General features: G+C 44.1%; 2 protein-coding genes across 2 annotated transcripts; both read right to left on the bottom strand.

The window, feature by feature from the left end:
- Positions 1 to 113,634: 113,634 nt before the first annotated feature.
- On the bottom strand, positions 113,635 to 175,162 carry CLEC3B (C-type lectin domain family 3 member B). Its single transcript, XM_086961265.1, has 3 exons — positions 175,010 to 175,162; positions 125,527 to 125,625; positions 113,635 to 115,767 (listed from the first exon to the last, which is right to left on the bottom strand). The coding sequence occupies exons 1-3, from the start codon at positions 175,113 to 175,115 to the stop codon at positions 115,367 to 115,369; spliced, it is 606 nt and encodes a 201-aa protein (XP_086817391.1). The 5' UTR covers positions 175,116 to 175,162; the 3' UTR covers positions 113,635 to 115,366.
- A 43,332-nt stretch (positions 175,163 to 218,494) lies between these two features.
- LOC147727212 (transmembrane channel-like protein 2-B) lies at positions 218,495 to 966,994 on the bottom strand. Its single transcript, XM_086963588.1, has 20 exons — positions 966,985 to 966,994; positions 965,780 to 966,140; positions 938,575 to 938,733; positions 855,866 to 855,956; positions 801,826 to 801,907; positions 750,374 to 750,480; positions 676,115 to 676,213; positions 656,344 to 656,486; positions 582,520 to 582,667; positions 518,610 to 518,798; positions 440,170 to 440,349; positions 389,962 to 390,114; positions 378,188 to 378,316; positions 343,210 to 343,277; positions 333,841 to 334,080; positions 323,361 to 323,486; positions 294,828 to 294,906; positions 282,755 to 282,878; positions 251,091 to 251,105; positions 218,495 to 218,735 (listed from the first exon to the last, which is right to left on the bottom strand). The coding sequence occupies exons 1-20, from the start codon at positions 966,992 to 966,994 to the stop codon at positions 218,506 to 218,508; spliced, it is 2,733 nt and encodes a 910-aa protein (XP_086819714.1). The 3' UTR covers positions 218,495 to 218,505.
- Positions 966,995 to 1,153,433: the final 186,439 nt, after the last annotated feature.

Here is a 1,153,433-nt window from a genome sequence, read left to right as displayed (position 1 = left end):
TCAGGGAAGGTGCTGGACACTAACCCAATATAATTTACTATTCCCACTCCAGTAAGGTAAAAACTCAGGGAAGGTGCTGGACACAGACCATATATAATTTACTAATCCCACTCCTGAAGGATGAAACTTAGGGATGGTGCTGCATACTGACCATATATAATTTACTATTCCCACTCCAGTTAGGTGAAAGTCAGGGAAGGTGCTGGACAATGACCATATATAATATACTATTCTAACTCAAATTAAATAAAAATCAGGGAAGATACAAGACACTAAACAGCAGATATTTGTGAATATAAATATACATTTCTATAAAATAAATTAATTTTACATTATTTTAAAATATTGAAAATTTAAAATTAATAATACACATTCTACAAAAATACCCTACATTAACACCTAATAACACAACATCCCAATCCGAAAAAACAAATATAAATTATAAAAAATGTATTAAATTATATACTATCAATGCGAGAATTACTAAAATATTAAAAAGCAATTATAAACTTTTAAAGACTGCCCACCCTTATCACCTAATAACCCAACAATCCCACCCCTAAAATATAAATATAATTCCCAAAAACATAATAATATATTTTTTTAAATTTTCCATTTATCACAAAATTCTAATTTCATAAATTTTCAAAGTCATAATTAAATATTTCTTCTAAATTCAAGTAAAAATGTCTCAATTTACAATTAATTTCTAATTTTGAAAATTTTTTAATTTAAATTTAAAAATTTAATTCTAAATGAAAATCTAATATTTTTATAACAGTGCCCATCCTTATCCCCTAATAACCCAACATCACACTCCTAAAAAATAACTATAAATTTGAATTTTTAATTAAAATTTCAACAAATATAAAATTGAAATTATAAAACAAAATTCAAATAAAAAAAAATTGAAATATTAATTTTTATAATAAATTTAGATAAAATAATTTTAAAACACTACCCACCTTTATCTCCTAATAACCCAACATCACGCTTCTAAAAAAGTACTATAATTTTGAACTTTTAATAAAAAATTCCACAAATATAAATTCGAAATTATAAAAAAAAATGTAATTTAAAAAAAATTTACAATTTGAATTAATAATTTTTAAATAAAGATTTATAACAAATTATTTTAATACACTCCCCACCCTTATCCCCTAATAACCCAACATTCAGCTCCTAAAGAAATTACTACAATTTCAAAATTTTTATAAAAAAATTCTTCAAATATAATTTCGAAAATATAAAAAAAATCAATTTAAAAAAGTTTAAAAATTAGAAATATGAATTTTTAAATAAAGATTTATAACCAATTATTTTAATACACTCCCCACCCTTATCCCCTAATAACCCAACATCCCGCTCCTAAAACATATCTTAAATTAAATTTTTAACAAAAATATTACATACACTTAAAATAATTATAAATTAAAAAACAAAAACTAAATAATTAGATATTTACTAAATCGATATTTTAAACATTTTATATATCTATTTCCGATATTTTAAACATTCTACATATTAATTTTTGATATTTTAAACATTCTATATATTTATTTTCGATATTTTTCACATCACAAAAAAATCGATATTAAACAAACGATATTATCAATTCGATATTTTATACTTCAATATTTATTACTTTAAAATTAAAACAATATTTAAAACATTGATATTCTAATTTTCGATATTATGGTAATATCGATATTTTTACTTCGATATTACTTACATTCGAAATAAAAAATTTGATATAATGTCTACTTACCGTTACAAATTCAAAGTTGTCTACCCCAACTTCAGAACCATTAACAGTTAAAATAGGATCCCTCGAGGATCGACGTCGATTTATGGTGTGTGACACAAGTCCAGTGAATCTGTTTGGACGTGATCTACTATATAAATTAAATTGTTCAATTTATTGCACACCCAGAGGATTTGGTTTCATACAAATGATTAGGGTCTTGTTTTTATACTTGCCCAACATAAAAAAAGATGTGGGAATGTACCTTTCCTTATGAGTGAGAATTTACCAGTTGAATTGAGAAACACAGTGCTACCTGAAGTCTTGGACTTTACAGGTAGAGATATCAGAATAATTAAAGGTGTCAATCCAGTCAGAATTCCAGTTAAAACAAATGCCGTTACAGAGAATATCACATTACAATTTGTCTCCGGGTACCATTGTCAGAATTACTCCTGTGATCGACTCAATGACTGAGCAAGGAATCCTGAAAGAGATAATGGGAAGTCCATGTAACTCTCCCAATATAGAATTGCAGAAACTGAATGACAAATATCGTATTGTGCAGGATTTGTGAATAGTTAACTCTATTGTTCCATGCTGTCTTGTGTTACACAATACAGCTGTGATTTTATTTTAAATTCCATGCTAAGCTGAATGATTTTCAGTTATCCATTTGTTCCAGGCTTTCTTTTCTAACTCATTGCATGAAGATAGTCAATAATATTTGCTTTCCATTTCGGCAGACATGTTTTGGCATGGTGCCAAGTTCCCCAAGGGTATACAGAAAGCCCACCCTTTTGGCGGAGTCTTATCATGTGGGATGTTTGTTATTCCATCCAACCAACCGCCCAAACCATCAGGTGATGGTGCGGATATGGATGTGGAATAGAAACTCTAGCCAGAATGTTACACAGAGGGTAGTGCTGAGGGTGTGTGGTCCAGTACTGTGGTGAAGGAAACTTAAAATTAGCGACTCAGACAAAAAATATGTTTAATGGGAATTGTCTAAGTGTCAAGGTTAAAATCACGCCGGGTAGCCTAAATATGTAGCTACACTATGGTGCTGTACAGGACGGTCAACATGTTTCAGCCAAATTGGAAGTCTATCCGGCTTTCATCAGGACCTAGATATTAAGCTACTGCAACAAGAAAAACGTGATTGTGAAAATATAAAAAAAGTATTTAAATTATATAGGAATACTTATATCTACCAGGAACTTGGAGCCCCAATGTTCACAAGGAAGATGTAATTTGTGTCTTAATCCTGTTGAAAGAAGCACAACAAACAAGCACATGTTTACATGTATATCCATATATTCAGAAGAAACTGTACAGACAACACGATAGCATAAGTAATTTGCACTTAGCTAATTCTTGAGTATGCTCACTCTGTTCACAGAAGAAATAACCTAACTGTGAATACTCACCGCACTTTGCGTGGGAGATGACCTCACCTCACCCGGCAACCGCTCGGGAATATGAGGCCCCGCTCTAAGATGTAAGAAGGAAGAAAAGGGCATAAACACCAAGGTTATATGCCCCAGCTAGTAGCTATTACATCCTAGTTCTAACTAACTGCTTATGGACAGAGTCAATGAAAACCACAGTCACAACCACACCGGCATTTGGCACAGGAAAGAGGAGACATTCACTCCAGGCAATGAGAGAGGGAGAGGAAATTGCCAAAGACCTCCATCTATCACCGGTTTAGTTTAAAAACTGAAACCTTACTTTGTCACAGACTGGGTAGTTGTTATATAAAGGTAACTTTAGGTGGCAGTCAAAAAATACCCAGAGGAGGATACCTTACCTGTCCGTCGGTACCTCTCTCAGTCATCCAAGAGGAAGTGGAGGTAACTTCAGGACCGGGCTCCTCCCTTTTATGCCAGAGTTAATTGAATTATTGACTTGTTAGGCTCCTATCACCCGCCAAAATAAGGGCTAATTGGTGATTATGAAGCGTTTTAGTCGATGCGCATGTGTACCACCCCGTAATAGTTGTGGCTCGTTAAACTGGACTTGCGCGTTGTCTAGGCTGGTGTGAAATGGTGCGTTAGTCCTCAGCGCATGCGCACTCGGGATAAAGCGTCTAGCGGCTCCTAATCCTTCGCGCAGCCACAATAGTGGGTGAGTGTCGTTAAGACCATGCTGTTAAATCCCGCTGATGTTGGAAAAAGGGATGGCTGGCATTGAAAAAGACTGAAAATCACCACAGATTTAGCGAACAAAAGAAGGATGAAAGCAATTAAATTCAAAACAGCGCTTGCGCGGCTATGGCGCATCATGGAGCCGACAAAACGCGTCCCTCCCGGGCAGTCGCAGCGTATTGTATTGACAAAACGCTTATTTCAGGATACCAATGTCCTAGCCGTGTGTTATCAAAATTCAAGGCTCTATAGGGTAGGGGAATACAGTCATACATCTGATGTTGTAGACTGTACTGATTGCATCCATATATGTAGGTCAATAGATGTGGCACATAAGAGGATGATGATATATGTGACAAAGTGTCCCTGATGGTACATACAGTCTCAAGGTGAAGAAGTACATTAAACACCACATATGACAAAGGGAGTGTATACTGAAATGTTCGTATCCCTTCATAGATAGAGACAGAAGAGGGGTTGGATATATAGCACAATGCTTAGATAGAGATCCACGGGATGGAATCGTTCAATCCTCTACTGTCACTACGGAGCTTGAAAATCCATTTTTGCGCCTTGATGAATAGAAACCTGGATTTGTCACTGATGTGTGGTGGGATATAAGGATGTTCCAAAATCACCCATTTCAAATCCTCTGCTTTATCTTTCATCAACAAGAAATGGTTAGTGATTCTGGTGGACTGTTTATGAGATCGGATTGTACTTTTATGTTCGCTAATACGAACCTTCATTTTCCGAGTAGTGTGCCCGATGTACCTAAATGAACACGGGCAGGTGATCATGTATGTAACCCCCTCCGTGTTGCAATTAGTGTGTTTTCGGAGTAACCACAGATTTCCTGTACCTATGTCCACTTGGTCCGCTCTGTATGTCTGAGGACAGGCGCTACAAGAGCCACATGGAAAATGGCCACGTACTGGTGGGATGTGCCACAGTGTATTGGCCATTTCTGTCACTTTTGGTCTAGTTCTAGTGTGGACCAGACTATCCCGTAGACTACGAGCTTTCTTGAAAGAAAACAGTGGTGGAAGAATGTTGGTTTGGGCGATGTTCAAGATATCCCAATGTTTTCGCACTGTCTTTTGGATCCTATTTGAAAGGACACAAAATGTGCTGACAAAAGTCAGCCTATCCAAGGGCGCCTTTTCAGGTCTTTTCTCCAGAAGTGCCTCCCTGTTGTTGTTGGAGGCCCGTTTCCAGGCTTTTCTTACCAAATGGCATGGATACTGCCGTCCATGTAGTTGTTGGGACAGAATATGGGCATGTTTGTCAAAAAGAGGTTTGGATGAACTGTTTCTACGAATTCTCATAAACTGTCCTACTGGGAGATTCTCCCATAAAGCCCGAGGGTGATGGCTATCAAAAGCCAACAAGGAATTCCTGGACATTGTTTTTTTTATAGAGCTCGCATTCAAGTTTGCTATCTTTTGGAAAAATGAGAATATACTCCCCATAGATGTTCCTGAGGTTTGGAGATAGATCTGATCCTCAAATTTGAAGTAATTCTCCATCATTGCCAATCTGGCACACTCCATGATAAAATTCACTGGAGTGATACTCTGTAGATCACGAGTGGCAAGAAGAGATCTAATAGCCTCCAGGGTTTCTTCCTGCGGTATGCAGGTATACAAGCACGCCACGTCGAAGCCACGTCGAAACAAACCTCTTTTTGACAAACATGCCCGTATTCTGTCCCAACAACTACATGAACGGCAGTATCCACGCCATTTGGTAAGAAAAGCCTGGAAACGGGTCTCCAACAACAATAGGGAGGCACTTCTGGAGAAAAGACCTGAAAAGGCGCCCTTGGATAGGCTGACTTTTGTCAGCACATTTAGTGTCCTTTCAAATAGGATCCAAAAGACAGTGCGAAAACATTGGGATATCTTGAACATCGCCCAAACCAACATTCTTCCACCACTGTTTTCTTTCAAAAACGCTCGTAACCTACTGGATAGTCTGGTCCACACTAGACCTAGACCAAAAGTGACAGAAACGGCCAATACACTGTGGCACATCCCACCAGTACGTGGCCATTTTCCATGTGGCTCTAGTAGCGCCTGTCCTCAGACATACAGAGCGGACCAAGTGGACATAGGTACAGGAAATCCGTGCTTACTCCGAAAACACACTAATTGCAACACGGAGGGGGTTATATACATGATCACCTGCCCGTGTTCACTTAGGTACATTGGCCACACTACTCGGAAAATGAAGGTTCGTATTAGCGAACATAAAAGTACAATCCGATGTCATAAACAGTCCACCTGCCTCACTAACCATTTCTTGTTGATGAAACATAAAGCAGAGGATTTGAAATGGGTGATTTTGGAACATCCTTATATCCCACCACACATCAGTGACAAATCCAGGTTTCTATTAATCAAGGAACAAAAATTGATTTTCAAGCTCCTTAGTGACAGTAGAGGATTAAATGATTCCATCCCGTGGATCTCTATCTAAGCATTGTTCTATATATCTGACCCCTCCTCTGTCTCTATCTTTGAAGGGATACGAACATTTCAGTATACACTCCCTTTGTCATATGTGGTGTTTAACGTACTTCTTCACCTTGAGACTGTATGTACCATCAGGGACACTTTGTCACATATGTCATCATCCTCTTATGTGCCACATCTATTGACCTACATATATGGATGCAATCAGTACAGTCTACAACATCAGATGTATGACTGTATTCCCCTACCCTATAGAGCCTTGAATTTTGGTAACACATGGCTAGGACATTGGTATCCTGAAATAAGCGTTTTGTCAATACAATACGCTGCGACTGCGCGGGAGGGACGCGTTTTGTCGGCTCCATGATGCGCGATAGCCGCGCAAGCGCTGTTTTGAATTTAATTGCTTTCATCCTTCTTTTGTTCGCTAAATCTGTGGCGATTTTCTGTCTTTTTCAATGCCAGCCATCCCTTTTTCCAACAGCAGCGGGATTTTACAGCATGGTCTTAACGACGCTCACCCACTATTGCGGCTGCGCGAAGGAGTAGTAGCCGCTAGATGCTTTATCCCGAGTGCGCATGCGCTGAGGACTAACGCACCATTTCACACCAGCCTAGACAACGCGCAAGTCCAGTTTAACGAGCCACAACTATTACGTGGCGGTACACATGCGCATCGATTAAAACGCTTCATAATCACCAATTAGCCCTTATTTTGGCGGGTGATAGGAGCCTAACAAGTCAATAATTCAATTAACTCAGGTATAAAAGGGAGGAGCCCGGTCCTGTTGGTACCTCCACTTCCTCTCGGATTACTGAGAGAGGTACCGACGGACAGGTAAGATCTCCTCCTCTGGGTATTTTTTGACTGCCACCTAAAGTTACCTTTATATAACAACTACCCAGTCTGTGACAAAGTATGATTTCCGTTTTTAAGCTAAACCGGTGATAGATGGGGGTCTTTGGCAATTTCTTCTCCCTCTCTCATTGCCTGGAGTGAATGTCTCCTCTTTCCTGTGCCAAATGCCGGTGTGGTTGTGACTGTGGTTTTCATTGACTCTGTCCATAAGCAGTTGGTTAGAACTAGGATGTAATAGCAACTAGCTGGGGCATATAACCTTCGTATTTATGCCCTTTTCTTCCTTCTTACACCTTAGAGCGGGGCCTAATATTCCCGAGCGGTTGCCGGGTGAGGTGAGGTCATCTCTCACGCAAAGCGCGGTGAGTATTCACTGTTAGGTTATTTCTTCTGTGAACTGAGTGAGCATACTCAAGAATTAGCTAAGTGCAAATTACTTATGCTATCGTGTTGTCTGTACAGTTTCTTGTGAATATATGGATATACATGTAAATATGTGCTTGTTTGTTGTGCTTCTTTCAACAGGATTAAGACACAAATTACATCTTCCTTGTGAACATTGGGGCTCCAAGTTCCTGGTAGATATAAGTATTCCTATATAATTTAAATACTTATTTCACATTCACGTTTTTCATGTTGCAGTAGCTTAATATCTAGGTCCTGATGAAAGCCGTATAGACTTCCAATTCGGCAGAAACATGTTGACCGTCCTGCACAGCGCCATAGTGTAGCTACATATTTAGGCTACCCGGCGTGATTTTAACCTTGACACTTAGACAATTCCCATTAAACATATTTTTTGTCTGAGTCGCTAATTTTAAGTTTCCTTCACCACAGCACTGCACCACACACCCTCAGCACTACCCTCTGAGTAACATTCTGGCTAGAGTTTCTATTCCACATCCATATCCGCACCATCACCTGATGGTTTGGGTGGTTGGTTGGATGGATGGATTAACAAACATCTCACATGATGAGACTCCGCCAGAAGGGTGGTCTGATGGGAATATCTCAGCCAGTTGTAACTCTTTCACTATTTGCATGAGTCCTGTTTTCTCAGCTACTAGTACAGCAACACACAGAGGACCGGTAATTTCTATAGTTTTGTATAATTGTCTATGATATAGGGAAATGAAATGACAGGTCGTTAAATATATTCCCTTGACCCCCTCAAAATTCTTCTTTATTGATATACAGAAAGCCCCTCAATGTTTACGCAGATACTAAAAAAGAATCTCAAGTCTTTGATAATGCCAAATCAGTGTTAGTGCAGTATATTGACGACCTATTGGTGGTTTCAACTAGAAACTAAGCTTGCCAGATTGACATTATTGCTTTGTTGAAACATCTTGCAGAAAATTGACGTTAAGTATCCCCAACCAAGATAGAGTTTTGCAAAACAGAAGTCGTGTACTTAGGTCATTACATTGAGAAATGAGCGAAGAAAGTGTTGCAGGAAAGAATCTCAGCGAGTCTTAACATGAATCCTCCAGCTACCGCAAAAAAAAGTTAGCATGTTGCAAGGAATGGTGGTGGGCTTTTGCAGACAGTGGATTACCCCCCTTTTGCTTAACAGCAAAACCTTTCCATAGATGAACACTCAAAGACGTGTCTGATCTGGTACCTGAGATGACATTTGCATGACTGCCTTCACAAAGCTGGGAGAATGCTTTTGCAGGGCAACAGCTTTGGGAATGACTGACTACAAAAGTGCTTTGTGTTAATTGGCAGTGAAAGAGAAAGATGCGCTCTTTCAGTGTTGAGACAAATGCATGGAAGCAATCGCAGGCAATAGCCTACTTTTCTGCAACACTTGATCCCATTGCTGCCACATTGCCTCAATGTTTGAAATCAGTTGCATGTACGTGTGAGTCTTGAGCAGTGTTAAAGTATTCTCATGGGTTATATACTGACAGTATTTTGTTTATTTTGTGGCTATACTGTTGACTCATACTCGAACACAGTATCTGACCGATAGTCGTTTGACCAAGTATGAGCAAAGTTTACTAAGTGCAGAGAATGTAACTCTTAAGTAAGAGTGCGCAGCAGGCTCTACTCCGCCTGCAAAGTTCATGGAGTTTTGACACTTTGTGCTCTGCAGAGTTTGGCAAGAACTCTGTCAAACGCAGTGGAGCGATCTTTACCAGCGCCACTACCCACCCTGCTTTAAATTTTGAAGCTTTGCACCATTTCCGTACACAAATGAATCATTCTCAATGCATGCGTACTAACTATGACATGAGGGAGCAGCCCTGCTACAGGCAGAAGGAGCAGTGCTTCGATCTAAGCTGCATATACCAATCATTCTGCTGTGTTTACAGTTATTGTATCCCAAGCCTCGTGTTCATGCACTGGGATCCGCTGCTTCTGTCTGCTTTAGCATGGGCATACTCAGTTTTCCATAGAGCAGATGAAGGCGATGCCGTTTGCAGTGCATATTGGATTTTTGTGGTGAGATATTTAGCAAGCGCTGACAGGAACGAAGGACTACTTATTTACCCCAGGTATGAAGTAGTGTACAAGATTAGGGCTGTCATGTTGTTCTGTCCTAGCTTGTGACGACAAAGCTACATGTCCAAGCTCTAACCTACTACAAGCGGTGAAATGTGAGCGTCCGCTGTACACAGCACAATTTAATGTTGTAGGGCCCAGAGCCCTCATGCATATAACATGACCACAGAGACACACGCAGATAGTATGTGGAACTAGCTACGGACACGTGCGCCTGGCCCCTTTATTGGCAGGACCACATGTACAGTGTCGCCTGTGCTGGATGTGTGTGGGGTGAGTGTAAGCCAGCCCGCACAGAGTGGTTGGTGCTGACAACAACTTGAACAGTGAACACCATTGAAACGGAAACTGAAAACACCAGCATAACAGAGTCAACTGCTGAGCAACTTGGGGGGAGTCGGAGCAATTACAGAGGTCACCCAACATGCAAACAGAAGTCTCCGTGAGTTGCAGTGCACTGAGGTTGGGGCACTATAGCTGTGCGCGCTCATTTGGAGAAAATGTCTAGGATTGTGTCCCTTTGGGATATTCCTGATGCAGATGCAGTGGGGTGTGTTACACCTACATCATCTTCCTCATCAATGTCCCAGGTCTCCCACACTGCCTGAGGTGACATTACTGCGCAACCTCTCCACAGCACAAAACTCAATCACTATCCTTCCATGGGTTGCGGTGCGCTGAGTCAGTGGCACTTGGAGTGCTGAGCAGGGTATCAAGCACATGATGGCATCCACGACAGGTGTGAGCAACTCCGTTAGTCTGCCAGTACCACTGTTTCGACTCTTGCAGATGGCAATTGGAGGTGGTCCTGGCGATGGTGGCATGTGCCTCCTGTGGTAATGTGACATCCGGGCCGGTCAGGACTCGATTGGATGTGTGAGCCCTGGGGGACTGCATTTGAGGTCGGATGCAGCGGACAGCACAGGGCCACAGACACAATGGGGTCGATTCCAATTCGGGAGAAAAAAACGTCGTACGAATCGTATTCATAGCCGTCTCCATAAGAATGAAAAAAGACCGTCCGAAATGCGTAGTACGATCCGTATCCCGAAAATGCGTCCGAATATCAGCGAACCGTACGAACCATAATCGAAGACCCGTACGAAAGGGCGTCAGAACTCAAACAGTAAGATTTGTAAACATGCCGTACGACCAAACAAGTACGATCCAGACCGGGGACCGAGTACGCGATTTGTACAGGCGAACGTAGTCGTGCTTGAAGCATGATTTGTACGGAAAACATCGCGTATGAGCGAGCCGCACCAACAAATACGAACCGCACACCCCTCAATAAAGCGTACGCGAACTCCCACCCCGAAAACGTCCAGTATCAGCCAGCCGCACTAACAAATACGAACCGCACACCACTCAATAAAGCGTACCCAAACCCCCACCCCGAAAACGTCACGTATCAGCCAGCTGCACCAACAAATACGATCCGCACACCACTCAATAAAGCGTACGCGAACCCCCACCCTGAAAACGTCACGTATCAGCCAGGCGCACCAATAAATACGAACCGCACACCACTCAATAAATCGTACGCGAACCCCCACCCCGAAAATGTCACGTATCAGCCAGCCGCAGCAACAAATACAAACCGCACACCACTCAATAAAGCGTACGCGAACCCCCACCCTGAAAACGCCCGTATCAGTCAGCCGCACCAACAAATACGAAACGCACACCACTCAATAAAGCGTATGTGAACTCCCAACCCGAAAACATCCCGTATGAGCCAGCCGCACCAACAAATACGAACCACACACCACTCAATAAAGCGTGCGTGAACACCCCAAAAATGTCCCGTATGAGCCAGCCGCACCAACAAATACAAACCGCACACCACTCAATAAAGCGTACGCGAACCCCCACCCCGAAAACGTCACGTATCAGCCAGCCACACCAACAAATACGAACTGCACACCACTCAATAAAGCGTACGCGAACCCCCACCCCGAAAACGTCCCGTATGAGCCAGCCGCACCAACAAATACGAACCGCACACCACTAAATAAAGCGTACGCGAACACCCCAAAAACGTCACGAATCAGCCAGCCGTACCAACAAATACTAACTGCACACCACTCAATAAAGCGTACGCGAACCCCCACCCTGAAAACGTCACATATCAGCCAGCCGCACCAACAAATACAAACCGCACACCACTCAATAAAGCGTACGCGAACCCCCACCCCAAAAATTTCCCGTATGAGCCAGCCGCACCAACAAATACGAACCGCACACTACTCAATAAAGCGTACGCTAACCCCCACCCTGAAAACGGCCCGTAACAGTCGGCCGCATCAACAAATACGAAACGCACACCACTCAAAAAAGCGTACGCGAACCCGCACCCCGAAAACGTCCCATATGAGCCAGCCGCACCAACAAATACGTACCGCACACCACTCAATAAAGCGTACGCGAATACCCCAAAAACGTCCCGTATGAGCAAGCACCTCACACCCCCCACTTATAAAGCGCACACGAACCCCGAAACCAGCACAAGGAGTGTGCAAACGAGTCGCATAACCCCACAAAACATGTCTCCTGTGTACACACCATTGGAAAACAATGTCCTGGCCACATCCAAACAGCCAACAGCCAAACAGAGGGCCCAAGTCACACCCACCCCTTATAACACACCCACCAAAAATTCAAAATAAGCCACACCCACAAATGGACACATAAAAGGGCCCACACATACAACCCATCATCCTTTGCAACCTAGCTATTTGCACAAAGACACTGACAGGACACCAAAAACTGCAAACTCACACCTTCACACATACACACAATCTCATTCACACCCACACCACCCCCTTCACAATCAGACCCACACACCCTCATCCATACACACCATCACCCCCCCAATCACATACACCTCACACCATGACCACACCAAATAATCCAAAATTCACTAACCCGGAGATGGAGATCCTTACAGATGAAGTAATCAGAGTTGAGCCACAGCTGTTTGGTGCATTGTATTTTGTATTTGTATTTGTATTTGTGTTTGTTTAGCGTGTAAATCACCCGTAGGTCTCAGAGCGCTTGCAGATGCTAGAAAGGAAAACCAGTACACCAGGTAGCTAAAAGAGCCATGTCTTTAGGAGTCTTCGAAATTTCATGTGGTTGGATTCGGTCCTTATGCTTAGGGAAAGGGCATTCCAGGCGTCTGGGGCTAATTTGGAAAAGGACCTGTCACCATTTCTGACCGTGCAAACTTTGGGAACGATGAGGAGACATTTGTTGGCGGACCGAAGGGATCTGACTGGACAATGGTTTACAAGTTTCTTCTCTAGGTATTTAGGGCTGAGTCCATTGATGGTTTTGAGGACTAGGCAGCATACTTTGAAGTGTATGCGCTTCCTGATGGGGACCCAGTGAAGAGTTCTAAGATTGGGCACGGATGGGGAGCGGGAAGGGAGATCAAGAACGATTCTGTCTGCAGTGTTCTGTAGGACCTGAAGTTTAGCAAGGAGACTCTCATTGATGGATGCAAGTAGAGTGTTCCCATAATCCAACCGGCTGATGATTAGACCTTGGACTAGGGGCATACGAGAGGAAAGGGGTATCCATTTAATTTTTTTTGAGGCTACGCATCAGACCAAAACTTGAGTGCACAATCTTGTTGACATGACTGGCCATGGACAGGTTGTCATCAATTGTCACTCCTAGGTTGCGAACCCAGGTCTTGGGAGTGGGACAGGGTCCTAGTGATGGAGGCCACCATTCATCAGTCCAGTGTTTGTGGGCGTTTCCAAAAAGCACGATCTCGGTTTTACCGGCATTAAGCATTAAGAAGTTTTTCGTCATCCAATCCTTGATAGAGTTCATGCAATTCTGCAGTCTCAGTTTGGTATTGTAGGGGTCAGGGCCTAGGGTGATCAGTAGCTGCGTGTCATCCGCATAGGACACTGTGTCGAAGCCATGCGTCCTTATTACCTGTGCTAAGGGGGAGACATATGAGTTAAGCAAAGTAGGGCTCAAAATTGATCCCTGGGGCACCCCCTTATCGTTAACTTGGCTATTAGAGGTGAAGGGCCCAATTTGCACCTTTGAGCGCCGGTCGGTTAGGTAGCTTTTGATCCACAGTAGGGCTGGTCAGACAGACCAGCATTGCAGGTAAAACACGCTAACAGTATGGGGGTGGTATGTGGGTGGGTGGCTAGCTATGACTCCCAGCAGTGCCTAACAGTATGCGGGTGGGTGGCAATGACTCCCAGCAATGCCTAACAGTATGGGGGTGGTATGTGGGTGGGTGGCTATGACTCCCAGCAATGCCTAACAGTATGGGGGTGGTATGTGGGTGGGTGCAGAGGACTCCCAGCAGTGCCTAACATTATAGTGGTGGGTACCTATGACTCCCAGCAGTGCCTAACAGTATGAGGGTGGGTGGCTATGACTCCCAGCAGTGCCTAACAGTATGGGGGTGGGTGGCTATGTCTCCCAGCAATGCCTAACAGTGTGGGGGTGGTATGTGGGTGGGTGGCCATCACTCCCAGCAGTGCCTAACAGTATGGGGGTGGGTGGGTATGACTCCCAGCAGTGCCTAACAGTATGGGGGTGGGTGGCTATGACTTCCAGCAGTGCCTAACAGTATGGGGTGGGTGTCTATGACTCCCAGCAGTGCCTAACATTATGGGGGTGGGTGCAAGGGGAGTGCCAGAGGGCTGGAAGGAGGAGGGTGAGAGGGTACACGGTGTAGGGTAGGAGGCTGCACTCATCCCATATGGCCCAGGTACACACCCATGCACCATGCTGAATGCACAGGGAGTGTGAAAGTACTGACAAGATAGCTGACACTGGGCCCTGGTGTAGGCAGCACAAGGCCCTCCTGTGACCAGTGCAAACACTAACACCAGGACAAGATCAGATATCCTGCACAGGAAATCACAACCACCTTTATGGCAGCATGCTTCATGGGGGGACAGACACACCACGAGGGACGTCCACTTGCAAATCACACTCAAACTACTAGCATGGCCTGTCACACACACCCCTTACAGAAACAGAGCCTCTGGGGACAGGCAATGGAGTGCACCACTGTCACAATCGTCATGTAACACAACAAAACATATACTGATCTGATGACGCGTCCAAGCAAAAAATGCACAGTGCTGAATCACAAGTCCATTGTGCCTCTCACACAATGCTGTAGCCACAGCATTTGGATGCTGTGGATGCACTTAAGTAGCACCATGGACCTGGGTATTGACAAGGTGATGCATCTTGGAGAAGTGCCATGTTCTAAAGCCCTGTGCCAGAAGTAGGTGTACTGGTCCAGGGGATTTGGCAGTGGGTGGCCGTCACGGCACAGCAACACCTCTCAAAAGTTGCTGACTGAAATCAGAAAAATTCCACTCAGTCTCTATCACAAACATGCTGCATTTAAACCCTTTGCATGCTTGAACCAGGCATAAGGATTGACACTGGATTGTGCAGATTGAGCCACACAGAGCACAGCTGGATCTGTGTCGTGCTGGCAACACAAGCCACAGCAATGGCTGTGCCAGTCATCGTAAACACTACTGAACATGTCAATGACCCCTGAGCACATGCCAATCTGATTCCACAACATACCCTTACAAGTGAGCAATGACAACAATCCAAAGCAGGTGGAACAGTGCTAACGACAATGGATATCAAAATTGGATGTTGCATGATAGTGCATTAACAGTGTCTGTCTGTCACACCCACAGGGCAACGTGTGGAAACTACCCCCAAACAGGGGGGAGATGGATCCCAGTCCCAGGCTCAGCAGGACCCTGACCCCCACCGACAGCGACGCCTCTCAACACACAATGGATGACCCCAACCAACCTGACCCCTCTGGACCCCAAACCCGTGCAGCAGTTGGATCAGATACATCTGTGCCAACCACCACACCCATTCCCGCCACATCCCAGCAGACAGCTCATAGCCCTGCCCATAATCCACAACAGAGCCAGTCTGACAATGAGGGACAAGGTTCTCCGGGCACCCAGGAGGTGGCAGACGACACCACCACTGCCATCACTCATGGGTCCAGTCGATCCGTTGTGCCCACAAGCGCAGGCCAGATTCTTGTGGGTAGTGGTGGTGGGAGTGGCGCAAGGCGGAGGCGAGAACCTGACCAGCAAGCTGCAGGGCCTGGTATGTCTGAACTCAGAAACATCAGTGAGGCATACCGGAGGGACACAAGGGAGTTCAGCCAGGTAGTGGAGGCCCTCAACGTAATAAAAAATCATCAGGTCGAGCAACATGCCAGTCAACAACGACACCAGGGATGGATGGAGGCAAGACTGGATGAGCTCTTGACGGTGCATAGGGAAATAAGCCAATCACTCCGTCAGATTGCTGTCAACATGCATCATCCTCCCTGTGTCACCAGGCCAGAAACATCAAGGCAAAGACCAACACCAGCCACAGGGAGGGAGGAGGAGGAGGAGTTGTCTGACAGAGTGTCCCAGGCATCGTCAAAGCCTGCACGTGAGGGTTCCACAAGGAAGGTGGGTCGTCCACGGCTAAGATGTTGAGAGGCAGTGGGCTATGCACATCTCCCAGGTCACCTGGTCTGGCATCTTGCCTTTGTATGCAACAGCATCACCTTATTGACTCTCCCACATGGACTTGCTGGTCGCAGTGTGCCCAATGATGCCAAGCACTGTGACCTGGACTATTGTGACTCAAACTGTAAGGCACAGCTTTCCAAACTTTTCATGTTGGTGACACACCTTTTTGTGAAAAAATTTCAGGGACACAGTAACGTGAGGAAGCGTAGCGAGCGAGCCCGAACCACCTATGGTGGGTTCAGGCCCCACACACACATACCCCACCCCACACCCCCCCCCACACAACCCCCCCCACACACACAACCCCACACACACACACACCCACACCCACCCCCCACACACACCCCACACAACCCCCCACACACACACCCCACACAACCCCCCCACACACAACCCCCCCACACACACCCCCCACACAACCCCCCCACACACAACCCCAAACATACCACCCCACAGACACACCACCCCACACACATACACCCCACACACACCCCTACACCCCCCCACACAACCCAACCAGACACACACCCCCCACAGCTGTGAGGAACTTCAACTCTTGACAAACAAGCATTGGAAGGGCCTGGGAGAGGTCTGTCACACTGCGAGGAAGCTAAAAGTGACACATAATGTATTCAAAACACAGACACAGGATCCGTGGGGGACTACAGAACTGACCAATCACAGTACCGGAGACTGAACTAAATGAACGTCAGAGAACCTGATACTGGAGGCAAAGATGCGCTTTAATCACCGACTTTCTTTAGCAACAGCGACAAGTTCACACTAAAATTTAAAAACTGGCTCAGGTCCATGAAAGCGCCGCATTTTACGGAAAGTCCAAGCCTTTCAGCCCCCAGGTACGGCTACTCGCCTTGAGGTGCGGCCTGCCTTGCAGATGCAGTCTGGGGGGTTGTTTTCGTGTTCGGCTCCGCAATGCTTGCAGAAATTAAAACTGCTTGTCATTTCCTGCTCTCGCAAAGCCCCCCCTGGCGAGCCTCCCACCACAGATTTAAAGTATGTGCCGCGCTCTGCACTTGGCCCGGGTTCATGTGGACAAACTGCTGACAAAGCCCATGGGAAGGGGCGAAATCAGGAACTCCAGAACCGCTTAATTTAGGGGACTCACTGAGAAGAGGTTGATGTAGTCATCAAAGGGTTTCAGCCCCCACCCCCATTGGCAACAGATTAAGCATGAGCGGATTTTGCGGATTGGCAATCCGCGAATTTTGCGGATTTGCGGATTCGCAATCCGCAAAATCCGCGAATTCCCGCGAATTTGCGGATTTTTTTTTTTTTTGTGTTCGCCCGTGTTTCTGCCAGTTCGCGAGGGTTTTTACAATTTCGCAATTTGCGAACTTACCTGTCGGGTCGCAAGTTTTGCGAACTTGTTGTTTCTACGTGTCCAGCCTGTTTGGGACACTCTTCTTCATCACTGCCACTCTCTGTCACCACTGCCACTCTCTGACTACTCATGCCACCCTCTGGCCCACCCATGCCACCCTCTGTTTCATCACTACACCCTCTGGTTGTCCAGTGTACATTATTTTCGGCAAAGCAAAGCACACCTTCCCTGCCTCAAGTGACCTGAATTAATTTGGGGCTGATTAATGTGTCACAGAATATTTTTTTAGCTGGCACCTGCTTCCTTAGTGCGCCCTGATTAGTGATCTTTTGCACTTGCTAAGTGCTTTCATTGTTGCAAAATTAGTTACAACACCTGCCCTGCCCCAACTGACAATAATGAATTAGGGGCTGATTAATGGATTTTAACTTCCAGCCTGGCTCCTGCTTGTCTCCCTTAGCTGTAATTCAGGACCTTTGTGGCATATGTGTAACTATTCTGAGGTTCAGAGCAGGGTCACATAATAGTTTCAACTGGCAACTGAACTCTGGAGGGGCCCCTCAGGAAGCACTACAGGAAATGGCTACTAATGATGTGCCTGAACTTTTGAACCTGGTAAGTAGTTACTTTCAGTTTTGCCAAGATCGTATTTCTGCAATTTTGCACTTATTCGCGGGGCGCGAACTCACGCGAACAGTGCGAGCAGTGCGAGCAAAATCCGCTGCTCGCGGATTTGCGGATTTTGCGGGAAATTCGCAAATCTCGCGGATTGCGGATTTCCCGAAAATCCGCAAAATCCGCGAGCGGAACGGATTTTCCGCCCACGCCTACAACAGATGGCTTCAGCCCTCACTCATCCCCCCCCCCCCCCTCATGTGTGGCAGCACGGGACCGCTCACAGCCGCACCCAAGCACCTCAGAGGTCTTTAAAGACCTTGTGCATGTTAATAGGCCCTATTAACATGCACAAGGTCTTTAAAGAGCTGTGAAATGCTCGGCAGAGTCGAGCTGCAGGGGCTCTTAGAAGGGGTGAAACAACAACAAAGCTCTAGAAAGCTTTGTTGTTGTTTCACCCCTTCTAAGAGCCCCTGCAGCTCGACTCTGACGATTCCCGGCAGAAATCATCTCCTCACGCGACACACCTACGGTTGGGGCGCGACACAGTAATGTGTCGCGCCACACAGTTTGGAAAGCTGTGCTGTAAGGCATCACATCTTCAACTGTGAACTTTGGATTCCCCCCTTTTTGTACAGCACCTACTCACGTTTCCCGCACAAGATCAGAAAATAAAGCAAAATAACATAATACGCATTGATGGAGAAGTTTTGTACCCAGAGTCAAAAACATATGTGTGGGGATATGTATTTAAGAGTGTTGAACAAACTGCAGCCATCCACACACTGGGATCTGAGTCCGGTTGAGGACACACATAGGTCACAATATTCCAACAACTACATACATGGATGGCAATACACACCCGTGATTGTTACAAAATGCTGAAGGGGGGGTTGGCTTGCAATACTGCAATTACAGACAGGTACAGAAGAGTCACTTGGAGGTGTACAGATCATGGGTAATATGTAGGTGTCCATAGAGGGAGTACCAGACTCTGTTTTCGGAGGTATGAGAACTATCAGCCGCATGCAGTTGTACTGTGGATGTGATGAATGGTGCCCAGTCCAAGGGTGGCTGGAGGGACTGTGGGCAACGGGGTGTTGGATGTAGACGTCCATATTAGTTTATTGGCCTGGGCCTTTGGAGTGCCTACTGAGTGTGGATGAGGAATATGAAGGTGAACCTGCAGTTGACTGTGGGACTATTGTAGGTACATCAGGTGGACGGTCATGTGGCAGTAGCAGGGGATGTTGAGGATGAGGTGTGAGCATGCACCCTGGATTTGCACAAGTACTCCTGGAGTCTGGTTCTTGTCTGGTTCTTGTACCTGTGTAGAGGTTGTTGCTGTAGTTGGGCTGACTGGTGTCGTTGAGGGCGACCAGGCTGAACACCACCTCGTCAACAGACATCGCCATAGCCATCCCAGAAGGCTATAAGATCTTCCGCAGATACCGTAACAACAGAGTGGGAGGAGGAATCGCCATCATCCACATGAACACTCCCAGAGTCACTACCAACACCAACTACACCCTCCCCACCGCCTAGCACATGCACTTACAGATCCACACTGACTCCGAAAACACCCTCAGAGGAACACTCATTGACAGACCACCTGGACCCCGACCACAATCCATCAACTCTATTGCTGACCTCATCAGCACACATGCCCTCTGCTACTCGGATTACATTGTCCTTGGGGACATGAATTTCCAGCTTGAGAACAACAACGGCGCAAACTCCACTGCCCTGATCGACAACCTCAGATTTAAACTACTCGTGACGACACCCACCCACACCGCTGGACACACACAGGACCCCATCTTCCCCGCAACTCCACTCGTCTCCTTCAACCACACCACCAAACACCACTGAACAGACCACAGATGCCTCCACTTCATCTTCAGTAAACCCACCATACCACCCCGCACACAGCACATGCCACGCCGCTGCTGGTGCAAGGCCACTGTGGACTAACTGACCGCCACCCTCGCCCTGGGACCAGCCGCCGACCACACCTACCCCGACTCCGCTGCTATCAACCTCAAACAATGGATCAACGACTGCGCCGACACCCTTGCCACATTCAAGACCTCCGCCACCTATTACAACAACAAGATAGCTGCATGGTTCACCGAAGACCTCAGGACCTCCAAGTGCACCTGTCGGAAGCTGCAGAGGAGCTGGCTCAGCAACCAAACACCAGACAGCTACACCGCACACAAGAGTACCACACGCAGACACCACCAACTCAGGACTGCCAACAGGACAGCCTAGACAGCAACGCACACAACAGCAAACAGCACATCAACATCGTGATTGAACTCACAACTCCCACCTACAACACCAATGACATACCACCATCACAAGACCTTTGTGACTCACTGTTCACCAACTAACACTGTAAGATCATCGACATCCACAACAGCTTCCACTCCACTACCCCCACACCCGCAAACGAGTACACCCCCCCTTAGACCAACACCCACACAAATAACCTGACCGCCTGGTACAACATCAGCGATGAAGACACCATCAGGACCATGGACTCCATCCACTCCGGATCCCCATCTGACACATGGCATCTCCACATTTTCAACTAATCAAGCTAAGCCAGAGGACCCCTTTCTCAAAAAAACAATCAACATCTCCTTCGAGATAGCTACCTTCACTGGGAGCTGGGAGAATGCTGAGATCAACGCCTTAGTGAATAAACAAAGGCGGACCCCAAATACCTCAAGAACTTCAGGGCCATCTCCCCTTCACAGAAAAGGTCGCATAGAAGATCGTCAACAGGCTGCTGACCCGCTACCTCGAAGACAACAACATCATGGGACCATTCCAGTCTGGATTCCACAGCAACCACAGCATGGACACCGCCGTCATCACTGCCAATGATGACATCAGCATCCTCATGGACAAAGGAGAAACAGCCGCCCTCATCCTTCTGGACCTATCACCGGCCTTCCACACGGTCTGCCAAGGCACCCTAATAGCACGCATCCATGACACCGGAATCCAAGAGATTGCCCTGGCCTCGGCCACATCCATCCTCTCCGGCAGAGCCCAGAGCATCTGCCTCCCACACTTCCGTTCCAAGACCACTGAGACCATCCGCAGCGTCCCACAGGGATCATCCCTCAGCCCGACGCTGATCAATATCCACATGGCACCACTCACCCATGTTGCACATTAACGTAGCCTCAACATCATCTCCTACGCCAATTACACCCAGCTGATCATATCCCTCACCGAAGAACCACACACTGCCAATGGAAACCTCCACAGAGGAATGAAGGCCGTTGCCAAATGGATGAAGGACAGCAGGCTGAAGCACAATTCTGACTAGACGGAGGTCCTCATCCCCAGCCCCTGTGGGTCATCCTCAAATCCTCCCTCTCCATGACCAAGCAGGACAACGCCATCTCAGCTTCCTGCTTCAACACCCTCTGAATGCCCCGCAGGATCTTAAAATGGATCACCTCAAACACGTGAGAAACAGTCATCTGGGCCCTCTCCATGAGCTCACTGGATTACAAGAACGCCCCCTACGCAGCTACAACAACCAAACTCCTGAGACTGCTGCAACGCATCCAGAACGCCTCGTCACGTATGATCGTCGATTTCCCCAACACGGACATATCACACCACACCTGAGAGGCCTGCACTGGCTCCCTGTGAACAAAAGGATCACCTTCAAACTCCTCATCCACGCACACAAAGCTCCTAACCACACCGGACCAGCATACCACAACGACTGACTCAGCTTCTACACAACCACCCACAGCCTCTGCTCCACAAACCTTGCACTTGCCACAGTCCCTCACATCCGGAAAACCACTGCCAGTAACAGATCCTTCTCCTACCTCGCCTCAAAGACCTGGAACACCCTCCCGACAAGGCTACAACAGACCCAGGACCTGCTGGCCTTCAGAAGACTTCTCAAGACCTGGATTTATGATCTGTAGCAGCCCCCCAGCGCATTGAGACCCTCACGGGTAGGTAGGATGCTCAACAAATGAATTGATTGATTGATTGATAGATGGCTTAGCCAAATTGTGTGTGTAGGATTGGAGAGCTGTAGATGATAGTTACAATGAGGGTGGTCAGGCTGTTGGTGTAATACCGGATATGCAGATGTTTGACAATGCGGAGTGTGTCCTTGGTGTTTATTGTGTTATGTTATGTTATGTTAAAATAATTTTTACCGCGCACGGTCACCAGACGGTTTCATGGCACTCATAGACAAAAGCAGAGGGGCCAAGCAGCGGGGTTACTCATAGGCTAACTGAAAGAGATGAGTTTTGAGTAGTTTGCGAAAACAGGTATAGTTAAGACAGACTCGAATAGGAGTCGGAAGGGAATTCCACAGTGCAGGGGCAAAAAAAGAGAAACAAGAGCCTCCGTGCTTTTTACGTTTATACCTGGGGACAGTTAGGAGGTTGTGTTCAGAGGACCGGAGATTTCTTGAGGGAATGTGACGCTTAAGGCTAAGGGAAGTGAAAGCTGGTGCAAGAGCAAGGAGTGCCTTAAAAACGGTACAACCCAATTTAAAAATGCATCGAGAGGCCACTGGGAGCCAGTGCAATCTCCTCAACAGGGGCGAGACATGTTGGTGTTTAGGCTGTTGAAAGACCAGTCTGGCCGCCTGATTTTGTACCAGCTGAAGCCGATGAAGGTGGTAAGCAGGAATCCCAGCATAGAGGGAGTTGGCATAGTCAATACGGGAGGTGACGAGAGCCATGATGACAAGTATGAGAGCCTCTGAGAGTGTACCTCGTTAAGTTAGACCAATCATAATCCTGGTTTTGGTGTGTGGTACCTGTGGGTTTTGGACTATCTGTCTGTGATGGCTATGTAGAAGTGGTGTGCTGATGTTGCGTACTACCACGTTACAGTAATGAAGGCGATGTGTGGTGTTGTTGTGTTGACGAGGTAACACAGTACAATGTGGTGCTGCTGGAAGTTGTGTGTGTGCTGTACGAGGCACATGACCTGGTTGTATGTAGACGCACTGTTATGTGGGGCTGCATCGTGTTGCCAGTATGAGTAGCTGTCATGGGTGTGTTTGTGGTAGCGTGAAACCAGGTGGATGATTGTCTGGTGTTCACTGTGTGGAGCGTGGCTGGAGCATGAGCCTGTTGTGTCACATGAGTCATGAAATGAGCTGAGTGTCTTGCAGTGTGCTTGTTGCAGGTGCTGACGGACCTGCCTTTGTCATGGAGGTTGTGCAACAGTGGCACAGACAAGCTGCGGCATGCTTTAAGAATAAATCGATGGAGGAGTATCTTGCACGCGTGTGTGGTGCAGGATCTGGCCACTCGGTGCTGCGTTGTGGCTGGGGATGCAGCATCAGGAATGAGTGAACACATGACGGCAGAAGGGGTGAGACAAACATGCTAAACAAGCACACAAACCCAAGGATTCTTGCAGGGCACAAAGTGACATGTGTATGTGAAGGCAGGAGAGTCTGGTTACCCATGGGTCACCGTGAGCAAAATGGGTGAACAATCGCCAAAGTTCATGGGCACAGGGTTAGGCACACTAAGGCCAAGCGGGGCACAGGACACACAGCGTGTAGCCTGCACGTCGTATGTAGCAAGCTAAACAACACATACACAACCATGTACGTCAGGCACAATATGGTACATTTGCCATTACCAACAGCATGCATGTTGTCACTGTACACGTAACCACATATGAACAATCGTCGTAAACAATGCCATATTGAACACATGCAGACTGGCAAGAGATGTGCGTTGACAGCAATGAGGAACAATGTACTGTTGGAAACACACTTCCTACACAATAGGATAAGGTTGTTTGTGAGGCCATGCTGCATTAGCCAATGTACATACCCATTGGCATTGCTCTGAAGACAATAAAAGTCATGCAATGATGTTACCTGTCATGCTGGTGAAAGATTCTCCTCACGACTGCCAGGGACTGTCCGAACCTTTGATCATCAGAGTGGTGCGATGCTGAAAGGGTTCCATCTCTAAATAGCCCCTTGGTCTGAGTACAAATGACAGACACAAAAGGGAGATCAGGGAAGGAGAGGATGGGCACTGCAGGGAGGGAGATCTGAAACAAAGGAAAACAAGCATAAGGATTCCATACTTTTGTCACAGAATCACAGAATACCTCCGGACCTACACTGTACCAGTCACACCTGTGAAGTATAACCACTGCCACTGTACCCTATGTGTGATCACAGATTTTGCAATGAGACAAGATCAGATGCTTGAACACGGACACATAAAAGGTAGCACAGTTTGTCACCTAAATGAAGCATGTGTAACGCTCACAAGGCTGATACTATGCAATTAGATCCATGCGGCCATCAAGCAAGTCACAGTGTATGATTGAGGGTCCTAATATCAGAAAATGTAATGTATAACAGTGCTACTGACACAAAGCCAACAATCTATAGTTAGCGCTGTGAATCCGTAAGGGCCATGAAGGTAGACATCACCCGCAAGAGCTGTAAGCAGCTCCTCCAATGAAGAAGGGAATGACATAAACACAAGGAAGCCCCGCAGGAGCCAGTCATTGGCTCTTGCAACTGTGCCCCACTATGCTAGACATGACAAGCAGGTGGAACCAAACTCAACAGCGAGTAATGAGGAACAAAGCCATAAAATAAACCCTGCTGTGACCAGGAGATGCTGCACGGCACTAGATAATCCTGTCAATAATCTCACTCGACTGGTGACACGGAGATTTAACATTTGCTACCGCCCAACGTTGTGATGTCATCAGCGCAACATACCTGGCAGCATGGGAATGGAAAGTTAACATCAACTCACAGAGAAGGCTAGCAAAGCAGTGTTCTCCACCGGCACTGAGGTAACGACATGACAGTGACATGACATACTGGCACAAGGGGCAATGCATCCATGCAAACAGACTCACAGGACAGTTGATTGAACATGTGGGACATACACTGGATCACACCTACACAACATGTTTTTTGGGAAATCAAACTGTACTGGCCCACAAGGTTGAGGGGATGATCCAGACACATCCTGCTGCACACAGTGAGGCTACAAATCCCCACAGAGGCCGTGGTTGTGATCTCCCACACAATGTCAAACCCTGGTATCTACAATGTGTCAGGGTCAAGGTTTACACACATTGATGCATTCACCAGAGTCAAAACTCAACTCAGATGACTGTCAAGAAGGGTGACTGTCCTGTCATGGGAGTGGGGCAACATGAAATTTGAGACATGTTAATGTAACATGTATGTATGGTCCTACAACATGCGCATGAACATTTACCACACAATTGAAACCATACCAACACAAAACAGCCTGTTTGGAATCCTTACCCAAACTGACATTTCAACATGTCCGTGCATGTACCACTGATTCGGCTGATGTTGATATCTTCATGAGGAATAGCAGGAGGACTAAGATGACACCAATGGACAACAGGCAGGGCGACCTGAGAATGACAGGCACACAAGGGGTCACGTTCAGAATAATTTCATTCAGACATGGTCATGTATAATACACTAAGAATGTAGTACACTTGTACATTCCAAGTTCACACATTGCACGTATGTGTGTGGCATTACATCAGTACTTGTGTGACACTGCACAACTAACATCAAAGTGATATTGCATACAGGCAGCTGGACACACAGTATGCTACACATGCCACTCTATGGTACAAGCTTGCACAATATTTTCCTAGGTCTCACCATTATGAGAAGAAGTTGCATATGAGCTGACTCCGGATATCATCCTCCTCCTCCTCATCGCTTGCATCCTGGCCAAGGCCTTTATCCTCAACAGGTGGATGTTCCAGCTCATCAGGATCCAGGATGAGTGGAACGGCCTTCTCAACTGCCATGTTGTGCAGCATGCAGCACACAATGAAGATGTTACACACCTTGAGCGGGGCGTATGGGAGGGATCCGCCAGTCTTGTCGAGGCACCTGAACTGGCTCTTCAGGAGTCCAAACGTTCGCTCTATCACTCGCCTGGTCTGCCCGTGTGCATTGTTGTACCGCTGGTCTGCAGCTGTTCTGGGGTTGCGGAGTGGAGTCATGAGCCACGGCATTTTGGGATATCCTGCGTCTCCTACAAATTGACATCATGGCAATGACTGTGTAATGTGATGCCATCAGAGAAATAAATAAAATTGAGCCATACATGAGAAACAGAGTTTACCCACCAACAAGACATGCCCGATGGTTGCGCAATTATCAAGGGGATATATACCCACCACAGATGGCCTTCCAATCAGGAGACCAGTATCAAACTCAGGAAACAGAACCCTTTCGAACCAGGAAGAAGACCTACAGACGATAACACTGCAGACTCAGGACGAGATAAGAAAAGAGACTATTCCAATTTATAATCTGTCCAATTATATTTTGTCTGAACATGAAATATCAATTTTATCTAAGGGTTTGACATTTGTCCCTACTAGATTACAAAATCCTATTGATACGAAGACTGAAGTTTTGGCTTTTCTAAGAAAGATAAGATTGAAAGCTTTCTTTTTAGAACATGAGAGCCAACAAACACTTAACATCAGTGGACTCCAAAATAAATCGAAATTTATACCTGAAAGCATCCTGTTACCTCCAGAAATTTTAATATTCGAAAATCAGGTACTTAGAGATTAGGATTTACTCCATAATAAAAAATGCTTCTACAAAACCAACTGTAGTAAATTAGAAATGCTTGCACTTAAAAATCTTGCCCAAAACATGAATATTACTGTGAAACCCGCAGATAAAGGGGGTGGGATAGTGCTGTGGGATACTGTGAAGTATGAACAAGAGATTAACAATCAACTCTCTAACATGGTATTCTACAGAGAATTAGATGTTAACCCCACTCTACGACTGAAAGAACAAATCAGAAATATTACTCAGGAAGGCTTGGACTCGGGTTGGTTATGTAAAAATGAATTTGATTTTTTGAATAGCGAACATAACAAAATTCCGAATATTTATGTTTTACCTAAAATTCATAAATCCCTTACGGTTCCACCGGGGAGACCCATTGTGGCAGCATGTGGCTCCTTGTTGGAACCGTTGGCACAATATGTTGACATATTTTTATTTCCATTGGTGAAGGAAATACCGTCATATATAAGAGATACGATGGACTTGATATCAAAGGTGGAGGGGTTGGACTTTGATCCTACGAAACCACTACTCTCCACCTTTGATATCGAATCGCTATACACGAATATACCGCAGGAGGATGCTCTGAGTGTGTGTGAGTTTGCTTTGGATTCAAGACAACGTCCCCATCAAGTGCCGACTGAATTTATTGTCCAACTGGCTAGGATCTGTTTAAAAAATAATTTCTTTAATTTTAAAGAAAAATTATACCTTCAGATCTCAGGAGTCGCGATGGGTTGTAGCTTTTCACCGGAAATTGCGAATCTAGTCATGGATCAGTTTGAAAAGAGATGGATATATAGCGACACCAACCCATTTAAACATCTTTATGGGCTCTGGTGTCGCTATATAGATGATATTTTCATGATTTGGAATGGGGACTCAGAACAATTGAAGGAGTTCCATACTTGGTTAAATAACAGAACCCAAGAGTTCAAATTTACGGTGTCTAGTGATCCCTTGAAAATAAATTTTTTGGATGTTTACATTGAACATGAGGAGGGGAAATTGATTGTCGGTTTATATACTAAGCCGACGGATCGTAATACTTTACTTCACTTCAGTAGCGGACATCCTAGGTCACTGAAAGAGAATTTGCCCTATGGGCAGTTTCTTCGTATTCGAAGAAATTGCAGCAATAAGGATCAATACTTTCTACATGCGAACCACCTTAACGAAAAATTGATTTCTCGTGGATACCCCAAGAGATTAACTAAAGTGGCACTCAAGAGAGCTTGGTATACGCCCCGAGAGACTTTATTGACCCCTAAAATTAAAGAGCAGAATGACACTCCATTAACTTGTGTATTGACATATGACCCTAGAGCGAACAAAGTGAAAAAGATAATCCAAAACAATTGGAAATTACTAGGAGACATAGAGATACCCAAACCACTCTTTGCTTTTAAGAAGGGCTCTAATGTGCGTAATCAATTGGTAAGAGCTAAAAGCAATCCAACTAAACCAACATCTACTACTATTAGGGATTTACTTAAATTACCCCCAATCATTGGCCATTTCAGATGCCACAATTGTGTGGCTTGTGAGATGACAAATGATTCCAAAGAAGTTAAGATCAATGGATACACACATATTCAGAGGCATTTTTCCAATTGCAATACCAGAAACCTGATCTACTGTATCAGGTGCCCATGTAATCGCTTTTACATTGGACAAACGACTCAAGCTGTTAAAGCGAGAGTCTTACAGCATAAATCTAGAATCAAATGTTTGACCTTGGGGGCTCCTTTGGTCGAACATTACCAGACAACTAACCACACATTTAACGACATACATTGGTCTGTACTTTGTGTGGTTACGAACAGAAACAAAACAGACACTGAAACCAAACTGAACCAATTGGAGGCAAGACTCATTGAGAAATATCAGACATCTAAAACTGGTTTGAACGAGAGAGATGAAATGTGGTCCCTGATAGGTTGATAGTTCTTTAGGGATAGCAGTCGTATAAGTTCAACTTTGTAGAAAGAGAGTACCGTGATATGCTGTTGTGTGAAGTCGTAAGAATATAATGAATTGATTACCATTATTCTAAATGTCTGGACATATTTTATGTTATGTGTTTTTAATGGAATATTGTAGTAAATATTGGTTGTGCTGAATAATTTACATTATAGATTGTAAGAGGGGTACGGTCTCACACGGGTGTTTAAGAGTTAATATGTATAATATTTGGGATAATTTGGTATACTAGTAATTGTTGATGTTTTTTGCTGCTATCATGATTGATTTATTGATTATTTTAATTAATTTTCATTTTTATTTCTCAGTTTTAATTCAAATACACTTATTCATCCTTTCCATGCATGCCCACGATATATTCAAACTGTGTATATCGACATGAGCTGTCTAATCGGCAGCAAGTAGGGTTGTTGACATTAGTGGTGACGAATCCTTAGCATTCTGTGGCGGCCATCTTAGTTTGGGTCGTGTTGTTAGGCTTTAGTCCTTCCTCGCTGGCAACACTTTGAAAGTGGCGCGGAGATGCGCGTTAGATCACCGTAACTGTTTGGTAATTCCTCGGTGACCGGGAGAAAGAGAGAAGAGTTGGCGTGACTTGGAGACGCTTGACGGTGTCGGTTGGTTATTTCGACCGGACCTTTGTTTGGATCGGACCGTGGATTTCTTCACGCAGGTCAAATGCCAGGTACACCTTATATTTAGGGTGTAACATGATGTTTGGTCGCGTTTAGATTGTAAACAGTCTCGAGTTTAAGAGATGTTCTCACACATCGCCAATGAGTAGCGGCAATTTTTACATGTTGAGGACTGGTAGGCACTCGATAATTTGAATTAATATAGCTGCATGTGCCTTCTATGTCTGCAGTTTTAAGGGGGAAAGGGGGACCTACTTCTAGGAATAATTACAGTAGTATGACTTTAATGTCCACAATGGCAGTTTGGACAGGGCAGGATTTTTGAAGCATGGATATAAATATGAGTGTGAATTATTTTACACATGGATAATTGACCTTAGGGTGAATAGCTAGGATTAATGGTATTTTGTTACTTTTGATTTAGTTAGTTTTGATTGTTTACACGTTGACATTGCAGGGTGCCTTGCAAATATGAAGATTGGCCTAATGAGATACTTGGTGTGATATACCAAAGCGAAGAAGAATTCTGATAATTAACTGGGAATATTTACCAGAACTGAATGTGGTAGGTGACATAATGAGTCCCACGGAGAGGTACTTGGTTTGTCTTTGGTTTGACTATCTAAACGATGCATGTTGACTTGGTGTAGTTAGGTTATAAGGGAAGTGTGACTAGAGATTTGGTCCTTGGTATTTCTGAATATATTCACTTGGTGGTGGTTTCTCTCTACAATCACATTGGATTTTATTTCACTTTATTTAATTTTATTTTATGGGTGATTCTTTATTAGAGACCCCAACCTCAGGAACTATCTTCTCCCTCTAGAATGGTAGTGGCACCCTCGGGTGCCTGTGTCCGTGTATATAAATGTCATGATAATGGGATTAAGTTTATTGCTTATTTATTGTAATTTTTGATTTCTTGTCATAGGTAAAGTACTGCTTATTTTGTCTGCCCATTGTCCTGATGAGGCCTGAAACTGTTTGACAGGCCGAAACGCGTCGACAGTTGATTATTGATCTCGACACACTTTGTTTCACTTGGAAGTAATATGAGATATATGCTCGAGGAGTTGGAGTGACTTGAGAAGCCAAAAAAACATTGAGTTGTGCTTCAACAACTCCCATAAACAATTGTGGTGTTCGAATAAGGAATTAAGGATATAAGAGACATTTCCAATTTTTCCTTAGTTGTAAGCTATTGGGCTTCAGACAGAACCCATGGATTAAGGGTTAACAATTGTTCAAATGTTATTTTGTTATATGTAAATATTGTTTGATAAAAGAAAATAGATATTGTGTAATTTTGATGTATATGATTAGAATACAAAAAAATTCCCTAAAGAAATTTTTTTGATTACTAAAAAGAAAAAATGATATCATTTATGTGTTTGGTGTTTCTTTAGAAATTTAACCATAAGATGAACTAAAAAGTAGGACATCAGATCAAGTCATTGTAAATGTGTATAGTGGAGAGGGATAATTGACGGTATCCTTGTCCTTAAATAATTACGTTCAAATTGAACACCATTGGCATCACTTGTATTTTGCTTAATGGTTGCGCAGCTGCAGCATCATCTGTGGTACCCTGCTACGCCTCATGATGAATACATCGTGGCACGATCCTGGAAAACGTGCACAAACATGTGAAATCAGCATGTTAGCAAGACACACCACCATGGCTTTTATAGAGTGGTAATGTTTCCTGTTGCGGTAGGCCTGCTCCTGAGCTTGTGTTGGCACCAAAGAAACATGTGTTCCATAAATGGACCCAATTACATGTGGCATCCCACCCAGGGCATAGAAATCACCCTTGACACCTGTCAACTCGTCTGGAGTAGGGATTCGATGAATTCATCAATGTGCCTCAACATAGCAGCTAACACATCACGTAGGACACGGCTGAACATGGTCTGTGACATCCCCCCCACATCAGCTATGGTAAATTGGAACATACCTGTGGCAAAGAAATGTAGGGCTGCCATTACCTTTACCTTGGGTGTCAGCACAGTTGGATACATGTGTCATGATAGGAGATGTGGTTCCAGCCTGTCCGTCAAGTCCTGAATCAACTGTTGAGTGAATCTGTAACGGCGGATGCAATCACGTTCCCTCATGGCATACAAGTCTGGCAACAGCCTTGGCAGAGGGGGTGCCCTGCACGACATATTTGGGTAAAAAGGTGTACAACTGTCAGCCAACGACAATTACAATGTACATAGCACAAGCAATACTGCTTCAACACATCAAATCACTATTGAGTCTGGCATGGGCTATACATCAAGGACACATATGCCAGCTAGCTGGCACTCCTCCATAAGAACAGATACACCTGTTGTCTGTGAAATGGACATGACATGCACACAAATGATCTGCTGGGATGGTCTGTGTGAGCAGAACAATGTATCACGTCAGTGACGCACGTCACATGACCTGCATGAGAAGGTTGTGAACACACCCAGACAGCTGACTGCAAGGCACACACCCACATCACATGTGCTATCTATTGCACATATCTGTAATATTGTGAATGAGGTGTGCATTTGACTAAACTACAGCACAGCCATTCTCAGAATGCAGACCTGTATGTTTGGGGACAAATGATCTATGATGCCATCACACACATGAGCAGGTGAAATGCCCCTGTGGCATGGTGTGCGTACATGTAAAACCCTTGCAATCACGGCACAGACCCATCATAGATGCACCTACAGCAGATTAAGTTTACGGGATACAAACAGCATGCCTAATCTTTCACATGGCACACACATGACATTGTCACACAGGCTCATGCTGGGCGTTAATTTGACAAGTGAGACAGTGCCCCTGTCCCTGGCATCATGTGACAGATGTCCGTACTGAATAGTATAAACGCTGCGAGGCCTTTGGGTATGTACGCGCTATATAAATATAATTTTTCATTTCATTTCATTTCAGTGGCCATCCCAGTGTTGATGTGCATCACAATATGTTTATGATGTTACTTATGTCACAAGTGTAAAGGGTATGTGAACCACATAGTGCCCCATCACAAATGACATGTCTCAACAGCTCATCACACATCAACTGTGGCACATGATCACATGCCCTGTGCTATATCACTGTCTGCCACACCTAGGGCCTGCTGATGTAAGGATGCCATGCCAACATATACATCGACATCCTCATTATGACCTTACACCTACATCCCTGCCATGTGTTTTCCTGGTATCACTATTGTAATGGTGCCATGCATAAGCTTGTAAAACGCACCGTACACATGCATTCACTAGAGCGTATCAAACGCCAAGTATCCCAATAGTACTTGCGTGTGTACGGGTCGTTTCACTATTACATTCGAGCCATACGCGAGCGGACCCCACCCCAATAGTACGTGCGTGTGTACGGATCGTTTCACTATTACATTCGAGCCATATGCGATTGGACCCTACTCCAATAGTACATGCGTGTGTACGTGTCGTTTCACTATTACATTCGAGCCATACGCAAGTGGAGCCTACCCCAATAGTAAGTGTGTGTGTACGGGTCGTTTCATTATTACATTTGAGCCATATGCGATCAGACCCTACTCCAATAGTACATGCGTGTGTACGGGTCGTTTCACTATTACATTCGAGCCATACGTGAGTGGAGCCTACCCCAATAGTACGTGCGTGTGTACGGGTGGTTTCACTATTACATTCCAGCCATACTGTCAGGGCTAGGGTGGCTTGTGGTCTAGGGCCCGCCCCACTCTGCATTCGGAGTTGCCCTTGTGGCAAAATGCATCAGTCCTCTTTGGGAGGGCGTTGGTGGCTGATGTGCTCCAAACCTGCTTGTGCTGTTAAGTTGCATCCCTGTTTGTAGGTTTGTGCAGGTTTCCCTGTCCTTTGGCTGCTGTTTGCTGTGTTTCCGCCTAATGCGTGAGGTTTCGCATGCTCACGCGTAATGCGTGAGGTTTGGCATGCTCACGCGTAATGCGTGAGGTTTGGTAGCCCGGTCGCATACGTGGGCGCCGTAAGCACGTTAGCTTACGCGACCGCGCCCTATCTCCTGTGCTCACTATTCTGGAATCGTCTGGGGAGTGGCTGTGTTCTCTTCTTGCTCCCTCTCCCTTCTGCAGAGTTCCAGCTGTTTTAGGAGAAGGATTCCATCGGAGGCTTTGAGGATCGTTTTCCAAGGGGCGTGCCAGTATCCTGCTTGCTCTTATTGCAAGGTTATCGGTTGGAAGAGCCATTTTGGGGACGTCTTGTCCTTCAAGGTAGTAGAGTAGGTCGTACTCTACAGGTAGGACTTAGCAATCCTAGTTCTCGGCGCTAAAGTCTTTTAAGTAAACTTTCTTGATTTATATTTGATAAAACGAGTAATTAATGTTATGAGGAATAATTAAGAGCACTGAAGTGTGAAATCATTGGTATATTTTTGCTCTTTGAAAACTGCGTTTACATCTTGTTGCTGGCAAAAGATGTTTAACTTAAAGATGCAAAGTATGTGAAAGCGCGTGCATTCATTTCTTAAACAGTTTGTTTTTGCGCAACTCTTTCTTTGAAATGTCTTTTGGGAGAAAAGGTCAAGAGAAGCTTTGTTATAATTGAAGACAAAGATAGCAGTGTGATTTGTGCTTTGGATTGTTTCACAAAACTTTGGTAAAGAGGTTATTTACTAAGGAGTGAGTTTGTTTTTACTTAAGGAGAATTAGTCGCAATTCACAAGAGAATAACAGAATTGTGATAAGAATGTTTTGTCGCTATTCACAAGAGAATAACAATATGGTGAAAAGGATGTTATAAAAGATTTAGTATTTATTTCCTAGAAGTTTAATGTATCTTCAGAGTCTGTGATTTAGCAACAGGGTTCTGTAGTAGAATTCAGCGTTGGCTCTAGGTTTTATGGTCAACTTTGATGTACGGAATGTTTTGCTACTAACTTTTCCTTTCCAGATCTCCTTCCCTGCTGTCCCCTTCCTAATTCCCTTTTCCCCCCCGCTTGATCACTCCAAGATTCTGTGTAGTAATTACATTCGGAATTGGAGGTATCGAGAGGTGGGTCTTTATAACTTCACGACAGATCCTGAGGAAAGCGTCGCCTTGACAGAATAGTGAGCCTACGAATTATTTTTTCCTCCTGGTCTGAACGTGAAGTCATAATGACCACCATCAATGATTTAATGTCCGCAATCATGCGTATACAAGCAGATTTAAAGGAAACCATGGATGTAACTGCTTTGTTAGCAGCTAAGGTAGAAAATATTCAATTACAGAATACTCCTCTTCCGGAAGAGGTTCAAGAAACTAGTGCTTGCAGGGGTAATACAAATATAGCTGTTACTGTGCCCCCTCAAATTCCTTTGGCAGCTCCTGAACGTTTTTCTGGGGACCCCTCCAAGGTGCAAATCTTTTTGACTCAGATTGAGTTACATTTTGCTTGTAGACCAACTGCGTTCCCAACCCCACAGTCTAAAATTGCGTTCTTAATTTCATATTTGACCGGAGATGCCGCAAACTGGGCAGTTCCTTTGGTCAGACAAGATGACACTTTGCTTTACAACTGGAAACGATTTGTGGAGGAATTTGAAAAAGTTTTTGATCGCAGAACTGTTACTCTGTCAGCTGATCGAGAACTACTTCAATTGAAACAAGGCAATAGAGATCTTGTTTCTTATCTGTCTCATTTCAACAGATTAATCGCTGAAACTTCTTGGCCAGAGGAAAAAAGAGCAGCCCTCTTTTATCAAGGTTTGAAAGATGACCTGAAGGATGTTCTGGCACAAATTGATCCTCAACCTGTAATTTGCTCTGAGTTGATTAATTTAACGCTGCGCTTAGACCATAGACTCTCTGAACGGAGATCAGATAAAAAAAGAACAGATAAACCAAACTGGAGATCAGAAGCTAAATCCAGGTCTCAATTTGCGAATTCTGAAACTGGTTCAGAGCCAATGGAAATAGGAACTTTAAGACAACCATTGTCAAAAGATGAGAAGGACAATCGTCGAAAGAATGGACAATGCCTTTATTGTGGTCGAAAAGGTCACTTCGTGAAGGACTGTTTAACTAAGCCAAAGGGAAAATTTCCTAACTCTAGTAAATCAGCAGCTCTGGAAAAAACAGATCCAAAATCGGAAAACTAACTGGCCCAAGATGTTTGAAGGGAGATCTCTTGGGTACTATTGCCTTCCCTTCTGTGAACTCATGCGTTTCTAATTACAAAGCTCATTTCAGGTTAGCTGTACAAATCAGGTTAATTCATGAAACATGCCAAATGGAAGTTTTAGTCGATTCTGGAGCTACAGGAAATTTTGTAGATTTAGAAACTGCCCAACGCTTAGGAATCATCTGTGAACAAAAAGAGACTCCAGAAATAGTGCAAGCTGTGGATGGAAAAATTCTAGCTGGAGGTCCAGTAACCATGCAAACATCTAAAGTTGCTCTGTTCTGTGAGGATGCTAAGCAACAGGTACATAAGGAGGAACTTCAATTTGATGTTATCCAAGCACCTCAGTATGGTTTTATTCTAGGAATGCCTTGGCTTTGCTTACACAATCCAACCATAGACTGGCGAAAGAGAGAACTAGTTTTCCTGTCTGACTTTTGTCATTCGTCTTGTCTCAAAACCTCAAAATCAATTCTGAGTCAATTGGCCACAGCTGAGGAAAAAGAAACATTGTTACCTAAAGCTTACAAGGACTTCGCAGAAGTTTTTAGTGAAGCTAAGGCAGCCATCCTTCCTCCTCATCGAAGCTATGACTGTCAAATCGATCTTGTACCTGGATCTAGTGTACCAAATTGTCGCATTTATGCTTTGTCTGAAAAAGAGAATCAACATCTAAGACAATATCTCGATCAATATCTAGAGAATGGATTCATCCGCCCCTCCAAGTCTCCGGCAGCGTCTCCTTTATTTTTCATTCCGAAAGCTAATGGGGAATTGAGGACTTGCATCGATTATAGGGCGTTGAACAAAATCACAGTCAAAAATAAGTACCCATTGCCTCTCATCCCTGTTCTATTGGACCAAGTTAAAAAGGCAAAAATCTACACTAAATTGGACCTCAGAGGAGCCTACCATTTGGTTCGTATCAGGCAAGGGGATGAATGGAAGACTGCTTTCAAAACCAGATATGGATTGTTTGAGTACTTGGTGATGCCATTCGGGCTGTGCAATGCCCCAGCTGCTTTTCAGTTTTTTTTGAATGATGCCTTGAAAGAGTTTTTAGATCTCTTTGTTATTGTCTATATAGACGATATTTTGATCTATTCAGATTCTGAAATTGAACATGAAGGTCACGTCAAAAAGGTTTTGAGCACCCTGCAATCTCATAATTTGTACTGCAAATTATCTAAATGTGATTTCCATGTTCATGAAGTTGAATTTTTAGGAGTCCTCCTCACTCCAACTGGCATGAAAATGACAGACAGAAAGATCAAGGCTGTTGCTGATTGGCCCACTCCAACATCTGTTCGAGACATACAGTGCTTTTTGGGATTTGCAAATTTTTACCGCCGCTTCATTGATCACTTTTCTGCTGTAGTAGCTCCCATCACACGATTGTTAAGAAAGAAGGTGAATTTTGAATGGTCCACTGAAGCTGAACTTGCATTCCAGAAGTTAAAAAAAGCCTTTACTGAAGCTCCTGTTCTCATGCATCCCAATGTAGAGGAACCCTTTATCATTGAAGCTGACGCCTCTGATGTAGCTATAGCAGCCATCCTCTCTCAAAGACATCACACTACTGGACAAATGCATCCGGTTGCCTACATGTCTCGAAAACTAAATCCCGCAGAGCAGAACTATGTAATAGCTGAAAAAGAACTATTAGCTATTCTGGAAGCCTTTAAAGAATGGAGACATTACATAATGGGAGCGAAATTTACTGTAACCGTGTACACTGATCATAGAAATTTACAGTTTATGAGCTCAGCCAGAATGTTGACCCCGAGGCAACTCAGGTGGATGGTGTTCTTTGCCGAATATGACTTCATAATTACCTTCCGTCCAGGCCAAGACAACAAGAAAGCTGATGCCCTGTCCAGAAAAGACTCTTCTTTGCATCGCTTTGAAGGAACTCCTCAACCAATAATCGATCCAGGCAAAGTAATTAATGTACTTTCGGCGGGCCAATTTTTAGAGAATATTCATGAAAATTTTCCTTCTTCTCTGTGGAAATCATGGCTGAATTCCAATGCTAACCAAACCATCAAAGAAGGGATACCTTTCCATGGAAAGCAAGTTTATCTGCCCTCTTTGCAATTACAAGAAACTGTGTTTAACTGGTTACATTCACATCCTATGGCCGGGCACCCAGGCCCTCGGAAGACTGTGGAGAAAATACGAAAGATGTTTTGGTGGCCAACGCTGCAAAAGGATGTGCTGAAAATGGCTAATGATTGTGAGGTCTGTGCAAGATTCAAATCCGATCACACTAAGCCTAAAGGTTTTCTACAGGCTCTACCTACACCAACTGAACCATGGAAACATATTTCTTTGGACTTCATTACTGATCTACCACCAATTCAACACCATACTGTGATTCTAGTGGTTGTGGACAGTTTAACTAAATATGCTCATTTCATCCCTTGTAAACAGCTACCCACTGCGGGACAGTTAGCACAAATATTTCTGCAACATGTGGTGCGCTTACATGGACTGCCTTCAGTATTGCTTTCGGATCGAGGGTCTCAATTCTCTTCCAAGTTCTGGCAACAATGGTGTAAAGATCTACACATCACTTCCAATATGTCCACTAGTTATCACCCCCAAACTGATGGGCAGACTGAGAGACTGAACCAAACTTTGAAACAATACTTGAGGTGTTATGTTACGGACTCTAAGAAATCTTGGTTGGATTTGCTTTGGATTGCTGAATTTGCATATAACACTTCGCCACATTCATCAATCGGTTCCTCTCCGTTCCAGGCACTCTATGGCTATGAACCTAACACCATACCATTGACTATGGCTAAAGATGATGGTGGTGTACCAGCAGTTAGAGACTCTGTACAACTCATGCAAACTATTCACCGTCAAATTCAGGATCGCTTGTTGCAAAGCAAGAAGAAATACAAAGAGCAGTATGACAAAAAACATCGTTCAGGTCCTGTGTATGCCCCTGGGGATAAAGTTTGGTTGTCTACCAAGAACTTGAACTTCAAACACAAAAGTATGTTTCAGCCTAAGTACATTGGTCCTTACCCAGTTCTTAGACAGGTGAACCCTGTGACTTTCAAGTTGTTGTTGCCTAGGTCTCTAAGAATTCATCCAGTGTTTCATACTTCCCTTCTTAAACCTGCTAATCAGAATCTGGCTCCCCGTCCAGCTCCGATTTTAGTTCATGGTAATTGGGAGTATGAGGTGCGAGACATTTTGGATTCTAGACGTCGGGGTTCCAGGTTATGGTATCTTGTCTCCTGGAAGGGATACGGTGCTGAGAATGATTCCTGGGAACCGGCTGCAAATGTTCATGCCCCACGCTTGGTACGCCGTTTCCACCTCCTCCACCCTCTAAAGCCGGGCCCTAGACCACTCTTGGGAGGGGGGAGTACTGTCAGGGCTAGGGTGGCTTGTGGTCTAGGGCCCGCCCCACTCTGCATTCGGAGTTGCCCTTGTGGCAAAATGCATCAGTCCTCTTTGGGAGGGCGTTGGTGGCTGATGTGCTCCAAACCTGCTTGTGCTGTTAAGTTGCATCCCTGTTTGTAGGTTTGTGCAGGTTTCCCTGTCCTTTGGCTGCTGTTTGCTGTGTTTCCGCCTAATGCGTGAGGTTTCGCATGCTCACGCGTAATGCGTGAGGTTTGGCATGCTCACGCGTAATGCGTGAGGTTTGGTAGCCCGGTCGCATACGTGGGCGCCGTAAGCACGTTAGCTTACGCGACCGCGCCCTATCTCCTGTGCTCACTATTCTGGAATCGTCTGGGGAGTGGCTGTGTTCTCTTCTTGCTCCCTCTCCCTTCTGCAGAGTTCCAGCTGTTTTAGAAGAAGGATTCCATCGGAGGCTTTGAGGATCGTTTTCCAAGGGGCGTGCCAGTATCCTGCTTGCTCTTATTGCAAGGTTATCGGTTGGAAGAGCCATTTTGGGGACGTCTTGTCCTTCAAGGTAGTAGAGTAGGTCGTACTCTACAGGTAGGACTTAGCAATCCTAGTTCTCGGCGCTAAAGTCTTTTAAGTAAACTTTCTTGATTTATATTTGATAAAACGAGTAATTAATGTTATGAGGAATAATTAAGAGCACTGAAGTGTGAAATCATTGGTATATTTTTGCTCTTTGAAAACTGCGTTTACATCTTGTTGCTGGCAAAAGATGTTTAACTTAAAGATGCAAAGTATGTGAAAGCGCGTGCATTCATTTCTTAAACAGTTTGTTTTTGCGCAACTCTTTCTTTGAAATGTCTTTTGGGAGAAAAGGTCAAGAGAAGCTTTGTTATAATTGAAGACAAAGATAGCAGTGTGATTTGTGCTTTGGATTGTTTCACAAAACTTTGGTAAAGAGGTTATTTACTAAGGAGTGAGTTTGTTTTTACTTAAGGAGAATTAGTCGCAATTCACAAGAGAATAACAGAATTGTGATAAGAATGTTTTGTCGCTATTCACAAGAGAATAACAATATGGTGAAAAGGATGTTATAAAAGATTTAGTATTTATTTCCTAGAAGTTTAATGTATCTTCAGAGTCTGTGATTTAGCAACAGGGTTCTGTAGTAGAATTCAGCGTGGCTCTAGGTTTTATGGTCAACTTTGATGTACGGAATGTTTTGCTACTAACTTTTCCTTTCCAGATCTCCTTCCCTGCTGTCCCCTTCCTAATTCCCTTTTCCCCCCCGCTTGATCACTCCAAGATTCTGTGTAGTAATTACATTCGGAATTGGAGGTATCGAGAGGTGGGTCTTTATAACTTCACGACAGATCCTGAGGAAAGCGTCGCCTTGACACATACGTGAGGGGACCGTACCCCGTCATTACGTGTGTGTGTGCGAGACGTTTCACTATTGAAAAAGTTGCAGTCGTGACGGAAAACGCACCGTACTTGTGGGGGGATCCCAGAAAATACATGGGGAACATCTAGAGGATGAGTAGAATGCCCAGAATGCAGACTAGTTGTCAAGGAAACAGAGATTTGAGTGTGTTCTACAGGTGTTTTGAAAAATTCAGTGCTCCTAGGGTGAAATGTATTAGTAGGCATATTGTTTGGCACATTATCATGTTGGAGGGGGGTCTGTGACACGTGTTGTAAGCATGGGCGAATTTTGCAAATCTGGCGTTCGCGAATTTTGCGAATTTGCAAACTCGCAATCCGCAAAATCCGCGAATTCTCGCGAATTTGCGGATTTTTTATTTTTTTTGTGTTCGCAAGGATTTCTGCCAGTTCGCAGGGATTTCTGCCAGTTCGCGAGGGTTTTGTACCAGTTCGCAATTGCGAACTTACATGTCGGCTCGCAACGGTCACGATTATGTTGTTTCTACGTCTGGTTCATCATCACAGGTTCCCAGCACCCTCTGTTTCACCCCTGCCACCCTCTGTTTCACCCATGCCACCCTCTGGTACATCAATGCCACCCTCTGGTTCATCATCACTGTAGATTATGGGGGGAAAAAGCAAGCACACCTGCCTGCTTCAACTGACATGAATTAATTTGGGGTTGATTTATTAATGTGTCACTGTTTTAAAATTCCAGTCTGGCACCTGCTTCCTTATCTGTAATTTGCTTTCTGTTGCAGTGCAATTTTTTTTCCAGGACCTTTGTGGCCTACTTGTAGCTATTCTATGAGCCTGCTGTGAGGGTCAGAGCAGGGTCATACAATTGTTGCAACTAGCAACTGAGCTCTGGAGGGGCCCTTGTCAGGAAGCACTACAGGGAATGGTTACTAATGATGAGTTTGAACTTTTGAACCTGCTGAATGCTTTCACTATTGCAAAACTCATTTTTCTGCAGAACAGCATTACAGCAACTGTAATGCCCCGAACAAGCTTATATGAGAAAGTTGATTTCTAATCCAAAAGTTATCCAAAGAAAATTAAAAGGCCTCAAATCCAAAAAAGTGCAGGCAAATGTCAACCTGAGGAGTTATTCTGATAAAAATCATCATTTTCAGAAGGTCTATGCTGCTTGCTAGTAGATTTCTTGTGCAGAATTGCAATTTTTGTAATTTTGCGAGTGCGAGATTGTTGCTGCCCGCCGCACCTACATGTTCGCAATTGCGAACTTACACCGCACGCCGCAAAATTGTATCACCAAGAAAAAAAAATCCGCTGCGTGCGAATTTGCGGATTTTCTGTAAATTTGCGAGAGTTCGCGGATTGCGAATTTACCGAAAGTCCGCAAAATCCGCGAGCGGAACGGATTTTCCGCCCATGCTTAACGTGTTGGTACCTTACCTGTTGCACGACCTGTGCACTGGGTTTGTCCTTCATGATTTTTTGGCACTGATCATGAGTCTCAACATGGAGTTCAGCACAGGTCTACCTCAGTGGCCTTTGTCCCTGGTATACTTTGTATTTCTCATGTGTTAGCTACATGTGCACACTGTCCATGTATACAATGTTTGGCTTGTGCATACTCACACTGGGCAGTGCGTGTGTGCATATTCACAAGAATATGTTGCTGGTTGTTTGTGACTAATATGGATGGGAAGCCACACAAGGTGACCTTGGGTTAATTTAAATCACTGCACAGTTATTGATACCCTGATACTGAGTTTTCACTACTTGAGCTGTATCACTCACATTTACGAGGTGATGGGAGTGTTGTTCAAGGGAGGTGTGATGGGCCTGCCTGTTTAGCCTTGTCATTGGTGAGCTGTGTATGTAATTTCTGATGTGAACTCATCACTATGAACTTACCCTGTGATGCTGGACAATGCTGTCATTGTTGGATTTAGAGGCTATGTGGTTGGCTCACAGAGATGATTGTCCCACATAGATTTGTGCAACATGTATGTATTGGTGATGCAACGCAGTTATGTCTTGGTATGCACACTACTGTATTCACTTTTCCCATGTGGTTGAGGGTGTGTCAACAATGCAGCAATGTTTTTAATATTCACAATACCAGGCACATTAGCTTAGGCATTTTCAGAATTTTGGACATGTGGCCCATTTCACTTGACAGCCAGTGTGTGTTATGTGCTAGAAACTGTATGATCTGGTGAAAGATGCCCCTGTGAGGAGTGTCACAAAAGTGTGTGGTGATGGAGGAAGCCTATGTACCAATCATATACTCACACCCAGTCAACAGGTCAGGGTTTTATCCATCACCTTTCTGTTGCAAACTCTGCCCCCCAAGTTCAAACATGGTCATGTGCAAATCTGTCTGTCCATGTGCCTAATGGGAACAGTCCAGCCACAAATGTCAAGCCATACCTTCCCTGGACTGGAAACAAGGTTCCTGGGACAACTTTCTGCCATTACAGCCATCTTCAGCCATGCTTGTTTGTATACATATCTGTGTTTCACGCAAGCCTGGCTGTAGACGGCTGTGATGCCAGTGTGAGGTGATATAAAGCTTGTTTCAGGTCCAGGGATAGCATTACATGGCAGTTCGGGCAGGACTGTTCCCATGTTGCACAGGGTCAGACAGATTTGAAAATGACCATGTCTGGACTGGGGTGGCAGAGTGGGCAACAGAACAGTGATGGATCTACACCTGACCTGTTGACATACAGTGGCTCATCATTGTGACTCTCATTCAAGTTGTGGCTTGGTCTGTTACTTGTATCTTTGTATACAAGGAGCGTTGTGTCTACTACAATTGCACAGTACTGGACTTAAATATGTGCTGAGTTATGTGGCATGTGACTCATGATGCATGCCATGTTAGAAATGTCCCCAAATGATTTGTTGCTCATATGTCTGATGTGTACAGGTGACTGATATATATTTTTATTTTCTCCTTGCCAACAGCATCATCACCCGAAAGTGGAGGAGACACAAGCATGGACCAGGCAAAGGGACCCAGCCACAGTGCCACCAGCTTTGAGGTGTCTGAGGGAGGCAGTGGCAGAGAGGGTGAGGGGAGTCAGGCGGCCGGACCTCATGAGCAAGACACATCATATCATGCAGACGGCTCAGCTTCGGACTCCTAGGAGGAGGGGGAATACGCAGCAATGGCATCTGCACCCACTATGTCTGTCCCCTCCTCTTCCATACCCATCTTCACCCTCCCAGTTGCTAGGGCCCCTTTGGTCCATGCTGCCACCGTGTCTCTGTGGACCTACTCTGGCAGATTCAAGTTGGTCAGGCGTCAGTGCTGACTGTCCTCCATGGCCAGACAAAAATCATGACACAGTTGTTGTCATTCATGGAGGGCATGTGATCTGACATGTCTGATCAAAGTCGGAGTTTGTCGTTCATAGACTCTACACTGATGGCAGCACTTGCCATGCTGCAGCGTCAACCCCCCCACTCCTTCGGACCCATCCACATCCCCCTCTCCCATATACCTGTCCACCATACACGCAAATGCACCAGATCACACACCCCAACAGAGACACCCAGCACACACACACGGAAGTCAAAGCGCAGACCTCCAGGCACCCAATCTCAGGGGGATGTACGCACACCGACAGGAACAAGGGACAGACATCACATACCCACCCACAGACACACTACACCTGACTCACAGCCCTCTACCTCCACTCCCATTGTGTCCCCGGGTTCAGGGAGTAGCCTGTCAGAACTGGCAGCAGTGTGCAGCGCTGAATATGTTTCATCCTTTTGCGCTGCACCTGCCACTGTGGAGGAACCCTCCCCATCTGCACCCACTACACATACCCTTCCCTCTCCTGTCCCTGCGGTGCCGGACACTGATTCCGATGATGCCCCCCATGTGTCCACAGACCTCTAACTCAACCATGTGCAGGCAAGTTTGGGGGTGACAACCTCCACAAGGTCACCACTGTTATGGACAGTATTTTGGATGGCCATTGGCCTTCTGTGAGCATGGACTCATTTATTTATTCATTTACATTTTGGCGCTGAATAAAGCATTTTAATTTTCATTCTGAACTATTGCATTTCAGGGAATTGCTTTAGATGCTGTGTGCCTATGAGGTGGTGTAATGTTAATGTTTTGGTATTGTGAAATATGTCTATTTTTCAGATGGGAATGAGGTGGACCATGGTATCTCTGTGCTATCCCAATGTTGCAGCAAATTATCTAGATTGGTGTGTGTGCAGTTTGCATACAGACATTATCCGAAAGAGTCTCCCTTCCTCAGTGTCACATGAGATCTTCACTACAGACAGTTGCACATTTGTTGTGGTGACTTTTGTATGGATTTCCCATAGATGTGTACATTCCCTTAGGCAATGGCCATGCCTGCTCACAAATGAAATCTTTTAATTGGTCAGTACCATCCATGCTACTCACTGTGCTTGGGTTTATAGTGTGTAGTAATGCCTTCAGGGGGTCCATCATAATTTTTCACACTATGCATGACAATGTTATCCGCCTTGACCTCATGATTCAGATTGTAAAAGCAGAAATTTGTGCAAACAAAACACATTTGGGTGCTTTGTATCTAGTGGTTTTCTACCCTGTTCCTTCCATCAGGAAGTACATGTTTCACCACCTGGACATTCACATCATGTCCGGGATGTACATGACACATTATTAGTCCTTTTGTGCTTGATTTGTTTGGTGGTCTGTTACATGACTACACACTATTGAGTCATGATGGAGGGGGTGGAGTGCCAGCAAACTACATGGGTGGATATGCATGTGGGATCTGACAAAACAACCACACGTGATGTGTCACCCAGTGTGTGACAGGATACCATTCTATGTGGAGTAGGTCACTGCTGTGAGTGATGTGTTGATATGCAACTATCATGAGTGTTACAGGTTAGGGATGTACACATACAGGCATGTAGTTGTTGTATGATGTTGGAAATGCACACCCCTATGACTGAGCACTGCTGGGAGTCCTGTGCACCCACCCTCCTATGTCTGGGCACTGCTGGGAGTCCTCTACACCCACCTTTCCTATGTCTGGGCACTGCTGGGAGTCCTCTGCACCCAACCCCATACTGTCTGGGCACTGCTGGGAGTCCTCTGCACCCACCCCCATACTGTCTGGGCACTCCTGTGAGTCCTGTGCACCCACCCCTCCTATGTATGGGCACTGCTGGGAGTCCTCTGCACCCACCCCCTATACTGTTAGGCACTGCTGGGAGTCCTCTGCACCGACCCCTCCTATGTCTGGGCACTGCTGGGAGTCCTCTGCACCCACCCCATACTGTCTGGGCACTGCTACAAGTCCTCTGCACCCACCCTCCTATGTCTGGGCACTGCTAGGAGTCCTCTGCACCCACCCCTCCTATGTCTGGGCACTGCTGGGAGTGCTCTGCACCCACCCCCATACTGTCTGGGCACTGCTGGGAGTCCTGTGCACCCGCCCCTCTTATGTCTGGGCACTGCTGGGAGTCCTCTGCACCCACCCCTCCGCTGGGCACTGCTGGGAGTCCTCTGCACCCACCCCTCCTATGTCTGGGCACTGCTGGGAGTCCTCTGCACCCACCCCCATACTGTCTGGGCACTGCTGGGAATCCTCTGCACACACCCATTCTATGTCTGGGCACTGCTGGGAGTCCTCTACACCCACCCTCTATACTGTTAGGCACTGCTGGGCACTGCTGGGAGTCCTCTTCACCCACCCCTCCTATGTCTGGGCACTGCTGGGAGTCCTCTGCACCCACCCCTCCTATGTCTGGGCACTGCTGGGAGTCCTGTGCACCCACCCCTCCTATGTCTGTGCACTGCTGGGAGTCCTCTGCACCCACCCCTATACTGTTAGGCACTGTTGGGAGTCCTCTGCACCCACCCCTCTTATGTCTCGGCACTGCTGGGAGTCCTCTGCACCCACCCCCATACTGTCTGGGCACTGCTGGGAGTCCTCTCCACCCACCCCTCCTATGTCTGGGCACTGCTGGGAGTCCTCTGCACCCACCCCATACTGTCTGGGCACTGCTGGGAGTCCTGTGCACCCACCCCTCCAATGTCTGGGCACTGCTGGGAGTCCTCTGCACCCACCCCTCCTATGTCTGGGCACTGCTGGGAGTCCTCTGCACCCACCCCCATACTGTCTGGGCACTGATGGGAGTCCTCAGCACCCACCCCTTCTATTTCTGGGCACTGCTTCGAGTCCTCTGCACCCACCCCTCCTATGTTTGGGCACTGCTGGGAGTCATCTGCACCCACCCTTATACTGTTAGTCACTGCTGGGAGTCCTCTGCACCCACACCTCCTATGTCTGGGCACTGCTGGGAGTCCTCTGCACCCACCCCATACTGTCTGGGCACTGCTGGGAGTCCTCTGCACCCACCCCTCTTATATCTGGGACCTTATGGGAGTCCTCTGCACCCGCCCCCTATACTGTTAGGCACTGCTGGGCACTGCTGGGAGTCCTCTGCACCCACCCCTCCTATGTCAGGGCACTGCTGGGAGTCCTCTGCACCCACCCCTCCTAATTCTGGGCACTGCTGGGGGTCCTCTCCACCCACCCTTCCTATGTCTGGGCGATGCTGGGAGTCCTGTGCACCCACCCTCCTATGTCTAGGCACTGCTGGGAGTCCTCTGCACCCACCCCTCTTAAGTCTCGGCACTGCTGGGAGTCCTCTGCACCCACCCCCATACTGTCTGGGCACTGCTGGGAGTCCTCTCCACCCACCCTTCCTATGTCTGGGCACTGCTGGGAGTCCTCTGCACCCACCCTTCCTATGTCTGGGCACTGCTGGGAGTCCTGTGGACCCAGCCCTCCTATGTCTAGGCACTGCTGGGAGTCCTGTGGACCCAGCCCTCCTATGTCTGGGCACTGCTGAGAGTCCTCTGCACCCAGCCCCATACTGTCTGGGCACTGATGGGAGTCCTCAGCACCCACCCCTTCTATGTCTGGGCACTGCTTCGAGTCCTCTGCACCCACCCCTCCTATGTTTGGGCACTGCTGGGAGTCCTCTGCACCCACCCTTATACTGTTAGTCACTGCTGGGAGTCCTCTGCACCCACACCTCCTATGTCTGGGCACTGCTGGGAGTCCTCTGCACCCACCCCATACTGTCTGGGCACTGCTGGGAGTCCTCTGCACCCATCCCTCTTATATCTGGGCACTGCTGGGAGTCCTCTGCACCCACCCCCTATACTGTTAGGCACTGCTGGGCACTGCTGGGAGTCCTCTGCACCCACCCCTCCTATGTCTGGGCACTGCTGGCAGTCCTCTGCACCCACCCCTCCTATGTCTTGGCACTGCTGGGATTCCTCTGCACCCACCCCCATACTGTCTGGGCACTGCTGGGAATCCTCTGCACACACACCCTATACTGTTAGTCACTGCTGGGAGTTCTCTGCATCCACCCCTCCTATGTCTCGGCACTGCTGGGAGTCCTCTGCACCAACCCTCTATACTGTTAGGCACTGCTGGGCACTGCTGGGAGTCCTCTGCACCCACCCCTCCTATGTCTGGGCACTGCTGGGAGTCCTCTGCACCCACCCCCTATACTTTTAGGCACTGCTGGGAGTCCTCTGCACCCATCCCTCCTATGTCTGGGCACTGCTGGGAGTCCTCTCCACCCACCCTTCTTATGTCTGGGCACTGCTGGGAATCCTCTGCACACACCCTTCCTATGTCTGGGCACTGCTGGGAGTCCTCTGCACCCACCCCTCCTTTGTCTGGACACTGCTGGGAGTCCTCTGCACCCACCCCCATACTGTCTGGGTACTGCTGAGAGTCCTGTGCACCCACCCATCCTATGTCTGGGCACTGCTGGGAGTCCTCTGCACCCACCCCTCCTTTGTCTGGACACTGCTGGGAGTCCTCTGCATCCACCCCCATACTGTCTGGGTACTGCTGAGAGTCCTGTGCACCCACCCATCCTATGTCTGGGCACTGCTGGGAGTCCTCTGCACCTACCCCTCCTATGTCTCGGCACAGCTGGGAGTCCTCTGCATCTACCCCCATACTGTCTGGGCACTGCTGGGAGTCCTCTCCAACCACCCTTCCTATGTTTGGGCACTGCTGGGAGTCTTCTGCACCCACCCCTCCTATGCCTGGACACTCCTGGGAGTCCTCTGCACCCACCCCCATACTGTCTGGGCACTGCTGGGAGTCCTCTGCACCCATCCTTCCTATGTCTGGGCACTGCTGGGAGTCCTCTGCACCCACCCCTCCTTTGTCTGGACACTGCTGGGAGTCCTCTGCATCCACCCCCATACTGTCTGGGTACTGCTGAGAGTCCTGTGCACCCACCCATCCTATGTCTGGGCACTGCTGGGAGTCCTCTGCACCTACCCCTCCTATGTCTCGGCACAGCTGGGAGTCCTCTGCATCTACCCCCATACTGTCTGGGCACTGCTGGGAGTCCTCTCCAACCACCCTTCCTATGTTTGGGCACTGCTGGGAGTCTTCTGCACCCACCCCTCCTATGCCTGGACACTCCTGGGAGTCCTCTGCACCCACCCCCATACTGTCTGGGCACTGCTGGGAGTCCTGTGCACCCGCCCCTCTTATGTCTGGGCACTGCTGGGAGTCCTCTGCACCCACCCCTCCGCTGGGCACTGCTGGGAGTCCTCTGCACCCACCCCTCCTATGTCTGGGCACTGCTGGGAGTCCTCTGCACCCACCCCCATACTGTCTGGGCACTGCTGGGAATCCTCTGCACACACCCCTTCTATGTCTGGGCACTGCTGGGAGTCCTCTACACCCACCCTCTATACTGTTAGGCACTGCTGGGCACTGCTGGGAGTCCTCTTCACCCACCCCTCCTATGTCTGGGCACTGCTGGGAGTCCTCTGCACCCACCCCTCCTATGTCTGGGCACTGCTGGGAGTCCTGTGCACTCACCCCTCCTATGTCTGTGCACTGCTGGGAGTCCTCTGCACCCACCCCTATACTGTTAGGCACTGTTGGGAGTCCTCTGCACCCACCCCTCTTATGTCTCGGCACTGCTGGGAGTCCTCTGCACCCACCCCCATACTGTCTGGGCACTGCTGGGAGTCCTCTCCACCCACCCCTCCTATGTCTGGGCACTGCTGGGAGTCCTCTGCACCCACCCCATACTGTCTGGGCACTGCTGGGAGTCCTGTGCACCCACCCCTCCAATGTCTGGGCACTGCTGGGAGTCCTCTGCACCCACCCCTCCTATGTCTGGGCACTGCTGGGAGTCCTCTGCACCCACCCCCATACTGTCTGGGCACTGATGGGAGTCCTGAGCACCCACCCCTTCTATTTCTGGGCACTGCTTCGAGTCCTCTGCACCCACCCCTCCTATGTTTGGGCACTGCTGGGAGTCATCTGCACCCACCCTTATACTGTTAGTCACTGCTGGGAGTCCTCTGCACCCACACCTCCTATGTCTGGGCACTGCTGGGAGTCCTCTGCACCCACCCCATACTGTCTGGGCACTGCTGGGAGTCCTCTGCACCCACCCCTCTTATATCTGGGCACTGATGGGAGTCCTCTGCACCCGCCCCCTATACTGTTAGGCACTGCTGGGCACTGCTGGGAGTCCTCTGCATCCACCCCTCCTATGTCTGGGCACTGCTGGGAGTCCTCTGCACCCACCCCTCCTAATTCTGGGCACTGCTGGGGGTCCTCTCCACCCACCCTTCCTATGTCTGGGCGATGCTGGGAGTCCTGTGCACCCACCCTCCTATGTCTAGGCACTGCTGGGAGTCCTCTGCACCCACCCCTCTTAAGTCTCGGCACTGCTGGGAGTCCTCTGCACCCACCCCCATACTGTCTGGGCACTGCTGGGAGTCCTCTCCACCCACCCTTCCTATGTCTGGGCACTGCTGGGAGTCCTCTGCACCCACCCTTCCTATGTCTGGGCACTGCTGGGAGTCCTGTGGACCCAGCCCTCCTATGTCTAGGCACTGCTGGGAGTCCTGTGGACCCAGCCCTCCTATGTCTGGGCACTGCTGAGAGACCTCTGCACCCACCCCCATACTGTCTGGGCACTGATGGGAGTCCTCAGCACCCACCCCTTCTATGTCTGGGCACTGCTTCGAGTCCTCTGCACCCACCCCTCCTATGTTTGGGCACTGCTGGGAGTCCCCTGCACCCACCCTTATACTGTTAGTCACTGCTGGGAGTCCTCTGCACCCACACCTCCTATGTCTGGGCACTGCTGGGAGTCCTCTGCACCCACCCCATACTGTCTGGGCACTGCTGGGAGTCCTCTGCACCCATCCCTCTTATATCTGGGCACTGCTGGGAGTCCTCTGCACCCACCCCCTATACTGTTAGGCACTGCTGGGCACTGCTGGGAGTCCTCTGCACCCACCCCTCCTATGTCTGGGCACTGCTGGCAGTCCTCTGCACCCACCCCTCCTATGTCTTGGCACTGCTGGGATTCCTCTGCACCCACCCCCATACTGTCTGGGCACTGCTGGGAATCCTCTGCACACACACCCTATACTGTTAGTCACTGCTGGGAGTTCTCTGCATCCACCCCTCCTATGTCTCGGCACTGCTGGGAGTCCTCTGCACCAACCCTCTATACTGTTAGGCACTGCTGGGCACTGCTGGGAGTCCTCTGCACCCACCCCTCCTATGTCTGGGCACTGCTGGGAGTCCTCTGCACCCACCCCCTATACTTTTAGGCACTGCTGGGAGTCCTCTGCACCCATCCCTCCTATGTCTGGGCACTGCTGGGAGTCCTCTCCACCCACCCTTCTTATGTCTGGGCACTGCTGGGAATCCTCTGCACCCACCCTTCCTATGTCTGGGCACTGCTGGGAGTCCTCTGCACCCACCCCTCCTTTGTCTGGACACTGCTGGGAGTCCTCTGCACCCACCCCCATACTGTCTGGGTACTGCTGAGAGTCCTGTGCACCCACCCATCCTATGTCTGGGCACTGCTGGGAGTCCTCTGCACCCACCCCTCCTTTGTCTGGACACTGCTGGGAGTCCTCTGCATCCACCCCCATACTGTCTGGGTACTGCTGAGAGTCCTGTGCACCCACCCATCCTATGTCTGGGCACTGCTGGGAGTCCTCTGCACCTACCCCTCCTATGTCTCGGCACAGCTGGGAGTCCTCTGCATCTACCCCCATACTGTCTGGGCACTGCTGGGAGTCCTCTCCAACCACCCTTCCTATGTTTGGGCACTGCTGGGAGTCTTCTGCACCCACCCCTCCTATGCCTGGACACTCCTGGGAGTCCTCTGCACCCACCCCCATACTGTCTGGGCACTGCTGGGAGTCCTCTGCACCCATCCTTCCTATGTCTGGGCACTGCTGGGAGTCCTCTGCACCCACTCCTCCTATGTCTGGGCACTGCTGGGAGTCCTCTGCACCCACCCCATACTGTCTGGGCACTGCTGGGAGTCCTGTGCCCCCACCCCTCCTATGTCTGGGCACTGCTGGGAGTCCTATGCACCCACCCCTCCTATGTCTGGGCACTGCTGAGAGTCCTCTGCACCCACCCCCATACTGTCTGGGCACTGATGGTAGTCCTCAGCACCCACCCCTTCTATGTCTGGGCACTGCTTCGAGTCCTCTGCACCCACCCCTCCTATGTTTGGGCACTGCTGGGAGTCCTCTGCACCCACCCCCTATACTGTTAGTCACTACTCGGAGTCCTCTGCACCTACACCTCCTCTGTCTGGGCACTGCTGGGAGTACCCTGCACCCACACCTCTTATGTCTGGGCACTGCTGGGAGTCCTCTGCACCCATCCCCTACACTGTTAGGCACTGCTGGGCACTGCTGGGAGTCCTCTGCACCCATCCCTCCTATGTCTGGGCACTGCTGGGAGTCCTCTCCACCCACCCTTCTTATGTCTGGGCACTGCTGGGAGTCTTCTGCATCCACCCCTCCTATGTCTGGACACTCCTGGGAGTCCTCTGCACCCACCCCCATACTGTCTGGGCACTGCTCGGAGTCCTCTCCACCCACCCTTCCTATGTCTGGGCACTGCTGGGAGTCTTCTGCACCCACCCCTCCTATGTCTGGACACTCCTGGGAGTCCTCTGCACCCACCCCCATACTGTCTGGGCACTGCTGGGAGTCCTCTGCACCCACCATTCCTATGTCTGGGCACTGCTGGGAGTCCTCTGCACCCACTCCTCCTATGTCTGGGCACTGCTGGGAGTCCTCTGCACCCACCCCATACTGTCTGGGCACTGCTGGGAGTCCTGTGCACCCACCCCTCCAATGTCTGGGCACTGCTGGGAGTCCTCTGCACCCACCCCTCCTATGTCTGGGCACTGCTGAAAGTCCTCTGCACCCACCCCCATACTGTCTGGGCACTGATGGGAGTCCTCTGCACCCACCCCTTCTATGTCTAGGCACTGCTTCGAGTCCTCTGCACCCACCCCTCCTATGTTTGGGCACTGCTGGGAGTCCTCTGCACCCACCCCCTATACTGTTAGTGACTGCTGGGAGTCCTCTGCACCCACACCTCCTATGTCTGTGCACTGCTGGGAGTCCTCTGCACCCACACCTCTTATGTCTGGGCACTGCTGGGAATCCTCTGCACCCATCCCCTCTACTGTTAGGCACTGCTGGGAGTCCTCAGCACCCACCCCTCCTATGTCTGGTCACTGCTGGGAGTCCTCTGCACCCACCCCTCCTATGTCTGGGCACTGCTGGGAGTCCTGTGCACCCACCCCTCCTATGTCTGGGCACTGCTGGGAGTCCTCTGCACCTACCCCCTATACTGTTAGGCACTGTTGAGAGTCCTCTGCATCCACCCCATACTGTCTGGGCACTGCTTGTAGTCCTGTGCACCCACCCCTCCTATGTTGGGCACTGCTGGGTGTCCTCTGCACCCACCCCCTATACTGTTCGGCACTGCTGGGAGTCGTCTGCACCCATCCCTCCTATGTCTGGGCACTGCTGGGAGTCCTCTGCACCCACCCACTATACTGTCTGGGCACTGCTGGGAGTCCTGTGCACCCACCCCTCCTATGTCTGGGCACTGCTGGGAGTCCTCTGCACCCACCCCTCCTATGTCTGGGCACTGCTGGGGGTCCTCTCCACCCACCCTTCCTATGTCTGGGCGATGCTGGGAGTCCTGTGCACCCACCCTCCTATGTCTAGGCACTGCTGGGAGTCCTCTGCACCCACCCCTCTTAAGTCTCGGCACTGCTGGGAGTCCTCTGCACCCACCCCCATACTGTCTGGGCACTGCTGGGAGTCCTCTCCACCCACCCTTCCTATGTCTGGGCACTGCTGGGAGTCCTCTGCACCCACCCTTCCTATGTCTGGGCACTGCTGGGAGTCCTCTGCACCCACCCCTCCTATGTCTGGGCACTGCTGGGAGTCCCCTGCATCCACCCCCATACTGTCTGGGCACTGCTGGGAGTCCTGTGGACCCACCCCCATACTGTCTGGGCACTGATGGGAGTCCTCAGCACCCACTCCTCCTATGTCTGGGCACTGCTGGGAGTCCTCTGCACCCACCCCATACTGTCTGGGCACTGCTGGGAGTCCTGTGCCCCCACCCCTCCTATGTCTGGGCACTGCTGGGAGTCCTCTGCACCCACCCCTCCTATGTCTGGGCATTGCTGAGAGTCCTCTGCACCCACCCCCATACTGTCTGGGCACTGATGGGAGTCCTCAGCACCCACCCCTTCTATGTCTGGGCACTGCTTCGAGTCCTCTGCACCCACCCCTCCTATGTTTGGGCACTGCTGGGAGTCCTCTGCACCCACCCCCTATACTGTTAGTCACTACTCGGAGTCCTCAGCACCCACACCTCCTATGTCTGGGCACTGCTGGGAGTCCCCTGCACCCACACCTCTTATGTCTGGGCACTGCTGGGAGTCCTCTGCACCCATCCCCTATACTGTTAGGCACTGCTGGGAGTCCTCTGCACCCATCCCTCCTATGTCTGGGCACTGCTGGAAGTCCTCTCCACCCACCCTTCTTATGTCTGGGCACTGCTGGGAGTCTTCTGCATCCACCCATCCTATGTCTGGACACTCCTGGGAGTCCTCTGCACCCACCCCCATACTGTCTGGGCACTGCTGGGAATTCTCTGCTCCCACCCTTCCTATGTCTGGGCCCTGCTGGGAGTCCTCTGCACCCACCCCTCCTTTGTCTGGACACTGCTGGGAGTCCTCTGCACCCACCCCCATACTGTCTGGGCACTGCTGGGAGTCCTGTGCACCCACCCATCCTATGTCTGGGCACTGCTGGGAGTCCTCTGCACCCATCCCCTCCTATGTCTCGGCACAGCTGGGAGTCCTCTGCATCCACCCCCATACTGTCTGGGCACTGCTGGGAGTCCTCTCCACCCACCCTTCCTATGTCTGGGCACTGCTGGGAGTCTTCTGCTCCCACCCCTCCTATGTCTGGACACTCCTGGGAGTCCTCTGCACCCTCCCCCATACTGTCTGGGCACTGCTGGGAGTCCTCTGCACCAACCCTTCCTATGTCTGGGCACTGCTGGGAGTCCTCTGCACCCACTCCTCCTATGTCTGGGCACTGCTGGGAGTCCTCTTCACCCACCCATACTGTCTGGGCACTGCTGGGAGTCCTGTGCACCCACCCCTCCAATGTCTGGGCACTGCTGGGAGTCCTCTGCACCCACCCCTCCTATGTCTGGGCACTGCTGAAAGTCCTCTGCACCCACCCCCATACTGTCTGGGCACTCATGGGAGTCCTCAGCACCCACCCCTTCTATGTCTAGGCACTGCTTCGAGTCCTCTGCACCCACCCTTCCTATGTTTGGGCACTGCTGGGAGTCCTCTGCACCCACCCCCTATACTGTTAGTCACTGCTGGGAGTCCTCTGCACCCACACCTCCTATGTCTGGGCCCTGCTGGGAGTCCTCTGCACCCACACCTCTAATGTCTGGGCACTGCTGGGAGTCCTCTGCACCCATCCCCTATACTGTTAGGCACTGCTGGGAGTCCTCAGCACCCACCCCTCCTATGTCTGGGCACTGCTGGGAGTCCTCTGCACCCACCCCTCCTATGTCTGGGCACTGCTGGGAGTCCTGTGCACCCACCCCTCCTATATCTGGGCACTGCTGGGAGTCCTCTGCCAGTACCCCCTATACTGTTAGGCACTGTTTAGAGTCCTCTGCATCCACCCCCATACTGTCTGGGCACTGCTTGTAGTCCTGTGCACCCACCCCATCTATTTTGAGCACTGCTGGGAGTCCTCTGCACCCACCCCCTATACTGTTAGGCACTGCTGGGAGTCCTCCGCACCCATCCCTCCTATGTCTGGGCACTGCTGGAAGTCCTCTGCACCCACCCACTATACTGTCTGGGCACTGCTGGGAGTCCTGTGCACCCACCCCTCCTATGTCTGGGCACTGCTGGGAGTCCTGTGCACCCACCCCTCCTATATCTGGGCACTGCTGGGAGTCCTCTGCCAGTACCCCCTATACTGTTAGGCACTGTTGAGAGTCCTCTGCATCCACCCCCATACTGTCTGGGCACTGCTTGTAGTCCTGTGCACCCACCCCATCTATTTTGAGCACTGCTGGGAGTCCTCTGCACCCACCCCCTATACTGTTAGGCACTGCTGGGAGTCCTCCGCACCCATCCCTCCTATGTCTGGGCACTGCTGGAAGTCCTCTGCACCCACCCACTATACTGTCTGGGCACTGCTGGGAGTCCTGTGCACCCACCCCTCCTATGTCTGGGCACTGCTGGGAGTCCTGTGCACCCACCCCTCCTATGTCTCGTCACTGCTGGGAGTCCTCTGCACCCACCCCCATACTGTCTGTGCACTGCTGGGAGTCCTCTGCACCCACCCCTCCTATGTCTGGGCACTGCTGGGAGTCCTCTGCACCCACCCCCATACTGTCTGGGCACTGCTGGGAGTCCTGTGCACCCACCCCCCCTATGTCTGGGCACTGCTGGGAATCCTCTGCACCCACGCCCTATACTGTTAGGCACTGCTGGGAGTCCTCTGCACCCACCCCTCCTATGTCTGGGCACTGCTGGGAGTCCCCTGCACCCACCCCCATACTGTCTGGGCACTGCTGGGAGTCCTCTGCACCCACCCCATCTATGTCTGGGCACTGCAGGGAGTCCTCTGCACCCACCCCTCCGATGTTTGGCCACTGCTGGGAGTCCTCTGCACCCTTCCCCACACTGTCTGGGCACTGCTGGGAGTCCTGTGCACCAACCCCCTATACTGTTAGGCACTGCTTGGAGTCTTTTCCACACACCACTCAGATGTGATGCACCGTACACATACATTACAGATGTGTGTGCGGCACTTATCACTATTGCAATGGTCATATGCGCTAGCGTGAAGCGCACCGTACCCCAATATCAATAGCATATGTGCTGCACGTATCACTATTGCAATCGTATTATGCGGTAGCGTGTGGTGCACCGTACCCAGACATTACAGATATGTGTGCGGCATGTATCACTATTGCAATGGTGATATGCGCGTGCGTGTGGCGCAATGTACCCCAACAATAATGGCGTATATGCTGCACGTTTCACTATTGCAATGGTGATGTGTGTGTGTGGCGCACCGTACAGCTATACTTGGGTTGTTGCGATATGTTGTATTCACCGTCTGCGCCGTCGTCGGTTTCGATGTACGAGGTCGTAGACGTACAGGACTGGGGTGACACATCGAATGGGGTTCATGTCGTGTATGTCGCGTAGCGGCCAGGGTGCGGTTCGTTCCGGACTCTGCTTTTACGTCTGTTTTCAGCTCTTGTAGCAAAAGGGGCGTTTGGAGTGTTGCCAACACGGATCGTACTTCCTGGTTCGGAAAGAGCGGCCTATTTATGTTCGGACGTAGCGTACCGCTTCACCCGAATACAATCCGTATGCACTTTCTAGTTGTACGGTGTTTGGTACGAGTCGTACGGAGTGGCGCTTTGGGTTAGGATCGTACTTGCTCGTACGTATGGGGACGTTGTAGGTGTACGATTCGTACGGGAAAAACGCTCCGTACAGCTAATCGGAGAGCTTTTTCCCGAATCGGAATCGACCCCATGGTGTTGATGACCCCAAGGCCATCCTCTCAGAGGCCATCCAATTTTCAATCAGACAGGGTCCCTGACTTGAGCTGCACAGAGTTAGTGGACCCGGATGCACAGCAGCCAGCACAGGCACACCGCCACGGGACGGTGACTTGCGGTCCACGGAGGTAGGGCCACGCAGACTGAGCGGGTCCTTGACAATGTCCAAGGGGACTGTGGCAGAAGGTCACTGGGGACAGTGGAAGATGTCCTCCAGGGCATGATGCAGAGGGCAGTAGCTGTCCGGAAGCAGCACGTGAAGGAGTGGAATCCTACAGCCTCGTTTCCACCACCAATTCGGTATCAGCTACATGAGGATGAAAACTACCCCCTAGTCCATAGACAAAGACGTCACCAAAGTTTGACCAAAGAGTGTCCATGAATGTCGGGGAACAGACTTAGTGGCACCGGGGCAGAGAGGGGGTGCAGTCTGCGATGATGCCGGTACAATGATATGAACTCGGCCATTGCTAAATCAAGACTCAGTCTCAACTCTGTGACATACTTGACCGCAGTGTAGGCTGGAGGCAGCGGTCAACAGTTGCACACAGCCACGTGTTTTTGGCTCGTGATGCACAGAGTTAGTGACACCAGGGCAGTTGTCGGTTGTGTTCGACCACCTTCGTAATGATGACCTTTTTTCCTCTCAACTGCAACGCGTCATCCTCTTACACCTCTCCTTGCGTGCAATGATATGTACTCTGCCTTAGAAAAATCGATGCTCAGTTCCAATTGTGTGACCTACTCAAGCACAGCGTAGGACGAGGACAAAAGCCCGCTGGGCCCACAGACATGTGAGTTTGTGATGCTATGCACAGACTTGGTGGGACCACATCGAAGGGAGTATAGTGACATAAACTCAGCCATAGTTAATGTTCTCTGCCATGGTGTAATCAAGACTCAGTTCCAAAGGTGTGACCTACTTGCCCTCTGTGTCTGCTGGTGGAGTACGTCAATGAGAAAGGAGTACTGCGGGTCTGTGTTGCCGAGGCCGTGATGGTTTGAGGAGGCTGCCAAGGTCCTGGGTCTCGGGCTTGGAGCTTGCACCAGCACGTGGTGGGCCCTCTTCAACACAAGCCGATGTCGGCAGGTGGACATTGAGGCATGGGTGCGCAGGGGTGGGCAAGACTGGTTTGGGGACCAGCGTCCCGGGGTGCGGCAGGCGCACAGGATCGAAGGCAACCCCGCTGATGGCGTGGGCCTCGTGGCAGGGTGAGAGGTGCCACCCTGGCAGAGATGTTGGGCATTTCAGAAGAGGACCATGGGCAGAGTTACGTGCCTTTTATTCACACCCCTACGCTGGGCTGGCGTACGCCAGGCCAGTCCAGCCCACTCTGCTCCGCTTACAGGGGGGGACGTAACAAGCTACATTTCCGCGATCTTCCCCACTTGCTGGGGTGACATGGTTGCGTCCACTGTCCATTACACTCCACAAGCACCAGCCCTTTGTCTCTAGGTTTGCACATGTGTTGTTCCCCCCTTATTCACACTCAGCTGTGGCCCCTTTCATCTTTGATTCATAGCTGCCAGAGCCCGTAGCAATTTGTGACATTATCACTTCCAAAGCAGATTTGGACTTGAAATTTGAGGCTTACAAATGTAAGCAGGAGATGAAAAGTTCCAGCCTGAAGTTTGTTTTCTAAAAAGCCAGGACTGACTTAGTTGTCTTCGTTGAAATGCATAAAAACGAGCCTCCCTTTGCTTTCCTTCAAACCTCTGAAGTCTAGGAACTGCAATTTTTTTCATAATTCTGCAGGCAGGAGAACTGGTTTGGTATGGCTTCCTTTTCAAGTACCTCCCTACATCTCAAAAAGCCTCGCCCTACTATACTCTTTAAACCCTGCATGGGACAGTGACCTTAACATACTCTCTTTTTTTCAGAGTGACCCTCTTCTCACCTTGCATCTTCTGCATACCTTTTATTTCTGAGTCTAGCCTCCTCTCATTCTCACGCCTGCCTGCCTGCCTCATTTCTTCTTATTCTGCAATTGGCATATACCTCATTCAGAATACTAAAGCTCTCCTCTTTAAAACCCTATCCCTGTAATCTAACACTACCTACCTGTTAAGTTTGCATTGCCCAACCTTAATGTGCGACATTTCCATGCTTTTTGGCCTAAATGCTTATGTGTGACATATCCATGTTTCTGGCCCAGGTGCTTATGTGTGACATTTCCATGATTGTGGCCTGGGCGCCTATGTGGGACATTTCCATGATTTATGGCCCGTGTGCTTATGTGTGACATTACTGGCCTGGGTGTTTCCTGTGTCGATTTTTGGTGCTCTCTGTAAATGTCTATGGGTATGTAAGACTGAGTATCCTGGTGCTCTTTAAGGTCGTCATTGACTATTACTAAACTTTACAAGTTAATATAATGAAATCTTTTATGAAAAATGGGTTTTAAAATGCACAGTTTTGGTAGTTCTTTCTCTAAAATATTCTTGGGGGGAGAAACCCACCAACCCCCCTTAGGAGTGGTCAGGCACGCTCGCTGCTCTCACTGGCTACGCACCGTACGAGGGCTGGTCTGACAAAATTTGCCGGGGCTGCTTCAGGTTCCCAGTCCAGCCCTAGTGGCAGAAACAATTTAAAGGTCTGCAGTGTGTCGCACTGTGTAGGAGCATTAGAAGAAAAGTAGCTCACTCACAGCTCTTCTGTCAGCATGGACTACTGTAGCCTGTATTTTCCCGCATACTACCTGATGGAAGCCAAGAAGAGGGTAAAAAAAAAATGGCCAAAATAAAGTAGCACCAAAATTGCCCATGTTGTGTACTCTTCCCCCCCTTGATGTCTGGCTCTCCTGAGCCAGAGGTTGGAGGTTCTTTGTGTCAAAGTTCCAATGCCGATGTAGTTCTAATGATATTTATTATTATATTAAATAGCTGGCCAGCCCCTGCCTTCTAGGCAGACTGGATTTCAAATTGAAAAGCCTGAAATACCCGTAAGGCAGCCCAAGTCCAGAGACCAGTCAGTCTGCACTTTAAGTACAGAGCGCAACAGCCACGCAACAGCCACGCCCCCTCCCTTTGTGATGTGATATCCAATACAAGTAATTGCAGCTCAACCCTGCCTCAGGGTGAAGCCCCACCAAACGCATATTTTTAAATGCCCTAAAAATAGGAATTTACAGTTAAGATTATTATATTTTTATTTCCAGGTGGGTTGTGGATGAAAGCAGTGGGTCAACTCCCTTCCGGCCCTTAAGAAGAACCGCTGCTGAAATTTGATATGATATTCCAGAATTACAGTGTGCTTGGTGCATTGTTGAATATAATAGAGGCGCAGACTTCATTGTCTTTAGACTAAAATTGGATAGTCATTCAATAGTACATTTCATATAAATACCAACTGGAGTTTTTTCAACTCATTTCTCAAATATTTATGAAGATTTGCTAGTGCCATTGAGGTGTTGTTTGTTCACAAACCTAACTAGACCCTCAATTGCATCCATTACCATTATTTTTTAGTTTATTTGTATGTTTGTGTGTTTGTCCATTTGTGTAGCGGGTCCAAGACTCAAGGTCACGGTACCCCTTTGTGTAGATCGGAAGTATTTAGCAAGAAGCAAGTTTAATCAAGGCATATAGATAATATATATAGATACAAGTGTACACAAACATTTGTGAGTGAAAGTATAGTGGTAAGAGCATAAGTACACCAGATCAGGGACTGATGGGTAGCGCATTGAAAAGCACCATGAAACGATTTGTCTAGAACATACTAAGCACATGTGTAGTTAGTGCTAGTAAGTTAGAATAAATATAAATGATATCCAACTCAAAGAATTTCAGGAATTCTTGTTGATACCAGATATGAGCAAGCTCATGCGATGTAAGTCCAAATTCCTGAAAAGGTGCATATCAAATCTGATATCATTGAGTGTAGTCTGTCCAGTTAAGGGTGAATTGGAGAACATCTTGTGACTGGTTATAAGAGAGGGGTAGATAGAGAAAGGAATAAACTGGTTGTCAGGAAGCAGATGTCTGTCTCTTTTTTGACAGAGGGGAAGAAGGGATTTATGCAGATAGATTGCAAAAGGGATGCTTCAGTTTCTTAACCTTGTTGTCAGAGGAATCAGAATATGGAGGTTTAATGACTAAAAGTGCAAAACTGCAGACAATATGATTTAATCCAATGACCAGGCACATTTTTTTTTACCATGTTATTGATGTGCTTGTGGATATTGAGAAGGCATTCAGTAATAGAGCCAAGAGGTTTCATTCTTTCAGTTTCAATACTGTTTGGAGTACAATTTAAGATGTTCATGGAATCCGACCAGATTTTTATTGGCGTAAAAGGACATTTGATGACATTAGTAGAACATCTATTTATTGTGTTCGAATTTGAAGTGATGGGTTGACATACAAGACTAAATATTCTGAAGGGGGTTAGCCAGAGTTGAATATCATCAACAGATTAGTTGTGTAATATGTCTATTTTTACTGATATCATCAAGTTTCAAGTTATAATTTCAAAATGCAGGTATTAAGATGGATCCTTGCGGGACACCATGTAACACAGGTACAGTATTTCTCAAGGAGTAGCCTTCCTTTAGTTGAGATTGATTATTGAGATAGGATACAGATTAGCTAAGGGCCTTGTTTGTAAAGCCTATTTAGTCTCCTATGGGTTGCATTAGGATGTAGTAGTTGTCCAATAATAGATTGAGTAGGATCCACAGACAGGAATTGCCTTTGTCGATGATTTGCAAGGCATCATTGAAGATTTGTGATCTGGGTGTTACAATATTGCTTCTACCACTGAATCTGAGGCTATCCAGGAGGGGATTATCATTGCAGAACTGTCTTAAACGTTTGTTTACATAAATCTCAAAGGCTTCAATTGTTTTTCGTTTTTGTGTCAAAGAAGTTGAGGAATTCCAAACTTTTCTTTTCAGGATCTTCCACTATTATAGTAAGGGTTTGTTGGTCACTAATATAACTACTTCCAACAATTGTTTAGGATAGTTTTTGTCATTATGGGTATTGGTGTAATCTTGCTAAATTTGGAGAAGGAAATGAAGAAGAGAATATGAGAGTGATTAGATTAGTGAACATAAATAGCATTATCCACTAGGAGACATTCTTTAGTAATGATTGGATCAAGGATGATCTTTGATGTTGGTGGGGTCAGGCAGTGTTGAATCAAGTTGACTTTAAGAATAAAATAACTGAACATGGATGATCAGGGTTCACTAGAGTTGTTTCAGTGGAGATTGAATTCATGCTCAAATATGTTTTTATTAGTTGGAATCATTTAAGATGTGATGTGGTACATACTTTATTTAACAAAGCAGCTGTTGTCTTCAGGTGCGTGATAAATTATATTCTTTTCAGTGGGCTTTGTTGCAATAAGTTTGAATTCTATGGTCAAACTGTGGAATTTGGGAAGAGATTATGATTTCACATACTTGCATTGAATTGAATGTTTAACAATCAAGATATTTCCTTCTCAACCAAAGTGGATGACACAGTAATTAGGTGGCATTGAGAAATGCATGAAAGTTTTAGATTTATCATTAAACAGTGTTTCAATTAACATCATAATACCCAAGCACAAGTCTTCATTTGTTTCAACGATTGTGGTTCTACATTGAGCAGATGACCTACAATTGATTGTGAAATGCCATTCTTTGGCCTTTCTGATAGTAGAGAGTCCAGCCAGTTGCTTTATTTTTGTTGATTCTGCCTGTGTTGCCAACGATATGAGACACTGCTTTCTCAACACAAGCTGCAGAGTTCTGGAATTCACTAACAGCCAGCAATAGAAACATCCAGGAGAATATACTCCTCCAAAGACAGTTAAAAACTTGACTTTTTCCAAAATAACTGCGCAGCCTGCATTCAGGCAACAGAGCACAGAAAACAGTCAACCTCTCAAGTGCAATCCTCAGCTTACAACTCATGAATTGCAAACAACTGTACCAGCAAACTACTTTCATTATGTTGGTAAGCAAAAAACGGATGACCTACTGTTCGCTGTGGAATTATATAGTTATGTACTTCCATATATAACTGTTATGCTCCACGATAATACTGAAACCATGATGTGCAATGATCCGCAGTGAATTGTAACTCATTCCTATTAAATTCACATAATACATATCTGATATGTGGGTTGCCCATCCACCAGCACTGTAAAGCAAAATAAAAAATCACCAAATCAAAAGGCATGGAATAACTGAAGAGATATGTTACCCATTAATGGACGATGTTGGTTGGCCATTCCCTACAGGTCCCAAATATCTATACAATCTGACCACTTCTTTACATCTCACATAGACACTAAGATATAAGGTGATAATAAAAATGTGCATCTTTATAGATTGCTCCTCTTCTCTCTCCCTCCAACCATGCCTGCTCAGGACCACAATTATATGCAAAATCTCAAATTGGACAACCCAGAGCAGTAACCATCAAAGAAGACCACATCCAATGCAATGGCCTAAAGAGACCTGCAGAGCTATTCAAAGCTAACAGCATACTGTAACCGCACCTCAGTGGACATGGAAACTCTTCCCACATATGTAAATGTCTAGTATTTGTAAAGCGCTAACAATTACCCGAAGGTGTCAAGGTGCTGTGGGCCGTCGGGAAGAATAAGCGAGTTATTGCTCATAGTCACATGGTGCTGGGCTTATCTGCCGCCGGCACCGATGTAGAACCGTGAGTCCCTGGACACCGGAGTCAGTTGTCCTGGCCGCTGTGCCATACCTCTTCCACAAGGATCAAAACAAAAAACAACATCCTTCCAGGCGCATACCCTACATGGTGTAGCATGCTACTCATGTAGGCAAGCACTTCAGGGATAGTAAGTGCTATATTAATATATATGTTTGAATACAATAGGATTAATATTGATGAAATTAGATTAATATTTATGAACATGTAAAATTGAAGGACTCTAAAATTCTAGAACTATGGCTCAAATAGGAGATAAGAGCAAGCAGGCATCTGTGTCTAAAAATGTGATGTGGCAGGTTTTCAGCCAAAACAGCTCATTCATTCCCTATTTGACTCTAATGCATGGTATTGTCAATTGAAAATATATTTTAGAAGACTGTTCCATTCCTGTATTTTTCCTTGGGTCGATCCCAAATGCAAATCAGAAGAAAGAAAAGAAAAAAAACTTGGAAAAATAGCAAAAAATGCTGCCCAGTTTCTGTTGTTCGAGCTGATAAGTGCTGAAAGAAATTTACGCAATAAGGCCAAGGTTGTTATAAGAGTCATAATCTTCAGAAACCATAAACTCCATGGAAACATGCTCTTATCAGCTTACACCTTTGTACAGGTTTCAAAGTACAACATTGCAATGTTTACTGAGCTAAGCAGTCCGAGGCAGAAAACACCGCGATTAAACCAGATTAGTATAGATCTCAAATGACCTTACTTCGTGTTCACACAGCATTTTGGAGCCTCAGTCACAGGTGAGTAATTCACTACTCGTGACGGACTAAATCAAGCCCATCACCTGTCTAAAAATGCGGCTGGCCCAGGCTATTTGTGAAGTGCTATTGAGATCAATGATCTCAGTCAATACTAAGAAAGTTATGCGAAAAAGGGAAGGGATAATTTTGCAATGTTCTGAAGTTGGTTGAATTTTGTAGTGTGCGACAAGTTAGTGACCTTTGTTACTAGTAATGGTGCTGGGCCTTTTTATGCTGAAGACGCTGATTTGAAACGTTCCAAACCAGTTCAGTTTCTTTGGCATCTCTCTCTCACCATAGGAAGACTGCATACAATACACATTACCAAAGCCAATAGGCCAAATTTCAGTTTAGAAATGTATTGCGAGTAATTTGATGAATATTTGGTGGCTGTTTTACAGAAATGCTTGAAATGTAGCTAAACAAACACAAAAAAACTGCTGAAATTCTCCAGTTCTGACTCGCATAGCAGCCAAGAAGACTTTAACTCATACAGCAAATGCAGTGCTCATGACCTCACCCTTTATGTATCAAATGAAATTACAAACTATATTAATTCATAGATAATCTATTACATTAGATTACACATCATATTACCGGTAATGTACTGTTTATTAATTTGAGTATGCAATGGTATTCAATGGCATTGTTCATTTAGAGGTACTTATTGGCATAAATATTGTGAGATCACAAGCATTGCAATCCAAGTGCGTCCAGAGAGGCCAACCACCTTATATATTACCCTTCGGCTCAGGAGCCCTGCAGAGCTTGTGAATCTGTGAACCGCTTGGCAGAAATTAGCATTATTATTATTTTTCTTGGGGCCCCAAATGTATTGGGATCACATCCTGAAACCTCTTAAGTCCCACAAGGTGGATACAGCCTTTTCTGGGAGAGTGAGAACTGGCAGGTGCCTCTCACTATGCCTCCACTGAGTTAGGCTAAAGTGGAAGGGAGTGTTACGACAACCCTTTCTGAAAATCTCTCATCAACAGGGAATATTTAGAGTACCTCTCCTCAACCCTCAAAATGAGTATGGATACCCACATTTACAATTAAGCTAAATGGTTATTTAAGTCATGAGCATTCAAATAATTGTCCGATTTATCAATAGTGCAGCAGCGATTAGGACAAAGCTCGAGTATGCCCAATCATCACACATCGCTTTCTTGCTAGTCTTACCTAATTTGGTGGTTAGCTTCTCTCTAAAGTATGTTTCTCCAATGAGTAGCTCGGGAACTACTGGTAGCACACTAACACCCTTTTAGTAGCTCCCCAAAGTGAAGCTCAGCCTAGTACCTCATTCAGAGAGTTTATCACAATAAAGGAGACAGCATTGCTCGTCTCAGGAAACTTAAAGTGGCAGCCAGCTAAACCAAAAGCAGGGCCTCATTCTAATGAACAGACTCACACTGTGTTAGTCTATTATGCCTGTAACATGACCATCTGTATCCTCACCTAAAAAAGAAAAGTCACAAGTAGATTGGACATGTCATAGGCCCCACTCAGATTACCATACTCACCTGGGCCCACAAGCAACATATGATGAGATTTAATCAGGTAACCTGTGCACTTACTCTAGTCAGTGATTTATAAATTACATTAGGACCTATACCATTGACTTTCCAATCCTCGTCATCGGTACCTAAAGTCCTAAGGGATCAAAGGAGTTAGAATAATAGGTAGAATAATAACATTTGCACTCATAAAATAACCACAACTCGGGAAAGGTTTAAACTCTTTATCTAAAATCTTTAAAATGTCATAATCCAGGGATTGAACAATAGAAAATTCTCAATTAGGAAAATAACGATTAGAATGAAAATATGCAGAGTTTTTATAAAGCAGTCTTTACGCATTTGACAAGAGGAAAAGGGAAAAGAGAAGGAAACAGTACAATAACATACCCACATGGAATATTTACCTAGAATGGTGTGAAGAACTAACCCTGGCCACGGGTCAGTTTAAAGGACAGAACCCCGAAAATGCAGGCACCATAAAGGCAAGCAGGCGCAGATCAGAATCAGGACAGGTAAAGCCAAATTGGATCAGGACCGACCACCAAGGGCTAAGACCAGCACCCGCAGTTAAGTTGCAATGCCTGCGTTACTCTTTCTCTGCTGCTAACATCCAGAACCCGGTAAGAGTTATCAATTTCTCCAACAAAGTGCTTTACCAGCACTTCAGCTCTCAAACCCCAATCTGGGTTTCGAACCTTCTGACAGAGGGCTCCGCCAGCACCTCAGCTCCCAATCACCTATTAAGTGCATTGGGTCAGTGACAGGTCAGCTATTCGGACAAGTCGGACAAACTAACTAGCTAAGCCTACCCTAGTTATACTATTTTCCAGGTCAGTGTACCACCCCCCAATGTTGCAAGTGTAAGGATCCTCAATTTTGATTGGACAAAAGATGAGGAGAGACCATCACACCATACTAAAATGAAGCTTTCAGAATGAATATTAATGTTTGCTTCATCACCAGTAACATGCAGTGCAAGATTTTATTTTTTCAGGTTGCAGCCAGTCAATTAGAGAGCTTTGGGTATGCGGACCTGCCTTTTAGTTTGTAGACACAAAATGTATAACTTGGGAAAAAGCTCCAACATCTAATCTGATCTTAGCATTTTCAAAATTTGGGTGATTGAATGCTCACAGACCCGGGTTTGTAAATCATTCATGAACTAAAGGCCTAGATAGCTCTAACTTGATCACCTGGTGCATGAGAATGGGTTACTGGCAGAGGGGGGCGGGGTGGGGGGGGTGACAGAACTCTTTCCAAGCAGCAACCACAATTCTTCCTGGGGCGAAGTCACAAGCAAACACTAAATTAACCTGTGCTCAAACCTCAGGTAGCTTGACACAGAGCAGTCAGGCTTAGCTCAGAGGCAATGTGTAAAGTATCAGTGCAACACTTCAAACAGAAACACAGTGAAACCATACCTGAAAAGGATTCCACGGCAGTTTAGAAAAATAGTAATTTTTAATGAATAAAACAATACCAAAATGACAAAAAATGAAGATATATAATTTTAAAGATTTTAGTAAAAATAGCACCAGAAAGCATAAAGCACCAACTGTGGATATTTGGTAATTCTGGACCGTGATAGGTAACTTTTATAGGCTGACCACAATGGAGCATGGGCTGGCTACCAGGACCCAGTTAGGCCTGCTGAACAAAGTGCCTGAAATCCTGGTTTGTGGGGGGGATCCGCGTCGAAGATGAGTCAAGCAGGCAATGCGGTTTCGAGATGCAGTGATGAGAGGCCTTACATCGTCATCGAGGACCCTAGCAGTGACGGCTTGTGATGCTAAGTCCGTACTCAAGGTTGCATTGTGCAGTCGGTTCTGAGGAGATGTAAGCTATGATGCAGGGTCCAGCTTTGTTGTTGTGACTGCCATTGACGAGGGATGCAAGGGCCTGCTGTGAGTATCAATCACACAGTGGTGTTTCTGAGCAGGTGACGGGCTGTGATGCGATGTGGGTCTTTGTGTCGGTTATGACCCACGGAGCAATGGCAATGTGTAAGTTCTGCTCGGAGTTGTGCTGCACAGAAGAGAAGATGCGTTGGCTCCGCTGTATCCACAAATACTGCTAGAGCACCTTAGGCCCACTTCTAAAGATTTAGGACTGGAGTGGCACCACTTGGCAGGATACGCTCACAGATGGCAGAGTCCAGGTGCAGGGTTCAAGGTTGTTGGAGCCTTCTGTCCCTGAGTCTCTGGTCAGGAGTCCAGACAACTAACCATTTAAGTAACTTTGGGGCCCTGAGTTCAACAGACACAGGTCCAGTCCTTCTCAACCAGACAAAAGGGAAGCAGGTAGCAGGTCAGCACAGCAGGACAGCAGTAGCTTCCGAGCAGCAGTGCAGCAAGCAGAGTGGAGGTCCTTTCAGCAGCACAGCAGTCATTTTTCCTGGCAGAGTATCCACAGGTCCAGAAGTGTACAGAAGAGTTAGTGTCTGAGATTCATTATTTAGATCCAGTTGGGCCATTGGAGTAGAAGAGAAGTTTCTTGGTGTTTCCTGTTGAAGTCCCCAGGCATCCTGCTTTCCCTGTCCTCTTTCTAAACTAACTACATGTGGTATGCAGCCCTTTGTATAGAGGCAGGGCACAGCCTATTTAAGTGTAAATAGGGCTGTGCTCAGCTCTGCCCTCCCATCCTGCCAGTGATGACTCATACAGGCACACCCAAACTCTCTATTGCGTATGGCTGTCTAGGAGGAATACACAAGGAACAACTCTCTCAGCTAACCCCAGTTATGTCACCCAGAGACAGGCTGCTGGCACTAAATGGCTGTGGCAGGAAAATTCCAACTTTCTAAAAGTGCCATTTTCAAAATTGTAATTTAAAGTCCGACTTCGCTACAAGTTAGGATTTTTCATTACAATTCTAAAGACACCAAACATGATGTTTACCTGCGCCCATTTGCAAATTATAGCTTATTAAAAGTAGTTAGGTAACTTCATCATTATCCTATGGGAGAGGTAGGCGTTGCAGTAGTGTAAAATGTATTTAAAAGTTTTTCTCTAGATTCATAAAAACTTAAAAGTATATGTCCGTGTTAGAATTGGGGGTCTTTGGTTGGTACAGGTAGGCACTTGTGACAAGCAGGGACCCTCTCCTCTAATCAGGGCAAGGGAACTACCCCTTCAGAATAACCCCTGCTCACCCTGTAGGTTGCGTGGCGCGAGCAGTCAAGGCTAATCTTCAGGGCGGTAAGTCAGTTAAGCATTTATGATCACATACAGTAAATACAATGACCCCCCACAAATGGACACCAGGCGTAGAATTTGTATAAAAAAATACGTAGGCTTTATATAAAAATACTTAGTTAGGCAGAGTTATCACAAGCCCAATACAACGTGTTAAGGATGAGGCCACGAGATGAAAATAGCCAATAATGTGTTCTGTAGGACAAAGAATCTTCCCAGTTCTTGGCTTAACACTTAGTTCGCACAGTTCATGGCTTGGGACACGATCCCCCACTGGATCTCAGCTGCCCTGTCTTTGTGGCACAGTTCGTGATGAATGGGGCGCTGCGAAGCGCGCCGGCGTACTCTGTGCGGTACGGAGGCAGAAGGCCAACTAAAGTTCACGCGTTGTGCGGTACGGCATGTACAGCACGATCAGGATTCAGAGTGGGGTACGAGTCGTAGGGCGGGCGTACGACTCATTCATGAACAGTGCGGTGCGGGGAAAACAGAACGTTGCGGACTCCGAGTCCGTAAAGGGCACAGTACCTTGAGGCTCGCTGCTCTCTGGATGCGATGTACACTCCTCACACGGCCTTCTTTGCAGGGGACGAGTCGTACTCCTATGCTACACGACGAGGCATGGACGATGATCAGGAGGCTGGTCCCGAGCGGGAAAGGCAGGTGTAAAGGCGGCACCTAGCTCTACGGGTGCAGTGCGACCTCAGCAGAAGTGAGCGATGAAAAGCAGGGTAAGTCTGGGGTACGCGTCGTACTCTTTCAATGCTCTTCGATGAACAAGTGTGTCTTCGGATCTTCAATCAGCGGGCGGCTTCCGGCAGGCAGGCGCGGCCCAGGACCTCCAGTACGCGCTCCAGCTGAATTCCGGCGGGAGTGCTGAGGGAGCACACGATGCGCTCCAAATAGCAGGTGGGGTGACAGGGGAGCAGGTGGCCCGGCCCGAGGGGGAGAGAGCGACTCTGCACGAGCGGGGCTGGGGTTCAGTTCAGGGGGCAAGCTCAGACCAAGCCCTTGGAGATATGTTTAAGCACAATACAACAAAGTCCTCTCTGGTCTTCTCCTCTCCTTCCTCAGCAAGGCACCACTGCAGGCCAGTCCTTCAGCTTCTTCTTGGTCCTTCTAGTTGGGCAGAGGTTCGATGTGGTAAAACAGGATTTGATTTCTTAGGAGCAGGGCTCCTACATTTATACTGAGTTTCTTTTGTCTTTGCAGGCCAGGGGGCCTGAGCCTGGTTCAACCCAGTTTTGGAGCACTCTGTTTACAGGAAGCTGCCTTCTTCTTTCAGAGTGCAGGGCAGGGACATCAGACGCTCTGCAGGAGGTGGAGCCAGCATTGTGGTGGCAGAGCACAGCCCTATTCAGAGTCAAGGGGCACTGCTCCAACCCATCCTGGGGTTAATCCCTCTATTCACCACCTGGCAGCCCAGACTGTCTCCTGGAATTCCCCAGCCCTGTCACTCACAGAAACCAGACAGCAGATACACATCCTAGCAGAGGCGGTCTGAAATGGTCAGGCAAGCAAATGCTAACTTTCTAAAAGTAGCATTTGCAAACACAGGATATTAAAATAAACTTTACTAAAAGAAGTATTTTATTATTCTGAGTTCAGGCATACCAAACTTGACTTTCAACCATATTCCCTGAGCCTGCTGGGATTATAGAGTGTAATAATTCCAGCAGCCCATTCTGGCCTATGAGAACAGGTAGCCTTACAATAGTGAAAAACAAAAATGGCTGTAATTCACTATTAGGACATGCCACACACATCAGTGCCTGTCCTACCTTATGCTTACAATGCACCCTGCCCTAGAGCCTACCATAGGGGTGACTCACATCAAGTAAAGGGAAGGTTTAGAGGCTGGCAAGTGTGTGCACTTGCCCAGCCAGCATGACAGTACCAGACTGCACGCAGGTCTGCAATGGCAGACCTTAGACATATTTTAAAAGGCTGCTTCTGTGGGTGGCGCAACCAGCACTGCAGGCCCACTAGCAGAATTTGTATTTACAAGCCCTGGCACTCCTGGTGCACTTTACTGGGGACTGACAGTAAATCAAATGAGTCAATCATGGAAACCAATTACAGGTACACTTTACATTAGGACCACGTGCACTGAGGCACGGATTGGCCATGGCGCAGTGCCCTGAGCAACTAACACCAGCAAAACATCTGAGGCACATCAGCAAAAAGTGGAAGGGAGACTCAGGCCAAGGTGCCAGGTCTAACAGTCCGACTTTTTAGATACACTGCACCCTGCCCTTTGGGCTGTCCAGGGCCTACGCTGGTAGTGACTTATATGTACTAAAAAGGACACTGCACTCACAAGATGCAGTGGGAGGCCTGTTTAAAGAACTACTTAAGTGGGTGGAACATAAAGTCCTACAGGCCCACTAGTAGCATTTAATTTACCGGTCCTGGGTTCAAGTAGTACCTGTCATAAGTACATTAGCAACCTGTCATGCAACACCTTCTTGAAGCCAATGTATCGTCTCTTGTCTGTATTATTCCGTTATTGATGTATCCAGCACAGGGGTTGTCATACCCAGTCTAAACCAGTATTTATTTGGGTATTCACAATGTGTTTCCAAAAGTCTTTGAACCATGTTGAACTTAAGCTAAAAGAACATGTGTGTTAATGGAACACTCAAGTGTCACGTGTTGTTAGGCATGCTAACTGTGAACTTGTTTCTCTCAAAAGGCACGTGAACAGCGAGAAAGATCGATCAATGACTGTTGTAGCACATGGCATCATAAAACATATGAAACACGGGTAAAGCATGTGGGACATGAGCAGCACAGTAGTATTTAAACCGCTCTCGTGCCTGACTCTGTGCTTGGTCTCGTCATCAGCAACTCTTACCTACGCTTTGGTTTTCCTCGCAGCAGTTCTATTCAGCACTTTGGATTCCCTCGCAGCAACTCATACTGGAGTCTTCAAGCTAAGCACCCAGCCCCCGTCCGGCCTCCTGTGATGACTTCCTGTTTCTTCCTTCGTCCCGGAACCGCTCCAGCTTCTCCAGCCTAGGCCAAGAAAAACAAGAGAGATAAGTGATTAGAAACATTCTTAAAGATGATCGGTGAGTCAATTCCTTTTGGTAAACAATTGCAATTGGTATTTTGATCCGAGAGGAGATAGAAACAAGCATTTACAATGCAATGGTCTCGGCATTATTAAAGGTAGAGCTATTGGCATTGCTCATGACATTTTTTTTCATTTTGTTTTTAAAAACATAAATAAATGGTATTATCATTTACAATGGCAATAGGTTAGCATTAGAGAGTAGTAGAGAGTATCACGGACACAGAGCCACACACACAGAGAGCCCCACACACACACACAGAGCCACACACACACACAGAGAGCCCCCCACACACACACAGAGGGCCCCCCATACACAGAGCCCCACACACACACACACAGAGCCCCACACACACACACAGCGAGCCCCACACACACAGAGCGACACACACACAGCGAGCCACACACACAGCAAGCCACACACACACAGCGAGCCACACACACACACAGCGAGCAACACGCACCCACACATAGCCACCAACACAAAGCCACCCACACAAAGCCACCCACACACACACATAGAGCCACCCACACAGAGCCACCCACACAGAGTCATTCACATAGAGCCACCCACACAGAGCCACCCTCACACAGACCCACCTACACACACACAGAGCCACCCTCACACAGACCCACCTACACACACAGAGCCACACACACACACATACACACACAGCCACACACACATATACACAGAGCCACACACACACAGAGACACATACACACAGAGCCACACACACACAGCCACACACACACAGAGCCCCACACACACAGAGCCCCCACACACACAGAGCCCCACACACACAGAGAGCCACACACACAGAGCCCCACACACACAAAGCCCCCCTACACACACAGAGCCCCCCCCACACACACAGCCCCCCACACACACACACAGAGCCCCACACACACACAGAGCCCCACACACACACAGAGCCCCCCACACACACACAGCCCCACACACACACACACACAGCCCCTCGCACACACAGAGCCCCCCACACACAAAGCCCCACACACACACAACCCCACACACACAGAGCCACACACACACAGAGCCATACACACACAGGCGCTATACAGGATGCATAGTTCCTACTACCACAAATATACGGTATGAATTCAGTAACACTATGGGAGTAGCTGGCTGTGCACATTTCTACAATTTCAGAGACAGGACGAAGACAATACTTGGGTACTTCGGAAAGCCACCTCCCCCAATAAAATGGTTTGAGGGGTGCGAGTTCAACGGAGCCCCTTCCTCACAGGCTGGATCTCCGGAACTTGGGGGACCAACAAACACCACCTACTCAGACCTAAAAAGACGTGGTGTCGGGGAAGTGATCTTACTACACCTGCATCGAAGCCCAGAAGGAATAAGAAGATTAAGAATGCCTTCAGCTACTAGTAAACTGCAGGATACCAGCCTTGCGTTAGCCATTGCTGCAGCATTAAGCAACACATTTTCTTAACTACAATGACAGCTACACTCCGTTTCTGCGTTTAGTCTGTAATGTGTTGAAGTGTTGTACAGCTAAAGGAACAGGAGTTTTAGCCAGTTATAAGTGCCTTGTGCAATGTAAAACTTGCATTAATTCAAACTGTCAGTGAGTATACCTCATGCAACAAACTTTAATAAAAGTTAGCAGAGGTAACAGTGGGGGCCAGCAAAGGAGGTGTGGTCAAATGGCCAGAGCTGCCAACTTTGGAACTGTGGAGGTCCCGGCATCGGCTGAATAGCCTGCGATTGTGGGCATTTTTTTTTACTCCGCCACAAAGAAATTGGCCGCAAGTTCAAATGCGGTGTATGTATTTATTAGGATGTTGCCATTTATTTAACTCAGGAATTTGATGACTCAACTTCCAGCATCGTTAAAGAGTTGCCAAATCACTGTCTGGATGTTTCAGATAGAGTTGGGAGCCCCATCGAGCCCAGACATTGACTTTATGTATGCCTGAACAGAGGGTGTCAAAAATATAATATTGACTGGTAGAATTGTTGAGATAATTCTCTCTAGTCCACTTCTCACAGACATTCTTACAATACATGCAGATGTCTTCCACATACAGCTTGAAAACACTTAAAAACCTAGCCGCCCCAAACTCAACCCCCTGTCCACAGTTCCATTAGGAGAGCACCTGCATTAATTTTGTTTCTTTTACTAATCAGATTTATGTTGTTTTATTTATTAAAAACACTCAGCTTTTTCTAAATCTGTTGTGGGATGATTCTTTTGTGGTATGTGTTCACTGTGTTCCTGTTTAAAGTGTTGCACAAATACTCTACGCACTGCCTCTAAGGTAATCCTGACTGCTCTATGCCAAGATACCAGGGGGTTGAACACAGGTTAATTTGGGATTTTATTGTGCCTTACCCTTACAAGAATTGTAGTTACTGGTTTATCAGGGCTCACATCCCAATCAGCCAACAACCCAATGTATTATGATTTGCTTCACATAACCTCCTCTAATGATCACACATATGTCACTAATGTACCACAAAGAAACTAATGCATGAAATGATTTCCTTTAGCATGCATGATAACTACACTAACCAATGAACTGATCACTAACTTTGGGCCCCCAGGTAGTATTGTGCCTTACCCTGACAAGAATTGTGGTTACTGTTTGATCAGGACTCACATCCCAATCAGCCAACAACCCAATGTATTATAATTTGCTTCTCACATAACCTCCTCTAATGATCATACATACGTCACTAATGTACCACAAAGAAACTAATGCATGGAATGATGTCCTTCAGCATGCATGATAACTACAATAACCAATGAACTGATCACTAACTTGGCCCCCCAGGTAGCATGCTCCTCTCCGTTAAGCACTATATAAATGCAATTTCAATTCACTTAAATTAACTATGGTTTATGTTGAGGTTGTTGAGTCAAACTTACATTTGTTTTTTGTCTTTGACTAGTCATTTGTGGATATGAATTCCTTTTGTCTTCTAAAATATGATATAGGTTTTTGTCCTGTAACCCTCCATAATGTCATATAAAGCTGCAATTCTCCAGATCTCATACACTGTCTTATAGTAGGGTGCACAAACATTGCTCTTCTTGGGTTAGACTTTAGGTAGTCAAAGATTTCATATCTGGTATGTACACCAATTTCCCCAATCATGTGTCCCTATTTCAGCCTCTTTCAGTCTTGTTCACCACATCACTTTCACAAAGTGTACGTTGTGATCAATCAGTGTCATGCACCTTTTCAAAATGTGGGGCTACTGGATAGATAATGTCTTTGTTTTGTTATCGCTCTTGTGTGTTCTAAGATCCTTTCTTGAGTTATACTGCCTACAGATGTTAATATCATGGGCATGGAAAGGTGCATACAAAATATTTGCTCTTGCTTGTAACATTTTAAATATAATGTTTTATCTTAACAAAACCACTGAAATATACCAGTTCTTGTTATCTCATGTAACTAGAACTGGTGCCCTAAAGTCACTATTACTCTTACCGTCGCCATGCACTGTTAATACCCTGACATATCACCTCACTTATGATAAGTTCAATATCTGCAATAATAACATCCTTAATAACATCTGAAATGACATCATTAGTAACAGCACTGTGCAGATCTACACTTTTAAGTAACTTTACATTCATATTTGTGAATAGTCAATAGTAGTATAGTTACTCAAAAGTGTAAGAGTAAATTACACATATAAAATAATCACAAGTGTAAGTTACCTTTGTGAATAGCTCTGAAAGTATTTATTATTCGCGAATCCTACCGAGTATAAAAATTTGAAAACAAACATACAGCCTGATTCATCAATCATATTTGCGCTCGCAAAGGGCCAGATTCTGAGAATCTGGCCCTTTGCGAGTGCAATTTTTGCATTTGGGATTCATCATCCCACATGCAAAAATCGCTATTTAGAAACTCCCAAATTTGCGAGGAATAGCATTTAAGGAATCTCTGTTAGAGATTCCTTAAATGCTATTCTTGAAACATTTTAAAATTGCGAATTCGCAAATTTCGGCCGCTATTTACCGCGAGGTCAAACCTTGTGGTAAATAGCGAAAACTTAGAAAAATGCTTTTAAAAGCATTTTTCTAAGTTGCATGTTACACACACACATGTCCTTAGGACATGTGTGTGCGCAACACCTGTTGAAATGTGCATTTAAGCGGTGCTACAGGGTGTCCTTTGGACACCCCTGGCACCCTTCAAATCGCTATCTTATTTGCGATTAGCAAATTGCTAATCGCAAATAAGGACTACTCCCCATTCATTCCCATGGGCCTTTTGGCCCATAGGAATGCATGGGGAGTTATTCCTTATTTGCGATTAGCAATTTGCTAATAGCAAATAAGGAATCTGTAGGAATCGCATTTAATTTTGCGATTCCTACATGAATCCCGTTTTGCGAGTCTGTAATAGTGATTCCTTATGAATCGCTATTTCAGACTCGCAAAACGGGTCTTTCATGAATCTGGCCGTTAGCTCTAGAAATTAGCACAGGAGAGTCCATAAATATTATAAGACTGAATGTAGAAATTGAAAGATGCTGAACATTTTTTTAAAGAGTAATAGATTCCTGTATTGCCTTTTCTGCCAATTTGTAAAACTGTAACACAATCCCTGCATACCTTTCACCTTGTTTTCTTGACTGAGAGCAATCCTTGTGTTGCCAGGTATCCAAGTCCATTGGCTTATCACTTGTCTGTCCTTTAGGCAGGATTGCAGCATTGAATAGTCTTGACTAGTTTGCAGCGAATACACAGGGCTTTTACACAATGATTTACTGAGCAAAAATAGTATACGCAATCTATTCTTGAAGCCCAAACTATGCTAGGAATGCAGAGTTAGAAATGCACGTGTAAGGCAGTAAGAAAGTGTGAATAATGCATGTTATAGGGCACAATGTAGCCTTATACTTAGCATTGTTACATTAATGCATTAGTAGCAATAACCCAATTATGTATGTCATCGATGCAAATATAAAAAAACAGCCTTACATCATCAATCAGCAAACTTTCACAACATAAAGAAATAACCCATTGACATTTTTTTTTTGCAGAATTTTATATAGCGCAAACTTGACCCGAATCACGTATCATGAGGACACATTCATATTTTGTTAGGCACGGGGGGATTAAGTGATTTGCCCAGAATCACAGGATGTTCAGCGTCGTTGCCGAGACTCGAACCTAGGGCCATATTATCAAGAAAGGGCGATACATTATCGCCGCTTTTATCGGCAGGAAACTGCCGCTAAAGCGGCGATAATGGGCTTGATAATATGCCCTGGTGAATTCCCATAGAAGCCCAGGTTAACACCACAACCTGGGCTTCTATGGGAATTCACAAGGGCATATTATCAAGCCCATTATCGCTGCTTTAGCGGCAGTTTCCTGCAGATAAAAGCGGCGATAATGTATCGCCCGTTCTTGATAAGATGGCCCGAGTTCCCCAGATTCGAGAACAACCTCCCTAGCGGTTAGGCCAACTCCTCTCCATGAGTACCATAGCTCATAAATTGTTTGATGATGTTACATACAACACATACCTTGATGTATGTGAATGTAATCTTTTCTTGTGAATTGAATATGTAAAAATATAGGAGATGGCCCAAGAAATAAGGTTGTTTTTTTGCCCATGTAATGTAGCTAGAAATATGCATGTTTATATTTTAAAGGAGAGTTTAAAAAAAAAACTCTGACTACAGAGTGCAAGCCAGTGACTGAATTTTACCACTGACCTGCCATCATGATTGTGGAAAAGGCTGCTACAGATTGAGTCCTTAATTTCAAAGATGTAGTGTTTATGAGTGAGGGTTTGCCTGTAGTGTTAGCAAGTGACATTGGGGTGCAATTTTCTTCTCACAAAGCAAAGGCTTCCTTTGAAAGAGTGGGTGTGAGACATAGCACTACTTCATTTCACCTTATCGTTAATGTCACAATAGAAAGATTGAAGTGCATAATGAAGGGTGCCATCCAGAGAGCTGTTAGGGCGACAAAGTTTTGAATGTATACATCGACTGTTAATGAGGCTACAGGATATACACCCTGTTAAAGAATACCTGGCATATGTGTAATCCTGAATGGTTGTTAAAATCTGAAGTGAAAGGCGCTAGTGGTTGACATGAGGAACAAAATAAGAAAAAAGTAGGAAGAATACAAGCGTTATCATGACAGCTAGAAGTGTATTAGACATGTTTGTTTTATGGTTGGTCAGTGTGTGATAGTGAAAAAGCCTTAGATGGTGCAAATGTGAAAGTCAGTTTTACGTACTTTGGAACTGACCAAGGTGATGTGCAATACTGTACTGCTAAGTATCGCTGTGCTCAATGGTAGTAGCTGGAATCCCGTGGTGCAATTGACAATGCGAGAAGTGGGCTGTGTGATGTATGTGAGAAAGATTTGCTTCTATGTTATAGAATCTTTTGTAACTAGGACAAACAGTGCATTCTAATTACAGTATCTACATAACTTCAGTTAGTAGAGAAATAGTCAAGCAGTGTTGATATAGGTATTATTTCCGAGGAGGAAGGAAGAGGTGCAAGCATGACTTCCAGCACTGAAGGATAAGTTACGTACCTTCGCTGTGAATTCTCTCGAGGTGCCAGACTGGATCTGGAAATACTTCTCAGCAGTACCTCTGTGTGCTGGTGGAGGGCGCCTTGCAATTCTGTACTGATGTAGTCTCCGGGCATGACTTCAACGGAGTCCATATAAGCCACCACAGATGCACTGACATCAGTTTCTTCTGTGAACACTTCCGCAAAAGAAAGCGGAGCCACTACAGAAACTGGCCATGGTATCTCATTTGATTTTTATCAAAGTTCAAATGCTTTATTCGGATATTGTCATATCCATAAAAGCACAACAGACCTAAGAATTAAAAAAAAATGCACAAATAGAGAATCGCAATAAAATGCATTACAATATACATTAATATACGCTGAGTGCTTCAGGTGGCACTAACTCTGTGCAGCTCAAGTCAAAGCCACATGGTTGTGGACCCTTGCTGACCGCTGGCCTACACTCCGGTCAGCAGAGCTCACTATTCAAATTGAGTCTTGATTAATTAATTACAGAGTCCAGTAGGCAACAGACATTGCATCCAGTGGGCCCACCCGGACGCGCATAATCGCTGGCTGCGAACACGCTGAGTGCACCCCACTAACTCTGTGCAACTAAAGTCAATGCCACCTGGCTGTGGGCCTTTGATGACCACTGCCTCTGGCCTACACTGTGGACAGCAGGGCTCACAATTCAGATCGAGTCGCAATTGCAGATAACGCAGTCCAGTAGGCAGCAAACATTGCTACCAGTCTGGCCCTCCTGGACCACGCATCTTTGCTGGCTGTGCACACGCTGAGTGCTTCAGGTGCCACTAACTCTATGCTGCTCAAGTCAACGCCACATGGCTGTAGGCCCTAGCTGACCACTGCCTCCAGCCTACACTGCCGTCATCAGGGCTTACAATTGCAGAGTCCAGGAGGCAACAGATATTGCATCCACTGCGGCCAGCCCGGACGATGCATCAGCGCTGGCTGCGCACACGCTGAGTGCCAAAAGGCCCATAGGAATAAATGGGGAGTATTCCTTATTTGCGATTAGCAATTTGCTAATCGCAAATAAGATAGCAATTTAAAGGATGCCAGGGGTGTCCAAAGGACACCCTGCAGCACCCCTTAAATGTAAATTTAAACAGGTGTTGCGCACACACATGTCCAAAGGACATGTGTGTGTGCAACATGCAACTTAGAAAAATGCTTTTAAAAGCATTTTTCTAAGTTTTCGCTATTTACCACTAGGTTTGACCTCGCAGTAAATAGCGGGCCGAAATTGCGAATTCGCTATTTAAAAATGGATGATGAATTGCATTTAAGAAATCTCAAATAGAGATTCCTTAAATGTAATTCATCGCAAAATAGCCAAATCGCAATTAAAGATTTTTGCATTTGGGATGATGAATCCCAAATGCAAAAATCGCACTCGCAAAGGGCCAGATTCTGAGAATCTGGCCCTTTGCGAGCGCAATTCAGTTTGATGAATCAGGCTGATTGCTACCAGTGGTGCCCGCCTAGACCACGCATCATCGCTGGCTGCGCACACACTGTGTGCTTTACGTGCCACTAACTCAGTTCATAAGCCACCATCAAGTGACCTTATTGAGGCAGAATTAGGAAAAAGACATTGCTCCCTGTGCGGCCCGCCCGGACCATACATCATCGCTGGCTGCGCACATGCTGAGTGCTTCAGGTGCCACTAACTGTGCAGCTCAAGTCAATGCCACATGGCTGTGGGCCCTTGCTGACCGCTGCCTCTGGCCTACACTGTGGTCAGCAGGGCTCACAATTCAAATTCAGTCTTGATTCATTAAATGCAGAGTCCAGTAGGCATCAGACATTGTATCCAGTGCGGCTTGCCTGGACAATGCATCATCGCTGGCTGCGAACATGCTGAGTGATTCAGGTGCCACTAACTCAGTGCACCACAAGTCACCGCCACATGGCCTTATTGAGGCAGAATTCATTAGACAAAAGACATTGTTCCCAGTGCGGCCCACCCGGAACACGCATCATTTCTGGCTGCGCACACGCTGAGTGCTTCAGGTGCCACTAACTCTGTGCAGCTCAAGACAATGCCACGTGTGCCCTTGCTGACCACTGCCTCCGGCCTTCACTGCGGTCAGCAGGTCTCACACAAATCCAATCCAATCCTGACCTGCAAGGACATTCCATCATCGCTGGCTGCGCACACGCTGAGATCTTCAAGTGTCACTAACTCTGTGCATCACAACTCACAGACCCTTTATGATTGACTTTCGTACTGTAGACACCGGATGCAACAATGTCACCTCAGGCAGCAGGAATATCCCGGAGGGACATTAACAATTTCATCACATTAGCAGGCTCATCTCTGGTGCCCCTATCTCAGTGCACCACAAGTCATGGACTCTTTACAATACAATCTTTGTGTGTGATTGAAGATCTGGTGCCCCTACCTTAGTGCACCACAAGTCATGGACCCTTTATGATTGAATCTCTGTTTGTGATCAGATGATCACTATTGTGGTTGTTGCCAGCACCAACCATTCCCTGAGGGCTGGCTTACACTCACCTCACACACATCCAGCACAGGCGTCACTGGACATGTGATCCTGGTAATAAAAGAGGCTGGATGCGCATGCCAGTAGCCAGTTCCACTATCTAACTAATTGTGTTTGTGTGTTCATTATGTATGCATGATGGCCCTCGGCCCTAACACATAACATTGTGCTGTGGACAGCGGATGCAACCATGTTACCTCGGGCAGTAGGGAAGACCTCGGTTATGTAGCTTTGTCGTCCCCCCCTGTAAGCATAAGCGGAGTGGGGGGAGCCAGCAGACGCCAGTACAGCGTAGGGGTGTGCAGAATCAGCCCAGGGCTCTGGCCGTGGTTCAGTTCTGGACTCGACAGGGAAGTAACTAATGCACGTGTCTATGTTTTAGTGTCGGCCCCATCTGGCACACAATCGACAATGTTGCAATGTAGCATGCACCAAGAGGGCGGGCTCGCATGACTGGAGAAATGAAGGAGTGCAAGACCGCTTGGGGTCTTGGCTCATACATGCTAAGTGCTGTGTGTATCTGTATTGGTGCAGCATGAGCCACATGCCTAGCCCTACTCCCAGCCCGACTTCTGCCAGGCATGAACTCTACATCTGTGTCCGCCTATCTTTACCATATGCGTGCACTCATGTGGCCACCCACCTTCAATAGCTAACATCAGGGTGTCGTTGTCAGGCTTGTGGACATGCGCAGAAAAGCATGACAATGGTGTGCCGTAGGAATGCAAGTGATGCAACCACGCAGTGCACACAAGTAAATAGGCTCGGAGGGAGGGAGGAGCAGCTGAGAGGCAACGTAAGACACAGTGATGACGCACATTTGCCACATGCAAGACATGTCAAACATGAATACCAAAGTAGTACACATTCTACCGCACCCCCAACAAGCCACATAAGATTGCCTGAATGCAAGCCGTTGACAAACTAACATTAGGGTAGAAAGCTCCTTTGTCTGAACTATCAGGTGGCAGCACATCTATCGTTTACACATATAAACCCTTAGCAACTGACTTCTACACCCATTCTGCTTAATGCCAGTTTCCTTAGTAACAGTTCATGTAAAATTCAACTGAATTGACAGGTCACAAGTTCACAATACTTTCAAATTCACCACACAATGTTGCAAATGCAAACAGCAGGTGGTTGACTTTGTAAAATATGACCTTATCCTTTCTACTGTACCTTTCAAACATGTTTTGCTAACCAATAAGAAAGCTGATTTGCAAAGAAAGTAAAAAGCACCCTATTCTTTATTGTAAAAAGTTCTTATACGGCCAATCCGTTCTCTACTTTCTTAAAAACAGCATCTAGTCTACCATTTTACATACCTCTCATTCTACCAACTGACTACCTCAGCTACAGACATCTTTTCATTACCTACAGTCATCCCTTCAAGATGCTTTCAGTGTGTATTGTTGGTCACAGCTATGTTTTCTGGTGAAAATGGTATGCTGAATGCAGAGGTATTGACAAAGACCTAACAAAGATATTAAATAGATTGGGCAGAGATGATTAAAGTGGCATCAATTGATGCCTTTGGTTAAAACCTTTTTGCATCTCCAACCTCCTGACCTCATGATTGTGCACTGTGGTGGCAATGACCTAGGCACATTGACTGGGGTAGGTCTATAAATGCTAATGAAGGACACCTTTTCAGAATTGATGTTGTTTTTACCCCAAACTGTCTTTATATACTCTAACATATGCCAAAGACAGAAATGGAACTGGTCCTATCAATTTTGTCCTCAGATTGAGAAAGCTAGAAAAAATGTCAATAAAGCTTTTTCTGCTTACCTCAGAGACCATAGGATGGGCTCCACCTATAACAACAATCTACGTTTCCATATAGATGGCATCTACAGAAGTGATGGAGTACACTTCACTGATCAAGGCAACAGAGTATTTTACAACAACCTGAAGCTCTGCATCCACACTTACATGTAGCTACAACAATCTCCCACGAAAACAAGGGCTCTTTTTAGAGCCACCTAATAACCCAACATATAACCAAGCTTTTAAAAAAAAAATCTTAATTATTTTTGCTTGGAGCCGCTCACCCACTAGGGGACTGCGCTGGGAGCTGTGCCCCGTACTCGGGTCATGACTCCAAACTTTGGTGAAAAAAATTTGTCTACTTCAATTAATTTATATTCACCCCGGGGACCCCATCCCCTGGGGCATCCCCAAATGTTTTTTTTTTTAAAGTAGAGGGGTCGAGTGGCCCCAATCCCGGCCCATTTTTGACCCCAGGGTCCCCATCCACTGGGGCATGGCCATTCATTGGGGACCATGGAGGGAGCCTCAATGCCCCCACGGTCCATCCGGCTACCCCCCTCCTGCTGGAACCGGCATTGCTTTTGAGCAAGGGAATAGTTCATGTTACTAGTGAGCCCTGAAATGACATTATTTTTCACAGATTACTTTTCATTTTTTCCTGTTATTGGTTTCTGTTAAGTGCGGGGTTGTCAGGGGTGAAATGCGCGTGTTTTGAGGCACTTTATTTGGTTTCGTGATGGTAGTGAAGTGCATTATGGGACTTAAAGTTTACATCATAATGTTTTCGCACACAGACATAGATATAGGAGGAATAAATGATTGGGTACGTTCAAGCTAGCAATCAGGATGCAGGAAGGGACACACGTGGGAGAACACACTTTAAAGAATGGCTTGAACAGCAGGGGGGGATACTGATACTGATTCTTGAAGATGAAGTGAAGTGTACGAGGTTGATCAGCCTGCATCAGTATTAAAAACTAGTAACACTGACTTATCTCAATAGGCTTTTAAACGAGCAGTAAAAACAATGCCAGTGGATAAATTCGGCAAGAACATCAGCCCCTAAAGCCAGGGGCCCTAAGCGCTGCAAGCGCGCCTCACCAGATGTGCTGGGAACTCCTTCGCGCACCTCGCCGGTCAGAGCACACTCGCTCTCAGCCCCGGCCGGTCTCAGCAGCCTCTCCGCCCGCTCTCAGTCCTTCGGGGAGCGGCAGGGAGCTAGCTCGGCGCTCCGAGCGGAGACGGTAGGCCGGGGGCTGGGGGCACTTCAGGGATTCCCTCGGCGGGGTCGGGTCAGTCTTCCCCGGTCCCAGCGGTGATCACTCGGCACTTTCAGAGATTCCCTCGGCGAGGTTGGGTCAGTCTTCCCCGGTCCCGGCGGTGATCACTCGGTACTTGCAGAGGTCCCGATGACGGGGACCAATCCTGTTGCGGCGTTTGGGGAGAGCCTCTGACACACCCGGGAGTCAGCCAATGGCAGTGCGGCTCCCGGGACAGGCTTTCAGTGACGCTCCGCTCTTCAGCCAATCATGGCACGGCAACGGCAAAGACCCTGCGCCGCACGGGTCTATTCCGTTGCGGCGTTGGTGAGGGGGCTTGGCTCCTCCGGCCAATGGGAGCGCAGCGGCTCCGATCTTCGCCGCGGCAGCCTCTGTTCATGAACGGCAACTTCTGGGGATATTCCTGGCCCCGGGCAGCGGCGGTGAACAGGCGGCAGATGGTTTTTGAGGGCGCAGGTCACGAATAGACCGCCCTCCCGGCCTCACAACCACTTTGGAGCAGATTTCACGAGGGGAGGCACAACAGACCTCCGACCCTCGTTGGGAATGTGCCGATGAGCACACCGATCCCGTACTCGCTCCAGGTCACAACAGCACGATCTTGCAGGAATTTTTGACAAAGCTTTAGGAACCTTTAACCCTGGGTTCCAAACAGGAGGTCAGCTCTTCTCAGGCCCTTAGGGATTCAGTTCAGGAGACACAGCACACAGCAAAGTCTCTGTAGTTTCAAGCAGGCAGGGTCACAGCACACAGCAAAAGTCCCTTTCTTCTCAGCTTTCAGTTGAAACAGCAGAACAGGTCAGCCCTTAAAGCACACAGCAAGGCAATCTTCCCTCAGTTCTCCAGCAGTCCTTCTTCCAGCAGAGTTTTCTCTTGATTGCAGAATCTGATCTTCTGTTGTCAGGGGTCCTTCTCTTATACCCCAAAAAGTATTTGAAGTCCTTTTTAAGTCTATGTGCAAGTGGGCCCTGAGCCCGGTCCAAACCAGTTCTGGGTGTTGCTGGGGCTCTGGGGGTTTCCTGGTTTCCTTCTTTCCTTCAGTATCAGGGACAGAGGTGACAGTCGCCCAGTGGGAGGTGGAGCCAGCATTGTGGTCAGGCAGGCACAGCCCTAGTCACTCCCAAGTGCTATCTCCTCCCACTTCCTTGGCAGCAGATGCAGCCTTTCATCCACGGGCTGGCTCAGATAACCCCCTGGGGGCTCTGCAGCCCCTGTCATCCTCAACCCAGACAGTCAATCCACAAACAGTCCCAGGCACACAGAAAGGTTAGACAAGAGAACAGCCACTTTCTAAAAGTACTATTCTCAAACACAAAATTTAAAAACCACCTTTCCTAAAAGATGTGTCAATAAATTCTGAGTTCAGGGATATCACTCACTTATGTCCTATCTTGTTCCTATGGGAAGATAGGCTGGTATCCATTGGGACCAGCCTCCCCCATGTTACTCTATGGAGCAAGATAACCTTGCAGCAGTGAGCACACAAAATTGCTGCTGCTCACTACTAGAGCATGTTACCTACACTAGTACATACTCTACCTTACCCATGCACTGCACCCTGCCGAGGGGGGTACCTTGAGTCTTCCATAGGGGTGATTGATCTGCACAGACAGGGAATGGTTAGGCCCAGCCAGTGGGGACACTGGTCGGCGGACATGGCAGTCCACTGACTGCACACAGGCCCTGCGCTGGCAGGCCTAAGACACCATTTTAGGGCTACTTATGTGGGTGGCGCAATCTGCGCTGCAGGCCCACTAGTAGCATCTGTCATCACCAGCCCTGGCACACACAGTGCACTTTACTAGGGACTTCATGGTGATACAAATATGCCAATCAGGTATACCCAATCAATATGACAATTTACATAGGGAGCACTTACACTCTAGCACTGATCAGCAGTGGCAGAGTGTCCAAAGCATCTAAACCAGCAAAAACGAAATCCAGCACAGCATCAAAAATACAGGAGGCAGAGGCAAAAAGATGGGGGAAAACCACGCCAAGGGTGTCAGGTCTAACACGTGTCCCCTCCAGCTGAAAGTGGGGAGAACTACCCAACCTCTTGGGAGTCCTCATCACTAAGGCGGAAGAATCTGGACAGACCATCAGCATTGGCGTGTTCTGTACCAGGGCGGTGCTCCACCGTAAAGTCCATCCCCTGTAGGGAAATGGACCACCTCAACAGTTTTGGATTCTCACCCCTCATCTGCATTACCATCTGAGGGGCCTGTGGTCGGTCTGAACACGGAAGTGAGTCCTAAACAGGTAGGGCCTCAGCTTCTTCAGGGCCCAGACCCCAGCGAAAGCTTCCCTTTCAATTGCACTCCATCTCTGTTCCCTGGGGAGTAACCTCCTACTAATGAAAGCCACTGGTTGGTCTCCACCCTCATCGTTGACCTGTGAGAGTACTGCTCCCACGCCTTGCTCTGAAGCGTCAGTTTGCACAATGAACTCACTTGAAAAGTCAGGTGCCTTAAGCACCGGTGCTGTGCACATGGCAGTTTTGAGGGCGTCAAAAGCAGTTTGACAGGCCTCGGTCCAATTCACTTTTCTGGGCTGATTTCTAGATATCAGCTCTGTCAAAGGGGCTACAATGGTGCCATAACCTTTGACAAACCGTCTGTAATACCCGATGAGACCTAAAAAGGCTCTCACCTCAGTCTGGGTCTTGGGGGGTTCCCAAGCCAGAATGGTATCAATCTTCGCCTGTAGGGGCGCCACCTGGCCGCTCCCTACCTGGTGTCCCAAGTACACCACTGATCCCTGCCCTATCTGGCACTTACTGGCCTTGATAGTGAGGCCTGCCTTCTGCAGAGCCTTCAACACTGCGCAGAGGTGTTGCAAGTGTTCCTCCCAAGTGGAGCTGAACACAGCAATGTCATCCAGGTATGCTGCGCTGAATTCCTCCAGCCCTGCTAATACCTGGTTGACCAGTCTCTGGAATGTGGCAGGGGCATTTTTCAACCTAAAGGGCATGACACGAAACTGGAAGTGCCCCTCTGGCATTGAAAATGCTGATCTTTCCTTGGCCCCCTCAGTTAAGGCAATCTGCCAGTAACCTGAAGTCAAATCAAAGGTGCTCAGGTACTGGGCAGCTCCCAACCGATCCACCAGATCATCAGCTCTAGTGGAGAAGTGTGGCTCAGGGGTTAGAGGCGGCAGACCCGGAAGCTGAGATCGGCCCCGGACCAGGGTTCAATTCCCCGCCTCGGCAGGGTCTTGGGCTCAAAAAATTCCACGGACTCGATAATTCTCGCTCCGGTGCCTTCTCAACTCACGGGTTCATACTCTGCGACTCTGGGCAATAGCTTGCTTAATCTCCACAACGGCCCCTCGCGGTGGGATGCATGGCTTTCACCTTGTGGATACCCTGCCGGGGTTATCTCACAGGGGAATACCAGGACGGGTTCCCTAAGCAAGCGCCGGGAAACCCTTTGTGGGTAGCTGTGCGCTATATAAGCTCAAATACATTTACATATACATTTACATACATGGGGTGCGCGTCAGTCTTGGTGAGCGCATTGAGCCCCCGGTAGTCCACGCAGAAACAGAGTTCTGGGGGGCCACCAGGTGTAGCAGCTTTCTTAGGCACTAAGACCACTGGGCTAGCCCAGGGCCTGCTGGAGGGCTCAATTACCCCTAGCGCTAACATCTTGGAAGCCTCTTCTTTGATGCTAGCTCTGACCTTGTCAGCCACCCTGTAAAACTTCTGTTTCACAGGCAGACTATCTCCAGTGTCCACATCGTGGACGCACCAGTTGGTGACACCTGGGGTCAGGGAGAACAGGGGGGCGAACTGACCCAAGACTTGGCGACAGTCCTGCTGCTCTGGGGTCAGGATGAGTGAGAGTATCACCCCATCCACTGACCCATCTTGCTCCTTGGCTGCCAGGAGGTCAGGGAGAGGATCACTATCATCTTCCCCTCCAGCATCTGTAGCCAGGAGCATAGTCACTTCTGACCTCTCAAAGTGGGGTTTGAGGCAGTTTACATGCAACACTCTCAGGGCTGCCTGGGAGTCTTCAGGTTAACCAAGTAGGTAACCTCGCTCTTGCGCTCCACCACCTCATATGGCCCAGACCACTTGTCACGGAGCGCACAAGGCTCCACCGGCGCCATCACCCACACTTTCTGACCAGGTTGGAACTCCACGAGAGAGGTGTTCTGATCATACCATCTCTTCATTTCCTCCTGGCTAGCCTCCAGGTTCTCTTAAGCGAGCTTCCTGAAGCGCTTGGTCTGGTTGGGGATGACCAGCACATAGCTAAACACATCCTGAGGGGTTTTCCCACAGGATTTCTCCCACCCCTCCTTCTCCAGAGTGAGAGGCCCTCTGACAGGGTGGCCATACAGCAACTCAAAGGGGCTGAACCCTAAGGATTTCTGAGGCACCTCCCTGTATGCAAACAACAGGCATGGTAGCAAGACGTCCCACTTCCGCCTCATGGGCTCCACTAGGCCCATAATCATGCCCTTCAGGGTGCGGTTGAATCTTTCAACCAACCCATTTCCTTGAGGATGGTAAGGAGTGGTGAACTTATATGTCACTCCACACACCTCCCACAGAGACTTCATGTACCTAGAGATGAAGTTTGTACCCTTGTCAGATACCACCTCTCTGGGGAACCCCACACTGGAAAAGATCCCAATTAAGGCATGGCCCACCACAGGGGCTGTGACTGTCCTGAGAGGGACTGCTTCCGGGTACCGGGTGGCATGGTCCACCAAGACCAAGATAAACCTGTTGCCTAGGGCTGTCTTGGGGTCCAGGGGCCCCACGATGTCAATGCCCACCCTCTCAAAAGGGGTGCTCACCACAGGAAAGGGTTGGAGGGGTGCCTCGCACTTCCCTCCGCTGTTGCCACTGGCCTGACAAGTTTGGCAAGACTTACAAAAGGCAGCGATGTGCTTCTTCATCTGGGGCCAGTAGAAGTGGGTGACAAGCCTGTAATAGGTCTTGTCTTGCCCCAGATGTCCTGCGAGAGGCACGTCATGAGCCAGACCCAGTAGGAAGTTCCTGAAGCGCTCGGGTACCACCAGCACACGGGCTGCACCGGGCTCAGCGAACTTAGGCTCACTATAAAGTAAGCCATCCTCCCAGTAGATCAAATGTTCCTTGGACCCCAGGCCTGCTGCCTGGTCTGCAGCCTGCTGCCGCACACCAATGAGGGAAGGGCACTCCTTTTGAGCTTGGCAGAATTCCTCCCTGAAGGGACCACCATCTTGCTGCCACTGGGACAGCTCAGGCAATTCCCCCAGCTCGGCCACCTGTTCCCCTGTAGGTTCCAGGGCATCCCCCTCAGGTTCTGCTTCCTCCTGGATCGTGGGAACAGTGGGGGCTGGTTTCCCACGCTCTCTACCCCTTCCTCTCTTGGCAGGTCCCTGGGCCATTGTTCCAGGCTCCAGTTCTGCTAATCCACCCTTACTGGCTGCCATTGCACGCGTGGTTACACAGATCCACGCAGGCAAGTCCAACATTTCCAAGTGAGTCCTGTGCTCCACATCTTTCCATGGAGAGCTCTCCAGGTCATTACCTAATAGACAATCTACAGGCAAGGCATCACTTACAACAACTTCCAATATACCGGAGACTCCTCCCCACTCAAATGGAACACATGCCAAATTGCAGAGGCACACTGTACTGTCAGCTGCCACCACAGGACGGAGTACATTGGGAATGATCTGCTCTTCAGACACCCATTGACACCTGACAGATGTCACACTGGCCCCTGTGTCTCTCAGAGCTTCTATCTCTTTTCCATTGATGGTCACCTTCTGCCCATATTTCTTAGTGTTTAAGGGCAGCAAGGTTTCCTGGGCCATCTCTTGGTCTCCTAAAGAGACAAGGGTCATCACTGCTAACACCTCCTCCCCACTAGAAATCAAATCCCCTCCCAAAGCTACACTGGCTAACGCCGGAGTTGGAGCACCAGTGGGTGCTGGAGGTTTCTTTGGACATTTGCGGGCAATGTGCCCCACCTCCCCACATGAAAAGCAAGTAGGCGGGGGCCTGTTGTCCTGCTTGCCCTTACGGGGCCAGGACTTCTTAGACTTGGGGGTTTAAGTCTCCTTCTCCTGGGAACTATTTTGGGGCCCTTTAGAAGACTCCTTTTGATTACCCGTGTCCCCCCCACTCTTCTGCTGGGGACCCTGTCCACCTTTGGCTGGGGTACTTACCACCCCCTTGTGGACCCTGGTGCTAGTCCAGCAGTCCGCCTCCTTAGCAAGCTCACTGGGATCAGTTAACTTGCTGTCTAAAAGATGCTGGCGCAGCTCTGGAACACATAGACTACTTAAGTGCTCCCAACTAATCAAGTGACACAACCCCACATAATCAGTAACTTTGCTGCCCTTTATCCAACCTTCCAGTGCACGCGTGTACATACTCACACACTCCACCCAAGTACTTGTTTCAAGCTTCTTGAAGTTCCTAAACTTCTGGCGGTACTGTTCTGGCGTGGGCCCATACCTGAGGCATAAAGCCTCCTTCATAGCGGGGTAGGATAAAGTACCTGCTGCTTCTAAGGGTGCCAAGACATCCCTCCCAGAGGCCTCAAAGTGCTTCCACAATCCTGCCCCCCAACTCTTCTCAGGTACTTCATTCATCTTTAGGGCAAGTTAATACGATCTAAACCACGCATAAATATCCTCACCCCTCTGATAATTCTGCACCAGATCCTTTGGTATGTATACTTTACCAGCCTGTACTGGTTGTGCGCTGCCACCATTAGGACTGGACCCCACCTGTTGGGCTTTAATGTCCCGCTCCCTCATGCTCACCTCATGAGCCAATTGGAGTTTCTTCTCTTCAAAAGCAAGAGCATTCCTCCTCTCCTCCGCCTTCTTTTCAGTTTCAAGGCGTAGTCTCCTCTTTTCTCCTTGGGCTTTGAGTTTAAAAAGCTCAATCTCATGGGCCCTAGCTCTCTGATTGTCCTCCAGCTCCTCTGGAGAAATAACCCTACTGGATTGGTTGCTGCCAACCTTAGACTCTGACCTCACTGGCAAATCACTGGATGCAGAAGCATGCTCCTGTGTGCCTCCCTCTTCAGTAGCTTCTTCTGAGACAACATGTTTGGCCTCCCACCAGGCCCTTAGAGCTTTCCTAAACTCTTCTTTGTTAGAACTGCCCTTCACTGGGCATCCAAGCTGCTTGCAAAATTGCTTTAGCTGCTCCTTTCTGTAGATGAGCAACTCCTGAATTTCAAATTCCATTTCCGCAACTTCGCTCACAGCTTTCTGAGACATGATGCTTCCTAACCTTTTTCAAAAAAATAGGTTTCACCAAAAAGAAAAAATCCAGTGCAACCTGTGCTGCTAAACTAGACTAGTGATGTACAAGAAATCACTGCAGGTCAAGTGCAATTATTAGTTCAAAATCCCACCGCTGCCACCAATGTTAGATCTGGGGGTCTCTAATTTGCAGAGGTAAGTGCCTTAGACCAAGTAGGTACCCTTGCTTCTAGTCAGGGTGAAGGAATACACACAGTAGATAACCTCCGCTCTCCCTCTAGGTAGCTTGGCGCGAGCAGGCAGGCTTATCCCCAAGGCAATGTGTATAATAAATGCACCTAACACAAGAGTAATCCCCAATCCACCACAAACTGTGACCACACAGGTAAGTATATATCAAAATATAACTTTATCTAGTTTCAGCAGGGAAATAAAATAGTTTCACGATATTCATTACTTAAAAAAAATGTAGCACTTCTTCTTAATGGTTGCAGTTAATTTCAGGAAGTTCTCTTATGAATTGTCTCAAGTCTCTTGTGAATCAGTATTAACCCTTTTGATGCTGATGACAAGCTCAGCTCGTCATGATGCACAGTTGAGCTGTGCTGATGACGAGCTGAGCTCGTCATGAATACATACTAAGAGCAATTTCCAGCACAGGGGGGGAAAACACCTAGCAGCCAAGGTGTTAAAAACTAGTAACACGGGCTTATCTCAATAGGCTTTTAAACGAGCAGTAAAAACAATGCCAGTGGATAAATTCGCCAATAACATCAGCCCCTAAAGCCAGGGGCCCTAAGCGCTGCAAGCACGCCTCACCAGATGTGCTGGGAACTCCTTAGCGCACCTCGCCGGTCAGAGCACACTCGCTCTCAGCCCCGGCCGGTCTCAGCAGCCTCTCCGCCCGCTCTCAGTCCTTCAGGGAGTGGCGGGGAGCTAGCTCGGCGCTCCGAGCGGAGACGGTAGGCCGGAGGCTGGGGGCACTTCAGGGATTCCCTCGGCGGGGTCGGGTCAGTCTTCCCCGGTCCCGGCGGTGATCACTCGGCACTTTCAGAGATTCCCTCGGCGAGGTCGGGTCAATCTTCCCCGTTCCTGGCAGTGATTACTCAGCACTTGCAGAGGTCCCGATGACGGGGACCAATCCTGTCGCGGTGTTTGGGGCGAGCCTCTGACACACCCGGGAGTCAGCCAATGGCAGTGCGGCTCCCGGGACAGGCTTTCAGTGACGCTCCGCTCTTCAGCCAATCACGGCACGGCAACGGCAATGACGTTGCGCCGCACGGGCCGATCCCATTGCGGCGTTGGTGAGGGGGCTCGGCTCCTCCAGCCAATGGGAGCGCGGCGGCTCCGATCTTCGCCGCGGCAGCCTCCGTTCACGAACGGCAACTTCTGGGGATATTCCTGGCCCCGGGCATCTGTGGTGAACAGGCGGCAGATGGTTTTTGAGGGCGCAGGTCACGAATAGACCGCCCTCCCGGCCACACAACCACTTTGGAGCAGATTTCACGAGGGGAGGCACCACCGACCTCCGACCCTTGCTGGGAATGTGCCGATGAGCACACCGATCCCGAACTCACGCTCCGTAGTCGAGCACCACACGCTCCAGGTCACAACAGCACGATCTTGCAGCAATTTTTGACAAAGCTTTAGGAACCTTTACCCCTGGGTTCCAAACAGGAGGCCAGCTCTTCTCAGGCCCTTGGAGATTCAGTTCAGGAGACACAGCACACAGAAAAGTCTCTGTAGTTTCAAGCAGGCAGGGTCACAGCACACAGCAAAAGTCCCTTTCTTCTCCTCAGCTTTCAGTTGAAACAGCAGAACAGGTCAGCCATTAAAGCACACAGCAAGGCAATCTTCCTTCAGTTCTCCACAAGTTCTTCTTCCAGCAGAGGTTCCTCTTGATTGTAGAATCTGATCTTCTGTTGTCAGGGGTCCTTCTCCTATACCCCAAAAAGTCTTTGAAGTCCTTTGAAGTCTTTGTGCAAGTGGGCCCTGAGTCCGGTCCAAACCAGTTCTGGGTGTTGCTGGGGCTCTGGGGGTTTCCTGGCTTCCTTCTTTCTTTCAGTATCAGGGACAGAGGTGACAGTCGCCCAGCGGGAGGTGGAGGTAGCATTGTGGTCAGGCAGGCACAGCCCTAGTCACTCCCAGGTGCTATCTCCTCCCACTTCCTTGGCAGCAGATGCAGCCTTTCATCCACGGGCTGGCTCAGATAACCCCCTGGGGGCTCTGCAGCCCCTGTCATCCTCAACCCAGACAGTCAATCCACAAACAGTCCCAGGCACACAGAAAGGTTAGACAAGAGAACAGCCACTTTCTAAAAGTACTAATCTCAAACACAGAATTTAAAAACCACCTTTCCTAAAAGATGTGTTATTGAATTCTGAGTTCAGGGATATCACTCACGTATGTCCTATCTTGTTCCTATGGGAAGATAGGCTGGTATCCATTGGGACCAGCCTCACCCATGTTACTCTATGGAGCTAGATAACCTTTCAGCAGTGAGCACACAAAATGGCTGCTGCTCACTACTAGAGCATGTTACCTGCACTAGTACATGCTCTACCTTACCCATGCACTGCATCCTGCCCAGGGGGGTACCTTGAGCCTTCCATAGGGGTGACTGATGTGCACAGACAGGGAAGGGTTAGGCCAAGCCAGTGGAGACACTGGCCAGGCGGACATGGCAGTCCACTGACTGCACACAGGCCCTGCGCTGGCAGGACTGAGACACCATTTCAGGGCTACTTATGTGGGTGGCGCAATCTGCGCTGCAGGCCCACTAGTAGCATCTGTCATCACCAGCCCTGGCACACACAGTGCACTTTACTAGGGACTTCATGGTGATACAAATATGCCAATCAGGTATACCCAATCAATATGACAATTTACATAGGGAGCACTTACACGCTGGCACTGATCAGCAGTGGCAGAGTGTCCAAATCATCTAAACCAGCAAAAACGAAATCCAGCACAGCATCAAAAATACAGGAGGCAGAGGCAAAAAGATGGGGGAAAACCACGCCAAGGGTGTCAGGTCTAACAAGAGGTAACTTGGTTTAGTATAGATTTAGTGTGGCATGGGGCAGTCCAGCTGTTCAGAAAGGTGGGGTTGAGTTACTGTTGTAAGAGGGGAAATTAACAGAAGTTTCTTTTAAAAAAAAACAGGGTGTTTGAGTCGAGTTTTAGTTTTTTTCACTGCCACTAGTTATTTGACTTATCACATGGAGATGCAAGGCACTTTTAGCGCGGGGATTGATGGTGTAGTGGTGGGCATAAGTTTACATGAGTCAGAGTAAGTGGGTATGGTTTAAATGATGAAGCTGGAGAAGGTAAAGGGGGTTGTTCTGGGTGAAGAATTGGGTTTTGTAACATTTCATTTCACATAGCATGTCTGTATTGAGCAGTGAGTTGAGTTGTTTTTTTCATGTGATGCAGTGACCCCTGACGAAGAGCCAGCAAGACTTGAAATGAATTGGGTATGACACAAAGAGCTTTCTTTAAAAAATGGCTGACCTCACGTGCATTGTTGAAAGCTTGGATGGGTGGTAGGCGGCATTTGAAACTGGCGAATAAAGTATTCAGGCGCAACCATTCTGTCTCTGTGGTGACTAAATGTGAAAGAACATTGGTAGACTCTATTGCGACAGTTGAGTTCATGAGTAATGTGCCCGTTTTTGGAATAAGTTAACCCTCTTTCACAAACCTTCATTTTTTTAATACAAATAATTCCCCCCTAAGGTAGGCTCCGGGCAGCCCAAGGGTAGGTTGAAGAGTATTTAAAAAGTAAGACATATACTTTTAAGTTTTACATATCCTAGCTGGGAAAAGACTGAAATTCGTTTTTTACTACTTCAAGGCATATCTCACTCATAGGTTAACATTGGAATTATCTTATTACATCTTATAAGTGTAATTTCCAATTAAGAGGAGATGAGACCCCCAAGTTCTGTGTCTCTGGAATCATAATTTAAAATCGTAATTTAGGGTGCAGTTTGACTTTAGATTGTAATTCTGAAAATGCCAGTTTTAGAAAATTAACATTTTCTTACATTATCCATTTGGCACCTTATGCCTGTCTCTAAATTCCCATCTGGGGTGGGTGCATTTCCTCTAGACAGCCACACACGAAGGAAGCTTAGGTGTGACTGATGGGCCATCCACATCCTGGGCAGGATGGGAGGGAGGAGCTGACACTTCCACCTTCATAGGCTGTGCCCTGTCTCCAAACAAACGGATGCATACACCTCTGTAGTGAGTATGGAGCCAGGGAAGGGACTCTGTGCACTTTAAAGGCCTCTCTATGAATCTTCCCCACTTCAAAGACACAACTGGGTATAAGCACTGGACCTCTGACGCCACCAACTCAGTACAATTCTGGACCTGTGGATATTCTACCAGGAAGAAGGACTGCTGTGCTGCTGAAACGACTGTTACTCTGCTGGACTCCTGCTTGTGCTGACCTTCTGCCTGCTGCCATCCTTGCCTGGGAGTGAGAAGGACTGGACCTGCATCTCTTCAAACCAGAATCAAAGTGACTCCAAGGGCTTGCTGGCTAGCCTCTTGTTTGAAGTCTAAGGGACATCAAAGACTTTAAAACTATCTGCCTACTGCACCTGGACTCTGCCATCTGATAGTCTTGCCCTACCAAGTGGTACCAATTCAGTTCTGCGCCCTTGGAAGTGGGTATAAAGTGCTGCAACTGCCAAAATCCACACATCACCATAATTTGCGCTGCCCATTGCCGGCACATCTCCATTGACACTGACGCATAGCCTGATGCCGCAAATATCGGCGACATCGCATCTCTGTCGACACTGACGCACTGCCGCTGCTGTAAAGATCAAGGACATTGCATCTTCGTCTACACCGATGCATTGCCCCTGCTGCGAGGATCAAAGACATGGCATTGCTGACAGTGCGGGGAATTGCCTCCATTCTGAATCCTGACATATCTCTGACTTAGCGCAGTTCGCAGCCACCACATTGCCTACATCCTAAGGATCGGCACCAACACATCGCCTCCCTTGCTCCTCACATCTCTTCGTTGACGCAACTGCGAACCAAGGTACTGTTTCAGCAGGCCACGGCTGGTCCCTTTATGTGACCTGGACTCCATTGCAGTTTGCTTGAACTTTTTGCTGTGAGCCAGTCTAGCGCAACCAAGTAGACCCAGTTGGCGCATTATGGTTTTAAGCCCTACATTTCAGTTTATTCTTTAAAAATTCATAAATCCGGTTATACTTATTGTATTTTTGTTGTTTTGCTCTTGCTTTGTTCAATAAATTAACCTCTATTTTTCTAACGAGGATTGGTATCTTTTTGTATGGTGTTTTCACTGTTTAACTGTCTGAAGTGTTGCATAAGTACTTTACACACTGCCTAAGTTAAGCCTAACTGCTCTGTGCCAAGCTCCCAGAGGGTGAATACAAGTTAATTTATGGTGGGCATCTGACTTATCCTGACTAGGATTGTAGTTCATGCTTGGTCAGGGTGCATACCTGTGCCAACCAGAAGCCCAATTTGTAACAATTCTTATTTATGTAATTTTGTATATTGTTCTGTGGTTCAAATCATCGATGTTGCTTACACCAGAGTTCCTATATTCCAGTAAGGACTCATTGGGGGTCCCGGAAAGAGGCATTTTAAGGCAAGTGCAAAGTGAGCAGTTGCCCAGATGCCTCAGCTTTAAAGGGGCCCCTGTCAAGGTGATTTCCATTGCTATATAATCGCTATCTGTACCTTCATCTCAACTTCTCCTCTCTCCTGTGTAATCTCTTAAAAGGATTTTTGGAGCCCTGGGCAAGGCATAGATGAGCTGTTTTTGTGTGATTCAGTTTATGAAAGATTAACATAGCTTAATATTTATGGGTACTGTACCCCAAAATATTTTTTGTACAGGGCCCCAAAAATCCTTAAGAAGCTACTGGTCCCCAGATGCCAATAATAGCTCAGTGGTGGTTGTCATGCTATAGTAATGATTCAGTGGGGATCTCCGTATTGCAGTCATGTTTAAGACTGGATCTGAAGAAGTCAAAATGTTAGGAACAGCTATGCTACAGGTTCTAATGTTGGGTTCAAAGTACACAAATATTCTCAGCAAACCTCTTCTCTACTTCCAGGCTTCAGAGAATGAGTGGAGGTCTCACTCTCGAATTGGCGTGGTTTCACATTCTTTCAGGAAATAATGTGAATGTGAACTGTAGCAGAGCTCTCTTCACAAACTGTTAGAGGTGTAATTGAACATTTTCAAACTGCTTTCCAATAACAAGTATTGGCATAGCTAATACCCGGGTCTGGTGGCGCAGTGGACAGATGCATCCACTGTGGGGGCCTGTGTTCAACCTCATGGTCACAGGTTCTAATCCCGTCTGGTCCACTCAGCCTTTCATCGTTCTGAGGTTGATAAAATGAGTACCGTTGGATAACAATATACATCTGTTATTCAGCGCCTTGAGACCTTCGGGTGATACATGTGCTTTACAAATGTACATGTTATGTTAATAGGTCTTGCCTTTAAGAACTTACAAGTATTTTGCCATGCAGCACATTATCCTGGGATAAATACAATGCAACATAAATGTTATCTTATACATGTGTGTTTATATTTAAGCATATTTTACTTGTGTCTAATAGCACTTGTTTTAAAACAAAGTAAGTGAATTGCTAGGATAACTTGGTCTGTTATTTATTTAAGGAAGAAGGTGTTTTTGTTTTGTGGTTTCTGCACATCTGAGTGTGTGGTCCAGGTCTGTGTGTGTTCTCTTCTCTTCTGTGGAATATGTGATTGGCCTGTGTATGTTGTGCTGCTAATCGGTGGGTCAGTTGGTCTTGAACTGTAAGCCTGGAGCTCATCACTGTTTATAGTAAGAGGTGCTCTGCAAGTTCTAAACTGTCACCACAGTAAATAGATTTTTCAGGATGTACCGTGTGTTGGCCATCGTCTTTGGCCAGTATTCTTGAAATAACAGATAACAAAGCAGAACAGGAAGGACGAGTGAACTTCAGGACTTTACTCAACCCCAGGGGAAGGCACTGGGCACCCGAGTCCCCACTTAACTAGGGCTACAACCCTTGGGATGCCGCAGCACCAAAAGGAGTTGCATTTAGTGACACCTCCTGCTGTCCTCGAATGCTCTGCCTGTGCGAGTGAAAGTTGATGTGGAATGTGGTGTGATGGCCATCGACCTGCCTCCAAAAACACTGTGAACAACTGCGCCTAATGTGTCTATTTCAAGGACCATCTTCTGGTTTAACAGGTGATCAAGGGGGCTCTGCCCACTGGAACGGGGGTTAGAGTACAGTATTGGTTACAGCTGTTAGAGGTGACAGATATGAAGTATGAAGCGCTGTATGAAAAGAAATACATATAATTTGTTCAAGACCAGAGAAAAGAGGCCCGCTTAAGTATTGGACACGGGGAATGGCTGCAGGGGCACAAAGAATAAAAGAAAGGGCTCAAGTGCTTCTGAGGATACGGGGAAAGTCCACACTTATGAGTGAAAAAGGGATAGCTTTGTAAAGGAGGAGGCTGAAGCACTGCAGTGGTGCACAAACCTAGGCGAATGGCCATAACTCCACAGCGCTTGAGGGAAAGGGCAGCGGAAGGACAAACTAGAGTAAGGAGTCTCTGTGGTGCCAGTACGTCTGAAACTTGTGGGTGCTGCTACATAAAGGAACATTGGTCCCGGTGGTACACTGCCCAAGAAGAATGGTCTGCTGTAGTACAAATGCAGGGTATCAAAAGGGGGTTTACCCAAGGAAAGTCACTGGGACCTGGGTCATATTGGTACTGAGAAATGACTAATTACCACAAATTAAATAATAATACTATTACACTTAATGAATCTACAATGTTTTAATCACAATGTAGACAAAACCAGGATATAGTATCCAACATTACTCATTTTGAAAAGGTTGAATAGTGCCCCTGGGAGTAAGGGAGAAGTGATAAGGTGAGGATAGTGCAGGTAGGGAGCAGTGACAATAAAATCAGACAAATATCTGACACATTTGTAAGTCAATTGAAATGTACAGACGATCATAAATCCAAATATATCACTTAAAGAACCAAATGCCCCATGTAATACATTATATGTAACAATTTCAAATGGGGGGCTGGAACATAGAGGACAGTTGTCGACGTTTTGACCTACAGATGGTGCAGGAATTAGTGGAGCCCTTGCAGCGGGGTCTTCATCAGGACAGGTAGGGGACTAGCAACCTATTAATATCAATAATTGGGTACAGATTACTAAACCCATTCAGATCATACCTTAGTTAGATTATTTAAATAAGCACACAATTGGGGAGAGCATACCTAGTTATTCGGTGCTCATCATCATTTATCATTGCAGAAAACCTCAGTGTGAAGAACATGAATTCCTGAGGGGTTTGAACAAACAATTACAAGCGTATTAAAATTAATGTGCTGAAAATGGAAGTTAAATCACATTGACAGCATGAGCTTTTTATGGACAATTCGAAAATTTAAGGACTTACATCTTAACTGTTACCACTAGCGTTATGGCGGGAATAGAAAACAGGCCCGGGGACGCTGGGCACTGGAAATCCGACGATTTTTCTGAAGGATTAAGGGAACTTTATTAGTATTCACAGAAGAGACCCAGACAGGTATCTATGTTGAAATACGCCCGCATAGGCTTACCAGAGAGTTCAGTATGGTTTACGGTCGTCCCCTTGTAGTGAACAGGCGCTGTGAGTAAATCGGGCGTTACCCGCTGGGGTAGAATGGAGCATTGAGATAATTAATGTAATGCTTGTGTTTGTATTTGCAAAGAATGATTAAAAAGTAAGGAGGACCGCCGGAGCATCGGGTGAGCTTACCGAGGTATAAATCAAACCGGCGTCTCCACGGCAGGTTCCGTAATGGCAGGCTAACTTCCTATTTAGTTGGTAACCAAGGAAACAGAGTCACGTGACCATGACTCCCGAGTAGAGATTGTAGACAGACTCGGCGTGGTATCCATATCTCTAGGAAGATTACTATCGTCAAGATACACAAGGTCGGTTCACCAACAGAGGACGTGGGGGTTACCGGGGTAGACAAAACTTTTCCACCTTCTCCGACTCATCCTACAGCTCAGAGGGAGAACAAGAGCAAGCATGTCCCAGCCATTCTTACAACTACCAAGACTACGGATATCAACCCCCTCAATACAATCCTTTTTTAGGACAACGTCAAGGGTCATGGGGACCCCCGAGAGGAAGAGTCAATTATACAACGAGAGGCCAACAACGGGGCCAAACTCAGAATACCAGCAATTGGGATATGGGATGCGGCCAAGCTCAAAAACAGGTCCACTTCCAACAGGAACAGCATGGCGAGAGAGTGACGTGCAACAAGACGTATCGATGGTAGTCAATTTACCTACCACCAACCCTGTTGTCAATATCTCTCAATATTCTTTAAATGATCAGGAATTACAAGTACTCAGCAAAGGATTATCCTATGTCCCTACCAACAGACCGGATCAGTTCACAGAACGAACCTAACTTTTCAAATTCTTCAGAAAGATCAGGTTAAAATACTTCTTCAGAAACGCCGGTCCATACTCCAACCCTTCTTACACAGGCCTTAGGATTCCATCTACCTTTGTCCCTCCGTCTTGTACTATGTCACAAAAAATCCTCGCTTATGAGGCGGTGGTGTGGAGACATGTTAACAAAACATTACTTGAGAAAACCTTCACAAAATACAACACTAGCAGAACGGAAAGAGCGACACTGCAATCCCTTGCCAATAACACCCAGGTTGTCATCAAACCAGCGGACAAAGGTGGGACCATTGTAATTCAAGACGTATCTAAATATGAATCTGAGAACAATCGCCAACTGATGGATGGCATTAGCTATCAACAACTAAGATCTGATCCATCCAAAGCAATAGCTCTGGAAATCCTGGAGTTAACAAAGGAAGGTTATGATCAAGGCTTCCTGTCCAAAACTGAGTTTGACTACTTAAACCAACAATGCCCACGATTAGTCACCATCTACACACTTCCAAAGATCCACAAAAGTATGGTGGACCCGCCCGGGCGTCCCATCGTCTCTGGCTGTGGGTCTATACTCGAACCTTTGGGCAGATACATCGACTTCTTCCTGAAACCTTTGGCTGAAGGAACACAGACATACCTGAGGGACACTCTCCATACCATTAACATTGTTGAAAACCTACCTTTTGACTCTCAGCATCAAATTCTTGCTACATGTGATGTAGTTTCTCTATACACCTGCATCCCTCAAGAGGAAGCCCTTGTAGTTATAACCAGATGCTTACAACAGAGACCGGCGCCCATGCAAGTACCAACAGAATTTATTATTGCTCTGCTCAGGATAGCGATGATGAAAAACTTCTTCATGTTTAAAAACCAGTTCTTCCTTCAGACACAAGGTGTGGCAATGGGGGCTCCCTTCGCTCCGGATGTGGCTATTCTGTATATGGCAGCATTTGAGGATGACACCGTCCTGTGTGCGCACAACCCATTCAGAGATCACCTCTATCTCTGGATGAGGTACATCGATGATATTTTACTAATTTGGAACGGTGACCAAACAGACTTGACATCATTTCACACATGGCTAAATCATCAGCTACCTCACCTCCAATTTACGATCCAGTCAGACAACCACACTGTGAATTTTCTGGATATTACTATCTATGAAGATCAAGGCCGTTTGCTAACAACACTTTATCGCAAACCAGCAGAGAGAAATTCGTTACTACAGTATAGTAGCCATCACCCCCGAGCTCTACGCGAAAATCTGCCATTTGGACATTTTTTACGCATTCGCAGGAACTGTTCTAACAAGGAGCATTACCTAGAACAATCTGATGACTTGTCAAATCGTCTTCAACAGCCTGGGTATGCAAGGAGACTAGTTACCAAAGCACGCAAAAAAAACTGGTTCTACCCTCGGGAACAATTACTGGCTAAAAAAGACCATGTCACCCAGGAACAAGACCGAATAGTCTGTGTCACCACTTTCTCTACTAAGAGTAATAAAATTAAACGCAACATAAATCATCATTGGAAACTCATCTCAGATGACATTAACCATACAGGTACTCCATTACACGCTTTCAGAAAAGCGAAAAGTGTGAAAGACTATGTGGTACGCTCTCTTCTACCTACCTCTGATGAACCTACCATCAGATCATTATGGAATCTCCCACCAGTAATTGGTCATTTCAGATGCGGCCACTGCAAGGCTTGTGATACCACGATTCAGACGAAGGAATTCCAGCACAACCAACGGAAGGTCCAGCTAAAATCACTCAGTAATTGCAACACCTCAACCATTATTTATGCAATAGTCTGCCCGTGCAACTTAATCTCCATTGGCCAAACACAACAAAGGGCTAAAATGCAAATTCTACAACATATGAGCAGGATCAGATGTGAGGTACAAGGCGCACACCTTGTTGACCATTTCAGATCGGCTTCTCATTCACCTGATAGTCTCCAGTGGGTGATACTTGAAAAAGCGATGTTAGGACCTCGCGGAGGGAACATTGCAAATATCCTAAATACCCGCGAGCTTAAGTGGATGTTCTTCTTTAACTCGATACAATCAGGTCTCAATGAACATGATAGTTCATTTTCTCAGTTAGCTACTCTGCCTTGATACTTGGCCAAGTATTATCTTAATAGCTGACATCTGTGTACTTATCGGATATGACATCCAGGGGTATTTATCATCATGGGACAGTTATACCTGGGATTGCACACTGTTGTTCATATGTTTTTATGCTCAGGCATGATAGACAACAGCATTGCAATAAATGTATTGATATAGGTTTTTTGAATTTCTTGGCACTACCATATGGCCTTACCATCTTAAATATTTGAAATTGGTGTACTTATCAGATGTGTCATCCATGGTTTTTACCATCATGGGACAGGTACACCTGGGATTAGACACTTTTGTTCATATGTATCTATGCTCAGGCCTGATAGATAATAGCATTGTAATGGATGTATTGATTCAAGCTTTTTGAATTTTGTGGCACGATAACATGGCCTTACCATCTTGCGATAGGTACGCCATCTCATACATGTAAATGTTCCCTAAATGATGCTTTATCAGCTAAATGTCGATGTACTTGTCCACTCTGGATACGTCCATCAATAATTTGTCGAAACTCTACTAACAATGTACTGCTATTACCGCGATCACTTACTACAAGAATATGATTTGGCACCTTTACTATACCGTGAATAATCATCCACCACGGGAGATTAACCTCTCCTTAATATTTTGTTTTGAATCATCGGGATTATTAATTAATTATCCATGATTCGATTCCCTCATGGCCGTAATATCAATTTCTATTATGTTTGAACCGCACGGGTAAATACCCTCTCTTTAATATTATGTATTGGATCATCGCGATCATTAATAATTACTAACTCATGATCCATTTTCTCTCTGGCCGCAATATCAATCCTTATGCCGGAACCTCGCCGAGTCTGTCTACAATCTCTACTCGGGAGTCATGGTCACGTGACTCCGTTTCCTTGGTTACCAACTAAATAGGAAGTTAGCCTGCCATTACGGAACCTGCTGTGGAGACGGCGGTTTGATTTCTACCTCGGTAAGCTCACCCGACGCTCCGGCGGTCCTCCTTACTTTTTATTCATTCTTTGCAAATACAAACACAAGCATTACATTAATTATCTCAATGCTCCATTCTTCCCCAGTGGATGACGCCCGATTTACTCACAGCGCCTGTTCTCTACGAGGGGACGACCGTAAACCATACTGAACTCTCTGGTAAGCCTATGTGGGCGTATTTCAATATAGATACCTGTCTGGGTCTCTTCTGCGAATACTAATAAAGTTCCCTTAATCCTTCAGAAAGATCGTCGGATTTCCAGTACCCAGCAGCCCCGGGCCTGTTTTCGATTCCTGCCATAACGCTAGTGGTAACAATTAAGATGTAAGTCCTTAAATTTTCGAATTGTCCATAAAAAGCTCATGCTGTCAATGTGATTTAACTTCCATCTTCAGCACATTAATTTTAATACGCTTGTAATTGTTTGTTCAAACCCCTCAGGAATTCATGTTCTGCACACACAAAGGTTTTGTGCAATGATAAATGATGATGAGCACCGAATAACTAGGTATGCTCTCCCCAATTGTGTGCTTATTTAAATAATCTAACTAAGGTATGATCTGAATGGGTTTAGTAATCTGTACCCAATTATTGATATTAATAGGTTGCAAGTTCCCTACCTGTCCTGATGAAGACCCCGCCGCAAGGGCTCCACTAATTCCTGCACCATCTGTGGGTCGAAACATCAACAACTGTCCTCTATGTTCCAGCCCCCATTTGAAATTGTTACATATAATGTATTACGTGGGGCATTTGGTTCTTTAAGTGATATAATTCCACTTTATTTCTTTGAAAAGTTTTATATAGCGCTGGCTGGAGCCGGAGGTATTAGAGCGCATTACATGAGATAGGACATAGTTCCAGAACATTGTTACAAAGTTACATCAGTTACAGTTTCAGTTGACAGTTTGTGCTTAGAAGAACAACATGAGCTTACACAATAATATAAGATATTAGTGCTTAGCATATCCAAGACACACGTCATATGGGAATTGAAGGGAGTGGAGGAAAGGTAAGCAGACAGAGTCAGCTAGATCTGAAGGGGGAAAGTACTCCAGGGGGAACAAAGCAGTCAAAGCAGGCAAAGAGAGAGACAGATAAAACCGTGAAGAACCGTGAAAAGCAATGTCCGATGTCCGGCTGGGTAGGTGATGGCTGAGGGGGTGAGAGCCAGACTCCACTATAGCCGCATATGACAGCTCCACTGGGCAGCGGCCACAGGTACTCGGGCTCCCCGGTAAGTACAAACATTTATAGTTTCAGCCCATGGGGCATCGTCATAGTTCCATAGCAGGCACATTATCACAACACACTCATACCTCCTACTGTTAACATATTCATTTGTATCTGCAACACCAAATCGCTACTAGTGTGGGTACATCTACACTGTTATATGCCTTCACCAGCTTCTTAAGACGAAAACCTCGAAACCCAAGTTTTCTGAGGGACCAATATAAACAAGAAAACACATTTCCCCTCCACAGCACTCACCCTGGAAGGAGAATATTGATCCTGAGTGGATACCTGGCAACAATCAGCATGAAAAGGTAGAAGGCGGGTCCAAAGTCAATAAAAGTGCAACCAAAGAACATGGCGGCCCTCATCTTGACGGGCGCTTATGAAGCCTGACCCGGTCGGCCGTTTTCAACAAATCCCACAGTTCACAAAAGCATAGCAAGATGCTATGGAAAAAAAGTGCAGGAGCACAATGAACCAGCTGAATAAAAAAACACTGCAGCTACAAAATAGGCTATTTTGTTTCATAAGATTCCCATCTGTGTCCCGAGAGACATAGCTGGGGTAGGTGTACAGGCGTACGTCACTCCACGAGCGAGTTGCAAGTGAGCAGTTTGCTCTGTTGTAGTCCTGTTTGACCCCCAATCAACTCCAAAAACATATCAATTTGATATACAAGTTAGAATCTTGCCTTGTCACGTATGGTGTGACAGCTTACTTGAACTACCTGCACACTTTAAAGAATCAGTCATGCAGTAGTGTAAGATAGTCTTTTTCAGTCCTGATGAATTGCCAGTAGGCAAGAAACATGTTGGCCATAAAGCTTTGAAACTAAACACGACTGCTCTTTAGAACCATTGTATCCCACACTAGCAACACTGGTTTTAATAAGGTTAGTGAGCTCCACTTATAAAGTTTACTCAAACCTATCAACACTAAACCTATTTTAATCACCCTTTTCACTACACTACTCGTCACACTCCACATACCCATGCTCATCAAACAGCATAATTAAATTATCTCCAGCAAAGAGCACATTGGAGGCATCTGCCGGGCATTGAAGTGCTGCCTGACCAGGAGCATGCCCAGGTGATGGAGCATTGCACCTCTTGGGGTGTGTGAGGGCACTCACTCCTATTGGAGTATATTCCACTGACCTGATAGATTAGTAGCATTTTTTCTTGCATCTAAATCATTGAATAAGAGATCACATGTGCTGGACCTAAGCAATAGCTCTCGGTTCCTCTTGTTTAACTTCTCTTAGTGTAGCCACACTGTTATATCGTAGGTTAGAGAACCACCGGGACGCTGGTTCTGTAACCTAATAGTGATGTGTCAGATAGCAACCAAGTTTGAGGTGAGCAGAACAACGGAAAACTTGGTTGGGGGCAATTGCTTGTGTGGGTGCTCCATCAGTGGATGGGGTCATTGTATCCTGTAACTTCAATAAATACTCTCCTAAAATCATCATCTGGACTACCTCTCTTCAATTTCACACTGGCGACGACCTACCTACCTATGCATAATCTACTTCGCTACCTCCGCAATTATTTGATGGGAGCTGTGAGCATTTTGGATTTGAATTTAAAAAAGGAAAAGGAAACGATGATTGAACAGAGACCCTAACACAACAAGTACCTTTTACCATTTAAAACAATTAAGAGTTCAACATAAGTTACTGTGTACTCACGGCGGTTGGTCACGCGCAGTTGCGCTCATGGAGTGCCATCCGCTGAGTGCGTTTCGGGCACAATCATCGAGTGTTTCACGTACAGGCATAATTCATTGTCTGTCCTCGCTGAGCATGTCACTGGAACACAGAATCATGCACGCTACGTAGAAGATGCTCAGCGGCCATCTTGGATCAGGGTTTTCACACTGCAACCCGGTGACCCACACACCATTTAATTTCTGCTTGTCACTTTGAAGTGCTGATACTTCGCCTCTGGATGTTTTCGTGAGGCAACGCATAGCATACTATGGTGACACGCACACCTCTACCACATACTTGAAGTGGAGGCACAGCATGTTACGGTGACACGCACACCTCTACTGCATACAAGATCAATCCCTATTTTTACAAAAAGCGTGTCATGGCGACACGCACACCTTCTTCTCAATTGTTTTTACTTCAATCCTCGGTGACACGCACACCTTGATAAACAGCAAGTTCCTTATTTTCTTCATTCATTATATTTCAAGCAGCATTTTCAAAAAGGAGGTGTAATAATTAATTTACCTTTATCTATTTCAGTAGTTTAGCAACTTTTGAACCTACAGGTAGTTGCATGCTGGCTAATTACTAATTTGACTTTTACTATTTACTATGTGCTATCAAACTATATCCTTATCCTTCAATCCTTCAAGCCTTGTAACTTGTAATTTTTTCACACAACTTAACAACATGCAGAATGTCCCTATGCCCTCATTTTTTCTAAACTCTCCAGGAGAACCACCTAAAAAGTGTCAAAAATGGAAAAAGGTTTTTGCTCATTATGCAAAGGTGTGTGGTGCTTCTCTAAGTGCGGAGTGGAAACATGTGTTATTGTTACATTGCCCTGGGTCCGTTGGGCAAGAAATCTTTGAACATCTCCCGGAATTTTCTGGAGATGATGTAGCAGACTTAAATGAGTATGAGATCTCTATAAAGAAACTTGATCTACATTATCTTCCAAAATTGATCACTGTTCTCGAGCTGTATCATTTTGGGAAGAGAATGCAACACCAAAATGAAACTGTCGAACAGTACATTACTGTGCTACGTAAACTGGCTTCAACATGTACCTGTGGTGCCTCTATTGATGATCTTCATAGGGATCAGTTCTTGTTAGGATGCAATATAGAAAAAGCTAATGAGAATAAATTGGAGAAGAACAACCCTTCCCCACATGAGGTATCGATGATAGCAAAGACTTTAGAACATTCAAAGGCGTGTGTGGAAGTCATTCGTAAAGATGCTCTGTTGGCAAACAAGGAAAATGGTATGTGTGTTGAAGTAGTTATGGAGAAAGATAAGGACAGCAAACCAAGTCAAAGCAACACCAAGTATGATGTAAAAAACAGATAATCAAACAAAGTGTTTGTCGGAAAATGGTATCAATGTGTTGATGCTGGTCATTTTGCCAACACCAAGTTATGTCCTGGCTGGAAAGCCATGTGTAAAAGTTGTGGGAAAAGGGGCAATGTGTCAAAATGTTGTAGGTCTACTATGAAAAGTCAGAGAAATAGACTGTGATGATGATTTAGTAGAAGAAATAGTCATTTTGGAGAACTGTGTAGAGAAACTAGATGCACCTCTGGAAACTGTGCTGGTTAATGGTCAGAGTGTTGTAATATTGTTTGGCTCGAGGGGAAAGAATACTTTGGTACCCCTTACATGTTATCAAGAAAAAAACAAGTGTAAAGTAAAACTCTTAAAACCAGACATAAAACCAAAGGGTTACGGTGGTGAGCAAATAAAATTGCTTGGTTATTTTTGGGATTCAATAGAGTTTAAGGATTGGATAATTTTAGGCGAAATTTATGTTTCTGTAAAGGGAGACTCACTGATAAGTTGAGTACACCAGTGTGATCTATTTGTTTTCATTGATCCTTACGCTAACCCCATGCTTGAGAGATAAACCCACTGTCAGCTATATTCAAGTTGATTGTGATAATCTTCTGGAAGAGTTCTCAGGGATTTTTTTAAATGAACTGGGGTGTTTACACAATTATGTCCACGAGTTCAGGTTAAAGGAGAATGCTTGCCCGAATGCAGCTAAAGATAGAAATGTTGCCATGGCAATTAGGGGCAGAATGAAACTGGAGTTAGATAAACTAGTTGCTAATGGCATTATGGAAGCAGTGGAAGCCTCGCTATGGGTTTCCCTAGTTGTGATGGACGTAAGGCCAATGGTAAGGTTTGTTTATGTGTGGGTTTGAGGAAGGTGAACAAGGCTGTCGTTGTGGATAACTACCCCTTCCCAACATTAGCGAAATGCTTAACATGTTGAATGAAGCAAAATATTTCTCATCCCTAGATCTCAGTTCAGCATATCAACTTACAGAGAAAGCTCAAGAATTGACTATATTCACCACACCATTTGGTACTTTTAAATTTCTAAGATTGCCATTTGGGCTCATATCAGCTTCCTCAGTCTTTCAACGGTCTATTGAAAAAATACTTTAGGGTGTGGTAGGAGTGAAGATCTATCAGGATGACATATTGGTAGCAGAATCAACTGATCTAGAACATAACAAGAGATTGAATTACGTTTTAGAGAAATTATGAAAATGTGATCTGACTCTCAAATGAGGAAAATGCAAGTTCTGTGTCCATGAAATAGAATACTTAGGACATCTAATCATGGCTCTATAGTATATTTTTCCCAAAATTTGCAGAAAGAACGGTGGCCTTAAAATCTTTATTGAAGAAGAATATAGACTTTGTCTGGTCTAACATTTGTGAAGCAGAATTCAATGATATCAAATCTGGCTTGCAGAATGCTTCAAACCTTGGGAGTTTTGACGTAGAAGATGATGTCATGATAGAAGCAAGCTCAAAAGGTTTGGGGACAGTTTTGTTGCAAAGATCTGACGATGAGTATAAAATGATTGCTTTTATCTCACGTGGGCTGAGGGGTGCTGAGATGAATTACTCAGTTATTGAAAAAGAGGCCCTTGCAGTCTTTTTGGCTATGAGAAAACTAAGAAAGTTTCTCTGGGGGTGTAAGTCTGAAATAAAGACAGACCATAAGCCACTAAAGGAGATCTTTACAAAAAAGGGTGCTGATCAGATTTTCAATCGCATTTGCAGATGGGTGATTGCTCTTTAAGAATATGATTTTGAAATAACCTATGTGCCAGGTGCAAATAACCTGCAGGCAGATCGTCTTTCAAGACAGTATGTTGAGTCAGAGAATAACAAATTGCCATTAGAGGAGAACTTTGATTTAAATGTCTGTGTTGAGACTGAAGGTATACAGGAAAGCGAATGGAAGAGGTTGTTGGAAAACAAAGTTATCTTGTGTGGCAAAAATGGTGTTGGAAGGATGGATGGTCTAAAATAAGTGTGGGAAAGATATACAAGTATTCTGGAAAGTTCAGAATGAGCTTTCTGTTGTTGATGGTATATGTATGTGAGGAAGCAAACTTCTTCCTCCTGTAGACTTAAGAACTGTTTTAGTAACAAATGCTCATGCCAGTCATATGGGTATATTGAAAACCAAGGAAAGGATCAGGGAATATTTTTGGGGGCCCTCAATGGACTTGATGATAGAAAGGGAAGTTAAAAAATGTTTGGAATGTGCAACTAGTGACAAGGTATTAAAATGGAGGACGCAGCCGATAGTTGTTAGAGAAATAGCTACTAGTCCATGGGTGGACATTGCATTGGTTATACTCAGTCCGGAGAAAGTTGGTTCTCAAAGTAGGTATGGAATGGTATGCTTAGACATGTTTTCACGGGGCCAGAGATTAAAGTGGTCAGTTCCATTGACTCTAGAGATGTGATGAATTTCTTAGAGGAACTTTTGAGAAGAGGGATATCCTTCCAGTGTTCTCACTGACAATGGGGTTCTGTTTACTGCAGCTGTGGTGGAAGAGTTTCTTAGAGAAAGGGTGTGAAACATAAAAAAACTGTGCATTATCATCCAGAATCCAATGGTGTGGTGGAACGTTTTATTAGGGTGTAGAAAGAAAATCTGCAGTTATCACTCATGTGCGAGTCCAGCTGGGTTGAAGGTTTGACGAAGAAAGTGAGAGAATACAGTCTGACTCCTCATTCCATGACAAATGTGTCACCTTTTCGTTTATTCAAAGGAAGGATACCCAGTTTTGAGATCAGCCTTGGTTGGGTCATTGAGAAAAGAGAGAAGGTGGATTTTCAGGTTGGCGAATTATGAGGTTGGGAAGCAAAACTAGAGGAAAATAAATTGAAGTCCAGGGTGGTGTACAACTAGAGGAAATCTGTTAAAGAAACAGGAGTACAAGTGTGTGATTGGGTAAAAATAAAATCTCAGAGAAAACGTGGGAAGGGTTCCAAATTCAGTATGCCTTGTAGGGTAAATAAATTATTCAAAAATGCTGTGAAAACTGATGATAATAGGATTTGGAATTTCAAAAGAATATCCAAATGTAGTTCGGAGTTGGGATTTGAATCCTACCTCTATAGAGAGAAGGGCGCCTGAGGAAATTAAAGTCCGACCCCAATGAGCAAAAAGAAAGCCAGTTCGCTTTCATGACTTTGTGTAAATGTATTTCCATGATATTTGTTTTGTGGTGCATTTTCTGTTTCTTTATCTTTTACTCTGAACTTATATTATAAAATGCTTGACTTATTTTGTTATTTGTTTTGATAATTATACGTGTGGAGGTTGTGTGGTATCCTAGGTTATAGAACCACCAGGACGGCTGTTTCTGTAACCTAGGAGTGATGTGTCAGATAGCAACCAAGTTTGAGGTGAGCAGAACAATGGAAGACTTGGTTGGGAGCTGTTGCTTGCGTGGGTGCTCCATCTGTGGATGGGGTCTATGTATCCTGTAACTTCAATAAATTCTCTCCTAAAATCATCATGTGGACTACCTCTCCTCTATTTCACACACGCCTCCTATTTTTTTTTAGGTAGAATCGCACATTAAAACGGGCAAGAGCATGCTTTGTGGTTTTTTCCCTCAAACAGCCACATTAAGGGCACATGTATTCCTACTGCAGCATGGTGAATGGCAGCAATACATGATGCGAAAAACACTCAATTAAAATATTAGATAACAGAATGTGCCTCAAATGCAAGTGGGATGGTAGAACAGTCACAAACAAAATTCCACCTGCTTCTTAAGAAATAGATCTTCGTTTTTTTAATAGTGGAGACTACTTTGTTTTGTAACATATATAGTCCAGTGACCAAGAATGTGTTACTATGAGCCAGGAGAACCAGATTGCAGCTGATTGGCCGGAGTTCACCAGGGGAAATTAAATGGTGGACAAGCGTAGGTTGAGGTGGTTATTAGCAGAGTTCCCCTTTGCCAAATCCTAAATGACCCCCGTAGTCAGTACTGTCTGCCTTCAGTGTCTTTTCCAGTGAGCAGCTTCTGACTGTGACATATACGCATTGTGTGACTGAGTTACAGCTTGTATACTGACTTAATGGCAGACTTTATTTTTTGCTAGTGGGTAGAGGGTAAGAAGAGGATATGGCGCAGCAGCCAGAGCTATCGACTTCAGAGCTGGGGAATCTGTGTTAGAGCCTCGGCATTGGCTCCACATCCTATGAATCTGGACAAATTAATTAATGAACCCCATGCCCGTGCTGTATTCTACTAATTTAAATTAAACAAAAAAATAATGATACTACTAAATTAAATTTGACACAAAAAAGTAACAAATTCAGACTGGTGGTTGGGGCGGTCAAGCAGTGTTGCGGGAGGGGTAAAGGGGTGGGGAGAGATGGCACAGGGAGATTAATTGGGATAAACGTAATGTCCATTAAACAAAAGAGAACAAGCAACGTGTGCGTCACTGCTCGTTCCTGCGGCAATACTGCATGCGGCAATACTGCATCGGAGTTAACTTGAGAAAAGGTAGGACATGCACCAACCATTAGCCATTTGCAGGCTACAATTATTGAATGACACAGACAAAAGCTAATTCAAAGAGGTGAGAGGAGTCAGACCTCACAAAGTACATACAACAGATCATCTGACAGCGCTAGCGCTGTATAGGCTCGACCTAAAAAATTTAAATGAAATGATAAAACAACCTAATTTTATCACGCATTGATACTTTTATTTCCAAATATGGTATTTAGGATACAGTTATAAAGCACCATTTAGAAGAGGCATTTTTGCATTTATGTTTCCAAACAAACGTATGCATTGTCATACATATTTAAATGTACTTTTTTTACAGCGAAACCAGTCATGAATTGAAAGTGTTCATAAAATGATTGAGACATCCTTTTCTTATTCTAAATGAAATGTAGAATATGTAAATTGGGATTACTCAGATAACCATACAATTGTAGCCTAGTTTTAAGTGTTTATTTAGAGTTTGGCGATATTCCAGCAACCTGGAAGAAATCCAACGGTGGAAAATTAGTTATTTATATTAAAATCAAAGAAAGTCTTTTCAGAATATTAGTATATGAAATGAAATATCACGCTATGTTTCACTTAAGGTGCTAGACTACCATAAACTAGCACACACTACTTTTGGGGTGATACACCAGCCTAATAAACTAAAAGACAGTAGTATATAGCAATATAATTTCCATAACCACACACATTATATTTTTTTCTATAATTTTAGATTTTTTTCTGAAGACCTCACGGTTGATTCATGCCGAAATCTATTTAAATTAGATATACTTACACTAGAGTACAAACTGGGCATTTTATTTATCTCCTCATTTGGAAAAATCTGCCTGTGAAACAATACAATAAAGTGAATATTCAATGCTTGTTTAAGAATTAATGCCTGATTCAATTAAATGGTTGGTTTAGGAATCAAATAAATAATACTAAGAGGAAATTAAGGTTTCCCTGTGCTTTGGTAAAAATTAATTTAACAATGTTGGCAATAAATATGTGAGAGGTCGCTTGTATATACAGTATTTGTTTTGTAGATAGCATTTGTTGTCATGATTTACATTGTTTTTGTAGTGTGCAAATATATTTTGAAATAATTCACATTTAGTCATAGTCTTAAACGAAAAGCATCTTAACAGTGGCGTGAATCGCCCTATGCATATATTATATATTCTGATTAGAAAGTTTCAATTACCGTTAAAGTAATGGGACCAAGGCATTCGTCCTCTTTAAGTTTGCTTTTTTTGTCATTGGGTAAGCAGTGTGTTGAAAATGTTATCAATTAAAATGTACATAAATATCAAGTGAAATGGGAGCCTTTTAATCATTATTAGAGAACTGGAGTTATTTTATCGGGGTGGGGGGTTTAGGGTTGTCCTAAAAGAGATACATTTCCATTTTAGACCTAACAACTCCTTTGTTGATTTCGTTAACTGCCCCCACAGCTTAACAGAAACCGCATTAGGGTGATCACTGAACAGGTTTTAAAAACACATTTCTGTTGTACGTCAATAGTTTCCCTCGAAATAATCCATTCGGCACACAAACAGGAATTATATCGCTAGAGCCATATTGTGAAAAACAAAAAGCTGGTACTGTAGCAAAAGCCAGAAATGCTGCCATCTAGTGTAAAACGACATTTCTACAGACATTTCCACAGAATAAACTCCCTTGCTATGTTGATAATAACTTCATGGTTGAAGCGTCAAGACTACTACGTTGTACGTTGTCAGGCATTATTTGATTATCACATAGAGATACATTTTTCTCGATAACATAAATGCATTCATGCACATAGCTAGATCATGCCTAAAAAAGAGACAGATTTCAGAAGCAGCTTCAGAGGTGTAGAAGGAATGTACATAATCATTCCTCACAGTTGCAGGGCTCGCACAACCCTGAGCATCTGCTAAACAATCATGAACTGACACATGAAAGGCAGCTCGTTCTTGCATGGTTTGTCAAACCACTTGCCAGTAGCAATGCCTGCCAAGGACACACAGTTTTCTTGCTTCCCCCCATCCGGCTGGGTGGTGATTTCGGTCTCCCAGTTTTTGTAGGCCACACTTGTCCCTGTCATGTCCACCCACGTCCCCTCGGATGCCATATCATTGATTCCTATCCAGATTTCCGCTTCTGCTCCGATGCTTTTCCTCATGTAATCATACAAGGAATCATTATCATCGCCGTTTTCGGGGGTGCCCAAGGTGCCTCCTTGGGAGATGCAGTCATCACTTGCTTTATGGTAGGATTTTGCTTCGCGGCCCAGTAGGAAACACTTGTTTTGGATTTTGATGCCCTTCAAACAAACTACATGAACGAAAAAAATAGATAAACACGGTTAATAAAATAGTTTTTTCAGTAAGAATATACATTCCTTTGTCATATTTACAGACATAAGGCAATTCAGTTAAGTATTAAACAATATTAAAATACAATTATTGCATTGGTACATGCCTGTGCGCTACAAAATCTTGATTGTTCCTACTTCATTGTTAAAAGAGAAAAGAGGATGACAACATTAATTTCATTCAGATCATTTATAGTTCGGCAGATGCGAACAATCCACCAAAAACAGGCGGATTTAAATTGTATATTTTCGAAAAACACTCTTCATAGGGTGTCAGCAGGGTCAAATTGTCCTGCAGGACAATCTGGCAGTGCCACAAGGAATGGTCTGACAGAGACAATGTGTGGGCCGGTTTGTGAACCTGTTTTATGGCCCCGTGGGTCGGTTTTTACTTGTCATTTTTTTGATATTACAACAAAATTGCCTCTAGTGAGCACAAATGCAAGTATCCTACGCCATAAAAGCACATGTAAAGAGTGTCTTTACTTACTTATTTTTAACTTTTCTATATTAGGTTTATTAATAAGAAAGTATAGGTACAGATGTAGGACACATTGGTCTCTTCAGGCCAAAAGTCAAGGAATACAAAACTGCAAAAGCATACAATCAAATAATTGATTCTTTCATCTGTCACAGTAGTTTTGGTATGGGTCTCCCCATACAATAATGTGCAATTGTCCCATGCCGCATCTGTCCCCCGTCATGAGCTGTCGGTTTCAAACAAAAACTTATAGGTGTTCACAGATATATATATATATGTGGTATTCTATATATATATATAACTCCCTCCCCCGAGGTGTTGTGCCCCTACTATACTCAATACATCTCACATAGTCCCAAAGAGCACCCCTCGACCCTCCAGCCCATCAGCAAGTCAGGCCTCCAGTCCCAACAGGGATAGCCAACCCTTTTCGGTTCCAAAACCTACTGAACTCTACGACCCTCACCTCGCGTTGGACCAGAAGTCAGCCCCTGTCCACATCCCTGTTATTATCAGCACTAACAGAATCGCAAATACTGTCCACTCGCCTAGACCCCCTGTTCAATACAACTCTATCAACCTAACTGCCTCCATCATCAAGGCTCCCCGTCCTCTCTCTTGCATGCTCCTAAACTACAGATCAGCAGTACAACACGCTACTGACATTGCTGAAGCTCTTCTCGCTGAAGAAATTGACATTGCCTTCCTCACAGAATCCTAGCTCAATGCCCACTCCACCCCCATTCTTGAAATTCTCACCCCTCCAGGGTACAACCTCGTCAGACAAGACAGGCCAATCAAAACTGGGGGGGGACTATCCATCATTCATAGATATGGAATACAGATTACCAAAGTCAAACCTGCAGAATGCCTATCATTTGAATACCTAGGCGTCAAACTCACCACCAAGGGCACCCCACCCATCAAATTCCACACCATCTACCATCCTCCTGGAGAGCGTACCCTTTTCCCTGAGGAACTAACAGACCTAATAACACGATTTTCCTTGACAGACACCAAAGACGTGTTCTTGGGTGACCTCAATATCCACTGGAACGTCCCAGAAGACTCAGCTGTCCTGAACCTTTCCAACCTTCTGGAAATATATAACCTCTAGCATCTCTGCAATAAACTAACTCACATCAAAGGTGCAACACTAGATACGATCATAACAAACAACGTTCTGATCTCCTTGAGAGAGATTACTCCCATTGACTGGTCCGACCGGGAAACATCACTTACAACGCAACTTTTACAACGACATACCATTACAACGGAACTTTTACAACGCAAAAACTTTTACAACGCATGTATTTACAACGCATGTTTTTACAACGCAGGTACATTTACAACGCATACCATTACAACGTAAGTATTGGTAAGTATATAATTATATTTTAAATGTTATATGTTTGGGGTAAAGGGGTATTTTTAGGGTTCAGGGTCAGTTTTGGGTTTTTGGCTAAAGGGGTATTTTTGGGGTTCAGGGTCAGTTTTTAGTTTTTGGGTAAAGGGGTATTTTTGGGGTTCAGGGTCAGTTTTTAGTTTTTGGGTAAAGGGGTATTTTTGGGGTTCAGGGTACGTTTTTAGTTTTTGGGTAAAGGGGTATTTTTGGGGTTCAGGGTCAGGTTTTAGTTTTTGGGTAAAGGGGTATTTTTGGGGTTCAGGGTCAGTTTTTAGTTTTTGGGTAAAGGGGTATTTTTGGGGTTCAGGGTCAGTTTTTAGTTTTTGGGTAAAGGGGTATTTTTGGGGTTCAGGGTCAGTTTTTAGTTTTTGGGTAAAGGGGTATTTTTGGGGTTCAGGGTCAGTTTTTAGTTTTTGGGTAAAGGGGTATTTTTGGGGTTCAGGGTCAGTTTTTAGTTTTTGGGTAAAGGGGTATTTTTGGGGTTCAGGGTCAGTTTTTAGTTTTTGGGTAAAGGGGTATTTTTGGGGTTCAGGGTCATTTTTTAGTTTTTGGGTAAAGGGGTATTTTTGGGGTTCAGGGTCAGTTTTGGGTTTATGGGTAAAGGGGTATTTTTGGGGTTGAGGGTCAGTTTTGGGTTTTTGGGGTACAGGGGTACAGGGTAAAAATAAATTAAAATTAAATTTGAATTAAATTAATTAAATGAAATTAAATTAAATTAAATTACATTAAATTATATTTTTTTCAATTAATTTACGATTATAAAATTAATATATATTTACCAATACTTACGTTGTAATGGTATGCGTTGTAAAGGTACCTGCGTTGTAAAAACATGCGTTGTAAATACATGCGTTGTAAAAGTTTTTGCGTTGTAAAAAATGCGATGTAAAAGCATGCGTTGTAATAACATGCGTTGTATCATCATATATCCGTCCGACCACCACCTCATTCTGTTCAAGATTGACACACTTGCCAGCCTCCAACCTATTTGTGTTGTCAAACCTAAATTCTTAACCAGAAACATCAAAGAAATATCTTTATCTGAACTTGAAGCCAAGATTTATCCCCATCTTCAACTCCATCCCTCATCATGGACGGCTGATGACCTCACTTCTCACTTCAGCTCAAGAATGACAGAGTTCTTAGACCAAGTAGCTCCTCTCAAACTCAAACAACTGAGGAGAACCAAATCAAAACCCTGGTTTAACGTGGAGCTGAATGATGAACGACGCCAAGTCAGACAAACGGAAAGGTCTTGGAGACAAAACCCCTCGTCCCTGCACCTAACCCATCTTAGATATGCTCGACGGTCATACAAAAAACACATCTTCAGTGAAAACGCATATTTTTTCCGCTGTCAATTAGATCTGGCCAAAAACAGACCACGAGAACTCTTCAACATTGTTAAAAGCCAAACTAACTGCACTCCCTCTCAAAAAATCGAAACCACCAATGAGCGATGTTAAGGAATTGCCACCTTCTTCACAATAAAGTCTCTAAAATTAATCAATCCTTCTTACAAACTGCTAACCCCCCTTCCCCCTTAACCTGCCCCCCTTAAACCTCCCTGGACCACTCAGAAAGAGCTCTTAACATGGACAATCAGACCTACCTCCAGCTAAAAAACAACGTGCATTGGTCCGACTTTGAGCTAATGTCGGTAAACGAGGTCTTCAATATAATTTCCAATCTAAAACCTTCCTCCCACATCCTGGACCCCCTCCCTTCCACAATCATAAAAGAACTCAACCACACCATTTCCCCTTTCTGGACAAAAATCATCAAACACTCTCTCACCTCAGGCTGTGTCCCAGACTCCCTTCAACTAGGACAAATCACGCCCATTTTCAAGAAACCTTGGGATGACCCTAATGATCTTAAAAACCTCAGACCTATCTCTAACCTCCCATTCCTTGTAAAAACATTGGAGAAATGTGTTCTCCTCACACTCAATCATCACATTGATGAGTTCAACCTCCTTGATGCCTTTCAATCTGGTTTCAGAAAAGGCTGTAGCACGGAAACAGGTATGCTCAACGTCGCCGACGACATTCACAAGGCCCTAGACGAAGGTGATGCCTGCCTACTCATCCTTACTGACCTATCTGCTGCATTCAACACAGTAAACCGTCCAGCCCTTTTGGAGACCCTGTCGAAACGGTCCCGCATTAATTGCAAAGTACTAAAATGGTTCACCCCCTTCCTTCAACACCACTCGCAACAAATTAAAATTAACTCCTGTCTCTCAAAGCCAACTAAAGTCACACTTGGGGTCCTGCAAGGCTGATCCTCTCCTCGTCCCTCTTCAATCTCTTCATGAAGCCCCTCACAATCATATTGAAAAAAGCTGGATTGAATTACCACCTCCAAGCGGACGACACCCAAATCTATTTCAGGATCAAGTCTCCCAGCGACATCTAACTCCTCAATACCACCCTAACCGAGATCCAAACTTGGTTCTATGTTAACCAATTAAAGCTCAACCCATACAAAACGGAACTAATCCTATTCTCTCCAAAAAATTCCCATCATCCAATCCAAGAGTGGCTCAAGAATCTGATAGCCCTAAACTGCCCCCTTACCCTATCCAACTCAGTTAAGTCTCTAGGCATCACCCTTGACAAGAACTTATCAATGGAGGCTCACATCAAAAACTCTGCAAAAAGTGCTCTCTTCTCTCTAAAACACCTCAAGAAACTGAAACCTTTTCTACCCCAGATGACCTCAAGACAGTAGTCTAATCCCTAGTTCTCTCTAAAATCGACTACGGGAACGCCATCCTTACAGGGACTCCAAAAGCTCACCTAGCCCCTCTAAGAGCAGTGCTGAACATGTCCACTCAACCCGTATCTGGAGTTAAAAGATTTGAACACACCACTCCAGCTCTAAACTGCCTCAATTGGCTTCCCATGGAAGGGAGATATATCTATAAATTAGCCTGCATCACACACAAAACCCTTCACTCTCCTAACCCCAAATACTTAAATAACAAACTGTGTAGAGCAGGTCAATCCAGAACACTAAGAAGCTCCAACTCACTCCTTCCTATTCCTCCGAAATTGAAAGAGAAAACCATCCAATACCGATCGTTTTCTGGCAACGCTCCCAGGATATGGAACGCTCTCCCTGGAGTCCTCAGATGCAACCCCTCCTTCTCCTGTTTCAGAAGGGACCTAAAACTCCATCTCCTAAACAAATACTTTCATGACCAACGTCAACTAACCTAGTCTTCTTTATCCGAGTTGTCTCCTTTCTCTCTGGACATTCAAAGATAGTGGGTGACCGAACTATGTCGCTCTCGCCTTTTCTTTTATTGCTCTCTCCCCCTCCGCTGCACTGCATATTTATTTCCCATGCTGTATTTTTTTTCTGTGGTTTGCTTCCTTACTGCCGGCCTACTATGTAATGTAATGTCCTTCTGCTGTTTACTGTGTGTATGTAAAGCGCTCTGATACTTACGGGTCAAGCTAGCGCTATATTAAACTTTTAAAATAAAATGAATAAAATAAAATAAATGCAAGGGCCCCAGACCATGGCAGGGCAGCTTCAACGTGATGGGAACGAAGAATCCCATCTATTTACACCAAACAAACTTCTCATTACAAGAAGACGCCGACATCCTGTTTCAAAGGGTTTCATGTGCTTTATTTTTCTCTCTGGATATGCAGCAGTGCCCTTCCAATCTCCTAACGTGTTTCAGCACTCTCAGGAGCCTTGATCACAGGTAAGCTTTTTAACCCTTTAACCCTTTTACAACTGACCACGTGTCTCTTATGGACGTTAGTAAAAAACACTTTTTTATTTGGTAGTTGCCAGGCCCAACCCTTCACTTTTACCACATGTAAGGCACCCCTAAAGTAGGTCCAAGGTACTCTCATGGGCAATGTGCAGTGTTTTACATGTCCTGATAGTGAATTACCACTAATTTCGTTTTTCACTGTTGCAAGGACTGACTCTCCCATAGTTTATCGTTGAAGCTGCCTTGTAATATTTTACAAGTGTAACGTTCAAGTGGGAAGAGCTAGAGATTTGGAGTTCAGGCTGTCTGATCTCAGGATTTAAAAACACATATTTTAGGAAGGGTGTATTTTAAATGTTCTTATTATTTTCACTGTGGGTGCCATTGCTATATCTGGATGCCGTGATCAGAATATAAAGTGACTACAAGGGATTCTATTTTGAATCTGACTCAATTATTTTATCTGTTTAATGGTTCATTCATTTGAACCCAGTGTATCCTCAGGATTACTTTTCAAATCAATCAAACAATTCTTATTTTAAAAAAATGATACAGTCAGTTTCTAGAAAAGTAGAAAGCACACAGCAGAAAAGGTTATGTTTAAAAAAATTGTTTATATTGATGAAACGTCGATATAAACATCATCTCCTCAGCTATTTATACTGCAGGACATCATGATAGATTGAATACTCTGGTTTCCTCATTTGTTAAAGGAGTTGATTTTGCTGTTATGAATTGTCAATCAAATTTATATATGTTGCCATTCATGACTGCTTGTATATAGTTTTGCTCATTTTTTATCCCCATTTGATTTATTCTTGTGATTTACATCAATATAAACAATTTTTTTAAACATAACCTTTTCTGCTGTGTGCTTTCTACTTTTCTAGAAACTGACTGTATCATTTTTTAAAATAAGAATTGTTTGATTGATTTGAAAAGTAATCCTGAGGATACACTGGGTTCAAATGAACGAACCATTAAACAGATAAAATAATTGAGTCAGATTCAAAATAGAATCCCTTGTAGTCACTTTATATTCTGATCACTAATTGCCCAAGCCTACAAGGGTTGATTGGGTGTCCACGTTTGTACAGACATATCTGGATGCCAGCACGTTTGACCTGAATTTCACCTTATTTCTGCACCTCATTGCCAGCTTTGCAAGGCAGGCGCGTTGTGGTGCAAACTTTGGTCAGCAGGTCACTGAGCTAATTTACTGCTGCTTTATTCAGCTTTCTAGTCCTCGGTATGCTGTGCCTTCAACAAATCACAGCAAGTATGTCAAGGATCTGATGGAGCAGATAAACTGCAGAATCCCTGCTTGACACATAAAACCAATTTTGACACCTTTCAAAAGAAAACTACAACCATGCACAATTGGTGCTTATTATACGTAGAAGAATATTGAGAAATAGATCATGAAGAAACCTAATTCTGCTAACAGTACCGAGAGTAAAGAAAGCCAGAATGGGGGGCAGATCTCTCCGGGTCCTGGCAGCTCAGAACTGGATTAAACTCCTGCAGGAACTCCGGATAGAGACCTCTGAAGCTAAGTTCAGAAAGGGACTTAAAACCTATTTATTTGCTAGTTAATCTTGCAGCCGCCGTTTAACGCTGGATTGGCTACCTCCTTCCTTACTCACTACAGCGCGGGGACACGCCGAGATGGCGTAACCATGTGCTTTAAAAAATTCATTATTATTATTTTTAATTACTGCATCATAAAAGCATGCAGAAGAGTGTAGACTAGATGAAAATGCTTGTTTGAATAACATAGGTTTGTGTTAACTAAATTTCACGGTGTACTCTTTTAACGTGAAATAGAAATGTGAAAGCAATGACACGTGTTATGGAAGTTTCATTAACCAGTCTTCTTTAAATAATGATATATGTGAAGAATTCACTCTAGGACTGCCAGACAGATTTCGGAATTGCAGACTTTCTTGGCAGGCACATACGCTGTGTGCACTATTCCCAGACTTCTTGCCCTCTTTGGAGAGAATATTTGAGCTAATATGATCCATGTCCTTTCCTGAACTCTGCTTCTAGAACTTTGGTAATTGATGGCCCGAGAACAATATATTTGATTATTCTGTACTCTCAGATTCCAATGCCTGTTATTGATGTATTTACTTCCTAAATTTACTGATAAAATCTAACCATTCATAAACCCAGTTTCTGTCTCTCTATGACTTGTTTCCAGGGATTGATTGTGCATTTTGAATAGTATTAATGAGGGATGGGAATTACAATAAAGATGTCTCGAGTCAAAAGGTCCTAATTTTACTATTTTGTGTAGCTTTAACAGAATTACTTGTTTGCATGGTTCTAGCCCGACTGTATTTCTTCAGGAGATTTGGTCTAGCAGTAATCTTCCTGTATCTGTATAGTGTAGTATTGAGAGTCATATACAGGAATCTAATTACAAGCTTGTGAGTCAGTTACCCAATACCTGGTCCTCATTAGATAACTGGATTGAATCCCCATATCCAACCCTCTCAGCACAGGTTAAAAGAGCTATCAGAGGACCAAGTAATAATTCTGAGGTGCTGTGCTAGGAAACATTAAGATCAAACTCAGTGACACTACAGCAGGTCCCATTCAGTAGAGGTCTGCTTTTTCATTACTGATGCCCACATCTCACTCTTCCATGGGGTTGTCATGCTCTGCTTCCATCTTCTGCAATCTAGCTCAGCGAGGGTATCAATGTTGCTCAGCATATCTGTGATTCGATCTTGGTATTTGCTGAGCCATTCCAATTGGCGAAATGTTGAAATAATTCCTGTTTCACGTCGGTGAGATGGGGAACTGGAAAGTTAGGAATAATCTGCGTCACTCTCAGAAACATTCACAGTCACAGCTTTTGGTGGTTAAATGTTTGTGTGTTTGGGAGTGGACATGTTGTTTTGGTTTTAGTCGCCATTCTTTTCAGCATGCACACTGCGGAGTGACGAAAGTCGGAGGTGAAGGTCATTTTGCTTTGGTTTGATCAACATGTTACTTACTGTTAAATTTAAATGAAATGTTTATGTTTATATAATATGAGTAGTAAATGCCCTTTGTGAATACCGAAAGTTGCAAAGTCAGACTTTCGTCTAAGTTCACCTTTGTGAATCAGGACCTAAGTGTTTCCAATAATATACGCAGTGGAACATCATTTCAGCCTCCAAATTATATTTAAGGCAAAAAGCATGGAAGCCACTTACACCTCTCGTTGTACTACCTCATACATCTACATTCTGTGACCATGTATTTTTTTATTGTCTGTTCTTCTAGTAACCTCTTGGCACAAACGCATCTACCCACTCATAGCCCCCTCGTCCACACTGACAAAGAGTGGCACATATTGAAACAAACAGACAACACACACACAGTGCCACAGATTGAAGCATTCTGAAAGCAACCGAAAAATAAATCTGTGGATAGCTATACAGTGTACAAATTCTGCTAATAACAATACTACTAATACTACTACTACTAGAACTACTACAACTAATAATGATAATAATAACAATAGTAATAATTATTATAACAGGTTATTTTTACCATTCGTGTTATTATAAAGCAATACAAAAGTATTATTATTATTATTGTTGTGGTTGATATTGTTATTATTGTTACTAGCAAAAATAAAAGACATGCTTTACCTATTTTTTATTGCGTTATATCGTTATATTTAAATAATATTACAATTAGAAGGCGATTCTCAAAAAACTGTAGTGTGGCGGTTAACTAGTTCTAATGTTCTCATCAGTGAATTGTTCTTTGCATCACACCTGATATCAGGTACACTGTTCTGAATTGCATCTTCAGTGTAATCACACATGCCCTCCCATATTGCACCACTGAAGAAAGGACCTCTCACATTTCTGTTCAAATAACGTTTCGTACTAACTGTGGCAATGACAAGCGCAGCAGTGGCTGGTGTGTTTCATTAAAAGCAGAATGCTGTATCGGATTACCAGGGACAACAAAACATGTAGAAAGCACGATTTCTTGATTTCTTTCATAAGTACTGTATCTGCAACACAAGGAAGTATTTTGCACGTATACGCCTGTAACAGAATCATAATGGAATGCTTAATACTCACTGGTCTGCAGCGCCTGCTGTTCCTTCAATATGGTAAGTTCTTGCCAAATGTTTTCAATCTGTTTCTTCACATCTTCAATCATTTGCAGGCTAGCACCATCTGTTAACAGGCCAGTGATAAGCACCATGAGATCGTCCAGATTCACAACAACTTTTTTAAACAAAACAGATGGTATCCAGATGCGTTATGTTATGCAACCTTTCACCTGAGAGTGATGCACTGTCTAGCTCTAGGAGTAGCAGCAGAGATAACAAAATGTATTTCCTTAAAAGTGAACGGGCATGATGGTAAGAAAAAAAGGAAAACAATTTAAACGTCTGTGTGGGTGCACGTGTGTGTGTGTGCGTGCATGTGTGTGTATGACTGCGTAGGCATATGCCATTTTGAGCATGTGGCTGTAGATGCGCTTGTCTGTGTGTCTTTATGTATGTGTGTGTGTACATGTGTTTGTCCGTGTGTGTGTGTGTGTGCGAGTTTCTGCCTAGCCTTGTGCATTTATGTGCATGTAACTGCTTGAACAGGGGCAACTCTTCCATTTGAGCAGAGTAGCACAGCCCTACAAATCCCTGAGCTGTAAAAAATAAAATGGCAAAAGAGTTTCTTTATTACAATTTTTTTAGCAACCCACCCTGGGGCCAGTGCTGCCGAGTTTGTGAATTGCAAAAAAGTCAAAGAATTACTCATAATAAAGGTGGAAATCTACAGGAGTACATTTCCTTTCTTTTCTGGCCTAAATTATCTGCTCGCTGTCAGCATCACTGTGTATCACCACAGAAAGAAGGCTAACACATAGATTCATCATCGGCATGTTTTGCGAGTCTGTAATAGCGATTATTAAGGAATCGCTATTACCGACTCAGAAAACGGGATTCATGTAGAAATCGCAATATTTATTGCGATTTCTACAGCTTCTTTATTTGCGATTAGTTTTACTAATCGCAAATAAGGAATAACTCCCCATTCATTCCTATGGGCCTAAAGGCCCATAGGAATGAATGGGAAGACAAATCAATGTGCGAATCGCTATTAGCGATTCGCATGTTGAGTTTGCGATTTCAAGGGTGCAGGGGTGTCCAAAGGACACCCTGTTGCACCCCTGAAATGATATTGGATGCTGGTGTTACGCACACACATGTCCCAAGGACATGTGTGTGTATAACATACAACTTAGAAAAATGCACTTAAGTGCATTTTTCTAAGTTTCCGCTATTTACCACGAGGTTTGACTTCGCGGTAAATAGCGGCCCAAAATAGCGAATTCGCAATTTTTAAATGTTTCATGAATTACATTTAAGGAATCTCAAATAGAGAGTTCTTAAATGCAATTCCTCGCAAATTTACGAATTTTATAATAGCGATTTTTGCTTTTGGGATGATGAATCCCAAATGCAAAAATTGCGCTCGCAAAGGGACAGATAAAGTGGTCAACGCCCAACTAATGACCCATCTCGAAACCCAAAATATCTTCCACCCATCACAATCGGGTTTCAGAACAGGTTACTCCACAGAGACGGCTCTCTTAAGAGCTATTGAAACTCTGCGGGAGGGAGCTGATAAAGGCAAAACTATGGCCTTGATCATGCTGGACCTCAGTGCCGCGTTTGACACTGTAGCTCACTCCATACTGCTACAGTGTCTAAACAGAGCGGGAGTCACTACAAAGGCTCTATGCTGGCTGAAGGCTTTTTTAACAAACAGAAGCTTTCAGGTCCAAAGAGGGATCTATCTCTCTGAAAGTTTGATCTTAGAACAGGGGGTACCTCAGGGCTCGGCCCTGAGTCCCACCCTGTTCAATTTATATATGTCCCCTTTGGCAGAGGTGATCCAATCGTTCGGCGTAGAGCTTGTCTCTTACGCCGACGACACTCAACTCTTGATCTCCCTGTCTCAATCCCCCTCCTCTGAGGCAGATAACTTCAACTCATGTATGTGCAAGGTGGCTACATGGATGAACGAGCATTGCCTCAAATTAAACGGAACAAAAACAGAGGTACTTGTCATAGGTGGGAACAACACCAACTGGACCAAGGATTGGTGGCCCTCATGTCTGGGATCATTACCCACCCCCAGTCAGGAGGCCAAGAACTTGGGCGTCTGGATTGACACCAAACTTTCATTTGACAGTCATGTCAAAAAAACAGTTGGAAAATGCTTCGGAGTGATGAAGACACTCCGTCGCACCCTGGATCTTCTTCCCCTGAGTTCCAGGCGTACCATGACGCAGGCCCTCATCACATCCCGAATTGACTATGGGAATGTGCTTCTTTTGGGAACCTCAGAAAAAAACATCAGGAAGTTACAGGTCCTACAAAATTCAGCAGCACGCCTTGTGCTACGACTTCCGCGAAGAGCTCCTTCCAAACCTTCCTTGGATGCTCTACATTGGTTGCCCATAAAAAAGAGAATAATATTCAAAGCCCTTCTCTGGTGCCACAGAATTGTTCACCACAGAGCCCCCTCCTATCTGCTTGACTTAGCCTCACCCTATGAACCTTCCAGATCCCTTCGCTCGAAGGGAACAGGTTTGCTTAAGATCATGCGCCCAAAAAAAGCCAGACTTGGAGGTAGATCCTTTCGCATTCTCGCAGCCAAGGAATGGAATACCCTTCCTATGAACATCAGACAGGAAAAAAGTGAAACATTCTTTAGGAAACATCTAAAAACATATCTTTTCACCACTTAAACTGTCTGATGCTCTGCTCCATACAAGCAACACTCTTCTCCATAGCGCGGGGACACGTCGAGAGACGTCACCAGGCGCTCTATAAGCTCCTATAATAATAATAATAATTTGCGAGCCGAATTTCCGTTGATGAATCTGGATGTTTGTTTAGAATTTGACAGAGAGGAAATTCATGTGCTGTATTACAAGTCTAAGTGGATATAATTCACTTATAATAAGATACACAAGATATCTGCCAAGTTTGTGATGGAGTGTCATGCTGCCATACTCTAAATAAGGCCCAGGGTTGGAAGTTTGTCATACATATTACAAACCTGCCACATGCCTATGAGAATGAATTGTGACTGCTGTTTGAAAAATGATTTATTTAATCGAAATATCCCTGAAGTGGTATACATGACGACCCCAAATTTCATTGAAATAGGTAAGAATATGGAGATTCAAATTTACTTTCTTGGTAAATCTGTTTTTTAAAGTCACATGCGATGCAGGCAGGAATGTCTTGATCATTTCATTGTGTGAAATCTCACTGCCTTAAAATTCGTAAAATTTCATGAAATGCAAAAATCAGAACATTTCTTTATCACTAAATTCACAAACATCACAAGCGTAAATATTTTTTTGTGCAGGCCCAGCCACTGACAGGTGACTGTATATACGCACAGGTTTTGGACCTCATTCAGAGATTAGTTGTTACGTAATAACTCCTGAATACTAGCTGGATGAACAACTGCACCACTGGTATATTAAGGCATTAGTGTTTGCTTTTAGAGAAATTCCGTTGAATGTAGGTTTACTGTATGTACTGAGAGTTGGTAAATTTTAGATAACCTCAAATCTCGAAATCCAGCCTTTTTTCTATGTGCTGGTGACTTTGTTTCAAGCGTCAGCAGCCAAACAGATTTGCATAAGTGCTTTCAGTGGAAACATGCTAATGGATCCACTCTTGGCACAATTGCTTTGCTTAGTGTACTGTAATTTCTCAACAGCAAAGTTCAAGACCAAATTGCATAAGGTGTAGAACTAGAAAGGTGGAAAACACCGCGTTTTCTGTAATATCATGTGATTTTGGGTACCTACACCTTTTCACCATCATATCCTTCTTTCCGTGAGGCCTGCAAAATTAAAGTAGCTAGCTGAAGTTTGGGTCTAGTTAGAATTGTACATGCACCACCATTCCAGTGTTAATATGGAAAAAGTCGATGCAGATGTTAGAAATGATACATTCATTTATGGGAACAAAATTGTCTCCTTATTAGTGAAATTGCCCATTGTAAACTCCACATCAACCGACTCGCAAATACATAGTCAGGCAACAGGTGGGATAGCTCATAGCCAGCAGACAAACACACGAACAGGAAACCTTAGATCAATCCCACAGACAGGCGCAGCGACACTACAGTTGACAAGGGAGATTGGCCCCAATAAAGCACACATCACCAAAGGGGGTACAAGTGCTCGTAAAACACCATAAGGTCAGATGCCACATAAGTTAGGAACATAGTACACTCAGTGATCACAAGCTTCTCATGCCGGGCATCTGGGCATGTTACCCACTAGCCACATTGTGTCCTACCTGAATTATCCATTGAACAATTAATGTATTACTCCAAAGGCAGCAACTTAGATTCCTTGCCATACAAGAATCACCTGAACTAATAATGGCATACAATGAACTGTATATAAGAACTTCTCAAAACGTTTGCAAATTGAAACAGTCCTCGGACACTCTGCCTGTAATTGTTTTCCCGGCCGCTATGTTTAATTAAACTCTTCATGTTCTGCCAAATGCCTCTTGTCCCTTGTTTTTTAAAGCCATTTCATGTTCAGGCAACAATTTGGCAAGCCGCCACTGCAGCTGATTGGTACCCCGAACCTGACTGCAGCCAATGGAAGGGGACCCCCGCCTGTAAGCATTCATATTTGCGCAGCAAGGAAGGTGAGCAGACACAGCAATTGATTGGGGTGGAGGTCCTTCCTGAAGCAGCTGTCACAGAGGGTAAAAGACTACATCAGAACCTATTTTAAAGCATCTGGCTCATGGTAAACTAGGGAGAAGCATAGAACGATATCCTGAGCTCCCTTCTACTGACAGAATCTGGCATATTGCCTATTTTATATGTCATAGCTGAGTAGTTGTAAGGAGGTCTTGGATGCGATTCTGCCTAAGCCACCTTTTTTTGATAGTCAGCCCACTAGGAAGGGTGAATATTCATTGCAGAGCCCATTATGATTCCCAGGATATTATTTTTGTGATAGAGCTATCCTGATTGAGTGGAGTTGGCACCTCAATCTTATAATTTGTTGTCTAAAAGGGTTTCTCAGTGCCACTGGTTTCTTAACACCGTTAGTATCTGAATGGAGTGACAGGTGTTGGTCGCTTGGACTGCTGGGTGTGACACAGAATGTATTTTTGCCCCCTGGCTGTGATGCAGGCTGTGATTAGGACATTTAGAGGAAAAGATTAGGATCTGCTAAACTAAGTGTAACTTGCGAGTGGCCAAGAGTGGCCTGTGGTTCTCAAGTTATTCCCTTTTTCCCCGCAAACTATTGGAATTACCTTTGTCCCGGAGCTGATATTGGCAGACTATTAGGCTCACTTAGTACCCTGTACTGCGCAGAGCATCCCTGGTCACAGGATAGCAAGTGCTAGGAGTAGGCTAAGAGATTATTTGACAAAGCAGTACATTTTCTCTGTCAGGTTTTGTTTAGTTGGCGTAATCTATATGTAATGTTCTGGTGCTGCTATTTGTTTCAAACCGTATCTTGGACAAGAATTGGTCAAAGATTGTCCTAAAGCATTGCATTCTCTTGTCTATTTCTCAATATTTCATATGAGGGTACTGTTATTCCTTGCAAACTGTATTTGACAAATGCACTTTTTACCTATGTTGCAACCCTCCATATGCATTGTCATCTGTGTTTGTTGAAATGTTTGCATTGAATTGTTTGATGCATCTGTAGATAGTGCTGAGCTCGCAGTATGTAAAATAGTAAAATTGTCCCACATATGTTTCCACGATTAGACCAAAACAAAGACTCCCCAAAAAGAGCTAAGTTGTACTTTGTCCACTAAAACTAGCAAATGTATCATGTATTCCCCAATAAATCATATGCAAACCAGGTTCCCCACACAGGCTAAGAAACCTAACCAGTTTTGCTAAGAATGTCATGCACACACGAAGGCACACACATTTCACTGGCCTAAGGAGAGACCTATTGACACTAATGCAATTGAACATACTAGAAAACATACAAACTAGATACAAAGGTCAAAAGAGAGACACGAGAGAAGTATTAGTAGAGTTATAGGCCATCTTTGAAAGACCCAGAGGATAGCCCTACCCTACCGATAGTGAGCAAGGCATTGGCATGTCCCCCTCAACATGCAGGTATGGAGGTGCTCTCCACCACCAGCTCCCCTGAATTAGGCTATTCTAATCTGCCAATACTGGGAGCAGGCGGGCACCCTACCAAAAGACAAATGGGTAGGCCAAAGTATGAGGAAACTAGCAGGTTAGCATGCCCAAACAATTCCAGTGCAACCCAAGTCCCATGAAAACATCCCCAGACAGACAGCCGGATTGTCACAAAGGTTAAATACCTGGGGGTAATTATAACTGCTAATATCAATGAGATTGTAGTGGAGAACCTATCGCCTCTGGCAACCAAAACAAAGAGAGCTCTTAATCGATTTAACATCCTACACCTAACCCTGGTGGGTAGATGTAACGTAATTAAAATGACCTACTTCCAAAAATTATTCTACTTTTTTTGGATCCATCCAACTGGAATTTAATAAAACCAAGCTGCAAAAATTCCAGCAACTCTTCACACAATTTATTTGGGCTTACTCACAACCTAGGCGGGCATTAAAGCAACTGTCTCTTCCCAGGGAGCCTGGTGGTTGGGCTTTCCCCAACAAAGTGCTCTACTACTGGGCTTCAGTTCTGCAATATAGTACGGAACTGGTGAAGGAACACTCTTTCTCTCCCTCGATTGGGCTTCCTTCGCCATTTCAACTACTACTGGGGGATGAGACCTGTGGTTGTCTTCTCAGGCAGGTATCCTTTCGATATTACAAGCGAGTCAGATTCAAGACACTGATGAAATCCTTTAAGGTTTTCCGCAATATTCGTAGCATATATGGGCTGGGAAGACTGAACTACTTCTCCCCTATCAGCAGGAACTGCAACTTGTCTGCTGTCTTTGGCAGGTCCTATTTTCAAGACTGGTATAAAGCTGGCATCCTAAAATTGGGAGACCTAATCTCTAGAGAAGGAGTTAAATCCTTTGCAGAGCTACAAAGCAAATATGGACTAAAAAACAAAGATTCCTTTAAATATTTTACAAAATGTGACTTCCTCTCTCAAAAGGCTGGGGGACCCGCCGAGTTTGTGAAAATTGAATTTATTAAAATGTTACAGGCCCCTGTAACCCCGCGGATTGGTTCTATATACTCTGCACTAAATAGTCAAACTCAAGATGATTTACCCAGAATAGCAGATAAGTGGCAAACAAAATTGGAAGTTCCACATAACACGTTTTATAATTCATTTAAAAACGCTCGGAGCAACTTGTTGTTGGATAAACTGCAGGTGCAACACTTTAAAACCATCTTCTTTTTATACATCACTCCAAGCAGAGTCGCCAAAGGGGGAGAAGGCAAAGGGATGCTGTAGCCCAGGTGCTCGAAGTTCGGCACCAACGCAAAACACATGTTTGCTACCTGCCCAAAACTTACCCCGCTCCTTCTTAAAATACAGGACTTTCTGGGGAGAGTTATCTCCCAGGCCATAGAACTGCCTCCTACAACCATCCTGTTGGGGACCCAAGAGGAGGTTAGTAGGCAAAAAGGTGGGGCACTCATTTTCGTAGCCGTGACAGTGTGGAGGATTTGAATAGCTTCAGTGTGGATAGAGACAGACCCCCCTCCTTTCTCTCAAAGGCTGGATAGGCTAGTTGCAACCTATCACCTTGAGAAGGCTGTATACGCTAAGAAAGGTCACAAAGGGCAAAGGAAGGGATTAGACATCTGGGGACCTCTCACTACCTGGCTGGAACAATCTGGTTCAAACGGATAACTTGCCTATCTGCTAACCTAGGGAAAACCTGTCCAAAAGGGGGCAGCTCACAAACAGCGTAAGGCCGGACTGTGCTCATTCTCTCATTCTTTCTTCTTCTCTCTTCTTTTATTTGTACCTCTCTTGGTTAATCGCAATTTCCTTTGTCAAGTTCCTTTTTTCATTTTCCTTTTTGCTTTCCCTGTGTGTCTAAGAATCTAATTTACTTATTGGAACTTACCTTCATGTTCTTGAAATGCAGTAATATTGTAGTAGAGGGGAGTGGGGGGTGGGAGTTGAAGATGTCGTATCTCAGTATTTAATGCTTTGGAAAAAAAGAAGAAAAAAGAAAACGTTCCCAGAAGCTCGACCCCCTTGTCTACCATGCCCAAAACATAGGACCTCAAACCACACATGCACACCCATTGGTTCAGGCAAACATACCCAGGTGACAGAGAAATTTGTGGTGGTTCTAGACAGTGACAGCAAGTGGGGGTGAGGATGAGAGTCCAGTTTCCGGGGAATCGATGACAACGGTGAGGCTACAGGATTTGCCCAGGTAGCTGAGGAAACGAAAGAGAGGAAATTTGAGGGTGAATCCCAGCCAAAAAGAATCACACATACCTCAGAATGAAGGAGGCAACCTAGACGGGGTGTAGAAGAAAGGCTTGAGCTAAGATTAGAGAAAAAAAGAGCATGCGCCCAGGAAGTACAGTGAGAATGCAGAGGAGCTCTCCCCCCATACAAAGGAAGCAGGGGTAGGTACTGGGCACAGATTGGGTTAGAATCAGATGCAGAATTAAATGAAAGGCTTCTGGCAGGGATCAGAGCCTCACTGATAAGTCAACATAGGAGAGGGGCTGACCAGGAAAAAAGGGACCAAGATAGCCTGGCACTGACCCAACTAAGATACAGGAAAAATTAAATGGCGCCTTTACTTACGCACAAGTGGATCAGTGATGAGGATGTATGCTGCTCCACCCGATTACAAAACAAGGACATGTTACCTAAGAGAATAAATAATAACAAGAGAGGGGGGGGGGGTGAGATCTTTGCATGCCCGTTCTGCCAACTATTAACCTACTGGACTGAGGAAAGAGACCAGTATTGATAGACCTTGGACTAAGGGAGGATCATTTGAGCCGGAGGACATGGCTGTTGTGGAGGACTGCATCAGACATGGAAGAGATCAGAAGTAGAACTTCCCATCTATGCAGGAATGCCTAAAATGATGGAAACACCATGTTAGGGCGTAACCAGTAGAGTCACCAGAAATAAGAATGTATCCGCTCCTGCAGAGGGGCACACAGGGATCATGCTTCAAAAATAACACTGCAGGATTCAACCTAGCAATAGGTGATAGCAAAAGTTTGCTAAGTAGCATTATCGGAGAACAGACTAACACAGTGTTCACCGAAGCCCACATCCCAGCATTTACACTAATGGACATCGCGCATGATGGACCACATTTATCTAGGCTGTGTCCTTGTGTAACTCAGCTGGTGCTTGTGTAAAGTGCTCTGATGCCTTCGAGTCAAGTTTGCGCTATTTAAAACTATATAAGACTCAGAAAAAATAAATAAATAAAAAATTGGACAAACACCTTGCAGCAGCAACTTCAGACAGATAACTTAGCACAACAATGACTGGATTAACAACCCAGCAAGGTGGAGTACCTGTCTGGGGAGGGAATGCCTTCACAAAATCACAGAGTAAAAATGTGCAGTAAGATAAACCCCCAGCATAAAAAAGAATAATTAGCACTCATTCACCCCCCCAAAAATAACTGTACCAACCCAAAAGGAAGACCAATGAGACAACATTGGGAATTCAAACTTTTACTTGCGTTCAGAGGTTAAGGCAGTCGACCAAGTATCCTCACTAAAGTTTTCCCATCAAGGGTGTTGCTTTGCACATTGATTAACTTGAGGGATCTGTGGAAAGGCTATTGAGCTGTATTTCCTACATGCAGAAGAGTGGCAGTATAGTGTTTGACATCGATGAGTCAGTAATAGCAAATCCTCTCCAGTAGTGGAGTGGATTTTGCATTACTAATGTGGAAAATGCCACTTTTGGGAAGTGGGCATTTCTGTGCTTGTGGCTCTGTGTGCCTGTCAGCCTGCCTCCAATCCACATCTGGGAATGGGGGACAACTACATCTGTACAGACTTGATAGACGGCCATAAACCAGGGGATCCAGAGAAACTGCAGACTTCTGACTCTGAGGTGCCTTTCTAGGATGGATAAGATGCGGTGAAATTGGCACCTTCATTCCAAGGGGCAGGGTCCTGGCCCCACTAAAGATATTGATCAAGCCTCCCATGGCAGGAGGCAGACATGACAGATTTTAGAGAGGGCCTGTGCATTTCAAAGGTGGCCTTTTGAACTGATGCCATATTCAAAGGTTATTGTGGATATAACTACTGGGGCTCTGTCCACAGGAGTTATAGATGCTTTTGGGATTGGATCCACACTACACTGGTTTGACAATGGGACATCGACAAGAGCAACCATTAGGGCAGGAGGGACTGCAACTGGATTATCTGTAGACTTGGGGTGGCGTGAAGCTTGTTGTGCTCCAGGAAAGGGACTATCATTTTGTGGATGTTGCCTGAATGTTGCTGGCCTGCAGCTAATTGCCAACTGTCTTGGCCTGGCCTCCAAGCATTCTCCAAGGGCCAGCTGGCTGGCCTCCTGTCCATGAAATCCCAGGGACAGAAAGGATCTACCCATTTCCACAAGATTGTAAGGACCGTGCAGCGTGCAGCGCTAACGAATAGAAGTGATCATCAGTCGGGGCAAGGACCATCCTGACGTATGCAGTAATCACATTGTGCTGAGGAGCTTGTAACTAGGGGTGGGAGGAGTTTGCAGATTAGAACTATGCAGAATTCCCCTGAGTTGCATAAAAATACTGTGATATTATGAGGAGTTCTGCTCGACCCTACGAGCACCATATACAACCACCAAATCCAGAGCTGCATCATGAATTTACCGCATTGCGCACAGAGCGCAGGAGCCGCGCGTGCAGGTAAATCATGGAGCTCGACCCTGTAGCAGTGGAAGCCTTGCTATGAGGAAGCCTTCTGGGAACCTGAGCCCGGCTTCAAAGGATCAGTAATCAAACACCAACAGCGACAACATTCTCGGTGTTCGATTACTGATCCTTTGAAGGTGGGGCTCAAGCTCCAAGATGGCGTCCTCCAGGTGTGGAGTCTGTTTTTAGGTTACTCAGTGTGTTGCAAGGGTGGCATTGTGCCAATACTTTACCCTTTGTCCCTGGGAATAAACCTGACTGCTCTGTGCCTACCTACCCAAGGGTGAGCACAGGTTATTGAACGAGGGTATAGTACTCACCCTATCTTGAATTGTGGATTTTGCCTGGCTTCAATGTGTCGCATCCAGCCAGACACCATGGAGTCTAACAGGGGACCTGGGAGGGGGGTTACCCAGTGTCATCTTCAACTCCAGATGAAATTAGGACACCGGATGTGCTCCCACCATACCCCTATGATTGACAGATGCTCTAAGTCTTGCATGCACAATCCAGAAAAAGCAGTAGACCCGACCTCGGACACCACAAGAAGGCATAGGCAGGGGTAAATGGGAGCTGCAGAACAGTCTTGGATCCCCTCCGTCTCATGACAAATGAGGTAGTAGATCACACAAGATCTAGGGAAGTGCCAAAAAGAACAACAAAAGCAGCCAAAAGTTAGCCCTAAAAAAATTCTTTAGAAAAAGGGCAGGTTCAAGAGCTCTGGCACCACAAGGGAAGTTCAAATTGCACATTACATGCTGGTAACTAAAAGATTCACACACGTGATCTCGGGGCACCATGCAAGCAGCAACAACACTCAATAGTGACACACCTCCTCATCACACAGTCCCACACACATACAAGCTGAAAACCTCAACTTACACCAATGGCACTGAACCATGCACACACCAGGCAGATACACATTCTTGGAAAGCCAGTGACACTCATGGAGCCCTTGATAAAAAATGAGGCAATCCATACCAATGCTCAAAAGGCCACCCCATAAACATTTTGCAAAACTCCAAGCATCCAGTTAGGTATGGAGGACGGGGGTGCTCAATAGCTCATAAAAGAAATGAACCTGTCCGATAGCCAATAATCTCCCTTAAATTTCCCAAGAGATACCCAAACAGGGACCACCTTCCGGTGCTCCACTAAGAATCATGACCAATGGACTGTAGAAACCACACCCCTAGGGAAGATACAGGAACCCCAAAAAAAACATTAATTACGGTGCACATGTAATGTTTCTGAATTGACAAATGAACTTTTTTAGTGGAGTGGTGTGGCTCACTGGTTAGAGGCGGCAAACCCATAAGCAGAGGACGGCCCGGGACCAGGGTTCGATTCCCGACACGGCAGGGTCGTGGACCAGGGTCAGCGGGCTCGATAATTCTCGCCTCGGTGCCTACTCCAGCCACGGACCACACTCGGCAACTCTGGGCATTAGCTTGCCTCATCTTCACAACGGCCCCCCCAGACCGCCGGGGATGCTTGGTCGCACCTTAGAGATACCCATTAGGGACCATCTCTCAGGGTGAGCCAGGACGGGTTCCCCAGCGGTCGAAGCGCGGAGATACTCCTCCGGGAGTCGATTCTAGCGCTATATAAACCCACAATTAAATTAAATTAAATTAAATCCAAAACAGGTCAACCACAGAGTCTACAAGTGCACCTCCACCCGGCTGCCATATCAAACACCCCAGTACAGACAAGAAGTGTACAAGTCAAGACTTTGAAATAACACTGCAAACTTGTTTTTATGACCTGTTAATGGAAATCACAGTACCCGAGGACCCTAGACACCTCCCACAGGATACAGACCTGCAATGTCCAATAACAAGTTGGGTATTATTGCACATCAATGTACCCCCTGCTATTATAGGTGCTACTGCACCTATTCGCTGTCGAGGAACTGCCATATCTAATGGAGACTGCTAAAAAATTATCACAGTGATTGTGTAGGGATCTCTCCCATGTCACCTCCAATTAAACTAAGCCAAACACTAGCATCCTACATGCACTACACAGCGCCCTTTTTATTAATATATGGTATCAGCATATGACCACAGTGGGCTCCCAAACATCAGTTAGGTCATGTTAAATATGCTCATTGATTAAACATGCAGTGGGCACCAACAGACTTTATTTATCCCAAGAGTTAGCCCCCGAAAAAGCAAAATCAAACCAGGGCAGAGAACTCCCCTACACTAGCGGAGTTTGTGGAGTTCTGCCTACTCCGAGCTCCGTTGAGAACATAGAGTTCAGGCAAAACTCTGACTCCATTGTAGAGCGGAGTTAGCCAGGGCCCCTGCACAAAAAAAGGAGGAAAAAGGCATTTACCTCTGCTGTTACATTTGTGGGCTGCCTTGCTGTGGTCTCTCCTGCCGTCTTCTTATCCATCCACGCAAACCTCTACGTCGGACGTACATCTTGGTAGGACCGCGCATGTGCACGCGTGTGCTCATGCACAGTTCTCGCAAGACTATGCGGACGAGGAGACATCAAGAGAGACCACGGCAAGGAGGAGCAGGAAAGCAGCCCGGAGACGCTACAGCAGAGGAAAGTGATTTTTTCTTTTTTAATTTATATTTGTTATTAGCGGGAGGTTGGGAGCAGAGCGAAGCGAAGTTCCACTGAGTTTTTTCCCAACTCCGTGGAACTCCATGAAGTGGCACTCTGCCAACTCCGCCTGGGATTAAGCAACATGCCTTCTCCACCTATATCTATGCAGAATTAGGATCAAAATCCAACCCAACATGGTAGTAGTGAATTTTACTCCACATGAAACCAACCCAACGGCTTTATACCTCTTCACTAAGCCTAGTGATATCCAAAATGATTTGGATAGGATGTGCAGAAAGGGCACGATAAGGGAGAATACTGTTTGGCCCCAAGACGTCCCAGAGAAGAGATTCTTGGAGGTGGCAAAACCCCCAAATTAATGCACAAACATGTCCGGCCCTTGCCTCCATTTGTGGTCCAAGGGTGGCCTTTAGCATATCTGGAACAGTCTTTTTTAACAACAAGTGGACCTCCTAAATAGATTTCCTGTGTAGGGCCATCCAGCTCGAGGATTATAAGGGGAATGACTCACATGAGGGAAGGTTGAATGAGACCATGAACAACCCATGTCAGGAAATCTGGAATACCGAGGTGGATTGACACACTTGGCTAGAAGGGAAGCGGCAGCCCCTAAGTGTACGTTAACTTAAACTGTATTCCTTATGTTTCACTGGTAAAGGAATGCTTTCACTGGGCGCAAATAGAACTCCGGCATGATTATGCGCATTCCAGATATGCAATGGGGCACCTCCATACTGATGGATAACTACTGGCAGTGTGGTGAGTTTGCCTATACTCAGTTCGTTCCCAGATGGCACAGACTCTGTTCCCAGGTCACCATACACACCACGACCCTGGTAATTCCCTGAGAAGATCTGTGGGCCTTCCACCAGTACCCGTTAAGGAAGAAGACACATTTGCTGCATCAAATTCATGAGAAACTAACTGCAGAATATTTTGGCTCGGCTCAGTCCAAGGACATTCCAGAAGAACTCAGACTGTTCACAGACACATAAGTATCGGCAGAAGGGGCTATGCTCTTCTTTACAGTACAGACAAAAGTGAATGCCCACTGGCTAGAGATAACCAGGTGGGAGATGCTAAAAATGAATATTAGCACTGAGCTCAGCCTTGATTCAACCAAGAAAGAACTGAGAACGTTTGCCTCATAGTGATGCAGCACAGATATCTGTTATACTTGTTATACTGAATCTCTTGAAACAGCACAGGGGACAAGATCTGTAGGAGGGGGAGTCTCATATATAGCCTTAAAATGTGTTAGCCACTGTGCTTCGGTGATGTTACATTCTACAACACTTTCAGAAAAAAATGGCTTATTCACGATTTCCCAAAAACTGCAGCTATTTTTTAGAACCTCAGCCGACATCAAGGCCTCCCAAAGCTTCCTTTCTGATGTCTTTTTTCCTTGGTCTTACAGCTAACTTGTAGTGCTTTCTGAGTATGGCCAATTTAGTCCTATTTTGTGGGATCTGTTTAATAGCACTCATTAAAAGGCTATGTGCCCGAGAACAGGTGCTATCAAACCATTTCTCAGCCATTTGTTGCCCCCTTTTTACCGGGGCCATTAAATTCAGAGATATTTGTTTGCAAATGGTCGTAAAATCTATTCACCATGGCCTTTGCCGACAATAGAAGTGTATCTAAAAAAATCTCCAGAATTATCTTTATCCATTTCAGTCTTCTCCCCTGATCAGTGGGTTTAATGCTAACCTCCACCCTCTTGTGACTCATGGGTTGCACCAGACCACACTCTTTATTTAGTTCCAAAATGACAGGATTATGATCACTAAAATGTGAATATTTTGCACTGTAAGAAGTAACACTAGACAACAGAAGGGGTGACAAAAAAATGTAATCAATCACAGTATCACAACCTCTGGCGGTAAACATTGGGATCCTGTTAGTTGTTTCAAATGTACTGGGTTCATAGAGATCCACTACTGCTAAGACCTCTTTCAGACCTTCCCCCTGTCTGTTATGCTCAAAATGAGGTGTAGCATGTACTGTAGACTCACCACTATCCAAACCCCCTTGACAATCCTGCTCACACGGATGTATATTAAAATCACCCAACAGAATAATCGGGTGATAAGTGATTTGATTTTCCCTATACTCCTCTAAAAAGGATTTTAAGATCAACAGATGTTCGTTTCCATTCGGACAATCTGCTGAGTTATAAAAATGTACTACCAAAAGTTTTATGGTGTTACGATCCCTCAATTCAACTGCTAAACAATGGGGTGTTCCTACTTCAACCCTTTTATACAACCACAACAGTTTAACAGAGAATAACAAAAGGAGCCCCTCGTTGGCTCTACCAGAGGAAGCAAATTCCGCTGGCTCGGAAAAAGATGTATAGCCGTCCAGCCACCATTTTCCATCCGTGTCCCATTCAATTAGTAATTTATAATTTAGTAGCCGATTGATGGGCTTGTAGAGAAATAGTGGGTTGGAAAGATATTGAATGATAAATTATTTTATTTTTGATAATCGTTTTTCATGCGAAGTACATTTTATAATGGTGATTCATTATATAAATTGATTAATTTGCTGTATTGTTATTTCAAATATTTTAGTGTATTTTATGATGTTTAATGTACATTTTAATTTTTATATTTAAATTAGTAACTTACAGGTTACTTGTGGAATGATAGGTTTGCATTTTTGTTTTATTTATTTTTTTAAACAGTTAATTTCCTTCATTTTATAGTATATTTATTTTGAGTAATGTTAGGTATTTAAATGAGGAGCTCCGCTTTGATGAACTATGTCCAGCCCGTGTTGGGGACTAGGAGTCCCAGAAGACCTCGCAGCAGGAGGCGATAATGTGAGACCAGGAGGAAGAGGCCGCCACACCCCCTTTGACGCTATAAAATGCGTTGCGGGCTCCCGCTGCCAGTGGGGTCTTTTGTTATAGAAAACCTTGACTTGGGGGTCCATCTCATACTGGACTATTGAGTCACAGTGACAGTTGCGCCCAGTGGACCTCAGAGGAAAAACAATCAATGTTTATGACAGAGAAAATGCTTTCTCTTGGAACCACTGACTTTCTTTTTTTCTGAATGATACCAAGAAATATTGCACTTGCTTGGCAAACTCTTCTTCCTTCGGGGGATCCTCACAAAGTTAGTAGACAGTTAGATGACCGTCTATCATGTGTCAATCTCTAGTTATGGTGAGGATCATCTAATAGGGGTTGCAAAGACCAGAATCTTTGCTCACCTGGCAGGAAAGGTTAGATGCCAAATTATAAATGACTCCCTCGGTCATTGGTAATCACACACCGAGAGAAACAATGTTGCATTTGTGCATTTAAGCACGCATAAGATCCAACTTTAAATTAAGACAGCCATATAAGCCAATAGCAAATATTATGTGCTGAATCAAACTCCTAAAGATTACAATTTCTTTAGAAAAACTTAAAACCACACTTACCTTAAATGACAAAATGTCAGTTAATTGAGGGACAAGATTGTGGTGAGATATAACATTGTTGGAAAAACCGAAGTTGTGAAGTAGTACCTTCAGAAAAGATAATGTGAGCAGGACTAACCCTGTCGATGATTCATCCTAAATAGTCCTATAGCTGGTTAAATGTGGTGGTTTCACCTTGCTTGAAAATTCCAGGGGAAACTTAGGGAGTTATTTAAATGTGGCCAAGCTTGTGATTGTATCTCTTCAATTAGGCCATGACTAGTTAGGTGGAGTGCTCTGACCGTATGGAGATCCACTCTGGCTGATTCTGAGAGAGCTGTGTTCCCGCACAAGTCTTTCAAGATATTTGAAAACCAGGCCTGATTTTCCAAGATGATAATTCTGCAGGAAAATTGCTTGAGGATTCGCTGTAGCAGAAACAAAGCCTTTTTTCTTGTTTTTTTTCTAGCAGAGGGGAGTATACAATTATTTCCCCTCCAGAACATAGCTTCCTCTTTGATCACCGTTGCCCCTCTCTCTCCTACCTCCACCCCCACCCCCACACATACATTTACAACCTGCTCATAGCAGGTGATACAGGCATGAGTTAAACCCTATGACGTTGGAGATTAAATATGGCTTTACGACCAGTTAATCCAGTCCCATGTGGTTATTCCCCTTTTAATTTGATTTAACAACACTAGCTCAGTATTATCACAAATTCATGTGAATTCCGTATGTAGAGAGTGCACCCTGCCTGTACCATGCAACTCATAATCAGGTGACTAACTGCTTGTGAAGGGAGCAACTGGTACACCATAGGGCTTCCACCTTTCTTGTTTTTCACAAACAAATACCCACCTAGGGAGCTTGTTTGTAAAGAACAAAAAAAGAATGCCAATTTTACCAACAAATTAAAAGATGGACTTCACTCACCCTGTATGACAAAAGTGCTCCAGTGTGTCAGCAGGACACTTTCATCATAATGGAATGCTGCAGTGGTTGTAACTGCTCAAAAGAGCAGAGAAAACATGTGGTGGATAACGGTGAGGTCTCTAAATCCTAACAGCGCAAGTACCACCTTCTGTGAACTAAATTACGCACTTATTCTCTGACACATTACAGATGAGAGAGAAACCAAATTAAAAAAATGTACTGGGGCATACTCCAAATGTTGCCATACTGTGCAATGAAACCAAATGATGTTGGGTGGAACTAGGTGTCACAAGGACGCGTAAGGGCTCATTTCCAAACCCATGAATTGTCCAAGCCCCTGTACCTCCTATTGTTCTATGAAGCACTGTCCCCAAATGGAATCTGGTGATTTACGGGGATTCCAATGACAGACCACCACTGGCTGGGCTACTGAAAACATCTTCTTAGCAGACCCCCAGTTGACGAAAATTAAATTGCAGTGATCACCATCTAAAGGGCAGTCATTCTCATATAATTTCCACTGAAGTCCCGTCTTTGCAGGATTGCCTCTGAAACCATGTTAGTCATGGACAGAAAAACATGTAACATGTCCTGTTACACTGGAGGAAAACTTACAGTATGTAAGGACATATATTTTGTCAGTCATGGCAACAAGGCTTTATTTTCTCCTAAGCAACTCTTGTTATGCATTGAGGAGGTGGTTCAAGGGGGCAGTGAATGTTAAAATGGCTGACATCCTCACGTCTGGAAGCCCTACTGTTGCCCTTATATGGAACGCACTGCCACTACTCTAACAGCACACTGGCTGCTGGGACATAAACTTAAAATGAGCCCCTTTTGTTTGGAAATGTAATCTGTAGATTGATCAGTAAAATGTGAAGTTTTGACCTTGCACAATCATCACTGTTGTTGGACCCGGGCCTTTATTGCTTGGTTCACCCCTGAACTTTTTGCTTTTGATGGCGACCTGGCGTTCATGATTTCTGGCTTGGCGCACTTTTTCCCTGGGTCCCAGAGTGAAAGTGCGTGCGTGTAGTATGGCTGGCCTGCCCTCCCATAGGAATGCATGGGGAATGTGTGTGTCCCTGGTAGTTCCTGATGCGTGGGGAGTGCAGGCTCGAATTTAGTATGTGTAAACTCGTGAGAGTGAATGCTGCGAGATGGTGTATGCGGCATGTATGTGTCTAGAAGGGAAGTGCTACTTCTGGACATTGAGATATGTGTGCAGTGAGGGTGATGGAGCGTGATTGGCTGGAGCTGGCTGGCATGCCAGGCTCCAGGAAGTCTGGATGGGTCTGCCCGGTGGTGAGTGGGAGATTAGCATGAGTGATGTGTGGGAGGAGTGTACCTGTGTCCTGGATGGGCTGGGTTTTCCCCACACAATGCTGGCTCCGCCCCCCTGTAGTGTGTCTAACGACCCTAGCCTCCCCAGTGAATGAAATGGGTGGTTGGCCCATCAAGAGTGCTCCAGAACCAGCTGCGACTGGTTTCTCCCCCACCCTGCACCTCCAAACAAAGGATTTCAGTGTATAAAAATGGGGCTGTGTCCCCACTGAAATTGTTCTCTTCTAGGATCTTGAGGGGGCTGCTGCTGCTGCTGCTGGGGCCAGGAGGAACCGCCACTTGGACTGCCTCCCTGCCTGGAGGGCCAGTGAGCTGGCCCCTGGCCCAGCCTTGCCCCCCTGCCTACCTAAGGACTTTGCTGGAACTCTGCCCTGCTGAGGGCACCTGGGAGCGCTGTGCTTGTGTTCCCAGCGCCTGGGAGCGCTTTGGACTTTCCCTAGGGCGCCTGGAAGCGTTTTATTGGCCTAGCGCTTGAGAGCGCTTTATTTCTTGATCCTAGCGCTGGGGAGCGCTTCTTGTGCACAGCCGGTGCCCACCCGGCATTGGCCCGCATTTTGCGTGAAGAGGGGGCGGCGCGGGAGGCCACTACGCTAGTTTGCCGATTTCCATGCCCCTCTAGCGAGAGCCCACCTCGCTTTATATTTAAGTGGTGTTTTGCCCGTGAAAGTCACCGCCGCAGCCCCGGGGCCGCGGAGAAGTCGAAGAGAAGCCGAGGGAACCACCGCTGACGTCACCCGGGAGCCGCGCTGCCATTGGTTCAGGCTGCGGGAGGCTCGCCGGGCGACCTGCGCGGTGATTGGCTGCTGGAGTGAGGAGAAACCAGGAAGCGGACGGGAGGCCACCCCGCGCTCCTGCCGGGAAGAAGAAGGAACCGTCCTCCGGCGAGGCTCTCCTGAGGAGAGAGCCCTGCCACCGTCACCCAGAAGAGCCCAGCGGAGAGGAGCCGCCATCGCCTCAGACAACCGGTGAGTGCGGGCGGGCTCCGGGTCACTCTTATGCCCAGAAGGGTGCCGGGCAGGTTGGTGTGCGCAGAGTGGCCCCGTTGGCAGCGAGCCGCTCCCATGACCTCGGGGGCATTTCTAAATTGAGCCAAGAGGCTCCTGGGGGCAATTCTTGATCCTGAGTACCCCGAGCGGGACTCCAACGAGTGGGCCATTCTTGTGTGGATCCCTGAGAGGGCTCCTGGGGCATTTCCGTTTTCGAGTTTTTCCGAGGAAGGACTCCAACGAACGCCCGCATTTTCTGCTTTAGAGCCCCAGAAAGGCTCAGGGGCATTGCGTGTTTCGAGCCCAGCGAGGCTCCAACGACGGCCATTCTTGTGTAGAGCCCTGAGAGGGCTCCGGGGGCATTTCTTCAGTGTGAGAGCCGCGAAGTCTCCCAGAGGGGACAACCAGCTGTCCAGAGCCTGCGAGGCTCCCCCATTTCCTTTGGCCCCATTGTTGTTCCTGAGCCCACGAGGCTCCAACGTTGGCATCCGTGTTACTTACAACTGTCCAGCACTTAGTGGACAGTTGCTACGTTTAGGCTGGGTGTACTTTTGGCTTATTACAGCCTGCCCTGACATTGGGACACAGGGACTGCCACAGGTTGTGGCTAATGTGGATTTTGCGCAATTGCTTGTGCTTGCACCTCTGAATGTGTTCTGAAGCATCATGTGTCTTTCCTTACATACACCGCTGAATGTTGGTTCTGCATCATGTGTTTTCTTGGCATACACCTCTGAATGTGTTTTGATACATCATGTGTTTTCTTTCCCTACACCACTGAATGTTAATGCATCATGTGCAATGTCCCTATGCTTATACCCCTAGAGGTTGGTGATTCCTAGGTGGTTGCTTTTCTCCTAGTACAGGTGTTGCTATTGAGGTCTTTTGTTCCCTGCGCAATATTTTCCTAAGGTGGTTAGGGTTGCGTAGGAGGTTCTTATGCTTTACCAGTAATTACTGGTTGTGTGCTAATTTGTGCTGCATGTTCTATTTGGTTCTAAAAGTATTCTATGTGCTAATTACTATTCCTAAAAAGTGATGATTCCTGACAGTGGTCCAGGTGGCCCTGTCTTGTAAATATCCCCCCTGTAGATTCTGCCCGTGCCTGTTGGCACAGTGTAACAATATGTGTGTTTTATCTAATGTGTTTTTGATATAATACAAAGGCTATTTTTATATAACCTTGTGTGGAGTTTCCTTTGTGGTGGGCCTTGGGTGTTGTTGCTGGGTGCGCGCGCAAACACTTAACCTACATAGCCTCCAAGTTTAGCCTTGCTGCTCGCGCCACGTTACCTAGAGGGCGAGTAGGGGTTATCTTGGTGTGTGACTCCCTTGCCCTGACTTTAGAAATGGTGATCCCTGACTGACCTCGACGCGAGTCTTGGCTGGCCAGGGTCCCGTTTCTAACATTGGTGGCAGGCGTTGAGGATCCGGATTTGTGTTTGCGTTGTACTGCAGTGGCAACAGGCATTTTAGATAATTACATGTTGGGGATTATTGTCCTTTGAAGTTCTAGTATTTCTTTTTCCAAAGAGTGTCCAGTACATTTGTCCCCTGCCCTGCTCCCAGAGTTTGGTACCTGTGTCACGTGTGGTCAGGTTGAGAAATCAGGGGTGGTAAAAACTGCCTTACCGGTCCGAGGGGGGGGTGTGCGTGGATGAATGGTGTGTTGCCTGGACAGATTAGTGTGAGTTCTCTTTAGTAGGGAGCTTGCTGAAATACTTTGAACTGTGTGCTCTTGCTTCAGCTCTGACAGTTAAGTCCCCTGTGTTGCACGTGTCTGTGAGCATCCTGTCAAGATGGAATCTCCTTTTAACCTCTGTGGTCTGTTTAAGTACAGTATGCATGAGTTGGTGCATTTTTGTGAGGAGAGAGACATCCCAGTGAATGAGTCAGACACCCAGTCCAAGCTTAGGGATAACCTGATCCTATGGCAGAAGAATGACTGGGAACGTGAGCACAGTGAGAGAGATAGGGCCCGGGCCGCACGCCATGAGGGTGGTGGGTCTGAGGGGAGCCCTGAAGAGTCTGAAGAGGAGGATGAGGATGACATTGAATGGGCATCAGCAGATGGTGAGGTCCCCCTAGATAGGGAGTCCCTTGCTGGGTCCAGTGTCAGATGTAGCACCCCATCCCTTTCCCTGTCCCCAGAGGAGTGGGTGGATAGGAGAGAAGAGAGGGAGCACCAGTTGGCCATAGAGAAGCTCAGGTTAGAGCATGCCAGAGAGATGTCGCAGCTGGGTGTGAATGAGCGGACTGCAGAGGCTGAGAGGGCCTTGGCCAGGGAGAAGATAGCCCTAGAGGGTAGGTTATCCCCTGACCGCAGTCATAGTTTTCTGGATTCCCCAGGGAGGGTTGGATCCAGTGGTGGCAGCAAGAGAGAGTTTGGTGCGGGAAGTGCCATGCCCCGTTTCCAAAGAGTGGTACCTTGTTCCCGAGAGGACACATACAGGTTGAAGTTCAGGAGCAGTAGGAGACTGCCTCACCAGGATTGGGCGGATTATGTGGATGATTGTCGTGAGGCACTGCTTGATTGGTTAGAGGTTCATGGGGAACCTGATTTTGATGGACTACTCAACCTGGTTATCAGAGATTAGGTGGTCGATTGTTTTGTGCCAGAGTTGCGCAAACACCTGTCAAGAGGTGACTACGTGTGTCCTTGGGACATGGCAGAGGAAGCAGACCGCTGGGAAGGTGCCAGTGGTTCTGACACGTCATGGGTGAGTGAACCCGAGAGTAGTGGGTTAGGTATCTTCCAGACCAGTGTGGTGGAAGAGGCTCAGAGTAGCCCAGCTAGGTCCCAGTGTAGCGAGAGGGGTGAAGGGGCTCACGTCTTGTCTCCGTGGAGTAAGAGTGAGTGGGGGACTGAGTGTTCCCAGGTGCCTGAAACCCAGTCTCAGAACCTGGATGGTTTCTTGAGGGAACACCAGGTTAGGGACCTAGGCTGTCCTGTTAGACCCCTTGAGGGGGATCCCCTAGTGTCTAGAGAACCTGGAATATCTTTAAATAGTGTTCCAGTGGTTCTAGTGTCCGGCAGTGCCACTCCAGTTGGGGGGGGCACAGAAGTCCGAAGTGAGGAGTGAATGGGGGATGTGTTCCCCAGTGGGAGAACCAGTGGGTCAGGGACTACCCAGTTGGGCGAAGTTCCTGTTTAGTGACCATGGTGACACCACTTCTGTTCTGGGGGATCTTCCCGCACTGTCAGGTGGACAGGAGACGGGAGATCTGCGCCAGACAGACAGTCACACAGCACATGAGTTATGTGTTAGCCTCAGGGGGACGGTGAGTGAGTCCCCAGAAGTCCTGGAGTGCCAGGCAATTATCCCACCTAGAGGTTTAGACCGAAGGTTGGGAGGCCAGGTTCAGGATCGGCCTGACCTGAAGGGTGGGACTTCTGTAACCAGAGTCCAAGCCAGTGCTTCTTCCAGGGGTACTTCTCCAGTTGGGAGGGTGCAGAACTCTGGAAGGGGGTGCAGAGGGTGGGAGAGCCCGCCTCTGACCCCGGCGCAACCTGAGGGGTTAAATCCTGGGTTGGAATGGCGTTTTAGGAGTACCCCTCGCAGGAGGTGGAGGAACCCTAGACGAAGAGGTGGGGGGAGGAGAGCCTTCCCTGAGACTCCTGGTCCGCCTGAGGTTGTAGACCCTAGGCTGGAGAACCAGTGGCAGTCTGGCCCTGTCTTGCAGACAGGAAGAGTGGAGAGTGGCTACTATGTGCCAGGGGTTACTACCCCCCACTTGGTGAGTAGGCAGGAACCAGTGGCACCTGGGTGGCCTAGGGCCTGGTCCTGGCCGCGGACAGCTAGGGAGTACCAGTGGGGTAGCCCAGTTGTTCCAGATGGTAGTTTTAGAAGGAATCCCAGGGGTTCACAGTGGCGTGGAACAGGACGGTGTCCCGGCAGTGGCGGGCCCGTGTCCGTGTTCTTTCGCCCAAAGCAGGGAAGCCCATCACGGTGGTGATCGGTCTACCCTGCGTTTTGGCTGGAAGGGGGTTGTGTTGGACCCGGGCCTTTATGGCTGGTTCACCCCTGAACTTTTTGCTTTTGATGGCGACCTGGCGTTCATGATTTCTGGCTTGGCGCACTTTTTCCCTGGGTCCCAGAGTGAAAGTGCATGCGTGTAGTATGGCTGGCCTGCCCTCCCATAGGAATGCATGGGGAATGTGTGTGTCCCTGGTAGTTCCTGATGCGTGGGGAGTGCAGGCTCGAATTTAGTATGTGTAAACTCGTGAGAGTGAATGCTGCGAGATGGTGTATGCGGCATGTATGTGTCTAGAAGGGAAGTGCTACTTCTGGACATTGAGATATGTGTGCAGTGAGGGTGATGGAGCGTGATTGGCTGGAGCTGGCTGGCATGCCAGGCTCCAGGAAGTCTGGATGGGTCTGCCCGGTGGTGAGTGGGAGATTAGCATGAGTGATGAGTGGGAGGAGTGTACCTGTGTCCTGGATGGGCTGGGTTTTTCCCACACAATGCTGGCTCCGCCCCCCTGTGGTGTGTCTAACGACCCTAGCCTCCCCAGTGAATGAAATGGGTGGTTGGCCCATCAAGAGTGCTCCAGAACCAGCTGCGACTGGTTTCTCCCCCACCCTGCACCTACAGACAAAGGATTTCAGTGTATAAAAATGGGGCTGTGTTCCCACTGAAATTGTTCTCTTCTAGGATCTTGAGGGGGCTGCTGCTGCTGCTGCTGGGGCCAGGAGGAACCGCCACTTGGACTGCCTCCCTGCCTGGAGGGCCAGTGAGCTGGCCCCTGGCCCAGCCTTGCCCCCCTGCCTACCTAAGGACTTTGCTGGAACTCTGCCCTGCTGAGGGCATCTGGGAGCGCTGTGCTTGTGTTCCCAGCACCTGGGAGCGCTTTGGACTTTCCCTAGGGCGCCTGGAAGCGTTTTATTGGCCTAGCGCTTGAGTGCGCTTAATTTCTTGATCCTAGCGCTGGGGAGCGCTTCTTGTGCACAGCCGGTGCCCACCCGGCATTGGCCCGCATTTTGCGTGAAGAGCGGGCGGCGCGGGAGGCCACTACGCTAGTTTGCCGATTTCCATGCCCCTCTAGCGAGAGCCCACCTCGCTTTATATTTAAGTGGTGTTTTGCCCGTGAAAGTCACCGCCGCAGCCCCGGGCCGCGGAGAAGTCCAAGAGAAGCCGAGGGAACCACCGCTGACGTCACCCGGGAGCCGCGCTGCCATTGGTTCAGGCTGCGGGAGGCTCGCCGGGCGACCTGCGCGGTGATTGGCTGCTGGAGTGAGGAGAAACCAGGAAGCGGACGGGAGGCCAACCCGCGCTCCTGCCGGGAAGAAGAAGGAACCGTCCTCCGGCGAGGCTCTCCCGAGGAGAGAGCCCTGCCACCGTCACCCAGAAGAGCCCAGCGGAGAGGAGCCGCCGCCGCCTCAGACAACCGGTGAGTGCGGGCGGGCTCCGGGTCACTCTTATGCCCAGAAGGGTGCCGGGCAGGTTGGTGTGCGCAGAGTGGCCCCGTTGGCAGCGGGCCGCTCCCATGACCTCGGGGGCATTTCTAAATTGAGCCAAGAGGCTCCTGGGGGCAATTCTTGATCCTGAGTCCCCCGAGCGGGACTCCAACGAGTGGGCCATTCTTGTGTGGATCCCTGAGAGGGCTCCGGGGGCATTTCTGTTTTCGAGTCTCCCGAGGAGGGACTCCAACGAACGCCCGCATTTTGTGCTTTAGAGCCCCAGAAAGGCTCAGGGGCATTGCGTGTTTCGAGCCCAGCGAGGCTCCAACGACGGCCATTCTTGTGTAGAGCCCTGAGAGGGCTCAGGGGGCATTTCTTCAGTGTGAGAGCCGCGAAGGCTCCCAGAGGGGACAACCAGCTGTCCAGAGCCTGCGAGGCTCCCCCATTTCCTTTGGCCCCATTGTTGTTCCTGAGCCCACGAGGCTCCAACGTTGGCATCCGTGTTACTTACAACTGTCCAGCACTTAGTGGACAGTTGCTACGTTTAGGCTGGGTGTACTTTTGTCCTATTACAGCCTGCCCTGACATTGGGACACAGGGACTGCCACAGGTTGTGGCTAATGTGGATTTTGCGCAATTGCTTGTGCTTGCACCTCTGAATGTGTTCTGAAGCATCATGTGTCTTTCCTTACATACACCGCTGAATGTAGGTTCTGCATCATGTGTTTTCTTGGCATACACCTCTGAATGTGTTTTGATACATCATGTGTTTTCTTTCCCTACACCGCTGAATGTTAATGCATCATGTGTAATGTCCCTATGCTTATACCCCTAGAGGTTGGTGATTCCTAGGTGGTTGCTTTTCTTCTAGTACAGGTGTTGCTAGTGAGGTCTTTTGTTCCCTGCGCAATATTTTCCTAAGGTGGTTAGGGTTGCGTAGGAGGTTCTTATGCTTTACCAGTAATTACTGGTTGTGTGCTAATTTGTGCTACATGTTCTATTTGGTTCTAAAAGTATTCTATGTGCTAATTACTATTCCTAAAAAGTGATGATTCCTGACAGTGGTCCAGGTGGCCCTGTCTTGTAAATATCCCCCCTGTAGATTCTGCCCGTGCCTGTTGGCACAGTGTAACAATATGTGTGTTTTATCTAATGTGTTTTTGATATAATACAAAGGCTATTTTTATATAACCTTGTGTGGAGTTTCCTTTGTGGTGGGCCTTGGGTGTTGTTGCTGGGTGCGCGCGCAAACACTTAACCTACATAGCCTCCAAGTTTAGCCTTGCTGCTCGCGCCACGTTACCTAGAGGGCGAGTAGGGGTTATCTTGGTGTGTGACTCCCTTGCCCTGACTTTAGAAATGGTGATCCCTGACTGACCTCGACGCGAGTCTTGGCCGGCCAGGGTCCCGTTTCTAACAACTGTGGTTTGTTCCAGGGCAAAGATATTAAACTAGCATTACTTAAACACAACATTTTGGCAAGGTTCTTACTTCTGTAGAAATATTATTGTAATAGAATTTCAATTAGGGCTAATTAAAATATTTCTTGCAAGGGTTCGGATGGAACTCGAACTTCCTGGAGATCAAGGTTTGGCAACAACATTTACGTGTCAGCTATATACAGGTATAGATTTAAACCTAGGTTATTGTTCGCCATATTGTGCAGCTAATTACATGCGAGCTATCAATCAATCAATCAATCAATCAATCATATCATTTGTAAAGCGCACTACTCACCCGTGAGGGTATCAAGGCGCTGGGGTGGGGAATGCTGCTACTGCTCGAAAAGCTAGGTCTTGAGGAGTTTTCTGAAGGTCAGCAGATCTTGTGTCTGCCGTAGGTGGATGGGTAGGGTGTTCCAGGTCTTGGCGGCGAGGTGGGAGAACGATCTGCCACCTGAGGTCACTCTTTGGAAGCGGGACTGTAGAGAGGGCGAGGTCGGCGGAGCTAAGCTGGCGGGTGGGGGTGTAGAAGCTGAGTCGTCTGTTGATGTACGTTGATCCGGTGTTGTGGAGTGCCTTGTGTGCATGGGTGAGGAGCTTGAAGGTTATCCTCTTGTTGACCGGGAGCCAGTGCAGGTCTCTCAGGTGGGGTGTGATGTGGCGGCGGCAAGGGATGTTGAGGATCAAGTGGGCAGAGGCGTTCTGGATGCATTGGAGCTGTCTCAGGAGTTTGGCCGAGGCTCCTGCGTAGAGGGTGTTTCCATAGTCCAACCTGCTGGTGACAAAGGCCTGGGTGACTGTTCTTCTCGTTTCAGTGGGGATCCACTTGAAGATCCTACGGAGCATGCGGAGGGTGTTGAGGCACGAGGAGGAGACGGTGTTGACCTGTTTAGTCATGGAGAGGGTGGAGTTGAGGATGACCCCTAGATTGCGTGTGTGGTCGGTGGGTGTTGGATCGGTTCCCAGTGCGGTTGGCCACCAGGAGTCGTCCCAGGCCGAAGGGTTGGATACGAGGATGAGGACCTCCGTCTTGTCCGAATTCAGCTTCAGTAAGCTGTTCCTCATCCATTCAGAAATGGCCTTCATTCCTTCGTGAAGGTTGGTTTAGGCGGTGTGGGGGTCCTTGGTGAGGGAGAGTATCAGCTGGGTGTCATCGGCATAGGAGAGGATGTTGAGGTCATGCCACTGGGCCACATGGGCGAGCAGTGCCATGTAGATGATAAACAGAGTTGGACTGAGGGATGAGCCCTGGGCTACGCCGCAGATGATCTTGGTGGCTTCGGAGCGGAAGGGTGGAAGGGGGACGCTCTGTGTTCTGCCGGAGAGGAAGGAGGTGGTCCAGTCCAGGGCCTTTTCTTGGATCCCAGCGTTGTGGAGGCGTGTTCATAGTGTGTGGTGACAGACCATGTCGAAGGCGGCGGACAGGAGGATGAGGGCCGCCGTTTCTCCGTTGTCCAGCAGGGACTTGATGTCATCGGTGGCAGCGATGAGGGCAGTCTCGGTGCTGTGGTTGCTGCGGAACCCGGACTGATAAAGGTCCAGGATTTTTTTCTCCTCGAGGTAGCGGGTCAGTATGTGGAATTTTGACTTGCGATCTGAACATCATCTGCGCCAGCTTGTCACCTAAGTACTACATGCACGGCAGCTATTCTAGGTCACCTATGTATTACGTGCATGGCAGCCATTTTAGGTATCATGGTCTCCCTGTCCACGATCGATCGCCAGCACGTCCCTCTGACCCAGCAAGCATCCTCCGCGCACCCTGGCTCCCCCTCCCTCCTCCTCCTTACGAGCCGGACCCTTCTGCATGACCCTGTCCTTGGGAGTCACGCTAGCGCCTGACCAACACCTCCTCTCCTCCCATGAATGCCCCTCTGTTGACAAACCTCCCTCCTGCGCTGGATTGTCCACGCGGCATGAATACCACTCCATTGATAGCCCCTCACCCCGTGTCCGACTGTCCACACAGGTCCGAGGCCATTGCCTAAGCCGGGAGATATCATTTACTGCCCTTTATTGTATGAGGTCGCTCTCCTTCAAAGGACCCTCTATTGATCCAGGCCTCCCCACCCCCCTGTGATATGATCAGGCGCACACATCCTAAGACTCGACGGAACACTCAGCTGCGTGATGGCCCCCTCCTCTTATCAGCAGGTTGAGGACCTCTATTGTGAAGGTATATGGGGGTGGGATTAGCACTAGGATTACGGGGATGTCTTTTTCTTGCCTTACAAAGATCTGATTGTATTAAAGGAAGGTCACATGCCATAAACCAGTGTATAAGAGGCCAGGCCTCCGAGAGGCTGTTAGAGCACCTCGACATGATACCTTGTTGTCTGATCTGATGTGTTCTGCTCCGTCGGAATAAACTTCTGTTTCCTGCCTTCTGGTCTCCGGCGCCTGCCTCATTGCTTGGTAAACTTGAATGGTACTAGGGCGGTTAGCGCCGGGCAAATCTTGAGAAAGGTCCTAGCCCTACCTTTTTCTACAATTGGCGCCCAACGTAGGGCCCATCAGTGACACGTGGATCCAGTGGGAGAGGTCCCGATGACAGAGTGAACGACTGCAACGATCGGGAAGAGCTCGTGTCCGATAGACCCTCGTCTGACAGCCGATCATCCGACCTTCACTAGTTCTGAACAGACCTCTCTCGAGTGATCTACGGTCCTGACTGGGAACCATCAGGAGTGCCGCGAACAACACGAAGGAGAGAGGACGATCGGGCGCTGGATCCAGAGGACAGGAAACCGTCCATGCGGTCCGGGTAAGGTCGTGTAAACACGACGAATTGAGGAAATTGTTTTTGGATAATACTAGTATTACGCTTTGTTGAAACCCTCTGGAGAGTCACTGTCTGCAAACGGGGAAAAACAAACAGGCTCTCTCTTTGCAAGCAGTGAAGGATAGGTAACGCAGACTTTTGTCCCCATTGTAATCCGTCGTACCTATCTTCCTCCCCCACTGTTTCCCGAACTATCGTTCGTGGATTATTGTCTGGAGATTCTTTGTCTGCAAACAGGGAAGAACAAGGCCTCTCTTTGCAGGTAGAGAAAGAGTGGGTAGCGATAATTTTTCGTGCCCACTTATTCTCCCCACTGGATTGTTTGATTGGCCGATTATTCGGTATTGGTTCCTTTGAGGTATTCACGGCCTCCAAACAACGTAGAATAGAAATATTCTGTCTAGTCTTTGTCCGCCGTGATAAGATAGGTAGTGCAGACTTTTGTCCCCGTTGTAATCCGTCATGCCTGTCTTCTCCCCACTGGTTGGTAGCCTGTTTAGCCCGGACCGCTTATTAGAGATGAACCATCCAGCTCCACTGGAGGGCACCCCTAATAAGGACATGTTCACTAAGTATGGACTAGTCGCTATAGCTTACACTAAACTATGGCATAAATATACGAAAAAGAACCTTGAAAGTCAGTGGCCACTGATAGGTTCCTTTGACGAAAATAAAATAAAAACATTAGAAATAGCGCTCCAGAAGAATAAGACCACGCCCACTATGCTCGACAGTATCGGCATGTGGCGCAAAGAAACGGAACAACGAAAGAAAAGAGAAGAAGCAAAAATAGGGAAAGAATTACGAAAGGCAGCCCACCTAGCCGCAAAGCAACTAGAAGAAGAAATAAAAGAAAGAAAGGAAACTATGCAAAACCAAGAATCAGGGTCGACAGGCCAATGTCCTGTTAGGACCCCCTCTGCGCTCTACCCTGAATTGCCCTCCAAACAACGAGCGAACGACGAGCTACTACTAGGTCCCCCAACCATCTACATGCCCCCTCCATATGCCCCCTGCCGACAAAGCTTCCACGCTCCGAGTGTGAGCGAAAGCGATCTCAGCGCTAGTGCACCAGCCCTCACGGCCTTTGCACCAGCCACATTAACAACCTCATCAGACGACCCCGAGTCTAGCAAACAATCATCGGCCAGATTAAATAGATTAAGCAAAGATGAGCGGGACGGGATCGACAAGATAGCAAAGACCTTGGTAGAACGAAGGGAGAGCGAAGAGTACACAATGAACATATATAATTCACATGCCGAAAGCCACAGACGGCATTTTATTTTGCGATTCAGCTACCACGCCCTGAACGCGTATGAAGATAGGTATCAGAGCAAGGGTCCCGCTAAATTAACAACGCTGTATAGGAAAATTGATGTTGGAGATGGGACTGAACGTGAGGCGACGGAGCTCTTCATGCAAATGCTTGAGGTCCTCCGCCACCTCACGGAACAGAAACCAGAAGCCAAGGTTACGGTCCCTGAAGCAAGGTTGGCAGAAGTAGCCAATACTATGATGCCTATCAGAGAAGCGGCTCCTTACTGGATCCCGCCACGGGGCCAGGGAACGAGCGATGATATTAATAATGAAAATGCAGAGGGAAGGGTTGTGTACAATTGGGTTTACCAACCATGGGACCGACAAGATATCCTAACCTTTAAGCAAACCCTGCCCGACTTAAGAAAGAACCCGACAGCATTTTATACCGAATTGGGTACAGCCTTGGGCTCAACAATAATGACTATAGCAGATATTGACTTGTTCTTTGGGCTATGTCTGCCAGCTGACGTGTGGAAGCAAATCCGGAAGGCTGACCACGCGGACCTGTTTGGACATACCTGGGACCAACTCGGTAAACTAGACAGACAGCGAGAGCCAGGGAGTAAACCAGTGAAGGACATACTGGAACTCCCAGATAAAATAGTTCAGAAATTAAAAACACTGGTCCCGGAAAGAAAAGTAGACTGGTCGATAGTCACGGCCTGTCGACAGAAACCCCAGGAAGATGTGTCAGAATACTTCTCCCGATTTGAGACAGTGTTCTCCGACTACAGTGGCCAGGACATGACCACCGCAACCGGACAGCACCTGTTTGTGCAAAATTATGTAAAAGGACTAACTCAAGAAGTCTCCCAAAAACTACAGACAAGTGAGAGTAGTTGGGGGGCCTCCAAACCCGCAGCTATCCTTCAGATGGCTCAGTATTACGAGCACCAAAAGAATGAGAATGATAGGGCGTCCGAGAAAAAGAAGAAAGATTTGAAGGAAAGGGTAATGATAGCCCAGATACAGGGTATAGCGCTAGGACGGGAACATCAAAGGGGGAACTACCAATCAAACGCCCCCAGAGATCTACCTCCTAAGGATCACACCCCGACATCTCACACTGGACGGAGAGATATTAGCAATGACCAATGCGCCTTCTGCAAAGGGTTCGGCCATTGGAAAACCCAGTGTCCGGTTTTGCTAGAGATGAATAGAAATAGGGATTCCAGGGATGTGGCAGGTGGTCCGAGGAATAGAGTACAGGGACGAGGGAACTCCAACGACACTAACAATGACAGATCAGGAAGACTGAATACATTTGACCGTCCCCGACAGAATCAATATCAGCTATCCGAAGGTGAAAATGCCCCTGATTTTGCATAGGACTGCCAGGGGCAAGGGAGGGATCCAGTCGAGCTCTGTGTTGACCAGCAAGGTCCTTATGTCACCGCTAAGGTCTTGGGTACAGAGTCTCCATTCTTGGTAGACACTGGGGCGACACGTAGTGTGTTATCAAAACGACTGATTCCAAGGGCACCCTTGTCTGGCTCACACATAACGTTGATAGGTTTCGATGGGACGCCCTCCACTAACCCCCTGTCCGTACCTATTACCTTTGACCTAGAAAGCAACACTGCTGACGCGACATTTCTACTCTCCTCCAACTCCCCTGACGCCATTATGGGCATTGACTTACTGAAACATTTTCGAGCTACCATTAGGTGTTCCCCAGATGGAATACGAGTCATTCTGTACGACAACCCAGACATGCCCAGATCCCGTCCCCCACGACACATGTGCTGCATAACTAACGCTGACCTGTCCCTGCTTGACACCCTGCCTCCGTACCTGTGGGCCAAAAATGACTCTGATGTGGGGCGAATGATGATTGACCCTATTCATATAACTGTAAGACAGGACGCTATGCTCCCGAAACTCCCGCAATATCGGATATCCCCAGAGGGTGAGAAGGCACTGGTAGCGATCATTCAGTCTCTGGTAGATGCAGGAGTGGTTGAAGAAGTGGTTAGCAACGTCTGCAACAGCCCAATCCTACCTATTGTTAAGAAGCAAGGTGAAGGAGATGAGAAAGCGTACCGCTTCATCATCGACTTACGAGAGATTAACAAAGTGGTTGTACCCCAATATCCTGTGGTCTCTGATATCACCACCATTCTGACCCTCATCCCGTCCACTGCCACCACCTTCTCTGTTATCGACCTTAAAAACGCATTTTTCTCTATCCCCATCCATCCAGACAGCCGTTATCTTTTCGGCTTCACTTTAAAATCTCGCTCGTACCGATTCTGTAGAGCTCCCCAGGGGTACACTGAAAGTCCCAGCATTTACAGCCAGGCTCTCAAAAGACAGCTGGATGCCTTCCAGCTACCAGAGGGAGTGGTGTTGATCCAATATGTCGATGATATCCTTTTGGCGGCCGACACCACCCCGCTGGCAACGACAGCCACCGTCCAACTCTTACACTTCCTTGCAGAAAATGGCCATAAAGTCTCCAAAAAGAAACTACAGTTCTGCCAGCCACAAGTAACTTACCTAGGCCATCTTCTGTCCAAGGAAGGGAGGAAACTTACCCCTGACCGAATCCAAACTATCCTAGACACCCCCATCCCAAAAACGCAAAAGCAGGTCCGCTCTTTGGTTGGCCTAACCTCTTTTTGCAGACAGTGGTTGCCTAATTACAGCCTCATTGTGAAACCATTACTTGCCCTGCTGACCAAAGATGTCCCCTCCCCGCTTCCTTGGACCACTGAGTGTCAAGCCTCCTTTAAGGAATTACGGGATGCACTCTGCTCAGCACCCGTCCTCGGAACGCCGGATTACTCCAAACCCTTCTCCCTCTTCACCCACGAAAGGGAGGGATGCGCATTGTCTGTCCTGACTCAATCGATTGGCCCTAAGCAGCGCCCTTGTGCCTACTTCTCCGCCACTCTTGATCCTGTAGCCAGAGCCTTACCTGCCTGCCTTCGAGCAGTAGCTGCAGCTGCTGTCTCCATCCGTCAGAGCGAGGGAATCGTACTTTCCAACTCCCTCACTGTATTAGTGCCCCATGCAGTTGACACCCTTTTGAACCAGACAAAGACCCAACACCTGACTAGCGCACGACTGACAGGGTACGAGTTGACTCTGCTTGCACCCCACATCACACTTAAGAGATGCACGACTTTGAATCCTGCCACATTGTTACCCCTGCCTGAAAACGACCCCGACGTTCCTCCCATACACGACTGTGTGACCCTCACAGACGAACAGACTAGGAGTAGGGTTGACCTCCGAGACACTGCTTTTCCTGACCCCGATGGAGAGCTATGGGTAGACGGCTCATGCATCAAACTCCCAGATGGCACCACTTCAGCTGCCTATGCAGTCACGACGGCCCGAACAATAGTTGAGACAGCTTGCATCACACAACAATCTGCCCAGGCAGCAGAACTGATAGCCCTCACCCGAGCATGCATCATAGCCGCAGGGACCACCGCGAACGTATATACGGACAGCCAGTATGCCTTCGGAGTGGTCCACCATTTTGGGCTCCTGTGGAGGGAGAGGGGATTCCTGATGTCCCACGGCACCCCAATCCTCCACGGAGATTTAGTGTCCGCTCTGATTGAGGCAGTTCTCCTCCCCAAACGATTAGCGGTGATCAAATGTCAGGCACACAAAAGAGTGACAAACTTAGTCGGACAAGGGAATGCATTAGCCGACATCACTGCACGAACCACAGCTGAGAATAGGACAGTGACACGCATATATGTGACTAGGTCACAAGCAGAAAAATGGAGTGACACAAGGGAAATGATCAGAGACATACAGTCGGCCAGCACCCCTCACGAATTGACTAAATGGGCAAGGGTGGGTTTGAAGGACGAAGAGGGTTGCTGGCGAACAAAAGATGCAAACAAATGGTTGCTGCCTGACTCATATCTGATTCCCATACTGACAATGGCTCACTCCCCCGCACACATAGGATCTGCACCCATGATCGAACTCATTTCCAAAGTCTGGCATAACGACAAAATCCCCGACTCAGCCAGACGCCTAGTTCAGCAGTGCCTCATCTGTCTGCAACACAACCCCGGGAAAGGGACTGTAGTACCCCGGGGAGGGTTCGGGACCCCCAATCACCCCTTTGAGGTCCTTCAGATGGATTACATCCAACTAGAGAGATGCCAAAACCTGAAGTATGTACTAGTCATTGTGTGTGCCTTCAGCAAATGGGTGGAAGCCTATCCAACCCGTGACAACACTGCCATGACTACTGCCAAAGTACTACTGAAGGAATTCTTCCCTCGCTATGGCCTTTGTCGAATTTTGTGGAGTGACAACGGCCCCCACTTCATAGCTGAGGTTATCCAATTAATCCTAAAAGGGTTGGGGGTGAAGCAACGATTTCATGCGGTCTTCCACCCCCAATCCGCTGGTCTAGTGGAACGCCATAATGCCACCCTGAAGCTGAAACTGGCAAAAATAGTGGCCACCCCTGGACTTAACTGGCCGGATGCCCTCCCACTGGCCTTGTTATCAATGCGCTCCACTCCCACCAAGCACCATTTGACCCCCTACGAGGTCGTGTTTGGGCGTCCGATGAATCTCTGGACTGCTCCCAAACCGACCTCCATTCATGACGTCCCGGACGTCCTACTATCTGATTATTTGTGCAAGTTAACTAAAACATTGTCTGTCATCCATCAACAGGTGCAGCAGGCTATCCCCGATGCTTCCAGGGGCCCCGGCCATGACATCCAACCGGGAGATTTCGTGCTGATACGAAATTTCCAGCGAACCAAGAGTCTGGAACCTCGGTGGACGGGCCCCTGGCAAGTGCTGATCACCACTCGAACGGCACTCCGAGTGGAGGGGAAGAGGCACTGGCTGCATGCGCATCATTGCCGAAAAGTCTCTGCAAACCTGGCCACGACAGAAAACGTCAGCACCCAAGAAGAGCTCCTGAGCAAAGACCGACCGATATTGGACTGTTATCCCGATACTGGGGCACTCGAACTTGCAAAATTCCCCGATCCCACTGTGCCGTCCAGAGAAGGGTATTTCCTGCGTCGAAAGGGGGGAGTTTCGGCTAAGTAGGCCACGGACTTAGTTAAATCTCAGAACGGTGACCTAAACACAATCAAAGGTTGCCGGGAGAGAAGCTAAACGAAGTCTGTGGTTCTGCCCGCTACCGAGCTCCCTTGAAGGTGATGGAAGCGCCAGATAAGAAGATGATGGAAGCGCCAGATAAGAAGATGATGGAAGCAACAGGAAATACCCAGTATAGAAATCCAAAGACTGACAACTTGCACAAATCAAAGATAATCGCACTCTTCATTGTCTTCCTCTTCTGCCTCCTCCTCATGACCTCCTTCTGGATTCTGGAAGAAAGCACACCGGCTCATGAGGCATTGCTACCTACTGTGCAGCCGACCCCCCTGAAAGAGCATCACCTAATCTCTCTGTCGCCTCAGCTCCGAGAAAGGCGCAGGGAATTCTGGAACAATTCCTTTGTGCAACTGTTGCACCAACACAACATTGCTGCCAATGCTACGAACTGTTGGATCTGCGGGTTGCTCCCGCATGCCACCGGACACTCTATTCCCTTCATCCCTTCACCCTTCTCAGTTCACGGCTCTTGCCTCGCCTGGCTGATCCTCATGCAAGAGAGCCACAAGGATAACGCCACCTCTGGCCGGACAGTGTCACACTTCTACTCTGGGTTCTGGCTGAACAGAACCGGAAAGACTCCTGCTGCCCTGTGTCCTGCGCTCACAGGCGCCACCTTCATCAAAAACATTCCAGCCAAAGAACGAGTCGAAGTACAGGTGCTCCACAATCCAGCCAGGACCACCTTTTCTCATCTACAAAAACAAACTACCGCAACACTGACTGTGGCTCTGTCTGTCATCAATGTCACAGGTCTTGTGTGTCTCGAAGGCCATGGAACGCAGCCGGTGGGTCACAGCGCCTGCCAGACCACCAGAACATTGGACTCAGCTGACCCCCCTTCCTTTGTTGCTTCTCCAAACATGTACTTTGTGTGTGGCACCAAGGCCTACACCTGGCTCCCGAAGGGTTGGAAGGGTACCTGTTACATTGCCTTCGTTCTCCCACCCACATATGTAGCCCCTGCCAACCATCACAGGCAGAGGCGTGCAGACGACCTTGGGCAAGCCGACTCCACCGGAGCACAGTTCCTAGATGCAGCAAAGGGACTTGTTCCTCTGTGGGGCCCAATGGCAAACAGCCGTGCTATCCGGCACCTGACCCAGGCAGTAGAAACAACGATCAACATCACTGCCGGTATCCTCGCCAACAACACTGCGGAACTTCAGGCGGTCCGCCTCGTGACCCTCCAAAATAGACTTGTCCTAGACGTGGTCCTAGCCGACCGAGGAGGAGCATGCCGCATCATCGGATCCAGCTGCTGCACATACGTGCCTGACAACTCACCTTCAGTCTACAAAGCCATTGAACACCTCCACAGACTTTCCTCAGAGGTTCACCAAGAACAAGAAGGATGGTCGCTTGGGAACTGGTTTTGGGACACTTTGAAGAATTGGGGTTGGAAGTTGTTTTCCTTTGTGTTGATACCTGTTGTGATCTTATGTGGGTGTTGTTTAGGTATCCAATGTCTGCCACCCTTGTGCGGCCTTGTTTCTAACTGTATGTGCCCAAAGACTTTGGACTTCCAAAACGAGCACATGAGTCCCCTCTATGAAGTAGAAATACGTGGCCTTATGGGAATAAATTCAAACTGACAAGATGGCGAGATATGTTAAAAGGGAGGACTGTGGAATTTTGACTTGCGATCTGAACATCATCTGCGCCAGCTTGTCACCTAAGTACTACATGCACGGCAGCTATTCTAGGTCACCTATGTATTACGTGCATGGCAGCCATTTTAGGTATCATGGTCTCCCTGTCCACGATCGATCGCCAGCACGTCCCTCTGACCCAGCAAGCATCCTCCGCGCACCCTGGCTCCCCCTCCCTCCTCCTCCTTACGAGCCGGACCCTTCTGCATGACCCTGTCCTTGGGAGTCACGCTAGCGCCTGACCAACACCTCCTCTCCTCCCATGAATGCCCCTCTGTTGACAAACCTCCCTCCTGCGCTGGATTGTCCACGCGGCATGAATACCACTCCATTGATAGCCCCTCACCCCGTGTCCGACTGTCCACACAGGTCCGAGGCCATTGCCTAAGCCGGGAGATATCATTTACTGCCCTTTATTGTATGAGGTCGCTCTCCTTCAAAGGACCCTCTATTGATCCAGGCCTCCCCACCCCCCTGTGATATGATCAGGCGCACACATCCTAAGACTCGACGGAACACTCAGCTGCGTGATGGCCCCCTCCTCTTATCAGCAGGTTGAGGACCTCTATTGTGAAGGTATATGGGGGTGGGATTAGCACTAGGATTACGGGGATGTCTTTTTCTTGCCTTACAAAGATCTGATTGTATTAAAGGAAGGTCACATGCCATAAACCAGTGTATAAGAGGCCAGGCCTCCGAGAGGCTGTTAGAGCACCTCGACATGATACCTTGTTGTCTGATCTGATGTGTTCTGCTCCGTCGGAATAAACTTCTGTTTCCTGCCTTCTGGTCTCCGGCGCCTGCCTCATTGCTTGGTAAACTTGAATGGTACTAGGGCGGTTAGCGCCGGGCAAATCTTGAGAAAGGTCCTAGCCCTACCTTTTTCTACAAGTAGTTCGTTGACGGTCTTCTCAATGACCTTTGCAGGGAGATGGGCCGGAAGTTCTTGAGGTCCTTGGGATCTGCCTTGGGTTTCTTGAGTAAGGCGTTGATCTCGGCGTGCTTCCGGGAAGGTTGCTGTCTCAAATGAGGTGTTGATGACTTTCCAGAGATGGGGTGCGATGGATGTGCTGGCTTTGTTGAAGATGTGGTGTGGGCATGGATCTGACAGAGATCCGGAGTGGATGGTGTTCATGATTTTGATGGTGTCATCGTCGTTGATGTTGGTCCAGTAGAGCTGGCGATTGGTGCCGATGGTGGTCGTGGGGGCAGAGGTCTCAGTCGTTGTCGGGGCAGTCGTGGCATTGAAACTGTTGTGGATGTCTGTGATCTTGCGGTGGAAGAAGGTGGCCAGTGAGTCGCACAGGTCTTGCGAGGGTGGGACATTGTTGGTGTTGGAGCTGATGTTGGAGAGTTCCTTCACGATGTTGAAGAGCTCTTTGCTGTTTTGTGCGTTGTTGTCTATGCGGTCTTTGAAGGAGGCTATTTTGGCGGATCTGATGAGGTGATGGTGTCTGCAGGTGGCATTCTTGTGGGCGGCGTGGTTTGCGGTTTTCTTTCACGGAGCCAGATCTTCTCCAGCTTTCGGCAGGTTTGCTTGGAGGCCCGGAGGTCTTCAATGAACCAGCTGGCTTTCTTGTTGGTATGATTGTTGGAGGGTTTCTTGATCGGGGCAAGGGTGTTGGCGCAGTCATTGATCCACTGTCTGAGGTTGCGGGCGGCGGTGTCGGGGTCGGTATGGTTGGCGAGTGGGCTATGCACGAGGGTGGTGGTTAGCTGGTCTTCGGTGACTTTGCTCCAGCAGCGGTGAGGCATCTGTTAGGGGCAGTAGTGCGTGGTGGGTTTCTTGAAGGTGAAGTGGATGCAGCGGTGGTCGGTCCAGTGGAGTTCGGTGGTCTGGTTGAAGGAGACGTGGGAGCTTGCGGAGAAGAAGGGGTCAAGCGTGTGACCGGCGGACTGGGTGGGTGTTGTGACAAGTTGTCTGAGTCCGAGGTTGGCTAGGTTGTCGATCAGGGTGGTGGAGTTGATGTCGTCATTGTTCTCGAGGTGGAAGTTCAGGTCCCCGAGGAGGATGTAGTCCGTGGAGGCGAGGGCGTGTGTGCTGACGAAGTCGGTGATGGAGTCGCTGAACTGTGGTCGGGGTCTGGGCGGTCTGTAGATGAGTGTTCCTCTGAGGGTGGTGTTGGGGTCGGTGTTGATCTGGAAGTGCAGGTGTTCGGCGGTGCTGAGGTTGTGTCGTCTGTGTTGGTTGAGACTCTAAGAGTGTTCCTGTGGATGAAGACGATTCCTCCTCCCGCTCTGTTGGTGCGGTCCTTGTGGGTGATCTTGTAGCCTTCGGGACGCCTATGGCTATGTCGGGTGCCGAGGCGGGGTTCAGCCAGGTCTCCGTCAGGAAGACGACGTCTGGGGAGGTTGAGTCGAGTAGGTCCCAGAGTTCAATGGCATGTTTTCGGGCGGAGCGGGTGTTGAGAAGGATGCATCTGAGGTGGTTGGGTTCTTTCCTGGTCTGCAGCGTGGTTGGGCGGGCGCTTGTGAAGCTGCAGTTCCGGTAGGTGAAAGCTCCGTGGGGCGCTTCGGGGCATCCAGGAAGCAGGTGTGTGATCGTCCGGTGTTGAGTGCGTGGAGGGTTCAGGCATCGTAGCGGTGTTGGGTGTTGTGGCGTTTGTGGTGTCCAGGGGTCCTGCCGCTGGGAGTGGTCCAGGCACGGACAGGCACAGACGGGCTTGCATTAGGTGTGCCAGCGGGCGCGTAGCGGCTTCCATATGAGGGGATATGGGAGGGAGGAGCAGCTGGGAGGCGGGAGCGAGCGGCGAATGGGATAGCAGGTGGGCGGGGCCACAGGGACGCAGCGGCAGGAAAAATGGGCGGGGCAGCGGGAGAACTGGGCACAGGAAAGAAAAAAAAGTTTAGGCAAGAAAACAAGTACAGGCACAGAGGAAAAAAAACAAGTCTGGGCAAGAAAGCAAGTTAGGCACAGGGTAATAAAAACAAGTCTGGGCAAGAAAGCAAGTACAGGCACAGGGGAATAAAAACAAGTCTGGGCAAGAAAATAAGTACAGGCACAGGGGAATAAAAATAAGTCTGGGCAACAAAGCAAGTAGAAGACAAGCTAGGACAAGATAGCTGCGCCATGTCATTAAAGTTCGCAAATACCTCTAATTTAAGGGAGGATTTGAAGGTTCTGAAAGTCACAAATATTTCCACGGGGAGTTAATTCAACAGAACAAGACGAGTTTAGCACTAGGTTGTCATGGAACAAACTAAGCTACACAAATATTGTAGCAAAAACTATTAGCTGCTAAAAATGTGAAAGGGTGTAATATAGAGGGAAAAGGTTCACTATAATGACTCTCTTATCAATATCTTTACAATATTTATATCTTCAAGGTGCAAAGATGTGTCATTTAGAATAGTAGTATGTAACTTACCTTTATGTATAAACATTAACAACGTTTTAAAATCTTTTGGGGGGTGTATTTATGCTCACAATATTTTGACCTTTAAATTTACAGCATCCCTAAACAGAGCAAGCAGTGGAAAAGCCAGTAGGTCTGGTTTTATGGTCTGCTTAACTGCACAACTGTCATCAGACAATTTTGTGAGTATCACTAGAGAGGGGCTTTAGGCTCTACCCACATGTTGGGAGCCAGGAATGCATGTTTTGATTGGCCAGAAGTTGTGTGCTTCAACAAAAAAGTGCTTGCCCTCCTTATAGCTGTGATCATTTCGCTTTGACTTGAACATTCAGGTGCACACACTTTTTGTAATATAAGTGGATAACTTGAAATGCATACACAGCAAAATATTACATCGTAGACAACTTTTGACAAATGGCCAGCATTGTGCTCCAGAAAGCCTATGTTCCCTTGTCATTAATTATGAACAAAAAAGCAGTACATCCAGCACCATGTTATCATGACAAAAAAAGAAACAACAAATGAATGTGTAAGGGTGATTAGTAAGTATCCCTGTGTCTTTATGACAGCAGGCTACATCCACCAAACAGCATGCACTTCAATCAGCAATGATAATGGTGTATTGTCAGTAAAGTATATAAATCAAATGGAAAATATGTTGGGTCTTAGTTAAAAGCTACACACCATTTTGTATCTGAAGTCTTTAAAAAGGATAACATGATACCTCCTTACAAAAAGCTAATTTGAACATCAGCAATAAGATGTGAGTATCAGTGGAATGCCCTGGCTCACCTGGGAACTCCAAAAAACACACAGGCACGCTCTGTAAAACATATGAAAGCCAATGGCTGAAAGAGGCGATAACAACACACTATCTCACTGTTCTTATTATCGTTTTTTAAAGAAATGATTATATGAAGTCTCTCAGCCAAAACTGTTTATTGCGGGAGCTAATGAAATAGGGGATTAACTGTAGCCACACCGCAGAAGAGGAATATCTAAAAATATTTGTTTTGTGATGTTAGCCTTGGCACCATTTGCGTGGGTCTCCCTTCCATTTTTTTGCTGTCGCCTCCTGTATTTTTGCTATGTTTTTTGCTGGTCTGGATGCTTTGGGCACTTTGCCACTGCTTATCAGTGCCAAAGTGTAAGTACTCCCTATTGTGAAGTATCGTATTGGATTAGTTACTCCATGACTGGTTCATTTGATTTACTTGTCAGGCCCTAGTACAGTGCACCATGGGTGCCCAGGGCCTGTCAATTAAATGCTGCTGGTGGGCTTGCAGCACTGGTTGTGCCACCCACAGAAGCAGCTTGTAAAATGTGACTCAGGCCTGCCATTGCAGAGCCTGTGCGCAGCCTGGGGCTGCCATGTCGGCTTGGCAAGTTCACCCACTTGCCAGTCCCAAAACCTTCCCCTTTCTACATGTTAGTCACCCCTAAGTTAGGCCCAAGGGCAGGGTGCATTGTATATAAAATGCAGGACATGCCCTGATGTGTGTAGCATGTCCTGATAGTGAATTACAGCCAATTTTGTTTTTCATTATTGCAAGGCTACCTGTGCCCATAGGACAGATTGGGCAGTTTGATTAATACATCTTTTAATCCTAACTGACTGAGGGATCTAGGTAGAAATTCAAGTTTAGTATGCCTGAATTGACTGATTACATATTTTAGTGAAGTTATTTTTAACATTCTGTGTTTGAAAATACCATTTTTAGAAAGTAGGTATTTTCTTGCCTAACCATCCATGCCTGCCTCTTCTAGGTTATGTATTCCATGTCTGGTTTGTGAGTGACAGGGGCTGGGGGCTCCAGGAGACGGGGTGAGTCAGCACAAGGCTGAATAGACCTATCTGCATGATGAGTGGTGGGAGGAGTAGCACCTGGGCCTGAATAGGGCTGTGCCTGCCTTACCCAATGCTGGCTTCACCTCCTGTGGTGTGTCTGATGACCCTGGCTCACACTGACAAAGGAAGAAGTTATACACTGGCAGAATGCACCCAGAACTGGTTTGGACTAGGTACAGACACTCTCTGCCGTCAGAGGCAAATTATTTGTGTGTATAAGAAGGGGGACCCAGACCCCAGAACTTTAGATCACTTCTGGGAATCAAGACGACCTTTTGCTAAGGAGAAGAACCAAGGAAGCTGAAGGAGGAGACTGCCCCTGAGCTGTGCTGTTGGGGTTGGCCTGACGTGGTTACTTTATTGCCAAGGAAAGGAGAAAAAATATTTTGTGTGTACTTTTGCAGTCTTGAAGAAGAATCTCCAAGGGCCTGAACTGTGCTTGCCTCCTGCCTGAAGTCTAAGGGTACAAGACTTCACCACCAGCTCCCATGAATTCCCTTGCTGTAGAATTCTGCCTGCAGTGCCTACTGTTGTTTGGGCCCTCTGAGAAGACTGCGAGTCGCTGGGATCTGGAGGAGATGCTTGTCACCACCGCAGCAGTTACCGTCGCCTCCCAAAGAAGCATGCCGCAGCTTTTTGCCATTGCATCATCGACGTAGCGTGTTGCATCACCGGAGAAGCATGTCGCAGGGCCTGTCGTGGCTCAGAAGTTACCAAATTCGCCGCACAGCCATCGGGCGTGCACACATCACATCCAACGTTGATGCATGGCATCAAGATGCCATTTTCTCACATCGCACCAGATTATCGCATTGCATCGAAGCACCATTTTGTCGCATCGCACCGGATCACAGTATTAAACCGATGCATCACCTCCTCTCCAGTAAGGAACCGATGCATCACCTTCCCTGCGCTGCAGTAAGGAACCGATGCATCACCCCCCTCGAAGCAAGGAACCTATGCATCAACTTCCCTGCGACTTTTTTGTTTGTGTTGCGTGACACATACAAGGTACTTTGAGAATAAAGTGTACATTGAACTGAGCTAATTCTACCATTTAAAAGTCTTTTTTTGATTACATTATTGTGGATTTTTTTCGTTCTGGTCTTGTGTTAAGTCTAGTAAAGATTACTTATTTTTAGGTCTCGGCTAAAAGACGCGCGGAAGCGCGTCTCTGCCGAGATCTAATGTCAGCGACTATCATTCCCAGGAGACAGTCCTGGCCACGCGCATCCTTCCAGGCGATTTGTAACTGGAACGCGCGCTGTGGCCAGGCGCTGTCTCCTGGGAAGCGCAAGCACCACACACGCATGCGCATACACACACACACGCGCCCATGCACGCACGCACATACATACATACAGAGACACCACCCCTGACTCATACACACACGCGCGCACACACACAAGTGCACCGAGGCCCCCCCTCCCCCTGCACCGAGGCCCCCCCTCCCCCGCCGTCACCGTCGCACACATACATACACACACACACACACGAGCATACACACACGTGCACCTACCTTACCTCAGCACGCGGCGCCCAACCTCCTGCTGGCGCGGCACCGGGGCTCTACACCGCTCACAGGAGCCCCGGGCCGCGAGACGCTACGACTCCGCCTGCCTCCTCTTACGCTACGACTCCGCCTGCCTCCTCTTCCGGTGTGAACGTGGCCCCGCCCCCGTCACAGGCGACCGTGCCTGACTTCCGGGGCGGCCGCGCAAGAAAACTGCAAACAGGTTGGGCTTAAGCAGGGCTTTCACTTATCTGCCCCCACACCAAAAAAAAATTTAAAAATTGCAGCCACAATAATTTATTTTAGACATTTACTAACTATATTAATTCATGGAAAACGTATGGCCTATTGGGAATTTCTCTTTAAAAACTTATCGGGATTTTTTTTCTTTAAAACTCTTGAGCATTTTGCGTCACATTAAAATGCGTTAAGGTATTTCTCCAGCACATTTAATGCTTTTGTCCATGTGAAACAAGGGCTTCTGTGTTTTCCCACGTTCTGCACCACGTGTGCCAGTTACTTTAGGGGTGAATTTAAAACGGCGTTGAGCGTGGGAAAGGCATGGCGAATATTCACATAGCCGTGACCCTTTGTGGCGTGTCCAACACAAGCCCAGGAGAGCGGGATGCAGGCTGCATTTTAACGCTGTCCACTTAAGGCACATACAACCAACCTGTTGTGCGAGTGGCCTTTTATGTTTAAAGTTTGGACTAGATCCGCCCCCGGGCCTGCTGTGCTCGACACCCCACCCATAGTGCCTCAGGACCTCTGCACACTTCAATTTATACTTATTTTAGCGTTTTGCAATCATGCTGGAGTCGAACTCATAGCTACAATGGAAGCATTTGGCCCGACGAAAAAGTACGTCTGCTCTGTGCAGTTTGTATGCAACATGAGCAGTTAATTGAGGGGGTGGGTGGGGGGCGAGGGGAACGGTGGATAAGTGGTGAGTGCAGAGTGGTGAGTGCAGAGTGGTGAGTGGTGAGTGCAGAGTGGTGAGTGCAGTGTGGTGAGTGCAGTGTGGTGAGTGCAGAGTGGTGAGTGCAGAGTGGTGAGGGCAGAGTGGTGAGGGCAGAGTGGTGAGGGCAGAGTGGTGAGGGCAGAGTGGTGAGTGCAGAGTAGTGAGTGCAGAGTAGTGAGTGCAGAGTAGTGAGTGCAGAGTAGTGAGTGCAGAGTAGTGAGTAGTGAGTGCAGAGTAGTGAGTGCAGAGTAGTGAGTGCAGAGTAGTGAGTAGTGAGTGCAGAGTAGTGAGTAGTGAGTGCAGAGTAGTGAGTAGTGAGTGCAGAGTAGTGAGTGCAGAGTAGTGAGTGCAGAGTAGTGAGTGTGAGTAGTGAGTGCAGAGTAGTGAGTGCAGAGTAGTGAGTGCAGAGTAGTGAGTGTGAGTAGTGAGTGCAGAGTAGTGAGTGCAGAGTAGTGAGTGCAGAGTGCAGAGTAGTGAGTGCAGAGTAGTGAGTGCAGAGTGCAGAGTAGTGAGTGCAGAGTAGTGAGTGCAGAGTAGTGAGTGCAGAGTAGTGAGTGCAGAGTAGTGAGTGCAGAGTGCAGAGTAGTGAGTGCAGAGTGCAGAGTAGTGAGTGCAGAGTAGTGAGTAGTGAGTGCAGAGTAGTGAGTGCAGAGTAGTGAGTAGTGAGTGCAGAGTAGTGAGTAGTGAGTGCAGAGTAGTGAGTAGTGAGTGCAGAGTAGTGAGTGCAGAGTAGTGAGTGCAGAGTAGTGAGTGTGAGTAGTGAGTGCAGAGTAGTGAGTGCAGAGTAGTGAGTGCAGAGTGCAGAGTAGTGAGTGTGAGTAGTGAGTGTAGAGTAGTGAGTGCAGAGTAGTGAGTGCAGAGTGCAGAGTAGTGAGTGCAGAGTAGTGAGTAGTGAGTGCAGAGTAGTGAGTGCAGAGTAGTGAGTAGTGAGTGCAGAGTAGTGAGTAGTGAGTGCAGAGTAGTGAGTGCAGAGTAGTGAGTGCAGAGTAGTGAGTGCAGAGTAGTGAGTGCAGAGTGGTGAGTGCAGAGTGGTGAGTGCAGAGTGGTGAGTGCAGTGTGGTGAGTGCAGTGTGGTGAGTGCAGTGTGGTGAGTGCAGAGTGGTGAGTGGTGAGTGGTGAGTGCAGAGTGGTGAGTGCAGAGTGGTGAGTGCAGAGTGGTGAGGGCAGAGTGGTGAGTGCAGAGTGGTGAGTGCAGAGTGGTGAGTGCAGAGTGGTGAGTGCAGAGTGGTGAGTGCAGAGTGCAGAGTGCAGAGTGGTGAGTGCAGTGTGGTGAGTGCAGAGTGGTGAGTGCAGAGTGGTGAGTGCAGAGTGGTGAGTGGTGAGTGCAGAGTGGTGAGTGCAGAGTGGTGAGTGCAGAGTGGTGAGTGCAGAGTGGTGAGTGCAGAGTGGTGAGGGCAGAGTGGTGAGGGCACAGTGGTGAGTGCAGAGTGGTGAGTGCAGAGTGGTGAGTGCAGAGTGGTGAGGGCAGAGTGGTGAGTGCAGTGTGGTGAGTGCAGTGTGGTGAGTGCAGTGTGGTGAGTGCAGAGTGGTGAGTGGTGAGTGCAGAGTGGTGAGTGCAGAGTGGTGAGTGCAGTGTGGTGAGTGCAGAGTTGTGAGTGCAGAGTGGTGAGTGCAGAGTGGTGAGTGCAGAGTGGTGAGTACAGTGTGGTGAGTGCAGAGTGGTGAGTGCAGAGTGGTGAGTGCAGAGTGGTGAGGGCAGAGTGGTGAGGGCAGAGTGGTGAGTGCAGAGTGGTGAGGGCAGAGTGGTGAGGGCAGAGTGGTGAGGGCAGAGTGGTGAGTGCAGAGTGGTGAGTGCAGAGTGGTGAGTGCAGAGTGGTGAGTGCAGAGTGGTGAGGGCAGAGTGGTGAGTGCAGAGTGGTGAGTGCAGAGTGGTGAGTGCAGAGTGGTGAGTGCAGAGTGGTGAGGGCAGAGTGGTGAGGGCAGAGTGGTGAGGGCAGAGTGGTGAGGGCAGAGTGGTGAGGGTGCAGAGTAGTGAGTGTGCAGAGCATTGTGTGCTGTTGAGTGCAGAGTGCTGTGTATTGGCAATGTTAATGACAATGCCCATTTATTTTTGATTTAAAGAAAAAAAATGTCATGAGCAATGCCAATAGCTCTACCTTTAATGATGCCGAGACCATTGCATTGCAAATGCTTGTTCTAAACTGGTGTGGTGTCCATTTGTAGTGTTTTCACTGTATTGCTGTATGTGGTCACGAATGCTTTACACACTGCCTCTGAGATAAGCCTGTCTGCTCGTGCCAAGCTACCAAGGGGGTAAGCAGGGGTTATTTTAGAAGTGTACCCCCTTACCCTGACTAGAAGCAAGGGTCCCTATTTGGTCAAAGGTACCTACCTCTACCAACTAGAGACCCCCAATTCTAACATGTGCATTATTGTAAATAAATTAAAAACTGAGCTGCTTGTGTATCGATTAGCTGGTGAGTACCCAGAAATAACTCTTAACACAAAAAGTGAAAATGCATGCATTCTTTCCTCGAAGGGACTGGAGTTTTCCTCTTGTCAAACATATTTGATAAAAGTGTAAAAATATTTTGAACTCTGCACAGACATATCGGACTAGCAATATATATGCTCCCACTATATGTACGGGTATATAAAGGGATAGAGGTTTTTTTTTAATCCTTCGTATAAATCAAATTCAATTTTTGCTAATTTGTGAAGCCTGACCTGTTTTTATTTTCCACTTTAATGCGAAAGTCATTACTTTTGCAACGAATGTACGTTGCATGTGTCATTATTTAACACTAGCAACAAATGCAGTTGCTTTGTTCAAAAAAAGATCTGCAAAAGATAAGCTTGCAGGCAAAAAACTGAAGGCATTTGTTATTCTGTATTAATATTTTTTGAAATAGATAAACATGTATAGGAAACAATCTACAAAGATTTTCCCGCTTGGTTTGATCAGTGAACAACATTATCTCACTATGAGCTAAAAGAAATTCATTCAGTCTGAAAACATTTTCTTGGGCGAAGTTGAAGGGATACCATGAAACAAGTCAGCCTTTTGGGGTGGGAGATAATCCAGAATTCCATATAATTGCAATAACACTTGCACACCCCTAGGTGTATATCATGGTTGGTGATATCTGAGTGTACAGATCTTTGTGGTTCGGTGTGTGTATGTGTGCATTCGTTTCTATGTGTATCTGTGTTTGTAATTGTGTGTCACAAACCATGGATTTCTTTATCAATAGCATACAACAGTCAACAAAACCAGAACGCACCACCAGCAAGTGGCCACAAGCAGATTTACTAAAACACACCATGGACCGCTGCCTCCTCAATCCACAATGTGCAACCACTGAAGGTGTGGTAAACATGAATGACTGCTTCTCACAAAGAACATCCTTACCAATAAACGGGTATCACCCCACCCCTATAACCGTAGCAGTATCATCCCTTCAAATAAAAGCAGAGTTGGCTGCCCTCAAACAAGCCGGAGTCACGTATCTATTCAATACCTCCTGCAACTGGGACATCTGATCGACTACACTCCAAATCCATTAATAAATTACATTTTATGCAAGTTTCATGTCAAAGCTAATTCCCACCTTTACAGTTCGAGGTTGTGAATCCACTCTAATCACTATTCATCGAACACATATTTAATCAACGTACACTCAACCTAAATCAGCAATCTTCAATAGGTACTTTACATTTTTAATGTACGAATAATTTGCATTTAAAACGTCTGTGTGTTCTGGGTAAACCTATCCACATTTCACAGAGTGCCTGTCTGTTCATTTCATTTTCTTCACTGCAGTAGCCATCAACCAGGGCGTTACGCTCAATTACAAATAATGTACAATTGTTCGGCCTGCAGGCGGGCGTAGCCATCAATGATGCAGCAGGCGCAGTGGCACCGGGGCCAAGAGGCACGAGTGGCCCGCTGAATCCTGATTAGAACTTTGCAGTCAAACCAACAGTCAGGGGGCCTATCTCCTTCCTTGCACTAGGGTCCATGGCGCCCTACCTGCACCACTGTCTCCAGGGGGTGGGTTTCTGATAAAAAAAGAAGCACTTGTCCATGCCATACCTTTCTTCCCATTCCCTTGCCTGTCCTTGCGCTTGGAGTCTTGCTGGACGGTGATCTGCGCGAGGCAGAAGAGGCACAGGACGAGACCAGCTGCAGGGAACCTCATGATGCCGTTTGTAGTGAGTCGGCTGGATCTGGATGGCTTTTTAAACTTTCCAATAATCAAAAACGGCTGCTCAAAAGCACTCCCAGATTTTCATTCGACATTCCTAACCCATGAGATAGAAGCACAAGTGCCGTTGCTCCACTGAAGTAAGGCACCGTGTAAAGACACCAGAATTATTCATCACTGTGAAGATCAGACATTTCGGGAAGATGGATGCCACTTTCCTTTGCAGAGATTGCTTCGGTTAATCAGGTGTTTTACTTTTAATGATGTGTTCAGCTTGCAGTACGGCTGCTCAGTGGTACTGTTGAAGGTTGGTTGTGAGTGAGGAATGCTTGTACTACTTACAGTCACTTTCACAACGCTGAGTCTACTTTTCACGCAGTAAGCTGGTAAATTGTGGCTCCTTCTTCTGCGCCTACCCCTTTGCACGAACTGGAACAATTATTCGGGTCTTGAGTCAGGATTTGAACATATTTTGTGCATCGCAACTCTGAATAAATGACCAAAATGCCCCTGGAGACGGGAAATCTTGAATGTAGATTCGCAGTATCAAACATTACAAACATTTTACCAATGCAAAAGGCAATTAAAATTTTACAATTTCTGCTTTTAAATGGTATTTCCGTATTTGAGATTTGGTCATAGTGATGGTTTCTTGATTTCCCTCGCAGGAAAAGTGGCTGAGCACCCATAATCTTGTATGCCTGGGACTATACACATCTTCATTGCAGGTAGATACTGATCATAGAATCACCAACAAATATACTCCGTCAAGAATAGCAATATGTGTGCTTTGATTTGAAATGGGTACGAAACACTAATATTTATTGAGGGAGGTTAAAACATATTTTCCTCCTGGAGACTGAAAAAGCTAAATGTACATGTGACAAGGGGATTTCCTCCCAGAAATTATCCACAGTACACACGTTTGAGTAAAGCTCTGTTTATTCAGCACCTGAAGCAGTGGCGGCTACTCGAGGGAGTGCTGCGGGGCAGCGAGGCGGGGCAGGGGAGAAGCAGGGTATGGGGTAGTAAACTCTGGCATACGGCCGAACGGAGTTCAGTAAATAAATAAATAAATCGAATGTATTACATTGCGCACACTGCAACGCTAAATGGCCATGCAGAACACGCAATGTAATTAGTTTTAATTATTTATTTATTTACTTAACTCCAATCGACCGTATGCCAGAGTTTACTACTGCCCACCCTGCCCTTCCCCCGCCCTGCCCCACTGCCCGCAGCACTCCCTCGAGGAGCCGCCACTGACCTGAAACAACACACCACTTCCTCCAACTGACTAGCTTGTTAAACATTAACATTCTGCACGCACATTCTAAGAGTGGAATACCCACAGCAGGTCTTTAGAGGCAGTAGAGCCCAACGTAAGACATACAACTCTTCTTACCCCCATATCTATTAAATCTAGTGAACTTTATCGAAAATAGGGGTGAACGGAAATTGCTGAGTTTTGCTCAGTGGAATTCTGTGGAGTTACCTAAAAACTTTGTGAAATTTTACAAAGTTCTGTCAGCAGTGGAATTTCAGTCCTTGGCGCTGCTCATGCTGATTTTGAGTGCCGGGAGCTTGTCCCACGCTGTAAATTCCGCATGAATGGCAACACACGGGTGACCAGAGGATGCTGCTTCTTTCTGCCTCTCGAGTAGATTTTCTACTCGAGTGGTAGCTCACGCAACATCAGTGCCAACCTTCTCAGCGTGAGTTTTAGTGACCAGCCATGATTGCCCGCATTGAGAAATTTTGCCAGGAGGCAATCTAGCCCTTGTTTTTTCCTGCTTGTGCCTGCCAACCTTACAGTGCCAAGCCATGTGTAAGAAAAACTTCAGCACGCGGCAGTTAGGGGAGTCTTTGCCAAACTCGGTGCTCCAAGCAGAGTGGGCAAAACAATGCAAACTCTGCCGGCTAGGCAGAATTTACAGCGCGCCCCTAATCAACAAAAGAGTTAGTGAACATGCTGTGAACAAAAATATCCTGGCTGTTAGAGGATGGACATGTTAGTATTTAATGTAGTTTACCAAATGTAGCGTGTTACAACCTCCTGAAGAGCACATGGCTTACTGGTTACATTTGCACTTCTATTCACAAACTCCTTTGGTCCATTTGTATCTTTTACCTTTCCTGCATTTATTTATTTAATTAAAAAGTTTTATATAGCGAACTTCTCATCTCAACTCTTCCCTTCCATATTTCTCACATACATTATCTCACACACACCTGTTCTTATCTGGTGATCCTGTAATCACTACTCTACTTTTGTTCCAAATTGTAACATCATTTGTCTTGATGGCATTCTTAAACACCCTTATGAATGTAGACCAGTGACAACAATTCACTGCAGCCCTAAGTTTGCCAAAATACCCTATATGTACTAATGTGACATTTACTCCACCCCTCTCATCAAACCATTCCTTCCTTTTGACCTGGATTACCTTCTGTCTCCATTTTCCAGGAATGTCATCACAAATGACTTTGTTCCAGGTCAACAACACTGGACCTATTTTTGTGCCTGCACCCATCCTTTGAAGAATTCAAACAGGAATTTACCAGGAGAGGAATGAAGTAACAGATTGTATGCTGCGATTCGTCTTTGTAATTCATATTTCCAATTTAACCTATTTAGCTTTGCTAATTAAATACCCCCTTCAGTGCTTTGTTTAGAAATTCCACAACACCATTTGGTTCTGGTTAATAAAAGGAGAAGCGCTTATGAACGACACCACACATTTTCAAGTGAGTTTCCATAAAATTACAACAGAATTGAAGCCCATAATCAAATTAATCCGTTTTGGGAAACACGACCTTTTAAATATGTTATCCAAAACCTGATTACTGCACACAGCAAAAAATATTCCTTATGTGTCAAAACTCTGCCCACTTGAATGAAAGTCCTAATGTACTATGAGATATGATGTAACATTTTCATCCTATATAAGACCTACTATATATAGTGATGTCTTCAAAGAGATGTCCTTGGGGGCCACCTACCCCTCCTATTACCTCCAGTAAGTCCCACACAGCAGGATTACTAAGAGGTTTTCGAAGGCCACGTCCCCTTTCTCAAGCCCGTCTCCTGGTGCACTTCTGGTTGGGGATGAAGTCCACTTTACTCCTGAGGGACCTTGGGGTCCAAGAAGTCATCCTGGTATCCCCTGTAAGTCTTACACAGTGGGATTCCTGAGAGTTGGTCGGAGGTCTGCTCTCTTTTTCCACCACTCTGCAAATGCGATTACTACTTAAAAAATATAAAAATTCACTGAAAAAAATAAAAGTTATGGGACATTATAGTTATCAATTATCATTTAAAAATCCTTAGAAATTGACTGTAAAATCCAAAGGTTACAGGAACGTTATAGTTATGAAATTGAACAAAAAAAATAGAAATTCACTGAAAAAAAACAAGGTTAGAGGGATGTTATAGTTAAGCTTATGTTTCATTTATACAAAACCACTGAAATTCAGCAGTTATAGTTAGCCGAGCTAAGCATAACTTGTGCCCCTGCAATGCACTGATTATTTCCTCACATATTACATCATTCATGACATGGTCAGTGACATCATTCATGACATCACTCAACATTTCAAATGATATCACAGATAACATCACTGATGGCATCATCCAGAGAATCACTAAGACACCCACTCACACCCAATAGAACCTTTCATACACCCACTTCCACACATCCATCCACAAACCCATTCACAGACCCATACATGTACTTACACACCCACTCACTAATACATAGATCAACACACATCCACTCACACATACACCAACTCACTCACTTATACAGCTACTGACATATCTGCTCATATACCCATTCAGCCACTCACACACTGAGTCAGCCACCCATAGACCTACTCACTCACCCATACAGCCAATCACATAGCAACTTACTCACACATACAGTTACACATTCACTCACTCACTGACTCATGCAGATACTAACACATACTCATTACCTATACAGTCACTGACATAAGCAAACACCCATACAGCCACTCTCACTTTCACTTACTCACCCATACAGTTACTCAATGTACCCCATCATTCACCTATATTGACTGTCACATATGAAGTTACTCACCCATATATCAGTGACACATCCATTCACTTGCCCACACCGCCATACACACACTCACTCACCCATACAGCCACTTACACACATACACTCACTAACTCATATTGCCATTGACTCACCCACTCACTCATCTATACAGGCAGTCACAGACTTACTCACCCACCCACACAGACACTCAGACAACCATACAGGTACTCAGACATCCAATCGTTCACCCAACCAGCCACTCATACACCCACACAACCACTTAGACACCAACAGACTGATCCAGACATGCACACAACCTGTCACTCACCCATACCTTCACTGAGAACACTAAATCACTCACTTATACCGTCAGTCACGCACCAATTGAATCATCCATACAGGCACTCATACACCCACTGGTTCACCAATACATTTGGTATATATATTTAACACTCATAGACTTTTTTTTAAAGGATTCACAGTCACTGGATGATTTCATCAGGGATGTCATTTAAGATGTCATCAGTGATGTCACTGACCATGTCTTGAGTGATGTAATATGTGAGGTCATAAGCAGTGCACTGTGGTGGCACTCGTTATAGTTACTTCAGCTAACTGTTACTGTTGGATTTCACTGGTTTTGTATGAGTGACACCTGACCTTAACTAAGTGTAACGTTCCTGTAACCTTTGTTTTTTTCAGTGAATATATATATATGTGTAAATGTAAATGTAAATGTAAATGTATTGGCATTTATATAGCGCACTACTTACCCGTAGGGTCCCAAGGCGCTTCGACCGCTGCGAAACCCTTCCTGGCTTCCCTGAGAGATGGTCCCTTAATGGGTATCTCCAGGGTGAGACCAGGCATCCCCGGCGGTCTGGTGGGGCCGTTAGTGAAGATGAGGCAAGCTAATGCCCAGAGTTGCCGAGTGTGATCGCTGATCAGAGTGGGCACCGAGGCGAGAGAATTATCAAGTCCGCTGACCCTGGTCCAGAAACCTGCCGCGCCGGGAATCGAACCCTGGTCCCGGGCCGTCCTCTGCTCTCGGGTCTGCCGCCTCTAACCAGTGAGCCACACTACTTCACTGAGTGTGTGTGTGTGTGTGTTTGTGTGTGTGTGTGTGTGTAGAGTTAAGAATAGTAAATCTATACTTACCAATTTGCACTTACCTTCTCTTTATTTTGGTCCTCGATATTTTTAGCATGATATTCTGTCCACCGGATATTTGTGTTTTCAATACTCTGTCAGTCACCCTGTAGATTTGTGGTACTCTTTGCATTCTTTGTGACTTTCTCAAAAATACAAAATGTGCTCCAACCAAAGTAGCATCCACTGCAAATTTCTAGCTTACTGATCTGGCCCTTTATTAATACCTTCTAAGTTACCTTTTCACTTCTCTCCCCTGATGATTTTGTTATGTTATGTTATAATAAAATTATTAAGCACACTACCAACCCTAATGTCTCTTAATACTAAAATCAATCACTAATATATTGACACAACAGAGACCTTCAGGGTGTCCTTCCTTGGAAATAAGAAGCTACTAAAAGAATAACTAATTCTAGTCTCAATTCTACTTGTAATTCCTAATTTTCCTTGGTATTTCACACAGAAACCATATTTGCTTCTTGTTGGTGGAGAATCTGTGTGAAGGACACTAGATCTTCAGGAATATGATGCATCATGCAAATGTAATGGTGGCAGTAACTTGAATGATCAGCTTCATCTGAATTATATGGCACTTTGAAACTAGGTCCTTATTGTAGAAGTAAAAGACTTGTCACCCTGGTGAAATATGCAATCTCTCTATCAATATTCAGATGAACAATATCAGGGTTCACCGCCTGTGTAAACTTTAGAACATCCAGGGGGCTTCTTTCTTCACTCTTAGGGGGTCATTAGGATGGCGGGTGGACTTTGCCCACCCGCCATCAACGTGGTAATAGGGACCGCCCACCAAAAGGGCGGGGGTCCCGTGGGGGGTATTTGGATGTGCCCGCCACAGTGGTGGGCACATCCTGCATGTTAAGCATTGTGGCGGGCGTGCTCTCAGCACCGCCTGCCACAATGCTTAAAAAGCACTTTTGCATTTGCATAATCAAAGCGGCAGGCACCGCGCAGTACCTGCCCCTTTGATTATGCAAATGCAAATGCAGGGGAGTACCACAGGTACCCCCCGTGTGCACCCCCTACTCTCCTTCACTCTGGGTGCCCCCAGAGTGAAGTCCGCAGGCCTTTCCGTGGCGGCATTGCCGCCACGGAAAGGCATTGTAAAATGCCTATCATAATATGGCTGGCGGTGTCTGATAGACACCACCACCATATTATTCCTTTTCTGCAATGCCCGCAAGGCGACCGGGGCGGAAAAGCGGCGGACAGTCTTTCCGTCCGCCAAGGTCCCCCCCGCCATACTAATATGGCGGGGGGAATCAAGAGTGGATGTCGGGCAGATTGCCCCTGCCAGGCTGGCGGTGGCCACCGCCAGCCTGGCGGGGGCAATCCCCCCGACATCATAATGGGCCCCGTAGAGTCAAGAAACTAGTGGCAGTGTAATCTATTGATTCTGATGAAATAATGAGATCACACAAGTAGTAAAACCATTACAAAGACAAAGAACTAGCTAGTCAAGTAATACAAGTTAATAACACAACTAAACAATGAAATCCACAAGTACTCCAAAACTCCTGGCTGAGGTGATTGATACCACAATGAAAACAGTTAACTTCAGGAATTTGAAGGGGATTTAACCTGAAGAAGAAAAAAGGTAATGCTACAGAAATAACAAGACTAAATGTAAATGAAAATAAAGAAAAGGAGCTCAACACCTAACCTTCAATTAGAAGACTGGGGGGCATATTAACAAGCTGAAGTATCGCCGCTTTCTCAGCACAATTCGCCGAGAAAGCGGCTATACTTTCAGCGCCCTATTAACAAGGGCATTGCAACACCTGCCTCACGCCCACTTTGCATGTCAGCGAGAAACCTCGCTAATGACATGCAAAGTGGGCGTTCCCAAGTCCAACCACATGTAAAATGTGGTTGGAGGTGGGAACACCCTATCACCAAGGCAGGCGTTGGGAGGAAAAGACCTGCGATAAACTTGTTTATCGCAGGTCTCCCAATGCCTGCTCTGACAAGGCGTTAGGCATTGATAACATGGGGGTGTGGATCATAAAGCTGAATCCTCCCCCCCATATTATCAAGGCACACATTAGCTCGTGAAAACAATGCTTGTTTTCACACGCTAATGTTCACTATCGCCGGCTTTCGCAGGATTTACGTGTTGCTCGTTGATAATAACGCGCTAACACGTCGAAAAAATCCGGCGATAGTGAAATGTGCGATGTGCGTTTTTTAATGCACATCTTGTTAATATGCTCCTGTAACTTTTTCTGAAAGCCCTGATTAAGACCTACTGAACATGAAGACCTACTGATTCTAAAGAGGGTATACTGTGAGTGTCAAAACCTACCGCATGAACTGTATCACACTAGCAGGCTTACGGATCTCGACACTGAAGAATACAAATCCAATAGTGTCTGTAACATTTTGCACTTGAGCAGCAATGGGAGGCTGTAACCAAATACAAGAGATGGATGAGAGGACACATTTTCGGTAACAGTTGACATAGGAGTTGGAACCTTTGTGCCACTACCATTAGTCGATGAACAAGAAGAAAGTTCAAGCAAGCAAGATTGACAAAACATATTTTGCTTGCACTTTTTCCTTGCAGAACATGCACAAAAGTAATGAACAATCTTTGAAGGGTGGAAAATCATACAGTGGTGGGAAATGTTAATGATATCCAACTTGAATGTCAGCTGCTTCAGAAAACTGGGCAGAAAAACATTGAAGGAGACCATTGAAGGAGGTTGAGTAGTTGGAACACTAACCTCCCTTATAACTCTAGGCAAAACAGAAGCCAGTTGGAAGCACCAGCAATGTGAAAAAATCAAGTTCAAGTGGGTCACCCTCTCATGATCTTCTCCTTCATTGTGGACCATTGCACCCTTGTACCTGTTTTAAAACTGACACATTTTCTAGTTAGTCAAGTGATGGGTGGACACCAGCCCTGAAGTGAAATGGTAGCTCTGGTTGTTCCTAAACTCCAAATACCAGCATTCCTCGATAATCAACAAGTGGCAAAGAAGCACAGGGGTTTAGCAGTAGAGGCATCATGGCATGTCCTCTTAAATCCACTCTAGCAGTTCATGCATAAAGTGTAGCAGTGGAGACACCATTACATGTCCTGTTAAATCCACTCTAGAACTACTCAATACAAGTTGTCCGTTGTTGATCTGTATTGCTATAACAGGTGACAAGCAAGTCACACACAAACAGGTTTTTTTTGGCACTACAAAGACAGAGGAAGTCTATAAGATGAGGAAACAAATTCACATTCAGGACCTGCCACTCAAAGGCATGGGATTAAATATGTATACATTAAAGCTGTGGTACTACTCATTATGCATATCATGTCCTTTGGGAGAGGCCTGTCATGTATACTCAATTTTCTCTTCATATATTGTCCCATCCACACAACAATACCAATTTTAAACAGGTTACCTTTTACCTAGTAGCTTGCTCTTGTCTCTTCGACAGCAGGCTCTCGGTACTCTATCATAATACCTGTACCTGACATTCATAAACATGTCCTAAGGCACAGTATAATTATTCTGTATAAGAATCACCACTTTTTCATCCTTGGCCTATAGCCAGCTGCACATGATCACATTTGTTTGGAAAAACATTCATGATTGTTTCCAACATTTTTATGGTTGTTTTAAAAACATATAAATTCTAGAAAAATCCCTGGAGTGACCACTCTAGTATAAAAGATCCTTATCCGCCCGTAAATTAAAGGAGAATTCTTTCCAAGCTGACACGGGGTCCTGCGTGATGAATCTTCGGCACGCATCGGTCTGACATCCCTTGCGGGGTGTCATCTGCTACGCAGAGACGGGGTCCTTCATTTCAAACCATCCGTGAGGGGGCTGGTTATTCCCTAGGGGATTCTTGGCTACATATACGCATGTACATGCTACACATACATATCTAGGCTAGGTAAATTTAGACAAAATACTTAGGGCGCACATTATAGGAAAATACAAATGCTACTGTTTTTATCTGAACTGCTTATGTTCATCTTGTTAGCACTATGGCAGAAGTGTATCTATTATTTACTATATTGGTACTAGCAATCTCTTTCTTATGCTTCTGTCTCCTGATTGTCGCAGCACATAAGTTTTACACATGATTGTCGCTGGACCGATAAATACTTATTGAAACATCCTAATCGCCATTCTGTGTATGTTTTTAGAGTGAGCAAACACGAGTGTCTGAGCAAAAAGTTCTGTACTGAATCCACAATCCCTGAGGACTCAGGGTTGTCATGTTCAATGGTTGCCAGAAACTACCTACACCACTATAAGATAGAGAGGAGTGGTAGTGGCACTGTAGAGCTAGCTGGTCTACTATCCTGTGGTGGTGTCCGGAAGTGGTTGGGACACCAAGTCCTCAATTTAGGTTATCCAAAACACGCAGGTCCTGGGGATTCCTGAGAACAACAAGACATGCATCTGAAGCCACTGCTTTGCAGGGGTCTGGTTCTTTTACAATAACCAAAGCTGCATTCTCAGCTTAGGAGCTTTCATGACTTAAATAAAGTGGTGGCCACTTTCATTCTGAAATATGCCCAAGTAATTATCACATCCCCATATGGCTGTGAGATTTTCAACAGTTGAAAAGCAATTTTTTTCTTTTTCCAATAACATTTGTGTTGTTGAACACATTTTCACAAAATTTCCAAAATTAGTACACCACTCACTTTAGCTGCTGTGTTGAAAGTCTCTGGATAATTTGTCAAGTCGGGTCTAAGGAAAAAGGAGGTCCCAAAATGAGTTTTTCAGGCAATTTCCTGTAGGGGTTTTGGATACGACTTTTTGTTTATTTGGTGCAAATCAGTTCAGTAGTTTTTGAGATATTAATGGAAAAATAAATGTATATATCTAGGGAAGCAGACACTCTGCGGATCCAACCATGTGAATCAGCGACTCCAAAGCAAGGTCTTGATTGGTTGACCGCAATTTGACAGAAAAGTTGCAGATGCTATTTTATATAATGGCAAATGGGCCAGGGCTTAAAAGTAGCATGGAAACTAAATAAAGGGTTCAGGTTAGAACTTTCCTGACTACATGTTTGTTTCATAGATGTGAAAAAAGCATGTACAATGGGCATCAAAATCTTAGAAGACCTTTATTGGCCAAGCATGAGTCCCGGGGCTCTGCCCAGCCCCATGTAAATACATGATAGATCCATGGAGCTCGCTGTGAATCAAAAAAAATACACACACACACACATATATATATATATATATATATATATATATATATATATATATATATATATATATATATATATATATATGTATATATATATATATATACACTAGCAGCCCGTCCTGACGTTGTCCGGGTATGAATTGCTGCCGCCCAGTAGTATATTGTTTTGTAGGATTTCGTTTTGATAGCATTTCTTATCTGTGACAGGCCTGTGAAACGCTCCGATTCACAGTGCACTGCTGATGCACTTAAGAGTGCGCGTTCAGTAGTGTGTGAACTCGAGTTTCCCTACTTTATTTTTCCTTGCAATATTATATAGCGCAAACTCGACAACATGGCTTGAGCACAATTTACATTACAGAAGAACACATTCATTTGTGGTGGGCACGGGGAGACAAAGCGATTTGCCTGGAATCACAGGATGTTGAGCTGATGCTGAGATTCGAACGTAGCTCCCCAGCTCTAAAGTTCGCAATTCTAGAACTTGTGGAGGGAGGTGTGTCTAAAAGTGTATGTCGGTGCTGGCCATCAATGAGAGAGACCTGTGCATTTTTCAAATGGGTGGTGAAAAAATATGAGTATGTTGATGGAGATGTGGGATGCCGTGCCACCAATGTACTTACCGGGGGAGGGTAAACACCCGTTATTCCGCAACTCTCTTTCCGCATACCATGACTCCGCATACTTTCATTACGAAGGTATCATGACTCCGCAATGCCATTATAATGCATGGCATTACATTTTATATGCTTTTACCACGCATACATTTACAACGAAATTCGTTGTAAATGCATGAATGGAAAAATCATGTTTTTTTTAATGTTTGGATAAGGTAAGTATGGGTATAGGGGTATATGTTTTGGGGTACTGAGGTATATGTTTTGGGGTGTTTGGGTATTTTATGGGTTCAGATATAGTTTTGAGTTATGGGGTACAGGGGTAGTTTTAGGGTTTAGGGATAGGTATGGGTTTTGGTGTACAGAGGTATTGGTGTTCAGGGCTAGGTTTGGGTTTTGGGGTATAGGGGTATTTTAGGGTTCAGGGGTAGGTTTGGGTTTTGGGGTACAGGGGTATTTTTAGGGTTCAGGGCTAGGTTTGGGTTTTGGGGTACAGGGGTTGTTAGGGTTCAGGGGTAGGTTTGGGTTTTAGGGTACAGGGGTACTTTTAGGGTTCAGGGGTAGGTTTGGGTTTTGGGGTACAGAGGAATTTTAAGGGTTCATGGCTAGGTTTGGGTTTTGGGGTACAGGGGTATTTTAGGGTTCAGGGGTAGGTTTGGGTTTTGGGGTACAGTGGTATTTCTAGGAATCAGGGCTAGGTCTGGGTTTTGGGGTACAGGGGTAGGTTTGGGTTTTGAGGTACAGGGGCATTTACAGGGTTCAGGGCTAGGTTTAGGTTTTGGGGTACAGGGTATGTTTATAGGGTTAAGATGGGTTAGTGTTTATGGGTGTTATGGGTATTTTAAGGAGTAAGGGTGGGTTATGATTATGGGGTGCAGGGGTATTTAAAGGGAGCAGGGTGGGATTAGCACACAATATGAGACATGGCATGAAGGGCAGAACGTACCACACGCCCCCAGCGTTTATCACGCCCCCAGCACACGCTCACAGCACACCGCAGACACGCCCACAAGGGACTACTTTGCTGGCACGGTTCTTTTACCTTTTAAATGTATATGGTGGGCGTCTGCATAGCCTATGTCCTTCTGCTGCAACTGCCCTTTCCAACGCTGTATTGGGTGTTGTGATTGGTGCTCTGGTTCCTGAGATTACCCGCCTCAAAGTTTTGGGCTTTCTCTTTATTATATTAGTATGGATATATATATATATATATATATATGTATATATATATATATATATATATATATATATATATATATATATATATATATATATATATTGTCGCTCCTCCCGCACCTTCTCATGCACTCTCACACAGGTGCTGTATGCGGGGGGTGCTCCCGCCAATATTACGCTTCTCGTCTTCTCCGTTTGCAAGAAAGACACAGCACTCACGGGAGAGAGTCTTTGATTTTATTTAGACTCTCAAACGCACCAGGCGCGTTTGGGCATTTGCTTTCTTCAGATACTCTCACACGCTGTCACACACACAGACACGCTCACACCCAATGACACACACAGACACTCACACTCACCTACACACAGTCAGACACTCCCACACCCTCTCTGATGCCCATACACTCTCACACATACACTAGTCTCTCACCCACTGCAACACCTAAACAGATATTCTCATACCCACTCACACACAAATATACCTCCTTATTCCACATGCCTTCACTCCACATGCAATTACAATGTTGTTGTTGCAATTACCGCATTGTAACAACGCATACCATTACCCCATAAGTCGTAACAACGACTTGCGTAGGGGGGTGCTGGATGTTGGAATAGTATAATTTACTATTCCAACTCCAGTCTGTGTGGACAGTAGGGGAAGGTGTTGGGAGTTAAACCCAACAACGTCTCCCCCATCGCAAGTCGTTGTTATGACTTGCGGGGTAATGGTATGCGTTGTTACAACATGGTCCTTGTAACAGCTGCGTTGTAATTGCATGCAGACTGACAGATTCCTTCTAAGGGCTGTTTACCCTCACACACAGATCGTCTCACACTCACTTACACACAGACACTTTCACACCCACTCACACACAGACACTCTCACACCCATGCTTATGCCAATACAGACATTCTCAAAACAAAAGGAGGGAGGTACCCTTAGAACCAATATGGGACCGGGCAGACAAGTATAAAAAGAGAAGAAGTCCCTGAGCTTTAGGGATATACCTTATGTCGTAATATAGCCCACCTGAGATGTTTGTGGGAGGCTATAGTCCACCCAGAGAAAAAGCTATCCTTGCAATCTAAATTGTAACTATAATTATCACTAAATAGTGGCTAACAGTCAGTATAGGAACTCTGTGAACAACAAATAATGTGAATAGAATCCTACAATATTTAAAAACACTCTAATGTACACCAATAATTAAAATCATCAATTTATTATTAAAATTTAATAATATCATCAAATCTAGCAGTACATAAAAATGCAACAAATAACAAATAAAAAACCAAAAGTCAACGCGGCGTTTCGGTGTCTTGTGTAGATGGCAACACCTTCTTCAGGACGTTTTTTTTAAAAATCACTAAAGAAATGAAAATTTCATAGTTAAAATCACTTTCAACAGAGGCCTAATATATACTGACGTTAGCAAAAAACATTAATTCACATTCTCCTATGAGGTCACATTTTCCAAACATTTGTTATGTACCCACATTCGGAATTATCCCAAAATGCGGATTGTATCCCAAAATGAGGATTTTATACCAAGGAAAATCCCTATTTGATTATTCTATATAAAAGATCCATTTGTATTTAGATAAGCATCGTTTTAATACATTCATTTGGCCTATGGTTTGGTAGCCTGATTTTAGTCATTTGGTTGACAATTATCACATTTGTACATGGCAATGTTACAACATACCTCAAACTTTTGAGGAATTCAAATCATAAATGATATCTTGGTGGTACAGCTTTTCATTCATTGGGCTGCATATCTTGTTATTTTTCACAATGGAATTTTTTATGGCAATTATTCCACCTAAAGAATAAATTTCATAATGCAGTTTACTCAACCACCAAAGTAGTGTGTATTCATTATGGCTATTTCTAGTTAATATATAATTAGCTTTTGCACAGGTAGAATATTTATCAGATTGAGCCCATAGATATTTTTGAGCTTAGTATATAGGTAAACTTATTCCTAAGTAAACTATGTGGGATATCAGGATATATCCCTTACTTTGTGGTGCTACTATCCATCGTAGTACAGTCTACCGAAATATATAAAAAATGTAAATCCACCACGAGTTAGCCCGATATGAGTAAGGGCGATAATTCTATGTAAAGGAAAGTATAGAACTGCTGACCCCTCAAAAGGAGATCTATTTAAACCAAGCTGCATTGTATGTTAGATGATGTGATACTATACCGGCAAAGTCGCTATGTAAATGTAAACAATAGGATGCTTTGATACTGGCAAATAAGACCTAGACGTTAGGATCTACAATTAGAATAAAATGCCTCAGATCAGAAGTGTGTCATTCATTATTACGAAGATGGTAATTTATCTGTAGAAGGAAGCAAGTTCCAAGGCCCTTCTATCACGCAACAGCATATCAGCCCTAAGTTTCCTCTCATTTCGAGATGGGATTACATCCATCCTTTTATTAAGAAGGTATCTAAATTTTAGCTTTTTGACTTTGATTGAAAGACTCATGTTCATTACAGTACATAGTGAGTAGTAACAGGCTAAACAAAATATCATGTATTTCTGTCTACTTGTAGAAAATTTGTATCCGATCCTAGTACACATACGGTGGTCACCCCTGGTACAGCCAAATACTGAATGTACATATGAATTTCTGTTCAGGTATGAATTCTAATTATATATTAACTAGAAATAGTCATAATGAATACACACTACTTTGGTGGTTGAGTAAACTGCATTATGAAATTTAATCTTTAGGTGGAATAATTGCCATAAAAAATTCCATTGTGAAAAATAACAAGATATGCAGCCCAATGAATGAAAAGCTGTACCACCAAGATATCATTTATGATTTGAATTCCTCAAAAGTTTGAGGTATGTTGTAACATTGCCATGTACAAATGTGATAATTGTCAACCAAATGACTAAAATCAGGCTACCAAACCATAGGCCAAATGAATGTATTTAAATGATGCTTATCTAAATACAAGTGGATCTTTTATATAGAATAATCAAATAGGGATTTTCCTTGGTATAAAATCCTCATTTTGGGATACAATACGCATTTTGGGATAATTCCGAATGTGCGTACATAAAAAATGTTTGGAAAATGTGACCTCATAGGAGAATGTGAATTAATGTTTTTTGCTAACGTCAGTATATAGTAGGCCTCTGTTGAAAGTGATTTAACTATGAAATTTTCATTTCTTTAGTGATTTTTAAAAAAAACGTCCTGAAGAAGGTGTTGCCATCTACACAAGGCACCGAAACGCTGTGTCGACTTTTGGTTTTTTATTTGTTATTTGTTGCATTTTTATGTACTGCTAGATTTGATGATGGTATTAATTTTTAATAATAAATTGATGATTTTAAATATTGGTGTACATTAGAGTGTTTTTAAATATTGTAGGATTCTATTCACATTATTTGTTGTTCACAGAGTTCCTATGCTCACTGTTAGCCACTATTTAGTGATAATTATAGTTACAATTTAGATTGTAAGGATAGCTTTTTCTCTGGGTCGAATATAGCCTCCCACAAACATCTCTGGTGGGCTATATTACAACATAAGGTATATCCTTAAAGCTCAGGGACTTCTTCTCTTTTTATTCTTTTAATACAGACATTCTCACACCCATTCACACACAGGCACTCTCACATCCACTCACACAATCTCACTTCCACTCTGGTGCCCATATACACACTCTCACACCCAGTGACACACCCTGACAGACATTATCACACTCACTCTCACACCCATACAGTCACTCACACCCACTGTGAGACTCAAACTGTCACTCTCCCACCTACTGTGACATCCAAACAGACACTCTCAAACCCAGTCACACACAGACTAACACTCTCACTCCCAGTCTGATGCCCATACACTCTCACACCCAGTGACATACCCAGACAGACACTCTCACACCCACTCTGACACCAATAGAAACACTCTCACACCCACTGTGATACTACTCAGAGAGACACTCTCACACCTACTGTGACACCCAAAGAGACTCTCTCAAACCCAGTCACACACAAAGACAGCTGCTCTTACACTCAGTGTGAAAACCAGGCAGACACTCCCACATCAACTCTGACACCCATACAGATATTCTCACGCCCACTCACACACACAGACACTCTCACACCCCCAATCACACACACACTCTCACTCCCACTCTAATGCTCATGCAAACAATTCCACACCCAGTGACTCACCCAGAGAGACACTGACATACCCACTCTTACAGCCATAAAAACACCCTGACACCCGTACACACACAGACAGACACTGTTGCACCCACCGTGACAACCTACAAACACTCTTACACGGAACCTTTGACATTTACTCACACACACAAAAAGGCAGGGAGACACCCTCTCACAGACTGACAGAGACAGTCAGATATCCACTCACAGACCCCCTCAGATTCTAATACACTCACTCACAGACCAACACATATCCTTACGAATCTACTCACACACAAATATATTAACGTGCACACCTAGTGTTAGAGTGATGCACCACTCACTTATCCAATAAGACATTCGGTAGTGTTACTGGTATGTATTGAATGAGCGTTTTTAGTTTGTGAATCCACAGCAGATCCACAGATCCACATGAGATTTAAGAAATTGGAATTGAGAAATGCTCTGCAAAGAACCTTTGTGTTTATCATATGGATATGTAGTTTATAACTTCACAATACAGAATGTAGTCTTTGAAGTTCTTCAGGAACACCCTGTTGCGTTTCTCTGTCAAATAAAAACCATAATTTATATATATACACCCTCCATTTCAAGGCATACATTGTTGTTATAGATGTAGCCCATGTTGTGGACTCTGAGGAATGCAGAAACTGTTTTATTGACACATTTCCTGGCTTTGTCTATCTGTGGACAGAATTCGTTTTACCACTTCCATGTCTGCCTTTGACAAATGTCAGAGAACACCAAGGCAGTGTGAGGGATAAGTGACATTAATAGACCAAAGGTATCCATCATACGGATTTATAGTCCTACCCCCAGTCAGTGTGCCTAGGTGACTGCCACCACAGTGTACAATCATGAGTCTAGATGTTGGCAATCAGCAATGCTTCCAATGAAAGGCAGCAATTGATGCCACTTAACCCTCTGTGCCCACCCCAAGTAATGTCCACATTAGGCAAACCCAAGTCCTTGTCAATGCCACTCTTTCTCGCGATCTCTCTAGCCCAAACACAGAGCTATAACAAACTATACACAATCTAAGCATTTTGAAGGGAAGAAGGTCTAGTACACAGGAGAAGGCTAGACCTTAATGACACAGTTTTCAAAATGAAAGGCATTTAAAATGGAGGATAGCTCCTAATTAAAAAAACTAATTTAATTGGATGGTGTAAATATGGAGGTAGCTAAAATTAGGTAATGATTTTGTGGAAAAAAAGTAACCAGACCTGTGATTGACTCTGGAAACAATTAAATAAATGTTATGCTATTTGGGATGTGCTTATATTTCCAAATAGTCAACTACTCCTGCTATAGTTGACTTTTAACCTAGTATGCTGTTCACAGAAAGTGTTGTGAACCTTTCACCTTCGGGTACAAGAAAATATTCCAAAGGCAGTTGAAATGTAAACTGAACTAAGGCAGTGTGAGTGGAAGGGGTCTGAAGAGACTTTATTTCAAACGTAAAAGTAGAGTGATTTAGACACATTCCTTATTATAGAGAAGTAATTTTCGAAATCAGTACTATCTTACAAAGTTAAATGTAGTTGCAAACTTATAGTAGTATAATGTTAAATGTTTTAATTGACTCCTGCATAGATTTGTGAAACCACCGCAAAGTTACACAGGGGCCACTCTGAGCTTCATGGAGGATTTGCGGATTCATGAAATAAAACACCCAAACTGGGCCTCTGCGCAGGAAACATGGAAAGGGTTAAATAAATACTGACCATTTAGAAGTGGTATAACAAAAAAGGAAGATAAAAGGTTAGCCTGTGATTTACTAACTAAAGAGCAGCATAAGTAAGAGCACATGATGAGGGGTAGCCAATTTACTTGCTTTTCTATTGAGAGAAGATGTGATTTGAGGAGTTGTGCCTGGAGATTTCAAATGAAAACAAATGTTACAAGACATAGAAATAAAACAGAGAGAACAATAAACAGCTTTTACAGGTATGTTAATTAGGTTATAGAATATAAAAGTATATTTAGAAAAAATAGTGAGTTTATGGAAGCTGAAAGAAAATATGAAGCTTCTCGAAATTATGCAAGAAGGGAAAATAGAAGGGTGCTTAGTTGAGAACAATAACTAAATATACAGTGAGCAGGAAAGGAGAAAGAGGAATTGGTATACTGAATGAATATTACTAGTATTATGCGACTATAAACTAATGTGTTTGAAATTAGATGTGGGTGCTTGCTTATAGTATGTTATTTAATAGTATGTTTGCATATGCTCCTGCTCATGCAGTCAGGCAAGCACTTACAGACCCAGTTACACTCCGACAAAAGCACTTATGTACCCATCAGTCACATAGTCACTGTAACCTAGGCACCCAAAACACCATTCACACACCCATTTACTCACCAGTACCTTCAAGTTTGAGCACTAAGTTGCCCTTACAGTCTGGGAGGACATCCACAGAATGCTACGTGCACCACAGGAAGAGTTTTAAGAGGACTACTTCAGCACTCTTGAGAAAGGAGAATCCTGATTGTAGTTGACCTTAGAATCAGGGCCCCTGAGGGTATTAGCTCTGAGAAGGGGGGAAAGAAATAGAGAAATGACTGAGTCTAGGTTCCAGAGAAGAGAGGGCCCCCCACAGAGAGAGATCCGTAGCGGATTTGATGCAGGAATTAGTGTCTCCTCCCAAACCCAGTCCCCTAGGGGCAAACTGGCTGAGAGGGACCTGGGGCAGCCGCTGGCCCAGGTGGCTGCAGAGAAGATAACATCTGAGGCTGAAAGAGCTTTGGAGGAGAAAAAGATATTTTTGGCTCGTGTACTGAATGTCAAGGAGGTGGACTTGAAGGCCAAATATCTGTTACAGTCTAGCAAAAATGGTGTATCCAGTGCAGAAGAAAGAGTCCATTTACCCAGCGACTTTGTGCCTGACAGTAAGGAGGGGGTGATATAGACTGGTTGTTTCAGGTACCTGAATTAGCTCTAGAGGTACAGAGGATCTCTGAGGAAGATTGGGGAGCTGACCTTTGGAGCCATATTTGGAGTCATATTCCTGGTGATGAAAAGGACGCTCTACTCACCCTAGAGAAGGGGAAGAGCTTAAGGTATCCCATCATGAACGAGGCCCTTTTCAGTAAGTGTGAATTCACCCCAGAGGAGTTCAGGTTGACATACAGGGGCAGTCAGAAAGTGTGTCCCCATTCCTTGGAAGATTTTGTGGGGTACTTTAGAAATGCATGTAAAAAGTACTGTTGTAATTTTTAAGAAGATTTTGCTAACAGTTTTATACTATTTCTGTTTTTAACAACAACTGGGAAGAAGACACTGGCTTCAGACTGTGAAAAACAGGAAGGTTCAACGAGAAGCTGAGAAAATCATTAAATATTTTTGCTACTAGTACTTTCTGCATCTATGTGATTAGAAATGCAGTACTTGCTGCTTTATCCTTTTTACCACAATGTCTTTTGAAATGCTTCATGTAATATACTGTTCAGTGGACAAAAGTACAGACCCATCTGCGTCTGTTCCAAATGTCGGTGGATCTTTACCCAGAACAGCATTTGAATATGATGAGCACCTCTTGCTTGGTACTCTTTTTGTGAAAAAAAATCAGTAGTTTCTCCACGAGGTAGATTTCTTTTGTTGCAATGAAGGACAGCATAGTTTCAAATCTGTGCCTGCAGTAACTGCAAACATTTGAGAGATGCAAACAGCAAAGCTCTCTTTGTGTCTTGAATGTGATGGCTTTAGTGTTAGTTTGTTTGGGCCTCATTTATGAGGTTTTGCCGTAGGGCAGTGCTGCAGGCCTTCTTGCTGTGCTGCCCTATGGCAAACTAAAAAGGAAGTTCTGTACCCTATCTATCACATGCAGCACATTCCAGTCCTTTCCCCCTGCACCAGCGCTTTGTGCCAACGCAGGCACCTTTGCACCATGGTGCAAGGGTGCCTGCCTTGCGGGGATGATTATTTTTGTGCAGAAAGGTAAGCCTTCCTGCACAAAAACAATCACAAGAGGCTGTTTCCTCTTTCTATGTGTGTGCAGAATCCAGCACACATAGAAAACGGAAAAACGAGGAGAAATAAAGATATTTCTTCTCACTGTGCCTCCCTTACTGGGGAGGTGTAAGTTTTTAGTGATGCCTCAAATGTATGATTTCTAGTAAATCTGGGGCAGTATCAAAAAGCCTTGGATGTTGCTGGGAATGCCCCTGCAACACCCTTTGCATGCCCATTCAACCCAGAAAACTGTTTAAAGGGAATTATATTTGCATCGCAGCATTAGGCCAAAAAAAGTAGCTTAGTGCTGCCTCTTAAATATGGAGAAGGCTCACGGAATGTCTCAAAAGTGACATTCTGTAGGGCAAGGGGAGGCCCTTTGTATGAAAAAGTCATGCAAGTCCTCCCATGGATTGTCTGCACAGCTCAGACGTAGAATGAAAGGTTGTTTTGTACAATCTTTATGATTGTTCCCCTCCGTTCTTTGATGATTTTTTCAACAGTACATAACTTTTGGTGTATGATTGATTATAGAACTTGAGGACAGTAAAAAAAGGAAAATGCACCCACAGAAGATAATGATAGGGTGAAAATCATATGGCATTTCACACAGTGAGTAAGCATCTCACTTAAATGTTTGAAAGCAGGTGCTATTATAACACCTGAAGCTGATGGTAGGTCTCCCAATGGTGCGGCATAGGTGGACTGTCCTGCTGCACTTTGTTTGTGGAACATGATTTAGTTGTGGCCCCTTTCTGGAATTGTTTTAAAGTGCTTCCACATGGAAGTTGTCCCAAGTGAATCATTCTTTGTAGTGCCCCTGGATAACTTCTTGCAGCAAATATTACAGTACAACTATTACAGTACAGCTACTTGTCTGTAACTTTCTTCTGCCTTGTAAGAGGCTTCAAAACATCATTTTGTTTTGTGCTTCCTGAAATACTTGTGCATAAAAGTGTATTTATAAATAGTTTAATAAGTTATGTTATGTTTATTTGTTAATTGTTTTGTTTAACTTATTTTGTAATGTGTTAATAAAAAGCATTTGTAAAGTTAAAAAATGTAGGTTAGTAATTTTAGTTGTGGGTCACAAGCAAAGCCATACAGGTACTCATACATGAGCTCGCACACCTATAGAGTCATTTACACAGATACTGACACACCCACATATCCACTCATGCAGCCACACAAAATCCCATCCCATACAGTCAGTCACATACCCATTAATACAAGCAAACTACTACTTAGTCAGAGTAATTTACCATTCACATACCCACTCACACACTTATACAGTCACTCATACACCAAGCCACACACCAATATAGTGACTCATGTACCCAATTATACACTGATACACCCACTCACACACTCAAACACATGCACCAATACAGCTACTCACATACCCATTCATACCATGTTAAAACCAGGCACAGACTGACACATCCATGCACATATCAGTATAGCCACTGAGACACCCAGGCACTCACCCATACAGCCACTGAGAGACCAAAGCTCACACTGATACAATCTCTGACATAGCCAGGGACACACCAATATAGTCACTGACATAATCCAGCCACACACTTGTACAACTACTGGTACACCCAGACCCACTCTGATACAGAAACAGTCACACCCAGGCACATACCTATACAGCCAAAGACATGCCCAGTCACATATTGATACAGTTGCTTAGACATTGATTCAAACACTGATACAGCCTTCAAGCACCCATACACTTATTGATACAGCCAGTGACACAACAAAGCATACACTAATACACACCCAACCAAACATTAATGCATACAATTAGACACCCATGCACCCACTGACTGACACACCCAGACATACATTGCAATGCTGTATGCCTGGGTAAATCAGTCTATGGACTGATATACCCAGGCGTACAGCAATGCAAACACTGACACGCCCAGCCAAACACTAATGCACCCAATAACACACCCTGCCACACACTAATGTGTCTAATAACACATGCAGGCATACACTGATGCATACACTGACACAGCTAGGCATACAACAATACAGACATTGACACACCCAGGCACACACTGACACACCCAGGCATAGACTGATGCATAGACTGACGCACCCAGACATACAGCAATTCATACACTGGCACACCCATTCAAACACTATTGCATCCAATAATAGCCTTAGGGGCACACTGACAGGTACACTGACACACACAGACATACACCAATGCAGACACTGGCACACCCAGACACACACCAAAGCAGACACTGACACACCCAACCAAACACTAATGCATCCAATAACACACCCATTCATATACTGACACATACACTGAAATGCCCAGACATACATCAATGCATACACTGACACAGTCAGGCATACAACAATGCAGACAATTATATCAACAACAGTGTGACAAAAGCTTGAGTCTTGTGCGCAGCGACTTCTTCAGGGCTAAGAAACAAACAATAGTATAGAATTGGGAATGAAATGTATGCAACACTAGCATCCAATGTCAGTTTCCCATTGAGACCGACTAACTTTGAATGATAAGCTTGTGTTGCCTACTCGAGCCTGTGGAAATCCATGGTGTCTCAAATGTGTCACCTCAGTTGTTAGGTGACAAACTAGTGTATTTTAAGAAAAATTATAATAACACTCTAAGATAAAATAAAACTTTTACGGAGTAAGACATGCTTGTTCCTTGTGAGTCCAGTTGTGACAAGCTAACCTAAACAGTCAACAATTACTTTGCTAAAGTAAATTTAACATAACAACCCCCCTTGATGTTGCCTGGTACACGAAGGTGCGTAATAAAAACAAACTATATATACTCAAAGTGTATCAATTATTTTAATAACAGTGTCTAACTTGTTTGTGATGTGATCTCTATCTTACTACTACTGTTGAGTTTGATCCTGAGTTTTGAATTCTGCTTCCATACGCTTATGTGCAAGCTTACCTAGGATTGCACGTCCTAACATGGTTTTGATTTCCCCAGCACTATAGGCTATCACTTGGGGAGCTCATGTGTTCACTAACCATCTATCGTGAATGATGAATTGCCTACTTTTAACCTCTATTTATAAGCAGGGTACTGAATTTACAGTTCAAAGATGGCCGGCGTATTTGGAGTGGGTACAGTCCTACACTGTTTCCGCAACACAAGCTTATCATTCAAAGTGTGTCTGTCACAATGGGAAACTGACATTCGATGCTATTGTTGCATACCTTTTATTCCCAATTCTGTATTATTGTTTGTTTCTTAGCCCTGAAGATGTTGCTGCGCATAATCGTAAGCCTGATGAAACACGTGTTGGCTAAGGCTGTTGTGAATAAACTGAAGCGCATGTTCCAGCAAAGACTCAAGCTTTTGTCACACTGTTATTTATATAATTGATACACTGTTAGCGTGTGCAGGGCACTGTTGTTCTATACAACATTGTAGACACTGACACACCCAGTCATACACTAATGCCCACAATAATACACCCAGGCACTCACTCATGCATACACTAATGAATCAACACTGGTGATATTTTTGCTACGGTATTTTGCAGTACAGCATTTTTAAACATGATATACCAAGGCTGCTTAGTCAAGTAATTATCATCTTTGCATGTATTTTTAATACTGGTAAGCCATCCCCCATGTTATATCAATGCCACGGATAGCATATGCATTTCCCCTTTGCCCTGCATAGATCCATAAATAAGTATTTTCTTCAAGCTGCAGAGTTAATTTACCATTAATCAGTCAATTGATCTGGATTTGTAAACCATGACTGCTTTACCTGGGAAGGTCTTGAAGCGCTGAATGCTGTAGTAACAAAATCATCCTTTATTCATTTATTTTTTAATTTGTTTTATTGAATTTTCATTCCAATAGCATTCAGTTTGATTCAGAATTCAAAGGTGCACAGTAGTCATCTGATCATCAGCTATCATCAATCAGTGGTCCATCTATTCTCTTTCATCCCAAGAAAGGGATCATGTATATAAGCCCTCCAATTTAGTTTGTGTTATACATATACAATAAGTGTGATACAGGACCAAATAAGGGTACATCATTGGAAAACGCCCAAAAGACTTGACTATGACACTTAAGCCAAACATTATAAAAAAAAAGAAAAAAACACTTCCCCCCTCCCCCCTATCCCATCCGCATCCCCCAGTGTGTCCTATAATTCAGCAATTCAGTAAAATTCTGCGCAACATTTGAAACAGCATTGTAAATCATGAGAATATTAGGGCCAGTATGTACCATCGCTCCTTTATTCAACTACATTATCCATTCTTCATTAATCTCAGTTAATCCAATATTGTGCATTGAACTCAAGGCAAAACCGTTTGCATGTTCGATGTCGAGCTTGCAGCTGAATCTACCTCTGGTGCCTGCAGCAACACCAAAAGGGGCTCCCAGGCCTTCGCTACCTCCATTGCCTTATCCCCTTGTGCTCGCCTGGTAATCTAAAACCTGACTGCACTTTCGCTCGTTGCCCATTTAATCAGTTCCATTTTCCATCTCTGGACCCTGGGGCCTCTTGTGGCCTTCCAGTGCGCCGTGATATCCCTCTTGGCCAACAGCAATCCCAGATCCAAAAACTTGCTTGTAACCTTCGCCTTGGTCGTGTGAGGGAGCCAGTGAAGGAAACAGGTGTCCATGTCAGGCTCTATCTGTCGTTCCGTGATCTCACATAGCAACTTGACTACTTCCTCTCAATACGTTCCTAGTTGCGTACAGTCCCATATCATATGGCTAAACTCCGCTCCTTCTAGATCACAACGCGGCCACTTCGCGGTGTCTGTATTAAAATATTTGTTGAACCTGGCTGGAGAGAGGTATGCCTTATTAGTATAAAGAAGTGGACCAGTTGGAAACAGGCATTTCTAGTGCTTTTCCACGCCATTCTAACTATCTTTTCTCTGAGATCTCCTTACCCAGGTCTAGTTCCCACTTCTGCTGCAGGTCCCTCAATGGCACCATCCCCTCATCAATCATACGCCTATACAAGCATGTAATTGCCTTGAAGGTCCTTGCTGCCATTTCTATATACTGACATGCCATGGAGGTCTGCGGCTCCGATAACCCCTCCAGTCAGTGCCTTTTATTGCTGAGCTAAGGGCCGAATGAAGCAAGAAATCCCTGCGAGGGAGTCCATATCTGTCCTGCAAGGCCTGAAATGGTAACAGGGCGCTGTCTTCATACAAGTCCCCCAGCACGTGTATCCCCATTGCCTCCCATCCAGACAACGCGGTCCAATACCCTGCATGCGGAAAAGCAGTACACATAGCCAAAGGTATCTCCAGGGCATAGGGCCGGGTAACCATGGCTCTTCGCTGGCTCAGATTGCAGCATAACCTCATCGTCCTGAGTCCTACCTGCTGCTGGAGGCTAATAGGGGACAATACGTGTCTTGAAATTCCATTTCCATCCCGATCGTCCAGGCCCCAAAACTCCAGCGCCGCTGCCTGGGTAAGCCATTGCAGCTTGGGCCGCTAAGGAGTACATTTCAAAATCAGGAACCGCCAGCCCCCCATCGGCCTTTGGGCGCATCATGGTATTAAGTATGACCCGCCTTCTACCAGACACCCAAATAAAACCCCCAATCATTGATCGGATCTGTTTAAAAGAAGACCCCGGTACCCAAAATATGAATTTCCTACAGTAATACAACAACCGAGGGAGCGACACCATCTTCAAGAGTGCTACTCGCCCAGCCACAGAAAGCGGCAGAGTGCCCCAGAATGTTAAACTACCTCTGAGACTCCGCATAGCTCTAGAACATTGCCATCCAAAAGATCAGCAGGTGTATGATAGATGTTATGCCCAGATAAGTCAAACAGCGATATTCACATTTTATACCGTTAGTATTTTATGGCCCTTCGCTCGAAGGGGCCGCCGGGTACAGGTAGGTCTTCGCCCAGTTCAACCCAAGTCCTGAAACCCTTTCAAAGTCCCGATGTAGGCCCATCGCTCCACCTAGGGCGTCTGACGTGTCAGCTAGAAACATAAGTAAGTCATCAGCATAGAGTGATATGTACCGCATAGCTCCGTGCAGGTCAAGTACAGCATATCACCGTCCCAGTCTGGCTTGAGCTGCTAGTGACTATATGGCCAGTACAAATAACAAAGGGGAAAGCGGGCACCCCTGCCGTGTCCCGCAACCTACTGCGCAAGAGGAGGAGATCAAAACCCCCGTCCGAACCCGGGCTGTAGCCGATTTGTATAAAATCCCTGTCCAATCCACTAAGGCATCTCCCAGGCTGAATGTGCGCATAACTTGAAACAAGTATGGCCATTCCAGGCTGTCAACTCCTTCTCAATATCTACCAATAGAATGGCAGCAGAGGCAGAAGAACATGAGTCCTCTCCCAGTATGCGAAGAAGACGCTGCACACTAGTGGTAGTATTTCGAGTGGGGATAAAGCCCGCTTGGTCTCGGTGGACCAGTTGGACCATGTGTGGGACCAGTTGCAAAGCAAGAATTCTACTCAGGATTTTATAATCAGTCGTGAGCATGGACAAGGGGCGACAGGCTGTTTAATCGGAGGGACTCTTCCCGGACTTCAATAATGGAATATTGACGGCCTCGCGGATGGAATCCGGTAATACGACAGCCTTTTTCGCCTCGTTAAAAACAGACAGTAACTTAGGGGCCAATAGATCGACATAAGTCGAGTAGAACTCTATTGGTAACCCATCTGTTCCCGGGGTTTTATTGCGCGCCATATGATTAATCACACTCCGAATTTCTGCCAGTGTTATCACCTGTCCTAGTAAGTCAGCTGTGTCTTTTCTAGCTGTGGCAGTCCTATATCTGTCAAGAATTTCCCTATGGAGTCTCCATCAACCTCTAGCTTACTCCAATACAGCTCTGCGTAATATCCCCAAAACTCATGAATCCCCTGTTGGGTGTAAACTGTGTCTCCCGTCGGGCTATCTAGTTCTAGTATGGACGTCCCTCGGTGGGCCGGATTAGCCAGCCATGCCAACAGTGTGCTTGCCTCATCTTGTTCGGCATGCACGCATGCCAGGTACTTCTTATGATCGAAACAGCACAACCTCTCAACTTGCACCGCTACTACCTCTCTAGCATCGGACACCTCCCCCTGCTCAACAGGACACTCGGGCGGGCTCTTTCTGCTATGCGCAAAACTGAATCAGCCTTTATGTGTACATCCTGAATTGGATAGCATTCCAATTCGGTGCGCAACGTTTACAACACGCGCGTTACCACGACCTACTATTACCACGCGGTTGTAACAACGAAAGTTGTTACAACGCATTGCGCTGGGGGGCGCTCGAGGATAGTAAATCATTTAATTTACTATCCCAACGCCTTCCCTGCTATCCACGGGGACTGGTGTTGGAATAGTAATTTAAATGTTTTAAATTTGCGCCCCCCCAACGCAAGTCGTAACGACTTGCGTTGTTACAACCGCGTTGTAATGGTAGGTCGTTGTAACGCGCGCGTTGTAACGACATATATCCTTTAATTCCAACCAACATGCAGTTTTGCCCAGAATCCAAAATAATGGCAATTGTTGGCATTTAGGGGGAGTAGTTCAGATTGAAAAATGGAAGACTTTGTAATCTACTAGTATATTACATGTAAGAAGTATTTTTGTCCAATTGTTTTTCGAACAATACATTTTTTACTGAAGTTATGAACAGGTCAAATCCTTAGCGATATCCAAGAAACCTAACTCTGGGAGTATGGGCATAAAAATGCAACTTTTCTTACTTTACAAAGCTATAGATGTATCTTTCATTTTACTAGACATAGTAAGAATCTCATATTTTTATGACACTAGTGATGGAGCGTGAACATTATCTGATGCCCACCTTTATCAATTCTCACCTGTAAAAGATCATTAAGACAAATATTTCCTAATGAAGATATGTTAACATAGTAAGTTGAAAAAGAAAACGTGAGAATACACGCTGCATTGTAGAAGCATGCAGAAGGTTCTAAAATGATGACACAAAAATGTAAACCAAATAAAAGAGACAATGAGAAATTTGCATGACGGTATTTACATGTTGTGAGAAAATAAATTATTGTTACCATAGAGAGTTTTGTGATAATAACATTCAAAATGTGTATCGAGACTGAAGTATATACAAGAATAATGAAGTTCTTGAAATGCAAATTTGCTTATATTTAGAGAAATTTTACATATTGCAAATCTAAGCTCTTGTGGCGTTTACACACTAGTACATGTATTGAGAGTGACACGTTAATAATTTCCTTTGAAAATGATCAAGTACAAATAATGCTAATACCATTTTTGGTAGTTCCTAATATTGATATGTAGTACCTGAAAGAAACTATAACTGCTATAACGGAGAGAATCGAAAACTAATGATGATTTATAATGAAGTTAAATGGTAGCGATTCATCAAACTTTCATGTAGGCCTCAAATGCTCTCCTTTATCTGCGTTAATGTAAAATCATGTGAGACAGTCACCTAAGTCTTATGAGAACGTTTTGTGAAGTTTCATTTCTGTATTTGCTAACAAACGATAGAAGTGTAACAGTATTGATGCAAACCCAGTGAAAAGCGCTTGTGAACGTAAGGACTGTGAGCAAAGTAATGTTCCACCCACTTTCGTGGAAATGACGAAATGGGAATACAATTTAACTTAATGAATCCTAATGAAATTTGCAAAAGAATTGCTTAATTCTTCCCGATTTGTGTGATTCACTGATCACCCTACAACAGCCCACTATGAGTGACCAATGGGAACCCCATGGACTGATGGAATTGCTGCGTTAAGGGGTGCAAACCTGGAACATTTGGGAGTATAATTGCCCTATTGGAGTGGGAATCGGGCTGGCTGTCATTTTCTTTTCCTGCCTGACATGCTGTCGAAAGAATTTTGATCCCTATTTTCTTTTCTATGCCGGTTTCCATTGTCATGTCCTTTAGGATAGTCTCATCATTTACATACCAATCACATACATTTTTTCCCATCCACATAACATAACGTCTTACACAGGTGACCTTTTAGCAAGTAGCTTACTTCTGTCTCTCCGGCATCAGGCTCTTGGTACCCTATCTTAATCCCTGTACCTAACGTACATAAACATGTCCCCGGTCACAGCAGATTTATTCTGTATAGGGGTCACCACTTTTTTTCATCCATGCCCAACAGCCAGCTGTACATGATCATGTTTGTTTAGAAAAGGATAAGCAGCGGATTAGTGAATGTTTTCAAAACATATCGATTCTAGGAGAAACTGGAGGGACCACTTTAGCATAAAATACCCTCACTCCCCCTTACAGATAGAGAGGAGAATTCCTTCCAGGCTGGACCGAGACTCTGCAGGCTGATCCTTCGACAGGCAGAGACCTGACATCCCTGGTTGGGTGCAATCCTCGACGCAGAGACAGGGTCCTTCATTCAGAACCATCAGGTGAGGGGTTGTCTCTTTCCCGGGGGATTCTTGGCTCCATTAGGATATATCCTAGCACTTACATATACATGCTTCACCTACAAATCTGGACTACATACATTTAGGTAGGCTACGCATTGTAGGAGTACGCCAATCGATTGTTTTATAAAATTTGCTTTTGTTCATCTTATTAGCACTATGGTAGACATGTATGTGCTATTTATGATATTGGTGCTAGAGATTACATTTGGCTGCACTTATCTTTTGATTGTCGCAGCAGATATGTTTCACACTAAACTGGCGCTTGACCAATAAATAATTATCTAAACCATTCCAATTGTCATTCTATGTGTATTCTGAGAACCGTAAGCATGAGTGAATGAGCGAAAGATATCGTATTGTTTTCCAAGATATCTGAGGAATCAGGGTTGTAATGTTTGGTGTTTGCTAGAAACTACATACACTGGTGTAGAATACAGGGGAGTGGTAGTGGCACCGTAGAGCTAGCTGGTCTAACGGCTGACTCATACTGTGGGAGTGTCCGGAGTCTGTCTGCCCACCAAGCCCTCAATTTAGGTCATCCAAAATGCGCAGGTCCTGGGTGGTCCTAAGAACTACAAGACACCATCCATACTGGCTGGAATAGACTTTAATGAACTGAACTATTTCCAACTGCAACCTCGAATACTGTATTTTGCTGGCTGGTAAAGTTGCGCAGAAGAAATAACCTTTCGACTGAGAGGTTATCTTACTCCGACGGTGGCTCGGGGTGCTGCTGTTCAGACTTGACCAGATCTAACAGAGGACAAACTTGAAGCGCTCAGCTTTGCTTTGGTTTGTACGACTAATAAATGATCCTCAAAATCTATCCTGTTTTCTCTCCAAAGAGGATTTTCCAGCTGTCTAATAATACTCTGTTTTGTGTTGTGAGGCTACTTATAATAATACACTGTCATTAAATCTGTTTTGAAATGTATTTTTTTCTTAAGTATTTGAGGCATTAAATAAATATTTCCTACGAATTATCTTTATCGATTCTGACAGTTCAGGCTTCAATTTCTGTTTGGGACCAAATCAGGATTTTCAGAGGGATTGTAATGTGGCCCATGAATGTTTGTCTTTTATTGACTGCAGAGAGATTGAAGACTGATATGTCCATCTTTTGAATGTTTTTTCTCCATTTTATGATTATCTGCAGCAAGGACAGCACCCTAATGAATCATCTTATTGCACAGAATTGATGAGCTGTCTTCTTTAAGTAGTAGCCTAAAATTCAAAATTTCCACTTACATTTTAGAGCTGGCAATCATTTACCATTTTACCTGGGTATCCATGGTTATTTTAGCAGTCCAGTAGGTTCATAGATTTCACAGAACACCTATGACTATCTCAGCCTGTTCACCAAGTCCTAAAATGAGACCTAAAATGAATTAACAAATACAGAGATTTGTAAACAGAAAAATTATGTAGGTTGTATACACTATGCAGTTAGATTATATTAGGTTCACTCTTGAAGTTCAAACAAATGCACATTTCTTTAAAAGCCAAAGTCTGGTTTAGAAGAAGAAGTTAATATGATATCTTCCTATTCATCGGGCTATTTTGTTTGACCACATCTTGCATCCCTAGCCTCCTTTAAAGTGTAGTAGAGGGTAAATTGCAGATTGTGTTTTTCCTAACAGCAGAGGTGCCACTGCTCAGCTGCCTTATTTATAATTATGCCCGCAATCCCATGTCCGCTGTTGCTTTTCCTTTAAATAGCTGTGATGGACCCAATCACTTCACAAATGTCTCCAAAGCCCTTGAAAAAGTATCCCAGTGCTTGAGGGGCATTTTTTATTTTCTCTGGAAACGCTCTTCTTTTAGGGGTCTCACTTCAAAGAAAACTTAAAGCCCACAGGTCCACCATGGTACGGTGGTACTTACATCACTATCATTTCCACTATCACTTGGGTCATACAGAAGTCTCTCCTCCTTAATGATAACCAAGATAAGACATATGTTGAATTGCAATGTGAAAAAGATTTAAATATCTCTTTTTCAATTTTGTATAGAATACATTTGCGTTAAGAAACTTAACTCCTCCATTGTAGCTAATACAACTCAAACTTTAGCTTTTATTTATAACAGACTACTGATCATTCAAATTACTCTACATAAAATTATGTTGAATCATCCTACTAACTGTTGGTCATGTAATGTCACTTCTTCTGACCTAAAGCATATGTTGTTCGACTGTCCTTCCACTTATTAATTTTGTTGTTCGACTGTCCTTCCACTTATTAATTTTGGGTAAAGGTTTGGAGACAAACATATTCGATTTTTCACTCTACAGTACCCATTATTTTAAAAATCAATTTCTAGGAAGTAGTTCCAATGGTTGGTGCTCCTAACCAATAAAGGTTGAAATTTTAGATTTACTTCTTGCAGTTGCCTTTTAGCAAATAACTAAATCATGGAAAGGCTCTTCCAACATATCTTTTAAGTCCTAGTGCTATAGAGTTTGTTATAATCATAGACCTGATAAAGTGCCTGTCAATCCTCTTTCTCTTGCTATCAAAATAGGCCTTCTCTGTCACTAGTGATAATTTTCCTAGATCTTTCTTTAAAAGTTGACAATTTACATAGCCCAAAGATAGAAGAGGTACTCAAACTTCCTTGATTTCTTACTGTTGTCATGGTAATTTGGAATATATACTATTATTCTTAATATGTTGCTGTTCCTTTATACTTTTCTCACTTCTAAGAACTTAAATTGTCAATATGTAATTTAAAATATGACCCAGTTATATAATCATTTATTTTCTTTTTCTTCTACTCTCATTCCTCCTTTCCGTAATCTGTTCTGTTATTCCAGTTTATTACATTATACTTATAATTACAGTTTTTTAAGATGTATACTATCCTGTCATAATATTCTGACCATTAAGTAAATATTGCCTTTGAACACTTAAAGAAGTCTGTCCTCCAAACAATAAAAGGGGGTCCTGAGTGAACTGTGAAAATAGGTGACTAGATGTGAGAAGGTGGTCTGACCATCTGAGTGTCCTGGATATTTCACTTTTTGAACATCTGATTGATGAGATTTTACTGTGGGAGAGCCTCATAAGCTGGCACTCACCCAGAGTGAACTCATGATAAAATGGACTGCAAGTGGATTTCACCGGTGAACGCCTTTTGAGATAAGGCTGCTCTGCTGCAGCCAAGTTAGGGGACACCAGACAGGTTAAACGTGGGCACATATGCACACGTGTGTACACCCATGTAAGGGTAGCGCAGGGGGGATTCCTGTTTTGCGCAACCCAGATAGAATGATGTGGCAGGGATTATGCAGAGTTGGGTGGTGACATGGAATAGACTTTATGATGTGGAGAGACACATGTAAGGGAAAGTCAGTGTTCTTTACTGTTTCACTGTAGGATTACTCCATTATTCTCCTATGGAAACAGAGACCACATGGGGTACTTTCAGTTCCCTAGGGCCTATAAACTCCAGACATACACCAAAGTACACTACAAGTTGTGTAAAAGAATCATTATACTGAGTCCAAAGCCATATCCATACTGCTTATGGGTCATCTTGAAATGTCATATTCCTCTGACTCAGCACATAACCAGAGAACGGCCGGGTGTGACCCTGTCAGGCTGAATTAATTGACTTCCTCCCCAAGCTGTAGCATCAGAGGCCTAGCCCTTCACTGCAAACATTCCCAAGAGCAAAGGTCTTCTCTCCCGGAGGGAGATAGGGTCAAGCTATAGGGTATCAATCAGCAGCTGTCAGCCAGTGCCAGGCACCAGGCCTCCTCCAGGCCCGGGCCATGAATTCAGCAAGGGGGCTTTTGAGAGACCATGTGGCATGAGACCACTGGAGGACGCCATCTTGAAGTATCCCAGAGACCTGTGCATGAGAGAGGGAGCAGGGGCAGGGAGGAAATGTGTTGCTGCAGGATAAGGACAAAGTGCCTTCATGCCAGCCCCCTCCAATTTCTCTTAAAAGGTCTTGCACAAGAAGAGGAGCGCTCTTTGGGGTGTGGTCTTGCTGCGGAAGACTGGTGCTGAAACCTGGCACTATGGGCAGTTGGAGGGAGGACCCCCTGACTTCTCAGGACTCTGGACGGCACCTTTGGGGGAGTCCAGGGTTAGTAAGAGGAAGCCTGGGCCTCTGCACAAAGAGAAGATAGGCCCAAAAAGGGAGCCTGGTGAAAGGTTGACGCAGGGAGCCAGTGATGACAGCTCCTTGCCCATTCACCCTCTTGGAGGCCAGGAGAGTGGTGACAAGTGCTCCTGATGGCTAGGGCAGGCCACCAGGAGCAAGAGGAGGCGAAGATTATCAGAATCGGCCGCACAGGGCAGATATATGCCCCAGAAGGTAAGGAACCTTTGACCTTTTCTGGGACCGATGACGAATCTCTTGGGGCTCCGCCACCGGTCTTGGTTTTGCCCCCTGGATGGGTCAGGGCCCGGGGGCTGCCCCCAGAAGAAGGAGATGCCAGGGAGCGCTGTTGAGCCCCAGTGAAGGTGCCTAATGGGCCCGGGCTCTCAAACCTGGGCCTCCATGAAGTAACATCGGGGAGCGCTGTCGGGCTCCTTGTGAAATGGCCCCCAAGGGCCCAGGAGCCTACCTTGGGCCTGACAAACACTGAAGTCAGGAGGAGTTGTTTTGCCCCCAGTACAGAGGCTCCAGGGGCTCTGACCCCCAGCTCCGGGCCCCACAGAAAAAGAAGTTGTGGAGTGCCGTTGCACTCCCCTTAAAGGTGGGTGGGGCCCAGGACCCTTCTGCGGGACCCGGTGTCAGTGGAAGGGAGGTCGAAGTGTCGCTGCACTCCCGGCAGAAAGAGCAAGGAGGGGGAGTGCCGTCAGACTCCCCAAGGCTCCGCCTCAGCGTCTGCAGCATCCGAGTCTGCCTGCAAGACCGGGCAGACCAGAATGAAAAGCCAGCTCCCGCAGCAGCACGGAAGGGTGCTGGCCAGTTGGGGAGCCGGCGAGAGCACCTGGGGGTGGGCTCCCCAAGCTGCTCTCCAACTCACCTAGACGCTTGGACCCGGGTGGGACCGGGCGCTCGAGATGTAGTAACCACCACCAAAGGCTAAGCGTGAAGTGCCCCATAATGCCTTGCAGAGCATGGTGATGCCAGCAGGAAAAAACGCTTGTATGTCAGTGTGGGATGTCCCAGGATGATGGGGCCACCACCTTTTGTTTGTAGAGGTGCAGGGAGAGCTTCAGGATCAACGCAGACCCCCCCTTGAATGAAAGGACCCTTCAATGGTTATTCATGTTTTTTAAGCCTACCTAATGCTGTAGCTTTTCTTCTTCAGCTGGGAGCTGATGGTTAGGACTACACTGATATGTGAAAGGTTGAATGTGGATTGTCTTCATGGAAACATCTTCTAGGGGTGGAAAGGTGTAATACACTTGTGGTGCATTACACCTTTACTTCTGGAATTATGTCACAACCTTCAACATAATCTTGTTGCAAGAAACGTGGCTAAGGGACCCACAGCATATTGAGGGTTACACATGTTTCACCAGACCAGCAATAAGAACCAGCAGATTTGGCCACTGCTCTGGTGGGCTGACCACCTATGTTTCAACGATGAGCATAGCCTCAGCAACCCTCAAGGACTCCATGTCAAATGCAACAGTAACAATCACAATTAGTATCGTCGTTGACAATGAAGAAACGGAGGAGTGCATAATTAACTCGAATGTCCATCCCAAACACAAAGCGAAAGACTCGACTAAAATTACTAACCAACTGGTAAAGTTTGCACAGAGATGGAAAAGCCGATGTTTATCTTGACAGGGGACCTAAATCATTATCTCATTGGCACGGCAGAAGGGGAGGAGGCATCGGCTCTAACTGGAATCTACAATATTCCCACACAATGCGTCCCACTACACGGAAGGAAGAAATGCCGCAATAGCCGCTTCCTCGATGACCTAGAACATCTAAATCTTCAAGCACTAAACGGAAGATTTCTGGAAGACTCTCCTCCAGTTGAATCTTTTTATTCTGCAACGACAAGTTCCATACTGGACTACACCTTTGCAAGCCTCGCGCTGTTCCTACACATCCTTGGGTTCAAAATGGGGGATAAGGGTGATAGTGATCATCGCCCGCAGGAAATCGAACTAACAGCTACCGCACCTAGATCAATTAGGCCAGATGTGACCTTGGGGCATATTTACACCTCACACCAAAAAAGGATCAAATGTACGACAACTTAAATTCGCAGGCCGAAGCTGAAATTCAACTTTTCAATTTGCAAGCTACCAGCACAGATGATCAAATTGCCTACTGGAGTCATTTCACTGCTATACTACTAAAAAATCTTGCAGATACATCCCCTACAAAAGAAAATACTCTGAAAGAACGTGGGAAAAACATAATACGGAAAGATCAGAGAACACAGCTCAAGTCACTGAAGAAATCAATAAACTCGACTCTGCGTAAGCGAAAAGATCCCTAGGGAACACTAGTGCACAAGCACCCTGAATGAGCAAAGGGCATTGTTAAAAAGACTGAAATGGAACATCAAGAGAGATCACAAGAAGGAAACCTGGGCTAAACTCCTACATGACAGAAACTATAACAACAGTGTCCGCTTCTGGAAAACTGTGAACGGGATCATTCTCCCACAACATACGGGCATAGGGTTTCATATCCCGGAAGAAAACTGGACAAAATATCTTACCAGCCACTTCAATACCCAAACAGGAAATGCAGGGGCTCTAACGGCCAACATCTGGATTCCAGAAGGTCATGCGAAAGCAAGCATAATTAAGTTAAGGGAGCAGGAGTACCCAGCCACTGGAAACAAGCCATCAGGCGCAGCGAGCTGCCATCTGTCACTCTCAATTAAAAAGCAGATCGCCAAATGGAGGAAAGAAGGAGCCCCGGGACCGAATGACATTCCACCTGCCCTGTTCAAAGCGAAGAGTGAAGACTGGGTGGATATCCTGCAACCCCTCAGAATACCAGAATCTTAGAGGTGCTCGACAATAGTCCCGATTTATAAAAAAGGAGGCAAGGCCGAGCCCAACAACTACCGATTTGTAGCTCTGATCTACGATGAAGCGAAATATTGGTGGGCACTATATTAGAAGAGCTTACAATCTGGGCTGAGACGAACCACATACTACAGCTGAATCTGACTGGCTTCCGGAGGTTGCACATGGTAGGGCTAAAGGTGGCCTGTGCACATTTTTATCAAACCAGCTCCAATATCAGAAAGTACAATTACTTTCTGGTAGTCCTTATTATCAGTTGGTGAAGATATACATAACTAAACAGGCCTGCATTTTAATCATTAACTTTTATAATAATATTCTCCCTATGGATATGGAAGTCACATTAAAAAAAACTGGGCAATGAGTTAAATAAAGAAATAGATAATAATCGCATGGACATATCTGTCATTTGGGGAGGTGATTTTAATTGCACTATTTGCAAAAAGGGTAGACAGGGAGTCTGTGGTATTATGCTCGATTCTGATTGCAACTTAACACATTTTGAGCACTCTACATGCGGAGATTTGTTAAATGATATCATGTTCTCAGGGGACCTGGAGTATGCAAATGAAGCTGGCCACTCTGAGTTCCCCTTTGAGCCAACATGTATAGGCAGGGGCGCATCCTCCATGATAGATTTTATCCTAGTCTCTGCTAGCCTTGGACACTTAATTAAAACCTGTCAAACCTTGGGCAGTGCATTAAGTGACCATTATCCCTTAGTTCTGGAGATTCTAATCCCTCTTCGACAAATGAGCTGCGGACAACTACCCAGACAGAACGTCCCTGATGTAAGCATAACAAGACAAAATGGCTACTCTCTTAAGTGGAGCCAGGTGGTCCCTGGTGATTTTTTGATGAATTTGATACCTAAGTGCCTACCTAGTTTCCTGGCTATACTTAATGAGATTTCCAATAGCCAGGATATTATAGATAAATTTAATAATATTGCTCGTCAAATTAAGGAGAACCTATGGGTGGACCGAAAAAACCGTAAAGGAAAGACTAGAAGCTGGTTTGATTCTGCATGCACAAAGGCCCACACAAATCTTAAACATGCGCTACATGCCTTTCCCCGTGACCCTATATTGGTTAGAGATCTTCGGAGAAAGTACAATCAGGCATTGAATAATAGGAAAAGAACCATTAAAAGAGAGGCCTGGGAAGTGCTGTGCGAGGCTTCTCAGAGAAGGGATGTCACCGCATTTTAGAAAGCTGTGAATGTTCCCTTCTTTATTGACAATACTAAAGCACGCATTGAAACCGCCATCTCCCTGAAGATGTGTGGGTAAATCACTATTCCAAACTATATAGCACCCTTGAAGGTGGCCTAGAATCCCAAAACCAATTTTCGAGGGAGGGAGGTGAGGTGCAAAGGTCTTAAAATTGGATGTTACACTAGAAGAAGTAACTGTGAGCCTAAAGGCAACCCGGGGAGGGAAAGCCCCGGGACCAGATGGAATTCCACTAGATTTGTTTAAAAACAACGTTGACCTCTGGGGGCCTCTCTTAATTATTTAACGCGATAGCAGAGAAGGGCATTCTACCCTCTTGGTTTACATCTGCTATTGTCCCCATATTTAAAAAAGGAGAAAGAGAAAACCCCATGTGTTATCGACCAATCTCCCTATTGGATTGTTCTGTGAAAATTTTAGGGAGAGTTATCTTAAGCAGACTACAAAATTGGGCAGAAAATAACTGGATTATTAGCGAACTCCGGTTTGGGTTCCAAAAAGGGGTAGGAACGATTGAGCAAGGGTTAAATCTATTTATTCTACAGCAAAAATACATCAGGGCAAGGCGGGAGCGTATTTATTTTGCCTTTGTTGACTTGACGTCAGCATTCGACTGCGTTTCACATAGCCAGCTATGAGCCATTCTGGGAAAACTGGGTGTCGAAGAAAATATAATTCACTTTCTTAAGGAATTATACTCAGGTGCCACCGCAACAGTGCATTATGGGAAAAATGGGGAATGTACTAGATCATTTGGAATTGGGCGCGGGGTACGCCAGGGGTGCGTCCTCGCACCCTTACTATTTTTAGTGTATATTAACGGCCTGGAGGAAGCTTTACTAAAATCCTCAAAGGATATGCCTATGGTAGCTAGAAGACCGATCCCTGCGCTTCTTTACGCAGATGATGCGGTTATTATGGCCCGGACGCCTATAGCATTACATGGTCTTATAACTTCTTTTAACACTTTTATGTCAGATCTAGACCTTCACATTAATTGTACAAAAACATTCTCTATAAATTGCGATCCTGGTGCTAATAAGAAAAAAAGTTATTTACATTAATGCTAGTCCCTTAGATTTTACCCAAACTTTTTCATATTTAGGGATTCTATTTCATGAAGCAGGGACATGGGCAAGTGGAATAAAAGCTAGGAAATTGCTTTTTTGTAAATTACTTAACAACTGTTGAACTTTAATTTTTTTTTAATGCAACATGTATTTCGATTGCTGTCTACGGTGCTGGGATATGGGGATATGAAAATGTAGGACCAATCCAGGTCACAGAAAATATGTTCTTGAGGTACATCTTAGCTCTACCTGAGAGTGCCTTAAGCTATATCTGTCACATGGAACTTGGTCAACCTTACATTGAAGACACAATTAGGGTCCATTCAATGTTACTATGGCACAGGGTCTGGACCAATAATGAATGTGTACTGTACCGCGCGATTATAAAAGATGTATTAAGTCTAGATTATGTATGTAGGATCAGGTGGTTCTCGTATGCGAAAGATTTTCTTTTGAAAATGGGCTGCCAGAATTACTACGATGATCCCCCCTCAATGTGTAATATTTCTAGGAAAATATTGACAGTGCAATGCATGAAATATTTGGAAAAGAGCTAGTGAGGAAGTAAAGAAAAAGTCTGTTGATGCTCACCAACTAGTATTGGTACAGGGGAAAATCCAACGATACCTAACCCTAATGATGAAAGAACAAGAGCGGTTCATTTTAACTCGTTTTAGGCTGAATATCTATTTAAAAGTTTTAAGCTTCCCCGTTATGAACTGTTGGTCACATGACTTAATAAAATGTCCCTGCGATGATCTATCTGTCCAATCTGACATCCACATCCTATTTTTCTGTAAGTTTTATAAAGCAGCATGTAAAAGATTGATTGTACCTATTTTAAAGGAAATGGGAGTTAACCGATGTCGCCCTGCTTTTTTAGCATTGCAGAAACTAGATGTAATTTTAATTGTGGCTTCTATTACTGAATTTCTTAAAATTACTTTTAGATTACGTAAATCAATTCGCATCTAACTACACTGTATATAAATTAATTTTAGCTGTCCTGATGTTTTTATCTGTAATGTACTTTCTAAGTATTTGAATGATGAATCTTTATGTGTAATTTTATGGTTATTTGATTTTAACCGAATAAAGTTGAATTGAATTGAATTAACTGGCTTCCGCAAAATGGCTAGCACATCTACAAACATCCTCGCACTCTCTCTAATAATCGACCCAGGAAAAACCTCCAAATTACCTCTACACCTGTGTTATATTGACTTTAGTGCTGCCTTTGATAATGTAGAGAGAGGCAGACTTGGTGGAAATTGGCGTGATGGGGCATACTACAGTCTATTCTAAACATGCTGCTGCTCCTACACCCGGATACCTGGGTGCAGGTGAAACTAGGAGGCGGACCCACCTCTCCTCAAAAGTCCACACCACAAAAGGACTGAAACAGGGTTGGTGCTTGCACCAACCCTGTTCAACCTATTCATGGCTGACCTTCCTAAGGTGCTCGATGCTCTCCAAGGATAGGAGGGAAAACCTTAACCAATCTCATGTATGCAGACGACGTAGTTCTGCTTAGCCACACTTATGCCGGTCTTCAACATCTACTGAGGGAAATGCAGAACTACGCAACAGAAAACAACTTAAAAATAAATCTGAGTAAAACCCGGACAATGTCAATAAATAATAAAAAGAACTTACAGAGGAACTGGTTTTTTAGGCAGCATCGAAATTGCTCCAGCTTGCGAGTACAAGTACCTAGGAGTCATATTCGACAAGGAATGGTCGTTTGGGAGCCAGAAAGAGGAAATAAGAAGGAAAGGTCTGCTAACCGCCCTGACGATGAAAAACCTGGCAAACCAATTGATGGGACTGACTCTGACCCCACTCTTGAAGGTAGTCCAGGCTAAACTTCTCCCCTCGATAACTTATGGCAGCGAGGCATTGCGGTGAAGAGACGCCAAGGAGCTGGATAACACGCAGGTCAAAGCCTACAGAACTATGTTCAGTCTTCGGCCCTACACATCACCTTCTCAAATAAGGCTGGAGTTTGGCCTTCAGCAACAAGTCTTAGCCAGGTATGGCGCTAACATCATCTGCTGGCATTAGATAAGAAACGCCACTACAAATACGCTAAACTATCTGCTGTGGCACGATATACACTATAGGGAGTTCTTTCAGGCAAGGAGCTACCTTCAGTTAGCCTTGGAAACTACCAAACTTCCTGGACTTTGGGATGCACAACTCGGCTAACTCAACTTTAAAAAACTACTCTGGAAAAACATAAAACAAATCTCATTAGTGGAGGACAAGGCGAGCTTCTCAAATAGATCTCATGCCTGGATGCCCCTTAACTCCTACAATTTGCTGGCCCACAACCATACTTTAATCAGGGCTATCCCAGGGCCATAAAAATGAACTTCCTAAGGCACAGACTAGGTATACTTCTATGCTCCCAGCACCTACCACCATGGCTGAGGACAAAAGGACAAGATACTTGCATGCTGTGTAACATCAATAATGGTGACATTCTACACTTAATCTGTCTATAGTTACCAAGAACTGCACCAAGCGCAGCAACAGCTCCTAAAACAACCTCTGAAACAGATAGGCATCCGCACTAGGAGGCAAGTGGTGCTGGCCTGCCTAAATCCAGTAAACATTTAACTAAACTGCAGATTGGTAAAGTTCCTGATGTTGGCCGAACAAAAAATTCCAAAAATACCAAAAAACTGTCCACAAAGCCTGTCGCTGCAAGCTGTCCAGAAGACAGGAAAAGGTTTTAGCGGAACCACTTCAAGGATGCTCGCCAGCAGAAGAGGGATAAATCTTGCAACAAGCCGAGATAACTTGAACGATGTGGCAAATGGGCAAGCATGACTGGAGGAAAGAAAATCTGAGACCGCACATCACAGCATCCAGTGAGCAAAGGACTTTCCTTAAAAAGCATAATCTAACTATGATTGTAATCTACAATGAATTTCTATCTTGCTTTTAACTGGTTTTAATAATGATGTTCTGTAGCAACTATAAGAACTAAAAAGGCAGCTAGAGCGGAGGAAAGTATGTTGAATGTCTATTTAAAAAAATTAAAATTATATTCTTTTAAGTGTAATATTGGAATGGTTTTAGTAAACTATGCATACATAAAATAAACTAACTAAACTAAACTAAATTTTGTGGTGATTTTGTGTAATGTGGTTCCTTTTGATGACTGGAAGTAACATGCAATATGTGAAATGATAAGTAGTTTGGAAATATGTTGCTAGGCATTCCTGCCAGGGTGCCTGGTTGTAATTGCATAATCATGTGATTCTAGATGTGATGACTTTTAGGGGTTGTGATTGACCTGCATTACACCTGTTATTGGATATGATAAGTACCTGTTATTTTAAGGGGTGCCTAAACATGTCTTCTTGTTACTGCATTAGTTGTACAAGTGTGTATACTGTATGGTCACTATGAGATGCTCAGTCAGGGTTATGTGTCACTATGGCAGGTGTTCCCATTTGAAATGATTGTTCAAATAATAGGGTAAGCCGCCTCTGGGGTAGTGCCAGTGGGAAGGGCCCTCGCTTCAGGTTATGGTCATCCCACTGCATTTGGGGGCAAGATGATGTTCATACATGTGAGTGGTGGTACTAGACCCCACCCCTTGCGGGAGGAGTGGGAATATTACGCAATATCAAGAAGTATTTCCAACAGCTTATGTATATTTGTAAATTGATGCATAGTATTAAGTAGTGTGTGTGTGATAAATGTACTCTTTCTTCTTATAAAGAAAAGTACAGACTGGTCAATCAATTATTGTGTTATTTCTGAGTACCTGTAACTGGTGATTATTAGCCCACACCACCTCCCCTGAGTATGCCTTAGACAGCTCTGCAACGCTTCCCTCTGAGAGTTAAGCGCTACAATGGGATGTTTGGTTCCCAGTGAGGGCAAATGTTGGCCCACTATTTGTGCAGGCTTCACAACTAATGCCTCGTTTTCCAACAATAGACAACTTCAGTGATACATACTGCTGCTTTTACATTGTATACTACAAAGGTAGGCACACAATAAATTAAGATACAGCAATTCTTAAGGTGCAGAAGTGTGCATATGGTTTCAGATGTGCCAACTTCATGAAGCTCATTACCCACTACAGTTAGCAAACAGAAACGTGCTTTAACATGACAATTTTGCTACCATGGACCTAAGTACATTCAAGCAGTCCATCATTATGGCTAACAGAGAAAATCAGTTTATTAAATTCTAATTCTTAACATTCTTTTTAAAAATGTTGTCTTAAACAACAGGGTAGCAAGAATAAGAAGTACTACAGTACATCAAGCCATGGCTGCAGCTCTTCAATGCCTTGGCTGACCTCTCCCTGTTCCAGGAGGGGGCCCCCGTGGCTGCAACCCAGGCCTGGGGTGTCCTGGCGGTAAGGCCCCTGATCTAGGGCCAGGTGGACTTGTTACTGCTAGGCGTGGTGCTAGCTGTGCCGCTGGGGCTCCTTTTGTAGGGCTGGTGGCAGCCGTGCTGTTCTTTGCTTGGTTCTTTTCTTTCGATGCTTCTTTACTTTTCTTTGAAGGGTCTGGCTTGACCTCCTCTGAAATAAAACAGAATTTATAGTTTACATTCATATTTTATAGATAAGTTCTGCAAAGAAGCACACATGCTTCACAGTATACTGAAAAAAAATTGTGCTCTAGCCAAACAAATTAGGCGTGAGGAGTGTTCTCATTTTGTCAGTTATGCGATGAGATAGCTTGCAACATGATAAAAATGTAATACAAGACACTGTTAAGAACATTTTACACCATTTGGGATTTCTGAGTTCTGCTCAATCATAATCCTACAATTTGATGTATTATGCAGTTTGTAGTTTATGCTATTCTCAGCCAAAAAGTTCAGCTTACTGACAAATTCTGCCAAATAAGTACTGGGCTGAAAAAAGCTAGTTTGATCAGTGATACCTCAAAGGATTAGCACAGAATGCAGCTGCTTTTAGGACAATGTTTGTTAAAACATCAGAAAATGAAAGGCAAACGATGAGCCAAACCCATGGGCTGTTTGATGAACTTGTGTCCTAGCATGGAATGAATGATGTGTGTGTATTTCTGCAAATATAGGGCAGTCTACAGCACACATACTATCCAGGGGCCGTCTAATGATGGGCTTTGCTGGAGCAGTGCAGAATTGATATTTTTATGCGTCTGCAGGGCGAAAGGTGAGTTAATTTAACCAGATGTTTCTCCAAGTTAGTGATTTATATTCAGACAACACAGCTCAGAAACAGAGAGAGTGTAAATTCTCGTTCACTGTTTCTGACCTGTACTATATCTAAAAAAAGCATAAAACAGGTATTCACCCCGCACTTCGCCTGAAACGCCCACAATGATGATACGTCGCATCTTTAAGAGCTGTGCTGGTCAAGGGCAGAGAAACATACCTGTTTTTTTATATCTGAAGTATCTAAAGCTCATACATATTATAAGATTTTCTCAACGTTGATGCTTGAAATGCATAGAGCATTGATCAGAAACTGTGAGCAGAGATTGACTCTCTTGAGATGCCACAAACTCAAACAAGCATTGGCATAGCCAATAGGTCTCGCCTTTGGGACCTTATAAGTGTTTAGCCATGCAACAGTTGATGTTGTTGCACCAAGGATATGTGCTGAATAACAGCTAGGGTGCTCAACCTCGGACCTGGGGAACTGGGTTCGAGTCCCGGTAATGACGCCAAAACATCCTGTGATTCTGGGCAAATCACTTAATCTCCCCGTGCCAAACAAAAATGAATGTGTGTCCTCATGTAACGTAACTGGTGCTATGTGAAGTGCTCTGATACCCAATTCGGGCCAAGTTTGTGCTATATAAAACTCTTTAAAAAAATAATACTTATAAGCTCCCGAAGGCGAGACCTATTGGCTATGCCAATGCTTGTTGTAAATTTGGTAGCTCTTGTCAACAAGGTAACTTACACTCTTGAGTAAATTGAGTAAGTTTACTATTTTTCAAAAGTGCAGCAGTACACATGACCAACCACTGGTACTTCAACACCCTCCTTTAGAAAATAATGATGGTAGGGACTTAAAATAAAACCTTGTACTAAATAATGTTAAATTAGAATATTTAAAATAGTTTATTATATAACTATATTTAAATTAATTTAAAAAATATAGATGTAGTATTATGACATTTAAATATGTTATCATTCAAACATATATTTTAAAAAGTACATATTGATTTAATAAATATTTAGATCTTGTATAAACAAACATAGATAACTACGGTACTTGTAGTATGTGTAATTGAGAATGGATTGACTAACCAAATGTTCATAGGAAGACATAAACAATAGAGCAGACAGCACAGTGCTCATACTGTGTAGACAGTTGCAACAGATCCCCTGAGATAAGCCAAGGATTGGGCGCAATAGTACAGTATCTGAAAATGGCTGCCATGGGGAAGGAGCTTTAAGATCGAGCTCCTGAGGCACTGGAATAATTTATATAGTGCCTCTCCCGGCTGCCACCCCCATGCCTCCTCACCTTTTAACGAGGACCCACCGGATTTCACCCCAAAACGGGCACACCAGAAACGTGAGTCACCAGCACCAGGTAACGATGACCATCCACACATTCAGGACTGCAACGGCCCTCTGGAGGTGTGTGGCTCAACCTAGAAATGAACCTCACACGACTCTGGACACCCCGCATTGGAACCGCAAGAGCCCAACAGCTAGGACCAAGGCATCAACGAGCAGGCACAGACTGTTTAGGTGCTCCGCCTCACTATCGCCATTGCAGGATCTGAAGACAGCCACCCCTGTCCCGTTCACGCGCTTATGTACAAGCGGGCGTGCAAACTGCTCCGACACCCTGAGAGTCAGTCTTCGGGAGTCTCCAACGAGCCAAGACCCAGGATCGTAAACTAGCTGAGGAAACTATATGCAACACGGACGAGCACCGCACCTAAATTTGCCTGTGCCTGACCTTATGATGGCCGCGGATCTGGACAGCCTTTGTCGATCCTACAAAGTAACAATAGCAATGACACCCTGAGAATCAGTTCATAAGAGCCCCTCACTATCCGGGATACCTAAGACTGCAGGTTTTCTTTCTTTTTTAATCAAGCCTGCAAACTACTGATGAGCTTCACCAATGGATGCCTTTGCCTGACCTTATCATGGTGCTGTCCCGGAAAGCCTACGCCGGTCTCACAGCTTACTGCGCTGTCACCCGTGATTGACGATCCATGAGAGCCCCTCTGCATCTGGGACCCAAGATTTGATTAACAACATCAAGACCAAACGATGAGCACCACTACACGTCGCTGCAGAATCGTCTGTTACCTGAACTCACCAGTCATCGACTGCCTGTCTAAAGATGGCCGCCTTTCCGGGAAGCCTCCTTCCTTCGTGATTAACGGAACGCACCCGCCGATCATAACAACGAGGTAACGTAGGCCCGCCGCTGCATATCCACCATGCTGCACTGCTCTGCGATCTGCATGACTCTTGACTTCCCACTCAACACTGCCTGAGTGTAAGACGGCCGCCGTTCTAGCTATCTGCTCTGCTAGCTAATTCCCAACAAGCAAAGGACACCACACCGGTCACAACATCAAGATCACGTGGGCCCCAGCGCCTAGCAGGTTTAATACTCATACTGAGACTGGACTTATCCTCCCCCCTACAAATAGAAAATGAAGAACAGGGCACCCATGTCTGACTCCACAATGGCAGCATAAAATCCCACCAACTCTGCTGATTAAACTCAAATCTGAATCAGAACCAATCCCCAAGACCAGTCAACAGATTCAGATCAACCTAATAGACCTATAACAGTACTGGATCAGCTACGGGAGACGAAGGTCTTGGTGCCAGATGCCAGACTCAAAAACTATGTCACTAATATAACACCATCACCATCTGACTATAGTCCTACTTATTGTTTCATCTCCCTCATTCAGAAGTTGGCCAAGTAGACTGTGCACAATCCCAGTTACGTACTCACCTCTCCAAGCCTAAACAATATGGCACCCACGACCACAATCACCCTCGGCCCATCCGCCCCGAACTACCTGAAACCACATGGCCCAAACTCCTTCACCATCACCCTTCCCCCAACCTTTCACCCAAAGCAAAGAGAAATTTAAAACACAGACTGATCAGACAATACCCAGACACTCTAATTGCAGACATATACAATTGCACCTCCAAAGGCCAGCAAAAAATAGATTTTATTTTTCATACTGAATGCCCAGCAAATTGGATCAGCATTCTCAAAACTCATCTCCTCATATCCAAAATAACGAACAAGCCTCACAGTTGCAAACTGACGCTTTCTATCCCAAATCACCACACGCATTATTGCAACACCCCTGCAACCATCTACACTAACGGTACACTCATGATCCAAGCCAATAACGACAACCTGGATACATTTGACTACCTCTTCCCCACGCTTTGTAAAGCCCTCAATGACTCACGCCACTCACTCCAGAAGTTCGCCCGAAAGAATGAACCTTCTTGAGACAACACAGACCTTCCCCATTAACCTTCCCTCCCTCCACCCCCCCCTGGAAATGCACAATTCAGAGATACCTGCCAATACCAATCCTTGGCACAGTGTAGGAGGGACATCTCAGCCCCCGGACAAACAACCTTCTCACTAAATTATTACTCCTCACAATCAGCTACTGAATTGAACCCTAAATCAATGACCCCTAACTCTCTCCCCCCAACTACACCGACGGAACTAAACGAGACTCCACCCACCCCATGTCTAAGTCCACCCACAGGGATAATAGAGGCTACTCCATCTCTAAAACACAACCTCCAAATCCCAAGCCCATCCCTTCCGTCAACAACCCCAACCAGGACAATCGAAGCCCAGACTCTTCCTCACCTCCCTCCTGGGAGACGACGCAGAGACCGCTTTATTAGAAAGCCAGCTTGAACATATTATAAAGGGCCTTAACTAAATCCTACTGAACCTAACCTCTCGTCAGAGCTCTAGCCAACACCCACCGACCACACACATAACCAACAACACCAATCACTCTAGACCTCGCAGGACTCCCTGGTAGGTATGGGCGGAAAATCCGTTCCGCTCGCGGATTTTGCGGATTTTTGGGAAATCCGCAATCCGCGAGATTCGCGAATCTCCCGCAAAATCCGCAAATCCGCGAGCAGCGGATTTTGCTCGCACTGCTCGCACTGTTCGCGTGAGTTCGCGGCTTCCCAGTACAACTTCGCGCCCCGCGAATAAGTGCTAAATTGCAGAAATACGATCTTAGCAAAACTGAAACTACTTGCCAGGTTCAAAAGTTTAGGCTCATCATTAGTCGCCATTTCCTGTAGTGCTTCCTGAGGGGCCCCTCCAGAGTTCAGTTGCCAGTTGCAACTATTATGTGACCCTGCTCTGAACCTCAGAATAGTTACACATATGCCACAAAGGTCCTGAATTACAGCTAAGGGAGACAAGCAGGAGCCAGGCTGGAAGTTAAAATCCATTAATCAGCCCCTAATTCATTATTGTCAGTTGGGGCAGGGCAGGTGTTGTAACTAATTTTGCAACAATGAAAGCACTTAGCAAGTGCAAAAGATCACTGATCAGGGCGCACTAAGGAAGCAGGTGCCAGCTAAAAAAATATTCTGTGACACATTAATCAGCCCCAAATTAATTCAGGTCACTTGAGGCAGGGAAGGTGTGCTTTGCCGAAAATAATGTACACTGGACAACCAGAGGGTGTGGTGATGAAACAGAGGGTGGCATGGGTGGGCCAGAGGGTGGCATGAGTAGTCAGAGAGTGGCAGTGGTGACAGAGAGTGGCAGTGATGAAGAAGAGTGTCCCAAACAGGCTGGACACGTAGAAACAACAAGTTCGCAAAACTTGCGACCGGACAGGTAAGTTCGCAAATTGCGAAATTGTAAAAACCCTCACGAACTGGCAGAAACACGGGCGAACACAAAAAAAAAAAATCTGCAAATTCGCGGGAATTCGCGGATTTTGCGGATTGCGAGTTCGCAAATCCGCAAAATTCGCGAACGCGAGATCCGCAAAATTCGCCCATGCTTACTCCCTGGCCCAGATGGAACACAACCCCCCTTTCAAAGCAAACTCAGAGACCCATAAGAACAAAAACCGCAATGTCCGAGAGAGAAGCGGCCTCCTCCTATGACACCTACCCTTCTACCACCCTAAACGCCAAGATCCAGGTTATCACTGGCTTCTGTAGAAATTGCCTTCCCTGCCTCCCACCCAAATTGTCAGGACCCCCAGCCTTCCTCTCCTCTATTAAAAAGGCTCCCCGAACAGAGAGACTCAACAATGAGGGAAGCTCCACCAAATGCATGCTTATAAACTGTAGATCAGCTACAAAACATGCAACAGAACTGGCAGAAACTATACTGGCCTATTACATTGACATCACGTTCACCACTGAAACATGGATGAACGAACTGTCCCTCCTAGACATGGACAGGCTCGTACCTCCAGGCTTCCAAATCCTCAATATAGACAGAAAAATACAACGAGGAGGGGGCGTTGCAATCATCCACAAGAGCAACATCTCCATATCCGAAATTAACCCCCTCAATTACAACTCATTTGAATATCTAACTTCTTCCATTAAGACAAGCGGCAACAAACCCCTAGTTTGCCATCTCCTCTACCATCCCCCTGGAAAAATCTCCACTTTCGGTGAACACCTCTCCGACTTGATAACCCACTGTGCACTTCAGGACTCTAACAACATGATCCTAGGTGACCTCAACTTACACTGGAACGAGGTGAGCAACTCGATGATACAAACCTTGAGCGATCTTCTACACAACAATAACCTAATCCAACACTGCACAGAACAAACCCACAACAAAGGTTCAATTCTAGATGCTATTATTGCCCAAGCTGACACTCTCTATCGATTGCATCCTGCCTGTAGACTGGTCCGACCACCACATCATCCTCTTCCACATCAACCTAATGACTTGTTGCCGCCCCCTCAAACAAGACCACACCCACTGGGTGAGAAATCTATATCAAATACCCCTTATTGACGTGGAAAAAGAAGAAAGCCTACTCCTCCCCATCGATACTGACACTCTCTCCAAAACCAAACTTACCTCCCATTATAACACTACTATGACTGCCATCTTAGATCAACTAGCCCCGTGCAAACAAGAAAGGATCAGGAACAGCCCATCTAGATCATGGTTCAATACAAGCATAAACTCTGAAAGAAGAGAACTAAGAGCTGATGAAAAACTCTGGCGGAAAAACCCGTCCACAATCCACCTCAATCGACTCAAATCAGTACGCAGGGAATACAATAAACACATCAAGGATGACAAAAAGGCCTTCTTCTGCAGTGCTCTTGACAATGCAAAAAACAGACCAAGTGAACTATACAATGTAATCGGACAACAAGCCTCCAAGCCCCCTGCTTCAGCATTCCAGGCCTCCAAAGACCTTTGTGACAACTTTGCCATTTTCTTCCAAGACAAAATCACAAAGATTGAGCTCTCTCTGAGTGACTACCCCCTACAGCAGCTCGCTCGCTGAGATAGAAGGCACTAATCACAAGCTCCACCCAAAAAACTGGAGATCCTTTAACCCTATCTCTGTAGCTGTGATTAAAAAAATGATTTCCTGCTCCACCCCCTCCTCTCATATCGCGGACCCCATTCCAGGCAAACTGGTCAAAAAGCTTAAAGGCACCCTAGCCCCGATCTGGACCAAGATTATAAATAGCTCCCTGAGAACTGGAGTCATGCCTGACTGTCTCAAAATCGGCCAAGTCACACCACTATTAAAAAAACAGGTGCGGACACCAACGATCTTAATAACTTCAGACCCATCTGCAATCTCCCCCTCCTAGCTAAAACTCTGGAAAGATGCGTCCTCCTTCAACTTACCGAGCACATGGACTGGAATAACCTTCTCGACTCCCACCAATCGGGCTTCAGAAAACGTTGCAGCACAGAGACAGCGATCTTGAACGTCATAGATAACATCCACAAGTCCCTTGATAGGGATCAATGCTGCCTGCTTGTACTCTTGGACCTATCTGCAGCCTTCGACACAGTGGACCACAATCTACTCATTAAGGGACTTCAAGAAATAGTAGGAGCGGACAAGGTGGTCCTAAAATGGTTCACCTCGTTTCTACAGATTTGCACCCAAAGAATAAAAATCAATCACTTCTTCTCCAACTCACACTCCGTCAACAGGGGTGTACCACAAGGATCAGTTCTCTCTCCGCAACTCTTCAACATCTATATGGAACCCCTTATCTCCATCCTCAAAAAAACAAACATCCCCTTCCACCTATACGCGGACGACACCCGGATCTATCTTGAAACCTCCTCTATGGAAGACATTCATAGACTAAACCACACTCTAAGGGAAGTTCAGCACTGGCTAACATGCAACCACTTAAGACTGAATAAGGGCAAGACAGAAATCCTGCTAATTTCCAATAAGGAGCACAACCCCCAACTCACAGAATGGATAACAGCAATCGATGCCCTCAACTGCAACCTCACCCTGACCAACTCCACCGGGAATTACTCTGGATCCAAAATTAAATATGACCAAACACATTAAGAACTCCGCCAAGAGCGCATTCCTAACCCTTACACTGCTCAACAAAATAAAACCATTCATACCTCCAAGCGTTCTCAAACAAGCCACTCAGTCCCTGGTGCTTTCCAGACTGGACTACGGTAATGCAACCCTCACAGGAACAGCAAAATCCCACTTAGCCCCTCTGAGAGCAACTCTAAATGCAGCAGCCAGAATGGTTACCGGAGTGAAGAAATTTGAACACATTTCACCGGCACTCAGAGATTTAAAATGGCTTCCAATTGAATTGCGTGCCAACTTCAGAACTGCCTGCCTAACGCACAAAGCCCTGCACACTGGGAAGCCCGCTTACCTGGCTGCCAAACGCAAGAGAGCCGGCCAGACAAGGACCCTCAGGAGCTCAAACACCTTACTCCTCATCCCCCCAAAAACGTGCAAACAAAAAGCCTCTTCTCGATCTTTCTCTGGAAATGCTCGAAGAATCTGGAACTCCATCCCAATCCATATCAGGACTAACCCCTCATTTGTAAAGTTCAAAAAGCAGCTCAAAGACCTCTTCCTTCTTCAAAGACTCCCCGCCGAATGCATAGCTACCGCCTGAATGCAGACTCTCGCCCACCACAACATCCAGTCACCCTAAGTTCAAAAACTCTACCTCAACCTCCCACCAACAAGTTCTGCCTCACCCCTGTGTATATCACCCCTCTATTCGTAATTTTTCGTGGTTTTAAGGCTGCATTCTGTTCTGAGACTTTTGACTCGCAGTGAATCTCTATGTATACTATCGTTATGTTTTGGTATTAATTTCCCCATCACCTTTGTTGTAAAGTGCTCCGATACCCATGGGTCTGGTTAGCGCTATATAAAACTCCTAAATAAATAAATAGTTCAATGTGGGAATCTATTGAAAGTTGTGGGCTCCAACTAATTCAATTCAAAACAACCCAATGTGTTTAGTCAACGCTTTGCACCTTTGAGCATCAATCAATGGGTCTAATCAGGACAATGGTACCATTTGTCTAAAAATTTGTAAATGGTGTAGACAAGGGTGTTTCACATTAATAACGACATATTTGCCCATACCTTAACTTAGACTGAGTAGGAGCATTATTGTGTACTCTTGTAGTCAGTCACCAAATAATAGGTGCAGTTCAAGGGATTGATTCTCAAGAGGTCGAAAGGTTCACTAAACGCCATGGGATGTTTGAATTGAAATTGTTGGATTCCAGGACTATAAATGGACTCACATATTGAGCTGTTCCACAACACTTAGTTTGTCGTATTCCATCTTTTGCAATTGTATATAATGTTTTGTATGATATGAGCTCTGCACCAGCTGCACTGCTGTTTATTTGAAGTCTTCCCATAAACTTTTGGACGTTCAATAGATTCTCAATAGCACATGCCACAAGGGTGGTGCTCCGTCTCACCCTGTGTTTTGTGTGTTTCAATGTACTTGAGTGCTGTAGGTATAAATGACAGGTGCACTTCTAGTGAATGAAACCTACAGAATCCTAGTGTCTAGTATTTCAATTCAGACCATGCTTCCTTGTTGGTAGAAGGGCTTGTCCTAGGCTTTATACTAGTTATTCCCAAATGCAAAGGGGACATCAGCCAACACTTGCTGGTAAAAGAAGAAACCCCAGACCACCCCGACCAGATCAGTTGGCGATCTTGAATTACCTTGAGACTTCTCTTTAGCAGCCCCTCCCGGGCACTGGAGCAGACAGTGGGATTTTTAGCCTTTAATAGGCCATCTCCAGAAGCCTGCAATATTTATAACTGCAGCATAACTAGCAGCCTGCCTGCAATCCTGGTGCTCCTTCAATGGGCCTCTTTTAAAAGGCTGCTGGCGGGCATCAGAACACCACATCAGACAAGCATCCCACTGACTCTGTGTGCTTACCAGCCTGCACGAAATACCTGTATTCAGGACCAGGCATCATTACAGTAGACGCTGACTGACCGACCGACCTCGAGGATGCAGTCATATGTCTAGAGGCTGACGTATTGTGAACTAGTGTACATTATTTGTCAGGTGTGAGTAATACCTCTGTTTGGATTTTGGCTAGCTGGCAATGAGGGATACCATGCCTAATCGATATTTTCTGCACCTATTAATCAGTATTTTCCACACTAGGAGCCACGTGCTGTATGTACCATTTGTCAGAGTATTTTCCCAACAATAACTTGGTGCAGGTTTGACCTGCAGTCTGCGGAAAAACTGCCAGTTGGTTGGTGATTACCATGTGGGGTAAAGGCAAAGCCGCAAGAGGCCCAACCACCTCCATCTGTCTCCAACAACCCAGCGGCGACCAGCCTGGCCTGCCATTATTAAAGCTCCCACCTGAGGGGAGGGGGTGGCAAGCACTATCACCAAAACTGTCTCATGCTCTTCTCCCAGGGCCATAGATGTCCGACCTAGGTCTGGCATTTCAAGAACATTGTAAATGTTGGTTCTCTGGTGGCTGGCATCCTGGTAGGGTGAGTCCAGTGGAAAAGCCTGCAGGCTCTGCTCTGGGAAACTACCCAGCTCCCCTACAGCCAAGTGAGACGAGGCAACCAAAAGATGGTTGATTGGAAAACCTGACAGTCTTTAGCACATTACTTGTTCCTACCACTGCTAAATGAAGTCCGTTAGCTGTATGCTTCGAGCAGAGGAGTCGTCTCAGCCCATACAGCCTTGCAGGCCTACCTTACGCCTTCGTATATATCCATTAAGCAGCAAGCCGGGCTCAAATCCTCAGGATCTCCCGTAACACATTTTGTATAGAGTTATTTACCCCTTTGTGGTACACCTCTGCCCAGGGGGACTTTCATTGGTGCAGAAGGCGCAGTGGCACTGGAACCACTGTACCCCGCTTATTGCGCAGTTTATATTTCAAACAGCAGCTAGGGGGCATTATCTTCCTAGCCCTGGGGCCCACCATGACACACTCACTGGTACGCGTCTGCCTCTGTGTCAAAGGCCTGCGCATCGTGGTTTCTCACAGCGCCTACACCGCCCTTCCCTGTTTTTCTGTCACTGACACAAACGTGTGTGTCTCCTCTGGCCCTCACAGCCGCAGGGGTCGCTTTTTTCCTCCTATGAAGCCAGCCGGCTCCGTCCTCAGAGGTACTCTTGTCTCCGACTGACAGCAAATCCCCTTGATTAAATCAGCCAAGGAAGAGCGTCAGAAAAATAAGCTTTAGTAAGCATCAACATCCCAGGAGGTGTATCTATAATTCAAGGCGTGTGATGAGGGAGAGATGTGACAGTGAGAAGGAAAGTGCGCGTGCATGGGGGAAGGAGGGGCAAGGGTGTGAGAGGCGAAAGTAGAGGGAAGATGGCGGGAAGTGTGGATTATTGGGAGGACAGATGGTCGGAAGAGAGTGGAGATAAAAGTAGAGAACTGAGGATTAGATGAAGTGGTGGGCGAGAGGGTGAGAAGAGAGAGGGAGAGTGATGGCAGCGAAGCGAGGGCGAGAGAGACAAGCATGCAGCAACAGGGGGTGGGGGCCTGCGCGATTCCCTGGCGGGAGCGTGCAGCAAGGCGCGATGACTGCGACTATATGGCGAAACCATATGGCGCCGCGCGCTCCCACAAGGGAATTGCCAGACGTGCATGCGTTGCCATTGCAAGCAATGCAATGTGTGCCCTTTTTTGCCCCCATAGCTGTGCCGATGGCTTACCGTCTCTCTCCTATGCAGCGCATGCACGCTGTGTAGGCGAGACCTAAAAACATGCACTTGGATCTGCACTCAAATAACAGAACTTGAAAATGATTGGATCCTGAGCAGAGAGACATGAACAAAGAACTCAGCAGTCTGAATGCTAAGTAGGAAAAGCTCTTCCAGTGATCTAGAACAATAAATTTGGGGGACCGTGAGCAGTAAAGCATCTCCCAACAGGTCATTTCCTCCTAGGTAAATACCAGGGCCGGAATGGCTACTAGGCGTTTTGGCATGCAGCCAAGCTGGGGGCTGATGTCACTGCGGTTGGGGATAATTTTGTTGATGAAGACCTGCGTGTGCTTCGAAATAAACAAAGCAAAACGAATTTCTTTCAGCACACACAGGTCCCCATCAACGAAATCAGCCCCCAGCTCGGCAGCATGCCAAAGCACCCAGTAGCCAGTCCGGCCCTGGTATATACTAAATAATCCTAGATTGACTAAAGCCGGAACGAAGGATGTAAGAGGCACGATGAACAATACAGAGGGCTCAAAGTGCAGGTGTTGATTTAAAGGTTACTACTGCAAATTTCCAAGATGAGATGCTACTCAGGATTGAGGAGCGAAACTGAGTACCAGTCTTGGTGTAAAAATTCTGAATACTTTGAAGTGGTTGCAGAGAACTATGTGAAAGTCCCTGATAATGCCCTAATTCAAGGGAGTTGACATAGTCAGTACGTGACATAAGGACTGCCTGAATGACTGAGTGACGGAGCCCAGGAGGAAGCAAATGAACTTTCAAGACCATTTTCAGATAGTGAAAACAAGTTGAAGTAATCATCTTGATTAATTTTTTATTTTTTGTAACGAAGAGACAACTAGGTATAGTCTTAAGTGTTGTTACTAGTTCTTTAAAAATGAGAACTTTAACCAGTTCTGGCCACAACCATGAGAAGGACCAGGCGATAGAAGCACCACCAACAAAAACTGTTCTGTATTTTCACTGTTCAGCTTTCATTAATTTAAACTTATCCAGCAGGCAACTTTGTATAACTGTCCACAAAAGAGACCAATGTTTTGCATGTCATAAGCACAGGACATCAGGTAAAAGCCAAAGCCCAGAATGTGGTCCACCAGAATGGTAACTGTTAGAAACTGGGTAGTAGGTTTACTAGGCCATGAGTCCTGGTCAAGCAGCAACTACAATCCTAGTCAGGGTAAGAAGCAGGCAACCCCTAAATTAACCTGTGCTCACACTGTGGTAGGTTGGCACAGAGCAGTCAGGCTTAAGTTGGAGGCAGTTTGTAAAGCACTTGTGCAATGCTCAAACAGTAAAACAGTTTCAACACCACACAAAAAAGATTCTACAACATGTTAGGGAAATAGATTTTAATGTAATAAATAAAACAAAACCAAAACGACAAAAATCCAATAAGTAGAACTTGAAGCACCTAGACGCAAAAAGTGCTATTTGGGATATCTGATCGCACCGACCCGGACAGAGTCAAAAGTTCAGGCCGACAGCAATGGCGCATGGGTGAGATACGTTGAACCAGTGAGGCCCTCTGAGCAAACGTACTTTATTCCTGGATGCGTTGGCATCGAGGATGCGTGGCAAAGTCAAAGCGATGCGTTGGTGCAGATCCGTGCAGCGGCAACAATGTGCTGGTCCTGATCCATGCAGCAGCAGCGATGTGTCATCTCCGATGAGGGGGGAGCTCTGATGGAGAGGCTTCAGCATAGACGACGACGCTGCCAACGATGGAGATGCAAGGACCTTGCTTCACGAAGTGCGTTGCTCAGTGGTGGTTCCAAAGGTGATGCGTTGGGTCCGATCCACACAGCAGTGGCGATGTTTTGGTGGTGTTCCGCATAGCACAGGCGATACACTGGTTCTGATCCATGCAGCAGAAGTGATGCATCAAAACTGCAGTGCCAATGAAGTAATGCATCAGCAGATGCATCAGTTCCACTGGAGCAAGCACTTTAGGCCCAATTCCAAGGATCCAGGACTGGGGTTGCACCACTTGGCAGGGCAGACTTACAGAAAGCAGAGCCCAGGTGCAGAAGCAGGGTGGTTGGAAGTCTATTATGTCATTTTGACTTCAGATCAGGAGGCCAGCCAGCTAACCCTTGGAGTGACTCTGGGTTTAAGTGATACTGGCCCAGTCCTTCTAAACCACATAGGGGAACAGCAAGCAGCAGGGCAGCACAGTAAGGCAGGAATCCAGCATAGCATCAGTCCCCAGAGTGGCAGTCCTACAGAAGCGCAGCATTCCTTCTGCCTGGCAGAGTACTCATAGGTCCAGAAGTGTGCTGAAAAGGTGGTGTTTGAAGTCCAATACTTATACCCAGTTGTATCTTTGAAGTGGGCGAGACTTCAAAGACAGGCTGTTGAAGTGTACAGAGGTCCTCCCTTCCCAACAAGGGGGTATACAGCCCTTTGTGTGGGGACACATGTAAGTGAAGCTGGGTCCAGCTCCTCCCTTCCATCCCGCCAGAATGGACTATCAAGTCACACCTAAACTCCCATTGTATGTGGCTGTCTAGGAGGAATACACAAAGCCTAACTGTCACCCACCCCAGACAATTGATCAGAGACAGAGTGCAGACACCAAATGACTAAAGAAAGAAAATGCCAACTTTCTGAAAGTCTTTCAATCTATAGGGGTTGGATCGATAACTCAACCTAAGGCTAGACTGCATCTATAATGAGAACACATGTTTTTGCCTTGTATGGAATTATTAACAACTGTGGCCTACATGTAGGTAATAGCAATTTACCGAATGGTAAACACCGAATTTTACAGATTCAGTATTCACTATTCGGTAATTGCTATGTAGGTAAAATATTCGGTAAAAATACTGAATCTGTAATTACAGAATCGGTATTTGCCATTGATTCCTATGTGCCTTGAAGCCCATAGGAATCAATGGCAAATACCGATTCTGTAATTACAGAATCTGTAAAATTACCGATTTTGCAAGGGTGACAGGGTGTCACTTTGACACCCTGTTGCACCCCTGTTTCTGGCTTGTGTGCCATGTGACACACAGACATGCCCTTAGGGCATGTCTGTGTGCCACATGGCACAGGTGTACATGCACAGATGTGCATGTACACTGGAATTCGTTATTTACCATGGAATAGTATTCCATGGTAAATAACGATTCGGTAAGGGCTTGTGGCACTGATTACAGTGCCACCTACATCTTGATTTACAGAATCAGTATATTTACCGATTCGGTATTTTACCGATTCTGTATATTTACCGAATCGGTAAATATACCGATTCTGTAAATAAAATGCCCCCTACATCTCAAAAGCCAAATACCGGTCGGAAACGGCCGAAATCGTCCGTTTCCGACCGGTATTAAGGCTCCTACATCTGGCCCTGTGTTCTTTAAGGGCCAGGATTTCAATTTCCTTGAACCTTGATTTTTTTCAAGCCCAGTAAACTACACATAACGGGCAGAAACATGTCGACCCCACTTTAAGTGGAAATACTCAAAACATTATTTGGTAATTTCCCAAGACATATTTTTAACCATGTCAGGTTGACCACTAAATAAAGTTTTTTGCGTGGTATACTACCTTGACATTTTTAAAAAATGTGCCTTGTTGCACCATATTTACAAAGTGACGCATATAGGTAGATGCATCACTTTGTAAACCCCTGCGCCACATTATACCTGCGCCAGGTATAATGTATGCAAGGGGGGGCGTTTTGACGCAAGAAAGGGTCATGGAAGTGACGCAGAGAAATCTATAAGATTTCACTGCACCATTTCTTGGCCGCTAATGCGTCATAATCTTACGCCTGCCTAATGGCAGGCGTAAGACTGATGCAGGCACTAACAACATGGGACTTGCCCATGTGAAAGTATACATTGCTGGAGTTGTGTTACTTTTGTGACACACTCCAGCAATGCTTCACTTTTGCGCCTACAGATAAGTCAGAAATACTGACGTATCTGTAACTCTTTGCGACATGATGCGTCATACTGTAAATATGACGCATCGTTAGTGTCGCAGGGAGAGCGCAGTGAAAAGTGACACATCGCTGTTTTCATGCAGCGATGCGTCACTTTTCATAAATGAGGCCCCTCGTATTCAAGTATTGCGTGGAATAAAACAATACAAGTGAGTTGTGGTTTTGATTTAAGAAATGTGCATCACATAACTATAATTGCATTACCTAATCTATGCAAATACTTTTTTTATCACTTTTACCAGAACACTAAAGTGTACTAGGTGCAGACATGAGCAGCTCATCTAATCCATTTCTTTATTTGCATTCTAGTGCTAGTAGACCTTACTTTATAATGAGTATGCAAGATTACAAGCACCCTAATGAAAATGAAAACACAGAACTGCACCTTTTCTATTACCAAAACAATACTGGACCATCCGCAGGAACTGAAAATCACTTACCCCATATAAACAACTTCCATGACACAGGTGACACTAGTGTACATCTCCTTCCAAAATGAGAGCCATTAGCAGTGCTACATTCACATGACCGCCTCCCAGAATTTGGTGACCTTGCAAGGGTCCAGCTGACTTGTACTTTGCATTCCAATTTCTGTATATATGCCTGTGTGTATATATGTGGTATTAATACAGCACAAGCCTAGCTGTTGAATAGCAGGGTAAAGCGTCATACTATATTAACATCTTTATGGGTGTATTCCCCATGATTTCTCCCCGATATGACTGGCAGGAGACAGTCTACTTGCTGTGCTCTGTTCCAGCCCCTGGCCATCACTCACCCCACTGGCCATCCATCAGTGTTGAAGTATTTTAGATAGTATTGGCACAGTGTATGTATGCGTCTGACTCTCCAGTCAGGTCTACAGTGAATGCAGGAGGCGGGTTAGTGCATGTGTTACTGTCCTCGTTGTCTGTTCATTTATTTTTCTCCATTTCACTCTTCCTGCTTACACTCTCTTTTCAGGTGAGCTGGTATACAACATCTATAAGGTGATCCTTTACTGCTGCTGAGTGTTGAAGGGGTCTGAAGCTGCAGAATACTTGGGGTTTTAAAGGACCACAATTGATTCTAGCATACACTGTCCAGTCACAGGAAAGGTTTCCATGTGTATGGGGTTGGAATTAATGCCATATTGCTAGTCTTTTTCTGTTGTAGAAAATGTTCCTGAGGTAGAAAATTATATGTATGAACCATGTCTCCAGGAAATGTTTCATGATTAGATCTAAGGAATGTAACTGAATCTCAGATTGGCTACACCCAAAAAGCTAAAAGAAAAAAAGTGAGCCCTTAGCCCTTATGGAACAAAACAAATACAATGAGGCTGGTATCTTTGCCATTAAGACACCTGTAGGGGAATCCAGTGTCCAATGAAAGCACACACAGGATTCCATCCCCTGTAAAAAGCCAGCCTTCACCTAACAATGCACTGCCCAACAGCTCATTACATCTCCATAGATACTTCTTTCTGCTATCACCTTGTACAACACAATACAGGTCTCAATAGGCTCCTTATCAAAACAGTTTCCAAACAGTTCCTCCCCGCAGAAGCACAAAGTCATGTTCATCTCCCAAATCTACTATACACCAACTCAGGCCATCCACACCTCAACTAGCTCAACTACCATTAGCCGAATCATACTTCGAAAGCGGGCTACCAATGTTGTCATTTCTGAGGAGTAAATATTGCCTTCGCTGAAGGCACTTACCCCTAACCTTCTCAGCTGCAATTGCTCACAACATCTTCCCCAAGAACATCATCACTTTTCTTAATTTTGCATTATACTCTCCTGTAAGCCCAACCCCATTTCTATTTGCTTCTCTCCCAATGACTCGATATCTTCTTCCATTCTTCCTCCTCTTTTCTATACTCCTCTCTTACCTTCATTCACTATTCTCTTCCTTCCTATCATCTCCTTTTTATTCTATTCCTAGCTCCCCACTCTTCAGATGTTCTCCATTAACCCATTTTTTCTCTCCCCCTCCAACTCTCCCCTGTTCCATCTCATTCACATGACTCCTTCCCCTTTCCCACATTCGCTTTCTGTAGTCCCTTGACATCTTCTTTTTATAAGCCAGTATTTTCGCATCCTCGGCTTTCTCAGCTCTTTTTTCATCTCATCTTTCATCTTCGAACCCTCCTATTCATTCTCTATCCCTTGTCCTCTTTCTGCTCCCTCCAATCTTTATTGCTCTCTCCTCTTCTTTTCCATTTCCCACTCATTTTCTTTCCTATCATCTTGTTTCCTTTCTCTTGGAACCTTACTTTCATCTTCTTGTTGGTTCTTCTTTTTTATTTTCCCATTTCGCTTTTCCTCACTTACCATTTCTTTAACAATTTTGATTTTCTCTTTCCTTCCGTCTCTTCCCCTATTCTCCATTTTCTATTTCTTAGTTGTCTTTCTTTTTGGCATTTTCTCCTTCCTTTTTTCATTCCTTTCAACCGTTTCCCTTCTTCCGGATAGATTTTTAGCACATGTATGTGAATATTTGGCTGTAAATGATCCATTTGACCCAATTTTTTCAAACTTTTCCAAGGAGAAGATTCGCCGGAATCTTACCGTTGAGGAATGCAGGTTCACTTCACTCTCTTTGCTTGCTGCAATCTTACGCAGGCCATTGTCATTGCAGGCAGTGGATAATGCCGGGGTGAAAGAAGGCAGCGCCAGTGATGAAGGTGGGCAGTGGCCTCCCAAGAAACCTTTGGGGCATCCGCTCTTATTGTTTTTACAAATTAAACACTGATTAAAATCCTTGAGAAGGAAAGCAACTCGCCATGTCCAGCTTCTATTAGTGCACATACAATAACATGTCAAAGTGAAAGTATGCACCCTGTGAAGATCCAGTGATGTTTCTAGCAATAAAGGGAAGCAATATTCAGTCCCCAACTGCAGGATTCCCAGCAAAATATACATGATTTCTGGCTTTTGAAAGTGCATTTACTGTCTCAATCCAGGGGTGGTGGACAGATATCTTCCAAATGTATCACTGGGAATGGACTTATTTAAAGCAGCCCATAAGGGTATAACTTCTGCTTACGCTATTGTCAAGCGACGTTCTGTCTTATTCAGTTACTAGTATATGTTTTGCAGTGTGAGGTTTGCCGGGTGCAAAGCCATACATTGTTACAGGGCCACCACCAGCCCATCTAATGAAAATGGAATTTCCCCTTAACATCATTTCTCTCGATCAGATTGGAGCATTGCTACATGACAATCACTACAAATATGTACCAGTGGCAGTTTTTCTTGCACTTGGTGTATGCACATTTGGCTGCAGAGTCAGTCGATGACTCACCTAATCATAAAACACATTCTGTGCTTTCAAGCAACAGGATCATATAACTCAGTGCAAGGCTAGCTTTCACTTCCAATTCCTTAACAGAGCATCTATATGCCATGGGAATGCAGCTTCCTTTTTGAAATCCTCTCAAACATGAATCGAATGAAGTGGTAACAAATGGCACATTTAAGCAGGTTTTGAACGAGAAAAGATTCCTGGGAAGCATTAAGAATTGCCTTTGAAGTACTGCTGCAGCTGCCCAGGTCAAAGGCTTAAAAGCCATGAATCCTGAAGACTAAGAAGACCAGAATACTGATCACATTTTCAATCATTGAATAAAGCATCATAATGTGACTTGTTCTCAACAACAGACCAGCAAAGCAACCCCAACACCTATGGAAAAACCTATATGAGGAGAAATTTAATGCAGATGAATTTGTGAGTTCCGGGGAGAGTATTGTGCAAGTATGTGATCAAAACTTTGCAATTAATAGCCTTGTCAACACTGCCTCTCTATGTTACTCGAGCCTGGTAACTAATACCAAGACCTACTCCCAAGGCACAAGACACTGTGAAATAGTAGTGTACAGGGTCTTTAATCCGAATACTGACAAGAGGGTGGAACCTTATTGCCAAGCCACTTCCACCTTCCTGCCTGAAACACAGACCATAGGGTCCCCATGCATAATGGATGCCATCAAGTGAATTTTAAGTAAAGCATTGTTTTTTTTAAATTATTACACAGAGCATGATTGATAATGGCAAGCAGAAGTAATAGAGTCTCCCCAGAGAGAGCCTTCATGATGGTTGACAATAAGCCAATATCTTCAATAATCTTCAAAGGAGGTGGCTTTGAGCGACTTAAGTATGTCAGCAAGATCTGGAAGAGGTAGGACTTTGAAGGGTGACCATTGCGGGATTGTACTGGAAGTGATGAGAGTAAGAATTGAAGCAGGCTTGGTGTTGTTGATTTAATGTCAGTTCTTCTGTATTTTTTCTCTGAAGAAGAAGTTGAAAGTATTGCACTTTTCTGCGTGAGTGAAACATGGGTAGAACTGGCTTGGGGGTGATGTGAGGCTTAAATGTCTTAAATAGCATTCTGCTTCTGTTTGTGGCTTCATTGATGGTGTTGGTAGAGTTCTTTGCTTTGGCTGATGTGATGCGCTGTCCAAGTGTTGAGCGGAGAGACTTCAGTAGCAAGAGGGCCTCTTGAATTCTGTTTTTCATCCATTTATTCTCCCATCCATGGATTGATAATTTATAGTCAGCAAGGTTGATTTAGTAATAGGGTGCCAATGGCTATTGCCTTGCACGTATTGTAATTAAGGCATGGATGTTCACATAGTGGTCCAAAAAATTGTTGAAGTTGTTTAGAAGGGTGTTGGCGTCAGACGTGAAGTTTATAGGGTGAGAGATGGGTTCAATCATTAGGTTGTCTGTGGAGAAGTGTATAAAAGGATCTTAAGGTTAGATATTCTCTTTTGTGTTGAACTTTCTTTGTTGGTAGGATGCTAAGCATGGAGGGAGGGCTGGAAAAGGGGTTGGTCAATTCCAGGGGTACTGGTGGTTTGCATTTGATTGTTGTTGATGCTGTGAAGACAAGGTCAAGGATGTGGCTTGTACTGTGAGTTTGTTGTGCGACATACTGTACCACATTGAATGTGAGAAAAAGGTAGAAATGGTTGTCTGTAGCATTTTTTAGCATGTGTTGTCTGTGAGGTTGATGCCCCTCCCCCCATGAGGATGTGTGGGAAAATGACATGGTGAGGAGATTTGAGAATTAATCAATGAAGCCTTATTCTGCCTGGAATACCTTCAGATTAGATAAAAGGTGGCAGCCTGAGTTGAAGAGAGTAGGATGTTACATGTCAGCAGTTCCATGGAGTTGTGTGTGTAGGAAGCTGGGTTTCTGTTGCAGTAACCCTCCCCCACACTTTTTGCCAAACTACTGATGCCCTTTGACTCTATATGCCCTGAGTCCCTGCCAATAAGGTTCCCAGGGACTGTGTTCTTTCCCAAAACTGTACCTTGTACCCCCAATTGACACCTCTCTGGCCAAATGTCAGTCCCTTGTAAAAGGTACCATGGGTACCAAGGGCACTGAGGCCAGGGAAGGCCTCTAAGGGCTGCAGCACTTATTGTGCCACCCTTAGAGGCCATGTACCTTTACACACACACACAGTGCCATTGCAGGCTACTTGTTTTTGGGCAGAACAAAGTGAGGAGTCGACATGGCACACATCTGTGTGCCATGCCTACAACCCACTGCCCTGACATAGGTCAGCCACCCGTCTAGGTGGTGTACTATACCAGTGTTCAGGGTACAGATGTGTGAGCCCTGTACCCCTACAGTGTCAAAGCCAATTTTTAGACATTGTAAGTGCAGTAATGCCATTAAGAGCATATGGTGCTGGGAGTTTGTCATTACGAACTCCACAGCACCACAATGGCTATACTGAAAACTGGGAAGTTTGGTATCAAACTTCTAAGCCCATTAAACCCACACTGATGTCAGTGTGGGATTTAATGAAAAATGCACTCAGATGGCATCTAAGAGATGCCTCCTGTAAACCGACCAGCCTGTTGTGGGTTCCCTGACTGGTACATACTAGCCTGCCACCACGAGACATGTTTCTGGACCCCAGGGGAGCCCAGAAACAAAGCCTTTCCTGAGCAGAGGTGTTCACACCTCCCCCAGACCAGGAAGAGCCATCTGTGGCAGGGGAGCTTCAAAGGCCTTGCCGCCTTTGTAATGCAACCCCCAGCCTCCCCTGCTATCAGGAGCAGGCCTCCTTCCTGTCCCCCTTCCTTTTCAGCTGGAAGACAGGAGGCAAAAATTAGCAAGCCTAGAATGTGAGCCCACATCTACCAACCCCACCCCTCAGGAGGGGAGGCGAGGTGAAGCCCACTCTTCAGTGCCCACCATCTTGCAGATGGCAGGCACTCCCCAATCAGGATTAGGGATTGTGCCCACTCCCCAACATGGGGTGAGCACACCAAGGGTGTAGTCCCCCTAAGGTCAGTAGCCCATTGGCTACTGACCACGAGACCCCTAAAATGTCCCCTAAATACAGCATTTAGGGGGCAGCCCTGAACCAAGAAGACAGATTCCCGCAACCTACGAAGAAGAAGGACAAAAAAAGACACCCAGCTGAGGAGACTACAGTGAGCAACTGATTTGGCCCCAGCCCTAACAGCCCGTTTGCAGTTTCCAGAGATCCTGCACCAGAAGTCGCTCTGTCCTGCAGTCAGCGACCTCCAGAACCCTGGAAGGACTGACTGCCTGCAACAAAGACCGGATCTCCTGTGAACAGTAGATCTATTCAAAAGAAACAGCCAAGAAAGACTCCAAGCCTGCTGAGAACAAAGAAACCTGATGCTTGGAACCACCACTGCACCCAATGCCTATGGCCCGAGTACGAGGTTCCCCACTGCTCCAGAGTTCAAGTCCACCTTGGGTTGACCCCTCCTGGACTCCCCGACGTCACCTGCTGCCTCTGCATGTAGACCACCCAAACCGCGAGTGACCCCCGAGTGGCCCAGTAAGGTGAAATCTGACCTCAAAAGACACCCCTGCATCCAGCCGCCCTGCGCCCTGGAGAAAAGAACCTGAGGTGCACCTATGTCCCGAGCCCTCCAACTTACTCGCCCAGTTGTTGGTTCCTCCGAGAAGTCTTCCTGGACCCAGCCTACAGCTAAAAAACAAGACTGAGAATCTCCATTGAAAACAACAGGGCACTCGACGCCAAAACAGCACGCGCCTGTGCCACTAAGGGTGCATATTGTGTGCTAACTCTGATTCCTCTTTGCTCTGAGCCTAAAACCAGGAGCTTTGCTCCCACAACCTTGTGGCCTGCTCATGAGTAGCCACCGACGGGAGGCTCGCTATCCCCTATTGGATAACATTGGGCTCAGCACCCTGCACCTGGCCACCCTAGTGCCACTGAGGGTGCTTTGAGAGTGCATCCTCGACCCTGGGGGAACCCTTGTGTTAACCCCAGAAACTCAACCCCAAAGACTGAGTACTTAAAAATTGTTCTAAGCGTGGAGTTGATTTGTATGGAAACCTGAAAAACAACTACTGTACAAAACTGATTTTACTTACCTTTTCTCTAGGAAATGTCCCAGTGTGATATCTAGGCATATCACACTGAGTAGAAAAAGTAACTTAAAAAATAATCTGAAAAGTAACTGAAATGTACTCTGAAAAGTAATTTCAACATGTTGATTTACCTTTGAACTTGCATTCACTTGTAAAACACTGCATACAATTTTGCAAAGCATTTATTTCACTTACCTGTGCCAGGCTTGGTTTGGTTCTAGAAATAAAATAACTTATTAATATTTTTATACAAACAAAATTGGTCTGAGTTCAGTCTTTGAGTGTGTGACATGATTTGCTGATTGAGTGTGTACAACAAATGCTTAACACTACCCTCTGATAAAGCCTTACTGCTTGCCCACACTAGCACAAATAGAGAGTAAGGTGCTACCTATATTTACCTCTGCCTACTTTTGGAGTCCCACTGGACTCTCTGCACACTATACCCCATTTTGGTATAGTATATACAGAGCCAGCCTACTACAGTGTATTACTTGCTTGATGAGGATGCAAGGCTAGAATGACTTATTGATGACAGCAAAGCCTCCTTTTAAAGTGCATGGTTCACAAAATGGATGCTGTAGCCTGTGGAAGATGGATGAATTGGATGTGCAAACACGTGGGCATAAACCGTGTTTCTGTAATGGAGAGAGTATCAACACTGTGATAGGTGATGAGGGCTGCAATATCTGGTGAGTGAAGCACTGCAGAGCGAGCATTGATAAGCATGAGTTGGAATGTGTGTTCTGTAGTTTGTAAGTGTGTGGTAATTCATGAGCTTTGTACAAGCTAGCTCTAGGTGTTCTATAAAATGCTATATGAATGTTTGTTTTATCTTCATCTGGTTGTGATTGTTTGGAATGGTAGTATGACAATGTCATCGTCTGTCTCCACCTTTAACAGGCCCAAAGAGGGAAGGTCCTTGTCTGTGTTCTCTCTTTGATGGGGCTGATCAGGTGATACCCTGAGACATTGACTGAAGTAGGGAGAAGACAGAAAGTGATGTCATTTCCTGAGCAGACGGATAATGGAAAATGAAAAATAGAGAATATTTTAATTAACAAATGGACACTAAAAATCCAACAAGGGGAACCAGAGACATGAAAGTTTAAATAAAAGTGAAAATAGTGCCAAAAAAATTGTAGTAAATGTACACAGTGGGCTGGGAACTTGGCATGATTTAAAGCTGGGCAAAATAGAGAGTTGGTCGGATACACAAAGAGAATTGGTCCAGATGAATATCTGGACGCCAAAAACTTCTGAAATGTTTCAAATTCCCAATACATTGAAGAAAAAGCTGTCTTCCCATAGGACAAATCTGAAATCATAGTCACTGTCATGGAACTGCCATTCAGATACCTGCCACAGGTTGGTCCCAACAAGGCTCATGAGCTTTTATGATTTTTGCACAAAAGAATTTCCAAGTCCCAAAATAGAAAGTTTCTGAGGTGCCGAAGCCTTTCGGGTGGACGTGTCTGAAATTCAATCGGATGCTGTGGAACTGCCATTCCTTTACTTTTTGCACTGGGTCCCCTTGGCTCTGGAGCAAAAGTTTTCAAAACCTTTTCCTGGTACCCAAGCAAAAACAAAAGTAAACTTCTAGGACCCTTGGAATCCCCGAGGGGATACCTGGAGACTCTCGGTGTGCTAGGCAAAGGCCACCAGCAAAATCCAGCACAGGCTCCAGTTGAAACTGGTAAGCTGGGAATTGTCCAGTAAAGGAATCTAGCATCTTATTTTGTCCCTATAGCCACAAAGGAGGCCAGTTAACTGCACCTTGGAGTCCAGTTCTTTATCTTAGGTATAAGGGAGAATAGTCCTCCAGAGCGCCTCAAAAATCACAGATATCAGGTGCAGTCCTCCTCTGTTCTTCACCAGGTCCAGAAATGTCCTGATGAGATGCCTCTGGGTGCTACATTTATGCTTGGCTCTAGCTAGTGCGTGGGGTTGACCCCTGGGCACTCCCTAACCAATGGTTTAAAAGTTTCTGGAAACAACTCTACCCACTTTTTTAGTAATAGCTTTACTTTGGAAAAGTCCCAAAATGCCAGGTAGTAGGGCATATACAAGATAGCAAAATTCTTTGCCTGCTCAAAACATGGTCACTGATGGTTGTGGGTATTTGGGGGAATGTACTATGGTATTTGCTAGTGTTCTCACGCATCTAACACTAAAATCCAGTTTGAAACAGGCCCTGTAACTACAACAAAATAGGAGACAGGAGTCTGGTAAACAAAGTCAGGATCCTATACCACCCAGACAGGGTATACACAAGATTTGTCCTGGCAAACTTGTTATATTTCATATCGGTACTCTAATATAGGTCCAGGGAACGTCGTACACCTTCCCTACATCATCTCCTTCATTTCATATGAACAAGCCTTATAAGGTCATAACTCCTAATAAGGACATACTGCCTATAAGGTCTAACGCCTTTTATGGACTAAACCATTCACCTACTTCCATGCTGAGGGAGGGTTCTTCCCAATCGATATTGCTAAAACGTCATCCTTAGCACATATGAATAATTTATGAGAACAATACACAGGGGTATACCTCACCTTTCCTATGCAGGCACAAGGTTTAATCCCCAACGTCAACCTACTACTAAACAAAAGCTGACACACACACATGGACTGTATAAATACAGCACATCTTGCTATCAGTATGGAAGAAGGACCGATACTTCACAACAACACACTGACCATAGGCGCTGCAGCTCCGACATGCAATCGCTCCAGCTGACAGTGGTCTGATTATCCCTTGTGGGGTGTCCAATTCGAGTCCAGGAGGAAGTCCCACACTCTCACTATTCAGGTAAGGGGGTTTGACTAAATCCTAGCGGGATTCTTGCCTCGTAGGCTCTAATGCTTAGGTTCTTTCGCACCTACTCACATGCTAGGTACACTAAGGTACATCTAGAAAGGCATCGTAGGAGTACGCACTATCTTTTATAAATGCATTTTATAATCATGTATCTGTTAATGACTATTACGCTGATAATTTCTTTGGGACTCGGGGACACTGCTGACCGGACCAGGTCTTGTATACTGCACATAGTTCTTCCGCCGCCGCACTTTGCCTCTTGCGGCCGCCGAGCAGAGAAGACTACCTTTCCCAGGGGCACTAGCAGCAGAAGCCGCCCACGATACTTCCCGCGCCCGGGCACTTTAGATAACTTCATAATAAGAACCAATTCAGTGATAGATCAGGGGATTATACTTATGGAAAGGCGGGTGTCACAGGATCTGTCATGCGCAAAAAGGTCATCCTTGGGGCTTTTAGCTAATGCACGTACTCCTGAACACACACAGCGTATAAATACTACTGTCGAAGAAGTACTTATACATAGCCCTCTTAGTCTGAACAGATCATTCCGCTCCCTTCCCGCTCCCAGTGCCTCCACAATATTAAACACGTCAGTTGATCCTGACGTGGAAAAAGAGGTGGTAGAGGTGAGGGAAGAAAGCCCACAAAAGCTAGCCAATACAAGACAGCTAAGAAGGAGAAAAGAAGGCGCAATCCTAAAAAAGAAACTGTATGTGCCAGCAGTAAGAAGTAATAAAATGAAACCAGCTAAAGGCCAAGGTACAAATAAGATATTACCAGATATACCTAATACTCAGATAGAGAGAGAACAAAACAGTCAATCTCCAGGCCGGGATAGTCTTAGACGCGAAGTGTCCATTGATGGAGTTCACAACACAAATGACTCATTGGTTGGCACAGGCCCTGATGGCTATAATGAGGATTCCCTTCTAAATAATTTTGCATCTTTACTGAAGTCATTGCTAGCCCCTCTAGAAGTGAGACTTTCAGGGATAGAAAGACAGCGGGGTTTACTTGAGGTTGAGATGAAAAATAATGAGGGCGGTGGAAAGCCCAAAAAACAGCTACCGAGCATAGTCAAAGATCCGGTTGTACCGTCTGCTCAGACCAACACATCACTTCCAAAACCAGTGCCGCAGGGAAATTCGAATCCCCCTATTGCTCGTGTTGTAAATGAAGCCATAGACCCGCCACATAATCCAAGTATTACGGGGAATACGCACGTGTTACCTAAAATTCCAAAGGCAACATTACACAAAGCGGTCTCCGAGGAAATTCCTAAGCGGGTCAAACCTGTGCTTCTCCCTCCACAATCTAGTCCTTATGTTGTAGTTTTAACGGGGGTGCCTGAATTAAATCATTCAACTCATGAGTCTGTATCCTGTTTAAAAAACAAAGTAGCACATTGGCTAAATTTAAACAGGCCACTTCCCCACCATTTGCGAGGCAACATCTTGATGGTGCGCAGGGTTCCTTGGGTGGGATACTCGCCCAAGTCAATCAGGGGAGACTGTGTTCTGGTGAATTTTGGTGATCCCCGCATTGTGGAGTTTAAATGTTCATGGGACCAACAAAATTTCAACTCTAACCCACGTTTTATGATAGAAGTTAGATCACTATCGTTCTTCTTCCCACCACCTATTCACCGAGATTATGCAGGAACATGGTCATAGGTGGGTTATGGCCAAAGTAGGGTGGGGGGTTACAGGCAAGATCCATTTAGTGCTGAGAACTATACACCCCTACAAAACAGGTTTAGCACGCTGGAAATGGTCGACTGACTGAATAACCCCAAAAACCCCAAATATCTCAAAATAAGTGAGGAACCAGAGGAGCAAGAATTCATACCTATGAACCAGTCTAGCAAAATTAACACGGTCTGTTCCCCTAAGGGTATTACCTCAGCTGTTTTTAATATAGAAAATCAAATTGGTAGAATCTCCAAAGATGGAGGGCAGAGACAGGGAGAAACTATTGCTGACACTCTCTTGACAAACTCTCCAAGACCCATCGCAATCACCCAACCTGTACGAGATGGGCCTCGCAATTTATCACACGTAAATACGATCCAAGTAGAAGAAGACAAGGGCAAGTTTATATCATGTACTTCGTGGAATATTGCGGGTTTATCCAGTAAATTAAACGACCCGACTTTCCTGAACTATGTTAGGGATTTCTCCAAAATATGTCTTCAGGAAACGTGGGAGCTGGAGCCCGTACACTTAAATGGGTATCGCACCTATCACACCCCAGCAGAGTCATCACAAAGGGTTAGAAACAAAGGGGGGTTATGTTGTTTGGTCTCGAATATCTCTAACATAAGGGTCAATAAATTTACCTCCGCATCAAAGTATCATCAGTTGTTGGAAATTGTTACAATTGTTGTACAAATTGTTTTAAAATTTTAATATGTATACTAAGTGCTAATGCACTTTCCTCTGGATTAAAACAGTACTGGTTCTTTCTTAAAAACAGGACCAATTCTAATCTTTATGAAAATCAAGTAAGCAGAGGCCTTGAGCCTGCTATACCTGGATGAGTAAATAAATCAGCTCCACCTTACGAAAAAGGTAATGATATGCATATACTAGGCTGGAGCAGTAATTGTGAATTATCATAGAATCGGTCAAATGACCACCGTGTTATGTTTTTAGGTATTAATTCCCTAATCCTTGGAACAAGAGTGAAGATATTGCCACCTTGTCCTCCGCTACCATTGGGTAAGCTAATTTCCTTACCATGGTGTACTGCGATACTTGAATGATCGCAAATTTAGTGCAACAGCTTGATACATATATTCACTTTGTTTCAGGGCTTGTGCTACTCCTCTGGCTGCCCAAACTTGTAGTCCTGATGAAGACTCGCATGGCCATGGTCTAACTTGCCTAAAGGCCCCAAGACGAGTCGAAACGTCAACGCTTTATAATTTTTGTCCTGGATGGTGTAACACACTTTATAGTGCAATATAAGTTTGGAAGCAATGTCTCCATTTAATGTAAATTGTGTTTAGAATCTACACTACACACCAGGTCATCAAGAAATTGTCTATTGTGCGAATTTATTGCGTGTATATACAAAACTGTAAATATTATTCTATGCTCTTTTTCTTCTTTTCTATTAAGCACTCTACATTTCAATTTTCTGCACATTCTTCTTTGAGCAACCAAAAGTTTTTATATTGAGATAGCCATGAATGCAATGAATTAAAATTGCCCCGGAATCTAGAATTACTGGTGTTGCTTTTTTGTATAAAAATATTGAATGGATTGGGCTGATCTGTTGGACATGTCCCATAACTAAGAGAAGGTTTAAATAATCACTTGATTTATCTGTCTTGAGCAAAAATACTAGTCTGAGACCATTGTTTTTGTATAACCTCAACCAGGGGGAGCAGTTGCGGGTAGGCTAGGAGACGTTGATTGCACTACATCAGGAGCTTTTCCACTGGACCTAAATTACGAACTCTCAGAGATCGAGGTGGCATTCGCCGAGAGCACAGGAGGAAAAGCCCCGGGGCCGGATGGGGTTCCGGTCGACATTTACAAATCAAACACTAAGTTATGGGCTCCTCTCCTGACCAACGTGTTAAACTGCTCAAATAATATAGGCTTTATAACAACCTGGCAGGAAGCCATAGTAATCCCCATTTTTAAAAAGGGTGATCATCAAGACCCTAAATGTTATAGGTCCATATCGTTCCTAGATTCGTTAATGAAGGTGGCAGGAAGGGTGGTTTTAAATAGACTACAGTCGTGGGCAGTGGACAAGGGTGCGCTCTCTATTTATCAGTATGGTTTTAAAGAAGGTAGAGGCACGGTAGAGCAGAGCTTAAACTTATCAATTCTGATTGGCAAATATGGGGTTGCTAAAAGGGACAAACTCTTCATGACTTTTGTCGATTTAAGCTCTGCTTTCGATTGTGTCAGTCACGAAGTATTATGGGAAACCCTCTCACATTTATAAATTGATCCCGTCATCATAAATTTTATAAAGGAATTATACCGTGGGGCAAGCGCAAAAGTCAGATTTGGTACAAAGGGGGAATGTTCTTCTAAATTCCCAATTAAAAAAGGCGTCCGACAGGGATGCATATTGGCTCCGTTTTTATTCAATCTATACATAAACAATATAGCATCCCATTTGACTGAAAATAGGCATGATTACCCACAGGTAAAAGGGAAACCAATTCCAATCCTGTTATATGCGGACGATGCCGTTATTATGGCAAGCACGCAACTGGGTCTCCAGAGGTCACTTAACTCTTTCTATGACTTTATGGGAGCACGGGGCTTAAAAATCAATACCAGCAAGACTTTTAGTATGTCCTGTCCAAGGCAAAAGTAATATTCCTTGTAATATTTTGTTGGCGGGAGTAAAGATCGATACAACAAAAACCTTCTCCTACTTAGGCATCAATTTCATAACAGTGGGACCTGGGTCACAGCGGCAACTGCTCGGAAATTAGCTTTCTCCCGTGCGATTGGCGCTGTGCGAAATTTTGCCATAAAATTAGGAAGTCGACCTGTAAAAATCCTCATTGATATTTATAAGGCTAAATGTGTGTCGAGAGCAATCTATGGGGCAGGCGTTTGGGGAATCACGGATACTAGTAAAATCCAGGCGTGTGAAAACGCTTTTTTACGGTTCTTACTAGCCGTACCAAAGTCAACTTCCACATACGTCTGTCACAAAGAACTGGCCATAACTTATGTGTCGGACCTCATCAAGGTGAGCCCGGTCTTGTTGTGGCACAGGGCCTGGGTCTCACAGGAGATGGGACTAAATAGGGATATTATCAGCGATTGTATGGCTACTCAAGGGTGCATGAAAATAGAGTGATTAAGGTATGTGAGACGCCTTCTAATAGCTATAGGCCATCAGGACTATTTTGACAATCCTTCTAGTATGACAGGCATGACAAGGCAGAAACTAAAAAAGGCCTGTCTTACTTACCTGGAAGATATCAGGTGGTATCAGGAGGGTAAGAAGTCATCTGTTATTCATAACCATGTGTTGCTAGATGGTCCTGGCTTACAGAAATATTTACCTCTCACATTGAGCTGTTATACTCGGATGCTGATCCTGGCCAGACTGGACTACTGTAACTCCCTATATCTAGGGGCCCCTTTATACATCTTACAGGGGCTCCAGAGAGTCCAGTCCATAGCGGCCAAGCTGGCGCTTAAAAGACCTTGCAGCTCTTCCACTTCGCTGGCGCTCAGAGATCTACACTGGCTGCCAATCGGGAGTAGAGTCGCTTTTAAGTCCCTATGTATTGTGTATAGAGCCCTGCACAACACGGGTCCTATTCCTTTACAGGAAAGGCTCAACTGGTATAAGCCTACCAGGTCCCTGCGTACCTCTAGCCTGGGTTTGGCAGCAACCACCAGGATCAGGAGATCGAGGATGGGAGGCAGAGCCTTCTGCACATCCGCATCTAGGATGTGGAATGAGCTTCCCCAGAACATCAGGCAAATTGACACCCTGCTTGGATTTATAAAGAGTCTGAAAACATGGCTGTTTGCCAAAGTTTAATCCCCTTGACTCCATTTAATAGAACTGGCGGCTGTTTTACATGTCATGACAGCCAGTGTATTGTTGTTCCATCTCACTACTTCCTGTTTGGGCGCCAGGATACCCGTAGGGTGACAGTTGCGCGATACAAATAATAAATACAATACAATACAATACAATATGTCTCTGCTACTGTGTAACAGTTGGAGCAGCACATATATTTTATATAAGAAGAACAAAGTTACAATAAATTCTTATTGTAAACACTCCCAACTGTTTCTTCTGTGTATCTCTCTGAGAGAAAATGAGCAAGCACCAGTGACTGGGTGAAAAGTAGTATATTGTTTCCACGAATCTGAGGAATCAGGGTTTGTTGTGTTCTGAGGTTGCCAAAAACTAATCTCTCTGATAAAAGGGGATTCTAGTGGCACTATGAGCTAGCTAATGCAAAAATAGGCTAACATACTCGGCGATGTGTACTGAGTCTGTCACCAGACCCACAGTATATTTTATCCAAAAACAGCGCAGGTCCTACAAGAATGGTACTATAGGAACTACACTACAAACTGTTCACTCCTTTTCAAGTGTCTCAAGTTGTTAAATGTGGCTCAAACAGACATGTCAGATAGGAATTGACACTGTGGTGTCAAAATGGAAACCCACATTGCCCACCTTGAAGGTTCTGCTGAGCTCAGAGGGATCCCTCTGCCCATTCGGGTCAACCAATTGTTAAGTTCCTTGGAGGAATTACACACCTCGTTCATACCTCATTCAAAACTGAGCACATGCTGGGAGTTGGAAGAGGTTAATGCTAATTATTCTCCCGAAAGATAAGGTAGGTAAAGAGTAAGTTTCTAAAAGTTCATTTTCCTTAATATTTATTATAAATCTGAATTCACAGTTGAACTGGATTTTTAATGTCTATTACAATAGTGATTTCAATTATTTTCTAGCTGGTCCATCTCCCAAGTTATTACTATTAGTATTTGTATCTGCTCCCTGTTTTTCTCCATTGTGCAGCTAGGCCTCTCACCGTGTAATTGTCTTTTGACCTTTGTCATGTAGGAACATGGTGATATTATTTTCTACTTGACACACCTTAAATACCATACACCAAGGCTTGTGGGCTACGGGGCCTAGATAGGGGTGACGTGTTAATATATCCAAAGATTGTTACCTAACAAAAAAATTGTTGTTTTGACATGTCTCACTTTCGGTTTTGCCCTGCAACAGTCAGACCTACAGGGTCCTTGTAGCTATGCTCTTGCTGCCACTATAGTGGATGGCACAGCAGGTGCTCCAGTCCACCAGTGGCACTTAATTTCCAAGCCCTGGGTGCACTTTCTACACCAAGGAAAGTTACATGTGACAGTTTGAAAAAAGCCAGAAAACCATGTTCAAAGGAGAAGCTCAGACATGTTACTTCTGGTTAGCAGGTGTAAGGTGCACAGAGATCTATAACCAGTAAAAATAGAGTCCAGCAAAAGATGAAAAATCTGAGGTCACCACACAGAAAGGGTGGATTTACTGCATTCACCCTACTACCTTATCCCTAACAAAAACACCCGTGCTATCATTACTATTATTGCGAGCAGCCCGGTGGCAGTGGGCTTGCTGGCAGGAGCTGAGGGCTACGTTTTGCATTTTTAAATTTCGCGCGTTGTCACGCTGACTGAGAGCGGAGGCACGCTTTTATTTTTACTTTACATTTGATTGTTACTTTTCATTTCCTAACCTGTACTGAAAATCAACAGGCTTCTTAATTACCCACCTTGCTTCCTAGGGGCCGTGCGGGGCTGGCTGGCAGCTAATTTCATCGCGGGCTCTTAGCGGCCGTGGCCGCCATCTTGGCTTGGGCTGGATCGCCCAACCCCACCCACGCCACTCCCCCCACGCTGCTCCTCCATTTAAACGTCCCTCATGTGTCAGCGCAGCGGACGAGCGCAGCGGGCGCGCCGTAGACGCGCCGGAGTCACGCCAGAGTCCAGCCCGTCTGCGCCCGTCCACGGCAGGCCGGGGCATGGGGCACCTCCTTATGTTCCATTGCTGACCTATTCCTCCTCCCGTCTTCTCTCTTATTGGACCCCTGGCACCATTAGCTCGTCTGTCTCCAATCTGTTGAAACACTTAGGTCTCCTTACCAGTTTACCGCCCACTCCCCCCGCTGTCATATCAGGTGTGTCCCCTTTGCCTTGCACTGTTCCCCCCAACCCCCCCTCCAACCTGTTTCCCACACTCCGGCCTTTAACACCACGGCCGCCCTCCTTAACACCAGATCAGCAGTCAGCCACCAGTATGAGCTATTCGATTATATTGACACCCATAAACCGGATCTCCTGTTTTTAACAGAGACCTGGTTTAAGGCCGACTCCCTGCCCAATGTCTTAGCAGCACTACCTCCCTCATACTCTACCATCCGAGCGGATCGACCAGAGGGCAGAAGAGGCGGTGGAGTGGCCCTGATAGCCCATATTGATCTCCATTTCCAGATTCTTCCCTCTCCCCCTATTCCTGAAGTCGACTGTTTGATAATTCGTTCCAGTTCCCACTCTGCCCCCCTTACCTCTGTTCTTATCTACCGCCCCCCTTACCCTACTCCCACTTTTGTCTCTAGTCTCCAGGACATTCTCGCAACACTGGTAGTAAACAACTCGTCAGTGTTAGTCCTAGGCGCCCTAAACTTTTGGCCTAATGATCCTGCCGAAAGCCCCCTCTCAAAAGAATTCACTGATCTTATGACCAGTCTCAACTTCACTTCCCACGTTCACAGCCCCACCCACGTACATGGCCACTCGCTCGACCAGGTCTGGTCCCTGAACATTCCCATCACTCCTCCCACCATCTCCCCCTGTTCCTGGTCTGACCATTTTTTAATTTCCTTTTCCCTCGCTTTAGCCCCAGCCGTCAAACCTCCACTCCCTAAGAACATCTGGGTCAGAAAATGGGGAAAATCTGATATGCCATCTCTTTGCTCATCCCTGGCCAATTCCAGCCCTGATCTCTCCGGCCTCGTCGCCCCGGTCCAACTGGCCACCATCAACAACTGGCTGACCCAAGCGTGCGACGACTATGCCCCCTTGAGGCGGATCATGGTCAAGGGAGCTCATGCTGCTAACCGCTTGTTCACCCCTGACCTCAAGGAGAAGAAGCTGGCCGCACGCAGAGCAGAACGCGCATGGAGAAGAGCATACTGCCCCTCCCTCAAAACTACCTACCTTTCCGTGCTTAAGGCATATAAGCAAGGCATCCTCGATGCTAAGACCATGTTCTACTCCAATAGGATACTGCTAGCGGAGTCGCAATCCAAAGAAATCTTTGCCACGGTGCACGAGCTTGCCTCTTCCAACAGAGCCACGGCCTCGATCCCCCCCTCCCAACCTCTCTGCGACTCGCTCAACGAATTCTTCATTGACAAGGTCGCAAAGATCAAGGCCAATATCCCGCTCCCATCCTCCACATTCATCAACCCCTCCCACCAGCTGCCACTTCCAAACTCACCTCCATTCCCCCCCTAACCAAAGCCACTCTTCTCCCTCTGCTTCAAAAGGTGAAGTGAGGCTCCCCCCTGGACTTCGCCCCTGCTCACATCCTGAGAGAAATCTTCCTTGCTTGCCCAAATCCACCCCTTACACTTCTGAACGACTCACTCAGCAACAGAGTGGTGGCCACTGCCCACAAATTCGCGGCTGTCACCCCCATCCTAAAAAAGGCCGGTGCCGACCCTTCAACCCCCTCCAACTACCGTCCCATCTCCCTCCTGCCTTACCTGCTAAGGTCTTAGAAACTCATGTAACCAGCACCCTGAGCACCTACGTGGAAACCAATCACTGCCTCTCCCCTCGGCAGGCGGGCTTCCGCCCCCTCCATTCCACGGAGAAGGTGGTGATCTCAGTGATGGACAACCTACGCGAGGGTATTGACACCAACCTTCCGCAGGCCCTCATTCTTTTAGACCTATCCGCCGCTTTTGACACGGTGGACCACTCCATCCTTCTCACCCGTGTCAGGGCGGCGGGCATAGAGGGCCTAGCCTTCGCTTGGCTTGAGTCCTTCCTGAGTGACAGGGCCCAGGCGGTCCACCTAGCTGGTTTCACTGCTGCCTCCCGTAAGGTTGTGTGCGGGGTTCCCCAAGGTTCTTCACTTTCCCCTCTTCTGTTTAATTTATACATCTACCCCCTCATTTTTATGTTACAGCAGCTCGAGGTCACGGTGTTTAATTACGCCGATGACCTCCAGCTAATTTTTAACCTTTCTCACTCCCCTTCATCCTCCCAGAACGTCCAATCTGTCATGCTGTTCATCCAAGATTGGATGAACTGCAACCACCTCAAACTCAATCCGGACAAGACGGAGCTAGTCTTGACCGGAGGTGGTTGCAGTCCTTGGTCCCCTTCTCACTGGCCTCTTTCACTTGGTGTCCCCCCGCTCCCTGTTCCCAAGGTCAAAACCCTTGGTATTCTCCTTAATCCCTCACTTTCTGTCCACTCACAGGTCAATTCGGTTGTTTCCTCTTGTTTTTTCTCCCTCAGAACCATTAGGAAGATCTCTCGTTTTTTCTCCCTACCTGCCTTAAAGATCATTGTGATGGCCATGGTGCTCTCGCGCCTCGATTATGGTAACATCATCTATAACGGCGCTCCGGCCTACGCCATTCACCGCCTACAGCTAGTGCAGAACCAGGCTGCCCGCCTGATCCACGGCCTGCCTAAATTCCATCGTGCCACTCCTCTACTGCAGGCCCTGGCTGCCGGTGAAAGAGCGAGCCTTGTTCAAGCTCGGCTGCCTTACTTTTCAGGCCAAAATGGGAACCGCCCCGGAGTTCATTTGCTCCGCTATTAAGCCTTGCACACTGGGCAGAGAGCTACGTTCCACCAATCAGGCACTCTTAACCACTCACCGATTCAGAAAGAAAAAGGCTGGCGGAACAAGATTTGCGGTTCTCGCTCCTGTGTTCTGGAACTCCCTTCCCGTGGAACTCCGCACGACACCCTCTTACACTAAGTTCCGGAAAGGTCTTAAAACCCTGCTCTTCTCCCGAGCTCACTCTGTTTAATTCCCTCCGCTCCTGTTGTCTCCTCGCAATCCCAAAAGCGCCAAGAAACCGCGTGGTAGAAGCGCGCTATATAAATGTTTTTAAATTCAAAATTCAAATTCAAATTATTGGTTGCACTTTTTCTCAAAGTGTCTATGGCAGGCACATACCAATGAACTATATTGTAACCTGCCTCATAGCATTTGGTCCAGGCCCTGAACTGCAGGACTCATCAAAAACTGCAATCACGCTGATTTCTCTCGTCAGTAACTACCATAACCATCACCATATCATTGTCCCCCTCACACCATTGAAGCATGGTTTTAATATTCATTTGCTTTTTAAACACTATTTTCTATCATAATGCTGTTTTGCATCACCTGATTGTTGGCATTTTCAACAAGCAATAGGGTTGCAACATATGCCTCTCCTGCTACACACACCTGACAAATTCTCCTTACATGTCTTATAGGACAGTAAACACAAAGTGCAGCTTGTAGTACGGTTTCTACACCTTCCCCCAGGAGAATGGTTATACACATTACAGCATTATAAGGCCGAGTACAGTATCGCACTAGCTGTTCTTACAAACAGACTTTCAGAACCCTCATTTGAGAAAGCGTACACCAATTGCATATTACCCTAATAATAATGGGCACCACTACTGTGTGGCACAACAACAGCTTCTATAATATGCTTCTGTACAGATTACTTAGCAGTACCAGCTTATAATGTCTAGTAATTATAATGCTTTTGAGACTAATCCCAGCAATTACTTAATAGGTGGGCTATTTCAGGAATGGGTTGCTATTAGGCCTGGATACATTTTTGAGTATGGTGGCAAAATGTATAACATTCTGGAATTTGATGTTATCTGATATTCACACTTTTTTTTTAACATCACATGATTTTTCTTAATGTTACTTTATCAAAGCACACACATCCTAAAAGAAAGTCTCACAAGATGCTAGTGGGACAGTGGTTTAAGAAAATGGCTTGCAGAAAGACATTTTCCGCTCCAGCAAGTCACCTGCCAGCATCTCACAAGACTCTTTCTGTGAGGTGTGTGGTAAGGTGAAATAAAATTGACAGGAGATATGTCAATTCACATTTTGTTCCAAAAGCGTATTTTCATAACATTTTCAGGGCCAGGTCGACCATTTCAACATTTTTCAAACGTTTAATCAAAGTAAAGCCAGTTTAGAATATGGGGGAGGCAGATAAGAATGTAAATAGAGAAGCTCCTTTGGGCTCTTGGTGATAGATGTATGGATTTTGGAAATTCTGAACTAGAGTAACTGGAGGACTTCTTTACTACACTGCTGTAATATTCACGGGTGGCTTTTTAGGGCATGTAATGAGAAAAATATATTTGCTAATCCTCGTTACTTCCTCTTACTATGTGTGCTTCAGAACGCCCCCCATGATTGTTTTTGTATAGGAGGGGTACAATCCTGCAAACAATCCTTGCATGCAATACAGGCACCTTTGCACCATGGTAAAAGGGGGCCTGCATTGCCACTAGGCAGCCAAAATGGCACCAGCGGAGGGACAAGGACAGGAGTACATCATATTCTTTTAAATACAGAGCATTCATGCCCTTTCCCAAGGTGACTTACCGCACTGCGTTCTGAATTAATAAAAATGCTCCATGATGTCTTTAATGAAAGTAAACTGATAGAAAGCATAATTGCAATTTTGTAACTGGCTTTATTCGAAATTCTGTAATGTGTATCTGTTTGCTTACCTGAACATTGCATTCTAAAGCATCCTGTAAATTGTGTGTTCTTATAGCAAATGAAAAAAGAGGAATCTGCTCAGTTAAATCTTTCGCACTGTACTTTGCTTCACTCCATCAAGAAGACATTTTCTCATCATATGTCTCAAGGATTCACCTTTGCACTTGGCTGCTAATTGCCAGCCCGTTAAATCGCCTTAAGCACTCATAGTCAGGACAATTAGAAAAAAGTATTTATTTTGCATTCAAATCACAGTGACACCATCCACAATGAATAGACCTCAGTTATTAGAACTGATATCTGTATGAAAATTGGTAGGAAATATTAATCAATATCATTGCACTCCATGCAGAAGCAGGCAAAAATACATTTCACAACTAAACAAAAATAAAAATTATTTTTTTACCACAGAGCCAGTACATCATCGATCGGGAGATGTGGGGCAGGGGCTGGGGAGGAGGGGGCTGCAGGACGGAACAGAACAAAAGAGAAAAAAAACCTGGGCTGGCCAGCCACCGCCTCTTCTCCGTCCTCCTCTTCCTTTCTCCACCGGCTGCAGAAAGGTACAGAAAGCATCCGGAATCTCCGGCTCCCCCTAACGAATCACAATGCTGCCATGCAGCATTGTGATTGGTCTGAGTGCTGAACCATGGCTATCAGATTGGAACTGGTAGGCTTTGTGTGCTCCTTACCAGGCTGTCTAAAGCAAGCCTGGTGGGGAAGCTGCAAAGTGTACAAGACTGTTTTCCCTGGCAGAGGGGGCCTGCCAAGCAGTCATGCGCACTTAAGGAGTGCAAACCACTTCTATTCCTGCTCTGGCCAGCTCTGCCCCACCGTCAGAGCCACTCATTCAATAGGTTAAAATAAATGCAAATTATGATACGTTATTATCATTTTATTTTTCCTCCTACTTCGCGGAGGAGCCGCCACTGACTGTAAATTGAAAGGCACAGTATATATCTTGAAGAAAAACATGAGTCTTGAGTGCTTTAAAAGGTCCAAAAAGTTCCCAAAACTCCCAGCACAACCCAGCCACAACTTTGCACAAATCTGGCCATATGAAATGATGCCAATAAAAATAGATAGAACCGCGTGGACTCTGTAGACAAGTACTGCAATGCTGGTCCTTTTCATTCTCGATTCTTTTTTCCGGTTTTGCTTAACTCTCATCAAAAGCTGGAGACTGGTCCAGAAAGAGGGATCAACAGTCTTTCTCTTGTATAATGCATGTTGCGTCGTTGTTTTTTTAAGGTTGATGTGGGCCTGCAAGTTACAGCTGTCCTTGAAACAGCAAACTGCCAACTGCTTGACATCCCTCAGGGTTTGTTAGGGATGCAAGAAAGACAGAAACAGTCTCTATGTGCAAAAAGGGGTAGATGCTTGGGTTTTTCTCTGATTCCAATGAGCAGAGAGTGTTAGTGTGGCCATGCATCTTCTCAATATTTGTTAGGTCATTCAGTCACTCATTCTCTGCTGGTGGTAATACATGAGCATTGTGACTTCACTACACACTTGTACTAAACTGTTACACGCGAGTAGTGATATGATTTTGTTTAAGGTGGTGCATTCTGAGTCAAAACATGGTTGCAATATGAAAATAAAATATTGGAATTTATGCACGTATAATGAACTCCCATAGTACTTCTCGATCATCTATATAGACAGATCACGTTTTGAAGAAAAAATTATTTGGTGCCATGCTTAGTGTTTTTTAGGGAAACATGGGATTCTGCTAAATATAGATCAAATGACAATATTAAGCTTAAAATGTAAAAGTTATTTATTTCCAAAACATCTGCAAATAGATCTCTTTCTGTATCCCACATATAGCTAAACTTATAGTGCACACGCTGCTGTGTCAGGACCTGGGCCTCATAGGCTGTAGCTTTCATCAGCCCGTCAAGTAGTCAGGGCAAACAAAGCCTTGGCGTGATAGCTGCTGACCCACCTGGGATCCTGCCTAATCTCTTACCAGTTAGTGCGTGCTTTCATTTAGATCCTTTGATCTTCCAGGCAGGGAAAATAAACAGAGGATTTGAGGTATTTCAAGGCAGTTTCAGCACTGACATGTCTCATTGTTGTTTAGACAGATTTGGCAAGTGTTTTGTGTACTTAAAATGTATGTTTGTTAAAAGTCAGTTCATTTCTCAAAATTAGGATTACTTCCTCAGCAGAAATATAAAAACAGGAATGTGTTTCACATAAAAAATACAACGTAAACAATTTCTTTATAAAAAGTACATGTATAAATATTGCTACCTGTTCACTCATAGTTTCTAAGAAACAAGAAAGTATCCCTGTTAGAAATCGTGTTTCTGGTTGGCAGAGGTGTGCACCCTGTCCAAGCAGGAACCACAATCCTTGTCAGGGTAAACGAGGTACACACTAAAAGATCACCTTTGCTCACCCTCTGGGAGCTTGGCACAGAGCAGTCAGGCTAATCTCAAGAGGCAGTTTGCAAAGTATTTGTGCACGCACACAAACAGACAGTAACACTGTGAAAACAACACAAAAAGACTCCACACCACTTTAGATAAATAGATTAGTACATTCTGAACAAAACAAGACCAAGACAACAACATTCTAATTTGTACAAGTGAAGATATGATTTTTTAAAGAATAAGTGAAAAAAGCACTTAGAAGCAAACTTACTATTGATTGCACTGGACTGGGCCAAATTCAAGAGTTCAGAACACTCGCGACCGAGAGCAGGCCGGTTAAAGGACCCACACAGTGGCTGTTGAGCAAAGTACTTTAATTCTTGTCGCAGAATGTAACGCAGTAGGGGCGAGATGTCGGTTCCGTTGACTAAACATAGTCCAGAACAGAACACAAGGGCGATGCACTGGGTTAATCCACACTGGAGACGATGTGTTGATCTTCTTCACATGCTGGCGGCGATGCAATGATCCCTGAAGGGGTTGAGTCTGGAGGAGCTGCAGTGGTGCCGAGTGCAGGACACCGGGTCCAGACCTCGCAGTGGCAGTGATGCGCCTATCCTGATGTCACCGCAGGCGATACATCAGTGTGCAATCAGTGCAGAGATGTTGATGAGCAGATTACGGCAGATGCAGTACATTAAACTCACATTCAAGGGCCCAGGACTGGATTGACATCACTTGGCAGAGCAAGACTTACAGAAAGTAAAGTTGAGGTGCTGAGATGAAGCTGGAAGGTGAAGTCTTTGATGTCCCTGAGACTTCAGCAATAGGAGGCAAGCCAACAAGTCCTTGGAGAAACTTAAGCAGGTCCAGTTCTTCTCATTTTCAGGCAAAGAAGTAGCAGGCAGCAGGCAAACCCCGAAATGCAGGTAGCAAAGTGGCAGTCCCTCCTACAGCACAGCAGCTCTTTTTCCTGAAAGAATGTCCTTACTTACAGCAGTGTTCTGAGTACATGGTGTCAGATGTCTAGTACTTACAATCATTTTACCCTTTGAAGTAGGGAGATGTCAAAGAAAGGGCTTTGTAGTGCACAAGATCCTGCTGTTCCCTGCCCTGGCTCCAGACTCACTACAGGGGTGTTATGCAACACTTTATGTCAGCACAGGACATAGTCCTAAGTAGAAGTGTCAGCTCCTCTTCCCGCTCAGGCAGACCAATCAACATGCAGAAGACCACTCAGGCACACCTACTCTTCCTTTATGTGCGGCTGTCTAGAAGGAATGCAGGAAGCCAGCTGCTAACCCCCAGAGGTGTATTTCAGAGACAGACAGAAGGCGTCAAATGATTTAAGTAAGAAATTGCCAACTTTCTAAAAGTGGCGTTTTGAGAACTACAGTCTAAAAACCAAATTCACTAAAAGATGGTTTACCTATGTTTTCCCAATTGGAAGCTATACTGATAAAATGTTACAAGGCAGCTCCAATGTTATCCTATGCGAGAGATTGACATTGCAGTAGTGAAATATGAATGTAAAACGGTAGATACAGGCTCTGCAGTGACAGGGCTGAGACATGTTTAAAGGGCTACTTATGTAGGTGGCACAATCAGTGCTACTGGATTCTACCTAGCCTGGCTGATGAGGGGTGATGCACAGAAACCAGTCCCAGGATGCTTGTTTCCTGTCCAAGGAGGACCTGTATTGGCCTTTCGAGTGGACTATTCCCATGAGGAACAGGGTCAAGACTGATTTGCACATGGCTGGGACCAACCTCGAATTGTGTGGTGAGCAAAAGAACTATGGATTAAACCCAGATATTTGTGACTGGGGTGAATGTTTGCATTGTTCAACACTCCGTCCATCAATTGTTCCTTTTGCTTTTGTCTCCATAAGTTGAATGGGTATGCCTAGACGTGGGTCCCATGCTAACTGCAAGACTGGATTCAAGCTAGTCTGGCTGATGAGGGGTGATACCTTGAAACCAGTCCCAGCACCCTTATTTTATGTCCAGGGAGGACCTGCCTTGTCAGTTCGGCCTGGACAGTTCCTATGAGGAACATGGTCAAGACTGATTTACATATAGCTGGGACCAAACTGGGGTAGTGTGGTGAGCAAAAGAACAAAGGATTAAACCCAGATCTTTGTGACTGGGGGTGAATGTTTGCATTGTTCAGCATTCTGTCCATCAGTTGTTCCTTTTGCTTCAGGCCCACCAGTAGCATTGGATTTATAGGCCCTGGGCACATGTAGTGCACTGTACAAGGACCATATAGGTAAACAAATATGCCAATCAGACATAAACCAATTGTTATCACATTTTAGATACAGAGCACATGTACTTTAGCACTGGTCAGCAGTGAAAATGTGCACAGAGTTCTACAACTAACAACAATTAAGTTCAGCACAACAGTCAAACCCAGGAGGTTAGAAGGCAAAATGTTAGGTGAAACCACTTCAAGGATGCAAGGTCTAAAAAGCCCCCTTCCACAAGAATCCATATATATACAGTGTGATGGCACCGCACACTATGAGAAATTAGCGTCCAGAAGATGCACATAAACTTAACATACTAAATAATAATAAATTAAAAGTAAAGGCAGGAGTAGATGTGGTCAAGGATCTAAACTGAAGACGTCGAACCAGGAAATCTTAGCTAAAATGGCAGCTTATGCGATCCAGAGCAAACCATTTATTCCTTTTAATACATTTTTGGGAATTAGTAGGTAAACTAAAAATAGAATAACATGGTCGGTGGGAGCAGGACAATAAAATAGATTCTGAGTGGTTAGGAGTGCCTGGCTAATACAGTAGTGGATCTGATATGTAGCTCACAGGGTTTTACATCCTCTATTGTTTAATGTCAGTATTTCTTTGCTCACTAAATGGAGCAAGATCATTACTCCCATCTAAATTTGCATTATGCCGTTCTGCAAGATTCCTAAAAGGTCAGTACTTGGTATTTCACTGTTCTATGTCACCTTCACTACATCAATGTCACTACGTATTTAAACACTACCAAGATATCAAGATGTCCCTGACTGCCAGTAATATGAAATTCCATGTAGAGATTTTTGGTGGACAGAATTTATGGTCCCAACCGGAATCTCCACATGGAACTCCTGCAACTAGGAGTTAAACCCAGCAGTTTCAGCTATGAAGAAAAAGTTTTCCCCACCAGCATTGGGTTTAATGTAGACATGTACAACCTGGTCTAAGCACATGGGAAATATCTTGAGAGTTACTGTGCAGGCTGGAGGATGGTAGTGGTGTGGAGAGAGTGTGGGAAGTAGGTGAAAGGAATGATATCACCTGGTGGGCGTATTACATGGCCCCCTGTGATATGACTCAGAGTTACGTTGGGGCCAGGAAAGAGTCCAGGCTGCAATGCAGCCCGTACTCAAACTCGATTTTTTGGCGCCAGGTTATCCAGCTGCTAAAATCAAATCTGATGTACATGCACCTGAAAAATCCAAGAGTAGGAACACAGGTTCTGATAATTGCACAGAATGGAATGCCAAATTGTGATTCCTCTCTGCATAATCTGTTATCAAGATCTGCATCAACCATTTTTACATCACTTTAATTTGTTTTTAAGTAACATGATGCCATTTTACAGCAATTAAATCAATAATATGTAATACCAATTCATTCACCATTTCTAATTTTGAACATTTAAAAGAAATATGTAAAAACGTAGTATCTTTGACCTAGAAATGAAAGGTTTTCTAAATAAATCTTTAATAAAAATAATTATTGCTAAAAATGCAGTTAAAGAAGAGTATTAGATAAGCAAATATTGTAGTCTGTAATAAAACATGCTAAATTCAGAGAAGATGGACAAGTTAACGGCCAGAGCTCTCACACTAACATCAACTTAGAAACCCCTTAGTACCATTTAAATTTCACATCTAATGTTGATAACGATAATATCACAACTAAACTATCACAATCAATAAAATAAAATGTAAAAAAATAAAAAGTTGTACGTAAAAGTAATAACAGATCCTCTGTTATTTTTTTGTGGGAAATCAAAATTAAAAGTTGTTCCGGATAAAAAAAGAAAATCAAACAAGAAAAACAAACAACTGTGATATTCATCAAATTGTGAAAGAAATTTAAAATATTCATCAACAACTTATTGTGAATATCCGAAAAAATACAGAGGTGAATAAAGAAACCCTGCTAAACCCAAAAATGGCAAGCGTATTTAAAAAAAAAATAATAACCCACACTTTGATATTAATTATATTTATCACAGAGTATACAAGAAATGCAAGCTATTTATATACAACCCAGAAAAGGAAAAAAGCTTCTGTACAATGGGGCTACTTCCATTGCAAAGAGATAAGTATAGAATGAAAAACACACTGGAAATTTATATGAAGTATTTAACTTCTAAATGCAACTGGATAGTTACCACAGAAGAGAAATTTGTAATCCTCACAATAGTACACAATTACACAGTCTCAACAGCTGAATCAAAAAACTGAAGTACAATAGAAACATTCAAAACCAGCACTGGGAAAGCGTGACAGTGGACTTTCTTCAACTCTTTCATCTGAATTATGGTAGAACACTTGATAAAATAAAAAGTCTGCTAGAAAGATGGACACTTTTACCTTAATCGATAATAGGTTGAGTCTCTATGATAAAGATGTCGATTCTTCCCCTGTTGATATACTTATTTTTAAATTGTACTTTAAAGATACCAATCTCATATTTTAATGAAGTGGATAAGGTGATTAAGGAGTTTGTCTGGGCTAAGAAAAAAAAGCGGATTAAGTTATCTATTCTACAATTAGATATAGAACACGAGGGGTTTTACCTTACCTCACCTAGCTATGTATTACCAACCTGCATTATTTAGTTTAACAACTCAGCTATTGGTCCCTGTTTCGAATCTTGATAATTTTTTTATGGATCTTATGTTAACAGAGAGTGCAATTAAGTTACCAGCATTCCTGAGCGCTGCAAAACTACCCAACAAACAAGATATAAGGTCATGAATACACTCTTAATCCACATACAGAGTATTCATAAGAATTATAATATCCCATCATGGCATGCATATTCCTCTCTTGTTGACTGAGTTATGGGGCATTAAGCTCTCGCAAAAGGTGATTCAGACCTACAATACGTTAGGTTTTATTAAGCTAGGGGACTTTTACAACAACACTAATTTGCTGTCATGGGAGGTTTTCATAAATCAATTCAAACCTGAGAACCGCGATCTTTGATTTAGCTTCAGGCAAATTACATGCTTTCTCTCGAACAACTATACAGGAATTAGCGAGAAAACCTGAGTAATTTTAAAAGCAGCACTTGTGCTAAATTTAATTGGCATTGACAGTTGGCACAGACTACTACACCAGGAGCCGAATAAGAGCTTGGTAGAAACAATGCTCCCAATAATTGCTCAGGAAACCAACTGCTCGTTCAATAGCCATAAATGGCTACACGTTTGTGAGCTTGGCCATAGGGCTTTGAGGGCTGCCAATTTTAAAAGAATGTCCTTTATTTCTAGATGGGTGGCTTATTATACTCCCTCTAGAATCCATAAATGGTTTCCTACAGCACCGAATAACTGTTTTAGATGTAATTTGCCAGAAGAAGGAGATTGGACTAATACATTTTTTACTTGCCCAGGATTACAATACTTTTGGGAGGAAGTGATTGATTGAATGATTGATTTTAAACTTATATAGCGCGTACTGTCACCTCGCGGGTATCCTGGCGCTTCAGACTGAAAACCGAACCAAGATGGAATAGGTCGCAACTGGCAGAGCAGGAGAGAGGACTCAGACTAAGCCTTAGGAAAAAGCCAGGTCTTCAGGTTCCTGCGAAACTCTAACAAGGCGCTGATCTGTCTAAGACTCTCGGGAAGTCCATTCCACACTCGGGCGCCGGCCACACTAAATGCCCTTCTTCCTAGCCTGGACCGTTTGAATCTAGGCACCGTGAGTAGCCCGGCACTGGAGGAGCGGAGCTGCCTTGTAGGTTGATACCAAGAGAACCTTTCCTGCATAGCAGCAGGGCCTAGTTCATGTATCGCTTTAAAGACCAAGCATAGGGATTTGAAACAAATACGTTCCATCACTCGCAACCAGTGAGGTTCTCTCAGACCCAATGTGTTTAGGTTTATTAGTAAATGTCTGTCAATAGAAATTCTCCCATTTGCACCGTTGGCTTTATTTGTTTTTTCTATGTAATTGGTCCACTCTCCATATATAGTCAATGCTTTGATTTCCTAACCATAGTGGTATCCAGATCTTTAATATTACAGAATTGGAGATCGCAGAAAATCGCAACATTGGCTCAGTGGCTACTTAAGCTGGAAAGGACCTATAGATTTGAAGATGCCTATGCGAATAGCATAGGGTCTCTGCGGAGATTTGGATTGACCTGGGAGGGATATGTGGTGACCACGCAAATAAACAACACTAGGTAATTTAAAGGTTGCGTTATATTAATTTTACATCAATGGTTAGTAACCTCTGCGTGTTTTTGGAAGAGTCAAAAGGCGGGTTGTCCCCAGGCGAAGTATGGGATACATAACCAAACTAATTATGAAGTTCCCCTTCTTAAAGAATTAATTGAAATTACATAAGTCATTGAGGTAGGGGTTATACGTTACTACCGAGCTGCTATGTCGAATACTGGTTTTGCCCATTATGTAAAATTTGCGCTTTCCCCTGTTTTTTTTAACACGACCTAAATATGCGACTTGATATTTTATAGATTTTTCTTTTACTGTAAAGCCAGTCTATCATATTTATCATGTACAAATGGTTGATGCAATTGATCTATTTACTGTCTGGTTTTACATAGGTCTTTGAGGTAGGGGTACACAATACTACCGAGCTGCTATGTGGAATGCTGGTTTTGGTCATTATGTAAAATTATATATGAATTTGCGCTTTCCATTTTTTTTACACAACCTAAATATGTGACTTGATATTTTATAGATTTTATCTTTTCTGTATATCCTGTTTATTATATTTATTGTGTACAAATGGATGATGAAATTTGATCTCTTTACTGTCTGGTTTTAATATGAGATTGAAGATTTCGGAATTTTGTCAATTGTATGTACCTTGGTCAAAATATGTCTGCTGTGTTATTACGCTCAATTAAAAAATAAATAAATACATTTTAAAAAGCACTGGGAAAGCCAAGTGGTCTAGCAATGTCATCTCTCACAGTGAAGTAAGCCAGTGGCTAAATGTTCTATGCTCTAGTGGGCGGAATAAAAATTTCAATGACACAAAATGAATGAGGAGGGCTGGCTGGGAGTGCCCACTGGGAAGTGTTATATATATATATGTAAGAATGAGATATATTAGAAAAATCAAAAGGTCTTGTTTAATGCTAGACCTAACAAAGGCCACTTATTCTTCAGAAACAACAGCTGAGGCATTGCAAAATTGTATACTTCATTATCTAGCTAATCAGTTACAAAGTTTCCAAAATTCAAAAACCAAAGACAAGCCTACAAAAAAGAACATGCAAGACAACACTCTACATTTTCTCACATCTCCACACCATAATAACTAACAAAATCTATTACATATTCCTATTGTATGGCAAAACAAATTCTGGAAAAAATAATAATTTTTCCATCATTATAAAACCTCAAAAAGAAACTGATGTTTGGATGACAAGTCGAAGGCTCAATATTTCCCCCAACCTTTCATCCAAATCTACAGATTAAATGTTGAAATTCAAGAATTTAACATTCTACCAATGTTAGCATGGTGAAATAAAAAAGTCACAACTTACACTACATTCCTTAGAATAGTTTCACTAAAAAGCAAGAATGAACTTTGAGTAACTGAAAACAATAAACTAAGTATATTCTTCATCTCGAATGCAAACAAACCTTTTTCACTTTTTCACCAGCCATTTAGAGAAAAATTCAGAAAGCAACATCCGATAGAATGAAGAGAGCTTTCTTCTGTACGAGTCTGCACTTTACTAGAAATTCGCCTCATCTGCCCAATTTGAGTAGGCAAACTATTAGAGAATATACTTAGTTAATTGTTAAACGTACTGCCTCAATATTTTTCCCTGTTAACTGGCTTATTTTATCAAACTAAATACTGAAGCACTTCATCTTTGTAAGGTTTAACCTTGTTTTGAGTATGTATTTGTGGTAAAGTGTATAATTTGTCATGCAAATACAATACATAGTTGGTATATTAATTCGAAAAGATATAATAAGTGTCTAGTTTTGGGCCCATGAGCCCTTCACAGGAGCGGAGAGGCACTTGTACTCACACATTCATCAAAGCTGCACTCTCACCCGCATACTCAGCCTACCCGTGGCTCTGAAGCCCTAAGTACAATTGAAAAGACCAATTTGGCTGTTTTAGGAGTGGTTAAAGGGATCATTTAGTTTGGTCCAGAAGAAAAGCCTTAGGGGATAGGCTAGAAACATGTATACCAGGAGACATACACCCATTATATTGTATTTCTCCCTCTTCTCCGTTTTTAACAATACCCCCTACAGGATTTAATAAAGGTTAAGTTCCACGTAACCAGGTATTTTTAATTCACAAGTTTTCTTACCCTCCCACTCTCACATCACGATATAGCCCACACCCTACAAAGTGCGCCCACGTCGTCTTCAGTTGTAGCACACCCCGTCCCGCAGCAGGTCGGAAGAACCCGATGATGAAGCATGCCACCAAGGAACCTTTTGGTAGGTGAGGGTTATTTTAAGAAATCTAATTGTTTTCATTAAATAATATTACTGGAAGGATAGTTTTTACGGAAGTACGGGTGTCCTTTCTTTGGTTATTTGTAATATTTTAGGAACCATGAGACATACCTACTTCATTTGGGCGTCAAAACATAGGTTTTGGGGGTTAAGTAGTTTTATAAAGAAAGAGAATAACTCTTCAGAGCAACCCTACTGCCATTTTTCGAAATAGCAGCTCTTTAATATTAGTAATTTATTTTATTATTGTTTTTATTTCAGGTTTTCTGTTGATTCAAATTCGTAAACATGAGCAAAGCAGGTGGTAGCAGAGGAGCTTTATCTCTGACAGAGTGTTGCTAACTACAAAATCCGAGGACTCCTTCAATAAAGAAAAATGTGTTATGTGGCAAACTAATCCGAAAGAAAGGCTAACATCAACTGCGGCTGAACAAAAGAGTTTGGGATGCTGTAGAAAAAGGGCAAGACAAAGTTCACAAAAGATTGAAGCTGATGGGCGAAGAGTGTCAAACATTTTATCAATGTAACAACAAGTGCTGAAAGTCATATACAATGGAAAACAGCCTGGAAAAAAATCATCAAAAGACGGCAGAAACCAGTGAGTCTTCTGAGAAAGTGACGACATCCAAATCCAACGACCATCCAAGATCGTTGGCTAGCCCTCGTCCACCTCCAATGCCTGATCAGAAAACAGAGGAGCTTCAATTTTTTTATCTGTGATTTAGCCAGAACATGGGCCAAAGGGATTGATGAAAGAACAAAGTGCAGAGTGCGTGAGTCTTTGAGGGAAAACATGTTTTTTTGTCTGCAGTTAGTTTCTTCCAAGATGAAGTAGCTGATCTAAACAAGGAGGTGAATGCATTTGCGGAGGATCTGTATGCCCACCCGTACTGCATGCATGCGTACATTCAAACATATGAATGCACAATGAGCTCCCAGCAGCAACGTAACCACCAGCCTTCAGTTAAGTTTGCTCTATTTGAAAAAGCAAATTAAGGGCCTTATTTATGAGCTGTACCAACACTTTTGTGCCAACAGAACTGCACTTTTTTGACGTTCCAGTGGCGCAATGTGCCACTTGCATATTTATAAGGCCACGTAAAGCCACATTACGTGACTTTTCATGACCTTATAAATATGTGCCCCTTTCACGCAGGAAACTGCGTGAAAGGGGCGTTCCATGGGTTATGCTGGGGCGTTCCCAGAGACATCCATGTCTTTTTGGCCCTGGCCCAGATTTAAGAGAATTCATAAGTCTAAGGCAGCGCCAAAAACCTACGCCTCCCCAGGGGAGGCCTAAGGCTAAGGGGGCACAACAAGGAGAAATATTATTTCTCCTAATTTTTCCTCTTTCTATGTGTGCTGCATTCTGCAGCACACATAGAAAAAGGAAAAAGCTACAAAAATAATCATCCCCGCAAAGCACACACCCTTGCACCATGATGCAAAGATGCAAAGGTGCCTGCGTTGGCGTACAGCAGCCCATTGTGCGCAGGGGATAAGTACAAGAATGCACCGTATCTAATAGATACGGTGCATTCCTGCCCTTTTCTTTTGCTGTGGGGCAATGCAGCAAAACGAGGCCCTACGTTTTAAAGCCACTCTTGAGTGCTGGCAACGGGTTCACACTCAGAGAAATATTGGTCAACACTGATGAATCTATATTTATCCATAATAATGAAATTGCGATTTTTCTGGTGAGAATGTTCAATGACAGAATTCGTTTTTGTCTTACAAAAAGAATGAGCCACTTATGGTGTTCTCCTGAAGTTCTTACTGCCAAAATAGGACCACAGAATGCAGTAAAATCATCAGGAATCACTTTAAGAAATGTCCTGACAGATGTAGATTTTGGACTTAATGACACATTTTGTGATGCCCCAGAGCTCCACAAATCATGGGAGCCAACAAGAATGCCTCATGGTTGCTCAACATTTTTTACATCATTGTTTAATATCAGCGAAGCAAAACTGTAACAAACTAAAGTTCTTGAGTTCGGAATAGAAGCTGACAACATTGATGATGGCTTTGAAGATATAAGCGAAGAAGTCAAGTCAAGTCATACTTTATTAGTTAAATTCATAAAAGCAATTCCATCACATTTTTTTTTTAAACAATTCATATATAAAAACATTTTATACAGTAAAACATTATTTTCATATATTTACATAAAGTGCAGATAAAACATCGCCTCTTGTGGAAGACTACAATTAAGATCACGTCTTGGGAACATGTAGCAGCGATTTTTGGACTTAATACCCATTGCAGCGACCAAGAAACTTGCGACACCAAATATTACCCTGGTACTGCTCAGAAGCTGTAAATAGAGTGCAGGTCGGACTTGTGTAAAGCCTGCTTCTTTCAGAATAGGGGCAAGGAACTGTTTCCTACTATCCTCAAAATGGCCACAAAACACAATGAAGTGCATGAGTGACTGTTCCGAGAAGTTATCACAGCTACAGGGGATAGATGGATCTGGTTTCCCCATACCGGGTAGTTCCCCAAGGAGTACTGTATGATGTTAAGTCTGAATCTTACAAGAAGATTGCGATGGAACGGTCGGGTAAAGATGTTCAGGTAGGGTTCTATTAAGGGAGTAGTCAGAAGTATGTAATTAGCTCTGACGCCCGGTTTTAGGACCTCCAACGCCTCCCGTTCCTGCTCTGCTTGACCCGTGAAAGTTTTCCTTGATCCATAGAGCGTCACCCTTCAAATTGGGGAAAGAATATAGATCAGGCCTACCCAGTTTACAAAACATATCCTTGATGTATACTAACCAAGGGATTTTATGTACTTCATCCAGTGCCATGCAGTCTTTAAGAATAGAATGGTTTAAAGTAATTTCAGAGTTGAGCCAGGTCTTAGCCCAGCAAATCGGTGGCGCCAGTTGTAACTGATCGCTGATAAAACCAAGGCCTAGTTCAGAATGCACTTCGAGTACTGGGGTCGATTGAGGGACCGCTAACAGGGCTCTGAGGAATTTATTTTCTACCACCTGGAGTTTACCTTGTGGTAAAATTCCCCACAGGCAAGCGCCATACATTGCTATTGAGAGGCATTTTGACTTATAAACTGTCAGCAGGGCTTCTATTGGATGCGAGCCCAGGTGTTTTGCAAAGCTCAGTAAAGCTGAAGTTGATCTGGTGACAGCAATGCCTTTCGCATTTAATTGGGGCCTCCAAGTGCCCCTTTCGTCAAAGATGACGCCCAGATAGGTGAAGACTGGGACCCTAGAGATCTCTTCTCCATTGCACAAAAACTTTTTTATCTTAGCAGTTTTTGGCCGTTTCCCTGCCACCATCAAGTGCAATTTTTTATTGTTTATCTGTAAGTCCAGGGAAGACATAAATTCCCCAAATGCGTCCAGAAGTCTCTGCAGCCCTACCCCCGTGCTGGCCAGTAGCACCGCTTCATCTGCGTAGAGGAGTACTGGTACTGCAGAATCCCCTACACGTGGGATGTCTGGTGTAGTCCCCTTCAAGAATGTTTCAAGTGAAATTATATATAGGGTGAATAGGAGGGGCGCCAAGATGCACTCCTGCCTACCATCTCGTTTAGACCTAAAAAACTTGGTACTTCCCCCCTCTTTGTTAGTTCTAATTGAGGCTCGTAAATCTTGGTGCAGGGCCGCTAGAAAATTCCCCAGGGAGGGTCTATCCCTATACTAGTCAAGATAGCCCACAGCTTAGCACGGTTGACCAGGTCGAAGGCCGATGACAGGTCCATAAAGGCAATATATAGCAGACCCTCCCTGGCCAAAGTATATTTGCTAAATAACATATGGAGATTAAGGCATTGGTCGAGGGTACCCCTTTTAGCCCTGAACCCATATTGTAGCTCAGAGAGGACCCCCCTCTCGTTCAGATGTTCTCTAAGTCTCTGCAGAATGACTCTGCCTAAGATCTTAACGGCAGAGTCAATCAGCGAGATCGGCCTGTAACAGGCGGGGTCACTTCTTGAGCCTTTTTTAAACACAGGTATTATTGATGAGGTGGCCCAGGAAGAAGGGAACCCAGATGTCACTGTAGAATTGAAAACATTAGTGAGAGTCTTTGACCAAAAATCCAGAGGGGTCCTATAAAGATCTGTGGGCACACCATCTGGACCTGGTGCCTTATTTTTTCGTCTTCTCCACAATGGCCCTTCAGACCTCGGTCTCAGTGAAAAACAAACAGGGGACTGAGTGGATGTATGCAGGGCCCGACTCTGGTGTGTATTCCTCCTCACTGTTGTATATTTTGCTGAAATGGGCAACCCATTTCTCATCAGTGATCACAGAGTCCATGACCGAGTTATCCATGCTTGAGAAATATGGATGGTTAATCACAGCCCAGAATTTTGAACTATCTCTAAGGACGTCTATTGACATAAGATTTTCCCATGCCTCATTTTTGATGCACTTTTTGCGGTTGGCCATGGCAAGTTTGTAATTTTTCCTTAATAAGGCCACAAGCTCCCAATTTCTGGGATTTTGTTTTAGTGCATACATTAGTTCTTTATGGGCTTTTGAGCAAGTCTCATCAAACCACCTTCGTTGGTTGACACCAACCCACTTCTTATTGCACTTCAGGTCATGTCTGACTTGTACGCAGATGTTAACAAAGGAATTATTAATCTCTTTACCATCCTCCATACTATCTAGGCACACGGCCATGTCCACTTGTACCTTGTTCTCAAGATCCTACATAAAAGTGTCTGGGACCACCTTGGCCCAGTTTAGTCTCCTGCCCTGGTCCTTAGGAATTAGTTTATCAGTACTACCTTCCAGTCCATCCTTCTGCTTAGCTGTATCCCCCCAATAAGTAAGGACAATACCAAGGGATTTTGGTCGCTAAATGCTGAGACTATAACTTCAAAGGAGGAGACCACATGTACTATACCGGGTGAGACAAAAATGAAGTCAATTATTGTATCAGCCTCTCTACCTGTAAATGTCGGGGCCCTGTCCTCCCCCCAGGCTCCCTCGATTTCAAACAGGTTAATATTAGCGAGTAGGTCTTCCAACATTTCCCCTTGAGGGGAATGTTCAAAGTGAGTTGAAGTTGAACCGGGGGGACCTATTTGATGTTTTACCAGACAATCCCATCCGCATGGATGTATATTGAAGTCTCCCATTAAAATAACTTTGAATAAAGCATTGTGCGTTGACTTGTATTCATCTAAAAAGGAAGCCAAAGAACACAGATGTATGTTCCGCGTATCCTTCTCCGGGGCATTGTAAAAATTCACTATTAAAGTTGTTGGGTACTTGGGACAAGACCATTCTATACCCTGAATATTAGCTGAGGTTATCTCCAGCTTACTAAATATTCCTGGCAGTTTAAGTGAGGTAAGGATACACAAGCCACCCTTAGGTCTCCCTCCAAGACCAGGGGTGGCCTTTACAAAGAAATTGCAGTACCCATCTAGACAAACATTTTCGCTTGTGTCCCATGTCTCCTGTAAAGCGATTATATCATATTGTGACACAAAATGTAACCATCTATCATCATTAGCTTTCTTTCTCAACCCCGCCACATTCCAGCTGATTATCTTGTAGGTGGGATGAAATGCGGCCTGCCTATTCTGCTCCATGTCAGCCGTGTCAGTAGGTAGTTGTCAATCATTAGAGTCCAGACGGAGAGGGGAGAGAATCTATTATTCAGAGTTACTCCTGTGTGGTGTCCTAAAGCATTCTGGGGAGCTGAAGCCATTTCTACTACCCTCATGGAGGCCTGCTGTGTTTGATATGAGTTATTATTTGTGTCGTAGACTTTCACAGGGTGACGTTGAATCTGTGGGACTTTCAATAAGCGCGGTTTAAGCTGTAAGTGGAAAGGTGGAGGGTAAAAGTAACCCAGAGGAAGAGGCCTAATATCGAGACCATCAAGCTCCGAGCCATCCCACAACAGGGTATCCACAATATTTGGCCTTTTAAAATTAACAACCACACAGTCTTTTGGATTGGTCTGTACTCTCTTCCCTGACCACTCAACCCGTCTAGCCGTTATAATATTTGAGGCGACATCAACACTCCCACTACTGAACTGTGAACACCACCTTCTTGTTCTGTCCAAAAGATCACTCTCAGCTTCCACAACTCCAATTGTTAGGCGTGGGACCCCTGTTATAATTACCACTAGGGGTGCCGCTTGTGGGGGAAGATTTAATATGGGTAGATTTGAGTTACAAAGTCCAGGGGTAGGGTGATCCTGGCCCAAGGGCCTTGTTTGCACGCCCTCAGGAGGTTTGGCTTGCTGTACCCCCAGGCTTGTTATTACCCTATTCCCTTGGAGTGTGTGTCTCACAGGCTGGGTCTGCACGGTGTCACCGGGGGGGCAATCCATGTCTGCCTCGTGTCTACTCGTCTCAATATGATTCTCATGTGCAGCCCTGCTATGTTTACAATCATTATGTTGCACCCTGAATTCCTTCAGAAATTTATCAATGTTTTTGCATTTCTTGATGATGTTTGCGACACATAAGTTCAAAGAGTCCACTATGTCCTTGGCAATGTTCACGAGTATAGGCTCAAACAGGATTCAATTAGGTCTTCCACCAAATCCATCACATTAACAGGGAGACTATGGTTGGGTGTTATGTCCCCTCTCTCTATGGACTGGTTGTGGGGTTTCTTCCGGTTACTGCATTTACTACTTAGTTTTACAGTTTCATGCACCTTCATTGGCCCCGAACTGCCTCTCTGTAGGTTATCTGAGGGCCTCTGACCTGCCAGGGGGGCCTGCAAAGGGTTCATTACTATAATGTCTGGTTCTAAAGGAGCGGGAGGAGCTGAATTCAGTCGGGTTATAGCATCCGGGATAGGGACTCCATCCGGGAGCAAATCTAGTCCCAATTCCTTCTCTAAGTTGGCAATTTGATCATTGAGTGCCCCCACAGCAGATGTTAAGTCTTTTGATATCAGTTTGCGCTTCCCCATCTGGTAGGTCAAAGGAGGTGGCCCAGCCCGGCCTTCTCTGGTCCCTGATGGCCACAGATGGCCCGCTCTCTGCCAGGGCTCAGCCCGGCGTCGCCCGCGCGCGTCTCGCGAAGCGGATGGCTGTGCAGGCTTAAGAACGCCTCCTGGCGCTGCAGGCAGCGTGTGTTGGCGTCGCGCCGCTGGGGCTGCCGGGAGTTGTGGTCCTGGGGCGGCGACGACGCTGATGGCTGCTTCCAGATGACTCTTGGCAGTGGCGGCGTCCGGGGCAACAGATAAGCCCCCCAAGTCGATTTAGAGATTATCTCGTGAGACAATGTTGGGATTCTGCAAACAACTGAAGTGGACACCTGGGCAACCTTCCATCTACTCCGCCTTCGGGTCCAGGGGCCGCTGCTGCCTGCCAGACAGTACAAGTCCATCACAGTGTAGTGCCATACACATGTGATGCATTTCCAATTCAGCAACGGATATAAGCGAAGAAGTGGAAGACAATCCCATCAATCGTCAGGCTCATGCTGAGCACATGAACTGCCTTTTCCAAATCACGTTTTATGAACTACATCACGGCAAAAAGAAAACTTCACTACACATGATGATTACTCATGCAATCTATTACAAGTGCAAAAGCAGAGAGCTAATCACTTCAATTAATAAGATTGGTGTATCAACAAGTTATAATGACAGAACTGAGAAAGTGCTTGTTAGCAGCTAATGCTGTAAAATCATGTGAATCTGACAACACACCAATGCCAAGTCACTTTAGAAGGAAAGGATTTACAATTGCTGCTCTTGATAATTTTGATTTTGAGGACAGCTCTTCGTTGTCCCAAACATCCAGCACACGTTATACTGCCATGGTGCTTTTTTAAGACTGTACCAATGAATAAGCTCTGGGAAACAGGCTGCGTCATCTGTAGGCATAAGCTGCAAACTTATAACCCAACTACCTTGCCAACTTGTTAAAAATCAGTACAAGCCATCAACATGCCCCAGTCTACCGTAAAAGTTTCAAAGTGGTGGAGGACATGGGTCGCCTTCCAGAGGTTTTGGTCTGCAAAGCTGATTTAACTGAATTTGTCATATCGCTTATTCGTTGCAGATTGAAGGATGAAAAATCCAGTTCCTCCCTGGGTTTGAATTCATTCTCTGATCTCACAGAATACCGTCCCACTGAAAAAGGTCAGGTTTTTACCAGTCCTACCATATCCAGTCACAAATTATGCAGCAGTATACATTTCCAAAATGTGGGTGCTCCCCTTGAAGACAAGCCTATCCTGCCAATTTTCTGCAATTAAGGTGGTCTCCCTATTGTAGCTGACATTTTTATGAGCAATCCTGTAGAATTTGATGATCTTTATCCAATGATGGGCGTTTACCACATGACAAAATTGTGTTGAGGTTTGCAGGTCGTTATCTCAGTGGATATGGCATAGAAAATGCACGTATTGAGGCTGAATTCTTTGGAAGCAAAACAGTCTAGAGAGTATTGAGCGGAACTCATTATGTTAATTTATTACAAGGTATGCTCATCATATCTGAGGCTAAAGAAACATTGTGGTGGAATGCTTTCTGGAACAAGAATGACGATTTAGGTTTTTCCATATCTTGTCTGAGAAGTGAACAAGGCACAGAGTGCACTTCATTCAAAAGACATAATGCAAAGCCAGGCAATGTTTTTTACACTCAGTTCAAGCTCAGAAAACCAGACAACCAAGTTTGATGAATTTTTCACAGAATGCGAGGAAATATCAGAACTTTGCAAGTACTGGGGAAATGTTTTATACATGATAGCTCTAATGAAAAATTGGTACTTGCTGATTGGGAAGGTGAATGGGAGCTGCACATGAAGAATGTAGAGTCACTGATTAATGTGTTTCGCAAATTCGATTTCATAAACAACCTGAGATATGGGTCCTGGTATTTGGAAAGAGTGAAGAAGCTAGAGGTGGAAAAATCATACCTCTACAGAAAATGTGTCCAAAGACATTTTGTGGTGAAAGACAGAGAGGGAAGGTTCAATGCTGTGGCTCCAGATATGAATTCACAGAGATCACAGAAAAGCTCCAAGGGAATTGTTAGTCAAACATATAAAAGTGAATATGTTACTCAATGGCAACTGGTGTACCATGAAGTCCCATTTATTTGCAATGTTTTCAGAGAGATAACAAATTAAAAATTAATGGACAATTGTGAATCTTTTCCTCACCACAAACTTGTGTGAAAGAGAGGGAAACATTTTGATAAACATGTTGACAGCCTTCTTCATTTCATGCAACAGCAAATAATCCTCTTTGATATACTGAGCATGTGTGACTGCAGAACATTATGACTAAACAAGATGTGGATATCGATATAAAGGCAGATCACCTAGATGTCCTGGAATATTGATTGAAACTGTACACAGAACTGAAGCAGGAAAGATTTGTATTGAAAGAGAAAAAGCTGTTTAACATAGTCACTAAAGCTAAACGCCTATGCTTTAATTGCCATAGTAAGAGATTTGTCCAACCAGCTACTTTAAAACAGGTTACAAACAACTTTTGCAAGCACATAGAGAGATGGATGTAGCAAAAAAAGGTTTGAATTTATCAAGGACATTCTGTTGCATGATCTTCTTCCAACAAACACATTATTTGATGGCGATGCTGCAACCAAACCAGTGAAGCACAAACTTGTACAAGACCTCGAAAAAACCTTCAACCTGAAGAATTTCAATTCGAAAAGGTGTCCTCATTGAAAACTACTGTTGTTGTAGACTACATGTCACAATTGCAAATGATCAAGATTTCATCCATGCAAAACTTTGGAGAGGTCATTCAAACTACAGACATCACTGTGCACCTTCCAAGAACTGCACATAGTCTTTAACAGGTTTCTTGAAATATCTGTCAAAGAATGTGAGAAAATCATTTTATTGTCAACAAATCGAGCAATAACCTTGCCTGCATCAACAATTCGGCACCTATACCTGTGCACCTTGATAAATTCTGGTCATCAAAATCGAACAAGATGAACTTGGAGATGTTAACTCACTAAATCATTGCTGTTGCTTCAGTTAACACTGAATTTCCAACTATTGCAAGTGGAATGGTGTCAGTGAGGTGTTGGTGCCTGCAGAGATATATTAAAAAGGTATGGGCCATATTGTTCAAGAACTTTACAGCAAATTGGAGGAAGCTCACATGTTGTGCCACATGTTGAGTGCGCTGTTCCAAATGGTTCCAATCGAGTCATTGTACTGTCAAATGACACACAATGTATTATGGTACTACTTAGATTTGTTGCAAAGTTAATAAGTCAAAGATTGTGAAAGTTATAGATATGGTTTGGAACAGGCGAGATAAGCCACCTAATCCCGCTTCATATTTGTACAACAAACTTACCCAGAGATACCTAATGTGCTTATCAAGGCACATATTCTTATGGGTGATGACACTATGAGCAAAATCTGAACAAAGCTTGTAGCTTTAACTACTGTACCTGAGAAGTTTATAAAAGTATTTTATGAGACAGAAGAATGAGATTTTAAAGACGTAGAAAAATACCTTGCGTGTGTGTGGGGAAAGAGTTCTGACTATCACACATTTGATGATCTTCGGTTCAGTGAGTTCGAGAGATAAGTCCAGCTAAGTGACCTTCCACCGACAACATATTCTGTGCTTCGACACATTAAAAGAGTGTTCTGCTTGATCAAAAGATGTCCAAATGTTTTGGATCATGCATATGTAGAGAAAGATTCACGTGAATTTGGTTGAAAAGATACTGATGGGATGCCAAGATCTATGAAATTTCTGAAGCCTCTACCAACAGAATTTACCCGTACGTGTACTTGCAAAAGCTGTCCTACAAAAGGATATCCCTGTCGATATGCTCTTCTCAAATGTTAAACATCCTGCAAATGTACCATGAGCGATTGCTGAAATAAATAAATAAAGTGAACTATGAAAATGTGCCTAAAGCAGGAGGGAAAATCATTATTTTATTTTCATATGCAGGGCATAAACATTGTTTGGTATATACATTAAAGATTCAAACCCATATTTGTTTGTTTGTTTCCTCTATTATAGCCACAATTTGGATTGGAAAATAGGAGAAGGGTTGCTCTAGGAAGTTATTTTCTGTCCCTATAAGACTACTTGACCCTCAATATTATGTTTTGACACAAAAAATAAGTATATAGTACTCATTACGATTGCGGAGGGACCGCCACCACCAGCTGTGCGGTGGGGGGCCCTCCACCATCTGTCAGCAATTTTCTCCGTGCTAGATTATAATGTCGAGGGGAATTCACAGGGAAGTATGGCAGATGCAAAGACCGTCCAACATGATTCCGCAAGGTGGGCCTTTTCCGCCCGCCTTGCGGAACCAAAACATAGGCTAGCATTGTGGTGGTGCCTTGCAAGCAGCACCATAGCAATTAGGATATTCCTTTCCGCCTGTCTTTTCGCAGCGGTCATCCCACCACGAGAAGACAAGCGGGAACGGATTTGGGGCCCCTTAGTGGGCCCGCTTGTGTTGGGGTGAGGTAGCTATATTTCACAGCAATAAGTGGCCGGCACCGCGTGGTGCCTGCCACGTAGTGCTGGGAAATGCAGTGCATGCCATTTTACCATTGCAAACGGGCCGTAGCCAGCAGCACCGTCCACAATGTTAAAGGCCTGGCATGCGCCCACCAGTATAATATGTGTGGTGGGACCGCCGCATGACTGGCGGACCGTACCAAACACCGCAACAATGGCGGGCAGACTCACACCATCGTAATGAGCACCATAGTTCTCATGGTTCCTGAAGTATTACATCATCGCTGCAACACATCTGCCATTTTTAAAATTGTCATCCAGAGAAATTCAGCACAGATCAGCAATGTCTACCCAAGCTAAATTACTTCTTTAATGATCACAAAATGCACATCAAAAATTTAAATTTATGGACAAAAATGTTTTTACAGAGGTATGTCAGGGGGCTGACATTATTTGGGACATCACTCCACATCTTACAGTCTAGTGGTGACTAGGCAGATGGCCGGTCTTAGTTTTCCTCCTTTCAGCATCAACATTAATCTTTTTTGTCTTAGGCTATGTCCTGGTTCTATGGCAGCCCTGTAACTCCTCCTCTTCACATTCTGTGGCAGTTTGCACACTTACCCCCAGTAGGTTAGCCATAAAGCGATCAGCTTGAATTGAATGAATGAATGAATGAAAAAGTCTTTATCCGAATATAGAAATAATCATAAAAGAGCAATATAGAAAAAGTTGTGCAAAAAGCTTTTAAAAATCCCTCATAAAATAATAACACAGTAGGCATACATAAAAAGGTACATTACAATATCATGCATAAATTCTATTTATAAGTATGAAAAGATGAAATTCACAACATTCGATTAAACCATTAAGTGAAAACAGAGTATGTATTAAGAATTCATTATTTTGTGCGAATGCAAGGCCCTTAAAAAAAACAACAAAAGCGAAACAGACAGCTGGCTCGGATTACATTTGAAGACAAAAGAATGCATTTGGAGACAAAAGAAGCTCCTGTGCATAAAGGGATCATAATAACTACAGAATAAATAAAGTGCTCCAATGTCTTTAGGGAACTTCCATCACAAGGGCAAATCCGTATGGATCTTGGGTCAGTTGGCCAGGTGGAAAGCAAAGATGTGTACTAATTGAGCACAACAGAAACTTAGTTTAAGAGATCTTTCTCATGGGTTTCTCACAAGGGAAAGACAGGGATTAGGCCCATTTCTTTGATTTTTATGACCAGATAGTCTCTCAAGGTTGTTTTGCCCAAGGTCATAATCTCTCTTCCTCAGAAGCACCCTTAATGAACCGCTCTTTAGTTTTCGTATAATCACCCATACTCACCAGATGAGGGTGAAATACTAATCTGGTCTACCCAATAATACTGCAGTTCTCCAACATTATCAAGCCCTGGAATTTTGTTACTATGCTTACAATGTAGGCAGTCTTGGATCACATCATGATTGAAAGCAGTATGCTGGTTACTTCAAACAGCCATCCATAAGAGAAGGGGAGCAAGTTTAACAAAGTCTTCAACATAATCTAGATTCAGTTTTACAGGGACAGAAAAAATAGGACTAGCAGGACACAGGCCCATCACACTCCTACAGAAGTGGTTCTCATCGAACTGCATCTTTAAGCACTCGTGATAACCCCAAATGGTTGCCCCATAAGTAAAGATAGGGAAGCACTTCATTTTATACAGTTCCAACAGGGTTAGAACAGGCTTTCTGCCAACACTTGCAGCAAACCAAAACAAAGCATGATTGATCAAAGTGCGGGCAGCGATTTGCAAGATAGGGTAACAAGCTTTTCTATGAGTTGAAAGCAATGCCCAGCTAAGGAACTTACTATCCTACCCTGCTTTATTCAGACCCTAGGGATGTTCTGACTCACTCCAACACACTCTCTGTGTAAGCTTCAACACTGCTGCATTGTACAGCATGTGGAGCCACCCTCCTGCTCTGGCCCTTTGACACGTCACCCCAAATCTTACAGTCTAGTGGTTACCAGGTAGTTGGCCGGTTTTAGTGTTCCTTCTTTCAGTTACAGCATCAATCTTTTCTGTCTCAGGCTATAGCCCTGTAACTCCTCCTCTTCACTCTCTGTGGCACACTTACCACCAGTGGGTTATCTATGAAGCAATCAGCTTGTAATAGGCCTTTGGGGTTTCCTCTCCATGAGCCCTAGGGCCAGATGTAGGTAAATGGCATTTACCGATTCGTAAATACCGAATTTTACCAATTCGGTATTTACAAATCGGTAAATGCTATGTAGGTATTTTTACCGAATAATTTAACGAATCGGTAACATTCGGTAATTACCGAATTGGTATTTACCGATTCGGTAATTGCCATTGATTCCTGTGGGCCTTGAGGCCCATAGGAACCAATGGCAATTACCGAATCGGTAAATACCGAATCGGTAAAATTACTGAATTGACAAGGGGGACAGGGTGTCACTTTGACACCCTGTTGCACCCCTGAATCAGGCTTATGTGGCATGTGACAGTATGTGTGCCACATGGCACAGGTGTACATGCATAGATGTGCATGTACACAGGAGTTTGTTATTTACCATCAAATAGTATTTGATGGTAAATAACGAATTCTAAAGGGCCTGTGGCACTGTTTTCAGTGCCACCTACATCCAGATTTACCGATTCGGTACATTTACAGATTCGGTATTTTACCGAATCGGTAAATTTACAGAATCGGTAAATTTACAGAATCGTTAAAATTAGGGCCCCCTACATCTCAAGAACCAAATACCGGTCGGTAACGGCCGAAATTGGCCGTTACCGACCGGTATTTGGCCACCTACATCTGGCCCTAAGTTCTTTAGTGTGCTTGGTCCCTGATCCAAACTGTATCTGGTGTGTCGCATACCCACCTCATTCAAATGGCCACCATTTTGTTCAGCTTTAGAACTCAGTAAGTATATTATGTAGATGTTCAGTGAAGGTCACAGCTGAAACTAGGAACTTTTTTTCTCTGTGTAAAACGAAGGTGTAACATATCTTTCTCAAATGTCCTTATTCATGTCAGAGTAACACACATTTATGTTTCAATTGATAATGTAGCGTGATAACAAGGACACCTGTGCCAGTAGGTATAGAATTGAAAGCACAGCAGGTTTCTGCGTGCGACTCCTCTAAAATGCACTCTGACTTTAAACGCTAGCATCATTTTCAGAATCATTGTTTGGAATCCACATTTAAAATATTAGAAAATTCCACAGTCATTTCCTTTTTAAATACAAATCTTTAAAAAGACCCCCCTTTAAATATTTCCGATACTTTTGGGAATATATTGTTAAAGCTAAATCAATTACCTGCTGGAATTGGCCCATTTTTTAGAGCTAGCTTTGCACTAGGAGGGAGCAAATCCTCCAAATCCTTTGTAGTTTCATTTGTTGTGGCTGTGTTATTTCTCCTATTTTTTTCTTCATCACGTTGCTACACATAAACAAAAAGGACAAATACTATCAGAACTGATATTTATATTACAAATAGCAATAGTTTATTCTTTTTCACGTATTCTAACATGTGTCCAGTATAATGACCTACAAGTTTTATCGAAAAAATACAGCCTAACAAAAATGCATACTTTTGGGTCAAATACAATTATGTCCAATCACCTACTATTTTTAATAATTACGTGTTCTGCATAAAATATCAAAACATTCCCAGTTATGAAATTCATATGACACAGAGAACATATGAGCATCTTACTTTCTTCGTTAGGCCAGGAAGCATTCCCTTTACTCCTATGCCATTTGGACGTCATTCAAAAACATAGAATCATAGCACAGGGGTATATTGAGCCCACACAGAATCATAGCAAGAGAATATATTAAGAAAGTAATCTACACATAAAAACATGTTTCTGATTTTCTTATTACAGTCTCAATGCACCATTATTAGTCATCTGTAAACGTGACGTAGTGTTCAATTGTAATAACTTATTGCGCTTGAGTTGTGATGTCACAGTTTTCTGCCATATGAAGCAGACAGGGCGATGGGCAGGTAACAGAGCACAATTAGAATTATTAATTAAGCATTGAAAACATCTCTATGTCCTATGTAATGACAGCTGCAACGACATACTTCTATGACCCGCCTGTTTTTTATACCTTCTTTTAACATGGATGCCACCTCAAGTCAAGTCAAAAATTAACTTTATTTGGTTTATCACAACCTTAAAGTATATATGTATAAAAATGACCATCGGTATAAAAACAAGATAAAATGTGTATTTTTAAAATTTACAAATCCTAAAAAGAACATCGCCCAAGTTTAATCTGATTCACTTTTCGAAAGTAAAGTCTCTACCAGAGTCATGAATTTTACTCCACGGCATATAAGGATGTTCGATGATGCGCCCAACCAGCTAGTGACCGCCTGCCTGCAGGTACAAATTCTTAAAACGTTTAGGATTGATTTCAACAAATATCTTCTTTCTGTTTTTAACTGTCTCGCACATGCACATTAAATGGTGCAAACTTTCTGTGTGGTACCCACAAAGGCGGCATGACTTTTCTTTCTGTTTAATTTTCCAAGATGGAATTAAATCTTTTGAGCAATTATCACCCAGTCTATATGCCATGAATTTTATCGTTAGCGATAGCCGAAAGTGAGCTTCAAGATAGCATTGTGGTTTTAATCTTTTGTATGAGTTTATTACGGACCAAGCATGAGGACGTTTGGCTAAAAGCCTTTTATCTTCTATCAAAGGTAGTGACTTTGCATTTAGTTTGCAAACTTTATTGAAAGATGTTCATTCCAAATGGCTGTTCCAGACCTCCTCGATGTTTAGTGACTCCAGGGCGGTTCCCAAATAAGTGCCCGAGTGTTTGGTTCATTTTCTTCGTATTGTTTCCTAATTTCCAGCCAACATAGGTTGTTTAGTGATCCTGTTTCTGATGCTCTAAGTTTCCAACACCATTTTGCAAAGATTGCTTTCCTCTGGGAGACTTGACTTTGTAATCCAAATTCCAGGCGTATTTTTGCTGGGACGATCCTTTAAAAAGATTAAATACAGATTTATATACTCTAATCTGTAATTTATTTAGGATGTTGATTTCTTTCCCGTGCCATATTTCCAACCCATAAGACAAAGTAAGTAACAGTTGAGCTGCCATGACCTTTAGAAGATGGCCGTATGAGTGGCATTGAAGTTTCTTTTGGAGCAGTTTATAGGCGAAGGTCAACGATTGTGCTTTGTCTGTGATATCTCGTTTTTGTTCCACCATGGACATGTTTCTGCACAGTTTGATACCCAAATATTTGTATGTGGTTGTCTCCTCTATTTGGATATTCTTTGCATACCATCTAAAAGGTCCTTTGCTCGGGCCCGCAAGTCTCACAACCTTTGTTTTTTTATTGTTAAGTTCCAAACCTACTAGGTCGAAGTACTCTGTTAATTTGTTTATGACCATTTGTAGCCCTATCGGTGTGTTGCTTAAGACCACAATATCATCTGCGTATTGCAGAAACTGAATTGATTTGTTTGCCAGTTTCGGTGGGTGACCATTTGCCTGTAGCAGGTAACTGTTTAGGTCTGCCTGATACACATTAAATAGGCTTTGAGAGAGCACATAGCCCTGTTTAAGGCCATTTCTTATGTTTGTTTGTTTTGATATTCTTCTCCCATCTCCTAGTTTTACTTTGGCCCATGTTTTGCCGTATAAGGCGATTATTATGTCTATTTGTTTCTGAGGGAGGCCCCAAGATTCTAGCTTTTTCCACAGCCAGTCTCTTGGCACTCTGTCGAACGCAGATTTTTGATTGATGTAGCATGCCAGAAGTCCGGCCTTCTTTTTTTCTGCTCTTTCTATTAACAACAACAGAACGGTGAGGTTTGTGGTGCATCCCATGCCTTCTCTAAACCCGTTTGGAACTTCGGGACTATTTTGTTTTCATTTATCCATTCCTATAGATGGCGTAATAAACATGATGAAAAAAGTTTTGCCTCTACGTCGATGAGGGCTATCAGTCTGTAGTTCCCGGGTTCCAATCGGCTCCCGTTTTTGTAAATAGGGTGGAAGATGTTACCATACCAGAACCGTGGTATCTTTTTATCAGTGAAGAGTTGGTTGAAGAGTGGGGTGACATAGTTTGCCCAGAAGTCAGGGTCTTGTTTAAATAGGGCGTTTGGTAGCCCATTGGGGCCTGCTGCGCCTTCGGCTTTCAATTTTTTTATCAACAGAGTTGTTTGTTTCACTGTTGTCAAAGGGGATGGGTCCATGGGTGCCCCGCATGGTGTTTCTTTTTCCCATTTGTCTTTTCCGTATGTTGTTACTTCATTTCCCACATCCTTTCCCTTGTTTGTTTCCTTCCTTAATTCTGTGCATGGGGGTAGCAACGTATGGTTGTTGTATAGGGTGTCTATGTGTTTCAGCCATGAGGTTTCACTTATTCCTATATTTTGCCTTTCCGCAATCTTTTTTATATTCGTTTTGCATTTTCTGTAACTCGCTATTGTTTATGACCACTCCCTGTCTGTTTATTTAGGTCTTTTGTTTTAATTTTTTGGCAATTTCCTTTTTTTTGTCTCTTAGCTTTGTGGTATACCATGGCAGTTTGTGGGCGTCATATGCATGTTTCGCTATTGGCTTTGCCGGAAATTTTTCTAGCAGAAGTGTATATAGATTTTCCCAATTTATTGCAAGCGAGTGAAGTTCCGGTGTATTTTCTACTTGCGTATACCCTGTTTCCATTATCGTGTTTGTTATGGCGCCTCTCCATTTGAGTTTCCTTAAATTGTAAACTTCCGGGCTTATAGCTAGCAATGCAATACTTGCTTTTTGTTGGGAGTTTAAGCTCAGTATAGTTTATTGCGGGAAATGGTCGCTTTCAGGTCGAATTATGATGCCAAAATTATTAACCAGCTGTATGAACTCTTTACTAATCAATGTGTAGTCTATTATGGATTTTTTATTTCCGACATATAAGTAATTTTTGCAGGTTGGTCACCTTTTATGTTTCCGTTTAGCGTCATTAGGCCCAATGATTCCGGGTCGTTCCTTATTATTTGGATTTTGCATTTGTTACTCTTTACTCTTGTCAAGTTACTGTTGAAATCACCTGTAATCAGCATCCCGTAGAATTGATAAGTTATTTGTAATGTTTTTATTAAATTTAAAAGTTCTAACAGTTTATTGATTTTTGTGGTCTTCTCAGGGTGAATGTAAACATTTAAGATCATTAACTTCCACCCAGCTTCTATTGTTGATTGATTGTTTTCTAGCTTTGTGATTTGTATCCAATTTACCCCTGAGTCCATTATCTCTGACTTCCAACTGAACTTGTTTGTTATAAATGTGGACAGACCCCCCTTAGGTGACCATATTTTGCTATTTTTTCCACCATCACATGGTGTTCTTCATATCTGGCGATTTGTCTGGGGGTAACATTCCATGTTTCTTGCAAGAGAATTATGTCGAAAGAACCCAGGAAGGCAATTGTCTCACGATCTTGTTCCATAGCTTTAAAACCGTGGACATTCCAAGAGCAGATTCTTATTTTCTTTTCCACTTTCTTTCGTTCCACCATGTTTCTTACTTGCTTTTTTTCTTCTGAACTGCTTCCATCAGGATCAATGCGAATTCAATACTTGTGGGATCCAAGACCAGTCCTGATCTACATCTGGTCGATGGTTTAGTAGTTCTGGTTTTGTACTGGTAGACACGGGTTCCCTCCTTATTTGTTGGGTGATAGTCTCATTTCTTGCTCCTCTTAAAATGGAAGATGTTTTTACTTTTATATTTGTTTCTAGGGGGGGCCGTTCTGTTTAATAGTGGGTATGGATACTTCATTGGAGTGGGGTAATCAAGTGTTATGCCCCATGCCTCAAAGTCAGATCTTGTGGAGAAGATAAGGTCCGTTGTCTCCTATGATTCCCATGTGGTGCTACTCATTTCACAGTTTGGGTCCTTAGTCGTTTGAACAAACTCTACTGCTATCAGGTCTTTAGTTGTTATTTCCCCTAGTTTCGGAATCTCTTTGAATAGCCTTAGTATGTTCCCCCGGTTCAGCGTGTCCATTTTACCTTTTGTCGAGTATTTTGGCCTGAATAGTAATTTACGACCTGTCTCTATGAGAACCGTTTGGGTTTTTTGAGTCCGACTGAGTTCACTGCATTCACCTATGGTCGACTTTAGATTGTCTTGCGCTTTAGGTTCTTGGGGATTTTTTTGTATTTGCACTTTTACCTGTGGCATTTGTTGTTTATTTCCTGATCCTCCTTGTGGTTTTGCTGGATCGTCCGCTATTCTTTTTATTTTATTTGCTGAGTTTATTTTTGCGATTCCATCATCTTTTGGAATTCGTTTGGTGTTAGGCATTGTCTTTGCATACTTTGTTTTTTTTGGCTGTTCAGTGTTTTCTTCTGTGTCAGCCTCTTGGTTCTTTGCTTCTATTATGTCTGATTCTTCTCTCTGATCTATTAAACTCGTATTCCTTCTTTGTGCAAATATAGGATAATTTTGACTTTCTTGTTTGGTTTTGGAAACATTCTTCCTAGCTTTCCCTGCTCGTTTACGTTGTCTTTTGGATTGGGTTGCAATTATGACCGCTGACGTATGTGTTTTACTTTCGTCATGACCTTTTTCGTTTGTTTCCCTTTCTTCAGATAGCGTTTCTTTCTCAATGAATGAACTTTTACCTTTTTGCTTTTTAATCTTTAAAACTTCGCTCTTTGTTTCTTGGTATGAGGTTTCTCCAAATGACCTTGTTGTGCGTGTCACGTGTAAGATTTCAGACAAGATTGCTGGTAAAGTAGCCAGTTTATCTATTATTTTCCCACAGTCGCAGTTTGGTACCATTGAATTACCCTTTGTTTGCGTTTCCTTTATTGTTTCTCTTGCAATGTGATCTGAGATTGTTTCCAATTTGGTATTTATACTCGCTATATGCGTTGCGATTATATTCATTAGATCCACCTGAACATCCAGCTTGTCGGATTGGAAATTTAAGACATCAATTGCTTGCTGTAAACTTTTTAGTAATGATTCGCTCCAGGGGACCATCTGTGTAAATAGTTGGATGCATCGGGGCCCCTGTCGTGGACTCGAAGCCACTGGCGGAGGAGATAGTTATGGGTGAGTGTTTTTTTGCATTTCCATGTTGAAGGCAACTTTTCTCGGATTTGCGATCCTTCCTACTGGTTGGGCTGGATATAGATTTTTTGGGGGTTGAGGTAATTTCCCGTTTTTCTCCCTTTTCTATTATTATCGACCGCTCTATATCATTGTTTTCCTCTTGCTTTTTCCCCCCTGATTCCTCTGCTTTTTGTGTGTTTACCTCTAGCATCTTCAGCAGTTCTTCTTCCTCGAAAATTGAGAAAGATCTTGTCCAGTTTATCTTGTGTGTATTCCCTTGAGGATTCGCTTGACATCCAATTTGGCTTTGGTCATTTTTTAAAGTTAGGCTATTTCCATTTTCTTCTATGTTTATCTTGTCCGGTGTGGACATAAGTTGGCAGCTCGGTTCATGGTTCTGAGCTGTTGTTTTTATCAACCAGTTTTTAATCGTTGATATTTCTCGGGGCAGTGTACCCTTGCTGCCTTCCAATTCATTGCTTTGTTTGTATATAGACTGATTTTCTCGCTGTACCTGGCCTTTTCCTTCCCCTTTACTTGGTGTGATTAAGTTTATTGGTTTTAATGGACTTTGTAAGCTTTTTTCTTCTTCTGTTCTCGCTTAGATTGCCGCCATTTGATCTTTTAGAAAATGAAATTTGTGCCTTAAGTTTTTCTCCCCGAACTTAAAGGGTTCTGGAGTGGGAACTGGAATTAGGCTCTTTTGCTCCTTCCCGGCAGTCTCCTTTGTTTTGTTTTTGTTTACTTGCTTGCTTTGGTCTTTTGTAGCAGCTCTTTTCTTATGTTTGTGTGTTGGTGCCTGTCAAATGGTTCCTGACCTCATGGTCTTAATACAGTTACTCAAAATGATTTCCTGCTAGTAGGCTGACTTGGGTTCCTAAATTTTAAACTTGTGCGTGTTATGGGTTTTCCTTCCTATGCTGTTCTAGCTGTTCAATATGGCATCGGATGCGTGGCAGTGTGACGGTGACCTAATTTGAGCAGCTGCCATCAGGAAAGGTAGCCGTTTAGGTATTGGTGGTGGACGTGGCTGAGGTGATGGCGAAAGGTCAACTTTAATGGTCAGGCAAATTGGTAGGCAGAGATGGCAAGGGAGGCGAAGTAGCCGGCTCCAGATGTGCGCCTCTCCAATAAATAGGTGATTCTTCCCAAAGGGGATACTCCTTGTATTTGTTTTGTTTTTAGCTGGAGCTTTGACAATGACTGGTGTGGTTTTTGCTCTATGTTCCGAGACTCCTGCACCCCGAGGGCTTCTCTGCCCTCTTTTGTTTTTGTTTGCCTCCTCTTGGTGCCCTACCGCCTCTCAGCAGGAGAAAGCAGGAGGGGACAGACGCATCTGTGGTAGGACCGGGTCGGCTCAGCTGACTGCTCTGAGCTGTTTCCACGGTTCTATGGGCTCTGTCTCAGCTCTGTTCTGTTCCAAGGGGGACGCTGCCCCGGCCACTCAAGCCAGCTGCCCTCCTGCCCTCTTGCTGCCGCAGACCGCTGCCCCGCCGCAAATCCTTCCGGGCGAGCTCCCAGTTACTGGGTTCCCCCCACGAGCTCCCAGCCCAGCCTGGATCTCAGCACCACAGCACCACAGACCAGTAGCTCCGCTCCGTTCAGCCCAGCAGGGCACTGCACGCACACCACAGATGAAGAACATGGCCAGTCGTGCGGGCGGTCAAGCAATGGCAAACTCGGGGCCAGGCAAAGGGACCAGGCGTGGGGTGAGCTTCTGTGGGCTACGGCAGGCTTCCCATCAAGGGCTGATGGGACATGCACGGCTTTAGCTGACAGTGAGCCAGTAAGCCGGAGAGCCGGTGAGCCAGGGGCCCGTTTCTGCAGCAGCTCAACCCGCTCGCCGCTCGGCTTTCGGCGGCTTCCCGTCAAGGTAAGACAGGGCAAACACGGCCTTTGGGAGACAGTAAGCTCGTTTCTGCCGCAGCTCGACCCGTTCACTGCTCGGCGTTCTGTCGTTTCAGGTGACTGGTGACTGGCGATTGCAATCCTCTGGCTCCCTCTAGTGGCTCCAACAGGATGTGTCTCCCCAACACAAACAGAGATGTCACCTTGAATGTTTTGCAGGATATTGAAATTATGCCAAATAAGTTAAACATGCTAGATGTAACGCATACCTATTGACTTGGTAAGGTAATGCAGCTTAGACTCTAATCCTTTAGAACATGTAAAACACACAGTCATCACATTAAAAATAAATCTAACAACACTTAAAAATAATGTCACAACTTTCAGTACACACTCACTGAACAGTACAGAGGTCTGAATGAATTCCGAAGTCGCTAGCCAAAACAACTAGTAAAAGCTTTCATCTTCTACAGATGTAAGAGCAGAAAGGGCTGCAGTACACCACATCCAACTAGGCTCAAGTAACTGTCCACATTCCCTAGATCACTGTCTCTGCAAACTGTAGTATGCATTGTGGTCACCCTTTACAGCACACAGTAGTAGTATGCACTAATTTCACAATATGCAAGCCACTGAAACCAGCCTTTGTCCAGTGCAAAATGCACTGCAGAGAGGACACTTCCAATTTAGAACCACATCTATGTAGCTACCAAACTTTCTAATATCGACAGCCTTCACCCTGACCATACCTCTATTCAAAGGATCAACTGCCAAAGGAAACTACGCAACTTTAAGTTACAAAAACGTCTATCTAGAAACACCGATTTAGACACTACTTAGAAAGAGCCTAAATCTTACATATTGACAAACTTTGTACAGTGCTAAAGTCCTTACCACGAACAGCCATTGTCCTGATTGCAGCTTTTCAGATACACTACATAATCCCATAAAGCTTTAAATACTCAGTACTAGTGTAATGTTCTTGCAATGTATTACACACACCAGCAGTACAGAAACTACAGTAATTTCAGTATAAATGTAGCACCCTATTTATTCTTCATTATCAGAAGCATAAAGTGAGCTGAGTGGAAGATGTCATCAGTGATGTTGCTGGAAATGGCCCTTTCTGCAGGGTCACCCCTAGCAACACTGGACTGGGAACCCAAAGCAGACCTGGCGATTTTGTTGGACAAGGCCCCCGTCCCCGGGAGGGAGGTGGTGCAAGTGTGAAGCACTGCTGCTTTTAGTACTGGGGACAGATTTTGCATCACTGCTGTAAAACCGCCCCCGGCAAATACGGCCCCCACCCTTCAAGGCTCCAGGTGACATGCAAAATGCCTGTGACTTTTTCCTTTCTCCTTCCCTTTTTGATGGATTTGTTTTTGTGGTTTTAGGAGTCTGGTCACTTTATCACTGCTAACAAGTGCTATAGTGCATTATTCTCACTCCCCTAAAGCATGGTAACATTGGTGTATCCACAATTGGCATTTTTTATTTACTTATAAGTCCCTAGTAAAGTGCACTATATGTGCCCCTGGCCAGTAAATCAAAGGCTACTAGTGGACCTGCAGCAGTGATTCTGCCTCGCACTTAGGTAGCCCTGCAAACAGGTCCCAGGTCTGCCACTGCTGGGGCCTGTATGTGCAGTTTCACTGCCATGTCGACTTGGCATTTAAAACCTCTTGCTAAGCCTTAAGCTCCCCTTTTATGATACATAGGTCACTCCTAAGGTAGGCCCAAGGTAGCCTTAAAGGCAGGGTGCTGTGTAAGTAAAAGGTAGGATATGTACTTTTAGTTTTACATGTCCTGGCAGTGGCAAACATCTGCATTTGTTTTGCACTACTATGACGCTTACTCCTCTCATAGGCTAACATTGGGAATTCCTTAAAAACTTTTAAGCTGTAATTCCTGATTAAAAAGGAGTAACTAGAACATGGTTCATATCTTTAGGGTGGTAATGGTAAATCCTCTTTAGTGTTAAAGTTGAATTTGACATTGCTATCTTAGAAATGCCACTTTTGGAAAGTGGACATTTCTCTGCTCCTAACTTTGCTCTTTGGGCCTGCAGCCTTTCTCCAATACACGTCTGGGCCAGGCAACAGCTACACTTTGTGCATTCTCTCTAGACAGCCACAAACACAGGAAGGGTGGGTGTGACAGATCACTCTTCTGCATTCATCTGCATTCTGATAGCCTTCCTGGGCAGAAAGGGGGATAGGGAGCTCACACTTACATCTGATTAGGTTGTGCCCAGTCTTCTCACAATAGGCTTAACAACCCGGTAATGTTGGTGCAGCCAGCTTGAAGCCCGGGCAAGGGAGGTAGGAAACTCCTACAAGTTCAAAGGGTCTTTCCAGAAACTTCTCCCATCTTCTAGGAGCAGGGCACTAGGCTATAAATACTGGACCTCAGACACCACCAAATCAGTACAATTCTGGAACTATGGATACTCTGCCAGGAAGAAGGACTGTTGTGCTGCTGAAGGACTGCTACTCTGTGGGACTGCTGCTCTTTTTTTTGCTGTACTTTGCTGCCCTGCCTGCTGCCTCTCTGCCTGGGTGTGCATGACTGGAGTTTCACCACTTGAACTCAGAGTGGCTCAAAGGGCTTCTCCTACTTGCCTCCTGTTCTGCAGTCTCAGGGACATCAAACACTTCATCCAGCACCTGGACGTCTACCCTTGCCTGAGGTGCCCCTTCCAGTCCAAGGCCTCAGAAGTTGTTTTCTATGCTGTTCTGGTAAAAAACTCATGCAGTCCTGACGTTGCGCCGCTCAGAACTGACGCATTTGACTTCAATTCCAATGCAGTGTCATTTTTTGACAATGACCCGTGTCCCAATGTTGAGGTTTGATGCCATGTGTGACCTCAAGTAACCTTTTATCGCTATTGACTTTTAAGCACTGGATTATAATACAATCTTCAAAAGTTCATAGTTCCGGTTCTGTTCATTGTATTCTGGTCATTTTGGTCTTGTTGTGTTCAGCAAATCACACTCTATTTATCTAACCAGGTGTGGATTAATATTGTGAGGTGTTAACACTCTTTTGCTGTCATAAGTGTTGCATAAATACTTCACATATTGTCTCTTAAGTTAAGCCTGCCTGCTCTCTGTCAAGCGACCAGATGGTGAGTACAGGTTACCGTAGGAAGAGTATCTGATTTACCCTGACTAGCGTGGTTGTTGCCCTTTGGATAGGGTGCATACCTCTGCCAATTAGAGACCCCATTTCTAACATAGGTGATTAATGATGTGATCAATGATGTCCTTTGAATTTTAAAGAGTGACATTTGACATGCTTGAAGTTTTTGAGTTTGTAATTTTGGCCATCCAGTGCAGCTGGGTTTATTGCCCAGGTTCCATTGCCAGACATATATTCCTTACGGCTGCCTGGTGATTAATGTATGCATTAGGTGCAAATGTCCCCAGGCCTCAACCCTATTTTCTCTCACCAGAAATGAATTAAGAAAACACATGCTTTGACTTATTCACCCTCCAGCTTGTTGCTGGTTACGGTGCTGCGTTCTTCTTCCATCCTTCTCACATTCTTCTTTGCTCTTGCCACCACACCTGTTCCTGAGCCTTCCTTCTAGTCCTGCTCTAGTGCTGTCTTCAGACCCTATGTTTGCGCTGCTGCACTGTGCAGACTCTTGCGCTCATCTTTCTGCAGGTTCAATATGCTTTATTCCCAATCCCACCCTTTCCCAACTTGCCATAGAGTGGGGTGTATTGATTCTTACAGACATCATCATACCCTGTTACAAGTTGGGAAAATATTGAGTATGATGAGGAAGATTCAACTTGATGAACGTGTACCCTCGGACATTCCAGGGATGAAACATGAAACACCATGGGCTAACTTTATAAGTAATGCTGTGGAACCTCAAATGGGAGAGGGAGGGTGTGAGCATGAAAAACAAGGGCTTTGTCAGAGTGATTGTACTGTCACCATGGAAGTCTCTCGCCTTGGGCACCGGAGTATTGTTGAAAAATGCAAATCACTGCAGAAAGTAAATGGCATTTCTGCTTTATGAAGATATTTTAGCTGCATGTTAATCGTTTAAGGAAATAATGCATGAAAAATGTGCGCTTGAACTGATAGAGTTAAATAAACTCGTTCGGAACTGCTGTAAAACTATTGTCCACTTGATAGACCTTGGAAGTGAAATAATCATTGACACCTAGCCAGTATTATTATCTGGAAACTTCAATGTGCCCTCTTCAACATTAACCTACCCGGTTGTCTATCACCCATTCAGATGGTAGGGCTGATATCTCAGCAAGCAACTGAACTTTGAATCTACATGGTAAACCGAGACAAACATGTATCTACAAAGACTTCAATCATCAGTAAACAAAAAATAAATGCAAAATTCAACTCTGTTACAAACATGGAATATCAAATATATACTCAATTTTTGGAAAGTCTGCTGTGAGTAAGAAGCGTGTGTAATTACCATCTGCATTTTCTTCTTAAGTTCTGCGTTGGAATTCTGATATGCTTTTGAAACTGCATTCAGGTAATAAATTGCAAGACTGCAAAATAAAAACAGTTAAACACACGTTTACCAAACTTTGAGCGATTTGCCAAAGGATATGCTGTTGAGCAAACACCAAATCAACATGGTCTCTTTAGATGCATCATACCTTCTCAAATTAAAAAGTAAACCAGATGAGAAAAAGATAGATTGTTTCCATAAATGTTGTTCTTCTTTAATCCAAATACAATGCCTATACTACTACCTGTCAAACAAGAAATCTCCAAGACAGTTCTTGTTTTACAAGACCTGCGATTTGATATGCATGAAGAGCACAGAGTGTATTTTCTATCTGTCAAGGGTAAGTGTCTACTCACAATCTCACTTTATTAAAATACAATGTGGATCTTCCCCTCCAAAAGGTCCACAGGACTTTGACCACCAATACTTGGTGTTGGTGAAAGTGACATTTTTGACAAATTTTCTCTAAGAAATTGTTTGAAGATTTTGGCCCATCTTATACTGGTCACTCATACATTGGGAAGATTCATTAACCGGGCAAATGTAGCAGCAGTTTGTGGAATGGTCTGAATGGTATGACACATTTTGAGCTGCACCCAAACCAATTATGCAAAGATCACACTTTACAGAACACGTTCTGATTGTCAGTGTATTTTGACAAGGAATAGGTAGCTTTGGTTGATCAGGATTTGTTTCATTTCACTCATGAAAATGAGAACGAAGATAGTGGTGTGAGTGGAGGAAGGCAACAAGTTCCACATTCTGGGCGTTGAGCGAAAGAATAATTTTGGATAGATTTGCACTCAAAGTTTTGGATGCATATCTTCCAAACTATGTAGTGAGAGAAACCTCTTTAATTTTTCAAATCTGAGCCAGATTGCATTAAGTTTTGGAATGTAAGGATTTGTGTTTTTGTTCGTACTCCTAAAAAAGACATCTGCTCTTTGTGGAGATGTAGGAGGGATGAGTCATGTCTTTAAAGATGCTAGATTAATTAAAAAATCACTGGAGGTTCTGTAATTAAGTCAGGCAAGAACCATGAATTAGAACACTTCTTAAGTCAACCTGGTGTGAGAAGAATTGGGAGAGTGTGGATGGGGGCACTGAGCAGAAAGTCAGGTTTGAGTGTATATGTAATTGAGAGCCTTGCGCTGGAGAGGAGTCCTACCAGTTTAGCTATGCATCATCCATGTGTTATGGGTTTAATGTGCCCAAGCTAGAAATTCCCCAAGAGATTTGAGAAATGCAGTGAAGAGAGAATGGGCTAGAAACAATCAACAAAAACAGAGTCAAAGCTACCAACTGTTGCCTGTTGAGCACGTAACCTTGGATAAAAGCAAACTACTTGGGGGTGTGGCTTAAGCGCTGAAGGAACATGGCACTTCCTGCTTGAGCTCTGCTCCAAAGCGGGACTCTAATGGATATGTGAAGCCTCATTCACCTGCACTTGTGACCTCAAAGCTCTACAATGGCTCAGTGAGGGTGCGGTGAGCTTTTCCAGGAACTTTTAAGCTCAGAGCACCAGTTTCGATCCCCTTTTGCCATGGCGGTGAGTTTTAGCTCATACAATTGCGGGCACCCGATATTTTGTATTTGGCACAAGCGCTCGCGTTTTCTCTTCACAGCGGCCGGTTTTTCCTCATGGGGGAGGTATGAATAAATTATTTATGGGCCTTTTTTGCTCTGGACATGTAGATAGTGAGCAATTTGTTTTCTCATGCCCATAATGATTAACTGGCACCTATTTTCATTTCCTCACTTAACTAGATACCACCATTACTGTTCTTTTTAAACACCTTTCTGCACAAATTGGAGCTACGCCATTATTAAACTGGTACTGTTGGCACTGTTACTACACGGACCCTAGCTACTTGACACCACCCTCTCAGAGCAAATGGCATTGTTCAACGTTCCTGTCATTGTGTATTGAGCCACACATATTTCTCTCCTTATGAGATTCTGATTGAAGGTTCTGATGTGGTTTCCTTCCCCCATAAGCTCCTGCCTGAACTATTAGATCTTCAATCATCTGCATCTCCCCTCAACATACAGAGGGCTCATCGTCTTGGTCCTCTCCATACTACTTCAAATAAACCACGTGGAATCATAATGCTTTTCTTGGAATTTACTGAACTCATGCATGTCCTAAAGGCTGTAAGGCTCAAACGTGGACACATCTGGTCAGGCCATAATCTCTACATATCCCAGGATGTCTCCAACGCAACTGGAAAGGGGCGACCACTCGGTCCCCCCGAACGTATGGTTGGGTGCCCTGACCCCCCCGGGAAACCATTTTGGGCGGGAGGCGTGTCTCGGCTGGTATGCCCGAAGCGGCGTAGCCGGGGCACGCCTTTTCCCGCCCAAGAGGGGTTGTCCTAGACACCTACACCATTGGCCACGCCCCGTAGGCGGATCGGAGGAGGGTACAAGCCCTCCCGAGGAAGAATAAAAGGAGCAACAATCCAAGGAAGCATCCTCTTGTTCCTGTGCTTGGAAGCTGCACCTCCTCGTTGCACGTGAGCCCTAGACGGAACAAGGAGCCAATTTTGAGAACTTGTAATTTTTGTGTTTCTCTTTTCAGTGATTCCGAATCTTTGGATCCAGGACCTCGAGTCGAATATCCGTGAACGATGCCTGGTAAAAGGGTCGGAAAGAAGGTTGGGACCGAACAAATGCTTCGCATGCTGGTGAAAGACATGGCGAACATGAAGAAGCAGATGGCGGCAATGAATGGTACGGACAGACCAAAGAAAGTCATCGGACCAGCATTGCCGGGAGTAGTCCCTGCCGGGAGAGGTAAAAGGGCCAGGAATAGGGCGACAGGGGGGAGGCCCCGGTCCCCGAGTCACATCCGGCGAGCCCGGTCAGTCCAGTGGAGACTCCAGTCCCGATCCCGAACGTGGGACAGCCGATCCCGGTGGTAGTTACACCCGTTAACGAGGGGGATATGCCTCCCGAGCTGGCCGCCCAGTTGGCGGCATGGTTAGGCAAGAACAACGAGGGTGCCGTGGCACCGGGAGACACGGCCGAGGAGGCCAGGTTAATAATAAAGCAGTTGCGGCAATCGAGAGATGCTGCGAAGGCGAATCTCCCTCTTGTTTCCCCTCAGGTTCCCTCGGAACAACCGGCGCCGGGCGTGGGAACAGCAGCAACATCAAGTTCAGCTACTGATTCGGGTAAGAAGCCGTTGCCAATGGCGGGGGAGGGATCGTTACCCTCAAGGGGGGAAAAGGTGGTTCAACATATCCCGATGGCCACAAAAGAAATGATCTGGGCTGATAAATATGTGAACATGTTTTCGCTGTTGACTGATCACTATGAGATTGAGCACGTTAAAAATCAGAAGGAGCTCTTGCATCCGAGTGTATGGCGTGCAAAAATGGCGGGTTTCAGAGTAGATGAGACGATCGCTAATTGGGCCAGGGCGTTTGGAATGTTCACTGCAATCATGGGGGAACGTAGGCCCGAAGTACTGCAGGAATTGGCTTGTTACCAGACACGTATAATGGAATTTTATGAAACGTATGAAGGTAATCAATGGATGGGTTATGATAACAAATTTCGTAAGGCCAAGGAGCACGACCCATCCCTGACGTGGGATTGTTTCGACTCCATTTCCTGGCAGAAACAGGTTATGCCGAACACGACGAAGTCGTCTTCGTTTGGCGGGAACGGGGCGGAGCCTTCCCGCCATTATTCGGCGGCGCCCTTTCGAGCGGGCGCCAGCAATGAGCAACACACAAGGAGTAATGGGAACTCGGTTAAGAAAGGGGTCTGTTGGAGCTTCAACAGAGGCAGGTGCACTAGGCCACAAGGGACATGCAAGTTCAGGCATGAGTGTGCAGGGTGCGGACAGTCTTCACACCCCGAGAGTTCGTGCAGAGCCAAGAATGGTGATACAGGGGGTAGAGGAGGGGCCAAACAGGTCTAATATCGGCCGGGGGGCACCGCTACCTACTCCCGTTGACATCATGGCAATGATCCCTTGGCTGAATGAATACCCTGATCATGTCTCCGCCGGGGTGTTGCGAGACGGTTTTTCGTATGGTTTCCGCATCTCGGCGGGGGATTTTCGGGGTGAAGCACAGTGTAAGAACCAACTATTGGTTCAACAAAATACGGCGGTAGTACTGGCAAAGGTTGCAAAGGAGGTGGCCCGAGGTCGGGTTGCGGGACCATACGAGAACCCGCCAGTTATTAACTTTGTTTGTTCACCGTTGGGAGTAGTCCCCAAGAAGGACCCAGGTGAGTTTAGGTTGATCCATAATTTGTCCGCTCCTAAGGGGCTTTCGGTGAACGATGCGATTGACCCAGGAGTCTGTTCGGTGCGGTATGCATCCTTTGATGAGGCCGTCGCCATGTTGAATCGCCTGGGGCCCGGAGCGCTGATGGCTAAATCAGATATCGAGTCAGTGTTCCGGTTGCTCCCGGTACACCCACAGGATCAGCGTTTATTAGGTTTTGTGTTTCAAGGACGCTACTACATGGATAAATGTATGCCAATGGGTTGCTCCATCTCTTGTGCGTATTTTGAGAAGTTCAGAAGTTTTTTGCAATGGGCGTTCACAAGAGCCACGGGCTTTACGCAGGTTATGCATTACCTTGATGATTTTCTGTTTCTGGGGTCAGCCGGGGACACGGGATGTGCACAGGCTTTGACGGAATTTTGTGATCTCATGAGACAATTTGGCGTGCCACTGGCACCAGGCAAGACAGTGGGGCCATCTACTTCACTCGAGTTTCTGGGAATTGAGCTCGACTCTGTGGAGGGGTGTTTCCGTTTGCCCAGGGAGAAGGTAATCAAATTTAAGGCATCGCTCGAAATATGCATCGGCGAGAAAAAAGTAACTCTCCATCAGTTGCAACAAGCTGTGGGTCAGCTTAACTTTGCCCTCAGAGTGATACCGATGGCTCGCCCCTTTTCCCGCTCTATCGCACAAGCCATGGTTGGCCTCAAGGAAGGACACCACCGCACAAGACTGTCAGCAGAGGTTCGCCAGGACATGCGCATATGGTTGGCATTTCTGGCGGATTTCAACGGTCGCGCCGTGTGGAAAAAGCCACCAGCTTCCTCCGAGGAGCTGGGGTTGTGGACCGACTCGGCAGGGAGTGTGGGTTTTGGCGCCATCTTTGGTAACCGATGGTTGGCACGAACATGGCCGGCGTGGTGGCACGACAGTAGGCTCACAGGTAACATTGGGTTTCTTGAACTGTTCCCCATTCTGGTGGCCTTGCAAACATGGCCAGAGGGGTTTCGTGATCGCACAGTGGTGTTCTGGTCTGATAATATGACCGTGGTTGAATGTATCAATAATCAGGCAGCACGCTGCAAATGGATTTTGAGATTGCTGAAAGAAATTGTCCTGCTGTGTATGAGACTAAACGTCCTCTTTAGGGCAAGACACGTGCCTGGGGTACTGAACCAGGCGGCTGATGCACTCTCTCTTTCCCACATGCAGGCCTTCCGGGGTTATCTGCCCTCAGCGGACTTGGTGGCGGCACCATTTCCCGAAGCTCTCTGGTCTCTCGGTGCCCCGGATTACAAAACCTCGTGGGAGAGAGTCTAGCACCCAGGACAAGGAAGGCATACGAAGGGGCGTTCCGTTCCTATTGGTCATTTTTGGGTGCGGCTAGGGGGGAGCATTGGGGGCAGGAGGAGTATGTCCTGAAATTTCTGGTATCATTACATCAGGCAGGCCGATCAGCCAATACGCACCGGGCCACCATTGCCTTCATGGCACAGGCTCATGGCATCCAGGACCCCACATCGTCCTTTCTCGTAAGGAAGACTCTGCGTGGGTGGCAACGCCTTGAGGGTAGTAGAGTGGATAAGAGGCGCCCGATAGGGCTAGCAAGCTTGTCCCTGATAATGTCCGTACTCCCTGCGACATGTTCATCGCAGTCAGAGACAGTGCTCTTCCGGGCCGCTTTTGCATTAGCATTCCATGGGGCTATGCGGGTAAGCGAGCTGGTAGCGAGGAACAAGCAGGATACGGGGGGAGGTCTGTGTCGAGAACACATTCAAATTAAGGGTGATACGATGGTAGTCACAATAGCCAGGTCCAAAACCGATCAGGGAGCGATCGGGGACAGTGTGGTAGTGCAGCGCATTCCAGGGTCTCCCATGTGCCCGGTAAAATGCGTGGAGGAATACCTAGCGCAGAGGGCGGCATCATGGGGGGGAAGCTTGCTGAGACACACCGACGCCACCCCACTGACGAGGTTTCAGTTTCAGCGGGTGTTAACAATGACAATCGCGGCAGCGGGCTTGAACCCGAGCGATTTTGGGACTCATTCCTTCCGGATAGGGGCTGCTACCGAGGCTACAGCCAGGGGTCTGAGTGTTGAAAAGGTGAAACAGTTGGGGCGTTGGTCCTCGAATTGTTATAAAAGGTATGTGCGGTTGCACATGTTGTGAAGCCAATGTCATGCACTCACGCTTCTTGTTTTCTGTTTGGTTTACAGTTTCGCGAGCAGGCTTTGCGGGGCGGACTGTGCAGTTGACCCGACACCTGGGGACCAGCGGTCAGAGATCACCGGCTGAGGAAAGAGTGGTGTGGGTCGTTGGCCACTCATACGTGAGGCGTGCCGCGGACGTATTCAAAGCAGGTGACATGATTCACGTGGCTGGGGAATGCGGGTACAGGGTGACCTTCCACGGAAGGGGCGGGCTCTGTATTGACCAGTTTCAAAGTTTTATGGAGGGACTGTTAGGGCGGACGAGGTCACCGCCGTCTGTAATCATAGTAGATCTTGGGGGCAATGATTTGGTGACCATTGGTCGACGAGTACTTCTCGAGTTGATTTTATCCACAGTGAGTTGGGTGGCGAGAAGGGTTCCGGGGTGCACGATTGCATGGTCACACATGGTCACACGGAAGGTGTGGTGGGGGGCCCTCTCTGTGTCAGCTTTGAATCAGTCAGTAAAGAAAGTTAATAACAAACTTAGTAGGCTGCTTCGTTCAGGCAAGTTGCATTGTATACCACATGGATGTATTCGGGGGGACCATATGTATCTCGAAGATGGGGTCCATTTGTCCCGGGAGGGGAATGTCTTACTCATAGGAGACTTCATAGCCTGGTTAAAGAGTTTGTGTAGCCATGACCTTTAGTAGGAGTTTGGGGGGGTCCAGATAGCCGGTCAACTATCCGGCCTGTGGCGGTAAGGTCATGATCGGTGAGCAGTAATTGGAAGATCCCTAGAGGTGGGGCGCCATCCATTATGGATGGGAGCGCCCGGGCGGAGGCGGCCATTGGCCCCTCACACGGGGAGGCGGTACCCTCGAAGGATGGGGACGCCGAAAGGGAAGGCGGTCATAGGCCCCTCCCAGGGGAGGAGGGGCTACGGGCCCATCCTGGGAATTTCCCGGGGCCAGGACATCCGCGACGGCGGATGTGGTAAGCAGTGTGGGGTGGGAGGGGGGTCTACGCTACCTTCTAGACACCTCACACGAGTCCTCGGACGACCACTAAGATGGCGTCGAGTAAATATGGGGCCCCCGCTAAGACAAGGGAAATTGGAAGTTGGCACAGAGGTACAGTCATCTGTGCGCCCGCCCCTCACAAGTGAGGGGGGAGTTCTGGTATTAGGGATCTGACACCGGTTACGACCTTGCCGTTGGCCCGTAATGTTAGGATGTACAATTTGAATTTTGAGAATATGCATTTACAGGATGTTTTAGAATCGGCTAGGAGAACCTTTGTATTAGAGATGTGTTAAGGTTAGCCAATAAACATCGTAATGTGTAAATGAAATTGTACATGATATGAAACTGTTATTTTAATGTTTTAATTTTGTTTCATATTTTAATAAATACGGCCGGGAGGGTAACTCCCTCCCGCCTTCCAAAAGTTCAAGAACTGTGTCCGTCTTCCCATCCTTGGGGATTGTGTTGGGAGGGGGTGACGGGTATCCCGGCCATATGGAAAGGGGCGACCACTCGGTCCCCCCGAACGTATGGTTGGGTGCCCTGACCCCCCCGGGAAACCATTTTGGGTGGGAGGCGTGTCTCGGCTGGTATGCCCGAAGCGGCGTAGCCGGGGCGCGCCTTTTCCCGCCCAAGAGGGGTTGTCCTAGACACCTACACCGTTGGCCACGCCCCGTAGGCGGATCGGAGGAGGGTACACGCCCTCCCGAGGAAGAATAAAAGGAGCAACAATCCAAGGAAGCATCCTCTTGTTCCTGTGCTTGGAAGCTGCACCTCCTCGTTGCACGTGAGCCCTAGACGGAACAAGGAGCCAATTTTGACCCACCAACCAGCCCCTTATGGCAACGATTAGTATTGCAATAAAATCGATTAACGATGATATTATCTCTTTTACAGGTTGTTTTTTTAATAAAGTCTGGATTGTTTTTTATGAAAGTAAAATGGTCGCTCTTTAGCATGTTCTTAGGCGAAGTATCGCAGCTAAGTTAAAAGTGGTGTTATTTGTGTAGATAATGGTTTATACTCCGAAATGCCCACTATAACTCTTTATTCCTTCTCATTAGGTTCAAAATGTCGTATTTATTTTTTGGTCGGGCGGTAAGGTCATGATCGGTGAGCAGTAATTGGAAGATCCCTAGAGGTGGGGCGCCACCCATTATGGATGGGAGCACCCGGGGGGAGGCGGCCATTGGCCCCTCACACGGGGAGGCGGTACCCTCGAAGGATGGGGACGCCGAAAGGGAAGGCGGTCATAGGCCCCTCCCAGGGGAGGAGGGGCTACGGGCCCCTCCTGGGAATTTCCCGGGGCCAGGACATGGTAAGCAGTGTGGGGTGGGAGGGGGGTCTACGCTACCTTCTAGACACCTCACACGAGTCCTCGGACGACCACTAAGATGGCGTCGAGTAAATATGGGGCCCCCGCTAAGACAAGGGAAATTGGAAGTTGGCACAGAGGTACAGTCCTCTGTGCGCCCGCCCCTCACAAGTGAGGGGGGAGTTCTGGTATTAGGGATCTGACACCAGTTACGACCTTGCCGTTGGCCCGTAATGTTAGGATGTACAATTTGAATTTTGAGAATATGCATTTACAGGATGTTTTAGAATCGGCTAGGAGAACCTTTGTATTAGAGATGTGTTAAGGTTAGCCAATAAACATCGTAATGTGTAAATTAAATTGTACATGATATGAAACTGTTATTTTAATGTTTTAATTTTGTTTCATATTTTAATAAATACGGCCGGGAGGGTAACTCCCTCCTGCCTTCCAAAAGTTCAAGAACTGTGTCCGTCTTCCCATCCTTGGGGATTGTGTTGGGAGGGGGTGACGGGTATCCCGGCCATAAAAAGCCTGACGTAAAGAATTTCTTGCCCTACGTCCTCAGATCAGACAGCTTAATTTTCAATATGGAACTGTTCACCCATGCAGTTGCAAAATTACACATGAAGGGCAGTCATGATCTTTCGATGAACCTGACAAACTTAAACTTTACCTACATAATATCACATCTCGTGAAATGGATACCAACATCTAACTGCTCTTATAATACAATGCCGGTTAACATGTTTTTACAAGTTATACTTTGTTAAAATGTTATGATTAATCATTGTTGTCCTCTTATGTATGAGGCTCTCTTCTCTATGTTTTTCTATTATAGTCATCCATGTCCTTTGATGTCACTATGCTCCTCAAATTTCGGTTATTTCTTGCTTTACAGATCTGGATTTTACTCCTTGATCTGTCTACTTTTTTCTTGCTTTGTCTTTCTCTTCTTTCCTCTTTCTGTCTTTCTCTCATTTTCTCTCCTTCATACTTTATGCTTCTTCTTTAATGGTGTCTTTCTTTCCCTCTCCTTCTGTTTTCTATTGTTATATCTATTTAGTGGTTCTATTGTTTATTGCATGTCTTGTCACTTGTAATGTCCTTTTTTCTTGTTCTATCGCACCTTTTGTCTTGTTTCTTGGCAATTGTTTTGTATTTGATAACTGGTCTGTATCATCACATATTCAACATTGTCTTTCCGTTTTTTTCTTTGTTGGGTAAATGTAAATGTATAGGCATTTATATAGCGCACTTCTTACCCGTAGGGTCCCAAGGCGCTTCGACCGCTGCGAAACCCTTCCTGGCTTCCCTGAGAGATGGTCCCTTAATGGGTATCTCCAGGGTGAGACCAGGCATCCCCGGCGGTCTGGTGGGGCCGTTAGTGAGGATGAGGCAAGCTAGTGCCCAGAGTTGCCGAGTGTGATCGCTGATCAGAGTGGGCACCGAGGCGAGAGAATTATCGAGTCCGCTGACCCTGGTCCAGAAACCTGCAGCGCCGGGAATCAAACCCTGGTCCCGGGCCGTCCTCTGCTCTCGGGTCTGCCGCCTCTAACCAGTGAGCCACACTACCTCACAGTTTCAAACTCAGGAGTTTCGTGCTCCTGTTTCCTCATGTATTCTCTAATCCTTCCTCATGGTTAATGTGGTTTCATGGAATGTTCGTGGTCTTGGGCATCCTGTCAAACGTCAAAAGGTATTGTCTCATTTAGCTAAACTTAACACCCAAGTTGCTTTTTAACAAGAAACCCACTGTAATGATGTCGAATTTCTTAAACTCAAACACCAATGGGTCAATCAAATTGTTTTTTCTCCTGCTATTGATCGTCATGGTGGTGTTGCTACATTTTTTCATAAATCTACTAATGCCCAAATTGTGTCATCAGATTGTGATCCTTCTGGTCGGTGGGTGATGGTTGATGATATCATTAACAAAAGAATAATTACTTTTTTCAATATTTATGGACTTGTTAAACCTGATCCTGAATTCTATAAAATGTAAACTATTATCTGTATCTAATTGTAAAATAGTGGTTGGTGGTGATTTTAATATTTGGCTAGATTCTTTTTCAGACAGACAATCCAAATGCAAATTTAAACCAGACAAAACCCACAAATCTTTCCAATCTGCCTTGTCATCTCGTCCCCTTTTTGATACTTTGAAAACGTGTAATCCTCATGTTTCTTAATTTACTTTTTTCTCTCCTGTACACCATACCAGGTCTCGTATTGATTATATTCTAATTTCCAAAGCATTATTACCTTGCCTCCACTCATCGGAAATTGGCTCTATTTTTATTTATGACCATGCTCCAATTTTTACTTCTATTGATTTATCTATCACCACATGTAAACAAGGTCATTGGCGTTTTAACAACCACCTTTTATCAGATCGTACCTTTATTTCAGAAGCGACCTCCTTTATTAATGAATTTGTTGTTCTTAATGACTCTCTAGACACCTCGCTACACAATAATTGGGGTGCTTTTAAGGCATCTTTTAGGGCCTTCACTATTGCTTATTCCTCAAAGAAAAAGAAATGTATAAATGCTAAATATAAAGAAATTCTATCACAACTCAAAACATTAGAACATAATTATTACACATCCAAATCATCATCATCACTACAAGAGTTAATTAAAGCTAAATCCACTCTGTATAAAATAGCTACTGTAGATGCTTTTAATATCCTACTTAAGGTTAAATCGAAATATCATGGAGGTCAAAACAAATCAGGGAAAATGCTAGCAAATTATTTAAAAATAAAAATAAGAACGTAAGGTAATTGGCCCTATCCATGCAGAAATGAATAATACACTCCTCTCGTCTGATTCTGATATTATTAGTACATTTCAATCATATCATAATCTTTTATACACATAAACTACTAAGCCTTCTGAAGAAGATTTTACCTCCTTTGTTCAAGATATCCCTAAACCTAAAACTCTCCCGGATATTTTCACACCGCTTGAAGACGATATTTCTCTTCAAGATGGCTTTTCAACTGAGCTATTTTTAGCCTTCTCATCAATTTTTGCTCCTAAATTATTAGAACTTTTTAATTTCTTTATATCCAACTCTAAGGCCTGTGGCTAGTTTTTAGAAGCCCTTATTATTGTCATCCCTAAGCCAGACAAAGACCCCTCCTATTGCAAACATTTTCGTCCTATATCACTAATAAAATATGATTGTTACATTTTTGCAAAGATCTTAGCTTCTCGTCTCGAGAAAATGATCCCTTCAGTCATTAACCCAGATCAAGCTGGCTTCGTCAAAGGACGTTTAGCCTCTGACAATGCCAGAATGTTTTCCAATATAATTTCCCTGAGCAAAAAATATCCCTCTCCCTTAGCCGCAATATCTTTTAATGCAGAAAAAGCCTTCGACCGAGATTTTTCCCTTAAACCCTTCATGTTATAGACATATGTTTGATTCTACCAATTTTACATGGTGTCCTCAACACATATGTGATACACTATCCCATAACTTTATTGTTTTAAAACTTAAAATTGCAAATTTGTTGAATTCTTGGTCTCCTTTATTTTTATCATGGTGGGGCAAACTAGATACAATTAAAATGATGATTGCTCCCCAAGTATTGTTCACATTGTCAATGTTACCATTCCAAATCCCCAAATATTATTTTACACAGGGTAATTCTTTATGTATTAAGTTTCTTTGGAATAATAAGCATGCACGTATTGCCTTGTCCAAATTACTTTGTCCAAAGACGGAGGGAGGTGTACGATTTCCTGATTTTAAAGTGTATCACGATGCTTTCCTGATCCGTCAATTTTACGCTTTGTCTAAAGATTATCAAGATTTGCCTAAACCTGCTTGGGTCAATGCTGAATGTTCATTATTAAATGATTTCTCAGTTAAGGATATTGTATATATGACTAATTGTACTTTTATCTCCAAACATCCGATTTTGAAATATTTTCAGTATCTGCTTCACACACTTAAGAATTTGGATAAGTATTGTTTTTTCCTTGCCTCCTCATTATGGTTTAACAAACACATCAAATTCCGTCACAAATCCTTTTATTACAAACATTGGAAAGAAAAGGGTATTTTTTAAGTTAATCAAATGATTGTTAATAATGTGATCCTACCTTTTCATCAACTGCAAGTGACCTTTAACCTTCCTGATTCCTTCATTCAACAGTATAACATTTTAGCACCAATGCTCCAGGATTGTTTACAGAGCTTCAATTCTCATCCAATTCCTACTTCCATCATTCCGGATACTCCCTTACACCAAATTTCATCTGACATTATTCCCAGTGCCTCTTTTGTTCATAAAACTTTATCTACTCCTAACTGCACATGGGTTAAATCGAATATTGAACTAGAACGGGAACAGGATCTTTCTCAAACACTCTCTGTATCTCAGTGGGACACATTTTGGCAAAACTCCTTCAAAACTTCCAAAGCTACAAATATTACACAATCCTTATATTTTATTTATAATAGAGTTGTTGTTACTCCTCTATTTTTACATAAGTTTAACCAATGAGTCTCTTCAACTTGTTGGTCATGTCTTACTGCTGAAGGTTCTTTAATGCACTTATTGTTCTATTGTCCAAAGGTTCATGATTTCTGGAAAGCTGTTTAGTCAAAATGTGTATCGATTTTTTTCTATAAAAATAAATGTAATATTTACAATGTATTTTTAGGTCCTTTGTCCCCTGACTTAGATCAAACTATCTCCAAATCAATTTTATTTGTTCTATTTATTGCTATAGCTTTTAAGGTTACATTAACCTGCTGGAAAGACAACTCGAAACTATCATTTTTACGGGCTCGGCGACGTCCCGATGAAGTGGGGAGGAGCTGCGAGCCGTATTGTAGCGGGTTTTGCGTTCGTGCTGGATAAATTTTTCTTTGCTCGTGCATTTTCAGTGCGTTTTTTTATTATCTGAATGGTGATTGGTCGTCGCAGTGGTGTGTTTTTAATAGTCGGGATGCAATAGGGCTATTTATTTTTCGTCCGCCATTTTTGGCATATTCTGTGAGGTTTCGCGCACTGCAGTCCATTACTTTTAATTAGGAGCTGTCAGGGTGTCCGTGTAATGCATTCCAGATGGTGTGCGCGCGTTCACCATTGAGCAGTGCGTTTGTCGGGCCCGCGTCTACATTACGAATTTCAAGCAATGAGAAGCTCGGGTGCGTTCAAGTGTTTTATTTAAAAAAGAGATAATTGTTAGCGATTAATATTATGCCATGGTGCGCTCTCGGGCTCTGCTAATGTTAACAAACCAAATGTCCTTGGTACTTTTGTGTAACACAACCAACTCCTCCGTTGGCCTCGTAGCACAATTTCCTGAAAGTAAACTTTTCTAGTTGTGTTCGTGAGGTATTAGCATGCCCTTGGTGCCAATGTGTTTGCTTGACTATGCGTTTTATACCTTATCATTATTATTAGTTCACATTCACATCCTTATTAACAATTTGGCAATATGAAATCTGAGTGGCGGTGACTGCAGAGTGGCGGTGACTGCAGAGTGGCGGTGACTGCAGAGTGGTGGTGAGTGCAGAGTGGCGGTGACTGCAGAGTGGCGGTGAGTGCAGAGTGGCGGTGACTGCAGAGTGGCGGTGACTGCAGAGTGGCGGTGAGTGCAGAGTGGCGGTGACTGCAGAGTGGCGGTGAGTGCAGAGTGGCGGTGAGTGCAGAGTGGTGGTGAGTGCAGAGTGGTGGTGAGTGCAGAGTGGCGGTGACTGCAGAGTGGCGGTAAGTGCAGAGTGGCGGTGACTGCAGAGTGGCGGTGAGTGCAGAGTGGCGGTGACTGCAGAGTGGCGGTGAGTGCAGAGTGGCGGTGACTGCAGAGTGGCGGTGAGTGCAGAGTGGCGGTGAGTGCAGAGTGGCGATGAGTGCAGAGTGGCGGTGACTGCAGAGTGGCGGTGAGTGCAGAGTGGCGGTGACTGCAGAGTGGCGGTGAGTGCAGAGTGGCGGTGAGTGCAGAGTGGCGGTGAGTGCAGAGTGGCGGTGACTGCAGAGTGGCGGTGACTGCAGAGTGGCGGTGAGTGCAGAGTGGCGGTGAGTGCAGAGTGGCGGTGACTGCAGAGTGGCGGTGAGTGCAGAGTGGCGGTGAGTGCAGAGTGGCGGTGAGTGCAGAGTGGCGGTGAGTGCAGAGTGGCAGGGAGTGCAGAGTGGCGGGGAGTGCGGTGAGTGCAGAGTGGCGGTGACTGCAGAGTGGCGGTGACTGCAGAGTGGCGGTGAGTGCAGAGTGGCGGTGAGTGCAGAGTGGTGGTGAGTGCAGAGTGGCGGTGACTGCAGAGTGGCGGTGACTGCAGAGTGGCAGTGAGTGCAGAGTGGCGGTGAGTGCAGAGTGGCAGTGACTGCAGAGTGGCAGTGAGTGCAGAGTGGCGGTGAGTGCAGAGTGGCGGTGACTGCAGAGTGGCGGTGACTGCAGAGTGGCGGTGAGTGCAGAGTGGCGGTGACTGCAGAGTGGCGGTGACTGCAGAGTGGCGGTGAGTGCAGAGTGGCGGTGAGTGCAGAGTGGAGGTGACTGCAGAGTGGCGGTGAGTGCAGAGTGGCGGTGAGTGCAGAGTGGTGGTGACTGCAGAGTGGCGGTGAGTGCAGAGTGGCGGTGACTGCAGAGTGGCAGTGACTGCAGAGTGGCAGTGACTGCAGAGTGGCGGTGACTGCAGAGTGGCGGTGAGTGCAGAGTGGCGGTGAATGCAGAGTGGCGGTGACTGCAGAGTGGCGGTGACTGCAGAGTGGTGGTGAGTGCAGAGTGGCGATGAGTGCAGAGTGGCGGTGAGTGCAGAGTGGCGGTGACTGCAGAGTGGCGGTGAGTGAAGAGTGGCAGTGAGTGCAGAGTGGCAGTGACTGCAGAGTGGCGGTGACTGCAGAGTGGCAGTGAGTGCAGAGTGGCGGTGAGTGCAGAGTGGCAGTGACTGCAGAGTGGCGGTGAGTGCAGAGTGGCGGTGAGTGCAGAGTGGCGGTGAGTGCAGAGTGGCAGTGAGTGCAGAGTGGCGGTGACTGCAGAGTGGCGGTGAGTGCAGAGTGGCGGTGAGTGCAGAGTGGCGGTGACTGCAGGGTGGCGTGAGTGCAGAGTGGCGGTGACTACAGAGTGGCGGTGAGTGCAGAGTAGCGGTGACTGCAGAGTGGCGGTGAGTGCAGAGTGGCGGTGAGTGCAGAGTGGCGGTGAGTGCAGAGTGGCGGTGACTACAGAGTGATGGTGAGTGCAGAGTGGCGGTGACTACAGAGTGGTGGTGAGTGCAGAGTGGGGGTGAGTGCAGAGTCGCGGTGAGTGCAGGTGCAGAATAAACAGTGTTACTATGCAGGGTGACATTGGGAGTGTGCGGGTGAGCAGTGTGTGAATGTGTAGGGGCAGTGTGTGATTGTGCAGAAAACACCACACACACATACACCACACACACATACCACACACACACACCATAGACCCATACACCACACACACACCACACACACATAACGCACACAGAAACCACACACCTCAGTCTCTCAACACCACACACTCGTCACCACCCAACACAACACACTCACCACCACACTCACTCCCAAGGCTCACCCCCACAGACTCACCGCCACACACTCACCAGTAGACAGAATACAATACACAGAACAACACACCCCCAGCCGTCAATGAATTCTTTCACCATGCACAAACACCAACAACCATCAGCCATCTGTGCACGCTTTTACCAAGCACACACCCACCTGCCGTCAGGGCACCCTTCCACCAGGCACACACACCTCCAGCCGGCAGTGCACTTTTCCACCAAGCAATCGCAGTATGGTACACTTTACTTTTAAACATATTCATATAAAACACAGCATGCCACCATTGGTAAAATTACAATCCAACCCACATAATTCCACTACACACCACATGCACACACTCCATTACACATGGCGAAAAGACATTGGCATTTACAATGCCATTAGCTCAAACTCAAATAAATCCGAGCCCGATTGCATTTCTAATGCTTGTTACTTTGGTGGAATCTAATATGTAATAAACATAGAATTGCCTCGGTGCCCCATACTTCAATTCATCTACAAATTAAATCTGATTTATTGTGCCTACCATTCACTACTTTTCCATCATTGGATTCACCTTCTTTATAGTTTTCTCTTTTATTCTATTTATTGCCTTTTTTTTCTTTTCTATCTTTACCTTCTCTTATTTTCACGCAGGTTCTTAATTCACTAATACAAATGTGTATGTCCTAGTTCTATTCTTCTTCTGTATTTTACTTCATAGTCTTATGTTCAAGACTAGTAGTATAAGAATTATACAATCTGTTTTATATCAATTATTCTACTGATGCTTTATATGTATACTTATCTACTTTTTTCCTTCATAGGAACCGAATGTTTTTATTTGTATTCCTGTGTTATTTATCTATATATATATAAAAACAAATGTATGTCTGTCTGTTTGTCCTTTATGCATTACTACACCATTCATCCGATCGCCATGAAACTTTGGGAAGTTGTTAAGCACACTCCCGCGAAGGTTTCTGGCAAAAAAATAAAAACATTTTTTTTAAAGTTGTTGAGTACACTCCCACTAAGGTTTCTAGCAAAAAAAATAATAAATTGTTAAATATCGGCCCCCGACCCCCCAGGGCCCACATACCCTTTCCAATACTGAACGTTTACAGTTTCTGGTGCAACTCACTTTTGCAATGACAGTCATCAAAGCACAAGGACAATCGCTGCAAGTGTGTGGACTACATTTGGAGAATCTGTGCTTCTCGCATGGACAACTGTATGTGGCCAGCTCACGCATCGGAAAACATTCTGATTTATTCGTGTATGCACCAGAAGGAAAAACACAAAATACCGTGTATCCACAAGCACTCGAATAAATGAACAGAATTAAAACAACACTTTAAAACGTTTTCCATATTAAAATGAATAAGTTTCAATAAAAATGACACAATGTAAATTGAATGTTATCATAACAAGTTTCCTTAAATTTCCTTTCTTCTGAGATCGCAGCAACGCACGACGGGTAAGCTAGTCCTCAATAAAACTTATATACAAAAAAAAGCAAACTACTTAACCTCCAATGGCTTATAAACTGAAAAATCCCAATTTTACAGAGAATAAAATGATGATTGTTTTGCTCAATTACACGGCCTCTGTGGTTTTCACCAAAATACCTGAACAAATCCAATGGAAATTTCACTTATTTTTCGGAAAACTTGCAGTAAAAAAACATGTGAAGTCTTTTCGGCCACCAAGCATATAATCATAGATATTTTACCCCCAATTGTTTATGTAAAAGATATGTTCAGTTTTTAGGCACTTTTCTAATTTTAAGAAAATTGATAAATTTTTAAAGTATCTCTCAGAATTATGTGAAATATGCATTAGCAAACACAAGGAGAGGATGAGGGTCCCTTGCTCACTTTGCCACTGGATTCAAGCTAGCCTGGCTGATTAGGGCTATTAGCCCAAAACTGGTCACAGGATGTTTGTTTCGGGTACAGGGAAGACATGGCTTGGCAGTTCGAGCTGGACTGTTCCCATGAGGCACATGGTCAAGACTGATTTGCATATAGCTGTGTCTGAACTAGGGTGGTGAAGTGAGCTAAATAACAATGATGGATTCAACCCAAATCTGTGACTGCAAAGTTTCAGCGCTCCGTCCATCATCTCCTTGTGTTTGCTTTATATGCCCTACGTTGGCAAGGTTTGTCCAGACTTGGGTCCCTTGCTCACTTTGCCACTGGATTCAAGCTAGCCTGGCTGATGAGGGTTGTTAGCTCGAAACCGGTCCCTGGATGCTTGTTTCTGGTACAGGGAAGACAAGGCTTGGCTGTTCGGCTGGACTGTTCCAATGAGGCACAGGGTCAAAACTGATTTGCATATCGCTGTGTCTCAACTGGGGTGGTGAAGTGAGCTAATGAACAATTTTTTTTTTTTAAATATATCTTTTATTCAGTGCACAGGAAAAAAAATCAAGCATATGTCATACAGAGTCTTGATGTACTAAGTTTCAGTAGTTAAAGAAATGCATACATAGATCGTGGAGCAGTTTGTAAAGTACATTGCAGCAGTGCGCAGATAAAATCAACATTTAAACATTGCGTGATCATGCTGTCTCTGTTGTTGTAGCTCGTTTTGTGAACAAAATCAATAAAAGCGTAAGGGGAAAAGGATATCGAACTTGGGGTCATGTGGCGTGTGGTGTGACGGGCAGCAGGAACTGCGATGGGGGGGGGGCAAGGAAGGAGAGGGGGGTCCAGTGGTAGTGCGGTTCGTGTCTGCTCTGGCAAATCCGGGAGCTACTATGGCGATGCTGGAGGGTGGCCGCGGTTGTGGCGGGCTGGTGGGGCAGGGGGGGGAAAGAGGGGGAGTCTAGGTGTCAGGTGTGTGGGCGTTATGCCTGTTGTCCGCTGCGTCTGGAGCGTGGTGGTCATCTCTGTGTTCCCCGTCCGGGGGTGTCTGCCTCTCAGGAGTCTCTGGCGTCTGGAGCCCACTATGGAAGGAGCGGAGCATGTCGTCCCAGAGTGTCGCTATGGGGTATTTACGCAGTCCCGCCGTCTCCTCATTATGTAGGGATATACTCTCCGCTTTCGCCCAGTTGTCTAGTGAAGCGTGCCAGTGTTCCATCGCGGGTGGTGCCGCCCGCTTCCAGTGCTTTGTGATGAGTCTTTTTGCCGTAATAAGGCCAAGATCCCAGAAGCGGGAAGGTACCTTGTTTAGTTTGGTCCTATGGAAGAGGCCCAGCAGGCATGCTTCCCACGAGAATGGGATCTGCATCGCCGTACAGTGCTTCAGTAGAGTTAGTATCGACTGCCAGTATGTTTGAAGCAGGGGACATTGCCACAGCATATGGAGGAGGTCTGCTCCCTCCGTGTCACATCTCGGGCATTTGGCCTCTGTGCCCGGGAAATATGAGTTTATCTTGTCCGGGGATAGATATGCACGGTGCAGGACATAAAATTGGATCTGTGTGAAGCGTGCATTATGGGGAATGTTGCGGGGACCTGAAAGTATCACCGCCCATTCCTTGTCTGTCCATGCCTTCCCTCTGTCTGCCGCCCATTTATCCCGTAGGGGTTGCAATGTGATTTGTGTGTGCGAGAGCAGCGCCTGTGTCAGCCAGTGCACCACATGCGTCCCGTTGCCCATCACGTGCATGCACTGGATTAGCTGGTGCGTGGGCGGTTCGTCAGCGATGGTCCCCCATTTCTGCGAGAGCGTCCTCAGTATTGAGGCATGTTGCAGGAATTGTCCCGCAGGTAGCCCCGTGTCAGCAGCCAGCGTCTCGAAGGAGAGTAGAGCGCCATCTGCGTACAAATCCGTCATTGTTTCTATGCCTGCACGTGTCCACTGTTCCAGTGCCGCCTCCGTCACGACTGACGTGGCCTTGGGGGTACCCAGGAGTGGCAACGCTGGCGCGTATGGTATGGTGGTTCTAGTGAGACGTAAACATCTATCATAGCATTTCGTGGCCACAGCTACATGCAGTTGCGAGTGTTTCCTAGGGCTCGTCAGCGGGTGGAATAGGGTAAGTATCTGCAGTGGGGAGAGGATGTCTGTGGCCGTAGCCGTGTCCTCGAGATTCCTGCCTGAGATCCAGGCCACCGCCCATTGCACCTGTGCGGCAAGATAATAGAGCTCCAGGTTCGGGACTGCCATGCCGCCTTCAGTGACCGGGTTGTATAGTTTCGTCAGTGCTACCCTCGGTCTGCCTGTGTTCCAGATCAGATCTCTGAGCATGGACTCCAGTTCCCTGAATATACGGACGGGGATGTATAGTGGGAGGTTGGCAAAATAGTACAGGAGCCTGGGGAGTATTATCATTTTCGTTAAGGTCACTCTGCTTGGCACATTGATGGGGAGGGTTTTCCAGAAGGCGATCTGTGTTCTGACAGACGTTATGGCCCGTGTCAGATTGCCGTCCAAAATGTCTGGGGGGGTCCTATACATGTGTATACCCAGGTACTTGAACGTGGTTTGATACCATGGAAGTCGTTCATTATTGATGTAAAGTACAGGGTCCGGGTCGTCAGGAGTGAACGAGTATGCCCCCGATTTGGCCCAGTTGACTTTGAGGCCTGACATTAATTCGAACGTTCGGAAAATGTCCGACAGTTCCAGCGGCACATTATCTAGGTCTTTGATGTACAAAAGCAAATCGTCCGCATATAGCGACACGACATGTGTGCCGTCAGCTAGCGGGATGCCCCAGCATGCTCCACTGATGCGCAGTCGTTCAGCCAGGGGCTCGATCGCCAGGGAAAATAATAATGGGGAAAGTGGGCAGCCTTGTCTGGTGCCTCTTCTGACAGTGATGGACTCGGATATCAGTTTCCCAGTGCGCACTCTAACCTCAGGCTTCCCATATAGCAAGCCCACCAGTTCTATGAAGTCATCACCCAGGTCAAACTTACGCAGCACTGCCACTAGATAGGGCCATTCGACGGAGTCGAACGCCTTCTCCAGGTCCAGCACTAGGCAACCCGATCTCGGCCACGTCCGGACTGCATACTCCTGTACTCTGAACAGCCTCCGAATATTGTGGGAGGTGCATCTTGTTGGGACAAACCCATTTTGGTCTTTGTGTACTAGGGCCGGCACCAGGGCCGCCAGTCTGCGGGCCAGTGTTGATGCCAGGATCTTGTAGACCGTGTTGAGTAGGGCTAGCGGTCTGTATGACCCGAGGAGTGTCTCTTCCCTACCTGGTTTGAGAAGCGATACCAACATTGCTTCGTTCATGGACGCTGGTAAGGATGAGCTGTCTAGAGCTGCCGAATATGTTCTGAGCAGCTCAGGGATGAGGATGTCTGAGTATGCTTTGTAATATTCTGCGGGCAGCCCATCCGGGCCAGGGGTTTTCCCATTTGAGAGGGCAAATATGGCATCACGCAGTTCTTCCGCCACCAACGGCGATCCAAGATCGTCTCGTAGGTTGTCAGTTGGGGTGGGGAGCGTGATTTCCTCTTGGTATGCTTGGATGTCTGGTTGTGGGTTGCCCATTTGTGACCGGTATAATGTCTTATAGTGTGTCACGAAGGCAGCATGTATGTCCGCCTGGGTGTACACCACTGTGTCTGCGGTCGGGCTTATGGCCGTCACTGGGGTAGAGCGGTCTTCTCGTCGTATCAGCCAGGCCAACAGTTTGCCTGGCTTGTCGCCGTAGCGGTGTGTGCGTGCAGAGTGTGCAGTGAAGTTGACCTGTTTCAGTCTGCCTATCAGCCTGTCGTGTTCCGTCCTCGCCTCGAGCAGCCCTACGCTATCCCCTCCTGCCGCTTCCTGTTCTTTTTGCAGCAAATCCCCTTCCAACCGCTTCAGGTCTGCCTCCAGCTGTCGGCGGGTGTGTGCCTGGGTGCCGAGGCATAGCCCCCTTAGTACTACTTTGAACGCGTCCCACTCTAGCTGGGGTGTGGAAGCAGTGTTGTTGTTATCTTCGAAGTGTTGTGCTGTTTGCGCCCCTATCGAGGTTCTGAATGCGCCGTCAAGCAAAAGGTCTGGTTGTAGTCTCCAGGTGGGGATTGGTGGTCTCGGTTGTTCCCAGGCAATTGTCATGAGGTGTGGATTGTGGTCCGAATGTGTGCGGCCCAAGTATTGTGTGTCTCTGATCGCCGGCAGCAGATCTCTAGAGACCATGTACCTATCTAGGCGTACATGTAAGTCGTGTGCCCCTGAGTGGAAGGAGTAGGTCCTGGTGTCTGGGTTGTGGCTGCGCCACGCATCCTGCAGGTCCCATTGCACGGACCAGTCCAGGAGGGCTCGCGCTGCGTGATGAGCAGGGGAATTGGGCAGTGGAGGACGGGAGCGATCCAGTGAAGGGTCCAGTGTGCAATTATAGTCCCCGCCCAGTACCCACTGTGTGCCATGCCATGGCGCCAGGGTGTTGGATAGCTGTGCTAAGAAATCTTGTGTCCCCGTATTGGGTGCATAGATCGAGGCTAACACTATTGGGTTCCCGTCAATCCTGCCTCGGACTGCCACATGCCTCCCCCCAGGGTCTACCAAGGTGTCCTGTGCTATCCATGGGGTGCCCGGGCGTATCCACACCAGTGCCCCCCTAGCATAGGAGGAGTGACGTGTGGCATAAAGGTGACCTCTCCACCTGCGGCGTAAAGTGGTGACTTCTGTTTCGCAGAGGTGCGTTTCCTGTAAAAGGGCAATTTGCACGTTGTGGCGTTTGAGGTATGAGTATATTTGGTACCGCCTGGACGGTGTGTGCATCCCTCTCACCTTCCATGTACATATATTGATCACAGACATTGCATTATATTAACGGTCTCCCCAGAGCGGCCTCCCCGCCCCACCTCCAGCCCACCCACTGTTCGTAAGGAATATTGACTGTCCCGCACGCCATTGCAATACTGTAAAGGGGGAAAATAGGCAATTAACATGGCAATAAAACAGTTAGCCAATGAACAACGCAAACATGCGAAATACCAAAAGGTCGGTGGGCAAACGTGCTCCCGTCCATGCTCTCTAGGAGAGTAACAAAGTCTAGTTCAGTTCTGGGGGCAGCTGTGCAGTGCTAGCAGCAGCGGCTGGTTAAGTGTTTTTAGAGTCATCATATAGGGGTCGCTCCCCTTCCCGGGGGGTGTATGGAAGCCTAAGCCGGCCTCAATCACAAGAGTCATGGATACAAAATAGATTTTTAATGCCATACATTACGTGTCTTGATCAGCGTGCGGCAGGGCAGGCGGCCGCAGGAGTAGGGGGTCGGCTGGTCAGTGTCCGTTGGAGCATCATCAGGGCCAACTGTAGATCACAGTTTTCCATGGGCCTCGCCGGGTCGGGTTGGCCCAGACTGGATCCGCTATCTCCTCGCTGATGGCCTTTCGAGCGCTCGTGTGGGATGCACGGTGAATATGTCCTAGGAGCCCGTTAGCTGATGTAGTCTGATGTTTGGGGTGTGACGTCAGGTCCAGGATCCGTCACAGGAGAGTCCGATATTCCATATATTGCTTCGTCGTCGCTTGGGGGGTCTTGTGTACCGCTGCCAGTTGGTTCGCTGGGCGCTGGGGAGTGACTGAGTTCCCGCACAAGTCGTAGGGCTTCTCGTTTTTCTTGCTGTGTAGCGTCCGCAGGGGGAGGCGTCTTCTGTGGCCTGTTCGCGTGTTCCTGCGCCCGTTGCCTTGGCCGGCGCCGTCTCTTGTTCCCGCTAAGTTGGCGTCCGCTTGTGCGGTCCGTCGGTGTTCTGGGGGCTGAGTCTGTGCCGCTGTCCAGCCATGCCTCCACTTCGGCTGGATCTGTAAAGAAATGGGTTCTCTCTCCGGCTATCACTCTTAGTTTCGCGGGGAATAGCAAGGAGTACTGGAGGCCCTGTTGGCGTAGGCGCTTTTTCGCCGCTAAGAAGGATTGTCTCTGCCTCTGTACTTGGATGGTGTAGTCCGGGAAGAACATTACCTTGGTGTTTTCGATTCTCACATCATCAAGTTTGCGCACTTCTCTCAGTATGGTGTCTCTGTCTCTGTAATTTAGAATGCGGAGAAGCATGGGTCTTGGGTTGGAGCCCATCGCCAAGGGTTTGGTCGGGACTCTGTGGGCGCGTTCCACCACGAAATGAGGCGAGAGTGTGCCCTCAGGCAGGATGGACGTAAGCCATCTTTCCATGTGTTCCTCTGGCTTTCTCCCTTCCCATTTTTCCGGAACGCCGACCAGGCGTACATTATTTCTTCGCGCCCTGCCTTCCGCGTCCTCGGCCCTGTCTTCTAGGAACTCCACTCGGTTCAGCAAGTCCTGTATGTGGGTATGTGTCTGGCTGGCTTGGGGTTGGAGCTCTTTCACGGTTCCCTCCAGTGACGTGGTGCGGTCAGCAAGTTTTTTGTGGTCAGCGCGGAGGTGCGTGAGGTCTATGGCCACACTGTCGATCTTGGTGGCCAGGGAGGTGCGCGTGAGCTGGATAGATTCTTCCAGCCGCTCCATGGCTGCAAGCATGGTGTCGAGTTTTGCTGCTGTTTGGTCCTGGTCAGCGGTTTTGCCGGATTTGTCCATTTTGCCCTTGGTTATTGCGCCCCAGTGCCGGTCCGTGCCCTGGTCCCGCCAGACATCGGTGCTTGAAGTGGTATTTGGCGCCCTCGAAGAGGCCCACGATGGGAAGGTGTCGAGTGGGTAGGCCGGTCCGCCAGGGGGGGGCCAGGAGTCGGCGTGGGGTGTTCCGAGTGGAGACCGCTGCGGTCAGCCAGCGGGGTGTGACACGGGGCGTCGGATGTTGGGGGCAGGGTGGGCAGACACTCCTGCCGGCCCGCTCCTAGGTGCTCTCTGTGTTCTGGCCGGGTCAGCTGTTAGTGGTATGAGCCACGGTGTGTCTCTCCCCGCAAGCGCTTCTGGCTGAGGGGGTGCAGCGTGTCTTTCAGTTGCGGTCCAGGCCTGTCCAGTCCGGCCGTTGGCGAGAGCAGTGAGCAGCCGACGTCCTGTGGGAGCCTGGCGAGCGTCTCTGACTGGCTCCGCTCGTGTGGCAGCTGCTCGGCGTCCAACCTCTCTCGGGGCGCAGGCAGTGCAGGTCGTCGTTCCCCCTGGCCGGGTTCAGTATATCTGGGCGTCGCTATTCCCACAGTGCGTGCCTGGGGTAGTGCCGGTGGGTTGCGGGCTATGCTGCGGTGAGGAGCCAGGACTCTGCCAGGACTCTGTGCGCATTCGTGGGCACTGCCGGCGACCAGGGTCCCGTGTGTCGTGTGCTGTGGTTCGTGCGTCCACCGGTGAGTGCCGTGTTGCATGCCCCAACCTCCTCTGTCCACCAGCTCCCCAGGTGCCCAAGGCCCAGCCGCTCACCTCTCCTCTCCTCTGCGTGCTTGGGTCTACGCAGCGCCTGTCGCAGGGGAGACGCGCCCAGGCCTAGCGGCCACCGCCAGCTCCAGGGCACTCCCGCCAATCCGCTCCAGTAGGTGCGTGAGGTGTCCGGCCGTGTTGGTGCGGTCGCCTCACCTCAGTGCCTCTTCGTCGTAGGGGGCGGACGGCCTCCGGTGCGCCGGTGTGTGGTCCGTTTGTGTTTGGTGTAGGCCACGTTTTCGGGCCTACTGCTTCTTCCGGATCCCCGGCGTTTCCTGGGTCCGCGCCGGGACTGGAGGCAACGTTCGCGGCCGCGGGCGGCCGGCACCTCTCGGTGCGGTGTTACAAGCCCGATCCGTGCCAAAATTGGACAGGCGCCGCGTCGGAGCCAGCGGGGCACTCGCCAATGGTTTTCAGCAGGCTTTGTGGAGAATATTCCCGGATAACAGCGCCGGGAAGGGGAGCTCTACCCGCAGGCGACCATTTGCTTCGCGTGCTAAGCCACGCCCCCTCGTGAGCTAATGAACAATGATGGATTAAACCCAGATCTGTGACTGGGGGTGAGTGTCTGAAAGGTTTCAGCACTCTGTCCATCATCTCCATGTGTTTTTGTTTTGTTTGCCCTAAGTTGGCAGGGTATGCCCAGAGGTGGGTCCCTTGCTCACTTTGCCACTGGATTCAAGCTAGCATGGCTGATGAGGGCTGTTAGCTCGAAACCGGTCCCTGGATGCTTGTTTCCGGTACAGGGAAGACAAGGCTCGGCCGTTCGGCTGGACTGTTCCCATTAGGCACAGGGTCAAGACTGATTTGCATATCACTGTGTCTGAACTGGGGTGGAGAACTGAGCTAAAGAACAATGATGGATTCAACCCAGATCAGTGACTGCAAAGTTTCAGCGCTCCGTCCATCATCTCCTTGTGTTTGCTTTGTTTGCCCTACATTGGCAAGGTATGCCCAGACGTCGGTCCTTTGCTCACTTTGCCAATGGATTCAAGCCAGCCTGGCTGATGAGGGATGTTAGTGACTGGGGTGAGTGTCTGAAAAGTTTCAGCACTCCGTCCATCATCTCCTTGTGTTTGCTAAATTTGCATTAGCAGCATCTTCCAATTTGGCAAATTAATACAAGCAAAAGGGTTTGAGAATATTAATAAAGAAGGATCGTGGTAGGTTAAGAAGGTGTGTGAATAAGACAGGAGAGCTCAGATGGTGGAAATTAGGGAAATATAAGATTGGAATATTCAGAGAAGAAGGACATTTATTGCTAACAATGAAAAACAAACATAACAGAAATTGCAGGAATGTGTGAAAGTTGAACCAGGAAAAAAATATGACAGCCAAAATGTTGGTAGAATGTGAATGATGAAGATGTCATGTTCATAAAAGAACTGCAGTGATGGGATTCGAGAAGCCAGAGATAAGTAAAAAAAAGAATAGGGTTGAAGAAGCCAGAAGGTGAGGGATATCAGACAATAATGTAGCCTGGAAACACATAAAGATCTGGAATAGGGAAGAGATAGAAATACAGAAAGTTTTTTTAAAAAAATTCAGTAAACTAGGTAGCAAGTGGTTTGTGACATATTTTGTTGCAGAATCACCTGACAGCAAATGGGTTGGTAGCCTGAGAGATTGATGATGATTTGTTTCCCTTTTGTAACACAATGCATGCTAACGGTCTGGAAGCAGAAAGGCCTACTGCAACGGCAAGCCATCGATCAACCTGGCACCTCAATATGTCTCAGCAGAAGACCTCATGAGAGCCCTATATGACGCCTTGTCTCCTTGCAGAGAGTGTTGCAATACTTCACCTAGCAAAGTTTACCCATACGCCTCAGCCATCATGAGGTATACCACTCAAGATTGCCTAGTAATAAAGTAATAAACTGCCTAGTAATAAAACTCACAAAAACTGTGCAGAAAGCAGCAGTCCTCTGAGGAATCCCTCAGTACATATATCTATTTGTGTTGCTTAAGTTTTGGAGTTAAATGATTTCCATCAATAACGTTCAGACTTTAACCTTTATGAAGGGGTCAGGAAAAAAAGAGCAAGAACATTCTGTTGGGGGGGGCTCTAGGGCAAATTAGTTTAAAATTGACACTTCTTATTTAGAGATTTCTATTGATTCAAGTCACTGACGTAAAATATTATATAAATGCTAAAATGTTATTGTTCTACTTCTTATTCTATTAGTACTATTACTGCTACTCTCACTACCACTGAAATAATAATGACAACCCTAATGTCTTCATTAGCTCTCAGTTGCAGGCAAAAGTTGGCGATTTGGCTATAATATTTACTAGGTTGATCGCTACAGAGTAACACAAGTGGCATTAACATGCTGAACAAATATCAAATAACAATAATATTAGTTACAATGTGAGTCAGCTGCCCGTGATTGGAAATACGCACTTGAACTGCTGCAAACCTTTGACACTGAAACCATCATTGACCTTGCTTAACACCACACCACAAAGAGCCAGGCAGTTGTAGCAGGACCGCCTCATTGCAGTTTCTCATTGTGGAGATCCCACCAGGAGTGTGGAGATTCCGGCATGGCTGCGGAGGCTCTTTGAGAATTTCTAATTCATCCTGTGTTGCATTTGCTTTGTCCTGAGATGTAGGGCTAGATTCACAAATATAAGCACCAACTAATGACTGTAAAAATAAGTAAGTAAAAATAAGTCTCCATTTGTCTGAGATTTATTCTTACTTTGGAATTCATAAAAATCCTGAAGTGTCACACATAAACATGCACCCTTCTTAGAGACTGATATAAGTCTCATTCCCTACACTTATGCCTGACTGATTGTCCTCAGGTGAACACTACTTGGTATAAAATTGTTCCTTAAATTTTTTTACCTCCTTTTTTTCATCAAATTTTTATTTTTTTTAATTTTTTTATAGCAGATAGATCACTTCCCACAATCCCAAATGTTCTCTAGATGAACCGAGCTTTGTTAGCAATTAGATCCCTGCAAGAATAAATATGAAGAAGCCACATTAAATATGAATCACTTACATCATAAGAAGAACGGCAGGTATGATCAGTCCTGGGTTTGCCACGTAGCCGAATATCTGTACAACAAATGCTGGGAAATCTGACTCCATGGTCTCCTGGATTACATCATACATTTTGTTTTTTCCACTAGAAACGAAACACAGGTCTCATTATCCTGGCAAAACTATGCGAATGTCAACCAGGCATAGCTGAGCATCCGTATTATGATGTTTCCTAAAGCAGCTGGGAAAAAACATAACTGATCTTGGAGTTATATAAGAATGTGATCATCAGTTTTGAGGAGGATACAAATAAATTGGCATTTTATTTTCTCACACATGGAGTGGCTGTCCTTGAGAACCCACAACAAAGCTTCGCAATGCAGATCTACATTTGAGCGACTTAAGAGGTTCAGCTTTCAAAGTAAAAGCTGTCGAAGAAAATATTTTTATATCAGCATGAAATTGCATGGTCTGATCCTCTCCATGGAAGTTTGTTGAGATCTCCTGCCAAGAACAGTTTCTTAAATGGGGACAAACGGTATATTTTTCAGCACAACTCTGAAAATATTGGAGCCATTTCACAAAGATATTCGTTCTTGAGTATAAGAAGTGCTACTCTTGTAGTATTATTTAAGGGGGTCTTCAATGCCTTAATGAATTGGTCTCAACACGTTTAAACTGAGAATATCCAAGTAATATTTATATTAAATTTGCTCTGATAGGAAGAACTGTACTAATAAGGAGTCGAGCATTTGGGACATTTCAAAAAGGCATTCCTGAGTACTCCTGGGGCCATATTACATAAGGTGCCTCAGGGGTGCAACGGGCGCAGATGCTTTTGTGTCCCCTTCTATAATACCGGGCGCCAGCTCTATCAACAGAGGGTGTTCCCAAATTTGCATAGGAAGAATGCCCTATGTAAATGAGGGAATTCCTTTGACTCTGTACCTGAGCCATAAAACAGATGCAGGCGCAGAGTCAAAGAAGCCCCCAGAAGATGCACTGATACATTTAAAAGGTGGTGCACTATCAGTGCGCCCCCTGAGAACAGCCCTCTGCAGGGAGTAAAGGGGGTCCCATGGACCCCCCAGACATCCCCTTTGAAAGCGCAGGCGGGTGCCGCCTGTACTGTGAAAATACGGAGCAGCTGCTCCGTGTTTTCACATGAATGTGCTGCCCCCAGGGAAGCGCAAGTTCACAGCTTCCCCAGGGCAGCACACTCACCATAACTGGGAGCATTAGCATTGCTTGCGCCTGGCGCACATTTTTAAAGGGGTGCCGGGCGCAAACAATGCCAATATGTAATACCGCCCCTGTAGTACTTCTACACATACTCAAAAAAAAATTCTTAATTTTCTCACAGTAGTCTTGAAAGCCAAACCTTTGACCTAACATTTTGAACAACAGTTTATAACGTATTCCATTACTTCACAATTTAGCTCAGATTTGAGGAGTAACATCATGTGCAGGCATGTAAAGAACATGTTCTTGCCCTATATCAGGCTGGATAGTAATTAGCTTTATTTTTTTAAATACCCATGCCTGTCAATGCACACAACTATTAACCTGGAAGTCATGACTGACAGCATTTAGTATCACTCAAAAACAACCCAATATCCGCTTTTATCTGTCTGTATTTATTTGTAAAAATCAGTAAAAACGGAAAACAGGGAGCCTTAATAGTAATTCACTAGACTAAGTAGCAAAATCCTATTCACCTTCAGACCTCCCTCAGGTTGTTCCCTTTCAATCCTGTGTATCCATTTCAGCACTGAACCGCAGAAGGTGTTCGAAGAAGAAAAATAATTAAGTCCGCAGGGCTCAGGCCTCACAGGAAAGTGATTAGTGCGTTTTTTGGTCTGCTTGTGGGTCTGTTTTACGATATGCTTGGTTTGTTTTTTCTGTTGATTTCTCTGATGTTAATAAAAATATGACCTCAAATCCATTCAGTTGTCCATACCATGCAAAACATTTGTACAGTGTGGCTTCACAAGTTCAATAAAGCCCTAATTTGCAAACATGGGCAACTTTTTTTAGCTTTGTGATTCACTAATGGGGGACACTTTTATTCTAGTGCCTGGGTCTATTTTGTGCCCCAATCCAATCCTGAATATAATGTGATTCCAATGGAATGCTGCAGAAGGGGCAGCTCATTGCTCGTGGGGCAACCCACCAGGCGAAGATGAGGAGGGAGGAGGAGAGTGCATACTGGTCTGCTGCTCTCCTACAAGTGACTTTGACTGAAGAAATGCTGCATGTTGGATACACACCCTTGAAATGCTCTTACAAGAGAAAGGCATCTTCAAATCCACTCACACACATACTCTGTGTGTGTCTGTGATGAGGCAGTCAGTGGCAGGTCCTGCCAAAAGTGGTAGTTTTGTCAGAGCTCGGGTAGAGAAAGTGTCTAGAACTGAGCTCTGACCTAAGCTGAGCCCAGCTCTGGTATCCACCCTGACAGAATGAGAGGTGGGTGCAGGATGAAGGTATGGCTGTCATGAGTGTGAATCAGTATTTTTATTTGTGTGTGTCTTCCTGCCAACACTTCTGAATGCCTTCTTATTGTTTGTTGCCTTCAGCCCAGACTGTCCACTGCAGACCCTGACTTCTTATCTGCTCACTATGTTTAACTGTTTAAGCTTCCATAGAGCTGCTGACAGAAGCCCCTCACCTCCTGAGGCCTGGGGTGACCTAGCACCATAAGACTTGCTGTATTCAGATACAGCCCCCTTTTCAATCCAGCCAGATGATGCCATTACTGGACAATGTTGAGCCAATGGAAATAGAAACCATTGCTGAGCTGGGAGACAGGATCACTGTCAACACCCATTCATTCGACGAGGAGAAGCGAGAGGGTAGAACCTGGCAGATAATACTGTGTATATGCTTGTGCTAATGGGTGTACTTGAAAACAATTGTATAAATGTGCATATCTGAGCATGTTTAGGTGATTATGTATTTCGGTGTCTGCCTGTGGTATGTGAATGGTTGCCTCTCTGGGGAAGAAGCTGATGGTTGGGGTGATAAAACTTGATGGTGACCCATGCCTGAAGTATATTTTATTCTCTGGCTAACCATGGAGGAAAACTATCCATTCTTGACATACTGTGGGCCTTCTGGACAAAATTCTCCACCCTTTACATATTGTAGGTTTCCTTGACAAAGTTATGGTTAACAGTGGCCCATACAGTGGGCATCTGTGACAACATTCTGGCTCTCCCAGTAGTGGACTATTGTTTACACATTGTGAGTATTTTTGACAAAATTCATAAACTCCCTAGCATAATGACGGCCCATCAGTCTGAAACTGTCAATGTCTGGCAGCAGTTTATTAGAATACTTTATGAAAATATACATTAAAGTAGGAGAATCAAACAGTTATTAACTAAAAATAAAGTGGTCTGTTTTCTGAAAAAAATATTGCTTTTTTCTTGAAAAGTATTAAGATTGGGTTATAAGTTGAGAGGGGTGAGAGCTTCTCAAATAATAAACACAATACTTCTCAGAGTGAATCAAAAAGTCACTAAATATACCTTTCCTTAACCTTCTAGTAACTTGGCACAAAAGAAGTCAAGCTTAACTTAGAGGCAATGTCTAAAGTATTTATGCAGCACTCACACACAAATACACTGAAAATATAACACAAGAGAAAATCCAAAACAATTTAGAAAAAATAAAGCAAACTTTAATAAATACAATGGCATCAAAATTCAAGCAGTAGAACCAGAGATATTAGTTTTTACCATTTCAAGTGAAAATAGCGCCAAAAAGCACAACGTGCCACTCAGAGTTATCTGGTTGTGCTCTACCTGGTTAAAGTTACATGTTCAGGCAGATTGCAATGAATTGACGGTCAGATAAAGGCACTACAATTCTCCTGGTGAAGGGTTTACTGTCTCAAAGTCCAAGTCCACGTGAGGAGCCTCAGCTGGAGCTTCGTGTTGGCAAGGGTTGCGAGGAGGTAATTGTCGGTGCGTGCAGCAGATCACTGTTGGAGCTTTTCTTTGGCAGGGTACACAGGCTGCTTGACATGAAGAGCAGGTCGCCATCGGAACTTCGTGTTGGCATGAGATGCATTGATCTTTGCTAATGCGAGGAGCCCACTCATAGTGGCAAAAGCCTCCAGGTTCCTACGTTTTCACTTGCAGCTCAGTCTTGAAGAAGAAGGAGTACTTCCTGATGCCAACCAAGAGTCCTGGACCTGGGGACACCTCTTAGTAATCATGAATCACTCCAGTAGAGGCCAGCAGCAAGGCTTGTCAGCTGGGTTGTTGCAGGGAAGGCCTCTGGAAGCTCCCCATGCCCCTGTAGCCTAAAAAAGAGGCCAGCCAACTGATCGTTGAAGTCACCCTTAGGGTTTCTGTTTTCAGGCAAAAAAAACTCCAGTCTTCCCTCTTCAGACAGCAGGTAAGTCCTTCTTCTGAATCTTCCACAGGCCCGGATGTTTTCGGATGAGAGATTCTGAGGGGGCCATTCTTATGACCATTGCCAGCCTTTACGCAGGGGATGTCCCCTCTGTCTAACCTTCCCCTTTTTCTGGGTTTGGCTCCAATATGTCTAGAGCAGGGGTCTCAAAACCGGTCCTGGAGGGCCGGATCCATGCCAGATTTTTAGAATTACTACATGTATCTCAATGGGGATATCCAAAAAATCTGGCATGGATCCGGCCCTCCAGGACAGGTTTGGAGACCCCTGGTCTAAAGGGACAAAGGCAAGCAGGCATGAGCTTCATTTGACAGAGAAGGGGCCTTATAAGTCAGGAAGAAGGTGGGCATAGCTCTAAGGTTACCCTTTGAAGCTCAGGAAGGGCTGTTCAGGAGAGGAACACCCTGCCTCACACCCAAAGGCATCTCTCCCCATGTCTGTAAAGAAAACGCAACCCACCACAGGTCAGCCGTTCACAGTCATATGACCCAAGACACTGTCAGAGTGCAATCCTTAGGGATGCAGGCCAAGGTTCCAGCAAGGCAGTCCTTCACCTCCTTGTAGTTTCAGGCAGCAGATCTGAGTTGCTTAGAAACTCTTCCATATGTATGCATTGTTTCTGGGCAGCAAGCAAGGGGGCACCCCTGACCATCGGGGTGCAGAGTGCCACCTAGGTGTATGACCACTTCATCCAAACTGTGGCATATTCTTGTCCCAGAAAGCACTAGGCTCTCAAAATCCAACATGGAGAAAGTCTCTATTTTGGGGTTAGATCTGGCTAAGCCAACCGACTGGTGTGGCTACGTTTCACTGACACAACCCTTCCAACCCTCTGACTAATCTAATTACTGCGACTGGGAGTACAGGATGCGGGTGTCATCCTATGCAGGTCTCAAACTGTCATTCTCCCTTTGAAGGCAAGTTTAGCTCCCCCACTCTCTTTCTGTCTTTTGACATCTGCTAAAGTTTTCCACCCACAAGAAATCTATTTTCTACTGTGACAGGATACTTCACCCCTAATCAGGCAGCTCTGGTACAGCCTGGGAATGGCTGGCCAATCAAGAGAGGGAAGCTGGAGAGCTGGATTTTGGCTCACAGAAAAGAAAGTTTAATACCTTATTTTCTGTAATAGTTATTATAAGCCTAACAGTGGCAAATTATTGGATATACCTTAACTATTAATTATATACCTTGTAGTATATTTGTAGGTGACTTCTGTCAATATTTACAAATAAATAACATATCTCAATGTTTGCCTATGGAGCCATTCACTTCAGTTCGGGAATATGGAACTGGCAGTCTTTACCTAACCAGGGCTTATAGCTACTAGGTACCCTACCCCTGGGACATCTAGCATAGACTTTAGCGGTGACTTATATGTAAAAATGAGCTAGTTTGAGACTTTGGAAGTACCTATGAATTGAAAGTCGAATTTGCATTTACATTTAGGGCCCTATTATGATGTCAGTTGGAAAGCCTCTACCTGGAGGTCACATGCTATTCGACCAACAACTCTAGTTTGACTTTCGACCGACTAATTACAATGTAAGCGATAGGAAGTAAAAAAGGCCGGTCATTCCATCTGGCTTCCGATGGGCTCAAGCAGCCCGTAGGCCAGTCAATATCATAACGGTCAGGACGGTGTTTCTGCCGTCAGGATTTCGATGTCGGGTTCAGACAGCCTTTCCATGCCAGACTTTCCGACTTGGAAAGGCTGTTGAAAGATGACTTTGGGGGGCCCTAGCAGGGCCCTCTTGCCTCTGCAGCCTACGGTTCTGGGTCTGGTGGGCACCCATGGTGTCCCCCTGTAAATCCCTGCACCCTGTGGCAGGCACTGTGAGGTACCTGCCACAGTTGGGAGGGATTTGTACAAACTCCCATTTCTGTATGGGAGCTTGTGCTGTGGCTGGTTTCCGACTGTAGCACAAGCTCCAATAGGGAAATAGGAGTGTGCGACCGCACCATCTGAGCTCGCATCGTAATAATGCGGTTGGGACCTCCGACCGGAGTTAGGTTGGTCCCAATTCTGCGGCGATGTCAGTTGGTAGATGTTTCTGACCGACATGTAAAGGCAGTGCTGCGTAGAAAATTACAGCAGGCATCAGGGGTTGATTCTCCATTATGGCTCTGGGGATACGGCCTCCTCATATTTCTTTACATTCCTGAACAAATATTCAATAGATCAATTTATTTAGAGATGAGATCATATCTCTAAACAAATTGATGTATTTAAGTCTGGGCTGTGTGTCCTAGGCTGTCTGCCCCACCTCGCTCTAAAGCAGAAGATGGAAGCAGGACGGTAAATCACATTTCTGAACTGTGTCGCACGGTGCAGGGCTTACTGGTTTAAAGCTCTTCATAATGAATCACTGCCATTTATTCTACAGCAGTATCCATTATATGCCAGGGATGCTTTGTTTTTGTTGTTGAAGTCTCCGTCCCTGCATAAGAGCAGCCGTCCGTCATTCACAGGCATATATCTCACCCTTTCCCATTCATCACACATAGGAGTGGATGTGAGCACATGACATGGTGCCTTGTTCTTAGTAATGGTAAGTGCTAGAATGCTAATCTTCCGTTATACATATTGTGCTGAGACCCCTTGTCATTCATACCGCCCCCACTGTGATATCCAGGAACTGATTGCACGTTGCTGGCCCCATTAGGAGTGGAGCTACTGCATTTGTCCCCCCGCAAAATTGATCCAAAAGGCGAGCAGGATCGGGTTCTTGCTCCCTTGTGAAGTTGATGCACATATCTGAGTTAAGAGCAAAGCGAGCGAAATGAGCTTAAAGTAGACAGTTATCTGCTGTTGTATTAAAACTGTCCCTTAATATCGAGTCCTGCAAAGAAGTACAGGCGGTGCACCTTAAAGTCTCTCCAGACCAGCTTAGCTATGTTGGCTCATTTGATATATGTGCATTGCAGTTCTAATGTGGTCTGTGGGCAGAGTGTCTTTAAATCAGCTGTGTGCCTCACTGCAATTACTACATGCTGCTTAGACTACCGACCAAGAGCATGCAATGCAGACTTTAACAAAAACATGGCATTAATGGCACAGTTTTATGTTATCAAGGTTTTAAGAAATAATACTCTGAAAAGAAAAGCACTGAGTGTAGTTTTTTAAATTTGATTTACAAGATAAAGGTGGCATTAGCCACCTTCACCTACGTAACGTTTGTTCTTGTGCTTGAGTGTCTAGCATATATTGCAGTATTATACCTCAAATTATACTCTATTTTCTCGTGTAGCCTGCACACTTGTCACTTTTTCCTCCTGTGCACTTTTTACTACCTCATGTATTTTTGGTAGCTCACATTTTTACTACCTCATGTATTTTGTTTGCTCAGAAGTATCACTATTACCTTGTCTACCTCATGTATTTTTGGTTGCTCACAATTTTTACTACCTCATGTATTTTTGTTTGCTCACAATGATCACTTTACCGTATGTAACGTAACGTATGCTTTTGCAATCTGCTGTTCGTGTAATGTTCTCAGTTTGTATCATTTCTGTTCCTATTGTAAAGCGCTCTGACGCCTTCGGGTAAAGTCCGCGCTATATAAAACTGCATAAATAAAATAAATAGTAGTCCGAATCATGGCCCTTCCGTCCCATTTCGGCAGTCTCTGACGCCACTGACTTGCCCTTAACAACATTAATGGCAAAAACATGGATTGGTTTTCTGAACAAGTGTTAAAAATGTTAAGGCAATGCATGTCAGCTATTTAATCATGGTGTGTTTCTTTCTGTATTGTTTTCCATGCGGACTTTGAGCTGCGCATGTGTTTATGAAGGGCTTTGAGTGAGAGCTAGGACACTGAAGCCAAAGCAAAGGGCCTGTCAGTTTGTTGGCCTCTCTGCAGAGCACACAGAACAATGGCCATGTATTCCAGTTGCAATAGCAATTTTGTGAAATGGTGTGTGAAGGGGTGCACAGATGGCAAAATACTTACAGGGCAAAAGCAAAAGTAAATGAATTGCTTAAATGTGAGTGAGTGTGTGCAGTGTATATTTGGAAGTGGTGAAGTGAGGTAGATTCAAGGGAGTGCATTCAGGGGAGAGTGAAAAGAGGGTGCTGAAGAGGAAAGAGAGTTGGTTTAAGATGTGCATTTCGATGAGATGTGCAGAAAAAAAGGACACATATATCTAACATAAAGTGCACATAACTGAACGCCAAAACTCCTTCCACAGGCCTCAATACTATTGAAATTTCAGAATTTAAACATTTTGACGGTTAATTATTTATACAAAATCCTTGTTGTTACTCATTTATGTTAAACAGCTAACAGCCATTGACAAAGCCAATCGTACTGACAGGTTTTAGGTGTAGGTCATTTGTTGTGGTTATTATCTGGATGCAATTACATGTCAGAGAGAAACCAAAATACCAGTCAGGTAGCACATTCTGGGAATCACAGAAACTTATTTTATTTTACTTGTTTCCTTTTAGAGAGTCAACAAATGTTTCATCCCACTTAACACCTTAACTGCTTCGAACGTTCTGTTAAGCGGGCAGGGCCGCATCGGCCAACGGACGTGCGTCGCACTTCGGAGTTAGGGCTTGCGACGGCCGTTGGCTGACACCCGCAAAGAACGGGTTAAAGACCTGTCTTCACATATTTCGATATGAATGATTGCAATCAGCAGCTGTAGGTCCTTCCCGAAACCTGGTTAGAGCATTTTCTTCCAAAGTTGATGCCTTATGCATTGCAAGACACTGGGCAAGCAGACACTTTAAAAGGCTGAAGTTGAAGCATTGTATAATTTGCACATTACAGTAACTGTTGAATATATTAATTCAGTAAGATATTGGGCTGTTTTTTTTAATGTGTTCAATATTTCAAAACTATACTTTCCCACTGCTTTATAAGCCTTGCTTAATCACTAAATTAATTTGCTTCAAAATGCACGATTTGCCAATCTTTTTTTATATTGTTTTCTCTGGAGTAGGATCCAGCTTGGACCCCACATTTGTCCATTAAGCTTGCCCACGTCCCTCACTACATAATAGTCATGCAAAACTTTTAAGCCAACCACTTTCAAATGTCACCAGCCGTCACTGGGCAACACAGTAGTGCACACGTAAATGCACTAATTCTTTTGGGCCTCTGAACCTACATGCACATTTATTATTTATTTATTTATTTAAAATATTTATAAAGCGCGACTGTCACCTGGCAGGTATCCTGGCGCTGATAGCTACTCTTGTGGTTTATTGACGGGGGTGAGCTGGAAGAGGCCGGTTTTTTTATAGGGACAGGGGAAAGAGCCAAGTTTTGATACGTTTCCTGAATGGGAGGAGATGAGGGATATGGCGAATTTCGGCAGGTAGACTGTTCCATAGCTTGGCTGCAGCTACTCTGAACGATCTTCCTCCCATCCTGCCTTTTGAACCTGTGTATTCTCTGTACATTGAGTGGTAACATTGCTGGATGTGCCTATACGATTGGTCTATATTTGCTATCTACGCCCAATGAAAGCGAGATATGAACAGTTTATGATTTTTCCTTTCTGCCCATTCCAAGTCGGTTCTAAGACAAACACAAAACTGAGAATCTTCCTGGAAGAGAGAGGGTATCTAAATGAAAGCAAGTGAAAAGAAGACATGTAGAGATGATGAATATGCTTTGAAAATTATAATCCATCTGAAATTGCAGATTGTATCTCTATAGTCAATATTAAGAGAAATCGTGCTGAAAACCCACTGACTTGCCACTATTTTGTGAAGGTTTTCTTGGAGAAGGTGAACCCCAAAACTCCTGGGAATGGAAAGGCATGACTGTCACACCACAAAATATTGCGAAATCACAACTTTGATTTCATGTAAAGATCGACCTTTAAAATGCACCAAGTGGTCGTTTTTTCAAATTGCTCAAACGGAGAGAAAACCCCCAAAACCTTCTTAAGGAGGTCAAGCTTGATCCCTGTGTCAAAATCGAGGTAGTATTTTCTCCCCAAGCTTTTCTAAATTTACTAGGCACCACTACAGTTAATCTTAACTTAAATGCGGTTAACCTTTGATTTAATCTCTTTACTGGTGATACTGCCATAAAAACAGGATACCACAGTACCTGAATGGTCCACAGTCAAACGAAGGAGGCAGTGACATTATCGTGTAAGCTACCGGCAGCAGGCTCATAAAAAGAACAAGCAGCAACAGCCCCATATAAAAGTTGTTTGATTTTGATGCTTTGAATACACGCTCATGAGGGACATTGCTGCTCATAACAGCCCAGACCTGGAAGTACATTGACGTTATCAGACGCAGTATATTCAGTCCAATAAGACCTGGTGCATAAAAGGCGCCCATCCTAAAAGAAAACAGAAAATACAAAGGGTTGTCATTAACTACTATAAATAAAGTACAGCTGGGCATACAAAGATCGCTGCATGAATATGAATACATCCGAGCATGTTTTCATATTTGCTATATTTTTATCATTTTAAACTAATGGTCTGATTTGCCCAGGGCATTCAAATTTCACTCAAAATTATAAGAAAATAGCGAACTTAACAAACTCATCTGGCCTGACAATTTGAACATTTCTGAATTCAAGACTGATCTTCTTGCCTACAAGATTAATCTAAAACATGTACCACATGGCCAATCTGCTTTCACACACCTCTACATCCATGTCTACGCTCTATCGTTTTATAAGCAAGCATAATCTATCTGTCACTCGTTTTGTTTTACTGCCAGCCATAGGTGCAAACATGAAAAGAGCACAACTCTAGTCATCGTGCAGGTCATCGATATGCAAGTCATTGAAGCCAGACTTAAAGCCATACTCTTCAATAGAAGCACAGCCAAGGAGACAAATGCTACCTGGCCACAAAGGTGAGTACACACTGACAAGCAATCACAAAAAGAATGGAAAATGCAGCGAAAGTGATTTGAAAAGTGTATGTATATGTTGGGGCGATTCATATTAAGGTGCATAACACGGCAAATACTTTGGAAAAACTGTACACATGTAGGTACATTCAAAATGCCAGAACTAGGTGGGTTTTTCAGCTTCCAAAGTTTATTTTAAATAGATATATAGTTGCTTGGCAACACATAGTCCACCCAAAATTTTAGTGTGTGATGACCAGACAACAGGAAAGGCCCTCAGACACCAGAGCAGCAGATGAGGCTAATCCGAGAGGACATTAAGCCAATTTACATGGAGAACAAGCCATGTTGGGTAGTATCACAAAACATTTTTGACTGCAGCTATTTCATGTCCTCGGTGGTAAGTTAAGGCAGCGCTTGTTGCAGACACAGTTCATTGTATTATAAATGCAGGGTTCTGGGCGTGGTAATGTGTGCCAATAAAGTTTGTACATATTTGTTGTGTGGCATTTCGTTATGTTGATATGTTATGTTGATTGTTTTGTGTTACTTTGAAAGTCCTGTGCCTAATAACTAACTATTTGCCACTGGCTAATCTGGTGAAATAGCACTACTCCAGCTCATCAACTATTTAGGATGCCCAGCCCAAAATTGTGGCAAAGGGCATGTCCTAAGTTAGCGCTTGTATGACTGATTTGATGTTAACAAACCCCTTATATGTACAGCTCAATATTTACAGTGGCCCTTACAAGAAAAATTAACATGTATAAGAAATTCAACTAAGCAGGTATAATTTGAGGGTATGAATGTTTATTTGATGGTTAATTAAAACGGTTCAAACAATTAAAACATACACTCCTCAATGCTTATGATACGATTTAATCAATAAGATATGTAAAAAGATGTATTTTACCCCTGTATAGTTTGAGGATGTAGGACAGGGAACACAAATAGCGCGTGCAATATATGCAACCTACCTCCTACCTGGATCGCTGCCATTCTAAGGGGCCGGTGCCGGGTGAAAGCGAGAAACGGCCACAGCGACCCAGTTAGCCGCTGTTTGTACGAGATGAACGCCACGCTGAGCCCCTCCTTCCTCATAACATTAGGGTGCACTGCCAGCAGCCTCAAAACCAGGGCCAACTTGCCCTCACTGGCCAAGCCACCGGCCGCCGTTAAAACCCCACGGGTGAGGAAACTAAAAGTTTATTAAACAAAACTGTTATCTACCAAGTACCAGCCACTGTGTCGCCAACATAAAATGTTGGCTGGTACTGTAAAATGGCTGCATATATACCCCTAAGCTACATAAGTAGCCCAAAAAACACCCAACCCCCGACCAGTCGTCCAACTGCTCCACTTCCCCAAAATACCCGAGGGGCAGATCTCCCATTGGTTGGCTAACCTCCATATCCCCCTTTTTCCATCTTCTGTTTCTCTGTCATAATATGGATGCCTCTATGTCCCGTTCCTTAAACTACAAAAATTTAGCAACAAGAAGCACAAAGTTCCCCAAAGAAGGCTGATAGGGTGGAGTGTAGAGGTGTATGGGGAAAGACAAAAGGGTGGGGAGGAAAGGAAAGAAGAAGGGGGGAATCCACTCTTGGGAACTAGAACCCTCACACACCCAGCAAGCTAGGTGTCATGCTTCATCATATGAGTCCTGCTCCTCGTCAGACTGGCGCTGCAATGTCTGACGGGCACCCGCGAAGGGGCTCTTTAGCGGAGATCTTTTGTTCTAGCCATATGGTGCATGCGTGTGAGAGGGCAGAAAAAGTGTAGTCGTGAGAAGGTGGTGGTGATTAAAAAAGGTTAGCCAGTCCACAAGGATTTTTATTAACGTGGCCGACTCCCTTGGTTAAAATGGTGGGAGGGGAGATAGGGCGCTACAGAAGTACTGGGCAGGACTATCTACAACCCTCTGGTGAGGTCGACATGTTTCATGCTATCCTAGCAATTCTTCAGGACCTATAGTGACTAGTACTACACAGTGAGAAATGGAGTGAGTATACAACCTGAACTTGGTTGGTCTCTACCGCAGGCCAGTTGGTCCTGCTTCAATATTTGCGACCCTGGGAATATCCCTAAGGTGCCCCGCAGTCTGCTCCTGTGGGACCTGCACAAGGGACTCAGGGACCCCAAAGGTGTGCGGTCTCAGCCTTCTACACCTACCCCCACCTGGAATCCAAAGTGGAACCGGAGCGACCTTAAACTACAAGGCCTTAGGACCCATGGAATTTCTCCAATGGCACCCTACGGATCCTTCCTGTCACTTAATCCTCGGAAATGTTCGTCCCACTTACCATAAATGTTGCTGTTTTTGTCCGGTCATGTTTCCCTTCTTCTTATTCATGTAATGCCCACCTATTATATTCTGCTAACTACAGTCTTGCTAATGCTTGTACAATGTTTAATGTAAAAGCAACAACAACAAAAAAAGCTTTACACATAAGTAAATACAAAACGACCAGAGCACATGGTGGTTTCTGAAAGCTGTGTTTTTCCGGTGGGTTTCACCTATGTCACTTTTTGTCAGGAAGCAGAGAGTTCCAACTATCTTGTGTAAAGTAGACCTAAGAACGTGGTGGTTTATGAAAGCTGCGTCTTCTGATGGGTCGCACCTGTGCTGCTTCTAGGGAGACAACATAAGCTCCTAGAGGCACTCTTACACATAAAGCCTGAGTATGAGCTGCCTAAAGTGTTATGGCCATGACACAGTTCCTGGCAGCTACGAGTAGCTCAGTGTTTCTGCACCAAATATTGCAGGGTTTGGAAACACTAGACTTGTTTTTAATGCGTGCAAAATGGTAGACCTGTCCAGGCACAGCCTGCAGGCAGAGGCGCAAACTGGCCAACTTCCCCATGCCCATCCCCATCTTCATCCCCATCCCACATCCTGCAGCACAGTGGAGCAAATGCACCAGCCCTGATCCACCACATTCCCATGCTCCCATTACATGCTTGAAGCAGATAGTAAATTGCAATGGTAAATGGCACAGTATGGGACAGGAAGAGGGATTAACTTGCGTAAAAGGACTCAGTATTCCCTGGTCTACATGTTATTTACCATTCAATGGTCAATAAATTGTCATACTCATTATTAGCAGTGCTTTAAATGGGCCGGTACTCACCGGTACTGAGTACCGGCACTTCTCAGTTTAATCCCCCCGAGTACCAGAACTTATTTTTCGGGAAAGGAGAGTACGGGTACATGGAACAGATCGTGCTTGTTGAGGTGGCGCTCTGGCTGGCAGCAGCCTGTGTATTTCTGCGCTGGGGGGCTCCTGCAGTGTTAAGTTCTCATCAGGCGCGCAAGCCCATTGGGATCAAGGGGCTTCAGACACCCCCTCCCCTGTCGTGTGGCAGCCCGGCTGAGACAGCTTCCAGGGAGCAATCACAGCCGCACCTGAGCACTTCACAGGTCTTTAAAAGACCAATTGCTTTTTAACGAGGCTTTGTTGTTTCTCGCCCCTTCTTAGATCCCTTGCAGCTCCACTCTGCATACTGCTGGAAGAATCAGCCCAGTACACGATCGCATTCTAGACAGAAGGCCTAGTCGATACACTTAGGTGGGCCACATGTTGGGATATTTAGGTACCGCCTGAGGGGCTGCACTTTGTGTTATTTTTCTGGTTTAAAGAGCAATGGCAACTTCTGATGTGGGATGCTGGAGTGGGTGGGTGGGGGGAGAGGTGAGGGAATTGGGCAGGGCCCAAACCTGCTGGGCACTTCACATGGGCCATGTCCATGACTGTGGTTAATGTGCTAACATCCCGGAATGTATGTGGTCTCAAAGGATACCCAAAAAGATACAGAGTGTTATCCTATCTTAAACGGTATCAGGCCTGCATAGTTATGTTGCTGGAAACGCACCTTTGTAGAACGAGGTAGAAAAGCTATGCCATTTGTACGGTGCTACATACTCTAACCATAGGAGAGGGGTAGGGACGTGGTTGGCGCCAGGTGTACTCCTTGATAGGTGAATGGTACATGCAGACCCCATATGTCAGCAACAATTAGATGTTTGGAGACAGGAGACATCATCACCAGAGGGACAAAGTGTTCTCATAATATCCACCTGTACACAGGGGATATAATCGTATAGATTATGTGTTGGGGAAGACAAAAGATTTGAACTGGTATGCTTCCTCAGCCAACCTAAAGAGATATTTGTCAGACCACTCACCTCTAATCCCGACTCTCTACGCTGGGTGGATTAGACTGAAAATCCTGTTGTGGAAATTGTGAATGAATGTGCCTGACGAGTGGTGCTTTTCGTACATACATTAAGGGGTACACTCTGCATTTTTTCTGTGCAAACGGGTATACCACAGTGACTATAGCAGTGGAATATGAGGCTTATAAGGTTGCGCTGCAAAGAGAGGGCATGGCCTGAGTGGCTGGAGTACGAAGACAACTAGAACGAGAATTAACAGACCTAGAGAAGGAACAAGTGAGTCTGGGGAATCGCCCTACGGCGAGCCGAATGGGCCTAGGCAATTATTGAACACCGCCAGATGGGTGGTGGATATAAAGGCAAGGCTGGACAAATACGCGCAGCCACACAGTACTGACAGACGGTGACAAATCCGGATAACTGCTGGCATGGTTGGTGAACAGAGAGAAGCCCCATATGTGTAAAGTATCCCTACAGGCATGGCTTTAAGTCTGAGCACCGGCAGTATTTAGGAATGGAAAGTTTTAGACCACTATCCAGGACAATGCAAGGCCAACAGGAATACTCAATAGAAGTGTTTTTGCATCATCATGTCTCGCCCCGCCTCTAACCCCGCCCACTAGCCACGCCCCTAGCTCAATTTGATGAGTACCTGCACTTATTTTTCCCCATTTAAAGCACTGGTTATTAGGTACAGGCATACTGGCTGGAATCAGAGACCCCAGCTCTCATTATCCCACACTAAATAATAATGGGATACTCATAATGAGACCCATCAAGAAGGGTACTTGTGTTTTTTGGAAGATGTTTGTTCTGGTAGGTTGCAATTGTGCTGCTTCCTGGAGGACTTCTTTTTCAATTCAACTGACAGACTAACATGTCCGCCGCTGAAATTAATTTCATATTTCCCTATACTAATTTCCCACTAATCCTGTTTGGGTTCCAGAGTAGCACTTCAACACCTTGTCGGGGGTAGCAAGCCCAATATAAAAGCAAACCCTTCTGTCTGCAATCACCCCACTCTCCTTTTTCAATCCAACTGACAGACTAACATGTCCACCACTCAAATTAATTTCATATCTCCCTATGCTAATTCACCATTAATCGTTTATCGGTTCTGGAGTAGCGTGCTACTCACTGAAAAAGTGCTTCGACACTTCATCAGGGGTAGTAAGCGCTTTATAAATGCAGTTACAATTACACTACAATATATTCATATGAAATGCTGTCATTATAGAGTCCTTACAGCTGACTTTTTGTTGGATTTCCAAAGTGTTGAAAATATTGCATGAAATTAGAATTACGAAGGTGTTGGAAAAAAAAGTCCAGAGTCACCATCAGTATTGAGTGTACGTTAGAGTTCAGGCGGTTTCTGAAGGCTGTGGCAGAGAGGTCCTGCCTGATGTATAAGGGGATGTTAGTGGTGGCTTTGTTCCCAGGTGGCAGCTGTTAGTACTGCAGAGGTATCTCCGCCTGAGTTTCAGTTTATTTCTCAGGTAACGAACAGTGTTCAGTTTCAGAGTTTGAGAACGATGCTTGTCAATCGAAAAGGCTTGGAAATATAGCCATTCAAGTAAGATGGGGACAAAAGTCAAATGTCCTTGTTTTAAGTAATTTTTCAAGCTGCATGAAAGGCTGCTTTTAATGGGGCTATTATTTGGGTATGAGTCTACTGACTTACTTTATTGGTCTTCGCTGGTGTTGAGCACCCTAAATCAGTGATTTTAAGAGGTGTCAGTGTTCGTTTATGGTTTTTTATGAAACTTAGATATTTTACATGTTGTTCTAACTCAAAACTCTCTGAAGTATGCAAGCTTTCCTAGAACGTAGTATTGAAAATTGTGTGTTATTCTGGTTAAGTTTTCACTCCCATTTGGTCATCCATCTTTGTATTTTGGGAAAACGGTCATTAATGTTGATGATAAAGGTGTCATTATTTTATCCTTTTTTTTAAATCTGTGCATCATTAGCATGCTGATGGTATTAGAGGCTTAACGTATCCAGGAAGATTCAAAGATGTTTAAATGTAGGTTAAACAAGGTGGGGGGAGTATATAACCTTGCAGGACATTTAATGATGTTTATAGAGGGTGCTAGAATAAGTCTTTGGGTTAAATGTGTGATAGAGATCATTTCATTCCATTCATTGCATTGCACAACTGTCCCACCTCACCAAAATATGTGGTGCATTTAGTAGTATATCGTAGTTGCCTGAAAGAAGTTGGATTACTTGTTGAAGAGGGTTACAACTCACAATCCTTTTTAGGGTGAATCACAAAAGTCACTTAGTAAGCCTGTGCTTACCACTCTGGTAGCTTGGCACAAAAGCAGTCAGGTTTAACTTAGGGGCAATGTGTTTAGTATTTATGTAGCACTAAAACAGTAAATTAATGAAAACACAACTCAAGAAAAATGACAAATTAATTTAAAAAAATAGAGAATATTTTAATAAGATCGCACATTTAACCCAAAGACTTATTTTAAAATTCATAACTCTGATTCTGCTTATTGATTTTTGTTGTTTTGGGTGATCTTATTAAAATATTCTCTATTTTTCTAAATTAATTTGTCATTTTTCTTGGGTTGTGTTTTCATTAATTTACTGTTTGAGTGCTACATATTTTTTGCAATAATAATTTTTCATATTTATCAAATGACATAAGCAGGGTTAGAAGACCACAACATATACACACAGGCCAGAAGGTATTGTAGTACAGAGTTGGAACAATTTTCCAGCCGAGATATGTAGAATAGGCCCTCTTTTTGTTGTGCTTTGACTCCACCGTTGTAAAGATGCTACTGGTAAAATAATTTTGGGAATAGTAAACAGTCGTAAACTTACACAAAAGTGTACGTTTACCGTTGTGAACCCGGCTCCTACAGGTATTGAAATGGGAAAACTAAATTTCTTTCATGACTCCCGCTACAAATCAGGTGAGTGAACCTTAAAAGGGAAGGGGACCCTATCGGAAGGGGGGGTTGCTGTGGGTAGGAGGTGTGAAGCACAGGGGAGGGTCCACTCCATTACAGTAGGCACCTCCTCAGTTTTCTTGCTTTTCAAATGTTCTTTTAATTTTATTTCAACACCTAACTATAACTTCACTTTAACCTTTGGTTTTTTATTTAGATACATTTCTAGGGTATTTCTTTTTTGACGTAGCTAAGATCTTAATACCAGACTGAACTATGAAATCACTATAACTTTTGTTTTATCTGTGAATTTCTTGTAGGGGTGTGTGAAATTTGAGTAATTTGCTTTTGCGTAATTACGCAAAATTTCAGCAAAATTATGCAAAACTAAATTAAATGAAGATCTGTCATTTTGAGCTGCTTTTAGTATTAAACATGGCCTCACTTCAATTTTTGATACAGAGATGCTTTTCATGCAAAGGAAATAGTGTAAGAAACAAGAGCACAGTGAAAAGCATCTATACCGTTCTGTTGTTCCCATGCGTTTGCTGACAATTTTTACAGGGAATGGTGGGTTCACTGCTAATTTTTACCACAAATAATGAGTAATTAAGTACTGTAATGCTATGATTTGAAACGTTTGTGTAAGACGCATAAAATGAGCTTCTCAAATTTGTGCAAATTACGCCAGCAATGTTAACGTTTCGCCTAGGCCTAATTTCATTTTTTTTTTAAGGTAAGCAAAGATTTAAATAACATATCTAACTTTAACATCACTGTAATCTTTGTCTTTTTAAGTACAATCTTTGGGGATTTTGAACACAAGGAAAGATCTTAATACCATACCTAATTATAATGGTCACTGAATGCTTTGATTTTTTCTATGAATTTCTGTTTCTTTTTATCATATTAAGCCAACTTCTCTGCTGCACATAGTCAACCATGGCCAATCAAACTGGGCATGTGCTTTGGCTGCAGGGCTGGCCTCTGGCTACACTCTGCACCCGATCCAGTCTGGATGTTCATCCCCCCCATGGACATCCAATATGTTTTTTGTTTTAAAAAAAATTTGAGAGCACCGCAGTAGTACCATTCGAGGATCACCCCCATGGCACTCCTGTACCGTGCAAGATTGACTGAAGAAGCTTGCTCGATGTAGTGGTACCATGGGGGTGAGGTTTAAGCAGCAGCTCCTGCATACGTATCTCTGTAACTCACGTGAAGGCCATGCTGGGTGCTGCAGGAATACTTTTATACCTATGACACACACTGATTTTTTTTTATTCCTCACCATCTAACAGCCAAACAGTCCCAAATGAAATCTCGGACATGCAATGATGAAGACATTTCTTTTTGTGTTTGGATTTAGATCTTGTCTGTACTGCAACATTAATGTCTTGCCGGGGCAGTATGTTAAGGAATGGGATTCACAACTGTCCTTTTTGATATTCTCTAACCTGGTCACAAGTAAGGAAATAATAAAAACATTTTAGTTTAAATTGAAAGTAGTTGTGATTACCATATCATTCCTTGATTGAATATCAATCCTAGTACATTTCCACTGATATCAAATTCAGCATAGGATGGCTGTTAAAGAAAAGTAAAATATAATCAGAAATCAATATATGTTACCTTGAATATCAATTTGCCCTGCCAGGCAAGGCTTACAGTAAAAGGATATGGTGTTTTTATAGCATCCAAAATCAAAACTTGTTTTTTCAGTGATAAATTCGCAGGATCTAAGCTGGAGGAATGTGCCTCTACAAAAAGGCTAGAAGTTCTGGAATAACATTCCGAAATCGGTGAAGCCATGCCGACTTTTTAAGTTTTCTACCAACCATTTGTAATCTCGGCCTTACATGTCCATGATATCACATTTTAACACATCACAGAATGTTTTTTATTTAGAGTCAGATGCTCAGCACTGCTTTTGGTATATTTTACAACATAGCCCATGTTTTTTTTCTTGAATAAGTTACCATTGTGGCATTGGAGGTATCAAACGTATTCAATACTCAGATATTTCGAATCAACCATCATGAGTAACTGTTGTATTGATTCTTTGCTCCAGGCGTTTAGGCTCAGAGCATTATTGAAGCTGAAACAAATCGAATTTGTCAACAATTATGCCGGTTAGGTTACACAGGCACACCTATACTCCAACAGACAAATAGACAACACAATTATTTAAAAAACATCAAGTTAGTGAACTGAGCAATTTTGTTTTCTAGACTTGTTTGTGTTGAACACAGATGGAAAATATGCGCACTTGTGAAAGTAGTGTAGTAAGAATTTCGTGCAAAATCTATTCAGTTTACTAGGTTTACCAAAATGCCTTGCATAATGCAATGTATGTGACACTATTCCTGCGTTTATCACTGTAGGTAAAATCAATCATACGTTCACAGTCAATATGTAATTTTAAACGTACCCTTCTCAAGTGTCCTGTGCAACTTGACATAATGGAGACACTTTTAATCACAATGAAGGTTATCTGTGTTACCTGCTACAACACCCCAAGTCTCACCAACGGTTTGACTAATTTCCATTGAGTCAATGGCAGAATGTACTCTGTATACAGGGCGTTTCCTCAAATCCTTTCTATTTCTGGTATCACCAGCCCCCACTAATAATCTGCCCAATGGATCAGATTGCTTTCTTTAAATAAGTACGTTCTTTCTCTTGCTTAATAACAGTGGAAGGAAAAGAATAGGCATAAACTACTGTTGATGTTCCACCAAACCAGATCCCCATCTTATCTGGCACCTCATGATTCATGTAGGTTCATCCAGCTAGAAGAACCAAAGGTACTGAAAATAGAAGCTTTATTGTCCCTACACCCTCTCCTTGATGGATCTGTACAACACTCTAAATACTATTATTGGGCTTAACATTACAAGTTATCAGAAAACTAATACTTTTTAATCCCCTTTTAACCTCACTTCCCCTAGATGAATTCGTTCAAAAATATAAATTCTACTTGTCTGCTAAACTTTCTAACTCTCTATAAAAATGAAGATGAAGCTTCAGGTAACTTAGGCGTGTACTCAAGCTAAAGAGTGCTACAGCACCGCAGATCACTGACCAAGTACCGTCCAACTGACATAATCGAATTCTGAGAGCAAAGGTTCTAAGGAGCATACCAAAGAAGAAGTTGGTGGGCTGAACCACGATGGAAAGAGAAGAGGTAGGGTACCATATGAAAATATCACAATGAGATGAAGCACCTCTTTTTCCTTGGTAACAATAACCTACAGATACCTCAACATTAGAACAGATCGATCTAGTATAAGTCCCCAAACAGGTTTCCAAACCCTGGAACTTCAACCTGTAAGCAATGGAATCCACTGCATCCTCCCGAGCAAGCAATGTAATAGTATTCGAAAGGACATTAGTAAGTTCTTGTCCATCAGCAACCTAAGAACTGGTATCACACCTTCTTTGGTCCTGGTACACATACTTATTACCAAACAAAAGGTTTTCATCAGATCCACTGAAGAGTGTTTTTTGAAAATAGTTTCCCTTCCCGCTATCCTCTGTACATTCCAAAACTTACCATTATGGATTTAACACACTATCCTTGTTAATTTTAATAACTTTCCTGGAGCGTGATAATTAAGATGCATTCTTTGTATCATGCTTGGAATTAGATCTTTACCCAGTCACCCTGTTTTGATGTCATATAGTCAGGTTTTGTTGCCTATACCATAGCAAGCTTTAGATTTCAACTATTTATCTGAAACTCTTACTTCTACAGTTTTGAAGTCCGGAAATAGTTTTTCCTTGAAATCTGAACATTAGGTTTCTAGACACCCTGGACAAACGTGGGAGGCCAGAATCCTATCTTTAAGAAGGAGGAAAGGACTCTCAGCCTTGATAAAATAAGGACAAATGTTGGATACCCAAAGTCTTTCTCAAATAGATTTGATTGAAAGTTGTTTTTTCCAGGACAATACTCTATTTAAACTACTAGTTAAACGGTTGTAGTTGCCCATTGCATTGAGGGTCATAGAAGAGTGCGGTGTTTTGAACAATATCATAGTCTTTAAGCTATGCTCCTTTTCTGTGGAACAAAGTTAAATGCCATATTAGATAGTCAGGGTCTCTGGGTACCTTAAATTACGGAAGACATCAATTAAACATTCTTAGACATTGTTAGTGTTGGGTTGTTTAAACATTTAAGATTTGACCATTTAAAATGGTAGTCCACCATGACTAAGGCATGCATACTGTGCATTGAGTTCGGCCATTTAGCAGGGGTTAAATGTAAGGTGGAGGTTTTAGCAAACTTATCAGAATCAGCAAAAACGTCACAATCTCAGGCCCACATGTCAGATTGTCGATGTAGGACCATCAAAGGAAGGAATATAAGTAGGTTCTTGAAAGCTGACATTCTAACGTGACCCTGGCGCCCATTTTCAATTAACTTCTGTATAATTCCCTCAGTTGAGCACACTTACCTTTTCACAATACTAAGGGACCTTCAATAGTAAGTTCTGTTGTGACATGCTAATTTGCTCTCAAATTCCCATATAATGACAAGAGCTGACGGTCAATCTTGACTGTGATATTTTCTGATCAAATTGAGTGTCTCAGCCTTCAAGTCCACAGTCTTACACTCCTTCCCAGTAACTCTCCCAGACAGACCGATTGACCCTCTCCTACAAGATTGATGTCACATCTCTTTCATAATCATCCTTGTTAGGGGAAGATGGTGTTTTTAAGGTGAGTTGTGAGAGAAAACCTGCTGTGAAAATCTTTTTGCCAGGGACAAAATGCTCCTCAAAACTGTAGTCCTGAAACTTGGAGAATAACTGTACTATTCTAGCCATGGAAATTCTACCGCCACCAGTCGATAGAATATTAATGAAAGTCTTGTAGTCGGGTCTAACTATGAACTAATTTTCCCAAACTAGTTTTGGAAATCATAACTGGAAAAAATACAAGCAAGAAGTTCTCTCTTGATCAATATGTACTTGTATTGAGTGGCATTGAGGGTACGGGACATGAAAGGTACATTCTATACAGTTATTGGAACACTAGGAAAGTCCAACCAGTAGCTTACATGTGCTATGATCCACCATTATTACTCATATACCTCAATACTTCTGGATGTGGTTAGAACTTTCTTCAGTTTGGCTTCACGTAAAATGTCTCCGGTATTTGGCGGGAAATTGGTATTAACAATCAGCTGATTATTGCTGAATCTCATCAACAGATACCCCAAAATTACATGAATTGACTTAACCCTCAACTGCTGTGAAGAATTCATCCAATGTTTCAGTGATTTTTGTGCCCTTGTTTAAAAGTGATATCTCTTAGATTCATGCCAATGGAAGACTTGTTCCTCTGATATTGATGCAAGAATTCTAGCCATCACTTTTGTGTATACTTCAGTGTGACACCCTAAGTGTGACAGCTGTGCACAGATGAGTCTTCCATGCTCACTGTACCACTGGAAGCAAGCTCCACCTGACTGACGATCCCCAATCAGGGTGAAACCGATTTTGGGTTGCTTTTGTTCCAGTTATGGGAGGACCTGGCCTGGCAGTTCATGCTTGACTGTTCATATTGGAGAATGGTCAGGACTAATCTGCATGTGACTAGGTTCAAACTGAGGTGGCATGGTGTAGAAAATAAAATGAACTGGGATTAGGCCCTAGTAATTGCCAGTGGCTGTGATTAATTCAAGCATTAAATCTATCACTGTTTTAATACTTCAGTGTGATACCCAAGTGTCACAGGTATGCCTAGACACGGGTCTCATGCCCACTTTGCTGTTAGATACAAGCTGGACCTGACTGAAAATCCCCAAGCAGGTTTAGGCTGTTTGTAGCCTTCCTCCAGTCATAGCACAGCTTAAATCCTACCATTTTCAGGGGAGAATTTATCCCTGGCACACTGTTTGAGATATATTTTGAAATCGTCCAAAGACTAACAATGCTGGGAGAGGAGTTCCTGACATGCATCAATATGTGTGGAAATACAGGAACTAATAGTCAGTTCCTCCTTTTTAGGGGTGACGCTTATATGCAGCTCTTTTCCGTCAGTACAGAGTCACCGCTGAGTCATATAGCACCACCTATATTTGCTCTATAGCATTGCTATGAAACTCTCTGGATCCAGTGTGACACCTGTGGATTTTCTAAAGGCGAGTGATCTGTGGTTAGTAATATCAATCAGAACCAGTCTGTTCTTTTGGTCTAGCGCCATCCAGCTACAGTCCTTTGTTAACCCTGTTAGCTAACCACTTGTCAGCTAACACTGCAAATTTCTCTGGAATAATTTTAGTCAAATTTGACAGGTATTGCCTAAATGGGGTAGGAAATTCCTCTTTGAGTCACTCTGTCACTCTCATCTGATTATATGCATCACCAACACATCCCAGTCAGGCAACACATCATTAATGCATGCCTCAAACTAAACATCACTCCCATACTCTGAATTTCTGAAGGAACGGAGCTAGCTTCAGCCTAAGCCATATGACCAGAGCTTCCATCATCTGTTCATAGTAAATTTGATCAGCTAGAGATATTCTCCTAATGGCTGCTCTACCTTCTCCGGACAAGTGACTAATAAAGTGGTTACCTTAGACACATCATTTAAAACTAGGGTTGGGCGGAATGTTTTATTCTGCTCCAGGAATTGGAGGAATTTTGATCACTCCACGTTACTCTTTAATACAGAGTTGAGGACAAATACCGCCAATCAAGTTTGTGGAATTTTTGTCCTGCAAGGACTCAGAAAATGTGAGCTGGTGAGTGCTAGCAAGGTTTGGCATCCCCTAGTTTGATTTTATCATGTGGGAGGTCGCGAGCGGTCGCAAGCAGTCACTGTCAAGGTGTTGCAACTTGAGTAGATTTGCTGCAGCTGGAGTAAATGTTCTACTTGAGCAGCAGTAAAATCAACATGAACGATTACGTGCTCCTGCACAAAGCATGGCGCTGTTCGAGCAGATTTTTCAGTGCTGCTCATGCTACCAGTGTTAAATTGGAGCATGAGTTATATATTTTCTACCTATTGGCAGAACTCTGAGGAATCTTGCTGAATTTGTATGTAACTCTGCAGAATTCCACAGAGTGAAAAACTGCGAGTTCCGCCCACCCCTATTTAAAACCTGTGATCTTTCAAAGCTCACAAATCATTCCTAAATTTCTTAGTCTTCCACACAAATGCACAAGCTCTTTTTGAACTTTGATAGGTACTCCTACAGGGATGGAGATGAAATATTTTCTCCCAGAAGTGATTGCCTCTGCTGTCATCCTGAGCTCCCCTCTCTCTCCAGTTCTCTCTCTCTCTTTGTCTTGCCTTTGATTTCAATCTCTTCTCGCTACCTATATCTTTCCTCAATGGCCTATTCCTCCTGTCTCCTTTCCTATTGTTCCTGGTAAGATAATGTTAACTTCTCCCTCTTGAAATTCCAGGACTCCTCTGTTTCCTCAGCCTTTGCTTTCGGGAGAGCGAACTACAAGTGCTGGGTTGCAGCATTACCATACCGAAGGCAATAACTCCTGGAGTTGAGGAAAGAGATACCCTATAGAGTGAAGGATTTTCTTGGGAAAGTACTAGAAAGCAAATTAGGCGATACACTTTGGGTGTGCCTGGAGGAAACCTATGCTAAGAAGCTGAGAGCGAATAACACTACATCGCTCCTTCCCTAGGCACCTACTGTGGTTCCCTCCACAAATTCCATCACAGTTTCTTTCTCATTACCCAGTTTCCATAACTGGCCATGAACAAAACTAACAAGGGCCAGCATGACCTTGTTCCTGGGTGCCCTCCAATCACTATAAAGAAACGTATCCATTAACTGCTCTACCGATTGGCTTTCAAGGTCTACCCCCACTAATCTTCCATCTACCATTTTACTGTGTAGGTATTACTGTGTGCACATTGGACTTATTGTCCAGACGTAAGAGTCGCAGAGTGTAACTGTGATGCTGAAACAGAGGGCAGCCATGCAGCACCGAAATGTGCCCGAGAAGAAGGAGGCGCGGGGGGCGTAGCAGGCTGCACTGCGGCCCACAGTGAGGCAGCGGGCAGCACCACGGGCTGAGCCATGGCCAGTGGTGCAACAGACAGATGACCAAAGAAATGTGAGGTTTTTGCACCAACCTGTCATCGACCAAACTGCAGTAGTAATCATGGAAAGACAAAAGGGCAGGCATTGCCTAGAGCATTCTTTCCCTTGCACAACAGAGTCTGTAGTCCCACTTATCACATCTGCCATCCACCAAATGGCAGTGCTTATGGAGACTAATTAGCAGCTCCTTGTTAACCAAAAGGCTAATAGAATAAAATAATATGTTCGATCTCTCTTCCCTAACATCACTGTCTCCTCACTTCAGCTTCAAATACACTTACACTATGTGGGAGCACAGTCTCCAACCTTCATCTTTAGCTAAGCCCTTCCAAAGTAATCTAAAATGGAGCTCTCTAACTTCCATTACTCTAGTTCACCTGCACACCATACATGTGCAACACTCACTACACAAACTGACACATGCATGGGATGTCAGAACAAGGCCTGGGTATACACATAGGGGTGGAACTTTGGTTTAGTTTGCCTGCAGGCCTCCAACCGAGTAACAAAGATAAAAAGGTCTGGTTGCACTACAGATTTGTTCTAAGAATAATACAGTGTCACAAGAATAATATTTGATGTATCCATGACAGAGAAAGTTGTCATTAGTGAAGGCATTCTTGAGGCACCACTGCAGCTACAGAACAAGTTCAGGCCATCTCAGGCCATCTCATACAAGGGATAAGCCTAGGCCTCTGCACACACACTTACATTAATTCCCACCAGGGTCAAAATGAAATATCAGGATACACTCTATACATAAAGTTGGACACTCAAAACAGGGTTACAAGCTTGTATACCAACTCGGGCACATTCCGATTCTAACAATTGAGCTCAGTGTAACCATGCAGGAGCTGCTTGGAGTACTAGGCATGAAAGACAGCCGCAGATTAAGAAATCTAGCATGTAGCAAAGGTTTTCAAACTTGGACCTCTTTGATCGCCAAATGAATACCATGATTTTCTGATGGAGTCATGCACAAGCCTTGCATCCAGCCATTTCTAAGATTGCACATTGAATATAGAACATTATCCAATGGTCCCATGATGGAGTAGACTCTTTTCTTGGGGAACTAGTTCCTGTTAAAATAATGTATAAGGGAGGCTCATAGGAGAAGAGGAATCATTGCAACGCATTCCTTCCTTTATTTTTCCTGCTGTTATTTTTGTCCTATATTTTTGTCTTCATCAGTCTTATTATATTTTAGAAAGCTTTGTCTGGAATTTGTCTCTAGTTCTTTTCTTCTTCTTGATGCCAGGAGGACGTTGGTGCCTTTTCACAATCTTCATTCTTATCTCTAATCAAGAGCTAAGAGAGGGCCAAATGTGTTTTTACCTTAGGTGGGCTTTCTTTCTAAACTAGGACACTCACAAGGAGATACTTTTTTATTTTTATTTTTATTTATTTATTCATACGATGTATACAGATTACAAATATATAAACTTTTGTTCCTGCAAGCAAGGACAGATAAACACATCATTTCCCAGCTTCCTCTACACAGCCATTCAGCCCACAACCCGAAGGACGGGCGGCGTATAACTTATGAGTACCATATGTTAAGTATTGTTTCAGCTTACATCTTAAAACATCCTTTTTTGCAACATCGCCTTTTATAGTGAGGGTAGAAAACACTAAAACGAATAAAAAACCCAACCTAAAACAAACCAGAGGTGTGAGTATTCCAATAGGCAACCCGTCAGTGTCGCTCTTCTTGAAGGGCTCGGCTCGAACCCAGCTAGACAGTTGAATAAGCATGAGCGAATTTTGCAAATCTGGCGTTCGCGAATTTTGCGAATTTGCGAACTCGCAATCCGCAAAATCCGCGAATTCTCGCGAATTTGCGGATTTTTTTTTTTTGTGTGTTCGCAAGGATTTCTGCCAGTTCGCGAGGGTTTTGTACCAGTTCGCAATTGCGAACTTACATGTCGGCTCGCAACGGTCGCTTCGGGAGTGCTACCAGGTCGAGGGTTGTGGATGGGTGCCGGCCGTTTTATCAGGAACGGCCTACTGGGATACAGTGCCCACTCCCTCTTCCATTGGACTAACAGGACCTTCAGTCCAACACCAGTTCCATTTTTGACTCAGCATACGGACTGAGCAAATTTTTATGAGCAAGGTGACATGAATCTTCATACCACCCAAGAATGCCAATGACATTTCTTCCAAAACGCTAACAAACGCATATCAAGAACTCCTCTTTATAAACCGACCTCTGAAAGTACATCTATAGAACAGGATTACATCAGCCGGGAAGGTGACCCCTGGAACCCCGCTTCCTCACATGTTCTTCCCCATATGCGACATTCAACTGACTTAAAGCCCTGAAGAAGTCCCAGTTTGGGACGAAACGCGTCGGCTGTGTGTGTTTTATTGCCTTTTGAAAATAAAGATTCAAAGAAGAACTCCAACATCTCGGAGGAATATCTCCTTATTTCTGCTCAAACGTCGTAGCACTTACTGTTTTATGTTTTGTGGTGCACCTTTGCTGCTGTTTGTTCTGAATTAAGATTCCCTAGGGAATAGGCACGGTGATGATGGGTGCCATTCAGTGTGCACACAACCCCCTTGATTAAACTTAAGGGTTAAGATACTTCACGGGGGAAAGTTAGTCAGGTGCTTACTCCAGGCAGGGTCCATCATTTATTCAGTCGTTCGGTCGCGATTATGTTGTTTCTACGTCTTGTTCATCATCACAGGTTCCCAGCACCCTCTGTTTCACCTCTGCCACCCTCTGTTTCACCCATGCCACCCTCTGGTACATCAATGCCACCCTCTGGTTCATCATCACTGTAGATTATGAGGGGAAAAAGCAAGCACACCTGCCCTGCTTCAACTGACATGCATTAATTTGGGGTTGATTTATTAATGTGTCACTGTTTTAAAATTCCAGTCTGGCACCTGCTTCCTTATCTGTAATTTGCTTTCTGTTGCAGTGCAATTTTTTTTTCCATGACCTTTGTGGCCTACTTGTAGCTATTCTATGAGCCTGCTGTGAGGGTCAGAGCAGGGTCATACAATTGTTGCAACTAGCAACTGAACTCTGGAGGGGCCCCAGTCAGGAAGCACTACAGGGAATGCTTACTTATGATGAGTTTGAACTTTTGAACCTGCTGAATGCTTTCACTTTTGCAAAACTCGTTTTTCTGCAGAACAGCATTACAGCAACTGTAATGCCCCAAACAAGCTTACTTGTGAAATTTGATTTCTAAACCAAAAGTGATCCAAAGAAAGTCAAAAGGCCTTAAATACAAAAAAGTGCAGGCAAATGTCAACCTGAGGAGTTATTCTGATAAAAATCATCATTTTCAGAAGGTCTATGCTGCTTGCTAGTGGATTTCTTGTGCAGAATTGCAATTTTTGTAATTTCGCGAGTGCGAGATTGTTGCACCTACATGTTCGCAATTGCGAACTTACACCGCACGCCGCAAAATTGTATCACCAAGAAAAAAAAATCCGCTGCATGCGAATTTGCGGATTTTTGTTAAATTCGCGAGCGTTGGCGGATTGCGAATTTACAGAAAATCCGCAAAATTCGCGAGCGGAACGGATTTTCCGCCCATGCTTACAGTTGAAGCCTTGACCCACCAATGTATGTGTAGCTCCTGGACTAGAAGAGAGCGCTCAGTAGATCTATCTCATTAGACAGCTGCAATATTGTCTGCGTGCCCTTGGGAGCTCCCCTGGCCAATCCCCCCAGCCCCTGTTGTCTCCCTTCACTTCTCCTCCTATAATCAAAAAAAAGTCCACAGAAATTCTTTGGTCTGCTCTTGGGGGGAAGGAGTTCGCTGTAGTTCTCTGATTGTGTGCAACAGAATGTCAAATCACTAAGCCACTTCGCTTTCATGGAGAGCGGGCCTCTCATCCAGCTCAGTGCTAGCCACCTCTTCGCTGTCAGCAGCCCAATATCCACAATTCTACGCTGCGCCTTAGGCAGTGCCCTGGAGTAACCCAGCAGTGCTAGCGGCGGGGACGGGACTATCTCCCCTTGTAGAATATTACTTAGTTCTCTAAATATCTCCCTCCAATAGCGTTGCACCCCGGACACTCCCATGCCAAATGGAGCATTACATCTGTCGCAAGCCGTGCTGTCGCGCAAACCAAACCGGTGGAGTCTTTCTGGGGTGTGGTATACCCTGTTAATGTACTTGAAGTGAACTAGCCTGTGCCTGCCATTCAGGGAGACAGACCGCGTGTTAGAGCAGCAATAGCGCCACATCTCATCAGAAATGGTTGTGTCCAAGTCTCGCTGCCAGGATAAGCATGCCTTGTTGTACCCGGCCACTCGTTCAGACATCGTCAGCTTGTACAGTGCAGCAACCATTTTCTGTGGTTCTTCCATTTTAACCACATGTGTGAGTTCCATTAGCTCTGGGGGCTCCTGCAGGTCGTCCCCTAGTTGTTCCCGCCAGGACCCTCTGACTCTATGAAATTGGAAATGCTGTAGCAGGTTAGGTTGTGCATCCAACGTAACCGTATCGGACAGCTTTTTGAGGGTACCATCCGTGAACATGTCCCCGGCCGTGTGGATCCCTGGGGCCTTTATTGCCCTAATCACTGCTTTGTCCCTACAAGAAGCGAGCCAAATCATCCACTCAACGGGCAACACTGGGGAATACAGTAGCGCACCTGCGTGACACTGCAGAAGGGCATGCCAGGCATGCCTAGGGGAGTTTAACGAGTCGAGCAAACCTGACCTGGGAGTGGGGCCGCAAAAAAGTGTCTCTAGTTGGACAAATGGTGCATTTTCCCTATCGTGTATCCATTGATGTAAGTGAGCCGCCTGTGCCACCCGATATTATAATTCAAAGTCAGGGGCACCAAGGCCGCTGAGCTGATATGGGAGCACCAACATTTTCCACTGTACTCGTGCCTGTCTGCCAGCCCAAGCCAGTTTAATCATTAGCGTTGTGAGACGGGCAAAAAAGCACTTTGGGAGCACCGTAGGGATATTCGAGAACAGGTAGAGCAGTCTCGGTAATATGACCATTTTCATTATCGAGATTCTACCAAGCAGAGACAGAGGTAGCCTGATCAATTTTTCGACGTTGTCCTCCAACCTGTTCATGGCCCTACCGTAATTCTCGCGAAGGACCGTCTCGGCATCTGTGTGAAGCTGCACCCCTAAATACCTAACCGGATCAGTGGTCCACCTCAGGGGGTAGTTCATCTCGAACCGTTTTGTAGCTGTCGTGAGGGGGAATGCAATAGATTTATCCCAGTTAACTGTCAATCCCGAGAGTGCCCCAAACTTCACCACCTCACGCAGCAGCGGGGCCAGGTTCGTCTCCGGTTCACGGACGTAGAGTAAAGTGTCATCCGCATACATTGTTATAACTAATTTATACGTGGGGAAATTGAGTCCCCGGTGTGAGTGGTATTCACGCATAGCGCAAGCTAGTGGCTCTGCTACTAACGCATACAGCGTCGGGGATAAGGGGCATCCCTGCCGAGTGCCTCTACGGATTTCAATCGGCTCAGTTATCTTACTGCCTAGTCTAATACGTGCCGACGGGTCTGGGTATAGCACTGATATCATCTGCAAAAACACCGGTCCTAGCCCCATTCTCGCGAGGACCTTTTTCATGAAAGACCACCCTACGGAGTCGAATGCCTTTTCCATATCAAGGAAGACTGCCAATGCTCCAGCGTCTGGCCTTGTGTGTTGTATAGCCCCGAACACCATTTGTAGGCTATAAGTAATATTTCTGCCCGCAACAAATCCCGCCTGTTCCGGGGCCACCAGCTCAGGTGTCAATAGAGCCAGTCTAGTGGCGAGAACTTTAGCATATATTTTTGTATCTACGTTAAGTAGAGAGAGGGGTCTATAGGAGCTGCAGTCCTCTGTGGGCTTGTCTGGCTTAGGGATGGCGACGATCAGCGCCTCCCTCATCATGTAAGGCATCTGCCCAGACTCAATAATATCTGTAAACAGGGTGGATAGGTGTGGGAGCAACAGTTTCAGGAACGTTTTGTAAAATTCGACTGTTAAGCCGTCAGTACCTGGCGCGCTCCCTGCCTGCACCCACCAATGCCTCACGAATCTTGTCAAATTCTATAGGGAGCGATAAAAACTCGCGTTGTGCATTCGTCAGAAACGGAGTTTGATGTGGTCCAAATAATCCGCGACCTTTTCTTCGATACCCGTTGCGCGTGCCGCTTATAAATCAGAGTAGTATCCGAGAAACCTCTGCGCAGTTTCCTCTTCCTCAGTGAGCAGGACCCCCTCCTTTAATTTTACCGCAGTGATCCTTACTCTTGATCTTTGTTGCTTTATTATGTTGGCCAGTACCCTCCCTTTCACCATACGTCCTAGCTATGGCGTATTTGCCCAGGTGACTAACCTCCGTATTCGCTTCTTCCTAGTATTCCGCAAGCAGTCCCTTCATGTCCTCAAGGGCGGTCTCCGCATCTTGTGTCCGCAGGCGCTCCTAGCAGTCCGCCAGCTGGGTCTCCAATTACGACAACCTCTGGCGAATCGAGCGCAAGACTCCTGAATGTTTACTCAGGGCCATGCCCTTAACATAGACCTTGAACGACTCCCATATTTTTGATAACTGTCCACTGACCCTATATTTGTTTCAAAATATGTCTCTATCGCTTCATGCATTTCTTCCCAGAACATGGAGTCCAGCAGTGAGTACGGCAGGAATCTCCATGTAAATGGAGGGAGGGCCCTCTGTGGCAGCGCAATGCCCAGGAGTACCAGCGAGCGATCTGATAGGGTGTGGGGCAGCACCTGACAGCTGAGGACCCGAGAGAGCAGTCCCGTCGAGGCCAGCCAACAGTCTATGCACGTATGTACGTCGTGAAAGGCTGAAAAATTAGTGTACCCTCCCTGGGTTGGGTTTAGGCAGTGCCAGACGCCCCCAGATCCTCACTAATAAGTATCTTGTCTAATTCTCTAGCGGCCCTCGCAGGTCGCCTGTCTGGGTCTCCCGACCGGTCCAGCTCAGCGTTTCTAGACATGTTTAAGTCCCCACCCCACAGCACAGTTCAGGACGGATACTTTGCTACCTCCTCAGCCAGGGTCTTGTAAAACTCAGGGTGGTCATAGTTCGGGCCATACACATTGACTACCACGACATCCATACCCTTACCAATTAGTTGCGATATGACAAATCTGCTGTCTGGTTCAGCCTTCAATTTACTTAGGGAATAGTCCGATTGTTGGTTTACCCAAGTGAGCACCCCTCTAGCATGTGATGTAAAACCGGCATCAGTACTCTGCCCGCGGAGTCCCCTGGCTTGTAATTTGGGGGAGTCTACTTGCAGGTGTGTTTCTTGGAGGAGGGCCAGGTCAACGTGGTGTCTCGACAAGTAGTTCAAAACCTTCCGTAGCTTCCAATGGTCGTTTAGACCACGTACATTCCATGTCAGTGCGATCAACCCTCCCTTCCGGTTGCTGTCAGTGGTCCCTTCCTGCCTGTCAATCATGTCTAGCTGAGCTTTCCATCAATCTGCACACAGTGAACGATCGCATGGTATCTGATGTACAAAATACAGTGTGTCACACCTTATGGCTGTAAACTGTAAACTACCCAACCCTGTGTCCCCCACCCCCCCTCCCACAGCGGACCTCCTGTTGTGTTCAAATCTAGGACCCCGATCAATATTGTGACCTTATGCCCCTATACGGCTATAATCAATCCATACCCCTATAATGGCATAAACGATCAGAGCCATATTTCAGAAACCCGTCTCTGTAGCTCATTACAGTATATGACACAGCAGAAGCCACTATCTTAGATTCCTAGATTACACACCGAGTGCTTTCAATAGATAAACCCCCAGGAATCTGGGAAAGCTCCGCTTGCTATATTTTGATTAGTAATAGAACTCTAATGAGCACTGTAAGAACGACCGGTTCTTAGTGACATCTTTATTGACGTCTTATGTCCAAAAACTTACGTCAAACAAGGCACCTTTTAGGTATAAATAATACCAACGTTGCTTTAAGCAAACACAGCGGTGGTGGTTGTGAATACAGGAGCAGAACAGCTGTCCCTTGCAGAGCCCAGCAGATGCGAGAAGCCCACGGACGCTGCCCCTCCTCCTCCTTGACGCGCTGAGAAAGACGCTGTCTTTTCTCCTGCCGAGAAAATCCAGCTCCGGCGTTTCCAGCCTACCCTTGCGGGTAACTGGGATATCGAGTCCTGAGGGGAGATACCAGACCTCCAACATTCTATTCCAGAGGTACAGTGTTGACTAAACCCTTAGAGAGAATTCTTGAAGCACACCCTTGGCAAAACCAACTTAACTTAAATTGCTACTTACTTACTCCCTCCCAAGTATTAGGCTTAGGTCAGGTACACTGGGGTAGGCGTAGCTAGAAGCACCAGTTGAGGACGTTAGCTAAATGTATATATGAATGTATATATTTTATTCATTTTAACTATTGTATGGCTAAGAAACTATATCAATGCTTTTAAAGTATTATTTCGCAATCCTCCTTTTACTGTACGCACTTTTTATAATAACAAGTCTTGCAATTGTGGCAATTCATTTCTCTTGCATGAGAAGAAAGACTGTTCAATAAATAATACCTTTTTATTGAAAACAGCCGTCTCTCTATTTTCTGCATCCTGGTGAAAGTAATTCTTGCACAACTGACTGAGAGAAATAGCTGTCTATTGTTTCACACGACTCTAGAGATTGACTCTTATTCTAAGGAGCAAAGTTGTCATGTTTATGCGGTTGTTGGAAAACTAAATCCCTTCTTGCCTGAGCCAGGGAAGCTGATCACTTCCTATTCAGTCATGAAAGTTTCCAGTGACCTCTGAGCTAGTTGGTACAAACCCAATTAAGTCTAACATAGTCAGTAGAGACCTGGAAGACTGCACTTTTACGTCTACACTGCTGTTTATGTTATTCCAATGCGCAGGGCCTATAGGGAAAATAGGAACTACACTACATGGCGCCCAAAGTTTGGTAAGGCGATAAAACTAACGCAAACGTTAGAGTAACTCAGTCGTGCTTTTTCACACAGACCCTTTCTACCGTAAATACTCCAATAGACGTCTGGAGTGGGTGAAAGGTTAAAATCTGCCCGAACTTAGTAGGAAGAGATTCCTATGTAAAGCTCTGGTTTATTCAACGTTGAAGGATACAGTGTTCCAAAATATTGTGCACCTAATCTTTGTCTCCTTGGAGACCTGCTCTGAAAAACTTTCATTTATACAATGTCAGTACTAGACAACGGGACCGCTGAAGCCGCAGTAGATGCAAATCAACGGGACGCCGGTGTTAATGAACCGGGTGCAATAATCATCCTGGTCAACATAGGAAAAACTATAACGTTAAAACTTATAGAAAATGGACTGACCACATAAGGTGTACACAAATAAAATTACACCACAGAACATACAATCATGTCTTGGTAAATCACCCATAAAACGGGAACAAATTCCTTTCTGGTTAGCGCAGAAAATTACTCAAATAGAGGCAGTATTTCCGAATACTACCCCTATTGAGAAACACAGAATTCTGACCATCTGCCTTCCAATGGGGGTCGCACCACACGTGGAGGACTGTGACACTTGGGGTACAGTCCTTGCTTCCATTTACACAAAAACACATGGTGTTCCGTCAATGGCGGTAATACCAGATGTGCTAAAACAGATTCAGAATGAATACGGTCCAGAACCTGCTTTAACTCTTGGTATGAAATTACTGAAAGACTTCAAGCAGGTCTCGGCTATATTACTAGCCAATATAAAAGGAGAAGCAGCATCTGTGGCGATCCGCCAGAAATTGAAAGAAACAGATATAACAGATCAACCAATTGAGCTTGCCAGAATTATAGAAAAATGTTAAGAAGAATTAGGTAGAGACAGCTTGGGTGGGAAACCAGTAAAACCCCAACTTTTCGAAAATCCTGAAAAATGATTTATTAAAAATAATTCAAACACTCCTAAAAAGAACTGGGATGGAAATAAACAATCCACTCCCTAGGAAAAAGTTTTCCAGTCCAGAGGAAGGTCTCCTCGACGGAGGGAAAGAACTCCGATTCGAGAACACCAATCTCCCCAGAGGGAGCCCTCTGAGAAAAGATATAACCTTAGAAATAAGGATAACTTGAAGAAGCCTGATAGATGTCAAAGTATTGATACACGTCCCTCTCGATCTTTTTCGCAGAAATCGGAAAGAAGAGGACGGTCAGACCCAGGAGAGCACACCAAGTCCAAAGACAAGGAACCTGCTCAAAGTAAAAAATCACAATTTCCAAGAAAGAAGGTAGCCAGTATTAGAGTAATCGAACATGCAGAGAATACTGAGGACACAGCTGAAAAACGGGGAGTGGGCACAGACAATGCTAGACAGTGCAGCAGAAATCACCATAGCTCGCAAGATCCTGATGAGTCATCTGGAGACAGTGGACACGAATGAATACATTCAAGTAGAAACTGCCGACACCAGAGTTAGCAAACCTCATAAGATATACGAAATAACACTGCGTATAGAGGGAGATAAGACTAGGAAAATAAGGGGTCTATTTTGGGATAAACTCTCAAAAGGCTATGATATTCTGTTAGCTGAAAAGGATTGGCCCCCGGAGTTTGTCAGGGAGTGCCCTCGTGGTGAAGAAATGATTATGCCTGCCTTCTCGAATCACATTAGAATTCACACTAAATATATATATGCGAGGAAATGGGCAGTAGCCCAGGCACCAGCTTTATATAAAAATCATGTAGGATGGGATGAGGACTCTCCTCCTCACAAAATCCAGTTAAAAAGTCAACCGACTGCACAAAGGCAGTATACAATTAAGCAAGAAGCTAAAAAACAGGTCAGGGAGATTTTAGATCAACTTGAATACCAGGGTGTGATTGAAACATGCACCTCTCAAATGAACAATCCTTTGTTTCCTGTTTCCAAACCGGACGATTCATATCGTCTAGTTTTGGACTACAGACACCTAAACTCATGTTGCAAAACATTTGCAGTACAAAATTAGCATAGTGCTGCACTAATGAATAATATAGTTTGCAAAAAATATAAAAAGACATTAGATATATCTAATGGTTTCTTTTGTCAAAATATTGCACCAGAAAGCAGGTACTTGCCGCTTTCTCAGTAATGGGGTCACAGAAAAATTTCTGTAGGCTCCCACAGGGATTCAAGAACAGCCCAGGACTATTCTCAGTAGCAGAGTTACTACAAATATATGATGATGAGGCATTATCTTACGTCGATGACATCTATCTAACAGACGACGATTTGGAGACTCACTTGAAAAGGGTGAACACCATAATACTTGGGTTCGCTGCAGAGGGTTACAAATTCAACTTTAAAAAGTCTTGAATTGCCCATCTGACAGTCTTATTTTTAGGATACGAATTATCAAGTGAAGGAAAAAACCTAGTGGACAACTTCTTAGAGAAGTGCGCTGTACTCCAAGCACCGAAAACGCTGAAGAACTTACAATCGATTCTAGGCTTCTTGAATTTCAGAAGAACTTACATTCTAAATTATGCGGAGAGGGTTAAACCTCTCTACGAACTAATTAAACCTGATTTTAAACCAATCAACTGGACTCAAAAACACACAGAAATTTTGAGATCACTGCAAACAGACATGTTAGCAAAAACAAAATTAGACACACGTGACAATACACGAATTCTTGTAATCCGAGTCATCCCAGGAAGATGCGGATTCACCTACCTGACCTCTAATGAGGGAGAAACGGTACCGATAGCTTACAAATCTCACTTGTACACACAAGCAGAAAAAACATTCAGTCTCACAGAAAATACTGTGAAAGCAGTGCAAACTGCTATAGCTAAAGAACGAGAACTAGCACATGGCAAAAGGATCAATGTCCTCACAGCGGAATCCGCCTTCGAGGCGCTATTCAGCCCAGTAAACCTGCCTACAGTGTCACTGGATCCGAAATGGATACAGTGTGTAGATTCTCTAGGAGCGGAAGATGTGAAATACTATTTCGCCCCGCAATTCGAAGAACTGAATGATTTAACTTATGAACAAGAATATCCTCTGCCAATAGAAATTCTTCCTCTACAACAATACTCCTGTATAATCTACACAGACAGATTTGTACAGCAATACAATGTAGAAAATAAATCCTACGATGCAGCCTGCGCGATTGTTAAAGGTCGCTGGCTCTGCGGTAAATTCAGACCGAAAATAACAAAAACTGAATCACTGAGAAAATGTTCGGCTCAGCGAGCTGAAATTAGATCTTTAAAGATGGCGCTTGAAAATGCAGAACGTGAATTCCCTAAACTATTCGTGTGCGATTCGCATTTTTGCGTCAACTCTTACAAAATAAGTTGCAGAGCTGGGTTCAAAATGATTACGAAGATGACACAGGTGCCACAATCAAGCATAAAATGCTTTGGAAACAAGTAGCTCTTTTACAGAAAGAACTACAAAAGACTCATGTGATACACACTCTGAGTCATCAACGTGATGGCGTTCACGTTGCAGGGAATTCATTGGCTAATACAGCCACAGCGGAAGCAACTAAACCGGCTTCCGTAGCCACAAAAAAGCATTCAGAAAAATACATAGATGGGGAAACCATGCTGGCAGTAAAAACGTCCTTAAAAAGCGACTGTGCAGCACTACCCGTGAACTATCCACTCAATTATGCATACGCAATTGATGCAAACTCCGTTCCTTTTGCTCGAATCCCTGGAGTGGGGGATAGGGTAATTCCAAACACGAACCGGAGAAAGTTATTAATAGCAAACGCACACATGGGTGAAGGTCCAAGGCACAAACAGATGAAGGAATCTCTGACTGAATTACAATCAGAGTACTGGTGGCCGGGGATGAGCGTGCAACATCAAATATATGTAAAAAACTGTCAAGACTGCAGCAGAGATCGCAGTAATGAACCGGTCCAGTCTGTTGCCCAGTTACCGTTTATAGACAGGGTAATGCTGTTTATATGCAATCCAGCGTCCTATTAATTGTTTAAGACTAAATTCACTTAAAAAAATGTGGCCCCAGCGCTCGGCTGACGCCAAAACTGTTATAAAAGATCTGCGAGTCTTTATCGGCACATACGCAATTGCCATGTTCCATTCTGACCAGGGTCTTGCTTTCAGCTCTCGAGCTTATAAGGAGGCCATGGCCAGTATGGGCGTTGGGTTGCGATACTCTTGTCCATCACACCCTGAGGGGAACAGTGTAGTGGAAAGAAAAAACCGAGACATAAAGCAATCTATAACAGCGAAGGTATTAGGTTCGAGTGATGGGTGGGTCAAACATTTAATAAGTGTCCAACTTAGTCTAAATAATTTGCCAAGAAATTCTCTAAAAGGTTTCAGCCCGTACGAACTATTGTTCGGAACTAGAATGCACATTCAGGACCTTGATAGTCAGGCTTCAGTGGTAAAAGATAAGAATAAAGACTTTGACATCAAAGATCGTTTGGCTGTTTTACAGGACTTGAATGAAACAAGAAAATCCTTAAGCAACATAAAGTTAAAGCAACAGCCAACTACCACTGAAGACACACCACCTGTCCCAGCAAGACCTGTCTGGATTCCAAAGATTGGGGATCTAGTCAGAGAGAAAATAGCGGTGAAGAAGGAATTTGGGCCTTCTTACAGAAAAGCAGTACCTGTCTTGGCAATCAGCGGAACAAGATCAGTAGTACTACCGCCTCTTGCTGGTAAAAAGGAGAACAGAGTTGTATCAATCGACCTGGTAAAACCACAAGCATGTGGCCTATAATCAACCGTAGGCCAAGTGGACTCCCAAGAAACAACAGAATACCCAAATTTCAAACAATCCAAGAGGTTCAAACTGAAAGACTAATCACATTTGATAAACCTGCAGTGCACAGAGAGGGACTATGCAATAATGCCATGGAACTTGTGCCTCTTGAAACACAGGTTGAAACAGTTCGTCATGAAACACCAGTCTACAATGATGTGGCATCAGAATGTGCTACCGAAAGACAAATTGGGAAAACAATTCCAACAATTGACAGAACTGCCTCTGGCTACTTCATCAACTTCGATACCTTTTCTGAAGATCAAAACGACCCTGAAGTGACACCAGAAACAAAGACTTTTAAAGAAAAGGCATCAGAACTCTTTCATCAAATCAAAGAAGTATATCTAGATGCACCATTGATTGAGCATTGGATTATATCAGGGGTACTTATACTCCTATTAGGCCTAATATTGGTTTTAATTTTAGGAAAGTTTATTACAGTTCAATGGACATAGCAAGTCTGAAAATCAACTTAGTCCTGAAACCACACAAATCATCTCACGTCAAGAAAAGAGGACTATCATCTGTAATCTCACAGCCATTCCAATACCCGGCGGGGTAGTATGGGACAAGACTGACTATGAAGTATATGGCCCGGTCGAAATCTTGAAATCTTGAAATATCCTCACCAGTTCAAGGTTTCATTAAGTGACTTTGTAAAACCGAGTACATTCTCTGATGATTGGGATTTTGAAAGTATAAATAATATGATTATAGAGATAGAAGGATGACCAATTTTGGTGGTATTGGCGCTTCACAAATTATAGGCTCTTATTACTCTTCACACCACTGAGTGTATCTGTAGTTGGGTGCCTAGGCATGGGTTGTCATCCTTATCCCCAAGTAATCCTTAGATTAGGTATATAAATGTACAAAGCCTGTCACACCAACAAGAATAATTAATAAAAGGTTTACAACAATATTTCAGTTTCACAAATACAGTACAAGTCCGATAGAGATTCAACTTCGTTTAATCTTTAGAGGTTTTCCTCCAGTCCAGCCAACACGTGTTTCGTCGATTGGGATGGAACCCACGACTTCATCAGGGCTGGGAAAAATACAATACAGAGATTGTTCGGGTTATGAGATAAGAATCCCATCCACATTAATTATACACTGGCAAGTGGGCAATCATCTTCACCATATAAGTCACTTAGCCACGCGGGATCATGCATTAGGAGAGGAACAAGTGTGATGGGAGTGTCAGTACTCCCCCATGTTTAAGAAAAGAAGGAGGTTCCCTCATTGTCGAGAGATGGTGCGGGCCCCCACAGTTCGTGGCCTTCAAATATCATAGTGCTATGCTATATAGTCGATTAATTTAATGTGCTCATCCCAGTCTTATTGTGATAGCGTAGTGTGCTACCTCCCGTGAGAAGTTGTGTCAATTCTGAATAGTCAAATAGCCACAGTGAAATATTTGTGCTCTGTGAGACCTATTTGGGTTGCTGAGTATAAAATACTCAGGCTTACCTGCTATTCGAAATTCCTACTCTTTGCGCCTAAAATATCAAGTATATGGAAAGTTCAAAATTCTCAGCTTGTCATGAAATCACATTGTCCAAGCTCAATACAGTCATCATTCTTGAATTACCAATTTGAAAAGCGTACCTTCTGACTGGTGATAATTCCAACCCAGCCTTATATGGCATGGGTAGTCATATGCCTTCGAATCTTGTAGTAGCAGAATCTAAAATTTACAAAAGAATCTAACTTAGTACTATATTTAAAACGGAGGATATATGTTCCTCTTATACCATCAACCTTTGGGTACTGGGCTTACCTTTAAAGACTGTTGATTCCGTGATTTAAGTCAATTCTTCACTGGAATCCAGATTGTATTAGACTATTCTTTTTCTCTAGTAAATTTCAAGCAATGGTGCTCCCTGCTGTTGGAAATTAGAAAAACGGCACTAATTTTAGTGTCAAAATATATACGCGATGGGCATTTTACTCTCTCTATCTTTACCCAAGAACGGGTCCTTCGTCTGCGCTTACCTTCTTGCTTTCGAAGTCCAGGGGCTATGTACTTGTACTGTATTTGTGAAACTGAAATATTGTTGTAAACCTTTTATTAATAATTCTTGTTGGTGTGACAGGCTTTGTACATTTATAAATAATATGATGTCTGATTTAGTGTTGTCAGCAAGATTTACAGAACATGATTATTTACAAGGTTCGTCTAATTATGAATAGATGTACTGCTTTTCACATTACGCAGACCACTACTTACATAAATCTGCACAACCTAGAAATGTTTTTAAATATAATCAATGGGAACATTGTGCTACACCACCTAAAAGTAGTTCGGAAACATTCTATGAGAAATTACTTCTCAGGGTTTAACACATGTGATGCAGAAACGTTTTATTACAAACTGTTGGATAAAACAGGGTTGAAAACAATGCTGACAAATACTAAATTGATATATTCAGAAGCATTTTATGAAAAAATGATGACATTTGGTTTTGATTTCTGGAAAAACAACATTGAAACAAAAACCATCTGGGGTACAAAAGATTGGCAGGTACAAGGCCTAGAAGCATTATTTCGAGCCTGCATGATCCCAGAACAAATAATGTTCTTAAATTCAATTCACCAAACAACCTGTCTTGGCCTAGCTAAGATTAAAGACCTTAACAAACCGTCTATTCCAAAGCCAATTCCTGATAATGCAACAACAGAAGTTGAAATAGACGTATCAAAATTTTTACGTCTAAACAGAACACATCCTGATTGGAAAAAGTGGTTAATCTGGCCTACTGACACGAATAACTGTCAAGATAGGTTCCTGAACAAAACACAGGGGTTAACAATGACCAGACCAGACCCTAGATACTCCCAGAGACAACATCCAGGGATAGTAACAACATACAGTGTAGGGAAACTGTGCCTTGAAAGGCTAGAATCATCCACACTGGCAGAAATTAAGCAACACTTATCTTTACTTAAAGATGGTGCTGATTTGCGCGATTTCATTATGGGACCACGCAAACAGCGTCAAAAACTCTTCATAGCGGCTAGCATATATGCGGCATACAACGAGGCTTGGAAAGAAACTGAAATTGAAACAGCTAAAAAAATACGAGAAATTGATTGTGTTAATTTGGAAAAATCACTTTCTGTTGTGGACAATGGGTTAATGACTCTGTCCTCCAGAATATATTCACTGGACAGTATTGTATCATCTGCCATCGATATAATAGATAAAGACTTGCTAATGTTACAGCATGGCCAGTCGCAATTATGTTCTATTGTACAGTTAGGCTGGACGCTGCAAAATCTTCGTTCAGGCAATGTGCCATGGCGTTTAATCAACACAACGTCATTGTTTTCCATCTTTAACCTTACTGATAAACAAATCAGCTTGGCACAGAAAGGAGCAGTCTATACAATCCTGAGCATTGAAAAACTTGAGAGATTACCATTGACAATGTCAGAAAGACCTGTCATTGAATGGATAATACACGGGATTATCACAATTCCGATAACAGTATATACCGACTAGCCAGTATGAACGATTGGGTAAAGGGTACATTAAGTCAGCATGGAAATTACCATATACACACACATGCTATAGTGACAGCAACAAAAATGTATTTCTTAGTGGTGAAAATTAAAAACATTCACTAAGCGGTATACTTTTTTGCCAGGGTATTAATTTACACGGGGCCTGTGAAGGAACTTCAAACAACCTTTCATGCCACCAACATGTCACACCTGCAACGCAGATAGAGCCCTTCTTTAGGCAGCTTTCTAACGGGAGTTACATTCTAATAACGGATCACAGCTGTTGTGGCTTGATGCCAGGGAAAGCATATCTCGTAAGCGTAACTTCCATGGTCACTTGCTGTATGCAAGCATTGTTTCCAAACGGCTATGAAGATTCCGAGACGCCGATTTGGCCTCCTTTGAATGTCTCTTCTATACAAATTGATACTTTAAGCAGAATGAAGTCTGTGCTTTTACAGACAACAGTGCCCATAACGTCATCTAAAGAGACGTATGATCTCCAAGTTGCAAGGACAACATCAGAGATACATGACCTTTTATCAACAAATTGCCCCGTGCATTTCACAGAAATGCTTAGCCAAATTCTAAATATGTCGGATGCCGTAGGTATCTCGAAAGTATTTAAGACGATTTTTTCGGGACTGTTAACACCATTCAAAGCAATCCTGTGAATTATTCCTAATTTTGTCCATTCAATCTTTGGCGGCATACCCCTAACTTTGGGACTTGTAGCAGGCATTTTATTTTTTACCCTCCTGTTCCGATATGGCAAGCCAAAACACAGACATGACTCCGGCAAGGATGGAAGAAACGATCCTAGCAGTAAGCTACCGGGACCGCATTACTAGAGTCCTTGGATTGGCCAGGCTGAGAGATCTGAACATGACCTGGTTTCTTTCATTCAGACCTATATGGCAGACCTGCATCTTACCTGTGCTTCGATGTATGCTATGCGGCAAAGAATGCGTGTTAGACACCTGTCTTGCACTACCATCAGCAGTACCAATGGATATCAATACTTTTCTATGTCCTGTAACGGCTCATGCATCGTGTTGTCCCCAGCAGCTACCAATCCTGATGACTGCATTCGTTGAGACTGCTGTGCTACGACTAGGTGGCGGCAGTGGAGCGATACATGAAAGCAACATCACCCAGGTACGGCCTTCTGTGAGCATTGCTTATCCAAACATCGATGATAGCAATCATTCTCACACCTGCCAAGTTACAGCATTATCGAACTTGGTCGAACTTTCACCTGAATATGTAGACCTATTCTTTAAGAGCCTGTCTGATATGATGTTCTCCCCTGAACAGCAACAATGAATTTTTGGAAAAGCATTCCGGCCCACAGCGTTCCCATGAACTTTGAATTCGGCCTTCAGTTTTGATCAACAAAAACTACTGAAAAGCGTTTGGAACTCTATTCCCCCGTTCACCATGAAAACATTGTTTTTTTAATTGAACACTTTTTCAAAATATTTACCTTTTTTTCCTGGCACGAATACCTTTGCTTAAAGTAGAACTATTCATAAAGAACAGAACTTCTATTTTTAGTGAACCTAGAGACAAAATAACTTTACCTCAGCCTCTAGCACATTTTACAGCAAATGCATTTATATGTGATGAAATAGTCTCGCCCTTCTTTTCTATACTAAGAGACATTTCATGTGTAATTTTTTCGCAAAATCGTTCAACTGATTACATATGCTATAATTTTTGAATGATTTCTATGCTTAAAGACGTACAGTACCTATATTTTCATGTATTTCAAATACGCCATTTCAAATGCAAAATGTATTTTGGGGTGGGAAGTATTACACACACATCTTATTGCTTTGGTTTTTAGTAATTTGATGGACATAAATTCGTGGAGTGGATGTTGTGTTCTAATCTAGGACCCGATCAATATTGTGACCTTATGCCCCTATACGGCTATAATCAATCCATACCCCTATAATGGCATAAACGATCCGATCCATATTTCAGAAACTCGTCTCTGCAGCTCATTACAGTATATGACACAGCAAAAGCCACTATCTTAGATTCCTAGATTATTCACCGAGTTCTTTCAACAGATAAAACCCCCAGCAACCTGGGAAAGCCCCGCTTGCTATGTTTTGATTAGTAATAGAACTCTAATGAGCACTGTAAGAACGACCGGTTCTTAGTGACATTTTTATTGATGTCTTATGTCCAAAAACTTACGTCAAACAAGGCACCTTTTAGGTATAAATAATACCAACGTTGCCTTAAGCAAACACAGCGGTGGTGGTTGTGAATACAGGAGCAGAACAGCTGTCCCTTGCAGAGCCCAGCAGATGCGAGAAGCACACGGACGCTGCCCCTCCTCCTCCTTGACGCGCTGAGAAAGACGCTGTCTTTTCTCCTGCCGAGAAAATCCAGCTCTGGCGTTTCCAGCCTACCCTTGCGGGTAACTGGGATATCGAGTCCTGAGGGGAGATACCAGACCTCCAACATTCTATTTCAGAGGTACAGGTTTGACTAAACCCTTAGAGAGAATTCTTGAAGAAAACCCTTGGCAAAACCAACTTAACTTAAATAGCTACTTACTTACTCCCTCCCAAGTATTAGGCTTAGGTCAGGTACACTGGGGTAGGCGTAGTTAGAAGCACCAGTTGAGGACGTTAGCTAAATGTATATATGAATGTATATATTTTATTCATTTTAACTATTGTATGGCTAAGAAACCATATCAATGCTTTTACAGTATTATTTCGCAATCCTCCTTTTACTGTACGCACTTTTTATAATAACAAGTCTTGCAATTGTGGCAATTCATTTCTCTTGCATGAGAAGAAAGACTGTTCAATAAATAATACCTTTTTATTGAAAACGCCCGTCTCTCTATTCTCTGCATCCTGGTGAAAGTAATTCTTGCACAACTGACTGAGTGAAATAGCTGTCTATTGTTTCACACGACTCTAGAGATTGACTCTTATTCTAAGGAGCAAAGTTGTCATGTTTATGCGGTTGTTGGAAAACTGAATCCCTTCTTGTCTGAGCCAGGGAAGCTGATCACTTCCTATTCAGTCAAAAGGGTTTCCAGTGACCTCTGAGCTAGTTGGTACAAACCCAATTAAGTCTAACATAGTCAGTAGAGACCTGGAAGAGCGCACTTCTACGGCTACACTGCTGTTTATGCTATTCCAATGTGCAGGGCCTATAGGGAAAATAGGAACTACACTACACGCCCCCAACTAGGTCGCAGCACACTCAACTGTCATCTCCTCCCGCCCCCCCTCCCTCCATCCTCCCAGAAAAAGAAAAAAAGCAAAACTATGTTAGGTGTTACCACATGTGGACGGAGGTAGCTGTAAGACATTCAAGTTGAAAGATAAAACAATTGAAAACATAGTTTTCCGCCCTCTTCCAAAGCTCGCCAACCGGCAGCTGAATGACCCTCAGACCTAGTGGTCTTTGCGAGAAGCATCGTGGTGCTTCAGCCCTCAGTCCTGCTCCTCCAGACCGCCCCCTGTGGCTTTGTCCAGCAGATCCCGCTGAGGCGTTTTCCTCCTGTCTTTAGCCCAGTCTTTTAGGGCATCTGTAATGCTTTCGGTTCTGTGAAAATGTGGGTCTGTCCGTTTTTGTTGACTTTGAGTTTAGCCAGGTAGAGCATTGCATAATCTAACCCCAGCTCGCGAACTTGAGGTTTCATTGGAACAAAGTGCTTATTCGCTTCCTGGACTTTAGTTGTTAAGTCTGGATAGAGTGCTAAGTTGGATCCCTCGTACGTCAGTGACTGTTTTTCCCTGGTGACTCGTAGTACCGCGTCCCTGTCTCGATAGTTGAGGATCTTTGCGATTATTGGCCTCGGTGGTGCTCCCGGCTTCGGGCGTGGAGCCAAAGTGCGATGTGCTCTTTCCACAACGAACATGTTGGAGATAGTCTCCGCACCCAATAATGTTACCAGTAGTTTTTTAACAAAGGTCTCCATCCTGCCTGTCTAGGTGGAAGACCAAGGATTCGTATATTGCAGCGACGGGAACGCGCCTCTAAATCTTCTGTTTTGTCCTGTAGCACCTGCATCACGCTTCCCAGTTGTTTGTGTTCAGTGTCCTTGGTGGTCTGTGCCTCCTCGACGTCCGTGATTCTCCTCTCCGACATGTCTAGGCGTTCAGCATGCTTATCTAGCCTCTCACCCATTCTGTCCATCCTGTATGTTAGTGCGTCAATTTTCACACCTAGGGCCCGATTCACAAAACTAACTTAAGACAAATTCCTAAACTTACTACTTTTTGTATTCACAGAAGTTAGGATTTTGTCTTAAGACAGACTTAAGACAGACTTAAGACAGAATCCTAACTTAAGTCTGTCTTGAGTCTGTCTTAAGTCTGTCTTAAGACAAAATCTGTGAACACCAAAGTAGTAAGTTTAGGATTTTGTCTTAAGTTAGTTCTGTGAATCGAGCCCCTAGTGAGGAGATTCCATCCTGCAGCCCCTTCTCCATAGACTTTAAGATGCTTTTCAAGTCCTGCTCCTGGTCCGAAGCCGGGGCCCGCCCGGCGCCCGCTATCTTCTCCTCCACCCTCTTCCTGCGTTTTTGACCACGTCATTGTGAAGGGGAGCTTGGACTGACCTCGATCTGGCTTTCCCATGTTGGCGTCCAGTCTCCGGCAGCATTGTCCTTCAATCCTAACTGGCTGAGCTTCGTCCAGGGCAATCCAGGCGAGCGCGTTGTCAGCACGCTGCCCCAATGACACTAGGCCTCAGGGGGCGGAATGTGGTTAGTTACCCCCTTGGGCGTCCACACGGTCTCAGGACAGCCCCAGAACCCCTCCGCCTCCGATGTTCTGCCTGTGTTATGGACCACCGAAGCCACTAGCTCATGCCTCGACTCCGGGCCCGACCAGCCCCTGGTGGGAAACGCCCTCGGTCCGCTCCTGCCGCTTCTTGTGTCCCTGCTGGGTCGCGACTATTGCAAGATCTAATAGTGCCCAGCCAGATCCATTGTCAGAGCGCCCACCTTGCCAGTGAGTCAGCCGCTCTTGCTGGTCGTCGAACCTGGGTATGCCCAGGCTTCCTGTAGTGTGTCCGTAGACCGCTTATGGGGGACCCCACAGGAGAAAGGGCCGCAATATACTTGTGTGCTTGGTCGGGCCACCACGCCATGTCTCATCCACAGCCCGAACCCTAAGGTCTCTCCGGGCTCCAGGGCCTATCTCAGCGCACTCACCCTAGATACAGGAAATGCGACAGCGAGGGTCTGCTCTCTGTTCCTCATCTTCATGACGCCATTTTGTGCCCTCTGCGTCCTCCAGTGGCATCCGTCGTCAGCCGGGGGGGCCCACCGCCGCCAAGATCGGCTGTGCCCGAGTGCAGGGCCCCCCGATATTGTCCGCCTCACTTGTTTCGGGATCTCAGCCCGATTCCGCCGCACTTCTTTGTACTGGGCAGGCCCGTCTTTCGTCCCAGGCCGCACGCAGAGTGACGCTGCTGGGAAGCCCAACCACGCAAGGCCGGTGCTTTGAGGCCTGTGTCGGCGGTCCGCTACAGCTCCACTGATCTCCATTCGTGGCCTTCAGACAGCCTTCCAAGCCGGGTGGCGGGTGGCGGAGCGTTTCCTGGCCCCAAGCAGCCACAAAATATGGGTCAAGAGGCCGGGAGGGCCAAGGATAATGAAGTATATTACGCCGGTTCGGCGGAGCTCGAGAGTCAAGCGCCCATCTCTGACTCGAGCAAGCTCTGCCCCCCCACTCACAAGGAGATACTTGACACAATTTACATATACTGTCCTGTCCAGGGTGGCACATTGGGTTCTCCCTTTCCTCAGCTTATCAAGACGGGAGCTCAACAAACCTACTCAGCATTTGTCCTTGACATTATAAAACTCCAGCAACTTCTGGATCTACAGCATTACTTTGGTAAAGCTATTGATTCATCACGGGACCTTGCACATAGAGAATTTGAATCTAAAGCAGGCCTTGGTGTCATGGTCTGCAGACACCTCAGTAGACCCATTCAGATGCTTTTCTTTTTCTTGTGATTCTGAAAAGTTAAGAGAAATGTTTAATTCTCTTAGAAATGGTCCGCTTTGCTTTTTGTGCTGCACTATTTGGTTACGGTCAAGTCAAAGAAGGTTTCCTGATTAGTTGCCTTACTGTACCAGCATTGGCTCAGAAAACTCATTAATAATAAATGCGGATGCTTGTTTACTGTCTTAGCATACCCTCTTATTAGGATTTTAAGAAGAGTTGCCCTTTTGTGAGCTAATAAAAAAGGGGCTTTGATAGAATTTGGGTTCCTGGTTGGTAGAGGTATGTACCCTGTCTTAGCAGCAAGCACAATCCTAGTTAGGGTAAGTCAGATACACACACTAAATTAACTATGCTCACCCTCTGGCAGCTTGGCACAGACCAGTCAAGCTTCACTTAGGAGGCAATTTGTAAAGCATTTGTGCAACACTCAAAACAGTAACACAGCTAAAACACCACAAAAAGATTCCACAGCAATTTAGAAACATAGAGAATATCTTTACGAGTAACACACAATCAAAAAGACAAAAATCCAAAAGTTAGAAGTCAAGATATGAATTTTTAAAGAATAAACTCTAGTGTTAAGAAACAAATAGCGCCAATGGGAGCTATTTGGTCATGCTTGACTGGGTCAAAGGCAAAAGTTCAGGACGACCACGAAGGAGCGCTGGTCAGATACAGGAACCAACCATGATACACTGAACAGTACCTTGGATGCGTCAATTTCAAGAGCGATGCGCGGAGCAAAGGAGGTGATGCATCGCTGTAAATCCTGCAGATGTAGGCGATGCGTCAATTCCAAGATGCACAGAGTCGAAGATGCGTCGACTGTCAAGATGTGATGGTCATCGAGGCAATGTGTCATCGTCAAACTGCTTGGCTGTATGTGTTGCAAAAATCACAAAGTTATGTAATGGCACTATCCGCACAAAGTTGGAGATGCTTCAGAAACAGTGAATGGTGCATTTCACCCTCGGCGATGCAGTGTCTGCAGTTCGATCAGCAGTGGCAATACATCATGTTGAGGGAGATTTGTTCGTTCTTATCGACGAAACATAGTCGATGAGTGGTTTTACAAAAAACTGCTAGAAAACTCACTTCCAAGGGCCCATGGCTGGATTGGCACCTCTTGGCAGGGAAGAACTCACAGAGTCCAGAGGCTGTAGCAGGGTTGTTGAAGTGTTTGATGTCCCTGAGACTTCAAAACAGGAGGCAAGCCTGCAAGCCCTTAAAGTCACTTTGGTTCTGGGAGTGTTGAGATGCAGGTCCTCTCCTTCTCACTCCCAGGCAAAGAGGACAGCAGGCGGGAGGACAGGCGAGGCAAAGCAGGAGTCCAGCAAAGTCCAGCAGAGTCCAGTAGATTGTCAGTCCTTTCTGCAGCACAGCAGTACTTCTTCATGGCAGAATTTTCTCTGGGTCAAGAAGTGTATTGCGTTGGTGGTGTCAGGGGCCCAGTACTTATGCCCAGTTATGCCTTTGAAGTGGAGGGGACATCAAAGAGAGGCCTTTGAAGTACATAGAGTCGCTGCCCAATATAGGGTGGAATGCAGCTCTTGGCGTGGGGAAAAGCACAGCCCTATTCAGCTCCTCCTTTCCATTCTGGATGCAATGACCCATCAGGATGTTGAAGGCCCATCAGGCCCACCTAGGCTCCCTTTCTGTGTGGCTGTCTAGAGCGCAGCAACAAAAATTATCTGGAACAATCCAGAGAAGGTGATATGAAGGAGGCCCATTGTAGTGAGTGCTGCTTTTTATTTTTTTATTTTCTCATTTGACATTTTTTGCTGGTTGCATTGGAGTAAATAGTGAATGTGACCGTGATATATATACACATGTTTTTCAGAAAAAAGAATTTGATTCATCTTGTTGGTGCCAATGCTTCTATCTACATGAGGTAATTACGTTGTTAGTGCTGAGGTTTTTCAGACCCACTAAGCACCCTGTACATTGTAATATGTATTTTTGTTAACTATCTGTTGAAAAGTGGATAGCAGTTCTGTGTCCAGAGGAAAACCCCCAAAATGGCATAAAAAGAGTGAACTGAGAACCATGAAAGGAACTAGTGTAAAGTGATGAAAAAAACGTTACCTGGCTACAGTTGTCTTCTTTTGGTAGGGGTGCACTGTCCAAGAAAAAAGAGCTTAGGAATTCATTGAAGTCATACTTATTTTCAGCTCTTGTTCTGGACATTGAAAAATTGGAACTATTTATTAATGTATTTTATCATTTTCTCTTGTGTATTGCTGTAAATACTTGTTTGCTTAATTGTTTGTTTGTATCCACTATCATGTATTACTTTATGTAGGTGGGAGGGAAGAACATTCTTGATTTGTTTTGAATTGTTCTTCTGTGTGCGACAAAAAAACAAAGTATTTCTATGATGGTAAAAAATAAATGGTGATCACTATTATTGAGTCTAGTGGTCACGAATACACTGAAGTTAAAAGGATCAGTCAGTTTTGAGCAAACTTTCTAAAAGGGGGATTTTCAGAATAACAACTCAAAATCCAACTTTACCATAAGTTGTGATTTTACATTGTGAGTCTGGAGACACCAAACTCGAAATATCTACATTTTCCCAATTGGAAATTACACTTATAAAATGTAATGAGGTAATCCCAATTTTAGCCTATGGGAGATATGGGCCTTGCAGTATAGACAAACTAGTTTAATAGTTTCTCACTACCAGGACATGTAAAACTTTGAAGTACATGTTCAACTTTTTGAATACACTGCACACACAGGCTCTTCAATGCCAGGCATGAGACATTTTAAAGGGCCACTCAAGTGGGTAGCACACTCAGTGCTGCAGGCCACTAGTAGTAATTGAGTTACAGGCCATTTTCACACGTAGTGCACTTTACTAGGGACTTATATGTGAATTAAATATGCCAGTTGTGAAGAAGCCAATGTTACCATATTTTTAGTACGGAGCAAATGCACTATAGCACTGGTCAGCAGTGGTAAAGTGTGAAAAATCCTAAAACCAGCAAAAATTAAGCCAGCAAAACAGGAGGACAGAAGGCAAAAAGACAGGGGATATCATAACAAGGATTCCAGGTCTAACAGAACTCAGTAGACCTATGCAGCGTCCCATCCTGGACACCTATATCTTGCTTCCTGTTGGGAGAGGGACAGTGGTTTTCCTGTTCTCAGGGAAAACTAATGCTATTGGTGACTGGGATGTTTGAGTGCAGGCTTGATCCTCCCATGTAAACTCAGGTCCAGTCCCCGCTGGTGTCTCATTTGGACAGGAGAAGGAGGACCAAATAGCCGCCTTGGAAACACTTTGAATCCCATCCTGATGTTCCTTCAGACCTCCTACCTTTGCCGCATAGTTATTGTATCCTGGGGTGAGAAGCATCTTCTTTTCTCAGCTGCTGGCATTGCTGCACGTAGGAAAAAACAGACTTCCATAGGAAAAGTTGCATCTCCTCTCAAGAAATGGTGGCAGTGTATAAAGAAATGGAAATTTAATAATGTCCCTGGTTACCAGACTATCACTATCTAACTAGAAAACATGGTTGTCCCACCTACTACATTAAGCGCGTCATTGCACATTGACCCATTAGGGTAAAAATGTTGGTACTGACAAGAGGGTTTAGTCTACTCACTTACTAAAGGATGTGTTTAGCTCTAGTCTTGTTTCTAAGGCTTGTGTTCTTTGACATGGACTGTAGCTTTTTTGAATGGACGCATTGGGGTAGCGTGGGTCAACTGCCTGGCATGCCTCAGGTCTGGCTATGGTCCATTGAGCTGTTTGCCTGCAAGTCTTCTTGCCATTACTTCTAGCTCCCAGTTGAGGTTCTCTCTTTAGAATGCTGAACAGTGTTCATACTAACATTAACTCATTATAGACAATGCTGAAGTTGGTCAGACTCTGTTTTTTGAGACTTCATTTCCTTTCTATTTAGTTTAAGAATGATCCACAGGACATATATTTTAGTCTGCCAACATTTCCACTCTTCATTTAGCTAAATTTCTGGACTTAGAAGTGGAAACAAAAGGCAGCAGGCCTTATCATCAACCAACAAAACATAAAAAATGACCTGTGCTTGCTACTTGCAGGACGCATAGCCTTTGTTTGATGGAGGTGTATAGAGGTAATGTAGGCGGCTCCTTTTCTATTTAGTGTGATGCACACTATGCCCCACACTCCTGCCCTCAACAGTACATCTCCAAATTTTCCAGGGGATTACTGGGTAAAGGAGACCTTTCTGAATATCCCATAAACTTGCAGGTCCATTGGCGTTTAGGTGTTTCCAAACTTTCCAGGGAATCCTTACTCCACAACCCAGGAGAAGATATTGACACTAACGATTTCACCACACTGGGGTATAATTATGTTCAGGTAAACCAACCCTCTTTAATGAGTGCAGATGTCTCTTCTGCGAATTACAACAGTGAATTTGAACTCATTAATACAACTATTTGCACACTTAAATTGAATTTAGGCATGCAAAATTCTTTGTGGATTGGGCAAGTGATCTGACCATCTTCTTATGATAGGAGGAATTTGTTACAGTTTGATTGGTTGACTAACCAATTAGGGCCTTATTATGAGTGCCCCAGATTTTAGGCTGGTATAATCCCTTTAGCCCTCCTGCCTCCTTCCTCCTTAGTAACTCTGGCGGGGTGGAGGAGAAATGCCGGGGTATTAGGCGGTGTATCTGGGTAATCATATAAATGAAGAAACAACTGTGCAATTGATGATTCTATAACCTATTTCCCTGGTGATTCTTCAATTTGTTGTGGTGTTGAAGCCAGACATGTTGACGGCTTTCAGCTGCCACTTGCTAGAATGAAACAGTACACCTGTCACAGCCATTTCGAATCTGCAATATTTGAAGTATTTGTTTATTTTCTCATACAACATGATTTCGAAGCTTGGAAGAGCTTAGGGAAAATAACGTTTGTATTATTGCAACCGGTTGCTTTTAGTATGTCATACATTTTGGATATTCATGGAATGCTTAACCAAAAAAAATATAAAAAAGATTTGTTGGAGGTTAGAATTATGTTTTTTCAACCATATGACTGGAAAGTATGTTTTGCAGTTTGTAAGTAGTTGAGTCAGAGTCCTTTACCGGATAATAAACTGGAGCTTTTTCAATTTGAAAATTGCACATTATCTAGAACTTCAATAATACATTACTTACAAAACCAGCTTCTAGGTCCCAGCACCAACAGTAGTTAAGATATCTAACAATTACAGCCCGGATGAAATCTCCTATCAGGATAGTTAGATATGTCACTTGAATATCGGAGACAGTCAGCTTAACAAATTCCTATGGCGGGAAAAAGCAAATGACAAACATTATCAGGCCAAATCCCAATCAAAGTCTGCAGCATTTAAAAGAAATTATTTAACATTCAAACGAACAAAACCTCTTCCAATCACTACGCAATAATATTCACCAATTAGCGCATTGCACTGAGCATTCTTTATACATAAAACCTTTTTTTTTTTTAAATGTTGGACTACTGTTATCATCTTTGCTAAATTTTCAATTTAAGGGTGTTGTAAGTGATGTTTCTGCTTCCGTCGTTCTTTTGGACCTACATATAGGAAAAGGGCTAACCAAGTAATGGAATGGTGAAATTATTGCCACAGTTTGCAAGAGGCTAAAACCCACTACTACAAAGACAAAAGAAGAAAAAAGCAGAAGCTTCTCTAACAATAATTCTTAAAAAATATATGATACATGACTGTGCAACGATGGCCATTTGAAAAAAAAAAACTGTATTTTTTATTTTGGAGAGGCTCTATATATTTTGTAAACTTACGAATGAAAAACATATAAGCACTGGAAACCATAGCTTTGTATATATCAATTATTATATGAAAGGTGAAAGATCCTCTGTGTAAGCAACACACACAAAAAAGAGTTTTTCAACAATATTTCAGTTAAAGCCAACTAAAAATGTACATGAAAAATCTACCAATAGAGGGAACTATATTAACTTTTTATATAGAGCTTTCTCTACCACAGTCTTGCCAAGTGCGTTAAATAACAGGTGTTGATATTTGGCATGTTAGGCCCTCATTAAGGGCTCGCATCTAACAACTAGGTGGTAGAAATGTAAAGCATTCAGGCTACAGGACAGTTTTCTCACTAAGCTGCTGGTAATTACTGGTAATTACCACGATACATCTCAGTAATTGAAAACAGCTCAGAAAAGATGCAAATCTTACCAACAGTTAATGAACATACTACTTACCGGTAATCTTTAAAACCCCGAGCCATAGGTCTCCTTGTTCCAGTCCTTACTGCTTGAGGAGACGTTGCAGCCCAAACAACTTTCCCCATGCTTTTGTAACTTAACTATGCATTGCATAGGTTTTCTCCTAACTTACTTCACTATGACACATTAATACCCTCATCTGTGTCAAAAGAAGAGAGGGACAGAGGGTATAGGACTGGGGTAAAGAGGACTATGGCTCAGAGTAATGAAGAGTACCAGGAAGTAATAATTGTATTACCCCTTCGACCATCCTCTTCATCCCAGTCTTCACTGTTTGAGGATTAACCAAAACTCCTAAACAAGTCACCAGCAACTATTAATATGTGAGATTTATTAATAGCATTGGCTTCTGTTAGACTTGGCACCATTGGCGTGGGTCTCCCTTCCATTTTTTGATGTTGCCTCCTGTGTTTCTGCTATGTGTTTTACTGGTCTAGACGCTTTGGGCACTTTGCCACTGCCATTCAGTGCCAAAGTGCAAGTGCTCCCTATTGTAAAGTATTGGATTGGATTAATGACTCAATGATTGGTTCATTTGATTTACTTGTCAGACCCTAGAGCAGTGCACCATGTGAGCCCAGGGTCTGTAAATCAAATACTGCTGGTGGGCTTCCAGCACTGGTTTTGCCACCCACAGTAGCAGCTTGTAAAATGTGCCTCAGGCCTGCCATTGCAGAGCCTGTGTGCAGCCTAGTGCTGCCATATTGACTTGGCAAATGCACTCAATTACAAAACATACCGATGGGGAAATGGTCTGAGGGAATTTTTAAGACCTAGCCTAGGTTAACACCCCCTTGAACAGTATATAAACAACAAAGAAACCTAGGGGTCTAGAAAAGAAGATAAATAAATAAATTATCTCAAGCTGTCATCAATAGTATTTAATACATTAATGACTAACAGATAGTTTCAACGAGTAGGACAATATTATCAAACACAATGTCTGCGGTGATTTGTGAGTAGAACCCAAAAGGTATTCGTAGGATTCCCATCAAAAACTTGTGATGATCAATGTTATCATTTGGTCATCCAACCAAGGTAATAAAGTCTCTTGATCATTGAGACCATATTCTTACCTTGTACCACAGTAGGGTCACTGCCCACAAACACTTTTAGACCAAGTGATATCAATCTGATGGGTTAAGGTGAAGTGCAAGAAAATCATAAAGGTGGTGGATTTTAAAAAAGGATAGAGGACAAGAAAAATAATTTTATTAGGGATCTGGCCTCCTCCTAGTTAAAAACAAGAACAGTGCAGAAAGCAGTGTTAAACAAATAACTGTAAAGGGGCCAACATGTTTCAGCCTAAATGGGGAAGACCCAAGGCTTTCTTCAGGGCCTCTGTTCTGAATGTTGCTACTGCAAAGTGATTATGTCATGCAAAAAAATACAGTGACAGAAGAAATAATCAAGTGAACAATCAAAAAGGATACGGTAATACAGTTGCAATCCTCCGTGTCAGTAGATGATTGAATGCATCTGGAACAACAAAACATAAAGCAAACATAGTCTTCAAAATAAAACAAGTCCCACTCATTCTCCTCCTAGTGAGATAGAAAGAAAAATAATGACACTCACCCAGCACGAACGGGGGTTGAACCTCACCACACCTGACACATACTCAGGAATAATGAGGCCACGCTCTAGAAAAGTAAGGATACGGGTGCATGATGCAAATGGGTGAAAAAACCTAATTCCACTCTACTCTGCACTAATATAAGCATTCCTGACGTTATCCTTAACTTAGTGTTCTATTGCTATTCAAGTACCCTCAAATTACTAAGGGCTCACACCTCTCACGAAGTCTCTCCAACAGAGGCCTATGCCTTAAGAAGCCTGGTAGTCTAGCGCGTAATCCCGCGAGACTCGTCGAACTACAGGATGACGTCATCCTGCTCAGAGTAGTAGTTCCTAAGCGAGGCGCATGCGCTCACTGATCGGGAAAGCCTCCAATGCAACCCAAAATTCACGTGCCTTGTAGGCATTCTCAAAAAAGGACACCAAACAGCATTTTAAACGGGGTGACTCAGTAAACGTTGCAAATGCTAGTATTGCACAGCCAAGAACCGTAATATGGTCTGGCGGTATGTCTTAGAACTTGCCGAATGGCTATCTCAATCAATAGTTGTAATATATTTGTCCAGATACACCGCGGACAGTCATTGAATGGCGTCATTAACCTGTAACATAATGGTAGATTGTTACCTAGGTATATAATGTTCACAAAGGTATCACATGACAACCGAGCCTCATATGTGTGGCCTATATGTAGAATACACGCCAAAAGCAGCAGTATGTAAGCAGATTCAAATAGTGCACGTCAAAAACCATCTCATGTTTCCAAGAACGGCAGTGTCAACAATGTCATATACAGTTCTAAGTAATGAGCCCTACTGCAGTAATATTGTATTTTCAGAGGGTGGTCCAGGGTATTTCGTTGTTCAAACCGTGGCAGTCCGAGCGCAGCTTGTATATCCACCTCTGTTCTTTCATAAAAAGAAATTTAGAAACATCCAAAATGTGAGAGAGGATCAACGGTTTTTCTAAGACTGTCCAACTGAACTCAGTTTCCTTGTGACCATGCTCTACAAAATGTTTGGTTAATTTAGATACGCTCTTCTTGCATCTAAAAGAGCTCTTATGCTCTAACATGCGTGTACGAACCTTACGTGTAGTCATCCCTATATATCTCTCATTGCAGGGACAGACCAACTGGTAGATGACATGCAAGCTGTTACAATTGGAGAAACGTTTCAGTACCCAAGGGCGATTAGTCTCTATGTCAATTTGGGTTGTTCTGCGGGTCTGGGCGCAAACAGAGCACGCTCCACAAGGGTGGTGTCCTTGTATTGCTGGAAGGTCCCAGAGAGTGTCACTGATCTCTGTTAATACCTCCTTGGGACGGGTATGTACCAGATAGTCCCGAAGATTCTTTGAACGTTTAAAAGTGAACAGTGGTTGTACGATCTTATCGTAATGTCATAGACCCATTTTTGTCACTTGACGTCCTTCCATTTAATGCTCTTAGACTTTTCTCAAAACATAAGGCATTCATACTAATCACATCCTCGGTCCAGCGCACAACTGGTTTCAACTCTAATTTTGGGACCCCCCAATGCCAATCCTCTTCATCCCCAAGGAAATCATCGTCTGTGGCTAAGGGTTCAAATGTTCGATTAAAGTCACCTGCAATGACAATATGATTATCTTGGGAGTAGGTATCAAGGAGGGAGCCCAAGGCCGCCAAAACCTCTGACCTCCCACCCCTAGTTCTCCTCACATATACATTGTAGATGTCTAATGTTCCCAGAATATCTGAATTCATTGTGATTAGTTGAATGTCTCTGTGGCTAGTTTATTTTACTTTAACATCTAGTTTTATGGACTGCCGAACCCAAATGGTTAGACCGCCCATTGGTCTTCCCTTTGGGCCTTTTAAAGCAGGCACATGATAGTTCAAGTATCCCTGTGCAAAGGATGGTTCACATGACCAGGTCTCCTGAAATATGCATAGATCAAAAGAATTAACAAATCGAAGCCACTCTCCAGAGTCCAGTTTAGAACCCAGGCCTGCAATGTTCCATGAGAAAAATTTCCCCACATTGTCCACGATACCATCCGGGTCCATCAATAAAGGATTCGCAACATTATCTTCAAATAGTTCCTGTTTAGTTCCAGCCAACATACCTTCGTGGCAGATAACGTCAGTAACATCTACCCTCACTGAGGTATTCTCAATGTTAGTACCCACTGTAGAAGCGACAGCACACACTTCAGACTCTGACTTTGTGGTGGAATTGGACGGCAGCTTGGTGAATTCACTCTTCTTGCTATTAACTAGAGGAATTGTGTCACCTGTTAATCTTCCTTGGGACATGCAAGTAACATTTTTAAAACCAAAATCCTCGACGATAGAAGTATAGGTTATGTTTAGCACAGCCAGATCATTGAACACATCACTGCCTTCCCTCTCAAGTCAATCGCATTCATTCAGGTCCGAAAGTGCTGCAAATCTATTTTCAACGCTGATTCCCCATTCGCTAGGTTGTGCAACCCTACTCCAGTTATTTGTTACTGAGTTCCATTTTGTCTTTAAAATGCTTGGATTCACTGTGCTACCTCTCTTATAGAAAAAATCCAAGGTTAACGGAACAATCTCGGTACTCCTACGTTGAGGGGGGGGGAATATATATCTTAGAAGCTAATAGTGGGCAGCTTCACACTTTAGGTCTTGTTTTCTTTTAGGGAACATGGTTAAGCCAGGGGTGAGACGCACTCCTTTGCCCCCATCTTTGCCTGTACATCTGTGCAGCACTTAGTGCCAGCTGCAACGTTTAGCTTCCGGAAGTTCTACGTTGTTGGAGGCGGGGAGGCCGTCAGACTGTTTGAAGACCCTTAATTATAATAAAAAAGTGGTCCAGACACAGTGTGGCTTTATGAATAGTTCCAAGTATGTGCAATTATCAGCACTCATAAGAAGATAAAAATCACAAATCTGGATACGATTCATCACGACATTACTGTGATGTGGGAACCCAGAGCCAATTAAATACAGTGGCCATCCTACGTACGGCACATATATTGCTTTTGATTGTTACCTAACAGGCAACAATGCAAATCATAAAGCTGACTTGTTGTTTTTAAACTAAAGCCTGATTACTAGTCTCCATGTAAAGACTAGAGAAAACCGTCCTGAAGAAGGTGTTACATCTCCAAATCACCGAAACGCTGCGTCGACTGTTTGATTTTTCTGTATATGAAATGTATATTGTTTTTTAAAATGTGGAGGCTAATTCCTCTTTTTTATAATAAAATCTGATGTTTTTAAGTAATTCTTGTTCTGTTGCTGTATGGTGTAGTGCTCTACTGACGTACTTAGAATTGTATTTTAGTTTTGTTGCATAATATGCTTTTAATTAATAACCACACAAGTGGTCATAGTGACATTGTATGTTTGTAGTAGGGACTGTTATTGCTTTGTCACATACATTTGTTACATCAACTCCATCGTTTTAAATGTTTAAATGCTCATTTTTAAATTCAAATTTGTTTTATTGGTTTCTAGAAAAAGCACAGGCAATACATTCCAAAAGGAGCGTTCCACATACAAATAGCGTACGAGACAGACAAGCATGTCTTCTCTGTGATGCAAGCGGTAATCGGGATACATGGACCGAGCCATGAGTATAAGGTAAAAGACATATGTATGAAGCCTGGTAGGAAAATGCAACCTTAAAAACACAAACCAAAAACCTCCTCCCCCCCAACCACCCCGCCCCAACCAGTGTGCCAAACTAATAGAGCAAACATCAAGGTCTCCACAGCTCGTTCAACTTGTCTCTTCATGAGATAGGTGAGGATCAGTTGGAATCTCTGTAAGGCGCAGTAATCGGAGGTATCTGGGGAATGTAATTTCGTTAAATTCCTTTGAAAGAAGGGACAGTAATGGTAACCAAATCTTGCGGAACGTGTCAGCTGACTGGGTAAGTGTGGCCTGGATGCGCTCCATTCCCAGTGTAAACCAGATTTTGTGTAGCCATCCTGTGTGAGTGGGTCTAGTGGTCGTGCCCCAAAGTGACAAAATGTGTTAGGATGCGGCTTGCATGGCAATCCCCATTTGACGCCCGCGCACGGATTTCAGGGGGAAGGTGATCGCATTGGGAAGGCCTAGGAGAGTGTAGGCAGGAAACCTGGGGATTTCAGTGTCGAATGTGCTGTCTATGTCATCTAATACCGCTTTCCAGTAGTCCCTGACCTCTCGGCAATCCCAGAGGAGGTGAGTCAGTGTGCCCCGTTCCCCGCAGCCCCTCCAGGAAAGCGCGCTCCGGGTCGGGTTCCCTTTGTTGAGCCGGACGGGGGTAAGGTGCCAGTAGATAGCTAGTTTTACTGCAGCTTCTCTACCGCCGGTATTGCGTGTTCTGTGGGAGGCTCTATAGTATACGTAGCGCCATTCCCGGTCCGACAACGATCTCTCCAGATCTACCTCCCAGCGTTCCTGTCCCGCCGTGCGACCTTTCGCGAGTGGGGTGTGAGCATCTGGTAGAGTTCCGAGATGAGACGTTTATCTGAGTCTTTTGTCACTAGCCAGCGTTCAAAATCCGTCATTCATCTGCCGAATAATGATGTAAAGTCAGGGTGAGTGAGCCAGTGCCGAAGTTCGAAATATTGGAAGAGGCGGGGTGAAGCAACACCGTACCCCTGAGATAGATCTGAGAGGGGAAGAAAACCCTGCAGATCGAAGAAATGCCCAGCTGACCTGCAGCTGGTGCTGCAGCATTGTGAGAACGCGTGTGGGGCAGTGCCTGGCGGGAATTCTGGGTTATCGAAGAGGGGAGTAAGCGGGGAGGGGAAGGTCGTATGGCCTTTCCTGATGGCGACTGTATCCATGACGTGCAGGATAGTACGGGTAATAGGCGACTTCTGGAGGTACCGCGGCCTGTCGCGTCGGCGGAAAAATGGAATCTTCCAGAGGGACGTCTGAGCCATCGCCCTGTCCTGGAACAACCATCTCTTTTCAGACTCCGGCCTATACCACTCAAGAGGTAGCGGAGCTGTGTTACTTTAAAGTATTGTTGAAGATTGGGGATCCCAAGACCCCTCTCATCCATGCCCCTGTAGGCTAGTTGTCTGTGCAGGTGCGGGCGTTCCCCCCCCCAGATGAAGTGCTGAAAGGCATTCTTCAGTGTGGCAATGGCGCCTGCCGGGGGTAATACCGGAATAGTTTGGAAAACATATAGAATCTTGGCCAGAGCTGACATCGTCACCGCCGCAACACGCCCCAGTAGGAAAGAGGCTGTTTGGACGACCGTGCTAAATCTGAGCGGATTTGGGATATTAGGTTTGCATAATTCAGGGTGACAGTCGAATCAGTGGAGGTGGTGAGGGTGATACCCAGGTACGGAATCAGCGATCTCGTCTGCAGGCCCCCTTCGTACACCGGTGTGTCCTCAGAGGAGCGGGCGTTGCCACCCAGTGGCAGTATGAGCGACTTTCCCCTGTTTATCTTACAACCCGACACCGCACCAAAGGACTCCACCTCTCCCAGAAATGCGGGGATCAAGCGGTCTAGGTAATCAAGGGCGGCTAATATGTCGTCAGCGTAGAGGCCAATCGTGTGAGGCTCTCTGCCGAAAGTGTTGCCTTGTATGTCCGGATTATCGCGGACCTTTTGCGCCAACAGCTCCACATACAGAGCACACAAAAGGGGTGAAAGAGGGCACCCTTGTCTCGTGCCGCGTTGAATCTTGAAGTGGTTCAAACGCAAGGTACCCAGGCGGACCCGCGCCTAAGGTAGTGGTAACAGCTCGCAATCCAAGATTGAAAGCGATCTCCTATACCAAAGTGGGCCAAGACCCGTTGCAGGAAAGACCAATTAACATGGTCAAACCCTTTCTCGGCGTCAATGGTCAGCGTGCCGAATCCGACTGTTGGAAATGGGTCTTGTCCATCACGTGGAGGATCTGTTTATTGTTATCTCTACACTGGCGACTCGAGACGAAGCCCGACTGGTCGGGTTCGAGAACCCCAGGCAGGTACGGACTGAGGCTCGCAGCCAACACGCCTGTAAAAAGCTTCAAGTCCAAATTGAGGAGGGATTGCCGAGCAATGTGTAGGGTCCTTGCCTGGCTTAGGTAGCACCACAATCTCGGCCTCCAACATGTCTGGAGGGATGGAGCCTGGGCCACTGAAGGAGTTGAAGAGCTGAGTAAGAACTGGAGCCAATAACGGGCTAAAGGTTTTATAAAAACCGGCGGAGAAACCGTCCGGGCCTGGAGACTTGAGGGGCCGGGGACGGGATATGGCTGCTACCACCTCGTCTAATCAGATGGGGGCCTCCAGGACTTCCGCGCTCGCCGAGGAAAGTGCTGCAGTCGCCACATCCTCCAAAATTGTATCAATGTCCGTGCCCAGGACAGCATCAGCTCAGTACAGAGAGGCATAGAACTCTCGGAATGCCTCCGCGATCTGTGTTTACTGCTTGATCTCATTGACCTTTCCGTCTTTCAGGCCCTGAATTTCTGAGCGCTGCGTTTTTGCTTTCAACGCGCTAGCGAGTAGGTGGCCCCCCACATAGCAAGTGTGGCGGAGGCGCAGGGCAGCGAACTCCGCCCTATCCATGTCCAAGCTGGCCAATTGGGTTCTGGCTGCCTTTAATTGCTTCCAGACTAGCGGCGCCTCGGTGCGGCTGTGAACCCTTTCGAGTTCAGAAACTTGGGCTGTTAAATCGGCCCATTTTGCTGTACGAACCTTAGTGTCTGCCGCTGCTATCGCGATGAGCTCGCCGGGGCCACCGACTTCAGGGCGCCCCATAAGGCTGACGCCGAGGTCTCGGGCATATCATTAATGGTCAGATAGTCAGTAATGCATTTGCGGAGCTGCTTAGTGACCTCTGGATGTTGCAGGAGAGTTTTGCGTAGCCGATTTTTCCTGGAAGGACGCTTAGTCTTGGGGATCTGGAGTGTAAGTTCGACTGCATCATGGTCGGAAAGAGCTGCTGGCATAATGCAAGCATCCGACAGCAGGGAGAGTCAGAGGACCCGAGAAAGTGATCTAGTCTGGCATAAGTGCGGTGTACATGTGAATAAAACGTGAATTGTGATGCCCCGGGGTGTTTGGCCCTCCATAAGTCCACCAACCCCCGTTCGTGTAACCAAGACTTGCTTGCCGTGGAAAGGGTGCCCGTGTCTCCATACCTGTGCCCTGTGCTATCTGCGTTAGTGTCCATGACCAGGTTGAGGTCCCCCCTAACAGTAAAAGTGGGTCGGGGGATCTGAGTGTCTCCGAGATGGCAGTTTTCAGAAAAAGATCCTGGCCTGTGTTCGGGTTGTACAGGGAGCCTATTGTCAGCTGTTGGCTCCCTATCATAAAGCTATGTGTCAGGAGTCTACCTTTGATCTCACCCATCTTATCACCAATACGGCCCTGGAAGCGTCCAGACACCAAGATAGCCACCCCGCCTTTTTCTCTGATAGAGAGGAGAAGAATTGGTGGGGAAAAGCGCAGGATTGCATCCTGTGCCAATCCTTCCCAAGTAGGTGGGTTTCTTGGAGTAAACAAATCTCGGCCCCTGAATTTTCCAAATAAGAGAGCACTGCCCTCCGTTTAACGGGGTTATTCAGCTCTTTCACGTTAAGGGTCAGTATTTTCAAGACAGAGTCTGTCATCTTAAGGGGAAGGGATGAAAGGTGCTATGTGAGAGTGATAGCTTTGTGACGCAATTGGTATATGTAGAGCAAGCGAGTTCACACATTGAACCCCCCTAGCATACTGGTTCCCACCCTTGATCCCTCGCCCTGCCCCACCCCCCTTGCCCCAAACCCAACCCCAACTAAAGAGCTCCCCACCACCCCCTCTGGCCCCTCTTGAACCCCCCATGCCCCCCAACTTCCCCAACCTCCCCCCCTCAAACCCAACTAGGAATCCCCAAGAACAAACCATAGTCCCAGGCCTATCAGACCACAGTCTAGGCCCGTAGAGTCTCAATTCGGAAGAGTATGTGGCAGTGGCAACCTACTCACCTGTCGGCCCTCAGGTCTGGTGCTGCTGGGTCTTTCGGGTCCTTGAGGTGCCTACATCTGCTGGGGGGGGGGGGGTCTTCCAGCCCGGAGAGGTCCTCCAGTGCGCCCGCGGGCCGCCGTTAGAGCACCAGTAGACAGTAGCTTTCAGGTTGGCTGCCAAATCCTCCCAGTTTTCAATGTTTGCGACTGCCCACGTCGCTGGCACCGGTCTCGGCCCCCCGATGGCGGTTTCCCAGGGGGTGGGGGGCTGGAGAGGCCCGCTTCTCAGTGGCGGGGTGGGAGCCCCTCACGGTGCCCGCTGTGCAGAGCCCCCGCCAGTCCAGCGCCGCGGTGGAGCCCTGCCTCCTCACTCGGTGGAAGCCCGAAGCCGGGGCCTCAATTTTCGCAGCGGCCCGCCACTTCTCCCTGCTGCCGCCTTGTCCGCGTTGTACTTTGCTGACCGCACCAGATCCCGGTCTGGACGATGCGTGGGTCGCGGTAGTCAGGCAGCACTCAGCCGGGCTCCCACATCTATGCTCCGTCTCCACCTCCATCAATTCGGCCGTCTCTACCTCGCATCCCCCGGCAGGGCCTCTGTGCTGGGCCGGTGAGTGCTCCGGGCGCCGCCCCTTGAGTTGCAGACGAGTCCAGGGGTTAGCGCCGAGGAGTGAAGCTCGGCAGGGTGTGGTGCATGTATTTTGGGGGATTTACCAGCGGGTTTAAGGGGTGATACGGGATTCAGGGCCGGGGAGCAGAGAGAAACACTTCTTGTCAGGCCGCCATCTTAGCCACGCCCCCTAAATGCTCATTATTAACCCAGAACAAACATATCGTGCTGACATCGATTTTTGATTTCTTACTCCACCTGATTCTGACATGCATAATACTATAAGCCTGAATTAGAACTTGGAGGCTGTGTTACTTCCCAACAAAGGGGATGGATACCGTGACTTTTAACAAGTGTATTATATGTTACAGCCCTTGGAATCGACATATGTGATAGAGTACCACATCCACCTGACTCTAAATCAAGGCATTTACCTTCTTTCTCACTCATTCCAATTCAACCAAGCTATGTTCTTCGGGTAAGAGAGTTTTCATTTACTCAGTGCTCTTTTAATTTGGATAAAAATATTGCATTTTTAATAAAATAGTAGAGGCTGACCACCTCAGAATAAGCAATTACTTACAATGCCTACAGTTGTTTCCCAACAGGGTCCTCTCGGCACATCTGCTGGTGCAATGGGTGGTGGCGTAACTGCGCTTCCATTGAGATATGTCACATTGTAGTAACTAGCAAATAACTCTAAAGTTTTGTTTTTCACAAGATCCTCTTCTGCAAGCTAAAATTAGAAGTAATACTTCATTAGTGTATCATTGCATAGGAATGCAGGGAAGGCATGCACAATATCATGTAGAATAATGACAAGAGCGAAATTCTGAGGGCTATTGAATTGTAGCTGCTTTCTTTTTTCTTTATTACACAAGTTCCAGCTCAAAGAGGCAACATTTACTCTTTTAATTGATGGATTAGATCATGCAAAATGTTGTTAGTCATCAGCAACGATAGAAATAATGAAATGCAAATGTATTTCAAATTTGAAATGCAATCCTAAAACTCATCACATTCTAAACAGCAACAACAAAAAAAGTGGTACAACACAAAGAAAGGATTATTACAGAAACTGGCCTAACAGTGAAGGTGAATGCACTTGCCCTTCATAAACACTAAACTCATGTACAAACTAGGGTTGAGCAATAATTTTCGCTCCGCTGACCGAGTTTTCAGAGTTTTGGCCACTCCGTGTTACGCGTATAACATGGAGTTCCGGCCAAACTCCACCAACTGCTGTGTTGTGGAGTTCTTTCTTGTGTATGGCTAGCCAATGGTAAGTTGATGAGTGCGATCGAGAATTGGCATCTGCTAGTGCCATTTTCAGGTGCTAGGAGGGCCCCGGCACGATTTTCTCAAGGGGGGAAGTCACGACCGTTCGGGGTGAGAAAGTTGTTGCTTAAGTAGAAAATCTATTCGAGTAGCAGCAAGGATGCAGAACGCTCTGGTGTACCACGTGGTGCTTTCATACTGATTTTTCAGTGTGAAAGAAGCATCAGAAGCTCAAAATCAGTGTGAGCCGCACAACATGCCGATTTCTGCTCGTTTGCAGAACTCCACTGAATCTTGCAGTTTTCATGTAACTCCACAGAATTTGGCGTAGTGAAACTCTGTGAGTTCCGTCCACCACCAAGCAGAAAATAGCCTAATGGTTTTTGAAACTGGTTCAATTGATCTTTACATTTCCGACAATTTACTTCCACTTGCAAAGACCACTTCATCCGAGTCTACTATTCATGAAAAGAGCCTTTCTATTACTTCACAGTTCATTTTTACAACCCCAGAGATTCTTTAATACCTATTGGGGACATTACAATATTTAATCATCTTGTGCTGAGGTCTGGGGCCATATTATAAAAAGTGTCCCAGGGCCGCAACGAGCATGTGCGACTGCTTTGTGTACTCTAGTCGCACATTGGCATTACGGACGGGCAAGTAGACACTTGTGTGGCCCCTTCTGTAACACAGATAACAGTGGCACATATGTAGCACCAGCTATCTCAAGAGGACATTCCTCCATTTGCATGAGGGTGTGGGCCCATGCAAATAACTAAGGGGCATATTACCAAGCAATAGCGATAATTATCGCTATTGCTTGGTTAGAGACAAAAATTTACCGCTGAGCTGCGGCGATCTTTACCGCAAATAAACCTTGGTATTACCAAGGTTTATCGCAAATGCGATAAAAATCGCCGCAATGCATGAATATCGCTGAAAAGTCAGCATTACCGAGCTAATGCTCTTAGCCATGTTATCCACCTCCCATTGGATAACATGGCTAAGAACTGCTCAGGGCAGGTGTTAACTTTTGGAGATATTCGCGCTTAGCGCGAATATCTCCAAAAGTTGGTAATAGGAGATAGCGATGTTAGCGACTGTTTCCAGTCGCTAACATCTTGGCACGCCACTTTGCATGTCATTAGTGATAAATATCACTGACATGCAAAGTGGGGCCCAAGATGGTCGCTATCTCCTACTAGCTGTAGCTAACTGGTGTTAGCGACAGCTAGGTAATAGGGAGATAATTTTATCTCCGCTTTCTTGGCTTTTAAAGCCAAAAAAGCGGAGATAAACCCCCTTGATAATATGCCCCTAAATCTCTTTATATCTGCGCCTGTGCCATATTATGAATGTGGGTGCTAAGCCAAAGAAACTGTCAGTGCACTACTAAAAGACGGTGTACTGACAGTGCACCCTCTGATGACAGCCTTTGGAGGGGGCAAGGCGGTCCTATAGACACCCAAGACATCCCCTTGCAGGTGGGTGCAGCCACTCCTTGCACCCGCCTCCAAGGTGATCTATAATCCCTCTTAAAAGTGCAGGCGGATTACCCCCTGAATAGTGACAAGTACAGCGGCTTTGAAGCAGCTTGCGCCGTAATCCACTTAAATGCGCTACCCCCAGGGCAGCATGAGTTCACGGCTGCCCTGAGGACAACTCATTCGTCATTATAAAATATACTTTTCCTGTTTGTGTACTGCACACCTATTTGAAGTGCTCTGTGGCGCAAACAGGAAAAATTTGCCCTATCTGTAATAGGGCCCCTTGTGCTCAGTCTTACAGGCCCTAGAACCTTTTGAAACCTTTGCTCTACTTTGTTCTTGGGCAATTCTGAATCATGTGATCACACAGGCCTTTAGAAGCATATATTGAACAAATCAGAAATAGAACTGTGAGCATTCTATGCTTCACCTAAGTACAAATTCTGCGGTCTCAAGTATAAATCTGCGCGCATTCCCCATATGACTTGGTTGGCAGAAAAATTATCTTTATTGATTATACGTAAATTTTTGTATACAGGAACATTTATACATATAAATACATCAGATACAACATTAATGATAACTTGCTTATTCCTTGGTTACTCATACCCTCGTGTAGTAAGCCTACCTTATTCCCAGGTGTAATAACTTATATTAACAATCTGAGGGAGCAAATACCGATTCATGAAAATATTCAGGCTTTAAGAATCAATGTGCGAAATAAAGCATTTTTCCTTCCTTAAACAGAATCTGTATTTTCATATAAAAAATCAGACCGCCAAATGAAAGCAAATATCTTTTTTACGATTGAGGGCAACTATTTGAAGCACCAACAGGGTTGTTAGCAATAAAATCTTTTTTAAACTCGGGGAGCATCCAAACTTGTTTTTGTGACATTACCTGCAATTGTTTCTGTCATATACTACTATATACAGCAAAAAAAAAACGTTGAAGTATAATATCACTTGTGCTTACATTTCTGCAGCTTAATAATGGATGAGACAAATGTTCTTTCCTAGTGTCCATGATCCCAGATAACAAACAGGGATGCCCAGTTACTTTCTGGTAATTTTCACTAATCCGAGTCAAATTCTTCCTTGCTACTGTCCTAACATATGAGTTTATCTCTTGCCATGCATACTATTTACACCAAACTTGACCTCTCCTTCCCAAACGAATTTGGCCCCCATCCAATGGAGTACAATTGTGTCACATCCTGGGACGGACTTCCTGAAATAAGAAATCCTAGAAAGAAATCAATTGCATAACAGAGAGCTGAGGGAGGACATTCAGGACTGTGATGAGGAAGACTTGTACTCAAAGTTATGAAAATTACTGGTAAGTAACTGGACATTACCTCCTCGTCTGTCTTTCTCTCACAGTCCTTACATACAAGTTTGTACCCAAACCAAAAAACTGATTTTGAAAATAAATTCACTTCCAGAATAGCAAAAACAAGCATATTTAAGGCAATGACCCAAATACATTACACAGCAGGAGGGCCCTCCGAACTCAAAAAGCAGAACCTAAATCAGAATTTAAATCCCTACCCAATTGCAATTGGTAATAGGTCATAAAAGTATGAGGCAAAGTCCACGTGGCAGCAAAGAAATTGTCACAAATTGAAGCCCACCCTTAAATGCTGCCCCAGAGGCAGGCGCACCCCTAGAAGACCTCCTAGGGAAAGACAATGGAACAGCCTGTACAGGCAAAGAATAGGAAATAAAAATAGTCAACTTAATCCAGCGGGAGAGGGTGGACAGAGAAGGCTTGAGACCCCTATTCGCCAGACCATGGGAGAGAAACAAAGCATCAGACCTGTGGAACAAAGCTGTACATTGCAAACACATAATGGACATCAATTGAATACAGACGCACCTCTTCATCAGACACAGGAGACAGGCAAAAAGCAAGGAAAACAAGGTCAGAATCCAAATGAAAAGATGGAGCCACTTTAGGGCGAAAGATTAGACTAGGACACAGCACCATCTTTTCCGGAAGAAAACAAAAGAATTTAGGGGAGGACAACAAAGCTGCAATATCTCCCAACCGTCTCCCTGAAGAAATGGCCACCAGACAATGGTAAATAAGAAGGACCCCCTGATTGTGGATTAATTTCCTGGGTCAGGGCAAGCATTATAATACCAAGTAACAACCCCAGGCAAACCAAAATTCCAAAGTGCAATGAAAATCAGCAAATTAAAAATGACACTTTACTTAAATACTCTGATGATAAAAAATCATCAGAGTATTTAATAATTTTCTTAATACAAAATACACAAAAAATGCATATATTTTCTAAAAAACCATATACATAATAATTAAAACATACATGAACATAACATTTAAAAATGATGGTAAGGGTGAAGTAGTGACGGTTTCTTCAACGCGTTTCGACACCAAGTGTCTTCGTCTATCATCTAATAATTGGCAAGATTCAGTCTTGGTCACCTTCATCTTGGGTATATAGTTCTTGGCCTATATGCGCTATCTCTTTACTGACACGCTCTGTCTTGAATTCTGCTTCCTCGAGGCCTACTCCATGGTACTCCCTAATGTAAATTCAAAAACTGTTATGTTTTTTAAAAATTAGAACTCTGACTATGTATGTACCGGCAATTAATAATGTACTTAGGTAGAAAAGTCTGTAAAAATCTGTATTAAAGACTGTCTATTCTAATTTTAATTTTAGATTAGTTATATGATGGTACTTTCCTGACGAAGACACTTGGTGTCAAAACATGAAATTGTAAAGGTATGCACGGTAAAGGCATATGCATGATTAAGACTTACGTGGTTGAGAACGCATGGAACCGACATGCGTGGTAAACACATACGTAGTTCCATCACACAACCCCTTCAAATCATTTCCAAAAACCTTAGAACCAGTAAAGCGAAGTTTCAAGAGGACATGCAGATGCTGTGGCAGGCCACAATGGCAGAGCTCAAAGCTGCCACAGATGAACAGAGGTTATCAAATGTGATGTTCGAGAGAAACCGCACTTGTTACTTCATCAATGCCAAGAGGACAGAGAAATCCGCACCCCCAGAATTTTTTCTGCTAAAGAATGGAAATGCTTAAGGAGTGACGGAATAGCACAATGAAGTAGGCATTCAAAAGGACTTCAAAGTTTAAAGCCAAATAGGCATGTTTCACTGCCCTTCCACTTACTTGTCCACTGCATCAGATAGCTAAGCATCTTCTGAGACCACAGACCACTGGGTTGACAACCCAGCCCTAATGTTGTCAATCTTAAAGGGTATGAACTCCTCTCCAAATGTATTCAAAGGGTAACATTTCAACAAAAAGCGAAGAAAAGGATGCTTTTCAACATTCTTCCATTCCTTCTCGAGCACAACAGCGAATAGAAGCATGCAAGGGCAACGATTCCAGAAAAGTCATCATCAGCTACTGCCTGAGCCAAAGAAGCAAAGCTCAAAGGATCCTGCACATGCTGTATGACTTCGGCCAAATCTGTGCCCTGAACAAAATGGCCCTTGAGGTCCTCATCACCCCCTTCCAAGGAAATATCCACCCTAGGAACCTTAGCAGGTGGTGTCCCTTCAGGGCCGGAAATGCAGCCTCTACAGCTGCTGCACTAATGGCCAGGAGATCTAGGGCTACAGCAACCCTAGAGAATGGCCCAGCCACCGCAAAATTGTCCTCAGAATCACTAATCCTGTGACTGAAGTAGCAAGGAATAAGCATATTACAGAACAATGCAGCAAGGTCCAAGAAACTGAACCAGTGAGACAGCGTCAAGAACAGAAACCAGAATGGCACAGGAAAATACTTTCTGATAAAAACTGTCTGGTTGTCTAAGTGATGCTCTGCTCCCATATCGCACTCCCTCCCACACAAAGACAGGCGAAAGCACAGAGTCACACATATGGCAAGGCCCTGGGACGACATAATAACGTCAGGGAGATACCATGCAACAGCTGGCAATACATACCAAATTACCTGCATGCATACACGGGGGAATAAAAAACAAATCCATGAGGCCATCAAGGGCTGCCACGCAATCCCTAGACACCCCGAGATCGCATATGCCCAGCATAAGCAAACAATTTCAAAACAACAAAAAAAGACTGCTATAGCTGGCCTTAAACAATAAATATAATAAAAGCACAATACATACATACTTCTACCCAAGATGGTAATCGGCGGCAGAAAAAGGGAACAGGTTCTCTGGATGTTAAATATTGTACTCCATTGGATTAGGAAGGAAACGTCAAGTTTCTTGTTAATGTTCTGCATGAGAACACATTAACTCACATGTAAGGACTGTGAGAGGAAGATGAATGAAGAGGTAATGTAGTGTTTGAGATAGATGGGTTTGGGATAGATGGCCTGAGAATAAAGGAAAACCCGACATGGACTGTTATAAAGTATATCAGTTATGGGATATGCATGAGAACATGTGAGAAGGGCTTGCAGTATGAAATAACTTTTAAGGGAATTCAGATACTAATATAAAGATGATGTCCAGAGCATAAAGGATGGAAGTAGTTTTATAGCCCAACAGGGAGGCAAGTCATTAACTTCCAAGACCATGTAACAACTGAAACATTAACACATTCCATTCTAGCAATGACATGGCTGCATTCTCAACAAGGAATGCACATAATTAAAGGTAAAGATACAACACATCTCCCTTATTATAATAACAAAAAGAAAGAGAAATGGAAACAAGAAAGAAAGAGCAAGAGGAAAGAAAAAAGGGAAAAGGAAAAGACAAGGGAAAGAAGAGGAAACAAACAGAAAACAAAGATCCAACAAAAAGGAGAAATCATTCAGGATAATAATCTTGAAGGTACAAAGGAGGTCTCCTGGTTCTTGTGCCCGTGCCACAAGCAGAGATTAGCTCATTCAAAGGTGGATGATACGAGCGTTTCACAGGAGCAGTTTCTACAACACATTTACCAGGAACAGGACCAGAAATCCAGATGAATAAGAGGCTCACTGTCGGGATCTTGAAAACAAGAAAGTCAAAATCACGCTGGGTTCTCAATCACCTGCTGGGCTCATCGTCGCCAATAATATAAAGATGATGTCCAGAGCATAAAGGATGGAAGTAGTTTAATAGCCCAACAGGGAGGCAAGTCATTAACTTCCAAGACCATGTAACAACTGAAACATTAACACATTCCATTCTAGCAATGACATGGCTGCATTCTCAACAAGGAATGCACATAATTAAAGGTAAAGATACAACAGATACAATTCCCAGCTCTGGCCGGGCATAGAGGTAAGAAAATCAAACAAAAACAAAAACATAAGCTCTGTAAAAAAACGAGGGTTTTTCCAATCAGTTGTCCCATGTCCGACCACTGACAGTTCCTTCGGCCATATTCAATTGTTCCCTATATGACACACTATGCCTAATTTGAGTATGTGGCCTGTTTCTATCAGGTAGTACTATTAATCCCTTCTATGTATTTTCTAGAAGTTTAACAGTAATGCTTATATTACTTGCAGCAGTCAATCTAATACGGACTCCTTGCGATTCCTTTGAATCTCCTCCACTTTTGCCCGACATAGACTCACATTTTCCCACTATCGAAGCAGCATTTTAAAAACAGCAACATATGTTACATTCTTGCGATATCGCTGTCAACTAGGGAATTGGCTCAATATTCAGGATTTCATGATCTTGCAACATGCTGTAACGAGTATGTGAGTATGTAAAAAACATCATTTCCTCCTACCTAGCCAGAGGCTGGTGTTCCAAACAAACTCCAGGGCATATGTCATCTGACAAAAGTCAACATGAGAAGGTTAGAAGATGGAATTGATACATTAAGCATAATAAACACAAACAACAGATGCTGCGGTAAGAAGAGAGGATAAAATATATATATTGAGCATAGTAAAGCAGAGCAAAGGTCAATATGGACAGGAGAGAAGAAGAAATTGATACATTGAGCGTGATACATCTCAGCAAAAGTCAATATGGGGAGGAGAAAAGATGAAAATAATATATTCGGGCATCGCTCCGCAGAAACTAAAATATGGAGCTATTCTCTTTATCTGCATTTGAAGTCTGAAAAGTACCTCAGTAATTTCACTACTTCTGTTTCTGATTAAGTGAATAGGGTGCATTTGGCATCGGAAACAACTTATCTGCCGCCCATCCACCAGAGAGATAAGTGTAAAAGGATCCACTCTATTCAGGCTGGCCCATCTAACACCTTTTCCATTAGATTTTTGCTGGTTCATGAGTATGAGACCATTATGCACAAGGGCAGCCCCAGGCTAAAGGCAAAAATCTCCCTCACTTTTTAGAAGAAAGATCCTGGGCCCATGAGAGGCTTTGCTTTCTATGGTTTGGCTTGACATTGCAGCTGTCGCCAGACAATCATGTGAGTATCACAAGGAGAGGGGTTTGGCTCCGCCCACATGTTGGGAGCCAATAGTACATGTTTTGATTGGGCAGAAGTTGTGTGCTTCCACAAAATTGTGATTGCTCTCAACACAGCTGTGACCGCTTTCTTTATTTATTTAGATAAATATGTCCCCTGGATTTTTAGATCTGGCTTGACAGTGCATTCGTAAGCCAGACCCATTGCCATTGCAAATGCTTGTTTTATTCTCAAAACCCCACACTGTGTGTTGATCTTGGAAAACTAAAGAGTGCTGACTGGGCAGCAATGCAGTCACTACACGGCACAATAGCTGTCACACTTTTTGCCAGAGGGATTCTAGACCAAGAACATTTTAGTGGAATAAACTATTTTGGTAAACTAACGGTACAGCATGTGCTCAAGCAGTTTGGTGGTTGGCCTGCCAAAGTAGAAATGAGGCCATTATTCTTTGCCTTTCATTACTCAATATAACATGTACAGTGATTTCTTTGACTTTTTATCCGTGGTTTATCAAAAAGAACTGACTGCACAATAAAATTATTTTTGATGCCATGGGCCAGAAAGGCCTTTATTCAACTAGACCTTTCATGGTGGGCTGGAACCCTTGCAAGCTGGTTATAGAAAGCCAAGAGCCACTGGAGATTCAATGCAGGAGAAACATTAGGCATCAAGAGAAAGTGCAAGAGGGTGAGGGAGGGGTGCGGTAGAGAACAAGCAATCAGAAAGAGGAAGGACAGTGGAGAGAAGAAGACAGAAAAAATAGATGCCTGGAAAGAGAGAGATGGTGCGATGAGACAAAGAGAATGGGGCTTGTTTGAGCATTTTTGCCAGGCTGCTTTTGGTTTTCGCCATGACGTAACTACTGATTTTTAGGCTCACGAAATACAGATCCCAAGATAGTTTGATTTTAATTTGACTAAATTATTTTCAGAAACAAATTGAAGCTACCCTCAATAACTTTGGTTTTAGATTATTATTATTATTATTATTATTGGGACATTTGTAGAGCGCTGCGATTACGCACACCGGCGTGTCCAAGCGCTGAAAGTGGGAAATAGGCAGATGACAGGGAACACAAGAAACTGCGCGGGCCAATTATTTAGTGTAAAGATAAGTTTTTAGTTTTGCTCGGAATCACAGCAATTTAGGATTAGGCTTCTTATTGATTTTTTTCATACCCTTGTCATATACTCTGCATACTTACAATTACATGCAAGCTAAGAGGACAGCCCTCACTTATGCCTTCCCCAATATGAAACGACGATACCCACTAATGCTCTTGTGGCACAACATTTTGTTGGAATCACTCTAATGACTCTCCAAGCATTATCAGCAAGAGCTCCCAAAGATAATTCCACTAGACCTGATCAAATGGCTTTTTCTCTGATTTTATGTGGCTGATTGGCTTTGGATGCTCCTTAAAGGTTATTATTACTGATAACTCAAATCTGATTTTAGATAAACCCATGATGTTCTTAATTCATATTTTTTCCAAGAGGTTTGGATTGCTTTGCCAGCACCAATGCATAGATTTTGGAGTCTATATTCAATAATAAGGCTGGTACGAGCTGCACTCATTATTATCTTACCACTTTTTAAAGAAAAACACAGATATTATTGTGGTCCCAGGAAGTAAAGGTTTCACACGTATATTTGGCATGATTGGAAATTTTCAGCCAGTAAAGGGATAATTAGTCCTAACTTTTTTTAATGCACATTCCATTAGTTATAGAAGCTTTCTCATTTGGGAGTCTCCTCCTGTTTGTTGTTCTTTTGTGTGTAAAGTATGCATGACATAACTTAATGGGTTCTAGACATGCATAGAGAGAAGACATTTGTGGATTGCATGTTGATTATAGCTACCCGTCGTTTAATGTGGATGAGTTTACAGGCTGCAGGGCTATCTTTCAAGCACATATTATTGCACAGGTGCAGGTTCACCGGGGGTGTTCATGCAGCTTCATGGTATTCAAATATTTACAATCAATGTGAGCGAGGTGGTTTTCCATATTGATGTGCAAGGGAACTTGTCAAAGAATTGACAAAGCTCATGGTTGAAGGGGACATGGAGAACACACTAGTGGCAGGAGATTTCAACGTTACCCTTTATGGAGACAAAACTAAGGACGACATGACAAAGGAAATGGACACCATCTGGAAAATCCCAAGCCAATCCATCCCCTCCCGGCACAAACACACCAAAACCGCAACCCAGTTGATAAAAGAACTTGAACAACTAAACCTAAGAGTGCTTAACAGACGTTTCATAGAGGACATCCCCTGGCACCAACATATTTCTCACCAAGTACTTCTTCACACCTTGATTACATGCTTGTGTCAATTTCACTGTATGAGAAAATAAACTCGTTCAAGATAGGAGAAAGTGCCCAAAGCAATCATTTGCCGCTAGAAGCCAATCTCGGACTGACCTGCGTGAATGAAGTATTTGAAAGAAGATACATTGCCACAGAACACACAATCAACTACAGAAGAATAAGATGCAAGCCAACTGAGCCTGAGAAGTCATCAAACAGGGCAAAAACAATCATACGCTAGACATCCAGCTCAAACAATAACCCATTTGATGCCTGGGTAGACTTTGTAACGGAATTAGGAGCCAAACACGCTACAGAGTTAAAAATCCAAAAAGATAACACAATCACCGGGTTCATACATGGCAAATTAACAACCACAGAGATAAAAACCATAAAGCGAGAAACAAAAAAGACTCTCAAACAAACTCCGAAAACACCCCAACACAGAGGAAATCCAAATGAAACTACGTAAACTAAAAGCGCTGTTAAAAAAGAAGACCTGGGAAAGGAAAAGGCAACTGAATGAGGACCTCTGGACAAAAATCCTTTATATCTCTAAACAGAAGAACAGCTTTGGCCTTTGGAAGATCATTCACAGCCTCCAACAGTCAGGTCATAAAGGTATCAACTCCAACATATCTGAATCCGACCGGGCTACCTACTTATCAGATCACTTCAATACAGCTGATACAGCAACGGTCAAAACAACAGGGGGAGACAGGTCAGAAGGAGCGCGTCGGAGCTCTGACAACTTCGGCATACTCAACCACAGAGAGAACCAAGCTCATAGGCCGATCTCAATCCAGGACCAAACTCCAACTGAAGTCAAAGGCCTACCATCAACATTCGACCCACCCGCAACTGGAGAAGATAATTCCTTCCTGGATACACCTGACCGCTAAGAAAACTAATTCTAAAGGGGAAACTCGAGGGGGCCCCCGGTCCCAACGGGATCCCGCCAATACTATACAAGCCAGACCCTGCCTTCTCGAGCAACATCCTGACACCAGTATTCCACGCAATAAGGGAAACAGTAAAAATACCAACATCCTGGAGTGGCTCGATAATATTTCCAATCTACAAAAAGGGCGCCAGGAACGACCCAAGAAGCTATCGTCTAATAGCCTTAATTGACACAGCGGCAAAATATTATGCGGGCCTCATTTTGGAGGATTTAACATCTTGGGCAACAGCAAATAACATCATCCCAGCAACCCAAACTGGATTCCGCAGCGGTCAGGGCACCACGACAAATATCATAGCGCTAACCCTTTTGTCCGATGCAGTAAAGGCTTCCAAGAGCTCCCTCTTTATGTGCTTCATTGACTACAGAGCCGCATTCCATCATGTAGCTCGGCACAAACTCTGGCAGAAATTGGACAGATGGGGAATTCCAGGCCCACTTCTACAGCAGCTGGTAATGCTACACACTGACACCTGGGTCAGGATCAAACTGGGACCCAGCACGCACCTCTCGAGACAAATCAAGACCAGCAAGGGTCTGAAACAGGGCTGCGTCCTAGCCCCCATGTTGTTCAACCTCTTTCTTGCAGACCTCCCTGGCGAATTAGAGACAGTAAAATCCCACGCTCCCAGATTAGGTAACATCATGCTCTCAAACCTCCTCTACGCAGACGACCTAGTCCTTATCAGCCGGTCCCCCGTCGGTCTGCAACACCTTCTCGACAAAACCAATGAATTTTCAAAAACTAACTCATTAACAATTAATTTAAACAAAACAAAAGTTATGACAATGAACTATCACAAAAAACGGAAACCTGCATGGTTCCTGGATGGACTAAGGCTAGAACAGGTCGCCTCTTACAAATACCTAGGAGTCATAATAGACAGTAATGGCTCCTCTAAACACCAACTAGAGGCCATAAGTCAAAAGGGCACGACATTCCACCTATCGATAAAGCCTCTGCAGAAAGTACTCCCCGATCGGTCATTGGGCACAGCCCATGCTCACCTCCAGCAGCGAGTCCATGAGAGGCAAGGATGCAACAATACTAGACAACACCATCAGCCGGGCAAACAGGGCAATATTTCATCTTCCCACCTACTCATCGCCCGCACAAATCCGCCTTGAATTCGGCCTGCAGAAACAAGCGGTGGAGAGAAGAGGCGCATATATAAAAAGCTGGCGGAAAATTAGAGATGCCGACCAGGGCTCTCTAAATATCCATCTCTGGACTGAACTGATCGGCAGAGACAACTCACCTGCAAGGACCTATTTAGAGGAATCATTGAAGACCTTAGGACTAACAGCTCTATGGGAGTCGGTAACCGACCTAGGCACCTTCAAAAAAGTGGTGTCGAAAGTCACCAAGATGGTCTCATTAATCGAGGACAAAGCCATCTTAGCCAAGAGAGCGCACGGATGGGTCGTGCTGAAAGGTTACAGCGCACTAAAACCACAAGAGTATTTAACAACGGGCCTTACACAGAAGACAAAAAACAAGCTCCTTAACATGCGCCTGGGCAAAATCCCTATAGCTCCGCACCTTGCACCATGGACAAGGGAAAATCCTGCAAATCCCTGCCGCCTTTCTGGGAAGGAAGACCTCATACACATAATCTGCATCTGCACTAACCTCCGGGATATAAGGCGCTCTCTGCTTCGGGCCCTATGGAACCAGAAGGGCATAAGGAGTTGTAGGCAGGCCGTGATGCTTTGTTTTAACCCAGGAGAAACTCAGCTGAATTGTAGAACAACAAAAGATTTCAACATAGCGGCCACAAGACTAAATGTAAAAACCAGAGGGATCACTCAGAGTAGTGGCCAAACAATAATAAAATAAGTACATTTGCCTATCTTCTCCTTGAAAACTGGAAGCATCATGGCCACGCAAACCTAGCCGAATCTCGAGCACCCTAATCTGAGACTTTTATGCTCTTAAGGACTGGAGCCCTGCTCCCTTTTGTTTTAAAAGAAGTACTGATTTTTAATATTTGTACGTTTTAATATTGTGAGTTTTTATTAACTGAACAATACACTTAAACCTAAACCTAAACATAGTGATGTGCAGTTTGTTAGTTGTGTCCTGTTTGTCTTTTAACTGGGTATATTGTATTTCAATTAATGGAGTCCTGGAGATGCACAGGCAAGGCTCCCATGGCGATTTTTCCTGCTTTTCTATTTTTTGTGGTGCTTTGCTTCCAGTTTGGTAACGTCCAGAGTTCTTGTGCAGTCATGCCTTGGTTTTCATACAGGGTGAAACTGTACATCTTTTATTTCATAATAGCACAACACGCTAATATCTACTGTGTGAACTATCGATGATAGTTTCATGCATTCGAAGTGGAGGCCGAGAATTTGGGCAGTGAGAGGGGCGGGCAGGCATGCTCCATATCTGCACACACATATACATTCACACACTCACACCTGTTAGAGCCTAACATTTCGGGGCTAATGGACAACTGGTTCAACCCAAAACAGTTGACGCAAAGGCCTCCAATTTCTCAAAAGAAACAAACTCTTCATAAAGAGCAGTCCTGGAAACTCAGCCGAGTTCCCCAACAGTTGCAGTAACAACTGTAAAATAAATCAAAGAAATTAATCACAGCTGTAGCTATGAATAACATAAGTAGAAAGTCGCCCGCAAAGAGGCCAGGGTAAGGGAAATCACTATTAGTAGTAGCTCACAGCATTGTAAATTGTAATGTAAATTGATACTTGTATAGCGCACTACTCACCTGCAAGGGTCTCAAGGCGCTTGTACGAATACCGCTGTGGAACCCGTCCTGGCTTTCCCTGTGAGGCGTCCACTCCGGGGCACCCCCAGGGTGAAGGCCAGGCATCCTTAGCGTTGTGGGTGCCGTTGTGCAGATTAAGCAAGCTATTGCCCAGAGTTGCACTCTATGATTAGAATAGGCACCGAGGCGAGAATTATCAGGTCCGTTGAATTTTGAGCACAAGACCCGCCGAAGCGGTGAATCGAACCCTGGTCCTGGGCTAGACCTCTGTATCAGGGTCTGCCGCTCTAACCATTGAGCCACACTTCTCCGCATTAAAGGAAAGCAATGCATGAAGCATCAAGGACAGGAAGGCATGTATTTTCCCTAACTGGGAACACACATATATATTAATAATATACAACACAATGTAAAATCCAGCTGGTTAAGTCAGCTTCGTCCAATGGAAAACTATCTTCTGATGGTCTGTGGCCTCTCCTCCTGATTCCCAGGGTTAGCGTTCACTCCGGTATCTAAAAGTTTCTAAATGTTATGCACTAGGTACATGAGGGGAGGTTCTAATGAGAACCTTCGTAGGCCTACTCTGTTAGCTGCTGTCAGTGTCGCATTGTGTGGACAAAGGGCGAGTCAAAAGCAATGAAACATTTCTATTGGTAAAGTCCTGGTTAGATCATTTAAAACAAAATCTCTAGTAAGCTTAACATTACTAATACTCTATTCATTAGGAATATACAGCAATGCACATTGCTTTAAAGAATTTAAAATCATGTGGTGTGAAGAAGCAAAGAAAGACAATTTCTCTTAGAGCAGCCAATTTCCAAATGATGAACGATTTTCGGTCAAATGCTAGCATTAGGTCAACATTTTCTACAAGGCATTTTATTTAAGAGGCAAAACAAAGATCGAAAGAACATATTAGGCCTAGTTGTTAAAGCACATTAAGTAAGAGAGCTTCTGCATTTTAAGAAGCTGCACATTTGCTCTACATGTTTAAAAAACACCTTTCCCTATGTTTAAAGTTACACGTTTTACTTTGCGCATTTAAAGAAGCACATTTTTTACGTTTTATTTTTCTATGCAAACTTTATATGGTAAGGTTAAAACCCATTTTCTAGTTTCAAGGCACCTTTTGCAATGTTAATTGAGGTCTATTAAATTTAAAATGAAAACTTTTTCACACCAATGCATTCACAAACGCTAACACACCCATTCTCAACCCTCACTCACAATGAATTCATACATTTCTACATACACGCACACACGCTTACCTGCCTTGCAGCTCCCGGAGAGAAAAGTCTCAGAGATCCCAGGAGGTTTTGGACTGTTGTCTTCCTTCATTAGATGAACTTGGGTCAGCGAATGAGGGAAGGCAGCAATCCCTCACTTGTCACAGAGTGGGATGGGGACAATGAGACTGCTGACCCCACCACACCCCACCCCACTTTGAGACGGATGTATGACGGTACAACGCGTACCGTTACAACGCGTACCTTTACGACGCAGGTTTAACAACGCAAGAAGTTACAACGACCAGCGCTGGATAGTGAATAGTTTAATTTACTATTCCAACTCCAGTCCCCATGGATAGTAGGGAAGGTGTTGGATAGTAAATTAAACTATCCCCTATCCTAGAGCGCCCTCCAGCGAAAGTCGTTGTAACGACTTTCGTTGTAAATCCTGCGTTGTAACGGTACCGCGTTGTAACGGTTCCGTTGTAAAGGATGTTTCCCCTTTGTGACTAGGTGTCAGTGATTGACACTTGACCATGGGCACTTCAGGGCTTAAAACTGAAGTGCCCAGATCTGAGGCAATCAGTACCTCTATGCACTTTTGTGTGATGTATACTCCTGCTTTGAGCACATTTTCCATGATATGCCACATACTATGCCCCTGTGGTCACCAGCAAAGTTCCTAACCCCCAGAATCCATTTCCACTCTTATTTTGTGAGCATAAGCCACCTTATTGGGCTTCTACTCATTGTTCACTGCACAGTGTTATTTATGTAGTGGCCGGTCGGTTCACAGTTGAACTCAAAGCAGAATCTCTGTTCAGGGTACACAGAACCACTATGCCATCCTCCTTAACTGAGTGTGGGATGGAGATTTGTGTTAGATCAAACAGGTGTAATGATTGTGGCAAGAAAGATCACTATGCATACAGATGCCTCCGTAATCACTGCCGCCCCCCCATATATAAGCTCAGAGTACTTAAGTTTTACTTTTTGATGGTTTGAAAAGCATACCTATAGGAGACTCAGTCCCTCACTAAGAAGGATCTAGGGCTATTTTATGAACATATTCAGTGCCCATGAACAGGTCCAGAAAGGGTCCATGGCCAGTCTTACTGTTCTGCGCCGCCTACATTGCATATGTTAACGCGTACACACTACACAGTTCAGAAACATGAAGAGGCAGCATCTCCTCTGTGGTACCTAGTACTTACCAGAGACAACACAATTCATGCAGAAACAACTACATGAACCTGTTGTGAGCCAGGCCACTGATATGGAGCGCATTCAGGTCATGATACAGCCCTTGATCACCTAGTTCAACATTCTTTCCTACTGCCTCTATTTGAAAATTAAAATTGGAACTTACAGTGCCGAAAAAAGGCTTGATATTTGCCAATATCCTGTACAAACCATTGTAACCTCTTTTAGAGGAAACATATTAAGCTACTCTTGTTCAAACATATTGAGCTACGCGTGTTCATTGCCCAAGACAGAAAATGCACTGGAACCATTCACATTGCATAAAACTCAAAGCTAATGTGCTCTGTGCAACTCTAACATGTGGCTGTCAGACGCACAAGATGTATTCATCATCATCACAAAATCTTTATTCAGACAAACAAAAGAACCATAAAAAAAACCGCATACATTACAATAGCAGTCTATAAATAAGACGCAATTACATAAAAACAGCATACAATGCAGAATAGAAACAAGATTATAAAGGCAATATCAGTTGCATAGACACGGTCGTTAATCAGGCCGCGAGCTTCTAGATGCCAAGGCTGCCCGTAGAAAACTCTGCACAGCAAGTAAAACATATTCATTAGGAAGCCATTGTAAATACATAAGAGCAGGGCGCACTTGGTTAAAGTTCAAGGACCTCAGCAGTGGTAGCAAGAACCTCGTCTGGGCCAACTATAGTAATTACAAAACATGACAAAGTGTAAGGTGTCCTGAGGGGACCTATTGTTGGAGCTGCAGGACAACCTATTACTAGAGTGCACCCAGCCAACACGGGAGACCAGTGAATGGTGAATTTGATTAAAATGAAACCTGGCTGGTAGAAATTGATCATGTCTGTTGGAAACCTACAACAAATACTGCTCCACTCCCTGAACAGACTTTAAAAGCATATGGCCTCTCACTAGAGGTTCCAACAGTTCTACCCCGTCTCTATTTGACCATTTCCCGGTCAAAGAACAGTGACTTTATTCCCTGTAAATCACGTGGTCTCAGAGAATAACGGGTCAGATAGGGTTCTGCTCTCACTAGGGCCGTAAGTGCGGTCTAAATACTGGCAATCCATGGAATTCTAGCTGCACCGTCCAGTTTCAAGCAGTCAGAGAGAGGACCAATATAATTTGAATTAAGATCCTGTCTGGTCCAGGCTTTTACCCAATAAAGTAGAGGGCTGAGGGCCACTAGATTGGCGAGAAATCAGCTCCAAACTCAACGTGTACAGACCAAGCAGTTGTGGAATCTAAACCAATTTTCTGAGAAATGAATTTTCTACTGGAATAAGTCGGTCTTCACCAAACCCCAAACCTCACTACCATAGAGGATCTGAAAAATGCACTCAGCCACATACATTTTATTCAAGACTTGCAGGGACCAAGAATCCAGGCAAAGAGCGAAGCAGGCCAGTTCCCCAGTCAATTTAATAAGCTCCACTCTTTTCTTCTCTAGCAGGGTATGCCAGTTCTTCTTTAGCATAAAAAAAACAAATAAATAAGGAAAGGCTGAGACTTTGCCCATAGTCTTCTGGCCCACCTTGAAAGTCTTGGAGCTAGTCGACTGTGGGCCTACAACCATAATATAAGATTTGGAGACATTTATGGCTAGGTCAAGGATATCCATTAAAGCTTCAAATTTATGGAGGAGAACCTGCAACCCCTAGCAGTGAGGGCCGTCAGAACCGCGTCGTCAGCCTATAACAACACCGGGTGTGACCTTCTGCATATCTTGGGGCAGTCGGCCAGAGCCGCAAGTAGGGCCTCCTCAAGCCTATTAACATATAGGGTGAACAAAAAATGGTGTGTGGATGCACCCCTGTTGCCCCCCCCCCTCTTTAGTGGTAAAAGTCCTGGTGGTGACAGCGTCGGGCAAGAAGCGTACTAATGCTGAGGTGTTTATATGTAGATATTCTAAGAGAGTCACTATACTGCGCTCTGATCCTAACTCAAGCAATAGGACCCATAGTTTAGCTTGGTTGACCCTGTTGATCGCGAATGTAAGGTCTATAAATTCCAGATGAAGGATCTCAGGCCGTGTGACAGTATACTTATTTATGATTAAATAAATATTCAAGCATTGGTCTGATGTAGTCCGCCCAGGCCTAAAACTGTACTGGGCGTCCGTCAGAATGTCATTAGCATCCAACCATGCCATCAATCTATTAAGTACAATCCTCTCAAGGACCTTAACTACTGCATCAATCGGGGAGATGGGGCAATAGCCATGGGGATTATCCTTGTTCCCATTGTTAAATAAAGGTACTATCTCCACAGAAGACCAAGATCGTGGCACCCCATGATGTGCAGCGGCATTCAATACCTGGGTCAGGAGTGGGCCCCATAGCGCCACGTACCTAAGTGACCAAATATCAAATTACCAATATATTTGGCTTCCTGCACACTGTCTTTTATGTTTTCTATGTGTCGTGTCACTGCAGTTTCTTCATAGCTTTTGAAATAATTGTACTTATTGTGCTGCCTTACAATTCTTATGCATGACATGCTGTTGGACCTTTCAGAATGGTTTACATATATGCATCGCACTTGTCGGTTCATCTATAATCCGTCTATATTCATTATGGCATTTATGGTTCTGGCAGCTACTTCTGACTTTTAGAGATTTCCATACCCACAGCCTTGGACTGCATATATTGTGCGCAAGGGGTTTTACATCTGCTTTTCTGGTATGATATATTGGTTTTAATGTTCTGCCTACACTTATTTATAGTACCTTGCTTTATTACAAGCTACAAGAGCCTACCTACAATAGTTATATTTGCTTATTGTATATGGAGACCAGTACTGGAGTCTCTCTTTTTAACTTTATTGAGTGGGCACAAGCCATAAAGAATGTCTTTTACGATGGTGTCGTTCCCCTGACTTTGTACATCTGGAGGAGATAACTACATGTTCTCATCCCACAGGAAGAAACTCTATAAATCTTGCTACATTTTTACAATGAATACATTTCAAGTTCATTAAGTTTGATTAAATTTCGCCTATTCTTCAAAACACATTGAAGGCATTTTCCAAAACATTTTTCAATAATATATGTGATTAGGATAAAAAAAATGTAATCTGCTTTATGGAAAATGATTAGGAGACATTACACCTAATCAAACTTAATGAACTTGAAATGTATTCATTGTAAAAATGTAGCAAGATTTATAGATTGACTAATGTCATGCGACATGGAATATGCAAGCATTTTTGCAAATCAACTATCAACATCGAGGTTACATGATGTTTTATATTAACAAATGCTGTATTAGTTACAGCTATTTTCATATGGATGTGTACTATTTTTAGACACTTATTTATATATGTATGTGTATGTGTTGGTTTTACCTGTGGCACTTATAGTGGTTTTTGTATGTCTTTTTTGCAATTCACAGCCCTGAAGAAGTTCTGGTGACAGAACGAAACGCGTTGGCTGGTGTTTATATATGGATTATTAAAAGCAGATTGAATTTCACTTATCACAATTCAGCGTTTGTATAATGAGAATTGTCCAACGTTTTACTAATCTCCTATGAACTGTGGAGACTCACTTTCGCAGCGGTGCTTTTTCATCTATAACAAAAATATTAAGAATTCCACTACATCTTAACTTACACCAGTAAGTAGAGGGACATTAATTGTATGCTTTCACTTATCTTCACCAATTCAATTCATAGACTTTATTCGACAATTAAGTCATAAAAGCAGTACATAAAATACACAGTTCCCAATATGTAAAATTCCATTAAAATTTATACTATAAATATTTAAAAAGAGATTAAACTACAAAGAACTATTGCTGAATAACATATTTCCTTAAATTAATAAAATCCATAAAACTCATCAATGGATACAATCCAGGGTAATATTACGCCAAGCTCAATTAAATGATACATCCCCTATATTTACAGCTAAATTAAATAGATAGATCTTAGATTCTCATTTCACTGCTGTATTTATTTTGCCCGAATTACCCATGCCCATTTCAAAAACTTGGCCACAGCTGTAGCAATTGGGGGTCTGGGGTCTGTACATAACATTCTTAATGCCTCTTCATGTCTGCGGGTGGCAATCAATTTACAAATAGGCTTCATCCACATCGATCTAGGAGCAACATAAAGCGGACAAAAAAAGAGAAGGTGACTTATAGACTCTTGTTCGTCTCCGCACCTAGGGCATTTATCATTGTTGTTTTCGCCTGCCCATTTAGCTGTAAATGACCTTGTTGGAAGGGAGCCTACTTTAAGTTGGAAATAGAGTGTACGGTCATACTGCTTCTCTATGGCATCCCAATATAATTCCAGCTTTGGTTGGGCCATAAATTCCAGAAAACAACCTGGTAGCTGAGAAGAAAGACCCTTTAGACATATTTTTTGATTAACCATCTCCCAATACTTTGCCTTCAGAATTTTTTGGGAAGGGAATACAGCATTTGCAGGGTCATCCCAGAGTTCCCCCATTCCCAGGCTGAATAACAGGGACCTTATGGCCTTCAGCCAGTATATTTTATGGGAGGAATCTTTGGCAATTATTTCCTGTAGGCCCCCCGCATAGTGTTGTAGTTCTTCTGTGGTCCATATCCTACGTCAATACAGTAGCGGACGTAGGGAAGCGAGATCTTGGACAGATTTTTTTTCCAAGATCCCACATTAATGGTGTCAGGGGGGTACTTAGCGGAACGCTAGTTGCCTTTCTCAAAAATTCGTTTTCCGCTAGCGTCACGTTTCTTAGATTCGCAAACCCCCAAAGTGCAGCTCCATAAAGGGCCGAACTTTGCACCTTCATTCCGTATATCTCTAATAATGGGCTAATGGGTTTTGATACTGAGGAGTTAAACCTTTTCAGAAGAATACCTGCCTGCTGGTGATGTTTTAGCACTGCAAGATCTAATTGGCTAGTCCATCCCAGATCTCTCTGGAGGGTAACCCCCAGATAAGTAAAGGCATCAAGCCACTCTAGCGGGGATTTGTTCATATATATTCTCCCTCTGAAAGGTTTAGCAGACCCAAGGGGCTTCCGGTCAGTAAGGACCATAAACTTTTTTTTAATGTATTTATTTCAAGGCCCCGGTCCGAGCAAAAATCTTCAAACCGCCTTAAGGCACACTGAAGCCCACTTGGCGTTTTTGAGATTATCAGGGTGTCGTCCGCAAACATGAGGATCGGGACTCGCTCACCAGACATCGCAGGGTAATCGGTCGGGACCAAGGAGAGGAGATCCGCCACACCGTTCACAAAGAGCGAGAACAAGGTAGGCGCCATAACGCAACCTTGCCTGACTCCCCGCTCAACAGGGAAGGACTCCGTAACCTCTCCCTGGCGTCCCCACCGAACCCGAGCGAACGTGTCCTCATGTAATCGGACGATCAGACTCAACAACTCAGGGGCCATCCCTAGCTCCTCCAGGACTCGCCACAATTTGTTACGGGGAACCAGGTCAAAAGCCGCCCTTAGGTCAACAAAAACGGCATATATGGTACCTTTCTCCAAGACCACAGTGCGCCAATATAGGATGATGAACCAGAAAACCTGATCTATAGTACTGGTCTTGGGTCGAAACCCAGCCTGGAGGTGACTCAAGATGTTATCATCATCCATCCAGGTCTGGATTTTCCCCAGTACCAGCCGACCTATAATTTTTTGGATGGAGTCAATCAGGCTAATAGGCCTATAATAACCTGCTGACAACTTGTCCCCTTTTTTATAAACAGGCACAATTTCAGCACCTTTCCATGAATGGGAAACTTCCATCCCTTGAGCTATGGCATTTGCCAGGAACATAATATAAAACCGCCAACTATTTTTATCATTAAGGAATAAGTTGGCAGGGACGCAGTCCATACCTGGAGCGCGTCCCTCAGTCACTAGATCTAGCGGACTGTCTACTTCTCTAACAGTGAAGGCGGCCTCATTATAAATGGTGTGGACATAAGTCCCCTCGCCATTGCCAGCTTCACTTCTAGCATATTGTGGCTTAAAGTAATCAACCCATGAGCTTTGGGCAACCATATTTTGAGGGCTCTCACAGTGCCCTCCCTTGTCCCATTTAAAAAGATTCCAAACATTTTTGAGATTCTTGGACTTGCATGCCACTTTGAGGTCTTGCCACCTACTCTCTTCCTATGCTTTTTTAGCAATGCACTGTTTATGCCTATAATTTGCTCGAGCAGCCTTTATTTCGACAGAATCTTTGGTTTTTAGTGCTTGGCCTAGCTCCACCCTGGCTTGTCGGCAGGTGCCATCATACCAACTCTCCACTTTTCGAGTTTGGGCTCTATTACCTTGGCTAGGTTTACAGAAGTACGTTTTCAGTTTGGTGAAGAAGTTATCATGTGCATCCATAAAAGGTTTATACGAGGACCCATGCGTTGCGACCACCTCCATAGTTGTTAGCACACCTTCCAAACCTAGCTCAATATCAGTCATAATATTCTGCTGCTCTGCAACTTGATACCACTTAAGGTGGCGCTCGTCATTTGATATTACTAAATCAGGCAGAATAGGTCACCTGGACATTTCGTCCACTTTATGTAAGCCCAGGTTGAACACCGCGGTCAGGGGATTGTGGTCACTCTCGATGCGGGCCATTACCTCCATATCGTGAAGAGTGTCCCACAACTTAACCAGCCTGTCTGACAATGTTTGGCCATTAGCAGCCCTCAGCTGATTCCCCATGCAGAGGCCCTTCAGCTGTATTGCAGCCTCTGTCCATTTTCTTACAGGTTTAATGTCCAGTTAGGGACTCCCCACCTACAATCCTCGTCCTCTGTTAGGTGCATATCATCGAGACCAAATGGTTCGAAAGTGGAATTAAAATCTCCTGCGATTAATGGCATTACATTATGAGGTGTGGCCTGGAGCAATGCTTCTAGAGCTGTGACCACATCAGATTTCCTACCACCTGGTAAGCCACTATCATAAACATGAAATATATCACTTTTTAAATTCAAAGGGAAGCTGAGCCTAACAACAAGAATGTCACTATTTGTCACAGGGAGTAATTGGGTGTGACACTTAAGGCTCTGCCTAACCCATACCACTAGTCCTCCCATAGGACGTGTGGTTCTGAAATTCTGGACCCTGCTGTAATACCGGTACCGAGGTCCAACACTCGTGTCACAAAATATCATCGTACCATGACGAATTTGGTATTGGCAGACCGGTAATAATTAAGACATTATCCCTATGCATTTGCGTCATGATTGAGCGATGCTAACACCCTTAAATCATGGTTTCCGTTCTGAACCCTCGGACTCCATTTTGTGAAGGGCATCCATCTTATGGCTTGCCCTCATATAAGTCAATCGATTAAGGCCGAGTTTGATCTGAAAGGACAAGTCCACCTTAGCTGACTTCCCCATGACCTAGCCAAACTGACTCCACTGCCTCCAGCCAAACCTGTTTTGGCAGCTCCTCGCCCAGTGGCCGAATAAGATAGCATCAATGCATAACATGCCATAAACCATTTACTACATACAGGCCATGTTTTCTACACACATACACCTGTCCATGTTCCTTGTTTATGGCCAGTTTTACGACGAGGAGGTGCCCTGTTTTATTGGGGTTTCATCGATATCTGATGGGAGTTCTGGGCCTGGCTGGGTCATCTGTCACAAACTGGACATCTAAAATATGGGTTGGCCGACATGACTGTGCGTTTTGCTCTATTGTGAAAATATGTCTATGACCGTATTGTAAACTGAAGAATTCTTGCCTGCAGCTGTTATTTCCGTATATAAGGAGAAGGCTGGTTCTGTAAAAACGAACAGTCTCCTGAGAACTTACGACCCGTGCTGTTGTAATTTTAGGACGCTTGTTACTTGGTTGCAGCCAATAAAACTCGATCTCTGACTTCACCTAGAAGACTCTTGGTTTCTGTGGTCCGGAACAGGGAGAACTCAGAGGTCTTCGGGTGTTATCCCCTGGCACCACCGGGTTCCTAAAAACCCGGCACCTCAGTTGGCGTCCAACTCGGGGCGGTATCAAGCGGTGACGGTCCAAGCCAGATGTTCGTGAGGAGCTTCGTGTGAAAATTCCAGAGGACGGCCAGCCACTTCAGCGACCCCTGTATGTCGACGTGGTTCCGAAGGTCTTTGCTGCGAGGTTCCCCGTGTCCCGACGGCTACGAAGGACTGCTGCCCTGACTATCGCCCTGTTTTGGACCCAGTGATCCTTGGTAGAGCGAACGATAGACGAGTCTTCTAGTGACGTCACCGATCTTCAATACTTCAGTTAAGTATAAGTGGAGCGTCTCCCAGTCCTTAGTTTGGTTCTTAGTTTTGGTATCTTTGAGATACACCTTGTTTGGAACTTGCAAGCGCCAAAACCGAGGGATTCGTGTATTCACGAAAATATCATAGATAGATAATCCCTTGAAGTTTGAAGCTAGACTAGTGAGCGAAGATGCCTGGTTCTAGCAGACTTGGAAACTTGTTTTGTCTTGGTTGTGGTAAGAACTCCCGATTAGAGGATTCGTGTCCGGTTCCTCCGATTGGAACTCCAACATATGAGTTATATATAAAGCAAGGAGTAGACCCTATCACGTATAATGAGGTATGGATAAAATACACCCGCAAGGATGGTGTTTTAAAATGGCCCCAATATGGTAGCTTTGACTCAGAAATTTTAGATAACCTCGAGGTCAAATTGTTCAAGAAGAAAGCCCGGCCGGCGATGTTTGACTCTTTTCGCTTATGGCGCAAAGAAGCCAAACAGAAAGAAATAAAATTAGCAAAGAAAAATAAAAGAGGTATGTCAATGGTGCAAGCTGCCATTGCATACAGGGATAATGAGGAAGAGCAAGAGAGTGAACAAATGCTCAGAAGAAAGAAGTTAGCAGTAGACAAATGCTACCCGATGTTGCCCCATGAAGGACAAGACTCAAAGGGAACATCCGAGAAAGATCCACTAATGTCCCATTTATTGAATTCACCACCCCCATACACATCGAGTATTGTTGGACCCCCGAAGCGTTTCGTTATACCGCGCCCCGGCGCACGAAATGCAGCTCTTGCACAAGCACCAGCTCCTCTTCAGCTGGTTCCTACTTCTCCGGCGCAGCCTTCTCAAGGGCCGCCGCCTTTGCTACATACTCCATCCACTTCTTCTACAACTTTGCCTACCGCTTCAACTGTTTATCCTGATACTACTACTGCTACTGCTTCGACTTCCTCTGCTATTGCCTCGACTTCCTCTTTACATCAGCCTGTCTTTTCTGGCACATCTGCCTCTCCACAAGCTTCTCCTTCTGTTCGACAGAGAGTGGCAAGTACTGTCACTGGTCTGTTCTCACCTTTCTTTGGGTCGCCTAAAACGACCCCTAAAACAGGACATAGACAGTTGCGTAGCGAACTGCCTGATTACGAGGAAAGGGAAGTGCTGAATGAGTTAGCACGCAAATGGGTTACCGACACTGTAAAATATGACGTTCAGTCTGTTATGGAAGTCTTCCGACAATGGGATGCACCCACTCAGAGATACGTGTTCGAAGAGATGTGTGTATATCTTTGCGAAGATTTGGAGACAAACGATCCAAAACGCAAAATGAAGGAATTATTCCGTATGCGTTTTAAGTTCTATGAAGGCATGATTGTAGGTGCCGATGTTGAAAAAGCAATAGATTTGTTGTTATCTTATAGGAGTAAGGGAAATGTCTCTAGATCATTGTATGAAGATGACGTGTCAGGTAGGAAAAAGCCGCAACAGTACCCTATGAGAGAAGTTCCTCCAGTTTGGAGGGAAGGTGATGCGAATGCAAATCCACCAGTTCCACCACATTTCCAGCGTGTTTGGGTACATTTTCCCTGGAAAAGATCTGAAGTTTTAGCACTCAAGCAGACATTACCTGATCCACGTAAAAATCCCGCAGGGTATTATAAGGAGTTATCACAGAGTGCCAGCTCATGTATAATGAATTTAGCAGATGTAGACATGTTGTTTGGGAATGTTGTTCCACAGCCCTTATGGAGTAAGATTCGTCATACAAATCATGATCAAGAACTAGGTGACACATGGGCTAATATTACTGCTGCAGATGCTAGACAAGTTGGTGGTTCTAAACCTGAGCCTTTAATAGCTGAACTTCCTGGTAGAATTATCACATACATGAAGACCTTAATGCCTGAATTGCGTGTTAATTGGGACAAGTTGTCTGCATGCAAGCAGAAGAAAGATGAGAATGTGTCTGACTTTTTCACAAGGTTTGAAGAGACTTTCGTCGATCATAGTGGTCAGGATATGGCTACCGAGGGTGGCCAAAGATTGTTTGTAGATAAATTTGTACATAATTTACTTCCTGAACTATGTAACAAATTGAAAGATTCAGAGAGTGCTTGGGCTGTTTCCACGTCAGCGCAGATTTTAGCCACAGCCCAGTACTACGAAAATAGGCGCAAAGACGAACTAGATAAGGCAGACAAAAAGACTAAAGATTTAAAAACTAAAGTTCTTCTCCAGCAAGCCTATCTGCCTCGCACTCCTAGTCAGCCCAATTACCAGCAACAACAGCAGTATTCGAGAAACCCGCAAGGAAACGAGTTTTCCCATCAGCGTTTGCCGTATGGCCCGAATCAGTGTGCCTATTGCAAAGAAGAGGGTCATTTCAAAAATAATTGTCCAGCTCTAGCGCGACGTCTAAATGGTGTTTCCGGTGCAAGAGGTAAAGATGTTCAACAGGCTCCTAGGGGTAGGGGCCGTGGAAATTTCACCCAGAACACAACTTCTTTTCCGCCTCAGAATTCCATGAATAGCTTTGACCAACAGAATAATGCGTCTTCTAGGTCAGCTCAGTACTATGCTGATGACTATTACGCCGAAAACGAAAATGAGGGTAATAATTGCTAGGACAGCCATGGACAAAGAGAGGGAGTTGTTTCAGTTCCAGTAGATCAGAATGGACCTTATGTCGAGGTGATTACATCAGGAGTGTCAGAGCCATTTCTGCTGGATACTGGTGCTACAAAAAGTTCGATTATGCACTCAAAACTTCCTGGCGCACCTTTGTCTGGCGAAATGAATGTTTCAGTAGGTTTTTCTGGCGCCCCGGTTACAAACCCGATCTCTAGCCCCATGCCTCTTTCTGTTGGCCCATGCGAATTACAAGAAGCACCGCTCATTCTCACAACAGGTTGTGGCGAAAATTTGTTAGGTTTGGATTTGTTAAAAAGATTATATGCGACTTTGTACTGTTCTCCTTCGGGAGTACAACTCACCCTTGGTAAGAAAGTGGTTTCCCCAATGTATTTGTCAAACGAAAATATTCCAACTGAATTGTCATCTCTCCCAGATATACTTTGGGCTACTGGTTCTAATGATGTAGGTCGTTTGGAGATAGCACCGTATGTCATAACATTGAAAGCTAATGTTAGGTTGCCACGTATTCCCCAATACAAAATCTCTAGCGAATGTGAAAAGGCTTTGTTAGCGATCGTTTACGATCTGATCGAGAAAGATGTAATTGAAGAGACAACAGGCAACATTTGTAACAGTCCTATTCTGCCTGTCTTAAAGCGTACTGATCCTTCACAGCCCCCTGTGTACAGATTTGTGATTGATCTCAGAGAAGTGAATAAGATTGTTGTACAACAGTTTCCAGTTGTCCCCGACATTACTGCCTTATTGACAATGGTTCCAGCTTCAGCCACTTGGTTTTCGGTGATTGACCTGAAGAACGCTTTCTTCAGCATCCCGATTGCTGAGGAGAGCAGAGACATTTTTGGCCTCAATTTAGGAGGACGAAGCTTCCGCTTCAAACGCGCTCCTCAGGGCTACTGCTAAAGTCCATCTATATTCAGTCAAGCTCTGAAAACACAACTTGACACGATTGTTCTACCTGATGGCGCGACTCTGATTCAGTATGTAGACGATCTGTTGATCGCTGCAGACACTGAAGAGATTTGCAAGCAAGCCACATTGTCGTTGTTGCGTCATTTATGTGACATGAAACACAAAGTCTCTCTCTCAAAACTGCAATTTTGTCGACAAGAAGTGACCTACTTAGGTCACATCTTATCGAAGGAGGGAAGGAGACTGACCCCAGAAAGAATACAGGCAATTGCAAGACTGAGTGCCCCAAGGACACAGAGAGAAGTGCGTGCCTTCTTGGGCATTAAATCGTACTGTAGACAATGGATACCAAATTTTTCACTATTGGCTAAACCTTTGCTGGCACTAATCTGTAAAGATACACCCGATCCTATGCCTTGGTCTGAAGATTGTCAGACTAGTTTCCACGAGGCTCCTGTGTTGAACAACCCCGACTACAGTAAGCCTTTTACATTATATGTCCATGAGAAGGAAGGTTGCGCATTATCAGTCTTGACACAATACTTCGGGGACAAACAACGCCCATGCGCGTATTTCTCAGCGACTCTAGATCCTGTAGCTAAGGCATTACCAAGTTGCTTGAGGGCCACTGCTGTAGCAGCTGTCTGTATTCGACTGTCTGCTGGGTTAGTCATGAATAATACTCTGATCTTTATGGTCCCACATGCAGTAGACATTTTACTAAACAGAACGAAAACACAGCATTTAACTAGTGCTCGACTGTCCAGCTATGAGCTGACACTATTAGCAAGTCACATACAAATAAAGAGGTGTGATACACTCAACCCCGCTACGTTATTGCCTATTCCGGCAGAGACAAAGGAGGTTGAAAAACATGATTGCTGCTTCAGGACAGAAGAAGAGACAAAAGGGAGAGTAGACTTGCAGGACACTCCCCTTCCCGAATGTAATGATAATTTATGGGTTGATGGTTCATGTTTCAAGTTGCCAAATGGTGATACGACCGCAGCATATGCCGTAACAACATTGCACACGATTGTAGAGGCCGCGTGCATCCCCACAATTCCGCGCAAGCAGCCGAGTTGGTTGCACTTACAAGAGCGTGTGTGTTGGCAAAAGGAAAGCGAGTGAATGTGTACACCGATAGCCAATACGCCTTCGGCGTGGCCCATAGTTTTGGAAGATTGTGGCGTGAACGTGGGTTCCTGACGTCACATGGTGCAAGAATCCAACACGGTCAGCTAGTGAACGACCTTCTTGAGTCACTGACCTTGCCCCTACAAGTTGCGATCGGGAAATGCAGTGCACACAGAAAGATTCAAGATGATGTTGGTCGTGGGAATGCATTTGCAGATGAAGTTGCGAAAGAGACTGCAAGGAACACAATGAGTCGGATGTACGTTGTAGGTCCTGCTAGATGGATTGCTGATGTGGGCATGTGTGAGGACACTGTTGAAAGTGTGAAGTCCATACAATCTGATGCCACGGAAAAAGAGGTGAATGAATGGAGAGAAAGCAAGGGTAGATTGGATGCGAATGGTTGTTGGGTCGAATTGTCCGAACATCAACGATGGTTGTTACCCGATGCATATGTGCTTGCAGTGGTGACAATGGCCCATGGAATGGCGCACATCAGTGTGAAAGGAATCTGTAAACTATTGGCCCCAGTATGGCAGAATAGTGGTATCCCAAAATGCGCGGAGAATTTGGTCAAGAACTGTATGGTGTGTTTGAAGTCCAATCCCGGTAGGGGAACCCCAACTCCAGCTGGTCATTTTGCGCCTCCGACGTATCTGTTCGAGGTTTTGCAGATCGATTTCATCCACATGGAGAGGTGCAATAATCTGAAATACGTGCTTGTTGTTGTTTGCGCTTTCTCCAGGTGGGTGGAAGCGTATCCCCTTAAGGACAGCACTGCCTTGTCAACTGCCAAAGCCCTTGTCAAGGAATTCTTCCCTAGGTTCGGCATGCCTAGAATGGTCTGGAGCGATAATGGAAGTGAATTTGTGGGACGAGTGATGAAGAGAGTGTGCGAATGTCTAGGCATACACCAGAAGTTTCACGCTGCAAATCACCCCCAATCAGCTGGTTTAGTAGAATGTTACAACGGCACCCTAAAACTCAAACTAGCCAAGATCCAAGCCAGCACAGGTCTTAAATGGCCTGACGCCCTGCCTTTAGCACTCCTGTCTACCAGAATAATTGTCCATTCTAGATTAGGACTTAGCCCTTACGAAATTGTGTTTGGCCGCCCAGCCAACATCTGGGGCGTGCCAAGACCCAGGAAGCTAAGCGAAATAGAGCATCCTGTACTGCTTGACTATTTACACGAATTGACAACTAAATTGCGTGTTTTACACCAACAGGTTCACAGTTCCTCTCCGCCAGCCTCTGATGATCCAGGTCACTCCATTGTACCCGGCACCTGGGTGCTGGTGCGGAATTTTCAGCGCACGAACAACGAACAGCCCAGGTGGACCGGGCCGTACCTTGTCCTTCTTTCCACAAGATCAGCCGTTCGGATGGAAGGAAAGAAGAATTGGATCCACGGGACCCATTGTAAACGGGTCCCTCTGCCTTTTCCATATGACCGGTGGGTCCAGGAGGGAATTGCTGACTCTGAGACCGAGTCCGTACCGCGCTTTGCACCCTTCAGCGATGCACGATTGAAAGGAACTGGTACAGAAAAGGAGAGTGATCGTATTTTGCAAGGATTTGTGCCACCGTCAATGCAGTTGGACACTACAGAACCTGAAACATTGTTTGAAGACCACACCTTACCTGGGAAACAACAATATAATCTGAGGTCGAGAAAAAGGGACTAATAAAAGCAAATTAATGCGATTTTCCTTTCCCCCAAGAACTATTTTTGATTTTACAGCTCTCTCGCCCAGGGAACTTGCTCATTTTTGATTTTCGAACCGCCATCCGGTTCTGCTGCTAGGGTCGCGGTTGATAGTCTGGGGAGTGCAGCTGGGGACGTTTAGGTCAACGGTTCTGATTGGTCTGAGGGAATTACCCCGGACTGAACAGAAAGCACTCCTTGGCAGAATCAATCTCCCACCGCGGGCAGCAACTAGAGGAAGGAGTTTTCGAGGGTAGAGAGACCTGCTAGATCTACGAACTTTGAAAAGAAAATATGCACTGTAATGGCAAGAAGACGATTTCTAGTAATATGCATTTTAATGTTGTGTAGCATACTAATGTTTTTAATTGGCTATGCTCTGTTCATTTTTCGAGTTCCATTCATACACAACACTCAGCCCACACCTCTTTCTACCATTTCCCCGCATTCCTTTCATCCCCTACCTGAACACGAGTCTGCCAGAAGATTAGAATTTGTAAATAATTCATTTGTCCAACTCCTACACCAGCACCAATCTGTAATGAACACTATGAACTGTTGGATATGCGGACTTATGCCACACACCATAGATAAGAGTATTCCGTATTTTGTCCTGCCATTTAGTTATTTCGGTTCTCTGTGGGCTTTCCAGACCATGTTCCTGTTTTCCCTTGAACCATACGTTCCAGGGAAAAATTCAAACAACAAGGCACTAGTGGCAGGAATCAGAAATATGAGTAGAGATATCGACACGGTTCGAGCGACTCCCAAAGATGAGCTTATACCATACAGTCGATGGAATATAACTAAGTATGGAATTTCCTTGGCTGAAAGTCAGAAGGCGAAGAGATCCTCCCCAATCTGGATAGTACCCCACCGAGGTCATCTATGTCTGCAGGGAAATGGCAACAACCCTCGAGCCCAGTTAGGGAAGAGTGTCTGTACTGAGACCTATGTTCTCTCATCTCAGACCTCCCCTTCATTCTTAGCGGCTAAGGGTACATACTTTGTCTGCCACGACAGAGCATATACGTGGTTGCCCCCCGACTTCTCGGGCACATGTTTTATCTCGTTTCTGCTGCCACCCACCTACACGGCCGAGGCAGATTACCATCGGAGAAGGACAGTTAGGGGTGTCGTGAGTCAAGACGACACTGCGGGTCAAGAGTTTGGGGACTTCGCAAAGGGTTTTCTGCCGTTTTGGGGGCCAATGGTGAACAGCAGGAACATTCGTCAGTTAACGAGGGTAGTCGAATCCGCCGTGACCGAAACGGCCGATGCCCTTAGTAACTTGACAGCTGAGCTTCAGTCGGACAGACTTATGACCCTTCAGAACAGGGTCGCCCTAGATGTCATACTTGCAGACCGTGGTGGTGTATGTAGGGTGATCCAATCCAGTTGCTGCATTTTCATCCCTGATAATGCCCCAACAGTGTACCAGGCCGTCTCCAAACTGCACAAAATCTCTGATTCCCTTCAAGTGGAGAAAGGGGATTGGTCCCTGCTAGGGTGGCTCTGGGAACTGATCTCTGCCTGGGGATGGAAAACTCTGATCAACATTGGGATGATCTTAGCCATTCTGTTTATGTTCTGCCTATTTGTGCAGTGCGCTCCTGCAATATGTGGCCTCTGTGCTACTTCATGTGTAAGGAAGCCTGCGTCAAGGGACGAATTGAGCAACAGAATGATGCTGCAGCAGCATCTCCGTGAATTCATTAATACAGATTTGGACTCAGATTAGCATGAGTTATTGCCTAAATTGGGCAAAAGGAGGGCTGTGGTTCTGCAATTCTGGACCCTGCTGTAATACCGGTACCGAGGTCCAACACTCGTGTCACAAAATATCATCATACCATGACGAATTTGGTATCGGCAGACCGGTAATGATTAAGACATTATCCCTATGCATTTGCGTCATGATTGAGCGATGCTAACACCCTTAAATCATGGTTTCCGTTCTGAACCCTCGGACTCCATTTTGTGAACGGCATCCATCTTATGGCTTGCCCTCATATAAGTCAATCGATTAAGGCTGAGTTTGATCTGAAAGGACACGTCCACCTTAGCTGACTTCCCCATGACCTGGCCAAACTGACTCCACTGCCTCCAGCCAAACCTGTTTTGGCAGCTCCTCGCCCAGTGGCCGAATAAGATAGCATCAATGCATAACATGCCATAAACCATTTACTACATACAGGCCATGTTTTCTACACACATACACCTGTCCATGTTCCTTGTTTATGGCCAGTTTTACGACGAGGAAGTGCCCTATTTTATTGGGGTTTCATCGATATCTGATGGGAGTTCTGGACCTGGCTGGGTCATCTGTCACAAACTGGACATCTAAAATATGGGTTGGCCGACATGACTGTGCGTTTTGCTCCATTGTGAAAATATGTCTATGACCGTATTGTAAACTGAAGAATTCTTGCCTGCAGCTGTTATTTCCGCATATAAGGAGAAGGCTGGTTCTGTAAAAACGAACAGTCTCCTGAGAACTTAGGACCCGTGCTGTTGTTATTCTAGGACGCTTGTTACTTGGTTGCAGCCAATAAAACTCGATCTCTGACTTCACCTAGAAGACTCTTGGTTTCTGTGCTCCGGAACAGGGAGAACTCAGTGGTCTTCTGCAGTTATCCCCTGGCACCACCGGGTTCCTAAAAACCCGGCCCCTCAGACGGCCCAGTTGTTTTTTGACTGCAGGGACAAAAAAATTCAAATAGCCCACTTTAAACACAGGTTCAACCGCCCAAGTCTCCTGTAAAAGACAGATGTCAAATTTATCAGTAAATTCCATCCAAGCGGGTGAGTTAAGTTTAGGCCCCACACCCGCCACATTCCATGAAATAAAGGATGTCTGGCATACTGACCCATCAGATCTAAGAGCAAGTTCTCTCAACACAGGCGATACACTAGGGGCTTGGTATGCAATATTCTGATTTTTCAAGGGCCGCTCTCTTTTAGCCACCTCTACATTACCTAAACATGTAATATTTTGCCTGCAGTCACCATTCCCTTCATGCCTACTTCCCTGGGCGGTCACTTGCCCTGCCCTCCTTTTTACATCCTCCCCATTTCCTGAGGCTATTCTATTCAAAACGGGGCTTTGGGACACCTACCGTCAGTCGCAATCCCCCAGCCCCGACAGAGCCTTGTATCTGTTGAACAGCCTTATGTTCCCCAAGGGGCAAGGATTAAGTGCCTCTCCCGGTGAAAAACTATCCCTCTCAATGGACCCAGGGGGGCCATAAAAATATGATCGGGGGAGTGCTTGTTTCCCAGGGGACCGGTCATTTTGAGGCCAGTTACAGATGTGATTAACACACCTCCAATCTCTAAGGTTAATGATGACACAATCCCCCGCCGTCAACTTACAATTCTTTCCTAACTAATTCACTCTCCTGGCAAATAGAATTTCTGCATGTATATTAACTGGCAGTGGTCGATACTTATTAAGCCAGAAGGTGCACTTGTTTTTAAGGTCATTATATGACTCCCGCTTCTCCTGGGCCAATGAGGGAACCCCCACCAAAACTACCACAAAGGGGGCTGATTCAGGAGGGAGATCAATATTAGGTAAGGTAGCTACACTATGTGCCATAGGCATCGAAGACGATTTTTGCTGTGTGGCTACCAGTCTACTCCCTTCTACCTGGTGCATCCTGTGCTCAGAGCTATGTTCCCTGCCCCAGACAAAGGAAGAGGCGGGGGTACACCAGTGGACACCAGGTTGGAGCACTGGATCTGGATCCCACCTGCTTCTGGACTGATGCCAACGAACGTTCGAGACAAACCAGTCTATTTTCAATAGAGTCCAGCCGATCATATATCGGATGACATATCTTTTTGACGGTGCCCTCCAGTCTTTTCTAAAACAATGGACCCAAGTCGAGGTGTGCTTCCTCCCCCACAGTTACTGGGGGACCACTATGCCCTTCTTTGGCAAGTGATACAGGCCGTATAGGGCTAGTAAATGACGTAACCACAGGATCCCCAATGGATGTAGCGTTTTTGGCGATTTTTGCTTTCCTCCCCCCAGGTTGCATTTGTGCCCCAGGACGCTTTCTTTTTGCTAGCCCGATTTTGCATGGCAGGCTGAACGAGTTTTGATATTAGGGGAAGGGACTCTTCTTGCAGCACTGTGAGAGCCCCTACCCCTAGGGGAGATCGCACTTGTCTCGAGGATGATCACTGGCTGTTATGATAAGCTTCTCTCCTCCACCCCCGAATTAGGAAGCGTGCCCTGGGAATCAGCCTGCTGATGTCATGGCGATCTAGCCCTTGCCAGATTTCCCAGAGAAGATCTCTTATCAAAGGGAGTGTCCAGGGATAGTCTCTTTTCTGTGAGTTCTATATCCTTGGCCAAGGCAGATGATACCCTAATAAGAAAGTTATCTAAGGTGCCCATTAATGTACCACCGGTGGACTTCCTACCATTTGAGCCTGCGTTCGGCAAGGTAGCCATGCTTGATGTGGTGAGGTTGCTACTTTGCACGCTTAACTTGTAGGATGTATCACACCAAGACTTTGTTATGAATCACTGACCTTGTGCAGCTGGAGCAGATGTTAGGGGGGTGGCCCGTTCCGTCCTTGCCCGGTCTTGAACGGGCTTAAACAGGCCCGCCCTTGGCCCGGGCTTAGCCTGGTGCAGCCCGCGTGCGAGCCCGCGACGCGGGGGCTGTCCTACTTTTTCTAGCGCCTCCGGGCGCGGAAATATCAGCAAAGGAGTCTGGGGGATGTAGGCAGCGAATGTAGGCGGCGGCTGCAAGCCTGAGTTCTGCGGCGGCGGGAGAGAAACACCGAAGGCACAGGAGAGATCCTATGGCCAGCAATGAGCAGGTACGAGTAGAATTCCCCCCAAAACGAGTGTTCCAGGAGCGCTTACCTTCACCACTAGACTACCTGTGGCCTTTTGAATATTACAAAACTACGTTTACGGCAGACGTTTTTCTCTTTTAATCGCCAATATAGGATATAAGAACCAATCCATTGATATCTGAAGGATGGGGGGCTTCTCTCGCGTGATTCTTGTAAGTTTTGCAACATATTCAACTTAATACATTAGATTCATTATTTCTTGCTGTGGAGTAACCAAACCTATTACTCTTCAGGTTGTATCTGACAACCACACTGTGGCTCTCCAAATCCTTCCACTTGTGAATTACTTACCAAGAAATTATTACTTGCCTAGGTCTTACCTCTGAAACCAACTGGACATGCTTTACTCTTACCTATGCACTGGATGGATATTGGTGTTGGTGGTAACTTTGGGGGATTGGGGAAAGTCTATAAACTCTGGATTTCATGTTTTCCACATCTTTTATGATCAATTTATCGATGTCTCATCTTTATTCTTGGATATCTATGGGCCATCCTTACTTCTACTAACTTTACACACTTTTGGGATATAACATTACTCGCCACATGCTTTACACTTCTTTAGTTTTTTTAACTTTTGTGCAGCACGGGCACAGGAGCCGCTTCCTTTCTACAGGAACTGAGCACAGTTGTAATTTGTATTTTTGAAATATGTATATCATTTTAAAGATTTATCTGAGTGACATATGTTTATACTCATTTACAGCCTTGAAGAGATCACTTTGTGATGAAACACGAGTCAGCAGTTTTCTGCTCTTTTCAACATGCTTTTTACAGATGATCACAGTTACCTGGCTTCTGTCTACAATAAATTACAGACTTAAAATACCTAAAGAATCCTTACTTTATGGACTGACTTTGTTTGGACTTCCATTGAGTGCTTTGCTATCTTTGTTTATATTCTTTACACAGAGAATCTTGTTAACAAATGTGTGCTAGCACCCCTGGTAGTAGGTTCCACAATAGCACCAACCTAACTAACTTTCTATCACTTGCTGTTCTAGTGTTGTGTCTAGTGATAGATACCTCCACATAGATTTGCCATAACAGTTGTATTCGCCAAACCACTACTACCAACCATATTGTACTCATGCTACATGTATTGAAGTGAAGTCGGTGATTAAGTGTGCAGCAGACAAGTGCAAGTTCATGTCCAATTTACAGTGGGGTGCACATGTCTACATGTACCCAAGGTGTTTGGCGGCAAAACTATGCAATTGATTTTTGTATCCACTAAGAGCACATGAACTTCATTCACAGATGATGCACTGTAAGCTAAGCAAAATTGTTGCAGATTTGTTTTTTAATTATTTGCTCGAGCTTGATACGGTTTGTTTGGGAGCCCTCTCTAATAGATGTTGCGATAATCTAAGTGTTCTTTCACTAGTGCTCTCATTAGCTTTCCCAGACGGTCAGCTTGAGATCTTACATAGCCAGAAAAGTGACAGTTCGATGACCATGAAATTAATTTGAGGTATATTGGAGTGATTAGAACTGAAAACCACTTTCAGGTTGCTTAGTCTCAGGTTAGAAGATCCAACATGAGATAATGTACTAAATTTGGCTCCTCCCAGCACAAGTTTTCGATTCTTAGCTCCCTTCATGCAAAGGAAGTTCTCTTCCATCCTCAGAAAAACAGCACCCAGAAGTAAGTTTCAAGGGATTTCGGATACTACTGATGGAGCAGTGTCTAAAGGTGCTTGAAGGTACTGCAAAAAAAGCACAAAGGGATTACTTCTGTGGAGCTCTGTATGTTAGCCAGTATCACAACAATTTTAGTGACCAAACCTGAACTTTTCTGCTGTGATATGAATGGAAGAAACAAATACACTATATGGTAAATGTGAACACACCAAGCATTGTCAGCAGTTTGTTATGTTCAATGTCGTTAAAAGGCGGGCTGAAAAATTAGAGTATGCCATGAGATTAGCTTGGTATCCACAATAAACTGCCCTGTAGCGGGACAGCGAGTGCATCCAGTAAGCAGACCGGAGTACCTGGAGAGTCCAAGGTAGGTGCTACGTCACAGTAGTAGGGTATTTGTAGAGCCAGTCTCACCTGATACCAAACCTTAGAGGCAGCTAAAAGGACTTTTAGCCTCACCTTCTTAAAGAATTTGGGGAGTCCAAACTTCAGAAGGAAGAAATCTGCTTGATACGGAGAGCTCACTGTGAGGGCTCTAAAGTGCGAGGACCCATCAACAACTGATGAAAGTTCTTCAAATGAAAAGAGTAGTAGTATTGGTAGAGATCTGGGCTGGTGATCTCTCTGTGTTCTTTCTTTCTTCTAAACTTCTTCAAGCAGATACTAGGTATTTTGTTTCCCCAAATGAAGCTCTAAAACTCCCACTGCACTTTCTTCCACCAGGTCTTCTTAAATTCTAACAGGATAGTTTTAAACAAAAAAGTTAACTTAGGGAGGATTGAAATTTTTAGGAGATGTGATCTGCCCAAGAAGGAGAGTGGGTGAGCCCCCATGCTCGTAACTGTGAGTTGACTCCCGCTGCTACTTTATCAAAATTCACCTGGGCTATTTTCTCTACATTATGTACTATTTGGACTCCCAGGTATCTTATCTCCTGCTTTGTTAGATCACTCCTATAGGAGGTGTTCAATTTCATTAGCTCAGTTTTTTGTTGGTTAATGGAATATCCAGATGCCCTTCCAAAGCCTTCCAATTACTCCCATATCACAGGAAGTGTGTGCTGTAGATCCCCTATCAAGATCATAAGATCATCAGCGTGTAGCCCAATTTTTTTCGCACAACCATTACAAATGAAAGGATGAATATTTCAACATGCCCTTAATTTGCATGCCAATGGATTGATGTAAAGGTTAAAAAAGAGGGGGGAAAGAGGGCATCCCTGTCTAGTCCCCCTACCCCTTTTTATTGTTTTAGTGAGATTCCCATTGACCAGGACCCTAGCCAACGGATTTTTATAAGGGCCAGACTGCTGTTAAGGATGCCTCCCCTACGTTAAAGCATTGGATTCTTTTGTATAAAAAAGGCCAGCTGACCATATCGAAGGCCTTCGCTGTGTCAAAAGTCATTACTGCCAACGGTATCCCATATTCTCTTGCCATATCAATCGTACCAATCAGATCATGTGTTAACTCATTTAGTTGCCTCTTCTTCATAAAGCCTTTATGGTCGGAATGAATTAGTGACCCTGTCACATTATGCAGATGTTTAGATAGCATCTGGGGGGATATTTTATGATCACTATTAAGAAGTGAAATAGGCCTATAAGACTCACAGGGCCTCGGGTTCTTATTCTGTTTCAAGAGGAAGGTTATGGTGGCTTCGTATCAGGACGAAGGGAGGTCCTGGCCAGATATAAAGGCAGAGTTGAACAATTGGAGCAATATTGGGGCAAGTTCTTCCTTTAGAATAGTATAAATGTAATTAGGAATAGAATCAGGTCCAGCGGTTTTCCCTTTTTTTAAGGGACCAATGGTATGAAGGATTTCCTCCAGACCAATAGGGCTCTTTAGGTTGTCTCGTTCTGGGCTCCTAAGCAAAGGGAGTTCCAAGTCTAAGAGAAAGTCCTCCATAAGTTTTTCACTTACAGTTCGATCCTCTAAATGGAGACCTTGTAAGAATTGAGCAACAGCATTCTCAATCTCAGTATCCTCAGAGATGATATTACCAGAGTTTAGACATCTGAGATCTTTTTATCAAATTCCTAGACAGATCAACATTGGCTTCCCATGCAAGCAATTTACCACACCCCTCCCCATATTCATGATGGGATAACCTGCTGGCTTTCCATTTCCTTCTGACTATTGCTTCAAGATAATCAGGAGCTCAGTTTTTGCTGAATTTAGTTTTTCTATTACATTTAAGCTCTTGGGTGTTTGTTCCAGGACTAACTGGTTAATACGTACTGCAGCTTCAAATGCTCAAAATGTTTCTCTGACTTTCTTGTTTTGCGCAGTAGACAAGGCAGTTAAAGTGCCTCTTAAAAAACTTTGTACGTATTCCTTTCAATATGTGGGGGGCTGAGTCGAGTCTAAGCTAAATAAAAAGAACTCCTTGGTGACAGTTTTCAGCTTATCGATTACAAATGGCTCCCGAAGTGAAGAGCGATTTAGGATCCACCCTCGAGAGAGGGGTCTTTTCACAAAAGTGATTTCCAGAATATTAGCAGAATGGTCAGACAAATGTTCAGGGACATAACTGACCCTTGTTGTATTCCTACTAATAAAAGAGTCCACCGAAAAGAAATCGATCCTAGATTTTTTGTTATGGAAAGTAAAGTTTCCCCCTGATGTCCCAGCCTTACTTCCCATCACTCTCCAGATATCTGAATGGCCTGGATCTGTCATCAACTGTTTCAGGGCGACTCTCATATTATGTGAGTTGCAATTATTGCTCTCCAAGAGGTTGAATCCGGTATTGGGCCCAGAACTACATTGAAATCTCCACCCAGTATTGTCGACCAACTGAAGAAGTAAAGTGAGTAGTGGGACTGGGTCATCTAAATTGGGGCCGTAATAGCCCACAAAGGTCAACCACAAACCGTTGATTTTGGCCCTGGCTAGTGCCCACCTACTGAGTGGGTCCACAGCACAGTCTTCAAGTATGACTTGGGTGGATTTTTTAAAGAGAAAGGCAACCCCTTCACTGAACACATCTTGGTGGTGCACACACAATTCTCCACTCATTTCTGTTTTTTAAGTATCTCTGCCCACTCCTCTTTACGCAGATGTGACTGCTGAACCAGGAAAACCTTGCTATCAGAAAGTTTCAAGTACTCTAGGATTTTCCTTCTTCTGGAGGGAACCCTAACGCCATTTACATTCCATGATAGAATTTTCAATTTCTGAAGCCTATCTAAATCTGTCATTGAAAATATAAATGGATGCGTAGTGGCCTGAAAACCTAAGAGTATTACACATGATTGGAAAGATAGCGGGTTGATATAAACCACTCAGATATACTTGGATCTAAATAATAAATGCCCCCCAATCCAGTGCATATCTAAATTGTGTTAATTTTTTTTGCTTTCTATTTGCTAGTGACCCCCCAACCCTTCCTCTCCACCCACCCACCCCGGGGAACCCTCCCCACGGACTAGAGGTATACCGAACTTACCTCCACTTTGGGCTCTCTTGCTACATCACAGCAGAATAAGTAAGCTTCTTCAGATCCCTTCTTTTATTCGGTCATCAAATTGAATGGAAATTCTTGAACAGCAATACAGCCAACACGTGTTTCGTCTAGTCTTTGTTTGACAAATAGACTTCTTCAGGGCAGTAATTCCTAGGTAGCACGCGGAATTACGGATGTACGATACGCTAGGAGACTGCTAAATACAAGGTATAATTTCAGTGGATGACGATTTACATCGTGGGACTAAGACTATTGGATGTATAAAAGCGGCATACAGATAGTTGCTGCTTTACTTTATGAGATTTGAGGTTACTACTTGTTCCTCATACATGTGATGGTGATAATATTAAGATGTGCTACAAGAGATTTGTTTACCCTCGGTTGTGGACAGATGAGGATGCGTTTATACTGAGGTTTGAGGAGTATTTCAGTTATTCATATTACTGCCCTGAAGAAGTCTATTTGTCAAACAAAGACTAGACGAAACACGTGTTGGCTGTATTGCTGTTCAAGAATTTCCATTCAATTTGATGACCGAATAAAAGAAGGGATCTGAAGAAGCTTACTTATTTTGTGAATTTCAAAGTGGACTTGATTTTGAGTGCTTGGTGAATTTATGTACTGTTGCTAGCCATCCTTTGGCTATTATGAGAGTCTTGGTGACAGACTCTTGTTCACTTTGAGCACCTTCCTACATGTTGATTTAATTTACTTATACACGCTGTGCGCTCCATGTAAACTGTCACCTCTTCTGTTTAGTACATCACAGCAGAGTTTGGTCTAATCTTTTGGATGTGCTTTAATCTGTTAGATCAGGGAGCTAACTTCGGAGGGGTCTCTGATGTTATATATTCTATTGTTCCACATCACCTTCAGGGAGGCAGGAAACCAGGGGTTGGCAGTGGCACACAACTCCTTCAGATTTTATATGAATTTCCCTAGCTCCCATTGCCTATCTTATGTGGCCTGTGATATGTCTGACCTGATGCGGAAGGTCCGCTCCCCTTTCTTAGCCTCGGCAAGGATCTTTTCTTTGATTGAATGCATCTTGAAATTTACTAGGATCCTTCTCAGGTTTTTCTTTCCTGATCTTTTAGAAAATGGGTCTCGGTGTACTCGCTGGATGTTGTCTTCCAAAGTCTGCTTCTCTATGTCTACTTTAAAATGTCCAAGAAGATTGATAACAAAGCTCCTCACATCCCCTCCCTTGAGATCTTCTGAAACATTCAAAATCCTGATCTTGTTTTTCTGGAACTGTTTCCAAAGTTTCTAGTGTATCTCTAAGTTCTCTAGCACTATCTTGTATAACTTCGTGATCTCAATCTTATTTCTGTCCACTTGTTTTGAAAGATCCTCAAAGGAGACCTCCATTGCTCCAACTCTTTCCACAATGTTATTTATCTTGCCTTCTAGCACCTCACATGCGCCCTGGATCTTTTGTTGATTGAGTTCGGAACCTGCAATTTTTTCTCTTATCTCCATTAGCAGGGTGGCTAGAAGGCCCACTGTGGAAGATTGGTCCCCCAGGTTGGCCACTGAGGCTGTAGCGCTAGGCCCTTCTCTCTGTTTGGGAGACTGGCTCGGGGGGCTCTCAGACCTGAGGTTATGCTGTGTTTGTGTGTCTTCCTCTTCCATTGCTGTCAAAGGGGTAAACCTATTTTCAAGGCAAAGGATGTTGTTTCCAACCTCAGTGGGCACAGGATTATCTATGACTCTTACATTCCCGGGCCACCCAGGGTTGTGCGTGGAAACAGAGCAAGCAGCCATAGCAATGGGGATAGGCTGAATAGACCGAGTGGACTTAGCTTGGACCTTAAAGTAAGAACAAAGTGAGGGTGTGACTTGAATTCTTTCAGTTTTACTTCTGGGCTGCCTTCTACCAATAGACAAAAGTGTTTTTTGTGCAGATGCTTTTTTAATTAGTGAGGGCGGGGGGCAAGTGCGAGATGGCCGGGTATCAAGGTTTTTCTGAAGGCAACGCCTCTCAGCGATCTCTGAAAATTCGGTCTCAAAATTGAAAATACAATAAACTTTTAAGCTGGGTTATAGTGTTGGGGGAGGAGGGTAAAGGGAACATGGATTTGACATTTAGGATCTGCCTACGCTCCACTGCACGGAAAGAAGTTGCACAGTGGTATTGGATGCTAATCCAAAATGGAGAAGAGATGCAAAACTAATTTACAAAGATCTGGAGGAGGGAACTGCCAGGCAAAGACCTCGAATCCTTAGGGCAAGTATCTATGTCTTACTTGTGGTCATGTGTGAAATCTGCTCCATTAAGGAAAAAACTCTTTTTACTGTCCACAAGGCATACTGGAAGCAACAGAAATAATCTGCTGGGGAGCAGTGTAATGAAGAAATGCCCGAAATGTGGAGGAAACAACACAAACAAGTCCCATAAGTTTTGGCCCTGTCCCTCAATCTAGCTTTTCTGGCAGAAAGTGGGTAAGATCATTTTGGGTATTATGGACCAGGAGATTAAGATGAGCTGAGCTCTTGTGATTTTTGGAGTTTTACCAGGTGGGGCAGCTATTTGTGGTCTTCTTAAACCCCATAAAGCCCTTATCTTTGTTTTGATTCTTATTGCACAAAGAGAGCTGGTGTTCAGTAGATCCTACCTTGTTCCCCTAATGAGGACGAATGGATTAGTGCAATACAAAAAGTCTTGTAACTAGACCGGGCTAATAAACGCGTCAAGAAAATAAAAATTTGGGAACTCTGGGATGACTGGTTTAAGCTTTATGTCTCCAGCCTATCTCAATGAGCACATAATCCCTTAAATTCTCTCCCTGTACTATGTTATTTCAGGCTGTTTTCCTCTTTATTTTTCTTTCTTTTTTAAACCTGTTCATTTCCACCTTCTTGTTTCTCCATGACGTATGTTTAAGCTTCCTTTGAAACTTCATGGTCCAATGTTTAATTGTATGCTATATAGGTTGCTCTAGTGTCCTGTTTACCTATTCTTTCACCTGTCATTAGAGGAGTCAGTGCCACTGTCCATCCACAGGTAAAATCTGTTCTGGCCTCGAATATTTCTATCCCTCCTCCCTTGTGGAGAGACCAGGTGCCTCACTGCCGCTTTCTGGTTTGGTCTGGCCCTGGCTTTCTGAACCCAGAACATAATATGATAAATGAGAACTAAAAAAATGTAAAAGAAAGTATGAGGGTTGGTTACCCACTTTCATCAAATAAGAGTAAGAGTTTATCTCTGATATCAACAGGTGGTAATTTGCTACCCCTCTAGGTATGAGCCTAGACTGATGGCAGTTGAGGAGGTGATTTAGTTTTACCTGCTCTTGAAGCTCCCTAGTGGCATACATTTCCAAAATTTTCTTGAGTTAAGATAGCTAGGACGTCAGTCAGTAGTTAGTCAAGTCATTCTGAGAATATGTTCATTTCTTCAGAAGATGTGTGAGGATGATGTGAATTTAGGGTTGAAAATTTACTTCATTAACCCCTTCAGTGCTGGTGACAAAGCCAGCTCGTCATGTACCTTACCTGCGCTGCGCTTGTGACAAGGTCAACTCGTCATGAACTCAGGCATTTTCGATTTTTCAGCACACAGCGGGAAAACGCCTAGCACCCATGTGGTTAAAGGAAGCCAATTCTCTTTGAGGTCCTCTTTTAGAGAGAGGAGGATTTGCTTTACAAACCAACTGAATGAGCTCTGCAAGCAGGTGGGACACTAGTTTTGTAATACCTTTCATTATCTCCTCCTTGTTTTTGGAGAAATTGTGCAAATGAAGAATGAAATGGAGTGAATATAACTAGGTTTTGTGTTAATGGAGAAGATATTCCAAAAACATCAGAAGGCCCTCACATCATTATTGAGTTATATGTAGGAACAATTCTTCAAGACATCTCCTAGTAGATGTTAAAAATGTGACTAACTTGTGTTTTTTGCATTATATATGCGTTTAGCAACATCAGCTTTATTGCTTTATTCAAATATTTGTGATAGCTTCTCTTATTTATCATGCAATGGATCTTGACTTCCACAGCCATTAATGTGCATCATTGTAGATCAAGGTTGTGGATTGTGCAGTATACCTTTTGTTGGTGGATTTGGTGCCTGTCTTTGGTTTTGACAGATCATAGAAGAACAATTCCTTTCATTCCATTTCTTTCAGTCAATCTTTCTATTGCACTGCTATCTCCCCATCTGGTTGAGTGCCTAAATTCACAGGCACATTCAAACACATGCTTCAGCTGAGTAAACCATATGCACTTTGCTATAAACCAGGTCTCTTGTTGGCAGAGCTTTGCAACCTGGCCGAATAGGGACCACCATCCTAATTGGGGTAAGTCAGATACACAACCTAAATTAGCCTGTGCAAACCCTCGGGTAGCCTGGCACAGAGCAGGCAGGCTTAACTTAAGGGACAATGTGTAAAGTGCCAGTGCAACACTTAAATTACATTAACAAAGTGCAAACACTACAAAATGTTTACCAGTTTAGAACAATAGAGAATATTTATCAGAGTAAAACACGACCAAAACAAGTCAAGTAGAAGTCTAGATATGTTTTTTAAAGATTAAATCCAAAAACAGTGCTTAAAAGTCAATAGTGCTAAAAGGTAACTTGAGGTCGTGCTAGGCAGAGATAAATACAAAGTTTGGTATAACCATGATGAATAGACCAGCCCTGCTCACTCCCAGGCAAGAAACAGCAGGCCACAGGCCAACATGGCAAAGCAAGTAGTCAAGAGGCAGTCTTTCCTGTAGCACACCAACCAGCAGGCAGCAGGCCAACACAGAAATGCACTTAGCAAAATGTCAGTCCCTCCTAAAGCACAGTGGCTCTTCTTAATGGCAGAACTTCCTTGGTTTAAGCTAAATTCTGATTTGGTAGTGTCAGGGGACCAGTTCTTATACTCCAATGTGCCTATGAAGTAAGGGAGACTTCAAAGAGGCCTTTGAAGATCAGAAGATCTCTGTCTTTCCTGCCCTGGCTCCAGGCTCACTACAGGGGGCTACATAGCTCTTTTAGGTGGGGTCAGGTACAGCCCTATTCAGATGAAACTGCTAGCTTCTCCCTCCCAGTCTACCTCAGGAAGACCCATCAGCTTGGTGATGGGCCATAGGGATGCAGATGTCACACCTCAGCTTCCTTTGTTCGACTGTCCAAGGGAAATGCACACATTCCAGCCAGATATGTATTCAGAGATAGGCAGAGGCACATAATTGCTTAAATAGGAATCTGCCATCTTTCTAAAAGTGTCATTTTCAAACTTTCAATTTAAAATCCGACTTCACCATAAGTTATGATTTTAAATTTGGAGTCCAGAGACACCAACCTCCAAATCTCCATCTTTTCCTGTTTAGAAATAACACTTAAAAGAAATTTTAAGGCAATCCTAATGTTAACATATGGGAGACATAGGCATTGCTTTGCTACTAGAACATGTAAAACTCAAAAATTACATGTCCTATCTTTTAAATACATTGCATTCTGCCAATAGGGCTGCCTAGGGCCTACCTTAGGGGTGACTTGTATTTAATAAAGGGAAATGTTTGGACTTTGAAAGTAAGTAAACTTGCCAGGTCAAATTGTAATTTAAACTGCACAAATAGGTTCTTCAGTGGCAGGCATGAGACATGTTTAAATGCCATTGAAGTGGGTGGCACAATCAGGGATGCAGACCCACTAGTAGCATTTAGTTTACAGGCCCTGGGCACATGTAGCACACTTTACTAGGGACACACACATACATTAAATATGCCAATTTTGGATAAGTGAATGTTGCCATGTTTTGAGTGCAGAGCATATTCACTTCAGGACTGGTTAGCAGTGGTAAAGTGCCCAAAATCATAAAGCCAGCAAAAGTGAAGTTGGTAAAACAGTAGCCAATGACGCCAGGTCTAATACACTTGTTTTTAGATTCATTTTGGAAAGAGTTACCCCTCAAAGTATTTGTATACACATTGGCCCTGTCACATTATATGCTTAGCAACAGCTCTATTTAAATTAGACATTTTTCTAAATACATTCTGTGAAAAATCTTCAACGTATGGAGTAACTCATTCATCTTGGGATTCAGTCCAAACAGAATATGTTGGCCCTGCAGAAGACTGAAACTGACTTGTTTCATGGCTACCAAGAAATCAAAGGAGTCTATTCACAAACTGCATTGTTTAGTACATTTAGCAGTACAACAATAATTGTACTAATGTACTTCAAAATGCTATTCAATAAGCTACATGCATCAGTCTACACCCCCACGTCTATCTTTTATGTGCGAAGATCTCCCCAACTGCGGACACCTCCACACACCTAGGTGCACATTTTAGTAGTAAATATGGGTGGGATGCGGGAAGTGGCTGGAAAATGGGGAATACTTATGACTAAAGGAGAAGGGTTTAAGGGGTTGAAGAAAGTTAGGATGAAATTTAGGGAGCGACATTCGAGCACCAACGAAAGATTAAGCCAATTCCTCATCACAAAATGCACTTCTATAGTTACTACAGCCAAAAAAGACCCTCAACAGTTGTAAATAAATACCCCAGCTCAGAGTTGGAGCACGTCCAGCATCACTCACAGGCACTGCAACACACTCCCATGAAAATAATGGGAATGGGGATTTTAAATAAAACCCATAACGAATAATGTTAAAAAACAAAACATTTTCAATGTATATTAAAATATTGTATTGTTAAAAAAAATATATATACATTATAGATAGATATTGTTATTTTAAAATAGTTACAAAATAAGTTTAACATATTTCAATATACCACATATTAATAAAATTGAATTGAAAAAAGAGTTAATTGTGCTATAACATAAAAAATATTATTCTACATTTAAAATTCATATATTTCAATATTTAACATTAACATTTAACATACATAAATTTGTTTTTTAAAACTTTAATACACTTTTATTAATTTCCATATGCTCTACCATACCACAAACCTCCAGCACCCACCAGTAATTCCTACAACCAAATACCACTTTGTTCTCTGTCATCATCACCAACAAGAAAAAACCTTCATAGAGCACATGCTGTACATGCAACATCCACATGCTCAAAGCAGCCTATTTAACTATTCTCAGTTAACTTGTGCATCATGTGGTTACAGTTTTGTATGCCATTGCCTTATCAACATAGCAGCACCTTCATGCCAGGTTTATGCCTACAATTTGAAGCTGATCGAACATCTAAAAAAGTAGCAAAGGTAGGATTGTAGGTGTTATTTACTGACCAAGAGTCTGAGTTTTCAGTTCTCAATGGAAAGATGGCCTCCATCACTCTCATGAACAGCAGGGTTGACCAGTCAGGACAACTTCCGCCATCCTAATCGGCCCCTAAGGGCCTCATTTAAGTCTTTCACAACTGTGATCTAATTCCCCACTACCACCGTTATGGTCTGCTAGCCCAATTTAAAAATTGGAAGGGCCATAGTTTGATGGCGTTGAAGACTTCTGCATCTCCACTCTGTTCAAACTTGTCCAATGGCCCAACGGAGTAAGGACCGTCCGTGGTTTTGGCTACATGTGCACCCTTTTAATTTAGATGGGAAGATATACAGCCATTTTTTAATGCCCGTCACTGTCATGACAAACCTAGCAAATAATGGTCATCTAAAAGTGCACAATGCCCTCCTCGCCAATGGGAAAAACTCCCATGCATTGCTTTTTTTAATTATTTTCAAAAGGATAATCCCGCTTTGGTATTTTCTTTTTCAAAATGTAATTTTTTTTTTTCGTTTGATGGATGGCTCTGTCATGTTGATGGAGCCTTACAGCAAACTCACAATGCATTGGCAGGAACCGCAATGACAGCAGAAATGGCATCTGGGACAGCAAGCAGTTCTAAATCTGGCAGTTGGCGCTTCCACTAGGGCGACAGAGCAATTTATTCCGTTACCCCAGAGGAGGACAGGCCACTGGCCAGTTTTTATATTACGACCTACATCACTCTGGTTACCCATTATGTATTATTTTTAGATTACAAGTTTGTTTTGGGAAAGTTAGTTTCAAGAAATTGCTTTTTTAAACAGGGAAATGTTTGTTGAAAACAGTGAAATAATGACTATCCTGCCTAATTGTCTACCGTAAAAAGTAGCGAAGAATACCTTTGTAGATAGGAATGTAGACATTTTGAAAAAAAACTCCTTGCTATCAAATAGATTCTTTCTTAGAAGTAAGATATTGTAGAAGCTATTGACTATAAGGTTCAGATAACAGTGCACACTGACTGCAACTGGAACATGTACATTTTGTTTATATTTCATGAATAGACTGTTGATGAAACAATGGGCAGGGTTAGTGTAAATTTGTGATTCTGTGAATGCGGCATCAGCTGCATAATTTTACATATACCGCACTTAACACATAATGTGCAGCACAGTTTGCAGTAGGGTACAACAATTGTTACTGAAGTTTAAGAGAGAGCTCAATCAGGAAGTGCGAAGTCTATTGGAAAATCATTGTGCAGTACAAAAAGATTATTATTAGTTTGAATTTAGATCTCATTTAGCTTGACACTTAAGCCATGTGTTCTTCTATTATGCGTTAAAAACTTTTACAAGTGTCTAGTCACACTCACCTTTAAATTGACATCATCAATCAAAGCAAGCAAAAAGGTATAGAGGTTTCCAAGAAAAAGAGCGAAAATACGACCAAGTTGCCACTTTAATGCAACACGTGGGTGGTAGTCTTCCATAACAGCAATTGTTTCAAACAGTGGAGGGCAAAACATCGACAGCAGTGACATCACAATCTCAACCTGCAAAAGAGACAACAAAGAAGGCTTACTTGTGAACAACTCAGACAGTATTCTTCTGTTTGAAACAAAGGCAGTGTTAATCAGTGGGGATGGAGCCCACCTAAAAGTATAATACAAGAGAAGGAACTGATAGGGATCCCAGACATTTGCAGTCAACAGGTGTATAGGAGTGAACTTCAATGCATCTTATGTTCAGCAAGTCTAGAACCATCAACTCTTTTTACTCCCTCACTGATATTGAAAACAAAAGCAGTCAATATACAAACAGAAAAACAGTAAGATGGCTATAAGAGATAATTATTTTCATCATAAATCTGTGACAGCTATTTTGATTAATTAATAATGTCACACTAGCATTATGAACATTTTGCATTAAAAACGAATACACTGCACTCTGTAGAACCAGGGGCCTGATTTTGAGTTTGGTCAAATGGTCCCTCCTTCACAACTGTGCTAAATATCCTTTCCTCCTAAATACAGGTGACATTAGACAGAATTATAGATTTTTTTTAAAAAGGCACATTTTGAGATTGAACCGTGCAGTCATCTCTTGGTTCTTGAGTAGGTCTTAGAATAATTTTAAGATTCTTCATGAGGCTTAACTGTCGGGTCCCCTGTTGCATTTGACTAAGCATTATGCTAATTATTTTCTTAGTAAACCTTTATGGTTTATAATATATAATCTATACCTTGTCTCATGAATACGTATTTATTTGATGATAATGCCTGCTTTATTGATGATTTTGAATTTGTTAAGGCACACTACCTCATACATTCTTGAGCAGCTTTATGTCTATTGTAGTCTCTTCAATGCCATCAAAGTAATTAAGTGCATCCCTTCTGTTCCCAAACCTAGATCTTCAACCACTCTATTAATGCTCCTTGTTACTCTTCAATGAGATTCCTCTGCGAAAGCCAACTTTAATGTATCGTTGACCCATGTATTTTTCGGGAGACCCCGGGATTGGATACAATGTATATCTATCCATTGCTTTGCCAGTAGTGCCCTAAATATTGCAAAATCTATATAGCAACTCTTATCACACATACACACATAAATATATATATATACAGCTTTACTCTCCCCACATCTCAGGGCAGGCATCAGACTTTCCAGGGTATCACGTTTTTTTGATTTGCTATAAATTCACATTGAGCTTCTCATTCTTTACGGTACAGAAATAAACTGAGGTGACATTGCAGAATTCATGAAACACATTTAATACAGTAACTGACATTAGACACATCAACATAATATCCATGCTTGCAGCTTATAGGACTGACATAATAATAAACGTCACTGAGCAATGTGCTCCTTAGTCAGTTCACACACTACTTGAGTGGTTCCAAAACCACCATAAGTGAAAACTGTAAGGTATCAGAGGTCACTAACTACTTTTAGAGTGGGCTTAAGCATGTTTGTTCCAAATGCAGCTAAAGTAATATGTAGGTTTCCAACACAATGCAGCAAAAATAATGTGTGTGTTCCCATCCAGAACAAATAAAATAGTGAAGAATATGCCAGGTTGCATTCACATATTTTTTAAAGTTTAATATTAATTACGCATAGATGATTGGAATAAAACTTGTGTCCTGAGGTAACTGTAACTCGGGCCCTCACTATGTACAGTTTTATCACCAATAATTTGACAGCAAATGTTGCACTGATATCAATAATGTCATAAGAGATATCATGAGTGATGTAATATGTGGGGTAATTAGCAGTGAATGGAGAGGATACGAGTCATAGTTACCTTAGGCCACAAGTTATAGTTACTTGAGATAACTCTAACTAGAACTTCTGAATTTGTATGGATTTGTTTGTGTAAAATCTGAACTAATGTAAATGTCCTTTAAACCTTTGTTTTTTTAGTGGATTTCTAAGGCTTTTTAAAAAAAAATCCTAACTATAACGTCCCTGTAACCTATGTTTCAGTGAATTTCTTTGTTTTTACATGGTTTTTCCTTACTAAAACATTCCTGTAACCTTTGTTTTTTTTCAGTGAATTTCTAGGATTTTTTTTAATGTATGGCAATTTATAGTTACTTATCTGCAGCCTAGCCCACGCTGTGCATGGCCTTTGGCCGTGTGCAGCACAGGGTTGTGGCCATGAGGACCCCATCCCAAGGTGTCCATCACTTAATTTATGGCAGGGGCATGCAGCCCCACTCCCCAGGCTGATTTACTCCCAGTAACCCCATTTCCCGGGGCCCAACAATATTTCAAATGGGGAGGGGGAGAGAAGACTCCCTCCCAGGGCTGATTTTGGCCCCAGGAACCCTACCCCTAGGGCCTGGCCAATAAAGGGTGAGTACCTTGGAGCCCACCCGAGGCACCCTCTTTACCATTATTTGGGGCTGCAGGGGGAGCGACAATGCCTCCACTGCTCCTGCCGGCTCCAGTCCACTCCCAAGCATTTGTAGCTGCTCCCTGTGGGAGGGAGCAATACTGGTTCCCACTGGAGGTGGTCGGCAGTAGGTAATTATAGTTAGGACTTGGATTTCATAGAGTAAGCTTTTTTTTGCTAATAGATGTGGCGCTGTTTGACAAATATTCTCAAAATTTGCAAAACTAGAGTGCATCTCACATCAGCTGCTGCCTGGAAAGTTTCGGGGTGATCTGGCAAGTGGTGGCTGAGAAAAAGATTTTTCCTTTGCAATTTCTCATAAGGACTTTGATCACAACCACAGCCCGAATCGCTAGATGGAGTTACACCAAATTTGGCAGAAAGGTAGATCTTGCTCCAGAAATAACCCTTTTTATAATTTGATGTACATACCTTCAGTAATTTAGGAGTTAATAAAGAAAGATACATTTGAATTTCTAGGGACGCAAATTTTCAGCTGATCTGACAAATCTCATGCTGAGATCTGATTGGCTGCCAACACTTCAACCAGGAAGTGCTGGCAGCCATCTTGAGACTCTGACTTGGTCAAGTCCAAAGAGAAGTTTTAAAAAAGAGAAGGGGCAGGGGTGCAGGTTAGGAATACTCTGACCCTCTAGGCCTGGTGGTGGGGTCCCGGATGGACTCCGCCTGGGTCCCAAAAATGTTTTGGGGGGTAATTTTACCATAGATCCACAAAGTCACTGTAAAATTTAGAAGGAGTGGGCCAGGTCCACGGGGATTATTTAATTTATTGGGTTAATTATTTTACATCTATGTTCAACATGAGACTTATATCTGTCGGTTTTTTTATAGAGTGTTTAGGTATACTAAGGACGATCAGAAATTGGAACAGAACGTTCCCAGTATAATTGAAAGTGATAAAATCAAAAGATTTTCGGAGAAAGACGGAGACTAGTTTTATAATTTGTAGAGTGTATACAATTTCTAAACCAAAGATTGTCATGAATAATGTTTACAACATGGCAACTGGCTGTCATTGTTTCTTACCTTTTACATGCACAATAAAGAGGAATTGTCAATATCACAGAGGCTAAAATTAATTCAGAAGGAGTATTGGCACATCAGTTGCATGGCTGTTTTCAGAGGTAACAACTACTATTGGATATGGATACCATGTTTTGCCCCAGAGGGCCACTCAGGTTTTTGGTGAGGATGACACAGCATTCCAGTGTGCAACGGTGCTATTGGCCAGGCCCTATTGCTGCTGTGGCTAAGTGCACTTGAAAGTGTGGTCCCCTCACCGTGAACATGCTAGCTTCTAGCAGAGACTAAATGCCCACCCTGCAGAATGTGTCGAGCAACAGTCTTTCACCACCGGCAGCTCGTCTCGCATACTAACTTTTTCACCTAGACAGCATTGCAACACACGCATGATCTGCTCGACTATATATTTTGTCAAACCCATATTTTTTTTAATGATGGGTAATTGTTTCCAACTTGTGCATAGCCTCGCCTAATTGGCTTCTAGTATTTTAGGAATGGAGGGGCGGGATATGATTTATAAATATTTATATGGGACAGGCCGGGGTGCAAGAGCTGATGCACAGCTTTCCCCGCAAAAAATCCTCACTGGAACCCACCACCAGAAACAGCAAGCCTCCAGTCCCTTAAGTTTGTCCTCACTGCATACACAAAAAAGTGGATTTTAGCACACCTCTGGTGCAAGTGCTGTGGCCTGGGGCTACAGATCATAGACAAAGGGGCATCAGGGGGTAAAATATGGGCTTGGAAGGTACAGGTGGATGTAGGAGATAGTTAAATGAAAGAGTGCCTTAGGGCCCATATATGAGGCCGCACAAGGAGGAGATGAACATATGTCAGTGTGGCAGTACACTGCACATGTGGCAAGAAAGAGAAAAATATTCTTTCAGAGACCCTCAACTGCAAATAATCTCACTTCTTCCATTTCAATAGGAAGGTATCCTAGTAGATGGCACTGAAGCTTTGGGCATTATTGTTGCAGATCGCCTTGTTACTGTGGCCCCAAACTTAAGGGGAAAAACTGGACGTGTATATGTGTGTGTGTGTCTGTGTGTCACACAAATGTAAATGTACAGGAATTTATATAGCGCAAATCACCAACCAGTTTCTAAGCGCTTGCTTAGGGAACCCGTCCTGGTATTCCCCTGTGAGATAACCCCGTCAAGGTATCCGCAAGGTGAAAGCCAGGCATCCCACGACGAGGGGCCGTTGTGGAGATTAAGCAAGCTATTGCCCAGAGTTGCAGAGTGTGAACCTGTGAATCGAGTAGGCACCGGAGCGAGAATTGTCAAGTCCATGGATATTTTAGGACTCAAGACCCCGCTGAGCCGGTAATTGAACCCTGGTCCGGGGCTGACCTCTGCTTCCAGGTCTGCCTCCTCTAACCAGTGAGCCACACTTCTTTCACACACATTTGTGAAAATAAAGAATCCATGGACACGTCTATGAAAAGTCATTCTCTTGGATTTGACAGAAAAGTGTATTTTTCAACCAATGTGTAATCATAGTGACTAATGTGTGCCAAGAACCATGGGCATTCATTGTAGCCCATACGAAATGTAAAAATGTAAAAAAAAAACTGGCAATTTTCCAATGGCCTATCTTGATTTCAACAAGCTAAAGCCCATTTTAGAACTATGCATAGTGCAAATGTTTCAAGCAACAGCTATGGTTTTGTCTAACGGAAATCCTCTTTATATGGACATGAAAAGTTAAAGAACTAGCTAGCAAACAAAAAGTGTAAATATTTCTTTGAAATCTGCCCCCAGTTTACTTAAGAAAAAAACTTAAAAATTGCAATCTACATTCATACATTCATGCATTCCTGCAAACATAAATGATGCAGACATAGAAACACAGATTTATTTGCATGTGGAATTTGTCAAATTGGTAAAGTTTTGTACATGTGTTTGATTCAACATGCATGCCGATGTTTGTGAATTTCCTATATGTATGATTATATATATATATATGCCCAGGAGACTTTATATCATGAAAGTGAAGGGAGGGATCCCCATGTTGACATGAAACATATTATGGAAACATGGGGATTGATATTAGACCAGCGAGTGGGAGTGGTTTCAGAATGAAATCATGTTCCATTCCCTTAACCCCACATGACAATTTGGATGTGTTCCATAAAATGGTAATCAGAGATTTGATGAAATTAAGAAATCTGGCGGGGTTGTTATGAAAACTGTAAGGACAGTGGTTATTTCCTCACCAAGATCAATAACCTTGTCTGCGCAGACTCACACATTATGATTGCATTAGACCTATCTGCCGTTTAACACCTTGGCTGCTTGGCAGATTCTTCCCCTGTGCTGGGACTCAATGTAAATGGGTGTGGTCATGACGAGCTCAGCTCGTCATGAGCGCCCTAAAGGTATACCTCATGACGAGCTGAGCTCGTCTTGAGCACGGAAGGGGATATACATCCATCGGACACAACTTTGGGCTACAGGCCTGTGAATATTTTCTTAAGAAGAGGCAGGCCTGTTTCTTGGAACACAATCGGATGCTTCTTAAAATGATGAGCATCTGTCTGAAAGATAATATCATTATACATGATGGAATCCTTGAAAAAACAGAAGGTGGGAATGGCAATGGGGACCTGCTTCACCTCTAGCTATACCAACTTGGTGATGTCCTGGTGGGAGAAGCAGGTAGCCTGGGCTGGTGCAAATTCCAAATATGTCCAGAAAACCTTGATCTCGACCCTTTACATTGACAACTTATTTTTGTTATGGAACGGGTCCAGATCTAAAGCAGAGGAGTATGTAAAGGTTCTCAGTTGCCAATACTTTAAATCTCCACTTTACATCACATATGAGCTCTATTGAGATTTCATTTTTGGATATTTTGTTACAAGTAAAGGATGGGTGCATTAACACCACAGTCCATCGCAAACCAATGGCAGGAAATAGCACTTTGCACTTTAAAAGTCAGCCCAAGAATCTGACACAGAGTATTCCCTACGGTGAACCCAGAGACTGAAAAGGATCTGTAGTCAGGAACAAGAATTTGAAGGACAGGTGATGAAAATGAACAATAGGTTCCAATAGAGGGTCTATGACTCAAGAACTTTGACTATTGCGATATCTAAAACTAGTAATATAACTAGGAGCCAGTTACTGTATCCAAACACAAGGAGGGAAAATGGTAATTCTATAACTAGATTCATCACGTCCTTTACCTCTATGTCTCCCAAGGTCTCCCAGATAATGAGAAATTACTGGAAACTGGTGAAAAGTGGCACAGTGATAGGGAGAGATCTACCATCAGTTCCTCCAGTAAGCTACAGGAAAGGGAAGACGTTGTCAGACAGCCCAACACACAGTTACATTGTCAGGAAACATAACGTGGATACTTGGCTATCTGCCAAGAGGGGCTTTTTTAAATGCAATCATGGTAAAGCGCGCAGGTTGACTGAAATTGTATTGACTATAAGAAACCATGACTTGACTTACTCATTGGACAGGCACTTTTATGACCACCGAGAGGGTGATATTGGACTACTCAATTACTTTGCAGTAGATAGAGTTGCCCCAAATATAAGAGACAGGAATAGGGTGGACAATCTTAGATGGCTCAAGCACAAGTATATCTTAGACTTACATACTAAATTCCCGGGGGGCCTTAACAGGGACGAAGAGTTGGAAGTGATTCCATTGATGCCCCCAGTATATGCTTAGAGTAGTCCATGTCTGGTTTACTAAGTAAAATGGACTAGGAACTGTACATAGCCCTTACTTGTAATTATTTTGCTGATGACATCTCTCATGTGACAATATTTGTGTATTTATTGATGAAATGAACAGCTTCATTGATGAATTTATTAACATTTTGTAAATAGATATTCATAAGTATTTATGTTTCAGAAAACACCCTTCCACTTTTTTTTATATGGATTTCAATATATTTGACAGATGATGTTTTTTTGATATATACTAATCAATTGGTGGTAGTGGTTTTATCCTTTAGATATTTATTTATAGAATTGAGATACATGCATACGTTTTTATGTCTGTAAAGCTGTAAAAACTGTGTCCATTTCTTCCTGTATAAACATTTTACCTCTTCAATTTTAGATAATAACTAGCCGTGACTGAATAGGGGCACTGGCCCAAGAGACTAAATATTTAAATAAGACCTCCCAGTTCTCAGATCTAAATCCAGTACACTTGAAAGTAAAGTACCCAGGAGTTTGTTATACCTATGTATTGCATTGTAATCATAAGGAGAGAAAAAAAGATATATAAAAAAAGTCAAAATTAAAATATGTTAAAATCAAAGAAAGACTTCAGAAACATTGATGTCTTTAATGTCTATGACACGATGTACCTTTAAAAGAAATGGCCGGATGGCCAGTGTATCTTTAGGAAAGGCTGGGACCAGCTGAAAAAAGTGAGGGATCTGATACGCTGTAAATTTCAATAAAGGAGTATTTCTCACACTGTGTTCTTGTGCTGCGAGAGGTTAGGTTTGATATATATGCAAAGTATGCAGGTTGGCTTGTATGGTACTTTACCAATTAAAAGCTGTAATACTGAGCCTGGAGTGGTAAAAGCTTTTGTCTTTTTGGTCATTTTACAGCTTGGCATGGATAGCACTGTGCTAATCCTATGTTTAACGACTTTGCTGTAGAAATGGCAAAAGGCTTTGTCCCTTTCCATCTCTGCCCGGATGGCTCTGTGCTAATATCCTATGCTTAAAGACTTTGATAGAAAAGCAGTAATTTGAGGTGCGCTGGTGTTGTGAGTGCTCTATATAGGAGCTGCTTTCCACCTTAACTTGAGAACTAGCCAGAGATCTCTGTTGTTTTTTTGCATAATTTATGTGTCACTCTATGCCTGATAGAGTTTTGTTTTGATATATAACCTATCTAGGTAGTTATAGTTAGGTCATGGTTTCGATAGGAAAAGCTTTCTTTGATTGGTCAATACCTTTGGAACCATTTAATGAATCTTCATGACATTTTCACCTTTGCCCCGCCCAGCTAAGCAGCTGTCTTAAATGTTTCAGGGTGATTCGTTAAGTGGGGGCCAAGAAAAAAGGGGGCTCCCATAACGTGTTTTCTAAATGTTAATTTCCATAGGAAACGTTAGACACGGCTTCAGCCTGAACTGCTAAACAGAATTACACCAAATTTGGCAGAGAGATAGCTCTTGGTTCAGAAAGCACGCTCATATTAAAAACAAAAGGGCGGAAATCCATTTAGTAGTTTTTGATATATTTAAAGATTTCCAGTTATCGATATTTGAGAATTGTGAGATCTGACTGGAGGTGATAGGAGGGGTGGTTGGCCCCCAAGGTTGTCCTTGGGGGCCAACTACCCCTCCTGTTGTCTCCAGTAAGTCCACACAGTGGGATTGCTAAGAAGTCTTCAGAGGCCATGCTCACCTTTCTCCAACACTCTGCAAATGCCCCTCCTGGCACAGTACTGGTTGGGGGATGAAGTCCACTTTACTCCTGAGAGACTTTGGGGGCCAAGTAACCCTCCTGTAAGTCCAACACAGCAGAATTCCTGAGCGCTGGTTGGAGGCCCAGTCCCCTTTCTGCACCACCCTGCAATTGTGACCACTATGCTATAGTTAGAAATAAGCATTTAAAAAAACTTAGAAATTCACTGAAAAAAACATAGGTTTCAGGGACATTATAGTTGGAAATTAGTGGGTGTATCACAGGTTATATTAGACTGTAAGGAGGTGCGTCACATTTTCACGTGGAAGATGTCATCAGTGTTGTCATCTGTGATGTCATTTGAGATGTCATCAGTGATGTCATCAGTGATGTCACTGACCATGTCACTAATGATGTAATATATGACGTCATCAGCAGTGCATTGCGGGGACGCGAGTTATAGTTAGCTCAACTAACTATAATGGTGGAATTTCTATGGTTTTGTACGAGTGAAATGTTGAACTAACTATAACGTCTCTGAAACCTATGCTTTTTTCAGTGAATTTCTAAGGTTTTTTAAATGCTAATTTGTAACTATAACGTACCTGAAACCTATGGTTTTTTCAGTGAATTTCAAAGGTTTTTTAAATGCTAATTTGTAACTATAACGTCCCTGAAACATAGGGTTTCTTCAGTGAATTGCAAAGGTTTTTTAAATGCTAATTTCTAATTATAATCTTCTTTAAACCTTGAGGGGCAGATTTATGTTAACTGGCGCATCCCCAGGGATGCGCCAGTTAACGTGCGCCACAGTGCACCACAGCTCCGCCACCCATGGTGCGCCGCATTTATAATGCGGCGCACCATGGTGCAAAAACGGCACAGATGCGTGATGCATCTGTGCCGGAAATGTGGCGCATTGCTGGAGTTGCATCGCAAGCGCAACGCAGCTCCAGCAAGGCTCGGGGGTGCCGCATCTACACAATGCTGCATCAAGACCTACGCCTGCTTCAAGCAGGCGCAGGGTTTTGACACAGCATTGGCCTGAAAGTGACTGGGTGAAATCTCATAGATTTCACTCAGCCACTTTCAGGAGGCGTTCCTGCGAAGGAACGCCCCCCCTGCGCAGGAACTCCCCCCCCCTGCACAGGAACGCCTCCTTATGGCGCAGGGCTTTGCAACTTGACGCATCTCCTAGATTGCAAATAGGGCGCATTGTTTGCGCCGCAGTTGCGTCAAATAAAGTGACGCAATTGCGGCGCAAGGGCATCATAAATCTGCCCCAGAGTTTTTTCAGTGATTTTAAATTATTACTTAATTATGAACCTAGTGAAAACAGCCAATATCCCCAGTTTTCCAGCAATAGCTTCCACAAAAAAAAAATCGTCACAAATGAGAACTACAACTAACGGTAATACACACTTAGCGCCAAAGGTACTACTGACTCAGTGCACCGTAAGTCATCGCCACATGGCGTTATTAAGGCAGAATTCAATAGACAAAAAAGACATTTATCCTAGTGCGGCTTCCCCGGAACATCATCGTAGGGTACGTACATGCTGAGCGCCAAAGGTACTAGTAACTCAGTGCACCATAAGTCATTGCAAGGAAGACTGAACAGTTTAATATTAGTAGTGAGGCATACTATCACTCGTAAATCAACCAAAAATACATATAATATGAAAAGAACAGAAGAATCAAAGTACATTAATTATTACAATCCGGTGATTTTGAAGATGTGGACATAAATATGTTGCAGATAACTCAATTGCTGTTGCTCGCTATGTCACTTGATATATTACCAAGTCTGAGAAGACAGAAATTTCACAGACGAAGACACTTAGCAAAAAATTGTACAGCTTCAGCTTGAAGATTCTTTCACATCGACAAATTGGATCGTACGAACGACCCTGAAACGTACATATTTCAACAATGTATTCCATAATTGTTTCATCTTTTGTTCCATACACCTACACTGCAGTCAGAAGAGACATGTTTGATTTATTACAGAATTGTACTCTATGTCCTCGAACTTTCTCAAGAGGAAGTGACTAAAAACATTCCTCGATGTCTGTGCTGACTGCTGCACCCGAGAGGTGTAGAACGTTATGATGCCAGATGTGATGTGGTGTGGCAGATATCGGACTTGCACCTTTCTTTATAGCTGGACGAAGTTACCAATAAATTATCACTAAAATTACAAATACGTCTGTGAAGTGGTTACTACAACACTTTATGATAAAATATTTAGTGTATAATTTCACACTTGCTGTCCTACCTCAGTGTACCACAAGTCATGAACCCTTTACAATAGAATCTTTTCTATATTTTTTCATATCTGGTTCCCGTACCTTAGTGCAGCACAAATCATTGACCCTTTATGATTGAATCTCAGTGTCTGATCCAATGATTACTGTTATACTTCTTGCCAGCAACAACCATTCCCGGGGGGTAGGTTGACAATCACCCAACACGCATCCACCACAGACGGCACTGCACATATGACCCTGGTAATAAAAAGGAGTCGAATGCATGTGCCCGTACCCAGTTCACTATCTATCTGTGTCCGTGTGTTCATTATGTATGCAACATGCTGCCCCTAGGCCATACCACATTACATAATGCTCTGGACAGCGTATGCAACCATCTTACCTTTGACAGTGGGGAAAAAATGTAGTTGTCTAACTTTGTCTCGGTCATTGTACAAGTTCGTATGTAGAGACTGCATCATTAGAGTACTGCAAGGAGAGTGTATAGTTAATTTATAAGTGCGTGAAGATCGCCGCAGTGATTGTAGAAGTACATATGTTGACACAGCCAACTCCGACAACGACCTTGTATCTAATTGGCTGCCCCCCATGTGCCAAAAACTGAAACTTCAACTTTCCTTGGCCTTGAATTGCTACAGCTGCAACACTCCACTGAATGTGCAATAATCATTCATATCTACACAGACACCTCATGTCCACCATCTTTCTTGTGTGCAACTATGGATGAATGTATTGTCAGTCATTCCCCGTGCCTTACATGTTGGCCATATTGTTGGACTTGGCTCACAAAGTGACACTGACTTTTGCAACCCGGATGACGGTAGCACTCCAACACGGACACCAGCATCCAGTACTGTTAGATTCTTTAAGCTTTCTATAGTTCAAAGCCAACCAAAAAGTAGCCCAAAGTAGCCAAATATTGCTACTTTAAGTAAGAAGTGGCAGGGACAGCGTCAAGCAGGTGGTGAATGCATTGGAATTGATGTTGCAGCAGTATGCGAAGGCTGCCAGAATCCTCCGCAAAGAGGCTGAGCGGCAGCAACAGGAGGAACTACTGGTCGATGAGGAAGGAGGCAACTCCCTTTCCAATACAGGGAAGCTCAAAACTAGAAAACAGCAAGCCTCCTCAGAACACTCCCCGAGACAAGACGCCCTTGCCGCTAGAAGAAAATTGAGTACCACCGGGGGCACAGTATTGGACTTGTTTCTAAAAAAGGGAGCGCAGAGCAGCTCGCAGAAAGACCTTGGAAAGGAGGCTACCCAAGACACTTTGAACAGCCCCGCTAACGAGGAAACAATGCATAATGCGGGAGTAAGCATTTGTAACTCTGGGGCTCCCACAGCAATACCTGAGCCTCAGCTGAATACCACTATTAACTCTACGGTTGGAGCTACCTCTACTTCTACTACTACGGCCCTAGGGCAACCCCCCCAGCAGTCACCATAACTGTAAGTAACACCGATGCAGCTGAGTCTGCCCAATCTGCCCAATCTGTCCAATCCATTACACCTGGTGGGATCTCTGTTGGTGGTGTAGGTGGTTTTGCTGGTGTTGGTGAGGTTCAAGAACTGGAAGGACGCTGTATGTCGTTTTCAGGGGCAGGGGAAAATGTGTTGGGGGTACGAGGTGAAATAACTCCCCTTGGGGTAGAGCATTCAACACAGGTGTTACCTACGGGAATGCCGATTATACATATACCAGCCATATCTGTTGGGCCCCCAAGCTCACCCCCACCCATCCAACCCACTGACAACTTTGGCCCGATGGTTGGGAATCAAGTCTTAAACGAGCATACGTCAGGGGAAAGCTCTTCAAAGGTTCAGCTACTTGAGGAGAAGGATAAAGAGCCTAGCGAGTTTTACTCTTTTTCTGATGAGAATGGTGTCAATGTTGTGGGAGAATGGTCGGATGACTGCGATTCTATAGAGGGCTTGGAAGATGAAGAGTCTGAATCGGAACCTCTGCTTAGTTCTTCTGAGGACAGCTATTGTGAGGAGAGCTTGAACGCTAGCACTGTCAGAGCCTAACCCAAATCAACATCCAGACTTAAACAGTGTGGCCCGGCCAATAATCACTCCATTTCTAATCCGTTGTTACATCTGGGGGGGGGGCCCTACAAACTCAGGCACCTCGGCGATATCGTACTCTGCAGTGGAAACCATTTTACAGGCTATTGCAGCACATAGAGAAGAGACAGCTCTGGACAGTAAAAGATCCCGGACTGCACTTCGTTAAATGCAAGGAGTTGTCAGGAAACTCTCTAAGTCCTGCAACCTGGTAGGTGAAAGAGTCACCGAGATGGAAGCCAGGGTTATGACGAACGAGAAAGAGGCCACTCTGAACTCTGAGCGAATTAAACTTCAGGAAGCCGAACTCATAGACATCAAATGGAAGCTGGAGGATTTCGAAAATCGGCAGCGACGTAATAATTTGCGTATTCTGGGAAAATGGAGGGGGAGGATGCATGAGCCTTTATAATAAAACTATTCAGAGAGTCTATGCCTGAACTTAAAAACTGGAATTGGGATGCAGAAATCCACCACGCCCACCGGATGCCTTTTAACCTGCCACCTAAACCCGGGGGTGTATCCCCGAGCCATTTTAGTTTATTTTGGAAATTTTTTGTTAAGGCAGACGGTGGCTGAGAAAGCGAGACCAGACCATAAGTTGGTATATAATGGGCTCTCTTATTTCACAAGACCAGACTTTTGCCACGTAACTGTGGAGAGACGGTGGCGGCTCCGCTCTCTGATCAAACCGTTCCAAGATAAGGATGCCCAAGCATACATGAACAACCCTGCGAAGCTTAAAATTGTATTGGGTGGTCAACCAAAATTCTTTCATTCCGAAATCAAAGCAAAGGCCTTTCTCGATGAACTGACTCAGAAATGATTCATGTTAATGATGATTGTTTACTCATGTTTCACTACAATGATCTTCGGTTTGATTAACCGGCTCGGTTAGCTCCAATTTTTGATAATGGTAGACATTTAATTAGGATATGGTTATGATATGGTTATGGTGGGAGGCATGGAAACATTATAGGGCGGTCTTTTAACACTTAATTGTATTTTACTAATATTGGTGGTCTCTTTTTTCCCTTCTCTGGGTATTCATTTATTATTTGACTTTTTGCACATTAGATAGCGGTAGCTTAGATGTTGTGCTGTAACTGCATCACTCAGACTCTGGTTGAGTCTGATTGCCTACTGTTTGGGGTGGGGGGTTGCAAGGGAGTGTGTGGGGGTAGGGTGGGGAGGGAGGCAGTGAAGGGGGAGGGGGGGTCGGTTGGGGGGGGTGAAAAAGCTAAAAAAAGAACCAGTTTTGTCAGCAAGAGGCTTATGTAAGGGGAAAATAAATGGAAAAGAACCTGAGCTGGAGCTAAGTCCTAAATTGAAATTGTATTTGCTTAAATTGATCTTACTATTTTTTCCTATAAGTAATGGGTAGATTAAGTGTCCAAACTTGGAATGTTGGAGGGCTCTTATCTGGGGATAAACGACGGTGAATGGCTGAGCTATTGAAATTAAATCCTGTTGACATACTCTGTTTTCAGGAGACTCATGTCCCATGGGTTAAGAGAACATGGTTGAATCTGAAGGGGTATAATTTATTGATAGCCACTACACAATCTTCGAATATAAGGGGCGTAGCAATCCTAGCCAAATCAAGTCTTGGCTTAGGAGTACGTCATCTCTCAGATTCCCAGGGTAGATGGGCTATTGTTAAACTCGCTAGTGGTATTACTATCTGTACCATATATGGGTCAAACCATGACGATCCAACAATATTTGAGGTACTTGAAGCTGAATTGGCCACCTGGCAGGGTCCACTAGTTTTGTGTGGCGATTTTAACGTCTCACTTATACCGTTGTTGTGTAACACTGTCTCTAAACAGAAATATGTTGGTTGTAAACCAAGGGTGTATCAGGCCGTTAAAAGATTGTTGGGGCGCTATGGCTTAATTGATGTGTGGCTGCAAAACAATGCTCATGACCCAGGCTATACTTATTTCTCACATCCCCACCAAAAACAAGTTCGGATTGATTACATGTTCGTCTCCGGAGACCTAGCACCGCAAGCAATAATTAACAAACCCCCGAAAATAATTTCCGGTCATAATGCACTCATTCTTGGGATCACAGCCGATTCGCAATACACACAACGGCGGTCCTGGTCGTTCCATAGGAAACTCTTGTCCAATCATGAGTTTATCAGCCATATTAAAAATTGGACAGAAGAGTTCTTTAATATAAATCGGTTTAGCGCCTCCAGAAATACAGTGTAGGATTCCTACAAATCCGCCTTAAGGGGGGAGATTATTAGCTTTCAGAATTTCGCCAGAACTAAAATTAAGAAAAGACCATGAGTTAATGGTGTCAGCGCTGGCTAAAGCTGAGGGAGACCTCACTTCTTTTATCGCACAGGGGAAAGATGCTAGTAGCCAGATGCTCCAGGTAGCGGTCATAAAGGCTGAGTTAAATACTAATCTTAGCCAGAAAGCTGCGCAAACCTATAGAGCTCACAGGAGAAAGGTTTATGAAAGCGGTGAAAAGGTGGACAAGCAGCTTGCACTCCGAACCTGTCGAAAAAACGTAATAAATAACATTTCCACAATTGTAGACGGTGGGCAGACCTTCACGCAAGCAGTTGATATCATCCTTCAATTTCAAAAATACTACCAAAAGCTGTATTCAGAAGAAGTGGTTGCCACTGAAAAGGATATTGATTGCTATCTGGCCAACCTCCTTAATAACTCGGAGGCTGTTAGTCTACTAGATGATATCAGCAGGGAAGAGCTAGAAAGTGAAATCACGCTGGCTGAGGTAGAGTCTGCATTATCGCTTTTAGCATCTGGCAAGGCCGCGGGCCCAGACAGACTGCCGATCGATCTTTACAAAATTCTTGGTCATCATTTATGTCCCCTTCTATATGATTTATTTCTGGGGGTTCAGTGGAATGGTGTCCCTCCAGATTCCTGGGACGAGGCTAGCATTATTGTTTTCCCAAAGAGGGGGAAACCACCCGAGCAATTAACATCCTATTGCCCAATATCATTGATTAATTCGGATTCTAAATTATACGCCACGGTGATGGCTGTTAGACTCGGTGGGGTCATTGAGCATCTGGGGGCAGATTTATGATTCCCTTGTGCCACAATTGCGTCACTTTATTTGACGCAACTGCGGCACAAACAATGCGCCCTATTTACAACGTGACGCATCTAGGAGATGCGTCATGTTGTAAAGCCCTGCGCCATAAGGAGGCGTTCCTGCGCAGGGGGGGGGCGTTCCTCCTGAAAGTGGCTGAGTGAAATCTATGAGATTTCACTCAGTCACTTTCAGGCCAATGCTGCGTCAAAACCCTGCGCCTGCTTGAAGCAGGCGTAGGTCTTGATGCAGCATTGTGTAGATGCGGCACCCCCGAGCCTTGCTGCAGCTGCGTCGCGCTTGCGACGCAACTCCAGCAATGCGCCACATTTCTGGCACAGATGCGTCACGCATCTGTGCCGTTTTTGCACCATGGTGCGCCGCATTATAATTGCGGCGCACCATAGGTGGCGGAGCTGTGGCGCACTGTGGCTCAGGTTGCACCAGTTAACACAAATCTGCCCCCTGGTCTCTCTGTGGCAGCATGGCTTCGTCCCGGGCAAGGGGACTACCGACCATACTCGCCGGGCTATGGCCCTATTTGATGCCATGTAAGTCACGGGGGGCTAGATGTTAATGATCCCACTTGATGCTGAGAAAGTCTTTGATCGTGTTTCATGGAACTTCTTGTGGGTGGCCATGGCACGTACTAATTTTGGCCCTAAATTTGTGAAATCTATCAAGTCAATGTATCTACGTCTCAAAGCAAAACTCCTAATGTTAGGTTCAGAATCTGGTTATATTAATATTGCTAGAGGCACAAGGCACGGATGTCCCTGTTCGCCCCTGCTCTTCGCTCTCTATATCAATCCCCTAATTCTCAAATTTTTAGAAAGTAATATTATGAAACCAGTGCTCTGTAACCAATTTGCGAGAAAACTGTTAGCTTATGCCGATGACATCGCGGTTTTAACACCAGACCCGATCGAGGCGATTCGCGAAATTGAACGAGTGGCCTTAGAATATGGTGATTGCCCTGGGTATTCCCCTAATAGAGGAAAGACTGTTATCCTATGCACCGATAATATTGTTTGCCCAGATCAAAGAAGAGCCAAGACAGCTACTTATCTTGGAGTAGCCATGTGCTCTAATACTAAGCTTGTAGTGCAGCTTAATTTTGATCTGCTCCTGGAAAAGATAAAGAGTGATTTGGATAGGGTAAACGGTCTCTACCTCTCCATTATAGGCAGGGTCAATTATCTGAAAATGAATGTCTTGCCTAGATGCCTATATTTATTTCGAGCTATTCCTTTAGCTGTGGATCCTAAAGTTCTAACATTGATTAACGCCCTTATGTCTAAATTTGTGTGGCAACATGGAACGATTAGGCGATCTCACTCTTTTCTGTCTCTTCCATTGAATAGGGGTGGGCTTACTTTACCCAACATGATTTTCTACCATTGGGCAGCATTCCTTAAACAGCTTACCCCTATGATTTTACATTCGACTGAAGAAAGTCGGACCGATACAGCGTCAATTCCTTCAATTTATGAGCTCTTACTCGGCCAGGATGCTGAAGGCTTATTATTAAGAAGGACTGAGGCAAATTATTATAAGAAGTTTAAGGGAGAAATCCTAATTAGCGCCTGGAGAATTTGGAATAAAGTAGCCAAACACATGCATATTGGGAAGATCAACCGTTATACACCTCTGTGGCATTCTAGTATTACACATGGTCTTGATTTTGATTCTGCTGCAAGGAAATGGGAAAGGCTGGGTATCAGAACTGTTAATGAGTTTTTGTTAAAAGGTTTTGACACTGTTTTTATGGATTTAAAAATGAAATATGGTCTCTCTAATGGGGACTTTCTTAAGTTTGCTCAGGTGTTCACTAAGCTAAGAGCTAAAGGGTATATAATGTGTCTTTCAAAAGTTGAAATAATTGAGGTAATGGTTAGACCAAATACTAGGATAGGAACTTTTTATGACACCCTTTTGACTGAAACACAGGACGATATAGAACAAACAGAAACCAAATGGGTGGCGAAACTTAATAATCCAGATGTTGATATAGACAGAGTCTTGGAGTTGAGCCATAAATTATTTATGGCCAGTAACCTAAAAGCACAACTTGTCAAGACAGTATTCGATCTCTATTTTACCCCGGCCAAACTTTTTGCGTGGGGCAAAAGAGAGAGTGATTTGTGTCCGCGATGTTCACAAGGACCCGCGACTCTTGCCCATATGTTTAGCAACTGTTCAGAGCTCATTGTTATAAAAAGTATGATTGCTTCTTTTTGGGAAAAATTATTTTGTCATAAACTCCCCGAGCCTGATACCCTTTTTGTTTTAGATTTTGACAACTCTTTAAAACTTTCAAAAACTGAAGTAAGATTGTTGTTTATTGGCACAGCGGTACTGAGGTTAATTTTGTCCGCCTGTTGGAAGGAAGCTTCCCCACCCAGCTTTCAGATGTGGTTAGCTCGTTTCTTAGCGGTGTACAGCTACGAATCCGCCACATTTGCTACTAGAGGCTTTAAAGCAAGGCTACGAGGGGAGGCAGTTAAACAACACAACAAGGATGCCAAGGTTCTCTCAAAAGACAGTGGGACTACTGAATACTCAATTGTAGTGTGTAGTGGTTCAAAGGAGAGAAAGAGGACAAAAGAAAGAGTGAAAATGCCTATCAGCCCACCCGTTGGCGGAACATCATCATCTGGGTTAGAGTAGGAAACTGGTATCCACTAGACACCTCTTCAGGTCCCTTTCGAGGAGTACTAGTATTGGATCTGCCAGTGAGATGGACAGCCAGCAGATGTTATTAGTAGGCTGAAGGGAAAAGTTGCAGTGCTCAGAAATGTGAAAATAAATGTGGTGATATAAAAAATGCCTGTTATGACGACAAAGAAATGCTTTATTGGGAGTGATCAGCATAACGACATGATTAAAAGCAGAGTGAAGATAGTATGGAAAAAAAAATTCTATCAGTCATAGATGTTAATTGGTCGACATGTTTCAGCCTCACAAGGCTTTCGTCAGGACCTATGATATTTACTACTGCAACAGTGACTCAAAACCAAAATAGGTGGTGGTGATGTAGACCTACCAGTAAAATGTTATTCTATGGTAGTCTCATATCTTTGTGACAAAAACTCTCCTAAGGAAAAAGAAAAGAGACATATACACAGAACAAAACAGATGTAAACATATTAGAAAACATCAATGTATGTGTAAATCCATATACCACACTTTGGTAAACATAACTCACCCATAATAGTTATGGAGACGGCCTCACCTCGCCTGGCGCTCGCTCAGGTGAAAGAGGCCCTGCTCTATACATGGGGAGAAAGAAAATAGATTGCTTATGTAAAACTCGCCAAAAAGTGCGTGGTGAGATGCCTTTGGTAATAGTCTGTATAGGCAAATAACAGTGGCAATATTGCAGGAGAAAAAACTGGATGGAGTCCACAACAGAGCACCTCTAGTATGTATAAATTTAAGAGCTCAAAAATAATTAGGGAATTCTCATGCAAATCTCTTCACGAGTGTGTATGTATATAGCCTACCTCGTGTAAAAGAGAAGGACACATGTGCAGAGATCTAATGCATGTGTCTCAAAATGTATATTCAGCATGCAAGAAGGTGAATTTATTCTTAGCACTCTTTAAGGATGGCAGGAGGTGATTCCGTTGTGAAGGTTGCAGGAAATCTAGAGTGCTAAAGCTCAAAACAGAAGAAAGTTGTGCCGAAGTATCTAGCCGTAAAAAGGTGGAAAGAAGAGCCCGTATCGTGTTCACCAACCTGTCCGTCGTTGCCTCGGTCTATCATCTGAGCCGAGGGGGAGGTGGCAATCATATCCGTTTGAACAAGATAAAAAGGCCAAATGCGGACCAGAGAGGAACCGCTATTTATGGTTCATCGGATGAATGTGGTGATGATTGGTTCATTACGAGAACCGGAAACAAAGGGCAAACATTTCAGCCGCGTCTGTTGGAAGTGCAGCGGTAGCGGACCAGATTGGAAACGCATGCCAACAGTTGGCCAAATGTACTACACGTTGATTGGTCCATTGAGAAGACCGGAAACCGGAAGGGAACCACGGCAGCCGATCTGTGTGACTGCGGCCGTGTGTATCTGCGTCCATGACGCTTGAAAGTTTGAACGGCAAAGCCTATGGCAATACATCGATAGTGAAAAGGTAGAAACTTATAGCTTCTGAGCTTATTGTTGTACCTGAAGTCAGGCGTCATCCTAAGATTTGAGGAGGACGGCTTAAAATGCTAACCGCAGACAGATTTATTGTGGCCGATCAGAGCTTTAAAGCGTGAGATGCATGTTTGTCAAGAAACAAAGAGATAATACCGCCCAACTCAGGCTACTCTTGTTTGTAATCTCATACTGCCTTAATACGAGGGGAGGCAACCTGGTGGCCAGTCTCGAAATGGAAAGCTTGTATAATCCCTAGTGGAATTGGGTGATTTATACAAGATTCTGTTTGTTAGTTTTGCTATAATTTCTCCGTTGTTATGCTATTTAGTAGCTCTTAGTCTCAATATTCAGCGCCACAGTTCTTAAATGGATGTATAATGTATCTATTCTTGAAGCTTTTTGTTCTTTTTTTTTCATTAACAGTTTTTTTCTTTTTTATTTACTGTGTAAATTTACCTCTGTTTGTCTTATGCTGCTTCTGGTTCTATAATAAAAAAAAATAAAAAAAGGAATTGATGTTGCAGCAGTATGCCAAGTAAATATTTGTCTAACAAAGCAATTTTCCATACTGCTTTGCTGGAGCGTTGTATAAATATTTATAATCTGGCAACTAGCACAAACCAAAATGTTCCCATACACCCGGAAAAATATAGCCCAATTGTGCGTGATCTAGCCCACTCTGACAATTCTGATGCCACAGCCACTCCCTCATGGCTGCTATACACCCACACCACACCCATCCAGCACAGGCATCACAGGACACGTGACCCTGCTAATATAAAAGACCGTGTGCATGTGCTCTGCGCTATTTTAGAGTTTAGAGTACGTGGCCTCACTTCTTACTGAGTAAGTACCACCGCAAGCACTGAGGTGGTGTACAACCTGCAACGATAAAAGGTGCACTAGTAAAAATGGTTCTCTCCGGACCTTAAAGTAAAGAAATTGGCCTTGCGCCAACTAGAGCGTCAGTGGCGCCGCAACTACGCCCCTGACTCTAAGTCCCACTATATTATGGCAAGGAAAGAATACATGAAATCTATCCTATCCACTAAAGCTGCCTATTTTTCCTCTCGTATTATCAACTCGACAAACAGATCAGAGGACATTTTTTCCATTCTCAATAAGCTAACGAATCTTGACAATGCCCGCCCAATCTTACCTCCGACCCAGACCCTTTGCGACTCATTGAATGTCTTCTTTATAGAGAAAATTGCGGCCATTAAAGCCAGTATTCCACAAACCATAAACCCCACCTTCTCTGAAACCGTAAATCTTAACATTACTAGTACACTCAGCAGCTTCCCCTCCATTACCCCAGATCAATTTCAGGAGCTACTGGTGAGAGTAAAATCAGGCGCCCCTTCGGACAGATGCCCACCCTACATCTTGAAAGACTGCCTCTCAGTCATTTCAGCCCCTGCCTGCATCCTTCTAAAAGATTCATTAGCCTCCGGACAAGTTCCCCTCGTGTTTAAGGAAGCAATGGTTATACCACTCTTAAAGAAACCCGGGGCATACCCCACATGCAGGGCAAACTATCGCCCAATTTCCCTTCTCCCCTTTTTAGCTAAGGTGTTGGAGGCTCATATAGCCAAATTCCTGTCCAACTTCATGGAGGAATCAAACTGCCTCGAAGCACATCAGGTGGGATTTCGCCCTGCCCACTCAGCGGAGGCTGTGGTAGCTTCAGTAATGATATGTGAGAGAACAAGGACCCCCTGATAAGAATCAATTTCCTGGGTCAGGGCAATTAATATGTGTAAACAAAAATACCCAGGCAAAATACCAGTACCTACTAGCACATTAAAGGTGGCATATGCCACACACGTAGTAATAATAGTCAACTCCTGTTTTTACACATGGAATACTTTTAATTCCTCATACAAAACATGATACATACGTTGTATGTATGAAGTTATGCATATGCTATAATGCTGGAATATTTTATCATGTGTTTATAAATATATATAGATTTTATCAAATATCATGTTTTGTATGAGGAATTAAAATGTATTCCATGTGTAAAAACAGGAGTTGACTATTATTACTACGTGTGTGGCATATGCCACCTTTAATGTGCTAGTAGGTCGCTTCAGTAATGGACACTCTCCGGAATTGTGCTGACAAACGCCTTCCTCAGGCCTTAGTGCTCCTGGACCTGTCGTCCGCGTTTGACACGGTCGATCACACCATCTTGATCGACCGTGTCACCCAGGCCGGCATCCGAGGCACGGCAGCCTGTTGGCTGAAGTCCTTCCTAGAGGACCGATCTCAGGCAGTTCGTCTGGGTGACTTAGTTGGCACCAAACAGGTCATCACGTGTGGCGTACCCCAGGGCTCCTCCCTGTCACCCCACCTGTTTAATCTCTATATCTTCCCCCTAATCCAGGCTCTCAGAGATAAACAGGTGACAGTGCTCAACTATGCGGATGACCTGCAGCTACTCTTTACAATTGACAACTCGGAAGCATCCATTTCCACCTTTCAGTCAACAATGAGGTTCATCCAAGCCTGGATGAACCAAAATCATTTGAAGCTGAACCCAGGAAAAAACGAGTTGGTTCTCACAGGTGACAGTGTCAAACACTGGGGTTCACATTACTGTCCGACAGACATGGGTCAGGCACCAATCCCCTCCTCTTCGGCAAAGACACTTGGTGTCACCTTGAACAGCGACCTATCACTCAAAACACAAGTGGGTCAGGTGGTCTCCAAGTCTCTTTTCCAACTTAGAAAAATACGGGCCTCCTGGCCCTGGAAGCTTTGACACAGGTGGTGATCGCCTCTGTGAACGCTCACCTAGATTACGCAAACTCGATCTATCTGGACTTCCCTCAGTATCTTCTGAAATGTCTTCAGATGGTGCAAAACCACGCAGCCAGGCTGATTTTGAGTCAGCCCAGATGGCAATCAGCCACCCCCCTTTTGAAGAAACTTCACTGGCCCCCTGTGGCTCAGCACTGCACCTTCAAAGTTGGCTGCATGATTTTTAAAGCGCTTCATTGTAAAAGTCCTAAATTTATTACGAAACTTATTATGAAGCATGCCCCGTCCCGAAATCTGCGCTCGGCTCACCAAGGCCTTCTACAGATACCATCTTTTAAACGCCAACGCTCGGGCGGTTGCAGATTCGGCACATTGGCCCCTCGCTTGTGGAATGCCTTCCCCCCTGAGATCCGACTATGCCCGGACCTCATGTCATTTAGGAAAACCTTAAAGGCCTGGCTCTACCAACAAGCATTCCACTAACTCTGCAGGCTTACAACTCTGACCTCGTCCTTTGTCTTCAATAGCACCAGGAAACCAATTGGTGTCAGTGCGCCTAATAAATCATTATTAACATAACTAGTATGTCCTCTGCCATGGCCATATCAAGACTCAGTAGCAAATGTGAGAACTATTACCTTGCATAACGAAGCTGCATGATGTGGAGGGTGCCGTGACTGCGAAAAGGTGAGCAGTGACGCTTTATTGCGCAGCATCGGGCAGATAACACTGGGCAGCGGAAGTGGATGGGGTATAGCACCCTGAATGCAGAAAGATGGCAGACAGATTGAGGGATGCTCACTCGTATATACTATGACACAGCGTCGGATTGGTAACGCGAGCATTGGTGCAATGCCCGAGGAGCTGGTGCTGAGTTCCAACTATGGACTTTCGCAGCTCGTGGCTGCTTCGCGTCGCTTTGGGAATGTTATGTTTTGAATGTGAAAAGGTTGGAAGGTAGAAGTTAACGGGGGTTCAGTCATTCTTGCTTTATACTTGCTGCTTACAAAACCTGTTCTGAGGATTATACCACTGAGGCAGAACTATGAGCCGTCCGCTCCCAAAGGAACAGCAGCGTAGTAGCTCGCAGAGATACAGGCTCAGCAGCGTACTAGCTCGCAAAGGTAGAGAGCTGCGAGCCGACAGACTGGCTTCTAAAGGCATACCTCCGAAGTGGTGATGTTGGGCACAGGGAGCGTGAAAGGGTTATCTTCCTAGTAGTGTACAGGAGTGGAAGTCATGCTGGCTGGCGCTCACTTGTTTCTCCTTTATTGTTAATAAATCTTAAACCTTCACTGCGTCCAAATCATCATTACACAGAGCTCCAATATATTAAAGTGCCCCCGGAACCTTTCTTTTTTTATTTTCACTCGATGCGAGGCACAAGATGGCTGCTAACACTTCCTGGTTTCAAGTCTTAGCAGCCCATCAGGGGACACTTCCTACTTTGAAGAGTTAGCAGCCAATCAGAGGCAAGTTCATGCTCGGGAGAGAGGCACCGAGCATATATATATATATATATATTTATATATATATATATATATATATATACTTTGTCCTTTAATATCTCAAAAAATACTGAACGGATTTACACCATTTCTACAAAAGCGCACTTTCTATACCAAGACCTTTCTCCCTGCCAAATTTAGCGTAACTCTGTTCAGCAGTTTGACCTGTAGCCTTGTCTAATGTTTCCTATAAAAAATCCATTGAGAAAACACGTTTTCACACCCCCTTTTTCACAGCCCTCCCCTTGACCAATGACCCCTAAACTTACAAGATAGGAGCCGATCAAAAAAGAGAAACTCTTTGAAAATTTATGTAAACAATCCTCAAATGACGCCAAAGTTAGAAGCAGATGGAGGGCTCCAGAAGGGGAGGTACGCAACACCCCTCTCAACATGAGTGAAGCCCCAAGACTGCAGGGACCCAAGCGGGCACCCACAGCCCCAGCGAACCCCCGCTAATATTTATAATATAACGAGAACCAGAGACACCAGCGTAAATTAGGCCAAGTTTCTTTTTTTGTAAACATTTTTGGGGGCCCTGGGGATCCTTTTGGGACCCCCTGACCAGACTAAGGAGGTCAGGGTGTTTCTACTCAGCCCCCTTCTCTTGTTTTTTACCTTTGTTTCTTTGTTTTCTAGCGACTCGCTTCTACCGAGTCAAAAGATGTCTGCCAACACTTCCTGGTTTGGAGTGTTGGCAGTCAATCAAACTAAAGCTCACGCACGCGACTAGACACCACCCAGCTATCAACACTTTTATTTTTCTAATTTCTCAGCAACTACTGAACGGATTTACATCATTTGAAAAAAAATTGCTTTCTGATCCAAGCACTACCTTACTGCCAAATTTGGGGTAATTCTGTTCAGTAGTTCGAGCTGTAGCTTGTTGCAAAATTTCCTATGGTAATTAACATGGGGAAAACGTGTTTTGGGAACCCCCCTTTTTTCTCAGCCCCCACTTGACGAATCACCCCCAAACTTTCAGGATAGGAACTGACCTGAATAGACTTTTTTTTTGAGAATTTCACGAAGATTTGTCAAACAACACCATAGTTATTAGCAAATCAAAAAAGGCTTTTCCTATGGAAACTAAGTTGTAACTATAACTACCTACTGGGGTCTGCCAGTAGGTAATATGTATGTATGTTTGTATGTAATATATATATATCCAAACAAAGTTTTGCCCATAATTAGAAGAGCCGCTTTCAGGTAGGTGAAAATGCGCGTTTATTTGGAAAAGCTGCAAGGCACCTCCCGGGAAAGTTCACCACTTCATGCTGCCTCTGGGCAAAACTTTGTTTGGATGTAAACCGGCCGGCTCGGGTCGGAGAAGAGCCCAGCCATGATTCAATGGACCCGTGCAGCTGATGTCTCCGCAGCACAACAAGGGACTGGTTGGTGGCATGGAAAAGTCATAAGGTGCAGGACGCTTTACCAGGGAGCCTTCCCAACCCACTGTGGTGATAATTTTTTATATTTTTTACTTCTGCAAGCAACTCACTCGAGTAATACTGACTACAAAGACCATAATGCCAGGGGTGAGCCTACGCCCCTTCAAGCACGTGGTTGTAGTATTTAATAATGGCGAACATTGCACAAGTAATTGAAAGCCTCTGACGAAGTGCGATCACGCACGAAACGCGTAAGGCAGCATGAAGTGGTGAACTTTCCCGGGAGGTGCCTTGCAGCTTTTCCAAATAAAACGCGCATTTTCACCTACCTGAAAGCGGCTCTTCTAATTATGGGCAAAACTTTGTTTGGATGTAAACCGGCCGGCTCGGGTCGGAGAAGAGCCCAGCCATGATTCAATGGACCCGTGCAGCTGATGTCTCCGCAGCACAACAAGGGACTGGTTGGTGGCATGGAAAAGTCATAAGGTGCAGGACGCTTTACCAGGGAGCCTTCCCAACCCACTGTGGTGATAATTTTTTATATTTTTTACTTCTGCAAGCAACTCACTCGAGTAATACTGACTACAAAGACCATAATGCCAGGGGTGAGCCTACGCCCCTTCAAGCACGTGGTTGTAGTATTTAATAATGGCGAACATTGCACAAGTAATTGAAAGCCTCTGACGAAGTGCGATCACGCACGAAACGCGTAAGGCAGCATGAAGTGGTGAACTTTCCCGGGAGGTGCCTTGCAGCTTTTCCAAATAAAACGCGCATTTTCACCTACCTGAAAGCGGCTCTTCTAATTATGGGCAAAACTTTGTTTGGATGTAAACCGGCCGGCTCGGGTCGGAGAAGAGCCCAGCCATGATTCAATGGACCCGTGCAGCTGATGTCTCCGCAGCACAACAAGGGACTGGTTGGTGGCATGGAAAAGTCATAAGGTGCAGGACGCTTTACCAGGGAGCCTTCCCAACCCACTGTGGTGATAATTTTTTATATTTTTTACTTCTGCAAGCAACTCACTCGAGTAATACTGACTACAAAGACCATAATGCCAGGGGTGAGCCTACGCCCCTTCAAGCACGTGGTTGTAGTATTTAATAATGGCGAACATTGCACAAGTAATTGAAAGCCTCTGACGAAGTGCGATCACGCACGAAACGCGTAAGGCAGCATGAAGTGGTGAACTTTCCCGGGAGGTGCCTTGCAGCTTTTCCAAATAAAACGCGCATTTTCACCTACCTGAAAGCGGCTCTTCTAATTATGGGCAAAACTTTGTTTGGATGTAAACCGGCCGGCTCGGGTCGGAGAAGAGCCCAGCCATGATTCAATGGACCCGTGCAGCTGATGTCTCCGCAGCACAACAAGGGACTGGTTGGTGGCATGGAAAAGTCATAAGGTGCAGGACGCTTTACCAGGGAGCCTTCCCAACCCACTGTGGTGATAATTTTTTATATTTTTTACTTCTGCAAGCAACTCACTCGAGTAATACTGACTACAAAGACCATAATGCCAGGGGTGAGCCTACGCCCCTTCAAGCACGTGGTTGTAGTATTTAATAATGGCGAACATTGCACAAGTAATTGAAAGCCTCTGACGAAGTGCGATCACGCACGAAACGCGTAAGGCAGCATGAAGTTGTGAACTTTCCCGGGAGGTGCCTTGCAGCTTTTCCAAATAAAACGCGCATTTTCACCTACCTGAAAGCGGCTCTTCTAATTATGGGCAAAACTTTGTTTGGATGTAAACCGGCCGGCTCGGGTCGGAGAAGAGCCCAGCCATGATTCAATGGACCCGTGCAGCTGATGTCTCCGCAGCACAACAAGGGACTGGTTGGTGGCATGGAAAAGTCATAAGGTGCAGGACGCTTTACCAGGGAGCCTTCCCAACCCACTGTGGTGATAATTTTTTATATTTTTTACTTCTGCAAGCAACTCACTCGAGTAATACTGACTACAAAGACCATAATGCCAGGGGTGAGCCTACGCCCCTTCAAGCACGTGGTTGTAGTATTTAATAATGGCGAACATTGCACAAGTAATTGAAAGCCTCTGACGAAGTGCGATCACGCACGAAACGCGTAAGGCAGCATGAAGTGGTGAACTTTCCCGGGAGGTGCCTTGCAGCTTTTCCAAATAAAACGCGCATTTTCACCTACCTGAAAGCGGCTCTTCTAATTATGGGCAAAACTTTGTTTGGATGTAAACCGGCCGGCTCGGGTCGGAGAAGAGCCCAGCCATGATTCAATGGACCCGTGCAGCTGATGTCTCCGCAGCACAACAAGGGACTGGTTGGTGGCATGGAAAAGTCATAAGGTGCAGGACGCTTTACCAGGGAGCCTTCCCAACCCACTGTGGTGATAATTTTTTATATTTTTTACTTCTGCAAGCAACTCACTCGAGTAATACTGACTACAAAGACCATAATGCCAGGGGTGAGCCTACGCCCCTTCAAGCACGTGGTTGTAGTATTTAATAATGGCGAACATTGCACAAGTAATTGAAAGCCTCTGACGAAGTGCGATCACGCACGAAACGCGTAAGGCAGCATGAAGTGGTGAACTTTCCCGGGAGGTGCCTTGCAGCTTTTCCAAATAAAACGCGCATTTTCACCTACCTGAAAGCGGCTCTTCTAATTATGGGCAAAACTTTGTTTGGATGTAAACCGGCCGGCTCGGGTCGGAGAAGAGCCCAGCCATGATTCAATGGACCCGTGCAGCTGATGTCTCCGCAGCACAACAAGGGACTGGTTGGTGGCATGGAAAAGTCATAAGGTGCAGGACGCTTTACCAGGGAGCCTTCCCAACCCACTGTGGTGATAATTTTTTATATTTTTTACTTCTGCAAGCAACTCACTCGAGTAATACTGACTACAAAGACCATAATGCCAGGGGTGAGCCTACGCCCCTTCAAGCACGTGGTTGTAGTATTTAATAATGGCGAACATTGCACAAGTAATTGAAAGCCTCTGACGAAGTGCGATCACGCACGAAACGCGTAAGGCAGCATGAAGTGGTGAACTTTCCCGGGAGGTGCCTTGCAGCTTTTCCAAATAAAACGCGCATTTTCACCTACCTGAAAGCGGCTCTTCTAATTATGGGCAAAACTTTGTTTGGATGTAAACCGGCCGGCTCGGGTCGGAGAAGAGCCCAGCCATGATTCAATGGACCCGTGCAGCTGATGTCTCCGCAGCACAACAAGGGACTGGTTGGTGGCATGGAAAAGTCATAAGGTGCAGGACGCTTTACCAGGGAGCCTTCCCAACCCACTGTGGTGATAATTTTTTATATTTTTTACTTCTGCAAGCAACTCACTCGAGTAATACTGACTACAAAGACCATAATGCCAGGGGTGAGCCTACGCCCCTTCAAGCACGTGGTTGTAGTATTTAATAATGGCGAACATTGCACAAGTAATTGAAAGCCTCTGACGAAGTGCGATCACGCACGAAACGCGTAAGGCAGCATGAAGTGGTGAACTTTCCCGGGAGGTGCCTTGCAGCTTTTCCAAATAAAACGCGCATTTTCACCTACCTGAAAGCGGCTCTTCTAATTATGGGCAAAACTTTGTTTGGATGTAAACCGGCCGGCTCGGGTCGGAGAAGAGCCCAGCCATGATTCAATGGACCCGTGCAGCTGATGTCTCCGCAGCACAACAAGGGACTGGTTGGTGGCATGGAAAAGTCATAAGGTGCAGGACGCTTTACCAGGGAGCCTTCCCAACCCACTGTGGTGATAATTTTTTATATTTTTTACTTCTGCAAGCAACTCACTCGAGTAATACTGACTACAAAGACCATAATGCCAGGGGTGAGCCTATGCCCCTTCAAGCACGTGGTTGTAGTATTTAATAATGGCGAACATTGCACAAGTAATTGAAAGCCTCTGACGAAGTGCGATCACGCACGAAACGCGTAAGGCAGCATGAAGTGGTGAACTTTCCCGGGAGGTGCCTTGCAGCTTTTCCAAATAAAACGCGCATTTTCACCTACCTGAAAGCGGCTCTTCTAATTATGGGCAAAACTTTGTTTGGATATATATATATATATATATATATATATATATATATATATATATATATATATATATATATATATATATATATATATATATATATATATATATATATATATATATATTACTGCTGCCACAATCCTTTCACATTTCAGTGCGAACCAGAAACAGCACTCTCAGGGGGGTTATCAAAGCCAACAATTCTTTATTTGGCAAACCAGCACGGAGATGTTGAACAAGGACAATTGCATACCAAACTTTTTGGGAAAACCACAGCAGGTAACTGTACACTACATGCCACTAGCAATCATCCGAAAAAATTAATCAAAAGCTTCCCTTACGGTGAGCTTTTAAGATTAAAAAGAAACAATACAACAGAAAGGGAATTTGAAGAATCAGCAAAACTCTGCCTAGATCGGTTCAGGGTTCGCGGTTATAAAGAGGGAGTGCTTAAACAAGCTTTAAACAAAGTCAATAAACGACCAAGATCTGAATTGTTGAAACCCAAAGAGACTAAGGCAAATGATCAGGGTACCTTTAGACTAATCACAACCTATTCCGAAAATTCAGAACAAGTCAGGAAGATACTGAAAAAGAATTGGAACATTTTACTAGCGGACAACACCATTAGAGAAGATTTACCATCTAATCCGTTAGTAACCTATCGTAAAGCCAGAGCCTTAAAAGATGACTTAGTACATAGTCACCACATGGTCAAACCTAATGTTTCAAGTAAAATACCCCTAAATGGATTTTTTCCATGTGGTCGATGTAAGGCCTGCAAAATCAGTAAAAGGACCCATACATATGTCATTCCTGGTCTCAAATTCCCCAAGAAAATAACCAAGTTTTTGACATGCACGACACCTTATGCCATTTATTGTTTGGTATGTCCTTGCGGTTTAAGATACGTCGGCAGTACCATCAACCCTGTTAAAATACGTTTATTGGAGAAGATGCGTGCTATCAATAACACCAATTAATCTTATCCCATGGCGAGACATTTCAACAAATTACATGGCACAACAGGGACCTGTTGGCCTATTTTTGTTTGGATAGTGTGCCACCCCTCCCAGGAGGCGGAGACCGTCTACAAAAATTACGGCGATTAGAGTCACGCTACATCATAGACTTGCAGAGTAAGAGTCCTTCGGTGCCCAATACACATGAGGAACTAGCAGTCCATTTGGGATATTAATATTCTATATGGGGAAAGACTGGTTTTGTGTTGAATTTTGCTGAACAGAATTTGCTCTCGTTTTCTATACATATGCTTGATGAACTGAAACTTTGAAAAATACATTGTTTTTCTTTCACAGTATGAATTGCTATGGCTTAGCCCATCTGTGGGCATAATGAAATATACAGGGGTCTAAGCCCATCCAGGGCTTCAATGAAATATTGTAAATATTGTAAAAATTGTAAATATTGCAATGAGGAAATAGTATTTAATTTTCCCTACCCCACTAGGAACGGTCATGATTATTGAAATGTATTTCTTTTCTTTTTCATGTTAGAATTGCACTTTCTAAGATGGCGATATATTTGCTATCTTGTTGTCCTTTCTTTATGTTCATGCCATACACACTGTGATAAAAGTAATGTGGTTTAAAAACAATGGCGACGCGTCCACACTTGCAATTGACAAAGGCTCAGCGCCGAAACGCGTCTTGTCCGTGCTGGTTTGCCAAATAAAGAATTGTTGGCTTTGATAACCCCCCTGAGAGTGCTTTTTCTGGTTCACACTGAAATGTGAAAGAATTGTGGCAGCAGTAATTTGTTTGACGGGCACACCCCTGCCTCGAAGAGCACCCGCTCGAGAGTGCAGCAGGCTGGTGTGTGTTTGGAGCAATAATATATATATATATATATATATATATATATATATATATATATATATATATATATATATATATATATATATATATATATATATATATATATATATATATATATATATATATATATATATATATATATATATATATATATATATATATCGTAGCTCCTTTTTTTCGTCTTTCGGCTCCTGCCTTTGCACCACTGACAAAGGCAGGAGCCGAAACGCGTCTTGTGCTCAGAGGGTCGAAAATAAAAACTCTGATCCTGTACCGTGACCAGGGACAGATTGTTGTCCGAAACGCGTAGGTGGGGATCCTACAGAAAATAAACCAAAGAATCTAACCTATGGAGTAGTGTGCGGCGTGTTTCTTTTCACATTGAAACAATTTTGCTGAATGGTATTTTGCGAGGGTGTCCTGAACCTCGCCGCCGGCACCAGCTACAGAGCTCCTCTCATCATTGGGACACTTGCTCATACATATATATATATCTATATATATATATCCTACTGAGAGTCGCTAGTCAGTAGTTATAGTTAGGTCCTTGTTTCTATTCAAAAAGCATTTTTTCTTTTGCCAATATCTTTAGTGCCATTTGACGAATCTTCTGAACATTTTCAAAACTAATGGCCCACTCAGGTCAGCTCCTATCTTCAAAGTGTCAGGGTGATTCATCGGGGGCAGAGAAAAAACAGGAGTCCCAAAACGCATTTTCTCCATGTTAATTTCCATAGGAACATTTTGTCGCAGCTACAGCCCGAACTGCTGAACAGAATTACACCACATTTGGCAGAAAGGTAGCTATTTCTAGAGTGCACACTTTCTATTAAATGGTGTACATCTGTTCAGTTTCATGAGAAATTCATATTTTTAAAAATATTAGTAGATCCTCGAACCCTCCCAATCTTGAGCTTGACTTTTATTTGCTGCCAACACTTCAAACCAGGAAGTGCTGGCAGCCATCTTATGACGCGGTTTAACCAAGTCACAAGAAAAAAGGTTACAAAAGTATTAAAATCTCAAAAAAAGGTCAGGGTAAAAAAAGCATTGAAAAAACATCAGCGGGATTAGGGCACCCAGTGAAAATAAAATAAACAAAAAATGAAATGCGGTCTCCCGGGCTTCTTTAATTAAGCCCCTGGTTGGGCCAGGTCTGGGGGCAATGCAAAAATATGGTGTCCACTTCTCAGCAATCCAACTGTGTGGGGCTTACTGGAGCTAACAGCTAGGCTAGTTGGCCACTAAGGACCCCCAGCAGTGAAGTGGACTTCAATCTCAATCCAAGAGCGTGCCAGGGAGTATGTTTGCAGAGTGGTGGGGAAAGGGGGTGTGGCCTGCTATGAGAATTTAAAAATCCTACTGTGTGGAATTTACTGTGGGTAATAGGTGGGGTAGTTGGCCACCAAGGATGCCCTTGGGGGCCAACTATACCTCCTGTTACCTCCAGTAAGTCTCACAAAGTGTGTTTGCTCAGAGGTCTTTGAAGGCCAAGCCCTCCTTTCTCCACCACTCTGCAAACATGCCTCCTGGCACACCACTGGTTGGGGGATTAGGTCTACTTTACTCCTGATGGACTTTGGGGGCCAAGAAGCCCTCGTGGTACCTCCTGCAAGTCCTACGCAGCAAGATTCCTGAGCGCTGGTCGGCGGCCCAGCCCCCTTTCTCCACCACTCTGAAATGCGACTACTAGTTAGGCATTTGCAATGTAATAGGTCTCACATTTGTGAGAGTTAGAGCTATTGGCATTGTAAATGTAAATGTTTTTAACTAATGTTTTTTGGAGTGAAGTGCAAGTGCATTGTGATTAGTGGAATTATGCACCACTGTAGCTTCTTTCTTCACTTCTCTTGCTTGTTACTACAGCCCTCTTGCATCTTTTGCCACTTCTCTTTTCTCTTTTTGCATGCCTCTAGCCTGTTTCTGCACTTCGCTTGCCTCTTTCTGTACATCATTTGCCTGTTTCTGCTTGTCACTTGCCTCTTTCTGCACGTCTCTTGCCTCTTTCTGTGATTCTCTTGCCTCTTTCGGCACACCTCTTGCCTATTTTCACCTCACTTGCCTCTTTTTGTTATTGTTATTGTTATTTTGGATTTGTATCACGCCCAATCACCTGCAGGTCTTGAGGCGCTCGGAAATCGGTGGTAAGAACAATAACTTGGCAATCACAGAATAAAAGGCATCTACTGGCCTATATAGCCTTATATATATACTTCTCTTGCTTCATTCTACACCTCTGTTGCTTCTTTCAGCACTTCTCTCACCTCTCTCTGCACTTCTCTTGCCTGTTTCTGTACCTCTATTGCCTCTTTCAGCCCCTCACTTCCTTCTGTATGCACCCCTCTTGCCTCTTTCTGCACCCATCTTTACTCTTTCTGCACCTCTCTTGCTTCTTTCTGTACCCCTGTTCCCTCTTTCTGCACTTCTCCAGCCTCTTTCTGCACCCCTCTTGCCTCTTTCTACTCCTCTGTTGCTTCTTTCTGCCCTTCTCTTGCCTCTTTCTGCACCTCTATGTCTTCTTTCTGTACCTCTCTTGCCTTTTTCTACAGTTCTCCTGCCTCTTTCTGCACCTCTTTTGCTTCTTTCTACACCTCTCTTGCCTCTTTCTGCACCCCAGTTACCATCTTTCTGCACCTCTACTGCCTGTTGCTGCACATCTCCTGCATCTTTATGCACCTCTGATGCTTCTCTCTGCACTTTGCTTGCTTCTTTTTGTCCCTCTTTCAACTTTCTCTGTCCTTCATTTGCCTGTTTTTGCAATTCTTTGCCTCTTTCTGCAGTTCTCTTGCCTCCTTCTGCACCTATGTTGCTTCTTTCTGCACTTCTCTTGCCTCATTCTGCACCACTCTAACCTCTTTCTGCATCCCTGTTGCTCCTTTTTGCACCCCTCGTGCCTCTTTCTGCGCCCCTCGTCCCTCTTTCTGCACCTCTCCTGCCTCTTTCTGCACCTCTCTTGCCTCTTTCTGGACCTCTATTTCCTCTTTCTGCACCTCTGTTACTGCTTTCACACTTCTCTTGCCTCTTTCTGCACATCTGTTGCTTCGTTCTGCCTTTCTCTTGCTTCTTTCTGCACCTCTCTTTCCTCTTTCTGCACCTCTCTTTCCATTTTCTGCAGCTTTCCTGCCTGTTTCTGCACCTCGTTTGCCCTTTTCTGTACATCTGTTGCCACTTTCAGGTCCTCACTTGATTCTTACTGTACCCCTCTTGCCTCTTTCTGCGCCCATCTTCACTCTTTCTGCACATCTCCTGCCTCTTTCTGCACCACTGATGCTTCTTTATGCACTTCTCTTACTTCTTTTTGTACCTCTTTCCACTTTCTCTGTCCTTCATTTGCCTGTTTTTGCAACTCCTGTGCCTTTTTAAGCAGTTCTCTTGCCTCCTTCTGCACCTATGCTGCTTCTTTCTGCACTCTCTTGCCTCTTTCTGCACCCCTCTAGCCTCTTTCTGCATCCCTGTTGCTTCTTTCTGCACCCCTCTTGTCTCTTTCTGCACCCCTCTTCCCTATTTCTGCACCTCTCCTGCATCTTTCTGCACCTCTCTTGCCTCTTTCTGTACCTCTTTCACTTCTTTCACACTTCCCGTGCCTCTTTCTGCACCTCTGTTGCTTCTTTCTGCCCTTCTCTAGCTTCTTTCTTCACCTCTCTTTCCTCTATCTACACCCCTCCTTCCTTTTTCTGCTGTTCTCCTGCCTCTTTCTGCACCTCTTTTGCTTCTTTCTGCACTTCTCTTGCCTCTTTCTGTACCTCTGTTGCCTCTTTCAGGACCTCACATTATTTTGCTGGTCCCCTGTTGCCTCTTTCTGCACCCATCTTCATTCTTTCTGCACCTCTCTTGCCTCTTTCTGCACCCCAGTTCCCATCTTTCTGTACCTCTCCTGCCTGTTTATGCACATTTCTTGCCTCTTTCTGCACCTCTGATGCTTTTTTCTACGCTTCTCTTGCTACTTTCTGCACCTCTTTCCACTTTCTCAGTCCCTCATTTGCTGTTTTTTGCAACTCTCTTGCCTCTTTCTGAAGTTCAATTGCCTCCTTCTGCACCTATGTTGCTTCTTTCTGCACTCTCTTGCCTCTTTCTGTACCCCTCTAGCCTCTTTCTGCATCCCTATTGCTTCTTTCTGCACCCCTCTTGCCTTTTTCTGCACCCCTCTTCCCTCTTCCTGCACCTCTCTTGCCTCTTTCTGTACCTCGGTTACCTCTTTCAGCACTTCACTTGCTTCTTTCTGCCCACCTTTTGTCTCTTTCTGCACCCATCTTCACTCTCTCTGCAACTCTCTTGCCTCTTTCTGCACCTTTGTTCCGTCTTTCTGCACATCTCTTGCCTGTTTCTGCACCTCTCTTGCCTTTTTCTGCAGTTTTCCTGCCTCTCTCTGTACCTCTTCTGCCCTTTTCTGTACATCTGTTGCCACTTTCAGGTCCTCACTTGATTCTTACTGTACACCTCTTGCCTCTTTCTGCGCCCATCTTCACTCTTTCTGCGCCTCTCTTGCCTCTTTCTGCACCCCAGTTCACATCTTTCTGCACTGATCCTGCCTGTTTCTGCACATCTCCTGCCTCTTTCTGCACCAGAGATGCTTCTTTCTGCACTTCTCTTGCTTCTTTTTGCATCTCTTTCCACTTTCTCTGTCCCTCATTTGCCTGTTTTTGCCTCTCTCGTTCCTTTTTCTGCAGTTCTCTTGCCTCTTTCTGCACCTATGATGCTTCTTTCTGCACTTCTCTTGCCTCTTTCTGCACCCCTCTAGCCTCTTTCTGCATCCTGGTTGCTTCTTTCTGCTCCCCTGTTGTCTCTTTCTGCACCCCTCATCCCTATTTCTGTATATCTCCTGCCTATTTCTGCACCCTATTGCCTCTTTCTGTACCTCTGTTGCTTCTTTCTGCCCTTCTCTTGCTTCTTTCTTCACCTCTCTTTCCTCTATCTGAAACCCTCTTTCCTTTTTCTGCACATCTACTGCCTCCTTCTGCATCTCTGAAGCTTCTTTCTGCACTTCTCTTGCCTGTTTTTTCACCTCTCGTGCCTCTTTCTGTACCTCTGTTGCCTCTTTCAGGACCTCACGTTATTCTTACTGTACACCTTTTGCCTCTTTCTGCACCCATTTTCACTCTTTCTGCGCCTCTCATGCTTCTTTCTACACCCCAGTTCCCATCTTTCTGAACCTCTCCTGCCTGTTTCTGCACATCTACTGCCTCTTTCTGCATCTCTGATGCTTCTTTCTGCGCTTCTATTGCTACTTTCTGCACCTCTTTCCACTTTCTCCGTCCCTCATTTGCTGTTTTTTGCAACTCTCTTGCCTCTTTCTGAAGTTCTCTTGCCTCCTTATGCACCTATGTTGCTTCTTTCTGCACTCTCTTGCCTCTTTCGGTACCCCCCTAGCCTCTTTCTGCATCCATGTTGCTTCTTTCTGCACCCCTCTTGCCTCTTTCTGCACCCCTCTTCCCTCTTCCTGCACCTCTCTTGCCTCTTTCTGTACCTCTGTTACCTCTTTCAGCACCTCACTTGCTTCTTTCTGCCCACCTTTTGTCTCTTTCTGCTCCCATCTTCACTCTTTCTGCAACTCTCCTGCCTCTTTCTGCACCTTTGTTCCGTCTTTCTGCACATCTCCTGCCTGTTTCTGCACCTCTCTTGCCTTTCTTCTGCACCTCTGTTGTATCCGTCTTTACTTCTCTTGCCTCTTTCTGTACCCCATTTGCTTCTTTCTACACTTTTCGTGCTTCTTTTTTCACCCCTTTCCTCGTTCTGCACCCCTCTTCCTTCTTTCTGTACCCCTATTGCCTCTGTCAGCATCCCTGCTTCCTCTTTCTGTACCTCTTTTGCCTGTTTCTAAAACTGCCTTGCCTCTTTCTGCAGCTCTCTTGCCTCCTTCTGCACCCTTGTTGCTTCTTTCTGTACTCCTCTTGCCTCTATCCGCAGCCTTCTTCTTGCAGCCCTCTTCCCTCTTTCTGTACCTCTCTTCCCTCTGTCTGCACTTCTCTTGCCTCTTTCTGCACACCTCTTGCCTGTTTCTGCATGTCACTCCTCTTTCCTCTTTTTGCACCCCTCGTGCCTGTTTCTGCAAATCTCTTGTCTCTTTCTGCACTTCTCTTGTCTCTTTCTGCACACCTCTTGCCTGTTTCAGCATGTCACTTGCCTCTTTCTGCACGTCTCTTGATTCTTACTGCACTTCTCTTGCCTATTCCTGTAAACCTCTTGCCTATTTTCACTTTATTTGCCTCTTTCTGCACTTCTGCTTCGTACTACACCTTCTTTCTGCACTTCTCTTGCCTGTTTCTGCAAAGTTCTGTACCTCTGTTGCCTTGTTCAGCACCTCACTTGCTTCTTTCTACACCCTCTTGCCTCTTTCTGCACCCACCTTCACTCTTTCTGCACCTCTCACCTCTTTCTGCACACCTGTTCCATCTTTCTGCACCTCTCTTGCCTCTTTCTGCACCTCTTTTACTTCTTTCTGTACTTCTCTTTCATCTTTGGGCACCCCTTTCCTCTTTCTGCACTCCTCTTCCCTCTCTCTGTACCTCTCTTGCCTCTGTTTGCACCCCTGCTCTGCTTTCTGCATGTCTTTTGCCTGTTTCTGCAATTCTCTTGCCTCTTTCTGTAGTTCTCTTGCCTCCTTCTGTTCCAATGTTGCTTCTTTCTGCAGTTTTCTTGCCTCTTTCTACACCCCTCCAGCTTTTTTCTGCTCCCTGTTGCTTCTTTCTTCACTCTCTTGAGTCTTTCGGAAGCCCTCTTCCTGTACCCCTCTTCCCTCTTTCTGCACCTCTCTTGACTCTTTCTGCAGTTCTCTTGACTCTTTCTGCACATTTGTTGCTTCTTTCTGCACTTTCTGTGCTTTTTTCTTCACCTCTTTTGCTTCTATCCTCACTTCTCTTACTTCTTTCTGCACCCCTCTTGCCTCTTTCTGTACTTCTCCTGCCTCTCTATGCACCTCTCTTGTCTCTTTCTGCACCATTCTTCCCTCTTTCTGCACCTCTCTAGCCTCTTTTTGCTCCTCTCTTGCCTCTTTGTGTACTTCTCTTGCCTCTTTATGTACTTCTCCTGCCTCTTTCTGTACCTCTCTTGTCTCTTTCGGTACCTCTCTTGCCTCTTCCTGTGCCTCTGTTGCCTCTTTCATCACCTCACTTGCTTCTTTCTGCACCCCACTTATCTCTTTCTGCACCCATCTTTACTCTTTCTGTACCTCTCTTGCCTCTTTCTGCACCCCGGTTCCTTCTTTCTGTTCCTCTCCTGCCTGTTTCTGCACCTCTCTTGCTTCTTTCTGCACCCCTCTTCCCTCTTTATACTATTGAATACCAATGTGCCATGAGCAGAAATAAATACAGATATCTTTTTGTATACAAATTTACAGAGTATGCTATTTAAAATGCAAGTATTCAATTATTTGTATGTTTATTTTTATGTAACATGTGACTAGTTAAAAGCTGAGGTACACTCATGCATACCTTCACAAATGTGGTCAGACTTACAACAGTTATATGATTGGGATTGCTGGGCCTAACAGTTGATGAATAGTGAACCTTCAAGAGAAAAGTGAGGTTCAAGACATCTTGGGAGAAGCATCAGTGATTAGGCTACTTTGTATGAGTCTTTGGAAAGGTACAGTCAAAGAAAGACTTTCTTCCTCTTTCTTGACTTCTGTTGCCTCTATCTGCATTTTGCGTGCTTCTTTCTGCACCTTTCTTCCTCTTTCTACACCTCTCTAGCCTCTTTCTGCACTTCTCTTGTTTCTTTCTGCACCTTTCTTATCCTTTCTGTACATGTCCTACCTATGTAGGCATAGTTAGAAATTAACATTTAAAAAAACTCAGAAATTCACTGAAAAAAACACAGTTTTTAGGGACGTTATATTTAGGAATTAGAAATTAAAAAATCTTAGCTATTCACTAAAAATAACTAAGGTTTCAAGGACGTTATAGTTAGGCTGACATTTCACTGGTACAAACCCAGAGAAATTAAGCCATTATAGTTAGCTGAGCTGAGCTAACTATAACTCGCACCCTGGCAATGCACTAATGATGATGTTACATGCTACATCACTCATGACGTCTCAACCTATCATACACCCTCTCTAAAATACAGACTACCATTCTCTAAGCCGTAGACACACCAATACCAGTTAGTACATACCCGCTCACTGATTCATAGGTCTATTTACATATCCACTCACTCACCTATACAGTCACTCATCAATTCAGCCACTGATATATATACACTCATACACTCAGAGAGATACTCACACACTGCCACTCACCCATAGAGTTACTTAAACACCTAGTAAGTCACCCAAAGAATCACTCACACTGCCTTTTACTCACCTATACAGTTATACACACACCACCTCACTTATTCATACAGATACTAAAACATACTTACTCTCCCCCTCAATCACTGACACAAGCACTCACTCATGCATAAAGTCACTCTCACAATCACTCACTCTCACATATAGTCACGTATGTACTCTAATGCACACATATACTGCCTTTCACATATATATTTACTCACAGATATACCACTAAGACATCCATTCACTCACCTACACAGCCATACTCACACTCATTCACCCATTCAGCCCCTCGCAGATTCACTCATGTACCCATACACTCAGTGAATCACCCATTCACACATCCATGCAGGGAGTCACAGACTCCCCCAGCCAGCCACACAAAGACTCAGGTACCCATACTGGTACTCAGGCACAAATCATTAACCCATATAGACACTAATGTAGCTACTCACAAACCCATGCAGTCACTTACACACCAACTGACAGACTAATATATACATTCTCACAGATTAGTAATTCACCCACGCATCTCAGACTTTCGGCAATGCGGCGAGCGCAAGGTTAATGGTTTGATTTATTTATCTAGTTAGTTTCCACATTCCTGTTGTATGCCGGATTCCACTACCCCCACCCCGCACGCCCGCCCCGCCTCACCGCCCCACAGCATTTACCTGTGCGAGCCGCCACGGGTCAGATGCCCCCCCCTTTCTCCACCACTCTGAAAACGTGACTACCAGTTAACAAAACCATAGAAATCCACTTAAAAACAAACAGAGGTTACAGAGAAGTTATAGTTAAAAAATAGATATTGAAAAACCTTAGACATTCACTGAAAAAAACAAAGGGTACATGGATGTTATAGTTAGGCTGAGATTGTCCTTAGACAAAACCTGTGAAATTCAGCAGTTATAGTTACCTTAGCTAACTATATAACTCATACCCCCGCAATGCACTGCTTATGATCTCACATATAACATCACTAATGACATGGTCAGTAACATCACCGAAGACATTTCAAAGTAGAAAGTGGGCATTTTCTAGCTATACCATTCTGTGTGCCTCTGCCTGTTTGTGTATTTACCATCTGGTTTTGAAGTGACAGGAGCTTGGGATGTACATTCACTCTAGACAGTCACAAAGGGGGTTGAGGTCTGTCCTTCCTTGCCTGGGTGACTCATCGCTTGCCTGAGTGACTCATTGGTAGGCTAGGAAACTCATCGCTAGGTCTTCATTTTGAGTGGTAGGAGGAGATTTCACTAGCACCTGCATAGGCTTTGTCTGCTCTGCAAAACGCTGTCTCCACCGCCTGTAGTGGACCAGGGAGGATAGAACTGGTTCTTACTGAGTTCAGAGACTCTTGAAACAAGGACTAAAAAAAGAAAATGGGGAAAAAGTTTGAGAGCTAAAACCCCAGAACTTTAGATAACTTATGGAATCAAGAGGAACCTCTGTCAAGAAGAAGAGCTGAAGAGCTGTGAGGAGAAGACTGCCCCTTTGCTGTGTGTTGCTTTGCTAGGTTGACCTGCAGTTGATGTTTCTGCTAAGGAGAGGACAAAGAACCTGCATCACCTCTCGTGGAACAAGGACCTGACACATCACCTTACCTGCGCATAAGAAACCAAGGCATCACCTTTCCTTAGCTGTTTTTGCTTGTGAGTTTGAAGTATCCCAGAAAATTGTGTTGAATGGGATACAGCTAGAGTTTCCTACAGACAGAACTGTTTTACCTTCTAAAAGTCATATTTTGAACTCTGTATGTTGGATTTTTGTCATTTTAGTCTTGTGTGGTTTTGATAAAGATACCCTATTTTTCTAAACAGGTGTGGTGTCCATTTGTGGAGTTTTCACTATATTACTGTTGGTTGTATACAAATGATTTACACGTTGCCTCTGTAGTTTAGCCTGACTGCTATGTGCCATGATACCAGAGGGTGAGCATAGGCCAACTTAAGAGTGTACTTTACTCATCCTGATTAGCAGAAAGGGTCCCTACTTGGACAAGGTGTATACCTCTCCCCCATTTCTAATAGTACTTAAAAAAACATGTACTTGAGGCAGATGGGGTGCTCCAGTTTAAATGTCAACAACTTACATTAACAATAAATGCCAATGGGTTGCTTAACCGGATGCTTCAAACTAATGGAGTGGAGTGGGGTATTATCCTATGCTGAAGACACCCTGCTCCTCTTGGCCTTCCATGAAAACATGCCAGCAACCCTGTGCTCCTTCAAGTTGTTGTTAAAGGCACTAGTGGAATGGATGGAATTAAGCTGCCTTAAACTAAACTCAGATGTTGAGCTATCCTCTAGTGCATTTTTGGAGGCAGCTGTTTGCTCTATACGTGCCTTGAATTGAATAGTGTTCAGTATAATGGATTAATTGCTGTCAGATGTGTTTGTGGGGCCAGAGTCACAAACATAATGCAAGGCAACACCAGACAGTTTTTCATTTTTTGCCAAGTGCCCAGTGGTGAGTGGTTACATTTCAAAGTGGGGAGGGGGAGAGCAAAGTAAACATTTTAACCCAGTGACAGGCCCTGTGAGAAACCTTTTAGGCTCAATTTCAAACTCTCATTTGTGCCTCGATAATACTGTTTTATTTGTAATGGGCCATGATTGAGATGCCTGGAGTTAAGGCTGAAGGCAATAAGAGTTTCTCAAAGTACCTGTCAGTGGGTCAAAAAGGTAAACGCAACATACTGGAAAGATATTTACTGACCAACGCATCTTCTGAGTCCTTCTCTTCTTTTGCAGTCCAAGCTTGAGTCCCAGAGCCAACTCCTCTCTGCCAATCCAGATATTACTCTCTTGCTGCTGACAGTATTAACAAGCATGAGATAAGTACCAGGATTGGAGGGAGTGGGCTTGCTCAGGCCTCCTTTTGGGACTTGGGGCCTGTGTATGCACCTCAACTGGGCTGTCTAATGCAACTCAGGTTGAGAGGTTTAAAGTGTGAATCTCTGGCTAGCCATCACAAGCTGACCAAAGTGACTTGAGCACTTTAAACTGAAGTAGTAACCACTACTCCTTGCTGGCAATCAATAGCAATGGCCCCTTCCCGCCCTCTCATTCAGACAGCAAAAATAAATAAAACGGTAATACATTTGTTTTATGACCATTTTATTTTCCAAGAAAAAAAAAAGGAAGAAAGAAAGAAAGTAAGATGAAAGGAGAACGAGAAGGAAAGAATGCAAAAATGAAAGAAGGCAAGTATAAAAGAAGGATAGATAATGCAGGAAGGAAGAAAATAAAGAAGGTAAGTAGGAAAGAAATGAAAAATGAAGGAAAGAAATGAGTGAAGTTAGAAAGAAAAAATAAGGAAAGAAAGAAAAAAATCAAAAGGAAAGAAAAGAAATCGAAAAAGAAAAAAGAAATAAAGAAGGAAGAATGGAAAGATAGAGAATGAAAAAGAGAACCTGGTTAAAAAAATTGAAGAATGAAAGAAAGACGGAAAGAAAGCAAGGAGGAATAAAAAGAAAGAAAGAATGAAGGAAATAATTAAGGAAAGAGAAAGAAAGTAAAAATGAAGGAAAGAAAAAAGAAGGAATAGTAGAAAGAAAGAAAGTAGTAGAGAAAGAAAAAAGTAAAAAGGGAATCATTTCCTACAGAAGTAGGGGAAGAGCTTGCTGGACTCCAAGATGGCAGCAAGCTAAGGGAGCTCTGCCGATCGCCACTGCTATCCGACATAACCCTGGCACACATTGTAACGCCAGCTCCCGTACATGGGTTTAATGAAACACTAAAAGTCATGGCAACCCAAGGAACTGGAAGATTCTGAGATGTTTTCTCGTGGTCACCCGCGATCGGCAGAAATCAGTTGAGCGACGCGTGTGGACCTGGGGCCTATGCACCGGAAGTAAACGCTCTGAAGCACCTGCACATTCAGAGGAGTGGTTGAACGATCCATGACTGTGAGGGCCCTGACGTAAGGGAGTGGTGCTTGCCCCCGGAGTGCCACGCCGGGGCGAGATCATGCGGTGTCTGGGAGCCAGTATGCGAGTGACAAGAGCCCAGAGGTGCAAAGGCCGTGAGAAGTACGTGTGAGGCCTGCTTCAGTGACCGGCGGGACCAAGGGTACGTGGTGGCGTGGCACCTCTCCTAGGCTCTGGACTCCAAAGAGGAGGGCCGCGAGCACCTGAAACCAAAAGGGCCCGGTGAGGTGCATGTCTGCACACCTAGGCTGGTGAAGAATGCAGTGCCTGCTACATTAGCAGGCACCAGTGCAAGCAGACCTGAGACATCTACCCCAGTAAGCAGTTGAGGCCCGGTGTGAATGTTGGATCTGCTGGGGAGCTATCGGAGAAATCATACTCTCCATCGAGGACAGAACGGAGAACCCACCAGAAACTACATAGGGTAATGCTCCCGCTGAGGCGAAGCACAGCAAGCTTGCAGCAGTTGGAATCCTATGGGCCATTTCAGGGAGGACTCACCTCTTCGTAGAGGTGCGGCCTAAACAGCTCCCTCATCATGCTCCCTTGCTGATTTGTACTCTGTGGCACAACTGAAGAACAGCGCGCACAAACTTATTATCTACACTGGCCCCTGCTTGCAGAACTGGGGCAGCTCCATAGTGGATTGTGCCCTGTTGGGGGGCTAAGCGCTGGCGTCCTCTCTATAGTGCGGTACCTCAGAACTGCTCGGAGCCTTATCACCCGAGAGTGAATCTCGACACAACCTCCAGTAGTGCTCATAAGTGGCAAGCCTTTGGGATCGATCAGGGAATACTCTGCCACTACAAGATGGGTAAAACAGACAAGATTCAAACGAAACTACAGTTTGACCTGCCAAAATGACCAGATCACGACGGCCCACCCTTCGGATCCCGAGACTACAACATATGACCAGGAAGCATCTACTAACACAGATCTGAAACAGATCCTGCGCACCGTGCAGCAAAGCCTATCAAAAATAGACAGCAAAATTGATGCTCTATAGTTCCGCATGGACAGAATGTCTGAGCGCCTCGACAAGCATGGCGACAGGTTGAATGTGGCTGAGCAAAGTATACCGGACGTGGAGGACATCGTGAAAGCAAACACGGAGGCACACAAATCGAGAGACAAAATCCTTTCAGTGCCTCAAACCAAAGAAGAAGATCTCGAAGCGAGGTCGAGGCGAAACAACATCTGAATTTTGGGTGTAGCAAAGTTGATAAACATTAGGAATATGAAGCAGTATTAGGAGAAACTACTTACTGAACGATCTCCTTGACAGAGATACTTTTTTAGACATATTTGTGGTGGAACGCGACCTCCACACTTTGGCGCCCCGACCGGTCCCAGGGGCGCCCCAAGACCCAGAAAAGCAAGGATGTTAAACTGCAGGGATCATGACGCCACCCTAAGGAAGGCACGAGAATTGGGGACACTACGGCATGAGGGCCTAGATATATCCCTATTCCCAGACTTTACCCAACAGGTCCAAGAGGCAAGACGTCTTTTCATACCAGCAAAAAAACAGCTCAGAGATATGAACCTGGAGTACAGCATGCAATACCCAGCCAAGTTGAGAGTTAGAACAGAAAGCAAGGTGCATTTCTTTACTGACCCTAAAGCAGCCATGCACTTCCTGAAGGAAAAGGAACAAGCTTCAAGGCGGAGGGGGTCACCAAGCAGCCCTCGTCCAGGTGCAAATGCTATACTGGACACTGACGATGAGAGGAGAGAGTGAGAGGGGCAGCGAGCGGATCAGCACTCTGGTGTCCTCCATCACGATGGAATGGTGTGGCCTTCACAGGGATGGGAACTTTAGTGCCACAGGAACCGTTGAACACTGCTGCAAGACTGATAAGTAGTGTACCCCCTATATGTCAGTTGGCATGAAATCATTGTAATGGACTTAAGAGGGAGACTGTCTGGGAAAAGGCATTGCAATTAGCAGCTCTGCCTAGTATGTTCTTAAATAAATCAGCTAGGGGTAACATGAGGGTTGAGGGAGGGGTACAGTAGCATATATTAGGGCACCACAGCTGAGGTAAGCGATGAAATTGTGTTTTTAAGAGCTAGGACCGACGGCAGCATCTGCCCCCGAGTGTATCACACTACCTAGCATGTTTTGTAATGTCTTGTTAAGAAACAAGGTTTCGGAGGGAGGGGGGAGGATATCTTTGCAGATATGGAAGTTGGGGTTACCAATAGCATGGGAGGGATGTTGATGGAGAAATGTACTGTTTTGTTCAGTGTAAGGGAAAAGAAGCATTATAATCATACTAGGCTTTACATCCATATTGTGACAAGATTCCTTTCATCAATATGTAAATTAAATAGCACAGGATGGTTCCAAGGCCCAACTCTTGCAACTGATGACCAGGAATGTTTGAGGTCTAAATGGCAGCAGAAAACTCAGGAAAGTAGTGGCATACTTAAAGAGACACTCAATAGATTACCCGGTCTTAGAGGAGAAACACCTCGAATCAGAAAGCAGCATAGCAGTGCTGTGCAAAATGCAGGGCCAGGACTACATAGCGGACTACACATTATATGTCAGAGGGGTACTGTTATGGGCAGACAGGGGGGCTAGGGTAAATATGACGGGCGTCTCAGGGACCCAAATGGCAGATATGCAGTAGCACTCTGCAGCAAGGGAGATCTCAAGTTCGTATTGGTGGGCATTTACGGGCTGAACCATGATGACTCCCACTTTTATAACTCGCTGAAAGCGAAACTAACGCAATGGACTGGTGGGGGGGATTTCAACGTCATCCTTAATCTGAATATAGATAGATCCAAGTGGCAGACCTGGAGCCCAGCTGCTGCAGCGTTAGCTATATTTGACATAATGCATTGAGGGGGCCTTCTAGACATCTGGAGACAGAGATCCCCTAATGATGTCGGCTACACGCACTACTCCTCGGCACACAATACACATACTCGAATCCACTACTTGTTACTGTCTTGGGGAATGAGCTTGAGGGTAGTAGCTTGCACCCATCTTCCCAGAACATACTCCGACCACTCCCCAGTCCAGCACTTGAATACAGAGCGCCGAGGGTTCCCACATTCATCTGGCGATTTCCGCCATATTTACTTCTAGATGCTGTTTTAAAAGCAGAACTGACGAGAGCCATAGAAGAATTCTTTGTGAATAAATTAAGTTTGGTCAAAACATTTGCTACGGTGTGGGAAGCCTTTAAGGTGCACATCAGGGGGGTAGTGATTTCCTCACACGCAGGAGTCCACCATTCTAAACCAAGTAGGCCAGCGACCCCAGAAAAGGATATTGGTAGGACAGAAAGGGTGCTATTGGAAGGTGGGGGACTTCACACCGCTGCTGAGCTGAAGCAAAAATTAGAAGACTTTCAGCACATGGGAAAGTATGCTACTGCTCACTTTTATGGGGAGCAGATGAGACCAGGAGCTACACTAGCTAGGATATTGCGACCTCAGAGGGATTTAGACAAAATGGCAGAAATGATGGATGACGAAGGGCACAACTTCCACACTCCAGGAGAAATGGCAGAACATTTTAGATCCTATTACAAGACGTTGTACACCTCACAAATACCGACTGACAACAACGCACTCACCGAATACCTGTCATATATAAAAAAAAAAACGTGGTTAGCGACGGAGCATAGGGAACATTTGATGGCTCCTCTGCAATTGGCAGAAATCAGGGATGCATTGCAAGGCATGGCTGCCGCCAAAAGCTCCAGGAGTAGACGGATTGGCTGTGGCTTTTTACAAAAATTTTCAGGAGTTGCTGATCCCACACCTCAAAATGCTATACAAGGAAATGGGGGAGGCAGGAGTAATGCCGCCTTCCGTACCTGAGGCAGGGGTGGTAACATTGCTGAAGACAGGCAAGCAGCCCACTCACTGCTCCTCGTGTAGGTCATTGTCCTTGCAGAATGGGAATGCTAAGCTCTATGCGATAATTTTTGCAAACAGGTTGGCACCATTGTTACCAGGTATTATTCAGCAGGAACAAGCGGGATTCATCAATGGCCAGAATCAAATGCAAAACTTTGAAACACTATTTGGCATAGTGTAAATGTAAATTGTAAATTGATACTTGTATAGCGCACTACTCACCCGCAAGGGTCTCAAGGCTTTTGTACGAATACCGCTGTGGAACCCATGCTGGCTTTCCCTGTGAGGCGACCACTCCTGGGCACCCCCAAGGTGGAAGCCAGGCATCCTTAGCGTTGTGGGGACCGTTGTGGAGATTAAGAAATATTGCCTAGAGTTGCACTCCATGATTGGAATAGGCACCGAGGCGAGAATTATCAGGTCAGTGGAATTTTGAGCCCAAGACCCGCAGAGGCGGGGAATTGAACCCTGGTCCCGGGCTAGACCTCTGCATCCGAGTCTGCCGCTCTAATCATTGAGCCACACTTCTCCAGTGCAGAGATTGAACCCGGATGGTCAGGGCTGCCGCAGTAATCTTTGATGCTGAGAAAGCTTTCGACTCCCGGGAGTGGGGATTCATGTCTGCAGTCCTATGCAAGATAGGGGTGGGAGAAGTATTTCCTAATCTTGATCTCCGTTCTTTACACATTGCCCACTGCCAAAGTAAGAATTGGAAACACAGTCTCCAATACCTTTAATATTACACGAAGCAAAAGACAGGGATGCCCTCTGGCTCTTGTATGTAATTGTAGCTGAACCTTTGGCATGAGCAATTTGAGAATATCATGGTCACAGGGGGCTGAGTTTGCCAGGGTATACCCTGAACATATCTGCATACACTAATGTTACCTTGCTGTATATTCGCAATTCAGATCTAAGCCTCTCCCTTATATTGCGGGAAGTGGTCCAGTTTGTTGGGCACTCAGGGCTGCACATTACCTGGGACAAGTCTATCATATTCCCTCTCACCACCATTCCCACATCTTTGGTCCTGGAGTTTCTATTGCACCGGACCACAGACTCAGTGAGATACATGGGTATCAGAGTCCACACAGACCCAACAGTTGTTATACATGAAAATTACGGAACGGCTGCGCAGAGCTTCACAGATAATGTGGATAGGTTGATTCCGCTCTGGCTGTCTCTGATGGGGTGGGTGATCCTAATGAAAATGGTTGTCCTGCCAAGATTTATATTCTTTTTCCAAAACATACCGATTTCATTGCTGCACACTCTATTCAAGCAATTAGGCACGCAGCCTATCAGATTAGCATGTGCAGGGAAGCTGCCCCATATACAGTGGGATTCACTCATTTTACCTTACGAATTAGGCGGGCTAGGTGCCCCAGACTAAGAGAAATATTTCAGAGTAGCGCAAAGCACGTTTGCACGGCCCGCATGACACCCCCAACCTATATTTAGAGAAAAATGCAGCTGACCCGCTCAAATTGCCTCAGACACTCTTTCAGCCACCATCCACACAACATGTTTTTAACTCATTAGCCTCTATGACGAATGTCTGACAAAATTATCGAAATCAAAAATATCGAAATACAAAAATATAGGAACAAAAATATCGAAGTCAAAAATATAGGAATCCTATCCCTAACAAGGTAAGTACAAAAATATCGAAAAATTAATATCGTAGTACAAAAATATCGAAATTAAAAATATCATTTTTTTAAATGTATTAATAATAATGTAAAAATAATTATAAAATACATATAATGTTACAAATATTAAATAAAAATATTAAAACATAATTATAAAATAAAAACTAATACATATACATTTAAAATAAATTAAAAACCTAATAATTTAATGTAATTTTATATTTTTTAATTTCATTTAATTGATTTAATTTAAATTTATTTTATTTTTACCCTGTACGACTGTACCCCAAAAACCCAAAACTGACCCTGAACCCTAAAAATACCCCTTTACCCAAAACCCCAAAACTGACCCTGAACCCTAAAAATACCCCTTTACCCAAAAACTGAAAACTGACCCTGAACCCCAAAAATACCCCTTTACCCAAAAACTGAAAACTGACCCTGAACCCTAAAAATACCCCTTTACCCAAAAACTAAAAACTGACCCTGAACCCTAAAAATACCCCTTTACCCAAGAACTGAAAACTGACCCTGAACCCTAAAAATACCCCTTTTCCCAAAAACCCAAAACTGACCCTGAACCCTAAAAATACCCCTTTACCCAAAAACCCAAAACTGACCCTGAACCCTAAAAATACCCCTTTACCCAAAAACCCAAAACTGACCCTGAACCCTAAAAATACTCCTTTACCCAAAATTAATTAATATTATTTAATTACCAATTAATTATTAATTAACAATAACAATAAAGTAAATATATTAGCACATTAGCTGTAATTAATTAAATTTAATAATTATTATTATTTTTTCCCAATTAATTAATTAACAATAACAAAAAATTATATAGATACAAAAAATTACTTTAATTAATGTAATTAACTAATTAATATTAATTAATTACCAATTAATTAAAAATATGTTCAAAATTATATTAATGAATTAACTAATTGATATTAATTAATTACCAATTATATATTAATTAAAAATATTTACAAACATATATTAATTAATTGATTATTAATAAATTACTTCCCACCCTATTCCCCTATAAACCCACAACCCGCTACAGTACTAAAAGACAATATTTAATTAAATTACATTAAAAATTACATAATAAAACATAATAAATACATTATAATATACACAAAATGTATTTAAAAATCGATATTAGTAACATCGAAATTATTGATTTCGATATTATTGACATCGATATTTCAAACTTCGAAATTACTGATATCATACTAATATCGATATTAAGACTGTCGATATTACTTACCTTCTATATTATGTCCCATCGATATTTAAACTTCGATATAATTGTATTTCGAAATTTAAATCTCGATATTTTGTCTGTGTACCCTCTATGACACAGGCGTGGCAAGTGGTGTTACACATACAGGCGGCGGCCATTATGTAGTCACCAGAGATCCCTTTTTGCTAGTGTTTGTGGTTTCCTCTGGGTCAGGATGGAGCAGCGCTTCAGGCCCTAAGCACGTTGGGAATCCAGCATTTGGGAGACTTCTTCAAAGATAGGTTGGTATGCAGCTGGGCAGCACTTCAGAGGAATGAGTCACAGCCGTCAGGAATAGCTAAGTTCCCCTTCTTCAGGGCCTGGCACACCTGGCAAGCCCTCTTGCGGGATGACATGATAGAACCGTCGGCCATGGGTGCCCCCTTACCACACTCATCAATGCAAACGCAACCTCACAGTTGATTACCAGGTTTTATTCCAGCATGCAAGAAAGCCGTTGGGCGGGAGTGTTGAAAGCTAGGCTGGATTGGCAGAGAGATTTAGGTGCTCCACTGAGCAACAAAGAATGACAATACTGCTGTGCCCACACTAAAACTGTCTCTCTGAATGGGAGGCATAGACTTATCCATTATAAATTCTTACACAGAGCCTACTACATGCCGGTAAGGCATTGCAGACATGGGTTGAGAGAACATTCCAAGTGCCAGAGATGCAGGTGTGAGGAAGCAGAGATTTGGCATCTGGCCTGGCCGTGCCCCTGGACACAGTCATTCTGTTGTGCAGTATTTTAGGAGCGAGCTCAGAATTATCATAATCACTGATCTGGAGCCAGACCCTAAGATGGCATTGTTGAGATGGGATTTAGGTGTGACAAAAGCTGCACGCCCCATAATAGCCATTGGCCATCTCTTGGCTAAGCTACGAGTGGCTATGAGATGGGCTGGAAGCCCTCTGCAGACAATAAGGGAATGTCACAGACATGCACTATTGCAAAACACAGGCAGGCACTTATAATAAATTAGCGCCCCCCCCCCCCCACCAGTAGACTCAAGAGCTGTTGGGGTCCCCACCAAATATTTCTCCCCATTAAAGAAACAAGTACAGGATCCGACAGCGTTGATGGAAACAACAACGATATGGTACAGGGGACTATTGGAGTGGGTTGTTTTAGACCATGAGGGTCCAGGGAGTACCACTGAAATAGGTATGTGGTATGATGATGCGGAATCGGGTAAAGATAAAATGGGACTGCATGATCCACCAGCAGGATGCAGGAGACCTCATGGTCATTCTCACCGAAATCCGGGATAGAGGCTGAAACATCTGTTTTGTAGCCCGAATATCCCAGACTCGCTGCTCGGGAGGATAGACCCGAAAACTGCCACATGTCCAGAACTTCTCTGATGAAAAGGAGTTTATGAGAGGGAGTCAGGTGCAACTTAGGCAGGCTGAGATTGAACTCCAGCAAATGCAGGAGGTCCGCCTTAGTCTGGAGGTGGGAGATGACAGCCTGGGACGAGCCCATCTTCAACAACCAGTCATTGAGATAGGGGAAGACTGGAAACCCTGATCTGCACAGATGAGCTGCGATCACTGCCGTCTTTTTTGTGAACACCTGAGCGGTGCTGGTAAGGCCAAAGGTTAGCACAGTAAACTGAAAATGCTTGAGGCCTACCGTGAACCGCAGGTAGCGCCGGTGGGCAGGCAAGACTGAGATGTGAAAGTAAGCATCCTGCAAGTCCAGCACTACAATCCATTCTTCAGGGTTTAGGGCAGACAGGATTTGAGCCAATGTCAACATTTTGAACTTCTCCTACCGGAGGAAGCTGTTGATGTCCCTGAGATCTAGCATAGGACACATGCCTTATTCCTTCTTGGGTACCAGAAAGTAGTAGGAGTAACAACCACGACCTACTTCTGGCACAGGGACTCGCTCAATAGCTCCCTTGGCCAAGAGAGCCATAGCTTCCTGATGGAGAAGGGCCAAGTGATCCCCCGACATGAGATGAAGTGTTGGTGGCAAGGAGGGAGGTGCAGCCTTGAAGCAGAGGGAATATCCCCTTCAGACTATCTGCAAAACCCCCCTGCCCAACGTGATGTTGTGCCAGTGGGGGAGGTGATGCTGGATCCTGCCACCCACTGGCAATTGGTTGCCCTGAAAAGTCAGACTAGGAAGTTTTGGAGGTAGCTGCAAGGGGGCATTAGTGGACTGGCCCGCCCACTGGCTCCGGGACCCATGACGCTGGTTCCCACGTCCCCGGCCGCCCAGAGGCTGGGTGGCTGGTGCGGGCCTATGGCTCTCTGTAAAATGTGGAGGGGAACCCATTCCGTGGTCATGGAAGGGGTGAAAGGCAGACTGAATGGAGCTAGAGGTTGCTGCAAAGCCCAAGGACCTGGCCGTAGCCTTAGAGTCCTTGAAGCACTTGAGCGCGTTGTCCGCTTTCTCACCAAACAGATGACGGACATCAAAGTGCATGTCCAAAAGGCTAGATTGGACTTCCCCATAGAAGCTAGAGGTTCTCAGTCAGGCATAGCACCTCAGGGCTACCAATGTGAAAATAATCCTACCCAGCGAGTCGGCTGTATCCAGCCCACACCTGATGGTGAACTTTGCTGCGTCTTGACCCTCAGCAACAGTCCGGGCGAGCACAGCCCGGGCCTCCTCCAGGCACTGAGGCAGCACTTGCATAACCGTGTCCCACAGCGAATGTGTGTAACAGCCCAAGAGACGTTCAGTGCTCACTGACTGCAGTTCTAAGCTGGTGGGAGAAAACATCTTCTACCCAAGATGGTCCAGCTTCTTGGATTCCCTGTCCTGAGGAGCTGTAGGGAAAGCGCTTCCCTTCGAGGATGAGGCTTGGACCACCAAGCTCTCAGGGGTAGGGTGTTGGCAGAGGAAAAGTGGGTTGCCCGGAGCAGGGCATTGATGTTGGGAAATCATCCTGTCCACAAAATCCCCTTTGCTGGGCTTGAACCAAGTGCCCAGTGGGAAATCAGGGGGGGGCCTCATTGAAAGGCACCAGGGGCTCCGAAGAGGCTGCTGCTGGATGAAGAGCCTCAGTCAGGAAGTTAGTCCTGACTGCCACTGTAGGAAGCTAAAGGCTCAGGTCTCCACTGCCCTATGCAACACTACAGCATAGGAGGCCCCTCCTCCATAGCCACGGGCAGGGGAGAAAGCATACCAAGGTCTGGGGAAGTATCCAAACCACTGCCTTCAGCCAACTCCTCTCACTCCTCTTCCAGCTGGTCTGCTAGAGGGTCAATAGACCCCTCCCAGTCCTCCTCACCTTCCTCTGGCTGGCAGTCAGGGCAGAAAGGAACGGCAGGAAGGAAAGGTGGTACAAAAGTACTGGTCGACGCTGGTCCGGCACAGTGTCCAAGTCGGGGTGAGGCTGGGGTCAACGCCGGTGGGGGACACAGTCGGCGTCGGGATTCTTGTCACTGGAATCGGTGCCAGGGAAGGTACCTTAAGGTCGACCAGCAGAATCCGGATACAGGCCTGGATCCTCATGGGCCCTCAAGCACCAGAGTCAAAGCCACCAGCCTCGAAGGCCCAGGGCCGAGGGCCGAGGGCCGAGGGCCCAGGGCCCCCAACCAAGCCCATTGGGCCCGAAGGCGTGCTAGCAGAGTCGGGCTGCCAAAGATGCCGTGAAGCGCTTTATGGGAAGCTCAAAGATAGGCAGGGGGCGCTACGGCTCCCGGAAAAAGAAGGGAAGCGCAGAGCCGTTTCAGAAGAAGGCTCCAAAAGTGGAGCCGGAGAGCGAAGACACTCCGGGTCCCTGCTTTGGGTTGGCTGAAGGATGGGGAGAAGGTGAAGAGGGATGATGCTACTTCACCTTCTTCTTGTGCTTCGACTTACCCAATGATGAAGACTTGGATGAAGAGTGTTGTTGGCTCCGCGGCTGGTCCAGTAACCTCCCTCTTGACTGGGACCTCGAGTGGCGCGGAGCTGACTGCGGGCCTCCAAAAGCTTTTGGGACCGCTCCTGCAAAGACTTGGGGTTTATGGCCCGACAGTCGGAGCACAACTTTGGGTTGTGGTCACGCTCCAGGCACCAGAGGCACAGGTGGTGCAGAACTGTGTTGGACATTAACTTGTGACAGGATTCACAAGGCTTGATGCCGATCCAAGAACGGGACATCCCTCACACACCAGGAGTCAGAAGACTCGAAAAGATGTTGACAAACGTTGAAATAAAGTTATTCAAAAAGTGACTAAGGGGTATGCTCTCTCCAGATCTGCGCTGGCTGGCACAGAAAAAGACAACTGATGTCAGTGCACAGGAGTGGCGTCTAAATAGATACCGCTACGTCATCCTAGCGATCACGATGCTGACAACAAACACAGAGATGACCGACCCCTCCTACCAACGCGCAGGGGTACTGCTGAGAAAAAATTCTCCAGATCCAGTCTGACGCATGGGGGTAATTCTAAAGTAAGGAATCTATAACTAATAGTCTCTTTCAGATACAAAAATACAGTCACTGCAGGGACTAGCTTGTTTTCAGATGTACTTCTTGTGAAAGAGCAAACTACAGTCACTCAAAATGAAGTTAACCAGTAGCAAAAGTAGCGTAGCCCACTGCCCCATGCTATATCCCGTAGTGGGCGAAAGCAAAATGTGAATGACACAACAACAGACCAATGGATAAAGGTGGCTGAAAGACTCTGTATGTAAGTATATTAACACATATTTTAGCAAAATTCAAAAGTCTTGGCTAACACCAGACCTAAGAAAAACACTTTAAACTGCACAAAAAACAACAACATGACAGCACCGAAATCTGGTATCACCTAGTGATATGGTAGAGTTTCATTATTAATAAAGAAGCCTAGCAATTGTGTTGTTGCTTTTCTCATTGAATAGCTAAAAAGGTCCTCCATAACATAGTGCCTTATCAAGGTGTTGTACAGGTCCTCAACTCCCCAGTGTCATCTGAAAAAAATGTACTCTTTTTATTCTGCTCTGGCTCTATACTGACCCTGTGAACCTGCTCATGATGCAGCCCTAATGCAATGGAGCTATTGTTCAGAGTTCCTGCCAAGGAGCAAGGACAGGGAAGGAGACAAGTAATGGAAAGTAGAAGTAGAAAAGGAAGGAAGGTGAGAAAGTGATTTTGAATTTCACAGAGCCTCACAAGCTAGGGATTAAAGGAATATAAGACTTCAAGATAAACTACTCAAAGAGGAGAGATCCCGGGGGAACAAGGGAGGAGGTTCAGATTTAGCACCTCAAGTGTCTAAGAAGTTTAAAGAAAAGCTTTTGAAGATATTTACCACTGCCTCTACTCTTGCTCTCTCTTATTTTACAATGTCTTCACCAGGGGAGGATATCTGGAAACTATTAGCACAGTATGGGGCATAGTGGATGAAATGCTAAAAACAAGAAAGGAAGCCAGTGCAGAGATCTCAAATATTACAGTAACTGCAGGGCAGTGCTGGGGATGATGGCTTCCATCCTGCCATAGGAGAGAGGTCATGCTAGGATTTGCCTTTTACGGGAGCTCCAGAGCAACAAACAACAGACATTGATGAGAAAATGGATGTGAAGTCTTTGCATGTAACTGCTAATCACAGAGAAGTGCCCCAGGTGGCACTATGTTTTGGGTGGCGGCCGCGCGGCACTGGTGGCCCACTACAGCGGCCTTTATAATTTATTTGGGGACACTGACTGGTGTCCCCAAATAAATTATAAAGGCAGCTGCAACGGGCCACCAGTGCCGCAAGCCCTGTTTGAATTGCAAGCACACCGCCACCTGCTGCTTGCAACTGCTGCCTGTACCTAGCATAGGCCTGTGACGTTCTACGAGCGTCTGCAAGCTTTCACTGCGCGCCGGGTGGTGGCGTCTGGGTTCCTATGTGCGCGCCGCCTGTGGAGTTGGGCGCAGGAGACCGGAGAAAGCATGCATGGCAGCGTGGGAGATGCAGGTAAGGAGTGGGGGAGACTGGAACAAGCGGGAGGGGGAGGCGGACACAAGCAAGAAGACACAGAAACAGAAAGGCTCGAAAGAAAGGCAGCAGGCCCGGTTCTAGCGGGTGGGCCGGGTGCAGGTACAGGGGCATGGTGAAGGGGAGAAATCCACTTTGGCACTGGGTAATGTGTGCGCACTGTCCTATGGGGTGGATATTTCAGCGCTGGAGAAAATGAGTTTGTTGATCCAGATTCACCTTTCCTGACCCCTTCAGCTGTTTATGAGATCGGGCTGTGCCACAGAGTTTGAATGGAGTAGTTAAGAGAATGTGTGGCTATTGTTCAGTTTTTAGGTCTCGCTACGACGAACGCGCTGAAAGCACGTTCTCTCAGCGAGAACTATAGTCGGCGTCTTAGCTGAGAAACGCGACGAAGGGAGACAAGAGCTGGCCGGGCGCCCAGCATTCCCTACTGCGAGATCAGATTCCGACGCGCGCCTTCGGATCGGGTCGCGCGCGTGAGCTTCTACCGTAGACAGCTCACGTGACGTCGCTGCCCAATCCGAAGGCGCGCGTCGGAATCTGATCTCGCAGTCCCACCCCTTCTCGCCGGACCGGCACTCGCCCTGCACCTCTTGTTTTATTTCGTGTCCGCCTCAACCTGCTGTCATCAGTAGTCTTTCTTAACTGCAAACTAAATGAAAAGCTGTGTATCAGCAAAACCGCTACCATATGCAGCGTTTTCTTTCACTGTCAAACAGCTGATAAGGCTCTCGGCTTACCTCCATGCAATCATTCCTGTTCTCCTGCCTCGAAACCGCAGCGTGTGACAAGCTGAGCCTGCGCATGACAATTGCGTGCGTGTGCTGCTTGGATAAGTAGTTTTGCCGCTTCGTGTACACATTCAAAGTGGCTGCACTTTATTATTCACAAGTTGCGCATGATATTACCCCGCAGCCGCACTTGACTCCGCAATTTCAAAGAAAAAAGGGGGGGGGGGTGAAACGAGAATTTAGTCCCTTGTTTTTGCCAATCAGGGTACTATCTATTCCCGGTGTGTGAGGCATGCTCAATTCTGAGGGCGCTGTTAGTTGCCCCTCAAGTGATCAATTTTATAAGATGGATAATTTATAGCCTCTCAATTGGCTTTGAGTGATGAATCTTTTATAACACGACTGCAGTATTAGGCGCCTATGATCCGCGTGGTAGCAGTGAGCACAGCACAGATTAATCGGTTTGTCAGTGGAAATGTTTGTTAATAGTTTCGATGGTGGCCAGCAGCAGAGGGATTTGAGCGAGTCAAATCGAGTCTGGAAGCAGTGTTCTTCTTGTAAAACGGTGAGTTTGCAGCCCCCTTTTTGGGGATGACCCTGCTAAATGTGGAGAAGTGTGGCTCAGGGGTTAGAGGCTGCAGACCCGGAAGCTGAGATCGGCCCTGGACCAGGGTTCAATTCCCCGCCTTGACGTGGGTTGGGCTCAATAATTCCACTGACTTGATAATTCTCGCTCTGGTGCCTACTCGACTCACAGGTTCACACTCTGCAACTCTGGGCAATAGCTTGCTTAATCTCCACAACGGCCCCTCGCGGCGGGATGCATGGCTTTCACCTTGTGGATACCCTGCCGGGGTATCTCACAGGGGAATACTGGGACGGGTTCCCTAAGCAAGCGCATAGATGCCTGCGATGTGGGCGATTTGCGCTGTACATTTACATTTAAATAGGGGGCCATTACTCCTACCTCTGGTTGGCACCCATTTGGTCGGCTCCTCCGGCCTCCTGGTGTTGCGGGGACAAATAGCATTGTCATCAGTCAAGACTGTGAGGTGGGAAATCCGAGTGTCCTCGGTTATCGTACCGGCCGCACTGGTCCGTGTTTCATTGTTTGCCGGCGACTCATGCATCTGGGTCCTTGTGTTGCCCGATGGAACCTTTTGCCTGGTGGCGCATTCCAGTCCGCTTCAGGGGTAGATTGCCTGTTTGGGTCATGGAAGTATTGGGCAAGTACAGTGCTCCGATACCTTTGAGTTAATTTGGCGCTAAAAAGAAAAATCCGAAAATCTAAAAGTCAACCTTGCTGTGTTGGGTAAATGACTGTTGCACATTAATTAATATTTGAGCTTGTAAAGCGCACTGCTACCCGTAGGTTTCCTGGTGCTGTATAACGCTGGGGAACCCGTCCTGGCTTTCACTGTGGGATGGTCCCTGCTGGGAGTCCCCAAAGTGGAGCCAGGCATCTCCCCGCCATTGTGGAGATTAGGCAAGCTAATGCCAGAGTTGCCGAGTGGGACCCCTGATTAGAGTAGGCACCAAAGCGAGAATTATCGAGTCCGCTGACCCAAGTCCACGACCCTGCCGCGTCGGGAATTGAACCCTGGTCCCGGCCGACTTCTGCGCCGGGGTCTGCCACCTCTAACCAGGGAGCCACACCATTCCACACGATTCTGAGCTGAGGCTGTAGCATTGATTTACCAACAGAATAGTTTAAATTTCCCAACAGGCCCAAAGTATTTTCACCACGCAGACGTCAGCGTTTGATATGCAAATTACCTGGTAACATGAGACACGTAGGTTGTAGACGATGTATATGATCATTTGTCATGTACACACAGTGCTCTATCGAAGTGCTATAAGACCTTCGGGTCGGGTTCACTCTACTTTCTCCATTTTATAATAGTTTTGAAGGCGGAGTTTTCTGAGGCTCATTAGGTGTGTTTTTGTTGATTAACAAGATTAAAGTGTTTTTTGCCATGCAGAAACGTAGCCAGATCTTGATGTACTCTGCATGCTCCATGTCCTCGTGCATCACTTGCAGCCTAATCAGACCTTCTCTCACTGCGCACTTTCTGCATACCACCCCAGGCAAGACTAAATATTGCGGGCACAGGGTCACTAGCAGCATCAGGCCCTCGTTACCGGCCTCCCGCGTTCTCCACCTCCAGATCCCAATCCGCCTCCTGCCTCTCTTCCTCCACTCCTCTCTCTACACCTTCCCTTCTCGCTCTCTGCATCCATCTGTCTTTCTCACTCTCCACATTCATGTCCCCTCCATCTCTTCCTCCTCTCCTTGTCTCTGCCCCCTGCTCTTTCCCATTCAACCCAGCTCTCTCTACCGCCTGTCCCTGCTTGTGTGTATCCTCTTCACATTTTCACTCTTCCCTCTCACACACACATTTTCGCATTTCCTTCCCATCAGTAGAACCTATATCTCATCCATTGTCTCGTTCTTGTCCCACTTATCCCTTTCTCTCTTCTATGTCCGTCTTTTTCTAAGCGTCTCTCCAGTCTGCGACTGCCTCTTTACGTATATATATTTTTCTACCTGCTTGTTGGTATTTGATATAGCATGGATTTTGCTCCGAAGAGTTGGTTTTTTTACATTGACAGTACCAGACAGCTCGCTGTATAGCTTTTAGACAATGTACAATTGGAGGGATTGGAAGAGTGACTTGTTAGAAATGTGCATTTTTTGTGTGTGTTAAAGATCTCATTAAAACCCAGGTCTTGACGGTTCCAGAATAAGCCATGTAATCGGTAGATGACATCTCCACCCTTTGATTAGCATACCTAAGGCAAAGGTTCTGGTATTAAAAAATGCACTTTGGAACAAAGAGGAGTCCTGATAACCAGGGTCCTACTTCTGCGCCCCAGTGGGAGTCTTCTCTGTTTGTGACAGTTATTCTCTCTCTGAGTAGGTGTGTCCACATCTCACTGTCTTTGCATTCTCTCGAAATCGCCAGCCATGAGGGTTCGTTGTCATAGTCAGGGCTACTGGAATTATGCGATTGTGCAACCGCAGTGATTTTCGCAGAACTATAGATATGCTGCATTTGCCGCATAATCCATTTCTGCCGAATAATCTGCAGATTTTAACAGAAACAAGCATTGGAAATGCAATAGGTCTCGCATCATTAGAGTTAGTGCTTTTAGAATTGTTTATGGTTTTTTTTTGTAAATCTTTAGCATTTTTGTTTCCAATGCTAAAGAATTACAAATAAAAAAAGCCATAAACATTTCTAAAAGCTCTAACTCAAATGCTCCGAGACCTATTGCACTGTGTGAGGGTGAGGGGTTGAGGGTGAGTGAGGGTGAGGGTGAGGGTGAGGGTGGGTGAGGGTGAGTGAGGGTGAGGGGTTGAGGGTGAGTGAGTGAGGGTGAGGGGTTGAGGGTGAGTGAGAGTGAGGGTGAGTGAGGGTGAGGGTGAGTGAGGGTGAGGGGTTGAGGTTGAGGGTGAGGGGTTGAGGGTGAGTGAGGGTGAGGGTGAGTGAGGGGTTGAGGGTGAGTGAGGGTGAGGGTGAGTTAGGGTGAGGGGTTGAGGGTGAGTGAGGGTGAGGGTGAGGGGTTGAGGGTGAGTGAGGATGAGTGAGAGTGAGGGTGAGTGAGGGGTTGAGGGTGAGAGGGTGAGGGTGAGTGAGGGTGAGGGTGAGTGAGGGTGAGGGTGAGTGAGGGTGAGGGTGAGTGAGGGTGAGTGAGGGTGAGTGAGGGTGAGGGTGAGTGAGGGTGAGTGAGGGTGAGGGTGAGTGAGGGTGAGGGTGAGGGGTTGAGGGTGGTGAGGGTGAGGGTGAGTGAGGGTGAGGTGTTGAGGGTGGAGGCTAAAGGGCAAAAGAAGTGTGCGAGAAAGAGAGGGGAGGGAGGGGGCTGTCTGAGGCGAGGTGGCGTCGGTGCGGTGAGAGGCGGATGTGGGGCGACACAACAACAAAGAAGCAGCGAAAACAAAGCAACATATGGCTGGGGAGTTGCAAAGACCGTAACACGGCGGGCAGGGGAGGGGGTGGAGAGGGGAGAGGTGCGACACGGCAGGCAGGGGAGGAGAGTAGGAGGAGGAGGGGGGAGGAGAGTCACTCAGGATTATGGTTTCCATACTTTTTTATGCACTTCAACTTTTCAAGACAAGTGAAAAATAAATGTATCTTAAAATCGACCAGCCATTAAGCACTACATTTAGAATGCCCTTTGAACTGAATAAACAAAATAAGAGTCCTGAAACTGTAAACACTGCTAAATGTTTCTTTAGCGCAGCATACAACACACGTAGAAGTACATGACCATAGTTACATCTATGGTTTGCAAAAAGGTCAGCCCTGTCCATCGCAGTCTACTAGTTCCTCGACAAAGAGGCTGGCGGGATGCACTGGCACAAAGGTAGACCTCGAAATCACGGCAAATTAAGAAACACAATCGCCCCCAAGCCTGAGACTGTGTCCAGCGAAGGCATGAGCCAAACACAGCGCCTTGAACCCAGAGCACAGCGCACTGGCGGGAACTGGCTGGAATGCCCAAGAACTGCAATCACTTACAGAGCTACGAGCAAATGTCAGGAGCTCGATTTTATAAAATAGTCTATCGCACCTTTTTTGCAGAGTGTCAGTTTCACAAAATATAATACGAATCTATTAAAAAGAAATCAAGCACAATGTAGTTTATATATTAAAAGTATCAGCAGCATGTATTGTGCAATGAAATTAGGTGATATTTTGCATCTAAGTGCATATACACAGTCGTGCTCAAATCAGCCAAACAAAATAAGAGTGCTGAAACTGCAAACCCTGCTAAATGTTTCTTTAGCGCAGCATACAACACACGTTAGGGGAGGGCGTAGAAATACATGACCATTTTTATATTTATGCATCTGGGCAGAAGTAAGTGCGTTAGAATATCAAACAAGAAATGTAATGAGCAAGTAATGGGTTGTGAGGGAAGGGAGGATTCGGGAGAGAACAGCGTGTTAGCGGAAGGAGAGATGTAAACAAGGGAGGAAGGGTGATGACGAGACGCATGGGGAGCAGCAGCCTTTGAATAATTAGGGGAGGAGAAATGCCGGCCTGAGGCCGAGCGCAAAGCAACAGATGGCATTTCTCCTCACTGCATGGCCGGCCGGCACATCAAAGGCTGCTGCTCCCCATGACACTGAAGTCATTGTGACCCTTCCTCTAGAACAGCATTCAGCCTGCTATACATGATAGACTGTTATTTTATTTATTTATGACATTTATAGAGAACAATTGTCACCAATACTGGTATCCTGGTGCTGGCGGACAAGGAACGTGACATGTCATGTTAAGGATACAAATTCATTTATTCAAGTGTTTTGGCATCATGTGTACCCCCACAAAGGGAAAGATTACGGCTGGATTGAATGGCGCGGGAGTCGGGGACAGACACACCAGTCACAGTTCACCCAGAGGACAGGCTCAGCTCTCTGTGGGCCGTAAGCTGTGCAAGGAGTTTCTGGAGGGTGATGGCAGCGGATAAGAAAGGAAACAAGGCAGTGTGGACTAGATGCACCAGAGGCACAGGTCGAAGGGTAGAGTCATCACAAGGCGGTGCTGAACAGAGGGTGGTTGGCGTAGGGAAGTGCAGTGGAGGAAGCTGTTGCCACCGACGGGCTCGGACTTCTCAGGGTCATGAGTCAGATTGCAGACGGGCTGGAGGGGGGAGGAGAGTAGGGGAGGCACGGCCGCTATGAGTCAGATTGCAGACGGGCTGGAGGGGGGAGGAGAGTAGGGGAGGCACGGCCTAGCGGCCGTGCAATCAGGAAGTGAGGGGGCGGAGCTGGGGGAGGCTGTAAGAGAGAGAGTAGGCAAGGCAGGCGGCTGGGGGCATGTGCACGCGCTTTTAAGCTCAATGCGCATGCGCATTGAGCTTAAATTTCTCGTGCACTGCAAGGAATCGCCACGATTCCTTGCAAGTTGGGTAAAGAGTGGATAAGCCCCCATAGTCTCGCAAGCTCGATGCGCATGCGCATCGACAGGCGAGACCTAAAAAATTGTTTGTAACTCAAGTGGTTTAAAAGTCTCTAAAAATGCAACAGCACTTGTTGCCGCACGGTGGAAGACCCTTTTCAAAGCTGGACTGCTCACATATTTTTTTAATTAGTACTATATTTGGGAGTTAAGCTGGTACTATGAGGTGCAGCCAATGCCCAGAAAGTGCTACCAAGTTTAGTATTTACAATTCAATAGGTTTCGCATTTACGCGAGTTTAAGCGATTGGCATTGTAAATGACAATGCCTTTTATTTATGTTTTAAAAACAAAAACAAAAATAAAAGGCATTGTTATTTGCAATGTCAATAGCTCAAACTTGTTTAATCTGCAAGGGCCCAGCTAGATGTATGCTTCGAGGATGTGTGTATATTAGTTCTTCTTTTTAAAATCTATGAGGGTCCAGCATGACACATACTGCGTGTATGCTGTGTCTATTTTATATTGTTGTATCGTTATCATGACGGAAGACACAACTACTAAAATGTCCAGAAAACTCTGGTAATTAATGATCCTGCTGGAGAGCAATATTTTGTCTGTTCCTAATTTTTAAATGCAGATAAACTGTATTTATGTGGACAACTCAGTGGGTTACTTGCAGTACTGAAGTTACAATCCTAAAATAGGGGATTGACCTATGAACTGACATCAAAGAGCTGCATACAAACTTGAATGGTATAATTAGAACTTATTTTTTTTGGTGTTGCAATATAGAATTGGCCCTGTCTTTCATTACTGTGATGTTGCTATAAAGAGTTTGTTTTGGCAGATATACATTTTAATCAGTAAAGCCAACTCTACAACCACTGGGGTATGCTTTAAGTCTGTTTTTTTTGCTTCTCCAGACCAAACCCTCTTAAAATATGCTGCCCACCAGTATGGATGTCATGTGATACCTACAACTTGCAATCCTCATTGGCTTATGTGACACTCCCTATGGACTGATTTACATACTTGTATGATTAATTGTGTCTGCATGATGTAAGTACTGTGACACCCTACACCATAAGTAGCGCTATACAACAAATGTAATCGAATATGAGAGAGGGGCTACAGAGAGATGAAGGACACTGTTGGAGGGTGACAATTAGGGAATCCGAGGAGGAGGTCATGGAGGGCTACGGAAAGATGAAGTGCACTGTTGGAGGGTGGTAGTGAGGAAGTGTGAGGAGGAGGTGATGAGGGGGAGGGTCTATGGAGCTATGAGGGGCACTGGTGGAGGGTGGTATTGAGGGAATCAGAATAAGGAGGTCACTAGGGGGAGAGGCTATGGGGCAATGAGGGGCACTGGTGGAGGGTGGCAATGAGGGAATTCAAGGAGGGGATCATAAAGAGGAGGCTTGGAGAGATGAAGGGCACTGTTGGAGGGTAGCAGTGAAGGAATCCGAGGAGGAGGTCATTGGTGGAGGGTGGGAGATACGGGGAGATGAGCGGCACTGGTGGAGGGTGGTAGTGAGGGAGTCTGAGGAGGAGGTCATGAGGGGGAGGGGCTACAGAGAGATGGAGTGCACTGTTGGAGGATGGTAGTAAAGGTATTTACAGAGAAAGAGGTTAGTGGTGGGGCGCCAATAAATACCTCCACATGCTCTGTATACACACAGAAGCAATCCTTGTATCTTGGTGACTGTTTGCAAGTAGATATGATGTATTCTATGGCTTGTAGAATACCTCCAGTAGCGACAAATTGGGCCCGTAGTGGCCTGCCCGAAAGCACCCTTGGCCCACCCAAATAAAAATTCCTGGAGCCAGGCGTGAGAGGCAGGTACAAAGAAAATGGGCAAAAACAGGAACAGAGAGAGAGTGGAACAAGGGCACAAAAAGAAAGGGAGTGGAGAACGGGCACAAGGACAAAGACAAAAGAGTGAGTCATAGTTAAAAGAATAAAGAGAAGGGCACAGGAGTGAAGGACCAGAGGAAGCATCAGAGTGAGTGAAATGAAGGAGCACAACAAAGTGGCGGGGCTTCGAGGCAGGGAGGCTGGGCTCCAAAGGGCCTTAGTCTAGTCAGACGACCAGTCCAGATAGGTCGTAGCTGGGGCTATTACTCTTTTAGCCAATAAAGGCTCGAGTTGTACACACCTCTGCATTTTTTTCTATTTATTTGTACCTATGCCCCATCAACATTTAGGCAGTAACAAAAACTATTATGATTTGCGCATGTGCAGCACACCTGTACAGAAAAGTTTTGTGATACATCGCCATTTACGGGCAGTCCCATAATAAATAGCAAAATGGTATTCGAGGTGTTCTACATATCGGGCAGTGAGCCTCTTTCATATATTACCCAAGCAACATTGCTTGCATATATGAAATTTAAGAGTCTAAATCTCATGTTACTAGACAACGTGTGTATGTGTATGAGTCTCCTGCTACTGCCCAAATGTCAAGTATATTTTGAAATAGGTTTCTCCACTTTGTTCATGTTAATAACTTCTGTTTAGCTGTGTCTGTTCTATGGCCATGTATAGCCTTATGATGACTTCCTTTTCCGATCTGCTATGGCTATAGTTCTAGCACTGCTGACATTTGTGGCAACTCCTGAGTATGGCCTTTTTTGCTATTCTGTGAAAAGCATGATACTAAATGAACCACCCCATATCCTACTGGAAAGTCTAATTCAGGAGAACACTTGGTTACAAAATTTTGATTATGACTGAGACCATACTTTGAGATGTCACTGGCACTGTTGTACTGCTGCCCTACACATCACTGAATGCTGTGATCAGAGACATTCTGGATGGTGAATTTGGTGGAGATTTGGGGTATAATTGAGAGTTGGTGTCCACTCATGTAGGTATTGGATTTGGTATTAGTTTTCTTCTCCATTTGAGAGAGAAGCTGAGTGATAGGTTACAGATTGCTGAGCATAAAACCCTGAGCACTGTTTGTGAAATGCAGCGTGTGGGGAGCTTCATTCAAACAAGTGAGCCCCGCCGCAGTTCTTGTCTATTAGGCTTCCTCTTGTGAGAGAAATGGGGACAGACTCTCTCCAGGTAGAAATGGGGACTTGACTCTAGAAATGAGGATTTGACTCTCTCCGGGTAGTGGGCCAGGCCGGCCCACTACCTGGAGAGAGTCAAGTGCTAAAAAGGAGAACATTGTCATCTAGTAGCAGTGCACCGGTACCGTGGTGAAAGGACACTAGTGGTGAACAACGTTATTTTTTACAACTAATGCCTGTAACCTCTGACTTTGTTAGAGCTCTAAAACATACATTCACAATATCAATCTACCTTTGGGGAATTACAAGTAGTGGAAAGGTTGCAACTAATTTGGCTTTGCCTGTATCTAATGCATTGATGCGGATGAAACCACTTGAAGCCATTGTAAATGTTGAAACATATTGCGCCTTTTGCTGAGGATGATGTTTCTTTATGCATGTTTTTTAAATAAAGTTGTGAACAAATATGCGCCTTACACAATTTAATGTTTCGATTTTGGAGTGCAGTTACATTAACATTACCCAGAAGAACCTCTCAGTTCAGATAGTGTATGTAAGTTGGCAAAACCAGTGCTGTTGACATTTTAGAGACAGAGTTATCAGGAGTTCATTTGAGGGTCTGTACAACTAGGTATGCCACCTCCCATTGTTGTACGGTACAGCAGCTTCACTGTGCAGACAGAGACAGGAAACGTTTATCCTTGCACAAAGGCTATCTTCGCTACTTTTATATGAAATGGTGACAGGCTGTGTCCTAGTTGATGCGGACTTGATACATACAACAGTGTATTCCTGGTGTACCTACATAGAAGGTTGATTCAAACTGTTTGAACGTCAATATTCAAGTCTAATTTGGGAAATTTGATAAAAAATAATGGAAACACAATTGTAAGCAGCTAAAAAGAAAAAAGAAAAAAGACAAGGACAGCCATTTTGATTTGTTTTTTTAGGTGGAATGGTCTCATAAAGCTTCGCTAATTCACACACAGCATAGGGACAGTATGGAAAGCTGGTATGCAACGTTTCCAAATGCACAGAGAAGAGGTTTAGCATGTTTAGCAGCAGTTCTGTTATGTTGACCTGCCAGATATGGTTCAGAGTTAATACATAACACAAAGAATATCCTAAAGTCTAGAGAAGGGAAAAAGTGTGGTCATGGACTGGGACTAAAAAAATGTGTATAAAAATATACAAAATTTGTATGGATTCCCATCACTCACCATTCCAGGTGACATGCTTCATCATCTGGGTCTCCTTTAACAGGGCTGCAACTCCACCTTAGTGATGGATGAGCCCAAGGATGTTTTCAATTTTGGTAAACCAGATGTGACAAGTAAAAATAGAAAATGTATGGGAAAGTGCAGTGCTGTGAATGAAGTGAAATATAAAATTGAGGCGTAGTAAGACCCAGCGATTTGTTGGTGTCTACTACGTTCAAAAGTTAAAAACAGTGCAGAAAAAGACAGTTTGACCAGATAGCTGTCTGGATTTGTTCAATTGGTCGACATGTTTCAGCGAAATAGGCAAAAATTCACCTAACGCTTTCTTCAGGACCTAGTATATAATATTGATGCTACTGCAACGAAAAGTGATAATATGTATAAGTGCAAAAAGGATAACACAAAAGGATACACTGTGAAAGGAGATAGCTCAATGGTCTATTTCTCACAGTTTCCGCTTCTCGTATCTGTTAAGAAATCTGCAAGAGATACAAAGAAGACCACAGAAGTCTAAGAAAATGATAACACTGTCCCTTCACAACAGTCTATGCATTACATAATTAGTATATCAAACTTGTCCATTTAAATTGGACTATACTCCATCACTCCTTACCTCAACAGTATGGAGAAAACACCTCACCCCACCTGGCAACAGCTCAGGATAAAGGAGGCACCACTCTATAGGGGAACATAATACACCAACACAATCATTTGTAAGGTGACCTATTTCCCATCTACATGCTGTTAAAATTTCTAAAATGTGTGACATCAAAAGTAACCATACACCCAAACTACAACTCATGCCACTTACAATATGCCATCTATAGCGATATTAGCCCCGTTATTCACTAGAAAGCATTAATCCCAAAGATGACAAACCCACCCCTTTAGTGATAAAAGGGGTGGTAGGAAATATAATATTCTCATTGTGTCAGTCTTTTGTTATAAGGAGCAAACCTATATACAACTAACCATGCTATAAAAGGCTGTTTCTCCTCTTAATGTTAATCGAACATGTAATTTGCCTAAACACAGCCTCATAAGAATATGTACATTTCGTTTTGCATGTTATCTAGCATACTCGTTATCTATCAAGGAGGGACTGCTAATACGATAGTGATTCAATAGTCAGTTGTCTACTTTACACTATGTATACTCATGTGTCCCAAATCACGCTGCTAACGCAAAAATATTAATGGTTCGTGCAAGGGCCTTACCTGGCTGTCAGTACCTCTGGCGGTCAGAAAGCCGTCGGGGAGGTACCGATGCTGGCAAAACACAGGATATTTAAAACGTCTCCCCTCATTACCCGAATCACTGCTGCCGCCGCTGCCAGTATCGCGAGATCACGTACAATGACGCAATGACGCGTATAGGCATGCGCGGTAGTCTCCTTGAATCATGGGAAATGTAGTTTATGGGATGGAAACGATTCCAGAGCGTACCCGCGTGTGCAAAAAAACCTTTATTGATCGTGTGAGTGTGACAACACTGACATCAGCAAACCCTACTGATGCTTGCAAGTGCATCAGTATTACATGAGGGCCAAAAATATGCAAAACGAAATCATTTGCTGGATATCAAGAAATAATGGCAACAATTGTTGTGTTGACAGTACCCCTTCACGAGAATGTGTAATATGTGTAAAATCATGATTGACTCTGTCGGGCATGGCAGTATGCTTATTGCAAAGTATTGTATTGTATTGTATTTAGATTTATAGAGCGCCTTATCACCCAGGGGTCTCTAAGCGCTTGTCAGAGGGTGCACACAGTCCCAGTTGGAGGGCCAGTTAGGCACTACCCCATGCCTCCTGAAACAACATAGTTTTCAGCTTTTTCTTAAAGGGTAATAGGCTTGTTTCTTTACGCAAGCTCTCTGGTAGATTATTCCACGCTATGGGGCTTGTGTAGGAGAATGCGCGCCCTCCTAGAGAGGATAGTTTGAACCGAGGGCAGACCAGCAGTGCGGCATCTGCCGAACGTAAATTCCTGCTGGGGACGTACGGAACTAGACGTTCTCTGATGTATTTTGGGGCTTGCCCGTACAAGGCTTTATGCGTGATGCACAGGCCCTTGAACTTAGCCCGCTGTCTTACCGGCAGCCAATGCAGCTTGTGAAGGAGAGGAGTGGCATGAGTCCTTCTTGGTTTGTTAAAAATTAGTCTGGCAGCGTCGTTCATGACTATTTGTAGTCTGGCCAGCAGTTGTTGAGAGATACCGGCATACAAGACGTTGCCGTAGTCCAGCCGTGCCAGAATCAGAGCTGACACCGCTCTTCTGAGCGTGTCCACCGTCAAAATAGGGGAGAGCTTACGCAGTTGTCTCATTAGGCCCACACAGGTGCCCACTACGGCTGAGACCTGGGCTGACATAGTGAGTTTGGCATTGATGTGCAGGCCTAGGCTTTTTACTGCCTCTGCTGGTAGTGGGGAGGGCCCTAGTTCAGTGGGCCACAAGAGATCATTCCAAGGGCTGGATGCCGTCGTAATTGCCAGCACCTCAGTCTTGTCAGGATTTATTTTTAACAAATTGTCCGTCATCCAATTGACAATGAATTTTAGAATGTTTCGCATTCTCTAATACGCCGTTGGAGAGTTGTCAATTTGGATGATGATCTGCGTATCATCAGTGTAGTTATAAATGCTACAGTCCATCTGGTTTAATGCTAAGATCAGGGGCTGCAGGTAGGCGCTAAACAGTAGGGGTGACAAGGCTGAGCCCTGTGGACATCCACAAGTGATACCCACTGCCTCCGATACCAGGTAAGGTAATTGCTGACCTGGTGATGTTAACGATGCGGTCAGCCAATACCACTGTCAATGTGCAGAGGGGTTGGTGTTATGAATACTGAAATGTTAAGACTAGGAGTAAAAACCCCTTATTCCAATGCTCATCAACATAGGATGGAAAATATCTATCAATGGTGGATCATTATTAACAGAGCTCTACTATTTTGCACTAACCCCATCAGTAATCGTAACTCCCAGAGTCTTACAACGTTGACCAAGGAATGCAGTCGTTGAGACCATGGGTATCTGTCTTGAGTTTAAACACCACCGTTGTTCTCTAAGTAACAGAAATTTAGATATATCGGTGATGTGTTCCGGAATAAAGGGTTTCTCAAGAATTGTCCAGGTCATGTATTCCGGACGGTGGTTCATCTCTATAAAATGCGACGTGAGGCGGGTTGCTTGCTTCTTACACCTCACGTTGCTCATGTGTTCCATTATTCTGAGCTTGATTTTACGTGTGGTCATCCCTACGTATTTCAAGGAGCAGGGACATGAAATTAGATAAACCACTTTCTCACTATGGTTTGGGATTTTTTAATCAAAGGACATACCTTACACATGCCACAGGGAAAATGTCCCTGTACCGCAGGGAGGCCCCAAATAGTGTCTTGGGTCTGGTTTATCGTGTTGCGTGGTCTCGTATGTACTAGCCTATCACGTAAATTGCTGTTTCTTTTAAAAGCAAAGAGTGGTTCAGGAAGGCGTTCTCCTCCAATGTTCAATATTTTCCAGTGTCGTTTGACAGCTTTTTTAATATCATTGGACACTGTACTAAAAGTATTCACATAAGGCAATCTAGAAGTGACTTCCTTCGGTATTCTGGGTTCTAACATACCGTCCCTGCGCGTTTGGCCGCGCTGCGTACCAATTTTAATGGGTAGTCCTTCTCCGTGAGATGAGATGTAAGTTTTTTAGCGTGTTTAAGGTAGCTGTCTTTAGTGGAACAATTCCTGCGTATACGCAGGAATTGACCATAGGGCAAATTCTCTTTTAACGCCCAAGGATGATGGCTCTTATAGCTCAACAGAAAGTTTCTGGCCATTGGTTTGGTGTAGAGCTCGGTTTCTAAGCCCTGAGGAGTGGCCACAATGAGTAGATCTAAAAAAGGTAACTTGTGTTTATCCACTTCCACTGTGAATCTAAGAAATTCATTGCGACTATTGAGCCAGGTCAGAAAATCATTGACACTGGATTTGTCACCTCGCCAGATGACAAAAACGTCTATATATCGCCTCCACAGGCGTATAGATTTACGATAAGGATTGGATTTGTTTAGCACGTGGTCTTCTTCGAATCCATGCACATAAAGATTCGCCAAGCTGGGAGCAAAAATGCTTAACATGCTCGTGGCCGACGTTTGCAAGTAGATTGTATCTTCAAACTTGAAGGAGTTATCTTTCATTGCGATTTGTGCGCAGGCCATGATGAAGTGAGTGGGAGTTATGGAATCAAGATCTTGCTGTTCTAGTAATGAGTTGATTTTGTCCAGTGTCTCATCTTGTAGAATCGAGGTGTACAAAGCAGCCACGTCAAAAGATACAAGCAAGTCTGTTTCAAAATCATACTCAACATCAGGAAGTAGTTTCAATACATCCGTAGTATCCTGTAAAAAGGTTGGCATGCTTTTTACCATAGGATTAAGGAAGAAGTCTACAAACGTAGACAATGGTTCAAGGAGTGAACCAATCCCGGAAATGATTGGACGACCCAAAGGTGGTCTCGTTGGCTTGTGAACCTTTGGGAGGACATAAAAATAAGGCATAACTGGATGCTCAGTCTGAAAGTAGATCACCTCATGTGGTGTGATCCAGCCTTCACTTAAAGCTTCCTCTACTATATTAGAGATGTTAGATTTGATTCTCTCAGTAGGATCCTCTGTAAGGGGTCTGTAAGCATTTCTGTCACCCAGCTGCCTCAAGCATTCTGCCCGATATATTTCAGTATCCATAAGGACAATGGCGCCGCCTTTGTCAGCCTGTTTAATGGTAATCTTGGAATCTGACAAAGGCTACGCAGTGCCATCTCTTCCTTTTTGGATAAATTCGAGAATTTTTTGTGTTCTTTATCTAGAATGCGTGAAATATCATCACTCACTGCCTTCTCGAATGTCAAAACCTGAGGTGGTACTAGGTGGGTGGAGGGATAAAAAGTGGACTTTTGTCTCAATCCTGTATTTCTATCAACAGGCTCCACATCATCATTCTTATCTTTAAAGAAAAATTGTAGTCTCACCTTGTGAAAAAAGTTCTCCATCTCCCAGTGGGTGTTAAAAGGATCCCCATGAGTCGTCGTAACAAAACCGAGGCCTCGTTCAGCACATCCTCCTCATCCTTACTGAGTTCTCTAGTACTCAGGTTGATTATCAGTCCGATTCTGTGTTGGGCCCCGTCTGTCCCTTTTTCTTCTTTTTGGTACTGCGCAGATCCGGGGTGATGCTGGTGGGCTCCAATGGACCTGTGTTCTTTGATTTCTGCGTCTTCCCCTCGGGAATCCTCAGTCAAACCCTAAAAAAGGCTGATTTGGGAAATTTCCTGCATAGTTCGGTGGAAAAGGACCCATTGGTCCCATTGGACCCATTGGGCCTGTGGGGAAAGGAGGTTGCCATGGGTTAGGTTGCCACCATTGTTGGTAAGGGTTTGGAGGACCACCCCGCCATTTAGATTGGTAATTCTTTCCTCTCCCTCTCCCTTGTTGCCCACTCTTCAGTGATGAGTCTGAGTCGCTAGAATAGGATCTATCGTCTGAAGATGATGACCCATATGTGGACCCTAATCTTTGTTCTTTACTGTTATATCCAGGGGGCACATAACGATCACTGGCATAGGGGTATACCTTCTCAAAGGTGAAATTCGCAAGGTCTTTTTTGAATTTTTCAATCTTGGTGAAGAGAATGTTATCTTTAAATTCTCTATTGCTTTTATTAGTATCGTCCTGATTTTTCTTGAAGGATGTAGTGCTCGTTGTTTTAATTTGAGTCTCTAAAACTTGGATTTCGATCAATATGGCGTCTGCCATTTTAGTTATCAAGACAGCCAAGCGTGTGGCAGACCAAGATTGAAAAATTCGAAAAAAGACCTTGCAAAATTCACCTTTGAGAAGTTATACCCCTACACCAGCGATAGTTATGTGCCCCCTGGATATAACACCAAAGGACTGCAAGATCTTGATTCCATAACTCCCACTCACTTCATCATGGGCTGCGCACAAATCGCAATGAAAGATAACTTCTTCAAGTTTGAAGATACAATCTACTTGCAAACGTCGGGCACGAGCATGGGAAGCAGCCCTGTTAAAGGAGACCGTGATGATGAAGCATGTCACCTGGAATGGTGAGTGATGGGAATTCATACAAATTTTGTATATTTTTATACACATTTTTTTAGTCCCAGTCCATGACCACACTTTTTCCCTTCTCTAGACTTTATGATATTCTTTGTGTTATGTATTGCTTGGGGCTACATATCCTGTCAAGTCTTTAAACTTCAGCCTCTGACCCTATCTAAATTTTCCTGTGTTATATGGTTCAGAGTTAGCCAATTACTTGGCCTCGGCACTTTATGCAGACATCAGTCTGCGTTTGTGATTCATCCATCAGAGGTTTTCCAGTAGAGGAACTGAATCAAATTAATGTGGGTCGTTGGCTTGGAAGACATTGGTTATCCTCATAGATCTGTTCTATAAAGGGAGTTGGGGGGGGGGAGACTATTGACACTTTCCAGCCTAACCTGTGTTAATGTTGAGTGTGTTTGGGTGTTTTGCATGGTGATTTACAGTGGAGGTTAGGGTCTTTCATCCTTCCCCCTAATTAGTGTCAGCTATGGTAGTGTTGTTGTTGGAAAGTAACGCCATTTACCCTTCTAAATGACACAGGTGGTTGATGTAAGGGTCATTCTAGTGAAACATTTTTGTGGATTTTATATTTCTCCTTTGGTATGCATTGTTCCTCATCTTGGTTCTAATACAAACATTCCACCCTAGGTTCTTGTTTGCCTGTATCCTTGTAGTTGGAACTGGTCTGTCTCTTGCTTGCATTGTCTCTGTTGTCTTATTCTAGCCTTCCATTACTACTCAGCTGTAGATGACGGATCCCTGAACAGTGTCATGTATGTGCATGTTTGCATTGTGCTGAGGGGATTACCAGGTAATCGTTCACGCAGCTCTCTGATGGATGTCACATGCGGTTTTTCTGAGTCCCCAGATAGATCATGCAGTCTGTGTTTTCTCCTTTGTACTGCCGATCAACGGTGTATTCAATTGTGTAGCCTTGGACCGTGTCATGTATGTGCATGTAACTTGCATGATCGAAGTAACTATTAGCAGCAATGCTACGTGTCTCTCGGACCTCTTTCAAGTGCTCGCCGTCCTTTTTCCCCAGGAAGCTCCCTCCCCCCTAGGGGCAGCAATCTGAGGAATAGCCCCGGGTGCCACAAGCTCTAGCTACGCCATTGGCTGGAAGAAGTCACCACAGAGGGCCAAAAGGACTGCCACAGTGATGCTCACCCCAAAATGGCCACTGTCACAGGAAGCCGGTACCTTGACCCAAGGTGGTACTCTGACATTACAGGAGTTTGACCCGCATCGTTGTCACCCATGAATGTAACTCCATGCATTAGTCCATGCTATGCATTTTAAGAACTACGAGGGAAGATGAAAGAAACCTCTTCCCACTTTTGTACTATATTTGATAATGGTGCAGAAGGGATTTTATCAAGCCTTACTGACGGAATACCAGTCGTCACTTAGTGGCACCAACAAAATGGAAATCACCGGCTCTAATTAAGACCTGATATTTGACTATTATGTCCTCATATTTCTGAGGCTGTGCGCTTAAAATAAGCTATGGCCTTTCCATCCCGAAAGGGTTCCGGGTACGTAAAAGGCGCGAGAAGGCGTTGTGCTCAAACTAACCACCTTTTAGACTTTTTAAGCGCCTCCTTTGCGAATCCCAAAATGAGCTGAGTCTGTGTGCCAAAAATCCTTAATAGCACCCATAAGCCGCCCTCTGTGGTTGCAGCTCTCCTGTCTCCACAAACACACTCTAGCGAACATCGCAGCAGAAGTTAAAGAATGCCGGATGCTTGCAAGCACAAAAGCACGCGGCTGCTATTCCAGGCATTGCATCATACAGATGTTTCGAACTATGGACTAAATCACACTGTAAATCAACCGGGTTGACATTGCTTTTCAAAGGCCTTAATACATTACCTTTGGAATTTTAACTTCAGCCATAGCACCTTGGGAATGCAATGCATCATGGGACATGGCAGCTGCGCAACGTTTGAACATAAAGCTCTGAAATTATTATTTATCAGGGCAGCCCGGGCATTCAAAGAGCCCGCAACTATAACATTGGCTTCGGACCAACATGTGATGAGCCCAAGGTCAAAGACTGTTTAGAATATTAGAATACATGGGATCTTGCAATCCTTGGGGAAAAAAAAGCATTTCTTATTTCATTATTTCAGGAGAATTGTATGGCATCCATCCACCTGTAAAAAAAGAAATGTAGCTGCTCAGCTTTGATCGTTTATTTCGTTCGAGTTCTGAAGTCACAGTGCCTGCTATCAGAGCCAGCAACTTGGGAACAGACAACCAACAAAGCATAATTAAAGCTAGACTTTAAAAAACATAAACATACAGGCGTTCCTTTCTTGTGCTCTGTTTTTCTTCTGAACAGTGAAAGGCAGAAAACAAATATTCAGGGCTATGTGTTTTTTCCATCATTTAGGTCAACAGAGATTAGAGAATAATCTGTCTGTTTCTACCATTCTGAGCCGCAGCGCTTTTTTTTTTTTTAAATCAGACTTTGTAAACTGATTTTAAAATCTTTTTGTAGTAAATGCCTACTGTTTTTAGATGTGTCTAATTTTCCATTAGAAATTATTTTTTCTTGTTTCCTTTTTTAGAAACATGAATCATTTGAAAGTAATTTGAGACTAATTTGCATATACCCAGGTTATGAGCTGTGATGGTGCAGTGAGCTAAAAAACGGTGTTGGATCAAGCCCTGATCTCTTGACTGGGTGAGAGTATTCTGCTTAATTCAGAAACTCTGTCCATCACCACCCCCTTTTGCTTAATTATTTTGTCCACCATAAGCGTGGAAGGGTATACTCAGACGTGAGTCCCTTGCTCATTGCACCATCAGGATTCAAGCAAGCCGGGCCGAAGACGGCTGTAATGCCAGAAACCGGTCCCCGGAAGCTTGTTTCCTTTCCAGTGAAAGAATTGGCTTGGTAGTTTGGTCTGCCCTGTTCCCATGATGCACTGGGCCAGGGACAGACTAATTTGCATATAGCCAGGTTCTGAGCTGGGATGGTGCAGTGAGCTAAAAAACGGTGTTGGATCAAGCCCTGATCTCTTGACTGGGTGAGAGTATTCTGCTTAATTCAGAAGCTCTGTCCATCACCACCCCCTTTTGCTTAATTGCACCACACAAAGGGGCTTATTTACAATAAGTGGCGAATCCCTGCATATCAGCAGGGATGCGCCACTTATTGTGCGCCATGCCTACGCTAACATGGTTGCGCTGCTTTACAATGCGGCGCGCCATTGGGCAAAAACAGCACAGATGCGTCACGCATCTGTGCCATAAAAGTGTCGCATTGCTGGAGTTGCGTCGCAAGCACGACGCAGCTCCAGCAATGGTCGGGGGCCTTATTCGTCCAATGCTGCGTCAATCCTTACGCCTGCTTCAAGCAGGCGCAGGGTTTTGACGCAGCATGGGCCCCAAAATGACTAAGTGAAATCTTGTAGATTTCACTCAGCCACTTTCAGGAGGCGTTCTTGTGCCGGAACGCCCCCCCCCCTGCGCAGGAACGCCTCCTTCTGGCGCAGAGCTTTACAACGTGACGCATCTCCCAGATGCGTCACATTGTAAATACCATGCACCATGGTGCATCTTTTGCGCCGCCGCTGAGTCACAAAAATAACGCAACGGCGGCGCAATAGCGGCGCAAGGGGCTTGTAAATATGCCCCGAAGGATTTAAGTGGTTTGTGGGAAGGGTTACAGTGTCACCATGTATTGTAATGACTAAAGTATTTCTTGATCCTCTTTATAATGATATTGAAAGTCGCATAGGAGTTCTATGACCTTGTAAAGGAATTGAGGGACATATTTACAAGCCACTTAACGTGGTTTAACACCAACTTGTAAACATGCCTCTATCCGCAGCAGTCTGCTGCGGCAAAGGGGCAGGAACTGGGAGTTGTAGTGGGTATTCTACTGCAAGTTCCACTGCAACACCTATTGCTTTTTGACGCTGCCCCCTAGTTACAAGGATGGGGTACTGCCAAAAACTAAGGCCAGGTAAAACCTGAATTTAGGATGATGATACAAGGAGAAATTATTAATTTCTCCTCATATTTCAATCTGTTTACGTGTGCTGCATTCTCCAGCACACACAGAAATAACAAATCACCTTCAAAGATTGCTTATGTACAGGAAGGTGTCCCTGCCTGCACATAAACAATCCCCCCCGCAGCACAGATGTCCTCGCAACATGGTGCAAGAGTACCTGGGCAAGCGCTAGGGGAAAAGCAGAGGTGCAATGTATTTTTTTAAACACAGCGCATTCCTGCATTTTAAAAATATCAGAGCACGTTGTTACCAATTTTGGAGTAACGCCGCTCTACGACATTCTCTTGTACATATACCCCTCATACTTCAGCATCATCCCTCTGTATGGCCACACATCTTGTCAGTGTACATCACGTTAGGCTATTAGAATTGAAGAAACACAACAGAAAATATCCAACAGCTTACCTCGTTGCTTTCATACCATCCAACATTATCCATTTGTTTGAATTTTTGCTGTCTTTTTACCACAAAGTAAATTAGGTATCCACTTCCGCCCAAGCAGATCAATATGAAAAAGTTGGCTAAAACTCTGAGGAATCTTCTCAAATGAATATTTTCACTCTTTGTATTTTCCTGTTCATCCACAATGGATTCCTTTGAATGTGAAGAAAATCGCACATATTATCCAGGTATTGTGACACTTGCAGTGTAATATTTTCTCAAGAGTGGACATTGAACGACAGAAACGTGTACTGGCATTTTTTCAGTATGAAATCAAACTTGGACGTAAAAAATAAACCGCATAAGGGTAAGGACGCAAGAACAATTCCAGATTATGAGAAAGTCATTAAAAAGGTTTATGACAAACTAAATACAGAATTAGAAAAAAACTATTCTGTTAATCGATTCAACTTACAGTGGCATGCAGCATGCACTATGAACCTGTATGACACATTACTCAAAGACTACAGGGAAAAGGAGAAGAGGTGTGCCATTTTTGAAACCATGAGGTATGGACAAGTATACATATGCAGAGAGAATTACCCCAAGTAGTAAATAGATATTACTTAGTTGAAACATAACTTTACAAATTCCTCTCCTACTTCAGTGCAAATGATCGGCTAAGTATATAAATGATTCAAGCATAGTTTTGAAAACACCAATCTGAATGTTAGTTTTCAAAATGTTTTCCTCTGACATACCTAAAATTCCACATTCTTACACCTCAAATCAGCTGTGCTTGTTTTTCTTTAATATCAAATGTTTACATAATATTTCTGTTATGTTATTTATTTATTTATTGAAGAGATTTGCAAGGCGCCTGGTTACTCCAGGGAGTGTCCCCGCGCTAGGCAGTAGCACCATATTGTGGTCAGATAGAGTCAGAAATGGTTAAGGCCTACTTGTTCCACTAACTCTCCCTAAAGAGCCAAGTCTTAAGGTTTTTAATGAACCTCGCTCCTGAAGGTTCAAGTGTCATGTTCAGTGGCATTGAGTTCCACAGCTTGGCTGCCCGAAGTCTAAAAGAGCTGCCCCGAATCGCATACTGTGCTCTCTAAGGATCACTGCCAGAGCCGCTTCACTGGATCTAAGATGTCTGGAGGATATATGCTTTAATCAGGGGAAAAAGGTAGCTAGGACCCCTCGGATTCAGTATCCTATGCGTAAAACAGAGTGCTTTGAAAGAGACTCTGTGCTTAATGGGGAGCCAGTGTAGGTAAGCAAGGCCCGGACTAATGGTAACATCCCGCCTGCTGCATTTTGTACTCTTTGAAGCATTCCCCTCAGTCTGCCTTTGGAGATCCTGCAAATAGAGCACACTGCAATAGTCAAGCCAGGACACCAAGATAGCTTGTATTACAGAGTCCGTTATAAGCCCAATACATTTCTTCAACAACCTCGACACTCCAAGATAAGTGCCCACTGTGGCCTTGATCTGACTTTCAAATGATTACTGCACATCAAAAATGATGCCCAGATTTTTCACTTTAGATTTGGGATTGGAGTAGGACCCAGTTCACAAGGCTACTATGCGGAGGAACAAATTGAAGGCTGTTTCCTGGACACCATGACCTTGGTGTTGTTTGCATTTAGTTTCAAACTGCTGGTATACATCCTTGCCGCAAGGTCAACCAAACAGGATTTAAAGTTTGCTGCAGCACTGCCATCATCTTGTGCCAATGTGATGATTAGCTGAGTGTCGTCCGCATACAACACCTTTCTCAAGCCATGGCACTCAATTAGGTCTGCCAGAGGGCGGAGATACAAGTTGAAAAGAGTAGGACTCAATGCTGACACCTGTGGCACTCCCTGCTGAAGGGGGTGATATCACAGGTGTATGGCTTCTGAATCACCTCGAATGAGAGCTTATGAAGGAAATCTGCAAGCCAATTGAAAAGCTCTCCCCCATGCCCAATTTAGACATTTATGTTGAAGATGTCAACATCATTTGTCAAATGGTGTATAGTATAGCATCACTCGATTACTCTAAGAATGTGAACATCAAGTCATGAGAAGTGGTGTTATATATATTTATCAGAATCTTGAGCAACAATACAAAATAGTTTCAATCAATATTTCATGTGACACAGGTATGATCCTTTAGTCCATTTACCTCTCTCTAGTCCTCTCTGCAAGGCCACCCTACATATCTTTTGCCTTCCCTCCCTTACTTTGCTCAACCCGTTTTGGTTGGCTTTTAGGACTATGTGCACTTTGCCACAGCCAACCAGTGCTAATGTGAATTTGCTCTCTTCCTAAAACACTACACCTAATTTGCGCTTTTAATTTGCTGGCAAGTCCCTAGTATATGGTACTATGGGTACCCGGGGCCTGTAAATTAAATGCTGCTATTAGGCAGCAGCACTACTTGTGCCACCCAATTAAATAAGCTCTTTAAACATTTATCAGGCCTGAATATGCAGTTTGTAGAGTAGTTTTTGGATCTACATCAATCCAGTCGTCTTTTTTTGCAGCCTCAAGTATCTTTTCTCTAGTTTTCTTGAATTCCATGGTTGAGTCAGAGTCGAGTTTCAAAAATACCTTCTTATCTGTAGCATGTTAATGTTATACTACATTGTGCGAGTCCCCATTGTGGCCTCACCTTTGTAGTTTGTAGGTCACTTCCGGGTCCTTGGTAAGTTTGTCAAGGATACATTGTTCTTTCACTGTTCGGTTGTTGGCAGTTTACTGCAGCATTGTATTTTGGATAATTCTTGTGTAACATAGCGTTCAGTATTTTTTCAATCCAATGGCTCGCAAAATTAGAAAAATGCTTTTTCCACTTTTAGTTCATTGGAACCATATGCTTGTGAAAGGATGTGGCTTTCTGAAGGACGTGTTCTATTATTTTGCTGTTTGTTTCTTAGGAAGTGTTTACAGGTAATGTTTTCTCTGACTTCTTAATCTACTTTTTCCCAGATCCCCTTCGAGTCTACAATGGATCCCTTTCCATTCTGCACCTCGGTACATTGTAGTGTAGTTGTAAGCGTAGAACCTTAACATCCTTAGTCCAGACAGAAGCTCAAAATAAAAAAAATTACATACACATGCAACACAAACAGCTGCATCTAGTTACTTGAATACCCCAGTGGAAAGGTATGTATTCACAGTAGTTCATAATAATATACCAAACAGTAAAGTCAAGTCAAAGAGTAAATGCAAACAAATCACATACAGCACAGACCCAAGAAGGTTTGTCTTTAAAAGTTGATTTATTTATTCATGATCTTCTTTTTGTTCTAAAAGTTTCATCTTAAAGTTATCATAGCTAATGCATTTCATCCTATCAGGGACTTCTTCAGGGCTTATGTAAATGTTCTTGCTGTGTGTTATGATAACTGTATGGGGCATATTTACAAGCCCCTATCGCTATAGGGGCATCAATTTTAAAGACGGTCCTGTAGCGATACAGGCTTCACCTTATTTACAAGATAGTGTTAAGTCACTTAACGTGACTTAACGCTGCCTTGTAAATAAGCCACCCTTTCACGCTATACTTAGCGTGAAAGGGGTGGGCAATGGGTGTTGCGCTGGGTGTTCCGCTGCAGCACCCATTGATTTTCACGATGCCCCTATTTACAAGGGTGGCGTAAATAAAAGGCAGCGCCAAAATTTAGAGCAAAAAAAACCTGGTCTTAACGTGGTGTAACAAGGAGAAATGCTTTATTTCTCCTTGTTTTTGCTGTTGCTATGTGTGCTGCATTGTGCAGCACACATAGAAACAGCAAAATGCCATGCGTGATTGTTTATGTGCAGGAACATGCCCCTTCCTGCACATAAAAAATCATTACAAAAATTACGAGTTGCAACTTCTATGTCTGCTGCACACAGTTACAAATCGCAAATAACCAATTCTTTGGTTATGTGCAGGAACATACACATGCCTGCACATAAACAATCATTTCCCACCGTGGTGCAAGGGTGCCTGTGTTGGAGCTAGGCAGCTGAAATTACAGCACGTGCAGGGGGAAACGCAGGGCTGCACCGCATTGTTCTAAATATGGTCCAGCCCTACATTTCACAAGTGGCAGAGAGCAGCGTTAAGCTAAAGAAAGCTAACGCTGCACTCCGTCTCTTCTTTGTAAATATGCCCCTATGTGTCTTTCAAAAAATGAAGTCAGAGTGCCTTGGAATTGAAATCAATCGAGGTAATTTTGTAACAGCTCCTATTGCAGAATCTTTCATCCAATGTGGGATGAAACCTTTTATGGTCCAGAGAGAGTAACGTAACTCCCGGGTATGAGACGCCACGCAGGAGTAACATTACTTATTTACCTGAAAGAATATGTGTGTGTGTGTGAATATGAATGTTTTTGCATGTGTGTCTGTGTGTGTGCACATCTGTGCCTTCTTTCTGGGCATATGGGAGCCTATGTGTATGTTTTCTGTCTGTGCATTCAGCCATTGCATCCAAGCATGCATTTTTAGTTTGAAGATAGCTGCCAAGTTTGTGTTATGTATGACATCTTCAGCAGCGCATGCATGTTAGACAAATGTACTTGCTCAGATACAAGTGTGTGCTATGTGTGCTTAAAAATCCCAGAATGAAATTTACCAGAATTGTTTGAACTGTAAGCTCTTGGCATGAGGCAGTTTCACAGCTGCGAATATGTTTAAAACACAAATATCAAAGCAGACAAGACACAAGTCTCAATCTGTTTTTTTGGCGAATTTACAACTACACTGCCATGTTGTACTGAAACTAATAGGTTAACGTTTGCCAAGCTATGTGTCTGCTGTGTTCAACATCAGGCATCAATAAGCAAGTGAACATTTACTGAGTACGTCAGTAAGCGTCTATGTCACAATAGTCTGGAGATGGCTCTCCTGTGGATTGAAAAGTACTGGTGCTGCCTACACCATGAATATAAATTACATTTTCCCGCTGCTACATGGTTTGTCTTATCTGATATACACACACACATATATATCTCCTTGGTGCAAATGGATACCAATATCCGATATTGTAGTCTTCTTCGAGCAGACAAAGGTACTGTAAAGGAGTGCGGGCTAAATTCAGGCTGGCGAACATGCTTGTATTTGTCTTTTGTTTAAAAAGGCAGTAATGCGAGACATTGTTTATTTCTTTTAAAAAGAGAGAAATGTGTTGCCCTCATTTGCAGTTCATGGACTTATTGGGAAATCCAGTCCGGGTGTTGAACAAGCCACACTGAGGCATGATGGGACTTTGTGGAGCAATCGAACTTTGAGCAGAATTCCGGGCAGCACATCGAGTGGATTAATCTAAAAGTGTTAGTGCGTCTAACGGATTCACACTGATGTGACCTTGTGTTATTAGTAACGGATGCATGCAAAGGGACTGACGAATTGTAATTTTCCCACGTGCCTTTGTTTGCCCAATCACTGCAATTGTAAGTGCAACTTTGATTTTTAGTGTTGTGGAAGCTTTAAAAAGAAGCACCAATATGGCGTATTTTAGGTTGAGAAAGGCAGCGTGTCTGCCGAAACGCGTCCCTCTTGTACCGATTTTACTTCCAGTGTCTGATGTGACTGACACAATAAACAGGTGAAACCCCACGATGACGAGTGCCGGCTCCTTTATCAGAAAAGGTTTTGGAGACATCTTTCCATATATATATATATTCACTGAAAAAACCATAGGTTTCACACCAGTTACAGTTAGCTGGAAATTTTACTGACATAAAACCATTGAAATTCCCACGTTATAGTTAGTTGGACTCACTATAACTTGCGCGCCTGCAATGCACTGCTGATGACGTCACATATTACATCACTCATGACATGGTCAGTGACATCACTCATGACATCACTGATGACACCATCCAGTGAATGTGTGTCTTTCGGAAAAATAAATATATTTTATATATGTATATGTAAAAGTCAATGGAAGAATAAATGTTCAAATAAGTGTCTAAATAGATGCTTTTTGAAAAAAAATTGATTGGTTAACTGGCTTATTAAGTGTATCTTAGTGAATACATATATTAGTGAGAAATGTTTAAATATTTAAATATATGTATTAGTGTTTCACTTTGTGTATAAGTGGCTGCATGGGTTTGTGAGTACCTACATGTGTGTGTATATGGGTTATTAGATGTTGTTTTTAGTATCAGTATGAGTGTCTGTATGGTTTGGTGGGGGTATGACTTAGCACATAGATGCATTAATGACTAACTCTCTGTTTGTATGTGTTTTGAACACAACATATGTGCAGGACTGTATGGGTGGATGAGTGTGTATATTTGTGTGTTTTTAAGTGAATGACTGTCTCAATAGTGTCTTTATCAGTAACTACATATGTTTTAATCTAGTATATGTGAATATTGATGTATATAAGTGAGTATATGTGAGAGTAAGAGATTGTAAGAGTTCCTGTTTAAATAAGTATGTGTTTCTATAAGTGATTGTTTAAGAGAGTAAGTATGTGTAAGTTTCCTTATAAGTAAGGTGGTAGTGTGTGTATAGCTGTATATGGAAATAAATGGATGTTCAAAAGTTTATTTGCATGTGTGAGTATGTGTGTGAGTAACTTTTGGATGACTGTCGGTGTGTAACAGGATGTATAGGTGTTTCACTACATATGATGAGTGAATATATGTATGAGTGACTATATAGAACTGTTGGTGAATGAGTGGATGTGTATATAGATGGTGGTATTACTGAATTGGTTGTTGTAACTGGTATGGGTATCTCCATTTTTTGAAAATGTTATTTTCTATTTTTGAATATGTGTTTCAAGGGTTACATTAAACTGAAAGGAGGTCTGTCACTCTGTCACAAGGATGGTGTCATCAGTGATGTCATGAGTGATGTCACTGACCATGTCATGAGTGATGTAATATGTGACGTCATCAGCAGTGCATTGCAGGCGCGCAAGTTATAGTGAGTCCAACTAACTATAACGTGGGAATTTCAATGGTTTTATGTCAGGAAAATTTCCAGCTAACTATAACTGGTGTGAAACCTATGGTTTTTTCAGTGAATTTAATAGGTTTTTTAAATGCTAATTCCTAACTATAACTGGTGTGAAACCTGTGGTTTTTTCAGTGAATTTCAAAGGTTTTTTAAATGCTAATTCCTAACTATAACTGGTGTGAAACCTATGGTTTTTTCAGTGAATTTCATAGGTTTTTTAAATGCTAATTCCTAACTATAACTGATGTGAAACCTATGTTTTTTTCAGTGAATTTCATAGGTTTTTTAATAGCAAATTTCTATAGCTATGAAATATAATATTTTTTTTAATGAATCCTTTATTGTATATTTATGTAATACTATTTTTTATATGTATATTCTTTATTTTTTTATTTTTTTGCCCTGGGGCGCACCGGAGAGTGCAGTCTTCCGACGTGCCCCGGTGCGCGTACTGGTGAGCGTCCCGTTAGCGCTATTGCCACGAACGAAAACAACATCATGACGTATCGCGGAGCCGCGTCCGCGTGATACGCACGGCGTAAGCGCACCCGGAAGAATCCACGCGCATACGAGCGCGCTACGTAAGCGCCGCCGGGCGCACCGGTGCTCGTAGCGTAAGCGCGTCGGGTCATGTGACCTGAAAATAACACTTTTCATTGGTTCAGAACAGTTTTGGTTTCCAAATGATGAAAGCCCGGCTCATGTGACCTGAAAATAACACTTTTCATTGGTTCAGAACAGTTTTGCTTTCCAAATGATGAAAGCCCCCACCTTTTTTCCTCATTCTCACTTTATTCTTTGAGTGAGGAAGACCTGCTTCTATTGATAGAGAAATGGCTACAGTAGCAGCAGGAGCTGGAGCATCTGCACCACCACCACCACAAGGACCACAACAACATCACATTTGTGGTGAAGAAGAAGAGGAGGAGGAGGAGGAGGAGGCAGCAGCGGTGCGTCCATAGGGGCGTAGGGGCGTAGCCCCACTAAGCCTGTTGGACGCACCGGCTGTGGCTGCATAGAGAGGCACCTAAATAAAAATGAAGCTCAGCGCAGCGCTTTAGTTCCGGGACAGACCAGAAGGAATAGGGAGTGCGCAGGGGGTGGGGCTGGGGCTGGGTTACAATTACCATCAGTGTCAGTGACTCTGCTGCGCATCATAATGCCGGGCGGAAACTTGCCCACGCATGCGCGTTAGCAGCCAAGTTGAGAGACCGGACCGAAGGGGCCAGGGGGGTGTGTCGCAGGCTGGGCCCCGTCGTTGAGAAGGTGCCAGGGCGAGTAGTGTGTGTGACCCCCTAGCCAATCCTGGGGCTTATTTAGCGCCAGGATTGGCTGGACTGGGCAGGCTCAGCACTCTTACCAGTCATGGCCAATCACTGTGACTTCAGCATATGAAGCCATTCAGTGATTGGCCATGCAATGACGTGCGCGCCGGGACGTTTCCCCGGTGCAGGCGAGGCAGCAGACCGTCACCACTGTTCGTCGTTGTTGGACCGTCATGTAAGTAAAGTTAGTACGCTCAGTCAGTCTCACTGTCATCATTCACTGAATCACTCATCACGTGGGGAGGGCGGTGATTGTTTGTCAGTGTGTGTGTAGCACTAGTGTAGTCGCCGCGATAGTAAGATAGTGCCTGTGTAAGACGAGACTACCAAGCAGCATAAAATCATGGCACAGGAAGCGCATAACGTGGGCTTGTCGTTGTCGCTCTGCGGTCTGCACTAACTGTGGCTTGTTACACAGGAAACGGTAACAGTCTCCTGCCAGTCAGTTGATTATAACAACGTGTTAGTAGTTGTCTGTGCTGTTTACATCTTTGATGAACACTTTGAGGAAGTAGGGGCGTTGAACGTGTTTCTTTGGCTCGGTGCGTTTTTTTTCTTTAGCGTGCTTGAAAGTGAAGCTTTCAGTGCCAGATGCCACCGTTCCTGGGGGGACCCTGCTTTTAATATTCCAGCGAGCTTTCTGGTATCTTCTCCACAGGGAAGTTCAGCTGGACGCGGTAAAACTGTAGAGTGACTGTGTTTTTCCCACGTTCATACTGTCTACCTGTGTTTTTCCTTCATTCATTCATGGCCACACAATTGAGGTGATTAGTCATAGTCACGACCGACGAACTAGCTGAGCTCTATTAATTAACCAATTCAAACGTATCTGTTCTCCAAGCTGTTATGTTTGCAAAATTAGAAATCTGTATTTTTTTTGCACTTGCACTGTGAAGATCGAAACACATTGAATGTACCCTAAGAGCCCATGCTACACCCCGGGTTTTGGTGGTGTTAATCAAGTGGAATTTGAAGGGTTGTCGGAAATTAAACAGTGTGATATTGATTTATTACGTCTATTTTCTAGAAATTGCAGAGCTGTGTGTTATCATCGCAGGGGGCGCAGGTTCGGACGACGGTGCTTTGTGGTGTATGTGCGCGCAGCACCTGTCTGTGCCCCTATGTAGGAAGAGAGTTCCCCCTGATGCAACCTGTGCAGTTGAGCTTCCGCACTGAGGGCCCCTTGTGTAGCTGCTGGTATCTCTTTATTTTGTATGAAAGGTATGTCCTTGCTTTCAGTTTTCAGGCAAGATATTGGCCTTGTGCATTTTGCATGAATAACATTCGTTTCTCCGTTTTCTTTGTGGAGATTTTAGGAGAGAAGAATTTGACCAAACACAAATGTAGATGTGCCACTTGGCGCTCGAATCTCACACATGCGCTGTGGACTCCAGCGTTTTCTTGTGGCCATTAGACTCGTTCTAAAGACGAGAGTGCTGACTTGCTTGATCACACCGCATTACCAACCAAAGGCAGCGAAGGTTGTTTGACAAGTGCTTTCAAATTTGTCTTTTGTGGAAGTTCTGTAGGTGATGGATAATCGTGACATGGGTTGGCCCTGGTTTACTGGTTTCTAGGAGTTCCAAAAGAGATTCTGGCGCTGTCTGTCTTCTGGGATTGTCCTATGAACTCTACTCCAATATGCATTGTTTTTCTACAACAGCGGCTCGGGTGGGGTTCTCATGATTGGCGAGCTTGGCAGTAAACATCACTGGTTTTGGTTACCACCTGACTTTATACATGCCTGCAATTCTGCTCAGGCAAGAGTTTTGTGCTTCCACTGACAGTGTGCATTTATTCAACTTTTTGCCTTGCGGGAAGCTTATTTGCACTACAACAGCTATGGTGTCAAGCTAATGTTCAAGGTTAAAGGGTTGATATGTTTATTATGCAAAATCACGGTAAAGACAGTAGGCCCTGCATTTATTGTGAGAACAATGCTAGTTGGTATGGGGCTCTGTCTGTGTGGCTAGCTTTTTTTGTAGGTAGATGTGTGTGGGTGGCTCTGTGTGTGGGTGGCGCTGTGTGTGGGTGGCGCTGTGTGTGGGTGGCACTGTGTGTGGGTGGCACTGTGTGTGGGTGGCTCGGTGTGTGGGTGGCTCTGTGTGTGGGTGCAAATGCAATAGGTCTAGCAATTGTGAGAGTTTGAGTTTTTGATATTGTACATGACAATGCTTTTTAGTTATGTGTTGGTTTTTAAAACATAAATGAAAGGCATTATCATTTACAATGCCAATAGCTCAAACTCTCGCAAATGCGAGACCTATTGCATTGCAAATACTTGTTTGATCTTGTTGCTGCGTGTGCAGAAACGTACCTGTTCATCTCTTTTTTTTCCTCTATGTGTCGTGTGTAAGTGTTCCCATTGGTAGTATTACGCATACTTTCGTGTGCGCTGTAGCAGACCCTTTGGGGGTAGCCCCTCAAGCAATGTATTTATCAAGATATCTGATTCCTTAAATAGTCATGCCTTAGTTTACAATTTCTCCTTACCCTAAGGAACTGCCCAAAGGGCAAGTTATCTCTTAGACTTCTGGGGTGTAGATAAGAATAGAGTGTAACATCTTCCTTCCTTTACAGCCTGCCTATTCTTCAAGAATTCACGAAGAGGTTATGTTTGGGGTACTTGCGTGGACCTATGTGAAGTGCGTGTATAAAGCTCAGCTCAACCAGAATCACGGTAACAGCGCTGCCTCTTTTATATTCAGTAGTATATTGTTAGTCTTTCCTGTTTTTCTTCCCCCGCCTTTCCTTGTTTTGTTTCCCTGCATTCGTTACTCTAGAGTCTGATAGATTCGGAAGGCCGTAGGGGAAGACTGTGGAATTTTCTTCAAGTTCCTGACGCTCCTGCGGAATGAGCCTGGCAACCATTACACTGCTGTGCAACTTCTTCTACTCTTAGAGCTGATATTTCCATGAAAGTCTTATAGTCTGAATTCGGCACCTGAGCATAATAGGACGGAATGAATGAAGCTCTGTGGTTATACTGAATAAGCAGCTACCTATGTTATGCCATCTATTAATGTAATAACTGCACTTTCACAATTGCTTTATTAACCTTCCTGCTTTCTCAAATTTGCTTGAAAATTCACGATTTTTCTTCTTTTTTTCAAATTTTTCTTGGGGGGGATTATCCCCCCAAGCCCCCCTTTTGGGGTTCCAGCTCGCGCGCTTCGCGCGCTCGCTACGATGCACTATGCTAATCACTTTCCGCCCCACCACTTGAAAATCTCACCCACCGCTACTGGGAGGAGGAGGAGAGAAGGCAGTTCCTGCCTGAAGACAATCCCCCATATAAACCTAAGGAGCACTTTATATGGGAGTTTTTTTAAATCCCAAGGGGTTTCAAAAAAGTTAATGCTGCAAAGGTGACCTATCTCATCTGTGGCGCAGAACTTTCCAGGGGGAACCCTGCCAAAAAATATTCATTTGGGAATCACACAATGCTACGCCACATGCAACGAAAGCACCCCAATAACTATTCTGCAGCAGAGGTCAGAGAACTGACCAGAAACCCTCCCCAATCTTCTCCAAGCACCTCTAAACAACCCACTCCATCGGGTCCTGAAACTAGAGAGATGGTCCCATGCATCCAATGCCAGTTTGGAGACTACAAGATTACTTGTATATTTTGTGGGACTACCATTTCTTATGGGGAGCAGAGCATCAAACTTATAAACCGTGCTGGGTACAACCACCGGTGCCGAAAGAAGCCTGAATTTTTTCCTGGTTTTTTTTGCTCCAGTTGAGCTGTTTACAATTCCCTGTTTTTTGTTTGACCCCATAAAATATACAAAAAAAATATAAAACTGTTCATAAAACCCCAAAAAAGTATAAAATGTTCCAAAAAACAAAAAAAATATAAAACAACAAAAAGAAGAAGAAAAAACAGTTCTTTTTAGAACTACCTCCAATTTTTAAAAAAAGGCTACATTTTTTTAAAACTCTGTCATTCTTTTTCCCCCATGGTACGCTCCCCGGTACGCTCCCCGGTGTGCGTACCGGGCGCTCCCCCCGCGCAAATCGAAATAAAAATTTTTTTTTGCCCCGCTGGGCCCTTTTATGGCCCCCACATCAAACCTAGGGGGTCAGGGGGGGTCTACTCTGCCCCCTTTTGGTCATTTCCCCCTTTGTTTTTGCCACCTCATGTGTCTCGATCCTACCGAGACACAAGATGGCGGCCGCTCCGGACTGTTTGGAATGTTGACAGACACCCGAGAGCCAATCAGCTTTCCGCGCGCGAACTCGCGTAGAGCGCTGGAGCGCGTCCTGGTGCGCGTACCGGGGCGCGCTTATAGATATATATATTTTTTTTAACCAAAATTACTCAAAATCCACTGGAGCACATATCTTAAGACATAGCAAAGCCACATCGGGCTACCAGTCCCTACAATTTTGCCAAGTTTGGTGGAAATCCATTTAGCCGTTCAGGCTAAAAGTGAGGTCGACCGCCCAATGGAAATTAACATGGGGAAAACACGTTTTGGGACCCCCTTTTATCTCGGCCCCCGCTTGACGAATCCCCCCCAAAGTTTCAGGGAAGGACCGGAGCGCCGCCAGGCATTTTTGAGTACATTTTCAGGCATTTTCCTCAACCGGCGCCAAAGTTATTCACAATAGAATGTTGCGATTTCCCAATTCAAAATATTCCTAACTATAACTACCTACTGGCGACTGCCAGTAGGTAATATATATATATATATATATATATATATATATATATATATATATATATATATATATATATATATTCCGATGCGATGGTAACCCATGTTGAGTCGCGCACGAGCTGGGATGGAAGGTTACCAGCCTTCATTCACGGAATGGACTCAGTTCAGCATCCGTGATTGTAAACAGCCTTACTGCAGCCTGATGCATTTCGAGTCTCCTCTTCTTCAGAGGCTTTTGCGTAAGGTACGTGCTGGGCGAACATTCTCCTCCATTAATTATGCACAATGACACGCCCACAGTGGGGCAGCAATGATTAGCAGTGCGTGAGCATTCTGGGATTTGAAGTGTTTGCATTTCTTTACCTTTTAATTTAAGGCGCACTTGGGTAACTGTTTGTTTTAAAAGCTCTGAATAAGCTCCGGTTGTGAACATTGTCCTCATCCAGCATCCCAGCCCCACGTTGAGGGTGGTAATGAATCCTCGTGGCCCCCTGCAGATCTGGGGTGGAGCGTTGCTCGGCGGCTGGGCCGCCGCCTATGTGTTCCGATGCGATGGTAACCCATGTTGAGTCGCGCACGAGCTGGGATGGAAGGTTACCAGCCTTCATTCACGGTATGGACTCAGTTCAGCATCCGTGATTGTAAACAGCCTTACTGCAGCCTGATGCATTTCGAGTCTCCTCTTCTTCAGAGGCTTTTGCGTAAGGTACGTGCTGGGCGAACATTCTCCTCCATTAATTATGCACAATGACACGCCCACAGTGGGGCAGCAATGATTAGCAGTGCGTGAGCATTCTGGGATTTGAAGTGTTCGCATTTCTTTACCTTTTAATTTAAGGCGCACTTGGGTAACTGTTTGTTTTAAAAGCTGTGAATGAGCTCCGGTTGTGAACATTGTCCTCATCCAGCATCCCAGCCCCACGTTGAGGGTGGTAATGAATCCTCGTGGACCCCTGCAGATCTGGGGTGGAGCGTTGCTCGGCGGCTGGGCCGCCGCCTATGTGTTCCGATGCGATGGTAACCCATGTTGAGTCGCGCACGAGCTGGGATGGAAGGTTACCAGCCTTCATTCACGGTATGGACTCAGTTCAGCATCCGTGATTGTAAACAGCCTTACTGCAGCCTGATGCATTTCGAGTCTCCTCTTCTTCAGAGGCTTTTGCGTAAGGTACGTGCTGGGCGAACATTCTCCTCCATTAATTATGCACAATGACACGCCCACAGTGGGGCAGCAATGATTAGCAGTGCGTGAGCATTCTGGGATTTGAAGTGTTCGCATTTCTTTACCTTTTAATTTAAGGCGCTCTTGGGTAACTGTTTGTTTTAAAAGCTCTGAATGAGCTCCGGTTTTGAACATTGTCCTCATCCAGCATCCCAGCCCCACGTTGAGGGTGGTAATGAATCCTCGTGGCCCCCTGCAGATCTGGGGTGGAGCGTTGCTCGGCGGCTGGGCCGCCGCCTATGTGTTCCGATGCGATGGTAACCCATGTTGAGTCGCGCACGAGCTGGGATGGAAGGTTACCAGCCTTCATTCACGGTATGGACTCAGTTCAGCATCCGTGATTGTAAACAGCCTTACTGCAGCCTGATGCATTTCGAGTCTCCTCTTCTTCAGAGGCTTTTGCGTAAGGTACGTGCTGGGCGAACATTCTCCTCCATTAATTATGCACAATGACAGGCCCACAGTGGGGCAGCAATGATTAGCAGTGCGTGAGCATTCTGGGATTTGAAGTGTTCGCATTTCTTTACCTTTTAATTTAAGGCGCACTTGGGTAACCGTTTGTTTTAAAAGCTCTGAATGAGCTCCGGTTGTGAACATTGTCCTCATCCAGCATCCCAGCCCCACGTTGAGGGTGGTAATGAATCCTCGTGGCCCCCTGCAGATCTGGGGTGGAGCGTTGCTCGGCGGCTGGGCCGCCGCCTATGTGTTCCGATGCGATGGTAACCCATGTTGAGTCGCGCACGAGCTGGGATGGAAGGTTACCAGCCTTCATTCACGGTATGGACTCAGTTCAGCATCCGTGATTGTAAACAGCCTTACTGCAGCCTGATGCATTTCGAGTCTCCTCTTCTTCAGAGGCTTTTGCGTAAGGTACGTGCTGGGCGAACATTCTCCTCCATTAATTATGCACAATGACACGCCCACAGTGGGGCAGCAATGATTAGCAGTGCGTGAGCATTCTGGGATTTGAAGTGTTCGCATTTCTTTACCTTTTAATTTAAGGCGCACTTGGGTAACTGTTTGTTTTAAAAGCTCTGAATGAGCTCCGGTTGTGAACATTGTCCTCATCCAGCATCCCAGCCCCACGTTGAGGGTGGTAATGAATCCTCGTGGCCCCCTGCAGATCTGGGGTGGAGCGTTGCTCGGCGGCTGGGCCGCCGCCTATGTGTTCCGATGCGATGGTAACCCATGTTGAGTCGCGCACGAGCTGGGATGGAAGGTTACCAGCCTTCATTCACGGTATGGACTCAGTTCAGCATCCGTGATTGTAAACAGCCTTACTGCAGCCTGATGCATTTCGAGTCTCCTCTTCTTCAGAGGCTTTTGCGTAAGGTACGTGCTGGGCGAACATTCTCCTCCATTAATTATGCACAATGACACGCCCACAGTGGGGCAGCAATGATTAGCAGTGCGTGAGCATTCTGGGATTTGAAGTGTTCGCATTTCTTTACCTTTTAATTTAAGGCGCACTTGGGTAACTGTTTTTTTTAAAAGCTCTGAATGAGCTCCGGTTGTGAACATTGTCCTCATCCAGCATCCCAGCCCCACGTTGAGGGTGGTAATGAATCCTCGTGGCCCCCTGCAGATCTGGGGTGGAGCGTTGCTCGGTGGCTGGGCCGCCGCCTATGTGTTCCGATGCGATGGTAACCCATGTTGAGTCGCGCACGAGCTGGGATGGAAGGTTACCAGCCTTCATTCACGGTATGGACTCAGTTCAGCATCCGTGATTATAAACAGCCTTACTGCAGCCTGATGCATTTCGAGTCTCCTCTTCTTCAGAGGCTTTTGCGTAAGGTACGTGCTGGGCGAACATTCTCCTCCATTAATTATGCACAATGACACGCCCACAGTGGGGCAGCAATGATTAGCAGTGCGTGAGCATTCTGGGATTTGAAGTGTTCGCATTTCTTTACCTTTTAATTTAAGGCGCACTTGGGTAACTGTTTGTTTTAAAAGCTCTGAATGAGCTCCGGTTGTGAACATTGTCCTCATCCAGCATCCCAGCCCCACGTTGAGGGTGGTAATGAATCCTCGTGGCCCCCTGCAGATCTGGGGTGGAGCGTTGCTCGGCGGCTGGGCCGCCGCTTATGTGTTCCGATGCGATGGTAACCCATGTTGAGTCGCGCACGAGCTGGGATGGAAGGTTACCAGCCTTCATTCACGGTATGGACTCAGTTCAGCATCCGTGATTGTAAACAGCCTTACTGCAGCCTGATGCATTTCGAGTCTCCTCTTCTTCAGAGGCTTTTGCGTAAGGTACGTGCTGGGCGAACATTCTCCTCCATTAATTATGCACAATGACACGCCCACAGTGGGGCAGCAATGATTAGCAGTGCGTGAGCATTCTGGGATTTGAAGTGTTCGCATTTCTTTACCTTTTAATTTAAGGCGCACTTGGGTAACTGTTTGATTTAAAAGCTCTGAATGAGCTCCGGTTGTGAACATTGTCCTCATCCAGCATCCCAGCCCCACGTTGAGGGTGGTAATGAATCCTCGTGGCCCCCTGCAGATCTGGGGTGGAGCGTTGCTCGGCGGCTGGGCCGCCGCCTATGTGTTCCGATGCGATGGTAACCCATGTTGAGTCGCGCACGAGCTGGGATGGAAAGTTACCAGCCTTCATTCACGGTATGGACTCAGTTCAGCATCCGTGATTGTAAACAGCCTTACTGCAGCCTGATGCATTTCGAGTCTCCTCTTCTTCAGAGGCTTTTGCGTAAGGTACGTGCTGGGCGAACATTCTCCTCCATTAATTATGCACAATGACACGCCCACAGTGGGGCAGCAATGATTAGCAGTGCGTGAGCATTCTGGGATTTGAAGTGTTCGCATTTCTTTACCTTTTAATTTAAGGCGCACTTGGGTAACTGTTTGTTTTAAAAGCTCTGAATGAGCTCCGGTTGTGAACATTGTCCTCATCCAGCATCCCAGCCCCACGTTGAGGGTGGTAATGAATCCTCGTGGCCCCCTGCAGATCTGGGGTGGAGCGTTGCTCGGCGGCTGGGCCGCCGCCTATGTGTTCCGATGCGATGGTAACCCATGTTGAGTCGCGCACGAGCTGGGATGGAAGGTTACCAGCCTTCATTCACGGTATGGACTCAGTTCAGCATCCGTGATTGTAAACAGCCTTACTGCAGCCTGATGCATTTCGAGTCTCCTCTTCTTCAGAGGCTTTTGCGTAAGGTACGTGCTGGGCGAACATTCTCCTCCATTAATTATGCACAATGACACGCCCACAGTGGGGCAGCAATGATTAGCAGTGCGTGAGCATTCTGGGATTTGAAGTGTTCGCATTTCTTTACCTTTTAATTTAAGGCGCACTTGGGTAACTGTTTGATTTAAAAGCTCTGAATGAGCTCCGGTTGTGAACATTGTCCTCATCCAGCATCCCAGCCCCACGTTGAGGGTGGTAATGAATCCTCGTGGCCCCCTGCAGATCTGGGGTGGAGCGTTGCTCGGCGGCTGGGCCGCCGCCTATGTGTTCCGATGCGATGGTAACCCATGTTGAGTCGCACACGAGCTGGGATGGAAGGTTACCAGCCTTCATTCACGGTATGGACTCAGTTCAGCATCCGTGATTGTAAACAGCCTTACTGCAGCCTGATGCATTTCGAGTCTCCTCTTCTTCAGAGGCTTTTGCGTAAGGTACGTGCTGGGCGAACATTCTCCTCCATTAATTATGCACAATGACACGCCCACAGTGGGGCAGCAATGATTAGCAGTGCGTGAGCATTCTGGGATTTGAAGTGTTCGCATTTCTTTACCTTTTAATTTAAGGCGCACTTGGGTAACTGTTTGTTTTAAAAGCTCTGAATGAGCTCCGGTTGTGAACATTGTCCTCATCCAGCATCCCAGCCCCACGTTGAGGGTGGTAATGAATCCTCGTGGCCCCCTGCAGATCTGGGGTGGAGCGTTGCTCGGCGGCTGGGCCGCCGCCTATGTGTTCCGATGCGATGGTAACCCATGTTGAGTCGCGCACGAGCTGGGATGGAAGGTTACCAGCCTTCATTCACGGTATGGACTCAGTTCAGCATCCGTGATTGTAAACAGCCTTACTGCAGCCTGATGCATTTCGAGTCTCCTCTTCTTCAGAGGCTTTTGCGTAAGGTACGTGCTGGGCGAACATTCTCCTCCATTAATTATGCACAATGACACGCCCACAGTGGGGCAGCAATGATTAGCAGTGTGTGAGCATTCTGGGATTTGAAGTGTTCGCATTTCTTTACCTTTTAATTTAAGGCGCTCTTGGGTAACTGTTTGTTTTAAAAGCTCTGAATGAGCTCCGGTTGTGAACATTGTCCTCATCCAGCATCCCAGCCCCACGTTGAGGGTGGTAATGAATCCCCGTGGCCCCCTGCAGATCTGGGGTGGAGCGTTGCTCGGCGGCTGGGCCGCCGCCTATGTGTTCCGATGCGATGGTAACCCATGTTGAGTCGCGCACGAGCTGGGATGGAAGGTTACCAGCCTTCATTCACGGTATGGACTCAGTTCAGCATCCGTGATTGTAAACAGCCTTACTGCAGCCTGATGCATTTCGAGTCTCCTCTTCTTCAGAGGCTTTTGCGTAAGGTACGTGCTGGGCGAACATTCTCCTCCATTAATTATGCACAATGACACGCCCACAGTGGGGCAGCAATGATTAGCAGTGCGTGAGCATTCTGGGATTTGAAGTGTTCGCATTTCTTTACCTTTTAATTTAAGGCGCTCTTGGGTAACTGTTTGTTTTAAAAGCTCTGAATGAGCTCCGGTTGTGAACATTGTCCTCATCCAGCATCCCAGCCCCACGTTGAGGGTGGTAATGAATCCTCGTGGCCCCCTGCAGATCTGGGGTGGAGCGTTGCTCGGCGGCTGGGCCGCCGCCTATGTGTTCCGATGCGATGGTAACCCATGTTGAGTCGCGCACGAGCTGGGATGGAAGGTTACCAGCCTTCATTCACGGTATGAACTCAGTTCAGCATCCGTGATTGTAAACAGCCTTACTGCAGCCTGATGCATTTCGAGTCTCCTCTTCTTCAGAGGCTTTTGCGTAAGGTACGTGCTGGGCGAACATTCTCCTCCATTAATTATGCACAATGACACGCCCACAGTGGGGCAGCAATGATTAGCAGTGCGTGAGCATTCTGGGATTTGAAGTGTTCGCATTTCTTTACCTTTTAATTTAAGGCGCACTTGGGTAACTCTTTGTTTTAAAAGCTCTGAATGAGCTCCGGTTGTGAACATTGTCCTCATCCAGCATCCCAGCCCCACGTTGAGGGTGGTAATGAATCCTCGTAGCCCCCTGCAGATCTGGGGTGGAGCGTTGCTCGGCGGCTGGGCCGCCGCCTATGTGTTCCGATGCGATGGTAACCCATGTTGAGTCGCGCACGAGCTGGGATGGAAGGTTACCAGCCTTCATTCACGGTATGGACTCAGTTCAGCATCCGTGATTGTAAACAGCCTTACTGCAGCCTGATGCATTTCGAGTCTCCTCTTCTTCAGAGGCTTTTGCGTAAGGTACGTGCTGGGCGAACATTCTCCTCCATTAATTATGCACAATGACACGCCCACAGTGGGGCAGCAATGATTAGCAGTGCGTGAGCATTCTGGGATTTGAAGTGTTCGCATTTCTTTACCTTTTAATTTAAGGCGCTCTTGGGTAACTGTTTGTTTTAAAAGCTCTGAATGAGCTCCGGTTGTGAACATTGTCCTCATCCAGCATCCCAGCCCCACGTTGAGGGTGGTAATGAATCCTCGTGGCCCCCTGCAGATCTGGGGTGGAGCGTTGCTCGGCGGCTGGGCCGCCGCCTATGTGTTCCGATGCGATGGTAACCCATGTTGAGTCGCGCACGAGCTGGGATGGAAGGTTACCAGCCTTCATTCACGGTATGGACTCAGTTCAGCATCCGTGATTGTAAACAGCCTTACTGCAGCCTGATGCATTTCGAGTCTCCTCTTCTTCAGAGGCTTTTGCGTAAGGTACGTGCTGGGCGAACATTCTCCTCCATTAATTATGCACAATGACACGCCCACAGTGGGGCAGCAATGATTAGCAGTGCGTGAGCATTCTGGGATTTGAAGTGTTCGCATTTCTTTACCTTTTAATTTAAGGCGCTCTTGGGTAACTGTTTGTTTTAAAAGCTCTGAATGAGCTCCGGTTGTGAACATTGTCCTCATCCAGCATCCCAGCCCCACGTTGAGGGTGGTAATGAATCCTCGTGGCCCCCTGCAGATCTGGGGTGGAGCGTTGCTCGGCGGCTGGGCCGCCGCCTATGTGTTCCGATGCGATGGTAACCCATGTTGAGTCGCGCACGAGCTGGGATGGAAGGTTACCAGCCTTCATTCACGGTATGGACTCAGTTCAGCATCCGTGATTGTAAACAGCCTTACTGCAGCCTGATGCATTTCGAGTCTCCTCTTCTTCAGAGGCTTTTGCGTAAGGTACGTGCTGGGCGAACATTCTCCTCCATTAATTATGCACAATGACACGCCCACAGTGGGGCAGCAATGATTAGCAGTGCGTGAGCATTCTGGGATTTGAAGTGTTCGCATTTCTTTACCTTTTAATTTAAGGCGCTCTTGGGTAACTGTTTGTTTTAAAAGCTCTGAATGAGCTCCGGTTGTGAACATTGTCCTCATCCAGCATCCCAGCCCCACGTTGAGGGTGGTAATGAATCCTCGTGGCCCCCTGCAGATCTGGGGTGGAGCGTTGCTCGGCGGCTGGGCCGCCGCCTATGTGTTCCGATGCGATGGTAACCCATGTTGAGTCGCGCACGAGCTGGGATGGAAGGTTACCAGCCTTCATTCACGGTATGGACTCAGTTCAGCATCCGTGATTGTAAACAGCCTTACTGCAGCCTGATGCATTTCGAGTCTCCTCTTCTTCAGAGGCTTTTGCGTAAGGTACGTGCTGGGCGAACATTCTCCTCCATTAATTATGCACAATGACACGCCCACAGTGGGGCAGCAATGATTAGCAGTGCGTGAGCATTCTGGGATTTGAAGTTTTCGCATTTCTTTACCTTTTAATTTAAGGCGCACTTGGGTAACCGTTTGTTTTAAAAGCTCTGAATGAGCTCCGGTTGTGAACATTGTCCTCATCCAGCATCCCAGCCCCACGTTGAGGGTGGTAATGAATCCTCGTGGCCCCCTGCAGATCTGGGGTGGAGCGTTGCTCGGCGGCTGGGCCGCTGCCTATGTGTTCCGATGCGATGGTAACCCATGTTGAGTCGCGCACGAGCTGGGATGGAAGGTTACCAGCCTTCATTCACGGTATGGACTCAGTTCAGCATCCGTGATTGTAAACAGCCTTACTGCAGCCTGATGCATTTCGAGTCTCCTCTTCTTCAGAGGCTTTTGCGTAAGGTACGTGCTGGGCGAACATTCTCCTCCATTAATTATGCACAATGACACGCCCACAGTGGGGCAGCAATGATTAGCAGTGCGTGAGCATTCTGGGATTTGAAGTGTTCGCATTTCTTTACCTTTTAATTTAAGGCGCTCTTGGGTAACTGTTTGTTTTAAAAGCTCTGAATGAGCTCCGGTTGTGAACATTGTCCTCATCCAGCATCCCAGCCCCACGTTGAGGGTGGTAATGAATCCTCGTGGCCCCCTGCAGATCTGGGGTGGAGCGTTGCTCGGCGGCTGGGCCGCCGCCTATGTGTTCCGATGCGATGGTAACCCATGTTGAGTCGCGCACGAGCTGGGATGGAAGGTTACCAGCCTTCATTCACGGTATGGACTCAGTTCAGCATCCGTGATTGTAAACAGCCTTACTGCAGCCTGATGCATTTCGAGTCTCCTCTTCTTCAGAGGCTTTTGCGTAAGGTACGTGCTGGGCGAACATTCTCCTCCATTAATTATGCACAATGACACGCCCACAGTGGGGCAGCAATGATTAGCAGTGCGTGAGCATTCTGGGATTTGAAGTTTTCGCATTTCTTTACCTTTTAATTTAAGGCGCACTTGGGTAACCGTTTGTTTTAAAAGCTCTGAATGAGCTCCGGTTGTGAACATTGTCCTCATCCAGCATCCCAGCCCCACGTTGAGGGTGGTAATGAATCCTCGTGGCCCCCTGCAGATCTGGGGTGGAGCGTTGCTCGGCGGCTGGGCCGCCGCCTATGTGTTCCGATGCGATGGTAACCCATGTTGAGTCGCGCACGAGCTGGGATGGAAGGTTACCAGCCTTCATTCACGGTATGGACTCAGTTCAGCATCCGTGATTGTAAACAGCCTTACTGCAGCCTGATGCATTTCGAGTCTCCTCTTCTTCAGAGGCTTTTGCGTAAGGTACGTGCTGGGCGAACATTCTCCTCCATTAATTATGCACAATGACACGCCCACAGTGGGGCAGCAATGATTAGCAGTGCGTGAGCATTCTGGGATTTGAAGTGTTCGCATTTCTTTACCTTTTAATTTAAGGCGCTCTTGGGTAACTGTTTGTTTTAAAAGCTCTGAATGAGCTCCGGTTGTGAACATTGTCCTCATCCAGCATCCCAGCCCCACGTTGAGGGTGGTAATGAATCCTCGTGGCCCCCTGCAGATCTGGGGTGGAGCGTTGCTCGGCGGCTGGGCCGCCGGCTATGTGTTCCGATGCGATGGTAACCCATGTTGAGTCGCGCACGAGCTGGGATGGAAGGTTACCAGCCTTCATTCACGGTATGGACTCAGTTCAGCATCCGTGATTGTAAACAGCCTTACTGCAGCCTGATGCATTTTGAGTCTCCTCTTCTTCAGAGGCTTTTGCGTAAGGTACGTGCTGGGCGAACATTCTCCTCCATTAATTATGCACAATGACACGCCCACAGTGGGGCAGCAATGATTAGCAGTGCGTGAGCATTCTGGGATTTGAAGTGTTCGCATTTCTTTACCTTTTAATTTAAGGCGCACTTGGGTAACTGTTTGTTTTAAAAGCTCTGAATGAGCTCCGGTTGTGAACATTGTCCTCATCCAGCATCCCAGCCCCACGTTGAGGGTGGTAATGAATCCTCGTGGCCCCCTGCAGATCTGGGGTGGAGCGTTGCTCGGCGGCTGGGCCGCCGCCTATGTGTTCCGATGCGATGGTAACCCATGTTGAGTCGCGCACGAGCTGGGATGGAAGGTTACCAGCCTTCATTCACGGTATGGACTCAGTTCAGCATCCGTGATTGTAAACAGCCTTACTGCAGCCTGATGCATTTCGAGTCTCCTCTTCTTCAGAGGCTTTTGCGTAAGGTACGTGCTGGGCGAACATTCTCCTCCATTAATTATGCACAATGACACGCCCACAGTGGGGCAGCAATGATTAGCAGTGCGTGAGCATTCTGGGATTTGAAGTGTTCGCATTTCTTTACCTTTTAATTTAAGGCGCACTTGGGTAACTGTTTGTTTTAAAAGCTCTGAATGAGCTCCGGTTGTGAACATTGTCCTCATCCAGCATCCCAGCCCCACGTTGAGGGTGGTAATGAATCCTCGTGGCCCCCTGCAGATCTGGGGTGGAGCGTTGCTCGGCGGCTGGGCCGCCGCCTATGTGTTCCGATGCGATGGTAACCCATGTTGAGTCACGCACGAGCTGGGATGGAAGGTTACCAGCCTTCATTCACGGTATGGACTCAGTTCAGCATCAGTGATTGTAAACAGCCTTACTGCAGCCTGATGCATTTCGAGTCTCCTCTTCTTCAGAGGCTTTTGCGTAAGGTACGTGCTGGGCGAACATTCTCCTCCATTAATTATGCACAATGACACGCCCACAGTGGGGCAGCAATGATTAGCAGTGCGTGAGCATTCTGGGATTTGAAGTGTTCGCATTTCTTTACCTTTTAATTTAAGGCGCACTTGGGTAACTGTTTGTTTTAAAAGCTCTGAATGAGCTCCGGTTGTGAACATTGTCCTCATCCAGCATCCCAGCCCCACGTTGAGGGTGGTAATGAATCCTCGTGGCCCCCTGCAGATCTGGGGTGGAGCGTTGCTCGGCGGCTGGGCCGCCGCCTATGTGTTCCGATGCGATGGTAACCCATGTTGAGTCGCGCACGAGCTGGGATGGAAAGTTACCAGCCTTCATTCACGGTATGGACTCAGTTCAGCATCCGTGATTGTAAACAGCCTTACTGCAGCCTGATGCATTTCGAGTCTCCTCTTCTTCAGAGGCTTTTGCGTAAGGTACGTGCTGGGCGAACATTCTCCTCCATTAATTATGCACAATGACACGCTCACAGTGGGGCAGCAATGATTAGCAGTGCGTGAGCATTCTGGGATTTGAAGTGTTCGCATTTCTTTACCTTTTAATTTAAGGCGCACTTGGGTAACTGTTTGTTTTAAAAGCTCTGAATGAGCTCCGGTTGTGAACATTGTCCTCATCCAGCATCCCAGCCCCACGTTGAGGGTGGTAATGAATCCTCGTGGCCCCCTGCAGATCTGGGGTGGAGCGTTGCTCGGCGGCTGGGCCGCCGCCTATGTGTTCCGATGCGATGGTAACCCATGTTGAGTCGCGCACGAGCTGGGATGGAAGGTTACCAGCCTTCATTCACGGTATGGACTCAGTTCAGCATCCGTGATTGTAAACAGCCTTACTGCAGCCTGATGCATTTCGAGTCTCCTCTTCTTCAGAGGCTTTTGCGTAAGGTACGTGCTGGGCGAACATTCTCCTCCATTAATTATGCACAATGACACGCCCACAGTGGGGCAGCAATGATTAGCAGTGCGTGAGCATTCTGGGATTTGAAGTGTTCGCATTTCTTTACCTTTTAATTTAAGGCGCACTTGGGTAACTGTTTGATTTAAAAGCTCTGAATGAGCTCCGGTTGTGAACATTGTCCTCATCCAGCATCCCAGCCCCACGTTGAGGGTGGTAATGAATCCTCGTGGCCCCCTGCAGATCTGGGGTGGAGCGTTGCTCGGCGGCTGGGCCGCCGCCTATGTGTTCCGATGCGATGGTAACCCATGTTGAGTCGCACACGAGCTGGGATGGAAGGTTACCAGCCTTCATTCACGGTATGGACTCAGTTCAGCATCCGTGATTGTAAACAGCCTTACTGCAGCCTGATGCATTTCGAGTCTCCTCTTCTTCAGAGGCTTTTGCGTAAGGTACGTGCTGGGCGAACATTCTCCTCCATTAATTATGCACAATGACACGCCCACAGTGGGGCAGCAATGATTAGCAGTGCGTGAGCATTCTGGGATTTGAAGTGTTCGCATTTCTTTACCTTTTAATTTAAGGCGCACTTGGGTAACTGTTTGTTTTAAAAGCTCTGAATGAGCTCCGGTTGTGAACATTGTCCTCATCCAGCATCCCAGCCCCACGTTGAGGGTGGTAATGAATCCTCGTGGCCCCCTGCAGATCTGGGGTGGAGCGTTGCTCGGCGGCTGGGCCGCCGCCTATGTGTTCCGATGCGATGGTAACCCATGTTGAGTCGCGCACGAGCTGGGATGGAAGGTTACCAGCCTTCATTCACGGTATGGACTCAGTTCAGCATCCGTGATTGTAAACAGCCTTACTGCAGCCTGATGCATTTCGAGTCTCCTCTTCTTCAGAGGCTTTTGCGTAAGGTACGTGCTGGGCGAACATTCTCCTCCATTAATTATGCACAATGACACGCCCACAGTGGGGCAGCAATGATTAGCAGTGTGTGAGCATTCTGGGATTTGAAGTGTTCGCATTTCTTTACCTTTTAATTTAAGGCGCTCTTGGGTAACTGTTTGTTTTAAAAGCTCTGAATGAGCTCCGGTTGTGAACATTGTCCTCATCCAGCATCCCAGCCCCACGTTGAGGGTGGTAATGAATCCCCGTGGCCCCCTGCAGATCTGGGGTGGAGCGTTGCTCGGCGGCTGGGCCGCCGCCTATGTGTTCCGATGCGATGGTAACCCATGTTGAGTCGCGCACGAGCTGGGATGGAAGGTTACCAGCCTTCATTCACGGTATGGACTCAGTTCAGCATCCGTGATTGTAAACAGCCTTACTGCAGCCTGATGCATTTCGAGTCTCCTCTTCTTCAGAGGCTTTTGCGTAAGGTACGTGCTGGGCGAACATTCTCCTCCATTAATTATGCACAATGACACGCCCACAGTGGGGCAGCAATGATTAGCAGTGCGTGAGCATTCTGGGATTTGAAGTGTTCGCATTTCTTTACCTTTTAATTTAAGGCGCACTTGGGTAACTCTTTGTTTTAAAAGCTCTGAATGAGCTCCGGTTGTGAACATTGTCCTCATCCAGCATCCCAGCCCCACGTTGAGGGTGGTAATGAATCCTCGTAGCCCCCTGCAGATCTGGGGTGGAGCGTTGCTCGGCGGCTGGGCCGCCGCCTATGTGTTCCGATGCGATGGTAACCCATGTTGAGTCGCGCACGAGCTGGGATGGAAGGTTACCAGCCTTCATTCACGGTATGGACTCAGTTCAGCATCCGTGATTGTAAACAGCCTTACTGCAGCCTGATGCATTTCGAGTCTCCTCTTCTTCAGAGGCTTTTGCGTAAGGTACGTGCTGGGCGAACATTCTCCTCCATTAATTATGCACAATGACACGCCCACAGTGGGGCAGCAATGATTAGCAGTGCGTGAGCATTCTGGGATTTGAAGTGTTCGCATTTCTTTACCTTTTAATTTAAGGCGCACTTGGGTAACTGTTTGTTTTAAAAGCTCTGAATGAGCTCCGGTTGTGAACATTGTCCTCATCCAGCATCCCAGCCCCACGTTGAGGGTGGTAATGAATCCTCGTGGCCCCCTGCAGATCTGGGGTGGAGCGTTGCTCGGCGGCTGGGCCGCCGCCTATGTGTTCCGATGCGATGGTAACCCATGTTGAGTCGCGCACGAGCTGGGATGGAAGGTTACCAGCCTTCATTCACGGTATGGACTCAGTTCAGCATCCGTGATTGTAAACAGCCTGACTGCAGCCTGATGCATTTCGAGTCTCCTCTTCTTCAGAGGCTTTTGCGTAAGGTACGTGCTGGGCGAACATTCTCCTCCATTAATTATGCACAATGACACGCCCACAGTGGGGCAGCAATGATTAGCAGTGCGTGAGCATTCTGGGATTTGAAGTGTTCGCATTTCTTTACCTTTTAATTTAAGGCGCACTTGGGTAACTGTTTGTTTTAAAAGCTCTGAATGAGCTCCGGTTGTGAACATTGTCCTCATCCAGCATCCCAGCCCCACGTTGAGGGTGGTAATGAATCCTCGTGGCCCCCTGCAGATCTGGGGTGGAGCGTTGCTCGGCGGCTGGGCCGCTGCCTATGTGTTCCGATGCGATGGTAACCCATGTTGAGTCGCGCACGAGCTGGGATGGAAGGTTACCAGCCTTCATTCACGGTATGGACTCAGTTCAGCATCCGTGATTGTAAACAGCCTTACTGCAGCCTGATGCATTTCGAGTCTCCTCTTCTTCAGAGGCTTTTGCGTAAGGTACGTGCTGGGCGAACATTCTCCTCCATTAATTATGCACAATGACACGCCCACAGTGGGGCAGCAATGATTAGCAGTGCGTGAGCATTCTGGGATTTGAAGTGTTCGCATTTCTTTACCTTTTAATTTAAGGCGCTCTTGGGTAACTGTTTGTTTTAAAAGCTCTGAATGAGCTCCGGTTGTGAACATTGTCCTCATCCAGCATCCCAGCCCCACGTTGAGGGTGGTAATGAATCCTCGTGGCCCCCTGCAGATCTGGGGTGGAGCGTTGCTCGGCGGCTGGGCCGCCGCCTATGTGTTCCGATGCGATGGTAACCCATGTTGAGTCGCGCACGAGCTGGGATGGAAGGTTACCAGCCTTCATTCACGGTATGGACTCAGTTCAGCATCCGTGATTGTAAACAGCCTTACTGCAGCCTGATGCATTTCGAGTCTCCTCTTCTTCAGAGGCTTTTGCGTAAGGTACGTGCTGGGCGAACATTCTCCTCCATTAATTATGCACAATGACACGCCCGCAGTGGGGCAGCAATGATTAGCAGTGCGTGAGCATTCTGGGATTTGAAGTTTTCGCATTTCTTTACCTTTTAATTTAAGGCGCACTTGGGTAACCGTTTGTTTTAAAAGCTCTGAATGAGCTCCGGTTGTGAACATTGTCCTCATCCAGCATCCCAGCCCCACGTTGAGGGTGGTAATGAATCCTCGTGGCCCCCTGCAGATCTGGGGTGGAGCGTTGCTCGGCGGCTGGGCCGCCGCCTATGTGTTCCGATGCGATGGTAACCCATGTTGAGTCGCGCACGAGCTGGGATGGAAGGTTACCAGCCTTCATTCACGGTATGGACTCAGTTCAGCATCCGTGATTGTAAACAGCCTTACTGCAGCCTGATGCATTTCGAGTCTCCTCTTCTTCAGAGGCTTTTGCGTAAGGTACGTGCTGGGCGAACATTCTCCTCCATTAATTATGCACAATGACACGCCCACAGTGGGGCAGCAATGATTAGCAGTGCGTGAGCATTCTGGGATTTGAAGTGTTCGCATTTCTTTACCTTTTAATTTAAGGCGCTCTTGGGTAACTGTTTGTTTTAAAAGCTCTGAATGAGCTCCGGTTGTGAACATTGTCCTCATCCAGCATCCCAGCCCCACGTTGAGGGTGGTAATGAATCCTCGTGGCCCCCTGCAGATCTGGGGTGGAGCGTTGCTCGGCGGCTGGGCCGCCGGCTATGTGTTCCGATGCGATGGTAACCCATGTTGAGTCGCGCACGAGCTGGGATGGAAGGTTACCAGCCTTCATTCACGGTATGGACTCAGTTCAGCATCCGTGATTGTAAACAGCCTTACTGCAGCCTGATGCATTTTGAGTCTCCTCTTCTTCAGAGGCTTTTGCGTAAGGTACGTGCTGGGCGAACATTCTCCTCCATTAATTATGCACAATGACACGCCCACAGTGGGGCAGCAATGATTAGCAGTGAGTGAGCATTCTGGGATTTGAAGTGTTCGCATTTCTTTACCTTTTAATTTAAGGCGCACTTGGGTAACTGTTTGTTTTAAAAGCTCTGAATGAGCTCCGGTTGTGAACATTGTCCTCATCCAGCATCCCAGCCCCACGTTGAGGGTGGTAATGAATCCTCGTGGCCCCCTGCAGATCTGGGGTGGAGCGTTGCTCGGCGGCTGGGCCGCCGCCTATGTGTTCCGATGCGATGGTAACCCATGTTGAGTCGCGCACGAGCTGGGATGGAAGGTTACCAGCCTTCATTCACGGTATGGACTCAGTTCAGCATCCGTGATTGTAAACAGCCTTACTGCAGCCTGATGCATTTCGAGTCTCCTCTTCTTCAGAGGCTTTTGCGTAAGGTACGTGCTGGGCGAACATTCTCCTCCATTAATTATGCACAATGACACGCCCACAGTGGGGCAGCAATGATTAGCAGTGCGTGAGCATTCTGGGATTTGAAGTGTTCGCATTTCTTTACCTTTTAATTTAAGGCGCACTTGGGTAACTGTTTGTTTTAAAAGCTCTGAATGAGCTCCGGTTGTGAACATTGTCCTCATCCAGCATCCCAGCCCCACGTTGAGGGTGGTAATGAATCCTCGTGGCCCCCTGCAGATCTGGGGTGGAGCGTTGCTCGGCGGCTGGGCCGCCGCCTATGTGTTCCGATGCGATGGTAACCCATGTTGAGTCACGCACGAGCTGGGATGGAAGGTTACCAGCCTTCATTCACGGTATGGACTCAGTTCAGCATCAGTGATTGTAAACAGCCTTACTGCAGCCTGATGCATTTCGAGTCTCCTCTTCTTCAGAGGCTTTTGCGTAAGGTACGTGCTGGGCGAACATTCTCCTCCATTAATTATGCACAATGACACGCCCACAGTGGGGCAGCAATGATTAGCAGTGCGTGAGCATTCTGGGATTTGAAGTGTTCGCATTTCTTTACCTTTTAATTTAAGGCGCACTTGGGTAACTGTTTGTTTTAAAAGCTCTGAATGAGCTCCGGTTGTGAACATTGTCCTCATCCAGCATCCCAGCCCCACGTTGAGGGTGGTAATGAATCCTCGTGGCCCCCTGCAGATCTGGGGTGGAGCGTTGCTCGGCGGCTGGGCCGCCGCCTATGTGTTCCGATGCGATGGTAACCCATGTTGAGTCGCGCACGAGCTGGGATGGAAGGTTACCAGCCTTCATTCACGGTATGGACTCAGTTCAGCATCCGTGATTGTAAACAGCCTTACTGCAGCCTGATGCATTTCGAGTCTCCTCTTCTTCAGAGGCTTTTGCGTAAGGTACGTGCTGGGCGAACATTCTCCTCCATTAATTATGCACAATGACACGCCCACAGTGGGGCAGCAATGATTAGCAGTGTGTGAGCATTCTGGGATTTGAAGTGTTCGCATTTCTTTACCTTTTAATTTAAGGCGCTCTTGGGTAACTGTTTGTTTTAAAAGCTCTGAATGAGCTCCGGTTGTGAACATTGTCCTCATCCAGCATCCCAGCCCCACGTTGAGGGTGGTAATGAATCCCCGTGGCCCCCTGCAGATCTGGGGTGGAGCGTTGCTCGGCGGCTGGGCCGCCGCCTATGTGTTCCGATGCGATGGTAACCCATGTTGAGTCGCGCACGAGCTGGGATGGAAGGTTACCAGCCTTCATTCACGGTATGGACTCAGTTCAGCATCCGTGATTGTAAACAGCCTTACTGCAGCCTGATGCATTTCGAGTCTCCTCTTCTTCAGAGGCTTTTGCATAAGGTACGTGCTGGGCGAACATTCTCCTCCATTAATTATGCACAATGACACGCCCACAGTGGGGCAGCAATGATTAGCAGTGCGTGAGCATTCTGGGATTTGAAGTGTTCGCATTTCTTTACCTTTTAATTTAAGGCGCTCTTGGGTAACTGTTTGTTTTAAAAGCTCTGAATGAGCTCCGGTTGTGAACATTGTCCTCATCCAGCATCCCAGCCCCACGTTGAGGGTGGTAATGAATCCTCGTGGCCCCCTGCAGATCTGGGGTGGAGCGTTGCTCGGCGGCTGGGCCGCCGCCTATGTGTTCCGATGCGATGGTAACCCATGTTGAGTCGCGCACGAGCTGGGATGGAAGGTTACCAGCCTTCATTCACGGTATGAACTCAGTTCAGCATCCGTGATTGTAAACAGCCTTACTGCAGCCTGATGCATTTCGAGTCTCCTCTTCTTCAGAGGCTTTTGCGTAAGGTACGTGCTGGGCGAACATTCTCCTCCATTAATTATGCACAATGACACGCCCACAGTGGGGCAGCAATGATTAGCAGTGCGTGAGCATTCTGGGATTTGAAGTGTTCGCATTTCTTTACCTTTTAATTTAAGGCGCACTTGGGTAACTGTTTGTTTTAAAAGCTCTGAATGAGCTCCGGTTGTGAACATTGTCCTCATCCAGCATCCCAGCCCCACGTTGAGGGTGGTAATGAATCCTCGTAGCCCCCTGCAGATCTGGGGTGGAGCGTTGCTCGGCGGCTGGGCCGCCGCCTATGTGTTCCGATGCGATGGTAACCCATGTTGAGTCGCGCACGAGCTGGGATGGAAGGTTACCAGCCTTCATTCACGGTATGGACTCAGTTCAGCATCCGTGATTGTAAACAGCCTTACTGCAGCCTGATGCATTTCGAGTCTCCTCTTCTTCAGAGGCTTTTGCGTAAGGTACGTGCTGGGCGAACATTCTCCTCCATTAATTATGCACAATGACACGCCCACAGTGGGGCAGCAATGATTAGCAGTGCGTGAGCATTCTGGGATTTGAAGTGTTCGCATTTCTTTACCTTTTAATTTAAGGCGCTCTTGGGTAACTGTTTGTTTTAAAAGCTCTGAATGAGCTCCGGTTGTGAACATTGTCCTCATCCAGCATCCCAGCCCCACGTTGAGGGTGGTAATGAATCCTCGTGGCCCCCTGCAGATCTGGGGTGGAGCGTTGCTCGGCGGCTGGGCCGCCGGCTATGTGTTCCGATGCGATGGTAACCCATGTTGAGTCGCGCACGAGCTGGGATGGAAGGTTACCAGCCTTCATTCACGGTATGGACTCAGTTCAGCATCCGTGATTGTAAACAGCCTTACTGCAGCCTGATGCATTTTGAGTCTCCTCTTCTTCAGAGGCTTTTGCGTAAGGTACGTGCTGGGCGAACATTCTCCTCCATTAATTATGCACAATGACACGCCCACAGTGGGGCAGCAATGATTAGCAGTGCGTGAGCATTCTGGGATTTGAAGTGTTCGCATTTCTTTACCTTTTAATTTAAGGCGCACTTGGGTAACTGTTTGTTTTAAAAGCTCTGAATGAGCTCCGGTTGTGAACATTGTCCTCATCCAGCATCCCAGCCCCACGTTGAGGGTGGTAATGAATCCTCGTGGCCCCCTGCAGATCTGGGGTGGAGCGTTGCTCGGCGGCTGGGCCGCCGCCTATGTGTTCCGATGCGATGGTAACCCATGTTGAGTCGCGCACGAGCTGGGATGGAAGGTTACCAGCCTTCATTCACGGTATGGACTCAGTTCAGCATCCGTGATTGTAAACAGCCTTACTGCAGCCTGATGCATTTCGAGTCTCCTCTTCTTCAGAGGCTTTTGCGTAAGGTACGTGCTGGGCGAACATTCTCCTCCATTAATTATGCACAATGACACGCCCACAGTGGGGCAGCAATGATTAGCAGTGTGTGAGCATTCTGGGATTTGAAGTGTTCGCATTTCTTTACCTTTTAATTTAAGGCGCTCTTGGGTAACTGTTTGTTTTAAAAGCTCTGAATGAGCTCCGGTTGTGAACATTGTCCTCATCCAGCATCCCAGCCCCACGTTGAGGGTGGTAATGAATCCCCGTGGCCCCCTGCAGATCTGGGGTGGAGCGTTGCTCGGCGGCTGGGCCGCCGCCTATGTGTTCCGATGCGATGGTAACCCATGTTGAGTCGCGCACGAGCTGGGATGGAAGGTTACCAGCCTTCATTCACGGTATGGACTCAGTTCAGCATCCGTGATTGTAAACAGCCTTACTGCAGCCTGATGCATTTCGAGTCTCCTCTTCTTCAGAGGCTTTTGCATAAGGTACGTGCTGGGCGAACATTCTCCTCCATTAATTATGCACAATGACACGCCCACAGTGGGGCAGCAATGATTAGCAGTGCGTGAGCATTCTGGGATTTGAAGTGTTCGCATTTCTTTACCTTTTAATTTAAGGCGCTCTTGGGTAACTGTTTGTTTTAAAAGCTCTGAATGAGCTCCGGTTGTGAACATTGTCCTCATCCAGCATCCCAGCCCCACGTTGAGGGTGGTAATGAATCCTCGTGGCCCCCTGCAGATCTGGGGTGGAGCGTTGCTCGGCGGCTGGGCCGCCGCCTATGTGTTCCGATGCGATGGTAACCCATGTTGAGTCGCGCACGAGCTGGGATGGAAGGTTACCAGCCTTCATTCACGGTATGAACTCAGTTCAGCATCCGTGATTGTAAACAGCCTTACTGCAGCCTGATGCATTTCGAGTCTCCTCTTCTTCAGAGGCTTTTGCGTAAGGTACGTGCTGGGCGAACATTCTCCTCCATTAATTATGCACAATGACACGCCCACAGTGGGGCAGCAATGATTAGCAGTGCGTGAGCATTCTGGGATTTGAAGTGTTCGCATTTCTTTACCTTTTAATTTAAGGCGCACTTGGGTAACTGTTTGTTTTAAAAGCTCTGAATGAGCTCCGGTTGTGAACATTGTCCTCATCCAGCATCCCAGCCCCACGTTGAGGGTGGTAATGAATCCTCGTAGCCCCCTGCAGATCTGGGGTGGAGCGTTGCTCGGCGGCTGGGCCGCCGCCTATGTGTTCCGATGCGATGGTAACCCATGTTGAGTCGCGCACGAGCTGGGATGGAAGGTTACCAGCCTTCATTCACGGTATGGACTCAGTTCAGCATCCGTGATTGTAAACAGCCTTACTGCAGCCTGATGCATTTCGAGTCTCCTCTTCTTCAGAGGCTTTTGCGTAAGGTACGTGCTGGGCGAACATTCTCCTCCATTAATTATGCACAATGACACGCCCACAGTGGGGCAGCAATGATTAGCAGTGCGTGAGCATTCTGGGATTTGAAGTGTTCGCATTTCTTTACCTTTTAATTTAAGGCGCACTTGGGTAACTGTTTGTTTTAAAAGCTCTGAATGAGCTCCGGTTGTGAACATTGTCCTCATCCAGCATCCCAGCCCCACGTTGAGGGTGGTAATGAATCCTCGTGGCCCCCTGCAGATCTGGGGTGGAGCGTTGCTCGGCGGCTGGGCCGCCGCCTATGTGTTCCGATGCGATGGTAACCCATGTTGAGTCGCGCACGAGCTGGGATGGAAGGTTACCAGCCTTCATTCACGGTATGGACTCAGTTCAGCATCCGTGATTGTAAACAGCCTTACTGCAGCCTGATGCATTTCGAGTCTCCTCTTCTTCAGAGGCTTTTGCGTAAGGTACGTGCTGGGCGAACATTCTCCTCCATTAATTATGCACAATGACACGCCCACAGTGGGGCAGCAATGATTAGCAGTGCGTGAGCATTCTGGGATTTGAAGTGTTCGCATTTCTTTACCTTTTAATTTAAGGCGCACTTGGGTAACTGTTTGTTTTAAAAGCTCTGAATGAGCTCCGGTTGTGAACATTGTCCTCATCCAGCATCCCAGCCCCACGTTGAGGGTGGTAATGAATCCTCGTGGCCCCCTGCAGATCTGGGGTGGAGCGTTGCTCGGCGGCTGGGCCGCTGCCTATGTGTTCCGATGCGATGGTAACCCATGTTGAGTCGCGCACGAGCTGGGATGGAAGGTTACCAGCCTTCATTCACGGTATGGACTCAGTTCAGCATCCGTGATTGTAAACAGCCTTACTGCAGCCTGATGCATTTCGAGTCTCCTCTTCTTCAGAGGCTTTTGCGTAAGGTACGTGCTGGGCGAACATTCTCCTCCATTAATTATGCACAATGACACGCCCACAGTGGGGCAGCAATGATAAGCAGTGCGTGAGCATTCTGGGATTTGAAGTGTTCGCATTTCTTTACCTTTTAATTTAAGGCGCTCTTGGGTAACTGTTTGTTTTAAAAGCTCTGAATGAGCTCCGGTTGTGAACATTGTCCTCATCCAGCATCCCAGCCCCACGTTGAGGGTGGTAATGAATCCTCGTGGCCCCCTGCAGATCTGGGGTGGAGCGTTGCTCGGCGGCTGGGCCGCCGCCTATGTGTTCCGATGCGATGGTAACCCATGTTGAGTCGCGCACGAGCTGGGATGGAAGGTTACCAGCCTTCATTCACGGTATGGACTCAGTTCAGCATCCGTGATTGTAAACAGCCTTACTGCAGCCTGATGCATTTCGAGTCTCCTCTTCTTCAGAGGCTTTTGCGTAAGGTACGTGCTGGGCGAACATTCTCCTCCATTAATTATGCACAATGACACGCCCACAGTGGGGCAGCAATGATTAGCAGTGCGTGAGCATTCTGGGATTTGAACTTTTCGCATTTCTTTACCTTTTAATTTAAGGCGCACTTGGGTAACCGTTTGTTTTAAAAGCTCTGAATGAGCTCCGGTTGTGAACATTGTCCTCATCCAGCATCCCAGCCCCACGTTGAGGGTGGTAATGAATCCTCGTGGCCCCCTGCAGATCTGGGGTGGAGCGTTGCTCGGCGGCTGGGCCGCCGCCTATGTGTTCCGATGCGATGGTAACCCATGTTGAGTCACGCACGAGCTGGGATGGAAGGTTACCAGCCTTCATTCACGGTATGGACTCAGTTCAGCATCAGTGATTGTAAACAGCCTTACTGCAGCCTGATGCATTTCGAGTCTCCTCTTCTTCAGAGGCTTTCGCGTAAGGTACGTGCTGGGCGAACATTCTCCTCCATTAATTATGCACAATGACACGCCCACAGTGGGGCAGCAATGATTAGCAGTGCGTGAGCATTCTGGGATTTGAAGTGTTCGCATTTCTTTACCTTTTAATTTAAGGCGCACTTGGGTAACTGTTTGTTTTAAAAGCTCTGAATGAGCTCCGGTTGTGAACATTGTCCTCATCCAGCATCCCAGCCCCACGTTGAGGGTGGTAATGAATCCTCGTGGCCCCCTGCAGATCTGGGGTGGAGCGTTGCTCGGCGGCTGGGCCGCCGCCTATGTGTTCCGATGCGATGGTAACCCATGTTGAGTCGCGCACGAGCTGGGATGGAAGGTTACCAGCCTTCATTCACGGTATGGACTCAGTTCAGCATCCGTGATTGTAAACAGCCTTACTGCAGCCTGATGCATTTCGAGTCTCCTCTTCTTCAGAGGCTTTTGCGTAAGGTACGTGCTGGGCGAACATTCTCCTCCATTAATTATGCACAATGACACGCCCACAGTGGGGCAGCAATGATTAGCAGTGCGTGAGCATTCTGGGATTTGAAGTGTTCGCATTTCTTTACCTTTTAATTTAAGGCGCACTTGGGTAACTGTTTGTTTTAAAAGCTCTGAATGAGCTCCGGTTGTGAACATTGTCCTCATCCAGCATCCCAGCCCCACGTTGAGGGTGGTAATGAATCCTCGTGGCCCCCTGCAGATCTGGGGTGGAGCGTTGCTCGGCGGCTGGGCCGCCGCCTATGTGTTCCGATGCGATGGTAACCCATGTTGAGTCGCGCACGAGCTGGGATGGAAGGTTACCAGCCTTCATTCACGGTATGGACTCAGTTCAGCATCCGTGATTGTAAACAGCCTTACTGCAGCCTGATGCATTTCGAGTCTCCTCTTCTTCAGAGGCTTTTGCGTAAGGTACGTGCTGGGCGAACATTCTCCTCCATTAATTATGCACAATGACACGCCCACAGTGGGGCAGCAATGATTAGCAGTGTGTGAGCATTCTGGGATTTGAAGTGTTCGCATTTCTTTACCTTTTAATTTAAGGCGCTCTTGGGTAACTGTTTGTTTTAAAAGCTCTGAATGAGCTCCGGTTGTGAACATTGTCCTCATCCAGCATCCCAGCCCCACGTTGAGGGTGGTAATGAATCCTCGTGGCCCCCTGCAGATCTGGGGTGGAGCGTTGCTCGGCGGCTGGGCCGCCGCCTATGTGTTCCGATGCGATGGTAACCCATGTTGAGTCGCGCACGAGCTGGGATGGAAGGTTACCAGCCTTCATTCACGGTATGGACTCAGTTCAGCATCCGTGATTGTAAACAGCCTTACTGCAGCCTGATGCATTTCGAGTCTCCTCTTCTTCAGAGGCTTTTGCGTAAGGTACGTGCTGGGCGAACATTCTCCTCCATTAATTATGCACAATGACACGCCCACAGTGGGGCAGCAATGATTAGCAGTGCGTGAGCATTCTGGGATTTGAAGTGTTCGCATTTCTTTACCTTTTAACTTAAGGCGCTCTTGGGTAACTGTTTGTTTTAAAAGCTCTGAATGAGCTCCGGTTGTGAACATTGTCCTCATCCAGCATCCCAGCCCCACGTTGAGGGTGGTAATGAATCCTCGTGGCCCCCTGCAGATCTGGGGTGAAGCGTTGCTCGGCGGCTGGGCCGCCGCCTATGTGTTCCGATGCGATGGTAACCCATGTTGAGTCGCGCACGAGCTGGGATGGAAGGTTACCAGCCTTCATTCACGGTATGGACTCAGTTCAGCATCCGTGATTGTAAACAGCCTTACTGCAGCCTGATGCATTTCGAGTCTCCTCTTCTTCAGAGGCTTTTGCGTAAGGTACGTGCTGGGCGAACATTCTCCTCCATTAATTATGCACAATGACACGCCCACAGTGGGGCAGCAATGATTAGCAGTGCGTGAGCATTCTGGGATTTGAAGTGTTCGCATTTCTTTACCTTTTAATTTAAGGCGCACTTGGGTAACTGTTTGTTTTAAAAGCTCTGAATGAGCTCCGGTTGTGAACATTGTCCTCATCCAGCATCCCAGCCCCACGTTGAGGGTGGTAATGAATCCTCGTGGCCCCCTGCAGATCTGGGGTGGAGCGTTGCTCGGCGGCTGGGCCGCCGCCTATGTGTTCCGATGCGATGGTAACCCATGTTGAGTCGCGCACGAGCTGGGATGGAAGGTTACCAGCCTTCATTCACGGTATGGACTCAGTTCAGCATCCGTGATTGTAAACAGCCTTACTGCAGCCTGATGCATTTCGAGTCTCCTCTTCTTCAGAGGCTTTTGCGTAAGGTACGTGCTGGGCGAACATTCTCCTCCATTAATTATGCACAATGACACGCCCACAGTGGGGCAGCAATGATTAGCAGTGCGTGAGCATTCTGGGATTTGAAGTGTTCGCATTTCTTTACCTTTTAATTTAAGGCGCACTTGGGTAACTGTTTGTTTTAAAAGCTCTGAATGAGCTCCGGTTGTGAACATTGTCCTCATCCAGCATCCCAGCCCCACGTTGAGGGTGGTAATGAATCCTCGTGGCCCCCTGCAGATCTGGGGTGGAGCGTTGCTCGGCGGCTGGGCCGCTGCCTATGTGTTCCGATGCGATGGTAACCCATGTTGAGTCGCGCACGAGCTGGGATGGAAGGTTACCAGCCTTCATTCACGGTATGGACTCAGTTCAGCATCCGTGATTGTAAACAGCCTTACTGCAGCCTGATGCATTTCGAGTCTCCTCTTCTTCAGAGGCTTTTGCGTAAGGTACGTGCTGGGCGAACATTCTCCTCCATTAATTATGCACAATGACACGCCCACAGTGGGGCAGCAATGATTAGCAGTGCGTGAGCATTCTGGGATTTGAAGTGTTCGCATTTCTTTACCTTTTAATTTAAGGCGCTCTTGGGTAACTGTTTGTTTTAAAAGCTCTGAATGAGCTCCGGTTGTGAACATTGTCCTCATCCAGCATCCCAGCCCCACGTTGAGGGTGGTAATGAATCCTCGTGGCCCCCTGCAGATCTGGGGTGGAGCGTTGCTCGGCGGCTGGGCCGCCGCCTATGTGTTCCGATGCGATGGTAACCCATGTTGAGTCGCGCACGAGCTGGGATGGAAGGTTACCAGCCTTCATTCACGGTATGGACTCAGTTCAGCATCCGTGATTGTAAACAGCCTTACTGCAGCCTGATGCATTTCGAGTCTCCTCTTCTTCAGAGGCTTTTGCGTAAGGTACGTGCTGGGCGAACATTCTCCTCCATTAATTATGCACAATGACACGCCCACAGTGGGGCAGCAATGATTAGCAGTGCGTGAGCATTCTGGGATTTGAACTTTTCGCATTTCTTTACCTTTTAATTTAAGGCGCACTTGGGTAACCGTTTGTTTTAAAAGCTCTGAATGAGCTCCGGTTGTGAACATTGTCCTCATCCAGCATCCCAGCCCCACGTTGAGGGTGGTAATGAATCCTCGTGGCCCCCTGCAGATCTGGGGTGGAGCGTTGCTCGGCGGCTGGGCCGCCGCCTATGTGTTCCGATGCGATGGTAACCCATGTTGAGTCACGCACGAGCTGGGATGGAAGGTTACCAGCCTTCATTCACGGTATGGACTCAGTTCAGCATCAGTGATTGTAAACAGCCTTACTGCAGCCTGATGCATTTCGAGTCTCCTCTTCTTCAGAGGCTTTCGCGTAAGGTACGTGCTGGGCGAACATTCTCCTCCATTAATTATGCACAATGACACGCCCACAGTGGGGCAGCAATGATTAGCAGTGCGTGAGCATTCTGGGATTTGAAGTGTTCGCATTTCTTTACCTTTTAATTTAAGGCGCACTTCGGTAACTGTTTGTTTTAAAAGCTCTGAATGAGCTCCGGTTGTGAACATTGTCCTCATCCAGCATCCCAGCCCCACGTTGAGGGTGGTAATGAATCCTCGTGGCCCCCTGCAGATCTGGGGTGGAGCGTTGCTCGGCGGCTGGGCCGCCGCCTATGTGTTCCGATGCGATGGTAACCCATGTTGAGTCGCGCACGAGCTGGGATGGAAGGTTACCAGCCTTCATTCACGGTATGGACTCAGTTCAGCATCCGTGATTGTAAACAGCCTTACTGCAGCCTGATGCATTTCGAGTCTCCTCTTCTTCAGAGGCTTTTGCGTAAGGTACGTGCTGGGCGAACATTCTCCTCCATTAATTATGCACAATGACACGCCCACAGTGGGGCAGCAATGATTAGCAGTGCGTGAGCATTCTGGGATTTGAAGTGTTCGCATTTCTTTACCTTTTAATTTAAGGCGCACTTGGGTAACTGTTTGTTTTAAAAGCTCTGAATGAGCTCCGGTTGTGAACATTGTCCTCATCCAGCATCCCAGCCCCACGTTGAGGGTGGTAATGAATCCTCGTGGCCCCCTGCAGATCTGGGGTGGAGCGTTGCTCGGCGGCTGGGCCGCCGCCTATGTGTTCCGATGCGATGGTAACCCATGTTGAGTCGCGCACGAGCTGGGATGGAAGGTTACCAGCCTTCATTCACGGTATGGACTCAGTTCAGCATCCGTGATTGTAAACAGCCTTACTGCAGCCTGATGCATTTCGAGTCTCCTCTTCTTCAGAGGCTTTTGCGTAAGGTACGTGCTGGGCGAACATTCTCCTCCATTAATTATGCACAATGACACGCCCACAGTGGGGCAGCAATGATTAGCAGTGCGTGAGCATTCTGGGATTTGAAGTGTTCGCATTTCTTTACCTTTTAATTTAAGGCGCACTTGGGTAACTGTTTGTTTTAAAAGCTCTGAATGAGCTCCGGTTGTGAACATTGTCCTCATCCAGCATCCCAGCCCCACGTTGAGGGTGGTAATGAATCCTCGTGGCCCCCTGCAGATCTGGGGTGGAGCGTTGCTCGGCGGCTGGGCCGCCGCCTATGTGTTCCGATGCGATGGTAACCCATGTTGAGTCGCGCACGAGCTGGGATGGAAGGTTACCAGCCTTCATTCACGGTATGGACTCAGTTCAGCATCCGTGATTGTAAACAGCCTTACTGCAGCCTGATGCATTTCGAGTCTCCTCTTCTTCAGAGGCTTTTGCGTAAGGTACGTGCTGGGCGAACATTCTCCTCCATTAATTATGCACAATGACACGCCCACAGTGGGGCAGCAATGATTAGCAGTGCGTGAGCATTCTGGGATTTGAAGTGTTCGCATTTCTTTACCTTTTAATTTAAGGCGCACTTGGGTAACTGTTTGTTTTAAAAGCTCTGAATGAGCTCCGGTTGTGAACATTGTCCTCATCCAGCATCCCAGCCCCACGTTGAGGGTGGTAATGAATCCTCGTGGCCCCCTGCAGATCTGGGGTGGAGCGTTGCTCGGCGGCTGGGCCGCCGCCTATGTGTTCCGATGCGATGGTAACCCATGTTGAGTCGCGCACGAGCTGGGATGGAAGGTTACCAGCCTTCATTCACGGTATGGACTCAGTTCAGCATCCGTGATTGTAAACAGCCTTACTGCAGCCTGATGCATTTCGAGTCTCCTCTTCTTCAGAGGCTTTTGCGTAAGGTACGTGCTGGGCGAACATTCTCCTCCATTAATTATGCACAATGACACGCCCACAGTGGGGCAGCAATGATTAGCAGTGTGTGAGCATTCTGGGATTTGAAGTGTTCGCATTTCTTTACCTTTTAATTTAAGGCGCTCTTGGGTAACTGTTTGTTTTAAAAGCTCTGAATGAGCTCCGGTTGTGAACATTGTCCTCATCCAGCATCCCAGCCCCACGTTGAGGGTGGTAATGAATCCTCGTGGCCCCCTGCAGATCTGGGGTGGAGCGTTGCTCGGCGGCTGGGCCGCCGCCTATGTGTTCCGATGCGATGGTAACCCATGTTGAGACGCGCACGAGCTGGGATGGAAGGTTACCAGCCTTCATTCACGGTATGGACTCAGTTCAGCATCCGTGATTGTAAACAGCCTTACTGCAGCCTGATGCATTTCGAGTCTCCTCTTCTTCAGAGGCTTTTGCGTAAGGTACGTGCTGGGCGAACATTCTCCTCCATTAATTATGCACAATGACACGCCCACAGTGGGGCAGCAATGATTAGCAGTGCGTGAGCGTATTATATATTCACTGAAAAAACCATAGGTTATAGACCATATATAGTTAGGGATTAGCATTTACAAAACCTTATTTTATTTGCACAAAACCATTGAAATTCCATATATAGTTAGTTGCACTAACTATATATCGCGGACCCGCAATCCACTGCTAATGATGTCACATATTACATCATTCATGACATGGTCAGTGACATCACTGATGACATCACTGATGACATCTCAAATGACATCACTGATGACATCTCAAATGACATCACTGATGACATCACTGACATCTCATTTGACATTATTTATCACATCACTGATGATATCATTTATGTGATAATACAATTAACATCTTCAGACTGTAATATAACCTTAGATACACTCAGTGTAAACAGACACTCACAGACTGTCACACATCCATGGAGTTACTCACACACCTAGTCAGTCATGCAAAGAATCAATCACACCTCCATTTCCTCAACTATACAGTTATACACACCTTACTTATTCAAACATATACTAACACATATTTACTCTCTTATACAATCCCTGATACAAGTTCACAATGATCCATACAGCCACTCTCACATTCACTGGCTCTTATGTTCAGTTATTTATATATGTCAACTCTCACATGGACTGTGTTTTACATATGTACTTACTTTGACATGTAGCACTGAGATATCCATTCACTCACCAATACACTCATGCACACAGTCAACTGTCCATACAGCTGTTTCTACATGCACTTTTGAACCCATACACCTAGGGAATCAACTGCTCACACATCTATGCACAGAGTCATACACCTCCCAGCCACCCACACACATACTCAGTCTCCCATACAAATACTTGGGCAACCATTCAATAACCCATATAGTTACTGATATAGCTACTGATTTAAACATGCAGCAGTTTACAGAACAACATATATAATGATTGCCAAATTAAGACACTTTAGTCACTAACCCATGCACTCAGTGAGACACATTTATTCATTCTCTCATACAGTCAGTCATGCACCTACTAAATCCTTCATCCAGACACTTATACATCCACTCATTCTTCAATATGTAAGACATATTTTAACTTTACAGAAACATACAGTCACTGGGTGTTGTCATCAGTGATGTCATCAGTGATGTCATTTGAGATGTCATCAGTGATGTCATCAGTGATGTCACTGACCATGTCATGAATGATGTAATATGTGACATCATTAGCAGTGGATTGCGGGTCCGCGATATATAGTTAGTGCAACTAACTATATATGGAATTTCAATGGTTTTGTGCAAATAAAATAAGGTTTTGTAAATGCTAATCCCTAACTATATATGGTCTATAACCTATGGTTTTTTCAGTGAATTTCATTGGTTTTTTAAAAGCTAATATCTATAGCTGTAAAATATATTCTTTATTACGTGACGTATCACGTAGCCCGTGTGACGCCTCATGATGCATCGCATAACCGTGACGTATCGTCTCTGCAGCGCAAACAAAACCGCAATCGCAATTTTTTTTTTCTTTTCCCCCAGGGGGAACTTTAATAGCCCCCTCATCAATCCTAGGGGTTCAGGAGGAGTCTACCTTACCCCTTTCCTTCATGTACACCTTTTTATATATAGTTAGTTGCACTAACTATATATCGCGGACCCGCAATCCACTGCTAATGATGTCACATATTACATCATTCATGACATGGTCAGTGACATCACTGATGACATCACTGATGACATCTCAAATGACATCACTGATGACATCACTGATGACATCTCAAATGACATCAGTGATGACATCACTGACATCTCATTTGACATTATTGATCACATCACTGATGATATCATTTATGTGATAATACAATGAACATCTTCAGACTGTAATATAACCTTAGATACACTCAGTGTAAACAGACACTCACAGACTGTCACACATCCATGGAGTTACTCACACACCTAGTCAGTCATGCAAAGAATCAATCACACCTCCATTTCCTCAACTATACAGTTATACACACCTTACTTATTCAAACATATACTAACACATATTTACTCTCTTATACAATCCCTGATACAAGTTCACAATGATCCATACAGCCACTCTCACATTCACTGGCTCTTATGTTCAGTTATTTAAATATGTCAACTCTCACATGGACTGTGTTTTACATATGTACTTACTTTGACATGTAGCACTGAGATATCCATTCACTCACCAATACACTCATGCACACAGTCAACTGTCCATACAGCTGTTTCTACATGCACTTTTGAACCCATACACCTAGGGAATCAACTGCTCACACATCTATGCACAGAGTCATACACCTCCCAGCCACCCACACACATACTCAGTCTCCCATACAAATACTTGGGCAACCATTCAATAACCCATATAGTTACTGATATAGCTACTGATTTAAACATGCAGCAGTTTACAGAACAACATATATAATGATTGCCAAATTAAGACACTTTAGTCACTAACCCATGCACTCAGTGAGACACATTTAATCATTCTCTCATACAGTCAGTCATGCACCTACTAAATCCTTCATCCAGACACTTATACATCCACTCATTCTTCAATATGTAAGACATATTTTAACTTTACAGAAACATACAGTCACTGGGTGTTGTCATCAGTGATGTCATCAGTGATGTCATTTGAGATGTCATCAGTGATGTCATCAGTGATGTCACTGACCATGTCATGAATGATGTAATATGTGACATCATTAGCAGTGGATTGCGGGTCCGCGATATATAGTTAGTGCAACTAACTATATATGGAATTTCAATGGTTTTTTGCGAATAAAATAAGGTTTTGTAAATGCTAATCCCTAACTATATATGGTCTATAACCTATGGTTTTTTCAGTGAATTTTCAAGGTTTTGTAAATGCAAATTCCTAACTATATATGGTCTATAACCTATGGTTTTTTCAGTGAATTTCATTGGTTTTTTAAAAGCTAATATCTATAGCTGTAAAATATATTCTTTATTACGTGACGTATCACGTAGCCCGTGAGACGCCTCATGATGCATCGCATAACCGTGACGTATCGTCTCTGCAGCGCAAACAAAACCGCAATCGCAATTTTTTTTTTCTTTTCCCCCGCGGGGAACTTTAATAGCCCCCTCATCAATCCTAGGGGTTCAGGAGGAGTCTACCTTACCCCTTTCCTTCATTTACACCTTTTTATATATAGTTAGTTGCACTAACTATATATCGCGGACCCGCAATCCACTGCTAATGATGTCACATATTACATCATTCATGACATGGTCAGTGACATCACTGATGACATCACTGATGACATCTCAAATGACATCACTGATGACATCACTGATGACATCTCAAATGGCATCACTGATGACATCACTGACATCTCATTTGACATTATTGATCACATCACTGATGATATCATTTATGTGATAATACAATGAACATCTTCAGACTGTAATATAACCTTAGATACACTCAGTGTAAACAGACACTCACAGACTGTCACACATCCATGGAGTTACTCACACACCTAGTCAGTCATGCAAAGAATCAATCACACCTCCATTTCCTCAACTATACAGTTATACACACCTTACTTATTCAAACATATACTAACACATATTTACTCTCTTATACAATCCCTGATACAAGTTCACAATGATCCATACAGCCACTCTCACATTCACTGGCTCTTATGTTCAGTTATTTATATATGTCAACTCTCACATGGACTGTGTTTTACATATGTACTTACTTTGACATTTAGCACTGAGATATCCATTCACTCACCAATACACTCATGCACACAGTCAACTGTCCATACAGCTGTTTCTACATGCACTTTTGAACCCATACACCTAGGGAATCAACTGCTCACACATCTATGCACAGAGTCATACACCTCCCAGCCACCCACACACATACTCAGTCTCCCATACAAATACTTGGGCAACCATTCAATAACCCATATAGTTACTGATATAGCTACTGATTTAAACATGCAGCAGTTTACAGAACAACATATATAATGATTGCCAAATTAAGACACTTTAGTCACTAACCCATGCACTCAGTGAGACACATTTAATCATTCTCTCATACAGTCAGTCATGCACCTACTAAATCCTTCATCCAGACACTTATACATCCACTCATTCTTCAATATGTAAGACATATTTTAACTTTACAGAAACATACAGTCACTGGGTGTTGTCATCAGTGATGTCATCAGTGATGTCATTTGAGATGTCAGTGATGTCACTGACCATGTCATGAATGATGTAATATGTGACATCATTAGCAGTGGATTGCGGGTCCACGATATATAATTAGTGCAACTAACTATATATGGAATTTCAATGGTTTTGTGCGAATAAAATAAGGTTTTGTAAATGCTAATATCTAACTATATATGGTCTATAACCTATGGTTTTTTCAGTGAATTTTCAAGGTTTTGTAAATGCAAATTCCTAACTATATATGGTCTATAACCTATGGTTTTTTCAGTGAATTTCATTGGTTTTTTAAAAGCTAATATCTATAGCTGTAAAATATATTCTTTATTACGTGACGTATCAGGTAGCCCGTGAGACGCCTCATGATGCATCGCATAACCGTGACGTATCGTCTCTGCAGCGCAAACAAAACCGCAATCGCAAATTTTTTTTTCTTTTCCCCCGCGGGGAACTTTAATAGCCCCCTCATCAATCGTAGGGGTTCAGGAGGAGTCTACCTTACCCCTTTCCTTCATTTACACCTTTTTATATATAGTTAGTTGCACTAACTATATATCGCGGACCCGCAATCCACTGCTAATGATGTCACATATTACATCATTCATGACATGGTCAGTGACATCACTGATGACATCACTGATGACATCTCAAATGACATCTCTGATGACATCACTGATGACATCTCAAATGACATCACTGATGACATCACTGACATCTCATTTGACATTATTGATCACATCACTGATGATATCATTTATGTGATAATACAATGAACATCTTCAGACTGTAATATAACCTTAGATACACTCAGTGTAAACAGACACTCACAGACTGTCACACATCCATGGAGTTACTCACACACCTAGTCAGTCATGCAAAGAATCAATCACACCTCCATTTCCTCAACTATACAGTTATACACACCTTACTTATTCAAACATATACTAACACATATTTACTCTCTTATACAATCCCTGATACAAGTTCACAATGATCCATACAGCCACTCTCACATTCACTGGCTCTTATGTTCAGTTATTTATATATGTCAACTCTCACATGGACTGTGTTTTACATATGTACTTACTTTGACATGTAGCACTGAGATATCCATTCACTCACCAATACACTCATGCACACAGTCAACTGTCCACACAGCTGTTTCTACATGAACTTTTGAACCCATACACCTAGGGAATCAACTGCTCACACATCTATGCACAGAGTCATACACCTCCCAGCCACCCACACACATACTCAGTCTCCCATACAAATACTTGGGCAACCATTCAATAACCCATATAGTTACTGATATAGCTACTGATTTAAACATGCAGCAGTTTACAGAACAACATATATAATGATTGCCAAATTAAGACACTTTAGTCACTAACCCATGCACTCAGTGAGACACATTTAATCATTCTCTCATACAGTCAGTCATGCACCTACTAAATCCTTCATCCAGACACTTATACATCCACTCATTCTTCAATATGTAAGACATATTTTAACTTTACAGAAACATACAGTCACTGGGTGTTGTCATCAGTGATGTCATCAGTGATGTCATTTGAGATGTCATCAGTGATGTCATCAGTGATGTCACTGACCATGTCATGAATGATGTAATATGTGACATCATTAGCAGTGGATTGCGGGTCCGCGATATATAGTTAGTGCAACTAACTATATATGGAATTTCAATGGTTTTTTGCGAATAAAATAAGGTTTTGTAAATGCTAATCCCTAACTATATATGGTCTATAACCTATGGTTTTTTCAGTGAATTTTCAAGGTTTTGTAAATGCAAATTCCTAACTATATATGGTCTATAACCTATGGTTTTTTCAGTGAATTTCATTGGTTTTTTAAAAGCTAATATCTATAGCTGTAAAATATATTCTTTATTACGTGACGTATCACGTAGCCCGTGAGACGCCTCATGATGCATCGCATAACCGTGACGTATCGTCTCTGCAGCGCAAACAAAACCGCAATCGCAATTTTTTTTTTCTTTTCCCCCGCGGGGAACTTTAATAGCCCCCTCATCAATCCTAGGGGTTCAGGAGGAGTCTACCTTACCCCTTTCCTTCATTTACACCTTTTTATATATAGTTAGTTGCACTAACTATATATCGCGGACCCGCAATCCACTGCTAATGATGTCACATATTACATCATTCATGACATGGTCAGTGACATCACTGATGACATCACTGATGACATCACTGATGACATCTCAAATGACATCACTGATGACATCACTGATGACATCTCAAATGACATCACTGATGACATCACTGACATCTCATTTGACATTATTGATCACATCACTGATGATATCATTTATGTGATAATACAATGAACATCTTCAGACTGTAATATAACCTTAGATACACTCAGTGTAAACAGACACTCACAGACTGTCACACATCCATGGAGTTACTCACACACCTAGTCAGTCATGCAAAGAATCAATCACACCTCCATTTCCTCAACTATACAGTTATACACACCTTACTTATTCAAACATATACTAACACATATTTACTCTCTTATACAATCCCTGATACAAGTTCACAATGATCCATACAGCCACTCTCACATTCACTGGCTCTTATGTTCAGTTATTTATATATGTCAACTCTCACATGGACTGTGTTTTACATATGTACTTACTTTGACATTTAGCACTGAGATATCCATTCACTCACCAATACACTCATGCACACAGTCAACTGTCCATACAGCTGTTTCTACATGCACTTTTGAACCCATACACCTAGGGAATCAACTGCTCACACATCTATGCACAGAGTCATACACCTCCCAGCCACCCACACACATACTCAGTCTCCCATACAAATACTTGGGCAACCATTCAATAACCCATATAGTTACTGATATAGCTACTGATTTAAACATGCAGCAGTTTACAGAACAACATATATAATGATTGCCAAATTAAGACACTTTAGTCACTAACCCATGCACTCAGTGAGACACATTTAATCATTCTCTCATACAGTCAGTCATGCACCTACTAAATCCTTCATCCAGACACTTATACATCCACTCATTCTTCAATATGTAAGACATATTTTAACTTTACAGAAACATACAGTCACTGGGTGTTGTCATCAGTGATGTCATCAGTGATGTCATTTGAGATGTCAGTGATGTCACTGACCATGTCATGAATGATGTAATATGTGACATCATTAGCAGTGGATTGCGGGTCCACGATATATAATTAGTGCAACTAACTATATATGGAATTTCAATGGTTTTGTGCGAATAAAATAAGGTTTTGTAAATGCTAATATCTAACTATATATGGTCTATAACCTATGGTTTTTTCAGTGAATTTTCAAGGTTTTGTAAATGCAAATTCCTAACTATATATGGTCTATAACCTATGGTTTTTTCAGTGAATTTCATTGGTTTTTTAAAAGCTAATATCTATAGCTGTAAAATATATTCTTTATTACGTGACGTATCAGGTAGCCCGTGAGACGCCTCATGATGCATCGCATAACCGTGACGTATCGTCTCTGCAGCGCAAACAAAACCGCAATCGCAAATTTTTTTTTCTTTTCCCCCGCGGGGAACTTTAATAGCCCCCTCATCAATCGTAGGGGTTCAGGAGGAGTCTACCTTACCCCTTTCCTTCATTTACACCTTTTTATATATAGTTAGTTGCACTAACTATATATCGCGGACCCGCAATCCACTGCTAATGATGTCACATATTACATCATTCATGACATGGTCAGTGACATCACTGATGACATCACTGATGACATCTCAAATGACATCTCTGATGACATCACTGATGACATCTCAAATGACATCACTGATGACATCACTGACATCTCATTTGACATTATTGATCACATCACTGATGATATCATTTATGTGATAATACAATGAACATCTTCAGACTGTAATATAACCTTAGATACACTCAGTGTAAACAGACACTCACAGACTGTCACACATCCATGGAGTTACTCACACACCTAGTCAGTCATGCAAAGAATCAATCACACCTCCATTTCCTCAACTATACAGTTATACACACCTTACTTATTCAAACATATACTAACACATATTTACTCTCTTATACAATCCCTGATACAAGTTCACAATGATCCATACAGCCACTCTCACATTCACTGGCTCTTATGTTCAGTTATTTATATATGTCAACTCTCACATGGACTGTGTTTTACATATGTACTTACTTTGACATGTAGCACTGAGATATCCATTCACTCACCAATACACTCATGCACACAGTCAACTGTCCACACAGCTGTTTCTACATGAACTTTTGAACCCATACACCTAGGGAATCAACTGCTCACACATCTATGCACAGAGTCATACACCTCCCAGCCACCCACACACATACTCAGTCTCCCATACAAATACTTGGGCAACCATTCAATAACCCATATAGTTACTGATATAGCTACTGATTTAAACATGCAGCAGTTTACAGAACAACATATATAATGATTGCCAAATTAAGACACTTTAGTCACTAACCCATGCACTCAGTGAGACACATTTAATCATTCTCTCATACAGTCAGTCATGCACCTACTAAATCCTTCATCCAGACACTTATACATCCACTCATTCTTCAATATGTAAGACATATTTTAACTTTACAGAAACATACAGTCACTGGGTGTTGTCATCAGTGATGTCATCAGTGATGTCATTTGAGATGTCATCAGTGATGTCATCAGTGATGTCACTGACCATGTCATGAATGATGTAATATGTGACATCATTAGCAGTGGATTGCGGGTCTGCGATATATAGTTAGTGCAACTAACTATATATGGAATTTCAATGGTTTTGTGCGAATAAAATAAGGTTTTGTAAATGCTAATCCCTAACTATATATGGTCTATAACCTATGGTTTTTTTCAGTGAATTTTCAAGGTTTTGTAAATGCAAATTCCTAACTATATATGGTCTATAACCTATGGTTTTTTCAGTGAATTTCATTGGTTTTTTAAAAGCTAATATCTATAGCTGTAAAATATATTCTTTATTACGTGACGTATCACGTAGCCCGTGAGACGCCTCATGATGCATCGCATAACCGTGACCTATCGTCTCTGCAGCGCAAACAAAACCGCAATCGCAATTTTTTTTTCTTTTCCCCCGCGGGGAACTTTAATAGCCCCCTCATCAATCCTAGGGGTTCAGGAGGAGTCTACCTTACCCCTTTCCTTCATTTACACCATTTTTTTTCCACCTCTTGTCTCTCGATCCCACAGAGAGACAAGATGGCGGCTGCTCCAGACTGTTTACAATGTTAACAGCCAATCAGCTTCACCTCAGACTCCCGTTACACTGCCGGTTAGCTTCCCGGTTAGCTGCCCGGTTAGCTGCCCGGTTCGCGTACCAAGACGCTTCTCTACAGCGAAAAAATCGGAATTTTTTTTTTTTTTTGGGCCCCGCGTGGCTCTATAATATCCCCCTCATCAATCCTAGGGGGTCAGAAGGGGTCTACCTTGCCCCCTTTCCTTCATTTCCCCCTTTGTTTTGGCCTCCTCTTGTCTCTCGATCCTACCGAGAGACAAGATGGCGGCCGCTCCGGACTGTTTACAATGTTGACAGCCAATCAGCTACTCCTCAGACTCCCGTTACACTGCCGGTTAGCTTCCCGGTTAGCTGCCCGGTTCGCTGCCCGGTTCGCGTACCAAGACGCGTCTCTACGGCGAAAAAATCGGAAATTTCTTTTTTTTTTTTTTGGGCCCCGCGTGGCTCTATAATATCCCCCTCATCAATCCTAGGGGGTCAGAAGGGGTCTACCTTGCCCCCTTTCATTCATTTCCCCCTTTGTTTTGGCCTCCTCTTGTCTCTCGATCCTACCGAGAGACAAGATGGCGGCCGCTCCGGACTGTTTAGAATGTTGACAGACACCGGAGAGCCAATCAGCTTCGCATCGCAGAGTTCCGTTACGCGAAAAGTACGCGAACCGGAGCGCTGCCCGCAGCGCTGTTACAGATATATATCTTTTTTTGAACGTTAATTTCTCAAAATCCACTGAAGCACATATATTGAGACCTAGCAAAGGCACATCGGGCTAACAGTCCCTACAATTTTGCCAAGTTTCGTGCAAATCCATTCAGCCGTTCGAGCTAAAAGTGAGGCCAACCGCCCTATGGAAAAATGAATGGGAAAAAAGCGTTTTGGGACCCCCCTTTTTTCTCGGCCCCCCCTTGACGACCCCCCCCCCAAATTTTCAGGGGCTGCTCAGAAACAAAATGTGCCATTTTCCTGAAAATTTCAGCCAATTCCGTCCACAAACGCCAAAGTTATTAGACATAGAATTTTCAAAAGTTCCATAGAGAAAAAATCCTAACTATATATACCTACTGGCTATCGCCAGTAGGTAATATATATATATATATATATATATATATATATATATATATATATATATATATATATATATATATATATATATATATATATATATATATATATATATATATATATATATATATATATATATATATATATATATATATGTTCTTTTATTGCACTGCCATCAGCATTCTACACATCTTGTTAATGTCAACAGGAAGGCCAATGGGGCTTGGGGAGGGGGGGGGCGATCAAAAGAGAGGCTCGCACACCCCAGAGTTTTTGGGCTGCTGGACTGTTCCCATGGGGCACAGGGTCAAGACTGATTTGCATATGGCTGGGTTCAAACTGGAATGGCATGGTGAGCAAAAAAACGATGGATTCAGGCCCAGATCTCTGTACTGGGGAGAATGTATGACATTGTTCTGCATTCTGTCCATCAGCTATTGTTTTTACACTTGGATCAGCCCTGGCCCCATTGAGCTCTCATTGGTCTCCCTTTGGGCTGGTGGGCTGGGGTTTTTTAACCGGCTATTTCAATAAGATATGGGCATAATGTCTTACCCTACGGGGCAATGTAATTAAATTGTCTAAAAATACTTTAAATTAACCATGATATCATGTACTAAATGTATAAAATAAATTTATGTTTTAATTTAAATGTGTACATTAACAGCACCTCTCTACTTACTCATGCAAATAATGGCAGTGAGTCTGTTTTCTACAAATGAACTTTGCAAGTCTTTTTTTCATGTTAATGACAAGGAATGGTCTTACCTCTTACCTTTATGTTGTGTAAATACTTTGTTTATAATGATGATCACTGGTGGTGAATCCTTGGCTTGTGACAAAGAACCTTTGCTCGAAACGCGTCAGCCTAAATAAACAACCTTCAAATCTCAGCAGCGTGGAGTGCGAGTCTCGTCTTTCCTGTGAGTTAAGCTGAATGGGGAATCCTTTGCACATATATATATATATATATATATATATATATATATATATATATATATATATATATATATATATATATATATATATATATATGTCACTGACCATGTCATGAATGATGTAATATGTGACATCATCAGCAGTGGATTGCGGGTGCGCGATATATAGTTAGTGCAACTAACTATATATGCGAATTTCAATGGTTTTGTGTGAGTAAAATAAGGTTTTGTAAATGCTAATCCCTAACTATATATGGTCTATAACCTATGGTTTTTTCAGTGAATTTCAATGGTTTTTTAATAGCAAATATCAAAAGCTGTAAAATGTATTCTTCTTTTAAATGACACTTTTTCCCCAAACTACCTTGGTATATTCCAATATATATCAAAGACAAAAATGTAAGTGGTCAAATTAATTTTTTTCCACAATTTGAGAAAGCACAGAAACATGTGAATAAATCTGTTTCTGCTTACATGAGAGACTATGGAATGGGTTTAATGTACAACAATAACTTGCGTTCCAACATTCTACAGAAGAGATGGTGTACACTTCTCCGATGAAGGGAATAGAATATTCGTCCTTTATTTAAAAGTGTGCATTCGAACCTACTTGTAGGTACCTAAATTAGCCACAGAACACAATAGCTCTTTTCAGAGCTACCCTACCTCTGATCATTCAAAAAGTTTATCGTTTTTTTTTTCTTCTTCTTCCCCAAAGTACGCTCCCCGGTTAGCTTACCGGTGCGCGTACCGGGCGCTCCCCCCGCGATATTTTCTAAAATGTTTTTTTTTTTGCATATATCAGCGTCCTAATCTCCCCTCAGAAAACATAGAGGGTCACAAAGTGTCTACCGTGCCCCCTTCTACCCATTCCGTACATTGTTTGTCCTCCATCTTATGTGTCAATTCTACCGATACACAAAATGGAGGACTCCTGTAACGCTGCTGGTTCGCGTACCAGGGAGCGCACCGGTAAGCGCTCGATAAAAAAAGGTGGGAAAGTAATTTACAGAAAAACCACTAGAGACACTTTCATCAAATATAGAATAGGCCCTACTACATAGCAGTCCCTACCATTTACCCAAATTTGATGGAATTCCATTGAGAAAATTATGCTGTAAGCCTGACTAAATATCCTGAGGTAAATTACCTAACAAAAACACTTATGAAGTGTTAGAATTGACAAACAATCAAAATGCTACTTTCAATATCTTCTATTATTTTATGACATTTGATTGGTTATGTACCTGAATATATATAAAGAAAGAGAGAGAAACACAGCCATTTTGACTACTACTTCCTGAAGTACATATCAAGTGCATTTCAACTGAGAACTTCATCTTCTTTTTGATTGGTAAGATGATATTTTAAAAACTGAAGTATGTTCTGCACTTTAAGTTAATTAGGAAAACATTTTCTGATAGTTATATACTATCCCTCTGTAATAGTTATACAATAAGATAGACATATCTGTTTTAGTTATGGGTGGAGTTAGGCTTGTCTTGTATAATTAAGAATTAACTTAGGCTTTATCACATACATTTTTTTATATTTCTACTTCCAGTCTGATACCATACACTGCCCAAAGATAAAATCACTGTTTAAAAAAACAAACTACCTGTCTGTACTTAAACCCAACAGTGCCCTATCTGTACTGATATATTTTTTAAAAATTCGTTTTACAGCACAAAAATGGAAGGAGAGAACAAAACTAACTTGGAAATTGTTGCAAGAAGCAACACAGATACAGAAATAGACTCTGAATTCTATAATGAATCACGGGACTTTGAACTTCTGCAATGTGTGGAATCAGTTGATTTCCTAATTGAAAATGAAAAAAAATCTGACAATGAATTATTAGAAGTTCTTTTTAATTTTGAAAAAGAATCAGAAAAATAAATTTTTATTTAATAATTCAAAAATTGTTTGAGACATTATTCATTTTTATATGTATTTTGTAAACTAGTAGCAAATTGATTATAATGTAAAATCAGACTTTAAATATACTGTGCAACTTTTTTGTGTTACATAATAAGTTTTCTCATAGTTACTTCCTTTCTCCCACTATATTATTTCCAATGTGTATTTAACATCTCTTTATCATCTCCTGCCTCCATGGTGTTTCTGCTTTCCTGACAGACTACGCTATGAATTCCATATACCACAATAACTTCTGAAACAACATGCAAGATATCTACAAAGAAAACGGTGTATTTTTATTTTTAGACTCTGCATTGGTACCTACATCTTGGTACTTAAATAAAAAAAATAAAAAAAAATAAAAAAAAGAACAATCAATAAACATACAATATTTGAACATTCTTTCATCCCATTTTCCCAATATTACCCTTCCCGGACCGCTTCCCGGTGCGCGTACCGAGCGCTCCCCCCGCAAAAAAAACGATAATAATTTTTTTTCTTTTTTGACCCGCGGGGCCCTTTTAAAGCCCCCTCATCAAACCTAGGGGGTCAGGGAGGATGTACTCTGCCCCCTTATGCTCATTTCCCACTTTGTTTTTTCCACCTCTTGTGTCTCGATCCTACCGAGACACAAGATGGCGGCCGCTCCGGACTCTTTAGAATGTTGACAGTCACCGGGGAGCCAATCCGCTTCTCCTCGCGAAGTTCCGTTATGCGTCAGGTACGCGAACCGGGGCGCTAACCGGGACGCTGTCACAGATATATCTGTTTTTTAAAATGTTAATTTCTCAAAATCCACTGGAGCACATATCTTGAGACCTAGCAAAGGCACGTCGGGCAAACCATATCTACAATTTTGCCAAATTTCGTGTAAATCCATTCAGCCGTTCGAGCTAAAAGTGAGTCCAACCGCCCTATGGAAAAATGAATGGGAAAAACGCGTTTTGGGACCCCCCTTTTTTCTCGGCCCCCCCTTGACGAAACCCCCCCAAATTTTCAGGGGCTGCTCTTAAACAAAATTCCGCCCACAAATGCCAAAGTTATTCGACATAGAATTTTCAGAAATCCCATAGGAAAAAAATCCTAACTACATATACCTACTGGCGACCGCCAGTAGGTAATATATATACATATATATATATACAAATGAAGGTTACCCTCTGTGGAAAGGCCGCACCCGGGGAGCTCAAACCTCCTTCGTGAGGACAGCCGTTGAACCAGTCTTCCCCTCCAAACAAGCGCCAAACATGTTTCGGACAGCAAAGTCCTTGATCACTGGCAAATGAGGGACGGACAGCAGCCAATAATGGGACAAGCCTCTTTATTTGATTGAAGTCCCGCCCCAGTGGGCGTTGAGGTCTCGCCTGGTGGGCGTGTGCAATATTGCACGCTGGTTAATGTAGTCCCAACAATAATTATCCAAGTGGGTGCTGCTGGACGCCCCTCATTAAAAACAATGTTCACCCCAGTGGGTTTGATGAAGGTTAAAAACTTGGATCTTCCGCCTGTAACAAGGTCACTCACAGTTGGGTACTCCTCGGCCCAGCCGGGTCTCCATCTGTGAAGAACCTGGATCCGCTGTGTCAGCGCCGGGGGCTTTCCGCCACCGAGCCGGCCGCAAAACATATACCAACGATGGTTGCCCTCTGTGGAAAGGCCGCACCCGGGGAGCTCAAACCTCCTTCGTTAGGACAGCCGTTGAGCCAGTCTTCCCCTCCAAACAAGCGCCAAACATGTTTCGGACAGCAAAGTCCTTGATCACTGGCAAATGAGGGACGGATAACAGCCAATAATGGGACAAGCCTCTTTATTTGAATGAAGTCCCGCCCCAGTGGGCGTTGAGGTCTCGCCTGGTGGGCGTGTGCAATGTTGCACGCTGGTTAATGTAGTCCCAAAAATAATTATCCAAGTGGGTGCTGCTGGATGCCCCTCATTAAAAACAATGTTCACCCCAGTGGGTTTGATGAAGGTTAAAAACTTGGATCTTCCGCCTGTAACAAGGTCACTCACAGTTGGGTACTCCTCTGCCCAGCCGGGTCTCCATCTGCGAAGAACCTGGATCCGCTGTGTCAGCGGCGGGGGCTTTCCGCCACCGAGCCGGCCGCAAAACATATACCAACGATGGTTGCCCTCTGTGGAAAGGCCGCACCCGGGGAGCTCAAACCTCCTTCGTTAGGACAGCCGTTGAGCCAGTCTTCCCCTCCAAACAAGCGCCAAACATGTTTCGGACAGCAAAGTCCTTGATCACTGGCAAATGAGGGACGGATAACAGCCAATAATGGGACAAGCCTCTTTATTTGAATGAAGTCCCGCCCCAGTGGGCGTTGAGGTCTCGCCTGGTGGGCGTGTGCAATGTTGCACGCTGGTTAATGTAGTCCCAAAAATAATTATCCAAGTGGGTGCTGCTGGACGCCCCTCATTAAAAACAATGTTCACCCCAGTGGGTTTGATGAAGGTTAAAAACATGGCTCTTCCGCCTGTAACAAGGTCACTCACAGTTGGGTACTCCTCGGCCCAGCCGGGTCTCCATGTGCGAAGAACCTGGATCCGCTGTGTCAGCGGCGGGGCCTTTCCGCGACTGAGCCGGCCGCAAAACATATACAAACGAAGGTTGCCCTCTGTGGAAAGGCCGCACCCGGGAAGCTCAAACCTCCTTCATGAGGACAGCCGTTGAGCCAGTCTTATATATATATATATATATATTTATTACCTACTGGCGGTCGCCAGTAAGTAGTTATAGTTAGGATTTTTTTCAATGCAAAATCTCAACATTCTATTTTGAATAACTTTGGCGCTGGTTGACGAATCTGCCTGAAAATTTCCTCAAATTTGCCTCGCGGCGCTCCGGTCCTTCCCTGAAAGTTTGGGGGGGATTTGTCAAGTGGGGTCCGAGATAAAAGGGGGGTCCCAAAACCTGTTTTTCCCATGTTAATTTCCATAGGGCGGTCGACCTCACTATTAGCCCGAACGGCTGAATGGATTTCCACCAAACTTGGCAAAATTGTAGGGACTGGTAGCCCGATGTGCCTTTGCTATGTCTCAAGATATGTGCTCCAGTGAATTTTGAGTAATTTAGGTTCAAAAAAATATATATATCTATAGCCGCGCCCCGGTACGCGCACCGGGGAGCGCTCCGGGCGCGCCACGCGACTTGCGCACGGAAAGCTGATTGGCTCTCGGGTGTCTGTAAACATTAGAAACAGTCCATAGCGGCCGCCATCTTGTGTCTCGGTAGGATCGAGACACAAGAGGTGGCAAAAACAAAGGGGGAAATGACCAAAAGGGTGCAGGGTAGACCCCCCTGACCCCCGAGGTTTGATGAAGGGGCTATAAAAGGGCCCCGCGGGGCAAAAAAAATTTATTTTTTTTATTTGCGCGGGGATGGGGGGGGGGGGGGGGGGAGCGCCCAGTACGCGCACCAGGGAGCACACCGGGGAGCGTACCATGGGAAAAAAGAATGACAGACTTTTCAAAAAATGAAGCCTTTTTTTATAAATTGGAGGTAGTTCTAAAAAGAACTGTTTTTTTTCTTCTTTTTGTTGTTTTATATTTTTTTTATTGTTTTTTGAACATTTTGTACTTTTTTTGGCTTATATGAACTATTTTGTATTTTTTTTGTTATTTTTATGGGGAGAAACAAAAAACAGGGAATTGAAAATGGCTCAACTGGAGCAAAAAAAAATCAGGAAAAAATTAGGGTTTTATGGGGCAATTGTGGTTGTCACCAGCAAGGAGGATGAGCTTTATGCTCTGCTCACCATAGGAGATGGTCTTACCACAATAAATACATGTAATCCTGAATTCTCCAAACCGTGGTTGTATGCAAGGGATTGTCTCCCTTGTCTCTGGTCCCGATGGAGTGGGTTGTTTTCGTTTGGAGGTGCTGGGTGTAGATTGGGGAGGGTTTCTGGCCAGTTCTCTCATCTCTGCGGCAGCATAGTTGTTCGGATGCTTGCGCTGCATGTGCCTAATCATGGTATTATTCCCAAATGAATATTTTTTATTAGGGTTACCCCTTGAAAGTTCCATGTCACAGATAAGGCAAGTCACCTTTGCAGCATTCACTATTTTCTTTCCCTCACGGATGGAAAAAAACTCCCATACAATGTGTGGCTTGGGTTGGTATGGGGTATTGTCTTCTGCCAGCCACCTCCTCCTCCTCCCCTCCTCCTCTTCCTCCTCCTCCTCCTCTTCTTCTTGACCACCAATGTGATGTTGTGCTGGTCCTCTTGGTGGTGGTGGTGGTGGTGGTGGTGCAGATGCTCCAGCTGATGCTGCTACTGTGGCCATTTCAAAGTACAAAATATACCTCAAAGATATCAAAACAGGTCTTCCTCAGTCAAAGGACAAAGTCAGAATAAGGAAAAAAGGTGGGGGCTTTCATCATTTGGAAAAAAAAAATGTCCTGAACCAATGACAAGTGTTATTTTCAGGTCACAAGACCAGGGGTTTCATCATTATGAAACCAAAACTGTTATGAACCAATGAAAAGTGTTATTTTCAGGTCACATGACCCGACGCGCTTACGCTACACGCCCCGGGGCGCGTCGCGTAAGCGCGTCGGATGCTTACGTAGCGCGATCGTATGCGCTCGAGTGCTTCTGGGTGCGTTTACGCCGTGCGTATCACGCGGACGTGGCTACGTGGTACGTCACAATTATGTTTTCGGCCGCGGCATTGGCGCTAATTGGACGCTCCCCGGTACGCGCACCGGGGCGCTTCAAAAGACTGCGCTTTCCGGGGCGCGCACCGGGAGCGCTCCAGGGCAAAAAAAAGAACAATATACATAACAACAATTGTTTTACAGAAATATATAATATAGGATTCATTTTCAAAAATATTACATTTCATAGCTATATACATTTTCTATTAAAAAACTTTGAAATTCACTGAAAAAAACATAGGTTTGGGGCCTTATATATAATTAGGAATTAGCATTTAAAAAACCTTTGAAATTCACTGAAAAAACCATAGGTTTCACACCAGTTATAGTTAGGAATTAGCATTTAAAAAACCTATGAAATTCACTGAAAAAAACATAGGTTTCAGACCAGTTATAGTTAGGAATTAGCATTTAAAAAACCTATTAAATTCACTGAAAAAACCAGAGGTTTCACACCAGTTATAGTTAGCTGGAAATTTTACTGACATAAAACCATTGAAATTCCCACGTTTTAGTTAGTTGGACTCACTATAACTTGCGCGTCTGCAATGCACTGCAGATGACGTCACATATTACATCAATCATGACATGGTCAGTGACATCACTCATGACATCACTGATGACACCATCCTTGTGACACACTGACAGACCTCCTTTCAGTGTAATGTAACCCTTGAAACACATATTTAAAAATAAAAACTAACAATTAAAAAAAAATGGAGATACCCATACCTGATACAACAACCAATTCAGTAATTCCACCATCTATATACACATCCACTCATTCAGCAAAACAGTTCTATATAGTCACTCATACATATACTCACTCATCATATGTAGTGATACACATATACATCCTGTTACACACCGACAGTCATCCAAAAGTTACTCACACACATACTCACACATGCAAATAAACTATTGAACATCCATTTCTTTGCATATACAGCTATCCACACACTCCCACCTTACTTTTAAGGAAACTTACACATACTTACTCTGTTAAACAATCACTTATAGAAACACATACTTATTTAAACAGGAACTCATTCAATCTCTCACTCTCACATATACTCACTTATATACATCAATACTCACATATACTACATAAAAACATATGTAGTTACTCATAAAGACACTAGTGAGGGAGGCATTCCCTCACTAACACACACATATACACACTCATCCACCCATACAGTCCTGCACATATGCTGTCTTCAAAACACATACAAACAGTGAGTCAGTCACCAACCCATGCAGCCACTTATACACAAAGTGAAACACTGATACATATATTTAAATATTTAAACATTACTCACTAATATATGTATTCACTAAGATACACATAATTAGCCAGTTAACCAATCAATTTAAAATAAAAAAAATCCATTTAGACACTTATTTAAAAATGTATTCTTCCATCGACCTTCACAAATACATATATAAAACATATTTATTTTACAGAAAGACACACATTCACTGGATGGTGTCATCAGTGATGTCATGAGTGATGTCACTGACCATGTCATGATTGATGTAATATGTGACATCATCTGCAGTGCATTGCAGGTGCGCAAGTTATAGTGAGTCCAACTAACTATAACGTGGGAATTTCAATGGTTTTATGTCAGTAAAATTTCCAGCTAACTATAACTGGTGCGAAACCTATGTTTTTTTCAGTGAATATATATATATATATATATATATATATATATATATATATATATATATATATATATATATATATATATATATATATATATATATATGTTATTTTATTGCACTGCCATCAGCATTCTACACATCTTGTTAATGTCAACAGGAAGGTCAATGGGGCTTTGGGGGGGGGGCGGCCGATCAAAAGAGAGGCTCACACACCCCAGAGTTTTTGGGCTGCTGGACTGTTCCCATGGGGCACAAGGTCAAGACTGATTTGCATATGGCTGGGTTCAAACTGGAATGGCATGGTGAGCAAAAAAACGATGGAGAATGTATGACATTGTTCTGCATTCTGTCCATCAACTATTGTTTTTACGCTTGGATCAGCCCTGGCCCCATTGAGCTCTCGTTGGTCTCCCTTTGGGCTGGTGGGCTGGAGTTTTTTAACCGGCTATTTCAGGCGCCATGTCACCATTTTGGGAAGGTGACACAGCAGCCAGTTCAGACAGGGACAGTGACATCAATTTTCCCTCCCTCCCTCTCAGTAGAGAGGAGGTCCCTGGGGGCAGGGTAGTAGGTAGGGAGGCCGAGGTTGGTGAGTGCAGGTGGGGGTGGGGAGGGAGTTAAAAAGAATGTATTTGGTTGTCGCTGGAAGCAGGTGCAAGGCGTCTGTCTGGTACCTAGTTCTGTACAGGTTTTCAGTTTACTTTAGGGTTGGGAACAAGTTACTAAGAGAGCAGGTAATAAGGTTATGATGGGAGATACTTAGTTAGATATATCTTTAGAGAATTAGAGAAGATGTTGCAGGGTTTAAAGGTTCAACAGTTAATGACTGAGTTGGGGTTGTTAAATAGTTGCAAAGAAAGAAGAGTGGGGAAACCTCAGGGGTGAGGGAGGAGGATAAGTAAATAAAGCAATGTTTAGAGAGTTTTAGTTTTGTAAGGCAAAGGTCAAGGCTATGTTTTTATAAGGTGCACCTGTCTTCAATAAAGCAGCCTTTTCACACATTTGAGAGTCTCATTGCGGTCCGTACTGCTCCTTTGCGGCTGAACATAGTAGGATTCCTGCTCGTTTACTTACGCTGTCAAGATATTTCTGTGAAATTAAGAATAATGCACGTTGCTTGCGACAGTGATGTTTTTATATTGGTGACAATTATGGGTCACAAAGTAGTTTCCCTCTTATCCTCGATCAGTGCTAAAAGGGTTTGTGAAAAGAAGAGCGGACCACAGGTAAGTTGGTAGCTCGTTTATTCGTGACCAGTCCTGACAGCTCCCAGGCAGCAACTGCCCAACACAGAACTTAGCCAGAACGCTCCAAGTTGGAAGGAAGCTGTCCCCAGCACGAGCACAAGTTCGAGCCAGGGAGATCCCAACAGTTTGTGACCATAGGGCCATTTCCTTTAGCAGTACTACCAACTCCCACGCTTTCCCTACTCCATTTAGAGGGGTGAGGTCTGCAGGTTTACAGAGGCAGAATATTAGCCTGTCACGGTATCTGAAATCTCTTACCCAAAGGTCCGTTTGTCACAGGGCCATCAGATCACTGCAGTGGACCCCCTGCATTCTGTGGGGCAGGGAGCATGACTAGATTTCTTTGTCCAGGACCACCATGTGAGGCTCAGGTCCTGCTCTGAAAAATAAAACAAACACCCCAATGTACAAGGAGAAAACTCCCTGCAAATCAGGCCAGATGTATTTTTTCAATAAATAAACTCATACTTTGAGAATTTGTTTTTTTCAAAACAAAAGAACTTTGCTGAGTGGGCGCATCACACATGGTGCCCGCAAGGCAAAGTTCAGTGCCTTCGGCACCTCACTTGAAGGCACAGGTCCGCGCCTGCCTTGTAGGTTTTCGCTAAGGTTGGAGGTCAGTGCTTACAAATTTTGTTTAAATTTGCAATGTGGCTACAAACAAGACTTTTTACCAAGTTTCATGCTTTTATAAAAAAATGGGAAATGTCAAACATATTCTTAGAACTATCTTCCAGAGGAGTGGAGGACATCTCCTTAACCATCTTGGTGGTCCCGCAGGCTCCCAACTAAGGTCTAAATGACACTGTAAGTTATAATTGATGAGATCCTGAAGTCTCGAGCTGGGTATATTTTCTACATCTTAAACAATGTCTGAAAGTGAAACAGAAGAATTAGTATATCATTCGTGCATTTTTATTAAAAAAATTTAGATTACCTTAAAGCTGGTTGTGATAGATGCAAACTTGTTGTCTGCTGTTTCAGGGTTACCTATTAAGTAATCCCAACTTGTAAACATTTTCCAACTGAATCCATATTGCCCGTCGTCTCCATCGCCTGTATTTTCATTTGCATTCTTAGCCATTCTGTAAGGAGACACATCATCTACAGATATATTTTTAGGAAGATAACTTTCAATTACTCACAGTAAAAACCCTATTCTCGATTGAAAATGTGGGGGCAGATTTACAAGCCCCGTATGTCACGTTTGCGCCGCTGTTGCTTCACTTTTGTGATGCAGCGGTGGCGCAAAGCCAGCGCCATGCTGCGGGGTATTTACAACGTGACGCCTCTGGGAGAGGCGTCACGTTGTAAAGCCCTGCGTCACATGTGGGGTTCCGGCACGGGGGGGGGGGTTCCGGCACAGGAACACCTCGGAAAAGTGGCTGAGTGAAATCTACAAGATTTCACTCAGTTACTTTTACGGCCATGCTGCGTCAAAACCCTGCGCCTGCTTGAAGCAGGCGTAATGATTGACGCAGCATGTTAGGCATAGGGGCACCCCGAGCCTTGTTGAAGCTGCGTCGCGCTTGCGATGCGACTCCAGCAATGCGCCGCCTTTCCGTGGGGGATGCGACACGCATCTGCCCATCTGTGCGCCACGGTGCTCCGCATTGTAAATACGGCGCATCAGTGGTGGCGTACGGGTGGTTTGGCGTGTCGCAACTGTTCTGGCGCATCCCTGCTGATGCGCTAGAAGTTGTAAATCTGCCCGTGGTCTTTATAGCTCACGTTCTAGGTTCCTCGTAAACTCCCGAGTTACAACTGGGTCCGGTATTTCCCGACCTATTCATTTCAGATCCAGAAATACCAGATCACTCGTTGTTGTTAAGAGCAGTGTCCACCGAGTTACGTCACTGCATGCACCTATAAATGCGACCTATGTATCTCAAAGGCATATTTTGGTAGAAGGAAATGGATACACTTATCTTGGCAAGCATTTATATAATGTGCATAAATACAAACAAAAAGAAATATTCGATTCAACAACTTCTAAAACACCTGAAATCATATCAGGTAGCTGGACACGTGTTCCTTTGAAATGTGTCCCATTTAGAGGGTCAAGGATACTAGCGGTATATCCCACACAATAGAAAATGTAGAATCTGCTTGATTGGTAAATGTTCCTGACATGCAGAAAATGTGTACCAAGAGGCATCAATTCTACTGTTTACTGATCTCGTGATGTCTGCCCAGAATTCCAACAGAGTGTAAACAGAAAAATCCCTCCTCGACAGAGGAAGGTCTGCGAGGGATCCCTCGTCATGCAGGTGGCCAACAGGGATTCCATGAATGAGGGTAAACAAGTCTTCCAAGATGCTAGTTCATTACAGCAGGTGAGATCTTCCAATGTCCCCTTGTGCACCTCTCATTAAAAGTGCCCTTGTACTTCTGATAGGACCAATTATAAGTCACTGTCCCCATTGGAATGACCAGATGCACAGGGACACCAACTATCTTGTGCACTTCACCCAGTACAGCCACAATTCCTGGGTCAAACTCTGGAAAGAATTTACAATGAGAGTCGAGTGCAGTGTTCAAGGTTCTGATGTAATTCCCAATTTTTAATGGGGCTCACCATAATGACCAAGAACTCCCCCTTGAGATTTACAGATGCCAGGAAAGCAGAAGTACTTGGCTCAACTCCTGGAGCATTTTATTGAAGCCTTGAGTGGGCTACTTTCTCCTCAGACACTAGAATGCAAAAACCTATTACCCTATCAGTAGCTGCATGGAGTGTCATACCTGAATTGTGGCGCACCTGTTTATCAAACAGCCTTCCAAGCTTTGCAATGAGTTGGCGTAATGCTGCTCATTACTCAACAAAATATCTGTTTAAATTACACTGCAAGCTTTTATCAGAAACTCAAAAAGGCACACTCCATGTACTTGCATTTCTAACCAGCAATGCAATAAAGAACCCCTTGGCAAGCAGTAGATTTATATGTAACTACACAATAAAGGCCATGTATGAATATGCCATTTCTGATATTTATTATATTTTTTATTTGTTGTTATTTCATTTAGCAGGTAGATAAATTACAAATTCTATGCTTTAGAGACTATCGAGTATATAAATATTCTAATCGACAAAAAGAGGGAAATCCACAGCACATCTAATAATACTAATACATTCACAATATGTAATGAAACTCAACGAACAACACTTCGAATGTGAGACAATAACAAAACACATATTACATCAATAATAAAGTGCAAACATATAACATCTGATAACATACATATACAATTCATAAAGTGTATACAAGTTAAAATCTTAATGTAGAATAAATAAATTGAACTCTAGTACTTGCTAATCATTTCTTTCTTCATACATCAAAAGTTACTCTTCAAAGAGTAACTTTTGATGTATTAAGAAACAGATGGGCCTGATACTTCCCAGGTTTTTTTGCAATGGGGTGGGGTGACTCCACAACTAGGAACATATCAAATCTATAGAACCGGGTGATGACATTTGCAGCATAAGTGTTCATATATATTGAGCATCAAGCCATAGGTTTTGCAGAAAATTCCTGAGGAAAGTCCTTGATATATTTAAGTATTTTCCAAGCGTGCCACATTACAAAGGAACATTACCAGGGGTTTTGTGGCTAAGTCGGAGACCCCTGAAGACACCTCTTTGCTAAGCTCCACGCTCTGGGCCCGCAGAGTCCACAAACAATGGTTTTGTCCCCCAAAATGAACCCTAACCACAGCTGAGAAATGGTAGAGGAATGTTGACTGCATGTGTGGAGTTTACCAGGTAGCAAAGGCAAATAGAAAGTCGCACCCAGAGTCTTCTCTGGTGGGTAATTTGAGCATCGCTGCTCTTCAAGAGGAAGTCTTAGAGCTAGTGTCACCTAAGAGTGAATGAGACGTGTCCCTCTTTCTTACCACTATCTATTGCGATCCAAATCATGTGGAGGGACTTTCGAGGAAACTGGCAAGGTGCTCTGTACCTCCCGTCCACCCCTGCAGGATTATGGCTGGGCGTCAATTCGATATAACCCCACCCCTTGCAGCTCATTAAAATAAAATGAAGAACTCATTCCACAAATTGTTGGTGGGATAAGCTGTTCCTTCCCCCGAACCAGGTGAAAGCACATGGGGGTCCATCCTAGTAAGACCTTCCTCTGAAAACTATGCCCTATGCATAGGCCAGGGACAGCAACGGAGACAAGGCACCTCAGGCATCCTCTGTTAAAGACATACTCCAGAGTCAAAAACCAGACACCAACCAGGCTCCGATGGTGCCGGAATCTCCCAGGAACCGTGCATGCCCAGCATAACTAAATAGCAAGCCCCTGCCACATGATAGGACTTTACACTTCTATTGCAGAGAGGATCAGAAATGTTTGACACAGATCACGCCCTTCAGAGAGCTTACATTTGCCTGGATCAAGTAAAGGGAAGCATAGCCAAACAGGCTAACAAGAAGGATGAGCAAGCCCTCCAAATCACCTAAATCAGTGATACCAGGTAATGGAAGAGAAGATTGATGATCTTGAAAATCAAGCAAGGTGCAAAAACATACACTTGCAGGGCATCAATAAATACATAGATGTCCGGGACCTAGAGACCTATGTCCAGGAATTATTTGCACACTTGCTCCAATGCCCAGACAATCAGTTAATACACTTAGATTGTACTCATAGAGTAATGTTAGAGCCCGAGCAGTGCAAACAACCTGAAGCTGGATGTGTTAACACAAATCTATTACTTTCAGGATAAAGAAAACTTCCTTGGAAAGGCTCAAAAAGAAGAAACAATCCAGTTTAAATGGGACATAATTACGCTCTATTAAATGATATCTACATACACCCTGTCAGGATGAAAGGAATTCAAATAAATGAGGACCCACTTGTAGAAAGAACAAATTGCTTACAGATGGGGTTACCCAGTCAATCTACACTTTACAACAAAGCTTAAGCATATTGTTGTAAGAGACTTGTTGGGTCTACTAGGAACATGACTACCTGATGATAAAAATTATCATTCTTCACTGAGGGGAGAGGGAGACACATGCCAACAGCCAAGGACAGGGAAGAGCTTTGACAACAACAATGACAACGAGACAAAGATATCGAACACCATCCTCCAACAAATAACAAACTTAGCGCATATCCCTCTCGCGCAAGCAAAGCATCAAGAAGAATACCAACATCATGTCCTTTAAGGCATGTTTGGCTGGCGGATAACTACTTTTTTTCATGGAACTATCCCGGCCACCTTTCTACAGACTGGTTTTCTGATAAGCCTTCCCATCATTTAAAGGATACCGTTTAGGGGATATCCCAGAGAGTTTCAGATATTAGTTGTAATTTTGTTTTCTTGTTGTTATTACAAATCCTTTTTTCTCGAACCACTACTGTTCAGCTACATGCAATAGGGGTCCTGACCAAGTGGGTGGAGGGAAGGGGGAGTAGCAGTGACTGGATCTTTGTGGGAAACATTGGGATATCTGTAGGGAAGTATGGTAAAGATTTGCCATAAAGGGGTAGGCAAGGCAACTGTTTAGTATCAGCAGCGATTGGCAAGTAATCAGAATGAGGGGACGAGCAAATGTGTGATTGTTGTGTGCATGCAAGCAAGGTGAGTGGTAAGTGTAAATAAAAAGAAATAAGCACTTACCGTGCTTGCTTCATAACGTCTGATATCCTCATCACTCTGTCCATGTTCTGCTCTGTCTCCAGCAAATGCCCCTAACCAATCCTGACGCTGCTCTCACCAGCAAGAGAGCAGCACCAGGAATAGAGGGAGTGGCCTTTAGCAGCACTAATGAGGGCCCTGGAGGCTTTTGCTTGCTCTAACCTAGCTGTCTAAAGCAGGTAGGTTAGAGAATTTTACAATGTGCATTTCTGGTTGGCTGTCACAAGATGGCCTGCCAATAAGACATGCTCACTTTAAACTGAAGTGCACAGCTCACTGCTGCTTCTCAGCAGCAGCGCAGCAGTGGCCCCGCCCCGTCCTGACACTCGTTTCAGAGCATGTAGATGAAAAATAAAATGGTGATACATTAACTTTATTACCATTTTAATTTTCATATCTGGTGCTTTCCTCTGGAAAATTTTGGGCAGTGCAGCGACACTCCTCCGCTCTCACGGAGGAGCCGCCCTGTTTAGGAATTCATGACAGTTCTCCTAAAAGTGGTGACCCAAAAAGCCCTTAACTCTCTTGTTAAAGCAGGGCAATCTTGCAATGGCTCAAAAACAAAGAAGCTGACGCGGCCCTGCTACAGGAGAACAATCTGTTAGCAGATGACACACAGGGACTATGCTTCTATTTGTTACCGGCCCTGTTCCACTCTACATACAGGACTAAATCAGAAGGAGTAGCGATTCTCCTCTGTGGAGGTCTACATTTTGTACTAAAGGGTAAATAGCGGCTCAAGAAGGTGGGTATTAAAGAGGGTCCAATCAGACTTGCATTCACAATCATCAATGCCTAGGGTCCAAATGAAAATTAGAACCGTTTATTTTGGCAACGGCTTAACACTTCTCAATGGGTATGGTTTTTATGAGGGGGTTTTAATACAGTCCTCCAGCACCACCTGAATAGATCCCTGATGGGGTTTGCATTAACATCCTGTCCGGGAGCTCTCTCTGAGGCTTTGGAAGTTCTAAACCTGGTAGATATAAGGAGGAGTCAACATGCAAATAAAAAGATTTTAAGTTCTACTGAAATGTTCATAGAAAGCATTTTTGCATAGACCTGTTTTTAATTTCTAGAGACCTCAAACCAAATATCCTAGATTCCACAATAGAGGTGCAGGTGCTATGCAACCACTGTTCATTAGAGCTCCGCGTATCCACCACACCACCCTAAAAACCTCAAATCGAGACCTTGGATGCTCAACAAGGTTACTTTTTGAGACCTAACGGTATAGGAAAGCATTAAAGAAACAATTAAACAATTTTTTAAATTAATGATAATGGTCTTGATATTGACCCTCTTCCATTCGGCATGGGGGCCATCCGGGGATATCTGATTGCTTATTCTGCTACCTTTGAGCACTTAGATAGAGGCAAAAAGGAGGAATTAGAGGCCCAACTCAGCCAGGCAGAACAAAAGTCACATGCAGAAGGTTAGTTACAAGAGTGAAGGGAGATGCATAGGCAATTATTGGCTAGTAGAGATTCAGCTCGCAAATTACTTTATATTCACCAACAATATAACGAGAATGGAGATAAAGTTGGGAAACTATTGGCTTATAAATTAAAACAATACAAAACACCTAATCATATTAAAATGATAATCAACAGAGAGGGCAATAAGCATTACTGGTTCTTCCCCTGCAGTTTTTGTTTCTTTTTTGATCACCTGTTTTTAGAGCTTTTCACTGTAAGTGAGTCTCATTACCAGTGTCTCACCTGCAGCAACCTCATGGCAAACGGACTGTGCCTGCTTACCACCAGTGTCCGCCTTTTAAGATAAAGTCAATGCGATACAGCAAGGGTAAGGTGCATATGGCTGGATACACGTGAACATGGGTGCACACGCGTAGGCACACATGTGCGGGCTGCGCATGGGAGCCTGTCCTTGGGCCCACAACCACTTATGAAGACGGAGGCAGTGCTGCACACACCCCCACGTTGTCCGCTCTCCCCGATCCCTGTACCCGTGTCTGGGGGTGTTGGAGGTGACCCCCAAACTTGCACATCTGTGAGCAGACACAAATGGAGATTGCCTGCTCAGGCGGCAGCATGCTATTGTGCTGTGAGTGGGGGGAGCCAGTGAATGCAGCTCGAGAAGCGCTCCCTGAGCTGCCCTCCAATTGAGGAAATCTCTGGAGTGTCCGAGTGGGACCAGGCACATCAATAAAAAGGGAAATGCGGCTCAAAGCCGCTTGGAAACATAAGAAAAAACAAAAAGGAAACTGACACCACAGCTCTCTCCGGCACAGCGGAAGAGACTCTCTTCAACTATTCACTTCTTTCAGGATACTCACTTCATAATGCTTTGCATGGCCTTTTATTTCACTTACATTTTTGCCCACATCTCTGCTTGTGGTGGTTCCAGGATGGTAGGACCACCACCAAATTACTCACCATAATGCAGCCTTTCTCCCAGGGGTACTGTCTGGGTCCTCGTCTTAAGTTGGGGGACCCCAATATTATCACCTTCCTTGGGTGTGAATATTTAACAAGCTCTTTCATGTATGAAGTGTTTGCTCTACAGCTGTGAGTGCTGCTTCCCTATGGGCCTGGTGTATGGTAACATATAGGAAGGTCTGAAAATGGGCAAATGTAATGTTCATGTGGTTGTGTTTTCTAGGGGTTACTTGTATGGTTGCAATGCAATGCTTTTTCACAGTGTTGTTCTTTAGGGGTTGATCTAGCATTATAGTTTGATGCCTAATATTTGAAACAAATATACAAACACCAGGTTTATTTCTTATAAATGTTTTATTAGGGTATCATAATGACTGCACATGGTTTATTGGTTCATTCTTAAGCAATAATGACAAAGACTTTCGCCAGAGTAATGTAGTTATTACAAAATGACTGTTGAAACTCACCTGGTATGGTTGGGTTGTTGTGTTCTATTTTATATTCCGAATGAATTTCCTGATTCATGCCCTTATATAGGTACAATTCACATTGCCCTTATATAGGCATAGAATCCAGTCCCTATTTAGGCATAGCCCATGCTGTCCAAATACAGGCATGGCTTCTTCCATCCGTTCATCTATGTCACAACGATTTCTTGGAAAACCAGACTCTTAAGCAGAAGGGACTTTCCCATGCCTGGATATTGATTTCTCCAAGAACTCATTTATTATGTATGAACATCTATTCCTTAGGGGTTCATTCATGACGTTCATATGCCTGACTCTTACATCAATACTGGCATTCCTAAACACCTTCAAGGTATAAATATACCTTCACTTGCTATGGCAAAGCACAGTGTGGTTCGGTGCAGTTCGACTACCTACTTGCACGACGCAGTTCGCTACAGCAAGTGCCGAAGGAAACCAACTCTCCAGCTGACTCACTGACTAGACACTGTCATACTCCTGCTGAGAGTCCAGCTTCAGTTTTTCTGACTTCCCTTGCGGGGTGTTGGGAAATCGAGTCCCGAGAAAGAGATACCAACCTCTCTCATTCTAAGGTATGGAGCTGATTAGAACCTAGAGAAACCTTTGGCAATTCTTGGCAAAACTAAACCTATGCTAAAGACAGCATCTACTTCTTCCATGGTACTAGACATAGGTTAGGTACATTGGGGTAGGTGTATTTTAGAAGCACCAGTTGAATATTTCAGCCTGTGTTATTTATGTATGTATTTTTATATATGTCATTGCAACAGACAATGCTATTACAGTATTATTTTATAATACTGTTTTCGCTATACGCATTATACTTTGCATTGTGTGTAACGATTGTAGCAGTTCATATCTCTTGCTTGAGAAAGAAGACTGTTCAATCAATCCTTTTAATGAAACGCCCGTCTCATTATTTCTGTGCAACTCTGTAGAAACGAAGCATGCACGATTGACTGAGTGAAATAGTTATCTATTCTTTCCACGACTCTGAAGATATTGTTCCGGTTCTAGGGGAAACAAAATTGTCATGTTTATGCGGTTGTCAGAAACAAATCCCTTCTTGTTTATTCGAGAAAGTGTCTAGTGACCTCTGAGTTAGCTGGCACACGCACAATTACGTTTAGTATACTCGATAGAGACATACTGACCTCAGTCCTATGTCAAATCTATAGTGTATATTATTCCAATGCGCAGAGCCTATTGGGAATATAGGAACTACACTACATGGTCCCCAACGGTTTGGTAAGGCACTAATTTAACGCTAGATACTGAAGTAACTCAGTCATGCTTTTCTCAGAGACCCCCTACTCATAAAACTCCAATAGACGTTAGGAGTGGATAAGGGATAATATCCGCCACAGCTGAGTAGGACAAAAAATCCTATGTATTAGTTTTTGGTTTGTTCAACGTTGAAGGGTACAGTGTTCCAAAATATTGTGCACCTTATCTTTTTTCCCTTGAAACTTGCTCTGCAGTTTTCATTAAACAAAAATGTCCCTAAATGGGGATAACAACACCAAAACCGGTGGAGCTGCGGCTGATCCAGCCAATGCAGTTTTAAACTATACAGGTTTCCAAGAAACCGATGAGAATGCTATAATCATTCCTCCAAATTTAAGGAAAGCCATCACTATAACATTTATAAAACATGGCCTAACATCAAGAGGTGGTAGGGCAGTTTCTGTGATATAAGCACATGAATATCACAAGACAGAGGTATTCTATTCATGGATGGTTTTCCCAGAAGCAAATCCTGTAACACATATGTTTCACTTCTACAAAGATGATGAACCACCGGATGAGTATATTCCTTTTGAGGATTTTGAAATTCCACTCATGTACCAGGAGCATGATCTCTGGTTTAAATGCGCCCTAAAACATTTAAATCACATTACCAGGCTCGGTCCAGTAGGTAGACCAGGAGATACATGGCCGATTTTAGCCGGCTATACACCTCATCCTGTCTTTGAAGAAATGTCAGACATAGATTTACTAACTCAACGCAAAGAGTTAATTAAAATCTATAGACAATTTGTTCAATATGTCATGCGGACTCCTACAGTCCAACCTACAGTAAATATTCCTCAAGAAAACCCTTACCTGGTGAATACACTAAAAATTACAGAACAGACTTTACACTCAGTCATAGGTATATTACCTACAAAACGTGAACAAATTCCGTTCTGGATAGCTCAAAAAATTACTCAAATCAAAGCAGTATTTCCTAATACTAGCCATAATGAGACACACAGAATTTTAACAATCTGTTTACCAATGGGGATCACACCACACTTGGAGGACTGCACCACTTGGGGAACAGTCTTTGCTGCAATCTGCACTAAAACACATGGTGTTCCATCTATGGCGGTAATACCTGACGTCCTGAAACAGATTTGAATACGTGGCAGAGCCTGCTTTAAATTTGGGCAAGAAACTACTGAAAGATTTCAAACAGGTCTGAGCAACAATATTAGCTAATATTAAAGGAGAAGCAGCATCAGTGGCAATCCGCCAGAAGTTGAGGGAATTCGATGTAACAAAACAACCACAAGAACTAGCCGGAATAATTTAAAAATCCTATGAAGAATTAGGCAGAGACAGTTTGGGTGGGAAACCAGTCAAACCCCAACTGTCTGAAAGTCCTGAAAAGGTCTATACTAAAAACAATCCTACCTCTTCTAAAAAGAAGTGGAAAAATAGCAAACAAACTTCTAAAGAGAAACGTTCTCATTCCCGAGGTAGGTCTCCTCAAAAGGAGCCCTCTGAAAGGAGGTATAACCTCAGGAATAGGGATAATTTGAAAAAGCCTGATAGATATCAAGATACTGATACACGTTCCTCACGTACCTTTCAGACTTTGTCACAGAAATCCGAAAGAAGAGGACGGTCAGAAAACAAAGAAGAACGCGTGAAGTCCAAAGACGATCAACACATTCAGAAAAACAAGAAACCGCAATTTACCAAAAAGAAGATAGCAGGTCTAAAAATCAGACATGCCGAGGATCTTGAGGACACAACTCAAGAACTTAGAATGGGCTCAGACAATGTTGGACAGCGCAGCAGAAGTCACAATAGCTCGCCAGAACCTTAAGGATCTTCTGGAGACAGTGGACTTGAATGAATAAATTCAAGTTGAAACTGCAGATACCAGGGTAAGTTCTCCACATAGGTTATATGAAATAACACTCCGGATGGAGGGAGACATACCAAGAAAAGTGAAAGCACTCTTTTGGGGAGAGAATTTCTAAGGGTTACATACTTCTAGTTGAAAAAGACTGGCCACCACAATTTGTCAGGGAGTGCCCACATGGCAAAGACATCATTATGTCAGCCTTCATTAACCATATTCCAATTCATTTAAAGTATACATATGCCAGGAAATGGGCAGTTGCCCAAGTGCCAGCATTATACAAAAATCATGTAGGATGGGATGAGCACTCGCCTCACCATGAAATCCAACTAAAGAATCAACCTACTGCGCAAAGGCAGTACCCAGTTAAGCAAGAAGCTACAAAACAGGTCAGGGAGATATTAGATCAACTTGAATACCAAGGGGTGATTTAAAAATGCACCTTGTCAATTAACAATCCTTTGTTTCCTGTCTCCAAACCAGACAATACATATTGTCTAGTATTGGATTACAGACATCTAAACTCTTGTTGCAAAACATTTGCAGTGCGGAATGCACACCGTACGGCACTAATGAATAACATTGTACGTAAAAAATATAAAACCACATTAGATATTTCTAACGGTTTCTTTTGTCAAAATATTGCACCTGAAAGCAGGTATTTGACCGCTTTCTCAATTATGGGGACACACCGTCACTTCTGCCGTCTCCCTCAAGGATTCAAGAATAGTCCGGGGATATTCTTAGCAAGAGTAACGGAGTTACTGCAAACTTATGACGATGAAGCATTGTCATATGTGGATGACATCTATCTGACAGATGATGACTTGGATAGGTACTTGAATAGGGTGAACACCATTATACTTGGATCCGCCTCTGAGGGTTATAAATTAAAATTTCAAAAAATCTAGAATTGCCCATTTAAACGTACTCTTTTTAGGATACGAACTATCAAGTGAAGGCAAAAGCCTGGCAGCAAACTTTCTGGTAAAGTGTGCGCTGCTCCAACCTCCAAAAACGCTGAAAAACTTACAGTCAATTCTAGGTTTCCTAAATTTCGGGAGAACTTACATTCTAAACTACGCAGAAAGGGTTAAACCTCTCTACTAATTAATCAATCCTGATTTTAAAACAGTAAATTGGACACAAAAACACACAGAAGTTGTGGGTTCACTACAAAAAGACATATTAGCAACTAAACATTTGCAAACACGCGTAAACGTATGCAACCTAGTGATCCAAATCATTACGGGTCAATGCAGATTCACCTACTTAATTTTTAATGAAGGTGAAAAAGTTCCAAAAGCTTACAAATCACATTTGTACACACAAGGAGAAATGAAATTCACTTCTACAGAACAAATTCTGACAGCCGCTGTAACAAAAGAAAGAGCCCTAGCACAGGGGAAACGCATTATGGTCGTAACACCTGTACCTGCCTTAGAGACAGTGACAAAAGCGAGCATTCCAAATGCTAAAGCTTAACATCCGAGATGGATACAATGAGTTAATTCTCTTACTGCAACAGATTTTGAACACGTTTTTGATTCATATTTGAAAACAGAAGCATTTCTACAATACGAACAAGAATGTCCTCTGCCTACTGAAATTCTGCCTCTGGACCAGTATGAATGTATAATTTATACTGACGGATCAGCTCAACCAGCTACGGGGGGGTAAACAAGCCTATACTGCGGCGTGCGTGATCGTTAAAGGTTGCTGGCACGAGGGCAAATTTAGACCAATGGTCAGTAAAACTCAATCCTAAGAGATTGTACAGCTCAGCAAGCTAAACTACAAGCATTCAAGATAGCACTTGAGAATACGGATCGCAAATTCTCCACACTCATAGTGTGCGATTCTTTCTATTGTGTATACTCTTATAAAGAATTGGCTTCAAAACGGTTTCAAAGATCCAAAAGGTGGCACAATTAAGCATAAAACGCTTTGGGAAAAAGTAGTTCAGTTACGAGAAGGTCTACAAAACACTCATGTGATACATACACTGAGTCATCAACGTGATGGCGTTCACTTTGAAGGGAATTCATTGGCTGATGTGGCAGCGTAGGTTGCTGTGCAAACTGCTTCCGTTGCTGAAATCACTCGTTCAAAAATGAAAATAGACAGTAAAATAATGCTAGCTGTCAAAGCGACATGCAAAGACAGCAGCGGTGCAGCATTACCTAAAACTTTCCACTCAAATACTCATATATAATTGATGAAAACAGAGTTCCCTTTGCTCGAATCCCTGGAGTGGGGATAGAGTAATTCCAAACAGGAAATGTAGGGTAGCTTTGATTCACGAAGCACATCTGGGAGAGGGTCTGATACATCAGGGGATCTCTAAAATGATATTAGAATTAAAAGAGATGTACTGGTGGCCAGGAAAGAATGCACATATTCACATATTTGTAATTAACTGCAAAGGCTGCAATAGAGATCGCAGCACAGAACGCCGCTAGATTCCTGACTATAGCATAGCCAGCCCAGTACAGACACCATTGTTAGACAGCATTAGACTTTCTACACACAGGCGTCCGAGTGGACAAATGTGGTCCACGAACTGTTATAAAAGATTTGCGAGTCTTTATCGGCACATACGCAATCGGCACGCTACATTCTGACCAGGGTCCTGCGTTTAGCTCTCGAGCTTACACAGATGCCATGGCCAATTTGGGCATTGCATTGCGGTATTCTAGTCCATTCCATCCTGAGGGAAATTCGGTTGTGGAGAGAACAAACTGGGACATAAAGCAATCTAGAAAAGCTAGGGTATTAGGTTCGGGTGACGGGTGGGTACAACATCTAAGTTCCCAACATAGTCTTAACAACTTGCCAAGAAGTTCTCTAGTGGGTATCACTCCATATGAGGTCCTTTTTGGGACAAGAATGTTGGTCACGGACCTTGATTGTCAGACATCAGTGGTGGAACAAAAGATTGTTTGGCTGTTTTACAGGACTTAAGTGAATTTAGAACGAAACTAAGCAACATGTTCCTGAAGCCAACCACCACTGAAGAAAAATCAACCATCCCAGCAAGGCCTGTCTGGATCCCAAAGCTTGGTGATCTAGTCAGAGAGAAGATCGCGGACAAGAAGGAATTTGGACCTTCTTACAGACAACCAGTGCCTGTCCTAGCAATCCACAGATCAAGAACAGTTTTACTGCCGCCCCTTGCTGGTAAAAAGGAGAACAGATTTGTGTCCATCGACCTGATCAAACCACACTATGTGGCCGATACTAAGAAGTAGGCCCAGTGGACTCCGACCAAGTAGCAGGCGCACTCCTCTAGCTACTATTCAGGAGGTTCAAACTGAGAGACTCATCACCTTTGAGGAATCTGCAGTGCGAAAAGAAGGACTATGCAACAAAGCCATGGAACTTGTAACTCTTGAGACCCAAATAACAGTTCGTCCAGAAACACCTGTCTATAACGAAGTAACAAGTGATCAAGTAGTTCCAGCGATTTCAACGAATCCTGATGCAATCCCAACAATTGACAGAACTGCCTCTGGCTATTTCATTAACTTTGATATGTTTTCTGAGGATCCTAGCAAACGTGAAACGACGCCAGCAAAAAGAACTTTCAAAGAACAAGCCACTGATCTTTTTCATCACCTGGAAAAAACTTCTCTTGTTTCACCATGGATTGAACTGTGGATTGTGTTGGGAACATTTTTTCTTTTACTTTGGTTAGCTCTGGTAATAACGCTGGGTATGCTGATAAATGGAAGATATGTCAAAATGGACACAGCAAGTAGGAACATCAACTTACTCCTCAAACCACAAAAATCATCTCATCGTGAACAAAGAGCTTAGTCAGCAGTGAACATCACAGCCGTTCCTGTACCTGATGGTATAGCTTGGGACAAAATAGAATATGACATTTTTAGCCCGTCGGAGCTGTTGAAGATTCCACACCAGTTCAAGATTTCACTAAGTGACTTTGTTTCATCTAGTACCTTTTCTGATGATTGGGACTTCGAGACTGTTAATAATATGATGTCAGACCTTGAAATGTCTGCAGTGTTCACTGATCATGAATATTGAGAAGGTTCTTCAGATTATGAACAAATGTATTGTTATAATCACTATGGTCATCATTTCTTGCACAAATCAACAATGCCTAGAAATGTATATATGTATAACCAATGGGAACATTGTCCAACGCCACCAAAGGGTACCTCAAAAACTTTTGCCAATAAGTTTCCATACTTTTCAGCGTACAATGCATCCAATCCAGAATCATTTTACTTTAGAAATATAAAGAGACCGGGACTGAAAACTATGTTAACAAACACAAAACAGATTTATTCTGCAGCCTTTTATGCCCAACTGTCTGGACTAGGTTTCGACTTTTAGAAAGACAACATTGAGACAAAAACTGTCTGGGGTATGAAAGATTGGCAAGTGCAGGGGTTAGAAGCTCTATTCAGAGCCTGTATAATACCTTAACAAATTATGTTTTTGAATGACAATGTCCAACAGATGTCTTGCCTTGGGTTAGCCAAGATCAAAGACATGAACTATCCATCCATACCTACACCTACACCTGATAGCGAAGACACTTCAGAGGGGGAGGTTGACGTACATACTATTTTGCTTCACAACAGAAGAGACCTAGATTGGAAAAAATGGTTGATCTGGCCCACAGACACAAACAACTGTCAAGATAGATTCCTGAACAAAACACAAGGGGTTAAATACAATAGGCCAGACCCAAGATATGTTCAAAGACAGCATCCTGGAATGGTAACAACATACAGTATAGGGAAACTCTGCCTTGGTTGGCTACAAAGATCTACACTTAGGGATGTAAGGCAACACTTATCTTTACTTAAAGATGGCGCAGACCTTAGGGAATTCTTTCTAGGACCAAGAAAACCATGTCATAAATGTTTTATATATGCCGGTATCTAAGCTGCTTATAATTTAGCATGGAAGATTACACAAGCAGAGACTGCAGAAAGAATACGAGAAATTGATTGTATTAATTGAGAGAAATCTCTCTCTGTGGTTGACAATGGGTTAACAACTCTGTCATCCAGGATATATTCATTGGACAGCATAGTGTATTCTGCCATAGACATCATGGAACAGGACTTTGTCATGTTGCAACATGGTCAGTCGCAATTACGTTCTATCATGCTATTAGGCTGAACATTGCAAAACCTTCGTTCAGGCTATGTGCCTTGGCGTTTAATCAATACCTCGTCACTATTTTCAGAATTCAGGGGCATATTACCAAGGGGGGCGATTAAGCATGGGCGAATTTTGCGAATCTCGCGTTCGCAAATTTTGCGGATTTGCGAATTCGCAATCCTCAAAATCCGCGTACAATTTGCGGATTTTTTTTTTTGTGTTCGCAAGTGTTTCTGCCAGTTCGCGAGGATTTGGTACTAGTTCGCAATTGCGAACTTACTTGTCGGCTCGCAACGGTCGTGACTATGTTGTTTCTACGTCTGGTTCATCATTACAGCCTCCCAGCACCCTCTGTTTCACCACTGGCACCCTCTCTTTGACCCATGCCACCCTCTGTTACATCAATGCCACCCTCTGGTTCATCATCACTGTAGAAGATGGGGGGAAAAGCAAGCCCACCTGCCTTGCTTGAACTGACATGAATTAATTTGGGGTTAGTTTATTAACAACACCTGCCCTGCCCCAACTGACAATAATGAATTAGGGGCTAATTAATGTGTCACTGAAAGAATTTGACGTTCCAGCCTGGCACCTGCTTGTCTGCTCCTTTAGCTGTAAATCAGGACCTTTGTGGCATACAGTTAAGGTCAGAGCAGGGTCACACAATAGTTGCAAGCAGGCAACCGAATTCTGGAGGGCCCCCTCAGGAAGCACTACAGGGAATCGTTACAAATCATGAGGTTGACCTTTTGCACCTGCGCATTAGTTTTGCTTTTGCAAAAATCGTTTTTCGTTTTTTTCGCGCTATTCGCGGGGCGCGGCGTCGTGCGAAACCGACCGCGGAAGCCGCCATTTCGTGCGAATGAGCTTTTTATTTTTTTGCGGCTTGTTGTTTCGCGAGTTTTTTTGCAGTATTCGCGAGCCGCTTGCAGCGCAACACGCAAATTTACCCCAAGGTCGAGTACGGGCGCGGCCATTTTGTTTGCGTGACGTATTTCCGTTTCCGCCCGCTATGTATAATCTCGCGCAGTAAGCGCATTGCGAGTAGAGGTTCGCACGAGATCGCGAGGAAAATCTCGCGCAAACTTACTTTCGCGCTCGTGAACGGGCGCCGGCCATCTTGTTTTTCATTCATTTCCTGTGTCTGGGCATGGTGTTTAATCCTCTTGCTATCTTTGCCATCCTTTGCTTGTTTTCAGTTTTTTTTTTACGATTTTGCTTCTTATCTATCCCTCTCTTTTCCTAGCTGTATATTTTTGTCTTTTCTGCTATTTTTCTTTACTTTTAAACTACTTTTTTAAACTCTTTTCTTTTCTTCTTCCATATCCTATTCCTTCCTAATTTTCTACTTCCTACCTTACCTGCCCAGACCATGGTGAAGCCAGGCGCCGTGAAGCTGCCCAGGCACTTGAGGGCGGCAGCGGCGGCGGGGAGGAGGAGTCCTGGACCCCGTGCCAGGACACCATGCGGTCGATTGAGGGGGGAGCAGGTGATGCGACGGGAGATCTTCAGCCCGGAGGAAGTGGGCGCGCTGGTCTACTTCGTCCAGCGCCGCCTGCCCAGGACCATCGCGGGAGGCGGCAGGATCGCGGCCGGCGGCTACAACATGCGGGAGCGCCGGAAGCGGTGGGAGAAGGTGTGCTGGGCCATATCCCACCTCTACGGGGTCCAGCGCACCTACAGCCAGGTCACTCATCGCTGGACGGACCTCCTGGACCGGGAGCGCGACCTGCTGGACCAGCTCGGCTTGGAGATCCCCGGGCTTGGTGAGTAGTAGTAGCCATTTCATCACTCACTACTATGATGTTTTCTCCTGCTCTGTGTTGTTGTATTGCAAATATTTGTTTTTTACATGGAGCAAGCCAATGATGACGATTACATTGTAGTTAAATTATATTTCAAAATCTTCTGTGCATTTCAGGTGCACTGCTCTCCTTCTCAGTGGCGTTGCTACTATGCTTATTTGTTTTCTATTTTGTGGTCTCATTGGCCTGAGTAACTATTATGTATGAGTGTACTTTACAGAACTGCGTAATGCTAGACACTAGGGGGCAGATTACATTTACAAGCCCCTTGCGCCACGTTTACGTTGCCTTGCGTGACGCAACAGCGGCGTAAACGTGCCGCATCCCTGCGAGTCATTTACAGCATGACGCATCTAGGGAGATGCGTCACGTTATAAAGCCATGGGCCTGCACCACAATGGGTGCGTTCCTAGTACGCAGGGTGGGCGGTCCGGCGGCTGTGCGCCTCGCAAAATTGCCTGCGTGAAATCTACAAGATTTAACGCAGGCACTTCTGCGACGCTGCTACGTCAATTCAATTCCTTATGCCTGCTTGAAGCAGGCGAAAGGACTGACACAGCATGTTAAGTATTGGGTGGCCCTGAGCATTACTGGAGTTGCATTGCGTTGGCGACGTGACTCCAGCGATGCGCCGCTCTTACGTGACGAGATGCGTCACGCAAGTGCCTACCCTTGCGCCAGGGTGCGCCGCATTGTAAATGAGGCGCATCTGCCGTGTCGCAAGGGTAGTTTTGCATGACGCATTTGATCTGGCGCATCTCTGGAGATGCGCCAGAACGCGTAAGTAAGCATGCCCCTAAGGGGCAGAATTGCAATTACCGTCGCATCCCTGCAAAGTAGCAGGGATGCGCCATTAATTGAGCGGCCCGCTACCACCAACGATGGCGCAGCTCCAGCAATGCTCTGGGGTACCCTATCTCCCCAATGCTGGCTTCAAGCAGGTGCAGGGTTTGTGTGACGCATCATTGTCCTAAAGGTGACTGATTGAAATTTTGTAGATTTCCCTCAGCCACTTTTAGGATGTGTTCCAGCGCAGGAATGCCCTCCCTTGCGCCGGAACGCCCCCTGATGGCGCAGGGCTTTATAACGGGATGCATCTCCCAAATGCGTCACGTTGTTATAATATTATACGCCGCACCATGGCGCCCTTTTTTGTTTAGCTGCTGCGTCACAAAAGTCACGCAAGAACGGAGCAAAAGAGCCGCAAGGGGCTTAAATCTGCCCCTTCCTTTGTACCCCTGACAATAAGAAAAATAGTGGCGGTGGATTGATAGTTTGACTATTTAAATGACTGGTAATGTAGCAGGCAACTGTTAGTGTTGTCACTGATCTGACTGAAATCACAATGGAGTTTGTCTGTCACTTTGCGTCTTGCCTGCGGACTGCTGCCTGCCAGTCCTAGGTCAACCTTTCAGTACTTTGTTTAGTGAGTTACGTGACTTTTGAAGTCACAGGTCCGCAAATAAATGAAAACTAACCCTAATCAATATAATTTCGCGGAAATATTTTGTTATTGTTCTTTTGAAATGTTTGATTTGATTGACATTGACAAGCAACAATCATCCATGTTTTCAGTTCTTTCTTTCATGTTGTACGTCAGCTCCCCCCAGGGGCGAGGAGAGGACACAGGAGCAGCAGGCGGCGGATGCTGTTCAACACGGCCAGGATCGGGCAGGCGAGGGCTCCTTTGCTGGCCCCAGTAAGTTTTCATTTTAGACTAGTACCTATTTTTCCTAGCGTTCCTCATTTGATTTTTTCAAAATCGTCTTTGATCTTCTTGTAGACTGTATCTAAATTCTTATCCTGCCTCTACTATGACTCCCTGTGGTATTACTAGATTATTCTTATTAGTCTGTCTGTGTAGCTAACTAAGATTGCACGGTTGGCGAAACTCCCATTCTAGTCAGCAATAGCTCTATCAACTTAGTGCAGTCCTCTGGGAGTGTCCATAATGTCTTTTGAAGTGTTCTATCTGCTTTGAAAATTCCCAACTATAAAATGTGAATGACCACCAAGAAATAATAAGATACTACCTTTTGGTTTGGATAGGAGAACAATCCATACCACTACAGTGGCGCGGACAATTCTTCTGCAGAAACAGAACTATGGACAATAAATAGTGCATTGCTTATGAATTATAATAGGCGCTGTTAGAGTTTCCACATACCTCTGTGATAACAGACTTTGAACCCCCAATGTCCTTACTGACTGACTACTACATAGTGTGGCACAGTCATTTACCTCCCGAATTCATCGATCATTGATCCCCAATGATGATTATTATCCAACGTAGCTGAAAAGTACGGAGTCAGAGTCAAGAATTGTCAGAGGCACGGACTCATGCTTGCAAAAATTGCAAAACCTTTCGCTCAGTCACTCTAGTCACTCTGGACCAAAAAACACAGAGTCTCTCTAAGTTTAAAAGCTTTATTAAAAGTAAACACATTTATTAAAATGAAGTCATAATAAAAAAACGAAACGTTTAACTGAGAATGTAAAAGTGGTTAGTGCTGACGATTAATTGAAGACATTTCTTGTGGTCGAGCCGAGCTCTCACCTTGTTTTAACTTGATCTTGTTGTTAGAAGTCCATCTTCTGTCTGTGTGGAAAAAAATGGTGCGTGTTAAAAAGCCAGCCTTCATCAGTTGTGCCAAAAAGTGCTGCATTACATTGTTTTCACATGTCTTCATTCCTTGACCAAATACTAGTGAGTGGTTTATTCTAACATTCTTAAATGTACTTTGTAGGTGGAACATCTGGAGGCGGGGCCAACGCGGAGGTGGTGGTGGTGCTCGACACGGAGGCGGAGGGCAATTCCTCAGGGGAGGATGCGGCGGTTCCAGTGCCGGCTGTGAGAGTTCAGACGGTGGTGGTGGCGGGCAGAGGTAAGCTCTTATATATTCCTTACTTATTGAGATTGAAGACGTGGCTGGGAAGGAAAGAATATGAGATGCATGGCTGGGTGAATGATGAAGCAATGATTGGTGGAAGGACAACAGCCTGGGTGGGTGACACAGAAACTGTATGTGTTCATATACCTGGATCATGCTACTATCTGACTCTTAGATAGCATATGTGTATCTAGAGCAGGGGTACTCATAGTACGGCCCGCGGGCCGGTGGCGGCCCGGCAAGCCTTCCTTGGCGGTGTGCAGACCTTGCAGACAATCACTGCTCCCCCGGCCCCCACAGAGCAGAGTGGAGATGCAGGGCCACAAAGAGGTGAAATAGAACAAAGCCTCTGCTCTGTGGGGCCGGGCAAGCAGTGATTGTCAGGGTGGATATGCAGGGGCGCTACAACAAACAAAGCCTCAATAATATGTTAATGGTCTTTTAAAGACCTGTTAAGTACTTTGGTGTGGCTGTCTGTGTGTGCGCGTTGAGGAAGCTGTCTCAGCCCGGGCTGAAGGCTGACACAGACAGACACACACACAGTGAGATGACAGAGGGGGAGGGAGAGGGAGGGCAGGAGGGAGAGAGAGATGGAGAGGGAGGGCAGGAGGGAGAGCATGAGTGAGAGAGATGTATGTAAATGCTGGGTCTGGTGGCTCAGTGGATGAAGGCATCTGCTGCAGGGACCTGTGTGCAACCTCATGGTCACAAGTTTTCGTTTTGCTTTAGCACCGCCCCCTCTGACTCCGCCCCCACCAGTGCAGCCCTCGGCCACAAACTACACTGTAAATTTAGCCCCTGAGAGAAAGTTTGTGAGTACCCATGATCTACAGAGAGTAGACGGTCAGTGGATGAACTAAGTGTAACTTTGAAGAGCATGTAACACTGCACCCGCACGTCCGTTCCAGTGTAGGAAAGGCAAGGAAAAGAAGTTTTAATTTTGTCCAAATACTACCATCAATAGTAGCAGTAGTTTGTATTGCAAGCACAGCATAGATCCGGTTATTAGGGTGGCCACTCTCTACCTCTCTTAATAAGTTTAGTAGTACTCAGTCATTCATGTGTGGATGTATCACTGGTCACTCAATAAAAAGCAAAGCACCTAAAGTCATCCCATATATAAGCAAAAACATCCCATGAGAAGTGATAGATAATCCGATTATTTATCTTCTTCAATTTTCCATTTCTAGTACTCATTTCCACTGTAGGGTGAAAGTTAAATTAATTAGGCAGTAGCCCTTTAGTTGTAACAGAGTATTCTCAGTGCCACCCGTAATAGAAAAGTAAGAGCTTCACCACCTGCATGTACTGGACGGGTACAGTAACGCAACGCAAGTCTAGGTCACTCCTCATGGCTTGCGTCTCTTTTTCTCGGGTGCAAGTTTACTGCGCTGGCATTATGCCGGCTTGCAGAAGATAACGTACCAATTTTCCTAAACAAGAGACAAGAAGAAGAATAAGACTGGTGTACTTTCATAGTCGACTCCAATGGAAGTCCATAGTGCTCGTAGAATTTGTTCCTTAAACTCCCACTAATGTTAGAGCAAGGATGAAGAAGTGTGAGGTTAGATAGATACTGGCCTCAATAGTTATGTAATGCGCTTGCAAGTTTCTAGTTGTAGTGCAACACAAATTTCTGCTGAATGATTGAGTTAATCTTAAAGAGCATTGGTTACAGACTATGTCTTTCTTTCTTCATATAGGTTCTCCTTCCAAACGAACAAGGAGGAAGGAGCTGGCTAGAGCGGCCCGGCAACGGAGGATCGATGCCACTCTGGCCGAATATCGGCGGCTGGTGGCCCTGGAGGACAAAGAAAGTGTGCAGTCGACCACAACAACTACGTTGTCTGCATCGTCCTCCGTGCCCCCACGGGCTGCCACCCAGCACAGTGGTCCACCCAGACTGAGCCGGGCTGCCAAAGCCAAACGCCACCGCCGAGTAGCAAGGACAACAGCTTCCTCTCACAGCCGTTGCACCTGCAAGGCATTGAAGGCACGCCTGCGCCGCAGTACCCTGATGGTGTCCCGCCTCCAGCAGGAGCTCCACCACTTTTCAAACGAGTTGGAGGGGCTCCGCGTAGAGCACGCCTTGCTCCGCCAGGAGCATGATGCCCTGGCCCAAAAAGTAGACAGCATCCACCCATAGTGTCCCTTGCCCCTTTTTTAGAGACTTTTGGGGGGTGGGAATTGGGAGTTTGGTTTTGGGGGACTTTTGAAGGACAATCGTTGGGGTTAGGGAGGGTCTTGCGGGAGATTATTTTGTTAGGGATATAAATATACTTTTTCAAACTTTATCTGAGCATACCCGTTTCTTACTGCTTGCCTGGTGGGTGGGGGTTTAACAGTGACTTTGTTTTCCTGAAAGTTTAGTTCCATTTTCTTCCTTTAAGTGTAAATGCCCAAATGTTTTCAACACTAAGTGCCTCTCACAGAGTAAGTGAAGTGAATCCAAGAGTCCTAGGACTTTAGTAGTACTACCGTCAGTCTCTCGTCTCTCCTACTAATACTCCATTATACCCCCAAACCACCAAACGCTTATCTTACCTGTAATTTGTGTTTGAAAGTAGGGCTAGACCCAGGGCTGGCTCCACGGGAAACGGCGAATAAGGTTGGCAATCTTGGTCGGATAAAATTTCCTCATAGCGGTGGTACTAGTGGTGTGACACAGTGGCAGTTGCATGCCTATGAAAAAAAAGAAAATTAAATCTGGTTTGTCCTCCTGAGCAATTCAACGGTACAACTGAGAATATAGCAGGTGACAGAAGTACACTAGAACAGTGCCACATTGTAGCCTAACAAATGGTAAAGTATAACTATTAATTCGGTTGAAGTTCTTTGACATTAGCCATGGGTCTTTGTCAAGCAGAGTAAGAATATATCCTCGGATTTCTTCACCAGCCTGTTGCTATCACCTTATCCTCCCCAGCAAGTGTGTGGATTTATTGCTGTAATTTAGACACACATCAATCAAAACCACACAGCCCGGGGGAAGAGGGTTAGGGTTTGAAAAATGGATGGGTACGGGGGTTTTTGGGAAAGGTTTTGGGAGACAAGAAAAAATAGCACAGCATGGACAAACAATTGTGAACATAAACAAATCTTTGGGTACAAACCTATCCATCAATCTTTGAAAGTGCATGCACTACTGCATGCATGTCAGTGAAAAGTAAGTAGTACTTTCGACAACTGTGGAAGAAAGAATGCGACAGTACAGGGCCTGTGTGGAATTATTGATAACGATATTCAACATAAGGTCTCTGTAGCCAGATACCCGAGAGCCTTGCTGGTCACTATAAATCCATTCACAACAACACTCAATGGGGTTGGTCTGGAAGGTATAGTAGAGAGAAAATGAGAAATTGCTTTTTTTCTAGGTGTCCCCTCACTCACCAGGGTTGCCCCTTGGTGACATGCTTCATCATTGGGGCCATCCCAGTCCTCTACGGGCTGGGGCGTGCTGCGACTTGCGAATTACGTAGGAGCACTTACAAATGACTATGTGTGGTGCAGATGTGATAGTGGAGTGGACTAAGTGATGTGTTAAGGAATCAATTTAGAAGCAGAGAGAGATCCAAGAAATGCAGTCACAGTCAGAGAAAAAGGCAAGGGATACTGTATCTATGTTGTTGTAGTTGTCCTGTTGGAAGTGGTAAGTAAGTTGCCTGCAGAAAAAAAATCCTCTTATTAGCGGCACTCCTCCATTGCAGCCGACGCTTCGTCCATCGATGTTGGTCACCAGAAGACACCCTGTCCACTGCCTGCCTGATGCTGAATTGTGGCTCGCTAATGTGAAGCCTGACTCCATCCTTTTTTCCCCATTGCAGAGACTGAAACCCGGCCTGTAATTATTCAACGAAAAACAGGAAGTGATATAATATTACAACACCACTGATAAATAAATATAAGGTATGTAGGCTGTGGAGTGCAAAAAGTCACAATTTGATTTTCCTAGTAGACAGTACAATATTTTTGAAAGTGCGTACTCTGTCTGAGTCACCTTTTGAAGGATAAATAAGTAGGGGCAAATTAATGTAGCGGATCTTTCCCCTCAAGCGAGGTGTACTGTAAACTGTGTTTTAGAACAAAATTAGATCTTCCTAGCAGTGCTCCCACCCAGACTCTTACTAAAGCCAGTCGCAAAAATGTAGAAGACCCCCAATCAAATCTCAAAAAAAGAGGCCTAGCAGAAAACTGGTGACAAAACTTACTTTGAAAGTAAAAGTAGGCCGAAGTACCCCCTTCCTAATTACCCCTTACCCACCGTGGATTGCATTCAAACCACTTGCAAGCAACCAAGCAAAAGTATCCATAGCCAGCATCGCTCCAAGTCTCGAAATCCCCCCACTCAAACACATGCAATAGAAATACTGCTAACCCTAACGAACCCTAAGTTAAGAATAGTGGCAAAGGCTTTATTTAACTATGCCAAATCCCCCCTTTCCCACCATGGATTTTCTTCAAATGACTTGCAACCAAAATTACACATTCTCACGAGTGCTCTAAGACCCCAGAACTCAGTTGCAAAAATCTAGAACACCCCGAAACACATGCAATCCTGCTGCTAGGGCTAACCCTAACGAACCCTAAGTTACAAAAAGTGCCAAAAGGCTTTTCCGCGAGGATTTTGTCCCAACCACTTCTACCCGGTATTAGACCTTCCCAGGAATGCCCCAAGACCCGCCAACCCACCCGCCAAGAAGCATAACACCCCGACACAGGCCAAAAGCAAAATCTCATACTTGCAATATTTCTCGGCCTTCGGTCCAAACGCGCTGCGTAGCTAGGCCATAAGTCGGGGTTGCCACGACGGATTTCCTGAAAAGCAAATGCAATCAAGATTAGAGTGTCCCAGCAGTGCTCCCAGACCACGAAACTCACCCACAAACACCAGGAAGCCCCCCAAACAGGCCCCCGAAAACGCTACATTGAGCAAAATGTCAGAAATAGCCAAAAACAAATCGGCCTGGATTTTGTCCCAACCACTTCTACCCGGTATTAGACCTTCCCAGGAATGCCCCAAGACCCCCCAACCCACCCGCCAAGAAGCATAACACCCCCAAACAGGCCAAAAGCAAAATCTCATACTTGCAATATTTCTCGGCCTTCGGTCCAAACGCGCTGCGTAGCTAGGCCATAAGTCGGGGTTGCAACGACGGATTTCCTGAAAAGCAAATGCAATCAAGATTAGAGTGTCCCAGCAGTGCTCCCAGACCACGAAACTCACCCACAAACATCAGGAAGTCCCCCAAACAGGCCCCCGAAAACGCTACATTGAGCAAAATGTCAGAAATAGCCAAAAAAAAATCGGCCTGGATTTTGTCCCAACCACTTCTACCCGGTATTAGACCTTCCCAGGAATGCCCCAAGACCCGCCAACCCACCCGCCAAGAAGCATAACACCCCCAAACAGGCCAAAAGCAAAATCTCATACTTGCAATATTTCTCGGCCTTCGGTCCAAACGCGCTGCGTAGCTAGGCCATAAGTCGGGGTTGCCACGACGGATTTCCTGAAAAGCAAATGCAATCAAGATTAGAGTGTCCCAGCAGTGCTCCCAGACCACGAAACTCACCCACAAACAGACGGAACCCCCCCTAAGAGCACCTCAAAGGCAAGCAAGTCATCAAAAACACAAAAAAAATTCCGCCTGGGATTTGGTCCAAACCACTTTTATCCGGTATTAGAGCTTCCCAGCAAGGGCCCCAGAGCCGTCAACTCACCTGCAAAGAGGTACAACAACACCCCCACAAGTGCTGAGTCTTTCTTCATTGGGCGTAAACCAGCCCTCTGGTTTGATGGAAATAGGAGTCTGGAGGAGGAGGATAGAGGAGCATGTTCTTCTGAACTTGTGAACCTGAGGAATGTAGACTGCGGCAACTTAAAATCAATTAGCAAACCAGTGAAGACAGTTCTGCTGATGGGCTTGATTTTGTGATTATCTGATTAAAGTTTGAAATATATTAACTGTGCACAACAAAGAAAGACAGACACACAGGAATAAAAGTAAATAAGGACGAAAAAGAAAGTTATTGATTCGTTGTCTCATTTTCAGGGCTCGGTATCACGGTCCAGGAATAAGAATAAGACTTTGTCATCATACTCTGCGAATTCAGGCAGGGTGAGCTCAGTGTCACCTGACAGAGAAGAAATTCCCTCATCTATGTTGCTGGCCACCTCCTCTTCATCCGGCACGCTTTCTCGTACTCTGAAATCTGGTGGTTTGAGGTGCTGATTCATCTTGATCATTGTTAACCTCTCCACATTTTTGGGCGAGAGGCGGCTCCGTTTGGGAGTTACAATGCCACCAGCAGCACTGAAAACCCGTTCAGAAGACACGCTTGCGAGTGAGCAAGACAAGTAGTTTAAAGCCAGGTTGGTGAGCTGTGGCCACAATTCTTTTTTCCCATGCCAATACGCCAATGGGTCAGAATTAACATAGACCTCTGTTGAGTCATTCAGATAGTCCTTCACCATCGACTCAAGGTCCTCATCCAAGGTTCCTCCACTTTGCTTAGCTCTTGCTGTGCCTCTGACCTTTTGAGAACCAAACCCACGCAGAGCTAGCCAATCCTCTTCAGCCTCCAATGTTTCTGTTGTGTCTCGTGCAGATGATCCGGTTGCCAGTGTCTTTAACGGCTGAGAGGTCACTTGTGTCACAGCCACAGGTGCAGAAGTGGATTGTTTTGACTGGGGATGGCCTGCTGATGTACTGCCATTTCCTTCAATTTCCAGCCGTTCTCTTTCAAACCTCTTGGCTGACAAGGCTAGCCAACGTTTGTACTTTGGAACATGTTCATCATCAAAAGGAAAGAATGCTTGGCCTGCCAGCGCCTTTTTGTAGCGTGGATCAAGAATAGTAGCACAAATGTAATGCTCTTCTGAGTGGATCTTTTTAAGACGTTCATCACCTTGTAGGAGCTCTAATAATTTCTCAGCCAGAAGCAAAGAGTCTTGGTTTTTTCCATCTTTTTCAAACACAGAACACACCTCCTTCAGTTGGTTCTCCAGCATGTACAACAATGGGATAGCTTTTCCCAAATTAGAGTCCTCCTTGCTGACTGCACGCGTGAAGAACTCAAAAGGACGAAGCATGCGTGTCAGGCTTTGAACTATGTTCCATTGCGCCGCACCCATCCTCAGCTCCTCTGTACCCTCTGTAAGGAAATATTGATCGAGTTCCTTATACTGCTCATACAGACGCTCAAGCGTGTAGAAGGTTGAGTTCCAACGTGTTACCACCTCCTGGATGAGTGCTTTCACTGGCATTTGATGTTGATATAGCAGGCTCCTCAGCTGCTTCCGGGCCTTAAAAGAATGGCTGAAATGCTTGCACATTTTTCGGCAGGTGTCCAATACACTGTACTGCCTTTATTACCCAAGAATTTTTGGACAACCAGGTTTATACAGTGCGCCAAACACGGCACTCTGAAATAGTCACCGTCCCTCATGGCCTTAACTATATTGGAGCCATTGTCCGTGGAAACATAACCAACCTGGCGTTTTAGTGGGGACAGCCAGTTAAGGACCTTTGTGTTAAAGACATCCAAAATGTTATCTGCTGTGTGACGTTTCTCCAAACCAAACATGGCTAGTGTTGCATGTTTCCGAGCAGCTTTAAAAACAATGTCCGCGTCAACACCTGCGTTTAGCTTTGCTTTAGCCCCTGAAAAAGAGACCCAGTGTGCAGTGATGCACATGTAATCAGCGCCTGCGCCACTGGTCCACATGTCTGTTATCAGATGTATAGTGTGAACAGCACTCTTCTGCAAAGCTGCCCCAATCACCTTCAGAACATCTTCATGTAGTGCTGGAACCGCAACTCGGGCAAAATAGAACCGGCTAGGAACCTTCCGTTTAGGGCAGAGCGCTGCCACTAATTCTAGAAAACCAACCCCTTCTACAAAAGAAAAAGGGAGAAGGTCCAGAGCTAGCATTTTAGCCAGCTTAGTGTTATACAGACGCATCAGTGGGTGGTTGCGTTCATATTGCGCTTCTGTAAACAACATCTTTTTAATGTTGCCCTGGACCAAGGATTTACGGGATGATGATGATATCTTCGACCCAGTTACGCTCGCTGATGAACTTTTCCGCATTGATGTCTCACTCTCTCCCACACTCTTAGTGTGCCTCACATGGGGTGTGCTGCTGACAGGGGTACTGGGTGTAAGTGAAGTGTTTGAATCGTCTTCTTCCTCCTCGTCATCATCAGATGAAAAATCAACGTTTTCATTACCAGCAATTCCGGCTTCCTTGATCTCCTTTAGGTGTGCAAACCATTGGACAGCGTGCTGTCTCTCAAGATGACCTCTCTGGCCTCCGGTACCATAGTTGGTACCAAACTTACCACGACTAACTGCATGCTTACAAATGCTACAAATGGGGAGGTTTTCCATTTTTGGGCAAACACTAAAGAAGTCCCAAACTGGAGACTTGAAATGTCTTTGGGGGCCGGAGGAGGCGGCGATACTGGTGGTGGTGGTCCTGCTGCTAATGCCAGATGAAGTGGAGGATGTGGATTGCCGAACTTCAGTACGTTTTGCACTTTCACCACCACGAATTGAGGTCGAGGTGGGTACCTTCTTGCGAGGAAGAAATATGGAAGCGGTAGGTTTTGGTGTACTACTTAACTCCAAATCTAATGATTCCATTTCCATTGCCTCCTCATCGACATCATCATCACGCTCAGCAGCTTCTCGGGATAGGGTCAAAATGTCTCTTTGCTGCATGCCCGGTGGGGCTGCAGTGACCTTTCTGATGACTGGCTCGTCGTCATCGTGAGAGGCTTCATCACCAGCAGTATCTGTCACTTCTTGTTGAGCCTCATCACAATCCATAGCTATGAGTTTTTCGACGACCTTCCTTTTACGCTTAGGTACCTTTGTCAGATCATGGTGTGCCTCACTGTCAGACCACAGTTGTGGTTCCCAAGACGGATCACTTGCATCAGAAGGAGGTGGGCTTGAAGAAGATGTAGACACCCCCCTTGATCTTTTCCTTGCTAGGGATGTGGAAGACAATGAATGATCATCAGGAGGAGTGGCTTCCAATACCTCGGCTTCATTGTCGATTTCCTGATGTGCCCCTACTTCGGGAGGAACAACTATTGTGGGCACTTGTGAACCTCCATGCACCTTTGCTTGCGCATCTCCTTTTGCTGCCTCTCCTTCCACATGTACTTGGGCGTGTACTTGCACATGGTGTTGTTGTTGCGGCTGTGGTTGTTCAACACTTGTCAGATGAGTTACAACAACCTGTGTTGATTCAGGGACATTGCTGCTACTTTCTTGCGATGAGCCAACATCACTGGTCGATGGTGATTGGAGAAGTACACTGACTGCGTCTGAAGCACTCAAGGGCTTTGACTTAAGTTGGCGTGGTGGTGGAGGCACTGAACCCAATGGAGCAGGGGTGCTGCTCCCAGCTTGGTCCCCAGCAGATCCTGCTGCTGCAGGCGTACTTTTTTTTTGCTCCCAAAAAACGTGGCGGGTGGCACACCGGCCTCCTTGGTAACTTGCTTCTTCTGCTCCTTACTAGCAACTTTCTTGCTAGAGGAGCTACGGAGAACTTTTTTTGGGGCCATCTTCTTCAGAGCAGGTCAGACAGCAGGCCGCAGTTGCACGAATTGTAGAGTTGTCTGAGGCCAGACGTGACGTCGCGTGACGTTATGCTGCACACACACACCGCTGCAGGACTTCTTCCTGGCACTGGTGGTTCTCTTGAGTCTTGTGCACCTAAAAACAATGGAAGACAGAGGAACATCAGTTCAGTTATACACCACAAAAAAAATCGAAAAACACTGCAAAATCAGCACAATCCCATTCCATCCATGCCCTCCATGATGTTTAAGTTCAAGACAGCCCACAGAAAGACTAGGCCCATGCTAGACTCAAATACCCTGCCCTGGTGAAAAGGCCACAAGTACAGGCCCAAAAAACGAAAATCACTGAAAAATCAGCACAATCCCAATCCATCCATGCCCTCCATGATGTTTAAATTCAAGACAACCCACAGAAAGACTAGGCCCATGCAAGACTCACTACCCTGGCCTGGGCATAAAGGTTGAAAAGTAGGCAAAATGGTTGCAGGCCTAACAACAAAGCCTGCATTCAAAATGGCCACTTGCCTCTCCCAGCACATGGCCAGTGCCTGTAGCAGCACTCAAAATGGCCACCAGCCACATGGCCTGTCCCTCCCCATGAACACCCCCAAAAATCGAAAAACACTGCAAAATCAGCACAATCCAATTCCATCCATGGCCTCCATGATGTTTAAGTTCAAGACAGCCCACAGAAAGACTAGGCCCATGCTAGACTCAAATACCCCTGGTGAAAAGGCCACAAGTACAGGCCCAAAAAACGAAAATCACTGAAAAATCAGCACAATCCATCCATGCCCTCCATGATGTTTAAGTTCAAGACAGCCCACAGAAAGACTAGGCCCATGCTAGACTCAAATACCCCTGGTGAAAAGGCCACAAGTACAGGCCCAAAAAACGAAAATCACTGAAAAATAAGCACAATCCCAATCCATCCATGCCCTCCATGATGTTTAAATTCAAGACAGCCCACAGAAAGACTAGGCCCATGCAAGACTCACTACCCTGGCCTGGGCATAAAGGTTGAAAAGTAGGCAAAATGGTTGCAGGCCTAACAACAAAGCCTGCATTCAAAATGGCCACTTGCCTCTCCCAGCACATGGCCAGTGCCTGTAGCAGACTAGCAGCACTCAAAATGGCCACCAGCCACATGGCCTGTCCCTCCCCATGAACACCCCCAAAAATCGAAAAACACTGCAAAATCAGCACAATCCCATTCCATCCATGGCCTCCATGATGTTTAAGTTCAAGACAGCCCACAGAAAGACTAGGCCCATGCTAGACTCAAATACCCCTGGTCAAAAGGCCACAAGTACAGGCCCAAAAAACGAAAATCAATGAAAAATCAGTACAATCCCAATCCATCCATGCCCTCCATGATGTTTAAATTCAAGACAACCCACAGAAAGACTAGGCCCATGCAAGACTCACTACCCTGGCCTGGGCATAAAGGTTGAAAAGTAGGCAAAATGGTTGCAGGCCTAACAACAAAGCCTGCATTCAAAATGGCCACTTGCCTCCCCCAGCACATGGCCAGTGCCTGTAGCAGCACTCAAATGGCCACCAGCCACATGGCCTGTCCCTCCCCATGAACACCCCCAAAAATCGAAAAACACTGCAAAATCAGCACAATCCCATTCCATCCATGGCCTCCATGATGTTTAAGTTCAAGACAGCCCACAGAAAGACTAGGCCCATGCTAGACTCAAATACCCCAGGTGAAAAGGCCACAAGTACAGGCCCAAAAAACGAAAATCACTGAAAAATCAGAACAATCCATCCATGCCCTCCATGATGTTTAAGTTCAAGACAGCCCACAGAAAGACTAGGCCCATGCTAGACTCAAATACCCCTGGTGAAAAGGCCACAAGTACAGGCCCAAAAAACGAAAATCACTGAAAAATCAGCACAATCCCAATCCATCCATGCCCTCCATGATGTTTAAATTCAAGACAGCCCACAGAAAGACTAGGCCCATGCAAGACTCACTACCCTGGCCTGGGCATAAAGGTTGAAAAGTAGGCAAAATGGTTGCAGGCCTAACAACAAAGCCTGCATTCAAAATGGCCACTTGCCTCTCCCAGCACATGGCCAGTGCCTGTAGCAGACTAGCAGCACTCAAAATGGCCATCAGCCACATGGCCTGTCCCTCCCCATGAACACCCCCAAAAATCGAAAAACACTGCAAAATCAGCACAATCCCATTCCATCCATGGCCTCCATGATGTTTAAGTTCAAGACAGCCCACAGAAAGACTAGGCCCATGCTAGACTCAAATACCCCTGGTCAAAAGGCCACAAGTACAGGCCCAAAAAACGAAAATCACTGAAAAATCAGCACAATCCCAATCCATCCATGCCCTCCATGATGTTTAAGTTCAAGACAGCCCACAGAAAGACTAGGCCCATGCTAGACTCAAATACCCCTGGTGAAAAAGCCACAAGTACAGGCCCAAAAAACGAAAATCACTGGAAAATCAGCACAATCCCAATCCATCCATGCCCTCCATGATTTTTAAATTCAAGACAACCCACAGAAAGACTAGGCCCATGCAAGACTCACTACCCTGGCCTGGGCATAAAGGTTGAAAAGTAGGCAAAATGGTTGCAGGCCTAACAACAAAGCCTGCATTCAAAATGGCCACTTGCCTCTCCCAGCACATGGCCAGTGCCTGTAGCAGACTAGCAGCACTCAAAATGGCCACCAGCCACATGGCCTGTCCCTCCCCATGAACACCCGCAAAAATCGAAAAACACTGCAAAATCAGCACAATCCCATTCCATCCATGGCCTCCATGATGTTTAAGTTCAAGACAGCCCACAGAAAGACTAGGCCCATGCTAGACTCAAATACCCCTGGTCAAAAGGCCACAAGTACAGGCCCAAAAAACGAAAATCAATGAAAAATCAGTACAATCCCAATCCATCCATGCCCTCCATGATGTTTAAATTCAAGACAACCCACAGAAAGACTAGGCCCATGCAAGACTCACTACCCTGGCCTGGGCATAAAGGTTGAAAAGTAGGCAAAATGGTTGCAGGCCTAACAACAAAGCCTGCATTCAAAATGGCCACTTGCCTCTCCCAGCACATGGCCAGTGCCTGTAGCAGCACTCAAATGGCCACCAGCCACATGGCCTGTCCCTCCCCATGAACACCCCCAAAAATCGAAAAACACTGCAAAATCAGCACAATCCCATTCCATCCATGGCCTCCATGATTTTTAAGTTCAAGACAGCCCACAGAAAGACTAGGCCCATGCTAGACTCAAATACCCCTGGTCAAAAGGCCACAAGTACAGGCCCAAAAAACGAAAATCACTGAAAAATCAGCACAATCCCAATCCATCCATGCCCTCCATGATGTTTAAGTTGAAGACAGCCCACAGAAAGACTAGGCCCATGCTAGACTCAAATACCCCTGGTGAAAAGGCCACAAGTACAGGCCCAAAAAACGAAAATCACTGGAAAATCAGCACAATCCCAATCCATCCATGCCCTCCATGATGTTTAAATTCAAAACAACCCACAGAAAGACTAGGCCCATGCAAGACTCACTACCCTGGCCTGGGCATAAAGGTTGAAAAGTAGGCAAAATGGTTGCAGGCCTAACAACAAAGCCTGCATTCAAAATGGCCACTTGCCTCTCCCAGCACATGGCCAGTGCCTGTAGCAGCACTCAAAATGGCCACCAGCCACATGGCCTGTCCCTCCCCATGAACACCCCCAAAAATCGAAAAACACTGCAAAATCAGCACAATCCCATTCCATCCATGGCCTCCATGATGTTTAAGTTCAAGACAGCCCACAGAAAGACTAGGCCCATGCTAGACTCAAATACCCCTGGTGAAAAGGCCACAAGTACAGGCCCAATAAACGAAAATCACTGAAAAATCAGTACAATCCCAATCCATCCATGCCCTCCATGATGTTTAAATTCAAGACAGCCCACAGAAAGACTAGGCCCATGCAAGACTCACTACCCTGGCCTGGGCATAAAGGTTGAAAAGTAGGCAAAATGGTTGCAGGCCTAACAACAAAGCCTGCATTCAAAATGGCCACTTGCCTCTCCCAGCACATGGCCAGTGCCTGTAGCAGACTAGCAGCACTCAAAATGGCCATCAGCCACATGGCCTGTCCCTCCCCATGAACACCCCCAAAAATCGAAAAACACTGCAAAATCAGCCCAATCCCATTCCATCCATGGCCTCCATGATGTTTAAGTTCAAGACAGCCCACAGAAAGACTAGGCCCATGCTAGACTCAAATACCCCTGGTCAAAAGGCCACAAGTACAGGCCCAAAAAACGAAAATCACTGAAAAATCAGCACAATCCCAATCCATCCATGCCCTCCATGATGTTTAAGTTCAAGACAGCCCACAGAAAGACTAGGCCCATGCTAGACTCAAATACCCCTGGTGAAAAAGCCACAAGTACAGGCCCAAAAAACGAAAATCACTGGAAAATCAGCACAATCCCAATCCATCCATGCCCTCCATGATTTTTAAATTCAAGACAACCCACAGAAAGACTAGGCCCATGCAAGACTCACTACCCTGGCCTGGGCATAAAGGTTGAAAAGTAGGCAAAATGGTTGCAGGCCTAACAACAAAGCCTGCATTCAAAATGGCCACTTGCCTCTCCCAGCACATGGCCAGTGCCTGTAGCAGCACTCAAAATGGCCACCAGCCACATGGCCTGTCCCTCCCCATGAACACCCCCAAAAATCGAAAAACACTGCAAAATCAGCACAATCCCATTCCATCCATGGCCTCCATGATGTTTAAGTTCAAGACAGCCCACAGAAAGACTAGGCCCATGCTAGACTCAAATACCCCTGGTCAAAAGGCCACAAGTACAGGCCCAAAAAACGAAAATCACTGAAAAATCAGCACAATCCCAATCCATCCATGCCCTCCATGATGTTTAAGTTCAAGACAGCCCACAGAAAGACTAGGCCCATGCTAGACTCAAATACCCCTGGTGAAAAGGCCACAAGTACAGGCCCAAAAAACGAAAATCACTGAAAAATCAGCACAATCCCAATCCATCCATGCCCTCCATGATGTTTAAATTCAAGACAGCCCACAGAAAGACTAGGCCCATGCAAGACTCACTACCCTGGCCTGGGCATAAAGGTTGAAAAGTAGGCAAAATGGTTGCAGGCCTAACAACAAAGCCTGCATTCAAAATGGCCACTTGCCTCTCCCAGCACATGGCCAGTGCCTGTAGCAGACTAGCAGCACTCAAAATGGCCATCAGCCACATGGCCTGTCCCTCCCCATGAACACCCCCAAAAATCGAAAAACACTGCAAAATCAGCACAATCCCATTCCATCCATGGCCTCCATGATGTTTAAGTTCAAGACAGCCCACAGAAAGACTAGGCCCATGCTAGACTCAAATACCCCTGGTCAAAAGGCCACAAGTACAGGCCCAAAAAACGAAAATCACTGAAAAATCAGCACAATCCCAATCCATCCATGCCCTCCATGATGTTTAAGTTCAAGACAGCCCACAGAAAGACTAGGCCCATGCTAGACTCAAATACCCCTGGTGAAAAGGCCACAAGTACAGGCCCAAAAAACGAAAATCACTGGAAAATCAGCACAATCCCAATCCATCCATGCCCTCCATGATTTTTAAATTCAAGACAACCCACAGAAAGACTAGGCCCATGCAAGACTCACTACCCTGGCCTGGGCATAAAGGTTGAAAAGTAGGCAAAATGGTTGCAGGCCTAACAACAAAGCCTGCATTCAAAATGGCCACTTGCCTCTCCCAGCACATGGCCAGTGCCTGTAGCAGCACTCAAATGGCCACCAGCCACATGGCCTGTCCCTCCCCATGAACACCCCCAAAAATCGAAAAACACTGCAAAATCAGCACAATCCCATTCCATCCATGGCCTCCATGATGTTTAAGTTCAAGACAGCCCACAGAAAGACTAGGCCCATGCTAGATTCAAATACCCCTGGTCAAAAGGCCACAAGTACAGGCCCAAAAAACGAAAATCACTGAAAAATCAGCACAATCCCAATCCATCCATGCCCTCCATGATGTTTAAGTTCAAGACAGCCCACAGAAAGACTAGGCCCATGCTAGACTGAAATACCCCTGGTGAAAAGGCCACATATACAGGCCCAAAAAACGAAAATCACTGGAAAATCAGCACAATCCCAATCCATCCATGCCCTCCATGATGTTTAAATTCAAGACAACCCACAGAAAGACTAGGCCCATGCAAGACTCACTACCCTGGCCTGGGCATAAAGGTTGAAAAGTAGGCAAAATGGTTGCAGGCCTAACAACAAAGCCTGCATTCAAAATGGCCACTTGCCTCTCCCAGCACATGGCCAGTGCCTGTAGCAGCACTCAAAATGGCCACCAGCCACATGGCCTGTCCCTCCCCATGAACACCCCCAAAAATCGAAAAACACTGAAAAATCAGCACAATCCCAATCCATCCATGCCCTCCATGATGTTTAAGTTCAAGACAGCCCACAGAAAGACTAGGCCCATGCTAGACTCAAATACCCCTGGTGAAAAGGCCACAAGTACAGGCCCAAAAAACGAAAATCACTGAAAAATCAGCACAATCCCAATCCATCCATGCCCTCCATGATGTTTAAGTTCAAGACAACCCACAGAAAGACTCAGTCCACCCACCACTGAGTACCCCTGGGCAAAAGGCCCCAAAACAGCCCAAAAATCGAAAATTCCAAAATTTTAGTTGCAGCAACTGTAATGCCCCAAACAAACTTACTTGTAAAATTTCTAATCCAACAGTGATCCAAAGAAAGTCAAAAAGGCCTCAAATCCAAATATCCAGCAGCATCCACAAAAAGTAATCCTTCCAGCTCCAGATCCAAATGAAAAGTGACCAGGAGATGGACAAAGCACTGGGAGGAGCCTGCTGGACAGGAACAGGAAGTTGAAGACTGTGGGGCACTTCCTTCCTCCCACCCCCCTCCCCCCCTCCCCAAAATGGACTCCTCGCTAAAAAAGTGCAGGCAAATGTCAACCTAAGGAGTTATTCAGATAAAAATCATCATTTCAAGAAGGTTTATGCTGCTTGCTGGTGGATTTCTTGTGCAGAATTCCATATTTGATATTTTCGCTTCTGCGAGATTGTTGCTGCTCGCCGCATCTCAAATCTCGCAATTGCGAAGTACCGCGAGACGTGATCTCGCCGTACTCGCGTTGACAAACTATCGCTGGCAAGCCGCGATGACGTAATCGCGCTCGCCAATTCCCGCGGGATCACACAGCAAGATCCAAAATGGCGCAGCACTCGCAAACTATCGAGAAAAACAACTCGGCAAACGATGATAAACGCCGCGCGCCGCAAAAATTGTATCACCAACGCCGCGCGCCGCAAAAAAAATACGCTGCGTGCGAATTTGCGGATTTTGCGGGAAATTCGCAAATCTCGCGGATTGCGAATTTCCCAAAAATCCGCAAAATCCGCGAGCGTAACGGATTTTCCGCCCATGCTTAGGGGCGATAGGCAATTATTGCCGATTTAGCGGCTGTTTTCCGCCTCTAAGAGACGATAATTCTATTGCCCTATTAGCAAGCTGTTGCTAACTGATGTTAGTGACAGCTTTTAGGCGATAGCGAGCGGTTTGGGACCCGCTTTTCATGTCAGCGATGTTTATCACTAATGACATGCAAAGTGGGCGTACCCAACCAGTTAGCGACTGAAAGCAGTCGCTAACGTTGCTATCGCCTATTAGCAAGGCAGGCGTAGCGTTGGAAATATTTGCGCTAAGTGCGAATATCTCCAAATACTAACACCTGCCCAGACCAGTTCTGAGCCATGTTATCCAACGGGAGGTGGATAACATGGCTAAGACCATTTCGTCCTAATGCTGGAATATCGCTGTATTCTCAGCGATATTCATGCTTTTTGCCGCTATCGCTGGATATTTTAGCACAATGGAGAAAAACGTTGCTAATAGCATGTTTTCTCCGCTAACAAATCCAGCGAAAGGCAGCGATAAAAAAATCGTCGCTAAGCCTATTTAGCGATAAATATCGCTACTTAGTAATATGCCCCATAATCTCACTGATAAACAGATCAAATTGGCACAAAGGGGAGCAGACTATACTGTGCTGAGCATTGAAAAACTGAAAAGGTTGCCATTTACGGTAGCAGAGAAACAAGCAACTGAATGGATAATACATGGAACAATTTTCCATTTTCAGTATTGCCTAAAACACATACCAGAAGGCACATATGAAAGGTTGGGTAAAGAATACATCAAGACATCCTGGGAATTACCATACACAGACAGATGTTGGAGTGGGGGACGTGAAGTGTTTCTTAGCGGTAAAAACTGTGAAAACGCACTAAGCGGTTCTCTCCTTTGTCAGGGTATTAATTTACACGGGGCCTGCGATGGCTCCTCTAACAACTTATCCTGTCACCTGCAAGGTCCACCAGCTGTAGTGATTGATCCAATATTTGGGCAACTTTCAAATGGGAGTTACCTCATGTTGAATGATCATGGGAGCTGTGACATGTTGCCAGGTTTACCCTATCTAGTAACTGTGTCAGCCAGGGTAACTTGCTGTATGCAAGTATTGTTTCCTAAAAGCAAGACAGCCAGGGAGTCGCCGTTATGGCATTCACTGAACTTCTCTTCTATACGAATTGATACACTAAGCAGAATGAAAACCATACTTTTGCAAAAAACTGTGCCACTGACGTCGGCCAGAGAGACCTATGCTCTGCAAGTCGCAAGGACTTCTGCCGAGATACATGCCCTTTTAACTACAAACTGCCCAATACATTTTTCGGAAATGTTAAGTTGTATCTTAAACATGTCTGATACGAGCGGTATTGTACATCTATTTAAGAACGTATGTTCCGGACTGTTTGCACCTTTTTAAGCAGTCCTCTGAATATTTCCAAACTTTGTGCACTCTGTGTTTGGCGGACTGCCCCTCCTTTTGGGACTCATTGCAGGGATACTATTTTTGCTCATTCTGCTACGATATGGCAAGCCAAATCACCAGTGTCACTCCAAGCACCATAGAGAGAGCTCTATTGGAGATGAACTGTCATGAGCGCATCGTCCAAATTTTGGGATGAACTCGTCTACGAGAATTAAATACCACATGGTTTCTGTCATTCAGACCAATCTGGGAAGATTGCATTTTACCTGTTCTACGTTGCATGCTATGAGGAGAAGAATGCGAGCTAGACATCTGTCTTACACTCCCATCAGTCATGCCAACGGATGTTGATACTTTGCTTGAACTGGTAATGGGCCATGCTCAGTGTTGTCCCCAGCGGCTACGAATTCTGATGACGGCATTCATTGAGATCTCACAGATGCAAAATGCTGATGCTGAGGTACGAGAGGAAACTACAGGCACGCAGGTAACATCCGATACGAACATTGCTAATGCGACCAATGCTGAAAGCGATGCTTTTCATCTTTGTGCGGTTAATCTTCTAAACGAGGTAATCCAACTGTCACCTACAATGATAGATGATTTTTTTACAGACATAGAAGATTTCATGTTTTCTCCAAGCACTAACACTGACTTTTAAATTAGGCACACAGTGTTCTGAGAGACTTTGAATTTGACCTTCATTTTTTAAAACTATGATACATTTTTTTTCTCCAAATTTGTATTTTTCATTTTTTGGCACAAGTAATCTGCTTATAATAGAACTATTCATAGAGAACAAGAATTCTTTGAATACTTCCAAGAGACAATATATGACCTTGTCCACAACCAAACATTTTTATGTAATCTGACATGAAATGGTTTCGGCCTTTTATCTTCTGTATTCACCAGCCATTTCATAAATGTATATTTTCGTACTTCATTCATTTAGCATTCGAATGTAAATATATGCTTGGAATGAAACATTGCTTTAATGCGTACAGCACCTATGCATATTTTATGTGCACAACCAGTTCTAATTGATTTTTTGTATGTATTTTTGATGGGTTTTCACACTTCATGTGTAGATATGATTTAGATATGTTTCGACATGTTTAGAAATTAGTAACGTTGTACATAAGAAAGTGGAGTGGGTTTTGTGTTCTATTTTAGATTCCAAATGAATTTGGCAATTCATGCCCATATATAGGTACAATTCACATTGCCCTTATACAGGCATAGAAATCCAGTCCTTAGTAAGGCATAGACCATGCTGCCCAAATACAGGCATGGCTACTTCCATCCGTTCATCTACGTCACAACGATTTCTTGGAAAACCAGACTCTTAAGCAGAAGGGACTTCCCCTTGCCTGGATATTGATTTCTCCAAGAACTCATTTATTATGTATCAACATCTATTCCTTAGGGGTTCATTCATGATGTTCATATGCCCGACTCTTACGTCAATACTGGCATTCCTAAACACCTTCAAGGTATAAATATACCTTCACTTGCTATGGCAAAGCACAGTGTGGTTCGGTGCAGTTCGACTACCTACCTACTTGCATGACGCAGCTCACTACTGCAAGTGCAGAAGGAAGCCAACTCTCCAGCTGACGCACTGACTAGACGCTGTCATCCTCCTGCCGAGAATCCAGCTCCAGTGTTTCTGACTCCCCTTGCGCGGTGTTGAGAAATCGAGTCCCGAGGAAGAGATACCAACCTCTCTCATTATAAGGTATGGAGCTGATTAGACCCTAGAAAAACCTTTGGCAATTCTTGGCAAAACTAAACCTACGCTAGAGACAGCACCAACTTCTTCCCTGGTACTAGACCTAGGTTAGGTACATTGGGGTAAGCTTATTTTAGAAGCACCAGTTGAGTATTTTAGCCTGTGTTATTTATGTATGTATTTTTATATATGTTATAGCAACAGACAATGCTAATACAGTATTATTTTATAATACTCTTTTCGCTGTACGCATTATACTTCGCATTCTGTCTAATAATTGCAGCAATTCATATCTCTTGCTTAAGAAATAAGACTGTTCAATAAATCCTTGTATTGAAACACCAGTCTCAGTATTTCTGTGCAACTCCGTAGAAATAAAGCATGCACGATTGACCTAAGTGAAATAGTTATCTATTGTTTCCACGACTCTGAAGATATTGTTCCGGTTCTAGGGAAAACAAAGTTGTCATGTTTATGTGGTTGTCAGAGACTAATCCATTCTTGTTTATTCGAGAAAGTTTCTAGTGACCTCTGAGTTAGCTGGCACACACACAATTAAGTTTAGTATGCTCAATAGACACTTACTGACCTCAGTCCTATGTCAAATCTATAATGTATCTTATTCCAATGCGCAGAGCCTATTGGGAATATAGGAACTACACTACAGGGTGACCCCTCTCGGGGATCACCAGTAATTACACAATGTCATGAACGATAAGTTCTATCTGCCAATGTATGTATTTGTAAATTATTACATAGAACTTAGTAGTATGTGCATAATAAAAACACTTCTCCTTTTTCTAAAGAAAAAGTACTGACTGGAAAATCATTTATTGAGTGTTATTATTGTGTGGCAGGGATTAGTGATTACTAGCACAAACCACCTCCCTTGAGTAGGCCTTAAATTGCTCTTCTTTGCTACCCGGTGAGAGTCATGCGCTACATTGGGGTGTTTGGTTTCCACTGAGGACAATTGTGGATCTGTTACTTGTGATGGCAACGCAACTAATAGCCCAATTTCCAAGAAGGGTGAAATGACAAAAGTAACACTAGTTGTTTTCACAACCTACTACCAGGCACTCTTTGATTGCCAACATTTAGTCCCCGGGGCTCAGACTACAACCATCCACAAATACAAGAAGACCCCAAGGACCTAGAGGAGGAAAATTCCTTACAGGAGGTCTGTGCCTCAAGTAAAGACATGCCTAGCTGCAAGGTCGAATTATCAGTCCTATCTAATGTCCTGAATAAAAACCCAGTTGGAGAAAAATTAAAACGAATATCTATACCCTCTTTACATAATCATCCACCAAAATCAAAATCAATGTTAATTCTCAGGCTCTATCTCAATCACTAGGGGTAATTGACAGTGTTGCCCCTTGGCACCACTAACACTTGCACTTTTCATGGAGCCACTAGCCCAGAAAATACAACAGAATCAACATATTCAGGGAGTCATGAAGGGGTGGATTGAGCATAAGGTGGCACTCTTTGCTGATGATATACTCTGTTTTATTGCATATCCAGAAACATCCACGAGGGCCCTTGAGATTGAATTGAATACATTTAGAGAAATCTTAGGCTTTCAGATTAACGTCACCAAATCAAGGGGTTTGGAGGTGGGTGATTCCCATAATAGTACTAGTGCCAAAGTGATCACTGCAGGCTTTGCCTGAATATAAAATATTTGGCCCTTATACCACACATCTATTATCACAACTCTCCACACTACCATCATTCCCCCTTTCTACAAATACTATTCAAGTACCAATACAGATGAGGCAAGTTGTAGATCTTCCATCTCATTTTGTGCATTGGACCTCCAATTTCACAGTAATCAAGTTAGACTTGTTTACATGCCTGTTTCAACGAGATCCTAAGTGCTGTGCTAGTATTATCACTGGTGTGACAGTCTCAGAACAGCTTATTTAAACACATATTACCTTGACAGACAGTCACCTTCCACCAGTCAAACACTACTCATACACTACTTTTAATAGCCAAAAGAGGTGACAAAGCAATTAAAACATTGTTATCATCATTTTTGTTTTTAGTCCAGCAGGCTGGAACTGCGAGCCGAGGGAGGGGCGTGGGCAGCTACACTGTTAATGCAGTTGCAGCACCAAAGAGGAGGGGGAGTAGTGGGCACCCCAAGTGTGCATGACGCTTTGGCCGGCCCTCTGGTGCAGGCCAAGCATCATGCGCACTTGACATTTTTCCACCTACCTGTGCTGCACAGCTGATTGGAGACACGAACACAGGCTCCCAGTCTATTTCGGAGCACTGAACCAAGAGCAGCATGTGAGCAGCGCTGGTATTGGGAGCTGGGAGTTTGCGCAGTGTGCAGCAGTTCCTGGATGTCCAGGCGGCAAGGATCAGGAGGAAGGCGGTAGCCGTCGGAGCATGTAAGTGCATTTTTCTTTAATTATATATAATTCTTATTTTGTTGTTTGTGTTCCCCATTCCCCCAGAGGAAAGGAAGGAGCATAGGGTTTGCACTGGAGTTGAGGGACTGATAGAAATATAGACCCTGATGTCTGGGTCTTCCGCTGGGGATTTTAGTGAGTGGGCGACTGAGTAAAAAACAACCAACACAGAATAAAACTCTTAGGCAGCATATGGCAGCATGAAAAATGGACTTTGTAATATCAGGCTGGATTAATGGGTCAGTGACAATTGGTGCAGGACTTGTAGATCTGTGGGCCTCATAGTCCCACCATAGTCCCTGATGTCTGGGTACTTGGCTTCTTATAATGATTCTGATGAGCAGATGGTGGGGAGGGGAGAAACAGGCAGTTGACACTGAAAATCCTTCGCATCCGGTAGATAGTAGCCCCCTCCCACTTAGACCTCTTTGTGAGTGGTGCAACAAAATTGCCAGGACTGCTTTGGGTTCCCTGTACGGCACTACTTGTCATACTCCATGTTTTAGAAGTTACTTATTACTGAGATTGCACCCTAGACCATCAAACGTATGTTTTGGCTCACCTACCATATTGGCTTTCCTTTAGTCCTTAGGAAAACAAACTAATAACACCACCATGGAATTCGAACTGTACGGAGTTGATACAAGTCAGCTGGAGAGGAATACTCAAGTGGTTTTGTATTTACACAGCCCAGGATTACTAAGTGCTGCAATGCAGGACCTAATTTTACGAGCAGGAAAAAAACTGCAGGTGAAGTTGTGTACAGCTTTTCAAGATAGGAACTGCAGGCACAAGTGTAGCTTTCTCCCTGCCTGATCCCCTCCTACAGGAAGGCTGTGTGTGCTCAGACTATGCAGTAAATGGGAGCATATTAATCCCCAGAATGTAGAATCAACATTTGGGTAAGATTCTAATGTTTACAGATCTGCTCGGTTATTCCCCAATCCGGAGACAAAATCTCATACATTCAGCAGTTTTTGTGCCAACGGTGAGTGGCAAACAATTAATTGTAAATATAAACAAGATTGAGGACTGCATCTATCAGAATGCATTGGGAGAGCAGATGCAGGCAGTGTGCTCCCCTACCCCACTGTTTAAATACATTCCATTTCACTCCTACAGTAGCATAGTTCATATTTTTATTTGAGATTCACACTTCAACAATGTAGTGCAATTTGAGCCAACATTCCTCACAGAATGATTAAGAGTTTGGTGGCTAGATACCCCATAATAAATATGATGGATATCCCATCTGCCTCATTCTAAAGAATATATTGAATGTTTAGGTTCATGTGCTATCTGCTATGTTGTGACAGAGTAACCTGTCTGCCAAACTCTATATCAGTGAATTGCACACAGAGGAGTAGGGAAAGAAAGGAATGTAAAAAAATGTGTATACAACACATATAAAAACACAGAAGACAGTGACACGTGTTTCCTGTGAAAAAAAAATTGCCATAACTCACAAAATTGTGGCATGCTTCATCATAGGGCGTGCTACAAACACCTCCGCACAGACCAATGGGAGAGAAGGAAAAAATCTGAGGTAATGGGTTGGTGGAGCGGTGAGAGACTGAGGTAAAGAGAAGGAAAGAAACATGGGTAAGCAAAAAAAGGCGTGGGCATTTTTTATTTTTCCTTCAATTCACATTGGAATGGTACTGGCTTTAATATCTTACTTACCATCCTCTAAATCTACCCTTACCTTATTCCATTATGCTCACCTTGATCTATATGGACATGATATATTCATTGGACTATATGTGACTATTCGTACTTATACTCCTACTGTATAAATATGTGCACTTTTATATGAATCAGCCTTGAGAAAGCCCTTGGTTTTCGGGCCACACGGGCGAAACACGTGTCACTCACTGACATTATTCTATTCAAAATAATTGCCTTTAGAAAGCCCTTGGCTTACAGGCCACAATGGCGAAACACATGTTGGCTGTTTCTTTTGCTTCAACTATATTTATGACAAAGAATAAATACAGAACTACTATATTGAAAATGCAACATTGGACTCTGGTATTTAAATTTTTCCAAGGACCCTAGACACACACCTAAGACACAAACCTGTCACAGTTCTAAAACAAACAGATTAGGCTTGTGTGATCTGACATAAAATTTCCCATTATCCAAGGAGGTCTGCAGCTTTTATCATTGGCTTATTACAATAACCAAATGTAGCCATGTAGCCTCCTTTATGGAGCATACACTTTTCTATAAGGCAACTATCAGGCATACATTCAATATGAAAACTCCCCTAAAAAGGCTTAGCAAGGATGGTCTGTGAGAATCATCTACACCTAATGTATGTCAGAAAAGACATCAGCACCAAAATCCTTGCTTATTGTGGTTAAAGCTAGGTTTCATGTAATAAAGTGCATGTCTACAGGCTTTTACACATAAAATATCAACCTACCCTATTTATTTTAACATACGCTTTTTATAACAATACGCTTTTTATAACAAATAAGACAAGCCTACTGCTCTGGTAACTTTGCATACAATGAACACCAGGCCCCCATGGCATATGATATACCTTTCCCCAAACAACCAATAAGGCCTACAGACGTTACTGTCAGCTTGCTGTCTAAAGCATTTCAGGCTTGCCACATTGAACTTAAGCTTTCCCACAAGGCAACCATCAGGCACAAAACCAACAAATTATAAATATTAATGCAGTTATAGTTGGCAACACAATATACAATGTTAACAAGGATTATCACAAGGCAATTAATCTACTCACAGATTTTGTCAGAGTGGATCACCAACATCAAAAGCTGTGTCTCATAGAGTCATGTGTGTGCTACTTCTTATAAAATACCTGTTGTCCTAGCTCAGTGTAAAGAAAATCTGTCCTTAAAGTCAATCTGTATTTAACATATACTTTTCACAATAAATAAGTCAGGCATACTGCCTTTGTAAATAAATCAGCCTTGATTGCTAGCATGTCACCTTAACCAATTCAGGCCTATTGTGCTGAGCATCCTGTTTCCTACAAGGCAAACCGTAGAATACAGGCACTTTTTTCAGTGGAAGCACACACCTTCTGTCTAATCAAATGCTTGGTCAACAGTGACGGATATCCTGTCCGCCGATATATAAATCCCACATCACATGATGGGGGTTATATTTCGGTGGACAGGGTATCCGCCCACTGGGATCTAAATCAGACCCTAAATTCTACTCTAAAAACAGCTCCGTATAGCTGCTTTTCTGTTGATTACAGAAGTTCCCAATCCAGATCTAATGACAAGAGAAAGTTACACTCATACATTGACATTTTCAAATGTGCCACTCCACGGTATACACAAATAAACAAATGCACATGCACAATTCTGTTTACAAGGTCAAAGGTAGGAATTCAGAAATGTTTTCAAGAAACACTTTGGGATAACTGCAGTCTTAACAGGTTTACAGCAGCAGTCCTGAAAACTTACACCAACTGGAAGTAATAAACTTGCAGTTTCATATTTGTGTGCACCAAGCCCATTATGTCATGTATTATGGAGTATGAAAACCACACTAGCCCCAGTGTATAACAGGGGGAGGGAACTAGAGGAACGGGGTGCTAGGAGCTAGCCAGCCTTGAACACATAATGTTAAACACAAGTGGGGCTGCTCCTAGTGAGGTGACCTACAGGTGCTTAGAAATTAGTAGTCAATGTGCACATCTCAGTGATGCACTTCTAAATTAAGTGGGGGTCTGTGAGGGGTGAAAGTGATTTAAAAACCATGTAACATGTATTATGGAGTAACAGAGTTTTGAGGTGTTATGTAAAGACATGCAGTATACCCTCCACCACACAACACCCCAGAACTTTATTATGTCATTGTGTCATATAATCCCATATTACACTGCAGCTCTTAAATTTACCACAGCCACTCATAATGTAGATAGTACAGACAGTGTTAATTTATTTAATTCAACATTGTGTCTCATCATCAAAGGACTTACATAGTTTAGCAGCCCATGACTGCCTCACAATGTTATTCAATTATATATTCCTAGCCTCTTTGAAAGTTTTTCAAAGAGAGCCTTAAAAATGACCCATGTGAAAATAAGGGTGATTCATTTGGATTTTACTATAATCTTCGCATAGTTTTACTCACTCTTTCAGAATTCCATATGTCATTATAACGAAGAGAACAGTAAGGTTGTTAATTTGTTGATGAAAGGTAAGAGACTGTCTTTGAGTCTGTGATCAAGAGAATGATAGTTCCAAACAATGGAAGAGAGCTCAGCAAAAGCATGGTCTTCCACCCTGTTTTCTGAGCATGAGGAATGAGAACAAGGGAGCAGTGGAAGGCATCAGAATTCAAAATAAGGAATAGTGAAAAAGGATCACAGAAGAAAATGTACTTTGTGAAAGCAGGCCCAATGTGTAAATTAAGGGCCGGTGTAAAGCATACAGGTTGGGCATTCTACCAGTCCTAGTGCATAGGCCAAGACTAGGTCTTAAAGCTATTTTTTTTAATGATCTAAAGTATCTGAAAAAGGTAATCAGACTAACAGAAGAACACAGTGCCCAGACTAACCATAATGACCTGGGCCCTGTTTCTGTATTAGGAGGATGGTAAAAATGGAAGAATATTACTCACAATCTCTATAAAAAAAACTAATAAATAGTGAATTTGTTCTCCTGCCCTTGGACTAAAATACTGCTTTTCATTCAGAATGAGAAAATAGAATCCATGACTCTTAGAAATGGGCAAGGATTGCAGATTACTCCAATAGATGTTTTCCACTTCAGAATTTCCAACCCTTAGTCATCCTTTTGTCCAAAGCCAACACCTTGGTGGGTCGGGTAGTTACTGCAATAGTTAAATATGGCAGTTTGTTGTCTGCTATTTAGACTCTCTTCAGCCCCATCTTTTTTCACAAATTGCTCTGTGCAGTGAAGGGCCTGCTCTTCAACTACAATGTTTGGCTGGTGATGTAGCTTGATGACTTTCTTCTTGTGATCCAATTCCCAGTTTTGTTTTGAAGACAGGAATGACCTCAAGACATGGCTCTTGGACTGGACTGGCTCTTGGACTGAATTGCAGAACAACCCCCCCACCATGCCTTGAGAGCTAAATGGTGACTAGCCACACTCTATAAGAACCCTGATTGATTGATTGATGTATTCTTCGCACTGCTAATATTCCCTATTGTATAGGAAACCGTATTGACACTGAAACATCTGCTAATGTTCCTTTTGAGGTTTTGGAATTCTGTCACTTCGTCATGGACACCGTGCATCAGTCTGCTCATTCTTGCATTCAGGTGATCAGTCCTGGAGGGTTTCACTACAGAGCCCTCCAGGGATGGCCCAAACCTCCTTGGAATCACTCAGGTAGCTAGATAATGGAAAAACTAGACTGTGAGAGCAACCTACATGTGGCACTTATATGTGATCCTCAAGTTGAAGGTGATAACCTTCAGGTATACGTGATAAGCAGGGACATCTAAATTCTGCTTCCACAGGTAGGTCTGGAAATTGCAAGCCAGGTGTCACCTTTGTTATGAAGATCCTATCCAAAAAACTCTTCCACCTCCCCTATTTGTCTTCAAATGGAAAACATCTCAGCAGTTTGCTTCATTAACAATGTACAAACATCTCTTTTAATCTCTACTGATGGAGGGTAAAATCCCAAAACACATGTGTCTAGAGATGAACACCACAACCTCCACAACTCTGGTGAAATACTACTACTAATATTCAAGTAAGCACAAATTGTGAACTGCATTCAGTGTAACGCAAAGGGACCTACTGTGCTGGGATGTGAGGACACTGTGTTCCCATCCCCCTTCTGTTTAAAAAGCTCCCTTGAGCCAGTGAGCTGACAAGCTTTTGGAGATGCACCTGTGAGAAGTACAGAGACATGACAGAGGGGCAAGATGGCGGCCGCTGTGTCGGCCGAGTGAGAGGTTGTGAGTTGAGCTCTCTGTGGAACCCGCCCAGGTGTAAGTGACTGCTGCACCTTCTTACCTCCATCCTTCAGCATCCTTCAGCAGTGTGGTGATGCAGCGGTAATTTCTTTGCAGCGTGTTCTTATTGTGGAGCGGAGTCAGAGCTGGCATCTTTCGCTTGGCACAGACCTGAGGTCGGAGCAGAGCTTGCAGCGGAGGAGCGATGGCGTGGTGCCGCCATTTTTGTTCCGGCGCTTCGGTAGCTCTGCAGCAGCGTTTGGGGCGGAGATCGTGGTTTTGCTGCTTGTTCTCCGTATTGGAGGAGACAGGATGCAGGAGGCAGGAGGCAGGAGGCAGCTGTACTTTGCCGGAGCAGTGTGGGTGTTGGGGAATTTCTCCTCACCTCGGAATTTAACTGTTTAAATGGCCCCAAAAGGGAGCGGAAAGGGGGCAAAGACTAGAGACGCAGCGGCCGCTGCGGTGACTGATTCGTCTGGAGGAATGGTGGGGGCACCTTCAGGCCCCCCGGTAGTGAGTGCAAGCAACACTGCTTGTAACATTGTATCCCAAGCCCGTTCCGAGGGTCGGAGAGCAGAACTCGAGAATGGGGCTGAAGGAGCACAGTCTGGTCGCAGAGGTCAGCAACAAGGCAGTATTCTGAAGGAGCCTACACTGCCAGACATATTTAGAAAAAAGGCTGTATTACGCTCTTATTCTGTAGACTTACCGAATCTTCAACCCCTTAAGCCGGCTCTGTCTCTGCCCACAAGCAACAATGTTGCTGCAGCAGTAACAGTTGTTCCTAGAGGAGAAGAAGGGGAATACAGTGCGGATCATTCTAAAACTGTAAGTAAAGCAACAGTTTCCTCAACTGTATCTTCTGACGCTCTGAAGTCCGCTCTGATATGGGGGTGCATATGGGGGTGCATGGTAAGCCAGAAATGATCCTCATGCCCGGAGTAGAGGCAATACCCTCTGGGTCAAATGTATTGCTCCCCCTGAACTCCGTAAATCTGGCTACGAAATCAGCAATGGACTTACTGAATGATGGGGAATCCGCTGGTTCAAGGGGGCAGTTTTATTTTATGTCCGATGTCTCAATTACCTCAGAGTATGAGAATGATAATGAAATTGAAAAACAGAGCCATATCGGTGATTGGGCAGATGAGGGCTGCTCGCTGCAAAAAGAAGATGATGTCTTGAGTTTAGACTTTACGATGAATCAAGAATCTCATGAAACAGTCCGTAAAATGCATGAGTCTGGAAACCCGTCATCAAAGGATAAACTGAGCCTTGTCAACCAGCCCCTATGGGATCATTCACCCAGTCTTCAACTTGATCAAGGAGATCCAAGTGGAAACTTTGATTTTGTACTGGAGGGTGAAGTTACTTTGAAGACTATTTATAAGGTAATAATGGCCCATAGGGAGGGAACTAAAGCCGAAGGATTGCGGACCCAGGGGGCGGTGCGCAAGTTGCAAAATACCGTGCGCCGCATTAGAGCGGATTTCTGTAGTAGAGGACCAACTGGTACAACAGAAATCTTCTATCACTACATTACAGAAAATAAAGAATATATTGACTGGAAGTTGATAGATCCTGAAAATCGGGCGCATAGGAATAACCTCCGAGTCTTAGGTGTGCCTGAAGGAAGTGAAGGGAAAGATACCCGATGGTTTGTTGTCGAATTGTTTGCCGAGGCCTTCCCGGATTTGAGGAGCTGGAACTGGGATGTTGAAATCATGAGGGCACACAGATTCCCTTTTGTGCAGAAACAGAGACCTGGCGGCGCGGCGGAAAAGCCAAGAGCAATTCTTATTTGTCTAAATATTTTTCTGCTTCAGTAAGCATTATATGATCTGACTAGGCCAGATAGGAGGCGATCTGGCAAGGGCTGTGACTTTTTCGTGCGCCCTGATTTTCGTCAGGTGACTTTACAGCAGAGGTGGCGGTTATGCCAGTTGATCTCGGCTTTTCAAGCTAAGGGAGGGCAAGCGTTCCTATTAAACCTAGCCAAGTTAAAAGTGATCCACAAAGGAAAGACTTTCTATTTTTTGTCAGAAATTAAGGCACAGGAGTGTTTGGGCACAATATAAAATCTTTTTGCGTAACTAAGATTGAGTTCTGGATTCCTATATTTCTGATTTTGTCGGGTGTGGTAATGACTTGTAACGAGTAGGTGTGCACACTAAGTGGGTGGGTGAAGAGGGGTGTGGCAGGCCCTTGGTGGGGGTACGGAGGGCACATTCACAATCACCTTCCATCACTGAGGACATGGTCCTTACGCCCCTAGTGGGATGGGAGGTTGAGGGTGGGGGGGATTGGGGGGGGGTTGGGTTTGGGAGGATGGGGGTGGAAGGCTAAAAAAAAAAAGAATCCATGATTGTGCCGGGGAGAGGAGCAGGATTGTTAACTGTTTTCTCACTATAGGCTGTAAATGCATAAATATTGGGGGAATTGATGGCGGGTAGTGTAATATTCAATGGTATCTGATGCTGATCTCTTAATGTCAATGGTCTCAATAATCATAATAAAAGGCAGCGGGTTGCAAGGGAATTGGCAATGCTTCAGAGTGATCTGATCTGTCTTCAGGAAACCCATATTTCATGGGCTAAAAGAAAGTTAGTTTTGGAGCTTGGCTTTAAAATGTTGGTATGTACACAGCAATCTACTACTACAAGAGGTGTCCCAATTTTAGCTAAAAATCATATTCAATGGACTGGCAGGGTACTAGCAGATAAGCAAGGGAGATGGGCCATTGCCGAATGTATCATTGGGAAGCAGAAGCAGAAGTGCACAGTGTGCTCTATTTATGGGTCAAACTGCGATGAGGCTCTAATAATAGAAGGGCTTAATTTAGAGTTAGCTCAGTGGCCTACCCCATTAGTAATATGTGGGGACTTAAATATACACCTTTAGCAGTCGGGCTTACGGGATAATAGTTATAGCTATAAAGGGAGGAAATCCGAAGTTTACAAGGCGCTTCAGTCACTCTTGACTGATCATGGCCTAGCAGATGTATGGGCCACACTGAGATGTGATGAACCGGTGTACACTTTTTATTCCTAACCCCATCGAAAATTAGTAAGGCTTGATTATTTTTTGGTGTTGCGTTCAATATTGATTCGGGCTAGAATTCAGGTGTACCCACTATTACCTCGAATCATTGCCCTCTTGTACTAAGCCTAACCCTTGTTAGAGCGGGAACCAAACCATGTGCTTTCTCATTTGATAGGAAACTGCTGTGTGATACAGTGTTTGTAAATAAGATCAAGATTTGGATTGAATACTTTTTTAACATCAATCGGAACACTGCAGGGATTGAGTGTGTTTGGGATACCTTTAAAGCTGCTTTTAGGGGGGTGCTCAGCTTTGGTTTATATAAGCAAAAGCACCTACGTATTGTATTACAGGGATTATATGCTGCGCTAATGCTTGCAGAAGAGAAACTTGTAATAGATATACATGGGGGCGTTGATATTCCTGACTCTTAGACTGAAGTAGCACGCTGTAAAGCTAAAATTAATCTTTATTGGAGTACAGAAACCGCTAAGCAATATGTGACTAGAAAGCATATGAACTTTGAGTATGGGGAGGCAATTGGCCGGTGTCTTGCTCAGAAATTAAGATCTAAAGAGGCGGCCCAGCGGATCAATGCAATTAGAGATGCCCGGGGTGATCTTATAGAAACAGAGGCGGGATTCTAGGTGTATTTCATGATTTTTATGAGACTCTGTTCAAAAGTGTGGATTGTGTAGATGAACAAGCGGTGGCGGCTTTGGCCCTGCGCTTTTCCGATAACAATCTAAGCAAGCAGGAGGCTGATCCCCTCGAAGTTCCTATAACTTTGGAAGAGTTGGAGCGGGCCATTAATAGCCTGGCTCTGGGAAAGGCAGCTGGGCCGGACAAGCTCCCACTCGAAATATATAAAACCTTTTTCGATTGCTTGAAACTGGATATGTTGGCTACATTCAGGCAGGCGCAGATGGGCTTTCCTCCTCGGTCTTGGGATGAGGCGAGCATTATTGTTTTAAAAAAAAAAGATAAGCCTGCTGAAAACCAGGCCTTATACCGCCCTATATCTCTGTTGAATACAGATAGTAAGATCTAATCGAAAATACTGGCGACCCGGCTGGCGGGGGTTATAACCCCACTGGTATCCATAAGACAACATGGTTTTATTCCTCAGAGGGAGACAACTAACCACATTAATATGGTGGTGACCCTAATGGATATTGCTAACACAATTGGAGTCCGCTAAGCCTTGTACTACTTGATGCCAAAAAGGCTTTTGACCGGGTTGCATGGGGATTCTTGTGGGCAGTGCTACAAAGACGGGGGTTTCAGCCTAATTTTATTCTAGCTATACAAACGATGTACTGTCAATCCTCAGCCAGCAAGAATCTGTATTAGGGGTTTAGAATCTAGCCCGGTGCGTATAACTCGTGGAACAAGGCAGGGGTGTCCCTGTTCCCCTTTGTTGTTCTCGCTATATATCGACCCATTTATAAAAATGCTTGAACTTAGCTCCATGATTGAACCTGTGATATGGCAGGAAGAACATTATCTGGTTCTGGCATATGCAGATGATGTAGCTGTTGTCACACCAAATCCTTCTACTGCTCTGCCAGAAATAGAGCATTTGGGGTTACAGTTTGGTGCTGTCTCAGGCTATAAGCTTAACATTGCCAAGATTCAAATATTATGTGTTGTCAAACCTGTGACATGAAGAGGCAAGATGGCCGCTGACTGGCCGTAAGGAGAAGTCGCACTCCCCTTCTCTCCCTACAGAACCTTTTTGTGTGCTGCTGCCACATCGAGGACGCCCGGTTTTTGTCCCTGGTCTCTGGGGAACTGATGCGGGGTTCCTTCCTGGAGTAATAGTGGACTACTACTGGAGCAGGAGTGGAGTGATTAATGTTCTAAACGAAATGCAGCGGATTTTGCTTTGGGCGACTGAAGCCTTCGAGCGGGTGCTACAGATACCTCGCCTTATCATTGCGGAAACTTAGTTGGGCTCACCCGGTCTCTCTGCCCCGATCGAAGCGAGGCAGTCTTGTATTTTGCGGCTTCTGGAGGCAATAAATGGCGGGAGTAAGCAGTGCTGGTTTAAATTGAGGCACGCAATGGCTCCAAAAACACAAAAACAGTTAAGGAGATAAAGGATCAAAAAGAACAAAGAGAGGAGAAGGAGAAAGCAGCCTCAAGTGATTCAGGCGCCCCAGCAGACAACCTGAGGGCCAAAACGCACTCCCGCAGATTTAACTGCGTTAAAGGACACCTCGAGGAATGTTGACAGCCTAAAACGTCGGGACAGCATCGGAAAAGTGAAGGAGAGGGAGAAGGAGAGGAGGGATAACCAAAGGGAGAAAGGTGCTGGGAGTAAAGAATGCGAACTCACGAAATAACAAACAGGCAGCTTTAAGGCAGCCTACCTTGCTGGAGGCTTTCTCCCCTGCAGGCGCTCTGACAACAGCGAATGTACGGCTTTCCCTCCCGCCTTCAGTTTCAGGATTAGCCGCTCGAGAGGGAAGTGGTGATGGCATCGGTTCCAGAGGCCCCGTTGGTCGAGTTACGGGAGCACAGGGGATGGTGGAAAACATTGAACCACAGATCACAGAGGCCCCACCGCAGGTTACAGAGGCTACGGAGGCAGGTAGCATATACGTGCAAGTGGCGCAGCGGCTTACAACAGAAGGGGAGTTTCAGATTCCTGCAATAACGCGTGAGTTTCCGTTGTCGGCACAAATAGTACAAACAGTACAAGCACAGCAGTTAGTGCAAGCCGAAAAATCTATCGCTGTACAACAGTCAGGGGTGGGGAATTTGGATGTGGTATCAACTCCTTGTACAGCAGCTGATAAAGAAGGCTCTGAGGATGGGGGCGATGGAGCAATGGGGGCAACAGGGACTGATCCAGAAACACAGAACACAACTGCTGTATTGATTAATGCCCTGAATGTAAGAGAGCAGGCTGCTGGGGGGGGGGGGAGTTTGGAGACACTGGATGTGTTACATAATACTGGGACTGCTCCGGAAAATGCACCTGAAATCTATGAGAATCTTATCGTCCCTGGCTCACCCAGCGATGACTGCTTTTTTCCTCCTAATGAAGGTGAGGGTGAGGAGGAAAGGGAAGAAGGGGGCTCTGAAACAGGCTCTGAAACAGGCTCAATATCGGCAGATGCTGAAAGTGATTTGGCGTCATCTCGACTAGACTCAGATATCTCAGAGGTGTCCTCAGAGGTGGAAGGGGATACAGTCCACAAACTCTCCCCCCGGCGAAAGTCAAGACATTCCATGAATAGGTTGCGAAGTAGATCGAAAGCCACTGTAAGCCTCGCCCAACCAGAGGTGGTTAAGAGACTGGATTGGGACTACTCGGCAACTTCACAGTTATAAATCCATCACAAGTGCAGTCACAGAGTCAAGGGCAGGCCTCAGGGTTCGACTTGATGTTTTCAACTCTGAAGCAGATGCAGGGCGAGGCCAGGTCTGAGAGCCGTAGAGCAAGGCAAGAAAGTAAAAAGATACAGGGGTCCCTGCGGAGAATGAATATGTTGTATGCAGTTTTAGTGGGCGGGGTTTCAGAAGTGGAGGAAAGAACTGGTAAGCTGGAGGACGAAGCTGGGAAATGGCAGGAATTTAAGCAGGATCAAGAAAAAACTATGTCAGATGTTCTCTGGAAGCTCGAAGATTTCGAGAATCGTCAAAGGAGGAACAATATAAGACTCTTGGGTGTGGTAGAAGGGAAGGAAGGGCAGGATATCCGGGCTTATGTTATTGAGCTACTCAGAGGAGCACTGCCAGAGATTGTAGGGTGGGATTGGGAAGCTGAAGTTCAGCGTGCTCATAGATTCCCTTTCGCTCAAAGAAAAGGCAACCCTACAGATAAGCCAAGGGCAATACTGATTTATGTAGGAAATTTTCTGCTAAGAGAAGAAATTATGGCAAAAGCTAAGCCACCTGCCAAATGTTGTTTCAAAGATGTAGAGTTTTTTGCAAGGCCTGATTTCTGCCACACCACAGTGGAAAGAAGATGGCGAATGAGGGAGCTCCATTCCGCAATGTAGGGTGTGAGGTGTCTTAAAGTGGTCGCCTTAAAGTGGTCAGGAATGGTCAGTTTAAGCTGTTTTACTCAGAGATCAAGGCTCAAGAATATTTGACGTGGCTAAAGGAGAATAGAGCCTAGCCTGGTACGATGGTGTCGGTAACGCAAGGAAATCGAAAGATACAATAGTAGGTGATTTGTTATCCCTGATGAGAAGGTGCCAGATTAAGGCTTAGGATTCTTCTAATAAGAATATGGTGGGGCAGCATTGTAAAGAGGGAGGAATAAGGACAGGGAGAGGAGCGGGGAGCGATCAATCCGGGGTCACAGCTGTCACACATAGGTCTGCATGGACCTATTTGCCAGTAGGGGGGGGGCACGTCAGGGTGGGATCCCAGGGGAGGGGGAGGGGAAGGGGGGAGGGTACGGGCACAGCACAGGGGCTAAACATATGAAACACATAAAAGAACAAACAGAGGTAGGCAGGAAGCAAGTTAAGAGTGCACACCCTATTCTGAATTTTCTGAGCGCAAACTCTAGGTTGAAGTGGTTAGGTCAGTCACCAGATGTACCTTAATGGGTATCCGCATCTTGACGTGGAATGTTTGTGGCTTAAACGATAGACAGAAGAGACAAAAAGTCTCCATTCTATTAAAGAAGATGAGGGTCGACTTTCTGCTTCTCCAGGAGACGCACATTATGGCAACACAAATGTATTTATTGGAGGAGTTGGGGTTTACAGTTTTAGCTTCCTCAAGACAAGGCGCTAGAAACAGGGGCGTGGCTATACTATCCAGAGGCAGGGATACTGTCAATAGGAGGCTACATGGGGTAGGTGGGCCCTTGTAGAGTGTTTAGTGGGCGGGGAATGGATTACTCTTGGCTCAGCCTACGGATCAACGGGGGATGACCCAGAGATCTTTGAATTCTTAGATGTCGAGTTAGCCACATGGGCCCCTCATATTGTTCTGGCAGGGGATTTTAATATCAATGGGGCTGATGGGTTAGGCTTGGGGATAGGATCCTGTTCTATTTATCAAGGTAGGAAAAGGAGGGTTTGTCAAGCAGCCCGTACTCTTGCAAGAAATAATGCATTAATAGATGTGTGGGATAGCTTGAAACCGGGGGAAAAGGGATATACATACTACTCAGCACCGCATAGGGTGAGTGTTGGATTAGATTATTTTTTGATCTCTAGTGCTTCTCTGTCTGCATCTGACATCGAGAGGTTACCACGTTTACTCTCCGACCATAACCCCTTAATTCTAAGTTTATCTTTGGCAACAACCAACAGCGGGGTGAGAGCATAGACTTTCGAGAGAGGACTCTTGGAAGAGGAGAATTATGTTTAGCACATGACGCAGTGGATTTAAGGATTCTTGGAGATAAATAGGGGTAGTGCAGCAGTGGGCATGGTTTGGGATAGCTTCAAGGCGGGAGTGCGGGCGGAAACCCTGAGTTACAGTGTTAATAAGTGAAAGCAAGAACAGTTGAGAAACTTGGTATTAAACAACACACTGCTACAAGCGGAGGGTGAGTTGAGTGAGTGTGCTGCAGCAGGTAGATCTTTGGAGCAAAATTAGCAAAGGCAAAAATGGACGCAGAAGAGGACATAGCAGTTAAAGCTGCGAAGATATACAAGGCAAACAGAGAAAAATGTCACGAGGCTAGTGAAACGGTGGGGCGCACATTAGCGGCATGGGCCAGACAAAAAGCTGCGATAGGGGAGGTAAGGGAAATTAAGGATGGATCAGGGAACTTAATCACGGATACCCAGGGGGTCAGGGAAGTATTTAGGCAATTTTATTCAGATTTATATGATGAACAGCAAGGGAAGGATCTGGCGGCAATAGCTGTATATTTACAGAATATCCCCCTGGTGACCTTAGGCGAGCATGAGCGACAGAAGTTGGATACCCCTCTAGAACCAGAGGAGATAAAAGAGGCTATGATGAGTCTCCCATCTGGAAAGGCAGCGGGATCAGACCAAATGCCACTAGAATTTTTTAAGGTATTTTGGGACGTACTGGGCAAAGATTTAATAAACACAATACAACAAGCATAGATGGGGGCATCTATACCAGGCTCATGGGCCAGGGCAGATATAGTTATCATACTAAAGAAGGGGAAACCACCTAATGAACCAGGCTCGTACAGACCAATAACGCTAATGAATGCCGATACAAAGATTTATTCAAAGATGCTGGCAATAAGATTTGCAAGGGTCATAGGTACATTAGTCAGTATAAATCAACACTGCTTCATACCAGGGAGGGGAACTACTCACCATACACGGAAGCTGATAACTTTATTTGACACCATGGAAGTCACAGGGGGCCCGATGGCGGCATTGCTTTTAGATGCTGAAAAAGCATTTGATCAGGTCTCCTGGGACTATCTATGGTTTGTTTTAACTAGGGCAGGGTTTGGGGAGGGTTTCGTTAAGGCGATAAGAGCACTCTATAGAGCCCCGGTAGCAGCTATTAGGGTAAATGCAGGAGTAACTTTGCCAGTGCAAATCAAGCGGGGAACAAGGCAGGGATGCCCGTGCTACCCCTTGTTGTTCGCCATGTATCTGGACCCTTTGATTCGTAGAATGGCAATGAATGAGAACATCGCTCCATTAATCACACATAGGGGGAGTGTAAGATACTCGCATATGCTGATGATGTGGCAGTCCTTACACCAAACCCCAAGGAGGCTATAACATATGTGGAATTGGAGGCACAGAACTTTGGCAGTCTGTCAGGCTATTCCCTAAACACTACCAAGACACAAATTATTAAAAATAAAAAGGTGGTGTGCCAGGATCATCGGGAGGTGCAATCGGGCACATACTTAGGGATTACAATCACTTCAGATCTAGATAACTTGGTAGAATTAAATATAACCCCTATAATTGCTAAAGTGAAAAGGGATTGAGACAGGCTACATTACCTGCATTTATCCATAGTAGGTCGAACTAATATTATAAAAATGATGGTTTTGCCAACATTTTTGTATATATTTAGGGCAATCCTGTTGTTCTTCAAAAATAGTTGGTTTAAGAATTTAGAATCTATGATCAACAGATTTATTTGGTCTAAAGGAAAACCTAGAAGGGCATTACGATTTATGGCACTTCCAAGAGATAGGGGTGGCTGGGCACTACCAGATCTAAAACTATACTATTGGGCGGCTGCCCTGCAGTATATGGTGGGCCTGATAGGTGGCGCGGAGGCAGAAGGGGAGGATGATTTAGGAACTATAGCAATATACGCTCTGTCGCTGGGAGGAGAGGTGGAAAATGTGCTATTGAAGCAGAGTGATTTGAGCTATTTCAAGAGAACACGCTTTAAAATGATTATAGCAGCACATAATATTTGGAAGGCTTTTTGCAAGAGATATGGGATAGGGAAGTATAACAGATACACGAGAATGATCAGTAATCCAGCATTCCCACAAGATATTTTTTTGGATGCAGTTTTCAAAGAGTGGGGCAGAAAGGGAATTTTGAAGATTGGAGATGTTATGGATACGCAGGGATTGATGCAAGTTTCTGAAATTCAGTTAAAATATAGAGTCGATCCAAGACAGTTCTTTAAATACCTGCAAGTAAGAAGCTTTTTAGCAAATAAAACAGGTGGGCCCGCGGGATTCGCTAAAAATTCAATAATGGAGGTGGCACAGGGAGGGGTAAATTGTACAATCAAGAGGTTCTATTGCGAATTAATAGAAACTAAGCAGGACGATTTGGAGAAATGGGGGGACACCTGGGCAAACAAATTAGGGGCAGAAAAAGGTTGCTTTAAAATTTCACTAGAGATGGGCCATAATATTTTGTGCTTTGCAGGTTTCCAGGCGCAACATTATAAAACATTATACCGGCTGTACTATACTCCGGCAAAAACAGCGCAATGGGGGGGCTTAACGGGTATTAATTGCCCAAGATGTGGAAGTCTGCAGGCTGATAGTGTGCACGTATTTGCAACATGTCCGCACATGGGCACTCTACTGAAGGGGATTGAGACATTTGTACAAAGGGCATTAGGAATACCGATTACCCTAACGCCTTCAATAATAATGCTGGGTGTGAATGCGGACGGCAGTCAGACGGAAAGCGGGCACTTTGTTTTTGTGGCTATGGCAGTATTGAGATTATGTATTGCTACAGTATGGTTAGACCCAATGGCACCGACATATCAGCAGTGGTTAGCAAGAATACTCAGGATATATAATTTGGAAAAGGCAATATAAGCAAGAAAAGGAAAGAATGGGAGGAAGCTGGGACTAAAAATCTGGGAACCGATAACTAGATGGAAGGACGAGAATAATGATGATGTTTAGTCTTTTTTATTCCTAATATACGGTGTGAGAACATGTACTTGAATTACAGTAGGTAAAATGTGAATGCACACTGAGATGTATCATATATTGTTTGGTTTTGTTTTACTTTTTATTTGATTTAATTGATGATGTACTGTGCTTTATACCCATAAATGGGGAAAAAAGGGTTAATAAAAAAAATAAAAAAAAGAAAAAACAAATCTTATGTGTTAATATAACAACTTGCCTGGATCAAAGGGTAGTAAATGAAGTGACTTATTTAGGGATCAAACTCCGGGCCTGCTTAACTGCATTGGTAGAGGTCAATTGGTTATCTCTTTTAAGTGATGTAAAGAAGCAATTGGATAGATGCGAATTTTTACACCTATCCATGGTAGGGCGTAGTAACATCTTAAAAATGCTAGTCTTACCTAAAAACTCTTTATTTTCTGAGAGCCGTTCCACTTGAGATATCTCGAGCTAACATTGCACTGTTACACTCTGTATGTGCTAGATTTGTGTGGGCACAAGGGAAATTGCGAAGAGCTATGCGATTTATGATTTTATCGCGCGAACAAGGTGGTTGGGCCATCCCTGATATTACCCTATATTACTTTGTATGTATTCTACAGCAAATGAATATTTTGCTAACAGGGACAGAATCGTGTAGTGTAGCTGAAGCTCCTTCTATCTTTCAAATGTTATTGGGCAGTGAAGCAAAAAATCGCTTGTTTATCAAACTGGACATGAATTATTACAAGAGGACCCGGTTTAAGGTGTTGATAATAGCTTTCAAAAAAGTGTGGAGGTCTGTAAAAAAATATTATAGCCTTGGGAAAATATCCGGGTTTACGCCCCTAACTGCTATGGTTCTTATCCCATCGATATTTTGGGACCGAATAATAGATAATTGGTGTATTAAAGGGGTTCAAACAATAGGTGATTTATACTGTAACCGGGACATGATGTCTTTTGAAATGCTAGTGGAGAAATTTCAAATCCGCCGCTCTGACTTCTTCAAATATCTTCAAATCTGTGATTATCTGGGTAAACATCACTGGAATACAGATCAAAATCCAGTTATTGAAGCTCTGGGGAAGAATTTGCGTATTGGTCATGTGTATTTGTTATTATTAAACACTATGGGTAATGATTTAGAAATCCAAAATTTAAAATGGGACAGTCAGCTTGGCCGTGTGGGGACTCGGATTGAAACCTCTATTGACATGGCAGAAAGAATGTTTATGGCAGCAAATCCACATGCACAACACTACAAAACTATTTTTGATTTATATTATACTCCTGCCAAAATGCTTAGATGGGGGGGGGTCCAATGACCGAAGATGTTTTCGCTGCGGGTCCGATGAGGCCGATATATTACATATCTTTTATTCATGCACACACTTAAACAGCTTATTTTGGCATATAGAGACATTTTTGGAGGAAATATTGGGTGGAACGGTACGACTGTCTAATGCTCAGGTATTATTGGGGATAGATGAAGGAATTGAGAGGGACTCAGTGATGTATAAACACAGGTACCTGATATTCATGGTAACTTCTGTGATTAGACTTTGTATTGCCTCAATGTGGCTACAGAAAGATGTACCATCTTTTGAGTTGTGGAGGGCTAGATTTCTAGCATCCTTTAATATTGAATACTCTTTATATGCACTCAAGGGCAAAAGAAAACAGAAACTTGGCCTCGAAATATGGGGACCAGTGGTGTCTTATATGGGCTTATAAATTCCCGGGTATTCTGTTGTTTTTGCTCTTCCTTGTTCTTTTGTTTTTCTGTTTATATTCTGTATTTATTAATGAAATGTTGTACCATTGACTGATGCTTTATTTCTTTCTTCTCATGTGATTTTGTCTCTGTCTGTACAATCATGGAAAAAAAGGATTTTGGCAGCATTCTCAGAAAGCCCTGAGAAGATTTGTTTTTGATCTCTACTGATGAAGATAAAATCCATAAACACATGTCTAGAGATTAACAGAGCTACCTGCACCAACTCTGGTGAAATACTACAGCTAATATTCAAGTAAACACTAATTGTGAACTGCATTCACCGTAGTAAAGCATAGAGGCTAGCTGTGCCAGAATATAGGGCAGTGTGCTCCCATCCCCTTTCTGTTCAAAGAGGCTCCCTAGAGCCAATGATCTGACAAGCACCTGTGTGCCTGTGAGAGGTGCTGAGACCTGTGAGGACTGTGGCAGCATTCTCAGCAACTCCTGATATATTTAGTTTTTGATCTCTACGGATGAAGGATACAATCCAGAAACATGTGTCTAAAGAGGAACAGCACTACTCGCACTAGACCTGGTGTAAAACCTCTACTAATATTCAAGTAAGAGTTAATTGTGAACTGCATTTACCGTAATGCAAAGGGGCGAACTGTGTTGGGATGTGAGGCAGTGTGATCCCATCCTTCTTCGAAACAAAGTGGGATGGTGCTGATCTTAAAATCAGATAGCCATTATAGCCCATGACCTCTCAAAAAGAGCGGAGGACTAGCCTGTATTCATCGATCCAACATTACCATCTCAAAGTTTCACTCCGAATCCATGGACTCCTGTGAATACCTTGGGATCTCTCTCAAATCTTCAGATAACCACTCTCACAAGCTACATATCCTCTACCATCCCCCAGGCAAGAACGCAGTATTTACAGACCAACTTATGGAAATCATCACAAGAAACTCTAACCCTCTCTCCAACGACATATTCCTTGGCGACTTCAATCTCCATTGGGAAAATCCCCTTGACAAACAGGTCCACGCCCTCAAAACCTTCCTAGGAGATCACTCCTTGATCCAAGCTCTCTCAAAGCCCACTCATGCTAAAGGTGCTACTCTTGACTAACTCATCTCTAAACAAAACTCTATCCAGATCACCCCTTGTGATTGGTCTGACCATCACATCATCGCCTTCAGTATTTCCTCCGCTACCAAGAAAACCTTCCTGCTACAAAACAAACATAAACAATAGATAAGAAACACAAATGAACTCCACTGGAACACCCTGGACTCCCACTGTGAGAAAGTTCTCATTCCCCCCCAACAACATGTCTAACGTCAGTGACCTCACCGACCACTACAACTCCACGATGACCAAGATCTTTAACCAAGCTGCCCCACCTAAGCTCAAACGAATTCCAGGCAAAGATAAAAACCCTTGGTTTAACGGAGCCCTAAATGAAGAAAGACGTAAACTTAAATCATCAGAATGGAAATTGTGACAGCATCACTCCCCTCTCCATCTCCAATTACTTCAGCAAGCTAGAAACTCCTGTATTTTTCAATTAAAAAAAGACATCTTTAGATCAGAAATAGACAATGCCAAGAACAGACCAAAGAAACTCTTTGACATTCTAAAACAACAATCTGACAAATTGGCTAAATCCTCTCTCTTGACCGCAAAATCACAGCTTAGCAGTGAAGAATTTTCCTGCTTTTTCACAGCAAAAACAAACTCCCTCTAACTCGAGTTTACCATGCCCGCAGTGAACTCAACCACCCCAAAGTACTCTAAAGCTGAAATCCCTGAACAACCCGAGTTACTTTTGCAAAAAAATAACTCTCACTGGTCCACTTTCAAACTTCACGATCTTAATGACATCACCAAAACATTAGCAACCACCAAACTCAACAACCATTCCAATGACCCAGTCCCTTCAAATTGCCTTCCCCACATGTACCAAGTCATCTCCCATCTCTGGACCAAAATCATCAACGCCTCGCTAGCGCAAGGGCACATACTGGGCTGCCTAAAAACAGCCCAAGTCACCCCTATACTAAAGAAACCGACAGTGAACTCCTCCGACCCCAACAATGTCTGACCCATAACTAACATTCCAATGCTAGCCAAGGTCCTGGGAAAATGTGTTCCACAACAACTGAACCAAGACATCATGCACTTCAACCTTCTGAACACCCACCAATCAGGTTTCAGACCCAGCCATAGCACAGAAAGAGCCATTCTACATGTAGTCGACAACGCCCTCCTTGCTCTTGACTGCAACAAAACCTGTCTTCTAGTCCTGCTTGACCTCTCCTCAGCCTTCAACACAGTCAATCATGACAACATTCTGAAAAGACTGGAAAATAGAATGGGGTTATCTGGCTCAGTCTTTCAATGGTTCAAATCCTTTCTGGAAAACAAAACACAATCTTTCATGGTGAACAAAAATCTTTCTCGCTCCTCACCAAACCCTCTGGGTGTACCACAAGGCTATACCCTATCCCCTCCCCTATTCAACCTATATGTCGAACTGCTAACTGAACTATTACAACAGGCAAACATAGCATACCACATGTACTCGGACGACACTCAACTCTACATCAAGATTTCCTCCATTGAAGACATAATATCGATGAACATGACACTAGAAAAGACCGTCCACTGGCTGACAACCAACTTCCTCAAGCTAAACTCACAAAAAATGAGTTTCTTCTAATCTCCCCCCTAATAGCTCTCAGAAGACAAAGGAATGGTCCAAGCTGATCACTGCACTTAACTGCACGCCAACTCTGGTGGACTCCACCAAATCACTTGGAATTACTCTAGATAAGAACCTTAACATGCAAACACACATAAACCTGTTAGCTAAAAACGCACGCTTTCACCTCAGTTATCTCAGGAAGATGAAACCTTTCATCGATAACCAGGACCTCAAAACTGCAGTTCAGTCCTTAGACATTTCAAGGCTGGAGTACGGATGCACCACCCTCACGAGACTTCCCACAATCTCAACCGCCACATTAAAAGCCTGTCTCCTAACAGGATCCAGGAAATTTGAACACATATCGCCACACCTGAAAGCGCTCAACTGGCTTCCTTTTGAAACTCGAATCCACCAAAAAATGGCATGCATCACTCACAAAGCGCTTCACCACAATACTCCCCAGTACCTATCCCAAAAACTGACCTTATCTGGAGGAATCGGACATTCAAGGAGTGCTGATAATCTACTCCTGAAACCCTCCCGCTTTAGAATGAAAAAAAACTCTGACAGAGCATTCTCCAGAGCAGCACCAAGAATATGGAACTCGCTTCCCTCCTACATCAGAAAAATCTCCTCTACTCTTCTGTTAAAAAAAGAAGCAAAACCATTCCTTATGTGCAAATTCCTCCTGTAAACTATCACATGGACCATTCCAGATGCATACCCTAAACTTGCCCCTTCTATCCCTCGAAAGACACCTTCGCTGCTCTTGACCTGTTGCTTAGAAATACTCTCATGCCTGGGACCTTACAAACTTTGTAAAATAAGTTGATCTTATGTATGCTATTCTTTTTGCTAATTGTTTTATTCGTATTGTGCCCTCAGTGTAAAGCATTCTGATACCCTTCCCTGGGTCCGGTCCGTGCTGTAGAAAACTCTAAAAATAAATAAATAAATAAATATGTAGGACTTCAGGAATTGGATGTTGGATCCCCACGTTTTCTTGATGATGGTTAGACTCATTGATGACCTAAAAGTGAACCTCTTTCTTCCCATCCCAAAACGCAGGTAGATCATGTAGTGAGATGGCATCCAAATCCTATAACACAGTTGAGCAACACTTTAATCCTGGACTAGGACCTCTTGAGGATTAAGTCTCCCTTCCATTCTCAAAGATTCTATGCATAATGGTCCATGTTTGCGGCACCCTAACTGGCCTGGTCTTGGAACCCTTTCCTGGTCCTCTATAGCATAGTACACAGTCCTCCAATAGACACTGAATGCCTGATGCCACCTATCTGACCATCCCGTGTAACCCTCCAACGAGTCCCCATGGCATATCCCTCAGTGAAGGCACATATACCCTGAGAATCCTGGCAATAGAACTAACTGTACCACAAGCCCCTCGGACAACCAGCAACCAATTAACCAAATGAAAGCCTGTGTACTGTCAAGGTATTGTGATTTTCAATCTGCTGGGGGAAAGTGGAATCTGATTTCTTAGCTGAGACACTAAAATAGAAAAGGCTCCTATGCAATTCTTTTTGATTTGGGAAGTCCTCAAGAGACACTTGACTGAAGGGATTTAACCAAAAGACCCAATGTAGCATGATGTGTCCAACCTTTAAATAGAGCAGTTGAGCAAGAAAGAGCCAGTGCAAGCTCAATGTGCTTTTGATAAATGGTCACATTTCCACAGGCCAACAACCAGCCTCATTTCCATGTTCTGGACCATCTGTAGATTCCATTCAACCATCCTGGAAGGACCAGGTAACATTTGTAAATACAATCTACTCTTAAATGATACTTGCTAATAGAACTGTAGCCTTAAACCTAATGGGATGGTGCATCTATCACAAGTAGACTGTGCTACATATTAAATTCCAAACTATAACAACTTAAACTTGAAACATGCCATGATGCCTGAAAAAGCACATTGATGACTAACATTGTCCTTAGTGTGAAATTTGTTATAGGACTTGATTAATTTAGAATTATTAACTATAAAGAATATTAGTGTATTGATGGGATAGTCTATTAATGGTTAAATTACTACATTAATGGGATTGTATATCTATGACTGGTTTTCTTAGCATGAATTGGTCAAGTTAAAAAATATTAAATGGTATCAAAGTATAACTTCGAAAAGCACATAGGCAACAAAAATAATACGACTAACATTACCAGGTAAAAAGTACTAAGGATGGGGGATTTATTTGCTTGATGCAGCATGGAAGGGTCTTAGAAAAGAATTAAAACATTATGGGAAGTTGAAAAATGATACTGGTGATATAATTGTAAGCTCAAAAATCATAGATAGTGATTGATGTGCATTAATACCATTGGTGTGTGGTTAGCAAGCGAATAAATATACTGTAAGAAGATGGGGAATCTCTCTTGTGAGATGACAGGAAAGCAGAATGAACTACACAAAATATTAAAGTGTTAAAATAAAAAAAGTTCAAGTTCTTGATAAAGAAGAACTGATCCGTGTGAAATCTCTACACTACATATATGGCATATGTCATGAATTAGACTAACGTTATAGTCAAAAGTACTACAGAAAAAACAGGGGCAGATTTACAAGCCCTTTGTGACACTTTAGCGCTGCAGTTGCATCACTCAACTGCTTCGTCAACAATGTACCCATGGCATAGTCTGTGCTAACAGGCAAAATGGGAAATTGGGTGGTTGAGTAGCTATCATATATAAATATAAAACAAGGTGGGAGTTGGTAGCCTCTAACTTTTATCAGTAAGATTCCATTGAGGGTCTATCTTTTTGTATCAGACTATCGGCGTCCTCTTCCTGCTCTGGTCTGCTACTTTATATACCTCCCAACTCTTGCCTTAATCAAATCCCCATCCTGGCTGATTACATCACCCAGGCTAGTATACGTTATCCCAATTTTATTATACTAGGGGATTTGAATTTGCATGTGGATAATCTCATCTGTCCGCATAGCTCCAACTTTATCTCCACACTGGCGGGTTGTAATCTGCTACAACTTGTATTCCACCCTACCCTCAAGGCAGGCAATATTCTTGACTTGATTTGTACAAATCTACCTGAGATCATTGTTCACTTGCAGCTACCTGTAGCATGGTCAGATCACTTTTTGATCCCTTTCTATTTCAGCTGATCAGCACTGGTAGAGTCACGTCCATTCCTAAAGAGTACAGTAGGAATTGGAGGAGAGTTACTTCGGAGTACCTTAGTATTTAATTTTTTCCTTCCAAACAGTAGTTACATAGCATGAAGAAAACATTGCAATTACCATATATTAGCTTTACATATCACATGGGAGTACAATCTGTACCATATACATATAATTTATCACTTTTTCAGCTCCATGTTTTGGCAGACGATAACCTGATGCACAAGAATATCTTCACCCCCACTAGGTCCGCTTCTTTGCACCATATATTGTGTCTGTTACATGTATGTTACGCCTATCATGTTTGTATGGTAAAGTGTGATCGTATAGGTCAGTATTTAGGTTTTGTTTTTTTTTCAATTTATATAGCGCGTTATAACCCAGGGGTCTCTAAGCGCTTTGTCTGGATCAAAACATCAAGTACCGTGGAGGACAAACTGTTCATAAAAACTTACAAATCACCCCATGCTTGCTGGAAAAGCCCTGTTTTTAGTTTTTTTCGGAAGGACAACAAATTAGTCTCCTTCCGCAATTCCATTGGCAGCTTATTCCAGGCTGCTGGGAGTAAATAGGAAAAGGCACGACCACCCACTGTGGCTAATCTACAGCGTGGTTGAGTAAGGAGGGAAGCGTCAGCAGATCGAAGCATCCTAGCTGGACTATAGGGAATTAGGCGAGATTTCATATAGGTTGGTGCCTTAACCGTACAGGGCTTTGTGAACAATGCACATCCCTTTGAACATTACCCTTTGCTTAACCGGCAACCAGTGCAGTTCTTGCATAAGTGGGATGCATGGGTATTCCTTGGCTTTTTAAAAATGAGCCTAGCAGCGTAATTCATGACAACCTGCATCTTCTTCAGGAGTTTTTGCGGCAGCCCTATGTATAGGGAGTTGCCATAATCTAACCTAGCCAGGATCGTGGCGGAGACCGCTCGCCTCAGAGTGGAAAAGGACAACAGAGGTGAGACTTTCCTAAGTTGTTGAAGGAGTCCGACACAGGTCCCCACCACCGTCCTAACTTGTTTCTGCATAGACAGCTTACCATCCACCTGGATGCCTAAGCTCTTGACCACAGCTGCTGGTTCCGGAGATGACCCTAGTTCTCTTGGCCAGAAATGCTCATTCCATGGGTTCCCTGCGATGGTAATTGGCAGTACCTCGGTCTTGTCCGGATTGATTTTTAAGGAATTTCTGGACATCCAATTGGCTGTGTACTTCAAGATGTTTTGCAGTCTTACGAGAGCACCCGGACCATCATCTAGTTGGATCACTATCTGGGTGTCATCCGCATAGTTGTACACCTGGCAGTCCATCTGGTTGAGCAGTCTAATCAGGGGTTGTAAGTAGATGTTAAAAAGGAGGGGCGACAGGGCAGACCCTTGTGGCACTCCGCAGGTGATCGATGTAGTGGTGGAAAGAAGGTCACCAAGCTGTACTCTCTGTGACCTCCCTTGAAGGAAGGAGGAGAGCCAGGCGTGTGCCATGCCCAAAATGCCGAAATCCATCATCCGCGACAATAGTTGTTTATGACAGACGGTATCCAATGCCGCGGAGAGGTCTAACAGCGCCAGGGCACTTGGAGTTTTCTTATCTGCCCTGTTCCTCAATTCATCCAGAATAGACAACATAACGAGTTCCGTGCTGTGATTCGCACGGAACCCAGCTTGGTTTGGCTCAAATAAGTTGTTACTTTCCAGATGTTCCGACAGGATGGACCAGTATTGGACGAGTGGTTCCCAGAAATCTCTGGGCCTCGAGGCTTGTGGAATGTCTTCTGTGTAGGTCTCTAACATTGCCTTGCAGTAGGTCATATCTGCAATCCAGTCTTTAAGTCTAGGAGGTCTCTTGCTTCCCCTTCTTATCGCTATGGGTCTCTTAGTAAGCAATAGTGCGACTGGCAAGAATTTCCTGCGTCTGGCATGTTTAAGTTTCCTGACTCCTAAAATGCACACCAAGGGAGTATTAGGGATCTGTTCTGATAACATCTCAGAGAGTGTGTTAGTGAGGTCACTCCAGTATATCTGTGATGCAGTACAATAAGTACAGGCCTCAACATGCATTGCTGGAGTTGCTTCATGCTTGTGACACTTCTCCAGCAATGCGTGACTTTTGGGCAAACTGACGCAGCTGTCAATCCTTGCGCCATAGTGCACCGTATTGAGAAATATGGTGCATCCATGGTATCGCTGGCAGGCGCAGGGAAACTGACGCATCTCTACAGATGCGTCAGTTTCTTGTAAATCTGCCCCCCAAAGATTCTCGTTCGTCGTAACTTTACATTAAAGAAAAAGTGTTTTTGTTTGTATCTACTATCATGTCCTAACATGGGATGGAGGAAGAAATCAGGAAGATAAAAGAAGCAATCCACCACGAACAATCGGTATTGTGTGAGAATCTCCGTGGACCATTAACGCTAGGGATGTCCTTTTCATTTATTGTAGGCTTCAAGAGACTAAATATAACCAGATGGATATCGATAACCTTTATTTTACATAAACACACATATTAAAAGTATATTGCTCAATGTTTGCAAACCACTAGCTTTAAATGATGGCATACAATAAAACAGGTTAAAGAAAAACGTTTTTATTGCATAGAAGTTAAAAAAGCTATGGGCCAAATGTTATGTTTGCATCACAAAAATAATGCAAACCTGCCCAAAATGTTTTTTTTTATTTATTTACTTTCCGGCTGCTCTAGAAAGTTGTCTAAAAATGACACAAAGCGGTTACTTTATATCAAGAGGGCGTTCCATGGTCGATACATGGGCATTCCCAGGCAACCATGTATTGTACACAGACTTTCCCATGCAGCCAACCACTGATGTTTTTTTAAGTAAACCCCAATCTATTAACAATATTAGACATGGTTTTGTACCAAAACAATAACACCACTAACAAGCAGGCATTAAAAAGGGGAAATACTTTTATTTCTCTTAATTTTTCCCAATTTGCATGTGTTCTGCACTTTCCAGCACACATCCAAAGTGGGAAAAGCTTCAAAGTTTGTTCAGGCGTAGTATTTTTGATTGAATGAGGATCCCGCCAGAACAAGTCCCTATAAATTGTACACCCCTGGTGCCACATTGATACTTGTCCCCAAGATGCATTTTGTGAGGAGGACAAGGCATGCTGTGTCCAGAATCAGGCAAACTGTATCATAACCTGCATGACTGAAATGTTTTACTTTGGGAATGCCCTGTCACTTCTCGGCTATGAGCTGCTTGTCAATGACCAACAACTTTGAACATAAGCTGGAGCCCCATTCCACTTTAGGAAAATCTATAGCAACTCAGAACGGTATGAACCATATTTTAAAATTGCTTGCATGTTGAGAGTTGTGATGACCGTTTCCGAAAGGCCAGAACTAGGTCTGATGCCCTGGAAAAGATTAGCTTTCCTGCTGAACTTGCTTGAAAGACCTCACATACCTCAAGTTCAGAACTGCAGGCAGACTGAGAACGCCAAGAAGCTTGCTCCCTTTCACTCTCTCACCAGAGGTCCGAGAAACAATGATTGACAAAGAGAATCTGATTCTTATTCCCAGCAAGTGGGATAATTTTTATTCTGTATTGCTACATTTCCTGGTGAAAGGCACCACAAATCTGTATACTTGCCTAAACAGCAGGACGTGGTGCCCAACAATGTTCTGTCCCAACCATGCTACCGTGTGAGCACAAGTTGCTGAGAGGACCCATTGAGAGGAAGTCCGATCTCCAGTCTCCTTACAGAGCCGAACGACCTCCTGTTAAGTTATAGTCACCATTTCATCTATAACTTGCAAGTGTGCGAACAGGCGCACTAAAGAAGAAGGGTAAATGCACTACTTACCTATGCACGTTACCACAATGTGCTTTCCATTGGTCGTGAGCTGAAACATGTCGACCAGCTACCAGTACCTCTTCTATCACAGCATCACCACTTTGTTTTTACCTGTACCCCATCCTCGACACAATAAAATCAAGATCGACAGATGGAGGTAATTTTAATGCCACTGCACTCTCACCCTCACTTTCGCTAATCACTACTGTAAATATCAGTCGTTCTTCCTCCAAGTGGAGGAAAGCATACCCAAGACCCTATGATGATGCTTTTCAAGTAACCTAACAAGCGGAGAAACAAGATATACCACACACATGATTATTTCGTGAATGAGGGTTTTTAAGGCGACAAGAACCCCCGACACAGGTAACATTCAGGACAAGTGATTCATTCCCCTTTACTTACATCTCTAGTGGCCGGAAGCCGAATGATTCGCAGCTTCTCTCTCCCTCATCTCTGATTACAAGAAGATTATTGTCATTTTGTTCATTAAATTATATTCTGCTTTTATAAATTGGATTGGGACTTTTATTTTGTTTTGTTTTTGACTTAAATTCTTCACCCCTTTTCTTAAGATTAGACTGTCTTCTCTAAATACAGAAACCTTTACTGGACCTAACAAGATATTAATGATATTTCCCGTGGTGGATTCCCATCCAGCTCAACTAATATTCCACTTTCCCACACATACATAAATACCTTCTGTGTTTTAAGAAAGCTGGAGCACCAAGGGCAGTGCCTAAGATCAGAAACTAGGCAGGGAGGGTGCAGAGAAAAAAACTCCTATTTTTGAAACTTTTAACTTCAGACCATCATAGACCATCCAGCTACTGACTAGGTTAATGCTGTATACTACGGCTCAAAAAACATTTCTCACTCATTCACAAAGGACACATGCAGTAGGCATCTACAAATCTCATTCTTTGCCTCAACTACAGCACAACACACATGAGTTCCCTTATAAATAAATGAACCACTACTTACTAAAACAAATGCCCTCAAGTATTTGACAACCCAAAACACCAGTTACCTTTATTAATGCACGACTATAGTGACAGAGAAATGAAAAGATGGCGTCTTTCTCTTGCTCTGAACAGAATGTGAAATAATACCAATCAAAGAAATTGCACTAAAATTGTCCTTAGATTATTGTGAAATAATCCACAACACATTGAAGGTGTAAAACCATGTCCAAATATCCATTGGATCATCCTGCAGAAGTATAAGTGAATTCCGCTTGTTATAATACCCTTATTCTTAATTAGTTACTGTGAGAAAGCCATAGTCATCACATTTTAGTATATTACACCTGTGCATATTCTTCGGAGGTAGCTTTTAACGACAGTGTCCAATAATCAAAGAACCAGCATTGTTCACTTCAAGATTTATTCATCCAAATCAAGGTGAATCCAATATTAGCTTCCTCTTTTACATATATTTCTTCAAAGTCAAACCTAAGCATCATTCGTATGACTATGGTATCTTGTTTTATGGGATGTAAATATAAATATAAAATGACAGCCAGTTGTTGTATCTCCCTTACACCCCCTTGTGTGCTGCAAGAGCAACGCAACTCATTGATAAATATGCCCCTCAATACTTTATCTAGATTTTGCGTCACTATTGTACCACATTTGCGCAAGTGCAAAGACTTGTTAAGTTTCCCCTAACCAGTTTTGTGTCTGGTATCGCACAACTGGACTTTTAATTAAAAAAAATGCAAGAGGCTTGTAATTTTTCTTTTAAAAATATTTGGAATAATTCATGTTTTGCAGGGGCCTTTTTTCATTATGTATTTGGGTGTCATGCATAGTATTTTCACTTGTATTTAACACGATGCGGTTGCAAAATTTCTAACCATATACGTCTACTTAAGCACACAAATTTAAACAGAATTTTTTTACTTACGTTCTAATGACAACTATCAAACTGTAGCCAAATATGCCAACTCCAACCAAAAAATATGCTAATGGCATCCTGAACTGCAGCCATCCAATGGTCCTTTGATTATTGTAGTATCCATAAAACAGTGCTGAATATTTTACATAACCCTGAAAGGAGAAAGAGAGAACATTAGCATGATATTATTCAGTGTCTACTAATTGGATCATAACTACGCCGTGACCTAAATCTTGGGGCCAATGAAGCTCATACAGTACTGTGGTAAATTAAGGGGTTCTCCCTCCATACATAATAAGTACTTTGGCCCACATGCATCATTGTTACATTTTGCACTTCCTAATTTGCGAAAAATAAGGAATCGCAAATTAAGAAGTGCAAAATGCTATGCATCATTGTTTTCGGTATTCATTTGGGATTCGGTAAAAATCGCAATTTTTACCGAATCCCAAATGAATACCGAATTCTTAAGTGCATTTTCGCAATTCCTATTGATTCCTATGGGCCAAAAGGCCCATAGGAGTCAATGGGAAGGCATCAGCAAATTGCGAGTGGCACTTTGAAAATTTCATGGGTGCAGGGGGGGGTCCAAAGGACCCCCCCATGCACCCCTGAAATGTATTTTTCGCATCATGTTTCACACACACATGTCCTAAGGACATATGTGTGTGAAACATGAATGTAGAAAAAAAAACATTTGCAGCATTTTAAACACTTTTTCCAAATTTACCGAGTGGTTCAACCACTCGGTAAATTTGGCACCCTAATTGCGACTTTGCACTTGTGAAAGTAATGATGCATTGCTTTTAAGAAATCGCACATCTGCGACTTCTTAAAAGCACCCGCAATTTTAGAACTCGCAACAATGTTACGAATTCTAAAATTGCTTCATGCATCCCAAAAAGCACTTTTGCATTCGCAAACGGCCGATTTTAAGTAATCGCACCGTTTGCGACTACAAAAATGCTTGATGCATGTGGGCCTTTGACCCTTACCGCTAGATGTGGTACTTCTACTAATTTATGCCTTTTCACCTATAAATGAGGAACAACTTAAGTTACTGTGCGTTTTTGTGATATCCTGCCACGTTTACTCCGTGCTGTGATATGCACGGTGCCACATTTGCAATTCGGTATCAGGACTTTATTCTACATCCATGATCATTATCTATCCTGAGGTAACACTGATATCACATGTTTGTATAATTAACATATACATCTGTGAGGGCCTAAGCTTATAGAAGCAAACCTTTCTGTGAAGGTACATGCTAGTTTAAACCGTGTTTAAGAGGAGCTGTTTTTCAGACAATACACCCCCCCAACCAACTGCACTTGCAAGGAAAAGAAGGGAAGCTGGGACATCAGAGAGAGAGGACAGAATGCTCACAATTATTGGTTAAAGAGCAGAGTTTGAGACCTTCCCTGAAAGTAGCTAAATCTGTCACCGCTCTCAGTGAAGCGGGCAGCGCATTCCATGCTTGAGCTCCGAGGAATCCAAACGAAGAGCCCCCAGCCCGGACACAAGAAATTCCAGGGACCGTGACTAGGTTCATTGAGGAGGATCTCAAAGTTCTGGAAGGAACGTAGTGTGCGATCCTTCTGCAAAGGTACTTAGCCCCCATTCCATGCAAAGCTTTAAAGAATAGCACCATAGCTTTAAATCTGACTCTATTCTTTACCGGGAGCCAATGGAGCTGTCTGAAAAGGAGGGATATATGAGTCCTAGCTTTCAGACTGAAAATGTCTCAAGCGTTGGCATTTTGTGCCACCTACAGACACTTGAGAAGATATTCAGGAATACCAAGATAGAGTACATTCACATAGTTCAGTCTTGAAGTGATCAGTGCCTGTACCACAGATCTTCTGTAATCTAAAGTCAGGAGTGGAAGGAACTTCCTCAGCATCCTGAGGAGGCTAAAGCACGTTCCCACCTTAGATTGGACTTGGACTTCCATAGATAAGCGGTTATCTGTCAAAACGCCCAAATTCTTTATTTTTTGTTGTGCAGCCAGTGGTGGCGACACATCTTCTGGCCACCAGTGCTTCCAATCGACTAGCGGTTGGGTGCCAAAAAAGATAATTTCCAACTTTTCCTGATTGCATTTAAGCTGGTTCGATCTTAACCATACAAACCCTTTTGAGAAGCAAATTCTAATCTTGTATCCTCGAAACTCTTCCCTTTATCACAGATGAAAAGGAGCTGAGTATCGTCAGCATATGTAAAACTTTTTGCTCCGTATGTCTCCGCTAAGACAGCTAAAGGAGACATGTAGAGATTGAATAATGTTGGTTTCAAAATGGAGCCCTGAGGGATCCCCACCTCGAGTCTCAAGAGTCCAGCAGCAAAATGAGGAATCCAAACCTCCTGAACCCTGTCCTTCAGATAGTAGGCAAGCCACTTTAAAACTGAGCCTTCGATACAAAGAGCCTGGATCCTGTCCAATAGTTTGTCATAGGGCACAACATCGAAGGCCGCTGACAAGTCTAACAGCATCAGAATGGCTTTCCCTCCCCCATCTAAACTCTCTCTTATGTGTTCGGAGACTTCTAGTAAGGCACACACTGTGATATAGTTAGCTCTAAACCCAGGCTGACCACTGTGGAGAAGGCTGTGGGTTTCCACATAGTCAGTAATCACTGAGTTTACATATTTCTCCAACACTTTAGAGAAGGCGGGGAGAAGGGAGATGGGCCTGTAACTTTCTGGAATGTTCGGGTTAGCGGACGGTTTTTTAAGCAGTGGCAAAATTTTAGCCTGCTTCCATCTAGATGGCATGTGTCCAGATTCTAGTGAAGTGTTGCAAATTTTATTAACCACTGGATTGATTGCCTGTGCAATAGACACTAACAGTATTGTAGAAAGAAAGCTGTGATGCTATATGAGACTAAAACATAAAGCATGGATTCCTTTCTTTTGTAAATCCTATCTGTAGTCTCCATTACTTATAAAATCAAATTCATTTGGAAAAATATAAAAATATACATCTCAATTAAACAAAAAGCCCAAAATGGAATTAGCAGGTCTTTCATAGAAAGGAGGCAGAGCAAATGGTTATATTCTGGAGAGCAGTAGGGGCGGGAGATAAACTTTGTTTCGCCGGTGGAGTTTGCAGTGATTTTCCTACTCTGCGTTCCCATTGGAACGTGGAGTTCTGGCAAACCTCCTTCAACCATCACATGGCAGAGTGTTTATCACATGCGGCTCACCATCGTTTAGTTGGGGAGCATGATTGAGAATTTGTGTACCCTGAAGCGCTTTGCAGGCGCTGAACGCCTTCTGTCAAGATTTCTTAATGTGGTGGTTGTGGCAGGCCGCAACCATTTGTTCTGAGAAAGCTGCTGCTCAAGTAGAATACCTACTCGTGCAGAAGAAAGAAGCATGCTGTCTGTCCCGTTCATGCTAATTTTACAACACAGAACAAGCTCCTGGCACTAAATATCAGTGTGAGTAGCAATCTTGCAGCGTTTTTATGCAACTTCGTGAAATTCCTCAGGGTGAAACACTGTAAGTTTGGCCTACCCCTAGAGAGCAGTTGACACTTGTGTACACTCACATGAACATGGTTATGAGCCAAAGGTAGTTCCTTAGCTTAGGGAACGTTTGGGCACCCGATGAGAAAGTAAAAGACACCCCCAGTAGTCAAACATTCATCAAGGATAAGTGTTTAAGAAAATACCTACTAATCAGCTTCCATCTGAATGAACAAAGCTGATGTGAATATACATGAGTGTCAATGTTATGTTTGTGTATTAGTTGTGTTAGGTATAACTTATGTCCAAAAGAAAGTCACTGACCGGTATTTGTTTTACTGATGATAGAAACAAATTGATTGATGGATGTAGGAATAATAAGGCTTCAAATAAATCCTACTGCATGTTTTCAAACTTATTAGGGACGTCCCTATTTAAATAAATCTAGGTGTTCGAGAAGATAATTTCATACACTTAGACCCTTCTGCATATCTAACATACGCGTGCCTCCTCATTAGGCTGAGCACACTCAGGTGATGAAACAGTCCTAAATATGGATAGAACCAAATGATAAAGCATGCCCAAAATGTGGGTCAACAATTTATGTCCAAATATGAATATATTCTATTATTGGGCTTGTCACACAGATAGTAACATGTGAATGTTTGGGATAGAGGTGGGTGGAACTCTACGGAGTTATTGACCGAGTTCCTGTGTAACTCTGTAGAATGGCGCAAAGTAAAGCTCAGTGAGTTCAGCCCACCCTACTTAATTCTCTCTTTTGACTGAAATAAAGCTAATGACAATTAATAGCGATTTATATTGAGGCCCAAATTCTTATGTCTCAGCTGACAACAAAGATCCATCGGCCTGTTAGCAGGGCGTCCCTGGTAATGAATAAGTGACAGGTCAAATCCTGTGCTCCAATAGTTGGTAGCAGCGCATGATTCATGTCATGAGACAAAAACCGTCATAATAAGTCTTGGTTTATAAATGCCGAAGCCCAGAAGCTCAAACTTGAAGATAGACATGGTGCTGTTTTGAAGGTGGTTGTAATGGTGAAGGTGTGAGTATCAATATGGCCATGCATTGTTATTGTCTTTGTTGAGATTTTGTCTTATCGTAGTGTTTGAGAATAAGTGATGTGTAAGCGCTAGATGTTGAGCAGTTGAAGTGGTCATTGGAATCACAGTAGTCTAAGATCCCGGGATATATAATTAAACAGTTGATATGGTGTTCATGTTTGTCTGCTACGTTTTGTGGTGCGGATTCCTGAAGTACCATTGAATTGCACAATTGATATAGGAACTATAACATTGATTTATTTGTACTAATATTGATTGGTGTTAGTGGAGCCTATTGTGCAAAGGGGAAGCTACATCAGTTAGGGCGATATCCCGCTAGTCAAGATTTCATTTGTGCATGTGTGTGTAAGTGTAGGGAAGTCAGAAGGTGGTAAAACCTTATTACTGATTGTTTCTTGTATTGACTAAAATACTGTGATTTTAGTCAGTGGAGCAGACAAAGTTATTTGTTTTTTACGCTTGCTTAGGGTTGTAGAAATTGTATACAAGAAATTGGAAGGGAGGATAAACTGCTGCAAGGATTGAGAAAATACGTTATAGTGTGCCACGTTAAGATTGGGCGGTTGCTATAATTTTGCAATTGGTTGAAGACGACACGGAGTGCCACGCTGGCACAGGACAACTGTTGTGAAAGTACCATGCAGAGATTAGTTAACGAGTCATTAAGCACCAAGTTGTAACAGGATTAGAGAAAGAGACTGACGGTTACGGAATGAGAACAGAATCAAAATATCGAAGTTGAATTTTATTATTGTGCATTTATTGTTCAATTATTGTAAAAATAAAATGTTTTAAAACCTTTAGAGATTTGATGAGGGATGATGTAACAGACCCAGTTAGGGAAGGTGAAGAGGTGCCACCAGAGGATACACCAGCTCATTACGTGTAGTAAAAATCGTAAATCGTAAATCATACGTTCTTGTATAGCGCCTTTCACCGTAAGGTCTCAAGGCGCTTGCTTTGGGAACCCGTCCTGGCCTTTCCCTGCGTAAGATACATGTCAATAGTGCACGATTATGGAAAATGAGGGTCCATTTAAATTTCCACAGTATGATACATTTGATCTAAAGTTTATTGAACATTTAATGGAAAATTTATAAGAGATGAAACAACCTCCTAGACCCACACAATATGAAGCACTAAACGCGTGGGAAAGAACTGCACATGCTAAAGAAAAGGAAAATATCAGAATTCAGCAAAAAAAGCTCTGTGAAATTATGCAGATGCACAATGGACGAAGGACAGCGAAGATGGGGAAAATGTATAATTGAGGGGTGAGAATCTACCTAGTTATAACAGCAGGAAAAGGTAAAAAAAACGTAAGCAGAGAAATAAGGAAGAATCTGCAAAGAAAACAGACAATGATAGTGATTCAGGGGATGGCATTCTTGATGCTTTATTGTCTTCGCATCCACCACCATATGTGGCCTCTAGAATAAATACTGATAAGGATTTGGCTTCTAGTGCTATAGTTTGTACAGCCCCTGTTGAACCGAATATAATTCAGAATGAGAGACCATTTGCATCAAATTGCACCATCACCTGTTGAAGTGGCTCATACTGTCATAAATCCATGTATTACTGCTTTGATTGTGACTGTTTCAGTACCCCAAGTTATAACAGCACAAACATTGGCAAGGCCAGTTGTGAATGCCCCAATAAATATTGTCCCAAATTTTGAGGCTGAAGGAGCTGTAGGAAGAGTAGCTGCGGTTAATCTAAAAATTTCAGAATTCAAAGATCGTTGCTTCGAAACCACATCAAAATATTAAATCACTGATAGAAGGAAGGAGTATTGTCTTTGCAACACCAGTTGCACTGGGATACAGGTCAATTTAAGGATGGAGTTTCCACCTGCGATTTGAAGAGACTTCAGAGACTAAGAGAATGGAATGACCAGAGAGACTACCTGAAAGTCAAGAGAAGGCAAGACCTTTAGATTTGCCAAAGTTAAAGGTAGAATTATAAGAAATTATTAGGGGTCGTCTGGACATTTTACAATTGGAACATTGTCAGTAAAATTATCAGATATATTTGAGTAAAGAAATCACAAGGCGTGCAGCTGCCACACATGACAGAGTAACTTAATTAGCAGGAAAGTATTCAGTGGATCATTCAAAGTGAGTCCCATTACAAACAAGCTTTAGGGCACAATTAGATGATGAAGCTATTCTAACAACTCGATCTTCAAGGATGAGATTACACATTGCGGAATTAGTTAGATGCATCTGCAAATGGAGTGATTTTGAGAAATTAGAGAGCAAATAGGTAAAGCAGCATAACAAGAAAAAGAAACTGTCAGATCCATAAGAAGCTTCTGTTGAGCCACCAACAGCACCTCCAAATGAAGATAAGGCATTTACATTTCCAATAAGGAAATTACCAAGCGGACGTTATGTGCATCTGCTATGTAGTAGAGGTGATCTTGCAACATATACAAAAAAAATCTTAAATTGACGGAGAATACTGCACAGTGGTATATACAAGTTGACAAATGTATTAAGATGTCAAAGGTTTTGTGGAAAGATATGAATACTTTCTTTGACATTGTAGTGGCAGGTGATTTTTGGGCTGAATGTTGAATAGCTGTACAATGACCACGTTTTGAACCAATGAGAGATATGCATACTTGTGCACCCTCACCTGTGTTAATCACAAAGTACGATGAGGTGAATACATTTTTAAAAGGGAAAGTTCTAGCAAGAGCCACTGATTGGCTGAAAATCAATAGAACTACTCAAGAGACAAAAGAATCATTGCATGCTTATTATGAACGATTGTTACAGGTGTTCAAACAGCACAATGGACAAGAAAATCCTGATATTGGGAGTTTTGTGTCACAGTTTGTTCTTGGATTGTAACATGAGACCAGTATACTCATACAGCAAAGTACTATTTGTTGGCTGACGAAACCTTTAGATTAGATCCTGAGGTATGCAAAATACTGTAAGGATGAGCAAGATATAAAGCCAAAAAAACTGAAAGCAAAATGTATGCTTGCACAGACAAATTTAGCTCAAAAAGGATTTTTGAATCAGTCGTTTGGGGGAATTCAGGGCATTGGTTTTCAAGCTGGAGGTCAGGTTGCTCAGGGAACAGAGGTGTTCCGATGGACCAAAATTCTGGGATGGATATTGCAGCAATAAATAAGTCAACTCTTTATCATTATTGTAACACAATTGGGCATTGGAAGAGGGAGTGAAGATAGATCCAAATAGAGTGGGTGGAGAAGGGCAAATATAGGGAGTAAATCAAATGAAAATGCGGAATATTCCAATTCAAGTGCCTGCATGAGAGAATACAAATGCCAGTAGGGCTACAAGTTCCTAAGATCGAGGCTCTGCAAGCTTCAATGGCGCCACAGAACAAGGGATATTCTAGATTTAATATGAATAATGTACCAAGAGCAAATCAAAACCAATTTCACAAGCAGAACCCATTTCAACAGTTCCCAATGCTGAAAAATCTGTGTTTTGACTCTGACAATTCCCAATGATGGTGCCTGAGGGGAGAGAAAGATCACATACATGGCACTGTCTTAGAGGTAGGCCAAAGTGGACCATTTGTAGAAGGAGATGTTAATGGCCACCAGGTGTAATTTCTCATTGGCACCGGAGCTACCCATTTCGCTGTTAGAACAGAGGAAGTCCCAGACCTACGCCTATAGGGAAAAAAGATCCAAGTTGTAGGTGTTACAAATAAACACAATACATCCTGTTTCAGAGAATGTGCCTGTAAAAAAAGGGTAGTTTGAGGAGAACCATCAATTTTTAATATATGTTTCTAGTCCTGTAAATCTGTTAGGAAGGGATCTTTTGTGCAAATTAAATTGAGCCATTTGTTGAATCCCAAACACATGATGAAGATGTTAAATTTAAAATGGCATGACAAAGAACAGATGCAGGAATGTACCCAGTGAGAATAATTGAGGACTTGCCTCTTGATTTAAAAGATACAGTAAACCTGCAGGTATGGGACTTTACAGGAAAGGATGATCAAAGGTGTAGAACATGTCTGAATTTCAGTAAAGCAGAATGCAATTTTCCCAAGAAAACCCGACGTCAGAGACAGTTGCAGGAAAAGGAGATTGAGAATATGCTAAAATAGGGAATCATAAAAACAATTGTTGGAAGTCTTTGACATTCACCTGTTATGAGTTTACAAAAAGCAAATGGGAAGTACTAAATTGTGCAGGATCATTGAAAGATAAATAACATAGTTGGTCCATGTTATCCCCTGGTACCAAATCCAGCAACAATACTTAGTCAGGTTCCTTGCACTGCAGAATGGTTTACAAATGTGGATCTCTGTCATGCCTTCTTCTCTATTCGATTGCATGAGGACAGCCAGTACTTTTTCTCATTTGTGTTTGGAAATAGAGTTTTGGCATGGTGCTAAGTTCCACAAGGGTATACAGAGAGTCCATCAATCTTAAATCAGATCTTGAAAAATAATCCTGGGACTCTTCAGATACTGAGCAATTTTTTTCTCATACAGTACATTGATGACCAGATTGTGGCAAACAGGATACAATTACTCTGCTGAATCATTTGGCTGAACATGGACAAAAGTATCCCCAAGCGAACTGCAATATTGATAAAAAGAAGTCCAATGTTTGGGACACAGAATTGAGAAGGGAACCAGAAATATGTCACAAGACATAGTGGAAATGATTCTGACAATGAATCCACCCAGAACACAGATACTGAAGTTTTCACTAGTGGCCAAGCCTTTACAGAGGTTGACATGCAAAGATGTGCCTTACCTGCTTACATCGGACAACAAGGGCTTGAAAGCTTTCCTAGAGGTGAGAGAAAGTTTCTGTTGTGCCCCGGCACTAGAAACACCAGATTACAGAAAGACATTCACATTGTTTTGCAGTAAGAGGGATGCCTGCACTCTCTCAGTGCTTAACCAAGTGCATGGAGATTCAAGAAGACCTGTGGCATACTTTTCGACTACTCTTGATCCTGTTACCACAGGAATGCCTGGCTGCCTTAAAGTGGTTGTGGCAGACGGTGTCAGTATTGAGAGATGGGAAAGCAAAGTGATGAAACGTCCTCTTACAGTGATGGTTCCTGACTCGCCAGAGATTTTGCATACCTGAACAATCACCCAGTATTTAACAAAGAGCAAACTCACAAAGTACGAACAGCAAACATTTGCAGCTGAGTATGTTGTGCTTAAATGATGTTGTATGCTGAATCAAGCAACCCTGTTACCCTCCCCTGAAAGTGAGTTTGATGGGATGAATTTGAACATGATTGTCTAGATGTCACAGACTTATGCACCAAGCCAAGGCCAGACATAAAAGATGAACTCTTTGTGAGCCAGATAATGTAAATATTGTGGATGACTCATGCTTAAGAAATAATGAAGGAACTTTGAGACCAGCCTATGTAATTTTCATAGTCCAACAAGTGGCAGAAGCTTCATGACTTAAGGTGTTACCTTTGCACAAGTGATTGAATTGATTGCCCTTATGAGTGCATGTTCAATGCAAATGAGAGTGACTATATTTACAGATAGTCAGGATGGCTTTGGTGTGGTCCATCATTTTGGACAGTTACAGTCACAAAGGGGTTTCATGACATCATCCAGAACTCCCATCCGAAATGGGGAGTTAGTAAAATAATTGTTGGATGCTTGTAGTTACCCCAGGAAGTTGGAGTGATAAGGTGCACCATATATAGAACCAGCAACGATTATGTCACAGTTGGAAATTGATATGCAGACAAAGTTGCCCGGTATTGTGCACTTGTGGGTTACCCAAGGACATCCTATGCAGCATATCTCAAGGATAATCCCTCAGCCCCACCTTCTTCTGCACCTACATGACCCCCCTTGTAGATATCATCAGACCCCATGGTTTCAACATGATTTCCAAGGCCACGGCACTCAACTCATCCTCTTGGTCATGCAGACAGCTACCACACCAGGATCAACTTCTGCAATGCCATAGCCAACGTAGCTAACTGGATGAGAGAGACCTGCCTTAAACTCAACTCCGACAAGAAAGAAGTACTGATCTTTGGGAAGAACACAGCAGGATGGGACCACAACTGGGTGCCAACAGAACTCAGACAAACATCTACACCTACAGACCATGTATGCAATCTAGGCATCCCCTCGACATGGAACTGACTATGAAAGTCAACACAGTCACCTCCTCCTGCTTCTACACCCCTTGCAAAATCTTCAGATGGATGCCAATCAACACCAGAAAGACCTTCACTCTGGCCCTTGTCATCACTTGCCTTGGCTACGACAACGCTTTCTCTCTGCCATCTCCTCCCAGCTCTTTAAAAGACTCCCGGCCATATAGAATGCTGCAGCCCGACTCATTCTGGACCAGCCTAAATGGATACACATCCTCCCACCTCAGAAATCATTAATAGCTCCCCATCCAGAAGAGATGCCAGTTCAAGATCCTCATACACGCCTACAAAGCTCTGCATGATCAAGGACTGGCCTACATCAACCAAAGACTGAAGTTCCACCTTCCCGCAAGATACCTGCACTCCTCTTCGATAACCTGTGCACACCCAGGGATCCATCGCAGTCACATCAGGGGTTACTCCTTATCCTACATCATCGCCAAGACCTGGAACGACCTACCCCTCCATCTTCAAGCAGCACCCTTCCTGGCGAACATCAGAAAGAAACTTAAGACATGGCTCTTTGATGGAGATGTCACACCCACAGCGCCTATATTCCCCTAAGGGTTGATAGTGTTGCACAAAACAAATACTGATTGATTGACAGATTGATATGTTGTTGTCTGTAGCTGATACTTGGGAAGAGATTAAAATATTGCAAGAAGATGTTTCAGGAGCAGAACAACAAGGTTGGGTCAGACCAATTTGTGTTAGGGATGATAATGAGATTTGGAATTCAGCTGATGAAATACCAGTGTTGCCAATGTGTTGGTTTCCATGACACAATATTTTCATGGTCCTGCACATATAGGAAGGGATGTAATGGTCAGATTGTTTAGACAGAATTCATTCAACCCTCGATTCAGAGTTCTAGAAAAAGAATTGTATCACAAAGGTGTAACATGTCAGCAGATAAATGTAGGAAGGAGAACAAAAGTAACCATGAGTCATGTATGAAGATCAGGTGGACCATTCAATAGAATGAAGTTGGACTTCATTGAGATGCCTATATGTAATGGGCTCAGATACGTCCTGGTTATAGTGTGCATTTTTTCTAAATGGGTGGAAGCCTAACCAAAACAATGAAATTACAGTCTCACTCTGGCTAAACTGCTGTTTTGTGAACTAATTCCCAGGTAGATATTTCTGTTTTCTCTAAAGTCAGACTAAGGGACTCATTTTAATAATGAGGTCCTTAGAATGCTGTACGTGGAACAGACATTACACTGTAGCTATCGTCTTGAGGCTTCACGATTAGTGGAGCAAGTAAACGGAGGTCTGAACTCACAGCTGGGTGAGAATGCCTACTATTCCTGCAAATGCACTTTGGAACATCACAAATGACATGATAATCGATTATTGCAAAGGACTGGCTGGCGTGGTGAATTCTGTTTCTACCAGGTTAGAGCTGCCACTGCCAATCCACATCAGGAGAATCGCCTTGACCTTAAACCCAGTGACTGGGTTTTGATGAAGAAACATGTGCGGAAGTCCAGTTTTGAGCCTGGGGAGGGGCCCCTATTAAGTCCTTCTGATCAAAAACAGTGCTGTCAAATGTGCTGGGATACCTAATTGGGTGCATACATTGCTCACTCAAAGAGTAAGTTGTCCACATGAAGAAATAGTGTTATTTGAGCCAAATCAGAATGCACCTGTGACAGCACATGTACAAGTTCCTGAGATAATGCAGAGTGGTGTGGAAGTACTCCCTGAAAAAACTGTTGTAGAATCATAAAGGCAGTTGAATCAACCAGATGAAGGAGTGAGTGTGAAACAAGAAGGACTAATCTGGGGATCTGAATAACCATGTGGTATAAATTTATTGAGAGCAAGTGTGTCAATTGAATGCATACAGCCTACAATCATCAAAGAAATAGAATCAAGTGGCATAAGTGAAACAGAGAAGGAACAACAGACACTATTGAGATCCAAAAGAACAAGAGTACCTTGTTGAAGTTATTCAGTACCAGAATTAATTTACTGTTCAAGAGATGTGCCAAATGGTTCAAATCAAAGTCGAAATGTATTCAGCTCTGAGTTGTTTAAGCCCCCACACTGATAAACAGCATTAATTAAAACAAAATATTTGCACCAGATATTGCAATTGAGAACTTGACAAACATTATGATTTGAACTTGAGACTTGAGAATCGCTATTTGAGAATTGCAAAATGGTATGTATCTAAAAAATCACAATTTTTTTGCGATTTCTTAATATTCCTTATTTGCGAATAGCAAATTGCGAATTCGCAATTAAGGAATAATTTTCCATTCATTTCTGTGGGCCAGGAGGCCCATAGGAATGAATGGGAAGTTATTCTCAATTTGTGATTCTCAATTAGCGAATCGCAAATTGAGAATTATTTCAAGGGTGCAAGGGTTTCATAAGGACACCCTGATGCACCCCTGAAATTTACAGGTGTGCGCATATGGCGCACATACATGCCCTAAGGGCATGTTTGTGCGCCACATGGCACCTTCACAAATGGCAAAAAGTGCATTTGTGAAAGAAATCGCAAATTACCACCAACCTCAAGTTGGTGGTAATTTGCAATTTCTTAATTAAGAATCGCACAACTAGGGTGCTTCATACATAGCATTTAAGGAATCGCAATTTGCGATTCCTTAAATGCTCACACAAAGTTAAGGAATCGCTAATTTTGCGATGCGATTTCAATAATACATCGCATTTCCCGATTTTTTTGTCGCAAACGCTGCTACTTTGCAAATTGCAGCGTTTGCGACAAAAAAATAGTTTTATACATCTGCCCCCAAGTGGTTAACTGTGTTAAAAGTCAAATAAGTTAAAAAAACATTGAAATAACAAAAAGGAACAAATAAAAACAATAACAAAGATTTAAGAAGAATTCCGTAGGCCCAAAGTTGCAATAGAAGAGTAGGGATAACATTTTGAAGAAGATGGAGTAAGGTTAGGGATGACTCCAAACAATTATTGCTGAATGAAATAATTGCAAGTCAATTGTCAACAAGTTTGACTTTTTGCACATGTCGAAGTTAGGGCAGAGAATGGACTCAGCCTGCTGCTATATTCTATGAAAGGTCTGACTATAGACAAACATGTGTTTCCTTAACAAAGCTAGATGTAGCATTATTGTAGTTGTCACTTTATTATTTATATTATTAGTAATCATAACACTGTTAGTGGGATTTATGTTTACACCAGAGATACAGATACCTGTCTCTACACCTACACGCACAATAGATAAAACTAAATGTAAAGTTTTGGGCCTGATATAGATCTCGGCAACAGGTTACTTCGTCACAACGGTGACGGATATCCGTTCACCAAACTATCAATTCAATTATATCCTATGAGATTTATATTTCAGCGGAGGGATATTTGTTACTGTTGTGATGGAGTAACCGGTCCACTGAGCTCTAAATTAGTCCCTTTGTTTGTAGACTATTCCAATAAGAGTTTTCAATAAATGTATATTTTAGATCAGATCAGGAACACACAACACGCTTTAGATGCTAAAGATTGCTATGTCTGCACACACTTAACTTCTTCGGCTGCAGATGAGGTGACTTATCATCACATCCCACTATCATATGCAATCGCATGTTTTATACTGCTTATCTTATTTTATGTACAAGAACTTTTTGAATATTGTTTTTCTAACTATAACAGTTCCTCTTCAGAAAAGTATGAATTTACACCCCCAAGCATAAGGCCAATGGTCAGATATACAACGGTTTTTAGCGTGTGCAAATGGGTTTTAGAACCATTTGTGTACACTAAAAACCTTGGGCCCATGTACAAAACCTATTTTGCAACTCGCTAATCAGTTAGCAACTTGCAAAATAGGTTTTGCTATGCGCTATTAGGAAGATTCCTTCCCTTACTAATAGTAATTATAACCAGTAATTACAGCACACCTCTTATCCAATAATATCAATCAAATCACAGTAAAAATAGAACAATCAATTGGGCTCCTGAAGAATTCTTTGTCCTCTTTTATTCTTTCCAACTCCAATCCATTTTAGCCAACGCGTTTCGCCGAGGTTAACACGAACCAAACGGCTTCATCAGGGCTCAGTCTTTCTGTTTCTGCACTTCTGTCTTGAGATTCGCTTTTTTTGCAACTGTAACCGGGTCCTCCTCTAATTCTGTAATAGATAGTAGTGCTACCGTATCTTGAACATCATTTACAGTAGATGTGAAAGGCACCATACTACAAGATTGAACATCATTCTTTTTATTTCGCTTTGGGTTTTGAGCAAAATGTCTTTTTAATTGCAATCGTCCAATATACTTAAATAGATCGATCTTAGTGTCACATAGATTACCTTTTACAGTAGGGCAATAGCCTAAGCCCTTCTTAAGTAAATCTTTCATATTTTAAGAAAGTGATATTGTTGATAAGTTTACCACCTCCACCTCTTTATCCCATTCCGTACTCATTCTTTCTTGTCCCATGACCTTGTTTTCATTCCTGCCGACCCCCTACTGCTCCTTCCTTTCTTTCCTCTTCTTGTTTTCCTATGGGTCCCAGGCGTTTAACCTGTTCCCGGTTGCCTCTATTTATTCTGTTTACCTCCTGCAGGAAGGAGAAATTCCCTAAAGGGAGTAGTTGTCTCACCCCTGAGCTGGATGCCCCTTCTGTATCGCTGCTACTGATTGGAATACTGCTCAGGGAGGTGTTACTTGAGCTAATAGAAATAGCTTCTGCAGACTGTTTGTTCTTATCTGTCTGCATCATATAATCATATTTTTTAGAGAATGTCAAAATTCTTCCACTGCTCTAGTCAATTTCATCGCGTTTTAATTTAAGCGCCTACCTTTGTTTCATGTCATTTTGATGATTAATCATTACACCCTTTAGGATCTCATAGTTCTTGAGTGTTGGGTCAAGTAAGTTAAGGGCTGCGATTCATCCTCTAGTTGGGCGATCTCAGCTTGAAATTTAGCTACTTTTCTATCCGAATTCTCAATTAGGTTGTCCATGAGTTTTATTGAACTGGAGGTTAGCTCCTTTTCCCATACCCCCAACGGATCCTCATCGAGGCCATCGTATGTGGGCATGATTTGTGAGCGTAAACCTCTCGGTACCCTGCCTAGTTTTACATATTGTTTAAGGGTGGCACCGTCCCACCATTTTGACATTTCGGATCTCTTCAACCTCTCTAGTTTGATAAATTTATTACGTAACTCCTCATCCTTTTGTTGTAATCCACTCTTGATAGCTTGAGTTACAGTACTGCCTTTGCACAGGTTGTCGAAAAGGTCAGCTGCCATTTTATCCCTTCCTGAGTTATCACTCATTTTACCAGGAACGTATTATTTACCTACTTACTCTAGTGTTCCCAGAGCCACCCTCCGTACAGACAATTGAATAATCCTTTGGGTGTTTTATGGGAGAATTTTGGCGCTCATGGAATAATTCACTGTTAGATGTGTACAATACCTCCTAAGTCTCTTGGGTGCTTGCAATGAAGTTTGGAGAAGAGAACACCCTACTTCTCCCTCTGCAATCCTAGGATTGACCAAAAATTATAACCAGTAATTACAGCACTTCTCTTATCCAATAATATCAATCAAATCACAGTAAAAATAGAACAATCAATTGGCCTCTTGAAGAATTCGTTGTCCTCTTTTATTCTTTCCAACTCCAATCCCTTTTAGCCAACGCATTTCGCCGAGGTTAACACAAACCAAGCGGCTTCATCAGGGCTCAGTCTTTCTGTTTCTGCACCTCTGTCTTGAGATTCACTTTTTTTGCAACTGTAACCGGGTCCTCCTCTAATTCTGTAATAGATAGTAGTGCTACCGTATCTTGAACATCATTTATAGTAGATGAGAAAGAAACCATACTACAAGATTGCACATCATTCTTTTTATTTCGCTTTGGGTTTTGAGCAAAATGTCTTTTTAATTTCAATCGTCTAATATACTTAAATAGATTGATTTTAGTGTCACATAGATTACCCTTTACAGTAGGGCAATAGCCTAATCCCTTCTTAAGTAACTCTTTCATGTCTTGAGAAAGTGATATTGTTGATAAGTTCACCACCTCCACCTCATTATCCCATTCCGTACTCATTCTTTCTTGTACCATGACCTTTTTTTCATTCCTGCCTGACCCCCTACTGCTCCTTCCTTTCTTTCCTCTTCTTGTTTTCTTATGGGTCCCGGGCATTTCACCTGTTCCTGGTTGCCTCTCTTTATTCTGTTTACCTCCTGCAATAAGGAGGAATTCCCTAAAAGGAGTAGTTGTCTCACCCCTGAGCTGGATGCCCCTTCTATATCGCTGCTACTGATGGGAATACTGCTCAGGGAGGTGTTACTTGAACTAATAGAAATAGCTTCTGCAGACTGTTTGTTCTTATCTGTCTGCATCATATAATCATATTTTTTAGAGAATGTGAAAATTCTTCCACTGCTATAGTCAATTTCATCGCGTTTTAATTTACGCGCCTTCCTTTGTTTGATGTCATTTTGATGATTAATCATTACACCCTTACTAATAGTGACTCATGAGCCATGTTTGAATGTTTTGCAACTGCAATTGCGGTCACAAAACACTTGCGAATTACCACCTACTTCAAATAGGTGGTAATGCAATCGCAAATGGAAAGGGGTCCCTGGGGACCTCTACTCCTTTGCAAATGCATGTGAAAATATTTTTAAGGTTAGGCAGTGGTTCCAGGGACCACTGCCTGGCCTTAAAAAATGAAACAAAAACATTTCATTTTTATTTCTTTAAATGTATCCCGTTGTCCATTAAGGAAAACGGGCGGCAGTTGAAAAAAAAATCTGCTTTATTTAAAAGCAGTCCCAGACATGGTGGTCTGCTGGGCCCAGCAAGCAACTTTCCCTGGGAGGGCCAGCCATTCCCAATGGAGTCGCAAAAGCGGGTGCCTCATTAATATTAATGAGCCTCACATTTTGCGACCGCATTGGGAATCGCATTCAGTGTCTCTGACACTGTTGTACATAGCAAATTGTGACTCGCAATTTGTGACTCGCAATCTAGTGCAAATTGCGAGTCACAATTTACTAGGGTCGTACATCTGGCCCCAAGATACTGCATGGTATATATTTAGATAACCACTGTTATAGATACTGTTAACGAAAATAGAAATGACATACATTTCGACATTAGAGGAAATGAGAGCTCAGATTTTTCACAGTAAAGAGAAAGATGACTTTTATAAGAACATTTTGAAGTAAGAAGAAGATAAATATAAAAAGAAAATGATATCTCCAAAGTTGAAGTTACACAAGGGAGGGACAAAAAGGAAAACTATGTGTTTGCAAAAGAATAAATCATTTTAGAAGAAGACACATTGGGATCACTAGTTGTGAACACACATTTGAAGTTCTGGGAGTACCTGTCAAAATTCTTACAGGAGAAAAAGCAGCAATTCCTGGGGTTTACTTTGTTTGTGGACAAGACCCTTATTTTCATTAACCTGCTGATTGGGAGGGTATTTGCTTCTTAGTTTTGCTGTTTTCTAAAATGTACCATGCAAATAGTATAGGTGCTTTAACAATGGTACTATCTCATACACTTACAAGAAGTGTTTATGATGGAACACAATTAGCGGGAGATGCTTTTGGAGCAATCAGACAACCAGTATGACTAAGCCTAAATGATGAGACTATCAGAAAGCTGTTGACAGGAGTAGATACATTACCAACTAGTACATTGGGTACTTTATTGACTAATAACATTAAAGTACTGGCTGTTAGATGAATGGTTTCACAAGATTGATCAGATTTAGATATATTGCTGGCAGAAAAAGTTGGAGTTTGCGAGATGTTGAAAGCTCAGCATTACTTCTAATATATACCAGATGAGAGTAAAAATATAGAAGAATTTGCAAAGAACATTTCTGACCTGAAAGGTAAACTAGAGCCATAAAAAACTGCTACTGAATTGTAAAATGTAGATAATGGAATTTCTGCTATTAGTGACTGGTTTGCAACAGTTGGAGAGGGCCTTTTGGAGTCATTTTGAAACCTGTACTTAATATAGGTGTTTGTTTGATAACTTTATCCATTTTATATTAAATATTTAGACGTTGCCTAAAGAGAAAAATGAATAACAAAAAAAACAGAGAAATTAGAAGAGAATTAAAAAAGGAAGAGGAAAAGAATAGAGAATTGAAGAAATTGAGGGAACTTGGACAATATAGAAGTGAAGAAGAAGGCTCAACAGAGAGCGAAAGTGCACTTTCAAGATTAATTTGTGAAGAAATTGTGATGATTTTCAACCATTAGAGTGGGGAAACTGCTAACGTGAGTATTATTATTTGCAAAATGCTTCAATAAAAATGCAGTGTGCAGACTTTACGTTTACAAATTAAGTATGCTCAATGCAACAATTGTAGTGAACAACTATACTTAAAACCTAAAGACCTGCAATATAGTGATGAAGCAACTATTATTGTTAAACTGGCATGTCTGAATGAGTAAGGATTCAACATAAAGGCCCATTAATATTGAAATGCTTGTTTTTCACTTTAAACAACTTTTGTGCAGCATGTTTTTCTGCTCTTTGCTGAAGACGTTCCAATTTTGGAAGCTACTGTTTATCAGTTAATGAATAGATTTTTGTTGTATTAGGCAACTGAAAATGAGGTTCCCGCTGTAAAGGACATAAACAATATGGAGGAAGAATCATGGGACGAAGATTTGAAGAACAAGAAAGATTTTCCCGCAACATCCAGGGCCACATGGTTAGAGGGTGATTGCACTCTGGTGATAAGATGAGGTGTAGAACTGTTCCCAGGAGCGTCATATATAATAATATTGGTCACAATGAAGAATAAAGAATATTAATGTTGCAACATAGAAAACATGTTTACATTATACTATTCAGAGTTCCATGTCGTCATATGTGATCTCTATGGTTAAGGAACTCCACAGTGACTAATGGTTTATATGTAGTTAGATGATTGGTCTCTAAAATTCTTCAAACTTTATCCTGCTCTCAAATAATTTTTGCTTATTTAATAAGTACATTCCTTAGAATTGTGCAAATTATGAAATTCTGTAGACACTGCATACACTAAAATTCGAGAAATAAATCTGAGTATACCCCATAGTCACTGAGTACACTGTAATCCATAGCATTTGCTTCTTCGCTCCTTGGTACAGTCTTTCTAGGCATACTTCCATATGGCTGTCCCATTAGTACCTTGTTTGAAAAAAAAGAACATTTAAAATTCAATTGAACAAAGAAATATATCTATTAAATGCATTTAAATGTTTACTTGAGTAAAATTCAGCATAAACAATAATTAAAGAATGTAATGACTACCCACAATAAGAGTATTTGGGGACTCAATTGAGCAAAAACCATAATCATGAAAAACGGAAATAACAAAATCATAAAGTGGGTCTTTATGATAAAAATTACCATAACTGCTATTTATTGGTGAAGACTACATTAATCAAACATACAACAAGGTAATAATGCACAAATAACTTAACAGAATTCGAGGCTAAAATATAGCCTTATAGCCCGCCGTAGCGGGCTAAACCGGCTATTAAAGGCCCGCTCCCCCGTTAAAGGCGAGGGACTTTAACAAGGGACCAAGACTTTAATAGCCGGTATAGGCCTGCTACGAAGTTCTATAAGGCCATTAGAACATTCTGCCACTAGAGGACAAAATGTTCTTGCAAATAAAACAAAGACCTCTCGAAGCTCGAGGGGAGAGAGGCCTTTGTAAAACATTGGAATGTTTGTCTGCTGGCCTATACCGGCCCGTAGAAAATGGAGCACTCCATTGTCTACAATGGAGCTCCCAACATTTCAATGTTCTAATTCTCATTACAAATGTCCAAATTTCACCCAGAACTAATACTCCAGCAGCAATTACACCAGCCACAATGACAAGTGTCTCCAGATCCAGAATTATCAGCCCTGAAAACTCGAGATCTAGCCATGAAGACACCTGATCTGTTTGCTCTGCTACAAAGATGTGGCAGACGCACTGTGGGGAGAGAAGAAAAAACCTCCACCTGACAGGCTGACACCTGCTCTAGACCCCTAAACTGCACCTCCATCACCTCCGCACCTCCATCACCACTGCACCCCACCTGATCTCCAGTTGACACTTTCCACCTGCCCCGAGCAAGTGGAAAATGAAGCAGTATTCTCCTTGCAATGTGGAAATAACTCACGTAAAACGACCTGGTATTTCTACATCTGTGCAGTTATTCCTCATTTTGGGGTAGAAAACTTATGATTGCTGGAATTTGGTGCAGAGACACAACCCTGAATCGGAGACTCCCCACCCCTCTTTCCCAGTATCATTGCACCTTATTCCAACAATCACAAATGAGGGTCTATGTCTGGGGGCAAATAGCACAGATTTTAACATTTGAATTCATCCCAACTAGGGGTGGGTGGAGTTTCGTGAGTGGGTAGAATTCAGCACATCTCACTGCTTGTGTTGATTTTTAATGCCAGGAGCTTGTTCCGTTCTGTAAAATTAGCACGACATGGCACGCCAAAGGCGTCTTATTAACAGAAGAAACCAAAACAACATTAAAACATTTTTAAAAGTTTTTTCAGTAAGAATACATATGACAGAGTTGGTGATAGCTACTCTCTAGTTATGGAACCGTACAACTAAGTTTATTTTCTGATGTTTATAAAAAGGGGGGTTAAAATAGGAGGGTCAATAAAGTTGTGTTTTCCATTTTAACTTCAATAGGAAAGATAGCTGTCAGATACACTAAAAACCACTGAATGAAACGTCACAAAACTCAAACTCAACCCTTTTCTTTGGAGTAAATCTGTTCAAAAAAGTTTGAGATACCTGTGTAACAGTAAGGTTTAAAGCAGGCTTTTGACGGTTAATATAGGTATATGTCCTAGCATGTAGTGCAAGAGATTTGTGGCTCTATGGAGGATTCGAGAAAATTGGCAGCCTGATTTATGATTAGTTGGCAACCATTTAAACTTTAAGTTGCGATGGCCATTATACGTTTGCAGATGCTGAAGCCTCCACCCAGATAAAAAGTGATCATGGGGGGCATTTTGGGCCATGCATTCTTCCTGAGACCAGAGAGGAAGCCAGGATTGGAACTCTAGGTTGCTGGCCATATACTTTATTGGATACGACAATCCCTTGATGGCAAACCAGAAAACGTCACTGAATTAACCTGTGTTTAGCCCAGAGTAGCTTGGCACCAAAAGCAGTCCGGCTTAACTTAAAGACAATGTACAAAGTATTGATGCAGCAAACAAGCAGTAATAAAGTGAAAATACAACGCAAGAAAAATCCCAAACCAATTTAGAAAAATAGGGTACATTTTAATGAATTATTTGACACCAAAACAACAAAATTCAATAAGTAGAATTAGTTATGAATTTTATAAAGTTTAAGGGGCAAAATAACACTTGAAAGATCAAAGTGGCAACAGTGGACATCTAGTCAAGTGAGACAGGGTAAAAGTCAAAAGTTAAGGCCGACCGTGATGGAGCGTTGTTTGGATGCAATTAGTGGATGGGTCTCGGTCAGTGCTTACCTTCAGACTCAGAAAACTTTCTGAAGAAAAGTGTCTGAGAAGGTAAAGTTCAGCTGGGCAAGACTGAAAGAGGTGTCAGAGTAGGGAGCGTAATCGTCGGAGGCCCTTGGGTCGAAGCCGCAGTGAAGATTTCTAAGTTTGGATAAGGCAGAAGGCTGTAGACTTGGGTGGAGGTATAGATACAGGGCTCATATGCAGGGCTGGCCCAAGACAAGCTACAGGCACCAAATGGCTATGGCAAGAAAATGGCAACCTTCTAAAGGTGGCATTTTATGAATTGCAATTTAAAATGTGATCGCCCTAAGTTTGGATTTTAAATTGGAAATTCCAGAGGCACCACACATGAACTGGTTAGCTCCTCCTGATTGGAAATTATACTTATAAAATGTAATAAGTCAACTCCATTATCCTATGGGAGAGATAGGCCTTGCAGTAGTGAAAAACTAATTTAAGGGTTTTTCACTACCAGGACATGTAAAACATAAAAGTGCATGTCCATCTTTTTAAAGACATACCCTGCCCTCTGGGCTGTCCAGGGTCTACCATAGGAGTGACTTCTATGTATTAAAAAGGAAGGTTTGAGCTTGGAAAAGGATGTATGTTGCCAGTCAACATGGCAGTTTAAAACTGTACACAGAGGCTCAGCAATGGCAGACCATAGATATGTCCAAAGGGCTACTTAAGTGGGTAGTACAATCAGTGCTGCAGGTCCACTAGTAGCATTTAATTTACAGGCTCTGGGCACATGTAGGACCACTTTACTAGGGACTTAAATATGCCAAGTGGATATAAGCCAATTCTTCCATGTTTTTAGGAGTGAGCACAAGCACTTTAGCATGGGTTAGCATTGGTAAAGTGAAAAAATTAATTCAGCAAGAAGGTGAAGGCAAAACGTTTGGGGGTGACCCTGCAGAGAGGGCCAGGTCCAATAGCAACCTCCCTGCCATAAAGACTGAACATTTTCTCTTATATTTCAATTCTTAATAATGAAATCTTCAATTAATTGATAGATAGGCAAGCGAGCAGCTGGGTATTGTCAAAACTGATGAAAAACGTCGCCAGTGGTGTTGGGAAAAATCTCGGCTACTGAAAAAGACTGCTTTCCTCTTAAATAGGCAAAAAGCTCAGATAGGTTTTCTTCTCTCTCCCATTACTACTAGCATCTTCCATCACAGTTTCTTGAAAACCTGAAGGAAGATGAAAAGAAGGGGAAAGAACACTCTATGTCTTTTGCAGCTTTTATGCTTGAAGGATAAAAGAAAGTCTTATAAGGTCTCTTTAATATGCACATTAAAATCCGATTAATACAGTTCTTCTGCCAAAATATTGGCTTGTTCCTCCTTTGATGAATCATGAAGAGGCTGAGAACTAGAAGTTTCCTGTGCAGAGTCTGACAATGTTTCAAAGCAAGAAGCATAATTCGTTCTTTTTTCAATTGTTTCTCCATGAATCTTGTGCAGAGCCCTCTGAGAAACAGCAAGTGCTAACAACAAGCTCCTTTTATATAGACCTACTGCAAGGAGCCTGCAAGCCACTAGTATGGGAAGCATCTGTATGAACCAACACATCAAGCTTTTGGAGCTTTAACCTCTGGATGAATTAAAGGCTGAAGCACTGAGAAAATAGGAACTAATACTAGAAGCTGTATTATAACATAATATTCAGCGCCACACCCAGCTTACCATCACTCACACTACAGATAATTGTTCTGAAGACCTTCTAGTTACACAAACTACAAAAGAAAACATCTTCAAAGTATATCTAAGAATGCAAGGATTCACACCTCAAAAAGAGAAACAAATTGGTAAGTTGACAATACACCTGGCTACTCACAAAGGTAACTTACACTTGAGAGTAAGTTACATGTGTAAGTTTACTTTTAAGAATTTGGGCAACATTACTAGCTTTGGCTATTCACTATTTAAGAGAGTAAATGCTCTAAACAGTGTAGACGTACCTGTCCACCCCAGGACACAGGGGGTGGAGCCAAATTTACAAGTGTAAAGTGTGCAATACTGTTTACAAAAGAAGCAGCAGTTCAGCATGACACATGATCAACCACTGATACCTCAACATCCTCACAAAGAATACAATAGAAGCAAAGCCATAAAATAGAACCCCATATGAAATAATGTTAAATTAATCTATTTACTTTGATTTAAAAAAATATACACAGAGGCAAGATATTCGAGCGGACATAACTGGTAATGGCTCCTCTACCGTCTTTATCCAGGTTAAGGCTACCTGACCCGACTTAAATTACCACCAAAAAGGGTACAGACGTAGACCAGGAAGCCCAAAGATGCTCTGATCGTCCCACAGCGAGAAGATTTAGTGAGGATTCAAGATTGAACGTATGAGGTAAGTTCGCACCTGAAGCTGCAACTGGGAACCCACAGAGGTAGAGACCTGACAAGACCCTCTGACCCACCTCCTTTACACCAGAGCTCATCCCTATTACTGTGATGACCCAGTGGAAGAAAGTGGAGCCATTGGAAGACTTGCAAGAGGTCGACGAAGGATCCAATGAGTGGCACTCCTGGGTTCTACAGCCAGTGTCACCCTTATGCGGCTGACGAAGAGTCGAATCCCCTCACCTGGTGGCATCGCCGCAAGGAGGGCTGCGGAGGGGTCCTCTGACAGGGGGGGATCGTGTGCTGGACAATCAGGAGCAGCCCAGACACCCGACTGCATTGTCTGTCTGACCTTAACATGGCGCCGCCGGTAACACTCCGGCTATGGAGGGAAGCCCAAGGGGATATTCCCCAGGAATAAAGAAGACATCGCTCAAAACCAGATCCCCCCATCCAACTGGCAACAGTACCATTAGCGCTTCTTCCCACCTCTTCAGGACTCCATCCTTTTTGTTGCCTGACCCTACCATGGAGTTCTCCAGGTCAGGGCCTGGAATTCAATATAGACACAAGGATGGGCCTAAGCAAAGTGAGCAGAGGAAGCCTTTTAGACATACCGGCCTGATTTGTGATCAATAGGCTCTTTAACCACCTCTCGCCAACAACAGGGCAAATAAGAGGGTGGACTTTTATATGCACACAGCTAGGTCTGGGTGAAGCTGTGGTATGCATCAATAGCTGATCTTACAGAACTATTCAAATATTTAGAATCTGAGTCTCCACCCAGATAGAAGGTGGATCATTAAACAGACTACAAGACAAGTCTCCAGACCTCAGCTTCCGATTTTGAGCAAACCATAAGCTTCAAGGGTGATTTGATGCCCTTTACTCACGCCATGGCTACATAAATGGGTCACGCTTATCCTGACTGTAGGGACAACACAAGTACACACAATTCACAGATTGCGGAGATGGACCTCCAACAGGGGAAACTTGAGATCTTCGGCCCACCTCCAATGCGACTAGTCAGACCCGCCTGACCCTCCAGTGTTTATGCCTCCAAAGAAGCAATAGCTCAATCGGGTACCCAGCTACTTTTCTCCATCAGAAGCAAGGGAACATTCAACAAATGCTCCAGGGACCCTCAACATGTCTCTCACAAAGGAGGATCTCCTAGCATCCATTCAGGATTTCAAGATGGAACTGCGAGAGGAGCTTAAAACGGACTTGATCGCATCCTTAGAGACATTGCGTGCAGATTTACATGGCAAACTTATCGCTCTCCAACAAGATGTAGACTCAGTGGGCACATGTTTCCTGAACCTTGAAACCAAGATAGCTGATCAGAAACAGCGATCCAGTCAGGTGGAGGAGTCAACGAGTATACATTGTCAACAGCTTCATGCAGTGCTCCTCAAATGCGAAGACATGGAAAACAGATCGCTCCAACAGAATATTCAGAACCGATGACTGGAAGAAGGGGTTGAGGCTAAGACTTGGAGACCTTTGAGATGGGTCTTTCACAGAGCTGCTTGGTAGCCCAACGCCAAAAGTGAAGATTGATAGAGTCCACAGAGTAGGTCCATAGGTGCTCGACGATAGGGGACGCCCCAGAGACATTCTAGCCAAGTTACATTATTTCAAGACTAAAGAGTCATCCTCTTGGAAGCCTTAAAAGTAGGGTCAGTCACTTTTCAAGGAGCTTTCTGTACCCACTTTCAGGACATTGCCCAGCAACAATATTCAGGTGTCAACAATTCCATCCAGTTACTGACAAACTAAGAAATGAACGTATCAAATACCGCTGGACATATCCTTGTGGTCTGACATTTGAGCATCACAACAAACCTCAACATGTAATTGACCTAGCAAACTCTTTGAGACTATTGGATATACAACATCTGAATACACCCTCTGCTCAGGAACTTCCAGGCCTTCTGGGGGCTAACCCGTAGCCTCCAAAACAAAGGGCAATTGCTCACCCAACACCGTCCAGGTCAAACCAAGAAGTAATGATCAACAATGCAGCTCATCGGATCCCGTTTACTCATCACAAAAGAACCCACACAACCTAATCTAGACAGTTAGCAGCTTGCCACCAGAACAACCAGCAGAGGCCAGATAGACCAGGGAGATCACTTGATACCCATAAAGCGATTCAGGAACAATTTCAGAAGTATCCAGTGATTTACATAGTAGCTACTTTTTATTTCCCTGGGCCCGCCCACTTGAAATCTTAAAAATGCCTTAACTTTGAAAGTTATTAAGAAACAAGGGTAGCGGTACTAGACCGAATAACCTGACATGTTTAGAATTTTTCCCCATACAAAGGATTCTGGGCTTTAAATGTTGCATTAGTTAGAAGTTTATGATTTATTGTTTATTATTTATGAATTTATTTTTACAGTGGATGGACTGCATTGAATGGTTGTGGAGACCGGGAGGATCTGGGGGTGGTACCTGTGGGGCGGACAATGAGAATAGATTAGGGGGGGGTTGAGAGGCACTGCAGGATTGAGAATGAGATGTTAGAAAACTGTGGGGAAAAATCCTATGATTGATTAAATGCTCACAGTGACCATGGTGATCACTACACTAACTTGAAAAGTTAAAGGCCTTAATACACCAGCTAAACGCAACAAATTATGGAAATATGTGGGGGAACCAATGCTATGATATGGTAGCTGTCCAGGAGACACTTAAGAGAAATGACGATCATAGACTAAAACATAAAACCTATTCCATAGTTTATAAGCCCGCGGCCTCCACTAAACCCTATGGCGTGGCCCTACTAGTCCTCAATGCAACTTCAATCAGAAGGCTACAAAACGGACAGAGAGGGTAGGATCATCATGGTCAAGGGTCGCTGTTAGATCTGGGGGTTTCTAGTTGGCAGAGGTAGGCACCAATGTCCAAATAGGGACCCTTGCTTCTAGTCAGGGTAAGGAGGATACACTCTTTAGATAGCCCCTGCTCACCCCCTTGGTAGCTTGGCATGAGCAGACAGGCTTATCGAAGGAAATGTGTAAAGTATTTGTACCAACACTCACAGTAACACAGTGAAAACACCACAAATGGACTCCACACCAGTTTAGAAAAGTATCTTTATCTAAACTACACAAGACCAAAACAACAAAAATCCAATATACAGAGTTCAAGAATATGATTTTCAAAGAGTTCGAGGGTTTGCGTCAACATAATTCACAGTTGCGTCACGTTTAGCCCAAAGTACCTGTAGATGCGACAAAAGTTCCAAGTGGAAGCTGCAGCATTGATAAACAAGCCATGTGTCACTCCTGAGACACTGGGGAGGTGATGCGACAGCCCCGCTACACGCAGCGGGCGTGTTGCGATGAATCCGGTCTGAATGGGGAGGCATGCGATACCTTGTATGGCTTCCGGTGCACAGGTTCAGTAGGATGCATCTCGCACAGGCATGATACGATGATCTTCAGGATGGCGACGATCTCTGGTGCGGCGACGACGCGCGGCGGAGCATTGATCTTCTCCTCTCGCGGACCCTCGATGCGTTGGCTCTGCGATGATGTTTGCAGCAACGTGATGCATTTCGCAATTAAGCCGTGCGACGATCTCACCCAGCGACGACAGGCTCTGCAACGATACTCGCAGCAACAGGAATCTTCTCGCACTGGGGCGATGCGCTTCGCAAGCGAATGATGAGTCAGTTCTTGCGGTGGCAGCAGGCGCTGCGACGATCTTCGCGGCAACAGGAATTGTCACGCACTGTCTACGATGCGCTCCGCAAGCGAGCGATGTGTGGAAATTGCAGATCTTCTTTTCTTCTTTTCCAGCCCCACACACAGCAGGCAACAACTTCCAGAGGCCCCACAATTGGATCAAGCACTCTAGGAAGGGCAGAACTCACTCAGCAGAGTTCAGTTGGAAGCTGGGGGTGAAGTCCTTTTGTTCCTGGGATTTCTTAACAGGAGGCCAGCTCTACTCAGGCCCTTGGAGATCTCTTCAAGCAAGGGGACACAGCAACAGCAAAGTCCTGCCCCTCTCCTTGGCAACAAAGCAACTGCAGGTCAGCCCACAAACACACAGCAGGACAGTCCTTCCACTTCAGTCTTCCAGCTTTCTCCCTGGCAGAGGTTCCTTCTTGATTCCAGGATGATCTAATTTTCAGTGGTGTGGGTGGCCCTTTTTATACCACTTTTCTCTTTGTTCTCTGAGGGCAGAGAGGCCTTGGCTAAGTCAGAACCAGTTCTGGTCAGTCCTGGAGCACTTTGTTTACTTGACTTCTTCCTTCCTTTGAGATAGAGGGGCAGGGTTGCCAGCTGCCGAGCATGAGGTGGAGCCAGCATTGTGGAAGGCAGGCACGCCCTATTCAGGCCCAGGTGCTATCCCCTCCCACCCCTCAAGTTGCAGATCTAGCTATTCAGCCCAGGGATGACTCACTCAGCCTCTGGGAGCCAGCCCAGCCCCTGTCACTCACAAACCAGACAGTCAATTCACAAACAGGCCAAGGAACACAGAAAGGTCAGACAAGAAAACAGCCACTTTCTAAAAGTGCTGTTTTCAAACACAGGATTTAAAAAACATCCTTCCTAAAAAATGTGTTATTACATTCTGACTTCAGGGATACCAGACTTTTATTTACTATCTTGCTCCTATGGGAAGATTTGCAGGTAAACATTATACACAGCATTCCCCATTATAGCCTATGGGCAAGATAGCCTTTCAGTAGTGAAACGAAAATGGCTGTAATTCACTAACACAGCATGTCACCCACACTAATACAAGCTCTACCTTTCACATACTGCACCCTGCCCAGATGGGTACCTAGGGCTTTCCATTGGGGTATCCAATGTGTACAGAAAGGGAAGGGTAAGCCTGGCCAGTGGCGACACTGGTCAGATGAGCATGGCAGTTAGCAACTGCACACATGCACTGCAGTGGCAGGCCTGAGACACCATTTTAGGGCTACTCCTGTGGGTGGCACAATCAGTGCTGCGGGCCCACTAGTAGCATTTGAATCACCAGCCCTGGCACACTCAGTGCACTTTACTAGGGACTTCCTGGAAACACAAATATTCCAATCATGGATAACCAATCACAGGAACAATTTTTACAGAGAGCATATGCACTTTCGCACTGATCAGCAGTGGTAAAGTGCCCAGAGTCCTATTGCCAACAACCACAGGTCAGGAAAAACAAGGAAGGAAGAAACAAAAAGTTTGGGGATAACCCTGTAAAAAGGGCCATTTCCAACAGTCGCCTTGAAGGCAGAGTGTGCACTTTTGCTTTTGTCTTTGCTCCGAATTCAACTCAGGCCCCTTTTCGTCTCTCTTTTCTGACTCTACTGGGCGGTTTCACTGAGGGAGACATAATCCTGATCGTGATTTCAAATTGGAATGGCACTACAGCGAGGACAGTACTCACCCACACAAAGCATCAATAGGTAGTTTCTCAAAACCTCTTAAAAACGCTTTCCAGACCCTAGGCCTTCCGGATGCCTGGAGGATGCTCCACCCAACAACACATAATTACACTTTCTACTTTCGCACACAATGAACATACTCTAGTTCATTTATATTTTTCTAAGCCAAGCCCTGAGGCAAGACTTAAAGACTGCCGCAGTCCTCCCCATCTCAATTTCAGATCATGCACCAATCTTAGGGGCCGATTAGGATTGCGGTGAATCCGCATCCTCTGGGCCTGCGGAAGCCACCACCGGCCCGGAGGATGCGGATTCACCGCTGCGGTAATTGCAAAGACCCCCCGCCAGATTAGGATGGCAGGGGGGTCATCAGCGGACGTGAAGACCGTCCGCCTCTTTTCCACCGCGGTCCCATGGTGGAAAAGCTCTAATATGGTGGCGGTGTCTATCAGACACCGCCAGCCATATTAGGATTCATGCGGAAACATGCTTTTGCGCGGCGGGTGTTCCGCCGTGGAAAAGCATGTGGTCTTTGGTGTTTGGGGGCCTGTTGCGGGCCCCCAGGGTGTCGCCGTGGGGGGTGCAAATGGGGGGTACCTATGGTACCCCCGAGCATTTACATGCACAAAGCGGAAGGCACCACGCAGTGCCTGCCGCTTTGTGCATGTAAATGTGAAACATGCATTTTTAACCTTGCGGCGGGTGCTGCTTCAAGCAGCACCCGCCGCAAGGTTAAAGGAACAGGATGTGACCGCCAAGGTGGCGGTCACATCCTAATTTGCTTGGAGGGACCGCCGCTGCCCATTGGAATGGGGTACTCCACCAAGCAATACCAACCCTCTTCCCTGAGGACAGACCGCTTTCTAAGTGATGATCTTAGAAAGACAATCAAGGAACATTTTAAAATTAACACCCCTCAAGCTACCTCCATAGCTAGTAACTGGGATGCGTTTAAACAAATACTAGGGGTAAATGCATAGCATTGAACTTTGTCCTCAAAAACAGAGAGCAGTAAAACACTTAGCACTTGAAACAGAATAACAACAACTTGAACAGGCACTCAAATCTACCCCGAGACTGGCTCTACAGCGAAAAGTCACAGTGGTGAGGGGAAACCTTAATGCTAATTCTAACAATAGGTCAGTGTTCTTTGCTTTAGACAGGCCTCTTACTCTCAAGGTAATAAAGTGGGTACATACCTAGCCCGCCAAATACGAACCAAGAGGGAAAAAGACTACATTGGAGAGATACGCACACAGTCAACCCAACTGGAGTCCTTCGAATCAGGGTAGGCACGCATTTTTAAGGAATTCTATGCTTAACTATACACAGCGGAAAGAGAAGACCTCCAGACCCAATCTGAATTCTTGAATGGTGTGCAGCATCCTCAGATAGCAGAGACCCAGAATGAGGTATATGGGGAACCCATTTATGTGGAAGAGGTACTCAAAGCTATTGCTTCTCCATAAAGCACCAGGACCAGATGACCTCATAGCTCACTTTTATAAGATGTTTAGTTTGGATCTGGTACAACAGTTAACTCTTCTATTTTAAGCAGTTTTCAGGACAAGGGTCAGTCACCTCATCTATGAATGAGCTATTAATGAAAGTCATCCTGATACCAGCAAAAGACACAATGTCCTGCAGGTCTTAAAGACCCACAGCACTTCTCTATTTAGTCGCTAAATTATATACACAAATATTGGCCTCCCACCTTGATAATCTGATGCTGGATCTGATTCACCTGGATCCATCCAGCTTCATAAAGGGCAGACAGACTCACAACAACCTGAGACAAGTACTTCACTTGACAGAGAAAGCCATGAATAAACAAATCCCAGGGGTACTCCTTGGTCTCAATGCTGAAAAGGCATTTGACCCAGTAAACTGATCCTTTCTCTAACATTAAAACGGTTTGGTTTCTATGACCCATTTATAGCCAAGGTCCAAGCTATTGATGCTCTCTTGAGACCTAGGGTATTAATTAGTGAAGTCAGTTTGAGCCCTTTTAGCTTGGGAGAGGGATGAGACATGGATGTCCTCTCTCCCTGTTGTTATTTGCTCCAAGCATCAAAACTTTGGCAGCTCAGTTCAGGTCTACACCAACAATTCAGTGCCTCACTTTTGGTCTGACAGAACATAACATTTTCGCAGACAATGTGCTTTTAACTCTCCCCTTGACCACTTCCTCTATCATGGGCCTCCAAGAAGAACTGCATAGATCTAAGAACATAGGGGCCTTTCACATTAAGTTAACCAAATCTTTTCTCCTTTATTTGACCCTACCCAACAATGCTATTGGGTTACTGGTGACCTCCACCCCATTCCAATAAGGCGAAAAAGGACATAACCTCTTTAAGCATAAAAATCACTCCCAGACTATCAAATCTCTAAAAGGCAGCCTATCCCTCACTTCTTAACCAGCTGAAAGCAGACCTTAGGCTCCATTAGTGCGATTAAGATGACCGTCCTGCCTCAGATTTGTTATCTTTTTTGATGCCTTCCTTTTGCCCTGGAAAAGATTTCCTCTTAATCTTGTGCACAATTATTAACCGTTTTGATTGGCAAAACCGCAGACCTTGTCTACCATGCACACACTTCTTAGACTGCCGAGGGGTCGGGAGGGCAAGTCCTTCCATATTTCCACCCTTACTATAAAGCAGCTCAATTAAGAGAGATTGACTAGTGGTCCCTTTGACCATCGGGCAAGCACTGGCTACATTTGGACAGAGGCATAGTAGGGAAAGATTTTTTGAATGTCCTGTAGAAATCAAAAGTGTAACAGCCTCCAAATGCCTATCTGAGCACACCCACAAGGACAACTTTGAAAGTATGGGATGACGTCAATAGACAAGCAGAATGGGTAACCTTCCCCTCACCATACATGCACCATATATTACAATTCAGCCTTCCCACCGGCGCTAGAACCAGGTCCCTTTGATGCTTGGTAGGGGAGTGGGTGCTTAGAATTATGAGATCTCTTTCACCAATGGGATATTTTAATGTTTCGAGATGGTAAACAAGACTTCCATTTTCCAAACTCTGAACATTACCACTACATTCTTTTGAAACATTGGGCATTACAACTCAATGTTATGGCAGCGGCCACCAGAGATCTTATCCCCATTGAACAATTTGCTAAGAGAACTGGGAACACTAGGGGAAATGTCTCCTTCCTTCACTCCTTATTATTAGATACACTACACAATCCACAACCACAACACAAAACAATGCTTGAACAGGTGTTAGAGGTGGACACACCGGAGACAAAATGGACATATCTTTGGGGCGATATTGAAAAGAGTGATTATTCAGTGGGCATGAGAAAGGCACACTATAAGATAATCTTATGAGACTTCCGTCGCATATGTTGAGAATGCCTGACTATGCGTCCATTTTGCACTGAGATATTTGCGCAAATTAAAAACATTTTGGGTTATCCAATCCCAGGGACATTGAGTTCCACACTATTAGGCTTGCAAGTGGAGACCCTTAAGTATAAAACTAAAGGGGACAACGCGATTATGTGTTATCCCTAGGGGTAGCAAAATTGGCCAATGCAGCAGCTTGAAAGCAAAAGGAGGCGGGCATTACCTAAGTGGTATGCTCGCCTATGGCAGGCCCTTACTATGGAAAGAGTGGTGGATATTTTCTGAGAGGACTTCAAAGGCTTCACATTCACATGAGATCCATTGGTGGCTTATCTCTCTACAGGTCTCCTGCTAATGACTTGCCCCACTAGAACAAGAGCTCTCCTTTTCCAGTTTCTGATACAATTAGAACACTTTTTCTCCTCTGATAGAATGATGCCCTCACAGGTGGTTCTTCCCTAGCCTCTTCCCATAAGACTAGCAAAACATATGCTTAAGCAGCCTCTATACATCCACTCACTGCTTTATATCTTTCACAATTTCAATTATGGGGACGTGGCCAGCAGCCGCTGAAGATGGCCACTATGTAAGAGAGCTGCGTTAGCTGGCAGAAAATGAGCCCGATATATCCGGCATGATCCGATGTCTGAAGAGCAACTGGGGATAGGAAGCCGCTGGAACAAGCGTTTGCTGCCTTGTTACTTGAAACAGCTGCTTAAATTGTAGCTGGGGATTGGATAAGCAATGCAACGGAGGGGCGGCAAACAGGAGGAAGATGGAGCCACCCACGTAATGAAGGGAGCAAGAAAAAAAAGGTTTGAGACGCCAGGGCGCCTCGCGGCCCGACACACATTAATCGTGCAGCGCCCACCACTGCGAAACAAATAATTGCAGGGGCCTCTCACAAGTGGAGCCTGCAGCAGTAGGAATGCTCTGCACAGCGGGAGTGTACTGGATCGAGCTTCGCCCCGTACCCGGCTGCCAGCGATTGAGCTGGTGAGGGGAATGACGGCAGAGGGACAATGCAGAAGTGGAGGCCAGCCGGCCAGGCTGTTGGAAGGTGGATTAGGTGCTAGTGATACGCTCCTCCCTCCTTGCAGGTACAAATGGAGAAATTTCTCAAAGTTGTTTGAGCTGAGACACGGCCCATCAGAGATACAGGATCAGCAGCCAGTTTGGAGGTGAGGGGCTGGATGCGTAACAGTTTGCACAGTGAGAGCCCCACACAACATCCTGCGTGAGTACCTGTGACATACAGGGTGTGGCCCTGGCTGGAGGGGTTTGGGTGAAATCCCCCCGGAGTGACCGAGATGGTGGGGTACTCTGAGACCGCAAGGTGAAAGCGGTGGTGCTCCTGAGATCCGGGGTTGCATCCACAGGGAAAAGAGACACTGTACAGAGACCCTGGACACCGGTGCCAGTACCGCATATTCAGGCCAGCGACACAACAGAGCTCAGAACCCGAGCCCACCGGTGAGGCCTTGCACAATCTGGCTATGGGTCACAACAAGGTGGGGGGGGCTGGGCAGGTCAACCACATAGATAAATACACTGTGCAATGAGCCATGAGGGAGGTGCAATAGGAGGAGAAACACCGCCAGGGCATGACGACTAGTTCCCAGATCCCTCCCTGAAGGACATTATGATGGCAATTAAGGAACTGCGTGGGACCCTAGAGCCTAAGCTGGACTCTGTCACAGAGGAAGTAAACCTGCTTCATGCTGATCTCTGGCAAAGTTCCGAGAAGGTATGCACGGTGGAGGCAGGTATTGGGTGCCTACAGTCCAAAACCAAGTGCCTAGAAGAGCAGGTCTCAGCACTCACCAAGAATCAAGCTAAAATATTTACCCGACTTGAAGACCAGGAGGTAAGAGCAAGACGTAACAACATTCGGGTGGTGGGTATATCGGAGGGAATGGAAGGACCATCGATGGACCTCTTCCTGGAAGACCTGATCCTGAATAAATTGAAGCCTAAACGCTATCCAAATTTTTTATTATAAAAGTTCGCACCAGGCCCTGGGAGGCAAGCCGTGTCTGGGAGCACCCCCTTGCACAATCATAGCCCGGATTCAGAATTTTAGGGATAGGGATGCCATCTTGCAGGCGGCGCGCCAGCATGGGGATCTGCATCATGAAAATGCAGTTATCCGCTTCTTCAAGGGATTTTATGCTTCATGTCCAGCGCCAGAGGCCCACATGGATGCAGTGAAGAGGGACCTTCGAGAGAAAAATGTGAAATACATGATGTTATTCCCGGTGAAATTTAAAATAATTGATGAAAGAAAGGCGTATTTCTTTGGCTCACAGGCTGAGGCGAGCAACTGGCTAGAGGGCTGGCGAACTGTTAAACGGAAAGGGGACAAAAGTCGAACATTGCCCAAGAATCGCCACTCCACCGAGGGGAGAGAGGTGGAGTGAGTGCCAAATAGCCCTGAGCTGTGACAATGAACAGATAAGTGACAAAAAGTTTACTCTCCTCAGTTTGTAACTTAATAGTCCTCTCCTGGAGAAATCATAGGGGGGTGAGGAAGCTCAGGACGGATGTTAACAGGATACGTACTAATTTGAAGCGAGGAGCCCAATCGAACACTAGTAGTGCTGAGAATATTGTTATCCATTCCAGGGACAAGCGGATGGTACTAACGATTAACAGACCATACAAGCTAAACACATAATATAAGAACTCAGTGTACACTACAGATAAAAAAAAAGAAATCATTAGTTTAATACAAAATATTTAAAAACATATTGAAGAATATGGTGTCATACATTTCATTACATGCATAATATGATATCTTGATATGATTTGAAGAAATACATGGTGCAGTTGACAAACCTGAATATAAACGGACAAATAAACAAAAACGAATTCATACAAGAAGTATCAAAGTGCATTGTGATTAGGAGAAAAAGGGGACAAAAACCTAAAGTGGCTGATTGATGGATCGATGAATGAAATGTATGACACCATATCCTTCAGTATGTTTTAAAATATTTTGTATTAAAGTAATGAATTAAATAATGCTTTTATCTGTAGTGTACACTGAGTCCTTATATTATGTGTTTAGCTTGTATGGTCTGTAAATCGTTAGAGACCTATAGCTGCTTAGGGAATTTCTTGCCAATTATGTATTTGCCCTACCCTAGGAGTCTAGAATATTGGCAGGGGGTCCTTGTTATTTACTTTGACCAGCGGAGGGTACTGACCAGGGCTGGGCATAGTTTGCGAAGTATCGCTACGCGAAGCAATGCAAAGTGCACTTCGCACTACGCGAGCTACGCGTAGCACTACGCTAACTGTGTAGTACCCTGTTTGCTGTGTGCAAGATGCCGTTTTCAATGATTGCACAGTGCGGACAAGCATCCGGGACTGTGCAATCATTGAAAACGGCATCTTGCACAGTGCGAGCTGCAGTTTTCTGCCGCTCAAGAGGATTTTTACTCGAGAGGCAGCTTTCTCAACGAGGACCGGTAGTTTATCATCGCGAGCGGTCGCGAGCATACGCAACCGCTCGCAATGAGAAACCTGACGTCTCTGCATTGAGAATCTCGCCGGGAGGTTTATTTTCCACGCTCGCGATCGGCAACTTGATGTTGCTGATCGCGAACAAGGAAAAAGTCTTGCCAGGATGTCATTTTGCTTGCTCGTGGTCGTCAACTTGATGTTGAGGTCCGCGAGCAAGCAAAAAAAGACTGCTGCACTACGCTAAGCTACACGTGTTTGCACGGTGCTACGTGCAGTTTGCGTAGTGCAAAGTAGAGCAAACTTCGCAAACTACACGAGCGTAGCGTAGTGCTTTGTACAGGGTTAGTACTGACAGATAAGGTTGCTATTGAAATATTATAGAAGGGCTTGCAAGTATACAACAGCAGAATTATTCCACTTCGTGCTGGAGGATGGCCTATCGGTCCTCATTTATGTTAGTTACTGCACAGTTGGGGCAACAGGCACTCTGTGTGTTTGGGAGGTGGGAGGTTTGCCACTTACCTAGCAGGGTTGCAGGGAGGGGAGAGTTGAGTAAAGTGTTTAGTTTTAATATGTGTGTTTGTAAGTGTGCTCAAGACCATGGTAGCTAGACAATACAGCAGGCTGACGTAGGAGGGGGGGGGAGAGAATTCATATGATTAACTGAGGACTATTCTGATTGAAGATGAATATAACCTTATTGAGTTCCTCCCTCCATTGTTCTTTAGGAACATGTGTGATGATTTGTGAAGATTATTTGTTCCTTATATTGTCTGTTTTCCCTTGATTTTACTAATATTATTTGTTCAGTTTTTAATAATATTTTAATAAACTTATGCATTTGGTAATTTATTTGCTGTTTCAAAGTTTTGGTTTCTACTGCACTAGTAAGTTTGCTTGCATTGTTTGTTGTAATCTATGTTGTTTTGATTAATGTGGCCAGAGGGAATTATTTATTTGACAAAGTCAATAGTTGGTACCCCATCCCTTTGGTAGAGGGTCCCTCTCTCTTTTATTAGAGAGTGACGTAAGAGTACCACAAGGGTGGGGTGATGATCGGAAGTTATGGGAGGACTAGCTAATATACAGGTGTGGACCTGGAACGTAAACAGGCTGGGGAATAAGATCAAGTGCACACTGGTCCACCAACACATTAAGAGACATTCCCCGGATGTATTACTAGTACAGGAATCCCACCTGAAGGGGAGCAAATGCAGGGCTCTGGATCGCTTTGCTTACAGACATGTGGCCCACTCTGGGTATTCGACCAGGGCATGGGGAGTGGGAATCCTGCTTCGTAACACATTGGCCCTGGTTGTGAATGGCACCTGGGTAGATGATGTAGGGTGCTGTGTGCAGTAGTGGGTAAATGAGAAGGGTGTGTGATTATATTGTGTTCAATTTATATACCCCCGGGACTAAACAACATTATCTTCCTGAAGGTCAATTCATTCCTGATTGCACTGCCTCTGGGCACGATTCTAGTGAGGGGAGACATAAACACTGTTGTGAATCCAGAACTGTACCACTCCAGCACCTGAGTGGGCCAGAAGGGAGAGTGCGACCTGCCGAGCTTTCTGGAGGCCCTACGCCTAGTAGATCTGTGGCGGGTGTATAATCCCATCTGCACGGCAATATACATATTACTCCGCATGCCCTGGAGCCTTTGGTAGGCTGGACCACCTCTTCACATGGAATGATAGGGTGGGAGAATTTGCAAAGCCCACGCATGTGGCAAAGGGCATCTCAGATCACTCCCTGATCGGGGTGACAATTAGGGGCCACTCCTAGACAGGGCAGCATTCCCAAGGATCGACACCTGGCACCTGCGAGATCCAGCACTAAGACAAAATCTGAGCGAGCTCAGAGCTATACTTTCAGAAAAACTAGGGGACAGTAGACTCACATATAACTCTATGGGAGGCCTGCAAGACGGTGTTGAGGGTGCAAGCACAGGCACTAATTGGAGCCAAGAAGAAGAAGGATACTTTACAAATTAGGTTGTAAGAGCAGTAGATACCTTCGATGGAGGCAGAGGCGTCAAGTGACAACACTAGTGACCTGCGCCATAGATTAGCGCTGTGTCAGCGTGACTTACGAGCCATGGCTGAAAATGAAGCGAGGGCTTACACCCTGGCAACTTAGCATCACCTATGTGATGTAAGCGACAATGCATCAAGACTCCTAGAGTGGTTGGAAATGCGCAATAGGCAACGATCATGAGAGATTGAGGTGTGTGACAAAAAGGGGTACTGAAAACAACAAGTAGAGACTTAGCAGAAACATTTGCTGTACATTTTGAGGAAGTCTATGCACCCATATGCACTAGATCTGAAAGCGACTGCGAAGAGCTCCTTAGAGATTTCTTTCTACCTATGCTAACAAAAGAAGTGAGTGAGACCCTTGAGGCTGACCTAATGGAAGAGGAATTAAGAGGGGCCCTGGGACTTGTCAACTCAGGGAAGGCAGCGGGTCCAACTGGACTCCCTGTTGAGATCTACAAATGTCAGGCATCCATGAAAATACCACAGCTCCAAGACATGCTGTTTGAGGCACGAGAACAGGGGCAGCTCCCACCGGATCAGCAGGCAGCCACAGTGGTAGTAAGACACAAGGGGCCAGATGTAGGTAATCTCAATTTACCTATTCTTAAATACCAAATTTTACCGATTCGGTATTTAAGAATAGGTAAATGGGATGTAGGTAATTTTTCGTTAAAAATTACCAAATCGGTAAGATTCGGTAATTACCAAATCGGTATTTACTGATTCAGCAATTACCATTCATTCCTATGGGCCTGGAGGCCCATAGGAATGATTGGCAATTACCGAATCTGTAAATACCGATTCGGTAAAAGGGGGAAAACATTGAAGGGTGGCATGGTGTCACTTTGACACCCTGTTGCACCCCTCAATTATGTATGGGTGCACATGTGGCACACATGCATGCCCTAAGGGCATGTATGTCTGCCACATGGCACCTTTGAAACTGTACAGAGTTGCATTTTTAAAGGTGTTTGTTATTTACCACCAATTTATAGTTTGTGGTAAATAACGAATCCTAAAATGGGAAAAACACTTATTTGAGTGCTCCCTACATTTCAGATTCGGTAATCTACTGATTCGGTATTTTTAAGAATCCGTAATTTACCGAATTCTTAAATACTGATTCGGTAAATTACCGAATCTGAAATGTAGCCACCTACATATGAAAACCCTAATTCCGGTAGGTAACCGCTGAAATTCGATAATTTCGGCCGTTACCAACCGGAATTAGGCTTCCTACATCTGGCCCAAGGAAGGGAAGCCACCGGACCAGGGCGCCTCATATCGCCCATTCTCTTTGATCAATGTAGAGGCGAACGTGCTAGCCAAGATCCTAATGAACAGGCTGGTGCTGGTCTTTTCAGAGGTTATACATGCAGACCAATCGGGCTTCATGCCAAGTAAAAGCACTCGCCACAATCTAAGGAGGTTGTACGCAGCCCCTTTTTAAAATGAAGGCCCTGCAACATCCTTTTGTATGTTCTCCAAAACACCACCTGTCCAGTTCCCCCAGCAGTTTTTAAAAGAATAGCCCAGGTACTTAGAACACTGCTGTGGCAGGGTGGCTCTTCCAGAATAGCACTCCATAAACTACAAAAGGGGGTGCATGATGATAGTTTAGTGGTCCCAGACGTTCGACTCTAATACTGGGCCTCGCAATTGCTTGTCATAAATGAGCGGATATACACAGATGTGCAAGAGCCGGCCTATAGACTGGACAGAGTCAGTATGCCGGGTGGAAACTGCGAACCACTCTTGTACTCCGGAAAGCTCGCCCGGAATGGATGACACACACTGGGGCGGAAGTGGGGTGCTGGACGGAGACTAACAGATTTCTGGGCTGGACGGAGAATTTGACTAGGGTAATCTGTTTGCCACTACTTGTTGCCGCCATGAGAGACTCGTGGACTCTTTGTCCCACAAACCACCGCCTGTAGGGAGGAGCCAGCCTCGCAGCCTCGCAGCCTTGCACTAAAAGCGCGCTGCGACACCCGCAACGCGGGAATCTGTTTTACACTACTTGTTGCCGCCGTGAGGGACTCGTGGACTCTTGGTCCCACAAACCACCACCTGCAGGGAGAAGCCAGCCTCGCGCTAAAAAGCGTTCCGTAACACACGCGACGCGGGACGCGCGCGGGCGAAGCCGGGGCCAAGGGCGGGCCTGTCCGCGGCCGTCAGCGGACGGAAGAGGCCGGGCTAGGCCACCCCTCTAATACCCTGACCGGAACCCAAGTAAGCTGGATTAATCAGATTTGGACACAGGGGGGGATTCTCCATCTCTGCTGCAAGTGACTGTTTGGGGGGCATTAATGCTATCTATTCACTTTGTATTTATATCTCAATATGAGCAAAGCCACACGCAAGGGGGGGGGCAGGGCCAGGAGTGGTGGGGACACTTGATGCCTTCCTTCTACGGGCCGAATCCGTGCTAATGCACGAGATCGAACCCATCACACCCATTTGCAGGGCACGCTCCAGTGCAAGAGGTGTTAGCCAATCTAGCTTTGAATCCCCAGACTTCTTCAGGGATAGCAGCTAGTCCACAGCTGGGTACCCTCCACCCTTCCCCAGTGGCCAATATGTCGTGTTTGACCTCACCTTCCTCTTCTAATATGCGCACTAGGCAGCAAAAGTTATTACAAGTCCCCAAAGGAAATGACCAAACCAAGAAAAGAAAAGCTTGAAGTGCCCCTAAAGCTAGCCATCAAGTTTCAAAGCAGGCAAAGACTAGTAAAAATGTAACATCTGGGAAGAGAGGGTCTAAAGCTCCACCAACCGATACTGATCACACTAAGAGGGGTGCTGCTGGTCCTGTACGACCCGCATTGGTGATCAGACATCCTGATCCCCTGAAGGCTGATGACGATCTCTTAAAACAGCTGGAAAAAAAGCTCTTAGCATTAATTAGTCCGGTTATGTCCAAACTTGAAGCCATCGATTAGAGATTGATCAAGATCAAACAGTATATATCTAAGGATCAATCTGCCTGTCCTGGGAGCAGACAGACTGAGGATACAATTATTGGTCAGGCGAGGAACACTTCTAGATCTTTAAGTCACGAAACGTCCCACCCATCCACTTCCAACGTAATTCCTCTAAGCCAACCAACACCAGATGCACTGATTGCCAGGGAAGGGCCAAAGGGTCCAGTAGGGAGACTTCAGGGATTGGGAGGTGTCTTGCCGGCGGGTGTTTCTTTACACCTTCTACCCGAGGCAACACCACACACCATAGTACTAGCAAATGTCCCGAAACTCAAACCTCGAGAAGAGGAAGATTGGACCTCACTAAAGAACAAGGCCCTCCATTTTCTGAACACCAAGACAGGGCTTGGGAATCATCTCTTTGCAGAATTCAAGATGATGAGAAGGGTGGCATGGGTAGGTCATTCTGAAAAAGGTTTGGATGGTGACTGCATAGTCTTAAGCTTCAGGTCTCCTAACATGGTCCAGTGTATTTTGGATCGGGCAGCCCCATTTAGGATTAGCCCAGAGGCCATTAGTGTTCTCCCGTTGGGATATTTTTACCATCCTGGTACAAACTCCAGGGTAGCTGTGCAGAGGCCGACCTCGAATATGCATGGGCTTAGCAACCATACTGTATCGACCTCCAACAGATTAGAGGTGCATAGCACACTGGAGGAAAACGATTGACTGTACCCAAAAACTGGTTTTACCACCTGTGGGGAACTTGCAACTAAGGGCGCGGGAGACCATAGAACTATAACAGAGAACCAGAGCCAAGGGGCCCCTCTGATAATAATAACTGAGGTACCAGAGGGCTCACACAACTGGGAAGATTGATTAGGGGGGGATGACAGTTTAAGTGAGGTTCCAACGAATGCTGTGTGCTTAGCGCCAGTTAAAACTGTTTCCAGTGTAATACCCGGTGATTACCGGTCTCATCAGAGTAGTAATCCTAGCCCAGGTCCCCTACAATTTTCTTTGGTCTCATGGAACATTGCTGGGTCAAAAAGCAAACTAACATCACTTGATTGGCTATCCTTTATTGATAACAATGATGTTATAATCTTCCAGGAATCTTGGTCAGTGGACCTTGTGTTTAGGCAAGGCTACTTAAACTTCTCAAAGCCTGCCACTCCTGGCAAGCGGGTAGACCAATGGGGGGCAGGACGACAGATATAAAGTCAAAAAGATGGATTCTGAGAGCAGTGATATTCTAATAATAAAAATCCAAATTCCGGAGATCAAGGACCTCTTTATTTTTAACATCTATGCAAGACGGAAGCCGGGGGGCAAAGTATCGGACATTGTTGCCCTGCTTGATTCTTATCTTGATTACTACAATGGATTAGGGAATATATTAGTAGCGGGAGATTTTAATTGCTGTTTTGAACCTCTAGATAGCAACGACGTAGAACTTGCCCTAGTGGAAGATCATTCTTGGGATATTCCCCAATTATCCCTACCTCCTACTAAAAAGTGGACTGAAGCTGCATTGCAGCTCAAAGTACTATGCCTAGAACATGGGTTAAGGGCTGTGAACGGGAGGACGAAATCTGACAAGCAGGGTGCTCCCACTTTTAACAACGGAATGTGTATTAGCCGCATAGACTATATACTTTTTAATCAGGAACACTGGTCCTTTCTCAAGGACATGGTTGTCATGGAAATGGTGGAAAGTGACCACAATCCTCTGGTAGTGTCTCTCCATCTGTTAGGAAGTTATGCCCCAGAAGTCTGTTCAGTGGGTACCGAAATACAGCTTACCAACGATACCAGGTGAGTAAAATGGCCGAACTACCTTAATAAGGAGGCTCAATTAGTTGCCATAAGATAGCTTGTTTCCGAGGCAACAGTAGATCTCCTAAACTGTTCCACGCAGCAGGAAATGGTGTCCAAAGCTACTTTCATCCATACCAAACTTTTTAACAAGCTCAAGGGCTTTTTACAACCAGTGCACAAAATTCCAAGAACAAGGCTAAACCAGGGGTGAAATCATGGTATGGGAAATCCTGTTGGGAAGCATAAAAAGAATTAGCTAGGGCGATAAGAACTAAAAACAGGGATAGGATTAAAGAGGCAAGGGTGAAATACAAGAAAGTGCAACACATGGCAAAAAGGGAATGGGACAAGCAGTATTGGACTGAGTTGTAACATGCCAGTAAAGACAGGAACATGGTTGGATTCTGGAATTTGGTTAAATGGGGCAAGGGGAAGCCCAGTGAACCACCTTCCAATCATGTAGCACCTGAGTCGTGGGTATCACATTTTACGACTCAGTTTGCCTCCCCCACTCGATATGTTCAGCTGCTTGTTGGTCTTCCTAATATTCCTATAGACACTTCCTCCTTACATTTCACTACGCAGGAGGTTGAAATTGCACTTAACACAGTCCCGAGGAGTAGAGCGCCCGGGTTTGACTATGTACCAGCCGACCTGTTCCTACATGACAAGGAAGTATGGGTGACTTACATCCAGTCGCTGGCGAATGCCAATGCAAAAGGCTCTCCTTTACCCGACTCATGGAAGGGTGCTGAGATAATCCCAATTTTTAAAAAGGGGGATAGCTCAGATCCCAGTAACTACAGGCCCATAAGTTTAATTGATTGCATCTAGAAGGTGACTGCTAGGCTTGTGTTGAGCAGAATCCAAGGCTGGACCGACGAGTTCAATATTTTGTCTCCCTTACAGGCCGGGTTCCGCTCTCACACGAGCACTATTGATCAGGTCTTTAGATTTGTTTTAATTTATTGGCGTGTGGTAATCCTTGGAGGTGGGACATTGTATGCCGCTTTTGTAGATCTTAAGTCGGCATTTGACTTAGTGCCCCGTGCCAAGATGTGGGGTGTTTTTGCGGAACCGAGCATGCCACCTGATCTATTGGCCTTTTTAATTAAACTTCACGAGACAAACTTTGCACAAGTGCGTTGGGGTCAGCAAGGCAGAGTAACCGATAGATTTCCGATTGCCAGAGGGGTGTGTCAAGGGTGTGTACTTGCACCAACACTCTTCTCTTTGTACATTAACAGAGTGATCCAGTATTTTGCAAATCACCCCACTGACGCCCCCACACTTGATGGTAGGAAGATTCCTCTGCCAATGTTTGCAGATGACACCCTGTTAATCTCTAAAACGCAACAAGGTCTCTAGAGGGCGATCGAGAGATTTGAGGTGTTCTGCAAGGACCATGGCCTTATTGTCAATGTGAATAAGACAAAGTTCATGGTGTTACATAAACACAAGTCTGTTACAGGGAGGGTGGTTATGAACGAAGCCACGTTAGAGCAGACCCAAATTTTCTCCTACCTCGGAATAACCCTAGGTTCCATAATAGGCTGGAAACCTCATACTGACTACCTGGCCCTTAAACATGCACAACTAGCTGGCGTCTTACTAAAGGAACAGTGCCACTCACTGACAAAAGCAATTGCCCCGGTGCTCAAAATCTACAACACAAAAATCAGTGGGTCGGTCCTGTATGGGGCCGAACTTTGGGGGTACAGTAATCTAGAGGCACTGACGAGCTCCCAAAACAAGTTCATGAGGGGATTAACTGGCCTCTCTCAATCTACGCCATTATTGCCCCTCTACTATGATTTGGGATGTCAACGTATAGAGGATGTGGCACGTTATAGACCTGTGGATTACTGAAGGAGACTGTGGGTTAACCCCGAGCTCTCCCAGTACGCCCATTCTTTTCTTGAGGTTAGAGATGCCGATAGTGTGTGCAAAATTCCATGGCTTAAAGAGGTTAAGGCTACCTATAATGCAATGGGTCTAATTTCCCTCTGGCAAAACCCCACAACCAATGTCTTTCCGCCTAGGAAGATCCTCAAGGAGCTATATTGGAATATGGTCTCTATGAAACGTTTTAGGATCTTAACTAGTCCTTCACTATCAAGAGATTTCCTGGAGACCAAACATGACATTACTTATGAAGGGTACTGGGATTTTATTACGCTTCCTTGTGATAGGAAACAGTACCACCAATTTAGGGTGGGTACGCTCCCAGTAAATTCATTCACCAGTAAATGGCGCGCCATGGCTAGCACAAGATGTCCATTCTGCCCGTCACAGCCGTAGACTATGCACACATTTTATTTATTTGCCCAGTGTATAAAATTCCGAGGCACACATGGCTGAAGCCCATTTATCTACTGAAGAGTATCAAAACAGGCAAAGAGGCGCTAAGGATATTAAAAACTGATTGTACAGAATCTATAGCTATTGCTGTTGCCAAAATTTTACACTGGATATGGGCAATCCGTTCATACAAGCGAAGCTGATATAAAGGCCTTTTTAATGTAATCATAAACCTAGTCATATCATTTCTGTGGCACCAACTGTTTTATGTTTTTTTTTTGGGCTTTTTAATAGTTATTATTTTTGTATTTTAACCTAAATTATTGTGTATATGGATGAAGTGGCTTGTGGATTCACTTTCTTACCGTGTGGTTTTGATATTATCATGAGAAAGGAGTGACCATTGTTTTGTAATGTATTGTCTTTTATAATATGTGTTTCGAAATAAAGACTTTTTGATTGACTAGTCGGACTCCACTGTGGTCAGGGGACACATTGAAAGAAGTATCTGCCCTAAAGGGCTTTAGAGGGTGGAAACTGATAGGAAGCGAGTACCTGGGAGACGTGTGGAGGGGAGAGGCTCCTTTCACCTTTGAAGATCTACAGCAGTAATACAATTTAAATCAGACACAGAAATATCACTACCTAAGGTTGAAGCACGCCTTGCGGCAATATATCCAACAGGGTACCCCAGTTCCAGATCACTCCTCCCTGGTAGATCGATTATTACCAGACCCCATGCCCGAAAAGCGACAGCCACGATATATAGTAAATTAATAAATAATGTGCCAGACCCCCTGGCTACCCTACGTTTGGTATGGACTGATAAACTCGGGAGCATAGATGAGGAAGAATGGCTAGAGGCAATACAAAGTGGAAGAGAGATTGCAATCTGGACAAGATTTAGACTGAAGCAACTTAAGATTTTGCACAGTACCTAATATCCATGTACACACTTATATAAGTGGTGTAAAGCGCACACAGAGCTGTGCGTTAGGGGTTGTCAATGGGATGGGACTTTCTTTCATATCCTATGGGAATGCCAGGAAATTGCTCGATTCTGGCAGAAGGTCACAGTAATGTCTAGGGTATCAGGAGTGACGGTCCCAATGGACGCCAAATGGCTCCTCTTGATGATTAATGGAGACCTTAACTGGCCCAGACACGTTGGAATATGGTTGGTCCTAGCAGCGGGATTGCTAAAAGGAACATTGCAAGGAGGTGGGGAGCGCCTTCACCACCATCGTTAAGAGAGTGGTAAATGGACCTGGACTGCTGCCAACGAGCCAAAGAAACAGTGTATAAAAGTAGGGGTTGTGTAAAAAAGTGGGAGAAAATTTGCCAATCATGGCGCCAATATAGAAAAACATTGGGTGAAGAGTAAAATGTATAGGCTATGTCTTGTATAAGAATGTGGGAGGAACTGCTGGACGAGGTACTTCGCCTTCTTCCTGTGGATGCTGTCTGTGGTCAACCTGTGCCTTTAAAGCTACTGAAGTATATGAATCTTTGCCTATCCCTCATACAAAAGCTGTAATGTCAGAGCTGGACCATGTAAGACTGCATGTGATTGATGTAAAGTATGGTCTTTTTCTTTTGAGTAATGTTAGTAAAAAGAGTTTAAAAAAAACAATTACATTTATTTCTTCCTTTGGTGTTTCTTGTTCGTCGTATCCTCACTCGAGATAGGGGAAGATGGGGGAGGGGGGTGTTTTTTTATTTCAGGTAGGGTGCTGTATACTATGAGCCACACCAACCTGTGAAAATTGCAGTATCATATTATACACACCTTTTTGACTGTATTTCACTTCGTCAAGACTCTGTCCGCATATTTTGAAGATCTATAGTGTGATGTTGAGTTGTGTACTAATTAGTCCACTGCATTGAATGAATGAATGATGTGTTATGTTAAAATGTCAATAACAACAAATTTGACAAAACACACATACACATTTATGTATTTGTATGCATGTATTTATTGTATACTTTATTCTGCTCTATACAGAACCATTGACGTGCATTACAATAAAAAAATACAACATAAAAACAAAATTCAATTATATGAATAGATTAAAATATGATATATATCCACAAGTTACAAACATTAAGAAATATCCACCATTAATCGACTTATGGGTGCTATGCTCCTAAATAGCATATAAAATACCATACAGAGGATGAAATATGTAACACATTAATAACTTGAGGATTAAACAGAGAAAGCACCAGATTATTGTATGATGTTTATAAGTCTAGTTCACAAAAACCTCGAAATGGTCCACCAAGTTCACTAACTCTTATAGCAACTCGGTAACTGCTTTACATGAAAGTCGTTTTTTTGTGGTCAATAAATACTTTTATCGTGAACTGAGAATATAGTTAAAACTTGTCCATATAAAAAAAAAATTACATTTGTTCTCAATGATCCATACCAAGAACAATCTGAAGAATCCTTGCTAGAAGACCAGTAACTAACTAAATCTAGATGTTTTAGGTGCATTGTATCTCAGTATGATCCTTGTCTTCTGTATTGCCAACTCTTGCTCGATAATGCTATCAATTAAAAGCTCAATCCCCTGTGTTTTCATACTAGCCCAACTTCAAGCAAATGCCTACTTAAGCTAAGGACAATGTGCATAGATGTATTACTTTTCAGTCATCTTAAAGCTTACAAATGTTGTCTAAAGTCTAGTAGGAGTATCCATTACCTTCTGGGTTTTGAATATGCTAGACCAAAGAACAAGACGTGCACTGCATTATCATAGTAGAAGCTGAGCAGAAAATGCAATTATAGTTATCACGCTTGATATCTTCGTTTTTCCATTTTGATTCAAAGGATCTAATTTCTAGCATATCGACTTTTATTTAAAGTGTTTTAGCTAAAAGTGGCTGCATGACATCAAAAAACGTTTCAAATAAAGGTATAGGTGTAAAGACCAAGTTCAAGTTTAGCTTTATTCGATTTTAACAGCAGATAAAAATCATAAAAGCAGCAATAAATATACATACAGTATTTCATAGTAAATAAATAGATCCTAATTTTAAAACATTAAGAAAAGATTAAATTAGTGCATTATCGAACCATAGCATTTACATAGTACAGTTAGCAGCCATCACATTTCTTTTCCTCAGGATACTCTTTAAGAAACCAATCATAATCATAATGCATTTGCCATTCTCCAATTGCTGTAAGCTTAGATAAGCTGGTCTACATTGCCGCCAGGAACCATTTTTCAAATATTGCCTAATCCATGTCTTACGTTCCTTCTCATAATATTTACAGAATAAAATAACATGGAACGTGGATTGTTTTTTTTTTTTTTAATTTGTTTTTATTGCAGAATTAGAAACCACAGATTACAATTGCTCAACCAGTCCACTCATGGTGTCCCCCCGCTTCAATCGTTAGAACGTGTACCATACACAGCCATTCAGCCCGCATCCCGGAGGCCGGGCGGCGTAGTGCCCTAAACAGCAGGAAGGCATCACGGTGAGTGTCCCTACGGGACTATGGTCGAAAGAACGTTTTACGTATCTGCATTTTACCCCCCCACCCACAACAAATAACAACATCAGCCATCCCACATATGCAGGTCAGTGCTACAAGCCGCTTCCGAACCCCCCCCGTGCTCTATGTGGCCCACCATACCTGACCCGCACCCCTCTGCTACCTCCCGCTCACCACCTACGCCCCACAGGCCCTTCTCAGCTCAGAATCGCCACCGCGGTCAATCAACCCCCTGGCTCCCAACCCACCCCGAACTCCCACTAAACAACCCCCCAGTGTCCCCTCCCCGGCAACCGCAAATGGTGTGTGTCCTGTCCCTAATTATAGTATGGATCCCGCTACAGTGTCAATGATAACTCTGAGCTAGTATGCCTCGCAGTGTCCACAGGTCCCATCCACTCAGTCCTCATCTTCTACTAATGAATCACGCAAGGCTTGCACCACCAATTCCCACGCACGCGCCGCATCCAAGGCTTTCTCATTACCAAGCTTGACAGCCTGCTTCATTCGGAGCACACTCTCACATTCAGACCACCGCAGCAATTCATTCTTCCACCTCCTTACTGACGGCCCGCCCCTGGACTTCCAATGCCATGAGATCTCTCTTTGTGCCAGTATCAAACCCAGGTCAATAAATTTGCTCGTCACCTTAGTGTGTTTGGTGTGCGGGAACCAGAGCAACAGACACGCCGCCATGTCGAAGTCCACCTCCCTGTCAGTCACTTCGTTTAGAAGGTCCCCCACCTCTGCCCAATAGGCCTCCAAATGCGGGCAACCCCAAAACAAGTGATCCATGTCCGCCTCCGGTGACGAACACCTCGGGCACCGTGCGTCCTGCACCTGGAAGTACCGCCGTATTTTGTCCGAAGTCAGATAGGCCCTATGTAGCACAAAGAAATGCACTTGCTGGAAACGTGCATTCCTCGTGCCTTTCCATGTGCGCCGTAAAATATGGCTCCATGCCGTGTCTGGAATGGGCCTACCCACACTCTCCTCCCATTTCGTTTTGAGCCCCTGGAGCGGTTCCAATCCCTCGTGCAACATCCTGTTATGGAGGCAGGTCACCGCCTTAAAGGTGCCCGCCGCCATTACCACATACTGGCACGCCATAGTTGTGTCCGGTTCTATGAGCCCTCCCTTCCAATGCTTCTGTATAGCCGCTACCACCGCCGCATGCAAGAGAAAACCCCCGTCAGATAGCCCGAACTGTCCCTGAAGTACTCCGAAGGGCACCAAAGTCCCATCGACATACAGGTCTCCCACCACCTGAAGTCCCGCCTCCTCCCATTCCAGCAAAGGGGACCAATCGCCCCCGTGTGGTAGGGCTGTCAGCATGCCAATCGGAATTTCCGGCGCATAAGGCCGAGTCGCCCTCGCCCTCCTGAGACTCCTCTGCCAGCATAACCTGAGCGTCCGTTCCTCCATAGTGAGGCCCCGCAGCTCCAGCCTCTGCTGCATAACGATATAAGACAGCACATGGCGCTGTATCCCCAACTCTCGATCACACTCCGGTCCCCTAAACACCCGGGCCACATGCTGCGTGAGAACCTGGAGTTGCGCCGCCAAGTAATACAGTTCAAAATCGGGAACAGCCATCCCCCCCTCAATCTTGGGGCGTAGCAACGTGCTCAGAGCCACTCAACGGCGGCCATGTCCCCACAGGAAACCAATAATCATCGTCCTCAGGTCCCTAAAGATCCTCTGAGGAATCCAAATGGGTAGCGTCCTGAAGTAGTACAGGAGTCGGGGGAGCGCCACCATTTTCAAGAGAGCAATCCTACCCAGTACCGTCAGCGGGAGGGTCGACCAAAAGGACATACTGCCCCTCAGCGCCCGTATGCACCTTCCAATATTGCCTTCTAATAGGTCCGCGGTCACGTGGTAGATACGGACTCCCAAATAGGTGAAGCAAGATGGCTCCCAGACCACCCCTATGTCACGAGCAGGGCAGGGCGACTCCGCTCTCAGCGGGAACACACAGGTCTTCGCCCAATTGACCTTAAGGCCCGACAACTGGCCAAACTCCGACAACAGGTCCATCGCTCCTTCCAAGGCCCGCTCCGTATCGTCTAAATACAGCAACAGATCATCCGCATACAGCGAGATGTGATGTAGCCGCCCGCCGCTTTCTATCCCCGCATATCTGTCTCCCGATCTAGCATGGACCGCCAAGGGTTCCATCGCCAGGGCGAACAGGAGGGGGGAAAGGGAGCACCCCTGTCTCGTGCCCCTACCCACCGGGTAAGCCGCAGACACCAAGCCACCCAAACGTACTCGTGCCGTCGCCGAGGAATACAGAACCTTCGTCCACCGGCGGAACCCTTCACCTATGCCAAACCTCTCCAACACTCCATCCAGAAAGACCCACTCCAAACTATCGAATGCCTTCTCAATGTCCACTGATAGGACCGCTTGGGTCCCATCCTCATCCAGGACAGCGTCCATTATCCCAACCAGTCGACGGATATTCAACGCCGTGCTCCTCGTGGGGATAAACCCCGCCTGATCCCTGTGCACCAGGCCAGTCATGTGTGGAGCCAGCCTGGCGGCCAGAATCCGGCTCAGGATTTTGTAGTCCACCGTTAACATGGACAACGGGCGATAGGACCTCACATCCGTCGCATCCCTGCCGGGTTTTAGGAGCGGCACAATCAAAGCTTCCCTCATGGATCCAGGCAAACCCCCTGACTCATAAGCCTCCGCGTACACCACCAGCAGTCTGGGTGCCAAGCTATCTACAAACTGCTGGTAGAACTCTATTGGTAACCCGTCCACCCCGGGTGTTTTATTCCGAGCCATATTTTTAATGGCCGCCCTTATTTCAGTAAGCGTGATCGGCCAGCCCAACTCTTTCGCGTCCTCCTCGTCAAGGACCGGAAGCTGCCTCGCCTCTAGGTACTCCGCAATTTCCTGGGCCTCCACTCCCAACTGACTCTGGTACAATTCCTCATAGTACACACGAAAGCACTCCAACACCGCTGTCTGAGAATATACCGTCTCCCCCAGTGCGTTGTTGATGCTAAGGACCGGGCAGCCCCTAATTTCAGCATTAGCAAGTCTGGCCAGGAGCGTGCCCACCTTATCCCGTTCAGCATGCGCTCTGATGGCGTATTGCCTATAGTCGTAGCACCTCAACCGTTTCGGTAGCGACCACCTCCTTCGCTTCCAGCAACCGGCCCTGCAAGTCCGGTCTGGCCGGCCTGCGCTGCTCCAAATCTCTCAGATTCTCTTCCGCTTTCGCAAGTGCATTCAACACAGTCGTACGAGCATTTGAAAACCGACCGAGGCATACCCCTCTCACCACCACTTTCATTGCATCCCATTCAGTGGACCTACTCGTGGCAGTACCCTCGTTCTCACCGAAATAATTATCGATGCCCTGTTGGACAGCTTCACTAAACACTGAGTCCTCCAACGTGTCTGGCAGGAGCCGCCATGTTGGAATCGCCGAGCACTCCCGTTGCCACTGGACATGTACCAGTAGGGGATTATGATCCGATATGGTTCTAGCCAAGTATTCCGTGTGTGAGATCAATGGGGCCAGGGACCCGCCACAGAGCACTGAATCAATCCTCACGTGTAGTGCATGGAGAGCTGAGTAAAAGGAATAGTCCCTGGTGTCCCTGTGCTGTTCCCGCCACACATCCAGCAACCCCCACCTGTCCTGCCAATCCTTCCTGTGCATGGCTAACTTGCGTACCGGGGAATCAACAAGGGGAGGGTGAGACCTGTCCAAGACCACATCCGTAATCGAGTTAAAATCCCCCCCCAGTAACACCGGGCCCGCTAGGAAAGAGGCCAAGGACCCGGAAAGGCCATCGAAGAATCGGGCCTGCTCAGTATTTGGCGCATACACACAACAGAGAACCACATCCCTACCATACAACCGTCCCTCCACCGCCACAAACCTGCCCTCAGGATCCACCACTTGGTTCAGCACCTGAAACGGTATCCCCGCTCTCACCCATATCAATAACCCCCTGGCATATGCTGAGTAAGTGGTGCCGAACACCTTGCCCGCCATCTTTTTTGCAACGCAGCACATTCCTTTTTTGTCAGATGGGTCTCCTGTAGCATAGCAATCTGGACCCCCCTTCGCACCAGATACGCGTGCACCTTGTGGCGCTTGACCATGGTTCGTAGCCCCCGGACATTCCACGTTAGGCATTTTAAGCTAGGTAACGTCCCCATACCAGCAGAGAACAGTCCAGGTCAAACAATGCCAGTTCACATCCCCACCAAAGCAGTTGCCCCCCCGAAACAAACTCTGAAAAGAAAAACACCCCAAACCCCACTCCCCAGGACAGAGCCTACAAACCCAGTGTCAGCCCCGATCCAAACCTCAAACCAACCACACATTCTCCTAACCTGTGGTCGCCACCACAGAAGGCCTTAAGGGCCCTGGGGGGGTGAGTTATCGCCGACCCCAGCTAGCGGAGCCCACGTCCTGCGCTCCCCATCCCATCCTGCCAACGCGGCACCCTACCCGGCAACCCACCCATCGCCAACAGGATACCACCCTACCATCAGATCTCGTCCAAGTCCCAATACAGCCTCAACCGTGAAATATCCCATCAGAAGTCTGAGGGGTCACCACCGGCCCCTTCGAGCTCTCCGCTTCCGAAAGGTCCTCTCCTGTCCTGCTGCCTTCGCCGCCAGAGTCCGTCTCCACCAGTTCACTTTCCTGCTGCGACCTCGTGATGGCCGCCGTCGCTGCGAGCGCTTCTCTCTTGTCCGCAGCCATTTGGGCCTCCCGTTTCTCCCGCTGGCGCCTATTGCGGGACCGGATGCGTTGCGATTGTCTGATCTGAGGCGGGTTAGGGCGATCTCGCCTACTTTTGTGAGACCTATCCGTCCCCGCTCTGTACGACTCCAGCCACTGCCATGCTTCGTCCGGAGTCTGAAAGAAGTGCGTGGTCTCATCCAGAATGACCCGCAGCTTGGCCGGGAAGAGCAAGGAGTACTGAATGCCCTCCTCTCGCAGCTCCTTCTTCACCGCCAGAAACGATGCTCTATTTTTTTGGGCCGCCTGGGTGTCGTCCGGGAAGATTGTAACCCTGCTGTTCTCCACCTCAAACGGGCCCGATGTCCGAGCCCTCTGGATGAGGAGGTCCCGGTCCTTATAATGGAGGAGCCGCACCACCATCGGTCGGGGGGGCGACCAAGCCCTGGCGGGCGAGCTGGCACCCTGTGGGCTCGTTCCAGGGTAAAGAAAGGAGTAAGCCCCTCCGGTGCCACCACAGTTCGAAACCAGTCCTCCATGTAGGCCACCGCATCCTCCCCCTCAATTCGTTCCGGCAGGCCTACGACCTGCACGTTATTCCTCCTATTGCGACCTTCGGCATCCTCCGCACGTCGTTCCAGCAAATCCAACCGGGTCAGGATGTCCGTGATCTTATGCTCCGCGGTCACCACCGATGGTTTCAGGTCCAATAGCAGCTGATCATGGTCCTTGACCTTATCCGCCAGCTTCGCATGGTCCGCTTGCAATAGCCCCAGCCCCGTGGCTACTTGCGCAATGTCCTGCTGCAATGCCTCCTTGGTCGAGGTGATTGCGTCCAGTATGGCATCCAAGCGCCGGTTCAGTCGCTGCTCCTGGTCCAACACCGGCGGGGGGGTCTCGCCCACCTGGGACAGCGCCGCCAGGTCCCCCTGTCCGCGCTCCATGGCCACCGGCCCTCCCGTAGCCGCCATCTTAGGGTACTGCGTCACAGGCCAAGAAACCCGTCCAGTCCCGACACTTGTGGGACGGCGCAAACTTCCCAATATTGAGCAGGATTAAGTGCCACCGCCGATGCCCGCGGCTCCAGGGGCCAAGTGGGTTAGCACCGTCCGACCTGCCCCCTCAGGAGTCTGGAGGAGGAGGGGAGGGAGAAGGGATAGCGGCCAGCAATTGTCCCCGAAGTCCGAGCGGTGCCGGGTTCCCTGTCCCCCGATCTTCAGGACTGTTGCCACAGTCCCCACAGCATCGATCTCATGGCTGCAGAGCCCCCCACCAGTCGGCGCCAAGGCTGCTCAATGTCGATGTCCGGAGCCGCCGGGCCGCTCCGCTGCCATTTTCTTCTCACTCTCGGCGACACCTCGGTCGTCGTACATCTGGGTCTCCTCGAGGCCAGCGGTCCCCCAGCAACTTCCTACCAACGCCCAGTGGTCTCCCCACACTTCGGAGGGCAGGAGTGTCGACCACGGGTCGCACAGGGTGCAGGAATCAGGAGAATTAGCGGGATTCCGCGCGGAGCTGCGAGCTCACGCCGCCATCCCGATCGGCGTCCAAGCCACGCCCTTCATGGAACGTGGATTGTTGTGATAAATTGTCGCAAGGACATGTCCCCAGGCTCCTGGACCAGTTATTTTTAGTAGGAAAAGTTACCAAGTGATGAAATAAATCAAACCTGAATCTAGTTAGAATGAAACGTTCAAAGCCCACAATACACAATGCTAGGTACGGTTGAATAGTGTAACACACCAGAGACAACTGGTGTTTGCTGACGGTTTGTTTAGTAAGTTCAACCGAGCACCTTAACATTTCATAGTGGTACATGCACAGGCCTTTAAGTTCTTTCCTACTTAGACCACCTAATAATTCTGGATTATTATATAGTTCTGGCCTATGCAGATCAATAAATGTCTTCCTGACATACTCAAGCCATGGAATATGTTTGGCGTTGTCCAATACCATTACATCCTTTAAGATTTCTCTACTAAATTTATTTTTAGTCCCCTTGTCTCCATGAACTCTACATACTTTGTTAACGCCTTTTTGGCACCTATGTTGGTTCTGGCCATTAGTACGGCATCATCCACATAGAGAAGGGAGACAAACTGATTTTTCCCATACCTGGGTGAATCCACTACGGCGGCCACCAATTCCTCCTCCAAAGCGTTCGTATATATGGAGAAGAGGAATGGGGCCAGTACGCAGTCCTGCCTAACTCCCTTCTCTATGCGGAACGACCCAGTACATTCTTCTCTTGTCCCATGTCTCACCTTGGCAGTCGCACCTGTGTACAACTGTCGGAGGAAGTGTAGGATCGCGGGATCCACCTTAATTTCAGCCAATGTTTGCCACAATTTTTCGTGATCCACGCAGTTGAATGCGGCTGAAAGGTCGACAAATATTGCGTAAAGACACCCTTTTTTAGCTTGGGTATATTTCCCTTGAATCATCACGAAATTCAGGACCTGCTCTACTGTACCCATCCCTTCCCTAAAGACGTACTGGACTGGACTTAGGATGTTATTTTCATTTTCCCAGATTTTTAGTTTACAGAGGACCACCCTACCAGCGATCTTCATGAGGGAATCCAGGAGGGATATGGGCCTATAGTTAGCTGAGGACTCTCTCTCCCCTTTTTTGTAAATGGGTACTATAACTGACTCTGCCCAGGTTTTAATAAATCCTTCTGTGCAACAGGCCCTTAAAACTTGTGTACAAATTGGGGCCAAGAGTTCAGTAGTTAGCTTAAAAATATCGTTTGGTATCCCATCTGGGCCCGGGGCCTTGCTTCCTTTGCTATTATTTATTGCAGTCAAGACTTCATCATATGTAATTTCAACCTTAATGGGGAAATGATTCTGCTCTGGGCTGTCCAGATTGTTTATCCCTGTGGATTTAGCCACATCCCTTTCCTCTTTTTTGTAAACTTTGGAGAAGAAGTCAATCCAAGTACTCTCGTCAATGGCGACTTCAATTCTTGCATTATCTGGCTTGGTAAGATAGGGTGCATTTACTGCCTGCCAGAACAATTTACAATCTCTCAGCTGCGATGCCTTAAGTAGGTTTTGCCAGGCCAGGTCTTTTATTTCTTTTTTCCTGTTATTCCGGGCTTGATTGTAGGTCTTTCGGCAAGCCCTAATTAGGCTGTAATCCCTGGGTTTGGCGCTAAGTGCCCCTTTAAGGTGGGTATACGCTTTCGTGCACTTGGAATCAAACCAGCCGTTGGTCTTCTTACGTTCCATCGCTTTTCTTTTAGTGAGGGAGTCTTGTATGACTAGCGTTATCTGCCCAAAAGCTTCCAAAATGTCAGCATTGGTAGCTTCCTCATCTAGACACACTAGAATGGGTGCCAAGGCCTTTGATATAATGGTCACATTCATTTTTGCTGGGTCGATTTTGCCCTATTTCAGGGAAAAACCATTTTGACGTGCCAATACTATATCCTGCGACCACGCCAGGGATTCGAGCGGGGCTGAGGTGTCACATGCGGGAAGGTTTAGGTGTAAACTGAGAGGCAGATGATCACTAAGGCCATTTGGCTGGATAGTAAAATCTCCCACCCAAATAGAAAATCTTGTGGGTAGGATGATGAAATCAATAATCGAATGCACACCCCTGGCTATGTATGTAGTACTGAATTCAACCTGCGGGGTGCACATCAAATTTACGAAATCTAGATCATGTGTGGCCATAATATCATTCATTATTTCTCCTCCAGCTGTATGTACGAAATGCTTCGTGTCATCACTTCCTTCCCTAGCATCGTCCCTAGGTCTGCAGGTGTTCAGGTTGCATGTATAAGTATTAAAGTCCCCTGCCCAGATCAAAATTGTGTTTTTTCCTTTTGCAGTATTTAAGTAATTTATGCCTTCACCTAGCTTACTCATCTCTACTGCTAAGTCAGGTTTTTTAATATTATTAGAGAAGTTCACTACCATTAATTCCATGCCCGAGGGTAGTAAAATAGATTCTATTTGAAAATAAGGAGAGTGCCCAATCCTTTTAATTTTACGTACCCTCATCAGATTGGAGATATAAATACAGATGCCTCCTTTATGTCTACCATGGGCGGAGCGTTCCTCAGGGATATGGTTGGTTTTAAAACCGTCCAAATGTTTGCTAACATACGGGAGTTTTCTACAATTGCCTTCTGCATCCTATCCAGTTTGTCATCTAATATTTTTAACCTCTCAATGAGCGGGAGCACAAATGACCTAAGTAGCTGCTCTGCTTGGGAAAATGTGCATGCAGTATCCAGGTCTACAACTATGTCTCGTGATTGTGAAGGAGCCTGGAAGCTAGAACTACTTAAGGGGATACTCGGGGGAAAGGGACATCCTACGGCACTTTTAGGTAAAGTGTTAGCTTTAGTTTAAGTTGGCTTTGACGAATTTCTCATTATTTTCGATACCTTTGATTTACTGCCTGGTTGACAATTCCCACCCCTCTTTCTTTTCCCCTTTTTTGTGTGAGTTATAGGTGTAATTGAATTATTGGGTCTGTCCATGGTCTGGGGGTTCCTGTTTCCTAGGGCTGTAGGGTGAGGATCCTCCGACGATGTACCATCAGAGGGTGTAGTGTCACCCGAGATGTTCACAGTAATGATAGATTGACCTCCCTCTAAGCCTGTGCCTGTGGAGTTGTGACTAGTAGCACTCGGCCTGTTGTTGTGAACTTGGTCAGGTGTGACTGCATTTCTTAATTCGCCCAAGGAAGACCGCTTGTTGCCTATCAGTTCCAGGGATAGCCGCTTCTCGGTGAGGGCTATCTCTCGTTCTAGCACAACCGCCGCTCTTTTAATGAACCCATCTAGAGTGCCGGCGATGCATCCCCCTGTGATACTAGATGTTAACTTCCTCCCCTTCCCCGTGTGATGTGCCATTAGAATCAGGGGAATGGAAGAATAACTGGGGTTTATAGCGTCTATATAGGACACTTAGTTAGAAATAGTCCTAGGGTCCAAGGTCAAGTAAAAACAGAGTCTTACCAGGCTTAATAATAGTTCTTAAGGGGGTGGCCCAGTCCAGTCTTGTCCGGCCTTGGACGGCTGTAGACGGCCCGCCCTTGTCCCGGGCTTCTCCCGGGACGCTCCCGCGCAGCGGCAGCCTAGTTCCACTATATAGAGCGAGGTCCTGTGGGCGGGGCTGACTGGGAACGCAGGACCAGGTGTTGGCAGGTGTTGGCGGTCAGGCAGGGACTCCTGGGAGATTGAGTCCCTGCTGCGTTGCTCTCCGCCCTGTCAAGGTTTTGCAAAAGATTTTGCTGTCCCCACAATGCACATGGCACCTCCAGCCCAGGTAAGGCGATGCTCCCGCTGAGTAGAATACGAGGCGGCACCCGCAAAGCGGGTGCGGCGAGTTGCTGCGCTCGTTCGCTTCCAACAAACAAGGGCTCCTCCTAAACAATCTGTGCAGTGTCACGCTGAGCAAAGGGAGGCAGGGCGATTTATTCCATGTGAGGTCCTGTGGGCGGGGCTGACTGGGAACGCAGGACCAGGTGTTGGCGGTCAGGCAGGGACTCCTGGGAGATTGAGTCCCTGCTGCGTTGCTCTCCGCCCTGTCAAGGTTTTGCAAAAGATTTTGCTGTCCCCACAATGCACACAGCACCTCCAGCTCAGGTAAGGCGATGCTCCCGCTGAGTAGAATACGAGGCGGCACCTGCGAAGCGGGTGCGGCGAGTTGCTGTGCTCGTTCGCTTCCCACAAACAAGGGCTCCTCTTAAACAATCTGAAGCAGTGTAAAGGTATAGGTGTAAAGACCAGAAACTGTGCATTTCCTATCCACACCTAAGTATCGTGAGAGGAGGAGGAGCCTCGTCAGCAGTCAGTGTTCCGAGTAGCAGGAGCCGGAGCTGAGCAGAGCCGGAGCCAGAGTGGTGCAGCGGAGAGAGTCGGCGCTCGGAGGAAATTAGGGTCGAGCAGGTCGCGGTTGAGCAGGTTGGTGTGGACCCCCGGCTCCCCCCTGCCCCCCACCTCTGCAACCGCTCCTTGTGCTCCTAGCGATCCGCGGCTCTTAGCACACAGCTCACAGCAGCCCGCCTACCCGCCCGCCTTCCCCGCTCCTGTCCCCCAGGTGCATCGTAAGCAGTGCGGTGCAGGAGGGGCCAAACACCAGGGGGGGACCAACCAAGCGAGCCGCCCAGCTCCAAAGCAGAGCCGCGCCGAGCGAACCAGCATGGAGGAGAGGCGTGCGAGCCCCAGAAGGCAGCAGGCGGCAGGAGGGACCCGGGAGTCAGGGGGCTGTCAGCCCTGCAGGGCATTCAGGCAGAAGGACCAAGAGCTGCCGAGCTTCGAGTGGAGAACAGAGCATCATCGCCGAGGGGGCTCAGAACCAGTGCGCAATGGGGGCATAAGGGCCATAAAGGACATAAAGGACATAGAGGCTACAGAAGTCAGGATCTCTAAGAGCCATTAGAACCTCTCCCCACAAGAGTACAAGAGTACAAGTGACGGGTGACAGGTGGTGATGAAAAGGCCATAGGAGAACTGCATTGCGCTGCACTGCGCTGCGGTCCCCCAACCCCACCCCATCACCAAGAGAGCAATAGGGGTTTCAGGATCAACACAAAACGAGCCACAAGAGCGTGCACATCTCATACACCCTGCAAACCCCCAGCCCATTGGCCTCCTCAAAGCCTACATAAGGCTGATAATAGAATCCGCCACTCTCTCAACTGAGACCCAAACGCTACAGCCAACACAACGCAACTGTGGTGTGCGGGGGGCTGTGAAAGGAGAAAAGGGAAGGGTACAGGCTCATGAAATATCCGCACTCCCTCCCCATTATGAGATTGGGGCGAGTCAGAACAGACCCCACAGTCAACCCAAAAAAAATAAACCAACAACACTGCAGAAAAATGAGCGAAGGGACAATCTCCACCTCTGACGAAGATCCAGTAGACCTACTTGACATAAAGGTCAGTGCCCCTACCGTCAACACGCCCCAGACAATTCCGATTCGACAATTTGACGGGCAGCTCCCAGTGCCATCACGCACTCATGACTTCGCCTGCTCATAACGCTGACGCGGAACCCGGGTTAATCCAGATTGGGGTAAGAACCATCACTAGCCTCACACACATACACCCTGGCCCGGTATCGCTCGTACTAACTGGCCTTTTCCTCCCCGTAGAACCGCTATCACGCTCCCCTTCAATCTGATCCCAGGCCAAGCCGCACCTGACCGAATCTCGGTAAGCGCCCCCACTTCACCTCCGTGACTCTCTCAACCACCCCAGCACGTATGTCGGCCACTCGCATGCTGAGCCAATTTTGCCGATCACCAACACGGTTAGCCACACAGTCACTGCCACGGACTCTGGACAATTAATCACTGCCCCCCGAATTCACAGTGTCTCACTGCAATCTACCAACGCCCGTTTCACTAGCACGATGCTCACTTTAATAACGCGTCGAAGCGTCAAATTGCCATCAGCGCCTTCACTGAGAAATGCAAACATAAATGTGCATGAGGAATGTCTTAGCACTCATCAAATGTCTCCACGATGCTCACTTTAATAACGTGTCGAAACGTCAAATTGCCAACAGCGCCCTCACTGAGAAATGTAAATATAAATGTGCATGAGAAATGTCTTAGCACTCAGCAAATGTTTCTAAGGTTTTATATATGACCTTCACTTCCCGTAATTAATGTACACACTGTGTATGGAAATTGGTCTAGCACCCAGTAATGTGTATATGTTCTTCACTAAATATAGCCCTCACTGCCAATTGAATACGACACTGTACTGCACATAATGTGCATGGAAATGAGTCTTGCACCAAGTATTGTGTAATTGTGTATGTGTCTACCTAAATGGCTTTTAAAAGTAAATCCCGTATTTTTTCCTAATTCCTCCCACCTTCCTTCCCTGTAGGCATCAGAGGCTTCCAATATTAGGCATAAGAATTATGTCCTGATGATGATCTGTGTATCTAGGTAACAGATCGAAACGCCGTCGACCCCAAATGACACCTTATACAAAACTGTATTTTTACTATTGATGTAAAGGTTTAGACAATGTTATGATGTACTATGACATTGTGAAAACTCTGGTACCTCAAACCTCACGCTTGTGCCTACAAGCCCTCTTGTTCTTTTGTTGTTACTGTATGTCAGTTGCACATGTGTAAGTCGGGTACAGGCTTGTGCCCCACATTGTGAGCCGTTGTGTAACATCCCGTTCTATTTTTTACAAGTAAAAACATTAGGCCACTGTCCGGCTGGACAAGTCTGGAACTTAATATAGTTACAACTGTGTCTATATTTATTCTCTTTGTATTCCTTTGAAATGGGACCACTGTTGTCTAAATAACCAGACAATTCCAGGACTTAAAAACTGCAAGATTACAGACTTCCTAATTTTACCTACATCACCGGCACCTTTGGTGCTTCAAGCACAGAAATTAAAGACTGTCATTAGCATCAAAAGAATTTCCCAGTCGGTGGGCTCGCTATCAAAAGCTCTGCAGCCTCAGAGGAACACTCAGAGCAACATTTCACAAGAGACCAGCCAAAGTCCCTGGAGAAATCCCACTACAATGATCAACAAACAAACAGTGAAAGCACAAATTAATACAAGGGAAGCAGCCAACAACAGCAATGCCCACAAAGAGTCATGCGCTGAACGCTCGGAGGCTCCAGGGGCAAAAACATCAAACGCACCAGAGATGCGTCGCTCACTAAGTCTGGGTTCATACTTTGGCTCCGTGGCACCTGACTCTGGGGCTGACAGCCCACTAGCCTTAAGAAAGGACACCAAGGACAAATTGGACAAGGCCACAACAGACAAAGAAATCGTAGACCCGCAACAAGGTGAACGGACAAAAGCCAATGTCCACATACATCCAAAAGAATCACCAGGCACAGAGGACACACCAAAGGATGACACAACACCAAAATGTCCTCCAGGCTAAGAAACACAGGAAGCATTCGACAACTTAAGCGTAGGCAGTTCAACAATTCGCCACGTGGCAAACACTCAACCACCGAACGGACCGTTGGGGCTATTTCCCCTCCATTACACCATTTCTTCACCAATCAAAATAACCTCCCCAAAAGGCCCTGAGTCCAGGAAAAAAAGGAAAACCAAACACCCATCCCAGGCACAGGTCAGGGAGGATACCCACGAGTTTCAGTTCGGAATAAACCAGGGGATAAAGCCTGGTCTAGTCCCCAAGCAAGCAGCCATCAAACAGACAATTTTCTACCAGCACAGGCTCCATTGTGGCCGCCATTTATAAGTATCATGGAAACTATCTCCTCATCGCTACTTCAACATTGGAGTTACAGATAGATCTTCTGCAAATTCTGGCATCCCACGTGGTGGGTATCGACAGAAAGATACTAGAGCTAAACTCCCTTATAGAACGGGTACTAAAAGACCCGCACACAATGTATCATGAATGCCAGTGCTTCGAAACAATGAACCATCTCAAAGTCCTTCTGACCATCTTAACTGACATTCTGTCAGAAGTACAAAACAAAACAAAGGACCATAATAAAAGCACTAAAATCCCCGGTATAAAAATTCTTCCTGAACACTCGACTAGTTCAACTAGCAGCGATACACCAACCAGTGAGGACACACGGGTCCAATATATTATTCATCAATTGCTCAGATAGCAATTTCCGAAAATAAAACATTCCAACATAAAGGCATTGATGATCCAGTCAATTCAGGGAGAGAAGACTCCGGGCCATCACAAAATGGGCAAAAAAATGTCAAAGGTACTGCCGATCTAGTCAATCTAGGGAGAGAAGATCCCGGGCCACCATTCAACGACCAACAAAAACAAACTAACCCTTTAACAAAACGAGAACGCAAGAGACTGAGGAAAGCCAGACAAAACAAACATCATGGTAAAAAAGTAACAGCACCACCTAATAGGCATCAGGACCAAGACCCCCCAATGGCTAGCAACCTAAAAACAAGCTTGACTCTAGGAACAACATCGCAAGGACTGAAGGGCAAAGAGTCAACCAAAAAGGACCAGGAAGAGCAAGGGGAAATTTGGCAGGATCCCCCACCTTTGTCTCTGTCCCAGACAGTCACATCAGTAGAAAATCCTAGTAGCCAAAGAATCCACAATCCAACACAATCACACAATAACGCAGCCGGCGGTTCGTCCACTTGCGCAGAAGCCGCAAGCAGAACAGAAATGCATTTCGCACTACTTTCCAAAAATGGCAAAGGTACAAAAAGAAAAGCCTCTGGCAACTGAGCAGCAATAAAGAGTCATCACACAAGGCCTTGAGTGCCTAAGATCCCGCAAGCCCGCTTTCGACACCAAGCCAGTAGCTCAGCAGATTTTTTCAAATCAGGGCAGCCCAGTCAAGAATTCCAAAATAAACAACCAAATCAGGCACATGGATCAGAAAGAAGAGTCAGATTCAATCTATCCAGCCAGCTCAACAACACACAAAATTATTCCGCCCTATAGTTCCAGGGGGAAGCATGACATCCTTAATCGGAACGCCATTTTAAAACTTTCTAATTTGTTTGAAACACTGACACATGTGAACACAAACCATATAGAAAGCATTGAAATTAAACCAATCTCAAATGCAAACGGGAGAGAAATGACAGTAGCCACATGGAAGGATCCCGTGATAGCCAAAGATTTTTGGCGACATAGAGAAGAATTCGCTAAATGGGGAATTGAAATCAGACCAGTAGCATTAGAAAGATACCCGGGCCCATTATCTTTGCTGGAAGAGGAAAGATCACAACCAGACAGTGGAATACTTCGGGGGCGGTTGGTTGCTCAGACAGCATCAAGGGAGGATGGTCCAACTTACGTATCATTCATCAAGGCTCGTCAGGAGGATCCAGCGAGAGCCGAACAATCCTACCCCCAACGCCAAGCCACGCGGATCAAATGAGGGAGGAAGCATGAAAACCGAACTTGAAAGCATGCTCATGGAACATAAACGGATTGGGGGGCAAAACAAATGACGCAGAATTATTAGCATTTCTAAAACAATTCGACATTATTTTACTCCAAGAGACCTGGTCAACTGCATCCGAGCACATAGACGGCTTCAAAGAAATCCAACAACACGCCATTAAAAGAGGCCCTTTAGGCAGGGCAGCTGGAGGCCTATCGATCTATTTGAACACCAGCATCCCTTGGTCCAACGTTACCATCGACACGGGACAAACATGAATCCAGTGCATCAAAATCAAGCTGTCGCCAGACCCCAGCCCAGGACCGCAGGGTGCTCAAGAGGCTTGGTCATTGGTTATCTGCAACATTTACATACACCCAGAATCCAAGAAGAAATCAGAGAAAATCTTGACGCTGAAAGCACTCGTCAAATCTATGCAAACCACGTACCCACAGGCGGGGCTGGTAGTGTCAGGTGACCTGAACATGTTCCTACTTCAAAAGGATCACGCACAAAACATCAAACAAAACACACGGAATGGCAAACCAATTCCTCCAATGATAACAAACCACCGAAAAAAGGATAAGCACTGTCAGCAGTGTGCCCTAATGTTCGCTGAGATTGGAATGATCCCTTTGAATGGCCGCTTTCCACAGGATCAGCCAGCATCCCCGACCAGAATCGCCAAACAGGCTCAAGCAGTCCTAGACTATACCATAGTGGACCTAGAGGTATTACAAACAATCGGTACCTACAAAATAATCCACAAACTGGAGAGCCACCACAGTCTGCAATCAATCGAGCTCAGCTATCAATATACAAGGGCACCAGTATGCAAATCCTTGATCGAATCCCCGAGTCTCTATAATCTAAAGCGATTAGTATGGAATGGAAAGAACATTGAAGAAATAATGACACATGTGAAAAAAGTCCATATAGAAGTCACTGGGAAAAACCCATTAGCATACCAGGGCAATTGGGAAAAGATGATCACAAGCCTAACTGACAGATTTGGTCACCAAACTAATACTCACAAAAGTAAATCAGGCAAAGTACTCCAGGCGCCCCTGGGTTCAATAGTGTGTAGAAAAAGGACTCTAAATCAAGAAATCAGAAAGTTACTAGGAAAAGACAAGTCAAAGGGTGAAGACACCAAGCGACAAATCAATAACCTGAGGCAAAAATATAGAAAAGACGTTTGGTTAGAAAAATCAAAACATCAAACAGAAATTTGGCAACAACTTCTAGAATCTAGTAAATCTAACACCAGGAAATTTTGGGCAGAAATCAACAAAGTAGTAAACGGAGCAGCCCAGGCCTTCAATGCAAACATTTTACAGGAAGACTGGATCCAGCATTTAGAGCAATGCCAAAAGAACAAACTTCAAGCATGGAATTTAGACCGTTCTATCTACCAATAAAACGAAACCCAAGAAGCGGATCAAAACTTTGACGAAAACTGGATCACGTCATCCCAAGTACAAATGGTCCTAAAAAAACTGAGGTCAAAAGGGGCGCCGGGCCCAAATGGTTTACCAAATGGACTGTTCAAACACAATCAACTCTTCTGGGTGGAATATCTTACCCCATTGTATAACAACGCCTTTCAAACCGGAAGCATACCTCCATCATGGAGAGGGAGTATCTTGCATCCAATCTTCAAGGCAGGTGCAAGAACAGATCCAGCAAACTACATGCTGATCGCTCTCATAGATGTAGAGGCCAAAACATACGCATCAAATTTGTTGAGAGCTCTGGAAGACTGGGTCAGCTCGAATAAAATTCTTCCAATCACCCAGACGGGGTTCAGGCCTGGAACTAACACGTCATGCAATCTGCTCGCACTAAACCTTCTGGTCGACAGAGCAAGGGAAAAGTCAACCAAACTGTACACCTGCTTTGTAGATTTAAAAGCGGCGTTCGACACAGTACCAAGGGAGATCCTATGGCAAAAGATGGCCAATTGGGGAATACCATCGAAGTTGTTAGAGGCCAACATAAACCTATACTCATCCACCTGGGTCAAGATAAAATTAGGTAATGGCGACAGAACAACAGCAAAAATCCCCATTGATGTCGGCCTCAAGCAGGGATGTGTATTGGCCCCTACCCTTTTCAACATCTTCACCGCGGACCTGGATAAGTGCATCTCGGAGATACAAAGTGACCCTCCAAAGTTAGCACATCAAAAAATAAGGAGTATACAGTACGCTGATGACATCGTACTTTGCAGCCAGACCCCCCTGGGTCTACAACGTTCCATCATGAAGTTGCATCAATACATCAGTGCGCATGGGTTGCTATTTAAAACTATAACGAAACGAAGATCGTCTGTTTTGCATCACAGCCAGGGCAGCAATCTTTTAAATGGCACATTGCAGGCAACACCATAGAACAAAGCCTCTCTTATAAGTACCTGGGAGTAGTGGTTGACTCAAGGTGGGCATTAAAGGATCACCAATCACATAGAAAAGCTCAGGCTAACAAACTACGGTTCGCTCTAAACTTACTAAAAACAAAATTGAAATGCCCATCCAACTCATACCTGTTGAAGGTGATTGCGGCAAAGTTTTCACCATCCCTTACGTACGGTTCTGATTTATACAGAGGAAAAGACGCAAACTTCCTGAATCTACAACAGTCAGAGCTGTTCAAATACATCTTTCAGATTCCGAGGTTTGCATCCCAAGCGCAAGTTCGCCTTGAATTTGGGTTATTAAATCAGTACCAAGTCAGACAAGCTGCCACACTAAAAATGTGCTGGAAATTAAGAGCAGCACAAGAGGACACGCTGATGGGTCTTTGTTGGATCGAAATGAACAGCCAAACATATGCAAACAACGCATGGAAAACAGTACTCGAAGAAGCACTGATAAATCTCAACATGCAAGAGGCATGGAACACCAATCAAACCTTCGCGGCCTTCAAAAAAGCAGCCAACGGTGCGGCAAAGCAGAAGTCCTGGATAACAGATAAAGCCGCACTAGCAAAGAAAAAACATGGCTGGATGGTGTTGGCCACGTACAAGAGATGTGCGCCGCAACCTTACTTAGTCAACCACTTATCACCAGTCATCCAACAAATGCTTATAAGAATACGGCTGGGAACCTACACTTCAAAAGACCAGATCCCTGCATGGAAGCAAACATGGCCGACTTCAGTCTGCAGACTATGTGGTAGTGCAGAAGAAACACTGACTCATTTATTATGCATTTGTCCATCTCTGACCAATTTGAGACGTTACTATCTACTCCACATATTTCGTTTATTCCAAATCAGAACATGTCGCCCTGCTGTCATGTTAGCACTGAACAGTCACCAGCTGCAGACAGCTTGCAGGGCCGCCAGATTCTTTCAAAAGGCGAGCCTTCTAATACTGAACACTGAAAAAATGGTGACCAACGGCACAAAATCGAAGGCCTGAAGTGCAACGAATGGCTCAGAACACAGACAAAGTAACACCGCTTTTTAAAAAATATGGACATTATAGAATGTCAATGTTCTTTTATCCAATGTCAGTTCGAATACATATTTTTTTAATGTATCAAAATTGTAAAGGTTTTAATTAACCATATGCAATAAACTTACTTTACTGTGCATTCAACCTCCCTATATTCGGGCATTCATGCAGACTAAATATAACATATTTCCAGTCTTCCAACTCTGCTTGCAGGCAGTTGTTAGGAAGGATCAGTCCCATAGGTTTCTATACCTAAGATGCCAAGTCAATATTTAACATACTGAAGCCATGGTAAAGTGATGAAATTATGAATCTTCATCAGTTCCTTTAGACCCACCCTTTAGGGTGCTCATTTCAGTACTGTCCAGATCCTTAACCAATAGAGGAGAGGTCCTAGTCCTGCCAGATGCTCTATCATTTTCAAATCTATCTAAAAAAACAAAAGGGTAAATGGTGTAGTTTCTGGAAGGTATCATTCTGCCCTTATAAAAGAATTCTCACCTGATCGCAATGAGTTTACATTATCTGAGCCCCAGGTGTTGGCACCATATAAAGCAGTGGCCTCGGCTTTGGCTTTGTAAACTTCAAATGTAAAAAACAGGGGTTGCCCTTTTGAGCACTGCCACTCTAGGGATAACATATCAACCTTACAGAAAAAAGGGGAGTGGAGGAGACAAAACAGTTTATCATGAAAATGTGAGCCATCCAAAAAATTATTGTTTGGGCGGCCCACTAAACAGTTAAAGCAAACTAAAATCAATAACTTAATGAAACCATATATCTGTGTGCTCAATTATTAGAGCAATTTTTTTCTCAAGCCCCTTCTTGGTGAAATATGTGATAAAATTATCCAAAAAAAAGCTACAGCCCGTGGGTGTTCATGACAATAAAAGGGTATCGTCCACAAAGAGCAAGATCGGAACAGAAACTCTTTCTAGTATTAGTTAGTGATTAATACACTCTAACAAAACCTTTATGATATAATTCACATACAAATAAAAGAGTGTAGGCGCAAGTACACAGCCCAGTCTAACTCCCCTTCGCGTCGAGATTCAATTAGTAATTTCACTCTGGGCTCCCAAACGCACCTGCGCAGAGTTCTCCTCATGCTATCCTATTATTTGTACAAGGATAAGCTTCTGAGACATTTGCTGACCCGAAGGAGCCCCACAATAAATGGCTCGGGACCAAATCAAATGCCGTCCTCCGATCGACAAATGCAGCATATAGATGATCTTCTTTATTTTTAAGTATTTCCACATGATGATGGATTGCCTGAACACCTGAACTACTGTACTGCCCTTAACTCTAAAGCCCGACTAATTTGGGGAGAGAACCTTAGTACCCTCTATCCACTCATTCAATTTATTCAAAACCTGCTTTGCATAAACCTTGTGCAGGCTATCTAGCAAACTAATTGGTCTATAGGTGCTAGGTTTATTCTTGTCTGATGAGGGTAATTTCCGCCCACTTACTTCCATGCTAAATTAGATAACAAGTTATTGTAAGGGGCCCATATTGAACTATCATGTTGGGATAGACCTCCCCGTAACTTTATCAGGGCCAGGTGCCTTGCCTAATTTAACAGACTTGATAGCAGTCTTAGGGGTATATTTACAAGAAAAGGTCTGAATGCTGTGTTACTCCAAAATTATTAAGGCTGCGCTCCAACATTTCTTAAACACAGGGATGCGCTCTATTTACAAAAATACGACACCCCGCTGCATTTCCCCTAGCGTTGGAGCTACAAAAAGCTGCCTAGCACAAGTGCAGGCCTCCTTGTGCCATGTTGCAAGGGGCATTTGTTTTTGTGCAGGAAGGGACATCTTCCTGCACATAAACAATCTTTAAAGGCGATTTGCTGTTTCTATGTGTGCTGCAGCATGCAGCGTGACATAATAATTTAGAGCTGGTGCATAGATGATAAACTAAAAATATAACTATACCTTTAGAATATCTAATACTTATGAAGTTAAAGAATGGTTTGTATAGCAAACATAAATGAAGTTTCCTAACTATAACTTTACCTTAACCTTTGTTTAGAAATATATATATCCCCTATGGGGACATCCTTAGGCTTAAGCGCATCTGCAGTACACCTGATGATTTTAAAAGATGTCAGTGTGAAGCCCTTGACAGAATGAGAAGGAGAGGGTACACAGAAAAGACATTAGCAGATGAAGTTTTAAAAGCTAGTACAAAATCTAGATTATCACTTTTGCCAACGGACAGAGAAACAGAAGATGAAAAAAGTGAAGGGGAAGAAGCACCTAGACTGATTACAACCTATAGTGCGCAAGAACGCAAAATCAGAGCCATAGTGAATAAAAATTGGCCCATTGTTTTAGACGGATAACATCTTAAATGAAAAGTTACCAGTCAAACCAGTTGTAACATTCAGAAAATCTCAATCGATGGCAACTCACCTACCTAAAACTAAGGTTGAAGGAGCCTCTATAAAAACCTGGCTAATAAATAAACAGCAAAAAACACAGTTGATGGACAGAATGCAGAACAATGCATTACATGTCGTGCTTGTAAATTTGGTATAAACACTACAAAATACAGCACTCCGTTCAGAGACAAGGAATTTGACATTAAGGGCAAATATAATTGCCGCACGGATTTCGCAGTTTATGTTCTCACGTGCACCTGTGGGCTTAGGTATGTGGGAAGTACGAAGCTCCAGGTGCACGTGAGAATATTACAACACATTAGAGCCATTATGAACTGCGATCCGACTTATCCAGTCGCAAGACATTTTAAATCTGTCCATAATAAGGATATCAATTGTTTATCCTATTATGTAATCGACTCCGTTCCCATGCCACGTAGGGGAGGCAATAGGGAAAAATTGTTGAGACAATTAGAAACAAGATACATTTTAAATTTGGATAGTAAATATCCAAATGGTCTCAACAATACGGAGGATTTACATACTTTCCTTTAATCATTTGACTTTAATTTATCACTTAATCATGTTTAGGAGACCTTTTAAGAAACTTGTAACATCTATTCACTCTTACAGGCGTGTAATGGGTGAGGCCTCCTAATAACATTGATTCTTTGAAGAACAACTATATATGGTATGGGGTATTTACAATGCATTTAACCCTCCCATACAGCCTTCTGTTCTAAATTTGATTCATTGGTTTTAAAACTCTTTTTTATAATTTTTTGCACATATGATCAGCACTAAGCACTTTGATAATTTTTTTATGGAATCATATGAGGTAGGATTAGACATATAGAGTTTTATACTTGGGATCAAGTATTTGTAGAGATTTCAAAAATGGAATTTTTAGTTTTGACAGTATAAATTATTAAGTAGTTTGGTTTGAGGAAATTCCAGGCAGATATATTTAGGCTTATTTTTGCACAGATGCGACTGCATTGAGGCAGTAAATATGCACGATGATCGGTTAAACACGATCATCATGTTGAAATTTTGCATATTTTGCACAGATGAATGGACTTATGTTTATAGATAGGCCCATTGAACTTATAGCTTCATTTTGCACAACGCGTCAGCATTCAGGCTGTTATTTGCACATTGATTGACCAATGTGAACCAAAAGAAGGTGATAATTGCGTTTTTTGCACAAATCATATTAGTATCATGTGATTTTTTTTAAAAATGAGCTCTGTGTTACATAATATGTATTATTTATTGCACAATTTTGTACCAATATTTATTGCCAAATTTGCACATATAACTAAGCATTTATGCTGCTATACTCCAAAAATAATAATAATGGCAATGTTTATTTCTGTCAAGAATTGTAAGATACAAATTATGTAAAAAACGATAATCCAAAAGGATATGAGATTCCGTGAAATTGCTTGTTTTGCACAGAAGTTTTTTTTCACTGTTTATGGTCACGTGGTTTTGAAATGCGAGAAAAAAACTTGTATCTATAAACCAATATGTACTGCATGCCCGTTATGTGAACAAGGGTAATCGTTACCCGAAAAGCGTCATGCTGATTGAGAAGGAGGGATAATAAACCTACCTGCGAAACTCCACACTGCCCTGGTGGTCAGTGAATATATATATATATATATATATATATATATATATATATATATATATATATATATATATATATATATATATATAACTATAACTGGTGTGAAACCTATGGTTTTTTCAGTGAATATATCTATATATATATATATATATATATATATATATATATATATATATATAGATATATTCACTGACAAAACCATAGGTTTCACACCAGTTATAGTTAGCTGGACATTTTACTCATACAAAACCATAGAAATTCCCCCATTATAGTTAGTTGTACTCACTATAACTCGCACGCCCCCAATCCACTGCTGATGATGTCACATATTACATCATTCATGACATGGTCAGTGACATCACTGGTGACTTCACTGATGACATCTCAAATGACATCACTGATGACATCACTGATGACATCATCCATGTGACAATCAAATACACCTCATCACACACTAGTATAATCTTTCATCACTCACTGTAAAATGGAAAGTGCCATATTTAAAACCATTGACACACCAAAAGAAATTTCTAAACACCCACTCAGTTGTTCATCGAACTATACACACATCTAATCACTTACCTATAAATTCAGTGTTATATGCAGTGAATAATCAACAGAACACTATCAAATATACTTATACGCCTATTTCAACATTACACACCAGCACACATTGTATTCACTTATAAAGACATCCCTCTGACTTATGCAAACAATTGATTATACTTACAATTACTCACCTACACATTTATACAAACACCACTTCATCTATTTATATAGATAGTAACTCACACTTAGTGTGTTATAAAATCACTATTGCAAGTATACAGTTATCCATATAGTGACTCATACAATCACTAAGTCTTAGGCACACTTAATTAGATATAACTGTCACGTACACTGCCTTTTTTTCTTCAAGTTTAATGGAGATGTACCATTGAGAAAAATATTTCATCAGCACCACACCCATAAACATATACACTCAATGAAACAACTGTTATAACATGTAGTCTTAACCTCATATACCTACTGAATGAACTATTCACACATTTTTGGGCAATCACACACCCTCCACCAAACCACATAGACATTCATTTACCCATACAAATACTCAGTTAAGAAACCAATAACAAATATAGTCTTTAACATAGCAATTAAGACAAAGCAATAAAGACTTTCACACAGTTTAGTAACTACACATTATATATAGTGAGACTCTACAAATTAGTCAAGGAAACAATCAATGACACTGTTACTAAATCCACCATCCACACATTTATATTTATATATTCACTCATTCTTCAATGCAAAGTTGTGTATTTATAACACATATTTAAATATCAAAGCAAACCACATTCACTGGATGATATCATCAGTGATGTCATCAGTGATGTCATTTGAGATGTCATCAGTGATGTCATCAGTGATGTCACTGACCATGTCATGAATGATGTAATATGTGACATCATCAGCAGTGGATTACGGGCGCGCGAGTTATAGTGAGTACAACTAACTATATTGGTGGAATTTCAATGGTTTTGTATGAGTAAAATGTCCAGCTAACTATAACTGGTGAGAAACCAATGGTTTTTTCAGTGAATTTCAAAGGTTTTTTAAATGCTAGTTCCTAACTATAACGAGTGTGAAACCTATGGGGCCTTATTTACGAGCCCCTTGCGCCTCCGGAACGTCACTTTTTGTGACGTTCCGGTGGCGCAGAAGACTTAGTGATATTTATCAGGCAGGACTAAGCCACTTTTTGTGGCGTAATCCTGCCTGAGAAATATCAGTCCCTTTAACGCAGTGTCCTGCGTTAAAGGGGCATGCAATGGGTGTTGCTGGGGGCGTTCCCAGCAGCATCCATGGACTTGAGTAATTTATAGCATCCTCAAAGTCAGTCTTTCAAAAATTCCAAAGTATAGGACATGATAATCCAAATCCAAATGTTTCTCAAGAAAAGTCATAAACCGTGTCCGTGGGTAATATCTGCCCAAACGCTGATATTCTGAAAGATTGAAAATGACTTTTCTTGAGAAACATTTGGATTTGGGTTATCATGTCCTATACTTTGGAATTTTTGAAAGACTGACTTTGAGGATGCTATAAATTACTCAAGTCTGCCCGAATTGTGTGGGTAAAATTGATACCTAGTCACTTTGAATAAGAATGTACTTATGACTCGTCTAACATTTGGAAGAAATATCTAGTTATATGACAACAGGATACCGACATAACTTGAAGGAAATAAGAACGCCCTGAAGAAGTTCTGTTGTACAGAACGAAACGCGTCGGCTGGCTGTGGTACATAAACTTAAGGAAAATAAAAGCATTTGAATATACACCAAGATTCAGCTCTTCAATAAGGACTCTAAGTGATATGATTTGATTGGACTTGTTGTGCAAGTGGTGCTGTGCCAAACTTTGGAATATTCTCCACTACTCTCAACTACTTACTCTCTACTACTCCACTACTCTCTAATACTCACTCTCTACTACTCATTCTCTACTACTCTACTACTCTCTACTGCTCTCTCTCTACTACTCACTCCCTACTACTCACTATCTACTACTCTCTACTATTCACTCTCTACTACTCTCTACTCTCTACTACTCACTCTCTACTACTCTCTCTCTACTACTCACTCTTTACTACTCACTCTCTACTACTTTCTACTACACACGCTCTACTTCTCCATCTCTACTACTCTCTACTACTCACTCTTTACTACTCACTCTACTACTCACTCTACTACTCACTCTCTACTACTCACTCTCTACAACTCTCTACTACTCACTCTCTACTACTCTCTCTCTACTACTCTCTACTACTCACTCTACTACTCACTCTCTACTACTCTCTACTATTCTCTCTCTCTGCTACTCACTCTCTACTACTCACTCTCTACTGCTCTCTACTACTCACTCTTTACTACTCTCTACTACTCACTCTCTACTGCTCTCTACTACTCACTCTACTACTTACTCTCTACTACTCTCTACTACTCACTCTCTACTACTCACTCTCTACTATTCTCTACTACTCACTCTACTACTCTCTACTACTCACTCTCTGCTACTCTCTCTACTGCTCTCTACTACTCTCTACTACTCACTCTCTACTCTCTATTACTCACTCTCTACCTCTCTACCTCTCTCTACTTCTCTCTACTAGTCTCTACTCTCTACCTCTCTACCTCTACCACTCTACCTCTACCTCCCTACCTCTACACCTCTACCTCTACACCTCTACCTCTCTACCTCTCTCTACACGCACACATATACACATATATATATTCACTGAAAAAACCATAGGTTATAGACCATATATAGTTAGGAATTAGCATTTACAAAACCTTAATTTACTCGCACAAAACCATTGAAATTCGCATATATAGTTAGTTGCGCTAACTATATATCGCGCACCCGCAATCCACTGCTGATGATGTCACATATTACATCATTCATGACATGGTCAGTGACATCACTGATGACATCTCAAATGACATCACTGATGACATCACTGATGACATTACTGATGACATCTCAAATGACATCACTGATGACATCTCATTTGACATCACTGATGACATCACTGATGACATCAATCATGTGATAATACAATCAACCTCTTCAGAATCTAATATAACCTTAGATACATTCAGAGTAAACAGACACTCACAGACTATCACTCATCCATGGAGTTACTCACACACCTAGTCAGTCATGCACTGAATCAATCACACCTCCATTTCCCCAACTATATAGTTATACACACCTTACTTATTGAAACATATTCTAACACATATTTACTCTCTTATACAATCACTGATACAAGTTCACAATGATCCATACAGCCACTCACACATTCACTGGCTCTTATGCACAGTTATTTATATATGTCAACTCTCACATGTACTGTGTTTTACATATGTACTTACTTTGACATGTAGCACTGAGATATCCATTCACTCACCAATACACTCATGCACACAGTCAACCACCCATACAGCTGTTTCCACATGCACTTTTGAACCCATACATCTAGTGAATCAACTGCTCACACATCTATGCACTGAGTCACACACCTCCCAGCCACCCACACACACACACTCAGTCTCCCATACAAATACTTGGTCAACCAATCAATAACCCATATAGTTACTCATATAGCTACTGATCAACACATGCAGCAGTTTACAGAACAACAGATATAATGATGCAGAAATTAAGACAGTTTAGTCACTAACCCATGCACTCAGTGAGACACATTTAATCACTCTCTCATACAGTCAGTCATGCACCTACTAAATCCTTCATCCAGACACTTATACATCCACTCATTCTTCAATATGTAAGACATATTTTAACTTTACAGAAACATACAGTCACTGGATGTTGTCATCAGTGATGTCATCAGTGATGTCACTGACCATGTCATGAATGATGTAATATTTGACATCATCAGCAGTGGATTGCGGGTGCGCGATATATAGTTAGCGCAACTAACTATATATGCGAATTTCAATGGTTTTGTGCGAGTAAATTAAGGTTTTGTAAATGCTAATTCCTAACTATATATGGTCTATAACCTATGGTTTTTTCAGTGAATTTCAATGGTTTTTTAATAGCAATTATGAAAAGCTGTAAAATGTCAAGTACGTGGTAGGTAAAAATATTTTCGTATTTATGCACGCTGATGTGCTTTGAACGCTGCCCCCCCCCCTCCTCTTTTCTTTTAAAAATTGGAAGAAACAAAAAGTATTCCCTTCCATAAATAACCCAAGACTTTTATTTTGTTATGGCAAGGGAACGAAATAGAGAATAAACTATAGTTGGTCACCATGGGGTTTAAAGAAGGGATGGTTTTTCACCAGATTAGATATTTACCCAGACCCTCATTCTCCAATGTGATGAACTAGGCTAAAATTCTTCTGGTGCCTGCACCCTGTCACAGAATATCACCCTAAAACATGGAATCTCCCAAACACCAGATTGAGTTGAACCCCACAGTAAACCTTATTTCTTCAGGGCCTCAGAATTTCTTTTGCTTTGCTCATGGAAATTGTGGGATATAGGAGAGATAAGGTGTCACCATTAAGAAAGGGTAGTATTTAAATCCACCCGGACCATTTATTAGAGGTACATCATCTGGCTCAACCGGAGGGTACCCCTAATAAAGAAGACATATGTAAAATACGAAGTAATCACTGTATCCTGTTAAACAGAAACTTTAGCATGAAACACACTTGAAAAGGAAGGGAAAGAAATCGAACAAAATCAGTAGGCCACTGATGAGTTTTTGACTTCGCTAGAAAGAAGAAACATGAAAGTGGTGAGAGAAGCCAAGCTTGACGTTACGGCAGCCACGAGGTAGCTAGGCTCCGCCACCCCCCCACTGCTCCAAGCATGTCTGTCCCACCGCCCGCCACGCCCAATAATAGTAACATGAAATAGATACAAATCAGCAGATACCTACCCCCATTCCGGATACTCCCGAAGTGCAACAGGTTCGCGGCTACGCCCATCCGGAAGACGAGGCCTTCGGCACGTGTAGGGCGAGTCCTGCTGGCAGCCGTCGGCCGGGGAGGTCGTCGCGTAAGGTGGGCCAGGAGAGGAGCCAAGGCCGACGGGATTCTTCTTCTTTCTTTAATAATGGCTACGACAACGGGGGGGATGTCTTGCACATGCCACCGACCCCCCCCCCCCTCGTATCTCCTGGCCTGGCCCCGGCTTGGTATGAGCTCCCCGTTCGGTCCTGAAGCGGCGCCCTGCAGGCCACGGGGGGGGGGGATGTCTTGCCTCTGCCTCCGACCCCCCCCCTCTTATCGCCTGGTCCGGACATCACGGATATCAACGCCAGGTGTCGGCGTGGGGTGCGCTGGGAGGGAGAGGCGGCGCGAACGAGCCTCTCCCACCCCCCAGGTGGGGGCCCCTCAGCTGCACCCCCAACGCTCCACTCACCCAACAAAAGGTCTCGTCCACTATTGCGAGGCAATGATGCTCCGCTCACCCAGTGGGGGTCTCATCCACTGTTGCGGTGCAACGACGCTTCTGAGTTCAGCTAGAAAATGAGTCCTGCGTCCAGAAACGTTCTCCTCGACTTTGAAGATTCTATAAGAGCCACGGGGGCCCCCGACCCCCGCAGACACCCCCGATGGGGAATGACTGCCATGATCACCCACGGAACGACCACGACGTAGCCGCGGGACGTTGGCGCACTCATGCCGGCGCCGGCCTCAGTCTTGAAATGACCAAAATCCTGCAAGACTACCAACTTGATCAGTTCCGGTGGGACACCAGTATGACCTGGTAGGAGAGATTGTTGCCTCCCACCCCTCTTTGACTGATGGTTCATGTCGCCAGTCCCCTCTGCTACCCTTCAACGAAAACTTTTGGACTGCCGAAAGAGGTCCCGGTCCAACCACGAGTTGGTGGAGACATTTTGACTATACTTGGACCTTCCTGACCTCACCCAAAATGGCGCCGGTACAAATGAAACTCTCAACTCCTTGTTGTGCCCCGATTGCTCAGCCTTGATATCATGAGATATGTATGCAGTTTTTAGCACATGAATTGATATGGGATAAGACTGATTATATGTTCGGACAATGAATTGATCCGGGATGGGTATTGATTATACGTTCGAACAATGAATTGACATGGGACTTGTACTGATTACACGTTCGGACAATGAATTGATATTAAGTTCTAATGCATCATTGATTACTGTATTTATTGAAGGTTCGAATTGTCGACACTTTTGGTACTTGCTCACAATGAATTATCGATATGATTTTGTTGCACTTGTCACACTTTTTACTATGAAATCAACGACCACTGACTCTGTTATGTTTTCCACAAATAAATACCCCCCCCCATTTACAGTTCCAGCCTGCTCCGTGGCCGGCCCACGGGGTTGTAGGCCCGTATTTGTGCACCAACATTTTTATTAAAGGTTTTTGAAAAAGCAAACGTAGTTGTAACGCGTACATTGGTAAGTTTCGAATAAATGGCCACTGTTTCCGATATAAAAAAAAAAAAAAAAAAAGCAGGAGAAATGAAGCAGCTCGATTAGTTAAGGGTTAAAAAGTATAGTACGCAGAAGCATTGCAAATATGAATGGTCCAGGTTTCTTGTATGTGTTTTTCATTTTTGTACAGCATAAAGCAATCGATAAAGATCCTAGTCTTTAGCCTCTACTTTATATGCTACCTGTATCAGGGAAGTTGTTTTAAATGCCCCTAAGCCACCCCGAAGGAATGTCACCTGGCCCCCCTAGTACGAACGAAAACGACCCCGTACCACTGTAGGTTATCTCTCTTCCTCAAAAAAGAGCATGAGCACGCCCCCACTTTACACCGACTGCCCTTTGTTTTGACCCTCCCCTGCACACGATCCGTAATGCCACACTTGGGCGACCTATGCTATCCACAGGCCTCCGATAATTACCTCTCCCACATTACCGGTCCCCCCTGGGCTTAAACGCCGAGATGGTAGGGACTGCATCCCGTGGAGATAGGCCGAGTATGTAGTAAGGAAAAGCCTTTTCGGGTTTATGCACGCTGATGTGTTTTAAACGCTGCCCCCGCCCCTTCTTTTTCCCTCTTTTCTGCAGGTCACTTCGGAACGTCCATTAAAGTACGTAAAAATGGTGACTTAACGGCCGATGGGATGGGAAAAAGGGTTTGAATATGGTGCCTATACACTTCCTGATGTCCTTCGAATCGAACGTTAACAGACGTCACGCAGCAAAAAAAAAAAAAAAAAAACGCTCACGCGCAGCCGCTGGAAGACAAGTATCAACATATATGAGCATCCTCAGCCACCCTCAGAAAACATAGGGGGTCAGGATACATCTCCCGTACCCCCTTATACCCATTTCTCAAATTGTTTTTCCTCCATCTTGTAATTTAATTAAAACGAAACACAAAATGGCGAATTCCCGTTTCGCGTCCCGATTCGCTACCCAGTTCGCGAACCGGAAAGCGATTCTTCCGCAAAAAATCAAATTTTTTTTATTTGCCCCACGGGACCCTTTAATAACCCCAACATCATTCCTAGGGGGTCAAGAAGGGTCTACCTTGCCCCCTTTCATTAAATTCGCCCTTCTTTTTTCTCCTCTTCTTGTCTCTCGATCCTACCGAGAGACAAGATGGCGGCCGCACCGGACTATTTAGAATGTTGACAGACACCGGAGAGCCAATCAGCTTCGCTTCGCAAAGCTCCGTTACGCGAAAAGTACGCGATCTGGAGCGCTATCCAGGACGCTGTCACAGGTATATCTGTTTTTTTAAACGTTAATTTCTCAAAATTCACTGGAGCACATATATTGAGACCCAGCAAAGGCACATCGGGCTAACAGTCCCTACAATTTTGCCAGTAGGTAATGCATATATATGCATATGCATTTATATATATGTATGTGTATATATATATATATATACATACATATATAAACCTATTTAATCTGCATATCTATATAAATACAAATATAAATGCATGCACACATATACATATATGCATACATATGCATGTTATTTACATGAAAGTTTGAAAAACACTATTAAAAGCAAAGCTAAAAAGCCACCTCATTACAAACAAAATGGCTTTAACTTAAACGAGGGCGAGATCTATTGCATTTTCAATGCTTGTTTACTTTGGTTCCATCAGGAAGGCATTCAGATGTGTCACACATTTGCCATAAATTCTGAATGTTAGCACTCTAGTTGCTCATTAGATCACTGTAGTAAAGCTACTGCTCACCAGGGAAGTCTGCTGCTGGTATTCAAAGTGCATGTTTCAGTCTGCATGTCAGAATTTTTTAATGAAATAGAAGAGGATTTGAGAAGTCAAAATGTGCCCTAATTTTTCTTTCTTCAGCACTAATCATAGTTTCTATGGCAAAATGAACCCCCTCATGTTGTTCCTTTGCAAATTAAATGTTTTAAGTCTTACCACTTTATTCCAATTAAGATGACTTCAGGTGTGCCATACTTTTGTCATAAGTAAGACTCATAGCATTCTAGTTGTTCTTTAGAACACTCTGGGACATTCTGTCATTGGGCTATACTTGGGCTACATCTGGGGGATACTTGTGCTACATTTGGGCTCTTTTGTCTCTGGTGGCCATCTTGGGAGACTTATTTGTTATGAAGTTTCCTAATTTCCTCATTTACTACAGTCTCCTCAGTAGGAAATACTTTCAGTTTTCAACTTTGATTCCATCAAGAAGGCATTCAGATGTGACACACATTTGACATAAATTCAGAATGTTAGCACGCTAGTTGCTTATTAGATCACTGTAGTAAAGCTACTGCTCACCAGGGAAGTTTGATGCTGGTATTGAAAGTGCATGTTTCAGTCTGCATGTCAGAATTTTTTTATGAAATAGAAGAGGATTTGAGAAGTCACTCAAAATGTGCCCTAATTTTTCTTTCTGAAGCACTAATCATACTTTCTATGGCAAAATTAACCCCCTTATTTTGTTCCTTTTTAAATTAAATATTTTCAGACTTACCACTTCATTCCAATCAAGATGGCTTCAGGTGTGCCATACGTTTGTCATAAGTAAGACTGTTAGCGCTCTAGTTGTTCTTTAGAACACTCTGGAACATTCTGTCATTGGGCTATACTTGGGCTACATCTGGGTGATATTTGGGCTATATTTGGGCTACATTTGGGCTCTTTTGTCTCTGGTGGCCATCTTGGGAGACTGCATGTCAGAATTTTTTAATGAAATAGAAGAGGATTTGAGAAGTCACTCAAAATGTGCCCTAATTTTTCTTTCTGCAGCACTAATCATACTTTCTATGGCAAAATATACCCCCTCATTTTGTTCCTTTTTAAATTAAATGTTTTAAGAGGTACCACTTTATTCCAATCAAGATGGCTTCAGGTGTGCCATACCTTTGTAATAGGTAGGACTGTTAGCGCTCTAGTTGTTCTTTAGAACACTCTGGGAAGCTGCAGTAGAACACAAAGGAATCAACTGACAGTCTCTGTCCTTGTTGGATGTACATGTTTTACTGAGAATGTCAGACTTCATTCTCACATGACTGAGAAAGATAATGTGAATTTACAGAAAATATGCTTTCAGTTTAGCTTATAGATCCCCTTCCAGACCACTGTGGGAAAAGCATGAGATAATAGTTTTCTTTCAAACATGATTCATGATATCCCAGCAGAAGGCTTTTTCACATGGTAAAATCACCTTAGAACACACCACAATTCCTAAAATGAGTATGGTACCATCAACAAATGATTTATAATGTAACTAAAGTCCTAAAACCTTCTATTAACTGCAATGCTTTTTAATGAGGTGCTATCATGTATATTGGTCTCAAGATGGCTGCCAACACTTCTTGGATGAAGTGCTCACAGCCAATCAGATCTCACGATGCAATGTGTAGTTAGGCTCCGCCCAGATATATATTTTTTTTCTTTTGATTTTCTCAGGAACTACTGGAGGGATTTACACCATTTAACCAAAAGCGTGATCTGCGTACCAGACCCTACCATTTTCCGAAATTTGGTGTAATTCCGTTCAGCGGTTCGGGCTGTAGCCGTGTCTAATCGTCCTATGGAAATTAACATGGTGAAAACACGTTGTGGGACCCCCCCTTTTTTCTCAGCCCCCGCTTGACGAATCTTCCCGAGACTTTCAGGGAAGGAGCGGAGCGGGCCATCTTATTTGAGAAATTCGCGAAGATTCAACAACCGGCGCCAAAGTTATTCCCAATAGAATGTTGCGGATTTCCTATGGAAACTAGGTCCTAACTATAACTACCAACTGGCAACCGCCAGTAGGGTATTTATATATATATATATATATATATATATATATATATATATATATATATATATATATATATATATATATATATATATATATATATATATATATATATATATATATATATATATATATATATATATATATATATATTCAATGAAAAAACCATTGGTTTTAGGCCATATATAGTTAGGGATTTGCATTTACAAAACCTTATTTTACTCGCATAAAACCATTGAAATTCCATATATAGTTATAAGCGCTAACTATATATCGCGCACCCGCAATCCACTGCTGATGATGTCACATATTACATCATTCATGACATGGTTAGTGACATCACTGATGACATCACTGATGACATCTCAAATGACATCACTGATGACATCACTGATGACAACATCCAGTGACTGTATGTTTCTGTAAAGTTAAAATATCTCTTACATATTGAAGAATGAGTGGATATATAAGTGTCTGGATGAAGGATTTAGTAGGTGCATGACTGACTGTATGAGTGAGTGATTAAATGTGTCTCACTGAGTGCATGGGTTAGTGACTAAACTGTCTTAATTTGTGCATCATTATGTCTGTTGTTCTGTAAACTGTTGCATGTGTTGATAAGTAGCTATATGAGTAACTATATGGGTTATTGATTGGTTGCCCAAGTATTTGTATGGGATACTGAGTGTGTGTGTGGGTGGCTGGGAGGTGTGTGACTCTGTGCATAGATGTGTGAGCAGTTGATTCACTAGATGTATGGTTTCAAAAGTGCATGTGGAAACAGCTGTATGGGCGGTTGACTGTGTGCATGAGTGTATTGGTGAGTGAATGGATATCTCAGTGCTACATTTCAAAGTAAGTACATATGTAAAACACAGTACATGTGAGAGTTGACATATATAAATAACTGTGCATAAGAGCCAGTGAATGTGTGAGTGGCTGTATGGATCATTGTGAACTTGTATCAGGGATTGTATAATAGAGTAAATATGTGTTAGTATATGTTTGAATAAGTAAAGTTTGTATAACTGTATAGTTGAGGAAATGGAGGTGTGATTGATTCTTTGCATGACTGACTAGGTGTGTGAGTAACTCCATGGATGAGTGACAGTCTGTGAGTGTCTGTTTACACTGATTGTATCTAAGGTTATATTAGAGTCTGAAGAGGTTCATCGTATTATCACATGAATGATATCATCAGTGATGTTATCAGTCATGTCAAATGAGATGTTTTCAGTGATGTCATCAGTGATGTCATTTGAGATGTCATCAGTGATGTCATCAGTGATGTCACTAACCATGTCATGAATGATGTAATATGTGACATCATCAGCAGTGGATTGCGGGTGCGCGATATATAGTTAGCGCTTATAACTATATATGGAATTTCAATGGTTTTATGCGAGTAAAATAAGGTTTTGTAAATGCAAATCCCTAACTATATATGGCCTAAAACCAATGGTTTTTTCATTGAATTTTCAAGGTTTTGTAAATGCAAATTCCTAACTATATATCCACTATAACCTATGGTTTTTTCTGTGAATTTCATTGGTTTTTTAATAGCAAATATGAAAAGCTTTAAAATGTCAAGTACGTGATAGATAAAAACATTTTCGTATTTATGCACGCTGATGTGCTTTGAACGCTGCACCCCCCCCCCTCCCCTCTTTTGTCTTAGTAGTACTCTCTCTTTGCAGATACTGAAGGGTAGTTAACGCAGGCCTTTACCCCCGTTGTAATCCGTCGTGCCTGCTTGTCTCTCCATTTGATTGATTGTTGTCCAAGCATTTACTGTTTTAGAATTGGTTCTCTTTGGATCATTCTCTATTTACAAACAAGCACAAAGTCGCAATACTCTGTTTAGTCTTTGCAGATAGTGAAAAATCGTGTAAAAAAATAAAAGTAATCGAGCAAAATCAGTAGGCCACTAATTGGATCTCTTTTTGACCTCGCTAAAATAGAAATATTAGGAACAACCCTTCATGAGAAATACGAAAATAGTGAGATGAACTGAGCTCCACACCATGAGGGCTGCAAGACAGCTCGGCTCCATCACCCATCCCGCACAAAATAACGACAAACCCTATGCAAATATTAAAAATATAGACAACACACCAGCAAAGAAACAGGGTAAAACATTTTATTAAAAAACTATTTACATAACGTTGGTTTATAAGATGATGTCAGTAGTGGACCGATGTGTGAATAGGTCGAAAGCAGCACAAGGCTCCAAGATCCGGATGGCAACCTCCTGGATGTTGGGTGCCATAGTTCAGAGTTCTGAGTTTGAGCCTTTTTCAATGCCTGTGCTTTGTTGAATCAAAATGGCGGCTTGACACAAAGCTGACTCAAGCGTTGCTACTGATGCTATGCAGACCAAAACTGGTTTTCAGTTTGTACATTTTTCTAGATTTTTCAATCCAAGTTTGGTTGACTTTGTAGAACGATGGCTTCAAATTTTCAACATACGGTGTGGTGGCGCTGACTGGGAGGGGGCGCTTCGCTCCTGCCCCCTCCCCAAGTAAGATTTTCATACGTGAAAGTACGTTAATGGTTTTGGTCCCTGAGTTGCTTCGATGTCACTGCCATTCTCAAATGGCATAAGTTCTGGATGTTGGGTGCCATAGTTAAGAGTTCTGAGCAGTGCTTGTAACACTGTCTGAAGCTTATTTCCACCTACTGCAGCTTCACTATTCTCAAAGTAAGTGAGTGTCGTTTGTGGACCTGACTGCATTAGAAAACAATGTGATATGTTACCTTCCTAAACAGCTTGACGGAGGCCCCTTAGGGGCGGTGTGATGGCCATGGACACGGAGAAGACGCTTGGCTCCGACACCCTCCCCAAGTCTTATAGCACTGGTGTAGCCTGAGATCGCCCCCGACATAGGCGGCCGGCTCCCGGGGTCCGGCAGAACTTTTTGCCTTTTGATGACTCTTCAATTCTGAACCTTGTCCCACAATCCGTTTGACCTGAAGACACGCTGTAGTGGGGCGCCCCTTTACCGTTTCAGTTGCCATTCCGCCCGCTTTTGCTACACTGTGCCTCTTCCGCCATTCAGCTGTTTACCGCCCGCTCTTGCGACTACAGCGTCTCGCTCATCATGTAGTTGAGTTGCTCCCGCTCTTGCGGTGCAGCGATAGGCGGCTGCCACAGGACTCTCAAAATGGCGGCCGGCTCTTCGGTTTTGGGCCTGGTCCACTAAAATGGCCCTGGGACACCTTTGAACTCGGACGCTTCCCTGATAGGGCTTGGGTCCCATTCTCGAAAAGCGTCCCCTCAGCCGTGAAGATTCTACAAAAGTCTTGGGGGCCTCCGACTCCCGCAGGCTTCTGGTGGGGAGCGGCTGCCATGATTGCTCGTGGAATGGCCACGACGGAGCTACGAGATGGTAGTGGTCTCATGCTGACGCCAGCTTTAGTCTGAAACATCCAGAAACACTGTAGACTACCAATTCGATCAGTTCCGGTAGCGCCCCAACATGACCCGGAAGAGAAGAACTTGCCCTCCCCTCTTTGACTGATGGTTCTTGTTGCCTGTCCCCTCTGTTGGCATTTAACAGAACTTTTTGGACTGCTGAAAGGGGTTGTGTTCCGAACGCTGGTTGGTGGAGACATTTTGACTATATTCTTGACCTACGTTGTCGCGTAATGCGTTATATGACACGCCGCGTTAGCGCACCCGGAAGTGATCCGAGGCGCGGCGCGCAGCGCGTACCGTAAGCATAACAGGTCATGTGACTTGTTAATAAAACTTTTCATTGGTTCATTTTACTTTTGTTAATTTAATGATGAAAAGCTTGATCATATGACCTAAAAATTACGCTTTTTATTGTTTTCGAACAATATTTTTTTTTCAAACATATGTTATAATATTCCAGGCTAATGTACTTTCCCGGAAAATTTACAACTGTCTTGCAAGTAAAATATATTTCTTTTTCGAGAAAAAGGGCGTTTCTTCCTTCCATGACGGAGCCGTTGAGTAAAAGAGATTCGGCCTGCTGTCTTAGTCGCCGATACGCCTGATTATCAGATTCTTATCGATCACTTTATGTTGCAGACATGAAAAACACAACTGCCCTTGACCATTTATCTTTACTGCGTTCCTACATATTATACCTTTTATCCGTCATGTAATTGGACTGCTTTATTTCACTTGCCTTTTACTGATTCGAAAACAGTGACTAAAAGTAAAAACTTTACCAATGTAAATACTACTACCGTGTTTTGTTTTAAAAACCTTTATTGTGAAAATGTCAGTATACAAATACGGGCCTATAACCACGTGGGCCGGCCACGGAGCAAACTGAAATCGTATATGATGAGGAGACATTTACACTGTAGAAGAACGTAACGAGCGGGCCATTAGGTTGCAAGAACAAAGGTGTCTAACAGTTGCGGAATCGGTGGACGTACATTTTGTAATTAAAATACGACAGGGCCACTTACAATAACATTTTCTAGATATACATTTGCGGGCAAGGAGTTACGAGTCCCATTTATACCGGCGCCATTTTGGGCGAGGCCGGGCAGGTCCAAGATATAGTCAAAATGTCTCCACCAACCATCGGCCAGACCAGAACCCCTTTCGGCCCTTTATGCTACAAGATGGTGTCTTCCATTCAGAAAATATTGTTGGCAGCATTTTGAAAGGAAACAGAAACAGCCGTTCTCCTAGTGAGTTTCACATTGTTACATTTAGGAAGAATGTTGAAGAGTAGTATGTGGAAAATCTGAAGCCATTTTTCTACAAACTCTCAATCAGACTTGGATGGAAAAAAAAAACATGAAGAATGTACAAACTGAAAACCAATTTTTGTCTGTATAGCATCAACAGTAACGCTTGAGTCAGCTTTGTGTCAAGCCGCCATTTTCATTCAATCAATAGCGTCCCCTACACACATTCAGGGACCTGGTCGTGTCTTCAGATGAAACGGATTGTAGGAAAAGAAGCAGAAAGGAAAAGGAAAAAAGTTCCGCCGGACCTCGGGAGCCGGCCGCCTATGTCATGTGCGACCTTTGGCCACACCAGGGCAATAGTGAAGCTGCAGCAGGTGCAAATAAGCTTCAGACAGTCTTACAAGCACTGCTCAGAACTCTCAACTGAGGCACTCAACATCCAGGACTTGCCATTCGGATCTTGGCGCCTTGTGCTGGTTCCGACCTATTCACACATCGGTCCACTACTGACATCACCTCATAAGCCAACGGGGCACCCTACACTGACTTTCGGCGCAGCATTGTAGGATGGCCACACCAGTGCGGCAACTTGCTGGACACGACCTCGGTGCCATCTGGATCTCGGCGCGTTCGAGTCACTGTACCGCAAGAGTGACCGGAACTCAGCTGAACACGCCGTCTTTCGGCGCAGCATTGTAGGATGGCCACACCAGTGCAGCAATTTGCTGGACACCACCTTGGGCAATAGTGAAGCTGCAAAAGGTGCAAATAAGCTTCAGACAGTCTTCAACTTACTCTGATTCTTATAATAAACTTCAGATAGTCTTACAAGCACTGCTCAGAACTCTCAACTATGGCACTCAACATCCAGAACTTGCCATTCGGATCTTGGCGCCTTGTGCTGGTTCCAACCTATTCACACATCGGTCCACTACTGACATCACCTCATAGGCCAACGGGGCACCCCACGCCGACTTTCGGCGCAGCATTGTAGGATGGCCACACCAGTGCGGCAACTTGCTGGACACAACATCGGGGCCATCCAGATCTCGGCGCGTTCGACTCACTGTACGGCAAGAGTGACCGCAACTCAGCTGGACACGCCATCTTTCGGCGCAGCATTGTAGGATGGCCACACCAGTGCGGCAATTTGCTGGACACCACCTCGGTGCCATCCGGATCTCGGCGCGTTCGAGTCACTGTACCGCAACAGTGACCGCAACTCAGCTGGACACGCCGTCTTTCGGCGCAGCATTGTACGATGGCCACACCAGTGCGGCAATTTGCTGGACACCACCTCGGTGCATCCGGATCTCGGCGCGTTCGAGTCACTGTACCGCAACAGTGACCGCAACTCAGCTGGACACGCCGTCTTTCGGCGCAGCATTGTAGGATGGCCACACCAGTGCGGCAATTTGCTGGACACCACCTCGGTGCCATCCGGATCTCGGCGCGTTGTGCTGCCTTCGGCCTATTCGCACATCGGTCCGCTACTGACGCGGCCTCACGTGCCAACGGATTTTCTACGCTTTTTGGAGCCCTATGCCGCATAACAGGTCATGTGACTTGTTTATAAAACTTTTCATTGGTTCATTTTACTTTTGGTTTCCTAAAGATGGAAGTCTTGGTCATATGACCTAAAAATAACACTTTTCATTGGTTTAGAACATTTTTTTTTCCCAAACGATGAAAGCCCCACCTTGTTTCTGGATCATTCAGACTGAAGCTGGCGTCAGCATGAGAGCACCACCATCTCGTGGCTCCGTCGTGGTCATTCCGCGAGCAATCATGGCAGCCGCTCCCCACCGGAAGCCTGCGGGAGTCGGGGGCCCCCAAGACTGTTGTAGAATCTTCACGGCTGAGGGGACGCTTTTCGAGAATGGAGCCCAAGCCCTAACAGGCAAGCGTCCGAGTTCCAAGGTGTCCCAGGGCCATTTCAGTGGACCAGGCCCAAAACCGAGGAGCCGTCCGCCATTTTAAGAGCCATGTGGCAGCCGCCTATCGCTGCACTGCAAGAGTGGGAGCAACTCAACAACATGGTGAGCGAGACGCTGTAGCCGCAAGAGCGGGCGCAACTCAGCTAGATGGCCGCCACCTGGGGAGGCCCGTTCACGCCGCCTCCCTCACGCCCCCCCCCCACCGGGCCGCCGCACGCCAATTTTCGGAGCAGCATTGTAGGATACCAAAACCAGTGCGGCAGTTTACTGGACATCACCTGGGTGCCTGTCGTACATGTTGTGTCAGCCATGGGACACTGGACACAGTCCCATCAACATCTCAACGCGTTCTGCTGCCTTGGGACTATTCGCACAACAGACCGCTACTGACGAGGCCTCCCCCCCGCACCACCCGGGACGCCCCACGCTGTTTTTCTGTGCTGCATTGTAGGATCCCAAAACCAGTGCGGCACCCAGGCGACATCACCTGGGTGCCGTCCAGAACTCTGCACGTTGTGCTGCCTTGGGACTATTCGCACAAAAGACAGCTTCTAACCATTGTTGCTTTTTGAGTTGAAAAATGTTTAAATGTTTTTAGTTTTTGTTCCGTTCATTATAGTTAAAAGTTAATAAAGTTTTATAATCTTACTTTGTTGGAGTGTTATCTATTTTTTTTAAAACGGGTGAATAGGGCCTTGAATCGGGTTATTGTCATGTGTGGGCTTTGGAAGTGTGCTGCTGCAGGATCGGACATTTCAAACTCAAATGCACGTTCTTTTTCTTACCTTTCCGAAGCATGGAGCGCAATAGCAGGCAGAGAAAGGGTGATGCACGTGTTGAACACTACCTGACCTGGCAAGTTGCTGGCAGTGCCCCCCCGCCCGCTCCTGAAAGAGGGCACACACACACCGCCGCCCCGAGTACTTCACAAATCTTTAAAAGACCATGCGCTTGTTCATGAGGCTTAAATGGTTTATCACCTCTTCTAGAACCCCTGCATCGACCCTCTGACGTTTCCTGGAAAAATTACCATGTAACACAATACCAAGCCCTGTCAGCTGAAACCCCCAAGGAATCGTGGGGCATATTATCAAGGGGGTTTATCTCCGCTTTTTTGGCTTTAAAAGCCATGAAAGCGGAGATAAAATTATCTCCCTATTACCAAGCTGTCGCTAACACCAGTTAGTGACAGCTAAAAGGAGATAGCGACCATCTTGGGCCCCGCTTTGCATGTCAGTGATACTTATCACTAATGACATGCAAAGTGGCGTGCCAAGATGTTAGCGACTGGAAACAGTCCCTAACATCGCTATCTCCTATTACCAACTTTTGGAGATATTCGCGCTAAGCGCGAATATCTCCAAAATCTAACACCTGCCCTGAGCAGTTCTTAGCCATGTTATCCAATGGGAGGTGGATAACATGGCTAAGAGCATTTGCTCGATAATACATGAATATCGCTGACTTTTCTGCGATAATAGCAAGGTTTATCTGCGATAAAAATCGCCGATGTGCGGCGATAATTTTTGTCTCTAAACAAGTTAGAGACAAAAATTATCGCTAGTTGTTCGTAATATGCCCCCGGGTTTTTGCTTGCAGAAATCGGGAGGCGGGAGACTAGCACTGAAATCAGTAGTCACACGCCTGAATCGGGAGGGTTGGCATGTCTGAATTCTCTACAGCTGGGGCCATAAACTACATCCGCAGGGGTAGGTGATAGCCTGGGACCAGCCTGGCATCTAAAATGGCTGCCGTGCACGACAAAATTGTGGCATTGGAAAAAAGGCAAGATGGCGCAGCCGCTGGAAGAGATGTATCAACATATATCAGCCTCCTCAGCCACCCTCAGGAAACATAGGGGATTAGGATACGTCTCCCGCACCCCCTTATACCTAGTAATTTAATTAACGAAGCACAAAATGGCGAATTCCCGTTTCGCTACCAGTTTGCGGCCCGTGAAGCGCTTCTACCGTGAAAAATCATTTTTTTTTTAATTTTCCCCACGGGACCCTTTAATAACCCCAACAACATTCCTAGGGGGTCAAGAGGGTGATACCTTGCCCCCTTTCATTAAATTCCCCCTTCGTTTTTCACCTCTTCTTCTCTCTCGATCCTACCGAGAGACAAGATGGCGGCCGCTCCGGACTGTCACGCAGCAAAAAAAAAAAAAGCTCACGCACAGCCGCTGGAAGAGATGTATCAACATATATCAGCCTCCTCAGCCACCCTCAGGAAACATAGGGGATTAGGATACGTCTCCCGCACCCCCTTATACCTAGTAATTAATTAACGAAGCACAAAATGGCGAATTCCCGTTTCGCTACCAGTTTGCGGCCCAGTTCGCGGCCCGTGAAGCGCTTCTACCGTGAAAAATCATTTTTTTTTTCTTTTCCCCACGGGACCCTTTAATAACCCCAACAACATTCCTAGGGGGTCAAGAGGGGGATACCTTGCCCCCTTTCATTAAATTCCCCCTTCGTTTTTCACCTCTTCTTCTCTCTCGATCCTACCGAGAGACAAGATGGCGGCCGCTCCGGACTGTCACGCAGCAAAAAAAAAAAAAGCTCACGCACAGCCGCTGGAAGAGATGTATCAACATATATCAGCCTCCTCAGCCACCCTCAGGAAACATAGGGGATTAGGATACGTCTCCCGCACCCCCTTATACCTAGTAATTAATTAACGAAGCACAAAATGGCGAATTCCCGTTTCGCTACCAGTTTGCGGCCCAGTTCGCGGCCCGTGAAGCGCTTCTACCGTGAAAAATCATTTTTTTTTCTTTTCCCCACGGGACCCTTTAATAACCCCAACAACATTCCTAGGGGGTCAAGAGGGGGATACCTTGCCCCCTTTCATTAAATTCCCCCTTCGTTTTTCACCTCTTCTTCTCTCTCGATCCTACCGAGAGACAAGATGGCGGCCGCTCCGGACTGTTTAGAATGTTGACAGACACCGGAGAGCCAATCAGCTTTCTGCGCGCAAAGTTCCGAAACGCGAAAAGTAAGCGGACCGGATCGCTGCCCGGAGCGCTGTTACAGATATATATCTTGATTTAAACGTTAATTTCTCAAAATCCACTGAAGCACATATATTGAGACCTAGCAAAGGCACATCGGGCTAACAGTCCCTACAATTTTGCCAAGTTTCGTGCAAATCCATTCAGCCGTTCGAGCTAAAAGTGAGTCCAACCGCCCTATGGAAAAATGAATGGGAAAAACGTGTTTTGGGACCCCCCTTTTTTCTCGGCCCCCCCTTGACGAAACCCCACCAAATTTTTAGGGGCTGCTCAGAAACAAAATGTGCCATTTTCCTGAAAATTTCAGCCGATTCCGTCCACAAACGCCAAAGTTATTAGACATAGAATTTTCAGAAATGCCATAGGGAATTAATCCTAACTATATATACCTACTGGCGATAGCCAGTAGGTAATATATATATATATATATATATATATATATATATATATATATATATATATATATATATATATATATATATATATATATATATATATATATATATATATATATATATATATATATATATATGTATATATACATACATGCACTACCTACCTTGCTAGGATTTTTACTACCTTTGAATAGTTTCATCATTTAAATGAATTAGTAATACCTTAAAGTATCCTTACAAACTTGTTTAAAGATCATTTGCAGCATGGGTAGTAGCAAAGCGTGTTGGATGCTGGCTTGGGCAAAGTCAAGCTCTTCTGGCCAGTCCCCTTGTAGAGAGCCAAAGGCAGTGCAATGTATGGGTTAGTGACAAGTAAGTGGCAGCAAGGCTTAGCTATAGGTCCTGTAGCCAGTCCCTCTGAATCCAACCCAAAGAGTTGTACACCATTTTCCATTGATTTTCACTCTTTCTCCAGCACTCATTCACCCTCTATGTACTATGCTTGAGTAATCCCTCCTTCTGCAGAGTAACCAGACAGGAGAACAAACCCAACTCACCTGTTTTAAAAGTACTGCTACCTTGTAAGCATTTGGCCATCGCTATCCTGAACTTGCTACACAAGCACCATTAGAAGTAAAAGTAAATGCATGCTTATAATTTATTGTAAAGCAATATTTTTTGTATTATGCAGTATTAAATCAAACATCTTACCTCTGGAATGACGACCAGACCAAACATTAAACCTAAAAGGACCATGTTTACGCCATATAACCATCGGAGGAATATAAAATATGATGCTACCGAAGACCCAAAGTGACCTTTAAAATAAGAACATAGAAAACATCAGTAAGACTGAAAAGCAATAGCACATCTTTTTTTTAAAGGCGAGTAGAGCTCAACTCCAAGCATTTTATTATAAAACATCACGAATAGCCTCTCTTAAGTAAATGCTGAAATACATATCTTTTCAATTGGGAGCATTTACTTGTATTCTGAATTAGGCACATAGTATATATATTAATTATATATACAGTAGTAATGAGCCAAGACAATTTAGAAACAATGAATACAAACTGAGTATGTCAATGAATCAGATGAATCTTTGATTTCAGAATTCCTTTATGTCTTCTGACAGTGGTCATAGTTGAAGGACTATAAAGCATATTAGTAAAATCTGAACTGACTGTCAGATTTACGGAATAAATAATGGCAATTCTGAAAAGTAGGCTAATTGATAGGTATTAAATATCAAGTAAATGGAAAATACACCCAGCATGCAAAGAAAATGAACTACCTGAAAAAAAATTTCATGGATATGCTGACCATGATCATTATTTGATAGGAAAGCAGACATGATGTGTATTTATTAGTGGCAATGTATGTATGTATTCCTGGGAAGATGAATATCTGATTGTAGTTAAAGTGCACCTAAATAGCTAGCATATTTTATACTACTTTGATCTGCTCATTTATGGTTCCAAACTTTTTAATTAAAGTTTTATAACAAACCCATACGGGAACCAACCTTTACAACGCAACTTTTACAACGCACTACCATTACAACACATGCCATTACAACGCAACCATTACAATGCATGAAACTACAACGCATACGACTACAAGGCATGTCATTACAACGCAGTCATTACATTGCATACCATTACAACGCATACCATTGCAACGCATAGTACCCTTACACTATCCAACACTTACCCTACTGTTGCACCCCCTGCAGTTAGAATAGTAATTTTTACCCCTACACTATCCAACACTTACCCTACTGTTGCCCCCCTGGAGTTAGAATAGTAATTTTTACCCCTACACTATCCAACACTTACCCTACTGTTGCACCCCCCTGGAGTTAGAATAGTAATTTTTACCCCTACACTATCCAATACTTACCATACATGCGAAGTAATGGTATGTGTTGTAATGGGATGCGTTGTAAAGGTAGTATGCGTTGTAATGTAGTGCGCTGTAAAGGTAGTTTTTAAAAATTCGTTGTAATGGCATTCGTTGTAATGGAATGCATTGTAATGGATGTTGTGTTGTAAAAAATGTGTTGTAAGGGTATGCGTTGTAAAAGCATGCGTTGTAACGTCACACATTCAACACATACACTCACGTACATCCAATTCTCCGGTGAGGGGAAGAACTTGTGAGGGGGAGAACCCACTCGGGAGCGAGGAGGGGTCCAATGGAGTGGGTAGGGAAGGAGATAGGTCTGGAGAGGGGGAGTGGGAAGAAGAGGAGGAGGAAGGGGATAGAGGGCAACATGCAAACATCTCCAATAGGGACAAGTTCTCAACAAGAGTAGGAGAAAATGGATAGAGTTTCATCTTAGTGTCTAGGCAGGGGGAGAGGACTCCGTTGTTGTGAGTTGAAGAACTCATAGGTAGCGAAGGTGAGAAAGTTCTCTGAAGTCCTGCACTAAGAAATGCACACAGGTTGCCCACATTTTGTCAAACTGTGGTAGGTGGGACTCTATGACTGCAGTGAGTTTTTCCATCCCCAGTTGATCGCACAGTTTGTGTAGCTAGTGTGCGTGGGTCAGCGTGCTATTTGTGCTCCAGTTAACTACAATCACCTGTTTCACTGCACAGAGAGCAGTTTTAATAACGTTCCCTTTTCGAGATTGCAGGGGATAGGTCTGGACATTTGGTAATCCCAATAGAATGTATCTTGGGAAGCTCTGCATCACATAATTCATCAATGTCAGGTAGATCGTTGTCTCAGTATCAATGTAGTCTGGGGCAAATTCACAGGAGGTGGGAGAGTGTGCCAGGCTCTCCGCAGGATCGCCAACATCTGTTGATTGTGCCTTGCCTCCACGCTACCAATTTGGCTGGGATGTAGTACCAGTAATGAGTTGTCTTGAGCATGGTTTCCTGCCCTGAAGAGGAGCAGGCGTAAAAGCAGGTACTGAAAAGGATATCCACTCATTATTTGGGTGAGAAGGTGCACTCGAGCTGAGCTTCCCATCTGGCTTGAGCTATAGATGGCTTGAGAGGTTTCATCGGAAAGCCGTAGATGTCAGATAGCAGTCACTTGTCACTAGTGGGGGTGACTATCCGTTTTTTTTAATGTTGTCAGTCTATGACTAGTGAAGGGATGGACCTAGGGTTGAGTGACCCAGAGTCGAACTGCTGTATCCATTCTTCTTGGGACTTTGTCAGGTCTTTGCCACCAGGACATCGCCAGAATAACGGGAACATCTAAATTGGCTTGGCACACTCCGGTGATCCTGACAGTGATGGAGTACTGTCAATCAGCTGAGAAGACTGTTAACATGACAGATATCAGTCTGTTAATGCCACATCTAAATATGGAGGGATTCGGTAAGCTCAATGCAGTACTTAAATCTGCCGTCGCAGCAGGACAATGGTAGTCCCACCAAGATCTAAATTAGCTCCTTGTCTAACAGGTGTAGTAGGCTTTTGGTGTTGCCACTACAATTCTGCTCACAAAGAAAACCAGCTTGGTCCAGTTCAGTGAGGCCTTGCATATATGGGCTACGTCTGACTACTAGTATACTTGTAAAGAGCTTGACAATCCCCTCATCAGACATTATGACTGGTCATCCCTACATGGAGATCTCTGATATTTTGATATTTTTTGCTTGATATCGCAGATTGCATGCAAAGAGTTGCCCTACTTTAGTGCCTCCTTTTTAGTATTTTTATTTGGTCCGTAGCAGTGCATATCTTGCCTTGTTGACATCCAGGGCTTTCAGCCACTTTCTAAATAAGTTTATCTCTCCTCTACATTTATGAGATCTTGTGCATTGGTGGTCGACTTCCAAGGCGAGCACCCTCCCTTCCAACTCTGCTCTCTTATCCCTTCTAACTTTGTTGAGATTAGCTGAAATGGCCTGGAAATTACCACTAAGCACTACTTTCAGGGTCTCTAACAAGAAAGGGATCAGAGTTTCTACTGCGTTGTTGAGTTGGGAATAGTGGTCGAGCACTGTTGCTATTTCTTTTCGGGTAGAGTCATTAGTGAGAAACCTGTCATTTAATCAGCATGGTAGGCTAGGTGCTAGGAGTAAGGGGGCCTTGAAGGGAAGACAGGGAGGAGCATGGTTGGAAAGCGCAGCCACTCCCACGTCAATTTGAGTAATCATTGTGCACATGTGAGGGGAGGCCAGCAAGTAGTCTAATCTGGCATGTGTCTGGTGGGAGTCAGAGAAAAAAAGTGTAAACTTTTGATGCCAGGTGGCTTGCCCACCAGATGTCCCTATAACCCATCTCCTGCAGCAATCCACCCTCTTGGGATTCAGCAGGCCATCATGCTCTGTGGGTGTGCTCACAGACTATATTCATTTCCCTGTGGTGAGGAAGGAGTTGTTTTAAGAGGCATGTGGCCAGGCCCTCAAGATCTCCAGTCTTTGTGTTAAGGCGGATACCTTTAGTTCTAATATTGGATAGGCACATTCTGTTTTCTTGGTCGTCGAAATTGTGACGGCAAAGCATGATTCTATTCCTGCAGGCCAGGATTGCTCACCTGTGGTTATCTTCTTTAGCATCACCACAGTCCTCTAAGGTGGCAACTCGTTGGCCTAAATCTGCCACTTCCATCTGGACATCATTCATGTCCTCCACCACTTCATCCCTCAGGGAAGCAAAGTCTTCCCTTCCCATAATTTATTGAAAAGAGGCTTAAGGAAGGAGGGAGTGATGGGTTCCTGCAGTGGGCTGAGAATGGTCTGGAGCAGTGTGATTGGTAAAAGCAAGTCAGGTGGCGTGTTTGGCTTTCTCGTGGCAGCTTTAACCAGCTTATCCTTCTGATAGTTGTGCCATTTTTCACCCATTGCTATTGTCTTTCTACCTTGTTCAGGGACTGAGGGATGCAGATGTAGATGGGGGAGTCTGTTGAAGCACCGCAGAGTAATGCGATAAACTAGGCAGTGTTTTTCCATCCATATTCCCGCCTGCGGTAGCGCCACTCAGTTGTCTGCGGCAAACTGGCTGGGTCCAGACCTCCCCATATCCGATGCAAGGCCTCTGGTTGCAATTATTGTGCAAGTTTGAGCTCTCTACAGGTAGCTTTTGGTGATATCCATCAGGGTCAGTGAGAGTTGGCTTCTGTGGGCTCAGCAGCTGGGGAAGTATGGGCCTCCAGTGCTCATCGCTGTTCCCTGGTGAGGCCATTGCTGGTGCTTGGACATCCAGTCGTGCCACTAACCCCCGTGACCAGCGATGGAGATCACATTGTGCCTGATGTGACATCCGCTGGCCCCTGGAGGCTGCAAAGGGCAGTCAAGGTCTGGAGGATAAGGTTGCTGCTCCCCCGGGCTACACCTACCTCGGCTCAGTCTCTTTAGGGCAGGTGAGTCGAAACACCATGTGGCACAGTGGCATCCACCTTTACAGCTGGCCACGAGGAGAGCAGTCAAGGTGATTGCCACTAGTTAACCACAGCCTCTCATACTGTGACTTTCTGCAGGCTTCTCGACCCAGTCGCATGTGAGGTTCCAGATCTGTTGGGGCAGCAAAGTGCGTAGTTTGGCGGCTCGGCACAGTGGAGCATATCAGAACAGCTCTTACGTGGTTGCCATCTTAGACACTACCCCTGCCCAGCTTTTTTTAAATGAATGAAGGAAACATCTTAAAAGACTAATGACAGAGAGTATAATATGTACTGTTACTGAAGACAGGGGAGTAATGGAGCCTCCGGCAGCTCCAGCAAATATGTGACATAACATCAACCCAGTAACTGCTCTGCCAATCCAAACTGTCAGAAGAAGAATCTTCCTGGAACATAAACATAGAAATACCCTTGCAACAGTGTTTATAACTGCTTCTTTGCACTAAACACTTGGGAGGAGCCAGGGCGCACACAGCAGGTACTGGCCCTTGTAGGCGTTCATAACTGTGTAAACAATTGTTTCATCAGCCCCATACATATTTCAACATTTAGGGTGTCCAAGAGAATATGGGCCAACTCCCATTCCCGTCATACCCGTGTCGTTCACACATAAACAAGGATTATGCTTGCTGAGAAGTGAGAAATAACATAAATGGCATTGGTCTTATCTCAGTCCAACCAAGGGCTAGTGTAATTTTTGGTTACCCTTGAGTATAACACCCACTAGTGGATCAGGCACAAGCCTTTGATGTGTTGCTCCAGGTAGCTTTCCTCATTGGGTCCTCACCACCACCCAGTTCTGATTAGCAGGCCCCGTGCCACTACCCAGGCTGCACCTACTGCCATTTCCCTTATTCCACTGAGCTGTAGCCTCCTTTGCTGCTCGGTCTATGATTGTGTGTTGTCACAATAGGGGGTAAGGGGACAGGGCAGATCACCGCCTTCAAATCTCTGTAACCCTCATCCTTCTCCACCTTGGTCCCAAGCACCAGCAGCAGCAGCCATCCCAGCACTTGTTTCAAGCCTCGTTACAGTGCCGGAGTCATCAACATGTGGCCCCCCCTGCTGCAGCGCATTGCTCCCTCTCCGATCGAGGCACCACAGGACATCTGAGGTCCTTACTAGCCACCAGTGTGGTTTTGCTTTATAGCTACCAATCAATACTGGTACTGAGTTCACTCACGGTAAACCTCCTGTGAGTGAACTAGAGGATTTACTGAACTGTTGCTCACTACTGGGGAACAATCTTCTCAGTATTAGACCTATCAGGGCAGTGACTTATTCTCACCTCCAGTTTTGTTGTTTTCAGTGAGTTTGCTTTGGCCAATGTCTGCTTAATTTTTATGTAGGCCGGGAGAGCTCACCTATCAACTGGCCCTCTTGCGTACTGCCCTCTAGGGACCCCCACACATTTTTATTTTGAATTAAATGGGCCTCATTCCATGAAATACTGCTTCATCCAATTTACCAATGTTTTCTTGATGAAAAATAGAACTTAAAAACTATGCAAAAATTATACAAATGGATCCTTATGCACTACTTTGAAATGTCTTTGGGGAGACAGTTTATTTAAAGTAATCCACTCCTCACTGGTGGGTATTAGCATACAGTTTGGTGCACAAACTACAACTGGAGTAGCACTAAGCAGTCAATGATCCGATGAAACCCCAGTAGTAGTTTAAGCATCCAATTAGCCGGGGCTGTTGTGACACTACTGCCATAGTCTCAAAACCACCATCCTTCTTCAGGGCTCTCAGCCCACTGTCCCCAAACAAATAATAATAGATTGAGATTGTCTGAATGATAGAGATGCAGGGACTATTTGTTATGTTATGTTATGTTATATTTATTCTTATATAGCGCACGGCTACTCAAAAAGAGTGTCCCGGCGCTTTTTGAAAAAGAGACCTACAGCAGAATAACACAACACAGTGATAAAACAACATAATAGAGAACAGAACAGAAGAAAAACAGCCTAGAGGGCAAACAGCCAGGTTCATTTGCTGTATGAGTTTGAATCACCCTGGATCCAACCTGTACTCAATGGGTAATCTTAGGGTGCCTGTATCTGTCCTTTCCTGTCCCAACTGGGTCGTCAAAGTATTTCCTTCATAACCCTATCAGCTAGGTTGTTTTCTGTTTTCTGTTGGCTGAAGCCAGTAGTCCACATTCTAGATAATTTTAACACCCTTCTAGCTTTCATAGTTTTATGTCCATTTCACTAGTCACAAACTATGAATATTTAGTGGAAGCTTCAGTTTGTCTGTATCCCTGTAAGGAAACATTCATCAGAGCAACCATCATTATTAGGTCGAGCATTCAAGACCTCTTGTATATACTTTAGTATATACTTATATGTGTATGTACTTTGTGGGCTCTAGAGATCAGCCCTAGGAATTGTCTGCTTCCGCTTAGGGACTTTTTTTCTGTTCAACTGCCTCTATTTAACTGTCTTGATAGAAAACGGCCAGTAGAGATCAGTAAAATACCAGAATTGTGTTCTGCTTGTTTATCTGCCTCTGTTTAACTGTCTTGATAGGAACGACCAGTAGAGAACAGTAAAATACCAGAATTGCTTGCTGCTTGTTCAACTGTCTTTATTTAACTTTTTTTTATAGAAAACGACCAGCAGAGGTCAATAAAGTAACAGAATCACTTTAGTATTCTATTGATTCCAGTCCACAGAAACTGTCTTTCACGAGCACCCGTAGACAATATATTTTTTTCATATCTTGTATTTTCAGTGATATGACCACCAAAGGCTTTGATTTTATATTAAAAAGAGAGCATTGGACTATACCATTTCCCACTGAAAGGCACTATTTATCTCCCTGTGTTTTGATACCTGGTGTGTTACGCAGTTTGGTGTTTACTTTCCCGCCATGTTAAAGAAAAGTCGATGTTTCAGCCCCCAGGCTAATGTGCTGCATAGCTAAATACATATAAGGTCCCAAAGGCGAGACCAATTGCATTGCAAATGCTTGTTCAATATGTGGGACCTTACAATGTTGTATTCTCAATGGATATCATAGTAATTGCTGACATTCATCAAGTCTGCCCCTTTAAAAAACAGAATTTTAAGTTTTGTGTCCCTCATGAAGATTTTGATGTGGACCAAGCAAAATGTTTGACATGCCTGCCCTTGTTGTTCTGATGGGGTGTATTTGGTTAGGAGTTCATTTTTTATTTTAAAACAGGAAGCCCAGTTATGCACCTCTGTCTGATTGTCCGAAACTGTAACTGTGAACACTACAGCAAAACGAATGACTGACAAATAAAGCTGAGAACTTACAAGCATTACCCCCACAGAATCGTACACTTAAAAATACTAGCTACAAGAGCACTAACACAATAAAAATGTTTGGTGTTGTATCTTTTTCTGAAAATAGCAGGATTTAAATTCATCATGATATTACCTGTTCCTTTTACTTATCTTTTACTAAGAGACCTATTCATTTTCTAAAGATGCACTAGAGAGTGATAGCGAGTTAATTGTTATTTACTGTGTGTTACACCTGACATCCTTGGCATGGTTTTCCCTCAATCTTTTTTTCTTCCTTCTTCCAGTTTTGCTGAATTCAATTTTGTTGGTCTTAGGACTCTGTGCACTTTGCCATTGCTAACCAGTGCTAAAGTACACGTGTGCTCACTCCTCTAAAAACATGGTAAAGTTGGTTTACACCCAATTAACATATTTAATTTACTTAGCAAATACAAGGAGATGATTAATGGAGCGCTGAAACTTTTCAGACACTCGCCCCAAGTCACAGATCTGTGTTGAATCCATCATCGTTCTTTTGCTCACTTCGCCGTCCTATTTCAGACCCAGTCATATGCAAATCAGTCTTGACCCTGTTCCTCATGGGAACAGTCCAGCCCGAACTGCCAAGCCAAGTATTCCCTGAACCAGGAACAAGCATCCTTGGACCTGTCTCAGTGTAACAACCCTCATCAGCCAGGCTAGCTTGAATCCAGTGGGAACGTGAGCAAGGGACCCACATCTAGACATACCCTGCCAACCAAGGGCAAACAAAGCAAGCACAAGGAGATGATGGACAGAGCACTGAAACTTTTCAGACACTCACCCCCAGTCCCAGATCTGGGTTGAATCCATCATCGTTCTTTAGCTCACTTCGCCACCCCATTTCAGATCCAGCCATATGCAAATCAGTCTTGACCCTGTTCCTCAAGGGACTAGTCCAGCCCAAACTGTCAAGCCAGGTCTTCCCTGGACCAGAAACAAGCATCCTGGGATCTACGTCCCTACCCTTTGAACCCAGCCAAATGGCAGTTTTATTGAAGGAATGTGCAGATGCCCAGGGGAGGGAGAATATAAAGATGAGCCATCCTGGAGGTTGTTTTAGCCAGCTGTTGCCTCTCTTCTGAGACTTCAGCCATATTGAGTGTTAGATAAATAGTGCTTTATGGAGACCATAGTGCCACACTCCGGAGGAAATGGTCATGCTCTGGGACCGCCACATTTAAATCGGAGCTGTGTACCATGAGATTGTCTGCATACAAGGCCACTTCTTTTACCAAACCCTTCTCTCTAAGGGGGGTATAAATCCCTCGTTTCTAACAAAGGTATGCAGTAAAGTTGGAGTCTATTGAGAATAATCAGAGTAGGAATAACCTGTGTTTCTTCAAAATTCCAGAAGAGGAAGAAGGTGATAATCTGAAATCCTTTGGTGCAAGACTGAGTAAGGCAGGGACCCAGGTGGAACTCATGGAGCAAGACATCATCAATTATAATCAGCGGATACATAGAGACCCCTATAGGTTAAATCCTAATAGAACGAAGCCCAGGAAATTCTTGTTAGTTTTCATACCTATAATATATAGGAAGATATTTTATTAAAAGTTCTGAAAACAAAATCTCTGAGGGTTGATAAGTTTTGAGATTAGATCAGATATTTCTCAGATCACTGCAAATAAGCAAGGGGAACTAGGGAAAAGGCTGAGACAATGGATTAACTAGGAGCTACAGCACAGCTAAGATTCCCTGCTTTTCTCAGAGTAATGTATAAGAACAAGATGCATAATTTGGAGTAATTGGAGGAATTCATAAAGAATATTTTAGTAGTCAATACCAGCTGAGCTTAAAAGGTCAACAGGATTGGTAAACCCCTTTGGTGGCTTATCTCTCTTGGTATTGTCCAGGAGCTCTTGAGTCTTCTTCTTTTCCTATGCTGCTTTCTTCTTTTTTTCCATTAAGGATTTATATGATAGATCCGCAACCTATGTGGTGTAATTAAACCACTTAATTTTTCTATTTATTTCTAGTTTTGACTTGTAGAGCCCCATAGGCCTTAGGCCATGAGAAAGTAAGGAGGGTTCCCCCAGGGGAGGGAGGGACAGATTTTAGGTAGAATTCGATGTAGGGCCACTGGGTGGGGAGCTTTAGGGAAAAATGTCTCCATAACTAAAAATCCCTGTAGAACATTGAAAGAAGATTCTAATTCAGTATTAGGGTTCATCTTTTTTCCCCAGTAGAGAAAGATTGGAGACCGGAGTGTCCAGAAAGAAATAATATTTGAGAATGTCAATGGGCTGAAAGTGAAAGGAAGAAGGAAAGGGTCTTGCAGTACTTAAAGGGATGCGTCAGCACACATTATCATTTTATTGGAAACTCATCTAAGTGAAGGTGAATGTCTAGAATTGTTTGGCTGTAGGAGATGGGTGCTGAAAATAGACTGCACTAGCCACCATTCTAATATAAAGCAGTGGTTATATTGATAAAAAGAAAGCCTCATATTACTATAGAAGAAAGTATAGTAGACAGAGCAGACAGATGGGCCATTGTGAAACTTCGGATCCAAAAACAAAAGTTTACGTTCGTGGGTTACTACGGACCGAACATTGATGATGGAGGTCCATTTAGAGAAATGTTTACAAAGCTACTAAATTTCCCTGATCCCGTCATTCTAGCTGGTGATTTTAATGTGATTTCAGATAACACGCTAGACTGCTCGGTCAATAGTAGGTCAACCACAAATAATAAGATGTTATCTAAAATCAAAATTTCCATGAAGCAGCTTGGATTATGTGATGTAAGGAGAGAGAAGATGGAAATAAGAAAAGGATTCAATTATAGTAAAAGAAAATATGGACATCAGTCTAGAATGGATTTTTTTCTGGTTGATCAGGGCCAAAAAGAGCTTGTGCAAGATATCACACGTGTAGGGGCCCACCTGTCAGATCACTCCATAGTCTCTTATGTCTCTGTCTACTAGGTTAGGTCAAAGAAGTTGGACCATGGATTGCACCCTGCTGCAGGATGAGGCAGCTATAATAGCACTTAGGTTAGATAAGGAGGAATTATTTAAGACTAACTTGGATAGTGCCCCAGTGGGAGTTGTTTGGGATTCATACAAGGCCTTCTTAAGAGGGAAAATCACTAGTATGTTTGTGTTCAAAAGAAAAAAATATATTGTAGATGTTGGGGAATTTTGAAACTTTCATTCGGGTCCAGGAACGGGAGAAGGTTTGTGCCTTGGATGATAATGAGAAAGTCCGTTTACAAGCTTCTCTTCAAAATTTAAAAAACGGAATTGGAAGAAGTGGTGGAAGATAGGCTAAGAAAGAGGTGGGAGGTGAGCTGAATTTTTCATTTTGAGTATGGAGAAAATTGCGGGACATTGTTAGCCTGGAAAGCTAAGATGAAGCAAGTGAGAAACATCATAAAACAAGTTAGATGTAAGGGCACATGCATCATTGGAAATTGAGTTTGCAAAGGGGCAAATTCGCAGAATCTGCCCCTTTGACACCGCATTTTTTTTATTTGGCCTGCATCATCCCAAATGCAAAAATCGCTATTTAAGTAATCGCTAAATTTGCAATTACTTAAAGTACAATTGCATTTGGGGAATCTGAAAATTGTGATTCCCTAAATGCAATGCAACAAAAAAAATGTGATTTTACACTTAAGAAACACAAATTACGATCAACTCAAAGTTGATAGTAATTTGCAAGAACTTTGAAAATGCACGAAAGTGAATTTTTCAAAGTTCCATGTTGCACACATACATGCCCTTGATTACTAAGAAAGCGGTTAAGGCCCATCTGAATCAGGATATTCCTCATAGTATTAGTGAGGACAGCAGTACTGCTATTAACAGTAGTATAACACCATTGAAGTCAAGAGCGCAATTAGGTTTGGGAAGATGCGCAAAGCATCAGGATCAGTTGGGCTGCCAACAGAAATATATAAGCTATTAGATGTCTTAATCCTGATTATGATTAAGCTGTTTGTAGACATCTTATAGAATGGTGCCGAAATGCCTGCATCTTGGAATGAGGCCATAGTGACCCTAATCCTAAAATCAGAGAAGTTTCCAAGGAAATATGAGTCACATAGGCCTATATCGCTCCTAAACAGCGATTATAAAATATTTGTTAAAATTCTGGCAGAGAGATTGAATGGAGTAGTGGGGGACCTCCTTCATGAAGACCAGAAGGGTTTTGTAAGAGGAAGAAGAATACATGAGTTGACTTTCCCTCTGATGGGTGCAATCAATATGGCCACCATATATAAAGTACCCCTGGGAGTTATTAGTCTAGATGCCACAAAGGCTATTGATCGGGTACATTGGGTTTACCTACAAACAAAGTTAGAACTGTATAATCTAGGCAAAAGATTTGTAGGGTATTGGCTATGATATGCCGAACACTGTGTGCCAGAGTCCTGGTGAAAGGGAATGTTACTGCACCCTTTAAAATCTCGAGGGGGACCAGGCAGGACTGCCCTCTATCTCCTTTATTATTCAACCTTATATTGAACCACTGGCAACAAAGATCAGATTGTGTGTTGTGTCTTAACAATTAGTGAGTTGATGTTTTCAAATGTTTTACATACTTGTCTCAGAATTGAAGCCTGCCTGCTTGCAGCCAATCTACCAAGGGTTTAGCATGGGAATAATTTTCCCAGAACTATTTTGAGCCCTTATTTTATTTATTTATTTATAAAGTTTTACATAGCGCGAACATGATCCTGAAGGATATCAGAGCGCTTTACAATTGGAGGGAAAGGAAGGTAACAATTGCAGTACTGGCATCAAAATGAATACCAACCCAAACACATATCAAATAGACATACCAAACAAAAAGGTTACAGCCGAAAGGGGTCAACAAAGAATAAGATAGTAACTGGTACGTAGCATACTGGGATGGGAGCAAATGATTAGTAAAGAAGAATAACAACCAGCGCAGGGCTTAGGGTGTAAGTCTAATGCATTTGAGCGGACGATCCGAAACCTTTTTAAGGTAAAAACTTGTTTATGAGGGATCTTTTTACTTCCAATTTGAAGGCAACCTTGGAGGAGATTCTACGTATTTCCGTTGGGAGAGAGTTCCAGAGCTTCGGCGCAAACCGGAGAAAGCTCGGTGAAACGTTCTCTTTTTGAGAAAGATCTGTGGTTTTAGGAGGAGAGTTAGCACTCCTAGAAGGTCTACCACCTTCGGATAATTCTAGCCTTTGCGCTAGATAACTGGGGGTTTTGAAATGGAGGGCTTTGTGAGACAGGCAGCCAATCTTTAGCTGTATTCTTGATTCATAGGGTAACCAATTTAGGGATTTTAAGGCTGGGGAGATGGGCGCATTTCTTTTGGTACCTGTAACCAATCTGGCTGCAGCATTCAGTGGAGGCCTTAGTGGGGCCAAAGTATAGTTGGGGAGGCCACAGAGCAAAGCACTGCCATTGTCTAGCCTTGGCAAAAGCAGTAACCCTGGGCGTAGTGTGCGTAGTGGGGCTACGCGAAGCTACGCAAAGTGGGTGAGAAACTACGCCCACCCACGCACTTTGCGTAGCCCCACTATGCGCTGCATGCCCCCTCCCCTACACACCTAAATTTACTAAATGGGCAATTAAAAAGAAAAAAAAGGCACTTACCTTGTCCGCGGCGTCCCGGGGCTCCCACTGCTTGTTCACGCCACAGTTTTGATAACCAATGCGCCGTGCATGCGCATTTCTCGCGAGAAATGCGCATGCGCGGTCGGCCGCGCATGCGCATTGGTAACAAGCAGAGGGAGCCCCGGGACGCCGCGGACATGGTAAGTGCCTTTTATTTCTTTTTAATTGCCCATTTAGTAAATTTAGGTATGTTCGGGAGGGCGGGAGGGAGGTGGGTGGCGGGCAACTTCGCTACGCCCAAGGAGTGGGCTTAGTGTTGCCTGCTTCGCCTACTTTGTAAAGGGCGAAGTAGTCAACACTACGCCCACTTCGTGGGCGTAGCGAAGTCCTTCGCCCAGGGTTAAAAAGAAGCTCTTGGACCACTTGCTTGAAGTCAGCTTATGGGAGGAAAGGATTGAGATTCCTGAGTATCCTCATCAGGTGATTAGCCTCCTTGCAAACATTGCTAATATGATTCTTCATGTTCAGATACTTGTTCAGGTGATTCCGAGAGATTTGGCTGAGTCAATAGTGAGGGGGGAGCAGTTGAAGGCAGTGAGGTGGTTATTCCAAAGGTCTAAGTTGAGGATGTGATTCGGAGGAGAAATTAGATGGAATTCTGTTTCAGACGTGTTGAGCAGGAGGTGGTTTGGTTAGCCAGTTTTGAGTATTTATTAGGGTAGTGTTGAGTGATATGAGGTTATCCGGGAAGGTGATTTTTAGATAAAGTTGTGTATCATCTGCATACATATGGAAGAGAATGTCCGTGGAATTTAGTGCATTAGCTAATGGTTCCAAGAACAAGTTGAAGAGTATGGGGGATAATGCGGACCCTTGGGGGACCCCCATGGACTCTGGTGATAACTGGGAGAGAGAGTGGTTCACCTTAACTCTTTGGGATCAGTGGTGGAGGAAGGACGAGAACTATTACAGCACCGAACCAGAAAAGCCCATCCTGTGCTCCAAAATGGATAGGAGGTTGTAATGGTGAACAATGTCAAACGCAGAGGAAAGGTCGAGAAGTATAAGGAGGCAAGATTAATTTTGGTCAAGCATTTTTAAAATGTCATCCATAACATGAGTGATAGCCGATTTGGTGCTGTGCCCACTCCGAAAGCCAGATTGATGTTAGTCCAGGAGATGGAAATTCTTGATGTGAGCACAGAGTTGAGATTGGATGCATTTTTCTAGGAGTTTGTCTAGAGTGGGGATGCCAGAAATAGGGCGGAAGTTTTTTTAAATAGGTGTTACCTGAGCAGCTTTTAGGCAATCCAGGATCGTGCCTTGTGACAGAGAAGCATTGCCAATCTTTCGCCAGATGGGGGTGACGACATCCTTGATTTCTTTGAAGATGGAAGGTGGCAACAGGTTGCTAAAATGATTACAAGGGTTGATACTCTGAAGAATCTTGTTAATGTCTCTTTCACTGAGGGGAATGAAGGTGCCCCATGAGGCGTTGTTCTTGGTGCTCAGGGTAATCCGTTCGATCTTCTCTAGTAGGGCCGGGGGGGCGCAGACCTACCGGATAGCAATAGAGCCTTCCTGGAGTCAAGATCAATAGTGATCAGTCTTTATTTCTCAGTAAAGAAAGCAGCCAGGTCATTGCATGAAGGTGGGCTGACTCCAGAGTCCGGGCGATTTGGTGCTTTCACCGATTGTTGTTTAACCAGCTCAAAAAGTTTCTTGGGGCAATTAGCGGCTTGATTAAGCTGGGATCTGAAGTAGTCGGCCTTAGCAATCTTGATTTGTTTGTTATAGGAGCTCCTTACCGATCTAAGGATTTTTAGCTGGTACGAGGATGGTTTGTATCTCCAGGATCATTCGATTGCCCTAAGGTTGCGGCATTCCGGGTTTAAGTTGCAGTTGAGCCCCGGTTTGGATATTTTTGTTGAGGCATTTTTTTTGTTGGAGTGGAGCAATGGAATCCATGATGCTAGAAATAGTAGAGTTGTAGAGGCAGATAGTGCATGTACCTCAGACATATCAACATGAGAATAGAGGGCAAATTTACAGTGGGTTTCTAGATCGGCTGTATTGATTTCTCTAAGGTCCCTTTTACAATTCTTCGATTTAGTTGGTTGAGCCTTCCTCAAAGAGACTTCCATGTTGATATAAAGAAGATGCTGTGATGATCGGACCAATCACAAGGGGTAATGGTATCCAGTGTGATTGTGTGACCTTTGGTGATGATGAGGTCCAGAATTTCTCCTTTATTATGAGTTGGCCGGTCACAATGTTGAATCAATTCGTGATCACTTAAGAAGAATTTGAGGCATGTTACAGCTTGGTCATTGAGGTTAGACCTGTGAAGGTTAAAATCACTGCGGAAGATTTGGGACATAGCGGAATCGACATTGCCAGAGATGATTTCCATTAATTGTTCAAAGAGAGGCAGGTTGTCCCCAGGGGGGTGATAAAAAGTGTGTAGTTTTCACACTGGAAGGTTGTGACTAGAGATGTTGAGACAAAGGTTTCGCATAAGGATGGCTTAGAGGACACCGAATGGGAGACCGAGAGTGTGCTCTGATGTATACAAGCTAGGCCACCGACCGGCTTCATTGCTCTGTCTAGAGGAATTATGTCATGGGTAGGAGGCACTAAGAGGTCTAGGATCGGACTGGAAGAGGAATTGAGCCAAGTTTCAGTGAAGACAATGATGTCTATCTCATTGTGTTGGATGAGGTTGAATGTGTCAGAGGCGTGTTTGCTGGCTGGCCTGCATTTAAGTTGTGCCAGTGTATGGCGGAGAGGAGTCTGTATGATGTTCACTCTCATAAGGTTGTTGTTATTTATGCCTCCAAGAATGTGAGGGGGTTCTCTTTTCGGGTTAGCAGAAATATCTTGAATTTGCCCTGGAGTAATGTTATTGGTGTCTAAGATAGGCGAGTTAGAATTGAGTAAGTCATCGATGTTGTTAGACGCAAACTCTTTTAGTGCGGCTTGGAGCGTTAGGTAGGGGTACGGTGTTGGAGATGGAGAGGGAGGAAGGCTGACCAAGGCAAGTGCGATCACTAGCAGGGGCTGTGGGCAAATACACAAGGGAGAGGAGGGAACTGATCAGGGAGAGATGTTCACTTGAAAGGGCTTTCAACTCATGAAGTACGATGGTGAGAAGGTGCAACTGGAGAGATATATCGTCTAGGCACGCCACCAGGTCTGAGTGCTCTGAGAGGGGTGGAGATAGTATGGGGAGAATTGGAGGAGAGGAGGGGTCGCAATGTGTGCCAGAGAGGTCTAAGGCGGTATTTTGAGGTTCTAGAAGGGGGAGTTGGTAATCGAGGACATGCAGTGTGCCATGATGCATGAATAGAGAGGTTGGTAAAAGTAGGAGGGTGGGAGGGCCATTGCCTTGTGAGTCAGGGACGGTCAAGTAAGGGTTGAGTGGGTTTAGCTGAACATGGTCTGTGGGGGGCAATTGCCATTGAATGCAATGGCGGTAGGGTGGGAGGGAACCTCACCGCAAGCGAATCAGCATTTATCGGACTGGAGAATGGTGAGCAGAGCAAACCAGTAGGCTCGTCCGCCTTCTGAGTCGGAGGTCTAGTGTATTGGGTCAGTCTGACAGGGGATTGAGAGGCATCTAAGGGGGTAAAATGATTTAGGCAGAGTGTGGACCACCCGGCTGTGGTGGGAGGAGGACTGCTTAAGTCCAAAGTGGTGATAGGGTGTGGGTAGGGGTCATTGCATTTAGCCGAGACAGACTTTTTGTGTAGGGAAGATGCTGGCCATCATAGCAAGAATGGCATTAGAGGCTTGGATAAGGATGGTGCCATTATTGTAGAGGGTGATAGTGGCATTAGCAATGAAGGTGAGTGAGGGCGACGTTGTTAATTTGAGACCATGAGGTGTTTTCCGAGGGCCAGATATTTGAAGCATGGAATAGAACACATTCCGCTAGCATGCTTGTTTTCTGGTATAAAAGATGAGGTCATTAACTATACTACCCTTGCACAGAAGTAGACGTCTGAGATTAGAGTATCGGGTCTGCCTTTGAGTATGCAATGTTTGTTTTTTTTGGCTGCATTTTTGGAGAGGTTAGAAGGGTAGTCAATAATGAAGGCATTATATCCTGCGGGGTTGGGACTTATCTCCATTCTGAAAGTGCGTTCTAGCGAGGAAGAGGCCCTCAAAAATGAGTATATGGAGGTGAGTGTAATTTTATTTAACAGATAAAGCTTAAATAAGCAGATAGTAGTCCTAGTGGGTAGGGAGAATAGGTTGGGAACGGATAGTTACGGGCCATTATTTTAGACTTCGGAGTAGGTTAATTGGCTGAGGGAGACTGTGAAGGGAGTCTAGGGGGACAGGGGAGGTGGAAGGAGCAGGCAGCAAGAAAACTGTGAGCTAGGGTGGAATTAAATAGAAACATGCAAGTTGGCTGGGTACCTGAGAAGCCAGAGACTTACTGCGGGCAATTATGGGACTGTGTAGGTACTTATTCAGGATTGGAGGGCTGTGGAAAGATGACCAACAGTAATAGAGAAGAACCAGAATGGGAGTCCTATCTTTGTCTTTAATCCTCCAATTGAAAGAGGGGAGTTGTCCTACTATAGTTTCTCATCATTAAGATCAGGCAGGAGTTGAGTTCAGGAGAGGCTAGTCCTACCTCCCTTTTGCCAGCAGCTCATACTGTGTTTTGATTTGTGAGCCTAAAAACGGGCACCATCTTGCAGAGGTGGTTATTGGTGACGAGGGGTACATCAATATACAAAATAGATGCGTCACCCTTGGAAGCACCGGAGGTAGCCATCTTGAAGGGATGGTTCCATAGCCCGCCGGATGTATGACATTATAACGCATGCTTTTACAACGCATGCTGTTACAACGCAGGTTTTACTACGCATACCTTTACAACGCATTACACTTTGGGGTGCTGGATAGTGAATAGTTTAATTTACTATTCCAACTCCAGTCCCCGTGGACACTAGGGAAGGTGTTGGATAGTAAATTACACTTATTCCCTATCCTAGAGCGCCCCCCAGTGTAATGCGTTGTAAAGGTATTCGTAGTAAAACCTGCGTTGTAATAGCTTTGCGTCATAAAAGTTTCGTTGTAAAGGATGTTTCCCTAGCCCGCCGCGTAGACTTAATCCATAACTCCTGGGATAGTGCTGGAAACCAGCCAGCTGTCACAGTAACGGGATGCAGCATGCAGCAAGGTCAGCCGAGGACCAGAGCGGGAGACGGCCAGCCAGTGTTCCAAGGAGGCGTGGTGGTTCACCCAAGATCCCTGCAGAGGAAGGCAAGGTCGCGGGAACTCACAGGAGCTGCAATCGCTCACTCACCTACGTGCATTGCTGGTTGTGAGGGGAGTGGGGGCAGCAGATCACCGGGCAAATCAACACGGCCAAATGGAGGAGAGCCACTGCCAGCACAAGGAGTCCCTGCTCGGAACAGTCCGAAGGGGCGGCTCCCTCCACCAGCATATCGCTCCACAGATGTCTGGGTTGGTTGGTTGCGTGGGGGCAAGACGGGATCAGACCAACCGGGAAGTCTGAATATCGGTCGCAACAACCCCCAGTCTCTAGGCAGTGAGGAGGGCAGGCTGACAGCACCACAGCCCGAAAGGGAGGCAACCAAGATGCAGCAGATCGACTCTACAGCTAACCGGGTGCTCGTCTCACCCAGGAGCCAGCAGTTACATGAGGGCACAGCAAAATCAGAAGTCAGCACCCTGGGTCTCCAGGCGGTGAGGGCAGGTGGGTTGCACCTTAGCCCGACAGGGAGGCAATCGCAGGAAGAGGGAGATCATCCGTCCTTAGTCAGGTAAGTGTGGGTGCTGTTCTCAAGTAGCTGCAGCTGAGGTATGCTGATTGTCTACGATATTTCAGTTTTCGGCTTTACACTATTCTGCAAAGCAAGGCTTGGAGTGAGATGGGTTCAAATTTGATGTGATGGGCTGGGTAATACAGGGATTTAAGCAGATCCAAGCAGATTGCGATTCCAAACCCAGGTAGCCTCTGGATTTCACTCCTACTCCGTCGGCCATTAGCCCTTTATTGTGTTAGCAGCCCTATTGCCAGTGGTAGTTATATATTTATCACTTCTAATACTCCACTTTCCAAAATTTGATGGCAGCAGTATGGATGAGGACTTGTGTTTAAAAAGTGCACCTTTCAGTAAAGTGAATTAAGATTTTAAAAATCCTCTAATTTGCCTTAGAACAAAACTTTTGAGTTTGATTTTTGGAATTTGGACTAAGCAGTTTTTAATCCATTGTTTTGATTTTCCCAAAATAGTTCTAAGTCTGTGTTGCTAGTTGTTGTAACCCAAAACTAGGGAACCATGGAGATAGGCCTGGATAAACTGCCTAAGCTCAGGATGGCTGATCTTAGGGTGCAGTGTAGGCTTAGGGGGCTGCCTGCTTCCAACAAGATCAGGAAGGTAGGGTTGCTTAAGTCCGTCAGGCCCTGGGCTGGGGTAGCTGAAGAGATTCAAGGTGGGATGGAGGGTGTTCCCCTCAACCTCACCCAAGAGGAGGGTGAGATGGTGCCTCTTCCATTTTGTCCAGTGTTAGGTAAAGTGATTCCAAATGGTGGGTAGGTGGCAGGGTCCCCTGCTCAGGAACCATGACTGTCCCTTGCAGAGAGGCAGCTTGAGCCCCAACTAGCTTCCATTGCCATGGAAATGGAGACATTGGAATTAGCTAAGAATAGACGGCAGAGGAAGGAGGATAAAATAAATGGTGGCAGTAAAATTGATGAAGTGTTTGAGATGTCCAGGAGTTGTGTATTTGATCCCAAGCTTCCCAAGGGTATAGTGCCCAAGTACACAGATGGGGGTGACATTCATAAGTGGATAGCAGCCTTTGAGAGGGACCTTAGAATGAGATGGGTCTACTCTAAGTGTTGGGGTGTACTCCTGTGGGAGTTGATTACCCTGAGGGGGGAGGTTGCAGAAACATACTAGTAGATGAAGGCATGTATGGTCAAGAGATTTGGTCCGATTCCAGAGCAATACAGGGGGAAGTTCAGAGATACCCAGGAAGTGAGTTCAAAGTCTTGAGTAGACTTTGTGAATGTCTCAGTGAAGGCACTGGAAGGCTGGATTGTTGGTAACAAAGTTGATACATATGTGCGATTGTATAATCCGTTGTTGAACGAACATATTTTGACTCATTGTGTAGAAGAGAAGTTACACCAGTATCTAGTGGACTCTAAGCTGATAGACCCCAAGAGCTGGGGGAGGCAGCTGATGACAGGGTGAGAACATGGGCTTCCAATCAACACCAGGGGGGTGACCAGAAGAAAGGAGGACAGGGCCCTCCCCAGGGGAAAGCCCTATGGAAAGAAGGTTAAAAACAAAAGGAGTCCTCCAAAGACTCAAAAAACTTGAACAAGAAGGGGGGCTGAGCCAACCCAAATACAACGGCAGTGGGTATCAGGAAAAGATTGGTAGGTTTTTTGATCCCTCAAAAGTGGGTAAGTGCCTTTGAGTGTAACCAGCCGGGGCACAAAAAGGGAGATGCTCCAAGAAGCCTCCCACTAAGGGGCCATCCCCAGGGATTGCCAGTGCAAGTGTGGGGTTAGAGAGTGCCAGAGAGGGGTAGGCAAGTGGTAGAAGCACAATCTATACAAAAGGAGCGTGCGATTCATCCAAATAATGATACTGTTCCAAGGAGTGCGCTCATATATTGTTCATTCTCTGTGTATCCAATAAGGAAAATTCAAAGGGAGCCTTGTTTAATTGGAAGGCCACTTCCAAATGTATTATTCAATCCAATTTTTAACACAAAGGTACATTATTCAATTTTTCCAGACTAATTTATTATTTAATCCAATTTTTCAACACAAAGGTACATTATTCAATGTATATAGCCAACGTGTTTCGTCCTACGCAGACATCAGCAGGGCTTTTATTATCATGATAATTACATGACTTTAAATTCCATGTCGTACGCCCATCCTTGTTCTCATATCAATCTTTGTTTATTGCAAATGTTATTACGTTCCACGCTTCCTTCTAGCGTGTCTCCAAAACTGTCCTTCTTTCGTACACCGTCAACTGTGAACAAAAGTAGGAAGCGTGGAACGTAATTGAGGTTTGCAATAAACAAAGATTGATACTAGAAGAAGGAGGGGTGCACATAGCTGTCAGATTTGGCAAAACTGATAGGAGCAGGTGGACCTTCCAGAGAGGAGTTTTGCATGGGGAAGAGATACTGTCCCACCCTTGAGACCTTGATGCGGATTGCCTCTAAGCAAGAGGAGCGAGATGACAGTGGGTTTCTCAGAATATACTGTTATTGTTATTGTTATGTAATTTTATATAGCACACAGCTGTCTCAATGAAGTGACGTCCCAGCGCTTCCAGCAGTGCCAATGGAAAGCAAGGGCTAGATTGTATGGAATAGGTATGTCTTGATAGCCTTGCGGAAGGACAGCAGGCAATATAATTGCCGGATCTGAACAGGAAGAGAATTCCATAGTCTAGCGGCCAGATAACGAAATGACTTACCCCCTGCTCTGAGGCGTTTCACACATGGGGACGGCTGCAAGGGATAGCTTCGACGAGCGTAGTTGGCGAGTAGGGACACAGGGAACTAGAAGATTTGACAGGATCTCAGGTGGAGACAGCTTTAGAGTATGGAACGAAAGGTATAGAGCTTTAAATTGAATCCTTTGGGGCATGGGTAGCCAGTGACGGCACCGTAAGGCACTAAGCATGGGCGAATTTTGCGAATCTCGCGTTCGCGAATTTTGCGGATTTGCGAACTCGCAATTCGCAAAATCCGCGAATTCTTGCGAATTTGCACATTTTTTTTTTTGTGTTCGCGCGTGTTTCTGCCAGTTCGCGAGGGTTTTGTACAATTTCGCAAAACGCGAACTTACCTGTCGGCTCGCAAGTTTTGCGAACTTGTTGTTTCTACGTGTCCAGCCTGTTTGGGACACTCTTCTTCATCACTGCCACTCTCTGTCACCACTGCCACTCTCTGACTACTCATGCCACCCTCTGGCCCACCCATGCCACCCTCTGTTTCATCACAGCACCCTCCGGTTGTCCAGTCAGTGTACATTATTGTGGCAAAGCAAAGCACACCTTCCCTGCCTCAAGTGACCTGAATTAATTTGGGGCTGATTAATGTGTCACAGAATATTTTTTTAGCTGGCACCTGCTTCCTTAGTGCTTCCTGATTAGTGATCTTTTGCACTTGCTAAGTGCTTTCATTGTTGCGAAATTAGTTACAACACCTGCCCTGCCCCAACTGACAATAATGAATTAGGGGCTGATTAATGGATTTGAACTTCCAGCCTGGCTCCTGCTTGTCTCCCTTAGCTGTAATTCAGGACCTTTGTGGCATATGTGTAACTATTCTGAGGTTCAGAGCTGGGTCACATAATAGTTGCAAGTAGGCAACTGAACTCTGGAGGGGCCCCTCAGGAAGCACTACAGGAAATGGCTACTAATGATGAGCCTGAACTTTTGAACCTGGTAAGTAGTTTCAGTTTTGCTAAGATCGTATTTCTGCAATTTAGCGCTTATTCGCGGGGCGCGAAGTTGTACTGGGAAGCCGCGAACTCACGCGAACAGTGCGAGCAAGCCATAAAATCCGCTGCTCGCGGATTTGCGGATTTTGCGGGAGATTCGCGAATCTCGCGGATTGCGAATTTACCGAAAATCCGCGAGCGAAATGGATTTTCCGCCCATGCTTATAAGGCACCTGATGCAGAGCTGGTCCTAGAGATCCTCAGCAGGATTCGAGCAGACGCGTTCTGTACTCGCAGAAAGCGAGTAACTTCAGCCTTATTGGCGCCTAACATCAATGAGTTGGCATAATCTAATCTAGATAGGATGGTCGCCTGGACTATCAACTATCGGGTAGAAGGATCAAAGAAGCCCAGTATGGGCCTCAGACCCCGCAGAAGACCGAAGCAAGTACCGGCGATCTTCTTTTTGTGTTCCTGGAACCCAAGAGTGGTGTCAAACCAGATACCTAAATCTTTTACTGCCGACTTAGTGTTGGGGGCAGTCCCCAGAGAAGCCGGCCACCAGTGCTTGCTCCACAGCCCTTTATCCTTCCCCACCAGCAGGACTTCTGATTTGTTGGCATTGAGTTGCAGGCAGTTTACCGTTATCCAATGCGCAACTGCCGCTAGGCCATCCCGGAATCGTACAGCACCCAGAAAATGGTCATCGGAGAGGGCCACCACAAGTTGCGTATTATCGGCATACGAGATCATGGTCAAGCCATGATCCCTCGCCACAGCCGCCAGGGGTTGAACATAAAGGTTGAACAACACTGGGCTTAAGGCGGAGCCTTGGGGAACCCCCTGATTGATGACATGGGCTTGTGAGAGGAAGGGGGGGGCCGAAACCTGGAATGACCTGTTAGATAGAAAGGAGCGAAACCATTCCAAGGCCAGGCCCACCACCCCGTCTCCTCCAGCCAGCGCAGGAGGATCTGATGGGAGACTGTGTCAAACGCAGCGCTAAGGTCGAGTAAAATAAGCGCCGCAGTTTGACCCTCATCCAGGATGGTCCGCAGATGTTCACTCACGGCTAGCAGCGCGGTCTCGGTATTATGACCCGGGCGGAAACCATTCTAGGAGCGGTCCAAAGCACCTGTGTGGTTCAGATAACCTGAAAGAATGGTATTAGTGTGGGCTGCTGCAATTTTAGCGACCCAGGGCTGAAGGGATATGGGTCGAAAATGTTCCAATTCAGTAGGGTCAAGTAATTTTTTTTTTAGCAGTGGGGCAACTCTGGCTTGTTTCCATGCTGGAGGCACCACTGCCATAGTAAAGGAGGCATTGATGATCTGCCACAGAGGTATCATAAGAACCGGTAGAGTATCCCTGAATTGGGCTGGCCTCATGGGATCTTTAGGGGAACTTAATCTTTTGACTCAGGGTGAAAAACTCATCCTGGGAGATGGAGGGGATAACAGCCAGGGTATTGATGGACCAAGGCACTGACATGGACACGGAGTCCAGTGGGCAGATAGGAAATGATTTATAGATTGCTTCAACTTTCTGCAAGGAAAATTGAGCCAAATCCGCACATTGTTGCTCAGACGTGATCCACAGCATTGAGGGGTCCTTCCTAGTTTTCAAGTCGTATTTTAAAGATGCTTTTTCCCGGGTTCTTACTTGACTTAATCTCATTGGTGAGGTAAGCTGACCGAGCCCTATGTATGGCCTTATGGTAGTAATTGATAGCATCCTGATACAACTTTTTAACCCGAGGTCATAGACCTTTCTCCAGACCCGTTCTAATTTCTTACAGCTACTACGCAGGGTTGCTAATGAATCGCCATACCAGGGGTTGGAATTGGCGCAGCGACCTGTGGACCATTTGGCAGGGATCAGAGTGTCCAAGGCCTGTGATATCCAGATACAGAATGATTTGTAAGCTTGCTCAGGGTTTGTGTCTAGGAGAAGAGGAGAAGACGCCAGGATAGAGAGTAGATCCTCTATTTTAAGTTTGTTCCAGCAGCGCCTAAGAGTAGCCGTAGGATGAGTTCTAAATGACCGCTCCAGCTCCATCGTTGGATCCACGCTACAACTGATTCGAAAGGAGACGCGCTACCCCCATGCGCTACGGGACTCCAATCGTTGGGGGACTTCATAGGAATCTGGGCCCATCGTCCATTACCTTTGACTGGACTATCGCTTCCAGTCTATTATTATCTGCGGGATACATATTTCCTCGATTCGGAGGTTTTTTCCACCTGGAGACACATTCAGGAGTATGGGCCTGAACATACACATCGTAGGTTGAACCATCGTTGTGAATATCTTACTTTGATTAAGATCTATCTTATTACGAGTCGAATTCAGCCCTCCAGTAAAGCACAATTCTTAATACGTGTACCGCAAATGTATTTCCCTGTCTGAAGATAGGGATATTCTCTAAAGATTCAATACTAGGATGTGAAGCTGCAGCCCTGATTTCATTTCACTACGCAATTTTAATCAATTTAAATTATTCTTTGAATTTGAACTTTCTGGTATACTTCTGATGGTTTGAGAAGATACTGAAGAAACTGCATGTATTCATTTGCGCCCTGACGAAGGATTGGTTGATATCAGTCCTGTTCCAAATCGCGCGTCGGCGCTTCTGTTCTGTTTTCTTTTTGCTTCTTCCTTGTTAGTTTGATTTTGTGTATATATATGAAGGTTAATTTTTTGTAATCATTTTGTGTTTTCTGTATATATTGTCGAGTGGTATGATTGATGATGGTTTGGATGGGTGTGATTGGTGTTTGTATTGAAGTAGTGAGAGGGCGTTCTTCACATATGCTTTGAAATGTAATTAGAGTATATATATATTTATTGATGTCTTTATTGCCTTTGGATTTATGAATGAACACTTCAGAAAATAATAATAAATAGACATATGTTTTTCAAATAAATACTCTCTGTGTGGGACAATGATGATGTTTTTGAACCAAAGATTAGAGTATTTACCTTAGTATATATTTAGTTATAGGGGAGGTCTCCTTGTTCTTGATTACAGTGTTTTCCCTGCCTCCTCTGCCTAGCATTCATACGTGTGTTTTTGACTGAGTTCTAAATGTAGGCTCAGAGAGCGGAAAGAGAATAGTAACTAAGAAGTGGTCGGTCCAACACACTGGACTGGGTGACTTGACCAGAAGAGAGGAGATGTTTGAGAAAACTGGGTCAAGTAAATGCCCTGCAGAGTGGGTGGGGCTCACCACCAACTGGCTAACTTGACAAGCGGCCTAGTCTGCAAGCAAACTGTCAACTTCTGGGTCATTAGGACAATCAAAGTGGAAATTGAGATCTTCAATAAGGCTGAAATTCTTAGCTGTCAATGCCAAGGAGCTTACAGCCTCAATAATGGTCCGGGGGGGTGATAAACTAAAAGACCTGAGAAAGAGGAGTGGGCATTAAATGAGATAGCAAAACGAGCGCATTCGCACCAGGCCACATCCTCCCTTACTAGTGAACAATGGTAACAAGTTTTAAAAATGACAGCTATACTACCGCCTCTAGATTCCCTATTAAGCGTCAGAATGCTGAACCCCGGGGGGAGAGGCAGGCCCGGCTCAGCCACCGTGGCATTAGTCAGCCAGGTTTCAGTTATAAAAAATATTTCCGGGGATTCAGCCTCAATGAGATCATAGACCTCCATATAATGTTTGACTAGAGAGCGGACATTAAGATGGAAAATTTTCATAGTGAGTTTGGGGGAAGTAGGAGGAGGAAAAGGGCAGGATTTAAAGCCACAGTTGGGACAGCAAAAAGGTCCGTCTAACATGTCCCCCTGAAGCTGACCACAAGGCCTGACCTGCTGGCCGAAAGACATCAGTTGCTCCCTGGTGTAAGTAAGCACTCCCTCCACAACAAGCAACCCGCTAATTGCTGTGGTGGACCGGGGAGTTGCAAAGGCACAATAACATACTATGCCCCCAAAAAAGTGCAGAAAGAACTGAGCGCCTAACAGCAGGTAAGAGCAGTGACACAGAATATAAAGCCCCACAGCTTCAGCAGTAATTTTAAAATATACAGAATAAAAACAATAGGCAGCGCATAGAGCCTACAGGCAGCCGTTCGCTTCTACCGGTGACTGCAGACTAATTAGAGCGCTCCCGCGCCATGGGCCTTCAAAATAGGATGTCCTGAGCAGGGAGAAACAACACCTAGAACACCTCCCTTGGTAAGATGTGAAGATGGACTGCTTCATACTGAGGCGAAAAACCTCAAGGAGGGGGCCACTAGGAGGTTGGCGGTGCCCCAGAAGTACAGAGAGTTCATCCTGACCTTGGGTCATGATATCACCTTGGCAGCACATTTGAGACAGACAAAAACATGGAACCGGTAAGTGAAACATTCTACTGGCCCCATATGACTGAAAATGTAAAAGAGTTTTGGATTTCATGTATCCCCTGTCAGGCCTGTGGCATGGCAAGTGTCAAGACAAAGGATTCCCTAATACCACTGCCAGTAGTTGAGGTTCCGGTTAAAAGGGTGGAGATGGACATTGTTGGTCCCCTGCATCCACCTACTGCATCAGTGAATAGGTATATCTTGAGGGTGGTGGACCATGCCACCAGGTACCCTGAGACAATACCTCTTAAAACCATAGATGCTCCTGCAGTGGCAGGAACTCTGCTTGGTGTATTCACCAGAGGGTTTTTTCCAAAAGAGGTTGTGTCAGATAGGGCCACAAACTTTCTGTCTAGCTATCTGACTGCCATGTGGGATGAGTGTGGTGTCAACTACAAATATACCACTCCCCTAACACAACCAGAAAAATGGTCTGGCAGAGAGGTTCAACAAGACTCTGAAGGGCATTATCAATTTGCTGTCTGAGAAACTCAGGAGGAGATGGGATGTTCCCCTTCCATGCCTACTATTTGCTTATAGGGAGGTTCCACAAAAGGGGGTTGGTTTCAGCCCTGTTGAGATGTTATTTGGATACCCTGTGAGGGGGCCATTGTGCCTGCTGAGAGAGTCTTTGGAAGAGCCTCTCAAAGAAGCAAAGGCCAATGTGCTTGATGTGCTAGGCCTGAGATCAAGAATGGCAGAGTACATATCCAAGGCAAGCAGGAAACTGGAGGAGTGTTGGAGTCTGTGGCTCCCAGGGCCCTCAATGACAAGTGGAGGGGGCCCTTTCCAATATTAGAAAATAAGGATGACGCTACCTATCAGGTTGACTTTGGCACCCTCAGGAACCCTCATAGGATCCTGCATGTGAACCGATTGAAACCCCATCATGAAAGAGGAGATATAACCATGTTACTGGTCACTGATGATGGAGTAGGGGTAGGGTGACCAACTGGCATGGGTCCGAATTCAGGACAGCGAGTGTAAAAATTCAGGACAAAGGGTCGAAATTCAGGACAAAAATTCAGGACAGGAGGTCAAAATTCAGGACAAAACTTCGGGCCAAAAAATACGTTTTATAGACACATCAGAGGAGATCGCTCAATAGTATATAATTAAGCCCATACTTTTTCAAACATATTCAACCATTTGCAAACCTATCCATCTTGTATCCTTCCATCTATCATTTCACTCATCCATCCACCATTTCACTCATCCATTCATTATCAATCCATCCACCCTTTCACCCTATCCATCGGTACACTCATCCATCCACTCTTCTACCCGTCCATCCATTCACTCGTCCATCCAGCCTTTTAGCCTTTCACCCATCCAGCCATCCTTTCACTTATTCATCCATCCACAAAGTCACTCATACTTCTACCCGTTCACCCTTTCAGTCATCCAGCCATCCTCCCTTTCTCTCTCCATCGACCCTTGCACTTAGTCATCCTTCCTTCCACCAATCCATCTATTGACCCTATCAGTCATTCATCCACCCTTTCACTCTTTCGCTCATCTATCCATCCTTTTGTCCATCTACCCTTCCTTTCACTCACTCATCCATCCTTACATCCAACCTTTCACTCATGGGTCCATCCATTCACCCTTTCACTTATCAATTCATCAATCCATCCATCATTTTACACATCCATCCACCCATTCACTCGCCCATCAACCACCCTTTAACTCTTCCCTCCATCCTTTCACTTATCCACCCACCCTTTTACCCATCCTTGTACCCTTCCACCCATACATCTATCTTTTTACTTTTTGTCTTATCCATCCTTCCACTCACTCATCCATCCATCCTTTCTGTCATTATCCATCCATTCACCCTCTCATTCATCCATTCACTTTTTCACTAATCTATCCAGCCATCCACCCATCTCTTCACTTACTCACTCACCCACCTTTTCATTTTAATTATGAGCTGAGCCTTTGTCTGCAGAATTGCAGACAGAAGAGGCCTAGCAAGAACACCACCCTTGCTCTAGTTCCTAAAGCAAGGGGTGGGGCAGGAAAGGAGTCACTATTCCCTTGCACATAGGTAATCTGAGTCATGAGTCATGCATGATGCACAGCGCCAGGTCATGAGCAGTAACGTTACACCTGCAACAAGCCAGAACTATTGGCTTTGTTAATGGTTGTTAGTTTCATAAAATAATAAAGCAACAATCATGGCTTCCTTTAATATTGAAAATGCATCAGTTCTAAAATGGCGAGACTGTCACCATAATAGCCTTTGACTCCAGTGGAAATAAATAAACGTATCCTTTGGCACGTGCAACCATGCACACAGTGCACCAGAAAGTCCCTGTCTCCCCTTTTATTTTTCACGCTAACCAATATAAACAAGCATTTACAATGCAATAGGTCTCGTGTTAATTACGTTTGAGCTATTGGCATTGCTTAATATTGCAACACCAATTGCACCAAAAGTCTATAAATTGTAGGCCCAAAAAAGTTGTATTTATTTTTGTAGCAGTGGTGGCATGCTGCGCTTTAGATGAATATGTTTGAAAGTAAAGTGCGCCATACTGCGATTGCTACAATAGTTATTTGTGGATGTGTTAACAATTGATGTGTGCACTGATGGCTCACTACTCACTACTCTGTACTCACTACTCTGCACTCACTACTCTGCACTCACTACTCACTACTCTGCACTCACTACTCTGCACTCACTACTCTGCACTCACTACTCTGCACTCACTACTCACTACTCTGCACTCACTACTCACTACTCTGCACTCACTACTCTGCACTCACTACTCACTACTCTGCACTCACTACTCACTACTCTGCACTCACTACTCTGCACTCACTACTCACTACTCTGCACTCACTACTCTGCACTCACTACTCACTACTCTGCACTCACTAATCTGCACTCACTACTCTGCACTCACTACTCTGCACTCACTACTCTGCACTCACTACTCACTACTCTGCACTCACTAGTCTGCACTCACTACTCTGCACTCACTACTCTGCACTCACTACTCACTACCCACTACTCTGCACTCACTACTCTGCACTCACTACTCTGCACTCACTACTCACTACTCTGCACTCACTACTCACTACTCTGCACTCACTACTCTGCACTCACTACTCTGCACTCACTACTCACTACTCTGCACTCACTACTCTGCACTCACTACTCACTACTCTGCACTCACAACTCACTACTCTGCACTCACAACTCACTACTCTGCACTCACTACTCACTACTCTGCACTCACTACTCTGCACTCACTACTCTGCACTCACTACTCTGCACTCACTACTCACTACTCTGCACTCACTACTCACTACTCTGCACTCACTCCTCACTACTCTGCACTCAATACTCACTACTCTGCACTCACTACTCTGCACTCACTACTCTGCACTCACTACTCTGCACTCACTACTCACTACCCACTACTCTGCACTCACTACTCTGCACTCACTACTCACTACCCACTACTTTGCACTTACTACTCTGCACTCACTACTCACTACCCACTACTCTGCACCCACTACTCTGCACTCACTACTCACTACTCTGCACTCACTACTCACTACTCTGCACTCACTACTCACTACTCTGCACTCACTACTCTGCACTCACTACTCACTACTCTGCACTCACAACTCACTACTCTGCACTCACAACTCACTACTCTGCACTCACTACTCTGCACTCACTACTCACTACTCTGAACTCACTACTCTGCACTCACTACTCACTACTCTGAACTCACTACTCTGCACTCACTACTCTGCACTCACTACTCTGCACTCACTACTCTGCACTCACTACTCACTACTCTGCACTCACTACTCTACTCTCACTACTCACTACTCTGCACTCACAACTCACTACTCTGCACTCACTACTCTGCACTCACTACTCACTACTCTGCACTCACTACTCTGCACTCACTACTCACTACTCTGCACTCACTACTCTGCACTCTCTACTCTGCACTCACTACTCACTACTCTGCACTCACTACTCTGCACTCACTACTCACTACCCACTACTCACTACTCTGCACTCACTACTCACTACCCACTACTCTGCACTCACTACTCACTACCCACTACTCTGCACTCACTACTCTGCACTCACTACTCTGCACTCACTACTCTGCACTCACTACTCTACACTCTGCACTCACTACTCACTACTCTGCACTCACTACTCTGCACTCACTACTGCACTCACTACTCACTACTCTGCGCTCACTACTCTGCACTCACTACTCTGCACACTCACTACTCTGCACACTCACTACTCTGCACTCACTACTCACTACCCACTACTCTGCACTCACTACTCTGCACTCACTACTCTGCACTCACTACTCTGCACTCACTACTCTACACTCTGCACTCACTACTCACTACTCTGCACTCACTACTCTGCACTCACTACTGCACTCACTACTCACTACTCTGCGCTCACTACTCTGCACTCACTACTCTGCACACTCACTACTCTGCACACTCACTACTCTGCACACTCACTACTCTGCACTCACTACTCTGCACTCACTACTCTGCAGTCACTACTCTGCACACTCACTACTATGCACTCACTACTCTGCACTCACTACTCTGCACTCACTACTCTGCACTCACTACTCTGCACTCACTACTCACTACCCACTACTCTGCACTCACTACTCTGCACTCACTACTCACTACCCACTACTTTGCACTTACTACTCTGCACTCACTACTCTGCACTCACTACTCTGCACTCACTACTCTGCACTCACTACTCACTACCCACTACTCTGCACTCACTACTCTGCACTCACTACTCTGCACTCACTACTCTACACTCAGCACTCACTACTCACTACTCTGCACTCACTACTCTGTACTCACTACTGCACTCACTACTCACTACTCTGCGCTCACTACTCTGCACTCACTACTCTGCACACTCACTACTCTGCACACTCACTACTCTGCACACTCACTACTCTGCACTCACTACTCTGCAGTCACTACTCTGCAGTCACTACTCTGCACACTCACTACTCTGCACTCACTACTCTGCACTCACTACTCTGCACTCACTACTCTGCACTCACTACTCTGCACTCACTACTCACTACCCACTACTCTGCACTCACTACTCTGCACTCACTACTCACTACCCACTACTTTGCACTTACTACTCTGCACTCACTACTCACTACTCACTACTCACTACTCTGCACTCACTACTCACTACTCTGCACTCACTACTCACTACTCTGCACTCACTACTCTGCACTCACTACTCTGCACTCACTACCCACTACTCTGCACTCACAACTTACTACTCTGCACTCACAACTCACTACTCTGCACTCACTACTCTGCACTCACTACTCACTACTCTGCACTCACTACTCTGCACTCACTACTCACTACTCTGAACTCACTACTCTGCACTCACTACTCTGCACTCACTACTCACTACTCTGCACTCACTACTCTGCACTCACTACTCACTACTCTGCACTCACTACTCTACTCTCACTACTCACTACTCTGCACTCACAACTCACTACTCTGCACTCACTACTCTGCACTCACTACTCACTACTCTGCACTCACTACTCTGCACTCACTACTCACTACTCTGCACTCACTACTCTGCACTCTCTACTCTGCACTCACTACTCACTACTCTGCACTCACTACTCTGCACTCAATACTCACTACCCACTACTCACTACTCTGCACTCACTACTCACTACCCACTACTCTGCACTCACTACTCACTACCCACTACTCTGCACTCACTACTCTGCACTCACTACTCTGCACTCACTACTCTACACTCTGCACTCACTACTCACTACTCTGCACTCACTACCCACTACTCTGCACTCACTACTCACTACCCACTACTCTGCACTCACTACTCTGCACTCACTACTCTGCACTCACTACTCTACACTCTGCACTCACTACTCACTACTCTTCACTCACTACTCTGCACTCACTACTGCACTCACTACTCACTACTCTGCGCTCACTACTCTGCACTCACTACTCTGCACACTCACTACTCTGCACACTCACTACTCTGCACACTCACTACTCTGCACTCACTACTCTGCAGTCACTACTCTGCAGTCACTACTCTGCACACTCACTACTCTGCACTCACTACTCTGCACTCACTACTCTGCACTCACTACTCTGCACTCTGTACTCACTACTCTGCACTCTCTACTCTGCACTCTGCACTCACTACCCTGCACTCACTACTCTGCACTCACTACTCTGCACTCACTACTCACTACTCTGCACTCACTACTCTGCACTCACTACTCTGCACACTCACTACTCTGCACACTCACTACTCTGCACTCACTACTCTGCACTCACTACTCTGCACTCTGCACTCACTACCCTGCACTCACTACTCTGCACTCACTACTCTGCACTCACTACTCTGCACTCACTACTCTGCGCACTCACTACTCTGCGCACTCACTACTCTGCACACTCACTACTCTGCACTCACTACTCTGCACTCACTACTCTGCACTCACTACTCTGCATATTCAAGTGCAGCAGGTGCTTGGTAAACTTGCTGAAGGAAATCGAACCTGGCCAGAGGAGCGGTGGTCACTGGTAGCCCCGCCGAGGCTGAAGAAGTCCGTAGTGGCGGTAAGTGGGCGGGGGGGGGAGATGCGGTGGTGGGGGTGTCTCGGTGCGCTTGTGTGTGTGTGCGAGAGTGTGCATGTGTGCGGCACCATGGGGTGGGGGTGTCTGTATGTGTGCGTGCGTGTATGTGCACTCGTGTGTGTGTCTGTGTGTGCGCATGCGTGCTGGGGGAAGTGTGCCTGTGTATGTATGCGCTTCCTAGGAGACAGACACGGCGAGCGCGTTCGCGCGCGCGTGGCCTGCGCCGACTCCTTTTGCGAGATGCGCGCGGCCAGGTGCTGTCTCCTGGGAAGCAGACTCTGTAACAATAGATCTCGGCGAAGACAGCGCTTACGCGCTGTATCGCTACGAGACCTAAAAATGATTACACAAGAGACTAGACAGACAAAGCTTTACTAACACAACACATCGGTCAAAATTCCACAACTGTATGGAAAGAATAGTGTGATCCTCAAGAAGTACAGTGCACCACAAATGGTGGAAGGGTGCAAATGCTGGTAACAGAACTTTTCAATACATGGACTAATGTTTCGGGGCACTAGACGATCTCCAGAGCAACCTAAATACACCGTAAAAACCTCATCACTGCTTGACCTGGCTCCATTCTGTACTTGTAAATATTCAAACCTGGATGGCTCAGAATAAAATATTCTAGAAGGGTGGCATACTCAAAACTTCACAATGTACTATAAGTCCTCGGCATTCAGTGAAATGTTAATCAATAACTCTCCTTGGATTCACAAATTATGGTGAAATCAATCTTCATTCAATAGTATAACGCTTTATTCGATAGATTCAATATATTTTTTTTAAAAAACAGGAATCAGCCTTGCCAACACGTTTTGTTCCTTACAGAAACTTTAACATGATAAAATCTATCGTCGAAGGGCCAAAAACACATATCACATGGCCGTTCCTAGAATTTTTAACTATTAAGTCTCAGCAGCATCTGTCGTTTTTCTAGAGGTGAGAACAAGTGCATGAACCGCTGGACTAGATGCGTTCACTGCAGAGGAATAAACCTGAGATGCCAATAACGATTACAAGTTTATTTAGCAACGTGTGCATTTAAATAATTAAGGAGGCATTCTATTGGGCAACACCCAATCCAAACTCCTCCCTCTCCAAACTGATAAACACTCCACTAATCCCATTTTCAATTAAATTCAGTAATGTCACTGCAAGCCTCATCTAGTTACATTGTCTTATGTCTAGAATAACATTGAAATTGAGAGCTCCTGCCTGCAACACAATCCAAACTAACTCTCCAATTTGCCTCTCTAATCGTCTCAAACTAGCTGGCAGCGCAGCCCAAGAGGCCTCCTGCATGAAAACAAAATTCTTCTGCAAACGCCAAGAAACAACTCCACCCCCCACGCCCCTCAGGTAGTCTTCTTCTGACAAAATGGCCTGCCGTGGACAGAGGTTGTAGGAGGCCGGCCACCACATGCTTTGCTGCCCAAACTGGCTCATTGTCATTCTGGATGTGGCAATCAGCCGCATACAGAATGACAATGGGCGGGTGGGGCTGCACTTGTGCTCCTATGAGGAGTATGAGGTGGGCCCCATAAAGGAGTTGAGGCCTCTGGCAGGGAACAGTGCTGTTCCCTGCAGGGCCGGGAATTACGGACAAAATGCGTCCGTAAAATGGATCCTCACGGACGTGAGGTCCAATTTACGGACTGTCCCTGAAATTTACGGATGGTTGGTCACCCTAAGTAGAGGAGGAACCTGAGGCAGTGCCCAACCTCCTCTCCAATAATGTGCAAGATGGGTCAGTGCTCGCAGCCTTGTTACTGCTTTGGAGACTTTGGTTGTGCCCACTAACACGGGGAAAAGCTGAACATTGCCGTGTTTTGCCTGGACTCTCTGGATTGCACGGGGAGGTTTTTGAAGCCTGTGTTTGGTCTGCGAGGGCGGGACTGCGAGTCCCAGGAGGAGTAGCGCTCCGGTCATCAGCGCACCTGCGACTCTTCCCGCCCACTCTCCTCCTATCTATTTAACCCCACCCATCTACGCGCACGTGGGACGCGCGCAGGCCGAAGCTCGGGGTGAAGCCCGGGCAAAGGGCGGGCCCTCTGAGGCCCTCGTAGGCCAGAGTAGGCTGGGCTGGGCTTACTCTCTTTTGCCTGCCGTGTGTGTATTGGTTCATCTTTGCTCTAGTTTTGTTGTCACAGGTATCAGACATGCCATCTCCGGCTTTGGAGGGAACCTCTGTGAAGACGGGGGGAGTAAAAAATGGGACCTTGGACAATTATTTTTCCCGGGCTTTGGGTGATGGGGACAAGGAAACCTCTCTGGCGGAGCGTAGGGCGGAGCGTCGTCGCTCTATTGAAAACCTGAAAAATAGGCCCCTAGCAGATATTTCTATTCCCCAAGAGGGAGGCACCTCTACCATTAGCGAGGAGCTATTATCCCAGGATGGCGTCCCCCTTTTGTTGAGGGATTGTATTCCTAACCCCAGTACATCTATCGAGCAAGTCCCTAGTGTCACCCCCCCCCTCAGTCCTAGCTGTATGGCTGTTGATTTAACTACCCAGCCCCTTCCAGCAACTAAAGCTAGGAAAGCTAAGCCGAAGCAAGTTGTTGTGTCAGAGATGCATGGCCCCCCTCCAAACAAGCGAAGAAGGAAGACGAGGGGAGGGCAGGGTAAAACCAAAATCCCCCACTCTGATTTCGGGAGAGCCTCCAAGCCCCCCCCCAATCCCAGATAGGATAATGGTTGATGCTCGTAAATCTCCCCCCGTTAGGGGTACTAATATTACCGACCCTGTTGATGCCACTGTGAATAACCTTTCTGATGCTCCACTTCCCGTTGCCCCTTTAGGGAATTTGGAATTCTTACTTAGGTCACTGCTCCTGCCCATTAGTGAGAGCATAAAGAAGGTAGAGATTAGACTTACTATCTTGGAGGCTACAATAAGTAGTATGAAACCCCTCAGTCAATTTCCAGGGTAGACCCTCTGAGTCTAATCCCCCTTCCATTGCCCCCCCTAACCCCCTAATTATTCCAGCTAACCCAGGACCCCCCTTGGTGACTATTGCTGCTCCCCTTCCGCAACCCCTTATGGCTAATTTAGCCCCGGCTCAACAATGCAAACCTACTATTCCATCTTCTCAACTAGTAGGCCTAGTTCCCCTTGTGGCAACTTCCGATGGGGCTATATCCACCGACAGTATTGCTCCCCCACCCCCAGAGAAGCCTGCCCCCAGACCTCGGAGACCTGATCTCCCTCCAGAGGCAAATGGCTTTATGGTAGTTATGGCTGGTGTTCCCCCTCTTGAAGTGGGTGAAGGTGAGAACTTTCGCTCACTTAAAAGTAAAGTTATTAAATGGCTGAACTGGAACAGACCCCTCCCGGCCCACCTTAACAATGAAATTATCATGGTGAGAAGGGTACCTTGGCTGGGTAAGACTAGAAAATCTATAACAGGGGATTGCATCATGGTGAGCTTTCGAGACCCAAGGACTGTTCTTCATATATGTGCCGGGTCGAATAGATCCCTCGAATCCACCATTCGGACTTTGTCAGTGTCCTTTTTCTTCCCCCCTACCCATATGTACCATTACCACGCCCAAGGTAACTGGACGAGGGTTGTTCGGAGGGGCACACACTATGGGTACACAGCACTACCGGTTTTCCAATCCCCGGCGACACCCTTCCATGACTATAATCGATTTAGCTGTTTTAACGGACTGGACGGTGTTGATTGACTGCCCCCTGCCCCAGATTACACCCTACCCTTTTCTGGTAATGGATTTGTTGTAACAACCGGCATTAGTTCCTCTCTTATCCCCACCCCTGTAATGTTTCCAACTATTGTCCCGGTGCACCTACGCCCCCAGGGAACAGGAACTTTAAAAACCAACTTAGCTGTTGATATGGGTCAAAGTTTGGTAATTGGATCCCCTTCTACTTCCTCACAAGTGCCTATAACTTCGCTGGGAGTTATATCAAACGTCCCTGCTGTTCTTCCTGTTCTTATGGTCCCCTTAGTTGTCAATAATCCCTTAATTACCCCTGTACCAACGTCTTTTAAACCTTCCTCCTGTAAATCCCCTGGTTTTAAGTTTGCTAGTTGGAATGTAGCAGGATGGAGTCGGCAAATGCCGTCCCTAGGTTGGAGTGAAATTCTTTCTGACTTTGACGTCCTATGTCTACAAGAGACCTGGGCAACTACTGATGTTAACCTTGATGGATTTGTGTCATATAACAACTTGGCACAAAGGTGTAGTATGGGTAGGGCCAAAGGGGGGTTGGTAATTTTACTTTCTGTGAATTTTCCAGCCCGTATGAAAGTACATCAGTCTGTGGGTCACCATTCTCAAATCTTAATATTAGAACATGTAAAGGGCCATGTAATAATGGTGATTAACCACTATAATAACTTGTTTGATGTTTCCAATACTTCAGTGGTGGAGGAGTTGGGTTCTGCCTTGAGCAACATCCGAAAGGGAATTCATAAACCAATGGATTACATTTGGGGAGGGGATTTCAACATTCGTACCTGTCCTCATTCTTTCACTCGAATTTGTGGTTTTGATGGGGATAATGGGGAAAATCTGGCACACTTTGTTCACTCACCATATGGTGATTCCCTTAATTCTCTTATGTTAAGCTTGGACCTTATGATTTACCCTCCGGCTGCAGATGTTGATGGCAAACCAGTCCCAACCTTTGTAGGATTGAATTTGGCTTCTGTTATTGACCATTTATTGGTCTCCACGCACCTTGTTTCCTTTTGTACGGTTCCCATTGTTGCTGACCTAGGAAGTAGCGACCACAATGCTATCACCATGTCGATTTCTGCCTGGGGGTTACCAGCAAACAGTCACTATTCAATAATTGAAGATGCCACCCCATGTAGACAGAATGGTATCCGTATAAAGTGGTGTTTGGACAACTCTGAGAAGCTGCAGGTTAAAATTATTGAAGCTGGGTTTGCCGCAATATATAAATGTTTAGATCCAGAGGTCCCCTGTGAGTGCATTATCGCCTATTTTGTGGAGCTCGGCACTGTTATAAAAAGCTGTCTTACTATCACCAAAGCCCGAATTAAGAAGGAAAATGTGGGTTGGTTCGATAGCATGTGTACCAAATCCTTGCGGGAACTTAAGCAGGCTCTAGCTATACACCCCAGAGATAGAGAGGCTATTAAATCCCTTAGACTCACCTATAAAAAGAATCTAATACGTAGGAAGAAAGAGCTAAGGGAACAAGCTTGGGATGCTCTCAGTCAAGCCTCAGTATTGCGTGATAGTAGGCTTTTTTGGTCTACGGTTAATAACCCCTTTCTTGCAAAAGAAGATTTCCCGATATTGACAGCGCAGGTTAGCGAAGCGAACTGGGTTGCCCACTTTACTGGAATTTTTAACCCGTCTAGGGTGGATCGTGTCAGTTTCCCTACCCCGATGTCTGAAATGAAGTTACCCCTGGACATCTCACTACCCGAGGCTGTCACTGCTATTAGTCGAAGTAAAGGGGTAAAGGCTCCAGGACCCGACGGGGTCCCGGTTGACCTGTACAAATCCAACCCGACACTCTGGAGCCCACTCCTAACCCAGGCGTTTAACGCTTCAGTCCTGGAGAGTACACCACCTACCTGGAGTGAATCTATAAATTTACCTATCTACAAGAAGGGGGATAGAGGAGAGGCCAAGAACTACCGCCCTATCTCCCTTCTTGATTCCTCCCTTAAGATCATGAGTAGGGTTCTCCTGATGCGGTTGGAGGAATGGGCGGAGGAAAACAAAATTTTGGCTGAATCCCAATACGGCTTTCGCAAAGGATTGGGGACAACTGAGCAGTGCATTAATCTTGACCTCCTTATTGGAAAGTATACGAAAGCGAAACAGGGTTCCCTATTTCTCTGTTTCGCTGATCTTTCGAGTGCCTTTGACCTTGTGGACCATAACTTGTTATGGTCCACTTTATTGGGTATGGGTGCTCCCCCAGCAATAATACAGTTCCTGGCCAGACTTTACATTAAGTTATCAGCTCAGATTCGTTTTGGCCAGGCAGGCGAATGCACAGAGAAAATTAAGGTTAAGTCTGGCATTAGACAAGGCTGTGTGCTGGCCCCCCTGCTCTTTTCCCTCTTTATAAATTCTTTAGAGTCTGAATTCAAGAAGGTAGAGGCTGACTCTCCCCAGGTTGGTGGCCATGCCGTGCCCGTCCTGCTATATGCTGACGACACGGTATTACTCTCGCGCACTCCAAATGGGCTCCAAAATTAATGAATTATTTTTATGACTTTATCAAGGAGAGAAAATTGAAAGTTAACAACTCTAAGACTTATATCATGGCCTGTGGTAAACGTATGAAACTTTTTAAGCGGTTCCATTTTAACAACCATAAAATTGAGGTGGTGGACAGATTTTGTTACCTTGGAGTAACTTTTAATAACAAAGGGACCTGGGTACAGGAGGTTCTAAATGTAAATGCTAGGATGGCTAAAAGCTCCTCCGGAGCTTTTCGCTTTGCTTCTAAGCTTGGTAGTCGCCGCATACCTGACATGTTACATGTCTATAGGCATAGGTGTGTATCTGTTGCTCTATATGGTTCTGGTATATGGGGCTACTGTTCACACAGGGAACTTCAAGTCACTGAGAATGGGTTCCTCAAAAGACTTCTTTGTTTACCTCCCTCGGTTTCCAATGAATTGTGTCATAGCTAGGTGAACATGTATCATCTAACAGACTTGATGGGAATGAGACCTTTAATGGTCTGGAGGTCAATATGGGCTAAAGCTGAGACTGATTTCACCAGGCAGATTATTTTAGATTGTCTTAAAACGAGCAAAGCTTACAAAATTCCCTGGTTAAACTATGTTTCATCTTCCTTCAGTGATATTTTTAACCTTGACATTGTTAATGACCCCCATAGTGCTGTTACTGTTTCTAAAAAAGAACTCAAAAATGTCTTTATTGGGACCAAATCTAACTTACGCAGGGTGAAGTGCAGCTCAATGTCAACTCATGTTTTCTATTATTCTAACATGTTGGAGGACAAGGGCATGCCTATGTACCTTAAATTCATTACCAAGCAATCGCATTTGTTTGTTCTCGCGAGGTTAAGACTTGGTATTGCACATAACCTAGTGGCCTTCCCAGTGATGAAATTACCTAGTCAATCCCCCTGTCCCTGTGATGCTGTGATGGCCAATCTAGGCAAAGCACCTTGCACTTTATGCTCATCTGCCCTCTTTATATGCACCTCCGCCGTTATTATCTTAGACCTGTTTTCAGAAAAAACTCAGTGTATACTACAGCCCAAGCCCTGAAATTGTTATTTGCACTTGACTCTGTAGATATTTGTTTCCTTACCGCTACCTTTCTACTCAAAGCTGTTTCGTATAGGAAAAGTCTGGTGTTTTAATATCTTTTAAATCTTAATACTGATGAGTTTTTTTGTTTCCAATATAACGCTGTACCTTGTATATTTTTTTATGTACGCTTTTGTGATTGTTTTTAATAATCGAATAAAGCTTTGAAACTGAACTGGGTCAGTGGAGGGAGTGGTATTTTCTCCCAAATTGACAGACCAGCAGCACAGAGACTACAAGCAAGTGCTGGAGCAGTTTGCTGGCCTGTTCTTTTTGACCCCAGGCATTCATGAGTAGTGTGTGCACCACATTGACGCTGGTGACAGCCTACCTGTCACAAATAAGCTGTGCAGGTTGCCTGACCATGTCATAGCCAGCATCAAGGCTGAGGTAGCTAAGATGCTGGAACTGCACCATCTGATAGTCAATGGGCCAGTCCAGGAGTGCTGTGCCAAACCTCATCCTCGGGGGACCAAAAAAGTTAAGGTTCTGTGTGGACTACAGAGGACGGAATGCACTCACAAAGACTGAGGCTCACCCTATACCTTGAGCTAATGAGGACATTGACAGGTTAGGGGCTGCTAAGTGCCTGAGTACTTTAGATTTGACTTCAGGTTCCTGCAGATTGCCCTAACAGATGGAGCAAAGGAGAAGTTAGCATTATCCATACCAGAGGGGCATTATCAGCTCAAGCTAATACTCTTTGAATACACCTGCCACCTTCCTAAGGTTTGTAGCAGGGTCTTATCTGGGTTGGAGCAGTTCAGTGTAGCTTATCTGGATTACATAACTGTATACAGTTCCACCAGGGGAATCACTTAAGCTAATTGAGGGAACTGCTTCAGACCATGCAGCAAGCAGGCTTGACTAGTAAGCCTAGTAAGTGCCAAAAAGAGCACAGTTATCTGGTGTACCTGAGCGGCCTGGTAGGTGGAAGCCATGTACAGCCTCTCCAAGACAAAATTCAAACCATTTTTGATTGGATAGCTCCTGTTACCCAGATTCAGGTCAGGGCATTCCTTGGACTACCTGGGTACCATAGAAGATTTGTTCAAAATGATGGAACCATTGTGGGGACCCTAACAGAACTGACTTCTTAGAAGACACCCAAAAAGATGGATTGGAACCAAGAGTGTCAGAAGGTTTTTGACACTCTAAAAATATCTATGTGTTACTGGCTCCTGACTACACATATTAATTTTTGGTTCAGACAGATGTTTCAGAACAAGTGATTGGGGCAGTGTTGTAACAGTTAAATGAAGAGAGCCTTGATCAGTCAGTTGCCTCTATTAGCAGGTGATTCCTTCCCAGCGGGAAGAGGTGGAGTGCCATTGAGAGTGAGAGGCTTTTGATGTAGCTTGGTCCCTGAAAAACCTGAGACCATATCTGTTTGGGAAATCCTTTCATGTACAAACTGATCATAGGCCTCTCAGACGACTCATGAGGAAGATAAGGGAGAACTCCAAACTGTTAATGTGGTCCATTTCCCTACAGGGAAAGGACTTTACAGTGGAACACAGACGTGGGGTTGTCCATGCCAATGCTGATGGACTTTCCAGGTTTTTCCACTCAGATGATGAGGACTACCGGAATGTAGGCTAGTAACGTATCATCTTTCATTTAGTAAGGGGGCTATGTTGCAAAGTCTTCCTGTGCACCCCATTTTTTTTGCTGACTGTTACTGCTACAATATTTTTTCACTTTAGGTACCTTCAGGGTCTCCCCTTGGTGTTCTGGGGTGTAGGTACAGGTACTTATAAGGAAAATCCTTGTAAAATAGGTTTTACATGCCTTGGGGCTGGAGAAATTGCACATTTTACTTCCCACATTAAAGTGCTTCACAAAATCGACTTTTGTGCTAGGCGCACTGTGAAGTGAGGGTCTGAAATATGTTCAGATATTCAGAACCCCTAAAGTCTCCCCTAGGTGTTCCAGGGGTGGGGGAGTCCTATAGATGTAGGCAGGGTCCCTATAAAAGATGTTTTATAAGCCTTGGTGTTGGAGAAATTGCCCAGTTCATTTGTCCCCATTGCAGATACCCAGCCACAAAGGTTAACACGGCAAGAAGTTATTAGTTAATAACTAATGTTAGGGATAACCGAAAAGTATCATTCAAGGATATTGATTAATCCAACAACATGCTATTGTTGAATTTATCCTAAAATGTACAGACAAGAAGTTCTAAGACTTTCTTGTCTATAAGCCAAAACCCAGCCTTTCAGTGACCTGCCCTGATTGATCAGAGTTAAGTGGATTAGCCAGACTGCTTTGATGAGGTGATAAGTAGCCCTGGGGTGACCAGCCTTTTTGGGAGGAGAGGGTTCTGCTGCATAGGAATGTCAGAGCAGGGAGAGGGGTCATAAACAAAGATCATCAAAGTGAGGAGGGGACAGGCAGAAGAAGCCAGACTCACCTACATCCCTATGCTTTGAACCCAGAAAGATGGTAGGCTTAAGGAAGAAATGTGCAGATTTCAGGGGGAGCTAGGTTATGGAGACATGCCATCATGAGCTGGCTCTTGCCTCCCTGCTGAAACTTCAGCCATATTGAATTTTGGAGAAATAGTGCTTTATGGTAGACCATAGTGACACACTATGGAGGAAATGGTCATGCTCTGGGTGTTGCCCTGCACCTCATTTGACATATGTGCCCTTCTACTTGATCCAGAGAACATTGAATAAGTATCCGAGAGGGAGAGAGCCTATCAGATCTGCTGCTTAAAACAAGAAGAAGAAGAAGGGTACATGCTGGAAGTTTGATTAACACCAACCAGGCCCTGCACTCTGAAGACTGTGCATGCTGCACAATCTGGAACTACAGCCCTGTGGACCTAACTTGCTTCAAAAGGACTAAGGAGTGCACTCCCCACAAGCTGCAGGTTAACAGACCTCACCAGGACCATCACCACCAAGAATCCCCAGCCTGGAGTACTACCAGTGGATTGGATGGGTTTTGTCCAAGTGGATTGTGGGAACTGAACTCCCAAACTTTCAAGGGTCATCTTGGAGCTTCCAGGCCCTTAGAGTAAGTTTTGGACACTGTGGGACCCTCTGAGAAATGCCAGGAAGAAGTTCCTGAGGTTAGGAGAACTTTGGAGCAACTTTGAATAAAAGCTCCATAAATGGACCGACTAGGCCTGGCCAGCCAAGCCTGCAACCTTCAACTGCAACTTGGCCAGCTGTCCAGGTTCCTCTTGCTGAAATGCTCCGGAGATCCGACTTCCAGAGTTTGACCAGGAGCTGGTCGAAATCCAAGGCGGCGTACCCTCACCGAAGCCGGCCTGGTTAAGAGCATTGAGGGACACCTGTTAAAAAAAACTCTGTAAAAGTCAAAACGTAGAAAAGGTGACTAGGACCAACCATGAGAATCAAGCTGCCCAACTTACAATCATGAGTGGGCCTGCATCTCTGTTTCGTCCTACTGGAAAGCTCCTGAGGTCTGACTTCCATAAGTTTGACTGTGAGCTTGTCGTAAGGCAAGCCGGGGAACCCTCACTGAATCCAGACTGACTGAGATCTTCAAGGGACTCCAGGAAGAAAATCTCCAGAAACATTTCCAAGTCAGAAGGTAAAAACTTTGACCGAGGCTTACCGCAAGGGGTAGCATTGTGGTTGGCCTGAAATTTTAACATTGTCCTGGATCAGTGAGCCGGTATGTCCCAATAGGCGTTGTAGGTTTCTATGTGCTATATAGTGCTAAATCTTCTTTTTTTAATCATATCTCTGGTTCCCTACATTGGATAGTTTTTGTTTTGTTTTGGTTTCATTTGAAAGATAGAAAATATTTCCTATTTTTGTCAATTGGGGTTTTTAAATGCTTTACAGATCTGTCTCTAAAGTTAAGCCTTCCTGCTTGCAGCCAAGCTACCAAGGGTTGAGCATGGCAATCTTTTTCTGAGACCTATTCAACGCCCTATATTGTGTTAGTGGCCTTATTGCCAGAAGCAGATATATATCACCACTAATAATCCACTTTCAAACTGTGGTTTATACATTATTTTGATTGATTTAATATTTTTTAAATGGTTGCCAAAGAGATGGATGACAATCTTGAAAATAAGAACTGACAAAAAAATAGAACTGAGGTGTCACCTACACGGCAGAGCAAACACAGAGGAATGAGTGGTCAAACATGAAGGGCATGATTGACTTAATACTGCAGTCCATGTACCATAACAATACAGGTGACATGGCACTCAACTACATTTATAAACAATGTGATGCAGTCAACTTACACTAACAGAAATGGAAAAAGGTGGGTACTTGCAACGGATCTTGAGTAGCACTTGGATTCAGCTACCACAGGTCCTCAGGAGTTCAATAAACTAGCCCTGCTCCATGGGTCAATTTCTCGGACAGGGCAAACCACTCTAAACTGCCATATAGCCTGTAGCCCATTATTCTTAAAGATTCTGCCCCACAACATCCCAACATTTTACCTGCACGTGATTTCCTGGTTGTTGCTTTAGCATGGACCTTCGATGTAAAGAGACTATACAAGTTGCTATTGATAGTCAATGAGAGTTTGTCCAGGAAATATTTTCCTTCTTCTAAGCAAAAGGTAGCAGATGTGTAAAGTACTTGTGCAAAGAGGAGTTCACATAGCTGACAACGTTCCACCAGATTCCGTATGAGATCCAAGTAGTCCTGGAGACCCCCCCATTTGGGGGCATATTTACAATAAAGTGATGGAGTGCAGTATCAACCTTGTTCAGTTGATGGAGCAAGGATTCGCACGTTAAGCGACTTGCTTGTATCAAGAACCTCAAATAATGTAATAGACTAAATCAACCTGTTTGTCTTACTAATTTTGCACATTTTTACACTACATGATGTGTCCCAGTGAAGCTTGCCTATGTGTTTACTAATTCTAATACGCTTGCCTCTAAAATGGTCGCTGCTACGCGGGAATTTAGTCTGCGCATGCGTCGGTCATACCCATGTGACGTGACGTACTTGCAGTTCTGGTGGGAATCTGTTGCTCATGAGCAATGCAATTAAGATGGCTGTTTTGTGTTCTCACATGCTCTGAGCTTGCATTGCCACTTTCGCAAAGCTGTTTGTTCTGCACTTACTCATAACGCTATAGTTATTATAAAGTAAGGGATGTAGTATAGTCATTCATGGTATACAGTGAACTCTTCTATTCTGTGTTTCTAAATTGTTTTCGCTTGCTTTTCATGTATCGTATTCTTTGGGCCTGGGAGGTGCATACTACCACATATTGGAAGCCCGTATGGTACCAGTCACGTGATGGGGGAAAAGAAAACCATGCAGCAGTGGAACCCAGCCAGCTGGCAGCCACGGCCAAGATGCTCCTGGGAAGCTGAACTTCTACCTAGCCGAAGAAGCTGATCTGTACTAGAATTTGTTACATTTGTAATAACTGCTGTATACACTATTGTTCACTGTAAAACATATGCCATGGGAAACTAGAATTTAAGGGGTGGGTACGAAAACTGAATATTAAGCCTGAGAAAGTCTAAAATTTAGGTGGTGTGATGACTTAGCCTCCTCCTTTGTCCAATCAAAATTGGGGATCCTTACACTTGCAACATTGGGGGGTGGTACAGTGACCCGAAAACAGTATAACTAGCCTAGGTTTAGCTAGAGAAATTGTCCGACTTGTCCGAATAGCTGACCTGTCACTGACCCAACGCACTCTATAGGTGACTGATATTGAGAGCTGCGGAGCACTCTGTCCGAATTTCCACAGACCCACTCGGGGTTTTGGGAAACCTTAAGTGCTGGCGAAGCACTTTGCTGGGAGGTTCAAAAACCCAATCGGGGTTATTGGCAGATTCCTTGCAGAGAGGGAGTAGCGCAGGCGTTGCAACCGAAGCTGTGGGTGTTGGTCGTACCCTTTGGTGAACCCGGTCCTGATCCAAATTCTGGGGTTATCCTGTCTGACTGTCCATGAGCTGTACCTGCTCGCCTACTGGCACCTAAGTCCTTGAGGGTCCCTTCCCGTCTTTCTCAACTGACCCGTGGCCAGGGTTGGTCTTCATTCTATCCTAGGTAAATATAAAGTCTGTGTGGGGGATTGTTTATCTAAACTTGCCTTCCTAACTTCTCGAATAAAGCATAATTTGCATATGTTCCTTTTTCTCCCCTGTCCTTTATAAATGAGATTTTCATGCATTATTTGTCTATTAGCATGTTCCACTTTTCTACCTACCTTTAGTCAAATGCTAAATCGTCTTTTATAGTTAATGTTCCATTCTTACCCTCCCTATAGAGAATAAGCACATCTGGATAAATCCAATTGCATAAGTTTCATTTCCTTTGAACCATTAGTAAATTTCGAAAGTCTACTTTGATTAGCATGTTCCCTTTCTTTACCCGCCTTTAGTGAAGTTGTGAAAGTCTGTGGATCTAAAAAAGCGTGTTCCTTATTTTTCTCCTTCCCTTTAATTTTCGATTTCTAAATGATTCTCTGCCTTATTCATAGCTATACGATATTTCTAATTCTAGTTATAGATAGTTTGGTCTGTGTTAATCTTCTACTCATGGCATATGATGATGATGAAGATTAGATAAAGGTTTTCAGAACTTCCTGAGTCTGTGGTTATTATAAAGAGTACAAACATTTTCAATTTGTATATGGTATTGTGTTGTCTACTTGTTTTACAGCTAGCTCCTTGATCCATTGTGATCTTAGGTACCTGTGACAAGGATTGGTAAGTCAGGTACATTGGAAATAAATAGAAAGGAACAGGGTTACTGGTAGTAGAGTGTAGGTTTCCCGATTAAATAAAAGTGTCATGTAAATATATTATGGGCCCAAGTGTGCATATTTGGTAATAAAATTAGTCGGGTGACCTGCGCACTCTATCACCATCACTTTAGAAACTCAGGGGTTCACCATATTTATGTATTTATTTTTTATCCTCAAATCACCAATAAGCGTCTGCAATCCTTAAAAAGAAGCTGTCATTCCGATCGGTGCACCTCGCGGCTACTGCATCTGCTTAGGCCATACCAGACCAGCCCCTTTGTTTGAAGCTTGGTGTAATCATAGGACCAGGAGGAGGGGTGCACCATTTTTATAACAATACGGTGCAGCCCTGCGTTTCCCCCTGTGCTGGCACTAAATGAAGCTGACAAGTGCCAAAGCAGGTACCCTGGCACTAGAGTGCAAGGGTGTCTGCATTGCAGGGGAAGATTGTTTATGTGCAGGAAGGTGTCCCTTACTTCACATAAACAATCTGAAATGGAGAATTGTAACTTATATGTGTGCTGCATTGAGCAGCATTCACAGAAGTTGCAACTTTTTACAATGATTATTTATGTGCAGTAAGGGACACCTTCCTGCATATAAACAATCAATGGCATTTGCTGTTTCTACGTGTGCAGCACAATGTAGCACAGATAGAAACAGAAAAAACGAGGAGAAATAAAGTATTTCGCCTCTTTGTGCCTGTATAAGACCATGTTTGCCCTGGTATTAATTCAAGCGCTGCACCATATTTACGTCACCCTTGTAAATATGGGGCATCATCAGACTCAATTGGTGTTGCAGTGGAACACTCACTGCAACACCCATTGCTCACCCCTTTCACGCTAAGTATAGTGTGAAAGGGTGCCTTATTTACAAGGCAGCGTGAAGCCACGTTAAGTGGCTTAATAGTGCCTTGTAAATAAGGCGAAGCCCCTATCTATCGCCACCAGACGATAAAAACGATTAAAAGTGAAGTTCCTGAAGCCATAGGTGCTTGTCCCCAAGGAGCATATTTACAAGGCCCTATCGCCACAGGAACGTCCCTTTTAAAGATGCTCCTGTGGCGATACGTGCTTCACCTTTTTTACAAGCCAGTGTTAAGCCACTTAACGTAGCTTAACGCTGCCTTGTAAATAAGGCACCCTTTCACTCTATACTTAGCATGAAAGGAGTGGGCAATGGGTGTTGCGGTGGGTGTTCCAATGCAACACCCATTGATTTTGACACTGCCCCCTAATTACAATGGTGGCGTAAATAGGAGGCAGCACCAAGAGACCTAAAAAAAACAGGTGTTAACATGGCAAAACGAGAAGAAAGGCCTTTTTTCTCCTTGTTTTTGTTGCTTCTGTGTGTGCTGCATTGTGCAGCATATATTGAAACAGCAAAAAGCCATACATTATTGCTTATGTGCAGAAAGGTGTGCAGGAAGGTGTCCCTTACTGCACATAAATAATCATTTTAAAAAGGACGAGTTACAACTTCCATGAGTGCTGCACAAAGCAGCACACATAAAAGTTACAAATCGCCATTTAAGATTGTTTATGTGCAGGAAGGGATGCCTTCCTGCACATAAGCAATCATTCCCCCCAATGCAGGCACCCTTGAACTACGGCGCAAGGCTGCCCACATTGGCGCTAGGCAGCTGAAGTCACCTCCAGCACAGGGGGAAACGCAGGGTTGCACTGTATTGTTATAAATATGGTGCAACCCTGCGTTTCAGAAGTGGCAGAACGCAGCGTTAGGCCTATAGAAGGCTAACACCGCCCTGTGTCACTGCTTTGTAAATATGCCCCCAAGTGTTTTACAGCCAGCTCCGATGGAAGAACGTTGTGAGCCCCTGTAAAATGATGTCTGGCTGGTTGAGTGCGTCCTCTCTTCTAACAATGGATGGCCATTTACTGCTATATAGCGCGCTCTTATGGCCCTAGGACTAATTCCTACTCAGATGCCCAATAAATGGACACAAATTATATTCTCAAGGTGATGGCTGCCACCAAGCTAGTAAACACTGTCAGGGCTGCATAGCAGAAATACTCAGGAGCACCACAACCTGTGACAAGCTGCAAAGAGCCCTCCTTCAGAATTAGATTATATGAAAATGTCGCTGACGGTATTGCCGCAATGAATTTCAAAACCTCCATAAGTTAAATGTTTAAAAAGGTAAACTTTTTAGAAATGTGTCACATGTTTTGAAAATTGGTTTGCTAAAGATGCATTGTTCATAAAGAAACTCAATGAATACTACAAGTTACTTTTTAGAAATATGACAGTGGGGTAACTATCACACGTCTGTTGGGTTTTAAGTGTAAAACCATTGGTTTAGGCACAGTAAAGTTATGTGCTTACTGTGTCTTTCATTTTTTACACTACAGAGCGGGGCCTCATTCCCCCGAGCGGTTGCCGGGTGAGGTGAGGTCTTCACCCACATAAAGCTGGGTGAGTATCACTTTGAGGAAATGCCTCAGTGTGATTGAGCTAGTATGCTCTTTATAAATGCAGAATGCAAATTATTCATGCATGTGTGCCTGCACGGTCCCTAGCTGTGTGTATTGGTGTGTGTGTGCAATTTGGCGTTGTTTGATATAGTGTCTTTTTGTTTTTTTGTTAGGAAGAGGAATTATTCCTCTCCCTCCAGTGGACACCTAAGTATTTTAAGTCCTGATATACATGCAACTTTGTTAGTACATGTTTATTACTTTTCACATATACACTTTACATGTAGTTGCAGTAGCTATTTTTGTTAACCGGTCCTGAAGAAAGCCGGGCTAGATGCCCTGATGGCTGAAACATGTAGACCACACTGCACAGCGCAAGTGGGTAGCCTTACTACCCAGCGTTTTTTAATCTTTGACACTTGACTTCTGTTTAAACGCTTCCTGAAGTTCGGGTAGTCAATTTTAACATCACCATTTGAGCACTGCACTTTTTTCATTAACATCACTTAGAGATACAAGTTATGATCAGTACTTTTGACATCCATTCCCGCACTGGCATTATTGGGGCGGATTTAGGATGGCATGATAAACAGTTCCCACGTGACGTAAACTCCACCAAATGGGTGGTCTGATGGGAATTGCTTCAGCCTTCGGACATTAATGCCTTAAACTTTTGACAGCCCATTTTTCACGCACCCATCACCAGTACCGCACTGGCACTGTTGTAGGCACACACTTTTCCCTGACTTGTTCTGCTCTTTTGTGTGATAAGTAACTTTTTAGAAATAGTCATAAATAATGTTATGAGCTGAATTGTATTTCGCATTAGGGAATTGAGGTTTGCAATTCAAACTTCAGCCGAGGAAAGTGATCTATGATATACACTGAGACGTGCGTTTATGGTATATAAATAATACTGTATCACGAAAATATAAAAAGAAATCATTGTAAGATCTTTTTACTTACTTTCAACTTCCTTTATCTTCATTTCCCATGGGATGCACGAAGTTTTGAAATTGTCAAAATCTCTTTTAAATTTAATCCATTTCTGAAAAACAAACACAATCAATCACATATAAAATACTTAAGTGTTTGAGTTGATCCATGGTTTAAATGCAACAAATAAGTGACTGATGAGCTGTAAGACTCTATAACAACTTTCAGAAATTGAATAATAATGTCACTAATCTGAGGTTCTTAAGAAACGTTAAAGTCTGGATTCCTTAAAATGAACTATGTAGTATGCATTTCCACTGATTGTACTTTGGCTGTGAAAACAGTATAAAGAGCCCACAAAATCATTCTCTTCCATCAAACATAGGGACAGAGGTGGTGTATATATGTCTGTGGCATGTGCTCTTCATGCCATCGCCTTTTGTCAAATATATAGCTACAGCTTCTATGGATGAGCCTTAGCACAGCTCCAGCCTGATGAAAAATAGTTTGGCCCGATAATGCCCAAACATTCTCTGCTGGGCTCTATCGGACCAGGACCACATGCCCCAGGATCCTTCCCCTGCCAGCAGGTGGTTCAGCTACACTTCAGGTGACCAGGCGCATTTAAGGTGGCATAGCCTACCGAAGTGCGGGGCACAAAATTATCTGTTGGAAACTATTGGAGCCAGGACCACCAGCCCTAGATTCATTCATCCATTGAGAGGCGGTCCAGCTACACCTCAGGCGAACTGGCACATTTTAGGCATTACAGCCTGCCAAAGCATGAAATGCGAGCAGCGTATGCCCAGGTGAAGACTAAGTCAAGAGCTGGCCCATCAGTTAAGGATTTTCCCCCAGTTGTGGAAGAACGTTTGGGTCCTACTTTGGCAAAGCGCTTGATAATGATCAAATAGTAAATAACGTTGTCAAGATTTTTGAGAGGGTGCTCAAATCAGTCCTAGAGCTTGTATTATCTTCACTCAGGGCCACAGAAGTTTCTCTCAAGCAGCTAGTAGAACAAGACTCTCGCAAGTCATCTTCGAGTGGTCCAGAGAAATTGGGAACTGATCACAGAGCCAGTAAATCCAGACTGGTGATGGGACACTTAAGCAAAACAACTACTAATTCCTCCACACTAAGCATTATGGAAGCCCCTCACCCTAATGTTATGCCTTCATCTGAGATACCCAAGTAAGGCCACAATTAAGGCATACCCAATCTCAGTCACACACTACTATAGTTCGGAACTGTTTCTCCCACACAATGCATTCAGATAATCTATCACATCCAAAGGCACCGCAATTTTCTCTGGAAACTACCCCGCCTGTGATTGTTCTAAAAATGTTCACACTTTACATTCATATCAAACTGAAGATGATATCCAGCTTAAAAACAAAGTTAGCCATTGGATGGGAAAATACTTGGAAACACCAGAAATTGGGAGATTGTACAATAATATTATTGCTGTCCAGAGGGCCACTTCTGGGGGAAATAGAGATAGGGGATTTTGTTGTTATCAGTTTTAAGGACCCATAATTGATTGCTTTTTTTGTTATATATATCAAATTGCTCTGGTATCGTGGACAGTAACATAAAAGTGACCCCCTGGGGCTATGTTTACAAAACAATCAACTGTGCAATTCCTAATAATGCTCTTCTCGTGGATTAGGAAAGCATCACCTCTGATAGAGACCCACAGCGGGTTTACCCCCTTGAATCTGTGGAGCAGGTAGATTGACTTCCAACCATAGAGAGATCAGAAGGTACCAGGCCCGCTGTCCTTGATTTGCTCCCTCCCATGATTTCCCCAGTTCACAAGGTTAATGTATCTGCAAAGGTTGTATGATGGAACCCCTATGCATGTACCTCGTATGCCTTTACAATGCAGTTACTACCCAGACAGCGATATTGCCGCCTGTTACTTCACCACGCAAGTCGTTACAACGAATTACTTTAGAGAGTGCTGGACTTTGGAATAGTATAAATTACTATTCTAACTCCAGTCTACGCAACAGTAGGGAAGGCGTTAGACTAGAAAAAACAAAACCAGTCTAACAACAGGCCCCCTACAGCAAGTCGTCGTAATGACTTGCTGGTTAAATTAAAGTGTGGTAATGTCGGAGTCAACTAGTGACTGCGCTGTAAAGGCTGGTCGTTATTGAGACTGTGGGGTATAGGATGTTTCCCATCTGCAGATGATGACTCCACTATTTAGAGTACTGAGGATTCTTCTACGTTGTTGACCTTGAACTCTGGCCCATCAAAGTCTAATTTATTAGTACACATTGATATAATAAACTGCACTCCACCAGGTTCTAGTATGCACTCTACTTTAAACTCTCATGCAGGTACCACCCAAAAATGTTATTTAATGTCCTAAAATGTGACTGGTCCTGCTAGAAAGTTCATAGATTCCTCTTGGTCCACTACAATAAATGAATGTAAAATTGTATGTCTGCAGGAGACATGGGTCCGTGGTAATATATATATGGATTGGGTCTTTTTTTGCCACCCTGACTATCTCCTCAATTAGTGGGCAACACAAAGGTGGCCTGCTAACATTGATTTCTGACTCTTTGCTTCAACCAGCATAATACTGAAATTTTGAAGTCATTAGATTAAGTAGGAAGCAATGTACTGTGTAATTTAGAGTGGGAATCAGTAGTAATTTGAGCAGGTGACTTCAATAGTAGACTATCCACCCTTACATGTGATGGTGTTTGCGGCATCCTGGGGCATGTTGATAAAGTGGACTTCCTACATTTTATAGGTAAACAGGAGTGTTCTGTTTCTTAAGATTAAGAGAAAGGAGGTATACTAGTGTTCCAGTTCAGGGAGTGAGCTCCAGTAGGAGCAAGTGCCCTCACATACCCAAAAGGGTGTCATGCTTCCTCATTGGGCTAGTCCCTAGTCGGGCCAGCGCTGCAATGCCCGATGGGCACTCACGAGGGGGTTCTTTGCCGGAGATCTAGCCATATGATGAAGTGGAGGGGTGGGCTTTGTAGTGTGTGTAGAGTGGTGTTGAAAAAGTGAGTTAAAATAGGTATAGTGATGTTCAGTGTCAGATTCTTTATTGATTGAGCACACTAACCTAATTAAAAGATGTGACGCTCATCTAGGGCTCAATGGTCCTGATAAGCAGGCCAAGTGATGCTAAAATAAGGTCAACATGTTTTTCACCTGTGTCTCTACAAATGGATCAAATGGCAATTCTTCAAGACCTAAAATAGCTGACCTACACTACATAATGACTAGATTCAGATATCGGTGCGTTGTGCGTTGTGCTAAAGTAATCAGTCCTACATCAGGTCACAAAGTAAAACTAAACCTTGAATTGGATAATAACCTGGAACACAAAAGGACAAACACTACAGATAATACAGATTTCCAACTCCTCATTAGAAACCAGTGGCAGGTGTATACATTTTTAACTGCATGCCCCATGTGCTACAAAGAAGACTCACAACTTCACCACCATCCAGAATATCGTGCATGGGTTTATTTGTCTCTAAGAACAACATAGACTTAAGGAAGCATTTCAACACTCACCCTAAGATTGGTAAATTCTTACTCCTGGAGGTGATGGCAGAGGGAATCACTTATTAGCATCCTGCACAAATTATGGGAAAACGCCTCAGTAAACAAGCATTTGCAATGCAATAGGTCTCGCATTAGGAAAGTTTGAGGTATTGGTATTGTAAATGACACATTTTTTATTATTTTTTGGTTTTGAAAATAGCGAAATTAATAGCTTTGCCATTTACAATGCCAATAGTTTTAACTTTCGCAAATGTGACACCTATAGCATTTGTAATGCAATATGTGTTGTATTTACGTGACTTAGATGTATTGGTATTACAAATAAAAATGGCTTTTAATTATTTTAATAATACCTAAATAAAAGTTATTGTAATTTATAATGGCAATAGCTTTTGTATAAAAAACTTTTGTGAAGATTAAATTCATTGTATTTTATTGTGACGAAAATCCAAGAACAGAAGTGAAATATTAACATCATTTTGTGACATTTGTAATAAAGCTTGAAACATTGAGAGAACATATTTGAACCAGTTGTTGTTGAATGGTTGCACAGATTGATCCTGTGGTAGCGCATAGTGATGTTGTGGTGCCCCTGAGTGATGCTGTGGTGGTGCTGAGTGATGCGATAGATAGATAGATAGAGTGAGGGCGATAGTCAGTTAGAGGGAGGGCGATAGAGTGAGGGAGGGCGATGGATAGAGTGAGGGAGGGCGATAGATAGAGTGAGGGAGGACGATAGATAGACAGATAGAGTGAGGGCGATAGATAGATAGACAGATAGATAAAGTGTATTTATGTTGCATTGAGTAGAGTGTAAGTATGAGGTGTGTAATTATATGGCACTGAGTGGTATTATGTGGAGTGTATTTACGTTGCATTGAGAAGAGTGTAATTACGTGGCGTGTAATTATGTGGCACTGAGTGGTAATACGGGGAGTGTATGTTGTATTCAGTAGAATGTAATTTTGTGGCGTGTAATTATGTGGCACTGAGTGGTATTTGGAGTGTATGTTGCATTGAGTGCAGTGTAATTATGTCGCATATAATTATGTGGCACAGAGTGGTATTGTGTGGAGTGTGTGTTGCATTCAGTGGAGTGTAATTATGTGGTGTGTAATTATCTGGCACTGATTGGTATTTGGAGTGTATGTTGCATTGAGTGCAGTGTAATTATGTTGCATATAATTATGTAAAAAACACAGTTGATGGACAGAATGTAGAACAATGTCATACATTCACCCCAGTACAAGGATCTGGGCCTAAATCCATCGTTCTTTTGCACTCCACACCACCCTGGGTTAGACACTGGCTATATGCAAATCAGCTCTGACCCTGTGCCTCATGGGAACAGTCCAGTCCGAACTACCAAGCCATGTCTTTCCCAGACGGGAATCAAGCATCCAAGGACCGGTTTCTGGCTATCAGCCTTCATCAGCCTGGATAGCTTGACTCCAGTGGTGTGGAGAGCCTGGGACTCACGTCTGAGTATACCCAGCACACTCGGGGTGAAAATTGCAAAAAACACAGTTGATGGACAGAATGTAGAACAATGTCATACATTCACCCCAGTACAAGGATCTGGGCCTAAATCCATCGTTTTTTTGCACTCCACACCACCCTGGGTTAGACACTGGCTATATGCAAATCAGCTCTGACCTTGTGCCTCATGGGAACAGTCTAGTCCGAACTACCAAGCCATGTCTTTCCCAGACCGGAATCAAGCATCCAAGGACCGGTTTCTGGCTATCAGCCTTCATCAGCCTGGATAGCTTGACTCCAGTGGTGTGGAGAGCCTGGGACTCACGTCTGAGTATACCCAGCACACTCGGGGTGAAAATTGCAAAAAACACAGTTGATGGACAGAATGTAGAACAATGTCATACATTCACCCCAGTACAAGGATCTGGGCTTAAATCCATTGTTTTTTTGCACTCAACACCACCCTGGGTTAGACACTGGCTATATGCAAATCAGCTCTGACCCTGTGCTTCATGGGAACAGTCCAGTCCGAACTACCAAGCCGTGTCTTTCCCAGACCGGAATCAAGCATCCAAGGACCGGTTTCTGGCTATCAGCCTTCATCAGCCTGGATAGCTTGACTCCAGTGGTGTGGAGAGCCTGGGACTCACGTCTGAGTATACCCAGCACACTCGGGGTGAAAATTGCAAAAAACACAGTTGATGGACAGAATGTAGAACAATGTCATACATTCACCCCAGTACAATGATCTGGGCCTAAATCCATCGTTTTTTTGCACTCCACACCACCCTGGGTTAGACACTGGCTATATGCAAATCAGCTCTGACCCTGTGCCTCATGGGAACAGTCCAGTCCGAACTACCAAACGATGGATTTAGGCCCAGATCCTTGTACTGGGGTGAATGTATGACATTGTTCTACATTCTGTCCATCAACTGTGTTTTTTGCAATTTTCACCCCGAGTGGGCTGGGTATACTCAGACGTGAGTACCAGGCACTCCACACCACTGGAGTCAAGCTATCCAGGCTGATGAAGGCTGATAGCCAGAAACCGGTCCTTGGATGCTTGATTCAGGTCTGGGAAAGACATGGCTTGGTAGTTCGGACTGGACTGTTCCCATGAGGCACAGGGTTAGAGCTTATTTGCATGTAGCCAGTGTCTAACCCAGGGTGGTGTGGAGTGCAAAAAAACGATGGATTTAGGCCCAGATCCTTGTACTGGGGTGAATATATGACATTGTTCTACATTCTGTCCATCAACTGTGTTTTTTGCAATTTTCACCCCGAGTGTGCTGGGTATACTCAGACGTGAGTCGCAGGCTCTCCACACCACTGGAGTCAAGCTATCCAGGCTGATGAAGGCTGATAGCCAGAAACCGGTCCTTGGATGCTTGATTCCGGTCTGGGAAAGACATGGCTTGGTAGTTCGGACTGGACTGTTCCCATGAGGCACAGGGTCAGAGCTGATTTGCATATAGCCAGTGTCTAACCCAGGGTGGTGTGGAGTGCAAAAAAACGATGGATTTAGGCCCAGATCCTTGTACTGGGGTGAATGTATGACATTGTTCTACATTCTGTCCATCAACTGTGTTTTTTGCATAAAATTATGTGGCACTTTGTGGTATTATGGGGAGGTTATGTTGTATTCAGTAGAGTGTAATTGTGTGGCGTGTAATTATGTGGCACTGAGTGGTATTGTTTGGAGTGTATGTTGCATTGAGTGCTGTGTAATTATGTGGTGTGTAATTATGTGGCACTGAGTGGGATTTGGAGTGTATGTTGCATTGAGTGCAGTGTAATTATGTGGCATGTAAGTATGTCGCAGTGAGTGGTATTTGGAATGTGTGTTGCATTGAGTGCAGTCTAATTATGTGGCGTGTAATTATGTGTCACTGAGTGGTATTTGGTGTATGTTCCATTGAGTGCAGTGTAATTATTTGGTGTGTAAATATGTGGCACTGAGTGGTATTTGGAGTGTATGTTGCATTGAGTGCAGTGTAATTATGTAGTATGTAATTATGTGGCACTGAGTGGGATTTGGAATGTATGTTGCATTGAGTGTAGTGTAATTATGTGGCGTGTAAGTATGTGGCACTGAGTGGTATTTGGAATGTATGATGCATTGATGCAGTGTAAATATGTGGAGTGTAATTATATGGCACTGAGTGGTATTTGGAGTGTATGTTGCATTGAGTGCAGTGTAATTATGTAGCATATACTTATGTGGCACTGAGTGGTATTGTGTGGAGTGTATGTTGCATTGAGTGCAGTGTAATTATGTGGCGTGTAATTATGTGGCACTGAGTGGGATTTGGAGTGTATGTTGCATTGAATGCAGTGTAATTATGTGCCGTGTAATTATGTGGCACTGAGTGGTATTTGGAGTATGTTCCATTGAGTACAGTGTAATTATGTGGCGTGTAATTATGTGGCACTGAGTGGTATTTGGAATGTATGTTGCATTGAGTGCAGTGTAATTATGTAGAATGTAATTATGTGGCACTGAGTGGTATTTGGAGTGTATGTTGCATTGAGTGCAGTGTAATTATGTAGCATATAATTATGTGGCATTGAGTTGTATTGTGTGGAGTGTGTGTTGCATTCAGTAGAGTGTAATTATGTGGAGTGTAATTATGTGGCACTGAGTGGTATTTGGAGTGCATGTTCCATTGCAGAATGTGTGAGGGTGCAGAGTGTGAGGATGCAGAGTGTGAGGGTGCAGTGTGTGTGAGGGTGCAGGGCGTGTCAAGGTGCAGAGCATGTGAGGGTGCAGAGCGTGTGAGGGTGCAGAGCATGTGAGGGTGCAGAGCGTGTGAGGGTGCAGTGTGTGTGAGGGTGCAGTGTGTGTGAGGGTGCGGTGTGTGTGAGGGTGCGGTGTGTGTGAGGGTGCAGTGTGTGAGGGTGCAGTGTGTGAGGGTGCAGTGTGTGTGAGGGTGCAGTGTGTGTGTGGGTGCAATGTGTGCGAGTGTGCAGAGTGTGCAAGGGTACAGAGTGTGCGAGGGTATAGAGTGTGTGAGGGTACAGAGTGAGTGAGGGTACAGAGTGTGTGAGGGTGAGTCTCTTGGGAACATAAACTATGGGAAAATCAATATTGGGAAACATTACATACATGCAGGAGTTTGCATGGCAATATGTAATGGCAATATACAAAATTAAAAAATTAAAAAACACAGAGGTAAATACCAGCTATAAAAAATCCATTAAGTTGCGAGACGCACAGCAGCTGTGATTTCATGTAAATAAAATAAAACAAGTCACTGCAAATACGCTGCGTAGCCAATAAATTAGATGTCGGCCCCTAAGTCAACCAAGCTTTCCTTCAAGTCCCCATAAAACAAGCTATCAGCATTGCTGTGGTGGGGGAGCGCATTCCTTTGAAGTCTGATGCCGAGGCTCACCAAATGGTGTGCTGTGTGCACGCGCCGGGCTCACATGCACTGTAGGCAATCCGCCTTTGGGTGCACTTTTGAAAGCCCTTACTTTAATCTCATCAAGCATCCCTAACGGGGTAGCTTAGGCGAGACCTAATAACGGGATAGCTTAGGCGAGACCTAAAAACTACCAGATTTCCACTTTCAGGTCGCACCTCTCCGGGTTAATCAGTGTACACCAAATACAGCACATATTTTGTTGTCTTATATTGGAAGCCTTCAGTGCAAAAAAAAACATGAAAGCCTATCAGGCCTCTTCAAATTCCATCAAATAACCAAATTAAATGTAAACTTCCAAAATTGTCACCTAACAAGAGTCAGAGAAAACTCGGTGTCAGGACGAAAACTTTAGAACAGTACATCTTTGGAACACAGGACATTAAGCAACTTAATTTTTACAAACTCCCTAAAAGAGTTTCAACTCCTGAGACCAAAATAATCCTATGGACTAATCCAATGAAAAAACCCAAAGGATAACCTATCGGGGTTACCCTCAAATTCTTCAAGAGCATTCCATACCCTCACCCGCCCGCTAGTCTCCCCGTCTTCTGATGCCATAAACTCTCCAATCTGCCACGAGAAAGAGCATTTCCACTGAGTAGACTGATATAAGCCTACACAATCCTGAATGTACGATATTATTCATTTATCAATGTGGCCACTGTGCCACAACCTTGGGAGAACCGCGATTGTATAGAACTATGACGCAAAGTTTAAAACCTGTCCCTAACAAGAAGTTTAGTCTTAAATCCTAGTTATAAGGTAAGGTTCACCGTAACAGCATGAGCTTGTGCGACAATAGTCCATGAATCTTTTTTAACACAATTCGTACCTAATTCCAAAGCAAACAAGTGTTTGTTTATCCCACTGAAGAAAATTGTTCATTACATTCATGCATATTGTGCAATTACAGAACCATTATTTTTTGCTTAAAACCAGTTACAGAACCTACTAATACGGTCCGAACTTTGACTAACAAAGGAGTGCACTACAGAGTTGCCGGTGAAGGAATGGACTCAATTTACCCACCTCAGAAGGATGGAAGACAGGGTCTCCCTACCTGGATTTTGAACTCATGAATTCCAGGCTACAGCATGTGTCATCGGCGGGTGTTTAACACACGGGGCCCTCCATCCACGAAGCAGGAAAAACGGGATTAGAAATTCAACACAATTTAGGCTAAAACTGCATTAGCCACTTACTGAAAAATAAGCAGCAGAGTGGACTGCTGGGGTAAGTCAGGCCTCTGGTTACCGGCGGCAGAGCTCGCGGGCCAGCACTGCAGCTGCTTCAAGATTAGCGCTCCGAGCGGAGGCCGCGTGCTTGGCGCTCGTTCCAGAAAATTTAAACAGTAACAAAACAGTGGCGGGCCGCCCACCTTTAAGCCCCGCCAGCTGATCAACTCCAGACCCTCTCCGAGCTTCAAGAGGCCGGATAATTGCAGCTTTGCCACTTGCCGTGCCTTCGGCGCACGTGCTGGGCAGCTCGCGCCCTAGACTCGATCACTCGTCTGCAAACTTACTCTGGATGACCACCCCCTTTGGCTTCCCAGGTAGAAGAGAGTAGCAGCTTCTAGCAAATATCGACATTGTAAAATACTCAATGCTTACCAATTATATTCCGACAACATCACAAACATTCCAAACGTTGAACACCATTCCGCCTAATTACTGGCTCATTTCTGTAAGTACACTAGCCAAGTGTTGTTGATTTCCAGAGCACACTGGCATGGCTCTAGTTCCACATAAAAACATTTCATCTTCAAACACAGACTGCTAAAAAAAAACAACACCTTTTTACAACAAGCCATGAGCGTGCACATCCCGAAACCAGAAGTTCGGGAGCGTCACGCCTGTCGTGGTGCGGGAGTTCCGTCTTCTGCGAGAAGCCCGCACCCACGGAGTGGATGGCCCAGAGAAGCAGTGGTGATGCGGGGACCGCGGTGGCAGCAGAAGTCGGGAGTGGCGACTGAGGCCGCTGATGCGGTAAGTGGGGCTTAGTTGTGGGGGGGAGGCGGTGTGTGTATGTGTGTCTGTGTGTGTGCGTGTGTGTGTGTGTGCACGTGTGTGTTTCTGTCTGTGTGTGTATGCGGGTGTGTGCGTGCCTTTGGCCGGCCTAAGTAAAGCTGTGTGTGTGTGCGCATGTCATTTATACGTAAGCGCGTCCACAGACCCTAATCGGCTCGTGCACCGGTCTGTACCACTTGGGAGGCAAAACAACAACAATAGGTCTCGCTGGCGACAGCGCTTTCGCGCTGCAACAGCAGGCGAGACCTAAAAAAGGATTCGTCTTACCCTGGCTTCAGTGCGGGAAATGAAAAAAATACTTCCCACTTATTTGGACACAGTGCGGCGTCCGCCGTGAGACCTACCCCGGCTCTGCTTTCTCAAAGAGAGGTGAGGGTCAGGGTGGGTCTATTTCAAAGCGGCCGCTGCTTGCCTACGTCCATGCATGATTCTGCTAAGTAAATGGAGCGATTACCTCACCGGCCATGATGGGTGGAGGGTAAGGAACAGCAGATGTCTGTAGAGGTGTCGTGAAATTAAAGGGGACTGCAAATTAAGAAATTGTTTTTTTTAAAAGAAGAAACAGGAAGTGGATTTTATAAGGCCGCATTTAGTAGGCTAGCGGACATAGGTAGATTGCACTCAAACCTATGGGGGATTTGAAGTGTCAGGTTTGTTATGTTCATTATTTGTGCACTAAGCTAAAATGGCCTCAAAACACTAGATCATGTTGGTGTATCCCTTCCTGCAATTGTTGTTTGGCAGAGGGTACTGTCAGTCGTGGTCAAAGGCCAATGACAGTTGTTATATCATGAGTACGCTGTACTCAGAATCCCAGTATACATGCACGCATTCATAAACCCAACATGGGACCCTGTCGAATAACTATGGTTGTAGAAATGCTTTTTCAAATGGGTGCCGGGGAAGTCAAATTATTCTTATTCACCACTTGTAATGCTGTTTAGTGTATCCCCCTATAGTGTTGTCAGTTTTTATATTCTTCACCTTATCCCGGGTAGTGTTGGTATTTAGTTAATTTTACCCACGGATGTCATCGTCCATGCCCTCCCTATGTGTGGATAAATGGAAAATCCAATGTTGTTCTTCTGTTAATAGGGCTTCCTGTCTAATAAAGGGATGCATCTCAAGGACAGTCCATCTTAAGTCATCTGGGGAGTGCCAGCTTTGAGAAAATGTGCACTCATTGTGGTGTTAGATTTCTTACACCTCACTTTACTCCGATGCTCTGTTATTCTAACCTTAACCACTCTTGTTGTCATCCTTATATATTTAATCTGACAAGGGCAGATGTTCGTGTAAATGCAATTCCGTAAATTACTATTTGTGTACTTTTTTGTGCCTACATGCGAGGTTTCATTGAGCTGAATGACATTAGTAGCCGCAGTTAAGGTACATACATTGCATTGTCTGCATGGGTAATGTCCCAGACCAGGGGGCAGATTCCATAGTGGCTTCTGCAAGGAGGCTGGGAATTTTGGGGTCTCATGTGGATAAGCATGTCCTTCAGATTAGCTGTTATTTTGTATGAAAATCTTGGGGGGCTAACGTGAGGTATCCAGTTTGTGGGCTTTTCCAATGTTTCTTAATGATTTTTTGTATGGTGTTGGATTCAGGAGTAAAGGTGGTAACACAAGTTAGTACGTCAGATCTGGGTCTCTCATTGGGTTCTAATAGAGCCTCCCTGTTGTTGTTGGGTGCTCGTTTTTTTGCAGTTTTTATACACTTGATAGTATACTGGTGGTTCGCCAAGTGGCCTGCTAACACATTAGCTTTTTTCTTTGTAATCACTAACCTCACTGCAGTTGCGACGTAGTCTCAAAAACTGCCAATAAGGTAACATTTCCTGCAGGGCCCTGGAACGGTGGCTCCTGTAAAGGTGTAGGCTATGGCTGTCAGTTGGTTTTTTAAAGGTTTTTGTGTGTCTGTGTCAAGCCGCGTTGGTTGTCCGCGCCGGGATCATGTATCCAGAACAATGCAGCCATGTCCACTGTCGTCTTGGGACATGTAACCAGATCCACCACCTGCAACAGGCATTGGAACACGTGCAATGGGTCACATCCAGTCGTGGCTTCAGGTACCTTGTCACTCATCCATGAACGCGAGTCCACCAGCGTAGGCCAACAGCTCCAATGAGCCATCGTCGTCCAATACATCCGAGATGTTGTTGAGGCTATCCATCATCTGACCCGGACAGATGTGTTGACACCAACCACTCAAGCCAATGTGCACCAAAGCCCAATCGGGTAGTGGCTGAATGTGCTCGCTGCACGCGACGACTCGTGCAATCTCCCAGGCCCAGTTCCCAGCCTGCATGCCAAATATCCACGCATACCATAAATGGGCATCACAGTGACACTCCTGGTCATGGGCAAACAGGGGGCGCACACACACACGTCGAAGTCCAGGTCATCCACTGTGACGTTGGAGAGGCAGACATCCATGGACCACTCAAATATGCACGAGCGACAATGCAACACAGGCTGAATGCAAGTAACGTACGCAAGTCGGAAGCTTAGCTGGTAACCTATCCACAACATTGCCAAGGGCAGTGCCCCAGGACATGCAGCAGACTTGCGCGGTACAGCTCCACGTGACTGAGTCGGGCATGTGTCAGGGATGGTCTGCCTTTGCGTCAGTGGCTCTGCCCAAAGCAGCACTGGCTTGGCCTGCGCCAGACCTGTGTATGGAATGGCACAGCTCAGTGCAATGAGCAGTGTCTTTATGCAATGGGTGCAGGTCTGTGGTGGGGTCGGAGTACGTGTGAAGGCCAATTCATGCATGCTAACTACGACCAAGGACTCCTTCGTGTGGGATGAGTACACATTGGTCCCACGTTGGGCAGTGAGTAGGGTGCAAGACACAAGAAAATGCAATCGTATCTGTCAAGGGGTGCTGGCCACATGCAAGTTCCTGCTCGGAGCTGCAGATGTAGAGCACCAGCCAGCAAGGGCTGCCTGGTGCAGTCAGAAATCGACAACAGTGTACATCGTAAAGGTCATAACCATACAACCACAAAGGCCCCATGATTTGTGCTGCACAGAGTTAGTGGCCTGGATGCACTGCGACCGGAACAGGCCCACCACCATGGGACAGTGACTTGCGGTGCAGTCAGATGGGCCATGCAACCTGGGTGGGTCCTCATTAATGTCTGAGGTGCATGTGGTGGAAGGTTGCGGGGACAGTTGAAGGTCTCCTCCAGGGCATGATGCAGAGGGTGGAGGCTACCTGGAAGCAGCACATGGAGGAATGGATTGCCACTGCATCGTTTTCACCATGGAGTCAGTATCACTGACATGATGGCGATGACAAACCCAAGTCCATGGACTCAGTTGCCCCCAGAGTCCAAACAGAATGTGTCGTAGGTCTCGGGAAACAGGTTCAGTGGCACCGGGGCTGAAAGGGGATGCAGTCTGCGATGAGGCCTGTACAATGACATCAAGTTTGCCATAAATGAATCAAAGCTGAATGCAAAATTGTGTGTGACTTACTCGACCACTGTGTAGTCCTGAGGCAGCGGTCAGCACAGGCCATTCACCGAGTGTCGCCGGCTTAGGTTGGATGGCCCCACCGGCCTGCGTAGTTCAGGTTCAGTGGCATCACGGGACGTGTACTTGCAGTGGACAGGGTTGATGGCACCAGGTCAGTTGTTGATAGTGTTCGATCATCTCCGTGGCTCTGATCTGGCTGTCGTCTGGACTGAACCACATCTTCCTCTTACACCTCTCAGTGCGTTCACTGGTGTGGACTCTGCCATCCATGATTCGCGGAAGAGTGCTGGATGTGTGACCTACTGCTCCACGTGGTAGGCCTGGGCCCACATCCACGTGTCTTCGGCTTGCATTGAACAGGGTTAGTGGCACCACGTGTCGCCGGCTTGCGTTGAACAGGGTTAGTGGCACCGCGTGTCGCCGGCTTGCGTTGAACAGGGTTAGTGGCATCACGTGTAACCGGCTTGCGTTGAACAGGGTTAGTGGCACCGCGTGTCGCCGGCCTGCCATATGGAATTATGCCTCACTGATTGAAGGGGGTCTGGTGCTGTGGCTGCTGCCACAGACTTGGGGACACTGCCATTCAGGACTCAGAACACAATTCCACATGTAGTGCCTACTGGGCCAATGAGGACGCTGGTGGAGTATGTAAATGAGAAAGGAGTACTGTGGGCCAGCTTCGAGTGGCCATTGATGGTCTGCGGAGGCTGCAGAGGTCGCAGGCCTGGTGCTTGGAGCCTGCACCAGCACGTGGTGGGCCCTCTTTGACACACACCAGTGTAGGCAGGTGAGCGGAGCCTCGTTGGTATGCTGAGTCAGGCATGAGGGATCTGGGGACAAGCGGCCCAGGGTGCAGCAGGCGCAAAGGGATGCAGGCCCCACCGCGCTCGATGCAGGACTCGTGCCGGTCTGGGAGATGTTGCCCAGGCAGACACTTTGTCCATTCAGAATGAGAAACATCGAGTAGTGCAAGGGCTTTTTGTTCACACCCCTATGCAGGCCTGGCGTACGCAGGTTCAACCCACTACGCAGGTGCATGCAGGGGGAGAGGTAACGTGCAACATTTCCGCTTTCTGCCCCACAGCCTTTGGGGACATGGTAGCGTCCACTGGACACTGCACTCCATGCACCAGCAGTTGCTCACAACATTGGGATTTCCGTGGTTTGCACTCTGTGGTCTGTCAGGCACCTCCAGGCCACACCTGGCATTGGGTAGGTTCACATTCCTAGGTCACTTGCCGTTCTCACATATGCCTGCTCCATGCCTCTCCTTACGTCCTGCTTATGCATGATCATTGTCTCCGTGGCATGTGTGGGTCTTCAGGTGTGGCTCTCGACTGGGCTCCCTTTCATGCGGTGGGTAGTCATCCTGCTTAGCACCAGCAAAAGGCAGGTGTTAAATCCCTGCTGCTACCGTGGCTTATCGCCTGTTTTTGTGGTGCTTTGCGGATCCGACATTTTGTTGTGAAAGTGGTGTTGTGTTTTTTTGGTGTGTTTTTGCATTTGAACGCCTACTCTGCATCTTATTAGGGTTAGTTGGTGGTGTCCACCGCGGAGGTACATTTTTGGGCAGTTATCGCGGGAAAACTGGCAATGTCCGCAGTTTGCATCAGCTTGTGAAAGGGGTGTTAAATCTGTCTCCGCTTTTGATGCGGTACAGTGGGGATAAATCGGAGTTACGTCCTTGTGAATTTACCCCTCAGAGTGTTTTAATCCTGCTATTAAAGCATCTGCAAACACAACTTTCTTGCTATGTTAACAAGGATCAGGAAGGTGGCCGAATGCAGCAAGCAGAGGATGGCAATTCTATCAATCACCGCCCACATGGAAAGTTACCTTTATTTTGTACCTAATCATTGTCACAGATTTTATCTGGTTAGATTCAGTTTTAACATAACTCACTTTTTGCTTTCGTATCCTAAACCTGTGTATAGTGACTTGTATCTGGTACCTTGTCCATGTGATTCTGAGTCTTCACAATCCATGTTGTGTTTCCTTTTCTTCTTTAACCTTTATACAATTCCAAGGAAAATGTTTTTAGTGCCCTTATTAAAGTCTCAATATAAGGAAAAGCAGACCTGCACGGATGTACCTGCACCTTTTAATGAACTAGTTTTTTTAATGTTTATTTAATGGTACACTCATTTATTCTGCTTGCAGGCAGGCTTAGAAACATGGTACAAGTAATGCTAGGTCATGAAATTGTGTAAAGTAATTTGAGCACTGTGCTTATGTTATGTTTCAATCATTGCACTTTATTTTCATTTGTTATTGGTAGGTACTGAAGACCTGAGATTGACCTAGCTAAATGTGTCTATTCTTTTTCCTTTTAAAGTATGTTTTATATCTAATCTTTATATGGACTTTGGCACCTTAGTATACGTTCCAGATGAAATTGAATTTTTTAATTGTAGTTTATTTACAATAATCAAATAACTTAGAACTTCAAAATCAAAATGTTGACAGTTTAATATTAAATCTGCATACAGATGAATTATTAATATCAGTACAGGCTCCAGGACTTGTGCTCATGTTCAATGAAGTTGTGTCTCAGTTTTAACTTTTTTATGTATACATGCTTGTTTTGCTAATGTATTATTTTTATGGTTTATTATAAACTGAATAAAGATTTTCTGACTGGGCCAAAGCAAGGACGACAGTGCTCTATAATTGTGTATAAGGCTAAATTATATATTTTCTACAACAAGTTCAGTTTTTCCACAAAGATGTTTGGATTCAGTGACATCTGTTTTTCCTTGTCTCGTGGTTTGCAGCTGCTTGCCTCTGTTGCACAGCTCCGTGCAATAGAAACGAGAGGGCAAAGAAATGCCTAATTATTTAGCAGTCTACTGTCAGACCATCAAAACGGCACTGCGCAAGGTTACAAGAGCTAATATCCATTGCTCTGTTAAACAAGCATTGGCAAATCCAATAGGTCTTGGCAATGCCTAAGCTGAATGTCTGACATAATATTGACAGACAAAATATCTACATACAAAAATATCGGCACAAAAATATCGAAATCAAAAATATCGGAGTCATATCTTCATAAAGGTAAGTACAAAAATATCGAAAAATTAATATCGTAGTACAAAAATATCGAAATTAAAATATCGTTTTTTTAAATGTATTAATAATAATGTAAAAATAATTTTAAAATACATATAATTTTACAAATATTAAATAAAAATATTAAAACATAATTAAAAAATTAAAACTAATACATATACATTTAAAATAAATTAAATACTTAATAATTTAATGTAATTTTATTTTTTTTAATTTAATTTAATTGATTTAATTTAAATTTATTTTATTTTTACCCTGTACGCCTGTACCCCAAAAACCCCAAACTGACCCTGAACCCTAAAACTATCCCTGTACCCCAAAAACCCAAAACTGACCCTGAACCCTAAAAATACCCCTTTACCCAAAAACTGAAAACTGACCCTGAACCCAAAAAATTACCCCTTTACCCAAGAACTGAAAACTGACCCTGAACCCTAAAAATACCCCTTTACCCAAAAACTGAAAACTGACCCTGAACCCTAAAAATACCCCTTTACCCAAAAACTGAAAACTGACCCTGAACCCTAAAAATACCCCTTTACCCAAGAACTGAAAACTGACCCTGAACCCTAAAAAATACCCCTTTACCCAAAAACTGAAAACTGACCCTGAACCCTAAAAATACCCCTTTACCCAAAAACTGAAAACTGACCCTGAACCCTAAAAATACCCCTTTACCCAAGAACTGAAAACTGACCCTGAACCCTAAAAATACTCCTTTACCCAAAATTAATTAATATTATTTAATTACCAATTAAATATTAATTAACAATAAAGTAAATATATTAGCACATTAGCTGTAATTAATTTAATTTAATAATTAATATTATTTTTTCCCAATTAATTAATTAAGAATAACAAAAAATTATATATAAAAAATTACTCTAATTAATGTAATTAACTAATTAATATTAATTAATTACCAACTAATTAATAATTAAAAATATGTACAAAATTATATTAATTAATTAACTAATTATTATTAATTAATTAACAATTAATTATTAATTAAAAATATTTACAAACATATATTAATTAATTAATTATTATTAAATTACTTCCCACCCTATTCCCCTATAAACCCATAACCCGCTACAGAACATATTTATCAATTAATCAATGAATTAAAATTAATTAAAAATTAATTCTCAATTAATTAATTAATAATTCCTACTAATTAATAATTAATTTAACATAATTAAATTACTTCCCACCCTATTCCCCTATAAACCCACAACCCGCTACAGTACTAAAAGACAATATTTAATTAAATTACATTAGAAATAAATGATAAAACATAATAAATACAATATAATATACACAAAATTTATTTAAAAATTGATATTAGTAACATCGAAATTATTTATTTCGATATTATTGACATCGATATTTAAAACTTCGATATTACTAATATCATACTAATATCGATATTAAGACTGTCGATATTACTTACCTTCTATATTATGTCCCATCGATATTTAAACTTCGATATAATTGTATATCGAAATTTAAAACTCGATATTTTGTCTGTGTACCGCCTAAGCTTTCAGAATTGTCAATGTGAATGTCTTTTAGATTGATTCCTGCAGTAGCCTGTAAGGTTTGTTTCGATGTGGCAGGTAGCTGACAAAATTGTTCACAGCTATTACTGAACGTAGTGGCCACCTATGACTGGAAGTTTTCCATTCATCTGAAAGAATGACGTGGTTGACAACCAAAGATATAACCAGCACAAATTTGGTACTAAGGGAAAAACTTATGTTTATAATCATATATCATAGCGGAGAGATGTAACACTCCATGAATAGTGTCTAGCAGTGGGGGCGAGTGGGGGGAAGAAAGAAGCACTTGTCCATACAGCGTCAACTGCAGAAGCAGCTACTGGCAAGTCTATGGATGGGCTGAAGCCCACAAAGTACATGCAACAGGTTTCTTTTTGAGACAGTGCATGCGTGCTGTCTAGAGCCGAGATCTAAAAATTGGGGCATCTGAGCGTCCTGATATTGCCAACGGTTGCAGGTGTAGCACTCACCTTCTCAAACCCCATGGGATATATCTGCTTTGCTCCTTGAAGGGATGTTGTTTCTTCCCTCCAAACTCTTGCTCTCCAGGCAGTGAAGTGGATAACTTTTCAAAATGTCTTTGTAAACCAAACTTGCTTCCGTCCAACAACCTCAGGGGTCTAATAAAATCAAACCGGCTGCAAAGGCTCATGTGCGAGTTGTCCGAAAAGACTGCCGCTAGCCTCAATGGCCATGTTGCTGGAGGCTCTAAGAGCTACCTACAGGAGCAGTGAGACGTCCCACCTACAAGCTTGATGCTTGGTTTCTAATGTTTGAGCTGGCGATCCTAAATCCCAGGTGACTTTTCTAGCAGTGAATAAATGCACAAAAAGTATTACGTTGAAGTTGAACATAATTGGCAGCTAGACTTGGCATCTTTGTGGTTTCCCCTGACTTATTGCCTCTACTTCTTGTATTTCTGATGCTCTGCTTGGTTTTGTCTTTGCTGGCTTAGATGCTTTGGGCACTATGCCACTGCTGATCAGTGTCAAAGTGCAAGTGCTCTCTATGTAAATTGTGTTTATAGATTGGGGTTTCCATGATTGGCATATTTGATTTACTTGGAAAGCCCCTAGCAAAGTGCACTGAGTGTGCCAGGGCCTGTAAATCAAATGCTTCCCTTCTCCTACATGTAAGGCACCCCTATGGTAGGCCCAAGGTATCCCTTGGGCAGGGTGCAGTATATGTGAAAGGTAGGACATGTACTGGTGTGTGTGACATGTCCTGATAATGAAATACTGGCAGTTTTGTTTTTCACTATTGAAAGGCTATCTTGCCCCATAGGATAACCTGGGAGTTAATTTGTAACACCTTATAAATATACCTTCCCACTGGGACAAGATAGGAATATAAAAAGTAGTATGCCTGAACTCAGAATATAAAGATGCATCTGTTAGTAAAGATGATTTTTATATTGTGTGCTTGAAAATACCACTTTTAGAAAGTATTAGCCATCCTGTGTCTCTCGGCTGGTTTGTGGATTGACTGTCTGGCTGGGGACGTGAATTATCTCAGACGGCCACGGGGGGGGGGGGGGTGATGTGTGTCCGGCATTTCCTGGATGAGTCAGAGCTTGGCTGAATAGACCTGGGCTGCATTTATAGTAGGGGGAGGAGATTACTTTCACACCTGAATGGACCAGGTCTGCCTTGGGCAATGCTATCTCCACCTCCTGCCGGGCAGCTGCACCAGATAGAACAAAACTGGTTTTGGCTGGGCAAAGAGCGTCTCTGCCACCAGAGAACAAAGGAATTGGTACTATCAAAAGTGGGGCCCAGAACCCTGTACTTTAAACTACTTCTGGCATCAAGAGGAAGTTTTTCCAAGGAGAAGAGCTGGAGAAACTGAGCAGAAGTACTGCCCTTTTGCTGTGTGTCTGGGGTTGGCCTCCAGTAGCTGTTTCTGCTAAGGAAAGGAGAAGGATTTTGCTGTGTGCTGTGTCCCCTGCTTGAAGAAGATCACCAAGGGCTTGAGTAGAGCTTGCCTCCTGTTTTGAAGTCTCAGGGACACAAAGACATCACCCCCAGCTGAGCTGAACTTCCTTGCTGAGAGTTCTGACCTGCCAGGAGGCGGCTGTGACTGTTTTGGGCCTCTGGAGGTTGTTTCTGCTGGTGGGAGGTGCAAAAGCAACGCAACTACAAAAAACAATCGATGCATAGCTCTTCTTGCTGCAGTTTTCCCGACGCATCACCTGCAGATCAAAGTCGCCTCAGATTCGACGCATCGCTTTCTCTCTACGGACCGGACCCGAATCAGCACTCGCTGGTCTGAAGCAGAACTGTCACATCCCCAAGGTCTCAGGAAACAATGCATCTCTTTGATTTGTGATGCCTCCCATTCTGCAGCTACAAAGATCTGGGCCTAAATCCATCGTTTTTTTGCACTGCACACCACCCTAGGTCAGACAATGGCTATATGCAAATCAGCCTTGACCCCGTGCCTCATGGGAACAGTCCAGCCCAATGGATTTAGGCCCAGATCTTTGTACCGGGGTGAATGTAAGACATTGTTCTGCATTCTGTCCATCAACTGTGTTTTTTGCAATTTTCACCCCGAGTGGGCTGGGTATGCTCAGACGTGAGTCCCAGGCTCTCCACATCACTGGAGTCAAGCTATCCAGGCTGAAGAAGGCTGATAGCGAGAAACCGGTCCTTGGATGCTTGATTCCGGTCTAGGAAAGACATGGCTTGGTAGTTCGGGCTGGACTGTTCCCATGAGGCACAGGGTCAAGGCTGATTTGCATATAGCCAGTGTCTGACCTAGGGTGGTGTGGAGTGCAAAAAAACGATGGATTTACGCCCAGATCTTTGTACTGGGGTGAATGTAAGACATTGTTCTGCATTCTGTCCATCAACTGTGTTTTTTTCAATTTTCACCCCGAGTGGGCTGGGTATGCTCAGACGTGAGTCCCAGGCTCTCCACATCACTGGAGTCAAGCTATCCAGGCCTAAGAAGGCTGATAGCCAGAAACCGGTCCTTGGATGCTTGATCCCGGTCTAGGAAAGACATGGCTTGGTAGTTCGGGCTGGACTGTTCCCATGAGGCACAGGGTCAAGGCTGATTTGCATATAGCCAGTGTCTGACCTAGGGTGGTGTGGAGTGCAAAAAAACGATGGATTTACGCCCAGATCTTTGTACTGGGGTGAATGTAAGACATTGTTCTGCATTCTGTCCATCAACTGTGTTTTTTGCAATTTTCACCCCGAGTGGGCTGGGTATGCTCAGATGTGAGTCCCAGGCTCTCCACATCACTGGAGTCAAGCTATCCAGGCTGAAGAAGGCTGATAGCCAGAAACCGGTCCTTGGATGCTTGATTCCAGTCTAGGAAAGACATGGCTTGGTAGTTCGGGCTGGACTGTTCCCATGAGGCACAGGGTCAAGGCTGATATGCATATAGCCAGTGTCTGACCTAGGGTGGTGTGGAGTGCAAAAAAACGATGGATTTAGGCCCAGATCTTTGTACTGGGGTGAATGTAAGACATTGTTCTGCATTCTGTCCATCAACTGTGTTTTTTGCAATTTTCACCCCGAGTGGGCTGGGTATGCTCAGACGTGAGTCCCAGGCTCTCCACATCACTGGAGTCAAGCTATCCAGGCTGAAGAAGGCTGATAGCGAGAAACCGGTCCTTGGATGCTTGATTCCGGTCTAGGAAAGACATGGCTTGGTAGTTCGGGCTGGACTGTTCCCATGAGGCACAGGGTCAAGGCTGATTTGCATATAGCCAGTGTCTGACCTAGGGTGGTGTGGAGTGCAAAAAAACGATGGATTTACGCCCAGATCTTTGTACTGGGGTGAATGTAAGACATTGTTCTGCATTCTGTCCATCAACTGTGTTTTTTTCAATTTTCACCCCGAGTGGGCTGGGTATGCTCAGACGTGAGTCCCAGGCTCTCCACATCACTGGAGTCAAGCTATCCAGGCCTAAGAAGGCTGATAGCCAGAAACCGGTCCTTGGATGCTTGATCCCGGTCTAGGAAAGACATGGCTTGGTAGTTCGGGCTGGACTGTTCCCATGAGGCACAGGGTCAAGGCTGATTTGCATATAGCCAGTGTCTGACCTAGGGTGGTGTGGAGTGCAAAAACACGATGGATTTACGCCCAGATCTTTGTACTGGGGTGAATGTATGACATTGTTCTGCATTCTGTCCATCAACTGTGTTTTTTGCAATTTTCACCCCGAGTGGGCTGGGTATGCTCAGATGTGAGTCCCAGGCTCTCCACATCACTGGAGTCAAGCTATCCAGGCTGAAGAAGGCTGATAGCCAGAAACCGGTCCTTGGATGCTTGATTCCAGTCTAGGAAAGACATGGCTTGGTAGTTCGGGCTGGACTGTTCCCATGAGGCACAGGGTCAAGGCTGATATGCATTTAGCCAGTGTCTGACCTAGGGTGGTGTGGAGTGCAAAAAAACGATGGATTTACGCCCAGATCTTTGTACTGGGGTGAATGTAAGACATTGTTCTGCATTCTGTCCATCAACTGTGTTTTTTGCAATTTTCACCCCGAGTGGGCTGGGTATGCTCAGACGTGAGTCCCAGGCTCTCCACATCACTGGAGTCAAGCTATCCAGGCTGAAGAAGGCTGATAGCCAGAAACCGGTCCTTGGATGCTTGATTCCGGTCTAGGAAAGAAATGGCTTGGTAGTCCGGGCTGGACTGTTCCCATGAGGCACAGGGTCAAGGCTGATTTGCATATAGCCAGTGTCTGACCTAGGGTGGTGTGGAGTGCAAAAAAACGATGGATTTAGGCCCAGATCTTTGTACTGGGGTGAATGTAAGACATTGTTCTGCATTCTGTCCATCAACTGTGTTTTTTGCCAATGATAGTAACAGCACAACTGCTAATCATCACACACCCACAAGTGGGACAATTCGGACTGCTTCAGGCCTCCAAAGCCATACGAATAGCTTGAGTTGCTTGTCATTGTCATTTTTAATGTATATTGAAATAGTAATGACCTGTTTTTATGGTCATCGCATGGTCTTTCGTCTATTTTTTTCAAAAGCTCCACATCCATTAAAAAGAACTGGAAAAGAATCCCCCACCACATCCGGGGATCAAGAGGGAGAGACAGCACAAGTTGTGCGAATCCTGCACACGAGGTAGACGCGGCATCTGAACGGAGTCAACGCATCAGAACCGTAATGTATAATATGAATTCCGCCTGTAACTTTGAAACATATATATGTCATCTCTCCAGCAGGCAGATACCCCTCTGGGACCGCCCGATGAAGTCGTAACATAATGACAATGAGGTACGTGCTGAAGGGACAATTGGGTGGTATTATTATACGACTGTGAATCGCCCGACAACAATTGTTTATCCATCTTAACATTTAGACACTGTCTACACTTTAAATAAAAATACACTGATGCTGCGACAATGTACGTTGAAATTAACGCGGCGTAGCCGAAGGTTCCCGTTTTCTCTAACAGCCCCGAAATGAGATGGTATCATTACACAACTGTGAATCGCCCAACTACAATTCTTAACATTTAGACACTATCTACACTTAAAAAAGAAACACACTGATGTCGCTGCAATGTACTTTGAAATTAACGCGGCGTAGCCGAAGGTTCCCGTATTTTCTTATACGAGAATGTTAAACTGCCGCAAATATTTTACGAGTAAAACTAAATAGTATACAATTTCGATCTTGATTTAAATTAAGCTGCGGCCACATTACGCCTCACGCATGAGCAATGCATTTGAAATATGTAAATTTCACCAAAAAAACTAACGGTTCCGGTCATTTCTTAAGATTACTCCTCAGATTTATTGAACAACATAGACCTCACGATTAATTATGAGAGCAGCATGCTTTTTCACCTACAAATCACAATATATAGCAAAATACATAGCATTCTGAACACGCATATTTTAGAATTAATCATTGAACAATGAGAGATTATTTGCCATTAGGAATGAGTGGAAATTTTGTCATGTTAGTATGCAGCGAACTGTCATTTTATAGATTCTTTCTTTATACAGAGCGTGCTGTAAATTGGTACAAGCGCAGCATTTTCCTAGAGGTACAGCATTTTGACGCTATGTATGTATGTATATGTTTGTACGTCTTTTTGTCTTCCTCCTTTTTGCAGGTACTTTCAGACCTCGCCACAGTCAGGTTAATACACCTAGACCAATAAAGAACCTAAAAATAAAGGTCATTATCACTTTTTTCACTACTTTGAGGTCCTGAAGAAAGCCTAACTGACCCCTCCTGGGCAACCAAAGGCTGAACCATGTCAACCTTTTTTATGGACTGAGAACAATGCGGAAGACTCCTAACTCCCCTTCCAATGCACACCCAAGATTTTAAAACAGCCTGAGCCCAGACCCAATACATTTTCTGTTCTATCTGGCCACTCATGCTTTTTACCTTTTTTCATTTCACTTTGTAACTCACCGTTATTGATCACTGAGCACTACTGTTGTAACCAGTGGTTTACCTCAAGGGTGGAGGAAGCACAACAACTAACCCAATGATGATGCTGCCACGTACCTATAAAGGCGGAGAACCAAGATATACCGCCATCCGAACCTTGGCATGTGATTGAGGGTTTTTTATCGTTACCATGAAACGAAAAACTAAAAAAACACTGGTGACCCAGGACAAGTGATCCGTTCCCCCTCTGATTTTTTTAATAATGTACCAAGGAAGCTGAATGGATCACTACCACTTCCTTCTCCCCCTTTTGATTTGATACATCGCCAAATTAGCCACACAGCACCACCTTGTGGCAGACTGTTTTCAAGTGCCGGTGTTCACAATTAAATGCGGGTGCCGAGCACCGGAAACCACCTGCTCAAATTAAGCATTGCACAAGACAGGACTACAAGTTGTAAAAGTCAAATTTCATTCATACTGGTCGGCAATAAAATGTTAGAGTCCTTGGTCTGGAAAAGCACAGATTCTGAATTTTAAAAGTTATACTATTTTTAGGAGTTCTCTTAAATAATAGGAATTGATTTCTGCCCAAGTGAAGCCTTTTTGCAAGAGTAGAATTATGAACAACTGTGCAAAAACATATAGCTCTTACATATAACTTGCAGTTTGCATGACAGTTAATAGCTCAATGTTCCATATTAGGATTTAAACTTATAAACTGCAAGTAACCAAAGGATCTCGCTGACAAAAGCACTGACCTATTTACATTAAATGCACTTTGTGATCTCCATTGTACACATGCTTTAAAGCTGGCATATTATCCCTCTGTGCTACCTTATGAAGAATCAGTCCGAGCTTCCACTCGACAAAACTCCAATCTCTTTCCAGGAAGAATATTAATCACCAGACTTACCGGGACATTTTAATTGATACCTGAAAATTGCTGGGGGCAAGAAACGCACGCAGCAGCAGGTTCTTTTGAAGCGATAACAGGAAGAATATTAATCAGCGGACTTACCGGGACATTTTTTTTTATGCCTGAAAATTGCTGGGGGCAAGAAATGCACGAGGCAGCAGGTTCTTTTGAAATGATAATATACTTGCAAACATGACGCCCCCACCCTAAGTCAGCGCCCGGTGTAGTAACACCGATCGCACCACCCTAGAGCCAGCTCTGGCACCACATACACATTGGAAGCAAGGAACTTCACAACACCATTTGTAAGATTGATTACAACATTACATTAAAGCACCAACGCACCTAGGAGTGTCCTCTCATTTGAATGTAGGCAGTATATATGCTTTTAAAGAAAACATCACTTCCTCAGCTCCTGTCCCATTATCCATTAAGTCACCCCATGTTTCTGTTACATTCAAACAGTACATTCCTGGCGGAACCCCAAAACCTCGTATTCCCAAATACTCAGTTGTTCCTGTTTTCTTTAGAAAAAATGGAGAGAGAACATTCTCAGCACGAATATACAGATAGACAGAATATTATTTTGCTTTTGTTAAGTCACCCAAAAATGTCTCATTCAGCAACCATCACTCTTTTGCTCAGGAATGCTGTTTTGTTACGTCTCATAGAACCACAAAGCCTCTTCAGTGATAGGCCAGCAGTGTAGCAGTATATTATTCTTCAACTGCATTGCTTTTTACAAGGCAAGAGCGCTGAAAAAAATCGTGTTTCTAGCTCACAAGCCTTTAGATGTCAAAGCTGTACATTTGTGAACTTTCTAAAGAAGATTTTTAAAATATTAGAATTGATCAATGTCGTAATTATGGACCATGGGAAAAATGGATTCTATGTGCATGTTAAAAGACTGCGGCTAGCCTCGATGGCCATGTTGCTGGGGGCTACATACAGGGACCAGTGAGATGCCAACCTACTAATTTGATGCTCGCTTGTTAAGATTTGAGCAAGGAAATGTAAATCCCAGGTGACTTTTGTAGCCGCAGAAAAATGCATACAAAGTATTACGATGAAGTTAAACAATATTGACATAGTTTATTAAAGATAGCAGTGTGCGTTGTCCCTAGGTCTGTACTGGTCATTGTCCATCTGCTGGAGAGAGGATGTGCCATAACACCCAGAGCTGCTGACTCTAGAGGTGGGGAACCAGGTTTGAATCTCGGCGTCGTCTCAACAGCCTGCGACTATTGGCAAATCACTTCATCTCCCCAGGGTTACCAAAAAAGGAATGCATCCCTATGTAGTGTAACTGGTGCTAACTGAAAGCTCTCTTATCCCTTTGGATTGAATTACGCTATAAGAAAAACAGCAAAAAAAAATTGCAGTGGACAGAGAGAGGATTCAACAACAGACAGTGAAAAAAGGGAGTGTGAGTGAGAAACATAGATGGATTGCGACAGGCAAAGACAAATAAAGAAATAACAGGGCTGCATGAGCAGGAAAGAAAAAACGACCGTAGCGCTTGTGAAAAGTGCTCTCAAAGTAATACAAAAGTAGTCCCAGAAAATGCCTTAAAATGTCCGCTGCATATGTTTAGCAGTAATTGGTCGATGCTCTTGGAGAGGGATAAATATGGGAAGAGGCATGACGCAGGCATGCCAGAGGCAAATGGGGAGAACGACTAATGGAGCCATGAGGAAGCCAGGAAATGGCAAGCCAAGGAGCGGGCTGAAGCCCACAAAGTACATACAACAGGTCTCTTTTCGAGACAGCACATGCAAGCCATCTAGATCTGAGACCTAAAAAGGTCGGGTCTAAATTCACATGCTGCAATTCTCCAGCAGACGACTTCAATTCCAATAGGAGGCCAGGCATTACATTGAAAGTTCCACTGGTGTAATCATCCAATTTGGCCCTCATCTGTCAATCACACTACTAGGTGGTGCATGGACTGCCATGTGGTGCAAGAAATGAGAACAGATATCTAGTGTGGATGGCAAGGCAGAGAAGAATCAGCCTGAGTGGATTGTGTTCTGAATTTCATTGTAGTGTATATCACTGTGTGTGTGGTCTAATCGGTGTACAAGCCCATACCTGTGTCTGTATGTTTGTGTTTCTGCATCTGCCCCTGTTTGAGTGTATGAATGTGTATTGGACACTGCAGCTATAATATTGGCTCTGTCACAATGGTGGTAATTCTAGACTAATTGTTGGCATTCATGTCATGATGGTGATCACCCCTTGTAAAGTAATGCCCCGGGCATCACAGTGGTAATTCTTGGAATATTGTATGCATCCTAGGTATGATGATGTCCACCGTTAGTAAAGTATTGCCCCTGGAATAATGGAGGTGATTTTTGGCATTATGAAGGCATGCATGGAATTATGAAAGCAATCCATAGGATAGTGCTTTTCAACATTGACAGAAAATTTGAAAAATGGCAAATCCTGGTGTATTGTCTGCATTAATGGCATTTGAAGAATCCACATTTACTCGAACAAGGAGTGTTTCATGAAGAGGGGAAAAGGTAGAGAAGATTCTGAAAAATTCTGTACACCATGCCCTGGGTCTATCCCTGGATCTGGGACAGGAATACTCTGAATGAGTTTTTCGGAAGAAACTCACGACATGGCTTTTTAGACAAAACTAGGACCGACAGACAGTGAATTAAATTTTTTACTTTTAGATTCCTTATTAGAGTGTGATTTCCCAACACTCTAGTTGGAGTAACATGGCACTTCATAAATTATCTATTATTATTATTATTACTATGTGTACTCCAGCGCACCTACTTAAAATGTACTTGCATGTTTCACTATACTAATTCAACACTAATCCTCTATGGGTCCCGGAGTAGCGTGCTACTCTCTGAAAAGCACTTTAACGCCTCGTCAGGGGTAGTAAGCGCTGTATAAATGCAATTACAATACAAATACATAACAATACAGTAACAAGCAGCGGCAACGCCAATAGGTTTCGCCTATAAGATCTATTGCACTGGCAACATTTTTTAGCCATGCCATACAGAATTGCATTTCTGTGCATCCAGGCTAAAAAGAAAAGGTGCAAGGATGCTGCCACTGTTTCATTTTTTAAGTGCATGCATATATTCACTATGCAAGCATTCACCTACTAAAGAGCACTGATAAAATAAGAAACGTTAACATGCAATATAAAATACCAAAATAAAATAAGCAAATCTTCCATGATACAACTGATAGAGCGAGATGGTGCTCTTTAATTTGTTGGGGTGCGTTATAATCATGAGTAGTTTTCAGCTGCATATATTTCATTGTCATGTTAACCTTTGGTTATTAGAACGTGCAATGTAATATCATGTGAAGTAAAGTAAAAGGTGTTTTTGCATAACGTGGAAAAATTAATGTTGTAATTGTGCTTAAATGATGAAGTTTAACGTTGATTATTAGTGATTAATGAGAATCGAATTCTTTGAAGTGCAATGCATTGATTTAAAGGTGCACAGTAATAATGTTCATGTATATGTGTGTTTAAAGAGGATCTATGGTGATTCTTATGTTAGCCAATTTATGTATGCCTCATGTGTATTCCCAGGCTCTCAAATCGAAATGTTCACAATATTCATGTGTATGTTGAATCTTTCCTTTATCACGTTTCTGTTGTAGGTGGAGAAATGCTTCTTTGTTACTTGCAATAACGCTTTTGTTTTAGGGGTTAGGCTTAGAAGAGGAAACAATACATTTGAACAACAGGTGCAGATAATACAGGACGGTGTTCTTTCTCACTGGAGAAGGCCTGGGAATCAAGGTCACTGAGCCAGAGGCTGGGAGGCTCGAAGTCGACTGGAAAGTTACCTTCGAGGAAGTGTCCGTCTGGATAGCGTGATCGCTTGATGCAAGGAGGCGTATGTCCTGAGATTTTGGTTTGGAAGTAGGGCCCCGGTGAAGTTACTTAGGGGAGGAGACCTGATCGAGAGAGGACAAGGAGCATCTTAGAACGAGCTCTTTAGCTTTATTCTACTGGACCCATCTAACGTGAGTGCACCTCTTAGGAAGTCATCACTCGCTGAAACCTTTCTTGATCTTGGGAAAAGGCTAAGTAGGGATGTCACGTTAGTGGCAGTGTAGGGACAGACTAATGCATTTTTTCTACGAGCCACAAATGAAGAAGGCTCTTGACTTCATGGTTTATTAGAACTGAGACATGCATTTGCAATGCAATAGGTCTCGTATTTACGAGAGTTTGAGCTATTGGCATTGTAAATGACAATGCTTTCTATTTATGTGTTTTGAAAACCTGCAAACGGCATGTAAACATGCACTGTGTACTCACAGTTGTTGCTTATGATAAGCAAGGCTGGCAGTAACTGCACTTCTTTTAATGCCTGCCATGCTTCTCGTATGCAAGGACCATAAGTATAAAGTGCGTGTTTATGCACTGCTTGCAGGTTTTCAAAACAAATAAATAAAAGTTGTTGTCATTTACAATGCCAATAGCTCAAACTCTAGCAACTGAGAGACCTATTGCATTGCAAGTGCTTGTTTATTATCTAGGACAAAGATAGAGTCCTATGTTAAGCTCCAATATTAATAATGTGTCCAAATGATCATTATTATTCATTTAAGATCCCTTTGAGCATTATACCTTTTGATCACCTTTTTAAAATGTGCACTCTTTCAGGTCAGCACAAATAATAAAATGTGATCCTAAGGCAGATGCTTCTACCAAAATCTTACTGATTTATGCAATATTCATTCAAAGGTATAAAGGTTATATACAGAGAGCAAGACAGTTATTTGGATGCTTCTGGTAATATTATTAATGTCTTCATGAACCATTCTAACATACCATTTGTGAGCTGTACTCAGATTAACCAAACAATCCCTTAGATCTAAATTTGTGGTTTATTTGCTATTCCAATTGTCACCCAACACGTGTTTCACCCAATTTGATGGGCTGCAGCCCAACGTTTTTTTAAGGCTAAGTTATTATTTAGGCTCCGTAAGGAACTTAGGGTCATATGTATCAAAAAAGAGTTTTGCAAATCTCAAATTGCGATTTTTAGAGAATTGCAATTAGAAAATCGCAAAATGCAATGTATGAAGGATTTGCAAAAAATGTTGCAAATCCTACATATTCCTTTTTTGTGAATCGCAAATTGAGATTCGCAAATAAGGAATACCTTCCCATTCATTCCTATGGGCTAGGAGGTCCATAGGAATGAATTTGAAGACATTCTCAATTTGCGATTACCAATTAGAGAATCGCAAATTGAGAATGCAATTTCAAGTTAAAAAGGGGTGCCAAAAGGACACCCTGTTGCACCCCTGAAATATGAATGTGTGCACATTTTGAGCACATACATGGCCTAAGGCCATGTATGTGCTACATATGGCATTTTTAAAAAATCAAAAAACTTGCTTTTTTAAAGAAAATCACAAATTACCACCAACTTGAAGTTGGTGGTAATTTGCAATTCCTTAAGGCCAAATAGAACATTTCTGGTGCTTCTAGAAATGCATTTAAGGAATCATAATTTGGAATTCCTTAATTGCATTCGCAAAATAGAGAATCGCAAATTTTGCAATTCTCTATTTTGCGATTGCCTTTTGGTATGATACATCCCAAAAGGCTTTTTCCCTTTCGCAAACGGGACGATTCTGAGAATCTGACCGTTTGCAAATGGGAAAAAGGCTTGATACATATGGCCCTTGGTGAACTTTGACGAGCAGGAAGTGGGAGTCCAGAATTGGAGTCAAATTTAATTTATAGATCTAAAAAGAAAAAAATCGAAGTCCCATATTGTGGACAATACTTTAAAGCAGACGAGGTGTTAAAAGAAGCTCCTTTGAAATTCTTCCGGTACTGGTATCTTCATCAAGTAAGGCTGCAAGCTCATAGAGCAAAGAATGAGACCTATATCTTTAAACATACAAAGCCCAATAAGTAGGTTTGGGGTTATAACAAACCTTTAAAAGTATATTCTTAACAGCCCACATTTTATCAAGAAAACCTGGTAACAGGCAGCAGTTTAGATAATTATCTCTAGCTCAGGCCAATAGCATCAAGGGTTGCTTGTGTTCTGAATAACATGGGTTATCAAGTTGGACCGGACTGAAAACTGAGAGGCCAGGGGATGTTGGTTCAAGAAAAATGTGCAGGGGGTTGGGCTTTGTCGGGATTAGAACACAAGAGCTACAAAAGTATGGCAAGTAGAGCACACAGAGTAATTACCAGTGGTTCAGATTTATTCAAGCATTTTTATGCATCACTTTGGATTTTTCAAGCTGATGTCATTGCTGTTGGAGGGTACACAATCAACAGCAGTTGCCTAGATGCTAATTTCCTTACCTATTATTGGTATACATACTAAAAGACCAGATTAGCTCTGAGACATATTAGGGTCACCAGACTAATAATTACACATCAGTGGCTTCTACTTAAGGAATTACCAGCATTAAAGCCTTCTGCACAGAGCTTTAAATCTTAGTTATCGGCTCACTACTATGGGCTAGATGTGAGGAATCAAACTGAGCAGAGGGGAAATAGCAGCTGTTAGTGCCCAACAACATATGGCTATTAATACCTCATTGCCATGCCACCCAACAAAGGCAATTAAACATGGCCACTACCTCTGTCTGCTTCATCTACCAGCTACTGAACCTAGAAGGTAAATGACAGTAGTCAGATACAGAAATGTTAGCACTCAGATTGGATGAGTCAATATCAGCATTCCAAAAATGAAGCGAAGGTGCCGTGAATTAAATTCTGCCAAATAGAAATGTATGCTGAATCCATGCTACGTGGAAAAGCTGACATCACTTGTGCTAACAGGAAGCTCGCTTCCCTCCAAACGTGAATAATGGGGTACATGAAACACATATCTTAAGTGCAGTCACAACAGTCTTTCTATCTGTTGTAATTCCCAATTACAACATGGTGGAGAGCGGTTAATAACTGCAGACCTGTTCACACTCCTATACACGATGAAAGCGAACACAGGCTCATTTATTCCATGTCTGTAACTCCAGATGGTCATGGTTTTACATATGATATAAACGTGTCTGCCAACGTTATATGGTCATGATCTACATTTGTTCAAAACATGTTTTTTGACACCTTTCGAACTAGTATGTAGTTTTTGTCTAATAATCATGTATGGGTGTGTGTAGCTACACGTCTGGACAATTGAAGGGATGTTGCTGTCGATAGTACAGCAGGTACAGTGGCACCAGGACCAATAGCTTTGGAGAGCCAATTTTGCCAATAGCTGTCTCTTCCTTCTTAAAAAGGGGGTATGGAGGAAGCAGGTTCCCTCCTTGCTTTATGGCTCTTTACACTCTTCCTGCATTTTGTTTACCTTGTGTGATGAGCTTATGCTCTCCTGAGATTGTACATATCGTGACCAGTTTGGTGGAATCTGTAAACAGTTCATCATGATGGGTTAGTGTGCATGTCAAGCCCTAGTTATACAAACATTGAGTACTCCCATTTGCATTTAAAGTCGACATTTAAGAACAATGGCCTGCTGTGAAGCTAGTCATCCTTTTTTCCTGTCCCTTGTGCCACGCTTGAGAGGCACTGGTTCAGGGGTCATGTAAACTGTCAGCTGAGAACACAACAGGGCATGTTTCCTTTAAACCTTCACCAGTTGTGGTGGCCCATGCTTAAAGTCCACACAGATAGCTCTATTTATTGCTTGTTCTCGGTGGGAGGCCTACCTGGTGTATAGCCCGGATTATCCTCTTTCCACTCCTGCTATTAGACCCTGAAGCCTGGCTAGCAGCTACACAGCCTCCCATTTCAATTGTGAGAGCAGGTTCGGTTTACACAAGTCACGGCTCAAACAAAAAGCATTTGCAATTCAATAGATCTCACACTTGCGAGATTTAGAGGTATTAGTATTGTAAATGACAATGCCTTATTTATTTACAATGCCAGTACCTCATACTCTCGCAAATGCGTGACCTTAGTGGCACTCGTGCTTCAGCTGTAAATTTTGTAAGCTAAAGTGCGGGTGCTGCGCTTGCTTAAAATGTAAAGAAATAGATTTTTTTTCTATTTTTTTACTTTTAAGCAATCACGGCACCCTCGCTTTAGCTTATGATGTTTACAGCTAAAGCGCGAGTGTGGCGTTTGTAACAAAAGTCAGAAATCCCTTCTAAACAAGGGGGAAGGAATCAGCAGTGACATGCAGGCTCCAAGAAGAAAAGAGCCCATCAAGCAGAAGGGAGATGGGGGCATCTGCCGTCCGAGAGAGAGCGAAGAGCAGCTGTTTAGAACAAGAAGCGACCAGATGTTAAACAAGTAGTCCCGAAATGCATAGATAACAGCTAGCAGCGTAACTAAACTGTGGTTGGTCCGTGCTGCTTCTGATGAAAATGGAAGTGATGCATCAGATCAATAGCCAACAGAAAGTAAGCTAAGAACAGCAATGCCATAGTTAAACAAATCGCAAGTGGCAGGAGAAACTGCACAGTTTCAGCCAACATACAGATTACTTTATGTCTCGCTGAGACAGTGAATGCAGCGCATGCACTGCCAAGGCGAGACCTAAAAATTATTTGTTAAGATACTTCTCCCCTCTATACTTTCAAACAGGAGTCCACGGTCTGTCGACCAGGGGTTCCCGAGTAAATCTAGAGTGTGGAACCCGGCCCCAGCAGTTGGTTGCAATGTTGGATGGTTTCCTTTAGAAGTGAGGAGAGAATCTAGAAGGTTTTAGGAAAATCAGCCCCATAGAGTCTAAAGAATGAGAGCCTAAAGGATCGAGAGTTGAGGGAACAGAGATTGGCAGGGACTGACGGAGAGTGATGGTGCAGCAGAAACAGCGAACAGCGGAGGGAGTATAAATAGGGATGTGGTGTGTTAGATTGCAGTGATGATTTGATTGCGTGATGTATTGCGGTGTTGGGAGGAGAGTCGAGTAAATGTGATTTCGGGCCCAAAGCGTGCAGTCCATGATGATTTGACTTGATTTGATGTCAGGCTTGACAAATAGCATAAAATCCCTGGATAGATTTGTAATGTAGAAGACACTGATTTGATGTAATAGTCTGAACAGAGATTGTGGGAAGTCATGAGGCGCTATCGATGACCCGCCTTAGAACCTCTGTGTGAGTGGATCTGTCAGAGTCATCTGGAAAGCCTTTTGCACGAAGATGGACTGTATAGACTCAAGTGGTCAAAGCAGGCCGTGGGCCACAGTGTGTGAATATTCTTGAGTGACTGAATTCTATCGATCTTGAACAGAGGAGACTTGTTTATGTGACTGTCCTGTCGTTTCGTGGACAGACAGTTGCTTGTTTTTGGTTTATGTGACTGTCTGGTCGTTTCATGGACAGACAGGTAATTGTTTCTATGATTGAGAGTGTGAATGTGTAAAGAAAGGTTGTGAAGGAGGGTGAACTGATGTGAGGGTGAAGAGTGACGTCGGAGTGTGCCGCGTTGCGATAGTTTGGTTGGTGTAACGCCGTGCTAGGATTGGTGGGTTGTCAATAGGTAGATAAAGCAAAAATATCTTGTGAGTAAAGAAATTTGATTTAATAATTTGATGCTTCAAAATTTACAAGAACTCTGTAGAAGAGATAGAGGAGTAGTTACTTGAGTGGGCGAAGAAGCACCACCCGAGGATATGCCAGCACATTACTTGGCAATGAATGTAGGAACTCCATAATATAGTTTGGCTACAAAATTGGCATAAGATCACTGAAAAGGAGGGAGATTTGGCTTTTTCCACTGAACACAGCTGATTCAGATTAGAGGTACTGTACCAGTTGAGGGCAGTGATGGCTTCATTGCGACCTCCACCTAGACCAACACAGTTTGAGATGTTAGACGCATGGATGAGAGCAGCACAGGCAAAGAGTAGGAAAAGAAGTCAGGGGAGTATGAAAAAAGCGATGAAGGCCTTTCAGGATGCAAGATGGGACGCACAGTTGAAGAAGTGGAGGGTAGACACCATCGAGGGAGAGACGCTATTTACACTATTAGTAAAAACAGAAGACTCTCGGAATAGGAAGGAAGAGTATGATAGTGACACCGATGATAGTCTGTTCGATATATTTCTAGCATACCGTCCTCCACCATACAATGCAGATTCAAATGAGGGAAGGAGAGCACTGCCAAAAGCAATGGACATGGAGAAAACGGGAGAACCGCAGACAGGCCCTAGTGTGAGAGTAGTGGGTAAGATTTCAACCGGAATGGAAGGCACAGGGATATCAGCAGGAAGCACAGAGATGAGCGAAATTAATACTGCTATGTGGTGACCGGAAGCCCTTACGGTGCCGCTCCCTATTGGACCTATAGTGTAGGTGTATGACCCTGTTCAAGGGGAAAGCAGTAGTCAGCCACAGGCAGGAACGGGAGAAAGAGTCAACTTAGGGGGAAATGTCACAGCAAACGGAATCAGTTCATATTTGGTGCCTGTAGAAGCTAGTACCCCAGTACCCGTGACTGCCGACCCTTCTAGGGTGCACATCCGGACTAGTGCAGTACTATTAGTGTCTTTGGCGGATTTGCATTCAGACTTGAGGATGTAGAAAGCTCCAGTTAGAGTGCCTGTGGGAAGGATGTCAGACGTAGGAACCAATCAGGGAGTCACAGGGAGTCAACATGTCTTGCCAAATACATCAGCAAGGAATAGCCACAGGAATCAGGGCAGTGAAAGGGAAGGAGAGAGTAGCGTGTCAAGTCAGGGAACTATCAAGGACACATGAAAGGCCAAGGTGTTGGAGGTAGTGAGGTTAAAGGCAGAAGTAGAAGAAATAATCTGTGGAAGCCGGGCCTTGGAAAGGATAGAACTTTATGAGCAAGATTCTATTCTATTCTATTCCAGGTTTGGTGAAGCGCAACAGCTACCCCAGCAAAGGGGCGTCCCGGCGCTGAGAGACAGAAGCACTTCTTCCTGGACAGGCTGAGAGGTAGTCTATGGGGCAGGGAAGAGGAGGGTCTTGATTGCTTTACGGAAGACCGAGAGAGAGTCTATGGAGCGTACGCTGAGAGGAAGATCGTTCCAAAGTTTGGGACCAAGAACACTGAAGGACCTGCCTCCAGTGCGGCAGCGCTTGGTTCTTGGTACTTTCAAGAGAAGTTGGTTGGAGGAACGAAGTTCTCGGCCAGGGACATAGGGGCATGCCAGATTACGCAACAGCGGGGGGTTCCCCTGTTTGGTAATTTTAAAGATCGTAATGAGAGCTTTAAATTTGACTCGATGTTCCACAGGCAGCCAGTGGAGTTCACGGATGGTGGTTCTGGCTGAACATCTCCGTGGGAGTCCTACCAGCATTCTTGCGGCCGCGTTCTGGATTCGCTGGAACCTAGCCGTTTCTGCTTTGTTTGCTCCCAGAAGGAGAACATTCGCATAATCGAGGCGTGAAAGGATGGTTGCCTGGACAATTAACTGTCGGGTCTTAGGATCAAAGAATCCAAGTATAGGCCTAAAGTTTCTTAGGAGACCTATACAGGTGGCGGCCACCTTTTTGGTGTGTGATTGAAAGCTAAGGCCGGCATCCATCCAGACTCCCAGGTTTGACCTGTTGTTTGTGGTGAAGGATGTTACTCGCAAGGTGAGGTGAGCACATGAGAATTTGACGGAATTGGCACAAAAGTATAATGTAGATTTGTTCAAAATGAAAATGTTACAGGGAAATCACAGATTGAATTATAGTGATCAGGAAATGGAGGAGAAAAGAGTTATAGGTTTGAACACACACATTCCGGGACTGGTTGTAGGGATACGTGCATGGAGCATGCTTGAAAAATGAGAGGAAAGATGGTCAAAGAAAATGAATGTCATAAAGGGAGCAAGTAATCACATGGTTGCAATCTAAGATCTCTCCAAAAGATATTGATTGGGTTAAGAAAGATCAAACCACTCAAGAGCCCAAGGAAACCATATGTGTTTACTATGAAAGGCTCTTGCAAGCCTTCAGAGCAGTACAGCGGGCTGGATACTCTAGATTCCAAAGATATGGGACAATTTGTTTCCACGTTTTTTCTGGGTTTGAGTATGAAAATTAGCTTTATGATCCAGTAGCAATTGATTTGTTGGCAGAACAAGTCCATGGACGAGGTTCTGCGATATGCTAGGAATTGCAGTGATGAGGTGGATTCTAAGCATAAGAAATTAAAAGACAAATTGATGCTAGTCCAGATGAGGAATGCAGATAGGGCAGACTATGTGAAGATGAGTGGAGGAGCTTTGAGTCAGAAGCAGGGAAACAATAATGGAGGGACGCAGAATGCATTGACTCACATGGGTCAGGGAAGAGGTAGATCCATGGACCCCAAGACAGGGATTGAACAAGGTTCCCTGAAGAAAACCACTGAATATCATTATGGTCACAAAATCGGACATTGGAGGAGCGAGTGTCGATCAAAACCAGCAAATCAGCTTCAAGGTGAGGAGAAAGGACAGGTACCTTAAGTTCTCAGTACTGTAGCAAGACCTAAGTCCATGAACGGGGGGTTCGAGTCTGCAGGTGCAGCTTCCCCAACCTCTTAGAATCTCGCTGCGAAATCGAGTGTACTAACAAATGCCTTTTATTGAGGCACTAAATGAGTTTGATCCAGATCTGTTACAATGATGGTGCCTGGGGTGGGAGGAAGACTGTACCCTTGGAGCAGGCTTAGAGGTATACCAGAGAGGGCCATATAAGCAGGCAGATTTGGACAGCCATCCCATCACATTCTTCATTGATACTGGTGCCATCCATTCTACTGTGAGGTGCACAGTGGTCCCAAACCTACCCCTCTCAGGACAATTGATCTACGTTGTAGGAGTTCTCAACAAGCAAATGATGAATCCATTAACAGACGATATACCTGTGAGAATAGGAACATTTCAAGACCAACACCAATTTGTGGTGTGTTACTCGAGTCCAGTCTGTTTGCTAGGTCATGATCTTTTATGTAAATTGAATTGTATTGTTAGACCTGGCATCATTAGTGTGGGTTTCCGCTGTATTCTTTGCCTTTGCCTCCTGTGTTTTTGCTATATGTTGGACTTCGTTTTGCTGGTCTAGATGCTGTGGGCACTTTGCCACTTCTGTTGAGTGCCAAAGTGCAAGTGCTCCCTTTATCAATTATTGTTATGGGTTGGTTTATCCATGATTGGCATTTTTGATTTACTAGTTAGTCCCTAGTACAGTGCACTGTGTGTGCCCAGGGCCTGTAAATCAAATGCTGCTAGTAGGTTTGCAGCCCTGATTGTGCCACCTACACAAGCAGTATTGCAACAAGGTCTCAGGCCTGCCACTGCTAAGCCTGTGTGCTGGGTGATACTGCCAATGCCATGTCGACTTGGCAAGTGCACCCACTTGCCAGGCCTTAACCTTCCCTTTTCTAACATTTTGGTCACCCCTAAGGTAGGCCCAAGGTACGCCTATTGGCTGGGTGCAGTGCATGTGAAAGGTAGGACATACCTTGGTGTGTGTGGCATGTCCTGGTAGTGAAATACTGGGCGCCTTTTGAGTAGGGGGGAAGATTTCTTTTCACCTGAATTCGCCTGGTCTGCCTTCCACAATGCTGTCTCCACCTCCTTCAAGGAAGCGCACCAGAGAAGACAGAACTGGTTTTGATTGGGTACAGGGCTACTCTGCCACCAGAGAACAAATGATTTTGGTGTATAAAAAGAGGGGTCCAGACTTTTAGATTACTTCTGGGAAATCAAGAGGAACCTTTGCCACGTGTGTAATTTAGCATTGTTGTCAATCACTTCCTGCCCCTTTATTTTATTGTCACAATAGCTGGGGTGACGCAGTGAAAGGCTAGTCTCCCCTCTAAGGGATAAGGACACAAACAGTCTGTGGCTTTCTTTCCCCGAGGGCATCCTGCTCCAGATGATAGTGGAACCCTACTGCTGCTACACCAGTGAAGAAACTGCGAGTGGAAGCAAGACAGTGAGAAGGGAAAGACTTGAGAGGACTATTGTCAAGGCCACTTACAGGATATATTCTTCAATAAAACATTGGCATAGTAGAAACCCCCTGGCCTACTGTCTTGTCCTGTAACAGTGGTGTCAGAAGTGGGATAGGCCTGTATGTCCACAGGACTGGACAATGACACAGCCTAAAACTAACCCCAGATGGATTTGGAGGAGTGCCACTACGTGGTGTTTCACGGAGTTGAGAAAAAACTCTGCTCCCCGCCTCCACCTCCCTAATAAAAAATATAAGTAAAACGATTTTTGAAAGAAAAAACTACTTATCTCTGCTGTGATGTCTCTGGGCTGCCTTCCTTCTCCTCGTTGTGGTCTCTCTCGCTGTATGTCCTGCAAGAACTGCTTGTTATGCTGCAGGTTGTAAAATCTAACACGATTGCAGTACCATCCAAGCGTGAGAGCACTTACTGAATATAGTTTAATCTTCCATTAGTGAGTACCTTTTTACTACTTTATTCAGTGTTTGTCGAAATGTTGTATACGGTAAGTTCAGTTGCCAAAGATCTCTCACCTTCATTGACTTTATTGATTGTTGCACGTACTTGTTGTATGCTGATCAGGGATCATTCGCCTGAGCTTTCCAGATGGCTCTATTAAGCGGTTACTGACGGTTTGAACATATTTTATACCATAGTTTTATTGTCGCCTACATTCTTGCTAGGTGTTGCTGCAGTAGTCCGAATTCTAGGCGGATCTGTACTGGGGAAGAATTTTGCAAAAAAACAAAAACTGTTATGTATGTCTTTATTTGCATTCACTCAAGGATTGCTGCTTCTTTGCCGTATTGAACTTCAGTAGTATAGGCTAAGGTCTGCAGGAGTTTTGCTTTTCCGACATCCAATATTGGTTTAAATGATGGACCTCTTAAACCGTTCTCTATGGTGCAGAAAGCATACATCAACCCATTTCCTTTCTTGATTAAATTATTGTTATGTGTTTTAAAATTTTATCAGTTGTCTATGTGTAGACCAAGGAATTTGTAATTTGTGACTCCCTCCAGATTCATATTACCTAGCTTAAATTGTTGTTGTGCCTGCAAATGGTGACTTATAGTCATGATTTTTGTTTTTGCTATGTTTATTTCTAATAAGTTTTCCTTTGTGAAGTAGTTCAGTTCATTGATCCCTCTTTGGAGACCTACTTTTGTTAAGTTAGCAGAACTATATCGTCTGCATAGGACAGATGCGCTAATCGTAGTGGACCTAGACGTGGCGGGTGCAAGTTCGCCTGGTACAACTTTGAGGAGAGATCGGGAATAAACAGATTAAACAGGTGAGGGGCTAAAATGCAACCTTGTTTCAGACCAGTTTTAGTTTATATTTTCCTAGTAAGTCCAGTGCCGTCTGCTACTTTAACTTGCATCCACGTATTTGTGTACAGCTGCATTATGGCTTGGGGGATAGCGGCTGGGAGACCCCACTGCCTTAATTTGTTCCATAGGATTCCTTTGTTGACTCGGTCAAATGGCGCTTTGAAATCTATGAAACATACAGATGTTTCGGCTGTTGCATGGTCTTGTCTGCCATTTAGACTAGGGCTAGGATGTTAGTGATTGTGCCTGAGCCTCTGCGAAATCCAGACTGGTTAATAGGAATTATGTTGTTGCTTTCCAACCAATGTATCAGTTCTCTGAGAAATAGAGATGCATAATATTTTGCTTCTGAGTCTACTAGCACAATTATTCTGAAGTTTACTGGTTCTTTCAAGTTACCTCCTTTGTATACAGGATTAATTATATAGCCTCTCGAGCTTTCTGGAAGGATGCCTGAACTACTCACCTTGTTGTATAAACGAGACAGAGCAGTGGCCTAGAAGTTGGGGTCCGATTTAAAAATCACCTGGGGGATACCGTTTGGACCTGGGACACCATCCATTCGAGCTGATCTTATTACTTTGTAAACATCGTCTTTTGTGTATTGTGTTGGGGAATTTTCAGTTATACGGCTTGCAATTTCTTTAACATTATAGGATTTTTCTGATGTATCTCTAATATTATGTGATGGTTTGCCTGTCCGGTTCGGCTATTTAAGATTGAGTGGATGGTATCGGTGCTGCGCCTTCTCGGTGTTAGTTCTATAGTTATATTGTCGTCCTTAATTGATAGGTATTTAGTGGATTTTGAAACTTTGTTCCTTTTATATTCCACTTTCCCAAAGGTGTTTGTTAAGTGGTGTATCCAGGTTTGCTCTGGGACACAGGCAGCATTGATTTTTTTTAATTGTCTTGGGAGGCTGGTAACCTGTTCCCAGAAAGCTCTGGCATTTGACTGGTTAGCATTAACAAGGGGTTTAGACCAAAAATTATCTGTTTGTGATTTCCTGTCCTCCCAAATGTCCTTTTTGTACTGTTTTTTGAGGCATTTTATTTTTTCCCAGGTACTTTTAGAGACGGTTGTTGCCTTTACTGATTTTACTAGGGCTCTTTTTCCTTGTACTGCAAGCTCTTTTCTCCATGTGTTTACGATGCATCTGCCGTGGCCTTGTGGAGTAGTTTAATGTAGGAACATCTTTAGGCAGATATCTTTGAAAAGTTTCCCAGAGGGCTATCTGGGAACACTCCATGGGATAGTGTTTTTTGTCAGCTCCTTTGCTTTAATGACTATTTCAGGGTGAGTGTTGGTCGACCATCTGATTGATTGTTGATGTTTGCCCTACCGATGGAGGGGGTATCATGAGCCTTGGAAAGAAGGCAAATATTTTGAGACACTGATGTGAGTGATCACTTTTGGTGGTGTATTTGATGGAAAAGTCCTTTACTAAAGTGAGCAGTTGCAGGGTAAGTATTGTGTAATCTATAATGGACCGTGCCTTTGTTCCATAATACGTGAAGTTCGGAGGTGTGTCATGCTGGGTTCTTCCATTGACTACTCTCATGCTAAGGTGTTCTAAATTATTCACTAATTTCCGTCCTCTTAAGTCATTTCGTTTGAGGAGGGTGGTGCTTGGGTTTTCACTGCCCATATTGAGTTTTCCGCAGTTAAGTGATCATCTTCCTCTGGTGTATATTTTAAGTTAGAATTAAAATCCCCTTTTATTATCATTTCCCATGATGGGTTCTTTAGCATTCATTTTCTTCTTCAATTAAGAGCTATTAGTTGCTAAGGTCTTTTTTTCCACTTTGTAGGTTTTTCCTCTAAGTTGGGAGGAGATACTTGACACTTTTCACGTATATTATTCTGTGTTGAGTGTATCAAAAGAATGGGCAGGCCTGATCATCTAAAAATCCAGGGCAATATTAAAATAACAAAAATAATGGGTCATGTCAAGGAATCAAAAGGTATTGTGAAGAAAAAGGGCACATCATTTATAACTTATTGACATACAATCTGCAATTGTAAATAGCAATCCGCCAACAGAAAAGAAAAAAAAGAGAATAACAAGGAACTATTGTGACAACACAGTCTTTTAGTGATAAGCTAGGTGTGAAATGATTTAGAATCAATAAATTAAACAGTTTGCAGAAAGCAATAGGCCATATAAACCAAAGAACTCATGTAACTTCAGTCAGTAAAGACTAAGGGACACTAAAAATTATAATAAATATTTATAACAGAACAGTCCATATTGCAAAACGTTAGAAATGTCCTATTGCTTTTGGAAACTGTTTGTTTTATTTAATCGAAGAGCTTCGCACCTCAAACATCACCAAAACACTGTGTTGTCACAATGGTTTCTTGTCTCTCTTTAAAATACATTTGTACTGATTTGTTGTATCCCTCCTGTTGGTGGCTTACTATTTAAATCTGTATATATTCATTGGTGTTAAATTATGATTGATGTTTTATTTTTATTTGTGATAACTTTATATTCCCGAAGTGAATCATTATGTTTGTTACATATTCTGTGAAGAGTGGCTCACTGGCTATTGGAAGGATTTTCACTTTCCTCGGACACTCAAGAAGGAAACTCAACAGACCTATTAAGCATCTATTCCTTGAAGTGTAGATCGTTTGTTATCTAGTACTTATTATATTAATCATACATTTGTCATTCATAGTTATGATTACTTTATGAATAATACACTAAAGCCTAAAGGCCTTATTTATAAATGCTTGCGATGCTTTTTCACCTGCCATCGCATCTTTTTTTGTGACACACCCGCCGGCGTAAAGAATGTGCCACGTTACCCCTATTTACAAATTGAAGCATCTTTGTAAAGCCCTTCTCTACTTTATACCTGTGTCAGGTATAATGTACGCAGGGTGGGTGTTTCCTGCAAAAAGCCTTGTAGAAGTTGGGCAGTGAAATCTATCCGATTTCACAACGCCACGTCCAGGACGCTAATGTGTAACAAGCTTTCACCTGCGTCGAAGCAGGCATAAGGGTGATGCAGCGCAATGGGAGCAGGCCCCCCAAATGTATTGCTGGAGTTGTGTTATGCTTACAACACGACTCGAGAATTGCGTGGGTTTCACGCCGACAGATAAGTCAGGATTCCAGGCATATCTGTCATTCCATGCAACATGATGCACCGTCCAATAAATACGGCTCATCCATTGCGTCGCAAGCAGGGTGCACTGAAAAGGGTTGCAGCAATGCTTTCATGCAGAGATTCAACACTTTTCATAAATGAGGCCCTTAGGGCCTCATTTAAAAAACATTAGCATAGGGCAGCACAGCAAGTCTTTTTGCTGCTCTACCCTACGCTAATTTGAAAGGACAGAAATGCACTGTACTTACGAGATGCGTTCTTTTTGGCTGCGCTAGTGCACAACATGGCATCAACATACCCTTGCAACATAGTGTAGGGGTGTCAGCATTCCTGGCAGGATTATTTTTGTGCAGGAACGTGTTCCTTCCTGCACAAAACAATCCATGGAGGCGTTTTCCTCGTTCTATGTGTGCAGCAGAATCCAGCACACATGGAAAGAGGAAAAAAACTAGGAGAAATGAAAAAAATTCTCGTTATGCCTGTAAGGAGTAAGGTTTTGGTGCTTCCCCAGGTTTAATAGATTTTGTAAATCTAGGGGTGTGACAAAATCCATGGGTGCTGTGTGGGAAAACTCACCACAATGCCCACGGAATGCCTCCTTGACACAGAGTAAGGCAGCGCTTTCCAATGCCTTGACTTACGCCAGGCAGGATAGCTTTGCGTAACTTCATAAATATAATTGAGAGGCATGTAAAAAAAAGTGATGCTCCAGCGGTGCAGTACTCTTGTAAATAAGCCCCTAAATACCAACTATATCTAGACTGCCAGACAAACAGACTGACCACCACATTTACAGATCACCAAGCTGGTGATGACATCCATTATGAAAGTGTATTCACGCAGATGTATTTTTATCACATTTTAGTGCTTCACAACCTGCTTGCCATTCTCTTTTTCTTTTCAGCAACAAACCGACAAGCAAGTTTTATTTTCTTGAAAAGTAAAATACAAATGAGTCTATTATTAAGTTGGCCAAATGCTCCCCTACTCTGCCAGATCAGCAGAGGATGCAGCCTCTGCTCCCCAGAAAAGGGACCACCTGACCAATTCTGATCACTAACCTTAAAGAGGAGTGACCTTCCAGACTGGAAACCCCCAACATGCACAACCATTTGCCATGCACACCTACAGTAGGCCACAGGGCCAGGGACATCCAGGCCATATGCTCAACTTACCATAGGCATCCAAGACCCAGTTGGTTGCCAGCCCCCATGGTCATGCAGAGTCCCCAAAGGCACTGCCCTTTTCTTTGGGTCCACGGTACTACCACAAAATTAGACGGGGACAATGCTGAATCCCATGGTAGTGCCATGGTACTGTGATGTAGTGGAAAAAATATATATTTTAATTTGAACCTAGCAGGTGTCTTTCAGGGGCTGTCACAAGATCCTGGGGATCATGGTACCATTACTCGGCCCATTTATTCCTTATTTTTATTTATTTTCTACAACACAAGTCCCAAGTCATGCAATGGCAGACGCAACTTTCTCATCATGTTGCAGCCAGATCATATGTTTTGCCCTTGCATTTCTGTGGTACTGTGCGGCAGTTACACAGTGGGGCAGTGTTGTTATATGTACATATATCTTGAACCTTAATTTCTCAAAAACTACTTAACGGATGTAAACCACATCACAAAAAGCACACTTTCTGAGTAAAGATCTAGTTTCCTGCCAAATTTTCTGTAACTCTGTTCAGTTCCATTTTGGCTATAGAGCTGTTCAATTTTGCTACAGGAAATTGCATGGGAAAAATGTGTTTTGGGGCCTCGTTTCTTCTTTGCCCTTGCTGACAGACCACCCCGAAACATTTCATGAAGGAGCCGAGATGGCTTAACCTTTTTTTTTGTGGAAAGTTTTGTGAATATTTGTGGAACAGCGCCAAAGTTATTAGCAACCCAAAAAATGTGTTTCCATGGGAAACCCTGCCATAGTTATAACTACACCGTGGTGACCATTCCTATATAGTTATTCTTTGGTCCGAGTGTCCTTAGGGAGAGTATTTTCATTCTTTTGTTTTACAAACAAATTTGGCACCCTTTGACAAAGCTTGAAAATCATACACCTCAGCTCCTTTTTGGAAAGGTTTGCGTTGATCCATTAAGCAGGGACTGAGAAATAGGGAGGTAATGTGGCAAAACGCTGTACCCAGAAATATGTTTTTACTGGTTAGGTGTAAATCTATTCTGCAGTGTTCAAGAAATGTGGGTTCAAAAGCCATAGATATCTAGCGCTGCAGGAGACCTGCAGGAGTGGCAGATCAAAAGATAATATCTGATTGTCCGTGTGTGTGGCCCCCCTCCTCAAGCCAGTTATCGGCCCCGGGTACCCCAACCTCGGGGGCCTGATGCAAGTCACCATTGGATAGGAATACAGTCCCTGGATTCTGATCTTGGACTGGAAAACTAATATATGCCTACTCATCCACTTCTTTAGCTTTAATAGAGGTAGCAAATGTAACATGGATGGTAACATTCGGTAACATTCGGTATCCTGAAAATAAGTGCAAATACTTTAGTGGCCTCCACCTAATTGGATATTTCTTTAACCAACCTCTACCCCAGAGCTTGCCATGGAGTGACATGATCATCTTGGGAAATTAAAGCAACTCACTATGTATTACTGACACTTTAACTACTCTCATATGTGTCTTAGGTGGCTCATATTCTAAACAAAGTTGTTTATATTACAATGGCCACCATTTTTTTTTTCAATTGAGTTCAAGTTTTCAATTAAGACATTAACAGAATGGCAGTTAGAATGCAAAAGCAGTGGAGGAACATGGCGGCAGGCTGACGTCTGCCGTGAGAGCTCTGGGCCGGACCGGGAGGTGGTTTCCCAGAAAATCAACGCTGGATTTGTGGCGCTAGAACGGTGAGGTACTACATGAGACCGTACCCCTCCTAGCGACTTTATACCAATTCTATTCTATTTTTTTCTTGTTTTTAAACTCTTGTTTCCCCCGCAAGGTGAGCCCAATGCAGACATGCCGCGTTAGAGTGTCCCGGCAACCGGCTAGCAATAGGACCCTGCGGGAGCCTTGGCAGAAAGTACCCAGACTATGGGTTGGAGCCGGCGTACCTTATCGTCTGAATCAGCGTTTCACAGGGCTCGAGCAGACCGGGCGGCAGTCTTGGAGGCAGGAAAAATGGCGAAAGGTTCTGCCGACATCGAAATCGACATCGCCAGTGCAGAGGTGTGGTGCACTGAAGAGCACCGATTACACACAGAAGATCGGGCAAGTATTTGGCGGAGGTCGAGGGAGCTGTTGGCAAGAGTCAGCCTCGGCTCGCATCTCTACCGCAACTTTTTCTACCCCAAATGGTCAGTGGATGGGGCAGTGGATAAGACAGGGGGGGTGGGCTGTCATGCTGGTTTTTACGCTGCAGAGTCTGTTTTTGGGGTAAAGATAATTTCGGGTAAAGTAGGGGTACTTAGGAGGGATGCAGTGGTCAGTGTTAGTGTGAGTCCCCCAGTTTTTGCCCTACCCAAGTTGAATTCCGTGCTGTGTGAGGGGATGGACTTAGATGCAATTCTTGTCTCAGCGCCACAACACCCTCTAGAAGCTGACATAGTCTCTCCGATCGGCGCTTCGCAGTGCAGCTCAGCGGGGGAGAAAGATAATCCCAGAGAAAAGATCAAGGTTAAGGCTCCCCCACACGCAGTCCCTGCACCCCCGGCCAGAAACAGATATCAGCTCCGGTCTAATCTAGAGCTACATAAGACAGGGACTGGGGCCGGGTGCCTGAGCTCTACCAGAGCAGAGGTAACACCACTTACCCCCAAAGAGAAGAGGAGAGAGAGGAGGGGGAAAATCGCAAGATCAGGCGAGGCTAAGAAACAAAAGTTGCCTAAGGTGTGCTCATCCCTGCCGAAGCCCACACCCTCCTTGAAATCCTACTTTAGAATCATGGAGAAAGTCGTAGACCTTAAGGAGGGGGGCTCGTCCACCTCAACTCCAGTATCCAATACAGGCGTTACTGCCAGTACTCCAAGCCCTCAGTCTGCACCTGGTTCTGACGTAAACGGTGTAATTGATGTGCCTAACGAGCCTTCCAGTGTGCATGGTGTGTCTTACAGCATGTCTCCATCTGTGCCTATTGAGAACAGATATACGGTTTTGGCAGAAATTGTGGATATAGAGGACTTAGAGGACCAGCCGGAGAGAGAAGTGGAATCACTAACTCAAAATTCCCAACAGGTTGATCAAGCTGCTCCACCAAAGATAGCAGACAAAACTGCAGTTAAAACTGTTGGTGTATCTGGGACCGATAAGGCTGGCAAAACTCCACTAGTCAGCTCAGATGGAGGCATATCGCAGATAGAGGCGTTTCTTCTTAATCTTAGAGAAGACTTGGTGTCAAAACTGGATAAAAAGTTTGACACATCTGAAGCGAACCAGAAAAGCATCCACGAGCAGTGTTCTAACCTGGAAGTAAAGTTAGATTAAGTTTGTAAACGTACAGAACTACGGATGCCCTGGAGGAGGAAGTAAGCCTCCTCACCGGGGCCTCAAAAAGGCATGACAGAGACATTGAAACACTCAGAGTGCAGAACAGAGCTCTGCAGATGGATGTAGAAAGACTTGAAATCCATTCAAGGAGAAACAACCTGAAGTTCTTAAAGATTCCGGAGGGGGTAGAGAATGGTGATGTTAAGGGCCTTATTTGTAAGCTTCTGAGGGAGGGTGTTCTTAAGGATAGTCCGGAGATCGATTTGGCGGCTGAGATCCAGAGAGCCCACAGAGACCCCTTCAGACACCATGCAGGGAGAACAGGTCCGAGAAAAATCCTGGTAAACTTTCATACCTTTACAGTAAAATAATTGATTCTAAGCAGGGCACTGCACGATAAATCTCTTCAAATTGGTTCTGCCCACTACCTTATAGGCTCAGATGTGGGGAAAGTAACAGCGTAGCGGCAATGGGAATTGGAGAATCGGATGTCAGCATTAAAAAGCTTGGGCGCACAGGTGCAGATGAAGTTTCCAGCTTTTTTGAAAGTGGTATGGAGAAACAGAACACACAATTTTACCTCGCCCCAAGAAGTCGATACGTTCCTCACTCTAATGCGAGATAGCCCCCCTTAGTTATATCTGAATCCAACATAGTACCTTTTTTTTTTTTTTTTTTTTTTTAGATAGTTCAAAACTGCACAATACCCCTTAAAAGCTGAATTGCTCGCCTAAAAATGCTAGCGGTGCTCATAAGTGGAAAGTGGATGTAATTTAACAGAGTAAATAACATAAAATCGACTAAGGCAGGCAAAGATTAAAATGAAAAGAGGGGAAAGGGAAAAGGGGAGGGAAGAAAAAAAAAAATTCTGGGGGGAAAGGAAACATAGCAAAAAAAATGAAAATATAAAAAAAATATAATGTACTTACACGCGGCGCGAGGGGGGAGATGCACAAAGTAGGTAAAGTAGGTAAAGTAGGGGTGCACAAAAGACAAAGTATAAAGTAAAGGAAAAAAAACCATATATGCACAAATGTACATATGAACTTATGAATATAGACACTTAGAAGAGTTATGATTATGATTTAGAGCTCGCCTTCTGGCGTCCTATCTTTCTTTGTTTGTTAAGCGTCAGGGGAACCACCGAACAGGGTCTCGGTGAGCTCTCAACCGGCGACAAGATCGCCAAAAGAGGTAGGGGTGGGGGGGTTCCTCATGGCACAGGGGGAAAGGGGAAAAATGGGAAAAAATAATTCTAATGTACACAAAAATCTACATCGTATCATGGTTGGGAACCGGCTAATGAGTAATTCCGTTGTTGATCATCTATTCTGGCCAACATGACATGTAGGATAAAATGTATTCGTTGGAATGTTAACGGGTTGAGGGACAGCAAGAAAGCACGCAGGATAATTGATTTCCTATTTAACTCAGGAGCAAATATATGTTTACTAGTTGAGACTCATCTAGAGAAAGAGGAATGTAAGTCACTATTTAAAAGATGCAGGTGGGCTCAGGATGTAGTCTGCTCAGAGCAAAATGGCAGTACGAGAGGGGCGCCATAATAATCAGAACCAACACAGGGATCAAGCTCACGAAACACAAGATAGATTACACTGGGAGATGGTTGGTGGCATCTCTGACAACTGGACAAACTCCCCTAACGTGTGCAGTATATTACGGCCCTAATCAGGATGCTCCAGGAGCACTGACGAAACTTAAAAATACCTTAATAGTGACAGATGGTCCCATAATCCTTGGGGGGGATTTTAACCTCATTTTTGATAAAGTGCTAGACCGAACCTCCAGAGTCAGATTTACTCCCCCTCAAAAGTCTTGATTAGAACTCAAGAATGTTATGCGGGATTTCAATCTAACAGACATCTGGAGACTCAAAAAACCCAGGGAAAAGGGACTACTCCTACTATAGCAGAAGGTATGGCCACCATTCAAGAATAGATTTCTTTTTGCTAGACAGTTGGCGATCCATTTGAAGCAGAAAGTACAGCAAAGGAGGTGGACTTTAGGCCGGGCTCTACTACTTGAAGAGGGGGTAAGACAGGACCTTATCACTGAGTCCGAGGAATTACTCAGGGTCAACAATGGGTCAGCAAGTAAACAGTTAGTCTGGGACACATACAAAGCTTGCACCAGAGGTGTGCTGACCACTCGGATGATCAGGAGGAGTAAATCGAGGAAAGAGAAGGGGGAAGCACATCTCCTGATAATCAAAATAAAAGAGCAGGAGCTTCAGAGAGCCTCAACGGAACAGTCACATAACAGGCTCACCGCCCAAAGGGAACTGGACATCCTGCGAGCAGAATATCAAGCAGAGCTCGACAAAGACCCAAAAAATATTTGGGATGTGAGCAAGCTACAACACTTTGCGTATGGGGAGAAATGTGGCCGCCTCTTAGCATGTAAGGCTCGAGATGACAGAATTAGGAATCAGATTGATAGCCTATCATTGACAAGCACAGGGGAAACTACGCAAGATGACGATCTCATCAGAGAAGAGGCCAAAATTTACATGCAGTAACTGTACGGATCAAACAGAGCACGCAGCAGGTGGAAAACTGGCTGAACAACATACAGCTTCCCGAATTATCAAAGATAGAAAGATCCTTTCTCAGCTCCGAGATAAGGGAAGGAGAGGTAAGAACCCAAATTTTGAAGATGGTCAATGGAAAAGCTGCAGGCCCTGACGGGCTTCCGGTGGAGCTGTATAAGATTGTAATTGATCAAGTAGCTGGAGACATGACATCACTAGTTAAGGAAATTCTACTTCAATGGGGGCAGGCTCCAAGATCATGGGACGACGCAACAGTTACGTTGATATTAAAGCCAAACAAAGATCCTGGTAAGATAGAGTCATACAGACCCATCTCCTTACTAAATGTTGACTATAAGGTCTTTGAAGGGGTATTAGCAACGAGATTGGCTAAAGTAGTAAAATCCATTGTGCACTGTGATCAAAGAGGATTTATTCCAGACAGGCAACTTAACGAATTAACCTTTCAAGTGGTTGCGGCAATAGATGTCGTGACTGAGAAAAAGCTGCCACTGACCATTGTGGCAGTCGATGCCACCAAAGCATTCGACCAGGTCGAATGGGAATATCTTTGGACTGCCTTAGCCAAATTTGGTCTTCCAAAAAACGTTATAACAGCTATTAAGTCTTTATACTCTGCACCAACAGCTAGAATCTTAATAAACGGCTCCCTCAGTGATCAAATATCTATAGCCCGAGGCACTAGGCAGGGCTATATATTAAACCCCTTTTGCTTAATTATATATTGAGCCTTTTGTCTGCCTGCTTAGATCTGACCCCCTAATTAAGCCATTCAAAATCGCGGACTTAGAGTTAAAATTTGCGTTATACGCAGACGATTTGTTGGTGTATACTTCGGACCCGGAAGAAGCCTTGCCCAGATTAATACATCTTGCAGAAGGCTTCGGTGAGATCTTGGGTTATACAATCAACAAAGATAAAACAGAAATTATGGAGTGGAACCAGCTGGGAGACACGGTGGGGAGCAAAAATCAAATGAGATACCTAGGAGTTCATTTAGCAAAAAAATAGATGACATTCCAAAAATTAACCTGGATAGAGTTATTAAATATACATCTGCCCTACTCCATCGTTGGTCCTCTCGCCCTTTAAACATCTATGGGAGTGTGAACCTACTTAAGATGATCATTCTCCCCAGGATTACTTTTTTATTTAACTCCATCCCTCCATCGTTCCCGTTGCCTTTAATTAAAAAGCTGCAAGGGAAGTTGGGATCTTTTACCTGGAACTCTAGAGCCCCTAGAATTACCTGGAAAAAAACTCAGGAGAAGCTTAAAAACTGGAGGGCTCGCTTTTCCAGACCTACTTCTTTACTGCCAAACATTTTAGACAAATGGTCGAACATTTGGACCAATCATCTATGGGTTTACTGTTTTCTGCCCTTCTACAGGATTTCCCCCAGGGACCAGACTATTTTCTATTTAAGTTCGGGGACCCAAAAATTTTCAAAAAAGTAAGGCTGAAGAGCTTGGTGACAGCCCTGAAAAATTGGGTATTTATTAGGAATAAGCCGAATATCCCTTACTATGCAGTTCAGGCCCCGATTTGGGACTCACCGGGGTTACCAGCATGCTTAAATGACCATCTATCACTACCATTAAAGCAGGCAGGGCTGAATTGTTGGGGGGATTTGCAGGAGGGTGGAGAGCTTCTAAGCTGGGACATGCGTTCTAATCTTACAAGGGGAACACTCACCAGGTTTAAGTTTTACCAGTTATCCGGGTGGTGGTCAACTAGACCTGTAGACAGCAAAATCCCAAACCCTAAATTTGATTTAGTGACGAGTCGTGGGCATTGGAAGAGCCAAATTGCTTTATGGTATTCATCACTGCTTGAGGGCGAGGAAGTAACAGAAGCTGAGCTTAGTAAACTTTGGAGCAGCGCTCTCACATTAGACAACGGTACCTTCAGCGATTTGTGGCTCAGCTCTTTTAAGATCCTACAATCCGTAGTTAAGCCAGCGGCACTAAAAAGAAACCACCTGTTCACCATGTATAGGGTTTACATAACTCCAAAGAAACTGTCTAAATTCTCCAATCTAGTCTATCCCTGCCCTAGGTGTGGCCTGCTTAATGCGGTCAATGTCCACATGTTTGCTGACTGCCCCGAACTAAAAGACTACTGGGGCAAGATTGGAGATTTTCTAGAAAAGGTCCTCTCAGTGCCTATTGCAATTTCCACCACCACAATATTTTCAGGGCTAAGCACGGGTTATAGAGTAAATGACCTCCCCACTAAATTTGTTTTCTATGCCATTCTTCTCGCAAGGCGTGAGATCTGCAGAGCTTGGAAGGATCCAATCCCCCCTACTTTCCCGGGCTGCTTACAGCAAATTATGATAACTAGTAATTCTGACATAGCCTGTGTTCCTTTGAGTCTGGTTAAAGTTTGGCGGCCCTAGAGGCATGGCAACTTCGATGATTGGTTCTCCAATGATTATCCGGAGCCCTGCTGGTTCCCTAAACTCCAATGTAGCACGAGAGCCCACAGGATGGTGAAACGGAGTATTGAGGGGAAGGTAGTGGCTACTTGAGGGTTCAGGCATACCACCCTGCTATAGGCCAATTTCAACAAGGGCCGGACCAGGATGACCAAATTGCAATGAGGTGCCAGTATCCCATCAAGAGTTCCATTATGGTATATGAGGATAACCAAAAATAAAAAATAAAAAAAAAGACATTAACAGAACTTTTTTCTATCACATAACAACATTTACATAAATCAATATATGTATGGACAGAAAATTGCATCAAAACATATTTAGATGTGACATATTGTTGCTCACGTACCTTCGTCATCATTACTTTGTAGGCATAGAATTTTCTCCCTTTTCCCTTTCCTAAAGCACCTTCAAATTTTTCCACAAAGTCTTGTGCTTCCCTAGTGACAAAAGTGATAATTTACACGAAATTTAAATACATTTAACTTATATTTGGGCAACTCTACCATTGAGCTTTTTACCTATGTTTAACTTGTAATTATTATATATTGCAGACCAAACTATAGGGAAAAACACAGAAAACATTTTTACCAAAGCAGGAGCCTCTCATTTTGAATGTCAACATGCTATGCCATAATTAGAACAGGTATGTCAGTTGAATTCAGTCAGACATAGGAAAAATACCTTCTATCAAATTTCAACATTTTCATAATATGCATAATGTGGCAAGTTGATCTACCCTGGAATAGAAGCCACTTTTGGTGCCCATGACCCACTCATATCATCACCCATGAGCCCTACTACAGAACTCCTGACACAGAAGTACCATCATCAATAAGCCTAAATCTGAAACAATGCCGGCCGGTGTATGAAGATATGGATTTTTGAATGATCTCAATCTTGATACTGCTAGGTCACATGAGCTGCAGAAACACTCCATAAAGGTCATGAATGTATGCACCAGAGCAACAATCAGAAGGGAATGGTTATTTTGAGCGGTGTTTGGACAAAATATTGGTTAAAAAATATCACAAGACAAAAATATCAGAAATAAAATTTTGTGACAGACAAATATCGTGATGCAGAAATATCATTGACAAGAATATCGTATTTTGAGGTAAGTAACATTATTGTAAATAATATTGGTGTTTTAATATCGTTTTCACTAAAATAGTTATTAAAAATATTGTTTTTATCATTTTAATGTGTTTTAGTTGATATATTAATTAAATGTCTTACTATTGTTTACATAAATGTTGTTAATTGTTTTTAAAATATAGACAGTAATCGTAAGTGATTTAGAATTTTGTATTTGTTTGTAATGTTAATTTATAGTATTTTAGCTGGTTTATTGGAATTTTTTATGGGGATATTGGCTGTGTAGTTAATTAGGTAATAAATAGCTTAGAATAATTGTATACATTTTATTTATCATGTCATTGATGTAATACTGATTTATTTTCATTATATTTCATTGCCGGGTGTGTATGGGTATGGGGTCGGGAGTTAATCAAGCCATATTTAATAAATGATTGTTAATTAATCATTTATTTTATTTTTTTATATTATAGTTTATGTAATACTTATTTAACTTATATTGTAGTTGCAGGCTGCTAGCTTTGTAGTAATGTAGTATGGGGAGTTAATTAAGTAATCACTTAGTAAAAGTGTATTAATTATTAGGTTTTTAATTATGTACGATATGGAATACTGATTTATTTTACTTATATTTTGGTTGCGGGATCAGGGGTTTGAAGGGGTATAGGGTGTGAAGTTAATTACATAATAATTCATTGTTAGTTATTATTTGTAAATTATTATTTCATTGGATTATTAATATGTAAATTGTGGAATAAGTATTTATTTTAAATTTATTTTAGTTGCAAGATATTAGGTTTGTAGGGGTTTAGGGTGGGAAGTTAACTACATAAAAATTAATTAACAATTCAATATTGTTTTCTTTTTTTCCCCGGAGTTTTATATAGCACTTTACATGAACACTAGTTGTGTTACAAAAGGACGTAATCACTTATTTATTTTTGCTAGGCCCAGGGAGATTAAGTGAATTGCCCAGAAACATAGGATGCTGAGCGTCGTTGCCGAGACGTGAACCCTGCTCTCCAGATTTGAGGTCAACTGCCCTAGCTGTTAGGCCTCATCCTCTAATTATGTCATTTATTTTAAACATGGAAGACATGGAAAAGTTATTTTTTTGTTACATTGTTTGTGCCAACCTGATATGGTAGAAGAGGTACAGGGAGTGTAGTCAATTATTTAATAGTTGATATAAATTATTTATTAATTGAGAATTCTTTTCTTATTGAATGGTAATTATGTGACTTAATAGCTTTTAATAGCTTTTAGTTTAAATGCATATATATTTTATATATATATATATATATATTATTTATTTATTTATTTATTTATTTATTTAATTATTTATTTCCTAGTGTGGTTCTATGCCGGCGCTCTTGGTTATAGCGTGGTGTCTTCCTCCAAACTCATCACCATGGATTGAGCATAACATTGGCATGAATGCTTGTAGACACTTTCTGGGCAAAAGAAACATAAGATACAGGGAACACAATGAAATGTTGAACCATATGATTTTCTTATGCCTACACAACAACTACTTCTTATTTGATAAAAACATCTTCAAACAAATACGGGGTTGTGCCATGCGCTTTTCCTTTTCCCCTAATTATGCCAATCTCACCATGGGTTGGTACGAACAAAATGAGGCCTGGAAAACAGAAAACTATGCGTGGAAAAAGAGGACAATACTATGGCTTAGATTCATAGATGCTCGTTTTATAATATGGGACGGTGAACAAACAGATTTTGAACAATATTTTGAAAAATTGAATAACACCTCTACAAATCTGAAGTTCACCTATGAAATAAGCAGTAACAGGGTAGTGTTGCTTGACACAGAGATCTACATTGAAAACAAACGTCTAGAAACCACACTACACCGGAAGAAAACTGCAATCAACTCTGTACTATATGGACAAAGTTTTCATGAGGACAAACTAAAGAGAAGTATCTCATATGGAGAATTTCTCCGCTTAAAAAGAAATTGTTCAAAACAATCAGAATTCCTCAAACACAGTACAGAGGCCTCAAACAGATTCATCAAAAGAAAATACCAACTCAACACGGTGAAAAAATGTCTCCAAAAAGTAATTGAAACAGACGGAAAAGAAATCTTACATAAAGTCCAAGAAACCAAAACTGACAACAAAATCAAACTAATAACATCTTACAATGCAGAAAAGGGCACTCTGATGAAAATAATAAAAAAAACATTGGGGCATCTTACGTGCAGACTCAACTCTATCAAATATCATTGGAGAACATCCCCATGTTACTTTTCGCCGAGCAAAAAATCTGGGTGACCAACTGGTGCACAGCCACTTTAAAAACACTCCCAACGTAATTTGGATGCATCGTGAGGGCTTCTGGCTGTGCAAACAATGTAAGGTTTGCCGGATTGCATCAGCAACAAAAGAAATCACAATTTTTTGGGGAAAAAAGTGGAAAATAAAACAACATCTGACGTGCAAAAGTACATTCGTAGTATACATGGCAACATGCCCCTACGCCAAAAGTTACATCGGCAGCACCATCTTCAAGGCCAAGAAAAGGATCCTGTTACTCATCAAGACCAGTCCAATGCAATTGCCAAGCATATGACACAGTACCACGATAACAACTGGGAAACCCTCAAGTACTGTGCAATTGATCAGCAATTAAACTCGGAAAGAGGAGGAAATTGCAGAAAAGCATTGAGACAAAAGGAATCAAAACATATTATCAGCTTCAGGACCCTCGAGCCATATGGCCTTAACCAAACAGAAGACCTACATGTTCATCTGTAATCCACTCTCAAAACCATCAGAAACAGTAAACTATAACATTGTTGTCATCTAACACTGACTTGAGAGGACTCACTCACCAGAGAGATGATACCTTCATAATCACCTATGTACCCAGAGACATAAATGATAAAATTGACTAACCCATGACTATTGTGAAATCGCTCACCAGAGAGCATGTATTATGACACAATCACAGCTGTGATTGCCAGTCACTAATGACTGAAAAATATGAACTAAGAACATGTTCTAAATTGTCCATAAAATCGAAATAGTTGCTTCCATACAATTTTACTGTAAATTGAGCACTTTAACACTTTTTTCACGTGAAAAACTACGTTACCCACAATGCAATGCATTTCACTGTTACGTTTTTTTCACTGTGCAATAAAAGTAGGCTCGTGTTAGAGCTCAACACCCGTGATCAAGCCTTCGGCTGAAGGCGAAACGCGTTGGGTTAGGGCAAGTATGCTGAAAATAAAGCAGTTAGTCTAAAACTGAAAATTGCCTGAGTGAGTGCCTCCTTATCGGTTTTCAGCCCGTCTTCTTGTGTGTAATATATATATATATATATATATATATATATATATATATATATATATATATATATATATATACTGCTCCAAGGTGCCAAAAAGGTTGAAAAAGCACTCTGTAGCCAGCTCTACGCTGAAAGCATTTAATGGTTTAAGCAGTTTTCAGCATGTCACTAGACATTACAGCTCACATGTCCTCCAATGCCTGACGCGTTTCAGTACCCCTTCATCAGAGGCGTTCTGCGGTGAAATGAGTTTGCACAATAACCACGCCCTTTCTATAATCCATAACACGCCCGTGAATGGGCTGCCCTGTAGGTACTGTACATGATGGGACTTGTGGTCAAGTACGCAAATTTTACTGTTAAAAAATCAATATGAGCCCTTCAATAGGCCTCAACATGCCATCACCGCTCTGAATCCAATCCAGCTACTCCACAAAAGGTGTTACAGGAAATCCCACACATTATGACCCCCAGCTTACGAGGTGGTGCTTTCTCGGCGACGGGGCAGCCGCCTACATATGTTGCTCCAAGGTGCCCAAAAGCTTGCAAAAAACACTCCATAGCCATCCAAACACTGAAGACATTTAATGGTATAAGCAGTTTTCAGCACGTCAATAGACATTACAGCTCACACATCGTCCAATGCCTGACGGTTTTCGATACTCCTTCATCATTGACGTTCTGTGGTGAAATGAGTTCGCACAATGACCACACCCTTTTTATAATCCATAACATGCCCATGTATGGGCTGCCCTGTAGGTACTGTGCATGATGGGAGTTGTGGTCAAGTGCGCCTATGTTACTGTTCAAAAATCGACCAGCTGTTTTTAAATTTGCCAACAGTAAGACAAAGTGGTAATGTGAACAAAAACAAAAACACTGCAGTGGATAAAGACAGCGATGTCAAAAGATTACTCAAAGAGCTGGAAACGCACATGAGGAGCGAACTAACAAAGTGGTGGGAGATCCGCTCATTGGAAAAATACCACGAAGTGAGCAGGGTCCCACGAGGCCTAAGAATTATGTTGGTGCCAAGTTTTGAAAATCCGAACCCCCTACTACTCAAGGACTGGGCCGAGAGCAACCTGGAGGCTTCCATGAGGTTGCTATGCCTCTTAGTCAAGTATGCTAAAATTGATCGCGATAAGGACCTCATTGAAATAGCCCGCATAAATGAGGAACTCACTAAAGAACAATTCTTAAAAGACAGTGCACTGATTGAGCAAACACGCAAAGACATAAAAGATCGTCTAAGCAAGCATGAGGGCACGATTAAAACTAGGAAAGTATACAAATTTGCCCGGGATGAACAAGACTATAAATTGGGGCAAATTTACACGTTTGCACGAAAATACGATCATTTACGAAAGCAACGGGTTCCTGGAAACAACATGCCCAGACAAGCACCAGCCCCACCACAAGCCCAACCCACATCAGTTGGATTATGCGATTCTATCGCCTCAAGCTCTAATGAGAGTTTAGTTCCAAGCAGTGAAGAATCTGATGGTGGAGCCCCAGGTGCAGAGGATGGGCCAACTGACTCTGAGAGAGGAACTGGAGTTTATGAGATTACAGCGGAAGAGCACTTTACGCTCCAGAAACGCGCAAACAAACAACGCAGGAATGCAAGGCGGAGGGAACGCAGGAAATGCGCCAAGAGGAAGGGGGCGACAACAGAAAAAGAAAAATTGGGGGAACAAAAAACAGTAAACGACAACACCATTATCAACCTTACTAACATTGAACTCGACCAGGCTGAAAAACAACTGCTTACGTTGGGACTTTCTTACTGCCCGGAGAGCAATTTCAACTACGGCAACACCAGAGTGGATGTGTTTAAATTTATCAGAAAATTGAAATTGCGAAAATATTATGCCATTAAAGGTGGCCTAGCAACAACAAAAAAACCTGCAACTATGGCCCCTACTCCAAAGAGGAGTGGGTTACAGGCTAAAGATGTGCTTTTAATGAAAACGATGCACACATTGCGCAATGACAATACATCCAGCTCAAGTACTCAAGACATTGCCCATGAGGAAGATATTGATAAAGGGCAATCTGTGGCTAGCTCTTTCAAACCACCATCAACCTTTATCCCATCAATGCCAAAAGACTCCATAGACATATATGCGGAGCTTTTAACAAATGGCTTAAAGAAACTGCACACCCAAGTCAGAAAACAACAAGGTTCTACAAGTATCAATATGAGGCCTTATAATGATTTGATGAAAAAGTTGAAATCTAACCAAGCAGTAATCATCAATCAGTCTGACAAGGGGGGTATTGTGGTGCTTTGGGGAAAGACACAATATATGGAAGAAGCTTACAGACATTTAAATGACACTGTCTGCTATGCCCAGATAGACCTAAAGACTGCAAAATCCATCGAACAAGCGTATTACAAAGAACTGAATGGGTGGAAGCGAGAAGGTCTTTTGTCTAGGGATGAGATGAAATTTCTGTACAAAGACCATCCCGTGTTGCCCAACATATATTTCATCCCCAAGGTTCACAAAGAAGTCATACCTGTTCCAGGCAGACCGATAGTCTCGGCAATCAACAGTCGGTTTGAGAATACCTCCAAATACATAGATCATCATTTACAAGAATTTGTCACCACTCTCCCTGCTTACATAAAGGACACAACGGAATTCCTGAGGAACATTAACCAATGTGTGTGGTCAGCAGATTTTCTACTAATCACCATGGACATTGCCAGTCTTTATACTAGTATTTCACATTCGGATGGCCTTAAAGCTATTAAGTTCTATTTAGACAAAAGACCGGTGGAACTATACAAGTATAATTCCATGTTAATAACCATGGTGGAACGTTGTCTAAACAACAATGTTTTTTTGTTTGATAACAAGGTCTACAAGCAGCTGAGGGGTGTGGCCATGGGGGCATGTTTCTCCCCCAGCTACGCGGGGCTCCACGTGGGCTGGTGGGAGGAACATGTCCTCAGGGTTCAGCACTCGGATGCTTGGCATAACAACATTGTGAAATACATGAGGTATATTGATGATGTATTTATCATTTGGAGAGGGAATCTGGAAGAGGCACAACATTTTGTAGAAGCTATTAATGTAAACGATTCTAACCTGATATTCAGTGCTGAAATTAGTAAAGATAAGATCAGCTTCTTGGATGTGCTGGTAGAAGTAGTGAATGACACACTAAGCACGAGCCTTTTTAGAAAGAGCACGGCAGGTAACACTATCCTGCACGCACGAAGTTTTCACACACCATCAGATCGATCCCCTATGGGGAATTCCTTAGAATTCATAGGACTTGTAGCACGGTGGAACTTCGGGATCATCACCAAAACGAAGCAAAAAAACGGTTAGAAGCTAGGGGCTATAAGACTAGTGCCTTAAACAAAGCAATGGCTAGAGCCAATAATTTAGATCGGCACAGTCTATTGGAAGCCCCCACCCCAGATTCCCAAACAACTAATCCAAATGAGAGCAGCAATACCATGAGACTGATCACAGGATACAGCTGCCAAGGGCGCCAAATTTCCAATTTGGTCAGAGGTCAGTGGCCCGTTATCCTAACTGATCCTGTACTTAAAGACATTTTGCCAAACAAGCCCATAGTGACCTATAGGAGGGCATTCAGTATGCGGAACGAATTAGTTTCAAGTTCTCCGGAGACACCTAAAAATGATGACTGGTTGTCACCCTGTAAGGGTTTTTTCCGGTGTATTTCATGCCGTGCTTGCTAATTTGGCATCAATACCAGATCCTACCTGACTCCCTTTGACTCCAAACCCATCACTATCAAGGCCCACTATACTTGCAAAACAGAACTAGCAGTATGTGTACTTACTTGCACTTGCAATTTGCGATAATTTGGAAGCACAAAACATCCGGTGCACCAACGCATCCTTCAGCATCTTAGGACCATAGTGAACTGCGACCAGAGTTACCCTGTAGCTCGGCACTTTGACCAACATCACAATAGGAATTTGACCCATCTCAAATATTTTGTGATTGATGCCGTGAGAACTTCCAAGAAGGGTGGCGATTACGAGAAGCAGCTAAGGCAGTTAGAGTCACTTTACATTGTTCGATTGAACAGTAAAACCCTGGGAGGTCTGAACATGGGGGCGGATCTGAGTAATTTTCTTTAATATGTCCTCCTACATTTCTGAACCAATGGGCATCACTCAATTCATTTTATGAGAGCACAACAGTCATTTTATGCAGGACCCCTGGTACCTTCCATATAGTATCCCGCAGTAGACAAAATAAACATGGGCCGGTGGCAGCGGCTATGTTTCTTTAAGATTAACAAATATCTAATCCACTTTGACATACACTGTAGCAAATCAAGATGTGATGTAACATCTTAAGACTAAGGTTTTAATTTAACGATTGGTAATCAAAGGAAGATTTATTTATTTTATTTGTTTATTTCCCAACAACCCTAGTTGTCTTATACCTTTGGTCATAGACACTTATTCACTCCTTCACTATTTTTTCTGTTTATGTTAGGACTAATGGACTTATACATTCGTAAATATAAGCGCACAATAGATCAATTTGGTGAGTCTCTGATTTGTATGGTATGCGCACAAGCCCTGTTTAGAAGGCCATGATATACACTATGAGTATTAGGGATGTATCCCAAGAATATTGGTATGGATACTTGCGATTACGAATAATTTGTCAAGTGCATTTCTTTTCAAGTGAGGAATGCATTTTGTCTTAGATCCATTATGACCATGCTTATTATTATTGCGTATTTGCACAGATATTATCTAAGCACTTTCATACAGCGTATTTGCACAGAATGTATAACGCAGCACTTTTGCACTTTATTTATAAAGGCGAAATTTGCACTGAATGTATAAGTTTACTACATGCATTTGCACTTTACAATGTGGTTTGACAAAATCTATGGATCATTTGTATCATAAGTAAGACAAAGTTTGAATCAAGTTTATTGTAAATAGTATTTGTACTTGCATACAACCCATGTTCGCAATGTTGTATTTGGGAAGACTCTGACCATTTCAACATGGCCTCTACGGATGTTGTTGGGCCAAACTGAGTATTGGCCTAAGTCCTTCGATTATGTTGATGAACCTAATTAACATTGGGTGCGCTTTTTTGAAATTGCTTTGTGCTATTTATATGTGAACTAGTCCATTCTCCCGCTGACAGTGAGCAAGAGCGTTCACACCCGAAACGCGTCTGTTCACCCCTGCACTTTATGCTTGAAAAATAAAATCAAAAATATAACCTGAAGACTGGCTTTGGACGTATTTATCGTTGTCTGCGTACTGGGTAACGTGCATGAGGCGTTGTTTGCACAGTGACCGGTTAAAGGTACATATATATATATTTATATACATATATAATATTAATTATTGTATTTTCGTTAAGAGTTTGATATATTTTCTACATTCATGTAGTCACTCATATATGTAAGTTGTTTGAAGTTAACTATTTTACAGTTTCTTTTGCTTAGATTGTAGTAGGAATAGTAAAATTAACCTCTTCACTGTTCAACATTTTCTCTACTGCTTTACTTTTTGCAGTGGGAAAATTACATTTCAACACTCCAAAATCCACTGCTTTGCCTACTGTTGCACATACTGGCTTGGGAATAGTAAATGTTATGCCTTTAAAGTCCAACACTTTCCCTACTTTTACGCAGTTTGGAAAGGGAATGAGGTCCCTGAAATCCATTGCCTCCCCTACTTTTGCCCTGTTTGAATAGGAACATTAAGTTTAACTGCTCCCAAATTCAATGCTTTCCTCACTGTTGCACAAACCTGAGGAGAAGTAGTAAATTTGACCCCTTCGAAGTCCAATGCTTTCCCTAAGCGGGCTCAAATTGTAGTGGGAATAACATATGTGACCACTCTAAAGAGAAGCTGTTTCCTTACTGTTGTGCTATGTAGTGTGGGAATAGAACATTTTACCCCTCCAAAGTCCAACACTTTCCCGACTTTAGTGTAGACTGGCTTATGATTTTGAAATTTCAACCCTTCTGAAGTCCTACGATTTCTCTTCTGGTGCTGAGACCGGAGTGAGACTAATAAAGTACACCTCTCCAAAGTCCAACGCTTTTCCTACTGTTGCACTGACTGCAACACGAATAGTCAAACTAGCTCTTCCGAAATCCAACACTTCCATATTATTATGGTGAATAGCGTAGTAATAGTAAATCTAGTTTCTCAGAAGTCCAACACTACAGTTGCATAAACTAAAGTGGGAATAGTACATTTAATATTCTCAGACGCCAATAGTTTTCAGGATATTGGTAAGATTTGTTTTTGCTATAAATGCTTCATTAGTTATATTACATTTATTTTTTATTTTTAAATTATTTTAATGTTTATAGTAAAGTAGCTTTTGCTAAATTTTTACTGGTGAATGGAAGCGCACTTCTAGTACTGAGCGTTTCTTTAATGAAGAAAGCTATTTTCAACAAAATACATTAGTTCATGCAGTTGAAACTAATGGCCATTGCTATGAGATTAAAGATGGTTGTCCAATTGAAAAATAAAAGATGGTTCCTAGGAATGTGGAAGAAGTAATAGCTGAAGAAGTTCAAGGAAGGTGTACACAAACTCCAGTATATAAGCGGGATTGTAGTAGTATTTGTAGTATTTAAAAGGAATCTATTGACATATTATGAGTTTTTTTACGAGAATATGCCCATAAAAAGTCTTAAACAGAAGATTAAGATGTTACAGGGACTAGATCCATGTAAAGTAAGAAAATATACTAACTTGCAGGGCCATTCTCTTGCTTGTCTATCAAGAAAAGTGTGTCAAAGTACTTTCCATCATTTAAGAAGTTAGTAATGAAACTCTACTATGTAAAAAGTTCTGCATTATGTGTAAGTGAAATTAACACAGCTCTTTTGCAGAGTTAAGTATCAGATGTAAAAAAAAGCTTGTAATGATATACAGTTTTGTTTCTTTGCTTCACATGAGGAGGGTAGAGAAAGTGAGAGCATGATAAGTATGGGTGTTGAAGAACAGGTGGATGATATTAGTACTGAGTAGTTTGCAGAAGAAATTACAAAGTTTAAGATAGTTTCATCTGAAAAACCAAACTATGGTTGTATTTGTTGTTGACATACTCACTATAGAAGTGAACCTAGGAATGTTGATCTATATTTAAAAATTTAAAACGAAAACAGTGGGAGCAATTTGGTGCCTATTTGTTGGTGGATGGTCAGGTTGAGTTGGCTACTGATCAACGTATTTGTAAATATTGGTACAACAAATTAAAAGAGAACAAAATGCCACCTAGAGCTGTACATAACTACTTAGAGTTGGTAGGTTTTCCTCAGGAACTGGCAGATTTAAATACATATTCCTACTCAATCTATGTACCCATTTCAGGCTATAGTTCGTATGGAGACTAAAACAGGTAAGCTGAGGAAAATTGCATTTTATATGGCCAAGTATGTCCCCTATCGTGTACCCCCACGTTCAATGTATGTGCATGACATCCATGCATCTTCCCTCCATGGCCGAATATGAAGACGCATATGCATTTGCGTCCAACGTTAACATGTCATTCACCAAGTCCTCCATGAAAGCAACATTAATTTGGTTCTTAGACCCATGTTGCCAACGTCTTTACATGATACACGTTTAAAGATGCACACGTTTTCTGGCTCAGCCGAGCCAGGCCCTGAATTGAGGCTCCGAGTCTCTTCTGTCTCTGAAAGCTGTAGTTTAGGTATGCATCCCTGACCTCTACCTTACTTCCTGCCCAGGCAAGCGGTGCCCGGCTCGGCCTGGCCTGCCTGCCAAGACAGTATTTTGCCTACAGTTATCTGCTCAGCCTCCGCAAAAACACATTCCAGTCTAGTGAAATAGGTAAACATATTCCTGGCTACAGAGCAAAGGGCCCGGCCTTCCTGTCTCCTTACAAGTAATTTACTGCACCCGTTGCCATAGTAGGCCCATGGCCCCGCGCATTGCACGAAGACACGTATGCACCCACTAGCATTCAGTGATGTATGGCCTCTGCCCGAGAGACCTTTTACTTCAGACAACACATCCTCCAAACACAAGATATCAGATATGTTATAGGTGCAGGTCGTTCTGACATCCCAGACATCAGTCTCCTCTACTAGTGCTAAAGTCAAGTCCCCCAGCTCTCCCCAGTTACACGTCAATACCACGTCATGCTCAGTTGCGTGCGCATCCAGGGTAAAGGTTTCTGCCGACCCAGCAGATTTCCTCTATGCATCCACCCACCTATGACACTTCTGTGACGTGTCTAGCACACACCTCCGTGTACGCCCTGTACACGCCTTCTTTTACGCCCATATGTTCTTATCTCTCTTCTTTTCACTTGTTACGCCTACTGTATTCAATGCAACTGTTCAGTTTTACTATATATATTGTGTGATGTTAATAAAATGTTGAATATCCCTTCCTGAACCTTAGTGGTGATGGAACCCGATGTCCAGTGTCTCGAGGCACTTAATTAAAGCCCGTATGACTCAGATACCACAGACTCTGCCTCTCATTTTATTGAGCTATCCTTATTGTCATTTAATGTATAAAAAAATAGTCCCGGTAATTTTATTTACCACATAATCTGGCGCCCGAATAGGGACCCCTCCCCTTCCCCACGCGCCGGCGATGTAACGCAGGCCCCTGACCCCTTCTACAGCCGTGAGGGACCCCTTCCTGTGCACACCTGCGGGTTTTCCTGCTAACTCCCTCAGGCCCACGGAGGAGACGGAGACTGCGGTCCAGCATCCAGACAAGGCGGTGAGGAATGCGGAGAGTCCCGACCAGAGCCCAAGCCGAGAGAGCAAGGTCCGAGGTATCCGGAGGCCCACCTGTTCCGAAGCGCATGCGTAGTGTGTAGTAGCAGCCAGACGCCGTAGCAGTCCAGTCCAGTCCAGTGTCGAGTTTCCAAGGCCTTCAGTTTTGCTTCCCGGTGAGTACCGTTGTTGGGAACGCATCTAGACGGGTTCATTAATTTGTGCCCGGTCAAGACGGGTCTGGGTACACAGACCCGGTCCAGACGTGTTCACTTAGGTGGATACGGTATGACGTGTCTCTTTATGGGACCGGTATGTCTGTACTGTTTTAGCAGTGCATCCAGTAATTCAGTATTCTAGTATTATTTCTCGAGATTGTCAGTATTGTGTTTTTCTATGTACCAGACAGTATCTGTTCGAAATGTTTTTAATGTGTTTAATGTCGTGGTATGAATGATTGTTTGCAATTCATTACTGTGTTTATTGTGTTCACGTTCAAGTAAGTTCAAATATGCCGCTGTTTTCGAAATTACGTCAGATAGGAACCAGGAAGGGGATACTCGAAGAGGCAGTTCCCGTCCCGCCTAGGGACACTCCTGGACATTTTATGTACCACAAGCATGGCTTAGATGCCATACTGTACTTAGACTTATGGGTTGACTACACCAAAGATCTGGAAGAGAAATACAGATGGCCTGTTTCAGGGACATGGGATACCGATTGCATCATGAGAGTAGAAGAAGCATTGTGGAAAAAGAAGGCCAGACAATCCCAGAAAGATGCCATAGAATTATGGCATAAAGAAGCGCATAAAAGAGCAGAGAAAGAATTCAGACAAGTAGAGAGAAATAGAGAATCATCAGAAAAAGCCCAAGAAAAAGAATTACTAGAAGAAGGTGAACGAGTTAGAGCAGAACAATTAGACAGACAAAGCAATGCCCTTATTAAAGGCATGTATCCCCTTCTTGCCGAGGGCCTGCCTAAGGGGAACCCGGAAGTACCCAGTAACTTGTCGCCACCATTGGTCCCGACTAAGCTACGTCATAAACAGACTGCAGCAGAAATTTTCCTTTCTTCCTACTTAGACGACACTGTCCCAGAATATGCAAATACTAATCCTCCCCCAAATGTTCAACCACACCACCCTGTTAATGGTGCGATTCCCCCTACTGTTCCTCCTGTCACTGGTCCTGGCAATCCTTTTACTGTACCTGTAACCCAGGACCAACCTACTTTACCAGCACCCACGTTTCCTCCAGGGCCAGTACACCTTGCAAGCCCTGGTGGCTCACATCTAGGAGCCGCGGGAGGGGGTTTCTCTACCCTCCTCCAGTAAAACGAATATCATTTACGAGAGCTAGCACTAGAACGAACGCCAAAGGCAACATACGCAACCCTTAGAAAGAACCTTACTGATTGTATATATGATCCAGTACCGGGTGAGGAATCATTGGTCTTACACTCACTACGATTAAGGCACGTTACAGATTATCTGATCACTTTACCAGGCATGAAAGAGAAATTAGACAAGATATATCACTTCATTAGAACGGGGGAGGGACCAGAAAGTATACAGGAAGCCATGGTACACAGAAAGGTGGAAACTCAGCGTTTGCTTTTACAGTTCTTGATAAATTGTTTGATCAGGGAACAAGATCAACCACACAGAGAAGTAACTAAACGTATGTTAAATTGGAGTGATAACATAGCAGTCGGAAAGCATGATAAACAGACTAGTATAGAGTCAATGTACAGGAAAATCTGTAAGGAAATTCTAGAAATACGTGAGAAAGAACATGCCATCGAGAACGAAACCGAGAAAGAGGATGAAGTCTCGGAAGACGATGATATAGCAACTGAGAACCCAGACAGAATAGCGTACGTAGGTAGGGCGAGACCCTTTGACAAACCTATACGTCTAGAATGTAGGAAAACTTTTCTTCCTCCCATACCAGAACAATGTTCTCTTGAGCATCTATTCCAAGCCACCGATAAAGTACTGAAACAACGCATAGGTTACAGTGAGCTTAGTACCATGCATGAACAGGAACTAGCCCGATCAGCAGTCCAATGGGCTAGCAATTCTACCATATATAAAAATGACGTAGTGGCCCAAACATTTTTGAATCTTTCCCCAGACGAACAGCGACTAGTTGGTATGTACATGATCAAACATCTCATTACACTGTACGAAAGTCAGCATTCTGATCCAGGTCCCCTATATAATGTATTGGAAGAGTTACTCCTAAATAGATGGAGAGGCCTAGGTACCGATTTAGTTAATGTCATTCTAGAACAACGACACAAATACAGGACTTTCCTGACTCCACATTTCGTTCCCGTTCCACCCCCAGTAAGGAAAACATTTTACATAGACAGACAGAATTCCTTACGAGAAGTTCATCCCGTTCGGACAACGGGTGGTGAGCTTGAACGAGTATTTGTTTACACCCCCTTAACGAAAATAGAACTATTGGAAATGAAAAAATTAGTGCCCTGTCACGATAAATATCCAGAAGGGTTCCACCGTGAGTTAAAAGATATGCTCCGCATGGGAGAGTATACGTATCCCGATATCATTAAAATGTTAAAGGTTTTGCCAAGATTACTAGCTACTAAAAAGGAAGTCTGGGACGCGATCTCAGCTTGTAAACAGAAACAAGACAAAGACACTAGTGATTTTTATTCCAGATTCGAGAAATGTTTCATTATTAATAGCGGGCTGAAAACAAGTAGTGAATCATATCCACATCTTTTTGTGACCAAATTAGTAGAGAATTCCTTACCACAAGTTAAAAATCGAGTACTGAAGGTTGAGAGTACCTGGCAAGCTAACACCCCTTCCCAAATGTTACAAATGTTACAGTACCACCAGAACCGAATTAGAGAGGAGCAAGAACACGAAAAGAGACGCATGAAAGACACGAAAATGAAAGTACTAGTTGCGCAGTCTGTCCCAGGTGATAGTCAGAAGAGGGGTACGACACCGACCAGTCATTCTGCAGCTCCTGTAAAAGGGACATGTAATTACTGTAAACAGCCAGGTCATTATGTAAACGAATGTGCTGTTCTGAAACACAATATATCTACAGGCAAGACAAAATAAAGGCCGCGTCCTCCTAGACAGGAACATGTTCCACAGAATACGCAACCTCCTCAGAATACACAACAGACAGTAGCCGTACCCCAGCCCATAGCTGCCACACAACAGGTTACACAGCAAATGTACCAGTATGCACAGTCCGATTATCCAGATTATCAACAGTATTCATGAAACAGCCTAGAGAGGGAGGTTGGCTTGCCCCTTATCGAGGTTCCTGTAGATCAAGAGGGTCCCTATGTACATAGTCAGGTATTAGGGAAAGACAGAACATTTTTGATTGACACGGGGGCAAGCAGAACTACTATCAGTCATGACGAGGTTCCAGGGGCTCCCCTCTCAGGCTCAAGAAATGTATCCCTCGGATTTTCAGGAAAGCCTATTGTTAACGAAGTGTCAAAGCCAGTTTCCCTAGAAGTTGGTCCATTGTCCCGCACTACAGACTTGTTACTTACAAAATCATGTCCAGAAAACTTGCTTGGTATAAAAACATTGAAAGAACTAGGAGCAGTGATTTGTTGTTCTCCGGAAGGAGTGAGATTGTTTTTACGTGATTTTAAAGGACATTATGTGTTAAGAGATTTTGATCCAAGATTACAGAATGTACCACAGCATTTATGGGCGCAAGGTCCAACTGATGTAGGTTGCATGCACATTACACCATACCGTGTTACTCTGAAACAAGGAATTGTACTACCCCGAATCCGACAATACAAGTTACCACCTGAGGCTGTAGCGGCCTTACTTAAAATTATTGACGAACTCATTGCTCAAGGAGTGGTTGTAGAAACTGACTCCAATGTATGTAATTCTCCTATCATCCCGATTCTTAAACAAACTGACCCAAATGCACCTCCGGTCTACAGACTGGTGATCGACCTTCGAGAACTAAACAAATGTATCATACCCCAGTACCCAGTGGTCCCAGATATTTCTTCCCTATTGACTGCCATTGATTTCGAAGCAGCGTTCTTCACTGTCATCGATCTCAAGAACGCCTTCTTTAGTGTCCCCATCCATCCGGAAAGCCAGTACCTTTTCGGATTCTGTTTAAATGGCCAAAGCTTCAAATTTGCCCGTGCTCCTCAAGGGTTCACAGAAAGCCCTAGTATTTACAGCCAAGCACTGAAACGACAACTAGACAGTATTCACATGCCTACTGACACTGCCCTGCTCCAGTACGTTGATGATCTATTGATCACAGCCCGAACAGAACGTGATTGCGAACGTGCATCACTGACATTCTTGTATTTTCTGGCCAAAAAGGGGCATAAGGTATCCCCTTCGAAGATACAATTCTGTGCCCAGCAAGTGGTTTACCTTGGACACTTGCTGTCCAAGAGGGGTAGACAGTTGACACCTGACCGTATCCAGTTAATTGCACATCTTCCACAGCCCAAGACACAAAATGAAGTACGGGCCTTTATTGGCCTCACTTCTTACTGTAGACAATGGATCCCACACAAGATGTACTAGACATTCAGACACATGCTACTCCAGACGAAATCAAGAAATGGACTGAACAAGGAGGGGTCCAGACAGATCAGGGATGGATGACAAAGGGGAAAGCCACATGGTTTCTCCCCGACTCTATGGTTCAAGTTATCATTAATACAGCACATAGTCCAGCACATTTAGGAGAGAAAGCCATGTTAGACAGCATACAGAACCTTTGGTTCAACAAGCATTTACGAGCAGCAGCAAAACAGAAAGTGTGTACCTGCATGATCTGTTGTCAGTTCAATCCAGGCAAAGGCATTCCCGTGGAACAAGGTGGATTTCATCCTCCTGACCACCCTTTTGAAGTCCTCCAGATGGATTATATCCAGATGGATCGATGTCGTGGATTTAAGTACGTCCTCGTAGTTGTATGTGCCCTATCCAAATGGACAGAAGCATATCCAGTCCCAGATTACACTGCCGTAACCACTGCCAAGCAGTTGGTTCGTGAATTTTTCCCGCGATACGGTTTGCCCCGTGTCGTGTACTCAGATAATGGACAGCCATTCTCGTCAGAACTCATGAAACAGGTATCACTCCTGTTAGGGTACCAGTGGAAATTTCACTGCGTACGACACCCCGAGGCAGCTGGCCTCGTTGAGCGACACAATCAGGCTCTGAAAACACGCTTAGCGAAGGTCTGTGCAGAAAAAGGTGTGGATTGGATGGTAGCCCTGCCGGTTGCCCTCTTTTACATGCGTATGGTAGCCCATTCCAGAACCGGATTGTCTCCATATGAAATTGTTTTCGGTCGTCCCCCAATTATGTGGGGTACGCCTATGCCGCGTAAGATCACCGATGTTGATAGTACTATGCTGACAGATTACCTGGCTTCCTTGATGTCTGCACTACTCTCTTGTCGTTCACAGGTCGCGGCTGCCTTCCCGGACAACACCCAGGTGAAACCGCAGGAAATCGTTCCCGAGACCTGGTGTTGGTCCGCAACTTCGATCGCTCAAGCCCTCTGGAGCCCAGGTGGCGGGAGCTGAAACTGGTGTTGATGACCACGAGGACCGCGGTGAAGGTGGAGGGACGAAAAGGCTGGCTCCATTCCAGCCACATCAAGCGTTTTCATGGACTGTATCCAGAGACTTTTCCCAAGGACTGCCCAGATCCAGTTACTGACTCTAAACTCCCCCTGTTAGAGAAAACTCCGCAGCAGGAGTACAAAACCCAACTAAGGTCTAGTAAGTCAGACAGCGTTTAATTGTTTAAGTCCCCCCCGGGTGAAGCGGTTAGACAAGTTTCTGACATGTATAAGATAGACCCACATAGTGAGAGAGATAGACAGAAAGTCAAGAAAATGAAATACTGTAAAAATCTACGAAGCAGATGCATCATTACATTGCTTTTTATGTTTTTTCTGAGTCTTACGATCATATGTATAAGCTGGACGTTACACGTTTTCTTTCCTCCTCTTGGTTCACATGTACATCCTTCTTTTAATGACACAGTAGAGCACACTTTCAGTGACCTGCCCCCTCACGAACGATCCTATCGACTTGCACTACGCAACAACACTTTTATCCGTATGTTACACCATTCTCACCAGACCAGCAATGTCACGAATTGCTGGGTATGTGGCCGACTCCCCCCTTACCAGAAAATGAAGGGAGCTCTGCCCCTCTTTCCTTATCCGTTTTCACACAATGGTTCGTGCGGAGCATGGTTTGCATTAATGTCCTCATTAGGCAGTAAGTCCACAGTTTCCTAGAGCAATTGGATATGGGGAGATCTGAATACAGTTATGAATAAAGCCTGTTTCCCAGACAAGGATGGTCTTCCCCAAAGGACAGGGACCGATCTAGAAAATGAAGTGTATGATTTAGGTAATTTTTCCCTTAACCTCATGATTCTGAACGTTCAGTCCGAGACTAATTCGAACTTACCGTTTATAACAGTTTTACCAGTGAAAGGTGAATTATGTGTTAAAAAGAATGGTTCAGTACACCTAGGACACAGTGATTGTACTACTGTGGTCGAATTCCGTGATAAAGGAAAGTCTACTTTTAAAGCTTCCCGTCATTCCTATTTTATTTGTGGTCAGACAGCTTATGTACGTCTGCCCTTAGATTGGGATGGTACATGTTATATTGCATTCCTACTGCCACCAGTTTTTCTAGCCCCATCCGATTATCATCGAAATATACACCTTGTGCATGTCAGACATAGGAGGGGGATCGAGTCCCCAATTGTCGATCAGACTGAGACAGCGTGGGAGCAATATACAGATTTCAATAAAGGATTCTTTTTCTTTGTAGGTCCTGTCCAAAACAGTAAACTGATACGCAAATTGACCAGAACCCTTGAAGCAGTCGTGAATGAGACTACTTCTGCCCTAGGTAACTTAACAGAAGAGCAGTCTGCTATGAGACTTGTTGTACTTCAGAACCGCCTTGTTCTTGACGTCATCCTGGTCGATAGGGGCGGAGCTTGTAGAGTGATCGGCTCCAGTTGTTGTATTTTCATTCCTAATAACGCACCGTCAGTGTATTCAGCAATAACCAGGCTTCATAAGATAGCTCACCAGATACACCAGAATCCAGGCACCTGGACTTGGTCCGGCTGGCTCTGGAGTGTGATATCAGCTTGGGGATGGAAAGTATTGTCATTCCTAGGAATAATACTGCTCATAGTATTCAGTTGTTGTCTCTGTCTACAATGTGGCCCAGCAATTTGCGGCCTGTGCGCCACGGATTGTATTCCCCGTCCACGATCCAGTGCTCGAATGAAAAAAGACAAGCAAATGATGCTATATGAACAGATAGATGGTCTCATGAAGATGGATATATCCTGAAGGGAACGTAGGGGACAAGGAGGGAATGAGGAAAATTGAATTTTATATGGCCAAGTATGTCCCCTATCGTGTACCCCCACGTTCAATGTATGTGCATGACATCCATGCATCTTCCCTCCAAGGCCGAATATGAAGACGCATATGCACTTGCGTCCAACGTTAACATGTCATTCACCAAGTCCTCCATGAAAGCAACATTAATTTGGTTCTTAGACCCATGTTGCCAGCGTCTTTACATGATACACGTTTAAAGATGCACACGTTTTCTGGCTCAGCCGAGCCAGGCCCTGAATTGAGGCTCCGAGTCTCTTCTGTCTCTGAAAGCTGTAGTTTAGGTATGCATCCCTGACCTCTACCTTACTTCCTGCCCAGGCAAGCGGTGCCCGGCTCGGCCTGGCCTGCCTGCCAAGACGGTATTTTGCCTACAGTTATCTGCTCAGCCGCCGCAAAAACACATTCCAGTCTAGTGAAATAGGTAAACATATTCCCGGCTACAGAGCAAAGGGCCCGGCCTTCCTGTCTCCTTACAAGTAATTTACTGCACCCGTTGCCATAGTAGGCCCATGGCCCCGCGCATTGCACGAAGACACGTATGCACCCACTAGCATTCAGTGATGTATGGCCTCTGCCCGAGAGACCTTTTACTTCAGACAACACATCCTCCAAACACAAGATATCAGATATGTTATAGGTGCAGGTCGTTCTGACATCCCAGACATCAGTCTCCTCTACTAGTGCTAAAGTCAAGTCCCCCAGCTCTCCCCAGTTACACGTCAATACCACGGCACGCTCAGTTGCGTGCGCATCCAGGGTAAAGATTTCTGCCGACCCAGCAGATTTCCTCTATGCATCCACCCACCTATGACACTTCTGTGACGTGTCTAGCACACACCTCCGTGTACGCCCTGTACACGCCTTCTTTTACGCCCATATGTTCTTATCTCTTTTCTTTTCACTTGTTACGCCTACTGTATTCAATGCAACTGTTCAGTTTTACTATATATATTGTGTGATGTTAATAAAATGTTGAATATCCTTTCCTGAACCTTAGTGGTGATGGAACCCGATGTCCAGTGTCTCGAGGCACTTAATTAAAGCCCGTATGACTCAGATACCACGGACTCTGCCTCTCATTTTATTGAGCTATCCTTATTGTCATTTAATGTATAGAAAAATAGTCCCGGTAATTTTATTTACCACAAAGCTACCTCGAACAGATTTACAAAGAGGACTGAAAGGAAGAATTTTGTACTTACTTTTGGATTTTAAGAAAAATATTGAAACTGTTGGTATAGACAGGGAGGAAAGTGAGCCTGTAGTTATTCTAGTTGTAGATGTTAAAGTTCAAAAGGCTATATTGTATCTGGTGCAGACAGAATAATATTTATTATAAGAATGCAAACATTGATGAACAGGAAATATGTTTAGAAGATGAAACAGAAATTTCAAGTGGCCAAATAGAAAAAGTGGACAAGTCTAGGAGTGAAGAGATGTATGAACATTACAGTACACATCCTCTACTTTCGAAAGAAGTGATAGGAAACAATATTGAATTATTTCAAATGAAGAAAGTGAAGGAAACTCCCATGAGCATACAGAAAAAAAGTTTAGAAGCATGTTGTTTTCCACTGCTGTTGTCCACTGGAGAAGGTAGACAATAGGATGAATGAGCAGTACAGATTCCAGCTTCAGAATACCGTTCAACAAGATTGTACTCAGAAGATCCCAGATTTCGACAGTGTATTCCATATATATTTCATCTTCTCTTTAAAAGTGATTTGTCTGGACTTTCATATGCAGTAAACCATATATTAAAAACAGGAGTTAACCTTCCACATGTTTCTGCAAAGGATTTCATGGACAAAGTTCAACAAAGAGATGAACAGTTACAGTTTCAGTAAATAAATTTGATGGCATGTCAACGTGGAACCAATGAGTATTGGTATCGTCGTCATGGAGAACTTAAATGTATGTTAGGATTCTTAGGTACCCCTACATGTTTTGTGACACTTAGCTGTGCTGAATATGCGCAGGAGGATGAACTTGAATTTCTATGAGAAGCAAATTCAAATGTAAAAAATATTGAATTGAAGACACTTGGCAAACCATGTCCCTTGGATCCTGTAAATGTCTGCAGATATTTTAATCATAGGTTTCAAAGTATGATGTCATTTATCTGCAATACAAATATTCCTCCTCTTGGAGAAGTAACTAATTTCTTTTGGCGAAAAGAGTACCAAGCCAGGGGTGCTCCTCATATACACCTGCTATTATGGATCAAGAATACTCCAAAATTTGGAATTGATACTGATGAAAGTGTTTTGTCTTTCATTGAAAAGTATGTTACCTGAGCCATTCCAAGAGAGGGAGGAGACAACACCTTGAGGCAACAAGTTGTACAGTTTCAAAGTCATCAATGTGGCAAATACTGTTGATGAAAATACAAGTCTCAGGAAAAATTATATACAAAGCGTTGTTTTGGATTCCCACATTCAATAATTTCAAAACAAAGAGTAAATAGTTTTATGTCAGCAGTAAGGCATGCAATAACTCGATAATCTCCAAAGAATACAGACAACTTACAAAGAACCAAAGATTCAGAGTATATTAATGACTACAATCCAGTGATTTTGACAATGTGGAATGCAAAAATGGATATTGTTGTTGTTGCACGCTATGTTACATCATATATAACTAGATCTGAAAAGACAGAGGTGAAAGAAATGTGTGAAGAAATTTCGCAGGAAAAGAGTCTTAACAAGAAATAGTACATCTTTAGCTTGACAATGCTTTCCCATAAAGAGATTGGATCCGATGAATGTTTGGATCGGTTGAGCTCTGCCAGTCTTTATTCAAAGTCAGGAGGAATCATTTGGATAAGTTTAGGTTTTGCCTGCACACAAAATAGTGTTATGAAAACATTAGAAGAAATCGAATACTTAGCACTGAATTAACCAGAAAGTACAAATATTGTTAAAACCAATATGTTGAATACATACTATCCCAAAAGGAGTCCATATCTGGAAAACATATGTCTCTTTGAAATACTTCAACATTATAGCTTTGAAACAAACATCACAGAAAATATAAATGAAGACAAATATGCAGTAATTGGATGTGATGGATGTTTGGTAAACATGTCAAATGAAATCTTATCAACCACCAAAAACTCAGTTGCGAAAGTCCAGATAAGACTGAATTTTTCTATTTGGCACTACTGCAACTGTTCAAGCCTTGGCGTAGTAAAGCAGAATTACTTGGAGATTTTGCTGCTATGAAGATTATTTTAATGCATGTAAAGATAGCATTCAGTGCACAATCTTCCCAACGTATCCACAAATGTTATATGTTGAGATTAAACAAGAAACTCCTATTGCAGCTGAAATAGCTAGTGACAGTTCTGAAGAAAGTCAAAGTTCAGGGTGTACTAAGTCAAGATCCAGTAGGACAACCACTTATTGAAAATGAAGCAGCAATAGTCATGAATGAAGTCAAAACTGTAATGCAACAAGCACAACAGGATATTATTCAGTTGGAAAAGTCAGAGGAACAACTAAACATTAAAGAAAAAGAAATATATCTACAAGTTTCAGAACAGGTTCAACATGGTTTGCAACATGAAAAAAAAGAATACCAATGCTCATCATTTAAACCTATTTTAATTTACATCAGTGGTCCAACTGGAACAGAAAATAGTTTCTTAATTAAAGTTTTGACTAGTTATCTATACAAAACTACAGAATCACATTTATCTTGTGTTGTAACAGCTCCTACTGGATTAGCGATACCAAAGGGGATGATGGACGGAGCGTTTGAGCAAATCAAACACTCACCCCAGTCAACTGATCTGGGTTTAATCCATCATCATTCTTTATCTCATTCCTCCACCCCAGTTCAGACATAGCCATATGCAAATCAGTCTGACCCTGTGCCTCATCGGAACAGTCCAGCCCGAACAGCATAGCCATGTTTTTCCCTGGACCGGAAGCAAGCACCCTGGGACAGGTTTCGGGTTCATAACCCTCATCAGCCAGGCTATCTTGAATCCAGTGGCAAAGTTAGCAAGGGACCCACGTCTGGGCATACCCTGCCAACTTAGGGCGAACAAAGCGATACCAAAGCTATCCTGGCTGAAGAGGGGTAAAACCCCAAAACCGGTCCTATGATGCTTGCTTCCAGTCCATGGAGGACCTGGCTAGGCAGTTCGGGCTGGACTGTTCCCATGAGGCACAGGGTCAAGACTGATTTGCACATAGCTGGGTTCAAACTGGAATGGCATGGTGAGCAAAAAAACGATGGATTTAGGCCAGATCTCTGTACTGGGGTGAATGTATGACATTGTTCTGCATTCTGTCCATTAACTATTGTTTTTCCTACTGGATTAGCAGCACATAGCATTAAAGGGATTATTTTACATTGATTACTTATGCTACCAGCTGAACATGAAAATAAATTAGAATATCACAAGCAATCTGGAGTAGATTGTTATGAAGTTTCAAGAGAACGGAAGAAAATGAAACTTCTAATCATTGATGAGGTGAGCATGGTCTCAAACCTAATGCTTGTCTTTGATCAAGTAAGAATGCAACAGATTTTAAAAACCGATTACGCTGTTCTGTTTGGTGGAAAACATGTAATTGTATTTGGCGATCTACTACAACTTACTGCTGTAAAAGGAGAACCTGTTTATAAAACACTTGTCCATGAACATACTAGAAAATCTTTGGGAAGTATCGGAAATGTGAACATTTGGTCTCATTTTGAATATGAAGAACTTATTAAGAATATGCGACAAGCAAGTGATGAACATTATGGAAATATTCTTCAAGATATCAGAATTGGTGTCTTGACGAAACATTGTAAACAAGCTTTAGAAAGTCGCTTACTGAGGAACTTGTTTACAATTAGAAACACAGCGGCTGAAATAATGTACAATAAACTTGGAGAAAAGAAGTTTATACTTTACCTAATGCCTACACTGCAAGAGTGTTCTACATTTAATCAAGAACTGAGAAAACAACAAATAGTGGAAATTGAAGCTACTGATAAAATTGAACATCAAGGAGTGACTATTTTTCTCACAGAGAAACTACACTCAAAATTGGATTCTTTGGAAAAGTCTGTATCTAAGACTGCAGGCTTAGAAAAGACTTTACATGTATGTATAAACTGGTAATTTTACTGAGTAATTTGAATGTAGAAGAAGGTTTGGTAAATGGAGCAATGGGAACGGTTGTTGATTTTGTAAATTTTCAGAACAGAGATGGAATGGAATTGTTGAAGATAAAATCTGATCAGATTAAAGAGGTAAAACAGATTGGGAGTTGTGTTGTAAGTTTTTTGCTTGTAAAATACTTGTATGTTCACAGAAAACAGTTTTCTTTGTCTTTAGCATATGCAGTAACTATTCATAAATCTTAAGGTTTAAGTATAGACAGTGATTTGGTAAATATTGGAAGCACAGTGTTCAAAGAGGGAATTGCATATGTTGCATTGTCTTGAGAAAGAACATTATCTGGTTTGAGTTTGTATTTGATTTTGATGAGAAAAAAAGTAAGTGCTGATGCAAATTGCTTAAGAGAGTATAATCATTTAAGAAGACTTTATACTAATCTAGGTGAATATCCCATACATGAGAAATCTGTAGTATGTCCAAGACAGAAATATGTCAAACTTTCAATTAAGGTTCAAAAAAAGAAAACAATTGAAGAGAATCATGAAGGTGTAAAGAAAATGAAAATGGAAACTGTTGATGAGATTGTAGGATACCAGTTGGAAAACAGTTCAGTTATCAACTGCTATACTAATGTGATTTTGAATGTTGTGTTTTATCTAGAAGCGCATCATTGTGAAATCATGGGATATCTTGAAAAAAGATTTTGTTCTTTATTATATCATGTATTTCAACGGTTGGTAACTGATTGAAGTAAAAAACATACTGCTTCTGGTGTTCGACATCTTTTGGAAATATGTCCTGGTTCCTTGACATTTACTCTTAATATACAACAAGATGCGCAATAATTTCTAATGCTTGTGCTTGAAGTATTAGAACATGAAGGAATATAGATTGAAAACTTATTTGGAGTAAGTTACAGATGGGATCATCAAGTGAAGAGTGTTCATTTACTTCCAGCACAGAAATAGTCTCAGAACGATTCATATACTTGACGATACTACTTTCAAAACAGTAGCTTTTAACAAATTAGTAAAAACGGCCAATCAGGATATGAAATGTTTGCATTGTAATTCAGAGATGTTGTCTACATTACATATAGAAAGGTCTGGAAAATGTCTAATTTTAATGTTTCAACTCTGTAGAGCAAATGAAAGAACATTGGAAACCAACATAAAAACTTTTGTTGCAAGTCAAATATCTATTTCAGGAAGAACTTTTATAGCAGTGGCTATTATTTTCCATGATGGACCTACTACAACATGCGGACACTTCTACTGTGTATTTAAAGTGTAATGGAGGATGGACACATTGCAATGATGCCCACTTGCAATTCAAATCTAGGTTGCCTTTTGAATGACCAAAATCATATTTGATATTTTTGAAGCCAAAGTTGTGAATACATTATTCAGTCTATTGGGAAAATGTGAACACAAATTAACAAATTTATATTACAGTTTTTGAAACGAAGGTTTTTAATGCATTATTTGGCCTATTGGGAAGATGTTAACAGAAAGGGGACAGGATTGAAACAATTACTATTTATAATTAGTGTTTGGGTTATACTACATCATCCCAGTGGACTGGTCCGACCACCACATCATACTTTTTGAAATCAACCAACCGGCCCTATCCCATCCACCTATTCAGGCCTCTCCTAAATGGGTCAGGAACACATCCCGAGTCCCCCGAGACAAGCTAGAAGAAGGACTAAGCACGCTCCTCCCAAACACGGCGGAGCACCTCTCAACCATGGAACTCACCTCGCTCTACCATTCCAACTTGACGCTCACCTTGGACTGGCTGGCACCCTTGAAACTTGAAAAACCCAGAAGCATCCCCTCCAGGTCCTGGTTCGCCACAGACATAAATGAGGAAAGAAGACACCTCAGAACCCTAGAAAGAACCTGGAGAAATAACCCCTCCTCCCTCCATCGGGATCAACTCAAGCCAGCACGCAGGAACTACTATAAACACATCAAGAGCGAAAAGACAACCTTCTTCTGTTCCACCTTAGACAATGCTAAAAACTGCCCCCAAAGATCTCTTTAACATCATTAGGAGCCAAACATCCAATCCAGTGACAGCCAACATGGTGGCATCCAAAGCCCACTGTGACAACTTTGCAAGCTTTTTCAACAAAACAAATCGCCAGCATTGATCGAGCGCTCAGCATTAAGCCCTCCTCCCCCACGGAGATCCTGACTCCATCAACAAATTGCAATACCCCAGTGATCACATCTACTCGTTGGTCATCATTCCGTCCCGTCCAGGATGAAGTGATAAGCAATCTAATCGCATCCACTAAACCCTCTTCCCACTCCCTCGATCAGCTACCCACGAGACTGACTAAAGACCTAAAGCTTACACTAGCCCCAATTTAGTGCAAGATTATCAACAGCTCCTTAAGCGAGGGAACCATTCCAGACTGCCTCAAAGTAGGACAAGTCATGCCGCTACTAAAAAACCTGGCCTTGACCCTAAGGACATGAACAACTTTAGGCCGGTATCGAACCTTCCTCTCTTATCCAAAATTCTGGAAAGATGTGTTCTGACACAGCTAACCCAACACCTAGAGAACATCAAACTACTAGACCCACACAAATCAGGATTCAGAAAGGGCTGCAGCACCGAAACCGCAATCTTAAATGTCCTAGACGATCTTTACATATCACTTGACTCTGACCAATGTAGCCTTCTCATCCTCCTAGACCTCTCGGCCGCGTTCGATACAGTTGACCACACCTTGCTCCTCAAAGTCCTCCAGGAGAGAGCGGGATTTGAAAAGACGGTTCTAAAATGGTTCTCCTCTTTTTTCAACAACCCCACACAAAGAATAAAAATCAATAGCCTTGAGTCTGACCCCCTCCCCTTTAGCAGAGGAGTTCCACAAGGGTCAGTACTCTCCCCACTACTTTTCAACATCTACATGGAACCCCTCACCTCACTTCTAAAGAACTCCAACATTCCCTTCCACCTCTATGCAGATGACACACAACTTTATCTGGAATCCACCTTGATCGCAGACATTCACAGACTTAATGTCACACTCATTGAGTTCCAACATTGGCTCTCAACCAGCCACCTCAAACTCAACCAAGAGAAACAGAAGTGCTCCTTATTTCGAATAGAGATGAAAACCCCCAAATAGTAGAATGGCTCAAAGCCATAGACACCCTCAATGGTGCTCTTGTGCCAACGGACTCGGTGAAATCCCTAGGGATTACCCTCGACCCCAAACTGGACAAGAAAAAACACATCTCAAAAACTGCCAAAAGTGCGTTCCTTAACCTGAAACTTCGCTACAAAATAAAACCCTTCCTCCCCCAGAAAGATCAGAAACAGGCCACTCAGGCACTGGTGCTCTTCAGAATTGACTATGGTATCACAGCACTGACCGGAACAGCAAAATCTCACCTAAGGCCTCTTACCACTACCCACAACGTCGCAGCAAGAATGATCTCAGGAACGAAGAAATACGAGCACATCTCACCGGCACTCAAAGAACTGAAGAAGCTCCCCATCGACCAACGAGCCAGCTTCCGTACAGCTTGCCTCACGCACAAAGCCTTGCACACAGGCAAACCAGAATATCTGGCCGCCAAACTCAAAAGGGCTGGTCAGTCTAGGAACCTCAGAAGTTCCAACTCGCTTCTTCTCATCCCACTGAAATCACGGAAACACAGAACCTCAAATAAATCCTTTGCGGGAAATACTCCCAAGATCTGGAACTCCATCCCCCCCATATCAGAATGACCACCTCCTTCCCGAAATTCAAGATACTACTCAAAGCCCTCTTCCTCTAGCGCTCTCGACCGTAACGAGGAATCCACGTTTGACTGGGAGAAGGACTGCTTTTTCCCCTTCTCGATATCCCATAGCCTGAAGATGCGCTCTTGAACTCTGTTCCTTATTGCTCTCAAGTTGGTGATCTGCAGACTATTATTTCCCTTTTTGCTCTTTGCTCTTGTTTACCTCCCACATTTTCTAGTCCAAAACTGTACATGCTGTGAAGCGCTCTGATACCCTCAGGTCCAGCTAGCGCTATACAAAACTTCAATAAATAAATAAATGAATACCCCTGCAGTCATGCAATCAGCCAGGCATTTCTGTTGCACTCATCCAATCACTCAGGCACTACTATTGCACTCATGCAATCGCCCAAGCACTACCCATGCACTCTTGCAATCAGCCAAGAACTACTCAGGCACTCCCATAATCAATCACACACTCTATTGCACTGATCCATTCCCTCAAACAGTACCCATGAACTCATCCATGCACTCAGCCACTACCCCTGCACTCATGCAATCACTTAGGCACTATACATGCACTCCTCCAATCACCCAGTCACTACCCCTGCACTCATGCAATCATCCAGGCACTTCAGTTGCAATCATCCAATCACTCAGGCACTAATATTGCACTCATGCAATCAGCCAAGCACTACTCATGCAGTCCTCCAATCACTCAGGCACTACCCCTGCACTCATCCATTCCCTCAAACAGTAAGCGTGCACTCATCCATGCACTCAGGCACTACCCCTGCACTCATGCAATCACCCAGGCCCTGCCCATGCACTCCTCCAATCACTCAGTCACTACCCTTGCACTCATGCAATCACTCAAACACTACCCATATACTCCTAGAATCACCCAGGCACTACCCGCGCACTCGTGCAATCAGCCAAGAACTACCCATGCACTCCTCCAATCACTCAGTCACTTCTATTGCATTTATCCATTCGCTCAAGCACCACCCTGCACTCATCCATGCACTCAGGTACTACCTCTGCACTCATGCAATCACTAAGGTACTACCCATGCACTCTTTCAATCACCCAGGCACTCATCCATTCGCTCAAACAGTACCTATGAACTCATTCATACACTCAGGCATTATCCCTGCACTCATGAAATAACCCAGGCACTATTCACGTACTCATCCATGCACTCAAGCACTACCGTTGCACTCAAGCAATCAGCCAGGCACTACCCATTCATTCCTCCAATCACTCAGGCACTTCTAGTGCACTCATCCATTCCCCCAAACAGTACCTATGAACTCATTTATTCACTTAGGCACTACCCATGCACTCCTCCAATGAGCCTGGCATTACCCTTGCACTCAAGCACTCACACAAGCAAATTTTCTATTTTTAACCAGTTTCGGTTGTTCCGTAAGAACCATTTTATAAAAACAATTTTTGGATTTTTTTTGTCTTTTCGAACAATTTTTTTAGGGGTGTCTTTGACTTTTTTTCTAACAAAAAAAATTGAACAGTCCAACGTGACTAGTTAAAAAAATACAGGAGTAACAAGATTGTCGAGCATATAAAAAGAATTAACATTTGTGCCTTTATTATTGAGTTGAGAATTACATCAATGCATTGCTCCACAACTCACAGGTTAGCTATCTGGAGATAGTAGATGCTGGAAGCATCTACTATCTCCAGAAAGATATGTTGACCCATTCCAGTCCGGGATCCGCAGCAACCACAGGACCGAAACTACCCTAATCGGCATCAACAATGACATCAGAGCCCTGCTGGACAACGGAGAAACAGCGGCCCTCATCCTTCTGGACTTGTCAGCCGCCTTCAACACTGTCTGCCACCACACCCTACGCACACCCCTCCACGATACCTGGATCCGAGACAAGGCTCTGGACTGGAGCACTGCCTTCCTCTCCGGCAAAACCGAGAGTGTCCGCCTACCCCTTTTCTACTCCGAAGCCACTGAGATCATCTGAGGCGTACCCCGGGGCTCATCCTTCAACACAACATTGTTCAACATCTACATGGCACCACCCACCCACGTCGCCCGACTGCACAACCTCAACATCATCTCCTACACTGACAACACCCAGCTGATCCTCTCCCTCACCAAGGACCCCCTCACTACCAAAACCAACCTCCACAAAGGAATGAAAGCCATCACCGAGTAAGGAACAGCCGACTCTAACTAAACTTGGACAAGACTAAGTCCTCATCCTCGGCTCCACCCCCTCCACCTGGGACGACTTCTGGTGGCCGACCGCACAGAGAACAGCTCAACACCCACCAACCACGCACGCAACCTGAGGTTCATCCTCAACTCAACCCTCTCCATGACAAAGCAGGTCAACGCCGTCTTGTCCTCCTGCTTCAACACCCTCCGCATACTCTGTAAGATCTACAGGTTGATCCCCACTGAAACAAGAAGAAAGGTCACGCAGGCCCTCGTCAGCAGCAGGTTGGACTACAGAAACGCCCTCTACACAGGTGCCTCGGCCAAACTCCTGAAAGGACTTCAACGCATTCAAAACGCCTCTGCACGCCTAATCATTGACATCCCTCGCCACAGCCACATCACACCCCACCTGAGAGACCTACACTGGCTACCCATCAACACGAGGATCACCTTCAAGCTCCTCACCCACGCACACAAGGCATGCCACAACACCAGACCAGCATACCTCAACAGACAACTCAGCTTCTATACCCCCAACTGCCAACTCCACTCCGCCAACCTCGCCCTCGCCACCTTCCCCTGCATCCAAAGAGCGACCTCCGGCGGCAGATCGTTCTCCCACTTCGCCACCAAGACCTGAGACACCCTCCCCACCCTCCTACAGCAGACCCAGGACCTGCTTACTGTCCGAAGACTCCTCAAGACCTGGCTATTCGAGCAGTATCTTCCTTCCCCCAAATCACCATCGAAACGTTTCTGAACGTCTTACACAAGGTCAAAAGTGGTGCTCCATCAGATCCAGCCCCCATCAGTAAATTGAAGCAAGTTGCTTCCACCATAGCACCCCCTCTCACCAATCTGATCAACGCCTCCTTTAAAAATGGCATAGTCCCAGCAAACTGGAAAAAAGCCACAGTTAAGGCTCTCATAAAAAAACGCATTTGGACCCCACAGACCCATCTAACTTTAGACCGATCTCACTGCTACCGGCAATTAGTAAAATAGCCGAGCGAGTAGCAAATCAACAACTTTCTGAGTTCCTAGAAACCAATCACCTCCTCCGCCTGTCCCAGACAGGCTTCAGACCAGGACAAGGGACCGACATCGCACTGTTAGCAGTGGTCGAAGAAGCCAGGGGCATAATGGACGCAGGAGGATCAGTGGCAGTGATCCTCCTCGACCTGAGTGCCGCCTTCGACGCGGTGGACCACGCAACCCTTGTTCACCGTCTTGGGCTGATAGGAGTGGCGGATTCCGCATTAGCCTGGATCTCATCCTTCCTTGAAGACAGGTCTTTTCAAGTAGCAGATGGGTACTCCATCTCCAATATTCAGCCACTTAAGTGTGGGGTGCCTCAGGGATCCTCCCTGAGCCCCACACTTTTTAATGTATACATGGCTCCCCTCGAGGACGTTGTCAAGCCTTTTGGCATCAAATCAATAATGTATGCTGACGACACTCAGCTCGTCGTTTCCCTCAACCAACCAGACAACGCACTCTCTAATCTAAGCAGTTGTCTGGAGAAGGTGCATCAGTGGATGTGCGATTCCCGGTTAAAACTGAACAGGGAGAAATCAGAAATACTCCTCCTGGGAAATCCTAACAAAATCCCCACACCCCTTCCCTGGCCACCATGCATGGGAACTCCACCTACTCCCAAATCCGAAGTCAAGAGCCTAGGGATATGGCTGGACCAGGATCTCAGTTTTAAAACTCAAGCCAGAAAAACTGCGGGAACCTGCTTCGGCCTTATAAAGATGGCACGAAAGATTCTCCATCTACTCCCCCTCCAATCCAGGAAGCTCCTGAAGCAGGGGCTGGTGAACTCCAGATTAGACTATGGAAATGTCCTGTATCTGGGGGCCCCAGCCTCTGTAGTCCACAGACTTCAATGTGCACAAAATGCGGCTGCAAGAATCCTCACAGGAACCACAGCGAGGAACTCGGCCAAACCAGCCCTTAGAAGCCTGCACTGGTTGCCAGTAAAAGAACGGGTCAATTTCAAGACCCTGTGCATTGCCCATAGAATAATGCACAATGAAGGCCCTCCCATCCTCAGGACACTTGTGACACAACAACAGTCAAGTAGACAATTAAGATCCAACTCTCTTTCCCTTGCAAACGTCCCCAGAATTAGGAAGGCCAGAACAGGCGGTCGCCTGTTCTCGTATAATGCCCCTAGACTATATAACACCCTCCCACTTTCCCTGAGGCAAGAACACAACCACCTCAGGTTCAGGAAACGCCTAAAGACCCTACTCTTCCCCTGAGCTCTCCTCCCATGATTCCTTACCCCTCAGGACCGTGGTCTTTTAAGCGCTGGGATGCCCTAGGGTAGCTATGCGCTCTAGAAAACCCAATCAAAATCAAAAATCAAAATCAATCAAATCAAATCAGTAGCAGCCTCCCCCCTCAGCGCCTTGAGACCACATGGGAGAGTAGTGCTCTTTACAAATGTTCTGGTTGATTGATTGATTGGCTGAGGTGAAGGTAGAACTGCTGCACCCAATGCTGATGGTGCATTAGGATCAGATTGGGCAGCTTCCTCACTTTTCTGACGCAGCATCAGATCTTTGGACAAACAATTTGGTTGCATTGTCTCAAGGTGCTTCTTCATAGAGGAGGTGCTGCATGAATGTTTTTTGTCTGAACCTCTTAAAAGCACTCTTTGGCACACAGTACAAGTGACTTTTCTGGCGTTAACTTTCTTCTCCCCCTCAGGAACTGTAACAAAAAGCCCCTACCATGCTTTCTTTTCTTTTTTTACAGGCTCCTCCACTTCTTCAGGCTCTTCCAGCAGATCTTCCTTAGGATGTGGATGCCATTTCAGTGAAAAAAATAAAAATCCCCCCCCCCCCAAAATACAATTGTAAGAGCCTACAAAAAACAGGTCTTGACAGGAAGATCACACAAAATAAGAGGAATAAAACAGGTGTTGGATCCTCCCTTTAACAGAATGAAAAGCTTGTCAACCAATCAAAAGCTTTCTTTCCATGTCACATGGTATTGCATAGGGGATGCGCACCCAACGCATGGATGTCACACATCCGTAAAATGTCCAATACATAATTCTAAAGTATAAGTTGCTCCTTATAAAATATTCTGTAAAGTGTATTAGTGAAAGTATTTAACGAAAAATTATGTTTAAAGTTTCCACAGTGATATTTCACACTTTTAAAATTATGGCGAAGTCGAGTCTCCCACACGAACCTGGAAACACGTGCCGGCAAGGTTCATGCATCCAACGCGTATACTTCGCCTACCTGAAGTCCTTTTTATCAGGTAGGGTGTTCCCGGCAAAATGGATGCAAATTTAAACCCAAGTGGGTATGAAGGCACATCTCCGTTGTCTGCCTGCCTTGCTTGTACCCACTGAGGGTAATGTGGACGCGAATGTCTGGGGGCACTGCAGGGGTAGCCCCTTTGAACACTCCATCATGAACTAAAAAGCAAGGCAGGCAGACAACGGAGATGTGCCTTCATACCCACTTGGGTTTAAATTTGCATCCATTTCGCTGGGAACACCCTACCTGATAAAGAGGACTTCAGATCCCAGAAACGCCCAGGGGGCGGGGACTGAGTACAAAGGGGGAGAGCTCCAGCAGGTGATGAAATTTTGCCACTGATGAATAGAGCCTCAGCTCTCGAAATGCATTTGGCAGCTGATTAGTTTGAAGAGAGTCACCTTTGAAACCCTGCTGGCAAGTTTTTGAAATAAAGGAGTTCGTTACTGAGTTTGTGTGTGGCTGCTTCCAAAAGGGTCCCTGCACTGTGTTGGCTATATATATATATTTGTTTAAATTGTTTAAATTGTATTACATAGGTTAAACAATACTAGGTTTGGTTACCAACGTGCAGATCTACGCTTTTTTCCTCTTTTCTTGATGGTTGAAACTGTTTTGTTAAGGAAAGGGATGATATTATTATTCATTCACCCAGATATGTATAACACATGGTCATATTATGAATCCTATCGATTTCCTTACATAGACAAATTTTTCGCCATGTTTATTTAGGAATGGAAAATACTTATTTTAAATTTAGAGGATTGGTGTACCATATATACAGTTTTTATAAATGACTTAACTATTTTATGGTTATTTATATATACAGACAGTTTTAACTCGATTTGCACAATATTTTAGCATTGTCTAAAGATGTTGGAATTACAGCGTTTTTTTGCACAGTATTTCTATCATGTTTTTATTCACCAATATAGACTATCAGATGCGTTTCGGCGGACAAGTCCGCCTTGTTCACTACATCTGCTTACACCATGTTAGTGAGCCTCATTTATACTAGTGCATATCTGACATGTGGTAGATCAACCATGTGACTGTAAACATAGAAAAGTTGGTTGCGCTCAAAAATGCAAGTCACTGTAAAACATAAAGCAAAAATATTTCAAAACAGTGTAAATACATCTTTACAATTAATAGATAGTGCTTTTGTGATATTTGCAATTTGTAGCTGCTTAATGTCTAAAAAGTAAACATAAATGTGTTACACTTTGGCTGCTGCCTGTTACGTGCTGTTTTAGACATGGAAGAGTTCCTTTCCGAGGTGTATAAGCTCCCAGCTGCTCTGCGGTCTGTAACCTTGTGGGGCCCGATCGAGACACATCGTGTATGCATCGTGTCCCTGTGTGAGTATGTTTGCAATTAAGTACAAGGCGGGCTGATGTAGAGGCATGCATGCAATGACGGAGTCGGTAATTGCAGGATGTGAAAAGTTGTTAGACAGGCAAAGCTCCGTTCGGGATAAACAGCGTAGTGTTAACGCAAGTAATTATCTCGTTAAATTGTGATAGGCCTGCTGAATCTGGCTTTGAGCGCTCGCTAAGCATCCGTTTTCTCAAGTATGTTCAGAGCCAAGATAGGTGTCATAGTTCAACAAGTGAGAACTGGTGGCTGGGTAGAACACATGTGCGTGAGAATGGATGGGGGTAGCCAGAAGGGGGCAAAGGGTCCCGCCCAAGTGGGCATTGGAATATATATATATATATATATATATATTCACAAAAAAAACATAGGTTTCAGGCCTGATATAGTTAGGAATCAGCATTTAAAAAACCTTAGAAATTCACAGAAAAAACCCATAACTTTTAGGGGTGTTATAGTTAGCTGGACATTTCACTTGTATAAAACCATTTAAATTCCTCTGATATAGTTAGTTGTACTCACTATATCTTGCGCACCCGCAATCCACTGCTGATGATGTCACATATTACATCATTCATGACATGGTCAGTGACATCACTGATGAGATCTCAAATGGAATCACTGGTGACATCACTGATGACATCTTCCAGTGAATGTGGTTTGGTTCGTTATTTAAATTTATATATATATATATATATATATATATATATATATATATATATATATATATATATATATATATATATATATATATATATATATATATATATATATATATATTCACTGAAAAAACCATAGGTTTCAGGCTTTATATAGTTAGGAATTAGCATTTAAAAAACCATTGAAATTGCTCCTATATAGTTAGTTGTACTAACTATATTTCGCGCACCCGCAATCCACTGCTGATGATGTCACGTATTACATCATTCATGACATGGTCGGTGACATCACTGATGACATCACTGATGACTTCACTGATGACATCACCCAGTGACTATATGTTTCTGTAAAGTTTAAATATGTTTCACATAATGAAGAATGAGTGGATGTATAAGTGTCTGGATGAAGGATTTAGTAGGTGCGTGACTGACTGTATGAAGGAGTGATTAAATGTGTCTTACTGAATGCATGGGTTAGTGACTAAATTGTCTGAATGTGTGCATCAGTATGTCTGTTGTTGTGTAAGCTGCTGCATGTATTGATCAGTAGCTATATGAGTAGCTATATGGGTTATTGATTGGTTGTCCAAGGATTTGTATGGGAGAGTGAGTGTGTGTGTGGGTGGCTGGGAGGTGTGTGAGTCTGTGCATAGATGTGTGAGCAGTTGATTCACTAGGTGTATGGGTTCAAGAGTGCATGTGGAAACAGCTGTATGGGCGGTTGACTGTGTGCATGGTTGTGTTGGTGAGTGAATAGATATCGTAGTGCTACATGTCTAAGTAAATACATATGTAAAACACAGTGCATGTGAGAGTTGCCATATATAAATGACTATTCATGAGAGCCAGTGATTGTGTGAGTGGCTGTATGGATCATTGTGTACTTGTATCAGTGATTGTATAAGAGAGTATGTATGTGTTAGTATATGTTTGAATAAGTAAGGTGTTGTGTGTATAACTGTATAGTTGAGGAAATGGAAGCGTGATTGATTCTTTGCATGACTGACTAGGTGTGTGAGTAACTCCATGGATGAGTGGCAGTGTTTGAGTGTCTGTATAGGTGTTTGAGTGCAGATGATAGTGTTGTATTAGTGAGAGACTGTATGTATGAGTGATTCTATGGGTAAATGAGTGGATGTGTCTATAGACCCAGGAATCAGTGTGTGCGTATGTAGTAACTGGCATTGGTGTGCCAATGGTTTCAAGAATGGTAGTCTGTATTTAACACTGGGTGTATCAAAGGTTATATTAGAGTGTAAAGACATGCATCGTATTATCACATGAATGATATCATCAGTGATGTGATCAGTGATGTCAAATGAGATGTCATCAGCAATGTCATCAGTGATGTCATTTGAGATGTCATCAGTGATGTCACTGACCATGTCATGAATGATGTAATATGTGACATCATCAGCAGTGGATTGCGGGTGCGCGAAATATAGTTAGTACAACTAACTATATAGGAGCAATTTCAATGGTTTTTTAAATGCTAATTCCTAACTATATAAGGCCTGAAACCTATGGTTTTTTCAGTGAATTTGCACGGTTTTTTAAACACTAATACCTAACTATATATGACCTGAAACCTATGGTTTTTTAAGTGAATTTGCAAGGTTTTTTAAATGCTAATTCCTAACTATATATGACCTGAAACCTATAGTTTTTTCAGTGAATTTGCAAGGTTTTTTAAATGCTAATTCCTAACTAAATAAGGCCTGAAACCAATGTTTTTTTCAGTGAATTTGCAAGGTTTTTTAAATGCTAATTCTATTAGCGGATAACGTTTAAATATAATAATATCCTTGTGGAACAACCTGAGCAGCCCTAGAGATCCGATTTTTGGACCGGAGCAAGATGCTCTCTGATTGTGCAGTATTTCTTGCCTTCTGCCCCCCTGATTGTGCCGTATTTCTTTCTTCTCACCCCTGATTGTGCCATATTTCTTGGCTTCTGCCCCCCTGATTGTGCCGTATTTCTTGCCTTCTGCACCCTGATTGTGCCATATTTCTTGCCTTCTGCACCCTGATTGTGCCGTATTTTTTGCCTTCTGCTCCCTGATTGTGCCATATTTGTTGCCTTCTGCCCACTAATTGTGCCGTTTTTTCTTGCCTTCTGCCCCCTGATTGTGCCGTTTGTCGGGCCTTCTTTCTCCTGATTGTGCAGTTTTTCGTGTTCCTGCCCCCCTGATTGTATTATCTTTGCCAGTGTTTGTTCGCTGCTGGTATTGCCTTTGCCTGTGTTTCTTTGCTGCCGTTATTGTCTTTGCCAGTGTTTTTCTTTCTGCCGTTATTGTCTTTGTCAGTGTTTGTTTGCTGCCGTTATTGTCTTTGCCAGTGCTTGTTCGCTGCTGGTATTATCTTTGCCAGAGCTGTGTGGGCTGTGTGGTCTGTGAGAGCTGTGTGGGCTGTGAGAGCTGTGTGGGCTGTGAGAGCTGTGTGGGCTGTGTGGGCTCTGAGAGCTGTGTTGGCTGTGAGAGCTGTGTGGGCTGTGAGGGCTGTGAGAGCTGTGTGGGCTGTGAGAGCTGTTTGGGCTGTGAGAGTGTGGGCTGTGTGGGCTGTGAGAGCTGTGAGAGCTGTGTGGGCAGTGAGAGCTGTGTGGGCTGTGTGGGCTGTGAGAGCTGTGTTGGCTGTGATAGCTGTGTGGGCTGTGAGGGCTGTGAGGCCTGTGAGAGCTGTGTGGGCTGTGAGAGCTGTGTGGGCTCTGAGAGCTGTGTGGGCTGTGAGAGCTGTTTGGGCTGTGAGAGTGTGGGCTGTATGGGCTGTGAGAGCTGTGTTGGCTGTGAGAGCTGTGTGGGCTGTGTGGGCTGTGAGAGCTGTGTTGGCTGTGAGAGCTGTGTGGGCTGTGAGGGCTGTGAGGGCTGTGAGGACTGTGTGGGCTGTTTGAGCTGTGAGAGCTGTGAGAGCTGTGAGAGCTGTGTGGGCTGTGAGCTCTGCTTCTTTTGTGCCTCGGTCTACCTAGCACAAGATGAATTCCAACACTTCCTGGTTAGAAGTGTTGACAGCCAATGAGCATGCTGCTTTCCTGTGAAATGCATGCTGATTGGCTGCCACTGTCTGTCAACACTGCAAACCAGGAAGTGTTGGCAGCCATCTTGCGCCTCGGTAGAACCAAGGCACAAGAAAGCAGTAAAACAAATTTTTCGTTTTCGAAAAATCACAGGGTGCTCGCATGGTGCGCGTACGGTACTCGTACTGTGCACGCACGGTGCGCGTACCCCCCCGATTTTTTGGAAAAAAAATTGGGGCCTGGGGGTGCCTTATGGGACCCCCTGAGCAGGCCTAGGGGGTCAGGAAACTTCTACCCTGCCCCCTTTCTGAGTTCTACATGTTTGTTTTTCGTTTTCCTGTGCCTCAGTCTACCGAGGCACAAGTTGGCTGCCAACAATTTCTGTTTTGGAATGTTGACAGACGTCCAACAGCCAATCAGAATTCCGCGTGCGCACGCTAAGGTCCGCGCACGTGCAAGGACGGTGCAACGACGGTGCGCGCACGAGCCTGCACCGTGTCCCGCCTATAGATATATAATTTGAAAAAAGGCAATTTTCTCAACAATTACTGGAGGGATTTTTACCAAATATACAAAAGAAATTATTGCATATCAGTCTTTACAATTTTGCCAAGTTTGCAGTAATTCCATTCAGCCGTTCGGGCTGTAGCTGTGTCTAAAGGTCCAATGCAAAATTGCATTGGACTCATTTTCACATTCAATTTTCTCAAAAACTACTGCACGGATTTACACCAAACATACAGAAGGCACTACTCCATACCAGGCTCTACCATTTTGCCAAGTTTGGTGTAATTCCGTTCAGCCGTTCGACCTGTAGCCTTGTCAGTTATTCCCAATAGAATGTTTGGCATTTCCTATGGTAACTAGGTCCTAACTATATATACCTACTGGCTATCGCCAGTAGGTAAAATATATATATATAGCAATTTTCATTGAAGAATGAGTGGATATATAAATATAAATATCTGGAGGGTGGATTTAGTAGCAGTGTGATTGACTGTTTACTTGACTAATTTAAAGTGTCTCACTAAATATACTGGATAGTGACTAAACTGTGTGAACATCTGTATCACTTGTCAGTTGTTGTGTAAACTTCTTCTCCAGTTGGTTACTAGCTATTTGAAAGTCTATATTAGTTATTGATTAGTTAACTGAGTATTTGTATGGGAGAGTGAATGTGTGTGTGGTTCGTGGGGGGGTGTGACTGCCCAAAGATGTGTGAATAGTTGATTCAGTCAGTATATGAAGTTACATCTATATGTTATAACAGTTGTCTGGGTGAGTAAGCATGGGCGAATTTTGCGAATTCGGGATCCGCGAATTTACGGATTTGCGAATTCGCGATCCGCAAAATTCGCGAATTTGTGCAAATTTGCAGATTCTTTTTTTTTTGCGTGTTCGCAGGGTTTTTTGCGTGTTCGCAGGGTTTTTTGCGTGTTCCCGGGGCTTTTTGCGTCTTCGCGAGCGGCTTGCATAGCGAAGTTACCCATGCAGTCGTTTATGGGAGAGGGAGAGAGAGATAGATAGATAGATAGATAGATAGATAGATAGATAGATAGATAGATAGATAGATAGATAGATAGAAAGAGAGAGAAGGAAAGAGAGAGGGAGAGAGAGAACGAGAGAAAGAAAAAGAGTCCGGATCTCTGAAGGGCCAGATTCCTGAGTTGCCCCTACAGAACATAGAGCTTTTTATTTTTAGCAAAATGCATATGAAAAGTGTGCTGTAAAGGTCTCTTTTACTTTAACCCCTCCTGACAACTCAAAATGGGTGTATTTGCCATCTTCTTCCTGTTTTTTATATCTGTAAGTGCTTCCTGATGAGGTTTAATTCCTTGGACAGGTGCCTCGTAGCCTACTTGTAACTATTCTCCGACCCTGCTTCAAGGGTCAGAGCAGGGTCAGAGAATAGTTGCAAGTAGGCAACGAGGCGCCAGGAAGCAATTAGCAGCAGGTGTCCAAGTTGAAGTTAATTTGTTTGTAACCCTTTTGTAAAAGGTTACAAAGAAATTAGGTTCAACTTTTGCACCTGCTGCTGTACCCTTGTTTGGCTGAAAATTCGTCCCCACTGATTCGCGGATTTTACCGTGATTTTGCGAGATTCGCGGATCGCGAAATCGTGGAAAATCCGCAAATTTGCCCGCAAAACGGATTTTACGCCCACCCTTATGGGTGAGTGAATATCTTTCTGGGTGTGGTGATGAGCAAATATCTCTCTCAATGGTACATGTCCAACAAACTAGAAAAATAAAAGACAGTGTATGTGTCAGTTGTTGTTTATAAATAAGTATACATAAGACTCAGTGATTGTATGAGTGACTGTATGGATAACTGTATACTTGTAATAGTGTTTTTATAACAAACTAAATATGAGTTACTATCTATATGAATAGATAAAGTGGTGTTTGTATGAGTGTGTATCTAAGTAAATGTAAGTATGATCCATTGTTTGCATAAGTGAATAGGATGACTTCATAAGTGAATAGGATGTGTGCTATATCGATAGGTGTATAAGTATATTTGATAGTGTTCTATTGATCATTGACTGCATGTATGAGTGAATCTATAGGAAAGGGATTAGATGTGTGTATAGATCTACGAATCACTGAGTGGGTTTTTAGAAACTTGTATTGGTGTGTCAATGGATTCAAATATGGTACTTTGTATTTTACAGTGAGTGATGAAAGGTTATACTAGTGTATGATGGGGTGTATCTGATTGTCACGTGGATGATGTCATCAGTGATGTCATTTGAGATCTCATCAGTGATGTCACTGACCATGTCATGAGTGATATAATATGTGACATTATCAGCAGTGGATTGCGGGCGCGTGAGATATAGTGGGTACACCTAACTATATCGGAGGAATTTCAATGGTTTTGTACGAGTGAAATGTCCAGCTAACTATAACACCAAGGTTTTTTTAAATGCTAATTCCCATTTATATCAGGCCTGAAACCTATGGTTTTTCAGTGAATTGTGAAGGTTTTATATATGACAATTTTTAAATGTATTAATTGTTACATTTATTTTTTTTCAGTGAGTTTCAAAGGTATTTTAAATGCTAATTCCTAACTATACCAGTCCAGAAACTTATGTTTTTTCAGTGATTTGCTAAGGTTTTATATATGACATTTGTCTGTATTAATTGTTACATTTATTTTTTGATACTGATTTACTACTTTTTTTAACTATTTATTTTTAGAGATTTTGGGCCAGATGTAGGTAATTCATATTTACAGACTCTTAAATACCAAATTTTACCGATTCGGTACTTAAGAGTCTGTAAATATGAAGGGGGGGGATTTAGGTAATTCGAATTTCAGAATTACCGAATCAGTAGGATTTGGTATTTACCGATCCGGTAAATACCGAATCGGTATTGCCCATTGATTCCTATGGGCCATGAAGCCCATAGGAATCAATGGGCAATACCGATTTGGTATTTACCGAATCGGTAAATACCGAATCCTGCAAGGGTGCAGGGGGGGTCACTTTGACACCCTCTAGCACCCCAATTCCGGCCTTGTGTGCCATGTTGCACACAGACATGCCCTTAGGGCATGTCTGTGTGTCACAATACCTGAATTCTGTATTTTACCACCCAATTGGATTGGGTGGTAAAATACCGATTCTTAAGGGCCTGTGACACTTTTAGGAGTGTCACCTGCATGTGGATTTACCGAATCGGTAAAATTACCGATTCAGTATTTTACAGAATCAGTAAATTTACTGAATCGGTAAATTTACCGATTCTGTAAAATGATGGCCCCTACATGCCAAATCCTAAATACCGGTCGGTAACGGCCAAAATCGGCCGTTACCGACCGGTATTTTCTCTCCTACATCTGGCCCTTTACTTTTTAAATTACATTATAATTACATTATACATTACATTACAAAATATACTTTCTCAGAATGAATTACTTTAGTTGAAATACTTTGCAAATAAGCAATAGACTTTCAAGTACAGTAGTTACAGTTGTTGCAATGGGCAACACAATTTCAAACACAATGCAACATTGACCTCAATGTGAATTTCTAGTTAAATGCAATTAGTTACTTTATGGATTACTTTTCTAACCACAGGACTGGATCCAAGGCTCAGTCCTTGGACATCTCCTATAAACGTTTTAGTTACAGTAGTGATTTTCAAGAATATTATTGTATTTTAAAAGTTGACACAAACATTTTTTCACGCAGAATCACCAATGTTATCCTATGGCAGGAAATTCCTTTAGCAGGTAAGTAGTTCTATTGTCACTTTTTCTTACTCAGTGCTGTATCCTGGATCCAGCACTGGTGCATCTCCTGTAAACAGTTGAAAGAATGCGTTTAAGTCATACAGGTGATTTTTAGGAATATTTTTAGTTTGTGAAAATAGACAGAAACTTTTCTGCTGAACACCTGACAATGGATTACTATGGAAGGAAATACAAGTTACTGGTAAGTATTGTTAGAATTACTTTTCAGGGTCAGTGCTGGGCTAAAAGATGCAGCGCTGGGTTCTCTCTTGATGACAGGTGAGTAAATCGGAATTCGTTTTTCGGATGATTTTAGGTGAATATTTTAAAGTTCCAAAACTCCACACTTTGAAGAATTTCCAAGTGAAACTAGTCAATGTTAGCCTATGGAAGGGAATTCAAGTTACTGGTAAGTATGGTTAGAATTACTTTTCATGATTAGTACTGGGCTCAAAGATGCAGCCCTGAGGTCTCTCCTGATAACATGTGAGTAAATCGGAATTCGTAATTTGGCTGATTTTAGGTGAATATTTTAAAGTTCCAAATTTCCAAGTGAAACCACCCAATGTTACCCCATTACTTTTTCTTACTCAGTGCTGTATCCTGGATCCGTGTAGGAGTAACAGGAGGGGACCCATAAACCAGGTTGGGATGGGTATATAATGTACAAAGAAACAATTCCCAACAGGTATTATTTAAGAGACAGTTCTCGGAATGTATGCAATAAGCATTACTGGTAATGAGAAACAAGGAGTCACTTGCGTTCTTTTGAAAAACGGTATTATTCACCAAGAAAAAAACAAGTAAGAGGAAAACAATTTTTGGGGATCAAGCAGTTTAACAGCACTGTACAGAAGCAATCAGGTGACAACCCAGTAGCACTTGATATGTGGTGATATATGTAATAGATAACTGTGAAAGTGCAAGTGCTTAAAGTGAGCAGCGTGATCGGCGCATAGTGACAATAAATAAAACAAAACAATGGTGGCTCCTAAGGAGAATCAAGTTGTAGTCACTCAAAACATGATTTGTAACAGTTTAGCAGGAGCACCAAGCTTAATATGCGTCTTAAGATTATGCTGTAAGGTCGACGGCGTTTCGATCCCTCTGAGTTGGGATCATCATCAGGACGGGGTTGTCGATTGTGGGCAGTGTGCGGCAGCTTCTGTACAGTGCTGTTAAACTGCTTGATCCCCAAAAATTGTTTTCCTCTTACTTGTTTTTTTCTTGGTGAATAATACCGTTTTTCAAAAGAACGCAAGTGACTCCTTGTTTCTCATTACCAGTAATGCTTATTGCATACATTCCGAGAACTGTCTCTTAAATAATACCTGTTGGGAATTGTTTCTGTGTCCTGGATCCAGCACTGGTGCATCTCCTGTAAACAGTTGAAAGAATGTGTTTAAGTCATACAGGTGATTTATTAGGAATATTTGTAGTTTGTGAAAATAGACACTTAGAAACTTTTCTGCTGAAAACCACACAATGGATTCCTATGGAAGGAAATACAAGTTACTGTAATTACGCTTAGAATGACTTTTCAGGGCCAGTGCTGAGCTAAAAGATGCCGCACTGGGTTCTCTCCTGATAACAGGTATGTAAATCGGAATTCGTAATTAAGGAATATTTGTACAATGGTGAAGGAAGGGGGCGGGGCCTCAGGTGACATGTGTGCATACACGCCCTGTGGCACATTTTAAGTTGCATGATTAAGTGCCCTTGAATCGTGCCGTCCCCTGGGGGCCAACTAGCCCACCAGGTACCTCCAGTATGCACCAAGAGGCTGCGTTGCAGAGAGGTGTTCAGAGGCCACGCCCCTTCTTACAACACTCTGTAAAGCAGCTCCGTGGTGCTTACTGGAGGTAGCTGGTGGGCTAGTTGGCCCCCAGGGACCCTCAGTATTGACAGAGCATTAATTCCCCAACTTAAACCACGCCACAGGGCGTGTTTGCACACATGTGAACTCAGGCCCCCCCTCCCTTCACCACTGTGCAAACCCGCCCCGTGGCATGTTTTAAGTTGGGGGACTAACTCCCCTTGAATACTGAGGGTCCCTGGGGTGCAACTAGCCCACCAGCTACCTCCAGTAAGCGCCACAGAGCTGCATTGCAGAGGTGTAAAAAGGAGCGTGGCCTCAGAACACCTCTCTGCAACGCAGCTCCCTGGCGCATACTGGAGGTACCTGGTGGGCTAGTTGGCCCCCAGGAACCCCCAGTATTTAAGGGGAATTTGTTCCCCCTGCAAACGGGCTAGGGGGCACGTTTGCAGAGTGGTGCAATAAGGAGGAGTGGCCTCCGGCCCATCCCATTTTTAAAACAATTAATATTTTGTGAAGGGGGTCTCTTTAGCCCCCCTTCCTTTTTCTTTTTTGGGGCCCTGGGGACCACATCCCCCAGGGCCTCACCCCCAAATAAAACATTAAAAAAATATTTATGGGAAGGGTGCCGCGTGGCCCCCTCCCGTGGCCCCGGGGACCCCAACCCCCGGGGCATGGCCACATTTTTTAAATATTTTTATGGAGGGGGCTGCATAGCCCCCCTCCTCAGGCCACTTAAGGCCCCGGAAACCCCATTCCCCGGGGCCGGCCATTCTTTTATTTTATTTATTTATTTTTTTATGGGGGAGGGGGGCTCGTGGCCCCCATCCTGGGCCCCTTGTAGCCATGGGGACCCCATCCCCCGAGGTTGGATCTCTTCATTGGGGACAGTGGGGGGTCCCCAACCCCCCCCCCCATGGTCCCTCCGGCTCCCTGCCTCCTGCGGGAGCCGGCATTGCTTTTCCATATGGGAAGCAGCTAACATGCTGCTACCCATATGGAAAAGCAATCTGATTTGCTTCATTGAAGCGAGAGCAGGTTTCCCTGCTCTCGCTTCAATGGAGCAAAGCAGTTTGCAATGTCAGGGTTGGAGCTGTGAGGCTCCCGCCCTGCCATTGCAAACAGCAGTGTCCCGGGGGTGGGCACCCCGGGACACTGGAGGAGCCGGCTGTGGGGGGTGGTGGTCCCCAGGGCCTATACAAGGTTCCAGGAGGGGGCTGGGTTGCCTCCTCCTACATTTGTTTGAAGCCCCAGGGGTGGTGGTCCCCGGGCTGGGGGGCCTCAGAGACCCCCACACCCAATTTTTTTGTAGCCCCAGGGAGAGGCGGTCCCCGGGCTGGGGGGCCTGAGAACCCCCACCCACATTGAATAAGCCCCGGGGGTGGCAGTCCCCGGGTCTGGGGGGCCTGAGAGCCCCCCCACCCAAATTTAATAAGCCCCGGGGTTGCCGGTCCCCGGGGATGGGGGCCCCTTAAGGGGGCCCCCCATAAAAATTAAAACATTGCCCACGGAATTTGGCCCACCTGGGGGCTAAATAGCAACAAAGCGGGGAACCCGCGCTTTGTTTTGTAAAAAATTTCGGCAGAAATTTGCGCTGGGTGCGCGAATCTCGCAGATTTTCTTTTTTTTTAAATGCTTTTTTTGGCCCTGGAGGTCCTTGTGGGACCCCTGAGCAGACCTAGGGGGTGAGGGTGTGTCTACCCTGCCCTCTTTTCGTGTTTTGCGGCATTTGTTTTTGGTTTCAGGGTGCTTGTAAGCTGCGCTTAGAGTACGCAGATAGGTACGCAGATGCACTGCGCCCATAGATAGATAAATTACTTTAACTGTCATTTTCTCAGGAACTAATTAACAGATTTACACCAAATAAGCAAAAGGCACAAGTCTGAACCAAGGACTATATCTTTTCCAAATTTGGTGTAATTCCGTTTAGCCGTTCCTGTTGTAGCCTTGGATAAAGGTCCTATGGGAAATTGCATGGGGAAAACACGTTTTGGGACCCCCTTTTTTCTCGGCCCCCGCTTGACGAATCACCCCCAATCTTTTAGGGAAGGAGTGGAACTGAGTTTGTCAAAAGTTTGGAAAATTTCACGCACATCCATCAACCAGCGCCAAAGTTATTCCATATAGAATGTTGTGGATTTCCTAGGTAGTTATAGTTAGGACCTAGTTTTCATAGGAAATCTGCAAAATTCTATTGGGAATACCTTTGGCGCCGGTTCATGAATCGTCATGAATTTCTCAAAGAAGATGGCCCGCTCTGATCCGCTCCTTCCCTGAAAGGTTTGGGGAGATTTGTCAAGTGGGGGCTGAGAAAATAGGGTGCGCCCAAAACGTGTTTTCCCTATGTTATTTTCCATACGATGATTAGACACAGCTACAGCCCGAACTGCTGAAAGGAATTACAAGAAATTTGGCAAAATTGTAGAGTCTGATTCGCAGATCACGCTTTTGCCTAAACGGTGTAAATTCCTCCAGTAGTTCCTGAGAAAATCAAAAGAAAAAAAATATATACACGTAGGAGCGCGCACCGTGCGCGCACCCTGTGGGCACCGTGCGTGCGCGTACGGTGCGCGTATCGGGTGTGCGCAAGAGGAATTCTGATTTGCTGTTAGACGCCTGTCAACATTCCAATCGGTCAAAACCAGGAAGTGTTGGCCGCCATTTTGTGTCTCCGAGGCAGAAGAGAGGCAAAATCAAAAGTGGAAAATGTGAAAAGGGGGCAGGGTAGAGACTCCCTGACCCCCTAGACCTTCTCAGGGGGTCCCTGAAGGCCCCTAAAAACGATTTTTTTTAAAATCACCAGGTACGCGCACGGTGCACGCACCCGTACGTGCACGGTGCGCGTACGTCGGCAAAAAATAGACAAAAGAAATGCAGTTAAATAACAAGTTTGAGTGTTTAGATGTTGGTTGGCTCTAAAAAGAGATGTTGTGTTCATTGAGTGTTTTTTGTACCTACAAGTAAGTACCGATGCAGAGTCTAAAGTTCAAGAGAAAGACTCTGTTCCCCTCATCTGTGAAATGTACACCGTCTCCATTATAAATGCCTTGCATGTTGTAACGCAAGTTGTTCTGGTATATAGAACCCATACCATAGTCTCTGAGGAAATGTTTGCTTGCATCACTTCTAGAAAGGGTGGCATCACATATTTTGCATGTTATCTTAGAGGCATTAACCTTCTTCTGCCCCTCTGGATATGTGAAAAACTTCCAAATGAAAGATTCCTTGGTTTTCTTTGGAGGTGGATGTTCAGGAATAAACTCCACATCTGAATCAGAGGAAAAGTGCTGTGGCTGCTGCTGTTCTGCCATTTTCAGTAGGTGAAAAGCACAAACAATTCCTTGTAGATGTTTCTCCCTGGAAAGTGAAACAGCTTGTGATGGAAGTGGGTTGGGTGTTTGAAGATTTGGCAAAGAAACTACTATGAACCAATCAAAAGTGTTGTTTCAAGTCACATGACTTTACACACGCACGGCGCGAAGACGGAGCTTGCATGCAGCGCGACCGGGGTGCGCACGAGTTGCGTATGAATGACGTTTTACCCTGTAGTGTAGTTCCTATATTCCCAATAGGCTCTGCGCATTGGAATAACAAAAACGATAGTTTAGACGTAGGACTGAAATCGACTAGGTCTCTATTGAATATGTTAGAATTAATTTGTGAATGCCAGCTAGCTCAGAGGTCACTAGAAACTTCCTCGAATACACAAGAAGGGATTAGTTTCTGACAACCATATAACTTGACAACTTTGTTCATCAAGAATAAGGAATATATCTCCAGAGTCGCAGAAACAATAGATGGCTATTTCACTCAGTCAATCGTGCATGCTTAGTTTCACCAGAAGTGCAGAAAAATAGAGGAACAGCATTTTCAATAAAAGGTTATTTATTGAGCAGTCTTCTTTCTCATGCAAGAGAAGTGAATTGCTACAATCGCATTACTTGTCATAAAGTAAAGTGCCTACAGTAAAAAGAGTATTATGAAATAATACTGTAAAAGCATTTATATGGTTTCTAAGCCATAAGATACTTAAAATGGATAACAAATACATACAATAATAAAAGATGACTAAACGTACTCAACTGGTGCTTCTAAGATACGCCTACCCTGGTGTACCTAACCTAAGCCTAGTACATGAGGAGGAGTAAGTGAGATGTAGCTTGAGTTGCCAAGAATCTATCCAAGATTTCTCTAAGGGTCTAATCAGTTCCGTACCTTGTTTATAGAATGTAGGAGGTCTTGTATCTCTCTCTCAGGACTCGATATCCCAGGAACCTGCAAGGGTGGCCGGGAAACACCGGAGCTGGATTTCTCGGCAAGAGAAAAGACAGCGTCTCTCTCAGTGCGTCAGCTGGAGGGTCGGCTTCCTTCGGCACTCGCTACAGCAGGGCGTCGGGCAAGTATTTAGCCGATCTGCTCCACACCACCGTGTATTTTGCTAGGGCAGATGCTGGTATATTTATACCTGGAAGGTGCAGAGTTTGACATAAGGTTGGACATAATACGTCACTAAGAACTCGCAGTTCTTTTAGGACTCCAGGAGTTCTAGGACAAATCAATACAGAAGCAGGGGAAAGTCTCGGACTGCTGGAGGTTTGGTCTCTCCAAGAACTCGTGATTTCTAGGAATCTGTAGAAGTAGCCATGCCGTATTTGGACTACATTGGCTGTGTCTAAATGTGGTTATGATTCTGATGCCTATATAAGGATACAATGAGTTATACCTATATAAGGGCATGAATCTGGAAAATTACACTAGAGCCCTAGATTTGTCTACAACACCCACTCCACGTAGAATGTCCGTCTTTACTAAGTACTTAAGCAAGCATAACATATCTAAGCATGTGTTTACAATCCCACCCAAAAATACATAAAGTGCATTTGAAATGGTTTGTACGCAAAAAATGAGTATTGTACTGTACTGTACGTTTTCTAAGCAGTGGTATCATTCAAACAATGCATATAGTTTACATTTGAAATGCTGACTGAATGAATCACGAAAAGTTACATTCATGAAATGGCTCTTAGTACAGAAGAGAAGGTCGAGACCATTTCATCACATATTTATATAAGACTGTACATGTGCTAGAGGCTGAGTTCAAATATTGTCTCTAGATTTTTTCCTTAAAAATAGAAATCTTGTTCCCTAAGAATAGTTCTACTTTAAGCAGATTACTCTGTGCCAGCAAAGTAAACATTTTGGATATGAGAAAAAATAATGTCGTTTGAGGAAAAAATTGTTCCAAAGTGTTAGAAGTTCTTTTTATCAAAACTGAAGGCCGAATTCAAAATTTAGGGAACGCTGTGTGCTCGCGTTTTCAAACGTTATTCTCGTTGTTAGGAGAGAACTTTAACTCAGATAGGCTGGCCAAGTAGGTGAAAATTTGACCATGTCCGAAAAAGTAGAAATAGTGCATATGTGAGAGGCATTGCCGTCATCGTTGTCTAGATCAGCAATGGTCACGGAATGTTGTAACTGGGTGCCACTTTCTTCTCGTTCCTCACTGCCAGCTTGTTGCTGTGAGGTCTCAACGAATGCCGTCATCAGAATTGGTAGCTGCTGGGGGCAACACGTTGCATGAGCCGTTACCGAACCAAGCAAAGTATAGACATCCATAGGTACTGCTGATGGGAGTGTGAGACAGACGTCTAATACGCATTCTTCTCCGCAGAGCAGGCATCGTAGAACAGGTAGGATGCAATCTTGCCAGATTGGTCTGAATGAAAGAAACCATGTGGTATTCAGATCTCTTAGCCGAGCCAATCCGAGGACTTTTGTAATCCTATCTCTGTACCGCATTGCCAGGATCGTTTGTTCCATGGTAACCTGGGTATTGCTTGTGACTGGACTTGCCATATCGGAGCAGAAGGAACAAAAATAGAATTCCTGCTACGAGTCCCAAGATGAGAGGCAGGCCGCAGAACATAAAGTGCACGAAATTCTGGAAGATGCTCAGGACTGCTTCAAAGGGTGATAATAGTCCCGAAAAAAATTTCCTTAAATACATGTGCGATGCTGCTGGTATCAGACATGTTGAAGATTTGACTTAACATTTCTACGAAATGCACGGGGCAATTTGTTGATAATAATGCATGTATCTCTGCTGACGTCCTTGCGACTTGCAGATCATACATCTCTCTGAACGAGGTCAAATGCACAGTTTTTTGTAAAAGAATGGCTTTCTTTCTGCTTCAAGTATCAATTCGAATAGAAGAGATATTCAATGAAGGCCATATCGTTGCCTCCTTGTCTGGTTTGCTGTTTGGATACAATACTTGCATACAGCAAGTGCCCTGGATGTAACACTAACGAGATAGGCCATTCCTGGCAACATGCCACAACAGCTGTGGTCACTTAACATAACGTAACTGCCGTTGGAAAGTTGTCTGAAAAAAGGCTCTATTTGTGTGGCTGGGGTGCCGTGCAGGTGGCAATAAAGGTCATTTGATGTACCACTTAAAGAGTGATTACAATTGTTACCACTAAGAAATACCTCTTTTTTCCCCCCACTCCAACATCTATGTGTGTAAGGTAAATTCCAGGTTGACTTGATGTACCCTTTACCCAACTTTTCATACAGGGCCGCTGGTATGTGCTTTTTTCCAAATGAATACGATCAATTTCTCGTATTTTTTCAGCAGTTTCAATTTGCGTTACTTTCCAAGCTTCGTTGTAAGCAGCATATATACCGGCGTACATGAAACGTTTTGGATGCTGTTTGCGAGGTCCCAATAAGAAATCTCGCAAGTCAACGCCTTCTTTAAGTAAGGTCAAGTGTTGCTTAATTTCTGGTAGTGTGGATTTCTTTTGCCATTCGAGGCATAGTTTTCCTACACTGTATGTTGTTATTATCCCTGGGTGTTGTCTCTGGGAATATCTTGGGTCTGGCCTGTTCTGTGTGAACCCCTGTGTTTCATTCAGGAATCTATCTTGACAGTTATTAGTGTCTATGGGCCAGATCAACCATTTTCTCCAATCAGGATTAGTTCTGTTTTGGTGTAAAATATGGGATACGTCTATCTCCTCATCTGTAGTGCTATTACTATCAGGTATGGGCTTTGGTATAGACGGTTTGTTTAAATCCTTTTTCTTAGCTAGGCCAAGACAGGTTGTTTGTTGAATGGTGTCATTCAGGAACATTATTTGTTCTGGGATCATGCAGGCTCTGAATAATGATTCTAAACCTTGTACCTGCCAGTCTTTTGTACCCCAGACCGTTTTTGTCTCAATGTTGTTTTTCCAAAATTCAAAACCAAATGTAGACAACTGTGCATAAAATTTTGCAGAATAAATTAGTTCAGTATTTGTCAACATGTTTTTCATTCCTGTCTTATTCATAATTTTGAAATAAAACGTTTCTGGATCTGTGGTATTAAACCCTGAGAAGTATGGGAATTTCTCATAAAATGTTTTTGAGCTACCTTTTGGCGTTGTTGGACAATGTTCCCATTGATTATAAGTAAAAACATATCTAGGATTCGCAGATTTATGCAAATAGTGGTGCCCATAATGATTAAAGCAATACATTTGTTCATATTCTGATGAACCTTCTAATGAAATCATGTTCTGTAAATTTTGCTTACATTTCTAAATCTGACATCATGTTATTAATAGTTTCAAAGTCCCAATCATCAGAGAAAGTGCTCAGTGAGACAAAGTCACTTAAAGAAACCTTGAACTGGTGTGGATACTTCAAGAGTTCAACCGGGCCATAGATGTCGCAATCAGTAGCGTCCCATGCTACACCACCAGGTATAGGAATGGTTGTGATGTTTACTGATGATACTTCTTTTTTTCAATGTGAGAAGATTTGTGAGGCTTTAGAACCAAGTTGATTTTCTGACCTGTGTCCATTGTACTGTATTTTCCATCAATCATTCTTCCCAAGCTTAAAATCAAAATGAGCCCGAGCAGGAGGAAAAGTACACCTAACACAATCCACAATTCAATTAATGGTGAAATTAGACATGTTTCTCCAAGTTGATGAAAGAGTTCTGATATTTTTTCTTTGAAAGTTTTGTTTGCTGGCTTTTCTTCATGTTCACTCGGATCTTCAGAAAAGTCATTGAAATTGATAAAATAGCCGGAGGCAGTTCTGTCAATTGTTGGAATTGCATCATGATTGTTATTAATCTTTTTAGTTGCTTCTTCCTTTGTCATATTAGTATAGTCAAAGGCTACATCATTGTAGACAGGTGTTTCTTGACGAACTGTTGCAATTTGGGTTTCAAGAGGCACTAGTTCCATGGCTTTGTTGCATAGTCCTTCTTTATTCACTGCAGGTTTATCAAATGTGATTAGTCTCTCAGTTTGAACCTCATGAATTGTAGCAAGGTTTGCTCTTCTGCTGCATCTTGGGAGTCCACTGGGACTAAACGCAGGAGCCTGGTCAGAATGTAGCATGCCAATTGTGTATGTGCCGATAAAGACTCCCAGATCTTTAATAACACGTTTGGCGTCAACCGAGCACTGGGGCCACATCCAAATGAATCTTGTGCAGGAATCCACTGTGACCATGATATATTTATAGTTGCCAACCCTTTGTAAGGGACCACAGTGGTCCAGGTAAACACATGCTAATGGTTTATCTGAGATTAGAAGGGGCATCTGCGCAGGTCATTTCACTGTTGATACCTTCATTTTTTGGCATATTTCACAGTCTAGAACATAGTTTCTAGTCTGTTTCCTCATGCGCAGCCACCAATACCTCTGTTTTAGTAACCATACTGTGGCGGAAACACCCGCATGTGCAGAGGCGAGCCCTTCATGTGCCACTAAGATTAGTCCTAACCTATGTTCCATGTTTGGAATTGCCCTATCCCCCACTCCAGGGATTATGGCAAAAGGAACCCTATTTGCATCAGTTTTGTATGAGTACTTTACTGGAGAGCCTTTCAGGAGTGTCTTACCACTGTTTTTTACTGAAGTAGTGACAGCTTGCATTATCTTGCTGTCTATTTTTGTTTTTGACCGTGTGTTAGCAGCTACGGAAGCTGTTTGCACAGTTGCCTTTGCGGCTTCATCAACCAATGAATTCCCTGCAACGTGAACGCCATCACGCTGATGACTCAGTGTATGTATCACATGAGTTTTTTGTAGTTCTTTCCGCAAAAGAACTACTTGTTCCCAAAGCATTTTATGCTTAATTGTGCCACCTTTCACATCTTTGAAACTGTTTTGAACCCAGTTCTGCAAGTCTTCATTGTAAGACTGGACGCAGTAATACAAATCGCACACTATTAGTGTGGGAAATTTGCGATCAGTATTCTCAAGCGCCATCTTGAAGGCCTGTATTTCAGCTCGCTGAGCTGTACAGTCTCAGAGTGATTGAGTTTTAGTGACCATAGGTCTGAATTTACCTTCGTGCCAGTGACCTTTAGCAATCGCACACGCAGCACTATAAGCATGTTTACCCCCAACTGCGGGCTGTGCTGATCCATCTGTATATATTATACAGCCGTAATGTTCGAGAGGCAGGATTTCGGTCGGCAGAGGACATTCATACTCGTATTGGAGAAATTCTTCTGTTTTCAAATTAGGATCAAATTCGTAAATTACGTCTGATGCAGCAAGAGAATGGACCCATTGTATCCATCTCGGATGTAAAGCTTTAGCATTTGGAATGCTTGCTCTTGTCACTGCCTCTAGGGCAGGTACAGGTGTAACAATTATTATACGTTTACCCTGTGCGAGGGCTCTTTTTTTTGCTACAGCAGTTTGAACCGCTGTCAGAATTTTCTCAGTAGAAGTGAATTTTATTTCAGCTTGTGTGTACAAGTGTGATTTGTAAGCTATTGGTACGTTCCCCCTTCATTATAGGTCAGGTACGTGAATCCGCATCTTCCAGGGATGACTCGGATTACAAGGTTGCGTACGTTTCCGCATGTTTGCAGCTTTGTTTAAGCTAACATGTCTGTTTGTATTGAACGTACAATTTCTGTGTGTTTCTGTGTCCAATTGGTTGGTTTGAAATCAGGTTTAATTAATTCGTAAAGAAGTTTAGCCCTATCTGCGTAATTCAGAACGTAAGTTCAAGAAACCTAGAACTGATTGTAAGTTTTTTCAGCATTTTTGGAGCTTGGAGCAGCGCACATTTCTCTAAGAAATTGGCTGCCAGGCTTTTGCCACAGTGAGGTGGGCAATACGCGATTTTTTAAAGTTGAATTTGAACCCTTCTGATGCGAACCCAAGTACAATGGTGTTCACTCTTTCCAAGTGCCTGTCCAAATCATGGTCTGTTAGATAGATGTCATTGACATAAGATAGATGTCATCGACATAAGATAATGCCTCATCATCATACATTTGTAACTCGGTTATTCTCGTTGAAAATAACCCTGGGCTATTCGTGAATCCCTGGGGGAGACGTCAAAATTGCCTCTGGGGCCCCATACTGGAGAAAGCGGTCAAATACCTGCTTTCTGGTGCAATGTTTTGACAGAAGAAACCATTTGAAATATCTAATGTCTTTTTATTTTTTTTGCGCACAATGGTATTCATTAGTGCTGCACTGTGTGAATTTTGTACTGCAAATGTTTTGCAACAAGTGTTTAAGTATCTGTAGTCCAATTTTAGACGATATGAATTGTCTGGTTTGGAGACAGGAAACAAAGGATTGTTCATTTGTGAGGTGCATGTTTCAATCACCCCCTGGTATTCAAGTTGATCTAAGATCTCCCAGACTTGTTTTTTAGCTTCTTGCTTAACAGGATACTGCCTTTGTGCAGAAGGTTGATTTTTCAACTGGATTTTATGGTGAGGGGATTCCTCATCCCATCCTACATAATTTTTATATAATGCAGGGGCTTGGGCCCCTGCCCATTTTCTAGCATATGTGTATTTTTTATGAATTGGAATGGGATTTGAGAAGGCAGGCATAATCATTTCTTCGCCATGTGGGCACTCCCTAACAAATTCTGGTGGCCAGTCTTTCTCAGCTAGAAGGATATCATGCCCTTTAGATAGCTTCTCCCAAAAGAGACCTCTTATTTTCCTAGTTTTGTCCCCTTCTATATGTAGTGTTGTTTCATATAATTTATGGGGTACACTAACTCTGGTGTCTGCAGTTTCCACCTGAATGTACTCATTCGTGTCCACTGTCTTCAGAAGATTCATCAGGATCTTGCAAGCTATGGTCACTTCTGCTGCACTGTCTAGCATTGTCTGGGCCCATTCTCCGTTCTTGAGTTGTGTTCTCAGGATCCTCGGCATGTTCTATCTTTATGCTAGCTACATTCTTTTTAGAAAATTGCGATTTTTTTACTTTGATGAGCAGGTTCCTTGTCTTTCGACTTGACTCGCTCTTTTTTATGTTCTGACCGTCCTCTTTTTTTCCGATTTCTGTGAGGAAGTCTGAAAAGTTCGAGAGGGATGTGTATCTTTATCTTGATATCTGTCAGATTTTCTCAAATTATCCCTATTTCTGAGATTATATCTCTTTTGAGAGGTCTCCCTTTGAGGAGACTTGTCTCTCTGTTGAGGAGACCTTCTTCTGGGTTGAGAATATTTTTCTCTAGGAAGAGTTTGTTTATTACTCTCCCACTTCTTTTTTGGAGTAGTGAGATTATTCTTAATAAAAGTTTTTTCAGGATTTTCTGTTAGTTGTGGTTTCAGTGGTTTCCCACCCAACCTATCTCTACCTAATTCTTCATAACACTTTTCAATTATTCTGGCAAGTTCAAAAGGCTGGTCTGCTATTTCTGTTTCTTTTAATTTTTGGCGGATCGCCACAGATGCTGCTTCTCCTCTTATTCTCCATTCCTCAGGGCCAATATATCTACGGAAAAAGTTCTCTAGGTACCATCCAACATGAACTCTGCGCTCCTCAAATGCCAATTTGTTGGTTGTCCCAGGTTTTAGACTAAGGACACGAGGGGGCAAGTCATTGTCAGTGTTGGGCTCGAAAGCATGGAACACTCTCCCATCCCATCTAAGGGCCCTAGAGAGAGAAACAGAATTCCGAAAAGAATTAAAAACCTGGATTTTATAAGCTACAGGATACCACTGTTAGAGCATTAGTGTAAAAATTGGATTGGCAAAAAACTAAGCAGCTAGACCATCTTACATCTCCTGGTCTCTTATGGGCGCCTAGATGCTTCTTGGAGCGATAGTTGCGCGGTACAAATGAGCTATCACATCACATCACATGTTGGCTCGTAGTATAGCCGAGACTTGCTTTAAGTCTTTCAGTAATTTCATACCTAGATTTAAAGCAGGCTATGGACCGTATTCATTTTGAATCTGTCTTAGTACGTCTGGTATAACCGCCATAGACGGAACACCATGTGTTTTTGTGTAGATTGAAGCAAAGACTGTTCCCCAAGTGTCACAGTCTTCCACATGTGGCACGATCCCCATTGGTAAACAGATTGTCAGAATTCTGTGTTTTTCATGAGGTGTACTATCAGGGAATACTGCCTCTATTTGAGTAATTTTTTGAGCCAACCAGAACGGAATCTGTTCCCGTTTTGCGGGTAATTTACCAATGACTGATTGTATAGTCTGTGTGTAATTTTGTTTGTATTCCCCTGGTTAGGGGTGTGCTATGGAACTTTTATAGCAGGTTGGACTGTTAAGGTCCGCATGACATATTGGACCAATTGTCTATGTATTTTTATTAATTGTTTTAGCTGAGCTAACAGTTCTCTGTCTGACATTTCTTCAATGTCAGCATGTGGTGTATGGCTAGCTAGAACCGGCCATGTAGCTCCTCGTCTACCTAGTGGACCGAGCCTGGTAATGTGATTTTGATGTTTTATGGCGCCATTAAACCAGAGCTGATGCTCCTGGTAAGTTAGTGGAATTTCAACGTCCTTGAAAGGAACGTATTCCATTGGAGGCTCCTCTGTTTTGTAGTAGTGGAACTCGTGTGTCACAGCATTTGCTGCTGGAAAAGTTATCCAAGAATATAATTACCTCTGTCTGCCGATACTCATATGCCTCTATCACAAATATAACTTTACCACCTCTCGATGATACCCCATTTTCTATAAGTTTTATAGTTATGGTTTTCCTTATATTTCCTTATATAGCATCCGGGTCATTTTGTTGGAGAGCTGTGTCATTTAAGACTGCTTGAGCTGCTATTCTAGCTCTCACCCTTTTGTCGTCACTCTCCGTCATTTTACTGACTGAAAGTTTGCAGAGCAAGTTTCAAGGAAACAAAGATTAGGTGCACAATATTTTGAAACACTGTATCCTTCAACGTTGACTAAACCAAAAACTAATACATAGGATTCTCCTCCTACTAAGTTTTGGCGGATATTAACCTTTCACCCACTCCAGACGTCTATTGGAGTTTTTACGGGAAAGGGGTCTGTGTGAAAAGCATGGCTGAGTTACTCTATTATCTAGTGTTAAATTAACACCTTACCAAACGTTGGGCGCCATGTAGTGTAATTCCTATATTCCCAATAGGCTCTGCGCATTGGAATAACATAAACGATAGTTTAGACGTAGGACTGAAGTCGACTAGGTCTCTATTGAATATGTTAGACTTAATTTGTCAATGCCAGCTTGCTCAGAGGTCACTAGAAACTTTCTCGAATGCACAAGGGATTAGTTTCTGACAACCATATAACATGGCAACTTTGTTCCCCAAGAATAAGGAATGTATCTCCAGAGTCGCGGAAACAATAGATGGCTATTTCACTCAGTCAATCGTGCATGCTTAGTTTCACCAGAAGTGCAGAGAAATAGAGAGACGGGCGTTTTCAATAAAAGGTTATTTATTGAGCAGTCTTCTTTCTCATGCAAGAGAAGTGAATTGCTACAATCGCAATACTTGTCATAAAGTAAAATGCGTCCAGTAAAAAGAGTATTATGAAATAATACTGTAAAAGCATTTATATGGTTTCTAAGCCATAAGATACTTAAAATGGATAAAATGCATACAATGATAAAAGATGACGAAACATACTCAACTGGTGCTTCTAAGATATGCCTACCCCGGTGTACCTAACCTAAGCCTAGTACATGGGAAGGAGTAAGTGAGATGTAGCTTGAGTTAAATAGTTTCTGGCAAGAATCTATTCAAGAATTCAGTAAGGGTCTAATCAGCTCCATACCTTGTTTATAGAATGTAGGAGGTCTTGTTTCTCTCTCTCAGGACTCAATCTCCCAGTAACCCACAAGGGTAGCCGGGAAACACCGGAGCTGGATTTCTCGGCAAGAGAAAAGACAGCGTCTCTCTCAGTGCGTCAGCTGGAGGGTCGGCTTCCTTTGGCACTCGCTACAGCAGGGCGTCGGGCAAGTAGTTAGGCGATCTGCTCTAAACCACTGTGTGTTTTGCTAGGGCAGATGCTGGTATATTTATACCTGGAAGGTGCCGAGTTTGACGTAAGGTGGGACATAATACGTCACTAAGAACTCGCAGTTCTTTTAGGACTCCAGGAGTTCTAGGACAAATCAATGCAGAAGCAGGGGAAAGTGCCGGACTGCTGGAGGTTTCGTCTCTCCAAGAACTCGTTGTGATTTCTAGGAATCTGTGGAAGTAGCCATGCCCGTATTTGGACTACATTGGCTGTGTCTAAATATGGTTATGATTCTGATGACTATATAAGGATATGATGAGTTATACCTATATAAGGCATGAATCGGGAAAATTACAGTAGAGCCCTAGATTCGTCTTCAACAACCCGATTTTCGTAAATACTTTTAAAGCTAATATACGGTTCTTAAAAGTCAAAAATACTATTTTTATAGTTATGTCACAGAATGTCTTGGGTTACTATGTACATTACATTTACAGAAATGACTTTTGGAATGAACAAATTTCAGCAGAGTGCGTGCAGCGTGCGCGTATGCGTGCGAACACCGTGCGCGCACCTTTAAAAAACACCAAAAAAAGGTCAGAATTATGAAAACAATCAAAGATGTGTAAATAATAGTACATACATGGAATTTAAAATTTAAATATTTTAAAAAATATAGAACATTTGTATAATAACAAATAAATATAATAATTGATACATTTTAAAATTAGCATTTAAAAAACCTTTGAAATTGTGATGAGGTGTATTTGATTGTCACATGGGTGATGTCATCAGTGATGTCATCAGTGATGTCATTTGAGATGTCATCAGTGATGTCATCAGTGATGTCATGAATGATGTCATATGTGACATCATCAGCAGTGGATTGCGGGCGCGCAAGTTATAGTGAGTACAACCAACTATAACGTGGGAATTTCAATGGTTTGTATGAGTAAAATGTCCAGCTAACTATAACTGGTGTGAAACCTATGTTTTTTTCAGTGAATATATATAACAAGCACCAGCATTTTAATTTGTCATCATGGCATTACACTTTGTTTTCTATTTTGCTGTAAATAGCGTTATTTATAATGTCACTACAATGTCACAATCTTTGGTGCACACAACAGAATCCATCGCAAGTGCACAATGATGCTGCCACAATCCATGATAAGTGCTTGCACTGCGGAGTTTACAAGAGGAGAAATGTCTACCCCATTCCCTTTCTCAATTCGCGCTGCCAATACCTTTTGGAAATCCAATGGTTGGTGCGCCTCTCGAGAGTGTCATGCCCCTTCTAAAAATTGACAAAACATTCTCCGTTTTGCTGGGGGCCACTGACTCTGCAGGGTGGGCTCTAAGTACAGGAGCGGAGTATCCTGTATGGGTAAGTTTTCAGAAAAATAGAGCCCCACTCCGACTTCTGTGTAAGCAGGAAACTTTATTTGTTTCTTTTCAGCGGCATTGAAACTCATTACTCCTGACCGGTTTTGGCGGCACCACGCCTTTTTCACAGGTGAGTTTGATTGTAGTCCATGTGGTCACGAGGCCTCTAGTAAACCTGCAGGCCCACCAGCATTGTAATTTGTCATCATGGCATTACACATTGTTTGTATTTTGCTGTAAATAGCGTTATTTATAATGTCACTACAATGTCCCAATCTTTGGTGCACACAACAGAATCCATCGGTAGTGCACAATGATGCTGCCACAATCCATGATAAGTGCTTGCACTGCAAAGTTTACAAGAGGAGAAACATCTCCCCCATTCCCTTTCTCAAGTCGCACTGCCAATACCTTGAGGAAATCCAATGGTTGGTGCGCCTCTCGAGCGTGTCATGCCCCCTCTGAAAATTGCCAAAACATCCTCCGTTTTGCTGGGGGCCACTGACCTTGCAGGGTGGGCTCTAATTACAGGAGCGGAGAATCCTGTGTGGGTACGTTTTCAGAAAAAGAGAGCCTCACTCTGACTTCTTTGGAAGCAGGAAACTTTATTTGTTTTTTTTCAGGCAGCATTGAAACTCATTAATCCTTTTTCACACAACTCCGCAGTGCAAAATACAAACAATGTTTAATGCCATGATGACAAATTACAATGCTGGTGCATGCTCAGAGGGGGCATGACACGCTCGAGAGACGCACACCAGTAGGTAGATATAGTTAGGACCTAGTTTCCATAGGAAATCCGCAACATTCTATTTGGAATAACTTTTGTGCCGGTCGACGAATTGTCGTGAAATTCTCCAAGAAAATGGCATGTTCTGCTCCGGTCCTTCCCTGAATGTTTGGGGGTGATTCGTGAAGCGGGGGCAGAGAAAAAAGGGGGTTCCCAAAACATGTTTTCCCCATGCAATTTTTCATAGGGACCTTTAAGACGGGCTACAGCTCGAACGGCAGAACGGAATTACACCAAATTTGGCAAAAGGGCAGAGTTTGGCTCGCAGATGATGCTTTTTGTTAAATGGTGTAAATCCGTGTAGTAGTTCCTGAGAAAATCAAAAGTAAAATCATAGATATATCTATGGACGAAGTACTGCCGAGGATTATACGCGTACCCTTACGAGCACGAGCTGCTTGCTAATTGGCTGCCAACTGGCTGTCAACACTCCAAAACAGGAAGTGTTGGCAGCCATCTTGTTCCTCAGTAGAACCACGGCACAAGAAAACGGAAAAAAAACGTGAAAAACAAGAAAAGGGGGCAGGGCAGAAACACCCAGACCCCCTAGGTCTGCTTAGGGGGTCCCACAAGGACGCCAAAGTCCCAAACAATTTTTTTTTTAAATCGCAGGATGCCGATCCTAAAAATAGATGAAGCCAGCAGGGACTGTGGGGGGCTTGGGGACCCCCCCACGATCCCCAACACAGATGGTCAGGCCCCGGAGCATGGGGTTTCCGGGGCCAGAAGTGCTGTGGCCCCCTTCCCCAAATAATTTAACATTTAAAAAAAAGTAGGCAGGCTGGCCCCGGGAAATGGGGTCCCCGGGGCCTTAAGTGGCCTGAGGAGGGGGGCTGTGCAGCCCCCCTCTTTAAAAATATTTTTTAAATGTGGCATGCCCCGGGGGATGGGGTCCCCGGGGCCTAGAATTAGGCCTGGGAAGGGGGCCACACGGCCCCCTTTCCATTAAAAAAAAAATATTTGGGGGTCAGGCCCTTGGGGATGTGGTCCCCAGGGCCCAAAAAAAAGAAAAAGAAGGGGGTCTATACAGCCCCCCTTCTTAAAAAAAAAACAGAATTGAGGAGGAGGCCATGCCCCCTCCCTGCACCACTCTGCAGTAATTCCCCTTGAATACTTGGGGTCCCTGGGGGCCAAGTAGCCCACGAGGAACCTCCAGTATGCGCCAGGGGGCTGCGTTGCAGAGAGGTGTAAAAAGGTCATGCTCCTTTTTACACCTCTCTGCAACGCAGCCCCCGGCACATACTGGAGGTTCCTGGTGGGCTAGTTGGCCCCCAGGGACACTCGGTATTCAAGGGGATTTAGTTCCCACTCTGGAAACGTGCTATGGGGCTGCGTTGCAGAGAGGTGTAATGAGGCCACGCCCCTTTTTACACTTCTCTGCAACGCAGGCGCATACTGGAGGTTCCTGGTGGGCTAGTTGGCCCCAGGGACCACCAGTATTCAAGGGGATTTAGTTCCCACTCTGGAACCGCACAGGGGGCTGCATTGCAGAGAGGTGTAATGAGGCCACACCCCTTTTTACACTTCTCTCAAACGCAGCCCCCTGGTGCAAACTGGAGGTTCCTGGTGGGCTAGTTGGCCCTCAGGGACCCCCAGTATGCAACAGGACTTAATCCCCCAACTTAGAACACGCTACGGGGTGCGTTTGCACAGGGGTGAAGGTAGGGGGTGGGGCTTGAGGTGATATATGTGCAAACATGCCCTGTGGCCCAGTTTAAGTTGGGGAATTCATTCCTCCTCAATCTAGAGGTCCCCTAGGGGCCAACTAGCGCACCAGGTACCTCCAGTAAGCACCACGGAGCTGCGTTGCAGAGTGTTGTAAAAAGGTGGGCATGGCCTCTGAACACTTATCTGCAACGCAGCTCCCTGGTGCATACTGGAGGTACCTGGTGGGCTAGTTGGCCGACAGGGGACCTCAGGATTAAAGAGGAATTAATTCCCCAACTTAAAACACGCCACAGGGCGTGTTTGCACCCATGTCACCTCAGGCCCGCCCCCTTCCTTCACTATTGAGCAAAATATCCCTCTAAAATGAGCTGAACTACGAATTCCGATTTACTCACCTTTTATCGCGAGAGACCTCAGTGCTGCATATTTGAGCCCAGTACGGACCCTGAAAAGTAAATTTAAGCGTACTTACCAGTAACTTGTATTTCCTTCCATAGGAATCTATTGTGTGGTTTTCACCAGAAAAGTTTCTAAGTGTGTATTTTTGAAACGTACAAATATTCCTCTAAAATCAGCCGAACTACGAATTCTGATTTACTCACCTGTTATCAGGAGAGACCTCAGTGCTGAATCTTTCAGCCCAACTACTGATCCTGAAAAGTTATTCTAACCGTACTTACAGTAACTTCAATTTCTTTTCATAGGCTAACATTGACTGGTTTCACTTGGAAATTCTTCTAAGTGTGGAGTTTTGGAACTTTAAAAACTTCCTCTAAAATCAGCCGAACTACGAATTCCGTTTTACTGATCTGTCATCAGGAGAGACCTCAGTGCAACATCTTTCAGCCCCCTACTGATCCTGAAAAGTAATTCTAACCATACTTACAGTAAATTGAATTTCCTTCCATAGGCTAACATTGACTGGTTTCACTTGGAAATTCTTCTAAGTGTGGAGTTTTGGAAGTTTAAAATATTCACCTGAAAAAATCCGAAACTACGAATTCCGATTTACTCACCTGTTATCAGGAGAGAACCCAGTGCTGCATCTTTTTGCCCAGCACTGACCCTGAAAAGTCATTCTAACCGTACTTACAAGTAACTTGTATTTCATTCTATAGGAATCCATTGTCTGGTTTTCACCAGAAAAGTTTTTAAGTGTCTATTTTCACAAACTAAAAATATTCCTTAAAAATCGCCTATTTGACTTAAACACATTCTTTCAACTGTTTACAGAAGATGTACCAGTGCTGGATCCGGGATCCACCACTGAGTAAGAAAAAGTAATGATTCCTCCCATAGGATAGCATTGGTAATTCTATGTGAAAACATTTCAGTGTCAACTTTTAAAATACAATATTATTCCTTAAAAATGACTACTGTAACTAAAACACTTTTACTCAACCGTTTACAAGAGATGTCCAAGGACTGAATTTAGGATCCAGTCCTGTGGTTAGAAAAGTAATTCATAATGTAACTAATTGCATTTAACTAGAAAAACACATTGAGGTCAATGTTGCATTGTGTTTGAAATTGTGTTGCCCATTGCAACAACTGTAACTACAGTACTTAAACGTCTGCTGCCTATTTGAAAAGTATTTTAACTAAACTAATTAACTCTGAGAAAGTATATTTTGTAATGTGATGTATAATGTAATTACAATGTAATTTAAAAAATAAAATATGTAAAAAAAATAGTTTAAAAATGTAGTAAATCAGTATAAAAAAACTATAACAATTAATATATTTAAAAATTGTCATTTACAAAACCTTCGAAATTCACTGAGAAAACCATAGGTTTCAGGCCTGATATAGTTAGGAATTAGCATTTAAAAAACCTTTGAAATTCACTGAAAAAACTATAGGTTTCAGGCCTGATATAGTTAGGAACTAGGATTTAAAAAACCTTAAATTCAGTGAAAAAATGTAGGTTTTAGGGGTATTATAGTCAGCTGGACATTTCAGTCGTACAAAACCATTGACATTCCTCCGATATAGTTAGTTGTACTAACTATATCTTGCGCGCCCGCAATCCACTGCTGATGATGTCACATATTACATCATTCATGACATGATTAGGGACATCACTGATGACATCTCAAATTACATCACTGATGACATCACTGATGACATCATCCACATGACAATCAGATACACCTCATCATACACTAGTATAACTTTTCATCACTCACTGTGAAAAAGAGAGTACCATATTTGAATCCATTGACACACCAATACAAGTTTCTAAAAACCCACTCAGTGATTCCTAGATCTATACACACATCTAATCACTTACCTACAGATTCACTCATACATGCAGTCAATGATCAATAGAACACTATTAAATATACTTATACACCTATATCGACATTACACACCAGCACACATCCTATTCACTTATGAAGTCATCCTATTCACTTATGCAAACAATGGATCATACTTACATTTACTTAGCTATACACTTATACAAACACCACTTTATCTATTCATATAGATAGTAACTTATACTTAGTGTGCTATAAAATCACTATTACAAGTATACCGTTATCCATACAGTCACGCATACAATCCCTGAGTATTATGTATACTTATTTATAAACAACAACTGACACATACATTGCCTTTTATTTTTCTACTTTGTTGGACATGTACCATTGAGAGAGATATTTGCTCATCATCACACCCATAAAGATATTTACTCACCCAAAAAACTGTTATAACATATAGTCTTAACGTTACATACCTACTAAATCAACTATTTACACATCTTTGGGCAGCCACACACCTCACACCGAACCACACACACATTCACTCTCCCATACAAATACTCAGTTACCTAATCAATAACTAATATAGACTTTCAAATAGCTAGTAACCAACTGGAGAAGTAGTTTACACAACAACTGACAAAGTGACACAGATGTTCACACAGTTTAGTCACTATCCAATATATTTAGTGAGACACTTTAAATTAGTCTAATAAACAGTCAATCACACTGCTACTAAATCCTCCATCCAGATATTTATATTTATATATCCACTCATTCTTCAATGCAAATTGCTATATATATAATACATATTTAAATAACAAAGCAAACCACATTCACTGGATGATGTCATCAGTGAGGTCATCAGTGATGTCATTTGAGATGTCATTAGTGATGTCACTGACCATGTCATGTGACATTATCAGCAGTGGATTGCGGGTGCGCGAGATATAATTAGAACAACTAACTATATTGGCGGAATTTCAATGGATATATATATATATATAAATATATATATATATATATATATATATATATATATATATATATAAAAAGTGATTGCAATTTTTAAAGAGGATTTTAGAAAAAATATAAATCATTTTCTAAAGAGAAGTTAAAAAAAACCTCCAAACATTTTGAAATAAAAGGAATTCTGTAAAAAGCATAGATTATAGTAATTGTATACCTAAGGTTAGGATTTAACACCTTAGCTGCTTTGGAACGTCCAGCTCCAGTGCTGAACGTTCCATTGCGCAGGTGCAGCTGGAACGTCCAACGGCCGACGGCAGCACTCCCGAGGTAGTGGTGCCGTCGGCCGTTGGTATAGGCGCAGCACTTAAGAGGTTAAAAAACCTTTGAAATTCACGGACAAAAACATAGGTTTCAGGGATGTGATAACTAGAAATTAGCATTTAAAAAACCTTTGAAATTCACTGAAAAAAACCATAGGTTTCAGCGACGTTATAGTTAGGAAATAGCATTTAAAAAACCTTAGAAATTCACTGAAAAAAACGACAGGTTTCGGATATGTTCCCTTGCTCACTTTGCCACTGGATTCAAGCAAGCCTGGCTGAAGACGGCTGTAATGCCAGAAACCGGTTCTAGGAGCCATGTTTCTGGTCCAGGGAAGGCATGGCTTGGCAGTTCAGGCTGGACTGTTCCCATGAGGCACAGGGTCATACTGATTTGCATATGGTAATGTCCGAACTGGGGTGGCAGAGTGGGCTAAAGAACGGTGATGGATTAAACCCAGATCTGTTGACTGGGTGTGAGTGTTTGATTGGTTCAGATGCTTCGTCCTTCACCACCCCCTTTTGTACCGCTTTCTTCACCATAAGTTGGCAGGGTATGCTCAGATATGAGTCCCGTGCTCACTTTGCCACTGGATTTAAGCAAGCCTGGCTGAAGACGGCTGTAATGCCAGAAACCAGTCCTAGGAAGCTTGTTTCCAGTCCAGGGAAGGCATGGCTTGGCAGTTCGGGCTGGACTGCTCCCATGAGGCACAGGGTCAGTCTGATTTGCATATGGCCATGTCTGAACTGAGGTGGCAGAGTGGGCTAAAGAACGGTGATGGATTAAACCCAGATCTGTTGACTGGGTGTGAGTGTTTGATTGGTTCAGATGCTCCGTCCATCACCACCCTCTCTCAAAGACCATGAAGAGCATCCACGCTGGAGCACCCTTAGACCCCTGCCTACCCCATATCTTCCACAGAGCCACAGCGGCCATTGTACCCGAACTACACCAGATGATCAACTGCTCCCTCAAAACCACCACATTCTCTGATGAATGGAACCAAGCCGAAGTCATCCCATCCTGAAGCAACCCTCCACAGACCATATGGACCTCAAGATGTTCAGGCCCATCTCCCTGCTTCCATCCATAGCCAAGAGCATGAAAAAGGTAATCAACAACCAACTGGACTTCTCCCAATCAGGATTTTGCACAACCACAGGACTGAGACGCCCTACTCGACGCCACCAACGCAATCTGATTCCTCCTCTACCAGGGCTAAATATCAACCCTCATCCTCTTGGACCTCTCAGCTGTCTTCCACAGCATCTCCCACAGCACACTAGCCACCAGACTCTGTGACAACTGTATCCATGGAAACGACCTTGGCTGGGTATGCTCATTTCTCACAGGCAGAGCTCAGCGAGTCAGACTCTTGCCCTACCTCTCGCAACCAACAGAGACCAGATGTGGAGTGCCACAGGGATCCTCCCTCAGCCCCACCCTCTTCAACAAATGCACGTCCCCCTTTGCAACCATTGTCAGAAACCATGGGCTCGACATCCTCTTCTATGCAGATGACACCTAGCTCATCCTCTCCCTCACCAAAGAATCCAACAACACCAGGCACAACTTACAAAAAAGAGTGAAAGCTGTCGCCACCTGAATGAAGAAGAGCTGCCTGAAGCTTAACTCTGAGTAAACAGAAGTCCTCTTCGTTGGCTTCACTCCCTCCACATGGGAACACCCCTTGTGGCCCCTCACCCTCAGAAACCCTCCCACCTCGACAGACCGCTCATAAAACCTCTGCATCATACTTGACTTATTACTCACGATCAACCTCCAGAAAAACACCGTATCCTCGGCCTGCTTCAACACCCTCTGCATACTCCAAAAAATGTTTGGATGGATTCCACCCAAATCAAGAAAAACGGTCACACACCCCCTCATCAGTAGCAGATTAGACTAAGGCAATGCCCTTTCCGCTGGTGTTAACTAGAAAGTACTCAGTAAACTCCAAACAGTCCAGAAAGCCACAGCCAGACTGATCCTAGACATCAACTGTCACAGCCACATCACCCAACACCTCCACAATCTCCACTGACTCCCCATCAAAAAAAGAATAACCTTCAAGCTCCTCACCCACGCATACAAGGCCCTCCACGGCATCGGACTAGCATACCTAAACAAACGCTTCTCCTTCCATGCACCCAGGAGAAACCACCGGTCAGCTGACCTCTATCTGACCACCATCCTACACATCTACAAGACCATAATGGGAGGAAAGACCTTCTTCTACCTTGCATCCAAGGCCTGGAATGACCTCCCCCTCCATCTCCGGCACGTGCCTATGCTGTCCCAGTTCAAGAAGGACCTCGAGACCTGGCTCTTTGATAACCCCAGCACTCCGTGGACCATCCCCCCCCACACCCCCAGCACCTTGAGACCCTCACGGGTGAGTAGTTGTGCTTCACAATTCTCTGCTTGATTGAAGGTTATGGGGCTGGAAGCTTAGATTTATACAGTATCTATGCTAATTATTAGTGGATTTGAATTATTTTAAAATTAAGACTATTGCATTAATGAAATGTGGAGCAGGAGGTATAACAATAGGAGTTTATAACTTTGAATGTATGATCAATGCAATATTCAAATAAACAGACCCACATGGGTTCAACATCACTGCATTTATGGGTGACTTGCCCTTTAATTATGTCCCTACTTTAGGGATAAATGAGACTCGCAACATGGCGAATGTCATTGCCTGAAATTCAACTATCCCTGTCTCATATGTCTTTCATTAGGAAATTCATGTACTCAGATTTTCTATATGATGTATTATTGATTTGTGATTTACGTATTTTATCATTTGAATTGGTTGGATCATGCCACTCAGCTATTCGTTTAGACAGGTTTAGACAGGTTCAGAGCTTCCAAAATATGGCTTTGATATTTTAAAATTATACTGGAATTTTATTGCTACATAGCCCTTTGTTTACGTTGTTGTCTATGTATGCTTCATGCAATGGTATTTATGTTTAGTGGAGGGAAACGAAATTCACCTGTGAAAATGGCATGGTGCCTTTATTATGTCTGGATTTAGGAATCCACTTATCAACATTGCAGCAACTACGGAGTGCATGCTTCTCTTTTGTTTGGCTATTATGGGGTCCTATCCCGGACACGCACCACTCCGGAAGGGTTAGGGAGTAAGAGGTTCTTTGTGCTGGTGAATATATATATATATGTATATATATATATATATATATATATATATATATATATATATATATATATATATATATATATATATATATATTTACACAAATGTTTATATACATGTATATATATCCACAACAAAAGTTCCCTAAAATGTGCGCTCTCAGTGACACAGACTCCACACGGTTTGCAAAGTTCCAAGGGTGTTTATTCACAACATGTTTCAGCTTGCAGAGAAGCCTTGACCACGTGATCAAGGTTTTTATGCGAGCCGAAACATGTTGTGAATAAACACCCTTGGAACCTTGGAAACCGCATGGAGTCTGTGTCACTGAGAGAGCACATTATTGGGAACTTTTATTGTGAATTAATTACCCGCGTGCTCTGCCGGCGTGTGCGCCACCTCCCTTGTGGCCCCAGCAGTGGGAAGGAGCAACTTCGAGGATATATATATATATATATATATATATATATATATATATATATATATATATATATATATATATATATATATATATATATATATATATATATATATATATATATATATATATATATATATATATATATATATATCTCCAGCATCTGCGTGCCATCGTGAACAATGATCCATCATATCCGGCCAGGCATTTTAAGAGTAATCATAAAAACGATTTACAATGCCTATCCTACTTTCTCATCGCATCTGTAGACAAACCTGTGAAGGGTGGGGACAGAGACAGGATGCTTAGGAGACTTGAGTCCCAGTTCATATTGGAATTAGATAATAGATTTCCAAACGGGCTCAACAATACAGAAGATTTGTACGTTTTCCTGTAAACTTATGTTGCTCTAATTCCTGATTACTGTAAATAACATCTACTAGTATTTTCCTTAGTTTTGGCATTTTCTTTGTACACAGACTTTCACACATACACTTCATCACTTCTTTACTTTTTCCTCATCACATATTGCTTCATGGTTGTTACCATATAAGCTTTTTCCCATTTTTACATTTTTTTTTGGGGTACACTTTTTTACTTTACTTGGACATAGCCACAGGGGACTATTTGCGTATTTCTGTTTTCCTTACCTAAAACCACATTAATATCGTTAGTGGTTCTTTACTATTGTTCCACTTTTTTGGCTCAAAATTTATTGTTGGCCTCTTGCATTTCAGGCATTTAACTTTTTTATTGCCGTGTTACCTGATGAAGACATATAGAACCCATTCATATTGGATTTTATCCAATTGTTTACATTTTTGCATTAGTTTGCACAATATTGCACTTCGTCACTTTATGAGTGTATATAAACAACATGAATTGCACTTTGCATTTGCACTTTATTAGGATATCTTGCCAAAAAGTTTGCACATGATTGCGTAATTTGCACAATGTATGGGTTTTATCTAAAGAAAATGGTACTGTCTTTTTAAATGAATTGTAACACAACGTGTTTTTTGCTTGATTTCTTCTTGCACTTTAGGCAATTTTATTATATGCGCCATATTATATTATATTTGTCGCATTTTTGGCCATTTGATGTATATTTGTATGTTTTTTAAAAAAACAATGGACTTTAGTAATTTTTCCCTTTCTTTATATTGTGGATTTGAACCCATTATTTTTTTGTAGTATACAACAACTGTTGATACTACTGTTTGGAAAACAGACTTTTCAGTGCTCAAAATGGAGTATGTCCTTTCTTTCCATGATCACATGGTGTAGTGTTTGAAAAAAAGAAAAAAATGCTAATTGAAACAAAAAAACTGTGAAGCACTGGGTATTTAAATGTGTATGCCGCATAAACTGACTGTCTGTGAGCAAGGGCGGATGCCCGAAACGCATCAGATTTTGTTGGACTTAAACTTTAAATAAACTCTGTGCCTTTATTTACATTTGGATTCGTGTGGTTTTCCTGGGTCGATGGAATGCGGAGCCTTTGAAATACTGCTGTTGCTGCATATATATATATATATATTTTTTTTTTTCAGCAAAACTGTCTCCATAAAGAAACACGCCGCACACTGCTCCGTTTATCAAGTATTTTGGTTTATTTTCTGTGGGTTTCCCACCACCTACGCGTTTCAGACATAGATCTGTCCCTGGTCACGGTACAAACATTAGTCCTTCATTACTTTTTAGGTTTTATACCTGTGGTCACCACTTGGCAATTAAGGTGCATTGTGGGCCCAGTAGTTTTGAGGAATAAAGTGACTCCAAACTGTGCGCTGCACCATGCCGGTTCCAAGCATTTCAACGACATGATTTATTACTCGATTCTAAATGAATGTGGTGTTTGCCAATGCGCGCACATTGGTCCTGTGGACATTATAAATGTGGTGCAATTAACTCACATTATTGGCGCATTTATGTACAACCAAATGAACAATTATAGGACTGAGTGTCCAAAGCAAAGTGTCATGGCTAAGTGCCTACGAGTTGCATCATGTCGGTTCCTGCTTGGATCAACAGCATTCACAGAGCACAGAAAGTTAAAATATAAATTATACTTATCAAATGTCACAAACATTAAATTCATGTTGTTCATTCATCATTGTGTCAAACATTTCACTGCTGATGTCTGTTTTTGTACTCAACAGTAAACAAGGATTCTGGAATTTGCATTGTTATTCTAGTTTTGGAATTATAAGTGTACATAAAGTTCCTCATCGGCGTTAAGACCCCAAGGGTTCCTGGTTTTGAATCTTATTATCAATTTCGATTCCAACCTCCTCAAAGCAATAATTCGATCACCCCCTCTTTCATTTTCACCAATTACTGCTATTCCTGAATATTTCATGTCCTTCCAGGTTCTTCCAGGATGTGAGTTCAGGTGTTTGGCTGTTGCATAGTTTGGATCATTGTTTTGAATTGCCCTTGTGTGTTCAAGAATTCGTTTCTTGAGTGGACAGATTGTTGAGCCGATGTACTTTTTCCCGCAGAAGCACTGTATTTGATATACAACAAATTGTGACTCACACGTTATTTTGTCTTTGATAACAAATGTTCTTCCCCTGGGATCAGTTATTGATTTTAGATTCTTCCCAATCTTACATGCTTTGCACGTCATGCACTTGCTGAATCCCAGTTGTCCTTTTTCCAGCCAGTTTTTACTTTTTGTTCTTGTGAAGTGGCTGTTTACCAGTGTGTCGCGGATTGATGGAGCTTTGCGATATGTTACCAGAGGTCTGTCGCCAATTAAACTGCCTATTTCACTGTCCTTTTTGAGAACATTCCAGTATTTGGACAGGATTTGGCGGATTTTGTAGCTTTCCTTGGAGTATGTTATTATTAGTCTTGGTTGTTCTTCCTCCATGCTGTTTGTATTCAATTTTGGTCTGGTTATCAATGTTTCCTCTCTTGTTTTGGCTCTCGCTTTTTGTTCTCCCTTCATTATGTCAGCATGTTTGTATCCACGTTTGGAGAAGCGATCTTTGGTCTCTTTGAATTTGTTCTCCATCTCACTTTCATCAGAACAATTCCTTTTCATTCTTAAAAATTCCCCGTACGGGATGCTTTTCTTGAGGGAGATAGGATGAAAACTAGTTCCATGCAATACGCTGTTCGTTGACGTTGCTTTTCTATATACAGTTGTTTCAAGCTTGTTGTTCTTCACATACACTTTAGTGTCCAGAAAGTCTATTTCTTCCTTTTGAATGTTTGACGTGAATTGTAATCCTACTGAGTTGTCATTGAGGATTACAATGTATTCTTGCAGTTTCTTTTTTGAACCTTTCCAAAGGAGGAACAAGTCATCTATAAATCTGAGCCATATAACCACATCCGTGGTGTATGGTTCGTTTTCTTCTCTCCAAGCTATGTTTTTCTCCCACCACCCCATGGTGAGATTCGCATAGCTTGGAGAGAATGAAACACCCATGGCACATCCGCACGTTTGCCTGAATTTTTTTTATCAAAAGTGAAAACTTTATTATCTAGGCAAAAAGTCATCATATCAATTACCATGTTGGTATGTCGTAGTTCTGATATGGGTCTTTGGTTCAAGAAATATTTGGTTGCAGTCAGCCCCATGTCCCGCTGGATTGATGTGTATAGCGAAACCACATCTATGGTCGCTAGCCAGTACTCTGGTTGCCATTGAACTCCCATTATGATTCTGAGGAAGTCCCCAGTGTCCTTGATATAGGAGCTGAGTGTGGGAACGATTGGGGCTAGAAAGAAGTCGACATAGGAAGATAGGTTCTCACACAATGAGCCGCAGCTAGATATTATTGGGCGGGCTGATGGTTTCACAAGAGTCTTATGAATCTTTGGAAGAAAGTATATTGTTGGCATTATTGGGTGTGTGGTTGTCAAGAATCTCTTTTCTTCCACGCTTAGTAGGCCATTTTCTTGCCAAGTTTCTATGCATTTGTGTAATTTGATCATCATACTGGTCGTTGGATTGTTTTTTAGCACTTCATAGTTGGTTACATTGTTGAGTTGGCGGTATGCTTCTTCCAAGTAGTCTTCTTTGTTTTGAATTACAATATTCCCCCCCTTGTCCGCAGGTTTTATTTCTATAGCGGCGTTGGACTGTAGATTTTTTAGGGCTGCACGTTCTTTTATTGATACGTTTTCATTTTTGTTGTTGATGGTATTGTTCATTGTTTCTAATTCTGCTACCACCAAATCATGAAAGACATCTATGCGGTTGCCTGGATGTAAAACAGGGCAGAATTTGGATTTACTTCTTAAAGTTGTCTTTGGACGTACTCCTACTTCATGACCCATTTGGGAGAGTGTTTGAGTGTTTGTTAGTACAGTATGGTCAATTTGATGCGACAGTTCGTAAGCCGTTTGTAGGCTGTTGGCATCCGCTACTGTGAAAATTTCTGATCCATTGTTTATGGCTGGCTGAATCACTGTGTTTGATTGTTCAGCACGTTTGTTTTTGGAAAAGAATTTCTTCAGTTTCAATTTTCGCACATACTTGTACACGTCGATCCTGGTTTCCACTTGGTCCTGATGTTTGTCAGGACAGAATGAAAGACCCTTGTTCAATAGCGTCTCCTCTGGTTTGGTCAAAGTATAGTTTGAAAGGTTGATTATCAAATTAGGGTCTATTTTGAAGATTTCCTTTACTTTCTTACTGTCCTGTTGCGGAGTGGATATCTTTGATTTTTTTCCTCTCCGGGTTTTCCTCCTTGGATTGGATTTGCCATTTGTCCCCTTCCACCTCCTCTCATTGGTGCATTTCCGCGTCCCCTTCCCCTTTGTTTTGGGGTTAGTTGATCTCTGTGGAGCATCTCTAGCTCCTCTGTGAAAGTGAGTCTTTTTGGCGGCACTCTGTTTGAAGAACAACAAGCTTGAAACAACTGTATATAGAAAAGCAACGTCAATGAACAGCGTATTGCATGGAACTAGTTTTCATCCTATCTCCCTCAAGAAAAGCATCCCGTACGGGGAATTTTTAAGAATGAAAAGGAATTGTTCTGATGAAAGTGAGATGGAGAACAAATTCAAAGAGACCAAAGATCGCTTCTCCAAACGTGGATACAAACATGCTGACATAATGAAGGGAGAACAAAAAGCGAGAGCCAAAACAAGAGAGGAAACATTGATAACCAGACCAAAATTGAATACAAACAGCATGGAGGAAGAACAACCAAGACTAATAATAACATACTCCAAGGAAAGCTACAAAATCCGCCAAATCCTGTCCAAATACTGGAATGTTCTCAAAAAGGACAGTGAAATAGGCAGTTTAATTGGCGACAGACCTCTGGTAACATATCGCAAAGCTCCATCAATCCGCGACACACTGGTAAACAGCCACTTCACAAGAACAAAAAGTAAAAACTGGCTGGAAAAAGGACAACTGGGATTCAGCAAGTGCATGACGTGCAAAGCATGTAAGATTGGGAAGAATCTAAAATCAATAACTGATCCCAGGGGAAGAACATTTGTTATCAAAGACAAAATAACGTGTGAGTCACAATTTGTTGTATATCAAATACAGTGCTTCTGCGGGAAAAAGTACATCGGCTCAACAATCTGTCCACTCAAGAAACGAATTCTTGAACACACAAGGGCAATTCAAAACAATGATCCAACCTATGCAACAGCCAAACACCTGAACTCACATCCTGGAAGAACCTGAAAGGACATGTAATATTCAGGAATAGCAGTAATTGGTGAAAATGAAAGAGGGGGTGATCGAATTATTGCTTTGAGGAGGTTGGAATCGAAATTGATAATAAGATTCAAAACCAGGAACCCTTGGGGTCTTAACGCCGATGAGGAACTTTATGTACACTTATAATTCCAAAACTAGAATAACAATGCAAATTCCAGAATCCTTGTTTACTGTTGAGTACAAAAACAGACATCAGCAGTGAAATGTTTGACACAATGATGAATGAACAACATGAATTTAATGTTTGTGACATTTGATAAGTATAATTTATATTTTAACTTTCTGTGCTCTGTGAATGCTGTTGATCCAAGCAGGAACCGACATGATGCAACTCGTAGGCACTTAGCCATGACACTTTGCTTTGGACACTCAGTCCTATAATTGTTCATTTGGTTGTACATAAATGCGCCAATAATGTGAGTTAATTGCACCACATTTATAATGTCCACAGGACCAATGTGCGCGCATTGGCAAACACCACATTCATTTAGAATCGAGTAATAAATCATGTCGTTGAAATGCTTGGAACCGGCATGGTGGAGCGCACAGTTTGGAGTCACTTTATTCCTCAAAACTACTGGGCCCACAATGCACCTTAATTGCCAAGTGGTGACCACAGGTATAAAACCTAAAAAGTAATGAAGGACTAATGTTTGTACCGTGACCAGGGACAGATCTATGTCCGAAACGCGTAGGTGGTGGGAAACCCACAGAAAATAAACCAAAATACTTGATAAACGGAGCAGTGTGCGGCGTGTTTCTTTATGGAGACAGTTTTGCTGAAAAAAGTATCTTGCAAGGGTGTCCCGAACCTTGCCGCCGGCACCAGCTTTGAAGTGCTCCTCTCATCTTGGGACATTTGCTTTTGAGAATATATATATATATATATATATATATATATATATATATATATATATATATATATATATATATATATATATATATATATATATATATATATATATATATATATATATATATATATATATATATATATATATATATATATATATATATATTATATATGAACCCAATCCTGTGTTCAAGTTTTCCAAAAAGCAGGCACCGACTCCGTGGGATTCGTAATCAAGGGTCTTTATTTACAAGAAAGACGATCAGACGTGTTTGGGCGGACAAGTCCGCCTTGCTCATTATGTATATATATATATATTTATATATATATATGTATTAATGTATTTTTATATATATATAGTATTAAATATTATCGTGATGTATTTAATTTCCATTATATTAAATATATATATTAAAATATTTAACATTACTTTAAACTCTATTAAATATTACAAAAATCTATATTTTTGTCTATTTTTGGACAATATTAGTGTCAGCGACATTTTTTCTGATAGTCTTCTACCTACCCTTATAAGTATAGGTGCACTGTATTGTGGTAAACAATATTTATGACTCTATATTTTTATATTTTTGTCAACGATATTATTTACCACAATATTGTGTCAGTCGTACAATTCCTAACTAAGAAATAATGTATATTTTGAGAACTAGAGCAAATGTTAACACTCAGACTGAAGAATCCACAGCCTTTGATTAATGATTTTATTCTTAACTGCTTTTGCTGTTCAAAGCAGAGTGAAATTCTATCACCCAAAGCAAAGAAGTGTGTAAGGAAGCATTGGGTGCATTCTGTTGTGAAATATTGGCAGCTAAAGGTTTTGACATCACTGTTTCAAATTCTTGTCTGAAGTGAGATTTTTGAGTGTACTGTTACAGGTATAAAATCAATACTCATCAGCGTGTCACCAGCGATAGGCCTCAAATTTCATGCATGTCAAACACTACCTACTGTATATTTTTGGTGAATGCTCACAATGATTATTATTGGTAAAACTGTGGTATGATTTGGTAGGTAAAAATTGTCTCCACAATATGGTTCAATACTTGTCAAAAACTTTAGAATAGATCCAACATATATGTATGCACACAGAAAACTGGATTGGATACAGGAACATATCCAAATTTTCTTAGGGCCATTACAATAAATGTTTCATTTTTTATAAACCTATTCTCATATGTGCAGTTCCCATAGCACATTGAATATTGAAACAATGAAACATTATGAATCTGCCCACAATATTGTACTTTACATCTAATTCTATTGTTAGAGAGGGATGTGAAGAAACATTATTTGATTTGTGTAGAAAGTGGCATATACCAATCCAAAAATTCTTTATTTCGGTCTATAAGACCATAAAAGATGCATGTTATATACAACTGACAACATTTAAAAAAGGGAAAAAAAGAGTTACATTTATAAAAACACATTTTCATTTAAAACAAATAACGCGTCATTCTAGGGAAGATGAGGGAAAAAGTCTATCATAATCAGGAATAAAATAGACATAAATGATAAAAGCACAGTCCTTGAATATAACAACAAGTTCACACTTGGGGGTTTTGTGCAATTAACAATTTTTTCCTGATGAGCCACATGGCCATGATAAATTTCGCCACAGCAAAAATTACATGAGGCAGAGTACTGGTTTTTAAAACTCTGTAGGCATTCATGTAGCTCCTAAAACCCAAATTCCTGCAAAGAGGGACCAACCAGTACTTCCTGGGTCTATAATATGCAGGACAGAAGAAAAAAAGATGGGTTTCTTCCTCATCGTGAGAATTACAGCCAGGACAGGATTTATCATCGCTCTGAAGCCATTTGGAGGTAAAAGTTTTGATCGGTAGAGTACCAACCCTCCACTGTATAAACAGCTTCCTAGCAAAGATTGGGAAAATAATGTCCATATAATCCTCAAACTCATAAGATTTTTTGGATTGCAGGAACGTTCAGTTAGGGTGCCGTTTATTGGTCGATGTCATAAGTAGATCGAGGCTTTTTTGCTTGTATATTTGGACAAGTCGTTTCCGGGATAACCTTTGGCAGCCTGCTTCAGGGGCTTCCCAGAGTTCAGACAGGTTTAGCCGATACAATTCCTTCTTAACAAAGGCCAGCCAGGGAATTCTGTCTCGTTGGTTCAGGGCCAATACATGGGTGAGGTCACTCCTGTAATGTTCAAGCTCGCTGGTGGACCAGAGCCTGTGCCAGAATCTTACTGGTTTAGACTCCAGTTCAGCAGCGATAGGGGGTAGACCCACGTCCAATCTCAGGGGAATCAGGGGTGTGCCACGGGGGAGAGCCAGTAGGCGTCTGAGAAAGATATTTTCTACTCTTGCGAGATCCCGACCTGCTCTATACCCCCAAAGCTCACTGCCGTACATTGCAGCCGCCTTGGCTTGCGTTTTGTACAGTTCTAGAGCCGGACTTATGGGTTTATAGGTTGATGTATTTGCAACCTTCAGGATTGCACCAGATAATTGGGTCAGCTTTAGCCGAGATTTCACTATCTGGGGTTCCCAGGATAAATTTTCGTGGAGAGTCACCCCCAGATACTGAAAAGTTGTAACCCTTTTTAAGCTGGCCGTACCCAGAGTGGGATTTGGTTTGCTCTTAGGTGAGGGATTAAAAATCATGAATTTGGTCTTCTCTGTATTGATCTCTAGACCGTGTTGTCTACAGAAAAGACCAAATCCATCCAGAATCCTCTGGATCCCCATTGGACTTTTGGAAAGCAGGAGGGTGTCGTCAGCAAACATGATAGCTGGCACCCTCCTGCCTGCCAGGGAAGGGGCGTCGTTGTCTTTTATTCCATCAAGGTGGGATATAACACTATTCAGAAAGAGGCAGAACAGGGTCGGCGCCAAGACGCAACCCTGCCTAACCCCCCTGAGAACAGGAAACCTTGCGGAGAGCGCTCCATCCCTCCCACACCTGACCTGCGCATAGTTGCCATCGTGCAGCCTGATTATGGCATGCAGCTCGGTTGGTACGCCCAGCACCTGAAGGACCTCCCATAGTTTTTTTCGTGGGACCAGGTCAAAGGCTGACCTCAGATCTACGAACACCATATATAGTCTCCCGCCCTCAATCCTCACCGTTTTCCAATACAGGAGGATGAGGCGGAAGATCTGGTCCATGGTGGACGTATTTTTTCTGAAGCCAGGCTGCAGAGGACTAAGAATCTCATTTGCCTCCATCCAATCCAGGAGCTGGTCCAAAAGGAGACGAGAGAAGAGTTTTTGGGGAACATCTATGAGGCTAATCGGCCTGTAGTTGGCTGGGAGGAGAGGAGAGCCCTTTTTATAAATTGGCACTATCTCTGCTCCCAGCCAAGTACAGGGGATTTCCATACCTCCCAAGATGGCATTGAATAAAATGAGGAGGTAGGGGCCCCAGACTTCAGGATATTGTCTGAAGAGATCACCGGGCAACCTATCTAAACCCGGAGCCTTCCCCATTGCCAATCTCTCTACTGCACCCACTACCTCACCAAGAGTGAATTCCAACCCAACTGCAGGAGTGAATATATCCTCGTGAGCCACTTCAGTGGCAGGCAATATGGTGTCCTGGTAGAGTTTGCCAAAGTGGGCCTCCCAGACAGATGGTGCAATATTTGGCTCCACGGCAGCTTTGGCCTCTCCAGTACCATTATTCACCAGGGACCAGAATCTTTTAGAGTCTCTGGTTTCTAATGCGAGGGAGAGATCATGCCAATGGTTCCAATCCCACTCCCTTTTTGCTAACGCAATGGCATCTCTATAAACCTGTTTAAGTTTGGCGATCACACCCTTATCTGACCCTGTCTTAATATTGGCAATTAATTCTTGCTTAGCCTTGCGACAGGAGGAGTTATACCAGAGTGAAGTGCGTGTCTTTTTACGCCGTGGGGCAGCCACAGGATGTAAAACCTCTGCTAGGGAACCCACTAGATTTGCATGTATCTGCCCCAGTTTGGAATTAAAGTCCGTGGAACCAGGCTGATTAATTAAATCGTCTAGTTCCGCAAACTTCGGGATTGCAATATCAAAGATTTTCCTAATGTTTTCCTCAGTACTGACTATTTTCGCCCATTTAACCCTACGTCTATTGGAACTTAGGGCCAAATTTCCCGGGTCATCCTTATAGTTAGTGGATAGCGAGTCAGCAGAGGGTGCTGGATGTTTCAAATCTAACAGGAGAGCGTTATGGTCGCTATCAGTTCGGGGAGATACCCTGAAATCCTGAACCCTAGACCATGAGCTGATGTCAACGAGAATGTAATCCAACCTGGATTCGTGACCCTTCCTATTGAAGGTACACGAGGAGGGACAGTCTGAGGGGTTGCGGCCATTGCAAGCCCTCAATGCATAGTTCAGGGTTAGGGACATAATTTGTACAACAAGTGGAGACCAGGATTTGGGATGGGGGAATGAACATGGTGGAACACCCCAGAAGTTATCTTCTGTGGTAAGGGCACCCTCCTTTAAGCCTTCCAGGGGTTTGAAGTGGCAATTGAAATCTCCGCCCAGGACGATTTTGCAGTCACTGGGCAAAGAATCCAAAAAGGACGCAAGATCCTCTAGGGTAGGCGATTCCTTGGATGCGCTAACTGGACGGGAGTACACATTTATAATTGCCAGTTTTGCTGCGTTGGGCCACCCGAGAAGTACACACTGGATGTCCTCGGAGAGCGTAGGAAGTGGCATATACCCTGTTGAAGGATTATATGCCGGTGGAGACCTTAATGGCGGAATGATGTTAAGGCAGAACATTTCTACCACAGGATTTTCGACAAGTGGAGAAACCTTGAACTGATGACTTCCCATTTCCATCAAACTCTAAATCATGTCCCTTGGTTTCCTTTGTAAGGTAACTCTTGCACTTTGATGATATTTGTGAAAAGAATACTTTTCATTAGTGCATTTCTACAATGTGCCAGGAGATTTCAATTAACTATATTAAGCAGAAGCCACCTCAGTAGGGTGTTAGCTCTCCATTGTTTTTGCATGCTTTCACTTTCACCTATCCTATTCTACTTACTCTTCATCAAGAACACCCCAATTAAAATGTTTTCAACAATTTTTGTCAAATATAAACGAATAGGAAAAAATAATTACTAAAAATAAATTACCTGTTTTGTAATCCCTCACCTTAAACAGGATTTGTTTACAAATTATTGTCCACATTACCTGATCAATGCCAATCTTTTCTTCATACGCCAAGGTTTGTTCCTTATACAAGCAATTAATTTCTTCTTTTCTTCTACCTGCTCTTTTAGCCTGGCTATCTCGCCCTCTGACAAAGATTCATCAGAAGAGGATGAAGAGCTGGATGATGATGATGATGAGCTAAAAGATAAAAGTTTATAAATGTCTAATAACATGTGTTCAAAAATTGATTTGATGAGCTGTCTACACCACAAAGATTTTATGTCTGACACAAATTCTAGTTGCATATTAAAAACTACATTTTTGAATACTACATACAATAATATATTTGTTTAAGCATGAGTAAAACTCCACATTTTAAGACTGTAGCACAATTCCAGTAATGGCTAAAATACAAAACTTGTCTCTTACCTTTACTCTTTCTGATTTTCGTTGAAGATAAGAGGCTCACACTGCCTACAGTTTTGCTTTTTTTAATATTTCCAAACATTAGCAATTTTTTTGCAGATTGTTCTAACAGAGTAGTTGTGTAACAGAAGTTCCAAATTATGCCATTTGACACTTGATTGCTGCTCATCCAATACCAATACAAATACTAATATCAGTGTGGGAGCATTGAGTGTAATGTTTTTGAAGTTTTGATTTTGAAATTCATATTACTATGTAATTTTAAATAATTGTGGTACTGGCTTGTGGTGGCTTTTATCACCTGGTTGGATTTTAACTCTGGTTTGTAATGCATTTTCATATTTGCACATTAGCTGGATGTTATAGGTAATTATACCATGCTGAGCAATCCTATTTCATTGGTAAATCATAGTTACTTTTGACCTTGGCTGTTGAAGAAGGTGTAGTAAATTCAAAGTAGCCTTAGTAACCTAGTATGATGTGGAGTAATTATTTTAGTTGCTCTTAATAATATCCAGCAAAGCTTTTTAGAGAACTCACTGTTTATAAGATAGCTTCAAAGGTGATTTCCCTTTCGATAGTCAGAATATGCAAAAATCAGTAAGGCCTGATTTAGATGTCTGTCGGAAAGCCTTCGATTGCAGGTCTGAGGCTTTCCGGTCAACATCTAAGGTTTAAACTCTGACACCATATTACAAAGACAACTGTTGGAGTTTAAACCAATAAATCCTACTGGGTTCCAATGGGCTCAAGAAGCCCGACAGCCAGTCAGAAGGGCCACATAATTCCTAACGGACGGTATTTTCGCCATTGGGATTATGATGGCAAGTCTGGCAGCAGTTCCATGTCGGGCTTTCTGACACAGAACCACTGTTGCAATGCGGCTTTGTGGGCCCCTTACTGGTGCCCCCTTCCCCCTGGCTGTCCGGTTGTGGCTCGGGGGTGACCTATGGTGCCCCCCTCCCATCCCTACACCGTGAGGCAGGCAGTGTGAGGTGCCTGCCACATGGTGCAGGGATGTGCAAAAAGTTCGATTTTCAATGGAAGCTTGTGATGTGGGCGGTTTCAGCCCGCTGCACAAGCTCCCATTGAAAAATGGAAATTTGCGACCACACCATGTGCAGTCGATTCCTAATTAGTTGTTCGCATCTGCCAACCTATGGTTGGATGTTTCCCTCACCGAAACAGTGTCGGGCGGACTTGCGACCTCGTAATGAGGGCCTTAGTGTTGTAGACTTACTCATTTGTGTGTAAAAGTGAACATCATTGCAAAGGCCCATCAGTTGGTCTTGTCTTTATCAAATGATATGATTTTGAATTCTGGTGTTCTGAAAGAAGATACTTGGAAGGGAAGAGAAAGACTTAAACTGCCTCTGTCAATTTTAAACCTGGTGACAGGTATGTTACATTATTTATGCAACGTTGTCAACTGAGGGTGTGAAACCAGAATACAGTGCCCCAAATATTGCCATACTGGAGTTAATAATAGAAAATATTTGGAAACAATATTTAGAACATTTTATGACAGAGGAGGTATTCTAAATTACAACCAGTCTTAGGTATAATTTATGTGGTAGGAACAGTATGATGCAGGGAACCTGTGGAGATGAAGCCATGTCAGCATATCAGATATCAGGGTTAACTGAGGTGAAAAATTGCACTCCACTCCCTGATTCGGACACATAGAGACAACTAAAAATATATAAAGGTTGTCTTATAGGCCCCGGGGAGTCTGTGTGGGGCAACTGTGCATACAACAAGGGTTTCTTTAGGGTCAACTACTTCCCAAAATTTCTTTGTGTTTAAGAATGTAAAATACTGCTTTGAGTGTATCTAATAATTCGATGGGGAACATAATAAAATAGTGTCTCTCATTACGTAATGTTCATGCATGCTTTTGTAATACTTACAAACATTTACAATTCATGAGTCATGTGACGACATTAGCAAGTGTAAAATTAGGGTGTGCATGAATCCAAGTGATTATGTTATAACTGGATAAGTGTAAATACATTTAATAAATAAAAATTGCTGTTGAATTTAAGTAAACAGAGGTATGTTTTAAGAAACTATATGCAATGGTAATACAAAGGTGGAATCACAGTCAGTATTAATTGGTATTAACACACCTTTCAGCACTTAACTATTTCCAGTGGTTCACTATGTTCTAAGAGGAGCCTTAACTCATGCATGCTCATGACGAGCTCAGCTTGCCATGAGGCACGGTTGCGCTGTGCTCATGATGAGCTGAGCTCGTCATAACGGCCGCAACGCTCGCACGTGGGGATAATTCCCCGCTGTGCTGAACGTTCTGAGGAAATGGGTGTGGCCATGACAAGCTCAGCTCGTCATGAGCACAGCGCCACCCTCGTGCTGCGTGACGAGCTGAGCTCATCACGACCACCGGGGCACTGTGCGTGCCCCCCCCCTCCCCCTAGCACAGCGGGGGAATTACCCCCGCGGAGCAGAGGTTAAGAATCTTAGGATACAAAGGTTCAATGGTTGAATTTTTATGCTGACCAATAGGATGGTTCACACCAGGTGAAGTTACAAAACATGACCTGTGACCTTGACAACTTAGAAAGAAGTGACAACGTGACATCCAGTAAATGAAACCACAACCATAAGACTAGTATTAATTAGAATAAATTGGTTTACAGAAGTAGATAGAATGCCATTTTAGCAATTACAAATATCACGTAGTGTGCTATCCTAAAATGCCAGAGCTGGGGACAAGATGTGTCAGAGGCAAAATTCTGATAGTTTAGATATGCTTATTTTGTCAAACGTGGCATTATATGCCAAGCACAGCAAGTATATGCCGTCTGCAGTTCGGTATTTTCAAGCATAGCTTCAAATGCCCAAGAGTAGTAATTTATGTCCAAGTGTTAATTCCATATGCCAAGATACTGGCATAATATACCTGGTATAGTTTTACATGCCCTCCCCAAGCACAGCCCAATTTGGTCAGGGTGGCTTGCATGCCAAAACATTGCCATGTTATGGTTAGTGGCAACTTAAATGACAATGGCCATGCTTGTGTATCCAGGCATAAGCCAAGTGCCAGCATCATATGCTTAGGCGTATACCCCGCATTATCTTCCAGACAAAGCCCCATGTGTGCAGATATAGCCTCTTCTACAGGTGGCAGTCACAAAAGCCAAGTGCAGCCATATATTTCAAATACAGTACCAGAACAAATCATATGAATATGCCTAGCCTTATATTACCAAGCACAGCCTTGTGTATCTAAATGACACAACTTACCTTCACCATGTACAGCCTTACATACAAATAAACAACTTTCTATGCACAAAGCTGAGATTCATAGGCTCAAAACAGCTCATGTGAGCAGGTCCATTCCTCTATGTCCAGGTAAAACTCCTTATACCCCCTTCAACTTCATAGACGCAATGATGTCCACACACAGCATTAATACGCCTGGTGTTGCTATCTATTAACAACAAATAATTAACTATACATAACATAAGCCAAGTTCAGCTCCATATAACCAGAAACAGCCTCTTATTGCCAGCTGCAATTTCACATGTTGAAGGCAGCCATTACATGAAACATTCACCATCATATACTCAGGAACAAGGTCTTACAAGCAGGCATGGACTCAAATGCTCAACTACAATCTCATATTCCAAAACAATCATCCTATGTCCTAGCAACGCTTCATATGCCAAATCCACTTTCATATACACATATATATTCTAGAACGTCCAGGACAATACCAATATGCCCTTTTACAATCTCATATGTTATGGGACAGCCTCAGAAGCTGCCAAGAAGCCCATGTTCCCAATCTGTTTGCCTTCGCACAGTACAGCACATATGACCAACCCAAGTTTCATATGCCAAACCATAGCCTTTTAGGAAACAGGAACACATATGCTTAAGCACAGCCCGATATGCCCACTTTAAGTGCCATGTACCAAGCATTGATTCTCATGCCCAAAAGAAACCTCAAAAGCCCAGTATCAGGATAATATGCAAAGACACAGCGGAACACACTTAGGTACTGCCATAAGGTGTCAAGTGCAACCTAGTGTACCCAGGAACAGACTCTTTTGCTCAGACACATTTTCAGATGCCCAACTCTTCATATGCCGCAGCACTGTCTCATATTAAAAGCACATTCTCATATGCATACATTTCTATTCATTTTCTTTTTATATGGCCAGTCACATTACAGAAAAGGGCACAGTATAAACTCATAAGCTCCATATGGCAAGGAACGCCCATATGTGCTCAAGTGCAACCTCCTGCATTTGTACAGACTTGCACATCTAGATTTGTCTCCTAAACCAACATTCTGCCTACTATACACCGGTATAGTGTCATATATCTAGGCACTTTCTTATAGACCCAAGTAAAGACTGATTTGCCTGATACAGTCCTATGTGCTTATTACAGATTAATATGGACACATGTAGCATGATATACCAAGTATAGCCTTAAACGCTATTTAGTTATTGCAGCCTAAATGCAAAGCACAACCTCACATGCTAGGATTGAGCCTGATCTTACCATCTGAGGCTGCACAGGACACAACCATGTCCCTCACCCATGCCCATCCGGCCCTTTCTTACTTTAAGGAGACAATATATCTTAATTTTAAGAGGGCTGTGGCACATATACTCGTGCAGTTGCCATGGCTGCATTAACATGCATTTCCATAGCTGTCTACCTTAGGCCAGAGAGAATAGCTAAATGCACCAGTGCCCTGAGCCACAATCCAACATATGCCTCTGATGTGGAACTGAAGGTGTGGAGAACGGGGTATAGTGGATAGTCACATGTCATGGATACTCTCATTCCTCGACAGGAAGAACTTCAGAGCACTTCTCACAGAGTATTTTTCTTTATCCCAGATGCTTTGTGAAGTGATGAAATGAAGTCAGTAAGAAGTGTTATCATTCCTCTCTCAACGGGGGCGTGGCCTAGCAGCCTAAGATGGCGGACGTGCTTCTCTAAAGCTCCGTCCCGGCTGCCCGCCAAAAGTCACGCCAAGTGCAATGGGGATCCTCTCCTGACTCCCCAAACATCAGACCGCCAAGCTGAACACACCGGGAAACCCCCAGCACCGCAGCGGCGCGATATGACATGGGGTTCCCACAAGAACGAGGTGGCCGATCCACGGCCGGGAGGAAATTGAAAATGGCGGTGCCCTGATGAATGCCCTGCAATGGAGCCCAGCGGCGGCGGGTCTGGGTCCCCTCATCCATGAATAAGAGTGACCCCAACTGCCGATGTACCCTGAACGGAGGAGGCGGCAACGTGAATGGAGCCCCCCCGGCATCCCCTGACCAGAAGGTGAGAGCGTATGCTCCGGCAGCTCACCGGGCCCGGCTGGCGGTGGGCGACCCGCGCGGGGAAACCTCTCCTCCGAGCCACGTTGTTGGGATTGTGGTGGGAGCTTTCCCATTGGCCTGCAAAGCCCCCCTACCCACCTGCCTACTGAGGAGGGGATCCGGATGCGGGGCAGACTCCGGGCCACGGATCGGTGGTCGCGGGGCGGAAACATCGCTCACCCTGATACCCCCTGTGCTACATTGCGGTCGGAGTCCCTCACTGGGACCCCCATCGAGGCCCGTCAGTCCGTGCCACAACACTGGCACAGACCGCGCTAGGCCAGCGCCTCTACGGTGGCATTGTGAAAAAAAAACTCCCCCCCAGATCGGCGCTAGGATTCGGAGCGCGGGGTGGGGAGACGAGGCATAACAGGGCGAATACCAGCGGAAGAGGCAGCATGGAAGCCTCACCACGTGGCACCCGCACACAGAAACAACTGAGCCCCCTACACTGGCTGCACCTCAATATTCAGGAACCCCGCAGCCAGCCGCACACCGCCACGCTGGGCGCCAAGGTGCACAAGACGCAGGCCACAGTGCACGAACGCCACGCAGCCCAGTGCCCTTGAATTCCCTACACTCCGCCTCAACATCGTGCTAGCGTGGGACAGTGCCCCTGGTCCTCCACTCCCATCCGGCACTGGAATCCAGAGTGTGTGGAGGGCAGTCGTGGTGCAGACAGACACGGGTGAGTGCCCACATAAACAAGACTGACACACACTTGTCCCGAAGCGCAGTGTTAGGCACCAGAGACGACGGATTCCGGCGCCATAGCTACAGCACCTCGACGACCACCCACAACTGGTCACACCTCGTGGACCATAATCGAACGGCGGCCCCGGAGCCTCCCCCCCCCTGCTTCCGGCGATAGGGCCCAAGGTGCAAAACAGGGATCCTGATCCAGATCGGAACTCTCGCCTACGACATCATGGGACACCAACGCAATACAGAGGTCATCCAAACACGGAATCCAGGCAGGTACATCATATCCTTCTGGAAGTAACTGGTAATACAAACCTGCCCACATGGGAAGCTAGTGCCCTGGGGTTGTTCCGCAAACGGAAAACTGAGAAAGTACCATACCGATTCGCCTCATTGGCCATCCTTCTAGCGAAAAGGGGGATACCATGCATTGGTGAGCCCCGGATGGACCCCCGGAAGCAGCATGGACAAGAGCAGTGAAGAAATGGGGGGCAGCGGAGGAGGAAGTGTTACGAGACGAGGAGGTGAAAGGCATACGAAAACACCAAATCTCCCTTGAATGGGCGCAACTGATGCACCGATTCACCTATGTTACAACGCAGCCACCCTCCCTACCCACCTCTCAGACACACTCCGCATTGGGCTCCCCAGAGGGGCAGATAGGTGAGGTCTCACGAGTAAATACTGGTCCCTAGAACGTAGGATAGCTTGACACTGGTAATAGTTACAGATACGCATGGAGACTAAGTTTGGGATGATAACACCAACTGTCGAATTGACATTTTACCACTGTCCGATGTATAGCTACTAGTCATGAATTACTGTACTTTTTATGATATCTTAAAAAGTGTGTACGATTGCCAGGATACTTGATGTAATGCAATATAAACCTTCAATAAAAATATTCAAACAAATTGAATCATTCCTCTCTCAACTCAGTAGTAAAATGAGACTAATCAGATAAAAAGAGAATAGATTTGGATAAGGTAAACATGCCATTTAGAGAGCCATATTTACCATGGGTGAATGGCACTGCCTCAGAAATCACTCACCCACATCATAAAGGCTGTGTAAGAAGTTTACCAACAGAAGCAATGAAAACTTCAAATGACCTTGCACTATGTTAGAACTTCCTCAATGAAGACATAGGGTGAAAAAAACGAAATGGTATTCTTGAACAAGGGACTGTTCACCGCAAGTTATTATGTCCAAATTAAGACACCTAGTTGAGAATGAGGAATTAAACATTGACGTCTTAAGGCATGGGCAAAATGGGCAATTGCATGCCAGAGCAGGACTCTTGTATTTCAGTTATCTAGTATACTAATTAAATAACCCTCACCATTGGTCGTGTGGAACTTTGTTAGTCAACAAGACCAAATAGGGCTTCACAAGAGCTGATAAAGAGAGTTTCTATGAGGTAAAGGTTTATTTTTTCAACAAATTAATTCAAATTAATGTATTAATTTAGGAAATATTATATTTAATCATCATTTTTACGGAGTCAAATAATCTATTAGTCGATTTTTCAAGACAAGTTAAAATACCACATTAGTAAGACTTACAAATAAATGAAGCAAGTGTGTTCCATAGAAGAAAGTCCCGATCTATATTAATGGGGTTTTTAGGCATAAATGGCAATTATCTACAAAAAGCAAGGTAATGTGTCAGTTTCAGAAACCCAAATGAAGTGCTCTGATTAGATAATGAAAATGCACAGGCATGAAGTCTTAGCACTCAAGCAATGGAAATTTGCAAAAGCTGAAAGGTATTCTCTACTTAAAGTCAGCAGGCATCCTTAAGGTCTGTTTTCTGTTCCTGCAACAAGCTCTCCGTACCTAGGGCCAGATGTAGGAGCCCAAATATCGGTCGGTAACGGCCGAATTCGGCCGTTACCGACCGGTATTTGGTGATTGGGATGTAGGGGCATCCTTTTATAGATTCGGTAAATTTACCGAATCTGTAAATTTACCGATTTTGTAAAATACCGAATCGGTAATTTTACCGATTCAGTAAAACCCAGATGTAGGTGGGACTCTTCTGAGTCCCAAAGGCCTTTCAGATTCGGTATTTTACCACCCAATCCAATTGGGTAGTAAAATACTGAATCCTGGTGTGCATGCACATGTGTGCATGCACACCTGTGCAATGTGACACACAGACATGCCCTTAGGGCATGACTGTGTGCCACATGGCACACAAGTCCGGAATCGGGGTGCCAGAGGGTGTCAAAGTGACACCCCTGCACCCTTGCAGGATTCGGTATTTACTGATTCGGTAAATACCGAATCGGTATTGCCCATTGATTCCTATGGGCTTCATGGCCCATAGGAATCAATGGGCAATACCGATTCGGTATTTACCAAATCGATAAATACCGAACCCTACCGATTCGGTAATTCTCAATTTGGAATTACCTACATCTCCCCCCTTCATATTTACCGACTCTTAAATACCGAATCAGTAAAATTCGGTATTTAAGAGTCGATAAATATGAATTACCTACATCTGGCCCCTAGTCTCTGGGTGAGAAAGGGAAGCTCTCTAAAAGAAGGAAGCTCTGCACTCTAAGGAACGCAACTAATAAAATTCTACCAAAACATCAATAGTAGCAAATCTTACGTTCCCAAATCCCATCAATTAACCAGTGTCCAACAAACTCTGGATGCAGGTAAACTCCCTAATTTCTCACCCCTTCACAATGAGCTATGGAAGTACGTCCTTGGTTTGTTACTTTTGATCAAATATTGTGATTGAGGCAGTTCTTCCCACGAGTCAAGTTTTCTGCCATCTCCTCGCAACCCAGTGAGAACTTCACTATTAGTTGTCAAATGCATTCCAAATGCCTATTTACTAGCTAATCAAAGGCTTATGGAGAATTGCAGCATTTGCATGTGGAAAGAGAAAAGCATCTTGTGCAAAACAGGCCTCTCATCCTTAATGTATAAAGTGAATGTTTAACATGGCATCAGTAGTTAGGCTAACTTCAGTAAATTCATTATATTAATTCATGTGTGTGATTTTATTGCCTAAATATGATTACCTGCTACAACTTCTGCATTATTTGGGCATGTGTTATTTAGCATTGAAATTAACATGGGCAAAGTAAATTAATCTGTACCTAGCTCTCCTCTATCTATTTCTAGATCTGAAGCTCTCTTCTCTCTGCCTACCTTTACCTCTGTCTCTGTTTGCCCAGTGTGATCCTATAGGTTTTTGGTGTCCTCTTATATCTTTTAACAGTTTTTGTGTGAAACACAAGTCTTTAAGATTGACAACATATGGGCTACAGTTATCATGAAAGTGGGCAAAAAAATTGAAAGTTGTTATGAATAATGGAGCCACAGAATGTGTCTTGCTAAGGGTCCCAAAATCCTTAAGATGATACTGGATAAAACATTTTTAAAACTTTTTGTTAAAGATTTGTAATTCCTGATACGATTAGTCATCCATGTACTGCCTTTCAAAATGCTATGCTGAAGCACCCACCCACTTTATGGCTGAGTCGAAGTACATGATTTTAGGCAGATGGAAACTTCATTTAGTAACATGGCAGGATTGATGAAAGAGCACTAAACTCTGGATCTGAAAAAGAAACTAAAACATGCAACTACTTTAACCAATATAGGAATGGTCCAGTTCTCATGAACGGGGCCTTTGATTCTAAAGTTTTTTGCTTTAGAACTCAAGTGATTTGTCTCCTAGTTAGTATCAGAATCAGAAGGTGCCCCAAATCTCTTATCAGGCAGACAATGAATGGGGTTGCATAGCATGTGGACAGTAACAGGCCTTTGCTCCCTGAGAACTCAACTTCTCTTCGATTATATTTAGCAGGCTTTTACAACAAGTAGCTGTTTTACTACATGCACGGGAGGTATACCTAATGATTTACTTGGACATCATTATGATAATTTCAAAAGAAAGGAATAGATGGCCGTCATTTTTACCTGTGAGATCAGTTGCTGCATGATCTACATTACATAATGATCAAGGATAATATAAATATGACATCCATAAGAAGCTAAATTTTTCAGTAGTATAGTCTCTGCACAGGAGTTGGTCTCAGTCTTTCAGCACCAAACATGAAACAGAACAGAAATAATTTGAAATATGGTTGCAGAGGGATTTTAGGGGATTAACATGCTAATGCAAATAACTAACCTCAAAATGCTAATCCCAATTGTATTCACAAAGTACACTTCTAAAGTCAGTACAATGAAATAGATTCCAAAAGGTGTAAATGTACTCTATCCCCACCTTGGAGTAAGTTTATCACCACACAAGCTTACTCCTACAGACAATAATGGATGTGTGAACGTAATATAACACCCAGAGGTAAATAGGTTTATTTTTATATTTTTTTTATTCCTTATTGAAGGAAATTTTCTTAACAATTTGTACACCCCGCCCCACCCTCCCCACCCACCCCAATACAGGCAAGTTTACATCGAACTAATATCAAGATCAACTTACATTTGAGTATACAAACAAAATGAAAAATTGTAACAAGAAAAACCATACTGATAATACCATCTTGGCAATTAGAGACATTACTGTTCTAGATATTCTATCCAATGCTTAAGTGGGTACCAAATTTCTAATCCATTCTTTTTCTTATTAATGCCCTTCCTACTGTATATAGCTATTTCCAGGCTATAGGTTGATAGCAATCGCGCCCGCCATTGCTGGAAGGTCGGGGGATCTGGGTCTAGCTAAGACGAGACCAGACAGATGCTAAGCACTGCCATTGAAACAAACAAAAATCCCTTTCTGTTATCTACTTGAATATCCATATCTACCCCCAATATTATTTCTGCGTTGTAATCTCTATCTGTGTCTCAAATATTTCTGAAAGAAAAGTAGAAATTTCTCGTCTAAGGGTGCCAAGTGCCCCACATGTAGCAAGCATATCTATTAAATCTGCTTCTGGCATCGCGCATCTTGGGCATGATGTCCCTTTGCCTGTACTCCATTTTGCTAACCTATAGGGGGTGTGGCATAAATGAAAAAAGGTTTTGTAGAACTGAGCTTGTAATTTAGGAGACATTAATAGTGACTGAGAAAATTGAAATGCCTTCTGGATAGAAATAACTGGAGTACCGAGTTTGTTCTGCCAATTATGTATATGTTTATCCAGGTCGTCGTGAAAACCAGTAATTAAATTGTATATAATGCCCCTATTTTTACTCAGCTACAATTAATCAATGTTTCGATTAGCTCGATTCTCTGAAATACTACCCTACCACCCCCCTTTTTCAATATAAAGTCCCTAACCTGTAGATATTTAAAAAAGTCCTGCTGTTCTAAGCCAAATTTATTTTTTAAGGATTCAAATGAGCTAAAGCCTACTGGTTCATGCAGAGGCAAATTGGAATATACCTAACCTGATCCACCGCTTCATACAAGTGTCAGAGAAGATCTCGGGAAGATTTTTATTACAGATGAAGGTAGTATAATACGAGAACCGGCCTATCCCCAAATGTTTGCGGAGCTGATTCCAGGCAGAGTGGATTCCTTTAAGGGTTTTGAAGCGCACTTTCTTAAAATGACAGTCATAGGTCAGTCGCCACAGATGATCACCCGCTGCTTTGCCAAGAATAAGTTCCTGAGGAGTTGGGACGGATCTTTCTAAAATATCCTCTTGGTTTGAAATTAACAGCGATCTACTATATTTAAGAATTGACGCCCACCAGTAGGCTTTAAGATTAGGTAGCGCAAGACCTCCTCTGTCTGTCGGTAGGGTGATAAATCTATTGGCTTTGCGAGTTTTTCCATACCCCCATATAAAACGGGCAAAGATACCATCAATTTCTTTAAATATCAGTGGATCAAAGTTTAAACAGATTGTGCGGAAAAAATATAAAAATTTAGGAAAAAATAACATTTTAATTAGATTGCATCTTCCTATGATTGTTAGGTGTAGGTTGGGAAACTTTCTTAAACTTTTTTCTGTTTGTTTCATTAGTGGATTCACGTTAAGTTTTACCAGATTTTTTAGATTAGAAGTGAAATTAACGCCAAGATACATCGCCTTATTCATCACCCTTTCATCTTGAAAGTTACATTTGCCATTAATTATAATCTGGGTTTTGTTCTGATTTAGTTTGTATCCAGAAATTTCACCGAAGGTTTTTGCCTCTTGTTCCATTGCATTAACTGCTGCATTTGGATTGGTTGTGACTATTGCAATATCATCGGCGTAAGCCAAGGATTTGGTTTCACCATTGGGAGTCTTCATTGAAATTATAGAAGGATTCATTTCTAACCTAAGGATGAAAGGGTCAATGAATATGGCGAATAGCAAAGGTGAACAAGGGCAACCCTGCCTAGTCCCTCTAGATACTTTAATGGGGTCAGAGTTTTCACCATTTATCCTGACCACTGCTTCTGGGTTGGCATACATCATGCGAACCGCGCTAATGAAAACGTCCCCTATTCCACTCCTTGACATAACAGTCCATTGAAATTTCCAGGAGACCCTATCAAAAGCTTTTTCGGCATCTAAAAGTATTAATGCCATAGGGTCTCCTGTTACTCTGCTATGTCAAAGAGTGTAATCACCCTCTGGATGTGATCGGTGGTGGATCTGCCTGGGACGTATCCATGCTGCCTGACGGAGATCATTTTATGGATTACTGGGGCTAGTCTGCTAGCGAGTAATTTAGAATATTTTTTTGGCATCACTATTTATCAAAGTAATAGGGCGATAGGCCCCTAGCTCTGTCAGATCTTTATTCTTTTTTGGGAAGACAATAATCTTAGCCCGATCCCAGGATTCAGGTGGTCGTCCACCCTGGAAGACATGGTTCACCAGCTTAGTTAGGATTTCTTTTAATTGTTTGTTAAATCTAACATAAAATTCCACTGGGATTCCATCTAGACCCGTTGCTTTGCCGGGTGGAAGGCTATTAATGGACAAAAGTATTTCGACCCATTGTGGTGCCCCAGCGAGGGTATCTTTATCAGTTTCGGGTAGTTGTGCCCCCGTAACGAGATCCAAATAATTATCAATTTTAGACTGACTCAGTGTATAGATCCTCGTAATATTTCTGAAATGCATCTCTGATCTCTTTAGAGTCGCAGGTAAAGCCATTGATGGGGTCTCTAATCTTTTTGATTGTATTATCGCTGTTCTGCTGTCTTGTGCTGACTGCCAATTGATGTCCAACCTGCTCACTGAGCTCATAGACTTTCTCCGTATTCAAAGTGGCTTTATTTATAGCTTTGGTAGTAAAGATTTCCGTTATAAAATTTCTTGCGATGGCAACATCTCTTACAGGCCCTTCAATGTTAGTACCGCCCTGGACTGCAATCATCAAATCTTCTTCTTTACTAATAAGATGATCCTGAAGATTTATTAAATTTTGTTTTGCGTCTTTACTATTTTTAATTGAGAATCTGAGAGTTTCTCCCGCTACTCCCGCATTTAGTGTATCCCATACCACTTCCAGCGGGGCACTCCCCAGGTTATACTTTTAAAATTCTGGGATCCAGTTTTCTATAAGTATACAATAATTTACATTAAGCAGTAAGGCCCTTTCAAACGTCCAGTTACTGCGGTCATTTTGTTGGTTCCCTATTTATCTGCTAACAATTAGGGGATTATGATTGGAAAAGACCCTTGGTAAACGGTCAACCGAACATTTCGATACAATGGTGTCTGATGCAAAAATATAATCCAATCTTGCAAATTTGCGATGGGGGTATGAAAAAAAGGTATACCCAGGGTTGTTTGGGTTTTTCATCTCCCAGCAGTCTGAAATTCCATGAGTATTACAAAGATCCCTAAGGGCTCTGAATGTTTTTGGTTTCCTACCTTGGTAGCTAAAGTTATGCCCGGATGACCAGTTGGGTGGAAGATTTAAATTTATATCACCACAAACTATCATAGGAGTAGACCAATTTGCTAATTCATTAGAAAGATAATTCAAGAGATCGGGATCATCGTTGACACAACCATATACCGAACAAACTGTGAGATTTTTTCCCTTACCATATCAACACTCTGAGATGGCCCATCGGCCAAATTCATCAGATACAGATCTCATAAAGTGGGCCCCTCCACCCCGTGCTAAAATAGCTACCCCTTTAGTTTTATTTGTTTGAGTTGTATCTGTGACAACTCTATACCAGAGTGTATTCAATAAATGTATTTGGGACCCCTCCACGTGAGTTTCTTGCAAACAGACGATGTCTGCCCTGATTGGTTTGAGACCTATTGCTATTCTTTGTCTTTTATTTAAGTCATTTAGCCCACAGATGTTAATGGTCAGAATTTTTAACTTAGCCATTTGTGCCAATAGGATCTAGCTTGTCTCCTAGAACAGCTCTCTTAACGACAAATCAATCTATAATTTCTACCCTAATACCTTGCCTGTATATCCCCCCTCCCCCACCACTAAGAAATAGGTTTATGTATTTAAACCTATTCTTAGGTAAATAGGTTTAAATATATAAACCTATTTCTTAATTTTAATATAAATATATATAAAATTGTCTACGTCTTAAAAGTTAGATTACATTAAAAATCAAATTGTTTACATTTTTTATAATTCACTTGCTTTCATGTTTTTTTAAAACAAATATAAACCATATTTTTAAAGCATTCAAGCATTATAAATATTTTCAAATCTGTCACAGAAAAAGATTATTAATTCAAAACAAAAAAACTGTAACTAATTTGAAAAAATCAAAAACATAATGAGGCATTAATTTAAATAAATAGTTTTTTTGATATGTTGTTTAGAAATCCAGGATAAACTAAAAAGTACTAACACACTCCAATCCAAAATGATTACAAAATATTTACAAAATTATATAAATGGTGAACCAAGGGTACCAGAACACACTTGTTTAGAAAATAATGGAGGAAGGAAAATAAATTAACAGCTCATAGGAATTGATGCTGAACTAATTAATTCATATACATTAAATAGATTTATTTTAGTGATAACAGGTTTAATTACTGAAGTTTTTTCTTTTTCTTATACATTTAATATTCACATAATTTAAAAATGACTGAAAAATTTAACTAATGTTTTCAAAATATATCAACATTCTAAAGAAAGACATCACTTTTAATAAAGTTTATTCACATGTAATTTAAAAAACCTTGGAAGGGTTATTTTATTTCAAATCATTGTTGATAACAAAGGGGTTACTCGGTTGTAATTATATTATTTAATTTTTTCAATAATAATTATTTTAATTTAATTTACAGTGTAAATTTCTACTAGTAAATGGTGAATAGAAATTGTTTTATATTTATTACTATCTGAAGAAGTAGATCTAAAAGTGAGTGGATATACCTATGTAAATTTGCCTTTGTGAATCATCCCCAATACATTTAGTGAAAAAGAAGGGAGGGTTAAGTCTATTAAGTCTACTAACATGCTTTCTATTCCACACTGGCCAGTTACATAATCTTATGGCCAAAAAGTGCCAGTGGCCGAATTATCTTAATTCTATAAAATATTGTAACTTAGAATAGTCACTGGTCAAAAGATATGGAACTAAAAGGAATCTTGATGCTAAATTATTGGATTGAATCCCAAGTGATCTGCTTACTATGCTTAGTTAACAGTCAGGTGTACTGATCAAGCTGAAGAATTTGTCATAATATTTGTAAAGATAAGAGGTAAACACAACAGACTGGGTAAAATAATTACCAGCAAAGAGTTGTTCAGTTGTACGAAAAGAGCAGTTCCAATAACCAATAAAGCCAATGGAAAGCGGTAACTGGTTAATGCCTGGGAAGTTAAATTGCACTTCTTAACAAGAACTGCACAAAGGCTATCAACTGTTCCTATTTCCGAGTGACATCAATTATTTCAGTGTGAACCCAACCTCATCCATGACAATAAAATAAGCAAACCTTGATTAAAGATCTTAATAGAATGGTTTTCACATGAAGATTTGTGATTGCAGAATAATAGCTTCAGTCAGATAATTTTCAAGGCAATCATAAAAATAAGCAATCAGCATGTAGATAGTTATCTATACAAGTACAAAAACCTTTCCACCGATATGCTCTAAATAAAGAAATTGACAAGAGCAAAGTTCAGTTTGTCTATGAGGCCATTGGGAATACAGTGATGTAAAACTCATCATTTTTTATAGCTGCCCATGTACATGTTAATGTTTGGATGCCACACATGATTACACTATGTAAATGAATCCCAATGATCTGCTATGCAAAAGCAGCTGAGCAGTGAAGATGAACAAAATAACCCTCCTCAACACCCTTTAGCCTCTCTTGGCCCACTAGCCCCATTATTAAAAAAATTATATGCACCAGCATTCCCACCTTCTTTGACAATACTCCATTCAACCCAAATAAAAAATACAATACTTGTCATACTGCCACCCTTTCCCCACCTACCTATAGGCCTTTTCAGCCCTTCCCAGACTGAGGTCTGTGCAATGAGAGCAGATAAATGGATCCATGCCAACAGCATCAAGGAAATAAACCCTGAGGCAAGGGTGTGTGTTATTAAATATAAATGCAAGGTCCTGCAGACTCGCCCTAGGATTACCTTCACTGGTCTTCTGCACTCACAATGGTTTGCCAAAGTATTGCATTTGTGAGGGAAGGGTGGGGCTAACTTCTCTTCAGAGGAAGAGACTATCGGTAGGAATGCTTGCACCCAAAAGTCAATATCCTTTTTGGTTCACTTCATAATGTCCCAAAGCCATTATCAAACTTACTTATACAGATACATTTTTGCAAAAAGTTAATTTTATTAATTGTACTTTTTTTTACTTCATGCTGAATCGTCATTGTAGTTGAACAACAAAACAGACAACACATGTTTCTCCCCCTAGTGGCATACAGGCCTGGGGCTTTTTCAAGGTCTGCATCATGAAGAAGAAAAATCAATAGTGCTATTATAAAAATAAAGTTTTCACAAAATGTGCAATGTATCTTTATGAATAAATGTGATAATGCAAGTTGAACATACAGAAATGCGTGTTTTTGATTGCAGAAACTCACCTGCATTCTTCCACCTCCCTCTGATATGAGAGTTCAAGACTGGCAGGAGATAGCAGAGACACATTAGACTACCATCCACCATTCCACTACCTCTTTCAGGTCAGCAGTGACCATAGAGATGGGAATGGAGGCAGGAGGGACCCTCAATCTTGATTATTCTGTTACTCGAAGGGTCAAGGCCACCATACCAAGAAAGGTTTCCCATTGCAAACACTCGTTAGAAGGGCATATAGTGATCCTTTCAACCATTTATTGCTACCCCTATGGTCCATAGCTACTACTTTTACTGATGGACAACTTCCACTACGTGACTCACAATATGACTTTGAGGCGGAGCACAGCCATGATGAAAATGAATGCTCTTTAGTTTTGCTCCAGTGATGCTTACCCTACATGGCCTTTCTGTACAGAGTGACCCGCATTCCCCTCCCTGTCAGGAGCTTCCACGGGGAGCACCACCCCTGGGGCACTTACTGGTGCTGCATTTTGGCTCTTCTCTGCTGCAGCACTGTTCTGGACGTCAGTGAGCATGCCAGGGAGCTCAAACAATGGGACCTGTTGGTATTGCCTTGAAATAGAGCCACTCTATCACCAGGAGGTTGTAGTTGCTCTTGACAGCAGGCTGCCTCCGAGGGACCTTTTTTCTCCTACATGGACATCCTGGTAGGCTTCCAAAACTCACTCACTGGCAATTTTCATGGCCTTGAAGAGAACACTTGGGCGTCTGGGAATCTTACCTTCCTGATACCAGTACTTACCTCATAATTGGCTTGCCATTTTGAATTGGGATCCACCAACATGTCCACCCACTGAAAATGCAATAACTATAGAAGACATCCTTTTGGTGATCATTAGCTGCCATCTAGTGGACATCTTCAATCTTGCTGCTGCTGTTTTTCCTATTCTTGTCTCTTACTGGTTCTCTATATCTCCACTACTGAGCTCTGAGTACACTTGCACTGCCCCTGTTTTATAACCTACTATGGGTGATTCCATGTATTGCCAGAACAATCCTTAATGTGAGTTGCTGCACCTCTTAAGACTCGGTTGGGTGAAAAAGACACCTCTCTCCTTGCTCTTAACCCTGCTCGCATAGATGCCAGGTAACAAAGGTAATCATCAGTGGACTTTTGCAAAAGCTACCCGACCTAAACAAGTTCCAGGCCCTACAAACAGCTTCTGGAGTGACACTAGACTGGATCATTGCCGAACACAAACTTATGCAACCCACAATATCTACGGTAGAATAATTCACTAAAGAAACAAATAGTGAGCTCAAGACCTTCAACAGTGAAATGCCTCATCTATGACACAGATTGGATTCTGCTGGCAAACGTCTGGATGATTTTCATCTTAAGGTGACGGAATCTATGACATGGATTGCGTCACTCTAGCACATGCCAAAAGAAACTCACAGATTTGGAGGATCAAAGCTGTTGAAACAAGATCAGAATCTTTGGGGTCCCAGAAACAGACACTTAGATGGTCTTAAGCTTCATACAAACTTTTATTCTCAAGCTCACAGACATCTTTAATTTAATGATGCAAGAACTTCTAAAGCTTGTCATTGCCTTAAGACGTCTTAGCGCTGCATAGTTATACTTCCAGTCACAGAGCCATCAATAACCATTCACTAAGAACAACCAGGCTATAAGGAAGGAGAAAATAGCCAAGTTTTTAAATGCTTCCAGAAACTGAAAAAATGAGTCTGATGTTTTAGGTGCTGGGGCAGGCTATTCCCGAGAATGCATGTGGAATGAACAAAGGTAGGGCCACCCATGCCACGTTCTTAATCCTGGAAATAATCACTGATTTTGAGGTGGCTGACCATAGGAGTCACTTAGGAAAGTACCTCCTAAGCTGACTTTTGAGGTACTCTGGATCTAAACCATGTGATGCTTTGTGTGCCAGACACAAAGCCTTAAAAGGCAATCCTCTTCCTTACCGGGATTCAATGAAGTTCCATCAATGCTCCAGCTGCAGACTTGAACTTTGGATGTTTTTGCAGTAGGTGACAAGCAGTGCTGTGCAACATCAGTAGCTTAATCAGTGATTGCTGATTAATGCCAATATAAAGGGTATTGCAGTAATCAAGCCTTGATAAGACTAAGGATATGACCATTGATTTTCTCAGATCTTGGGGGATAAAGGGTTCAACATTCTCATGATAAAAACAAGATGATGACAGTTTATTTCTCTGAGCCTCGCATGACAACTCTACATCAAGAATTACCAATACGTTCCTTGCGTTTGGAACCTGCCATAGGAAGAGAGCCAAAAGACTGAGGCCACCATGCATGACCCCAGAAGTCGACCTCCTTCGCAAAAATAGGGACTTCAGTTTTTTGGAAGTTACGTTTTAGACAGTTTTTGCTCATTAAGCTGTTGATTGTTAGCATACATCTTTTGAATCAATCAGCCTCCACCATTACGATGTTAGAAATCAATATCATCAGTATACACTACTGTGGCGAAGCCAAAAGAATGCATAAGGTTAGCTAATGGAGCCACATAGATATTAAAAAGCATTGGGTTGAGAGATGACCCGTTTGGGACCTTGCAAGGCAGGGTAAAAGATTTTAAATTAAACATCACAAAGGTCACCATTGGTTTGGGAACTTTCAGGAATGAGGCAATGCAATTCAGGGGTAATCCTGTAATGCCAAAGTCTTCCTGCCACTTTAACAGAACCACATATGGCTTACAGTATGAAAGGCGCGGGGAGATCCAAACATATCACCACAGCCTTTACCAATCCATATTGGATCTTATTCCTTCTGAGACTGCTACCAGTGCAGTCTCAGTGCTGTGAATTTTCCTATGACAAAACTGTGCTTTGTTCAGTATTTAGTTATTTTCGAGGTAGTCTACCAGAGTTTTATTAAGATGTTTTTCTATAACCTTTGCAGGGAGAGGTAGCCGAGACATAGGTCAATAATTATTCTCTATCAAAGGGTCTAGAGAGGGATTTTTTTAAAAGTGGAAGGGCAGAGGCTTTTTTCTATTCCCTAGGAAAATGTCTCTCCTCAATGATGGTATTACACAAAGTCATAAGAGCCTGAACTATTTTATGAACTCCATCATGTATAAACTTAGGTCTTAGATGTATAACCTTCGGTCTTTTACCCCACCACTGGATTTCCAATGAGCACATCAGACAGTGGCCCATTCCACCACTTCCTGGACCACCACACACCCGATAATAGCTAACCTCCTTCATTCTCAAAAAGTAAGCGCAATTCTATCAGATGCCATAAAGCACGGACCATACTATCTTCAAGGATAAAAGGATAATGATCTCAGGAGTCTTCTCATATGAAATGCATTGTCCACACGAAGTTTCTGGTCCTGCATCCATGCTCAAAAGCCCTGACTTACAGTTTGTTCTCTTAGGCCCAGCACTTAGAATTGTTACTGTGAAAGGCCATGCCAAAGAATCTCAAGACAAAGGCGGAGCTAGCCTTCTGGTTTGAAAATACTTGGACGTAAACCATGAACATGGACACTTCCCAATCGACAGCCAAGATGTCCCAAAGCCCTCTGATGCCTAATTACAGCAGGTAGAAAAGGAATGCAAAAAACTGGAGGATTTCTCACATCCTGCCTACAGAGATAAATCATGCTCCCCCCTTAAACCTCTCCTTATTTCCTATGGCCCTCCTTTACAACCTTGTCAACTGCTGTTATCACCCTCCCTCAACCATGGATCCCTTATTTTTTCTTCATTTGCTAAGAAGGATGAGATTGACATACTAGTGACTTCTACTACCCAACTCAAAGGCCGTTAGTTGGGTCACTTCATAGGACCCCGCTCTACATACCTATCTGACTTCATTTTGCACGACCATCCTTGCTGCACGATGATTTACAACCAAGATGCAGCACCGCTTCAAGGACCTAGACCTATGGCCCTTCAACGCCAACAGTGTGGCCCACTTCATTAAACACAAAAAGACTCTTGCCTTCCTAGATTCCATATGACCTGGCATTGCACTGGTGCAGGAAACACATCTTAATGCCCTTGAATCTGTTGAACTTAAATGTGAGTGGGTGGATAAAGTAATATCCGCCTGCAGTTTGGATGCTTCATTTATGAATTATCCTGGACCCTCAGCTCCCTCTAGGACGAATTGAGTGGCCAATCGTCTTCATAAGAGGCTGCCAGTGCAGGTAGACAGACTCGAATGGCTGATACATTGTTGCCTGCCTGCAAATATCAGACCACTCCCTCATTGTGGAATCTGTCTATTCTCCTATTGGAACAAAGCAACTATGGTTCACCAAATCTACGTGCCTCCTTACTGTCTTTGGCTCTGCTACAGTAATTATTGGCGGTGGTTGGAGCATGGTGCTAAACCCCCTTCTGGTTTAAGACTGGCTGCCCTGACCTTCGACGTACTCAGGATAGAGCTGTCCTGAGTGATATCATGGCTGGGGATTCCTTACAGGACCAGAGGCACCTAATCCACCCTATGGGAAAGAAGCATACCTACTTTTCTCCAGCCCACAGTTTTTAATCCAAAATTGATTTCTTTTTCGCAAATGCAGCTGCCCCACTGAAGATCGGGACCTGTGAGATCATGGTGGGAGGTATCTCTGATCATGCACCAATAGATTTGCTTGAAGAGGTGAAAATTCAGCATATTGGAAGTGAAATAGAAACTTGTCTCCTGGCTCAATATGTATCTAGCCTTTAAAAGTATCTCTAAGCAGCACCTATAGGTGGCTGGTAAGGCTTATCTCCTAGTGCTCTTGATCAGGAAATCTTACATAGCGTGAAAAACATCTGAAAACAAGGAGAGAGTTTTGTAATCCGAAATAATGACCTTGCAAGAGGAATACCAATACCGCCCACACAGGCATGTTTACGTTCTTTACTGGAGAGGAAATTTGAGCTGAATTCTGGTTATAGCAGGGTGATGGAAAAGGCTCTCACGGGGATCAAGCAGACGAATTGCGAACTGGATGAGAAAGAAGGCAGATTATGCAGATTCGCCAGCAAGAAGGCAAATCTACTATACCAGCTGTTTTACCTTTCCCAACCTGATCTGATAGACCGTGAATTTTTGATTTTGCATCTTTCTACTCTAATCTAAACAGTTTGCAATAACCTGGGTATACCACAATTGAAGATTCATATTTTATCTGCCCACTCACCCTGACCGATTATGGGTGGAATTAGAGCACAATATCACAAGGGAAGAAGTGAGAGAGGCTCTCAAGTTGATGATAACCGGCAAAGTGCCCGGTAACAACAGATTCCTAGTAGAATTCTACAAAATCACGCTTTTGAAAACAGTACCACTCCTCACTTAACTCCTTTGCGATGCTACGGCCACATGTCCATTGAGAGAGGGATTTAACAGAACACAAATCTGCCTCATGCTAAACTGGAGTAGGATATAGTTGCTGTACCAGTTACCACCTCATTTCTCTACTGAACTGGAAAATGAAGATCTTGGCAAATGTCCTGGCTAACAGGCTTGGGAAAGTGATCCACTTGAAAGCCAAGTTTGGTATCTGAAACCACCTTCATACTTTGATACATGTCCTTTGGCATACCGGGTCCGACTAAAACACAAAACTGCTACTTTCACTTAACACTGAGAAGATGTTGGACTGTGAGGAATGGCCCTATCTCTTCCACACCATGACACGTATGGGCACTATGCCAACGCTTCTTAAATGTGGTTCAATGGCTCCATAATACTCATTCTGGATGGATAATTTGTAATCACTTCCTCCCTGACCTTATTCCTATTCAACAAGGATAAACAACAGGGATGACCCATGTCCCCCTTACTTTTTCGTCTAACCACTGCCATCTGCTCTTCAACAACCATCTTGGGTGTGCTAAGGCCATCAGGTGAGCTTAAACTACTTCTGTACGCTGATGATGTACTTTTGAAATTAAGGAAACTGCTAATAAATATGCTAGCTGCTAAAGGAATACATGGTAAAGCCCTGAACTGGCTGGAGTCTTTTCTATCGAATAGATCCCAGTCCATCTGTTTAGGAAACTTTACCTCTACTCCTCGGAAGATCAAATATGGGGTGCCACAGGGAGCAACATTGAGCCCAACATTGTTCAATGTTTATGTCTCTTCATTGGCGTCTATAGGCAATAAATGGGGTATCAATATCTGCTCTTACGCTGATGATATTCAGCTGATGGTAACCCTCAATGGTGAAGAGGACGCCAAAAATAGGTTACATAACTGCTTGTCAGAACTATCTAACTGGATGCATGGGCACTACCTGAAATTAAATGTTGACAAGTCAGAAATTCTTCTATTCGGCTGATCCAAACAGCTCAGGGACAACTGTTGGTGGCCAAATACTTTAGGTGCTCCACCAAACCCAACCCTGACCGCTAGAAACCTGGGAATCCATATGGACACTACTTTATCCCTGACGCATCATGTTACCACAATATGTGGCAAAGGATTCGCCATACTAAAAATGCTGAAACAAGTTTTTCCCTGGATTCCGATGGAATGTAGACAGATTTTAGTTCAATCTTTACTGATTAGTAGGCTGGACTACGGCAACTCGCTGTTTGTTGGTATAGCAGATTATTTATTTTCAAAACTACAGCTGGTCCAGAACGCGGCAGCCCAAAGCTGTCTGCGATAAGAAAAAGTACAATTCTGCTACAAACTGCCTGAGAGCGTTACATTGGCTGCCTATGAGGCAAAGAGCAGCTTTTAAAATGTTATGCATTGCTCATAAAACTTTGCATAATACTGGTCCTTACATCCTGCGGAACAGAATTAAGCTCTATGCCCCAGTTCGGAACCTACATTCACAAGCCACAGCTAAAGCAGTCACCACGCAAATAAAATTATCCAGGATGGGCGGGCGTGCCTTTTCGCACCTTGCCGCTAAGTGCTGGAATGACTTGCCTATCGATCTTCGATGTACTGATTGTTACCTCACTTTCAAAAAAAACTAAAAACTGCATTATTCCCTAAATAGAATAAATAGTAGTCCCTGGTAATTTGCTTATGGCTTACTGTTTAATGTTAGTGTCGTGATATCCTGTTGGATGAGTGTTGCGCTTTAGAAGTACATATAACATAACATAACATACCATAACATAACATTAGCTTCATATCGGAGCGGATGACACTTATTACCAACTTTTCCTGTTTTTCAGGATATTGAATAAATTGGTCTAAAACCGAGGCGATGCCCATGACTCTTCATACAGCACAACATTCCTTGCATCAATTACCAGTGATCTGGCTTTCCAGTGGGCTGAAATATTTGGAAGAGCAGGTCGGTTCTGACTTCCCCACCATGATTTAAGACAATGATGGCCCTATCGAGCTACTGGATAAAACAAAAATTAAGATCCCTTTAATAATTGCTATATGCATGATCCAAGCAGTTAAGATGATCACAGACCCCAGTTTCAATTAGATTTTTAGCATGTGATCACTAAAAATACCGGCATGAATTTTAAACCGGATTGATGGTGCTATTCACTGGTACATTTGGGACTCTACCCCATCTAGACTGGCAGCTCCCAAACTATATGCAGCTACAACCTCAGTAGGATTCTGCCTCCCTCACATCTGATCTCACTACAGAGTGCCTCTCCCAAATGGCTTACCATATGAACCTGCATAAGGAACCGCCTATGTGGGTCATGATTGAACGACAACTACATGTCCCAAGGCCCATCAGTTCTCTTCGCTTGTCCTAAGACTTCCATGGGCACCCATAACCCTATCCTGCTGGAAATTAATAATGTTTGGACAACGACGCATGAGCTCCTTCAGGAGGATGGCTTTATGCATCTTATGCCCACTTATGGCATAAAACTGCTCTCACCATAGACACTCAACCCTTCCTAATGGCAGAATGACACATAAGGGGAATTACCAAGGTGGGTCACCTACTGGTGAATGGATTAATAAAGACCTTTGCAGAACTCTTTGAGCAATACTGATTGCCCAGAGCTCAATTCTTGAGATACATGCAGCTACAGCACTGCTTTCACTAATTATGGATGGCTCCATATCTCCTTGTCATTCCATGTCTACTTGGCACGATGGGGGCACGATTGATCACAGGCCTCTTTAACTTTATCATCACCAAAATGTGCTTTGATTCCATGAAACAGCTCATTCGCCTTCCCTGGCAGCAATGGCTACGTATTCCCCATCCGAACGGAAGCAACTTAGCGCAAAACACGATAGAGGTCTCTAAGAAGCCTGGATAAAAGGTTGTTATTTTATAACCCTCCAAGACTGGCCCCGAACCCCGGACAAATTCTTCAAAGTGAAATTGACAAACACATCCAACTGCTAGAGGTGTGCCCAATCGAATTGTGATATTCTGCATGTCCTACAATTGTGCCCCGTGCTTCTATCCTGCTGGACTCAGCTTTGGCAAGTTCTTACAGTACTTGTGGGTTCACCTTTGCCCCTTCGGCTCCATTGCTGTGTTGCAGGATAATCACCAGGGGCCAGATGTAGGTAATTCCTATTTACAGACTCTCAAATACCGAATTTTACCGATTCGGTATTTAAGAGTCGGTAAATAGGAAGGGGGCAAATGTAGGTAAGTCTAATTTTAGAATTACCGAATCTGTAACATTCGGTATTTACCGATTCGGTAAATACCCAATCAGTATTGCCCATTGTTTCCTATGGGCCTTGAAGCCCATAGGAATCAATGGACAATACCGATTCGGTATTTACCGAATCAGTAAATACCAAATCCTGCAAGGGTGCAGGGGGTGTCACTTTGACACCCTCTAGCACCTCAAGTACAGGCTTTTGTGTCATGTGGCACACATACATGCCACAGATGTGCATGCACACCTGAATTCGGTATTTTACCACCCAATAGGATTGGGTGGTAAAATACCGACTCTTAAGGGCCTGTGGCACTCTCAAGAGTGTCACCTACATATGGATTTACCGAATCGGTAAATATACCGATTCGGTATTTTACCAATTCTATAAATTTACCAATTCGGTAAATTTACAGAATCGGTAAAATATAGGCCCCCTACATCTGAAAACCCTGATACCGGTCGGTAACGGCCGAATTCGGCCGTTACCGACCGGTATTAGGGCTCCTACATCTGGCCCAACATCACTACCCTTTTTCGGCATAACAAACGATGGACACTGCCTTGGCTGCAGCAAAGATTTGTAGCCTACGAACAGGTGATCAAAACCCGTAGCTTCTAATCTCGAGGACTTGATGGACTACATGGTTACTGCTGCAGCCCATGAACGTCTGATCTACAGACTGAACGATCAGGCACAACGTTTCTAGGACATTTGGGGTACCTTCCTATGCTTACACTCGCCTGGCTGCATTGCTCATGGATATTTCCCCCATTCTCCCCTGGATAGTTACTATGTATGTTTAGTGTTTCCTGAATGTAGCTTTCTTCGAACTGTAAGTAGATTTCTTCTTCCTATAGTATTGTGTGAAGTACTGGATCATTACCCTATCCAACGTTAATTATCCCCTACTGTGTCCTACCTTCTCTTACTGTATGACACTCAGTGGTATGCATTGCAATATTATTTTCTTTCGTTTGTGCATATTGGTATGCATCCATTATCACACATCTTTTGCAAGTGTCTTTCACATTGGTCTGATTATACATAGAAAGATATGTCAATAAAATGTATACGAACACATTATCACTTCATTTTTCAACCTTTCAAAAGAGGATTGAAAACGATTCATACGTGGGGTTTGTATTCTTTAATGCACTTTGACATCACTGTACCTGGTGTCCTTTTTCTTCTTTTTGCCATTCTTCTGGTTATTAGCTTGCCCTTTGCCTGCTCGTTTGCCTTTATTTGCTTCCTCTTTCTGCTTTTTGGTGTTTGATCCTTTACTTTTGTTATCAGACTGTCCGCTTCTCTTCCTGCCTTTCGGATCTTCTGTTTCTGATTCGCTCTCATCCTCATTATCATCGTCTTTAACTGGTTTTCTTCTGTTGACTCTTTTCCTTCGCGGTGCCTTAACTTCTTCCTCTTGTTCACTTTCATTCTCTTCATCACTGTCAATTGCTTTTACTGCATATCGAGCTCTGCCTCTTCTGGGCGTGACAGCTTGCTTGGGCTTTTCTTTCTCCGAGTCATTATCTGGTAATGAAAACAAATTCAAACATCATTTCAGATCTCCTGTTTAAAGAAAATACTGTTTAACTTTTTTTCTGACATGCTCAACAGAGGTTCTTCCATTAAGTGCATTCAACGCAAATACAGTAACTAGAGAAATGAAAATCAAAATAGGTTTCACGAAGTGCAGTCAATCTGCTTTGTGTTCCTTTATGCATTTATGCTATTTATTTGCAGCAGCAAAAACTATTTTGTTAAAAAATGTTGCACAAGAGGGCACTCATTGCCGTACACAGGGCATTACAGTGAATAGCTGACCATTATGAGTATGAATATTGCTCGGTCTTATTTCTTTTTGTAAATATGTTACGATTGTATTCTAATAATTTTTATGGTTTATTGATTATGCATAGGAAATAGGGGCTGGGCACTCCTTTTATTTTTCGGCTTTATATGTTTGGTTATACCTTTTTATATGCGTGCTGCTCAGGTTTGCACAATGTCCAAATTGTGCACTTCAAATCAACAAAAAAACTCAAGTGAAACCACTTGACCTTATGCGCACTGTTGCAATTCCTGCTGGAGGGCTACTGTTTAATTTATCAACACAACTTGTTTCAAAATATTCAACATCATAAACTTAATCACATGAACTCAAGCATTGAATGATTTGTTCATTATTGCTTTACTTGTAGCTTTTTCAAAACTTCAAATCAAACATTATGACCAATTGCAATTTCATTGGATTATAATATTTCGTTAGATGTTCAAAATAAACATTTTACACTTTTGCCAATGCCCTATGCATTTCGGGCCTCTTGGCCCTTCCTCGGGGGCTGTATCTGTAAATAAACAGAAAAGTTCATACCATTTGACATGTTCCTTCAATATAATAGAGAATGCAGTACAGAAATCTTTAGCATAGTGACTTTATGTTGTTCAGAGTAAATGCATGCTGTTTGGTGATAACTGAAATAGAGCTGAGAAGTAAAAATGATGAAAATGATTAGTTGATCTGTAGAGGGGTTCATGCAGTCTAAAAAGATAATAGTAAAACCAGCCTGAAAACTGAACCCAGGACGAAAACAACTATAGGACATGCGTGGGATTTTGTCCCGTGTGTGTAATCGAGTGAGAATCCACCATGGATGTGCATGTGTTACATATACTATTTCGTCAGCAGTACCAACCTTTACTGCGCTACATAGAGTCAGGACAGTAGGTGCCTTCTTGTTTATAATCCTAAGAAGCACAAATAAATACCATTGAAATGCAACTGGTATGCAACACAGATCTCGTGAGATTCAAATGAAAAAGAATTTTTTTAGGCCACTCGTACCTTCGTGTTAAGCTTGCATGGTTGCCGGTTTGGTTATCAAAACTCTGAAGTTATAACTTCCCCGTGCTGAAAGAATAAGTCATACGCGGTCATAATACGCGGTCATAATCCCGCTCGGTATTGAACGGAGGATCAATACTTCTTCTCATCAGATTCCCGGCGCTTACCTTACACGGAAATGAGAACTCCGTGACGAGAACCCGTGGGTGCTGCTACGCTACTGGAGAATACGGAAACGCGGGTAAACAGATCTATACGGGCTGTTTTCAGAAGACGGACTAAGAATGCTAATAGAGTTCTGTGGTGCAATTCGGCGGCCATGTTAGTATGGACGATCTATTAGTTTATATGGAGATAGTGTAGTGATAAAGCATGTGAGGGAAGAGAAAAAGACTAAGATATGTGGATATGTGGTGTTAATATGCAATAAACAATATTAATAAACAATAGCTTAATAAATGAAGCGTGCTTCAGTTACTGTACTTACAACTAAACAGCATTGTTACTTGTTGAACACAGGTTGCTCGCAGGCAACATTTGGGCAATATTTACAAAAAACATCCTAAGTCTACTCGATCATTGATCCCTTTCGGATCCTGCAAATCTAATCTCCTTATCCAAAAAATCTCTCTTTGTAATAATGCCTTGGTAGGATCTTTACCAGGGGTGGGTTTAACTACCTCAAGTACCTGGAACTTTAACTGAGCTATGGTGTGTCTATTTTTAGACCAATGCACTGCTAGGCTGCTTTTGGGGTTGTTATTACGTATCGTGCTTTTATGCTCGGATATACGAGTCTTAATTTTGCGTTCGGTCTTTCCGACGTATAAGAGTCCGCAAGGGCATTTTACAGCATATATCAAGTTTGTTGAGTTACAGTCAGCATTGTGTTTAGTTTTTATAGTTTCACCTGTGTGGGGATGTGTGATACTGTTGCTCACGATCACGTTGTTACATTGTACACAGTTGTAACATTTCTTAGTTCCACTGAAAATCTCTTGGATATTCGTCTTGGGTAATTTCAACATTTCTTTAATGTTTCTAGATCTTTTGTTGGCAAATATAGGTTTGTCTTTAAACTTTCCTTGGAAGTCATTTTCATTGCTGAGCAATTCCCAGTGTCGATTAATGCTTTTTTTAATTTCTCGAGAACTGGTAGAGTACTTTGATACAAAAACTTGACGGTTCTTTTCTATTTTGTTTTGAGTAATTAGCAGTGACTCTCTGGTTTTTGCTGCTGCTTTTTTTTAAGGTGTTCTGTAACAGTGTTTCTGGATATTTCTTCTCTAGAAATTTGCCTATGATTTTTTCTTGATTACATTCATAAGATTGAGTATCCGTACAAATCCTTTTGGCTCTAAGTATTTATGAATATGGCAAATTCTCCACCGACTGGGCTACATTTCTTGAGGATATGAACACAAGATTAGACATTTATTCTAAAGAAATACAAGAGGGTAAACTAAGAAAGTACAAGCGGGACACCTTGGATTACAAGCTCAACGAGGTGTATACATGGGCAGAAGTATATGCGCAAAGAAGAACATACTTTAAAAAAGCATCCAATACCTCATCCCAAGAAAGTGTTACCTCAGAAAGCGAAACGACCACCAGTCGAGCTCCCCCAGTTGTACAAGCGAGTGATAAAACTCCAGGAACATCAGGAGAATCCAGCACAAGAAGTGAATCTAGCACGAAAGGAGCAACAGGCGGGAAACCGTCTTTTTCCCAACAGGACGGGGATTCAAGCCAGCCACCAGGCAAACAAAAAGGAAAACCAGGCGAAGCCAAGGAAATAACAAAACCAAACCTGAGGAGCACCAGACCAACATAGTAGTAAACATATCCTCCCAAACTATGACTAGTCAACAAATCAAAATACTTAACAAAGGCTTCAATTTTGTACCCACCTATCATACCAACCAATTGGAAACCGAGATAGATTTCTTTAAATTCATGAGAGTACTACGTTTAAAATATTTTTTCATGAACATCCCAGATTCAGAAATCATTTCAACTGAAAATGAATATGAGGAGTTTAAACCCAAGTCAACATTTACAGCTCCTACATCACACAAAATTTTAGACGCATTCGAAAACCTAGTGCTGAATGACATTAAAAAGATCCACACATGGAAGAAAAGAACTACGAACTTCACAAAGCAAGAAAGACTAACCTTAAAACATCTAGCAGAAAACCCTAACATACGGATTGAAAGAGCTGACAAAGGAGGAGCCATTGTAATTATGGACCAGACCTTCTATGAAATCAGTATTCAGGAGCATATTAAAGATATTGAAATATACCTGAGACTAGACAAAGACCCCTTAGAAGAACTCAAAAAGACTCTCAATCAGCTACTGGATCAAGCTGAAAATATGAAATGGATTACAGCTAAAACCAGACAATTCCTAACAGTACAGCACCCAAAACAATCAAGGATCTACATGCTACCCAAGATCTATAAAGACCTCCTGAAACCACCATTTCGTCCCATAGTTGCGGGGTGTGGCACAATCTTTGAGCCCCTGGGCAAATATCTGGATCACTTTCTGCAACCATTCGTACAAAATTGGTATTCGTACATCAAGGACACAACCCATTTTCTACAGAAACTTGCTACAGTACAATACAAAGAAGTATTGATATTGTGCACCCTGGATGTAAAAGCACTTTACACCTCCATCCCACATACAGGAGGAATCGACGCAGTAGAATGGGCTCTTCTCAAACAAACAGAAATAAGGGCAGACAAAGTATTCCTATTAGAAATATTACATTTTTGTCTTCACCACGGATACTTTGAATATAATAATGAGTTCTTCCTGCAAAACAAAGGAACATCTATGGGACTTTCTGGAGCACCTGCATACGCCAATACCTACATGGCAAAATTTGAAGAAGAATTTCTATTGGCAGATCCAGAATGGACAGAGAACTTAACCATGTATTGTTGTTATATCGACTATATTTTTCTGATATGGCACAACAGCAAAGAAAAGCTTGAGGAGAAAATAATTCAATTGAACACACTAGATGTAAATTTGCAATTCACCAAAACCATTGAAAATGAAAAAATCTCTTTTTTGGATGTATTGGTAAAAATAGAAGACAAGGAAATAGTAAAAGAGGTTTACCACAAAGCAACGGACAAAAATACAGCTCTGATGTATAACAGTTTTCACCCAAAGAATCTAATAGAGAATTTGCCATATTCACTAATACTTAGAGCCAAAAGGATTTGTACGGATACTCAATCTTATGAATGTAATCAAGAAAAAATCATAGGCAAATTTCTAGAGAAGAAATATCCAGAAACACTGTTACAGAACACCTTAAAAAAAGCAGCAGCAAAAACCAGAGAGTCACTGCTAATTACTCAAAACAAAATAGAAAAGAACCGTCAAGTTTTTGTATCAAAGTACTCTACCAGTTCTCGAGAAATTAAAAAAAAGCATTAATCGACACTGGGAATTGCTCAGCAATGAAAATGACTTCCAAGGAAAGTTTAAGGACAAACCTATATTTGCCTACAAAAGATCTAGAAACATTAAAGAAATGTTCAAATTACCCAAGACGAATATCCAAGAGATTTTCAGTGGAACTAAGAAATGTTACAACTGTGTACAATGTAACAACGTGATCGTGAGCAACAGTATCACACATCCCCACACAGGTGAAACTATAACAACTAAACACAATGCTGACTGTAACTCAACAAACTTGATATATGCTGTAAAATGCCCTTGCGGACTCTTATACGTCGGAAAGACCGAACGCAAAATTAAGACTCGTATATCCGAGCATAAAAGCACGATACGTAATAACAACCCCAAAAGCAGCCTAGCAGTGCATTGGTCTAAAAATAGACACACCATAGCTCAGTTAAAGTTCCAGGTACTTGAGGTAGTTAAACCCACCCCTGGTAAAGATCCTACCAAGGCATTATTACAAAGAGAGATTTTTTGGATAAGGAGATTAGATTCGCAGGATCCGAAAGGGATCAATGATCGAGTAGACTTAGGATGTTTTTTGTAAATATTGCCCAAATGTTGCCTGCGAGCAACCTGTGTTCAACAAGTAACAATGCTGTTTAGTTGTAAGTACAGTAACTGAAGCACGCTTCATTTATTAAGCTATTGTTTATTAATATTGTTTATTGCATATTAACACCACATATCCACATATCTTAGACTTTTTCTCTTCCCTCACATGCTTTATCACTACACTATCTCCATATAAACTAATAGATCGTCCATACTAACATGGCCGCCGAATTGCACCACAGAACTCTATTAGCATTCTTAGTCCGTCTTCTGAAAACAACCCGTATAGATCTGTTTACCCGCGTTTCCGTATTCTCCAGTAGCGTAGCAGCACCCACGGGTTCTCGTCACGGAGTTCTCATTCCGTGTAAGGTAAGCGCCGGGAATCTGATGAGAAGAAGTATTGGTCCTCCGTTCAATACCGAGCGGGATTATGACCGCGTATTATGACCGCGTATTACTTATTCTTTCAGCACGGGGAAGTTATAACTTCAGAGTTTTGATAACCAAACCGGCAACCATGCAAGCTTAACACGAAGGTACGAGTGGCCTAAAAAAAAATTTTTTTTCATTTGAATCTCACGAGATCTGTGTTGCATGCCAGTTGCATTTCAATGGTATTTATTTGTGCTTCTTAGGATTATAAACAAGAAGGCACCTACTGTCCTGACTCTATGTAGCGCAGTAAAGGTTGGTACTGCTGACGAAATAGTATATGTAACACATGTACATCCATGGTGGATTCTCACTCGATTACACACACGGGATAAAATCCCACGCATGTCCTATAGTTGTTTTCGTCCTGGGTTCAGTTTTCAGGCTGGTTTTACTATTATCTTTTTAGACTGCATGAACCCCTCTACAGATCAACTAATCATTTTCATCATTTTTACTTCTCAGCTCTATTTCAGTTATCACCAAACAGCATGCATTTACTCTGAACAACATAAAGTCACTATGCTAAAGATTTCTGTACTGCATTCTCTATTATATTGAAGGAACATGTCAAATGGTATGAACTTTTCTGTTTATTTACAGATACAGCCCCCGAGGAAGGGCCAAGAGGCCCGAAATGCATAGGGCATTGGCAAAAGTGTAAAATGTTTATTTTGAACATCTAACGAAATATTATAATCCGATGAAATTGCAATTGGTCATAATGTTTGATTTGAAGTTTTGAAAAAGCTACAAGTAAAGCAATAATGAACAAATCATTCAATGCTTGAGTTCATGTGATTAAGTTTATGATGTTGAATATTTTGAAACAAGTTGTGTTGATAAATTAAACAGTAGCCCTCCAGCAGGAATTGCAACAGTGCGCATAAGGTCAAGTGGTTTCACTTGAGTTTTTTTGTTTATTGATTATGCAGACATTTTTATGTGCGTTTATGGTTATTTGAAATAAGTAACCGAATAAAGTGGAATTGAGTTGCATAAATGACTCACTGAGACATAAATTAAAACAAACATACTCCTGTCTCCCTAAGAAGCATTGAAGCTCGTAATTCCAAATGTTCTACAAGAGTTTTCAAAGACAACAGCTCAATTTCCTGCACATCTATGAGTATAATTCGCAAATAACAGTACAATGTCACCTTATAGACCCAACATAAGTCCCCTAAATCAAATTAGATATTTTGAGGTCATGTTTTAATTAGTCGGTTGTACCAGTCGGAGTCATTCTAGTATTTACCTAGAAATGTATTTAGTGCAATACTGTACGAGAGACAGAACACACAATCAGGGAATCTCAGGTACTTTTCAGGGTGTAGGTAAATCAAGATTTAAACAATTATCTACCTTCACTCCTCTAACTATCAATCTCACCTTCCCCCATTGCACTGGTATTGTCGCCTCTAACAAGTCAGTACAGACTCTTAATCCCGTCCCTCCTTTCAGCGGCCAGACATTCACTCATTTCAAACATTGTTCTGAGTAGGTCAATTGTCTTTAAACCTGTATCCCATGCACCAGACTGAAACCAGACCAAGGAGATGATATTGTTCTTTCTTAAAGCCAAAATAATTAATGCAAACATGGTTCACTTGAATTCATCAGGGCTTCTGATTTGTATCTGTGTTATTTATTTATTGGATTTATATGGCGCAACAGCCACCCTGAGGGTTTCCCGGTGCCTTGGGTCTGATTTACCCCCCATAAAAGGAGTGGGGAACTATTGGTTAAACAACCAGGCTTAGACGCCCTTCCGGTAATGTGTGTGTGGGCAAGTATGTGTATGTGAGTGCGTGTGTGGGCATGTATTACCCATGCTGTGAGGATTCGGTCGGTCCTCAAAGCATAGGTACACCCTTAGAGATCCAGACAAACGTTATCTTTGTGAGGATCAGTGCGTTATGAGGATCAGTCCCCATATTGTGTTTTGGTACATTCGAGAGAGTGCATCAAATACCTAAAAGTGCAGTTAAATTTTCCTTGGTCCTCTTCATAACCTGTCCCATTATCAAAGCAAAGGGGTATTTAGAATAATAATTACAGAATTAATTACTATCAATGGTCGGTGTGTGCGTCTGTGTATGCGCAATTTTGTTTGTGTGGCATTTCTCAAAAAGGCAAAGAACTATACTTCACAGATATGGATGTTATTGCTCTTCCTACAATGGTTTTACGGAGATTCTAGATCACAGGATTGTTAGAAATTGGGTTAGTGGTTGACTGGGGTGTGACCCTGGTCAAGCAACAATCACAATCCTAGTCACAACAGGGAACAAGCAAACCACAATTTAATCGGTGCTCATTCCCCTGGTAGCTTGCCACAGATCCGTCAGAGTTAACTTGAAAGGAATGTGTAACGTTTTGATACAACATTTCAAACTGTAAAAGAGTAAGCCACTATACAAAAAGAGCCCACACCACGTTTGGAAGAATAGACAAGTGTTTAATAAATAAAAGGAGACCAAACTGACCAAAATCCAATCAGTAAAACCGTAGATATTCAGTTTTAAATTGTTAGGTCAAAATAGCACCAAAAAGCACAAAGCCCGAGCAAGGGATTCCTGGTCTGCTGGACTGGGGAAAAGTCACAAGTTCAGGCTGACAGTGATGGAGCGCGAGCTCCAGATAGGAACTACATTAGGCCCACAGATCAAAGTATCCTAAAACTTGGTTGCGAGAGTTGCGTAAATCCCACCAACAGCATTTTGTTGGCTCTGAGATACGATGAGGCTACTATGCAACATTGAGGAACCAGTTGAAGGGGCTTGTGGTGAGAAGTCCCGGCGTTCGGGATGCAGTGACCAGCTGGCGATGCATTGGTTCAGAGAAGCTGCAATGCTGCAAATGCCAAGTCTGGCTTTTTCAAGACTGCCGTAGCTGAGAGATGCAAGGACTTGGGTTGGAGATGTGCTGAGCCATCCGTGATTCATCAGTTCCAAAGACTGTGGGGGCGAAGCAGGTTTTTGGGATGAGTCCAATCGATGCAGCAGGGGCAATGCATCTATTCTGCTTGAGGATGCACCACTCAGCTGAGGAGATGTGTCAGTTTTACTCAGGGACGCACCACTCAGCAGAGAAGATGCTTCAGTTGTACTGACAAGCACCCTAGGCCCACTTCTAATGGTCCAGGACTGGGGTGGCACCACTAGGCAGGGTAGACTCACAGATTGAAGTGTCCTTTTGCAGCTGCAAAATTGTGTGAAGACTGGTATGTCCCTCAGGCTTCAAATAAATAGCCCCTTGAGTCACTCTGGGTTCTGGGTAAAGAAACACAGGTGCAGTCCTTTTCACCCAGGCAAGAGGGCAGCAGGCTGAAGGTCAGCACAACAAAGGAGGAGTCCAACTTTTAGCAGTCTAGCAGAGTGGCAGTCCTTCAGCAGCACAGTAGTCCTTCTTCCTGGCAGAGTATCCACTGGCCCAGAAGTTTACAGAAGTGGTGGAGTCTGAGGTTCTTCTTTCATACACATTTGTGCCTTGAAGTGGGAAGAAAAGCCTAGAGAAATGCCTTTTGAAATGCACAGATGCCCTGTCGCTCCTTCCCTGGTTCCAAACAAGCTACAGGGAGTAGGCAGTCGTTTGTGTGGAGACAGGACACAGCCTATTCAGGTGTAAGTTAGGCTGGACTGAGCTCCTGCCTCCCATCTTGTTAGTGATGGCCCATCTAGTCACACCTAAGCTCCCACTGTGTGTGGCTGTCCAGGAGGAATACACAAAGTCCAACTGCCAACTGCACCCAGTCATGAGACCAGAGATAGTCTGTAGGCACTATAAAAGGCATGATATGAGGACTTTCCACTTTCGCTTCATGGAATCCAACATGCTATTAGCATGTCCTTTAGGGTCCTATTGAACCTTTCAACAAGCCCATTGGTTTGAGAGTGGTAAGGAGTGAAGAACTTCTACATTACCAACACTCCTTCCACAAGACCTTCATGTACCCTCACATGAAGTTGATGCCATGGTCTGATGCCACCTTTGGGAAGCCAAATACAGGTAAAGATCCCTATCAGTGCCATGGTCACCACGGACACAGTCACTATTCTTAGAGAAATAGCCTCTGGGTACCGGGTAGCACGGTCTATAGTAAAGGACAAATATATGTGTTGTCATTCATAAAGGTGAAAAACTCCATTAATTCTGTTTGGCTGCCCATCCAAATCATCAGGCAATCGTCAATGTAACAACCCCAATTATGTATGTGTCCATTCCATTTAGCAGCCGACGGCTCCAGACGTGCCCCGCCTCGAACCAGCCCATGAAGAGGTTGGTAAAGTACCGAACTCAGTCCCCCACTTCTGTTTGTACCATCGTCCATTGAATAGAAAGACATTGTTCTCAAGTATTAGCTAAGATATCACAATAAGCATAGATTCGAACCTACTGATGTAAGATCAGTTGTGATAACTCCCAGAGGTGTTTATTCAAGTATTATATTATTCTCTGTGCTATTTAGCTTTTTAAGATATGTACTTATGGGCTGACGTGTTAAGCTTCTATGCGAAAGTATTATTGGGTTGATTTGACTAGAGACATACAATGAATACGCTATATAGACTTACACTTTGATTATGAAGTTGATTAAATGTAAGGCAACTGTGCACCCTTGGATGTTGAGGCACAAATTATGCACCCGTATGGACTGCTGATAAAAGAACTGTTATCACATTCTCATCTTTAAATTAAATATACATTTACATATGAGGAGATGCAAGGGTTCAGACTCATGGTATATACTGAATCTACTTTACAGAAGCAGTTTGGATATTTGAAATTGGATTACAGATATGGTTTTGGACTTTGAAGCTAACTTCTTCTGAGAATATTGTATGGTGGCTACTAGATATGATAAGGACTCCAGCTTAGTTTTCTCTTTTCCATTGATATTTAACCACGAGGTGCTAATTATTACTTATCACACTTTGCAGTGTTGCAATACTTAGGAATTAAGGACACACATTACTGTATATTGGAAGACAGAACTGGATTCATGTTGCTAGGGTAAGTGTTACTGTGACTTGAACTCTGTCACAGGTATGGTCTTCATCTTAATTTAAATGTAACAATATTTGTATATACAATATATTTATACATGCACCATTTAGGTTGATGACTGATATTTTACTTCTTCTCTAGAATCTTGTTTCACACTTCTCTACAAATCTTACCATGATTATCCTTCACTAACCTCCAGCCTATGTTTAAGTAGAAGACAGAATTAATATTCCTATAAATGTTGTTATGCGGTGGGCTTTTGTGTGCCACATCTCTGTCTTCTCTTACTTTGAGTGTTACTTACCATTTAAGTCACATCATCAGCTTGCGGATGGTTTTGGCAATGACATGAACATGTGCCATTCCACGGACACTTATATTAACTTTGGTGATGATTAGGAACTGTTAAGAAGCCTATGAAAAATAATCAGGATTAATATTGCTTGTCTTGTAGCCCTGATGAAGTCATCAGTATAATTACTGTGAGTCGAAACACGTGTTGGCTAAGAGTTTGTATTGTATTTTTGCTGGATTCATATGAAGTTTGAAAATAAAGAAAAAACAACAGTGACAACATTGGTAAGACTATCAAGTTTCTGGATTTCAATTTGGTGCTCAGAATTGTTTTGTAAATTACGCTTTGGGGGCTTCGGTCCTCAGACTTGGAAGGATTGATCAGTCTCTTCCGGTTCTTGGAGCACAATTAAACCACTTTACAACACCAGGAGACCATTCTTGCAGCAGATTGGATGATCTACTGAGGTGTGACCAGCTGCCTTGTTCTCAGCCTGCTGCCATAGACCCACAAGAGTAGGGCCTTCCCTCTGCGCCATGCAGGACTCCTCCTTGGAGGGACCCCTTCTTGCTTCTACTTGGGCAGCTCAGGCAGGAACCCCAGGTCGACAACATTCTCTTCCTGTAGGTTCAAGGTCATCCCCCCAGGGTCAGCCTCCTCAGTTTTAGGAGTGGGTTTCCCTCACCCCTTCCTCTTCTTGGCAGGCACCTGGGCCATTGTTCAAGGCTCCGGGTCCTCCCGACTACCATCTTGGGCTGCCATGCACCATATGTTCACTCCTACAAATGCCTACACAACACTGAACCCAAATACCTCAACGACAGAATCAACTTCCACTTAAACCAAAAGAAACCTCCAATCCTCCAACCTTGCACTCGCCGAAACCCTGCACATCCACAGAGACAGGGCAGATGGAAGATCCTTCTCTCACATTGCAACCAAGACCTGGAACGAGCTCCTGGCAGACATCAGAAGTGACCCCTCCCTGAACACCTTCAGAAAGACCCTCAGGACCTGGCTCTTCAGCTAAGCAGATTTGCAGGGCCCCCACCCCCCCTAGCACCGTGAGACCTCCATGGGTGAGTAGTGCACTTACAATCCCCAGATTGATTGATTGAAGTCAGGCGAGTAAAGTGATAGTGCAGGTCTACCAGAAGGCAGATTCAAATAATTTGTCAGTTTCTAAACGTCCTCAACCTTGAAATAAATGAAGTGTCATCAGATGTAGTTTCCCTTAGATGGCCAGACTTTTATTTTAAAAATAAAGTTATTATTTTGAAGATAGAATATGAAACAGAAGCTGCAGATGTGCAGAAGAAAATATTGATCAGACAATGCATATAATAAATTGATTATAAATCATAATGTAGATTTAAATTGACAAGTGCGCATCTGTAATAATTAATTGTTTAAAAACAAGTACATGCAATAAACACAATCATGGTATCAAATATATTGCAACATCCCTTCAGTTAATTCCAGCCTCCAATTCAGTAATCAATAACTAACACCCTTAACTATAGTTGCCCCTTGTCAAGTGCCAAATAAAGGATGCCCTAATGGCCCGTATTTCAATACACACTACAGTAATCCGAAGTCTCATTAAGTTTATCTCAGTAGTTCAAAATCCTACCTCCGACAATCCATGCAAGGACAGTTAATTCTATTCTCTAAATACTCCGAAGATATCAGAGAGCTAGCTGCTATTCAGTGTTTTAGGCTGTGACTGGTGTCAGCAAACAGTCCACAAGGCATTTCCATGCTTGTGCAGGTTCAATCTTTCCTCGCCCTCTCTTCTATTCCCGAAGCAAAACAATACACTCCAGCCCAGACGATTTAACCAGTTCTTCCTCCATCTAATCAATTGAGGTCCACGCACAGACTTCCAATGCATTGTCAATTGACGCTTAGCCTAATCGTTATATATAGCAGTGATTTTCTTCTTCTTAGGATTAGGATATCCCCCAAGAAGGCAGTCTAATGGACTACAAGGCATCGCCCGAAAACGTACGTCATTTTTAAAATCAATAACTGCGTCCCAGAATCCAGCTAAAAGCCAACAGGACCAAATCATAAGAAACATTTTTGCCCCCAATTCCCCAAATCTCAGCCACTTCACGGGAGGAGTCACATAAACCAATTAAGTTTTCCAGGGTGGAAGGTATGCTTTATCTAAGACTTAAAAATTTATTATTTTAAACATGGCATTTCTTGAAACATGAGGTACATGTACAGGAATCCTCTACCTGTCCATATCTGCGAACTGTAGTTCTAGGTCCATCTCCTTTTTTATTTTCCAGAGAGGCTCTTGTTGGCCGATTTCTAGTGGGTGAGGGGGGAGAGAGTCTGTATTTTTGCCCGGTGGGAAATCAGGAGCAATCAATATTGATACAGAGGAAATGTCTCAAGCCTAACCTTTCATCTCTCTCTCAGCAGCTGTCCTTGAAACAGTCACAGCCAAGAAAGTACTATCACAACCTTGCTGTACTTCACAAAAGACCTCGGACACCACTTTCTTAGTGATTCAAGGTGTTTTGCTGCCTCTCCCACTGTGTTCTCCTTGATCAGACCATCCTTGAAGGACTCTTTTGCATCACTGATAGACTAAGAAGCAGATTCTTAACCTCTTCGCCGCTAATGACAAGGGTAACTCGTCATGGACTTTCCATTGATTTCAATGGAAATTAAAGCAGAGGATAAATTGTACCTTAGCAGCCAAGTGGTTAAAAATAGATAGCCAATAGATTAGACTAAGTACTTATTAATGTTAAGAGCAAATCCATGAATGAATAAAGATTTATTGATATATATATATATATATTATTTTTGATATTTTGGTTTTTGGTATTGGTATTTTGTTATTATTATATGTAAGACCTGTCAGCCTTATGGTGTTCTCCCCCAAAAGGTTTTTCCTGCTTGCCTCCAATTGTGCTGAATTCGTTTTCAGGCAAAGAAAGGAGTGTGGTCGAACAATTTTTAACATACTGGCCAGTGATAAATAAATTTGGGCGTAGTGTCGGGACAAATGAAAAGCCCTTACTAAGTAATGATATCTCATTTTCTGAGAGAAGATGTGTGGAAAGGTTAAAGATGGGTACCGTTTGTGCAGTGTTTGTAGTCATGTCACTGTTGGAGGATATTACCATTGGTAATATTTCTGACGTGTTTGCAAGTCCCATGGTGTGTTGTACTATCGAGGTGGTCAACCTCTCCCTTGTGGAGATGGTTGTGTCTGGCCTCTCTCTAAAAAAGTTTGGTTGTGTGTGTTGGAGGATGTGCTTGGTCCGTCTCACTGGTCTGAACTGTCCGAAGAGTCCCCTGAAGTGTCTGAGAAACCCACCAAAGTCCTTTTCTGATTGTTCCTTCCCCAGCGGAGGCCAGAACTGGGGTTGCTGTAGGTCCTATTAGTGTAAAAGTCGTTGTTAAAAAATTGATACATTTTTTCTGTTGAGCAATTACAGATAGCCCTCTTTTTCTGAACCTGTTCACAGAGTTTTTTTATAACTTTCAATCGTGCTCCTTTCCTTAATTTGTTTTTCAGGTCATTGATTTCCTCTGTGAGTTTTTGGACTTGTTCTACAGCAGTGTTGATTCCTAGCACCATCCAATGCCTGTAGCAGGTAGTGCAGATATAGCTGAAGTTATCCAGATATTTTTTTATATTGGTAAACACCTATAACAACAATATATGATCACAATATTTGATCATCACTCCCGCTGGCATGCATCACCCACCTTTTCCATATGTGCTGTATAGAATTTACATTTGCTCCTTAACTGTGTTCTTACCCCCCTCCGTTTTTCCGCCACTTCTTTTGATTCTTTCTTTTCGGCCTTTCCTCGTCTTTTCCCCCCTTTTTCTTTTTTTTCTTTTCCCCAGTAGGCAATTGCCACAGGCATCCATTCTTTTGTCCTGAAGATGATCCCTGCATTTGTGTAGAGGGATCAAAATGTTGTTGAGTTCTCGCACCTTGACACTATTGTATAATTTTTTAAATAGGTGCTTGGTTGCACTATGAATTTATTTATCAGTGGCCAGTATTTTAAAAATTGTTCTGCCATACTCCTTTGTTTGCCTGAATAATTACGTTCCCACTTGTATGTTTTACTTTTACCATGCACATTAAATAATCAAGTCCAATAGCACACAAAGTAGGTATCATTGTATCTCTATTTGTATATGTTTTGACCTTATAACTCTCTTGTTAGGGACCAATGTTCCTTAACACCTTGGCTGCTAGAGGTTTTCCCCTCCTGTGCTGCATACGCATGTTTCCCATTGTTCATGACGAGCTCAGCTCGTCATAAGCACACGACCAGTGTACTGCATGACGAGCTGAGCTCGTCATGAGCAGCGAAGGGGTTAATACAGTTTATATAATTAACAATCAGAGGGGGGAGAGAGAGAAATCAGAATGGATTCATTTTCCCTGGGCATATATAAATAACAATTAAAATCCACTCCTTGAGATTAAGGGTGTCTCCTCCACAGTGGGGAACACCTTATTGTTTTTAGGTTCCCTCACACACCAACAGGCCCCTTGGTGTCATGCTTCATCATCGGGGCCATCGTACCCCTCTACGGGGTACGGCGTGCTGTGACCTACGGAGACGTGGGAGCACCTGTTAGACTATGTGTGGTGTTGGTGAGGGGTTGTTTTGAATAAATGTGAGTGTATTGCGGGGTTTGGGAAATAGTGATAGTTTAAAAAGAACCTGGCTCGTGGGGTGACCAAAAATTATTTAATAAGCCCCAGGGCTGGTGCTGTTTAAAAAGAGGGTGGGAGGTCACTACGCTGACAATGTGCGTTACCTCCTTTTTGTGTGCGTCGACATGTTCCGGTGCCAGAAGCACCTTCTTCAGGACTGGGAGCACAAATCCCCACCTTACTCACGTTTCTCTAACCAATACCAGAATTTTCACCGGAGCCACGGAGGGATCGATCGGGAGGTATTACCTCGTAGAAATCGTGCTAGTTAGCACACCAGATCCTGACGTTTTGGCTCATGAGGTTTATCTACAGCTCCAAAACAGTTGATCAATAGACAACGCCTTTTTTTGCTAGGTACATTACTTTTACCTGCACTGTAATTTTTCCTCACTTTTATTAGAAAATTCTGGTATTAGTTAAAGAAACGTGAGTAAGGTGGGGATTTGTGCACCCCGTCCTGAAGAAGGTGCATCTGGCACCGAAACATGTTGACGCACACAAAAAGGAGGTAACGCACATTGTCAGCGTAGTGACCTTTCACCCTCTTTTTAACAGCACCAGCCCGGGGGCTTATTAAATAATTTGTAGTCACCCCACGAGCCAGGTTCTTTTTAAACTATCACTATTTCCCAAACCCCACAATACACTCACGTGTATTCAAAACAACCCCTCACCAACACCACACATAGTCTAACAAGTGCTCCCACGTCTCCGTAGGTTGCAGCACGGCGTAACCCATAGAGGGGTACGATGACCCCGATGATGAAGCATGACACCAAGGGGCCTGTTGGTGTGTGAGGGGACCTAATACAGTTTATACCCAATGCCCTGACCAATTATGAGTTCCCTTGTTTGTATAAAATATGAATTTGGTTTTTTTGGGCCTTAGGGCTGTGCAATTTACCACTGCTAACCAGTGCTAAAGTGCTTGTGCTCAATCCCCTAAATATGGTTTGATTGGCATATACCCAATTGGTATATTTAATTTACTTATAAATCCCTTTTGAAGTGGTATACCATATACCCAGGGCCAATGTAACCAGTGTGCCTGCAGCACTTATTGTGCCACCCACTTAGGTAGAACTTTAAAACATGCCCCAGGCCTGCTATTGCAGCCTGAATGCAATATTACAGTGCCATGGTAGCCAAAAGGCCAGGGTGATGTGTAAGTAAAAGGTAGGACATGTACTTCTAAGTCTTACATGGCCTGGTAGTGAAAACCCCTCAAATTAGTCTTTCACTACTGTGAGGCCTACCCCACTTCTTTGTTAACATTGTGGATTCAATTACATTTAACAAGCTGTAATTCCGAATTGAGAAGCTGTGGATCTGTCATGTTTGATACTATGGAACGGTAATGATAAATCCTCTTTAATGACAACGTGGAATTCATCTGTACAATTTTAAAGTGCTTATTGCATTTTCCTGCTCTTAGCCCTGTGTGCCTGCAGCCAGTCTCTATTTGCATGTCAAGGTTGGATGACAGCTGGGATTTGTGTGTTCCCGTTAGACAGCTGCACACAATAGAAGCTTAGGTGTGACTTGATAGACCTTGATGGGCCATCTTATCAGGATAGGAGGGATTAGTTGGACACATCCTCACACTTACACCTGAATAGACTGTGTACTGTCCCAACACAAAAGGCTGCATACCCCCCTGTAGTGGGTGTAGAGCCAGGGCAGGAATGGAGGATCTCTGTACACTTCAAAGACCCTTGTTTGAAGTCTCCCCCGCTTTAAAGGAATCACTGGGTATAAGAACTGGACCTCAGACCCACCACTTCAGTACATTTTTGGTCCTCAGGATACTATGCCATGAAGAAGGTCTGCTGTGCTGCTGAATGACTGCAACTCTGCTGCACCGGTGCTCTGGAAAAACTGCTTTCTTGCTGTGCTGATCTGCTTCCTGCTGTCCTCCTGGTCTAGGTGAGTAAGACTGGACCTGCATCACTTGACCCCCAGAACCATAGTGACTCCAACAGCTAGTTGGCTGGCCTCCCGATTTGCAGTCTGAGGGACAAAAAAGACTTCCAATTATCCTACTTCTGCACCTGGACCACGCCATCTATGAGCCTGCCCTGTCTAGTGGTGCCACCCTATTCCTGGACCTTTGGAAGAGGGCCTAGCTGGGTGCTTCAGTAAAATGTATGCATCCTCTCTAAAACTGGTGCATAGGTTCTATTGCCTGCATCAGAACTGAGCATTGCCCTTGTTGCGTGACCAGAACCAGTGCATCGCCTCTGCTGCAAGGATCCACATCGGTGCATCGCCTTCCAAACCAGCACTGCACAACGCTCACTCCAGCTCAAGGTCTTCACATCTCCGTCGATGGCAGCCTCGACAACCATGCAGAGACCTCTGCATTGCAGCCTCTTGGCTCATCGGAACTGAGGCATCGCCACTTCTGTACGGATCAGGACCAGTGCATCACCGCCACTGCGAGGATCAACACCGACAGATCGCTTCAACATCGACACATCAATTTGTCTACATACTGCATCTCCTACATCAATGCAGTCCAGACTAAGGCACTTTTGCTCAGCAGCTCCAACCGGGTCCCTGTAGCCAGCCGGCACTCCATTGTGGCCAGCCTGAACATTTGACTTTGTCCCGATCCAGTGTGACCAGATGTCCCTTGTTGGCACTTAGGGTCTGATTACGAGTTTGGTGGTGTGGAAGCTGAACCACCTCTCTGCCAAAGCTGTGCGCACACCTCCTTACAGTCTTTGATTTTTTCAGTCACTAGCAGATGGTTCTTTGGCGTTCCGATGGCAGTGCCTATGTGCAGGTACTGGGGTATATGCACACAGAGGGGCACAACATGTACCCCCTGTATGCAAGTTTTCTCTCCACCAAAGTTTTCATGGAGGAGGAACTGACATGAATACTGTTGCAGAGAAGAAACTAGTAATATGCTTGGTGCGACTATTGCGTTCTCAAAACTGCCACACCACTGCCAGGGAACTCGGATCCCTGGCAGATGCGGCGGTGCAATGGCAGTCCGACCATAACAGGATGGTCAGAAGAGCGCCACTGCCGAACCCCTTAGAGTCTGGAGGTCCGTTGTCCTCTAAACACGTAATCAGGCTGTTAGTATTTTTTGGTGCAATTTTTACTTATTTCTTTAAAGTTAAATATCTCCAGTTGTACTAATTGGATGCTTGTAATTTAGATTCTGCTGTATTTATAAAATTAAGAGCTGTTTTTCTAACTTGACGTAGAATCTTTTTGTGTGGTGTTTTCACAGTTTTATTGTTTGAAGTGTTGCACAAATATTTTACGCATTGCCTCTTAGCTTATGCTTGACTGTTCTTTGCCAAGCTACCAGGCGGGGAGCACAGGTTGATTTAGGGTGTGTGACAAGGACTGTGGTTCCTGCTTGGACAGGGTGCAGACCTCTGCCAACCAGAAACCCAGGGCCTTATCTACAAGGCTCCTGGGCAGCCAGAATTTCACTTTTGGTGACAGTCCAATGGGCAACACTGCAGGCCATATCTACTAGGCCACATAATGCCACTCTGCATTGCTTTACATGGCCTTGTAGATATGGACTGAGACAATGCAGCACAATTTGCTGCTTTGCCTCACCTGCGATGGGGAGGCATGCCATGGGCAGATAGGTGTGTGTTACCATGTAACACCCATGGCATTTTACTCTTTCACAGCGTTACAATATTTCATAAACTTGGAAATGCATCAAAAGACTACGCCTCCCCAAGGGATGCATAAGCTAGGCTGAACAAGGATAAATACTATTATTTCTCCTTATTTTTCATTTTTCTATGTGTGCCACATTCTACAGCACTCATAGAAAGAGGAAAAAGTCTCTTGTGATTGTTTTTGTGCAGAAAGGTGTGCCTTCCTGCTAAAAACACTCATCTCTGCAATGCAGGCACCCTTGCACCATGGTGCAAGGCTGCCTGAGTTGGCGCATGGCAGCCCTTTGTGCAACAGTGCTGGGAAAAAGGACAGGAATGTGCAGTATCTCATCGATATGGTACATTCCTGCCCTTGTCTTTTACCGTAGGTAATGCAGCAAGAAGGCTTAGTTTGTAGAAAAAATTGAAAGTATTACCCTTTATAGTCAAATATTTTTCCCAGCATGGTACATTTTGGAGTGGCAATAATAATTGTGCTCCCTTTGGGGTTCAACACTTTCTCCAATGAGGTTCATTTTGGCTCATTAACTGGCCTTTATCTCTTTTATGCTTCTGTCATGCCTCAATAAACCTATATGGTTTCTTGTCAATAACTGGATCTGAAGTATGGATCCAACAATGCTCTCCCAAAAAAGGATGCACACAGGCTCTTGACAATTGACTCTAGTATGTATTTGAGTGGGCACCTTTGGGACAATGCATGACTATGAATCACTCGGTAAGAGATCCATCGGAAGATGTCGAAGTAGGTTGGAATTCACATTTTGTATGAGCTTATAAATGGAGGATGGCTAAAGTTATTCAACAAACGTCATATAGTCTTTGGTTTGAATCCATCTCAAATATGTAAATGTAATCAGCTAACCCGCTATGAGTTTCACAGTGGGCCTCTCACTTGATTCTCATATCTTCCATCTTGAAGTATTTCCTACTTTGGGGACAAAACAGGGGAATGATCACTCGGTACTGTTTTATTATTGGTATCATGTTTTCTACACCAATGGTGAAGGCCATTAGACATATAAGGCAGAATAAGCAAGACGTTTAATTTGATTACATGTGGTATGATATTTTAGTGTTCCATAACAAAGGGTTGAGGGAACAAGGAACAATCACAGCCATTTAAAATGTTTGCACAAAAGGCACTAGTCTTCTCAAAGTGTGCCTCTGGACCACATGAACCAGGACTGCTGGAGATGCAAGCAGGTGAAATTCGATATCCTACACACTTGGTGGTCTGTCCGAACCTAGAACTCTACTGATCACACATAGGGGTAACCATGTGATCGTCCTCTGGATGCCATTTTGTGCTTCCAGCCTCTTAGATCATGTTACATTACATGTCTGATATACTTGGGATTTTCGCTCCCATGAGACTATGGTTTATTACTGCATTGTCGTTTGCAAAATGATACATATCTAGGCTTTAGACTTATTTATGAAAATTTAAAAAATGGTGGAGTATGATGGGGTCATTTGCAAAAGTAACATCAAAATCACCATTTGCGATTTGATGTGGAAACATTTTATAACACCTACATACTCAGACCCGTTTCTAGGTACCTTTGGTTCTTTTGATGATTTGGGAGTATACCCTCTCTTTGCTGCCCTCAAGACCCTTGTGAGATGTTAATGCCCTCAATATTGGGATTTTCACTGTTACTCAGTCCAGTTGTTCAATGTCCCTTGGTTTTGTGACGGCTTACCCACAACCCTCCTCCGACATTTGGCTTGATAAGCTTTAAAAGGACGAGGTACTAGTAGAGAGGAACTTGTATAACTTAGAGCCACATGTACAAAATTTAGGAATTGTGATTTTGTTATTGCAATCCTTACCAAATCGCAAATAGGTAATTGCAATTCCTAATCTAAGAAAACATACAAGGGTCAAAGGCGACACTTGATGGGTCGCAAATCGCCCAAAATCATGAATATTAATTAGGTAGGTCGCAATTTGCGACCCATTGGGAATATTCACCGGGACGGTGTCCTGCTGGAATCATGAAATCACCTTGTATGTGATTGCTTTTTAATAAAACAAACTTTTTTTCAAATGCAACCTGTTTTCCTTAAATGAAAACAGGATGTGTTTAAAAAGATAAAAATGAAACTTTGAAGGTAAATTCTTTAAAGAGTAGGTAGTGGTCCATGGGACCACTGCCCGCTCTTTAAAAAATAATATTTTGACATTCTCAAATGGGAAGGATTCCCTTAGGAACCTCTGCCCATTCGCGAATGGTTACCACTACCTTTTAGTAGTAGGAAAAATATGAATGTTTTTCAACCGTAATTGAGTTGCAAAACATTCAAACATAGCACTGCAATTCGGCATTTAAGGGCTGCCTTAAACATGCCCCTTCCAAATATCAAATTGCAATTTGGCAAAAGTCACCAAATCACAATTTGGCAATTGTGCATTTGTGAAAGAATTTTTGGATTTGGAAATGGCCCTCATATAGCCATTTCTGACTGCATAAATGGTTTGTACATGTGACCCGTACACTTATACTGGCCATCACCACCCCCTTTTGTACGGCTATGATTTCCTGGCACACCTCATACCCCCAACTATTACAACAACTATTCCTAAGGACTTACTGGTGACTTTGTAGACTATTGGACACTTGAATCTCTCTAACCCACCTGATCATCTCTATTCTTACATTGAACTTCCCGACGCTTCGGCCACAATCCAATAACCACTTACTGCTGATTAATGTTGCCTCACCTACTGTTGCCCTCCTCACCTTTCCATGAGCCATATGTATGAGGCAAGTACATTTTGGCTTTTGATCTACCATACAGGGAATACTGATGATTTCTATTGCACACCACTCTTCCCCGTAATTTTGTCTTGACTTGACCAGTCCTGCTCTCCTGTTTCCTTGCTGTTTCTTCTTGCTCTTCAGCTTTCCTGGCTTCTCTTTTCTGCATCGTGTGGATTCTCTTCAAGTTTGACTCCCTTCCCGGCCGTTCTGTTAACGTGTATGCTGTTTTCCAAGCTGCGCTGTTTCAAGCTTTGAGAGGCCTAACTAACAGGGTATCGGCATTGGTGAGTCACGACTTTGACAGGCGAGGCTGTTGATTTTGTCTGGGGTGCGAGCTGCTAGTGACGTGCAGGAGTGGGCTCGAGCTTCTGCTGGACCGTGTGCTCTATCTCCTTTAAAAACCTGGGGCCTCATTTATGAAAAATACCGATGGGTCACTTTTCACTGCGCACTCCTTACGACATTCCTGATGCGTCATATTTAATGTATGACGCATCATGTCGCAAGGACTTACAGATACGTCAGTATTTCTGACGCATCTGTAAGTACAAAAGTGACGCATTGCTGGAGTGTGTCACAAAAGTGACGCAACTCCAGCAATGCGTCCTTTCACATGGGGAAAGCCCCATGTGAAAGGGCTTGCATCAGTCTTACGCCTGCTGTGAGGCAGGCGCAAGATTTTGAGGCAACAGCATCCTAAAAGTGACGCAGTGAAATCTCATAGATTTCACTGCGTCACTATTACGAGGCTTTTTTGCGGGGGAACGCCCCTCTGCATACATTATACCTGACGCAGGTATAATGTGGCGCAGGGGTTTAAAAAGTGACGCATCTACCTAGATGCGTCACTTTTTAAATATGGCGCAACAAGGCGCATTTTGTACGCCGCTGGTGCGTCACAAAAAGTGACACACCGGCGGCGCAAAACTGACGCAAGGCCTCATAAATAAGGGCCCTAGTTGGAACCGCGTTGATGACGCCGGCTTAACAAGATCAATTTACTAACGAAAGGACGTCAATACGACATCCATTTTGTGGCATCATTCTCCATGTCATAGCAACTGGGCACAAAGCATCGCAATATATACCACTGTGAGAGAGTGCTCTGTTTTCTCCTTTAATCAGCGCTGTTACCAAGATCGTGATTTTGCTGAAATCCAAATAAGCTGTGACATTCTCTTTTATTTTCTGTTTTTGCATATCCATCACAACTACTCAAGTCCACAGCATCCATTGCTGAAATACCGTTTTTGATGTTGTTTTGACTGTGTGAAAGATTGCACTCTTTCACAATACTGCCATCTTGTGGGTTTTTAAGGTATTTTCCGGGTATTTTCCTTTGGATTGTTTTATTCTAATGAATAGAGCACATTCCTTGGATGTCATTTTGGCAACATACAGTTGCTGTTTCTCCACAGTGCATTTTTAATCCTTATTAGTGTGGGCAGCAACTCACCCACGTGTAATCTGTGATCATGGATCATATTGCGGCCCCGCCACCATTTCTTCAATCTCCTGGTACACCTCCTATGTTATGGCAACAGTGGAAAGACACTTTCGAAAGTTATTTAGAGGCCATTGATGGTGACACCTTCACCAACAAAAAGAAAAAGGCACTATTATGTACAATTTGGGTGCCGAGGGTTGAAGTATTGTGAAAACCTTAACTCCTGAAGTTGTTAGCTCTCGTAGTGATGATGGAGATTCCTTAGTTGTGGATGACTATGCATCATTGATAAAAAACCTTGAAAAAAAGGTTTGATCCTAGAAAAAATGTTGTCCTTGAACGCCATAGAGTTTTTACAACTTGCTCAAATTCTGGAGAGTCTATCGATGATTTTGTCTCTGCTCTTAGAACTTTGTCTCTGACGTGCAATTACAGAGAATTCAGGCATGAGATCATATGTGATCAATTAATTGAACGTACTTGCAACAAGAGAATTCAGGAGAAGCTTTTATCTTCAGATGATCCCGACCTTGAACCGCGATTACTCTTGCCGAAAGTATTGAACATTCACAATTTTGCATGAAGGAGATGAGTAATTCTTCTCAATCTTCTGAGGTGAAACTCTTATCCACAAAACACAGTGTCAAGGCCACGAAGGTTCCTTCAGATAACTCTTTGCGTAATTCTGCTTTACCGTCTAAGTCCAAGTCGGACAGAGCACAGGTTTTTGGTTTTCGTTGTGGCAACAGGAACCATCTTGGTAACGCAAAGTACTGTTATGCTCTGAATCAAACATGTTTTAAGTGTGGTAAAAAAGGGCATCTTTCTCGCTTTTGCAAGGCTACAGTGTTCAATCCAGCATTCAACAAAAGTGCTGCCCAAGTCAAGTCAATCGAAGAAGAGTTTGTTGATTCCAGTGAGGAAAATGACAATATGTTACTAATGTTGTCTTCATCCATTACATATTCGGATGGTGTTGTAGAGATTGCATCCATGAGTTGCTTACGTGAGAGAAAACCACCCACTTGTATGATTCTGGTGAATGGCGTGAGTGTGAATTTCTTGGCTGATTCGGGGTCTGCTTTCACTCTGGTTAATATCAAAGATCTTGGTACATCTGGTGACTTCCAATTCCAGAAATCCGATATCAGAATTTTTGCTTATCAAAGTAAGAGAGTGGAAGTTTTGGGCAAACTTGATGCAAGTTTAGAATTCAGTGGAGATACAGCCTCAGGTCCTGTGTTTGTGGTTAATGATGGTGCAAATTTGCTGGGTTGGCAAGAACAAGGGGAACTGGGGATCATCCTTGATCCTAACCACCCTGACATGGTTATATCCAGGCGTGAAGCTTCCAAGTTTTACTCGTGTCCTTCATCTCTTAACGTTCCAGATGATGTAGTTGTGAAGCACTTGTCTGGTGATCAGTGGATCGAGATGTATCCAGATGTTTTTTGCGATAAACTTGGGAAATGAAAACGTTTTCAACATCGCATTGTCTTAAAAGATAGTGCTAAAGCTGTTGCGCGCAAAGTGCGTTAAGTACCTTTGAGTTTGCGTGCCGAACTGAAAGAGGACCTGGAACGATTGTGTCGCATGGATGTCATTGAGGGCATTGAGGGATCAGAATGGTTGGCTCCTATTGCTCTTGCACGTAAGCCGGATAAGTCCCTTAGGATGTGTGTGGAATTGCGCGACTTGAATGCCAACATTTGGATTGACCGCCAACCATTGCCAAATATTAATGAAATGTTAGCTACGCTTGATGGGGCCAAGTATTTTTCCTCTTTCGACATTTCTTCGGCCTATCATCAGGTTGAGCTTTCCAAGGAGTCAAGACATCTTACCTCCTTTGTCACCCCGGAGGGTGCGTTTCGTTTTAAACGCATGCCTTTCGGCCTGGCATCGGCTTCCGCTGTGTTTCAGCGTTTAATGGGCAATCTGTTTAGAAACACAGCGGGAGTCGTGTTCTTCCAGAATGACATTTTGGTACATGCACCTACTGTAACTGAACATGACAGCAGGGTAAAATTAGTTCTTGATACAGTAAAGACCCATGGCATTACCAGTGTACGTTTTTTTGTGAGGGGGTTGACTATTTAGGGCACCACATCTCTACTAAGGGGATTGAACCGAAAGTACAAATTTTAGATGCTATTCAAAATGCTCCTCCACCTTCCAATAAAGACCAATTGCGCTCCTTTCTTGGACTCGTGGAGTATTACGCAAAATTTGTTGGAAATTTTGCTGACAAAACTTCAAGCTTAAGAGAACTTCTCAAGAAGAATGTCAAGTTGGTATGGTGTGACAAGTGTGCTCATCAATTTTGCATCTTAAAAAAGGAAATTGTTCAAGCTCGCCCTTTAAAACTATTTAATTATAATGACAAATGTATTGTTTCTACTGATGCTGGCAAGATTGACTTAGGGGCGGTTTTGATGCAAAGGAGACATGACGGTCGTGAAGAAGTGATTGCATTTGCGTCCAGTACTCTCCGTGGTGCTGAAGGCTCCGATTTCACCATCGAGAAAGAGGCTTGGGCCTTATGGTGGGGCGTTCAGTATTTTCGGAATTTCCTGTGGGGTAATGTGTTCACTGCAAAAACCACAGTTGATGGACAGAATGCAGAACAATGTTATACATTCACCCCAGTACAGAGATCTGGGCCTAAATCTATCGTTTTTTTGCACTCCGTTTTTAGGCCCAGATCTCTGTACTGGGGTGAATGTATGACATTGTTCTGCATTCTGTCCATCAACTGTGGTTTTTGCATTTGTCACCCCGAGTAGGATGGGTATGCTCAGACGTGAGTCCCATGCTCTCCACACCACTGGATTCAAGCAAGCCGGGCTGAAGACGGCTGGAATGCCAGAAACCGGTCCTCGGAAGCTTGTTTCCAGTCCAGGGAAGGCATGGCTTGGCAGTTTGGGCTGGACTGATCCCATGAGGCACAGGGTCAGACTGATTTGCATATGGCCATGTCTGAACTGGGATGGTGTGGAGTGCAAAAAACTAAGGATTTAGGCCCAGATCTCTGTACTGGGGTGAATGTATGACATTGTTCTGCATTCTGTCCATCAACTGTGGTTTTTGCATTTGTCACCCCGAGTGGGATGGGTATGCTCAGACGTGAGTCCCATGCTCTCCACACCACTGGATTCAAGCAAGTCGGGCTGATGACAGCTGGAATGCCAGAAACCGGTCCTCGGAAGCTCGTTTCTGGTCCAGGGAAGGCATGGCTTGGCAGTTCGTACTGGACTGTTCCCATGAGGCACAGGGTCAGACTGATTTGCATATGGCCATGTCTGAACTGGGGAGGCGTGGAGTGCAAAAAACGATGGATTTAGTCCCAGATCTCTGTACTGGGGTGAATGTATGACATTGTTCTGCATTCTGTCCATCAACTGTGGTTTTTGCATTTGTCACCCCGAGTGGGATGGGTATGCTCAGACGTGAGTCCCATGCTCTCCACACCACTGGTTTCAAGCAAGCTGGGCTGAAGACGGCTGGAATGCCAGAAACCGGTCCTCAGAAGCTTGTTTCCGGTCCAGGGAAGGCATGGCTTGGAAGTTCGGGCTGGACTGTTCCCATGAGGCACAGGGTCAGACTGATTCGCATATGGCCATGTCTGAACTGGGGTGGTGTGGAGTGCAAAAAAACGATGGATTTAGGCCCAGATCTCTGTACTGGGGTGAATGTATGACATTGTTCTGCATTCTGTCCATCAACTGTGGTTTTTGCAATTGTCACCCCGAGTGGGATTGGTATGCTCAGACGTGAGTCCCATGCTCTCCACACCACTGGATTCAAGCAAGCCGGGCTGAAGACGGCTGGAATGCCAGAAACCAGTCCTCGGAATCTTGTTTCCGGTCCAGGGAAGGCATGGCTTGGCAGTTCGGGCTGGACTGTTCCCATGAGGCACAGGGTCAGACTGATTTGCATATTCCCATGTCTGAACCTGGGATGTATGATGTTACAACGCATACTTTTACCACGCATACCTTTACAACGCGGTTTTTACAACGAATACCTTTACAACGCATAGCGCTTTGGGGTGCTGGATAGTGAAAAGTTTAATTTACTATTCCAACTCCAGTCCCCGTGGACACTTTGTACGAGTGAAATGTCAGCTAACTATAACACCACTAAAACCTACAGTTTTTTCAGTGAATTTCAAAGATTTTTAAATGCTAATTCCTAACTATATCAGGCCTGAAACCTATGGTTTTTTCAGTGAATTTCAAAGGATTTTAAATGCTAATTCCTAACTATATCCGGCCTGAAACCTTTGTTTTTTTCAGTGAATTTCGAAGGTCTTGTAAATGACAATTTTTAAATGTTTTAATTGTTATATTTTTTTTATACTGATTCACTAAATTTTTTAAACTATTTATTTTTAGATATCTAATTTTTTAAATTACATTGCAATTACATTATACATTACAGTACAAAATATACTTTCTCAGAATGAATTACTTTAGTTTAAATACTTTACAATTAGGCAATAGACTTTAAAGCATAGTAGTTACAGTTGTTGCAATGGGCAACACAATTTCAAACACAATGCAACATTGACGTCAATGTGTTTTTCTAGTTAAATGAAATTAGTTACTTTATGGATTACTTTTCTAGCCACAGGACTGGATCCTAGATTCAGTCCTTGGACATCTCCTGTAAACGGTTGAGTAAAAGTGTTTTAGTTACAGTAGTGATTTTTAAGGAATATTATTGTATTTTAAAAGTTCACATAGAATCACCAATGTTATCCTATGGGAGGAAATTCACAGAGAAGGTAAGTAGTGTTATCATTACTTTTTCTTACTCAGTGGTGGATCCTGGTTCCAGCACAGGTGCATCTCCTGTAAACAGTTGAAAGAATGTGTTTAAGTCATACAGGCGATTTTTCAGGAATATTTTTAGTTTGTGAAAATAGACAGAAACTTTTCTCGTGAAAACCAGACAATGGATTCCTACGGAAGGAAATTCAAGTTACTGGTAAGTGTGGTTAGAATTACTTTTCATGATCAGTACTGGGCTCAAAGATGCCGCATTGAGGCCTCTCCTGATAACAGGGGAGTAAATCGGAATTCGTAGTTCGGCTTTTTTAGAGGAATTTTTTAAAGTTCCAAAACTCCACACTTCGAAGAATTTCCAAATGAAACCAGTCATGTTAGCCTATAGAAGGAAATTCAAGTTACTGGTAAGTACGGTTAAAATTACTTTTCAGGATCAGTACTGGACTAAAAGATGCAGCACTGAGGTCTCTCCTGATAACAGGTGAGTAAATCGGAATTCGTAATTCGGCAGATTTTTGAGGAATTTTTTAAAGTTCCAAAACTCCACACTTAGAAGAAGAATTTCCAAGTGAAACCAGTCAATGCTAGAATATGGAAGGAAATTCAAGTTACTGTAAGTATGGTTAGAATTACTTTTCAGGATCAGTAGTGGGCTGAAAGATGCAGCACTGAGGTCTCTCCTGATAACAGGTGAGTAAATCGGAATTCTTAGTTCGGCTGATTTTTAGGTCATATTTGTACGTTTCAAAAATAGACACTTGGAAACTTTTCTGGTAAAAACCACACAATAGATTCCTATAGAAGGAAATACAAGTTAATAGTAAGCACACTTAGATTTACTTTTCAGGGTCCGTACTGGGCTCAAAGATGCAGCAGGTGAGTAAATTGGAATTCGTAGTTCCGCTGATTTTAGAGGAATATTTTGCTCAATAGTGAAGGAAGGGTGCGGGGCCTGAAGTGACATGTGTGCAAACACTCCCTGTGGCGCGTTTTAGATTGGGGAATTAATTCCTCTTCAATCCTGAGGTCCCCTGTAAGCCAACTAGCTCGCCAGGTACCTCCAGTATGCACCAGGGAGCTGTGTTGCAGAGAGGTGTTCAGAGGGCACGCCCCCTTTTTACAACACTCTGCAATGCAGCTCCGTGGAGCTTAATGGAGGTACCTGTTGGACTAGTTGGCCCCTAGGGGACCTCTGGATTGAAGAGGAAGGTATGCACCTGTTACAACGCATTTTTTACAACGCACTACCACTACAATGCAGGCATTACAACGCATACCATTACAACGCATTGCGCTGGGGGGCGCTCTAGGATAAGAGGTAAGTTTAATTTACTATCCAACACCTTCCCTAGGGTCCACGGGGACTGGAGTTAGAATAGTAAATTATACTTACCACTATCCAGCACCCCAAAGCGCTATGCGTTGTAATGGTATGCGTTGTGAATACCGCGTTGTAATGGTATGCGGAGTAAAAGTATGCGTTGTAAAGTCATACATCCGAAGAGGAATTAATTCCCCAACTTCAAAAGGCGCCACAGGGCATGTTTGCACACATATCACCTCAAGCCCCGCCCCCTACCTTCACCACTGTGCCAACGAGCCCCATAGCGAGTTCTAAGTTGGGGGATGTTTCTACCCTGCCCCCTTTTCTTTGTTTTCACCTTTGTTTCCTTGTTTTCTTGTAACTTGGTTCTACCGAGGCACAAGATGGCTGCCAACATTTCCTGGTTTGGAGTGTTGACAGACAGTTGACAGCCAATCAGCCAATCAGCATGCAGCTCGTGCTCGTAATTGTACGGTTTTCGGTACACTTTCTGTACGCGTACCGTACTCCGTCTATAGATATCACTATGAATTTACTTTTGATTTTCTCAGGAACTACTGAACTGATTTACACCATTTAACAAAAAGTACAATCTGCGACCTGAACTGTACCTTTTTGCCAAATTTGGTGTAATTCTGTTCTGCAGTTCGGGCTGTAGCCCTGGCTAAAGGTCCTGTGGAAAATTGCATGGGGAATATATGTTTTGGGACCCCCCTTTTTTCTCAGCCCCCACTTGATGAATCACCCCCAAGATTTAAAGGAAGGAGTAGAGCGGAGCAGGCCATTTTCTTGGAGAATTCTGCATTTATTCGTCGACCAGCGCCAAAGTTATTCCAAATAGAATGTTGCGGATTTCCTATGGAAACTAGGTCCTAACTATATCTACCTGCGACCGCCAGTAGATAATATATATATATATATATGTATATATGTATATATAGTCCACTGCGCTGCTAGACTTGGTCTAATAAATATCGTTTTGCCTCACATTTGCGATTCGATTGGTCTTTGTTCGCCAGACAGAAGCTGGAAGTACAGGACTACTTACTTGTTGAAATATATATATATATATACATGTAGCTCCCAGTTTGTAGTCTATTGCCTAGTGTGCCCGTGTGGCCTACGCTACATAGGCAGCACTATCAAGGAACTCAAACTGAGGATCCTGGAACATCAACGGGCAATCGAGAAAGTAGACATCGCGTATCCGGTTGCCCAACACTTCGCAGAAGAACATGATAAAGGCCGCACTAAACTCCGATTCTTTGGATTGGACATTGTTCCACCCAATGTAAGAGGAGGTGACCGGTTGAGGAGACTCCGTAGACTGGAATCTAGATATATTGTAGACCTGTCTACCAAACATCCGGGAGGACTGAATAGTGGCGAAGAATTGTCATGTCATTTGCGAAAGTAAGACCACACTAATGACAAATTCCCTCTTTACGACCTGTCCTGCAAACTGTCTACCTAGGAACAACCTGTATATAGTGTATATATTGTATTTCTGAAACACTAAAGCTTTCACCATTCGATGTTGGAATGAATTAGAGAATATACCTGTGTATAAATTAACCTTCCTTTTAAACCTTTCCTGTTTTACTCTTTTCCTAAACTCTTCTAGTTTTCTTTCTTTTCTCGAACTATACTCTAACCCTTTTGTCTCTGTTCTTTTTCTTTGACTCTTCTTTTTTCCTTCTTTCCTTTCCTTCTAACCTCTCTGCATATCCCGACGTGTTATGGAAGAGATGTAATTATATAGATATGTATATGATAAATATGTGTATATACGAACAGAAATTGCCAATATGAGACTATCATCTGATGGGAAATGTTTTTCTATATTGGGCACTCTATTGTGGGGGTCACAAAATGATAGTGAAAATTAACCCTGAGCAGCCCTATGATGAAATATAGCGTCCCTATGAGCTTTATAGCTTTTTTAGTTTCTTGACCTTTCTGATTAATTTTGATATACCATAGATGTATGCCACACGTCATGATTTACCCCCTCCTCCTTCCCCCCCCCTCCCACATCCCAACCCCCCCACCTTTCCTCCCCCTTCCTCTTTTTTAGGATGGTTATCCCCCGGATAGAGTACATTTCTGATAAATTTTTGATACATTTCTGATAGATACTGGATGAATATTTTTAAGAAATGAATCTTCATGCCTAACTTTGACGAACTTCTATGATTCTCTTGATGAATTTCGTATGAAATGTTATATTACTCTTACTCTGTGTTTTTGGGCCTTTATTGTTTATTTGATTATTTGTTGGTATGTATGGTTTTGTACAATTTAACATAGGACACCAGCCGATCCACGGCTTAATTCTAAACGTGAGAATATACGGATGTATTAGACCATATCCCTGCTTGGATAGAACACCATTCCAAGATGGCGCCCATTGTGGCACACAGGGGTGAAGTCCTATGTTGATGTCAATGCTCATTTACTTTCACATTTAATGGGATGTTTGTTAACGACAAGTGACACACTGACGAAGGCTAACGGCGAAACGCGTCTGTGCTTTTTGTTCCCAAAAGATTAAATCACCTGGACAAACTTTTGGTCTACGAGTGCTGCCTCTTTCTTGCTAAACTGAGGAGGGTTTTCGAGCATCATATATATATATATATATATATATATATATATATATATATATATATATATATATATATATATATATATATATATATATATATATATATATTACCTACTGGCGGTAGCCAGTAGGTATATATAGTTAGGACCTAGTTTCCATAGGAAATCCCCAACATTCTATTGGGAATAACTTTGGCGCTGGTTGATGAATCTTCGCGAATTTCTCAAAGAAGATGGCTCGCTCCGCTCCTCTCCTTCCCTGAAAGTTTGGGGGAGATTAGTCAAGTGGGGGCTGAGAAAAAAGGGGGGTCCCAAAACGTGTTTTCTCCATGTTAATTTCCATAGGACCTTTAGACACGGCTACAGCTTGAACCACTGAAGGGAATTACACCAAACTTGTCAAAATGGTAGTGTCTGGTACGCAGATCACGCTTTTGGTTAAATAGTGTAAATCCCTCCAGTAGTTCCTGATAAAATTAGAAGAGAAATAAATTATATATCTGTAAGCGCGAACCGTGCGCGCACCCCGCGATTTTTCGGGAAAAAAAATTGGGGGGGGCAGGGCCTTGGGGGGCTTCTCTCTTTTATTTCAATCATTTTATTTTAATATCAAGGGGTTGCCCACCCCTCGTTTTGCCCCCCGAGATCACCGCCGCGGCCCGAGCCGCCTCAAGATGGCCGCCGCCTGGTTGTGGGCGGGGCTGGGAGGACGTGGTTTCCGCTTCCCCCTGCCGGGGGGAAGCCTTCGTTGTGCCCGTCTGTCTCCCGTGCCGAGGGGGAGACCGGGTGATGTTGACGGCTGGTGCGGGGCTCCCGTGTGCTGAGGGAGCCCCGGGAAAAGAGAAGACGCTGTCCACTTCCCCCTGCCTGGGGGAAGCCTTTGATGTGCCCGCCGGTCTCCTGTGCCGAGGGGGAGACCGGGTGATGTTGACGGCTGGTGCGGGGCTCCCATGTGCTGAGGGAGCCCCGGGAAAAGAGGAGACGCCGTCCACTTCCCCCTTTGTGATTTTCGGATTGATGTATAAAAGGTAAATTCGGTCATAAACGTTCATGTACAGCCAGATTCGCCTATGTGAATAGATCCCAGAGTCTCCTGAGATCCTGTCCCTAGCCCTTCATCTGCTTGATTCCTTCCCACCACATATGTAGACGCATGGCCACCCTCATGGTCACCCGGGTAGAAGACGAGGCCTCAGCAGGGATCACCGGCGTAGCTAGAGGGGGGCGAGGGGGGCGGTCCGCCCCAAACAGATCGCCTTTATAATAGTTATCTAAAGGCACTTGATGGTTAAAATAGCTGATCGCTGGTTCGAAACATTGGTCATCAAAATTTGAAAAACAGCACACACATCTTTAGTCTTAATGGTTTTGTATGTGCCTGTAACCATGACCCACACATAATTATTTCTGCTTCACCTAATGTAGTTTATAGCCGCTTACTTTTAACAACAGCGTCACATAAAGGAGCATACACATTTGACGCAGGCATATTTTTCTAGCCAGTAAATATGGTGCACATTTACTAGAGGTTAGCTTCTTGTATTCTTCTACCCCAGCATGAGGCGCTGGGCTCTTCCTGCCCCTCGTGCCCTGCTCGACAAGAGCCTGCTTTGCCAGCCGGAGCGGCGTTTTCACGATCCTAATGATCATTTTAAACTGTTGGCTCTCCCCACCCTTTTCGAGTCTGACTTCCCAGTGCAAGAGGCATGATAAGGAGGTCGAACACACAAAAGCCTGGAAGGTGCAGATGAGTTTCACACACGGCGAGAGCGTCTGAATAAAGAATACACTGTTGAGTGTCATTTAATGACATGTATTTATTTATTTACCTATTTATGCGTTTTTATATAGCGCAGACTTTACCCGAAGGTGTCAGAGCGCTTCCCAATAGGAACAGTAACCTTACATGTGGAGAAAATTACAAGTGGGCATGTTACAAAAGCAAACGTTACGTTACATGAGGAAAAAGGAGGCAATTGTGCATGTATCAGAAGCAAACAACGTGTTAGCGCAAGGCACGCACCAACGCACGTGGTGCATTTCCCCAGCACCACCCCCCGACCCCCCACCCCAGGGGCGGCAATCTGAGGGATAGCCCCGGGCACCACAAGCTCTAGCTATGCCCGTGGCAAGGATCTCAATGTCAAGAGTTCGCAGGAGGGAGATTTGAGGGGTTAGGGGCCAAGGTTCTGATGCACAGGTCTTTTAAAGTCAACAGGAACATTGAAAATGCCCAAGAGAGAGGCTCTGCTCCATAAACTGAGACTCATACACAGTGAGTGAAACTGTACTTCAGGGTGGATGATTCACACCAAATGAATGCGATTATGCACTGAAACTCACTCGCAGCAAGTGAGGCACAAGATTCACTGAGTCGAGGAGTAAACCCACACCCACTGAGTGAGATGGTGTTCCACGTAGGGAGGCTTGCAAGCAACAAGAGAATGTACACCAAGGTGGGAGACTTGCACACAGGGAGATTATCTGTGCTCTAAGATCTTGACAGACACTCTGGGTGTGAATGCATGGGACTTACCTGGAATCAATGAGGCTGTGCTTCAAGATATGAGAGAAACTATGAGGGAGACTCTGTTCCAAGAAATGCGACTAATAGTGGATAAGACTGGGCTCCAAGGTGTGAGACATACGCTCAGCTGGCCAGTCTGCAGCAAAGTGTGAGAATCAGTCCTAATGAGAGAGACCCGGGTACCAGACTCACACCCGATGAGTGCGGATGTGTTTTCAAGAAATGGAATTTACAGTACGACCATGCTCTATTGAGTTGGACTTTGCCTCAAAACATGAAAATGTCATGTGAATTGTGAGTCTATAGTTATAACTCTCTGCTATCCCTCTGTTCCTTGTGCCTTGAACATCTCCAATATAATCCATTTGGGTGCTTGAAGTTTTACCCTTTGCGAACTTGTTGTCTCTTCCCCATGGCCTACTGTCTTGATTATAGAGCATGCACCTCAGGCAAACTTCTGCTCCCAGATGCAGCACTTTGCAGCACTAGAAATGAGCCAATAACTCTATATCCATTATATAAATAGGGCTACAGGAAAAACATGATTCTGCGGATGTGACTTTTCCTGCATAAATGTGGAGTTGCCATATAATCCAGCATGTGCTGCATGATGTGTGGATGTTTTCAGCTGGTATCATAAAAACCTTTTGCAGCTCAAATGTATCTAAAGTCATTAAAGTTGCTGCTCACCAGCGTCAAAGCAGACCCTGCCTCTTACAAAAAGACCATCCTTCATCTTTTAATAATTGACTTTCAAAAATGGCTTAAGGAACCATTTTAAATGTATACTGAGCATGTTTTGTTTCACTATTGACACAAATCCAGCATGTACACGACAGAAGCTGTTCTCAAAGCTGAAGTTACTTCAGTATGGGATCGGACTTAGAAGAATCAGGGTGCGTCTCTTGTTAAGGTCCGAACTCTAAAGTAAAGTACATCCTAGTGAGACATGTTGATCATAAACGTGAAATATTATATATATATATATATATATATATATATATATATATATATATATATATATATATTACCTACTGGCGGTCGCCAGTAGGTAGTTATAGTTAGGATAATTTTCAATGTTAAATCTCAACATTCTATTTTGAATAACTTTGGCGCCGGTTGACGAATCTGCCTGAAATTTTCAGGAAAATGGTCTCATGGCGGTCCGGTCCTTCCCTGAAAGTTTGGGGGGGATTCGTCAAGCGGGGGCCGAGATAAAAGGGGGGTCCCAAAACGCGTTTTCCCCATGTTAATTTCCATAGGGCGGTCGATTTCACTTTTAGCCCGAACGGCTGAATGGATTTCCACCAAACTTGGCAAAATTGTAGGGACTGGTAGCCCGATGTGCCTTTGCTATGTCTCAAGATATGTGCTCCAGTGGATTTTGAGTAATTAAGGTTCAAAAAAATATATATATCTATAGCAGCGCACCGGTACGCGCACGGGTGCGCGTACCGTGCGCGCCACGCGACTTGCGCGAGGAAAGCTGATTGGCTCTCGGGTGTCTGTAAACATTCTAAACAGTCCGGAGCGGCCGCCATCTTGTGTCTCGGTAAAATCGAGACACAAGAGGTGGCCAAAACAAAGAGGGAAATGAACATAAGGGGGCAGAGTAGACCCCCCCTGACCCCCTAGGTTTGATGTGGGGGCCATAAAAGGGCCCCGCAAGGCAAAAAAAAAAATTTTTTTTTTTTTGATTTTCGCGGGGGGAGCGCCCGGTACGCGCACGGGTGCGCGTACCGGGGAGCGTACCATGGGAAAAAAGAATGACAGTTTTAAAAGTAGCTGTTTAGAAAAAAAAATGTTTAGTTGTTTTTTTTATACATACACATACATATATATAAATGCATATGCACATATATATATGCATATATGTCTATATGTGTGCGTGTAGAGAGAGGTAGAGAGGTAGAGGTGTAGAGGTAGAGAGGTAGAGAGGTAGCGGTAGAGAGGTAGAGATTAGTAGAGAGAGAAGAAGAGAGAGGTAGAGAGGTAGAGAGTAGAGAGTGAGTAATAGAGAGTAGAGAGTGAGTAGTAGAGAGTAGTAGAGAGCAGTAGAGAGAGTAGCAGAGTGAGTAGTAGAGAGTAGTAGAGTGAATAGTAGAGTGAGTAGTAGAGAGTAGTAGAGAGTGAGTAGTAGAGAGTAGTAGAGAGTAAGTAGTAGAGTGAGTAGTAGAGAGCAGTAGAGAGTGAGTAGTAGAGAGTAGGAGAGAGTAAGTAGTAGAGAGTAGTGGAGAATATTCCAAAGTTTGGCACAGCACCACTTTCACAATGAGTCCAATCAAATCATATCACTTAGAGTACTTATTGAAGCGCTGAATCTTGGTGTATATTCAAATGCTTTTATTTTCCTTAAGTTTATGTACCACAGCCAGCCGAAACGTTTCGTTCTGTACAACAGAACTTCTTCAGGGCGTTCTTATTTCCTTCAAGTTATGTCGGTATCCCGTTGTCATATAACTAGATATTTCTTCCAAATGTTAGACGAGACATAAGTATATTCTTATTAAAAGTGACTAGGTATCAATTTTACCCACACAATTCGGGCAGACTCGAGTAATTTATAGCATCCTCAAAGTCAGTCTTTCAAAAATTCCAAAGTATAGGACATGATAATCCAAATCCAAATGTTTCTCAAGAAAAGTCATTTACAATCGTTCGGAATATCGGTGTTTGGGCAGATATGATCCAGGGACCCCCAGTATGCAAGGGGAATTAGTCCCCCCTCTACAAACATGCACGGGGGCTGCGTTGCAGAGAGGTGTAAAAAGGGTTGTGGCTTCATTACACCTCTCTGCAATGCAGTCCCCTGGCGCATACTGGAGATTCCTGGTGGGCTTTCAGGTCTTATATAGTTAGGAATTAGCATTAAAAAAACCTTTGAAATTCACTGAAAAAACCAAAGGTTTCACACCAGTTATAGTTAGGAATTAGCATTTAAAAAACCTTTGAAATTCACTGAAAAAACCATAGGTTTCACACCAGTTATAGTTAGGAATTAGCATTTAAAAAACCTATTAAATTCACTGACAAAACCAGTTATAGTTAGCTGGAAATTTTACTGACATAAAACCATTGAAATTCCCACGTTATAGTTAGTTGGACTCACTATAACTTGCGCGCCTGCAATGCACTGCTGATGACGTCACATATTACATCACTCATGACATGGTCAGTGACATCACTCATGACATCACTGATGACACCATCCAGTGTAAGTGTGTTTTTCTGAAAAATAAATTTGTTTTATATATGTATTTGTAAAGGTCGATGGAAGAATAAATGTTTAAATAAGTGTGTAAATGGATGTTTTTTTTAAAAAAAATTGGTTGGTTAACTGGCTTATTAAGTGTATCTTAGTGAATACATATATTAGCGAGTATTGTTTAAATATTTAAATGTTTGTATCAGTGTTTCTCTTTGTGTATAAGTGGCTGCAGGGGTTGGTGACTGACTCACTGTTTGTATGTGTTTTGAAGACAGAATATGTGCAGGACTGTATGGGTGGACGAGTGTGTATATGTGTGTGTTAGTGAGTGAATGACTGTCTCACTAGTGTCTTCATTACTAACGACATATGTTTTAATCTAGTATATGTGAGTATTGATGTATATAAGTGAGTATAGTATATATAGTGAGAGATTGTAGGAGTTCCTGTTTAAATAAGTATGTGTTTCTATAAGTGATTGTTTAAGAGAGTAAGTATGTGTAAGTTTCCTTAGAAGTAAGGTGGTAGTGTGTGTATAAATGTATATGCAAATAAATGGATGTTCAATAGTTTATGTGCATGTGTGAGTATGTGTGTGAGTAACTTTTGGATGACTGCTGATGTGTAACAGGATGTATAGGTGTATCACTACATATGATGAGTGAGTATATATATGAGTGACTATATAGAACTGTTGGTGAATGAGTGGATGAGTATATAGATGGTGGAATTACTGAATTGGTTGTTGTTACTGGTTTGGGTATCTCCATTTTTTTGAAAATGTTTGTTTCTATTTTTGAATATTTGTTTCAAGCGTTACATTACACTGAAATTAGGTCTGTCACTCTGTCACAAGGATGGTGTCATCAGTGATGTCATGAGTGATGTCACTGACCATGTCATGAGTGATGTAATATGTGACGTCATCAGCAGTGCATTGCAGGCGCGCAAGTTATAGTGAGTCCAACTAACTATAACGTGGGAATTTCAATGGTTTTATGTCAGTAAAATTTCCAGCTAACTATAACTGGTTTTGTCAGTGAATTTAATAGGTTTTTTAAATGCTAATTCCTAACTATAACTGGTGTGAAACCTATGGTTTTTTCAGTGAATATATATATATATATATATATATATATATATATATATATATATATATATATATATATATATATATATATATATATATATATATATATATATATATATATATATATATATATATTACCTACCAGTAGGTATATATAGTTAGGTAGTTAGGACCTAGTTTCCATAGGAAATCCCCAACATTCTATTGGGAATAACTTTGGCGCTGATTGATGAATCTTCACAGCAAAGCAATCCTTGTCAGGATACATTAATGTGCCACAGTCTAAGCTTTGCAACTAGCAAAGCACACGATAGTCAGGACTGCTGTGAAATAAGAGGGCAGCACTGGCAGAGGCATTCAGATGAGTAATGTGAACTGCTTCACAGGTCACTGGTCTCTGAGGGTCTGTAGCCATTGAAGCGTAGAACAAGGGAATTGACAATCTTAGTACATGTAACAGAGGAGCGGATGAGGACTGTGAACAGCCATTGTGTATACTCCAGGACCTCATTTAATGTTGTGCCAGGCTGCAGTATCACAGAGAGAAAAACACTACTTGTTTGTTCGAGGAATATGATTTTCTACAATCCTACAAAGGAAAACATATTGTATGCTGCAGCTGCAGGTTACTGTGGGCATTGCATGCAAACATACATATTTGTGCTAAGGTAGAGAGAAATTGGCTATGACACAAAGGCAATAGCAAGTAGTAGATATAAAGATTGGGCAGTAGAAATTCATCACTAGAGTACTGCATTGCCTGGGGTAGGATGATACTACAAATGTGAAAAATACATTCTTTTGTTTGGGGCTATTTGTAAAGTGCTATGTACCTCTTTTTCACTACCTCATACCACATGGCAGAGGGGAGCAAAACGACTAAGGAAGGAAAAATTATACTGAGAGAATGCAATTGTACAGAATACAGAACATGTTAAGCCTTAGGCATTAATGAAGTACAAAAAGGTATTCTTTAAATCACACCTTGAAGATCCATGAAAATATGGAGTAGCAGTGAGAGGTGGTGCCAGACTTTTAGGGCCAATACCAGGTGTATTACTAATTATTTTGAAAGTCATGAGGGTAAGTTGCTCCGCTTTCCCCTGCCTGGGGGAAGCCTTCGTTGTGCCCGCCGGGAATTAGCATTTAAAAAACCTTTGAAATTCACTGAAAAAACCATAGGTTTTAGGCCTTATATAGTTAGGAATTAGCCTTTAAAAAACCTTGGAAATTCACTGAAAAAACCATAGGTTTTAGGCCTTATATAGTTAGGAATTAACATATAAAAAAAACATTGAAATTCCTCCTATATAGTTAGTTGGTCTAACTATATATGGCGCACCCGCAATCCACTGCTGATGATGTCACATATTACATCATTCATGACATGGTCAGTGACATCACTGATGACATCACTGATGTCATCTCAAATGACATCACTGATGACATCTCATTTGACATCACTGATGACATCATCCAGTGATTGTCTGTTTATTAAGCTGTATGTATATGAGTGGCTATATGGGTTATTGATTGGTTGCCCAAGTATTTGTATGGGAGACTGAGTGTGTGAGTGGCTGGCTGTGAGGTGTGTGACTCTGTGCAGATCAATGTGTACTTGTATCAGTGATTGTATAAGAGAGTAAGTATGTGTTAGTATATGTTTCAATAAGTAAGGTGTTGTGTGTATAACTATAGATGAGGAAATGGAAGTGTGATTGATTCTTTCATGACTGACTAGGTGTGTGACTAACTCCATGGATGAGTGGCAGTGTGTGAGTGTCTGCATAGATGTATGAGTACATATGATAGTGTTGCATTGATGAGTGACTGTATGTATGAGTGATTGTATGGGTGAATGAGTGGATGTGTGAGTAGACCTAGGAATCAGTGAGTGCCTATGTAGTAAGTGGTATTGGTGTGTCAATAGTTTCAAGAATGGTAGTCTGTATTTAACACTGGGTGTATCAAAGGTTATATTAGAGTGCGAGGAGGTGCATCGTATTATCACATGAATGATGTAATCAGTGATGTCATCAGTGATGTCAAATGAGATGTCATCAGTGATGTCATCAGTGATGTCATTTGAGATGTCATCAGTGATGTCATCAGTGATGTCACTGACCATGTCATGAATGATGTAATATGTGACATCATCAGCAGTGGATTGCGGGTGCGCCATATATAGTTAGACCAACTAACTATATAGGAGGAATTTCAATGGTTTTTTATATGTTAATTCCTAACTATATAAGGCCTAAAACCTATGGTTTTTTCAGTGAATATATATATATATATATATATATATATATATATATATATATATATATATATATATATATATATATATATATATATATTCACTGAAAAAACCATTGGTTATAGACCATATATAGTTAGGGATTAGCCTTTTCAAAACCTTATTTTACTCACACAAAACCATTGAAATGTCATATATAGTTAGTTGCACTAACTATATATCGCGCACCCGCAATCCACTGCTGATGATGTCACATATTACATCATTCATGACATGGTTAGTGACATCACTGATGACATCACTGATGACATCTCAAATGACATCACTGATGACATCTCAAATGACATCACTGATGACATCACTGATGACCTAATCCAGTGACTGTATGTTTCTGTAAAGTTAAAATATGTCTTACATATTGAAGAATGAGTGGATGTATAAGTGTTTGGATGAAGGATTTAGTAGGTGCATGACTGACTGTATGAGTGAGTGATTAAATGTGTCTCACTGAGTGCATGGGTTAGTGACTAAACTGTCTTAATTTGTGCATCATTATATCTGTTGTTCTACAAACTGCTGCATATGTTGATCAGTAGCTATATGAGTAACGGTATGGGTTATTCATTGGTTGTCCAAGTATTTGTATGGGAAACTGAGTGTGTGTGTATGGGTGGCTGGGAGGTGTGTGACTCTGTACATAGATGTGTGAGTAGTTGATTCAAAAGTGCATGTGGAAACAGCTGAATGGGCGGTTAACTGTGCATGAGTGTATTAGTGAGTGAATGGATATCTCAGTGCTACATGTCAAAGTAAGTACATATGTAAAACACAGTACATGTGAGAGTTGACATATATAAATAACTGTGCATAAGAGCCAGTGAATGTGTGAGTGGCTGTATGGATCATTGTGAACATGTATCAGGGATTGTATAAGAGAGTAAATATGTGTTAGTATATGTTTGAATAAGTAAGGTGTGTATAACTGTATAGTTGAGAAAATGGAGGTGTGATTGATTTTTTGCATAACTGACTAGGTGTGTGAGTAACTCCATGGATGAGTGACAGTCTGTGACTGTCTGTTTACACTGATTGTATCTAAGGTTATATTAGAGTCTGAAGAGGTTCATGGTATTATCACATGAATGATATCATCAGTGATGTGATCAGTCATGTCAAATGAGATGTTATCAGTGATTTTATCAGTGATGTCATTTGAGATGTCATCAGTGATGTCATTTGAGATGTCATCAGTGATGTCATTTGAGATGTCATCAGTGATGTCATCAGTGATGTCACTAACCATGTCATGAATGATGTAATATGTGACATCATCAGCAGTGGATTGCGGGTGCGCGATATATAGTTAGTGCAACTAACTATATATGAAATTTCAATGGTTTTGTGTGAGTAAAATAAGGTTTTGAAAAGGCTAATCCCTAACTATATATGGTCTATAACCAATGGTTTTTTCAGTGAATTTTCAAGGTTTTGTAAATGCAAATTCCTAACTACATATGGCCTAAAACCTATGGTTTTTTCTGTGAATTTCAATGGTTTTTTAATAGCAAATATCAAAAGCTGTCAAATGTCAAGTACGTGATAGGTAAAAACTTTTTCGTGTTTATGCACGCTGATGTGCTTTGAACGCTGCCCCCCCCCTCCCCTCTTTTCTCCTAGTAGTACTCTCTCTTTGCAGATAGTGAAGAGTAGTTAACGCAGGCCTTTACCCCCGTTGTAATCCGTCGTGCCTGCTTGTCTCTCCATTTGATTGATTGTTATCCAAGCATTTACTGTTTTACAATTGATTCTCTTTGGTTCATTCTCTATTTACAAACAAACACAAAGTCGCAATACTCTGTTTAGTCTTTGCAGATAGTGAAAAAACGTGAACAATCGTGTAAAAAAATAAAATTAATCGAGCAAAATCAGTAGGCCACTAATTGGATCTCTTTTTGACCTCGCTAAAATAGAAATATTAGGAACAACCCTTCATGAGAAATACGAAAATAGTGAGATGAACTGAGCTCCACACCATGAGGGCTGCAAGACAGCTCGGCTCCGTCACCCACCCCGCCCAAAATAACGACAAACCCTATGCAAATATAAAAAATATATACAACACACCAGCAAAGAAACAGGGTAAAACATTTTATTAAATAACTATTTACATAACTATTTTATACTTTTTATTGCCCGATCCGGCTAGCTCAATCGATCGAGCATGAAACTCATGCACTCTGATAGCAAGCGTTGCTACTGATGCTATGCAGACCAAAACTGGTTTTCAGTTTGTACATTTTTCTAGATTTTTCCATCCAAGGTTGGTTGAGTTTGTAGAACAATGGCTTCAGATTTTCAACATACGGTGTGGTGGCGCTGACTGGGAGGGGGCGGTTCGCTCCTGCCCCCTCCCCAAGTAAGATTTTCATACGTGAAAGTACGTTAATGGTTTTGGTCCCTGAGTTGCTTCGATGTCACTGCCATTCTCAAATGGCATAAGTTCTGGATGTTGGGTGCCATAGTTCAGAGTTCTGAGCAGCGCTTGTAACACTGTCTGAAGCTTATTTCCACCTACTGCAGCTTCACTATTCTCAAAGTAAGTGAGAGTCGTTTGTTGACCTGACTGCATTTGAAAACAATGTGATATGGTACCTCCCTAAACCGCTTGACGGAGGCCCCCGAGGGGCGGTGTGATGGCACGGACTCGGAGAAGACGCTTGGCTCCGACCCCCTCCCCAAGTCTTATAGCACCGGTTTAGCCTGAGATCGCCCCCGACATAGGCGGCCGGCTCCCGGGGTCCGGCGGAACTTTTTGCCTTTTGATGACTCTTCTATTCTGGACCTTGTCCCACAATCCGTTTGACCTGAAGACACGCTGTAGTGGGGCGCCCCTTTACCGTTTTAGTTGCCATTTCGCCCGCTTTTGCTACACTGTGCCTCTTCCGCCAATCAGCTGTTTACCGCCCGCTCTTGCGACTACAGCGTCTCGCTCACCATGTAGTTGAGTTGCTCCCGCTCTTGCGATGCAACGATAAGCGACTGCCACAGGACTCTCAAAATGGCGGCAGGCTCTTCAGATTTGGGCGTGGTCCACTAAAATGGCCCTGGGACACCTTGGAACTCGGACGCTTCCTTGATAGGGCTTGGGTCCCATTCTCGAAAGCGTCCCCTCAGCCGTGAAGATTCTACAAAAGTCTTGGGGGCCCCCGACTCCCGCAGGCTTCTGGTGGGGAGCGGCTGCCATGTTTGCTCGTGGAATGGCCACAACGGACCTTCGAGATGGTAGTGCTCTCATGCTGACGCCAGCTTTAGTCTGAAACATCCAGAAACACTGTAGACTACCAATTCGATCAGTTCCGGTAGCGCCCCAACATGACCCGGTAGAGAAGAACTTGCCCTCCCCTCTTTGACTGATGGTTCTTGTTGCCTGTCCCCTCTGTTGTCATTTAACAGAACTTTTTGGACTGCTGAAAGGGGTTGTGTTCCGAACGCTGGTTGGTGGAGACATTTTGACTATATTCTTGACCTACGTTGTCGCGTAATGCGTTATATGACACGCCGCGTTAGCGCACCCGGAAGTGATCCGGGGCGCGGCGCGCAGCGCGTAACGTAAGCATAACAGGTCATGTGACTTGTTAATAAAACTTTTTATTGGTTCATTTTACTTTTGTTATTTTAATAATGAAAAGCTTGGTCATATGACCTAAAAAATACGCTTTTTATTGATTTCGAACTTTTTTTTTTAAACATATATGTTATAATATTCCAGGCTAATGTACTTTCCCGGAAAATTTACAACTGTCCTGCAAGTAAAATATATTCCTTTTTCGAGAAAAAGTGCGTTTCTTCGTTCCATGACGGAGCCGTTGAGTAAAAGAGACTCGGCCTGCTGTCTTAGTCGCCGATACGCCTGATTATCAGATTCTTATCGATCACTTTATGTTGCAGAAGTGGAAAACACAACTGCCCTTGACCATTTATCTTTACTGCGTTCCTACGTATTATACCTTTTATCCGTCATGTAAATGGACTGCTTTATTTCACTTGCCTTTTACTGATTCGAAAATAGTGACTAAAAGTAAAAACTTTACCAATGTAAATACTACTACCATGTCTGGTTTTAAAAACCTTTATTGTGAAAATGTCAGTATACAAATACGGGCCTATAACCACGTGGGCCGGCCACGGAGCAAACTGAAATCGTATATGATGAGGAGACATTTACATTATAGAGGAACGTAACGAGCGGGCCATTAGGTTGCAAGAACTAAGGTGTCTAACAGTTGCGGAATCGGTGGACGTACATTTTGTAATTAAATTACGACAGGGCCACTTACAAAAAAATCATCTAGATATACATTTGCGGGCAAGTACCATGGGTGACGGTAATTCGAACTTTCAATACTACAGTAATCAATAACACATCAGAACTTAATATCAATAGGGATGTCAAAATATTCAATCAATTCTCGTCCCCGCCCGCCATGAGCATCAAAACTGCATTCATATCTCGTGATATCAAGGTTGTTCAACCAGTACACAACAAGGAGTTACGAGTCCCATTTATACCAGCGCCATTTTGGGCGAGGCCGGGCAGGTGCAAGATATAGTCAAAATGTCTCCACCAACCATCGGCCAGACCAGAACCCATTTCGGCCCTTTATGCTACAAGATGGTGTCTTCCATTCAGAAAATATTGTTCGCAGCATTTTGAAAGGAAAGATAAACAGCCGTTCTCCTAGTGAGTCTCACATTGTTACATTTAGGAAGAATGTTGAAGAGTAGTATGTGGAAAATCTGAAGCCATTTTTCTACAAACTCTCAATCAGCCTTGGATGGAAAAAAAAATCCTGAAGAATGTACAAACTGAAAACCAATTTTTGTCTGTATAGCATCAACAGCAACGCTTGAGTCAGCTTTGTGTGAAGCCGCCATTTTGATTCAATCAATAACGTCCCCCTGCACACATTCAGGGACCTGGTCGTGTCTTCAGGTGAAACGGATTGTGGGACAAGAAGCAAAAAGGAAAAGGAAAAAAGTTCCGCCGGACCTCGGGAGCCGGCCGCCTATGTCATGTGCGATCTTTGGCCACACGAGGGCAATAGTGAAGCTGCAGCAGGTGCAAATAAGCTTCAGACAGTCTTACAAGCACTGCTCAGAACTCTCAACTATGGCACTCAACATCCAGGACTTGCCATTCGGATCTTGGCGCCTTGTGCTGGTTCCGACCTATTCACACATCGGTCCACTACTGACATCACCTCATAAGCCAACGGGGCACCCCACGCCGACTTTCGGCGCAGCATTGTAGGATGGCCACACCAGTGCGGCAACTTGCTGGACACCACCTCGGTGCCATCTGGATCTCGGCGCGTTCGAGTCACTGTACCGCAAAAGTGACCGGAACTCAGCTGGACACGCCGTCTTTCGGCGCAGCATTGTAGGATGGCCACACCAGTGCGGCAATTTGCTGGACACCACCTCGGTGCCATCCGGATCTCGGCGCGTTCGAGTCACTGTACCGCAAGAGTGACCGCAACTCAGCTGGACACGCCGTCTTTCGGCGCAGCATTGTAGGATGGCCACACCAGTGCGGCAACTTGCTGGACACCACCTCGGTGCCATCCGGATCTCGGCGCGTTGTGCTGCCTTCGGCCTACTGTAGCCGCAAGTGTGGACGCAACTCAGTTGGACGGCAAGTGAAACGCTAAGGGGCGCCCCACTGCAGCCGAGGAGCCTCCATCTTGGGGGAGACGCACAGCCCCCACTGACTGACGCGACCTCACAGGCCAACGGGGCGCCCCACGCCGACTTTCGGCGCAGCATTGTAGGATAGCCACACCAGTGCAGCAACTTGCTGGACACTAACTCGGTGCCATCCGGATCTCGGCGCGTTGTGCTGCCTTCGGCCTATTCGCACATCGGTCCGCTACTGACGCCGCCTCACGTGCCAACGGATTTTCTACGCTTTTTGTAGCCCTATGCCGCATAACAGGTCATGTTTACAGCGCCGGGACACTCGGGTAGAGTAACTGTGCGCTATACAAGTATCCCACATTTACATTTACATTTACATTTACATTTACATTTACATTTACATTTACATTTACATGTGACTTGTTTATAAAACTTTTCATTGGTTCATTTTATTTTTGGTTTCCTAAAGATGGAAGGCTTGGTCATATGACCTAAAAATAACACTTTTCATTGGTTTAGAACATTTTTTTTTCCCAAACGATGAAAGTCCCACCTTGTTTCTGGATGATTCAGACTGAAGCTGGCGTCAGCATGAGAGCACCACCATCTCGTGGCTCCGTCGTGGTCATTCCGCGAGCAATCATGGCAGCCGCTCCCCACCGGAAGCCTGCAGGAGTCGAGGGCCCCCAAGACTTTTGTAGAATCTTCACGGCTGAGGGGACGCTTTCGAGAATGGAGCCCAAGCCCTAGCAGGCAAGCGTCCGAGTTCCAAGGTATCCCAGGGCCATTTTAGTGGACCAGGCCCAAAACCGAAGAGCCGTCCGCCATTTTAAGAGTCCTGTGGCAGCCGCCTATCGCTGCACTGCAAGAGTGGGCGGAAGTCAATTACAAGGTGAGCGAGACGCTGTAGCCGCAAGAGCGGGCGCAACTCAGCTGGATGGCCGCCACCTGGGGAGGCCCGTTCACGACTCCTCCCCCACGCCCCCCCCGGGCCGCCCCACGCCAATTTTCGGAGCAGCATTGTAGGATACCAAAACCAGTGCGGCAGTTTACTGGACATCACCTGGGTGCCATCCACATCTCAGCGCGTTCTGCTGCCTTGGGACTATTCGCACAACAGACCGCTACTGATGAGGCCTCCCCCCGCACCACCCGGGACGCCCCACGCTGTTTTTCTGAGCTGCATTGTAGGAAACCAAAAACCAGTGCGGCACCCAGGTGACATCACCTGGGTGCCGTCCAGAACTCAGCACGTTGTGCTGCCTTGGGACTATTCGCACAAAAGACAGCTTCTGACCATTGTTGCTTTTTTTTATCAAAAAATGTTTAAATGTATTTACAGTTTTTGTTGCGTTCGTTATATTTAAAAGTTAATAAAGTTTTATAATCCTACTTTGTTGGAGTGCTATATATTTTTAAAAAATCGGGTGAATGGGGCCTTGAATCGGGTTATTGCCATGTGTGGGCTTTGCAAGTGTACTGCTACAGGATCGGACATTTCAAACTCAAATGCACGTTCTTTTTCTTACCTTTCCGAAGCATGGAGCGCAATAGCAGGCAGAGAAAGGGTGATGCAAGTGTTGAACACTGCCTGGCCTGGCAAGTTGCTGGCAGTGCCCCACCCCCCGCCCGCTCCTGAAAGAGGGCACACACACACCGCCGCCCCGGGTACTTCACAGATCTTTAAAAGACCATGCGCTTGTTCATGAGGCTTAAATGGTTTATCACCCCTTCTAGAGCCCCTGCATCGACCCTCTGACGTTTCCTGGAAGAATTAGCACGTAACACAATACCAAACCCTTGTCAGCTGAAACCCCCGAGGAATCGTGGGGCATATTATCAAGGGGGTTTATCTCCGCTTTTTTGGCTTTAAAAGCCAAGAAAGCGGAGATAAAATTATCTCCCTATTACCAAGCTGTCGCTAACACCAGTTAGTGACAGCTAAAAGGAGATAGCGACCATCTTGGGCCCCGCTTTGCATGTCAGTGATATTTATCACTAATGACATGCAAAGTGGGCGTGCCAAGATGTTAGCGACTGGAAACAGTCCCTAACATCGCTATCTCCTATTACCAACTTTTGGAGATATTCGCGCTAAGCGCGAATATCTCCAAAAGCTAACACCTGCCCTGAGCAGTTCTTAGCCATGTTATCCAATGGGAGGTGGATAACATGGCGATATTCATGCATTGCGGCCGTTTTTTATCGCATTTGCGATAAACCTTGCTAATAGCAAGGTTTATCTGCGATAAAAATCGCCGATGTGCGGCGATAATTTTTGTCTCTAAACAAGTTAGAGACAAAAATTATCGCTAGTTGTTGGTAATATGCCCCCGGGTTTTTGCTTGCAGAAATAGGGAGGCGGGAGACTAGCCCTGAAATCAGTAGTCTCACGCCTGAATCGGGAGGGTTGGCATGTCTGGATTCTCTACAGCTGGGGCCATAAACTACATCCGCAGGGCTAGGTGATAGCCTGGGACCGGCCTGGCATCTAAAATGGCTGCCGTGCACGACAAAATTGTGGCATTGGAAAAAAGGCAAGATGGCGCAGACAATGTTTATCAATAAGGATTCATTTATAACAAAATATTTTATCGCACTGACAAATTGGCGGTCAACACTTCCTGATTTCCATCGAATCGAACGTTAACAGACGTCACGCAGCAAAAAAAAAAAAAAGCTCACGCACAGCCGCTGGAAGACATGTATCAACATATATGAGCCTCCTCAGCCACCCTCAGAAAACATAAGGGTTCAGGATACGTCTCCCGCACCCCCTTATACCTAGTAATTTAATTAAAATGAAACACAAAATGGCGAATTCCCGTTTCGCTACCAGTTTGCGGCCCGGGAAGCGCTTCTACCGTGAAAAATCAATTTTTTTTTCCCCACGGGACCCTTTAATAACCCCAACATCATTCCTAGGAGGTCAGGAGGGGAATACCTTGCCCCCTTTCATTAAATTCCCCCTTCGTTTTTCACCTCTTCTTCTCTCTCGATCCTACCGGGAGACAAGATGGCGCACGCACAGCCGCTGGAAGACATATATCAACATATATGAGCCTCCTCAGCCACCCTCAGAAAACATAAGGGATTAGGATACGTTTCCCGCACCCCCTTATACCTAGTAATTTAATTAAAACGAAGCACAAAATGGCGAATTCCCGTTTCGCTACCAGTTTGCGGCCCAGTTCGCGGCCCGGGAAGCGCTTCTACTGTGAAAAATATATATTTTTTTATTTTCCCCACGGGACCCTTTAATAACCCCAACAACATTCCTAGGGGGTCAAGAGGGGTATACCTTGCCCCCTTTCATTAAATTCCCCCTTCGTTTTTCACCTCTTCTTCTCTCTCGATCCTACCAAGAGACAAGATGGCGCACGCACAGCCGCTGGAAGACATATATCAACATATATGAGCCTCCTCAGCCACCCTCAGAAAACATAAGGGATTAGGATACGTCTCCCGCACCCCCTTATACCTAGTAATTTAATAAAACGAAGCACAAAATGGCGAATTCCCGTTTCGCTACCAGTTTGCGGCCGAGTTCGCGGCCCAGGAAGCGCTTCTACCGTGAAAAATAATTTTTTTTTTATTTTCCCCACGGGACCCTTTAATAACCCCAACAACATTCCTAGGGGGTCAAGAGGGGTATACCTTGCCCCCTTTCATTAAATTCCCCCTTTGTTTTTCACCTCTTCTTCTCTCTCGATCCTACCGAGAGATAAGATGGCGGCCGCTCCGGACTGTTTAGAATGTTGACAGACACCGGAGAGCCAATCAGCTTCGCATCGCAAAGTTCCGTTTCGCGAAAAGTAAGCGGACCGGAGCGCAGCCCGGAGCGCTGTTACAGATATATATCTTGTTTTGAACGTTAATTTCTCAAAATACACTGGAGCACATATATTGAGACCTAGCAAAGGCACATCGGGCTAACAGTCCCTACAATTTTGCCAAGTTTCGTGCAAATCCATTCAGCCGTTCGAGCTAAAAGTGAGGCCAACCGCCCTATGGAAATTAACATGGGGAAAACGCGTTTTGGGACCCCCCTTTTTTCTCGGCCCCCCCTTGAGGAAACCCCCCCAAATTTTCAGGGGCTGCTCAGAAACAAAATGTGCCATTTTCCTGATTCCTGATTCCGTCCACAAACGCCAAAGTTATTAGACATAGAATTTTCAAAAATCCCATAGGGAAAAAATCCTAACTATATATACCTACTGGCGACACGCGAGTAGGTAATATATATATATATATATATATATATGAAGCGTGTAAGTGAAAAAAGGGCAAATAAAGTGGGAAAGAGGAGGGTAGGAGCACTGTAACCTCTGTGGGGAGGTTAGGGTGTGCCATAGAGGGGGTGTGAAGCGAAGTATTCACCCCTACTGGTGTGCAAGTGCTAGGTTATGGGAATTAAGTGAGGTATTGCCTAGAGTCTGCTGCTGCTAAGGTGAGCTGGTGCGGGACTCTGGGATTAAAGCGTGAGCTCAAATTGTGTGTCTTATGCTGTGAAGTCATGTGCGGTGGCCGCTGCACTACAGCTGTGGAAGTAGTGTCAGCATGTTTTTATACCTCCTAGGATGAACTACTGACCCGTACTAGTCTGAAAGTCCAGGGGTACGGAAAATATGTGAAGTATTGTCTAGAGTCTCATGGTGCTAGGCTGAGCTGCTGCCGGACTCGGGGATGAAAGCGTGAGCCCAAACTGTGTGTCATATGCTGTGAAGTCATGTGCTCTAGCCGCTGTACAACATCTGTCCAAGTAGTGTCAGCATGTAGTTATACCTACTTGGAGGAACTCTTGTTTGAACATTGTAACTTGTGTGTGGTCCTTAGAGGGTGTTATACAGGGAGTGTGAAGGTAAATTCACGCGTATCAAATCAATTCGGTATTTGTAAAGTGAAAACTACTCACTCCTACGGGTCTGATGCGTAAGCTGAGCTGCTGACAGACTTGGGGTAAAGCCGCTGAACTGCTGACCCCTACCGGTTTGAAAGTGCTGGGTACCGAAATTAAGTGAGGTATTGCCTAGAGTCTTATGCTGCTAAATTGAGCTCCTGCTGGACTCGGGGATGAAACCTTGAACCCAAACTGTGCGTGCTATGCTGTGAAATCATGTGCTCTGGGCGCTGTGCCACACTTGTCCAACTTGTATATGGTGCTTAGGTGGTGTTGTACAGGGAGTACGAAGGTAAATCAATAAGGTATTTGTAAAGCGCAAACTACTCACCCCATTGGGTGAGTAGAGCCGGTAATCAAACCGAGAGCTCTGTGCTGCAAAGTCAGATGGTCTGGCCGCTGCGCCACAGCTGTGTGGAGAATATATTTTGGTGAGGTACCGGGAGTTGCCGTTACCTGGCCCTAAAATAGCGGGCATAAGTTGTCAGTTATAGGGTGGCTCTAAAAAGAGCCCTTGTGTTGATTAGTTGGACCTACATATAAGTGCTGCTGCACAGCTTCAAGTTAACTTGATTTCCGTGATCTGTGAAGTGTACTTCATCACTTCTGTAGATATCAGCCATATCACAGTGTATGTTGTAGATGGGCCTCATTTTGTGGTCTCTGAGGTATGCAGACACAGCTTTGTTGACGTTCTTCCTAGATTTTTCAATCTGAGGACAAAATTGTTTTGACCATTTCCAATTCTGTCTTTGGCATATATTGCAATATACAAAGACAGTTTGAGGCAAAAGTATATCAATTGTCCAAAGGTGTCCTTCATAAGCATTTCCAAACCTACCCCAGTCAATGTGCCTAGGTTGTTTCCACCACAGTCCACAATCATGAGGTCAGGGTGTTGGCAATGTAAGCAGGTTTTAACCAAAGGCAACAATTGGTGCCACGTCATTCCTCTCTGTCCAAACCAATAATGTCCACATTTTCTAAACCTAGGTCTAAGTCAATACGTCTCTGTTCTGCATACCTCTAGCATCAGAAAATATAGCTATGTCCTATGATCAACACAAGCATTTTGAAGGTATGACTGGAAGGTATGGAAAGCTTTCTGTAGCTCATGCAGTTCCTTCGTAGAGTAAGAGATATGTTTAAAGATGGCGAACTACTTTTTTTGGCCATACAAAACGATACCTGATTGGGAGATGAAAAGCCTTGTTTTTTTAAAGTTAGGGTGCACATTCGTTTTGTGGAAAAGCATCTTTGTGATTGGTTAAGAAAAATCAGTTTCAACGTGGAGTACATATCATAGGATACACTTTGGTCAACTCAACCACATCTGCTACTTGCATATGGAAGGCACTGTTCGAACTTAAAACAATTGTGAACTTTTAACCTGTACGGACCGTTAAATGTTCGAGAAAATGTTGCAAAAAAAGATTGTTAAGTTTAAAATAATTGATGACATTTTACACTGCACGTGTTGTAGAATATTCTAGAAAGTGTGTTGAAAGAATACATTGGACTGCTGACTTCTATGTGTCGTTGGATATGAAAAAAAATGTTTATATGGAAAATTAAAAAGAATCTAATAGAGAGAAGTTTTAAAACCTAAAAGAATCAAGGAAGTATTCTAATTTGTTTTTTACATGTATTTATGTGTGGAGGAACAAAATTATAGAACCAACTGCACCAGAAAGAGGAAGAAGCAGGGAGTGGGGGGACAGGGGAGATGGGCACAATGGCACACATGCACAATCAAGTACAGCACAAGTATAGACAAACAATGGCCAAAATTAAACACACTGCAAGGAGCACAAGTCACACAACCCGCCAACATCACACCACTGAATGAGCATAGAAGTGAAAACCACGCTGCATTCATATAGGATGTGTACAAAGGCCGGTCGTGGGTGTTGTGGGATGTCTGCGACCGTGGTCATCATGGATGCGATGACCAGCACGTGGCACATGGGCAGGTTCACTGTGTGTTACGTTGCCAAACAGCTGCTCCTCCCTCCCATGAGCCCCCACCCTTTTGTACGGTGCACTGTTGTTTTCCATGAACTCGTACGGCACAGCATTGTAATGCCTATTCGGGGATGTCCTGCAGCATTCCAACTACACCATGACAGTGCCAATTGGAGGTGGTGCATGCCACTATACAACATCGACTGCTGCAGCCCTTGTGGCAGGCCACACCAGAACAGAGAGACACACTTACCGCACTTCCTGCACATGGACATATCTGAGACACCCCGTTTCCCTTGCAGGATAGTAACACCCCTGCACTGACCTGTGTGCGCCGGACCAGCACACGCCTGTTGTGCATGCAGGAGGATTCCTGCGTAGCTACATGTCCAGGGTTACTGCCAACGCTGAGGTGACATGGTAACGTCTGATAAAGACAGCAGACTGTGATGTTGCAGGGCCCGTGCCTTTCATGCTAATACAATGACCATATGGACACACTTGCTCAGATGTGGGTTTGGGGGGCGTTGGTGGTCCTGGGGTTGTTGCGATGAGTCTTGTGGCCCTCATGGGTATCCCTGTATCATGCTCATTGACTCGATGGCACCTGTGGGTGTTCTGGTGTGGCTCTTGGTTGTGTTTCCTTTCATGCTGCAGGTTTTCGTCCTGCTTAACACCAGCAAAAAGCAGGTGTAAAATCCCTGGTGCTAACATGGCTTATCGACAGAATTTGTTTCGCATTGCAGTTGTTGTGAAAGTTGTGATGTGATTTGTTCGTGAGCAGAACAATATACGAACTGGGCAGTGTATCCTGTCAAGATCCAGAACCTGACGCACTATTCCCAATCAATATGAATACAATGAGATTTCTTCATTGATTTTGTGTGTACACTGTAAGTGCAGCCACTACTTCAGTGCAATTCAATACAGGATTTTAGTATTTAGAATAAATCGCAAAGGTGCACCTCGTGTCTGTTTGCACGGGAACGGCTACTCTGCATTCCTTTATCAGCACTTTAATGCAACTAAAGTTAAGATAAATCTAACACAGTATTCAGAAGTTGGTGCAAACTGCCGACATCACCAGTATTCCAGCGATAAGAGCCCAAAAATGTAACACCATGGTGGATACCACCAAATAACAGTAATAAGAACAAGAACGAATCACACAGCTGTTAAGAAAAGAACCAAAAAGGTTTTGATATAATTTTTGGTATAATTTTTGTTGAGTTTCATGTGGTATTAGATGCAGTAAGAATAACAGTATGGTGAAATATGGTGATGTCATCAGCAGTGCATTACACACGCAAGTTATAGTGAGTCCAACTAACTATAACGTGGAATTTCAATGGTTTAATGTCAGTAACATTTCCAGCTAAATATAACTGATGTGAAACCTATGTTTTTTTTAGTGAATTTAATCGGTTTTTTAAATGCTAATTCCTAACTATAACTGGTGTGAAACCTATGGTTTTTTTCAGTGAATATATATATATATATATATATATATATATATATCCACGAAATCCACGTTCGAGTTTCTACACAGGTGCGGCGTCCTCCCACACCCTAGAAAGACGCAGACACGGTCCAATTTTTGTGCAGTCTATTTATTTCGAGCAGGCACAACGCATGACGTTTCGGCTCCGAGGAGCCTTGTTCACATGACGGATATATATATATATCCATAACTCCAACCACCTCCTACCGCTCCACTTTACTCCGGGTGCCTCCTCAACGCGCGGTGGGGCGCGTAATATATTGTCAACACACAGTTCCCATCCGTGGAGCTGCTACGCAAATGAGGACACTCCAGCCCAGTTTCTCGATCTCCTCTTTCAAATTTATTTCCTGCGCACACACACAGCTAACAAGCAAACTCGTTTCGGCGTTGCCGCCTTCGTCAGTGCGTAGCAGCTCCACGGATGGGAACTGTGTGTTGACAATATATATATATATATATATATATATATATATATATATATATATATATATATATATATTACCTACTGGCGGTCGCCAGTAGGTAGTTATAGTTAGGATTTTTTTCAATGTGAAATCTCAAAATTCTATTTGGAATAGGCACCCAAACAACTATGCTGCGGCAGAGGTCAGAGAACTGACCAGAAACCCTCCCCAATCTTCTCCCAGCACCTCCCAAAGTAAGCAATCTACTCTATCGGGTCCAGAGACAAGTGAGATGGTCCCAAACATCCAAACCCAGTCTGGAGATTTCAAAATAGTTTGCAAATTTTGTGGAAGGACAATTTGCTATAGAGAGCTCCAGTTGAGCCGTTTACAATTCCCTGTTTTTTGTTTGTCCTCATAAAAATTACAAAAAAATTATAAAATTGTTCATAAAAGCCAAAAAAGTAAAGAATGTTCCAAAAAACAATAAAAAAATATAAAACAACAAAAAGATTTAAAAAACAGTTCTTTTTAGAACTACCTCCAATTTATAAAAAAATGCTACATTTTTAAAAAACTCTGTCATTCTTTTTCCCCCATGGTATGCTCCCCGGTACGCTCCCCGGTGCGTGTACCGGGCGCTCCCCCCGTGCAAATGGCCCCCACATCAAACCTAGGGGGTTATAGGGGGTCTACCCTGCCCCCTTTTGGTCATTTCTCCCTTTGTTTTTGCCACCTCTTGTGTCTCGATCCTACCGAGACACAAGATGGCGGCCGCTCCGGACTGTTTGGAATGTTGACAGACACCCGAGAGCCAATCAGCTTTCCGCTCGCGAACTCGCGTAGTGCGCTGGAGCGCGCCCCGGTGCACGTACCGGGGCGCGCTTATAGATATATATTTTTTTTAACCTAAATTACTCAAAATCCACTGGAGCACATATCTTGAGACATAGCAAAGGCACATCGGGCTACCAGTCCCTACAATTTTGCCAAGTTTGGTGGAAATCCATTCAGCCGTTCGGGCTAAAAGTGAGACCAACCGCCCTATGGAAATTAACATGGGGAAAACACGTTTTGGGACCCCCCTTTTATCTCGGCCCCCGCTTGACGAATCCCCCCAAACTTTCAGGGAAGGAGCGGAGCGCAGCGAGGCAAATTTAAGGAAAATTACTGGCAGATTCCTCAACCGGGGCCAAAGTTATTCCCAATAGAATGTTGCGGATTTCCTATGGAAAACAATCCTAACTATAACTACCTACTGGCGACCGCCAGTAGGTAATATATATATATATATCCATATATATATGGAGATTAAATTCTTCCCTTTGTTTATAGTCATGAGCAGGGATAAAAACCGCAATGGCGGAGATGATAAATGCCCAAAGGGGTGGCTGGATGGTGGCATGCCACAGACACAATTATTTTTTAAAGCAGTTATTTTATTTCTCTCTAAGCAACTCTATGCGTTTCGAGGCCACACGCCTCTTGTTGAGTAAATTGGTTGCTTTGCGGAAGTGCTTAAATAAACATGTGACTAACAACATCAGAAATGTGGTAGGCAGACTTTCTGTTTTAACTTGAGTTCACTCACTCGATATCAGAAAAATGACTACTTGAGCCCTTAATGTTAAACCATACGATATCCACATTTTGTATCATTTAGACAAGACCAGCGTGAAGCAAATGTCTATTACTAACTTAAATCTAAGTGTTACATTCCACCATGGTTTGTTATGCAAAGTTGTGTCGCCCTGCAATAAAGTTTTGAACCAACTTTATTGCTACTCCAACCATCTCCGAGTTGTTTCCAACTCTACAATATATATATATATATATATATATAGAGCCTCAACATAAAACATGAAATAGAAAACAAAAGGTTTTAAATGTAACTGTCTTTTTTAAAAAAACAATTCTAATATAAAAAATTATGAATTGTAAGGTGTAACACTTTTTAGGAAGTTTTCTGTTTCTCTTTTTTTGTCACCAGGATTTGCACAACAACACTTTTTCTTTTTCACTTACAAAACTATCCTCATCAGAGGCTTCTGATCAGGATTTTTAAACCACACTAGAATCTGTCCAAGAGTATACATTTGGCTCTATAAAAATCATAAAAAATCGCTAAGATACTACAAATATGTAACACATAAATATGTATAAGCGTAAATTTGCACATGCGTTCTTGCACTTTATGTATATAGAGGAACAGACCTTGGAAGAAAAAATTGGGTTTTTATTAACAAATGTATATAAATATTTATTTATTTATATATTTATAACACTCCCGTAAGAAATGCTCTAAGGTATTTATACCGCGATCAAATGCACTTTATTGCGAAAATTGCACAGGAACAATTGTAAATATGGTGTGAATATGTACATATTTCTATACAATGTATCTTATGGTATTTAGACCGACATGAAATGTTGCATAACAATGCCCTAAAAAGCCAACAAATGTTAAAACACCAAGAGTACAGATTTGTAAAAATAAGAGCACTGTCACTTTAAAACTGCATCACCAAAAAAGAAAAAAATGTAAATGTTGGTATATAAGAAACCAGGTGACCATTTACTGTGTCATGTGATCAAGGTACGTCAGTACCGAAACGCTCTAATGGCCGACTGAGTAATAGCTCAATAAACCAACAACTTTTTCACTTACTTGGGTCTGTGCTCCATGTTTCTTTTCGGGAGAAGAGAGCGCCTGCGTCCTGCTTGCGGAGTGGAGTGGCAGAGATATTGATGACCGGTGTCCTTCCTTTACCGGTACTACACAGACCCCTCGCCTGGAAAAGAAAAGGGCTTTGTCCGCAGTAAAGAGGAGGCGTCTGGCAACGGACCAAAAACCCACAAGTTATCCTGAAGGATTACAAATCTACGGAGAGCCCCCCAACGGTGCAACACGTGCAGCAAGTGTCTTACGGAGTAAGCAGAGTAGCGGAGGTCCCGGGTCGGAGGACGCGAGACGTGCCGGTGAAAAGCTGAAGGTAAGAACACACACAGCACGGCATCAACAAGTTGGGTGACGAGTAAAGTGAGCATTGTCACGCCGTAGTGTTTGGACATTACAAAAAAACACCTGGGAACGGTAGTGACTAAACGCCTAATCATCGGTAAATTAGAAGAGCTGTTACAATGTCGTCAGACACGTTAAAAGATCGTGAGGCCAAAGCGGTAGAAATGTTTGATGAAGCAGCGACACCGCAACTAAACACCAAATCCCAGAATGCACCTGGGACATCAAATGCTAAAAGTGATACACTAAAGGATAAATTTCGGGCACTGGAGAAATTGTGCAAACAGGAGCAAAGTAAATGGTGGGAGGGAAGATCATTACAGAGATATTTGGATGTAAAACGGGTGCCGAGGGGTTTGCGTATCCTCCTAGCACCCAGTTACGAGACCCCCGACCCAAACATGCTCAGAGAATGGGCGGAGACTAATCTGGAGTCATCGAGAAAGTTGATGATAATCTTGGTAAAGTACGCGGAATCGGACCGCGCAAAACTACAGGAAAAAAATAGATGAAATTAATGAAGAAATAAAAAACATGGGACAAACAGATGAAGCAACAAAACTAAGACAAGAAATGACTATTAGACTTCAAAAGGAGGAAGAAAAAATAAGAGAGCGTAAAACTTACAAGTATCACGAGACAAAAACGATTATGAGTGTGGTAGAATTTTCACTTTTGCCAAAAAGTATGAAAACATGAAAATTTCAAAGTTTAGTGGTATAAGAGATGCAAACAAAGACTCCTGACAAAACATTCAGGGAGGATCCTCAACCTCTAGCTTAAGCTCTGCAATTGAAAGTGACTCTGAGGACATAAGAGCTGGACGAGTGCCGACCAACATAACATTGGTGGAAGAGCTTGATTTTTTAGTCGAGGAACAAAAACAAATCCTCCGACCAAAGCGCCAAACATCAAAACCACCGGGAAAATCAAAAGCCCAACCGCAAACGTAGAGAAAGGAGACGGGCAAGGAAAAGGAGAACCAACAAGGAGATATCAAACGCGCAGGTGGAATCGAAAGTAGAATCCACCAACGCATCAACAGCAACTAACAACATCACAGTTACTAACTTATCAGATATAACCCTAAACACAGCTGAATTGCAACTCCTGTCCTTGGGCCTGTCATTTGCCCCTGAAAGTACCTTTGACTGCGCAAAAACGCGAATGGATATCTACAAAGGCATCAGAAAACTAAAACTACGTAAACACCATTTGCTAAAAGGCGATAAAGAGGCACCAACACCTGAAATACCATCGACAAGTGATCAAAATGAAAGAGATCAAATATTCAATACTCAAGAAAGACACTTCATTGAGGAATTGGCAGAAATGGAAACACCACAAACACAAGACGGTGAACCACGCACTGAAATAGAAATTATGCCGGGAGTGAGTGGAATATGCACTACCAATTTCAAACCTCGATCAAAGTTTGTCCCAATAATGCCAAGAGATGGAATAGACATCTATCATGAACAAATCATGAAAGAATTAAAAGACCTCAACAGGGCTATAAACAAACCAAAAAACAAAAAGAAAAGAAAGATGGAAAAAAGATATAAACAACTAATGAGCAAGCTATCCAAAAACAGACAAGTGGTCATACGAAATGCCGACAAGGGAGGCAATCTAGTTATTTGGAAAAAAACAGACTATCTACTAGAAGCCCAAAAACAACTTATGGATCAGGACTGTTATCGCAGATGTGATCAAAATATTCTGAAATTGACAAATGAAAAATTATATGCTAAGCTACTAGCGTGGAAAAGCAAAGGTTTGATAAATAAGGAAGAATTCCTATTTTTGAAAAATAACACTCCAACAACTCCAGTGCTATATTTCATACCGAAGCTCCACAAAAACAATTTGAACCCACCTGGTAGACCCATCATTTCTGCGAACAACAGCCTAACAGAACACATGTCGCAATATATAGACCACTTTCTACAAGATCATGTCCAACGTCTACCCTCATATTTGAGAGACACAGGAGACTTTTTGGCCAAAATAAAAGATATAAAGTGGCAATCGGATTTCCTGTTAATAACTATGGACATTACCTCGTTATATACGAGCATCAGTCACAGAGATGGCATGCGGGCTACAGAATTCTACCTCAATCAAAGGGATGCTGTCTATGCTGAACACAGTAAAATGTTGCTAGACATGATGGAGTTCTGTTTATATAATAACATCTTTCTTTTCCAGCACAGCCTGTACCAGCAAATAAGAGGCGTAGCTATGGGAGATAGTTTCTCCCCTAGCTACGCCTGCCTTCATATGGGGTGGTGGGAAGAATTGATCCTCCATCGCAATTTCAATAACACACTGAAGGACCATGTGAAATGTGGGTGGAGATATATCGATGATTTGTTTATTATATGGCAAGGCACAAAAACAGAGGCTGCAACATTCATTGATAAACTTAACCAAAATGACATCAACTTGAACTTTACTGCAGATATTAGCGCCACCAAAGTAACATTCCTAGATGTTGAGGTCTATATAGAACATGGCAATTTGGAAACAAAAATACACAGAAAGCCAACAGCTGTAAATTCCATTTTACACGCAACCAGCCATCACCTAAACATCTAGTAGAAAGCATTCCATATGGGGAAATGTTACGGATCAAACGTATATGTAGCACACAGCAAGAACTGGCTAAAGCACAAGAGTCAAGTAAAAACAGATTCTTAGAAAGAGGGTATTCAAGAACATGCATTGAAAATGCAATAACAAAAAGTAACGAGGTAGACAGAAGTTCACTCCTAGAAACAGCACTAGCAAAGACAAACACGAAAGTATCAAAAACAGCGATACCAAAAGAGGACGTATTCAGAATGATTGTAAGCTACAATAAACAAAATAAAGAAATCAGTCGAATCATTCGAAAAAACTGGCCATTGGTAAAAAATGACCCAATACTAGGTCCACATTTACCGAAGAAGCCAACGGTCACTCATAGGAGAGCCCCAAATATGAGAGACCGATTAGTAGTGAACAATCCAGTAGAAATCCCCAAAAAGAACTGGTTTAACCAGAGACAAGGATTCTACAAATGTCAAACGTGTAAAGCTTGCTTAAATGGAGTGAACAAAAAGAGCTTTACCTTAGCATTTGGAAAAGGTGACCAACAAATCAAACATATGCTAACGTGTAAAACGGAATATGTGGTCTATATCCTCGAGTGTCCCTGTAATTTAAAATACGTGGGAAGCACGAAATTACAGGGACATAAAAGAATATTGCAACATATACGTGCGATCAAGAACAAAGACCCTACCTACCCAGTTGCCCGTCATTTTAATGAAAAACACCAGGGAGATGTCAGATTACTCCAATATTACCTAATTGACACAATACCCCCAAGTAAGAGAGGAGGGGATCGGGATGAGAAATTAAGAAGATTAGAAACCAGCTACATATTGAAGCTGGACTCTAAACATCCATATGGGCTCAACTTAACTGAAGATCTGTACACGAGCCTATAAGTATAGTCATGAAGTATGTAATAACAACAATCTTAAAATGGAGTATATCAGAGGGGATAGAATAAAAGGACACACATATATAGAACAAACCCTGGTAAATCTGACTGAATCCAAGTGTAATCACGTAGAATAGAGCCTCAACATAAAACATGAAATAGAAAACAAAAGGTTTTAAATGTAACTGTCTTTTTTAAAAAAACAATTCTAATATAAAAAATTATGAATTGTAAGGTGTAACACTTTTTAGGAAGTTTTCTGTTTCTCTTTTTTTGTCACCAGGATTTGCACAACAACACTTTTTCTTTTTCACTTACAAAACTATCCTCATCAGAGGCTTCTGATCAGGATTTTTAAACCACACTAGAATCTGTCCAAGAGTATACAATTGGCTCTATAAAAATCATAAAAAATCGCTAAGATACTACAAATATGTAACACATAAATATGTATAAGCGTAAATTTGCACATGCGTTCTTGCACTTCATGTATATAGAGGAACAGAGCTTGAAAGAAAAAATGGGGTTTTTATTAACAAATGTATATATATATTTATTTATTTATATATTTATAACACTCCCGTAAGAAATGCTCTAAGGTATTTATACCGCGATCAAATGCACTTTATTGCGAAAATTGCACAGGAACAAGTGTAAATATGGTGTGAATATGTACATATTTCTATACAATGTATCTTATGGTATTTAGACTGACATGAAATGTTGCATAACAATGCCCTAAATAGCCAACAAATGTTAAAACACCAAGAGTACAGATTTGTAAAAATAAGAGCACTGTCACTTTAAAACTGCATCACCAAAAAAGAAAAAAATTTAAATGTTGGTATATAAGAAACCAGGTGACCATTTACTGTGTCATGTGATCAAGGTACGTCAGTACCGAAACGCGTAATGGCCGACTGAGTAATAGCTCAATAAACCAACAACTTTTTCACTTACTTGGGTCTGTGCTCCATGTTTCTTTTCGGGAGAAGAGAGCGCCTGCGTCCTGCTTGCGGAGTGGAGTGGCAGAGATATATATATATATATTCACTGAAAAAACCATAGGTTTTAGGGCATATATAGTTAGGGATTAGCATTTACAAAACCTTAATTTACTCGCACAAAAAAATTTGCATATATAGTTAGAAGCAATAACTATATATCGCGCACCCGCAATCCACTGCTGATCATGTCACATATTACATCATTCATGACATGATCAGTAACATCACTGATGACATCACTGATGACATCACTGATGACATCTCAAATGACATCACTGATGACATCACTGATGACATCTCATTTGACATTACTGATCACATCACTGATGACATTATTAATGTGATAATACGGTGAACCTCTTCAGACTCTAATATAATCTTAGATACACTCAGAGTAAATAGACACTCACAGACTGTCACTCATCCATAGAGTTACTCACACACCTAGTCAGTCATGCAAAGAATCAATCACACTTCCATTTCTTCAACTATACAGTTATACACACCTTACTTATTTAAACATATACTAACACATATTTACTCTCTTATACAATCCCTGATACAAGTTCACAATGATCCATACAGCCACTCACAAATTCACTGGCTCTTATGCACAGTTATTTATATATGTCAACTCTCACATGTACTGTGTTTTACATATGTACTTACTTTGACATGTAGCACTAAGATATCGATTCACTCAGCAATACACTCATGCACACAGTCAACCGCCCATAAAGCTGTTTCCACATGCACTTTTGAACCCATACATCTAGTGACTCAACTGCTCACACATCTATGCACAGAGTCATACACCTCCCAGCCACCCACACACACACTCAGTCTCCCATACAAATACTTGGGCAACTATTCAATAACCCATATCCTTAATCATAAAGCTACTGATCAACATTTGCAGCAGTTTACAGTACAACAGACATAATGATGCACAAATTAAGACAGTTTAGTCACTAACCCATGCACTCAGTGAGACACATTTAATCACTCACTCATACAGTCAGTCATGCACCTACTAAATCCTTCATCCAGACACTTATACATCCACTCATTCTTCAATATGTAAGACATATTTTGACTTTACAGAAACACAGTCACTAGATGTTGTCATCAGTGATGTCATCAGTGATGTCATTTGAGATGTCATCAGTGATGTCATCAGTGATGTCATCAGTGATGTCACTGATCATGTCATGAATGATGTAATATGTGACATGATCAGCAGTGGATTGCGGGTGCGCGATATATAGTTATTGCATCTAACTATATATGCAAATTTCTATGGTTTTGTGCGAGTAAATTAAGGTTTTGTAAATGCTAATCCCTAACGATATATGGCCTAAAACCTATGTTTTTTTCAGTGAATTTCAATGGTTTTTTAATAGCAAATATCAAAAAGCTGTCAAATGTCAAGTACGTGATAGGTAACAACATTTTCGTGTTTATGCACGCTGATGTGCTTTGAACGCTGCCCCCCCCTCTTTTCTCTTAGTAGTACTCTCTCTTTGCAGATAGTGAAGGGAAGTTAACGCAGGCCTTTGCCCCCGTTGTAATCCGTCGTGCCTGCTTGTCTCTCCATTTGATTGATTGTTATCCAAGCATTTACTGTTTTAGAATTGATTCTCTTTGGTTCATTCTCTATTTACAAACAAGCACAGAGTCGCAATACTCTGTTTAGTCTTTGCAGATAGTGAAAAATCGTGTAAAAAAACAAAAGTAATCGAGCAAAATCAGTAGGCCACTAATGGGATCTCTTTTTGACCTCTCTAAAATAGAAACATTAGGAACAACCCTTCATGAGAAATACGAAACTAGTGAGATGAACTGAGCTCCACACCATGATGGCTGCAAGACAGCTCGGCTCCGCCACCCACCCCGCCCAAAATAACGATAAACTCTATGCAAATATTATAAATATATACAACACACCAGCAAAGTAACAGGGTAAAACATTTTATTAAATAACTATTTACATAACTATTTTATACTTTTTGTTGCCTGATCCGGCTAGCTCAATCGATCGAGCATGAAACTCATGCACTCTGATAGCAAGCGTTGCTGCTGATGCTATGCAGACAAAAACTGGTTTTCAGTTTGTACATTCTTCAAGATTTTTCCATCCAAGGCTGGTTGAGAGTTTGTAGAACGATGGCTTCAGATTTTCAACATACGGTGTGGTGGCGCGGACTGGGAGGGGGCGCTTGACTCCTGCCCCCTCCCCAAGTCATGTTGCCCTGGTGTGGCCTAAGATCGCCCCCGACTTAGGCGGCCTGCTCCCGGGGTCCGGCGGAACTTTTTGCCTTTTGATGACTCTTCCATTCTGGACCTTGTCCCACAATCCGTTTGACCTGAAGACACGCTGTAGTGGGGCACCCCTTTACCGTTTCAGTTGCCATTCCGCCCGCTTTTGCTACACTGTGCCTCTTCCGCCATTCAGCTGTTTATCGCCCGCTCTTGAGACTACAGCGTCTCGCTCACCATGTAGTTGAGTTGCTCCCGCTCTTGCGATGCAGCGATAGGCGGCTGCCACAGGACTCTCAAAATGGCGGCCGGCTCTTCAGATTTGGGTGTGGTCCACTAAAATGGCCCTGGGACACATTGGAACTCGGACGCTTGTCTGCAAGGGCTTGGGCCCCATTCTCGAAAGCGTCCCCTCAGCCTTGAAGATTCTACAAAAGTCTTGGGGGCCCCCGACTCCCGCAGGCTTCTGGTGGGGAGCGGCTGCCATGATTGCTCGTGGAATGGCCACGACTGAGCTACGAGATGGTGGTGCTCTCATGCTGACGCCAGCTTCAGTCTGAAACATCCAGAAACACTGTAGACTACCAATTCGATCAGTTCCGGTAGCGCCCCAACGTGACCCGGTAGAGAAGAACTTGCCCTCCCCTCTTTGACTGATGGTTCTTGTTGCCTGTCCCTTCAGTTGTCATTTAACAGAACTTTTTAGACTACTGAAAGGGGTTGTGTTCCGACCGCTGGTTGGTGGAGACATTTTGACTATATTCTGGACCTACGTTGTCGCGTAATGCGTTATATGACACGCCTCGTTAGCGCACCCGGAAGTGCTCCGGTGCGCGAAGCGCAGCTTCCCGGAAGCGATCCGGGGCGCGGCGCGCGGCGCGCGGCGCGTAACGTAAGCATAACAGATCATGTGACTTGTTAATAACACTTTTCATTGGTTCATATTCTAATGATGAAAGGCTTGGTCATATGACCTAAAAATTACGCTTTTTATTGCTTTCGAACATTATTTTTTCTTAAACATATATGTTATAATGTTCTAGGCTAATGTACTTTCCCGGAAAATTTACAACTGTCCTGCAAGTAAAATATATTCCTTTTTCTAGAAAAAGGGCGTTTCTTCGTCCCATGACGGAGCCGTTGAGCAAAAGAGGCTCGGCCTGCTGTCTTAGTCGCCGATACGCCTGAAAATCAGATTCTTTTCGATCACTTTATGTTGCAGGAGTAGAAAACACAACAGCCCTTGACCATTTATCTTTACTGCGTTCCTGCGTATTATACCTTTTATCCGTCATGTAATTGGACTGCTTTATTTCATTTGCCTTTTACTGATTTGAAAACAGTGACTAAAATTAAAAACTTTACCAATGTAAATACTACTACCATGTTTTGTTTTAAAAACCTTTATTGTGAAAATGTCAGTATACAAATACGGGCCTATAACCACGTGGGCCGGCCACGGAGCAAACTGGAATCGTATATGATGAGGAGACATTTACACTGTAGAGGAACGTAACGAGCGGGCCATTAGGTTGCAAGAACTAAGGTGTCTAACAGTTGCGGAATCGGTGGACGTACATTTTGTAATTAAAATACGACAGGGCCACTTACAATAAAATTATCTAGATATACATTTGCGGGCAAGTACCATGGGTGACGTTAATTCGAACATTCAATAGTACAGTAATCAATAACACATCAGAACTTAATATCAATAGGGATGTCAAAATATTCAATCAATTCTCGTCCCCGCCCGCCATGTGCTTCAAAACTGCATACGTATCTCGTGATATCAAGGTTGTGCAACCAGTACACAACAAGGAGTTACGAGTCCCATTTATACCGTCGCCATTTTGGGCGAGGCCGGGCAGGTCCAGGATATAGTCAAAATGTCTCCACCAACCAGCGGTCGGACCAGAACCCTTTTCGGCAGTCAAAAAAAGTTCAGTTAAATGACAACAGAAGAGATAGGCAACAAGAACCATCAGTCAAAAGAGGGGAGGGCAAGATCTGAAGCCATTGTTCTACAAACTCTCAACCAGCCTTGGATGGAAAAATCCTGAAGAATGCACAAACTGAAAACCAGTTTTTGTCTGTATAGCATCAGCAGCAACGCTTGAGTCAGCTTTGTGTGAAGCCGCCATTTTGATTCAATCAATAGCGTCCCCCTGCACACATTCAGGGACCTGGTCGTGTCTTCAGGTCAAACGGATTGTGGGACAAGATGCAGAAAGGAAAAGGAAAAAAGTTCCGCCGGACCCCGGGAGCCGTCCGCCTATGTCATGGGTGATCTTTGGCCACACCAGGGCAATAGTGAAGCTGCAGCAGGTGCAAATAAGCTTCAGACAGTGTTACAAGCGCTGCTCAGAACTCTCAACTATGACACCACCTCGGTGCCATCCGGATCTTGGCGCCTTGTGCTGGTTCCGGCCTATTCACACATCGGTCCGCTACTGACACCACCTCACAGGCCAACGGGGCACCCCACGCCGACTTTCGGCGCAGCATTGTAGGATGGCCACACCAGTGCGGCAACTTGCTGGACACCACCTCGGTGCCATCCAGATCTCGGCGCGTTGTGCTGCCTTCGGCCTACTGTAGCCGCAAGTGCGGACGCAACTCAGCTGGATAGCGAGTGAAACACCAAGTGGCGCCCCACTGCAGCCGAGGAGCCTCCATCTTGGGGGCGACGCACACCACCTCGGTGCCATCCAGATCTTGGCGCGTTGTGCTGCCTTCGGCCTACTGTAGCCGCAAGTGCGGACGCAACTCAGCTGGATAGCGAGTGAAACACCAAGGGGCGCCCCACTGCAGCCGAGGAGCCTCCATCTTGGGGGCGACGTACAGCATCACATTGCTTTCCAATGCAGTCAGATCCTCAAACAGCCCCCACTGACTGACGCGACCTCACAGGCCAACGGGGCGCCCCACGCCGACTTTCGGCGCAGCATTGTAGGATGGCCACACCAGTGCGGCAACTTGCTGGACACCACCTCGGTGCCATCCGGATCTTGGCGCGTTGTGCTGCCTTCGGCCTATTCGCACATCGGTCCGCTACTGACGCCGCCTCACGTGCCAACGGATTTTCTACACTTTTTATAGCCCTATGCCGCATAACAGGTCATGTGACTTGTTTATAAAACTTTTCATTGGTTCATTTTACTTTTGGTTTCCTAATGATGGAAGGGTTGATCATATGACCTAAAAATAACTCTTTTCATTGGATTAAAACATTTTTTTTTCCCAAACGATGAAAGCCCCACCTTGTTTCTGGATGTTTCAGACTGAAGCTGGCGTCAGCATGAGAGCACCACCATCTCGTGGCTCCGTCGTGGTCATTCCGCGAGCAATCATGGCAGCCGCTCCCCACCGGAAGCCTGCAGGAGTCGGGGGCCCCCAAGACTTTTGTAGAATCTTCAAGGCTCAGGGGACGCTTTCGAGAATGGGGTCCAAGACCTAACAGACAAGCGTCCGAGTTCCAAGGTGTCCAAGGGCCATTTTAGTGGACCACGCCCAAATCCGAAGAGCCGTCCGCCATTTTGAGAGTCCTGTAGCATCCGCCTATCGCTGAACCGCAAGAGTGGGCACAACTCAGCTGAATGGCGGATTTTGGCACAGTGTACCAAAAGCGGGCGGAATGGCAACTGAAACGGTAAAGGGGCGCCCCACTACAGCAGACGAGCCTCCACCTGGGGAGGCCCGTTCACGCCGCCTCCCCCCCCCCCCCCGGAGCGCCCCACGCCGTTTTCGAAGCAGCATTGTAGGATACCAAAACCAGTGCGGCAACTTACTGGACATCACCTGGGTGCCATCCACATCTCAGCGCGTTCTGCTGCCTTGGGACTATTCGCACAACAGACCCCTACTGACGAGGCCTCCCCCCGCACCCCCCGGGACGCCCCACGACGTTTTTTGGAGCTGCATTGTAGGATACCAAAAACCAGTGCGACACCCAGGTAACATCACCTGGGTGCCGTCCAGAACTCAGCACGTTGTGCTGCCTTGGGACTATTCGCACAAAACACAGCTACTGACCATTGTTGCTTCTTTTTTCAAAAAAATGTTTAAATGTATTTACTGTTTTTGTTGCGTTGTATATATTTATAAGTTATTAAAGTTTTATAATCCTACTACTTTGTTGGAGTGCTATATATTTTTAATGTGACACATAATTGTAAAAAATTTGATGTACAAAGAGGCATCCCTGGAATCTTCCGCTTCAGGCTCGGACCCACACACCCTCACAGTGAGAATCCCCTCCCCAAGCACAATACAGGATGGTTATCAGATAGTAGGAACACGTGTGGTGTGACGGATCTCATCGGGTGGGGGCCTTGATCTACTGTAACTCCTTTGAAGAGGGGTGATTCTTTACAGCTGGGGCCATAAACTACATCTGCAGGGCTAGGTGATAGCCTGGGACCGGCCTGGACAATCGGACACAGAGGAAGAGGAGTGTCAGAGGGTGCGGTAGTGAATAGGGTGAAAGGGAGGTGTCAGGCGGGCACAGGGTGTGATTCTGTTATGTTATGGTATGTTATGTTATAACAGATTTCTTAAGCGCTCTGTCACCAGAGGTTTCCTGGCGCTGATTGGATTGGGAAAGAAGGGGAGGAAGCAGGGGAACAAAGGAATTTAGTGGGGGAAGAGTGTTGTTTTTAGGGATTTCCTGAAAGAGAGGAGGGAACAAGATGACTTAAGTGCAAGAGGGAGGGAGTTCCACAGCCTAGGAGCTAAACAAGAAAAGCTGCGGCAACCTGATCTTGAGAGTTTGAAATGGGGGACAGCAAGGAGAGAGAGGTGAGTAGACCTCAGGGTGCGATGGGGGCGATATGGAGTGATAAGGGCCTTGAGGAAAGCAGGGGCGGGACCAGTGAGAGCTTTAAAGATCAGACAGTGAACCTTGAAAGTGATTCTTTCGTTCACTGGTAACCAATGAAGATGGCGTAGTAAAGGTTTGGCCGACTGCCATTTGGGGGTTTTAAAGACCAGCCGGGCGGCCTGGTTTTGGACGATCTGCAGCCTCGATAACAAAGATTTAGGGAGACCGTAGTAGATTGAGTTCGAGAAGTCCAGCCGGGACATCACCAGGGCTATTAGGACTTGCAACAAGGCTTCAGGTGAAAGGAGGTGAGCGACTTTCCGAATCCTGTAAAGTTGGAACATGCAGGAAGATGTTACTGCGCTCACCTGTGCCTTGAGGGTGAGCCCGGAGTCAATCAAGACTCCGAGGCTCTTGACACATCCAGCAGGAGAAGGTGGTGTTCCGAGCTCAATCGGCCAGTACTGAGGGCCCCAAAAATGGGCACTTCTCCCCGGAAGGAGGAGCTCAGTCTTGCCCGGATTGAGCTTGAGTTGGTTTTGGTTCATCCAAAGCTGGATATGTGTCATGGCAGTCTGGAAATTAGTGACAGCATCGGGGGAAGTGAGGGGAAAAATAATTTGTAAATCATCCGCGTAATTAAACACGGTGATATCCCATTTACCCAGGGAGTGAAGAAGGGGTTGAAGGTACAAATTAAAAAGAAGGGGAGACAAAGATGATCCTTGAGGGACTCCGCAGGACGAGGGAACACTGGTGGCGCAGAAGGGACCCATGCTTACTGCCTGGGACCTCTCCTCAAGGAAGGATTTAATCCAAGACAGAGCAGCCCTACCGATTCCGGCGGATTCGACACGGTGGATTAAGATGTTATGGTCCACCGTGTCGAAAGCCGCCAATAGATCGAGTAAAACTAATGCCTGGGGTTGTCCTCTATCCTCGCTGCGTCTGAGATTATCCAGCACAGCGAGGATCACGGCCTCAGTGGAGTGAGCTGGTCTGAACCCGGCCTGGTTAGGTGCCAGGTAGTTGGATTCCTCGATAAAGTGCGAGAGGCAGGTCGTGACATGAGCCTCAAGGATTTTGGAGAGGAAAGGTAGAAGGGAGATGGGGCGATAATTGGCCAGGGCTGCTGGATCGGCGCCGGGCTTTTTTAAAAGGGGCACCAGTGTGGCCTCTTTGAATGAGCTGGGAACTGTGCCTGAATTGAGAGAAGAGTTGAGCAAGGGGAGGATACAGTGGGGAAAGGTATGGCAAATGTCACGGAGCACGAAAGGAGGGCAGCAGTCCTTGGGGGATCCAGATTTCACACGAGTGGACAGTCTAGCAAGTGATTCCGGGTTGAGCGCAGGAAACTGAGAGAAGGTGGGTGTGTTGGCAGGGAAGGGGCCTGATGTAGCAGGAGGGAGTGAATGGGGAATGGAATTCTTAATGGCAGTGATTTTATCGGTAAAAAAAGAGTTTAAAGCAGTGCAGGATTCCAAGGAAGGAGGTGGATTCAGGAGTGTCCTGGCGTCCGATGTCAGTTCGCCAAGGACTTTGAATATCTCCTTAGATCTATTGGGAGCTGTTAAGATCCTGTTGGAGATGAAGGAGGTTTTGGTGGTGATGATTGCAACTTTGTAGGCTTTGCGCGCAGACACATAGGCTTCCCTGTCGGGCCGAGGTAATGGCGCCGCCATCTGCGCTCCAATCGGCGCAGCTCCAGGTGTTGTTGCTTTAAGATGGAATTATACCATTTATGGGATTTATTAGGATGAGTGCGGGAGAAACAGGTGAGGGGAGCAAAAGTGTCGCTGGCCGTCGTTAACCAGTGTGAAATGTTGGCATCCATAGTATTGATGTCCAGGGACTCGGGGAGTAGAGGCTGGGTTTTAGCAAGTAGGGAAAGAAAGGCAGGCGAGTCGAGAGTTTTCCAGTTCCGAGCGGACCCTCCAAGCTGGGAGGGAGGCCCTTTATGAGAATGGATGACTCGATCAGTGAATGGTCTGACCAGACACAGGGGGAGATAATCGGGCCGAGAAGTGATATACCTTGAGTCCAAATGTGATCTAAGATGTTGCCCCCAGTGTGGGTGGGGGAGGTGACACGCTGCGTCAGGTTAAGACTAGAGCGTGCCTCAAACAGTTCGGTGGCATGGGGACCAGCATCAGCATGGTTGAACCAGTAGTTAAAGTCGCCATATATGGCAACACGAGCTGAGGAAGTCATAAGGGCAGCAAGCTGCTCACAGAGGATGACGGTAAACGATGGCATCGGGGTGGGGGGGGCGGTATAAGACGATAAGGGTCAAAGCCCCCGCTTCAGTAGGCAGGCTGATTACCAAATTTTCAACATCAGGGAGGCATAAAGAAAAGGACTTAATGAGAGATAGGTCTTTGCAAATAATTGCTGCAACCCCTCCGCCACGACGGCCGTGAGGCCGGTTGGCGTTCAGCAAGTAATAATTAGGGGGTAAGGCAGCCAAGATGTCAGGGAGGGATAGGTCGGACAGCCAGGTCTCAGTGAGCAGCAGGATGTCTGGATTTTCCGCGGTCAGCAAAAGAAAAATATCAGTGTGGTGTTGGGGGAGAGACCAGGTGTTGAGATACAATATACGGATACAAGTTACCGGCGGCGCAAGGAGCAACTCAGGTGCACGGGTGAGTCTGGGAGAGACCAAGTCGGCCGCGATGCCGAGAGATACCAAGCGGTCCCAGGTTGTGGATAGGAGAGCGCAGGGAGGCTGCTGAAGGGTTCTAAGTGCTAGAAGGGTGTATACCATGAATTGGGCAGCATTTCGGGGCCCTGGGCCCGTCTGGGCTCGGACGGGCGCAGACGGGCTTGCCTTAGGTGCGCCTTCGGCGCGCAAACGGCGCGCCCGCTGCGCCCGTCCGCTGCGCGTACGGTAGAAGCACATGCTTTATGGCAATGCTAGGGGGCGTGGCCAGTTGCAGTGGGCGTGGCCGGGGGGAGCGGCCGCTGGAGGCGGCAAGCAGGAGTACCTATGGCCGCTGCAGCGTCGCCTTGGGCTGCGCGGCACAGACAGAGGCAGGGAGAGTCCCTGAGAGCAGGTATGCTAAAGTTAAAATGAGCGCGAGCGAGCGCTGTGAAGATAGAAGTAAAATTTTAAAATGAGGGTTTGCTCGGGTCTATGACTCCTGCGGAAGGCAGGGGAGTTGTCCAGTCCAATTACACTGAGCTAGTAGTCAGCTCCTTAAGAAGCTCAGAGAAGAACAGCGCAGATGGGAGGAGGTTTCTGGCCCATGCATGAGAGAGAGCGCGGGGGTGACCAGTGCGTGGGGGAGATGCTTGCGAGGGTGGGGAGCCATGCTGAGGATCGGCGGCGTGCAGAGAGTGGGTCTGGTCAAGGCATCTAAAATGGCTGCCGTGCTCAACAAAAGTGTGGCATTGCAAAAAAGGCAAGATGGCGCAGACAATGTTTATCAATACGAATTAATTTATAACAATTATTTTTAACAATATATTTACTCGCAGTGTCAAAATGGCGATCAACACTTCCTAATTTCCTTCGAATCGATCGTTAACAGAAGTCAAGCGGCAAAAAAAAAAAAAAACGCTCATGCGCAACCGCTGGAAGACAAGTATCAACATATATGAGCCTCCTCAACCACCCTCAGAAAACATAGGAGGTCAGGATACGTCTCCCATACCCCCTTATACCCAATACTCACATTGCTTTTCCTCCATCTAGTAATTTAATTAAATCGGAACACAAAATGGCGAGTTCACGTTTCGCTACCAGTTTGCGACCCGGTTCGCGAACCGAGAAGCGCTTCTACCGCGAAAAATCAAATTTTTTTTATTTGCCCCACGGGACCCTTTAATAACCCCAACATCATTCCTAGGGGGTCAAGAGGGGTCTACCTTGCCCCCTTTCATTAAATTCCCCCTTCGTTTTTCTCCTCCTCTTGTCTCTCGATCCTACCGAGAGACAAGATGGCGGCCGCACCGGACTGTTTAGAATGTTGACAGACACCGGAGAGCCAATCAGCTTCGCTTTGCAAAGCTCCGTTACGCGAAAAGTACGCGATCTGGAGCGCTATCTAGGACGCTGTCACAGATATATCTGTTTTTTAAAACGTTAATTTCTCAAAATCCACTGGAGCACATATATTGAGACCCAGCAAAGGCACATCGGGCTAACAGTCCCTACAATTTTGCCAAGTTTCGTGTAAATCCATTCAGCCGTTCGAGCTAAAAGTGAGGCCAAAGGCCCTATGGAAAAATGAATGGGAAAAACGCGTTTTGGGACCCCCCTTTTTTCTCGCCCCCCCTTGACGGAACCCCCCCAAATTTTCAGGGGCTGCTCAGAAACAAAATGTGCCATTTTCCTGACAATTGCAGCCGATTCCGTCCACAAACGCCAAATTTATTAGACATAGAATTTTCAAAAGTTCCATAGAGAAAAAATACTAACTATATATACCTACTGGCTATCGCCGGTGGGTAATATATATATATATATATATATATATATATATATATATATATATATATATATATATATATATATATATATATATATATATATATATATATATATATATATATATATATATATATATATATATGTATATATGTATATATATATCCCGCCACAAACGGCGTTCCTTAGCGAGCACTCGGGCGTCGTCACACAAAACACAGTCCACGCACAAGTCCAAAGAAGTTAGATTTATTACTTCATAAATCAAACGTGATGCATTTCTCACTCCAAGGAGGCAACCGCTTACGCATACACGCCTCCCACGTGGTTCACGATAAGGCGAACTTTCGGGAGAGAGGCCTCTGACTCAAAAGCAAAATCTGTCACGAGTTATAAATGTAATTGACAATATCCTTAATGAACTGGTGTCTTTATTCTGCATAATCTCATATATTAGCAACAAAAGTATAATTGCCAAAAAGTATGTAAAATTATTTTGGTGTTAATGGTACTATAAAGAGTGAAACTGAGCACTTAAATACAATATCAAAAGATTAGGATAATTGGAACCAATACTATCACAAATATGTATTGTTATGTATTTTTTTACCACTCTAATATGGCGGTACTCGAAAAAGTCCAGTCCGCTTTCTATGTTGAATACCAGGAAACTTAAAGGGGTTGTAATGGTGATGACAACTTGTGTGATCAAGTGCTCCGTGGAGTGCGAAACGCGTCACGTTTGATTTATGAAGTAATAAATCTAACTTCTTTGGACTTGTGCGTGGACTGTGTTTTGTGTGACGACGCCCGAGTGCTCGCTAAGGAACACCGTTTGTGGAGGGATATTGTGCCGGTGGCTCCGCCAGAAACAAGCCACCCCTGTTGAAGGCGAGGGGCTGTCAGAAGGAGCAACCTGCTGTATATGACTGTTTTCTTTCATAAAAGATTCCACATTTGAACAGTGCTATTACCCAAATAGGAACTTTGAATTATGGTGAAAATAGCGAGGACTTCCATTCTGTTACTCGAGGGAAATTCACAAAGCACTGTGGGACTTGTATTTTTTCACTTTCAGTCATGTGATTAATTACTTTAAAAGCATGCACTAACAAGTAAACTGCTTGCCTTCCACCTGTGATCAAGGCTAATGATGCCGAAAAGTTAGGAACTGGAAGCATGCTGTGCTGCTGGTTTTCGAAATAAAGCCACATTTCCAGTAATGGGCCTCTATTGTTTGTGTGCATCTGGAGGTGCTTTGATGGGCTGTTCCGAGCCCATTGCTAGAGGCCGCCCTGAAGGGTCGGGGGCTCCGGAATCGGAAAACTGCTGTTTGGATATATATATATATATATATATATATATATATATATATATATATATATATATATATCCTTGCACACTGGTTCCTGCTTCCCCAGCACTACGAGCGCTCAATGTGGGTGCGTTTCCCTACGGCGGAACCTCGCCGTTCCATATGATACACTCCTCCGTTTTTGGCGAAAGAAATGGGCGCACACTCGCTGCCTTCCACAATTGATTTATTCACAGCTTTTACTCAGCTTGGAAACAACAAAGATCAACGCGTTTCAGTGCTCCTGGCACCTTGCTCACGATCACTTGTTTTCATTTTTTTACATCTTTTAAAGTAACCAATGACATGGATGTTACCTCACATCCTGTTTTACTCTAGGCATTGTGGTTATGGTAGTTTTTCATAAAAAGAGTCTCTTTGGTGAAGTTGAGACTGCTAGTTCTGATTGAGGATATTCATTGCTTCATGAATATTGTTCGTTTTGAGTTTACATCCCTCCAGTGGGAATACTTGACTAGCAGTTAATTTTTTAGAGGTCCTTCGAAGGGTTATTTTCATGTTTTCACCCTCATTTGATTCTTCTTCTTTCATGTATCCTGGGTCACTCATTTCTCTTGGATTTTCACCAACTCATTGTAGTTCCTTATGCGAAGTGGATGTACAGCTCCTCCGATTGGTTCAGGCCATGTGGATATAAGGTTCTGAAGTTGAGGATGTGTCGCGATTCTTTTTGGCGCATGATTTTTTCACGATCTCCTCCCCGTATATTCTTTGGTATGGTTTCTATCCCAAAGAATTTGAGTTTTTGCCAGTCAGCATTGTGCTTAAGCTCCATGTGTTTTGCCACCGCATTTGTTCTGTCCTTATGAGTTGTGGCTCTTGCGTGCTCCATTATCCGCTTTTTCAGCTCTCCCTTGGTACTTCCCACATACAGTAGGGGGCAAGGACATTCAACACCATAGACTGTAAATTCTGTTGTGCAAGTAATTAGTTGTTTTATCTGCCATTTTTTGTTGTTGTCAGGTAGCGGTATTTCTCTGGTAGGTTTGGCAATTTGACACATTTTGCAATTATAGCATTTTGCAAAGCCTGTGGTTTTCAACCAGTCTTTCTTTTTGCTTGTGCTGCAATGGCTGTGGATTAGTCTGTCTTTCAGATTTGGGGCTCTTCTATAGGACACCTCCGGGTGTTGGCCCACTATTTTTCCTACAGTGTCATCTAGATGGAGTATCTTCCAGTTTTTCCTCATTATTTTTACCAGTTCTTTGCTGTTCTCTGAATAGTCCATGATTAGTCGGATTGGTTCCCGTATGCATTTTTCTTTTTCCTTTGGCTTTGTTAGACACTCCTGTCTTGTTTTTGCATTTGCCTTTTTCCAGCACTTTTCAATGTTGCCCCAATTATATTTTCGATTTTTGAATCTTTGTTTTGCTTTGGTACTTTGTTCCTTCCATTCTGTCTCTTCACTGCATATCCTCCTGATTCGGAGGAACTCTCCATAGGGTATGCTGGAGATCAGGGATGCTTGGTGGCAACTCGTCGCTTCCAATGTGGCATTGGTGGCTGTTGTTTTTCTGTAGAGTGTCGTGTGGATATGGTTATTCTTGACATAGATGCGAGTGTCCAGGAAGGTGATTTCAGTGTTGCTGATCTCATAGGTAAAGGATAATCCCGCCGTTCTTGTATTGATGATGTTGAAGTACTCTTGAAATTCATCTTTAGTTCCTTCCCAAATGATCAACAGGTCATCTATGAACCTGATCCAACACATGACCTTGCTTGTAAATTGGTCAAATTCTGGTGCCCAAGCTATCTCCTTTTCCCAGTACCCCATCGTGAGACAGGCGTAGTTGGGACTGAATGAAAAACCCATTGCGGTTCCACTGCTTTGTCTATATATTTCTTCACCGAACAGGAAGATGTTTTGTGATAGGCATAGCTCCATCATGTCTAACAACATTTGATTGTGGTTTTTGTACATGATATCTCTTTGTTGCAAAAAATAATTGCAGGCTTTAAGACCTAAATTATTTTGTATGTTTGTGTATAATGATACAACATCCATGGATATTAACTGGTAGCTTTCTTGCCATGGGATGTTTTCCAATCGTCTCAACAAATCGTTGGTGTCCTGTATATATGAGCTCAATTCTGTTACATGGGGTTTGAGAAAGTGGTCTATATAATTTGAGATTGGTTCTAGCAAAGAACCCTTTGCCGACAATATCGGTCTGCCAGGTGGTTTGTTGCGGTCCTTATGTACCTTAGGGAGGAAGTATATTGTTGCTGTGATTGGGTGGCTGGTTGTGAGATATTTTTCTTCATCACTGTCAATGAGATTATTTAATTTCCATTGTCTCAGTTTTTCATCTACCTTGATCTTAATTTCTTTTGTTGGGTTTGTTCTGAGTCTTTCATAATATCTCGTGTCTTTTAACTGACGGTGTGCCTCGGTGATGTATGAGCTTTTGTCCCAAATCACAATATTTCCGCCTTTATCGGCCATTTTTATCTCAATTGAGTCATCATTACAAAGATTTTCTAGCCCTTTTCGTTCTTCTTGGGTTAGATTGTCCTGATATTTGGATCCTTTGATTTTATATAGGTCCCGAATCACCGCTTCCTGGAAAGTATCCACCTTATTGCCCGGTGGTAACTGAGGATAGAATTTCGATTTAGGTTTTAGGTTGCTGATGCCTGCTCCCTTTTGTGTGATTGCTTGACTCAGCGTTATTTCTTCCCCGTTCATGGTGTCGAGATTCAAAAGAGTGGTAAAGGCTTCTGCATCTCTTGCCTGTAGTACCGGGGTATCCTGGTTTGTTGTTTCGATGTTTCTCCCGCTTTTGTGTTTGTTTTCCTCAAAGAATTTAGCTAATTTGATCTTTCTCACATACAGGTAAAGATCAATCCTTGTTTGGACAATGTTCATTTTCTTTTTCGGGCAAAAATTAATGCCTCGTTTGAGAAGCTTCATTTCGGTTTCAGTGATATTTCTTTTTGAGAGGTTTATGATTTGTAACTCATCCATTACTTCCCCTTCTTCTGGCGCATGCTCCTTGTTTCTGTGCCTATCTTCTCGGATGACTGTTCTGTTCCGATTGCCCCTTCTTGTTTTCTTCTGTTTGTTGTCCAACGTCTGCCTCTTCCTCTTCCTCTTTGTTGATTCTGTGCGCCTCGGCTCTGTTCCCATTGCCTTTGTTGTAGCACGAGGCGCATATCCCCTAAAAAAGGCATCCTTTCTGTGTTTGCGGGAGCCCCTTGTTGTGCTTCAATTCCATCTGCAGATATTAGTGAACATGAGGATGAGGCGCTGCTTGACAGGTTTGCACCTCGTTTATCAGGAGACATTTGTTTGATAAAGTCATATTTTCTAGAAAAGGAGAAAATGCAGCCATCCTCATAATCCACTGTGTCCCTCATGAACTTGTTATGTTTGCGTTCTCGTACTGTTTCCTCATGTTTGGTTATTTGGCTGTCCAATTCTTCCTTGAATTTAGTCATTTCGCTGTTTAATTTTAGTGAGATGATTTCTTTTTCCATTTCCTTGAGTTCTTCCTGTATTTTATTTAGGCTGATTTCGATGTGTTTTACCAGGATTGCAACCAGTCCCAGGGAAGATTGGAGGATAAACTCCCCCCATTCCTCTAGTAGTTCGTTTGAGGTGTCTTGATGACTGGGCATTAGCATTATCCTTAATCCTCTTGGTATCATTTTTGCCTCCAAGTATTTCTGTAGGGCAATGAATTCCCAGGACTTATTTATTTCTTTCCGACTTAATTTTTCCCACAATCTCAATTTACTTTTCACATCCGACTTTTGCGTGTCTGCTTTAGGTGGTTTATCACCTTTGTCTCTTTCGACATTGCCCTTTACAAACATCGTTGCTAACATTTCACCTCTTTTTGCTGCCCTTTGTTCCATTTTTGTTTCCAATTACTGCTGTGTATTTAGAGTTCTGTTCTGTTTGTCGTGGCGTGTGGAGAGGCAGTGCCCGTTCACTATGTGCTTTAAATAGGTGGGAAAGTTCATGCGCGCATCATGCTGTGATGATATTATGCTCGCGCCCTTCAAATCCCAAAGCATCAATGATCGGCACCAAACTGACAGACTTCAAGTTAGTGATTTGTTTACCGCTCCGCTCTGACTGACACAGTCACGCGCTTACCTTCTCTTCAAGCGCCGTGTGTGTCCCGAGCTGCGGCAATCTTTTCCCGTCAGTGTTCACTCCGGCTGGGTAAATTCAAATCCTTGCACACTGGTTCCTGCTTCCCCAGCACTACGAGCGCTCAATGTGGGTGCGTTTCCCTACGGCGGAACCTCGCCGTTCCATATGATACACTCCTCCGTTTTTGGCGAAAGAAATGGGCGCACATTAAAACTTCATGCACCAGCAACTTTGGAGTGTCGAGTACGTTTCTTTAGACGAGTATGGAAACTTGTTTTGAATATATATATATATATTCTATGAAAAGGAACTCTGGTGCAATCCGTGCCATGTTTTGCAGACACCGTCGACACTACTTCAGTGGTTGAGTTAGAGACAGAAGCTAATGGCACCAGTGGAACTATGTCGACACAAAGCATCAGAAGAAGGTAGTAACCGAAACGCGTCATGCAAATGTGTTGAATAAATGGAATTCAAACGTACCTTTGTGCCGCCTCTTCTACTTCCTACGAAGGAGAATGCTGTGGAATACAATGCGTGAAACCCATTACACGCGGGGATGGCACCTCTCAGCGAGCGTCTTAAGGCAGTGAATGCTTCAAGGAAGGGTGATAATGGGAGTGACCCGGACCGCCGGCACATATCAATGGCCGCATGACGACGCTGTCAAGCGCAGTTCATACTTCATGGAGGGGTCTCCTTACTTCATCGAGGTCCCCGAGCCTGCGAGCCGTTGACAATGTGAGGCATGAGAGCGAGGGAAATGAACTCTGTTTCCGAGGACAATTTTTAGTGCCATGGCTTCAAATCAAGTCAGCGAACATTGCTACTCGGCTGCACGTTGGGACAATTAGTGCTAGCGAGTAAACGGACCACCGACCAGTAAGTGTGGAACAATGCCTGCTGGGTAACGTAGTTCTATGAAAAGGAACTCTGGTGCAATCCGTGCCATGTTTTGCAGACACCGTCAACACTACTTCAGTGGTTGAGTTAGAGACAGAAGCTAATGGCACCAGTGGAACTATGTCGACACAAAGCATCAGAAGAAGGTAGTAACCGAAACGCGTCATGCAAATGTGTTGAATAAATGGAATTCAAACGTACCTTTGTGCCGCCTCTTCTACTTCCTACGAAGGAGAATGCTGTGGAATATATATATATATATATATATATATATATATATATATATATATATATATATATATATATATATATATATATATATATATATATATATATATATATATATATATATATATATATATATAATATATATGTTTGTTTATAGTAATAAATATTTATTGTCTTCCTCTTAAAAGTTCTGCATTATTAAAGGCATTTGTTTCCTTTTAATAGTGCACTGTTAAATTCATTTTCCTCATTTTGAGAGTGCTGAGTTTATTTTTCTAAGTGTGTCATACTGTTTCAAGTCTGAAGCATCACAGATGCTCCCATCGCAAGTTTAGCCCAGTTCTTACACAAACCTCCAATCCAGTTCCCTTCCTCCCCCACTCTGCTTCTTAGCCGTCCCCTCTCTGCTCGGTTATGCTTCATTTTGATATGGGACATACATCCACTCTGTTTCACAGTTAATGTTATTTTTCTTATATATTTAAAGAGTTTTATATAGCGCTGGCTAGACCAGGAGGTATCAGAGAACTTTACATGAGAAAACAATTGTACAGAATTACATCAGTTACCGGAGCATTAATGATACAGTGTTATATACATTACTGTTACATGTAGGGGTAATACCTCAACCTATCAAATAACTGTACCCAGCCAGGCACACAAGCTTACTTTAAAAAAAATTAAAGTGAAAGTGTGCACCCATTTATTTATGTTTCTTGGATGCAGGCATAGGCATTTGTACATTGTCTATTCTATTTGAAAAAGCACCAAGAAAATATTAGAAAATGTCAATATTACGCCTATTTTCTCAGAGAATTTTAGGAGTGCTTCTGAAAACATGAAACTCACAGGTTCCAAGGAGAACTAAAACATGTAACACTTTAGCTATGGAAATGTTGGGCCAGATTTATGAAAGGGTCACCCAATGCTGTGCAGCAGCCAAAAATGCTGTTCGGTTTTGTGTGACAGGGAGAGAGTAGGAGAGTGCCATATCTACAGAGTTATGGCACTCTTCTCACCTCTCCCTAGGGCCAGGACAGAATTTTGCTGCTGAGCGCCATGAACATACATTTCTGCCATAGTGTAAAGGTGTGTGTGTGAATCTAGCATAGGTTTTGGACTGGCAGGGTTCCCTTCCAGTACAGAATACTATGCCTAGACAACCTTTACAACTTTTCCTGCTTTGTATGTGGGCTCTACAGTGAAGCATACATTCAAAGTCAGAAAAAAAGGACAAATAAAAATAATTCTACTTTTAGTGCCTGCTTTCAAATGGCGTTAATTTTGATACAAAACCCTGTTACAATTGTTAGTAGATAGGGCTTTGCATCAAATGCTCATGTACAAGCCATGGAACACCCTTTGGTACTAAGTAAGGTAAAGCAGCAATTCACGCTGATTTGCCCTACTTTTAAGACTACTCCAGTTCAAAGCAGGTAAAACTTGACCTTGAAAGTAAATTACTAAAAAGCATTTTGCGCTAGTTTGCATTACTTTTGTGATGCAACCCTGCGAAGATGTTAACAAAACTGGCCTGTAGTGTGTCATTTCTACCCAGGGAAATAGAATGAATATGTGCTTTTGCCTTAGAATTGTTTTTATTGATTCTCCACATGTACTATTTTCCCTTTAAAGTAACCACTTTGCATGGACTACTATTATTTTTTAGTGGTCTCTTCCCAGCCCCACCTCAAGTCCTGCCCTTGTTCTTTGGTGTACTGGTGTCTTAGGTGGGAGAAAGAGGAACGGTCGGTTAAGGTCCACTCTCCAGCTGTATATGTCCATCCACCCCCTACCTTAGGCTACACCATTGCAGCTATTAAATACAAACGTGTGATGGGCAACAACACAGCAAGCATTAGCCGTCCGGTATTGGCAGTCAGCCTTCAAGCAAATCTTACATTGTTTTATCATGGTTTTTGCAAAACGTCATTGTTTAGGAAGCTGCTGGGCCCATCAATCTAAAAAGCATTGACTAAAGGCATAAATGTTGTTTTGGTCTCAAAAAACACATAGTGCCTTAGTATTCCCTTGCACTGACGGGAACAGCTTTGTGTGTTGATGTTCTCCTTTTGAAAGGGCAGTAATCCAGAACTCATTGTGAAATCAACCAATGGCTGAAGTGGGCTGACAATTGACAATGTGAATGACAGAACCACAGACTAATGAACAAAGTCTGCCTGAAAACCCTCCACAGGTAACTGTGTTATACATATATTTTTAGTAAAATCAAAAGATCTTGACAATCACAGACTTGAAAGGCCAATCAGTAGAGAGAAAGAAAGTAAGAAAGAAAGAAAGAAAGAAAGAAAGAAAGAAAGAAAGAAAGAAAGAAAGAAAGAAAGAAAGAAAGAAAGAAAGAAAGAAAGAAAGAAGAAATGTCAGACAGTTCTGGTTGCTAAGATAGAGCACCCCATGAACTTATGTTCAGAGCTCATGTGAGCTGCTGGTTTGGTGTGAAAAAAGCAGCAGTAAGATAAACAAAAGCTTCAACAGCATTGGTAGCAGATAGGAACTGATAAAGCTTTACTGTGACCTGTGCTCTCATCCTATAGAAAGTGTCCTACTGTCACATAAGGCTCTACAAACAAAGGCATTGGAAATAGCCCTTTTTGCAGGGTTATCCCCAAACTGTTTGCCCTTTTCCTTCCCTGTATTAACTTTGTTTCTGCTGGTTTTAGGACTCCCTTGCACTTTACCACTGCTGACCTGAGCTAAAGTGCATGTGCTCTGTGTCTAGAAATTGATGCTAATTGGTTTCTCCATGATTGACCTATTTAATTTACTACTAAGCAGTAGCGGTCGGTGGTGGGAGTAGCTGCCGGGCGGTGATGTGGGGAGGGGCAGGGTGGGGGTTAGTAATCTATGGATTACGGAAGATTACAGGTAAGTAAACATATAAATAAATAAAACAAATTTGGGGATGCAGTGTGCGCAACAAAATTCATTTTATTTATTTATATATTTACTTACCTGTAATCCTTCATAATCCATAGATTACTAACCCCCACCCTCCCCTCTCCTTCCTCTCATCACCGCCCGGCAGCTACTCCCACCACCGACCGCTACTGCTTCTAAGACCCTAGTACTGTGACCTACATGTGGCTAGGGCCTGTAAATCAAATGGTACCAGTTGGCCTTCAGCACTGATTGTGCCACCCACATGAGTAGCCCTGCAAACACTGCAGGGCCTGTGCGTAGAGTTTTAAACTGCCATGTTGACCTGGCAAGATCACCTACTTGTAAACACACTAAGGATCAGCGAGGATCAAAAAAAAACAGGGGGTACTAATCTCTCAATAGAATACTTATTATCACACAAAGTACATCCGGCTATATGTGAGAAAAATAAAAAATAAAAGTAGAAGTTGTGTAATGTCAGAAAAAAGTGCAAGGAGGAGAAATTTCCTTCAGGATAAGAACCCTCACTCACCGTTAGGTGACATTGATGGAGCAAGGATTTGCATATTACGCGACTTGCTTGTATTCATGAACATCGAATAATGTTAACGTCATAATCAACCTGTTTGTCTTATTAACATTGCACTTTCACACTATACAAGGGTGTCCCAGTGATGCTTGCCTATGTGTTTACTAATCCTAACTACGCTTCCATATAAAATGGTTGCTGCTTTGCGGGATTCTAGTCTGTGCATGCGTCGGTCATACCCATGTGATGTGACGCACTCGCAGTTCTGGAAGGAACTTGTCGCTCATGCGCAGTACTGCTAAAGATGGCTGCTTTGTTTCTCACATGCTCTTTGCTTGCACTGCTGCTTTAGCTCAGCTGTCTCGTGCTGCTTAACTCCTAATGCTATAGTTATTATAAAGTAAGGGATGCAGTATAGCCAATCATGGTATACAGTGTATTCATTTTTTCTTGTGTTTCTAAATTGTTTTCGCTTACTTTTCATGTATAGATCCTTGCGGGCCTGGGAGAGGTGTACCACTCCATTTTTTAAGCCTGTGCGGTACTAATCACGTGATGGGGACAAGAGAGTCATACAGCAGTGGAACTCAGCCAGCTGGCTGCCGAAGCTAAGATGCTCCTGGGAAGCTGACCCATGCCCCAGCAAGAAGAAATCAACTCGTACCTGCACTTAATACATTTTGTGATATTTTCTGTATGCCCTATTGTATTCTGAATTTCTATGCCATGGGAACTGGAATGTAAGGGGTGGGTTCAAATATTGAATATTAATTATGAGAGTGTCTTAAATCAGGAGGTACAATGACCTAACCACCTCCCGTGTCCAATCAGAAGTTGGGGATTCTTACACTTGCAACATTAGTGGGTGGTACACTGACCCAAAAACAGTATAACTAGCCTAGGTTTAGCTAGAGAAATTGTCCGACTTGTCTGAATAGCTGACCTGTCACTGACCCTACGAACTCTATAGGTGATTGATACAGAGAGCTGCGGAGCACTCTGTCCGTAATTTCCACAAACTCAGTCTGGGGTGGAAGAAACCTTAAGTGCTGGCAAAGCACTTTGCTGGGAGATTCGAGAACCCAATCGGGGTTATTGGCAGATTCCTTGCAGAGAGGGCGTAGCCCAGGCGTTGCATCCGAAGCTGCAGGTGTTGGTCGTACCCTTTGGTGAGCCCAGTCCTGATCAGAATCCTGGGGTTATCCTGTCTTGACTATCCATGAGCTGTACCTGCTCGCCTACTGGCATCCCAAGTCCTTGAGGGTCCTTTCCCGCCTCTCCCAACTGACCCGTGGCCAGGGTTAGTCTCCATTCTGTCCTAGGTAAATATATTCTCTCTGTGGGTGTTTGTCTATCTAAATCTTTTTTATCTCCCATTTCTTGAATAAAGCAAACTTGCCTATGTAAATTTTCTCTGTCATTTGACTCTCACGTAAAGTATTTTTCTAGCATGTTCCATATCTTCTCCCTACCTTTAGTAAAATACTGAACTGGTAGCATATATAGTATGTTCCATTCTTACCCTTCCTCTAGAAAAGAAATACATCTTGATAAGTTTCGTTTTCCTCTGAATCGTTAGTATATTTTGAAAGTCAACATTGATTAGTATGTTCCCTTTCCTTACCCACCTTTAGTAAACGTTGTGAAAGTCTGTTAGACAAAACTAGCGTGTTCCTTATTTTCCTTTCCCTTTATTCTTCGAATTATAGATGGTTCTTACTTTGATTCATAGCAACATTATATTTCTGATCTTTGTTATTGATAGTCTAATCTGTGTAAATTTCATTCTCATGGCATTGGATGATGAAGAATAATTAGATAAAGGTATTTAAAACTTCTTGCGTTTTTGGTTATTACAAGGTATAAACAAAGTACAAATGTACATAGTATTAGTGTTTTTCCTGTTTAAATCTTACAGCTAGCTCCTGATCCATTGTGATCTTAGGTACCTGTTCTCGAGGATTGGTAAGTCAGCTACACGGAAATAAAAAAAAGGAACTCGGATTACTGATAGCGGTGTGTAGGTTACCTGATTTATGAAATATAGTGATAAACACGTTATGGGCCCAGGAGTATATATTTGGTAAATTAAGAGTCGGGTGACCTGCGCGCTCTATCAACATGCTAATTCAAATAGGTTGTCTCCTCACACTGAGGTGCCGGCTACAACTCCCCAAGGGGAGGAGCTGAGGTGTTTTCTGAAGATGAGCGTATGGATGGTGTGAATGAGGGGCAAAGTGCAAAAAAACGTGTGAGTGATTAAAAATGTCTCTCTGGGTCCACCAAATCTTTGTTGGGTGGCTTCAGAGACACAGTTAAAAAGCAAGAGAACTAGGGATTAAACTAATATATCCCTAGGTATAGGTCAACATATTTCTGCCATAGGTTGGTCCCCTAAAGAGATCCAGAGGCATTCATCAGGACCAAGGACCCAGCTGCATCAATGAGCAACATTCCAACCTGGTTGTTAACCTAAGTAACAGACAACTTACTGACCTGGAAACATGGGTGCTCATTAAAGGATTGGGTTTTGTACCCACCCATTTAGGAGATGACTTTACCACCTATTTAGAATTTTCTCAATTTTTTCAAAAGATTAGATTGAATTTTTTCTTTGACCAATTCACAAATGACACCACAGACTCTATAATGAACTCAGGAATATGCAACAAGTCTACCTTTAATCCACCACTACACCTGGCCCCCGCCAAAGTGGCTACCTTTGAGAAGGCGGTTCTCAAGGATTTTGAGAATCCAAAATCCTTGATAAAATCCCTCAACATCTCCAAGGAAGAAACAACATGCTTTCAGAACCTGGGAATGGATCAGGAAATCATAGTCAAACAGGCAGACAAAGGGGAAGCCATAGTGATTGTGGATCGCAAACAATACCATGATGAATCTGTCCTTCAGCTATCTAATACCAAGCACTATACTAAACGACAGAGTGACCCGACATCCAGATTACAGAAATTCATCAAACGTTTGACTAAAATATGCGAGGAAGAGGGGTGGATTTCAAGGAGTGAATGTGAATTTTTACAAACTACTAAACCAAGGACACCCTATTTTTATGTTCTCCCCAAAATTCACAAACTTTGAAGACCCCAACCGGGGAGACCAATAGTTTTGGGAATAGGCTTCATATTGGAGCCCCCCTCACAGTTTGGCGATTGGTTCCTATGGCTGTTTGTCGTCAAGATGCCGTCCTATCCGCAGGACACGAAACATGTGCTGAATGTCCTAACTGAAATTCCTTTTGACACAAGTGTTCTATAATTGGTTTTGTTTGATGTGGAGTCATTATACCCAAGATGGTACTAACCCTGGGCACAATACTCCGCTACGCCAGCAGAGTATGAAGAGTTTTGCCAAGTGCGCCCTACGTTGGGAACGCGAAGTTTAACAAAACACTCAGACTCTGCAGCATAGCGGAGTTTGCCCTGTCACCCACCCACTTTGTGGCTTAACTGGTCACGCTGGTGATTCCTTGTCCTGCCCGGGCTGTCCTCTTCTCCTGGTGGTCTTCAGTACTCTCCACTCCAGGCTCGTTCGACTCCCCAGGCACTCTACGTCACTTTTAGGGAGACTGCGCATGCGCATCCATGCGCAACTCTTGGGAAGACTGAGCATGCATGTGCATGCGCAGCCCTCCCAGGAGTGCCGTTGAGCATAGGTGAGTCGGACGAGCCTGGAGTGGAGAAAGGACACAGCCAGGACGACAGCCAGGCAGGGCATGGAAGCACCGGCGTGACCAGGTAAGTCTGCGGGGCCTCGAGGTAGGTGGCAGCAGGTGTCAGTGCGGAGCAAACTCCGTGGAAATCCGTGAAGTAGCACTTCACCAATTCCGCCCACCCTTAGATGACACCGTTTTGATAATCGAAACACTTTGGAACAAAGAACGGAGGGAAATATGACACCCACATCTTTCGTAATGGATTGTGCAACTTTGGCAATGAAGGAGAATTTTTTTCAATCTCAGGAGTCCCTCTGTTTGCAAACATCAGGGACTTTCATGGAAAGTATGTTTGTGCCGAGCATGACTAATATTTACATGTAACAATTTGAATCTATGCACATCTATCCTCCTGAGAATCCATGCGCATGGATTATATAACAACTTGGAAGAGATATATAGGTGATATTTTGGTAATCTGGGAAGGTGACCTGGATTCCCTCTTGGGTTTCACTGGCTAGCTAAACACAAGAAACAGGAACCTCAAGGTCACCTGTGAATATAGTAAGACATCTCTATCCTTCTTGAACATTCCACTGTACCCAAAAGATGGAGGCCTGTGTTCAGAGCTCTATAAGAAGCCATGTCATGCAATTCATTACTCTGCTATGACAGATTTCACCCACGAGCCCTAAGAAACAATTTACCAGTGGGGCAATTTCTGAGGATAAGGAGGAACTGCAGAGACCTTGAAAAAATCAAAGGCCAAGCCACGACGCGGAGCAATTGTTTGATACAGAGATCATACCCTTCTCATTTGATCAGAAAAGCAGCAAAAAGAGCAAGGAACATAAAAGAGAGGCCTTGCTAGAGTCATACAATAAACCATCGGCGGAAAGGCTTGTTATTTATGAATACTTACAGTCATCTCATGGACACAGTAAGGAAGGTGATTGGAAAAAACTGGCCTATTTTGAATGTAGGGAATAGATAACTTACCAAACCGCTCTTTGCATTCAAACAAAGCAAGAATATAAAATGCATGATTGTACAATCTAGACCACGAACAATAACAAAGAAATCAGGTCCCCAGCCCCTTTGGTCCCTACCCTCTATTGTAAGGCAGTTTCCTTGTGGGTCCTGTGCAGTCTGTTCCTATACGAGACCAACACATGCGATTGATCTGGGTCTGAAAACACCATGGACATTAAAAAAGCACACATACTGTAACACTGAATGGGTTGTCTATCTACTAAAATGTCCATGTTACAAGATGTACGTGGGGATGACGACTCGTAAAGTAAAAAAACTAGGATCACTGAGCACCGAAGTGCCATTAGATGCCTGAAGACCAAAGCTCACAAGATATTCCGATACCTTGGCAACACTGCCAAATACATCTTCTGGCTAGTATTGGATAAGCTCAGTCACCTCACAAATATGGGTTAATTAGAGTCAGTACTCTTCTACAGAGAACAAAGCTAGGTGTTCAAACTGAAAAGTGATAGCATGGGTCTCAACGGCAAGATACCATGGACCAATTTATCCAGATAACTAGATGAGTCTGCATCTCTGGCCCTAGGCTGTGTACGTGCTGCTTGTCATGGGGTGTGAAAGACGCAGTGGACTGCATTGCAAGTGTTTTCTAGGTACCTTGACCCTGGGCTCATACGTGCATATTCCATTCCTCCTGTCAACCCAAGTACCAAGAGTGCCCATTATCCAACAACCTGGTGCAGAGTCTCACTCCCCTGTTATTCTCTTTGTGTACGGCATTGAAACAATTGGTTGAATTTCATAATGGTTACATGTCCGTGTGAGTTTTACCACACGGTATTCTAAGGATGTGCGGTGACTTTTTCTAGTACACTAATGATTAAGGAACACAATTTGCTCCCCAGCACATGTCAATTTTCACTATGGTCTCCCAGTAGTAACAAAACCAAACAAATAATAATGTGTCACACAGTGAAAATTGTGAACGTTTTGTCTTTTCTTTTTTAAGATTTATTCATGTAGGCTTCCACATCAGTTCTCAACAGCCAACACGTGTTTCGTTGCGTATGGGGTGTTGTCCCGTGACTTCATTAAGGCTATAAATTCCGCATAGACAATCTTTGAATTGTGGTGATAATTCCGGACCACAATGGGTGTCTGGTGTGAGCGGCGTATCAAACGTGTAATTAAGTATATTTCTCCGTATCCCTTGAAATTCAGTATTCAGGTTTCTCCGTTTCACGTTTCCATGTGTGACGCCGCTCACGTCGTCCACCGAGTACCGAGAACACTTGTTCCCTGCATTTTGCAGTTTCCTCTGGAGGAGCTGATAATCAGGTTCGGATTGGGATCACAATTTGGCCCGGGCACTGACGGAAAAAGTTGCCCACATTCAAGGGGCGTGGCCCACAATTAAGGGGCGTGGCCCACATTCAAGGTGCGTGCCCTTTCATGAAACACCATTTGGTTACACACGTCAATGTCCTTGAATATTAGATGTAAATACATTAGGAATTTGGACAAGTATGGTAGTGCACTGTCCAGTGACCAGCTGAAAGAGGGCATCAAAGATCAGAAATTGAATTATAAATTCAAATCTGTTCCGAACAGGGGCCCAAAAATATGTTTGGCCCAGGGCCCCCAAAATCTTGTTTGGCACAGAAATGAATTAAAGTGAGAGGATACTGATCTTGCACAGGAGACACGGGGGAAAGGCGACAATGGCGCCATGCTGAGCAACTAAAAAAACAGCAAGGCCCCTTTCTGTCACAAAATTATTCGAGTCCTTCAGGGAAGGAGCACCTAATAAGCAGCGAAGCCCCTGCTATTACTAACCAACTCAGCCCTCCCCAGACCTTCAGCTCAGAAGCACATGAACAGCAGTGAGGCCCCTGCAATTAGTAAATTAATCAGCCCTCCCCAGCCCTCCAGGCCTCAGGGCAATGTCCTGGCAGGGGAGCACAAAACACAGCTGTTGGGTCATCCATGGTAGCCAGGGGGAGGCTGAGGTGAAGATGGTGCAAGTTGCAAAGATCACCTGGCCCTCACTGCGAGACCCATTCTTACTTGCCCACTATTCCCTCGGCCGTTTTTCTCTGGACCCGACCCGCCATCTTGTCCATTCCCTCGTCTTGTACCCTTCTCCCTCGTTTCCCCCTTGACGATCCTCAAATGTTTCGTCCCTTTTCTGTTTTGCCTTTTCTCCATACCCTTGTATCCCTTCCACCCTCCCTTGGTGCTGTGACTGCATCCCCCCTCCAACCCCACTTAATGGAACTCTGCTTTGAGAAAATCTACTATGTGTGTATATATATGTATATAGAGAACTCTAATCACTAGTATATGAAGTAGACCTTTGTACTATCTACCATTCCTATGTGACTCTTAGAGTATATCCATTTGTATCCCTTCCTTAGGTATTTAGAGATAACTCTAATCACTAGTATATGCAGTAGACCTTTGTACTCTACCATTCCTATGTGACTCTTAGAGTATATCCATGTGCTTCTCTTCCTTGATTGACTTTACTACTTGTACATTTGCAATTTTTCTTTCTGTTTGTATCTCTTCCTTGTGTGACTTTACATCTTGTACATTTGCAATTTTTTCTGCTTGTATCTTTTATGTAACGCAAGTAATCCTAATTCCTTATGTTTCGCAAATGATTTTTATGTAAAGTGCTCTGACACCTTCTGGTAAAGTTTGCGCTATATAAAATCGCATTAAATTAAAAAAAAAAAAAACTAACGCTGTTTATGTGCTGCGTGGGTCCCAGGGGGGCCGAGGTGAAAATGGCTCAAAGGCCTAACCAACACCTGGCCCCCAGGGAGGCCGATTTTTGCAAACAATCACCCCCTCCCCAGCCACCCTCAGCCTGATTGCTTTTCTGGGCAGGTGGTGAAGGAGAGGCCACAGCGGATAATCACTGCACATTGAAGCTGCATTCATTTCTCTGTCTGTCTCCGTGCCCTCTGTGGGCCGTTTTTTTTCTCCTCTTTCGTAGTCCACAGAGATCACGGAGACAGAGACAGAGAAATTAATGCAGCTTCACTGTGCGGCTGGCAAAGGGGAGAAAAAAAAACGGCCCACAGAGGGCACGGAGATACCGGCCCTTCGGCCGATGCCCGAATGCCCGCATTGCCAATCCGTCCCTGCTGATAATGCATTTCTTCCCCAAATGGAATGTGACGCACATCTTTTCATGGATGAATGACCACCCAGCCCATCCATCTACCAACAGTATAACCATCAACATCGGCTGGTTATAGACTTTTGGGAGGCGGCTCATTATTTGGCACTGGGGCTACAGGTCCCAGAGTCCTTAGTGGGTTTCTGGACCCACGTGATACGCGCTGCACGTCTGTGTGCGTGCTTGACGCAGTATCCAGTTTTTTCTATTTCAAACTTACAGGCAGTGACAGCGTAACTCTCGCCTGAACGTTTGCGGACAATATGCACTATACCAATGCGGTGAGCAAGTGACCCGATCATAGGACTACTTAAAGGACTGGTGAGTGAGGGCTACCTACTGACACCGCTTCATGATAGAGACAACGCGCTGCGGATTCATAACCTCGAAGTGAGGCTGTGCCCTTCTCGATTATTTTTCAGTTTCAGGACCAACACAGAAGAAGACCCACAGGTGTTTTCCAATCAATAGTTACTGAGAAAAGTCTACCTAGCTGCGGATCGCGTACAGTTTATGTGAGCCAGGCGCGTGCACATCGCACAATGCACATCCACACCATTGCCAGCCACATCCCACACCATTTGTCTGAGCCTCGGCATCAGACTTCAAAGGAAGCCGCTCCCCCACCCCTCCCATCAGACTTCAAAGGAAGCCACTCCCGCGCGACGCAATGCTGAGAGCTTGTTTTTCTTGCACTCTTTTGTTTATTTCCGTTTTCATATCTTTACTCTTCCCCAGTTATGCCTTCCCTAGCTCATGTCCCCCTCCTCCTTTGCCTGTCCATTCTCTATTGCATCTTCTTCCTCCATCATCGGGTTATATATCCCTTTTGTCCCTAACTTCTCCATTCTCTCTACCTGTTTCCTTGTTTCCCTCAGTTTCCATCACCGGTGTTCCCTCTCTCGCTCTCTCCTTAGTTCTCCATTGTAACTCACTGTTGTTTTGTCCCTGTGCTCCCTTTCTCAGTTGTCTTAGTTCTGCCTTACCTATTCTTTCCTTTCACTCAGTTTTCTTTCTTTCTGTCCTTCCCTCAGTATACCTCCTCTGTGACCCCTTCAATCTTTCTTTCGGTTTCGCGTCGTATCTGCCCCCACAGCCTCTTTCTTTTATCTTTGTTGTTCCCCGCCCTCCACCCTCTTCCATCTGTAGACGCCCCTCTTCTACATCACATGCTGGCGCCACCCTCGTGTTATACTCATACACACACACAAACACACGACATCACTTCGCTAAACAAACATACTCTTGCCAAATAAACTGTGGCAGCAGTTTCCATCACTGGTGTTCCCTCTCTCGCTCTCGCCTTAGTTCTCCATTGTAAGTCACTGTTGTTTTGTCCCTGTGCTCCCTTTCTCTGTTGTCTTAGTTCTGCCTTACCTATTCTTCCCTTTCACTCAGTTTTCGCAGTTTTCTTTCTTTCCTTCCCTCAGTATACCTCCTCTGTGACCCCTTCGCTCTTTCTTTCATTTTCGCGTTGTATCTGCCCCCACAGCCTCCCTCTTTCTTTTATCTTTGTTGTTCTCCGCCCTCCACCCTCTTCCATCTGTCGACGCCCCTCTTCTACATCACATGCCGCGCGCCACCCTCGTGTTATACACATACAAACACACAACATAATCTTGCTAAAGAAACATACTCTTCCCAAATAAACTGTTGCAGCAGTGGGGTGGGGAATACAGGATGGCCGAGTGGGGGGCAGGAAACAGATGTCACCCTTGCGCACTACCCTGGGAGGTAACCAAGCCCAGCCTGCAGGGATTCAATCTATCCTCGCCCCCTGCTCTCATGACGTCACCCCTGGCAGATGCTTGAGTTCAGACATGGTGTTTCTGTGGATGTTGTGCATGCCCAGTACTGCCTCATGCAGCACCCTCCCTACCACCCAGAACTGCATACGCAGTGCCCTGATAGGGCAAGTGACAATAGGCGAGTATATTCAGAATTCAGAGTGCACTATTTACCCGAGGTGATAATGTAATGAGTTAAGGGTCTATAGGTATTATTAGCCCAAATACATTTTACTACTTAAAAAACGTCACTCTACCACTCTACCGCCCTTACTCAACCGCCCTCAATCTACCACTCTACTGCCCTCACTCTACCACTCTACTGCCCTCACTCTACCACTCTACCACCCTCACTCAACCACTCTACTGCCCTCACTCTACCAGTCTACCGCCCTCACTCTACCGCCCTCACTCTACCGCTCTACCGCCCTCACTCGACCGCCCTCACTCTACCACCTTCACTCTACCACTCTACCGCCCTCACTCTACCACTCTACCGCCCTCACTCTACCTCCCTCACTCTACCACTCTACGGCCCTCACTCTACAGCTCTACCACCCTCACTTGACTGCCCTCACTCTACCACCTTCACTCTACCACTCTACCGTCCTCACTCTACCACTCTACCGCCCTCACTCTACGATTCTACCGCCCTCACTCTACCACTATACCACCCTCACTCTACCTCCCTCCCTCTACCACTCACACCCCCTCACCCTCACACTCCATCACTCTCACACCCTCACCCTCACACACCCTCATCCCATCACCCTCACCCTGTCACACTCACCCTCACATCCACTCACCCTTACACCCCTTCTCCCTTACACCCCCACACCCTCACACACCCACACCCTCACAACCCCACACCCTCACCCTCACAACCCCACAACCTCCCCCTCACACACCCTTACCCTCACACCCCTAAAACCCCTACCCCTCACCCTCACACACACCCTCACCCTCACACACCCTCACCCTCACACCCCCTCACCCTCACTCCCCCTCACCATCATCCTCACACCCCTTCACCCTCACCCACCCTAACCCTCACACCCTCACACACCCTCATCCTCACACCCCCTCACCCTCACACCATCTCACCCTCACACCCCCTCACCCTCACACACCCTCACACACCTTCACACCCCCTCACTCACCCTCACCCTCACACCCCCTTACCCTCACAACCCTCAGCCACCCTCACTCACTCTCACACCCCCTCACCCTCACACACCCTCTCATCCTAACACCCTCACCCTCACACACCCTCACCCTCATACCCTCTCACCCTCAGACCCCCTCACCCTCACACCCCCTCACCCTCACCCTCACACACCCTCACTCATCCAAACACCCTCACTCTCACACCCCCTCACCCTCACAACCCTCTCACCCTCACACATCCTCACTGTCACACAGCCTCACCCTCACACACCCTCACCCACCCTCACCCTCACACCCATTTCACCCTCACTTACCCTAACACCCTCACCAGCATAGCATAACAAAACACAGCATAGCATAACAAAACACAGCATAGCATAGCATAACAAAAAAAGCCTAGGATAGCAAAACATAGCATAGCATAACAAAACAAAGCATATGATAGCAAAACCAAACATAGCATAACAAAACAAAACACAACAAAACATAGAATAGCATAACAAAACATAGCATAACAAAACAACGCATCGCAGAACATAACAAAGCATAGCGAAACAAAAACATAGCATAGTATAACAAAACATAGCATAGCATAACAAAACACAACAAAACATAGCAGAACAAAACATGGCATAACATAACAAAACATAGCATAACATAACAAAATAAAGCATAGCATAACAAAACATAGCAAAACACAACAAAACATAGCATAGCATAACAAAATACAACAAAACATAGCATAGCATAACAAAACACAACAAAACACAGCATACATAACAAAACATAGCATAGCAAAGCATTACAAAACATAGCATAGCATAACAAAACACAACAAAACCTAGCATTGCATAACAAAACACAACATAGCATAACAAAACAAAACAAAGCTTAGCATAGCATAGCATAACAGAGCATAGCATAGCATAACAAAACATAGCATAACAAAACATAGCATAGCAAAACAAAGTATAGCATAATAAAACACAACAAAACATAGCACAGCATAAAAAGCATAGCATAACATAACACAGCATAGCATAGCAAAACACAACAAAACATAGCATAGCATAGCAAAACAAACCATAGCATAATAAAACACAACAAAACATAGCATAGAATACCAAAACATAGCATAGCATAACAGAGCATACCATAGCATAACATAACACAGCATAGCATAGCATAACAAATCAAAGCATAAGATAGCAAAACATAGCATAGCATAACAAAACATAGCATAGCATACAGCATCATTCAGCACCACCACAGCATCACTCAGGGGCACCACAACATCACTATGCGCTACCACAGCATCACTGAACGCCACACCATCACTTGTTCACCATCACAACATCACTCAGTGCCACCAGAGCATCAATCTGTGCAAGCATTAAGCAACACCTGGTTCAAATATGTTCTCTCAATGTTTCAAGCTTCATTACAAATGTAACAAAAAGATGTTAATATTTCACTTCTGTTCTTGGATTTTCGTCACAATAAAATACACTGAACATAATCTTCACAAAAGTTATTTACAAAAGTTTAAGCTATTGCCATTATAAATTACAATAACTTTTATATAGGTATTAATTATTTAAAAAAATTAAAAGCCATTGTTATTTGTAATATCAATACATGTAAACACGTAAATACAACACATATTGCATTACAAATACTATAGGTGTCAAATTTGCGAAAGTTATAACTCTTGGCATTGTAAATGACAAAGCTATAAATTTCGCTATTTTCAAAAAACAAAACATAAATAAAAAAATTGTCATTTACAATACCAATAGCTCAAACTTTCCTAATGTGAGACCTATTGCATTGCAAATGCTTGTTAACTGTGCCCCTGAGGCCACCCAATAAAGATTTAATGGACTCAGAGAGAAATGTTTAATCCTCACACTTTTCTCACTCTGCCCTTCATTCACCACCATCCATACGTACATCTTGAGAAAACACTTCAGCTCCTCCCCCCAGGGAGTTGTACCCCACACCTCAGTGTGGAGAGGGAACCATATGATGAAGCATGTCACCTAACGGTGAGTGAGGGTTGTAGTCCTGAAGGAAATTGCTCCTCCTGGCTCTTTCTTCTGACATTACACGACTTCTACTTTTCATTTTTCTTTTTTTCACATATAGCTGGACGTACTCTGTGTGATAATAAGGTCACCTACTTGCCAGGCCCAAACCTTCCCATTTATTACATGTAAGGCACCCCATAGGTAGGCCTTAGGAAATCCAAAGGCCAGGGTGCAGGGTATTTAAAAGAAAGGACATTAAAAGTGAGCGCAGTGCATCATTACAGATCAGCAAAGCTTTAATGACCCTGCACCCCCTTAAGGAACCGATGCCTAACCTGTGTCCATGATGCCTCACCTTCTCTGTGCCATACATTGTCTTTGAATTTAACGCATCCAGATTACTGTTACTGGGCTCCAGATGACTCCTGTATCCGGCCCATGCTCCATTGCGATCGGTCTGAACTTTTGGATGTGTCCCGGTCAAGCATGACCAGATATCTCCAGTTATAGACTTCTAAACATAGCATTTTATTAAAACTGGTATGGACTGCTTTGTGGTATCTTCACTGTGTTACTGTGTGTGTGTGTGAACAAATACTTTACACATTGCCTTTTCAGTTTAGCCTGACTGTTCTCTGCCAAGCTACCAGATGGCGAGTGCTGGTAAACTTTTAGTGTGTACTACACTTACCCTGAGTGGGGGGTGGTCCCTACTTGGACAGGGTGCATACGTCGTCCAACTAAAAACCCCATTTCTAACAATAGGCACTACTAAAGTGATAAAAACGTAAAAACATACACTTGCACTGAAGAGTCTACCTTGTGTCAGATGTGCTTATTGTGAAAAGGGCTAAAATCAGTCACTCAAAGTAAAGTTAGCCAGTGGCTAAAGTAGGCTGAGCCATTGTCCCATGCTGTATGCTTTAGTGGGCGGAAGAAAAACGTGAATGTCACAAGAACATACCAATGGATAAAGAGAGCCCCCATTTATGTAAATATATTATACAAACAATATGGTTTTATATGTATCCAATGTGTATACATGTATATATGAATACAACTGTTAAAAACTGTTATGATTTTGACGCAAACGTGTAAAAGCGTTGAAATTTGTCAGCTATGGTTATCAATGAACACAACACATGCCATATCTTGTTTCGCCTGCCATGCTGTTCTCTTGATAGCTTTTATTTGGTATCTGTATTGTTGGCAGATTGGTGTTTTGAGCATGGCAGGCATGGCGAGTAAATATACATGTGTGTCTGTTAGTAGCCATAACTGGGGGATTTCAATGATTTGCACATTTAAGCCAGAACCATTAATCAGTATGATGTACGCAGTTTCCAAATCCCACTGCGCACTGCCAAAGGCCATGCCCTGCATCCAACCCAATGTAGGTGGTCAACCCCCAACTGGGAGTGCAAAGCAGGGTAGGTCCCAGAACCGCTGCCCAAACCACTGTGAGTGGCCAACCCCTGCTGAGTCAACCCCTTCACCGAACACACTGCAATTGTCCAAACCCCACTACACAAAAGATTTAGCCTGTAGAGCCTGACCTTTGGCCAGGCCTTCTTCTTTTAGATATTTTTGGGGATTCACAGATCCTAATTTGGATACTTGAAAAAAGTCCAAGCCTCATGCCCTGTTAGCAAGAACACAGGACAATCTTCTGTGACCCATTCCTCTCCTTTCTGGGAGCCGGGGTGGCCTGGATTTGTGGTACTCAGTTATGAAGCTTGCCTTGTTCTAAATTATTTATCCAGAGTCGCAAACCCTGACACCTAAAATATGGGTCAGGGTCCGCTGTACCTGTATTTGTACTGCCCACCCCAGGTGCCATGTTAGGTGTGATTTGGTAAAGGTGGAATTTCCCCATATAAAAATGCCCACAAGTTTGGAATTATATGATGAGATTGGCTCAGAAACACCCTTGTCTATGGTAGTTCCCCATTCCTCATGAAATAACAGTAATTCTGGATCCCGGAATTACCAAACCCTGCAGCATCGGTAATTGTGGGTGGGGAATTATACGTGGTGTTCATGCATCACTCTTGATGGAGCCCTAAAGTGTAAACCAAAGATAACCGCACTACCGGAAGTGGGAGTCTGAATTTTCAGGGAAATCAGTCAGGGGGGGATAAGAAGACAGGAGTCCTTCACTGGTAGAATACATAGAACAACAAGGCTGTAAAAGTGCCTAGTACCACACTAGCCTCAGGATGGGTATCGCTCTTTCAAAAGAATGTGAAAATTAAAGTACAAAGTCCTAACATATACGTGACAAGTGAGTAAAAATAATATCACTAAACAGAAGAGCACAGGTGCAGGCATGTTCTGCTCGAGACACAACTAAGGTAAATATTCGTGTGCAGCAACACCACTCACCATCACTTTCCTCCGACTCACTGGACTCCACCATTCCATCGATGTCAATTCCAACTGCAGGGACACAAATTTGATGCGTAAGTTTTTTTTCCACAGGTAGCTGTTCCTGTTTCATCACACATGACTTCTGATGCTCTGAAATACTTCTAGCTAATTTTTCACATTCAGTAGGCTGCTAAACGTTAGTTCATCATTAAATACCGTCCTTAAATACCTACTGTATTCTTAATCGATCGACACAATAACACCATGGGAATGGCTTTGGCATTAAAAGGCTTATACCGAAAATATGACTTAGACGTTCGATTCGTTTTACTCACCATCGTCCATGAGTTCTTCCACGCGATTCCTCCCTTTTCGAACCATTATTAAAACTTATTGTTTCCTCTTGGCGCGATTGTAAAAAAAGAAATACTTTTCTGGAAACTACTCCGAGCTGGTTTTTGTCTTTTTGGTTGGTTACACTCCAATCTTCTGAACAAACTGCCGTGCAACATACGAATTCTATGTATTGTGAGTTAAAGTAATATAATCTAACGCTAAATAATGAACTAGAGTGCCCACACCCTCTTCATCAGGGCTGTCTGGTGACACGAAAAGGTGACTTCATTGCACTTGGTCTCCATGGCAATCAGGGGTGTTAAAGGCGGGTCTCTCCATTGATGGGTGAGGTAACAAAGACGGAAGCGGTGAAAGGCCAAAGCCAGGGCACATTCTGCCCTACTCAGACCACCCGTAGAATACAGCTGCGCCCTTTGACACTTTATATTGTTGAGAAATGAAGAGAAAAGGGTGAATGTTTGCAAAGGGCAGCGGAGGGGCACCTGCCTACTCGTCTCGCCCACGCCTTCTTTTGCATATCGCACCTGCAGGCTTCTCAGTTCATTATTTAAACATCAAAGCAAAAAGCTTTCGAGGGTCAAGTGAGCTGGAGGGATGTGTGTTCTGTGTCACATCAGTATTGTCGTTGACTCGTGACAAGAGCAGGGGAGTACCTTTGCAGTAGAGAAAGGAGGGCGAAAAGACTATTTTTATTCCTACGTTTTACATATTTAGCTGCAAAGAATGCCACGTTTTAACAGTGCTGGATTCACAGTGCACTGATACATATTTACAATCGAGTCACTGGGTAATTTCATCAGTTAAATGCACAAATACCAAGCCAAAGGAAATTGCTATCTCCCACGCATCAACTATTATTTGACATTTGGAGTACATTTAAGACTCAAATCTGAGAAAAAATAAGCAATAATAATAAGCAGGACACAATGTTAGATACAAGTACAGAAAGTGGTCTACTCCAACTTAGCTGCCATACTGGGTGTGGCCAGGTCCCACAGAAAAATAATTAGCCACTACTGTATGATAGTCTGGACTGCTGGTCCAGTTATCCTGATCCGTCATAACCCATCCGAGAAAAGAGTGTGGACGCATGCTACCAATAAATGGAAGGTCTTAACCGCATATAAAGCGCATTTGATTTCTTTGTTGAAAAATGTAAAACAAACATTTAGGATCCAGTCAGGACTAGAACAGAAAATCGCATAATTGGATGTTAGCCACCCTCTATCAGTGTTGGCTGGTCTTGTGAATAGAATACAATAACAAGCTTGATGGCCTACGAATCGCATTACGTGCCTACGATCAAAGCTACATAATTTGTAGAGAATTATTAGGGCACGTAAATAGACAAATGGAAAGGGGCGACCATTCGGTCCCCCCGAACGTATGGTGGAGTACCACGATCCCCCCGGGAAGCCATCTTGGGCGGGAGGCGAGTCTCGGCTGGTATGCCCGAAGCGGCGTAGCCGGGGCGCGCCTTTTTCCCGCCCTAGAGTGGGCTGGCCTAGACACCGACGCGGCCGGCCACGCCCTAGGAGGCAGGCGGGGGCGGGTTTACGCCCACCCTGAAGACGGATAAAAGGAGCGGAAGCCAAGAAAGCATCCTCTTGTTCCTGTGCTCTGAAGCTGCACCTCCCCGCTGCACGTGAGCTCGAGACGGAACGAAGAGCCAATTTTGAGCGTTGTAATCTTTCTTTTGTCTTACAGATATCCCGTCTGAGAATGCCCAAGAAAGTCGTAAAGCGGGTCGGTACCGAGCAGATGCTCCGCATGCTCATGAAGGAGATAGCCGATCTGAAGAAAAAGGTGGAGGCTAAGGACGGGGAGGGAGGACCGAAACGGCCTTTGCAGGGAACAGTCCCCGGTGGAAAAAGCAAGAGGCCCAGAAGGGGAGCGCTTGGGGGAGACACCCCGGTTCCCGAAACCCCACGTGAGGAGCCAATCCCGGTGCCGAAAGAGGGGAATCCAATCCCTGTGGTGGTCACCCCCGTGAACAGGGAGGATATGCCCCCCGAGTTAGCGGCACAATTGGCAGCGTGGTTGGGAAACGATAGCGAGGGCGCCACGGCTGACGACGCCCGGGCAGTACTGAGGCAACTGCGGGATTCTAGGGAGGCTGCGAAGGCAACATCTTCTGTTCCCCCACAGGTTCCGGCGGCTGGAAGTATAGCAGGCCCAAGCTCGGCGACAAGCGCGGGGTCTACTTCAGGTAAGCGGCCATTGCCGATTGCGGGGGAGGGGTCTGTACCTTCTCGAAGGGAGAAGATTGCCCAGCACGTCCCACAAGAAATTAAGGAATTGATTTGGGCGGATAAGTATGTAAACATGTTTTCATTGCTTACCGACCATTACGAGATAGAGCATGTGAAGAGTCAAAAGGAACTCATGCATCCGAGTGTTTGGCGCGCGAAAATGGCCGCCTTTAAGGTCGACGAGACCATTGGTACTTGGGGCAGAGCGTGGGGCATTTTTACCTCCATCATGGGCGAGCGCAGGCCCGAGTTGTTGACCGAGTTACCCATTTATCAGTCGCGTATTATGGAGTATTCTGTGGCATATGGGGGCAATCAGTGGTTCTGCTATGACAATCTGTTTAGAAAAGCTAAAGAACACAACCCATTGTTGACTTGGGATTGTTACGACTCCGTGTCATGGCAAAAAATGGAGAGTACAGGAATGTTGAAGGTACCATTGGTAGGGAGTAACGGGGGGGAATCTTCCCGCCAAAATTCTGGGACACCCTTTCGGACGGGTGCAGGTAACGAGTACCACTCGAAGCCGAGTGGCAACACAGGTAAAAGGGGGATCTGTTGGAATTTTAACAGAGGGAAATGTACGAGGCCCCAGGGGTCATGCAAATTCAGACATGAGTGTGGAGGGTGTGGGCAGCCGTCCCATCCTGAGTCCATGTGCAGAGCCAAAACGGGTGATAACGGTGGTAAGGGAGGCGCCAAACAGGTCTAATACAGTCCGAGGGGCGCCTTTACCTACCCCGATTGATACCATGGCAATGATTCCTTGGCTCAGCGAATACCCGGATCATGCTTCCGCTGGGGTGTTACGAAACGGGTTTTCATATGGTTTCCGCATCCCAGTGGGGGATTTTCAGGGTGTACCAAACTGTAAGAACCAACTGTCGGTCTTGCAGCACACGGCGGTGGTGCAGGTAAAGATTGGGAAAGAGGTGACTCGAGGTCGTGTCGCCGGTCCATTCAATTCGCCACCGGTTGCTAACTTTGTTTGTTCTCCTTTAGGGGTGGTCCCCAAGAAGGACCCGGGTGAGTTTCGGCTGATACATAATTTGTCAGCCCCACGTGGTCTTTCCGTGAATGACGCGATAGACCCGGAAGTGTGTTCGGTGCGGTACGCATCTTTCGATGAGGCCGTTGCCATGTTGAATCGTCTGGGGCCCGGGACGCTGATGGCAAAATCGGACATCGAGTCAGCGTTCCGGTTGCTCCCGGTACACCCAGACGATCAGCGTCTCCTTGGTTTTCAGTTTCAGGGTCGCTATTACATGGATAGATGTATGCCAATGGGATGCTCGATTTCATGTGCCTATTTCGAGAAGTTCGGTTGTTTTCTGCAGTGGGTATTCACAAGGAAGACAGGTTTTCAACATGTTATGCACTATCTCGATGACTTTCTGTTTTTGGGGTCAGCCGGGGATTCTGAGTGTGGACAGGCTTTACATGAATTTTGTGTCCTAATGAATCAATTCGGTGTGCCATTGGCGCCAGGTAAGACTGTGGGTCCCTCGACCTTGATCGAGTTTCTGGGGATCGAGCTCGACTCGGTGGAAGGTTGTTTTCGATTGCCCAAGGAAAAAGTGTTAAAATTCAGGTTATCCCTTGAGACATGTATTCGTGCAACGAAAGTAAACCTGCATCAATTGCAACAGGTGGTGGGTCAGTTGAATTTTGCCCTAAGAGTAATACCGATGGCGCGCCCCTTTTCCCGCTCGATTGCACAATCCATGGTCGGCTTGAAGGAAGGACATCACCGCACGAGACTCTCGGCAGAGGTTCGCCAGGACATGCGCATTTGGATTGCATTTCTGGCGGATTTCAATGGTCGAATTGTCTGGAACAAACCAGCGGTGTCTTCCGAGGAGTTGGGGCTTTGGACAGATTCGGCGGGGAGTATGGGTTTTGGCGCCATATTGGGTACACAATGGTCAGCCCAGAAATGGCTGTCATGGTGGCATGAGTGCGGGTTGACGAGTAACATTGCTTTTCTCGAACTGTTCCCTATTCTGGTGGCTTTGAAAACATGGCCTGAAGGGTTTAGGGATCACTCTGTGGTGTTCTGGTCTGATAACATGACCGTGGTTGAGTGTGTCAATAGTCAGGCAGCACGATGCAAATTGATTCTGAGACTGCTCAAGGAAATTGTGTTGTTATGCATGCAACTGAATGTACTGTTTAGGGCGCGACACGTGCCGGGGGTGATGAACCAAGCGGCTGATGCGCTTTCTCGTTTCCGTATGCAGGCCTTCTGGGGTTTTCTGCCCACAGCGGACCCGGTGGCGGCACCCTTTCCCGAAGCTCTCTGGTCTCTCGGTGCCCCGAACTACAAAACCTCGTGGGAGAGAGTTTAGCACCCAGGACGAGGAAGGCATATGAAGGGGCGTTCCGCTCCTATTGGGCCTTTTTGGGTACTGCCGGGGGGGAGCTTTGGGGTCAGGAAGAGTTTGTAGTGAGATTCCTGCTCTCCTTACATCAGGCAGGCAAATCAGTAGCTACGGCCCAGAGGCATCGGGCCGCCATTTCCTTTATGGCAAAGGCTCATGGGATCCAGGACCCGACAGCATCTTTCGTTGTGCAGAAAGCGCTACGTGGGTGGCAACGCCTTGAGGGTCGCAGAGTAGACGATAGGCACCCGATAGGTCTGGATAGGTTGACCCTGTTATTGTCCGTACTACCGGCAACGTGTTCATCCCAGTACGAAGCCGGGTTGTTCCGAGCTGCATTTGCACTAGCATTCCATGGGGCTATGCGGGTAAGCGAATTAGTGGCGAAGAACAAGCGAGATACGATGGGGGGACTGTGCCGGGAACACATTCAGGTCAGGGAGGAGACGATGACGGTCTCGTTTGTTAGGTCCAAATCCGATCAGGGTGCAATCGGGGACTGCGTAATCATTCAGAGGATCCCCGGGTCTTCCATGTGCCCTGTTATGTGCGTAGAGGAATATTTAGCGCAGAGGGTGGCAGCATGGGGGGGGACCTTGTTGAGACACGCTGACGCCACCCCACTGACGAGGTTTCAGTTCCGGAGAGTGCTTGCGATGTCTATTTCGGCCGCGGGCTTGAACCCCGGCGAGTTCGGGACCCATTCCTTTCGGATAGGGGCTGCTACTGAGGCTACAGCCAGGGGTCTGAGTGTGGAGCAAGTAAAACGTGTGGGGCGTTGGTCCTCTAATTGTTATAAAAGGTATGTGCGGTTGCACATGTTGTGAAGCTGTAATGATATACTCACGCTTCTTGTCTCTGTTTGATTTTCAGTTACGCAAGCTTACGAAGCGGGGCGGACTGTACAGTCGACCCGACTCCTGGGGACCAGCGGTCAGAAATCACCGTCTGCGAATAAGGAGGTGTGGGTCGTGTGCCACTCATATGTGAGGCGTGCCGCAGACGTATTCAAAGCAGGTGATATGAGTCACATGGCTGGGGAATACGGGTACAGGGTGTCCTTCTACGGAAAGGGCGGGCTCTGTATTGACCAGTTTCAATTGTTTTTTGAGGGTTTGTTAGAGCGGACGAGGTCACCGCCGTCTATAATCATAGTCCATCTTGGGGGTAACGATCTGGTGGCCACTGGTAGACGACTTCTTCTTGAGGCAATGCTTTCCACAGTAAGTTGGTTGGCAAGAAGAGTTCCAGGGTGCACAATTGCATGGTCCCATATGATCCCACGGAAAGTGTGGCGGGGGGCTATTTTGGTTACTGCACTGAATCATTCAGTAAGAAAGATAAATAACAAAGTGAGTAGATTGTTTCGTTCAAATACACTGCATTCTGTTTCGCATGGTTGTATCAAAGGGGACGGTATGTATTTGGGGGACGGTGTTCATTTGTCCCGGGTGGGGAACGAGTTACTCATAGGAGACTTCATAGCCTGGTTAAGGGGTTTACAGCATGACCTTTAGGTAGGAGTGTTTTGTGGGGGGTCCGGATAGCCGGTCAACTATCCGGCCTGTGGCGGTAAGGTCATGATCGGTGAGCAGTAATTCGAAGATCCCTATGAGGGGGCGTCACCCATTACGGATGGGAGCGCTCGGGGGAGGTGGCCAATTGGCCCCTCAACAGGGAGGCGGTCCTGTCTAAGGAGAGGCCGCCGGAAGGAAAGGAAAGGTGGTCAAGGCCCCTTCCTGGATAGGAGGGGCTACTGCCCCTCCTGGGGAATTTCCCGGGGCCAGGACATCTGCGACGGCAGATGGGTAAGTTGTGTGGGGTGCGGGAGGGGGTTTACGCTACCTTTTAGACACCTCACACGAGTCCTCGAACGACCGTTAAATGGCGTCGAGTTTATTGGGGCCCCCGTCAAGTACAAAGGGAAATTGGTAGATGCACTTGAGGTACGCCTCTGTGCGGTCGCTCCTCTCACAAGTGAGGGGGGTATTTCTGGTTTAGGGATCTGACACCGGTCACGACCTTGCCGTTGGCCCTTAACGTTAGGATGTACAATTTCAAGTCAAATGTTTAGTAGGATGTTAGTTCGGCTAGGAGAACCTTTGTATTAGAGATCTGTTAAGGTTAGCCAAACATCGTAATGTGGAAATGAAATTGTACATAATATGAAACTGTTATTTTAATGTTTTATTTTGTTTCATATTTTAATAAATACGGCCGGGAAGGGTGACTCCCTTCCCGCCTTCCAAAAGTTCAAGAACTGTTTCCGGTTTCCCAATTCTTGGGGATTGTGTTGAGAGGGGGTGGCGGGTATCTCAGCCATATAGTAAGTGTTGGGGCATCCTTGGCGTGGTTTCCCCTGACTATTTGCCTTCTGGCCTGTTTTGCTGACTTGATTTTTGCTGGCTTTAGGACTCTGGGCACTTTCCCACTGCTAATGAGAGCTAAAGTGCATGTGCTCTCTACTTAAAACATGGTAACATTGGCTTATCCACAATTGGTGTATTTAATGTGTTTATAATTCCAAAGTAAAAGGCATTACATGTACCCAGGGCCTGTATATTAAATGCTGTGAGTGGGCCTACAGCACTGATTGTTCCGCCCACTTCAGTAGCCCCTCAAACATGGCTCAGGCCACTGCACAGTCTGTGTATGCATTTGTAAACTGCCATTTCGACCAGGCAAGTTCACCTTCCTGCCAAACTCAAACCTTACTTTTTAATACATATAAGTCACCCCTAATGTAGGGCCTAGACAGGCTGGGTGCCGTCTATTTAAATGGTTGGGCATGTACTTTTATGTTTGACATATCCTTATAGTTAAAAACTGTTATATTTGTTTTTCATTGCTGTAAGACATATCTCCACATAGGCTAACATTGGGATTACCTTATTACATTTATAAGTGTAATTTCCAACTAGAAAAAAGATGGGCTTTTCAAGTTTGATGTCTCTGGACTCACAATTAAAATCACAAGTTATTGAAAATACAATGTGCAACATTTCAACAGCACCACAACATCAATAATGCATTAAATGGAATAATCTAAAAGAGACTAGAAGAGAAAAGATTTGACAGAAAAATGGTTGCTTTATCCAGAAACCCGTAGTCACCTCCTTCTGCCTCCAGCCCGAGGAGAGGGATGCTCAGTGTAGCACACAAAGGAGCTCAATAGTCTGCTAATATCGGCTCAGAGTACAAAAATAGCAATGATTTATGCAGTTAAAAAAGGACAGCTGACAACTAACTGCCCTCTGTGGCCAGACACAACCTATATGTTATTCCCCAAGGTCTTACTATTTCCCTAAAGTCCAAATTACACCCTATGTGCCACCCAGGAGTAAGGCATATTGACTGCCTAACACCCAGTAGTCAAAGCGAAAAAAACACCTCTCACTACTTTCAGATACTATCAGTTTAAAAAACCCGATAGAACTAAGAAAAACAATTTGAGACAAAAAAAAGGATCAAGATGCAGGCCCTATATCACACCGAGAGCCTATGTATATCGTTCTGTGTCATGCCCAGTGGTCCAAGTGGTCCCTATCTGACACCCAGGGACAAGCCTACCCTGTGTCACGCTCAGTGGTTAAAAACAGAGCTACCTTCACCTTCTTTAGCGTTCTGACTAGGGGAAAATCAAAAGTGATCTATGCACTTCTCCTAGTTTGCCACATGCCACATACTGGGACAAAGGATCAGCTGTAGTCTCTTACACTGTGACGGCTGTCTCCAGATCGACTTTGGCCCAGTGGATTCAGCAGAACTTCTAATCAATTATGGTATCTGCTCAGAGATCTTGTTGCTCAGATGTGAATCCGTTCAGGTAGGGGTAATTCTTTCAACGGCAGTCGGGCTTGAGGAACCAATCTCTCCTGACTGGCTCTCCAAAATGTTGCTCTAATATGAATTTACCTTAAATAAATGAAAAGATAAGAGGCGTTTTACAAAACAGGAACAAGTTTGTTTAATCAAAAGCAGCAGCTGGGAGAGTTTTGAGAGAGGTGTGTCTGAAGACAGACTATATCATCGGGATGCTACGAAAGGTTTTTCCTTTACTACCAGACTCTACTAGGAGAACTTTGGTGCAGGCCCTAGTATTGAGTCGCTTGGACTATTGCAACGGGCTGCTGCTGTCAATAAATGAAGCGGTAATCTCTAGACTCCAGGTGGTCCAGAATACTGCTGCCCGTCTGGTCCTGAACCAGCCCTCTCGCACCCCCTCTAAACCCCTTCTGGAGAAGTTACATTGGTTATCCATCAAACTGAGGGTGAAGTTTAAGATCTGCTGTACAATGCATAAGTGTCTACAGGGTAATGGTCCAGCATATTTGATTAATAAATTCTCCTGGTACACACCGACACGCTCTTTGAGATCTAGTGAGCAGGCATTGTTACAGATTCCAAAATTTAGAAAAGTAAGACAAGGGGGAAGATCTCTTACGGTTGCTGGTCCAACCTTGTGGAACAGCCTCCCACTGTTTTTGAGACAGTGCAAGGACCACCTTCCTTTTAGGAAGCAATTAAAGACATTCCTTTTTCAAAATTGATCTATGCTTATGGTTAGGGTCTGCTAGTTGCTTCTTTGGCTGCCAAAGGCGCGGAGATACTCCTTCGGGAGGTGATCCTAGCGCGGTATAAACACGCAAAATAAAAAAATAAATAAAATACTCCAAAGTACAGAAGTTTTGGCCACCTATATACACATTTTGTGGGCACAATAAAACACTTTGTCATTTTTTAAAATCATCAGAGTCATAAATAACAAAGAATCAGATAAGGGGGACACAGATGGCTCTTGACCTTGGGGAGAGCTAGTTTGTGCCAGTGTGTGTGTTCAGCTGTCCAGTGTGGTGAGCATGTGATCACCTCGCAGAGGGCAGAGGAAGGATTCAAACAGAGCTAGGACATAGTTACCCTTAATGACTGTGTTCTCAAGTGAATACCAGCCATTTCATAATTTGGAATAGGCCCCTCTAGCAAGTATAATACCCCACTAGCAACACTTTGAAGAGTAACCATTTGTCCTAGGCATCTCAGAGCAAGTAGCACTCTACCAAGTGGGGTCTTCCCATCAGGACCGCTTTAATAGGTAACCTCTTTATTTCCCCAGGCATCTCAGAGCATCACGAGGCCCTAATGTTTTTCTCTTACAATCCATCGAGACATAATTATGATTATATGCCTTTTTGCTCCACCACTTTGAGGACAAGGAATGATATATCTTGTGACACTCCCTATATCTCCTGGGCCGAAATGTTTCCAATCCTCAGAAATGTTTCCGGTCCTCAGGCTCGAAATCTTTCCAGTCCTCAGACTCCTTTTTTTCATTCATTCAAATGTTTCAGAATAAATATTTCATCCCTTCTTTTTCTAACAATCTCCAAATTTTCCATTTTTTAAATCCAGAATCTCAGTGACAAAGGCACGATCTGCCTGGTCTTTATTTAACACTTTCTTGCCAAATACGTCAGACACTATCTGCCCAGCGATTATTAATACAATACATTTTGTCAAGAATACCTGTTCGCACATTTACATTTAATTTTTAACGGTGCACGCTTTAAATCATTCTTCTTACATTCAGAATATCGAGTGATCTCACTGCTGGATAGCAGGCAGGAACTGGCCGAGTTATGCATGGAGAATACAGGAAGTGTGCTACCAACGGAAAGCCATCTTGTTGGGTTAGCGGTCTAGTTATAGCGTACACAGGGATGCTAAGCACCAGACCACCTGACATTTAACAGGACTGTCTGCACTCGCGCATTCGTCGTCGGAGCTACGGGCAGGCAGAGTATCCAGGGCAAGGGTGCAGCTTCGAGGACGTGAGTACAACATAGCTGACCCCCTTGACAATTAACATTTCTATTTTGGAATTCCAAGGTGCATTTCTTTTGGAATTTGATCAGCTTCCAGTTCATTTTGAAAACGTTTCTCTTTTAGTGTGTGACTACAATCGCCCTGTCCCTCCCGTATAGAGCTGAAGAGGCCTTAATTAGGCAAAAATGACGGTTTATCGGTACCAAAAGCATTTTTCTCACAAAGCACACCTTTTAATTATCTAAACCGGTCATGTGCTCACTACCAGTCATCCATCCAACCTATCAATGCACACAAGTATGGAGTGGCTACCCAAGCTGCTCCTTTAGCATGCAGTAAACGACCTCATAGAGTGTGTGATTTATGTTAAATGTATTGTATTATCTTTTTTTTTATTTTCTAAGGGCAGCACAACACTACCAAGGTCAATGCAAGAATTGGTCGTGCACTAGTGAAAAATATATCACTCTTGTTCCACAGTTGGTGATGTGTTTTAAGTATAACTTTATTGACAAGTTAACAATAACATAATGTTCTATCTTTTCAGATCATACTCAAGAAATATACCTACTAGGTACTGTATGTGCATGAGAATTTCTCACCTTAATAGTTATTAAGAAGACCAAAAGGGTACTGTTCTAGTAGTGGTACATGGGATTATTTAGCCTGGTCCTGATGAAGAGCCTTAGGGGATGTATTTGAAACATGTAGACCAGGAGACACACACCCATCACAGTGTGTTTGTCCTCTTCCCCCCTTTTAATAATACCAGCTACAGGATAAAGGCAGGTATTTTTTAACCCACAAGTCAGACCCTCCCACTCTTATCACTTCATAGTCCACACACTACAAAGTGCTCCCACGTCTCCGTTGGTTGTAGAATGCTCCGTTCCGCAGCGGGAAGAATCTGATGATGTAGCATGCCACCAAGGGACATTTTGGTTGAGGAGGGTTATTTTAAGAACACATTTTGTTTCCCATAAATACTATATTGATCACTGGGAAGATAGCTACTTTGAGTGCAAATGGACTCTTTTTGGTTGTTTATGTAAGAAAGGAGGTTGAGTCCACAGTAACCTGATCTCTCCTTCCCCTTTTGTTTGATCGTTTTAAATGATAAATATACCATGTTGTATCCATATTTCATCAATATTTTTTCTCTGTGGTCAAATGTTGTTCTATATATGTAACTTATTTGTATCAATATAAGCGTTCATACTCTATATTATAAATCAAGGTTAACATGAAAAACATATTAAAAAATATATATATGTTTAATAAGGTTTCAATAGGCTTGGTAAGGTACATGGAAATACAAATCGAAGAGCAATAACCCACATAAACAAACCCCTACCCCACCTCCCTGGCATATCAGATGACATTACATTGTTCATTTGGTGAATCCTGAGCATTACAGACACATATGAGTAGTACATCATTAACAAGAGCAAAGGGTGGAATTCCATTTACAGGCAACCAATATCCAAGCAAAAAGCTACATATAAACTATCAAATTATTAAAAGTCAGGATGGCTCAGTAAATATACAGTAAGCGGGGCCCAGAAATCTTTGGGCCGCGAGGCCTCCGGTAACTCCTCCACATACGTTTCCAGCTGGTCTCTACAATAAAGTAAATCACGGATCAATTTTTTTACAGCGGGAGTCGTTTTCGCCCCCCAACTCTGCGCTACAACCCTTTTAGCCAACAGGGTTAAGATGGCTACAATGCGCTGGTTGCAGGGCTTTAGACTCTTCACACTACCTAGGAGGCAAATGTCCAGAGCACAGCGCTCAGGTTCCAGCACAATATCAGTAAGTACGCTCACCACCCTGTACCAGAATTCAAAAATACCTGCACACATCCATGCCAGATGCAGAAAATCGGCATCCGCCTGCCCACACCTCATGCAGCTAGCGGGTTCACACAAATCAAACCTAAAAAGTTGCAGTGGGGTAGAGTATAGCTGGTGCAAATACTTAAAGTGAATTATGCAAAGATTACAATTCGCCATGAGGCAACCAGTAAGCTCACAGCAGAACTGCCATTGTTCAGGTGTCATTGCGGACACCACCACAGCATTTCATCTAAGATCAGAGGGGTGTTAACTTGGCTCCCGCTCCCGAAGTGATGCATTATATAGCCTGGTGATCAGACCTTTCCTCTCTGCTCCTGCCAGCCTCACCTGCAGTGCCAGCAAAGTGTTAGGTTCCGTCTAGTAATTCGGGTGGATAGCTGTAACTGCTTGCTGTACTCTGACATATATAAACCCCAACATAAAACCATGGTTCTGACCACCCTTTACATCCTATAACTACCAAAACTGACCTTGTTTATACAAGTACCCGATCTGAGTGATTCCAACAGCTGCCATCTCCCGCAACATTGACTTCTCCCGCGCCGCCAAAATGTCAGGGTTCGCAGCCAGCGGCAGTGACAGGGCGTATAGATAGGAATGCTGTGAACTTTTGGCTAGAGCCCTCCAGGCCCATGCAATGCATAGTACAGGGTTGATTTCGGTCCTGGGAACACCCACCCCCTGAAAGGGTTGCCGCCTGCAGCAGCAGTGGGAGAACAGCATCTGACTCAATCGCAGTATGGGGCAGAAACTGCTGTGGAAATTGCCAATAGTGCGCAAAATGCGCCTGCGCGCACAGGTAGTATAACCGCAAGTCAGGAGCCTCAAATCCGCCACAATCAAATGGTTGCACCAAATTATCCCAACTGCATTTGGACTTCTTACCACCCCATACGAATGTGAGCAATGTCGACTGAAGCATCTTGAACAGCCCAATGTCCAGCTTAATAGGGATATTTACAAAGAGATAAAGCAGCTTAGGAAGAATAGCCATTTTAATAACAGTGAGGCGATCAGTGAGCGAAAGAGGTAAGCGAGCCCACAGTTCCACCTGCTCAGTGATCCAAGTGATAGCTCGGCCATAGTTCTCAGAGATAACCTGATCTGGATCCCTGTGTAACCATATCCCCCAATACTTCACTAGATCCTGAGTTCACATCAGCAGTAAGTCTAGCGCCACCTCATGCATACCAGCCATTAGCGAAAACACCACTGACGCAGTTTACAGGCCAAAGGCTCCAGCACAAAGCATCGGCGACAAGGGGCACCCCTGACACATGACTCTTTTTATGGGAAAAGCCGATGACACCCACCCATTGATGCGCACCGGGCCAAAGGCTCTGTGTGCAGCACCTTAATCCACTGGAGAAAGAACTGGAGAAGGCCCATCCTAGTTAAGACACGGAACATATAGTCCCACTGGAGAAAATCGGAGGCCTTTGCTGCATCAAGTAACACTGCCACTACCTGGAAATCTGGGTCAAACTAATGTAGAGTAGAGAACACCGTACGCAAATTGTGTGTGGTAGATCTGGCAGTTAGAAAACCTGAATGGTCTGGAAGAACCAGGAGGGGAACAATCGGCAGAAGCCTTTGGGCCATCATCTTTGCCAACATTTTGGCATCTATATTAAACATTGAAAGAGGCCTATAGGAATCATACCGATTAGCAGCCTTGTCGGGCTTCAAAAGTGTCACCAATAGGGCTTCTTTGAGGGAGGGGGAATACTCCCCTCCTCATACGCCTCTGCATATACCTCCAGAAGCCTAGGGGCCAGGTCGACTAAATAAGCCTTATAAAACTCACTGGGTGGCCCATCCAACCCCGCAGCCTTGCATGTAGGAAGTGACATTATTGCTAACTTAACATCCTCAATATCAAATGGCTGTGTAATATATTCCTGTTGCTCCCGGGAAAGCCACCCCAGTGCAACATCATCAAGATAAGAATTTGTCCCCGCTGTCAACATTGTAGCCCTAGTCGCATAGAGTTTGGTATAAAAACTGAGGACTATCTCACTAATCTCGGGAGTAGTGTAATGTGCAACCCCATCATCATCCAATAACTCAGTGATGCATTCCTGACTGCGCAGTGCCACTAACTTTTGAGCCAGAGAGCCTGGGCGTCCCCCCACCCCATAGTAGCGAGCCGTCTAGGTCTGTGTAATACCTCTTGGTCAACTGTGTCATTGTGCTCTGTAAAAAGGTCCCGTAGGGCAGCTAACTTTGCTGGAGAGGGGTTCTTCTCATACTCAAGCTCTAGTGTCAAGATGTCAGCTGCTAATTTATGTATTCTACGTCTTACGTCCCGCAACACACCCGCCTGTGCACCTATTCAAGTTCCCCTGATGGTCACATTAACGCCTTAACCACGGCGGTTTTTCCCCTGCGGTGCGGGCGTTCTGAAGAGTGGGCGGGGCTGCGTCAGCCGTTGGCCGACGGCAGCACTAGGGAGGTAGTGCTGCCGTCGGCCAACGGCCAACGGCAGCACGCAAGAGGTTACATGCTTCCCACAACACACCAGCACTCATAACAGAACCCTCATTCTCCCTGAAAAAATTGTGAATTGCCTCCCCAATAGTTTAAAAGCAGGGCCGGTCAGCGAAGCCTGCTGCAGACGCCATGTAAAGGGCGGCCTTTCACATGTTGATACCTGTAGCTCAAGAACCACTGGAGAGTGACCTGAGAGCGTTCTAGCCAAGTGGCTAACCTTCACTGTCCAAGTGCAAACGGCCTCTGTAACAAGCCAGAAATCTATGCGGGACCACGTCTCATGCACAGAGGATATAAAGGTGCTTTCTTTCACCCCAGGATGTTGAATACGCCAGACATCATGCAGATTCCCCGCATTCAATATCGCCAGCAGCACCTCAGACTCCAGCTTAACCCGCACTGTACCACTGCTTACTCGGTCCAGGGCCACATCCAGACAAACATTGAAGTCACCTCTCCAGAGTATCTCAGTCGGAGGAACCCCAAGACACGGCACCATACATCTGCAAAAAAGGATTGATCGTCAATATTCGGCCCGTACACATTGACAAGTAAAACACTCACACCACCTAATTGACCATGAACCATCGCCACTCGCCCATGCTCGTCCGTGTCAGCCCGAATTACAGTAAATGGACCCCCATCTCAGCAAGGACCATCACCCCCTAAAGGTAAGTAGAGTACGAGGATGCCATTTTTACACCTGACCAGCGTGTACCCACATTCTGTTCCGATTCCTTAGTGAGGTGGATCTCTTGAAGAATAGCTACTTGCACATCAATCCTGTCCAAATATGCCAGAACAGATCGGATTTGATTTACTTGGGTCTGTTAAGACCGGCACATTCCAGGTCAGGAACTTTACTCTACCACTCATTCAATACATACCATGGTATGCTAATACCAATACAATTGGACCCACTACGTGTACCTATCATTCCATGTTGCAGCTCAGATTCAAATTCACAAGAAAAAGGCCCACCCAGCCAGCCACAATCTCCCCACACCCCACTCACTTCAGCATCCCCAACTCACCAAAGCCCTCCCATGTTACTTTAGCCCTTCCCCATCAAAAACAAAAATGAGAAACTTGCATGTGGGGTACACCCATTCGGGGCGTCACAGCGCTACTAGCCTCCCAACAAGTAGGAGGTGGCTGAGCAGGTCTAAAAACTGTGCCAACATTTCTGCCCCCAACCACCCCAAAGTATATCCTGAAAAAGAGCCCACTGTCTCTGGGGAGCACATTAAGTACAACCTACAAGTGAGCATGTAGATAACATAACAATAATGAGTGCATTGAGCAACCGTGAAGAATAGGACGAAATTTCAATTCAACAGAGAGCCCTCCTGCCCTCCTACTGCTCCTCAACGTCTCATGCCGTGCTGGACTCTCACACTCTGCTCTTCAGCTGCTTAGCGTGCTCGAGGGCTGCCTTGGGATTAGAGAAAATTTTAGAGTCGCCATCGGGGCTTATCCGCAAACAAGCAGGATACAACATTGAAGAAGGGACCCCCTAAGTCTGCAAAAAGATTTTTACAGAATCAAATTTACTTCTGGCAGCTTGCACGGCAACTGTAAAGTCAGGAAAAAATGCAAGTGTGTTCCCTTGATGTTCAACATTACCCTTGCCCCTAGCCATCCACAAAATAGTGTTGCCGTCAATGTAGTTTAACAGTCTCGCTATGATTGGTTGGGGAGGGGCTCCCGGAATAGGTTTCGCCGTGAGAGAGCGGTGAGCGCGCTCGATAATAAAGTTATTGGACAGCTGCTCAGTGCCAAAAATGTCTTTGATTAAATTTTCTATGAAGGTCTCCATCTTACCCACATTAGTTGATTCCGGCAGCCCTGTGATTCTGATGTTATTGCTCCGGGGCCACGCTTCTAAATCCTCATTCTTGGCCTGAATGAGGGCCATGAACTTTTCCATGTTGAGTGCTTTCCCATTGACTTCACTTAGGTCATCTTCTGTCACAGATATCCGCTGTTCAACCTCCCCCATGCGGGTGTTTTGGTTTTCCAGCTGAGCCGATATGTGATCCAGGCGGTGGTTCACTGCCGCCATTGTGCCCTCGATGGTTTGAAGGCTACGCTGCATTGCTATCAGCGTGGTCTCGAGTGTGGGAGGGACCTCACTGTGGGCATCCGCCTCCGAGTCTGAGGCAGCTTTCTGTGATGTTTTTGCAGTCTTTTATGCCTCAAACGTGAGGCGAGGTTGGGATTTATCAGTTCTCCCCATATCTGCCACCTGTTGAGCGTGCATCTTATCCAAGTGGTAAACAAAGTACAAGCAGCACTGAAGAATGCGCACACTGCAGTCCTGTACTTAGTTTGAAGCAAATGGAAGGAGAGATCCCAACAATTGGCTCCCGGGCCACAGAGCCCCAAGGGACCTCTCACACTGGTGCTGCCAGAGAGGGAGAAAAATCAGCGCGGGCCAGGAATACTCAAAGGCCCACAGGAGGACAAGGCCCCAGCCACATGGACCTCCTCAGAGTCTTCCATGCAATGCACCACCTTGGACGCGAAATGTAACAAGGAGACACCAGGCACACAACGCCACAGTTCCCAGGCCCAGAGCCTCGAGCCTGAAATGCAACCGAGCACGCCGCCAATAAACTGCGCAGTACCATACTCGCAAGTCCTGACAGCCTTAAAATGCTGTGTATAAAGGTCTCCTCATATGCAAATATTACAGCCAGTCATGGATTAAATGCGGAGTTGGCCAGTCCTTGCGGGAAGCGATATCAGTACATCAAACAATTTCGTAAGGAGGGAAGGATCCAGGCACTCAAGTGTGGCTACAGGCCCCAACACCCATCCAAATCACTTCACCGGTAGCAGCTGGCTACACGGCGGCTGTTCCCCCATGCGGAGTCTGGCACCAATGACCCCGCTGCCTGTACCTTCCCCCAGGCACCCGCCGCAGCTCACAGGGTGCGACACCTGCCAAGGGCCCACACCCACTGCCACAGCCACAGGCCAAGACAGGGCCACACCCCACTCACCACCTCCGGCACCAGGAGCATCCCAAACAGCAGCCCGCCTCCGACAATGTAGCCCGGGGTTCAGGATACTCAGTCGGGCTCTTGCACCACTCCGCGCTCAGTCCAGGGTTCTGCGCCCTCACAGCCAGCGCCCGGTGCCCTCGTGTTCTTCTCCTCTGCAGAGAGCGCTCCAGCTCAGGAGACGTCACAGTCGTCCGGCGAGTTCCGCCAAGATGCGATCTGCAACTCTCCCTGCCACCTCACTGCCCACACTATAAGGGCTCCGGCGGCTGCGCTGCCTCAGGGCAGCGCAGTGGTCTCCATTTTGCGAGCACTCACCAGAACGGCAACAGGTAGGAATACACACTATGTGGCAGTCCAATACATACTTCTTTACTCAAAAAGTGGGCAGTAGGGCAACACAACACAGCCCACACCAAGTAGCTCAGCCCGACAGATCTACACTAGGGTGCGGCCATCTTGCTGTGCACCCTCTAACGCCCCCATGAAAAAAGCATTTAATCAATTTAAAGCACTACATTCAATCCATATTCATACCACATACTTTATACATCCATACCAATATTCATACATTCTCCCAGCCACAAAAACAATGTCCCAAAACTTAAATAACATAGGTCTTGAGCAGTACAAAATATGTATACAGTGTTACAGCATTTCACAAGTTTTCTTTATCTGACTTCTGGTGTCATGGCAAAAGACTCAATTTTTAGACCCCAATATGGCTTATATATGATCACCAGTAAGGTGGTCAAGAATCTATTTTTTCACACTGTTTTTGCTTAATGTAATTCTCTTCAATGTGTGTTTTTCTACCGTAAACTACTTTTTCAGGAATGCCACAATTCAAGGCACCACTCTATTTCACTTGGCCTACAGAACAGCAGCATAATCCCTACTAAGCTGCATATATTAAGTTATATTCAAATTTATAAAGACTCTATAGTGTGATAGAGAGCCACCACCTATGATCATTCCTTCATCTGACCGTGAATTTCCACCAATCATGGGAAATACAGAAATTCCACTTTATAGCCCTGAATGCACCAATGTTCACCACTGAAGCGCGCATCCTTTAAAGTAATACCACACTCTATACCAGCATTATCCAATTATGTTAGCTACTTATTTGCCTACCATAAAAGGTGAGAGATATCATTCATAAGATGGTCAGTGCAAAATTTGGAAAAGGACTCCACAGCAGGATACAGTTGAGGGGGCACTTGCCTAAAAAAACATAATGTGCCAAACTAATGAGTGGGAGTGCTTAATATCCTATGGCAGCATTTTAACAAAGAGGGATGAAATGTCTTTATTTCAGGAGCCATTCGACTCTATTTCAATAGAAATATCAATATTGGGATGTGGGAGGCTTAGTTGAGGGCTCAGCATCTTCTATTTTAAGCTTTCTAACTTCCTGCAATTCGAGGGAGTACTAATTCAATTACTATGTATCCTTTGCAGACAAATGGCTCCTGAAATAAAGAAATTGTGAAACAGAGTCTGATTGGCCATTGGACAAACTCTACAGTTTTGTACGGATACTAAGCACCCCTCCGTATTGGTTTGGCATAATATGATGTTTACCTATCTACCAGACATGCCAATCTGGAATATTCCAGTCTATCCTTCACTTCCGAGCATGGCAGGACCCTGGAAACGTGGTATGTTCGTCAGCTCCATATTTAATCACTAAACCATCCTTTAACAACACTGTAAACTTTTACTCGTGTCTTGATTATGTACTCCTTAAATACGCAATGAAACAATACTGGTATTCCTGGACTAGTCTTCCTCCTCCACACTTCTCCTATGAGCCTATACTAACTTTGAGGACAGTTCATATAGGATAGCAACATCGTTCTACATTATGTTTGACGGAAGTCAACAGATTATTACTTCCCATAGAAAGTGAAAGTTTGGTAAATATCAGAAACTCATTCTTCGCAGAACTAAGGAGTGAATGCTCTCATCTGATCAAATTCAGTCTATGTCAGACATAGACTAACCCTGTATGCATTTATTCATAAAAGGTACATCACATGTGTGTGACTCTAGTGCATGGAATCATCCAAATGAGATGTAAGCTCTAGCTGTTCAACTCTGAAGGGTGCATTTCGTACACAGATGATCAGGAAATGCCTAAGAGGTCTAATTCTTAATCCAAGATATGTAGCATCTCTTTCCTGAAATATCCTTTGCCAATATCTGTCCCCTTCCTTCCCTTGGGATCCCTCACGTAATATACACAATTTACATTTCAGGGGCAGCTTATTTACCTTGTCTATGTATGATAAATTCCAGAGGCCATCATTGCAATACACTGGTTGCATCTTCCTGAGTCACCTTATTCTTTTTTTTGGTGTATTTATCAAAATGCAGCAGATATATAATTCATCTTAAACCCGAGCATTAATTCATGTGATCAAAGATTTCCAATAAAGTACATTCGTAAAATAATAACATAGGTTTTAACATACATTATGAACAGACATCTCTTATGTCGCAGTGTTGCTTGGAAATGCTAACTACCCGCTAGTTTCGCCATTACCAACTCTTTCCCAGTTCCACTAAATGTTATTAAACAGCAAAGTAGCACCCACTTGTTTTGCATACAGAATCTCATTGCCTTTAACCCTGTACATTTTGTTGCACCACTGATCGACCGTGGACATTGCTGTTGACACCCAATTTGCTAAAATAAGGGACTTTGCCACTAGAGTAGCTATGAAACAGAGCTGTGTTTTTTTTGGGTAGGAAGATTGTTTGACCCTGATGGTGTACCACAGAGGGCATGCTGCGGATCAGGAACAATTTATTGTCCCATTCGATTCCCGATTTCCTTAAATATATTGGTCCAGAATGCGAACAATCTGGGACAATTAAATATCATATGAAGCCAAGATTGCATATATTACTTCCCATTCTACTAAATCAAAGGAGTTTTCCTCATCGAGCTTTATAGCGACATGCTTAGTTCTCTGGTTGGGAAAAAAGATTCATCGCTTGCATCAGAAAGTTTGTGTTTGAGGAGATATTCCTCCCTGGAATAAATCAGTTTTTTCTATATGAATGCCTGACTGGGCTGCAAATTATATCCTGTTCACGATGATCTTAGCAAACAGCTTTCAATTGCGGTTGAGGTGACTTATGGGAGGGTACGAGTTAAAGTCCGTTTCGGACTTGTCTTTTAAACAAAAAATGAATCACTAATGATTCGGTAAAGGTGCTGGCTATAGGACACCCCTGAGGAATCTGAATAAAAGGTGAACAAAAAATGGCGCTAATTGCAAGGAAAACATCCTATATACCTCTGCAGGTATGCCGTCCTTCCCACCAGCTTCCACGTTAGGCAACAACTTTACTGCTGTAATTCTCACCTGTTGTTTCCACAGGGGCTACATGCAAGATCTGAACATATGTCCCAACTTCCCACGCCCTCCAATGCCAGCCCAACAGTGTCAAAGCTGATACAGTAGATATTGGAGAAGAGGGGAAACAAAACAAGGAACGTGAGAAGGAAAGACACGGCATCAACATGCATCAAGTATGGATATTCTTGTTGGATGGTCCTTATGTAATTCCTGTAGTAGAGAATAGGTTGTATGTGTTACCATGAGCATGTAGAATGAAAACAACAATAAGGCTCAATTAATGATGCAATGGGAGAACTACCTGTTGAATTCTCCTTTCCACCTAGGTATATCGATAATAGCAAACAGGGTCAGTGGTATATACTGAAGAGATATGAAATTATGATCTACTACTTAGGATAACAAGCTACTGTAATCAAAAAGGTATACATTATACTAACCTAAAAGAGGTTCAGCATGAAATTCAAGTAGGCCCCAACTTATTCGCATCCAATAAAACCATAAGAAAACCAAAAAAGTATTCTCCCAGAAAAGATGATAAATAATGCCCAAAACATACACAAGAATGCGCAGGGCTAATTACTAAGAATATAATTCAGCACCTTCAATCTCAGGAGACTGATATATATACATACATTTTTCTTACTTATAGACATCAAGCAATGTCAGCAAGGGAACATATTCTCCATACACAGAGGAGACTATCTCGGATAAGTACCATGTATGATTCATGCAAAGTTAAATAAATGTTACCACTTAGAAGACTGAAGATTCTTTGTGATCAATTTTTTTGTTAGATTTTTTAGGAAAACAACAGAAGGCCCCCGCTGTGTCGGAAGAACCGCCATAATTATGGAAACACCTGAATGCCCCCACGGCATATGGTGAAATCAGCAAAAAAGAACAGGGTTTGCGGGCCCCCGCAGCATCGGGTGAATTGTAGGCAGGACAGGATACACACAAGCATCAATTAGAATGCAAAGTGCTCTTCCGTTCTCCTCATCCTCTTTTGTTCGGGAGCAGAGCAAGCCTGACAACTGCCAGCTGTACTTCCGCCAGTGTTATTGGAGTGGTGATGGATTTGGCTAACGCCAATGTTAAAGATGGCACTTTGATATCTCTTAACCATTCTTCAATAACCTCGGGGGCAATTATAAGACTCAGAATATAGCCCTCCTATTAGGTACTTGCAAACATTTTCCCATTGGCCAAAACGTTTGGTCTGTGATGTGCCCGAGGCACACATTGATGCCACCACAGTGGCGGTTGGGCGACGGGGTTGGGAGGGATAGGTGGTAAGGCAGGTGTATGCAAAGCAAAGGATATACATGTATTGGCTGGATTGAAAAATGTGAAACCACAAAACCTGGGATTAATCCCGGATTTCCTACTTTTTCAAATTGTGTGATCCTAGGCAATTGTTTATTTTCACATTCCCTTAATTTTCGTCATTATCACATATAATAGGACCTCGAAATACATGATTTCAGGTTGTGCGCTGTACAAAACCTGCTCCTGTGTTTGATTTAATAAACTATACTGTTGATCATGTATAATAAGAGCCCAGGCCAACCGAAAAGTGCACATAACCTGCCTCTTTTGTTCACTATTGTGTTGTTGTCAGGAGATGGGGAAGAAGTATTTCTAAATTCATGTTTAAAAACGATCAATTTTACATTAATACTGCTCAATGCACTGATATAATTAATTATACCAAGGTGAAAAGGTTATATGTGTTAATTAAATACCCATTTTGAGGTTTTCAGAGATTCATAATTGTACACTTTTGCTGCATGATGTCTTTAAAAGCGATGGTTTTTCCAAAGTTAAGTGCAGGACTCCCAAGGTATTTAATCTCTTTGACACCAATTAACTTTGAAAAAAATAATTGCCTGTCTATTTAATATCTCTGTTATTGTTAGTGCTCAGTAGAGTAAACAGCAACCCAGTGCTCCTGTTGATCAGGGGGCCGAATGTAATGATCAGGGGGCCCCTGGGCCATACTTTGAGTATCCATGGCTTAGTGAAATGGTCTCAGACCACCTGAGTCACATCAGAGGATTGGTGGGCATCAAGTTCCGTTCCGCTTGCGGAAATTGCGATAATTTGACATTTTTGCGTTCCGCTGAGAGCGTGAAAAAGACAAATTTTTAGCGATCCGCAGCATACCGGAGATTTTTTTCATGCTTGCACTTTGAAAATACGTTCTCGTGCGCGCGATCACCTTACCAGGATCCCCGCGTTCGCCGACAAGTTTTCCCGATCTGGTCGCATGCTCCACGAGATGTTGGTAGCCGTTTGCGCTATCTCGCGAGAGTTTGCGTCCACAATCATGTCATTTGTCTCGCGATCATGCACTGCGAGAGTATGAGATCTGGAAACACGTCATTTTCCACCACGAGCGAGAGCGTGAGGACGTGAACGTCATATCGAACGCGACAGTGACCGGGAGAACTCTAACACGTCATTTTGGACGCGCCATCGACATCCGGCGGAAGTAAGGTGAAGCTCGAGAACTCGAACATGTAAAATGTTCAATCTGGAGAAGAATATCATCTCTAGCAGCATAAAACCTTCTGTAAATGATGATTTGGATGAAAAAACTCCTCAAATTGACATTTGGCTGTATTTTTTGTGCAAGGAGTCTTATTTTAAAATAGGGGAAGAGGGAGGAAGTGCCACAGAATCTCCAACTTCCTGTTCCTGTCCAGAAGGCTCCTCTCAGTGCTTTGTCAGTCTCCTGCTCATTCTGCCTTCGGATTTTGAGCTGGAAAGATCACTCTTTTTGTCTGCTGCATAATTATCATTGGATTTGAGGATTTTTTAATTGGATATTTTACAAGTAAGTGGGTGTTGTGTCTGTTTGGTTGGGGCATTGCAGTTGTTGCAACTACAATTTAATTTTTGGTACTTGTCATTCCTTTTTTTTTTTAAATTGTTGTGGGTAGTAGTAGTCAGTAGGCCCAGAGCTAGTCATGGGTGGGTGCATGATGAAGCAACTGTTTCTTTGGTGTGTTTTGAATGTATTTCACTTTCAAGCATCATTTAGGGCATGGATGGCATTGGATTGAGTTGGGAAATGTGTTTTTTTGGGGTGGGGTTTCTGTTGTTGGGCCTGGCCATGTGGCTGGTGGCCATTTCGAAGCCTAGGCCTGGAAGCTTGTCTGGCCTTGTCTGCCAACAGGCCTGCTTTCATCCAGTATGCTCAGAGCAGGTAGCTACAGGTGCAATAAACACGTGTTTCTGTGTGGTCTGTTGAATTTAGACGTCATTTAGGGCATGGATGGCATTGGATTGAGTTGGGAAATGTGTTTTTTGGGGTGGGGCTTCTGTTGTTGGGTGTCTTAAAGACATGCCTATGTTGTGTGTGTCTGGTGTGGGTTGGTGTGCAATGCATGCACCTTGCAGACCTTTGTTTTGGCCTGTGTATTTTCGTTTTTGCATTTTATTGCATTAAAAAGGCAGAGCAGTGTGCTTTAGCATCCATCCTTTGCCTGGCTTTTATAGGCCTTTTGTCAGTTCATGGTGTTTCCCAGGTCTCCTGCTTGTTGCTTGTGATTTGTGAGTGTCCATGTGGCTGGTGGCCTTTTTTTGTGGTGGGAGTTATTAGTGTCCTGCTTTTGTCATATAGGCCTGCATGGTTTTCATATTGGCTTACTGCTTCCATCCATCCATCCCCTTCGCCAGCAGCAGCTCCATGAATGATGTGATGCTCAAATAATTTAATGCCCCACATCCATTACATTTGTATTTTGGTGGTTCTTATTCTCTTTCCTAGCCTTCCTGAGAGTGTAGTGTGTACACAGTAGTATACCATAGCCCTTGTTGACAAAGTCTCAGAAATGGCTAGACTATATCTTCTTTTGTTTGTTTGTTTGTACTAGTACAGTAGTAACTGAACCACAACAACAAATGCAACATTTCACTGATGTTCTTCTCCTGGCTTATTTGCTTTTAGGTGCACAAAAAGCCGGAGGAGGAGGTGTCATTATCATCACCTGTTGTACTGCCAGCCAGACAGAAGTCCTGCTGCCCATCACGTCCACATGTGACCACAACTTGTGCACCTGCGTCCTGCCTGACATCTGAAGAAGATGGCCCCAAAGAAAGGTACCAGGTGCAGTACCAAGAAAGTTGCAGGTGAGAAGAAGGAACCAATAACCACGACTGGTGTGCCGGCCAATGCTTATTTGGGGACCAAATAAATTACAGCGTTGTCCGGGAACCAAGCTGGGAGCAGTACCTCCGCACCAGCGGTCCAACCCCACCAACCTAGGCCCAAGCCCTTGAGTGTCGCAGAGGTAGCCAGTCTACTAAGTGATGTTGAAATGTCATTATCGCAAAGTAGTACACTATCAATGCAGGCGGAAACTCAGCAGATAAGTGTGCAGCAGCAGCCGCTACAACAACAGCAGCAGCTGCAAGAACAGCAGCAGCCGCAAGAACAGCCCACAATAGTAGTTGTTGCTCCTGAAGTAGGGGCATTTCGGGAAATTGAGCTTCCTGCAGACAAAGTGGAGCAACCACTGTTTCAGAAGATCTATTGTCTTCCAGACCACCAGCAAGGAAAAGGAGGCTTAGTCCATCATCTTCTTCTTCTTCAAGCCCCGCTTCTGATGATCGTGGTGCCACTTGGCAGCCACCATCTCAGTCTGAGAGCGATGCATGAACCAAGACAATCCTTCTGAAAAGGAAGGTTCCAGATAAATGGATGGACCAACATTATCACCCTATCCAGAAAGGCTGCTGCTGAGCGGGATGTAGCACTGATACCACTAACACAGGTTACACCACCAGGACCTCCAGCTGCCATATTTTCAAAGGCCCGGCAGGGACCTACATCCAGCTTAACCATCTCAGTAGGTAGTGGTAGTAGAAGTCACAGTGTAGCTGCACAGAGTCACATTCCAAGCACACCCTCCAGTTCATCTGGTATTGAAAGTGGCACATCCAGCAGCACCAGAAAGTTCTCCTCCCTAGTTTGGGACTTCTTTTCGGTTAGCACTAAGGAGGAGAACGTTCTATATGCTCAATTTGTCGACAAGGTGTTCGGCGGGGTAAGCTTGGTACAAACTATGGTACCGGAGGCCAAACAAGTCATCTCAAAATACACCACACTATCGTGTGGGAAAATCACCTACTTCACTTACAACAAAGTAAAAAAAATCAACCCATTGATGTTGGGCATGAAGAATCTGGACGATGGTATTGCAGTGGAAGGTGAAGAAGAAGGAGGTCCTGTCCCCAGTAGTGTAGCGGTACCGCCCACGCCTACATCCTCCTCAGCAACATCCCAGTACGAGCCATACTCAGAGTCAGGCTGAGACACCAAGGCGACTGAGTACTGCAATGAAACAAAGTGCGTTGTTGAGCCTAAGTGGGATACATGAGTGAGCGAGCAAAATGAAGGGTGTGCATGTGCATTGCTTCCATGACTGAGAGGTCGGGAGTGTTATGTTCTGGGTTGTCTACTTGTTGGGTATCTTAGGGGGGGTTCGGAGAGCTAATAGTTATGACCAGACACTACTAACTAGTCGAGCAGGGGTGTGGTGGGTTCTAAACTTCTGATTGAGGTGCGAGGAAGATCCAACCTACCATCACCAACATCCTATTTTCTTGTGCAAAGTTCTGTGTGTGCAAAATCCCTACAACAGTAATAGTATATTCTATCCTATCAAAATAGTAAAATCTGGTTGTGCATTTGGTGGTGGAAATTGTCGAAAAGATCAAGATTAACAAAGACTCAAGATCAATAAGAATAGAACTAGAACAAGAGGAAAACCCAAAGGACTGGACTCAATGGCTAGAGCTGCTGGGGAATCTGAGTTTTATTTAAAGCCTTTAATATAAAGAGTGGCCAACTGGGCAAGCTTAGCTACAGACAGACTAATAGTAGTAGCACAGAGAGGCATCATAGCAGAGGCAGTTAGATACAGGGATAACAAGAATTTAGAAACAGATAGTCCAGATCGAAGGATAATTGTTTTCTAAAAAATAGCATTAGGAAACGGAAACAATAGTTCAGAAAAAATATGGTGCAGTAAAAGTTCGGGAATAAGAATTATTAATATTAAAAACAAGAAGACTCACTAGGACCAGCAGAAGAGCCCTTGCTGTTGTCCTCCTGTTGCTGTTCTGCTACTCCCGCCAACTGAGACCCTGCCTGCCTGCCCTTGGGTGCTGCACATGAAAGATACAAGAAAAAGACAAACATTGATGATTGGTGTGAAACAAATAAAATATTTTTAAAGGACGGTCAAAAAAACATTTATGTAAACAACAATTGCAATAAATAAATTGACCAATCTCATCTGGTCAACAAGTAGTATCAGGGTCTTCGCGGATGTTCTCAATCTGCATAACCCAGAAGTCATCTGTAAGTAATGCTTTGTTAAAATTCCATCTTGATCTTTGAGATAGTGGTGCTGTCAATGGAACTTCTAGGCAGATTAACGAATGATCGGAAAATGCATTAGCTAATATAGTGGTATTTGCCCATGAGACTGCATGAGGTAGTGAAAGGAAGGCTATTTGTGAGGCAGCGCTGTATCGCTTAGAGTGGCATTTATATTGATGCGCTGTCATATGGTATGCTTACCAGGGGTCAATAAAAGCAAAATCGCACATTAAGGTTTGTCGAGTGCAAAAGGATTTGGGCTTGTTCTGAATTAAATTGAACTCTCCCCCTATGAGAAAATGGCCCACCACCTGTTGTAATAAAGAATGAAGTTCCTGTATGGGGATGGTGAGTCCTCAATGTGTCCATAATAACTTATAAAATCTAACATTTTGTTACTGATTCTGGTTTTAACCCAAATCCATCTGGCTTCCAGGTCTCCCACTACTCCAAGGATTTCAAACTGGACTGTACATGTGATCAATACTGCTACCCCGCGCTGTGAAGCCTGAGATGAAGTGAAGTGCGAGTGTTGGATATATATTAGAAAGCAAGACTGACAGCCCTTATCTTTTAAATGTGTCTCTTGCAGAAGTAGCGCATCTACCTCTAAAGACCTGAGCCAGACTAGTATACTTTGACATTTTAATTTAATATTTATGCGATTCACATTGCATGGGACAATCTTCAGCTTGTTATGTGGCATTGCTGTGAGCATCTTCTATTCCAGACAGTCAGCTTCATATTTTTCACTTTTTCCCCCAATGCACACCCCACACATGCCTCCCTACTCTCTATCACCCATTCCAATTGCCATTCTCCTGTAAACCGTGAAGCCCAAACTGTTCTAAGCTTCCTCCTAGGCAGGAACTCCCCATCCACCTCTTCCCACCCAAGTGCTCTCCCACAACCTACTTCCCTGCTTGGCCTAACCACCAACCTCTTGAGTGGTGTCTTGACATGACACAAGGAGTGCGCCTAGGGGTACCGAGGGCATCTCTGCTAGAAAGCTAGTTTCCTTGCACTAGTGTCAAATCTACTTGCACCACCATGGATACTCTGGAGCAGATTTACAAGCCCCTTGCGCCACTTTTGGGTCACTATTAACATGGGAAAAGTGACACAAAAGTGGTGCAAGGGTCTTGTAAATCTGCCCCTCTGTATTTACAATACAGAGCTCCATGATGCAAGAATTAAACAGGTGCGTCAGAAATACTGATGCATCTGTTGGCACAAAAGTGACGCATCGCTGGAGTTGCTCATGAAAGTGACGCAACTCCAGCAATGTGTTACAACAGATAGGTGAGTCCCATACAAAAAGCCCTGCATCATTCCTTACGCCTGGTCTGAGCTATTGTAGGGATTTTGACCCAGTGAAGGCGTAGAGTGACGTAGTAAAATGTTGTAAATTTCACTGCATCAATTCTACATGGCTTTTTGCGTGGGAACGTCAGCCCTGCATGCATTATACCTTGCGCAGGTATAATGTGACATAGGGCTTTACAACATGACGCATCTCCCTAGATGCGTCATGTTGTCAATTGGCTGCATTGATTGCACCACAGTTGCATCAGAAAAAGTGATGCAATGGCAGCACAAGGAGGCGCAAGGGTAAATCTGCCCCTATTTGCTTTTTTCAGCTGTAAAATAAATAGACATTCTCTGTATGCGATTTGAGAATTTCTGTGCGCGATTTGCGAAATTGACTACTATAAAGACTTTTTTTAACCTATTCATAATATGTCTGTCAGCTTAGCAAATCATATCAAACACTGCCATTTATTGAACTTCCATGGGTTTTTTGGTTAAAGAACACACTTTTGTAATATTTAATCATGTAAGCACACCAAGGGCTAGAATGATCAAACTTCACGCAATGTAGCACAGTAAGACACCTTGCTGCATGAAGGGGGAGGGCAAAAATGAGCCATATTTAACATTATATGATGCATTTCTGTCCTTTCCCTTGTGCTGGCACACAATGTGCTGCCTTCTGCCAATGCGGACACCCTTGTAACATGGTACAAGGGTGCCTGAGTTGCAAGCAGGATTGTTTTTGTGCAGGAACAATCTTCGGAGGCTTTTTGCTTTTTCTGTGTGCTGCAGAATGGAGCACACAAAGCAGGAGGAAAGTATGAGGAATGAATACATGAATTACATTTTTACTGTGCGATTACTTAAAATCTTTTCAATTTTTTAGTTAGTGCAATCATAATGTGAAACAATAAAATAGTGTGCAAAAGAGCGTATTGCAGCTATGTCATACAATTAGCGCTCAAAACAATCACAATGTTACAAGTAAGACGACAAACTGGAGGCAAAATTATGCTACGCTAGTCTACAATTTGTTATTTTTTAGGGCACGGTTAGTTAAAATAGCCCATGGCATTGTGTGCTAATCGTTCTAAATGTGCTGAAGATCCTAGCTTGTAGTGGCTATCCCATTTAGTGGCATTGTGCAAATTGTGCATAAATCCTTTGAAAAACTTAGATTTATTGCAGGACACTAAAATTTTTAAAACCATGCTATATCCAACAGACAATGTATAGAAAAAAAATAAGAAGGGACCATTGTTAAAAATTGGAGTCTAGTGAACCTATTTGAACGGTGGGCAAATTAGTCAGATAAAGTACAGAGACTATTTCATATGGTTAACCCTTACTCAACGTGTATCCTTTATTTTCACGACAACACAGCTCAATGCATTTAAAGTGCTAGATATATGTGCAGTACGTGGTATGTTCTAAGGTTTTGCTAAATGCTGTTACGAGAGCTGGAATATGTTCCGCAGAGTAAAGTGGTTACTGTCCCTTTAACTCTACTACAATGTTTCTGTCCTGTTGGCTCTTAAATTAGCATAATAAGGTGCTCAGTTATTCAGTCCGAAAAAAGTCTGCATAGATCATAGGAGTGTTCATCTTTGTATGTCAGCTGTCTGGGGCAAGTTTATCTTTCGGGTCTTTATTTTTATCGGGTTGCTTGGATTTGCTCTGAATGGATCTCACTTCTGACATGTATTTACCAAATTTGGGGGTTTGAAGGGAGCGATGCTAGAGAAAATAGCTGATAAGGCTTTTACACATGTCCTACTCCCTTGGACAAGATGATTAATGTTAATCATTTCCATTGTTGTTGTAGCAAAGATGGGAAGCAGCATACCTGGTGCAACATGGACTACTCTCTATACTTGCAAAGTGTGCATTTAACAATATATGATAAGGATTTCCACTCTGGGATTAGCTCTTTTATTAACAGGGGAACTGGCCTGGCCCACTGGGCCTCTTTTAAGCATTTTCTTCCCAGAAACTGGTTCAGATATGACTGTTTTTTTGTGGGCCTCGTAAGATGCGATTTATTTTATTTATTTATTTATATATTTATTTATGGGTTTTTATAGCACTTGAATCGACTCCAACTGGAGTATCTCTGCGCTTTTGGGCCAGTTAGCATAAACAGAGGATGCGGTATTGGCTGGGACTAGATCTCATTTTTAAACAGAAGAGTTTTGAGTTGTTTCCTGAATTTCAGATGTTCAGAACACAATCTGAGAGTCAGAGGTAGTTTATTCCATAGTGTGGGTCCCACTACTGAGAGTGCCTTACCGCCGTGTCTAGCCTTCTTGACACGAGGCACTACCAGTAGATGACTGTTGCTGTATCTAAGAGATCTGGGGGGAATATATGGAATGAATATCTTTTCCAGGTATGTGGGGCCTTGTCCATTTACGCTCTTATGTATCAGACCGCATATTTTGAATGTAGTCCTCTGTCGAATTGAGAGCCAGTGCAGTTTGTCAAGGAGGGGCTTAGATGCAGTTCTTGGGGGGGCATTGAGGACTAGGCAGGCTGCCGTGTTTTGAATTACCTGGAGTCTGGCCAGCACTCCCTCATTGGCGGAGAGAAACAGGCCATTGCAGTAGTCGATTCGACTTAGGACCAGGGCTTGGACTAAGGTTTTCCTGAAGGAGTCTGGGAGCAGGGGAAAGACTTTGTGTAACAGGCTGATGGTGTGGAAAAATGAGCCTGTAACATAGTTACTGTGTTGTTTCAGCGATAGCTCCTGGTCAAGTCGGATCCCCAGATTTTTGACGACCTGTTTAGGTTCTGGGACAGTTCCAGGGTCATGCGGCCACCAGTCTGGAGTCCATAGTATTTTTGCCTCCCCGAACAGCATAACCTCTGTCTTACTGACGTTGCACTGTAGCTAGTTAGTGGACATCCATTGTGCTACTGCCTTCTGGCCTGATAAGAAGGAGCTCTTTACTTCAGCAGAGAGAGTCCTAAAGGGGAAGAGGAGCTGCGTGTCATCAGCATGTGACACGGGAATGAAGCCAAATTTGCGCATCACTCTTGCCAGAGGTGCCACATAGATGTTAAAGAGGGTTGAGCTCAGACACGAGCCCTGTGGCACCCCTTTTGAAATCTCTAACTCCTGTGAATGATATGCACCCATGGTGACAGTCTGGGTGCGATCGGATAAAAAGCTCCTTAGCCAGGCAAGGGCTTTGTTCTTGATTCCCACGTTCGCCAACCGGTCAATCAGGATGGTATGTGACACGGTGTTGAACGCTGCCGACAGATCCAATAATACCAGGATCACTGAGTAGCCTTTGTCCTGGTACATGTGCAAGTCATCAGTAACAGACAGAAGGGTGGACTCTGTACTGTGTTTCGGCCTTAACCCAGATTGGGAGTAGTCCAGGCCGCCAGCAAGTTCGATATAGCTGGATAGGTGACGGTTGACGTGCTTTTCAGTCAGTTTCCCCAGAAAGGGTAGCAGGGAGATGGGCCTGAGATTGGCCAGTTCGGTCCATGTTGTGGAAGTGTTTTTCCTAATAGGCCTTACTAGGGTACGCTACCATTCTCTGGGGACAGTGCCTGTGCTAAGTGACAGATTAACAAGTTTATCAATCATCGGGCATAGTATTCTAAGTAGAGTGGGCATTAGTCTGGCTGGAATAGTGTCATCCGGGCTGCCGCTTTTGATCTTCGTGATCAGTGCAGATGTCTCCTCGGGGGTAATAGGGGGGAAAATATCCAGGGTGTGTATGTTTTGCTTATGTTACGTATCGTGTTGGACAAGGGCTATGTCAGTGATCATGGCTTTGTTGGTGTTGACTATTTTCTCATAGATGGTATCTATTTTATTGGTAAAAAAATAGAGATATTTTGTTGCAGAGCTCGATGAGACCTGGCTCCCCTTTATTGCCCTTGTAACTAGCCATATCCGTTTCACACGATAGTTTGCAGATTTGTTTATTTATAGCATTCTTTATAGCCATGCAAATTATCCCATCAATTGACCAGTTTTTGATTGCCCGATTTATTGATGCCACTGCCTTCTGCATGTAGCTCTTCCAGGGATTGGCCTTTCCATCATTGATTGGTTTAAGCACTGTCTTCATGGAGGACATGGACATGGAGGAGCAGGATCTCCTTCTTTAACAATCTGATAATAATATTTCACCTGAATTCCGAGACAGACTTATTTTTGCTGTAAAAGGCACAACTCCAGGCAAAATAGTCTGGTTAGCATGTATTTTGGTAGCCTGAAGATGAACTTGAAGCCGTGGGCTTTCTCCAGCTTGATGTCCATTTTCCCTGCGAATGCTTGTTGTGCGTACCCTGATGTCCCCAATAGGTTGGCTTTTATGACCCTCCTGACTGTTACAGTATTTGGATGACATAGCTTCCTGTGGAGTTTGCACAGAGCATTGATTGTCGTTTAGACTTTTGCATTCATATTATGTTGGTGAATAGATGACTTCCCTGTGTCGCTGAGCCATGCTCTGAGGTAATTGTACGTTCCCACATTTGCTAAAGTCTGTCTTCTCAATATCCATCTTTGTGAGGCCTTTTTTACATAGTGGCTGAAACCCACCACTTTGGTCTTATTTGGATTGGCCACCAAGTCATTGCATTTGTTGTAGACGTTTAGAGCGTCCATCCCCTCCTGCAGACCAGTTTATGTATGGTCGAATATTACCAGGGTGTCTTTGTACTGCAATAAAAGCACCTTTTGCTGCCCTATTTTTTGGGGTGGCTAAGTTTGCTCTTTGCAGGGCCTTGACCAGATCGGCCATAAAAGCATTGGGGCAAGGATGCAGCAAATTGTATTTGTAGAGTTTTTGAGAGGCCATGTCCCCAGTTAATTTTACTCTGCTATATAGTGATATGATGGAGTTCAGAAGATTGTTAGGGGTCTTCCAGTTTTTGAGTTTATTCCATAACTAATTATGGGTTACCCCAACACACACAGTGGAGTAGTCTACAAAACATGTAAACACCGGAATTAATTTTTTTATGTTTGCTATGTGGTATAGAGAAACTATATTGTCAATGGTTGATCTGCCTTTGCGGAACCCCGTTTGGTAGAAAGGTAATATTACTTCTTCTTCATTCCATCTGGATACCTCTATTAGTAGAGTACTAGCAAATGATTGTCCTTCTGTATCCAGCAGGGCAAATAATTTGTAATTTTTATGGTTCGTAATTTTACCCTCCTTGAACAGAAGCTGTAGCAAAGAGCAACGTCATGAGTCAGGGGCGTCTGCTTGCATCCTGCATTCTGTGAGCAGGGAGGAGAGATTTCTGCCCAGTATGACAACTCCTCGTTAAACGTGCCACCCGGAAGTCCATTGGGACCAGGTACCCTTTCCCTTTGTATCTTTTTTTATGATTTTCATAACTGGCAGCTCATCCTATACTTTGCGTCCTTTGTCCATGGATGATTCAGTATCATTGTTTACTCTGTCATTAGATGATCCATTTTTATTACCTTGTGGTGTCTCATCTGAATTTTCTGTGTGTATGTTTGCTACGTGGATTAACCATGCTTCCACGGTCACAGCATTAGGCATGTCAGTTTTATCATTTCCTAGACAGGCAATGTATTCCCAGAGTTGTTTCTGTTTATTGTTCTTGGATACCTCATTGACTTTTATCCATTCATCCTCAATATGTTTTAGTTTTAGTTTACGAATGAGGTGGTTGCGGTCCAGGCTAAGTTCTTTTAATTTTCTCCCGGTGTCAAATATTCCTGCTTTCTAATGGACTTGTTTTGCCTGCCTTAGTTTGCATGTGCAATCCCTTAGGTATTCATTATATTTCAAATGAAACCCTAGTTGTCCTTCCCTTTTATGTATTTCCTCCAGCCTCCCCCCAAGAGGAGGTACAAAGATTTGTCAACCATTTGTCCCAATTGTTTATTGCGGGTGATACTTCTACTTTCTTGTTCGTTCTTCCACACCCACAGCTTAGCTGCATTACATGTATTCCATCTAATCATCTTATCCTCCTTACTAGCATGTGATCCTCTGCTCCCTTTGTGTGACTTATGGTCTCTGTATGTTCAGGCTGGTTGCCCTGTAGTTTAAATTTAATTTTGAGCATTGTGGGATCACTTATTCCATATCTGATCATTGAGAAATCTGGCACAAATTGTTTGAGTTTCAGGCTTAGAAAGGTATAGTCAATGATTGTGCAATTGATGAAAGAGAAAGTACTAGGTGCATTGGGCTGGATATCTTTTGCCAGGGCATCTGCAGGGGTAAATATATAGACTTGTTGGAAGCTGGCAAATGATCTTTCTGCTGGTGTGCTTCTCCCATTGATAGTCTTGACTGCACCAAGGTTGTGAAGATTGAAATGCCTCGTGATTAGTAGGTCCCTTGTACTAAGCAGGCCACAGATGTCAACCCCGGTTTCACATTCCACGGTGGAAGGGCTCTGACATAACCATGTCCCAAGAGGCAAATTATGCAACCGAATATGGCCCAATTCCTTCTAATTATTACTTGGAAGACGCCACCCTACACTCAACCAAATTCCTAGAAATACTTAAAAAGAGCAAAGCTACCAGGATCTAAAAATGGAATAGTCCCTAACCCAACTTAAAACCAAAATCTCAGAAAAAACTAAATAATGCATGAACACCTAGCATTCAAAGTGAAAATCTTTCCTAATAACCCAAGCATTATCATAGCTAGACTTAATAGTAAGATACCAAATAAAAAAAAACTCACTAAAGGATTGATTAACTAAGGTATTTTACAATTTTGAGTAACTTTACACTTCAGAGTCAGTTTACTACTTTTGATATTCACAAACTCAAGAGATAACTTACTACAAAACTATAAATTACATGTCTCCACCCCCAGTGTAATGAAATTGGGTTACTCTTGGGTATGTGTGGTGTTCGCCTATAAACCCCTCCTTGGCCTTCCCTAACCTCTCTTACTCCCCCCCATTCCCTTCCCCATTGTAGTGCATTTGGCCCTTTTCTCACCCACTTCCTCAGTACCACCTACATTTACTGCTGGAACCTGTGTGCAGAGACTCCACAGTTGAGGCGGAGAACTCCACACACAGAATGTAACTAACGAGGAGGCATAAACTCTGCATGCTAACATGTTTTGTAGTACTGCAAAATGTACTACAAAGATCAGTTTGTGAGGCCATTGGTGCTACGTTCACAAAGGTAATTTACACTTATTGAGTACTTTACACTTTTGAGTAAGTTTGCTGCTTTTTGGCTAGTCACAAAATATGAGTATAAATTTACTCTGAAAGTCTAGATCACATGTCTCCACCAAATTGAAGGACCCGGAACACTTTTGAGGAACTTGCACTTTTGAATTAGTTTACTACTATCCAAGTGTAAATGTACTCCAAACGTGTATTTTGCAGTCAGATTTTATGAATAACCAAAAAGTAGTAAACTAACAGAGCCCTGTTCCATGGCTTGTCTTTTTAAGAGATTCCATGTCCTTTTTATTGTTTGTGTAATGGAGGCCCCATGCCTTGGACTGTTCTCTGTACCACATACCACATACACATTTTTCTGCTACAGAGCCTCTGTCACATCCTGTTTGCTGTAACATAACCCACCTTGACTTTCCCTGTTTGCTGTAAGTCCTTCATATGTGTGTTGAAAGAGAACCCCTTGTTTTCCTGTGCTTGCGGCTGTAGAGCCCACATGCCTACTCTTATGCACTGCACTATAGCAAAGTGAATCACCCCTTCCCATGTTTGTTGTAACAAATCCCTCATGCCTTTCTAGGCTTGTTGTAACAGAAGCCTCACCCCCATGAAAACTGTGGCAGTGAGGAAACTCCTAATATGCTCCGCCACGCCGCAGCGACACCACCAGCATATTAAGGCCTCTGACTGCTGAGCCACCGCCACAAAGTCTAAGACCCCAAACGTTTTGCCTTTTACCCCCTGCTTTTGCTGATTCTTATTGTCGACCTTAGGACTCTTTACCACTATTAACTAGTGCTAAAGTGCATGTGCTTCTCCTCTAAACATGATAACATTGGTGTCTACCTGATTGGCATATTTTTTTACTGGTAAGTCCCTTGTAAAGCGGTATTTCATAGACCCAGAATCTGTACTCCAATGCAGCACTAATTGTGCAGCCTTTCAAACCTGTCTCAGGCCTGCCACTGCAGTACCTGTGTGTGCCACTTTGGCTTGGCATTTAAAACTACTTGCCGAGCCTTAAACTCCCCTTTTATTACATATAGGTCCCCTCTAAGGTAGACCCTAGGTAACCCTAAGGGCAGGGTGCCATGTTAGTAAAAGGACATGTGTGTTTAATCTTTACATGTCCTGGTATTGACAAACAGCAAAAATAATTTGTCACTACTGTTAGACCTACCCCTCTCATAGGCTAGCATTGGGAATTTCTTAATTTGCTTTCAAGCTGCAATTTTCAGATTAGAGAGGAGTAGCTTTTTCATGTTTAATATCTCTGGAAAGGTAATGAAAAACCCTCCTTAATGGTGGACTTGGATTGAACATTACTGATTTAAAAATACCACTTTTAAGAAGTGGAAATTTCCCTGCACTTATTGCTCTTGACAGCGTGTCTCCAATTCACATCTGGGACGGGTGACAGCTACACTTTGTGCATTCCTTCTAGATAGCCACAATACAGGAAGAATAGGTGTGTCAAAGATTGATGCATCGCACAGCGTATTGCCACCCCAACAGCTTGGTGAGATTAACACATCACCTAAACTGCGTGGCAGAATCCGGTGCATCGCTTGACGAATCTCGACTCTGGCACCTATCTTGAGAACTGAAGCATCACCTTTACTAAGTGAAGAAGATCGACACATCTCCTTGTTTAGGACCAGAAAAGGTACTCACCTGGCCTGAATGGATCCTGTAGCCGACCGACGCTCCATCAAGTTCAGCCTAAACTTTGACTTTGCCCTTGTTAAGCATGAACAAAGTAAGCTTCTAAGCACTTTACAGCATTTATTCTTTTAAAATTCAATATCTCAACTTTTGCTTATTGGATTTTTTAAGCCATAGCCTTGCACTTTGAAAAGAGCTTTTGGGGACTAGTCACTGTAGAGATATGCCACCATTTACATTCTACATGTCCCACTTTTTTATTACTAGGTACTCTAGATTGTGGGGTCCATGGCTTTCTTAGGAGTGACCTATTAAAATTTAAAAGGAAGGAGTTTCCCCTGTAAAAGGGTTATATTTTCAAGTGTGACTGCAAATTTAAACTTAAGCTAACATTGGTAGGCCAGCAGCCATGTTTTCTTTGCCGCTCTAGTGGATGGCACAATAAATGGTGCATTCCACAGGTGACATTTAACTTTACATGTCCTGTGTTTAGTTTCTACACCATATACTATTGCCTAACAGGACAGGTAAATATGCTAATCAAGGATTAGACAACTTTTATAGTTTTTAGAAAACATAGAACATACACGAGTCAACCATTCAAAGTGAAACTTGCACTCCAGCGACACTTTAAATATTAGCCAATTGAGATAATTGATCTCTGGATTCTTGACCATCTGTCATTTCGTATTCTCCATATATTGATATAAAAGTATATTTTTAAAACCCATTGTCTGTATGTGTCAGGATCTGTTAAATAATAAGACATTTGATTGATGCATATAATTGAACTTATTAAGAGATTAGTAAATATATTTAATGTATTTAGAGCCTCATTGACTGCTTATTTAGATATAGGCTAATTGTTTGTCTAATAAAATAATTTTGATCACGTTTTATACTATTGTGTTGATGAGCTCTGTTTATTATGAAATAATATGTCAGTAAATATATAGGATGGTTGCCTTAGGATTTACATTATAGTGTTTGTTTCCCTGCCTCAGGAACACTCCCCTTGTATGTGTAAGAGGTCTAATACCTCATAACAAACTTGGTCTTGTCATTTCCAAATTTAGAACGTTTGCTGCATGGAAACAATTATTTTGCTGGTGTTGCCAATGCAGCCAGGATCTCTGCTTCCTGATTTTAGAACCTCGACGATGCTACCGATTTTGCAGACACATTTCTTCTCTTCAGACAATGTTGCTTAAGATATCTGGCTCTCCAGAAATTTATCCAAATGCAAAAAATCTTATTCTAATTTGCATCTCAAATTCCCATCTCAGTATGAACTCTGTTACCTTTAAAACATTTCAATGTAAAGAGTCCTCTCACTGATAGATTTTCCCTAGTCCAGGCTTCAAAGCCTAATTCTATTCCTTCTAAATGTGCTTAGCCATGCACCTTGAAACAAGATAATTTCCTCTGTTAGGGGCTTATTTACATGCCCCTTGCACTGCTGGTGTGTCACTTTTTCCATATAAAATGTGACTCACCGGAGGCGCAAGAGGCTAGTAAAGAAGCCTCTTAGGACCTCATTATGATATCGGGAGGGACATCGTTTCAGTGAGGGAACCACACAGCCATAGGTCGGCGGTTCTGCGCACCGAATTAGGATGTAACCACATATGGTACAGTCACAAGCTTCCATTTCTCTATGGGAGCTTGGGCAGAGGGTGGAAACTGCCTGCAGCACAAGCTCCCATTGAGAAATGGGAGTTCGTGAAAATTCCTGCACCGCGTTGCAGGCACCGCATGGAGCATGCCACATGGTGCTCGGATTTTCAGGGGGAACCATAGGTGTGCCCCAGGATCTACAACTGGAAGTCCAGGGAGGAAGGGTTCCCCCAAAGTAGCTTTTCGACAGCCTTTCCATGGCAGAAATGCCAACATGGAAAGGCTGTCAGAAACCGACATCATAATCCCATCGGCAGCAATGCTATCTGTTAGGGATTATGAGGCTCTTCCGATTTACCAACAGGCTCCTTGAGCCTATCGTAACCGAGTCGAAATAACCAGCTTTGAAACACGGCAGTCAGAGTTTAAACCTTGGATGCGATGGAAATCCTCCAACCAGGGGTTGGAGGCTTTCCGACCAACATCCAAACCAGGCCCTTAGTCTCTAATAACTGGAGAGGGCTAAAAAGGAATCTCGTAGGAAAGTACTAACCCACCATAATGCGTAGAACATTCCTAGTTTGAGGTAGTGTGGAAACACCAAACTTTCAGTCTCTTTGGCTAGGTCACTAGGTTGCCACATTGTTCCCTCAGCTGAGTTGGCCATTAGAAACATCTCTCAGAATCTCACAAGTGCCAGAGTTTTGCCAGGCCTATGCATCAGAAGTTCCACCCTATTAAGGGTGAGCCTTACAATGCTTATTTTTCCTGACCAGAACCACTGTGAAATATAGGGCAACAGGCCCGTGTGCAGAGATTAAAACTCCTAGTTTGTCTGGGCGTTTGACTTGTGCAGGTATAAATCCCTACTTTCTTGTTTGCCCCATCTTTGATACTTTCGAAAAATCAACTCAGCTAACAAGACTAGCAGATCCAAATTTGGTGGGCTGTCCTCCACATGAACAGCAAAGCCATGTGTCTCTTCTGCACCTGTGGCTCCCACAGAGCTCTACATGAACTACACTGTCTGAATCCACCATCACATGTGATATTTTTACCATCAGCACCATTTAAACATTCCTTGTGCACCAAGTATGAATGGCCTTTCATCTCTTACATGTAAATGGTAATGTCTGATAAATGAGGAATGGCTCTGTCCTTGTTGCAGCCCAGCAATATAATCCTGCTATTCTGCTCATGTTGTGCAAGCCCCTCATGAAAACCATCAGTTTGTGGCTCTGAATCAGCCATCATATTATGTACCTCCAGCCTTCAACAAAGAAAAAAACTTGAGGGTTGAAAATTGTATCAGATAAAACCAAAAAGCATGGAGAATCACACCAGCTAAAGACTCTTAACCTGAACCAGTAATTTACCACTAGCTTCCGACATCAAGGGAATCAATCAACAAGTGATCTGGCATTTACGATCCTGGATGCCTGGATCTGGCTTAGCTCAAGGTCCTATTGGTCCCTCAAGTCGGGAATGTGCCACGGTTTCATGCAGTGGCTTATTTGTAAAAAAAGGAAATGCTGCGGCTCCCATTAAGGAGGCAGCTTCAACCCGCCCATTTCTCCTGTCAGCTCTACCTAACACAAAACCAACAATCCCCACAAGTCGGGAGGGGATGTGATGTAACGGCCAGAGCTGACGACTTTGGAGCTGGGGAACCAGGTTCAAGTCTTGGCATCGGCTCAACATCCTGTGATTCTGGGCGAATCACTTAATCTTCCTGTGTCCACCAAAAATTAATGTGTCCTTAACTGTTGCTCAAGCCCCTGTGTTGATGATTATGTGCCGTTGCTGAGCACCAGAAACCACCGGCCAAATTAGGCACTGGCTTCATGTGGCTTCTGCCTGCTACCACTCATGTGCCAAGAATTAAAGACTAAGAATTATTAACCTTTGATGTAAAACAGAAGAGAGAAAGAGACACCTGTCTAGTGGTGGAACGCCACAATGTGAAACCAGGAAACCTTGGATTAATCCTATCTTCACCGTTTTACACAATTGTTTAATACTATGCAAATATTTAATTTCTCTGTGCATCCTTTTGAACCATTATTGTAGACAACAATATCTTGAAATACGTGAGTTCAGGATGTGTGCTGTACAAAACATCTCTTGTGTTTGATTTACCAGACTATAATTTTGCTTGATGTATAATAAGAACCTCTGCCACATATATGGTGGGGAAGACAACTGACTTTGCTCATAGTTCACTAACAACATTATCATCAGGGTAGGAGGAAACATTTATCTTGCAAAGTTCTCCGTTTAAAAAAAACATGATAAACCCACAAGTACCTAAATCTATGTAAGTTTACTCTTACACTTTTGAGTAGCTTTTTTACTTTTGACTAATCACCATTTACAAGTGTAAAGTTACTCAAAAGTGTAGGCTTAAACTTTGAAACACTAGGTCTAGCCACATTTATGAGAATATAAAAACTCTGCAGGATTCAGCCAACGGGCAGAAAATATGCAGTGCACACTGCACTTTAGCGCCAGTACCATGAGAAGCACTGAAAATCAGCACAAACTGCTCTATTCTCTGTGCAAGAGCGAGTGCCACCATTCCAGCTGATTTTGCTGCAGCTCGATTCGAAAATGTACTTGAGCGGCAGCAAATCTTTCTGACCGCGTTATGACAATGCAACAAAGTCTTTGTGGTCAATGGAAATCGCATCAAAGGCCAGCAAATCTTCCTTGCGATCGCAAGCGCATTGTGCGGAGTCTCGCGTTGTTCCTTTGAACATCGCAAATGGCAGAATAATTCCACCACATGCCGATTGGTGGACTTTAGGAGGAAGTCCACGTTACAAACATTATATTAAAAAACAAAATTCCACAAATTCTGCAAGCAGAATTATAATTCTGCCCATGCCTAATAATACCAAAATACAAACATTTTACTTTAGGTGGGATTTTTTTTGAATGCATATTTCAAAAGTCTTTTGTTATTTAATTTACTATAATTAAATTAATTTACTAATTATATAAAAAATATGTTAATAGTTTAAAGATTCTACTAATAACTTTTCACATGTTGGTATGGGTCTCTATTGGAGCAGAGATCCCCATATGGTAATGTACAGGGAACATTGCAAGAGTTTAAAACACTTTAAAATGATATAAAAAATATTTTTATGTAAAATGTTAATGGTAAATAAATGTATATATTTTTTATGTTAGAAAAATGCAAACAAACTACAGCAATATTTGATTCAAATTTTAGATTTTAATTTTGTTTAATATATTACATTAAGTTGAAATATTAATTATTTTACTGAAGTTTAAATTAGAAAAAGAAATTCTCACCTAAAGTTAAAACAAATAATTAACAGTGGTGTATACAGCTAATTTAAAATGTAATTATTGTTTAACAAAATTAATGTCATATTACTTCTTAAATGTAAACTCATTTATTACAATATGTAGAAATATGTTATTTTTAGATAAATTCTTAACCGTAAATTATATTTTTAAGTAATGTCAATAATTTTATTCGATATAACTTTATTTCCAATGGGGTTTTATTTTAAGTCCCTACCTTCATTAATACAGAAGGTGTTGCAGTAGAAGTGATTTGCGATTTGTGAAGATGGACTTACTCCATTTATAACTCTTCTGAGTGATAACTTTATAAGTCCAGTTTGTGAGTAAGCTTACTTTTTTGAGTTTGTGCACGTCCTATGCTAAACCCCTCATTATTTCCCTATTAGCCCCTCTCATTATGCAATAAGCATTCCCCATTTTACAGCCACTCCTCCCTTACTACTAAAATATATACATGTATGTAGTCACCACAACTGAGGAAGAGACTTCTGCACAGAAATAGGTAGGCGAGATGGAGACAGAAGCTCTGTACATAGGTTTCTAAATAGCATTTTGTAATGCTGAAGTAGGACTACTGTACTGCGAAATGCAGTTTGTGAATTGGCTGCTATCGATTTTAATAATTGTCAGGCACCTGATGCCTTGTTGAGGTTCTCCATCATGGATGGATCGAAAACTCCTGGTCTTAAATGTTCTGGTCTGCCAGAGGCTGTGATTAATTTAGGCCAGTGGATTGCGATGCTCAGCAGGGCACTTAATTGGTTTCCGGTGCTCGGCACCACCACTTAATTGTCAAGATTCCCACTTATGACAGTCTGCCACAAGGTGGCGCTACTCATTTTATTTAGAGATGAGCAAACCAACGGCTGTTTCTGAATACAATATACATTTAAAATAACTAATACGTGCACCCCAGCCATTCGTTTAGCTTTGGCGACCTGGAATAGTCTGAACTATCGCACTAGTAGGCAGGGAGATGGTTAGTAGTTGTGTTGGTACTGTAATTGGCAGCAATGACAGGGGCAGTGGGTGGTGCAAGCTGCAGTGGCCCCCTGGTCAGGGCCCTGGGACTTATTATTTTATAAATGAAGCACTGGCCAGAGGTAAGGATGACCCCTTTTATTAGCCGCGTTGCTGTCAATTGAGGAAATGTCCAAGCAGAAAAGTGCCCTCCAGAAGAAATCCCAACCAAGGAAAAACCCTGAGAGCAAATAACCTCCAGAAGGCACTGGAATTCCAGAGAAAGAAAAACTGGATGAAGAATAAGAGGGATCTGGGAAGGAAGTGGCACTGGAATTCTTATGAGATATAAAATGTTCATATGATGTTTATTGTATGAATTACATGCCAAAAAATGTTCATAGCTCGGTTTGTGCACTGATTCTTGCAATCAAGCCCTGTCCTTGGCTCTGCTTTGGTTCAACTCTCCCAGTTAATTTGTTGGCAAGTCCACCTCTAACCGCCAACCTGCCTCGAAACACTCATTGAAGTATTGGAGGTTTTAAAATCCCTTCAGAGTGCCAAGACCTAAATTCTCTGTCAAAACACAACTTCTAAATCAAAGCCCAGTGGTGATGATAGGCATCATTGTCAACAGAGAGTGTTAGGTTATAGAGGGGTAGGGCCACCTCACTTGACGAACTGAGGTACTGCATGCCTAGCTGCTGAAGACCTGGACCTACAACGGGATGCGGTATACTCAAGGATACAGACAGAACACATTAATCATCTACAGCTATCAGTCACTAAATCGATGAACAAGAAACCCCTATTCAAACAAAGGATTTAACGAAATCACTGTTCTCTAGCTTATTCTTGATATTTTCCTGCAACCTTAGTGACAGTAGGAAAGCAAGTAATGCATAAAGCATATGGTCTGGTTCTTACCTAGGTACCCTCTCAACACTACCCTCTACCTCTGGGTTCTAGGATGGCACTGCTCCCTTCTTCACCAGTCACACAGGATTGGAAACCACACCAGGGTTGTTGTAAGTTTTTGGATTAGGGGGGAGTGACTACCCCGGTCGTATTTATTAACAATTAAAACAATAATCAAAAACTTTTCATTTACAGAAAGTACACTTAGATTGGTAGACACATGTTTCAAGAGCTAACCTTAACACAGTCTAATACAGAAGGCACTCCTACCGTAAATCTAGCAATGCATGAGATTACTTTCTGCGTGTCCCTTCTAGAGCCTATGGCAAAGTCAACTTCTGGCAGCTTTCCCCCCCCTTTCAGTCCCAGGGTACTACCACTACTACTCCCGGAGCAAGGTTGCGCAGGGGGTACAGCTTATCGGACGGAGATTTTACCCCGCCCCCCCTCCCTACATCCTGGCCTTGAACTCCATTAGGGGGCTTCAGACTTGCTGCGCATGCTCATGCAGGGGTGGCCCCAGGCCCACTGGGAAGGACCTGAAGTCGGCCCGCGGACGATGCGGCAAAAGGCAGCAGCAGGAACAAAGAGCCTGTCTCGCTCGCCAGCTCCTCCTTTTAAAGGGTAAGGCCCCTGAGCAATCGGACTAGCCCGGCCTGGCTGGACGGAAGTTTACTTTGAACCGGAAGCACTTTATACTCTGTGTTGACATAAATGGTGCAATTTTAGCTGAATTGTTCATTGAATGAGTAACAATTGTGATGGTTTTACACATGAACTGTTTTATTATTTGCATTGTAGATACCCCCGAAGAAGGGTTAATCCTGAAATGCATTGGGTGATTTTTAAATAAAAGACGTGACATGTGGAAACCCCCTTGCCTCCTGTGTTTGTATAAAACACCTTCACATTGGATTTGAATGGATAAAATGAATTGAAGCAGTTAAACTAAAGGGATGAAGAGGACATTGGATAAAAAAGGAATAAGTTAAAGATTAAAAAAAAAGGGATTTGATTGATTGGATTAATTCAAGCATTTTTGGCTGTGCTGATCGAAGGGGAACCAACATTGAGTTCCCTTAGTGTTTCAGTTATATTGCAAAAAGCGCAATGGGACGGAGCGCGAATTGGGCATGCACGCCTTTACAGTTCAGAAACAGGTCAAGTTTCACAATAAAAATGGGGAGCATATTGGTGTGCATCTTACCTCTCTTTGATGTTCTTTGAATAGTTTTGGCATGTGACTAATGAGGAGCCAATAAAAGAGAGAGCCCTTTTGATTCCTCGATGCATGTTGTACTGCCAAACTGTGTGTTAGTTATTTTCCACTGAGGCTGAGCAAAACCTACATGTATACTACATGACAATATCTCAGTGACATTGAGAATGGTCAGCCAAATCCTAGCAATCAAGCAAAAATCTAGAGCCTCGCATGCCCAATCCAAAGACACAGCTACCGTCAAACTTCCCTGACACATCCTAGGCAATGTCTCCATACATGGTCCTGAGGGTCCCTACAATACGCTAAAGAGAACAGCTAAACCACATTGTCTGCTTTGATAGAGATTCAGACAGACACTTATCTCCACTGCAAGAACACCTTTGTCCCCCACAATGTAGATAGCAGAAGGGCTCTCAATCCTAAAATGGTCCCAGCCTGGGGGTACCAACACATATCAAAATGTGGCAGTGCTCCTGATCGAATAAACCAAAGCACAGGGATTAAAAGGTGCACAGTCAGCACCCTGTTCTACACATCACAAGTTAAAGAAAACCAAACCCTCACCTCACACAGAGATATTTGAATAAATTAAATTTTTGGCTCAAACAGTTGCCTTCTGCCACATGATGGCTGTCTTATGCTATCAAGCCAAAGTAGAGGAAGAACTTTGTAAAGTCATGGAATAAGTAGGACTTACCTCAAAAGCATCACTAATTGTCATAACTCTCATAGCACGACAAACTGAAGAAGTGGGAATCTGTAGACATAAGACTCCCGAATGTTGCAGTCCAGGAATGTCACCAAACTCCAACTGGAGATGATGTAGTAGCGGAGTTGAATGACTCAAAATGGTTTTCGAAGAACAATCTGAATGTTGGAGATCACCAATTCCTTGACTATCAATTAAGATGCATCACCACTAGGCATTGGAGCAATTTTTGTTATGCAAATGTAATAAAAGTAAATTCAGCCAACTCCATGCTATTCTTTGATGTGGAATTACTGATAACAATGCAATTACACCTGCTTGCATGATTCAGAGCCATTGGGGCAAAAATCCTATCAAGAGCACATTTACCAAGTACTAGTGGCTACTTGCGCTGCTGTTTATGTAGCGTTGCATTTAGCACTATTTCTTTAATCAAGGTGCATTTTTGCACTAATAAAGGTAAATGCAGAATTACTCTTCTTCTGTAATTCTGTGTAATCGGTTGGAATTTTAAGGGAATGCTATGGTATTCAGTGGGAATCAGCTAAAATAAAACACGGTTTACCACACAGAGCTGAACACTGCAGTGTTTCATCCAATAGGCCAATGGACCTTGGATGCCAAATCTAAGAATCAGGGGCAAAACATCACGGAAATATTAATCACAGTCTATCTAAGTTCAGTCAATGATGAGTGTTAATAAAGATTTTAAAGGTTTTCTTTATTTAAAGTGTAGTAAATTGTCTTTATTCAGAATCATACATTTTATATCCATTAGTTTCAAATAATCAATCTTTTACAGAATTGATAGAGAAAATAGGGATTAGTTCAATTAAAGTACAAAGCAATAAACATGTTCCATAAAGGACGAACATCTCTATTCTAAGAATGCGAGGAAAAAGTGTTAGTCAGAACCCATTAAGGGTTTAGGTTCCAAAGAGAGTGAGATTAAGCATAAAGCTCAAAATATCCATAAATCAGTAATCAATCAAAGCTTAACTTCCTATAAAGAGATGATCATGAAACTCAATAGAGTCTCAAAGCAATAAGGAATAGGAGAGGGAGAAAATGTGCAGTAGCAGTGGCAAAGGGTAAATGCGGCGGAATGGCATAACATAGAGTGTGGAAAAATGGCATGATGAAAGCTTCCTGATGTTAACCAACTCTAGGAATATATATTATTATAAATGGTTTGAAAATCATGTTGCAGTTAGTGTTGAATCTTCTCCTCCTCTCATCCAATCATCTTTCAGGGTTCTTCCAGGGAACATATTCATTCTTCTGGATCTCACACAAGATACCATAGCATTCAGACAGTAACCTTACCATATGCAACTTTGTTGTTTCGAAATTCAATTTATTAAGCTGCAATTCTTCTTGTTAAAAGAAGAAACATTTTGCAGGGCTTAAGTGTAACATTTATTTCAATAAAACATGATCTTGAAAAGGTCAAGAGCGTATCATTTTAAGCGTACATGAGCACATTTTAGTCCAACCAGCAATGCTTCTTCGAATGCCTCTGAGGCCTAGTACGTGTAAATTTGCACTAATATAATATGTATTTTGTTTCTTTTTAATCTGCATGTTAATGTTACACATAGTTCTAGGGTTAGGATTGTTTTGTTTATGTGCAGGACACCTGCCTGCACAAAAAACAATCCCCTGAGGCAATCTCCTCTTTCTATGTATGCACGCACATAAAGGTGAAACTTTGCGGAGAAATAAAAACATTTTCTCCTTGTAACGCCTTGCCTGGGAAGGCATAGTATTTTTCCACATCCCCACATTTACCAGTATTGGTAAATCTGAGAATGTGAATGCGTGGGAACACCCATGCTCCACCAATGGAATGTCTTCCTAGTGTAGAGTAAGGCAACGCAGTGATTTGCGCTGCGTTGCGTTACTGCAATTTATCAAGCCACTCAGGGCCACGCAAGGTGGCCTCGCGTGGCTTGTTAAATCTTACTTAATAGTTACGTCGCCCTTGCTCCCGGTTGAGTGTCGCAAGGGCGACACAACTGCTTGTTATTGTAATTTATTAGTTTACGTTTTCTTTATGGAAAGATGTGGTGTTGCGCATGAGTTACACCAGTGGTTGGGTCTATATCTCTTTCCTCCCTCTCACTGTTTATGTTTACCGAATGGTTGTGGCAAGTAATGTATAGGAAGGTTGTGGTAAATTAATATTTACCGTATCTTTTTTGCCATATAATTACAAGTCATAAGGATAGCTCAATCAAATGAGAGGCAGAGTCCGTGGTATCTGAGTCATACGGGCTTTAATATAATGCTTCGAAGCATGGGACATCGGGTTCCATCACCACTCAGGTTCAGGAAGGGACATTCAACATTTTATTAACATCACACATTATATATAGTAAAACAGTATACATGGAAGTGAATACAGTAGGCGTAACAGGTGAAAAGAGAGAGATAAGAACACATGTGCGTAACAGGAGGCGTGTAAGAAGGCGTACACATGGGCGTGCACTGGACATGTCAGAGAATCGTCACATGAAACGTCACAAGTGGGTGGATGCATAGAGAAAGTTTGCAGAATCAGCAGAAACTTATGACCTATATGCGCGCGCAGCTGAGCATGACGTGTAACCGGGGAGAGTTGGGGGCTTTGACTTTTGCACGAGTAGAGGAGACTAATGTCTGGGGTGTCAAAACGACCTGTACCTATAGCATATCTGATATTGTATGTTTTGAGGATGTAGTGTCTGGAGTAAAAGGTCTCTCGGGCAGGGGCCGTTCAACACTGAATGCTAGTGCGTGCATACGGATCTTCATGTAGAGTGCGGGGGCCATGGGCCTACCATGGTAACAGGAGCAGTAAATTACTTGCATGGAGACAGGAAGGCAGGGCCCTTTGCTCTGCAGCCGGGAATATGTTTACCTATTTCACTAGACTGGAATGTGTTTTCGAGGATGCTGAGCAGATAACTTGTAGGTAAAACATCATCTTGGCAAGCGGACCAGGCCGAGCCGGGCACCACTCGTCTGAGGCAGGAAGTAAGGCAGAGGTCAGGGATGCATACCTAAACGGCAGCTTTCAGAGGGAAAAAAGAACTCGGAGCCTCGTTTAAGGGCCTAACTCGACTAGGCCAGAAAACGTGGAGGAAAACGTGAAAGTGCACTATGTAAAGACGTTGGCACCATAGGCCTAGAAGCCTAATTAACGGGATTTTCATGCATGACTGGATAGCTGACATATTAACGTTGGACGCAAATGTATTTGCGTCTTTCTAGCATGAACAGAAAAGAAGTTACACGACATACAAGGAACATGGGTGCATGGATAGGGTGCGAGTGGGGGACACATTGGTTACCTGAAAATTTCTATTACCTCATTCCCTCCTTGGCCCCTACTAAACCCTTTAAGATATATCTATATTCATGAGACCATCTATTTGTTCATATAACATCATCTTTTATCATTCGGGAACGGGAACTTGGACCCGGAATACAGGCTGTGGCGCACAAGCCGCAAATCGCTGGCCCACATTGCAGACAGAGGCAACAACTGAATACTATGACCAATATTATTCCTAGGAATGATAACAATTTTCATCCCCATGTGGATATCACACTCCAGAGCCAACCGGACCAAGTCCAGGAGCCTGGATTCTGGTGAATCAGGTGAGCAACTTCGTGAAGCCGTGTGATGGCCTTATACACGGATGGCGCGTTATTAGGAATAAACACGCAACAACTGGATCCGATGACTCTACAAGCCCCGCCCCTATCGGCCAGGATGACGTCAAGGACAAGTCGATTTTGAAGAACAACAATTCTCACAGCAGATTGCTCTTCGGTCAGGTTACCTAAAGCAAAAGTAGTTTCGTTCACTACCACTTCAAGGGTTCTCGTTAACCTGCGTATTATTTTACTGTTCTGGACAGGACCTATGAACCAGAAGTATCCTTTAACATAATCCCATGTAGATCCAGAATCATCAATAACAGGAGGAAGGTATCTTCTATGTCTGACATTCACAAGGCGTGAATTCCTATGATAATCAGGTGGGGCTAGAAAAACAGGTGGCAATAGGAACGCGATGTAACACGTCCTATCCCAATCAAGGGGCAGATGTACATAAGCAGTGTGACCACAAATGAAATAAGAATGGCGTGAGGCTTTGAAAGTAGACTTTCCTTTGTCACTGAATTCGACCACAGTATTACATTCACTGTGTCCTAGATGTACTGAGCCATGCTTTCTAACGCACAGTTCTCCTTTTACTGGCAGAACTGAAATAAACGGCAAGTTCGAATTAGTCTCGGACTGGACGTTCAGGATCATGAGATTGAGGGAAAAGTTACCTAATTTATACACTTCATTTTCTAAGTCGGTCCCTTTCCTTTGGGGAAGACCGTCTGCATCTGGAAAACATGCTTTATTCATGACTGTATTCAGGTTCCCCCATATCCAATTGCCTTGGGAAACTTTGGACTTACTGTCTAGAGAGGACATTAAAGTAAACCATGCACCACATGAACCATTATGTGTGAACGGGTATGGAAAGAGAGGCAGAGCTCCCTTGTATTTCTGATAAGGTGGGAGTCGGCCACATACCCAGCAATTAGTGGCATTGCTGGCCTGATGTGTATGGTGTAACATACGAATGAATGTATTGTTGCGCATTGCTAATCGATAGGATAATTCATGAGGGGGCAGGTCGCTGAAGGAGTGCTCTATAGTGTCATTAGAGGAAGCATGTGTATGAAAATCAAGAGGGAAAAAAACATGTAGCATTAAACTTATGCATATGATCGTAAGACTCAGAAGAAACATGAAAATTAATGTGATTACACATCGACTGTGCAAATTTTTACAGTATTGTTCTCTTTTCTTGATAGGTCTATCTCTCTGACTACTTGGTCTATCTTATACATGTCAGAAACCTGTCTAACCGCTCCACCCGAGGGGGACTTAAACAATTAAACGCTGTCTGACTTACTAGACCTTAGCTTGGCGCGATACTCCTGTTGTGGAGTTTTTTCTATCAGGGGGAGTTTAGAGTCAGAGTCCGATAGGGGGCAGTCTTTAACCGAAGTCTCTGGACACAGTCCGTGAAATTTCTTAATGTGGCTGGAGTGCAACCACCCTTTACGTCCTTCCAACTTGACGGCGGTCCTCGTCGTCATCAACACCAACTTTGGCTGTTTCCACCTCGGCTCCAGCGGACTTGATCGATCGAAATTTCTCACATATACCAGCTCACCCGGAACAACTTCATGCGGGTTTACTTGGATGTTGTCCGGAAAGGCAGCTGCAACCTGTGAACGACAAGATTGTAGTGCAGACATCAAGGAAGCTAGGTAATCTGTCAGCATAACACTGTCAACATCAGTGATCTTGCGGGGCATAGGCGTACCCCACATATTGGGAGGCCGCCCGAAAACCACCTCATAAGGAGATAGTCCGGTTCTGGAATGAGCAACCATGCACATGTAGAAGAGGGCAACTGGCAAGGCTACTATCCAATCTACACCTTTTTCTGCACAGATTTTGGCTAAGCGTGTTTTCAGGGTTTGATTATGTCTCTCTACGAGACCAGCTGCTTCAGGGTGTCGTACGCAGTGGAACTTCCACTGGTAACCTAACAGGAGTGATACCTGTTTCATAAGCTCGGACGAGAATGGCTGTCCATTATCTGAGTATACGACACGGGGCAAGCCGTATCGCGGGAAGAATTCACGAACCAACTGCTTGGCAGTGGTCGCGGCAGTGTAATCTGGGACTGGATATGCTTCTGTCCATCGGGAAAGGGCACATACAACTACGAGGACATATTTAAAACCTCTACATCTGTCCATCTGGATAAAATCCATCTGGAGGACTTCAAAAGGATGGTCAGGAGGATGGAATCCACCTTGTTCCACGGGAACACCTTTGCCTGGATTGAACTGACAACAGATCATGCAGGTACGCACTTTCTGTTTTGCTGCTGCTCGTAAATGTTTGTTGAACCAGAGGTTTTGAATGCTGTCTAACATAGCTTTTTCTCCTAAGTGTGCTGGACTATGTGCTGTGTTAATGATTACTTGAACCATAGAGTCGGGGAGGAACCATGTGGCTCTTCCCTTCGTCATCCATCCCTGATCTGTCTGGATCCCTCCTTGTTCAGTCCATTTCTTGATTTCGTCAGGAGTAGCATGTGTCTGTATGTCGAGTACGTCTAGAATGGGATCCTTCACTGTCATACAATGTGTCTGTGATGTCATGTCAGTCTTTGTCGTGTCCGTTGGGATGTCTGTCTGAGCTGTGAGTTTAGCTGTTCGATCTGCCAGGTCGTTACCCTGAGAAATGGTGTCAGTGGCTTTAGTATGTGCTTTGCACTTCATGATAGCAATGGATGCAGGTAAGTGTATTGCTTCTAACAGAGCTTAAATGAGGGGACCATGCTGTATCTTGGCGCCATGAGAAGTCAAAAAACCTCTTTCGTGCCAAAGGATACCGAAGTCGTGAACAACTCCGAATGCATACTGCGAATCTGTGTATATGTTTACTTTCTTGTTATTGGCTAGTATACAGGCTTGGGTCAGAGCGATGAGTTCTGCTGCTTGAGCAGACAAGGTGTCAATACGATGTGTTTCTATGACTTCAGTTTCAGTGGTCACTGCATATGCGGCCACTAACTCTCCTGTGCTTGTTCTCATACATGAACCATCCACGTAAAGTGTCAGGTCGGGGTCGGGTAATGCAATGTCTGTCAAGTCTTGTCTGGGCTTCGTTACAGTATTGATGACTTCTACGCAGTCATGTGGTGTCGGATCAGTTGTACTCGAGGGTAACAATGTGGCAGGGTTTAATGTGTTGCATCGTCTGATGTCTATGTGTGGCTGAAACAATGTCAATTAATATCCTGTCAGTCTTGCTATGGTCAAGTGCTGAGTCTGGGTACGGTTCAGGAGAACTTCCACGGAGTGTGGAACTTGTACTGTCAGGGGATGTCCTAACACTATGGAATCGCTTTGTCTGATTGCTAAAGCTGTCGCTGCAACTGATTTGAGGCACGCAGGCAGAGCCTGGGCCACTGGATCCAATGTACTAGAAAAATAAGCACAAGGCTTGTGGTGTCCTGCTTGATCTTGTGTGAGAACAGATAATGCTGTGCCATCACGTTCAGTAACAAAAAGTGTAAAAGGTTTTCTGTAACATGGTGTCGCTAAAACTGGTGCTTGACATAAGGCTTTCTTTAACTCGTCAAAAGCTTGTGTATGTTCCTGAGTCCAAGGGAGGACAGTCGAAGTCGCTGCCTCCTGTGTTGTCAACTGTATGAGTGGCTTAGCTAGATATGCATACTGAGGAATCCATTGTCTGCAGTAAGAAGTGAGGCCAATGAAGGCCCGTACCTCCTTTTGTGTCTTGGGTTGTGGAAGATGTGCAATTAACTGGATGCGGTCTGGTGTCAGCTGTCTCCCCCATTTGGACAGCAAGTGCCCAAGGTATACCACTTGCTGGGCACAGAATTGTAGCTTCGAAGGGGACACTTTATGCCCCTTTTCGGCCAAGAAATACAAGACAGTCAGTGACGCGCGCTCGCAATCACGTTCGGTCCGTGTAGTAATTAACAAGTCATCTACATATTACAGCAGAGCAGTGTCAGTAGGCATGTGGATACTGTCTAGTTGTCGCTTCAGTGCTTGACTATAAATGCTAGGACTTTCCGTGAACCCTTGAGGTGCACGTGCAAATTTGAAGCTTCGGCCATTTAAAGAGAATCCGAATAAATACTGGCTTTCAGGATGAATGGGGACACTAAAGAAAGTGTTCTTGAGGTCAATTACAGTAAAGAACGCTGCTTCGGAATCAATAGCCTTCAAAAGAGAAGATATGTCTGGCACTACCGGGTACTGTGGAACGATGCATTTATTCAGTTCTCGAAGATCAATCACCAATCGGTAGACTGGTGGTGCATTTGGGTCAGTTCGTTTAAGAATTGGAATGATCGGAGAATTGCATATATTGGAGTCAGTCTCAATAACAACTCCTTGGGCAATGAGCTCGTCAATAATCTTCAGTAAGGCTGTTACAGCCTCGGGTGGCAATTTGTATTGTCGGATTCGGGGCAGTACAACTCCTTGCTTGAGAGTGACACGATAAGGTGTAATGTGCATACAACCCACATCAGTTGGACCTTGTGCCCATAAATGTGCTGGTACATCCTGCAATCTTGGATCAAAATCTCGTAACACATAATGACCTTTGAAGTCACGTAAGAACAATCTCACTCCTTTCGGAGAACAACATATTACAGCACCTAGTGCTTTCAACGTTTTAATGCCAAGCAGATTTTCAGGACATGCTTTCGTAAGTAACAAGTCAGTAGTACGGGACAATGGACCAACTTCAAGAGAAACTGGCTTTGACACTTCATTAACAATAGGCTTTCCTGAAAAACCCAGGGAAGCATTCTGTGAGCCTGAGAGGGGTGCCCCTGGAACCTCGTCATGACTAATAGTAGTTCTGCTCGCCCCTGTGTCAATCAAACATTTTCTGTCTTTCCCTAATACCTGACTATGTACATAGGGACCATCTTGATCTACAGGAACCTCGATGAGGGGCAAGCCAACCTCCCTCTCTAGGCTGTTTCATGTATATTGCTGATAATCGGGGTAATCTGACTGTGCATACTGGTACATTTGCTGTGTGACATGTTGCGTGGCAGCAATAGGTTGCGGTTCGGGTACAGCTACTGTCTGTTGTGCTTGCTGTGGTGGTTGCGTGTTCTGTGGAATATGCTGTGGAACGTGTTCTGGTCTAGGTGGACGCGGTCTCTCTTTCGTTTTGCCTGTAGCAATATTGTGTTTCAAAACTAAACATTCATTTATATAGTGACCTGGCTGCTTACAATAGTTGCAGTTCCCTTTAACGGGAGCTGCAGATTGACCTGGCGGTGCTGTACCCTTTTTATGACCGTCAGCTGGAACAGATTGGGCAACTAGTACTTTCATTTTCGTGTCTCTCATACGTCTCTGTTCATGATCATGTTCCTCTCTAATTCTGTTCTGGTGGTACTGTAACATTTGTAACATTTGAGAAGGGGTATTTGCTTGCCATGTGCTCTCGACTTTCAATACTCTATTTTTAACTTGTGGTAAGGAATTCTCGACTAATTTGGTTACAAAAAGATGTGGATATGATTCGCTACTTGTTTTCAGGCCGCTATTTATAATGAAACATTTCTCAAATCTTGAATAGAAATCACTAGTGTCTTCGTCTTGTTTCTGTTTGCAGGCTGAGATTGCATCCCAGTCTTCCTTTTTAATTGTTAATAACCTCGGCAAAACCTGTACTAATAATCCTGGTAATGCTTTAGCTTTGTCCCCAAGACCTAAACCTGGGGTACGTGTATTTTCTTCGTCCTCTAACTCAGCCCAATTAATCTTTTTATCTCCCACCTCCCATTCTTTCTCTTTCAGTTTTTCGTAGATACCAGCCGGTAGCAATACCTTTAACATTTTCAGAATGTCGGAATATGTATAATCCGCCATTAGTAACATGTCTTTTAACTCACGGTGAAATCCTGCTGGATCTTTATCATGACAGGGCACTATTTTCTTCATTTCCAATAGTTCCATTTTGCTTAAGGGTGTGTATACGAATACACGCTGAAGTGTACCTCCTGGGGCCTGGACGGGGTGCACTTCTCGTAATGGATTCTGTCTGTCTATGTAAAATGGTTGTCTTACTGGGGGTGGGACAGAAACGAAATGTGGAGTCAAGAAAGTTCTGTATTTGTGTCGTTGTTCTAGAATGATATTAATTAAATCGGTACCTAGGCCTCTCCATCTTTTTAGTAGTAATTCTTCCAATATATTATATAGGGGACCTGGATCAGAATGCTGACTCTCATATAGTGAAATGAGATGCTGGATCATGAATCATCTTTATATATGCTATCATTTCCAGCCCATTGGACTGCTGACCGTGCTAATTCCTGATCTCGCATTGTACTAAGTTCATGGTAACCTATTCTTTCTTTCAGCATTTTATCGGTGTCTTGAAACACATGTTCAAGAGAACATTGTTCTGGTATGGGTGAAAGGAAACGTTTCTTGTTTTCTAGACGAATGGGTCTGTCAAAAGGTCTATCAAAAGAATACTGTTTAGGAAGCCTCACTCTACCTACGTACGCCATTGTTCCTGGCCTTTCTTCTACAGGATTATCTATCTCTTCTTCTTCTGAATTTTCACTCTCTTTCTCGGTTCCCCTAGCTTCTTTCTCTTTTTCGTGTATTATTATTATTTCTTTGCGGATCTTTTTGTACATGGAATCTATGCAATTTTGTACATCGTGTTTACCATCAGCTATGTTATTACTCCATTTTATCAACCTATCCATTTCTTCTTTGCTTGTGCCTGGCCGATCTCGTTCCCTTATCAAACAATTAATCAGAAATCGTAAGATCATACTTTGTGTCTCAACCTTATGGTGTGCCATGGCCTCGCGAATGCATTCTGGTCTCTCCCCTGTTCTAATGAAATGATATATATTGTCTAGATGTTCTTCCATCTGTGGCAGGAGAACCAAATAATTTGTGACTCGTCGTAAACGTGATGAGAATAACAGCATGTCGGCTTCGCCTGGTACTGGATCATATCTACAATCTGTAATGAACTCTTTAAGTTTGTCGTACGTCGCCGCTCTAGGTGTGCGTTGTAAAGCTAACTCTCTATACGTTAGTCGTTTTGTCTGAGGCGGAGTGTGAAGATGACCCCCTACGGCGCCTCCTGAAGCAGAAGCGTAACCATCACCTAGTTGTAATGTTGTTGCTGGTGTCATTAATTGGAAAGTAGGTGCAGGTAATGCCGAACTCTGGGTTGCCGGTATACCGAACGGATTATTAGGACCAACAGTGGTAGGAACAGTAGTAATAGTAGTGACAGGAATGGTTGTGACAGGGACAGTAGTGACAGGAGGGGGAATAACAACGGATGAGGGAGTCGAGTCTTGAGGGGGTGGAGGTGACGTGTCTTGGACAGACTGTACGGACGGAGCAGGCTGCTGTATGTTTTGAACAGGCGGGAGAGGTTGCTGTACATTATTAGCTGGGGGTACGCGAACATTTGCATACGCAGGAGCTACGTCATCTAAATAGGAAGAAAGGAAAATGTTCGCTGCGGTCTGTTTGTGACGGAGTTTAGTCGGGACCAATGGTGGTGGCAAGTTACGGGGTGCTTCCGGGGTCGCCTTAGGCAGGCCCTCGGCAAGAACTGGATACAGTCCTGTAAAAGGGCATTTCTTTGTCTGTCTTGTTGTTCTATTCTGACTCGTTCTCCTTCTTCTAGTAACTCTTTTTCCCTAGCTTTTTCGGATTCTTCTCTACTTCTCTCTGCTTTCCTGATTTCTTTTTCTGTTCTTCTATGCGCTTCTTTACGCCACAATTCTATGGCATCTTTCTGGGATTGTCTGGCTTTCTTTTTCCATAACGCTTCTTCTACTCTCATGATGCAATCAGCATCCCATGTCCCTGAGACAGGCCATCTATACTTTTCTTCCAGACCCTTGGTGTAATCCGCCCATAAATCTAGATACAGTATGGCATCTAAGCCATGCTTATTATACATAAAATGTCCAGGAGTGTCCCTATGTGGGACAGGAACTGCTTCTTCGAGTATCCCTTTCCTGGTCCCTATCTGACGTAACTTCGAAAACAGTGGCATGGTCGGATTACTTTAAACGTGGACACAGTAAACACAGTAATGAATTGCAAAAACAATCATTCATACCACAACATTAAAACCACATTAAAACATTTCAGACGGATATTACCTGATACATAGAGAACACATAAATACTGAAATCTCGAGTTGCAACACTAGGATACTGAATCACTGAATTACTGAATTACTAGATGCACTGCTAAAATAGTACAGACAATACCGGTCCCATAAAGAGACACGTCGGACCGTATTCACCTAAGTGAACACGTCTGGACCAGGCCTGTGTACCCAGACCTGTCTTGACCGGGAACAAATTAATGAACCCGTCTAGATGCGTTCCCAACAACGGTACTCACCGGGAAGCAAGAACTGAAGGCCTCGGAAACTGGACTGGACTGGACTGGACTGCTACGACATCTGGCTGCTACTACACCGCATGCGCTTCGGAACAGGTGGGCCTCCGGATACCTCGGACCTTGCTCTCTCGACTAGGGGCTCTGGTCGGGATCCTCCGCATTCCTCACCGCCTCGTCTGGATGCCGGACCGCAGTCTCCGTCTCCTCCGTGGGCCCGAGGGAGATAGCAGGAAAACCCGCAGGCGTGCACGGTTCTGTCGCGGCTGTAGAAGGGGTCAAGGCCTGCGTAACATCGCCGGCGAGTGGGGAAGGGGGTCCCTGTTCGGGCGCAAAATTATGTGGTAAATTAATATTTACCGTATCTTTTTTGCCATATAATTACAAGTCATAAGGATAGCTCAATCAAATGAGAGGCAGAGTCCGTGGTATCTGAGTCATACGGGGTTTTATATAATGCTTCGAAGCATGGGACATCGGGTTCCATCACCACTCAGGTTCAGGAAGGGACATTCAACATTTTATTAACATCACACATTATATATAGTAAAACAGTATACATGGAAGTTAAAACAGTAGGCGTAACAGGTGAAAAGAGAGAGATAAGAACACATGTGCGTAACAGGAGGCGTGTAAGAAGGCGTACACATGGGCGTGCACTGGACATGTCAGAGAATCGTCACATGAAACGTCACAAGTGGGTGGATGCATAGAGAAAGTTTGCAGAATCAGCAGAAACTTATGACCTATATGCGCGCGCAGCTGAGCATGACGTGTAACCGGGGAGAGTTGGGGGCTTTGACTTTTGCACGAGTAGAGGAGACTAATGTCTGGGGTGTCAAAACGACCTGTACCTATAGCATATCTGATATCGTATGTTTTGAGGATGTAGTGTCTGGAGTAAAAGGTCTCTCGGGCAGGGGCCGTTCAACACTGAATGCTAGTGCGTGCATACGGATCTTCATGTAGAGTGCGGGGGCCATGGGCCTACCATTGTAACAGGAGCAGTAAATTACTTGCATGGAGACAGGAAGGCAGGGCCCTTTGCTCTGCAGCTGGGAATATGTTTACCTATTTCACTAGACTGGAATGTGTTTTCGAGGAGGCTGAGCAGATAACTTGTAGGTAAAACATCATCTTGGCAAGCGGACCAGGCCGAGCCGGGCACCACTCGTCTGAGTCAGGAAGTAAGGCAGAGGTCAGGGATGCATACCTAAACGGCAGCTTTCAGAGGGAAAAAAGAACTCGGAGCCTCGTTTAAGGGCCTAACTCGACTAGGCCAGAAAACGTGGAGGAAAATGTGAAAGTGCACTATGTAAAGACGTTGGCACCATAGGCCTAGAAGCCTAATTAACGGGATTTTCATGCATGACTGGATAGCTGACATATTAACGTTGGACGCAAATGTATTTGCGTCTTTCTAGCATGAACAGAAAAGAAGTTACACGACATACAAGGAACATGGGTGCATGGATAGGGTGTAAGTGGGGGACACATTGGTTACCTGAAAATTTCTATTACCTCAAGGTAATGAAAGGGGGCCAGAGAGCCCTTGGGGTTCTTTGTGCACGTCGTTTAGTACTAAGAGCAAATTTGTGTGACATTTTTCGGTGAGGCAAATCGTAGCATGCATGTATTCTTGCCTTTCAACTTCTCTTGCCCATCTCTGTACATAGAGGACAAAAGATTCTTATTTGGCATAGGTGAAACTATGGGGCATATTATCAAGCACAGGCAATAAAATTATCGCCGTTTTATCAAGCACAGGAGATAACATTATTGCCGCTTTATCGGCAGGAAACTGCCGCTAAAGCGGCGATAATGGGCTTGATAATATGCCCTTGTGAATTCCCATAGCAGCCCAGGTTAACACCAGAACCTGGGCTGGTATGGGAATTCACAAGGACATATTATCAAGCCCATTATCGCCACTTTAGCAGCAGTTTCCTGGCGATAAAGCGGTGATAATTGTATCGCCTGTGCTTGATAATATGCCCCTATATTATTATAAAAGGACACTTTTCCACAGTACTACGCTAATGTTCTAAAAAACGAATACACTGCTGCCATCTCGTGGCACAGTGTGAGATTAACAGCCAGCTCATTTTTATTTGTTAAAACAGCTTCCAAATCAGTTATCACTACATTAAAATGGCTTCATTTTGTGAGACTTTTGTCATGAAGGAGTTCTTATCTTAGGTAAATTAGTTTGCAACTTTTTTGTCGGTTTCTTAAAGGCAATCTAGTGTTGTGTTGTTTTAAATGCACCAAGTCATTTTTCTCTGATGAAGGATTTACTGCTAAATCCAAGTTCTAAACCATTGTTTACTTTTAGTTGCTAGAGTATTTTTTTTTACCTGTGTTATAGCTCAGGCACAGCTCTTGTTACTCTCACCATAGATGCACAATCAAGTTTCGCACACATGCTAGCAAAAATGCACCTATTATTCCCACGGAAAAGAGTGGCTTATTTTTTGAAATTCATAATCCTTAATGGTTTTCGTCTTTCCTTTTAGGAACCTGTTATTTGGGTTTCTTTGGAGGCTGTGACTCCATTATCAATTTCAGACTTGCCGTGATCAAACATTTCCTAATGCCAGTTATGTTCATGAATTAACCGCTCGGAATTTTCTCACCCTCGAAAGGCGGAAGCCCTTCGTCTACATATATCAAATCCAGATCATTTTGGGTGCTTTGGACAGGGTTAATCAGGTCTGCTTCAAATACATGAATTTAATTTATCTTTACCAGATAGGGCTACATTTCTGGTTATATTAATTATACTCAGTGCTTTAAATTAAAATATAGAAGTGCAGGTACTCACCCATTGTTATTGCATCTGTGATGAGAAGTGCTGGCACTCTCCCTTTGAAACTGAACAAGTGCAGGCAATTAGTTACTCTACAGCACCTGCCCATTTAAATCACTGATTATTACTAATCTTTTTTTACCTCTTACAGTTATCTCGAGGACCCAGAACTTAAAAATACCGTTTATTTTTAGACTTTTCTTTAAGCTTCTTCTTTTGGTGTTACCATCAAATGGCACTCATTACCAATGTTCCCTCTAATTTCTTTCCGCTGTGTGCGGCAGTGTAAGGTCTCTGTGCACTGCAGCCAAGGATATGTGCGCCAGGAACCAGAGCGCACATGTGGGAGCAGCGACCAATGTTCCCTCTAATTATTTTACTCTGTGTGCGGCAGTGTAAGGTCACCTTACAGGAAACAGTGGTTGATTGGATAAATTCTTCAATTCCTGAGAGACATTAAAGAACAAGTCACAGCTCTAACTAAGAAGTAATGCACAAGCCCTAATTCTCTCTCACCTGGGTGGTGGCAATGTTCTTTTCACCAGCTTCCATCACTCCGCATTCACTCCATGGCATTGCATCCACCAACCATCTTATCACGGGGTTCAATATATATATCACATCACAGTGAGAGTGATGAATCTGCAAATACTGTCCATCAAAGACTGCATCAACTTTAAGGCTTGAAACTACAATTCAGTAACAACAGATCTACTGATTCACCTTCTTGAAAATCATGACATTGGAAGACTTCAGATCGGGAAATGCAAGAATGAAAACTGGGGACAGTGTACGCACCAGGACCTCCAAGAAAACTCCTTCTGGATTTCAGGCTCAGCACATCACTCTCAAAGTTCAGAAAGGAGCTAAAGTATTTTCTCTTCAATGATCACCTCATCTGGCATCGATAAGGACCTCCTAGCTCCTTTGTCTATGAGCCAAACTATGAAGAAACTCTGTCCCACTTAACTCTCTCCTTCCATCGTACACTCTGACTTGCTCCCTAGTTTCCACGTGAACGAAAATGGTTTCACTTTCCTACTACTATGTAACGCACTGCACTGCTTTTCACATTTTCTTCACTTTTTGGAGGACTCGTTAAGACATAAAATTGATACATATTTTGTTTAGGCGAGTAGTAAGATGAGGTAGAGGGTAAAATACCCAACTGTATAAATACAGTTGAAGAGACCATCATATACAAGAAGCATTTCTATCGATCAGGATTGGTTGAGGAGTAGCTCAGAATGTGTAGTAAATGCCTGGAATTTGCAGCAAAAGTAGCAAAATAGTACCTAGCATTGCCAAATCCAATATGACTTGTTTTTAACGGGCTCTTTGCCAAAACCTTTTAGCTATGCTATTCAACATTATCACGATGCTGTGCAGCATAATAAAAAGCTAAAAAATGGACGGTATTATAATGCAGCAATGCTATTTTGTAGGCACAAGTATGCTGCATTGCGCATGCATGCCTACAAAATGTTTTATGTTTACAGATCTCAGATGGAGTAGTAGATTTTAAGAAAAAGAATAGAAGTAGCACAAAAGTGCTTTTAAATTGGAAGGGAAGGGGAAGATAGCCTGGGGGAGCATGAGTGTGGAGGGAAGCAATGGGAAGCAGCTGAGGAAGATATCACTTGTGGCAGAAGAACAGAAGTGTAGAAGCAAAGTGGTGGAGTAGCACACGAAGATGCACATAGAGGCGGAGGAAACACATGGGCAAGAGAGGGCAACATGAAGCATAGCAGAATATTGAAGAGAAGTACATGAGGGAGACAGCTGGAAAACACATGCACTCTCATGGAGTGCTGAACCAAAAAGAAAAATTCTGATCCCGAAAAGTAAGTGGTTGAAGGAAGTAAAGGAAATTAATAATGAGCAAGCTGATTGTGAAAATAAAGCCAAACAATTGGAAGCAGTGGGCAGCATCTAAGACCACTGCAAGTTTACCATAGGTCTTTCCACAACCAGACAGATTGAGCTGTGTGGTAGGCGAGACCCAAACAAATGCAGATCTGGTGCGAAAGCAAGGTCTGTAGATTTAGAGTAGGCAACCCTTATGTGCGTTAAATACCTACTTTTCTGTAGACCTGCCACCCTCCGCAGTAGAGTCTGCTGAAAAGTAAAGCAATTGAGACATATTATACAACACATATGAGAGTTTAATGATATTTCAAACAAAGGTGTAGATCCAGATGCAAGGAGGAGGGATCCAAGTGAAACAGTAACATTCTCATAGATTATGGGACCATCTGTGCTTCTGTGCCTATTTATTTGCATGCTGTCTGGGTTTTGCCAACGCTCTCCCTAGTGTTTTTTGCACACAATAAATTCCTTCTCCTCGAAAGCAGGCAGCCATATTGGATCCCTGACAGTGTGGCGCTTTTCCGCGTGTCCAAGCGGAAAGTCTCAAAAAAGATGGCTTGCCATTTTATTAGCTCTGGATTCAGTGCCTAATTTGAGCTGGTGGTTTCCAATGTTGGCACCAGCACTCGTCAACACCAGCGCTTGTGACAGTATGCCACAAGGTTGCAGTGTCTGGCTAATTTAGAGATGACTACAACAACAGTAAATTATTACTTCAATATACGTTGTAAACTATTATTACCTGCCGCCCAAGCCATTCTTAAAGCTTTGGGGGCCTGTAATAGACCGAATTGTCACACTTGTAGGAGGAGTGTGATGGTTAGTAGTTGTGTTGTTACTATAGTTGGCAGTGCTGGCTGGGACAATGTGTGGTGCAAGCTGCAGTGGCCTCCTGACGAGAGCCCTGGTATGTTTTTTTTTTTTTACAAATTAACTTAAGCACTGGCTGGTTTTCTTGATCCAGCGAATAGTTAGCTACGCACAATCCAACATTGGGTTAGCTATCAAATATACAAATGATTATTATGTTATGTTATGTTATGTTATGGGCACTTATATCGCGCACAGCTGCTCCAGCGAAGGGGTGTCCTGGCGCTTGACAAGGTAAACAACACAACACAACTGAAAAAGCAGCAAACTAATAAAGAGCCAACAAGCTAAGGGAATAGAAAGGTCTTAATGGCCCTACGAAATGAAAGAAGATCATCCAGCGCACGGATCTTTAAAGGAAGGGAGTTCCACAAAGCCGCAGCTCGCACTCGAAATGAGCGGCCGCCCACTCGGCTAAGCTTGAACCGGGGAACCACTGCAAGTTCCTGACCCAAAGATCGTAAAGAGCGGGCAGGAACATACGGAGACAGAAGGTTCGTCAGGATCTGGGCAGAGGAACCCTTGAGGATGTTATAGGACAAGCAAAGCACCTTGAACTGAATCCTCTGCTTAACCGGCAGCCAATGAAGTGAACGCAAAGTATTGGCAACGGAACAGAACCTGGGCAGACCCACCACTGCTCTGGCTGCCATGTTCTGAACCCGTTGCAGACGGATGATTTCAGCCTGATTAACCCCTACCAGGAGGGAACTGGCGTAGTCAAGCCGCGAAATCACTGTCGCCTGCACCACAAGCTGCCTGGTCGAGGCGTAAAAAGAATTTCAAAACTGGTCTGAGTTGATAAACTAAAAGTATAAGAGCCGGGCACAGCCTTTGATAATTCTTCTGAAAAAGGTAATAGTTTTTTAGGTGCTCTTAGGTGTCGCCCATCACTCCGGGCGAGTATTGATAAATCAGAACAAGTGCAATCAATGAGTCATTGATGACATCCCTAAGGCACTCTGTTTGATATATTGTTCAAAAATTCTCCAAGAAAATAATTGTTGTTAATCCATTTGTCTGTTTTATTTACTTTCCATAGTTGATATTGATTTCATATCCATACCGGAAAGGATTTTCAAACACTTTCAAATTTCACAAATGCAATATATGAGATCCGCTCCAATGCATTTCGGGCCACCGCCCTTCATCGGGGAGCATTTGTAGTGAAACTTTCAATCGTTCCGGACGCCGGAGGGCAGGAGGAGCAGGAGGAGCTGCCACGATCGCTGTGACCGACCCACCTGTAGCTAGGAGAACTGCGAGCCCTGATCGATCGGAGGGCCCGCTGCTGCCTGCGGAGAGGAGGAGAGCTGCTCCCGACTGGCGACGAGGCTCCTACCTAGCAAGAGAGGAGCCGCCATACTACTGCTTGCCTGGCAGGTTGAAGGCCGCTGCTGGGTTGAGAGAGAGACCTGGATCTGCGGCCAGAGCGCCGCGAGATACCCATTTGACACCCACCCTTGGGCTGACTACGCTCTGCACGAGGAGGGGCGGCGTGAAGCTAGTGGCGCCACTCGGCTTGTGTTGGTGGGGAGGGCCTCTGACTGCCGGCTTCGAGGCCTTCCGAGACCCGGCCGCATGATAGGACCCTGCGGGCCGGGCTGGGAACACCCCCCTGAAAAACGATGGAACATAACTGAAGCGGGATGCGGCGAGGCTACAGAGCGCCGCGGGAAGCTGTGCTGGCCCCATCCATGGAGGAGGACGAGTATCCTTGGGGTGGACGGGCGGCATGATGGGCCTCCCCTTTCCCTGGGAGGCCTGCTTCCGCTCCTGGAGGCATTGGGGCCTGTACTTATCTGTGGGACTCCCGGACGACTCTTCTCTCACAGGTACTGAGGTGGGGCTGGAGTTGAAGGTGAAATATAGGGAGCGACGAACTGGCTGACCGGCAGCCTGCACTCCTGGCCTCCTTGTGGGAGATAAAAACAAGTCTGAATAGCAGCCCTGTGGACACCAGAGGCCGTGCTTCCTGCGAAGGGGGGCACTCTAGGGAATGCACGACAACTGCTGGAACGCCCGATAGATGCTGCGCCTTGGGGTCCCCCGTGGAACCCGGGAAGGAGCGAGAGATCCCATCCTGGACTGTTAAAGGTATATTGGAGACACAATTCAGACCTTCCCCGCCCCCCTGGGAACACAGAGTGAGGGGGTTTTGGCTCCCCCCTGACCGCATACTGAGGTGGGCCCACAGCTGGGGGCATGCTGGAAACCAATACATTGCCAGGAACAAATGAACACTTATGCTGAACTTATGCCACCTTCCTCACACCCTAAGGATATCTGGGACCCTCTTCGGGCATACCTCTTGGCACATGCAACACAGGGGAGACAGAGCCGAGCCCGGAACAGGTGGGGGCTGAGGGGAGAGACGGGGAGGATCCTGCAGAGACGGAGAATTCCCCGGAGGTGAGTTCACATGAACGCTTGGTGGAGTAGGGGGATATGGGGCAAAACACGTGGGACAGTGACCCTTTGATGTTTACGATTGTGTGGGACCTGAATGGGAACTGGAATGAGACACTAGGCGACAGATATGGCTTTTTACTGTGACTTATAGATCTTGCTGAGGTTTTTTGTTTTTGTTTTCGGGGACCTTGTTTTGGAGACCTGAGATGACAATTGCCTGTTATGACTGCCAACCTGACGTGACCGGCCCAATGAGGTTGTAGGCGGCTTGCTGTGTTCGCATCCCCACTGCCCTTTGCATTGAATGTCGAGTACTGCTGTGCCGGATTGATAAGATGTAGGCACCCGGCGGGTTAGATTTAATGATGTCAATAAAGGTCTGTTTAAAAAACAACAAAAAAATTATATATATTTAGAGAGGCTTTAGTTGGAGGTTGGAACATCATTGCATTATAACACAGAAGCCACTATCCCCCACTCTGCCAACCAGGACAACATTCTGTTTCTCTCTAGTTACACACAAAACATTTGCAGTTACTTCATTAACCAATTGAGGTTTCATAATGTTAACATAAAATATTGTATTTCCCATAAACTTGTGTCATTCATCATCTTTCATTTAGAATTGTGGTTATTTTGTACATAGTTAGCTAAAAGAAAAGATGAACAACATAGCTATTGAATATTTTTCCCTGTATCTGTTTTGTTGTGAGACCCTGGCTGCATTTGCTGCTGGAGCAGTCAGAGTTAAAGCCCATTTACACCCTAAAATTCTCTGCAGTTTCAAATTTCAGCAGATATGCATGAACTGGCTTCAGAGCAGGGCATCTGAGTCGTATATTTCAAGCACTGCTGACAGTATAGGTTTTACATCTGCATGCGGCTGGATATTGACACATATCTTTCATAGCCATTAATATATTATTATCATTCATTCTCCTTTTGAAACACAAAATAATCCCCCTCTTCTTAGTTCCCCATCCCATATGGGTCTGGGCTCCCGGCCTGAAATATACATTAAGGAAAACTTGGGCTGAATCTTGAAAACTACCAGGGAGAGTGACCCACTATATTTAAGTAGTAGGTGCTGAAGAGATCAGATAAAGACAGAGCAGTCATTAGACTCACCAGAATGCTGTCTGTCACAAGAGTCTGGGAGGTTGTCTTCCAGGCTCAGCGCTTCGGTGGATTGCTCTATCACAAGGTGTGAGACTGCTTGGGGCTAAAGGTCCACAGCCAAAATGAGCAGGGAAAGGGGCTAGGGCTGGAGCAACAGGCGAGGCAGCAGTTTAAGCTTGTGTCCGGGTCGAACTAAAGGGAGTCACAGGCATCAGTTTTGCTCTCCTCACTCGAGAGTGTCACTAATATGTGAATATTAAAACTATAATTTATGCGGCCTGCAAAATCGAGGTTCAGTGCAGGTCTGCTTGACTGTAGAGAGCAATCACATGGCTGTCCCTCATGCAGGTAATCAGCATGCTGCACCTCCAACGATGCCTTCCCTCACCTCCCTCTGACCACCTGCCGTCACCAATCAGTGCTGAATTTCCTAATCGCACGAGGACCGACCGTGCCAGTCAGTGAGTGTGTGACTGCATGTTGCAGTCTTTTCCCAGACTCCTGACTCGTTCCCCATGGCCCAGCCGCACAGTCTTTGCGCCCGCAAATTACCAGGATGATGATGCTTCATATTATCAAAAGAAATGCAGCAAGTCTACAGGCAGGACATGTGCTTTTAGAAATACCTGAAAGCACCTGTCATGCTTGTAGACTTGGTGCCTTTCATTTGTTAATAGGGCACAGCTGCATGGCAGATTGTGTGCCTTTGTGAAAGTATTAATGTTAATTGCAGCACACACGAGCGCTGTGATTAACATGATTACTTTAAAAAAAGCATACAACCTGCCCCACAGCTGAGCCTTTTTAAACAAAAGAAATGCAGGAGCCACTTGCTTACGAACTTCAGGTGGTCTTCCTCCGCCTTTCGTGCCGCACGCATTTTAAAAGCGACTGCGCAAACTGTCCTCAGTTGCGTGTGCGCGCTTCGCATTTTACACTGCACGCATTTTATACTTGGAGACATAGGTGCGCGGGACACTGGCGCGCACATTGCAGGGATCAGTGCTCATTATCCAATAAAGTTGACAAAGTTGCATCAAATGCTGATGTGTTCCATTTTGCATACATTGAACCCAGGACTGACATCAGTAAGTTTTCACCATCTTCTCAGGGTTTAGTTGAACATAATAGACTTACTTGCTGGAATATTGTTCTTCAATTGCAGTCACTTGGATCAAACGTGGCTGCAGTTTGTGACAAAAATAAAGTTTTGTTTCCAATGAACAGATTTCCGGTCACCAAGTTCATGTGCATTTTTCTCTTTTCTAAGAGTTTTGTTCTTTTTGAGATAAAACCACAAATCAGATTTTTAGTTGTTGATCTCCTCTCAGGGCACTAGGAACCTCTGTTTTAACTGTAACAGAAAAGGTTTGTGGCTTCAAACATTTCAAAGCCATTTCTAGTAACATGGTGCCCTTGTGCATTCTAACAATTTGATCATAGAAATCTCTTTCTTTATAGCCTAAATACTATCTTTAAATAATCATAAAGATCAATATTGTAAGGATTAACTTTTGTGGTCGATTATGTATGCCCACAATGTGCTTCTTTTCAATAGTTGATAGGATTGCCTCCGCAAAATAAAAAGTAAAATGTTAAATGCACTGTCATCAATTATTATGCATAGGGACCCAGCCATAGGCTATATGGTTTGCAATATTACTATATATATATGCATGTGACCCAACGCTCTTTGAGTGTAACATATGTCATTTGCTACCATGAACTGTTGCTCTTTTCCTGATCCATTCAGCAATTTTTGAAAATACAACACCTTTACAGAAGCTAAACTTCCATCATTTATATTTTGCCTTTAGCTTTATGGTCACTCCACAATTTCACCCCATGGACTTCCTTGATTTTACTCAATAAGAAGGTACTTTTATTACCAAGATCGAAAAAAAACATCTTCATAGCTTTTACAAATGTTTTAATTTTCCGCACTATTGGATCACATGGGTGATCAGTGAGCCTTGGATTTTCAGAAGTAGAACCGGAAGTACTTGTAGATCTTTCAAACTGCCAGAGTCTTCTCATTTATATTAAAAGCAAGTGCATTTCCTTTGCTTTGGAGGTTGGTGTTTGTGTTTTCACAAATGACCAGGGTTTTACATTAAACACCTGTGGTAGTAACAGGAATATTTGCTAGCATCTTAGTTGTTATTTACACATCAGAACCCGTCTGTGCACCTATGATCCTCCAGCTTGTATTGGGCTATATATTACTCATAATTAGGGCATTTCCAAGTACGGATTTTTACAAATCCAGTTGCAAATGTGAGCATATGCTAGTTTATTGTGTGCGACACATTAGCCCTCCCCATGCATAGAACTAAATGGGTAGGATGGTTAGACATTTGGGATCTGGGTCCTAGTGAAGGTCACTGACCCACTAGGGCTTAACCCTTGGCTGAAATATGTATACTCAGTATTTGATGCCAGAATAATTGTTCTTTTTCTGCATCTCCTTTCACATTTTATTTGTATCAAAGGTACCCAAAATGAGCTTAGGTTTGGGGGACCTACTAGAGAATGTTCATTTATCCTAGCACCCCATTTATGCATATCCAATGGGCTCCCAAAATTAGTCAAGCTCATCCAAGCAGATCTCTGCCTTCATGTGAATGGGACTTGATGGTGACCCATGCCGCAAATCCTGAGTGAGGGTTCCAGTTCTACAAATACACTATTCCCGTGGCAAACAGACCCCTTGAATTAACCATTTCAACTCTATTTAGATTGACTGTAACCTGTTGTGTTCTGGGTACATCTAAAATAGCTATTAAACATGTTCGCTTAGGGTCGTCTTCTCCCAAAATGTTCTGCCTTGCTGCTCCTGTTTATGCTGAATTTGGTTTGTTGTAATTAGAACCCTGCACACTTTACCCCTGCTTAGCATTGCTATAGGTTTTGTAATCTCTCCTTTAAACATGGTCAAATTAGCTTACTCCCAAATGGCACATTTAATTTACGCGTACATCCCTGGTAAAGTGCCACTACCTGTACTCAGGGTCTGTAAATTAAATGTTACTGGTGGGTCTACAGCACTGAACGTGCCACCCACCAGCTCTTTAAACATGTCTCAGGCCTGCCATTTCAGCCTTTGTGTGCAGTTTCAAACTGCTATTTAGACCAGCCAAAATAAACCTCTTGACAGGCATAAACGTTCCTTTTAATACATAAAATGTCACCGCTTCACATCCCAAATCTACGCAAGCCCCACCAGCTTACTCGATGACGGTGCAGGACCTCACATCGCAGCTCCTCATCAACAGTTCAACAGTTCCATTGACACTGGTCTGCTCAGCTCCACGCAAATGCTTGCATTTTGATGCTCACGCCCACAGGGTACTTTTCAGTGAACCAAACTTTGAGATAGATTCATCAACCTAAATTGCGATCTCAATAGCTGCAAAACAGCTATTGTGATCACAATTACGGCTCCAGCAATTGATCAAGCAAAAAAACAGTAAATTGCGAGTTTGCAAACATAAATTCGCAGAATCAATGTGGAACCCCCTTAGCGAATCTGTAACAGTGAATTTCCACTTATTCTGCGAATTAATTTGCAAATTCGCAAATAATTCGCAAATTCAATTCATCAAACATCGCAAATTGCAGAAAAAAAAATCGCTAAATGCGAGTTGCAATTTAAGGAGAAGTCAAACCAGGTGGTAACCATGAAGTTCAATTGGGGAGAAAAAAAAGAAGATTTCCCCCCCCAAAAAATGGGCGGGGCAAAAAAAACACACTTAAGGAGACACAGTAGGAGCATGAGGACATTCACAATGCCAGGTCTATACATCGTGGCAAGGCGACTGAGGCTCCAGGCTGCAGCCCGGACCAACGCAGGATCCAGGAGCGCATCTTCCGGCTGCAGATAACACTCCTGGGCCAGACTGAAGAGGAGATCTACTCCAAAAACAGGCTGAATGGGGCAATGATAGCCAAGCTCATCCGAGACCTTGACCCCCTGATGCAGCACCCAACAAGGAGGACCAATGACGTGCCCACCCATGTCCAGGTCCTGTGCTGCCTGCCCCTCCTGGCCTCTGGAAGATTCCAGGGGATAGTTGCATATGCAGGGGGGATCTCCCAGAGCACACTGTCACGCTGCCTACGGAGTTTCCTGGACGCCATGCTGACCCGGATACACCACTACATAACCTTCCAACCCACCCACCAGGACTTAAATCAAACAAAGCTTGACTTCTATAACACTGCGCAATTCCCCCATGTAATTGGATGCATTGACTGTACCCACATCCACATCTGCCACTCCCGCTGAGACAGAATACATGTACCGGAACCCCAAGTCCTACCACTCACTCAACATCCAGAAGGTCTGCAATGCAAAGACAATCATCACCGACATAGTGGCCCAATACCCGGGGAGCACGCATGATTCTTTCATATTCAGGCACAGCGGCATACACATCCGCCTGGCCAGGGGTGACTTTGGCGAAGGACATCTCCTAGGTAAGTTCACATGCCCACATACAGTACGTCAAGACCATGTAGCTGCACAACAGGCACTGACCCTCTGCTCCTATCCTTCAGGTGACAGCACCTACGACCTCCGTGAGTACCTCCTCACCCCATACCTCAACCCTGCAACACCACAGGAACGGCGTTACAATGCTGCGCACATTCACACAAGAAATGTCATTGAACGGACATTTGGGATGTTAAAAGCCGATTCCACATCCTACATAAGACTGGTTGGGCCCTCAAATACCAGCCTGAGGTCTGCTTCCGCATCGTGGCCGTGTGTGCCATACTCCACAATATTGCTACCAAGCGGAGGATACCTGTGGCGATCTCTGGCAGTGAGTCGGAGTGGGACAACCGCCCACCTGCACATGTGCATCATGCACGCTGAAGGACTGGGTTATTTTAAGACCCAGCGGTGCCAGGGATAACACCTGAAACCTTCGTGGGTTACCTGTTCCGGCGTACAAATGACAGAGACACGGGACACTTCCTTCGGCGTCAAAGATTCAAGGTTTATTTACTGCAGGGAACACAGAAGTCACGAGAAGTACATAGCATGTAAGTTCACGGAGACTGCTTCAAATTGTATCTGTGGATCGCTCTTATACAGTTTTCCCTCATAGGTTAACATGACAGACAAAAGGTTACAACCCAGTTCCCACAGTAAATATCATAGGGGGTCGCTTTTATGTATTCAGGGCCCGGAACATAATTACAGTAGCATTTGGCGGTTCCCAACTGTAAAAGTACATCTTCCCACCATTAGTGCATTCCGTGTGGTTGTAAACGAAACAAGGAGGAGACAGAAACAGGTGCAGAGGAAGACGAAGGATAGCAAACAGATCGAAGAAAGTGTAAAAGGGGTGGTATCAGGAAACACGATTGCAGGGATCAAAAGGACGTGCCTAATGAAATGCACAACTAAGACAATAGACCGGCACAGCAAGATGAGCCTCGAGCGGGGCCATCTGCCTTACAGTGTCATCCCCCTCATCATAAAGACACCCTCAAAGGAACAAGTGTCTTCCGCAAGAGTTTGGGAATCCCAGGGTCGCGAAGCGGACAGCGTCCGTTCGCTGGCTACTTGAGGGCAAGAAACAAAATGGATGCCGTATCTAAGATGGAACCCGTGGGTTCAGATGAAAAAACCCACGAAACAAACGAACGGGTTAGGCTACCACAGCGAAAACGCGTACACCCACTAAACTCGTCATTTGCGGTTCATAGATACCAGACTCGACCATATTCGTGCGAGTCGAAAACACCATTTACAATTGTCACGGAACCTCAACGCGCGGAGAATCCTGCTGAGGGACACAGGCGCCGCAACAACATCATACTGAATTATTTCTAGTGCACCCATGCCCCTCACACAACACTGCACTCATTCATGCAACATGAAATAATGACATGAGTAGGAATTACGTTTGAAATAAATTCTTATAATTTTGTGAACAAGATCTATCAATTATTTTTTTGTTAAAAAAACATGACTACTGTATTGCGTCATACAGCCACATGATTTCAGAGCAGGCGTGCTTGGTAAATCAGCATGGCACTGCTGCTAATGTTCTGTCAATCACTGACGCCTCCGGCCGTACGCACCCTGTTTGCCTCTCCACATCCACTTATGCCAGTATCTGCCCGTGATGCTGCACTGGGCCTGGTACTGCAGCACCGTTCTGTTACCACCGTCACAGACAGGCTACTCAGGCTGGATGTGCCCTCACTGGCATCATCACCCCACCCCCTGCATGGCCATGGCCACATACCTGCTGGTTCTGGACTGCGGTTGTGACCTGTTCCAGGGCCCTAGCAACATCCTGGCAGCATTGCACCATTTGTATTTGCATTGCCAGGGACCGGCGTGACAGTTGGGATGTTGCATTCCCAATCAGGTGGTTCGACCTGGTATATGCTGATAGCCGGGTCAGCAGCTGGCGGTGGCGGTTGAGTTCCTGCTGCGACACCATGAGCTGGCTGTTCTCCCTCACTGCAGCCGTTAACTCCTGCACGCTTTTGGTGAGCAGGTTGACATTGCGCGCAGTCTTGTGCAGCTGCAGCTGCATGGCTTCCATATGCTGTGCCTGCTTGCAGTGCACAGCTAGCATCTGGTGTTCGATCCGAAGCCCTGGATCTTGGGCGTGTTGCCCCCTGTCAGCTTGTGTTGCCACGTAGCACTGCTGCCTCGACCGGCCACTTGACTGCGACCGCACAGTGGCTGTGCGGCGTGTCTGCCTCCTGGGTGGTGGTGTGACCTGTTCCACTGCCATGCGTGACGCATGGGGTGGTTGCACTCCTCCTGTGGCTGCAGGGGTGGCCCTGTCCGCATGGGGAGGTGGTGGTACTGGTGCAGGTGTGTGTGACGGTACAGGTCGTGGGGCAGGATGGCTCTCTACCTCCGTCTCCTCCGGGGTCTCCTCAATTTGGAGTGCCTCGCTGTTTGTGCTCGCTGGTTCTGCAGCACCTGTGATATAAATGGGTGCATGATTAATGATGTGAATCTTGCACATGGGATGTTGCAACATGCATGCAGGCTTGCATTCCCTGACTGGCTTTAGGAATATGTTTCACTTGACAGTTCGGGCTGTGTGTGGCCATCAGGGAACTATTGTCACACTACAGGTCCCACAATGCAATAGGGCGTTTCTGATGTGCATGGACTGCATTACTGGGGTTATCAAATGGTTAGCTCTGGGGGCATGGGCATTGTTAGGGAATGGGGTCGCAGTTGCATGGCTCTTACCTTGGGATTGTTGTGTGGGTCGGGAGGTGTCCAGCTGAGTGACCACCACACAGGCTGCTGGGTTGATGGTATCCTCAACAAGGTCCTCGAGTGGAGTTTTGTCCGCAACTGTGGGGTCTCCTCCTCCCGTGGCCCGTTGCTTCCCCAGCCTCTCTGCTATGCGCTCTTTGGCACGGCCCCTGAGGTCATACCACCTCTTCTTCAGGTCCTAAATTGAGAGCTGGGTCACACCTACGGCGTTTACCTTCACCCTGATGCGCTGCCAAATGCGCCTTTTGTCTTATTCAGGCACCTTCCTGGATTGCTTCCCAAAATGCCTATTGTGGTCCCTGCTGACTCCCTGGATCAGGAACTCCAGCTCCTGGTCTGAAAATTTTATTTTTATTTTCCTGCCAGTTGCACTGTTTACTGCTGCATCCTGGGACATTCTGGAGTTGGATGTATATCCTGTTGTGGGGCTGCAGGGTGTGTCTGATTGAGCTCAGTGCTGTGCCTACTCCTCTCTCCAGATCTGTGTTCAGAATGAGTGAGGGAACTGCCTACTTCCTGGTTGTGATGTCCTCATTGTGCTCAAAATGCGACTTCCCGTTTTTGTGATCTCGCAATTTACGATTTCGGTAATTGCGAAATCGCAATTGAAGCATGGGTGACATGAGATTCTGCGATTTTTGTGCGATTTTGCGAAATCGCAATCGGCGATTGCGGCCGAATGCGAATCGCATTTTTGGGACACATTTTTTTGATGCATCCCATTTTGCGAATTCTAATTTGCGATTCTGTATTTTTCGCAAATTAGAATTAGCAGAATTGGTGCTTGAAGCATCTGGGGGGTTGTCCTGTATACGGCCCACACTCCATCGTGTTTGGCCTGAATTTGTGATGTGCACCCAGTCTACCGTGACGATGAAGCACGAAGCAGTTGGTGCTTTTTGCTTTATAGCACTTGCTTTTCATGAAACCATTAACTTGCATTTCTCTGGTTCTACTAATTGCATTTGTGTTGTTTTGGCGTGAAATACTTAATTAAAATGTACTCTTTCTAGATTGGTGTGAGATTATTCTTGTATTGTGTTTTCACCTTATTACTGTTCAAAGTGCGGCATAAATACTTTACACTTTGCCTCTAAGTTAAAGCCTGACTGCTTTTGTGCCAAGCTACCTGAGGGCTAAGCACAGGTTAATTTGGCGTTGCTGGCAAAGATTGTGGTTGCTACTTGAGTAGGGTTTCATCCACCGCCCACGCCGTATTCAGTAATCCAATTCCCTACAATAGCCAAATAAGCACAGTTGATTTTACTGGCTCTTCATATCACACAACCCAAATCAGTAATATAATTCACTATAACATGTCCTGTACCAATATATTAATTCTTGAGAGGAAGTACCTCCAAATTTGTGTTACCTGTTTCCACTAAGACCTGCTCCCTGAGAGTTCCTTTTGTGGTTCTTTCGATTATTGTTGTTCTGTGTGCTCTTTGGAGCTGATTCTGCTGACCATTTTTCTATTGTCACAGCGCTAGGATTATATGCACTCATGCAACAGTTCATTTGATTTCTCTTTACTCTATTTCTGCTGTCCATTTATTCCTTTGGAATGTTTTCAGCCCCCATGCTTATGGAACTTTTTTCCTACAATATGTTCTGCTTCATATTGCTATTCTATCATCAGGGCCTATGTGATAGATTAAAACCATGAACTTAATGGTGATATTTCCCTTTTTCTCTTTCAACTTTTTTGCATTTGTGGAGGGGGTGCGTAGGCACACTAGTATTCTTCTGGTTTTACAGATCATTGAGCATCACAGTAAATGGTGATTATGAACATAGGTTTGGGAACCCAGGCCACTACTTTAGCTTCCTCAGGATGTAGTCAGTCAAGGAAGGCTGCATCCCAGTTTCACTTGTTTCGACTATTTATGCAGGACACATTTGACAACTTTAGTATCAATTAACAAAGGTATTTGGCTACGTAAGATTACTTTACATGCACACATAGGTTGTTTACAAGTCTAAAAACACGTTTGAATTCACAAATGATGATCTTACACTCTTAAAAAGATTTACTCATGCAAAGGTTTCTCTGTGCGCGGACCTACACCTAAGGAGAACTAATGGTCAAGCTGATGGTCAAGAAGTTGGTCTGGAATGCCCTAAACATTTATGAACACCTACTATCATACCAATATCTTGGTGCTCTCAAACGCCACTCTCATCCTGGAGATTTACTCCTGTCAAGGGAAAAAATAAATCCATTTGTATGTCAAGAATGGAAATAGAACATCCTAAAATATTGGTGGGCTGCAGGAAACATGTTTCCCCATGGAAGGAGAACAAATTAGAAAAAAATCAGTTTCCACATGTCAGAAGGTATTACGCAATTGAGCACTACATAAAATCATGCATGGGGAAATGATGTGGAACCACAATATTGTTATCAGATTAAAGACGATGTAGGCCAGATTAAGAGTTGAGTGTTATGGAATAAGACACCAAACATTCAGTCAGTGATTTGACCCCTTACCTAAGTAGATATCTTATGATGAATTTCCTCATACCAATTTTATTACAAGACCGGAGGCTCTATTATGCAGTCTCTCTACCTGCTGTTTTACTTCAGTAGCGACTATTTTCAATTAAAACAACACATTTCACAATCCTGTTCACCTGGGCAGGAAATACAAACATTAACACAGGACATCATAAAGTATAAATATCAGTGGAATGCAAAGTATTCTCTCTTTTCTGGCTTCTGCATAGATAAATGACATCTCCTAAATATTCTAGTATGCTTTACTAATATCACGGGTTACAAGCTTATGTTTATTTTGATACAGGAGATTGCACTGGGACACATTGAATTGTTTCTCTTGTATACCATTTTGTTGCTGCTTCACGCATTGCCTGTTTGTTTGGACTTTGCTACATGTTATCCATTTTGCCTGGCTGCCCACATGTATGTGTTTCTTGAGATGCAAGTAGTGGCTTCAGGCTACATTGTTTCTATTGCACCAAGCTGAGACTGTTTATTTATTTTTTGAGACGTGGTTGTGCTTGGCTCTCACTACTGTGCTTCTTTGGTCTGTAGCAATAAATAGCAAGAAATGTGGCTTAGCTGGAAAGCACCCTGCCTTGCAGACAGGAGATCCTGAGGTCAGATATCAGTCACCTCTGTGCTCTTCCCCTAAACAGCTTGCATTTTCTTTTCCCTCATTGACTTCTAGCCTATTGAAAAGTGAGGGTTCATGTCTCCATTAATTGATTTAGGAATACTCTTCAAACACACAATGACCTATATTGAAGGTAGCCGTTCTGGTAAGGGTGGGGGTGCTGAAGTAGAGGACGGTGAAGTGTTTTAAAGAAATCTCTGTGATTTTATAGATGCGTAAGTGGTTAATTTAATGAAATAAGTTGTATCCTCATCATTTAGAAGTGTTGCCGCTGAGATTTGAACCTCTGTTGTGAGGGTGATAAGAGTGGGTGTGCTCATGTAGAGGGCGATGAGGTGAATCAAAGAAATCTCTGTGCTATTTTAGAAGCTTCAGTGGCTAACTACATGAAAGAATTTGCATCCTCATCATTTAAGTGCTGCAATTGAGATTTGAACCTCTGTTGTGAGGGCACTTTCGTGCACTTGGACCAATCTGATGGTCGTAGCAACATGCAGGCCTAATATGTCCAGAGGTAACTGACAATGTGGGGATACAAGACCATCTTGGAAAGAGTATCACTAAAACTAGACATAGAGGGCCAGATGTAGGTAATTACCATTTACCGATTCATAAATACCGACTCATACCGAATCGGTATTTCTGAATCGGTAAATGGTATGTAGGTAAAAAATCAGTAAACGTTACCTATTCGGTATGACTTGGTAACTCAAATCGGTAATTACCGAATCGGACAATTCCGAGTCGGTGAAACCCAAGCTTTCCTATGGGCCTCCTGGCCCATAGGAATGAATGGGGTTTACCGAATCGGATAAATCCGAATCGGATTTTTCCGATTCGGCAATTACCGATTCGGTAATTACCGAATCGGATGTTTGAAAAACACCATGTGAGCCTGCCAACCAATCTGGGACACCCTACACACCCCACAGCCAAGGACCAGAGATTCCAACCAATCAGATTGAAGCACCCCACCCCAGTACCTGGGAGTGGCCACACCCATGCAGGTGCAAACCAACAGAACAAACACTTTAGTAGAGGCGAGAGGATCAGAGCATCCACAGGCAAGCAGTGCTACAGAATGGAGTCACATGAAGGCCAAAAGGATGGTGGGGAGAGAAAAAGGAAGATCAAGTTCAGCCCAGAAGAACTACAGGTGGCTGTTGAAGAAATTATAAGCGACTACAGCCAAATTTTCGGGAGACAGTCACTGCATGTTGCAAAGACTGTGAAGAGGAACATTTCGATTTCCATACAGGGCAAAGTGAATGTCATTGGTGTGACCCACCGGGAGATTGAGGACATAAAAAAGCAGTGGTATGACCTGCGCATCATTACAAAAAAAAGATTTCAGCCCAAAAAAAGGATGCGGGTGTGACTGGAGGTGGCAGGAGCAAAGCACCAAAGCTGACAGCGATTGAAAAGCTAGTGGAAACCACCATGGAGCCAGAATGTATCCATGGGATAGGAGACCTGGACAGTACAGCAAAAGCTACAAAGAAACAAGGTAAGAGGCATGTACCCATTATCCACAACCATCAACCTGACCCCCTACCCCACTGTGTAGAATCATCACACTGCATAACAGCTCATACTTGGTGGCAGCAATGCATCATGGTAGACATAGTCATGAATACATAGTTGCAAAGCATACACCACATGACTCTGCAAGGCATGCCACACACATCTCCAAACTCACAATGTGCACTGGGCAAAGGTGTGTAGACTATGTATTTAAGAACTACACACAGATGAACAACAACATTGACCCTATGTCAATTTCATTCCACAGGAGAGTCCTCACGCAGTTCAGCACCAGCAAGGGAGGAGAGGGCACCAGCAACTAAGAGAGGGGAGAAAGAGAAGAGAAAATCTGGTCACAGCGCTGTAGAAGGAGGCAACAACACCACCCAGGAAGCCTCATCACCAGACCGACCCACAACACCTGTCCCACTATCCCCTTTGTTTGGTACTCCTGACTTGTCAAGCACACCCATTGCAATGTCCAAGGTGTCCATGCAGGGAGGGGCACGTAGGCATGAGGAGCCCCCTCAGAGGATCCTGCAAACCTCTGAATCGGAGGATGAGGATGTTGTCCCTCTAACTAATGCACCTGTGGCTGACAGGCCTAGACCACAGAACACAGCAGGCGCTGCGTGCACCAGTGTCCTTGGCAGGAGGGCACGTGCGGTTGGGGAGGGGCAGGAAGGGGAGAGCATCTTCTGTGGCCTGGATGGCACAATGGTAAAGGTACAGCGCCAGCAGGCCAAAGCACTGTTAGCCATGCATAGGCAGGTCCGCAGCATGAACAATAAAATGTCCAACATGGACAAGGGCATAGGCCACATTGCATCGAGTCTGGAGCAAATATCAAAGGGGATTACTGACATCTCCACATACATGGGTGTACTGTCGGATAAGTTGGACAGGGATCATCTACAGCGTGGCAGGGATCGGCAGTATATGCGCCAGCAAACAAAGGCAATGAACAGATTTGCTACAAGTACGTCACTACTGTGCCGACGCTCTATTTCCATGCAGGATGCTATTGTGCACTGCTGCACAGACTTGACACGGGGCATGGGAAGAGTGACCTCTGCGATGGAGCTGATGCTCAACACTAACACAGGCAATGCTGGTGACACGGGTGTGGAGGAGACAGAGGGGTCAAGCAGCAGGAGTGGCTCCAGCACACCTGTACCGGAGGTGCGCAGGAGCGGCAGGCGCAGCCATGCTGAGTCAGGCCCCAGCAGAGAATCTGAAAGCCAGGCATAACAATTGCGCAATGTAGTGCGTGGACGTAAGCACTGACCTATGCTGCAGATTGACTCAACTGCACACAGTGACGGCAACTGAGCAGGAGCAGCCAGAGACATTGACTTTGATGTATGAAACCTTTTCCAATGTGACAATGATGATGTAGTGAATATTAAACTACACTTGTCAGAAACTACACCTGTCTATGTGTCATACATTACCTAGAAATATTGTCGTGTGATTTCTGTCCGTCTCAATCTACCATCTAGTGCTGCTGGTCCAGTTGCCTATGGCTCTGCATGTTCTTGGTCATCATTGATGTTCTCGTGATGTGTCACCTCCACCTCTGTGCCTTCCTTGGTGGCAAGATTGTGCAATATGGCACAGGACACTATTATCTTGCAACACAGGATGGGGGTGTATTGTCGGGCACCTCCACTCTTGTGAAGGCAGCGAAACCTGCTCTTGAGGAGTCCAAATGTTCGCTCCACTACGTTGCGAGTAGACTTGTGTGCCACATTGTATCGCCTTTCGGCTCTGTTGGTTGGGTTGAGGTACGGTGTGAGTACAAAGGAACGCAGGGCATATGTACTATCACCTGGGAGGGAATGAGAGGTACATGAGTTACAATCACATTGCACATGCAGCTGCCATTCATTGCAGGGTGTATTACACTTATTTACCTAGCAGATATCCATCTCCAAAATCTCCAGCAACTAGCTGTGTATAGTATATTCCGCTGTTCTGGAAAATGTAGGAGTCGTGCGTGCTCCCTTGAAATTTCGCCACTATGTCGGTGATGATGTTGCCTGCATTGCATATTACCTACACATTGATGGAGTGCGTAGACTTACGGTTTCTGTATATGTGTTCGGTGGCTGCAGGTGGGCATAGGGGAATGTGGGTGCCATCTATGCAGCCTATCACATGCGGGAAGTGTGCCAGTCCATAAAAGTCCGTTTTTGTTTTTGCAAGTTCCGCAGGTGTGTCAGGGAACTGGATGTAATGTCCCATTCTCTGCGTCATGGCATCCAGGAACTTACTGAAAAATTCCGACAGACAGCTCTGGGATACACCTCCTACTGCAGCTATCACACTCTGGTAGCTCCCAGAGGCCAGCAGGTGTAAGCTACATAGCACCTGGACATGGGGTGGGATGGCGTGGGCCCTGGGTGTTGGGTGGTCCAGGTATGGGTGGAGGTCCCTTATTAGGTCCATAATGGTTCTGGGGTGCAGCCTGTACCTCTGGAGCATCTCAGGCTCAGTCAATTGGAACAGAGTGATCCTCTGCCTGTACACCTGCTCCTCCCTTAGCCATACCCTCAGACCTGCAGCCTGTAGCCTTTGCCTCCTCGCAATCACATAGAGTGCCGCAATTTTTGCAACACTGTTGCATAGTGGGCCCTTTTTTATAGCCTGCACATGGTTACCACCTGCTTTCAGTCCATGGTAAATACCGACTCTTAAATACCGAATTTCATGGAATTCGGTATATTTGACCTTTCCTACATCTCGATGGGCATTTTTTCCGATTTCTTATTTACCGATTCGGTGAATAAGGACTCGGTAAATAAGGTATTGGTAAATACCGATTCGGTAATTATGGATTAGAAAAATACAGATTCGGTATTTTACCGATTCATATTTTCTGATTCGGTATTTTTTTTGTCTCCTACATCTCTTTTCCCCAATACCGGTCGGTAACGGCCGATTTTACCGATTTTGGGCCGTTACCGACCGGTATTTGGCTACCTACATCTGGCCCTTAATGTCTTTTATTAATTCTTCCAGCGGGGAGCTTGGTTTGGCAGTGGCAGTTCAAATTTGCATCTTGATAATACTCTACGGTGACAATGTTGAACCCCTAATCTTGAAGAGTTTAGTGGTTCAGGCAAAAGGCTTTTTTTTGTCTTAAAGGAATACTTGGGTATTGGTATGATAACAATGAATACTCCCCCAATTATCTACTTCAGGCGGCTTTTCCCATCTTGACTCAGTTTTCTCAGGAGGGGAATGATGTCATTTCTATCAAGGTGAAACAGTTCCTTTTGAAGAATGTAACAGAACCATGTCTCTTAGATTCATCAGGGTTTGTGAGCAACACGTTTCTAGTTAAGAAAAGAATCCAAAAGTATTGTCTTGTGATAAATGTGAAGAATTTTGATCAATCGGTCTTGTATTGTCACTTCAAGTTGGAAACAATAGCTCCCCTTAGGGATATTTTCTTGCGGAGGACTGGAAGGTTCAGTTAGATTTAGAAGACACCTATCTGGCAATCCTAATGTGTCAGTTCCACAGGAAACACCTGCAGTTCATTGGACAAGGTCAAATGCTCAGATACTCCTCCCTTCCTTTTGGCATATCCTCAGGTCCATTGAGCTTCATCAAGCTAATGGAATGGCTTGTTGGGACCATCAGAGCTAAGCATCTCAGGGTGACCATTTATTTAAAATTCATGACCTTCTTACATCAGAAAAAGTAATTCTATGTAAATTAAATGTAAAGCACTCCAGATGATATTCAGTCTTTAGGCTTCAAAGTGAACTTGGAGAACACAGATCTAATCCCGTCACTGAGGATGAAGTTACTGAGGTTTTTGATAAACTCGAAAGAAGGCACATCTTCTACTTCGAAATTTGGAACAGATCCAAAAACATCTAAGAGATACTTCGCAACTTAGCAAAACTGGTGGGTCTGTGTTTATCTTCAATTCAAGCCGTTTTCCCAGGCCCCCTTTATCATCAAGCACTTCAGTGCTTAAAAATAAGGCATTGATAAAGAGGCCTATATTACTCTGAAGTAAGTCTGCTAGATCAGGACAGGAGACATGAGGAGAGGTAACCATGTGGATGAGTCACATAGATGCACAGAGCACTCCATTAAGGGGAACAAGATTGAAATTCTTGGCTGTTTAGCCATATCTCTCTGGAAGTTCTGCTTTTTGAAAGTATCATTTGATGGCAGAATATCTTTTACGTTCATGCAACAGGGTGACAGATTGATAATCCAGGAGAATCTGGTATGGCAGCATTTGCTGTCTAAATCCTGGCATCTTCAGGGTGGTCATTGAATTTTACTGACATTTTAGAATGGACAGATTGTCTCATACCTGTCAGACTTAGGGTGATCTTACCACAAACGTTTTGCCTGCTTGCCCCCAATTTTGCTGACCTAATTGTTGTTGGCTTTAGGAATCTGTGCACTTTACAGCTGTTGACCAGTTCAAAAGTGCTTGTGCTCTCTTCCCTAAACATGGTTTGATTGGATAACCCACAATTGGCATATTTATTTACCTATAAATCTCTAGTACAGTGCATTAAATGTGCCCAGTGCCTGTAAATTAAATGTTACTAGTGGGCCTGCAGCAAAGACTGTGCCATCCAATTAAATAGTCATTTGAACATGTCTTAGGCCTGCCACTGCAGAGCCTCTGTGTGCATATTCCACTGGCATATCGACTTGGCATTTAAAACCTTTTGTCAGGCCCTAATCTTCCCTTTTAATACATAAGCTACCCCTAAAGTAGGCTTTGATGGGCCCATATGGCAGGGTGCTGTGTACTTCAAAGGGAAACATATGATTTTAGGTTTTACACTTCCTAGTAGTGAAAAACTCCCAAATTCATTTTGCACTACTCTGAGGCCTACCCCTCCTACAGGTTAATATTGGGGATTTCTCATTATGTCTAATACGCTGTCATTCCCAATTGGAAGGAGGTGGAGGTGTCATGTTTAGTATTTGTGGTGATAAATCTACTTTACTGGTAAAGTTTAATTTATAACTACAATTTTGAAAATTAGACTTTTAGAAAGATTACATTTTTCTGCTTGTATCCTCTGTATCTCCTACAGCATGTCTCCAATACACATCTGGGGTAGGCAGCAGGGCTATTCACATTCCTCTAAACAGCCATACACAAAGGGAGCGTAGGTGTGACTTGATGGGCCATCCACATCCTGATGTACAATCATGGGCAGGATGGGAAGGAGGAGCTTGACACAGGCTCACACTTACACCTGAATAGGCTGGTTCCTGTCCCCACACAAAGGAATGCTTATTCCTTGTATTGAGTATGGTATCAAGGCAGGAAGTGAGGGCCTCTGTGCACCTCAAAGACCTTCTTTGAAGTCATCAGCAGCTGATATAAATGAAGGGTGGTGGGGCGGGTGGGGACGTGCAGGTGGAGTTGCTCAGGTGGGGTCGCGTGGGGGGCACTGAATATAAAAAAAAGTAATAAAACTTACCTTGTGCCACCGCCTGCTCCATCCTTGTGTCTCCTTGCACTGGTTCTTCTCTTCCTGCCTGCTGGTCCCAGCAGCCCCAGGACAGACTCCCTGTCCAATTCCCGCGCTGCAGAGTGGCACAGGGATTGGTCTGAGCATGAAGAAAGGATGCCCTGCTCAGACCAGTGAGTCTGTGGGGTCTCCAGCCCATCTGCATTGAACAACCGGACTAAATAAAACCTACGAGCGCATGTGTGTTTTGCTCAGCCTGAGATGGCTAGCTGAAACACATACACGCACTTAGGGAGTGCACTAGCACTCCTCCTCTCCCTCCCATACCTCGGCCGCCTCGCCTATCAGTGCTGGCTAACAGCCACCAAATGTAAATTAAAACAATGCAAGAACATCATTTTAATTTACATTTTCTGGCTCTGAGCCAGGCTGTGGGGCGATGCTCCTACACCATTGCAGAGGAGAGACTACTGTTTGAAGTCTCCCCCACTTTAAAGGCACCAGTGGGTTTAAGAATTGGACTTCTAACTCTACAACCTAGGTACATTTCTGGACCTGTGGATACTGTTCCAAGAAGAAGGACTGCTGCTGCGGAAGGGTTGCCACTCTGCTGGAATGCTGCTGAGGATAAACTGCATTTTTACTGTGCTGACCTGCTGCCTACTGCCCTCCTTGCCTGGGTGAGAAGGACTGGACCTGCATCACTTGATTCCCGCACCACAGTGACTCCAAGGGCTTGCTGACTTCCCTCCTGATTGAACTAGCAGGGTCATGATTGACTTCAAACTCACCTGCCACAATCCTGGACCCTTGGGTTTAAAGTGCTTCTCTACCAGAATCCACATATCTCTGTCTACGCAAAGGACTCAGAACGGGCACATCTCCTCCACTTGGGAAGCGTCACCACTGTTGAGAAGATAGTCTTTTATCGACACGTCCTCTCCATTGCATATCACGGAACTGATGCATCACCTTTCTTGGTGGATCGACGGTGAGACATCGCCTAACCTGCACTTTGCTTCTCGTATTCAATGCTGACGCCTTCCCTAGCCTGCACCGTGCATCTCATCTTCGATGCAACCAGGGAATTTTGCAGTGAGCCAAAGCTGGTCCCTGTAGCCGACCTGAGGTCAATCGCGGTCAGCCTGAACATTTTGATTTTATCCAGTCTACTGGGACCAGATAGACTTGGTTGACCCTTTAATCTTTTGAGCACTACGTTCTGTTTATTGTTTAAAAATTCATAACTCCAGTTCTAATTCTTAGATTGTTGTTGATTTGGTCGTGTTCTGTTTATTAAATTAAACTCTATTTTTCTAACCAGGTGAGGTAACTTTCTGTGTGATGTTTTCACAGTTTTACTGTTAGAAGTGTTACACAAATACTTTACAGATTTTCTCTTAAATTGAGTGTTCTATGCTAAGCTAGCAAGGATGAGCACAGGCCACTATAGGGTGAGTTGTATCTTACACAGACTAGGATTGTGGATCCTGCTTGGACAGGGTGCATACTTCTGACAACCAGAAACCCAATATCGAACAGAATGCTTCTAAATTAACAACTCATCTTCAACAATTCCTTAGCTTAAGAGCAGAGCCAGCTGCATCAGCAACAGTCATACAAACATATGTATGCTTTTCTCTTTCTATGATGATATTCAGTGTCTAGTGCA

The sequence above is a fragment of the Lissotriton vulgaris genome, chromosome 3_1 (genome assembly GCF_964263255.1).
Source record: "Lissotriton vulgaris chromosome 3_1, aLisVul1.2, whole genome shotgun sequence".
Taxonomy (NCBI): Eukaryota; Metazoa; Chordata; class Amphibia; order Caudata; family Salamandridae; genus Lissotriton; species Lissotriton vulgaris.
The sequence above is the reverse complement of the archived record's forward strand: the minus strand, read 5'-3'. Positions and strand labels throughout refer to the sequence as shown.

Bases quoted from the DNA above. Each gene is read 5' to 3' on its own strand.
- CLEC3B (XM_086961265.1), bottom strand. From the start codon at position 175,115: ATGAGGTTCCCTGCAGCTGGTCTCGTCCTGTGCCTCTTCTGCCTCGCG. The intron at 125,626-175,009 runs GTATGGCATGGA...GCCTGTTAACAG, and splicing joins GCAAGGGAATGGGAAGAAAG to ATGGTGCTAGCCTGCAAATG. The intron at 115,768-125,526 runs GTGAGTATTAAG...TCGTTCATGTAG, and splicing joins ACAGCAGGCGCTGCAGACCA to TTTGTTTGAAGGGCATCAAA.
- LOC147727212 (XM_086963588.1), bottom strand. The intron at 582,668-656,343 runs GTAAGTAAAAAA...GTCTCCTTACAG, and splicing joins TTGATAGTTGTCATTAGAAC to AATGGCTAAGAATGCAAATG. The intron at 282,879-294,827 runs GTAATTACACAC...GTTTATGTGTAG, and splicing joins TTAAGAAGAAAATGCAGATG to CAACGTGATGAAGAAAAAAA.